This window comes from Pseudonaja textilis, chromosome 1 (genome assembly GCF_049901715.1).
Source record: "Pseudonaja textilis isolate UNSWEBS1 chromosome 1, rPseTex1.2, whole genome shotgun sequence".
NCBI lineage: Eukaryota > Metazoa > Chordata > Lepidosauria > Squamata > Elapidae > Pseudonaja > Pseudonaja textilis.
Genome location: NC_141990.1, coordinates 250,988,074 through 252,141,506, shown reverse-complemented (window position 1 = coordinate 252,141,506; position 1,153,433 = coordinate 250,988,074). Strand labels below are relative to the sequence as shown.

Below are 1,153,433 nucleotides of genomic sequence, written 5' to 3'. Positions count from 1 at the left end.
TGGACATTATCTTTTGTCATATTGTAAAACGGTGTCAAAAGTTTCCAGTGTGAACAGCTTGAGGTTTGTTGTTTTTTGTTTGTATTAGAAGTTAACTTAACTTTTTGGGAATTAATCCATTGCTGTATATATAATGTAGAGTGACATCTGCAGAATAAGATGTAAGCTCTCCTTTCAGAGAAGTGTGTATTTGCCATTTCTCTCAAATATAAATGTTAGCATTATATGTTTCATGTCACCTAACTGTTGCCAAATTATATAATGCAGGGGGACAAGCAAGAATGGGTAAATTAATCACAACATTTCTTTTTTCTTTTAAACTTGAAGCTTGTACGGTTTGCATTTAAGCCCCTTTGCTTTAGTTACTTTTAGCCTGAAGAAATCTTTCATCTGATTCAAGCCTAAAAGTTTTAGGTGGAGTAATTTCTATGCTCCCTTCACACATACCAAAAAAAAAAAAAAAAGGAAAAGGAAAAGAAAACAAAAAATCCTCCCCCTCTAGTTGGGTCAGAGTAAAACCTCATCTCCCCCACACACCAAAGCAGACTAACACAAAAGATTTAAGGGGAGAAATTATTAAAAGGGAAACCCTTTTCTCTTTGGGATGAATGCAGTGGGGAGATTAAAACTTTCGTTTGAGTTTTTGCTGTATTCATAGTAGCGCAGCTATGAATAGAGCTAAGTCAGAGCCCACAGTGGTAGTGGTGTGCCCTTTTATACTCCAGCACATCTTCAGACACAGGTTATTTTGCACTTGAAAGAAAGGGAATGTGGGATTTTGACAGCTGATATTGGCCTCTGAGGTCTTGATGGGGATTTTCTCATTAACCTCAAGAGCCCGTCAGGTGGTCAAACTGGAATGATTTCTGTCAGAGGGGGCATAAGTTGGATTTTCCTATTCCCCTTTTCCTCCAGGTTCACTGGGAATGTCTTTTAACATCACCTATTAAATGAAATCAATTTTGTCTCCCTTTAAAGAGGTTTGGGAACTGAAGGGCCAAAGCAACTCTGACAAGAAGGGAATTGCACAAAGAACTTTTGAATACAATGAAAGAGGTCTCCAGCATAGATAGTTCCAATAATGCCATTAAAAACACTAACAATTACACTGTTGATGCTTTGACCCCAGACAGTGGTAGCCTACAAGCAGTTTTTCTCTGCTAAGTTTCCAAGCAGTAGGAAAGAAAATTAAGAAATATATTTTTGCAAATGTCATGACCCTGAAAACACATTAGCTATGGTCCATTTGTTCTGTGTACTATTGGGAGGGAGTATGTTTGGATCTGGAAATCCCAAAGATTTTTAGCTCTTTTATTCTGTGTGACCTTCTGTGGAGATGTACACTGTGCAGATGTTCTTATACACAATGCCAGATACTTGGTTGTTCCATTCATTGTGTGCTCTTCCTGCCTGCATCTTAACCCTGTCACTATGTGTTGGACTGTCTTTGAGACTTATCTGAACAGTCTGCACCTTGGGTCCTGTCTAGTGTAGTAGAACCTTGCTTCTATAACTCCAATGCTTAGTGTCTGTTCTTGTAATGCTCTGATCGCTGCCTCAGTGCTGTCTTTTAGTCCAATCCTTTTTAGCCAGGATTTCCCAATGCCTGCCACCTCAGCTGTCAATTATTACCTCAGCTGCAGTTATTATCTTGCCAGGCACTTGGTCTGCTTGATCATTTTCCCAGGTCTGCTGCCTTGACCATTTTGTCAGGAGCTCATCTTTGGGTAACATTTTACTGATATACTCCTGGATACTCTATGTTTCATCCAGGATAGTGGCTTTGGCACTCACTCCACCATCCTCTTTCTGGCTGGTGTACTGTACTGTCTCTGGGTATTGGACTTGGATTGGAAACCTCTATATATTGTGAGGCACTTCTGGGCCTTCCCAATGGTAGCTTCTAAGTCATACTTTGTCCAGCTGTCTATACTGGCAAGGTATCTGAGGTCTGGCAAGGGTATACATGTCACTGGTATGGATCTTGTTCTTCCCACTGAGCTGGCTCTTCAGAACTTATCCTTTGATAGTGCTTGGATGTTATTGACTTCCTTCCCTCCTCCTCATGATTCTCATGCAACAATGGAAGGTATTTGTACAGTACATGGTTTGTATGTCTGCTATGTGCCCCTGCTGGTATTCCACCCATCAGCTTTAACTACTTCCCTCTCTTTTATTACTATCTGGCCACACTTCTCCAGTCCAAACACATCCCAATGTAATGTCATCACTGTAGATCTGTATTAAGTGGAACAGTGAGTTGATGCCTTGTTCACTCTTAGCATACAACTTGATGCTAATAATGTAGAGAAGATGGCAGAGATAGTAATTCCACTTGTATCCATATCCAGTCCTTATGATTATCTAGCTGAAGGTTATCAAGCCTATTCAGAATAGCAGCAGGGACAGTATATTGGTATATGCTGCACTTGAGGAACACTTATGTGAGCTGTTTTGAGTTGACTTCCTATATTGTCTTCTGCAGTCTCATTGAATTCTTGAGGAAGATCCTTAGTGTCTGGTTGATTTTGTATAATGCCAGGCATTTACAGATCCATCAATAAATCAACCAGAATAGAACTGGAAGGAATCTTGGAGGTCTTCTAGTCCAATCCTCTGCTCAAGCAGTAGATATCATTTCAGACAAATGGCCATCCAGTCTCTTCTTAAAAACCTCCAATGATGAAGCACGCACAACTTCTGAAAGCAAGCTGTTCCACTGGTTAATTGTTCCCACTGTTAGGAGGTTTTTTTCCTTAATTTCTCCTTAATTCCAGGTTGCTCCTGCTCTTGATTAGTTTCCATCCATTTTATCCATTTATATTGAGGCACAGACTTTCCTATAGTTAATTCAGGCTGTGCTCAGATTGTTCTGTCTAGATGTTGAGTCTTGGGCAACTGCTCTGTCTATGAGCAACTGGTTGTTTGAGCCACTGGTGTTTTCCCATTGTCCTTCTCAGTTGTGCTCATGTACATTAACTCTACAATTATAGCATATATCCAATCCATATGTATTCAAGCAAATACAGTTGTGTACATTTATTTATTAGCAAGTATTTCAGGATTCCAACCTTAAGAAATCTACAAAAGTTGTAAGATATCTGCTTTCATATCTAAATAGTTCAGGGAATATATCCAAAATATCATCATATGGGGACCATATAGGGACTGTCTTTGTATTTGGAGCCATCTGCAGGACAAACAAGAGAGCACATATTCTGTGTCATGTTCTCATAATAGATATCAAGTAGAATCTTTCAAAAACAATGTTTTTAAAAAATCTGGAAGAAGTGTACAGAAGATTCAAAGTTTACAATTTCAAAGCAGTAATAATCAGACTTCTTTCCATAAGAAGAAATACATCCAGACGATACTTAGCTTGCTTGCTGTCCTGGCTGATGTGTTGTTTCTGGGATTGGGAAGGAGGGGGAGAGAATGAGAACAGTATTTTTAATATGGGTATTTCACTTGGAGGTAGAAGTAGTGGCAAAATGAGAATTACTAATCTATAAGTCTTTGTTTACACAATAGAGAGGTTGTGGAATAAGAATAAACATCATTTACTTGCGCATGCTGTTTGCAGAAGCTACTAGTGGTACTTTAAGCTACTTTAAGATTCTAGATAGAATGTTCTTATGTCTCTACCTTGACACATTTATTCATATGTGATGTGTTACTTGATTTGTCCAAACCTGCTAAGCCACAAATTTGAAAACTCGCATGAGGTCCATTCTATTTCTTCTTCGGAGTGATATTCCCACAAAGAAGGGAATAGCAGATACCCATAAAATATTCCTTGGATTGTTCCTGTGTTAACAATTTGCATCATCTTCACTTTATTTCATATCAAAATTAACATAATTGTACCAAAATGTCCCAAGTTTGTTCTTTTTAAAAGCACTTTATGCAATTGCATCCTACATTGAACAAGTTGTATCTTATACTGCCTAAAATAAAGGTCAGCACTGCTCAAGACAAATTTAAGCACTAATATTAATGAATCAGGGTGTTCCAGTATTTCTAAAGTCTTGCCAGCTTCAAGCCAGGTAAGAAATAGCATCTTTGTTAATTATTGATGGGTGGTGAGCTTTTTTAAAAATTACCCTCTTTTTTTCCATTGTGCATAATGAGAGGATATAGACCTTCCTGGACTACATATTTTTCCAGGTTGAATGAGAGCATGATTGTATGCAGGAATGCCATCTTTCATGATCCTTCAGGTCATCCATGCCTCTTACGTCTGTACAGAATTTATATTCATATCATTATTATTTTATTGCAAGAGGACTTGGAGCTTTCTGACCTGATGCCTGTCACGGAAGTACTTTCTATAACTCAAAATGTAACAGAGATATCTCTAGTTTTCCAGTGTTATTAGCTACATTTTCTATCTGCAATCAGAGTATTGTCAGATCTCATTATCCATGTCAAAGGTTTGATGTATCCTCAGGTTTTGCCGTTTGCCTCTGAAGTACATGTGGAAAAGAGCATTTTTCCCCTGGTTTCTGCACTCAGTATAAATTATGGGTTTTTGAGAAAGATTTTAAAAAGTTTTCTTATATATAATTATTATGTTAAAATGGAGCCTAGTAAATAACAAAGGCAACTACTTATGCTGTTCATTGTCATAGGTAATATCAGAATTACAACACACACTGATCTCGATTCAAAAATACTTGTTGCAGGAAAAAATATATTTGCAAATAACTTCATATTTATGTTTTCAGGGGAAGAAATTAATTTTAGGATTTTAATGATATAATGTTATATGAAATTATCACTGAATTTATTGTAAGGAAAGAGGAGGGGTAAAAGGGGTATTCTGGAATGCTCAAATCACATTATGATTTAGAAACACTGGATTTTTGTCTTAATCTTATGTATTTGCTATTTCAATTCCTAGGTTTTGACATGAGAGTCATATTAAAGGCAATGCAGATGTTCATTCTTTTTTAAAAAGTGTGATGTCCTTGTTTCTTTTCTCTCTAAATCTTTATTTTTTTAAACCTACTGTTCATATTCATATTTTTTTTAATCAAGCTATATGACAGGGATATTTATTTTGTGTCCAGAATGACACATTAATGAAATTTGTCACCACACCAGTATTAGGATATGTTTCATTAATGCAAAGTACTTTTGTTCTGTGCTTTACATTTAGAAACAGATTTAAGTATTAAGTAGCTAATGTCTGCAGCTAGGGAATCCTTTCCGAATTTGTAACACTGACCAGAACAGACTGCATTACACTCTCCAAATGGTGCATTTTTGCATTTGAATGTCTGAATTATCCTGGTTTCTTAGAGACGACCACAACACCAACATCTTAAATCCCCAAAATAGTGTTCGCTTCATTGAATGCTCATGATCTAAGCATATGTGTAATTATTCTGTAATTCTCCCCAAAATGCGATTTCTTGGAAATGCATACTAGATTTCCCCTATTGTAATGGCTATGACTATTTCTTTGTGTCTGTTTCTTTAAATACGGTCACAAGGAAGTTTGTATGCCTTGGTGCACTGCATGGGTAATGCTTATTCCCCTCCTCAAATCATTAGAAGATAAAATGTCCTGTTTCAGTTGTTGGAGGTTAACAGACTAAGGTCACAAAAAGACCATTTAAGATAGCAGACATACAACAAGCAGCCTTTCTTGGAAGAAACAGGCCTAATGTCCAGAACAATAGAATTATAGTCAAGTGTGTATATAAAATAAGAATTGCAATTGTCAACTTGCCTATTGCAATCCTTGCCTATAGATAGATACCCTGTAGAGGAAGGAAGGGAGGGAGGAAGAAAGGAAGGGGTCTTGCAACGTCTGTTGGATGGTAGTTTGTCTCACATTCCTCTTTACAAAAGACACCTCCAAAATTATAATATCTTCACAATTATTATACTGACAATATAATTTCCTGGTTACAGTTTGGTATGCTTAAAAGGTTATAAAAACAGTACCTTAATGTCCCATGAGTAACATTGTGTTTCTAAATCTAGAAGCAAAATTTGGATGTTTGAAGTAAGAAAGTTCTATTTTAATTACATGGCTTAGCTTTCACTCATGGAGGATATGTTTCATTAACATATCTGTAAACCAATGAATCCTAAGACTCTTAAGAGCAAAAACATGAGGGAAAAAAGCCCTTCTGATTTTGCTATAGTAATTGTTGAACTTTATGGAAAAAATAATATTGTAAATTTATTAATATTATATTATAATGCTACCCAGTAAGAAACTAGTATCAAAGTTTCCTAAACCTATTTCTGTTGCTGTTGTAGATCATAATATCTACTCCAAGTGCACTAGAAATATTGTTTTGTTAATAACATTTTTGCTTGACTGGTTTAAAAAAAAAGGCAGCTGCATATACTGTACATGGATGGCAAATATTAAATACATGCAGAAATATATATTTAAAATAAAATCTGAAATGAAAATAGTATACAGTATAAATATAAACAATATTTGAAAGGTAAAAACAATATAATTGAACACAGGATATCAAAAATAATTTTGTAGGATATGTGAGTGGTCCAGAGCCACGCTCTTAATGCTTATGTCATTCCATTATGAATTGAACTCGAACTCCCATAAAATATTTGGTCTTTATGTTGACTGGAAATGCCAACCTGTCTGAAGAACACTGTGACTTCAGTACCATAAACGATAACTTAAAAGTAGTTGATACTGAACACTACTGAGCAAAAAATCTGGCTGTTGGTAAAAGGGATATTTATGACTGACACTTTAAGTTGCCATAACTCACATCACCTGTCATCTCTCAAGAGGAAAAATGTTTCTATTTGTTTAGAGTTATAAAGGGGATTGTGAGACTTCTTAGACTTCAGTGAATCAAGATAGCATCTGCCTGAGTTGCTACCAAATGTTATCTTCTTTCTCAGAGCTTAAAACAGTCTGCAGCCCCCTTTACTTATTTCAATCATATTCGTCTCTACATCTTATCAGTATAGCTCCCACAACAGCAGACAGCTCTCTTTCCATTAAAGAATCTCAGCAGCTTTATTAGGAAACACATGCCATATTCCCTTATCTTATTAAATAAAAATGGTGAGGCCAGCTTTTCAAGTAACTACTTTCCCATATGAATTCACCTCACTTCTCCCCTGACACTTAATTTATTTATGCAAGAAATTTGGAAGCCACCCAAGTCCCGACGCTTTTCTTTGAACTATAAGCTGCATTTTTAAAAAAGCTATAAAACAAGCAACAAGATTCATAAATGGCCTGAAAATAGACAAATACAAAAAAAAAAATCTATCCAGCAGGAGATTCTCCCTCTCAGTCTCCTCCAAGTCTTTGCTACTTCTTGTTTGGCTCCCTTGATAGGATGAGAAAAGACATGTTAGAAAACAAACATCAGCCCTAATTAGCTATTTGAGTTGGAGAAGTGGACTGCATTTTCTTTCTTTCTTTCTTTTTGATAATTGGTTCAACTAGTATGTTTCTGTCAGTCCCCTGAAATGCAGGTCCACTTTATTATTGTAAACTAGGATCTCAGTGTATGAGTTGCCTATAGAAATCTCCACTTTAATTGATGAAATAAGGGCACATCATTTTCAGAGATGTTCTCTTTCACTATCCCCAGCTGAAGATAATTTTTTTCACTTGTCTCTTTTTTTTCTTTAGGTTTTTATTGAGGTTTATTAACAATATAAAATACAATGAAAATAAAGATTAGAAAAAGGAGATGAAAACTAAAAGAAAAAGAAAAAAAACCCATTGATTTCCAAGTCTTTACAGTAAAACATTAACTACAATTACGGCATCATTTTTTTAAATATTACATTTAGTTAGGACAAACCATGTCTATACTTTTTACACAATTACACAATTAGCCAATCTTCAAACCAATTCCATTTTTTCTTCTATTTCAAGCATGAAGTCTGAAGCAATTTCCAAACAGGAAACAAAAGTGGATAAAATCTTCTATTTTTTTTTAAAGAAAGAGTTAACAGTGCCATCTCAGCCAAATCCATTTTTTCCATTGTGAGAGATACTTTCTATTTGCACATATTAAATGTCTGCACTTACATCAACTAGGATAGTAGAAGTTCCACATATTTTTTCCATTTTTTTTTACCAGCAACCCTAAAGGAAAAACCCATAATCCCAATTTTATATTTTTCCCCCTTGTCTTTTAAAAGATAACTAGAGAAATTATGACCTGCTGAGTCACTGTTTCAGCAGTAGCTCCTAAATAGAGAAACAGAATGACCCTGGACGGACAGAAAATCAACTGGAGTGATGTCCAACCTCCTGGAACAATACCACAATTGGCTGGTATGGTGCAAGAGGAACTTGCAAAGGACGCACCATTTTTCCTTCTCACTGCAAGCTTCCCACAAGCAAATACTTTTGTTAGTGGGAAGGTGGCAAGGACTGTCAGTACTTATTGATTCTAGCTTTCCTACTGACTTGTGAGAAAGGAATGTTGATAATGAGGATCATATATATAACAACATCTTACTACAGCAATTTGACAGTGGCACTGAACCACAGCAGCACAGCGGTACAGAAGTGGCAAAAAATCCAAAACAAAGCAAAATAAAATCACAAATTTAATTCCCTTAGAAGGGATGTGTCTCAGCACTCTGTATGTTAGCCCATTTAAATACCTTTGCTGACAAAGTTTTGCCCTATGATGCAACGTTTTGCCCCATTGAAGCTTATGAGGTATTAAACAGACAGAGTTTTAGTACTATACTAGACAACCTGTTGGGTCATTGTTTTAGAGGTATTTCCTCATCAGATTTCTCAATGCTTTCAACAATGGCAGAGCTTCTAATGTATTGAAAAAGTTCTTAAAAATTTAGGGAGATATTCAGAGACCTATCTCACTTAAAAGTAGCCCACATTGAATAAGAATAGCACAGTCAAACATCACCAGCTGACCTGAGAAAATGTTTTGTGACATTTTGTATTATGTCATAAAATGCTTTATGATAATTTTTATTTCATAAAGTGTTTTATAAAACTCACCAAATTTCAATTCCACAGGATTTTGAATGCATTCTGTAAGTTAGCCCATTTGAGATACTTCATTGAAAAAGTTTTGCCCTACAGTTCACTGTTCACCCAGTTAAACGTTAAAGAAACAAGTATTTTAGTATTACTTCTATAGATAATTTTGCCAAAAAAGGGGGAGGGGGATGCAAGGAATGAAGAAAGATTATTTTTGTTCATGAAACAGTGTTTGTTTTCTTCTTCATGAAACAATGTTTATTTGTTTATGAGGGATTTATATTTCTTACATTACAGATCATTTTTGAGGCATGTAATTTCCAAATGATTTTCATACATTTGTTAATTCTCTGAAAATGTACCTTAATTAATGATAGTGTTTAGTTTTAATTTTGACATGTCCATTCATTTTCTAACTTTAATTTATATTTTCTTTTGTTTGATTTGGTTACATAACTTTTGCACAAAAAGAATGAACTTTATTTTAAAAAAGAAAAAAAGCGAGCATTTAATTTATGAAGCATTTCTTTACCATGTTTTTAAACAATACTTAAATGGTTGTTTATGTGAACTATCTTTCTTTCTTTCTTTCTTTCTTTCTTTCTTTCTTTCTTTCTTTCTTTCTTTCTTTCTTTCTTTCTTTCTTTCATCTTTCTAAGAAGCTGATTGTACACCAGCAAAATGCATTGGGCTTTGTATATTCCAACTTGGCAACAGCTTGTTGAGACTAAATCCTGTCATGGAAGGGGTTACTAATCTGAATAAATTCAATTTCAAAATCCTTCCTTGATCTAAGCTTGCTTAAGCTCTCACCAAGGTCTAAGGATCCTGAGGGTCAACTCCAATAACAAAAGATAAGAAAAACCTGCCCTTTCTCATCTCTCTTTGCAAAACACTATAAGCTCTGTTACCTCACTGCAAAAAAAAAACCCTCCATAAGTTTAATGAAGTTGCCTTTTCAGACTTTTTTAACAGATGAAGTTCAATGTTTTCCACTCTAATACTTATGTGCTTGGCATGCCACCCAAGAATGATGTCATAAGAATTGTACACATTTCTGCACACATTATACCAGCACACAACAGACCTGTACCTCAGCTTTCCTGGGATAAAAATGGAAACTTTGCAAACTCTCAGAGCTTGTATAATCCATTGAAGAATCTTTGTGGCATTAAGAATTCATATGCTAGACTTCTGCACTTCTGTTTTTAATTAGCTGCAACTGATTTAAGTGGTGAAGAAAGTCAAAACAGTGAATTAAATCAAAACCGATACAACAAAGATTCAGAAAACTGGTGTTTGCTTGCTTATAAAACATCAAATCTGACAGGAAATCATGGAGTTATTCAGAGAGCACATGTACAGTTGAAGAAGCCTGCCAGGTTAAACATTTTCATTTTCCTATACATATTTAGAGTAAAATTTTATTCTATTAATTTTGAAGCAATGACACTGTTTCAAAGAAATGGAATAAAACAGAGTTGAAGCTCACATTTTCAACTATTTGAACCATAGGTCACTACAGTGGATTTACTTAACTTTATATTGCCTTTTACATCTAGACAGTTTCTAAAAATTTATTAGGGGATGTACTAAAAATTATGTTTGAGATTCTGATCTATGAAGTTTGAGGCATACACAAACACCCTGCTCATATCATTAGAAGGAAAGTTACATTAAATTAGCAGTGCCTCAGAGGAAAATAGCATATCATATAGAAATTACTTTTTAATTTATTATACTGTACATAACTGCATAAAATCATATCTATGACAGCTTATTAAATTAACATTAATTTAATAAACTGTATAATACCTAGGAACACCCTTATATGCTCTGTTCACAATCTCTGGGAAGAATGATGCTATGTGCATTATTCATATATTTTCATAAGATTGTAAAACCATGCAAATTCTCCTACAATATGAAATTTAATAACCTATCACAATTGGTTTTTATTGGGTTTCTTCAAGATTAGATTTACTTCAACTCACATGTTCAACAGCCAGCAAGGCCAAGAGTTGAAAATTATAGGCACTTATCCAAGAGGCCAGAATAAGATAGCTTTGAATGCCTTAGATACTACCCAGGTTAACATTTGTGCAAATGTTATATCTGGGTGGAAGGCTTCACCAAGAGGCCATAGCTGGTCAGAGCTTGGTTGAATTATATATGGTATTAGAACATAGCTCTTTAACTTATTTTTCACATGATTCTACTCAGCAACATGTGGTCTGATTTATGACAAAATGCAAGTAGGTAGACTAACAAAGGGGCAAATGTAGACATTTACTAATCTTTTACGTTTGGAGCATGCTATATTCCTTGCAGAGTGTCCATGCAAATAACTTCATTGAAAGTTACATATACAAGAAGGAAAGAATTAAACTGTCTCCTTAAGAAACCAATGTCATTTCTGAAGATTTATGTAAACCCAATGAACTAAAAATAACTTGAAGGATCAGCCGTGCAAGTTAGACTACAAGTTGAAAAACATCTGTGAAGAAAACAGTGCAAATCACTTCTATACAACTGCAAGGAAAACTTAACTTGAATATTTTCTTCTAGCTTCTGTCTAAAATCTTCTTTGAGATAGTGCTGACTTTTGAATTAGTCATGCACTGTTCTTGGCAACAACATACGGTAGAGGTCGTTCGCTATGATCTTCTTCTGGGATTTTTTCCAACTTCCTAGTATAGCCTACAGACCTGATGTTCCTGCAAATCTTCTAACTACTAGACAGGCTTGACCCTGCTTAGCTTCTAAGATGAGACAGATATGACATATCTTATTTACCTCCAAATTTTTAATCAGCTTATACCAATGACCTCAACAATTTTAGTAAAACTAAAGGAAAGAATGGAAAAAGTCCTTTTACCCTCTCTCTGAATTGCACCAGTGACAACTTGCTCAAATTGAAAGCCTTCTGCTTTTGAACTGTGCCCTTGACACACACTGCATTCTGCGTTTTGAATGAATGAAACAGCAAGCAGTCCTAAATGACCGGCTCTTCGGATTGCAGCTAAATGTGCTATGATATGTGAGGGCATGAAAGTGACAAATGCCATTATTTGGTAAACCTAATTTAGGCTTTCAGATTGAACTTTTTTTAAATGGACAAGTCAATTATTTTGCAGTTCCATGAAGCATGCACTTTTAATGTCTTCATTTTCACATCGTGAAGCTGTTTTATGTTATAGAGAGACACAAATAAGCAGCAGTTATTAGCAGGAAGCTATCAGATTGTAAGATGTGACATTACTACAGTGAAACTTGTTTTCAGTTTTGGCTTTTAAGAGAATTAATTAGAGAAGGAAACACTTTGTTGAATCTGTTCAACATGTCCCAAAGTCTGTGCCAATTTTTTTTTTGCTAAAATATTCCAGAAAATATCTCACATGCAAAATTGTTAAAATTATTCAATGCATGGATTAATGATATTATTTAATCCTTTATGGTGTACAAGTAATTCATTAGATTTAATTGGATTCATACATTAGATTTAATTGGATTCATTACTAAGTTAATTGGTTTTATTAATAGTTTATCATAGTTTAGGAAGAGAGAATAATCTAGGCTACCTCATGGTTATATAGTGAAGTCTTTTTAAATTTTTGGCATGATTCTACTTAGTAGCATGTAATCTGATTTATGACAAAAATCAAGTAGGTACACTAACACAGGGGCAAATTTACTAATTTATAAATCTTTCATATATAAATCTTTCATTTGGAGCATGCTATATTCCTTGCAGACAGTCTTTGCAAATAATTGCTGAAAATTAGCAAATAGTTTAGGAGAAAGGAATAATTTCTTTTTATCCTCAAGAAACCAATTTACTTCTGAAGATTTATATTTAGTCACAGAGAATATAAACCCAATGAACTAAAATAACTGTATAACCAAAGCAATTATATGACATGTGGGACATTAAACAAACCCAATCTTTTTCAACATAGTTGAACATCCTTTCTTGCACAAACTTTTATTATTTGTAAACAGTAATAGTCATGAATGATTATATCTTTAATTAAACTGCTGAAGGACTTTCTGATGTTGTAGCTGATTTAGATTTTTGGAATTTCTCTGTTTTGTTCATTATAAAAAGCTGAACTGATGGTCGATGCTTTTAAATGGAATTTTAGGAGTGTGTAGACTTAGATTCTGTGTTTTAAAACAACTTGAATATGTTGGCTGGAGAAAATTCTGATGCTTGAAATAAGCAAGGGCAACCCAAAAAGAAGCTGACAAAAGACAAGGTGGTTTGATACTATATCTGGCGATACAAATATGAGTTTGTAAGAATTTAAAGCAGTTACTGACAATTTTGTCTAATTGAGGTGCATTATCTCACAGAGAAGTAGAAGGAGCCAAGCATTTGAGAAAGATCACACATTCAATTTAATAACAAACCTCAATGGAATTCAGATTTTGTTAGGTGGAATCATCACTTTTTCTCTCCCTTTCTCCAGCAATTGGCATTTTACTTTATTTTACTTTATTTTATTTACATCATGAATTTATCTTCTTTACTTATATGGTTGTATCTTTTGGTGGAAAGGTATAAATTTAATTTAAAATAAATGTATCAGCAAGTTAATAGAAATGTACTCTTCTAGAATGATAAAACCAGCTGATGTGATTTTATTGTGCTTATTTTAATATCTGTGTACTGACCTATATCTACAAAATGATAGTTAAATATGTTGAATTAATTAGTAAGAATGCAAATATATTCCTTCAAAATTACACTCATTTACTTCTGTATTTTTATCAGGTTATCATTCAATAAATTAGCAAGATGCAATGTTTTATCTTTCAAGTACATTAAATAGAAATATACAACTATTCCTTGCTTAATGATTGCCCTGTTTATTGACCATTCAAACTTACAATTGCAGTAAAAAAATAACTATAGAAAAATACAGTCGCATGCTTAACGACCATAGGTGATGTGCTTAACAACTGCAATGGAACTCACATTGTAAGCCTGGTGCAGTAACATCAGGCTTACAGCCTGGTGCTGTTTCAGTTAATGACCACATTGTTAGCCACAGCATTGCCAGTCCCAATTGTGATCATTAAGTGAGGACTACCTATACTTTTTTCTTGTTCAAAGTCTTGCTAAGGTTTTGATAGATGTAGCAAAACTGTACAAATATTATTTTAATAATGAATATGCTTACATCAGGATTGTATTTATAGGTATACAAAAACAGTTAATTTTGGCCCAATCTTCCTCTATTAAAAATAGCAATAGCATTAGACTTATGTACTGCTCCAGAGAGCTTTACAGCACTCTCAGAACAGTTTACAGAGTCAGCATATTTCCCCCAACAATCTGAGTCTTCATTTTACCAATCTCAGAAAGATGGAAGGCAGAGTCAAACTTTAGCCTGTAAGGATTGAACTCCAGACTGCGGGCATAGTTTGCTTGAAATACTGCACTCTAACCACTGAGCCATCTAACCAATTTCCAGAGTTGTTTTATGAAGAAAAATAAGAGAAGGGAGTGTCATGTAGGCTGCCCTATGCTTCTGATCAAAAAGCAGGGTTAACAAACAAAAGATGGAAATCAGATTTTTGGTTTACATGAAATTATTATTGCAAAAATGCTCTCATGTGCTACCCATTGAATACCTGCATATGGGCATTGTTTTGAAGATCTATAGCAAAAGAGCATGATAATGGATGTCCTGATTGATTTTATAATCTGTCTTTCTACTATCTATACAAGATGCAATGCACAACACTAACTTGCTACTTGTAGTAGTGCCCATAAAACTTCTTATCACATTCCTTTAGTTTGCCAGTGAAAAAGTCCATTTGATGATTTGCTAATTCCTTCAAAAATTGTATGAGATTGTTATATTGATCTAATAGGCTCTTTAGATTCTACCATGTGATCTTCAGTAAGATGCTCATACATGACATACTTACAGTAACCATATTTTCTTTAATGTACTTGAAGCCTGATTTATATATAAATTTGCACTATATTTGTAAGTCTGAAAAGTGAGAATGAAAACTTCAGATGTAATGAGAGGTTGCCCTCCTTATAAAGACTTAAAATGAACACGCTTGAGTTTTCCTAGTTCTCCTCCATTTCAGTCATTACACAATTTGGCTCTTATTATTTAAGAGCCCTAATGGTGCAGTGGTTAGAATGCAGTACGTTAAGCTACTTCTGCTGACTGCCAGCTGACTGCAATTTGGCAGTTCAAATCTCACCAGGCTCAAGGTTGACTCAGCCTTCCATCCTTCTGAGGTGGGTAAAATGAGGACCCAGATTGTTGGGGGCAATATGAGGACTCTGTAAACTGCTTAGAGAGGCTGTAAAGCACTGTGAAGTGGTATATAGATCTAAGTGCTATTGCTATTACATTTTGACTATGATTCAATTCCAAAAGGATACTTTGGAGAGCAGAGAGAGCAACTGCTTGAAAGTGCAAAAAAGTACTTTGCTCATAGCACTGTGTCCAGTGATGGGATTCAATTTTTTTTTTACTACCGGTTCTGTGGGTATGGCTTGGTGGGCATGGAAGGGGAAGATACTGTAAAATCTCCATTCCCACCCAACTCCAGGGGAAGAATACTATAAAATCAACCATTCCCTCCCCACATCTGGGGGAAGGTTACTGCAAAATCCCATTCCTTCCCCACCCCACTAACCTGCTTTCCAGCTCCATTCTCCTGTGCAGGGCAATGAAAGAAGACCCAGCCAATCAACTGGCACCCAGGAGGCAGAGAATAGATGGGGGTGGGGACAGTCAGAGGTGGCATTGCCAGTTCTCCGAATTACTCAAAATTTCCGCTACTGGTTCTCCAGAACTGGTCAGAACCTGCTGAATACCACCTCTGACTGTGTCCCAAGCCAATTTTTCCACAATGTTTAGTGTTGCAATGGAAATGTTTACAAATTTATGCTATAATTTTTCACATATTTCCTATCATGAAATGGTGGGAAATTTAAATGTGTGATTTGGAATCTGCCTGTGGAAATAATGTCTAAAACAAAATCGAACAATGCCAAAATGACAAGAAATGTGAGATGACGCACTCATGCAAATGTTGACTTTATGTATTTGTGCCTGGAATTTTGATGCAAATAAGTCATGACATTTGCATTACAATGTCATACACATTTCACTATTTGCCCCACCTTTTGTCTCTGCATATAGACATCCATGTGAAGAGACCTAAGGCTGCATGTTGCCTTCTTGTGGGATAAACAGTAAGTAATATCTCTGTGATCTTAAGTAAGTCTAGCATAACACTATCATCTTATTTATTTTGGGTAACAAAGTTAATAGGCATAGGAAATTATAGCAAAGTTCTGCAAATATTTAAATTATAAATTAGCAAAAATGTATACTATGAATGACTGGGTAGGGTTAAGTATTATTTTTCATTCTTTCATTGATTGTGTTGTGTTGAAACATGAGACAGTTTCTGGTCCTAAAAAAGAAATATTTCACTTTTTTTGAACACTAATGATATTTAGCTCTAGAAAACTGGCTTTTTTACAAATGCAAAAAATCAGTTGATTGAAAAGATTACAATCAGATGTAAGCAGGAGACCATTTCTGAGGTCTGCAACACCCAAGCTGTTTACTGCTCTAATGAAAGCAATGCTTAGAAATGCAAATTAGTTTTGTCACAAAGCTTTATTGTGAACTGTGAATTAAATAATTTGTAGGTATTCACATGGTGCAAATTCAAAGGTTCAACAAATAAAAAGAATCACATCCATGGCTATGAAGACCTACTCTCCCTACTCATATGAAGATTTTAAGTAGCATATTACATAGATTTCTTTAATAACAATCACATACTTAAAATCTGGAAAGTTACACTTTAAATGCTGCAGAAGTTGTGATATATGTAAAAATCAGACATTACCTGGAAAGTTTGAATAAGACCACTTGTTGAGTCATAAACAGATACCACTACCAAACAATTAAGCTGATCTGAAGTGTATTTAGTTTTGCATTTGTACAATAGCGAAATATTTACATAGATGTCATAAATGAGATTTTATGAAAGAAAAACAAATCTCTTACATAGCTGACTGCCCAACTTTGCATATGTGTGTTAACAGGAGAAGGCGCTATGTTTAGGATGAATACTAAAACGAGACTAAATGACTTTCAGATTAGCTGGAACAGATGGAAGGGTCACAGTTGAACAACTTTACACAGCAACATAAAGGCAATGTTCAAGTGGAGTTCATTGCCTCTGACAGATACTGTCAATCAAGCAGTATCATCAGTTAACCAACAGCCCATCCCTTTAAAGATTAATAATAATTTTAAAAAAAGGTATTGTGAGGCAATGAGTAGTCAATGTTCGGCATAAGCTTTACCCTACGAAAGGACGTTTTTCACAGAAAGCACAAAAGCCTGTAGATATTTTCAAGACAACTGAAGTGCAGAGATTGCAGGAAGTACAAAGATACTGTGTAAACATCTTTCCCCTTATTTGATTCATCTGACTTACTATACCTTGCCTAGTACTGTGGATAGGAAGAACTATTTCAGGAAAACAAGTAGTTATTTCACAGATAGGAACTTTGAAACAAAATAATTGTATGGGCTGGATTTAATAGTATTAAAGTTTAACTGGCAAGGGAGTTAAAGTGCATTTCAGAAGATTGGCACCCTTCTTGGTGTTATGCTATGGAGTTTGCTTAATTCAGGGTATATGTGAAAGTAAAGTAAGGTAAGTTTGCAAAGTTTTCTAACTCATTCTTATAGAATCTCTTACAGTAGATGGTCAATAGTCTGTATGTATCCCCCATTAATCTGCATTACATGCAGTCACATGAAAAAGAAAGTACACCCTCATTGAGTTCTATGGTTTTACATATCAGGACACAGTAAAAATCATCTGGTCCTTTGCAGTTCTTAAAAGTAAGTAAACACAACCTCAGATGAAGAACAACACATGACATATTACACCATGTCATTTATTTTACGAACAAAGACAGCTGAAGGGCCTTCAATACTGTCCCAATTCCAGACAAAATGAGAGAAGTGAGAATCCAGAATCTTGATACTCTTTATGAAGATTCTGCCATTCCTCCTCTCCTCTTTTTGTAATCTGTTTTAGTTTTCAGTCCCCTAATCATCTTTTTTGTTCTTCTCTGTACTCTTTCTAGAGTCCCTAGTTTCTAGAGTTTTGGCTGTGGCTCTCTCTCCAGTTCCTCAAAGTTATTTTTACAGCCCTTGACACATACTAGCTAAAATGTGTTGAAATTGACCATTATTATCCTTGACATTCCCTCTCTCTGGGACATCATTACCCAGTCTATACCTTTTTATCTTATTAAAAATCATCACATGAGAGTCTCAAATAAGCAATATCATTATAGGTAATGAAGGACCGTATCTATGACACCCATTTGGTGGTGACTATAGAAATCTGCAGAGTCTCCCAGGTAACACTGTCACTCATCTACCACTTCCCCTGTATCCATGGTAATGGTTCATTTAACATCTCTAGTGTAGGAGATGCATCAGTTGCCAGTTTACTTCTGGGTGCAATTTAAGATGAGGGTGTTGGCAACTGCATTGGTTGCCGATTTGCTTCTGGGTGCAATTCAAGGTGCTGGTTGTCACCTTTAAAGCCCTTCATGGCTTGGTACTAGGTTATCTGAAGGAACGTCTCTTGCCAGTCACATCTACCCAACCCACTAGAGTGGGGAGGCAGAGAATGCTGCGGGTCCCATCTCTGAGGGAGATATACCTGGTGGGACCCAGAAGAAGGGTCTTCTCCATGGTGGCTCCCTCTCTCTGGAACATCATTCCCCCAGAGATTAGAACGGCCCCCACACTAATACTCTTCTGGAAGGCACTGATGACCGAGTTCTGCTAGCAGGCTCGGAGAACCCAGAGCAGAATGGAGCCCATCAAATGGCTTGTATGATCTGCTGTCATTGGGGCGGGGAGTAGGAGTTGGAGGGGGGGTGATTATTTTTTTCCAGATTTTGTTCTATTGTACTTTATTAATTTATTTGATTCTTTTTGTTAGTTTTTATTGTTTTTTATTTTAAATATGGTTTTACATTCTGTAAGCTGCCTCGAGTCGCCATGGGCGAATAGGTGGCAATATAAATTTAATAAATAAATAAATAAATAAATACATACATACATACATACATACATACATACATACATGAATAAATAAACCTAAAAAAACCCCAATCGCCAGAAACCTGACAGAATCACCTTAAAGCCCTTCATAATTGAACACTTGAATATACCTGAGACCAGCTTCTCAATGTGGAAAATGCCCATTTAGTAACACCCATGGGGAAAAACTTGTTGTAGATCCCTATGATGAAAAAGGTCAGCATCAGTGACCCAAGGGCTAGCTTCTAGGTGATGACTCTTCTCCCCATGGACAGATTATTTCAGCAGTCAGGATGGGCTTGTCCGAGAGGGCCACAGAAATTTGGCTATTTAGAACAGCCTATGGAGAATGAATTGACTATTTTCTCAAAGAAGTGGCATCATAGACACGAATGGCTGAGATGATTGTTATTTATGTTTTTTTATTATCTGCTTTTCATCTTAATTACCACATTAAAGTTTTTTAACCACTCAGAATCAACAGACAGGACCAGATAGGTCCCTAACACCAACCACACCCTTTCTTCAACTCTCTGGTGGAACAGAAGTATCTATATGGTAAGTTCAGGAAATACATTTTGCATCTCGAATATACATTTTTCCTGTTCCTAAAGGGCAAGTTGTTTACTCATCCTGGAGTCACTGAATGTGAAGTCACTGATGTAGTTCTTCCAGTGTTTGAGGGCTTCTGTGAAGGAGGGCAGGTTGGCATGGTATGATCCACGGGAATCTGGATCACTATTGGGTTCCTTTTGTGAGTAGCCTTCAGCTGACAAACAAACTCACAGTATCTCAGAACTACACCATTCAAGATGATGGCAGCTATTTCTAGCTGTTGGCGCCATTTCTGGCTACTGGCTTGATGCACGAGAATCTCTCTTTCCACAGAGTTACTGTTTGGCAAGACCAATCCGCAGATGACCTAACCACAAAATTAAAAACCAAACTGCTAGCAGATGGTTGGTTCAGATCAGGAATCCTGACAGGAGCAGGATAGAAGAATGTATAGTTCAGGAGAAAATCACGAACATTTCTAAATTTCCGAAGGAAATATTACGTTTCAGTGAAATAACTGGATGGATAGGATTAAGACAAGACTACAGAAAAAAATGATCAGGCTACTTCAAAATCAAATCATGTAATCGAATGTTGATTGCTTGGTAAGTACAGGTAGTCTTTGACTGATGACCACAATTGAGCTCAACATTTCCATGGCAAAGCAACATATTTATGTGAGTTGTACCCCATTTTACAGTCTTTTTGCCACAGTTGTTAAATGAATTTGGCTTTCCCTATTGACTTTGCTTATTAGAAGCCAGCTGGGAAGTTAGAAATGGTGGGCATGTGAACCTGGGTCACAGTAACTGTCATAAATAGAAGCCAGTTGCCAAGTGCCCAAATTCTGATCATGTGACTGTGGGGAGGCTGAAACAGTTGTAAGTGTAAAACTCTTCATAAGTCGAGGATACCTGTATCTTCTTTAAAAAGTTCTGCTCTTTAAAAAAGTATGGTTTAATTACAAATTTATTCATGTACATACACGGCAAAGGAATAAATATAAATTTATGAATGATTTTATTTACTGTACTAGACAGAGAAAATGAATGTGGCATTGAAACATTCTGACTGAGGGGCAGAGCATTTTAGGTTGTTTCTGGATATTGGAAATAATAAATAAATTAAATAACAAAACAACTATAAAAGTACTATAAACCGCAGGAGAAAAAGGATGCAGGGGACAGACTCATTTGCTAAAAGAATAAATGAAACTAGAAATGAACGATAGAAAAACCTATAGATCAGGAAAAAAATATATAAGACAATGTTTGTTGCAAAATTGATGAGAAACCCTATAATATGGCTAGAAAAAAAGAAAAAAGCTGCAAGGAATGCAGAGTCAAGGAATGAGGTGAAAAGAGATAAAGAAAATGCAGAGCCATTTTGATTGGGAGCAAAATGTTGCTTTTAAAGCAGCTGAGGGAACATAAATAAGGAGCCCAGAACACAAAGAATGGGATTAAAAATAAATGTGATTTGGGGAGAAATTGAAGAGATAAAATGCTGGATGGAATATTTTAGGATATATTGAACAGTGCAATGAATTCTATGAGTATCAGAATATAAGAAAATAAAAAACTGATGAGAATCATAGATATTGTGAAAATGTTAAGAATGACTGGGTTACAGATAGTAGGCCTGAATCAGAGGTGGTATTCAGCAGATTGTGACCAGTTCTGGAGAACCGGTAGCAGAAATTTTGAGTAGTTTGGAATGCCACCTCTGACTGGCCCCATCCCCATCCAATCTCTGACTCCTGAGTCCCAGCTGATTGGCTGGGTCTTCTTTGGTTGCCCTGCACAAGAGAATGGGGCTGGAAAGCAGGTTAGTGGGGTGGGAAGGGAATGGGATTTTGCAGTAACCTTCCCCTGGAGTGGAGTGGGAATGGAAATTTTACAATATCCTTTCTCTGCCATGCCCACCAAGCCACGCCCACAGAACCAGTAGTAAAAAACAAAATGAATCCCACCACTGGCCTGGATGTTATAATATAGATGCTGTTTGTTTATGGAATGTTGTGGAAAAAAATATTAAGTCAAGAGGAACAAAAGAACAAGAAAGTCCTAGCTTGATAATGCTGATGAGATACTCAAAAAGAAAAAGAAAATTAGAAGCTTAAAGAAGAAAGATATATATAAAGGAAGATTACTCAAGATGATAAAGTATAGATAAGCAAACAGAACAATTTTTCTTATATCATGCCTTTAATTTCTTTGGTTTGCTTCCCTTCAGCAGTTTTCATAATGTTGCCTACCCTGAAAGGAAATAGTATGATGCATATATATTTTATATGAAGCTAACTGGATCATGTATAACAAGTTATTTTTTACTTCCTGTCAATATTATCTGTCTGTCTGTCTGTCTGAATCAGCAAAAAACTCTACATAAATACATAAATCAGCTGCATATCTTAAAACTGAGGGAGACAATATAGGATTGTCATTTCTGACTAATTGTTTTAAAAGGATCCTTTCTGTTTTTGAAGGGAAATAGGCATAATGCAAAGTGAACTATAAACCTGTAGAATCATCTGTACTTGAAACACAGATATTGGCTTGAGGCTACTATGGGGTTTTTTGTGACATGTTAGGGGCTACACTTAAAAAAGAACTCAAGATCAGAACCCAAAGTGATGGGGCTCCTTCCTCCCTTATTATTTTTAAAGAATATATGTTATTACTTTTGGTTTTTTAAAAAAGAAATATTTTACAGAATTTTTTTCTTGGTAATAGCAAAACAATAGCAATTGCAAAAGCTACAACTTTAAAAAAAAAACAAAGTACACAAATGTTTGACCCTAAAATTGTATTTTTCAGTGTGATAGCTTCCTCTATTAAAAAAAAGCACTGCAGAATTGTTTTTGCAGCAGACAAAATGTTAAGTTGCAAAGGCACTACAATTTTGGCAATGGGCGATTAGTTATTTCCCAGTCTGAACTGTGTGTATTTCATGTGATATATGAAGGACAAATAATCTTTAAAATCCATACAGAATCACGCAAGTGCGATAGTCAGTACAGAAATTTGATAAATAAATAAAAATGAATCCATTCTGCAAAGTGGGAAAAATCAGAGTTTGGTGATTTCTAGGATCTTCTAAGGAAGGAAAGGAACATAAAGCACCAATGTCATAATCAACATGATTTTTTAAAAAATCAACTGAAATGTTTATTTCATTCATTTAGACTGGGGTTGGAGCTACAAGACCAGTCCACATAAGCTGTGTAATCTCTAGCTTGTACTTTTTGAATTCTTGATTTGCCTCTGGGCCCTATATAAATAATGGAATGTAAAGTAATGTAATAATGTAAAATAATGTCATATGAATAATAATACACCTTTATGAACCATGTATTATCAGTGATAATATAAGCATATAACAAAATACATAACAAAAATATTTGTACTATATGTTTACCAAAATTTGATCATGATAGAAATATCACTTACCATTCAAAAATTACTTGTTTCTTTCATTTCTAGCATGATTATATATTTAATTTGCATTTTATCTAGCAACTGTATTGTGATATTAGTGTTTTGCTGAAATTGCACTAACAGCAGACCTTTTTATTTTTAATTTGTGCTATCTGAAAAATTAGTTTGCAGCTTATCTACTTGGCTTGCACTGTGCTTCAAAACAAATGGCAAAACCTTCTTAATGCCTATACTTTAACATTGTTTCAGTAAATAGATTTCTAAGAGATCTGCTTAAAGGTTCTGTTTTTTGCTTCTCGGATATTTGCCACCAGTAATCAATTATAGCATAAACGGAATCCTTCAGACCCTTTTGCTGTAACAGCGGAAATGAAAGAAAGGCAATCTACTCATCTTCCAATGAGTATCCCATATGCTTCTTGAGTTTCATTGCGGCCGATCACCGAAGCCACTAGAATTGCAAAAGCATCTTTCTGTCTGTGGAGGTCTTCAGGAAGGAAGGATACGCTGCAAGAAAGTCAAATCAGAAATATTAAAAGTGCGGAGCAGAGGACTGCGAAGCACACACCAAAACAAAAACCCTGCCACAAAAGTTACACAGGCTTGGTCTTCACCTGCCGAAGAAAGCAAATTCCTCCCAAAGGATGGCCCCATTTTCTTCTCTTGCTTTTATAAAGAGGCTGGGGGTCGTCCAACTTTGATTCAGAACAGGAGTCCATTCAGCAGCATCCTCAAGCCTGGCTGGGAGCTGCTCACATCCCCGGAAAATTCAGTGGGAGAAAAAGTTTATGGAAGCGAGTAGGAGTTTATTCAACAGTGTCTGAGGCCTTTCAGAATCATGAGTGAGTGTCTATAAGGGGGCAATCAAGCATAGGCTGGGAATTATCTCTGTTGGTTGCCTACCTGTGACAGGCCCTCAAGTGCAGCTAAGAGGCTCATTCACTGATGGAGAAACAATGACTGAAGGGGAACAAACAATTCCAAGGAGTCTATCATTCTGTATGGTGTTATCTTTAGGACTGAATAAAACCGGAGTTCCCCCTTTCTGCCTCCTAGTCAGCGCTACTTTTCGGAGGCAGTGGTACTTTTCAATTCTCTTTCACTACTTTTCAACAGGTTCATAAGGGCACGAAGTGCAGTATATAAAAAAAAGAGAGGATAATAACATTTACTCGGGTGCAGGAAAAGGCCCAATGGACAGAGCAGTCAAGCTTGCAGGACTGGAAAAGATGAAAGTTAGTGGTTTTGTTCTTTGGAGAAGTGCCAAAATCTAAGATCATTATAAATAAAAAATATTCTTTAGCACTAAACAACTTCTGCTGCTGGAGTTGAAGATATTAGTTTTTTTCTAAAAAAAGAACACAGAAAATCCAACTCTATGTTGAATGTATAAAATGAATAGAATAGGAGTAGAGGGAATTCAGTTCAGAGATACTCTTGTTGTATAAAGCAAAGAAAAGAAGGTCAGGAAAGTGGATCTCTATGCTTAAAATATTGAGTTTATAAATTTATGTACTGTTTTCCAAATGGAAGATCTTACATTGGAGGAAACTTATTGGGAAATCATTTTCTGAAGGATGTCCCAGGCACAGCCTTGGAATTAAACTATTGTGAGCTATAGGGAGAGAAAGAGAGAAAAAGAGGAGGACCAGGAAATATAATAGGAGATTAGCATTCTGCTATTTTGGATTGGACAAGGGTGGGGTTTTTTGTTTTTGTTTAGGGACACACTGCCATATCACATTGGTTGATGTCTGCAATTGGAAAGCAGACATTTTTGCTTTTTCTTTCCTGTTAACATACCACAAAATACAAATATAAATGCGGGGAGGGGAGAGGGAGAGGGAGGGGGGGAAGGAGACAGTGTTGTTCTCATTTTTCAGCCACCAAACTGTGATCCTGGCATCAAGGATACCGAAAGTCTCAAGTTTTTAAATGGAACTCTCTCAGGAGAGCAAAATTCTATTCCACAAAATTCTTTTCACAATTGAAAGTGCCTTGGAAAGACTACAGCCGCAAAATTCCTAACCATAACTCATTCACATAGCCCTGCCTCACACTACATGTAATTTAAATGTAGGGCAATACTATGTCATATTTCTTGTTCTTTTGAAATTCTTTTGTCTCTACTACTTCACTTTCTCAGTAGCAGAAAAGTTCCTTGTGGTTTCCAGAGGTAATGCTCTGTGTTTGTGTGTATTGTATTTTATACACATATACAGTATACAAAAACATAAATAAAATGAAATATATAATAAAAGTAAAATAAATGTAAATGACACCACAATGGAAAGCCCCATCAGAATGGGCTTATAGAATGACAGGTAAGATCATGCTGAACACATCTCAGGGGAAAAGCATGTTTCAGAGCACAGGATATACAACTAAAAATCCCTGCTACCTGACCCTTCTAGGAGGATAGGGGGCTCAAAGCAGAGCAGGTAACATCAACATGCTCAGATCCAATGGGCAGGGCCAATCTTTGGCAAGGCAATTTCTTTTTTTTTTTATTAAATTTTTTATTGTTTTTTAACATACAAAACACAACGACAAAACATAAAAGTATCAGCTCAAGGCAATTTCTGATATGTATGCATATATGCTTTGGGGTCAGTGTTGATTCCTAGCAATTGTCTAGACAAGTCCTTGAAGTTTTTCCTGATGTGAATTTCAGAAGTCAGTTGCTTCCTAGGGCTGAGCAGAAGTCAGTGGCCCAAAGCTACCTTAGCCATCTTTCATAGCTAAGGCGGGACAAAACTCAGTCTCCCTGTTTCTAGCCTGGTGCCTTAACCACTACACCAAATTAGTTTCTGATATGTTCTGATGCTACTCTCTGAAGGATTTAATTATTGACAGCTTTAATAATGCAGCAACTTTAGTACTGACGTTATGGTGCCGTAGGTCAGGGGTGTCAAACTCAACTTCATTGAGCGCCACATCAGAGTCGTGTTTGACCTCAGGGGCCATGGCCAAGGTGGGCGTGACCAGCCCAAAGTCACTTGTGTTGGGGGTGCCTGTGGTGGGCCAAGTGCTCTGCCAGCAAAAATGCCCCCCCAGCTCTGTTTTCACCTGCAACCCTCTGCCAGCAAAAATGGAGCTCGTGGGGCAGCATGTGCAGCCCTCCTGAGCTCTGTTTTTGCTGGCATAAGCACCGTGGGCTAGTCCTTTGCTGTTTCCAGGGCAGCCCCAAGGGCCAGATCTAAGCACCCTGTGGGCCAGATCTGGCCCTGGGCCTTGAGTTTGACACCCCTGTAGTAGATTATTTGTCCTACTAGCTGCCCCATTGAGTAGTAACTTCAGTGTCTTGTTCACCACAATAGCCTTTGCCTAGTTAATGTTCAACCCAGCACAGATATGAGTGACTTATCTTCAAGGAAATCCACAAACGTGCAGGCATCTTATTGTACCCATGATTCCCTGCAGAAATCTTGGTTGCTTTGGACAGAGCTGCTGCGGTAGAATGCCAAGAGAAGAATCAACATCTCTGAAAGACATTGCCTAGGCTTAAACCTGAGTTACCAATGCTTAGTCATGTCCCCTTTTAGTCTTCTGCCATGATTATTCTACATATATTTTCAATTACTTCATTTACTTTTCAGTAAACCAAGGAAATGCTTGGGCATAATGACTAGGTAGGATTCCGCAGGATCAAACTTATCCAGCTCAAAGGCCATCTCCATATTGAGTTATATACCACAACTATATCATAGTTATAATTAATAGTTTATTGGGGCTTACATGATACTTCAGTCCAGTGGGTTTCTGAGCAATTTGCACTCCCATCCTACAATAAAAAGATAATAGGAAAATAAATGATCAAAAAGATAGTAGCAAAACAAATCAGAAGCAAAAATAGAAGACTTTGACTATCAAGCAGTAATAACATTGATACAAAAGCTAAAATTCTCAACTCATAGAAAATCCCCATCCTTGTTAAAACCATACATTTGTATGTTTTTTTTAAGTGAACATGGTGGAGATTAATCTTATCTCAGAAAGTAAACTATTCCAAAGAGGAAACCCTGCAGCTAAGAAGGCTTGGTTCCTTGAGTTCTGTAGATGAACATCTCTTGAGAAGAAACTTACTTGATTAGATATACCGGGTGTTTTTTCCCATGCCTATTCTGACTCTGTTATATTATATATCTTCCTTGCAATAGGAAGGAAGTTTTTTTCCACTGTAAATTAAAAGGAGAATACAACAGTAGTTATTGACTCACAACTATAATTGAGCCTGGAATTATACTCGTAAGTTGTTGCGGTCATTAAGTGGGTCACCAAGTGACTAGACCCAATTTTACATTTCTTGCTAGGGTCGTTAAGTAAATATGGTTATTGTTAAGCAAATTCAACAGTTGTTACATGAATCCATTTTACACAATGGGTGTTTTTTCCTGGATACCAGATTTTTTTTGTTTGTCCTTTCTACAGAAAGCAATTTATTAAAGGATAATTGAATACAAAGATTAGTCACTTTTTACAATTCTCCTAACTGTATCATTTATTAGTCCCATCACCTATGAAGGCTTTCACGTTGGCATGTTTACATGCTCTCCTTTCAGCTGAACATTCAGACCCAAATTCAATTCACAATCATGATCACAATTATTCAAACATGAATCAATGGCATACCTATCACATTTTTTGGGAAGGGGACTCTAATTACAAACTATCCAGACTGTCTTCATATGACAATTGTCCAATGCCTGCTAAATGGCTAGGATCTGAAAGTCTCTAAGATTGTGGCTACATATTGTCCTATTGTTATGTCCATTAGAAGCTTTTGGACGTGATTGTTTTTCTAGGTGTATCTTGCACAGGCATAAGTAACCTTTTTAAATTGAATGTAGTATAATATATTTCTCAACTTCTGTACTTAGGGTTTACAAGGGGCCATAAATGAAATGTACAGCTCCTGCAACAAGCTATTTTTTCAAAACAGATATGGCAAGACTACGCTTACTTGCAGGGTGGGTGAAAGTGTAAATGACAGCTCTCTACCTACCACAATTTTACATCACAGATGCAGAGCACAGTCTGTGGGAAAGAGGAAACCATGACTTATCTGAACATATGGTTTCTTAATTCAAGTTAAAATGTCTGAACCCTGTTGCATCTGGTGCCATTTTAGTTTGTTAAAAATACCACACAAGGCTGTGACTAAAGGAGAAGAAATGGAGAAAAATACAGTTATTACACACTCAAGAGCCGTTTTTTGCGGCTCATTAGCCAGTGGCCTCCGTGACTAATTAGGTTTTGTCATTGTTGCTGGGTCATTATGCCTTAATTTTTTTGCATAGTTATTCAGCCGTCACTTGAGGAAAAATGAAGGAGAGAAATACCTCTCTGAATCATTTCTTTTTCTTTCTTTTTTTCCAAAACCCTTACTCTGGGCTTAGAGCACCCCAAACTGATGAAATGATCATTTTGCCACAATGGGACAATGAAGTGTTAGTGGATTAAAGAGGTGCTTCTTTTTACACTACCAGAGCCCCTTATTGAGTAGCAGAGGGTAGAATTCAGCACGAAAGATCATTAACTTGAAGTCAGTCAGCCAAAGATAATGTTTTGCTCCCTTGCTTTCTTTGTTGCAAAGAAAGTCTCTGATAACTACTGTTCTTAGCTTATTTTGAAAAACAGAGGAAAAATATGCTAAAATATAAAGACCTTAGGCCTTGCACAGGATTCAGGCCTAGCTTAATTTTTGCAGATAAAGTTGAAGGTACTATTCAAAAATATAGCATTAGCACAGTGGGGCCTATGTTGGGCCTGTGCTACTAAAAGGACCCATGGTGAGAGGGGAAACATTGGTGTCAATCACAGAGTAGGACTTGACAAAGGCCCATAATTGGCGTAGGTCCACCTCATACTTCTGTCCCGCTGAGCTTGCAGCCCCAGACCCGTTCTTGAGCTCCATCGCTAACAAGTAAACAATTTATCAGGGTTAGAACTCCTGCAGACTGCCCCATCACACGCTCCATTCAGGACCATGATATCCCCCTCCCATGCCAGCACCGCCACACACTCAAATTTACGTATACCGTGCAATTTGTGGCAGACGCACCATGTAACAACAAATTTACAACAGGCATACCATGAAAATGGCTGTGTCAATATAATGACAAAAGTGGTAACACCACAGCTGTTGCAAGGCCCTGGACACAAGAGGGGAGAGGGAATCCAAGGGTCACGAAAGGTAGTCATATCTGTGTTTAACCTTGCTCGGTGGGTTTTCTCTGCACAGATGATCAATTCACAGATGATATTTTGACACCAGTCCGACCTCTTTAAAATATTCGTGAAAATCATACCTAACATGAAACCCAAGGCACTGAAAGAAACAGCCATCCTGTAGATATTGCAACAGTCTGCTCATTTAAAGGGATCCCTCTAATGAATACTACTGAAAATCATTTTCGGTGAAGACACAAAAAAATAATAATGGAAGGTTAATGATCGTAGACATTTTTTCAAAAAGCCAATTATCACAAAGTGGGCATTTAATTATTATTTTTTACTCTGAACAATGTATAATACATGTTTTGGATGCTAGCTCCCATAAATCAGCATTCATATTTCATGCATTGCCTTACATAATTCTTCTTAAATTGGAACAATTATAATGATGTAAATATTACAGTGATATTACTGCCCAACCTAATTTCTCTGTGTAGTGTTTTATGTAATTTGATTCCATGTGTGATGGCCTAAGTACATCAATCAGCAGCCCATATTATACAACAGAAGTGTGTCTGTGCAGGCACTGATACAATAGAAAAATTGACTTATACATAGAAACATGTTATTGTTTTCTTGATATTTCCATTATACTGTATGTTAGCATTTAATCATAATTCAAAGTGAAATTGAGATCAGGGAACAAATATTGGATACTAAATTGGAAATCAAGAACATTATTAAAGTGCTGAAATATGTCTGACAGAATAACAGATTTTGAAGAGACCTTGGAGATCTTCTAGTCCAACCCACTGCTGAAGTAGGAAACCCTATATCACTTCAGACAAATGGTTCTTTAAAACCTCCAATGTTGGAATACACACAACTTCTAGAGGCAAGTCTCATTTAAAGTTTTTTCAGTCTCAATTTCAATCTGTCATGGAGGTTAAAACTTAATAGGTTTCATATAATGGCACCAAACCAAATATACTAATACAAAAAAAACCCCAACTTGTTAATGACAATCATTCAACTGATATGGAATGTTAAACATAGTGTGATGAACAAAAATTACCCACTAACATTTAGGCCTATTATCTTTAAACAAGTCACTATAGCTTGTCCAATCAATAGTTGTAAAATAGATCGTGGTTTACATAGCATATAAATACATCTACATTCTCAATTTCAAGACAAGCATATACAACACTGTAGTAATATCTGAAAAAAAATTACAACCCTCCCAATCTATATCAATTAGAATACATAAATGTGTCGTTCTTCCAATGAATTATTTTTCTCCCCAAAAAGGTAGGAGTAAAAAAAACATTACTGAAGAGTAAACATTATAGTACTTTTCCAGAATGTTAATATCTTTGACAGAAAGAGGTTATGATAAGTAGTTTTGCAGACAGAATTCATTTGCTGATTTTATAGAGAAATAAACAAATAAAATCAGCAAATGAATTCTATCTGCAAAACTACCTCTTTCTGTCAAAGATATTAACATTCTGAAAAAAAATTAAAATGTAATTCTGTGAAGATGGAATTAAGCAAATAAAGCAAATAAAGACCAGAAGGGAAATGATATTATTCTTGCTCTCATGATTTGTAGATTGGGTATAAACAATTTCATTTTAACAAATTTCTTCTCTGTATCTTTTCCAAATATCATACAATCTCCTTTCCTACAATTCCTTAGCCAGTATGGCCTCATCAGGCTCAAAATAGAAAATCTTACATTTGCCTCAGGCCATTCTTCAAGAAACTTATACTTAACAATACATCAGGAATAGCATGCAAAATTAAAATGGCAGCTGTAGGTTGTGGACTACTGAGAATAGAGTTGTTGTTGCCCAATATTGCCATTGTTCCTGTTGTTACAATAAATAAATGAGCCAACTGATATAATGAGAGCACAACAATTATCCAAAATTATCTCATTCACATATATTGCCATGATGTGACAAGGCGTTCCCAAATAACACATTATTTATATAATATGCAGGTGAGTTTTAATTACTGTAATGAAAGCAATTTGAACTAGTTAAATACCAATTTTCAAATACCACTTTAGATTTTTTTTTCCTTTGCTCGTGGGATTTTTTAAAAAAATAACAATACAAAGAACCTTCATTGGTGTCAAGAGTTAAGTTGCTGGTTTTCCTTTAAATTTATGCTTGATGAGTGACCAGATTTTCTATGGCTGGAAGTAATGGGGTTAAATATTCCCCAAATGCATGCAAGTATTCTTACTTTTATTTTTTAATTAAGTTTGATAGAAACTGGACAGTCCTTAAAACAGCATTCAAATACAGAATTGTTTTCAAATATGGGGTTCTTCTTCCTCCTTTACTAATTTCTCTCCTTTACAAGATGGAAAAGAAAAGAAAAACTAACAGTTGAAAAAGCAGGGTTTGAACTGATATGAAAATCTGTTTTCCTCTATCATATTTTTTTATGCATTCAGCTTTTCAACTATACTTATCAAGCGATGAATAGGTAGACATGTGAGTTCAACATTCTAGTATTTTACAAAAAATTGGGACTACGGATGTTTGCAATCACTTGCTCCATGGTAGCTCCAAAAGGAAGTGTTCTTGATCACACACTTGGAAGATTTTTTTTTTTAAAAAAATAGCCTTCTGTGTTTGTTCTGATACCTCAACTATTCTCCAGAAGGGCTCTCCAAAAATAGCTTCAGATGAGAATCCTATCAGAGACACATCTTTTATTCTGTTAAGTACTTGGGATAGAACAGGTACAGATTAGGTTTGTACAATTCTTTGAATATGAGGAGAACGGTTAAAAAAAATGGGGCTAAAATTAAATACTGTATTAAAAAACCCAAATGAATGACAACAGGTAGAATCAACAGTCTTATAACTAACAATGAAGGATATTGAACTGGTGGATAGTTTCTGCCTTTTAGGATCAACCATCAAAAGCAAAAGGTCCTTCTATCAAGAAACATGACACAGACCAGCACTTGGTGGAGCACCTATGAAGGTCTTGAAAAAGATATTTAAATGCTGTGATGCATCTATACATAACAAAGATCCTTGTGGTACTCTTTTCCTATCCTACTTTTACAAAGTTCAACTTTTTACTTCCATAAAGTAGAAAGTTGAACTTTGCAAAAGTAGGATAGCAGTAGTATTAACATTTTTGAACAATGGTATTGGAAAAGACTCCCTAGAACAGGGATGTCAAACTCAAGGCCCATGGGCTGGATCCGGCCTGTGAGGTGCCTAGATCTGGCCCATGGGGGCTGCCCTGAAACCAGCAAAGGACCAGCCCATGGTCCCTCTGCCAGCGAAAATGGAGCTTGGGAGCCCGTTTTTGCTGGCAGAGCTTTTGGGCCACCACAGGCACCCCCGACATGAATGATGTTGAGCTGGCCATGCCCATCCTGGTCAGTCCCCCTGACCCCCCTGAAGTCAAACACAACCCAAATAAATTTGAGTTTGACACCTTTGCCCTAGAGTATCACAGACTGCAGAAACAAAGGGGTCCACTGACCAAATATACCCAGAGTTCTCAGATGAGGCAAAAATGATCAAGTTCGAATTATCCTACTTTGGACACATTATGTAAGAGACATAACTGTCTGGAGAAGGCTGTAATGCTGGGAAAGGTGAAGGTGAAGGAACAAGGAAGTAAAAGAGCAAAGCACCATGTGGGTGGGGTGAGGGGTGTAGTCATATATATGAGAGAGAATCATCACTGAGTACATACAGTGTTTGGTGTTTGTTCAAATTGGGGACTATGCATTCATATTTGTGCACACATGACACAGTAATGCTGAAGGAAAGCAACAAAACTTTCCTATCAGCACTACTGCCTCCCTCCCATAAATAGCATGATTTCTAGCAAAGTTGTTGTGAAGAGGGGGAAATTTTGTGCCCTGTGTCCCATGGTCTTTCCGATGACTGCTCTTCCTCTCCTAACACTAGCAGCAGGAAAGAAGCAATTAGTTCCCCCTTGCTTAGTTAATAACTGAGCAGCTCTGCCTCAGAGAATAATGTGGGGTGTCCATTGATGCCCTAAACTATATAATCCCTTGTACTTTTGTTGCAACAACAAAGCTTATTATCAAGCCTTCCTGATCCATATTCTGCAGTATTTTCAGATGGCACTTGCTCTGTCTCTATAGACATTCAGACTGTAACATTGTTAAGAACAGGTTTTAGTTGAATTAAATGGATTAAGACACTCACTGTCTACAGTCTATATAGGAATATACTGTATGCACAATTAAAAGATGTTTAATATTAAAAAGTTGACAGATCTTGAACAAATGGGAATTATGTACAGATAATGAACATGGGATTGCATGTTGCACATGTATAAATCTCTGTTGAGATTTTAAATGGAAGAACAAGTTGAAGAGTAAATGTGATAAAATAGGCTAAGAATTTTGGTCATAATACATCAATTGGAAAGAATATGGCTAATACACATTTGAACCAACTGCTTTTATGTGTAAGATACATCTTCAAAATTAATCCTGTAATATATTTTCAACATCACATGGGAGGGAAACTTGCAACAGAGCTTAGCTTATTTCTTGATTTGATAATGCCACTTGGGTAAAAAAAAAAAAATCTCTAAGTATGATTCAAAGGAGAATCAATTTAGTGCAACTTGTTAAAGGCACAGGACTAGAATCTGAAAGTTCTAGTTCTGCTTTAGGCAAGAAAGCCAGCTAGGAATTTTTGTACCAAACACACATACATTATCTGGTACAAAAATTCTTAGATGGTTTTCTTGCCTATACAGTATATATATTGGGAGGGGAGGAGAAGAAGGACAAAGAGAAGGAGAGAAAGAGAGAGAAGGAGGGGGAGAGGGAGGGGGAGAGAGATCTCAAACAACAAAATTACCACTGAAAAGCTCTGTCAGTGGTATTTACCTTCTGGCTGCAAAAGAAAGGGCACATGTAGAAAGGCTTCCAATGAAAACCTTGAAGCACAAATGAGAAGCAATGTTCTACACTCTTAAAAGTTTTATTGATTAACATCACTGAAAACAATAAAAAATCAATACAAAGGAGACTGGCTAAGCTAATACACCCAGGTTGTCTAGTCCAGATGAACATTTTGCAGCAGGGTTTGAGGAAAACTTAATCGAAATAATTCCTATTGCCTCAATATTTTAAGGAACCTAAAGCTCATCTTCTAAAATATGCCACAAAAGTGGAAATATTATTACACACATGAATTGAATTTCATTGTTTTCATTTAAATGAAATGTCTAGTTTTGTCATCTCTAAAAAGTGTACTACACTGTTTTTTTAAAGTATTTTGAAAATTAAAAAAAAACATTGTGGCAAAATGTTTTTTCTTACTTGGTTAGAATTCTGTTTAAATAAAATAACTCCTATATTACAAAAAGGATAAAACAGTATTTTGTAAGGAAATACAAATATACCTGAGTGCTGTGCTACTTCTTATGGAAAGGTTTTTGCCTCCTGTAAGAAATGCCACTTCTGCAGCCGAACCCAAGTAACATCTGCTCAGAGCAACCAATCAATACTGTCGAAAACAGTTCAAAGAATGAAGATCATTAGTAGTGTCAGTTTTACAAGCAGAAGGTAATGACATTAAAGTGAGCAAGGATAATACCCACAAATAGTGGCTTCATTAACCAGTGATTTATCATGATGAAAGACCTGTTTAACCTTTTGATCTCCACATGCTTTCTGATTTTAACAAAAAGCTCTATTATTTTGAGTTGTCAAATGATAATTTGTGAGTTGTTAAAGAGATGTGTGTTCAATTATTCTGAAAAGGACATATACCCATTTTAGATTTCACATACAATAATCTCAAATCTGCTATAAATTGAATTCAGTAGTTTATTATTTATTTTGCCTCTTGCCCAAATGGATTTATAAGAAGCAGTATCTTAATATATTCTTCTAGTTTGGTGAAATTAGAGAAAGATTTTTCAATAATGTGTGACAAAGACATCTTCTACTTTAGGAGATCAAGTTTTAGTCTAAACTGTAAACATGAAAGGCATTGTTTATATTATGCTAAAAAAATTAATCTATTTATCTTACTACATCTCTTTCTTGTGTAACAATTTATTTATACCTTGCCTTTCCTCCAGGAGCAGAAAAGAAAAATCTAATTTGTCAGAATGTTAGGTCTGCTTAAAAAGACTTGATCATATCAGATTTTTTACAGTTTAAGCTGAAATAATAACATAATAAGGATGGTCTGTAAGTTAAAAGATTTGACATGATATGCTCAGACCAAGGAGTGCTCTTTCTTTTTTTAAAAAAATTTTTTTTTTTATTTTTTAATAACAAGATAAACATAAACATACATAACAAAATAAACATAAACATACCACAAAAAACATAAAAAGATCCTTCTTCATAAATTTACATACAGTGCATCGATTGGTTTACCACTTTTTTTTGTGCATCCATTTCCTAGTCACTAGTATAATTATATTACATAATAGCTCATATTATCAATCAATAATTGTATAACCTAATATCATCACTAAAAAAAAAATCATTTATAATTTTGTTAATTCATATTTTAACGAGATAACTATAGTTTGCTTAATTTATTTTGCAATAAATCATAAGATCATACCAAATCTACCTTAATAATGTTTTATAAAGATAATATTAAGAAAAAAAATTTTTTATGCTAAATCTGAATATTCTATCATTATGTTTTATTATCTAACCATTGATAAAAAAGATCCCAAACTTCATAAAATTGTTTATCTTCTTGTTCTCTGATTTCAAATGTCAATTTGCTCATTTCAGCACAATCCAATATTTTCTTAATAATTTCTTCTTCTGATGGAATTTTCTCACTCCTCCAGTTCTTAGCAAATACAATCCTAGCCGCTGTTAATATATTTACAATCAAATACTTCAAATGTTTATTATATATATCAGGTAAGATTCCCAATAAAAAAATCTCTGGTTTCAAGTCTATATGTGTCTTTGTCATTTTTTCCAACCATATGCGAATTTTAGTCCAATATTTTCTAGCGTCCTCACAAGTCCACCACATATGGTAGTATGAGCCGGGTATCTGATGATATTTCCAACATTTTTCAGATTTGTTCTTAAACATTCTTGCAATTCTTGTCGGGGGAAAATGCCACCTGTAAAACATCTTATACAAGTTTTCTTTATAAGCTGTTGACATTGTCATTTTATAATTTTGAGACCACAATTTTTCCCAATTCTCCAAATCAATCCCATATCCAAAATTCTTCCCCCAAACAATCATCGTTTCTTTAACTTGTTCCTCCTCTAATAAAATTTCCAACAAATAAGTGTATAATTTTTTAATCATTTTTTCATCAGTACCTGTCAAGATCCTATCTAGATCAGTCAATTTATCATAAAATCCCTCCGCTTTAGAATCTATAAGATACCTTGAATGTATTTGAGCATATGAAAACCAATTCATCTTTATGCCTTGTTCTTCTAGTTTTTGTCTTGTTTTAAGTTCACTCTTTTCATCCAATATTTCCCCATATCTAACTGTTTGTTCCTTCTCATATATTATAGGATAAGAAAAAGCTTCAATAGTTGATAACCAGACTGGGATTTTCAAATAACATTTTCTCTTAATTTTCTCCCAATTCAACCATAAAGACTCCCTTATATAATGCCTTCTAAAATAGCCCTGCGATTTGGTTCCCTTATACCACAGAAAAGCATGCCATCCCAGTAATAAATCATGCCCCTCTAGAGTCAACAATCTAGTCTTTCTTAATGTTATCCAATCCTTAACCCACATTAAATTTGCAGCTTGGTAATACAACTCCCAATTCGGGAGGCCAAAACCTCCTCTAATTCTAGCATCTTGCAGGAGTTTTAATTTTATTCTGGCTTTCTTACCTTGCCATATGAACTTCAACACAATTTTATTTAATTCTTCAAAGTAATCTTTACCAAGCCTGATTGGTATGGTTTGGAATAAATATAAAATTCTGGGTAAAATATTCATCTTGATTGTTGATATTCTACCTATCAATGACAATTGTAGATTTTCCCATTTTTTCAAATCAGATGCTATCTGTTGTTTAAGTTTGATATAGTTATTCTCTTTCAATGTAGTACATCTTGACGTCAAATATATCCCCAGATATTTGACCTTATTCGTAACTTGAATTTTCAATAAATCTGCCAATTCATCTCTTTGTTTTAATAACATATTCTTTGTCAAGATCTTTGTTTTATCTTTGTTTATTTTCAAACCGGCCATCTCACCATAAATCTCTATCTTTTCCAGTAGCTTTAAAGCTGTTCCTAGAGGATCTTCCAAAATAAAAACCAAATCATCCGCAAAGGCTTGCAATTTAAATTCCTCCTTCTTAATTTTCATTCCTTTTATATTTGGATCCTCTCTAATGTTTCTATTCAGCACTTCCAAAGTCAATACAAATAACAAAGGTGATAATGGGCAACCTTGTCTTGTGCCTTTTCTTATATTAATAGAATCTGTAAAATCTCCCTCTATCATCACTCTTGCCGTTTGTTTGTCATATATGGCTTCTATTGCTTGAATAAATTTTCTAGCAAAGCCCATCTGTTCCAATAATAAAAACATGAATCTCCAATTCACATTATCAAATGCTTTTTGGGCATCTAAAAATACCAAAGCCATTTGTTTTTCAGGGTGTGCCTCGTAATATTCCAAAGTGTCCAGAATTACCCTCATATTATCCCTAATTTGTCTCCTTGGCAGGAATCCATTCTGGTCAGGATGAATAAAGTTATTTAGATATCTTTTGAGCCTTTCTGCCAAGATGGAAGCAAAGATTTTGTAATCTGCATTCAGTAAAGAAATAGGTCTATAGTTCTTAATTTGTGATGGATCAGCCCCTCTTTTGGAATAAGTGTGATATAAGCTTCTGACCATGTTTTAGGTATTTTCTTATTTAACATGGCTTCATTCATAACTTCTAACAATGGAATGCTCAACGATTCTTGTAATGTTTTATAAAATTCTGCCGGGAGCCCATCTGGGCCTGGTGCTTTTCCATTATTCTGCCTATTAAGTGCTTCCGTTAGTTCCATCATTGTTATGGTACTTTCTAACATTTTTTCAGTCTCTTCAGGTATCTTGGGTAGGTTAGCATTTTGTAGATAAAGCTTAATTCTTTCCTCCTCAAAATCCTCCTGTTTATATAATTGTCCATAAAAGTCTTGAATAATTATCTTTTTCTCCTTATTACCATAACAAATTTGACCTTTATCATCTATTAACTGTACTATTCTCCTAGATTCTTTCTCCTTTCTCAATTTGCATGCTAGCCACCTACCTATTTGTATGCTAGCCACCTACCTAGACCACGGAGTGCTCTTTCAAGACAGGAAAAAAGGGAGAGCTGGCATCTAAGATTGGCATACATGATGAAGTCTATGAATCTATTAGATCCACAATAAACACAGGAAACCTAGTAAACAGACAACTACATTTTGGCTTTTTGTATTTTAGCTATTTGCTTTCAGCCACTGACCTCAGGGTCAAATTCCTGTTTAGCAGTCACACTAGCAAGGAAAAGAAAAAGATATTGTGAGGGAGTATTGTAGCATACAGTGATGAGAAATTTAATCTTTCTTTTTGCAATTATAGTCCCAATGAAAATCGTCTCTCTTTGTCACTAAAATGCTAAGGGGGTAGGGGATGAAAACAGGTTGAAGATTTGCTTGAAGCAAGGCAGAACACAGATTTGCAAATTATTTGCAAATCCTACAGTATTTAAAATTGTGGATTGATGTGATGCAATCACATGACACTTTGCCAGGATTAATCTGCAAAGTATATGTTGCTCAGTACAATTCAATATACACTGCTCAAAAAACACTTAAACAACACAATGTAACTCCAAGTCAATAACACTTCTGTCAAATCAAACTGTCCACTTAGGTAGCAACACTGATTGACAATCAATTTCACATGCTGTTGTGCAAATGGAATAGAAAATAGATGGAAAGCATAGGCAGTTAGCAAGACATCCCCAATAAAAGAGTGGTTCTGCAGGTGTTGACCACAGACCACTTCTCAGTTCCTATGATTTCTGGCTGATGGTTTGGTCATTTTTGAATGCTGGTGGTGCTTTCACTCTAGTGGTAGCATGAGATGGAGTCTACAACCCACACAAGTGGCTCAGGTAGTGCAGCTCATCCAGGATGGCACATCAATGCAAGCTGTGGCAAGAAGGTTTGCTGTTGTTAGGAATATAAGTCACCTAACAGGTATTTGGGTTAGATGTATGTAAACCAGGATAGACATTTTAAAACTGTATCTTTAAGAAAATGCAAAACTGTAGTTGGGTGTGGTTTCTCAAACGGCCATAAGATGGAGCCAGAAACCTGGGTTGTTTTAGTCTTAGAGAGTGTGAGTGTATCTCTGTTTCCTTCTGTTGGAAAGTATTGCCGTTGCTCCATTTCTCCTAACTGACTGATATTTCTGGATTTGATGTAAGTCTGATACTGAACTATTTTTTTTGACACTGGACTTTGTTATTGAATTATCCCTGGATTGAAAAACTGACTGATTTACCTGCGAATGACTTTGGACTGCCTATTTTGAACTTTGCTTAAACCTTTATTGAAAGTAAAACCCTACATTTACTGTACAGTATATCTGTATGCTGTGTGTGTATTATTCAAACACTATTCTCTATACGTCTCCCTGTATGCGCTCATTCTCCTAACAGGGAATTACCTCAACACTGGTTATGGGCCCAGGCCATACCAGGCTCAGATAACTGAGAGTTAGTATGAATGCACAGTACTATATACAGACAGCTGTTTACTGTTTAATTGTAGTTTACTATCCTGGTAAAGATGGCACAAGTCACTTCAACAAGTCTATCACTGATCACCCGGTTGGATGGAACAAACTATGTTTCCTGGTCTATGAAGTGCAGTCTACTTCTGCGTAGAGAAGGTTTATGAAGTGTAGTTCAAGACCCACTGGATGTAAATGCTTGGGATCCAGAAAATGAGGATGATGCCAAGAAGCTTGCTGAGTTTAAACAGAACAACGAACGAGCTCTTTTTATAATTGGACTAACACACTGTGACCAGCAGCTAGTCCATATTCATGGAGAAGAGTCTGCTGCTAGGTGTTGGGAGAATTTGAAGAGGATTTATGTTTGTGACAGTGCAGATGCACACATACATCTTACACATTAACTGTTTAGAGCACATCTTCTGAAAGGTGGAGATATGTTAGCTCATTTGAACTTCATGAAAAGAACTTTTCAAGAGCTACATGAAAAAGAATTGATACTTTCAGAGCTGCATCAAGTTTACATCATTCTTTCCTCATTGGATGAAAGTTATGATGATTATGTATCTCCACTGGAAGTCCTGCCCAGAGATAAACTGACATTGACTGACATAACCGGAAGGTTGCTGGAAGAAGCAAGAAGATGGCTGGATAGGGACCAACTGTGGAAGGAACAACCACAAGAAGAGGATTTATCTTCAACTGCCTATACTGTTAGGAAATGTTTTTCTTGTGGGGCTAGGGGACATATAGCTAGATTCTGTAAGAAAAGAAAAGGACAGAATACTAGTAAACACCAGAAGGCCAAGAAGAATATTAGTTTAGCTATGTCTAGCAATTCAACTGTAAACCATGATTTGTGGGTTATTGATAGTGGAGCATTGCAGTGCATTACTAAAGATAGAAAGAGGTTTGTAAAGATGTCCACGAGTAAACAACATGTATCATTGGCAAATGGATGGAAGATGAACGCATCAGGTGAAGGTACTGCATATTGTTCTTCTATTAACGAACATTTAACTATGTTATATGTACCAAAACTGAAATTTAATTTGCTATCAGTAAGGGTTTTAGTTAATCTTGGTTATGTAGTAACCTTTAGGGGAGATAATTGTATAATAGAGAAAGAGGGTAAAAGTGTTACTGCTAATTTAAAAAATGATTTATATGTGATACATGATGACCAGTTGAAGATGGCTAACTCAGTTTATAACAATGTTAAGCCACATGATGAATGTATACATTTACTGCATAGATATCTAGGGCACATTAATTTGAAAATGCTCAAACAAACTGTTGAATTGTTGGAGTAAAATTGAAAACCTGTAGCAAGTATTTAAACTGTAATGCTTGTAGTCAAGAGAAGAGTAAGGTTACTCCAGCAAACAGACTTAATGGTTTTAAGGCCAAAGAACCTTTAGAGGTTGTGTTTGCTGACATAATTGGTCCTAAGAAACCAAGTTTAGGAGGTGCCTGTTATATTTTGAGTATTATGGACCATTACTCACGATACGGTTTCTGCTATCTTATGGGAAAAAAAACAGAAACATTCCAACATTTCTTTAACTGGCTAAGGTTTGCTGAGAGAAAAATGAAAAGTAAAGTAATTACTTTAGTTACTGATAATGGGACTGAGTTTGTTAACAAAAGATTCCAAACTATGCTGAAATTGGCTGGTGTTGAGCATAAACGTTCTGCACCTTACAGACAACGTAACTCATTTATAGAATGAAGAGGGCAAACATTACAAGCCATGGCTCACACTATGTTATCTGATTCAGGTTTACCTGAAACACTGTGGGGTGAAGCCATAATGTGTAGTAACCATGTTTTAAACAATGTAGTTAATACAACAACTGGAGAATTGCCATTCACTCGTTGGCATGGCAGAAAACCAAATTTAAGTTACCTACACACATTTGGAGCTCCAGCATGGGTGCATATTCCCTCACAAATAAGACTGAAAGGGCAACATAGGGCTAAGAAGTTATTTTTTGTGGGTTATGAGGCCAACCATAGAGCATTTAGATTTTGGGATCGAGGCACAGCTCATGTTTATTGTAGTGCTAATGCAAAATTTCTGGAGCACGTTGGCTGGGATAAACTGGAACAGGAATCCAGCAATGATATTATTATTGACACCCAAATAGTCCCTAAAGATGATATCAGTAAATAACAAATAGCCATTAAAGAGGAAGCACAGGAGGAAGTAGGAGAATAGGCACAGGAGGAAGTGGAAGAACAGGAGCAGGTGGCACAGGAAAGTCCACCAGTAAGCCCTGTATTACCAAGACGTTCAACCTGAGTAACACGGCCACCTGACAGATATCAGGCTAGTGTTGTATGCCAAGTGAATACAGTTCCAAGTAACTATAGTGAACTAAAACTGTATCCTGCTAAGGATCAGGCTGCTTGGCAGAAAGCAATGGATAAAGAACTGGAATCTTTAAAAAGACTGGAGATATACAAAAATGTTAAGTTACCACCAGGTAAACATGCCATAGGATGTAAATGGATATATAAGCTTAAGACATGTGTAGAGGGGACTGTTACCCATAAAGCCAGGTTAGTAGCACAAGGATTTAATCAGACAGCAAATGGCTATGATGAGGTGTTTGCACCTAGTCTGAAGGCTACTACATTAAGGGCAGCATTAGTGTGGGCAGCTAAGGAGAAATAAATTGTAAATCATTTGGATGTAGAGACAGCTTATCTGCATGCACCGTTGCAACACACTATATATTTAAAGAAACCTTTAGGTATCAAAGATGATAATACAACTGATTGCTGGAAATTGAAAAAGAGTCTTTATGGCTTAAAGTAATCAGGATATGAGTGGAACCAATGTATAGTTAAAGAATTAACTAAAATAGGTTTTGTAGCTGGCATGGCTGATCCATGTTTGTTTAAAAGGGAAAATAATGGTGTGATTTCATTATTGCTATTATTTACTGATGACATAGCATTAATCACCAAAACTGAACAAGAAGCTACTGAGATAATTTCACTATTGGAAAAGAAATTTAAAAAAAACAATTAGGAGAAATCAAACAATATCTTGGTTTAAAGATAGATAGAACTAGGGGACGATACAAGATCTCACAGGTAGATAAAACTAACCAATTACTAAAAAGTTTTAAAATGGAACTTTGTAAACCGGCTAAGACACCAATGAGTCAGGAGTTTAGCCATAGTGATGTTCAAAGTCCTGTTTTTGATAAGAATATTTATCAGTCCTTGACTGGTAGTTTATCTTATCTCAGTAATTGGTCAAGGCCAGATATTGCATACAGTGTTAATTGATTAGCGAGATTTAACGCTGAGCCAACTGAAAGGCACTGGCAAGCTGCTAAATGTGTGTTAAGATATCTGAAACAAACAATGCATTATGCATTGTATTTGGAGCAAAAGATGAACTGAATTTGACTGCATATGCTGATGCAAGTTTTGCTACAGGCATAAATACATGAAAATCTACATTGGGTACTATAGTATTATTGGGAAAAGTATTGATTGGATGGAGGTCTATTAAACAGAAACATCTAAGTTTGTCAACAATGGAGGCTGAATTCTCATGTTTGTCTTTACTATGTACAGATTTAGTTTAGTATAAACAATTATTGATTGATATGGGAATTGATGTAACAGATTCTACTGTTGTTTACAAAGACAACCAAACAGCAATACAGAAGGCTTCAAATATTGCTGTTAAAACAAGAACAAAACACACAGATTTAAGATATTTAAATGTGAGACAATGTGTGCAAAGTGAAATGATTAAGCTAGAATACTGTATGTCTGAAAACAATATAGCAGACCATTTTACAAAGTCCCAAGGCTCTATAAAGCATAAGGCTAGCTGTGAAGATTATTGACTTAGAATGTAAGGTTGTATATATTGCCTTACCCAAAAGGGGAGAATGTTAGGATGTTAGATGTATGTAAACCAGGATAGACATTTTAAAACTGTATCTTTAAGAAAATGCAAAACTGTAGTTGGGTGTGGTTTCTCAAACGGCCATAAGATGGAGCCAGAAACCTGGGTTGTTTTAGTCTTAGTCTTAGTCTCAGAAGAGAGTGTGAGTGTATCTCTGTTTCCTTCTGTTGGAAAGTATTGCCGTTGCTCCATTTCTCCTAATTGACTGATATTTCTGGATTTGATGTAAGCCTGATACTGAACTGTTTTTTTTTTTTTGACACTGGACTTTCTTATTGAATTATCCCTGGATTAAAAAACTGACTGATTTACCCGTGAATGACTTTGGACTGCCTATTTTGAACTTTGCTTAAACCTTTATTGAAAGTAAAACCCTACACTTACTGTACAGTATATCTGTATGCTGTGTGTGTATTATTCAAACACTATTCTCTATACGTCTCCCTATATGCGCTCATTCTCCTAACAGGGAATTACCTCAACAGCTGTGTCTGTCAGCATAGTGTCCAGAGCATGGAGGTGCTACCAGGAGACAGGCAGTACATCAGGAGACGTGGCTGTAGGAGGGCAACATCAGGACCGCTACCTCTGCCTTTGTGCAAGGAGGGACAGGAGGAACCCTGCCAGAGCCCTGCAAGATGACCTCCAGCGGACCACAAATGTGCATGTGGCTGCTCAAGCGGTCAGAAACAGACTCCATGAGGGTGGTATGAGAGCCCAACGTCCACAGGTGGGGGTTGTGTTTACAGCCCAACACCGTGCAGGACGTTTGGCATTTGCCAGAGAACACCAAGATTGGCAAATTCATCACTGGTGCCCTGTGCTCTTCACAGATGAAAGCAGGTTCATACTGAGCACATGTGACAAACGTGACAGGGTCTGGAGATGCTGTGGAGAATGTTTTGCTGCCTGCAACATCCTCCAGCATGACCAGTTTGGCAGTGGGTCAGTAATGGTGTGGGGTGGCATTTCTTTAGGGGGCTGCACAGCCCTCTAATGTGCTCGCCAGAGGTAGCCTGACTGCCATTAGGTACCGAGATGAGAGCCTCAGACCCCTTGTGAGACCATATGCTGGTGTGGTTGGCCCTGGGTTCCTCCTAATGCACAACAATGCTAGACCTCATGTGACTGGAGTGTGTCAGCAGTTCTTCAAAGACGAAGGCATTGATGCTATGGATTGGTTCGCCCATTCCCCAGATCTGAATCCAATTGAGCACTTCTGGGACATCATGTCTTGCTCCATCCACCAATGCCACATTGCACCACAGACTGTCCAGGAGTTGGAGGATGCTTTAGTCCAGGTGTGGGAGGATATCCCTCAGGAGACCATCCACCACCTCATCAGGAGCATGCCCAGACATTGTAGGGAGGTCATACAGGCACATGGAGGCCACATACACACTACTAAGCCTCATTTTTACTTGTTTTAAGGACATTACATCAAAGTTGGATCAGTCTGTAGTGTTTTTTTCCACTTTAATTTTGAGTGTAACTCCAAATCCAGACCTCCATGGGTTGTTAAATTTGATTTCCATTGATAATTTGTGTTTGGTTGTGTTGTTAGCACATTCAACTATGTAATGAACAAAGTATTTAATAAGAATATTTCATTCATTCAGATCTAGGATGTCTTATTTGTGTGTTCCCTTTATTTTTTTGAACAGTGTAGTTCAGCTAATATTCACTTCACTGCATCCCAACAGGGGCTGAAGGGAAAGAGGAAAAGGGACATGAGAACTGAAATAGAAAGGTAAAAACGGTTGTGGTGGTGGTGGTGGTGGTGGTGAACATCATGCTTACAACTGAGTATATGTAGATAGCACCAGTATTTATTTATTAAGAAATTTTATAGCTGCCCAACTCACAGTAATTCCGGCAGTTTACAGAAAAGTACAAAACCTAATAAATCCCCATTCCCCTGGTGACAACAATAAAACCAACCACTTGATTGGCTCCATATCACCCTGAGGTCTGTTGGCAGAATCATGTCTTCAGGGCCTTTCAAAAGAGTGTGACAGGGAAGGGGGTGGCAATCTTATTTCTGCAGGGATGATGTTCTATAGAGATGGAGCCACCACGGAGAAGGCCCTTCTTCTTAATTCCACCAGGTAAGTTGGGTTGATATAACTGGGAAAAGTTCATTCTTCAAATAACCTGTCCCTAGGCCATGTGGGGCTTTAAACTGCAGCATCAGACACTTTGGTGCACACACAAGGGGATGACCACCTGGTGAATCTCTTCACCACTGCTGCTCATTGACAAAGGAGTAGAACCACTGCAAAGCAATGTCTCTAATCTTAAGCCCTCACAGATTGTCAATGGCATAAAAAGCTGCTGAAAAATGTAAAAGGCTTTCGAGAGCCACAATACCTCCATCCCATTCCCAACAGAGGTAATCTACAAGAGCATTTGTTTTCTCCAATATATCTCAGCCTCAAACACAGACTGAACTACTCCTGATTTTTGCTTTTTTCTATGAATCAAGGCCAAAAAAAAAAAAAACCCAAACAGATTTGTTTCTCAAAAGATTGGGACACTACTAGAGCTGCCATGTTTTGCTTTTATTTTGATTATTGGAATTTGGTAATCTGAACTGGCAGGAGGCACTAGGTGAAATTAAACCAATCAAGCCTTATGCCATGTAAAATTGTATTCTTATTTTAAAAAAAGAATTTAGAAGGGACTACTTCTATTTCTCACTTTTTTCACATTCATATGCATACTGGAATCTGCTTCTTCCGAATAGCATATTTTGAAACACACATGTATATTACATACACACGTCTCTGTACCATGCAGTGCATTATGCTGATATATATAGATACACACACACACACACACACACACACACACACACACACAAACACACACAAATACATATACATACACACAGAGAGACACTTTTAATAAATTGGAAAGCGAAAGGCACGAAATCACAAAGGCTACCCTATCCCTTTTAAATCCCAACTATTTTACGTACTTTGTTTCTTGTTTCTCTTTTTTTTCCACCCTTCCTTTTTCCTATTAATTCTGAACAACATATTTTGCCCACTAAAAGCATGTAAAAAACAAAGAGATGAACCCTTTGCTCACAACTGTCCACAACTACAGTCTAATTAAAGGCTAAAAATAAAAACAAAGCGTTTAAAATTATCTGCAAGATCACCAGATACTGGTGCATGTCCATTTTTTTTTACTGCAAGCACTTTTTGAAATGCAGCATTAATTTAACAAGATTATTAAATAAACAGTTTACATGCGTTGTAACTATACACTTACAAACACGTTCAGTTTCGAAGCTGGCTTTGCCTTTTCCCTTCCCCCCACCTCTTGACCCTTTTCTGCTATACAACAAAGGCTTCTCTGCAAAAGAAATTCTTCCTGGTCTGTAAAACAGTTGTGTAAAACTTGGACTGTATAAGCCACAGTTGACTGCGTTAATGTAGAACAGTTGGGAGGGTGGAGAAATGAATGGCAGGTTGAGGCAGGCTATGGCAGTGGTGTCCCTATTCTGTTTCTGGGGCTACTTAGTCACACCACCTGCTCCCCCTATTATTTCAAAAGCAAACCAGTCATGGCAATATGGACAGACGGGTGTTTAGTTTCAATACCTTAGGCTCAGGAGACCAGACAGTTGGAGGGGAAGTTAAGAAAAGACAAATTAAGTGATCAATAAAGATAAGGAGAGCAGTAAAATGGTAGGGACAGATCAGACACAACAAGGGGACAAACGTGAGTTTAATAATGCAAATGAGTTACTGATTTGAACTTTGCAAATCCGTATTATGTTTAAAGGAAATTCTGTCTTCTTCTGTCATAATTGTAGACCAAATACACATATCGACAGAAGTGTGATCCCAGCTGAACTGGCATGAAATGGAGAAAGACCATTTTTGGAGCTGACCAGCTTAACTTTCAGTGAACAGAAGTATCAGAGTGCAAAGAAATGGAACTGAGGCTTTGATAAAAGAGTGTTATAAAGTAACTCTGGCCTTGAAAAAGTACCAAAGAATCCCTTATGGAATTAGCAGGGCCTTAAATGTCATCCAGTTATATCCTTTCTCCTGTATGTACACATGTGCAATTAAGATACACTTGAAATTTACCAATCTTTACCACACTAGCATCTAACTAAGGTAATTTGGCCTAAGAGGATCCCAACTGATGATAGATTCATTTAACAGAAGATGGTCGTTAAATATCCTATATATAAAATATTTACACCTTTATAAATAAAATTAGTCTTATGACTTGGGCCCAAGAAGGCACTAAAAACTCTTTATTGATTAAATTATAGCTCAAAGTAAAGTAAGCTTCTCTGTTGCTAAACTTCATGGCATAATCCTGGAAGTGGCTGTCATTTCTGGGGCAGCCAATTTGAATTGTGACCACTTGTAAAATGATGGCCACTTTTGGGATCACATCATGTGGCCCAGCAATGGAATGGTTGGTCTTCCTTTCCTAACCTGAGGTCCAGAGCACCAAAGAGCTTCAAAAGCTCTTGAATGGGTGATGCAGGGGATGAGGAGAGGGTGGGGACCGGTGGAGTGGGAAGCAGGCCTAAGGCCTGCAAAGATCCCAAGTGGTGGGAAGCGGAGCACTTGTACTAGGCCTCCCAAGACCTCCTCAGGGATCCCATAGGCACTCCATGCACTACTTAATGACCTGTGCACTTAATTACTGCATTAGGGAGAGCAGGGATGCAGGGATCTTAAGTAAATTAAGATGATTAAGGTTATTCACTTAATGACTGTCACAACATCTAACCTTAGCAGGGACGTTCAATTATAGTTGTTGTGGAGCGACGGAATAGACGAGGCATAGACCAGAGCATACAAACGAACAGTCTTTATTCAAGGAATAAAGGGTTGTCGCGTCTGCCAGCTAACAAGGCAGACTGCAAGCGAACAACGGCTGGCTCCGTTCAACAGCCGGCTTTTATAGCCGATTGTCAAACGGAGCCAACCAATGGGAGCTGCTGCTGCTCCCGCTCAAACAGTGGACCTGGTTGGAAACCCCAACCAGTCCTAAAGACATAACACTCCTCCCCCCTAGCTGGGCACATGCATAGTCCTTGAGGTATGAGGGTGGACTTCGCTGGCGGCTGGAACGTCGCAGCTCTGGAACACTGCTGGTGGGCATCGAGTCCCTGGTGCAAGATTCCGAAGTCGCCTGAGCGCTCTCTAGTAGTGGTGCAGGACCCAGGGACTGGGACGCCTCTCCTTGCTCGGGCAGGCTTGACAGAGTGGCTCGGTCTGGTCGGTCGGCGCTCCCGCCGGGTGGATGTGATGGAGACTCGGATCGGCAGTCCTGGCTCGTCCTCGGCTCAGTCCGTTCGAATGGAGGCGTCTGCTCCCTCAGGAAACTCCCTTCTGGAACCCGGGCGAGGATTTGAGGACTGGCTGGTGGATCTGGTTCACCGCTGGTCCGGTCGCTCCGCCGCCTGCGCAGTTGGTCTAGGTGTCTCCGCCACACGCGACCATCCTCCAACTGGACCCGGTATGATCTTGGGCCAGTGACTGCTACGATTTGCCCGGGCACCCACAAGGGATCTCCTGCATAGTTCCTTGCAAAAACTGGATCCTGCAAGGCAAAGTCTCGTACCTGGCTGTCAGATCCCAAGGGTGTACCAGGGCAGTAGTGAGGGTGCAGCCTGTCAAGAGTAGTCCTTAAACGTCTCCCCATTAAGAGTTCAGCCGGGGACTTGTTAGTGCTTGTGCATGGAGTTGTATGCTGGCTAAGGAGAAAATGTGATAACTTGGAATGCCAGTTTTCCTGACCGAGTCTGGCTAGCGCCTCCTTAGCCGTCCTGACCGCTCTCTCTGCCAACCCATTACTAGCAGGGTGAAAGGGGGCCGTGAGGACATGTCTAATGCCCAGATTCGTGACATACATGCTAAATTCACAGGACATGAACTGCGGCCCGTTGTCTGAGACTATTGTGTCAGGAAGTCCATGAGTTACGAAGAGTCGGGTCAGGGCTTTAACAACTGCCTGTGTGGTGGTTGTGGGTAGCAAAGCAACGTCAATCCATTTTGAATACGAGTCCACAACCACCAAGAAAGTCTTGCCATGCACAGGCCCGGCTAGATCGATGTGTAATCGTGACCATGGGGCATTGGCGCTTTCCCACTTGGTGGGTGGAGCTGCAGGTGGGGCTGCCCTAGACTCCTGACAGGGTTTACATGAGCTTACCCACTCTGCGATCTGATCGTCCATCTCGGGCCACCATACGTAACTGCGAGCCAATGCTTTCATCCGCACGATACCCGGGTGGCCCTCGTGCAGCAGCTTCAATATGGGCACGCGAAGAGAGGTTGGGATAACGACTCTGGTGCCCCACAGCAAACATCCCTGGAGTCTGGATAGTTCCTGTTGGCGTGTTTTAAACGGAATAAAGTCAGTTGCATACTTTGTTTCCGGCCACCCCCTCCCCACCCAGTCCAGAACCTGGGTGATTGTTTTATCTTTCTTGGAGTGTGCCGCGATGTCGTCTGCAGTCACCGGTAGCTTAAATTCGTTGAGTTCGAAGATTGCGTGTACCGGAGCTGGGTCCTCGACTGGTGTCGGTAAGGGGCAACGGCTGAGGGCGTCTGCGTGGCTTAAAGTCTTACCAGGGCGATAGACCAGTTTGAACGAGTAGGCCGCTAAGAATAATGTCCATCTCGTCATCCTGGGTGACAGTACTTGCGGCGTTTGCCTGTCCCCCGATAAGAGCCCCAAAAGTGGCTTGTGATCGGTGATGAGTTCGAAATGGTGGCCAAAAAGGAATTCGTGAAATTTTTTGACAGCTGCAACTGCCGCTAGGGCCTCCTTGTCGATCTGGCTGTAGTTTCTTTCAGCCGATGAAAGGGTCCTGGAGAAAAAAGCAATTGGCGCTTCGGTGCCATTAGGAAGTCTGTGACTAAGAACGGCTCCAATCCCGAAGGGGGATGCGTCCGCAGCCAGCACTAAAGGGAGGTGTTGGTTGAACTGAATTAAAACAGCGTCAGAGGTGAGCAGAGACTTGACCTCTTTGAAAGCATGGGATTCTTTGGGGCCCCAGTGCCACGGAGAGTCTTTATCTAATAACCTGTGCAAAGGTTCAGCGACTGACGCTTTGTGTGGCAAGAATGAAGCATAGAAATTTAATAGGCCCAGGAAGGCTTGTAGTTCCGTTTTATTGGTAGGAGTGGGTGCCTCGTGGATGGCTTTTACTTTTGACTCCACTGGGTGGATGCCTGAGGCGTCTAGCCTGTATCCTAGAAAGTCCACCTGTCTAGCGGCGATGGTGCACTTCTCCCATTTGAGTTTGAGACCATGCTGTCTGAACTTCTCCAAAACTGACCTAACCCTCTGTAGGAGCTGGGGCCTATCCCTAGCGGAGACCAAAATATCGTCAAAGTAGGGGACTACCCCAGGGAGTCCTTGGAGAATTCTCTCCATCAGCGACTGAAAAATACCTGGGGCAACGCTAACGCCAAATTGGAGGCGTTTACACCTGAATGCTCCTCTGTGAGTTACTATGGTTTGCAAGTCTGCTGTGTGGTTGTCGACAGGGAATTGCTGATATGCCTGCGACATGTCTAATTTGGCAAAAATGGTGCCGGGTTCGAAAGTGTGCAAAAGGTGTTGGATGACTGGCACGGGGTATGCGCTAACCTGAAGATAACGGTTAAGGGTTGTCTTGTAATCAGCACAAATTCTCAAACTGCCGTCCTTTTTTAATGGGGTGACTATGGGGGTCTCCCACTTGGCGAAATCTGTGGGTTCAATTACCCCTTGTTTGAGGAGTTTGTCTAGTTCCGCGTCTAATTTTGGGCGGATGGTGAAAGGTACCCTGCGGAATTTCAGGCGGACCGGGACTGCCTGGGGGTCTACGGAGAAAGAGATGGGTGTGCCATTGTAGCAACCCAACTTGCTACTGAAAACATCGGAATAATCTGAGAACAATGTATCTACATCGGAAGTCGAGACAGCATGAATCCCTGTTATATTAAGGCCGAGAGAGGGGAACCAATCTAACCCCAGAAGACTAGGGAGGGTACCATTAACCACCACTAAAGGCAGATGGCCTTTGAAGGTTTGGAATTTAACAAGGAACTTGCCTTTCCCGAGGACCGGGATGTTCTTGCCTTGATAGTCTCTCAGGGTGAGGTGGCACTTTTGCAGCTGCTTCCTGGTCAGTCTGGGTTGAATCTTTTTCAGCGTGTCCCAGGAGATGATTGAGAGCGCTGAGCCGGTATCGACCTCCATGGTACAAGGTTTACCTTCTAGGGAGAGAGAAAGTTTAATTTTATTTGGAGTTAGAGAAGTGTGGTTGGCGTGGTAACACGTGTAACAGTCTTCTACTTGCCTTTGGAGGCTAGGAGATGAAGGGAACTTCTGGGGTGGAGTGCGTGCTGCCTGGCAGACTCTTGCGAGGTGACCCTTCTTGTGGCAGTTTAGACAACTGGCATTTCTAAACCTACAAGATGCCCGGGAATGGGAACCCCCGCAGGTTAGGCACAAAAGGTTCTGTTGTGGGCCACTGCTGTTTCTCTGCCTCGCTCCTACCTGTGGCTGTTTCAGCTGTTTGAGGCGATGGACCTCTGTACCTTTGGATGGGTCATCCTCGCTCAACACCTCCTCATAGTGGACTGTGGAGGTAGCGTTTTTGGTGTCGTGCCCTGGATCTCAGCCGCCGATTGGGCGGACAGTTCTGCAGCTAGGGCTTCGTCTACAGCTTGGGAAAGATTTAGATCCTTCCGGGCCAGCAGGCATTGTTGGAGCCTCTGATCCCTTACCCCGCAGACGAGTTGGTCGAGAAGCATGTCGTCTAAGTAATTCTTGAATTCGCATTGTAGAGCGGCTGTCCTCAGGGCGGCCATGTATTGATTGATGGATTCCCCCTCTGCTTGCTTCCTCATCCTGAACGCGTAGCGTCTTGCAATCTGGGAAGGTTTAGGGGAGTAGTGGTTCGAGAGTGTTTCTTGTAACTCACTCCATGGTACGTTCTTGATGTCACGAGGTGCAAAAAGTGCTGTGGCCGTATCGAAAACTGCTGCTCTGCAGTAGCTAAGGAAGTACGATTTCTTCCTGTGCTCCGCGGCGTCGGCTAAACCAATGGCATCGATGTAATGGCTGAAACGATTCCTGTAGGAGTCCCACGTCTCCTCGTTGGGTGTAAATGGTTGAAATGCCGGATTGGTGTTCATCTTGGGCCCCTCGGTGTCATCGGTAGACCGGGCTATCTCTCAGGCGGGTTGTGGCCCGGGGGCTGCGCTTCTCGTGCGTGCTGGCGGTTGCGGTTACAGCGCTCTCGACTCGCTCGGTGACTCAGCCCTTGCGAGGAAAACCTGCGTTTCGCGCTCTCTCTGCTCGTGGCGGCTGCAGCTAACAGCGCCGTAACTTCGCTTGAGCGACAATTCAAATGACAGCGGTTTGAATTTCGCGCCCTCTCGGGGGCGTGGGCGGCTGAGAATTCAGCGCCGTGACTACAGCTCTTTCGCAACGGAAATGGCTTGCGCTTTGGGTGCGAAGCGATCGCGGTTCAGCTCTGAGGCTTCGCGGTGTGACTTCAGCTCTTTTGTATTCGGTTGCTTCTGGCTAGCCTGCGGTCATATCCCATCCTCGTCGCCAGTGTTGTGGAGCGACGGAATAGACGAGGCATAGACCAGAGCATACAAACAAACAGTCTTTATTCAAGGAATAAAGGGTTGTCGCGTCTGCCAGCTAACAAGGCAGACTGCAGCGAACAACGGCTGGCTCCGTTCAACAGCCGGCTTTTATAGCCGATTGTCAAACGGAGCCAACCAATGGGAGCTGCTGCTGCTCCCACTCAAACAGAGGACCTGGTTGGAAACCCCAACCAGTCCTAAAGACATAACAATAGTCATGACTCAAGGACTACCTGAGAGTTCCTAGCTTCCATGGAACAGCATAAATATGTTTAAGCTAATACTGGGCTGTATTTGTGCTTACAGAATATTAGAAAACTGATGGCATATTACAATTCTGAGTTGTATTGTTCTTACTGGAGAGCCAATTTGGTGTAGGAATACTAGAAACCAAGAGACTGTGAGTTCTAGTCCAGCCTTTAGCACAAAGTCAGCTAAGTGACCTTGGGCTGGGAGTGTCTCTCAGCCCTAGGAAGAAGGCAATGGCAAACCACTTTTAAAATCTTGCCAAGACTGCAAGACTTGTCCAGGCACTTGCCTGGAGTCAAAACTGACTCAAAGGTGCATTTGCACATGTGTGTGCGCGCACCCCTCCTTACTTAACAAATGATGCTGCATATGATACTAGTAGGGCTGCTAACTTATTCCATGCCTTCTCAATGAAAAATATGTGAAAGTGATTGACAAAGCTCTAATGGACAGTGAAAATAAATATAAATTGCAAACAACATGAACTTTAAAAAATGAAAAATATATTGTTGGTTTATGTCCCGATTTGTACATGGAGTTCATTAATACATGCAATTAAGTTAAAAGTGTAAGTTTAATTATGGATGAAAGGGCTAAAATATATGTCAGAAAGTATGAATTGGTGTGATCTAGTTAGTGCAGTACATATGACAATAGAAATCTATAAATTAGTATAGTTACATGTTTCACTCAAGCAAACAATGATAATGGAAAAATCAAAGAATGCCAGGAATAATTGTGCCACTTTCTGACTGAATGTGATCCAAGGGGGAGAGATTATTTTACTAGATGATATGAAGCAGAAAAGGAACAGGTTCATTCTTCAGAATGAATAAGAATGGCAATTGTGATAAGAATTGCTTAGAAATATTTCAGATATATGGTTTAAACATAAGTCTAATCAAACACATAATGGCAAAATGAATTATTTGAGTGATTATGATAAAGAAATGGAGACTACAAGGGAATAAGAGGTTCTAAGTGTGGGGACAAATTTTTCATAGTGTCAGAGAATGGATTTGGGTGGAAAAGGATATGGAGGAAAAATAATAATAAAAGGACAGCACAAGTAAATAACTGTAAAATAATTAGAGTAAGAGGTGGGAAGAGAAACTATGAATCCTGCATAAATATTTTTAAAAGATAGATTAATTTTCATATATATATCCATTAATTCCAGGCCCAAAATTATGTATCTGGTTTGCAAGAAGTATTTAAAAGCTCCCAAAATAGAAACAAGTTCTAGTGAATCTGTTTTCATATGAAAGCAGAAAGCATACACATAGACTTTGACTTACAACAGTTCATTTAGTGACCAGTTGAATACAGACCACTCGGTGCTATTACAATGGCATTGAAAAAAATGACTTATGACCATTTTTCACACTTATGACCATTGCAGCATCCCCATGGAGGTGATCGAAATTCAGATGCTTGACAACTGATTCTCATTTTAGGACGGTTTGCAGTGTCCTGGGGTCTTGTGATCATCTTTTGCAATCTTCTGAGTCAATGGGGAAATGAGATTCACTTAACAACCGTGTGACTAATTTAACAACTGCAATGATACATTTAACAAATGAGGCAAGTGAAGTCATGGAATGGGGCAAAACTCACTTAACAAATTTCTCACTTACCAACATAAATTTTGGGGTTAATTGTGATCATACGTTGAGGACTACCTGTATTGGATTCTCCTCCTAGAAGGACCATGATTTGGTCTGCTGATTGGAATCTACCAATTACTTCAAAGTATTGAGACTTCTTAATTTAATGCTGATTTTATCTGCAGGGCACATAAATTCCTGACTCTACATAGGGTTTATTGGTTTATACAAACCAGTTTGGTTATTGCCTTAAAAATTAACTCATTAATTAAATTAATCTGAGAGATGGCCAATTCTTAGAACAGCAATAAAATTGTTTGGATGAGATATTGTGCCATTTTGATTCTGAGAAAGGAGTTGAACATTTTAACATTAGTACATCAGCTTAATGGGCACATAGAGTCATAAAATGCATCACAATAATAACTAGGCACATTAGGATATGTTACAGAATTTGTCACAGTGCCAGTTTAACAGAATTCATTGGACAGACTTTTTTTTAAAAAAGAATATTAACATCTCAGTAAAGCATGGATTTATGTAAGAGTTTATTAAACTCTTTAATGGAAGTGCAAAACAGCCCAGCAATATAATATAATAATTAGCATTATGATGACATAAAGATACAAGCTGCTGAAGAGAGTTACATTGTAAATGCAAACTCAAATTGGCATTTATTACAGTTTTTGTGACAGGATAGCATAGAAAAACAATATAACACTCCAACCAGTGAAAAGTCTGAAAACTTTTTTCCCCTATGGGGGAAAATGATGGCATTTATTTAAAATGAATACTCTCTTTGAAATTAAATTTAAATCTGGTTTGACTTCATGGACATACTCATCTCATTTGTATGGCAACAATATGGAATAAGTCTGCCATTTCTTTCTTTTACTCTAGCTTACTGCCTTTGTATGTAAAGGCTACTATTAAACATCTTTCTAAAATGTACAGAACTTCTAGCAGATAATACCCATTCTTTTGTATGCAAAGCCATCAAATTGGGGTGACTAAGGGAAGAGAAGAGATGCGACAAAGTGAACAATGCAATTAATCTTCCAGGATGCTGCTTTAAAGCACAATTTTCTGCTTGAGTCCAAGACAAATTAGGAATAATATAGGAGATTAAAAGCTGTGTTTGTTCATAAGGGGCATTGTTTAGGGTTCACAAATTCTGATGTAGCTTGCAAGACAGGCTACATGCCATAGCACTTCTTTCTTTCTTCAGATCCTTCATCAACTTCTGGTTTATGAGTGGAGTCCATAACCCACCCAGTTATTGAAGAGATGGAGATAATACTAAAAGAATTTCCTCTTATCTCCCCTCTATTAAAGTACATTATAAACTGAGTGGCTGGCTAGTGGGAAATTAGGCCCATAAAGTCTACTAATGAATATCAAAGCCAAATTTTATAAAGCAGCAACAATATATATTAAAAAAATCCAAATGCCTGTCATATGGGATATAATAGAAAGACATGATAATATGATTATAACATATAACAGTAACCACAAAAGACTTTTTAATCCACTAATGGGTTTAATCCTCTTTAAAGCTTTGCTGTATCTTCTTTAAAATATCCTCTTGCTGCATCTTCTTTAAAGCAACGTTGGTGGCCAGAATCTCAACTTGATATAGCAAATTTCATACTTCCACGATTATCTTCTTGCTGTGCAAATTTCAATTTGTCTCTTGCCCTCTTCCTTTAATAGGATATTTTACCCCTCATTAAGATACTGGCCAACTATAGCAGGGCACCAGAGAAGATGCAATATTATAAAGTCCCTTTTAGCAAACACGTGATCCCAATTCCTAACCACATCCAAAGCTCTCCAGCAAAAAACATACATTAGTAATTTAAGGGAGATAGAGATATTTATCAAAGCATTATCAGTTCATTCCATAGCTATTGAAAATCTACTCTTGGGCTAGCTCCAAAAGTCCGTATTTGTCAGCCTTGTAACATTGTACCTCCCAGATCACGGAATATACCTGAAACCACAATTAGACAAAATTTTATTAGGCCCAGATAAAAAAAATATTACCAAAATTTACAAATATCTCCTGGAAGTAGTATTAGAAGAAGTAGTGAAAGGATATATGATTGTATGGGGTCAAAATATTGGTCACAACATAAAGTTATCAGATTGGGAGAATGTATGGAATAGAAATCACAAATTAACAAAATCAGCAGCATACAAAGAAAATGCATATAATATGTTCTATAAGTGGCACTTACCCCCTTTGAGATTAGTGAAAATGTATCCTAAAATGAGTCCTTTATGTTGGAAATGTAAAAAAAAAAGAGTGAACATATTATCATATGTGGTGGTCTTGCCCAGAGGCTTGAAAATATTGGCTTAAAATCAAAAATTAGCTACAGGAAATCACCAATGAACAATTAGACCTAGAACCAGAACTCTTCCTATTGGGGAATCTTCAAAAAAAATGTAAAGAGCACAAAATACTTATTATTACACATATTGACTGCTGCCAGGATTGCCTTTGCCCAATGTTGGAAACAGCCATATAAACCCGCAGAGAAACTGGTTATACAAAATGTTATGAATTGTGCTGAAATGGATAAATTAACGCTGAGTTTAAAAGATAAAGAAGCTTCAATATTTTATAAGGTGTGGGAACAATGGTATAGCTGGATAGATCGGAGATAGATTAAGGGTAGGTAATTATTAAATATAAGTAATAGAATGTAATTATGCATAAATTAATACCTGTAAATATTGCACAAATTGTCATATGATAAGCACCACAAATAGCTGTTATTGAGTGATATATTTGTTTTTAATGTAATAAAAATTCAATAAAGTTTATTTTAAAAAAATTGTATCTCCCCAATCTTAATCTGACAAGGGATACTTTCACACCAGAATTTAAACAAACAGCATACAAAAAGTTGTTACAGTCTGAAACAACTTTAATTACCAGGAAATATCCTGTCTGAAAAAGACTCATCTGAAAAAGATGACGATGATGGCAAGCAAAATGGCTAAATAGGGCAGGCTGTTAAAGAAAGGTAACTCTCTTTAAGGGGGATCTAATTCCATCAGAAATGCTACAAATAGATCTTGAATTGTGGCCCCTAGTTTGCCCTCCTCTCTGATTTCCCAGATTCCCCAAGACTGAAGTAACTCCATAGTCATTCCAACATAAAAGGGAATAAGACCAGTGGTGGGATTCAAAAAATTTTAAGTACTGGCTTTGTGGGTGTGGCTTGGTGAGCGTGGCGTGGCTTGGTGAGCGTGGCGTGGCTTGGTGAGTGTGGCAGGGGAAGGATACAGTAAAATCTCCATTCCCACCCCACTCCAGGGGAAGGTTACTGCAAAATCCCAATTCCCTCCCCACCCACCCCACTGACCTGCTTTCCATCTCTGTTCTCCTGTGCAGGGCAACAAAAGAAGACCCAGCTGATCAGCTGGGACTCAGGAGGCAGAGAATAGATGGGGGTGGAGCCAGTCAGAGTTAATATTTCCCGGTTCTTCGAACCACACAAAATTTCTGCTACCGGTTCTCCAGAACTGAGAACCTGCTGAATACCACCTCTGGATAAGACCAACTGTCTTTCGGTTCAGGTTCATATCCATCATCCATTCAGCTTTCTCAGTTTTAATTAGTAATGTACGTGTAAAATGTCTCTTTCAAAAGCTTGCCAATGGATGCTCTAAGAAAAAAAAATGCTAGTCAGGGAACCAGAAAGCTTCTGATCAGCCTTTCTGGTAAGTATTTATGTATTGTTTATGGAGATTCTCAGTCATCTGGGTCATGGTTGTCCCAAAGGTGCTTTTTCCAAGAGATTTCCACGAAAAATTGCAGATTACAGAAACTATTTGCAGACAACACAGATTCATCTCCAACAGCCTGCGCCTATTAACATAACAGTGAAGGGAGGGACACAGGCAAAAAACACCCTGCAGAAAGCATAGCTCCACAACGCAGTCCTTTCGGCAGTATTAAGAAGGCTCCACACCCATTTGCACTACTCAGGTGACCCTGAGGACACAGATAACCCTCCACGTGGCCTCAATGACTCTCTAAAAGAATGCAAATGACCAGCTGTCTTCAAGGAATATAAATCCTTCCATTCTCCACCATCCAGTCAGAGCTGAAGAAGCTTCTGGATGAGAAGCGAAACATCTTCAAAGAAAAACAAGAAAACCCAATTGCTTTTTGAAAAAGCACCTTTGGGGTATTTTATACATTACTGTGTACATTACTCTGCATTGTTTGTGTGCTGCCTTTATAGATTTGAAGGCAGTTCTTGAATCATTGCTCTAGGACAGATTAAAAATGGATACCTTCTTCAAGTCAATAATCATCTTCTTCAATTACTGATAAACTTACACCAATAATTGTACACAATTATTAATAATCTTATGCAAATCCACTGCATGAATAGAGAGAGCTGATCATGCCTATAGCCACTATCAAAGGAGTTTAAGCAAGGGTATATTTTTGGCCTCCATGCTATTTACTTTTTATGTCAATGACACCATTAATAGGTGTCTTGCCGGTCACATCTACCCGACCCATTAGAGCGGGAAGGCAGGGAACGTTGCGGGTCCCATCCCTGAGGGAGATACACCTGGTGGGACCCAGAAGAAGGGCCTTCTCTGTGGTGGCTCCCTCTCTCTGGAACATCATTCCCCCAGAGATTAGAATGTCCCCCACTCTAAAACTCTTTCGAAAGGCACTGAAGACCTGGTTTTGCCAATGGGCCTTGGAAATCCAGAGTGGGATGGAGACCATCAAATGGCTAGTGTGATTTGCTGTCGTTGGGGAGGAAGGTGGGAGTTGGGTGTGTGTGTTTTTTTATTTACTTATTTATTTTCCAGATCCTGTTCTATTGTACTTTATTAATTTGATTCTTTTTATTAGTTTTTATTGTTTTTTATTTTTATTTATTGTTTTAAATATGGTTTTACATTGTTCAAGCTGCCTCGAGTCACCATATAAAAAAGAGAACTAAGCAAAAATGAATAAAATAGATTGAAACAGTTTTATTGCCTGCTCTTAGTACTCATGTAAATTTACCCTTAGCTTTAAAAACCAACAAATGAAGTAGAATTTATCAACCAATTCGCCATGCATATATTTTTATACTTTTAGAGGCTACTTTATTGGATATTTGAAATTGTTGCACAGTGGTGCTGGATTTTATTATTTTGTGAGTTGATTTTAGGCTCTTTCAAGAAGAAGGATAATGAGGTTTTATTTTGTTGCAGACAAAGTGACATATAAAATATTAAAGATTTAAAAAAAACCTCAATGGACCTATTGAAATCTTATAATGTATGTCTTAAATCTTTACAAACATTAAGGTTCAACTGAAAAGCATTTTGTATGTCGCTTCCAACGCCATGTGCAGCCAGATGTAGCTTTTAGGTTTTCTGAATGGCAAAATAAATTTTCCTCACAGCATTAATAGACTTGTATTGTTGACTGCATGTGAGAAAAAAAAATCAGATTTTTTTTAAAAAACACATCATCAAGTCACCTATAGTGATCATTCCAGCTGTACAAATAGCACAGCAATGAGTTTTTCTCCAGGCATTAAAATTATGCATGGCCAGCAAATGCTCATAACAATTGCTTTTTAAGTTCCTGAAACTTAAAACCATTCAGTTTTCTTGTAAGTAGCTCCCTGAATTCTTTTGATGTGGAAGTCGGGTAAGCTTAAATGCAGAGAACTAATAAAATAATAATAAAGACCCTGAGGTGTTTATAGATTTCAATTATCCCTTGCTCTTCCATCTCAGGATTGGACTAGGTCAGAATGTGTTGTACTCTCAAGTGCCTCTTGAATCTAGGCTGCATTTTATGCTGTCTGGTTTCACATTCTCCAACACGTCGTCTTTGTAGCTGAATCGCCTTAGTGTAGCCAGTGTTCAGAAGTGCTAAGGGCTCCCCTGGACAAAGCGGGCATGCTACACAAAAGCAAAGGAGCGAAAGGAAACAAAATTAAATCTCTAGCACTCAGCTTCTGAGCAAACAGACAAAGCTAATGGATCCCCTCTTGCTCCTCCCATCCAATTACTGTGATCCAGTAGAGAGAATATAGCAACATTGGTTCACACAAATTCTAATACTCTTAATCCGTTCAATACATATAAACCTCACATTCACCAACATTACTTCATTACCAAGCCACCCAGGCAGACTGAGTGTTGGAATGGACCCACCAGCAGCAAAAACCTTCCTCCTTAAGGTTTTAATCAGCTAATGAGGATATGCAAATGACAAGCTTATGGGATTATGGCTTGTCTAACAGTGATCCTCCCCACAGTGATACAGTACTAATACAGGTGTTAGTAAACTGGTTACTGGGCCCCAACTAATTTAGGTCCATTCTCCTTTCAATTATGTTCACAGACCCCCATCATTTGTACCAATGTTTGTGGCCCAGTAGGGGTTCTATTAATACTGTGGTGGGTCTGAGCTGAACTCCTGGCTATTAGATATGATGATAATAAATCCCATTTGTTTGGTATTTATGATGTTTCATTGCTTTTTTCCCCCTTTTTCTTTGACTGGGAAATTGCCAGGGATCAGACAAAGAGAAACTTGATAAATGTTACTTATCATTTATATGGATTTTTAAAAACATACTTTAAGAGATAAAAGCAATTACTAGTAATTCATTTAACCTCAATTTTCTCTTGATCATAGAAAGCCAATGCTTTGTGTTTCATCAAAGGCAATATGGCTGAGTCAGAGAAATGCTTAACTCAGAAAACAACAATTAGGGAAATGTTTAACTCAGAAAACAACAATTAATTAAAAAGCACATAGTCAAATTTGATGTGTTTGTTTTTCAGATACATTCCTCTTTTCCTTCATTGCTTTATATAAAAAAGGAGAAAAGTTATTATTAACAATTAAAAGTTTTGATAACAAATTATTAATCTTTGAACCAGAGGAATCTAGAAATATATATGTTATTATATCTGAAATATATGCCACTCAAGTGTTATATACTAAAAGTTTAACAAAGGTGAAAGTAAGATAGTACAATAACTAATAAAACTAAACCCTAAACCATTTTTCAGGCTATTATAGTAAGCATATTTATTTAGGCCTATTAAAATATTTATATATTGGTATTACATTCCATATTTCAAGCAGAGAAGTACCCTGAACAATGCACAAGTAAACATGAAAACCCATAATTAATAAAAGGAAAATACCAGCAGCAATATAAAAAACAGCAATTTATTTTATGAATAAAAAAAATTAAGGAAGAAACATTTTAGAAGGAATATTACTGGATATTTGAAATAGGTTTTCATGTTTATCACTAGGAAAAACCAATAATTGCTAATCAGATGTTTAGAATTCCATCTAGTTTGTAGATATATGCATTCAGTGCATGCAAAAAAATCATACATTTACTTGATTCTTGCATTGAACTTAGTAACAATACTCATAGGACTAAGAAGATTCTGAGGGAGGAGGGAGCATTTTTAGTAGTGCATACCTCAATGGTTTCAAACTTGTATCCTGTATATTGTACCTAATTCTCTCTTTCCTTGAGTCCAGCTTATATTATTGGGTTTCGAGATTCAGCTATTGTGGATCTTCAACACTAATGTCAGGTGTGAAAGACCAGGACTACACATGAAGTTCCAATTAAACTGATTTATTACTTCTCATACCTATGAACAAGAATCTGCTCAAAGGTACCACTATATTGGAGCTGGGTCAATAAATTCAAGAGAGGTTAAAGTGATTCTTGGCTGATTTCTGCTTTTGACTCCACTCCCAGGTTCTGCCACCCCTTCTTCTCCTACATTTTTATTTTATTTTATTGGGTCCCGATTTGAATCAAAGCCTACTTTGCCTATTGAGCCTTATATCTAGATGCCCTTGTGTTCAGAGTCCTTGAATCACTCCCTCATCTATCACCCATTATTTTCCTATAGTTCACTCACCCTTCTTCTTGTGATCTCTATATTCTGGGCCCTGCTACTATAGACTCAGCTCCTTCATTTGCTCTGTTTCTGTGAAAGATTGATGGCCTTTAGGATGGGTTTAAATGTATATTTGATTAGTTGGTAAGTGTAGGTCCTGTTATCCTATCTTACATCCCATTCATCTTGGCAATTCCTAAGTTAATACCTTTTTATTTTCATCAGGGATATATACCATCCTAGCTGTATAACAGATATTGTGAATACTTGTTTACTTATTATGTTGTGAACTAATTTTAAATTTCATACTTACCATGTTTTTCTGGTATGTGCCTGACACTGGTAACGATGTGTAAAAGATAGATTTTATATATGAATAAATAGTTTTATTCTGATGATTTCAACTGTTTTATTAATAATGCTTTTATGTATTGGATGTATTTTATGCTTTTATGTATGTATTGGAAGTCAAAGTCAAAGTTGTGGTATCCAACTCTTCTTAACAGGGAGGGAATCATGTCAAGGATTTCAGATCTGTGAGAGGAACAAGCTTTTTATCAAATTGGTGTAAAGTGATGCTTCCCCAAACATTCACACAAAAACATTATAACTTAGAGATGACAGGACATATATTTGGGGACCATAATGGATAATTTGATGAAAACCTTGGGCGAGTATTTGGGGAGACCATTAGAAAAATAAAACCATACATTCTGTTATTAAAATGGTGGCCCCATTTTGTGGCGCATACCCCATGTTGCATTTCCACGGAGCTGTGAATGCATGGCTGTTTGATAGACCATTGGTACATGTACTGGGAGAAGGAACAACCTTGAGAAACTGGAAGAGAAGCCGCTACCAGGACAATTTTCAGATAAAAGAAACTTGAATCTGGGAAAAAAAACTGTAATCTGAGAAAGCATCTCAGCTGTTGACCCTCTCTTGATGTCAGCCCTCCAAGGTAGACCAAACTAGTTAAGAATTACCTTTGGAAACCCAGACAAAAAACATATTTATTGCATGCATTCCACAAAGAGGTTTTTTTAAAAAAATAAAATAAAATCTTCCATATAAAAGGTCAAAGATGAATTACCCACAACTCTGAGGACAAGGTATTATTCAAAATTAGATACCTGGAATATTTGTTGCAAGCTAGGTTTTTTTAATAAGATTATGGTAACAGAATCTTGCAAGACTGATTCATCAGGGTTCTTTAATGTTGGATGCTTGTATTCTCAGTAAAACTATTTTTGTGTATCCACATCTTCATTCAATGAAATATGTCTCTCTGATATTATGTACATATATGCTTGCAACTTAAATCATGTACTATACATCTGATGAAGTGGCCTTTAGTCTATTAAAGCTTATTAAAATATACATTTATTTAGAACATTATTATTTTAGACAATCAGATGTGATGTTTTCTGTAAATATTGTCTCTTTCATTATCTTTGTACCTTAATGATGTTACTATACTGTACTGTTACGGTATTGTATTCAACAATGATGTGTTGATGATTCCTGCCTCCTATATTTTCTCATCATGCTTTTGACCATTTGAAAGGAAAAGAAATAAACAAAATTACATTTTGTAGTGATAGTGTTTACCATTCAGCTAATATTCTTATTGTCTCAATCTTTGATACCATGCTATTATAACCAAAGGATGGTATTCAAAAGTCATATAAATTATAACTCTATAAACATACTTACCTAAATAATTCCTTCAAACTCTATGGGATTTCCCCATGTCTGCAAATGATTGTAAAGATAAGCACCTGTTTCTTACAGATAAAATTGAGAAAGGTAGTTATTATCACATGATATAAATGAAAAAATACAAAGCAAATAAAATTATCCTCAGAGAGACATTTTCTAAAAAAAAAAAAACAAAACCCTAAGGAGTTAGTTGAAACATCAAGAAAAGTATATGTGAAAGGGACAACTTTAGTTACCCTTGGAAACCCAAAGCAAAAACGTATTTACTCTTTGCCTTCGACAAGGACTTTTTCTCTTAAAAAAAAAAAAAGATTTGCCCATATGGTGGTATAAAAAAGTCAAAGGTTAACTACCCACAATTCCGAGGACAAGGCTTTATTCAAAATCAGTTACTTAGAATATTTGCTGGTGGGCTTATCGACCTCCCTTATTTGCAGTCAGTTTCCCAATAGGGAAAGAATTCAGACAGGAAAAGGAATTTGGAGATAAAACTGATTCTCACTATATAAGCTGAAAAGCAGTTAATGGTTGGATCTGAGTCCCATTTTTGTTTTAAATATAAAATGACAGCATCTACTTCTCTTTCTCCCTACCCCACCAGGAATTTTGGTGAACATAATGATAGTACTTTCAATAAACACAACGTTAGAAGCCTAATCCTACATTCTTTTTTTAAAAAACTTTTGTTTCAGGAAAAATATCCTATCTATGTATCCTTTATTTCATATCGTTAAGGCTAATGTTATATCCAAAACTGGAAAGAGAGCATTTTAAGAATGTTGCACTGTATAGAGTCTTGAAGCAATCTCTTGAGAATCTTTGAAGCATATTCTTCAATCTGGAGATCCAGTTTAGGTCAAAACAGAAAATGACAAATTCTCACCTAGCAGAATAAAACCTAAAATCAAAATTACATTTTGACTTTTTAACATTTTAATGTTTAGAAACTTTACCTAGCCCCAAGCTAATAATGCTTGTCCCCAGAAGATCAGGTATCTGAATTAGAAGTCTGCTACCTTTGAGTTGAATTTTCTGCCATTGAGTTTTCTGTATTCAGAAACTATTTTTCAATAAATTTTATCATCTCATCTAATCTCAGGATAGGTGCAGGAATCCAGCATGTGTGCAATAAAATCAATACGATATATAACAGAGTTCTGACCAGTTCTGGAGAACCGGTAGTGAAAATTTTGAGTAGTTCAGAGAACCTGCAAATACCACCTCTGACTGGCCCCGCCCCCATCTATTCTCTGTCTCCTGAGTCCCAGCTGATCAGCTGGGTCTTCTTTGGTTGCCCTGCACAGGAGAACAGAGCTGGAAAGTAGGTTGGTGGGGTGGGGAGGGAATGGAGATTTTGCAATATCCTTCCCTTGCCATGCCCACCAAGCAACATCCACCAAGCCACACCCACCAAGCCACGACCACGGAACCAATAGTAAAAAAATTTGAATCCCACCACTGGCATATAGATATTTCATCATCCCCACAGTCCATATTCAGTTACAGGTACTTTCACTAAGGACTCAGAGCTTTGTGTCATGAAATCTTATGATAGGTGGTCAGGTAGTCCTCAACTTACAACAGTTTGCTTAGTTCAAAGTTACAATATCACTGAAAAAAGTGACTTATGACCATTTTTCACCCTTATGATTATTGCAGCATTGCCAGGTTCACATTCGGATGCTTGGCAACTGACTCACATTTATGACAATTGCAATATCCCCGTGATGTGATCCCCTTTTGCGACTTTCTGACAAGCAAAATCAATGAGGAAGCTAGATTCACTTAACAATCGTGTGACTAATTTAACAACTGCAATGATTCACTTAACAACTGTAGCAAGAAAAGTCGCAAAATAGGATAAACGTCACTTAACAAATTTCTCACTTAGCAACATAACTTTTGGATTCATATAAATCGTCATGGCTTCGAAAGCCACTGAACCTTCCAAAATATTTGTAATCTGTAATAATAAATAATCCTGTTTTTGTATGTTTGTCATATATCTGATTTGGCCTTTGTCTTTTCTACTATCATGAACTTAACGTGCAGCAATGCTTCACTTTTTATACAATAGTTCATATGAATAATAAAATCATGAAATTTCTAATGCAGGTAAGGCCAAATCTCTAGTGCGCTATAGATCAGGATTAAAAATGAATGATTTAATAATTTATATGAGTAATAAATTATTTCCAAGAGAGAAAAACAAACTTGCTATTTGACACTAGATAATGTAGTTAATAACAATCTTATTCCTGCCTAGAAGTTGCAAATTTTGATTCATTTCCCCCCAGCTCCTGCCTTAATCAAGAAGTCAGGAAATCTCTTCTCCCAATTCCCTGCCTTGAGCCTTAAGCCACGGAAATTGTGACTGTTTCTAAGAAGATTACTAAACCAGATGACACAAACAGCAGTGGCACCAATTAGCCACCATTCAATATTAATAAACAGTATGATGATGACAAATAAAAGATTGATTCTTCAGATGCAGGAATCATTTTAATTAATTTAATCCTTGCTGAAAGATCAGCTGTTCCCAGACCAGTTTGCCAGCAGGCACCATTTGTCCTTACCTCTTTCTACCACCTAAAGGAAGTGAATATGATCAGAAGCCAGCACTTAGGGAACAATAAGAAACAGATTGTACTGTCAGGCTTCATTAAAGATCATCATTAGTATTCCAATTTGGAAACGATCAATTCTATCCTAATATTCTACCCGTTCTTTTGAGTTGCTTTTGTGAAATTTGGATCAGCTGCTGAATATAAAAGAAGAAAAACATCGAGATTTACAGAGAAGGTAGGATCTACTTGATGCCTGTCAGTCCAAAGCTTAAGGATGAAACTCTGGGGAGATAAATATTATGCAATTATTTTTAAGTGATATCATGTGCAGCTGCTTATAACTCTGAGATTTTATGGGCAATGAAATGTTATAGTTTTCTTTGGGATGCAAATTGACACAACTCCTTTTATTTTATGATGGGTTGTTGTTTTTTACAATTAAGAGTTTGAAACAAGATTGAAGCTGAGTACTATATACTATTTGAGTCTAGTTGCAGTTGTTCAATCTGATTTCCCCAGAAGGACACATCCATGTCTTCATTGTTTTTTCTGGATTGGATAAATGACTGTAAGACAACATAAAAGTGAACTTATGGGACATTTTATTGCCAGCGCAATTTACCAGTCTAAATACAGTTATCACTACGAGAGAGCAAATTTTAATTTAAAACGGTTAATGGTAACACTTAGGGAAATAATTGGAATTTGTTTCTTGGATGTCTCAGAAATATAATTAGGAAATAAAGAACGGGGGTGGGGGGGATGAATCCAAACTGTATGAGCTTAAATATAAGTTCTCCTCAAAACCACAAAATGTAAGTTCTCCTGAAAGTCATAGAAACTATGGGGTTCAGGGTGACGCTAGATGAATGAATTCTGGTAGAGATGCTGTTTACTGAACTTCTGTAAGAGGTATAAAGAAGGTTTGGGGCCAAGGAAGTTCAGCTATAGAGGCCTGTGAGAACATTCCCTTGAACATTATTTAACTGAAAAAATGGAGTATATTTTCAGAAAGAAAGACAGAAAAAGAATCTCTTTGATATATTATGAATGCCACCTTGGGTTGAACAAAAAAATAAGTCAGGAAAAACAACAGCAACAATTACCAAATATGGTAGCAATTTTAATAGTTTTCCTTTAATTTTTTGCCATTGTCACTTATGTTTTATCTTTAGCCATTGACATTCACAATTGCTTTTGTTCAGTCCAATTGATTTAAAAATGCTTATTCAATCTGCTCTTTTCATTGATTCCAGAAAACATATTGTGCTATGTGGCTTCATTCTGATCCTAAACTTTGCTTTTTGGTAAAAAAAAAATATCAGGGGGCTTTACTTTTTAATAAGTAAAGATTGTAACCTAAAGAGTATTTCATGTTAACAGTTATATGTAAGACTGATTTAAGAAATAGACTCGAAACAGTATGTTTACATGAAAGAGTTATCACTATTCCATTGTGAAAACTTCTTTCTTGTAGCCTTTTTCTGAGCTAATTTGACTTTAACACCAGGAAGAAACTCCAAAAAGAAACAATAACTTTCAGAATCTTATTCTTATAAAGAATTTTGGCAGAAACATCAATAAAAAGAGAAATACATTGCAAAAGTTAATGAAAATCTTCAAGGTAATTAATTTCCAGATAATTCATAAACCATGTCTATCCCAAATGTTTTCCCTTTTTGATGAATAAGAATTTATATCTGATTCTAAATTTATATGCATCAAAAAATAAGTAAAATAATATTAGTTCCTTTGGAACAAATGCACATTTGAAGCTTGAATCGGAGCTTTTTTCTTTCCCTTTTTTACAGTGTCCTAAACCTGACTGAAAAACTGTTTTCCAGATTAGAACTGTACTGCCCTCTTGTGTTTGAGGATCATAGACAATGTGATTAAGGTGGAAAAGAGGACTCATACTTAACAGCTTCAGAAACAAGGTTTGCAACAGCATAGATTTTTTAAACAATACATGTGTATCAGTAGTGGGATTCAAAATTTTTTACTACTGGTTCTGTGGGCATGGCTTGGTGGGCGTGGCAGGGGAAGGATACTGTAAAATCTCCAGTCAGAGGTGGTATTTGCTGGTTCTCCAAACTACTCAAAATTTCCACTACCGGTTCTCCAGAACTGGTCAGAACCTGCTGAATACCACCTCTGATGTGTGTGTGTGTGTGTGTGTGTGTGTGTACACACACACACACACAGTCCTCAATTTACAACCACAACTGACCCCATAATTTATGTTGTTAAGTGAGAAATTTGTTAAGTGAGTTTTGCCCCATTTTACAATCTTTCTCGCCACATTTGCTAGGTGAATCACTGCAGTTCTTAAATTAGTAACAGGGCTCTTCAGTGAATCCCCATTGATTTTGCTTGTGAGAAGGCTGTAAAAGGATATCACATGACTCCGAGACACTGCTACTGTCATAAATGTGAGTCAGTTGTCAAGCATCTGAATGTAAATCATGTGAACCATGAGGATGCTACAATGCTCATATGTGAAAAATGGTCATAAGTCACCATTGTGACTTTGAATAGTAACTAAATGAACTGTTGTCATTTGAGGACTACCTCTACATATACAGTATCTATGATTTTTTTTTTTGTGTGTGTGTGTGTGTATACATAGTTTTCAATAAACATTTGCATTCAACATTACACAATTCCAACCATTCAACCACTGAAAAAAGATTATATGATTAAATCTCAGTAAACGCCAAAACTAACAAAGCTTATAATAAATGGTATACCATATACATGATATATTTACATATGGACAATTTTAAATGTTTAAATGATGCATTGAACCATAAATTAATATATTGTGATGACTCGGGGCATGACACAAAAATAACCAAGACACAAAAATAGAAGAAAGTCCCTTTAATGCCTCCCACTTGGCCCCAATGTCCAATTATCATCAGCTGGATATCAAACTCTTAAAGAAAACAGTTTATGGAGGGAGTAAATGCAGACCGCACCCAAAGTAAAATTAATTTGAAATTAAAAAACCCAACACACCAAACTGAAGGAATTACTACAGCAGGCAAGGATGATTAATTGCAGACTTCTACCAAATAACGCAGCAAACACAGTTGGGAGGAAGCCAAAACACAGATAAGTTCTGACAAGAATGCCCACTTTGCTTCCAGCAACTTTGCCATGCACAGTTTGTCCTTTTAAGCAGTCCTCCCAGCTGCAGCCCATGAAGGGGATCAGGGCCCCTTCCTTTCCCGTAGTCCATGCCACTCATGTTTCTCCCTTAGCCGCTCCTCCCTGCGTGCCTTAGGATGAAGAGGGGATGGGACTGGGTCTTCCTTTGAATGCCCATCCAGCCTGTGCCCCTCCCCAGTTTCCTCCACAACCACCGGAGCTACACTCCCACTCCTTGTCAGCTGTTCCATCTCTCCCTTAGACTCCAGCAGGGGCATCACATGTATAGTTAAGTATTTACAGCATGCTAGGCTACAATAGAGTTGTGAATTTGGGTTTCAATATCTTGTCCAAACACAAGCACTAATGTAATATTTTGTAAAAGCAGAAAATAATTCCTTTTCAGAGGAATTTTTGTAAGAGATCCCTTTTTTCTCCCTTTTTTCCTACATATCCTAATCTTGATTTTTTTTATTGCTTTAAAAAAACACCCTTCAACCTACTGTTTTTCAGTTTCTTGCAAACAGTTTTACCTGCATAATGGTCTTCCTACTTATGACCTGATTAAAACTTCTAGTATGAAACTTGTAGTGATATTGATTTCCGCTATCAAGATAGGCTGTAGTGATAATAACATTAAAACCTTATGGTAGAAAATACTCTTTGATTTTCCACACTTACTTCTGTCTTTCGGATTTTAAAAACTTCTAGTTTTGCAAAAACAATGGTTCTTGTCTTCTTCTTACTTTCACATGGAGCATGAAGCAACAGTACAAAAATACTCAGCTTGGCTGACCCCTTCTTTTGTTCTCCACTCAAAAATAGTTTCCTGTAGTTCTTTCCCTTCTCTACTATTGACACAAGTGTTTGGATCTGACTTGTATAACATATAATTACTGATTGCCTGAAAGCTGATAAAAATATAGAAACATAACTTGATGGACGATTCTAACACTATGGGACACAGATTTAAAATGCTAAAATTTAAGTCAAATACTAAAAAAAAGAGCCAAGCAGCAGTTCAGACTGTCATAAATATGAAATTGCTTTATGTTTGGGGTACTTAGATTTATAAAACAGTTATATGTTATTTACATGTTCATGGTGCCATGGATTACTGTTTCGCACTGCTAAGAAATTGAGTTATGTGATAGGCAGATCTGACTGATCTAAGACATGTTAATCTAAGTGATCAATATGACTTTTTAAAGCAACCAGAAGCCCAGAAGCCACATCAGGTACTGTCCTGAAGTGAGGACGGTGATCACGGACAGGGGTGTGGCATTTTGACTAGCAGCAGCTTATCAATGGCCTTTGTTCTGGTAAGTCACACTGTCCAATGGCTGCCACACTCCTTGGGTTGCAGACTTGCCAGTGGAAGTGGAGGTGGATTAGTGGGATTTGGCTCTTCACAAAAAAAAAAGTTGCCAGCCCCTGATCTAGAGAAGCAATCACTAGTTTCTATACCAGACCACAGCCTTTAGCTCTATTAACATCCCTATGACAATTTTGGTCTAGTTTGCATATAAGCATATCTCTAAACTATCAACTGTCATTACATGTCCAAATATACAGACTGTCCTTTCAGGCAGTCTTCATGTCCATTTCATCGTATTATCCCTCATGAAAAGGTGAATGCTTCCTCCAAAATCTAATGAGTAGATACTGTTTTTCACTTAAACCTATACATTCTCTCTTGCATTATCACTATTTGTGAATTTCCAACATCCCAAGAGATAGTTTTTCTTTCTTTTTCTTTTTTTAAAAAAAGATAGACACTTCGAGGAGGAAAATAGAGATAGCCGTGTCATACACAAAAGCAGGACCAGAATTCTTCATTTTTATTTTGAATGAAATACTTCATGTTTTATTACATTAAGACATTCAAGGCTTGTATGAGAGGTTATGTGTGTTTCCTGCCCTGAAACAAGAAGAAAATATTGTTTTTGCTAATTATAGTTCAAAAAGATTCCTTAGGCTGCAAAGAAGAGACTTAAAAGCCATTTATATCCTGAGTCCTCAAGTTGGCATTAAAAAGGCCTGAGTCCCTCATTTGGCCCTGTTTGTGACATATTCAGCAAACGTGGGTAGTTGGTGGCTCACTGTATTATGCTGTAAATCCACAAATTTGTCATTTCAGTATAAAACAAGCCTGTCATATAGTTATTTTATTAAAACAGATATTTTATTTTAAAAAAAACTACCTCTAGTGCATCTACCTCTTTCCCATCTATCTGCTGGCTTCAGTTTGGCAGGATTCTCTCCCCTTCATGTACAATATAAGTTTTCTTTTATAGGATTTTCTGTGAGGCTGATTGGAAACCCTTAGCCAACATGGTCTATCTTGAAAAACATAAATTGTGTAAATCCTACTTATTTCCAGGCTATATGTTACCCTTGGAAGTCAAGAAAATATACCAGAATAAGGCAATGACAAATCCACAGTTCTGCCCTCCCCCCAAAGTCACCAAGAGTCAAGGGAATCTTTTCCTTAAATCAGCTGCACTTGTTATATACAGATTTGGTCAACATAATACTGTGCCTTTTATGGGAATGAGTCAGTCAGTAGTCTGCATATCCAAGCAGAATTCCAAAGTATTCTCGGAGGGTGGGGAAGGACACAGGATAAGTCACTGAACTTTACATTTTAAAAATTTACTATAAATAATTCTACGAAAGTGCCTGTGATCATATAAAGGTTTTTTTTTTTTTATCCTCAGAGTCTTATAGAGCGATTAATGGGACTTAAGATAGGAAAAAGTTAGAGCAGTGTTTCCCAAACCTGAGTAAATTATCTAAAATTGGAGAAAAGAGATTTTTCTTTCAGTAATGTGTTTGTGCATCATTACTTAATCATAACAGGGACATTTAAATTGATGCAAAGTGTTTTCACCTACATTGGGCTGTAGGAAGTTAGCACCCACCCCTCTCCTGGAAAAATAAAATATCCTAAGAAATATTAAAAAGACAGAATATTTCCCCTAAAGAGTAGAAACTCAGAAGCAGAAGCTGACCCCCACCTTTGTTAATGGGCGGGCCAGAGTAGTCTACATAACAAAGGCCTCTACCCGTCTCACCACCTGGCCTGGGAAGATTGCATCAGCCAGCATTCAGGTGAAGCCATGTGGTCCAGACAAAGCCTACAAAGTTAGCTAAGACCCCTGCCCCTGGGAGTGTGACAGCCAATAGGATACATTTTACACAAGAACAGGAAACACAAAGGTGGGGCCCAACAGAGGGTATATAACTAAGGGTCTCTCAGCATCTTGGCGCTTTTTTCCCTTCTTTTCATTCACCCAACATCTTGAAGCATGTGATCATCCTTTTCACTTTGGAGCTCCAAGCCATGTGGTCCTGTCCACCATTAAAACATCTTTCCAAACAGCGTCCATGTTTCCAGTGTCTTTTCCCACACTTGGAACTGAACCCAGAAGGATGATTCTTCCAACAGGGCAAAAAGGACCTTCTGATAGCGGTTTTAGGTAATGAAACAATTTTTTTGAGAAGCTCTGTTTGAATGCCTCTGTCCTACAACAGCACATGGACTAGGGTAGACAGTGGCATTAGTTGTGCTATGTAAATTTCAGGCAAATATATGCAAAACAGTTGCAAATGACTAAGTTATGTCTCTGCCAGAACTTCTTAGCACAATAGCACATAATTCCCAGAGGTTGTAGGCTTTAATTGTGCCAAAATTACACAGCCACTAATCTTGAAAAATACAACTATATATACACCTGGGTTTAAGTTCAGTCCTTTGCTTACTTTTGCCTTAGCTTTGGCTTTCTGAAAATTAACTTTAAGAAAATGCCTTTGGAAAAGTCGAGCTGATAATCCATCGAATTCAATAGTGTCCAGAGTAACTGCTGCCAAAAGTCTCTCCAAATCCAGTTTCAAAATGTTTTCTGTGAAATCTGTCAGCTTCACATCTCCAACCATTCATGAGACAATTTCTTCTGAATTGAAATATAGATTTCATCTTACCATAAAAAGTTCAGTGCACTTTTGTCCTCCTTAATAAGTGTTTTGTCAATGTATTTTCTTGATTTTTAGATTCATTGTTTATCCATGAAATATTTTGTATCTATAGTACAGTCAGTAAGCAGTACATAAGTTTGCTATTCATTTTTAATAAAAGCAACCTTGTTGGGAACTTCACATGCCATCAAAAATTAAGGTGCTATAGCTTTTTCTAATTGTTCACATATTATAGAAAGGTTTATAAGCAATATCTCATTGTAATATATGAAAAGCTTGTATATGTCCACTTCTTCCTTTCAACATGGTAATTACAATTGTCCTCGAAGATACCAACTTGGCCACAATCTTCAGGAATTTGCTTTTGTTGTTGTTGCTGTCTAGAAGGGCACTTTAAAGGGCAAATCTACCTTTCATATTTGAAAGCTGTGGTACTGTATAGTGAGGAAAAAGAACAGAGGAAATAAACCGGGAGAAATTTAGCATCTTAAAAGAACAAATGTTTATAATCAGTTTGAGTGCTCCATGGATTTGTGAAATTGTTTGGGATTAACAGGCTATTGGTAGCCAATAAACAATATTTAGCTTTGTTTAGAGAATAGCAATGGAAAAAGGTGTGGGCACCTTGTCAAATAGGATCCATTGAGGAAGGATGATGGGTTAAGTGTGGGGGTCGGCGTGGCAGCGTGGGTGCCCATTCTTCCAGGAGAGCTTGTCAGTTGTTAGTAAAGCTAATGAAAAGAAGGACGCCAGCATCTATGGCTGAGGTAGTATTGATGCAAGTTAGCTGACTAATCTGACTGAAAAAGTCCCATGGTATTTATGTCACTTTAATTTGCCTCAAACAATTGAAGACGACAGCACTCTATTAAGAAAAGCTTGATCCAGAACTAAAGCTAAATAAATTAGGGTCTCAGTTTAATCAAATTATCCTTTTACTGGCCTTGGATTAACTTAGACAGACAGCGTCAGTCTAGAGCTTTATGATTGGTTGGCTTATTTTTAAGAAGCCAATATGAAGAATAAGAGATTTTACACACAACTACTACATATAATACTTCAAACAGCCCCCTTTTTTTCTTTTAAAAACTGGAAATAATGCATGTGCAAGGAAAATTCTTTTTCCAGAGGGTTTCTTTTTTAGTATCATTTGCTTACATTAATTCAAATGAATTAAAAAAGCTTAAAATACAGCTTTCCCCACTTTTGTAAGGAGCTATTTCATTTCATTATGTTTTGCATATGGCAATAGCTATTCATTATATTAGGTGTGCAACTTTTCTCATGCCAAGAGCTACACTAAGCCTTGAGTGAAATGCTGGGAGCTGAGTCCAAGTGGGTGAAGCTAGAACAATTCCTAAATTTGGTTACACTTAAGCTTTGGCAACCTTGATTCATTTCAGACACTTCTGCATTACACTAGTCTGAACTGTATCCAAGCAACCAGAAAACCAGGACTGTTCAATCAAACAGGGAGGCTTTCTGTTTTCTTATATATATTGCAGTTGCTAATATCTAAAAAAACTGCAAAATCTGGATTAAACAGAAACATATTTCCTACTCTTCTGTAATACCAGTTTAAAGAGAAAAAAACCCTATGTATTTCCCCATAAAATGCCAAAATGAAATTTTGTTTATAGTACTGTCTACCTTATTCTTACAATGAATAATTCATTATGAGAATTATGAGAATTCATTACCAATGTAATCCTATATATATTCAGAAAAAAGTCTTTGGGACTTATTTACCAGGTAAGTGTGCTTAGAAATTTAGCTGAATTCATCATTCGTACCAATGCCCTTATTTATTAACACTGCATCTTCGTGCCTATATGATATACTCTTTTATGGTGTAGTTCAACCCACTGCCCTCTAGAGGTGTTGCGGACTTCATCCGGCATAGAATGAGACATAATTAAATGAAACTGATGGTTATGCATTTGAGGATCCCTTACTTAAAATATCACTCTGGCTGACAACTAAAAATACTCCTTTGGTCTTTTTAGTTGCTAGAAGAAAGGGAGTAGGGGAAAGCAGTGCATTCCTTAAATGCCTCAGATAAGCACCTTGGCAGCCTAAAGCTGTTGGTGAGCAAGAATATTACTGGAGAGCATGATTGATGACTCTTGGCTATGGATGTGTCCCATTGGAAAATATACATCCAGGGGGTGTGAGGAAAGACCAGGGTCAAGGGGGAAATGAATGATGAATTTTAGTGTCAGCTGCACCCAGCTAACGCCAAAATGGCCACTCCTAATAAATCATTTTTTTTTCTCTGAGCGATGTGGCCAGAGACTTATGATTTGAATGGGGGTGGATTTGTTGCAGTCCTGAAACTGACATCTCTTCCATTATTCTCTCAATATATCTCTTCTCCTAAGCCCCAAGAGACAGGTACTTACGGAACACTCAAATACAGATGACCTCAGAGTATCTCCTTTCCCCTCTCTGCTATGAGAGTAACAGGTAGTACAGGTAGTCCTCTACTTACAACAGTTTGCTTAGTGACTGTTTGAAGTTACAACAGCACTGAAAAAAGTGACTTATGACCATTTTTCACAATTACGACCATTGTAGCAATCCAAAGGTCACGTGATTTACATTCAGGTGCTTGATAACTGGTTCATGTTTATGACAGTTGCAGTGTCCCGGGGTCATGTGATCACCTTTTGCATCCTTCTGACAAGCAAAGTCAGCGAGGAAGCCAGATTCATTTAACAGTTATGTTACTAACTTAAAACAACTGCAGTGATTCACTTAATAAATGTGGCAAGAAAAGTCATAAAATGGGACAAAACCCACTTAAGAAATTTCTCACTTAACAACATCACCTCCGGACTCAGTTGTGGTCATAAGTCGAGGACGACCTGTAAATATGTGAAAATCTTCCCTTTCATAACAGTGTACCTGAATAAATAGCATGTTGATTTTATAAGGATTTGCATACTTCCAAACAGTAAAGTTACAAAGATACAAGACACTCCAAATGTTTTTCTGCCGATAAATGGTTGTCTAGAGTCTGCAGTCCTAATGCAAAGAAACACTGGTTGCAGTATGTACTAGAAAGACAAGCTGAAGGACAGCCATAATCTTACTTTCTGGATTAGAATACACAAAACATGATTACCAGTAACCTTCTAAAGGAATGTTCTCTCACTGGTTGGTGAGCACCATTATAGGAAAGTGATGCTTGTAAACAGAGAGTTAAAATTACCAATGTGCAAGAAAAAGGAATGATATAAACAGAAAGAGCAGATGAGTGACATTTCTATTTCTCTATTCATGAAAGAACCCACGCTTGACTTATGCGAAATTATTATTTGTGTTGCTTGTGTCCACAATAGACTAGACCAAAATACATTGGTTTGTCATTGAGTGTGTTGTAATATGAAGTCAGGTAACTGGCTTAATTCAGTTAATGATGATAATCATGGTGTAGCATATTGTGCAAACATAGCCCATGTTCAGTTCTTTTCCTTTATATTTTTTTTGGCTTTCTATCCCACCTTCTTTTCTGGTCCTTTTCCTTATTCCCCTTTTCCTTTATTTTTCTCCCCCATTTCTGACTCCAATTTTTATCCCTTCCCTCTTTTGAGCTTTCTCCTGTAATTCCCTTTTCTGCTGTTTCCTTTTTCTTTGTTTGAGTTTCCAAACAGTTACCTCTTTAATTGTCCCCTCAAACCTCCAAGTTTTAATTTCCATGTTTTCCCCCCTTGTTTTAATGTTCATTATTCCATTTGTTCATTGAGGCTGGCCTCTTCTCTAATCAACTCCTCCCCCTCTGGATCTCCTTGTTCTTCTTTGTTCTCCAACATCGCCATTTCTAATATTTGTAAGGCAATATTGCACAGACCCACTCTTTCATGTATCATTTCCCTTATACTTCTTAAGTCCGATTTTATTTCCAAGCAAAGTTCTGCCATTTTTGTGCACTTCTTTACATTTTAATTTTTCTTTTGTCTCTTTCTTCGGTATTTAAGTCCAGTCCAGTTGTCCAGTAGTTTATTTAAACCAGCTTCTAACCATCCACTCCTGCTAAATCCTGTTTCAATTTTCCAGGGTCAAAATAGTCCAATGTTTATATATTTTTATTATTAAGTTCCTTTTGTTGGGTTTTGAATTTTTTTCAAAGTCACCTAGTATTCCCAGGGTTCAAGTTTCTTTCTTCTTCCTTTATAGTGTGTTAATTTCACTTTTCAGGGTTTCTATCTTATTGTATCAAAGTTTCCCTTACTTTGTATCAAGTTTCAATTTTTAGGGAACCAAACACTTTTTAAAGAGTCACTGAAAATTTTCCTTTAACATAAAGTGGCGCTCTCTGTTATGTCCAAGTTCCACCTTTTCTTTTCATTTTCATTTCCCTTTTAAGGCTTTTAAGTTACAATAATCCAGTAAATCCAATTGTTAAATATTATTTCTTTTTGGTACATTCAAGTTCAGCTTTTAATTATGACTGTTAAGTGCCATTATCATATAGTTTAATATAATCCAATTTAAGCAGATATTTTCTTCTAGCTTCCTCTTTAAATTTAACTTTTTAAAGTTCAAAACCACTTTCACTTATGTCCAATTTCACGCCCCCCCCCGTCACTGCTTTTCCAATTTTTCTTACAAGTCTCTTAAAACTTTAAATTCGGGCTACCTTTATATTCAGATATTGTGCCTGGTTTGCCTGGTCTCCATACTGTCCGCTTCTTCACTGCTCCTGCACAATCTTTGTCCTGGATTGGTCTTCAACTTCAGGGTGGCCATGTTTAGTCATTGCTTCAGCCCACCAGGGAGGGGAGATGAGGCTCCCCTCAACCCAACAGGCAGTCTCCCCTTTCTTCCCCACCCTTCCAAGGTGGTTCTAGCCCCATTCAGAGCCCTTTAACAGGAACAGCATGGATCGAAGCCGCGCACAATTGCGGTCTCCAGTCTGTCCTTGACAAAATTGCCACCAGAAGTCTAATTCTTGCAAATTTAAGCAGCAACTATGCCAATAGAATTTGAAGTTCATTAATTTCTAGAGAACCACAAGCTGTCCAGCCCTAGTTTAAGGAAGTAATAGATCTGTCAAACTAGAGGAGCTCTGAAATAAGAAAGTTGACATTTGGGGACAATTCCAAATGTACACTTACTGGGCATCATCATATTGGCCCCAACAATCTGAATGATGGAAGGCTGAATCAAGTTGGAGCTGTTCAGGATCAAACTCCTGGCAGTGGGCAGTTAGCCTACAATACTGCATTCTAACCACTATGCATTCTAACCACTATGGCTCCTAAACAACATTTTAAACTACAAACAAGCAAGCCACATTTTAATTTGAGCTTGTTCTTTGAAAAGTGTAAGTCTGGTTTATACAAAGAAAGACAAACTAGAATGGGTATAGTATAGATCTCCTATACTGTGTGCATGTTTCTTAATGAAATGTACAACTAAAGAAGAACAAGAGTGGATTACAGGTAGTCCTCGACTTAAGACCACAATGGAGCCCAAAGTTTCTGTTGTTAAGAGTTTTCCCTCTTTTACGACCATTCTTGCCATAATTGTTAAATGAATCACTGCAGTTGATAAGTTAGTAACCCAGTGAATCTGGCTTCACCACTGACTTTGCTTGCCAAAAGGCCACAAAAGATGATCACATGACCTTGGGACACCACAATGGTCATAAGTATGAACCAGTTGGCAAGCATCTGAATTTTGATTACATGGTCATGGGGATGCTGCAAATTTCATAATTGTAAAAAACGGTCATAAATCACTTTTTTCAGTGCTGTTGTAACTTTGAACCATCATTAAATGAACTGTTGTAAGCCGGGGACTACCTGTACAAGTTCCTCAAGTAATTCTGTTACACATTGATCCAGCAGGATACCATAGTGGATTTGTGTTATAGCACAGTCATGTTCTACCTAATCTCAAACAACACAAAACAAAGGAATAACCAAGCAGAAAATATAGATATACTGTCCATGGATTTAAAAGCACCAACAATAACTAAGTAGCCACAACTACTGTTTGCTGTGCTCATCTATACTTTGCAAACCAGAAATGCTATGTTGAAGATGAAAAACAAGATTAAATCTCAAACACCAATCAAACATAGATCTTCCCACACTTAAACACAGTCAGATGTAAATAGAAAATGCAAACATTATACACTCAGATACACACAAACCACCTTGCCTTGCTTCATTGCTAACTGTGTAAATTCAGAGATTTGCAACTCCAAGCATCTTCAGAGCCAAGTCTAAGAAATGTTGTTCTCTAACATCTCTTTTCACATCCAATAGTAAAAACAGATTCCATACATTTAGAAGAACAATTAGAGATGTTCTGCAAGGATTATTAAAAAAAAATCACCATCATGTCACAGCAAGTATTTTTACTCAAAAGATATTATAACTCTAAGGTAGATACCATTTATCCATGAAGAAATCTCACTGAATAGATTTGTACTGCTGAATGCTATTCCTCTTATATTCCACAGTATGGTATTAGAGTTTAGTCAATTGCAATTGCAGAATCAGAAAATCTAGCAAATATCTGCTTTTAATAAGGAAAGCTTCTGATATTTCTGCCATTCTATGATTTTATACAAATATTTTGTGGTAGCTAACAGAAGCATCCCTTTTCTGAAGTAGTTATTTTTAAATGTTGGATCAAAGTTGAAAGGCTTGAGGAAAGCTTGAAGATAGCTTTTATCTGTGAATGCAACGTAACATCACAATTAGGTTTAATATGATAAACTTGCATGGCCAGCACAACGTGCAACATGTTTATGCCGGTGTAATACAATGTAATGTTACATACATATAGGTATATGGGAATGTATGTTAGCTATTACTTATTTGGATTTAGGGATTCTATTTCTTTCATTTATTGAGTTATTGAGGTGCATTTTGTGGGTTTTTTTTGGGGGGGGGGAGTTGCACCAAGGGAGGCTCATTCAATTTCATTGTACACATGTTGTGCAATAAAGGTTTGATTTGATTTGACTTGAAAATATACATTGGACTCTGAAAGTGTGAGATTTGATTATTTGAAAGAGACAACTGGTGTTAAAATAAATCTCAGATATGTAAGTATTTATGGAATATTTATTTATACATGTTCCTATTACCCAGGTTTATTGAAATTTTCTAAAACCTGTCAGAATCAATAATACAACTGAACACAAAATATTAATACTACTGTTTTTGTCTCATATTCTTCTTTCAAAAGTTTGCACTTCTTAAAATAGCAGTTGTCATTTGAAGAACAGTGAGATTTTGTGTTTTTCTGCCACTACATTTGTATGCTACACTGATCTACCAACTAGCAAACGGCTTTAAATGCTCCCTATGTGGTTGGTTTATGGTTCAGTTTATCATGTGAACTCAGAAATTGGGTTGAATAATGAATAATTCAGATAACCAAGCATAAGCCTGTCATGCAACAAAACTAACATGACAACTGATTATACAGAGGCAAGAGGAAGTAACAGTATCATCACCAAAAGTAGTGTAACAATTGGAAATACTACATATGGCAGGAATCAACTTGCCTGGAAATATTTATGTAAGCAAATTATTGAAAATCAAGATTTCTACGACTTCCACTGGCCAATAAAGAAATCCTACCTTCAAATGTTTTTTTTAAAGTAGCAACTGTTTTTTTTTTTACATCTATAGGTTTTTTTCTACAGGTAACGTTTCTAAGCAAATGGATACCTCAATATCATTTGATAAAAAACTAAACGAGGATTTTATAAAGTACAAATTGTACTGTATTTTAATAATTATAATGTAAAAAACAGTAGCTTTTTCTACTTCAAGACAAGAACATTTCAACCACCTAATTATTTTACTCATCAAGCGTGAACAGGCTACGAAATTGACTCCCGGAGAGTTAATTCATGATTCTATAATTTTTAAAAAGCCTGGCGAAATATGCATACAGGTTAAAACGATCTATTTATAAAAAAAAATCTGCAACTTCCTTGGACTTTTGCAATGAAACCAAACGAAATATTGTATGAACAAGGTAAAATTTTAAAAAAGTAATTCCAACTCCCGCACGTTCCTATAGTTTACGCGTATTTTCTCCGTACCTCCGGTGAAATTTGGCCCTCTAAACTCACCGTAGTCATGCGCATTCTCCGCCCCCTCCTCTCTTTCCCTCTCCTATTGGTCGGAAACCGGACACTTTAACCCGGAAGTGAGGGTAAGCTTCTCGCTCCACGTGGGAAAAGTCCGATCAGGGTGTTCTTCTCGTGGGAACTTTCGCCGAAGGGTTTGAACTTTTAGCGGGTTGCAGTTATGAGTGCCGAAGCATCTGCGGCGATCGGTAGGGATCCCCCCCACTCTTTTCTTTCTCTGCAGATTTCCGCAGGTTGAACTCTGGTTCACCGCCCTTTTTTTCCCCTCGCTATGGCAGGCGAAACGGAGGGACCGGCAGGAGGTGACTCGGGGCTTGCTTTGTCGGATAGCGAGAATGAGGGCGCTTGGGAGGAAGAGGAGGATGGTGCCGACGATCCCAGCGCCGAGATGGAGGGACTTTCGCATAGCACTCCCTGCCTTTTCTGCGACAGGTTGGATCCTTTATTCTTTCCTCCAGCCTAACATCATGCGAGTTTCTGCTTTGTCTCTGTTATCTTCTTTCTTTCTCCTTGCTTCAGCAGAGTCCCTAAAGGGATATATAAAAGGACAAAAAAAAAAAAAATCCTGCAATTTAAACCCGCGACAGGAAGCTTGTGTTAAAACGAAAGGCATCTTGACACAACAGCTCCATTCTCTATCTATTTATTTATTTGTCAAACATGTACAAGGTAACAAGTATAAGGATGAACATAAACAAGAACAAAGGAAGTAAATACAGATAAATGGGGACAATAAGACAGGGACAGTAGGCTCAGTGTAACATCTTCTTTAAAAGACAACCCACGCACACAATCTGTCTTCATTCAAAAATTGTTTAATTAGCTGCCCAGAGTTGCTTGGGATAGCAAAATGGGCAGCACATGAATTTAATTGAAATTTAATAAATAACTGGATATTGAACGTACAGTATGCACAACAAAACAAGTGCATATTTTTGCACTTTTTCCACTTTAGAATTTTGCTTGAAATGTGACTTGTTACATGGGTTTCTGCAGAGTTTGGCTGATGATAAAAGCAGGGTTGCAGTCACTGGCTCCAATTTTTTTTGGGGGGGGGGCAAACCCCTAAACATGACCTCTCCTAGTGAAAGTTTTGTAGAGAAGTACAGTAGTCCTGGACTTACGACCACAATTGAGTCCAGAATTTCTGTTACTAGGCGAGACATTTGTTAAAGGAATTCTGCCCCATTTTACGATCTTTCTTGCCACAGATGTTAAGTGAATCACTGTGGTTGTTAAGTAATAACCGTGGTTAAATGAATCCGGCTTCCCCATTGACTTTATTCATCAGAAGATCACACAAAGTGATCACGGGATCCTGGGATTCTGCAACCTATAAACTAGTTGCAAGCATCCGAATTTTGGTCACATGACTATGGGAATGTTGCAATGGTCATAAGTGTGAAAAAGGTCAAAATTCACTTTTTTCAGTGCTGTTGTAACTTTGGGCACTAAATGAACTGTTGTAAGCCGAGAACTGAATGAATGACCCATTGTTCTGTGTCGGAGGCAATAGAAGACTTGAAAACTTCACTCATACCACGTGTATTTCCTTTTTTTCAGATATTGGATTTCTTTTGCATTCAATCATTGTTAGTTTTCACATCTGACTACTGTAATTCTTTCGTTCCCATCCTCGCTGCCTTTCTTTTAGGGATATTATTTACTCTGTACAGTATCTGAGATGTTTATAACATCAATTTGTCACTTCATTTTTTCACCTGATATTTCAGAAACATATTGCTTATTCTTTAATACGTGCTCCAAATTCTGTCTTTCATAATTCCAGAACTATATATTGTGATTTATTTCTACATTATCCTGTTCATGCCTACATTTTAAAAGGTATAAAATTGGTGTGTTTTAATTAATTTTAATAAATTGGTATTTTAAAAATATTGTTTTTTTCTAAGATTTTTCAGTTCAGCTGAAGACAGTTTTTGTCATTGTACTTCAGACCACGGGTTCAGTATTGAGATGATGGTTAAAAAACATCGTAAGTTTATTTCCATATATTGTATAGTTTTCTTTTTTTCATTTTCAAAAGTTGATTAAACTTAAGGCTACAAAAGGAAAAGAAGGGAAAAATTAAAAAAACTAAAAATCTACAAGTATTGTAAAATTAACAACATTTCAAAATTTATTTTCTGAATATTAGAATTGATTGTATCAATTTAAAGTTTTAAGAACATTAAATCTGTTTAAAATAAGGCAGGCAATAATTAACTATGATCAGTATGACAAATTGTTTTAAATGGAAAAGATTACAATAATTTTTCACTAACGAAAAAATTGGCAAATTTAAAACAAAGAGAATAAACATTAGTCTTATATTATACTAAGGTGAAGAAACACACTTTTGATGTGGTATTTATAGGGCAAAAATTGTTTCCAGGTTGAATTAAATTGAATATCAGATGTGTTTTTTAAATATTGATTTTTATGTCTGTGCATATTCCCAGAACTTAATTTACTATTTTCTACAGAAGTTGTTCAGAAATTCTAGTGAAAAGAATAGATGCAATAGTCAAATTGGATTTTTTTTCATATTTGATGGCAATATTGTAAAGCTTAACAATTCAGAAAAAAATATTGATATTGAAATATAACAAATTTTTTAAGATTCAGTTTTCTTCCCAGCTTTTTATTCTTTTTAACTAAACATTTTTAAATCTTCTGTTTATACAAATTAAAATATTAGCTGCTGGTTATTTAGTGCCTTATTTTCAATTCTTATTGGTATTCTTTATACTTACACTTGGTATGCCATTATACTTCTCCAATTCAGGGAATAAAAATTTATGTTTTTGTTAATAAATTCCCAAATATTTAATCCATTTAATAATAATGTTGAAGCCTGCTTTATTGTAGGTAAGTTTTTTTTTTCTTATTTATGGTTCCATTGCCATTTCATTGGGCGTTTTAATCTTTAGTGAAAATAATTGCCAGGTTTTGTTAGGTGCAAATATTAAATGTATGCCTTATTCAGAATGTTTGCCTTACTTGTATAAAAATATTGTCCAGAGTTTGAATGATACTTTATTTAACTTGCTTGTATGTGAAATTCTCTTGATTGGTGGGGATTATCTTTAGAGAAATCCCATTCTAGAATTTAAGGAACAACGACATATTCATGTAAAAATATCCTACACAAATTTCTCTATGTATATTAATGTGTAGAATTTTTAGCATATTCATGTTTGTAGGAAGAATATCTTACCTTGCTATAGAACTTAACATATACTAAATTTGTTGTCATTTGTAAAGTGAGAATATCAATGGAAACAGGTTTTATTTATAAAGTGATTTAGATTGGTTTTTCTGTGAGTAGGAGAATAAAACATTTAAATTGAATTATATGGAAGTATGAAGTGTGAAAAGTAAGCAGTTAAAGTGTTGAAATGGCAGGGGGGGGGGGAGTAAGGTTTAAGCCCACAGAAAATCATAAGGTGACTTTGAGCCAGTTATTCTCCTTCAACTCAATCTCCGTCATAACACTATTGTGGCAAAATAGTAGGATGAAAAACTGTGCAAATTGCCTGGAAGACTTGTATGAAAAGTGGGGCAAATAGCAATGAGTACAATTCAAGATGTTGGTTGTTACAAAAGCCTCTATACCTCTCTGATATATTCCAGCAGAGGGAGCAGGCCACATTCCCAACTCTCAAAATATAGTTAAAGTCACAAGTCCTTCCTGTGATGGATCCCACAGATCTACAATACTCTGCTCCCTCCTTGCGGAGTTAAGATTAATGCCTTAAATAGTGCCATTCCCAGAATCTTTGGGAAATAAGTGCTATTGCAATGTTTGAATATTGGTTACATTATCCAATATTTATGAATGTATCTATTGTTAAAATTTTAACGATCAATTAGGAGCCAGTTTGGTGTAGTTTTTAAGCCAGCAAGCTAGAAACTGGAGGGGCTGTGAATTCTAATCCTGCCTTAGGCACAATGCCAGCTGACTGACTGCCAGTCAACTCTCACCCCTTGAAGAAGCCAATGTTAAGCCATTTCCAAAAATTTGCCAGGGTTAGCTCAAAACAGTCATCAGGAGTCAACATTGACCCAAAGGGATTTGTGCACATTGCACACACATGCACATCAATAGCTGGTCCAGTAGTTATCGGTTGTTTTTCTACTAAGATTGATTTATTTTGCAAGTTGTTAACTGCTAAAAAATTGTGATTGAAATGGCATTCAGATTTTGTAAGTAGCTTAAGTCATTACATTAATAAATAAGCTTTGTTAGTTTTTTAGATAAAGTCAAATATTCCACTTAGTGGAGCAAACTTACAGTTGTACTGAACTTGACAAAGAAAATCAGTACAGAAATAAAATAATGAAAGGAAGTATAAAAACATAAGAGTAAACAGGTTAAAATTCTGATAAATATTTCTGGTTTTCTTCTTTCAGGGCTTGATTTCTATGGCTACATTAAGCTAGTAAACTTTATTAGACTGCAGGTAAGTTTCCAAGTATTTTGTAGAATAGATGTAATGTAAATAATGTTATTTAAATTATTAGAGAGTGGTGAGAAGAATATGTTCTACATTTGGTATTAGGTTTCTGAGAATGCCACTTGAAGGAACTGAGAATGCAAAAAGTAAACCAAATGTGAATGTAAAATCAATTTTTTAAAAAAATATTTATGGTGGATTACTTCACTTAAGAACCATAGTTAATTGGGTCAGCTTATATATATGGTAAATAAGTGTTCATAATATTCTAGACAGTCTGGAAATTTGTAAGTGTTAGCTCACTCTTAATATCCTAACTATTATGAGGACCACGATATTCAATAATGTTTATTGTTTCTAGATCAAATTTTAGAGTTACTTATTGTTAAAACAACTTCTTATTGATGGCAAGCAATGGTTTTGGAAATGATATATTGTATATATGTGTATGTATATTCTTTTTTGGATATTTATTTGTGTCAGAAAATAAGGCATAGTATATGATATAAAATATAAAATACAAGATTAATCTGTAAATGATTTTTCTTTGATGGGAAATTAGGAGCATGATGTATACAAGAACAATAAGAAATTAATAAAGACTGTCTTCAGCAATAAATTAGAGGAAGAATGTATCATTTATAGAATTATGCTACAGGTAGCTTACAAGTCTAACTTTAAAAATTCCAGTTTGTTATTTCTGTCTATGAGTCATTCTTAGGATAATCTGTCACTTCCATGTTCATTTACTATTTCAGAAACCAGATGCAGAGTATGTTAATTCTCTTAGACCTCCATTTCCTTGGGATGAAGATAACTACTTGAAGCCTGTAATAGAAAATGACCTATTACTACAGTTTGGTAAATATTCTTTTCATTTTAAATTTTTGCATAGTATATAACATTGTAAGGAAATTAGTTTATATTTTCAAATGGGAATAGTAACTGTGCTTTAAACTATTTGAAAATAGTAATGTAAAAAACCCGCATGTAAATTAGCTTAGACCATCAGAGGCATTTTAGAGGTATATTTTGATCATTTCCAGCATAGCTCATTCATCATGGTGACCAAGGCTATTACTATTTTTGTTCCATAACCAAGCCAGATGATGATTTAAATTAGTTGCATCCAAGACTGCAAGAAATGAATTAATATTGTCTTGATCTTTTCCAAGAGCAGTACGTTTGATATGAGATAAGAATTGTTCTGGACAATGGAAGCTATCTTTTATCCATAGAGAATATCTCTTCTCTTAAGCAGACCCTAGTTTTCATTTTTTCCTGTTGACTTTAAGTTCTCCTTTTTTTCCACCCATCTTTAATTATGATGGATAGCTTTCAGTTTTCCTGGTGCCAGACAACACATGGCAAATTGCAATGTTATGGATTTTCATGGCCTGCCGTCACCTCGATGGTCCATGAATGTGCGCTATTTGATCTCAAACAGAGGGCCATTGACTTAGCATTGCAAGCAAACTTTCCAGCTCTATCCAGAAACACTTTCTCGAGCCACTTTGCACATCATCTCTAACCAGCTGGAATACCTTAACTGCATAATGATCCCAATGTTCAGAAGGGCCTCATCCCTAGCCAGATTCAGTGCTCTTCCAACAGCTATTGCTGAAAGAAGATATGAAAAGATCCCCCTTTGAACAAAGACTATGTTAATGTGATGGAGGAATAATTGAAACAATTAAATGTGTTATTCGGTATTGTCCTTCCTATGCCGGTGCTCACCAGGATTTTTTACTAAAATCTTTACTAAATACCCTGGTCATTCTGATCTGTTTTATCTTAAGATGTTATTGGATCAGTTTGATTTTATTTTCTGGCCCACAGCCATGTATTGTTCTCTAGTTTATGCAGTATGGTATAGCATTTATTCTAATCTGTTTTAGATATTTTATTTCTTTTTTCCTTTTGACACTGGTTAATTGTGACTTCGGTGTTTTATCTGCTGGTCGGTGACAGAATAAAGACTGTTAGATTGATTGTTGGTAGAGTATTGTACTACTGTACTTGTTGTGGATCTCCAGCAGCCGGTGCAAATGGCAGAGGTATCAGACAATGAGGATGAAAGGGAACCAGTCAGGGATTTTGGCGAGGACTTGGACGAGGGTCCTGTATTCGATGCAGGGATGGCGCCAGGACCATTTGAGAGTGGGGTGCTGCCTTCGGAACCTTTGGAGTCTGGCAGCTACGAAGCAGAGGACCCCGGGGAGCCTATTCCGAGTGCACATGTGCACAGGGCTGCTAGAAGGAGAGAGCAGCTGAAGCAGCAGGGGCAACTCGGGAGTAAGGCTGGGAGGTGATTGCCCCTCCCATCAGGGATAAAAGTCAGCCCTCGGTGACATGCTCTTTGCAGGAAGCAAGTTCATTAGATTCTGGTTCCTCATTGAAGCCTTGTGAACTCTGGTTTGTCTTTGCTGGAACTTCTGTCGGTTTACATCCTAAGTAATTGGACTTCTGTTTCTTGGCAGCCTTCTACAACCCTGAAAGGCATGAACTTATCTCAGAGAATTGTGTCTAATGAGTTTTGGCTGGGAATGCAAGAAATTCCCAGCGCTGCATTAAAATAGGTTTGATTTTACACGCAGTTTGTGCTTCCTTAATTTGGACGAAGCCTGGGTCAGAACATTACTAAGTAAAAGTATGTAAAGGAAGGTCACTCCTGAATATATGTGTTGTGTTGTAATGATATGTGGGAATGCTCTTGGAAGACAGTAGGAAAAGCTGGAGACTGACAACTGGGGTGCAGAAGATCTCTCAAACCAGAGAAGCAATGGCATGGGAAATGTTTCAGAAGGGATCCCAGTTGTTAAAAAGAAAACAAGAGGGGAAAATATTTTCAGTCTCGCGAGGTTCTGTTAAATGGAACCTTATAATAAATATAGAGCTAGTGTTTCCGGCTATGCTTCTTGTCTGGACTGCCTTTCAAAACTATCATACATTTAGGAAACATGGTCAGTATCCATTCTTATTTAAGTTCCATTCCAGATTTGTACAAATATTTGTGTTTTATTTCCAGATGTAGAAGACCTTCTTGATTCTTCCAGTATCTCCTGTCCTAATGGAGTATCTGAGGCTTCGTCTCTCCTTGAATGCTTGAAAAATGCTGAACACAGAACTGAATTGGCAGAAACTGCATTGGCCAGAGCCCAAGATGATCTACAGAAAATGAGGTAATCATTTTGAATAATGCACTTTTTTGTTCAAAATCTGGAACTAAAGGTTAAACTTAGTTGAACTAAGACAAAGAGTATGATATTTAGTGTATTAAAGAGAAGAAAAACCGAACAATTTTTCATTTAATGAATGGATCAATAAGAAGGAAATATTTTTTACAAAATTGGATTCAACTAAGCTTTGTAAAACACAGTCTCCTGTTGTTTAAATAATACAATAAAAATAAACTTGGCAAATAGGAAATAGCAAGAGACTTATTAGACAGTGAAAAGGGAATATGGACTGGATAGCATTATCATCAAGTGGATACGTAGGTAGCATGAAAATCAAAGTCAGAATGTTCTCATTGAACTAGAGGTTTGTTTTGAGTAAGCGCCTAAAGATTCAGTCCTAAGCTTGCATTTTTCAGTACTTTTATTAGTGTTGGAAGAAGAGAAAGCGTGAGTGAAAGCTTCTCACATTTTGCAAATAAGGCAAAACTAGATGGACTATCTGGTACCCTAGAAAACAAATGACATTCACGACAATTTGTATAAGCTAGCGCAATGTCCTGAAAGTCATAAATGAGGTTCAACAGAGAGAGATATTAAATTCTTCATTTAAGGTCAAAGGCACAGATATAGGGTTGGGGGAGGATGTCTGGCTTAATTACAGTGCTTATGAAAAGGGTGTTTGAATAGCAATTAACTGCAAAGCTGTATGTATAAGAAATATATCATTAGAAAAAAGTCATTTTTAGGCTTCAATAGTAGAAGTATAATTTCCAAAACACAAAAAATAATTGTTCTGATTTATTCTTTGGTGAAATTTAATACTGAGTATGTCTAGTTCTGGTTGGCACATTTTAAGAAGGATTTAGACAAATTTGAATATGATGGAAGGCCACTAAGGATGATCAGGGGACTAGAAACTAAATCTTACAAGAGATCAAGAAATTATGAATATGTAACGATGATAAGACTGAATAGGATTATAACATCTTCAAATACCTGAATAATATCAGAAAGTCAGAACAGGTTCCTCATAATTCAAGAATGCATGTTGTTTTAATGGAGCTAAGCTATTGGAAGACAGATTCTGATTTAATGCTGAAAGAACTTAATAACTCTAAAAGCAATTTACCAGTAGAAATAATTACCGTGAAAGCAGTGCTGTCCCTTTCATTGGACGAGTTCAACTGGAGGCTAGATACTTGTGTTTTAATTTAGGTTTCTGTATGGATTGGACTTGATGCCTAAGTAGAGCATTCCAGCTCAGATTTTTTGAATAGAGAATTGCTAAATCAATTCTTCCTGTTCTTTTATTTGGATCAGTCCTGAGACAGGAGTATTTTGAGTCACAAAATTGATTAAAATATCTATTCTGAACTCACAGACTGATGACGACTCTTGTACTTTCGTACCCCTTCATTAACTAGAACGTACGTAGGGAGTCAGCAGGTGACCAGACGTCATCCTGTCAGCAACTCTCATCAGTATGGCCAGTAGTCAGGGATGTTGAAATTGATCAGTGTCAATAGTCTCATCCAAATATTTTTGTTGCTATAAAAAGTACAGACTGGCACATCCTAGACAGCTACCCTTAATCCTGCTTTACAGGAAGAGAATCAGATGCCCAAGGCTGCATCAAAACACATTTAAAATGTTTTAGTTATAGGCTAGAGGGGAAGTCAGAAATCATCCTAGAAGGCATTGGCAAACATTTCTGTACTTTTGCCAGAAAAATCACAAGAGTAAGTCCAGTTCATTACCAAGAGTTAAGATTTATTTGAAGTAGACTTGTCTGTAAAATATTAGAATAGCTTCTGTTCCACATTCTAGTTACTTTATATATTCTGAAATTATAGCTATTGTTCCTTCAAGTAGTACTTTTATTTTTAAAAAATTGACTTTTGGACTATTGTGTTCTTAAACCACTCAATAAGGATTCACTGTTGCCTTGTAGACTTTCATTGTTTTTGTAGCAAAAAGACGATGCTGGAAAATAATACTAATTGTTTAAGTGCCTTTAAAATGTTAATTTCTCCACTATTGTGGTCCTGTATTTATCTTCTACTTTTTCTTTATTGCTTGCTATTCCTTGAAATATTATTATTTTCAAAGGTTGCTAAATTACTTTAAAATAATTGGACAAAGATTTCCTAATACCAACTGGATTATTTGGAGTCTATGCCCTGCTATTTTATGTTTTCTGAAAGCAGCTTTTAAAACATTATTATCTTAATATACATTTGCTGTACTACAGCTAGAATTGCGTGTGTATCTTTGAGTCATTATTGACTCCTGATGCCTACCTGGACTCAACCCTGCAGTTTTCTTGGCAAGGTTTTTTGGAGATAGTTTGCCGTTGCCTTCTGCTTCTTGGGTTGAGAGAGAGTCTTGGCTCAAGGTCACCCAGTTGATTTTGTGTCTGAGGCAAGACTAGAACTCATAGTGTTAAGACCAATTGAAACGCAGTCTTTCCATTCCCATCACTACCACCATCTAATCTCAATTGTCAATAACTGTCCTTCCGTTTCCCACAGCATCCAATACAACTGGTGCTTCCAGGATGGGAAGTGAAACTTCTTCTTTTTTCCTCAAAAAAATCAGTCAAGTTGCCTTTTCAAAAATAAAAACCACTTTTGATACAACTGGATGACTGAGAATCTTCATAGGCATTTGATTGGAACTCATAGTTTCCCAGTATCTAACCTAGTGTCTTAACCACTAACCAAATTGACTCTCATAGTTAGAATTGAGTAGAATTGAAACAACCAGATATAGTTTTTCATGCCCTGTAATGTCAAAAAATACTGATGTTGAAACACTCAAAAGAATTCCAAGCAACTTTCAATGCAGTAGCCAGCAGAGGGAGCTTCAGCATGTGGAAGGCACCAAATAGCACAGTATACAACCTATATACTGCCTTTTTATAGTTCTTGTACTATGTCTTGAGGGTATGTTTCAAATTGATTACAGGCAATTTGCGCAGGATTTGGTGATGAACACAGAAATCGGAAGTAGTTCCTCTGCCAGCACGACTGGGAACTTAAAGGAGAATGAGGAAGATGTTTACTTCAGCTCATACGGGCACTTTGGGATCCATGAAGAAATGCTAAAGGTTAGGAAAGGAACAGAAGCATGTCTTTATGGTGAGAAAGATGGAAGGGAGGCTGTTTCCCCATATGTATACTGCAATACAGCTGCATTTTTAACCCTATCCACACTAGATTGTTATCCTGGTGAAGCTCAGGTAAAAATGCAAGGAAAAAAGTGAACAAAATAATAAGGGAAACACGCACATGTAAAAACACAGATCAAAATCTAAAGGCCTCCTCATGTGCTGCTTTGGTTGTTCCCCACCGCCAAGATTTACAGATTCCCTTCAGTTGGATAGGAATTCATTGATTGCTTTGATAGTTGATAGCTAATATAGATTTATAAACACAATAGAAAAAACTCTGGAGGCAAATTCTCCGGTAATATCTTAATATTAAATAATTGAGGTAATTTAACTAACCTTGTGATTAAATTTTGACAATTGTGCATGTGCCAGCCTTTGGGATTTTGACTACTTTAGTGCCAGCATTTACATTGCAGCATTTGCTTGTCAGTATGTAACGAGTACAGAAAAAGAAATGTCAAAACAAAGGGACTATCCTATGGATAATACGGATTCACATTCCACGGTGAGCCTGGTTCCCCCATAATTTTAACTGCTCAACCACGATTTATAAATTACAGTGGCTAGATTTCTGTGTCAGCTGAGCTACAGATGAACAATCAACTGTATAAGTTAAAACCTTGGCTAGGTAAGAGAATACTGGTAAAATACCTTCTTGCTTAAGCAAATACTGGAGGGCTGCACAGTACTGTTAGGGTGAACAGTTTCAAGATTTTCAGACGTGTAGCCTAAGGTCCAGTACTTCCACAGCACCATCTGTGCATAGAATTGAGCTTTAAGTTCGAAGCTGCATAATATTTGTGACCTTACAGTGTATTCTCTTGTGTTTAAAATAGGGCATATTTAATAAACAAGATGCTCTGAAACAATGCTGCTGGAATCAGATAAGTACTGTTGAATAAAGAGATGGCTTAATTACCTGGCAGAAGCTAATTTAAGCAGCTTTCTAGATATGCCCAAGGGTGAGAGTACCTGAGTTGTCAAACAGTGAAATCCGTATCATTGCATGGCTGATGAAGAACAGCCAATTCCACATCCTTGTTCTTTGAGTAATGTAGAGCAGGCATTCCTGTGGACCGCAGCAAGTAAGAAGGTTCACAAATGAGAGCAGAATAGTGGGGGGGTTTTAGACAGTTGAATTTGAAATTCACTAAAAAAATTAATTTACATTATTTATGTATAAAGTAATAATTTTAAGCCCCTCAAGTTCTGATCAATCAGTCTCAATCTTGAAAGGCATTGATATAGATATGTATGCTTAATTCCTAAAAGCAGGTTTTGGAATGTAGCTTTCTATCTGCTGCAGGGAATTGTACTTTTGTCCTTTTGGTATTTCATCTCGTGGTGCAGTATCTGATTTGTATGCAAGGAGAAGTTCACACCTTTTTTTTAGTTGTTCTTTTTATATATATATTTCTAAACCTGCATTTGCAAGCAGCTAAAAATAGGATCCCAGGCACTGTTTGCCTTTTGTTTGCTGATTGGTTCTCCAGCCATTTACACAGATAGTAAAGCATATGGTTTTCTGGTCGTTTGTCTATCTGCCCACATTTATTAAAGGGAATGATGTTAACTGCTAAACAGGTTATAGAATCAGTTCTAACACAGGGTATTATCCTAGATCAAGCGTGCAAACTGGAAAACTGCCACTACTTTGCACACTGCAAAGTGCCTTGCACAACTTCTATGAGTTACTTAGTTTTGTATCTTTTTAGCTTTATATATGTTAGCCTCAGCAAAAGCTAAGAAATAAGTGGGTAGGTGTGCATCCTGAATATCAAATTAAGACTAGTATTTTATTAATTTTACAACGTTGTATTACATTGCTTGAAAAATTAGAGAATGTCAATGAAAAAGAAGATACATATGTTATTTCCTTACAAACAGAGCGGATAAATAATTATCCTAGTATGTTTAACATTTCCACATTTCACTCAGGTCTGATCATTTTGTTGCTGCTGTCTAAAAAACTCTTAGAAATTCCGTAACACTTTCTCGATAAAATACTATTTTTTTCACATTCCAATGCCTGTTTGTACTTAAAATATTGCTTTTGTTAGATGGGTTAAGGAATAACTGCTAGGTGATGAACTTTTGATATAACTATCATTGGCCAATGAATAGCAGTCAGTGCTCAGAATGCTTTTTTTTTTAATAGGATAGAGTGCGTACTGAAAGTTATCGTGACTTCATATATTTAAACCCACACATCTTTAGAGATAAGGTAAGTGAGCTGGCTTTAAAGCTGTTAATGTATTTGTAGCATGTGATGTGCTAAGGTAATAAAAGTCTCCTGGATTGGATTCCTTCTACAATTGGGATACTGAATCTTTTTGACAAGGCTTTGATTGAATGTACTAAAGTCCTATTACATGGAGAGCATTATTCAGTTGCAGGAGGGTGCAGAATACTGATAAGAGAAATGCTGATCAGCATTGTCATTGTTCAGTGTGCTGTCATGAGTATTCATTAATTTTAATGACAAGGTTTTGTTGAGCCTTTTCTTGTTTGCTCTTCTTAAGTGGTATCTGAAATAAGTGTGTGAACGTTTACCAATCTAAAATCTACCACAAATGAATTTCTAACCTGTGTGTTGTATGATAGAAAGTTTCATGAAGTCCCCTGAGGTACTGGCTTCTGAAAAGAGTTCAGATCCCAGTGTTTTGTTTGAGTGAAACCCATATAAATAATAAGTTTATAAAAAACATTAGCAAGTACTGCCTTTGTATGGGACTAAATCTGGCTTCTGTGTGGGGAATTAAGGAGAAATTTCCTGACAGTAAGAATAGTTAATAGTGGAATGGCCTGCCTTCAGTAGCTGTGCGTGCTCCAAACACTGGAGGCTTATATGAGATTGGTCAGCCACTTGTCTGGAATGGTATAGGGCCATGATGGCGAACCTATGGCACGCATGCCGGAAGTGGCACGCAAGAGGTTGCCTGAAAGAGCCCCATTGCGTCCCTCTGCCAGCCAGCTGATTGTCGGGTATCTGCCGTGCATGAATGGGGGGAAATACGCATGTGGGAGATATGCGTGCATGTGCAGAGGCGTGCAGTGTGGGGGGTCGTGCGCACATACGCAGGGGGTGGGGGGAGTCACGCACATTGTATTATGGGTGTAGGCATGCAAGTGCGCGCACACAAGCGCACTTTTGACACGCAACATAGAAAAGGTTCGCCATCACAGGTATAGGGCATTCTGCTTGGGCAGGACTAAAAGACCTTCAAGGTCCCTTCCAACACTGTTATTCTGTAAATTATGCAATAAGAGTAAACAATAGGAAAGGAAGATCCAGACTGTATATGCCATTGCATATTCAGACTTTATTCATATCATCCTTTGCCTCTGAAAGGATCCTTTTCTCACATTGATTGGCTCTTGATGCACACTTAGAAATTATCTTCAGGGAAAGTATATCTTCTTCCAATCCAAAGTACATAGTTGCAACAGATTTAACAGATAATCAGAGTTGGAAGGCACCTTGTAGGTCATCTAGTCCAACCCCCCGCCCAAACGGGAGACCCTACACCATTTCTGACAAATGGCAGTCCAATCTCTTCTTGAAAGTCTCAAGTGATGAAGCTCCCACAACTTCTGAAGGCAAGCTGTTCCATTGGTTGATTGTTCTCACTGTCAGAAAGTTTCTCCTTATTTCCAGGTTAAATCTCTCCTTGTTCAGTTTCCATCCATTATTCCTTGTCTGGCCTACAGGAGCTTTAGAAAATAGCTTGACCCCTTCCTCCCTGTGGCAGCCCCTCAAATATTGGAAGACTGCTATCATGTCTCCCCGGTCCTTCTCTTTACTAGACTAGCCAAGCCCAGTTCCTGCAACCGTTCATTGTATGTTTTAGCCTCCAGTCCCCTAATGATCCTGGTTGCTCTTCTCTGTACTTTTTATAGAGTCTCAACATCTTTTTTATAATGTGGTGAACAAAACTGGATGCAGTACTCTAGGTCTAGTCTTACTAAGGCTTTATAGAGTGGTATTAGTATTTCCCTTGATCTTGACTGTATCCCTCTGTTAATACAGTTTAGGATTGCTTTAGCTTTTGGGGCTGCTGCTGCTGCACACTGCTGGCTCATATTTAGCTGGTTGTCCACTAAGACTCCAAGATCCCTCTCACAGTTATTGCTATTGAGCCTGGTTTCACCCAGTCTCTATGTGTACTTTTGGTTTTTCTTACCTAAGTGCAGGACTTGACTTTTCTCTACATTGAATTTCATTTTGTTAGATATGGCCCAGTGTTCTAGTCTGTCAAGATCCATCTGGATCTTGAACCTATCTTCTTGGGTGTTAGTTATTCCTGCCAGCTTAGTGTCATCTACAAATTTGGTAAGTTCCCCTTCTATTCCCTCATTTAAGTCGTCAATGAAGATATTGAAGAGTACTGGGCCTAAGACAGAACCTTGTGGCACCCCACTGCTTACTTCCCTCCATGTAGACTTAGACCCATTAAGGAATTCTCATTGAGTATGGTTTGTCAGCCAGTTGTGAGTCCATCTAGTAGTGGTGCTATCTATTCCATTTTTTTCTAGCTTACTAAGAAGTAGGTTGTGGTCTACTTTGTCAGATGCCTTGCTGAAATCTAAATATATTATGTCCACAGTATTTTGCCAGTCTACTAATTTAGTCACTATATTGAAAAATGAAATAAGATTGGTTTGGCATGATCTGTTTTTAACAAATCCATGCTGACTGCTAGTTATTACTTTACTTGTTTCTAGATATTGGCAGATTTTTTTTTATTATATTTTCCAGTATCTTCCCAGATATTGATGTTAGGCTGATTGGTCTATAGTTTCCCGGATCTGTTTTTTTTTTTTTTGGAAGATGGGAACCACATCAGCTCTTTTCCAGTCCTCTGTTAGTTCCCCGGTGCTCCAGGATTTTTGAAAGATATGGTGCAGTGGTTCTGAGATGACCTCTCCTTTAAAACTCTGGGATGTAATCCATCAGGCCCCGCTGATGGATTACATCCCAGAGTTTTAAAGGAGAGGTCATCTCAGAACCCCTTTTTCATCAAGATCAGAGAGGTGTTCTCTTACTATTTGTTTGCTTATTTTAACTTTTATTTCTGGTCTGTCTTTTACAGTTATATTTTTGGTGGGCTGAGTTATAGTTTCTTTTTGCGTGAAGAGGGATGCAAAGAATGAGTTAAGCAGTTCTGCTTTCTCTCTGTTGCCTGTTATTTCCTTGCCATCTTCTCTCTTTAGTGGACCGACTGTTTCCTTGATTTTTTTTTCTTGTTATTTATATGTTGGAAGAAACTTTTTTTATTATCTTTTACTTTTGTTGCAAGTCTTTGTTTGTTCTGAGCCTTTGCTATCCTGACTTTGTCTTTGCAGATTTTGGCTTTCTGCTGATATTCTGCCTTAGTTGCATGTCCTTCTTTCCATATTTTGTACTTGTCCCTTTTTCCCTTTCAATTTGCCAAAGAGATCTTTGTGTAGCCATGCTGGTTTCTTCTTGGATTTCTTGTTTTTCTTTCTCAGTGGTATTGTGCTGGTGTCTATTTAGCATAGCATAACTAAATGTCTATGGATATTCTCAGTCATCCAGGCCATGGTTGTCCCAAAGGTGTTTTTCCAGGAGACAAGTAGATTTTCTTTTCTCTGAAGACATTTTGCTTCTCATCCAAGAAGCTTCTTCAGCTCTGACTGGATGGTGGAGAATGTAAGGATTTATATTCCCTGCAGAAAGCTGTCATTTGCACCACTCAAGTGACCCTAAGGACATAGATAAACCTCCAAGTGATGTCAATGACTCTCTAAAAAGAATGCAAATGACCATGTCTGCAAAGAATATAAATCCTTCCATTCCCCAACATCCAGTTTCTTGGATAAGAAGTGAAATGTCTTGAAAAAATAAAGTCCAGTTACCTCCTGAAAATACACCTTTGGGATATATCTTCTTCTATACATTATTTATTTCATTTTCTGGAAGGAATTGTACCTTGGAAATTGCAGTTAAAATATGTGTTTTATTTTTTAAGACTTTGGTAACAAAGGATACTCTGGGAACTTTTCTTTAATTTAATTATGCTAAGTGTATAATCTAGACTCCTTCTGTTGAGCAAAGAGGAATATAGAATAGAATAGAATAGAATTCTTTATTGGCCAAGTGTGATTGGACACACAAGGAATTTGCCTTGGTGCAAATACACTCAGTATACATAAAAGAAAAGATACATTTGTCAAGTATCATTGTACAACACTTAATGATAGTCATAGGGTACAATAAGCAATCAAATCATACTAAGAAACAGTCAGTATAAATTGTAAGGATACAGGCAACAAAGTTACAGTCATACAGTCACAAGTGGGAGGGGATGGGTGATAAGGAGTGATGAGAAGATTAACAGTAATAGTAGTGCAGACTTTGTAATAGTTGAACAGTGTTGAGGGAATTATTTATTTAGCAGAAGTGATGGCTTTTGGGAAAAAACTGTACTTGTGTCTAGTTGTTCTGGTGTGCAGTACTCTATAGTGTTGTTTTGAGGGAAGGAGTTGAAACAGTTTATGTCCAGAATGTGAGGGGTCTGTAAATATTTTCACAGCCCTCTTTGACTCGTGCAGTATACAGGTCCTCAATTGAAGGCAGGTTGGTAGTAATTGTTTTTTCTTTAGTCCTAATTATCCTCTGAAGTCTCTGTCTGTCCTGTTGGGTTGCAGAACCAAACCAGACAGTTATAGAGATGTAGATGATAGACTCAATGATTCCTCTGTAGAACTGTATCAGCAGCTCCTTGGGCATTTTGAGCTTTTTGAATTGGCACAGAAAAAACATTCTTTGATGTGCTTTTTTGATGACGTTTTTAATGTTAGGTGTCCATTTTAGGTCATGTGATATAGTAGAACCTAGAAATTTGAAGGTCTCTACTGTTGATACTGTGTTGTCTAGTATTGTAAGAGGTGGTAGTATGGGAGGGTTTCTTCTAAAGTCTACCACCATTTCTACTGTTTTGAGTATGTTCAGTTCCAGATTGTTTCGGTTACACCAAGAGGCAAGTTGTATAACCTCCTGTAAGCAGATTCGTCCTCTCGATTGAGACCAATCACTGTTGTGTCATCAGCAAACTTCGGTATTTTAACAGATGGATCGTTTGAGATGCAGTCATTAGTATATAGGGAGAAGAGAAGTGGAGAAAGCACACAGCTGGGGGTGTGTGTGTGGCTGTGCTAATTGTACAGGTATCAGATGTGATTCTGCCTAGCTTCACCTGCTGCTTCCTGTCTGTTATTAACCCTGATCTTATGTGTGCCACTTCTATGATATAAAGAATGGTCTTTATTTTTGTCTTGGAGCTTGTATGCTTATTATTCCTGCAGAGCTCTGCCTTGCTAGCCTGGAAATTGGATAGATTTATTAAAATTGCCTCAATAGTCCTTTGAATTGTTCGCATTTTACTATGTTCACATCTCAACATAAAATGTAAACATGCCTTTCCCACTCCTGTGAATCTGCTGAATTTTTGCGTACTTAATTATAGTAGGTAGAATCTGAGGAAATTGATATATTTAAATGATTTATGTGGCAGCTCATCTCACTATGATTACTTTGGGTTGGCGTACAAAGGTTAACACAACTATTACAACAGATAACCCAAATGCACATTGTAGAGGCATTTGTAGAGATTCATCAAGTGCAGTAGATGTATCATAACATTGTGCCTCAATCATAGTTATTCAGTGATTGAGGAAGTTGTAGAATTTTAAGTTATTTGTCTGCATGCAACTTCCCCTGCTCAGTGACATACTGAAAAGAAAAAGGTGAATCCATTAGAGTTGCAGATCATTACCATCGTGGTCATTAACATATAAAGATGAAGAAAACACTTGTTTATAGCTTATAATGGCTAGAGAGTTATCTAAAATTTCTATGTATTAAAAAAAGTTAAATATCTTAAGTCTAAATAAACACTTAATAAAACAGCAGGACATTTTAAAAACACCTCATTAACGTGCAGAATGAGTTCATTTTAAAGCAAAAATCTTTTAACTTATTTCAAAAAATGGACGATTTTTACTGCCATGGCAACATTTAAAGTATTATTTGCAAGGAAAGAGATGCATTTCCTCTATGGTTCTGCTGACTGGCATATAATTATAGTTAATCTATATAAATAAGAAAAAAATATAATTGTGGTGACATTTTCTTTATAGTTGGCATTTTTTAAGATAATGAATAGACTGAGATCCAGCTTTGCCAAAAAAAAGAAAGAAAGAAAAAAAGAAAAAAGGCAGGGGTCTGCTTCCATTCCATATTGCTATGATGGAAGGTCATTGTTTTAGTTCCTTCTGATAAGTATTTGGAACACCAATCAGAGAAGCTTAAGAAAGTTTAGATATCATTGTGACTAAAGTATAGGAGATTTGCTTTTCAGTTACCTTCAGTTACCTTTCAGTTGATATTAATATTATCCTTTTCAAGCATGTGTCCTATTTTGTCTTTTGGGTTCACAGGATTCTTCTTCTTGTTGTGCCATATCAGTCATCGGACATTGGCAATCATGTTGGTGATCCTATTTTTATCAACAGCCACACAAAAAAGTGCTGTTGAGTTTTGTCCAAGCCAGTCCCTTAGATTTTGAAGCCATGATTTTCTTCTCCTGCCTGGACCTTATTTGCCTTCAATCCTTGGAGGATTAAGTGAAGTATGACATATTTTTCTGAGTGTCGCATCTCATGTCCAAAATATTCTAATTTTTGCTTTTTTATGGTTTTCATGATTTTCCTTGGCTTCCCCAGGCAGCTTATCACCTCCTCATTTCTGATTTTGTCAACCCAACTTATAAGTAACAGCCACCTGTAAATCTACATTTGATTGCCCTTCCTTAAAGGGGTTACTATGAACCCAGCTGAATTGAATAATTGTTGTCCAGTCTTTAACCTGCCATTTGGGGACATTTTATGGAGATGGCAGGTCATTAGCTACAAAACAAAACAAGCCACAGAACTGAAGAAACGTTATGTGGATTCCTTTCATCCCTGGGAATGACAGAAAATGCATTGGTCACTCTTGTTGACTTTTGACAGGGCTTAAAAATTCTGCTAGCTCTTTCAGCAGCTTTTCAAACCAGTTTGGTCCATTGGTTAAAACACTAGACTAGAAAGCAGGAGGCTGTGGGTCCAACTCCAAGCTTAGCCATTAAATGCAGCAGGCTGACCTTGGGCCAGTCATACTCTCTTACCTCACATAGTTGCTGTTGTGGGGAAAATAGGAGGAAGTAGTATATTCTATGTGCGTTTTGTGAGGTCAGAAATAGGCTCCTGGCCAACCAGCATATCCTACTGGCCAACCCACCACTTGGTCTTCCCACCTTCATTTCTTTCTCTTTCTCTTCTCAACTCATTAATGCTCATTTCTTTCTGGTCTTTTCTTCCCACTTTGGCTCAAAATATCATTATTTTGGTCCATGTTTCAAACAAAACAGCATCACTTTATTTGATATTTGAACCAAAACATTCAAAATGCATGTTTTATTTCAGGTACCAATCCTTGAACAATACAGCTAATGCAGTTTCTTCCCTTCCCCCACTTTTTTTTGTGTGGAGAATGTAGATAAGTCTTCATTGGATGCATTCAAAGAGAGGCTACACAGCCATTTTTCCTGGGATTCTTTAATTTGGATTCCCGTGCTGAACAGGAAGTTGGACTTGATGGCTTAAATGGCCTGTTCCAGTATTGTGATTTAAATGTTTCTTTCCTCTGGTCTATTGGCAAGCAATTTTGTTGAAGGCTGCCAGATGTTCTGGTACTGTTGGTTGTTGTGAATATCTCAGAATTGCGACATGAGTTCAGAAGTGCAAATGTTTTTTGTTCTGCATCTGAAGATCAGTGTTTTTTATGGACTGAGGAGACATCTGTTTATAACAGCAAGCCTTTAAATGGTTTTTAATCAAGACTCTAAACATTGAAGACTTTCAGTATATCTTTTAAGGAATTCAGAATTTTTAAAATGTTATATTTTAGAACTCATTTCTCATTAACACTGGGTGTTCATGATTATATTTCTACAGATACTGTTTAATAACTTCATTCATTGTCTTCATCATTATTTTGTAGCCATTATCTGATTGCAATAACTTGGTATTTTTTCCCTTGCATCTCATTAGATTGTGCTAGATGTTGGATGTGGCACTGGAATCCTTTCCATGTTTGCTGCCAAAGCAGGTGCAAAAAAGGTGATAGGAGTGGATCAATCTGAAATCATTTATCAAGCCATGGACATCATTAGGTAGGCACCCTTCACAGATTTGAATTCATCAAAATCAGATAAATGATAATCTTAAAATAAAAATGAAGGGGCTTAGAAGCGACTTCAGTTGCATCAGACTTATTTTTGTTCCAAGACTGGGAACTAAGTGGAAGCCAGATATTCCTGGGCTTCTAATAAAGACATGTGACCTGTAAGTAGTCCATGTTTTAGTTTTTTTATTTTCTGCTGCGTAAAATTATAACTATGCTGTTCAAAAAAAGTCAGTGTTATACATGTTCAGGGAATAATCCTCCTATAATGCATCATTTTATTTGCAAGCAGTGGGGAACAGAAGTACTCACTTACTTTGAAAGGTTGGTTTATTTCTTTTTTGAAAGCAGTACTTGCCCACTGCTGTCACTATGATTTTACAGATAGGAAATCATTTGATTTATTATTTGCAAGAATATGTTAAGTCATATATCAAAAGCAAAACGTCTGCTGTATGGAGTATGGAATGAAGAATAGTGGATGCCATTTACTTGTGTCAGTTTCAACTTATTTCTCAGAAAAAAAGTGGAGGGGTATCAATGCATTTGGCTGCATCTGTATTTTTGGTTTATTTTATGTCTAACAAATGTTATTAATTTTCAAACTGTCACACTAGACTCTCAGCTGTTATAAGAGCAAAATGGGTATTTAAAATACATTCTTGAAAAGTCTAAAACAACTATAAAACCAATTTTTAATAATTATTATATATAAATCAAAATCAAATTAAGCATCCTATCATTTCACACAGGGCCCCCAAATATTTCAGTTTCTAAAATTTTCATAGTATCTAAAGAGTAGTAGCCAGTATAATTTCCCTAGGGAATTTTACTGAAAAACCTAAGTCCTCTCCCTTCATACTTTATGACATGGGAAGGTTCGCAAACAGTTTCTCTCAAGATGCACATGTTGATTCTGGTATGAAAAAGTCTTCCAGCTAACTCATTGCCAGCTCACATATTGGTGATGGAAGGATAGGAGTTTATACGCTATGATGAGTTTAAATGAGTTAATAGGAGTTTAAATTGCACCAAAAATCTGATAGGAAGCTGGTAAAAATGCACATAACTTTTGGTGAAAGACAACAGGGTCACTACATTCTGGATTAGTTGTAAGTATGATCTTCAGAGGCAGATTTGATCCTGCAACCTTATCTTGGAACACATATATTAACCTTCATTCATGAGGTACCAGCATAGTACATTGTAATAATTTAAAGGGAGTGAATATTTGACATCTCCACCTGCACAAATTAGAACTGCCTCATGAGGTAGAGATGGTAAAATAGTGCCCCCATTTTGCCAAAGCAAAAAGCAAAGCCAGAAGCAGTCTAGAAGAACATAATGATCAATTGTATCAAGACCGATGAGAGCTCTCAAAGAGTAGGGCTATGCTACCGCAATCCAAGTGCGAACAGAGGTCAACCACAAGAGGGACTAGTGCTGTCGCACTTTGAAACAAATCTAAAAAATCTTTCTCTAGAGTGCTCTCACAATGACTCCAGTCTCAGTAACCTTCCTAAGAAAAGGAAGGTTAGAAACAAGATAATAGTTATTTAAAATGGCATAGTTCAGGAAGAAGCGGGAACTAGATAACCTTGGAGAAGGAATATAGTTATTGAGCAAATATTAATTGAGCCCAAGAGAGGAAGAAAATGTTAGGAAGAAACTTAAGCTGCAGGGCAAACTGCATCTTCTTTCAGAGTTGCAGATATAATATAACCTCCAAAAATGAAGCACTGATCTTCTGGAGTTGACTGTTGCTCCCTCTCCTGGTTTCTGAAACAGCTGGGAGGGGAACATGGATCCAAACTGTAAGTGGCTGAGGACATATTAGAGAGCACCCTATCACTTCTTTACACTCCAGTAGCCATAATGAATCCCAGCTAAAATGACAAAACACTGTCCCAATCACCACATTGAACTCTGTGTATGAAGAGTTGAGACAGATGAATCTGAGTGGCTTTATCCACACAAAGCAGCCCATTCATTGCATTGGTCAACCAGATAGGAGTCTATGCAAAACCCTCTTCCCAAAGGAGTACTCTAAATAATGTCACTGCCTGTAAGTACATTGAGAGAAGAAAGAAAGTGTGTGCTTCTCCTGTCTTTTTGCCACAATGGAGGCTTGAATTTGAGTTTGATTCTCCATGCTTGGCCAACTTAGCTTCTTGTCATCCTTCACAAGTGTGTCAATCAGGATATATTGTTTCATCTCCTGAAGTTTCTCAGTAAACAAAAGTACATCTCAAGGTAATGTGTGTGTGCGTGTTTATAGAAAGACATATACACACACACCATTCAGGAGCAATTTCATCATATGGCCAGGCCACCTCTGCAAGCAACTAGGTGCTCATTGGAACAGCTGGTAAGAACCTCTTCAAGTATTGATGGAATCCATTTGGATTTCACTTGTTTTGTTTCAATTGGTGTTTGGGAAGTATCAAAGATAGACCTAATGCCCAGAATTAAATGAGAAAATGACATTAATTTCAAAGACAACATTACTCTTGATTGGATGCCGGTAATTATTTTCAGCATAAATATTGCCAAAGCATCTGAATTTGACTAATATTTTATATTTGGTATGGCATTAGTGAGTTCATGAAGCTTTTCACTCATAGTTTGCTTTTCTATGGTGTTTATCCACTAAAATGCTAAAATTGTAATGAGGTTACTGGCTTCTGTTGCACGTCAGATGTAAGGTGATTGTAGTATAATAAATGTTTGAGATAGAATTTAGCTAATCATTGTGGTAGAAAAATAAATCCCAGTGGTGTGAATAATTATACTGTCCTGTCTGGTATTAGCTGTCATGACAATGGCATAGAAAAGAAAGATTGATAAGTTGCGCTTCCCAGAAAGTAAGTGCTATTAATCTTGAGTAATTTAATCTTGAGTTTCCTTGCACATATTTTCATTTAAAATATGAAACAATAGGATATCCATAAAGGAAATTGGTATTATACCATCATGCTTCAGCTAAAATATTGCAGTTAACTAGGATGATTGTTTTCACAAACACAGAAACATCAGTTACTTTACTATAACTTAGTTGTGTCATGTATGGGAGGAACCGGTTAAAACTTCCATTTATCAACAGTTTAAAAAATCATTTTGTGAAAGTAAGTATCTGAATATAATTCTTTTATTAAAAAAAGTTTACAGAACACTTGTATATTCACTAGGTTCAAAAACTGAATATTTGGTTAAAGCACATTTGACTACTAGATATTTTCTCCCAAGTTTTCCCTCAGTCACCAAAGCAAACTTATATTTGTATCTGATCTTATAATTAAAACTTGAATTAAACTGTAATTCATTTAACATAGTTGTAACAGCAGACCAATTGATTTGCAACATAGAGTGCATTGCAAAACCATATGTTGATTTTGGGTAGCTTCTAATAGATGGGATGTATAAAATCAAATGGGTATTATGTCTTGGAGAAGAATAAGCTGTGTTATATTAATAAATGATTCCACATCTCAGTCAACAATTTTCTAATACTGTTACAATGCTTAATGGAAGCAGTAGTTACTTTCCTAAACTATTGAAAAGCATCCTTGAGATGCAGAAGGCTAAAAACACTGCAGCTATCTGGAAGAAATGCCAACAATTCCCTTGGAGGTATTCTCCCATTGCTGGTTAATACCTTTTTTCCTTAGGAGAAAACCAGAGGCACATGATCCCAAGCAAATATTTGAAAATGAAATGGCTATTTTTCTACTGAACCCCCCAAATCCTGCTAATCTGTGTTAGTAACAGATAGGGGAGGATCTGTTTGTAGTTTCCCATAGGTCACTCCAAAACATCCATTCTCTTAATGTCTTATAAGCAAAACATTCTTGGTTCTTCAGTACTGTGTTCCATAGTATCTCATCTAAAATTAAACAGAGGATTCCTATGCATGTATGATTTGCAATTCATGAGTACAGACTGTGCAAAAAACATTTGTGGAAAATCTCTGTAATTATAAGTACTTATTAATAGTAATGTTGGAGTGCTTTTAGGTAAAATGTAATTAGAAAACATGACATGCCCTTGCCTTTCTCTTTGCCTTGCAGGCTCAATGGACTTGAGGATAGTATTTATTTGATCAAAGGAAGAATTGAAGAAGTTGATATACCTGTTGAAAAAGTTGATGTGATCATATCTGAGTGGATGGTAAGAAAAGAAATATGCTTTGTTAAAAATGGAGCCATAATTTCAAATGTGCCAAAATATTATATGGCAAATGGTCATGTTTTTAATTATTGTAACTATTGTGTTCTTGTTCTAAAATGACAGGAAATAATTTGTACCAGTAATGACACAATAACATCTACTTGAAATATTGTAAACTAATATTCCCCCATAATTTGTCATAGCCATTAGGTAGCATTTAAAAGGAAGCATGAAGCACATATGTGAATTTACTTGTGTGCAGATAGAATCCAGAATGACAGAATTGGAAGGAACCTTGGAGATATTTTAGTCCAGGGGTTGCCAACCTTTTGGACCTCAGGGACTACCAACTCATAATTTTAAATCCCAGGGACCACTAACCGGTTCTGTGGGTGTGGCCTAATTTGTGGGTGTGGCTTGGTGATCATGTGACTCAGTGGGCATGGCTTGTATGTAACTATTATAAATATTTATATAAATATTACTTTTTTATTAAAAAAAGAGCAACTTTTACCCCAAGCAGGCAGGCAGATTGAGTTGCTCACAGAATCACAGATTCATTCAGAGATCTATCTATCTGCCATCAGCTAGTTCAGTTTGTCACATAAAATTGGCTTGCAAGCAAACTCATACAATTTGCTAGTGAGCAAACTCCAAAATTAACTCACAACACACCATGTATGTAAATATTGAATTTTTTTATAAGAAAAAGAGCAACTTTTACCCAAAATCAGGCAAAGCAGGCAGGCAGATTGAGTTGCTCACAGAATCATTCAGTGATCTATCTATCTGCCATCGGCTAGCTCAGTCTCTCAAATTTGCTTGTCGTGAGTCTGCAGTGAATAATAGAACCTGCAGTCCTGAGGGAGGTTCGGTTGTGCTTAAAAGCAGAGCTGAAGATCTAAAGACTAGAAAGCAAGAAATCCAACCATTTCCTGCTTCCTAGCTAATCTAAATTTCCTGGCACAGCAGGATACCTGATGGTTGGAAAAAATAGCAATTTAGCAGGCAAGTTTGCCAGGTAAGGAGTGAGTGGGTGGAGAGGGTTCCCACAGGATATGTGGGTGGTGCAGCCTTGTGTTTCTGCACAGCCTGGATTAATTGCTTTGGGGGGATGCTCTGGGGGTGAGATTTCTCTGCGGCTCACCAAAATTTTCTCACGGCCCACGCCATGGCCCACCGGTTGGCGATCGCTGTTTTAGCCCAACCCCCTGCTCAAGCAGGAGACCCTACACTGTTCCAGACCAGTCTCTTTAAAACCTCAAAGTACCTGAATACTTCAATGATTGCACCAAGGTACAATGACACTGCAAAAAAGGGCTGAACAAAACTAGTAAGACAATATTGATATTGATATTGATATGAGCAGACTTCAATCCAGACAGAATTGTACTTCTGTTCCTGTGAGGTATAGAATTTTAAGAGGAAATTACGTTTAACACTAATTAGAGTAATTTTACAAATATTAAGCTGTGAAATGAAATCAGCTGTTCAGCATGCTGCTGCTAGGTTTTCCGAATATTCATTTTATTTGTAAAGGGAGACAATTCACTCAGCACATACCCTTGGGAGAAGTACCTGAGCGTATTTTTCTTCACACCTTGATGATTTAGATGTCGCTACAAGAAGGAATTAGTGCGAAGAACAGGCCATGTTAAATTCATGGGCAGAATTTTTCTTCTAAAGTATAAGGATCACTTCCTAGCAGTCAATGCTAGGTGTATATATAGACACACATGGACACACATGTAGGTACATGCACATGTATGTATAGATCTAAATAAACCCACAAAGAGACAAAGCGCTGACCAGCAGTATCCTCTGCTACTTTTTATCCAGAGCATTTGGCAAAGCAGTAGCACTTAGACTTATAGACTGCTTCACAGTGCTTTAGAGCCCTCTCTAAGTGGCCTAGCTGTTTCCGAGAAACTATCTGTGTGATTTAGCTGTTCACTAACCAATTATCAGAATGATGTAGAAGTGGCAGTGGACCACGGGCTGTACTAGGTTTGGCTTGAAAAAGTGGCTTTGAAAAAGTTTTTTTATAGCTACCTTCTGCCTTCATCCAATCTTGGTCTTATCAGTAGGTAGTGATAGTGCATAGTAGTTCTGTTTCCAGTGTCCCTGTGGTTCCTTAGTCAAATGTTGGGCGAAGAATCTACAACAGTGATTTGTCCGTACCCCTGACTTTGAAGCATTATAGCTAATAAATATATGAACAGCAGTAACTGGTCACATTTGCCATTTCTTTTATCAAGTGTAGGTGATAAATTTCTGGAGGGGAAAAAAACTTCAAATGAAGGGAGGTTGACAGATGTAGGCCAGGACTGATGTTTGCCCAGTCCTGATAGACAGTATGCAGGAATTTGAAGAACTAATGTTATGTGGAAAGACATGGAAGACATTTCTTGGGATCAGTAGAACCCCTGAAAAAATGATATTGGAACCCATGTGTGCCGTAAAGCTAGAAAATAGACAGGAAATGAATGTTCGTAGAACTAAAGTTAATAGTCTTAGAATGTTTTAAAATAGTTTTTTCATGGCTTAAAATGACAGTAAAGGTTACCTTACCTTACCAATCTTATCTTAGATATTAGCAGTAGCATAGCATCAAAAGTTATAAGACAATATGAAATGCAATAATAATACCAAAAATGTTTTGAAAGCAGAATGAAAGATAATTTTAAATAAGTTGAACTAAGCCTAGAGCTTTTTCCAAGGTTTGAATCAGCTAGCTTGGAATAATAAGGTTTTTTGGAAGACTTTTATTTTATTTATTTATTTTTGGAGAGAGAAATTAAGTTTTGCCCTAAAGCCTTAAAAAAAAACCATTTAAGTGCTGTTGCATATCCATACAGCAATTTTATTTGAAGCTAACCTGAAATTGCAAACTTGCTATCTAGAAACAAAATTGAATGAAGGAGCATTTTTGTTCAACAGCCAATATCTTATTTTAATTGTTTATTTCTATAGTTTCTCTGAATCTTGATATACAGATATGCTTCTGTCATCCAGCTATGCAAGTATACCTCACAAAGCCCTTACGTCCTTAATCTATTTGCTATAAGCACTAACAAATACTTTTAATAATCAAAACACTTCTATAATATGCAATAATGAAATATCATTTTTTGTTCCTCTAAGAAAAAGCAAGTCATTTGTATGTTTTCATTTGGTTGCTATTTTCAGCCATTAGCATTCTGCTCACAAATCTGTGCAGTACAGAATACTTTGCTTTAATTAATTTTGAATTAATAATGCAACTATTTTTAAATTATTTTTTTAAATTTGCACCTTGACCATGTAGAAGCAGGATAGTCTCCAAGCATCATAGACCAAAAATGTCAGGTATAATTTGCTTTCCAGATGGCACCCCTACAGGTGAGGCAGCAGCCTGTGAAATTACATTCTAAATTACAGCAGAGAATTAGCACCACACATACAGCAAAACATTTTGAGACTGATGATGAATGACTCAATATGACAGACAACCCCTTAGCAGCTTACAGGACGTGATATTGCGTAAGACAACTTGGATGGTTAAGGTAAAAACTGCAGTATCAGCCTAGGAAATATCAGAAGAGAACCGTGAGATCCTAAGAAACACCAGTTAGTTTATTGGTCTGCTTTTTTAGCATGACTGAGAAGGGTAATTATGTATTAGTGCAATAATTGGTTGCTTCCAGTGATGGCTTTGTCCTAGCAGACAACATTTGTCCTTCCCAGGGGTGTAATACCCAATTTTCATTACACCTTTCCATACTATGTGACACATTTTTGTGGAGGATTCCTTGATTTTCAGAGCAGAATTCACGTACATGTGAGGGGGGAGGGAGTGCAGTGCAGGAGGAAGAACAGCAGACATCTTGGGTCTCCTTGTGCAGAGAGAAATGCTCCATAGAGATACAAAGGTACTGTTGGATGCAGATATACATATGTCCTGCTATAAAAAACCTGCTTGCCATTTGTCCCTAGGGTTGTTGTTTGTGCAAACAGCAGCTAGAGAGAGAGAGAGCTGTCCAGTAGGAAACTGATGAAGGCTTTCCATCAGAAGCATTTTCTGGATCAAGCTGTTCTGGCTGCTATTTTCTACAAAATAAAATTGCTATCTTAAGCTTGCTCATTTAACCCTCAGTCCTAAATAAAGTTGAGCTTTCTTATCAATGGAAAAATTGCTGATTTTTCACTGCTCTGTTCTTTTTATATATATATATGGAGAGAGAATAGATTTCCTGCCCTTTTGCATATGTTGAGATTCAGACTGACCTTTCCAAGCTATGCACAATTGGTTTGAACTCTGAGAATATAATAACTGGCTGTTATATAGAATTAGGACTTGGTGTTCAGCCTTTTGAGAGAAGCCCAGTCCTAGCCCCCCACCCCACCCCTCTTTGCTTTCCAGTGCATTGCTAAGGAGGAATTTAGAAACTTTAATTTCCTTTGTACATTAACACAATATCATCCAGGCAGACTATGATTAAACTTAAACTTTGATTTGTAGTTCAAGTACAGTTTGTAAATCTATTTCATTTTATACATAGATTAATTTAAGTTTTAGACAGAATGTTAAATTGCTATTGTTCTAAAACAAAAGCCAAACTTACAGTTTCTTCATTTGCAGCCATGTTGAAGAAGTAGAGATGGGCTGGGAACTAGAGCGTGTACATGGCCTATGAGGAAGCCATGCTTCTTAATACAAAGCTATTCTTTTTATCCCATAGTCAGTCTCTGGTCTTGGGCTTATTCTTTACATTTTATATGCATGTCTCAAAACCAGCAAAATCTCTTGAGCTTCTGTATAATTTCCAGTAGGAGCCTTTTCGTGGTAAGGGGCCTGCACTCTTCTCTATTAACCATACCTTTAAGTGGGAGGGGAGGGCATTTAATTACTGCCACCTCTGAGCCTAAGCATTCCTGTCTTTGGTAGTTTTGTGGCAGGAACTGTGTGAATTGTCTTGGTTTGGCTTGTATGACGTTTGTGGTTGACCTTTGCCCATGCTGGATTTGAGAGATTTTATTATTTTATTATGCCCCTTTATATACACAAAGAGAGATGCTCTTCAGAGATTTCATTATACACATTTTGTACATATTGATACTAACAAACAATTAAAGTTAAAGCTGTGGCCTCTTCATCTAGGATATAATACAAGAATTGTGAACTCCTTAATGAAAGGAATTGCTATACCATGGTGTAAATGGCAGTACTAATAGTAGAGAATAAAAGAGTTCCTGAACTATTCTTTAGAATATTTATTTCCAAAGGCAAAGTTTACAAATGCTACTGTAGAGCTTGTTAAAATTGGTATATAATTTCACCCTATCTCTTATTCGTTTATTTTTCTTTTTTTCTCAATTTGCAGGGCTATTTCCTCCTCTTTGAGTCTATGCTGGATTCAGTCATTTATGCAAGGGACAAATATCTGGTCAAAGGAGGCTCAGGTTAGTCTGATTAAACAAACAGTTCAGCTATGGAGAAAACTAGATTCTGCTATGCATGACCAAGAACTTTATTTTCTGAAATGAATGATGTTTCCATTAAGAGTAGCTCCAAGATAATAATTTCATAGTATGGATAATGTAAAAACAATAACAGGATAATTGGATCCTAAATGAAATGCTTTGTCTTTTTAAAAATAATTCATATTCAGTCCTTGAAGAATTTTAATTAACCAAGAATTTGGTAATATTGTAGTAAAAAGTAGAAAGTGCGTGCGTGTGTGTGTGTGTACACACACACACACACACACGTCTCTCCTAGATTGATAGATAGATAGATAGATAGATAGATAGATAGATAGATAGATAGATAGATAGATATAGATTAGATATACATATATATTTTGCTGTCATAGCAGGGCTTTTATTTTCATCATCTATAACACCCTTCACCCCAACCCCAATTTCAGGGACAGATTGAGCATGGTACTTGAGAGAAGGCAGATCTATCCTATTGATACATGGCATGTTGATGGACAGAAAGATTTGAATACTACGCAGTGTTATTCTTTATGGTGGCCACAAGTTTTGCTGTATGTAAAAATATTACAGGAAGAGGAGAACTAACAATCTAATCTGGATATGAGGTTTTAAGAAAGCAGTGGGGAACTAGTTTAAAACAGAGGTCCTGGCGTATAGAAATAGTTTATCACAGCTGTTTTTATGCTATATTTTACCTTTAAGTAAAACCCAGTTTTCATGTGGAGATTCAAAAATAGAATATAATTCTTTATTGGTCAAGTGTGTGTTTGGACACACAAGGAATTTGTCTCTGGTGCATAAGTTCTCAATGTACATTCAGTCAACAATCAACAAATGATAAATCATCATGATCATAATCATAATACAACCATCATGAATCATAAGATACCACCCTCAGTAATATTCGTAAGATACTAAATAAAAACAATTGGCATAAATCATAAGTATAAACAACAAAGTGACAGTAATAAGAGGCGAAAGGAATAGGTAATAGGAAAGTTGGATAGGACATAGGAGAAGGAAAATGGTAATACAGCCCTAACACATGGTTTGATATCCCAGGGCATAAGACAGTGTTGTGGGAATTAGTTGTGAGAGTGATGGCATGGGGGTGGGGGGGAAACTGTCTTTGTTTCCAGTTGTTTTGGCGTGCAATGTCCTATAGCAATAGCACTTAGACTTATATACCATTTCACACTAATTTACATCCCTCTCTAAAAGGGTTAACAGAGTCAGCATATTTCCCCCAACTATCTGGCTCTTCATTTTACCGACCTCGGAAGATGCAAAGCTGAGTCAACCTTGAGCCTGGTAAGATTTGAACTGCCAAATTGCAGGCAGCCGGCAGTCACCAGAAATAGCCTGCAATACTGCATTCTAACCACTGTGCCACCATGGCTCTGTAATGTTGTCTTGAGAGAAGTTGATATGTCTAGGATGTGAGGGATCTGTAGATATTTTCATAGCCTTCTTTCTGGCTTTGTGCAATATATGGTCCTTAATACAAGGCAATCTGGTTGCAATTACCTTTTCTGCACGCCTAACTATCCATTGAAATCTGTCTATCTTGTTCGATTCCTGTGCCAAACCAGACAATTATAGAGGTACAAATGATACTCAATAATTTCTCTGTAGAACTGTACCAGCAGTTCCTTGGGCAGTCTGAGCTTTTTGAGTTGTCGCAGGAAGAACATTCTTTGTTGTTCTTTAGTGTAGTGACATTTTTAAACCTCCATTGTTAATATAAAAGCAGAGACCCCCTCCCTTCTTTTTACTGGATGTCCCTGCAATTCTATCTGCCCCCTGTATCTTAAATCCTGGAATATGCAAGCTGCTATCATTAATCCAATCATTTATCCAGGTTTCAGTGAGGTAGTGGGCTACCAAGTTGTAAAAATCAGAGTTGCATCTGTTTAAGGGGAGTATCTGTTTAAGAGAAGTACGTTTAAAAGAGCCACAGAATAACAAGAGTTGGAAGGGATCTTGGAGGCTTTCTAGTCCAATCACCTGCTCAAGCAGCAAACCCTGTAACATTTCAAATAGTTGTCCAACTTCTTAAGAACCTCCAGTGTTGGAGCACTCACAACTTCCTGAGTGAGGCAGGAGAAATCATACCTATATTCTGTTTTATTTTAAATCTGGAATTGTCTGCTTATGTACACTGACAAATAAAATATAATGTTACGGTATTTAAAATAATCGTTATGATTTTCTACCTTTCTGATGGTACTTTCTGTGGTGGAAGCGCTATTTCTGAAGAAATAGATCTGTGAGAAGAAATTCTTCTAAAGTCCTGTTTATGGAGATTCTCAATCATCCAGGTTCCCCCCAAAATGCTTTTTCTAAAAGGCAACTGGACATTCTTGATTTTGTGTTTGAATTTTTTTTGCTTTTCATCCAAGATGTTCTTCAGTTCTAAACTTATGACTGTTGCTCAATGGGCAGATGAGGGAATGGCCAGAAGGATTTTTGCCCAGCTTCAGTTTAAGCCACACTTTTAGAATGACCTTGCTGTGGTGATTCATGTCCCCATCACTACTCATTCGGGCTGCTGCAATGCAGTGGGACTGCCTTTGAAGACTATTCAAAAACTGCATTTGCTTCAAATTGCAGTGACCTGTGTGCTATCTGGCAGATTTTGTCAGGTTTGTAGAATATAAATATTGCAGGCCCAGCATTGGTTTTCACTAGGTTTCTTGGTCCAATTCAGTTGCTGGTTTTAACCTATAAACTCTTTCCGACTTAGCAGCTAGGTGTCTTCAGAACTACCATCGGGGGCCATGGTTGCATGTTTGGAATGCTTGTCATAAGAAATGAGTGGGGCTAAGGCCAGGAAGCAATCGTTTTCAGTGATAGCGGTGATTCTTTGGAATTCACTTCTTCTGGAGGTGAAACCGATTCTATCTGCAATATCCTTCCAGATCCAAATATAATTGTTCCAGGGAGCTTTGGAGGTGAATTATTTGTAGTTTAGATTCTGATGTAAGTATGTTTTAATTTTGTAAAACATCAAGAATTGTTAAGATGTGGTGGTTTATAAATTTAATTTAAAAATAATTTACAGTAGACTAATTGCTGCTAGAATTCTGGCCTATTCATTCTGTGCATGTATGGCCTCAGAATTTATCCCCAGTGCATTTTTACTCCTCCTTCTCATTTACAGAGTTTAGACTGAGGAACATCTAATTTTGGCTCTTTGAAAAAGAATAGGAAGTGTTGAGTTTTCAGTGTTTGCTGAACCACTTACTAACTGCGTGCACAGCTGGATGACTTAATTAAAAATAGTGCTTAACCAAGGGAAAATATAGGCTATTTTTGAGACAAACTGCAGTATTTAAAGCACCATGAAAGTGTTGGCCCAGTATCTTGTATTAGAGAGCCAAATCGGTATTACATTTGTTGCATTTTGCCAAAACAATTTCCAAGTTTATTTAATATTGAACTATATTGGTGTGTATGTTGTTTTGCTGAAAAATGTTTCTAATATTTTTCTCTTTTAAAATTATTATTAAAAGATTGAAAACTGATATTTAACCCTGCTTCAGAAGAAAACTTCACAAGTTGAGTTTCAGTAAATCAAGTCTTTTTTTTTTACAGCTATTTTTGTTTCTTGTTTTTGGGGGTGAAATAATTCACAGTCTACAAGCAACTTATTTCAACTGTTTTTCTTAGTTCTACTTCAGTTGTAATAAAGTTAAGTCAGTTTCTCTTCATAGTAAGGGGGGAAAATGACATATTCAATGTGCTTGCAGACAGTCCCCAGAGTGATATGATGGTTCTTCCTTTGAAGATAAAAATTGTAGTCATCCAAAAAAAAAAAAAATGAAAGGTTGGGAACTTCTGTTTTATCTAAATCCTTATTAGGCAAATACAGAGCCACATCTGGCATTACAGAGTAGTGTCAGTTGACATCTGCAACCTTTTTGTACCTGCTGTGCTTCATAAGCAGTGAAAAGAAAAGAAAATATAGAAAAGAAAAAATTGATAGTTGTGAAGAAATGTCATAGCATATCTTAAGGTACTGCAGTTGCATGAATCTTGCTGTATCATTCTGCCAATACTATGGATTTTTAAGCAAAGAAGTATATAGTGATTTTATCTTTTTTGAGGAAAGGAGAATATTTTTGCCCCTATATCCAAAGAAGCCATGATGACTATCAGATCTTCTCTTTTAAATTTGTTTCATTTATTCAGTCTATATGAGCAGAATAAGTTGAATGGCTAATGTCAGGCACAGGAAATCAGAAGTCAGGATAGAGTTCAAAAGCACTACAAGTTTATTCCATGTAACTTATACACAAGAATCTAATCTACTAACAGTCAAGGCAAATTGGCACCAGATAAGAGTCAATGGACTTCAAGGAGAGCTGGACTTAGATCTCTTATGGGGGCAGAGTGACTCCAAGCTGACAGTCCATTTGACCCTCCTGGGTCATTTCCTACATCCGGGTTATCCAGGTCATTTCCTACATCCGAGTCTAAATGCAGAAGCACACTACCGTATTTAGATTAAGGTAAGGTACTTTCGTAGTTCTTTAATCAAGTTATAAGCTGAGGTGACTGTAGCTGAATAGGATAGAATTCTTTATTGGCCAAGTGTGATTGGGCACACAGGGAATTTGTCTTGGTGCATATGCTCTCAGTGTACATAAAAAGATACGTTCATCAAGAGTCAAGAATCATAAGGTATAACACTTAATAATAGCCATAGGGTACAATAAGCAATCAAAGATAGCTTATCATAGATAGCAAAGCAATAGCACTTGTATACCGCTTCACAGTGCTTTACAGCCCTTTCTAAGCTGTTTACAGAGTCAGCATATCGCCCTCAACATTCTGCGTCCTCATTTTATCAACCTCGGAAGAATGAAATGCTGAGTCAACCTATGAGCTGCTCAGAATTGAACTCCTGAAGCGGGCAGTGAATTAACCTGCAGTACTGCATTCTAACCACTGCACCACCACTGCTCTAGATGCTTCATAATGTATTAAAATAAGACTAAGATCCAAATAATATTTTTATTTATTTATTTGAATGTATAAGCTATGCAACTCCAATTATTTAAATAGCACAAGGATATTAATCTACTCATGGGGGAACCTAAATATCCAAGGATTAATATATCCAGTAATGATGGATATATGATGTGGAGTCACAAATTGTTTTGTCCCAGGGACCACTGGAAAAGCCATACTTTTAAGGCTTTCCTGAAAGACTGTCATGGCCATGCAGATATGGCTAGAATATAATTGGGGAGTTATTAATTGAAAATAAATGAAAGAACTTTATTATCTGCTTGTTTCTCATTCTGAATAGAAAATAACATTAATAGTATTTTTGTTGATTGTTCAGATAATTTGACAGGATTTCAAATAGAATGGTTTTGTTTTTAAACATATGTAATTCATGTTCTTTCTGGTTTAGAAAGTTAATCGAAGCCTTATTCCTAGTTTCTTATATTTTTATGTATAAAACATCTAGCTGGTAGGGTTCAAAGATCAAATGAACTTCCCTATTTCAATGTCCATATGGTATATTCTTGCATTGTATATAGTAGTAAGCTTCAGAACCTGCGAATTCAAAATATTTTATATTATTTCTAGAGTGAGCTTTTTAAAGAATTAGTCTGTAAGTCTCACTACCGTGTTTCTCATATAATAAGGCTGGGTCTTATTTTTTTTTGAGCCCCGAAAAAATGGCTAGGCTGTCTTTTCGGGGGTGACTTAATCCCACCCACCCCCTTGCATCTTTGGGCGGGCGGCGACGGCTTGGATGTTGACCTTAGCGTTGGTGGGGCACTTTGTATCGGGGTCAACGCAGGCAGCACCATATCCGGGTGTGCAACAAAAGTACTTCCTAATGGCAAGCCCCCCCCCCATTCCCCTCCATTTCGCATGTTTTAATATAGGCCTTAATTTGGGGGGAGGGGCTTAATTTCATTTCATGCCTATAAAACATGCTGGGACTTCCTATTGGGGGAGGCCATATTGTTGGAGAAACAGGGTAGATAAAAAGAAGGTTTACAAGGAGTATGTTTTGATATAGTGAAAACTTTCATATTCCATGGAACTATGTACTTTTGTAGTACATGTGATAGCTTGATCGAACCTATGTAAGGACTGGGGTTTTCTTTTTCTTTTTTCTTTTCCTTCATATGAAATTTCTTCCCCGGATCCCAAGATGTCAACACAGGTCCTTCAGAGTGAGAACTTACTGATGATTTTGAAATAGCAAATATGGTATAGTTTCTGCAAGAATGGCATTGCTTTGAGGATGGAGTTCTTAAAATTAATTAACTGCCAAATCTGTGTGATTTGATAAGATATTTATCAACTTCCCTTGCACCTTTTAGTGCCAATAGCGTAACTGCACAGTTCATTTAGCAGGGATTTAGGTATTTGTAACGAGTGAACTTTTGCCAACTGCTATGGAACAATTGTCCTACTTTCTTTATTATGCTAAATGCTTTCCAGGAGGCAAAGATGATTTATATTTCAATCTTTCTAGAAAGCAGATAGTCTGATTTTAATTGAGAAGTGAAAGCTGTGCTACTCTGGACTATTCAGATTTTATTTAAAATTGAGTGGCATAAAAGACATTTTAAATGGCTATCTGAATTTCAGTTCACGGTAGCAATTTAATCATATCGATCAATAGGATATATAATATGAGTCTCAAATCATCTTCAGAGCAGACATTTCTGTCTTGAAAATTTCACTGAATTGCCTGTCTTAGAAGAGATATTTGCAATATGAGCCACTGAACCCTTACTTTAAGGAAATGTTACCTGCCACTCTAAGCTGTTCACTGTCAATAGTGTTAAGTTGTGTATTTGTCTCTGCCTAAATTGTGTATCTTATTTATTATTTATTACACCAATTTGTATACCTCCCAACTATAAAACTCAAGACAGTTTAGGGTAAAATACAATTTAAAAGCTTCCACTGTAATTGGTAAGTGTTTGTGCTTAGAATTGCTAGGCTGAGTACAGAAAAAAAAAAACACCTTTCACCTTGAAGTTTAAACTGTTTATCAGTTAAGGCTTTGGAGGAGCACAGTGTCCTCTGTGGAATGCAATGTGGTCAATTTGCTTGTCAAGTGAAGCTAAGACAATGAAGCTGTTAACGCTTCTGACCTTAATAAGCTTCTTAGTAAAAGTATATTTTAAAAAGCTGAACTGATGCCTTTACACTAAAATCCTTACAAATACTAAGAACATAAGCCTACTGTAGTTCCAGTCTGTCTTAGAACAAAAACAGTTAAGGGGGTAAATTAAGATCAGTGGTTGAATAGGAAAGCGCTATATTAGATCACTAATGTAGATTTTTAAAGGCAGTGGCAGGGAGACATATTATCCATCCTGTAATGCTTTTAGTTTCAAGTGTAGTAAAAATGCCTGTGCGGCATTGTACCGGATATGTTTATTTTTTGTGTATTTATTGGCTGTCCATTTCAGTAGACTCTGGACATTTACAAAATTCAAGTACACAAAACAATTTCAAAAACATAAAGCAAAATGGACAGCCTCGACTAAAAACAGCCAACACAATAAAAACACAACAGGGGCTTCATAAACACACTAAGTCCAGGTCTGAAAACAGGGCCAGGCCTTAAAGGCTGTTTGGAACCGTAGAAGAGTAAGTGCTGCTTCAATCTCTGTTCCAGAAGGTGGGTAGAACACTAGAGAAGTCATGCTTCCTCGGTTCCATGACAGAGGGAACCTCTACCCAATGTACTGGGCAGGCAGAAACAATTAGACATAGATAATCTCGCAGATCAGGGGTCCCCGGGCTGTGGCCTACTACCAGGTTGTGGCCTGTTCGGAGCATTTGTTGGTTGAGATTTGGAGTTGCCAATTGTTTGACTATTCAGACATATAATCAAGGTCGCTTTGAAGGACAATAGCATTGACCGTGGTGTTGAATGGTTTTACATCATCGATGAAGAGGACGCAGTTTATTATAGGTGATCACAAAGGTCATTTATGTAGTGTATAAAGAGTGTGGGTCCTAGAACACTGCCTTGGGGGACACCACTATTAACTGGAGCAGGGTTTGATATGTGCTCCCTATTTTTGCTATTTGTTGCCTGTTTGACAGGAACACAGTAATCCACTTATGAAGGGAGCCAGAAATGCCGTAAGAGTTTAGTTTTAACAGTAGTTTGTCGTGTACCACTGAATAAAAGGCTTTGCAGAAGTCTATGTAAATTGCGTCTATTGCTTTACTCTGGTCGAGTAGAGTAGTCCATGTGTTTTTACAGTGTAGGAGTAAAGTGTAGGAGGACTACTGCCTCAGATAACAAACCCTGAGCCCCGAGTGACTTAATTGGGTAACAACCAACCCTTTGATTTTCCCCCGGAAACTCATTGGCAAACAGTTCAAAAGTACTATCCTGGATACTTTCCATTTTAAACAATTGCTTTTATGCCTTTTTATTTTTTTCAGAAAAAGTACTGTATTATTTCTTCTTGCACATTGACTTTAAGCAACTTTAAAGAAAAATAGCAAGAAAGGAAATCTACCTTCTGTGTTGTATTTTTTTCTTTCCTCCTATATTTTTCTTTTCTTACTGAAAACAGCATACCGCTGTACTATAGCCAGCTGACAATTTATTATGACTGTATTAACATAGCAGCACTATGTCACTTCAATATCTCCTGCTCACCTCCCTCAAGATGCACAAAGGACCTCTCTGCAAAATACATTTAAGCTGTGGCTTGCAAAAAAATTTTCTCCAAAGCAAAAGCACTACATGAAAGAGTGATTGATTGTAGTTGCTTTCCCACCTTTAAAGGATGTTTGCTTCCAACAATGCTTCGGTTTTGCAGTTCTTTACCTTTTCACCACATTGCTGTGGGATCAAAGATTTCCCATCTTACTTTGTTCTCAGTGTGAGCTGTTACTACTGACAAATGATTTGGAGGCAGTGAATCGAGAAGGACACAGATGACAAATCCATACCAGTGCTAGAGTGCACTATCCTGCTATGTCTGATCAGCAGTTTCGTATCACCTATGTTGAGAAATAATTCAATTGGGTGAAAAAAATGATGGATTAACCCAGAGTTTTACTTTTTCCTTGCTTTTCCTTTTCCCTTATTTTTATAAATTGCAAGGCTTAAGGACTGAATCCAGCTTATCAGTGAAGTGACACGTTCAGAATATGTCAGAACCCTTTCCTCTCTTTTTAGAAGACTAAGGAAAATACCTTCCATTGAACTGGATCTTTTCTATGAGCAGTTTTTAAAAAGTGAGATTACAGTGAAACATTATTGGGCTATACTGTTAAGATAGAGTAAATAGAAAAACTGCCCCAACTTCTGCTTTCCTTGGCATTTTTAAAACCATTAGCCATTTAAAAATGAGTTGGTCAAACAACAGATCTAGATAACTGTAATATTAGAACATGCACTTCAGAGTGCCTTAAAAAGGCAACCTTGCAAATATGCATTCGCTTCTTTCTTTTTCACTGTAAGAATTACCTGTCTACAGAATGATGAAGGATTTAAAACACACACACACACACACACACACATTTCATTTATTTGTATCTCACCTTTATTATTTTTACAAATAACTCAAGGTGGCAAACATATCCAACACACTTTCCCCCCTCCTATTTTCCACAGAACAACAACCCTGTAAAGTGGGTTGGGTTGAGAGAGAATGACTGGCTGAAAGTCACCATGGCTTTCATGGCTAAGGCAGAATTTGAACTCACAGCCTCCTGCTTTCTAGCTTGATGCCTTCACCACTAGACCAAACTAAAACTGATGTAGTTCAAGATTTGTTTCCTGCAAATAGTCAAACAAATGAACTCTCTCTAAAATTTGGAAAAATTCTGCACTGACATTAAATGGCATAATTGTATACCTCAGAGGTGTCAAACTCCCATCCCGTGGGCTGGATACATCATGTGCTGGCCATGCCCATGCCCGGTTTAGCAAAGGGGGAAAAAGTGATACATCACGTGACGCCGCCATGATGATGCAAGTTTGACACCCCTGGTATACCTGTATCTCTGCTGCCATTTAATGATCATCCGGACTTTTTGCAGTTCAGCAGTTAGCTATAGCTTTTTTGTTAGGCTTGCCTACCCTACTTGTTTAATTGTTTCTTCCTTCCGTTTTTAATGCCATTCACCTGCTAAATGTTTTGCACAGTTCGCATAGGATTAATAAATAAAGGAGAATATTTATACTGTAGCTTGGGGCTGAAATGAGGGGTCCATGGTGCTCTCTGAGTTTGGATAATGAAATGTATGCAAGAAAACCAAGCTCAAAGAGCACCAAGGATCCCTGCATAGGATCAGAAATGTCATACTACAAAACAACCTGGGATAGTGCACTCCAAGCACACACCTAGGCAGTTTCATACTGCATTCTGACCCAATGTCTGGGAAGAAAGAACCAGGCCTTCTAGAAACTGTGAAGGTATAACAGGATCATGGTCATTTCTGACCTTGGCTGGGACAATGCGGGCACAACTGAGACATTTTCTATAATGATTACAAGGTTTATAATATGGATCAGCCTGTTAATACTCCATTGGAGTCATAATAGCAGTAGGAGCGATATAGTAATAATATTAGTAATAGTAATAGCAGTTAATATCCACCAGAGACATATTCCTTGTGTGTCCAACTACACGGCCAATAAATATTCTATTCTGTTCTATTCTATAGTCTATATTTGATTTTATATTATGTATTTGATTGTCTATTCTATTTCTTTTCTATTGGATTTAAATGCTAATCCTGGCATCAACATTTGCAAATTAACATGTATGTTCTGCAGGGGTGGGATTCAAATTTTTTAACAACCGGTTCTGTGGGGATGGCTAGGTGGGTGTGGCCATGTGACTGGGTGGGCGTGCCTTTTTTTGCAGGGGTCCCCATTTTTTTTCCTTCTGGGCCTCAGGGAAGCCTCCTGGGGGGCATTTTTGCTCCCAGAAGGCATCCCTGGACCGAGGAAGGCAAAAAACTGAGACTGGGCGGGGGGGGTGCAACACCCTCCTGGACGCACCCCTTTTTGCCTCCTGGGCCTTAGGGAAGCCTGGGTGAAGCAGTAAGATAGCGAGGGGGATCCCAGCACAACTGATCATTAGGAGGGGGGAAAAAAGAAATACCTTAAGGAGTGACTGGGTGGGGGAGAACACAGTCAGCGTTGTCGGGCATGTGTGCGATGTCGCATATGCGTGATAAGGACTGATGGGGAGGGGGGGGTGGAGTGGGTCACTATTTGCCGATTCTCCGAACTGCGCAGAATCATAACAACCGGTTCTATAGAACCAGTCCGAACCAGTAGAATCCCACCCCTGATGTTCTGTTTGGAAATACTCGTATGTAACACTTGCTATATATTGCACCATAATTGGTTTAAAGCAGCTTGAGTCAAATCATTTTGTCAGTACTTAATGAGGGATGTTGTTGATAATCCAGGAACAGGCCTGGAAAGTTGGAATATAAGAAGTCAAGTGTAAGCCACAAAGTCAGCAACCTTTTCTGTAGAAGAAATGACGTTCCCCTGTAAAGTATGTTTTATGTCAATGTGGCAGTCAGCTGTGCAGACCTACTGATTTGTTTCAACTGCATTGATGACCTTTTTTTTTTTTGTTTGGTACGTGAGAATAATATCCCCTTTCTTTCAGAATAAAATATTGAATTCTTGAAAGGCTTTCAGTCTGAAAACTTGGGGCTTTTTTCTCCCCTTTTTGGGAAATCCAGTTTCTTTAGTTATTTTACTAGGAAAGAATATGTACCTAATTGTTCATCCTGTAATGTTGATTACTGCCTCCAAATGTTCTGAATAAGCATCAAGACTATAGCATATTCAGTATATTGATTATAAATAGATACAACAAATCTGCCTATTTCAATGCCCTTTAGGATTTTTGATCTCAATATCTAGAACAGCGGTGTCAAACTGACATATCTAGATTTTTTTTCCCCTTTGCTAAACTGGGCGTCGACATGGCAAGCGTGTGATGCATCCGGCCTGTGTGCCGGGAGTTTGACAGCCCTGATCTAGACTTTTGCCCCTGGCACAAAATGGGACAACCAACCCACTAGATGGTACAAGAAAAACAAGATGATAAATACCTGAAAAATCTACACTGGTTGTCAAATATTTCTCTAAAGTTTTAAAAATCCTGAAGGAGCACAAACTTCGACTGCCTAAGACAATGTTTCTCAACCTTAGGAGCTTTTAAGATGAATGGGCTTTGACTCCTAGAATTCCCCAGCATGTAATGAATTGAAGTCCCCACATCTTAAAGTTGCTAACATTGAAAAATACCGGTCTACGATACCACCTCTCCTTTTACAAACCTATATGGTCCTTAAGATCTGTAGGAGAGGTCCCTTTGGAGATTCCTCTGCTATTACTGGCTTAGCTGTCTAGTACCTTTTTGCACTCTGTCCTGTGCCACAGTTGTTAAGAGAGTCACTGCAGTTGATAAGTTAGTAACATGGTTGTTAAGTGAAACTAGCTTCTCCATTGACTTTGCTTGCACCTGGTGTCGTGTCCAAAGTCTTCAGTCTGGAGGAGACAGAGGACTCTATCCTGAGAGCTGATTGGCTGCCTTGCCAGAGCAGCCAGTATATAAGTGTTCACAGATGCCCTATTCGTTGTTGCCGTACAGTCAGTTGAGCTGTTCTCTGTTAGCATTAATAAACCATTGACAACCGATTAGCTTATCTCGCCTTGTTATTCCCGGCCGTTTTCTCAGAACAGAATACCTGGGATGCTGCAAGGGTGGTAAGTATGAACCAGTTGCCATATGTCCAAATTTTGATCACATGGTAATGGGAATGCTGCAAAGGTTGTAACTGTGAAAAATGGTCATAAGTCACTTTTTTCAGTGCCGTTGTAACTTTGAATGATCACTACATGAACTGCTGTAAGTTGAGGACTACCTGTATACCAGTTCAAAGTTTGTATTTGCTCTTTTATACTCTATGTTTTGGTTATATCTCTGGTAGACTGAAGGCTCTTCTCCTCCCCTTTCATATCCCAGCAAAAGAATATCCTACAATTTTTACAGCTTTTTTTTGTTCACCTTTCATCGAAGCGCATGTCTTTTTTAGTCCTAGAGAATCTTATTTCAGAGATGTAGCTGTAGAATTGCTGAATTTAGATGTTTTGTTTTCCTCCAGCATGTTTAACAGCATTTGGCTTTTGACAGCATTTGGTACAGGATTTGCTCCTGCACAGTCCTCACTATTGAATCATTTATCTGATTGCAGTGTATCCTGACTCGTGTACCATTAGCCTGGTGGCTGTAAGTGATATCGCTAAGCATACCGATCAACTGACTTTCTGGGATGACGTATATGGCTTCAATATGTCCTGCATGAAAAAGGTGGTAATGCCTGAAGCAGTTGTGGAAGTCTTAGATTCGAGGACTCTTATATCTGAAGCTTGTATCATCAAGGTATTGTGACAAAGCATAGCATCTTCTGAAAAAAATAGTGTTTCGTTTATTCTCTTTGTGAATTGTCTTTATATAAAGCTGTCATTATAGAAGATGAATATGGTGACTTTTGTTTCTTGGTCAATAGCAATATGAAGTCCATGGTGTTTAAGTTTCGGAACTATCACTGTAGAGTTTTAGTCTTTTGATAGTATGTTTCCATCCTTGCTTCCTAATCCCCCGTCGGGGCAGGGGGGAATAAAAGTTATCTGCCACTCAGCTATTGATTACAGATGTCTGGGCTCATTTGCAGCAATTTCACCCAAGGTCTATTACAGGGCTGTCAAACTCGTGGCCTGTGGCCTGGATGCATCACGCACTGGCCATGCCCATGGCTGGTTTAACAAAGGGGGGGAAAAGTTGTGATACGTCACATGACACTGCCATGATGATGCAAGTTTGACACTCCTGGCCTATTACATAATTTAAATAGTGACATCGTAACCCTGTGTTCCTTTCTCTTTTCTTCACAAACTCTCTCTTGATACGATTAGCAAACCATATTTTCTGGAGCTATGGTTAATTAATATTTTCTATTTTACATATTTGTAGAAAAAAAATAACATTTCCCCATTTTTCCTGAGCAGATATTCATGTTCACATAGTTAGAAAATAGCTGTGGAGTCACTGTCACTGTAGAGTCCCTGGTGCTTTCTGAGCTTGGTTGTTTCATTGCAGACATCACCACTACTACTTAGTAGTAGTATGATATTAATGCAATATTGGTTTTCAGTTCAATTGTATAGAATGTGAAGGATGTGTGTTTGTGTTTTATTTTTATAGTTATAATGTACACTGAATATAGCATTTAATTTCGTTGTATGAGGTGCAATGACAATAAACTAAACTAAACTAAACTTCCTAAAACGTGATAATATTTTCTTTATTTGCATTTTGAAGCTGTCAAATGATTTGGAGGAAAGACACAATATTGCACTGCACTATATTTCATGGCAGTTGAAATCCAGGGTGATGGCTAGGGTGAGAAAGTCTGATCTGCTGCTAACGCTACCTCATCTTGATCAAAATAGGTTGCACGACACTCAGATTTCAAATTGTAGTTACAGAATTAGCACTCTCCAAATACAGGTAGTCCTCAACTCACAACAGTTCATTTAGTGATCGTTCGAAGTTACAACGGCACTGAAAAAAATGACTTATGACTGTTTTTCAACCATTACAACCATTGCAGCATTCCCCATGGTCACATGATCAAAATTTGGACACTTGGCAACTGGCTCATATTCATGACCTTTGCAGTGTCCTGGGGTCATAGGATCCCCCTCTTGCGACCTTCTGACAAGCAAAGTCAATGGGGAAGCCAGGTTCACTTAACAACCATGTTACTAACTTAAGGACTGCACTGATTCACTTAATTGTGGCAAGAAAAGATATAAAATGGGGGCAACACTTGCTTAACAAATGTTTCACTCAGCAACGGAAATTATGGGCTCAGTTGTGGTTGTAAGTCGAGGACTATCTGTATATACAAAACCTCCTTGTTTCAAATTTATTTCTCTGGAAAAATAGGGATCCTGTAGTTTAGGGTTCCGATAAGTGATGCCATCATCATGCCCATGATGATGGATTCTCTAATTGTACTTTAGATGCTTTAAAGTCAGTTTAGTACAGGCTTGTCCAACCTTTCACCTTCCCTGGGCCACATTAGAAGATGAAAATTTGGTTTGGGCCGCACATAAAATAAAATAACAGTAACGATACCTGGTCATCAAAAAAAAACCCACAGAAAACATAGTTAACATATTAAATTTATTTGGAAATGAAGTTAGTGAGATGTTTGACATTGTTTCTCAGCCACCAATGCATCCATATTTGCTTCGATGGAACTTGTTGCAATTCTCAGTGAGTGCTCAAGGTGCTCATCAGATATTTTGGCTCTGACGGCGCCTGCCTTTTCTGTTGCTGCTTGGCGTGGCGCTCGCCTCGCCCCACCTCGCGCCTGCCTCTCCTCCTCCTCCTCCTCGCTGGCTCGTCCTCTTGCACGAAGGTTGGGGTGGGCACTGGGCCGCATTACGAGCCGACCTGGGCTGCATGCGGGCCGCGGGTTGGGCAAGCCTGGTTTAGTATGATGATTAAGGCATCAGGTTAGAAACACAAGAGAATGTTAGTCCTAACCTGAGCAAACTCAACTGGTTGACCTTGGGCCACTCACTAGCTCTCAGCCCTAGGAAGATGGCAGTGATAAAACACTTCTGAAACCATGTTAAAAATACAGGGACCAGTCTAGATAGTCTTTTGAGTCAACACTGACTCAAAGAGAGCAAAAAAACAGATACAAAAAAAACCAAATTGTAGTTTTAAAACTGAGAAGATATCCGAATGTAATCACAGTAGATAAAAACTTTCATATAATTGTTTACATTCTAAACTTATTTTTCTGTATGATAAAACTAAAGAATTGACCAAGGGTGTCATTATGAGCAAATAACCAAGATTAATAGCAGCTTTCCAGAAATGGTGATTTTGAAATACCCAGGAAATTATAAAAATGTGCTTTATTTATCATGCAATGTCGAAGAACATACATTCAGCAGTCAAATGTGGGTGAATATGAATAATGCCTTTGTCATACTCTATTTACGTTCATGAAAATCTGTTAATATGCAAGACTGAACTGGGTACATTTTCAAGGATATTTCTATTTTATGGGCTGAACAATTGCTGAACATCATTTGTAAACTGAATGAGTATAATAGAATTGCTGTGCTATAAAGAGGAGAATAGATTTTCTGGCTCCATTATAGATATATAATAAATATTAGTCTCTTCTTGAAAATACTCAAGGATAGATTTCAAGCTTCTGGTAGTTTGTTCTAGTCTTAGGATGTCTTCTATATGAAATATTAGGTGTAAGTATTTAGTCTGAGTCTCATAACCATTGTTTCATCCTTATCTTAACTGGAAAAATGGATTATTTATTTGGTTAGGCCATTTTTGTTTGTTATTGGAAAGGTATTCTATTTTTTACAGTGGAAGAATTGTTATTTTCACTGTACACTTTGAGAGAAAATATAACAGCCCTCAATTTTCATGATTCACTTCTATCTTAAATCATTTATACTATTTTCACATATATTGAAGTTTAAAAAAACGTATTTTTACAGAGTACCCAAACTAAGAGTTGTGTATAATTTTTTTAAAATTCTGTCATAAAACAAGCCAACAAAAATTGAAATACTTCAATTAAAAGAAATTTTATTTTGGAAAGGAAGACTGGCCTTGGAGTAATAGTTGCCCTGCAAAAACTAGAGAAGACAGGCATGTGTTCATTTGTTGCTTAAAACACAATGGAAAAGAAACCAAATGAGTTTACCTCAAGAGAAAGGGCATTTATAACTGGAGTGCCACCATTGAGAAGGCCAACTTATAGGTACCACATTATGAGACAGACCTGTTAAAATAAGGGAAATGTTAAAAGGGTTGTTGTTTTTAAGGAAAAGTTAAAAATCCAACATATCACTGAGATATGAAGTGATGAATAATGCAATGGGAAAAAGTGTATCTTCTGATCCTTACTCAGCATGGACGGTTTTTAAAGTTATGCAAACTGCATTGCAAGCCAGTTTTAGCATTTTCAAAAGTCATTTCACCACACAGTGTTGGAGAGCAGCAATTAAAAAAGCAATTAATAGGCCTAAACTCAAAACTGAGAGCAAAATTATGTATTATTGGCTTGAGTTCACACATATAATTATATATCGATCTTACAAATAACAAGTTTTGCTGAGATAAATGCTTTTGATACAAAGGGGGAGGGGAGGGGAGCCTTTGGTGTTTAGCACTTTCTTCCTGGTGCCCCCGATGGTGCATTTGTGCATCTTACACTCCTCCCATAGAATTGTTCCATCTGGGAGGACTGAGAACTCTACTGTAAAACTTGTAAGATTGAATTAAGTTAAAATAGTTATCAGCCATTCCAAAATCCATATATGACTTTCTTTTGTTTGGTCCTGAAACTCATATTTGTTCTACCTTGCAGCGAATAGACTGCCATGCTGTCTCAGTTCCAGAATTGGAATTTTCATCTGACTTTACTTTGACAGTCAGGAAGACTTCATTGTGTACAGTAAGTTTTGTTTCACTTGTAGAAACATTTCTGGGGATCAGATACCTCATTTTTAAAAATCTTCTGTTTGTGCTAACAAAATTTTGTTTGCTGATAAAAGCCACAGTTTGGTTTATGTAATTTGGGAGCTGTAGATACGTGGCATTATCTTCAAGCTGATTAAACTTATTTCTTGATTGATTGTCTTTCCAACAGTTAAACTGTTCCTCTTGAGTCTTTGACTGTAATCTTTTCTTTTTCCTAATAAATCTTTTTATCTTACCATATTATACTTTAACTTTGTGTTGTGGCTTTATACTTCATAAAAAAACCCTATCCTTTAAAACTAACCAATATAATACTCTTGCCTTTATAAAACTCTTTTTGCTTGTTTTCTGTAATTTGCATTAACATTATGGAAATGTGACTTGTTCTACTTTCCCCAAATTTACTTCAGATAACCCCTCAATGCCCCAGAAAAGAGAGTGGATCCAGTGATTTCCATTCCATCTGTGGATAGGCAGAATTAACTGTAATCCCACTAAGCATTTTTAGATTTATTCAAGATTATATAAAATACTTCCTGCATATTTCCTTTTTTTCAGATATAAGCTTTATCCATTTCCAACTTTCATTTTATTGTTTTGTAGACACTGATATTCTCCTGTCCTAGAATGGAATGTAAGGTTTGGGAGTTATTGATCTTTTATTACATTTTTGTGGCACTACACAGAAAAACTAACAGGTTGCCTGACTTTATTTGAACTTTTTAATATATGATTATTGGCATCTTATGATGAGACTTTTTGATGAAATGGCAGACATTAGTCAGAGATTGACAGTCTATTCATCATATCAGGCTGCCTAGTCTTGCAGTAAATAAATGGCTATTGAGTGATTTATTCATCATTTGTAGCCAGACAGAAACTTTTTTTCAGTCCTTGACCAATAAAAGTACAATCAATAAAATGAACAACACAAAACTATCTCCTAACAACAAGAACTGTTACTAAACACTTGTGCACAAAGTTTATACATAACTTAAGAAAAGTTTGCTACGTTAAAGAAATAAATTTTATCTTACTTGTTTAACAGAAAACAGTGTTTAACAGTACAAATAAAAGCTATCAGTGCCACTGAAATTTAAATAAAGGAGGAGTAATTAAATGGTGTTGAAGGTCCCTATAGAACTTGTAATCCAGAAGGATATGAGCAGTAAATAAATAGTGCAATATATGTAGTGTTTGTTGGAGATGGCGAATATATATATTTTGCTTGATTTTGGAACCTCAGTTTTGATTAGATTTACAATAAAAGAATTAAGGTTTAAGATGTTATGATTTATAAATCCATGGAGTAGTTACAACATTTTGTAAATTAGAAAACTGAGAAGGTGATTTTGTGTGACATTTCCAGTCAAATATATATAGTGTTGCAGCCTGGGAAAAAAATCTGTCAGTTTCCTTTTATCATAAAGAAATAATCGTTCATTCTCTCCAGTAGGTGGTGCAAAATATTAACTTCCCCCCACCCATCCACCCTTCTACCTCTCCAACAAATCTAGTTATGCATTCAAACTATTCATACAATAGTATGCATTTAGGCAACATATTCACATTCTATTCTAGAGGTACATCTGCTCACTTAGACTTCTTTCATAGCTAACCCTTGTTATTTTTGTTGTATTTTTGCCATTTATTTGCTTGGAATATGGCATAGCAACATCTTGATATATTGTAGATAGTTACATCCAGTACCTATCAAAGGTACAATTTTATATCATTCACCGGTCTATATATTTTTTTTCTCACATGTCGACTTGAAAATCAGTATAGAAAATAAACTAGGCAATGTGCATAACAGTCGTATATTATGTGAATCTATCAGACATGAACACCACAGATAGAAGCACCTATAATCAAATATTTACATCTATGGTCTTGCTCCATGGCTTATCAGTATGTAAAACGCGTTAGAGTATATTATTAATAGATCAAAACATATACCAGGGAATTGAAATGAAACACCAATAAATCTAAATTGCAATTCTAGACTTGATTCTGTATCGAAATGACTAGATTGTATTCTTTTGTCAGTTCTTGGCGGATTGAATAGAGTGGCTTACTAAAATCAACCCTGTGCTCTTTGAGTATTTAATGTAGTAATATTCAGAGGTAATTGAAGTAGCCACTATATAATGAAGGGTCGAGGATCTCAATTTGTTTTGCTTCTTATTTGAATAACAGAGTTGGAAGCACCTTGGAGGTCTTCTACACCAAATCCCTGCTTAGGAAATCCCCTGCTGAGAAAAACTGCTGTCCCATTGCTCAAGAAACCCTCTATCATTTCAGACAAATTGTTGTCCAATCTCTTATTAAAAACTTCCAGTGTTGGAACATTCAGAACTTCTCGAGGCAAATTGTTCCACTGATTATTTGTTCTAACTGTCAGGAAATTTCTCCTTAGTTCTAGGTTGCGTCTCTCCTTGGTTAGTTTCCACCCATTGCTTCTTGTCCTGCCTTCAGATTCTTTGGAGAGTAGCTTGACTCCTTCTTTGTGGCAACCTCTGAGATATTGGAACACTGCTATCATGTCACCCCCTAGTTCTTTTCATTAAACTAGGCATATAGCAGTCACTCCAAATGTGGCATTAAAATACCCATGTTCCAGTAGAGGGGCAGAGCAATCAAATTCATTAATATAAAGACCTTTTGGAAGCTGTAATTGCATGAGGTATAATGTAGAAATGCTGCTTTGTACCTCTGAAGATTAGGAAACAAAAGATTGGGCACCTTTTGTGTCTGTGGGAGTGTCCATGATCCATTATTTCGTGTCTTGAGTTCAGCCTTTGCCTTTATTTTTTATTGTTTGGTGGCCTTAATTTCTTCTTCCACCACTGCCATATAATTTAATGATTTGGCAATTTTTTTATTTCTTTTCTCAATTTATGGGAAGTAGATTTAGTACTGATTTAGTACAGCAGGATGAAATATACCCCACCCTTGGAAAGATGGAGATAGAGTCCAGAAAAGGCGTGAAAAACCTTTTAGGCTTTTTTGTTACAATAAATCTACCTTTCTCAAAATATTAGTTTTAAGGTGTTTGGATTTTTAGGGAAGGTATGTTACATTGAGATTACACTAAAGGGAGATTTAATGGCAAAAATAATTGTTTCTAGTGTAATCTTTACTGCTTCCTGCATATCCAGCATTTCTTTTTTAGTCCAGTGGGAGGTGTGTTATAGGATTGGATTGTATTTTTGTCTTTTGTTTCAACTTTTTTTACTTTTTGTCCTCTCCATCTACCTACAACTGCCTTCCTTGTTCTGAGGATATAGCCTTAATTAGACCAGACTTTCAGCTTGACTAAGCACTTGCATTATCTTTTATTGACAGCCAATATTATGATATTGTGCCATTTTCCTAGCATTGTTCAAGCCCTCAGCTTAGGTTTGGGCTGTACTTTTAGTAGGCAAGAAATGCCATGATCTTTAAAAACCCATGTGGGTTTCTGAGGAAATATCCTCAGAAAGCTTTCGATTCTTAAAAGGCTTGAAGGGTAGAATTGTACGTTGAAAGAATATAATAATCTTACAATCTTATATTCAATGTGTTTAGGGAGTCCTTCAATGTTTCTCAAGCCCCAGAAATACCTGCCATTGTAGTGTTTGGGCAGGAGAATGGATAATATTTTTTTTCTATTCTGTCTACCTCCATCTTATTTACAGTACTCAGAAGCTTAACTGTGTTTTGTGGCAGAATATATGAATTACTATCTTCAGTACTGTACTTAGACCAGATAGTTGAGGTTCTTTATTCATTAGTGAGTGTGGCTCATTATAAACCACTACTTTACTTTTTACTGCCTTCTATAATCATTTTCCCAGCCTCTTTTACATCTGTATTTGTAATCTTATGGTACTTGTTATTTTGAAATTCCAGTGCTTTCTCCTATGAATAGTCCATATTTTTAATAATAATCTAGTTATCTTTGCTGCTGAATTGTTTTTGCTTTTGGGGAACTGCACTTTTTAGAAGCCATGTGAAGACAAAGAATTGTCTCCATAGGTCCTGAAGAATTAACACGTTTGCACTTATCCATCCATTTTCTTACATCATCCAGGATAACAGAGTATCTAAATCTGATGTAAACTTGAATTTGAATGGATCCTAATAAACAGTATCCTTCAAACCTATCTAGTTTTTGAAAGCTAATGCCCACCTCATTCCAGAACCTCCCAAATGTGCAAAACTGCACATTTATATGTGTGTGTATGTGTATGTATACATACATACATATATATGTACTCTGTGTGTGTGTGTGTGTGTGTGTGTGTGCATATATGTGTTTTCTTAAGTTTTTGCGGGTACTTATATTTATGGTATTCGGCTTTGTTCGGGTATTTTCCCACATCATTATAGTTGTGCTTTTAATGTATGTATAATATATATATAATGTATGTATACATATGTATAATATATGTACTGTGTGTATGTAAAATATATATATGTATATATATATATGTCTCATTGGTATACATACATACATACATACACACACACACACACACACACTGTATACTGTATAAATACTGTATATATATGTATATGTGTGTGTACACACATACTATGTGTATCAAACATCAAAATACCACAGTGCAAACTGTCAAGGAGCATTCATGTGTAATATTTTAAAAAATGCCCATATCAGCACAGTTATAGTTAGCTTCAGGTGAAATGAGATACAAATTGATCATAACAAAGCTTTTGAGACACTAAGATTCTTCTAACATAAAGTCAGTTCATTCACTGGGCATCATTTCAGTACATTGGTGGCAAAAAAGTAAAAATAAAACTAATCCCAACAGTGTAGACTAGAAAATAGACCCTTATGTACAATATGCTTTGTTGTGTTTGCTACAGATTTGTAGCACTAGACTGCTGAGATTTAGAACTAGGTAAGCAAGAAGCTAATCACATATCTCAGCAGTTTCACATTGTTTTGCAGCTACATTTCCCTACTGTTTGTTTATCTTCATGATTCTTTGCAACCTCATCTTGTAAGAAACCAATAAAAGGGAGAAGAAAACTGAACATTGTCAGTATATGAAAGATAACATGAAATCCAGGTATAAATTCAAAACAAAATGGATGCAAATTTAATTTTAGGGTTTTTGTTTTTAAAAAAAGCATTTGTATGAGGTCCAGTTAATAATACTCAAGATATTCTCTTACCAGTAATCTGGGTTTTTAGTTTTGCTTTGTTTTGTATTTTAGAGATGGAAAATGATCATGAGCATTACAAATAACCAAAAAACATTTTCTTTGATCTTTCCCCTTGAGAAAAAAGATCATTCGGTTATATCCATGTTCTGAATTGTTTCAATTGAAGGAGTACTGTTTTAAATGTTTAAGTAGTATTTCTGCTGCTGGAACGTATGATTGTTTCATTCTCCTTCTCTCCTGCATGTGTTACAAGCATGTCATCTCCATGGTTGAATAAACTCCATCAAAAGCACATTATCCTCCTACTTCTGTAGCCAGCTGCCTAATTGTATCTGCTCTAGCTTCATGCTGTTGGAGCATGATACCAATGAGAAATAAAAAATGATAAATTGCTCCCTGCAACTGATAGTGATGATGATGACTTTTAATTTCCCTTCGCCTAAGTGAGTTGGTTAGATTGCCTGCTTTCGGAGGCTACTGTATAAACCAGTCCGTGATATATAATCTGGGCAAATTGTTTTCTTTTCTAAAGGAGAGAATTCAAGTAATATTACCCCATGATTTGGTTTATCTTCAGTCATAAGGCTTTTTAAGTGCAGGTTAGCAACTGAGTAAATTTGGAGACTCCCAGCATCCAAATATCCCAGCCAAATATAAATAAATTGAAATAAAGTTGTAATAAATAAATTGCATACTCACTGTACTTTTAAAGCTTAGTTTTGCAATGCTTTTAAAGTAAAACATGTCCTTCTTTAAAGAGAGCGAATAAGAATTCTCAATGCTGAAAATAATTAGGCATGTACAAAAGAACATTATATTAACTCCCCCATCTTCCCCCTCCATTATTGTGTTGCAGCTCTGATTTGGCAACATTAAGGCTGCTGATGTTGATTATGTACACGCTGTCTATAATAGATTTGGAAGGATCTCTAGATTGAGGCAACTAACTTAACCTACATTTCGTTTGGGCATTAATTTCACCGGTCTGTATGCCAGCTTAATGATTACATTTGCAGCTCTGGTGCTCTTCATTTTTCCCCTCGTACAGATGACTTGGTTTATGACCAGGAGAAATTCAGCGGTTTTGTGCATTTTTACATCTCATTAACCTATTTTATTCTCTTCTGCTTGCTTTTATTTCCAATAGCTCTCTTCACCATCCACACCATCTTTGACTTAGAAATGCTGACAACAAAAGGCAGAATAATTTATTTAGTCACAATGTCTGTCAACATAAAATAGCCTTTCAAAATGCATGTCAAGTCAGTGTTCCCGTTCTGTTCATTTTTGCTTTCCTAGTGGGGCACTCTTTGATAGTGTTCAATACTATCTTCTTCTCTCTTTCAATAATCTTTGATAGATTGTTACACATATCCTAGAATTTGTCATGAGTACTCATCTGAGTATCTATAGATCTGCTGTCAAAGATGAACTGCAGAGATAGAGAAGGCAAGGCAGTGGTAAAGATAGTTTATCTGTCAAAACCAAAGAAATATCTCACAATGGTAAGCCAGTTCTTACCTGATCTTTTCATTAGTCCTGCAGGTAATTCTACAGATGTCTCTAATTCTGGATTTAAATAGCATTTAATAGCCTATTAGCTATTCTAGATTTTTAATAATATAGTTCAGTCATGTTGTATAAGATGTAGATTTTTGCTCTCTGACCATTGTTCAATTTTTGATTACAGAAATTCTTTCTAAAATGGAACGTACAAGTTCAAACAGGTTAATAGAAAATTATGTATAAATAAAAAAATAACAATTACTTTAGGACAGATTTCCCTTTTAAAGCAATTAGAGAGCAATCCTAAAGGAAGAAAGAAAATAGTACTACTTGCAAAACATTTCCTACTTGCAAAATCCTGCAAAGCCGCATGCAGTGATATACAGAAGAATAGATTACTGTATGCCCTCAAAGCTTTTTGTGGGTTTAATCAAGTCTCTAGAAGTGGGAGGAGAAGGAACAATAATCCCTGCCAGCAGCTAAGGGTTTGTTTCTCATACTCATCCTTCTCAGGAAACCATTACCATGTTAGACCTGGTGAACAATCATTCTGAAAAAGATCAACCTCTGTTTGGAATAATTGTCATGTACAGTTGCATTTTTGGCAGCTTTCAACAATGTAATTTAAAATTACTGGGTTGTAAGACCTGCTTGATATTTCTGATATTGACAATTGACCACCTGCTATGTAATCTGTTCCATGGAGCCATGATGCTAAGGTTGCTTTTGTTCTTTTAGTAATTATTTTCTTTAATTCCTTTTGCTTTAATCTCTATTATTTGGTTGGCCTTAGGACTTTAAGGGGAAAGATAAAGGGAAATAATTGTATAAACCTTTAATCAAATTCTTAAAAGTTCAAAGCTAACACTGTAAAAGTAACTTGTTTTATTACATTTGGCCTTTCAAAAATAATTAGCCATTGAAATAATGAAATGATTAATTCTACTATGTGGTGCTTTTGGGGAGAGGCTTCCACCAATGTTAATTAGCCAATTGCTAAAAAAATTAAGTTCAGAATGCTGTAGGGTGTTAAGTCGTAAAAATGAGCTCATGACTTAATCTTTGCAGTGGAAGAAGCAATATTGGACTTCAAGGATGTCTTGAGTCTAAATTGCAAAAGAATCCAGCATTAAAAATAAATGCATAGCTATAGTGAAACTTGTCACCTTTATCTCTAGATTCGATTAACGCAATGAACTCAGTGTGCATCCGCCTTATGGAACTTGATCATAAATATTCAGAGATCCTTCATGGGTTAAAAGCTAGGATTGCTTTCTCCAATCAGAATTGACTTGAATAAGACACTTAATTGTGAAAACTTGTTTGTAGTACCCATTGTTGGAATACTACAGGAAAAGAGGTTGAAACCAGGAAACATGACTTTGTATTTGTACCATGGACATTGCAATTGATGCAATTATATTCTGTAAACTGCTTACTGTCATTGCTAAGCAGTATCTATCAATCAATTAATCAGTCAATTAAAAATGCAGCAGATGGAAAATTGAATCTAGCCAACTCTTAAGATAATGTGAAGCTCATTATTAGAGTACAAGAGCTTTTGGTGTCTGTGCCAAATTTAAATTTTGTTATCAAACCCTCAAAATGGCTAATGCTAGAATACTGTGCTTTCTCCTACATAAACTCTAGGAAATTATTTCTTAGTAATATTTCTTGTGATCTAGGCTTAAAGATCAATCTGTGCAATGCAGATAACATTCCAATTTGTAGACATTAGTTGTTAAACTTTTCTCAGTACTTACTTTAAAGTTAAACTTTTCTCCTTGGTAAAAGAAAACTGAATGACTAAACCATTAAATTCCCAGTCTGAAAGTTTTATAGGACATGACATAAGCTATATTAACCTTCTATTACTATTTATGCTTACCTATTTGAGTTAATTCCTCCATTCATTAGTGATTTGTAACTATATTTGGCAACTAGTTCCAAATGTTTTCCACAGAAACACATACAATCCAATCTAAAAGTTTTGTTACTCTTGTCTTCACAGAGAGTAGAAAGCACATTCCATTACTTGGGATGTGAAGGGGAAAAAAAGATATAAAACTCATACTTTGTAACAGTTTTTGTTTACTAAACCTGTTTGAAACTGTCTTGGAGTATTTCACTTGCAGATACATTTATATAAACGGATATCCCACTTTCCTTTTTTTGTGATTAGTTAGGCATAACTATGTATTTTTGGCCTAGGATGACTGATGAGTATATATGCATTTGACTTACATGGCCGCTTAGCTTATGAAACCCAACTCTGGGTGGCTCACATTTATAAAATCCAAAGACAGTAAAACGCCAGCAATCTGCAGTCCATTGAACAATGTGATCTCCAGGCTCCAACCTACCTTATCCCAAAGCTTGGAGGAAAACCTAACACTTAATGGCATTCCTGAAAGCTAAAAAGTCGGGGATCTACTGAATACCAGGGGAAAGACTTTTCCTCAGGGTAGGTAGGGGCTACTACAAAAAATATTGAGCTTCCTAGATCCATGCTTTTGGTATTTTGAGGCATCCTAAAGACATGGCTCTTCGCCCAAGCCTTTGGCAAGGGGGATTGAAGCTTGTTTGGATTATGTGTGTTTGTTTTCTTTCCTGTCCTTTTTGTTGTCATCCTTGCCATTTTTTTTATTCTTCTTTTTTGTTCATTGTTGCGTCCCCCCCCTTTGTTTTTAATATTTTTGATTTGTTAATTACCTGGAGTAATTTGAAATCAGGTGACATAAAGGAAGGAAGGAAGGAAGGAAGGAAGGAAGGAAGGAAGAAAGAAAGAAAGAAAGAAAGAAAGAAAGAAAGAAAGAAAGAAAGAAAGAAAGAAAGAAAGAAAGAAAGAAAGAAAGAAAGAAAGAAATAGCAGCATATAAGGAAAGAGATCGGAGGCACTCTTTGTAACCTGGTGAGGTGAGCAGATGCTATCATTAAGTCCCACAGATAACCTAACCCTCTGCTGTGTAGAGCTATAAAATAATACCTAGTGTCTTAAATTGTGTAATGGGCAAAAGTGATAACAACAATTAGATAAGAGAAATCTGAGTCTGGGCCATAATTGTAATCTGAGAAAGTGTCTCAAACAAGACTCTCTCTAATTCACATGGAGATAAAGGAGGGCGGGGAGAGGGGCAGCAAGCTCAATCAGACTTAGATTTGTTAACTCTAACCTTATATTTAAATCAGTATTAGCATGCATGACTTTAGTTTCCTAATCAGATCTGCCTTAAAAGGCTGGCAAACTGCATCTAGAAAAAAATCTGGCAGATGTCACAACAGTGATGTGATAATGGGCAACCTAAGGGCACCCAGCACCACATGCCTTTAAGGTCAACAAGGTGTAAAGTGCATTGTAATAGTCCACCTAAGAAGCAACTAAGTCTTGAGTTCCTGCAAGCAAGGCTTCCAGACCAGGAATGGGCACAATTGATGCACAAGGTATTTTTGTACAAAGGCTCCCCTAACGATGGCTGCCACCTCTTTGACCGGGAGCTGCAATTCTAGGAAGATATGCAAATTGCTCTGTCTAGGGAAGGGAAGAGTCAAAGATAGCACATCATCAGCCCATGGGGGAGCAAAAAGCCAAAGCAACTCCATCTTTATAAGGTTGAGTCAGAGCCGCTTTTCCCCCCATAGGTCAACATTGAAATTATGCTGATAAATGGTTCAGGCCTAGTTGTAGAATGTAATATAGTTTTTTTCAAAGCTATTTCTCCATGAACAACCACCTTTTTTTTCAAATTCAAATATTTCTGGAAAATGTGGCCATTATTCTTTGCCTGCCAAAAAGTATACATAATGGGCTATAAGAGTAACCTTGAGGAAAGGAGGTTTTTTTTTTTTTTTTTAAAAAAGGCAGAAATGTCATTTGAGAAAGCATCTCTGGCTTGACAGCGCCCCTCCCCCCCCGCTAATTTTTAGAATGCATGACTTTATTCTCATCTGGTCGATCTTGAATTGCTGACAGCATGGGAGAGACTAAAGGAACAGATAGGGAAAGGCAGGTTTTGTGACTTAAAGAAGTTGCTGAAAAATTTGGAATTTAGATAATAGGAGCCATTTGCCCTAGCCTGTAGCTTAGCAGCCTAGTGCCTAGACTGGGTGGGTGGGTAGCAGTCATTTTGGTTTACTTACTAGACAGCTGAAATATTTTGCTTTTCCTTTTACAGCAGGGAATGGAGCAAGACAGCTTCTTTTTGAACGTGACTTTCTGCTGCTTTATTTTGAGGAGAAAAGGGTAGTGTGCCTGAGGGTAGATGTGGAGGAAAAATCAAGTGAAACAGAAAGGCCTAAAAATAAAAGGGGGTATAAAGGATGTAACATGGACAAGGGAAGGAAGAGAAGGTGAGACAGAAGGCCTCAAATTTATGTCTTCCACTATGGAAGACATAAAAATATGAATCATAAGCATGGATCATTATGGAGCCTGTTATATTTCAAGAGGTTCCCCCAGATCATCAGCAAATCACAATTCATTTTCCTGTCCATATTTTCTGGGAGTCCATAAAGTTTCATATATAAAGTCAGACAGATGCACGTTTCAGACTGTGTTGTCACTGGATAGAACAGGAGACAATTTTTTCTGTTATTTGATCTGAGGTAATTTCAGAGAAGTTGCCTGGCAGTCCTAATGGGCACATCAACAAAGGTAAACAGCATTTGAAAGAAGTGCTTCACAAGAGTAAAAGCAAGAGTGTTGAAGAAAGCAGGCCTTTTAGAAAACATGGTTATATTTTCAGCATGTTAAAGCTTAACGTGGATCGTAGTGGGCTGGTTTCTGTTATTGGGAATGAGTATAATAGGCTTTAGCCTATTTAATAAAAATTTCTGTTTACTATTTTGTTTTCCTTTTAATTAAGGCAATTGCTGGATATTTTGACGTGCATTTTGAGAAGAATTGCAATAAACAAGTAAGTATTTCAAAGCTATATGTTCAAAATTAATTGTAAAATATAGTTATATGTTGGCAGCTTTTTGCCTTAAGGTGTTTGGAAATATGCCTATTTGGTATTGCAGACATTTAATATGTATGGTTGTGTAATGAATTAACGAAGCTTGTTGCTTAGACTTGTCCTTTATTGGGGTTCTCTGAATTTTGTTACTGCAGATCCTGCTTTCAACTAGTCCCTGTTGTACCAAGACACACTGGAAACAAACAATGTTTTTTCTGGAGAAACCAATTTCTGTTGAAGAAGGTATATATTTTTGTCATGCCATTAGACTTTTCAGAACAGATTGGATGTTAATAAATCCACACACATTTCAAAAGCTTAACCCTGTTCCATCACTATTCCAATTTGCTTTTGTTGTAGCATATGTGAAAAATATTTTAACACTGATCCAGAATTTTTAAGACTCTAGGTGGAAATACTCAGCCTACTAAGGGTGAGTAGGATCAAATCTGGTTAGTAATAAAATAGGACACTACCAGGAAACTGTAGGCTAGTTTGGAAAATTGAAATAACATCCTAGGAAGAAGATAATGACAAATCACTTCCTTATTGCCACAAAAAAAGTCTTAATCCATCTAGGCACAAAAAGCAACTGGTTATATTTTTATAACTCTGCAACTTCAACTTATGCATAGGAATTAATTTTTACATTACTCTTACAAACATAAATAGTTAATATGCACACTGAGAATGGGAATAGGGAAAAGGGACAGGGAAATGTACGAAGAAAAATGGGCAGATTTGCCCAAGTGTTAGCAAATACTTCGTTGACTTTTTCAGAAGGGCTTTAAATTGGATGTGGGAGACAAACAGACACACATATTCAGATAGTAGTGTTAGGCATTATTGGTAGCTACATGCATGGCTAGTAATGGAGGGAGACATTTGGAAATCCTCAACATGATGCAGGGAAACTAATAAATTCTGACATTGTCAGGTTCCCCATTGATCTGTAAGAATCCATCTATTTTACATGAATTTAAGACTTCTGGGCCTTGCAAATTACATGCCATTTGATAGAAATGGCCTCAGTACTGTTGAGTATATAATATTGGAAACTGCCTAGAGAACTGATTAGGTATTAGAAGAGCAAACATAGTCCCAGTATTTTAAAAAGGCAATAGAAAGGCTCTAGAAAATGATAGTTGAAAGCGTAGTAATATTGATAGATTGTTAAGTAGCATGCCTACAAGCTGTTTGAAAAGGTATTGCTGCCTGAAAACAACATGGGTTTTGCAGAAACAAATTGTTGAACTAAACTTATCTTTTTATTTCAAAAAGAATCACTGGAGGTGGGAGGAGATATGGGAATGCTGTGGACATAGCATATCATAATACCAATAAAGCATTTGACAAAATATCTGTTTTTACTTTTTAAGAACAAGATGGATGAATATGGGCTAGAGGATAATGTGGAGCAGTAGATTTTGCAGTTGGTCGAACCAGCACACCTTTTATTAAATGATTCTGTAGTGATTGAATAGGATTCCCAAGGTTCTGTCTTCAGACTAGTGCTTTTCTATAGCTTTATAAATAGCATGGAATAGAAGGCATGCCAGTCAGATTTGAAGATGCTACTAAACTTCAAGGGTTGGCTGGCATCATAGAGGACAAAAAAAAATTCACAGTTCAGAATGATCTCAAGCGGGTTACTATTGGGCCAAACCCAAAAGAATGATGTTCATTGATAACCGTAATAAGGTTATCAATATGAAATGTATATAAGTACAGGATTAAAGATACATGCTATGTGGGAAGTTGTTAGGAATGTCAGTGAGACAAATAGCAAACAATATTACAGTAGCTAAAGAGGTTAGCGCCATTTTGGGTCATATTAACCAAAAGATTATGCCCAGATCACAGAAGATAATACTTCAATTGCTGTCTATACTGGTAATCTGCACTTGGAGTAAATACTTCCACTAATCTGCCCATTTTTCTTTGTCCATTTGTCCATTTCCTGCATATTAATTATTTGGGTTTGTTATGGTAATGTAAAAATGAATTCCTATGCATACGTTGAAGTTGCAGAGTCATAGAAAAAAAGATAAATAGTTGCTTGAGTTAACTTTTTGTGCCTAGTGGATACAGACATTTTTTTTTTTTTTGGCAATGATCAGAAAGTGGTTTATCATTATCTTCTTTCCAGTATGTTGTTTCAATTTTCCGGACTACCCTACTGTTTCCTGGTAGTCTCCCATTTTATTACTAATCAGATTTGATTAGTAATCAAGGCGCCACACTTTAAAAAGAATATGTAGAAACTGGTGCAGAGTAAGAGAACTATCTTGATGGTAAAGCTGCCCACCAGCCAGGTATGGGAAGCAATTAAATAATGTAGACATGCTTTGCTTGCAAAAGAGAAGTTGACGACACGCATCATAGCAGTCTAAAAATAACTAAAAGTTGTCATGCACAAGGGGGCAAATATGTTTTCTGTTAAAACCACAAGCTTAGTGTGTTGACACTAACAGGAGATTCAGACTGAGTATCAGAAGTGATTTCTGAACGGTCTGTCTAGATCAGTGGTGGATTCCCTCACCGGAAGTTTACAAATGAGTTGGGTGGCCATCTGTTGGGTTGGGTTAATAGACTTCCAGCAATTGCCGAAGTTTGGACCACATGACCCAGAAGGCCCCTTGCAATTTATAACATTCTGCAATTCTATGTAGAGAAGCTAATGGCTAATCAGATTTTTACCCAGTGTATGGATTATGCCAGTTTGTTTGGAGCACAAGAGAATACTGTTTCTACATAAGCATTCATTTACAATAATTACTCATTTGTTATATCTCCTTTAGGCAAACAAAAATAATACAGTTTTCTGATTCTTTGTTGCCATAAGCCAGTTGTAACATTCATGTAATATGATTATACCATGCATCGTTTTTGATTTATTTATTTTTATTTTTATTTTGGCTAGAAAGGGCATCTGGTAAAATCACCAGACCATTTGACTGTGCAGGAAAAGTGCATTTACAAGGGGCACTTGTGAAAATGTGTTGGCATAAGTGAAATATCCTTCCTTAAACTCCTTCTTTGTATCAACAGCAATGTTAGTTTTATACAATTCCTTTTTTCTAAGAGGTCATGGCAACATGCTTTTCAAAATGTACTTTGCATAGCTGCTGCTGATGAAGTGAGTAAAGAGATATTGAATGATGCTCCGGAATGTGACAGTGGTACACAGAATGAGGTTCAACAGAACATTGCTACTGTGCTTCATTTGTTCTCAATATTTTGCTACAGGGCTAAATCGGTGAAGAAAGACCCATTTGATATTTCAGAGACAAGGGAATTTACATTTCTCTTAAAGGGAATGTTTTTAAAATCAGAATCTTAGATAACAGAAATGCATACCACCAATTCTACAGCTATTGCCTGAACATGCTGTAGTTTTATTTATACAAATTTATACCGTACTAAATTTGGCTAATTTCCCCCAGCTCTTAATATTGTGTGAGTGGGTGTATATGTGTGGGTGGGTGTACACACACACAGACCACAAACATAATGTATATTCTGTATCTTCCCTGACAGAGTATGTTTTCCACTTTCTGTCAGTATATATAACTTACCTTGATTTTTTTTCCAAAAAAGCTTTATTTTTTTGTATTGACTTGCTGAATTAAACTGAAAAATAAAATCCTTATGCCAGCAAATTCTATTAGCAGTAAATTAGCACAAGTGCATCTTTTATGTTTTTATAGTTCCTTGCCATGTAGTTTCTACACGGACTTTAAGATAGTAAAGAGCAATCTTTACATGAGCAATCAAAATATTTTAAAAGGGGCATTTTACTGAGGGCTATTTCATTCTTGATAGTTTAATTCAGTTCAGCTATATCAATAAAAGTGTGCACTCAATGTAAATATGTGTGTAGATAGTAAGATTTATTTTGCCAAAAAAATATGAAAATCATATATGAGACAGCCTTCTTTTTAGACTATTGGTAATATTTGAATTTTTAAAATTAATTTCAATAAACACACTCCAAAATAGCTACTTTTAATTTAAAACTATGGAAACAAGAGGCACATTTAAGACCATTTTCTCAAACTGAATCTGAAATACAGAAAATATAAATACAAAATTTTGCAGGAAATACAAAAAAAAAAAAAAGCAGGTAACTCAAGCGTATGGCTTACTAGTGATGAGCCAGTTTAACATGTGTGGTCTTAGATACTGCGTATTTATACTTGCTGTTTCTGGAGGCTTATACTGCTACTAATCTCATTAGCTTATGAACAATTTCCCATCTTGCGGTTGAGCAATATAATTACTTTTAGCCCTTAGCTGCCATAAAGATCATGCAGTATGTCTGTGGGTAACATTTCCATTGAAGTAAAAGCCAACTATGACAATTGCTATAATGTGCTCAGCCGTAGAACCAGGCCTCCAAGGGATTAAAAAAAACCATAGTCATTATAATTGCATGCTTCTCTGGAAGATTTGTTAAAAGCAAATCAGATTTCATTTTCTTTGCTGGAGGAGTGTTAGTTCCATAGGAGTAGGGTAATGAATTCAGGCTGCATCAGACTGCAGCGTGACTTGTATCTCACCTTCTTCTTCTTGAGCAGAGGTGATGCAGCTCATCCTTCGAAGGCATCCTCTCTACTGTGTTTAGAGCAGCAAAGCTGTTGAGAGCACATCAGTCATTTTATTTCCCCATGGCATTGATTAATTGGCCTGATCTTCTTTCCTGTTCTGATTGCTCTGCCATTGCTTTAGTTCAGGAACAGAAATGGTGGCGCACAAAAGGAGATTTAATGTAGACCATTGGAGCGAGACAGGCAAAGATCTGCCTCGTGACAATGAATAAAGCTGATTGTCTGGTTCACTTAATGCAATTAGCTTGGTAATAAATAATGGAGGGCTGCCCTGATTGAAAATTCTCGTCAGTTCTTATAAAAATGTTATTTTCTAGATTTCACAAAATCACCGGGTTTCACAGATTAATTTGCTTTAAAAAGCAGGTTTAATCCCATAATTAAAGTGAAACTGTGCTGATGAAATGATCTGGGGTAGAATTACAGCTTTACATCAACAAACATTTTTAAAAACTATAGCATTTTTCAGCTAATACAGGTGGTCCTCAACTTACAACCACTATTGAGCCCCAAATTTCTGTTGTTGAGTGAAACATTTGTTAAGTGAGTTTTCTGCCATTTTGCGACTTTTCTTGCCACAATTCTTATGTGAACCACTGCTATTGATGTTGGTAACATTAGTGGTGGGATTCAAAAAAGTTTACTACCGGTTCTGTGAGCGTGGCTTGGTGGGCATGGCAGGGGAAGGATACTGTAAAATCTCCATTCCCTCCCCACTTCACTAACCTGCTTTCCAGCTCTGTTCTCCTGTGCAGGGCAACAAAAGAAGACCAAACTGATCAGCTAGGACTCGGGAGACTAGATGGGGGCGGTGCCAGTCAGAGGTGCCGGTTCTCCGAACTACTAAAAATTTCCGCTACTGGTTCTCTAGAACTGGTCAGAACCTGCTGAATACCACTTCTGGGTAACATGGTTGTTAAGTGAATCTGGCTTCTTCATTGATTTTGCTTGTCAAAAGATTGCAACATGACCTTAGGACACAGTAACAGTCATAAGTATGAGTCAATTGCCAAGTATCTGAATTTTGATCATGTGATCATGGGGATGCTACAAAGGTCAAGTAGCATGTAAGTATGAAAAATGATCATAAGTCACTTTTTTTGGTGCCATTGTAACTTTGAACGGTCACTAAATGAACTGTTGTAAGTCAAGGACTACCTATAATGGTTTTTGCTGTGGGTATTTTGAAGAAAGTGTCATCAGGTTTTGTTATACATATCAGAAAATTAATCTGTTTAATTATAAAAACAAGCTTACCTTATCTCTGCAGTCACAGAAGATGGCTACATCTTTTGCAAATTATTGTAGTGTGTGCCGTGCGAAGTTAAATATTCACATATATTTAACAAGTGCAATACTACTTTCAGTAGTACTACTTTTTTCTGCTTTATTTCAATTACTTAAATTAATAAAAGCCCTGGAAATATCTACATAAAATTCTTCCAAGATTATTTACTATAATAATTGAAACTTTGTTTTGGGAAAGTTTCTGAATCGCAAAAAAAAAAAAAAAATACTGCATTTTATGGCTATTTGTATTGCTCTTTTGATTCTTTTTATTACATACTGTCACTTTGACAAGAAGGGTGGCCACGTCCGAAAGGTTCTTTTCCAAATGGCAACTTGGTTTTTCCCCCTTGAAAACGTTTCTCATCTAAGAAGTGAATGTTTTCAAAGGAAAAAACAACAACAAGAAAATCCAATTGCTTTTTGGAAAGAACCTTTGGGACGACCATGACCTGGATCATTGAGAATCTCCATAGACAAGGATAGCCATGCAAGTACAAATAAATAAATTCACCTCAAAGAATTGAGTCATCCAGGTTAATCTGAAATCTAAAGAGGTATGTAGGAAAGCAGGATGTTATTTCTATAAGATGGAGCTAGTCAGGAGAAATCTTAACCAATAATCATCAGAACCTCACCATGTAATATAAAATCAATACTGTGGTAATAGACAAGAAGATTTATTGTTCTTAGTGTTAGATTGCTGTTTTGTTTTCCTTGTTATTTTTATTTTATTTTTAACGTGTATAAGTCTCTAAAAGACTTTGGAAAATAGAACAACATATAATTTGTAGCAGAAATAAATAAATACATTTATGTACTAATGCTAGAGGAAAACCCAGTAATGTTCCTTAATGATTTTCATTTGTTTCAACCTATGCTATCATTCCACTTTACTTCCATCTTCCCTGGGGTAGACTTTGGGAGGACAGGCTTTAAGAAGGAGGGATTTAAATTAGCAAATAAAATCTGTTTGCTATAGACTTAAAATCTTTGCATTTGTGTTTTGTTTCTATAGGTGAAGAACTGAAAGGAAGGATAACAATACACAGAAACCGGAAAGATCTCCGTGCCCTCATTGTAACACTTTCAATTAAAAATGTGAAACAAACATACAGTCTACAGTGAGCATTGCCCCATAATCAACTTGAGAAACTTAGTTCAAATACCAGATGCTTCTTTTTGAAGCAGAGAAACCTGGATAAAATTTTCAGTTCATTTGCTTCTACTTCCAATAACTTTTCCTGGACATATAGCTGACCTTTTTTCCTGAACATGTGAGACAACTGGCCGTGCTTGGCAATCAGCTCATACTGTCCTAAGAAATTATTTCACCTTGTGTGGGAAACCATTAGTAGAGTATGGAGATTCTCAGTCATCCAGGTCATGGTTGTCCTAAAGCTGCTTTTTCAAGAGGCAAATGGACTTTCTGGTTTTTCTTTGAAGACGGTTCGCTTCTAATCCAGGAAGCTTCAGTCTTCAAAGAAAAACCAGATGGTCCGGTTGTCCCTTGAAAAAGCACCTTTGGGACATTAGTAGAATAGCAGTTCTCTGCCCAATCTCTGAACGTTCTGTAAATGTAAGAATGCATTGCCATAGAAATACAATGCAGATCTTTGTCTAGTAATGACATCACTTGTACAATTACTATTATTTTTTGGAAGAGCTCATATTATTAAATGGGACCCAGAATTTATTTCTACAGTGATGGAATCTCCTGGAGTTTTCTTCAGAGTAGGAGTAAGGCAAGCTTTGTCCGTCACCCTTGCCAGCCACCTTATCACCACTTCCACTCTTCCGGAGAGTTTTCAGAACAGATTTTTGAAAATGTTAGGACCTCCTGGCAGCTGGATTCCTCCTCCGGTTCAAAATCTTTGACTTCGCAAGAATCAAAAGTCTTTATGTCTTGCAGGAAGCAAGGTCTAGTTTCAAGGTAATCATAAAAATACTGAAGACATGCAAATAGAGCTATGTGGATAACCAGACCATTTGGATTTGACTACCTTCAACAATACATAGGCAAGAATTATACTTTTGGACTCATTATTTTTATAAACGTAGTTTCAAAATAAATTCATTTTGGACTTTGGATTTCAAATGTACATATGATATTATTAGATTGTAATATATTTCAAATATTAAAAATGGAATACAAAAATTTGCTGTTATTAAAATCACCTCATTCACTTGAGCTTCATCTTTCTATCTAGAGGGCATTCCAGATTGCTAACAAGGCACAGGCTGTAGCTAAGGAACCAGTGTGTTGGCCATACCTGGAGCAAAAGGATCTGGTGCCACGGTAGATTACTGCAATGCACCACATACAGGGCTGCTTTTGTGAACTATTTAGTAACGACAGTAGATGCAAAATGTAGCTGTCCACATGTTGGCAATGTAAGAATTGCATCAGCCTTGTTGCACCTACAGTAGATGTTGCAGTAGTTGCCAATAGATTTAGGGTTACAATTCTGTATTTTGGTTCTGTTTTTAAAAATCTTATATGGCTTGACTCTTATGTTCCTACCTTTGGAATCACCTTTTCCAGGTAGACTGGTACAGTCATAGAAGTTTGGGTGGTAATTATCTCCAAATGGGAGGGTTGAAATTAGTGTGGGCCAACCAGAGATTAGTGTGGGCATCCCTCTGAGACTCCATTGGTACAGACTTTGATTTTCTACAAAGCAGTAATAACTGAATTCTGTAGGGTCTTGGAACTTCAGGCTATCTATGATGGAGCTCATGATTGGTGTATTAAAACATAATAACATTTTTTTTATTTTTATGGATGATCCCAGTTAACAGACATATTCTTGCAGAAAGTACAATTTGATAAAGTTCAAAGTACTGTTATAATCGTTATCCTACAGTCAGTTTCTGCAATAAGTGAGATTTACCATTGCTGTGTCTTGTAAGAGAAATGTTCTATTATACTTTAAAAATCTTTTTCTATTCATAATTGGATTGAAGCCTGAAAAAAGGGAGTGGACAGAAATCTATAGTGGCTTGGAAAGCTTTTCTAAGGAGGGTGAATGAAGGAGAAATGTACCAAAGCGATTAAAGGAGATTCCCTCTAAATAAAATATTGGTCTTCTGCCCCAGCCAAGTTTCTGTTAGAAAAAAGGATCAAAGATTTTTTTTTTTACTTAGAAACAACCATCATTAAAATGGATATGCAGAAGCCTTCAAGTGGCTGGCTCTGCCCTCTTGGACATTCAGCCTCCCATAAGAATTTCTTCTTAGTTTCAGAGATCTTTTTTTTTTTACTAATCTGGCATCATTAAGCACCTTAACTCTGTAACTTTGCCTTGTGTCAAATGTTTTGTAATAAAAAAACCTCTACACATTGAAATTTAATTCATTGGTTGATGGGATTACAATGTAGCGCTTGACTCCATGTTGCTTTCAGGATGGAAAGACTTGGCTGAACTTTTTCACAGCTCTGTGTTTACTTAAATGGCTGAAAGGGATTTGTTAGCTACTGTTTATAAGATTGTAGAGTCAGTTCAGTGTAGTAGTTAAGACACCAGGCTAGAATCCAAGAGACCTTAACATCCTAGGCATAAAGCCAGCTGGGTAACCTAGGGCCAGTCCCTCTCTCTCAGCCCTAGGATAAAGGGGGCAATGGCAAACAACTTCTAAAATCTTACCAAGAAAACTGCAGGAATTTGTCTAGTCACCAAGAGCCAACTGGTTTGAAAGCATACATGGCCACATAGCAATAGCACTTAGACTTACATACTTTTTCACAGTCCTTTTACAGCCCTCTCTAAGTGGTTTACAGCGGTTTACAATCTTGGTCCTCATTTTACCAACCTCGGAAGGATGGAAGGCTGAGTCAACCTTGAGCCTGGTGAGATTTGAACTGCCAAATTGCAATCAGCTGGCAGTCAGCAGAAGTAGCCTGCAGTACTACATTCTAACCACTGCACCACTTCTACATGTAACAGATTATCCTGCATGACAATATGATTTTGCCTGACTCATCACATGAGATCTCCCTTCAACTACTAATGTATAGTATCTAAATACAGGAAAAATAATAAGACATTTAGATTTTCTTTTATACGCCCTCAAGAATTTGAACTTTAAAAAAAACTGTGAAATGTACAAATCATTTTGGCACTTTGGCATTAATTGGTCAGAAATTTTAAAAGTTGGCAAGTTTTGACTCGAGCTATTGATCTAAATACCTTTTCTCTTCAGTTTCTTTTTTTTTTTTAAGTAAAAGTGGTCATCAAAACATTGAGAAAAAAATCCCAAAGAACAATAAATGCATTATTTGGAAGTATACAAAAATAAATTTTCAATCTAAAGGAGAGAGACAAGTTTAAATATTCATATATGGTACTTCCCTCCACTCAGGTATTTTTAGTCATTGAGGTGATCACATAACAATTAGACAGATTTACAAATTGAATCAATCAAACATTACAAATTATTTTGCTACTATCATTCTAGTGATACCACAGATTAATAAAGCATGCCTTAATTAAAAAATTTTCAAACTTTGTGGTTTTATTTATTTTGTCACACTTGATTTCCATTGATTGAAGGACATATGTGTTCCCACTGTTTCGCTATATTAATTGTATTAATACTTCGTATTGCATCATTTTATGTCTCGATAAGAATGGATGCTGGAAATACAGGTGAAACTCAAAAAATTAGAATATCATGCAAAAGTGCATTTATTTCAGTAATGCAACTTAAAAGGTGAACCTAATATATGACTCATTACATGCAAAGCAAGATAGTTCAAGCTGTGATTTGTCATAATTGAGATGATTATGGCTTACAGCTCATGAAAACCGCAAATCCACAATCTCAGAAAATTAGAATATTGTGAAAAGGTTCAATATTTTAGGCGCAAAGTGTCCCACTCTAATCAGCTAATTAAGCCATAACGCCTGCAAAGGGATCCTGGGCCTTTAAATGGTCTCTCAGTCTGGTTCAGTAGGAAGCACAATCATGGGAAAGACTGCTGACCTGATAGTTGTGCAGAAAACCATCACTGACACCCTCCATAAGGAGGGAAAGCCTCAAAAGGTAATTGCAAAAGAAGTTGGATGTTCCCAAAGTGCTGCATCAAAGCACATTAATAGTTATGTGGAAGGGAAAAGTGTGGAAGAAAAAGGTGCACACGCAGCAGGGATGACCGCAGCCTGGAAAGGATTGTCAGGAAAAGGCTGTTCAAAAGTGTTGGGGACTTTCACATGGAGTGGACTGAGGCTGGAGTCAGTGCATCAAGAACCACCACACAGACGGATCCTGGACATGGGCTTCAAATGTCGTATTCCTCTTGTCAAGCCGCTCCTGAACAACAAACAACATCAGAAGCATCTTACCTGGGCTAAAGGAAAACATAACTGGTCTGTTGCTGAGTGGTCCAAATTCCTCTTTTCTGATGACAGCAACTTTTGCATCTCATTTGGAAACCAAGGACCCAGAGTCTGGAAGAATGGAGAGGCACACTGCAAGATGCTTGAAGTCCAGTGTGAAGTTTCCACAGTCTATGTTGATTTGGGGAGCCATGTCATCTGCTGGTGTTGGTCCACTGTGCTTCATTAAGTCCAGGGTCAACGCAACTGTCTACCAGGAGATTTTGGAGCACTTCATGCTTCCTTCTGCAGACGAGGTTTATGGGGATGCTGACTTCGTTTTCCAGCAGGACTTGGCACCTGCCCACACTGCCAAAAGCACCAAAATCTGGTTCAATGACTGGGATTACTGTGCTTGATTGGCCAGCAAACTCGCCTGACCTGAACCCTATACAGAATCTATGGGGCATTGCCAAGAGAAAGATGAGAGACATGAGACCAAACAATGCAGAAGAGCTGAAGGCCGCTATTGAAGCATCCTGGTCTTCCATAACACTTCAGCAGTGCCAAAGGCTGATAGCTTCCATGCCACACTGCATTGAAGCAGTAATTGCTGCAAAAGGGGCCCAAACCAAATACTGAGTCCATATGCATGCTTATACTTTTCAGATGTCCGATATTGTTCTATGTACAATCCTTGTTTTATTGATTGCATGTAATATTCTCATTTTCTAAGATTGTGGATTTGGGGTTTTCATTAGCTGTCAGCCATAATCATCACAATTATGACAAATCACATCTTGAACTATCTTGCTTTGCATGTAATGAGTCTATCTCAAATATTAGTTTCACCTTTTAAGTTGCATTACTAAAATAAATGAACTTTTGCACGATATTATAGTTTTTCGAGTTTCATCTGTATTAAAGACCATGATATATTCCTTTTTCAGTTTTCCCAAAAAATCTTTATCCAAAATGATTAAATGACTACTGCCACTGAATTGGTATGTACCGATTTGGTTGTTATCCTTCCAATGCAATCTAGAAAGACTTTGATTAATATAGAACAATTTTAGGGCAGTGTACTACTATGCAAGAACTACAGTTATGGTCAATTTTTTTTATAACTTTCTGAAATAAAAGGAATGTTATAAAGAATTCTAAGGTGATTTATTTAATTCAAATCCAAAATTATTTTACTATTACAAAAAATTCTGAGAAATATTATTTTACTTTATGTCCAAATTTCTTAACGATAAGTGGGAATTATTTACTTGCATTTTATTTTGGATTGCCTGTATAATTTTATTTTTCAGAACTAATACATAAAAAGAGTATTACCGATGCCCCAGAGTCAGTTTGTCAAGAGGCACACTACAAATCTCACTATCAAATATTAATACACTATCAAAAATTGCTTTCTAATATCCTGCAGCCTACATTTTTCCTGTTCTTTTCCAATAAGTATATGCCTAAATAATTGTTGTTTAATACATCCTTACAAGTGAAACTAATATTTAAAAATCTAAACCATTATACCACTAAATAGTTTGTTAATGGGGCAAAACCACATGGGCTATTAAAGCTGAGAGAGTTGTAATTAGCTAATGTAACTAATCTTTGTGTATAGTATTTTATATTGAATTATTTTAGTTACACTTTCTAAGGAATTTTGCATTGGAGCTAATTTGAACATTCTATTCTTTGATTAATGGTTTCAGTGGTTTTTAAGGACAGAGGGCTTGTTATAGAGAGATAACACTATCTGAGGCAGAAGAATTTTACAGGTTATGTTTAAGAATTCACTCTGAATGACAAATATTTCAGTGTTCTTTGTAGAGTATGTCCTATCAAATCAAATGATTATTTAAATAAATATAAATATTGAAATCTTACAATATCACCATATGTCATGAAAAGATGGCATGAAGGAACTTAACAATATCTCAAGGCGATGAACATACCTAATATCTTTTCTTCCTATTTTCCTCATAACAAACTGCATTGTGAGGTGAATTGGGCTGAGAGAGATTGACTGGTCCTAGTTTACCCAGCTGGCATTCATGCCAAAGTTATGGTCATTTAATTTCTAGCCTGGTGCCTTCACCACTTGGATCAAATTGACTCTTCTATTACACAGAAGATAGCCAAGAGAACATTGGGGTGTTCTGTATCACCCCAATGTGTATGAAATAATGACTTTAAATTTCAGGAAGACAGATTTCCAATTAATTTGAAATGCCTACCAGTTCAACTGCAAAACCATTAGGAGTTATTGGGAGTTTCCCTTCACTGTATAGGTTTGAGAAGGGACCTTAAAGCAGAGGGTTGGACTTAATGACTAATAACAATAGATGTATATACTGCTTTACAGTGCTTTGCAACCCTCTCCACGTGCTTTACAGAGTCAGCATATTAAGCCCAACAATCTGGATCCTCATTTTACCCATCTCAGAAGGATAGAAGGGTGAATCAACCTTGAGCCAGGTGAGATTTGAACTGCCAAATTGCAGGCAGCCAGCAGTAGCAGAAGTAGCCTGCAGTATTGCACTTTAAACCGCTGCGCCACTGCAGCTCTTATGCAACCCTTTCCAAGTCTATGATTTTAAATAATGCCTAACCATTTTTCTTGCTATTTCACTGAAAATCTAGGAGGCAGTGTTTATGAAACCCATACATAGTAAGTTTATATGAACTATAATTACATTGTGTGAAGCTCTTTATTAAAAATTACAAGCAACAACACAAGACATTTAAGACCAAACAAAGTTTATTATGTTCAGCCAAAAAATATACAGAAATCTGCGTTACAGTAGAAAAAGTGCAACAATAGTTACTTTCTTGATCAAGAACTGTGATCATACGTTTAATTTTAAATGGAGATTTTTGTTGAAGATAATATGGGCTATGAACTGAAACACTAATAACGGGCCACACTATTGCAAGATAGTGGATTTTGCCAATGTTGTAAAAACTTACTTTGTTTAGAGCTAAACATTCCTCACTCTTTAAGACATTTCTTACTTTCTAGCAGCAGTGGAATCACATCTCCATTATAACAACTGAGAGCTAATACCATGGAATATTCATAGCATTGCTTAGAACATTCCAATGGCCAATGGATAACCAAAGCAATATATGCTTCACTTAATGGGGACCAATACAATTATAGAGAAATAAAAGTTAGTCAACAAGTTAATTTAACTTTCCACTTGGGTACAACTTAGACTCCCATGAAAATGGAAGAAAACTCTAGAGAAAGAAATAACATTGGCATACTCAGAAAACTACCTAATAAATGCCATCTTGGCTTTCACCCTCTTATTTGACTGAACCAACATTATTCAAACTTTAGGAGCCATTTGAGTAATTATATGCTACTGTGTGGCTATATATATGGATCTTATTTGCAATATCCTTCATTTTTATTGACTAACAAGACTATCAAACATGAAATTTTTTGAGTATAATTGGCCATAATTTGCAATTTCAAGGTGGCAAATAGGAGAGAAAAAAGAGAAGGATTAATTTACTCTGGTGAATCTACGGTATTGCTGTTCATATAAGGTGAAAGAACAGTTTTTAAATCCCCAAGTCAACATTTCCAACAATTCCATTCCAACCGGGAAATTTTGGGGCAGTGTGGTCCAAATACACCAGGTTGAGAGAGATTACACTAGATTACCAGTGTGAGAAGTTGATACCTGCTGGTTGCTGGCTTGTTTCTCTACAGAGAGTGACTTTTTTTTTTACTGTATACCAAAATAGACTGGCAACAAGAAGTCATCTTATCCAAAATGCAATGGTACATATTTATTTTTGCTTTCTTGCCTTTCCACTGCAGTATCTTTGTCTTCTAAAATTAAGCAGTGTTGTTGTTTTATGAGTAGAAGGTGGATACACAAGAACATTATTGCACATGATATTTCTATATGGAGCAGATCATATTTGAGTCTCATAAATATTCAACTACATTTAGTAAAACACTGTTCCAAGTATAAACTGTACTATTGGGTTCTATTAAACTTCTTGATTAGCTCTAAGACCTGATAATAAACAAGCCAGCTAGGAGAGACTCTCCTAATAGAATTACCCTTTCTCTCATTACTGGACAGCCTTGACCCACTGTCCACTCAGCTAGAAAATTGGATTGAGAGAGGGCATATTGTGGAACTCCATGACTCAGAAACTCTTTTGAAGCTCTGCATCCCCATGTTAATAAATGTTTCAGCTCTTCTAAATAAAGCAGAATAAAACAAAGCTAGTAACACACTGTAAAAAGGAGAAAAGAAAAAAAATAGCTTTAAGGCATTCATAACTCTTGATTTTTCCATTGTGGTGTGGATCACTACATATAAGATTTTAATTATACTTGCATTCTACAATTCCTAGATAGATGTACCATTTATATTTTAAACTGCTTTAAAAAGCTTCAGGTTTTTTCCTCTGACATTTATCTGTTTCAAACCTAGCCATAATGTCAAAAACATTTTTATATTTACAGTTCTAGCCTAATCCCCTAAGGCTTGGAAGGAATAATAGAATGTTGATAATATATTCATTTTTCTGTTTTAAAACTGGCTCCAAATTAAGTTGTGCCTAGTGGTTGTAGGATTGAAGTCCACATATCTGGAAAACTTCAGATTGGGAAATACTAAACTTAATGTTTTAAAAATGAGTGATTCTTCCTTTTTTATTTGATTATAAAAGATCAAATAATCTTATTAGAGATATTACTGTTTATCTCATTGTTTTGGTTGTTCAGCCATAACAATAGATACAAATGTGGAAAATACTTTTTTACTCATTTCAAACATTGGCTAAAACTTTGATAGAACTCAGATATTCAAACAATAGTCATAAACTAAGATTGTGGAAATGCTTTTCCAAAAGCAAAATGGTGATAATAATAGAATGACCAAAATATGAGACAGCTAAATAAATTCTCTGATGCAGCCTTGATATACATTTTGATTCTTTTCTAAGTAACTTAGTATTTTTTAAAAGCTTACACTGAACTATTATGATTGCAAGTAAATCAATATATAAACCAGGATTGGGTTATAAATAAATAGAAATAGAAAAAAATACAATTTTGAATATCATGTGATAAATATATATTATATAGACTTGCAATACTATGATTTCCTAAAATTATAGCACATCTCCTCCTAAAAATATAAATAATTTGCAGATAGTTTTGGGCTATGAATAAAAAACATTATTTAAAGATATATATCTTTCATTATATTTTCTTATTTACAGTAGGTTTACTTTTCTTTACATTACTGATGAGACAAGCCCTTGAGCTTTTCTTTTATATACCCCTTCAAATCAGTGTTGAAAGAATAAAATTTTTAAATAATGGATAAAGAGGCTGAATTTCACTAATGTATACACTATACAGATACTGCAAAGACTGAGAGATACACTATTGTACACAAACTGTAAGCGCAGATGTGTTTCTTAGGCAGAAGGCTGATATATAGCTGGGCCCACATTTCTCAAAAATTGTTCCTGAAAACACATGTTGTCAGCTTTCCTACTGTGCCTGCACAAGTTTGATCAGCTTTTAATAAATGAGTGACACCACCAATCCACCTCCAAGTTACTTGTACAGTCTGGAGTGTTCACTACCCACAAATTGAGAATCCATGTAGAATCCATTAACTTTTGGTTTTGTGATTCTCAGTAGTTTTCAATGATGCCTTAGAAGAGCCTTCTCCAAACTGCTACTTTCTGGATGTATTGTTTCCATTCCTAAATCTCTTTTATGACAGTTAAAGTCAAACCAGCTAAAGAGCACAGGTTGAGGAAAGCTGGATTACTAAGCAAGAGTTTAAAGAGTTTAATTGCAGATATATTAATTTTCCTAGAAAATTTCATGCTACAAGACTCTCTGTGATTATGGACATCAGTGAAGAGGAGAGCTTTAGGAAGAGCTATAAGCTCCAAAGTAGGAAGATTTACATAATTAAAATTGAATTTGAAACTTCATGCACATAAAACAGATCTATTATATCTGGATTCCTCATTCCATTATTCTGATATAGCCCCAAATTTCATTTCCAAAATAATTATTTTAGAAGTTCTAAAGGAAAAAAATTAAAGTCAGGATTGTGTAGGCATTCAGACACTGATTTCCTTACTTGCTCTCTTGCTGTCTTTTAGATTAGGTATTTAAATATTCTCCTTATGATCACCTATTTTATTCAATACTAATCATGTTTATTTTATTAAAATGAGAGTTAAACTCTTGTTCAAAAATAGTATTTTTGAAAAATACAGGAGAAATACCTCCAAATGCATTTCACTATCATTATAATCTTTTGATCAAACTCATTTGTTGAGAACCTGCCAATACAGTAAGCCTGGTGTCAGATAACAGATCTAGATGAGAAATGGAAAGGTGGGAATGAGATAAGAGGGCATAACCAGCTATGGATTGCATCTGTAATGGAGAAAAAAAATGTTCAGTTTTATTACAGTTAGTCCTTGAAGATTTTTGTTTTAAACTTATGGGAACTTTTACGGAAACATATTTACAATAATGCAGAACCTGTGACTCTTCAATATGTTACTGAAATACAATTTCCAGCAACTCCTGCAGAATGCCCAGTAGTAAACACGATGCAGATGAATTGTTATATGGGAGGAAACTTATAATATATATAGGGTAGTGGCTGGATAACATAGTGGTTAAAGTGCCACCTTTTGATGTAGGAGACTGACATTTAAATTCATATCTTACAAAAACGGGTCCTTGAACAATGACCATTAACATTTTCACTTGTCTATCTTGGATATGAGAGTGATATGAATCAGGAGAGTCATGCTGGCTTGGATGTTACATAGACTAACAGAATATGCAACAGATATTGGGGGAACCAGGACAATCTCACTATAAACTAAGCCAAGACAACCTGGAACTGATGGAATGCTGCTACAGCAATAGATCTAATGAGAGAGAATACATGACATATATGAACCATGAATGGACAGAAGATGGACAGTCACATTAACTATGAAATATCTGGTTCTCCAATGCTTCAATGAAGCAAGGAGGAAGCTGCTCTCACAACTTCTACAGAAACAGATATAAGTTTAGGAGAGGAGCTACTATCAGCTATCTCTTCGATGACATCAAGTTGTATGCTAAGAATGAATAAGACACTAACTTACTGACTCACCTGACACATATCTAAGTGAAGACATTGGGAAGTCATTTGGACTGGAGATGTGTGGTCAGATAATAGTAAAGAGAGGGAAGGTAGTTAAGACTGAGGGGTGGAACTAAAAGTGAGCCACATTAACAGACATACAGACCAGCTACAAGTTCCTCGGTACAAGAGCTTCGGTGGTGCAGTGGTTAGAGTGCAGTACTGCAGGCTACCTCTGCTGACAGCCAGCTGTCTGCAATTTGGCAGATCAAATCTAATCAGGCTCAAGGTTGACTCAGCCTTCCATCCTTCTTAGGTCAGTAAAATGAGGATCCAGATTGTTGGGGGCAATAGGCCGACGCTGTAAACTACTTAGAGAAGACTGTAAAGCACTATAAAGTGGTATATAAGTTTAAGTGCTATTGCTATCTCACAGTCACATGAGAACCATGATGAAAAGATAACAAAAATCTAAAACATCAATAATAAGACCTGAAGAACCAACTCAATGGCAAGAACCATACCATCAACACATACACTCTACCAGATACTTCCTGTATAATGAACTGGCGACGGGAGGATATGAAGATTACCAATGTGAATATCTTCAAGCTTATCACGATGTAGGAAGGTTCCCTCCTTAAACACAACACCCAGACACACCCAGACAGAAAGAGGGTGGGCAGGATCTGGTGGGTGTCAAAGTCACTGACTTGGATGAAACCCAGAACATCCAGGAATACACTAGCAAGATGGCACCCACAGAATGCCTAAGATAGAAGCAGACATGGGAGTAAGATCAAGCAGAAAAAATGCCACAGCAAGTCAAGACCCTGCATGGATTTTACCAGCAATAAGATAGCTGAAGTGGCTGACTTTGGGAAATCATCAGTTGCTAGAAAGGGCTATACTAAAAGACAGCACTGAGGCATTGATCATAGCAGCATAGGAACAAGCACCAGATCTGTGGAAGCAGGGGCCTACCACACACTAGACAGGATCCAAGGTGTAAATGTGAGAGAGGCCTCAGAGACAGTTTCAAAACATAGTAGCAGGGTGTAAAATGCAGACAGGAACAGCACACACTGAATAGAATAACCAGGTAACTGGCATGGTATACATCTGCAGAATATATAGCATTAGACCCTCCCAGGTCCAAATGGCAGATTCCACAGAAAGTTGTGGAGAATAATAAGGCTAAGATCTGTGGGACTTCCAGCTCCAGATATATAGGCAAGTACTGGCCAATCAACCAGACTTTGTTGTGGTAGATAAGGACCAGAAGGCAGAGATAGAATATAGCAACAGTAACATCAGGAAGAAGAGGTATGAGAAGTTAGAGAAGTACCAGACCCTGAAGGAGGAGCTAGAGAGGACATGGAAAATAAAAGCCAAAGGGGTCCCAAGGTGGGAACTCCTAAGCTGGAACAGTGGTTCCCACAGATCCTAAGAACAACATCAGAGCTCACAGCCCAAAAGAGTGCAGTGCTAGGAATAGCTAAGATTCTGTACAGAATCCTACTAGGCCAACACCCAAGACTGGGGGATTTTCTCTGCCTGCCTGCCTGCCTGCCTGCCTGCCTGCCTGCCTGCCTGCCTATCTATCTATCTATCTATCTATCTATCTATCTATCTATCTATCTATCTATCTATCTATCTATCTATCTATCTATCTATCTATCTATCCTATCAATCAACTTTCACCATCATACATCTTTTCTTCTATGTGTTACTGCAGTTGACACAATGACCCTATTGTTCCCAATTTACTGGTCTCAAACATAATTCATTATAGGTTTCTAAATCATATTTCAAATAAGGTCAATTTTTGAGATGCTGCTAGAGTAGCTTTCTTCAGACTAATGTCTTCAGAATAGCTTGGAGTCTTATAATCACTTAACAGCTATGTTGGTTGAAGAGGTTATGGGAGTTTGTCCAATATGTCTAGAAGGCACTGGATAGGAAAGGATCATGCTATTGAAATGAGTGAAATTCACCAAGAGGACATAGGGATCATTGTGCTACACGAGAGTAACATGAACTGGGTCCCATAAGCATTTATTCTAAGACTGGACTTTTAAAATGGAGGAAAACAAAAACAAATGTGACAGTATCTTCTTCCTCAAAATGAAGTCTTACAAACCATTAGCTATTCTATACAGAGATAAATTCTTTTTTCCTCTCCACAGAATTTAAGCATCAAATATGCTTAAATATTTATTTATTTCATGCACCACCTCTTAAGGAATGAAACTCATGATTGTAAAATAGGCCAGCTCTCACTTAACTGCAAGATAAAACATTCTTCAAAGTGATCCATGTGAAACCTTTTTCTCAGGAGCACTGGCAGGACATATTATTATTTGAAATGTGGTTATTCACAGTCAGTTTCCGTGGCCAAGGCTGAAGTTTGGAATATTAATAAATGTTAGGAAACACGGAAGCTGGAACATGCTCTATATCACAAGCAGGGAAGTTTTCCTGCAAGGTACTTCGGTCCAGATTTAATTTTCTCAATGAGGCAAGGACACCAAGGAGCCAGGAGAGGTTCCAAACATAGATGACAAGTGTTGACTAACTGCTTCTTCCTGGTTTCTAAAGACATAAAATTAGAGTGGACCTGGACAAGTGTCCAATATTTTTCCTAGATAGTGCAGGCTTCTTTCTTTATCAACTGGTTTAACTGAAAGGTTAAAAAGTCTGATACTGAGCTGAACCCGATCAAGCTAACCTTCTGAATTTCTATAAGGCAGGGTTTCCAATGCTTGAAACCTTTAAAATGTGTGGACTTCAATCCCCAGAATTCCCTAGCCAGCCATGGGAATTCTGGGACTGAAGACCACAATTTTTAAAGTTCCCAAGGTTGGGAAACTCTGCTATGTGATTTATAATCTATGATGCTTTTTTTCCCCAATTCATTGTGTTTCATGTTTCTTCTTCTTTTTCTATATTAGTAAAATTTAGTTTAGAATTGGATTTAGTAATAGGCAGATCTGGCAGCCCAGAATATTCTAATAATTACCAAGACATTCACAACTGATTTTAGTTAATGACACTAAATGCATCAGTGCGTCGTTTGAATCAGTATTATTTTTAGCTACAGTCAGGTTGGGACTTCTTGAAATCCTGGTGTAGCTTCTGCTGCTTGGGAAAAGAGAAGGGTCACAATCTTTTATTCAGATTCAGTGCGATATCCTGGTAATCATGATGTATAAGTAGAGACCATTATAGTGATACGGTATAGTGACCAAGAGAAATCCTTGATGGGATGAAAGGTTACTTGACTGGGAAACAATAGCTGTTAACAACATGACTGCCTGACCAATGATGCAGAAATTTCTTCCAGATGCTTCTCCTTTTCCCCACCTGATCCCCTGGAACTCCCAATGTCTATGGTTATTTCCCTCATAGAAGTAAAATCTTTCTAGTTTTTCTATGCTCTCAGCCTAGATTCTCCTCAATCCTGAAATCAGAACATAAATTTAAACTGCTGGTGATATAGATTAAAATGAATGATAACAAGACCACAAGAATACCTTCACATTCTGCTTTGGAGGAGTTAATTCTGTAAGCAATTAATGCTTTAAAGATTTACCAGTTTTTTAATTATCTAGTATAATTTCCATGGGAATGAGAAGTTATTTTTCTCAGAAAGCTCAATCTAGGTAATTATTTCCCTTTCACAGACACATATTTTTTTTATTAACCAAGGTGACTCACGGAATAAATTATTTACAGCTACAGAAGGAGCCCTACCTGGGGTAATGAAAAAAAAAACTTGACAAACAACTATTTAGCATATTTCCCCCTTTGAAGAGGAACTAATGCAACATTTTTCACTTACTTATTCACTTATCTAGCACTTATTGATTTATTTAGCGCTAACTAAATGGTTTGTACTTTCTACTACACACATGGTCTTTAATGTGTGGATTTGTGTGTGTGGTTAGTGTGTGGTTAGGATTTTTTCCCCATAGTTGAGATATCAGACTTCTGCCCATTTAAAGAGTTAATTTAATCAGGCAGTAATATTAAGAATGGTTGCTTGGGATAATGATGCATTTCCCCCTTTGTAATAGTGATAATGTAAATACAGAAGTATCTAGCAGCCAAGAAAGGGCAGTATGGGGTAAAAAAAAAGTAAGATTGTAGCTGTGACCACATGATCTAAGCTTTGCCTCTTTTTTATGTATAATGCAAGTAAAAAGTAGACAATTTTTTCACTGAATAATCATGGCCATCACCTTTAACTGTGGAGACTCCTTGCAGAATGCGATAGTATGATAACCTTTTCTTAAGATTGTTGATGTTCATCTTACAAAATATCATTTATTCATTAGGGCATTTATAGACAGAATGGATTCCAGAATACACACCAAACCTCCTATGGTTGATTTGTATTGAGGGCTGTGACAGATCTTTTTTTCAAAATTCATCTTGGAACTGGCTAAGAGGAAGTCTTGTGCTACTACCAATTCAGTAAACCAGGCCTTTGAGAGGTTTCATCTTAGCATCCCAATTTCTCTGTAAGTGCTACCTATTCCAAGGGCATCTGGCATAAGGAAGAAGCAGGACAGGTCCATTGTTTGCACTGTAAGAGTCAGCTGTCAAAAGAGAAGACCAGAAGAATTTGTCCTACCACAGGTGAATTGGGAAGATGGATTGGCGTACTCAAAGTAAAGTACCAGCAGGCAAAGCTCTTTTCAGGCATGGCCACCATCTTCAGTGTTTCATCTTTAAAAGTCCCCAAAGAAAGAAATAGCCGACTGGGCAAATCTGAGAAATGGTATTAATCAACCTCATACCTTCCATATAGGTTGGGATGATATTTCTCACAATTCCCAAACATCACAGCCTCCAGTCTACAGGGGATTGTAGTTCCAGCACACCTGGAAATGCAGTTAGGAAAGTCTGGTCTAAGGAACCTAATCTGCAATCTTTCTAAAGAGACAGGCTGTAAAGAATGAAAGATTCTTTAATGGTCCTGTTAGTACCTACTAAGCTCTTTGCAATCTGTTGGTACCATTGCAAGCACCATTACTTGCCTTTCACTGCAATTAAGAGGCCTTATATGTGGCCTAGGTAGTGGTTGATTTCCACTCACCACATTTTTTGAAAGGCATCCTATAAGTCAGTTTTGGCAGCTTAGTGCAGCCACTTACATACATAAGACTTTGGGGTAGAATAAAATATCCTGCAATTAATGAAGTTGATGCAAGGGGTAGTGGTTTGGTTCATTAGCTACCGGAAATTCTATTGGACTTCCCAGATGTGAGGTACATAGAAAACACTTTTTTAAAAAAATATGTAGCAAGTCTCATCTCTTCAAAAACACGTCAATCCTTGTGTTCTGAGAACTACACTTCTGTTGCTTATGATAAATATTTTTAATTATGGTATAATCATTCTCAACTAGATACCTTCTGGGTGTATGGTCTTAGTCCTTATTTAGACTTCCTGTGCTGTGAGTTTTATGACCAGTTCCCCTTAGATGCTCAGCAGGGGAGAAATAAAAAAATAGAAGTCAGAGAATTGAAGAAAAACAAAGCAAAAATGTCCAAACCCCAGCCATTTCAGTTTTCTGTCTTCTAGATGTAAGAAATTTGAAATGTAACCCTTTTGAAATGCTTGGGAAAGGTTTTATGCTATGAAGGCTCGGCCATTTTCTGAATGTTGATGGTTAATATAAACCACTTAAATGCAGGGGTTCAAAAATTTTAGCAATGGGTTCTTTGCCTGGTTGCTGGGTGGACGTGGCCATGGTGGCCATGGCCTAGTCGGCCTCCTGCACCATGGTGGAAGGTGCATTTTACCCTCCCTGAGCTCTGGAGGCTTTCCTCAACCCTCCCTGAGCTCTGGAGGCTTTCCTCAAGCCTCTGGGAGGGCGAAAATGGCCTCCCCGGGCTCTCGAAGCTCTCTGGAGTCCAGAAATGGGGCTGTTTCCAGCCTACCCAAACTTCCAGGAGGCCCATTTTTTGCCTTCCCTGAGCCTGCACACACGCCTTGCACTTACCTGCATCCAAAATGGGCCACGTGAGGACTCCTGGGAGGGGCGGGGTGGGAGGGGCCAGCCAGGAGTGGGATTTGGGGGTTCTCTGAACAGTGCAGCCTTAGCGAGAGGAACCCCCAGCAGCCCACCCCTGCTTATATGAAAGGAGGAAGTATCATCAAGCATGAGCATTTGCGGAAGTATTAAATACATATTCATGTTGGGAGAAGAATCTAAGTTCATTGACAAATGAATGTGCTCCTGGGTCATGGTTCACTCATCTGTTTGGGATAAGGGGAAATGAAAAATTAGGCCTATTATAAAGTAGGCATGCTTTCCTGCCTGAGCAGGGGGTTGGACTAGAAGACCTCTAGTCTCCCTTCCAACTATGCTATTCTGTGAACTGACTGAAACCACGTGCAACCATTTTCCAAAATGCAACATTTCCTTCCAGGACTTATTTTCCACGAAGTTTTAAAAACTTTCTATTTTTTTTCAATATAGAAATGGTGGAGGATGCTAAGAAAAATTACAGCTGACTTCATACATTTCAGAAAGCCATGGTTTATTTTCCTAATGGTTATTTAATAATCCAGAGCTGGCTGAGTTCACTTACCATACCAAGAAATAAACCAGTTTTATCTCATGTCATGCTGTTGGACTTATCCCACAAACTAAGTAAAATCTATAGAACAATATGATAGCTAAATATATACGATTGTTATTCTCTAGGGCTGGAGTCCCCAACCCCTGGTCTATGGACCGGCAATGGGTCATGGCATGGAAGAAACAGGGCCACACAAACAAGTGAAGACCCATCTGTGGGATGCAGGCAGCGTGCAAAACCACTCCCCATCTTGTCTGTGGAAAAACATTTCTCCACACAACCGGTCCCTGATGCTCCAAAGGTTGGGGACTGCTGCTATAGGCTAACTTTGTATTTACCTGGCAATATTTTTTTCATTATTTTGCCATATTTCATAATAGTTTAAATTCTACCTTCCTGCATTTTTCTTAAGTGATAGGAATTCAGAGTTCAAGTTTTTATCTTCAGATCAGTTTATACTGATCCTTGGCAATTGCCCTCTGCAGTTTCACTGACAACATTTTTCAGGATTGGTTGATCCTTATCTTCTTCCTAGTACTGAGAGAAGTGATTAGCCTAAGATAACTCACTTGACTGTGGGCCTCAGGTGACACTATAACTCATAGTCTTTGGGTTTCTAGTTTAGATGCCTTAACCCCTACACCAGACTGGCTCCAGGTGATAGGAATAACCATCAATATACGTGGCTATTCAATGAGAGGTAATATTGAAACAAAGCATTTGGTGGTTTATGTGTTAATAATGAGTTTCATGCCAGCAATGGGACCCATTGTGTTGATGGAGCTACTGAGGCCAATCAAGCCGCAATTGATGTTGTTCTTGGTTAAAACTTAGTCCTGTGGAATTGCTATTTTATCTACTGTGATGATGTTTCAATCACAACAGATCCTTAGTTCTGGTCTGTAGAATTATTAACAAATCTAGAAGGACCAACATCATATTTCTACTGTGGTAACAATAATTCCCACTGAATACAATGGAACTTACTTCAGCACCAATCAGTACTATATAAAACTAAGCCTTTGAAGTCACTACATGAAGTTTTAGCATGCTGAAGTATACGAAATAATATTCAACCAACATAATCAAGCAATAAAAAAGATTTAAGGTTAATTATAAATTGATATAAAAGTAAGTATTCCCCCAACCTATAAAATCCTCAGTGAATGCACCTTTCAAAGAGACAAAGATTAAAAGTATAAATCACAAATAGTTAGTGAAATATTACTATACCCCTCCCCACAAATTCATAAAGTAAAATAAACAAGTCACATGGATATCACCAGGAATTGTCACTGAATACATCATGCTTTATTTTTCCTGCTCAAAGATAAACTGCTATTCTTCATCTTTGTTGGCAACTATTAAATATTAGTGAGAAATTCAAGTGTTATAATGTTTATTTTTAATCAAATTCAGAACACTGGGGATTTTAGCTTGAGTGGAGATAAGAGTCAGTCTTCATTTAAAAGGGATGTTTATTTTATTCAGTTCACCATTTAACTATTAAAGCAAAATGCAGTGGAAATGGTTGAGATGCCTCATTTTTAAATATATTTTCCACATCTAGATATTAAAATGTACACTTAATTTGCATTTATCCTTCCTAGTAGACAGTTATGCCCATACAAAATTAAGATACTGATAAATACCTTTATCTCTCGCTCTGTATGTGTGTGTGTGAGAGAGAGGGGGGGGGGAGAGAGAGGGAAAGAGAGAAATGTTTTGACTATCTCTGTAATTCTCCCATGGAGAAAAGAATCAACTAACAAATGTCTATTTTAAAGTAGAAAAACTTGTTTGCAAATCCATTTCAGATATTATCACAAACACCACATTTATGCCAAAAAAATTATAGGCCAGGTGTGGCACCTAGACAATACCAAAACAATAAGCCAAGGCAAATGCTAACTAGAAGACTATGTATCTGTGTTTCCTGGATTATGCTTCTTCTTTTAGTATCTCGCTGTTAGTGATTCTATCTCCTGTCTCCTCACCCTCCTGAGCGGCCCTACAATTACTTGTAGCATGGTTTTTTTTTATTGCCTGCTCCCTAGGTTTCCCTGATAGGTATTTATTTAGTTTATTCCAAATTTATTTATTTATTTGCTTATCTGTGAGGGCCTGCAGTGAGGTAGGGTATTGAGGGGACAGGTGGGAGGAGGGAGATGTGAACTGATCCAGGACAAGATCAATTACTATTTTTCATCTTTGACAAAGTAATTAAGGCTGTAGTGACTTGTTAATTCAGCCTCAATGGATGCTGCAGTGATAGATGCAAATTTACAATCAGTTCTGCTTCAGCGTAGGGAAAATGATTATCCACTGCAAACAGGAGGCCAGAGAGTAGGGAATCACTCCAGAGGGACCTGTTTCCTTTTTTAAAGAGTGTGCAGGCACTGCTTTGGAGGTGGGTGGGGAGGGATGTATGATGGAGAGGAGGGTTTGAGAAAGAAAATGGGTGAGAGAGAGAAAAAAAAGAATAGAAAGAGGTCAGAAGGAGAGAATAGCAATGCACATTTATCTCTCATACTCACTCATGAAGAGGGTGAGGGTAAATGATTAGTGTGCACTATAACTGAAGCCAGCGCCAGGTCAGGGCTCTGCATAGGATAAGCTCTGTTGAGCTTTAACAGGGTTTTGCATTGTGAATTGGACGAAGAGCCTGGAGAGCCTTCTGATCGCATTTGGGGCAACTTTAGCTTCATAAATTTCTTTGTGCTATACATATGAACATAGTCTGATGGAATGGTTGCCTTCTAAAACACCATTTCATTTATTTCTATGTTTTACAGTCACCCAATAGCTAGAGATCTTTAGCGAATGTCAAGATTTTTAAAAATAATATCACAACACTGAAAGAAGTGCAGAGAGAGAGAGAGAGAGAGAGAGAGAGAAAAGGAGGGAGAGGGGGGAGGGGAAAGCGGGGGAGAGAGAACAGGAACAAACCAGAAATGCATCCTTATTCCCATCAGACCTATTTATTATATTTATTTTAAAGCATCTATGCATTTTTTCTGAACAATGAATCATTTAAAGTAAAAGTAGGAAATCTAATGTGCATACCCGTTTGCAGCATCCAGGGAAGATAAAACTGACTTCTAGACTTCAAGTGACTGGAAATATTAACTACTTAAAATTCCCCAATGGGCCAAATTCCCATAATGGGGGTTGAGGAGTATGGCTTCTAAAGCCCTTTTAGGACCACCCAAAGTGTGGGGAGAAGTTCAAAATTTCAGCTGGGGCAGAAAAAGGATACATGGCTCTGAAACTTCAACACATGCACAATTACAACAAAGGGAAAATTACTTAAAAGCAAAACAAGTATTACTTAGAACAAAGCCAAAATAGCATTTAAATCCATTATTAAAGTCTAGGAAGAAACAATGCAGTTTTTATATTATGTAATGTTGGAGGCAACCATGCTTCCTTCAGCTAATGAGTTCCTATGACAGGTTGGATTCCAGCAAAAAGCCCAAGTCATTTAATCCTCAATGATGTCCAGAAGATTTTTGGTGAATCATGTATAGATGAGGTGCAAATTTTCAAATAAGCTGACTCCACCTGGCTTAAATTTGTCTTAAACAGTTGAAGACAATCTGTCCTCAAAACTTTGTCTGATGTATCACTTGGTACTTTAATAATCATAATATCATTTATTAAATTTATATGGTCCTTGAGTCCTTGCTTCTCTTGCTCTTGCTTTAATAAGCAAACCCTGTCACAAGGTTTGATTTTTATTTGTAACCTTGGAACAAACAGGAGACCTTTGGTTAATTTCTCTACTATTTCTACAGCTTTTGGGTTGATGTTAGAGTTAGGATGTGTGTGAGGGGAAACAGGATATGTGAAATGGGGGGAGTAGATTGGATCATAGTTAATATTAGATGAGGATCAAGTTCCATGAAAATCTCCCACACATGAAATTCTGGTCATTCTCTTTCATTCTGTCCTTTGAAGATTGGATGTGCTTCACTATCATCGTCTATCTTTCCAATTTTTTTTCCCCTTCTAAGCATCTCTGCTTACATCCACATCATTTTTAAAGCAAAGCTATATTTAGACCAAAGCTCTTCTCCAAAGTTCTGGGAAAGTCAAGGCTATAAATCAAGAAGCAAAAGCTGGGACTTAAATCTAAATGTAAGGGCAAACCACTTATAAAAAAGTTGCTTAGAAAATCACAAGGACCGGTCCATACAGACACAAGGAGTCAAGTCTCAAAAGCACGATTTGTAATAATAAATCTTGCTTAAACACCCTTTTTTAGATCCTCCCTTTCTTGTCGCTTCATACCATAAAACCAGAGGCTGTATCAACTTGCATTCCAACAAATGAGCAAGACCAGGCAAAAAAGCCAAAAACAAACTAAGCATATTTAAAATATATATGATCAATATGATAGATTACTCTTAACATTTGATATTTTTTTCTCTTCCTGTCATTTAAAAGCGGTTATATATCACTCATGGCAATTTAGGGAAGGGCTCTGAGTCTCAGGGCTGTCAAGAGATCCAACTTGTGTGTCTCCAACATAACACCCAAGAAGAAGTCTTCTGAGTGAATCGCAGGGCATCTCTCTCAGCATCAGCTGTCTGTCGTGGTCAACTTCTGCCTTATGTGCCTAGGGCAGGCAGTATCACCTGAGCATCCCCACCTCTCTCTCTCTCTCTCAAGAGCAATTTACACCCCTTTCGACCGGAGGCGCCCATTTTTCTATTTTCAAGAGCACTGCAGACACCGGGTGTCTTTCACAGCACATGTAAGGTCACTGCTGCTGAAACAGCAGACAGGCCCGGTTATGGTGCAGATCCGCCACTGGGAGAATGTGGATAGAATGACCGTCCCTTTTCTACTCTAACTATCCCAGGTCACCCCCGCAGCCTTGCAGTCGACGAGGCACCCCCACCCCATCAAAAACTGGGGGCACCCCTTTCGCAGCTGAGGGACTAAAACCCTAAATCAGAGCTAGTCAGCCTGCTCCCCCCCCACCCCACCCGGCGCCTTTCCAAAGCGCGCCAAAGAGCATGCGCCCGCCTCCTGGTCGTCCATCTTCGAGCAGAAGGCGCTGGAGGAGGAGAGGTGGAGGACTTGACGGATGGGGCCGACGGGACGACTCGCAGGAAAGCTCGAGAGCGCCGACAAGAAATCCCTCCCGTCCCCGCGCCTTCTCTTACTGCTCCTCTGCCTGTTTGGCGGCCAGGCCAGGAGGGCCAGCTTCTTTTTCCCGGCGTGGCGGATTCGGCGCGGGAGTTTTGCGCTCTCAAACTTCACGCGCCCTAGTTCCAGCCGCAGGATCCTGAGTCACTGCCGCGCCAGCCGCTTCATCCCCGCGCCTCCTCCCGAGCCCGGCCCCGAGGCGAAATGTGCTCAAAAGTCCGGGGAAGTCATCCATCCCCCACTCACTACCTTCCTCCTTTTTGCGGGATGCGCAGCTTTGCGCAGATCCGCCAAAGGCTTGAAAGTCCCCTTCCAGCCTTCTCGGCTCTGAAGCTTAACTCGGGAGCTGGCAAGGATGACGCGTGTTCGAGACCCCCCCCCTCTTTCCCGCCCCTCTTCGCAGCGCAGATGCCCGCCCTTATTGCCCTCAAAAGGAAGAAAGGTTTAAAGGGGGGAAAAAAAGGCTTTGCCAGCCTCTTAGCTATTTATAACGGGCCTTCAGATCGAGGAGATCATGGGAAATGAAAATGACCACTTTAATCAATGTGACACGAGGACGTCTCAGAGAACTAGAAGAAAGAAGAGGGTTGTGTTGTTTCTTTTTACAAGAATCTGCAGAGTGTATTGTTTCTGAACTTAGACGCAACGTCCCCAATGGGATCAAAACAGAAAACAATATTTCAGTGATAATAATCATGTTTTTTTCCACCCATATTTATGAAGCACTCTTTGCCTTGAGTTTAATTTGCAGCCGGAATATATGGGTGGGCTTGGACTTTCTGACTATAAATAGAAGGGTAGTGTGACAGAAAGGGCTAACTACATTCGTGCTGATGTCACCTTGCCTAGGAAAATAAATTCTGCCTTATTTTTAAATTAAGCCTCCAAGCAGTTCTGTGAATGATCAGTCAGCAATAAGTCCCATTCTACTGAATGGAGCGTCGTCCTAAGTAAATGTGCAGAGGCTTGCAAATACAAACTTAACGCTCTCTCTTGACTGTAAAAAAAAAAGGACGATGCCCTTGAGAAAAACATTTTACAATTGATTTCTACTTCAGTCGTTAATTCGTATATTCTTTTGGATTATTGAGATCTCTGGAGTTAACTTTGGTTAATCCAAAAACCATCAGAAAGCCTTGTGCACTTTAAAAGCTAGCAGTCCAGCATTTATGGATCATGAGCCACTTCATCAGGTGCCTCTAAGGACAAGAATTGTTTCACGAAAGCCAATGTCGTCATTAGCTTGCGATGCTTTTTTTAATAAGATGCATCACTTATTTGGCTGTCATTATAGTTAGAAACTTAGAACAAGGGCACCAACAAAAACAGATTCCAGTGCCTGAACTGAACAAAAGGAACAACTAACTAAATTCCTTGCCATTAAAGAAAATGAGCAGATGTAAAAATTCATGTTTTAGAGTCTATGAATCTGTATCTTATAGAATGAGACACATCGGCATATTGTTTTCTTTTTATAAATGAAGATCCTTCCAACAAAATTTGTCTTTTAGATTGGTGACTTGTCAAGTTTTGTTTAGCTCCTGTATGTAAAGGAATTGCTCTACCTTGGGGGAGAGAGATGGAACTGAGAGATAGGCAGAGCAAGGAAGGATCTCTGGGCTGTGCAAACCCCCCCCCCCATACTGAAGGCCAGCAAAGACATTGGTTACAATTCCACTCAGGCTCAAAACTCTGAAATATTCTTATTTTGAAATATTAAGCCACACAATTGTTTACTTTCCTGGTTTTATTGGTTGTTCTTGTGAGCCAGCTAGAATTATTATGCACAAGATAAGTGACTTTTATGAACAAACAAATAAATATAAAACTAATTCAGGGTATATTTAATGCAATAAAGTTTTTAAGAATATTTTTAATATTTGTAATGATAATGATTTTTTTAAATATTTATTGTTTTATTTTTGTTATGTCCCACCTAGAGTCATTAGCTGTGAGATGAGAAGCTACATAATTGGATGGATGGATGGATGGATGGATGGATGGATGGATAGATAGATAGATAGATAGATAGATAGATAGATAGATAGATAGATAGATAGATAGATACTGTAAGCTTAATATGGTACATTTTACGAAAGTTTGCAAATGTCCACATTCCAACACTTCCTTATCTGGATAAGTAATGTCCTTTCCTCCTGAAATAATTTCTAACTAAGTGAATATAGGATAAAGAATTTAACTTAGTGGACATTCATTTTAAAAATTAAAAAAACAGCTATGTTTAAAAATAAGGTAAAAGAGTGTAGTTCTTTCCCTACCTACTTTCACAGTGTGTAATACATGTGTACATTTTTAGAGATAGAAATGTTTTTTCATCATCATCTTAAGTTTCTCTAAGTAGGTTCTATTCTGTTACTGCAAGGTAGGTTTCAAAGAAGATGTGAACTAGGAGAAGAGATTTGAAATACCCACTTCCATGTAACAAAATGGGTGCTGGATGAGGTGAATCTAAAAGCTTCATTATACTACAATTTTGTAATTGTTTTATAAAGTGGCCTTTGTGATTGATGAGTTACAATGAGTACACATAAACAATGAATACTCCTCATATAGAGAGGTGACAAAGTATAAAGTCCATGAGTTGTCTAAGGAGCTACCGCCTTCCAATAAATAGGCTTGTTGGAACTTCTCAAAAGCCATCCAGTCACATTTCTTGCATTGTTTAAAAAGCATCTGTAAATCTGAAAGGTGTTTGGTTGTTTAAAACACATCATACAGTATGTGTATTTTTAAAATACATCGATACTAGTATTCACATAAGGTACACACAAATAATACACAAGAGACAAAAATCCACGTTTCAAAGATTGACTCTTGTCCCGTTGAAATCAACAGGATCACCCCACTGAGATCAACTAGGGCTTGATCAAGTTCATAGTTCTAGTTCCTAAGCCAACCATTTAACCATTTGTTGGTACATGTATTGCACAGAAATTTACAATTAAAGTTCGTGCTGCTGTTAATTGCAGTTTCCTAATGGGTGGCCAATTTCAAGGACATTTTAGGGATCTCCCAGGATCTACAACATCTGTCCTGGGTTATCAAGTCGGAGTTTCATGCAGAAGTTACAGTTGCTTTGTTTGCTGTTATTGCCTGGTTTACTTACACATCCATACAACTTATGAGTCCATGAAGAAATCTTGCTTAAAGATATTCCCCAGAGTGTGCAGGCTGGGCATTCTAGGTTTTTTGAGTCCCAACCCAATTTGAGGGGTTATGTTGGGGAAGTCTGGTAGTGTGGCATCAAGCTTCCTAATATACCACTTAACAAATTCAACCCTTAACATAACTTTTTAACTTTTTAATAGAGCAATCCAATACTAGTTTGCTCTTTTAAAGAAAAGATTTAGTGTTTCAGTCTGAAAATTCTCACTTAGCAGCGTGTGCGTGTGCGTGAGCGTGTTCGTCTATGTGTGTGCTCGTCTGTGTCCGGAGGAATATTTCTCCTAACATCTCTATGTACTAAAAATAATCTCGACGAAAATAAATATTTCTGTGGGCACACGCGGTGAATTTCGTCTAGGTGTCGGGTCTACCGCGGCATTTTTGGCGAACAAAGGTCCAGAAAGGGGGGAAATCTTTCACTTTCCAGAAGAACCGTGACATTAAATTAAAACGCCGCTGTTGACAGATGAAAGGCAGGAAAAGGCGGCGAACCGGGTCTTTCGGAGAGGCGGTAGAGGAGCTACTGACTGGAGGCGGGAGCGGTGCGTTAACGAGGGAGAAGACTTCTATCGCTCCTGTTTGCGCGTTGGGTGCAATAGGACGTGTTTCTCACATGTTCTTTTTCTAATTAACCACACACGCGCGCACACGGCTTTCGCTGGGTTTGGCTTAGCAAAGTCTCACCCCCTCCTTCCCACTGAGTCACACCAAGCACGCCATCCCAACTGCTGTCTGACTGACAGCTAGCTTGCGTGTCTGTTCCTGATGCCGCTTTAAAAATTCGAATCCGAGGGTAATGATTTATCAAACTCTGATTATCAAAAAAATGTCATAGGAAGGGCACCTTGCTATGCACTGACGCAAACCCAGTCTTTCTCACGGAGCTATAGAAAGCTTTGCTCTTAACGGAGCAAATTTCACTCTACCATTTCGCCCCAGCTGCAGTCTTTTACCTCTGCAAGATTTTGTCCGATGCTATTGTAAATATGGTAAGTGGGCTTTATTTTTCAATCCTTCTTTTTGCGGGGGAGCCTCGGGCTGGGGAAAAAAGGGTATTTTACTTGTAATCTTGCTGATGGTTCCATATTGTTGCGGGTTAAAAGTAGTTAGAAATTAAGGCTTGGTAAAAATGTACCGAGCGGAAGGAAGTCAGCCTGTAACGCTATGAGCACTGTCCAAGGTCCTGAAAAACCATACTCCACCGAAGATATTGTTATGTAGATACATCGTTTGGTGTCTGCTACTTTCTGGACCTGCGTTTGCTGACTGTGTGAAATTTCTTTGGAGGGAGGGGTCGATTCAAAAGTGGGAAGAATATGAATTCTGCTTTTACAGATGCTTTTCAAAGAAAAAAACCCATTGTCTAAGCAGAAATGTTCCTGAACAAAATGTTATAGAGCTGCAAAGATTTATGTATGGACTATAATTGTTTACTAGGGTAGGCAATCAAAGCACAGATTGGAGAATATGGCCCAATTTTATAATTCTACATATGCAATCCTATTCTTACCCAGCTTGAGATTCTCAGAATACCTACTGAGGAAAAAAAATCCCATTAAATTACAATTTGTTTGGAGTAACGGAATATGAGAAAATGTAATTCAGGATTTTTATGCTTCTCGTGCTCCTCCCCCATCAGTATAAGTATGTGGGGGGGGGGAGCAAGGTTGGGAATATTTAGAAACCAGTATTATTGAATTTCTCTATATGTCGTTAGCTGCATATAGGGTAGTTCGGCTTTATCTCCAACCCCCTCCAGCTCAAAGCTAGCATGCACTGCTGAAGACAGAAAGGAAATGAGGCGTAAAATTAAAGATATTTTTTTTCTACAATGGGGCAAGGAGAGGGGAGCATTTTTCAGTCGTGACAAGAAAATAAAAAAGGTTTGCAAGGAGAGAGCTGGGGGCGATGGTGTTTCCTACTCCGGAAATGTGGGGCTGCAGGGGAAGAAACGATTTTAGGTTAAGGTGTGAAATGGAATCTGCCGCAGAGTCTCCCTGACGCTTTAAGCAGCGCAACCTTCATATGAATTCTTCAAGAAACTTTCTTTGAGCAACAGAGCGGGTGGAGAGCAGCCGTTCGTTTCTTCTTATTGTCACTCTGCTCTTGCAGGATTACGCCTATCCCAAGGAGATGAGCGAGCAGCTGGTTCAGAGCCCTGAGGTGGTCGCGCCTGGGCCACTGGAGAGGGCAGGGATCCACAGAAACAGTCCCGAAACCGAGCAGCCGCAGAACTTCCAGTCACAAGTCCCGCCTCAGCTGGCTAAAGTGGGCACAGCTCTCTCAGGCGACATTCACCCTTTGCCCTCCGACGAAGGGCAACTCCACGAGATCGAGCGCACCAAAGTTGGGATCGGCAAAGTCGCCTCGGCACAAGCCGGCAAAGACCCCTACGATCTTTGCACGCTCAAGAATGCCCCCTGCGCAGGGAACACTGCACCAGCTAACATTGCCCCCTGCAAAATCGCCCCCTTGCAGAGCGCCGTTGGCCCGGCTAATCAAAATCTTGGTAAGAGCCTGGTGGAGCCAAACAATACCAAGGTCGGCTGGGTGAACATGAGCCAGAGCACCGTGGTGTTGGGTACAGATGGAATCGCATCTGTTCTGCCTGGCACCGTCACCGAGGTGAGTTGGTCCTCCCATCCCATGTACGCTGCTCGGTCTCTTTCAGAATGCAGCCAGGGGCTCCTTACTCACGGAAAGACCCTGACGCCACAAAAATCAACTCTCCCGGCATCTTTAAATCCTTAACACCAGCCGGCCCCTTCATTGCAGAAGTGCTTGGCTACCGTCGTTGTCAAACAGTCCTGCGGTCTGGAACTTAGGGGGTGTGTAGGTCAACAATTCCTAATTGGGATAGGCCCGTTTAAAACAATTCAAAATTGAGATTGGCGAGGAGCGACCCTGAAAAAGTAAACCGAGGCTAGCATCTTGCGCGCCTCTTCCAATTCAGTTAGGGGAAAGATAGCAGGCGCCGCTGTTCAGGAAGGAAGGAAGGAAGGAAGATCTTCAAACGGTAAAAGGTGTTTCGGGTGGTGTATTTTATGTCCCTAATAGTCACATAAACTAGATTGGGAAGGAAAAGACTGGGTCAAAGTCACCCTGTAAGGATTCAAGGTTAACTTCAATTTGAGAGCTCTGGCTTCATGCTGTGTGCGAAAGCCGTTGGGCGAGTTGCTAGAGTTGTCTTAAAAGTGCCAGCCCAGCAATGGGAACAAGGCATTAGAAAAAAGCGCCTTCGGGGGAAATTAACTCCCAAGAAGAGTTTGCCGCGCTGCCTTCCGTGTTCCAGAATTGCGCTGCTTTGCACGGAAGGCCGCCGGTAAAACCAGGCGAGAGCGAGGTCGGGCAAGTTACCCTTTGGGATTCTGCCTGTCTGTCGGCCTGCCTGGCCCACGATCCCAGCACAATGGAAAAAACCACCCAACCAAAAAAGCCTACGGGACCAACCCGCCTCCTGAAGTCCCCAGTGGGCCAAGCTGGGCGATCAATCACTTCAGTTCAGACAGTTTAATCGTTACTCCGAGTCAGTCAGCGCGCAAAACTCTGACGCTGCGGCGGGCTGCAGAAATAGGGTTCCGGGCCGCCACTGCGGAGCACCTGATCCCTTCGCTGAGCAGCGGCCGCTCGGGAGCTCCAGCGCTTAAGGAAGCGAAGCGCTCCGGTCGTATTCTGCTTAAGCCTTCTCAGGTTGGAACCTGCTCAATTGGCTGGGAGTGATGGAGGTTGTAGTCCGATCCCTCTGGAGAGCATTGCACTTAAGAAAGCGAAAGTCTCCGTTTAACCCCAAAGGACTACTACTTCTGGTCTTTGCACAGAAACTGGCCGTGGGGATTTTCTTCTTTCGGCCTTCGGAAGCAAGTTAAGTGGAAAGGTATTAAAGCGCTGCACAGTTGGGGGGGGGCTAGTATTTAGGGGGCGGCTTTGCTTTTTTGCAGGGAGAAAGCCAAGTGCCTGGAAGGGCCGTTGAAGATAGCGTTCGTACAGGTTCATCACCTCAAGTGGAGCTCCTCTCTGGCCCCAACCACGGTTAGGTAGTATTGGTGGACAAATCAGGACATCGGTAGCCCTTAAGATAGGAAAATACAAGCTTTGAGGGAACTGGATAGGTAAAAAAAATTTTTTTTTCAACAAATATCTGGGCAGATGAACTGTAACCCTCTTCTCTGGCTTCCGTTTAACCTTCCAGTGCTTATTTCCCTCCTACGATTGAGAGAAGGAGAACTATTTTCTGTGGCTGTTTTCTCATTTCAGGACCTTAGCAAACGAGGCAGCTTCTCTGTCGCTCACCTGGTTGGTATCGAATTGGAATATGCCCTTCAATTAATAAGGGTTACTGATTTAACCTCTGGGACGAAGGTATAAGAGTAAACACATCGTTCTCAAAAAGAAAAAAAAAGGTTCTCCCTTAACTCCCAAGAACCTTAACTAAGAGGATTCAATACCAGTGAGGAAAACAAATCAAAAAGAAATGTTCACATTCGTTGAATTAGGAGGATCTCCCTGGGTTATACCATATTTAACAACTGCAGAGAGCCAGCAGGCAAAGTGCCTTGTTTGGAAATCAATGAGCTGAATTCCTGCAGGGTTTCCACACACACACACACACACACACACACACACACACACCCAATAGAGGTTGCAACTTGAACCCCTGCTGCCTATCAAAAGCACCCTGGAAAACAGCCAACCTATTCTCCCTGCCCTCCCAGCTCCCTAGTTTAAAGTGTTGAGAATCCAATCTGCCCAATTCCTGACCCTCACCGTCAGCAGAATTTATGTTTCGGAGCCAAGTTCTCTGGAAGTGTACAGCAAATATGATTGCATTCACATTTTCTTGATTTACTTAAAAAGGGGGGACAAGCCATTGCCCCTTGTGCACAAGTTTCTGAAAAACAGAAGCAGAGCAGACGCTTTGGAAGAATTATGCCAAGAATCCACCAACCTATTTACAGTTTTACCCTGTGAAGCAGAGGTGTTATTCAGCAGGTTCTGACCAGTTCTGGAGAACTGGTAGCAGAAAATTTGAGTAGTTCGGAGAACTGGAAAATACCCCCTCTGACTGGAGATTTTACAGTATCCTTCCCCTGCTATGCCCACCAAGCCACGCCCACAGAACCAGTAGTAAAAAAAAAACGAATTCCACCACTGCTGTGAAGGCAGGGGAGTTGGTTAAAAGAACAAGTGTGCCCATTCAGTTCTATGCTTTTTCTTTTTCAAAAGGAGGACTCTTATGGGCATGTCAAACTGAAGCTGTGCCGGTTAGCTGGCTTCAGTAAATCTATAGCCAGATTAAGAAAACATACTCTGAAACATCAGGTACAGAATTCCATGTAGAATGGTGTTTGGCACTCTGCAGTAACCTGCCAGAATCTTTAATTCTTTGAGCATGACCAAAGCACGATTTATAGTCCAGTCTCCTTAATTTTAGTGAAAGGGATTACAGCCAAGTCCAGCTCTTCAGAATGCTTGGGTTCATTCCTTTCCAACAGATTTATCTTTGGGTCATTTGTCGGAACGCTAGAATACACTAGGTTGATAATCCAGTGAGTTGTGCCAAGCTAAACGGTTGGGTTAGTTCAATCCAATTAATCACAGGGTTGGGAGTAGTCAGTGGTATTGAATGCAGCCACAGAGCCATAAGATGCTTATTTATATCATAAGACAAAGCACGCCTTCAGATTTCAGATAGCTGTTTCTTGAGTCAATGTATTATTGTAGTTATTATTATTTTCTCTCTGCAGCAGGAGGACGATGAAGGAGATGAAAATAAAGCCCGGGGCAATTGGTCTAGCAAGCTGGACTTCATCCTCTCCATGGTGGGTTATGCAGTAGGGCTGGGCAATGTCTGGAGGTTCCCGTACCTGGCCTTTAAGAATGGGGGAGGTATGGATTTTCCACTCTTTTTACCTCGTGCAGCTCAGAAAGGGGATACCCCCCAAGTCAGTTGAACTTAAACTGGTGGGAGGATTGCTTTGAACCTAAACTCACCGGTTTCACTATTTTTGGTGGGTGGGTGGGTTTGCAGTCAGCATATTAACAGGAAAGATTGGGAGGGGGTGGGGAAAGGAAAAAAAGGGACTGGCCATTTCCTTTATAGGAATGTATAGTGTCATTCAACAAAGGGACAATCTCTCAGCAATGATGAAGGGTTTATAGTCCCACAAAAATGATTGGCTGACACTATAAAGGTGGGTAAAACTCAAGGAAACTCTTGGTGAGGTCAGGACATGCTTGGAATTCCCAGCAGTTGTCCAACCAAAATCGACTCAACAGCCAACACCCACTCAGTGCTGCCACCCAGCCAAGCAGGTGGGGCTACACTACAATAACCTGGGGGGGGGGGGAAAGACTCACAAACTTTGTCCCTTTCCCACTGAATATTGCTTTGCAACCAAGGCCGTCAATATAGACCCATGTCTTTCCATTATAATTATAACCACCACATACCAATGGATTTTAAAATGTAGATACTCAAAGTTACCATCGGTAAAATGCCGATTAGAATGCTCTTTGGCATCCTATGGTATAATCAGAATTGCTGAAGGGTGAGCAACAAGAGGAGAATAATGTCCTTGCAGGGTTTTTTTTCAGTACAAAAGTGGCACTTCGCATTCACATCAAACATTGCAAACATTGAAAAGTCAACTGGACATGGAATGTAAATGCATCATCTTTCTTACCAGGGACATGTGTGAAAGATTCTTTAGAAGTGTAATTCTAATTCAAGTAACCTGTTCAGAACTATTGGTGACAAATTCTACAAGGAGAGACAAATAGATTATAAGGACTTCTCACTCCCATCCTTGGGGGAGGGGCCGTGAGAAGCTGATGACAGAAGCTGGTTCTCACTTTGACACGAGCAGCAAAAACTCCTTCGGAACCCTTTCCCCTTCTTCAGTGCATTCATTTTGAATTAGATAATAAATTTGCACTGATTTCATTCCTCAGTGAAGGGGGAAATGCTTAACTGAAGAAGGAACCAATGTAAATTCTGCTAAACTTAATGAGTTTAAGAAATAACAAGATTAGAACTGCTGAAGACTATGGGTTAGAATGGTTATTTATAGTCCAAAAACACAAAGGATTACTTATTTATGTAAATATGCTGTCCATTCCTGTTAGAACAAATTATACCTTCCTTATAAAGAAAACTCTTGGTTACCATCTAGAGGTTGCCTGACTTTTGGCAGTCCAAATTTGGTAGCCTTATATCAACGTCAGTGCTGCTCACACACTAAGCAATGCATACAGTGGTAACAGTTTTCTCTATACATTATAGTTTTAAATAGTTTTGGAATATGAACACAGAAGTTTCAGGTTTACTTGAAAGAAAATAATACACTTTCCCTGCCAAATATTGACTTCTTTCCCTGCGTTTTCTACAGAAAAAAAATGTTAATGAAGATAAATAAGTTACATGGGATAACTTCAGTGGGGAAAAAAAAGCTGAACGGTGCAATTTTGCCCATATTTAGCAAGGAATAAATCCTACCGAACGCGTGGGCATATATACAAAGGGTTGCATTGTAGTTATTCTTTTTTTCTTTTTTTTAAAAAAAACTATTTCCAGTCATTATTAAAGGGTGTAAGGCTTTATTTCTACTATGAACGGAGCAATCGAGAAAATAATACGATATATCTTGGCGTTAAATCTGAAAACCTAGGTCCAGGTACTGTAGAATACGTCTATGGAACAGGCTTCTAATTTAGTGGGGCTGGTCAACAATCATAGCCGAAAAGTCCACTGGCGCAGTAGAAATCCAGTGAATTCGTTGGGTTTAGCCGGGATTGCACGCCAATGTTGCACGGAATGGGACCCGAACTCAGGGACCCCGCGAACCCAGTTGCGAACTTCCCTTCCCTTCGACTTCCAGGCTGAGCATTAGCTCACCTAGTTTGCAAAAACCCTGAGCGTGCAAACTTTTCGTTGATCTTTCTTACTGCTGCTTGGATTTAGATTCGAAGTCCGAGTCTCAGCATACAACCTCGAGACAAATCGGCTGTTTTTGACGTGAGGAAAGCAAGGTGCCCCCCGCCCTACCCCTGCCTGCCCTAACCTATAAGGCTAAAAGCAGGGGTCCCCCAAACTTGATAATGGAGAATTCTGGGAGTTGAAGTCCCCAAGTCTTAAAGTTGCCAAGTTTGGAGGCCTCTAGGCTAAAGAGTGCTTCAATCTTTTGAGCCGTCCCAGCAGTGTGGTTGGCTTTAAGAACTGAGTGTGTGTCTATAAAGATTCTCAGTCATCCAGGTCCTGGTTGTCCCAAAGGTGCTTTTTGCAGGAGGCAACTGGACTTCCTTGGTTTTTTTTTTCCTTTGAAGAAAAGAAATACAAATCCTTTTTATATGCAAGGAATAGAAATCCTTCCATTCCCTACCACCCAGTCAGAGCCGAAAAAAGCTTCTTGGATGAGAAGCGAAACGTCCTCAAAAAAAAAAAAAAAAAAAAAAACCCAGTTGCCTCCTGCAAAAAGCACCTTTGGGACAACTGAGTGTGTGCAAAAAAATCCAAGCACTGGAGCGTGGAGCCGACCAAGCCGCTGGGCGCTCCTATCCCGCTCTTTAGCCGCGAGCGCCTTATCCGAGAAGCCGGTCGTTTTTTAAACATGCTTTCTGTCCCTTTGTTTTTTATTCTGCCTAAACCGGGTTTTCCTGCCGTCACGCTCCAGGTAGCTCCGAGGCGCAGTTGTAGGTGATGATGAGAAAAAATGATTAGCCCTAATTGAATTAGCCGCGCCACCTGCAGCAAGGCCGGCGGCCATGGCAGCAACCCACGTCTTCCTAGTCGTTGAACGCAGGGCCGAAAGAAACCCATGAAATACCCCGAGGAGAGAGAGAGAGAAAAAAAGAGGCGGAGTTGGGGGAGTGGCCGATTTAGAGAAGGTCGTGTCGAGAAGTGGGTACTGTTAGGAAGCCATCCCTGTGAATCCCAAAGGTGTTTTTGTTTTTCCTTCCAAGAGGCACCTGGCTTTTCTTGTTTTTCTTTGAAGACCTTTCACTTCTCATCCAAGAAGCTTCCTCAGCTCAAGAGCTTCGTCAAAGAAAAACAAGAAAGCCACTTGCATCTGGAGGGGGAGGGGGGGGACGACACCTTTGGCACAACCATGACCGAGAATCTCTCTAGACATCACTGTGAAGTTTTTCCTAAGCATACCCTAGTGTCTTCAGCTCCTTAGTTGGGTAATGAAGCTTATTTGTGATAGAGGCAGTGATGGATTAAGTCTCACTGGTGCCCTAAGCACTGACAAATCTTGGTGCCCCGCCTCCTTTGTACATACTGTACAAATGAAGCCAAGCTTAGGCTACATAAAAGTTTTTGTAGTGCCCCCTTTGGGCCTGGTGCTCTAAGCACATGCTTAGTCTACTTAATGGATAGAGGTAAAAATGCAGTGAATGAGAGTGGGTGACACATCCATTTAGTTTCCTTGGCAAGGGAACCGAAATGGTTGGCTACTGCCTCTCTTGGAATGAATATGTGTGTGTGTGTGTGTGTTTTTTTAAGTATATATATGTTTTCTTAAGTTTTCATAGGTATTTATATGTATGGTATTCAGCTTTGTTCGGGTATTTTCCCACATCAATAATGATGTAGGAAAATACCTGAACAAAGCTTAATACTATATATATATATATATATATATATATATTATATATTATATATTATATATATATATATATATATATATATATATATATATATATATATATATATATATATATATATATATATATATATATATTTCGTAGATTGTCACGGGTACAGGTATGTAGGTCTAGGTGTGTTCAGGTCTTTTCCTGTGTAAGATTAAGAGTATCTTGGTGATGTTTCAGCGATGTCCCACTCGCCATCCTCAGGCTGGTGCTTTTGGCTTCGGGCCAGTGCAAGCAGTGAGTGATCGGAGCTGCCGTCTCTCTATAAATAGTGGGGGAGGGGCTGGTGTGTTGGGCTGGTTGGCTGTGCTGCTGTCTCTTGATTGGTTGATGGAGTTGATGTTGGTATAATGGGCTATGTGATGGCCTTGTGAGTTTTGTTGTGGAGATATCCTGGATATCCTGGATCTTGTGCTGTAATCTCCTGGGTCGTTTGTTTTGTAGTGAAAAGACCCAAACACAACTAGACCTACATAGATACATACATACATACATGCATATATATATATTTGGACTCACAGACAAACACAATACAGAAGCCTGATGATGGCAGATGAGATTCTGCCGAAACGTTGCTACAACTTTAAAAGCACACCGAACAAAGCCAAATACTATATATATATATATATATATATATATATATATATATATATATATATAGATAGATAGATAGATAGATAGATAGATAGATAGAGAGAGAGAGAGAGAGAGATTGCGAAGTAATATATATATTATATAGTTCTCAACCTTGGCAGCTTGAAGATATCTGGACTTCAACTCCATGTTCAAGTTGCCAAAATTGAGAAGCCCTGAGCTATCTTACAGTCTGGAAATCTCTTGGTGGTCTCCTATCCAAAGACTAAGGAGACCTGACCTTGTGATGTTCAGCAAGCTGCCAATGTGACTAGCCATTGTTGAAGGGTTTCATTCTTGGCTACAAATCCAGTAACCTCTAATGGTTAAACACCAGGTTAGAAACCAGGAGAGTGAATGTTAGTCCTGCCTTAGACATGAAAGCTGGCTGGGCATCTTTGGACCAGTCATTCACTCTCATCCCAACTCATCCCACAGGGCCGTTCTATGGAGAAAATAGGAAGAGGAAGACATATTATATATGTTTTACCACCATATATAGGGATTAAAGAATTATTTAAAAAGTAATATTTTTTCCCACAATAGAAGTTGTTACAGTTAGTCTCATGACAGGCTTTCAGCTGCCTGAAATTAGTAAAGTTTGGCCCTTTTTGTGAATGCAAGTTATACAGGAGTATCTTAACATGCCCATTTCCCCTCTTGATTGTAAAATCTCAATTTATCTTACTCCAGAACCAGCCTGCATTTTAATCTTATGGTGATCATTCATATTCCGGGAAAATAATCAGATTTCTTTGATTAATCCAACACTAAGACATGGCGTGTAAACACTTCCCTTCTATCTTTTAATGGGAACATGATCATATGATCAATCCTTTCTTCACCTCTTAGAGTCCTCTGGAAAGTATACAGAAATAAATGCTATAAGCCCGTCCATATTTTCAAAATGAGGGTGCTATGGAGCAGAAATGGACCAAGTTGTGCTAATAATGTACTAAAGAGAGACCCTTTGTATTTCTCAATTCAGTTAGAAATATGGACTGGTTTATCTTACTGACAGTAGGGTAATGTTCTCTGTGGAGTAATGTTGCGGACCTATAGAAGGAAGAATACATATTTGTTCCTTGATACTTTGCCCCATCTACATATAAATGCTGAATCAGCTGCCTCATTTTGCCTAAAAATTAAGTTGGCCTGGAAAAATATAAAACTTACTAAAACTGTGGATGAAAAAAACAAATAGTGAATCATTTATCATGTTATGTTAATCTATAATGTACCAGATTAACATATTGAGCAAACCTAACTACTGTGGTTGGGTAAACCTTGCTTTGTTTAGTGATGGGGTGTGTATTAAGCACTGAGTGGCAGCTAGCCTACCACCTTTTAATCTAACACGTATGAATCAACCTATGTATTTAATTTTCTGGAATAATACAATATGTGAAATTCTCAACTGAATTAAATGAAGAAAAAAAAAGAATACATTAACTATGGCTAAGCATGTTGTTTAAAGCCAGTCATTAATAAAATCCAGATTTAATGCTATTTAAGGTAAACCTATTAAATAATAGAATATTGATTAATGACTGCCAGATTAAATACCATTGATGCCTATTATTCTGATTCCCAAATAATTGAGTCTGTTTTTGATCAATATACAGTTCATGTTGCCCCACCCCAATTGGGAAGAAATGTAAATTTCTAAGACAGGCTTTGTCAATTTGGCATCTTTTAACTGAGCCGGTGGACAAAAATTGGAGTTGTGATTCCACACAGCTCAAAGGTGCAGATTTGGCAGAAAATTATTAAAGATGAAATATTTTAATTCCACAAAATTTTGTGAGATGAAATACATAAAACTGCAAAGCAGTAACAAGAAAGGAGGATTGATTGTTTTCTGTCTTTAAGGTTTCTCCCACTTGGTTCTTTTTTCTTACTTAGGTGCATTTCTTATTCCCTATTTGACAATGTTGGCTCTGGCTGGAATTCCTATCTTTTTATTGGAAGTTTCTCTGGGACAATTTGCTAGTCAGGGACCCGTGTCTGTCTGGAAAGCCATCCCTGCCTTACAAGGTAAGCTTTTGAAAAGGATTATTTCCTGCACTTTTCAGAAATTAGGAAATTGTGGATTAACTTCAGCTTAATCAAGGGATAGGAAATGATTTTGATCTCTGGGTGGCGCTACGAGAAAGCGGCGGCTGATGCTTTGCAGTCTTATTTTGACCTTGAATGGACCTTGCCTTGACTGATGTGGTAATAATGCAGCACTTCTGCTGCTTTAGTGAACCTTCACTGCATTCCACAGCAGGCGAGTGTAGCTGCAGCATTCTGATTAAATCCAACACATGTGATACTGCAGTATGGTACTTTCCATACTTAAAAAAACAACAACCCATGCAAACCATGTTCATCGTCCTTCTATAGGGAGGATGGAAGATGCACAGCAAAATTCAAGGATGCATGCTTTGATGCATTAAATTTTTCATTGCAATGTACTCATCCCGATGTACTTAAACTGATAAACCATTATATATGGATGATGGCAATTTGATGCAAGCTAGAATCAAATATATATTTACTTTACACAAGTCAATCAACTTGTGATTAGAAATAAAATAGAATGGGGCTGCTTATGGGATTTTCTCCTATTGAAAGATTTTCAAAAATAATGTACTCAGTGGACAAAATACAATTGTTTCATAAGATTAGTTGGCTTGCTCATTATTTTTTGGTCCCAAGAATATAAAACAAGATAGTATCATATCTGTTTTATTTTTTTTTTCAGGTTGTGGCATTGCAATGCTGATTATCTCTGTCCTAATAGCCATATATTATAATATTATATTGTGCTATACACTTTTCTACCTTTTTGCATCCTTTGTACCTGTGTTACCTTGGGCTTCCTGTAATAATCTGTGGAATACACCTGATTGTAGAGATAAAAACAAACTTTTGTTAGGTAAGTTGGAACATGTGTTTCTTTTTAAAGCCTCTTTAAGCTCACTTTCCTGTTATGCTACTGATCTGTACTATACCTGTAACAAGCTAAAGCATATTCAGAGGTCTGTTACTGTAAATTAACAATTCTGTTGGCTCCATACAAAGCCTATCCTTTCATCACTGATATTTTGGAGTAGTAATGATTAGACGACTTTAAAATAAAGTATTTTAGAAAGTATCCTGCTGTTGAGTTGATTAAAAAAAAATTCAAAGGGTGCTGAAAATTCTACCTTTGTTTTACTGGCCTATTATTTTATATGGTAAGTTTTTTTTTTGTTCAACTACTCTCAATCCATTAGAAAGTTTTCATGCTGTGTTTATAAATACCAATAACAAATAATTTAGTTCTTTACATTTTAATATCAGTATTAAATAATTAAAACATTAAAACTAAAAAGCCAATGATCTAGAAATATTATTTTCTTCCAATCAATTGTATCTGAGTCTTAGAGACTGTCTGGACAAGCCTCTGCAGTTTACTTGGCAAGGTTTTTCAGAAGTGGTTTGCCATTACCTTTTTCCTAGGGTTGAGAGAAAGTAACTGGGTCACTTTCCCATGGTCACCCAGCCAAGGTGAACTAGAACTCCCTCCCTCCTGGTTTCTAGCTTGCAGACTATACCGAATTGGGTCATACAACTAATAATCACAAAATCATAACTTAATATAACATCCCAAGTTAAATTCAGTACATATTTTATGGGTCCTTAATGTCACCATAAGGCCACTGTTGATGGGATTAATGATATATAACCTGGGTAAGAATGTCCTAAAGAGAACTCACAGAATAGTGCTTGGCAGTCTGTGAACTCTGTCATAATGAAAAAAAAATTGCCATACTAAAATGTTTCTTCAAATAATTCATTCCAAGTAAGGAATCCATCAGATTTAATCATGCTAATGAAGTGTATATGTGTGGGTATGTATATTACAAATACTCACTCTTTTAAACACAGCTGGAAAAGATTTTAACTAAGGATAAATACACTATTTCCAATGCAATAAGAGCAATGTGAAAGAAAACTTTTTTCAAATAGTGATATATTACATATACAAGTGGGGTGTATCTTCTGATCCTAAACATTAATATTACTTAGTTTGAAGGTTTACTGAGTTGATAAATGTGTGCTCAGCAACAGAAATGGAAAAGGAAAAATGATAACTTACTTTAGAATTTAGAACATCCCTAAGCCACTTTGTTATTAAGATAAATACAAATGCTCTTGTCCTATGTTAGGTATGAAAAATTGGCTGACATTTTCCTCAGAGATGCAACCAAAAGTAATTTATTCTATCAAACCAAATAAGAAAATTTGAAATACAAAAACAACAATACAGGAAGAGAAAAAACCATTTTGACTAGTAACTTTGGCTAGAGATATGAGTTGGGGTAAACAGCAGTTCTTCACAACAGTATAACAGTGCCAAGTTAGTATCATTTTGACCGATCAGTACCTTTCCTTACCTATGATTGACTGATCAATGACTTCCCTTACACATTATCCTCCTAATATATTTCTAATGGATACCTCAGAATTCTGAGCTATATTTACAGTAAATGTTACAAAATTTATTAAGGTTTTATGCAAGTCTGTTTCTTGTAATGGTTAAAGACATCAGGCTAGTCACTGGAAAACTCTCTAGTCCAGGGCTGTCAAACTCCCGGCCTACGGGCTGAATGCGTCATGCACTGGCCATGCGCACGCCCGGTTTAGCAAAGGGGAAAAAAAGTCCCGATATGTCACATGGCACTGCCGTGATGACGTGACTTTGATACCCCTGCTCTAGTCCTTCCTTAGATACAAAGGCAGATGGGTGACCTTGGTCCAGTCACTTTCACACAGATCTAGGAAGGAGGCAATGGCAAATCACTTCTGAAAAACGTTGCCAAGAAAACTGCAGGGACATGTCCAAGCAGGCTGTGAGAGTTGGACATGACTGAATGGAAGAAAAAAAAATATTTACATGAATGAGCGGAAAGAAAAAAAAAAGTGGTAGAATTACTTAAAGCATTCTGTAAATCAATAATTTGCTTTGCTAATTTTTGCAAAGTTCAAAAAAAGAGAGGAAAATAACAGCATTTGCCTATTCTACAATTGTACAAATTAGAAGTCATAGTACATATGTAGTAAGAAGAAGCACGATTCATTTGGACAGCTCTTTCTGCTATTTTCTTAAAACATCCAACTAGAACGTATTGTCTTATTTCTTAAAACAATTTTGGTAACATAAAAATAAGCACATTTATTGAATTCTTGGATATTTAATTGCTTATGTAAAAACTCGAAACTCCTCAATTTTCTGTTTGCATGCAAAGATTATTCTTTCTTCTGCTGCAAAACAGTTGCTCCCTCTGCTGGCTTGAATTATTTAGTGCAGGCAAATTATCAACTCAAGAAAACTAAGCTGTGTTAAAAAAACAAAAACAAAAGCCAAGCTTGCTGCAGTGCAGCAAAAATGACCTTATATGTCACTCTGAGATTTCGCTCATGCTCAGATGTGGTCAAAACAAGACAAGTCAATCCATCTTACACATATTCTGATATATAACTTGTGCATGCTTTACTATTATACACCTTTTAGGAGTACCATCAAAGAGGCAACAGTAACAATTTATTTGTTGAGCAAATTTATATAGCCACCCAATTCACAAATAGGCAGCTTACAAAACTTAAAACACCCATCATATAATAAAATCCATTAAGAAAAATTCCCATCTCCCCTGCTCACGGATCAACAACTTGATCAGTTCTATCTCCATTTGTAGTCCCCAGGTCTGCTGACAAAACTACATTTTTATGCCTCACTTCCTATCCTGATGGGTACAAGTGGGTGTAATAGGAGAGAGCTGGACCCACATATAACCTGGTTCAATAAATACAAATGTCTTGTGTGGAATATTATGGGCACATTTACCAGTGAGTAAATTGGATTACCCTGAATGAGAAATTTTCCTGAGTAAATTATACATGCCATTCCATTGTTTTATAGATTTTTGGTGACTGAGAACCAGTGCAATAATTACATGTGCTATTTGTTAAGTCATGCATTCAACAACATCTTCAGTGAATGAATCTCAAATTTCAATTAATATAATTTTTGTGATTTGGACATTTGGTAGCAATGATAGTCCGTTTCCCAAAATTTGGATTGGCTTGGAATTCTATCTCAATTTTAGATATTTTCTTAGCCCTCTTTCTGGCTTGTGCAGTGTACAGGTCCTCAAAGGAAAGCAAGCTGGTTACAATATAAATAAAAGTATGCTGCTTAGAAAATAAGAAGCAGTATTTATTGAGGGGGATTATAACATGAGACATGTAGAATCAAATATATAAATACTTGCAATTCAAAAAAAGTATTTAACGGCCAAATAAATATAGGAAACGTTAAAAAAAAAGCTGTGGAAGGATAGCAAATAACTATTGTCCCCCCTGCTGGTAGTTTGAGATATAACACCAAAAAAAATATTATATGTCATTTGTAAAAAAGTTTGAACTTTGTAATAGAAATTACATACCAGAATTTGAAAATGGTGAGCATATAAACACCTGACTTCACAATAATGACATAGCAGTTTTCTAGTTTTGTGGTTCTTGCATTTATAGTTTTTTTTAGTAATTTCCTAGTAATTTTAACTAATTGATAGTTTTGTCCATTTTATTAAAAATGGTTAAATGTGCCAAATTACGGTATTATATGGCTCATAAATATAACAACAGATATTAAAATATAATTTTAATAATTTTGTTGATTGGAACATTTTTGCAATTGCAACATTTCGTGGAATGTAGTACATTGACTTAAGCTGAATTTGCTGAAATTCTGCAATTATTGATATATAGGAGCCTTACTGCTGGAAAAAAGAAAAATTGACTTTAAAAAACTGAATGTCTGCTCCTGTATTAAGTTTTTATAAGGGTTCCACTATGCTGTCAAATATATGGCTACGATTTATTTATAGGTAATAGGTTTTCAAACATTAAATTAAAGTTTAACTAAGAATATATGAATATTTTTAAAATGTTGGTTATTCATAAAGGTTTATCTTAAAGGTTTTAAGATATTGATATTATTTATTTAAAGTTAATAGAGGTTGTAGTTCATCAATTATCTCTGTACTGAAAAAAGTTGGAGGTCACTTTTTATATATATTTATTTTATGTATTTTTGGTTGCCCTTTAAGTTTTCTCTTTTAATCCCTCCCCCTTTTCCCTTTATGTTAATTTGTATTTTATTGCTTTTTTGAACTTAAGAAAATTATATGTATTTATTTTATTCATTAAATTTCTATGTCACTCACATCATTGATACAGCAACTCCAGGTGGCTTTTTAAAAAGGGGTTTAACCGCTGATTTAAATCAACTACTGATTTAAAACACTTTACTTTCTCTTATGATGCTGCTAATTTTTAATTATTTTTATGCAGAGAAACAAACTATATACAGTAAACTAGTTTATTAAGTGAAGAGTAAAATAAACAATCAGTTTTACCTGGTTGGTGATTAATAAAACACAGGTTGCTTATATTGGAACATTGGATTTATTTATTGTATATGTACCATATTATTTTGCACTATAAGACACCCTTGGGTTTAGAGGAGGAAAAGAAGAAAAAATATTAGGTGGAGCCTGAAAGGACCATAGATAGGTGTCCTCTCATGTGCCAGCTCTGCCTCTTGACTCCTGCACTGCAGAAAAGAGACAGAAGAGAAGGGCAATGACAAAGACAGAAGAGGTGGGGTTCAGCACTGTAAAAGGACTCTGCTGCCGTGGCCCTAGCTGCTATATCACTAAAGCAGCGGCCCCCAACCTTTTTTGTGCCACGGCCCGGTACTGGCATCACAAAATGATCCGCGGCCCGGTACTGGCATCAGCACGCATGACAAGGCAAGGTGAGCCGAGTGACCAGCCAGCCAGCCGTCCCCCGCTTCTCCCCACCACCTTCAACTCCTCCTTTGTACCTTTGTCGATGGGCTTCGGGATGGCTTCGAGACAGTCGCCCAGCTCGCCTTGCCTTGGGTGCTGAAAGAATCCTCGCACCTTAATTTTGTTTGAAGCCACCCCCCCTTTGATGAAACTAAGGCACGAGGATTCCTTCAGGACCCAAACGCCGCTTTCCAACCGGAAAAGCTCACTGGAAGCACTTTCTCATCAAAACAAGATGGCGGTGCCCAGCAAACCGGCGGCCCGGTAGAAAATATTCCGTGGACCGGTACCGGTCCGGGGCCTGATGGTTGGGGACCCCTGCACTAAAGGACCATTTGCAACCTTTCTAGACTCCTTCTGATAAGTCAATGATTTGCTTAACAACCATGTAATAGTAATAATATAACTACAGTGATTTCACAAAAAAAGCTTGTAACTATTGGGTGTGACTCCCTTATAACCTCCTTGCTTAGCAATGGAAATTTTGGTTCCATCAAGGACTTCCCATAAAAAACTGAAATATAGTTTCACCGTAAGGTGTAGTTTCTTATGATTCCCCAACAGTTGCTGAAGATAGTTTGGTCCACAACATTAATATTTTGATTTGCTTCTTTTGTCAGATTCTTGCATCATTGGTGACCACCCCAAGTTGCAAATAAAGAACTCTACTTCCTGTATGAGTGCCTATCCAAACTTGACAATGGTCAATTACACCAGCCATGTCAACAAGACTTTTGTCAGTGGCAGTGAAGAATATTTCAAGTAAGATTGTTTGGTAAAAGTTTTATGATTACAAAAAAAAAAAAAAAAATTAAAGGAAATCTTTAGCAGAAAAACCACTTAGTGGTAGATACTTTTGTTTCTAGGTTTAAATGTATTATATTTTTAAAACTACTTGCATCATGTTCTCATTTTAAGGATGTGGTAGGATCCCATAGTGATCTTCCATTACCACTAAGCTAGGGGTGTCAAATTCAGTTTCATTAAGGGCCGCATCAGTGTTGTGTTTGATCTTGGGGAGCTGGCGTGCGTATGGCCAGGGTGGGTGTGGCCAGCTTGATGTCATTCGTGTCAGGGGCTCCTGTGATGGCTTTCACTGTGCCAGCGAAAACAGACTCCCGAGCTCTGTTTTCGGCTGTGGTGGCCTCCTGCAAACCTCTGCCAATGAAAATGGAGCTCAGGGGCTTAGATCTGGCACATGGACCACCCTGGAAATAGTGAAGGACTGGCTCACAGTGCCTTTGCCAGCAAAAACGGAGCTCAGGGATGCATGTGGCTCTCCCGAGCTCCGTTTTCACTGCCAGAGGGTTGCAGGTCATCATGGCTAAAAACAGAGCTTGCGAGGGCTGCATGTGACCCCCAAGCTCTGTTTTTGCTGGCAAAGGCACCATGGACTAGTCCTTCACTGTTTCCAGGGTGGCCTGTGAGCTAGACCTAAGCATCCTGTGGGCTGGATCCAGCCTGTGGGCCTTTAGTTTGACACCCCTGCCCTAAGCAATTAGCAATTGAACATTGCTGATTTCCCCATTTTTGTCTGCCATTTTCATATCTGATCCAAAAGATTAAAAAAAATTTCAGAGCAAATATCAGAGAAGAAGGTAAAGAAAATTCCTCACTTAGGTATTTATCAAATTTGTATGCCAACTGACTCCCAACAATGCTTATGGAAATGGAACAACACAGACAACATTGGATGCAGGAGTAATCAGTCATTTTTAATTTATATATACATTTCTCAATCAATGTTAGATGGCCTAGACATTGGTATTTGTACATAAATCTTTTTAAAATTTATATTTTATTGTATTTTACTAAACTAGGTGAAATGGTAACAATAATGCTACTCCATGTATGATATGTCATAGACTGAATAAATAAACTTCTCAATCAATCAAACAAGTGAAAAGAATTTTGCAATATTATCTATGTGCTTTTCCCCTAATTTTGTTGTATGATTTTTTTTGTATATCTAAACTCTGTTTATACTGATTAATATGAACTAATGCTAATATTAAATTTCAAAGGTTATTTAGTGATTGCACATATGTCAACAAAACAAGTTATGGTTCCAGATTCAAAACATGTTTGGCATTCAGTGGTCAGAATATTACTTTAACTAATGTGGCCACGTTTCCTAAATACTGCTTCAATGTTAATTCCTTAGAGCAGGGGTCCCCAACCCTTGGTCCACATCTTGGTACTGGGCCCATTGGAAACTGGGCTGTGCAAAAGGGTGAACACACAAAGCTTCATTTGTGCAAGTGGTGTGCACGTGCAACATTATCATCTCTTCTCCCCAACTGCCTGCTCCCACTGGTCCACAGAACAGTAAAGATTGGGGACCGCTGCCTTAGAGGCACAGTAGTTCTGGTTATTCCTGCTAGATGTTGGGGAGCATTTGGGTGAGGAATGGTAGACATAAAAAATAGTTGAATTTGTGAAGTACCTTGCCCCTATATTGGGGCTCAAAAGCCAGCATTAGTTATATCCTTAGATATATCCATGATCTTAAAACCAGATTCAGATCCCAGAGAGGTAGTTTGGTGTAGTGGTTAAGGCGCAGGACTGGAAATCAGGAGGCTGTGAGTTCTAGGCTTCCCTTAGGCATGAATGCCAGCTGGGTGATTTTGGGTCAGTCACTCTCTCTCAGCCCAACCTACCTCATAGGATTGTTCTGGGGAAATTAAGAGGCAGGAGTGTTATGGATGTTCACCATCTTGACTTTATTATATATCATATATCTATATTGGGATAAAAATCTAATAATTGTAATTGTGGTAGACCTAAGAGATTTTGAGCTCAAAATATTTTGGAAACATGTTACAATGCATCAATGGTAATCTGTTTGTCTTTTTAGTAATAACCTTTTGGAAAAGCCTGATAGATTATATTGTTAGAATACAGTAATGGTAGAGAAAAAATGTTTTTCCCTCTCTACCACAGGATAGGCTCAACAATGAGGTCTTAGTGTGATTAGATTTATCATGAAATGTTCTTTATGGCATTCTATCTGTCTCCAAAACTTTCATTGCATTCAGCTTTGGTGTATAATAAAACAGCAGCACTGTGAGTTTGGAAGAAATCAGCTTCTCTCAATTGCTTCTATATTGCAAAGCAGTCACAGTTTTGGTGGGAGTCATAAAATCAGCTCATAAAATTCCCAATATTTTGTTGGACTCCATCTGAGTAAATTTCAGATTTGGATCATTTTAATACATTGCTATTCAGGAAAACAGCTCATACTCAGTAATGAAATCTGGAAATGATAGAGGAAACTTGTCACTGAATAAGTGGCTTCACGCAAGGCTATAAAATTCATTTATGTAATAGCTGAAGTGTTCTAATCATTTAGAGAGTTAGAGTTTTCCTCCCCTCCCTTTTTTGTTAACTTTATTTTTTACCATGGATGTTAAACTGAATGATAAGATAGATGTATCTTAGAAGACAATGGGACTTCGTAAGTTGACTTTTAAAAATGGCTGTGAAGTGTTCTCTGCTTTAATTTTTTATTTTTTAAATCATAATGAAAAAGTAAAGGGATAGAATCTTAAATGCTCAAGCTACTATATAATTAATGCAGGTGCTAGGTATACACACATGGTCATGACTTACTGACATTTTGGCTCTTAGGTACTTTGTGTTGAAGATTTCTGCAGGAATTGAATATCCTGGTGAAATCAGGTGGCCTTTGGCACTGTCTCTCTTTCTAGCTTGGGCAATTGTCTATGCTTCCCTGGCTAAAGGAATAAAAACATCAGGAAAAGTAAGAAACTATTTTAGACCATTTCTAGTTTTAATTCAGAAATGAATATCTTTTGCAATACCAAAATCTAAGCATTACTGGAATACGCAATAGCTTTTTGAGAAATGCTGTGGCAACTTAGTACTTGCCAGTGTGCATGGCAGCTCAAGAAAAGCTAGTGAAATATTTTTCTTTGATATGCATATTGGTTAAACTTTAAGTTCTCATTTTTCATACACAGCCTTTTCATGGCATGGCTTTTTGAATCCATTGGCTTTCAGGAGAAGTAAAGACGTAAGGATGGGAGGTTTTATATATAGAAGAGAAATTTGCTTATCATATGACTAAAGTATGTGGTAAAATATGAATTTGGGCACCAAAGATTAGCTCTCTTGGAAAATCAGAATACGATAGTGCTATTTTATAGTGGAATAGAATAAAACGTTTTACAGCTTAGGTGTCCTTATATTATTCTTAGGTAATCATAGTCCAAAAATCTTAGTAAGTATGCAACTAGTAACTATAATGCTAATAAAGATTAGCTATCTTTCCTATGAGATGTTTGTTTCTATCAGTTCCTGGTTTAACAGATTTAACAGATAATCAGAGTTGGAAGGGACTTTATAGGCCATCTATTCAACCCTTCTGCCCAAGTGGGAGACCCTACATCATTTCTGACAAATGGCAGTCCAATCTCTTCTTGAAGGTCTCAAGTGGTGGCACTCCCACAACTTCCGAGGGCAAGCTGTTCCATTGGTTGATTGTTCTCATTGTCAGAAAGTTTTTCCTTATTTCCAGGTTAAATCTCTCCTTATTCATTTTCCATCCATTATTCTTTGTCTGGCCTATAGGTGCTTTAGAAAATAGCTTGACCCCTTCCTCTCTGTGGCAGCCCCTCAAATATTGGAAGATTGCTATCATGTCTCCCCTGGTCCTTCTCTTCACTAGACTAGCCAAGCCCAGTTCCTGTAACTGTTCTTCATATGCCTTAGTCTCCAGTCCCCTAATCATCCTAGTTGCTCTTCTCTGTACTTTTTCTAGAATCTCAACATCTTTTTTATAATGTGGTGACCAAAACTGGATGCAGGACTCTAGGTGTGGTCTTACTAATGCCTTATAGAGCGGTATTCATGCCTCACTTGATCTCGATTGTATCCCTCTGTTAATGCAATTTAGGATTGCATTAGCTTTTTTGGCTGCTGCTGCTGCTGCACACTGCTGGCTCATATTAAGCTGGTTGTCCACTAAGACTCCAAGATCCCTTTCACAGTTACTGCTATTGAGCCTGGTTTCACCCAGTTTATATGTGTACATTTGGTTTTTCTTGCCTAAGTGTAGGACTTTACTTTTCTCTACATTGAATTTCATTTTGTTAGATATGGCCCAGTGTTCTAGTCTGTCAAGATCCATCTAGATCTTGAGCCTATCTTCTTGGGTGTTAGCTATTCCTGCCGGCTTAGTATCATCTGCAAATTTGGTAAGTTCCCCTTCTATTCCCGCATCTAAGTCGTTAATGAAGATATTGAAGAGTACTGGGCCTAAGACGGAACCTTGTGGCACCCCACTGCTTACTTCCCTCCATGTAGACTTAGACCCATTAAGGACTACTCGTTGAGTACGGTTTGTCAGCCAGTTGTAAGTCCATCTAGTGGTGGTGCTATCTATTCCACTTTTTTCTAGCTTACTAAGAAGTAGGTTGTGGTTTCCTTTGTCGAATGTTAAGAAGTACCCAGTTGAGAATCATACATATAAATTACTTGAATTAAGGCTATATCTGTTCTTTGTGCTAGCTCGCCTCCTTTTTTAGGCTAGAGTAAATAAAAGATATGTTTTCTATTATTAATATTGTTCAATTATTTATATTAACAGTCTTTGTTAAAAAGAAGAGGGGTGGGGGGAATTCACATGTATTCTAGGGATGGAAACCAGTTGCTCCTGAGATGTTATTAGAATGATTTTTATCATCCTTGATTATTGACCATTATTGCTTAGTTTAATGAATGTTAGGAGAAGAGCATGGAGCTTCATGAGGTTAGAATGCTGGGCTGACAATTGACAAGCTTACTTTCAAGATCCAGTCATTGTGCAGTGGGATCAGGTGAGCTCCTGTCACATGCTCCAGCTCCTGCTAGCCTAGCAGTTTGAAAGTGGGTGACATCGAGTAGATAAATGGGTACCACTTTGGTAGGCAATTTCATCTTCAGGGCAACAGTGATGTCACCAGCAGATACTTTCATCATGGAAGCATGTCAGTGCCACTGACACAGAAATAGTAGTAGTATGAATGTTAGAATTTAATAGTGTTTGGAGAACCATTCTGAAACCTGTCATACTATCTGCAAGTTTAATTCTTAAAGACAAGTATCTGTTCCCATTTCAGGATCCTGAAAGTTATTTTTGGTTTATTTAGACAAGATATATTTTTGTTAATGTGGGTGTTAAGTTCATTTTTTTTCTCTTCTATCAATCTCTGTCAGGCACAAAAGTTTAGGTCCACACCTGAGGGTCCAATTAAACTAATTTATTGTTACTCATGCCTATGCACAGAAATATTCTCAACCAACGGTAGCACTGCTTGGAGTTAGATAAGGATCAATGGAATCCAAAGGAAGTTGAATTTAATTTAGGTCTGGCTATGTATTCTAGGGCGATCCCTCTTTTAACTCTATCTCCAGGCTCTGCCACTTATCCTACAATCTCATCAGATTAGCACACTCTGCTTATTTTATTCCTCCTTTGGCAGCACTGAAAATGGTACCCCAGAGTTGGCTGCTGGATCTACAGAATGTTTCTTGCTTTAGTAGTGTTTTGTTTTGGAGACAGGACCATCTAATCATCCAGGAAGACATGCCAAAGGGGACAAAAATTGCCCTTTTGTAATCACACAGGTAATACCCAGACCCTGAAGACAGCAGTGGTTTTCTGCTTGCTTGATGTAACAGAACTTTTGGATAATGTGTTTTTTATGTTTATCTTTTATGGGTGGGAAAACATTTGCTGGAATAAAAGCCACAATGTAATTTATTGCATATCTAAAAACAGACATATTTTACGCTAGTCACTTCTGTTCCAGAAAACTGACAACACTGCAATTTTCATTCTTTTGGTAGTTATAGTGTAGAGAGAAATGTACCTCTAATATACTAACATTTATCTGCAGGGATGATATTCCTTTAGAGAATAGATATATTCTTTACAGACATACAACTGCAGTTACTTTTTGCATTAATTATCCACAGACATTGCTATTTTATTAATTTAGGGCTTTGCATACATCATACCATTTTAGCAAACCATTCTATTATTTTTCTGTTTATATTCCCATGAGCAAATGCCACCAACAAGTTGTGCAACAATTTACTGTAAACAATAATCCAGTGATTTTACTTTTATTTTTTTCCATGGATGTTTTAACTTTTTACATGGAACTTTTTTTTTCTATGTAAGCTGCTGAGACTGGCTTAGATTGCAGTAGCACAGAAATACGTGTAATTGTAAATAAATTCTTAAGCCAATCATAACGAATAGTTACATTATCTCTTTATGTTTCCCTAGGTGGTATACTTTACTGCTACATTCCCATATGTAGTGCTTATCATCTTACTTATCAGAGGAGTTACCCTGCCAGGAGCTGGGGCTGGAATATGGTACTTCATCACACCTAAATGGGAGAAATTAATTGATGCTATGGTAAGCTTGTTATTCCAGATACAATACTATAATGGAATAAAGCCAATATAGAGTTATTTTTGAGTAAGAAAGCATTATGTGCTATGAATGTTTATGACAGCTTATTTTCTGTTTGTTTTGATGTATTTCTTAATTTTTTGTTTTTTCCCATTTGTCACAATTTAAAAAGCAATAAAAGAATAAATTTTAAAAAATGACAGCTGTATTTATAACACTGTCTGATCAATGTTATTGGCTCCTTCAGAAGACCAGGGTCAAAGGGGAAATGAATGATGTTTTTTAGTGTCGGCTGTCTGTCAGGGCTCCAACAAATCCACCCCCATTCAAATCATAAATCTCTAGTCGCATCTCTCAAAGTAAAAAAAAAAAAAGGTTTTATTAGGAATGGCCATGTTGGCGTTAACTGGGTGCAGCCGACACTAAAATACACCATTCATTTCTCCCTTGACCCTGGTCTTCCCCCCACCCCCTGGATGTATATTCTCCAATGGGACACATCCATAGCCAAGAGTCATCAATCATATTCTCCAGCAATATTCTTGTGTGCTGACAGCTTTGGGCAAGATTTGCAACCCAAATCTGAGGCATTTGAGGAATGCACTGCTTTCCCCCATTCCCCTTCTGCTAGCAACTAAAACGACCAAAGGAGTATTTTGTTTTAGTTGACGTAAACTTCATTTGCTTAAGGCATAATGTCTGTTCAAGTCTGTACAGCATGGCTGTGAAGATGCCAGATTGCCTAAGCTAAGATCCATCTTACATATTTTGTTGTGCATTGGATCCAGAGTAGTCACTTGGTATAAATCTAACAAAATGCTCCTGAATTTAACATGCATTCACCTATCCTACAGATATAGGTAAATCAGTTGGAAGAAAATTCCACAATCAGAGGAAGAGATGTAATAAACATATGTTATAGGTATATTGGAAGAAAATTATGTTTTCCAGGAGTGTACTTAGCTCTACTTTTTGTGTCCACAAACTGTTCTATAATTGGAAATTGCTATTGAGTTTAAACTCGATCCTAGGTCTGTAATCCTAAAAACTGTCTTAAAATTGAAATGCTTCAGAATGGAAATCATTTCATGACAGTATAATCATGAGTAATGCAGTTTTTTGCTACTTTTAATAACAATACTAACTTTTAAATGACAATAGATGTCCCGCTCAAAAGAGGCTACACAAATAGGTAGAGGCACTGAAGAGAAGACATGTAAATATAGGAACAGGAACATTCCAAATGTTTGATGCTTGAAAGAAAAATTACAGCTATGAGTTCATTTTCAGATTACAACCAGTTAGTAGTTTGAACTGTACTCTGAAAAAATATGAATTTTATAACATAAGGAATACTTGTTATGTGATTTTAGCTGGTTTAACTTTGCAGATTTTTCTAAGCTATTCTACCATTTCTAAGGCAAAACCCCTGGTATTTGGTATCCATTTATTCCATTTTTAAGGAGTCCTACAGAGTAGCTAAAACTGAAGAGAAACAGTAATCCATTTAACCAATTATTGAATTTATTCATATATTCACATGATTTGAATATTTCACACCAGTGATTCTGGACAGCATATAATGCTAAAACCATCAATTAGAACAACAATCCAAATAATATATGTCCTAGGCTGTAATTCCCCAACCCCAAGTAGCTAGAACAGATGTTAGATAATATAGTATTGCTCTATGAATTTATTTAGATTCAAAGCTTAGAGTTTGGGTTATCTTTTCTGCATTAATTTTGTGAGACTGAACCAAACTATCAAGATAGAGCTGCATGGATTTATATTATTTGTGGCAGGAAGAACCTTGGACATACATTGGAGAACCAAATTGCAGCCGTAAGTCTAGACTATCTGTAATAAGTATAGCACAGATCATTGATGCTTCTATATCTGATTTTAAACCACATTCATCTTCTTCCAAATCCAGTTTCTCGTAATATACTGTATATTCAGCATGTAGAGTAAATAAAAAAGATGAGTACACAGGTTTGTTTTATTCATTTGCTGACTTGGAGTCCATCTGTTTCACCATGTTCTGTTTGTACTAAGGCTTCCTGATTTATGTATAGGATTTGCACCACAACAATGACTGTGTGTGTGTGTGTGTATGTGTGTGTGTGTTATTTTACTAGTATGTGAAATTAAGGATATTGTAGTAACATAATATAATGTTATAATAACAATAGTGTATGATAGTTTGCACACTCTATTAAGCCAACCTTTTTGGTATTAGAATGTAGATTGAGTTCTTCCAAACTGTAGATCAATATGTCATTTTTCCAGTTTTGCTGGCATAGCTTCAGGGGTGGGATTCAAATTTCTTAACAACCGGTTCTGTGGATGTGGCCTAATTTGTGGGTGTGGCTTGGTAGTCATGTGACTGGCTGGGCATGGCTTGTATGTAAATATTATAAATATTTATGTAAATATTGAATTTTTTATAAAAAAGAGCAACTTTTACTCAAAATCAGGCAAAGCAGGTGGGCAGATTGCTCACAGAACCACAGATTCACTTAGAGATCTATGTTCTGCAATCTGCTACCTGAGTCTGTCACATAAAATTTGCTTGTAAGCAAACTCACAAAATTAACTCACAACACACCATGTATGTAAATATTGAATTTTTAATAAAAAAGAGCAACTTTTACCCAAAATCTGGCAGAGCAGGCAGGCAAATTGAGTTGCTCACAGAATCACAGATTCACTTAGAGATCTATGTTTCTGCCATCTGCTATCTGAGTCTGCACTGAATAATAGAAGCTTCAGGCTGAGCACTGCTTTTAGATTAGCTAGAAAGCAGGAAATCAGATGATTTCCTGCTTTCTAGCTAATCTAAATTTCCTGGCACAGCAGAACAGCTGATGGCCAGGAAAAAAAAGGAAAAATAGCAACTTAGCAGGCAAGTTTGATGGCGTGCATGCCAGGTAAGGAGTGGGTGGGCGGGGTGGGGCGGGGCCAGCCAGTGGAATGATTTGCCAGTTCTCCTACAGGTAGAATCCCACCCCTGGTGAGAGTGCGTTTTGCATGCATGTAGACCATTTCCCTAAAAACCTCAGCTGTGCTGCTGGACAACTGACAAATGCTGCATGCAGGTATGCAGCGTTTGAAAATCCTCTTCTTTCCTGCTTTTTCAACCTCAGCTGTGCCGTGCAAAGCAGCTGAGGTTGAAAAAGCAGGAAATAAAGGACAGGTAAGAGCCCAGGAAGGCAGCTGGGCAAACAGAGCAGCAGACATTGAATCGGTTCAGTGTCTGCTGCTCTTCAGAGCTACCGGTTCTATAGATCTGAGCCGAACCGGTAGCATCCCACCCCTGCATAGCTTAGTTAAACTCTTTACTAATTCTACATCTGTTTCTTGTCATATTTCAGTAGGTATCTTTCAGGCTCTGTAGCCTTTCAACTAGTCAATGATCAAAGTGCTAAGCTAACGATATCTTCTAATATTAAAGGTTCTTGAGGGAATATGTTCTGAGATGTCTTGGATGTTGATATCTGTACTGAACAGTATTCAGAATATTCATTCCATCTTTGTTTGGTTTTCTTTACATCGGTTATTATTGGTCCATTGATGTGCTTTAGCATACAGTTCAAGGGGGGAGCCTTCTTCTGATTTGAGAGAGTTTTTGGAAGACTTCCTATTTTTCTATGTCTTTTCTCATCTTCAATGTCTTTAGATATGCTATTGTAACAGTGCTTCTTGGTCTCTTCTAATAACTCTTGAAATTCTTTATAAATTCCCTTTCTGGATTTTTGTCTTTCTTGAGCTTGGCTTCTCTTTTCTTCTTGGTAATTTCCACAGTTTGTTCTTGGTTTGATTTCTTCTGTTTCTTCATCTTTGGCAATCTCTCTTCACTTGTATTCTTAATGACTTATTTAAGCTCATTCCACAGTTCCTCCGGTTCTCTGTTAATGAGATTCAGGACTACAAAGTGATTCTTGATAATCTCCTCAAGAATGGTGGGCATATGCTCAAGGTCATATTATGGAACTTGCACATGAACAGTTTGCTTGCACTTGCACATGAACAGCACATGAACAGCTGTTCCTCGTTAGTATGTTGAGTGCCATCCAGCCTGAGAGGCCCATCATCTGACATCATATCATCAATCATTTCATATTTTTGAGTCATGTGGCTTGCTTGGTAAAAATACAGGAGGGTTTTACCATTACCTTCTTCTGCACATGAAGTGATATCAGCCTTTGCTGGAGTCACTAAAATACTCATCTGCTTCCAGCATCCCCCTACTTTGCTGATGCCCAATATAGGTGCCTGCTTGCTTTATCTGGGCATCTGATATAAACTTTGTACAATGAATGATCCTGCTGGGAATACACTACTAGTATCCTTTCGTCATCCCTTCTTGAAACATCTCCCTACTATGATAAGGTAGCACAGTAGGATAGCCTGAACAACCTTAAATAGATACTTGAGGAAGGCTGAAGATCTGGTTTGTCATTATAACTAATCTCTAGTGTCAAATAAGGAACAATTAAGTATGCTACTGATTATGCCATTATGTCCTAATAATATATAGAAGGGCTACTATAGTGGTGTATAGGAAGCTGGCTTTGAAATGTACATAAGATGTAACAGCATTTTAAAAATATGCCCACTTACTGGGTACAATTCACAGTGTTAATTTCAACTATTAGAAAATTTCTTGATTTGTTTTGGAACTGATGTATCTAAAATATTTTTTCTTCCATATGAATGTTTTTAATTGTAAAAATTGTTCATAGAGCACATTCTTTAGTTACCACATCCTCCAAAAATTAGACAAGTGACGATTAAACATATTTTCTTCTTCTGAGGCTTGTATCTCCCTGGAAAGTTTCACCTGGTATTACCTAGATAAGTTTAGGTATTGGATTAACATTATTTTATTAGTTTCAGCTTTTTATATATTTTTATTGCTTTATCTGCCAAGTTTTTTATTATTGCTTCTAATACAATGGATTTTATTGGCTTTATTGTTTAATAACTCTGCATTATGCATTTATATTGGGTGATTGTTTTAATGATTCTATTATTCACTGTTGAAATTGCATGATAAATAACAATGTAAAGGCAAGTTAGAAGTATGTATCATAATAGTACTGTGCGAAAATAAAACAAATTATAAGATCTGTTCCTGGGACCAGATATTTAATCTTCCAAGCTTCCAGGCACATGCTGGAGCCCATCCTCAGGGAACTTCTCTCTAGCAGAATGTGTGCTTTGGGCTGTTCTATGTGTAGCATTTATGCGATGACTGGTTGTATGTGGCTTTTCTTGATTGGGGTGTTGACGGTTGGCTGCGTTTCCTTGGCTCCAAGGTATGTGATAGACTGATGGTAAATTAGAACTCCTGTTGACTGACAGTTTTGAAATTTTGCAGCTACTATGATTGTTGGCAAAGCAGGGACAAAAATAGCTAGGGAAATGATTGAAGCCTGGGAAATGGGCCTCTTGCCCAACAACAGGAGTGTTGATTCACCACCAACTTGTCATATACTTAGGAAGCCAAGAGTTTGGCAGCACAAGGAAACAACCACCAACAACTTAATAGCCAGCCATTAACACCCCAAACAACTAAAAAGCCACACATAACCAGCTATCCATAATAATAATAATACACGTAGAATAGCCCAAAGCACACATTCTGCTAGAAAGAAGTTCCTTGAGGATAGGTTCCAACACAAGTCCAAAAGCTTGGAAGACTAAACCTCTGGTTCTGGTGACCAACCCAGAATGGATTCTGCAACATTATCCTAGGATACAGACTATATATTTGCCTTCATTCATAAAAGAAGTTAACTCTAGGGTATATGTTACATACTGGAACTATATAAACATTGGGAGTCATGCAAATATCTCAAAAGAATTAGATTTATTAGTGACAACAGCATTTTTGCTTTTTACTTTACATTTTCAAGTCATATGTTGGCTTCATATAACAGATAATCAGAGTTGGAAGGGACCTTGTAGGTCATCTAGTCCACCCACCCCCCGAAGCAGGAGACCCTACACCATTTCTGACAAATGGCAGTCCAATCTCTTCTTGAAAGCCTCAAGTGATGGTGCTCCCACAACTTCCGAGGGCAAGCTGTTCCATTGGTTCTCACTGTCAGAAAGTTTCTCCTTATTTCCAGGTTAAATCTCTCCTTGTTCAGTTTCCATCCATTATTCCTTGTTTGGCCTACAGGCACTTTAGAAAATAGCTTGACCCCTTCCTCCCCGTGGCAGCCCCTCAAATATTGGAAGACCTCTATCATGTCTCCCCTGGTCCTTCTCTTCACTAGACTAGCCAAGCCCAGTTCCTGCAACCATTCATTGTATGTTTTAGCCTCCAGTCCCCTAATCATCCTGGTTGCTCTTCTCTGTACTTTTTCTAGAGTCTCAACATCTTTTTTATAATGTGATGACCAAATCTGGATGCAGTTCCCTAGGTGTGGTCTTACTAATGCTTTATAGAGTGGTATTAGTACTTCCCTTGATCTTGATTGTATCCCTCTGTTAATACAATTTAGGATTGCATTAGCTTTTTTGGCTGCTGCTGCTGCACACTGCTGGCTCATATTTAGCTGGTTGTCCACTAGGACTCCAAGATCCCTCTCTCAGTTACTGCTATTGAGTCTGGTTTCACCCAGTCTATATGTGTACTTTTGTTTTTCTTGCCTAAGTGTAGGACTTTACTTTTCTCTACATTGAATTTTATTTTGTTAGATATGGCCCAGTGTTCTAGTCTGTCAAGATCCACCTGGATCTTGAGCCTATCTTCTTGGGTGTTGGCTGTTCCTGCCAGCTTAGTATCATCTGCAAATTTGATGAGTCCCCTTCTATTTCCTCATCTAAGTCGTTAATGAAGATATTGAAGAGTACTGGGCCTAAGATGGAACCTTGTGGCACCACACTGCTTACTTCCCTCCATGTAGATTTAGACCCATTAAGGACTACTTGTTGCGTATGGTTTGCCAGCCAGTTGCGAGTCCATCTAGTGGTGGTACTATCTCTTCCACTTTTTTTCTAGCTTACTAAGAAGTAGGTTGTGGTCTACTTTGTTGAATGCGTTGCTGAAATCTAAATATGTCCATTGTATTTTGCTGGTCTACTAATTTAGTCACTGTGTTGAAGAATGAAATAAGATTGGTTTGGCATGATCTGTTCTTAACAAACCTGTGCTGACTGCTAGTTATTACTTTACTTGTTTCTAGATGTTGGCAGATCTGTTTTTTTATTATATTTTCCAGTATCTTCCCGGGTATTGATGTTAGGCTGATTGGTCTATAGTTTCCTGGGTCTGTTTTTCTTTTCTTTTTTGAAGGTGGGAACCACATCAGCTCTTTTCCAGTCCTCTGGTAGTTCCCCGATGCTCCAGGATTTTTGAAAGATATGGTGCAGTGGTTCTGAGATGACCTCTGCCAGCTCCTTTAAAACTCTGGGATGTAATCCATCAGGTCCTGGTGATTTGTTTTCATCAAGATCAGACAGGTGTTTTCTTAATATTTTTTTGCTTATTTTAACTTTTATTTCTGGTCTGTCTTTTACAGTTATATTTTTGGTGGGTTGAGCTATAGTTTCTTTTTGCTTGAAGATGGATGCAAAGGAGTTAAGCAGTTTTGCTTTCTCTGTGTTGCCTGTTACTTCCTTGCCATCTTCTCTCTTTAGTGGACCGACTGTTTCCTTGATTTTTTTCTTGTTATTTATATGTTGGAAGAAACTTTTTTTTATTATCTTTGACTTTTGTTGCAAGTCTTTGTTCGTTCTGGACCTTTGCTCTCCTGACTTTGTCTTTGCAGATTCTGGCTATCTGCTGATATTCTGCCTTAGTTGCATGTCCTTCTTTCCATTTTTTGTACTTGTCCTTTTTTTCTTTCAATTTGCTAGAGAGATCTTTGTGCGCCCTGCTGGTTTCTTCTTGGATCTCTTGTTTTTCTTTCTCCGTGGTATTGTGCTGGTCTGGACTTCTATGATCATACTTTTTAGAGTTTCCCAAGATTCTTGAGTTGTTTTCCCCTTTAGGAGTTTCATCCATGGAATCTTTCCCAAGTTCTCTCTGAGTTTATTGAAATCAGCTCTTTTAAAATCCAAGACTCTGGTGTCATTATGTTCTGTTGCTTGTGTTTGTGTTATGTTGAATTCTAGCATGACATGGTCACTCTCACCCAAGGTTCCTACAGTTTCAACTCCCTCTATCACTTCTTCTCTGTTTGTAAGAATTAAGTCCAGTATGGCTGTCCTTCTAGTTTCACCCTCTACTTTTTGGACAACAAAGTTGTCAGCTAGGTTGGTTAGGAACTTATTTGATTTCTCACTTGGTGCAGAATTAGTTTTCCAATTGATATCAGGATAATTGAAGTCTCCCATTACTGTTGTTGTGTGTTTCCTGCATATGTTTGTTAGTTGACTGGCAAAAAGGACATCTATTTTTTTCTGCTTGATTGGGTGGCCTATACACCTTGGCCATGTCATTCTTTTTTTCTTTTATATTGACCCATATGCATTCTAGGAGGTTTTCATTTTTGGTTTCATGCATTTCTGTAGCAATATAAGTGGTCCTTTACATACAGTGCAACTCCACCTCCTCTTTTATGGAGCCTGTTTTTTTTGAATAGTTTGTATCCTTCTACCAGTATGTTCCAGTCATGGGTTTCATCCCACCAAGTTTCTGTTATTCCAACTGTATCATATTTATAGTTCAAATTCACCCTGTTTGTTCCCCAGACTTTGTGCATTTGTATATAGGCACTTGAGATCTTTATGTCTGACACTGTGTTTACTGTCTCCATAACCTGTGTTGTGCCTGCCTGCCCCTACTTTCTTGCCACCTGTTTGGTTAATGGACATGGTATGGCACCACCATTAAATGCTTGGTTTTGGTTGGCATCAAGGTTGATAATCTTACCTGTACAAACATCTTAATAGCAGCAACTCAAATATTTACAATTAGATGATAAGAATTTATTTTTTGGGGGTGGTGGTGAACCCAGAAATTGTTATCTTTGTATAGATGGCAGGGATGTGTTTTTTGTACACACACACACACACACACACACACACACACACACACCTACATCTACATCTACATACATACATACGTATATACATATATACATACACACTTACATATTTTGTTCTCTATGAGCTAAATATTGTACCACAGCTCAAAATTTATTGTTGTTTTGTTCATTCATTATTGGCTTACATATCCATCTAGTGAAGTTTCATGAAGCCAATTATCAGTGCAACTAAAGACATCCCTTCTTCCAGATCTGGTAATTAAAAAAAAAACCACATTGCTTCATCCTGCAGATATCTCCTGAATTCTCCTATTGGGGCAGTCTGATTCATAATACTGCCACACAACCTACATATGGCATGCTTGATAGCCTTATTTATAACCACATTAAATGTTTTTATTGCTATTTCTTTTCTTTAAAAAAACAATTCCTAATTTTTTCTATTGATCTTTTTTTTTTAAAGGTGTGGAAAGATGCTGCTACTCAGATATTTTTCTCTTTATCTGCTGCATGGGGTGGTCTGATTACTCTGTCTTCCTATAACAAATTCCATAACAATCTATACAGGTAACTCATGAACATTCACCAATGTTTTCCTAATAATTAATATGGCAAAGATAAATCCAGGTAACTCTGGAATTAGGTTTGATGTCATCATTGTTATCTGCATCTGTAGCATCAATCTGTCACCAGAATCTCAAAATAAGACTACCAGACACCAGTTGCAAAAGAAAGATGGAACTCGAAAGCTTCGTTTAGTGTTGTATGAATACACTGCAGATCTGATAGCCCTGCTTCAGAAATTATGAGACTTCTGGGGTTAGTGTGTCCTATTTCCTCCTGAATGGCTTCCCTAATTATAGATAGGCTGGTTGAAAGCAATCTAGAGGAGTGTCAAGAGTCAAGGATAGCAGCATGAAATGTAGCACAAGTATAATCTCTGTTAAAGAAAGCTTTGTAATTGAGAAATAGGTCAGGAACGCTCTGAAGCAGCAAAGATAAATTGTGATTTTCACTGCTATAATTACTGTACCATTATTTTTATGGTATCAGTAACACAGTAATAATTCTGGTAGTTGCATTAATTCCAAACTCAGATAAAGAAAAAGTTCCCAGTGTCATAAGAATGGATTATTTGACATAATTTAATTGGTAAGCCCATATATGACTGAGAACAATTGCTTTAACTGCTGAAAAGCTGATCCTTCATCCTTCTCTCTCTGTTTTCTTGTAAATTTAAATGTTTATATACTTTCCTTCCTGTTTGCACAATTTAAAATCACAAATTAGGAATAACAAGACAATCCAATAACAAGTAATAAAGAAAAACAGTATGTGCTCAAGAAAGGAATTCCAAGGCCTGTCTGAGTAAATCATTAGGATCACAACCATCATCAAATGATAGTTGATGAGGCATTACCAGGGGATAGTAGAACAGAAGACAAAGAATTGGAAAAGTTCACCAAGCATTAAGATCTGAAAATTGAAATTGTGATGGTCCCAGTGATTATCAGCACATTGGATGTCATACCTAAAAATATTGGATACTACTTAGAAAAGCTGCATATTGACAACAGTGACATCTGTCATTTGTAAAGCCCATGTATATGCTACGCTGATACGTTCTACATTGGGTTATTGGGAAGAACTCAGTGTATGAAAGCCGATAGCATTTAAAGAATTGGCAGCTGTGACTTCACATTGTTGTGAACAATAATAAACAATTCGGCAACGATATGCTATTTTGTTTTGCTGTATCAAGAAGGTAAAAAAACCCTTTATTTGAATTCCTTATTCCTCTTGGGTATATCACTGCAGTTGCATCCAGTATGAAAAAAATGTGCCTTGCTTTGAGATAGAATCAATGCATGCTTAATGTATGCACAGATGTATGTTTATCATGGTGATGAAGGACAAGACAAAAATAATGTATTTATTTTAATATGTTGTTAAAATGTGGACAGACTCAATGTTGTTCTGTTTCTATTGGAGGAATATAATTCTATAAGGAATATGGTACATATTTATTGTGTCAATAAACTTGTCATGGATTTTTTTTAACAAAACAGACACGGTATTGCTAAACAGGTGTCGAATTCAGATATGGGGAGCAAAAAGGAATTTTTCATTTCCAATCAATTGTAAATTGATTACTGGTATGGGTGAGGGGAGGAGGAGGTTCAGTTAGAGTATGGTTTTATGGGAGATTTTGAAGTCCAACTTTTGTGGATGACCTGGGTTGGGACATGGATCTCCCTTTGTCCTTTCAGATAACTCAGCAGCTTTTGATAATATTAGGCATAGTATCTTACTGCACTGTTTGCAAAGATTTGGGGCAATACTTTGCAGTAGTTCTGTACTATCATCTGCAGATATTTCAGTTTTTTCTAATGGGGAGGACAGATGGAATCAGTGGTCTCCCACTTAATGGAGTACCGCAAAGGTTTGTCTTATTCTCCTGCTCTCTAAAAGCTACATGAAACTGTTGGTGCAGACCATCCAGTAATTTGGGCTATGGTACCAGTAGTATGTTGATTATAATCTTCCCCAGTGGAGGAATGAGCTGTGATGGTACAGTACTGCAGGCTATTTCTGCTGACTGCCAGCTGCCTGCAATTTGGCAGATCGAATCTCACCAGGTTCAAGGTTGACTCAGCTTTCAATCTATCTGAGGTCAATAAAATGAGGACCCAGATTGTTGGGGGCAATATTCTGACTCTGTAAACTGGTTAGAGAGGACTGTGAAGCGGTATATAAGTCTAATTGCTATTGCTATTCCTCTGTGTGGGAGATGCTGTTGATATTCTGTTCTGAGACTGGAGACTCTGAAGGTCTGGATGGATGAGAACAGGCTCAGATGAAGCCCAAGTAAGACAGAGCTGCCACTCATATGCCTCCTGTAACACCAGTGATGCCTTTAGAAAGAGACTACAGGTAGTCCTTGACTTATGATCACAACTGACCCCAAAATTTCTGTTGCTAAGTGAGACAGTTGTTGAGTGTTGCCCCATTTTATGATCTTTCCTGCCACAGTTGCTAAGTGAATCCCTGCAGTTGTTAGTTAGTAACTCTTAACAAGCCAGATTGTTAAGTGAATCTGGCTTCCCTATTGACTCTGGTTATCAAAAAGTCACAACAGTGATCACATGACCCTGGGACACTGCAACCCATTGTCAATATGAACCAGTTGCCATTCTTCCAAAGTTTTGATCACATGAACATAGGGATGCTACAACGGTTGTAAGTGTGAAAAATGATAATGAAATTACTTTTTCCAGTGCTGTTTGGAACTTTGAATAGTCACTAATGAATAGTTGTAAATTGAGAACTACCTGAATTTGTTCTAGTTGTAGGTTCATGATTTGGGAATCTTATCAATTGGCCTCATATCTCCTATTTAATAGCAGATGGAGATCATGGTACAACTTTGGATGGTATGCAATTACATGTCTTTAACTGGAGGACCTAATGACAGTAACTCATGTTCTCATTGTCAGCCATAAGACTTATTGCAGTGTGCTATATACATGATGCTGTTCTACACTGTATATTCCAGGGTGTGCACTGGTTCAGTTTTTCTAAGCTAAATTTAAAGAGCCCTTTGATACTTGGACCCTAAGTATCAAAGTGGAAGTCTATCTCCTCTAACTGGATTTAGCCCAACCTATTAGATCTTGTGGGAGGGAGTTCTGTGTTGTCCTTCATTTAATAAATGCCAGGGGAGCTGAAGTTAGAAAGTACTGCTTTTCCGTAGCAATGCTGACCCATTGGAATGCATTCTCCACTCTGATCAGACTGATCTTCTTCCTGATAGCTTTTAGGGACTTATTAAAAAAAGGAATTCTTTTGAAGAGCTGGTGACTAACATCACTTGAGTCTTTTTCCTTCCTTCCTTCCTTCCTTCCTTCCTTCCTTCCTTCCTTCCTTCCTTCCTTCCTTCCTTCCTTCCTTCCTTCCTTCTTTCCTTTGGGGTGTGTGTTATTCTAATTTTTTTGTTGCTTTAATTGTGACTTGTAACGGCTGAGAGCATGAGATTGCAGCAGGCCAAAAAACAAATCAAATAAAAAATAAGGTCTTCTCCAAATACATGTAGTCTCGGTCAGCATGAAACTGTTGTGGGCAGTAGAGGAGGAAATGTCTACTATTGTAAGTGCCTTGGATAAGTGGGAACTGAATTTTTGAACTTTCAAAGTAGTGGCTAGGCAACTCTTCTAAATCCCCTTACATGCTTAGCATCACACTTTGTGTGATCGTTCTTAAAGCAAATTAAACGTTTTTTGTTGACATACGTCTTTTATAAGCATTAAATTACCGAAGCATGCATTTAATGATTATGTAGACTGAATTTTCTGTTTAGTGATCTGTTATGTGTGCACAACTCACCATTTTTCTGGATACAACAAGTTTGTTCTTGAAGCAGCTTAGTAATGGGATGCTGATTAGACACTTGAATCTGAAGTTTTAGCATTCAGAAGTAACACCCAAAGTAGTATTTCCAATATGGTGCCCTTTACTTGTATTAAAACTGGGTAACTTATGAAGAAGGTACAGGTTGGGAAAAACTGAAGTCACTATAAGAACATACTATTTTATTACAAGTTTTCTTAGTTATATAGTATAATATAGTTCCCCATACCAAGATCTTCACTTGAATCTTTCATCTTAAATGCTTATAAGTGATCAGTTCCATTATTTAATAAGGTCCACCTAAAATTTACAGTATGTGCTTCTAGGTATTGTAAGGTTTTGTACTAGGGTTATTGTTTTCCCTGTTTTAAAATCTAAGAATTTAAATTTAAAAATTTAAGATTTATGCTGTTGCTGCTAATAGTGAAATACTTGGATTGAATCACACAATGAAATCAGGAATTAGTGATCACTGTCTTAGAATTACGCTGTCTTTAAAAGCATCAGTTCCATATTGTAAAATGTCTACATTGATAAAGTGAATTAAATTATTTTTATTAGTGTAGTTTTTTTGTGGGTGGGAGTGTTGTTATTTAGAATGTGAGTTGTACACCAGTTGTACCTGTTCTGGGACTTGGACACCCAACTTATTTCTCATGCCCCTGTGATATCTTGCATGGACTACTGAAATGTAATCTACATTGGGTTGTCCTTGAAGAGCATTTGGAAGCTTTAACTGGTAACAGCATGGGTAGTAGATGTCACTGGTTACTTAGTGCATGTAACACTGGTACTTTGTGAGCTATATTAGCTTCCAGGCTCAAATCAAGGCACTACTTCTCACCTTTAAATGGCTTGGGACTGCTTTACTTAAGGGAGAATCTCTTCCCAGTTATATCTACTTGTTCAAACTAGTCAGGCAGGATAGGCATGCTTAGGGTCCCATAGTTTAAGGAATGTCAGTTAGCAGGGCACAGAAAGTGAACCTTTCTGCTCAGTGGTGGGATTCATTTTTTTTTTTTTACTACTGGTTCTGTGGGCGTGGCTTGGTGGGAGTGGCAGGGGAAGGATACTGTAAAATCTCCAGTCAGAGGTGGTATTTTCTAGTTCTCTGAACTACTCAAAATTTCTGCTACCGGTTCTCCAGAACTGGTTAGAACCTGCTGAATACCACCTCTGTTTCTGCTGCAGCACCCACCCTATGCATAGCCCTGCTCCTGCCTTTGGTTGTTATTATTTTGTATTTTAATATTGTTCACTGCCCAGGCTCAGCTGTTGAACAAAAAGCTATCCAAATGGAATGAATAAATAATAAATAAACAGTATTTCGTATCAAACTTACCAAATATTGGTATGTCATTAGTGTGACATTACAATTACATACTCAGTACATATTACCTACTATATCATTATTACTCAATACAAAAATCTGGTAAATATATTTTCTTTTGCCCTTCCTTTCTTTAGGGACACCTTGATAGTAACTTGTACCAACAGTGCCACAAGTATATTTGCAGGCTTTGTCATCTTTTCAGTGATTGGATTCATGGCAAATGAGCTCAAAGTGGATATTGAAGATGTTGCAGACCAAGGTAGGATCTTCTGTTTTTCATATTTTTTAAAAAATCTTGCATTATTGGGCGGTACTGGTTTTGTTCTGGTTTCTTTTGTGCAAGATACCCTGCACATATCTATGAATTAGAGCAGATGAAGCACCTGGGCAAAATGGTACAACTTGGAACACCTTGAAACATATGCTACCATAAGAATGGTTGTGTCTAAGTCAAAGGATAACATGCCATGCCTATCTCTGCTTTGTGTAGAAGCTATTCAGACAATATCTGTGTTGGGATAGTTTCCTTTACTTCCTCTGAGGACAACAAAGAAATTAGTCATTTTCCTCCCATCAGGAAATATTACATTTATAGGTCAGTGAGAAAAAGATATCCTGAAAAAGAAAGAAGCCAACTACTTCTGTTTGGTTGCTAAGGAAACTATATAGGCATGTCCATGAAGTAACTATGAATCAAGCTGCACTCAAAGCCCTACTTTCCCATTCATATCTTGTATAGGCTGTCTTACTGCATATATCGACAGGTTGAACCATGTAAGATCACAATCCTTTCCTAAGATGAGCGCTTCCTTGGACTGATTCTTTAATGCAGTGAGACATAATACAATTGCCTTATTTATTTAGGGCACAACTGAAAATTGTCAGTGTTGAATTAGAAAGGAACTGATTCTTCTACCTTTGCTGTCAAATTGATCAAAACATAATTTGAATTTTAAAGTTTTCAGATGATCTTGGTAATGTACATACATTTGATAATGTGATTCTTAAGCTATAAATATTTCATCACTGGGACAATTGTCTTATGGGCTCTATTCCTAAACCACCTTTGGCCTTCTCAGAACCTTCCTGGTACTTAATAATAATTTATTTAATAGGTGCAGACAATGGGGACTTTACATATTGAAGAGTTAGTTTAAAAATGTTGGGCCAGTCCAAGCTGAATTACTGTACCTGTAAGCATTTGCTCTTTCTGTGCCTCTGTAAAACATTTCAGCAGTGACAGAAGAGTACGTGTAAAGAGATTGCAGCCATTTGCTCTAAAACCCACAATGATCCAAGGTTCAGAAACAAGTTACCCATGAGATCCAGGGGAAAACATGTATAAACCTTCATGTCATCACACATCACATGCAAAAATTGTCCCTTTTGTGAGCGTATCATTTTAAATTTGCAACTTATTTCTTGAAAGGGGTACTCATAATTCTTTATTGAAAACAGGGGAGTTCAACTTTTGGCTTGCCTGATTTGCACTGAGTGAACAGGAATTATCTTGGGCTTTGTATAAATTATATAGTTAATGTATATATGAGAATAAATAATGTTAGAAGTTTATGATCTTGTGGGGCCGCATTACTAGCTGTCCAGGGCAGCATGAGGCCCATGTGCCACTCCTTGGATATGAGTGATTTAATACAAATGTGCATTATTAATTTTGGACAACCATTCCATCCAGATTCTTCAGATTCTAAGAGTTGTATTTCATGTGAAGAAATGTGGATGCCTCTTTCAGAACTGACCTATCTAAACAAATCTATTTCACTTGATCTATTATTAAACAGTGTCATTAAATGCTAAATAAAACCATAAAACAGTTAATACAGCTAATGAGTAAGTTTATGTTAAGCACCATTTGTAGATGCTTTTCGGGAAGCATGACCGCATTAAATTCAATGATTATTTCTTTTAAAGTGATATGTGCAAGAGTGCAAAGCAGCATGCATATCTTAGTTCCTTCCCAATGACTTTTGTCTAGTTTGGCGAATCAGAAAAGTTTTAAAGTTGCTTCAAAATCTCTAGGATTTCAAATAAGATATAAAAACTGAAGAGCATTTTGGTGATTGTGAAAGTTTTAGATTCAGCTTCCAAAAGGGGCTTCAGTACAGTTTAAGTGCTTCCGAATGCAGACAACCGCAAAGCTGTAATGATGCAAAAATTGTACATTAATGCATAAAACTTCAAAACAACTTGATAAGGTAGGCTTTTGATTCAAAACAGAAGCACAATAGAATTTGCTAAAGGATAAGAACGCTAGAACAGAACTAAGATGTTTGAATTCATGTGATTCAGAAGCTCAGAGAATGAAAGCAGACATATAGCAACCTTTTCTTAAGGCCCAAAGTTCTTCTGTAGTATGATTATATGTGTGCTTTGAAATTCCAAATAACCAAATTTGGTGGATATTTATACGATATGGCTGTCCCAAAAGGAAAAATTCCAGTTATTCCAGTTCTATTTGAATTGTTGCTTGAATCGTGAGTTAATTTTGTAAAGGGATAATATTTGTCTTTTCCCAGGCTTTAGGCTTTTGCAGCCTAACAACTGCCCTTATCTATATCTAACTCTCAGTGGTCATAACCTCCATCTCTCCATGAAATTAATTTAAAGGATCCCAATCAAGAGAGATTTGCAGTTTCATTTCCTGCAATTAGGTTTTCCCACAGTATGATGAATTCTAGAAAGTCATTATTTTGATTCCTTAATTTAATTTCCAAACATGCAAGAAGCTATTGCAAGCAGCATTTTTATCTGTAGTAGTCAAGAAAAAAAAATCTTTAATCAAGAGATGAAAGAGCATGTTCATGAATATATAACATCCCCTAAGCCTTCTTGCCAAGAAAAACTCACAGTTAACAGCAGGCTTTAAAGTCAGCCTCTTGCATTGCCTCACACCAGTAATAATAAAAAAAGTCTTCAAGCAGTATTTTATGTTTGACAAGAGTTTTCCAGCATTTTTGGAAAATATATAATGGTTGTGAAATTAACTCTTGCTTTGCTAAAATAAATCGGCAGTGGCATATTACAGAGTAATAGGAAAGCTCAGGAAAGGGAAATCTGTTGCCTACCAGATGTTTTGGGTTCAAATACCCAATGCTTTGCCAAGCCAACCATTGTTCAAGTTTGGAGGGAATTTGTGTATAGTAAATGAAACAAGTGAGAGCACAATTAAGAAGACAAATATTTTAAAGAGGAATAGTTTCTATGTTGCAGTTCGGCATCAATAAGATAGAATAAAACAGGGTGTACTCTGAAGAGTCACAAACATTTTTCAAAATGTTTCACTATGTCACATTCTCTTTCACAGTCGGGGCATATTTGTATTTAATAGGTATACAGCAAACTCCCTGCTGTTCTAATAATGATCTTTGCCATCCCCTTTCTGTGAAAAGGTAGATTTTTCTGGAGATTGCTTGTGCTCAAAATGTATGATTCGAATACTACATCCTGTGACCCTATAATGCACTATTCCATTGGAAAGTGGGAAACTGCCTTTTAAACGTTGTCATCTTAAATTGAAATGGATTTTTTGGGTTCACTATGACCCCCCTCCCCCCAAATTCAAAGGATACTTCTTATTTAAGCTATTGATATGATTTCTGACTATTTTGTTTTGGATTCTAGGTCCTGGCATTGCATTTGTGGTATATCCTGAAGCCTTAACTCGGCTTCCACTTTCACCATTTTGGGCTATAATCTTCTTTTTGATGCTTCTTACACTTGGATTGGACACAATGGTAGATAAATCATTTTTTTATATTTAACTTCCGGTTTGTTCATTAAAAGTTCAGAGTGTAAACAATACATTGAATTAATATTTTAATTTAAGTAGTTGCAGTCTGGGATCCAGCACAGATTTTCTGATAAATTTAGCAACCGTACAATAGGTGATGCTATACATGTTTCTTAGAAGTAAGTGACACTGAATTCATTTATACAGGGTTAGAACCAACATTTGTTCTGAGGTTATTATAATTGCCTTTAGTTTATAAATAACTAATGGCTTGGAACTAGGGTATCACTTTTTCTCAAGATTTTCTACCCATCCAATTAGACCAAATAGGATGGCCATGCTGCAGATCCTGTCAGCCAAAGAATGTAGACTGACAGGATCTAGAATACTTGTTTTTTTCTGCAGCAGCCCCTGCTCTGTGGAACATCCTCCCTTTGGAGATTAGAATGGCCCCAAACCTGTTAGCCTTTCATAAAGCTTTAAAGACATTGCTATGCTCCCAAGCCTAGGGCTCTATATGAGCCAATGACATGCCTCCTGGTTATATTGTTAACAAGCTAGATGTTATACTTTGTATGCATTCAAATTAAAAGGTTTTTTTTAATGTTTTAAGATTTTAATTGTATAATATATGTTTCTGAATTGCGAGCCTCCCGAAGTCATTTGCTGAGATGGGTGGCTATCAAAATCAAATAAATAAAAAATAAATAAACTAATAGTCTCTATTGACTAATGATCAAATTACAGCCAGTTGTTAAATGATATATAAAAAGGGGGTCAATGAATATTAATCAGAACTGTATGGAGCATATCATTCACATGCTTCGAACTGAAGGAAATCCAAATAAAGCCTGGAGCAAAATGGAAGAATGGGAAGTCTTAAAAAGTATTTAGATCAACTTGCTGAATGGGGAGAATAGGATAATGTATAGACACCTGCATTATTGTTCTAAAAAGGCTGAAGTCATAAACACAGAGAATGACAAGAGATCAAGAAGAAACAATGTGGTGAAACTGGATAGCTAATGCTTAAGATGAAAACTGCTTCTCTAAATCACTTGAATGACCCATGATTTTGAGATTTTGAGAAGCTGCTGGTTACTTTTTACCGGTGTACCATCGAGAGCATTTTGGCATACTGTGTAACGGTGTGGTATGCTGGATGCTATGTAGTGGATAAAAAGATGCTCCAGAGAGTTATAAACACAGCACAAAAAAATCATCGGTTCCTCTCTTTCTTCTTTGGAAGAGATTGCGAAGACTAGACTCCTCTTTAGAGCACTAAAAATCTCCACCGACCATTCTCATTCTGGTCATTCATATTTTGATCTGTTACCATCAGGGAGGCGTTATAGGTGCCTTAAAATGAGGACTAATAGATTGAGAAACAGTTTCTTTTCCAAGGAAGTAATTGTCTTGAATCAAATAGTGCATTTGTGATTTAGTCCTATTATTATTATAATGGTGTAATTATAATGTGGTGTTTGGGACACTGTGCTGGAGTAGCTTTCAAATTTTATTGTATTCGTGGAATCCAATGACAATAAAGGTATTCTATTCTATTCTATTTTCTCAACTTTTTTATCTTAACTTTCCACTGTAGCAAATGATCTGCACTACATTAATAATATTTTCCTTTAAAAACACTTACTTAGGTTTGTCATGAATATAATTTATTTATTCCTAATTTTTAATCTGTGAAATATTAAGTGGACAAAGCAGAAACATTTTAGTGAGAGAAGGAATTTTCCTTAAAGTGTGATGTTCAAACTAACAAGAAATCTGTTTTACTCATTGATTGCTACTGATTTTCTCTCTCTCTCTTCTTTGGCATTTCAGTTTGCCACTATTGAAACCATAGTGACATCTGTTTCAGATGAATTTCCAAAGTATTTACGTACCCACAAGCCACTGTTCACTCTTGGATGCTGCATTTCCTTTTTCATCATGGGTTTTCCTATGATCACTCAGGTAAACATATATTGCATTATGTGCTGATTAACCAGATCTGACAATTAGAAAAACCAGCTCTAAGAGTAGATTAACTCCAGAAAAAGTGCAAAGAAGTTTCACTGATCATGAAAATGTATGACCGTTCTGAAGGCCCTGTTAAACATATACAGGTAGTCCTCGAATTACAACCACAACTGAGCCCAAAATTTAAGTTGCTAAGCGAGACCATTGTTAAGTGAATTTTGCCCCATTTTACAATCTTCCTTGCCATAGTGGTTAAGTGAATCACTGCAGCTGTGAAGTTAGTAACACAGTGGTTACATGAATCTGACTTCCCCACTGACATAACTTTACTAGAAAGTCACCAAAATTGATCACATGACCCTGGGTGCACTGCAGCCATCATTAATATGAATCATTTTGCAAAATGTCTAAATTTTGATCATGTGACCATAGAGATGCTATAACAGTCGTAAATGTGAAAATAAGTCACTTTTTCCAGGACCATTGTTACTTTGAATGGTCACTAAACAAACTGTTGTAAGTCAATGTTTACCGGTAGACATTTCTAAAGATGTAATTTACCATTAGTGGAAGGGCTGGAGCACAGCCGCCCAGATAAAATTTAGAGATCTGTTTTCTTCATGTTCTTCAATTGTCTCAAAGAGGTTGCACAGCTAATTCCCTCTTCTCTTTACTTCTGGTATATATAGGAGTTTCAAACAGCAAAGCTCTTCCCCAGTATAAAAACCTAACTTGATATTCATTGCATTCTGGCCATTCCTCTCCCCCTCCCATTTTGTTGTAAAGATATATGGAAAATAGACATTCTTGAAAAAATTTCTAATTATAGTTCACTAGATGATAACCCGGCATTGCCTGGGTATTTATTTATCCCAATCCTGTATTAGACAGGAAAATCCTGGAGTTGGGACTTACACTGTTGTACTGTCTGTCACGCAATTCTTCTATTTCTCCACAAGAGGGAGCTCTGTGAGGCCGTTACTATGGCAGAAGCCATTTTAAGGCAAAACCCCCCCCCCAAGGGGTGTTAGGGATGTCTTACCCCCACAGTATTTGTTTCCAGAGGGTAAGTCATCTGTGTACCAAGTTTGGTTGAAATTGCTCAAGGCATTCCAGAGAAATAAATAAATAAAAAATAAAGATAGAAGATAAAGTATTTTCATAGTGAGATGGGGGCTTGGTGACAAAATAGCAATAATTGTACTTTTTTCTTACTGCAATTATTAGCTGGGTTCCTGCTGACTCAATCCTAACGTCAAGTGGCATTTCTATTAATAACTATTTGTTTTTAATTTTAGGGTGGGATGTACATGTTGCAGCTTGTGGACACCTATGCAGCATCTTATTCTCTTGTTATAATAGCCATCTTTGAACTTGTTGGCATTTCATACATTTATGGTAAGAAATGGATATGTTATCCCTAGGTTATAGAAATAGTTCTTATATGTGAAAATGCGATATTGATAAGTAACAGGTAATTCCACAAATAAAAGTTTTAAAATGTTATTTAACATTTCAAAATATGCATCTAAAAATATCTAACCAAATATATTCAGATATTCCATTAAGTGCAATGCTTAGTACTGTTAAAATTATATTAAAACTGTTTAAGTTAATGAATAGATACATGTTTGTTATCATTACTGCAAATATGACTTAGTAAGATATATAAAAATAATAATGAAGCATATAATTTACACTAATTAATACAGCCCTCAAATAAATATGTAGGCGTGCAATAGTCAAGTTCTAAAAATGATTACAAACTAATGTATTTCTTATGATTTTTCAAGGCCAAGCAACATATACACACACACACACACACATATATATATGACTGAAAAATGATGGCATATTTGAGCTTAAATACATAGATGCATTTATAGAAAATACAAAATTATAACAACAGAATTATGACCAGTACAATAGGTAATTGCTGTCTCCAAATAGAAGGACTTGTTCCATCATTGGAAGACTTTCTGATCTGCTAGTGGAGATGAGGATGCTATTGATTCCTCATCCGTCTTATGTTCCCATCTCTTACAAAGAATGACCCAAGCTTTACTCACAGAAAATATTAATTATTGTACATTGGAAGACTGTTCATAACTCTTTTTTCTCTAGGATATGATTATGTTTTCTGTGGATTAGAAGTGGTTCCATCCACATTTGTGTGCTCTTTGTAATCCCAAGAATGTTAATGCTCAAAGTTGATGGCAAATTTCTGATTTTGGCTGTCAGAATTTTTCTAGAAAACTATGGCTGATTAGCTAAATAGGCTATTCAAGAAGAAACTTCAACCCCCTTCTTAAAAACCTTGGATAATTCAAACCTGCGCTTTTGGATGATGTCACTATTCCTCTCTCCCATTGTGTATGTGCAAATATTGCCTTTTAAAAAACCTATTGCCTGTGGCAATGTAGTCTATCTATGCTCTTGCAGGTACTTTAAGACAATTAAGACATTTCTTTTTGCAATTAATTATGAATTGACCATATATCTGTTTGGGAAAGCAGAGTTTCTGAATACAGACAGGCATGCGTGGTAACAACTGTACACACTAGTATTCAGATTAGCTAAAAGTCAAGTTTATTTAATTTGGTTGGACGATCGTAGAACAGGCTGTTACTGAGAACTGTACATGTTTATGACTTTAAAAGTGAAGTGTGATTTCCATATATATGATCTTTGCATAAATATCATTATTCTGCTGTGATGATCCTCCCCTGAATATTTTGTTTGCCTATTTTCCATAATGCCATAAGATGTTCTAGGTCATCCAGTATGACTAAATCTCCTTTTATAGAAAAAGCAATTTTCTATCTACCGGTTACAACAGCATCCTCTTTTCCTGAAGAGGCTGATGGTGTTTAGTAACACTGCTTTGTTACCAAAGGTCAATAGAGATGTCAATAAAGAGTGTTGTTATTAATATCCTGTTACTATCCTTCAATGTTAAGGAGATATATAATTGGTCCAGTATGCATGTTGAGATCTGGGATTTCTAAGGGAGGCTTTTAGCTATAATTTAGAATGTAGCACAGTCATGGAATTTCGTTTTTATAAAAAGAACTGCAAAGGTGTTGTCATAATGGCCAAACAGAACAAAGGAATATTTCATTCTCTGGTACCAGCTATTGATGTTGCCATTATATTGGAAGATTCTAAAAGTTATTACATATATCTTCCATGCTGACAGTTTTATTTATACTTTTAAAAACAAGTGCTAATGTGAAATATATGGCAGACTAATTTGTTCTTTTTTAATTGTTGATCCCAAGACCACTTTGGTGTAAATACATCCTTTGCTATATTGGCCCACGTTTTGCCATTTTAGCAGATGATAGAATAGAATAGAATTCTTTATTAGCCAGGTGTGATTGAATTTCTCTTGGTGTAAATACCCTCAATATACATAAAAGAAAAGAATCATAAGGTATAACAGTTAATGATAGTCATAGGATACAATGAGCGATCATATCATACTAGGAAACAGTCAATATAAATCATAAGGATACAAGTGACAAAGTTACAGTCATACAGTCACACGTGGGAGAGGATGGGTGATAAGGAGTGATGAGAAGATTAATAGTAATAGTAGTGCAGACTTTGTAAATAGTTTGAAAATGTTGAGGGAATTATTTGTTTAGCAGAGTGATGGTGTTCAGGAAAAAACTGTTCTTCTGTTTAATTGTTCTGGTGTGCAGTGCTCTATAGCATCGTTTTGAGAGTAGGAGTCGAAAGTTTATGTCCGGGATGTGAGGTCCTCTTTTTGACTCGTGCAGTATACAGGTTCTTGATTGAAGGCAGGTTGGTAGTAATTGTTTTTTCTGCAGTCCTAATTACTCTCTGAAGCCTGTGTCTGTCTTGTTGGGATGTGTCATGCCCGTGGTGGAGACTGACTCTGAGGGAGAGGAGGAACAGCTGACAGGGAGTGGAAGTGTGGCTCCAGAGGTTGTGGAGGAGGCTGGGGAAGGGCAGAGGCCAGCTGGGCAGTCAGAAGAGGACCCAAGCCCATCCCCTCTCCATCCTAGGGCATGCAGGGAGGAGAGGATAAGGGAGAGACCTGGTCTACTCGGGAAGAGGGGGTCTTGATCCTCTTCATGGGCTGCAGCTGTGACAACTGAATAAGAGGACGGACATGTGTATGGGCGAGTGCTGGAAACAAAGCATGGAAATATCTCTAGTTTATTGTTCCTCTCTGAACAATGTGTGTTCTGATATCTGTGGACATCTTCCAGCCCTTATCTTGCCTAGCTTGTGTTGGGTTTTACTCTTTATAATTTAAATGGCATTTCCTCCTTCTTGTAACTGCTTGTGTGGGAGTTTTTTTTGTTTTCAGTCAAAGATATTTGGAGCTTGGAAGCAAAGTGAAGGAATAAAAGGGGATTTATTTGTTTTTTGTGACTGTGTTTATTTTGTATCCCACCCTGGGTCATCACAGGATGAATGAATGAGGTACTTTTTCCTAAACAGAAGTGAAAAGGCCCTGATTTAAATAGTCAGAGTTTTCTTTGTTACATCTACGCAACTCAAAAATCATGATGATTTGAAAGATTCCAGCTACTTTATCAGAAGGAATGAAAAATCTGACTAAATAAGCCTATATCACTTGTGATAAAGTATCACCTTCTACAATATTGCCAATACTGTAGATTAACCCAGAAATAACTATTCACAAGACCTTTCAAAGCCAAATGATGATCATATCCTGTTTCCATGGGAACCAATGTAAGACAGTCAAGAGAAGGATTTATAAATAAATAAGATGCAGACACATCTCAGATTCTGAAGTTGGAAATATTCCTACCAGGGTTATATTGTGTATAGAGTTGAAGTAAAGTGTTTTCCCCATCCTGATGTAGCTTTGAAGTACTGCAATATGTTGAAGCACTGATCCAGATGTTGTTTATAAAATTATAAAATGGGTGATTTCATGCTGCTGTATGTCTCAAGAATGAAACATTAAAGTGACAGGCAGTTCTCTTTACGTCTTCCAGTTTGGATGATTGTAAATGAATTGAATGCTCACTAGAAATATTGTGCAGCATTTCAACTTTAGGACCTTCTTGTAAGATTTGTATTGCTCCTTTGTGCTATTTTATTGTAATAAAAACACACTGCAGACTTTGTTGGAATAAGAAAGCTCTCTCGTAAAAGAGTATCCTTACAAGTTATTTTTGTGCTTAGAGTGGATAAACACTGAATTCACTTTTTGCTTCTGGTACAGAATCTCAAATAGTTACTCTTTGCTTCTCTTATCCCCAGGCAGTGCCCTTGGATTATTGGGAGTATTGGGAGTACAGGAAACATGATTTGCTTGTATGTTAAATTGATACACCAAACCTAAAATATAGGAAAGAATCAAATGTCAGGAACACTTTACTTTTCTCTGTTTCACTGAGAAAAGATCAAGCCCTGTTTGAAATAGACAAGTTTCACAAAGAAATAGAGATTCAGAGTAGAAATTGAGAGATACCAGCATAATTCCACCCCTCAAGTTTTTCCTAGTTCAGTCTTTATCCTCTGACTTTTTCTCATTTTTTATTCTTCCTTTAATCTAAAGAATATACTTTTCTTTTGCTTTGATACCCTTTTTCAAATGTTACTTCTCACTTATTCTATCTGACCCTCTCATACAGATTCAGTTAGATTAAAAGTTTGCAATGTCCTATTTGATCTTTCCTCTCTCTCTTTCCTTGATTATTTTTCATGATTTGGAATATAAAAAGTTGCTTTAGCAGTTTCAACTTGTGGCAACCTCTGACTGGTTGTATCTGGGTTCAAAAGCTTATTAGGTTAAGAACATAAGAACATGGGTTCATCATGCCCAGCAGTCTGTTGTCATAGTGGTGAATCAATTACACAAGGAGGCCTACTAATCTAGGGGTGGGCTTCAAAATTTTTAGTAATGGGTTCTCTGCCCGCTTTCTGGGTGGACGTGGCCATAGTGGGTGTGGCCTAATTGGCCTCCTGCACCATGGTAGGGGGCATTTTTGCCCTCCTCGGGCTCTGGAGGCTTTCCTTGAGCCTCCAAGAGGGTGAAAACAGCCTCCCCAGGCTTAGGAGGCTCTCTGGAAGCCAGAAACGAGCCTGTTTCCAGCTTCCCCAAACTTCCAGGAGGCCTGTTTTTTGCCCTCCCCAAGCCTCTGTGCATGGCCTGCACTTACCTGCCTCCAAATTAGGTTGCGTGGGGACTCCTGGGAAGGGCAGAATGGGATGGGCAGGACCAGCCAGGAGTGGGATTTGGGATTCTCTGAACTGTGCAGAATCTTAGTTAGAAAATCTCCCAAATCCCTGCAACTACCCCTGCCCTAATCTCCCAGCAGATGGCCTTCAGAGGTAGTCACACTGACATTAAGTCTATAATAATCTCAGTGATTTCCATGAATTGATCCAACCTTTAAAAATTGGAGTTACATTGACCATCTTCCATTACCCTACCTCAAAGGCTGTGTGTAGAGACAAATTGCATATTTTAGAAAGTTTATGGACCCAGCTTTTAATCCATGTATAGATTCTGTCAACATTACATGTGCTCTCTAGAGCACTAAAAATCTCCACAAACCGTTCTCATCCTGGTCATTCATATTTCGAACTGTTACCATCAGGGAGACGTTATAGGTGTCTTAAAATGAGGACTAATAGACTGAGAAACAGTTTCTTTTCCAAGGCAATAATTGTCTTGAATCAAACAGTGCATTTGTGATCTAGTCCTATGTATACAGTGGCATTTTTAAACTATTTAACTTACTAAATGTTTTAGGTAGGTTTTAGACTAGGTTTTTAATTATTATTATTATTATTATTATAATTATTTTAATTTTTAAACACTTGTGGTGTGATTGTGATGTAGTGTTTGGGGCACTGTGCTTCAAGGCACCAATGGTTTCCCTGGTTGATTTCCTGTTTCTAATATATTTGAATAATTTTTTTAATTATGTGTTTTTACAACTTTGGCAACATGCCTCTCAAATTTTCTTTTTGCTTCCCTTATTGTCCCTTTGCATTTTTCTTTAGCCAGAGTTTATGTTGTTTTTTTTTGTTTTCTTGATTAAGACAGCTCTTCCACTTTCAATCAATACTTCCTTGGCACTCATAGCCTCTTTTACTATGCCAGTGAACTGTGCAGGCCTTTTCTTGGACTTTGGGGGCATTTTTCTAATTTTAAGAATACTTGGTGCCTTTGTTTCTCCCTTATTGTAGTTTTAGACAACAATCAAGCTTTCTAGGAGATGTCTGTCCTTTTGACCTTTTCCCCCTGAGTTTCTTTTTCACTAGTCTTCTTAATTTTGAGATGTTCATATTTCTGAAGTCAAATATGACTGTATGGGATTTGCTAACTAGGCTATGGCTCTTTTTAGCATTCAATTTTATGGCATTAGAGTAACTATTCCAAATTCGTTCAGATACATATATTTCTCTCATGAAGTCCTGAGTGCTACTTCAGGTAGGTAAGTTCAGTATTGCCCCTTCCTTTAAGTCAGTTCCATGCTCTAGCAGAGAGTCATTTATAGTATCTAAGAATTTTTCCTTGGTCATAGCTTGAATGCCCAATTCTGAGGAATGCTTGAGATTTTGGAAGAAGAATAGTGATATTATACAAGATGCTGAAAAGAGATCCTCCCCCATAATTGATCTTCCTTTGCAATGCCTAGTTGAAGTGAAGGTATGCTGTGGTAAACTGAGTGATAACTGGATTATACATTTCAAGAGTGCACATGGTAGGGTTACATTATTGAATTCTACAAAAGTCACGGATCTTAAAAAGGGGTAGATTCATGCACATTCATCTCATATAATTACAAGGCTTCCTTTTTTGGAATGTCTCTCTGATAGATATCCTTCTCCATTTCCAGATCTAACAGCTTGATAAGAGGATAATAGTACACCTCCAGTATTTAGCTACTTTATGATCTGGTATTTCTGCCCAGAGTGATTCTGTTGATCTGCCCCTTTGGGGATGTGAAGATCATTTGATTCAATGGTTTCTTTTACACACAAGGCCATGCCTCTTCCACTAGGGTGTTCCCTGTGTTTCCTACAGAATTTGCAATCAGGAGCAACCATATCCCTTGTAATTTGACTATCACATTTCAGTTATACTCACTATATCTATAATGTCTTATAAGACCAGTTTACTGATACGTTTCTTAATTAGGACTGTAGGAAGCTTGGGATTAAATAACACTTCAATTCTGGACATGATATCTTGATTGACCATCCAAGTCATTGTAGTATCTAATGCAGAAAAACATACTGTATGCGGTGCCTCCTATAGTGTTTATGGAAGGTTTTGGGGTTAGATTAGTATTTGGGGGATTAAGGTTCAATTTTATGCTCGGCTGGCTCTCCGAGTTGTGGAGAAAAACTAGGAGCAGAGAGTGAGTTATGCCTACTATCTTAACTTCCTTGATGAAAAACAGGATACAATACTAATTAAATATTATCATAAAATTATTAAGCATGTATTCCTTTTAAGGGTATTGAATTGTATTTTAATTGGAAACATAAAGGGTATTGGTGTCTTTGATCAAGGTGTAATCTTTTCTGTCGTAAAGCTCTTTGGATATTTTAGATTACATTATAATGCTGTTTTAATTTCTTGGCAGCTAGAACAATGCCGTCTTGAAATTATGGAACTTGAAGTTCAATATATCTGAATGGAAATCCTACTTAGTTCTTTAGTTGCTTCTGGGAAGACCCATACGGCAGAAAATAATACTTCTTGTTGCTAGTCTTTTCAGTCTGGTTCATGAAAAAACATGTACAACAAAGGTTAAACAATACATTACAATAAAATTTGTTTGCAGTTTAATAGAAAGCAGAGCACTGAAACAGATAAAGCTAAAGAAAATGTGTTTGAGTTATTCTCCATAACTAATGAAACTTTTATGCCATTCTGGTTTTGACCACAGGGTGGCAGACATACAACAAATCCTACCTGACAGAATAGGGTTATTCTTAACAGAGCTACAGATGATATCAAATGAAATGTCAGTTGTTGTGATCACATGGACTCTTATTATCCCTTCATGCTTGTTGTTCTCAACAACGGATTGATTTGCTTAATTATAAAACAAAGCTTCTGGAACAAGTCCATCAAAGGGGGCAAGCAAAATGTAAGGATAAAAATATAGTAGTAATTCAGCTTTTAAAAAAAATCAAGAGAATGTAGTATGGCACAAGCAAATGTAAACTATAATGTCCATTAATGCAAAACTCACAGAACTAAATTACATAACATCAATCTTCATGCTGTAATAGTTTTTAAGGACTGAAAGGCATTTGAGTGTAATGGGCTTAACTGTATGGGTATATATATATATATATATATATATATATATATATATATATATATATATATATATATATGCTGGTTTCTGGTTTCTAAAATAAATATCTGCAATTTCACTTTAACTGAAGGTGAAATTGGGAAGAATGACTGCATCACAGCTTGCAGGAGTCTTTAAAACCTCTGTCGCTTCTCTGAAACATCAATCATTTTTCTCAGTAATATGTAATATTTTAGTTGATAGCAGTAAGGAAAATGATAGCGAAGAAGGGTGAGATAGCAACTATTCTGATACATCCTCCAGTGTAAAGTATTGTGAATATACTGATGACACCCACATAACTTTCTCTACATCACTGCTCTTGCCTTATCTCCCTAAATGTCTGTTTACATGCATGCAAAATCTAAATCCAAATAAGATGGAGGTTGTCATTGTAGGAGTCATGATCTGAAAGATGAGATGAAATCTTCTACTGCATTGTCCCCAAAATGATGTAGTCTGAGACAGAGGTGGTATCCAGCAGGTTCTGACCAGTTCTGGAGAACCGGTAGCGGAAATTTTGAGTAGTTCAGAGAACCGGCAAATACCAGCTCTGACTGGGGATTTTACAGTATTCCTCCACTGCCATGCCCACAGAACCGGTAGAAAAATGTTTGAATCCCACCACTGGTCTGAAAGTGCCATTGCATCCAGAATAGTTTACACCAGCTCTATTTTGAAGAGAACTAATCTCAGAAAAGAATTATACAAGATGAAAATAATAACAGCAGTAATAGCAACGACACTGTATTTCCATTTTAGTAAGTTCTCAGTCAGGGTTGAAAGTAGTCCTCAAGTTACGACCACAACTGAGACCAAAATTTGTATTGCTAAGTGAAACATTTGTTAAGTGATTTTGCCTGATTTTATGACTTTTCTTGCCATAGCTGTTGAGTGAATCTTTGCCTTTATTAAGTTAATAACAGGGTACTTAAGTGAATCTGGATTCCCCATTGACTTTGCTGGTCAGAAGGTTGTAAAAGCTGATCACATGACCCCAGGACACTGCAACCGTCATAAATATGAACCAGTTGCCAAGCATCTGAATTTTGATCATGTGACCATAGGGATGTTGCTACAGTTATAAGTGTGAAAAATGGTCACAAATCACTTCAGAACCGCTAAACGGTCTCTAAATGAACTATTGTAAGTCAAGGACTACCTGTATTGCTGTAACAAGGTCCTATGTTACAAAGTTTATTTATTTTTTACCCTCACTCTGCTCAATTGAGCAGGATTTTATTTTACACTGGTTCTCTTTTCGGTAGCATGTTAACAAAATTCCAAAGTGATATCTTCCAGACTAACCCCTTGTAAAACCATCGCAGTTCTTGGCAGACGCCTTTTACACCTTTGTTCTAATTTGTTTTGGATTGTGTCTCTTTCTCTTTTTCCCCAAATGCTTCTTTCAATTTGATATGCTGTGGGTTTCAACTTAGAGAATGAACTTCTTTAACATTTAGGCAACACTTTTCTCTGAGCATTTAAAACAAATTGGGCATGTTGCTATTGTATCTGGCAAGGGCATTTATGATGAATTATATTTCTCTTCAGTTTTTAAATTAGATTTTTTAAATTAGAAAAGTCAGGAAGCAAGGGAAAGGAATCAGTTTTTCTTTTGAAAGATAGTTAATTCCATGTTAAAATTTTTCAGAAAGCATGATACCCATTTCATATGCTGTATAATGTATGTATAATGTATACCTATATACATTTCCATTTACGAAATGAAAAATGAATGATTGGGATACAATCCATAAATCACATTAATAAACTGGACTTTAAATTAAACTGATTTAACATACTCTATTCCCCCTCCTACTTCCTGAGAGGATAATCAAAACTAGGTTTGCCTTCATTAATAAAACTAGGTTTATTTCAGACATTATTGAGAGTTCCAATAATGTTTGTAGCCTATTTGGAATAGCCAAAGCCAAAGAAGAAAAGGTGAGAATTGTGTAGGAAATGACCAGACTCAATTTGGAATGCCTTAGTACCAGGAAGTGATCTAAGTCCAGCTCTCCTGAACTCCAGAGGAGTTTTAAGTCCAGCTCCCAGGGAACTCCATTGATTCTTATCTACCACCAATGCAGTTGCCTGTTCTGAGTCTTGTAGTCTTGCAGTGAGCTAGCATGGATTAAACTTGCACTCATTTGGTTCTTGACTTCTTGTGCCTAACAAATTGTACACTTTTGTTCACTGTTCTTTCTCTTTTATATTTTTATTCAGGACCATTGCATTTTGAATGTTTAGGCTATTTTAACAGTGTTGTTGTCCAAAAGTGAGAGGTACCCTGTTCCTGTCCCAAACAAATAAATAAAAACTCATTCACACAATTCCCTTAAAGTTCAATCTTACTCCCCTTCCATCTCCATTAGTACAAGCAGATTTGTTTCTTTGCTCTCACAACTTATAATTGGTCTCATAATCAGATTGTGGGAATTGTAATAAACAGGGGCCCATCACTATGTGAAAAAAAACCTAATTAAACAAGACTATTTGGAAATAGCCCATCAACATTTAATATTATTATTCATGTATAATATGTTTAAACTGTTTCAAACTTAAAAGAGTTATGTGGTGCAGAAAACCAATTGGTGACAAGGTAATGCAAAATAACCAGAAGATACCAATGCAATAATTTAAAATGAATACAATTATCAGAACATTTGGTACACGAGAAAGGAAAACCCAGCTGGTTTTTAAAAAAACCTGATGTACATTTCATTTATGGTGATACTTCAATTTATAGACAAAATTTAAATACATTTGATGCTGTTACTGAAAATGGTGTTAAATAGCTTGTCATTATCAGGGTTACTTTTTATATAAGCATTAGCACACTGATCTTGGACATTTTATTTTTAATTCATTAGAAGAAAGAGTGAATAGATATGACTTTTTGGCACAATTATATACCAAAGGCTATATAAACAGTAAAACTTTAATGTCTGTTGAATCTGAATATTAGTTAAATCTGAATTTACATCGTTTGCATAATTACATCGTGGCTTAAATGTCCAATTTGCAATAAAATCTTGATTTAACCCACAAATTTTTTAATTAATTAACAGGCTATCTATGAAATATGGGCAAAATCTGAACAACAAAATAAGTATATTGTATTCAGGGTCCCCTAAACAGGTTTGTGAGGATTTATTGTACTCACAACAATCCAGGATGTTAGAAAAGAGAACTAAAATAATATTATGTGAGTTTTTAGGACTTTAAAATATTACCCCTGATACTTCTCAATTTCTGATGATACAAATATGAAAAACGATGTCTCAAATTGTGGTGCTGGAAAAGGCTCTTGAGAGTTTCTTGGACTTCAAGGAGACTAAATCAGTCAATCCTAAAGGAAATCAACCTGACTATTCTTTGGAATGGCAGATAATGAAGCTTAAATGCATTGGCCATCTAGTGCAGTGGTATCAAACTCATGGCGCAGGGGCCGACACATCCTGTGCTGGCCCTGCCTCCACCTGGTTTAGCAAAGGGGAAAAAAGTCCCAATACGTCACATGATGCCATGAGTTTGACACCCCTGATCTAATGAAAAGAAAGGTCTCATTGGCAAAAGCTGTGATATTGGGAAAGCTTGTCAAAAGGAGAGGAGATGGAAGAGGATGTGATGGTTAGATAGTGTCATCAACGAAATGAATGTGAATTTGGGCAGATTCTGGGAGACAATAGACGACAGGGGGTCCGAGCATCCTATGATCCATTGGGTTGCGAAGAGATAGACATGATTTAATGACCGAACAACAACAAGATGCCTAAAGCATTTGGTTGTTCTATTCAGACTGTGGATATTCCTCTTCTCTCCCTTCTCCCTGAACTAGAGAAGAAAGATGGAGGAATTTCAATAGCTCAAGCCAAAATGCAGCTGACAATGCAGAGAGATTCAAAGGCCTTTCCAGCTCTTGATGTCTGGGAGAAGAAGCTCACTTCTTCATGGAGAAATGAGATAATTGGGCGATGTATTAGATCTAGACAAGTCAATTCTAGAAGCAAAGTTCCTGAGCAGACTTATCTGCTAACAGTGAGACAATTTTTCCGTCAATAGTGAGCTAACCTATCCACTAACAATGCATCGGTTTGAGACATTTCTGCTACTGTAAAATAAAGGGCTCTCATTAGAATACATAGATAGTAAAAAGAGACATATGAACCTTGAGTCTGCAAAAAAAAAAAGGCTTTAGTTTTACAGTTTCTTGTTTTTTTTCCCATACCAATTGCTTTTCTGCTATCTAGTTTATCAAGGACTGTGTCCTTGAATTCCTACTTGCAAACACTTTAATCTAGGAGAATCCATACAATAAACTCTCTAGGCAGCAAGCTTTTAGAATCCTTAAAGAAGGGAAATGATTATTAAACACTCATATTACTATCGGAGAAAGGATTGGCATTTTGGTACTCTGAATCTGTTTGGCTTTTGGTATTCTGTATTAAGCCCCTAAGCAGAATGTCTTAGACATCATCGAATGAAGAACATTACCTTCATTTAAAAGGGGAATCAAATTAATGGTTACTGCATTGTTTAGTGATGAGAACTATGCATGTGTACAAACTCCTTCCTTCCTTCCTTCCTTCCTTCCTTCCTTCCTTCCTTCCTTCCTTCCTTCCTTCCTTCCTTCCTTCCTTCCTTCCTTCCTTCCCTTCTTGTGGTGGTACATCTTCCTTTACATTATAATCTTTCAACCTACTACGACAGATTGCTGCTGCGGTAACAGAAGGTGGTGTATACCTTGAAAGGTTAAGATATCATGCTGGAGTAATATCTGAAACATATTTAGAGCAGCAGAGTCAGCCTTGTTCTGTCACTCTCTCCAGAAGAGAAGTCACACATTTTTGTTTTTCAGGTGGGATGTTTTATATTTTGGGAGTGAATAATTAATGTCTGTTGCAGTGATTCAGTGTTATGTGAATTGCTATTAGAAAACATTTGTTACTGAGCTTACTTAGTGATAAATAGATGTGAAGAATGGTGGTGAACAAGTCAAAGAAAAAAAGTCACACAATCCAACCACCAATGTACAAAATAGTGTTTTGCTGAATCGCAAGACTGAAAAGGAAGCTGCACCAGTTCTATTAGTCTCTTTTTCATTAAGGCAAAAAATATGCCTGCTGTGTGCATAAAACCCATGCAACAAACTAGATAATATGAAAGTCTTGCAAAGGTCTAGCAATCAAAAGAAGTAATGGACTGAAATAATGTGGAAATGATGGCCCTGTCTACATTATTACCATCAAAAGAAACAATTCTGCTGCTAATGGAAAACTATCTGGATTTCTTTGTGGTATTTCATGTTACATTTACAATAATATTGTATTATTGTTGAACAATTTCAAAGTTAAATTTCAGGCCTTGATTTCTTTTCCTTATTGGAGAATCCAAAGCTTTATATCCAAAATATTCTTAAATACCCCTCCCCCTTAATTTTTATTTTTGACTTGAGATTAGGGCACATACTTACAGCTTTTTAAAATTATATGTTGTATAAATATCTAAAATAACAGAACCCAAGAAAAAAATGTGTGATTTTTGTTTATCTAAGGGCATTTAAAAAAAAACCCAACTGATGAAAAGAAATATTAGCTGTGAATATTATTCAGATTTTACTAAATCAAATAGAAAAGAATCATATTTTCACAATATGGCTCAATTTGCTTTCAAGAAAGCAATTTCAGAATTCTGAAAGTGAGAACCTCAACTCAGTTTCCAAATATTTATATATCTCCTTCATCAGTTTAAAAAATTGCTTCAGTATAACAGTAAGACTCTTAAGTATATGTTGCTGTGGACCCCAGGTTGTGTTCATATTATTCTTTATATTGCAATATATTAAGCTAATGTTTATATAAACTTTGTAATTCATCTATTAGAATGAGCAATGAATGAGCCGGTAGCGGATATTTTGAGTAGTTTGGAGAACCAGCAAATATCACCTCTGACTGGAGATTTTACAATACCCTTCCCTTGCCACGCCCACCAAGCCACACCCACAGAACCAGTAGTAAAAAATTTTGAATCCCACCATCACTGGAGCAATCCAAATTATAGATATGGTTAATATATGTATTGAAGAGCTAGACTGACAAATCAGTGTGCCTGTTCTTTCTATAATTAGACACAAGAGAAATCGCCAGAGATCTTAATTGAAGCTCAGTTTCTTTTGCATTTGGATTTACATGTGTTTATTTTACAGGCTTGGAAAGATTTTGTGAAGACATTGAAATGATGATTGGATTCCAGCCAAACAAATTCTGGAGAATCTGTTGGGCTTTTGTGACCCCAACTATTTTAACAGTAAGAACTCAAGGAGTGGGGGTTAAAAGGGGAAATTGTCTTGTTTATTTATTTCCAGTATTTATATGCCATCAAATGTTATATATATAAAACTCTATAGATGGTCTGGGCAGGGTTTTTTTTTTTTTTACGATTAGTTGCTATTAATGGCCAAAACATACATTAGGTTAAATATGGTTTTTATAGAAGCAAAAACTATGAAGCTAAAATACAGACTTCTAAGGTGTATTTAAACATTACAATTACATTTATGTAAATTTCAAGCACCGGAATATACCTCAGCATGAACGTTCTTCACTGGATGTTATTTTTCCTTTTAATGTTGCTACTTGGCTTCGATGTTCTCATACTTGATATACATAAATAATCTATTCAATTCTTATCTAGCATTATGCTGGTGGAGGTTAATTAGATGCCAAGAAACTCTCCATTAAAAGCCCTATTGAAATGTGCTGAAATGAAGTACTGTGTGTCTGCATAGCATCTTCTATTATTATCTTTGGCATCCAAGCAAAAGAAATTTTAGTGGACTGTAACCAGAATTCCACCCCCATGGGTAAATTAGATTATATCCTGCATAAACATGAATTAAACAAACTTTTAAAGTGTGTGTATGAGTGGTGTGTATATGTGTCTATACTCACAATATAATACAGCTCTCATTGCAATTTTCTACATGTAGAAATATTTGCTTTCTATAGTAATTTTCTCATTGTGGAAATCTTGCATATTTCATACTACATTTCCAATTAATGGATGCTTTTATGTCTTTCTTTTAAATAGCCATGGGGGAACTGCTTAATGGTGAGATTGCATATTAATATGACAGGAATATGTATGCCAGGATCATTTGGGTGGGGGGGAGATTTTCCCATATAATAGTCATTAGGTTTGGATACAGAAGGCTAAAATTGTGCACTTGACCGCAGGCTTATATTGACAGCAGAGGATGTTGCTCAGATGTTCTTTCTAAATTGTCTTGACAAAATCAAATTTCCCAGCAATAATTAGTACAAATCTAGTACATGAAAACAGTGCCCTGGTTTATACTTAACAGTAAGCTATAATGTGATATAGTTTTATTGAATCAGCCCATTATTGTGTAGTATTATATGTCAACCAAGCCATATGGCTCATTTAGTAGCATCATGGTTAAAAGAAACCAAAGATTACTGCATATGTTGTTTCAGAATGATGTCATTGGTTGAGAAACATGTACAGTATATAACCACTCTTTAGTCTGTTCCAAACCATTATTATGCTTGGAATGCACCACAGCTGAAAATTCACATATATCTCAATGTTATGGCAGATAATTGGAGGAATTCTCAAAATTAGCTGCATGTTTACATGCTTTTTAAAAAATAAAAATGGCATAAAGCTGCTTTCTGTGTAGCACTAAAATTACAATTTTTAAAAAAACATATATCGTATGTGGGCAGTGCCGTCTCTTGCAAAGTTGTTTGTTACTTGTTAGAACAACAGTTGTTCCATTTCTCAAATTCATTTATTGAAGCTGAGCAATTGTGACAAGTTGTTCTAGTAAACATGGCTTTCCTTTTTTAGATCAAAGCTAATGTATTCCAAAGAAAAGCACAGATAGACAGACAGACAGATAGACAGACATCCAGGAGAATTTAGGAACAGTTAATTGCCAGTGCCACTAGGTGTCACTCTGTTGCAGCAACTCTACTTTTAAATCAAAACAAATCTTGAGATACAATAAATAAAGGCAAATGTGTTTCAATTTCTCTCTCTCTCTCTATTATTTTTTTAAAATAATAATTTTATTTTGACTTGGATTTGCATTGATTTGTCATCCTATGTTTAAAAGTCAGCCTAGAGTGAGTTTTATGAATTTTTAAATTTTTGCATTTTTTGGTATACAATTACATCTATTGCATTTTTGTCATAAAAGAGTTTCCACAGTATACATATATGTCATCATTGCTAAATATAGCTAGCAGTTTAATGAGAAAAAAAGGGGGGGTGTATGCCCAAATCATTGGTTATAATCTCAAATCATCATACTATGGCATGGAAAATTATAGGACAAGCTTTTTATTTGTATTGTATTCTTTGTTCCTCCTCTGCTCCAAGCAGAATTATCTTTAGTCTCTACACATATGCTTAGGATTTTAAGGTTAAGGTGGTTAGAGATCCCTGAAAGTAATGCTATATACAAAATTGAGATTTGAACGGTGGGTAATCCATGTTTGACAGTGATCTTGCCCAGCTATAATCCAGAAGGATACAGAATAAGAAACAAACAAAAGTTTGTATTTACACTGCATTAGGGAAAAAGGTTTCTCAGTTAGACAAGGTATTTTCTGATTTAAGACTCATTTTTCCTAAATCCATAAATTCTTTTTTTTTTTTTACAAACTTTACTGATTATAAAACTAAAATATCAAACAAACACACACACAACACACAGAAGAAGAAGAAAGAAAAAGGAAAAAAAGAAAATGATTAAAAACTAACAATTCTACTATCAACAGTCGATGGTTCCTTGTTTGTTATCAATATTGGTGATATATTTACAAATACATCTTATTGCATATAATTACTACCTCTTTTAAATTTTACATTGTTTACTAATATATTTTCTATTTTTGTTCTATCCAGTCATACCAGCATTCCCAGCTTCTATAATATTTTGATGTTTCTTTTTCCTTAAGTGCCAAGGTTAACTTATCCAACTCTGCACAGGCTGTTATCTTCTGAATAACCATTTCCTCTGTTGGAATATCTGCTTGTTTCCAACACTGTGCAAAGGTTATTCTGGCTGCAGTAAGAATATACAGTATTATATATTTGACATTTTTAGAAATTTGTCTATTAAATATCCCCAATAGGAATAATTCTGGTTTTAATTCAGTTTGCTCCACCGTTATTTCCTCTAACCATTTTTTTATTCTATGCTAGTATCTTTGGGCTTCAGTGCAGAACCACCATATGTGAAAGAATGTTCCATGTTTCTTTTTATATTTCCAGCAATTCAGATTCATGTTAGGAGACATTTTCATTGTTCTCGAGGGTGAGAGATGCCATCTATAAAACATTTTATAGGCATTTTCTTTATATGCTGCTGATTTTGTAATTTTATTATTCCTTGTCCAAACCTTTTCCCATTCTAATAATGTAATGCTACGTCCTATGTTTCTGCTCCAAGCTATCATGTTGCCTTTGACTACTTCCTCTTCTAATTTCATCTCTAATAAGTAACTATAAAAGTTAGTTTTATTTTTTTTATCTGGACCTAATAGGATTTTATCTAATTGTTGTGCTTTTAGTATAAGTTTCAAAATTTTTCTTGTCCTGGCTATATCTATTTTGAATTTGAAAATAAGCCCACCGGTCTACTTGTAGCCCTTGTTCTTGGAGATCTTGCCATGATTTTAAAGTTCCTTGTGTGTCAAGAAGGTCTTTGTATTTTATCATTTTATTAAGATCTAAATTATTTGGATGTATGATCGCCTCCATTGTTGAGATCCAGTTTGGGATTTTTAAATAATGTTTTTTTTGTTCCAATTAGCCAATAAGGAATCTCTAATTATATGTCTGTGGAAATACTTCTGCTTAATTTTTCCAGTGTCCCATAAAAATGGGTGCCATCCCCTCTGTAAATCATGGCCTTCTAAAAATAAGATCCTTTTATTCGACAGATTTACCCACTCTTTCAACCAAAGTAAGAAGGTTGCACTATAGTATAATTCCCAAATTGGGAGTGCCATACCTCCCCTGCTCTTCATATCTTGCATTGCCTTTAGGTTTATCCTCGTTTTTTTCTCTTGCCATATAAATTTGGTAATTATCTTGTTAAGTTCCACAAAGTAATTTTTATGTATATTTATTGGTATTGTTTGGAATAAGTAAATAAATTCCCAATCCATAAATTCTATAGTAACGTATCTCTCTTTTTTTAACCTTCAGAAGGCAAAGCAAACACTTGGAAGGACGTTGTTATCATTCATGCATTGAAGTCATTCAGCTGTTGAAAACCTGCTTTAATCCTATCAGATATGACTGAAGCCCAAACTTCAGTGCAGCTGAAGATTAAAGCCTTGTGTTTCAGCACAGCAATGCCTGTTAGTTAAAAGTATGGAGTCTTCTGGAGAAAAAAAAGTACACAATCCACAGCAAACATTTTGTTCATCAGCAACCAACACCATTTGTATCAGGCCTTTGTGGCAATACAGTCCAGATTCAACTGACCTGACTTGAAAGCAGTAAATAACTTCTACATGGATTGCTCTAGAACAGGGGTGTCAAACTCAAGGCCTGGGGGCCAGATATGTCCCCCAGGGCACTCAGATCTGGCCCATGGGGCCACCCTGGAAACAGCAAAAGACCGGCCCATGGTGCCTGTGCCAGAAAAAATGGAGCTTGGGAGGGCCATGCTCAGCCTGCTTGTTTTCACTGACAACGGCTCTGTTTTCATTGGCAAAGGGCTGCAGGAGGTCATCGCAGCCTAAGACAGGTGATATTAAGCTGGCCACACCCACCCTGCCCACCCCCATCCCCGGGCACACACCTCCAGCCCCCCCCCCCAGGTCAATCACAACCCTGATGCAGCCCACAATGAAATCGAGTTTGACACTCCCGCTCTAGAAAGTCACACAACAGTGTTAAGCACATCATGTAACCTAAGGATTTGGCTTGCTGCAGGGAATAGAGAATAATGCTAGGAATTAAGCATCTAGGAAACACAAACTCTTTCCCTTTCCTCATACATACATACGCATCTCTCTCTCTCTCTCTTATTATTCCTGAGCAGGTGCACTCTGGAAGCAGGAACAGATTGCCCTGTGGCAGCATTGGGGGAAATGAAAATAGGCAGTCATCTGCCAAGTTCTGCAAAGATGTATCTCTGCCATTCAGTTTAGCTGTTGGTGCCAGACATGGCTGGCTCTTTTTTTGCCTTACTGTCACTGCAAGCTGACATAGGTGCAAGTGGGTCAAGGAGATTTAGCTAAGTCCAAATCCCCTGCCTGTCCCAGATTACCAGTTATTGTCCCACCAGGTGCGACTCTCAGCAGTACAGGTTATCTGTTTTATATTTCAGGATCCAAACAGAGTACCTTTGGCTGCAGTTTAGACTTTCTTCTAAATGCCTCTAAAATACTTGCAAATTTTTTCTTTCCGTTCCTTAGCAATACAACATTGGTATGCAGCTGTTATTTGTATTTTCCCTTAGCTACTTTAAAAAAACAACAGCAATACAGCAATCCTTGAATGTGGATTTAAGCAAAAGAAACTTTTCGGCCATTTTTTTTTGCATAAATCCTCATCTAAATATATTCTTCTTTTGTTCCATAGCAGGAAAAGAGGGAACCAGTTTAGCTATGGAGCAATGAAATACGATATGTTTCCTATATATGAGGTTACTGAAGATGCATTAAAAAGCCTTTGCTTAAAATGTATTTTGGTTGAGACATTCAATAAAATTAACATTTGATACCTTGGAATAATTAAGCTTACAGTTTGAATTGATCCTTGTTTACCTGAAGTTAACTCAGTCATTTTTATATGTTCTCTTTGATAAATCTCCATTAAATTATTGTATCCATATCCAGTTCACAGAGAATATCGAACTATGCACTGACATATAGACATGTGGCTCTTTATACTATAAATGGGGTGGTCTAATAAGATAATTACATTAAGCTTTGCTGCCAATAGACTGCATAATAACTTTTTTAAAACCATAGATATAATAATGTGGTTTCATTTCCTCAAAAATATCTAACTTTTTCCATTGAGTTATATAATATTTACCCTAAATCTGCCTTAAATCTGATCATATACAGGTAGTCCTCAATTTATGATTGCAACTGAACCCAAAATTTATGCTGCTGAGAAATTTGTTAATTTGCCCTGTTTTACAACTTTTCTTGCCACATTTGTCACTGCAGTTGGTAAACTGGTAACATGGTTGTTAAGTGAATCTATTTTTTCTATTGCTTGTCATAAAGTCGCAAAAGGGATCACATTACCCTGGGACTCTGCAACCATCATAAATACGAAAGAGTTGCCAAGCACCTGAATTTTGATCATGTGACTACGGGGATGCTGCAATGGTTGTAAGTGTGAAAAACAGTCATGTCATTTTTTCAGTGCTGTTGTAACTTCAAACAGTTAACTAAACTGTTTTAAGTTGAGGACTACCTGTATAGTCATTTATTGTTATGAAGTAATATATCTATACATATACTTTCGTAAAAATTGTTTGCATTCATTTCATAACATGATGATAATCAAACGTGGTTTTTTCTCCTAGTTCATCCTTTCCTTCAGCTTCTATCAATGGGAGCCAATGACTTATGGTACCTATCATTATCCAGGCTGGTCAATGGTACTAGGATGGTTGATGTTGGCTTGCTCTGTTATTTGGATTCCTGTTATGTTTGTGATAAAAATGCATCTAGCTCCTGGGAACTTCATTGAGGTAACTCCTATGCCTTCTATTCCACTCCCCTTTTTTCAGAATTTAGTGTAGGATTGGCCTATCGTATGTTTCCAAAATCATGTTTAGAAAGTTTTATTCTGTGGTTATTATTGATTATTGTTTCCTTTGGATAAATGATCAACAACTGAAGGATGACTGTTAGGATCAGATGAATTCAAAACATACCTTTAACATATGTACCTGTAAGAAAAAATTGGAAATATCCAGAAAATTTCATACTGCAGATAGTCCCAATGTGACAAACACACTAATAGGTAAAAAAAATGGGGAAAAAACCAGTTTGTGTATTTTGCTTAGGGCCTCTCATATTACCCCAACAACAAAGATAAGAGTGATATTCTAGAAACTTTTAAAGTTGATTTATAATAGCTTTCTACCCTTAAAAGTACAGTAATTATTTATTTTTACTGGAGAAATAGGCTTCCAGCGAAGTTCAAGATAAGGCAAAATTCCCCCAATTCAATCTGAAACAATTTGTTCATATTTCATTTTCACCAGAATATTTCCTGAGCTGCTCAGTTTATTACAATTGATTGGGGAGGCATAAGTTGCAAAGTGGTAATTAAGCAAGAATTAAAATAATTGGTATGGAGACTCAATTGCTTTTAATAGGTAGTAAACATATAATTGTTCCCTTTAATACTGTCATAAATATGTTTCCTTTTTTCTGTATAACATGTACCAAATTATATCTTGAACACAGAATTCAGATTTTCATTGCCTCAAAAGCTGCAGAAATATCCTAGTTTCCTGCCTGCAGATAGAAATAAAATTGTAGTATGATAATTAAAACATATTTTTCATTTCCTGCTGTTTATTACATTTCTGGTCATCACTGCATTTTTTGAGAAATTTGCTAAGTAGAAGTCATATTATCTTCATGTAGGAACCAACTGCTCAGATGATTTGGTTAAGTAACTGAGCACATTTGCTGTGGCATTTGAGTTTAGTCACTAGTGACTCTAATGGAGAGATAATTGATGATAGTGAAGGCTACATAAATAAATGGAGTTTTTATTTATTGATCTTGAACTAAACAAACTCTGTACAGCAGATACTTTAATATTATTGTCTAGACTAACATTGAGTAATTTCAACTGATCCTGATTTGTATTTGTAACTGATTATCCCTTCCCTTCCAGAGGCTCAAGTTGGTCTGCTCTCCACAACCAGATTGGGGGCCATTTTTGGCTAAACATCGTGGTGTACGTTATCAGAATATGATAGACCCACTGGGAACATCTTCCCTTGGACTTAAATTGCCACCAAAAGATTTTGAATTGGAAATGCAATCCTAGTAATTCTCCTTCTTGTGGCTATGTTGTACAGTCATCTTTCTTTCTTTCTTTCTTTCTTTCTTTCTTTCTTTCTTTCTTTCTTTCTTTCTTTCTTTCTTTCTTTCTTTCTTTCTTTCTTTCTTTCTTTCTTTCTTTCTTTCTTTCTTTCTCCTCTCTGAAAGTGGTTCCTTAGGAAGTAAGATTTATTGTTGCATGCTCACAGTAAACACTAGATAGACCACTTTAAGTACTAGATTTTGTTCTTCATACCCATTGGTGCCAGGAAGGAATACTTCACTGTAGAACGGTAACAGATGTTGCAGTAGGATAAATTGTTTTGTGAATGCTGGGCCGATTTTGCTCTTAGGGCTAATTTACATAATTTGGTTTGTTTGTTGCAGCCACATGGGTAGAATACAATAATGCAATTCCTGACACCATATGGACACCCAGAGAACATTGCTTCACTGTTACTGATAGACTAGTGGATTGGCAACTTTGTACAGCATTGGGTTGTTAACTTGTTGGGGGTTGTACACCTGTGATTGTTATCTTCTTGGGATCTTAAAAAAACAACCAACCAACCTAGCACAAAAGTATCTTTTGCATAATTATATGATATGAACATGCCAGCAAGGGCAAAGCAAAGATAATGAGTTAAGTTGACCAGCTTTCCCTGGCTAGGTGTATCATATTTGTGCTCATTAATTTTAAGGGACATTAAATTAGACATAGGAATCATTGAATCAGATTGCTGCATATGCAAAACTCTCTAAAGCTGACAACCAAGTAGTAGGGCTGCATTCGAGACAAATCCATTTTTCATATCTGTATTTCCCAAGATACCATCAGTCTTGTATTTTAATGAAAATGTGTGATAGCAACTATTTATATGTAATAGTAGACATGTCAGACCAGTGGCCTATTGCTGCCAAGCTTGGCCAGTTCTGAAACTTGGTGCCTCATGCCAGTGTTTTCCACTGTAAAAATCTGCTTATTGAACAAGCTGAGCTTTCAACTTAAAATACTGTAGCTGGAAATATATGCTCATTCAGAGCTTATTCTAAAGTCACTGTGCTTGTCACACATAGAAGTGAAGTTGGATTTGGATGCATGAAACAAAGGAGAATATGCAGCTAAGAATGGTACACAACAGCTGAGACTGGATTCCTACCTCGCTATCTAAGTGCAGAAGGGCTTCACTTGAGTCTGAACAGAGTTCTTCAATATTGTGCCCTAGGAGTTGAATGTGGCCCACTGATTCTGCCAATATGTCTTCCATTCAGTGGCTTCTAGTCACTTTGGCATCACTGAGCTGCTTTTTACCACGTGCAGCCTTTTAATATAATGCACTCATACAAAATGATGTTTTGGCATAGATTTGGAGAAAGATGAATAAGCCTTTCAGGATTTTTTTTAAAAAAGTTGTATATAGTAAACAAAGCAAAGCAAAGCATACTGACTTGTGTCATGTCTCACAAAGCTGTATTTCTCTGCTAAAAAAGAATATCAAGTTGAGGCAGGTGGGCACCCCATGCACTAATTTATTAATTTCAAGAATTCAGCATTCCCCATCCTTCTGTTCCTAAAAGAAATGCTTCATTTATGAGTCTTGATTTTCTTGGCATACTGAAGAAGTCCTAATGTCAGGTTGGTCCCAGGTTGATTTCTGTTCCTTTCTTCACTTTTTGAGTTCTAATTTTTACTTCTGAAGAAGCCATCATATAATTTGTGCCTAACTTTATATGGATATAGCAGAATATATATCTTAGCTTCCACGTACAGAACAGTTATTAGTATTTAGCTCTGTAGTTCAGCTGTGTGATTTGCCCCTGCTCTTTTCTTACAAAGTTATTTATACAGCCTTTTGATGTATTCTTCTCTTTCAGTCAACAGGATGAGAGAAATAGCTCAACCCTGACCCTATTCTATATAAATGTAGTATTAGTAATAGATGTTGTTGTTATGATGATATATAATACATAACTTCACAAAGACAGATTCTTCCTCAGAATAACTGTTTTGAGGTGTGCACACCTTTTTTTTTCATTCACCCATTCCCACATGTGGTAATTCCATAGTCACCTTTACAAGTTGTGGTGGTAAAGAAATGTTCTCATTCAAGAAAGGGCAAGAATTTAGCTCAATGGCATTCCTTCCATAGATAACTCTGCATTACATTTCTGCACACAGTACAGCCCATAGAATTTTCATGCAGTATATACAGTGCTGTACAAGTATTGATTTATAAAATAATTTTAATCTTATTGAGTAGTTTGAGACGAGAGATTCATAAGAACAATGAACTCTACTGAAACAAACCAGTTCATTGTAAATGCAATACTCATAGGGGAGATAGATATGTCTTTAATAATTGGCACAATTGTAACCTACAGCATCCTCTTGTACTTTATACATGCATCTCTGATGTTTTAAAAAGTGATCAGTGTTCATGTAGCATGTTCTAGGGCTGTTATATGTCCCTATAAAATATCTTAGCAACCAGTGTAGAGGTGGTGAATTCTTGAATAGCTTGCTTGCTTCTTCTCCACTCCTTGTGTTTGTAAGAGCTGAACTAATTGTACTTCTTTCAGGGGACTGTTTTTAATTCCTTTTGTCTATTTGTCTTCACATTACAGGGTCTCAGGTAACTCTTGTGTTTAAAATCTGTGTTTGTAGATAGGCAGATCTCATCTTGCTTGGGGGGGGGTATGGTAAATGTAAAAAGAGAAAACTAAAATGACTCTAAATTTTGTTGTAAGTTTAAAAAAATATTTCTCAAAATATTTATTTTATATTTATATTAAATATATAAAATGGGGTGTATTCCAGCCAAAGTTCAGCACTTTCCTCTATTTTTAGTGAAAAAATGTTTTTAAAAAATGTGTTTAGATCACTTCATGGAGATAATTGATATTTAAGTGGGTTTGAGACTAGACAAAGTGTCGCCTGAAATCCTGTTGCTGAACTTTCTCTTTCATGGGGCAAATAGCATTGCCCAATGAATAAGAATTGCCAATTCTTTCCCACTATTGGGTGACTGTCAGTCATTGAGCCACCAAGGAGAAGCACAATTAAACAAATTGCCATCAGTTGAAAATAGATTAAAAAAGAAATCTATTAACCCTGTTCTCATTTATATTACATATTATAATTTGCTGGGATTTTTCATCCAAAAGGTTCCAATGTAAATGAGGGGACAAGTGTGAAAGTTCATGAGATAGGGTGGTGGTTCCCAACCTTTTCTCCAGTTAAATATCTTTTGTGGCCATGAGCCCTGGCCACAGACTCACAAGATTTAACTCAAATCATAAATCATAACATTTCTTTCATAGGTCCCCTGTGATGACATCATGCCCCCTAGTGGTCCATGGCCCACAGGTTGAGAACTGCTGGAGTAGGTGATTGTCAGCATGTTGTATGTGCCTTTAAGGTTCTTCGTTGATCCTCGGGTAACTTGAAGCATTAAGTCCTTTTCACAAACTTACCAGCCTAAATTTAGTGCTGAGGGTCCTTTTGCCAGATGATTCGGTGGAAAACTGCTATTTTGCATTTGTTCTGGGATTTATTTCTTGCCCAAGTTATGCTTTCAAGAACTACCTCTTGTTCTTGGCATAACAAAATTTCATAAACATGAGCTGGAAAATTAGCTTCTGTAGGTATTCGTAGCTGGGGAATAAAAATACGTTGCTCATGGAAATGAATAATTAACTACTATAGTTTTTTTTTTAAATAAACAACACAGTGGAAGAAACTAGCATATTTTATTTTCAGTCTGACCACACACACACACACACAAACACACACTAATCAAATTGTATATCTGACAATGCATACAATATACATTGTATATGTCTTAATTATCTTCCTGAACATCCAGAAAGAACATTCAAAACTATTACAAAAGAAAACAGTAAAAATATTATCAAACAAATATCAATTAAAGACCATTTTCCACCTCTACCAACGATATGTTAGTGGGAAGCACAGTCTATTACATGTTACTTGAAACTTTACTGGAGGTAAATGCTAGTGTTCCAGTAATCAAAATGAAACAGTAATAACCCTGCAGCCAACATATTTTCCTGGAAGTCAAGAAAGCAACAATATCATAGAACATTGAAAAGTTATATTCCAAGCAAGAGCACGTATGTTACGTGCTACCAATTCAATTTTTTAATTCTTGGAAATTTTAAATTAAAAAATGGACTCCATGAAAGTTGGACAGCTTATAAATCCAAGTGAACGAATGAATGGGTCTGGCTATCAGTTTGTAGAAATAGTTTTCTGGTAAATGGGCCAGTGATTTTACTCAAATAATTTCAATTGTTGATTTGACTCAATTTCATTTCTATTGGGAAAAGAGGAGTTTATGTCTGCTATCTCATTTCTGTTCATAAATGAAACCACAGCAAGGCAAAGCCAAAAAATTCTTAAAATTACTTAAAATAAATATCTGGAAGTTGACTCCTTATTCTGTAAGTTGATAAGATGGTTTTCTCATAACACATGCATTTGAAAGGACATTGGAAGGACAAGGAAAATATGCATGGCATGTTTTAAAGCACACCTGATTACCTAAAAAGTGTTCATGGGATGGTTGGTTCTCAGCCATGTGCAGAAACTTTGGTAATAATGAAAATTAATGCAAAAAAGGGAAGATGTTAAAAGCTGCATTATTCTTGATGTAGAACCTATAGGGCATGTGCTTTTCACAAACAAGAACTCAGTCTGTATAATATTTTAAAGGCCAGTCTTAAAACAGTCCATTTCTGTACAATTTTTTATAAATTACCTCTTGATGCCACAGAAATCTACATAATTATTTTAAAATGTACATTTTCTTGACCTGGACTAGAGCTATGCAGTTTTAGCTTGACCAAGGAATGGATCATGTGATGCAAACATTAGTTTCTAATTTTATTCTGTAGAGAAAAATAACTGCTTTTAAATCATTCCTGGTGTTCAAATGGCAGTAATTTTCCACTGAATTTGATGGCGAAACCAGTTTTGACTTGAAGCTTCAGTCGAGGGTGTTCAACACGAACAGCCTAATTATTAGTTTATGTCGAGTCACCAATTGTATAGAATCAGAAAAATAAAAAGAGAAAGAAAATCAGGCTAGGCTACTGTGACCTTTTCAGTGGGAACAAAACATTTCATTTTTAAATTTATAAAATAGACGATGCCTCTAATCTGCCCAACAAAAGTTGGTTGTAGAAAACAAATAATGTGTATTTTACAGCTCTTTGGATTGTCTAGTAGCAAATACATATATTTTATGAGCACATCCTGAACATCATAAAATATTTTAGTAAATGTAATTTTTAAAAATTAATGAGTAAAATAAAAAGCCATATTGAAGAAAAGTGTCATATCTATTTCTATAACTGTTGATCTTACAAATAATAGAAACAGACTTAAAATTTAATGTAAGGTGTCTCTGTGGAATATTTGTCTAATCAAATGAGACCAATTTTTAATGAATCAGATGTAGTCTTCTTAATGTATATATTAAAATGAAGATCAATGCAAAAAGATTCCACCTTCAAATTCCTTATAGTTACCTGTAAAATATGGTTTGGTTTGACCCAGTGGCACTTTAAGAAAAGTGAGTTTAACATTTATCTACCACAATGATTTGGAATGCATTTAGGCTAATGTTTACTTTGGATGAAATTATTCTTTCTATCAAGTTCTATCACGTTCTGCACCATTGATTGATGTGCTTTGCACATCAGTTACGGTGTGTGTGTATGTGGCAATAAAGTAGTATTTAGCATTGATTAGCCTCTACACTGCGCTGCCATACCATTTAGCGTATATGCACCCTTGTATAGTTTATAGTGATCTTTTACTAGATCTAACTGCTATTTTCATGCAGATGCTATTTTTCTTTCTTTTTTATTACAGTAAATGGCACCTTTTGCAGGTTTTCTATTTCAGGTTGACAAAAATGAGAAAAAAGTGCCAGTGATTTCAGTTGTAACTTGGCGGGGGAGGGGGGTCTTTTGTTGTAAAGAAAAGTTAATCTAGCAGATGTTGCTGTTGTAATAGCCTCTGTCCTTTAACTTAAATGGGACATCCCAACCTAACATAGATAGGTCCCAGTGAAAGTAAGAACAGGTGTGCAGTGGGTAGTATTTGTTAGATGGTTCCTAGCAAGTGTTTTTGACTTAAAATTATAGCTGTTGCCATCAGCCACAGTAAATTACTGCTGCTACTTAGTATGAACAGTTTTGAACTAGATTGACCAATGATTGGACTCAGTATAAAATAGCTTCATATATTGCTTTGATTCCTTTTGCATTAGCCAACTCTTTTCCTTCTGGAAAAGAGGATGCTGCACCTGTTAGCTTGGCACACTTGTTAAAAACTGGAACCCCAGCAGTGCAAGATCAAGGGTAATAATGGAGAACAATCATTGGTTAATGAATGATCAATAATTTGTTTAATGATTAAAAACAAAGGTGTGGCAATTGCAGCCTTACTAAATGTCTTGAAAATATGTGTTTTTCTTAAGGCATATTTATGTGAATGGAAATAGCATAAGCCAAAAACATAGGTGGCATGTTTCAGATGCAAAGAACTGAGTATATGCTGGCCACCTCAAAAGTCTTTCTGAGTTGGTTCATGATTCTGTTGTTTAAAATCATAGCTAAACTTCTTGCATATACTAAACCTTTGCATAGTGGCCTGGAATGTAGCATTCCATCTTTGACTAAAGGGGAAGGAGTGGGGGAGGGGGGGGGAAATGGATTAATGGTAATAATGGCTTCTGCCTTTCGGTTACCATGAGGCAGCCAATAACCAAAGAAAGAGGGAAAGAGTGTTGTATTTTCAACAGGTTGAATTTAAAATGTGAAAGCTGGGCTAGACTTTATTGCTTGCAATAGTATGATTTTGCCCACCATGTTTTAAATACATCTTCAGGTAACCATTTGCCTTATAGGTGTATTTCATTGTTCAGTATAAAATTAATATTTGACTAGAATATATTGCTGTCCATCACCTAGAGTATATACAATAGTGTACTTTGTGTCTTTTACATGGCAGTCCTATGCCAATTTACTCAGGAGTGAGTTCTCTGTCTTTATTGAGTCTTATTCCCAAGTAAGAGTATAGGATTGTAGTTTTAGGCACTTTATTGTGGACCTATTATGGAATAGGTTAATTCTTAATTACTTGCGTAATGTCATAAATACTTACAGGCATTCTATAGGGGTACTGCTGCCTATGGATAAAGATATGTACCCTAATCAGGAAGTTATATTTTGTCCATGTATAAGCTAATAAAAAGTGTTTATGTTTCAAAGGATGTGTATCATATATATACATATATCTTATATAGCGCCTATGATGATATATTATACATTATTCATTAAAAAATATCATTGTCCTTGAGGCCCTACCTCAAATTTTGTATTATGTGTATAAATGCAATTTATTGTATTATATATTTGGCTATTATATTCTGATGTTACAAATTAGAAGTTATCCTCTAATCTATAAGGTCAGGAAACAAACAAACAAAAGAAATCTAAATAAACGTCTAGTGTTTAAAAAAATAATGATTGTGTCTGTATTAAATGTTTCATTTTTCCATTTCTTTCTCTCTCCTGAACATGATAGGTATGAGTGGTCACTGATTAACAAAAATAAATTTTCCCCTAGTTTGAAGGGAAGAAAGTAATACACAGATGCAGAAGCAAATATCAATTAGATGGTTAGAGTCTTAATGATTTGAATGCACTGCAGCACATGGAATAATTAATTACTTATCAAAAAACTTACTGGATTTGTTTAAATCCTTTTATTACATTCATTCAATCACACACAAATTAAACAGAAATAAAAGAAAAGAAAAAAGTGGAGACAATTGGTTTCCTTAAGGGAGATAAAAAGAGACTCCAGAGTGCAAAAGGTAATTTTTTGAGAGTACATTCCATTGAACTCAGCAGTTCTCATGCTTGAACAACTATTCTTAGATTTGTGCTAAAAATGTGCAATTCAATTGGCCAGTGTGTCAAAACAGGATTACATTCTGGTCTCGGTAAAGCAATTGAAACACCCATTCACTTGCATGGAAGAATCTTAAGCCTGTAGTGAAATCATTTTTCCCCCAGAAATATTATTGGATTTAAAGTGGCATCATTCTAGTATATGTGCTGCCGAAGCGAGCACATAAAGTGGCTTTATTCTGAACAATCCATAGATTTAACCCACACATAAGACAATTGCTGCCTACCTAGATTAGTACTTGTAATGCAAAGACAAGAACCTATGTAGTAATTATATCCATTTCTGGAGTTGGCACTGATAAATGCTTTTGACTAACCATCTCTAAGATCTAAATTGACAAATGGCATTCAATCGCAAGACCACAGCATAGCACAGAAAACAATAATCAGACTAAGCAGACCAAAGGGAAACCTTTCCATTATATTACAGTTGTGAAGTTAAGAGCCAAACCACAAATTACATTTGAATTCTACAACTAACTCAAAATGTTGTTTCTTTTGGTAAAAGCAGCTATAGGAAACTGGGGCTGTGTGTACTATGTCATATCAATTATAGGATAAGGTATAAATCCACTGAGACTTTTAGCAGGACAATAATATTCATTTCCTTCTCTTTCCAAACTAGATCCCCAATCCAAATTACACGCCAGCTTCTACAAAACACAGTAGAGCTAATATGCAATTCACCTAAAGTGAATAACTTCAAAGGTTTAGGCAATAGCTTTTATTATATAAAATATATATTTAGGCAATAGCTTTTATATATGATTGGGACTGACACCACAACTACTGATTGTTGACAAAGTAATTTGTGCATTTTATATTGGATTGATAAAGACAATGGGGTGTCTTATAGACTGCAACTTCCACCAGTTTCATCTGTGCCCAATTGCACCAGCATTTTGGTCTCTTTCTACATTTAAAAAGCACTTTGGGCTTATCTCCAAAAGATAGTATCTTAGGAAAAGAATATGTATATTTGTATGACATATACTGAATTCTGAATGGTAGCTTATGGAAAGAAGGAAATTATGATATAACCCGAAGAGAGGGAGCAAAGTAAAAATACATAACTGCTGTCAAGAAGATTGGAAGTCACTTCTTTATAATATGCATTTTTCTTCCCCTCCTTCTCTTTTTCTTCTCTTTTTGCTTTTCTACTTTATTCTTCACTATTCACTATTCTTTATTACCTTTAGTTTCTCTTACGGTTTTTTATTAAAAAATTCTTTAATTTTTTTTTTTTGTGAGATACACAATTATCAAAACTATTCTTACCGCATGAATTGCATTCATTTAAACTCATAAAATCTCGCTCTAGTCTATATAAATAATTTCAGAAATAGGATATTTATTTTAAAAAGTACCATACATTTCACCCAGATAAATGATATTATCCTACAAATCAAGACAGAGAATTCTAAACTCATGACAAGATGGTACCCTTGCAAACACTAGATTCCTTTGATCTGTTTTGCTCTGGCTTCCGGCACAGGTTAGCCACCAAAAAAGATTGGCCATCTCACAGTTAATTTTTGCTGGAAAACAGACAGAGTTAGAGAAGGTAAAGAAAATAATGCAGGCTGCTTTTATTTCTCCTCCTTTTGCAATATTCTCATGACATTTTGCTGTTCTGGAAAGAACTCAAGTAGTGCTGAAGTGAGGAAGAGAGAAGAAAAGTAGGCCAAAATTCTTCCAGCAGGAATCTCTAATGGAAGCTTCAAACCAAGTATTTTACTAGGAACTGAGGAGGTAAATGGCAAGCAAAGAACATATAGAAGTCTCTTCAAGATAACCACTCATTCCATTTCTAGTCCCTTTGAGCCCACTTTAAAACACATCCATACGGAGCCAGGTTGACTATTTCCAGATTTATTCAGGCTTCTGACATATACATAGTTGCTTCTCTCTCTATTTGGAGAACCACAAGTAAATTGACAGATGTCTTTTCTGGCTAATAGTTGAATGGAGACATTTTTCAGCCAATAAATGCTTGCTTGCTTGACCACCTCATCCTGTTTCTCTAAGTCCACCCTTAACCTCCCACAGCTCTTTCTTTTACAAAGTAATTTTTCTCTTTATTTCACTTTCAAACTTCCAGTGCTGGCATGCTGGCAGTTCTCCATGTGGACTCCTTTATCTAAATCATGTTACCATTCTGCTGTGATGGGATCCCAGCAGGTAAGAGATAAGGAGTGCCAGGTATCTCCTCAAATGAAAGCACACACTTTAATTTGTCAGGAAGAAGAAGCAAGATACTACATGTATCTTTTTGAAAGCAACTTTTCCCATTACAAACACCACCGGTACTGGGATACATCACAGATGCTTAAAATTGCAAGCCAGTTGGTACAACAGCACATACTCAATGAAATCACGCAGTTAATAAGACTTTACCTAAAAATAACCTCATAGAAAGTACAGGGAATTACTAGGAAATTATGAAGCAGAAGATGGTACAATATAACACTTGGACATAGAAAGTGTTTTGTTGCTGCATGATAGATCCGTCTTTCTCAGCTTTTCCTCAACATTACTGAGACTATAAATTTGGTGTTGCCCCTTTTGATTTTTAGAAGAATATAATAAATTAAAGTCTTGCTAGTTGCATTAATCCCATGAAGTAAATTCACTCATGTGCATATTTTGTACCTATAATCGTGGAACTAAGTTTCAAAATGAAGACAAAAAATAATTTTCTGCCCTTTTTTTTTTAAACCTGATGACTTGGAAAGTTCTTTCATTGAATAATTGGCATATAACATTTTGTGCTGCATTGGACAGTGCCTATTTTATTTTGGCTCAGTTTAGGAAATCACTTTTTGTATTTGAATGATACTTTCCAGAAATATTTCTAGGTCTCACATTCTCAGTTCATTTCTCAGTTATTTTTGATATTTGTTAGTTTGATTGATTGGTATAGCCACATATATCAAATACCCGAGTCTGGGCAGATTATAGCAATTAAAAACAAAATAAAAACAAAATGCAATATTAGAAAGAACAATAAGAGCTATATTAAAAATCATACGACACAATCCACAGCTGAGGTATAAAAAACCTTCAACTAAAATCAACAAAACCACTGATAGGCTCTATTACACTCCCAAATCCCCGAGTCTAGTAATGAAACCATGTCTTTAGGGCCTTATCGGTAAGGATAGAGCCAATCTGATCTCTTTGGAGATGATGCCCAAAGGGCAGGCACCACAACAGAAAAGGCTCTCTTCCAGGGCCCTGCTAGATGGCATTTTGCCCTTACAGGATTCAGAGAAGGCCTCTCCTGCTGGACCTAATGGGACCGATAGATGCAACCAGGGAGATGCACTTCCTCAAATAGTCTTATCTAGTAGTGGGATTCAAATAAGGTAACAACCGGTTTGCACAGGTCAGGTTGCCTGTCGTGGGAGGTGTGGTCCATATCCATCCTCCAGCTCTGCTGCACATGTGGGACAAGCCTCTTGTGATGGCGAACTTGACCCTGGGTGAGCTGGTTGTTAAATTATGCCCCTCGTTATCAAAGTGGATCCTAGGTGCTGTGCTCTGCTGCAATGGAGAAATGGGAAATGGAGTGGCCGGCACAAGGGGAGGAGGAGGAGCAGGGAGAAGAAAGAGGGAAAGCAGCCTCCTCCTTCCCTCGGGCCAGGTGCTCTGTTGCTTGTTTCTTCATTGCAACCAAGTGCAGCGCCCAGGATCCACTTTGATGGGGTGGGGTGGGGATTTAACAACCGGTTTGCATGAACCGGTGAGGACCAGCTAAATCCCACTACTGATCTTATCCCATACGTTATTAAAGGACATCCACAATTGTTCAGTACATTTAGGTAAAGAGGAATGTGAAGATCTTGAATCCTGAAACAAATATCAACTGTGTAAAGCCAGCAACAAAAGCAAGAGAAGAATACAAAAATTATTTTAGGACTTCCTACCAATCTTTATTTACCACAGGCCATCAGAAACAAATCTATGCACCTTCTCAATAAGATCCATACATGTTACATATATTATACAGAATACAAATATTATCAACAGGTTGTGTTGGTTTAAAAATGATGAGGGGGAAATCAGTAAGTCATGGTAATATCTTAAACATATTAATTTTAATAACAGGTAGTATCTTAACCAGGCACCTCATCTGATTGAGTGAAATCTGGTTGTGGTGGTAAATGTCCATATTTGAAAACTATTATACAGTGTCCCATTTTTTCCAATTTAACAAACACGGATTATGATATATAATCTGATTCCAGCTGATTAAAATAAATACCTTAATGAAATGTATTTATTTTATTTTTCATTGTAAAAATAAAGCAATATACAATTGTTATATCCTATTCTTTCCACAATGCCGTTCAGCAAGGGTTAAACTTTGCATGGGATTATCCAGCTCTTGTTTTAATGGACCCATTTTCCTCCCCCTCACGTGAATCACGTACAATCATAAAGAAGACAAATAACAGGTTGATGAGTCACAGATGAAAATATCTGTCTGAAATATATAGGATTCTTTTTGCCAGGAACAATAACTGAGAGGGATTCACAGGCAGCATGAAGGTGACCTACACTGAAATGATTAGTGACCATGATAAGTTAAAAATGTTGTTCAAGCCCAAAGAAAAAAGAAAACAAAAGTAACATCAGTACATATGATTCCTTCAAATACTCCTTATCTTAGCAACAGCTAAGAGCTTTGGAGATTTTCTCTTTTATCTTAGCAGGCCTGTTATACATCACAGGCATATCTGCAACATGTGAAAACCCTCTTTTCCCTACAAACATCTTAAGACAATTTACTTGCCCTTTTCCTATGAGGAATGGCTAATAGCACTGAAATAGGCCCATAGAGTTGGCCGTCTTTTCCTGAAACCACACAACCGTTGTGTGAAGAAAGTCATAATTCCAATAAAAGATGCTGCACCTTTAAAAAATTGCCAACAGATGCAGATTGCCATGGGGACCAGCATCTGGAAATATTGAATTGCTAACTAGGGCATACAAAACCTTTGCTAGACCAATACTCGAATACAGCTCATCTGTCTGGAATCCTCATTGTATATCAGACATTAATACAATTGAGCAAGTCCAGAAGTATTTCATGAGAAGAGTACTACACTCCTCTGTTCGCAACAGAATATCCTATATCACCAGACTTGAAATTTTGGGCTTGGACAATCTTGAATTATGTCGCGTATGGTTGGACTTAAGCATAGTACACAAAATTATCTGTTACAATGTCTTACCAGTCAATGACTACTTCAGCTTCAATTGCAACAATACAAGAGCACACAATAGATACAAACTCAATGTTAACTGCTCCAAACTTGATTGCAGAAAGTATGACTTCTGCAACAGAGTGGTCAATGCCTGGAATGCATTACCTGACTCTGTTGTTACATCCTCTAACCCCCACTCCGTTAACCTCAAACTATCCACAATTGACCTCACCCCATTCCTAAGAGGTCTGTAAGGGGCGTGCATAAGTGCACCATACATGCCTCCTGACCCTGTCTTATTGTCCCCTTTTAATCGTACCTATTTTCTGTATTCTTACTTAAGTTTATACTTATACCTATTATTTTGTAAGCAATTGACAAATCAAAATAAATAAATAAAAAACCCTCTCCATAATGCCCCTATTATTTTGTAAGCAATTGACAAATCAAAATAAATAAATAAAAAACCCTCTCCATAATGCCAAATGTGTTTTTTTCTAGAGACAACTGGACTTTGTTTTTTTCCCCTTGAAGACATTTTGCTACTCATCCAGAACTGAAGAAGCTTCTTGGATGACGTCTTCAAAGAAAAACCAGAAAGTCCAGTTGCCTCTTGAAAAAGCACCTTTGGGACTTGGATGACTGAGAATCTCCAGAGACACAACTCTACCATTAAATAAAGTGGTTGCTAGATGAAACTACAACTGTACTTAATGATTTTACATCAGCTTTCTTTTGCTTTACGGACCTACAAAGGTCATAAATATGCAAAATGCCTTTTTCATCACACAACTGTGAATGCTCTTTTAACATGGACTACCTGTACTTTGTGAGAGCCCAGTGCATTCCAAAGCATTTCTCAGTGGTTCAGTAGTTAGAATACAGTACTGCAGGCTACTTCTGCTGACTTCCGGTTGCCTGTAGTTCGGCAGTTTGATTCTTACTGGCTCATCCTTCCGAGATTGGCGAAATGAGGACCCAGATTTTGGGGGGCAATATGCTGATTCTGTAAACCACTTAGAGAGGGCTGTAAACCACTGTGAAGTAGTATATAAGTCTATGTGCTAAGTGCTATCTTTCCCCACTCAGACCTGAATCTGAATGCTGTATAATTTTGCTATACAATGAGGATTTGAATCTAGTCCAATATTCCAATGCTAGTAATGGGCTTGACATTATCAGCACAATCAGATTAATTTTTCTACCCAAGCTATATTGTCTTTGATTAAACATTTTGACTGCCTAGAAAGGTCTGGTTATTGGGTGATTTAGAAATCCATCTAATTAAAGAAAAGAAAAAACAAATTATATTTTACCTTATTTAATTGAAAGGCTATAACTCATTGGTAATACACACATTTTAAATTTAAAAGGTTCCATGATCCTTCACTAGTGTGTACTGAGATACAGTCCAATGGCCTGATCTGCTTTTGAGCAGGGGAAGATTGTAGCTTAGTACTTTTGTACTTAAAAATCCTACTAGATGGCAGCAAAATTAGATTTTTCTTTGTCTTTCATGGTATGTAGTGGGTCTCTAGATTTCTGCAGCCTACATCTGATAGATCTTATGTAGCTCAATGTTTGAACTCCTATTTTACAGGAAAAAGATTCCAGATAATTTTAAAAAGGCTCTAATGCTGGAGAATAACTTCCAGTCAATGATTATATTACGTGTCAGAAATAAATGGCCTGATTTGTTACATGGCATCTTCTTATACTACAAATTTATTTGGATTTTCTTTTAACTTAGCATGATGTCTCTGGATCCGCCACAAATAAATCTTTGTGATGATGGCACAGGGGCTGCTCCCAGTTAGTCCTGGTAAAATGCAAATTAGAAAACATTTGACAGTTGCCAGCATTATACATGAAGAGAGTTGTCACCTGTTTGGAATAGACCAGGAGTCCCCAAACTTGGCAACTTTAAGACTTATGGACTTCAAGAATTCTCCACCAGGGCAATTGATAAGGCAATTCTAAGCAGAGATAGGAATTAGGAGAATCTGAAATATTGGGGAAATGAAGCACACAAAGAGCTTAAGACAGGTGCCTTGATTGCAGTCAACCCAATCTTAACAAAAATCTGCTTTCGGATTGGGTAGATCAACTGCAAATGGATTTGCCTTGTCTCTGCAATGCATGCCCTATCTTGAGGTCACATGTCTTCTTGATTGGTAAGTGTCTGTGCTCTTTTTAGCACCTCTACAGGAAGTTGAGCTTAGCAGGTCATTTCCGACATACTTTCACTAACTGGAAGCCTATTTCAACTGGCTTTTTTCTTTTCTTTTTTTTTCTGTTTTGTAATCTCCTCTGAATTTTCCCTCTGCTGTTTTAATCATTAAACTAACAATTTAAAACATTAAAAATTAAAAGCCTCCTGGAAGTAGTTGTTGCTGTTGAATGGCTGCATCAAAATTCTTAAAATAAAATCCAGCCTTGAAAAGATAACTAACTCCTCTAAAATCAGAAATACGTTAGTACTAACAGAATTAGCTGGAAAACTAATTCTGCCAGCATTTCAGTCAGCATAATTTCACCTTCTGGTTTCTAAAAAAATTGCCAGAGTCACGGACGATGGTTTTAATACATTCATAAACTTCTGTTATGCTCTACTTGTATCTTGGATTTTCATGACACACACCCACCCACCCCTTATTTCACTTATTGTCTTCTTGCATTGGAGTGATGTGTCAGTTTTAGTTGGGGTTGCCAAACCAATTATTGAAAGGAAAACCGTGGTGCACAATTTGAATATAAGCCACTTTATTTTTAAACCCCAAACTTCTTAAGAATGTGAAAACTAGGAAAGTCCTGCCTGTCATATCCCTAAACGGTCCTTGTGATGAATCAACTACTATTAATATGATGCAAGGCTAGGTCTCAAGGAAGATCCTCATATCCTAGCTAATTACCATCTGACAAATTGTCCTTCTTATTCACCATTGCATCTTCTTGACCTACTGTAAATCATTAAAAAAAGAAAAGAAAATGTGACTGTGTTTGTGAAACACAGCGCGCCGTGTCCCGAATTAACCTTAGTGTTCTGGAGAATCCTGTGCTGGCTTTCCTCAGGGTTTCAGCCTCAGATCAAGAGCTCAGGCATGCTGCAAGAAGGATGCCCACCTCTCTTGCCCTGTGGGATAAACCTGGCCCAGGAATTTCAGCTCCAGCTGATGTTCAGAATGACAGGATCCCCAGTTCTTTTGGGCATCAGAGCAGTTCAGCATATGGAAGCATTCTTGGGTAGGGCCATGGGAAGAAGGCTTGCTACTTGGGAAGGAGCTGGCAGGCTGAATGAGTTCCCCTTCATGCTGGGGACTTGTGTGAGACCCCATCCCCTCTTTAAAATAACAGTGGGACTGAAACAGCAAGGAAGGCACACAAGAAAAAAATAAAAGTACACATATAGACTGGGTGAAACCAGGCTCAGTAGCAGCAACTGTGAGAGGCATCTTGGAGTCTTAGTGGACAACCAGCTTAATATGAGCCAGCAGTGTGCAGCTGCCACCAAAAAAGCTAATGCAATCCTAAATTGTATTAACAGAGGGATACAATGAAGATCAAGGGAAGTATTAATACCACTCTATAAAGCCATAGTAAGACCACACCTAGAGTATTGCATCCAGTTTTGTTCACCACATTATAAAAAAGATATTGAGACTCTAGAAAAAGTACAGAGAAGAGCAACCAGGATGATTAGGGGACTGGAGGCTAAAACATACAATGAATGGTTGCAGGAACTGGGCTTGGCTAGTCTAGTAAAGAGAAGGACCAGAGGAGACATGATAACGGTCTTCCAATATTTGAGGGGCTGCCACAGGGAGGAAAGGGTCAAGCTATTTTCTGAAGCTCCTGTAGGCCAGACAAGGAATAATGGATGGAAACAGAACAAGGAGAGATTTAACCTGGAAACAAGGAGAAACTTTCTGACAGTGAGAACAATCAACCAATGGAACAGCTTGCCCTCGGAAGTTGTGGGAGCGCCATCACTTGAGATTTTCAAGAAGAGATTGGACTGCCATTTGTCAGAAATGGTGTAGGGTCTCCTGTTTGGTTTGGGGGTTGGACTAAAGGTCCCTTCCAACTCTGTTAATCTGTAAGTAGTTTTAGCTTTCCTGCAGGGTTAATATCTTGTTTAGAAGTGTGTGTCTATATATACACTCAGCTGTTCATATATAAACATATATATGTACAGGAAGACCCACCCACAGAAAGGAAAGTAATTGGTAATAAGGTCCCTGCCAACTCTGATTATCTGTTATCTGTTAAGAACCTTACAGGTTAGGCAGAACCAGGTGAATTACAGGCATCTTTCTCTGATGCTCCTGACCCTCAAGGGGTAGAAGGTACCCCCAAAGAGGGGTGGGCACTAATCACCGTGGCCCTTTATCTTTGCCTCCCCATCACTCAGACGACAAGTTTGTCCGATGCTTGGCTAACAGCCTCCTTGCCGTTCACTTGCTCGCTTCTTTCCTGAGATGCTTTTACCTCCCTCTTTGGGGCGGGGGCGGGGTGGTGGTGGCTTAGACCGATCCATTAAGATCCAAGAAGGGAGGTGGGGGTGGGGGTGGGAACTCCAGCACCCAACCGGCGAGCTCGCGAGGCCCGCCTCTCCTCTCCGGCAAGCCGAAGCAACTGAAGGCGGCAGGGGCGTCGACGCGACGGAGCCGAACAAAGATTTGAACGTCAAACTGGGCGTGAGCTTGCGGAGCGCCACGGGAGAGGGCCGTCTGAGCACGGGCATCATCCCCCACGGACAGCACGTGGGCTCTTCCAGGGTAGCAGGTCTGACCGCTGCTGGCGCTTGTGCTGCTGTCTCGCTGCTGTTGCTGCTGCCGCCGCTGCTGCTGCTCCGAGCAAGCGGCCAAAACAAGCGCTTTTAAGTTTGAAGGCTCCGATGCTCAAAAGAGAACTGGAGCCAGGCTTTGCCGTGCGAGGTCTCCACGGAGGATACAGCGCGACCAGCCCCGATGGATGTCATGGTAGGCGTTTGGGTTTGCCTGGCAGCGGCCAGAACAGGTAAGAGCCGGGAAAGGGTGGATAGGTGGGTGGCAAATATCCGCGCCCCGGCTTGGCTTGGCACGCGATGGGGATGCTGGCGGGGGGGGGAGAACCGGAATGGGAGAAAAGCTTTGCAAAGAGGCATCTTTGGGGCCGGCCGGGAGGCTGTTCGGGGCGGGTGGGAAAGCAACCCCCTCCCCGGAGTAGAGGAATAGGGCTGTCTACATGCAAAGACAATAGGTATAGCCGGTACACGGCGGGGAGGATCCGCTCACCTCCTTGCTTTTCTTCCGCGGTGCCTTCCTCGCCCTCCCTCCCCTCTTTCTCTGTATAAAGTAGGGTCGCGGAGCCGCGGTTGCGCTCCCCCGCGAGTTCGCGAAGCACCGCGGGGGGCTGAGTGTTAGTGATGGTAGGCGAAGGGATCTGGGGGCGAGGGTGGAGGGAAGAAAGGGGGGAGCGTTTATATTTGGAATAAATAAATAAATAAAAATACCCCCCCCCCAATAAACTGCCGATGGCTTAGCCTCGCTTGGAAAAGTGGTGTGTGTGTGTATGCGGTGGGGTACTGTAGTGGCCGGTGGGGATGGAGAACCGAAAAAGAAGGGATCGCGCGGCGTGGCTTTCGGGGGGGACGGGGGGACTCGGCGCGCCGCCCCGGAGCCCCTTCGCGGTCTCTCGTCCTTGCTAGGCGGAACTCGGAAACTTTGCCTCGTAGTGGCATTTGCTGTCGGAGGAGCGGTCAAAGCCCCCATCCCGGCCGAGAGGGGGGTCAGGAAGCCCCGCGACGGTGACACGCGAGGAAGGGGAGCCGGTTGGGGAAGAAGGCGGAGCGTGCTTGGATGCAAAACCTTCTCCGATCTGCCACATGGTCCATTCTCTCTCTCTCTCTCTCTCTCTCTCTCTCACCCCAATTCCCAGCTTTTCTTTTCTTTTGAATGACCGAGTCCTTTTTTTTTTTTTTTTTTGCTCAGAGGCAAAGAAAAAAGAAAAAAAACAAAGAAAAAAGGGTTTTGCTCTTCCTCTCCTGCTTAGTGCCGGGAGGGCCAGCAAGGTGAAGATTACCTGTCAGGGGTAAATCAGATCCTCGGGGAGGATCAAAAGCAAAATGAGCGTTCCTCTCCACCCCTCCACCCCCCCCCCCACCCCGAACGATTAAGGGAAGGTTGTGCCGGAGAATCAGCAAAGTGCCAGTTTCTTTGCACGGGGCCGGCGCTCTTCTTTTATTGTCTTCGCTCAGCCGCTAACAAGCAGCTGCCTCCTCGTTCTTCTGAAAGAAGAGGGCTGTTCCGGGAGGAGGGGAGCTCTGTGGGAGGGGAGGGGGTGTGTGTATGTGTGTGCGTGTGTGTGTGTGTGTGTGCGGGGGGAGATCGCGCGGATACAAAACCGGCTGGAGGTGTGGGAATCGGATGCGGGGATGGCACTCCATTCAAATGGCCTTGCGCGGGTTGGGGGCGGAGATTCCCGCCCATCCCTCGAGGGAATCTGGTGCTACCGCTTCAGGGAACGGCGTGGTTTGACAAGCAAGCTCGGTAGCGCAAATCTTGACACTTGGTTTTACAATATTTTCATCCCCCCCCCTTAGACGTGGGGGAATGGCGAGGGGGAGGGAGGGAAGGGAGTTAGATCCCCAAGACGACTATCTTCCACTGGCTTTTTTAAAAAAAATGCTCTCCATTGTTTCATCCAAGAAGAAAATAAATAATCTAAAGTTTAGGGATGCTTCCCCCAGTTTTCTGCTTGTTTTTTTTTTTTTTTTAACAGTAGATAAAATGGCATTTTCCAACTTGGGGGGCGGGGAAGCGGGGGAAACACCCTCTCATTCTTCACTTGACAGAGAGCAAAAAGCAAATGAAAGAAGAAACAGAAAAAAAAAACTCTTCTGCTGCTTTTGGCCAAGTTGTTTTTAACCAAGACCAAAGGAAAAAGAATTCCGGAGTCCTTTACGGAAACATTTTTTTCCCCTTCGTGCTGCCCTCTGAAATATTTACTTGGGTAGAATTCTCTAAGGCATAAAATCCCTATATTCTTCTCTGCTCCCACCCCAACTGTCTTATTATGGATGAACTTCATTTTATTTTTTACCTGATTGTCTTCTAGAGCATAGAAGGTGTGGCTGGGAAAGTGAACAAATACATTGCAAAGAAAAGGAGTCTCTGCTAACTGTAAAGAACTAGCTACTTTTGGGGGGCAACAGGATGCAGATCAAATGAAAGGGCACACAGGAGTTGCTGTAGTCGTGTCTTCCCCCAAATATTTGCAGCTTGCAATAATTAAAAGACTCTCACTTTAGTTTTTATGCTCTGGAGCAATATGGCTTTCACATGTGCCAATATTTAACCAGAACAAATAAGCTAAAAATCAACAACCTTGCTGCTTAGTGAAAATACGTGTGCTTGTGGTTTGTTTTTAATCTTTACGTTTGGGTTGTTTTTTTTTCCCTTAAAAGGGTTCTTAATTTAGCTTTAGTTGATTTTTGAGGGAAGTCTTTAGAGATTTCCTTCACACATTGTATTACTGCTTCTGAATCTCCACTGCAGCTCTATAGGCTATGGTACTTACTAAGCTGTGTTAAATATAACTGTTTTTTCATCCTAGAATAGAGCACTTTTAAAGGAACAGGCTAGTACTCTTACCGAGATATATTACAGAACACAACATCTTGAACAACTAATTTAGCACTTATATAGCAGAAATATACCTTATATTTTATACCGCCAAACTATAGAACTAGAGGAGCAATTATTTTCTCTCCCTCTATACTTAAGATTTCTATGGTCAAGTATTTATTATTCATATTTGCACTTGTATTCCAATCACTGCACAGGAAAAACTAACTATGATCCTGGGTAGCTCTCATTGCTTTTCAAATGAATCAAATGGAGTTGCTGTAGCTTACTTTTTATAGCGAGAAGTGAAAGATTGCAAACCTGTGAAATATTAAAAAAGTATTTAAGAAGCTGGGCTCTGTAAGGAAAATTTTTTTTGGGGGGGAGGTCTAAATTCAGTTGCAGTTAAGCTGTCTGCAACTACTATTCATGAGCTAAAGGGACACCATTAGCAGTGCTTCACTTGCAACGAATTGTATGGCCTTTGATGAATAAGTCACCCCTTCAACTTGTTCCTGAGTTTTACAAATTGGACCTAATTAGCAATCAGGTCCTAATTCTGAGCACTGTATGGAAATGTTGCCTGATTGGTCTACTTAGATGAAATATTTCTCATTCATAAAATAGCTACCTAAGTTTGAATTGGTCCTTTTGAAGCTTACAAGAGGAATTAAATTTGGAAATAAGTTTTATCAAACTGCTCAGGAATGTGTTTTGCCAAAGAATAGTGAATTCTAGTGCATTTACACTGATATCTCTCTTCACAGGTTTTAGATGCTGCATTTGAAATCTGACCTATAGATTTCAGATATAGAAGGCAGGTATAAATTGAGCCAAAACACTTCTGTGACAGTCATGTTCCATGTCAAAGAATGGTTGATAAAAGACATTAAGATAATGCATTTCTAAGGCATATGATACAAATAGGCTATTTTCTGGCTTTGCTTCTTTATCCATATTAGGAATTACCTGGCTCAGTTTTATGACAGCTTCTAATGCTTTGACCATAAATTAGTCAAAGTCTTTTCTTTTCTTTTTTTCTTTTTGAAAAATTAGATTAATCAGATTGAACTGAAGAAGAAAGAGAAAGTCACGATGTGGACTCTTAGGATCCTGTATCTGCAATTTTTAGAGCAAATCATTTTCCATTTAACTGCTCCTTTTGATTTATAAGAAGAAAAATGAGTTTAGTCATCTATTTATTCTACTGGATGCAGATGAAATAGCTATATATGTTTCTGCTTAAGATTTGATAGGAGACTTTAAAGCTTCAGGGAAGAAAGCAGATGTGGCCATACAACTGAAGCAGCAGTGTTGGGTTGATTAATTATTAATCAACACAATCATCTAGGGATTGGACTAGATGCTCTCATAGGTCATTTCCAAACCTCATATTCTATGATTTTATGATTACTTTAACCCCACTGCTCAAATTGCTTATTTGCATATATATAGACACAAACACACACAGACACACACACACCATAGTATCAAAAGCCAACAGAAGAGACTGAGTAGGAAAAAGTTCAGGAGTACAGTATTCATGGTCAGCTGAAGAGCTTAATCTTGAGTTGACTAAGGTGGCTCTTTTTAATTGGGCAAAATCACAGAGTCTTGTTTGCCTTCCTATAATTTTTTAGACTTGACATAGTTCTTTTAAATGTTGCAATTTCCTTGATGTGGATGAAACTTTATCTAGGGAGATATATAAGGCAATAGTTAAAGCAGTGTTCCCACTACGGTTAATTTGCATATTGAATGGTAATTACAAAACAGATCTTATAGAAACCTCTTGAGATTTCTTTTTAAATGGTTGGAATTATCTTCCCTCACCATTTCCTAATAATATCCCTTGCAGCTTGATTATTTCCTCAGATTTTGCCAACTGGAAATTGTCCTCTGTTACTGTTAATTCAATGGAATGGAAGCTTCATTGACTGACAGAAGAAAACGATGTTACTGAGATATTTTCAGTAGTGGATACCAGAACTGGGAGTCTGTGACTGGAGTTACATTTAAAGATCTTACCATATTGGTATCCTAAACTTAGATATAGCACAATTGTGGTGATTTTGAATGCTGCCGAGTCACTATTCTCTGTGGGGAGGATAGCTGCAGTTCCATCATGCTGTCATTTACTTTGTTAGTAAAGTATTGAGCTAAACATTTCCTGAGACCCCACATTGTATTCTAGATAGTAGACATCTCCTACTAACCTACACATGAAAATCTACTTGCTCAGAATTGTTCTTGTTCGTGCTTAATTCTGCAGCCAGAGATTTTTTTCAACTCCATTCATATAATTTAATCTCTTTTCAACTTTAGGCCTATTTTCCATATTGTTGTCTCTTTTACAACAACATACAGTTAAGTTCTAGAATTCTCTTAGCTTTAGGGAGAAGGCAATGGCAATCTGTTTCTGAAAAATATTCCTAAGAAAAACCGTATGGACTTGTTCATGCAATCAGCAGGAATCAAGGTTGACTAAAGGGAAGTAAAGGGAAGGAAGGAAAGAAAGAAAGAAGGAAGGAAGGTCTAAAGTTAGGCATTTTCTCCCTGGTCTTGCCAATAATAAAATATGACTGCACTGTTCCCGGCCTTTATTTTAGCCTACATCTAAGTATTCTAAAAAAAAAAAAAACCCTCTCTTGTTTATTTCTTTCTAAAGATTTGAGCAGAGTGGGCTCATTCCAGTTCTATTAACCTGTAGATTTTGGATGCTCTTAAACAAATTATTAAATATTTTATAATGAAGTTTGGTGGTGTGGAGAAGGGCAGTTTGGATTTTCCCACATGGCTTTGGATCAGCTCTTTCTTCGAGATATGAATGAGATCAGCAAGAGAAGTCTTTAACGTCTATGGAGATTCTCAGTCATACAGGTCATGGTTGTTCAAAAGGCAACTGGACTGTTTTTTACTTTGAGGAAGAAGAAGACAACATTGGTTTTTCATCCAAGAACCTTTTGGATAAGAAGTGAAACGTCTTCTTCCTCAAAGAAGAAATAGTCTAGTTGCCTTTTGAAAAAGCACCTTTGAGAGCGAAGTCTTTAACATTTCCTCATGGGCAGATTTGGAGGCAGCTGCCTTTTAGAGATGACGATTTTACCACATAAGACCCATAAATATTTTGAATGGTTGATAAATATCAGAACATGTGAATGGAATCTATATTTTATAGCTTTAATTTATTGAATCTTATCTCTCTCTTTTTCTCAAAGACATGTTATGTGTATTCTTCACACATGTTCTTTCTTCGTTGAGTTTCAAATCCTTCCAAACTCTGTCTATCTGTATAATATAATTGTATACAAGTATGTACTATTTTATTGCTGTTTATGATTGGTTTTTATTATGTTTATATATAGCTTTTATGTTTTTTTGTCTATGTGCACACCACCCTGAGTCGATCTGTGAAGATAATGGACGTTTTTAAAATATGAATGATAAATACATAAGTGAATAGCTCCACTGATACGGAAACCTCTCAGCTTCCTAAGGAGTTCTCAATATGATATTTGAACCCCAAGTTACTTTCTTCTGACCTAATTGAACCTATATGACCCTACTAAGATGTTTACTCAGCAGCAAAGTAATTTTTTGGGACTATCCATTATCTCCCCCCACTTAAGTAGCCCAATCTGTACAACATTTCGTATTTGACTAAAAATAAAAATTAAAAGTCCTTCGAAGTGTTCAGGATCTCAAATGGAGCATTTATAGCTGCAGAGCGCAGGGATGCAATAGTAGGAAAAAGACGTGGCTGTTTTTAAAAGTAACAGAGATGCTGCATTGGCACTGCTCTGCATTTTGAGAGACCTTTTCTGAATTATTTCTGAATTTTTGTAGTTGTGTAAACAGATGTAAAACATCTTTCATGCTGCTTCAAGAACGTAAACACCCATTGTTTTATTTTAACTTCGGAGGAATATTTTTGCTTCAATGCTAAAATAATATTAACCACATATCCTATAATTAGGGCAACTCAGGCAAGCTTCACAGATGATAGAGTATAGCTCACAAATAGAGGCAGAAATGTGAATTGCGCGATCCCAGAAAAGCTAAATCACAATTTAGTGTAGCGTGAATGATAGCAACGAGCCTTCTGAATGCCACTCACTCATGAAAGAAAAAAAGGAGGTCGGTAATTTCTGCTTTTCATTTACAGAAGTTTGTCATGTTGTCTAGACTTGGAATTATAGATAGTCACAACTGATTTTATGTTAATTTATGCTTAAGTACTCCAATCATTCTTATTTTACATGAGGCACAGTCTTTGGTCCCAGACAGCACAAAAACCTGTTACTTAATCAAAAGTGAAAACTTTAGAATTCTTTTATCTTTCTAGGAGGAGAAGGAAGAGATGCCAGTATAGACGTCTGAGGTTCCTTCATGTCAAACTAAATCTGTGTGGGCACATTAATGTATTAATCGCACTTATAACTTGCCCAGAGCCAGCTCTAGATAATTAGGCACCCTAAGCAAAGTCGTATATTGGTGAACCCTATTGTTTGGTTCATTGTCCAATTTTGTTAGGAATTTTGAAGTGTGTCCTCTTGTTTGTTTCTTTCAAGTTTTTGAGTTTTACACTTAACAATTTTCAGTTCCAGACAACTTTTTTTTTCTGACCTCAGACAGGATGAGGATGTGCACGTGAAAGAATTGGGATGGGAGAGGGTAGCTGCCTAGTAGAGTTTCTTGTCCTCATCTTGAAATATTCATCTATTCATTACAAATTTGGGAGAGGGGCATTAATGCCTCCCAAGTCATAGAACCTTGACTTGACCTAGCTTAGACCTGGTCCTGGACTAGCTAACATAACCATCATTTCCCGGGGGTTAAACTTAGATTTATATATCAAGCTAAGCTCAGTCTCTTTATGTCCTTAATAAAAATTTAGAAAGAGAGGGAAAGAGAAAATTTGCTTTTAAAAAAAAACAGAGTAAGTCTAGGTAAAAGAAAGCAGAGAATATTTTTATTAGAACTTTTTATTTTTAAAAGGATTTGAAGAAATGCTCTGGACTATGCAGTCTGCTGCTTGTTCAAGCAGTCCAACTTTTTTCAACTTCTCATCCGAGGCTAATACTTTAAGAAATTAAATGAATGTGATTCTTGCTTCCCAGTTGTTTTTCCATTCAAAATCATACAACAGGAGTAAAGAAAGCTTACTCCTTAGTTTTGCTGCTTGTTTCCTACAGATGCTTTCAGTTCAAAATATTTTCAAGCCACAAAACCTGTGGGTGAAGCTTTCCAATGTAGGGGATTGTGGGGTATACATAATTTGCAAGGAAATGATATTTTGAAACATTGAATACGACATATAGTAAACCCTCAATTTAAGGAAACCGAGGGAAGGGTAGCTGTTAAGGCTGTCAGTTAAATTGCGAATGGGATTTATTTTTGAGCCCCAAAAAATGTACAGCAAAGAAATCACTCCCTCCTCCTTGTTCAACTCTTTCCAGCAGTATTCCTGACATATTGGCACAATGCTTCACTTTTGAGTTCCAAAGATCTACCGCTGTTCTCTATTCTTATAGTAGATGATGAGATGTCACAGGCAGCTGTTATATTAGAGATAATTTAGACAAATTAATATTGCAAGTCTGATCCACGTGGTAAGTGTGGAATTGTGGATCAATCGTCAATTCTGAGGTAATGGAGGAAATTGAGGAGGACCGTGAAAGATGTGTATGAGTAAACCTGCCTTCCTACCTAAACATTTTGTTTAATTACTGCAAGCAAAGGAGTGTGAAACTTGGAAAATCGGTTTCAATGACTAAACCATGACTTGATCAATGTATGCTACAAGTGCAATGACTGTAACCCCATTCATTGTTTAACTGCTGTATTTATACTTTATAAATACCAATCTTTATAGTGGATAAAGAAATAGAAATAACATTTTTTTTCCAAAAATTATTAATGAAAAAGGCAGTTGCAATATAATAATGAACATTCAGGCCACATTTAAATACCACAGTCTTTGTCCATTAAATCTGAAGTATACTAAACTGAGGTCTGTTAAATCAAGGGATTAATTTAGGAATGGCATCAATTAATTCAGAATCTTGTGTGATTTAACGTGGATTACTGAGCCAGTGTATGAGAAGTAGTGCTACAGAAGGCTCCACAGAATAAGAGGAGAGGCACATTTAACAGACATTTAGCCATGATAGATACTCCTCCCTTTATTGGTTCATTGGACTGAGGTTTTCCTTCACTTACTTTGGAATTACTTTGTTTATTTGAAATGTTTTAAGAAAGTAATTCAGTCAAAAAAAGAAAGAAAAATAACAGTTGGAGACAGTCATCATGCAAGGAATAAAAGTCCAGTTGCAAACCTGATTTTGTCAGAAATAACAAAAATATTGACATGGGTATTCCTAGGAAGGAGATTAAAAAACATGTCAAATGGTGAGCACAGCCCTGCAATGAAAGCCTGGTTGCCTTTGTACATCCATACAATATTGAACATAAGTATAAAAGGGGCAGGTTTGGATTGTGAAGCTGCCATCTTTCAGATTTTGACATAGCCCCCTCCTGTCCCCCTGTGGATGGTCTGGCTGTTGGCTTGTTTTTGTCTTATGCAGACAATTGCAGTATTAGAAATTCTAAAATAGATGAACCAGGACTCAGAATGATATGAACAAAGCAGTGTTCTTGAGGAGACGTCTTCCTTATTTGTGGCAGTGGAGCATATATGCTAGAGCATGTGAGGATCCTCCTGGTAAACACATGAGTGGTGTCAGTTTTGACAATGCCGACTGTCTGCTGGACTGTGAAATGTTTGGAATCCTTGTGGTGCAGATGTTTGCAGCCCTTAGGCAGCTCACAATTGTTTCTTTAAGCAACTGCAGGCTGGCAAGTCTATTTTTCTGCCGAGTCAGTATAAAAACCATTCTTCATGCATGCTTTGCACCTGTTTATCAGTCACTTCCATGCAAAGTTGCCTCAAGATAAATGGGCCCTTGCCTAAGAGGGGGCTTTTTATAACAATATTGAGTTGACAGCCTGGAAACCTGGAACCTACAAAAAGAGCAAATTTGGCTCTGTGTCAGTAGCTTAGTCTCAGCAGCCTAGCTTTCCAAGTTTCTCAGGGGAATAAATATCCTGACTCTCTGCTCCCAATAATTCCAAATGTAAAACCTTTTTCCTTCTGGTGGAAACTGTAAACCCATCAAAATTACATTCTAAACCCCATTCAAAAACCTAGAACAAACCTATTAAAAGAAAAAGCATGGCTTATAATCTGACACACGCTTCCCATGAAACCATTAGGCACACATTGCTTAGCCTAGAAATCACAATATTTTTTTTTGTCCACTGTGCCTTAATGTTTATCTCTCCAGTTCTTAAAGACTTATTCATTTGCAGGTCTAATATATCATGCCATGTTGCTGCATTAATGAAGATAATTTATTGTGCATTATAGTCCATAACTTTCTGAATGATGGGTCTTAGTTAAGGCGGTGCAACATTTTGTGGTTCCTGGCCTCTGGAACATCTCACCCCTTGAGTGAGATTGGCTCCCACTCTCTTGATAAACATGATAAAAGGGCCTTAAGACCTGGCTCCCAATGGGGGAGTTTTATACTGGAGCTGGTTGATTAATTCAATTGATTAATTCAACGCCCCCTCACTCTCCTGTATTTCAGGGTCCTCTATTTGCTATTTTGTGTCCAGATTTTATCTGTTAATTTTTTAAAAAAAGGGGGGGGGTATGATGCATGATTGTAATGTTCTTTTCAATGTTTTCTATGCTGTAAGCTTCGCAGAGTTGGTAGATATGAGTTGGGTAGCAAATAGATTTTGTAAATAAAGGTTAGAATGCAGTATAGCAGGCTAACTCTGCCTACTGCCAGAAGTTCAATCCTGACTGGCTCAAGGTTGATTCAGCCTTCCATCTTTCCAAGGTCGGTAAAATGAGGACCCAGATTGTTGGGGGCAATATGCTGACTCTGTAAACCACTTAGAGAGAGATGTAAAGCACTATGGAGTGATATATACATCTAGATGCTAAGTGCTATATAAAATGGTATTGAATAGAACAATTAATATATATTTTTTGTTACTTATAGAACAAGTGCTGATTTAAACATCATATTTGCATACCTCACTGTACATTATTGTACAGTATCTTTAGCTATTGCACTTAGACTGAAATAAATCTTTTGTCTCTTAGTTGTAGGCCTTGGAATGGACCCTAGCTTACAGATTGATATTATCAAAGAATTGGATCTTGTCAATATGACTATCGGAGTTACACAGGTGCCTGGACTACATAATGCCAGCAAAGCATTTCTCTTTCAAGGTAAGGCAAATACTTATCTAATGTTTAACAGTTAATAATATGATCTATTCATTCATATAAAACTTTGCTTTTCTTTCTCATCTTCTTATTTTTCCATTGGAGATTTTGAGTCTCATAGGTTTCATGGGTTTCCACATGGGAGCAAAGGAAGTAGGATGTCATCAAGCAATTTCTGCAATACACACCCACACACTCCATTATATAAGTGTCATCATTTTGGTGTCTTTGTGGGGTTTTTTGGATGTTGAGAGTCATGTATGAATCAGCTGAGAAAGAGGTTGCTGCAGTCAGTAACTTTATTTAAACATCTTATTTATACATTAAGGAATGTATCACTGTCTCAAGATGGATAGGTGATTTCCATATATTGAAAACATAATAAAACAACAATAAAAAGCTAAAGCTAAACAATAGAGGTTCCTTAATACATCAATATAGACACTGATGGCTTCATAAGTATTTCCTTAGAATTAGGTTTTTACCAGCTTCTGGGATGTCAAAAGAGAAGAGCCCATCTTTGTTGGAGGAGTGATGGTGGTGTGGAGGGACTGTTCCATAGGGGAGACATACAACAAAGAATATCTGCTATCACTGCATCCCCACCCCACAATATGATTCCCATCCTAACTGGGACCTTTAGCAAGTCCTCTCTGGCTATAGGAGTGCACAGACCATATAAGAAAAGTGATATCTGAAATACACAGGTCCTGAACTATTTAGAGCTCAAAGGTAACAGCCAATATCTTAATCTATACTTGCAAACTTACCAATAACCAGTGCAGAACCAGCAGCAGTGTGTATTGTGGCAGTACCATGATGGATCAATGAATTTGTGGCAGTACCATGTATATTGTGGCAGTACCATGATGGATCAATAAATTTGCAGGTCATTGCATTGTGGACCAGATAAGATTTCTGAATAGTCCTCAGTGGTAGAAGTCTTGTTAAAGCCAATTACATTATTTTACCCAAGAGATGATAATGTCTAGTGACTGTTCTAGGTAAGACTACAGTAAATACACTAGCTAAAGTTGGACAAAGATGCTCCTGACTATAATTGTATGTCCTTTTCTAGCCATGAGTCTAGGAGTCTTCCCCTCCCCAACTATGAACCTGCTATATCAACTCGGTATTATCTTGGAATTAATATGCTTCTGAATTAATAGTCATTCTATCTTGTTTGAGTTATGTTCAACCCTTTTTTCATCTAGACTGTGAGAGTCTTTAGGCACCAAGTCAGTCTTTCTATCATAATTCCCATTGGGTAAAGAGTAGAGGTGTACAAATAAATATCATCAGGGTATTGATAATACTACACTCTGAACTGATGGATAATGTCTCCTAATGATTCCTCTGCAGATGTTATGTGGGGTAGAAGAAAGAATCAATAGAATTTATATGCTTGATCTTTTCTGCACCCTGGTTGGGTTGGCCTCCTTAGCTAGGAGAGAAACTGCTGTAAGTCACTGCCATCAGTTCCTAGTCCTTGCAAATGATCCAGAAATTGTGAGTATTGAGGGCTATTGAAAGATCTAGGAAGACAGGTTGGTCAAAGTTCCTCTATCCAGCTCTTTGTCACAGGACACATATATGGTTTCCACCCTCTATCTGTGCCTGAAACCAAAATGCCATCTGGATTATCTTGGATAATAACTTACATGTGGATGGTAACTTATATCATATGTAATTGGAGCTCTATCACTTTCCTTAATAATCTTTCCCCACATTCCTCAAAGGGTTGGAGATTGGATGGTTGAACAATTCCATTGGTTTTAGGTTGAACTCTTTCTTGAATGAGAAGGTTTGGAACTTCTTTCTTCAAAGAAATAGTGATTATTGCCTATATCCAACTCCCAGTTTGCTCCCTGACTGTTTTATTCAGCTAGGTAATGTACAAATCTAGTTAAAAATGATGGAACTAAAATTATAGAGGACTCTACTTCCTCAAAATCCACAGCATCAAAAACCTCTCAGGTAACATCATGCAACAGCAAGATCAACCCAGTCATTTCAATAGATTCCATCTATCTAGACTTCAAACAAAAGTGAATGGTGACCAACTTTGAACACAAAATTCTCAATCAAATAATTCCAGTATACACTGGGTTATTTCCATTTGTTCTTCCCTGGCAGGATCTAGGATACACTCAATAGTGCAAATGCAGTTCATGGTTGAAATAAGAATGGACAAATAGCTAGGCCTCGCAACCCTGATTGCCACACAGCAGGCTTGAATATAAGCTTGTATCTGTGTTTCATCTTCTTTATTTACTGTTTGATGCTTGTATCACCTAGGCATCTCTTAATTTGCTTTATTTCTTAGAGTTCCTGAGAGAACCATGAGGCTGCTGGGATGAGTGAGCAGAAAAGGCTACTCAGATCAGATCTGATAAAACTGTCTTAATTAAAATGCATCTAATTCAGTAATATTACTATATTATTATAATACAGTATTATTATTACAGCATTAATGTGATACTGTATTATTTCAGTCTGTTTGTTAACAAAGGTCCCCTATTGGAAATATATATCCAATAACACATTGTTTAAAGAAAAAAGAAATTAAAAAGGCCTTTTGTTTTTATGGCATGAGTTCGTTGACTCCACTATATTCCCTGGATGGTGTTACAGGAAATGAGAGCATATTTTGCTGCACAAACTAACTTTGTTGCAGATGTTCAAGCATGGTATTAAATTTACATTAAGATCCAGGACTTCTTTTAGTATGCATATTGTTCAGCTGACAATTTTTTTTGTAAATAAAGCTTTACAGGAATAGACCACATATTTGACAGCCTGATTTTCTGCAGACTCCTGTGACAATTAGAAATAGTCTTTCATTGTGCATTTGGTGGCTCTTAGCTATTCCTCTTTTTAATCAGAATCATCATAATTAATGTATTAAAAATTGCATTTTTTTAAATCAACAAGTGTTATAGAGGACAATATGGAGGTCTGTGTTTGAAAATTTGAAACATGGGTGAATGATCTAGATCAGTGGTCACCAACCAGTGGGCCGGGACCACTGGTGGTCCGTGAGAAAATGTTGGTGGTCCACAGAAAATTGTTATCCCTAAAGACCCCCCCAAACACCCCCCAAAGAAATTAATCCAGGCAGCGTGGGAACACAAGGTTGCACTGCCCGCATGGCGCCATCGGAACACAAAGGTTGTATTGCAAACAACACAAAGTAGTGAGGGGAGGGGGAAAGGGTGAAGGGGAGAACTTGCTCCACTCGCCCCATGTGCCTTGCCTGGCCATTGGGGTGCTTCTTTCTGCTTTTTTTTTTTCTGCTTTTAGCTGCACGCAAGAAAAGCAGCAAAGTCTTTCTTTCTCTCCCCCAAACTCCACTAGAAATGAGACTTTGGGACCCTGCAAGGCATCCTGCTCCAAGAGGCCGTGCCAGTGCAACAAGTCTCACAAAGACTCATTTCTGGCAGAGTTTGGGGGAGAAAAAGAAAGTCTTCTGCTCCTTCTGCTGCTTTCCTTGCATGAAGCCAAAAGTCTCTCTCTCTCTCCCCCCGCCCTGAGAACAGAGCTCGAGATGGTATCCTGCGATCCCAAATAAAGAATGATTGATTGGTAGGAAAATGGGGTGGGGAATTTTCCTGCAGACTTTTGGGGGATTTTCCCAGGGTGTCTGGTCCACGGGATTAAAAATTATGAGTTTGGTGGTCCCTGAGGTCCAAAAGGTTGGCGACCCCTGATCTAGATCAAGGCTGTGAAACTCCCAGCCCATGGGTCCAATGCGTCACACACTGGCCCTACCCACCCCCAGTTTAGAGAAGGGGAAAAAAGTCCTGATACATCATGTGATGACACCATGGCACTGTGAGTTTGACACCTCTGATCTAGATAGTTGCTTACTTGTTTATGAACTATAACAAATGTGCTTTTTGGTGTCAGCATTAGCTCAGTGATTCCATTTTTACCTTCCAGTTGAGTTTAAGGAGGCCACGTTGAATAAAAATGTTACCTTGGCTTTTCTTATTCTATCTAAAATGGCTCTGTTTGCTTTGGAAAGTATAGTTATAGAAATGTCTTAGTTTACATAGTTTATGTGGGTGTACAAGTAAAATATAAACCAATGAGTAATCTTAACCTGCAGTTTAATGCAAATATAGTATACTGTAAAAAGGTAAGGAAAGTTGACTGATTTAGTGTTTCTGCTTTCAAAATAATGTGTGGGTTGGAGAATAAGAGTCATGGATAGCAACTGTTGTTGTTTGGATGAGAAAAAAGTATGGAATAAAAATATTGACCACTTGCATGGTGTCACCTAAACATACAATATATTTCACATACTTTCTTTTATGACATTTATTGCAGCTCTGTAATGTAGGCCTTTACAATTAAAACACTGTTTTAAACCCACCGCAGAGATAGACCTGAAAACAACAAGTTAATCTATTTAAATGAAGAACTCTCCTACCCGTGGCCATTTATTATCATATCTGGCTAAATGTCATGTTGCAAGCTTATTAAGATATGTCTTGGTGAATTCCATCAATAACCACACATAGGAATTCTTCAGAAACAAACACACAATGCATCAACATGACACATAGAGGCACACACTGAAATAGAGAAATTAGCATATTCTCTTATAAAGTCAGTTTGCTCATGTAGGACAAAGCTTTAACATGCAAATCAAAAGCACAGAACAAGATAAATCAGAGAGGGCAATTGAGAGCTAAGCACGAGGCTGGTGGTACATTGGGGGTTGAGTGGTTATATGAACCTGACAGAGAGCATAATCAGTTTAAGCAAAAGTTGATAAAGGAAGTTAATTTTACTCAAATTGAAGTACTAGGGAAATGGGAAGTTCAGGGAAAGTGAATTCTAACGAAGGGTTATTAAGAGAAAACAGCAATTAAGAAAGTTGGGCACCTTTGCTTTTATTACGGTTTTATTATAGATGATCAAATAAAAGGGTGAATTTTCACAGGGGAGTAGGAAAGGCAGAGAGAAAGATCTCTGAAGGAGGTTTTCAGATTCTTGATTTGACGGAAAAGTCTGGCCTGTGTCAAGTTTTAATGGTTACCATGCTTGTAAGTTCCAGAGCCAACTTTATGAGAATAAGGCTTGACAAAGACTGCAACCAAATTACAGGATTGATTTATTAAAGGGATTTTTAAAATGGTCTCATGGGGAAAGACTCTTGGCAATGTGCAAGATACAGAATTAATAAAGCATTATATCAATTTATCTGAGAGCCAATTTGGTGTAGTGGTTAAGAGATCTGACTAGAAACCAGGAATTCTAGCCCCACCTGATGCATGAAAACCTGCTGGTGACTTTGGGCCAATCACTCTCCCTCAGCCTAGGCTTGGGTGACAAATTGATTGGTCAATTCCTGTAACAACCAATGGATCAACATTTGGTTGATCTGAAAACAAGCAGACCTTGTCCTTGTGATAAAACTGTAGGAAAGAAAAAAAAGTGAGAAAGATATTAATATACAAGGTATGTTATGTTACAAATGCATGCAAATGAATAGTTATATAACTGTTCTCCTGGTGGCTGCACTCTGATTAATCTCCAAAAGCTTTCTAGAAGAGTCAAGTTTTTACAAACTTCTGGAAGGCCAGGACAGATCAGAGATAGAGAACTGAATCCAAGTTTCAGATTGTTTTCACTCCTTGACTTTTATTTTAGCAAGTTAGATGGTATAAAAAGACATGACCTTGATAAAAGGCTTTCTTCATGATGTTAGCAATATTGTTTTTGTAGGAAGAAGTTTAAACCTGACAAAAATCTGGGCTTGATAATTGTGAGTAGCTTTCGATGACCTCAGCTTTGCTACATCCTTCCTTTCTGGAGTAGGCATAGGATGGCTGAGACACAACAGTTTTGTAGGCATTACAGTGAGAATGGCAAAGCTTTGGAGGATGAGCTGCTCTTGAAGTCTGAAAGGCTGACATCATAAACTGGATGATGATTGTGGAAGTTCCAGTTTACCAATTCCATTTAATTTGTTTCTGATAGTATGTTCAAAGAAACCGATGCACCTGGCACCACCAGATGAAAACAGCCACCAATAAAGTTATCAGTGATGTCTTGTTAGGATTATGCAGTCTTGTTTTTGAGGTGCTGTGTTTTGATGACTGGGAAAAATCTGAAGCAGACCATAAATAAACTTGAAGCAATGTTTTAACATGTGAGTGATAACAACATATTATTTATTTACTTATTCAATCTTCTGTACCATCTTTTTTTAACAACCCCATAAAATATGGGGTAGAGTTGGGCAACTGAATGGAGCTGTGTGTTTACTGACTGGATGCCCTTCCTGTTGCCAATGTGGAGTTATATTCAGCAGATATATTCTCATCCCAGAAAGAGCCTTTACCTAGGATTGAACTCACAGCTTCCTGATTGTGATGTGAGAGCTCCACCTCTAAGCCACCTCACCACCCAAATCTTCTGTACCATTCCAGTTAGAATAATCTGGGCATCAGCTGGGTAACTCTTTCTCAGCCAAACTCACCTCAAATGATTTCTGTGGGATATTTTCACAGCCTTGAGTTATTTGTAAAAATAATAAAGGCAGGATACAAATCAATAAATCAATAGGTCAATCAATCAATCTCATAGTTGGCTTTCAGTAATAAAGTTAAAGTCATGCAAACTGTAAGGAATAGCAAACACCCACAATATGCTGTGCTGTTTCCACTATAGCAGAGATAGTTCAACTTTCTGTCTTTTCTCCCGCCCTTGTAAAAAAATGTAACAGGGAATGGTTAGTCATTTTATAGACATTATATAGAAGGAGTGGCTATCTCAAAGAAAGAAGGCCAACACTGAGAATCTTGTTCCAGAAAATTTGCTGGCTGGAAGTCAGAATTGTACCTTATGATTCTTGACTCTTGACGAATATATCTTTTCTTTTATGTACACTGAGAGCATTTACACCAAGACAAATTCCTTGTGTGTCCAATCACACTTGGCCAATAAAGAATTCTCTTCTCTTCTCTTCTCTTCTCTTCTCTTCTCTTCTCTTCTCTTCTCTTCTCTTCTCTTCTCTTCTCTTCTCTTCTCTTCTCTTCTCTTCCCTTCCCTTCCATTCCATTCCATTCCATTCCATTCCATTCCATTCCTTGCCAAGGGCAAATCTTGACAGCTTAAATTTCTGTCATTATTATCTGGTGATTTCCTTAGCAGATTGTGGAATTGTTATAGGTACGGTATAACATTGATTGCAATGTTATAATGTTGAAAACATTTTTGATTCCTGAGGACCACATAGAGAAGACAGATTTTCTCCATGATGACATATCCCTCCTAACTTGGTTTTCACTTACAAAGCATTTGGCAAAGCACCTCATGATGTTCAGAGCACAAGCTTAAAAGTAAATGGTGGAAAGATTAGGAAGTCTGGTGAAATGGATGAATAGCTGGTTCAAAAATTGTACTCAGCAAATGCTCATTATAGGATTCTTGTGAAATTGAAGATAATATTGAGTGGGCTGGCTCAAGGAAAGTCATGAATCGTCTACTGTTTAATATTTTTATTCATGACTTGAATGAATAAGTGGAGAGAATGTTTATCAGATTCACAGTGGATACAGAATTGGATGGGGTAATTAGTATTCTCCAAGACAGAACTAAAAAAGTCAAAGCCATCAGATTAAATAAATAAAGTGGACCGAACTCATAATACAGAATTTAATAGAGAAAAATGCTATTTAGAAAATATAAATTGCTAAAAATTTGCACTCGACTATGTATTATTTCAACATTTTCCCCCACAAATACAGTTACCTGACTAGGAATTCCCCATGAAGGAGGGTGGGAGGGGCTGAGTTCAAGCCTTAACTGTAACATATAAGCTTTCTATTGCCTTATGTGTAACAGGAGGGGGCAGCACTTCCTAGTCTTTTCTCTAGTGGAAACCTGGAGCTTGAATAGAATTGCCTGTAAAAAGAAATTAATCAAAGCTAAGTCAGTCCTAGGGGAGAATATGAAGGGGAAATGGGCTGAAAACAACAGCTACCCAGGATTTTTTTTTTTTGATAGACTTAATTAACAAGTTCTGTTCAGAGGCTCTTATTTCCCTGCCTTTCCTGTCTAGTATCAGTTCTTCTGTTTCAGAAGAAAAAACAACTTGCTATTTTAGAGCTTGTTTCCAAGTTGTGTCTCTGTCTTTCACCCTGCCTGCATACACTGTAGGATATGTACTTCATGTACTTCTTCAGAGCATTTGTGGCTAAGGTAAATGATTGTCAAGTCTTTATCTTCCCAGAAGGTTAAAAAACTGTAGATGGTTAAAGCCAACTTGAGGGTGATCATACATGCTACCATACATCCCACTATACTATGTTTTCTTTCAAACTTCCCAGTTTGAAGGACAGTCCATTCCAAGTGTGTGCTTTTATACAAAGAGCAGGAAGGGAGAGCTGAAACCGTAAAGTTTTCTCTGGCTAATAACATTTGGGCATCGCATTGTCACCTGGTCATAGTATTTCCCTACTGTACTAGGATTTATTCCATAGTGACTTAAAATTATAATTGCTGTACTTTTTTAGTACTAATTTATGCATACACATTCACACATGCAGATTAATCATACCTATATTCCTTCCTTCCTTCCTTCCTTCCTTCCTTCCTTCCTTCCTTCCTTCCTTCCTTCCTTCCTTCCTTCCTTCCTTCCTTCCTTCCTTCCTTCCTTCCTTTTGATTTTTAAGTACCTACTAGTTCTTGAAAGGAATTGAATAAAACAGGAATGTTCTCACTTACAGCTCAGCTATCATCTCTCAATAATCAGCCCCATTTTAATACAGTGATAGTTTCTTGTGGCTCTTTCTACTGTTTGTGTGCCTGTATAAATTGAAACTGTATATTTTTAATGTGATGGATGCTTAAGAATATAGTTCAACAATATAAAGCTATAAGGTGTCTTGACTTTGAACTAACAGAATAACAGAGTTGGAAAGGGACTTTGGAGGTCTTCTAGTCCAACCCCCTGCTCAGGCAGGAAATCCTATATCATTTCAGACAAATGGTTATCCAATCTCTTCTTAAAAACTTCCAGTGTTGGAGCATTCACAATTCCTGGAGATTAATTGTTCTATCTGCCAGGAAATTTCTTCTTGGTTCTAGGTTGCTTCTCTCCTTGATTAGTTTCCACCCATTGCTTCTTGTCCTGCCCTCAAGCTATTGGAGAGTAGCTTGATCGATTCCTTCTTCTTTGTGGCAGTCCCTGAGATATTGGAACACTGCTATCATGTCACTCCTCATCCTTCTATTCAATAAACTAGACATAAGCAATTCCAGTAATCATTTTAATATCATCTTTCTTATTATGTTATTCCTGCACATATAAGAAAAGGCAACTTCTATTTTTACAATTAAGACAAACTTCGTTTAATAGAAACTTCATCTAAGAAATGTCACAAGTTTGTTCTTTGAGTAACCTTTGATAAAATATATTACAGGAAGGCTCTGCTCCATGCTAGGACATGCCAGGCCAGTGGCTTTCAACAAGCTGCCAACTCATGCGGGAAATGTAAACTGATCTGTGTTAATGGGTTTGTATGTAGACAGGATTTCAACTGAAAACTCTATTTGACAGGGGTTCTCTGGACAGCAAATGGGATCAGCTTACAGAAAATTCTTTTTAAAAGTCAGACCTTTTTCTTAGCTAATATAATAGAAAAAGGGAAATTATAATATGTACAGTAACAGTTCTGAGTTCTCTGTTAAGAGGGGTTATTTTTGTTTAGCATTTTATAGCTGGAAAAATGGAAAACAATAGCTTCCTTCTAACTTCAAAGAAGTCCAGTACCTATTTCACATGACCTTATTGAAATTCTGTTTAAATTAAGGATTGGTGAAGATGACAGTTCAACTTTTGCCCATATTCATTTTTAAAGCTTAAAGACTGTCATAATAGTCTTTGACCTAGTTTCAAAAAATGTCTAGACTTCATTGGTTTCTTTGCATAGGGCTAATATTTTTTTTTTACTTGCTCTAACAAGATAGATTTTCTAACTCTCTGATTAAGTCTGTTCCATTTTTGCATTTTTTCCATCTCAATAATTTCTTCAAGTTTAACCAACTTTTTAGCAAGTCCAATGAAAAGTCTTTACTCAGGTCAATATCTTGGCTTGTCTGTTGCATTTCCACTTAGGAGAAATTAAATACTGCTGCAGCATCTGAATAAATTAAATATTAAGCACAAAGCTAGTTTGTTTGATCAAGGTTAAAATAAAGCACATTTTTTATAAACCTAAGATCCCATTACAGACTTCTTGCTGAATTAGATCTGATAATAATTTATGGATTTGCATATGGATAAGAAATTAGTTATGGGAATAACAGATGTAACATATAGAGGTGACAAATTATTAAGTTTGTTTGTAGTGATGAAGATTGGAAGCTACTTTTTAAAATATTCTTTTATTCTCATGTCAATTATGGAAATGTGTGCCCGAGTTGCTTTCATATAATATTTACTTGTTTTGAACTTATGCCATGTTTTTCACCTTCTTGCTTTGGTAAGGAATTTAGCCTATTTCTGTCAAGTTCATCTTCCTTTGTTTCTACGTATTATTCTTTTACCCCCAAAATGTCCTTTCTTTCAAGCAACCTTCTGTATGCTAATCAAAGATATTAGCTGTTGTGCTATTTCAGCAGAATTGATAACAAGAAGTATAGCAGGTGCCAGAAGCAAAGGATTTTGGTTTTTGAAATGCTGTTGTTGCCTGCATACAGGTGTACTTAATCCTTATATAAGGTAAAGGTTCCCCTCACACAAACGTGATAGTCATTTCCGACTATAGGGAGCGGTGCTCATCTTCATTACAAAGCCAAAAAGCCAGCTATTTCTGAAGACGTCTCTGTGATCATGTGGCCAGCATGATTACATGCCGAAGGTGCACGGAATGCTGTTACCTTCCCACCAAGGTGGTCCATATTTTTCTATTTGCATTTTTAAATGCTTTCAAACTGCTAGGTTGGCAGAAGCTGAGACAAGTAACAGGAGCTCACTCTGTTATGCGGTGCTAGGGATTTGAACCACCGAACTGCTGATCTTTCTGATCAACAAGCTCAGTGTCTTAGCCACTGAGCCACTGCGTATACATACGTATACATACATTTAATTGGCATTAGATTTGCAAGATTCTGTTTTAATAGCTAGTATTAATAATATTGCAGGTAAGATCAAGTACAGTACTAATACCACTCTATAAAGCCTTAGTAAGACCACACCACAGTACTGCCTCCAGTTTTGGTCACCACAGTATAAAGAAGATGTTGAGACTCTAGAAAAAGTGCAGAGAAGAGCAACCAAGATGATTAGAGGACTGGAGACTAAAAAAAATATGATGAACGGCTGCAGGAACTTGGCATGGCTAGTCTAATGAAGAGAAGGACCAGGGAGCCATGATAGCAGTGTTCCAATATTTGAGGGGCTGCCACAGAGAGGAAGGGGTCAAGCTATTTTCCAAAATACCTGAAGGCCAGATAAGGAATAATGGATGGAAACAGAACAAGGAGAGATTTAACCTGGAGATAAGGAAAAATTTTCTGACAGTGAGAACCATCAACTAATGGAATAGCTTGCCTTCAGAAGTTGTGGGAACTTCATCACTTGCGACTTTCAAGAAGAGATTGGATTGCCATTTGTCAGAAATGGTGTAGGGTCTCCTGCTTGGTTTGGGGGTTGGACTAAAGGTCCCTTCCAACTCTGTTAATCTGTAAGTAGTTTTAGCCTTCCTGCAGAGTTGATATCTGGTTTAGAAGTGTGTGTCCATATATATACTCAACTGTTCATATATGAACATATATATGTACAGGAAGACCCACCCACAGAAAGGAAAGTAATTGGTAATTACTTTCCTGAAGGAGAAGGATGAGAGAAATTGTTCAATGTGGGGATGTGGTTGCCAGCTGACTAAACTTGAATATCTTGCAAGCTGTTGTCTGAATATTTTTAAAGTTGATTTATAGTCGAACTATAAATAGAACTAGCTTAAATGCTAAGTATAGTATGTTGCTTGAAGTCACCAGTTTGGTTTCTTCTTGTGAACAATTCATACAGACCTGTTAAGCAATTACTTTACAAGTCTTGATAAAGAACTGGATTAACTAATTGGTCACGTGATGCTAAATTAATGAATTTTACCTCTTTTAACCAGTTTTATGATCATGTTTGAGTTCAAAGTATCTTTCTTCCTCCCTTATTCCCCCACCCTTTTTTTAAAATAAAGGAAAGGTTTATGGCTTTAGATCTTTCTTTCCTTGCAAATGCAAAGTTCAGTAGATCCTTTGTAGCAAATGTCTTTCTGAATCATTTTAAAAGTTTTTCCAGGATTAATATTTGTCCAAATGTACTTTCTTATATGCTAGTTGCCCTAAACCAGGTGTGTCAAACTCAGTTTCACTGAGGGCCACATCAGAGTTGTGTTTGACCTCAGGGGGCTGGGATGGGCGTGGCTAGGGTGGGCGTAGCCAGCTCAAGGACACTCATGTCAGGGGTGCCTATGGTGGCCTGAGCACTCTGCCAGCAAAAAACAGGCTCCCAAGCTCTGTTTTCACTGGCAGAGGGTTGCAGGAGGCCGTGGCAGCTGAAAATAGAGCTCGGGAGCCCATTTTTGCTGGCAGAAGCACCATGGGCCAGTCCTTCACTGTTTCCAGGGCAGCCCTGTGGGCCAGTACCCCCCCAGCCAGATCTGGCCCCCAGGCCTTGAGTTTGACACCCCTGCCCTAAACTATGACAGTTTTCCTAGAGTCATAATCCTGATGAAATTTGTTTTGTTTCTCTAGCCCGTTCAATATAAAGAGAGACAATGAGCAATATGTGACTACCTTTCCCTTCAGACAATAATCTTCATGATGCATATATTCTAATGTGAGTACCAACCTGTGTCATATGAGTTATTGCAAAAGATGACTCAACAGCCTCAGCCAACCTGGCCAATGGTGACAGACAATGGCCATTGTGATTCATCAACACCTGGAATATTACAAGTTGCCTCTTCCTATTCTCTTTGAAGAATTATTAAAATAACATTATAAGGCAGTGGCACTTAGGTCGTCCTTCGTAGGCTTACAACTGAGGATCCTACTGTAATGACCTGGAGCGTGGCACAAAGGCAACACAATCAGATAATAAGAGTCCCTTTATTAACTCCAGCTTTGCCCCCAATGTCCAGGTTACCTTCTGGCTGGAGAAAAACTCTCCCAAGAACAGCCTTTGACTGCAGAAAATTAAGTCAAAAATATGGTCAACACAAACTGTAACTTTCAGTCCAATCAAGCCAAACTGAAGTAATTAATTTGGCAGGGCAGGAGCAAGAATTCCAGACTTGAAGGCATGGCAAAACTCACACCGTTGGAAAGATGCCAGGAACACAGGTAATTGACGACAACACAAGATAAAGTTATATTTGCTCATAGTATCCTGCCACATGCAGTCTGCTTTTCTTATCAACTGTCTTCCCAGCTGTGGCTAATGAAGGGAATCAGGGCCCTTTCCTCCCCTGTAAGCCACACAACTAGAGGTGGTATTCAACCAGTTTGCACCAGCTCAGGTGAACTGGTAGTGGTGATTTGGCATGAGTCGCTGGACCGGTAGCAACCCCTGGCTGGCCATGCCCCCAACCTGGCTACCCAGTCTCCCAGTCACTCACTTGTCCCGGTTCCTCTCCTAACTTTTCTTACCACATGGCGCAGCTTGGGTGGATGTCCCAAGGCTGCTGCACATGCGCATTGCGTGTGCAGTCACTACACATGCAGTGCACTTGTGCAGCAGACATCCACCTGCCCCCCATCCCCAAACACACTTTCTTCCTTCTCCTGGCAGACACACCTCATCCAGCCCAACCCGGCCAGCCAGCATGTAAGTGAACAGATGTCCGGGGGCTTCTTGCCCCCCTTGCCTGAAGCTGCTGTGTGGTTTTTTCAGTGCGGCTGCAGTCCAGCAGCTGCACTGAAAAAAGCATGCCCTGTTCTATGTGCCAGGCCCAGCAAGTCCAAACAGCTGGTGCACAGAACAGGGTGGTGCCAGACCGTTGGAGAAGCGGAGCAAAGCCAGAGATCAGTACCTGCCTCTTTTGCAGCGCAGGAAGCCTCCCCCAACTGGCCAGCTGCTCTCCTCCTTCTCTGACTGTTTGTTCTGTATGACCGAGGAGGAGGAGACCAGCCGGTTGATTCGAGGCAGCTTTCTGCGCCGAAAGAGTTGGCTGGAGACCAAAAAAGAATCACCTCCAGCAGCCGCCCTTTTTGCCTGCTGGTCTCCTCCTCCTTGGCCATACAGAACAAACAGGCAGAGAAAGAGCAGACCAGCCGGCCGATTTGGGGAGGCTTCTTGCACTGCAAAAGAGGTGCTACTGTTCTCTGGATCCACTCCCCTTTTCCAATAGTCCGGCACTGCCCTGTTCTATGTGCCGGCTGCTTGGAATTGCTGGGCCCAGCACATAGAACAGAGCGTGCTTTTTTTCGGTGCAGCTGCTGTACTACAGCCACACTGAAAAAAGCATGCAGCACCTGCAGGCATCTTGCAACAAGGAGGGCGAGAAGCCCTGGGACATGTGGTCATCTGCTGGCTGGCCAGGCCATGCTGGACTGGAAGAGGTGCATCTGCCAGGAGAAGGAAGAAAGCATGATCTGGGTGGGCAGGCACCGGGCAGGTGGGCAGATGTCCTGGGACCACTTAAAAGTCGACTTTAAGAGTGCCCCCCTGGAAGAAGTTGAGAACCAAGAGCAAAAGTAGTGGCGGGGGTGATGGGCGTGCGTGTCCCTCCACAAGGATTGTGAAGGGAGGCAGACGTCATGCCTATAAGAAAAAGAGGTGCCAAAGCCCTGGCTGTCACCTGGGACTGGACCATGGAGGAACCCATCACATGCCCCTGTTGCCCCTGCTGCTGCTACTTTTGCTTTCGTTCTTAGCTCCTTCCATGGGGGTGCTCTTAAAGTCAATCTTTAAGAACTGGAAGATATTTCGTTAGATCGCCGTCAACTCATCATTGGGAGAGGTGTAGCTCCTGAATACATGAGAAGTCTTGGGCAAAATTCTCTGACTTTTAAAACGCATCCATGCAGAGTCTGCCTTCCTTCACGTTGGGAGCACCTAACTGGAGTGAGAGAGAGTGAAGTTGGCTGCTATGAGGTGAGTGACTTGGCTTCCCCGCTTCCTCCTCACAGTCGCCCTGAGTTGGTGCAGTTTTTTACTTGGGCAGCTAGATGGCCGCAGCAATGCCCACAGCAGTAACAGGCAGTGTCGCAACAACAAGATTTGGCGATGCAAATTTATCTCCGAGGGGCTTCTGGCAAAAAACAAAACAAAAACCCCAAAAGAAAATCCATTCGGCAGGCAGACTTGGTCAGCAGTGGTGATCTTTAGTTGGGCTTTTTTTTTGTCAGGCCAAGGACGGAGGAGGGGGGAAGGTATATAGGAAATCACCCTGTCTCTGCAGCATCGGTCATGTGACTGAGTAGGCATGGCCAACTCGACATCACTCACAGCAAGGTGCTGCACCACCTTGCCAAGATGGCCACACCCACCCAGTCACATGACTACCAAGCCACACCCACAAAACAAGCCATGCCCACAGAACCGGTAGTAAATTTTTTTGAATCCCACCACTGCACACAACCCATGTTGCTTTCTTCTCCATTCCTACTTGCGTGCCCTAGGATGAAGAGGGGATGGGCGTGGGTCTTCCTTTGAACTGTCTCTCCCTTGTTCTGTCTCTTCCCTGCTCTGCCCAGCCAGACTTTGCCCTTCCCTAGTTTCCTGCACAGCCAATGGAGCCACACTCCCATTGCCTGTCAGCTATTCGGCTTCCCCCTGACAGGGGCATGACGCCTACATTTCAAAAACATGAAACAACACAAGCTCAAAGGCAAGCAACTAAGAAAAAAAAAGCTTGTTTGAAACTTTTCTTGCTTTGATAAAGTTGGGCAGCACTCCTTCTCATACTTTTTGGGTGTCCCTCCCAACAGCCATGCCCCGAAAGTGAATATAAGCAAAAATGGTTTTAGAGATCATTGTATATTATTAAAGCCTGTCATTAAGCCACTGCTAAATCTGGCATCTCTTTTCCTTTCACAGAGAGGCAATCCCTTCTTTTTGCAGAGCAGTGCGTATGGTTGTGATCCCTGTATAAAAGCTGCTTTTCTCAGATTTGCCTGTTATCTACAGACAACTCTAATGCCTAACATGTCCTATTCAGCCTTCAATAAGATCCTATTTTGTAACTAACGGTTGACTGCATTGTTCCCAGTCAAGCCCTGTCTGTATATTTTCTACCTTTTTTTTCAGTCAGAGAGCTTACCCTATGTTTGTCCGACAGAAAGGATGCATTCTGTGAGCAGCATCTATAGATAGATATTCCTACCGCTACAATTACTGCCTTTATTCTGTGCAGAGATATAAGCTCCGGTAGGAGAATGCAACATGATTGGGGACAATCACAATTTATGGTCTTTTGGATGGTCAGGCCACTATTGTTAGGTAGTTTGCACTCTAAATATAGGGTGCTACCAGTAATAAGTGTGGATATATGTAAGCTGGAAGAAAAGGGAATATATGAAATACTTGTTCGGTGAATAAATGGCTAAAAGTTTCCATGAATGAGCTAACAGGAACCAGTCTTCTGACAGGCAGTAATTTGCAAATAGTATCTATTAGCCTAATGGAATATGGCTACTCCCCTCATCTAGAGGAAAGAAGGCCAAGGGATGACATGATACCAGTATTCCAGTATTTGAAGGGCTGCCACAAAGAAGAGGGGAGTCAACTTATTTTCCAAAGCAACAGAGAGCAGGGCAACAAACAATGGATGGAAACTAATCAAGGAGAGAAGCAACCTGAAATTAAGGAGAAATTTCCTAACAGTGAGGACAATTAACCAGTGAAACAGCTTGCCTTCAGAAGTTGTGGGTGCTTCATCGTTGGAGGTTTTTAAGAAGAGACCGGATGGCCACTTGTCTGAAATGGTATCTCCTGCTTGAGCAGAGGGTTGGATTAGAAGACCTTCTAAGTCCCTTCCAGCGGTATTCTGATTGATCTGTCAATGGCTTTTTCTAACACCTAACTCAATCTACAGTATATGTCAACTAAAAAGATACCCCTTTGGTCTTTTTAGCTGCCAGCAGAAAGAGAGTGGGGGAAAATAGTGCATTCTTCAAATGCTTCAGATAATCTCCTTGGCAGCCCAAAGTTGTCGCCTACTGGAGAGCATGATGGATGACTCTTGGCTATGGATGTGTCCCATTGGAGAATATACATCCAGGGGGTGGAGGGAAGACCAGGGTCAAGTGGGAGTGAATGGTGTATTTTAGTGTTGGTTGCACCCAGCTAATGCCAACATGGCCATTCCTAATAAAACATTTTTTTTTACACTGAGAGACTTATGATTTGAATGAGGGTGGATTTGTTGGAGCCCTGACAGTATGTTTATTTATTAAAGTGTATTTTATTTAGCTGCCGTCTTCCATCAGCCTTTCTTTTGGTCCAATTTTAATTATACAATAAGAAATCTGGAGATGACTGGATTTTGTTCACTCCAGCCATGATTGAATATGATTTATTGTCTCAGATTAAAAATTCCAAACCTGGTTTTGAAGACCAGCATATAATTTTAAAAAGCAAAGCAAATAAAAGAACTATAAGCACACTTCGTCATCCCTGCTGCCCCTACTGGTTATATTTTCCCTATTTTTCTACTATCCATAACTCTAGGACCCTTGCACAGTTTCATCTTGTTACAAATTATACCCGTTCCTGGTTTAAGAGGCTCATGATCACTCACACCATTGTTACTTCCCATGGGGCTGCCCCTGAAGTTTACTTGGAAATTATAATGTGATTATGTGTACAATGTTGGGCTCCCCTAGTTCTATCCATGTTGCACCTCTCTTTCATGAGCTGTAGTTGCTCCCTTTGGGTGCAATTGAAGGACCTTCTGTTAGCTCTAAAGCCCTACATGGCACAGGGGCAGATTATCTATGGGAGTGCTTTTCCTTGAGGGTACCTGCCTGTCCCAAACCATTATACAAAGCAGGTGTGATGGCCCAGGGTGGGATACAAAACAAGCACAGTCACAGAAAACAGCTGAAGCCCCTTTTATTCCTTCAGTTTGTTCCAAGCTCCAAATATCTTCGATGGAAGACAAAAAAACTCCCACACAGTTACACCAATAAGGAAAAAAGCAACACAAACCAGGTAAGATAAGGGCTGGAGGATGTCCACAGATAACACACACTGTGAAGAATGCCAAACTCAGAGAGGAACTATGAACCAGAGATATTTACACCATTTGTTTCCAGCATTTGTCAGTATGCAGGTCCAAATTCTTATTCAGTTGTCACACCTGCAGCCCATGAAGAGGATCAAGGCCCTCTCCTCCCAAGGAGACCATGTCTCTCCCTTATCCCCTCCTCCCTGCGTGCCCTAGGATGGATAGGGGATGGACCTGAGTCCTCCTCTGACTGCTCAGCCAGCCTCTGCCCTTCCCCAGTCTCCTCCACAACCTCCGGAGCCACACTTCCACTCCCTGTCAGCTGTTCCTCCTCTCCCCCTCAGAGCCAGTCTCCACCAGGGAGGGTGGAGACAGTAGGCATGGCCCAGATTCCTTCCTTCAAATGCTGCCAGTGGATGCAAGAAGCCAGTGGTGGGATTCAAATAATTTAACAACCGGTTTGCCCAGGGTCAGTTTGGCTGTTGTGGGAGGTGTGGCCCATCCCCATCATCTAGCTCTGTTGCATATATGGGATGAGCCTCCTGTGTTGGCTGAACCTGACCTTGGCTGAATTGGTTATTAAATTACACCCCTCTGCTATCAAAGTGGATCTTGGGTGCTGTGCTGCACTGCAATGGAGAAACAGGCAATGAAGCAGCCAGCATGAGGGAAGGAGGAGGAGCAGGGAGAAGAAAGAGGGAAAGTGGCCTTCTCCTTCCCTCACGCCGGCCGCTCTGTTGCTCTTTTCTCCATTATCGCACAGCGCAGCACCAAGAATCACAGGGTATGGGTAATTTAACAACCAGTTTGCATGAACTGATGCGAACCAGCTGAATTCCACCACTACATGAAGCGTGTATTTTCCTTGACAGCATCGACCCTGTGGAATACCCTTCCCCTTTGAGATCTGGCAACCCCCCTCCCCCCTTTAGTTTCCAGAAAGCCACTAAGAGCTGGTTATTCTTCCATGAACTGGGATAGGGTGGAATGGGAGATAGAGGATAGCAATGATGGGTGAATAGAAAGAGATTGTGCAGCCTTCTGCACTGAAGCAGTTGGGATCCAAGGTTTTTGCTTTTATTGCATTTTCCTTATGCTTTATTCTACAACTGTTGTGAGCCACCCAGACTCGTGTTTTTAAGATAGTTGGCCATACAATGCATTAATGAAAACAACCCCAGAACTTAAAAACATTTTAAATACTTTCTTGCCTCTGACCAAAGATTTTTCAAACATAATTCACTGATTGTAAATTGACTGTTATATAAGCAACAGAATAAACCACATTTTCATTAAGTGGCCCGTTAAAAGCTGTTCTTTTCAACTATCCTGCCCAATAGATAAACACTTAATTGCTTCTTTGGGAATACCAACTAGGGCCAATGCTTCATCTTATGCCAGAATGTAGCTATATGATTTTGGCATAGTGCCCTGTTGCAGCTGAGGTAATAAACCATTTTAAAGCAAACTATGGCACAGTAGCATAGGAATTAGTTTATTTTTCAGCCTTTTAGCCAACATGTAAATAGTTAATATTGGATTTATTGATAGTTGACAGATAGAAACTGATCCTTAGTTATAAATTAACTATTTGTCATTAATATAAAGTAATAAATTAATTAATAAAGTTTAATAGCCACCTGTTCACCTTTCAGTTTTAACCATTTAAAATTGCAAGGCTAATTACGTAAAGTAATTTATAAAATTGTAATTCTTAAGCAACATTTACAGTAAATAATCAGAATAGAAAGTTTCTACATTCTTTCATTGTATACATTCTGATTAATCTTAGCTTTATCTGTTTAATACAGTTGGAAACACTCAAATTTTAATAAAATAGTGACATACAGAATCTTATTATACCAACTTTTTTTTCTTGAAACACTTATTTGGAACAACAATTCCCTTTTCTTTTGGGAAGCTTAGACTGCAATTTGAACACAGATTAGGATGAATTCTGTTTACAACAAGCTATGAAATGCTTGTATACTTATGGAAGAAAGTTTGATGTTTTGATGTTTTGTTTGTTTATGTTTGTCTTTAAAAACCAATAAAATTTATGAAAAAAGCTATGAAATGCTATTTATGCCAAGTGAGTGAAAGTCCATCATTTTATCAATGTTTTGAAAAGCTTTTAAAGCCAATTGCATTTGAATATCCAATGTTTTTGCAATCGCAATAGGATATGGAGATTTATTTATATATTTGACAGATTTTTAGTGGTCTTTGAAAACCTCTGCAAAAGATTTCTGTGTGTTCTTTACTTCTTTCTATCCCCTCATCTTCTGATTTATTAAAAGCATTACAGAATAATATTTTTTATGACAGAATTAAGCTTTCTATCTTTTACTGTCTGTTATTTTAGACAGGCAGCTTTTTTTTGCAACACTACTTCCTCCCTATATAAAAAAGTTGTTCTAAGAAAACTTGCCATAAATTATTATAGTGTATCTAAATAATGGGTTTTTTTTTGTATTGCCTCATGAATGTTCCCTATTAAAAGCATTTTAATGTGTTTAACCATCTATACTACCAATGATAAAAGTTTCAGCACAATCCTCAGAAAATGGAAAGGTACTTTAATATGCCACATCTATTTTACTAGTTTCCTTCAAAGGGAGGAAAATTGTATGTCAGTGTCAAAACAGAGAGAGTTGTTATATTTGGCTTTAATTGCCTGCTGGCTTTTTGTTATATATTTTAGTTCAAGTATTTCATTATGAAGATAAGTCTATTTTAATGTATAAGTATAATACTGTTATATTTCAGTATTTGCTGTACATGGAGTTTTACTTTTATATAAAATCCAATGCCATTCCTCTTTATCCTCCAATTATTATTCATATTAGATTTGTCCACTCAATAGTCTGATAAGTTTCACTATATAGATAGTATTATACCAAAGTGATGATCATGAAGTTGGTCTAGTTAAATATATCTTTTGAAAGCTTGCAGAAGCTGGTGGCTTGGGGCACAGAGGAGACATTATGAATCTCTGCCTGAATTGTAGCTTTTCTGGATCTGTGTGGGTGCACCTTCGAAACTGTTTTTGCCTCCTGACTACCTGGATTAACCCCAAGTTTTCTTGGCAAGAGTTCAGAAATGGTCTACAACTATCTCTTCCTTCCTATGGCTGAGTGAGAGTGAATGAGTAGTCCAACACCTAAGCAGGACTAGAACTCCTGGCTTCTAACCCGATGCCTTAACCACTACACCAAACTGACTCTCTAAATTGTAGCTTATCCCTTGTGTAACTAGGTGCAGAGATTTCTTTGCTAATCCAACAATGCTTCCCTGCGTTGTTTGTGGCACACTATGTTTTAAACTTGGTTACATACATGCAAGGGACACAATGGCTCAGTGGCTAAGACACCGAGTTGTCATGCAGGTTCGAATCCCTAGCACCGTGTAATAGAGTGAGCTTCTGTTACTTGTCCCAGCTTCTGCCAACCTAGCAGTTCAAAAGCATATAAAAATGCAAGTAGAAAAATAGGGACCACTTTGGTGGGAAGGTAACAGGGTTCCGTGCGCCTTTGGCATTTAGTCATGCCGGTCACATGACCATGGAGATGTCTTCGGACAGTGTTGGCTCTTCGGCTTTGTAACGGAGAAAGTCCTTGTTGTGAAGGCAAGAATGACTAAGATCAGAGACAAAGAGTTTGAGAACCAATAGGTCTGTTGCAAAAAGTGATCCATAGACGTCAAGTTTGTCTGCTCAGAAAGTTTGCTTCATTCTTGTGGTAATTCTTTGAGAATTCTCATGTTCCTATTAATTCAGTTATTGTGTTATCTTTTAGGATAGCACTGAAGAACTGGTAGTTTGTTTATTAGTTATTTGTAGTCATGAACATTGCCAGGGAGAAGAAGTTATCCTGTACCCAGTTAAATGTTCTCCTTCATATGTTCTTGGAGACAAGATTGGTAAAAACATCTTCAGCGGAGCTTCAGTGTGTCTGACAATGGTATATTTTAGCAATGAGAAAAATAATGTATTATATAATATACAGACTTCAGAGAGTAATAAGGACTGCAGAAAAAAAAACAATTGCTACCAACTTGCCTCCCATTGAGAACCTGTATGACTGCACGAGTCAAAAAGAGGGCAGTGAAAATATTTACAGACCCCTCACATCCTGGACATAAACTGTTTCAACTCCTACCCTCAAAATGATGTTATAGAGCACTGCATACCAGAACAACGACAGAAGGGCAGTTTTTTTCCTGAACACCATCACTCTGCTAAACAAGTAATTCCCTCAACACTGTCAAACTATTTACTAAGTCTTCATTACTATTACTATTACTATTACTCCTCCTATCCTTCCTTTCGCCCATCTCCTTATGACTGTATGACTTTAACCTTGCTGCTTGTATCCTAAGAGTTTTTATTGACTGTTTCCTAGTATGATTTGATTGCTTATTGTATCCTACGACTATTATTAAGTGTTTTACCTTATGATTCTTGACTCTTGATGAAATATTTTTCTTTTATGTACACTGAGAGCATATGCACCAAGATAAATTCCTTGTGTGTCCAATCACACTTGGACAATAAACCTATTCTATTCTATTCTATTCTATTCTATTCTATTCTATTCTATTCTATTCTATTCTATTCTATTCTATGAGCTATATAGAAGATAAAATTATTTAGTTTACAAGCAAATACAAACTTACCTACTGTAGGTTTATATTAGATATCTTAAGCCTTATTTTTAATTCAAAATGCACATTTTTATCATTCTTTCTTTCATTTTTATATTTATAGTTCTTTCTTTTGTAAAACTTCAAACAATATAAATAATCCTTCCATCTCCTATTGTCTCTATAACAAACCTGTGAGTGCTTTGGCTGAGGGTATAAAGTCAGCTTCCATGCATACTGTAGGAGAAGACCCAGGGGTGGGATTCTACCAGTTCTGTCCACTTCTGTAGAACCGACTGCTATGAAAAGTAGCAAACAGAGCATACATAGAACCGGTTCTATGTCTGCTGCTGTTTTGGCCCACCTGCATGCCCGGGTTCTTACCTGACTTTTATTTCCTGCATTTTCAACTGCAGCTGCTTTTGCATGCTCGCACAAAACGTAAAATCATTGAACCAGTAGTTATACTGGTCGGATCCCACCCCTGAGAAGACCACACAACTTATGGTCTTTTCTTTTCTAATCCAGCACTTCAATCACTACACCAAACTGGCTCTTTTTTTTCTCCAAATTATATAATGCAGTTTGCAAATAAAAATATATATAAAAAGCCGTCAAAATGTAGCTTCAGTCATGAGAAAATAAAAAGTAGGTGGCTCAGTAGTAAGAGTGTAGTATTGCAGGCTAATTTTGCCTACTGCCAGCAGTTTGATTCTGACCGGCCCAAGGTTGACTCTGCCTTCCATCCTTCTGAGGTAGATAAAATGAGGACCCAGATTGTTGGGGGCCATATGCTGACTCTGTAAACTGCTTAGAGGGGGCCGTAAAGTACTATTAAGTGGTATATAAGTCTAAGCTCTATTGCTATTGCTATTATTATCATTAATTTAAATTTATTGGCTGCTCAACTCCAGCGCACTGTTGATAAATTGACAGATGTGGCAATTTGTCAACCTAGACTAGAGCCTCATCTTCATAACTGGGGCTGCCTTTTGGAAATAAGATGGGCAAAGAAAGAGCCCAAATTGTATATTCCTTCCTTGGTATATTTGTTCAATATTATTATTTGTTCAAATGCCAGTTTGTAGGCTCTTGGGGACACCTTAGTTTATTTAGCTATTTAAGTACTGACTGCTGTTTTATTCTGGATCTTGAAACAAAAGAATACTTGCTGCCTTCTGCTGGTTTATTCAATTGTTTTTTTTTTTATGAACTGCCCTAAGGGAATGGCAAACAAGAAATGTAAACACTTTATGCTACACTTGTATTTTGTTTTTATTTTAAGAAAGGCACAGCAGTTGTTTCATGCTAAATTTCAACAAACTATAATACCAAAGGTGAAATTGTGGCTGTGGTTTAGGCTAATGTATCCCATGTTAATTGATCACAGTGTGATGAATACAGGATATTTTGTAGTTACCACCATTGCTTTTGTGATGAATATCTTTTTCTCTCTCTAGTTCCTAAACACTATGTGAATGTGTGCATGTGAGATATATAGAGAGACAGAAAGAAACACACACAGGGAGTGTGAATAATAGGACTGGGAATCTATTGAGTGATTCTAATGATGCCATAAATCAAGAGAATGAAGTTTGAATTGCTGAAATCCCAAGATGGAATGCAAGGACTCTTATTTAGTATGTGTTGTTTATGTGTTTAAATAAAATACATGGGTCTGCCTCACAAATAAATCCAATGAATTGGCTTAGAAAGGTTGTTTCTCTCCTCCGTTGAAACAGATTTGGACAGATGATAGTTCTTTGGCTTTTTTCCTTGATGACTGAATGGAACGTTATGAGTTAAAATGCCCCGATTTTGCCACAACACAACCCAGTGTTAAGCAAGTTTGAGAGAGGTATCTTGTTAAATCCTGATTTGACTAATTATGATTTATAAAATAAACAATATTGATTGTTGATTTCACAAATGATTCTAAGCCATAAATCATGATACGTAAATTACAGTGGCAAAGGTCAGGCCACATGCTAAGCCAGAATCAAGTCAAACGTCTTAAAAATTGGGTGGACTCTCCAACCCTCCATTCCCCCTCTCTCTTCTCCATCACAGGCATGCTACAATGTAAGAGTGAAAAATGGTCATAAGTTACTTTTTTCAGTACTTTTGTAACTTCAAACATTCACTAAACAAATTATTGTAAGTCAACGACTACCTGCAGTTCAAACTTCTGCATACTATACCAACTTTTCAATGGCCATTGAAGCTTGTGAGGTAGCTTAGAGAGATACATGAAACAGATAATTGTGTATCATTGGAAAGGTTCTTGCAACATAACAAAACAAGTCTCTCTTCTCACTTGCTTAAGGCAATGACATTTGTTAGGTTCTCATTCAACATACACTTTAGTATCATCTCCAAAATTTATTAAGTGTCTGCAGAACTTGGTGAAGTCCACATGGACATGGTCAGTAATATCACAAGGGCGAGACTCCTAAAATCATAATGGGGTACATTTATCACAAAACAACAAAATACAAATGTGTGAGTACACAATTGGTTACAAAACATTACCATATAAGGTGATCAACTTCTACAATATATACATGCACATTTAATATATACTGTATTCCAATGTATGCCAATTAAACTCTCTCCCGATTCCACATTCCCAAGGAGGCTCATGAAGTACAGACACATTAAATTTATTGCAGAGAATTAGGAAGACATAGCTTCAAGAAGGTCTGTGCCTCATAAATACTGTTCTTTATAAGATCTATTCTGACTTTGTGGATGGACTTGCTCATATAGATAGCTGAAAAGTGAATGGTTTACTGCCAAATTTGTTACACTGGTATTTTAGCAATACAGTATGTCTTTTAAAATGGAGATGATTCCTTGCCAGTCATTACAAGCCAAAAGCTCCACTCTACAGGGAGAAAAGCTTAATCAGTTGATTGAAATCCTGGATAGAGTGGAAGGGGCAGTGGCTCCCTCTCCAGATTCAGCGAATTAGCTAGAACTGGATTAATACCTTATGTATTAAGAACAGAAAACAGGTTTCAAATGATTAACGTGCATTCCATTTCCAAACAGGTGACTACTTAATTTACAGATCTGGAAACTAGCATACCCGAGATCCTTATGGACCTTGAATATCACGAGTGTTTAAGTTCTTAAATTTGATAAAGGTTGAAAGTATTGAAGAGAAGCATAACTATTTTCCATAAGGTCAGAATTAAGATTAAAAGAACAACCTCAGAATAAAGTATGACAAATCTACAGATGGAATTTTAAAAGTACTCTGGCATCCCACTCATCCAATATCATTTAAAAACAATCTATCTTTGGGTGCTGAGCAGCTTTCTTAAATTACATGGAATATGTTCCAGAAAACTTTTCACTGTCAGTTGATTTTAAACTCGAGATAATGGGTGCTTACAAGTTAAGAGCAAGTGGCAATCTTTCACAGGAAACTGCCCCTGTAATTGCTAAATTTCTGAAATCTAGTCCAAGAGGCCATCTTTTACAACTTTCAAGACAATCTAACCAATTGAAATAACGTAAGTTGAAAAATCATGATTTATACCTATCTTTCTTTACAAATGCCTCACCTGAGGAAAGATTTCAATTTAACTGTACACTGGCAAGGAACAAGAAAGTTAAATGCTTTTTTGTATCCAGCAATCTTTTGCCTCTTTTTCAGAGATGAGATCAAAAGATTTACAAGCCCATCTGCTGCTGGGGAATTTTATAGGCTCTGTGCTTATCAGATGAGTAACAGATTTGCATATATTCTTTTAGTCTTTGTTCCCTTTTTTCTTTATTAGTTGTTGCAACTTGATGAGTTTAGCAGATATTCTCCTATATCTTTGTGCATATGGTCACAAGGGGTGAGTGGGGTTAAGCCAAGCCAAAAGTTTAAAATGTCAAGCATTTATGGTAACAAAGCTTACATTGCAGCTACGATATTCAAAACAATTTGAATACTCCTTGAAATATATTAATCAGCATTACTGAGAATCGGGGAACAAAGTTGAAAAGTTTATTGGCTTTCAATCTGAAATAACAAAAACAAAGAAATTGTATTTTTGAAATTCTGAAGGCTAGCAATGGACAATTATTTACTAAGACGGAACCTATTAATTATAAGATTTATTATTGTTATACTCAGTTACATAATTTAGGGACTTCTCTGACTGAAGGACAAATTATTAATACTGAAAAAAAAGATATTTCCCAGGAAGATAAAAGCTAATCAGCAAAACCATTGGTAAACAAACTAGAACCAACAGCCTGACAAAGTAGCAACAGTGGTGGATTGGAACGTCTGCAAAAAATACCACTTCCCTGCAAGCAAGAACTAGTAGGACTGCAAAATAGCCAAAGTAATAGAAAATGAAGAAGGCAAAATACTCTGGGTCTTTAGCAGTTAAATAGACAAGCATCTGCACCCCAGATTTAACAATTATTGATAAAAAGTCGGATAGTGGATGTTGCAATACCTGCAGGAAACAAAAGAGAAGAGAAAAAACTGGGAAAATTTTTTACAAAATATAAAGACCTGAAAAGAGAAGTAGAATGATTGTGACAAAAGAAAGCAAAGATAGCATCAATAATAATGGGCATGTTGAATGCAATTCAAAAACATCTGGAGTAATACCATGGACATTGAGAAAATTACCACCAGTCAATTGCAAAGGTCAGATTTACTTGGAATTGATTATATCCTGTGACAGTACATTTAATATTAATAATAACATCTGCCTATCCCAGGGATTGGGGACATGGTGGCTCGTCGATCAGAAAGGTTGGCAGTTTGGCGGTTCGAATCCCAAACACTGCATAATGGAGTGAGCTCCCATTACTTGCTCCAGCTTCTGCCAACCTAGCAGTTTGAAAACATATAAAAATGCAAGTTGAAAAAAAGGGACCACTTTGGTGGGAAGGTGCATTATGTGCATCTTCGGTATTTAGTCAGGCTGGCCACATGACCACGGAGATGTCTTCAGACAGCACTGCCTCTTTGGCTTTGTAATGGAGATGAACACCGCCCCCTAAAGGGGATGGAAAGGATTGAATAGGTGGACAAAAATGCCAAATCTATTCTAAACATTTGGCTGACTGTGTTACCAACTATAATTTATTAAATTGATATTGCATAGGACTGTATATTAAAATCTGAGAAAGACCTTGTTTAAGTAATGGACATATGCTAAAATATTAAGCGGAATAGTAAGAAGCAAGAGGTTACAGAAAGTAATATCCCTTTGAGTCTAGATTTATGAAAAATCTAAGAATGTATTTATTTGTTTATTTGATTTGTCAGTCACAAGATAATAGGTATAAGAATAAACATGAGTATGAATACAGAAAATAGGTATGAGTAAATGGGGACAATAGGACAGGGACAGTAGGCATGATTGTGCACTTATGCACACATCTTACAGACCTCTTAGGAATGGGGTGAGGTCACCCCATTATCTACTGTCTAAGAATTTCTGCCTGGTAATTGACATTTTGAATATTAGACTGACTTGAACCAGTTTCTCTAGTTTCATTGAATGATGAAAGGCCTCTATTAAGGTCCACATTGCATTTATGTTAAGTGTATTCTAAGATGATACGAGTTTCATCTACTCTTTTTTGAACAGATTTTAGTTTGGTATCTTCACACCAATGGCTTGAGTTATTACAAATAGGTTTGTTTCTTGGATCAAATTATATTGTGGCACCCTTTAAGGATGATCTTTTTTCTCTTTGTCAAATCTTTAATTTGATTCTCAAATCTTTGATTTCTTCTTAGACAGTCTCAAGATATCATGGGTACAGTGGCACTTGTCACTGACTGATTATTTTTGTTTGCTGATGATATAGTTTTTCTAGATAGTACCAAAACCTATTTAAAATGTACAATAGTATGGTTTATATCCTAGTTATACATTTAACTGGGAAAATATTATAAAATACTTGGTTTTCTTTCCCAAAATTAAATATGTCTAAATGCATAGATGCAATTTCAGTAGACATAGTCTCTGGGGAAAGATTAATGTTATTAAACTGAATATTACATCAAGATTAATGTATATTTTAAGAAGGATTCCAAAGTTAATCCCTATTAGATACTTTACACAGATAAGTTAATGAGAAATTTTTTATAGCAGGCTAAAGCCCTTCAGATGTCCTTAGCAAAACTGAGGTTATCTTATGATAATGGCAAAAAGCTATCAGATTTTCAATTATACCATTGGACTTTTATTTTAACTTCTATGTCCTTTTAGAATGAGGTAATCTATGAAGATCTATCCCTTTGGGGGACTTTCCTTTCTACTTGGAAAGTAAATGTATAACACCTCTAAAATCTTGGCAGGTTTTAGGGTGTATACCTGGATTTTTGTTTTCAGCCTTAAAAATGGCCATTAATAGACTTGATCATTAATAGATAAGTGGTCTGAATTATAGTTTGTAACAGAAAAAGAATTTGGCCAAAGTGCTGAAATCAGAAATACAACTAGTCCTTGACTTACAACAATTCATTTAGTGATCATTCAATGTTACAATGGCACTGAAAAAAGTGACTTATGACCGTCTTTCATATTTGCGACTGTTGCAACACTCTCCTATGGTCACATGATCAAAATTCAGGCAACTGACTCATATTTATGATGGGTGCAGTGTCCCAGGGTCATGTGATCCCCTTTTGTGACCTTCTGACAAGCAAAGTCCATGGAGGAAGCCAGGTTCACTTAACAGTCATGCGTCTAACTTAACAACTGCAGTGATTCACTTAACAATGGTGGCAGGAAAGGTTGTAAAATGGGACCACAGTTCACTTAACAAATATCTCATTTAGAAATAGAAAAAATTGGCTCAATTGTTGTCATAAGTCAAGGACTACCACTAATTACATTTTAAAATTTCTTTTAATTGATTATATGCCATCCAGTTGTTTTCGACTTCTAGAAACAACATAGATTTTCCTATAATGATCTATCCCTTACCTGTTTTTTTCAAGTGGTGCACTCATCCCTTACCTATGTTCCAGTGGTGCACTCATTACCATTGTATCTGAGTCCACCTGTTTTTCTACTACTTGTCCTCTTCTCTGTCCTTCCACCTTTCCCAGCATTAGAGTCTCATTCAGGAACCTGGGTCTTTGCGTAATGGATCAGAAGTAGAATAAACAAACAAATCTTTATTATGGCTATAGATCAGCATAAGGGGAATGGGATATAAACAATATATATATATATATATATTAAAAAGCTGAAAAGTATGAAAATGATTATCATATCCTGCTTCTATAAAGTTCAGTTTTCACTTCCACAGAGTATCATTGGGAATACAATGGCATACATGATTCTGATCTTTGTCGGCATAGGCACATACGTATTTGAATATCTTTTCCAAGAATTTTGTGGCCCCGTAGTCAATGGTGTATGTCTTGACTGCTTCTTATTTTACTGTTGATATCTGTTATAAATATTGCATATCAGTCAGATTACAGCAAAGGGGATGTTAGAAGCTAAATAATTGGGGTTTCCCCCCCTGTTTTTGATTATCCTTAAATAACAAAATAGTGGAAACTTTGGCACTGCATTCAGATATTCCTTTTTTTTAAATAAATTTTATTCACAATTTTAGTTACAGTATTGAAACAAGTACAAAGTAAACTAAGAGAAAGAGAGATAGAATAAAAAGGAACAAAAAATAAAAGATTAAAAAAGGAAAAGCATAAAGAAGTGACTTCTGATCTTTATCACATCAAATATAAACAAAGTCTTCACCCTCTATAAGTTTTATAAATCTTCACCCTCTATAAGCTTATAAACAAATCTCTCCTTCCCATAACCTTTTCTATAAGCAGATCCATAAATCATCAATTTTTCATGTCAGCCAAAAGTCGATAAAAGGTTCCTAGAGCTTTATAAAAACATTTCATACTTTATAAAAAAAACAATTTTACATTCTTTCCTCTTACTTCTAACAATTGTAATCTTTAATTCATTCAGATGTTGTCATAGGATTTGATCTTTCTTCAGTTTTTCTTTCCAAAGTCATGTCTCATTTTTCAGTGCTACCATAACTTTGAACAGGCACTAAATCAATGGTCACTAAGTGAAGACTATCTGTATTTATTTTTTTGCAGTTTATTTTCAATTCTTTACATTATTAACATTACAATTAATATTTTGCTCAAGAATGAAAATAAACTCACCAATTAGCTTCTCAGACTTCTCATTCCAAAGTTTGGGGATTTTTTGTAAATTTTATTTGAGTTTTCACAAAGAGAAAAAAAAATACAAATAAAACATCTTTTTTGAAAGTAGCGTAATCCCAGGTTACATTTCTTTGTACAGACACAAATTCAGGTTCATGCTCATTTTTATATTCTATTCCATATCTTATTACTATTTTACATTTTCTGCATAGCTTCTCCCCTCTTTTAATTTTCTCAATTTTATTTTAACTATCTCATCTCAATTCAAATCACTATATTTATATTTTTTGTCTGTCCTGTTTCAATTATCTATTATCTTTTCTCATTAAACAAAATTTCTCCTGTAGTTACTGATTGGAGTATGATGCCTTTATATCTTTTCCCTAAAGTTGTAACATTTGATATAATACATAACTTCCATTTGGATTCTGCTTGGTACATTCTTAAAATACACACTGTATTCTTAAAAAAAGAAAAAATATATAAATGTATATAATTAAAACAACATTCCATTCCAATTCAATTCTATCATATTCATTAAAGTCTTAACATCTTTAACATTACTTTTCAATTAAATATCATACTTCTATGGGAACAATTATAAGCTTTCCATAGTTAATCCCCCCCTTCACTTATATTTTATAAAACATTAACTAATTAAAATGTTCCCGTTCCTTCCTAATTCAATTTTCTCATTTATTTTATTTCACTTATTTTATTCACAAACATTTCACTAAATTACACTAACTATTTTATCCCTCATTTTAATCATAGGTTGTTTCCAATTTTCTAAAGTTATTTCTATTACTAATATAACAATACAATCTTATGTACCTTTACATAATCCCTTTTTCAGTTAGATTTTCACCCATTATCTCTAAATAGGTCCTGTTTCTCTATATCTTGCTCCGCTCCTTTGTAACTTCTTTTCCTTTCCTTCTTCCCTCTCTTCTTCTCTCTCCCCTTTTTACCCCCTTGTCTCTCTACCTCTATTTCTCTCTCTGTATTCCCCTTTTCTGTTGCTTTCTAGTATTATATTTATTTTTCGAATTATTTTTCTTTTCTTTGGTTGTTTTTTTAAGTCTTAAATTCTCCATTCTCTTTCCCCCCTTTCCTTTTTCTTCCCCACATAAAATTGCTTGATCATTAAAGATGGCTTCTTCTTTGTCCCAGTCTTCTTGTTTTGCAATCATTTCTTGTTGTTTCTCATAGTTCCAAATCTCCATTTCTAAGAATTGAAAAATGAAGCCAAAAGAACCCTTCCCTTCTTGTGCATCTTCTTTGTACTTTTTAAGTTCCATTTTCAATTCATCCAGAAGTGGTGCCATTGTATAAATTTTTAAACAACCACCTGATTGATTTTAGTCATTCAAATATAATAACCAAGAATCCAAATAATCACCAAATAATCCAAACATATGCAAGCTGTTTCTTTTTTGCTCTTTTTTCACTTTCTCTTCCTGGGGTTACTATTTAGTTGCAAAATTTCAGTTAAAATGTATCTTTTAGAAGTCTTGTTGAAGTTTTACTGTAGATTCTTTTTAATTCCAGGCAGTCTCCTCCCTCTTCCAGATCCTGATCTTATTCTTTTTCTCTCCCTTCCTACTTATGAAAAAGAAAAATTTTAATGTCCAGAAATCTTTATTATCCCTTTGGCATTTTGTTTTATTTTCAGTTTAATTGCCTATTGATGTCAAAGCGGATTTTTCTGATTTCTTATTTAAGTCTCTTAGTTGTCAGTATAGGGAAGGAGAGAGAAGAAAAAAAAAGCCAAACCTTTCCCTTTTCACTTTCCTTCGCTGCTTCCAACTCTTCTTTGGGAGCGATGTTATTTTTTGTAAGTTTAAATTCCAGGGTACCTTAGTTGTTGGTTTTACAATTTAACCCGGTCAGCCAAAACTTTCACTTCTTATCTTCCTCCTGCACATTCTTTTCCAGTTGAGTTCTTCTTTGTGGTGGCCATTTCTGACCACCGCTGCAACCGCCTTCAGGAAAGGGAGTAATGGCCAGCTGAGGAGGAGAAATGCAGCTCTCCCTTACCCTGCTGGCGGTCTCTCCCCTCTTCACCACCTCTACGGGGTGGCTTAGCCCTGAAACCAGCCAGCCCGGGGTGCTCCAGCAGCGAGCCCAGAGAGAAACCGCGCACAATCGCAGATTTCTGTCTGTTACCAAAGCCCTTCAAACCGGAAGTCAGACTTCTCATTCCAAAGTTTTGTAATAGCCTTAATATAGTTAAATAATCAGTTTGCAAAATTAATTTATAGTAAGATTAACAACCAGGGGTGGGATCCAACTGGTATAACTACTGGTTCTGTCACTGTGCGTTGAGCACGCATGCGCGAGTACCACAAGTGCAATTTACGACCTGTTCAGCTGCCCGTACAGCTGAACAGCACTGTGTGCAAGTGCGCAGCGGTTAGAAAAGCCCCTTTTTCCTGCTTTTTCAACTGCAGCTGTGTCGCGCAAAGCAGCTGCGGTTGAAAAAGCAGGAAATAAAGGTCAGGTAAGAGCCTGGGCAGGCGGGTGGGCCAAAACAGCAGCAGACATAGAACCAGTTTTATATCTGCTGCTCTTCAGAACTACCAGTTCTACAGAGGTGGACAGAACCGGTAGAATCCCACCCCTAATGAAAACAGCCATCTGGAGAACACATGTAGGTAATTACTCATCCTGTAATGGTATATAGGAATGATCTTGAAAAACCAAGATCAGGTGAAAAAGTAGATAAGAAGGAGCATAATCCACAGCTGCAGAGCAAGCAGCTCAAGAGTGACTGTCCCTAAGTTACTGGTCTGTAAAGGCGACAGTGGGAGAATTGTACTTTTAGATGTGCCAGATTATTACTTATCTGGGAAACTGTAGAAGTAGTCTATTCATTTCTTCTGTCTTTCTATGGCTATCATCTCCACTCTTTCAGGGACGGGCTAATTCACTATACCTTCCTTAAAACTCCTCAACTTAAGAGATTTTTTTTAAAAATCCTCTAAAATCAATTTTATTGTAAAAATAGCCTAATCCATTCCTTACTTTAATGGTTAATTTTCTATTGATGATAAACTGAGCACTAACTGCACAATTTTCATTAATTCTGGTCTACTTATTGATACTACAGTATACCTGTGCATTAGGCAAAGTTTTAGCTATGTTGAATAATATTTTGTAAGCAGCAATTGCAAGGATGAAAGACAGCATAGCAGCCTCCAAATTGTCCATCATAAAATTTATATTTAAGATATAGCAAACCAATGCAGAGAATATCCTACTCCATTTTAAAAATGAAAAAAAAAACTTTAAAAAGTAAGTTTTTATTGGAGATGTATGATATGAATTAAATTGTTTCTAATATAATTTCGCAATAGTCTACCAGAAGTATATCTTCTCTTCTTAATGAAGAAAATTCATCATATAGTGCAAGATGGAGTTATGTAAGTAGCACAAAGAAGGCAGTTTTTTCGTTCTTTATTTTATTGATAAAAAGAGTGAGGCAAAGAAGAGCGGAATGAAAATGATCTCAAATTGATTGTAGAATACAGACATACTGGACACTAAGTTCAACAGGGACTGTATTATAGTTCAGAGAAATAGCTCCTTGTGGTCACATAAAAAAAAATTACTAGTTAGGTAATTGGGATAATACATATGAAGAATGGTTGCAGAAATTGGGTATGTCTAGTTTAATGAAAAGAAGGATGGGGTGACATGATAGTGGTCGTTCAATATCTAAGAGGTTGCCATAAAAATGAGGGGGTCAACTTATTCTCCAAAACACTTGAAGCACTTGAACACTGGAGGTTTTAAGGAAGAGAATTGTCCAACAATTTGTCTCAAATGGTATAGGGTTTCCTGCTTGAGCAGGGGATTGGACTAGAAGACCTCCAAGGTCCCTTCCAACTCTGTAATTTTCTTATAACATTGGTCCGTTCCTCTTTTACTATAATGACCACTTGTATATTTCTATTAATGGATTATAATTTGTACATCAGTAATTAGGGGAAAATTAGGAAAAAAGTTGAGAAAAGGCTTTCATAATTTCAGGAGACTGCATTGAGCTTGGCATTAGGAAAATGGATTTTCTGAATGTCATGGTCTTTTTTGAGAACCAATCGTATTGCAAATCAAACTGTAGCAAGATTTGAGTGGACAATGTTCCTTCATCACATGAGAATGTCCCAGAAATTGCAGGGTAAGAACCATATATTTGTTTTACCAATTTGTATATTTTAAGTTCCCAGCAAAACCAGCCTGCAATGTTAATTGACATTAAGAACGTTAGTTAAAACAAACAACCAATAAATCAACAAATAACATACACAAACACAGAAACTCTTGTATCATATCAAAAAAGCCAACCCACACTATAACATGAAATGAACCATGGGAGGAAATGCTAGTTTATAACAATAACTTTCTGGATCACATTTGCTCATTCAGCAGTGAAGAAAGAATTCTACGGCATTGACATTACCAAGAGAAGGTCCTGGATTGACTTAGTTTTAAGCTCTTTTCTAGTGAACTCTTAGTTATGGGTGGACAATATTATATGGGAGTAATTCCTTAAAATAGGCACAGGTTTGCATGTCAAAACAAGCACTCTAAATTTGACTCAAAACAAGTGTAAAAGTGAAACTGAGTCAAGATTGGAGTCCCACCCATCCACTAAAGATAGCAGATGGTAGACCGGCTGCTACATTCTGGACCTGCTGTAGCTACAAGGTTTTCTTTAAATATGCCAATTAATTTGTTTCTTTGTCTGTTAACCAGAGCATAGATCAAGTCAGGTTGGTTCTATCTATGAAAGGGCATAGTTGGTAAATTAAGCAGATGTGATATAAGGGGTCCCTTGCCAAGTGAAAGGGTTGGAGCTTGAGAAGCTTCTTCAAGTTTGGGGCTTAGGTGTCAACAAAGATCCAACCAATTAATTGTGCTATACTTAATAACCTCTGGTAAAGGAAGACATGGCTTCTTTGATTGCTTATTTATTTAATAAAACATCAGGTGAAAAGGTATAAAATAATGATCAAAAAAGGAAAAAAATAAAGCAAAGTATCAATTGCACCAAATTATAAATATAAAAGATTCTAACAGCAATTTCTCTCTTTCTCTCTTTCTGTTTCTCTTATGTATGTGTATATGTGTGTGTGTATATATATACATGTATACATACACATACACACACATATACAGGATATATGTATAATTTGTATAATATATATAGTATATAGATATACTGTATAATGTGGTGAAATTGATACGTTGCTTTATTTTTTTCCTTTTTCAATCATTTTATTTTTTGATTATTTTATTTATTATTATTTGTATATATACACATACATTACACATGCACGCATACATATACACATACACATTCCCTTCAAGTTAGTGTTAACATGTAATGACTGGTTGGACAAATCTCTGCAATTTTCTTGGCAATATTTTGAACGTGTTTCATCTTTGTTCTTTTTCTAGAACTGAGAGAAGTTAATAGGCCCATCTGGCTTTATGCCTACAAGTGAGACTAGAGCTCATGGTCTCTCAGTTTTTAGCATTTAACAACTATGTTTTATTGGCTCTCATATATATATATAGAGAGAGAGAAATTGATAGATGTATACCATGTTACATAACAATTTCAAACAAGGATGACTATATTTCATTATAATTGTCCATCCATAATCTATGTTTGCAAGCAACTTGTTTATAAATTATGAGTAATGTCAGGTCTTCATCCACTGAGTAATTGGGACCATAAATTTCCAATGTTGAAGGATGACATAGCACCATATGTAAACTTTGCAGTGACTAATCCAAGGTAAACATCCTGGCTAAATGTGATGGATGAGCCGGTGTTTCTATGCTTTAAATATAATCTATCATGTTCTCCTCATTTCTTGGCTCCCAAATGATCCTCCTGCTATAGTTCATAAGCTGGACCAGTATCTATGAGGTTCTGAAAGATGACAATTGGGCTTTTATGCTGACAGGCTATCTTTATAGCAGAAGGAAGGAAAACATTACTCTTCCCTCTTCCTTCTTCTCAGAGCCACCAAAGTATTGTTTCCCATTAAGTAAAGTAGCTGCCTTGAGCAGCAGAACTTGATCTGCCATTGATGGTGACTTAACATATTGCACTTTATTATTTTACGAAATTGTGCCTCAGATGATAATCAATCTCTTGGAAGGAAAGCAGGAAGTAGCATTTGCTACTTTGCCTCAGGCATCAAGAGGCCTTGATCTAGGTCCATTACCTGACACTATCAAACCTTGATATGTCTCTGGGCTGCAGAGTGAAGGAAAGTATTCATCTGTAGAGATGAGTACCATCAGTATTAATTAGCTTCAATAAAGATCAAGTGTCTTGTGCAATGGCAGAAAATGTCATCAGTTACCTGCTTCTCCAAATTGGCTGTTCAGAAACTGGGAGCTTAGGAAACCTAGCAACAGGCATTAAGGTTATGTCATTGGGGGCAGCCTGGAAGGCACAAGGTATTCTGGAGGTCTTCTTCAGAAGGTGAATAATCCTTCACACATTGCCATGGTCAACTGGATATCATTCCTGGAATGGTGCCTCATGGTCATGCAACATTCCATTTTCTTCTGGGATACTCGAAGGTGCTTTTTCAAAAGGCAACTGGACAACAAGTAAACAAAGGAAGCCCAGGTGCCTTTTGAAAAAGCACCTTTCGGAAACCATGACCTGGAGGATTGAGAATCTCCATAAACATCCTTCTGGGATAGTTAGCCATACTATCATCCCTTCTCCCATTTTCTAGCCAGTCATGGGGGATTTGTTCAGGTAATGCCCTTAAGCAGAAGGACCTGGGTTATATGAAAAGTGCCCAAGGCAAATGGTTCCAATCCCATAAGATGTTTGATGGTGGAAATCCAAGTTCCCCCTCCTACAGGTAAGGAAGGTACTGTATGAAATGTATCACCATATTTTCAATACATGAATATATTTTCTCTTTGCCCATTCTCTGTTTGTTTTAGACCTGCAATCAAAGAATTGATATGTTACTCCCTGTAAAAATGTTATTCTTTGCATGTTTGTTCTTGGTGTAAGTCTGGTTCATTTCCTTGCTGATTTATAATCATATGAAATAAAGCTAAATAAACCCGACCAGGGATTTGTACATATTGACAATCCTGATGTGACCAGGGGTTGGGATTCAATGAACTACAGATTACTGCCCAGTGCACAGAATTACAAAATGATGCATTGTTGCGTAATAGTCTGCTAACTGCAACTGCTAAGATTCTACAGAATCTTAAGTCCAGCAAATGTTTTCCAAGCTTCACAGTGGTGTGATAAAAGAAACCCCATTACTGATGCTAAATCTGTATTTGCCAGTTTTCAAATTTGCAAATACGGTAGTGTCTTATGTTATTTTAGATTTATTTTGCATTTCTTCCTTATGGCTCTTTCCTATTATGACAGTGACTCTTAACGGCAGTGTACTTTTAAATATGTCCATGATGACAGCATCCTTTTAAATAATAGGAATAAAAATAGTTAGAAGTCATTATGCAGTATTACAAGTTGCAGACATATATAATCAAAGGATAATGCATTAACCAAAGCCTGGCAATTTCCTGTGGTGAAAATAAAGGACTGTCTTGATCTTCTCGGGGAGAATAAAAATTAATGCTTCCTGCACTGCTTCACCCTGCTTCTTATCTGCTAAAAATTCAGATTAATTTGCCACCTCAAGCAGTATTGAAATACAGAAGAAAATGGCCCTTTTTCTATTTTCCAGTTCTGATATATACCTTCTTATTATATTAAGCTAGCTAGTCAATTTGTAATATGGTTTGGTGTGGCTGTTCGAAATGTGATTGTAGCATCTGCTGGATTTTGAATGAGAATGAAGAAAATACCTTATAACTCGTCAAATCCTTCATTCGTCCAGCTAGGCATCATTGGTATTGAGTATAGAAATGCAAATAATTTTCCCAGCTGTATCAGGAAATAATGCAGACCAAATGCTAGAACTTCAAGGCAGATACTTTATCTCTGGATACACGCCATAGCTGTACCTGCAAAATGGGGTCTCTAATGTATAGGAAGAGCCAATAATCCCTTTACACATTGGCTTTGATTATATGTAAATAGACTGCCTTTAAATATTGATCAATCCATTTTGGGCAGCAAAGGGCACAGTAATAAGATTTCCAGCTCCCTTGCCTGAATATGTGGTTATTATTTTTCAGTCCTGCTTGCTTGACAAGATTGTTGGAAAGGCAGAATGGGAACTTCCATGCAAATCCTCCCCTATAAATCCTTTTTTCTTTCCTTTTTGGGGGGGACAAAAAAGGAAAAGACAATGAAAGTTGTGCCACATCCTTGTCTACAAAAATACAATTATAATAACACAGCGAATAAAAACTTCTTTATATTTCCTTGTCTGCCAAATGAAAGCAAGCACATTGGCTTTACATTTCTAGAAGCTCTCTAAATGTTTTCCCTATACAGTACTGTCCTGAATTTACCACAAGATTTTAAACAATCCAGTGACAGTGTAAGCTTTCATTTGCAGGTTCCCTGGATGGTACAGTTTGTTTTGTTGTTTATCATGTATTGTCCCAGTAAAGTTTCTTTTCTCAGCTATTTCATGCATTCTGTTTTTCCTATTTTTGGCCCATCTCAATTCTGCCTGGATCTTTGCTAATGTTATTTTCTCAGTTCCTTTGATGAGCCATAGAAATTAATGAATAAATTCTCACTGTTCATATAATGTACTGTTAGATGTCTCTTTAGTTTTCCTTTCCTCCCCGCCAGAGTAGAAAGTTATATTTTTAGAAAAATCTTTGGAAGGGATGCACTACCCATATTTTGGAGGCAGATATTTTTACATACCGTATTTGTATATTCTTTGTAACTTCACAAAGAATACTAATCAGAATTATACTTAAGTAGAACTTGGAAATCCAAACCCTATTTTTTCCTAAATTCTCTTTTGATTATTCATTATTTAAACATGGCACGGAAGTTAACAGTTATTTCCTAACAGAAATTCTATCACAATTGTATGTTTTGTGTGTGTGTCTCTCTCTCTCTCTGTGTGTGTGTGTGTGTCTGTCTGTCTGTATGTATGTGGACAGACAGACAGACAATAATACTTCCTTTTTGGCAAACAGCACTGTCTGATGGATCAATCTGTTTGGTCATTGCTGCTATTCTTTAACCACTGTTGTTGCTCGGCAATGTCTTTAGTGAGGGAAAAAGAAATGTAAACATTATTTCTTGTGTAGTAGCTCAAGGCAAAGAATGCCAAAAAAAGGTAGAAGGGCACATGTGTTGGTCTTATTTAAATAAAAGCTTGTCTTCAGAAACAAAAGCCGCTATGAAGCAGCAGTTGGTATACAGATCACGTTTATGGTTTCGGATGAACCCACAGCAATGGAAGTTATCAAACTTGTCATATTTTATTCATGAGTTTGTGGTGTGCTTGAGTGAAGTAAGGAAAAAAAACATTGTAAATCATAATTACGGTTTTACAAGAAGGACAAAACCATTGTTATGATGCTTTATAAAACGTCTTGGGTTTCTTCAAAATTTATATAAAAATATGAAGTACCATTGAGTTGCTCAAACTGATTATCTTTTGTAAAACTCTCCAATTGCCCTTGGGAAGAGCAGGGATGTGCGTGTTCTTCTGTAAAAACTGCTGAATGTATTTCAGGAAATATTGTGCCCATATGATGTACTCTTTGAATACAGGATTGTACTTCACAAAATGTGATGTCATGCAATGTTATGTACAATGTTACATTAAACATTGACTATGTAGCATTATAAAAGGATAAAAGCACTGACTATGCAATGGTAGGAGATTCAAAAGCTTTAACCAAAGTATACTTAGTAGTTAAAATAGCCTAGGATGGGCTTCTAATACAATGTGATTTTTCAAGTGTGAAGAAATAATTGGAAACAACAATATTTATGAGATATGTCGTGCGGCAATTTCTAAGAAACCAAATTAAAAAAAAGACAATTCCTTTGATTGTAAGTTCTCTATAGTTGATTCTTAGCTTAATCTACCTAACACATTCATCAGTGAAGTTAAAGTCAAAAATTGGATCAGGTTGTCTTATATTTGCATTAGTTCATGCATCCGTGATGCAGAATGTGAAGACAAGTTAATTTGCTGTAAACTGGATGTGCAATGCATTTCTGATTTTTCTTTACATTTGCCTATGGATTTGGGTTCTGAACTGATTTGCAGGTTGCTCTTATGAGTGGGTAGGAAATCTATGTTGTTTGTTAATCTGATGGATAGGGAATTCTGGGAGTTGAGATTCACATCTTTTTAAATATGCCAAGACTGAGTCTAAAGAAATGAACATAATTTATGTGTTAAGTAAATTCACCAGAATAAAATATGTGTTTGAACGATCAGGACTGAGATAAAAGCCTGTGTATAGAATGAGTTTCCTGTAAAGCTTTCTGATATAAATAATTTTCTGGATTCAGATTTTGCTTCTAGATTGCTACAATTCTAAAAAAGTTAATGTCCATAATGTATTGATATATGATATGATTTTATGCAGAGTGAAGAATGTAACTCCTACTTGTTTAATGAAGACTTTATACATTATATACATAATGTATATAAATTTCATTAGATTGGTTTTGAGTTCTATGTGGATTTTTGATGATTATAAGGGCAGTAATCATTCAATTACATATTTTAAAATACTTTCTCAAATGAACCATTTAAAGACTGTAGAATATAGAATTGAGCTGTCATTGCCATGTATATTTTAGAACATTTTCTAGTAAGATTATGATCTCCATCAATTCCTCTTTAGAAAGAAGGTTCTCTCTTGCTCACCTAACAATTCAAAACCATGCAAATGCAAGTAGATAAATAAGTGCCACTTCAATGGGAAGGTAACAGTGTTATGTGCATCTTAGCATCATGTCTGCCACATGACCACAGAAGTGACTTTGGACAAAGCTGGTTCCCTTGGCTAAGAAAGAGTGATGATCGCTGCCCGCTAAAATTGGTCATGACTGGATAGAGGCAAATGTTAGATGAGTAGTCAGATGGAACTTATAGCAGATTCATTTTATTTTATTTTATTTGTCAATTGTTTACAAGATAATAAGTATAAGTGTATACATAGTTATGAATACATGAAATGGGTACATATAAGAAAAATAAAAGAAAAATAAAAGAAACAATAGGACAGGGACGGTAGGCACGTTGGTGCACTTATGCACGCCCCCTAGAGACCTCTTAGGAAAGGGCTGAGGTCAATAGTAGACAGTCTAAGGTTAAAGTTTTTGGGGTTTGGGGAAGAAACTACAGAGTCAGGTAGAGTATTCCAGACATCGATCACTCTGTTGCTGAAGTCGTATTTCCTGCAATCAAGCTTGGTGTGGTTAACCTTGAGTTTGTATCTGTTGTGTGCTCTTGTGTTGTTATCGTTGAAGCTGAAGTATTCATTGACAGGTAGGACATTGCAATGTATGATTTTATATACCATGCTTAAATCAGACTGAAGACGGCGTAATTCAAGGTTTTCTAGTTCTAGAATTTCAAGTCTGGTGGCATAAGGTATTCTACAACGAGTAGAGGAGTGGAGAACTCTTCTTGTGAAATATTTCTGGACTTTCTCAATTGTGCTAATATCAGATACGTAATGTGGGTTCCAGACTGATGAGCTGTATTCAAGTATTGGTCTAGCAAATGTTTTGTATGCTCTAGTTAGTAGTGTGATATTACCAGAGAAAAAGCTACGTAGGATTAGGTTAACAACTCTTAATGCCTTTTTGGCTATGTAGTTGCAGTGGGCTCTAGCACTTAGATCATTAGAGGTGAGTATTCCAAGGTCCTTTACAGAGCTTGAATCATCAACAAGATCTTGACTATTCAGCTTGTATTTTATTTTCTGATTTTTTTTGCCAATATATAAGACAGAGCATTTATTTGTTGAGATTTGAAGTTGCCATTTGTTTGACCATTCTGATACATAGTCAAGATCTTTTTGAAGGGTAGCAGTATCATCTGTGGTATTGAACAGCTTTACATCATCAGCGAAAAGAACGCAGTTGCTCTTAATATGATCACAGAGGTCATTTATGTAGAGTATGAAGAGAGTTGGTCCTAGAACACTGCCTTGGGGGACACCATTATTGACAGGTACAAAATTTGATAGGACGCTCCCAATTTTGACCATTTGTTGTCTGTTTGACAGGAATGCTTCTATCCAGTTATGCAGTTGTCCAGAGATACCATAGGATTTTATTTTTAGTAGTAGTTTGTCATGTACCACTGAATCAAAGGCTTTACAGAAGTCTATGTAGATTGCATCTATTGTTTTGCCCTGATCAAGTTGTGTAGTCCATATGTTTTTGCAGTGTAAGAGTTGCAGATTACAGGATAGTTTTTTTCTGAAACCAAATTGTTTATTGGAGAGTAGGTTGTTTGTCTCTAAGTGGAGGATGATGGATTGGTTAATAATTGATTCCATGACTTTACAGGTGACGCAGCATAAGGAGATTGGTCTGTAATTTTCAACTAGGCTGGGGTCTCCCTTTTTGAAGATGGGGATGACCGTGGCTTGTGACCATAGGTTAGGCAAGGAACTGGTCCTGAAAGATTTTTCAAAGATTATGCTTAGAGGTTTGGCTATGGCATTGGGTAGCTTTTTTAAGAAGTAGGCACATATTCCATCCGGTCCAATAGATAGAGATGGTTTTAGATTGCGAAGTGCTTTTTCAACATTGTCTTCTGTAAAATCGATATGTATTAGATCATTGTAGTTATCTGTGGTTCGGCTAGGAAATACTGGACATGATCCATTGCTGTTTACAAATACTGAGCCAAAAAATGTGTTAAAGATGTTGGCTTTAATGGTGTCGTCGTTGCAGTCTTTACCATTAGGTCCTATCAGGGGTGGGATGGACCTTGAATCTTTTAGTTTGTTGTTTACAAAATTGTAAAAAGCACTGGTGGAATTGGTGCTTAGAAGGTTTTCCTCTTGTTTAATGTGCATTCGGTCTTTATCTGGTGGCATAAATTTTTTTATCGGCTTTTGAAATTGGCAACGTGACCAGATTTGTTTTTCCGCCAGAGTGATCTCTTTTTGGATTGAAGTTTCCTTATTGTTATGGGCAATCTGTTTTTTTGTTTTGTTTTGGGAGTTGTTGTTGGTACATATAGTTTGATGACTCTTTTGACTTCAAGTAAAAATATGTTGTAATGGTCTTCAACAGTATTGCATCCAGTAAATAGAGATTGCCAATCAAGGGATGAGAGGTCATTGTCTATAAGATCATAGTTGCCTTTTTTGAAGTTATAATTGGGGATTACGTCATTGTGGTGGTTTTTGTGTGGACATATGTTGAGACAAAAGTCAATCATATTGTGGTCACTGCTGGAAAAGGGTTCTTTAGTTTGTATTCCGTAAATTAAATTCAAACTATTACAGAAGATGAGATCGAGGCAGTTGTTTAGTCTAGTGTTGTTGGTTACTAGTTGTTCCAGTCCCAGATTTGTAACAGCATTGTAGAAGGTTGCGTGTATGGTTTCAGCTGTACATTCATTTAGGGTCCAGTCAATATGAGGCAGATTGAAATCTCCAAGAAAGATAAAAGGGTATGGGCAGGATGCTGCCCATGTTAGTAGTGTATTTAGCTTGTTTACATGTTCGATGTCATAATCAGGTGCTCTGTAACATAGTAAGAATCGAATTGTGATATTTAAGGATAGTTCACAGATAATGGTCTCAGGAAGAGCAAGCTCCTGGGTAACTTGGATGTTTTTTAGAGGTAAGGACTTTTTATAGAAGATAGCAACACCACCTCCTCTACGAATTTCACGATCTGATTGGTAAACATGATAGTCTCTTACTGTGGTAATGGAGTCAGGGAGAGATGCGTTGAGCCATGTTTCACAGACAAATATAATGTCGAATTTAGCCATATTTAGTAGGAGGAAAAATTCATTGGCTTGTCCAAATTCAAAGTTGTGAGGTCAGGGAATACAGAGTAAGAGTTAATGGGTCATTGTCAACTGACAGCTTGTGCTTGCTGTTCCATTTTAATAGAAGCAGCCCTGGTGTAGCTCATTTAATGGAGCAAGACCTTTTTTGCTCTCCTTTTTGCAGCCCATTGAGCTCTTGTGTTGATGGGGGTGGGGAAGCAATTCTGTACCCTAATCGGCTTAGTCTTCTGGTTTGCTGATTTGCTGCTGTCTGCTGGCTCAGACAGCAGTCTGTCTGGTGGTGCTGGACCTAGCTGCTCATCATTGGTTGGCACATCTGGAGCTGGTTCAGTGTTGGTCCTCTCCTTTGACTCCAAATCTGAGTCCACCATGACAGTTACTGGAAGGGGTAGTGGGTTTAGTGGAAGATCATTAGATCCTTTGTTTTATTAGGCTTGGTGTGAAAAGAAGCATCAGAGAGAGTGGAAAACAGAAAATCATTTGACAGCAAACATGGCTGGTAGTAATAAAGCATCTATCACGTTGGATGAAAATAATTAGTATATGTAATGAGGAGGCATGCTTGAACAGTAGTGGGTTGGCTCTTTGTTATGAGGTGTTTTTTTTTTTTGGCACTGCTGGTACATTAACTGGTGCACGTTCCCTTAGTGTTGGGGGGCATTCTGTTCAGCAATAATTGTCACCAGCCAGTTTTCCCTAGAGAAATTGTTTCTGGTGCTCAATTATTCAGGAGTAGGCAATGGCCAATGTATTTCTCTGCTTCCCTTCCTTTTTATAGCTTAATTGAGCAGAAAAAAGCTGCCGCTAAGGTTAAATTCCTTTCAAAACGAGAGTCTCTGAATCAGTAAAAATTGAAGTCTTTATTATGTATTTAAAAGTTAAAAGAACTAGAGGAAAGTTGAAAGAACAAAGAAGAATGAGGCAAAAAACTCAATGACTTTTGAAGTGGTTATTTTAGTCGCTAGTCCTTCAGCCGGGAACGGGCACGTGCAGACATAAAACAAAGAGAGAACAAAATCTAAAAAAAGTACCAGTTCAAAAAATTTTCTACAAAAATCAAACTTTTATATTCTATATCCAGTTTCCACTAATCTCTGGATAGAACATAATAGTTTTCCAGTGCCTCTAATGCTGCCTCTGCATCAAGACTATTCTTGAGTCAGCTCTGAAAGAAGTTTCCACTCCTGTGATGAAAGAAAGAAAGAAAGAACTGCCTTATCTTTTTGAAAAGTTTGCCTGAGAGAGTGGCTCTCCCCACCCTTGATATGTGACTCAGAGTTTGATTTTCCAGAGTTTTAATTGTTTCTGCCTCTTACCTAGATTGGCAAGTCAGATTTTATAGAAAAATCAATTTTAGATTTTCCTTTCTGTCATGTCTTGACCTCTCAGGGTACAATTTCTTCCCATTCACTATAGTATGAACTGGAGGACAGCTTAAAGAATGGAGAAAGTGTTTGGGTGCCTTCCTTATTTTTTGTTGTTGCAAGTATCGGTATTGTGTCAAAGTAATTAGCAAAACAACAAAAAGCAAAAAAATGACTTAAACAACTTTAATAACACAATAATATTACATCAAAGTTTACCAGAGGAAAGGATAAAAAAAGGAATGTAAACAACATCCCCAAAATTCCACTATTTGTCTAAAAGCCTTGATGATAGCCAAAAGTTCATTGCAGATCTTGTTAGTGTTTGGGGACAAACCCCCAAGCAGAGTGCACAGCAGCAGTCAGGCCAGGCAGCCAAATGAGAGAGAGGCTGGGCCCAAGAGTATACACACACTAGAGACAAAAACACTGTTTGTAGTTTTAAATAGTTATTTAATTCATTTAGAATTTAAGCAGTGTCATTCAGTCCATATGTCATTATCCAATATATCCATCCAGTAACCTAGTCTATTAACTAGTCAGTACAATGTCCTTATCTTCTTGTAAATCTTCTCCTTCCGATACCTTTCTCTCGAAGACAACGCTGAGTATGCACAGGATATCAGCTCACCAAGAAAACAGTCCTTTTTGCTCAGTAGAAACAGTATCGAGCACAGTAGCCAACAAGCAAACGTCTCATACAGTAGTAAACAGCAGGCAGCAGGCAGAGAGACCAGCCAAACCAGTAACCAGGAGCAGGAACCAGGAAGTGTTACGTTACTCTCACTGCCTTTTATTGCTGCTTGCAACCGCACCCTTAATTATCTAATTACATTGCAGTTTGGTGCTTAAAGCTACAAACACTTAAACCTAGGTTTATATATTTATTCACCCAAAAACTAGTTGGTGTATCCATATACCCAACATTCTCCCCTTTTGGGTGATATAAATATATAATACCTTTACAATCTAAACCCATACTTTACACAACTCTCTAGGTGCTTAATGGCACCTTGGGCTTTAGTAAAATTATCAGCTATATTGTCCTCCGACATGCAGTACTCCAGCTGTATCATTTTACTCTGTACAGATTGTCTAACGTTTAGGTACCTTAAATCTGTATGCTTGCTCCTAGTTTTTACTGCAATATTTGTGGCCATTTGAATTGCTGCCTGATTATCTTCATGTACAATTATAGGATAATTTACAGTTATACCCATATCATACATCATTTGTTTATACATAATTAATTCAGTACATAATAACGATAAACAGGAGAATTCTGCCTCCATAGTAGACAAACTTATATGCTGTTGTCTTATTGACTTCCAACCTATTAATGTCTTACCCAGCATTATGGCTGTTCCTGAAGTCGACTTTCTTGTGTCTCTTTCTGATGCAAAACTAGCATCTGCATAAGCACTCAATATGAGATCACCTTTTGGTTCTAGATACAGTGCATGGTGTAATGTTCCTTTAAGATATCTTAAAATCCTCTTCAATGCTATCCAATGACATTGAAGCGGATCATTATTATGTCGTGCCAGCTGATTAATACTATAAGCTATATCTGGCCTTGACCAATTGCTAATGTATGATAAGCTACCAATCAAAGATTGATATAATACCTTATCAAATTTGGGACTTTGAGCATCCATTTTGCAAATATCCTGACTCATTGGAGTCTTTGCAGGCTTACAAAGTTCCATCTTATAATCTATTAGCAATTTAGATATCTTATCTTCCTGAGATATCTTAAAACCTTTCTGTGTTTTCAGTATATTCAAACCTAGATATCTCTTTATCTCCCCTAATTGCTTGATTATTATTTTCTTACCTAATGATGCTATAATTTTATTTGCTTCATCATTAGTCTCAGTAATCAAGGCAATATCATCAGTGAATAACAATAATAATGATATTTTACCATTTGTCTCCCTTTTAAACAGACATGGATCGGCTAAACCAGCTTTAAACCCTATATTGTTCAGTTCCTTCACAATATACTGGTTCCATTCATAGCCAGATTGTTTAAGACCATAGAGGCTCTTCTTTAACAACCAACAATCATTATTATTTACACCTTTCAATCCACTAGGCTTTTTCATATATACAGTATGTCTTAGTGGAGCGTGCAAGTAAGCAGTTTCCACATCTAAATGGTTAACTATATATTTCTTGCTTGCTGCCCACACTAAAGCTGCCCTTAATGTTGCTGCTTTAAGACTAGGTGCAAATACCTCATCATAGTCATTGGCACTTTGTCTAAAACCTTGGGCTACTAATCTTGCCTTATGGATTATATTTCCATCCTTATCAGTTTTTATCTTAAAAATCCATTTGCAGCCAATGGGTTTTATATCAACAGGTAATCTCGCATTTTCATATACTTTCATATCCTTCAAGGATTTCAATTCCTTATTCATTGCTGCATACCAACTTTCCTTATCTTTAGAAGGATACATTTTTATTTCATCCACAGTATATGGAACTTTATTTACCTGGCACACTGTGTTAGCCTGGTATCTATCAGGCGGTCTAGATATTCGTGTAGTTCTTCTGGGAATTACAGGGCTTGTATGAGGACTTTTTTGAGTTACTACCTGTTCCTGTTCCTCATCTTGCTCAGCTATTGGTTCTATTTCTTCTTCTATGGGCACAATTTCTTCCTGTATTTCTCTCTTTACTTTATTCTTAAAGTTACAGGGATACTTAATGGGATTTCTGTAGGATTCAATAATCACTTCTTTATTGTTATCCTGTTCTAACTTATCCCATCCTACGTGCTCTAGAAATTGGGCATTGGCACTACATAACACCCTAGATGTGCCTTTCTCCCAAAATCTATATGCCCTATGGTTAGCTTCGTAACCAACGAAGAATAATTTTTTAGCTCTGTGTTGCCCTTTACGCCTGAGTTGTGTAGGGATATGCACCCATGCTGGTGCACCAAATGTGTGCAGGTAACTCAGATCAGGCTTCTTGTCATGCCACATGGTGAATGGTATTTCACCAGTGGTTGAGTTAACCACATTATTTAATAAATTATTAGCACACATTGTTGCCTCCCCCCACAAAGAATCAGGTAACCCAGAATCAGTTAACATAGTACGGGTCATTGCCTGCAATGTTTGGCCTCGCCTTTCAATATATGCATTGTGTTGTGGTCTGTATGGTGCAGATGTCTTATGAGCTATTCCAGCTGCCTTTAATCTATTCTGGAATTTGCTGTTAACAAATTCCGTACCATTATCTGTCACCAAGGTTATCAGTTGCCGTTTAGACTTTCTTTCTGCAAACTTTAACCAGTTGAAGAAATGTTGATATGTTTCAGTTTTGCTTTTCATTAAGTAGCAAAACCCATATCTAGAGTAATGGTCCATAATGCTCAGTATATATCGAGCACCCCCCATACTGGGTTTCTTTGAACCTATAATGTCTGCAAATACTACTTCTAAAGGTTCTTTAGTTTTGAAACCATTTAGCCTATTTGCAGGCAATATTTTACTCTTATCTTCACAGCAGACATTACAACGCAAATATTTATCACAGGGTTTAACCTTATTCCTTCAGATAACTCTACTGTGCGTTTTAGCATTTTAAAATTTACATGCCCCAAACGCCTATGCAATAAATGGATACATTCATTATGAGGCTTTATATTGTTAAATACAGTCTGTGCCTCCCCTTTCTTACTATCATGTAAGACATATAATGCTCCATTTAAAGCTGCAGTTACCCTTTTGTTATCTTTATCAAGTATGCACTTATTATCCTTAAATGTAACTACATAACCTAGTTTATCTAATACTCTTACAGAAAGTAAATTCATCTTTAACTGTGGTACATACAACATTTTTATATTCTGGTTTAAACATGGACAATATGCAATACCTTCACCCTTGGCCTTGAGGTGCCAGCCATTTGCGAGTGATATATGCTGAGAGCTTGTAGACATTTTTATAAACTTTGTCTTATCTCTCGTGATGCAGTGGGATGCACCACTGTCCACCACCCATAAATCACTCTTCACATCACAGTTGCTAAACGTGGCTAGTTCAAAGGATTTCTTTGGCTTCTTTACATTCTGGCTTTTTCCTTTTCTGCAGAATCTTGCCAAATGTCCTCTGCCTCCACAATTAAAACACTTTTTAATTGTGTATGCCGTCGAAGATAAATTCTCTTCTTCCGGGTGCTTAACTCTAATAAGTTGGTTTCTTTCAAGCTTTGAAGATAATTTCTCTTCTTTATTAGGCTTATCTTCTCTCAGCTGGTCACGTTCAAACCTTCTTCTGGCTTCTTCTAATAGCCTGCCGGTAATCTCAGTTACTGATAAACTGTCTTTTGGCAATACTTCTAAAGCAGTCACAAAATCATCATAGCTTCGATCCAATGAAGACAGTATGATGTATACTTGTTGCAACTCATTAAAGATAAGCTCTTTTTCTTGTAATTCTTGAAAAATGCTTTTCATACAGTTTAAATGAGTTAACATGTCTCCATTCTTCTCAAGATGTGTTCTGAACAGCTTCCGTGTAAGATTGATATGAGCTCCTACACTGTCTCGAACATAAATCTTCTTGAGATTCTCCCAGCAGTTAGCAGCATTTTCCTCTCCACGGATATGGATCAGTTGCTGGTCAGAGAGAGTCAGTCCTATGATGCATAAAGCCTGCTCATTCTTTCGTTCATAGTCTTGTATCTTTTTGGCATCCTCTTCAACAGTAGGATCTAAGTTAGATACATCTGGTGGGTTTTTTATTATGTCCCACAAACCTTCTCTTCGTAGCAGTAAACTACATTTCATTGACCATGAAACATAGTTTGTTCCATCTAGTCTGGATATCATGGACAGACTTGGCAAATTTACTTGTGCCATTGCTCTTCAGATAACTATTTAACAAACAGTTTGTTTTTACAGTAATGTGCAACTCACACCAAAATCTCTCTCTGCTATAACCTGGTTAGTTAGACTGTGCTCACTGCTGGGCCCATAACCAATGATAGTGTTTGGGGACAAACCCCCAAGCAGAGTGCACAGCAGCAGTCAGGCCAGGCAGCCAAATGAGAGAGAGGCTGGGCCCAAGAGTATACACACACTAGAGACAAAAACACTGTTTGTAGTTTTAAATAGTTATTTAATTCATTTAGAATTTAAGCAGTGTCATTCAGTCCATATGTCATTATCCAATATATCCATCCAGTAACCTAGTCTATTAACTAGTCAGTACAATGTCCTTATCTTCTTGTAAATCTTCTCCTTCCGATACCTTTCTCTCGAAGACAACGCTGAGTATGCACAGGATATCAGCTCACCAAGTAAACAGTCCTTTTTGCTCAGTAGAAACGGTATCGAGCACAGTAGCCAACAAGCAAACGTCTCATACAGTAGTAAACAGCAGGCAGCAGGCAGAGAGACCAGCCAAACCAGTAACCAGGAGCAGGAACCAGGAAGTGTTACGTTACTCTCACTGCCTTTTATTGCTGCTTGCAACCGCACCCTTAATTATCTAATTACATTGCAGTTTGGTGCTTAAAGCTACAAACACTTTAACCTAGGTTTATATATTTATTCACCCAAAAACTAGTTGGTGTATCCATATACCCAACAGATCTTACACATATCTATTATATATTGATATAAATCTTCTCCATGCATGAAATATCCACCTTTCCTAATAGCTTTATAGATTTCCAATGCTGAAAATACAGTCAAGCAAAACATAAACATTCTTAATCATAATGGATCAACCTAAAGTTACATTAATATCATGGATTTCAACACAAAATGTGGCAAATGCTTTCCTGGTAGGGTCATTCCCTCGAGAATTTCACTCTGTTCTGAGTTGGATTACTTCTGGAAAATGTGGAATTAGACCCCCAAGTTTATCATTTCTTTGGGATTCAATTTCAGTATATGATTCCTACCAAGATCCCAGCAAATACTGGATTCCGTATTTTGGGGGGAGAAAGGGATAGAATCAGTCTTAATATTAACACTTAATGTTGGAAAATTGATATGGAGACATCAGGATTGCAAAATAACTGATTCTTTTATAAAGGAAAAACTTACTTTACAGAATAACTGCAGTTTATAGAATGGCTCTTTGTGGGGGTCAGTTCAGCAATAGCAGTATTATTTTGCACCTTGTTACTTTTAATATAGCTATCTGACAAATTGATGTAAAGGTAAATTAAAGTTTGATTTGGTGAAGAGTAGTTTGTTTCACTTAAGCCTTTGTTTCAGCTCTTTGATCCTGATGCCATTGTTGTCTCCTTTGGTAGGGTCTTTGGATGAATCATTGGACTCTTCTAAAAGTGATATTGTACTCTTACTCCATAAGAATGTGGAGGCAGTTTAAATTGACTGACATTTACCATATATACAAAATAAATAATCAGAATGCTCTGTTTTTGTGAGCCGGTGGTAATTCACATTAAACAATGTGAATTCATTTTTTTATCTGAAAAGGAGTTCCCACTCTTCTGTTGAGGGAGAGCTGTTCAATTCTAACATTCTTTGACCCCAGTTTTAGATTTTTTTAGATACAGAAAACACATATCTTTCCATTGTTAATGTTCCCTTTGAACAAACTCAGTCCTTCAGTTCTGTACAGGTAGTCCTCGATTTACAATTCATTTAGTGACTGTTCAAAATTACAATGGCACTGAAAAAGTAACATGACCGTTTTCCACACTTATGACTGCTGTAGCATCCAGGGGTCACGTAATCAAAATTCAAATGCTTGACAATATTTATGACGGTTGCAGTGTCCCAGGGATGCAAGCTTCGGACAAGCAAAGTCAATGGGGAAGCCTGATTCACTTAACAACCGTGTTGAATGACTCTTTATTTCCTATATTTGAGCCTTAGAATAGAGGAAACAATGAACTCATGAAATTTATGCATTTGTGTTCTTTAAAATTTGGATACAAATATATCATCAGGTGTTTCTTTTTCTAGGCAGAAATGCAAATATTGTAGATCATGACTGCAATCTCCATTCCTTCTGTGTTTCTGAAGGTTATATTAGTAGAAGACTTTCATTTCTTCTTGTTTCCCTTTTACATTATTAGGTTAACCAAATATTTGCCTTTTCTGCTTTCTGCTTTTTTTTTGGTTCCCTCATTTATCAAGATAATTTATGCTACAACAAGATTAGGATTAGAGAAGAGGGCAATCTGTGATCTATATAAATTTTGGTTCACTGGCCAAATGTTCTACTTTTCATTCCAACGAATTTGAGTGGATGCTCTTGTGTTTGGTAAGGCTATTAATGCACTGCCTACCTTCTGCATAATAGTCCTTCTTTTTTAAAAAAATAAATTTTATTAATTTTCAATAAACAAACATACACAAACAAAACACAAAACATAAAAACAAAAGGCTTCTTTTTGGAAAGTGGCCTAGTCCCGGGTTACATCTTTTGGTACAGACATAAATCAAGTTCATGCTCACTTTATATACCATTTCATATCTTATTTACCATTCTATATTTTCTATATGGCTTCTCCGCTCTTTTCACTATCTTAATTCTATTTTATTTATTTCATCTCGATTTAGATCATTATACTAATATCTTTTGTCCGTTCTGTTTCAATCATCTATTTTTCTTTTCTCATTAACACAATATTTCTCCTGTAATCACTAATTGAAGTATGACACCTTTATATCTTTCCCCTAAATTTAACACTTAAAATAATATATAATTCTCATTCTGATTCTGCTTAGAACCTACTACATTTTAAAATAGAAAAATAATAAGTTTATAATATAATTGAAACAATAATCCATAATGTATTAAACTTTATCATTAAATCTTAAGCATTTTTTGGTATTTTATTAAATCATATAAAGATCCAGTTTTCTAACATTGTTTCAAGTAAAGATACAACAATACAATCTTATGTACTTTTGCAGAATCTCTTTTGTAATCCTAGTCTTTTTACCACCACCCCCGTCTCTTGATCTCCACCCTATTGGTCTCCACACTCTTCTGTAAACACAAGCTATTTCATTTAGCCCTTTCTTCTTTCTATCTTTCCCCTAAATTTAACACTTAAGATAATATATAATTTCCATTCTGATTCTGCTTAGTACATTCTACGTACATTTTAAAATAAGAAAATAATACGTTTATAATATAATTGAAACAATAATCCATAGCAAATTAAACTCTATCATTAAACCTTAAACATTTTACATATTCCCTTTAATATTTTATTAAATCATATAATATTCTAATTTTCTAACTCTATTTCAAATACAATACTACAATACAATCTTATGTGCTTTTGCAGAATCTCTTTTTAATTGTATTTTACCTTTTGTCTCTGAAATAGATCTGTTTTTTTACATCTTGTTTCAAGCCTTTGTAACTTCTCTTCCCTTTTCCCCGTCCTTTCTTGTCCAATCTAGCCTTTTTACCCCCGCATCTCTTAATCTCCACCCTCTTAATCTCCCCTCTCTGTTGTATTCCTCTTTTCTGTTGCTTTCTGACATTGTATTAATTTTTCACTTTATTTTTCCCTTTTTTGCTTGTTTTTCTAAGTCTTGAATTCTCCATTCTCTTTCCCGTCTTTCCCTTTTCTTCCTCAGCTAAAGTTATTTGTTCATTAAAGATGGCTTCTTCTTCTTCATCCCAGCCTTCTTGTTGTTGTATTTCTTGGTAAGTAGAAATCGCCATTTCCAAAAGGTGAAAAACAGATCCAGAAGAGCCCGTCCCTTCTTGTTCCTCTTCTCTTAACTTTTGAAATTCCATTTTCAATTCTTCAACAGATTGTGAGATTGTGAGATTTTTTAAACAACCCAAAAGTTTTTAGTCTTTCAAAAAATAGTTTCCAAAAGTCCCAAAGTCACCAAGCAATCCAAATCAACACAAACTCTTTCATTTAGCACTTTCTTCTTTTTATACTTTCTCTTCTTGGGGTAGAATCAATTGCAAAGTTCCAAATGTATTTTTTAGAAGTCTTATTACAGTTTGTCTCTGATCTTATAAGCTCCAAGCAGTCTCCTCCAGCAAAGTCTTAATATAAGTTCTTTATCTCTCCCTTCCCACTTATAGCAAAAAAAGAATTTTTTAATTTTTTTGATTCTAATGTTCAGAAATTTTTAATATCCCCTTGGTTTTAATTTTCAAATTTAATTACCTTCTGTTGCCAAGATGGGTTTTTCTGATTTCCCTCTGCTATTTCCGTAGGGAAGGAGAGTGAGAAAAAAAAGACTTTCCCTTTTCACTTTCTTCTGCCGCTTTTTACGATTTTCTTAGGGAACAATGTATCTTTAAGAAAGTTGAATTTCCAGGGTATTTAGATGTTACTTGTTATCCTGGTTCAGCCAAAAACTTTCACTTTCTCAGCTTCCTCCTGCACAGTCTTGTCCGGATGAAAGTTTCTTTGTGGCGGCCATTGCTGACTGCTGCTCCACCGCTTTTGGAGAAAGGAGTTGAGCCAGCTGAGGAGGGGTTTTTCAATCCCCCCAAACCCCTGCTGGGCCTCCTCTATCTTCAGTCACCTCTACGGGGTGACTATTAACCCACAAATCCAGCTGGATCGGGGGCATGCCAGCAGCAATTGCAGCAGGAACCGTGCACGATCGCGGATTCCTGCCACCGCCAAAGCCTTTCCTGCATAATAGTCTTTCTTGCTAAGCTAGTAAGGGTGGTCTTGGGTATGATTTCCAAGCTTTCTTGTCCTGAATGATTTCAATGTCCAGTAAGGAATGGCTCAGGATCTTTTGATCTTGCTATCTGGCTGTATTAGGCAGTAGAATATACTGATATTTGTTAATCCATGTGAGGATGACAAAATTATTTGCTTGACTCTGTTGCCATGGCTTAATATTCCTTTAGCCTGGAAACTTGGAAGTGATCATTCAACAGCCAACTTCTACTCTGGTGGAGGAGCAATCAATAAAATTTAAACCAGATGTGTGATGGAGTCAGCTTGGTCTCTATAATGTGCTTGAAGACATCTCTTTGGTTGATGATACTGTTGAAGAAGAGCTGACAGATTTGTAAAATATGAAGTCAACTGGTTCACATTATCGTTCCCAATTGTCCCTTTGTAGCCTGTTTTGCAATAACTACCACACTGTATTTAGAAGATGCTGTTGGAGAACTATTGCACAAAACTTAGACTGTGGGTGTATCTTCTGTCCCATTCTGTCCACCATCTAAATGAAACCACTGGGGAACAACATATGGAGTTTTGAAGTAGTTTGTGATAAGTATGCTGATTTCTTTTTGTTATATTTCTCTTTGCTATCCAACTCCAAGGAAGCAAATGGTATCCTTGAGTCTTGCTTAAGTTTAATTAGTCTGTTAGAAAACAGGAAATTGAACAGTCTTTTATCTTTCCCTATGACTGGGTGTGTAAATTACAGCCATAATGAGTTTTTTAATGACTGAATTTAGTATTTTATGTTTTTTTTAAACTTTTAGCATTTCTGCTAAAATTTGTTAGCCACTAGCTAATTGGAATAAAAATAGAAAAAATAATGCAGTTAAAGGAAGCTTATCTGTTCTAGGATAACAGAAAACCTTTTCATATGTTATGATAGTTTGCATAGCTCTTTTGGTTACATTCCTCAGTACTGAGATAAATAGTATTGGTAAGTATTTTTTTAGCATGCATTAAAAACACATGCCTTTGGATTAGTCAGATTAACAGAGTTGGAAAGGACCTTGTAGGTCATCTAGTTCAGGGGTTGCCATCCTTTTGGACCTCAGGAACCACCAAACTCATAATTTTAAATCCCGCAGACCACTAATATGAATTTTGACTGATGGTGGCTTGCTGATGTTGGTGGGAAAGTCCAGAGCTGCAGTAGTCCTTTGGTCATCCCGGAGCAGTTGCTTCTCCACCTGGGTGCACTGACCTGCCATGGACTGGAGGAGCTGCTCCAGGATGACCAAAGGGCCAGTCTTGTGACTACTGCCGCTCTGGAATAGGGACCGACTTTCCCACCAACATCAGTAAGCCACCCCTAGGATAGATTTTCCTACCCTGCCATTGGTCTTACCTCCCAGTTCCAGCTTGCATGGCTCTACTCAAGGTAAGGTTTGTGTTTGGCCAAAGGATGAGGGCCAGGCCATGTGGGTGGTGCAGCCTTGTGTTCCCGTGCAGCCTGGATTAATTGCTTTTGGGGGAGTGCTTTGGGGCATTTCTCTGTGGACCGCCAAAATTTTCTCATGGACCACTAGTGTCCCAAGCCCACTGGTCGGTGATCACTGATCTAGTCCAACCCTCCCCCCCCCAAGCAGGAGACCCTACACCATTTCTGACAATGGCAGATTCCCTTTGTCACATCAAAATAACTGGTATACATATATGGTGGGTTGAATGAGAAATGATTTGAAATGAAAAATAATTTCTAATATAGGTATATTATTAATATGGTTATGTTATGTCTCACCTTCACCTAGATGAGAAGTCCAAACTCTGACCAAATACAAGTGGGCAAGAAGATTCAGTATTTACAGAGTTAATCCCTTTGAGCTGGCTATGTTCTTGGCAATATCACACACCCTGCCTTCCAAGTCTGACAAGATAACAGAAACATTAATCACTAAAGCTTTCAAGAAACAGAATACACCGAAGCTCCACAGAAAAATTCACACTTTTTCCTGCGACGTTGCCTAGCATCAAGCCAGCATTTGTCTGCCTGATTCTCTGTCAAAGGCTGCTCTGATATGCCCTCCTCCTCCTCCTGATTAGCCTCAGGCTGTCCCTCTCAGTTATCTGCCGAAACTTGAGGCGTAATCAGGGAGGAAGGCATTGCCAAAGAGGAAGGTCCTGGGGAGGAAGACATTCCCAATTCCACCTCCTCATCTTCTGAGTCCTCTTCCTCTAAGAATGCAGACTTAGGACTCGGAGCCACAACATGGTTATATGGGGAATATTAAAAAATAATTTGACAGAATACATGAATAGCAGAAAATAAAAAATAAAAGCAATTCAACGAAAAAGCAGTGTGAACCCTGAAAGTTATATCAGGCACTGGAAATCTACATTTGGTGCCAATTATAAATAAACAGTGAGAATGTTATTTTGAGAATTGTCACATACTAAATGTGACACTATCAAGATGTTATCATTATAAATCTGAATGATGAAGCTAAGCAATAGGAGAAAGGTGTCTTCAGCTATCTCTGTGTATGCATGTATGCATTTGAGTCAGTTTTGACTCCTGATGACTGCCTGGACAAGTTCCTATAGTTTTCTTGGCACGTTTTTCCCCCGCAAGTGACTTGCCATTGCTGACTTTCTAGGTTTGAGGGAGCTCCTTAAAATGAAAGGCCAATCCAAATTCATCTAGCTGGCTTAATGTGGCACTAAAACTAACACTGTCCCAGTTTGTAGCCTGGCGGTCTTAACAATTACACCAAACTGGCTGTCTTATATCTCAGCACGAATACCCCAACTTGAGCTGTGGTACACCAGATACCAGAATAGCTAGAATAGGTCTTTGAGCAATGCCCCGAAGCAAAAAAGTACTGGATTAAAATACAAAAGTGGTTGTACAAAATAACAAACTGTCAAATAGAGTTCAAGCTGGAATAATTCCTTTTAGGGATAATTAAGGGGAACTATAATAAAAAAATAAAATATATGATTTGCATACAATTATGGAAGCGAGGATCACATTTGCACAATGCTAAAACAAGGATAGCATACCGTCAGAAGGTCTAGTAATCCCAAAGATTTTAGAATGCACGGAAATGGACAAACTCACCCTAGAATTAAAAGGTAAAGAAGATTTGGAGTATTATGTAGTATGAGAAAATTGGTATGAATGGATGGACAATAGGAATAAGAATTGTAGAGATAAGAAGAAGGTATAGAAATGTATATAAATAATTAGAAATGTATGGAAATGTGTAGTTGTAACAAAGATACCTCGGTATTGTTAAAGTTGATTGAGATGTATAAAGAGAAAAAAATGCAATTAAAATATTAAATAACAAAATAGAATAGGTCTTTGAGGTAGTCCCTGCATTCTGCAATAGTTGAACTTCCAAACGAAATTCCTACGGCAGTTTGCAATCACTTAATCCTGAAGTTAATTAAAAACAGATCACTCTAGCCAGGCTATCTCTGTTCAGGAACCTAGTAGAACAGCTAGAACTGGCAAAAACAAAAACGTTTGCACACAGCTGTCTAAGTTTGGTAATGCATTTGCTCTGCTCCACAAGTACTTTTTAATTTAAAAATGTTCAAATCCTTATTTCCTTATCTCAGGCTTTCTCACAAAATATATTTAGAAATGCAATATGTTGAATCACAATCTTTAGGGAGGATAATCTAAAAATCTTTAGTTAAATGGAGCTATAACTTCAAATTTATCTGCTGTTCAGAAAGGAAAATATCATTTGGGTTGGTCTTGGCAAAAAAATGCAGTGTTTTATTATTTACTATGACATTAATGTTCAACGTGATCAAAATTAGATCTCCCAAATGGACATAGGCTCTATAGAAAAAGATAGTGAATCTTTAATGAGTCTTACAAAGAATTTCTTCTCCCACTTTTCTTTGCATATTGCCATTGGCTATATTGTCTTTCTTTCATTTCTGCAACTTATTAAATGTTTTTAAACCATTCTTTCAAGAAGTTGAAGAACTATAGCACTACTTAGGGAGTGATAAAATTACTACACCTTGTAAGCAATAACAGTAAAGTGTTAACTACTTAATTAGTTAACAAGGCAAGTAATTTGATTAACTCGTGATTTAAGAGAAGATGATACACTTTTAGTAACACTGTGACTTCTCGAGCACTTCAGCTGGCAAAGGAGTAAACATCTAATTTAAGAAATCAACAGTTGCTTCACTTCAAGGGCATCTAAATTTGAAAAGCCATCACCAAGTCTATGGCAATATATGATACAGCCCTTAGATATAAGTGAGAATGCTACTATTTTTGGAAAGCATTTGGGTGAATAACGGTGCTTGTATCAGCTAATACAGCAGTTATACTGTACAGTGGTGGGATTCAAATTTTTTTACTACCGGTTCTGTGGGCATGGCTTGGTGGGTTTGGCTTGGTGGGCATGGCAGGGAAAAGATACTGTCAAATCTCCATTCCCATCCCACTCCAGAGGAAGGTTACTGCAAAATCCCATTCCCTCCCCACCCCACTAACTTGCTTTCCAGCTGCATTCTCCTGTGCAGGCAACAAAAGAAGACCCAGCCGATCAGCTGGGACTTGGAAGGCAGAAGATAGATAGGGGCGGGGCCAGTCAGAGGTGGTATTTGCCGATTCTCCCAACTACTCAAAATTTCCACTACCGCTTCTTCAGAACTGATCAGAACCTTCTGAATGCCACCTCTGATACTGTATAAGCAATATGAATATTTCTAGTAATAGTATTTACAATTTACTATGCTTTTTTACAGCAAGGATACTAAAAATATCATATTTAGTTTTTAAAGAATTGAAAAGATCTGAAGATTATCTATCCATCCATTTCCTGCCCATTTCAAGAATCAACCACTACAGCAACCACTACAGAATCACCAAATATGGTCATTCAGCTTCTGTTAAACATCTCCAGGTAGACCCCAAGATAGTTTGTTCCACTACTGAATCACTGTTTTCCTTAAGAAATTCTTCCTGAAGTATAGCACAAATGGGCTTCCTTATAATTTGATTCCCTGGTTTCTTGTTTTCTTTCTTCTGCAACATGACTGAACAACTCTGCCCATCTATATTACAGCCTTTTTTATACCTGAAGAGAACAATCATATCTCTCCACAGTCTTCACTTCTTCAGGCTAATCATACCCAGTATCTAGAATTCATAAGTATCTCTTTCCAGACATCATCATTTTCTTACTGTCCCGTGGACACATCCCAGTTTGTCAGACTTCTAAAATATGCCTATGATGGGAAGTAATATTCTAAAATTGTACAGCCATTGCAGAATAGATAGAAACTTCAAGAGAGACTTCTCTTGAACTTGTTATTACACTTTGGTTGATGCAACAAGGAATATATTAGATTTTTTTTGCAGTTGGACCTCATTATTAGTTCATGTTCAGCTTACATTTCCGGAAACACACAGCTGTTTTTAATATTGATTGCTGCTGATAATGCTGTTGATTTTTTCCATTCAAAGAATTCAAATTTCAAGTGCATTTAAATTCATTTTGATTTCTTTGCATTATTCCAGCTTGTAAGGAACCTCAGTACTTGCTCTCTGAGATGTTTTTAATATTCCCTATCTTTGTGTCATTTGTAAATTTGATACTTGTATTTTCCACTTCTCATTCAAATAATTTAGAAATATGCTGAACAAGCATAGTAGGGAGATGTGCATCACATCATTTGACATGCCTTTCCAGTTTTCCATAGAACATCTTTTTTTTACTCTTTGTAAAAATAAGGGCAACTCTTGTGCTTCTCCACTCCTGGCACTCTGCCTCCCGGACTCCTCAGAGATCCCAAATGGAGCTGCAAGATATCTGCACATCTTCATGCATAAATTTTGTCCAGCCATTTGAGTAAGTTCTTGCATCCTACATGTGATTCATTCTACCACACGTTACTAATGCTCACTATATCATATATGTCTGGAAGACTTCTAGCTCTTACAATGCTCTGTACATTTCTTGAGTAGCTGTTGAAACCTTTGTCATATAACTGAAATCATTTTTTCTATATTTATGTGGTTATTGGATGCTTCCAATTTTTGTATATTGTTCCCATTCTCATTACTTGGCTTCTGGTCTCTCTCATAGGATTAATTATAAAGCCATCAGGTTTGCAGGGTATCTTCCAAACACATTCTTCTCATGTCTCATGAGAGACAACCCATTTTTTTGCAGGAGTTTCTCATAGATTATTTTATTGTATTGAATTTTGGAAGCTTCTCAATTCCAAATGAACTTCATGTGACTCCTCAAATTAAAAGAAGCATTATATGAAATGCGTCCCATGATTAAAAAATTCAAATCTTTCTCATTGGCATCATCTATGTTTGCTCCCAATGTTATTCTTTATTTTCCTGTGCTTAATCAAGTAAATACACCCTGAGGCTCCATTCGTTCAAGGTCCTCCTTTTCAGTGTTTTATAATTCCTGTCAGTTCTTTCAGACTGCATCATTTATTCCCAGATGAGCTGGCAGAAAAGGAAAATTGCCAATAAGGTTTAAAGAATTTGATGGTCTTATTTCTCAGGATAGATGGCCAGCAGAATGCATCTTCAGTCCAACTCATGGGTGTCTCCATTTTTACCATTCTACTTCAGGATAAAGCAAGAATCCTTCCCCTTTCATTGCCTGCAAACTTCCCTTCTTTAGTCTCTGAGATTTGAGGCAGTTGTTCTTTTTTCAGGGGCCAGAAACATTGTCAGTAGGGAAGTTCTAGAATCTACTCTGATGCTCCAAAGAAAATAAGCTTTGTTTGACAAGCTTGGTTTTTTGTGTCACGTTGCTTCATCTCTTTGCTCGGCTTTTAAAAAAAATTCTGGAGCATGTCTTGATTCTCTTATTGTTCCTCAAACGGTTCCTATGTACAAATTCATAATTCTCTATGATAAGATAGAGAGTTGACAGATCCATCTTTAGCTTTTCTAGAATGACAATCAGCCTGCCCTTGTAGGTTATGTAATTCTTGGCTTCAAGGAGAAAAAGGAACATAACATAAAAAGCACTATGCGATTCTGAGGACAGGATCCTGAATATCTGCCTTTGGTGATGCAGAGGTCTTTTGTGTCTGGTTGCTGGTATAGGGCATAAGTGGAAGAATTGTTGTTTACAGGTATTGTGAATGAATCAGCCAGCATTGTATGTGGATTTGGAGGAGCTGCAACCAGGAGGGCCTTTGAATAACTCTATTTTGTGATCCACTTGCATTATTTTCAATATTGGAAGGCCCTGCTCATGACATTCATGCTTTAGTTAGATTTTAGATTTAGATTTGTTTTAATCCTGACTTTATTATTTTTTATAAATAACTCAAGATGGTAACATACCTAATACTCTTTCCTCCTCCTATTCCCCCCCCCCCCAACAACAGCCCTATGAAGTGAGTTGGGCTGAGAAAAGATGACTGGCCCAAAGTCACCCAGCCAGTTTGATTTCTGTAATACAGTGTACATGAGCTGGGCTTCAAGATCATCCAGAAACTGCAACTAACCTATAAAGCCGTGACACAGGAATGCCCTTATAATTGGTATGCCTAAGTAACATCATACATCCACGAGTTTCTATGATGTAGTGGGAAGGGAAGGGCTTTCTTCTTTCTTCACATCTCCTGCAGAACTTTTATTTGTTCATTTAAGTTGCTTTTTGGAAACTAAAATCTTTATATGCCCCTTAAAACAGCCTCAACTAGCTCAGCGGAAAGTTCTACTCCACGCATACCCAGTGAGCACTCCACAATTTGCAATCAGTCAACATTTTCTCTTCCTCAATTCTCTTGCTTCTGACTCTTTTCTTAGTCATATGCTTGCTGTACAGATTTCCACTTTCTTTCCCTGTCAGCCTACCTAGGAAACTGTAGCTCATTTACTCTAGAACTATTAAGGTTAAACACCTTGAAAATCTGATTTCTTAAACTGATGCTAGTGATGAAACCTAAAGTGAATTTTCTTCTTTCAGATGTGATTGGTATCGTTGTCGTCGTCATCATCATCATCATCTCATCATCATCATCATCATCATCATCATCATCATCATCATCATCATCATCATTTTCATAATATCTTTGCCTTTCAACTCTTGAATTCTCAAGGGAGCTAAAAATTAAAATCCCCAAAAGAGAAGAAAATCCATTGATTAAAACTCATGCAAAAAGTATTTCTTCTGTTACATTATTTGCCTATTCCCATTGATATTTAGGTCTTGGAAGTGTGAGGACACAACATACTCGAGCAGCTTGATAGGCAGACATTTACATTAAACTATGAGTCACAAGTCACCTATATGGGCAGGAACTATGCTATATACTTCCCCTGAGCCAGAAAAGAATTGATTTGGAGCAGATGGCCAATATACTGTAAGACCTTGATTTCCTGAATAAGCAATGAGCAAATGTAGTTGTTTTTTTACCAACAAAAAGAAGGAAATAACATAAAAGGTGAACTTGAATAATTTCAGAAGTTTACTTGGAACTAAAGGGTTTGACTGACATTTTACTAAAATTTTGAAAATATGCAGAATATATTTTTATACTGCCTCATTATTTTCAATTATTGGTTGAGATAAAAATAGAAAGGGCTGAACTGGTTTTCTAAGTTTGCACATTAGGAGGGGATCCTTAAATCCCCAAAACATCTGGCTAATTTTGTATACTTTTGCAAAGGAGAAACATTATTTTGTAATATGCTTCCTTCTTCTGTGTTTCTCTGTTGTTGCAGAACCATGCGAGCTTACCTTTGAAACATTAGCTGTTCACCCTAGTAATTGCTGTATCCTCTAATTTAATGAAAACCTATTAAACCGAAACAATAATTAAAATGAGACATCATCTCGGTAGGAGGTTTGCATATTAAAATCACAGAGCATTTCAGGACTGGTATATCTTGTATTTGAAAATCAGTGTTTGAAGCAACATCTAAAAACACTGATTTATTACAAATAATAAATTGTAAAGCGGGGCTGTTCAACATGATGCCTTGCATTATTATAGAATCTATCTTTGCAGAGATAGCAACACAGAGTCCATAAAGTATCTGAAAAGTCTTGAAAAATGGAACAGCCTCATTCAAAGCTATTGCAGTGATAGCGTGTGGCTGCATATTAAACATTTGCACTGGTTTTCTCATTTAAGCAGCAAATATATTTTGTTTGAGATGCTGGGATCTTTGAAATATGAAGAGTCAAAAGCAACCTGTCCCTGTGTATTTCAAAAAGGAAAAAAAGGAAAAATACTGTTCTGTTTGCACAAATGACTTTCTATTCAGATATATTCAGCATACATAGTTAAATGTTTGCATTTCTTCTTGCAATCTTATATGTAGGTGTGCATGTATGCACACAACACACATATACAATTTTTCTTTCTTTATAATGATAAATGTTGGTTTTTAATTCTGCATTTTGTGGGGGGATTTTTTTTGCAAAAAACAAAACAAAAGAAGGGTAATATATGAAATTCACGTAATTTTACATTTCATATCTGAAAGTAATGGTGATTCAAGTATTTTGGGATCAAGAATCATGCCAATGCATGCATTGCATTGTATTCTTGTACTCTAACTGGAAGACTTGCATTCAGTATTTCTGGATTTTGAGGTTTAGAATCCGGAGAAGACCCATGCAGTTTTGCTGTTGAACTGTATTCTTTTTCTGTAGCTATGATTTTTTTTAGGCTGCAAGTTTTCTTCCATTTATAAACTGGCAGATGCCCCTGAAAAGACAACTTAATGTATCTGTTCATTCAGACATCTTTTATACACATTCATGTTTACTCACTGATTTGTCTAGAATTGATGGTTTGGATCTATAGATAAGACAGTTTTGTTTTTAAAGCATAACAGTCATTGTCCTAGGTTTGCTTTCCAATACTTGATGACAATTCCTTACAACATTTTCCAGGGCAAGAGGACAACCCAGTGCCGCATCTAAGGGCAGCATAGTCCCATAGGAAGCCAAGTACACGCATAACTCTAGGACATTGTAACAATTTACTACATGTATTTTGTTGTTTAGTCGTTAAATCAATATTTGTGACCCCATGGACCACAGCATGGCAGGTCCCCATGTCTTCCACTGTCTCCCAGGATCTGCCTGAACTCATTCCTACTACATCTGTGACACTATCTAACCATCTCATTCTCTGCCCTCTCCTTCTCTTTTTGCCGATTTCCCAACATCAGGATGTTTTCCAATGAATACATTGTATTTAGGAAAACTTAAAAAAAATGCTATAGAACTCTTCAAATTAGACTGCTTGGATTCTGAGAAACACTAAGAAACACTGAGTATATATATTTTGGCTTTACTAAATCCAAATATGTGGAAAACAAAGTATTTTTGTTCCTATATTATGAAAGTCCATAAGCAACCCAAGTCAAGTGAGACAGGTTAAATTTCCATTTTCTTGTGATGGAAGAAACAGATATCTCTCTCTTTCTTTCTCCTTCATTGAAGCGGATTCTGGGCTTCAAAGAATTTTCCAGTTATAATGTGCTTCTTTGGAGCTCGAAAACATTGCAAAAAACAGGCCCTAGGAAAACAGACTAAAATGACACATTTGTTATTTACATATATATGTGAGAGTGAATTGTGTTGTTGATTTAGCAAAAGTGTAGGATAATATGAATCAGTCTGAGTTAGTTTTGCATGAATATGGAGTTGAAGGTTGGTTGTTGAATGCGATAACAGACATGATGTGCTAAAAAATATGACGAAAGTATAACATGCATGAGCACAAATAGAAAGCTTAGGAAATTGACCAATTCTAAGCAGAGTATAAGAAAAAGAAGCATCTTTATTGTTTACTGTATTCCTGGATAAATATACAAAATTGCTTTGATGATGTTAGAAATACATTGTGAATTGAAATGCAGTTGTATTTTTGTATATAGATTTCATGTCATGGGCTAAGAATCTGAACCATTTGCAACAAATGTCAAATAGGTTGGATGATACAATGAGAGATACAGGTCCGAGAATTAATGTGTCAAAGATCAATGTAGTGTTTTACAAGAAAATTGGACTGAATTCTTGCAAGCTATACACAGGCAGTGATTTTTTAAAAAAAGAATAGCAGAATTTCTCCAGTCTAGAATTAAAAAGGAATAAATGTTTATCAAAGAAGCTAAAGTAGCTGTACGTAAGAGCATGCTTTATTTACTGATTAAATATGTCAGAAGCAAACTAAGTTGAATACAGTAGAAACTGATTATGTTCATAAAAAAAGATCAGTATCAAAAGTATATATATATATATATATATATATATATGTAGATCTTTGGTTGTTCGGGTTTTCTCCCGCGTAAGATTTGAAGTATCTAGGCAACGTTTCGATGAAGTCTCATTCATCATCTTCAGGCTTCTGTCTCCAGCTCTGTGCTTCTCAGAGTAATGGAGATTGCAGCTGCTTCCTCCTTTTAACTGCCAGTGGGGGTGGAACTTGATTGGGTGGGGGCTTGGCTGTGTTCTGATTGGGTGGGGGTGTGTTCTCATTGGTAGGGGGTTTGGCTGTGTTCTGATTGGTTGGGGGGTTAGCCGTGTTCTGATTCCACACCAACAGAGCAGCCACCAAACGCATCCTTAAAAGAACAGAACTGGCCCTAATTAGAAATGAACTTCACACAAAAAGGTTTCTCCTAGACCAAATCAACAAAGATCTCCTCACACTCCACCTCAAACTCAGCAACAAGATTCACCCTCTACTTTGGGACAAATCCAAACAACTCGCTGTCTGGAGAGCCGAAACACAGACCATCCTCAAGACAGACACACAGACCAACAAACTCAGGAAACTACAACAATGCCAGAAACCAACTCTTCCCCCCCCACAGCCACACATGAAACAAACAGTGCACAACATCTCAGACAAGATCCTCACTGAAGCTGAAACCAAGATCCTCTCAAAAGGATTCAACTTTGCTGTCGCTCCCAAACACATCCCCACAGAAACCATCATATGTGGAGTTGAAACCAGCCTGACCAAAACCAACCCTGATGATGCTAACAAAATCAGACTCGAAATCACCAACATCCTCTGCACTAGCAAACCACCCAAAAGCAACTTATCCAAAGAAGAACAAACTGCACTACTTAACCTGAAAGAAGACACCAGCATAATAATCCTACCAGCAGACAAGGGCAATGCGACAGTGGTAATGAACACATCTGACTACCAAACCAAGCTAACCAACCTACTCCAAGACCCCACATACAAACCCCTAAAGACAGACCCCACCACCTACCTAGAAAAACTACCAAATCCAAAATAAAAGCCTCCCCATCAGTGAAGAAATCCAGCAAGGAATCATACCCAGAGAAAAATCATCCAGATGCCCCAAGCTTTATGGTCTCCCCAAAATACACAAAGAAGGAACCCCACTCAGACCAATAGTCAGCTCCATAGGCTCACCTCTACAAAACCTGGCCAAATTTCTTGCCAAACAACTACAACCCTATGCAGAATCCATCAACTCACACGTAAGAAACTCATTCCAGTTCATCGAGATCATAAAGAAACAAAACTTACAACCTAGCGACCTACTAGTAAGCTTCGATGTCACATCCCTCTTCACCCAAGTGCCAATAAAAGAAGCCTTGACAGCCATCCAAAACAAATACAACCCCCCAAGCACATCCTAGATCTAACCAACCACTGCCTATCCAATACTTACTTCACCTACAATGGACAAAAATACAAACAAATAGAAGGAGCACCTATGGGATCACCCCTCTCACCTGTCATCGCAAACCTCTACATGGAACACTTTGAAACACAAGCTCTAGAAAAATACGACCACAAACCCAAACTCTGGCTCAGATACGTAGATGACACCTTCATAATCTGGCCACACGGGAAAGAAAAACTGAACAACTTCCTCACATACCTCAACAGTCTACACCCCAAAATACAATTCACCATGGAAACAGAAGCCAACAATCAACTTCCCTTCCTAGATGTCTTGGTATACAAAGATCCGATGGCTCCCTAGGACACACCATCTACCAGAAGAAAACACATACTAACCGCTATCTACATGCACTCTCACACCACCACCCAGCACAGATCAATTCCGTAGCCAAGACACTCATCTCCAGAACAAAATGCTTAGCCGATGAACAACACCAAAAACCGAACTACACACTCTCACCAACGTACTCACAGCCAATGGATTCCAAAGAAAGAAGATTACCCACCTAATCCAAAAAGAAGCCCCAACCAAAATCCAAGACAGAGAACAAGAAAACGGAAAAGCCCTCCTCCCATATATAAAAGGCACTACAGACAAAATTAGCAAGATCCTCCAAAAACACAACATCAAAACAGCATTCTGCACAAACAAAAAATATCCACCATCCTAAGAAACCCCAAAGACAAAATCGAATTAGAAAACCAAGGAGTATACGAAATCCCCTGCACAGCCTGCCCTAACACATACATTGGACAAACTAACAGAAGAATAAGCGCACGCATTGAAGAACATAAGAACTCAATCAAAAAGAAGAAATGACCTCTTCCTGGTCCAACACCTCAAAGCCACAGGACATGAAATTGATTTTAAAAATACCAGAACTATCGCCAAAACCGAACACTTCAACAGCAGAATAATCAGAGAAGCCATAGAGATAGAAAACGCCCACACAGCATGAACAAACGAGATGACACCTCCCGCCTTCCAGCCATTTGGAAACCCGCCCTCATGAACAGACGAGTACCTAACATGAAGAAGGACACTGGACCCACACCCATGAGAGCCACACAAGATGCCACCACCACACTTCCATGTAGAAAACAGACTCCCACCCATTCAGAAAATGAGAAACGACCATGGACCAGAAGCTGCACTGCAGCTGCATCACTACCCACTTCAAACCCCTCTGAGCCATACATGAAGCAAACCAACACCCACTATGAAGATGCAGCAGGACCACGAACTAGAAGCCAAACAGCAAGATCACAACTCTCCAGCTCAAATCCCCAGCAACTAAAACTAACCTGAGCACAACCAAGCCCCTCCTGAACAGAACACGCCTCCAACCAATCAGAACACGGCTAACCCCCAACCAATCAGAACACAGCCAAACCCCCTACCAATGAGAACACACCCCACCCAATCAGAACACAGCCAAGCCCCCACCCAATCAAGTTCCACCCCACTGGCAGTTAAAAGGAGGAAGCAGCTGCAATCTCCATTACTCTGAGAAGCACAGAGCTGGAGACAGAAGCCTGAAGATGATGAATGAGACTTCATCGAAACGTTGCCTAGATACTTCAAATCTTACGCGGGAGAAAACCCGAACAACCAAAGATCTACATATAAATATGAGAACCTCAGAAAACAAATATATATATATATATATATATATATATATATATATATATATATATATATATATATATATATATATATATATATATCTGTAAGGGAAATGGGCAGTTTAGAAACATGAAATAAATAAATAAACAAGGAAATAAACAAAAAATAGAAAGAAAGAAAGAAAAGAGAAAGAAAGAAAGAAAGAAAAGAGAAAGAAAGATCCTTGAGGGCAGGACAAGAAGCAATGGGTGGAAACTCATCAGAGGGCAATCCAACCTAGCAATGAGGACCATGAGAATGATGAATCAATGCAACAGCAGGCCTCCTGGAATCTTGGGTGCTTCATTGCTGGAGGTTTTCAAGAAAACATTGGACAGTGATTTGTCCAGGATGCTATGAGTTCCTGCCTTGGGGTTAGATAAGAAGACCTCCAGAGTCCCTTCCAGCCCTAGGATTCTATGAAATATAATGTGGTACTTTGGTCATATAGAACAGAATTCCTCAACTTTTCTGGTTTTGTGGACTGGTGGATGGTGGAGAGGGATGGTTCCATGTGAGCAGCCGGCAAGGGTATGCACATGTGCACAGCTCCATTTGCGTCTGCTGCTCATGCAAGTGATTTTATTATTTATTATTATTTATTATTATCCATGTATTCATAACTATGTTTTTACTTATACCTATTATCTTGTAAGCAATTGCCAAAATAAATAAATAAAATAAATAAAAATAAAAAGTGGGGATGTGCACATACAGACACACTTACCCACTGCTTCCATGGGCCAGTTCCAAATAGCTCAGGGTCCAGTAGTGAGCCTTGGCCCGGGATGGCAGGGTGGAGTGGGGTTGGAGACCCCAGTACAGAAGGAATGAGTGAGAATTGCATCACAAAACAAAAATACTAAGGCAGAATGAACGGACTGAGAAGAAAGGGAAGACTGAGAAAGTTGTGGCTGAATGGAGTGACTGAAATCCTCAGAAGTAGATGAGAAATTTAAAGAACAAAAGACATTCATTATATGAATCATTAGGTGGACATGATGGATAGAAAGAAATGGAAAGATGGTTAATGGAGTTAGTATATTACATAGGCTTGGCTACTTTTAATTTTCTTACCTAATTAATTTTTATTTATTTATTTATTTATTTTATTAATCAATCGCTTACAAGATAATAGGTATAAAGATAAACATAGTTATGAACACGAGATGAGTACATATAAGAAAAATAAAAGAAACAATAGGACAGAAATGGCAGGAAACCACAGAGTCAGGCAAAGTATACCAGACATTGACCACTCTGTTGCTGAAGTCATATTTCCTGCAATCAAGTTTGGTGTGGTTAACCTTGAGTTTGTATTTATTGTTTGCTCTTGTATTGTTATGGTTGAAGCTGAATTATTCGTTGACTGGTAGGACATTGCAAAGTATGATTTTATGTGCTATATTTAAATTGGATCGAACATGGCATAGTTCTAGGTTTTCTAGGTCTAGAATTTCAAGTCTGGTGGCATAAGGTATTCTGCAATGAGTAGAGGAGTGTAGAACTCTTCTTGTGAAATATTTCTGGACTTTCTTAACTGTGTTAATATCATATACGTAATATGATGGGTTCCAGACTGATGATATGTATTTGAGTATTGGTCTGGCAAATGTTTTGTATGCCCTAGTTAGTAGTGTGATATTAGTAGAGAAAAAGCTATGTAGGATTAGGTTAACAACTCTTAATGCCTTTTTGGCTATGTAGTTACAGTGGGCTCTAGCACTTAGGTCATTAGAGGTGAGCATTCCAAGGTGCTTGACAGAGTTTGGATCATCAACAAGGTTTTGACTATTCAGCTTGTATTTCATTTTCTGGTTGTTGTTTTTTGCCAATATGTAAGACGGAGCATTTATTTGTTGAGATTTGAAGTTGCCATTTGTTTGACCATGCTGATACATAGTCGAGGTCTTTTTGAAGGGTAGCAGTATTGTCTGCGGTGTTGAATAGCTTTACATCATCAGCAAAGAGAACACAGTTGCTCTTAATATGATCGCAGAGGTCATTTATGTAGAGTATGAAGAGAATTGGTCCTAGAACACTGCCTTGGGGGACTCCACTGTTACAGAATTTGATAAGACACTCCCAATTTTGACCATTTGTTGTCTGTTTGATGCTTCTATCCAGTTATGCAGTTGTCCAGAGATACTGTAAGATTTTAGTTTTAGGAGTAGTTTGTCGTGTACCATTGAATCGAAGGTTTTACAGAAGTTTATGTCGATTGCATCTGTTGCTTTGCCCTGATCGAGTTGTGTAGTCCTTATGTTTTTTCAGTGTAAGAGTTGCAGATTACAGGATAGTTTTTTCCTGAAACCAAATTGTTTATTAGAGAGTAGGTTGTTTGTTTCTAAGTGGAAGATAATGGATTAGTTAATAATTGATTCCATGACTTTACAGGTGACGCAGCATAAAGAGATTGGTCTGTAATTTTCAATTAGACTGGGGTATACCTTTTTGAAGATGGGGATGACTGTGGCTTGTGACTATAGGTTTGGCAAGGAGCTGGTCCTGAAAGATTTTCCAAAGATTATGCTTAGCGGTTCGGCTATGGCAGTGGATAGCTTTTTTAAGACGTAGGCACATATTCCATCCAGTCCAGTAGATAGAGATGGTTTTAGATTGCGTAGTGCCTTTTCAACATTGTCTTCTGTAAAATTGATATGTATTAGATCATTGTAGTTGTCTGTGGTTCAACTAGGAAATACTGGGCATGATCCATTGCTGTTTATAAATACTAAGGCAAAGAATGCGTTAAAAAGGTTGGCTTTAATTGTGTTGTTGTGTTTTTTTGTCTTAATAGTTCTTACTCCTTTTGGTGCTTTGTATAATGCTGCTTAAATTAAAAAAAAAGAATAGTGTGTCTGGTATGTACATATGCTTGCTTATTTTTCAATCTCTTATCCAGAATAGGTTGTGATGCTCTTTTCTGAGCATCGCTAATAGCTCGTTTGGCATAGCAATTGATTGATTTCATGGGAAAGATTATCAAATTAATCTGGTATAATCCTGCCTCTGGTTCCTGCTCTTGACTGCATCATGTGCAGAAATAGGCATCACCATAACTTACAAAATACCCACAAAACATCTGCTTGACATTTGGCAGAAGTATTTTCCACAGAAGGGTCAGCTATCAAATATGTTTCATCATATTCTATCTAAAAGCCACAGAGTTACTCTGTTTCTTTTCTTCTTTTTTTGAAAAGTCATATTAAAGCTTTGTTTTAAAAGAGTGTTGCTTAGAAAAAACCCTCTTGTGATTTCTATGAAATTTGGCAGACTTCACTCCCTCATAAAGGGTTAGCTTTCCTGAGGATTTCATTCTACAATATTCTGCAGAAAAACAAACTTTTACAGCTGTGTGTTTTTCCCATGCTAAATTACAGCAAATGGCATTCTGTTTTTAAATCACACTTTGATCTGGGTATGGAGTCAGATCAGACTTTTTTCTGAATGACAGCAATTTGATTTGTTTTAAATGCTGTAGTTTGCATGATATTCAGCACAGAGGTTTACAGTGATCTCTGTACATCTTAGACATTTGTGAAGAATATTGTGCTGGAAATAAACTGAATATAAATGTATTTCAGAGTAATTCCAACAAGATCAATGTTGGAAATGTATGAAGCACAAATGGGATTTGAAATGAGTTAGCTGATTAGAAGACGATACAATGGCAGAAGGAATACAGTATAAGGAGAACTGAAAACATTAAAAATAAATAAATAGACTGAGCTGTTCCTTGAGATGCACATATGGCTGAGTAGCAAACCTTACTTACTTACTTAATGAGGATTGGTGGATTCAGGTGAAATAAATCACAGGTTGCCCTAAAGTTGCATCCAAATATTCCTTAGTATCTAAGCACTAGTGTCTAATGAGCATTGTAGTCCAGATTCCCAGCTTGGAAAAGGTCAAGAAGAAAGTGTTTCTGCAAAAGGTTGTAAGTGGTATCACTGCCCTGTGGTCCTCCAGAAATCAGAGTTAGCAATTCAATTACCAATCCCTGATGATGTGGTAGATATTTCCCTTGCTGGAAATGGCTTGACAGATCAATCATTTTTGACTGTTATAAATTTGAGTTATCAGGCAAAGGAACAAGTAAGCACTTGTGAATAACCAAGAATTAACAATTGTATAGAAGGAAAGTGTGGGATTTTATGTCCTGTTTCACATAGAGAAGATACAAACCTAGGTAAGAAATTAATATTCTGGTGATGAACCACTTTTTCTTCATAAAAAAGTATGTTGTAATGAGGGGTGCTTGCATATAGAAATAAAATATCTCCTTGATTGTTCTTGCCAGAAACACACCACACACCCACACACCACATAGTCTTTCTTGCCAAGAATACAATACCAAAATAGTGAAAATTAAATCATATGCTAGAATGGCACAGGCTAGTGAAGACATCCAAATTCAGTTTCATTTCCAATAAACATAAGAATCTGATTTTCATCTAGTTTTTAATAATCCCAAATGGTTAAATATTTTCTAAATCATAATTCCTAACTGATATCTCAGAAGAATTTCCTCTTTTTAAAGCTCACCTGAGAGAAAATGTTCATACTTCAGATTCCTTTGTCTGGATTTGGGTTTTGGGGGCGGGCTCTGATGACCATTGATTTGATTGTTAGATTTGGGTTTGATTGACGGATCAGATGTCAGTCTTGCTTTAACTTATGCTTAACCCTTGGGATGAATTTTCTCCCATTCTACAATAGCTGTTAACCCATTGGCCTTTCAGGCAGATGGTACCCAGAAGTCCAGAAAAAATGATTTATAGAAGCCAATATGTGAAGGACTTCTTGAATTCAGGAAGATAAGATTAAAGTAAAAGACCCAAAGTGGATCAGATGTTTTAACCCTTTGAGAAAATGTTGAGTAAAGACTTATAAGAAAAACAATACAATAACTTCACTGAATATGAAAAGTTTTCATAACTGCTTAATAAATTACAAAGGTAATTAGCAGGTAGAAATTCCAACCTGCCCTTGACTGAGCTTGAAACTGCTAAGCGAAACTGCAAATCTGGGTTGATATTTGGAGAAGACAATATCAAGAAATCTAGATCAGAATTCTGGACCAGACTGGAAAAAGGCACAGTGGACATGTCCATGTAGTCACCAAAAATGGGCTTCAGTTGAGGAAGGATTTACTAAATTCTCTAAAGAAGAAGAAGAACGACAGTTTAGAAAGCAAAAAGAGCTGAAATTGCAAAATGACATTTACAGAGAATGAAGTCAGAACAAAGGCAAAAACAATATGCCACTTTGCTTTCTAAGATATTTAGAGTCAATGACTTATGGATAGGGATGGAATCTGACTGGTATAACTACCGGTTCTGTTGCTCTGCATTGCATGTGCATGGGCGAGTTGTGTGAGTTGCGTGAGGGCAATTAACGACCTGCTGAACTGCCTGGACAGCTGAGCAGAGCTGCGTGCAAGTGCGCAGCAATTGAAAAAGACTTTTTTTCCTGCTTTTTCAACCACAGGTGAGGTTGAAAAATCAGGAAATAAAGATCAGGTAAGAGCCCGGGCAGGTGGATGGGCCAAAACAGCAGTAGACATAGAACCAGTTCTATGCCTGCTGCTCTTCAGAGGAACCAGTTCTACAGAGGTGGACAGAACTGGTAGAATCCCATGAACTATAAATAGAACAGAATAGAATAGAATAGAATTCTTTACTGGCGAAGTGTGATTGGACACACAAGGAATTTGTCTTGGTGCATATGCTCGCATGTACATAAAGGAAAAGATACATTCGTCAAGAGTCAAGAATCATAAGGTACAACATTTAATAATAGTCATAGGGTACAATAAGCAAGAAAATCATATTAGGAAACAGTCAATATAAATTGTAAGGATATAAGCGACAAAGTTACAAAGTTAAAACCTGAAAGTTCAGGTGGCTAATTGCTTCCTCCTTCATAAATATTTAATTCGGAGAAATTTGGAACATTCTGTAAATCTTGTGTAGATACAACAGCACTGGAACCTTTGGTTGCTTTGATTTAATGAAGGAATATTGATGATGTCAGATTAATATTTATACATTTTAGGCATGATTTTTGTCAGAAAAGGGAACAATGTGAGGACAACAAGCAACTAGATGAAAGTAGTATTGTAACTTTGTGATATAAGCTCCTATTTATACTTGTTTTGCAACAGTGCTCACAAGCACAAAAACAGGCATGAGTTTTCAGTGCTGTTTTTATCAGTCTGACAAAACCAATAAACTCCTGTAGTTGCCCAAGACAACTTTTGCTTCCAAACCTCATCTTGGTGAGGGACTCCCTAATGCTTTTATTTCTTTCTGTTGCTACGTCAGTCTTTGATAATTTTGTTGTGATTTTTTTTTTAAAGTAGGCTGTGGGCTTTTGTTCTCTGTACAGTGATATCTGCTAAGAAGATTTTTTAAAATGTGAATATTCGCAAGAGTTCCATGCTAGCAAATCAAGTCTGAATAGTCCCTGAATATTGATATCATCACAATGGTACCATTATTAGCAAAATCGAAATGGAAACAATATCAATAAATTATATTGGAAAAATTATCTATGGATCTGGATCTGTTGGTGGCTTTAATCTTCAGCTCTTCAGGACTTCTTATATTTGGATTAAAGACTCTATGCTGATCACAGATTTTATTGTCCTGCTTCGGTTTGAGTCTTATGAATTGAAGAGTCTGACTCATTGTCAAATAAGACTTGTTCATGTTTATGCAAGCTGAGATAAAAGAAAAGAATAACCTGAATTATCTCTGACTAATTGAGTGTATTATCAGTAGCACAATGTTATTGATACTAAGAGAAATCAATTTCTCTGAAGCTGAAGTTATGCTATTACTTCATAAATGTTCTCAATATAGTAATGAAGTTCCTTGAACAGGAATAACAGGCTTATATTAAGTTGGAAAAATAGTATTAAAATTACATTATAATTGTAATTGAACTTGTATTATATAATAGTATATATAGTAGACTAAGGCAAACCAATTGTCTTGGCCTAAAGAAGAAATTGAGGGTTAAGAGCAGAGGTGGGCTGCTGCCGGTTTGCATCGGTTCACATGAACCGATAGTTAAGATTCTGCGCAGTTCGGCAAACCAGCAAATCCCACCACTGGCTGTCCCTGTCCCCACTAATTTTTTGGCCTGTTTTTTGGGCCGTTTTCAGGCCATGTTTTGGACCATTTTCAGGCCATTTTTCAGTGGGTTTAGCCTCAACTGGCTGAATCCTACCTCTGCCTTTGAGGCAAGTAGCCAAGAGGCAGGCTGGGTGTAATGAGTGATGTCACCCACTCAATCATATGACCAACCAGCCATGCCTACCCAGCCAGAGAACTGGTTGTTAAGTTATTCCAATCCCACTACTGGTTAAGAGTACTATTTAAAAACAAGACAATATGAAGTCGCTGAATTTCCTTAGATAAGGATAAGACATAGTCCCTGTCCATCTGAAGTTGTTAATTCTTATTAAGAGAAAAGCCATGCTATTTCAACAAATGTGTTCTAAAAACAATAAGGTGGTATTGATCCTCAAAACTTACCTGCAGATCCTTTATGTACAATTCGGAGGACCAAATGATCCATTTTCTCCCAAGTAAAATAAAAACCTATTAAAATCTACCTAATCTGATTGGAGAAAGCATGTCTAGATAAAAAAAAAATAGCTTTCTGCTCTTAGACCGCTTTCATTGATGTCATTGCTGGTGCTGCTAATAAGCATCTGTGTTTAAAAATCCTAAATGCAATTCTGCTAATTTCTTCTGTGGTCTTTGTCTAGGTTGAGATATGGATAGAAGATTCCACCTTTCTTCTAGGGTAAAATTTGAGATTCAAAAAAACGTAAACTGAGATCCTGATAGAATGTGGGTGGTCAAATGCATCTTCACTGTCATAGGGAATGTCCTGTATTCAGTTTTGTGCCTGCTCTAGGATATCTGAGAATCAGAATCAGGCATGATGAGGTAGATCTTATGAACTGTAATCATCTTTGAGCCACAATCTTTATAATATTTATCCATATGTTTGCCTGCTAATGAAAGAGATGGGAGACCTTCTTATGGAATACTTCTTTCTAAATTCTTTAATCCTCAAGAGAAAGACTGAGCACTGAAAAACATTAAACCCACAGCAAAGTTGCTAACACCTCACACAAGAACGATTGTTAATAATTTTGGCAGGGGAGGGAGGACAACACATGGAGTATAACTTTGAGTTTTGAGCTTCTTGTTCTCTCAAATACACTGACTCCAAATACATTTTCTGAGAGAACCTCCCTTGTGTTACCTCAAGAATTATGGTGCGTGTTAACTTAAAAGTAAAGGGTAAGGAAAATTAAATCACCACTATGCACTCTACATAGATTAGCTGCAAACTAGTTAGAACTGGAGATTTAAAAGATTTTTGCTGCATGTTGAAAAGTGGGCAGTATATTTGTCACTATAGGAAATAATGAATTTTACTGAAGTGTCTCACATTTCTGTTACAGGAACAACCAGGTGGCCTTAAATCTCAGTGCACTTATTCATTCCAATATATGATGTCTAGTATCTTTGATGGGATTTGGTTGACTTGTAGACAACTCTAAAGGGTTTAATGATGAAATAGACACAGTAACTAAGAAGCCTATTATTGATTCAGTTTCATAATAATCTTTTTCAAAATTAGATGGTCTGTAATACGAAGGTTTATAAACTCAGCGAACTGTTTATATTGTTCTATTAAGAAAGTGCTACATGCTGGATTAACAATAGATATAGTTGTATAGCCATGATATTAGTGCCAATGAGAATATAGTAGCTGTGTCAATGAATAGTAATGAATACTTGTAGGGGGATGAGTAAAAGGAAACCACTAGTGAGCAGAAACAAAAACAATTACTTGAATGTAAGTATGACCATAATGGGTGAAACAGAGTACCGAGAAACCAATGAAGTCAATGTGTTTTCCATTTCTAATCATTTTGGTGACATTTTGGTGCACAATTTGCTTGAAATGAATGTCTCCCAGGTGATGACATTTTATTCTTAAGTCTGCTTGTGTTGCACAGCACATTGGCCAATGATTTTGATCCATTGCCACAGTTTCAGCTTCTTCCCAAGCAGGTCATCTCTATTTTGCAGGTCATCTCTATATGTTTTATGCCAGATCTTATATGGTCCCCCGTTGAGGTAATTCCCCGTTCAAATGAGCTAACATTTCTCCACCTTTCAGAAGACGTGCTCTAAACAGTTTACGTGTAAGATGTATGTGTGCACCTACACTGTCAGGAACATAAATCCTCTTCAAATTCTCCCAACACCTAGCAGCAGACTCTTCTCCACGAATATAGACTAGCTGCTGGTCACTCAGTGTTAGTCCAATTATACAAAGAGCTCGTTCGTTGTTTCATTTAAAGTCAGCTAGCTTCTTGGCATCGTCCTCATTTTCTGGATCCCAAGCATTTACATCCGGTGGATCTTGAACTGTATTCTTCTCTACACAGAAGTAGACTGCACTTCATAGACCAGGAAACATAGTTTGTTCCATCCAACCGGGTTATCCGTGATAGACTTGTTGAAGGGTCTTGTGCCATCTTTACCAGGACAGTAAACCACAATTAAACAGTAAACAGCTGTCTGTATATGTTACTGTGTATTCACACCAACTCTCAGTTATCTGAGCCTGGTATGGCCTGGGCCCATAACCAGTGTTGAGGTAATTCCGCGTTAGGAGAATGAGCGCACACAGGGAGACATAGTGAGAGTGGTGAAGAATAACACACAACCAGCACACAGATACACTGTATAGTAAAATGTAGGCTTTTACTTCCAGTAAATGGTTAAGCAAATCCAACAAAACAGTCCAAGTCATTAAAACAGTCAATTTTCAGTCCAGGGATAATCCAATAACAAAGTCCAGTATCAAAAGCAGTTCAGTAACAGACTTACATCAAATTCAAGAATAACGATGATCAGTAACAGTCAATTCAGGAACGGCAACACTCTCCAGCAACAAGACAGGACTAAACAACCCAGGTTTCTGGCTCCATCTTATGGCTGTTTGAGGAACCACACCCAATTACAATTTTAGCTTTCCCTTAAAGAGACAGTATTAAAATGTCTATCTTGGTTTATATATTTTCCAACCCAACTGTTAGGTGACTTACATTCCTAACATCCCCCACTCTTTCTTTCCCTCCAGGTAGCACTGGGGAAAAGAAAGCTATCGGGTGATAACAGTATCAGGATTGATCTGAGCACATAAAGATATAGGGTAGAAACACAGAGCCCATAAGAATCGAGCTCTTGAATATTCCAAAAGCATTCTGTCCAAGTGCAGTAAAGCCTATAGGCACACAGATGTCTAAGAATGAAGGCAGATGCTGTGAGGCATTCCAGGCTATATATGGGAACCTTGATCTAGAACATGAGGTGGCTGTCCTTGATCTAGAAGGAAACAGCGTTGTTTGGCTGCAGTGTATTTAGAAGGAATTACTGAATTCAGCTATGAACAATTTCAGTGAGACCATTTATCATATTTTTCTTAGTTTAGATGCTAGAAGGAAGTTAACACAGAGCTGTTCATTTGTGCTGTGCCTTGTCTTGCATCTTACATGCTTGTGTGATTTCATAAATGTCAGGAAACAAGTTTGTTTCACGAGTATTTATATGAAGAATCCCACGGAGTCTTCCAGATGGCTGTCCCCCCCCCCCCACTTTTTTTGTCTCAAATCCAAAGACAGGTGCATTCAGACTGTTACTCAGACTAGGGTAGCAGCAATTTGAAAAATAGGACTGATACTTATTTAATCTAGAATCGTGGCATGGTTACAAAATGCCCTAACAAACTGTCTAAAACTGTGATGCTTTATGAGAGAGAGAGAGAGAGAGAGAGAGAGAGGGAGGGAGGGAGGGAGGAGGGAGAGAGAGAGAGAAGACTAATTTGTTAATCATTTGCCAACCCGAACAGCTACAAATCAAGAGCCTCTAGGTTGGATTTGACATTGTACCCAACCACTTCAGTACTGATAAATAGTAATTATAATGATTGAGTATTTTGCTTTTGTCAAAATAGGAATTAGGCAAAAAAAAAATCATGGCTCAGATAGAAGCATTTTGGTTTGATTTTCAGCTGTTCCTATTGACACAAAAATCATGCAAGAAAGACCAGACAGCTTTTTTTGGTGGCGTTGTAGGAGAACAGTGGTGCTAGTTCATGGTAGCAAAAAATTAGGAGAATTCTGGTAGCATCTTTTTTGTCTAACACATTTATTAAAAGACATGCTTTCATGAACTGCTTGATACAGGTAGAGAGGCTGCTTTACGCATCTAATGAAGTGAACTGCAGCTGACAAAAACTTAAACCTTTTAATAAAATGTCTAAGTTGCAAAAGGTTATACCAAATTTCTTATTTTGATGGGAAAATTAGCCTGTGGAAAGACTGAGTAATGCATGGTTAGTTATAGGAGAAAGGATAGATGCAATCATTGTTGAGTGGCTAAGGGCAGAATCAAATTACTCACCCTTTGGTTGTCACTGTGCCATTCTGGAATATGCTCTGCTATTTGTACAATCCAGTTGTATGTTCTTTTTCTAAATGGGGACCAAAAGGTAGTTAAAGGAGTTGGAATTGATACATACATAAGAACATTGTATAATGTTGCAGATAAAATTTCAACAGTAAAAAAGGGGAAATTAAGTCATGCCTTCTCCTTGTTAATCCTGTCAACAATACATTGTGAATAAGATGTCACAAAGTTTGGTTGGAAGCTTCTAAGCAATGATTTTTTTATAGGTGTTTCTAATGTTTTGTTTGGTTTTTATTAGAGTCTTTGATTGTACAAAAGGTGGTAGGTGTTCTGCCAATTATTAAGAACTATACAAAAGCCTGAACTCACAATCACAGATGAGAGTCCTCAAGACATTGTCTTATTATTTCATACACTGAGAAGCCCATGTCAATGGTCTTGATTGGCTAATCAATGTGAAGGACAAAGTTAACTGTTCAGAACTATTATTCTCTAAACTTAAGGGGCCTTTGTTGAAACAAAAGGCTTAAAAGAATAGCAGAAAATTTTGTTGCAAGATAAATGTGAATATATATATATATATAAATATAAAATTCCATGGCAGCTGTCAGTGGTCTATAGAGCAGGGGAAGACAAAATTGATGGCAAGATGATATTTTATAGTACTGCTTACCTCAATGAATTTTTAATTTTTTTGCTGAGTTTGCATTATTACTAAGTGAAAATGTACTATTTTATTGGATATGACTAGCTAAAGTAATACTTTATATTACCCATAAAAGTGGCATTTTATTACAAGGAGACAATCATGTTCAAGTGATAATAGAAACACTATTTCTCCCTGTATTTTACTATTTTTTATTAATAAAAAACAGTCACCCTTATAATATTCTTCAAGTCTATAACATTACTCAACTGCTACTTTAACTGTTGCATTCCTCCAGTGCAGATAAACTGCTATGCAATAACATATTTATCATGGTGATTTACTTGAATTATTTTTTTCATAGCTTGGGTAGAACATAAGCCTTTAATACTATTGAGTATATATTTAATTTATTTGTTAGAATAATATCTTGCCTTTGATCCAGGGGTTTAGGGGGAGCACTCCCTCCTTCAATTTTCTTCCAAAATATTTCTGTCAGGTAGGCTGAGAAGAAATAGTGTGATGAGTCTAAAGATACCTTTTGAACTATGGGTAAGAAAAATAGATATCAAAATCATGTTAATTTGTTCTCAGTGTTATATTCAATTACGAAAAGTCAGTCAGTCATTTAAATAAATAAGTTTTGAAACAGCTGGAAGGCCAGATGACCAAATGTTAAGATATACACTAGAGAAAAAAATGTTAGAGTATTTAACATATTTTTATACTTCTAATTACTGTTGTAGCTTGGTCCTGCTGTTAGTAGTGTTTGGGTAAAAAATAAAGGGTAAAATAGGGGAGGGGAGCAGATAAGCACATAGTACTTAAAAGAACTTGGCTTGAAAATTTTATTTTGAAAATAAATATAATATGGAAAAGGTTCCAATCAGGGAACCGAAGAAGAGGGCTAAAACACCACTTTTCTAAGGACGAGCCTCCAGAGTAACTGGGAAATAGTAAAGATTTCCTGATTCAGATTTACAAAGTCTCTGGAAAGGGTTATAAATAGAAATGGATAGAGTTTTGGAATTCTAGCACATTCACTTAACATTGTCAGGTTGTCATACCAGAATAGACACACAAATGGCACCTAACAGGTGTGAGAAGATTGCAGTTCTTGGATTAGAAAAGAAGGAAAACGTGTAGGAAAAATACAAACAGCTTAGCTGCTGGAATTCTTCTGTGATACTTCTGTTCTCCATCATACGATCAGGAAAGCGTTTTTATATTTGAATTGTCTTTCTCTGGGTTCTCTATCCCACTACATTTGTTCCATTCCATTCTGGTTTTAGAAAGCTACTGGGCTGATTCTGTTCTTCCACCATGTGGTGATAGCAAGTGTTCCTAAGAGAGATGAATGAAAAACTCAGGGAATGTAAGCCAAGAGTATAAACCGAGATCCAGTTCCACTGGGGTCACTCCAGCTAAAGCAAGCAGGTACCTATATTGAACAGAAATGGTATAGGAAGATGCTAGAGACAGATGGCCACTTTAGTGACAGCAGCAAAGACATCATTTCAAATTGTGCAGGAGAAGGAAATGGTAAACTGTTCTTCTATTTTATCTATCTTATTTTATTAAGAAAACCAAATGGATAGATAAGATAAAGTGATGGACAATATAGTAGCAGACAATGAGCTTCCGCTCAGATAGCATTTGATTGTATTGTCCTTTTGGAGAGGCCTCAAGACATGGTTTTTCCAATAGGCTGGGGATATAACCCCCAGATGGGTCTACTAAGACTGAATTTTTAAACTCTCTCTTGGATTAAATGTATGTTCTGGTCTTTGTGGTTATTTTAAGTGGTGTATTTGTTCCATTTTTATTATATGCCACCCAGAGTCCCACTCAGGAGATGAATGTCTGTATAAATTTGATACATAAACACATTTTTTTAAAAAAAATATCCTACTGAGGAAAAGAATTGAGGATTTTTGGATTCCTAATGGTGTTTAGGCATAGCCAGATTAAAATGAATAATTCAAGGTGGTGAACATATATCCAACACACATTCCTCTTTCTGTTTTCCCTACAACAGCAACCCCTGTGAGATGAGTTGGGCTGAAAGAGAATGGCTGGTCTAAGGTCATCCAGCTGCCTTTCATGGCTAAGGCAGGATGTGAAATTACAGTCTCTGGCTTTGTAGCCTTGTGCCTTAACTACTAGACCAAACTGGCTTTCCATATTATTTATTACTTGGGAAATGAAAAGCAAAAAGAGAGCGGCATGGCTTTCCTAGTATAGTGAAGACAATATTTTATATCAGTGACCAACACTACCAATAAAACTTTGTGAATAACTTTTTAACATTCTGGTTATACAAGTTTATGCTCCAACCTCTGATGCAAAAGAAGAGGAAGCTGATGAATTATATAGTGAAGTTCAACCTGAAATAAAAAACAACAACGTACAAGTAAGATGTATTGCTGATAAGTGGAGAATGGAATACTAAATCTGGAAGCAGTAAAGAGGAAACAATAATTGGATTGTATGGTTGAAGAAATTGAACTGAAGCAAAAGAACAACTTATCAATTTCTGCCAATCCATTTTTTTAACTGCTAACCCAAACAAACAAATTCTGCTTACGGTATGTTCATGGACATCAGCAGGTAGAGCACACAGAAATCAATAGTTTATATAATTGGTACAAGAAGGTGGAAGAACTCAGTTGTAACAGTAATGAGGCCAATGACTGACTATGGAACAGATCACAAACTAGACATGTGCAAGTTCATAGTTCAAGCAATAGCAGGGAAAAAAGCTGTTTTTCCCAGCTTTTTCCCACCATTTCCAAGGAGAACATCAGGAATTGCTTTGAAGTCCTGAATCTCATGGATAAGGAACCACAGGAACTGAGCAGTGAAATAGTTAACGGTGAATGTGAAAAGAGACTGTTCAAGATTAAGAACTAGAAGAAGACACACTGGAGGGTAGAAATCATCAAGAAGGGAAATCGAAGCCAAGAAAGTAAAGCTCTCGGGAAGAAATTTAACAAAGAATTTTAAAGCTCTGATAAAAGACACAAAATACAGTCTTGAAATATCTGTAAAGATATTAAAAATGGAAATAGATATAGAAAAACAAGAAATGTTTTTTCAAAAAGGTCTTTGAACACAAAAGGAGATTTCAACTTCAAATTAATATGCTAAGCAATACCAATAGACAGGGAATAACTGGTTCAAAAAAGATAAAACAAAGATGGGTGTGAGTGTACTACCATTCTATACATGAGAGATATAAGTATCCAAAATACCTTATAAGATATATTAAAAAATGAAGTTGGATCAGCACTTTAGTATTACTAAGTTGGAAAGATGTAGGAACCAATGGAATATCTACAGGAATATGGCAAGAAGAGAAATAAGTGAAACTTAATGAAACTATACCAGCAAATCAGTAGGACAAGTGGCCAAAAGATTGGAAGGGGTCAATCAACATAGCAATAGTAATAGCACTTATATGCTGCTCTATAATGCTATATAGCGCTCTCTGGGTAGTTTACAATGTCAACATAGTGCCCCCAACAATCCTCATTTTATCAATTTTGAAAGAATGAAAGGCTGAGTCAACCTTGAGCTGATCAGAATTGAACTCCTGGCTATGGGCAGAGTTAGCCTGCCAAACTGCATTCTAATCACTGTCCCACCTGGGCTTTTCTTCAATATAACAATACCAGAAACAAAGGAGACTTAACAGAGTGTGTACACTATTATACAATATCCTTAATTTTACATGTGAGCAAAATAATGCTTGGGATCATCCAACAGCTATACACGAAAAGGAAGATGCCAGATATGCAAGTTGGCTTTACAAAAGGCCTGGCAACAAGAGACATTATTGTTGCTGCCTGGTGGATAATTAAGAAAAGTACACACACACACACACACACACAAATCTGTGCTTCACTTATTATAGAAATATCTTCAGTTGCATGAACAACAAGGTCTAGAATATTCTTCAGAAAATTGGAATCCCAGAATATCTCATTTTCTTCACGAGAATGGTATATATACAATATAGGACAAGGAGCAAGGATCAAGGAGCAGATATATGGAGAAACAGACTGAGCCCAAGTTGGCAAGGCTGAATACTTTTCCTTCATTTATTCAAACTTGTATGTGGAATACATATAGAAGGGAGCTGTATTGAAAGATCATGAGTGAGAAGTTAAAACTGAAGGAAGAAACATCAGTGACCTATGCTATGCTGATGACACTACACTGATAACTCAACATGCCAATGATCTGGAAGCACTAGTAAATCAAGGAGTATATTGAAAAATATGAGACTAATATTAAATATGAGTACAATAACATAGAGCTAACCAATCTAGAATTCTTATCAGAAGGAAAACAATTACTAGAGCCTTATGTGAAGACTTTGCTCTCTCAAGAAGTCTAGTGCTGGGAAAGGTGAAAAGAAAAAAGAGAGAACCAGAAGCAAAGTGGATGGACTTAATTACAGTAGTGACAAATGCTCTATTGAAAGAACTGAAAGCCAGGGCTGGGTCAAATCATTCTGGAGGTCTGTTAAGGGCATATAATCAGCCCTGTTGATAGACAGACACAGAGTTGGTCCGGAGCCTTTTTATAACATTTTGTTTTTGGATTGGAAGCAATAACAGATGAAAAAGCATGCTAACCATAGAGAAGCACTGTCTCATAGAACCGGTAGTAAAAATGTTTGAATCCCACCATTGATGCCAATCCTAAAAGAAGGAATAGGAGGCAGTTGCATTTTCTTTTGATAATGAAATAATGAACAGTATTTCTGGTTTTTCCTCTTGTTGTTTCTCTGTGTGGTTGTTTTGAGAAGTAGAGGCCAGGCTACACAAATTCTTCTTTGTGAAAATAACCAGGAGGCAGAAGGGAGGCTTAGAATGGAACATTTGTAGCATTCTCAATTATAGCCCCTCAGAAGAAATGCACTAAGCCCCCCACCTGAGATGTTTTTCTTCACAGTTTCATGCTGGATCTAGCTTATTTTCATTCTCACTTTTTGTTTTGCTGGCTTTTTCCATTATACCAAATTTGGACCCATTCCATTCTGTTTTCAGACACTTAGCTTAGTGATAGACTGAAAAATGGATGGGAAAGTTCTGAGGTTACTACATACTACATCTCCAAGATTTAATTGGATTGAAAGAATGAAAATATCAAGCCTGTTTTATTCACAGTTTATCCCAAGGGTCTTCAAACTTGGCAAGTTTAAGACTTGTGGACTTCAACTCCCAGGATTCCTGAGCTCACATAACTGGAGGAGGAATTCTGGGAGTTGAAGCCAACAAGTCTTAAAGCTGTCAAGTTTAAAGACCCCTGGTTTAGCCTATCTTAGCAAAAAAAAAGTACCCTGGAAAGATTACATCATTCTAGGGAAGATTTTTGCACTTCTTATTATTTAAAAGTTTTTTTTCTCTGAATTTAAAGGTGCACTTGATTGGTGACTGAATCCATACAGTTTTCTTAGAAGGGTTACTCTTTTGTTTATGACATGTGGATGAATGTTCTAGTTTAAGCAGCAGCTGGGAAATTCCCTGGTGATAACCTATCTAAGTACTAACTGAGGCCACCTGATTTAGTTTCTTAGATCAGACAAGATTACTTAGATGTTGCCACCTTATAAACATCTTTAGTCAAGTTTGCTTGATCTCATAGAGCTAAGCAGGACTTGGTTAGGATCTGGATGAAAAACCATAATAAAATACTAGGCTACACTTGGAAGCTAAAACATCCTAGAATAAGGCAATAGCACACTACTTAGATATTGTTAAGAAGTTTCCAGGAGTTCAGCTGGAGTAGAAAATACTTTACTTGCTTTACTTAATGTTATCTTGGTTGACCCAATAGCTGTAAAACTTGCTCCTGGCTGGATTAGCATGTGATTACATGTATTAATAAAACTTGAGACCAGGTGTTTTTCTCGAGATATGCTGGTCATACCCAGATATCCAGCAGCATACACAGATTCAATTAAGGCTCAAGTTCATTCTTTCTTTCCCAGAAATATCAGTTTATGATTTCTTAAATAATCAAAATTAGCAGGGTGAGACACTGCATAAAGCATAGCTTTTGATGCCTATGATTGAACCAGACTGATTTTTTAACTTTTTTATTTCCCCTTTCCAGAGTCAGGAAAGAGGAAAAATACTTTACATACAGCTCCAATATTTTGAATGTATACACAATTTCATCAGTTAAAAAGAGATCATGCTACACAAAGCAGGGCAGAAATTCTGATTAAAACATCCAAGAAAATCAAAAAGAGTGGAAACAGAGTTGATATATTAAAGGGGTGGGGAAAGATAATATTTACATATAACAAGAAAACTCAGGAGAAGTGAAAAATATTTCATTTTTCCATTTTGGAAAATATTCCAGAGCAAGTGCTATGACAGAGTATTAGTATTGCTACTAATTGTTAGCAACTACTTATTTATTTGACATGGAAGCTATTTGAACGAAGATGAACTACTTAAAATGGAAAAATAATAAAAAATAATGTAATCAGTTGGATAAACACAATCAACCAAAGCTGCATAAACCTACCCTAAGCTAGGAAAATATTCAGGTTTAACCATAAACCAAGTAGTTGTGCCACAAATAGCAAGCAATTCTCCAATGATTGAAAGTGTGGGAAGAAATATCTATCTGGTTCAGTTCCAAGCTGGGAGGAAGACACTCGAAACATGGAGGCTGACTGGAAAGATGGTTTAATGATGAACAGAACCACCAGAGTTTATGGTTCTGGTGCAGCTGACAAAATGGAGTTGAGAGTGGGGGAGGTTTATACCTTCTTTGGGCTTTGTATTTGAGCTTCCTGTTCCTGTGCAAGAACATGTATTCTATTGGCTGTTGTCAGATTCCTATGGGGTCATGTAGGGGTTATGTAGGGGTCATAGCCTGCTCTATAGGCAAAAGAAAAAAAATGCAAATCCTAGATGCTTGTCTGAGCTAATCTGGTTAACTTCTGGCTTATTGTTTATCTGAGATCCCAGGTGAAGTTTGCACAGCTCTGGTTATGGTGCAGTGAAGGGGCTTTGGATTGCTCTGGACTGCTTCTAATCCTACCATTCTGCCTTTGTTTCAAAATATCCTGTCTTGAATGGATTACCAAATCTGCATTTTTAAAAGGTGGCCTCCTCAGTTTTTGCTTGGAGGTAGGGAGGATGGAGCTGGTTTCTGAATAGGCTGGTCCAATCTTTTTAATGGGCACAAAATATCTGCTGGGGGCTGTTAAGAAAGACTGAGTCTGCTTCCTGTCTCTAAAAAACATGTTTCTTTATTTCTCATTTAGGGAAATATATTATTCTGCCTTTTTAATATTCCTCAAAATATTTCATTCTTCTAGAAGGGGGATGGCTTCCTACATGAAGATCTACAGACAGGAAAATGATTGTACATGATTTGAAGTCCACAATGTATGCTTATTTTATTACTGTTCACCATTTTTCCCTATATTGAACCATCTCATCATCCATTGTGTTGACATCTGTTTTGAATGGAAGGATCTTCATTTGCATTTCTACAGTTCATAAATAGAAGGACCCTCCAGGCTACTTACAGTAGCTATAAATTAAAATCTGGTTTTGGATTTTAAGAGATTCTGGAAAGTTAGCTATGAGTTAAATGGATTTCAATATATATTTCTTATGAAAACATTAACATGCCTATAAAGCACCAGGAGTCTGAGTAGATTATTGTATAAATACAACAACTATAAATAAATGAAAATACAGTACAGTAGTGAAAGAATAGCAGATTTTTACTATAAAAGGGCTCTAGTTTTTGTGTTTGTGATTAAATCAAATAAAGAAAGGGCATAATCCAAATTTCTAAAAAATTAAATTTCATTTGTTGCAGTTGAAGAATTGGGCGGGTGTATTGCTGGTTATGGAAGTAATTAAACTCTACAAATTAATCTTGATTGGGCTATCCTAAATGAACAGCCAGCTTTAGTCTTAAAGGGAGCATCTTTGAAATTTCATTGTTCTGCTGTACAGTACATTTTGCTTTCCAATTAAAAAAATAAGAGCTCTCGTGTTTCTTTTTTTGTACTAGCAGGAATGGTTTGTTTTTTAAAAAAAGTCTTGTATAGGAAAACATTGAAAATACTGAGTTGCTGATATAGATACTAAAACATGTAGATATTGCTTTCTCAAAGTAGAATTAATTCTACTTTGAGAAAGTATAATTAACTACTACCCCCCCTTTACCTGCTAGTTAGCTGGAATTCCCAATACAATCTAAAATTACATGAATAGATTTTATGTATATAACACAACTAACACAGCTAAATTGACACAACCATGCAATATCAAAACATTCTTTTATGGGAAAGCTCTTTTTTGCACAAATGTTATTTAATCTTAATAGGATCCTCAAACAGTTGGAGAATAAAACTTGCATGGAGTGCCATGCTGCTGGATTGTCCCCTTGATAATTGCAAAATCCTGCAAGCAATGGAACTGAAATACCTAGAAAGAGATTGCTGTAACTAGATAGAAGCAAGATCAGCTTATGGGAAGGAAATTAACTATGTAGTCAGTGATATAAAAGCAGCATATGTAAAACTTACAAATGTGCTTTACTAGGCTGCTTTGTTGAACTTTGTGCGATTATTTGATTGCTTATTTAAACTTCTTTTACCCAAGTGAAAAAGTGGTCAGATACCAAAACCTAGGGCCATCAAATTGAACTAGGTTTGTAACTCTAGAAAAAGGTAATTTTTCTAGAGGTAATAAGAAAAGGTAATCCGATTTAGCCCTAAGATGAAAAGGATATTTGAAAAGAAAACACAAAAATTATGTCCTCCCATTATCTAGCGTAGGGGAATTGAACTCGTTTTGTTTCTCTCTAGAACAGGACAAATTATATAGAAATGATGAACCATTATGAAGAAATGAAATGTGCTATATTTTATATAAATTAGTGCCAAGGTTTCTGAGCTTTGTTCCTTTGTCTAAAGAGATCACAACTTTATTGCATGTCACAGCAAAGGATGAAATTCATATGGAAAAATTATACAATTATGAAAGAATTGAACAAAATCATTTTTCTATAAAATATTAACATTTTGAGTTACACTTATTTAAAATTTACTTTTTAAAGCAAGGGATCAAGCAAATAAGCAAAAAAACCTCTAGCAAACATTTTTTCTGAATTACCTCAACTAATTGCAGAATGAATGCCTGGCCCCAGTTTAGTACACACATACACAGAATGAGAGAGAAAACACATATTACATGCCAGTAAGTAAGCCAATAACATGTTTTGGAGCCATATAGGTAGACCTCGGCTTACAACCATTCATTTAGTGGCCATTTGAAGGTTAAATGGGCACTGAAAAAAGTAATTTATGATTGTTTTTCTTACTTACAACCATTGCAGATTTCCCATGGTCACAAGATCAAAACTCAGATGCTTGGCAACTGGCATTTATGACAGTTGTAGTTCCTAGGCCCATGTGATCACCTTTTGCAATCTTCTAACTAGCAAAGTCAATGGAGAAGCCAGATTCACTGTTTTGTTTAGCAATAGCAATAGCATTTAGACTTATATACCACTTCACAGTGCTTTACAGCCCTCTCTAAGTGGTTTACAGAGCCAGCATATTTTCCCCAACAATCTGGGTCCTCATTTTACAGACCTCAGAAAGATGGAAGGCGGAGTCAACCTTGAGTGGTGAGATTCAAAGTGCCAAATTGCAAGCAGGCAGGAGAAGTAGCCTGCAGTACTGCATTCTAAGCATTGCATCACCCCGGCTCTTGGAAATGTTGATCTCAATTGTGGTTGTAAGTCAAGAATCTGTATCACTTTTTTTCTGATGAGAATGCCATCTTCACAGGGAATGTTTCTGAAAGGTGGGTAAATTTTTTCCCCTTTCCTCTGAACATGAAAAACTTGACCCCTTACTCTCAATGGAAACTGGTTTCTTATGAAAAAACGGTTCTAAATTCTCTGGATTTCAAGGACACTAAAGCATTTTTGTGATATGCATATCAACATTCCATAATGCAATGCTTTATAGTGGTCTCAGTTGTTTAACATCAATTTGTAACTCTGATGCTCTCCAAACTGAGCTTCGTAATGTGAGAAGTCAAATCTTTGGGACATGAAATGATAATTTATAAAGACTAGATTATCATTTGGGGAAAATAATAATTGAATATTTGTATCAGCGAATTTTGGCTGTTCTTAATATAATCAGTTTTACCTTTCTGTAAGAAAACAAGAAGGTAATCATTAAGCAGAAGTAAATTGTGTGCAGTGAAGAATATAGTATTCTTTTTACAAACTTTCTTTTTCCTGTGCTCAAACATTTGCATTTTGTTACATGCTAGTTTACCTGGCTACATGCCAGTATGCTGAATGTAGAGCTACAGTACATAGGTAGAGTCACCAACAAATACTGTATAGATAAAGATGAGAAACTAATACCCCAAAGGTGAGGTTGGTTTGACTTGATGGTTTAATGTCACATTTGGAAAAGTATAGGCATGTCTTCTGTAAAATGGTTATTGCAGCAATCAATCTAGGGTTAAATAAGAGGCTTGGAGCTCTGATCTTTTTGCTTTCTATTCAGTTAGTGGCCTCAAGCAAGAACATGTCCTGCATGCAAAAGGGCCCAGGTAGATGGTGAATACTTATAATCTGTTTCCTGAATTTCTCAAGATACCCATGATGTCTGCAAGATATGATAGCCATATATTATGGGTGTCTTCTCAATGGAGATTCTCAGTCATCTTTGGATTCTCTGAAGAAGCTGAAGAAGCTTTTTGGATGAGAAGCAAAAAGTCTTCAAAGAAAACCCCAAAAGTCCAGTTGACTCTTCAAAAGGCACTTACGGGTGTCTTGAGAAATTCAAAACTCTTAGAAGACCTACAGTGACCTACAGATGGTATATATAATTGGTAATGGATGATATAAAGATTGAAAGCTAATTCGTGATTTGTACCCAGCTAATTACCAGAATGCATTCTACTTACATGCTTGGTCCAGAAGCACCAGGTGTATGTATTTGCTGGGGAACTCAAGGTGGAGTATACAAGTTTTTCTCCTTCAGTTTTTGTTACAACTATCACAATTCTATGAGGCAAGCAGGGCTAAGAGAGACTGACTGTCTCAAAATCACCCAGTGAGCTTTTATTGTTGAAAGTAGTTATCAATTTGGAACTTCCCAGTCCTGGCTCAGTAGTTTAACTCCTATACCTTCCTGGCTTAGTTTTTGATGTATAAAGCATTAAACAATTTATGGTCAGAATAAATGGAACAGATTGCCTTCTAATCTGTTCCCACTAAAATCCACAAAGTGCTTATTATTACATCTTTATGGTGCCTGTGGAGGAATAATCTCACCATTCAGACTCTCTCTATGTGAATATTGTTTTTTCCTTGTTTTATTTCTCCATTTTAATGTACTTTTTATATAAATTTAAATATTTTAATACCTGCCTTTGAATATTTTTATTTATCTTATAAGCTGCCTTGAGAGGTAATTGCATAAATGGTGTAGACATATACTAAATGAAAACAATTGTATATATTGGAGTACTTACCATGATGTGGCTGTTCTAGAATATTCTGCTGTTGTAAGAAGGCTGCTTAAACACACATATGCAGCACACCTGCTTTTTGGAAGTTCCAGCTCCAATTAATGTTGCTAAAGCAGGCTTTTGTTCAGTTTGGGATCCTGCCCTTAGATAAAATCCAACACTACATGAACAGATTTTCACTTCTGCTTGGGGACTTGCTCATCTGTTCTGTTTTGTTCTTCTTCCAACCTGCAGTTGAGTTTCCCAACGACAAAGAGCAGGCTAGTTTTTTTTTTAAAAAAATAGCATATATGGGGCTGCAGGAGAAAAAGAGAATTGGCCCTTTTCTGTTATGCTGGCATGAGAGTTTTCCCAGCAGAAAGATTTAGCAAAATGGTAGGTCTGGAATATTACTCTTAACATATAGAATTAGAGTGCACTCTTTGGCTTTGAAGGAAAAAACAAAATGAAGAAAATATTAATGGAATTCAAGAGTGGTACAGGTAGTCCTTAAGTTATGATCACAATTGAGCCCAAAATTTATGTTGCTAAGTGAAACATTGGTTAGTGAGCTTGCCTCATTTTACAACTTTTCTTCCCAGAACTGTCATAAATATGAACCAGTTGCCAAGCATCTGAATTTAATCATGTTGCCATGGGGGATATTGGAATGGTCTTAGATATGAAAAATGGTCAGAAGTCACTTTTTTCAATGACTTAGAAGTAGAATACTTTTATTGTCACTTTGAATGTACACTAATCGACATACATTAAAATGAAATTTCATTGCATACAGCTCTCAAAGGGTCACCACCTCCAATATATACTACATAAACATGACAAAATAAGTAAATACAGAATTATGCATATACCCACATATGTTATATGACACAGAGAAATAACACAGTCTAGTTTGGGTATATACATGTACATGGCAAGAAAAACAAATCTTGTAAGTTTACCAGATAGATGGCATAGGGAACACTGTAACTGTGTACAGTCATTAAATGAACTGTTGTAAGTCAAGCACTACTTATACTATGCAATTAATATAGCTTTCCCCTCCCACCCCTGTAAAAAAGCTAGGATATGAAAAGCATTAAAATCAATGGAACCAATTAATGGAACCATTTGTTTTCCCAAGTTGTGGGTGCTCCATCACTGGAAGTGTTCAAGGAAAGACAGCCATTTGTCCAGGGTGATATAAGATCTCCTGCCTTAGGCAGGGAGTTGGACTTAGAAAACTTCCAAGGTTCCTTCTAGCCCTGCAATTGTACAATTTTTCAATTCTATGGAAGTATGAGTAAAAAGGTGAGCTAGTGATGCTATCATTATCTGCTTGCTTTCATCTTTGTTGTTTTATTTCTCATCCCAAAAGGGCTAAAGGGAATGTGGACGAAAGTTGAAAGCAGTCTGAATGATGTGCATCTCTAAACATCAAGTTGAAGTCTAATAAATACTGCATGAAAGCAATACTTGGCTTGTGTAAACAGAGAAGTCCCCAAATCGATTGTCACTCCTGTAGCTACATCATCCATGACAATGTATTAAATCTATGGACAGGAATGGGGGGGGGGGGGTAAGGATGCTGAGAGAGCATTGCTAGTAATAATAGATGTTTCCCAGCACATCAGAGCAAATTCTTTGGCTTTGATAGGAAAGGAGGAAAACCAAGACAGTATTGAAATTTCAGCTTTGCCAGTGACTCAAGGTTCAACCAGGCCCTCTAAATTTGGGAGCCTATTATCTTGTTTCCGCACACCTCATGAATCAGCAATGTAATCTGCTCAGGGCAGGCTTGAATGGTTCATCATTTCCTGTCACAATCCCTGTCAGAAAATCAGTGAGATGCCTGATTGTGAACTTGTCAGGGCGACAAACTGATAAAGAGGATGTTTTCTATTTTCACATTACACCCAGGTACAGCACTAGCAAAGAAGAGGCAGGTTTCTCAGAATGAAAATTATTACCATGGGGAGTGGAAATAGGAACCAGCCCTAATGGTTTCTAATGTGAAAAGTTTAGTGCTATGTCTCTTTCTTTCTTTCTTTCTTTCTTTCTTTCTTTCTTTCTTTCTTTCTTTCTTTCTTTCTTTCTTTCTTTCTTTCTTTCTTTCTTTCTTTCTTTCTTTCTTTCTTTCTTTCTTTCTCTCCTCTTACCTCACTATTCTTATCATTCTTTTTAGCTGTAGATAGAGAAATCCATGCAGCATCCCACACAAATGAGAAATTAATTCAGCTCTTCCGGAACAAAAGTGAATTCACATTTTTGACCAACGTACAGCAGCAGGCATCAACTTCTGGAGTAATTCTGTCCATACGAGAGTTGGAACACAGGTAAGCAGGAAACCTATCTTAATACTTGATGGTATCAAATGCTTTACCTAGGGGTGGGATTCAAAAATCCCAGCAACTGGTTCTCTGCCTGGTTGTTGGGTGGACATGGACATGGTGGACATGGCCTACTGGAGCTTCCAATTCAGCCATTTTTCGCCTTCCCCAGAGTCCGGAGGCTTCCCTCGGGACTCTGGGAGGGTGAAAATGACCTGCCCTGGGCTCTGGAGTGCCTCCAGAAGCCTGAAATAGACCTGTTTTTGAACTTCTGGAACTTCCAGTTCAGCCCATTTTTCACCCTCCCAGAGCCTTCTTGTGGACCCTGCACTTACCTGCATCCAAAATGGGCCACATGGAGACTCCTGGGAGGGGTGGGTGGGGTGGATGGGGCCAGCCGGTCAGTTCAACTACCGGTTCAGCAACCAGATGTAAATTTATCATCCGGTTCACCCAAACCAGTCCAAACTGGTAGAATCCCACCCCTGGCTTTACCTTACATTAAATAATCACCTAACACGAAGTTTCTGTGGGAACAGATTCTTGGATCATTGTTTTCTCTTGTTAAACAGAGTTGCAGGAATATAATGTCTTCAAAATGTGCTTGTTATGTCAGCATGGCAGTCGGCCAAACAGAGAAATACACTAGACTATAAGCCTGCTTTTTGTTTTACTGATCTGCTGTTTTTATTTATTATGTTCATTCTATAATTTATTAGCTGCTTTTCAGAAAAATTTAACGCAAGGCAGTTTATCTCAAGAAAAAACCATCATGTGGATAATCCATAAATACTAAATCATAAGCATAAAAACAAAACTTCAACGTTTAAGGCATCATATTAACAATTAGAAGAGAAACAGATCAGACTCACATAATCAGTGCCACAGCCAAGGGGAAAAAGGAAGTTAAAATTCTCTGTTAAATTAAGGCTAATTAAGTAGTGTTCTTTCAGAAGTCGATGGTATTCCTTACAATGAACAGAACAGGAACTGAACAAATTTATTGGATTGTCAGAGAATAATCAGGGACCTGGTACCTTCTAGAGACCTATATCAGTTAGGTTTCTTGCCTTTAAACCAGGGGTGGACAAACTTTTTGGCTCGGGGGCCTCACTGACTTTTAAAATTTGACAGACGGGCCGCCACCTGGTGTCAAAATGCCTGTCATTACAAGTCAAAATCAAATGAATGCAATCATTCAATCATTCACATCAAACCTTAATTCTGTACCAATCTTCGGCGGGCCGGATTAAAAAGACCAACGGGCCAGATGTGGCCCCCGGGCCGTAGTTTGCCAACCCCTGATTTAAACTCATTTATGTTGGTGATACCAAAAATCATAAAAACAATACTAAAAGTTTCTTTTCCTTTGTGATGATATAAGGACCTCCCCATATCAAATCAAATCAACCCTTTTTATTACAGACCAGCCTTTCCATTAAAGACAGTGTTTGACCCAACAATTTGTTATTAGGAAAGTTAAAACATAGGACAATAAAACAACAAGTCTAATTAAAAGTTGTATAGCTTGATGAAGATATTTTATCACCTGTGAATGTATGGTTAGCACACCTTAAAAAATAATAAATAGAAAATTTATGATCAGAACATGTCTTGGGGCATAAAGGACAACGTATCAATGAGCATTTCTGCCTCTGTGGATGCACAAGGGCAAAGTCTCTGTAAACAAGGCTTCCCATGAAATCTTCACACCAGTATAGCGGATAGAGGGGCATTAGAGCTATGGTGGTGTAGTGCTGTGGTGATGCAGTGGTTAGAATGGAGTACTGCAGGCTATATAAGTCTAAATGCTATTGGTGTTGCAGTGAGCTCTGGAAAAGGCCTATCTATACTTGCTTAGTATTATATTGTATAGAAACCCTGCAGTAGAGGGCTTTTGTCTTTCTAACATTTAATGATAGAATTCAGGGGGTCAATCTTACAATAAAAGTATTCCCATTTATTTTAACAGCTTGAAGAAGAAGTTACAACTCTTGTAATCATGCATAATTCGTGGTTCACTTCATGTATATTAACTTTATAAAAATAGAGTAGTCTCTATTTCTTGCTTCAGTTCATTTTATATCTTGGATTCCTACAATTTAAAAATCAGATAATTATTAAATGTACCTTGTGAGAATTTTATATGACAACTTGCTTAATCTAAATATAATAATATATTTTAGAAGTATTTTTATACTCTTGGAAAAGAAAATGATAATCCCGTCATTGTTCTATCAATAGGACCAGATTTTAAATGAAATGCAATTAAGAGCAGAATATCAACAGATACTGCTGGGATATCTCAGTATGTTTGGAGATCACTGGGTGAAAAAAACTTATTGTAAAGAAAGCCAAGTATCAAATAGATAAATGAGCTGGAAATAAATATTTCTTATTTGAGCCCTTGATCCTTGCAATCGGCAGTTTTTATCATCTGAGGATATGGTTTTGTTTCACTGGGTCTGTACAGAGTGATTAATTTAAGGTTGTATCAAGCAAGAATTCTAAATACATTTTTAGTAATACATTTCATTGAAACATAGAGATTTAGGCAAGTTATTGCCCAGCTGCTGAGACAGGAACATTATTTCTGCAGTCTATCCCCTTAGATTGTGTGAAAATTCACAGGAAAATGTTTCCTTGAATTAAAATGAATGCTTGGCAAAAAAGAAATTCTAAACAATGGGTAAGAAAGTATATTTATTGCTTCAGATAGCTAACAATTCCAAATCTACTTTGCTCACATGGACAGTGGTAAAAAATGTTGAAAATTAGGGTTCATTACACCTGGATACTAATTCATTCTCCAAATCAATGTAAAAATGTATGCGAAAACCTGCTGCAAATTTAACCCTTTTCCTAAATTTCCAGAAGGTACGGCTGGTAGATAAGTGGAGTTTTCCCAAGTCGATGGTTGTGAAAAAAAAGAAAATACTAATACAGAAGTTTTTGTGGCCAATCTTGGAAATCATCCTGTTCATGATAATATATTACAGTTCATATTGGTGCATCTAAAACCCCATTGGCAAATAATTTTGAATCTGTCCTTTTGCTTCTATTTTAAAACAATGTGTTGTGCACACTGTCATTGAAACAAAAAATATTGTATCTATATATGGTTTTTATGGAAACTTTTTTCTGTATTTGTGTCATTTACAGGAAGTCAATTCTAATATGTATATGAAAGTATCAGTGAATATGCATCCCTAAACATATAAGTGAATGTATACGTGAATATATAGCATTAGACAGCCTTCCAAAAATCATTGTTCAGATGGATTTTGTACAGTGTATCTTACAGTGATTGGTTTACTAGCCTAATATGGGTTGACTTGGTTCAGAGTGTTGTGTGAATACCGGCCTCTGTAATTTGTAAAATATAATCATTGACCTAACATTTTGTATAAAACCACTTGTGTTTTTTAAGCGATTAACCTAAGTATGGTTTACCAGATTATGAACCAGGCTAAATTATTACAGCTATAAAGTCAGTTTTAATTTTCAATTTTATTGACCCCCAAAAAGGAAAAAAAATAATACATGTAAACTAAAGCTTAAACGCTAAAGGAATGTATTAAAATATAAAGCTGTAAGTAAAATTAACTGTTGTTGCACTATTAAGTATCAAATTGCTTAATTAATTTAGTGACCCTTCTGGAAGCCTCAAATGGCTGGTCTAAGGAGAATCTTCTCATCCTCAGAGCTGCTATAACTGTGAGTTAGCGGAAAGTTTATTAGGTCAGCACACCATGCTCCAGAAAAAACAGAGTGCCAAACCAAATGATTCTATTTCCCCCAACAGCCAGGGCAAATTCCCTTCCAGCAGTGAGGATGACAAAACTTTAAATTTAATGAGAGCAAAGACTCATGTGAGTTAGCCAAAGAATATTAGAAGAGGAGAAGAACTTTTCAAAAAGATCTTCCTTTTATAGTGGATCTACTTAGGCCATACTGAATATTGTTGCAAAGACTCTTTTCCTCAACTCCAATCAAGCTCTATCAGAACAAGTGAGGTCAAGTGAGAAAAGTTGATCCAAAGAATTTTAAAATCTAGATCAATGCTTTTGATCTAGGGTAACAGAAAATTTTCCTGTAAGGTCAGGGAAGTTTAGAAGCTTCCGGTGAAAATTAATTTGAGCCAAAAATTCAGATGGCAAAAATACATATGAATTTTGACAAAGTTTAGTCCAAATTAGTCACAAAAGAGAATTAAATACACTCTGGGAAATTTGCAACTGAGTTGTAGAAAGACAGCTTGAATGGAACTTAAATCACGATAATAGCAAATCTGTGTTCTGTATACCAGGTGGCTGATTACCTAATTTTCTCTTGCAGATGGCAAGTTATTACCACTGCAGTTAGCATATTGTAGGATAATATTTGAGAATTTGTGGGCCTGTGTTGTTTCTTCTGGAAAACCAGTGGGTAAAAAGCAGTGGTGGGATTCTATTTTTTTTTTTAACTACTGGTTCTGTGGGCGTGGCTTGGTGGGCGTGGCAGCAGAAGGATACTGTAAAATCTCCAGTCAGAGGTGGTATTTGCCGGTTCTCCGAACAACTCAAAATAACTGCTACTAGTTTTCCAGAACTGATCAGAACCTGCTACATACCACCTTTGGTAAAAAGAAATGCCCAGATATTTAAATACCTTAATTTCATTGATACTAAATCTCTTGATTTTCCAGTAGAGATAGCAGATAACAAGCCTTTTGGAGAAAACAAACACCTTTGGCTTTATTATAATTGAGAACCAGTTTTTCCTTTGAAATAGTAGGGAAATGTTTCCGTCTCAGGCCAATTTGTCTTGTAGAAAGCATGGCTGCATCATCCAATGGTCCATTGGCTTGAGCTTACTCTGGGACATGGAGCAAAATAATTTTAAAAAAGGTAAAAGAAAGAAAGAAAAGGAGTCAAATGCATTTTTGTTTTACTCCCTTTTCAATGGGGGTGAAGGATGAAAGGATCCCCATCATAATACAGTGCAGCTGCATTCAATTATTTTTATGTATTTTTACAATCGGCAGCAATGACTTTGGACAACAGAGAAAGCAACCATGTCTCCCAAAATCTATCTCTGGTGACAATATAAAGGATACTCGCAAATTAATGGTTTAATAATTAATTCACCATGGATAGAATGTATAAAGGATGCCCCAAATTAATGGTTTAATAATTAATTATGAATAAAACACTGATCAAGGGTCAGTCTCCCTCCCTGTATCTGGCTTGCTTTTCTACCAGGATATTGATTTGCACGAGGCAGTCAGTTTTCTGTGGCATGTAGCGATACTCAGTCAGATGATACATTAATGTATCCAATTCCTCCCCAAATTATTATAGCTGCAAGGTCTAAAGTAGTTAGAATGCATCTGCCATTATATTGTAAAGTCATATCTTGGAGACAGAAAAAGAATTGGATGACTTAATGTAATCAGTTGCAGGTTCCTGGTCCTAGGCAAACCAGACAATAATTATGAAAAAGGTGGGCAGGTGAAAAAAGAACTGTACTGTTTCATGGGGAAAAAAATAAAGTAAAAAAGGACAATCAGAACATAAAACATTTTTTACATTCCTGAACTGAACGTATTTTACCATTTTGCAGCTGCATGCTTTTGCGAGTATAAAGCTTTGTCCTATTTTTTAGGTTATGCCTAGCATCCCCATACAAGCAGCTTATACAGCATGCTGTCTTGAATTGTGCTCTAAAGATTGTCCCCTTTTCAACCATTGTATCTTTTTCAGCATTAATGATGTCTGAATGTATCATTAAATACGTTTCTTTCTGTTTCAGCTTTTCCCTTTCCTGCCTTTCTATTTTAACGGAGGCCTTCTATTGTAATCTAGTCTGTCCTGCAGCACTTCTGTTAACTCAAAGTTTGTAAATAGATATTGCTGCCAGTTCTGTCTCTTGATGGTGGATGAATGTACAGTTTTCTGATTTGTATAGTGTTTTGGAAGCAGGTGCAGCAGAAGAATAGTTTTTGTGATCAGTTTGAATGTACGGGTCAGGTCAACATCAACTGCATCAGTGGTGCTTGCAGCAAGATATAATAAAGCAACCATATCATAATTCAGATCACACTGCTAGCCTCCAGCTTTTCAGGTGAAGTGACTTGATGCATGGTTATATAGCCAAGGTATAACCCTGACATTCCAAAAAATTGTTGGCTTAAAGGGCCCCTTTTTGTTGAACCTGTGTCATTATTGTTGTGCTTATGGTTTTGATTGCCTATAGATTTTTTCTAGGATATTTCAGTTGTTTATCTTTGCCGCTTTTTCATTTTTTTGCTTTGCAAAATTTTTATTTTTTAGTAGTTGCGTATTGATGCCTACATGAAAAATTTAATTGACTTTCAACAAGAGAGGTTTTCTACATTTGTGAAATAGTATCTCAATATTTCTTAGTGTTGAGATTTATTTGTTTTGTCCCAACAATTCGGGAAGAAACCTGCTATTGTTGATTTATTATTGTGGTATTTGAAAGAGGTGGTTCTTGTTGAGGAAATGTAATAGGGATCTTCCACACAAGTTCACTTTCACTTAGAACAGCTCTATTACAAAAATTATTCCTGCTTGGAACAGTGTGGGTTAATGTAGCAGCTATTCTTTTAGCAGAAAACTTAATTCATATGATATGATGTAACAACAGTATTAACAAGGCATATATAACCTGTGTAAATCAAGATATAAATTGTAGTTGCTTCATAGGAATAAGAGGTGAAACCGAGGCATGGGATAAAATGTTTTCAAAGATTAAATAAGCATTTCAAAAACAGTAGAAAATACATTTTTGATGCAATTATTTAAATAGGTTGTTTATTTATTTTATTTATTGAATTTATATTGCTGCCTACTCGCCTAATAAAAGAATCAAAAAAATATAATATAATATAAAATCATACTCCAACCCCCACTCCGGCGACAGCAGATCACATGAGCCATTTAATGGTCTCCGTCCTGCTCTAGTTTCCTAGGCCTGCTGGCAGAACCAGGTCTTCAGCGCCTTCTGGAAGAGTGTTAGAGTGTGAGCCATTCTAATCTCTGGGGGAATGATGTTCCAGAGAGAGGGAGCCAGGCCCTTCTTCTGGGCCCCATCCAGAGGTGGTATTCAGCAAGTTCTGACCAGTTCTGGAGAACCGGTAGCAGAAATTTTGAGTAGTTCAGAGAACCGGCAAATATCACCTCTTACTGGAGGTTTTACAGTATCCTTCCCCTGCCATGCCCACCAAGCCATGCCCACAGAAACAGTGGTAAAAAAATTTGAATCCCACCACTGGTCCCACCAATGTCCCTTGGGGATGGGTCCTGCAGCATTCCCTCTCTCCCTGCTCTGATGGGTTGGGTAGATGTAACTGGCAAGAGATAGTCCCTCAAATAACCTGGTCCCAAGCCAGTCTTTACCAACCTGCTGCTCCTCAGATAGGCTGGATTACAAACCCATGTCTAGACATCCAGTATTCATGTTACCTGGAAGTAGACCACCCACAAGGGAGAAATAAAAAAGATGGCAGCTGTGTCTACCATCTTAACTCTTTTTAATGCCCCACACCAAGCCCATGAACAGACCTTGATCCATCAAAGCTAGCATATATCAAATTGACAAAAAAAGAAGATATGAAGGCTTCAGGTAATTGCTAATTTATTGTCATACTCTCTTTACTGCTTTATAAATATGTCATACAAATGTTACTTAAACAAAAATGGTTAACTTATGCTGAGTTGCTGAATTTTTCTCCAAGAGAGTTTAACTTAAAACAGAAGAAAACTTAAAAGTTGGAAGGTTTTACTTGCCATTAATTTTCTTGTGCTCAGCTAATGGAAAGGTTTAAGTTGGATAAGAATTACAAATTTGAAAAGGGTAAAACTGAGATTTATGTAGAGCTCTGTTTAAATGATGATCATATTATTGCTAGGATATATAAACTTTGGTTAAAAATGGAAACAGGATGAAGAAGTTAAATATTGTATGATAAAGTTTCAAAAATAATGTATAGTTGGACCAGTAGGAGACTTTGTGGAAGAAAAGGTTGAAATTTACAATTTAATTATAATCCGAAAGCAATTTTTTTAATAAAATGTTGTTTCACTGATGTATGACATCAGATACACTATCAAAACTGTATAATTTCAAATATTTTTTGGAAATGTAAAGTACATTTTTTCCATCTCTGGTGGACATGTGGGAAAGCTAGAAAATATTGGGATCAATATGTATTTTGATCCAGAAGATTTTAAAAGTGAATAGACAATTAAAACCACAGGCTTTTCTTTGTGGTTTAATGGACAAACAAATTGAATTTTTTATGGAATTTTGCTTTTATACATGACAACAACTTCAAGACTTTTATATTTTCAAAAGTGGAAGGATCTACAAAGCCTACACAGGGAAGAATGGATTGTGAAGTTGATGTAATTGGCAGAGATGGTAAAATTACAGCTTTGATTAAAGAAATAACCTTGACTCATTTTGTTTCTATTTGGAAAATACTTTTACATTTTTGGGAAGAACATGACAGAAATGAAATTATCCAGTTCAAAACCAAGAATGGCATGTCTATCACATGCTATCACCTGGGATCTTTTGCACCCCAAATCTATAATTAGGGCTATTTGTTTTCTTCTTGTGCATCATTGTTAGCAGGGGCACACCAGTGGAGTTCTTAGCAAAAAAGAACAAGACTTGAATTTGCTCTCTTACCTGCTGTGTAACACATGGAAAGGGAACAAACAGATGCCTTTTTTTCTGCATCTGACTGTTTTCCAAATGGATTGGGCAGATTCAATTAGTATGCCTGTCAAGCTCTGTGAAAAATTTGGAAAAATTGTGAAATGAAGATCTATTTGTTCTCTTCCTACCTACCAGCTGGTTAGCACACTGGGGGTGGAGAGAAGAAAAAAATATTTTTACTTTTTCTTTTTAAGGAGTCCATTTGTTCTCTTTGCTTACAAGATAGGGCAGATTGAATCATCACCATTATTGCAAATTTATCCTTGTTATTTTAAAGTTTTTGGAAGGAATTCCAGATTGTCATGGCCATTATCTCTTTTTCCTAAGTGCTAAATCTTAAAAAAAAATTCTCTGAAGAATTAAGAGGGTAGACTTGGTTGTTTGAAGCTTCACTCCACGGCAAAGAGCTCATTTATCCTTCCCCACAAAAGGTTGCTTTTTAAAAGAAGAAGAAGAAGATAAAAAGAAGAAGCCCTGATTGTAATGTCTGAATGAATAAAGATCTGGGGTCCCTAGACTATAGAGCATATGTGTGCCTATTAATCCAACCCCAATGATGTCACTGTTTGTCCAGTACGTTCCTTGGAAGAATAATTCCAAATGCTGATAATGCTAATAGTACTCCAAGAAAGATCTGAATCAGAATGTGTTTAAAACTTAGGTTTGGTAAAAGAAAAGATGGCGTTAAAAATGTCATTTAACTTTAATTTGTACTGTAAGTAAAGCATTTTAAGCTTTCACAATATTCTAGTACTCTAGAGAAGGACAAATACAAACAAACATACTAGACTACACTTATCTTAATTTAATTTCTAGTCAGTTAGGAAGTGGGGAAAGCATTTTATTTATGCCTTAGCATTCCTAGCATTTAAAAAGTCAATGATGCTGATAAGCCAAAACGAGAAAGCCTTGAATATTGCTGAATTACAACTCTTAGCAGTTGTCACTATTACCTGTGCTAGTTAGGATGATGGTTTAGAACAGGACCAGATCAGTATTGTAGTTCTCCATGGGCCAGCCAATGAGAAGAGGAGAGGAGATGGGATGGGATGGATGCCTCTTGCAGCACCCTGCCAGCCAAAAAGGGCACGGGGGGGCCACATGAATCCCCCTGCACCTGTTTTGTCTGGCAGAATGATGCAGGAGCCCACCTAGGTAAAAATGCGCAACCCCCATGCCCTGTTTTGGCTGGCAGAGGCACCATGGGCCACTCCTTTGTTATTTCCAGGCTGGACCCACGAGCCAGATTTAAACACCCCATGGGCTGGATCCAGCCCATGGGCCTTGAGTTTGACACCCCTGCACTAGAGGGACCCAGATTTTCCTTCTCCATCTGACTTAAGCTTCCTTAACAATAGATTTACTATGTGTGCCTACTTTGGATTTTATAGAGATATATTATCTATATGAAGTATTGCTTGGAGATTCTTGGGCAGTCTTTTCATAGAGCAATATATCCCTTGGGTCTAATATCTGGCTTTGAATTTCCTTTGTTTTAAAAATTAATCAAGGATTGATGCTGCCATTATCAGACAGTGATGTAAAAGTTAGAATCCATATATCCCTTCCATAAGGATGAATGGTGATGGAGGATTAATATCACAAAATTTATCTAACCCTGTTTCAGTCTATGTTCTGGCCATTGAAACTGGCTTGTTCTAATCTGTCACTTCAGACATAATCTAATTTGAATCAAAGTTTTGATCCAAACTGACATTTGGAAGAAAAGAGCTTAGTTCTCATACAGTCAAGTATGAGAAATATGTAGTAAAATGGGCAGACATTTTTAGATTTCATGGAAATCAGTGCAGGATTTTTGATGCTTCTTTAAAATCTTTTTAAAAAGAAAAACAATGGCTGAATTTGTTTTGAGAGGGAGAATAAGGACATTTGCAATAATAGTCCCTTTTGTGAAAGATGCCTGCGCTGAATTTCAGCTAGAGAACCTGATAATTTTTATATAAAAAATGGATGATGTGTTGATAAGTAATAGAGAGGTCCTTTCATGATAGGCCCTGAATTATGAAGCTGATAATTGGAAACTGGGGGGAGATTAATGATTAATTCACTGGTCTTTTTTATTTTTAAAAAAATCACTTGCTGGGCTGGACAAGCTAATTAAAACAGCTCCAAAAAACCCACTGTTGCACTATTCTTTAGAATGAGAGTTAGTGATAATGAGGCAGAAGACACCTAGAAATTACCTGAGTTTTCATGTTTTTTTCCCTGCCAACCATTCTGAAGACTGATGGTGGCAGGTTGACAAAGATCCCTTGGGTTTGAGGACATGCTTGTCAGGACTTGATCCAGTCTTCTTCCTTTAGGAATTTTACTCTGTTGAATTTGTCATGACTCTCACCCCAGGGCTGTAAATATCCAATTTGACCCCAGAGCAGAAAAAGAACTAGTTCAACTCAATGTCAACTATCTGAATGAAATGAATACCTATTTGGAATAACTTTGCTTCCACTTGAATATATCATATTTATATATGTATATATATTTCTTCTTTTTTAAAAAAACATGTCTGCCTTTGAGTCAGCATTCACTCTTGGCAATTGCTTAGAGTTTTTTCTGCAGTTTTCTTGGCAGGGTTCAGAAGTGGTTTGTGTTGTGTTTTCCTAGGACTGAAAGAGCGTGAGTGGCCCAGGATCATCCAGCTGGCTTTGTGCCTAAGACACCACTAGAATTCACGGTTTCTGGTTTCTAGCCTGGTATCTTTACTTAGTACATCAAACTGTTTTGTTCTATAGCTTTTAGCTAGGTAACATATTCTATTTATGTTATTTATTTTATATATGTGTTGTTTTAGTATGAATGTCAGACAGAATGTACATTGTAAAACTATATTCTCTGTTATGTCCTGAGGACTCAAGGAGTTCTCACTCAGGTCCACTCACTTTGTGTGGGCGTTATTCCCCCATTCCCATTGGTCGGTTCTCCCCAGCAGCCAGCTATAAAAGCAGGCTGCGGGGTCCAACTGGCTGCTGATTGCTGCGAGCCAGTTCCAGGCTTGGCAAGCACGGTCAGCCCTTTATTTGTAAAATAAAGTATTGTTGCACTCATGCTCTGGTTCAGCCTCTCATTGCTCAAACTTAACACTGGCGACGAGGATGGGATGGCTACCAGAAGCACCTTGCAACCGCTGAGTCACTAGCCACCGATCTACAGCCCAGAGAGAGCGATCGGCTGGCGACAAGGGAAACGCTGATCCGCAGCCAGAGAGAGCGGTCAGCTAGCGAAACGAGCGATCAAAAAGAGCAAACGCAGATCCGCAGCCAGAGAAAGCGGTCTGAGTCAAATAGTTAGAAGCGTCTGTAGCCGCTTGTTAGCCTCGCTACGGGGAAAGTGAAGCGCTGCGAGCCGCAGCCGCTCTGCATTTGGCGCGAAATTCAAACGGGTGTCATTTGAATTTCGAGCCAGTAGGAATCACAGCACAGCGCTGTAGAGAGTCATTAACGCCCACTTTTTTGGCGCGAATCAAGACACCTCCAACGGCTAGCAGCCAACGTGGTAACCCAGAGAGAGAGAAAGAGAGGGTAGCAAGAAACCTCTCCAGAGCTGATATCACTAGTAACTCACGAGCGTTCGTAGTCCCAGAGAGATTTTTCCGCAGGTAGCCCAGCCGTTCCAGCACCATGAGTTCCAATCCAGTATTCCCAGCGTTTAAACCAGACGAAGAGAAGTGGGAATCGTATAAGAACCGTTTCAATCATTACATCGATGCGGTCGGCCTGTCGGATGCGGGAGAGCATCGGAAAAATCCTATTTCCTAATCTACTGCGGAGCCACCGTTTACGATACCGCTGCAGCACTCGTGGCGCCAGAGAATTAAAAAGCGTTCCGTGGTCCGAGTTGCTTGAGATCCTCACAAACCACTACGCTCCCAGGCCTTCACAAATCGCCAGGAGGTTCACGTTCCGAATGAGGAAGCAATCAAGTAAGGAGACCATCAACCAATATATGGCCGCCCTCAGAACAGCAGCCCTGCACTGCGGGTTTGGAACATACCTGGAGGACATGCTCCTCGATCAATTGGTTTGTGGGGTCAAGGATCTCAACCTACAGAGGCGTCTGCTGGCTAAGAAAGACCTCAACCTCGCGCAAGCGGTAGAGGAGGCCCTAGCAGCCGAGCTAGCAACAAACTCAGCCACCGAAATTCAGGGCCCAAGCGCCAAGCTAGCAGCGTTCCCAGTCCATCCCGAAGAGGTGGAAGCGGAGGAAGGCCACAACGATGAGAACGATGTCCATCGCCTCACCAATGACAGACGGTCGCAGGTAGGGGCCAAACAAGAATACACGGTCCACCCAAGCACATCACCCTGTGCCTAGCCTGTGGGGATCACATCAAAGGGCCACCTGCAAGTTTAAAGGAGCCGTTTGCAACAACTGCCATAAGAGGGGCACATTGCGAGAGTCTGCCAAGCCCCAAAGCGCTGCACAAAGACCCCCGTCCTCGCACTCGGGACCACAGAGGCAAGTATTAAACTGTCGCACGCACCGCCTTGCCAGGCGTACTTGCCACTCTGTTAGTAAAATTTCTCTCTCCGTTTCCCTAGAAGGTAAACCGTGCCTCATGGAGGTGGACACAGGGTCAGCGCTCTCAATAATCTCGTGGAACACCCTCAAGAGACTCCACCCCAGCCTATCTACTACCCGGCTTCAGAGATGCCAGTTCGGTCTGAAGGACTACCAGGGGAAGGCCATTCCCGTGATCGGCAGAGGCAAGTTCTTTGTCAGTTTTAGAGCTTTTAAAGGCCACCTACCTCTAGTGGTAGTTAACGGCAATCTACCCACCTTATTGGGGCTCGATTGGTTTCCCCACCTCGGCCTAGGGTTAACAGGAGTCCATGCTGTCTCAACCTCAGACACTGACTCCTTATTCGCTGACTACGCAGATGTGTTCAGCGAGGAGCTGGGTGTTATAATGGAACCCCATCTCGTTCACCGTTGACCCCCAGGCAGTCCCAATCAGATTAAAACCACGTAGAGTTCCATTTGCTATTCGACCAAAACTAGACGCTGAATTGGATAAACTACTAAAACAAGGGGTCATTGAGCCAACAGATTTCGCCAAGTGGGAGACGCCCATTGTCACACCCCTCAAAAAGATGGTAGCCTGAGAATTTGCTCGGACTACAAGACAACAATCAATAAATATTTACAAGTTAGCGCCTACCCGTGCCCGTCATTCAGCACTTATTGCACACATTCGAACCGGGCAGTATTTTTGCTAAATTGGACATGTCTCAAGCATATCAACAGTTCCCTGTTGATAACCAAACAGCGGAACTTCAGACCATCGTCACTCACAGGGTGCCTTCCGATGCAAGCATCTCCAATTTGGCGTGAGTGTTGCCCGGGTATTTTTCAATCCCTCATGGAGCGGATTTTACAGGGCCTCCCTGGTGTAGTACCCTACTTGACGACATCTTGGTCTCGGCTAGGGACAGACCCCAACTCTTCCAGAGAGTGCGAGCAGTGTTAGAGAGGTTCAGACAGCATGGCCTCAAGTTAAAAAAAAAAAATGCGCCATTGCCACTAGACAGGTGGACTTTCTGGGTTATAAAATTGACGCCTCTGGCATTCACCCCCTGGAGTCCAAGGTCAGGGCGATCCACGAAGCTCCCACACCGACCTCCAAAGCGGAGCTACAAGCTTTCTTGGGACTCCTAAACTTTTATGCATCCTTTTTGCCCCATAAAGCCTCAGTAGCCGAACCCCTACACAGATTACTAGACAAAAAGTCACCGTGGCACTGGGGGCACAAAGAAGACCAGGCGTTTAACGCCGTCAAATCACTACTTACGTCAGAGGCAGTGCTCATCAAATTCGACCCCAACCTTCCTTTAGTACTGGCAGCAGACGCATCCCCTTTTGGAATTGGGGCGGTCCTTAGTCACCGACTCGCCAATGGCGCCGAGGCCCCCATCGCCTTTTTCTCCAGGACGCTCTCGGCCACGGAGCGAAATTACAGCCAAATAGACAAGGAAGCCCTAGCAGCTGTTGCAGCCGTGAAAAAGTTTCACGAATTCCTTTTTGGCCACTTCTTGAACTGGTCACCGACCATAAGCCCCTCCTGGGCCTACTGGCCAGCGACAAACAGACACCTCAAGTCCTCTCCCCTCGGATGACAAGGTGGACACTTTTCCTAGCGGCCTACTCATACAAACTTATCCACCGCCGGGCAAAACTCTATCCCACGCTGACGCGCTCAGTCGCTGCCCCTTACCCGCTCCGGCTGAAGACCCAGCTCCTGTCAATGCCATTTTTGAAATCACCCAGTTGGACCTGCCCATCACCGCCCTTGACATCGCCGCCAAAACCAAGGCAGACCAAACGCTCGCCCAGGTGCTCGACTGGGTGAGGAGGGGTGGCCGGGAGGCAATGTTGATAACAAATTCGCACCCTTTAAGACTCGCATGCAGGAGCTGTCCAGTTTGCAGGGTTGTCTACTGTGGGGCACTCGAGTGGTCATCCCGACTTCGCTGCGTGCCCGAGTCCTGGGGCGTTGCACGAGGGACACCCGGCATTGTGAGAATGAAGGCGTTGGCACGCAGCTACGTGTGGTGGCGGGTCTGAGACGAGGACATTGTCAATTGGGTAAGTTCCTGCAGCATTTGCCAGGAATCCCGTCCTGCTCCCCCATCGCCACCCCTACCAGATGGGAGAGCGCCAGCGCCCCTTGGTCTAGAATCCATATCGATCTGGCCGGCCCGTGCATGGAAAGATGTTCCTAGTGGTCGTGGACGCTTATTCCAAGTGGATAGGCGTGGCGCAGCTATCCACGACCACCACACTAGCAATCACCAACGTGTTAACGCGCCTGTTCGTTACACATGGACTACCCGACTCCTTGGTCTCCGATAATGGCCCACAGTTCGCATCAGTAGAATTCAGCCGTTTTGCAGCCAACCTAGGCATTCGCCACATCTTCACAGCCCCATTTCACCCTGCGAGTAATGGGTTGGCTGAAAGGGCCGTCAGGACCACCAAAGAGGCCCTCGCTAGGTTTGGCAGAGATGACTGGCACCACAAACTCTCACGGTTCCTGATGAGCCAGCACTCAACCCCCTGTGCAGTCACCAATAAGTCCCCAGCGGAACTTCTGATGGGCCGGCGCCTGAGGACTGTATTAGATAGACTGCACCCACAATACTGCCTTGACTCTCCCTCGCTTCCACTTCGGGGTTAGACATTTTATGTTACAGGAGCCGATATTCGCAAGGAATTTCGCTGGGGACCCACTTTGGATTCCAGGCGAGGTCATCGCCGTCACTGGGCCGAGATCGTATAGAGTCAGGCTGGAGGATGGTCGCGTCTGGAGGAGACACATAGACCAACTCAGAAGGCGCCTCAGCAACCTCGCAAACAAGAATCCAGAGTCTCCAGTCGAGGGGAACCGCCTCATCCGCCACCCAGCCACACCGCACCCAGTGACCAGTCTGCGCCAGCGGTCGTTCCGGTCAGCCCAAACTCGGACAACAGCGCCCAGAGAGTTGACCAACCGGATCCAACCCACGAGAGTTTGACTCAGAAACCAACCCGGTGGTTTCCGAGGATGCCAGTCCAGAGAGAGTGTTGGCGACACTATGCCAGCTCAACCGTCACAGACTGATACCGAACAGTCAGACAATGTTCCCGAGTTGCGCCGCTCGGGCGCCAACACAAACCCCCATCTACCTCAAGGACTATGCGTGTTCGCATCTGGGGGAAGGGGTGTTATGTCCTGAGGACTCAAGGAGTTCTCACTCAGGTCCACTCACTTTGTGTGGGCGTTATTCCCCCATTCCCATTGGTCGGTTCTCCCCAGCAGCCAGCTATAAAAGCAGGCTGCGGGGTCCAACTGGCTGCTGATTGCTGCGAGCCAGTTCCAGGCTTGGCAAGCACAGTCAGCCCTTTATTTGTAAAATAAAGTACTGTTGCACTCATGCTCTGGTTCAGCCTCTCATTGCTCAAACTTAACATTCTCCCTTTGCTGAAATGTATATAAATGATTGAATATTTAATTTATTCAGATACTAATATTTTATTTTGTCTAATTCATTTCTATTTTCTGTATGATTGCATACTTGTATTATTTTATCTTTTAAATGACATATATTTAAATATTATATATTTATGTGTTTAAACTAATTATATATTTAATGTATGAATAGTAATAAAATAAAATTAGGAGAAAACTGTTGCTGCTCTGAATGTTGAGTGCTTTCTGAAAAAAAATTATATCAGTACACTCAACCTGTAATATAGAGATAACAGCAGCTACCTTGAATAACCATACAGATTATAAACTCATTAAAATTGATATAGAACACTGAATTAACAGACCATTTTTGTGATTCTTTGAGTAAATCTATTCTCTGTAAACCAATGCTGAACCAATGCTTGGTTCTTCTCTTTGAAAGGGGATTCTGTGTTCTTGTGTTATTCTTTGTATGGTTGAGAAATTATTTTGAACTTCTTCAGAAGTTCTTCACTTACTATTGCACTTCATAGAGGGAACTACTATTACTTTTGTTTGTTTCTTATCTTTCCACACTTTTGAAGTCTTATTGGCTTTCCATGTTCTTCTCATCTGAAGATTTATCAGGAGCTTCTCTAGGAAACCTTACTTTGTGGTTTCATGGAAGCATGCGAACCTGAGGGTACTTAAAACCCAGATTGAAGTTTGAAGATTATTGGAAAAATGATTATGTAGTGAAAGACAGGATAATCATGCTCCCCTCCTGCCTTGCAACTAATTAGACAAGCTAACTAAGCTTATCTAAGATAAGCATAAGAATTTGAAAGCAAAAGTTTCTTCCATCAGATTCAGTGTGTACTGTATGGTTAGAAAGAAATGCAGGACACTTTTGTGCCTTGTTGCTAATTTGAATGTGTGGAGGAGGGGGTAGTTCTAAACTGCAATAAGAATTTTAATGCTTGTGACCTATATTTCTAAATGAAACCTTAGGCACACCCAGTTTTTTCACTATCTTAGAGTTAGAGTGCTTTTAAAATTTATAAAAGATTAGATAAAAAGATAAAAGCAGCAAGACAATTTAAAGCATTTACAAAAACTATAGAAGCAGCATTAAATTGCTAAACTCAAATTGTTAGCAGGCTTTTTATGAATTCAACATGAAGCTCATCAAAAGGAATGCAGTTCAACTGTGTTCAATAAACATTTTATTCAGCTTAATTATTATAGTTACAGCATGTATTGTCATTTGATGCGTGTACTTTACAAGACATAATATAGTAGCACAGTTTTATCTGATTAAAAGTTCTTTAATTTTTTTCTTGTTCCATGTGGCTTGTGAATCGCAACCATAAAAAAAATATATTTCATAGTGAGAGACAAGTTACAACTCAGCAATATAATTCCCCAAGCATCAGGGCAGAGATCTTTTTATTCACATGCTCAGTTGTTCACATTTGACTTGCTTTATTTGTATAAAAATGCTACTAGAAATGTGGATATGCTGTGATATCCTTTACAGCCTTGCCTTAACTCTGAATTCTCTTCACTAACTTTGATAGATTTAATGCAATTAAAGTTGGGATTTCCTTCAGCAAAGAAGTGTTGTTCTTCTATGGCAGGGGTGGGCAAACTTTTTGGCTTGGGGGCCTCATTGACTTTTAAAATTTGACAGACGGACCGGGTCAGCACAGGATACGATACATATAAAAAAACTGCATTTGTTAACAGTACATATCAAACATAAACAGAAAAAAGGTCCTTTTTTCTTATAGGTCCTATAAGAATGTCAAGCAAGTCTTTGCTCTAGGGTACTTTGCAAGCGTGCCTAACTTTATCCCATTATCCCAAACTCTTCTTGCTGGTGATCATGGGCACTGTAGTTGAGATGCTTTGAAAAGGCTCGGGTGGGGGGTGTCAATGCAGAAACCGCAAAATCCACCCCCTGTCAGTCAGACCCTACCTTGAACAGCGATCAAGAGAGGTTTTCTCCCGAGTAAGCACTCCTGGCGTAAACCCCGTGTGTTTTCATGGTTAGCATGGTCAAGCAGACGCTCTCGCAAAACTGTTCGTGGCTGGAAATGGAGCCCAGTCCATGAAGGGTGGGAATTGTGGAAATCTGAGTGCAATTCTCTCCAACGGTCTGGACTGACAGCGAAAGATTCTTTACAGAAGGGACAAAACGAACATGCGGAGAACGAAGGTTGTAGCGGCATATGACATCATTGGAGCTGTCACTACACACACACAAACATGTACATGAGAAATAACTAGGGTACTTTGGGGAACCGAGGACCCCCAGATCTCCTCCTGAGCAGCCCTGCAAACACACTCCCCACCAGCCACGGCAAGACCATTCCCCACCCCCCAACCTCCCACTCCCTTTGGCATAAATAAAGGCAAGAGGTCGGTCGTCAGCCCAGGAGAACTGAGTAACACACCTCCCCTTGCAAAAAGGGGGAGACCCAAAACACACACGCGAGCCCCAGATGTCAAATACCACCGCACCGGTCCTGAATATGGGAGAAATCTGCCCGGCAAGCTCTGAAGCCGCCGCCCCCGCCCCGGGCTCGATGCTCTCCAGGGATGGAGAGGCGGCGCGCATCCATGCCTAGACGCCCCAAACTCTCCCTTTGCCAGCGTGGAAGGCATACAGCCAGCAAGGCAGGCAGACCCTGCAAGGCTCCCAAGCCTGCCACCCTGTCCGTCCATCAGTCCATCCCTGCCCGTAGTCACCTGTGCCTGCCTGCTGCTCTGAGGTTGCTAGTGGGGTTCCCCCATCGCCTTGGGCGCGCACCGGCTCCTTGAAGGGCAACTGCCGAGTCTCTCTCCCTTCGGCCGGCAGGTGGACTGTCCTCCATTCTCCTCTGCTGTTGGCTGCCCTGCGCAGCCGCCAAGCCATTGTCCGGCCTGGATCTGTTGTTTCCCGGCTCCCGCTTGGGTGCTCCAACCGGGCACCCCAATCTTCGGCGGGCCAAATTAAAAAGACCAATGGGCCGGATGTGGCCCATGGGCCGTAGTTTGCCCACCCCTGTTCTATGGGCATCTAATTGAGGGACAATGTCAGGGTTCCAAGTAACATACCTGTAGCAAACAAAACTCTGAGGCAGGTAGATTCTTCAAATAATAAGTTTATTGGGTATGTCATATTGGCACAGGCTGGTGAAAATCGGCTCTGAGTATTCCTGCGGTTTTCACCTGGTTAAAAGTAAAAGTCTTTCACTTTCTCAAAACGATCAGTCACATGGTCCAATCAGGAAACTGTCCAGTTGCTAGGTGCCTCCAGTCCCCTCCTTCTAAGCACCTGCAGGAATGTCCTTGGTTCCCAAGAGGATGTATTTTGTTTTGTCTACAACACCCAAACCATCTCTATTCCCCGCTCCCTGTTCCTCTTCTCCAGTGTGTCAGTGCTGAACTCAAAATGGCCTCAGTCAGGCCAGCTTCAGGGTTGAAGACAAGTGTGTGTGGGTGAAATGATAATATGATAACGATAAAATAGAATCAAGCAAATGCTTTGACTTCTATACTCTTATCTAGTATCATGACATAAGCATGTAAATTGTGCAATTTAATTTTGTCCTGTATTCCTCAGTGTTTTGGAATTCCCCACTTTTTTTTAACATGCTGAACTGCTTTAGAGAATTTTATTCAATTACATAATCCCAAATTAAATTTCCTAGGTGATCCTGGTATTGGGATCAATGTTTGTTGGGATTATCTACCAATCCACTGCACATTCACTTAAACAATTTGGTGGAACACAATGGCTAGAGTATCTCAAAGGGTTGAGCTTACTGTTGATGTTTTCAGTTAAAATAGCCATTAAAATGCTCCTCAGTGTCTTGCCTAATGCATAGCTTGGACCTCTATTTTCTACTAGATGGGAACAGTTTTACTAAACCAAAGGTAGTCGTGAATTATGCAATTACAGATAGTCTTTGAGTTAGGAGCAGTCACTTAGCAACTGTTTGAAGTTTTGATGGATCTACCTGGGGGTACTTATATAGGCTTGCAGTTTAATGTACCTTCCTTCACAGGTACATTACTGCACTTCAGGTGCTTGGCAGTTGGACCACATTTTCGGTCATTTGCAGTATCCTATGGCCATGTGACATTTTATGATAGCTCCACTGAAATTTTTTATCTACTACAGTACTTAGAATAGAATAGAATTTTTTTGTTGGCCAAATGTGATTGGACACACAAGGAATTTGTCTTGGTGCAAATGCTCTCAGTATACATAAAAGAAAAGATACATTCATGAAGAGTCAAGAACCATAAAGTACAACACTTAGTAATAGTCATAGGGTACAATAAGCAATCAAATCATACTAGTCAATATAGATCAATTTACTACAGTACTTCTGGAGAAGAGAAAAATTAGAATGGTTGCTACGCTGAAATGAATTAGAACAATTCACTAATGAATTTGAGTGGACATTTCCACATCCAATTTTGAAAAGTTTGTGTCCCTAGGGGAAAATGTGTTAACAACAAACACAATTATTATCATTCATATACTGCCAAATCCCAGAGACTTTGTGTGGTTCTATGCTATTTCTAGTCTAGGTTTGTATAACATGAATTCCTATTCTGAATTTGTAAAAGAGATAAATAACAAAATGTATTGAATCAGGGCTCATGTAATGTCAGATTTTTCATGTAATAAGCTAATAAAATCAATCTGAATAGAGCTGGAAGGAATCTTTGAGATCTTCTAGTCCAAGGTTCCTTCCAACAGTTTATTCTGTTCAACCGAGAAACCCTATACCATTTCAGATAAGTGACTGTCCAATCTCTTCTTAAAAAAACAAAAACAAACCCAGTGATAAATCATCCACAATTTCTGAAGGCAAGCTATTCCACTGGTTAATTGTCCTCACTTATAAGAAGTTTCACCTTAATTCCAAGTTGCTTCTCTCCTTGATTACTTTCCACCCATTGTGGTCCTTTGGAAAATAAATTGACCCCCCTCCTCTTTGTGGCAGCCTCTCAAATTCTCAAATACTGCTGCCATGTCCCCCCTAGTCCTTCTTTTTTCTAGACTAGCTAAACCCAAATCCTGTAACCATTCTTCATATGTTTTATTCTCCAGACCTTTAATCATCTTAGTTGCTCTTCTTTGAACTTTTTCCAAAGTCTCAACATATTTTTTGTAATGTGGTGACAAAAACTGGATGCAGTATTCCAGGTGTTTTACTAAGGCTTTATAAAGTGGTACTAATACTTCATGTGATTTTGATTCTATGCCTCTGTTTATAGAACTAAGGATTGTATTAGTTTTTTTGGCTTCTGCCACACACTGCTGACCCAGTATCCTCCACTAGGACTCCAAAATCCCTCTCACAGTTATTGTTTTTGAGCCAGGATTTGCCTAATCTGTACTTACTCTTTTTGAATCCTGAGCTTTCTTCTAGGGTGTTGGCTCTTCCTGCCAGCTTAGTGTCATCTGCAAATGTAATGAGTTCCCCTTCTATTCCCTCAACTAAGTAATTTATGAAGATATTGAAGAGTACTGGGCCTAAGATGGAACCTTGTGTACCCCACTACTTACTTCCCTCCATGTAAATGTCGTGCCACTAAGGACTACTCATTAAATATGGTTTGTTAGCCAGTTACAAATTCATCTGGTGGTGATGCTATCTATCACACATTTTTCTAGCTTACCAAGAAATAGGTTGTGATCTACTTTGCCAAATGCCTTGCTGAACTCTAAATATACTATATCCACGGAATTTCATGGTCTACTAATTTAGTCACTTTGCCGAAGAATGAAATAAGATTGGTTTGGCATGATTTGTTTTTAACAAACCCATACTGGCTACTAGTTATAACTTTATTTGTTTCTAGATATTCATAGATCTGGTTTTGATTATATTTTCCAGTATCTTCCAAGGTGTTGATGTTAGGTTGATTTGTCTGTAGTTTTCTGGGTCTGTTCTTCTCTCTTTTTTGATGATGGGGACAACATCAGCTCTTTTCCAATCCTCAGATAATTCCCTGTGGTTCCAGGATTTTTGAAATATATGGTACAATGATTTTAGATAATATCTGCTAGTTCCTTCAGAACTCTGGGTTGTAATCCATCAGATCCTGGTGATTTATATTCTTCAAGATCAGACAGGTGTTCTCTAGCTATTTTCTTGATTATTTTAATTTTTGTTTGCAGCAACAAAGTTAGTGCTATCTGTACCAATGTTACCAATTGCATTTCTTTAATTTATTTTCATCTTTTATTGCAGCTTTGCCAATTTCTACATATGTTACATAGTAAAGGCTTCTTTCTTTTGCAGAAATGACATTCAGTTTGAGTAAAAGAAGATAAAATCAATAGATATGTAGGTTCTTTAAAAAAGAATAACATGTGGACCCCTTTTACAAACTATAGAAACATAAAATGGGTTTGTTTGATTGTTTTAGTTCACAAATATGCCAAAATGAAATGAAATTAATGTGCATACAGACATACTGAGAAACATGTATTGTTGACGTACAGTAGCGCACATTTTGATGAGCATCTGTTCTGTGTATCCTTGTTTTAAATAATGTCATAGCAAAACTATGAATCTTCTACTGAATTTATAGACGGCAAGTTCTATACTTTAAGGAAGGATAGGGATTTGGGTGAGGTATATTTTCAAAAAAAGATTTTTAGCAGTTCTGAATGTAGGTAGAGACAGGATAGGAAATATTTAAATACATGTTGACATATAAAGGAATGGGAAAATAATAGATATTGTAGTAATTGAAGCATGAAACCATGCCTTGGAAGGAATATTTGAGATTGTAATTTTAAATGTTATAATATTTTTTAATTCTCAATGAAAGAATGAATATTGATTGGGGAGAATCAGTGGCAATATGGGAAAGTCAGTTTGGTTGAAGAGAACCAGTTTGGTCTAATAATTAAGGCACCAAGATAGAAACCAGGGGACTGTGAGTTCTAGTCACATCTTACCCATGAAATCAGCTGCTGATCTTGGGCCAGTCACTGTCTCTTAGCCCAACTTATATCACAGGGTTATTCTTGTGGAAAAAGTAGGAGGAGGAAGAAGTATTAGGTATGTTTGCTGCGTTGAGTTATAAAAGTAATAAAGATGAGATAAAAAAACTAAAATAAATTTAAATAAATTTAAACAATCATATGTATCAAGATGGCAAAGGATTAGATATCTTTCCCCACTCATAGCTTTCAATTGAGCAAAATGACACAGAAATGGCAATGATTTCTTGGCATCCTCCTTTTTGGACTCTGTAGGGTGATCCGGTGCAGGTGTATGTTCCAGTATATCACAAATACATTTCATGATTATTCAAAAAAATAAATAAATCAAAGCTAAGAAAAAGAAAGTATATTTGGAAAACTTTCAGATGATAGGAATGCATAATAAAAAATATTTACCAAAGCAAGGACAGAGCTAATCTAAATTATGGTGGTGTTATAGAAAAAACCCTATTATGTTTCCAAAGTGTTGCTTTCTGTCTTGATGAGATGAACACCCTCATATAACACAAAATTTAAAAACACATATTGTACAACATGCCAATTAATATAAGAGAAGGTCATCCCCTACATTTTCTGACCTTGAACTGTTTACCATGGCAGCTTCTAGATCTGTTGGACTAGAATGGTCTTTCATGGATAACCAGTTTAGGGCTAAATGGAGAGCCATGAACTATATAGCTTGTCCATGATTGGTATAATGCAGTCAGCAAAAGCTTAAAGGAGTGTGGATGCTGCATTATGCATTAATTGCAGATTGCAGATAAGAGCCCTCATGGTGCAGTGGTTAGAATGCAGTATTGCAGGCTAACTCACTACTTACTACCAGGAGTTCAACTCTGACCAGCTCATGGTTGACTCAACCTTCCATCCTTCCAAGGTTAGTAAAACAATGATCCAAATTGTTGAGGGCAATATGCTGATTCTGTAAACTGATTAGAAAGGCTGTAAAGCACTGTAAAAGGGTCTATAAGTCTAAGTGCTATAGCTATTGCTAGTGCTACTTTTCAACCACAGTCACATATTAGAATGCATTAAAGTTATACATACAGTATATGTATGTATGTATGTATGTATGTGTGTGTATATGTATATGTATATGTATATGTATGTATGTATGTATATATATATATATATATATATTGATCTTGCTCAATCTACTGTACATAAATGTCATGTGAATATAGGCAAATTGAATGTACTGCTGATAAACTAGAATGCAGCAAACTGTCCTATGCTGGGTGAAATAAAATATTTAGTGAAGGGTCCTTGGTATTCACTGAGCTTATTTAAAGGTAAAAAATAACATGAATCCATTATTCAAACATAGATTATCATAAAATGGCATCTTGGAATGTTCAGTATTTCATTGACCAATATACATTGTTTGCAGTTATCAGAGTCAGTTATGGATGATTGCTGGGGATGCATTAACTTCTGTATTTAGAAGGTACAGATTGAGGAGGCTGCTTTAAAATTGCATTTTGTTGTGCTAGTGAGATTTAAAAAGTGAAAATTGCTGACTTTCCCTTCCCTGTTTTCAAGACCTTCTTTTACTATTGATAAATAGAATGACATTTATTTGAATGTATTCAGAAGATACAAGCATTGATCAGCAGATGAAGCAAGTAAAGAGGAAGGTTGACTGAGCAAAGGTCAAGCAATTTTTGGACTTAGCTGTTGGCAAAAAGGGCGATAAAATGTATTTAATTTTTCAACCTTATTACATTGGCAGGCAGTCACCCCACAACTCTATTTCAGGGGACCAGGTCCCTCCTGGGTAATGTGAAGAATATTCTCAGCATCTATCAGATAAAGTTAACTGACTTCAGTTGAAGTTCAACTCTGGCTAGACAGACTCTTCGAAAGTAATTGTTATCTGTGAGGAGTTTGAACTGGTTGATCCTGAGATCCTTGTGCTGTGAGTTTGTCTACTGTGTTCTGGACACATATCCCTCCTGGTTGCTCAAGGCTTGCAAGGAGGTAGCATGTGCTTGGATACAAGTGGTGGCTAATGCCTTGCAGGAGGCCATTCTTAGACTCAGCAGTATTAGACAACAGTTGGTTGCTTCCTGTTTGGATTACTGCAATGTGTGTACATAGGGCTACCCTTGAAGACCACTTGGAAGCTACAACTGCTGTAGAATGTGACATTGCATGTAGCGATGAGCATTTCTAGATTTAAAATATTATACGCCTGTGGTGTAAGTTGCATCAACTCCCAGTTTCCTTTTGGGTGCAATTAAAGCTGCTGGTAATTACTTTTAAATCCTTGCATGGCATAGGGCCTGCTTATGTGTGGGACTGCCTCCTCCTAAGAATATATGCCTGCCTTGCCATATTGAATAAGGTAGGCATGTTCTTAATCCCCTCCTTTAAAAGTTGCCATCTTATGGGATCTAAGAAGTGTGCCTTTTCCATGGCAGCTCCTGCCCTATGAAACATGCTTCCCCTGAAGATTGGCAGTGTCCTACTCTTTCATCCTTCCAAAAACCACTTAAAAACTGGCTCCTCCTTCCCCCCGCACTAAGTGCAGGGATAAGATGAGATTTATGACATGAACTTGCTGTGGGATGCATGTGAAAGTTTAATTATGGTGCCAGTTTTTATTTTGTTTGTTTTGGTCTTAATACTTGTGGTTTTAATATTTTTATGGTACATAGATGTTTATCTTTTGACTGTAAGCTGTCTATAGTTTGGCATCTGATGCAGAGCTATTAAAATGTTTTAAATAAATAAATGAAACAAACTTCAGTCTTAGAATAATTACGAAGTCTTTATATGCTTTTGTATTTTAGGATTTGGGGTCATATAAAAATATATGTACTTTATGATTCTTGACTCTTCTTGTATCTTTTCTTTTATGTGCACTGAGAGCATTTGCACCAAGACAAATTCCTTGTGTTTCCAATCACACTTGGCCAATAAAGAATTCTATTCTATTCTATTCTATTCTATTCTATTCTATTCTATTCATTTGACTTACTTGCTATTTGGATTTGGATGGAGCTGTGAATTTATATCAAAGATTCAATGATTAAAGATGAAAAATGGTAGCGAGAGTAAAATCTCTTCATTGATTTAGCCTATTGAGACAATTCCTATCTCATGCAACAATCTGCCCATTAACAATGTATTACATTTTTCATTATGCTGCATTTATCAGGAATTATTTTTGAGATAACACATGAAAGATCAATCCCTTATATAAACCATAGAAGTTTAAGCTGGTGCTGGAAACATATTTTTAAATCCTATAAATGCCTAACCTTCTTTTTGAGTCAATGTACTAACAGCATGCCTAAATGACATCAGTGTCAAAATTGGTGAGGGATGCACATTATTTCAATAGTAGTAGAGTGTATGTTAATATCTTAAAGGTTGGAATGGGACAATTCACCGTGGCCAACTTGCCATGGTCAACGTGCCGTGAGACAACTTGCTGCAGGACAATTCAACAAATATAAAAGTTAAATTAATTTCAATGAAACCCTGGCCAATAATAGTAAAATAAAGAAAGTCAATCCAGAAATATGAGAGTTAAAATAATTCCAGTGAAAACATGGTTACCAATAATAAGAGTAACTGAATGAAATGATTAAGACAGCATTGAATTGTTCTGTGTTGAGTTGGCCATGTTGAATTGTCCTGTGGCTGGTTGGCCATGGCAAGTTGGCTGTGAGGAGCTGTTCTAGACACCTTACATGTACTGCACAATTGGCAAATCTTTGTGCTTCCAGTGAACCTCAGAAGGGATTCTTTACTGTAATTCTGTGGATTTGTGAGTGATATTATGTATGTGTGTGTGTGTGTATGAGACAAGCAATGATAATATAACATTCAAGTAAACCATATACCAATATCCTGGCCCTTATGACATATCCCTTAACATATCCCTTAACAGTTTGATCTAAGCAATCCGATCATGCATGCCCTATTCTTTTAATCTTGTGCTCATTTAGAGGCATTTTTTAACCCAACTTGTTCTACTTTTGATTTTATATTTATGTAATTTTATTTTTGAGCCATTCTGTGTGAAGAAAATAGTTTTCAAATATATTTGGTAATAGCTTGGAAAATCAGGTTACTTAAAATATTCAAAAGGCGTGCTTTGCAATGGAAAAAGCATTCCTCCTTGATGCATCGAAGCTCAAATATAGCTATTTTTAAGGGCTTGCTTTGGTCCTCTGAGCATGCATATGCATGTATAGGTAGTATTTCTTCTGAGAAGGCTAGCCTAGTAAAGCAGATTTATGCATGTACACACATGAGCTAGGAAGAAGTTGGAAATAATCACACTGAGATTCCTCTGTGTTTTGAGGACGGAGTTAGCACACTTTTCAAAAAAGCCCTTTAAAGGCTAGCCATAGATCAATTAAAATATAAGTAAGCCTGTGTGTGTGTGTGTGTGTGTGTGTGTATGCCATGGGTTTTTATTATTAAAATTTGTTTCATTTTTTTGTGTATCACTTAAATTCAGGAATACTTTTACCTTGGATATATCATTTAATATTATTCGCATTATTCTTAGTTATATTAGTTTTGTGTTGAAACCTATCTTCCAATGTTTTGAAAGTTTCCTTTCCTTACAAAGAAAATCTTGGCCCTTTCTATCTAATGTTCAAGAATTTCATTTTCTTGGAAATATTTCACAATATTTCTGAGCTTTCATTATTGTAGTAAACAGGCAAGGGAGATGATTAATTAATTGCTTTGTACCCCTGACTCACACTGCAGTTTCCCTGGTGGTCTCATATTTTGCCTATTAAATAGCTCAATATGAAAATTGCCCAGAACTTAAATGAAACATGGAAACCAAAGAGGCTGCAAAATGCTGAGAAAGTCACATCATGATCCTAACAATGAAAATTTCACTGAAGTTGTTTTCTGTTTTGAAAGCAGAAACTCAAAAACAATGTCTATTCCATTAAATTGAAGGAAAGTGGCTCATGGGAAAATAGCAGACAAAATGTTTGGCACCCAGTAGATTAAAAACATTTGAAATAAAAATTTCCTTCCAGGTTACATTCATTTTGCAATAAAGAAATTCAAATAAAAATTATATACATCCACCCAGCAATAGGGAACAAATGTAATTCATCTCCCCTACTTCATTATGTTTTTGGAGGGAGAGTCTAATTAGTTTTTAGTGACATTTAATTAGTATATATGATGTGAACAGGAAACAGAACCTCAGAACTGTGCACTGGAGGGAGAAAGCACATTTGACTTGGAGAAAAATAATAGCTGTCCCTGTACCACATGATGGAATTGGGTTTATCCATAATCAGAGAAGGTGGTATCTGCCTATCTTGTATGCTCTTGGAAGCTTAGAATTGGGTCTAGTTAAGATTTGGGTGGTAAATTGGAAAGAAGATTCCATTTTCAAAAAATATATATGGATAGGTGCTTTTTCAAAAGGCAACTAGACTTCCTTTGTTTTTCCTTCAAGACATTTCACTTCTCATCAATTCTTCTGACTGAAGATGAGAAGTGAAATGTCTTAAAGAAAAAGTAAAGAAAGTCCAGATATCTTTTGAAAAAGCATTTTTGGGACAACCATGACCTGGATGACTTTCCATGGACAGTATATAGATATGTCCACCAAATGACTAGGAATCAGGTTTTTCAGAAGAAAAGCTTAGAAAAGACATTACAGTGCATTGATATATTATAGTACACTTGGACTTTAAAAAAATATTGTGTAATGACTTTGGGGAGTGAGATGGAAGAGGGACTGCCTAGGAAACTATCAGACAAGAGAGGGAGGAGCCCCTGGTGGCTTAATGGTCAGAGAAAGAAAGTTAGGAAGGACCTGTCCTAATTGACCAGGCATTTAATAGTAGTGGTGGGAAATTTGTACCTTCAGACTTGCAAGATTCTGTTAATTTAGCTTCATAATAAAACAGAATTAGTTCACCTGGCTGTGTTTCATCTTTGGTTTACTTGTGAGGAGTGATAGCTTGGCACATCTTAATATATATATATTGAATAGAATAGAATTCTTTATTGGCCAAGTGTGATTGGACACACAAGGAATTTGTCTTCGGTGCATATGCTCTCAGTGTACATAAAGAAAAAATAGAATATATTTGTCAAGAATCATAAAATACAACACAGTGATAGTCATAGGATACTAATAAGCAATCAAATCATACTAGGAAACAGTAAAAACAATACAAGTTGTAAAGATATAAGCAACATGGATATAGCCATAACTGGGAAGAGATAGGTACTAGTAAGGATGAGAAGAAGAATAGTACTACAGTCTTAGTATCAAGGAAATCAAGAAAACAGTCAGTTCACTAAAAAGAGAAGATGTCAAGGAAGTAACAGACAACAGAGGGAAAGCAGAACTGCTTAATTCATTCTTTGCATGAGTCTTCACGCAAAAAGAAACCCACCAAAAACATAACTGTAAAAGACAGACCAGAAATAAAAGTTAAAATAAGCAAAAAAAAAAAATACTAAGAGAACTCCTGTCTGATCTTGATGAAAACAAATCACTGGGGCCTGATGGATTACATCCCAGGGTTTTAAAGGAGCTGGCAGAGGTCATATCAGAACCATCATATCTTTCAAAAATCCTGGAGCACTGGGGAACTACCAGAGGACTGGAAAAGAGCTGATGTAGTTCCCATCTTCAAAAAAAAAAAAAAAAAACAGACCCAGGAAACTATAGACCAATCAGCCTAACATCAATACCTGGGAAGATACTGGAAAAGATAAAAAAACCAGACCTGCCAACATCTAGAAACAAGTAAAGTAATAACTAGCAGTCAGCATTGGTTTGTTAAAAACAGATCATGCTAAATCAATCTTATTTCATTCTTCAACACAGTGACTAAATTAGTAGACCAGCCAAATACTGTGGACATAATATATTTAGATTTTAGCAGGGCATTCGACAAAATAGACCACAACCTATTTCTTAGTAAGCTGAAAAAAGTGGAATAGATAGCACCACCACTAGATGGACTCGCAACTGGCAGACAAACCATACTCAACAAGTAGTCCTTAATGGGTCTAAATCTACATGGAGGGAAGTAAGCAGTGGGGTGCCACAAGGTTCTGTCTTAGGCCCAGTACTCTTCAATATCTTCATTAACAACTTAGATGAGGGAATAAAAGGGGAACTTACCAAATTTGCAGATGATACTAAGCTAGCAGGAATAGCTAACCCCCCCCAAGATAGGCTCAAGATCCAGATGGATTTTGACAGACTAGAACACTGGGCCCTATCTAACAAAATGAAATTCAATGTAGAGAAAAGTAAAGTCCTACACTTAGGCAAGAAAAACCAAAAGTACACATATAGACTGGGTGAAACCAGGCTCAATAACAGTAACTGTGAGAGGGATCTTGGAGTCTTAGTGGACAACCAGCTAAATATAAGACAGCAGTGTGCAGCAGCAGCCAGAAAAGCTAATTCAATCCTAAGTTACATTAACAGATGGATATAATCAAGATAAAGTGAGGTACTAATACCATTCTATAAAGCCTTAGAGTACACCTAGAGTACTTCATCCAACTTTGGTCACCACAAATAAAAAAAAGATGTTGAGATTCTAGAAAAAGTACAGAGAAGAGCAACTAGGATGATTAGTGGACTAGAGACTAAGGCATACGAAGAACAGTTTCAGGAACTGGGCTTGGCTAGTCTAGTGAAGAGAAGGTCCAGGGGAGACATGATAGCAGTCTTCCAATATTTGAGGGGCTCCCACAGGGAGGAAGGGGTCAAGCTATTTTCTAAAGCACTTGTAGGCCAGACAAGGAATAATGGATGGAAACTGAACAAGGAGAGATTTAACCTGGAAATAAGGAAAAGCTTTCTGACAGTGAGAACAATCAACCAATGGAACAGCTTGCCCTCGGAAGTTGTGGGAGCGTGATCACCTGAGACTTTCAAGAAGAGATTGGACTGCCATTTGTCAGAAATGGTGTAGGGTCTCCCGCTTGGGCAGGGGGGTTGGACTAGATGACCTACATGGTCCCTTTCAACTTTGATTATCTGTTATCTGTTAGTAATTAATTTGACAGTGTTGTGGAAATTAGTTGTTTAGCAGAGTGGTGGCATTGGAAAAAAACTATTCTTGTGTCTTGTTGTTCCGGTGTCCCTATAGCGTTGTTTTGAGGGTAGAAGTTGAAACAATTTATGTCCAGGATGTGAGGGGTATGTAGTTATTTTCACAGCCCTCTTTTTGACTCATGAGGTATACAGGTCCTCAATGGAAGGCAGGTTGGTAGCAATTGTTTTTTCTGCAGTTGTAACTATCTGTTGAAGTCTGTGTCTGTCTTGTTGGGTTGCAGAACCAAACCAGACAGTTATAAAGGTGCAGATGACAGACTCAATAATTCCTCTGTAGAACTGTATCAGCAGCTCCTTGGGCTATAAAATACTGAGCAACCAAATTGAATTATCTTGCTTGTTAAGTTAAAGTATATATTTAATGTATTTAGAGTGTTAGTATGAAATCTTACCAGGTTCATTTCCAAGCCAAGAATAAAGAACATAGGCAGTTGCTTGGATTAGAGGTGAAGTTCTTTTCAAAGAGCGCAACATGCTGTCAGAGGCAGCCATGTCGAGCACTCTTCCACAAGCCCTTTAAATAGGAAAAGGTTTCCCTTTGTTTTTTGAAACCATGCAAAAGTGTGCCCACCTTTTAGGCATTGCAAGAAAGGGCACTTAGCTGGGTTTCCTGAAGGGAGCGCTCTGGTATTAGGCACCTTGCTGTGTTGCAGTTTCCCCTTAGCATTGCAGATTGAAGTGGCAATCTCTTTGGGGAAAAGGTTTTTTGTTATTTAATTAAGAAGATCTCTAGCATTCTGGAAGGAATGTTTATCTGAATAGGCTGGTGCTTTCTGCCACATTTTAATCTTTGTGTTAAGCCCATTATAATATCTCACTCTTTGTCCTGATTATAATTTTTAACCTTTTGCCCTGATGAACAGCGGGGAAGATTTTATGGAAATGGAAAGAGATAGAGTGAATGGCAGGAGGGTCTGGTTCTTTCCCACAAGAGGATAATTGTATAGAAATAAAATTGTATAGAAATATTTTTTTTCCTATCTGAAAAATTATTCACTTTTCTTTACCATTTATTGATAGATGTACATTATATGCTAAAAGCCTACACTGTTTTTAGTTGGAGTATTGTGACATCACTATTTTTAAAGTTTTCCACTGATTACCATGAGCTATTAGAATGTTTCATAATTCAGTATCCCTCCCATCTTAAATTACACAACAGTTTAAGTGGTTCCCTAAACAGGGGCTTCTTTTCAAAAGGAAGGCATTAAAATAAAATAAAATAATATTTGTCAAAGCTTTGAATTTTAACCCTAATCTTGTGGTAGGAAAAAAAAAATACAAATGTAACAAATAAAATGGATGCTGCAGCTTCTCCACTCCCATCTTGGGGACATGCCATGAATCAAACTCAATGTCTTTCTTTGACTAATTTTATCAGATCCCAATTGATTCTCCCCATCCCAGACAAAGCCCCAGGATTCCTATTTAAGGCAAAGATTAGAAACCTTGTTCACCCACTCACAATTACAGCCCCAAAGAAGCCCTAATAAGAATTGCAACATAGTAATCAGGGAAGAAAGCCCAATCTTCTGTCCTCAATCACCCTCAACATTTCAACAATCACCTCAACATTTGATCACCTCTCTAGCAATAATCCCAGGTACCCAGACAAGGGTCTGCCTAGCTTCTTCAAATTGGTTAGCAAAACTGATTTCTAGAATTTCCAAACCTTGTAGCCCTTAATGTTTACAAAAAAAAAATCTTTGTTTTTGCATTTTTCTTTCTTCCTTGTACAGCAGGCACCCAACAATTGTTGCTATAAACATGCTTTTTCTCAATGTATCTCTGTATCTCTAAGTCCCCAGTCGCATTTCCATACTACTGTAATGGTAAAAAACTGAACTTTTCTACATGGTGTTTGCTTTATCTGTACTGTATTAAGGAGCCCAGGTGGCCCAGCTGGCACAATGGTTAGAATGCAGTACTTCAGGCTAACTCTGCTCATAGTCTGGAGTTCGATTGTGAAGAGCTCAACTGATTCCACCTTCTATACTTCCAAGGTTGATAAAACGATTGCTGGGGAAAATATGTTAACATCATAAACCACCAGTGAATGCTGTAAAGCAGTGGTCTTATGTGTGAAAACAAAACAAAACAAAACAAAACAATGGCTGGAACCATACTGTTGAAGCCCTGCCCTATGGATATCATGTGACCCACTAAAACAAAGGGTAGGGCATCAATCACATGGTTGTTTTAGCTAGTTTAACTTTTTTTTGGTACCCATTAATGCAGGATCTTCCCTCCCTCCCTCCCTCTAGAGAACTTGGAAATGCTTGTGGTTCTTTTGCCAAAATATCTGCAAGTACTTTTAACAAGAAATGAAACTTAAAAATAAAGGGCTTTTTTTCTTTGAATATTACCAGTTAAATGAATCCTATTTAGCTGCTTTGTGCCAGCTTGTCAATTCAGATACAAGGAGCAAAAAAACATTAGAAACCAGATCACTTCCCATTGTCTAAGCCTTAATACTTCCATTTAAAGATATTCATCTTTAAGTACTACAGTAAAACAAAGACAGTCACAATAGACAGCTTGTTACCCTCCTCTTCCCAGTTCCATCCATTAAAAGCTCAGAAAACATTATCTCTTTTAATGGAACATAAGAATATGTGGCTACAATAATGGCATTGGCTTGGAAATGTGGTCAGGAGCACAGCCACCAAAATAGAGCTGATGCAAAATATTTTGCTGCCTCAACCAGATAAGATGCTTCCGTTCTCTCTATTTCATTTATAAAAACCAGCCAGGTTGACAATCGCCTTTGACTTCAACCCTTCCTCTACATCTGCAACTAGCAAGTGCATGTCAGGATCTGATCATACAAGTTTGACCTTTCCAACAACATGAATGGGCACAGTGCAGAGAAAAAGCATGAGGTCAAAATACAGTAACAGAATGAAGAATAGCAAATGAAGTATCTAAGTAGGTGAATCCAAGTGATGGTGGTGGGTCATGAATTCTAAAATATAAGATGCCCAAATACTTTCTTTCAGTGACAGCCTGACAATCTAAGCATTGTGTAATTATACAAGACTCGTTGCATAAGTCATGATTATTTAAAATTCTCACCTAAAATTCACTTCTACAATTTTGGTATATTCGCCACTATATTTTTATATCCAATTTAATATGAATGAATAGAAATCCAAACTTGATTTAGATCACAATACACTATACATCACAAAGCATTTAACAGCAAAAGCCACAAAATGTTTATTAAAAGATGTGCTCCTTTTTATTTAGTTCAGGTAAGATTTTAAAAAAATATAAATAAAAGATGATGTAGTTAAGGCATTAGGCTAGAAACTGGGAGACCATGAGTCCTCATTTAATCTTTGGCACAAGGCCAGCTGGGTCACCTTGGGCAGTCACTGTGTCTCAGCTCTTGGAAGGAGAAGAAGGACAGTTCTGGGAAAAAAACCCTTTGCCAAGAAAACTTCAGGGACTTGTCCAGGCAATCACCAGGAGTCAAGATTGATTTAAGGGTACCTCTGCCTAAAGGAAGATAAAAATAGTCTTCTTCCCAGTTCCATCCATTAAAAGCTCAGAAAACATTGTCTCTTTTAATGGAACACAAGAATATGTGGCTACAATAATGGCATTGGCTTGGAAATGTAGACAATTATGCAAATGTCACAGATGTCTTTCATCTATGATCAAAACTCTTTTCCTGATATCCTGTTTCATTTCTTCTTTATTATTTGTCGCAATTTTCCCCAAATTATTCCCTGATAAGGAGCGTGTATCCTATTTTTTAGTTCATGACTCTTCAAGTTACCCAACTAATAATGCAAATGCAACATTTAAAATTGAATATAGCTAAATACAGTAGTTGGACTTAGATCTCCTTAAAGTGTGGCATGCCCATCTGACTGAGGGAGTTAAAAGCTGCTTTTCTGCCTAAAAGAATCATGAGGGAAACCATCTGAGTACTTCAGGCTGAACATTAAACATTAACTGCAATAAATAATATAATACACTTATGGGGTTGAATTCAAAGAAGCACACATAGAATGAAACAATTGCTAGTTCAAGAGGTTCCATGATAATTCACCCAATATTATAAAAGGAGGTTTTCACAGTAGTTCATACCTTTCTGCTAGTATAAGAGGATTCACCCTCTCTTTCCTAAACCAAGGAACATATTTATGTTACATTTTCTGAATAATGTGCTCTGTACAATATGCAAAATGTATTATGCATAGAAGATAGCTCCTGTCAAAATATGAGGATCTTTTAGATTTAATCAGTGCTAGACTTTTATTTTATCTTTCTTTTATTTAAATGTTAGAGTTCACTAAATATTCACACAAATCATCAATCTATGGTATTTTACATTGATGATATTTTCTGTTTGGAGAACTCATGTGTACAGTATTTTATGAATAAGACTGATATGATTACTGTCTGGTGTATTTTAATTGTTAATGAAAGTAGTTAGCAAAATGGGTCACTGTAGGGTTCCTAGGTTGTGTGAATAGGAAAACCTAATCAATGAACCAAATCAATTAAGTTAATGGGTCTATATGGGACTGTTGTAGTTTTCAGTCTCTCCCAAGGCCATTTGAGAATAACGGAATAACAAAATTGGAAGGGACCTTGTAGGTCTTCTAGTAGGTTCTTTTCTTGCTTAATCAGGAGACCTGTAGCTTTTCAGACAAATTATTGTCCAATCTCTTCTTAAAAACCTCCAGTGTTGGAGCATCCACAATGTCTGGAGACAAGTTGTTCCATTGATTACTTGTTCTGTCAGGAAATTTCTCCTTATTCTAAGTTGGTTTATTAGTTTCTATCCATTGCTTCTTCTCTTGCCTTCTGTTGCTTTTGGAGAATAGGTTGACCAAGAGGTATGGCCCTTAAATGTGTTTGGCATCCGTTGCAGCCATTCAATTACCATTTTTATTCTTTCCAGTGTGTACGTGGGTAGATTAAACTTGTAGCTTCAGAAGAAAATGCAAATACAAAACATTTAAAATCCTAAATAGAACTCCATTAAATGTACTTGTCTCCCTGCTTGCTTTGATATTATAGTGCTAGAAGCAGCTTGTAGCTTTTAAAGACTGACAAGTCTTTTTGATTGGTGACAGCACTAGTAAAGTCATTGCCAGTACAACATTCCATTTTTAGGTGCTCTTATTCAAAGTTTCTTACTTTTCTTTGACAATCTTTGATTTTTGTTTGAGCAAGAATAGCCATTTTGTTCAGGATGTATATATTTGCTTTTCAGAGAAGTTTACTGTGTTTCCATATAATTTTCACTTCACTCTCTCAAATTTCACTTTACTGCAGGTGGGAATACTTATATTACAAAATTTATTTTTAAGGCTTGAACACATTCATATCACACAGGTGGATAGTAGAAAAACTGATGTAAGTTCAATTTGTTCATTCTGTTTTTGTTATCAAACACATACTCATGTACCAATTTCCAGTCAAGAAAGTGTTCCTTAAGTAAGTTGATTACAGTTTTCCATTCAATAGAGCCATTGATTAGTGTTATGTGAGTTGTTTTTCCAGTTTGTTGATCAAGCAAGCAGATTAAAGTTAAACAGTTTTTATTTATTTATTAGATACAAATCCTGCTGTGAGTGTTGTTTGGACTGCTAGACAGGAAGAATTTAATGGATAAAGATGTACAAATAATTAAGAAGAACACACTTTTCAAGGAAGCATGAATTTAAGAATTTAAATGCTCTCTCCCATTTTACTCACTAACTAGTACAAATTCATAGATCCATCCATGCTACAGTGTGTTTGAAAGAAATATCTTTTCTTTTTTTACCATTCACAGTCTTGGACAGTTGGCAAGGCAGAGGTTTCCTAGCAGAGTCACTGCTGATATGTGTTGGGTTTTGCTTTGCTTTACTTTGCACCTTCAAGTCAGTTTTTGATACCTGACAAATGCCTGCAGTTTTCTTGGCAAGGTTTGTGGAAAGTGGTTTGCCACTGACTTCTTTCTAGTACTGAAAGAGAATGAGTGGTTCAAAGCTACCTGGCTGGCTTTGTGCCTAAGACAGGACAAGAATTCACAGTATCCTAGTTTCTCTGAGTTTCTAGATTGATGTAGCCCAATGCCTTAACCATGACACCAAACTAGCTATCACACTTTATTGTCATCAGAAATAGTTTTGTATTACCATCGTCCAGACTTTTACAGCCCAGATACTATAATCTTGTATTGCCTGTAAGCTATTCACTGATGTGATCTGCATTCACATTTGCAACCATAGAAAAACACAAATGGAAAAAGGAAGGGTTTGGAATTAGCAAATGCTGTCCTATTAAAGAGAAGCCTTTCCAACCTATATGAATGTCTTTTTTATATATTTTATTTATTTTCAAAATACATTTGTATCTACATTTTAACAGTTTTGTTTACATTTTATTTACAATTCTATTTCATATCAAATTTATTTCTTTTTTCTAATCATATAGATAACATTTCCCAAGCTTCATGAAACTCTGACTCCTCTTTGCCTTTTGATTTTCTTGTAAGCCTCTCCATCTCAGCACAATCAAATATGTTATTAATTACCATGGTTGCAGAAGGTGTGTCATCTACTTTCCAGCTTTGAGCATAGGTGATTCTCGCCGCTGTCATTACATGTTGAACGATGTGTTGGGTAGGTTTCTCCAGATTTCCTTTAATCATCCCCAGTAAGAAGTTTTCTGGCTTAAATTCAATATTGTACCCTGTAATTTCTCTTATCCATCTCCTCACTTTTTCCCAGTACTTTTTGGCTTTGGAGCATTGCCACTACATATGGTAGTATGTTCCATCTACAAGCTTACATTTCCAGCAGTGTGGGTTCATATTCGGGTATATCCTGGCCAATCTCGCCAGTGTCAAATGCCATCTATAAAATCCAACATGTGTGAATGTCTTATATTTCACAGCAGAGCCACCTATCTGGCAATCTGCAATGTCCTTGACTTCCCATGCTTCAATAAATCTCGGGAAGATATGCCTTCACCTATTGGGGTCCTCATATTGGAAAATATGAGCAACTAAGGAGGCTTCAGTATGATGGAAAACTCTGGAACAGAAACAAGAGAACAATATTACTTCCCTCTACTTCCTTCAATAAGAAAGCAGATATTAAAAATAAATGGTCATACACTCCAGGAACAAAGCAGAAAAACACGATCTTTTCATATGGGATGGCAAGTTTTAAGGAATTGCTAGACTGAATTTGACATGGTATTATCTGAAACAATAATACCCAATAGATCACCTTCATTGACTCTACTGTGGATCTTGATTGAAACAGACAACATTGGTATAGTTTTTCAATTATTATTTCATTTATTTTTTCAATTATGGTAGTTTACATTGAACCTAATAGCACATCATGTACAATCTTATTGCATATTATGTATAATATAATGTCCTGAGAATGGAATTGATTCTCCTTGTTTTAAATGCAGTTACTTTGAACTGGAAAGCAGCGGCCTGAGAGATGAAATAAGGTATCACTACAGATTTAATGGAAAGACAAGAACAGAAGTATTTCCGTACCGGCTAGCAGATGGACAATGGCATAAAATTGCATTGTCACTCAGTGCATCCCACCTCCTGCTTCATGTGGACTGCAATAGGTAAGATATTTTTCATGAGTTTCCCCCTCTCCCTGCCATCTCCCATGAGAAATGCCTGTTCCCTCAACATAAAACTTAGTACTGCTGGATGAAATTTGAAATGGAGTTTTATATGCTCCAAAATGTCAATTGAATATTTGAGTGAAAAGAGAAAATAGCATGATAATTAAATAGCAAGCCTCCATTTTGGAGTGGTGGAAAGGTATTAATCTATTGCGTCATTCTCTAGATATCAGTTGAAGTGCAATGCATTGTATAGTCTATTTTTTTTTCTGAAGAATGCTTCTCTCAGCACACATCTAATATCTGAAGGTGTAATTGTAGCTTCTAATTTCTTTTCATGTAATAAGTGCCTTAAAATATTCTTTTTCAAACAAGACATTCTAAAAGAAAAGAAAAGAATAGAAAAGAATGAAGACATGCCTAAATCCTTTTTTTTTTTAAATATTTCACAAGAAGCCAAATCTGACTACGGTAGCACTATTTTTTTCTTAGCTAAAAAGCAAGCCATACATTTGACATTGTAATATTTATTTGTAAGTAATAAAATGAGGCTGGTGTAGAAGTGGAGAAAGATTATGGAACATAGAATTAAGTAATGTTAACTAAAGACCTTTTTTTCTTAATACCTTTGAGCAGGTACTTTTTTGTATGTAAAAACAATTAGGTTTTGTTCTCATTTTAAAAATTCAGCAGTTGTTTGCTTAAAAATATTTAATATTTAAATTTGTTGCCTGAAAGTTTACTTGAGCTGGCATAATAAAATGAGAAAAAGATCTGCAAGATCTAAAAATATAATCTTTAATAAAAGTATTGGTTAAAAAAAAATAAAAAGAACTGCAGGTATACACCCTGTGTTATTATTGATATGCATCCTGTGTTGTTATTCAATTTATCAATTTATCAAAATAATCAATTTTCAACCGCTTTGACTATCCAGCATAACTGTTTTTAAAAAGAAATAGAGAAGTGTGTCTTGTTTTTTTTACACATTTTTATTGTCAGATATTATAACTGAAGTGGCTAAATTCAAACCCAGAATTTATTCATGTGTAAAAGTTATAATTATATGGAGGTTGTTTGCCTGAATAAAAAAGAATAGTTAAATGTTGAACAGTGATATTTATTTCTTGAACAATGTAGAAATAGTTTTTACTTGACATGTATATGACCCATCAGGTGCACTAAGATTTTATTTGAAAAATATTAGAAGTACATTTTCTACATTAGGGTGCTTTAATAGTTTATTATAATAGAAAAATATAATATATGCTTCTTTTGATTATGCTTATCAAAAATCACCAGTTCATATGGAAAAAGATGGTTGGAGTTTAACCATACTACACAAACATATAATTGTACAGCATAAATAACAGAATATTTGAAGTTCATATTCCACAACATATTTATTTAGGTTATTTAGATTGGTGTACTAAGAGGACACCAAAAAGGGTTTAAATAATGTAGTCATTTCAGCCCAAAGAGTTAAATATAATTCAAAACAGGCCCAATCATGCACAGTGTTAAATAACTCCATGTAATTAGCTGAGTTGTGGGAGTAGCAAAATCCAGTCACACTTTTTGCAAACTAGTGTGAGAAAGCCAGCAGAAGAGAAGGAAAGTGTGAAAGGAAGCCTTTATTTGGCTGATTTTTTCCTCTTTTTGAATAACTGGATGTACATTTTGCAATGTTGAGTTTTTCTTTCCATCACAATAGAGAACTCTATCATTACATGACTGCTCCTCCTCCCCCCAGATTTCCAATGATTTCTGCTTCCTCAGCTGAATCTTCTCAGCTGTTATTCTTAAGTTAAGGTTCCTTTGAAGCCTTCTCTGCTCTCCAAAGGACTAAGATGCCAGCAAAGCAACAGTTGTTAAGAATTTCCTGGAAACACCATGGTAGAGAGAGTTTGTCTTCCAACTAGTTTTAGCATAATAAAACACCACTGCAACTTCATGCTTCTTTTAAAGATCTGGCATTTGTATTTGGAAGACATCATCTATATCAGTGATGGGGAACCTTTTCGGCACCAAGTGCCCAAACTGGAATGTGTGTGCATATGTGCCAGAAACCTGAAGACCAGCTGACCAGTGTGTGTATGCCTGTTTTTTGGCAGCTTTCAGGATGTTTTGGGGTCATTTTTGGCCATTTTCAGGCCCTTTTTTGGCCCAAAAAAGACTCCAAAAAGGTCTTTTGGGGCTGTTTTCTGGTGCTTCGGCACCCTCGAAGACCAGCTGGCCAGTGCACATGGGCACACCATAAACCAGAAGAGCAGCTGGCGATGGCGCACGCACCCATAGAGAGGACTCTGTTGCCACCTCTGGCACAGGTGCTATAGGTTCACCATCACAGATCTATATCTTCTTGGTAATCCTGGAAAACAGGTTCCAGAAAAAGCATTGCTTTTATTTGTTTCTCTGGTTCAGGGATGGCGAACCTTTTTGTTGTGGTGTGCTGAAAGCACGCGCGTGCTGACACCCACAATGCAATGTGCCCCACCCCCCTGCACATGTGTGTGCAATACCCCCACCTTGCCCTCTTATCTGCACTGTGCATGTGTGCCCCTCCCAGCTGATTTTCAGCCCATTTGAAGCTGTTTTCACCCTCCCTGAGGCTCAAGGGAAGCCTCTGCAGCCTCGGGAGGCAGAAAAACAGACCTTCTGAAAATACCGGAAGTGCCCGTTTCCAGTCTCTGGAGGGCCTCTGGAGCTCACGGGAGGCTGTTTTCACCTTTCTGGAAGCTCAAGGGAAGCCTCTGAAGCCTTGGGAGGCAGAAAAACAGACCTTCTGAAAATACCGGAAGTGCCCGTTTCCAGTCTCTGGAGGGCCTCTGGAGCTCACGGGAGGCTGTTTTCACCCTTCTGGAAGCTCAAGGGAAGCCTCTGAAGCCTTGGGAGGCTGAAAACAGGCTCGTTCCAGCACTTTTAGTATTTCTGGAAGGCCTGTTTTTTGGCCTCCTGAGGCTACAGAGGTTTCCCTTGAGTCTCCAGGAGGGCGAAAATGGCCTCAAATGGGCTGAAAATCAGCTGGGAGGTGCGCACATGCACAGTGCAGGTAAGTTTGGCTGGGGCTCCTGTGCCCACAAAAATGGCTTTGCATGCCACCTGTGGCACACGTGCCATAGGTTCGCCATCGCCATCACCACGCCATCACCTAGTTATTTTAACCCAGGTGCTCTCTGTACCAATGTTCATCTAAATTTCTGAGCAGGAATAAATACTTTAAATATACAGTTCAACTGATCCTTTCTATTGCTTTTTTCCTTTTATATAAATTTTATCCTTCAATTGCTATATTTCACGCATAGAAATCATGTCACTGTCTATTCATTACTCAATCATATCTCTTTTCTTATACTAACAGCTCAAGAAGACAAACAATATGTGCTGATATGCTTTGCTTTAAAGTAACCAAGCAAACAATATCCAGCATGCAAAGTGTGTACTACTGTAGATTTTGACTGTAGTATAAGGGAAGGAGGTAGAATTACCTGATGAGAATTCTGATCTTGTAAGCTTCTGATACAAAAAAAGCTTCTAATATATCAGGGGATAGCATTTACTGCTGTTGCTCTTCAGACTTGGGAGATTTCATGTCCGTGATGATATTCAGATATTTACAAGTGCAGCCAGTCTGCACATGTATCTTTTTTACTCTTTTTTTACTTTTAAATATTGTAAACATTCTGGCTTGGCCTCACAGCCAAGTGTATATTTTACCATGATAATAACATAGCAGTTGTGGCCAGGGGCCCCTTGCACAGCTGCCTGTTGTGTGTAATTGTGTCTGTACTTGGATTGGGAGGCCTTTCTTATGCTTACTCACACTTTAGTTACCTCCTGATTGGATTGTTATAATGTGCAGCATAGGGGGCTCTCCTTGAAGACTAACTGCCAGCTTCAGTTGGTTTGGAATGCAACACATGTCATCATGGGTGTAGCTCATTATACCCATGTAGGATCCAGCACAGGTCATCAAGTCTGCCCGTCATTACACCTATGTATGCATTAGCTCATATTAGACTTCCAGATGTGTTTCAAAATGCAGGTTATCATCTTGAAAGCCCAACAAGACAAAGCAGTTTCCGCCCCCACCCCTCAAGAATATCTGCTTGATCCTTATGCTCCCATATTAGTCTGCTCCAGTCCCCCCCCCGCTTTTTAAACATTGTTATAATGTTTAAAACATTGTTATAATAAACATGGAACTTAGGAAGCAGTCTGCCTCTATACTCCAGGATCAATTCTTCCTGATATAGGAGAGGTCCCAATTATGCTTCTCTTTGGAAAAAGAACTAAAAGTCTATAGCTCAGCCATTCGAGACTCAAGTGTCATGAGATGGAGTGAGTTCCTGTCACTTGTCCCAGCTCCTGCTGACCTCACAGTTTGAAAGCATGCAAATGCGTGTAGATGAATAGGGACCACATATAAAGGATGTGGGAAGATAAGAGCATTCTGTGTTTTGCCATCCACTTTGTGCTGCGGCATGATGTTATGCTGGGTTATATGACTGCAGAAACTCTCCGGACAATGCTGGCTCTTTGGCTTAAGGAATGGAGATGAGCACCTCCCCCTAAAGTTGATCACAACCAGCAGAGTAAAACTCAGCAGGGTAAAATATTTTTTTTGGAAAAGCAGTTAAGACCCGGATTTTCTCCCCTAGGCATTTGAGTCAGTTGAGTAGAATTCTTTTTTGGTTGTTTAATTATGTAATTTGATTAACAATTTATATATTGTTGCTCAGTTTCTATATTGGTTGTTCTTTTTAAATGATATAGAGGTTTTTTTTTGTTTATTTCTGTTATATACTCCTCAGAAGGGCAGATCTATGAACCCAATAAATAAGAAAGCAAAGAAATGTAACTGATCATATGCAGTTTAGTATGGTGAAATGATTACAGCCTAACAAATGTATATTTTCCCAAAAATTTCTGATAATAAGACATATACAAGAATGCCATTTTAAAGAATTGTCTGGTGTTTGAACCCGAGATGTGATGGAGTAAAAAATGGAGGTATGGTAGAAATCATGAGAAAATGCCACTTAGAGAGTGGCTGTGGAGACCCAATATACGTGGAACTTTGAAACCATATTTGTTGAAGGAACCTTCCAGTGGAGCCTTTTCTGCTCTTTAGTAAATGTTCTTAGCTTCTCATGATTCTGATGCCCCAAGAATTGTGGCAGTAGTATTCTTGGCCAAAACTTAGGTCTAAGAGTATATTTCCATTTAGCAAAAGATTCCATTCATCTATTTATTTTGGAGAAAGAATAATGGAAATAATAGTAATAGAACATTGTACCCAAGTGATCTTAAATACATCTAAACTGAGAGCAAGAATATTTAACAGAGCCTTTGATGTTAATGATCCATTAAATGGCTGTACCCATTTTTAATATAGGAAGAACCAATTTCTGCCTTGTTAATTGATCAGCTCTAGTGACAAGGTTGCAGGGTAATTGTTGAGGAACCTTTCCATCTCTGACTTAACTATAACCTGCTTCTTGTTCTATTTCTCTACCAGATCAGGAGAGAGAAATTGCTGGCAGATAGGTGAAACTGATTAAAACACATTTCACTTAATATTCCATAGTCCTCGCCATATTATTCTTCTGAAAAGATCTTATACTTGGTATGTGTGGGAGTAGGGCTAAGTAGTGCTTGGGATTCAAAAGCATGAAGATGTTTTGAAATTCACAGGGGTATGAATTTAGTACCTGTCTTCCACTCATTAAAGCAACTGTACCTTTTCTGAAGAAAAGTCATGTTTTGTTTAAGAAACTGCACACAAGTGCTACTTTTTTTTATCTCTGCTCATCCTGAACTGCTTCATGCATTGAGAGGAAATTGCTTGGCCTCTAGAATTTCTTTGACACAATTCTTCAGCGTTGGTACTTCCTCCCTGCTAGTTCAATTTCTCTCTCATCTTTCCAATTTTGAATGCCGCAGCGAAAGCCTGCAAGGTAGGTTCATACAATTCCTGAAATGTTATAAACACTGCTTGAAAGGCGGTATGAGACAAAATGAAAGAAAGATAATGAACTTGATTCTGTCATCCTTAGAGTTCTGACTATAATTAACTTAACTTTTTCTTTTATAATTGTGTTAGATAGTTCAGATTACTTAGCTCCTCTGACATTCATGTAACTGGCAGAATTTTGCAGTATATATATATTTCCCCATAAGGATAGAAAACCTTCTGCAATGTCTAATTCAGGGCTGTCAAAATCCAGCCCGTGGGCTGGATTTCTCACGTGCTGGCCACACCCCCACTCGGTTTAGCAAAGGGGAATAGAGGCCCGATATGTCACATGATGCTGCCATGATGACATGAGTTTGACACCCCTGGTCTAATTGATAAAATTCCAAAAAGTAGAACTTCCTAACTACAATAGGCCCTTATTTTTTGGGTGTCACTGAGTGCCAGTGAAATAATTGCAATATACTAATGGGATGTATGAGGTTTTCAGAATTCTTATAAGATCAACAACATAGGTATCCGGACAATATAATAAGAAAAAGATAAATATAAAATAAACAGAATGTTTTCTGTCTGAAAATTCTCCCCTATTATTTAATCCTCTGAACATATTAACTCTGAAGAAAATAATGGAATTACTTTTTAAATTTTTTGGACACTACTTGATTTTCATTTAGTCTTTAAGTACTAAACAAAATATTACCTAAAATGAGAGCAGGAACAGTAGTGGTTATGTTGTAGGTAATAACTGATGTTCAGTTAATTAATGCCTTGAAATATGTACAGATGTGTTTTATATGGTATACTCTGCACCCACAGATTTTAGTGAGTGTGAATTTGGTAAATTCCCTTTTAGTGGCTCCATACTGGGACAAATATTAGCATGAATTATGCTTGACTAATGTTAATCTTTTCCTATAAACACACACATACAAACACCCCCCCCCCCCATTTTCCATAGTATTTAAGGTTGTTTTCTTCCATCACTTTTTAAAAACTTAACGTGTGAATAGCAATGCTGGATTCTTTGTTTTTCCAGTTATTTATTTTATTTCTATCCTGCCTTTATTATTATTATTTTTACAAATAGCTCAAGGAAGTGAACATATTCAACACACCTTCCTCTTCATGTTTTCCCTACAACAGCAGCTCTGAGAGTTGGGCTAAGAGAGAATTACGGGCTTAAGATCACTCAGCTGTCTTTCTCCAACTTTCGCCAGCCAGAGATTGTCTGACTGTTGGACATTGTGAATATGTATCTCAATGGAGGCTGTTGATTGCAAGAACGAACCAGCTGATCATAGTTAAGCTTTCCTAATAGATCAATTTCACCAACCCTGACCTTCAGCCTGATGCAGGATAAAAACCAGCAGGGAAGATTTTAGAGATTTTTTTCAACACCCTACTTGGCATAAGACTCAGGACAGCTGTATAAATCAGATAGGTAGACAGACAGATAGACAGACTGACTGACTTTCTAACCACTACATTTGCCTAGCCAGGCCTTGGTGACCATACCAAGTCTGCCTTGCTCATTTACTGGAAACCAGGAGGTTGTAAGTTGTAGTCCAAGTTTAGGCATGAAAGCCAGTTGGGTAACATTGGGTCACTTCTCTCTCTCAACCCATGACATCAAACTGACAAGCTTATCCCACTCAGTTGATCCAAAAAAGCATATCCTGCACTTGCAGAAAAATGGCAGGAAGAAAAATGGTAGGAGACAAAAGAGGAATAGTCATTTTATTCCCCTCACCTGTAGCATATTTCTGAGTTAATGCTTCTCTGATGTCTCTGGTGGGATTAAGCAGAAAAATCTGTAAAAATATCTCTGTAATAGGTTCTTCTTATCATCAGAATGCTGTATTATTTTTCCCTAGAATATTCCTGGAAATGTAATTTAGGTTATTTTTTCATCAAGTTCAAAGAAATAAAAATATTTAGCCTGATAACATTCTACATAGATCATATCTAAAAAGAAAGGATTAAAAAAACATCTTGACATTAACAAGATATATTTGACTCCATTTCTGTGTTCAGGAGTAGAGACACCTTTTCTGTGAGGTTTGAAAAGACAGCAATTCCTACGCATGCAGATAGAGCCATCATGCTATTCTTTTCTAGGATGGGCAGGATTATTCAAGCACAGAAAAGATGCCAAAGAAATTAAAAGTAGGTGATAAGAACAAGAAAAGAAATATATCTAAATCTCATTTGATTTGATTGATTATTACATGCCATCGTGTCATTTATGATTCCTAGTGACCACAGAGATAAACATGTTGGTAGTAAATCTCATTTACTATTTGCTATGTTACTCCGTACCTTTCTATACTTGTAAACCATATTTGCTTCTACTATTACTACTACTACTACTACTACTACTACTACTACTACTACTACTACATGATAAACTCCCTCAATACATTTCTTTGGCACTAGCCACTGATTTCTATATTCAATCCATATTCATTTATCACTCATATGTTCCTGACCCTATCTGACCTTGCTTCACTAAACATTCACTCTACTTTATCTTTCAACCTACTATATCTGGTCAGCCTACTTCTCTATCTTTCTACAGACATAGGCAACTCTCATCTCCAAATAAGGAATATAATTAAAGTTTGCTTTTATATACAGCATTTATTTCTTCCTTGGACACAAAAAGTCATTCCTTACACCCTCTACATGAACCGAAGCAATGGTTTTTTGAGCGTGTGTAATGAATTGTTTTAAAAACTAGGTAGTTTTCCCCTGTCCAATCGTATCTGACTTTAGAGGTGTTCATCTTTGTATCTCAACTGAGGGAGCCAGCATTTTCTGAAGACATTTTCATGCCATGTGGCCAGCATAACTATATGCCGAAGCTCATGGAACCCTGTTACTTTCCCACTGAAGTGATACCTATCTACTGAAAGCATTTGCATGCTTTCAAACTGCTAGTTGGGCAGGAGCTGGGGCAAGTGTTGGAAACTCACCCTGTGTTGTGCAGTGCTTGGGTCTTGAACCCATGCTGTCAGTTTTCCAGCTGACAAGCTCACTATTTTTAACTGCTGAGCCATTGTACGACCCCTCCTAAGGAAAAGTTTCACCTCCTTTAACATCAGAAGAAAGCAGGTCTCCTTTAAGGGGTTTCCAATAGATTCAGTGAAGATGCCCATGAAAGAACAGAAGTGCTTTATCTACTTTGGATCCAAACACTTCATTCCACTGTAATCCATTTAGTAGTTACTGCAAAGCCATTGAGTTCTCAATCAATAAAACAGTATTATCTGTAGACAAAATTGCACATCTGATGTTTTTGCATTCCCAACCAACATACTTTTAATAGTAACCAAAAGCATTCTTTTCATATTTATCTATAAATAGATTAAACACCCAATGGAATATTGCACATCCTTGTTTCAGTTGCTGTTCGGTACTGAGCCATTTGGTCAATGTTTCATTTATTTATGTGTGTATGCTTCAGTTCCACCTTATATGCTTACTGTATTTGGCAACCAACTTCCAGCTCCATATTCTCACAGACAATACATAATTTAAGCTTATTCTTTTTATTACATAGATTTTCTCCAAATTAACAATGTAATAAACTTCTCCACATTCATGCCTTCCTCAGTGATGTGCTCTTGTAAAGTAAAAATCTGTCCTGCACACCTGCTGCTTGATATAAAACTGCATTATGTTTTGCTCAGTGTTATCTCTAATACTCTTTAAATCAGCATTGTGTAAATATCTTCCTAGGGACACTTAACAAACTAATCCTGCTGTAATTTTTGCATTCATTCCCCCCGCCCCCCCAATTTCTTTAGCAGAACAATAATGGATTCTTTCAACACACAGTTTATTTTACAATTTAACTTGTCTAAACACCTAAAACTTTATTTTTATACATGTCTTCATGTGTTACCTTTGCTGAATTAAGTTTATGAATGCAATTGTAGAGCTGCTGAGAATCTGGACCTTTTTTTAGTGGGTGGAAGAATGCACTTGAAAATTCATGTGAAATCCAGCATAGATTTTACCCATATTTTCTCCTCTTTAAAAAAAAGTATTTTATGGGAGCTTATTAGTGTTTTAGGTTTTGAGGTGAGTTCTCAATACCTAAGAAAAAAGAGAGTTTATTGGGGCCAATTAATTCAGGATAGAATGGAAGATGATTTTAGCATCATTGGTATTGTGTCAACCCTGGAGCCATCTTTGAGCATCTTCAGGGTTGCCACAGTGAGGCTGGCTGGAGCTGTGGGAAAGGGAAGGGGGAGTAGAGATAGCTGAGGGGAATATGTAGCCAAAGGTCACCAGCACCTGGAGGGGTGTGGATGGGAGGCATCTGGGATGAGCAGAGAGACCTGATTGGGGCATATGATGGTTGTGTCTAATGTGGGAAGGACTTTGGATTTGAACTGGGTGGGAAAGCCCGGGGGGAGCTTCAGATTTGGGTTTTCACCAGCTGTGCCAATATAATATGCCTAATAAATCTATACTTTGAGGAACACTACCTTGGAGTTTTGATTTCCAATGGGCTGTTTCTTGGAACCGTGACATACTGCATATTTTGCTGATTGTCATATTTTAATAATTCCATTTCAGGTGGATTGAGATCAATACAAATGAAAAGGTTCTTAATTTTGCAATAGTTATGAAAAGGCATTATACAATTATTATTGTCTGTGACTCATTTTCTACTAGATCGACAGTTTTCTGATTGGCAGGTTCTAGCAGTAGCAATCAAGACATTCTCAACTATTTTGAATTTTACCTCCTGGCTGGATTTGCTTTGATAAGGAGTGGTTACCCAGAGAGCTAATCATAATGACAAAAGGATATTATTTGAACCCAAGTTTTTATAAATGAGGCAAGTTAATGTACAGTCAATTGGTCACCAGCAAGCATTGTTATTATGACTATCTTTGAGAAGTGGGCGTAATTAATAAAAAAAAATACATGGCATTTAAAGCTTATTTTATTTTAGGTTGTTTCATTTGTTATCATGAAACTATTAAGGCATGCTGCTGAGAACATACTGTGACATAGCTTTTTAGATATTGTCTCCCTAAATTTGAGTCCTTATGTGTGAGACATCCTTAGGGTTGTCTGAGCTTGGTTGTTTTTCTGCAGATGTTTCATTATCCAAATTAGGTAACATCATTATTGCATTGATGACACTCCTTATCCTTTATCAGCATCATTTATGTGTACTGTCAGAGGTTAGATTTGAAGTTATAGTAATGCTAATATAATATAATAAGGAGTCTTGTGTAAGGATTGAACTAAACTTGTAGAAAAATATGAATGAAATAATTGTTATGAAAATTATGAAAAAATCTGTATTTTATTTTGGTCTACAGAAAAATCTCACCCAATTAATAATATATATATATTAAAAAAAACTTAAATGGTTGGCGTCTTGCTACATGTCACAAAATATTCTTGGGAGATCTTATGTCATAATATTAAGATCACATGAAGTCTCATGAAAAAGCATCATAATAGGAGTTTGTAAGATTTAGGATAATTTAGAAAAAAAGATAGAGGCCTCAATAACGTAAAATGCAATGCATGACCTACTTGCATTGCATTGCAAATGTCTACTTGTTTTGCTTTTGTGCATGGATGATTGTTACGGACACTGCTGCTCCATTTAAAACAGATGTAAGTCTGTTCACGTGCTATGAACTTAAAAGAGAATACTGAAGATGAGATGGTTTGTACCTGATCAAATGGCCCTATACATATTTATGCATCCTAAACTGCAATGCATATGCACTGCAATGACTCGTGGCATCACTTTGGTACCTGAAGCTTGATTAATAATTGACCTTAGATATTCAGATGGGATGTAAATTGTAATTTTAATGCTGCATAGGCAAAAAGCAGACACTCGAAAGGTTACTGACATTCTGGGTGGAAAAAAAAGAGAGAGATCTCGAATGTGTTCTTATTCAACAGTGCCATAATGAGATGGAACTAGCAAGAGAGCCAGAAGTCTGACAAAATTGCTTCAAGTAAAAGTGCATATGCGTACAGGTTGGTCATTTTAACATCTGCTCATTCTCTTGTCCTAATTGCACTTTCCACTGGCATTTCAGTCCCTGCGGCATTTTTTCAGAATTTCCATTATAACACAAAGATGTGACATCAGTACTATTTATCATGAATAAACATTTACAACCAAGGTATTCTATTAACAAAGATTGGTTCATGTACTGAAGAGTGGTGGCAGTGGTGAGGAACATTAAACAAACGTTCTTTCATTTCTTGAGAAATCTGTGACAAATTGAGAGAGCACAATGTTGAGTGGTGAAAAGATTTATAATCTTTTAAGGTCAGTTCCATGAAGGAAAAAAAGGATCTCAGGTCAGTAATTTGGAGCCCATTGTTAATTTGGATCAGTTATTAGAATTACTAGAATTCTAAAAAGACTATTTAAAAAGAGAAATATATTATGTTCAAATGTTAAAATCTATTTAAAAGTCTCAACTGTTCATTTCATAATTCACCACACTTTGGATTCTTGATATTTTTTCCCTAGCATTTTCTGGCAAATACTACTAAACAGCATTTTTTTCAACAAAGGGAAGTGTATAAACCCATGTTACACTTATGTTCAGCAAGCTGCATTGGCTGCTGGTTTGCTTCTGGGTGCAATTTAAGGTGTTGGTTATCACCTCTGAAGCCCTTCATGGCAAAGGTCCAGGTTATCTGAAGAACCCTCTCCAATGGGATTAACCCATCTCACCTGTGCCAGCCGAGCAGGTTTGCTGCATGCCCCATCAATCAAGGCTTTTCAACTGATGGGGTCCAGGAGAAAATACTTTTCTACCATGGCTCATGCTCCTTGGAACATCATACCTCCCTCAAGGTGAGATCTGCACCTCTCTTTTGACCTTCTGTTAAGGACTTGATGACTTGGCTGTGCCAGCTGGGCCCCAGTGGGGGTGCACCATTCTGGAGATGGCTTTTTTTGGATTAGCTGTGTTCCTTATGTTTCTGTCCTCCCCATCTTTTAACCATAGGTATTATTGTTGTTATTTTTTTAATTATTTGAATCTGTGCCAGTTTTAATCTTTGCAAGCTGCCCAGAGTTGCCTGACAAGATGGGTAGGATTCTTTTTTTTTTTTACTACCGATTCTGCGGGTGTGGTTTGGTGGGCGTATAATGGTGTCGCTTGGTGGGTGTGGTTTGGGGGGCGTGGCAGGGGAAGGATACTGTAAAATCTCCATTGCCACGCCACTCTAGGAGAAGGATACTGCAAAATCCCATTCCCTCCCCAACCCATTAACCTGCTTTCCAGCTCTGTTCTCCTGTGCAGGGGAACAAAAGAAGACTCAGCTGGGACTCAAGAGGCAGAGAATAGATGGGGACAGGACCAGTCAGAGGTGGTATTTGCCAGTTCTCTGAACTGCTCAAAATTTCCGCTACCGGTTCTCTAGAACTGGTCAGAACCTGTTGAATACCACCTCTGGTGATACATTAATGTAATCGATCAATCCCCAAACAAGGCAAATTGTTTAAATTCTATACTTTTTAAAAATGCCGATGGTGTTTTTGGCTCTCTGGCTCAAAAAGACACATATAGCAGTTAAGGATTATTGGCCATCTTGTAATGTTGAACTTGTAGACTTACATAAATGCTTCTTTTAGCTGATACTGAAACTTATGATGGGAGAAGATAAGCAAAGACCCTTTATTCACAGGCAGTTCCTTTCTCATAGGAGAGGGAAGCTGACATTCTGGCAAAAGAGAGGGGAGATCTAAGAAAATTAGGTTGAGGCATGGAAAGAGAAAGATGATAGCTGATTGGGCTCTAGGCACTGTTTGCTGCTGAAGCCTGTTTAGTTCTAGTGGAGGTCATGCTGAGATCCCTGCGGCTGACCTCTCAGTGCAGAAAAGTGGAAGAAAAACTAAATTTTCATCTTGCCAATCTGAAATAGATTGCTAAATATACTCCATAATGATTGATCAGATTTTCTCCAGGATGAACGGTCCCTATCCTGATTCGTCAGGCCTTTCAGTCCTTCCACCTTGCTCTTGATTGTCCTTCTTTCCCCCCTTTCAAAAAAAAAAAAAAAAAAAAAAAAAAAAAAAAAAAAAACCCCCCCCCCCCCACCCCCCCCCCACAACCACAAACCATAACCCCCCCCCCCCCGCCGAAAAAAAACAAAAAAAAAAAAAAAAAAAAAAAAAAAAAAAAATCAAAAAAACCAAAACAAAAAAACACCCCCCCCCAAAAAAAACCCCCCCCCCAAAGCAAAAAAAGAAAAAAGGAAAAAACCACCAACCCAACCAACCCAAAAACCCCCCCCCCCCCCCCCCCCCCAAAAAAAACAAAAACAAAAAACCCACCCCCCCCCCCCCCCCCCCCCCCCCCCCCCCCCCCGCCAAGGGGGTCGGCCCCCAACGGTAGCCACAAAAGCCGGCCCCCCCCCCCCCCCCCCCCCCCCCCCGCAAGACCCCCCCAGGGAAAAAGAGGCGAGCGGGCGGGAGGGGGGGGGGGGGCCGGAGGAGCGGGGGGAGGAGAGGGGGAAAACAGAGAGAGGGCAGAAGCGCAAAAAAAAAAACAAGAAGCCCCCCCGCCCCAAGCACCCCCACCCCAAACCCAGGGGACAGAAAAAAAAGGGGTGCCGCGGTGGGAGGGAGGAGGCGAGGAGCTGGGGGAAGGAGGAAAAAAAAGGGGCAGGGGAGGGGGGGGGGGGGGGGGGGGTGCGGAGGGGCGAGGGCCAACCCCCCCCGAGGAGAGGCGAAGAAGACAGAGGAGACCCCCCGAGACCCCCAAAGGAACCAGGAAGAAAAAAAAAAAGCGAAGGGGGGGGGGATGGGGTGCGCGGGGAGGGGGAAAGCGGCAGGGAAGAAAAACCCGCCCGAAGCCCAGAAGAAAGAAAAAAACCAAAAACCCCCACCCAAGCCGCCCCCGAAGAACAAAAAAAGCCGGCTATCATTATAGGTTCTCATGTGAGCTAAAAGTTCACTTATGTGGCCAAATATGATAATCTTTCCCTGGTCATTTATGCTTTGAGGTGAGAACTTTAAATTAATTCATTTGTTTTCTTTGCTTACTGTGGTATTCTCGGCAGACTTCCAAAGTCTAAAGATGACTAAAACTCAAAAAGTGTGACTATTCTTTCCATCCTGAATTAGGCCCTTATTTAAGTGGGGAGGGTTTTCAAAATAGCTACAAAGATAATGAGATCGGCCTAACTTAAGCAGAGAAACAGTTAACTTAGGAAGGCCTGAACTGGCACATATAAATGAGTGTTTTATGGCTGCTGAAATGGAGGGAGGTGGAAGAGTGGGGGAGAGTCCAGTCAACAGGATCATAAATGGCTTAGATAAATGTTGTTTGGCTTAAAGAAATGGGTGCCGCTGAAAGGATCACTTCTCATCACTTTTATGCTCACATAAAATGAAAAACAAATCATAAGTAGGTTTTTTTTTAGTCTGCCTTGTGTTGAATCATTTTCTGTGAACCCACAAAACCCTTGACAGCACCTCAAAGCTATTGCCATCCAGGGACAGAGCAGGAGCAACTGTGCCAGGTTAGAATTACTTGCCTTTATTAACCAGTAAGGAATATTAGCTTGCATTATCCTAACCATAAGTTCAGTTTTTAAGGTTTTAAGTATTGTCTGTCTCATTGGGGCCTGTCCCAGCTGATCTTTTTTTTTTTCAAAAATTTTATTAATTTTTAAAAAACAAACATATACAAACAAAACACAAAACATGAAAACATAAAACATCTTTTTTGAAAGCAGCTTGATCCCAGGTTACATCTCTTCGTACAGACATAAATTCAAATTCATGCTCACTTTTATATACTTTTATATATCTTAGTTTAAATAATTATACTTATATCCTTTGTCTGTCCTGTTTCAGCTGTCTATTATCTTTTCCCATTAACACAAAATTTTTCCTGTTATCACTGAATGGAGTATGATGCCTTTATATCTTTCCCCTAAATTTAACACTTAATATAATAAATAACTTTCATTCGGATTCTGCTTAGTACATTCTAAAGCTACACACTATATTTTAAGAAAAGAAAAAATTATGAATATATAATATAATTAAAACAACAATCCATACCAATTGAACTCTATCGTTAAAATTAATATTCATTTAAATCTTAAACATTTTACACATTCCTTTTCAAATAGGTGTCATGCTCAACACTTATAAATTTTGCATAGTTACTTCCCCCCATTTCACTTATATTTTAAAACATTATGTACTTAAAATGTTCCCATTCCTTCTTAATTCAATTCTCTCATATTTCATTTCATTTATTTTGTTCAAGAGAAAAAAAGTTTCACTGAATTACATTGAATATTTTATCCCATTTTATAATCATATGTTATTCCAATTTTCTAACATTATTTCTAATACAAATACAACAATACAGTCTTGTGTAGCTTTGTAGAATCTCTTTTTCAATTATATTTTTACCCATTATCTCTAAATAAATCCTGTTTTTTTACATCTTGTTTCAAACCTTTGTAGCTTCTCGTCTCTTCCTTCCTTCCTTCTTCACTCTGCCCTTTTTACCCCTTGTCTCTCCATCTCCATTTCCCTCTTCTGTATTCCTCTTTTCTGTTGCTTTCTGACATTATATCCACTTTTAACTTATTTTTACCTTTTTTGGTTGTCTTTTTAGGTCTTAAATTCTCCATTCTCTTTCCCCCTTTCCCCTTTCTTCCCCAGATAAAGTTACTTGTTCATTAAAGATGGCTTCTTTGTCCCAATCTTCTTGTTCTTGTAGTTTCTCATAAGTAGAGATTGCCATCTCTAAAAAATGAAAAACGGAGCCAAAAGAGCCCTTCCCTTCTTGTTCCTCTTTATATTTTTTAAATTCCATTTTCAGTTCATCCACAAGTGATGCCATTGTAAAAAATTTTTTAAACAACCACCCAAGTGTTTTTAATCATTGAAATATAATTTCCAAAAGTCCCAAAGTCACCAAGCAGTCCAAATACACACAAGCTGTTTCATTTAACACTTTCTTCTTTTTTCACTTTCTCTTCCTGGGGTTACAATTCAGTTACAAAGTTCCAATTAAAATGTATCTTTTAGAAGTCTTGTTACAATTTAACTTTAGATTCTTTTAAATTCCAAGCAGTCTCCTCCAGCCAAATCTTACTCTTGTTCTTTTCCTCTCCCTTCCCACTTACAGCAAAAAAAAGTTTTTTCAATGATCAGAAATCTTTATTATCCCCTTGGCTTTGATTTTCCAGTTTAATTACCTGCTAATGCCGAAGCGGGTTTTTCCGATTTCTCATTCATCTGCTGTCACCGTAAGGAAGGAGAGTGAGAAAAAACAAACTTTCCCTTTTCACTTTCATTCGCTGCTTCCGGATCTTCTTTGCGAGCGATGTATCTTTTTTAAAATTTAAATTCCTGGATATCTTGAATGTTGCTTCTTATCCCGGTCAGCCAAACCTTTCACTTCTTAGCTTCCTCCTGCACATTCTTTTCCGGATGAGTGCTTCTTTGTGGCGGCCATTTCTGACTGCTGCTCTACTGCCTTTGGAAAAGGGAGTTAAGCCAGCTGAGGAGGGGAGGTGTGGCTCCCCTCACACCCTGCTGGGTCTTCCCTATCTTCGACCACCTCTACGGGGTGGCTTAGCCCTGAAGCCGGCTGGCTCGGGGCACTCCAGCGGTGAGCGCAAGAAGAAACTGTGCATGATCGTGGATTCCTGCTGCCGCCGAAGCCCTGCAAACCGGAAGTCCCAGCTGATCTTAAGTAGCCATCAAAAGCAGAAATCTTTGTGGTGGGAGTTTTAAAAAGTTAAGGAGGTTGTCACATTTATCAGCATTAAATTAACTGGGCTGTCACAGGGGCATATGGGCTATGCAGGTCAACTATTTCCCCAGCCCTACCTGATTTTTATGAATTTATTTTTCATTTATTTGTATCCTACCTTTATTATTTTTTTATCAATCACTCAAGGCAGGGAACATATCCAACACCCTTTTCTCTTCCTATTTTCTACAACAACCCTGTGAGATGAATTGTGCTGAGGGAGATGACTGGCTCTAAGTCACCTATCTGGCTTTCTTGGCTAAGGCAGGATGTGAACACATGGTTTCCTTTTTTCTTTCTTGGCCAACAGTGTAAGATCTCCAAAGTGGAACTAAAGACACCTGTAAGTCCAGCAATTGTTGGTATATCAGAATTGAGTCCAGAGCTTTTCTCCACATTTAATTGTGGAGTTATTTGCTGTTTGCAAAACATAAAGGTAAAGGAAACTGGATTTTCCTCATGTTTACTTCCCCAAAGAGAAATAGATTTCTAATTTCTAGACATTAAAGCCCAATTTTATTTCTATTACTGTTACTATATATGATGATAACTATCTTGATTAAAGAATATCAAATTTGTATTAATTGTGATAGTCAGTCACCATTATTATTACAAGTCATCATTATAAGACAGTATTAATAATGATGATAATTAGCCATTTTATTTAAGGAAAACATTTCATGAGAAAAAGCTGGCCCAGTCCTTAATTCAGTCCTTAGTCCCTGCATCCTAAGAACTGTTAGCCTGAATGTGTATTGAAGAATTCCAAAGTCTCAATAGATTAAAAAAAGTTTCTTCCAATTTATTTTGTGGGTTCCAATGCAAAAGTGAATTGCATTGCATCATTAATGTTTTTTCTAGAAGACAAAATAACATAGATAAAGTCCTTTTTTCAATGTTTTACAGGAAGTTTCTGGAACACCATGAATTGAAACAGACTTTTTAAGCTACCTATTGGATTTGGTTACTAACATAATTTTCTTTCCTTTTTAAAAAAAATTACCTTTAATACTAAAGATTCCAATGCTAGTAAGCTGAAATAAAAGGATGAAAGTGTTTTTAAAAATTGGAATATATTTCTGATATCAAAGGAACTTTTAATTATCAGTGTGCATCTTACATTTTTTGTGATTACTGTAAAATCAATTAACCATGTTTGACCTGAATGGGATAAATTTCTTTAGAGGAAAGGAGTACCAAATTGTAATTTGTGAACTGTTCATCTATAAAGAAAAAAAGGTTGGTGTTTTTCCCCAGCAAGTTATGCTCTGCCCAGCCTTTGACACTTGTTACTTTTCTCCACTGAGACACATTGCATTGCAGAATCTGAGGACAGAAAATACTTAAACCTGATTTTCTGTTAATTATTATGTACTTTTATGCATAGCCTGCAACAAAGGGGAATAAATAGTGATTAGATGAAAAAAATTCTACTACTATGCATTGTCTGATTTTAAAGGTTGTGTGCATGTATATGTTTGCGCATGTGTGCATACACACACATATGCTCACGCACATGCACTCTGAACTAAATTTAAGTAAACAGATGCATGTATTTTACTAGACTCCTATGTTCATCCGGAATTTCTTAATCATAGTGATGCAGTTAAAACTATTTTTGCTGCAATCTAGTGCTAGTCCAGATTTTTGCAGCTCAGCTTTGATAGTTCTAATTTATGCAAATATCTAGTGAACTTCAGCTCATTATTTACAGCTGTGAGAATAACTTTTATCTCAGTGGTCAGTTTCACGTGATCTATGCTGATAAGTGAAGCCTCATGACAGCTTAAGATCAGGTATGTACAGAACTTTGTAGATATTGGTTTAGATTTCTATGCTATCTATTTGACATTTTCTCTGTTGTAGTATAAATGTATCATCTACATTCTTAGGATATCAGAGTGATTTATTAATGACTGATGTTTACATTTTTAGAAAACCAGTAGCGAAGCCTGCATTATCCTTCCCTAGAGATTTCTATTTTGAGTTTTGCAAGATTATGTAAATATAGTTTTACAAGAAAGTAGAATTATATGGTCATATTTTCTGCCTGGTTTACCTGAGAGGAATGACATTAATTCTGCAGGTATTAAAGTTTAACTCTCTGACCATCACTTTCAACAGCTTAGGCCTTCTTCCTAAGTTTGTTTGTTTGTTTCTTTCTTTCTTTCTATCTGTCTGTCTGTCTGTCTATCTATCTATCTATCTATCTATCTATCTATCTATCTATCTATCTATCTATCTATCTATTTTGTCAAACATGTTTTAGATAACAGATGTAATTAGGAATATGAATATGAGTACATGAAATGGGTATGAATAAAAGGGGATATTAGGAGAGGGACGGTAGGCACACTGGTGCTCTTATGCATGCCCCTTACAGACCTCTTAAGAATGGGGTGAGGTCAACAACAGTCTACTCTTTCCTTAGACAACATCTCTTTCCCTCATCTCTTTAAGTCATTGTCACATACCATTATAGCTACCTAAGCTTTTCTGATGGAATGTAATTGCAATTAGGTCAGACAACCCCTCAATTCCTATATCTGGGAACCATCCCCTTCTAGATTTCTGCCTAACCAGCATTTCAGCTCCCTTAATTTTCCATTGTCCATCACCTTTTCCAGGCAGTGATTCAAAATATTCGTATTTCTTCCATTTTCACGTTATAGAGAAGCAGAGCACAGGGTCATCAACATAGTGTGGGAACCTAACCACAAAACTCTTGAAAACTACCCCAAATGGTTTCAGTTAGATATGAAATTTAAGTGTGTCTCTCATAGTATATCACAACCTAGTTTTCATGGTGGGGGGGTCCACTCACCCTAAGATGATCTCATAAGTGGAACCTTGGTAACAGGTGCAGAAAGGCAAGTCATGGAGATGGTCCAAGAGGATAACATTGTTGAAGGTATCAAAAACTCTTGAGATTTGTCAAGCCTCCTGTAGTGATATGTGAATATGTCCTTGAGAGATAGGAGGAAGAACATCAGACTAGACCAGGGGTCCCTAAACTTGGTAACTTTAAGACTTGTGGACTTCAACTCCCAGGATCCCTCAAGCAGCTATGCTGGCTGAGGAATTCTGGAAGTTGAAGCTCACAAGTCTTAAAGTTGCTAAGTTTGGAGACCTCTGCACTAGACAATGGTCAGATAATAGGCAGATTAAACTGCAGAGATAATGGTAGTGTGGCAAAATTCTCAGAAAGGACCCTCTAAATTTTTGGGCTATAAAGGCAATGGAGGAGGATAGAGATGGGCTTTCAAATTAGCAAGATTCTGTTAACCTTACAATAAAGAATGTTAGTAGTCACGGTCGCTTCTTCTTTTCTGGATTACTTCCAAGAGCGGCCTACCTCTAAGGCTGACACCCAACAATTATCAAGAAGGCTAGATTCTTATAGAAGATAATATGTACTTTAATGCTCCTTTTATTAACAGGTATCTTGCGATTGAAGGTATCTTTGAGGTCATTGATCCTAGGTGTTCCTATGAATGAACACCATCTGTTCCTATTCTGCCATGTTTTGCAGACATCCCCTCAGACAATTCATCACAACAATACAGTACCTGACTCTGTGGTTTCTTCCCCAAACCCCCCAAATTTGAACCTTAGTCTGTCTACTGTTGACCTCACCCCATTCCTAAGAGATCTTTAAGGGGCGTACATAAGTGCACCAACATGCCTACCATCCCTATCCTAATGTTCCTTTTTATTCATATCCATTTCATGTATTCATAATCATGTTTATACTTATACATGTTATCTAATACATTCTTGACAAAACAATACATACATACATACATACATACATACATACATACATTTCATAAAGTGAATTATTACTCGGAAAAGGGATGCTTAACTCTGTTGTCAACTTTTCTCCTGAAATGTTATCTTAGATTTTAAGTAGGCTTAATCTTTCTGCAGCTGGATTTAAAAAAATGAAAATACTAGCCAAGGAGAGAAAATGGTTTGCAGAGGAAAGAGTTTGCAGAGGAGAATTTGCAAGCACGGGAGAGACTAAATATTTTTTTTCCCATCAATTCCTACTTGAAAGTGTGGCAACTGATCCTTGCAAATGATTGGTAGTGTCTTGGTGAATGATATAGGCTCATTATAACATATAGTAATACTCATGCATGTTTATCTGACAAAAACTGTTATGCTTTTTCAGATCATTTAACCCTTTTTGAAGCATGGAAACACGTTTCCCCTGGGGCAATGTCTCAGTATAAAATCACAATCACATATGCACCAAGGACAGTCGAGACTCATTGTAGTTTGTGTGCATCTTTCTCCTTCCCTCCCCTTCTCTGTCTGTCTCTCCCTCCCTCCCTCCCCCCCCAGCCTTTTCAAGGTCTAGATTTAAGTCTCCAGTTGTTATCTTCTGTTTCAAATAATCTCACAGTGGACATTTCCACTCTGACATCTATCAAAAACATCAAAAAACTTCTGAATCTCTCTTTCAACTTAATGGAAGAGCTTTTGAGGATCAAAAACACACCCCAAATGTGCACTGTTTGTCTAGTGAAAAAGGAAAGACTGTGATTATCTGGTCATGCTGCTAGATTTTGAAGATAAACAAGGGTTCACATAACCTGCAATAAAACTATGTTCAATATACCAGGAACTCTTTGCTAATTTGTTGAAATGCTAATTAAACAAAAGATATGGTTAATCAAATTTCAGAGAACTTGATTATTTTGAGGAATCTCAGATTCTTTGGGAACTGCTGCTCAGTATGTTACGTAGAATTAGCTGTTATCTGGTTTATTTTTATTATTTATTCATTTATCTTTATTTTTATTATTTACTAGCCACTCTGCTTGTTTCTTGCGCACTTTGGATATTGGCTAAATAAAGCTAAGTGTGGGTTGCTGCCCACCCAGGCCAGGATGACTTTCCTAGAATAGTTGTTCCAGTTTCTCAAGAAAAGTCCTGACAGTGATGATCATCTCCACCACCCATTATTCAAGAGATATACTGCCTTTGGACAGGAAGATTTAATTTTGTTTGCACAATTAGGTAGTATTCACAGCCTTGTTCTCCATAAATCTCTCCCTATTGGGGACTGTTTTGGGTTTTATTGTTTGCCTAGCCGATAACCTGGCATTGCCCGAGTATTTATTTATTCCAATCCTGTATTAGACAGAAAAATCCTGTAGTCATGACTCACACTGTTGTACTGTCTCTTGTGCAGCATTGCAAGTTTTCTATTTCTGTCCTCAGGAGTTTTTTGTCTATGCTGGTGTTCCATTTTTTGATTGCACTTGAGCAATTGCCTGACATTTCCTTGGAGGGCTGAGAGGGAGCCTCCTTGTGGAGTACTGAAATACTGTGAAGCTGTTACCATGGCAAGTCCACAGTGCTGTACGATAGAAGCCATTTTAAGGCAACCCCCCCAAAGGGTGTTAGGAGTATCTTACCCCCCCAGTATTTGTTTCCAGGGGTAAGTCATCTGTGTATCAAGTTTGGTTGAAATTGCTCGAGGAGTTCCAGAGTTATGCTGGAATACACACACGTGCACACACACACACACACACACACACACACACACACACACAATCTATATCTATATATCTATATATCTATATCTATATATCTATATATCTATATCTGTATCTGTATCTGTATCTGTATCCGTATCCGTATCCGTATCCGTATCCGTATCCGTATCCATATCCATATCTATCTATCTATCTATCTATCTATCTGATAGAAACAGATAGAATTATCTGGCACTCTAGGTTTGGGATCTTGCTGATCTTCTTTTAGTCATTGGGTTCACATTGACTTGTTGACTTAGTTCTCATTTTATTCAGTGGACCAGAGAAGACATATGAAGGATTGTTCTTAGTTGAACAAATCAAAACTCAAGAACAGAAAAAAGGAATGCATTTTTAATTTCTCTACTTGAGTTAACGAAGTATTAACTCAATGGTTTAATTTGGATTCATGTCTTATGAGAGAAAAATAACTCTGCATAACTTACTACTAAGCATAACCTTCTTCCATACCTGTTGACATATTAGTTTGAGATATTTTGATTATCTTCTTTTTGCAATGAAACAGAATTTATTCTAGAATTTGAATGTTTTTAAGTAAACCCCAAAGATGTTTCTTCTTTTTTCAATGAAACAGAATTTATTCTAGAATTTGAATGTTTTTAAGTAAACCCCAAAGTTGTTTGAAATATTTGCCTAATGTGAAAGTTGTTTACAGAAATGGGACAAAATATCCTTGTTTACATTGATGAAAATCTCTGATTTCCAATAGAAGAGAATATATGTATAGTTGGGTGAGGTCTGCTGCAAATATTCAAGCTTGGAGACCATCAAGGACTCTACTGTCTTCTCTTTGTTATAAATTCCAGAATGCATTTAGGTAGAAGTTTGTAGGTAGAAGAAATGAGTGTTTTGAATATTATTCCTCCAATGTGTCACCTAACAAGAACAGAGATTGTAGCTGCTCAACCAGAGAAATCAGATGATATGATGGGGTCCAATTGACCTGATATTTTTCTCCAATAAATGTTCTAGGAATCAAGTGATTTGATTCCTAAAGCTATCAAGTTACCTTCCATGCACTGCCACACTATACTCTGCTTTGCTTTTGCTGCCTTCTAGAACCTGAACAAGTGTTTTCCTTAAGTTACATCGTATGCTTTGCTATTTGCTGCAGACTTTGACAACACTGCAGATCAATGTCTTATTCTTTGGAATTTTCATTACTGCTTTTAAATTTGACCTTTACTATTCTGTAACTCCGATTAGTCATTTCACATAGACCAAAGGAGTATGCATAACGTTGGGAGTCTTGGGGACGATATTGGAGGTGAGCTAAATGGAAAAAATGGAGTACATGTACACAAGCAATTATATCATTATGTGTGGTGATCAAAGATGTGCAGGGTGCCAAGATGTCTGACTGCATGGGCAGTGTTTATTACATTTATAGGGTTTTTACAAGACAAAGGCAACATAGGTACAGCATCTGGATTGGAGAATAGATGCCACATGGGTGAAAGCTCCCATCCACATTGGTACAACCTCCCAACCAATCCTTAAGACTAATGGTGATGTTAGTAAAATGAGATCACCTATATATCTGGAATGTTAGGGACTTTCCACCTTTACCAAAATATAGGAAATGAGATCATGCCAATAGCCAAGAGGCCAACATAGGGTTTCTAGATGGCAGTTTGCTGCTTAGCATCTAGCACCATCCACAGGATCACAGTAGCTACCACATTTCACTCTTTTTTATTTTGTTTAGACAAAGAATAATCATAAGAGAGGTTAGTAAGGGACTTATAATAATCAATAGAAGAGTACTCTTGCAGTTGTTTATACAGGGCATATACTTGACCCTAAGGCAATGTAGGAGAAGGTTTAGGGTGAAAAGCTATGATACATATGTTGCAAAGAGAAGGGAGACATTGAACAAAGCAGCACCCAGTAATTAAAGCACAAATAATGACAGCATAGAATTTTTCCCATTAAGCCTGTGGGCACTCAAGCCCAAAAGCTTTCCCACCAAGATGCTAAATTATCTATTTTCAAATCTGAGGCCAAATTGTTAAAAATATTAAGCTGGTGCTGGATGGTTCATGACCCATCAAACAAATTAAAACAATATAGAGTTTGTACAATAGCCTTCCTTAATGCTTGCATCTTGTGGTTGATTGTTGAGATAGCTGAAGAAGTAACATTAATTATTTTTTCTTAAATTACGTAATTGTTTTTGCTAAATTACATGCAACAGAGTTAATATTAAGGTGAGCGCAAGCAATTGCTGGCACGCCCACTATAGACAAAGCTAGCACTTTGAATTACATAATTGTTTTCGCTAAATTACATGCAACAGAGTTAATATTAAGGTGAGCGCAAGCAATTGCTGGCATGCCCACTGTTCTATTGCCAGAACAAGATAGAGTTGAGACTGGAGTTGAGTTCAGCTCTTTATTTAACTGTCAGTAACTTCAACTAAACCTGAGCCGTGGCAGCCTCTTTTATAGCGGCTGCTTGCGGCTCGCAACCAATGGCATTATTTTAAACCTCCTGCAGTTTGGGTGGCCAATCATAAACTGTTGTTAACCACCAATCGCTAGGCGGTAGTGATTGTCCAATCGGAACGTAGTATTACAAGTATGCAAATGTCTATATACAACACCCCTCCCCTCTTGGTACGGTCCAACTTTACATGATGTAGTCACACAAATAGGCGGGGCTTTTGTGGGTCCTACTTGACCTGTGCAGCTCAGTTTCTGTGTTGTCTTCAATCGGTTTGGACGGGATCAATGTTTCTCCTGTCCTTCTCTCAGAAACCTCCTGGAAGGGTGCGTCAGCCATGCCACTCCCGCCGTGCTTTGTTAGGTTGGTTGAGCGGGTTGGGCCGCTCCCTTCTGGCATACTCGGGTAGGTAGAGTCGGCTCGGCTGCTTCTTCCCTGGTTCTCCTCCAGCTCCCTTCTTTCGAATTCGCCTGTTGGTAAGTAGTTTTTATTTGTTCTTGGGCTTTCTGTTGCTGGTTGGTGGCCTGTTTTTAATTGTGTTAAAGGAGGGTCTTCCTTTTCTTTATTATTTAAGGGTTCCCCCGCCTCTGGTTTTATTATTATTTATTGGCTGTTTTGTATGAGTTTGCTCTATGTTTCGGGGTATGTCGGTGTTGCGTTTGAGGTATCGAGATCGTAGTTGGTCTATGTGCCTTTTCCAGGTTCTGCTGTCCATCATTTCCAATCGGTACGACTGGGGGCCTGTTATTTGTGTTATCGTGGCCGGTAACCACAATGGTTTTCCAGTAAGATTTTTCGCGTATACCAGGTCGCCTGGTATAAATATGCGGTACTTACTGGAGGAGTCTGATGGCTTCTCGGGGTTGTAGGTGGGGTGTAGTCTGTCCAAATATGTTCTCAATTTTCTGCCCATTAAAAGTTCAGCTGGACTCTTGTTTGTTGATGTGCACGGCGTTATATGTTGAATTGTGAGTATTGTATTTATTTTGTCTTGCATGTCGCCCCCTTCAAGTTTTTCTAATGCTTCTTTCATGTATCGAACCATGCGTTCCACCCATCCATTTGCTGCCGGATGAGCTGGCGCTGTCAGGGCATGTCGTATGCCTTGTTCTGCGAGGAATTGTTCAAAAGCTAAAGCTGTGAACTGTGGGCCATTGTCCGAAACTAACACATCTGGTAATCCATGAGTGGCAAAGAGCTTATTTAGTTGTTTAGTGATGGCTTCAGTCGCTGTTGAACTCATGATGCTAACCTCCAACCAGTTCAAGTAGGCATCAACGATGATTATAAATGTATATCCCTTTGTGGGTCCAGTGAAGTCTATATGGATCCTTGACCAGGGGACTCTGGGTGTCTCCCAGTCAAGGACCGGTGCTAAAGGGGGGGGTAGGTCTGGACGACTGGCATTTATTACATGTTTTTACCCCATTTCAATGTCTTTGTCTATTCCTGGCCACCAGACGTAGCTTCTGGCCAAGGACTTCATTTTTACCATGCCCGGGTGTCCCTCACGTAACATGTTCAGCACGTCTTCTTGTAATTTTCTTGGAACAACAATCCTATCCCCCCACAATATGCATCCTTTTTCAATTGACAGCTCAGTTTGCCAGGTTCTGAATGATTTAAAGGTCTCATTTTTGTCATTTTCCGGCCAGCCCCTCCCCACCCAGTTCAGGAGTCGGGCCATTAGTGCGTCTTTTGCGGTTTCCCTTGCGATGTCCTATGCGGTGATGGGCAGGTTCGATATCGTTTCAATTTGCAGGGTGCGTGTGGTGGCAGCTGGGTTGTCATCATGGTCTGGTGGGGTGAGTGGCTCAGTGCGTCAGTGTGGGTTGTGGCTTTTCCTTGTCGATAGACGAGTTGTAATTGTAGGCTGCAAGGAATTCTGACCATCTTGTCATCCTTGGAGACAGGATGTTGGGGGTGGCCCTGTCTCCTGCCAGGATTCCTAACAGTGGCTTGTGGTCGGGGGAATTAAGGAAAATGTCCTACCATAAAGGTATTCGTGAAAACGTTTTATGCCCGAGATATCGGCCAAGGCTTCTCTGTCCAGTTGGCTGTAGTTTCTTTCAGCTTTTGACAGCATTTTGGAATAAAAGGCGATCGGTGCCTCTCTGCCATCAGGTAGTATGTGGCTAAGTATTGTGCCTACACCGAATGGTGAAGCGTCGCAGGTGACAGTCAGTGGTAACGTGTTGCTGTATTGGATTAATACAGATTTGGATGTTATTAAGTCCTTAATTCTTTGGAATGCGGCTTCTTCTTATCGGCCCCATTTCCAGATGGCTTTTTTATCGAGTAGTCTATGCAGTGTTTCCACTATTGTTGCCTTCTGCGGCAAAAAGATATTATAAAAATTAATGAGTCCCAAGAATGCCTGCAAGTCTGTTTTGTTTTTGGGTCTGGGTGCTTCTTTTATCGCTCATGTATTTTTTTCGGTGGGGTGGATTCCTGCTTCATCAATAAGATATCCTAGGAACTCGACCTGATTTGTGGCAAGTTGGCATTTTTCTTTTTTGACCTTGAGTCCTGCTTCTCTAAACCTTTGCAAGACTGCCCTTAGCCGGTCCTTTAGTTGTTTTTTTATTTCTGGCAGATATCAATACATCATCAAAATAGGGAACCACCCCTTTTAGTCCTTGGAGGAGGCGTTCCATCAGGCTTTGGAATGCCAGGGGCCACGCTGACACCAAATTGCAATCTGTTGCATTTAAATGCCCCCCCATGTGTTACAATAGTCTGTGCCTCGGCCGTCTCAGAATCAACTGGCAATTGTTGATATGCCTGCGCGAAATTGAGCTTTGCAAAAAATTTTCCTCCCCCCAAAGAGTGCAAGAGGTGCTGAACTACTGGAACGGGGTATGCGCTCTGCTGTAATGCGTGGTTCAGGGTGGCCTTATAGTCACCACAGATGCGCACGGACCCATCTGGTTTCACGGGAGTTACAATCAGGGTTTCCCATCTTGCATGGTCGATTGGCTCTAGCACCCCTTGTGCGATGAGTTTGTTCAGCTGCTCATTGATTTTTGGCTTTAGCGCAAAGGGAACACACCTGGCCTTTAGCCGGATGGGGGCTATGTTCAGGTTTAGGCTAAATGAGATAGGGGCCCCACGGTACTTGCCTAGTGTCCTGTCCTGAATACGTCCTGGAACTCCTTCATCAGGCTTTCTTCCCAGTCTGTCTTGGTGATGCTGTTGTTCCCTGTCACTTTGATCCCCAAAGGCGCGAACCATTCTAAACCAAGCAGGCTGGGGCGGTCTCGGTCAACAATGGTCAATGGAAGAATTTCAGTGTGTTTCTTGAATTTTACCTTGAAATGTCCCAGTCCAACTACCGGAATCTTGTTTCCTTGGTAGTCTTTTAATGTCAGGCTTTGCTCTTTGAGTTCTTTTCATCGTATGTCTGGTATCAAGCTTTTTATTGCGTTTCATGATACCATTGACAGATATGAGCCGGAGTCCACTTCCATTTCACATGGCTCTCCCTCTATTTTGATGTTTATTCGAACCTTTTTAGCATCAGTTGCTCTGGCATTCCCAATGATAATTGTCTGTTGTGTTTCTTCCTTCTCGTTAAGTCGCTACTTCTATTTTCCTGGCTCCAATGACTTCCGGTTTGCTTCTCCTTAGTTCGGTGTGTGTGTGTGCTGCCTCATCTTTTTGGACTATAGCTCTTTTTGTTTTGGCAGACCCTTGCAATGTGCCTCCGTTTTTCGCAGTGTCTGCAGATGGCATCCAAAAAATGGCACTCAGAATGCGGGTGATTTCCTCCACATCCGGAACAGTGAAAATCAGGTTTCCTTCCTCTTTTTTCTCGCCGGTCCCATTCTGACTGGAGCCTATGTACCTCTTCGTCTTTGTCCTCAGAGTCGGTTGATGACTTGATGTCTTCATGGTGGGTGGTTGCAGTAGTGTGTTTCTGGGTACCTTCCGCTTTCTTTTCTCTGCTCTGGCTTGGGCTGTTGGCCGTATTCATTTGCTTCATTTTCGCCACATTTTTTTGCTGCCTCAGCTGCGGTTGCCTCAGCAATGGCTTCATTTATGGTGATGTTGGGTCGATTTAGTAGTTTGCTCTGGAGGGTAGTGTCTCTCAGTCTGAGAACCATGCGGTTTCTCATGGCTTCGTCCATGTTGAGAAATTTGCATGCTCCTCCAATGTCCCTTAGTGCTGCTACAGAATCCCCGATACTTTCACCTTGTCGTTGATCCCATTTATAAAATTCATGTCTTCAAATAAGATTGGAAACAACAGGCACGTAATGGGCTCTCAGCATCCGGTTCAGGTCTGGCCATGCCATCTGTTTGACATCATGCGGCTTTGCCAATGCTTTGGCCATCTTAAAAATGGTAGGTCCGCAATGCATCAGGAATACAGCTCTCTTCCTTTGGTCCATGATTCTTTGTAGTTCGTTACTCTCTAGGAACATCAGGAACCTGTTGATATATGATTCCCAGTCCTCTTCGGCTGGGTTGAATGGTGCAGGTGGCGAATTATTTCCGGCCATCTCTTTGACTTTTTGGCTCTCTTCGCCACATGCTTACAGTCTTTGTCCTCTCGATCCCTTCCTCGTCGCCAGTGTTTTATCGCCAGAACAAGATAGAGTCAAGACCGGAGTTGAGTTCAGGTCTTTATTTAACTGTCAGTAACTTCAACCAAACTCGAGCTGCAGCAGCCTCTTTTATAGTGGCTGCTTGCGACTCGCAACCAATGGCATTATTTTAAACCTCCCGCCATTTGGGCAGCCAATCGTAAACTGTTGTTAACCACCAATTGCTAGGTGGTAGTGATTGTCCAATCAGAACATAGTATTACGAGTATGCAAATGTCTATATACAACACCCACTATAGACAAAGCTAGCACTACATATTTTGCTTTATTAAGTAAAATTGCTTCAGAGTCACAAGTGCTATCTAGCATGACCCCACATTGAGAACGATTCAAGTGATGAATTTGTTGTTTAAAAAGCAAAACAGGAATTAGTCAGCTGAGGCAGCATTGCACTTCACTAATATTAGCAGGAATATAATTAAAAGTTTCTTGAACACATCTAAAAACCATCCTTGTGGTAGCCAAACATGAGCAAAGTGAAAAGAAGTCTCTTCAAAAGCTGTGCAGTTCAAAGTAGGTGAGCTAATGCGATGACAGTGAGGTTTTTTACTTGAAGATGTACAATTAACTACTTTTGTGCAAGTTATATTTACAGGGACTGCTACCATTGAGGTGTGTAAAGCATAATAGGCAGCAAATCCTGAAGTTTTGAATTACTGCAGGAGTGCAGACAGGAACTAAACATGTAGAAAGCAAATTTTCCATATCATAAGTTTTAGATAAGCAAAAGACATCATTCTGTGTGATGTTAGCCAATTGCACCCATAAGTTTTACTTCATTTATTCAAGTGAGTGTTTGTGTGAAATGACAGCCACTGATGCCAAAGGACAGCTTTAAACAATCAAACATAAGCAAATGAGCCCGGATTGGACACTGTGCCATCTGTAAAGTCAAATTCCTGGGACTGAGACCGGATCTGGGGACTGGTGTAGACATCCTTGGCTGGGCAGACACAACAAGCTGGAATCCACAAAGGTTCTGTAGGAGCAAACACAACAACACAGCACAGTCTCCTCACCCCCAAATAGTTAAATTTTGAATAGAAACATTCAATCAACTTAAGGTAAATGGAAACACTAAATTGTGTTCAGTTGAGTTAAGGTAAATAATACTTTTTAAAACTTTTTTAGAGACCCCTTTCCCTCCTTTTTTATTTATTTGTGGAGATAGGCCTTAAATGACTGATGAGCATGTTCCATTATGGCTATATTCCAGGTTGTACAAAATTGCAAAAAAGACAAATATCATGTTGTAAAAAAGAGGGCTTGCCTAGTAGGTAACATCCATTTGCCAAAGTTGATGATGAAACAATCTGCTTGGATTGATTAACTGGAATATGGCAAGCTTGTGCCAGGCCTCTAACATTTTGATGAAAAAAAGAGTGACTTAAAAAAAGAATCAGCAAAGCTATAGCCTTAAGAAAGATGCCCAGAAATGGGCGCGTGTCTACGTATATAAGAAATATCTTTGGTCTTGTAGTAGCAGTTGCAAAATTAAAAATAAGGTCACAAGATTAGGTACAATCCTGGGCGTAATATAAGCACCTGGAAGATTAAAAGTAAGTTAACACACATAATGAGAGTCATAGAGTAAATTGAAAGGCTGTTGAAAAAAAGTTTTTGAAGTTAAAATAGCAGGACACTTTCCAGGTATCATACCTGGAAAGGAAGAAGTCATGAAGTAAGCAAGCCAAAGTTCTTTAGTCAACCAATATGCAATGCGGTCTACATAATCAGGTAAAGCACATTGAAGAAATAAGTTATTCTGAAAATAAAATTGAAAATTAGATTTACATAACTCTACATTTACACTTTATTGTACTTATCAAAAATTACAAAGAAAAAGTTATTTGCAAAGCCCATTGTAAACCTTTCATGATTTTACCTGTTGTGCTAATAATAGCTATGCATTCTTCACATTCTTGCTGCACAATTTGACTTCCTGATGGAGTCAAATTTTAGTGTCAATTCTCTGCTTTAATCAAAATATGGATTAAGAGCATGTACAGAGTGCGGCTAATTTTAATTTCTGATTCCCCTTGCTGAAATTGGGAATTGAGCCATCTTCAAAAATCTGGGCAAACTGCCCACCTGGGAACCGAGCCACCTGTACAGATAACATTCTAGGCAATTTGCCAATCTCAGCCTATCTATCTGAGGCTCCTTTGTGTGAAAATTGCTAAAAAATCAGGAGATGAAGCTATGTAACCTATAAAAAAGTTATTTTCTAGCCTTATCTTTGTCGAGGGAAAAACTCAAAGCAGAGAAAAAAAAATGGTTAAAGTGATCGAAAGCTTCATTCTCCCCCCATCCTCCTGCCTCTGCTTTTACAACAACCAGCTAGGACAAGAAGGGGGGAAAAATCACACACAAATAACTTTCATTATCAGTAAAGCACACACAAATACACACACAAATAATCCTCTCTTTCCAGTAAATCACATACATTTCGTCTGGACTTTTCTCATTTTCTTACACATGTTATTTCTTAATCTCCTTTCAATCTAGGATGGGGGTCAACACACAAAACATTTATACCAACTTTGTTACCATCAACATACTCACACATTTACACTGTAATCATACTGCTTGCATACTTAGAAATTCTTTTCTGGGAGCCAATAAGCTCCATTGTAGAGGATCTCATCCTCCAGGGCTGGAAATGATTACATACAGACACATTCTCACACATATTTCCAGACCTGGGGAGGTTTTGTCCCTTTAAATTTTCACATTTTCTTTTTTTTGGACAACCTATAGTTTGTTCTCAGAGCTCAAGGAGTGGTTCCAATCACAAAGGCGATTGTGGGCCCGAACCACTGCCTATCTGCCTCCCACAACTCTAAGCCCAATCCAGAAAGCCAATTTAATTCTCTGGCTGCCAAACATGTTACAATTAATTTATTTTGAGCTGCAGCTGTTCCAATTAGAGCTATACACAGGTAAAGGATATTTTTCTTCAATTCAATTCTGCACATACTTATTTTACATTATTATACATACACAGCTAAGTTCTATTCTTCATGCAATTATTGTACATTATTATACAGACACATCTAAGAAGTTTTAATGAAAATCACATCATGAAAAGAATAGTAAACGTTTTCTTCTTCTCTTAGTTCTTCCTAACACATATATAGCATCATAAGTTAACCATATTTTCTTTGATTAACTCCAATGTACTTTATGGAGGGGCTCTATTTTAAACACGGATCTGTGTCTCGTTCCATGCTTCTGAACAGCAGAGCTAACTGTAGACCATTGAACTCAATGGGGCATGACTTCTACATTCAATTCTGCCACCCAGTGCATCAGAAGAGAGCAGTTGCCTGCATTCTAGTTACATCCATTGTTCTTGGAGAATAAAAAAAAAATTAGCCTGCTCAAAAGGAGCTGAAAGTCCAATTAGAAGAAGATTTTGGAGGGACGATTTTTACCTGATCATAATCAGGAGGGGGGCTTACAGTCAATTATTATTTTGCTGAGACATCAGAGCCCAATTATTGTTTTACTGAGACATCAGAGTCAGATGTTTCCACTGCATGACAGCAATGATATCATTGATGTGTTTGAACTGGAGCCTTGGGTTCAATATGAAAAGTATGCCCTATCTTTATACAATCCTGTAACCTGAGCATCTTGTGCTCAGGGTCCCAGGGACAAAGTTTTCCTATCTCCTCAATCAGCTTCTTTATATCAGCCTCAGGTACGTTTGCACCTGATTTATGTAGCAGGAATCTAAGTTCCTGAACATGTTCCTACTGATGCTGAGATAGATTGAAGCCCATACTTACCTCTGATCGGTCCCGTAGGACATGGTGCGCACCTTTGGGGCCTGTTCCAGATGAAGGCAAGTATGTTGGGAGCTGCATCCCCGTAGGGTTATGTCTCTGGTCGGGCGCCATATGTGGTGATCAAAGACCAGTCATTGTGTAGGGTGCCAAGATGTCTGACTGCATGGGCAGTGTTTATTACATTTATAAGGTATTTACAAGAAGACAAGGCAACATAGATACAGCATCCAGATTGGAGAATAGATCCCAGATGAGTGAAAGCTCCCATCCACGTTGGTACAACAACCTCCCAACCAATCCTTAAGACTAGTGATGATGTTAGTAAAATGATATATCTGGAAAGTTAGGGACTTTCCACCTTTACCAAAATATAGGAAATGAGATCATGCCAATAGCTAAGAGGCCCACATAGGGTTTCTAGATGGCAGTTTGCACCATCCATAGGATCTCAGTAGCTACCACAATTATGTCAAACTGGTGGTGTCATGTTCCTGTCACGTGATGTTTTGCGACGTTTTCCCCATTTGCGGAGCTGGGGTGGGTGTGGCCTGCATGTGATGCATCCAGCCTGTGGGCTGCCAGTTTGACACTCCTGCTTTATATGAATAAGTATTGATATATTGTTTGTTTGCTTTTGGGGGAATATTTTGAAATATTGCAGCTTATGGAGTTGTATGACTAATTTGTAAACATTTCTATAGTATTAACCATACTTTTTAAGTTTTTAATTTTTTCTTCTGTTCAATTGTGTTTAATCCTCAGAGAATGCCTGGACAAGTCCCTGCAGTTTTCTTGGAAAGATTTTTTTTTTTCAAAAGTGGTTTGCTATTGCTTCCTTCCTAGGCAGAGGTGGTATTCAGCAGGTTCTGACCAGTTCTGGAGAACCGGTAGCAAAAATTTTGAGTAGTTTGGAGAAACGGTAGTGGAAATTTTGAGTAATTCAGAGAACTGGCAAATACCACCTCTGACTGGTCCTGCCCCCATCTATTCTCTGCCACCCGAGTTCCAGCTGATTGGCTGGGTCTCTTCCCCCAGGAGTGAGGAGAGAATGAAGATTTTACAGTATCCTTCCCCTGGAGTGGGATGGGAAAGGAGATTTTACAGTATCCTTCCCCTGCCACACCCATCAAACCACGCCTACTAAGCCAAGCCATGCCCACAGAACCAGTAGTAAACATTTTTTGAATCCCACCACTGTATAGGGCTGAAAGAAAATGACAGGCCCAAAGGCATCCAGCTGCTTTTGTGTCTGTGGTAAAACTAGAACTCATGCTCTTCCAGTTTCTAGACTGATTGTTGAATCACTACACCAAACTGGTTCTCTATCTTTTAACTAGGGACAAACATAAAATTACAATATCAGCAGGACAAAAAGGATAAATGGTAACCATAAAAAGAAGAAAAATACTATATATGTTATGATGATTAAAATAAACTAAATGTGACAAAAAGAAAAAAATGCTAATTAAGAAACAAATGCAAAAGAAAAATCCATCTAATATTCTTTGGTATTAATACAAAACTAAGTCACTTTTCAACTTTATCATTACATTTAACCACACAAAAACACATTATTTCATCTTCTCATTTTTAGCATGCAGATTTTTCAAAATGGATCATAGATTTATATCCCAATTCCATTCCTTAAAATCAGAAGATAACTTTCTTTCCATTTATGTAAAATTATTCTCATGTCAGCGGCTTAACAGTGGAGAAACTATTCATGGGGATACAAATCCTATATAGGATATTCCACATTAGGAATATAGTTTAACACAACATGAAATAATTCTTTCTAAAAATTTATTGAGATATGTAATATTTTGAAACAAAAATGAGATTTCAAATTTCTTACCATGCCAGGAAAAAAAATTAATGTCCAACCCTGTTTAAACAGTCTTTGGGGAATCCAAAAAAAAAAAAAAAGAAAAATAATGAATAATGTTCTTTTTTAAATCATAAGAATTATATGTTACATTTCATAATTCCTAGATATTCCAATTTTCCATTCCATATTTCAGATATATACATTAACCTTACATTTACTTTTTAACTCCTTATAACATTGGATTCCTATTGGGTTCCTATTGAAGTGCCCATTCTCTTAAAGGTTCTACAATTTCACTATCCTAGAGCTATTAGAGCCAGTGATATATTGTATATTACCAAGCAAATATTGTGAGTAAGTCAGATTCAAAAAGCAGTTTCTTAAAATATTTAACACAATCATCAGAAATCAACTGATTCATACACATATCTAATGTTTGACCAAGTTTTCCAATAAAACATCTTCATTGTTATTTTCAAATTTTAGTTATTTTACTACTTCAATGTCTCAAGCAATTGAGGATCAAAAATACCAATTTACATATTAACGATAAAACAAGCCTATCAACTTTTAGGCTGAAAACAAGGCTCCCAGTTTAATATATTTAGGCCTTAAAACTTGCATGAAATTCAGAGCATTATACACTGTTCCTCCAGGTAAGCCCAGAGAATACTCATAAAAAATCTGCTTCCAAAAGAATATAAATGTTAAAATTAAAACCCAATGATATATTTGGAAATCTGGTAGATTAAAGCTGCTATCATCATAAGGTAACCTCATTTTGGCCAAGGATATCTGAAGGGCTTTAGCTTGCTATAAATTTTTTCTCATTAACCTATCTGTATAAAATATCTAACAAAGATTAACATTAAAATCCCTCTTAAAATATACATTAATGTCGATGTCATATTAATTTTAATAACATTAATCTTACCCCAGAGGCTTAATTGAAGTTTTAACCGTGTTATGTTTCTGAAATTACATTTATGGGTTTAGATATATTTAATTCAATATATTGTGATATATTTCAAGAAAGATGCAAATGCAAACTTTTTATAGGGTCTGTAGCAATTTTAAATCTCAAAATTTTACAGGAATCTATGGAGATAATGGATCCCCAAGAGAGAAGATTAGACTTTTTCTACTCGACACTATAATAAACCATATTGTTAATCCTAGTATTGTCCAAAGTTACAATTAAGTGATGAGTGGTTAATGGCTATAGAAAGTGTATAATAAACAAAGTACCATATTGAAATCCAGTGACCAAAAGATGGTGGAACTGGTGTCTCAGAATTCATTCAAAAATCCAGTCATTCAGTGTGAACCAGAGGTGGTATTCAGCAGGTTTTGACCAGTTCTGGAGAACTGGTAGCGGAAATTAAGAGTAGTTCAGAGAACCGGCAAACACCAACTCTGACTGGAGATTTTACAGTATCCTTCCCTTGCCACGCCCACCAAGCCACACTGACAGAACCGGTAGTAAAATTTTTTGAATCTCACCACTGGTGTGAACCATGCTGAAAATCTTTCCAGAATCCAACAAAATTCCCATTTCTCTGCAATATCTAAGGTATTAATAACCAGGTAGATATTGTTAGATGCTTGTCTATGTTTTTAGAAATTTAGAGTAAAAAGGATGGATTATAGATGGTGTTACTTTTTATCTGGCAATTAAAATTTTAGTATCCATGTTTGAACAAAGATGATGGTCTATAAATATGCATATCCACTAATGTCTTTCTTAGGCTTTACCTTTAATATAAGCCTCATAAAAAATAAAAATAAATACAGATTAAATGATTGATTACAACCTCTAATAATGGTATGACAGGTCTATGAAAATTCTGTATCATTCAAGTAGAATATATTAACACCAGGAACTTTCCCCAGCTTCTTAGATTGAATTGTCTCTGTAATTTATGTAAAGTTAGTAAATTTCTTCCATTTGAATATTAATATTTGGTTGTTTAGTCAAAGAATCCCCAAATTTATATAACTGAATATAAAATCATACTTCTGATCTGAGCATAGATTCGGTGAATAACAGTTTGTTGTTAGCCTGAACCCCAAATCTAAAATTTTACATGGTGTTTTCAAAAAGTGACAATCAGATATATTTAAAATATCTATCAGGCCCCAAGAATTACATGGAGTTATTTCTGAATAATTTATTTATTGTTGTTTACCTATAGACAAAATCTTGCCAGATTAAAGCCACTATCTTCATAACTATAGATATATTGTGTGAACTGCCAGGAAGGGAATCTCTTAACCATCTTCTTGCCTACAAGACATTATAAACTTCTCTTGCCTCTTTGCCCTCTGGGTAGCAGCCCCTCCCTCCTGGGTTTTTATTCAACTACAGACTATATTCAGACTATATTCAACTACAATTTCTGAAAAGGCATGGAACATGATAACCTTGATAGACTGTATCTAACACCGAGTGCACTTTTGCTTCTTACTCTACACTACAGATGAGTGCATAGGAAAGGATGAAGGAACTGAAGATAAATTCTGCAAATCAGTTTAGCTAATAGATAATCTTTGACATAGAGAGCATTTTCTTAACTCTAATGATTGAAACATCCTTCCATATACATTGATTCATTTTTATTTTTTGTGCTTCCATATCTCCTTTGTACGAAACTATGGAAATTATTAAATATCATCAGACTCTGTCTTTTGTATGGTATGTTCACATGCTTGATTTATTTTAAATTATTTTTGCATGACAATTGCTGGATGTTTAATGATTAATTCATCTTCTCTCTTTGTTCTTTTACCTAATGTTTCAGAAGTACTTCTCTTGACATTTTAGCACCCTCACTATCAGATCCCTTTAAAGCCTTATACAATGTCACAGTCTTTGTGTAAAATCAGTAAAATTATTGCATGGAATGGTTTGATACGGAGACCATGTCCTGTTTAATCTGTTAGTCTTTGTTTTCTAGACTTTAGGGACATGTTGTTTTTCTTTAAACGTGTTGTAGAACGTCATTGTTAATGAGTTTTGGTATGCATGCTGGAGGCTGCAGAGATGCAGAGATGGTTGTTTTTAAATGTTTCTGGTATAAACAACTGAACAACCCAACTGAACAAACTGGGTAGCTTGTGTTTTAGCACATGTTTTGCAAATTAGCTGGGAGCTATGGGGTATCAACAGTGCTTCCTAATTATAGATTTTTCTTGTGCTTGTATCTGAATCTGTGCTTAGAATGTCAAAATGTAAGTAACATGAAGTGAGCAGGCATTCCCACCCACCCCTTCTGGGATCCAGAGCTTTGACATTACTTGGGAAAAAGAGTTGAAACAACCTCATGTTCCCCTTATTTGGAAAAGTGTTTAATAAAAAGGAAACTGAAAGAAGCATGTGCATGGATGTCAAGAAAGGAGTTATATTAGGAAGAAAGCAAGAGAAGGCTCCTGGCCAAAGGCAAAACAGCTCAGCAGTGGTGTTCAGACAGCAAGAGAAAAATGTCAGATTTGGAGCTGAGCAGCAGAGCTGAGAAATGGGGGGAGAAGACAACCCAAATAGAGTCTTGAAACCTCATGCCAAGCTGGAAACCCGCAACCAAGTCTGCTGCAGCAGGCCAAGTTCAGAACTCCACAAACCTGCTCCAGAAACAGAGGAATGTGAGTCCTGGAAATGGGGATAGGGGAGAGAAAAGTCCATTTACAGGTTTAGAAAGGAGTGAAAAGGATTTTCACATGCAAAATAGACTGAGGCAACACGAACAGAAAATCTGAAGGAAAGGGAAAGATTTAGAAAAGTAAGAGCTGAGAAAGACTTAGGATAAGAAAAAACACAGTATGACTCAGATAAGACTAAGAACATAGAAATAGAATATACAGGTAGAAATTTGTACATTAAATAGGAATAGGAATAGGAATAGTTTAATGGCAAATAGATAGAAAAACAAGATAGGAGCTCATTCGTGTACAATAAAGTAATGTTCTGTGAAAAAGCAGTCTGAGTGTTCGTGTCCTCTACAATATTAAGAAAAGCCCTGACAAAGGGTAACAATGATGGTATATATCACAGTAACCAAACATAGAGAATAAACAGTTTATATAAGAAAGAGATTCTGCCTCTGAGGTAAAACTGACCAGGAGGAGATGAAGGAGATGAACTGACCAGGAGATGAAGGGTTAGAGTATTAGAGGCAAGTATGAGTATCCTGGCCTGTGATTCATATCCAAATACATAAGGTGGCTTGAAATGAACAGGGAGAATTGGAATCTGTGGACAGAGAGAAGGAGAGGGAGAAGGAGAGGGAAGGAGAGAGGGACCCATCTGAAGCCCTAATAGCAGGGGTGAAATTCAAACTTTCCCCCTACCAGCTCTGTGGTTATGGCTGTGGGCGTGGCTTGGTATGCTTAGTATAATAGTAATAGCAACCGGGAAAATACTTTTACCAATTAAAATCGTCCCTACCACCTCAGCCAAGGTGGTTGAATTTCACCCCTGCCTAATAGATAGTATGAGGGAGAGGCTGACATAGGAAGGAGAGAGAGAAAAAAAAAGCCAAATGAGAGGAAGAAGAGCAAAGGTAGAATCTCAGAAAAGAGGAGGAATACACAGTAGTTGGTAGAGAAAAACTGAGCAAAGGGACCACATTTACAGAAAGAATGAAAAAGGAGATCTGAAAAGTGGACTTCAAGAAAGTTAATTCTTGACTTACAACTGTAATGGAGCCTACCCATTGTGGTTGTACTGTAAGTTGTGATGGTTGCCAAATGGGTTGATCATATGCACACCAAGAACATTTTTGTGACAGTAACTGATGGGGTCATTAAGCAAACTAATGGTTTCCAACAGGTGTGGTTTTGCTGAAAACCAGAAGTAATTCAAGCACCCAGGAAATCAGGAGATTCAGGCCATTTAAATGAGCATAAAGATTTATTGCAAGCTTAAGCTCTCTACAAGAATCTGGCCAGCTGACCATTAAGGAAAATGTGCAAGAGATAAGAGATAAGATTCAAGGTGGGCTGGACTTAGATCTCTTGCAAAGAAGTGACTTGTGACTTATGAAATGTTTGACCCCTCCCTCAGGCTCAGCCTGGTCATCTCCTACAAAGTGCTTGTTTTCAGAAAAAACTGTTATATTACCAATGTGATTCTGTACATGACCATAAAGCTGGCTCTGCTGAGTGCCTGAAGTTCAGTCATGTGACTATGAGGTGGGAAGGGAACTCTGGAAACTTCAAATCCAGGTTGTAAGTCAGTAAGTAGCCCCAAAGTACATCTGCCATAGCTTTGAACAGTTGCTAAGTGATTGGTTGTAAGTTGAGATGACCTGTATAGTGCTTCTTACATGAAAACAGTCACATAGTGGAGAAACAACAGTCTCTCCAAATCCAGTTTCTGGAATGGCAAGGGATGGATCCTATGAAATATGCATTCTAAAACTCACAGAGGATGAGAGTATAGAATCTTTTTTGTTATGTTAAACAGAATTGCTGTAACTTGTAAATGAGTAACAAGTTTAGCACCATGCCTAACTTGAAAAGCACTTAAGTTTACCAGCATAGGAAGCAATAGACCACAAAAGTTATTTAGTATCAGTGTGAAGTAACACAATATGCATACCAGCAAGGATACCCTTACAATTCTCAGACAATCATAAAGGAATTGGGAGCTTGCCCAGCTAATCTAGGAAGAAAAAGGTTTAGGTTTGATGAATGATCAGTTAAGGAGTAGGTGGGATTGTTTTAACTCTTCTTCTCAGGTAACACCAAAACTCAAGATCCCAGGAAAGAAAGAGATGTCTGCTCACTCCAAGTAGTGAGTTTACTATTCCACAAACCTATTTGATGCTTTACCTGAAAAACAGAAATCATAGAAAGTGGAAGCACTTAACCAACCTTTGCTGGCATTATAAAAACATTAGCAGTTGACAGGGAGATCATCAGGAAACTCCAGAACTGGAATCTACTCTTGGAAATAGGAAAAAGAAAATATTCTGGAAAAGGGCGGTGGCAAGTGATTTCCGTTCATGCAATTACAAGGAGTTTAGCTTTAGAGGGAAGCATATACACAAAAGTGAGGATATCACAATGTGAGTTAAGCCTTAAAAAGGAAGCTACTGTGCATGATATAGCGCTGTTAACAATTTCTCATGTTGAGATCTGTTTGAATTACAAAAGCAATACAGTCTGAATGTTAATTCATCACACTATAGACTTCTCTTTCCATTTTTTATGTGACCATAGGATTTGTTAAGTACTGTTTCCTGAACATCAAGTCTTAGTAGGACACATTTCTTTGACAGCATTAGATGTCTACAGAATAATAAAGCAAACAATACACCATGGCTCTTCCAATCATTTGTAAGGATTGCTTGCTTTCTCAGATGCTTCTCTTAAGGGAATATATGGGTCAAATTGAATATTACTTTGAAAAGGGTAATTAGACCGTTTTTTCAAAGCAAAAAGGTCATGTAGGCAGGAGCTGGCAAATTATTTGTATTCCTAGAGTCTTCTGGATTTTTTTTTGTTCCCAGCTGATTAACAAATTCCACTAGGAATTGAAAAAAAAAACATACACTGAGAGAGCTAACTATAATTTCTTGAATAATCCATTTTGTCCTTGTAGAGGACATGAACAACAATTGACCTCCTTCATTTATTTGGTATTTATTTTTTATTTATTTGATTGGTCAATCACAAGGTAATTGGTATAAGTATAAACAAGAGTAAGAATACAGGAATAGGTATGAATAAATGGGGACAATAGGACAGGGATGGTAGGCACGATGGTGCTCCTGTTACATATATTAATCCTGGAGAAACTAGGAAATTTTAGTGGTACCCATGTTTTCCAGCCAACTTTTGCTCTTATTCCTCACAAAAATGTGCCCTTCTCCATCAAGAGTCGGGCCATTCTTATGCTAAGAAGTAAATCATAATGGCTAGTTTGAAATAAGTTGTTAAGTCCAAATCAAATACACTCTTCTGTGACTTACAGAGTCTGACTTAAATTGAGACTGATTTTTGTTGTTAGACATTTGCTGTCTTATCACTTAAGCAGGGATATTATAAAACATTGAACTAGTATATGTATGTGTATAAACTCTCTCTCTCTCTCTCTCTCTCTGTGTGTATGTGTGTGTGTATACACACTCTGTCTCTGTCTGTCTCTATGTATACAAAAACACACACACAGAAACAAACATGCATAGACAGAGTCATAGTTAAGTAGCTTTACTAAAAATGTGTTTTCAAAATCTTAAAGGCTACAATATTGATCCTTGTAAATTTTCAGGTAGCCCCTTCCAGTTTAGGATAGCTGTTGAGTACACTCAGACTTCAGCCATCATTCAGCAGTAAGGGTAGGTCTTTTATTTCGGGTTGGTGAATTATTGGAGTAATTTCAAAAGTACAGATTCCCCTAGGATTTTTATGCTTTTCCCTCACAAGCTCAAGCTTCCCCTAAATCATTAGGGGAAAAATGCCTAGCATTAGAATTTAAACATTCTAGCAACAGCAGCTTCTGGCGCCTCCAAAACTAATATTTTTTAATCATATTAATTTTTTTGCATTACAGCCCACTGTCAGAATCATGGAGTATGGTTTTGTGAGAGGATTATTATTATAAAAACACAATATTAAATTTTTTCTCTCTGCCCCCTCTCAACAGCAGCTGCTGTTATTGCAGTGACTTAGTAGCTAACATATGTACAAAGATTAGAAACCCTGGCTGTTGTTTAATCTGTAGAAAAGGATTAAATCTCTTGCTTTGAACTATCTCTGGAATTGTTTTGTTTTTAAGAGTCTTTGCAGTGTAAGAGTATGTTCACGTTAGTCTGCTTATGAACTCTGCTCACGGCTTCCTGAATTGAAGAACTGTAAGTTTGGTAACCACTTACAAAGTCTCCACTGCAAGCCTCTCTTATGAAATCTTTTTAAAGCCTCTTTGAAAATAAAGCAATGTTAGCATCTTTCTTTCTCTGAGTACATTATTTTTTTTTAATTTAAGAGTTGATACTGTAGGTACTGTGGCTTATATGAAATTTAGTAAGAAAATACTTATAACAGTTTACTTAGTGACTGTTCAAAGTTACAACAGTACTGAAAAAAGTGATTTATGACCGTTTTGTACAGTTACGACCTTTGCACCATCCCCATGATTGTGTGATCCAAAATTCAGATGCTTGGCAACTGGTTCACACTTACAACCATTGCTGTGTCCCAAAGTCATGTGATCCCCCTCTGCAACCTTCTAGCAAACAAAGTCAATGGGGGAAGCCAGATTCACTTAACAACCAGGTTACTAACTTATCAATTGCGGTGATTTCATTTAAAAACTGTGGCAAGAAAGGTTATAAAATGGGGCAGAGCTCACTTAACAAATGTCTTACTTAACAACCTAAATTTTGGGCTTAATTGTGGTCATAAGTGAAGACTAAAGTACTTCTTTCGAAAGCGGGGGTGGTTTGTTAGCTAAAGAGGAGGGCATATATAGAAAACTACTATTAACCAACTAGTTTATTCTTCAGGAACTTAGAAGAATAATTCAAGAAAAATAAAAAGACCAATATTATCTGTAAATAATGTTTAAAAGAAAACAAACATGAGGCAACAAACTTCTCTTTGGAATATAGTTAAATAGCAATTAAACTGTAAAAAACCCAGTCCTTCCTAGTGAATACATGCAGGCAGCATCAAGGTTAAAATATATATCTGTTGAAATGTACTACATGATTTTCATAGATAAAATAATCTATATGATAATCAATTAACAGTGATTAATGAACATCACTGTTTATGAAAACAAAATCAAGTTATAATTGATTACAGAGCAACACATTATGATCAAAATGGACTGCTTTGCCTCACCAAAGGCATGAAAAATTGTGTTTACACCTAGAAGTGGGAAGCGCATACAGAAATGGTGGAGTATATCTTTTCATAAGGCACAAACAAAAGGGAAATGTTTCATGCTGACATTCTGAGCAATAGAGACAGATTGGATAGGAATCTGAGCCCATTTGTACAAGTTCTAATTGGATGAAGAACAGTACTGAAGATCTTCAGGTACCAAAATATCTTGAGTCAGCAAAAAGAGACGGGTAAGTTATATTGGAGAGAACATTTCATAATGGCCAATGCTGCAGTTGTCACAGTTTTATTTCTTATGGCCATAGCTGGCCTGATCTTCCATTGGGAGGCACAGAAGTCTCAGAAGCTGAATGGATAGATGATGTTGCTAAAATTAGATCTAGAAGTTGTCAGCCCAGATATGTGTGCTAAAGGAAAAGTTCAGAGAGATACTAGGATAAATTAAGGTTCTCTAGTTTTTAAAAGTACCCTGGCTGCATCCAGAAGCAATCTAGATTGCCAATTTTCTTTCTTTCTAAGTGGAATTCTGTACCTTCCTGCAGATTGCTTCAGGAAGCAACAGATTGCAATGAAGACAAATTTTCTGGCAGGCTTCAGAGTTGTATGTTGCCCTGTTTGATTACAAATGTGAGACTATCCTATTTTACCCAAAGGGAATGAGTTTGGATAATTTCCCCTTGACACTCTGCATTGTGTTCTGAAATGTTGTCCAAAAGATCCTCAAATTCTCTGCTAAGGTGAGCGTTCCCAAGAGATCTGCATTGGGAGAAAGATAGAATTGGGCCCACTTGCTTCTTTCTTTCATGGAAGCTTTGGTCCGCAGAGGACACCAGTTTGATAATAGTTCATCGCCTATAATGAAACTGCTTTTGCTGCATTCATTATTAAACACTAATATATTTAAAGGTGTCATTTTAAATTTTTGTTATATTTTTTAAAACATACTTTTCTTTCTATCCATTTTCTCTTTTGATTCACAATCTGCATTTCTACTTCTTGAAGAACAACTCTGTATGAATTGGTTTCTTCTTTCAAGTCTGATTAAAAGTGACCAGGGACAGAATTAAAGACTCATTGTTGGTACCGAATAGAGGAAAATGATAACTGACTAATATTTTTATAAGAAAGTTGATAACATCAGTTATAAATAATATAGCTTACTTCAAATCAGATTCAAATCATGACTGGCATAGAAGCTTGTGTGAAGCAAAGAATAAGTACCTCAGGAGTGGGTCAGTCTTCAAGAGGCAGAGGGACAACTCATTCTCCTCGGCATCTGAATATAGGGCTGAAAGAGTGATGATGTAGAAAAAGGCCTCCCCCACCCTCCCCTCACACATTTTTGCTGATTTGTAAGGTTTTAAGTGTGAAAATGTGAGCAAGGTGCATGTGGAAGGCAAACGTTTCCCATTTCCATTTTTCAGACCCCAAATTCCCCAAACTAAATTCACCTTCAACATTCAGTTGCAAAGAGCTTAATATTTTCTGTCATATTGTTGGGCTATTTGGGAGAAGAGATTAAAGGGTGAAAATAAGAACAGTTCATTTATTTCTTAAATGTATTACATGTCTTTCATTGAGGAACCAAAGGCAATGTACGTAGTGCTTTCTCCTCCTGTGATTTCCCACAACAACGACAAATCTTTGAAGTAGTCTGGGGTCAGCATAAATGATTCGACCAAAGTCACAGAGTGAGCTTTCATTCTTGATGATGAACTGGATCCTGAGTCTTCCTATTTATAATTCAATACTTCAACTATTACATCACATTTGATCTTTTATATTGCCTTTCCAAACTTTCCTTTCCTATTTTTACCCTCATTTGAACAATGTAACAAGACTGATACTAAAATCTGATACTACTGGTAAGTCACCAATTTTGTCACTGAATTTCAACATTAGACTCTCAGGATGTAGCTCGTGGCTTGCCCATTCCTAATTCATTTGCTTTTAAACATAAATTCATCATTATTTTCATTATGATTTCCATGTAATACTATGTTAAATGTAAACTTTTCATCTTTCTCCCCCTACTTATATCACAATATTATTTGTATGTACACTGAGACTTATACATTGAATACAAATTCCTTATGTGTCCAATCACATTTAGCCAATAAAGAATTATTCTGTTCTGTTGTGCTCTGTTCTGTTCTGTTCTGCTCTGCTCCGCTCCATTCTGTTCCATTCCATTCGTAAATATTGAAGAAGTCTTGTGATGGAGCAAGTCATTTATTTCCCAAAAAGCCTTCCGAGTCTTCCTTTGCAGGATATTTTTAAATTTTGTTTCTTTGTTTCTTGTTTACTGTCTAAGCTGAACAAGACCTGTTAAGGATTGGATACTTTGTACCCAAAGCCACTAAATCACAGCTGGCTTCTGAAAGTTCAATGAATTAATTGGAGTATGAAATTAAAGTGATTGCAGTAGTCATTCACAAAAATCTGGAGAGAATGAGAGAGATAGCATTAATGGCTTTAATGGATATTTTTTTATTAGTAACCCCAATATGTTAGTCTAATACAACCTAATACAGTTATCAAAATACTTTATAGGAATTATGAAAACTCATGTGTTCTTTGATGTCTTAAACATCCCTTATATGGGAACCCACTACCCCGCCCCAAAAGTCCTTCATAATTAATACAAATGACTGTCTGAAGGAGAAAGTAGGTAGATATTTCAGAAAGACAATTAGAGTGATATGTGAAAAAAAGGGTGGAATCTTGAATTGCTTGCCAAGCTACATTTATGAATGGGATTTTCTGAAAGACTGTCAGATAAAGAAGTTATGCCTGTTTTTCATAAACCGTTTGTTAAATTCTCCCAGTGTTACTTGCAAGTAACATTCTGTCTCATTTGTCTCCCTTATATCATAGTATTGAACTATAACATAATACATGTTGATTTGTGTGTTCCTATATTGGAAAATTCATATTTCTTATGTCAGTGAAGATAGATCTAATGGAGTACTTGTAGAGTTGTATTTGGTCAGAAAAATAAAATGCAATACTCTTTGGAAGTTGCATGCAGACAGCAGTGCATTCTTTTGTTTAAACCCTTGAGGAAACGTGATAGTTTTTAAGAGAAGGTGGAGGTTTTCATGGAATATTGATCATTACTTTGGGAAGACTAGACACACTCTAGAGAAAATACTAAAGTCATAAATAAATAATGCAAAACATTTGCAGTAAGAAGCCAAAGAAGAAGAAGAAAATTGTAAGGCTGATACACTGATAAGTATGTTTTTTAAAATATTTTTATTGGTTTTTAAAAACAAACATAAACAAACAAAACATAAAAGCATCAAGCTTCCATAGGTGTACATACAGTGTGCCGGTTGGTTTACAAATTGTTTTGTGCTTCCATTTCGTAGTCTTCAATTACAATTACATTGCATATGATCTCATATTGTCAATGAAAAATTAAATACCTTAGTATCATTATTAATCAATCATTTGACTATACTTTTATTCATTCATGTTTTACAAGATAATCATAATTTACTTAGTTTATTTTATAACAGTTCATATTATCAGCCCAAATCTATCCTAAAATCATTTTGTAGATATAATAAGAAAGAAATACTTCTTTATATATTTATTATTTTCTAAAAGTCTACATATTTCATTACTGTATTTTATTGTCTAACCATTGATAGAAAAGATCCCAAATTTTATAAAATTGTTTATCCTCTTGTTCTCTAATTTCAAATGTCAATCTACTCATTTCAGCACATTCCAATATTTTCTTAATGATTTCCTCCTGTGATGGTATTTTCTCATTTTTCCAGTTTTTAGCAAATACAACCTTAGCCACTGTTAATACATTTACAATCAGGTATTTCAAGTCTTTACTATATATTTCAGGTAAAATTCCCAATGAAAATATCTCTGGTTTTAAGTCTATATGTTTTTTTGTCATTTTTTCCAACCACATGTGGATTTTAGTCCAGTATTTTTTAGCATCCGCACAAGCCCACCACATATGTCTGATGACATTTCCAACATTTTTCAGATTTATTCTTGAACATTCTTGCTATTCTTGTCAGGGGAAAATGCCACCTGTAAAACATCTTATATAAATTTTCTTTATATGCTGTTGACATTGTCATTTTATAATTTTGAGACCACAGTTTTTGCCATTTCTCTAAATCGATCCCATATCCAAAATTCTTTCCCCAAGCAATCATAGTTTCTTTAACTTGTTCTTCTTCTAATTTAATTTCTAATAAATATCCATACAGCTTTTTAATCACCTTTTCCTCAGTACCTGTCAAAATCTTATCTAAATCAGTCAATTTATCATAGAAACCTTGCATTTTAGAATCTTTATCATACCTTGAATATATTTGCGCATATGAAAACCAATTCATCTTTATACCTTGTTCCTCTAGCTTTTGTATAGATTTGAGTTCACCCTTTTCATTCAATATTTCACCATATCAAACTGTTTGTTCCTTTTTGTATATTATAGGATACGAGAATGCTTCAGTAGTCGATAATCAGACTGGAATTTTCAAATAACATTGTCTTTTAATCTTCTCCCAGTTTAACCACAGAGACTCCCGTATATAATGTCTTCTAAAATACCCCTGTGTTTTAGTTCCTTTATACCATAAAAAAGCATGTCACCCCAACAACAAATCATGTCCTTCTAATGTCAACAGTCTAGTATTTCTTAGTGTTATCCATTCCTTAACCCACATCAGATTTGTAGCTTGGTAGTACAAACTCCCGATTAGGCAAACCAAATCCTCCTCTAATTCTAGCATCTTGTAAAAGTTTTAACTTTACTCGCGCTTTCTTACCTTGCCATATATATTTCAACACAATTTTATTTAAATCTTCAAAGTAATCTTTTCCAAGCCTAATTGGAATTGTTTGAAACAAATATAAAATTCTGGGTAATATATTCATCTTGATTGTTGAAATTCTCCCTATTAGTGACAGTTGTAAATTTTCCCATTTCTCCAGATCTAGCGCTATCTGCTGTTTAAGTTTGATATAATTATTCTCTTTTAATGTACTACATCTTGCTGTCAAATATATCCCCAAGTACTTAATCTTATTTGTGACCTGAATTTTCAATAGGTCTTGTCAGTTCTTCCTTTTGTCTTAGTGTTTGATAAGTATGTTGAAATCTTTATGTAGACTCTTAAAGCACTTTCATATGTGAGAAGTTTAATTATGCTCTCGTTGTTGAAGAAATGATGCATTTTAAATATTAATAGAGATAATAAATACTTTTGATGATTTTAAAAATATAGACTTGGTGGATGGCAGGCAACTTGTTTTACTACTCTGTGAGATAAATTAGTTCAAGAGGAAGAATGTCCTTATTATCAAGCAAATGAGGGGCACCTCTTCAGTGCACCATTAATGATTATAACTTTGAATATAGCTTTTTTGCCCCAGTATTCTAAGGTATCAGGGTTGATTGTAATTACAATACAGATAAGCAGTTATGATTATAATTATTTGAAAACACTTGTGAGTTCATTTAGTGTTTCTAAGCCATAGGCTTTAAATGATAATATTCTGTTGGTTTCCTCCTTCTTAATTAAAATGTTTTAATCATCTACATAAATATTAGTGCTGTGTTAATTAGTCCAAAACAGTTCAGAAAATGATTCTGTGCATTTTATTTAACTAAACAGTAATTTTTGCTAAATGTTCCTGAAAAATTAGGTATTTTGGTTCCCCGAAAAAGCTACATTTCAGAACAAGATATTTTATACCATATTTTTGCAGAAGTTATAAATGAGGAAATGAATAAATGAAATTCTCAGACTGTTCTTTTGTTTGGTCATTTGCACTCAATAACTGGGATTAAGATGTCAAGGCAAACCATGATTTATAAAACTATACCTTTCTTTTTCCAAATTAAAAGATGCCAATTTACAAATCTATACTCATCAGATGGAAAATAAACCATTTTATTTTAAACCTTTAAGAAGCTCTTTCTTTTTTACCTTTGACCATTGCTTCTTCAGCCATCAATTTCAGGAATTGTACTTTAATATAAAAATGGGGAACCTTTTTTGGGATTAGGGATTATAGTAATTATTCAAAAGAAAAAAAATGATTTTTGCTCTTATGAGTTACCTAATTTTATTTTAAGTATAGTATTACTATGTACTGTTGAATTAAAATCTGCTATATGATCTATGGCCCTACCCCAAACATCTGTATTTAATCTGAATATGGAAAATTGATATTCTTTTGCCTTTAATTATTCAGTTGCAGACTTAGAAATAGAATATATAGTAGTTTGATTTGCCCTTGGGTTGTATTTTATTACTTTTTTCTAACAATATCATTTGCTTTACAGGATTTATGAACGAGTGATAGATCGCCCAGAAACAAATCTGACTCCAGGAAGCAATTTGTGGCTAGGACAACGCAACAGAAAACATGGTTTTTTTAAGGTAAGGATGCAAAACATAGCCACAGATGAAAAAGCAATAAAGTAAAAAGTAAAGTAAAGTAAAACTTGAAATACTTATTGCTATTTCAAAATAATAGTTATTTTTGTTTTTGAATGTGTATTTGTGTTACAAAAGATAGAGTGCTTATACTGATTGTATGTAGTATTTCTTTTGGACAGCAACATGCAGTGAATATCCTATATTAACATTCTCCAACCTGGCACTCTTCAGATACACTGGGCTGCAAACGGTGTAATTCTTAGCCATACAGATTCCATAATGATATATTATTTGGAGATGATGGGAATCATACCTCTCACATAAATCTAGAAGCACCAAGTTGTGAAAGATCATACAAAAAAATAAATTACGGCTAGTTATCTAGAATAGTAAAGACAATGAACCCTAGTTACGTGGCAGATCCTAGATGACCTTAGAGGATTCCAAAGTAGAGTTAGATGTGGTTAGTTCTTGTAAAAGAGGCTGCTAGGAATTCCAAGACTGCAATTTAGACTAAAAAAAAAAAGAAAAACATCCACAAGCATGGAGAGCCATAGCGGGCAATAAGGCAAATGACAAAATGTGCCTGGATATATTATCACACAAACACCTCAAGGTATGTACTGACATCTGACATGGTAGGTACATAAAGGTGGTATTTGTGGCATGTCTATGCATCTGTATCATTTTTGTCATTGCTGTGGTTTGCTGAAGACATTGCTGCCCAGAAAAAGCAAGAAGTCTGCCCATAAAATCATCAAAGGAACCTTTATAGGAAACACTGTATTCTTGTGGTTCCTCTCTCGTTTCTTCCATTCATTGTTTGGTTTCTATGAGATCTACAGGGAATGTTAGATGCATTTTACCGATGCTGCTGGAATCTTTCGGTTTAATTTGCACATGTCCAAAATATGTCCATAGTTGCATCAAGGGAATAAGGGGAATTTTCCCAAACTGACTTCAGGTGTATTGGATCTGCAGTCCTAGAACTCTCAACCAACAATCCCAATGTGCTGTATCTGGAAAGCGTTTGGTTGGGGACAGTGGAATAAATATTAGAAATGCATTTCTACAAATCAAGTTGGTACCGATATACTTCAGCCAGCTCAAATATTTCCACTGAATGTGGCACTAGAATTGTGACTGAATATAGCAAATTAGAATTGGGTATGCCTAGTTTAATGAAAAGAAGGACTTAAGGGTGATATGTTCCAATATCCAAGGGGCTGCCACAAAGAAGAAGGAGGGTCAACCTATTTTCCAAAGCACCTGAAAGCAGGACAGGAAGCAATGGATGGAAAGGAGAAATTTCCTCATAATTAGAACAATTAATCAGTGGAAAGCACTAGGCTGGGGAGAGTAGAATTAATATTAGAAGTGCATTTCTGCAACTCAAGGTGGCACCTATATACTTCAGCCAGCTCAAATATTTCCAATGGATTAGGCACTCATACAAAAAATGATTTTACTAATCTATCATCAGAGCAAGTGTCGGTGGTGACAGTCGTGAGAGGAAGAAGCTCTGTTCTGTCTATTTTTTTCCAAAGCTGGCGAAAGCAAATTTGAAATCCACGACTAAATTATAAGAAGTCAAGGAGCCTTCATGTCATTGATGCTGATACGAAGGCCATGATCAAATATTCCTACTGCCAGCACAGAGACTTTACTACTTGCAAGTGTCCATGTATTTATATTAATTCATTAATACCTGATATCTGCTATTTGTATGCAAAAATGAGACTCCCCCCTCCCATTTCCTCCCTGTGTCATCCATAAAATTATTTAACTGAGTCATTGTAAAAGAAATGTAAAATCATTATGCTTTATGCTTTGTTGTTAGATACTATTTTAGTTTATGAATTAATTTTTTTAAATTAAAAGTCTGGCATATTTTGAACTGTTGGTTACTTCTTTATTGTAAACATCCAATGCTGATCCATATATCATATTTACTCTGGAAGAACATTTTCTTCAAAATTTGTTGTGTCTGTTATTGCTTGGAAGCAAAAGAACAGTGACACCATGTAGGACATCACTATACCATGCCACAATGATGCATAACATAAGCATAACACAATGATGAAACAGTCATATTGATTAGCAGCATTTTATGGCAGAGATAACCTTCAGAGAATATTCTGGAATAAAAACAGAATGCATTTTAAAGCAAAATTCACTGAGCATTTTGGCTTGCAAGTTTTTTATTTTTAAGGTACAGGAATGAAACGATTCTGGCCTATCTTGCTCTTCTTACTTGGAGAATGCAGAATGAAAAAAATCAAGATGCCACACCTTGAAGCAACACACTTTTTAAAAAAAGGCTGGTGCTTTGTATGATTGCAGTGTCCATCTTTATTTTTAAACCCTCCTTCCCACATAAAGGTAAAGATAAAGGTTTCCCCTGTCCAAGTCATGTCTGACTCTAGGGGGGCAGTGTTCATCTCCGTTTCTTAGCCAAAGGAGCCAGCATTGTCTGAAGATACTTCCATAGTTATATGCAGAGGTGGGCTTCAAAAAATTTAGCAAAGAGTTATCAGCCCAGTTGCTGGGTGAGCATGGCCATGGTGGTCATTGCTTAGTTGGCCTCCTGCACCATGGTGTGTGTGTCTGTGTGTGTGTGTGTTTTTGCCCTGCCTGGACTTCAGAGGCTTTCCTTGAGCCTCCGGGAGGGCAAAAACAGCCCCCCTGGGCTCCAGAGGCTCTCTGGAAGCCGGAAATGGGCCCGGGAGGCCCGTTTTTCACCCTCCCAAAGCCCCCATGTGTTTATTTACCAGTATTCAAAATGGGCCAGCCAGGAGTGGGATTGGGGGTTCTCTGAACTGCACAGAATCTTAGCTAGTGGCTCTCCCAAACCCCTGTGAACCCCCAGCAGCCCACCCCTAGTCATATGGCCAGCATGACTACTATATGCCAAGGTGCATGGAATGGTGTTACCTTCCCACCAAGATGGTGCCTTTTTGTCCACTCACATTTGCATGCTTTCAGACCCCTAGATTGGCAGGAGCAGAGGCAAACAATTGAAGTTTGCCCTGTCACATGACACTCGGATCTTGAGCCCAGGCTGTCCACATTTCAGTTGACAAACTCAGCTTCCTTAACTGCAGAGGCACTGCATCTTGTCCTCCACATAACTCCTTTGATTATAAACGAAGGATATTGTAAAACTAGTTGGCTGTTTCTGGTTCTTTCCCAGATGAATACTTTTAATAGCTTTTGGAAGACAATGCATAGAGTGTGCAATTACCTGCATTTTCTTGAAACTGTCACACTGGGCTTCCGAAACCTCAGTAGTTACAATGGTTGAAGGAACCATTAGATGCAGAGATGAAATAGCCACAGAGGTGGTGTTACACAAACAAAAGATTGCTCAATTTGTCCACTCGGTATGAACACTCTAAGAGGTTTTAATATGATACAGATAATTTTAATGCATTTTCCCCATTTCAATTTTGATGGAAAAATGCTTCAATGCCTAGTCTTTATTTGTCTGCCTAATGGTTGAACTGTCACCCTGAAGTGAAATTGATGGCATTATTTTATTTTACAGCTGTGAAGCTGTTGTTGGTTTTTTAAAAAAATTTCAGCTGCTTCCTATAATTTTGCAGATGGTAAACATATGTTTATGGACATACAGTGCGCACACACACGAAACTGCAGACATACACTATTAGTAATAGTAGTAATATGATTTAGACATCTGTAATTCTTATTTGATAGAAACAGCTGAGATTGAAGAACTGGTGGATATTATCCAAGTATATGTTAATATTTTTATACATCAACACTTTGAAACTGCAGAATAGTTGCTAATAGGATAACAAACTGCCAGTTTTTATAGATCATAATGAGAGCAGACAAGTGTTTTTCTATGATTGTCTGAGTATTTTACTAACTCTGCAGGGCAAAAAACTTAATTGGTTGTATTTTAAGCTTGCTTGTTATAATTTTACAAGTGTTACATTTTGTTCTTATTAACCAGTGCTAATATTTATCCTTTTGATGATGTATAAGCAATATGCAGTCCTTATTCTTACATTTGCACACCCAGCAAAAGAACCTCCATTTTCTTATCAAAATAAGTTGTTTTAGTGTACAAAACTTTTTTTGTAAACATTTTCACAAAAAGAGTGTGTTTAAACAAATACTTTTCTTTTGAATCTTGGAAGGAAAATGCCTTTGAAGTTCTCCTTTATTATGAAAATTATCTTGATTATCTATTATTTTGATTGCTAAGTGGGAGGCAGTATATATCTTTGGCTCCTCTTTTTAAGATAAAAATGACACAAATATTCAGGAATGTGATCTGTTCCTATTCTTTTTGTTATCCAGTGCAATATTCAAGTATTTTTCCCCTTATGATAATTAGGTCCTTACTGGATTATATTGAATTCTTATAGTTTGGAAGATATTTTGGGGGTTGGAAAGAAGAAAAAAGATCTAACAGTTTAAAGGAAATCTTCACAGCTCCTTTCCAAACAGTGATTCTCATTGAAAAGTTCTATCGGTAAAATCAATATGGTTTTGCACTAGTCAGAATGGAAGCCATTTGTTTAGATGCAAAATATCTTCTGAAAAGGGTAGCTAAAAAAAAAGCTTTTAAAAAAAGCATTCTGTTTCTGTCTTCATTACAAAGAGACCCCCCCCATGCAAAGTTGAAGGCGTAAAGAAAAACAAAATATTGAAGATGCCTTGAGTATATATGTGTATGTGTGTGTGTGTGTATTGTGTATGTATATGTATATATGTTATGACTCCCCTTCAAAATTCAAACGAACAAAACAGAAAGCAGCTGTTTCACAATTACATCAAACGGAAAGAAGTCTTACAAGATAACGGCTGGCAGAAACCACAGCATAAATCTTTACTCTGTCCGGCAAACCAGTCCTCGCAATAAATCCTCAGCCTCAGAGCTCTCATCATGACACAATGTCATGATAACCCCGCTGCTGGCCATTTTGGATTTTATAAAACCTTGCATTTGGTCACCCGGACTTTTTGGTGGCCTCGGGTTCGTCACGATGTGTTCTCTTACGTCGCTTCTTGCGTCCAGTGTAGGCAAGCGAAAGCAGCGTCGGGTGCGCCCCCTGGATTCCTCCAACCATTGCCGACTCCGGGCAGACCATTGGGAGCGATCTCCATGGACTTTCTCACGCATTTACCATCCTCGTTGGGCTTCACGACAGTACTCGTGGTAGTTGATATGCTGACTAAAATGGCTCATTTCATTCCCTGTCGGAGATTACCTTCATCCCGCACTACGGCTCAGCTATTTTTACAGCATATCTTTCGTCTGCATGGACTGCCAGATAGAGTGGTTTCTGATCGTGGGGTTCAGTTTACTGCGCAGTTTTGGAAACAGTTAATGGCAGCGCTACAAGTTCAGGTGTGCTTAGCGTCAGCGCACCATCCAGAAACTGATGGTGGGACTGAGAAGGTGATTGGCATTCTTACCCAATATTTGAGGTGTTTTGTTAATCAGCGACAAAGCGATTGGGCGAAATACCTCCCATTGGCAGAATTCGCTTTTAATTCGCAGCACACCTCCACTCGGGTAACGCCATTTTTTGCCAATGTAGGTTATCATCCGCGCTTCTTCCCATTAACTTGGATGGATTCACCGGTTCCTGAGACACAAGATTTTCTGGAGGAACTACAAGCGGTCCACCGTTTAGTAAGGCAACAACTTGAATGAGCGAAGGAGGACTATAAATGGTTTGCGGACCGGTCATGTCGAGCACCGCCTCCGTTAGCTGTGGGTGACAAGGTGTGGTTGTCCACGAAACACCTTCGGATCGATCGCCCAATTAGGAAATTGGACCATCGTTTCATCGGTCCATTCCCGATTGAGGCGGTTATCAACCCTGTGGCATACCGGCTCACCTTACCGCGCTCCATGCGTATTCACCCTGTCTTCCATCGCTCTCTTTTGGTTCCTGACTCCCCGGACTGTCCTCTGCGTGCTCCAGCTGGTACGACTTCCCCATCAACGCCCCGTGAGGAGGCGGAGGTTGATGACACGGTGGTCAGCATTACTGATTCGCGTTGGCTCAAGGGTCGTTTTCAGTATTTAGTCGGGAGGAGAGTGGATGACTCGGAAATTTGCTCATGGACGGATGCATCTGCAGTTCATGCTCCAGACATCATTCGGGACTTTCATGAACATTTCCCTTCGAAACCGCATCCGGATCGTCAGACCCGGGGGAAGGGCCCTGCGGTGAGGGATAGTGTTGTGGCTCCGGGCTTGGATTCAGCTCCTGTGATTGATATGAGTTCAAGTGAAGAGGTCATGGCAGAACGATATGAGCCAGCCTGGCTTACTGATTGGACTGATAACCAGGATGAGGAGATGGACGTGACAAAGGACGACAGACATGATGTATTAGAATTGTCAGGACCTTTGACCTCCTCTGGTTCCTTATCTGATCAACAGCCGGGAATGGCTGACAGGGAAGTTTTGAGAGAGTCTTCTAGTGGAGATGAGAACTTGGAAAATTTGTGGTTAAATGTAAAAAATAGAAGATGGTTGAAAAGGCAAAATCAGCTGGAGCAAATGAGAAGAGCAAGTCAGTAAATTAGCACGTTGCCTTAATGAGTATAAAAGGACACAGCTGGGCTGGTACATTTCGCCAGGAACAAAATAACTATTTGAGTGAGGACGTTACAGCAAAGAGCTCTGAGGCTGAGGATTTATTGCCAGGACTGGTTTGCTGGACAGAGTAAAGATTTATGCTGTGGTTTCTGCCAGCCGTTATCTTGTAAGACTTCTTTCCGTTTGATGTAATTGTGAAACGGCTGCTTTCTGTTTTGTTCGTTTGAATTTTGAAGGGGAGTCATAACATATATATATTGAGGAATCTCCAACTAAAATAGAGAAACAGAGAGATCTTTTTGAGTAGCATGTTTTCTAGTATTCCTATAGAAATATAGGAATAATCATAATCAACAGACCTTCCTAAATCCATTGGTTTACTGTTCTGTCTCAAGTATCATTGAGCTATAATCTCTTCAATAGTGTTTCTGCTTTGAAATAAAAGAGTGCATGCTAACCCAATACTTGGGTTAACCCAAAGCCCATACTTCTTCAACCAAGGCACTGAAGTGATTTTTCATTAATATCCTAAAAAGAATTTTGCTTACAGTATTGTATAGTGTTAGGTCACAACTTTGAAGATGTGCCTTCCTTTTGTTCTTTCTGGTCATTCAGTCATTTCTGGTCATTTGCTTTGGAATGGAAAGCTATTTTCAGACCTAGTGCCTTCTTGGACATGGTGTTTTTTTGCCACGGGCTTCTTCTAGGTTCAAGTTCAACTTCTTTTTTTAGATGAATCTTAGAATTATTCTCCTTATTCAGGAAGCATTACCCATCTCCCAAGCCCAGATTTGCTTATGGGCACTTCCAGACTGAGGTTCTGATCCATCCATGCTGTGGATTAATTTTCAAGGAAATTCTATGACACATCATCATCACCATCATCATCATTGATGAAAATGTGCAATTACAACAGTTCATCACTTTTTCCTGCTGCAATTTCTTGTTTCAGAAATGTCCTTTTGCTAGAGTGGTTGCAGAAATGGTTTTCACTTTAAACTCTATTGTTATTGGCAATAGTTTAGCATACATGGATTGAAAGGTCTCTGCTTGCCTCTTTGTCAAAATGGTAATCTTGTGTGTATGTGTGTGCATGTCTCTGTCTCTATCATCTCTTCTCTCTAACATGTTTCTCTCTATCATCCCTATCTCCATCATCCTTCTCTCCCACCAACTTCTCCATCACCATCTCCACTTTATTAAATTTCTACAAAAGATTATATATATGCTTCAAATTATATATGCTTCTATATGCTTCAAATTAACATTTCATTGCAGCACAGCAGCTACTAAACATATCCTGAAAAGAACTGAAATGGCTCTACTCAGGAACGAGTGCCACAGAATTAGATTTCAACAGTTAAACAAAGATCTAATTCTACACCTGGAATTGAACAACAAAATCCACCCTCTACTTTGGGACAAGATAAACAACTTACCACTTGGAGAGCTGAAATTGAAACCACTTACAAAAATGACAAACTCCCGAAGAAACTAAAGAAATTAGAACATGACAAGAAAGCCCACAACAGCTCACAACAACACCTGAAACAATTAGTATACAACGTTTCCAACAGAGAACTCATCAAAACAGAAACAGATGTCCTAACCAAAGAATTCAATTATGCTATAGCACCCCAAAAAATCCCCACAGAATCCATCATATGTGGAGTGGAATCCAGCCTAACTAAATTAAATACAGATGAAGCTGACAGAATAAGACACCAAGTCACTAACATCCTATGCACAAGCAAACCACCCAAAAGCAACTTGCACAAAGAGGAACTAAAAGTCCTGCAAGCCTTAAGGAACGACAGCAGCATAATCATACTTCCAGCAGATAAAGGTAATGCCACAGTAGTAATGGACAGAAAAGACTACGAAACAAAATTGACAGACCTACTCCAAGACTCCACATACAAACCCATAAACACGGACCCAACCACATATCTAGAAAAAATAACCAAGAAGAAAATTATAACCAGCCACATGAGCAAAGAGATCCAACAGACGATCATCCCAAGAGAAAGATCTTCCAGATGCCCCAAACTATATGGCCTCCCAAAAATACACAAAGAAGGCATACCTCTCAGACCCACAGTCAGCTTCAGAGGAGCAGCACTACAAAACCTAGCCAAATACCTAGCAAAGCAGCTACAGCCTCATGCTGAAGCAGCAGCAGCTTCACATGTACAAAACTCATACCACCTCTTGAAAATGATCAAAGATCTACACGTGGAACAAAAAGTTCTGCTTGTAAGTTTCAACATGATTTCATATTCACTCAAGTCCCGATAAAAGAAACTCTTGAAATCATCAAAAATAAATACCAACCACCCAAACACCTCATGGAGCTAACAGAACACTGCTTAACCAACACATATTTCATATACAAAGGACAAAGATACAAGCAAATTGAAGGATCCCCCATGGGATCACCACTGTCACCCATCATTTCAAATCTGTTCATGGAAGAATTCGAATCCAGAGCCATAGCCAATGCCACCCACAAACCCAAACTATCATGAAGATACATCGATGACACATTTGTGATTTGGCCCCATGGAAAAGAAAATCTAAATTTCCTAACACACCTAAACAGCACACAGCCCCAAATCAAATTTACCATGGAAACGGAAACAAACAACTACCATTCCTAGATATACTAATCTACAAAAAAACAGATGGCATACTAGGACACACCATATACCAGAAGAAAACACACACCAACTGCTACCTCAACGCCCAATCCCACCACCACCCAGCACAGATAAACTCCATGGCCAAAACACTAATTGCCAGAACCAAATGCCTGGCAGACAAGACACACATAAAGACTGAACTATGCACCCTGACTAAAGTACTGACAGCCAACGGCTTCCACAAAAGCAAAATCACTGGCTTAATCCACAAAAACACACTGAGACATAATGGAGACCTAGAAGATGAACAGACCTATAGAACAGCTGTCCTGCCCTACATAAGAGGTACTATAGACAAAATCAGTAAGATACTACACAGGCATCACATCAAGAGTGCCTTCAAAACAGACAGAAAAATAGCAGCCATCCTAAGAAACCCCGAAGATAAAATTGACCAGGAAAACCAAGGCATATATGAAGTCCCCTGTGCATCATGCCCTGCCACATACATTGGACAGACCAATACAAGAATAAGTACCCGCCTAGATGAACACAAAAATGCAGTAAGAAAAGCTGGAACACAGTTTGTCACTAGTCGAACACATGAAAGCCACAGGTCATAGCATCGACTTCAATGGCACCAAAACCCTAGCCACTATAGAAAATCCCAGCTACAGAATTATCAGAGAAGCCATAGAGATTGAAAAAAGACCTGAAAGCATGAATAGAAGAGATGACTCCACCAGACTGTCAATTATCTGGAAGCCTGCACTCACAAACAAAAAAAATCTTCACACCACAAGCCAGGCAAACACCTGGGCACAAACAGACTCCCCCTGATACCTCCTGCTCAAACACACCCCAACCAGGCACCCAGATGAAACCTAGCTTCCTAATAAATGATAGCCATCCATTTACTCGGAGCCAAGCCACACTAAAAGCCTCCAATACAGGAAACACAGTGTTGCCAGCCACAAAAGACAAAAATAGCCACAAAACAGACAGAGGATATTAGAAACACCAATCAAGCAGAACACAGCAAACTCCAAGACCAATAAACACAAACCAAGACTCCCAACCAATCAGGATGAAGAAAAAAACCATTCTGGCACAGCAGTAGGTTAACACCAAATTTAAGACAGAAACGGCTGTGAAAGTCTGACTCATAGATGAGCACAATACAGAAGCCTGATGATGGCAGATGAGATTCTGCCGAAACGTTGCTACAACTTTATAAGCACAACTATAATATTCATACATACATATAAAGAAAGGGAAAAAAAGTAAGGGGTGAAGTGCAAGAAATAAGAAAAAATAAAAAGTAACACCTGCCTTTCTTCAGTACAATAATAATAGTAATGAAATACATTAGCCCTTTGTTCTAAAATACAATAGTACATAGTATTTCTATAATCTTAGTCAGTTTTAATCATCAAATCTCAACATTAAAATTTCATTTCTTTCAGTTTCAAGCAAAAACTCCAAAGTGGTCTTTTTATGTAGAAACAAAGCTAGATAAAGTCTTTCCTTTAATAAAGAAAGTTCACCATCTCAGCCAATTCCATTAACTTCACCATCCATTCTTCCATTGTGGGAATCAGTGGTTTCTTCCACTGTGTATCAAAACTCTGTTATTATCACATATAGAAACAAAGTTCCCCCTTTCCCTACCCTCAAGCCGGGTTGATCATATTCTGACTAATTTTTGTTACCACTACAGATATTTACCACAGAAGTGAATAAAGAGCATCTTAAGAACAGTTTCCTCAACATTCTTCTAGGGTTCTTCAGGATTCTTTTCCACAGTGAATTTCCATAGGGAATAATAATGGGTTTGTAGCTATTGTGGTATCTATAGTTTGAACTGACCAGTTTGACACTGATACCTGTCATTCACCATTAGATTATGACCTGCAATTTTAATACTTATGTTTAGAACTTAATGTCTGCAGTCTAACTATCATTTTGAGTCTTTTTTTTTTTGCAGTGTTATTATGCTTATTGTTGTGTCTTTTGAAATGGATTTAATTAAAATGATTAATTTATTTAGTTTTATTTTATTTTACCCTGATTACTTTAAGGCTTGTAACTTATCCCCTTTTGGATAGTAGGCAGGCCAAAATTCTTTTCATAAGTCAAAATGAGTAAATTGTTATAATAATGTATGTCATTCCTGACAAAGCGGAATGCTGTGTAATGAAACCTTGGACCCAGGTGCTGTAGCATTGCATTAGTGAATGCTGCCTTACAGTGCCAATGGATCTGTAACTGAATGTTCTCCTGCAACATTTACTGTTATGATCCATTCAAGTCAGGCTAGAGTTTAGTCTACAGCTTGACAGTCCCTGTCTCAGGAACCCCTTAGTGGCTGTTCGACTGATTTTCTCTGAAAGCTGCTTTTTACATTCAAACACCCATTATAGTTGCACCTAAATGAATGAAAATGATCTATTTGCCTGATAAGTAACTAATTATCCTGTTTAAATATATACTTTAATGCTCCAAAAGCAGTGAATAGGATTTTGACATTTGGATAGCATGTAGCCAGAGCTAAGCTTGGCTAGTATCTTTTTGGAGTTTAGAAGTAATGCTTTAAAAGTAAATCAAATGGGGAACATTTATTTGATTAGAGTGGACATATTTAAAAAAAAGCAAACCAAAACCTGTAGAAATTTATATAGTGAGGCTTAAACCAAGAGAACAAATCAGGTTTAATTCTTAATCAGAGGTGATGAAATGTGATTGTGATATACAGATGGGTGCTTATTTAAACTAATCCTCAATCCATTTCTAATCACAGAAAGCTACTTTTGGCCCTAAGCGCAGATATGGATCTTTATATTCGGTTGAATGAAAGCAGTTTTTACAAGCGCCACAATGTAGATTAATGGGTTTATCCATCTGGATGTTCATTTTATGGGTAAAACTATGTTTTTTTGGATAGAAAAAAATCCTTGGTTTTCATTCCTATTTAAATATTAATTTCAGTTGTGTGAAACTTGTGTATGTTTAGTTTCTATACATTGAATGGGCAACATATTTTTTTTAAAAAAATGTTATTAATGTTCTGTGAAACTTGTGCAGTAATCTGGTTATTTTCATTAAGTTTTTCAATTAATATTTGATTTTGAAATGACAAATGGGAAGTAATACGCACAGATTGACTTTTGCTTTTAGAGCAAGTGAACATATAAATGTTACATGATGCTGCATTTGCAAAGCTTGAAGCACTAAGGCCTATATTTTATTTATAGTACAAGCTTTGTATTCTGGATAAGATACAGTGTACTCCATCTACAGCACTCTGGTTGTAACTAATCTTCGTCAAGTCAGTCTATTTCATTGTCAAAAGCAAGCTGTAATGAAACAATTAATTCTTTTTTCATCTCTGTAGAATGTTCAGAATGAATGCCTCATTTAAATTCTAGTGTGAGGCTATATTTAAAAATGAAAGCAGTAGTACTATCTGCCACAAATATTGCCTTATTTCTTCTCATATCATACTGAAGATAACAAGATAATCAAGAGAAGATAAAATACATTTTCTGGGAGGTGAAGGCATGATTGTAGGATTAGTAACAAATTTAGCTTCAGTTCTGAATAGACCTGGAATTTTTTTCCAGGTTTTTTTTTTGCTCTCAATTTATTTTTACTTTCTGTTCTGCACAAAAATCTTGCTCAGTTATAACGTGATGTGATGAACCACTTGGGGTAAACATGGTTAGTTCTAGAAAGGCCAGTTATCAAATTTACCAGTCTGGATTAAATGAAAATATTTTAAATGGACATGTTAACATTTTTTGTGTTATAAATTTGTTATTTGGTTTATTATATAAAATACAAATAAAAAATAGAAAATTAAGGGAAGGAAAAGGAGTGGGGAAAAAGGGATGTGAGATACAAGAAAAAAAGGCATTGACTTCCGACTCTTAGCACAATACAAGATAAAAACATTTCCAACCTCAACTTTGTGCTTTTTCATATTAATATATAACTAGCCATTTCTATAACAACAAATCTTTTTGATCAACAAAAGCAAAGTTTCATTTTTTTCATCACAAACACAAAATCCGGAAGTGATATACAAATGAGAATATATTTTCCTCTTTGAATAAAATAATCAATTTAACCATTACTGCTTTATCTTCCTTGCTATGGGAATAGCATGTTTACATATTTTCAGTGGAATAGCACCTGTTGAGAGGCAAGAGAAAGGAACAAACCTCATTATTAATAGAGGGAGAGTGATGAGAAGGTGAGGGACATGTAGCTAGTCCCCCATCTAATAGAAAGACAAAGTAGAACATCTTAAGGTGTAATAGGCTGCTAGGAATATTCCAAGTCCTGTTGCACTGCCTCATTGTGGTGAAATAATGTATGAAGTATGTTGGGAGTGTACACCAATAATGCATATTCCAAGTAGTGTCAACTCATCACGTGAATGTCACCTCTGGTGCTAAAATGAACAGATACTTATATTGCAGTAGTGATATCAGCAAAGGCACAATTTCATATTTGCAAAAGAAGATAATGGCAAACCACTTCTATATTTTTGAACAAAGTCCATTGATCAACACGATACAACAACTGTTGATATAGTGCTAGATGATGGGCCCTTCAGATCAAAGGGCACTCAACACTGAGGAAGAATTGTAGATCTTTAGAAACATAATGGTATTTGTGATGCAGATGAAAGTCTTCCATATGTTTGTTGCTAATGTTATAACGCAAGAAAAGAAAGTCCAAAGTTGAAAAAGACAGAACCACCATAGGAGTATGGACAGAAATAGCATGGGCATTGGAAAACTAAATACAATAAAAGTTGAAATGAATCAACTACAGATTGATATTTTGGATATTATTCAATTGAAATGGATTGGAATTGGACACTTTCCATAGGAAGATTATGCTGTTCACTGCATGAAAAACAAAGAAGGGCATGAAAAACAAAGAAGGGATTATACTGCTTTCATAGGAAGATTATAATATTGGAGTACTGCGCTTGGGTACAGTGCAATCAATGATATAATATCATCAAAATTTCTGGACATCCCTTTGTTCTTATTCAAGTTGTTGCTGCAATCACTGAGGCAAAAGAAGGGAATTTGAATACTTTTATGGCTGGTTTCACTTTGAAACCAACAGAATATGCAAGTATGTGCTGTAGAGGATGGAGACTGGAAAGCCAGGAATGTAAACAGTAAGGATAAAAATGTAACTATACTACATGGCTAATGAAACAGAATAATGACTTAACAGTATCTTGCTTTTTATGCTAAGTTTTGAAAGAACCAAACTAATGTCTAGCTACATGGATGGAACACACAGAAATAAAATAAAATCGATACAAGGAAGAGTTCAGTTATATAGTAATAGCAAAGACGTAGCCATGAACTTTGTGTAACAAATCACAAACTTCTCATTTTTTTTGGATTCAAGTGAAGTTAAAGTGTAAAAGAATAAATACAATACAATATATATCCATAATTTTCAAGGACAACATGAAGAATTGCTTTGAAACCCTAGACCTCATTGATAAGAAAACAGAAGAACTGTGAAATGAAATCAAATTACTAAGCATAAAAGTGAAAAGAGATTGCCAAAGATCAAGAAATTGGAAAAAGCAATGGATGGAACTATGTGCTTTGTTTTGTTCTGACTCCATCTTTCTGTGTATCATATGGGTGTGATAGTTTTGATATTTGTTCAGTTTATGTTATATGATGAAGAGGTAGTACCTGAAAAAATGATGATAATGATAATGATGATGATTTGGGTTAAGTAGGCACTGAGCATACACATACCACAATAAAAGTTCATGCATATGAAGGTATATATTATATCAATTTCCTTCAGTTTCAAAGCTATTTCAGTGTATTTAAGAACTGATTTTATATCATTCTGATTTGTATGAATTTTAGCCTTTTGTACCATGAACAATGAGTTATGTATGTGACCTTTGTATGTTGCTATTTTGCAAAATGAGATTCAGTATTAATACATACAAATGTTGCAAATTTGGTGCTTTTATAAAAATATGCATAGTTGTACTACTATACTAAACCAAGGTGGGCTTCATAACCAATTTCAATGGGGAAAAATTGTAAAAGAGACAGAAATATGAATTATTTTAACAGTGCATTCAGATCTATTGAGAACTCTGTTGAATTATATAGGATTCGTATCCAGGTCAATCAAATTACAGGAGAACTGTGGATCTAGGATTCATATTAACCAGAGTAGAAAATGACTTTTCCTCTCACTTTTCCTCTCACTTTTCCTCTCACTTTTCCTCTCATTTTCAATAGGCATGTTCAGGGAGTGTTAAAGCTATGAATTTGAGCATCCACAGCTTCCATTGGTCAGCTTCTGATTATTTCCCCCCATACCCTTATATATACAGTAATGATAGTAGATTTTTTTTAAAAAAAAATCATTGTATTAAGAGGTTTTCCATAGATAAAGCTTTCTTCCTCACTTCTATTCCAATGGTGCCTCTGGCTCCTGAGTTTCTATTCTGTGAAGTTTAGGATCTTGTTGGTGTCAGATATTTTCATCTGGTCTCTGAGATCATTAGTTTACTTTACTTGCAAAGATGCCTGAATAAGGTTAAATGATTGTTGTGTTTTAGAGAAAGAGAATAGAGCTCATTATTTTAAATTAATATGAATCTAAAGCATATCTGTGTCAATTTCTTGAGCCTAAAAGTAGATGAATAGTGAATGATTTTGTGCACTTTAATTGTGTTGCTATATATTATCAGCTTTCTCTTCTGTTACAAAGGGTATCATTCAAGATGCGAAAGTCATCTTTATGCCTAATGGATATATAACTCAGTGTCCTAATCTGAATCGCAGTAAGTAGCAGTTTTTATTTAGCATATTAAGTTATGTTTATATTACTTAACAAACTGTGTTTTGCAAACCTTGTTTATTGTTGTTAAAGCATGTGATAATCCTAGGTTATGCGTGAGGAATTAATATGCATTTTTTTTCAGTTCAAGTCAAGAAAGTACATACGATGAAGGTTCACATATTATATGAAGTCATATAGTTCCTTAGGGCCCACTCCAGCTCCAAAGAAATTATCAGTTTTATTCACTGGGAGGAGAGGTGTCACATAAATTTGTTTATGTTTTTAGGAAATTGCTTTTATCATGGAGTTTGAGAATTCATGGGTATGCCCTTCTGCAAACAGTCTTCACCATACTGTTAAAATAGAGTGTAATTCATTCTTAGACCCCCTTTTTAATTGATTTTTTTTTGCCTTCCTCATTCTGTCTTTAGGAGACAGAGCATTGTTTTTTCCCCAAAAAAATAGATAACAAGGGACTATAGAAGAATATAATTCCTAGACTTAGTACTCCTATATGATAATGTGTATTTTATATAAAAATGTGGACATTTAATTTCTAAATTGAAATTATAATAAAGCCGAATTAGAGCTTTGTAGACAACTGTTTTCCTTCTTTTTCCACCCCCCACCCCCTTTTAATGCCTTTAGGCAAGAGAGTTACCAGCATTTTTAAGAAGCAAAAGAACTAGGATACTCTTACATGGTGATTGTATCATGTGCAGTTTACTCATAGTTGAAATAAAAAGGTTTCCCTTGTCCAGTCGTGTCTGATGAGGGGGTGGTCCTCATCTCTGTTTCTTAGCTTAAATTATCTGAGGATGCTTCCGTGGTCATGACTACATGCCAAGGCACACGGAACACTGTTACCTTCCCACCAAAAGTGGTACTTATTTATCTACTTGCATTTACATGCTTTCTAACTGATAGGTGGGCAGGGGGCAAATAATGGGAGTTCACTTTCTGTGCAGCCCTTGAGTCTTGAATCCAGGCTGTCAGCTGAGAAGCTCATCTTTAACCCATTGGGCATTGTGCTTCCATTATTTACTAACATAGAACCAAAGTAATTGGGAATCTTGGAAGGGAATTTAAATTAGTGTTGCAGTGGATATGTTCAACTAGAGGCTGGTAGTCATTTATTAGAGAATGTTTTAATTTGGATTGCTGCACTGAACAAGTAATTAGACTTGCTATTCTAAATGAGGCCTTCCAATTTTGTAACTCTGTTTCTAAAGTAACAAATATTTTGAGTGTTTTTGTATGATATTGCCAAATCCTTATTTTTTTATAAAGAGAAACCATTTAATATTAAAATTTAATTTGGAAGTTTTGAAAGTTTTAAATCCATCCATTAGCAACCAGTGATTCTCAAGTTTTATAAGATGTTAATAATAGTTGATTGCCTCTCCATTAATTTTGCTTATGGCTGATTTATGGCATTAGGGATCTTTATGACTGTTACTTTTTTAACAAAAAACTTCCTATAGTAAGAAATAAGTAATGAGTATCCATGCTACCATGAAAAGAATAACATATTCTATTCTGACTTCAGGTAGAAGCAGAATACCTTGCTTTTTCTTGTTAGGAAATCATCTATCTATCTATCTATCTATCTATCTATCTATCTATCTATCTATCTATCTATCCATCCATCCATCCATCCATCCATCCATCCATCCATCTATCTACCATGAATAAAGGTACTCCTTTGCCTATCCTTCCTGGTTAATATAGAAAGATTCCTTCTAGGATTTAATTACAGAAATGTTTTTGGTTAGAACCCTAGTCTATTTGCACGTGGATTTGTGTATATATCAAAAATTCACAATGTTAAAAGCACACATCTAGATTATCTCAAACAATGTAGACCTAAAGTCTTTTAAGAGTTATATGCAGTTTTTACATTTGGGTTCATAATTTTGTCAGTCCAAATGTTCTTCTGGTCCTCAAGATTATACCCATTTTAACTGCATTTCTTCTGATAACTAATTTCTGAGCAATGGGACAAAAATAACAATGGCAAATTAGAATTTGCAATTAAAATTGGTTAACTTTCAATTAACAGTACAAATAAAATGAATATAGAGATCGATTGCCTAAATTTTGCAATTTTACTCTAGACCTCTGTCCATTCGCTTTACCTTATATAAATTGATAGTTATACAATCATTACTCTAAATTTATTATTCAATTTTGCAGTAGAAGTATTTCCATATTTTTTCTCTTCCAAGCTCCTTTTGGGATGACAACAGTGGCTTTCCAGAGCTAAACCAACTTGGAGACTATGCTTGTTCTTCATATTTGGTTCTTCATATCTGGTTGGAAATGCCAATTATTGCTTGGAGCAGCAGTCAAAGGCATTTTGCTGGTTTATGTCAGATTGCTTCTCATTCATGATGGTACTGGGTTCTAGGCAAATAATAGGCAAATAAGCATGGAAAATACAAATTGTGAATTGTGAACATTACCCATTAAAATGAGAAAGACAATAGGCTTACATAGCAACAGCTTGTTTCACTATGGTGGTAAGAAAAAGAGAAAGCATTTTGATCAGGCTTTCAAAACAGTAATGGTGTCCAATGTCATTCATCTATAGCTTTCCTACTGTAGTCTTAACAGTTATGATGTTCCAATCAATATCTATTTGGCCTCTAAATGTTAAACATGCTGTGTTTTATTTCTTTGTTCAGTCTGGTTTTTAATAATACGATATTTATTCTTTCTTTTTATTGAGCCTGCCCTACCTGCAGTGACTTCTTAAGCTTGGTACAAGGAATTATGGATTTACAAGAGCTTCTGGCTAAAATGACAGCAAAAGTAGGTACCTGGCTATTACTCACAATTTTTAATCCAAGTTGCCATTTCCTCCATCTATTAAGACCACTATGTCAATGGGTTTATATGAACATACTATAAGAAGAAGTTGTTAAGTCAGGGGTGCGAGTCCTGAAAATTGATAAAGGAGGACATTTGTAGCTCAGGGTTGAAATGAGGGGTCCTTGAGGTTCTGTGAGCTTGGTTGTTGTCAGCTATGGAAGCCATATTTTATTCTTGCAGGTGTTTCATTACCCAAACTAGGTAACATCACTAGTGCTCAAAGCATTGATGATGTCATCTAGTAATGAAACATCTCAGTGGTGGGATTCAATTTTTTTTACTACCAATTCTGTGGGTGTGGCTTGGTGGGCGTGGCATGGCTTGGTGGGTTTGGCAGGGAAAGGATACTGTAAAATCTCCATTCCCAGCCCATTCTAGGGGAAGGATACTGTAAAATCTTCATTCCTACCCCACTACTGGGGGAAGGTTACTACAAAATCCTATTCCCTCCCCACCCTACTGACCTGCTTTCCAGCTCTGTTCTCCTGTGCAGGGGAAGAAAAGAAGACCCAGCTGATCAATTGGGACTTAGGAGGCAGAGAATAGATGTGGGCAGGGCCAGTCAGAAGTGATATTTTCTGGTTTTCTGAATTACTCAAAATTTTCACTACTGGTTCTCCAGAGCGGGTCAGAACCTAGTGAAACATCTGCAGGACCCGAAAATGTCATAAAACTCTACAAATAAGCATTTCAATACTCTGGCATGTATGTTCTGTCCATATCCTGGCTGTTGTATAAGAGGAGGAGAAAGAAGATGGAAACAAAGAGAAAGAGTAAAAACAGGTGGAACCAATAGCTGGCTCTGCCTTCAGTTGTTCAGTATATTCTCTGTGGTTTCATAATGCTTTGAATAGACTGTCGGTCTGGAGAGAACAAGGATTTTGTTTTCTACTGTAATGGAAAGTGTTAATTGCATGAAATTGTGCTATATTGTAGACAAACTTGTGTCTCATTTTAGACCCTGGTCAACATTTGCCTATGGAAAAGCAGTGAAATGACTGCTACTTTCAAAAAATTGTTAGAATTCCTGCTGATTTCAGTAAAAAGTATATTATATGAGACTAACCCATTGAACATACACATAGAATATTTTTGAGTAAACATGTTCAGACTTGTTGTATTGTTTCCAACTGAAAACAGTGGAATTAAAATGTAAAAGTTCTTGGCCTTTTTGTTTTAAATAAAAGCTTTGAATGAAAGGTATACCAGGCTACAGACTCTGAATGAATGTATTGACATATATCTTGTTTTAGTGTTCATTTTTTTCTTTAGACTTTATTGATGCTCCATCTTCATTTAAATATGCCCTATTTTTACAGCATGCTTTGAAAAGAGTTGTTTGGAAAAAGAAAAATACTAGATTTCACCTCATGTTAGTGCAAGGAAGTAAGACAATTCTGAGGCATTCTAGTGGATTTAATGTATTCTGAGTCAGTCCTAATTGAGTGACTTGTAATTTTATTTTAGCAAATGGTATATTATGTTGTTTCTATTTTTTAATGAATACAGAATTCATGGTTTACTTTCATTTCAACAGTCCCTGTGGGATCTATCAAACTCAGCAACATGAAAGACAGAGAATCACAATGGAAGTCCTGCCCATTTTTGTGTGTGTTTCAAAGGGCAAGGCTTCCACTGGATGTTCTGCCTTATTGCTGATGTTGATGCTTCCCTGCAGCCACTATTAGGTAGTGGCTATGAGTCATCTTTTGTGCTCTCCCACCCACATTAATTTTGAATAGGGTGATGCACTTAGAACACACAAGAAAAATGTGTGTGTGTGTTTTGTTGTGTTGTATATATTCCTTAATAATCTTTTAATAGCCTTTAAAAAGAAATTAGACTTAAAAGGCATGTTTGTTCTTTATTTCCTTTCCAAAAGAAAGAACAATTTAGAATAGAATAGAATAGAATAGAATAGAATAGAATAGAATAGAATAGAATAGAATAGAATAGAAATCTTTATTGGCCAAGTGTGATTGGACGCACAAAGAATTTGTCTTTGTGCAAATGCTCTCAGTATACATAAAAGAAAAGATACATTCGTCAAGAGTCAAGAATCATAAGGTACAGCACTTAATAATAGTCAGGGTACAATAAGCAATCAAATCATACTAGGAAATAATCAATATAGATTGTAAGGATACAAGCGACAAAATTACAGTCATACAATCACAAGTGGGAGGGGTTGGGTGATAAGGAGTGATGAGAAGTTAATAATAATAGTAGTGCAGACTTTGTAAATAGTTGAACAGTGTTGAGGGAATTATTTCTTTTTTAGTAGAATGATGGTGTTTGGGAAAAAACTGTTCTTGTGTCTAGTTGTTCTGGTGTGCTTCTCTCATCATAAATTTGGTCTTTAACATCATAGTATAAAATCTAATAAATGCCAATAAATGATGCTAAGTATTCCATTAAAGAGACAATGCATTCTGGAAAGATACCCAGATGGGCTTACTAAACTTTTAGAAGCCATTTAGGGTGCCTAATAATCACTAAATACATTTTATTTTAAATTTGTCCATATTTAAAGTAAACATTGCTTAATTATGACTAAAGATAGTACAACATTTTAATAAATGTAAATGTAGAAATGTTTCGATGGTGGTTGCTGAAAAACCTATTGGTTTATCAAAGAATAATGACTTTTGAAGCATAAAATAAGGTTTTGGACTCAAGGGAGATTTAAAAAGTGATGGATACCCATTCTAAGGATGAACTTGAATCACGGATTTAGAAAAATATCAGATAAAAAAACAATTAACAACAAAGCAAAAAAGTGCTAACTGGTGAATGAATTTCAGGACATGGGAAACTGGATTGAAAAAAGATGAAAAAAAAACTGCCTGGAAGAAGATAATAGGTGACACTCTTATATATTCCATACTCTTATGCAATTTTTATAAAAATATATCCATGAATCTTTTTTGAGAGTTGCAGGGAAATGTAAAATTCAAGAAGGTAGCACTTCAATAAAGGATTGCATATCGCTTTTCATATCACTTGATATGTATTGCAAATCACTATTGTAAATGATGCATTTTCCTCCATAAATTGTATATGGTTAAGGAGTGTGTACATTAGGTTTGATTCAGAATAGAATCAAATGAGGCCTTTCAATTCAGATATGAAAACTATAATCTGAATATTATTTTCTGATTTTTTCCATTCCATTGCGCTTTATATAATCCAGATTTGTAACATACACAAAAGCTTTAAAAGATAGTTTTATAAATCTTATACAAGTGACAATTGAGTGAAAATGGGACATACTCCATAGCATGGGCTAAAATAGAAAATTGTGAGTTTATACAAAGTGCAAATACATACACTCTTAGTAGGTCTTTCTCTGGTATTTACAGTAAATAATTCTGTTAGCTATTTGAGAATTGCATCTGATATATAATTTACATCATAAATATTAAATGCATAATCAAAATAGTGTTCTAGATTCTTCAGACTGTATCTCATTGATCAAAAGGGTCTTAGGCAGAGAAGATTGCCATACAATGTACAATTTTGTATTAATTAGCAGATTGGGCCAAACTATTTTGCCTTCTTTTGAACTTGCAGTTTTACAGTGTAAAATTGAGATGTCTAGCTTGGAGTTTATATTAATACCTGAAATTCTTATTAATTCTGGACATTCTTCTTTTATTTATATATGTATAGGTGGGCACACACACTCACACAAACATACATATGTATATACTGTATATACCCACACATACATACTGTAGAAAGTCAGCACCTACCCACCCTCCTAGAAAATGAAATATTTTGGGGAATATTAAAAAGGTCGAATAAAATATTTTGCCTAAAGGAGAAATGGAAAAAAAAATCTTAAGGGTGGCAGAAACCAGTCCCAGTCTTCCTGCCCCAAACAGAAACTGAGGAGGCCAGCTTTTAGAAATGCAGATTTGGTAATCCATTCAGAAAAACTGGGTCAGACAGTAACTTAACTTCAGATAAGCAGCAAGCCAAAGGTTGACAAGGTTAATTCACACAAACCTCTAGGATTTGCATTTTCCCTTTTGCCTATAGAGCAGGGGTGTCAAACTGACAGCCAGCAGGCTGGACGAGTCATGATCAGGCCACGCCCACCCCAGCTCAATGAATGGGAAAACATTGTAAAACATCACGTGAGAGCAATGTGATGTCACAAGTTTGACACCCATGCTATAGAGCCAGCTCTGACCCCTATATTACCCCATAGGGATCCAAAAGGTATAAAACCCACCCACTTTCAACTCCATTTTGGTCAGCTGTCCCAGAACTGCATGTTGTGTGTGTGTTGGTTCAGTTCACCAATAAACATAATCTTTCTTTCCAATCAGCCTCCATTTTATTCCTGGCTGGGAACTGGACCTGGATTTTTCTTCTAACGATACACACTCACAAATACATATGTGTGTAATGCTATTTTTAATTTTTTTCTTTTTAAAAAAGTTTAATCTCATCACTAATTGTGTAGCAATTCAGCTGTTGGCTGGACTAATCATAGTAGTGGTAATATCATGAGTGTGGGTACTGCTTTTTGGTAATTACAAAGCCTGTTTTGCAGTGTTTACATATATTGATAATGCTAAAACAGGTACATGTGCTTTACATTAATGGCAATACACACAGAAAATCCTTCAAATAATTTGGAATTGGGAGAACATACAAAGCACATTTGTAATTTTTTTTACATAAGTCTTTTTCCAGGGTTTGGTGGCTGTGTTGAATCTCTTCTAATTCCCAAAGAAGTATTTTCTTCTACTGCATGTTAAAGCTTTTCTTTTAGAGAAAATGTGTACAGCTTGTCAGTGAAACTGGCTTTCAGCAATTTGTATTAACAAGCAGCAAAGGAAGCAACATTTTCTTCTCTTCAAGGCAGGCAAGAGAAGCAAGAGAAATTAGGAGCAATTGATTTCACCATGGCCTGCAATAGCAGGTTTTTTTGGAGAGTGCTCAGAATGAGGCTTTGAATGAGCTGATCAGATGTTAGATATAAGTGTCTACCTCCAGACACCTGTATCTTTGTAATTGCAATCCTACTGTTCCTAACCCCACTGATATTTGTTTATGAAATTCTGAAATGACCAGAAATCACACTCCCTTGTTTCTCACCCAATAATTTATTTTGATTAACTGTCAGAAATTTGCCCTATGGATGTAGAAAACTACTAATGCAGTAGACTAGGGACATATCTGGTATCTAGGGGGAACTATTCAAGCAAAATCCTTAGTATTTTCAATTGAAGTAGCTCAAGAAAGAATAGATCTGAATATAAGTGTTCAAAACACTCCAGATTAACGGGAATGTTGGAAATGAGGGCTGAGTAGGGAAAGAGATTCAATTTGTCATCGAGTGTGAGATGCCTTCTGTGACAAACTATGATTTTCAAAATGTCTTCTCATATCCGTTGAATATAATAAACAAGTAACATTTTAAAAAATTAATTGAACAATTATGCTTTGTTTGTGTTATATGGTGATATAAGGATATGAGACATTTATAAGTGTTTTTCTGTTCTAGCCTCAATCATAATTAGTGCTTGGTTTGTATTATTTTGATTATAAATTTACCTTAGCCAGTTGCTCTTGTCTGCCTCCTTGTAGAATTTCTTACTTCAGCGGTTTATATGGTTTCAGAAATTAAATCAAGTAACTTTCTTTTATAGCTAAATTATGCAGAAATGAGACTTAGCCAGTTGGAAAACTGTCACTGTGAGAAGACTTGCCAAGTAAATGGAGTCATCTACCGAGACAAAGACTCATGGGTAGAAGATGATCACTGCAGAAATTGCACATGTAAAGTAAGACACTTCTAACTTTATCTATGAAGGATAAAGCAACTTATAACAATTTGATAATGGTTCTTGGGTAAATCATATAAATTTGGTAGTAACCTTCACAAAAAGCAATATGTATATGGTAGGTCTCGATTAGGGCAGTTAATGAATCTTATGAAATGCTTGCATTATTTGAATTCACACTATTCAAAGTTATATTTCTATATGAAATAAGGTGATTGGTTCCACTTGATGGAAGTAGGTGATGAAAAAATTTAGTTTCAATATGCATAGTAATGAAAGATTACAGTAAAGGTTAAAAAATAAAGATAATTTAAACTTACATGTAGTTATAGAAAGCAATTTTTTTTAAAAAAAATGTATTATAGATTCAGACATTTCATCCTATTTTAGTTTCGCTACAACCATGTTTCATGTCATTCAGTGATGTCAAATTTTTGCTCTGATATATTAAGGAGCCTTTTTTTTTATTAAAACTTTTGCTAGCCTCATGATAGGAGAATTTTAGGTTGCATTAAATGCAACTTGGTACCAGTTTACAATTTTGTACTATCGTATCACATTACAGGTAGTCTTCCACTTATGATGCTTAACAACCATCCAAAATTACAATGGACCTCAGAGTTACTTATATTCCATTTTCGAAGTTAAAACACCTCCCCCCTCTCCAAGATACACAGTTAAGTGATCTCATTTTGGGCACTTGGCAACCAGCTCACCTTTATGCCATTTGCTGCATCTCATAGTCACAGGACAGTGGTTTGCAATTTTTTTTGCCAGTTTCTAGCATTCACTTCCAGGTTCTAGCTATTGAGGAAAATGGATTCACTGAATAACAGTTAAATGTGCTTAATGGCATTTACTTAAGGACTGCAGCGCTGCAAAAAATATTGAGTCTGGCCATGTATATATGATGCCATGATTTACAAATAGAATGATTTATGATTGTAATTCTGGACTCGGCTATGGTCATATGTTAAGAACTACCTATATTAAACTCACACTAATTGTGACCTACCTGCATAACATAAAGAAGAAAACAAAAAGTTTACCACTTAATTATATTAGAAGGTTTTATACATTTCAGAGCTTTCAGTGCATAGTAAAATGGCAGCTTTGTGCTAATATGCTTAAATTGTATTGTACATGACAGATATACATACATACATACATACATATATAATGTTTCTAGTATTTATCATTTTGAATACTAGAGGAACTGAATTAGTATGAAAACCTTGGTTGGTTGAAATTATTTGATAAATATCAGAAAAAAGGGCTTGTTTGCTCAAGAAAATAGAAAAGTTTTCATTAAAATGTTGAAGATGATGGACAGAGAATGTGAAAGGTGTTATTTATGTGTTTGAAAAAATACAATTCTTTTTTCTTGGTTGCCATACTTAGGCAATTTCTGGGGTCGTGGGAGTGGGATAAAATATTTTTTTCCAGAAATTTAGTGATGGTTCACATTAGTAGGGGCTAGATAAGATTCTGCACATTGAAGAATGACATCTAATGATGCTGGGATCCTGCTAATTATAACATTTCATACATTCACTATTGCATTTATCTGCTCTTGGTTTAGAATGGAGTAGTAGAATGCCGGCGAATGGCCTGCCCACTACTGAATTGTTCTTCTGATGGCCTTCCAGTCCATATAACTGGCCAGTGTTGCAAAGTATGCAAATGTAAGTACAGATCTCTCCCTTTTCTCATCTAGAATTATACGTGTGCAAATATATGTATGTATGTAAATAAATCTCCCCCCCCTCCTCTTATATACGGTGGTACCTTGGTACTCAACTGCTTTGAAACTTTTCAAATTTGGTACTTGACCCATTTTGATGTGAAGATTTTGTCCTAGTACTCATCATTTTTTTGGTACTCAACACACAAGCTTGTGACCACCAACCACACTTGTTGACACCAGCCACATTTGTTCATGTCAGCTGTCTTGTGACTCATTACAATATTCTTTATGGGAAAAAATTGTTTGGTACTCATCGTTTTTGTACACATTATGCCTCCTGAAACCAATGAGTACTGAGGTACCAGTGTATATGGGAAGCTAAGGTGGGACTAGAACTTACGGTCTCCCAATTTCTAGCCTGATTAATATAGGCTAGGAATACTAATTAAGGCATTTTAGGGGAAATTATTATGACGTGGTAACACTAACCTGAAAGCAACCTTTGTTCTGCTTTTGTAATCATATATTCAAGTACCTTCTATACTGACTTGCCAGATGGTGGCAAGATGGCATCTTTAAAAGGCCATCTATTATAGCTAACTGCTTAAGAGAGACTATATTGCATGAGCTTACATGAAAAAAGTATGTTTTGGTGTGTTTGTCTAAAAAACAGAATATTCCAAGAGAACGTTTTGCATGTGGAGTGTCACTGTTTCTTTTCAGAAATTGTAGAAAGTTAATGACATCAAATTGTAAACAAATACCAAAAATAAACCAAACAGTTGGGGAATAATCTTATATCATATATTTACTTTAGAAATCCCAAGAATGGGGTAATTGAGCTTAATCATTCATTTTTCCAAAATTATTATCCAAGATAAACAATAATGCTTACAAAGAATCAGAACATACCATTACTGTTGTAAACATTTTAAATTTAATTCCAGATATTTCCAATGGAAACACATTCTGTCATTCTCCTCTGAATGTTTGGACTAATGAACCTCAATAAGTCTATATCTCAAGAAATATACTGAGTAGTTAGTTTTAGGAAATATCGGGGTTTGTTGCAACATTAGTCTATAACGTAGAATTTTAAATAGCCTGGTAATTTTTAGAGGTTTCTAAACAATGGTTAAGTGCTGTATCCAGAACTTAAGGCATATTTCCTTTCCTGCAGAGTTCTATTCAACAATGAAATTACCTTATTTACTCTTTGAGAGAATCTAATAATAGAAGAGTTTGCAAGGTAATTTCTACAATTTCAACAAGAGGCATCAAAGTGCTATCTATAGCAGAAAGCATGAAAGGAAAACATACTTTGTGACTTGTTGTGAAACCTGATAGGAAAATAGAACTCCACAAAGACTACTATCACACAGCAAACAAAAACCATTGCTTGCTTTAATTCATAGTTTATTGAATGAACCAAAACTGAGTGGGTTTACATAATTGTAATTGGTTGTGTATTGGTTCACACAACTCCCTAAATCAGAACCAAGTTCTTACAACACAAATGTTAATTTATGTGCACAGTGATTGTCATTAACCCTATCTATTGTGATAGTCCTCTATAGATTGATTTCTCTGCAGCAAAATCTGATTGTTTACAGGGTTTCTTTCTGGTTTGTTCTGAACTCTGGAATATAAACTCTGATATGAGTATGTGAAAATACCCACCTCTTCTACATACACATTAGATAATAATCTTGAATCTTGTGTATTTGGGGATGGAGATTTGTGAGACATCTGCAATAAGCATATTATCATAACATATAGATACAGGTAGTCCTCGATTTACAACCACAATTGAACCCAATTTTTTTGTTGATAAGTGAGACATTTGTTAAGTGAATTTTGCCTCCTTTTACAACCTTTCTTGTTACGCTTGTTAAGTGAATCACTGCAGTTGTTAAGTTAGCAACATGGTTGTTAAGTGAATCTGGCTTTCCCATTGACTTTGCTTGCAAGATGGTCATCCCATGACCCTGGAACACAGTCATAAGTGTGAAAAACAGTCACAAGTCACTTTTTTCCAGTGCTGTTGTAACTTTGAACAGTCACTAAATGAACTGTTGTAAGTCAAGGACTACTTGTATTTATTGCCATCACATTATATATACACTTCGATAGAATATCTGCTGCTGATTCTCTATGCTTCCGGTAGCTAATTATCCTGCATGGGGCACAAGTCAGGCAGATTCCCATTGGCTGATGTGACTCTTATTCATCTTGTGTAATACGGATTTTATGTTTCTCATTGTTAAACATATGGCACTGTATTTCTTCTAGTTCCTTTCATTATGTAAATCAATTTTACTAATTGTCAGTTGTATTTCCAAATAGAGGGGGAAACAAAAGAAACAGTATTTTGGGCAATGTATTGTGCCCAGATAGTACAAAGGACAGTAGTATATATTTTGTAATGAATTTTTTAAAAACCCAATTTTAAACTGAGGTTGTAAAACAGGTGATGATAAAAATAGATATCTTACAGAATATTGCTTTTTGTTGCGAACATGCTTTAGCAATTGTACAGAGTATTTAGGGAGCCTTTAAGAATCTAAGAGAGGCAATAAAAGAGAAGATGAACATTTGCTATATAATTCCTAGTTCTCTTTTCTTCTCCCCCCGCTATCTTCTTGTGCACCACATCAAAATTTATCCCTATCTTGGAAGATGACAATTGATAAATTGTGAAGGACAATCCTTATACTACTTCCCTTATTGATAGCCTCTCTTTCTTTCTTTATTATATCTTAACCCCCTTTGCTGCCCTGTATTACCAACTCACAAAGCATTGTTTAATTACTAGGCTTTTAAAAACATCCTCCTATTCATTCCTTGCTGAAGAAATTTTCTTTGGATTCTTCTTTGTGCTCAAATTACACTAGCTTGTGTCTTTGTTTCTTTTATCCCTTATGACAGAATTGTCCTCTCACAATTGAGTTACTATTTGTCTTGTAATGGCCTCTTTGATCTATATCAATCATGATTTGGAGCAGACTGGTCAACTGAGAAGTCACTTTCTTTCATTTGTTCTCTAGACATTCTTTTGCTTAGATTATGGTCCTTGGACATCAGAGGCAATGCACTTGATTGGTGTAAATCTCTTTCTCTTCTCATTTTTTTTGTAGTATTGCATGGTGAAATTCCATTCCAATAATATCCTATAATAAGGATATATTTTATTTACTCTTTATATTCTTCCCATAGATGAGTGGTGTGGTGGCCTAATGGTAATGACTCTTGCCTCCCATTCAGATAGTTGATAATTCAATCTTAGGTAGCAACAGATGTGTCTCTTCTAGGGCACAAAGAAAAAAATATCTGCTGCGAACTCTATGTGGTGTCAGGAAGGGCATCTGGCTTGTAAATGCTCAGCTCCATCCACCTCTGAATTAAAGGATTATAGGGTTGTAAAAAGGGACTTTTTAATTCTTCCCATAGATGTCCTGATTCATGATGTTGACCAGTTTGAGTAATTATCAGTTGTATTTCCAAATAGAGGAGAAAATAAAAGAAACAACATTTTGGGCAGTAATAGTATCAGTGTAACTATAATGATATTTGTTAGGAATATAAGTCACCTAACAGGTATTTGGGTTAGAAATATATAAACGAGGATAAACATTTTAAAACTGTATCTCTAAGAAAATGCAAAACTAATTAGGTGTGGTTTCTCAAACGGCCATAAGATGGAGCCAGAAACCCGGGTTGTTTAGTCTTAGTCTCAGAAGAGAGTGTGAGTGTATCTCTGTTTCCTTCTGTTGGAAAGTATTGCCATTCCTCCATTTTTCCTAATTGTCTGATATTACTGGATTTGATGTAAGTCTGATACTGAACTGTTTTTGACACTGGACTTTGATATTTGGATTATCCCTGGACTAAAAACTGACTGATCTTACCTGTGAATGACTTTGGACTGCCTATTTTGAACTTTGCTTAAAACCTTTATTGACAGTAAAACCCTACATTTACTGTACAGTGTATCGGTGTGCTGTGTGTGTATTATTCAAATACTACTCTCTATATGTCTCCCTGTATGCACTCATTCTCCTAACGGGAAATTACCTCAACAATATTGACATCTATATTTTTGTGGTTCTTCATGACAGGGTATAGTAGTAGAAGGCCAATGATAGAGATTCTCCTACCATTAAGCTGAATTTTCATGTTTCAGCTTGCATGCATTTCCTATTCTTTGCAGAGTCTTCTCCCAAGTTTTCCTCAAGAGTCCTAGAGTAACCCAGTTTCCTTTTCCTAAAGCCTTGGAGCCTTCTCTGAGGACAGCTGCATTTCTGCCTATTTAATGGTTTTGCAATTTGGCTTCCCAATGTTCACATGATGAATATTTCTAGGATCCAGAAATTACTGATGGAAGAATATACAACATTGTTGATTCATGTCTTGGTTGTCTCATATTATTTTATAGTCTTCTGTTAGGTGTTCTTGGTTGCTCTCTATATTTTTGACCTGAGTCAAGAGGAGTGTTCTTTGGGCTGTTCTGTATTATCTATGCCTATAATTGTCAACCCCGAAAGCTGTAAGTTGGGTGAACTAAGTTGCTAACTAGGGAATTGTGGGAGTTGAAGTCCACACAGCTTACAACTGCTAAGGTTGAAAAAACTGTTCTGTTATTTTCAAATTTCACAAGATCATAGGACTTTTCATTGGCTCCTTTTCCAAACCTATTGGCACTGTTTATATTTACAGCCCTCCACAGTATCAATCTGCCCTTATTCCTGTGGATAACCCGTTCTTTACATTTCTCTGAATAGGATCTTCTTTGGGTCTTGGCTCCAGGATCATAATGTCAAGTTCCAGGCTTTTAGAGACATGGTCTCACTGCTCTAGAATAAACTTTCTTCCCTCTTAATTGCTGAGAAAATGTGGTGGCCTTTAAAAAAAGGATGTTTTTATTTGATTAATGAGCTAGTGAAGGGTCAGATTGGTCTTCCCTATTCTTATTTATCTGACAGTTCTAACACTTGTTTTCAATTATGATCAATTAATATACATTAAGTCGTATCCCAGGATGTTGCTTTAAATATATAGTTACTGTATAGGTTGTTTCAGCTCATTTGTGCTGTTTGTATATTGTCATTTTGTAATGTTCTGAGAGTTGCCCAAATTAATATCATTTGGTTTGGTGATGTCAGATGGGGGTCAATAGGGATTAAGCATATTTGTTTTTTTTTTAATATTCACCTGTTCTTTCTTATAATAGAGCTAAAACAATGGCAGTGTAGGTTTTTGTAAGTGTCTAGGTTTTCTTTCTTTTTTGTTTTCAGTCCTATTACTTATTTCATGAAGTGAAATCTCACATAGATTCACACAATTTAAATTATGCAAACAGAGTAAATGCTGAAGCAACCCCTTTCTTTTTTATGTTAGGGAAGGGTGATTTGATTTAAAGGCAAGAATCACACCTTCAAATTGAATCTTTGAATCAATATATGGTGTCTAATTGAATCAGGTACCTTCAAACTGGCTCAAAGAGATTAGAAGATTGGAGAGAGACTTAGAGAGTTTTAAAGATGGTTTCCACATTTAACTAAGGTGAGGAACAGATGAGTTGCATAAAAGACATGACATGAGTTTTACCACCCCTGAAAACTCTGCCTGTTCTGTTTTGCCTGTGCCCTAATCTCCTATTAGAATAAGTTTAGACAGGTTCATTTGTCAGGAAAGAAAAAAATGAGTGGGACAGAGTCCTTCAGATTAATTCTATCTACTATTTCTTATCTTTTACCTGTTTTCAAGTCCATGCCTTCTTATCATATGCCCTCCTTTTGTTTCTTTCTGCTGCTTACCTATTTTGAGTGAGTTTAAATTACTAATTGGTCTAATTACATGGAAGCTCAGATACTTTGGTCACCAAACAAGAAGAGAGGACTTATTGGAAAAGGCTCTGATCTGGGAAAGATTGAAATCAAATAGAGAAGGGGATGGCAGGGAATGAAATTGTTAGACAGTGCTATCAACACATTGAACATGAATTTGGGCAAACTCCGAGAGACAATGGAGGACAGAGGGCCTGGTGGTCCATGGGGTTGGAAAGAGTTGGAAAGAACTTAGCGACTGAACAATAAGAACATCAATCAATTATATGAAAATGCTTTTTGATAGACTAGTTTGCATAATGAAAATTGCTTCTTTATATCATTGTGTTACACACAAACCAGACTTTAAACAAAAAATCAGAAAAGGATAATGATCCATGGCAAGAAATTTACCAGTTCAAAAAAGCAAGCAGTCAGCACATTCCGAGAACCTACCTTTTAAAGAACTTTTTAAAAAATTCATTTTTCAATGGGTATGGGATACATTTTGCATTAGTAAGCACATTTTCTATTTAGCCAAGTGGGCGGTTGCTATGTTAGCTTTCTTTACGTCTATACTCTCTGTTTTAGAAGAAGTGCAGGTGAAATGTTTCAGAATGAATTGTACAGAACCCTTGACAGTATCCATTTAAGCATTTGCTGGGCTAATCTCCTCTTTTTCTTATTTTATTCTGCTCCTAATATTGTGATGTTTGTTTTTACTTTCATCCAATCCTGAAAAAAAGAAAAGAAAAGAAATGTAGCTACAAGCATATTGATGCTTTTTCCATTAAAGCCTATGGTAAAATATTTTATCAGTTCAATTAGAATCTAATCTTTCCGCTCTGAATTCAGATGTTTGAATCAATTTATATTCTGTTTGAGTCTCAAAGTCAAAACAAATCTTGGTTGATTTACATGATTCTAATAATGTAGAAAAGCATGTGTGTGTTTATGTGTATGTATACATGTTTGTATTAAAACAATTTGCTGAAAATATAGCTGAAAAAAATCTAAGAACAAATCCTTTCTTTTGCACTTGCAATTTATCAGAAGAGAAGGCTGTAAAACTGTTTGTGAAATAAGATTATTTAATATTGCTATTGAAGTGGAGCTTTATTTATATAGGTGCTTACTGTAACATTTACTGATGGCATGTGAAGAAGCTACCCAGAGTTGCTTCAGCAATGAAATTGGCAGCATATAAATTTAATAAATAAATATATCAATATATAAAGGCTGGAATGGGGACTCATAACACATTGCTATGGGGCATAACTTTTCTCGTGTTATTAAATCAAGGCCAAACTTATTTTAAATAAATATGTCTAAACCATTTTTCTTCCTTTGAATTAGTTTTGGAATCATGGAAGAGATCTTGGAGGCCTTTTAGTCCAACTCTCTTCCCAAAGCAGGAGTCTTTATACCATCCTGGACAAATCTCCAGTGATGGAGCACTTGTAAAACTGGGAAGCAAACTGTTCCATTGGTTAATTGCTCTCACTGTAAGGAAATTTCTCCTTATTTCTAGGTTGATCTCTCTTTAACAAGCTTCCACCCATTGCTTCTTGTCCTGCACTCAAGTGTTTTGGAGAATAGGTCAACTCTCTTGTCTCTGGGACTGCCACTCGGAAGAAATCCTTATGTTTGTTAGGCTAGACAAACTTAGTTCCCTTAACTGTTCATTGAAGAGTTTAGTCTCCAGACCTCTTACCATCTTTGTTGCTCTTCTTTGCAGCCTTTTTTGTATTGTAGAGACCAGAACTGGATGCAATTTTTCACGTGTGGTCTCATTAGTGCACTTTGATCATATTTCTTTCATATATTTGTGCCTCAAGTATCAACATACTTCTGTCAACTTAGAACTTGCAACAGGAAACATTCTTTCCTGGCCTTGCTCCACATATAACATATAATTTATATATATACTTATCAGAGGTGGTATTCAGCAGGTTCTGACCAGTTCTGGAGAACCGGTAGCAGAAATTTTGAGTAGTTCGGAGTACCGGCAAATACCACCTCTGACAGGAGATTTTACAGTATCCTTCCCCTGCCACACCCACTAGGCCATGCCCACATAACCAGTAGTAAAAAAAATTGAATCCTACCACTGGTATTTATATATAAGTACGAATAGTTGAGATAATGACCATAATGATGCTATACCAACACAATTGCCATTTTTATTTTTTTGACCATACTTTGTAACCACTCATGCATATAAGATACCAGCACAAGGGAAAACAACAAGTTTAGGTCAATGTCTCTGTATAATATTGAAGAACTGCATGGCATTTTTGATGTCTTTGAAAAAATAACAATCATGCAAAAAGAAATCTAGCAATAAAACAGGATCCAGGGCTCAGAAAGGTAGTTAAAGAAGTTGCATCTTCCAGATCATGGATATAGACCATGAACTAATTATCTTACATGTCTATCTCTACAACTGTCTAGTAAGCTGGTTTTGCCTAGAGTCTTCTTTAGACATTTCAGCTATATCTTGCATATTTGACAAATACAGTTTCTTAAAGTATCCATTAAAGGTCCTCCTGTTAACAGATACCTGGAATTATAGGCCTGCACATAAAGCAAAACTGTATCCTAAAAGGTTGCAAATAAATCATTATTTTTGCAACCAGCATCCTATAAAAACACACGCTTAGATGACTTATTTCAACTACTCATTTTCAAAAAGTGACACAGATGCTAAATTTGGCAGGTAATGCTGAACCTACTTACTTGGCAGTCAAGTAAATTCCATTTGAAATTGGTGGATTTTTCCCCCCTTCCCAAGGAGGAATTCAAAGACTTCCTGTTTATATATGGTGTACCTCTTTTTAGGATACTCCCTACATCCATATAACTTTGTTTTTCTGGTAGTAGCTGACACAGATCTGATGGCTATGTCTATGGAAAATGCTTTTATTTAACTGCAAGTAGTTCTGAAGTTTCTCCTTTAGTATTTGGAGCTAATCAGAATCCATATATTAGGACCCATTGCTCAGCATTCTACTTAGTTATTTCTGCATCATGGCCCATTTTTCACATTCTATTTAATTCTTTCATACAAGCATGTTTTAACACAAATGTAGATCCTTCAGAGTATCACTGCCATGAGTAATTCTGTTAATGAATTGAATTCAATATCTGTTCTAGTTCTGCTTTTACTTCAGGTCACTAAGTAGCTAGTTTGTCATTGTGAGTGGTAAATGCTTCAAGAAAATAATGTTTGTAATGAATTTACTATTGCAGTCAAAATAAATGAGAGCAATTAACGCTGACTGCCACTGAAAGCAACGTGATGACATCGTATTTACTTAAGCAATATTGTTACTATTAAAGTGTATAATTTATATGCTTTTAGGACAAAATAATAAAGTCTGTATTTTTTAAATTTTAGCAAAATGCATCTATGGAGATCAAGTGTTGGCTGAAGGTCAGAAGATTTTAATCAAGAACTGCAGAGAATGCCGTGTAAGTTTTTTTTTAATTATTTGGTGGCAATCCTACACATTATACTTCTCTATTAAAGTTTCTTCGAAATAAACATGCATATCATTGTGCAATAAATACCTACAAGTTTTAAGCAATGCACAAACTTTGTAAGTAACAACAGCATGTGAAAATATTCATAAGTCCTTCAGTGGAAAAAGTACACAAACCCATAGTTTAGTATGGGTTTCTATGATTTAGGAAGTTGTTTTTATCCTTCCCCACATCAGGAGCACTGACAACAGATTTATTTTTTACACTACTGTCATATATATCAGTATGTTCATAAACACTCATTCACACATATATACTGGTTTCTGAAAAACAACTCATCGGTCTATTTTGCCAGGTTTTAATATGTTAGAAACAAAATTGAACAGGTTTTTAAAAATGTGTTGATAGGCTGGTTTCAAAATGATAAGTTGGAGCAGACCTGGTTAGTACAGCAACAGGAATCAATAGGAAATGCAATCGTGGTGAATGAATCGTGGATCCTGAAGGTGTTACGTAGCCTGATAACGAAATGTTCAAAAACCAACCCACAAGCTTGTAGAATGAATCGTCACTCTCACATTAGGAAATAACAGGCTAGACTGGGAAATCAGGAGAAAAAAAGAATGTGAAAGAAAGTAGCAGCCAGCTATTTTGGAGTTATTACTAAGAAAATTACATGGAAATCCCTGAAGTCATCAGGAGTTGAGCTTGACTTGAAGAAGACTTTATTATTAAGTAAACCTGAGTTCTTCAACAAGATTCATAAGAGTCATTCTTTGAAAAATTTGCCCACAAATTTGATGAGACAATGTGAAACTCTCAACGTGAGATTACATTAGGATTAGGACTGAAGTTTGGGGTAGATTGGAGTATTTTCTGTGAAACCAAATTTCTTTTAGGAAAAGACGTTATAGGGCAAGTGTGCAGGAAGCCCTCAATTTTTTTAAAAAATGGCAGGAAAGTTAGATTTGTAAACTACCACCTTCTGCTATTCTTTGGCTTCAGTATCTTATTATACAGAAAAGCATGCTATCTCTTTTAACTTCCATTTATAAAGGTATCTATCATAGTCTTTTTAAAGATCACAATCTAAAAATAATGGGAGAAAAAGGATTTTCACTTGTGAAAGTGCTGGGAAAAACTTTTCATTAGTTGAAAAAAAAGGAAGCAAAGCTGCTTAAAATTCATTAAAACTACCTCCAGTCACAGAACAGCCAATTTCACTTGGCTATAAAAATTACAGTAACTTAGAAACTAGAGAAAGCTATATTTATCCTCTCTGCTTGATCTCCTTGGATTTGTAATAATGGACACTGCCTTTATCACATATTAGCCCTGAGCAGGTAAGCAATGGAAATGAGCATCCATTTTAATTAAATAACAATTAATGCAACAATTAACCCAAAAAGAATAAAAGAATAAAAAGTCAGTTAGAACATTAAGCAGGAAATGAGAGGGAAATAAATGTATTTATAAACTTTAATTGAAGAAAGGTTTATAGACCAAATGTTGTGAAAAAAGCGTGGTATAGAGCTGAAAAAAATCAAAGGGGATGTTTAATAAGCAAACAAATTTTAGGTCAAAGGGAAGAGTGAAAAACAACAGAAATAAAACAAAAGAAGATTGCTAAGTAGAAGAAAGATGGTAGATAGATTTAGAAGTTTTACAATTTCACATGAAACAATAGAAGAAATCAGTGAAAAATGAAAAAGAACCTGAAGGAGAGGAAATGAGAAGAAAAGAGGAATTGAGACCAAAGAACAGAGAATCCTAAAGTTGGAAAGGATGATTTAGATCCTTGAACCCAATGTGCTGCTTGGAGCAGGAACTGAAATTATTGCACTATTTATGGATGATTTTGGAGCATGTGCTTGAATATACTCAGTAAGGATGAAGTCATCACCTTTCTGGGCAAATAGTTCCACCATAAAACTTTCCTAATTGGAAATGTACTTTGTATTCTTATTGCTTTTGTTATCTGTTCCATAACCTGAATTCTATTATTGTATGCCTTGCACTATGATATGATGGAGAACAGACCTTGGGCCTTCTTATGGCATTCTTTCAGATACAGGTAGTCCTTGACTTACAACAGTTCATTTCATGACCTTTCAAAGTTACAACAGCACTGAAAAAGTGACTAGTGACCATTTTTTACACTTATGACCACCGCAGCATCCCTGTGGTCACGTGATTTCTATTCAGATGATTGATCGCTGGTTCATATTTAAGGTGGCTGCAGTGTCCCAGGGACATGGGATCACCTTTTGCTACCTTCTGACAAGCAAAGTCAATGGAGAAGCCAGATTCACTTAACAACCATGATAATAATTTAAAAACTGCAGTGATTTACTTAACAAATGTGGCAAGAAAAGTCATAAAATGGGGTAAAACCCCCTTAACAAATTTCTCACTTCACAACATAAATTCTGGGCTCAATTGTAGTCATAAGTCGAGGACTACCTGTACTTTAAGATTGCTCTTATATCACTGTAAACATCTCTATTAAAACCCAGCATCTGCAATTTCTTCATTCCCCTTATCATGCTGAAGTTTCCACTCCTCTGATCATCCTTGTTTTTCTTTCCTGGATCTTTTCAAATTCATCTGAATGAACCTTAAAGTATGGTGCCTTGAATTGGACATAAGACTTGAGGTGGAGTATAGTCAGTTAGAATAAAATGGAGTGGTTGATTCCCACAATTAGGAAATTACAAATCTGTAATGCAGAGCAAAACTGCATCAACAATTTCTATAGATACAGCACACCCCTGACCAATATTCAGTTTGTAATCAAATACTGTCTTAATTTTTTTCTTAAGTACTATTACTAGGCATCCCTCCATATTTTATTTCTACTTTGTAAGTGAAAAACTTATTTTCTCAGTTAATCCAATAGGCTTAGAAAAGACTTAACTGGGACAGAGAAAGACAAATGCAGTAAGCCATGCATTACTTTAATCAAAGTGAAATAAAAATATTTTTATTAAAGTTACATTTAGAAATAAATAGATAAAACGTACAGAATGAGTTGTGTTAATTAAGGAGGAGAAAAGAAAGCTCTATTTTTGCTTATAGATTAGTTAAAATAATGTTGGAACTAAGAAAATGATATTTTAGAAAACACAGTCAATTCTATCTATATTTTGTGCTTAGATATTGTTTCAGATCTGATCCTTATTATTTAGATGCAAATAATTGAAGTAAAATCATACCACCTTCATGTTCATTTACAAGAATCCATTTAGATCCTACCTAACTCATAAAAGTGCCCTTCAACAACAACAACAACAATAACAACAACAATAAAACAATGCATACAAAACTGTAATCTAATATTTTGTTTACAAAGGTGTACTCTTGATCAGGAAAATAAAAATAAGAGCAATACTAACGTCTTGGGGAGCCAGGTGTGTTAGTCAGTTTTAGCCATTTGCCATTTGTTCATGTGGTATTTGATAAATGACTACCTGGACAACTGCTGTGTGATAGTAGTTTGCACAAGGCACTCAATATTCCAGATATGTCTACCAGCCCCAAAGGGTTATCTCTTTCTCCACTAACAATGTAGACAGGAATCAATGCCGTTTGTAATGACTGTAATAGAATTAATCCATACTGTTCTGGATTAGAGCAAATGGTTTTATTGATTCCTAAGTGGAAATGAATAAAGCACCAGAGTGTATTATTTATTTCATTTCATCCTATTTTAAAACAAAGTGGAGCTAGATTTTGGACAGCACATATCCAAGAAAGAGATGCAGTTATAGAGAACCACACCATTTTGTTGCAGACTGTCATAATATACATATGTTGTATTTTTCACATGTTCATTTCAGCTATCTTCTTTTGGAAGGAGTTTGACAATTATAACTCCACATTGTGTTTGCCAGTCTTAAACATGAATCATAATTTAGGCCACTCCAGTTATACATATTGCTATTCCAAATATCCCTTGATGTCTTCATATTGTTGTTCCTTCTAGCAGAGCCATCAATCATTGTACTGAGTTGTGCCTGAATATGTTTGTTTGTTTAATTTATTTGCTGCCCATCTTGCCACAAGTAGAGAATCACAGAATAGTAGAGTTGGAAGGGACATTGGAGGTCTTCTAGTTTAACCCCCTTGGTAGAGAAAGACAAATGGCTGTCCAGTTTCTTTTTGGAAGCCTCTAGCGATGGAGCATCCACAACTTCTGAAGGCAAGCCATTCAATTAGTTGATTGCTCTCACCATTAGGAAATTTCTAGGTTGCTTCTCTTCTTGGTTAGTTTCCAACCATTGTTTCTTGTCTTGTATTCTGGTGCTTTGGAAATAGGTTGGTCATCTTTGTAGGAGGCTCTCAAATATTGGAATACCACTATCATGTCTCCCCTAATCGTTCTTTTCACTAGACTAGACACACCCAATTCCTGCAATTCTTCTTTGTATGTTTTAACCTCCAGCGAATCCTCCTTGTTGCTTTTCTCTCCATTATTTTCCAGAGTGTCAACATCTTTTTAAAAATCTGATGACCAGAATTGGATGCAGTATTCCAAACGTATGATCCACATATCTCCATTTTCTTTGTTTGATATTCTTCTCGGGCTCCTTTTGTCCCATGCCATTACTACAACTTTGAGATTTGATTTTTTGGTGACTCCAAAGGATTCTTATGATTTGCCTTAAAAGCTGCATTTCAAAGGTTTTCACCCTGTTATTATCCTCTTTGTATATTGCCCTTGTTTCAGAATTATGAAGGAGAGTTAATTAGACATAGAACTTGGCTAGTCTTATCCTTAGTATTTAATCTATTTCTCTTGAGGTCAGAATATTCTTCATGCCTAAAAACATTTTCTTGGTCATTCCTATTTGCATTTTTATTTCCACATTTCCCCAAGTTCTGTTACTAAGTGTCCAAGATAGAATGTTTGACTTTGAGAAGGAAGCATAATTGGCCACTGTTTTTGGAGTCTTTTTTTCCCAAGATTATCATCATTTTATTTTTTTAATTAAACTATAATCCATACCTTTCACTTGTTTATGTTTTATAAATGAGAAGCCTCAGATACTTTATCTGCCAGTTCTTTTTTTTCCCCCATAGTACCTAGTGACAGTCCTGATGCAGTTTTTGGTTCATTAAATATTTCCTCAGTATAGATGTTGAAAAGTAGCCATGATATGATACATTCTTGGTACATTCCTTTTTGGATTGAAAAGTCTTTTGAAAAATCTCTCTCAATCTTAAAAGAAGAAGTTTACTCCCAGTACAGATTCATTATAATTCTAATGCCTTTGTCATTCATCTCAATTTGCTCCAAAGTTTTGATGAACATTTCATGATTTATAGAATCAAAGGCTTTTCAGCAATTGACAAAGCATAAAGTGATTCCTTTTTGGTTTTTAAAAAACTATCTCTCGATTCTTGTTTTCTGGTTTAAAATACCTTCCCTAGTGCCACTATTTCATAAATATGCTCTGAACTTCACTTATTGCATTGTTGAACTATCCTGAGTTTCTTAAGAAATTAACTTTGAAAAACATTTTTTGCTGCATGTTTGGTAAGACTAATGGGATTCTGTATTCAGTTCTTGCTTTCCTAGGAAATGAAATAAAAGTTGATTATTTAGAGTCTTTTAGCAAATAGTTTTTTTAAAAAAAACTGTTTTCCTCATTTCCATCTTTGCTAAAAAATTCTGTCATCTAAATTTCCTTCATTTTGCTTTTTACCTGTAGTTACTTAGTTTTTGAACTTTTAAAGGACATTCACTGCCTGGTCAATAACATTTTTTTCCACCCTAACAGTTTATTATCTTCTTAAAAATGTTGTAAAACCAATTTTCAATGCTTTTCTTTAAAGTTTATTTTTACATATTTCCAAATCTTTCTTGGAAATGTTCTGTTCTTTTCTCTGATGTTCATTATTTTTATACTGAATTTTATTATAACAGGGTTGTAATTGGAATAAATGTTAATATCAGGGCATGCCTTAATAGAATTCGTAAATCTATCTTTTATCATAACACAGCCTGTTTGATTCCTTGTTGCATCTTTTGAAATTTTTTCAAGTACATAATCTTTCTAGTTGCTGGAAAATGGAACTAAGTATGGAAGGTTTCAAACTTTTCAAAGAATAAAAAGATTCACACTTCTTATATTTTTTGGCCCTACTTTCACATTTAGATATCCCATGATAATTAGGTTCATAGACTTTGCTTCTTGTATTGTTTCATAAAACTCTTCTTGATTTGAGTGATTTCCTATTGAACTTACAGATTGCAAATCTATAATATTGCCACAATGAAAGGTGTGGCATCCATTTTGGTCATGATTAGTGGCTAGAAGCCCATCACTGCTAATGCAGCATTCCTTTTCATGGTAATGGCAGTGCTGTTTCTATGGAAAATAGAGATGGAACAGATCATGGTACATTTCTCCTGCTTGTGCATGCTGTACTCAGCAATGTCTACTTTCAAGGCAATACTTTCTTGCAAGACATTATTAGTTCTTCTAGATTAGTGAAGGGATCTGACATTCCCTATGTTTTTTTAAAAAAAGATATGTTCTAGTTTTCAAAATATCTATCAGAATATATAAAGGGTGTAAAACTTGTGTCATCATAGAATCGTCATGTGATGTATTGGGACTTCCCTCCCTTTGCTAAACCAGGCATGGCCAGCACATGATGTATCTGGCCTGTGGGCCATGAGTTTGATAGCCCTGATATAAAGGAATCCTCTCTTCAAGGGTTAAGATTGCATTTACAATCACCATCTTTAGACTCTTCTTTTCTGTACCTTTGTAATTGTATAATTGTAATTGTATGCACTCAACTATACTCTCTCTTCTGTTCCTGCTGTTGTTTCTAATCATGATTGAAAATGGAATATAGTGAGGGAGAAAAAGGGTAAAGTGAGGGTCCAGCCTCTTTTACATTCCATGCCACTGACCAAATCAGTTTCGTTCTTCTGTCCTTAGGGAGGATTTCTCATTCCCAGAGCTATATAAGGGCCTTTGAGTTCATCTATACAAGCTGCCATGGAACATATGTTTTGCTGTTTCTTCCAGGTTGTCTGTTGATCTTCACAGATGTCCATTAGAATATCCCAGGGAGCTTAGGAATGACAGGGGTTTCATTTGCCCCCCAGGACACATTGTTATTTCACAATAATCTTATTCATTGGGAAATCCTGGAAGACATGATGAAGATTAAAAAAAATATATTAATGAAAAAAAGTTTAGGGCTGCCATTAGTCTTTTCTATTAGAAGTTGCCCTGATCTATCGGACTGTGCAGTTTGGATTGTACAGCATTGTACAATATAAAACATAATTATAGTAAACCCACCTGATTTTCAAAATACAAAAGATATGTTCATCTATTATTACTTTGTGCCTTCACTTCTACACAACAGTGTACATATCATATTGTATGCGTACACTATAACTTATATATGCCTGATTGTTATGCTAGCAATACTGCTGACTTCAGGAAGTTCATTTATCATCCTTTTGCCCCAGCTGAATTTTTCTCCAGCTTAAGTCAGAATTCATTTAATACTTCTGAGTCCTGCAGGGATGTGAAAGCTCAAGGAATTGTTTTTCTTCTGAAAGTCTTATCATCAAGAATATAATAAGCTAATTGAATTTGGAATTGGAGTGACATAAATTGAGCTACTCACCTGATCTTTGAAGGAAATAGCTTGATTATTCAGCTCAAAATTGAACTGAGCCCAGATGGGTTCATTCTTCATATCTAATCTGCTTCACTGATTTCAGTGTTGTTTACACATTGCACTGAACACACTAATCCATATTATGTTAATTATAACAAAGCATTTGAAAAAAGATCATTTCCAAATTTTGCAAATGTACTCTTTGTAAAATTGGAATAGTCATATCAAATATGTAATAATATTTGAGAAAACTAAAATGGTTGGAGGCTTCAGGGATGTTTAATTTAGTGATGAGAAGATACAATCATTGTCTACAAATATCTGAAGAGCTGCATGTAGAGTTCAGGATGGAATTGTTCATAGTTATTCCAGGAGAAGAGAGAAAGAGGGTTTTAATTACAAGGAAGTAGATTTTGATTGGACAACAGGAAAAATGTCCTTATGGCAAAAGCTGTTCAACATTGGAACAGATGGCCTTAGGACTACGATTTGCTGAAGAAGATGGTCTTTGCTTGACTGGAAACATTTAAGTAAAGACTATAAAAGTTGATTGGAATATATGCTTTCCTTTCTTGGCTGTATATTCCATAATTAAAAGAAATTTAGAAAACAGTTGGAGAATATACAGAGAAATATAATGATTAAGAAACTGTGAACTAGTGATGAAAAAAATAAAGAACACGCATATGCACAAGTCTTCTAGAGACAGTATGCCAGTAATGAAGTTTGAGGCCAAACACATTTCAACCCAAGTATTAAACTCCTCTTAATTATGGAGCATTGATTAGACTTTTCAGAGAAGTTTAATCATTATGGTTAGTGTTTATTATTTATACATTAGACAATGAATATATCATGAAATCATAATTCATTACATTAATTTATATCTCACCAAATTTCTGTTTGCTGCTTGATGCAAACTTGGTTTGACATATTTTATATAACATTCCTCAATGTTTTACTGAAGCTAGATTTTAGGACTTTCTGGTTTATTTTTATTTTTAATATTTTAGACCGCATGAGGCCAAAAATATGTAAAATTTTATCTCTACTGAATATTTTTCCTTTACTATCCTCTTTTTGTTTGCAAAATAAAAGAAATCTAATGAATCCTAGTAAGCCTTTCAGTTTGAAGTTTTAAACTTTTAAAAATAAACTTTAGCTTATTATCTTTTTTTTAAAAAAAAAAACTTTATTAATTTTACAATTAAAACAGGGAAACAACACATACATAAATGTGAAAGAGAAAAAAGAAATAAAGAAGAAAAAGTGAAAAAGAAAATTGAGGAAACAATTAAAAACCATTTTGTCCGCGACAGTTTGTGGGACCTTCTTTTCAACCTTATTTTGTACCCTCTATTTTCCCACATCATTATAGTTGTGCTTTTAAAGCTGTAGTGACGTTTCAGCAGAATCTCATCTGCCATCATCAGGCTTCTATATTGCGAACATAAGCCTGATGATGGCACATGAGATTCTGCCGAAACATCGTTACATAAGATTAGAAGTATCTAGGCAACTTTTCTATGAAGTCTCATTCATCATCTTCAGGCTTGTGTCTTCGGCTCTGTGCTTCTCAGAGTAATGTGAGCTTGCAGCTGCTTCTTCCTGTTAACTGCTAGTGGGGGTGTGACTTGATTAGGTGGGGGCTTGGCTGTGTTCTGATTGGGTGGGGGTGTGTTCTCATTGGTTGGGGTTTTGGCTGTGTTCTGATTGGTTGGGGGGTTGGCCGTGTTCTGATTGGCTGGAGGTGTGTTCTGTTCAGGTGGGGGCTTGGTTGTGCTCAGGTTAGTCTTAGTTGCTGGGGGATTTGAGCTGGTGAGCTGTGATCCTGCTGTTTGGCTTCATGTTCGTGGTTGTGCTGCATCTTCATGGTGGGTGTCAGTTCGCTTCATGTATGGCTCGGAGGGGTTTGAAGTGGGTAGTGATTCAGCTGCAGTGTGGCTTCTGGTCCACAGTAGTTTCTCATCTTCTGTGTGAGTGTGAGTCTGCTTTCTATGTGGGAGTGTGGTGGTAACACCTCAAAGCCACAGGACATGAGATTGACTTTAAAAATACCAGAACTATCGCCAAAACCAAACACTTCAACAACAGAATAATCAGAGAGCCATAGAAATAGAAAAACACCCACACAGCATGAATAAACTACCAGCCATTTGGAAACCCGCCTTCATGAACAGACGAGTACCTAACATGAAGAATGACACCAGACCCACACCCACGAGGACCACACAAGATGCTACCACCGCACTATTAGTGACACAAATGCTTCATTATGAACAAGCTGATCAAAATGAGAGACAGATTTTGGCTTCCAAGAGGATTGTTTTTCTGGTTGCTTAATCATGTCTTAAAGAGTTATATTTTAAAGGATTCTGCAGCAGTTCAGATTCACTTTGTCTTTTCCTGAGATTCTGTATCTGTCCTCTACATCTGCATCTGCATGTTCCCTGGAAAGACCCATATTTTATAGGAGATCAGAGTTGCAAAAATGTTGACCATTCATGCTCTGAATTAATTCTTTTTAAAATACAGTCTGAAAGAAGTGCTAACATTTATGATCTCTGCATCACTAGAAAAAGATTGTCTTTTTTTTTCATTTCAGCTTTTAAAAAGTAGACATTGCATCTTGGGCAAAAATATTGAACTTTTTGTAGTGTGTTTAGGGTTCCATTATTGTATTTACTGATTATTATTTTATACATTTATTTAGTCCCCCTTCTCACCAAAACAACTCTGGGTGATGAATAACATTTTAAAGTAAAAACAAACACACAACACAACATCCAAGAAAAATGACAGATTGGAATATAGACAATCAGCAAACAATACCAAGCACCTGGACTTCATTCCTTTCCTATGACTGGGCAAATAGCAGGTCTTCAGCATTTTCTGGATGACCAGTAGGGTTGGGACTAATCTGATCTCAGGTGATAAGGTTTTCTGGAGAGCAGATGCCAGGACAAGAAGGCAAGCTTCCTAGATCCCACAAGCCATCTTCTTTTATTGACAAGACCCAACAAGCATGTCCTATTGGACTAAATAGGATAGGTAGAAGCCACTAAAGGAAGACTAATGATTGGTGTATGACTCATATAATAAAACATATGCATGAAGTGTACAGCAACATAAACAACAAATAATCAATGGAAGACTTCATAAAAATAGTTAAATGGAATATAGAAAGTATAATAAGCTATATATTGAATTTAAGAATAATGCTGTTTTTAATGGGGATGCTGTTTTAATGCTGTTTTATTTGGGAATACAAATGTCAAAAAGTGTAAATTTTTGGTGTTGTGTAAAATGTGTTTAACTTATGAAATGTGCCTGACAGTTTACAATGTTGTTGGTAAAGATCATTCATGTTATATAACTTCAGAAGTATGAGACTACTCTATCATTTTTATTTTTATCAATTATGAATCATTGTTCATTTCCAGAATGGAATTTTAGTAAAAGTAACAGAGACCTGTCCTCCATTGAACTGTTCAGAAAAAGATTCTGTACTCCCAGAGAATCAGTGCTGCAGTGTTTGTAAAGGTAAGTTGGATGCTGCACAGATTTTTGACAATTTAAGTGGTTTTTGAGTGGTTCCTTGAATTTAGAATGGAAGAATTTTATAGGTTCTATGATGTTTCTGTGAACAGAAAACAACTATTATTCTATTTAGAATAAGAAAACGATATAGAAAAACCATATAGAGTTCTCAACCTATAAGGGTATATACAACTTTGCAGCATTTTCCAAATCATATCACTGAAATTAAGTTACAATATAGCTGAATTGCAGTGGCACAAAATTTTAAGCTAGAAGGTGCATTTTATGATGGTGATGGCAACATTTTGCCTCTCAAAAGAACTCTGCTGCTATTTCTACCCTAATTCTTTAAAATAAGACTTGGGCCAAAAACGATCCCTGTCTCTTCATAAAACATCATAAAATCCCTGGATTGTCTCCTAGGTTGAGAGACAATCTTGCAAATTCCAATCCCAATCCCTCAAATGTTACAGTGTTACATGAACAAATCCCGAAGTTGTAATTTTCCCACTCAGGGTGGCTTAAAAACAGCAGAATCACAAAATTATGAAATGTATTAAAACATGAGCCATCAAGGAAACATTATTGAGGTAATGCATCAAGACAATCTGTTTATTTCTAAACAGCTACTGTAAGTTTATCCAAATGCTAAAATAAATAAAATGGTGATACCTATCTAATATCAGCAGGAAATATATTTCTATCACATGGATGCTAACTGCAGGAGGAACTTGGTTATTAGTAATTATTCATTATGGTTGCATTGCAAAGCAGTGGGATCAGTAGCACATAACGAAAAGTACTGTATATAGAAAAAAGCAGTCCTTAAAATATCCAGTTCGTAAGCCATTTAGGGATTTTAAAGTAAACCCAAATTTGAATCCTAAATTCATAAAAAAGCCAATTAGCTCAAATCAAGGAACCATATTTATATTATATTAAAAATTTGGTAGTAATTTTTATCCTACTAAGGCAATTAATAGAATAAGTTATGGCAGTGAAAAATAAACGTTTATTGCTCCTTAATATCAGCATTTCTTCCAGATTTTAGTATTGCCATATATAACTATATTTCAATATTATAGCTGTATTTCAAATTCTGTCGATATAAGCTCAGGACTCTTATGTACAAGGCTGGTGTTTCAGCAGGCTTTCCAGAATTTTTCCAAACCTAGTCTGAAAGAAGTATATTCATAATGATCAAATATCTCACGTGTAATTTTTTGCACATAAAAATAATGTACAATAATTGTGAGTATTCAAATTGATAGGCAATTATTGTTGCAGTTAATTCTCTTTTGCTATTTTTAAAATCTAAAATAATTGAAAGTATAGTTTATCTCTGTAAGCCACCCCGAGTCAGAGAGTGAGTGGGCTCCCATATAAATTTTCTTAAAAAATAAATAAGTAGAATAATGCAATAATTTCTTCATGATAACCGGAGAAGTTTTGTGATTTTTCACTATTGCCATAATTTGGGACTGGAGTATGAATGTTTTCCTGGAAGAAAAAGTTTTATCACATCATTCTGTGTCACACTATTTGGTATTTTCTAATGCAAAAATATATCTATTGATCTTTTACTTCTGTTCAGAAGTAACTTTCATTGTTATGACTGAGATTTGTGGTATAGTGTGCTCACCTATAGTTGAAATGTCTTTAAGATGCATCTTATTTTGGAACAAATTTTAATAGGATTGAGTTACTGTCTATACATGCAATAAGAATAGTAATAAGCCTCTATTAATCCTTCTAATTTACTTATAAAAAGATTTATAATTTCTTTGAGTGGCTGCTTTTGGAGACACATTAGAAAACAACATTCTCACCTCCTTGAATTTAGCCCTAAGACTAAACTGTTTCTAAAAAATAGATATAAAATTCTAGCAAGTTGCTTTGGGAAATACAAAATCTTGTGAATTGTTTGTGACACTTGAATTATTTTTACAACTTAATTTTATTAAATATTAGCTAGATGTTGAAAAATATGAATTTAATCACTCTGCTGCAGGAAATGAAAGTTTACAAAGAATTCTTTCAGACACAATATGTTCTTCTGAGGAACAGCTGCTTGCATTCACATATTATGCATGTACTTTATATCTGTCAGGAATTAAACAGAATGACATGCAAATATATAAATGTTTGTGCTGAGGACTCTACGAAAGATAGGCTTGTGATGGTTTTTTTCTTTTTATGTTTTGTAAAAAGGGGAAAAACACCGTTCTAGTGCCCTCTTATAAATCCCTTAAATGTACTTGTGTTACACTGCCTTGACAGAAAGGGAAATGTCAGCATGATGTTATTAAATTCTTTGCACATATTATAACTATAGAAGCATTTTCAAAATTTTCATGTTGGAATTTTAAACTTTGGAATTTAGATGTTTATTTATAGAAATTAAGAGTAGCCACAGATCTTAAAACTATCACATTCGATTCTGATGTAAAAACATCATTTTTAAAAAGTGTAGGAATTGAAATATGCAGCCTTCAGTTTCCCATTTCACAAGTATGGGAATAAGAGTTTAGAAGGCTTTGCTTCCTCTTTTAATTAATCTGTTTACCCCCAGTTTAACTATGGTTAGTTTCAGTTACTGAAGTCACATTTATAGCTTTTTAAAACTGACTGGTGTTAATCCCAGTTTGTTACTGAGATGATACCTCACACAGTAATTAAACAAAAGCAAATCTTCTGGTCTTTTCTTCCCAATTACATGGAAAAAGTAAAAAAGTGTGCTGCCTGAGCTGAAGCTTACTATGATTTAGGGTGATATCATGAATGTAGTTACTGAGTCAAACTAAGAAATGTTCTCTAGGATTTTAAAGAAAAACATTTTTTTGTAGGTGTCAGACTGAACCTACGATATTTGGCATTCAAAACACGTATGATAATCTTTTCCTAATCATTACAAGCATGATTTGACTCAAGAAATTTTAGGATAGTTAATATGAATTTTAGTTAGCTTGAAGAATTACATAATCTACATAATTATAGGTATTCTGAATCTTGTTTGAAAACATCCCCCAAATTTTGCAATATGACAGACTGAATTGGGTTTTTTAAAGTTCTTTTAAATTGTTTTTAATATTTGCGAGCTTGAGAATATTAATAGAATAATAAATTGTAATATTAAATAGTGATTAGTTTTGATACATTCATTTATAGATTTATTGTATTTGTTGATTCAAAAGACCCTATTATTAGGCCCTTTTATTCAGTATTTCCAATGGAAATAATATTATGTCAGTATTTCCAATAGAAATAATATGCAATATACATCATGATAGTATAGTAAACTAAACTTTTCATATTCACATTTATAGTTCCAAGCAATCTTTTTTTGATTATCTTCAGGTATGGAATTATAAGAAAAGATACTTGATAACTCAGAATGCTTCCCATAAAATAAGTAAGATTGTAATCAGAATACCTTGGAAGAAGAAGTGAATTGTTAAATTCTTCCAATTTCAGGGCTATTAACCTATGTCTAATTTGAGTGACTCCTTTAGGAGACTAAGGGCATAACCAGTTACAATTTTCTTCACCAATGTGAAATAAGATTGTCTACCTATTCCCCGAAGCATGGAATTTGATTACTGTTATAATTAGCTTAAAATGATAAATGGGTCATTGCACAGTCAAATAACTTAAAGGAAAATTTAATCTGGTGGAAGCAATTGTAATAAAGATATAAGGATCAAAGGAAAGTCAAGTATAGGAAAATTATACCACAACCTTGATTGAGGTGTGAAGGATTCAAGCTGTAATATTTAAAGAGGTCAAAGAATGTAGTGTTTTTCAAAAAAGATTCACTGTTTGGAAATGTCTAAGTGTATTTTAGGATTTATAAAATCATTATAAAATCATTTCATCATGAGTATCCATGGAGTGGGTTAAATGGAGATAAAGAGGGAAAAAACATGTAAATGTTTTATGTGTTCTTCAGCAATTCCTGTAATGTGAAAATTCATATCAGGCAAGACACTTTTGCCAATGAAGCTATAGTTGTGAGAAATTGAATAAATTTTTAAAAGTATTTTAATGAAATGCCCATTATATTTCAGTTTTTGATAACTTGTACACCAAAAGAATAAATTAAAATTTAGGTAGAATTACTTTTTTTCTGAAATCCATGAAACAAATTTGTTTCGACTCCTTTACTTTTCATTTCAGGGTCCCAAAATAGACGTGGTAGTAATCACTGCTGCCTACTGACTGCCATTCAAGTTATAATTTAATTAGTCAAAGGAATTATTTTTAAATTTTAAAGTGATACTGAGAATAAATAATGGAAAGAGCAGAATGTGATTCAGGGAGAAGGTCTCCTAGTTCAGCTGTCTGCTCAGGCAAGCCATTTCAGACAAATGGTTGTCCAATCTCTTCTTAAAAACCACCAGTGTTGGAGCACCCACAACTTTTGGAGGCAACTTTCACTTGATCCCAAGCTCCTGGGTGGCTAACAGAAGGGGAACAGGTACCTGAAAGAAGTATTGGCAAGGTGATGAAAGTATATTTTGTGTGCTTGAGACAAGTTCATGCAGTAGTTTTGGCTTTGTTAATAGAGTTGGTGTTTGCTAGGCTTCATCCATTGATTTGGGGTCAGATGTTGCCAATATTCAGTTTTATATGTGTGTGTCTAAGTAAGAAGAATAGATTCAAAGTTGACTCTAGTAAGATCAAATGTCTTTGGGTGTTTGGATCATCTGGAACTGGAAACTTTCTACCTCAAGTTCCAATATTTGAGGAGTTGCCACAAAGAATTCTAGTCTCCAAAGCACCTAAAGGCAGGACAAGAAGCAATGGATGGAAACTAATCAAGGAGAGAAACAATCTAGAACTGAGGAGAAATTTCCTGACAGTTAGAATAATTAACCAGTGGAACAACTTGTTGTGGGTGTAGACATTTTTAAGAAGAGATAGGACAACCATTTGCCTGAAATGGTATAGGGTTTCCTGACTGAGCAGTCCCTTCAAACTCTTGTTATTCTGTTAGTTTTGAATGGGCTTACACTCCTGCATTTGGGAACAGTGCACTGTTGGGGTTTTTTGGGGGGTGGGGTGGGGGACTTACAGTTCCTCATTGAGGAGCATTTGGCAGCTGTGGCTAGAATGGCCTTTGCACAGTTTCATCTTACGGAACTTCACTTTGTTGACCTCATGCATGGACTACTACAATGGAGTTGCCTTGAATGCCATTCACTAACTACAGCTGATTCAAAATGCAGTGGCATGGACATTTATGTAATAGTGGTTACTGGTGGGCTTCTGGGAGCAATTGAAGGTGCTGGTTATCTTCTATAAAGCCCATAATTCATAGAACCTGGTTCCATAAAGGCTCACTTGTTTTGTCTAATGTCCAGTCATCCTGAATAGGATTGGTTAATGTATATTGATAGATGTGGGCCATGACTCAGTAAAGTACATCAGATACTCAGTAATATATATGGGTAATGGCTAATTAGATTTCTCTCAAATAAGCAGCCAGGATAAAGTTGAGGTACATTATGATTTTGTTTTTAAAATTGGTTTGATGAATTCCAGAACAAAATGGTAGAAGATCCTTCTATCACCGAGGAACCTAGGAAGAGCATATCATTTTCATATATATCATAAGTAAATGGCATGCTCAGGGGAAGAAAGTCTATGTGCTCTGTTAAGTGTGTATATTAATCAGTAGTATCCATTTTCTGATGCCTTAATATGAATAAATGAATTGCATAAATGATAATTTAACTGTTAGCTTTTTTATTCCATACAGATTTATTCAAAAGTGAATGCATTTCGTTTTTCAGGTCATAATTTCTGTGCACAAGGGCACCGATGTGGTGAAAATTCAGAGTGCAGAAACTGGAACACACGAGCTACTTGCGAATGCAAAAGTGGTTATGTCTCTGTCCAAGGGGACTCTGCCTATTGTGAAGGTAAATAATATGCTCCTGAAAGTAGCTTGATTGTAATCTAGTGAGAAATACTTAGCTAAAACAAAGTCCATGCCGAGTGTCTCATTATGAAGTTCAGTCTTTGCTGCAGTACTAATAATATTACTCACACTTGATTTTTTTTTTTTAATTTAGAAAGTGCAGATGATCTAGAGAAAAGTTTATTCTGAGATTCCCAAGTGACGGATTTGCTTCTTAACATGCAAAAGTGCTATCTCCTCGCCTGTTTAGCTTTGTAATACAGATGTCAAGTATGCTGCTTATTACACTGATAGGAAAAATAGCATGCTTGAGAAATCAAATCAATGCCTTTTGAAAAATGATAAAAGAATCATGTGTGACTTCATTCGATACCTTGGGAAATTTAAAGCCTACCCAAAGTGTCTCTGAATAATTTGTTTTTATGTCTAAGATGTCCCCTTATGTACTCTTGGAAAAATGTTGAAATAAATAGTTTTGGCATAATAAGTTGCATATATGCTGGGCTAGCTCTGGGTTGAAAATGCAGAAAGGTGCTTATTTGTTTATTTGTTACATTTCATTGATACAGTTAACTCTGCATCATTAACACCTACTTCATTCTCTTAATTGGATTCCAAAGACTAATTGGGTTCCCTGTTAGACATGTGCTTACTGTTTTGCATTTGGTACAATCATACTCAATTATATGGTAGTTGGTTGCACTGAAACAAATTCTGTAAGGCTTTATAGTATGTACAGCCCATAGGTTATCACAGTTGTACTATTCTAGCACCATTTAAAACCTAGCTTTAGCGTATGGCTTAATAGTTTCCCTGGAGTTTACAATAACCTTAATTTCAGTACAGGTAAGTTTCTTCTGATCCTAAGTGGTATTGTTGGACAAGACTTAATTTTTAAAAAACGATCTGACATTAAGGCCCATGTGAATCTCATCAGTAAAGAGATTTGTGCTATAGAGCAGGGGTCTCCAACTGTGGCCATTTTAAGTCTGATGAACTTCAACTCCTAGAACTCTCCAGGCAGCTTTGCTGGCTAGGGAATTCTGGGAGTTGAAGTCTGCCAGGCTTAAAGTTGTCAACGTTAGAGACCCCTGCCATAGAGGTAATGTTTTTCTCCGTCAAAGCAAAGAGCCACCGAATGTCATTCCTTGCCCAAACCAGAAAAGATTTCTGTGCACTTTTTTCTTTTTGTTACACTGGAACAAATGTTTCCATTTTTGGCAAGAGCAGATTGGAGAATAACTTGGAAGAAAAACTGGCTCAAAAGTATATATAAGATGTCAGTTCGGACATTAACTTCAGATCAGAGATTAATCTTCAGACATTAAATTCAAATCAACTGAACTGCTTGAGGATATCCAGATTATTATAATTTAAGTTATGATATGAGCATCTAAGCGACCCCAATATTCAGCACAATTTAAAGTCTAATAAGAAGCTTGAACTTCTGTGGTTATATAAATATTTATATTGTGCTGTAAATTGATAAAAGCTAAATGCAATTATGGTCTTTGACCAGCATGAAATACAAATAATTCTGCTGTAAAAATCTTAACTAAAATTTATAATATGAATAAAATGTATAGAGGCTTTAAGTAACTATTTAAAGCAATTTAAAATATAATTTATGACTATCAACAACATTTTAGGACTATGATACAAGTAGAATGAAGGTTACTATTTACGATATATACCAACCAAAAAATGATGCCTATTAGTGTCCTGTTCGACTGACATACTGTAGAATAAGATTTTGCAACACTATGTGTTATAAAAAAATTGTATGTGAGAGAGAAAAAAAGAAGTAAAATTGGCTTGAGTGATCACATATTCCAGTCAAAAGTGGCAAAATAAGGATATTACGAATATCTCTATAAACTGGTTATAAAGTGAGGGTTTTTTTTTCCCTTAGAAGCATTATGCCTTCTATTTTTTATATATTGTAGAAGAAGCATTCACTTTGCTGTATGCCATTTATTTATAGTATTTATGAATTTCATCTTCATGGATCTCTTCTTTTCATTACTTATAAATGCTGTCCTTAAAATTGGTCCTGAGCTTCTTTCTTTCCCTCTACATCTGAGATGACAAAGAGACACTTAGCTGACAAGACGTTAAAATGTACTGTGGAATAAGAAAAAAAGAGCTGTTCTTTGGTTGAAAAAGAACAGGGGAAAAATATCAGAATAATAGGAACTGCTGTAAAGCTGTTATTTCCCATACTTTTGAGTAGTGAAGATCTGTAAAACTATGGTTTTTCATATCTTTTTGAAATGAAAATGACCATAACCATGCGACTCATGAGTAACCCTTAAATGATAGCAGTAGCTCCTAGGAAAAGTGTATTTTCCTCATAGGAAAAGTGTATTTCATAAGCATTGTAAGTCAGAAATTTTTCTATCAATGTTGCAAGAATTCGTTTCAAGTCAATAAAAAACTGTAAAACTTTTTGGCAGAAACTCAATAAAGATTCAGATTGACTGTATATTTATTTTCTTCAATTACGTGTATTTGTTAAACTTAATTTATTCATGTGTATTTTCTTTGAAGCATACAAAATAAAGTTAGAGAATCTTTTTTCTTGGATTTTGTGTAACCTGGCAAGAATTTAAGGGCTTTAGCTTAAAGTTTTACTGGTAGATATTTGCAGTTTTGGTGGAAGGGAAAATTTTAGCATTTTGATTAATACACCAATTGCAGCTAACCATTATGGCAAGTGGTTTGGGTGAAAACTGGTTTTTTTATAACTAGTTTATGCTTTTCAGAAATGATTTACATTTGGAATTAATTGGTGTAAAGTGAAGGGGAACTCCAAGCTTTTGGAAATATTAAGATAGATGGTGAACCAGTATGTCAAATGCCTATAGTTCAGTTAGAGGCTATGGAGGAACATCTTTGGTATATAGTCTTCCAATTCTTTTTGTTTTGAGCGAAATGAAAATCAGTCTGAACTTGCCTCTTAGGTACTTTAGCATTCATACCATTTATTATAATATTTCAGCATCATTTCTAGTGATGTGCATAAGGCTTCTTAGTAACTGGAAGATGCTAGATTTGAGGGATGGAGGGACAGAGTAGGTTGAAATAATGTTGGGATACTGGACATAAATTCTTGGTTTTGCCAATTGTTGCAATCCATTCTCACTAAGAAATGTGTGGAGGGAATTGTATTTGCTTTTCACACTAACTCAAGAGCGCAGACAACTCTTTCCTTAATATTTGCTAAGGCCGGTGGTCTTTGCTCATTTTTCTCACTAGTAACTTATAACATCTTTTAGAGTCATTCAATCATTGTTGTGCCAAAATGCAGACAGGCTTTCTGTCATATCAATGGTAGCCAGGTGATGCTATGAAGTTGTTATAAGTCACTATGGAGAAATGACTTTAGTTTGTTGTCCATCTGCTTGTATGCTGCTTTTTCTCACAGTGTAATAGATATTTTCATAAAGTTAAAGCATAAATCTCTCTGCCAGTAGCTGTAAAAGAAACTACAGCCACAAATTAGCCTATTTTTCTGCCATTTAAATCAGATTAATAGGGTTTTTTTGGAAATTGGACATTTCCTCATAAGATTAGCCATGTCCAATGATGTGTTTACATTTCCTAGTTTTACTGTTAAATGTGTGTTGCTAATTGTACATATATTATAAAAATTAATATATAAATTTGCTACCCTGTGTCTCTTCCACTGAATCTTTTAATTTTCCCTGACTAAAATTTGAAATTGTAGAAAGAATATCTTCAGTGGTAAAGTTTTTGTTGAAGATAATTTATGATTTTGAAAAAAAATGATATTCCTATTCAACATTGATATCTTTTATATGCTCCACAGATGTTAAAATTTTCAGTACAAGTTTTTAGTAGAAGTTGACTAGAGGTGGTATTCAGCAGGTTCTAACCACTTCTGGAGAACCGGTAGAGGAAATTTTGAGTAGTTCAGAGAACTGGCAAATGCCACCTCTGACTGGAGATTTTATAGTATTCTTTCCCTGTCATGCCCACCAAGCCACGCCCATAGAACTGGTAGTAAAAAAAATTGAATCCCACCACTGAAGTTGACCTATGCTAGTTATTTCTTCAAAAACAACAAGAAGATATATTATTGCTTGTTCAAAGATTTTAATTGCCTATCAGATCTTCCCCATAACAGCTTGCTATCTGCAACAGAGAGATGTCTTTTGAGCTAAGCTCAACATCTGACATAGATATATTTTTATGTATTTTCCTTGGCAGCAATATAGAAGTAGTTTGTCACTATCTTCTTCATAATATCTTGACAATTCCCTATCTTATAGATGGTAGTTCCTGAAGATCCTGTGTCCAAGAACTAAGCAGGTCTGGATCTGCTTTGTTTTTGAGATCAGTCAACCTTTAACTTGTCTACCAAATAAGAATCAATTCTAAAAATATTTATGCTTATGAGATGATTCTTCTTCTTTTTCCTAGCATATTCCTGCAAGTGCAGGGTTCACGTTTTGGATCATTGAATACCACTTTGCATGGTCAGCTGCATCTCCAGGGCACAGGCTTGTGGTTTGCATATTTTTGTTGATGGCATCTTGCCATCTCAGTTTTGGGTGCCTGCGAAATTGGCGGCCATTGCCTTCTAGTTGGTAGGCAGTCTTGGAAACAGTGGAAGGTGCTGCTCTTAGGACATGTCCATACCAGAGGACCCGGACTTCTTATGAGAGGATGATAATAATATAATAATCTATAATCAGTTTGTGGTCCAGCTTTATTCAGAATCACCTGGAATATTTCAATGTGTCCTCCTCTTCAGGCCTTAAAATCACATTGTACTTTCTGTCTAGTTACTGATGATCCTACCAGATGTACAAGACAGGTAAGTGCATGGTTCCCCTTGACCTGACTGAATCACTGTATTGATTTTTATACAAGCAGCACGCTTGCTTCTAACTGCCCTCTTCTTCTATAGATCAGCCATTTTTCAGATGATGCCACAGGTACCTTTGAAAACATCAGGAGCATCAATTAATTACCTACACACACAGCCTCCCCCATTGTAGCTTTAGGATGTAGTAGCAATATCTCTGTACCATTTTGTTATACTTTGTCCTACTTCTCAAATGTAAAGGATGTCTCTTATAGAGTCATTTTTTTCTCATCTTATATACATAGTAAGACATAGTAAGACATATTCTGACAGATTATTCCCCAAATAAATACACACGTAGCCATTTCAACTTATTCTGCAATTTTAACCCATTTCAAGCTTTTTACTGTCCACATTCTTAATTCCCTCTCTTCCATGTATTTTGTCCCTATTCCTGCAGTTTTAAATTAGGCAAATATATGCATATAAAATTAGTTATATAGAGATCATTACCACAACTTTTTTTAAGCATTATAAATAACATTCTGAAAAACATTTGGTGTTAGCCTGTAATAAACTATTTTCATTTTAGCAACATACACAGCATTCCCCTCTATTCTTTCATGGAGAAAAACAACCCTGTGGCAGAGGCAATATTCAGCAGGTTCCAACCAGTTCTGGAGAACCGGTAGCAGAAATTTTGAGTAGTTCAGAGAGCTGGCAAATACCACTTCTGACTGGAGATTTTACAGTATCTTTCCTCTACCAAGCCCACCAAGCCATGCCCACAGAACTGTTAGTAAAAATTTTTGAATCCCACCACTGCCCTATGGGTGGGATCGTGTGTGTGTGTGTGTGTGTGTGTGTGAGAGAGAGAGAGAGAGAGGGGGGGGGGGCTCTGAGAGTAAGTCATCCTCCTCACCCACTTTATTTTCATAGAATCTGAGTTTCCCAATTCTTTGTCTGACTATACAGGTGCATTTTTCTCCAGTATCTTGTTCTATAAAATAAGTTTGACAGTGGGTAGTCTAGACTGCTTTTATAACTGCCCAGTGGATTTCTAACTGGATTTTAAGTGATGAAATCCATTTTTTTTTGCTTTCCCAGTCTTTATTTTTTCATTTATTTTTCCTTTTCTGTGACTGAACAAAGATTAGAGAGAAATATTAGTTAATCTGAAAATAGTTTCTAATCATTGAGCTTTGGCTCCAGGTATCAAAGTTTGGGTCTGGTTTCAACAAGGAGTAATGGTATATTTGGATTTGTTTCTTCTCCTTTGTTCTTTTACCCATGTTTAATGGAAAAGAGACGTAGTATTTACATGAGATGATTAGCTGAAGCACTCTTAGGGGCAAATGTTTCTGATTGACTACATTGGAATTGTTGTTTTCAAAGGTTAGTTAGTTATTATTATTTTCCCCTTTAATGTAAAAATAAAAGCCGCAGTTCTGCTTATGCACTCAGTCATCTCTGTTCTTTAAATGCCTTGTTGGGTTATGCTTTTAATGTAATGGATGTGTTCAATGGATCATCTTTTCTGGGAAGATCGTGAACAGAAATATTAAATTCTCATTTAAAATTAAATATTCTTAGTCAATAATGCAGAATTAATGTTTTTTTGTACATTTTTATTCCTTAAACTAATGCTTCACTCTGCTTAGTTGCACATTTAATTGGTAATAATTTTAATTATATTCTTACTTGGAAACTGAGTGATTGAGAAAATGGGATCACGTTAACATATTCCTTCACTTCTACATTAATCATTTCAACTGAAAAATGCTCTCATTCTGGTTGTAAATCAAATGAAAATATAAAAAGATTCTCTGTTTATAACTCAATTTTTAGTTAATTTGTTCGAGGCATTACACTGCACTTGTTTAATGATATCAGCTTTGAAATAGCCTGTATGGTAGAATTGCTTAATTGTCCCTTCCCCTCCCCACAATAAATAACTTGAAGGAGCAAGACAGCTAAGACATTTCTATTTTCTTTTATTCCAAGAAAAGGTGACTTTAGATTTTTGCCAGATAATCTTTAGCACATCTAACCCATTACCATTTGTGTTTGTATTCCAACAACCACATTCTTAAATGGGAAACTTTTCCAGTGGCAATCTTTTAAATAGCAATGATAGTAATATCTTCATATAAAATATTTGGTAAGCTACATATTTTTCTCTGGGTTTGCCAAACTATGAAGTGTTCCTCCCTTGGGGAAGTGCAGAGTCCATGAGAAGTGTGAAGAACCTTTTAATTACATTACTACAATGAATCCCAAAATTTCCCCAAAGTTTCATTGTATTGTTTTTACTATTTAGCCATATTCACTTTGGGTTTTGAATTTTTTTAGAGGAGGGTTATATATTAAGGTTATACTAAAGGGAGGTGTGATGGGAAAAAAGAGTTTAGGAGCCCCTACTAAAACCCCAAAACCACCGTTCTACAATTTCTTCATAAAAGTAGTGAAATCTGAGTTATGCAGGACATGTGGGCACAATTGGGTTATTTTCTGTTGCCAAGACATACACCTTCTGTTTAGTCATAATACAATAGCCAAGAACATCCACATGATTTAATTTAGGTGAAGCTGTTGTTGCAGAAGTCAAAAGCAATTGTGGAATGGAACTTTCTCAACTTTTTTTTTTGCCATGAGATGCTTACAATCAGGAAATTGACATCAGCAGTGCAAGATACTTTGCTTGTCTGTGGATAATTACTCTTCTTGTCAGTTCTCTAGCACAAATGTAGTTAGTACTGTCATTTCCTTTCAGTCCTAAAAAGGTAGTTTTTTTAAAAAAAAGTATTTGAAATCTTTTCATCCAATTTAGTAAATGCTTCTCTTGTTAACACAAAAAGATTTAAATTCTTGAAAAATGAGTCCAGACTGCCATTTTACTGCCTTTTTATATCACTTTCTTTTCTTCCTGTAAGGTATTATTTTAATACCTATTAAAAATCTAGGTCAAATGTAAATATATATTGCAAGTCCAATAATTTATATAGCCATATGCTAAATAAATTATTATATGGCAAATTAATTGAATTGAATTGAATACTTTATCTGCGCAAGTGTGACTATGAACACAAGGAATTTGTCTCCAGTGCAGAAGCAGTGTACACGCAAAGCAACAGAATAATGATAATCATCATAATACGTACATAGCATGATTATGAAGTTTGTGCTATAGGTTGCTCAGAAGGTATCTAATATGAATAACAGTATAGGAAAAATGGTCAAGTGCCATATCTGTAACATGAACAGTAGACTGATGCAAAGAAGGCTTCAGCTCACTCTTTTATTCAGCAATTGAACTATTCTAGATACAACTGAAAAAAACGTCCATCCAATTCATGCCTATTGAGATTCTCAGAACCGAGGAAGCTTCTTGGTGAGAAGCAAAACATCTTCAAGGAAAAATAAAGAAAGTCTAGTTGTCTTTTGAAAAAGCACCTTTGGGACATCCATCCAATTCAGGTATGGGAACTGATTAGGGCTAAATGATTCATCACAGCTTATTAGCATTAGCATCTGTAACAAGAAATAAGATTTACATTTTTTAAAATAACTCAACCATAAACTACTCACAAATTATTTTCAAGTTTGAAAATAATACAGAATGTGCATTAGGGAAAATATATATAAAACCATTAAGCTATTTAATACTAATATTAAACATAATGAAGAAGAATGTGGTAGAGATATTAACAGTCACAGATCATAATTATCCTCCCAGCTTTTATATAATAAATGGATAATGATTAATGTCTAGATTATGTGTGGTCTTCATAAAATACATGAAAGGAAGTAATGAACTGGAAACAGTTTCTTTATTTTTTACCTGAATTCTGTTTTCTTGATACTTTTTACTATATGATTTACTTTATCTATTACATTTCTCAGTAAGGGTGACTTGTTTTTCCACCATATTTATAGAAGTCGTTGTCCAATGACAATTTACTCTTTTCTTATCATACTCCTCCCACCAAATATATTCTGAACATTATCTTCAATTTTTTGGAAAAATGTCTGTGGAGGAACAGAAATTCCCCCCTTTCTAGTACTCCTGATGTAGAAAGTTTTATCAACAACAAAAGTCCCTTGGATGTCAACCAGTGATTTCTTTTTGCAAATATTAAACATCATGTTTTCTGAACAGTTTCTTTTATCCTAATAAAAGGATAAAATAATTATCAGGATAACAGAATCCTAATAATAAAAGAATTAAAATGGAAAATAAGTAAGTCAATAGTAGACTTCTTTCCCTGAATTTATTATGGACCCAAGATCATGATGCAATATGTCCCCTTTTTACCTTAAATGCATATTCAATGGGAGCCAGTGTCATTCTTATTGACAATGAGAGCCAGTGTCCTTCTTAATATATGTACAGACCCTGGCTGTTTGTTAAAACCAGTTATGTGTATTTTATACTTCAGATTTAAATGTTATGTATCAGCTATTATCTTTGAGTTACATTCTTGTATAGGATTTTAGCACAGTGAACATGACCACCAAATATTTTTTTCTACCAACAACTGAAGGTGATGCATGAAAATTCTTATGCAGCTTAATTCAGTTTCAGAATGTTAATAAGAAAGTGTAGGCATTGTAGATATATTCATGTATGTATGCATGCATGTACATGTACATATACATATATGTAGTTAGGTTGTAAGGTTGCTTATTTGTACTTCTATGGATAGGAAAGATGTTTTCCTATTTGAAATATTCCCCAAATTTCAATCAGAAATCAATTTGAAATTTAGTTATAGCCAGGTTCCAGCTTATTTATTTAACAGAAGTGTGTAGTTTTTTTAAAAAATGGGACAATTAAAAACTGTAATGCCTAGCTTTCATTCTAAAAATAGAACAAAACAGAATTCAGCTACTAAGCATGCCAATCTGCTAGGCAGTCAGATTACCATTTTTTGAAAGCAAGTTCATTAATGTCAATGGAGACATCTGTGTCAACAGACATTTTTGTGCAACGAACACATTTCATACAGATTTGTATAACTAATTTGTATTTCTTGAACACATTTCATGTAGATTTCTGTAACTAATTCACATTTCTTCATTTTTAAAAAAATAACATAAATATTTGTTTAATTGTTTCAGCCTATTCCAAGGTACAGTTTCTTTAAGCTGTACTTCATGTTTAGTGGTTTAGTGTTAGAAATACACACACAGTCATGTTTTTAATATTGGTGGCTATTGGGAAATTAAGAGATGTCTCAGGATGGCAGATTTGTAACTAGATGTTACAAATAAAAGTCAATTCTCTTATTATAGGTATAAAAACATTATTGGGTTAAAATCCACCTTTGCTTTTTTATCTGAAAGACTGGCAAATGAAACTGATTGAATTTAGAGGAGTGAAAAACATGTGGTAAAAAAATAAAAAATTGGGCTTTGAACATTGATTCTGTCATTTCTCTAACTATTGGTATGGATTGAGATGGATCTCAGATTTTTGTGCTTTCTTGGTGGTTATCTAATTGAACTGAGGTGATTACATATCTGGCTGATAGGATCTTTCTAACTGATTAACACACAATTTTAAAACCTTCAAAGAGAACAAAAAGTCTATAAAAGTCTCTAACGCATCCACTCCTACAGCTCACCTTCAGGGAAACCAGGATCAGTACCCCTGTGACTGTTCAATGTAATGGTGCTAAAAGAACTGACTTGGGATTGTTCCTTGAACTTACTGTTGCAATGCCCCCATGGTCATGATGATAAATGATGATAAATCTTCAGGTCCACCTGCTCTTATGACCATCTCTGCCAACTGATCTTCACCAGCCTTCCCTCACTGGGCTCATGTTTCTATCCATGAGCGGGCAGGTAACATGGAAACATTCTGTAGGCTGACAGGTGAGAACTACAGATGAGCAGGTATATGCCACTGTACTACTAGGAAGGAAAGGGACCAGGGCCCTACTAGTCAGGGAGATTCTTTGCTGGGGCTTCCCATTTGTGAAGCTGCTGATGGGATGTAAGAACCAGTTCTTCTTGCCATTTGGTAGCTCAGGGGTTACTAGTGGCATTGCTGCAGCTTTGGGGCTTCTTGCTGCACTGGGCAGGAGGTGGATGAATTGAAGGAAGCAGTCTGGAGAACTGAGGTTGGAGCTTACAGGGAATTGGTGCCACTTAATGATCATACAAAGTTCATATAACAATGGCAACAAAGATAGTCAGAAGTGGTGGAACTCCCAGAACTTCCATAGCTAAGTGGACAATCATAAAGTGTTTTGCTTAGTGATCACTTCATTTAGTGGCAGACTTGCCAGTCCCAATTGAAGTTGTGAGGCTTGAACAGGGAGCAAACCCCATACTTACTGGCACTGATAATGTTACCTAGTTGGGTAACGAAACATCTGAAAGCAAACATCCAGTCTCAGCACCAAGAATTCAAAATGACTAATGCTGGAAACTGGGTTTGTTTTTGCCAAGCTTACAGCTATTACAACTAATGTCAATTGATGTCTCATTAAGCTGCTAACAGACATTAAAAATGTAATCTCTTTGCAGAGGCCCTTCTTACAATATGCCATGAGTCATAACAGGCTTGAGCTCTGAATTAAAAATTAGACATCTTTTGTGCACAATCTGGGATGACTTTTTCACTGTTATGAATTACAAATTTAGGGATTATGTTATCCGTAACCTTCATTTTTTCCATTACAAGAATGCTTCAATTTCTATCATTATTTTATCTGATCCAACCAGTTGATATTTAATGAAAAGCAGTAGGTTACTGGATATTATTTTCTGGTTAAATATGACAGTAATCTTGAAGTTACAGTGCTCCTGGGGCTGCTGTGGATTAATGTAGTTCAGAATGGGCTCCTAATTACCAAATAATTCTGGCTGTTTATGATTATAGTTTGTTACACTCTTTTTTAAAGTGGCATCCTGCTTTTAGTCAGTAAATTGTGCAGAGTCATTCCAGCCAGTGCAAATATTGGCATTTAATCAGACTATAGCATACAAACGTAGATTAAGTCTTATGTGTGTAGGTATAATATATTCATAGTAAAAGTAAGCAATTGGGCGAAACTGTCCTTCTTGGCATTAGGTGGACTTCAGCCTTTTTTCTGTAAGAAGAATGAAAGGAAACCAGAAGACTTATAGTACTGTAATACAGTATAAAATCGAGGGCATTCAGGGGAAAGGACTTCGTCTTCAGATATACTAATGCAGGAAAATTCACAGTCAAAATTTCTGGGGAATTCCATACTGTATAACCAATAGAGCAGTTTAGTTGGAAATAAGGATCACAAAAGTAGTGCCTGAACATTTAGCAGAAACACTTGTAGAAAGAGAGGCAAGGAGCTGACTAACATAGTGGTTCTCAACCTGTGGCCCATGGACCAATGGGGGCCATGATATCAACACAGGGGCTGTGAAGGCTTGAAGAAATGTTATGATTTAAATCTTGAGACAAGTCTTGGGGGGTAGTGGTGTCCGTGGCCATAGTCTGTGGCCACAAAAGGTATTCATAGTGGATCTGTGGTGAAGAAAAGGTTGAGAACCATTGAATGCACGTATAACTAAAAGAAAATATTTGATTATTCAAAGGTATATAGAACCTGTTGAAGTTTATTCCTTCCAGACCCTGGAGATTTTAGGAATAGGAGTTAAAAACAAATATTTTAGAGTTGCATCAATCCAAATCAAGAATTCAAAGTAATGATCATAATTAAATGCTTAACCCATGCAGCAGACTGATCTGGTGACAATAGTTTGAAGCTTGTTCTCTGACTGTATCACTACAGACTCAGTCAGCCTTCCTTGTGCAGCTATAGATATTTAAGGAAAGCAACTCTGCTTACTTTTCTTCTGTCCCAACCTTCCAGCATGAACTAGCACTATTCTCCACCAGTTCAGTATGTTGACTGAAGACCAATTGGAAGCCCTTTTACAACAGATGATGGAAAACATATTTTTGTTTTCTGCTGTTCTCTTGGGCATATTGATGAAGCAGAGAAAAGACTCATATTGTTGGGTGATATATTTAATTAAGTGATTAATTGATTTATATGCCATCAGTCAGTACGAGAAATTTAAAAAAAATGAGAAAAAGGTTACAGAGTATGAATGTCAATGAATGTCACCAATATAAACATTAAGATGGAAATAATAATATGTCAATAATATATCAATAATTTCAGTGCATCTTAGTATAAATAATAATTAATCTGGCAGTTGTGTATGCCAGTACTGAACTTCTACTTTTTATAATAGAAATTCATTTATTATTGATATATGGATGGATTTCATTTTCTAATGTTTCTATTTTGCCAGCTCTTTAGAGATTTCCAATAGTTAACATTCAAATAAAATTCAAATTAATCATCATAACATCAATTGTATAGCATAAATAATAATATAAGAAAGGAAAAAAGTAAATATATGTGTGGGGATTAGACACAGTTCATGTAGCAAATTTTTATCCCCTAATCAACTTGTTGAGATCCTAAGCCTTCCTTGATTTGTGGAAAGTTGGGAATGTTGAATTTCAGAAGCCAGGAATGGGGCAGTCAATGAAAAAAGTGTTTTTACAGAGAACAAAAGCATGCAGCATCAACTCTGCATATTTAAAAGATCATTGTTTTTCTCTCTTTCTCTCAAACACACAGAAATATTTAGTTTAAAAAACTGAAAACACATTTTTGCAAAAGGATATCTGTTTTTGAAAGCCCAAATAATGGAATTTTTCTAGAGAATCTCTCTCTCTCTCTCAGAGACACACGCACAAATCAAATTTAGAGATTAGAATTAGAGACTATGAAAGTCAACATATCCATATGTAAGCAAGGCACCATGGAAATGTCTGAGTGGAGGACTGCACAATGCCTATGAAAGTAAAGACAGCTTCCCAGAGATTTCTGAATCCTTTACTGATTTAAAAATCCATAATCAGAGTTAAGAGGTTTTATGATTGGGTAGCTGTATCTGAATTATAGACTGAAAGTCCTGATTTCCTGAAGAGCACATGTGTTTCAATTTGATAGCCTGTCTATGAACTAAATTACATTGTACTGAGATTTCATTTTCATTATTACTGGGCAAAGTCAAGATAGATGGTTTGCAGTCTCATATTTGAGGGTGAAAAAGGGTGCTTACTCTAAAGATGTAAACATCAACAAAGTAATGTCAATTTTGTGTGGAATAAGTAAATTATTCCAAATCTTATAGGAAAATAACATTTATGTCAGTACTTGTCCATAGATATATTTGTATTACTAAATTCTGTCTTGACAGGGGAATTAGACTACATGTGGGAATTGCCAAGCCTTGGAATAGTTAAACTGGAATTATTTGTTGTTCCTTTGAGTCGGTTTAGTTATATTGGTACAATATCACACTGAGTTTTATTAAAAATGAGTTTCAATTTCTAATATGATACCCATGTGTTTATGAATTATGCTGCACGAAAATGTCATAAATAATTATTGTTCCAAATAAATTCAACCTTGCAATAATTTCTTATGTTTAACAGCTCACTAGTGAAACAGATTGTAACTATCATGGTAAGATTTATCTTTGAAAACACTCAATGTTGCAATAACATCTCTTCATTCAGCAAATGTACCCAAGTTTTAGGATTTATGTGCTGTCATGAATAGTTGGATATCTTTTACCATCTATGCTAATAATTAGTGAGTGGGTGTTTGTCTTTTGTTTGATACTAGCTGAATGACCGTATTAATTTAGTCTCTATTAAAGTCAAGCAGAGCCTTGACTTTGACTTTAATGCTTTATTGTTTAATTTAAATGTTATCCATAGTAAGAAATAAATGTTAAAGGTAAGTCATTAAACGTTGGTGCATATGCATCAGAAACTGGTAATTTGTAAGCATTGTGAGTAGAAGTCTAATGTGGATACTGGGATGTTATCCAGCACTGTTTGGGTAACAATTTGACTTAATCCCCAAAAAAAAAAATGTTTTCCTGCATAGGTAAAGTTAAGAATGGTGATAAAAATACCTTGGAGATCTTAAAAACTTTTTATGTGAAGGCATTAATTTTTTTCAGATGCATAATGAAATATATAGTGCGAAAAAGACAGCATTTTATTTCTATACTGTAGATGCTATCATAGAAGGTATACAGCAGTATTCATTCTCTTTTGGCATGTTATCATTAATTATTTTACTCATACATCACTTAAATACATAGGTAGCTTAAATCTTATTGATATCAGTGAGGTATATGCAGTCATATAATTGTAGCTAGATTAGGTTGGCTGCCCTTTCTTCTTTTAATGTCAGGTGGATGTTCTAGAAAAAAGAACGTTTACAAAGGCCTGGGAGAAAAGAATATCTAAAATGTGATCAGGTCCTCATATTGCATTGAATCATGGTTTAATTTTCCATGGTTTATTGAATGAAACACCATTTACCTACCACATGCCAAACACAAAGCAGTCAAATAAACTATTATGACAGTGTGTTATAAAGTCCAACCAATGTAAAGGTGCTTCCTTATAAATTTACTATTCTGCTCTCATTTTGAAACTGGTAGTAAATATTTTGACATTTTGTTGAAATGTATTGATACAGGTAGGGAGCCCATTAGAAAGACAAGTTTCAAGCAAATTCCATTGCTTCTTGGTTATTTATGGGAATATCTATGTTTCTATCAGAATATTCAGCTACCATAATTGGTTGCAACATTTTCTTCCAAGTTGTATTCCAAATATCAAAAATCAGAAAGTGATGCTTATGGGTTTCTTAAATATGTGGAACAACTTGGTCTTGGATCAGACCATTGCTCTTACTCAATGACAACACAGTTACCTTCCCTAATTCTTGTTATCTGATGTCCTTTTAATCTAAGTGATGGCAGCAAGGATTGAACTAGGACATTTTACTGGAAATCATATATTATGTTCCTGAGAAATGGTGACTCTCCAAATAGCTAAAAAGTTGATGCATCAATTCAACTGGTTCCATTTATTAGTGTTGACAGTTTCATTGTTGAGTTGTGCTTTCTTAACCATGAAATATATGTTTTATTCTGGACATATATTTTATAGCCTATTCACCTAACAACTGAATAGCATAAAGTCCTTTTATATTTCACACTTAGTTCTTTTTACTGATAGGTATGTTTACTTTTAAATATTCCTCTAGTAAATAACTCAGCTAGCTTTTCTGTACACTCTGTAAAATTATTTTTGGACTCCAGGAATCAGGCAGGTATAATCCAGTGTGCAGCTACCATGGACTGATCAATGGACATGGAAGCTTTCTTGTCTTGTATGCAGACTTTTCCAAGGCATTGTTATACAGATAGTCTTCAACTTACGACCCCAATTGAACCCAAAATTTCTGTTGTTAAGTGAGACATTTTAAAGTGAATTTTGTCCAATTTTACGTCCTTTCTTGCCTCTGTTCTTAAGTGAATCATGGCAGTTGATAAGTAAGTAACCTGGTTGTTATATGAATTTCCATTGACTTTCCATTGACTTTTCTTGTCAATGGAAAGCCAAAGAAGGTGTCAAGAGGAAATCACATGACCTTGGGACAGTCTTAAGTATGAACCAGTTGCCAAGTATCTAGACTTTGATCACATGATCATGAGCATACTACAAAGATTGTAACTGTGAAAAGAGTCATAAGTCACTTTTTTCAGTGCCGTTGTAACTTTGAAAAGTCACAAAATGAACTGTTGTAAGTCAGTGACTACCTGTAGTCCACATGAAACTCAATGCTTAAGGCAGATTTAAACTGGGCTGGTCTTCAGTTGGCCTGATTGAGGCATTTTCATAAATAGAACTTGAACTTTGTCACCCACTGCTTCTTCTATCATTATGAGATGCTGATTCGGTCAGAAAAACAAAATGCCGTAATTCCTCAATAAAGGATGTTCTGAGGAAAAAGGGGGTCTTACCTTTTCTACTACTTCTCACTTATCAAAGTTTGTTTTACCCCTTTTTGTTGGTCTAATCAGGTATTTTCTTTATAAATTTAATTCACTACTTCAGTAATCTTGCTTCCTTATTTATACAGCACATATTTAAAAAATATATAATTTAGAAGGATCTGTGAGACAGTTAAAATATGTTAAATTTGTGTCAAGGTGGAATTAAATTAAGTCCCTGGGGAATCAATTATTTTAATTTTCTTCCCTAGCCATGTGAAATCTGTTTAGAGTTTGCTAAACAACATTAAGAATACATTTGCTTTTATGTGAATAAAAGTCCAGGATTTTGAATTTGAAGATGAAGCTTTATATGGATTTTCTTGTGTTTTGTGATATAGATTAATTTGTAGTTTATTTAGTTTATGCCTATGCTTTGGGCTTAAAATTTAAGTTTATCCAAGTTGGTCATAAGTGTCAGGACTGGTTGTAAGGCCCCTTTTTGAGCACTGTGGTTACTTTGAATGATTGTTAAACAAATAGTTGTTAGTCAAGGACTACTTGTAATCGTTGTTCACTCCTTAATCAAAAAAGCCAATTTAGCCATTTCAGCAAGCTCCACCATCATCATGAGCCATTTCTCCATTATAGATGTTTCTACATTCTTTCATCTTTGTGCATACAGTAGCCTTCCTGAAGTCACCACATATAAAAACCAATAAAAACTGACCATCCCTAAATTGTAGTCAGAAAAATTTCTGGTTTCATCCAAGTATTAAAGTTTAAAATTTTCTGCATCCCTGTTTGGTTTGTGTCCAATAGGGTTTTTTTTCCTGCTTTTTCACAAGTTTTAATGAAATACTGTGAAGGAAGCATAACCTAGCTGCCAGTGAGAAAAAAAAAAGGTGGAATATAGAGATAAGAAATTAAGAACTTTTGAGAGTCCGAAAATAGAAACTTATTGTTAAAAAAAATAAATTACATTACATCATTACATTATGAATTAATCATTACATTATGAATCATCAGTCTGGAACCCACATTATGTATCTGATATTAACCCAGTTGAGAAAGTCAAGAAATATTTCACAAGAAGAGTTCTCCACTCCTCTACTTGTTGTAGAATATCTTATGCCACCAGACTTGAAATTCTAGACCTAAAAAACCTAGAACTATGCCGCCTTCGGTCTGATCTAAGTACGGTATATAAAACAATACATTGCAATGTCCTACCTGTCAACGAATACTTCAGCTTCAACCATAACAACACAAGAGCAAACAATAGATACAAACTCAAGGTTAATCACACCCAACTTGATTGCAGGAAATACGACTTCAGTAACAGAGTGGTCAATGTCTGGAATACTCTATGTGACTCTGTGGTTTCTTCCCCACCCCCAAAAACTTTAACCTTAGACTGTCTACTATTGACCTCACCCATTTCCTAAGAGGTCTGTAGGAGGCGTGCATAAGCGCACCAATGTGCCTACTGTCCCTGTCCTATTGTTTCTTTTATTTTTCTTATCTGTCTCCATGTATTCATAACTATGTTTTTACTTATACCTATTATCTTGTAAGCAATTGACAAACCAAATAAAATAAAAATAAAATAAAAAGATAAAATAAAAAAAAATAGTTAGAAGAATGTCTGGAATGATGGTTTGAATGCCGAACTGAAGTCTACAAAGAGGACCCTTACTTGGGAATTTGGAAATTCAAGGTGTTGTAGGATATAATGCAGAGCCATATTAAGTTATTAATTATGGATTCAAAAGTATTTATATTTCTCAAGTGTTTCTCATTAAAGCTATTTCTTATTTTGATATGTCATCTCCTTTTTTAAAACTCTTTTTTTTTTACACAACCAAAGTAGAGGTCCATCCAGTTTTTCCTCTGAAATTAGCTTATGCATCATAATCCTGATCGGCATAATCATTGCCCATCCCATGGTATCTAAGTAATACAATTATAGGCTTTTATCTCCAGCCTTCAGACATTCATGGATAGATATCAAGTGCAGGTAGATTAATAGCTAGAGGCCCATAATCAGATGTTTACTTGATTTCAGGAATTCTATATTTACAAGCTTGTTCCCCATTTGCTTGTCTAATACTTGTACTTTAAGAGAGAGAGTGAGTTATTGTATATAAATTTAACTTTAATATTTATAATTACTTTTTACATTTCTTTGTAAAATCTCTGGTGTTCTGGAGAGGGACACCTATATATCTTTTGAGCTCTGGAAGAGGTATTTTATTTGAATGACCTCAACCTTATCTATCCACTTGTGGCTTTTCTCTTGTTATAATTTTAATTCTTTTTTTTTTTTAGGCTATTGACCTCACCCCTTTCCTAAGAGGTCTGTAGGGGGCGTGCATAAGCACACCAACATGCCTACCGTCCCTGTCCTATTGTTTCTTTTATTTTTCTTATCTGTCTCCATGTATTCATAACTATGTTTTTACTTATACCTATTATCTTGTAAGCAGTTGACAGACCAAATTAAACAAACAAATAAATAAATAAATAAAAATGCTCTTTACCTTTAGAGCCTCAATGTTATTTCTCCCTCAAGCTACAAATTTAAGAGCTTTGGGATTATGTCGTACAATTTAAGTCTGCCAGTTATTTTCCTGCTGCTCCCTTACAATAGTTCTTAACTGCAATACAATAGTTCTTACAATAGTTCAATAGTTCTTACAATAGTTCTTTAACCATAAGTACATTTTTGGAAGCTGGTGGTCTATAAATGTGAATGCTGGTCTCTGTGGGCCAATTGTATCCAAAAGACAGAGCACCAAAAAATAATTTATTTTTTATCCTAAAAGCTTAGGGAACGAACACTCTGTCAACAAGAACAATGCAGTGTTGCTTCAAACTGTCCTTTTTCTTTCACAATAGTATCAAAAGTTTCAGCTGTCAGTTCATCTGTTTTGCAGAGGACACTGTCGCTCCAGAGTGCATTGCTAATTACATTGCGGTACTTGAAAGGTCATTTCTTCTAAAATGCTAACATTTTATGGCCGTTTAAATTGACAAGATGATCTATAGCATAAGGGAACACTTTGTAAAGTGAGCACAAACTGTGAGCTGAAAGGCATTCTTTCCTTCTGGAATGTCTTTAGTTTGCGAAGGTTATGGGTGGCAAGTTTTCTAAAAAAGGAAAAGCTAAGTAGCAGCAATTCACTTCTGCGCAAAAGCCTTGCTTTTCTTAAGATAGTTTTGTAGTTTTATTTGTGATGTGACACTTGACTTTTAATTCCAAACTCTTTCAGTAGAATTTTTGTTTATGTCAAATGAATTTATCAACACATTTTAATTTTGGTTGCTGAAGTCTTATAAATAAAGTATCGTGAAACGGTTTAAAACAAAACAAGCTCTTTGCAAACATCTAACAAATTGGGATGTCTGCTTGTGGCGCAGAGGCCAGCTATGCATTATAGTATCAGTGCATATGTCACAGTTGCTTAACTTTAACTGTACCACTGTTACTGTCGACACTTATTAATACTGTAGCCTTATGTAGATATCTAATGAACCCCAAATTTTAATATTAGGCCCGCAAGTCAAATGTAGCAAACATAATCTGTTTTCTTAATCATTTCTCTACTGGACTATGCCTTAAGTAGCAATGCTTCTGTTCTATAACTGGGATAGCGTGTGTACCATTTTATTTCCAGAAATATATAAATTATTTTATTAATTTTTAGTTTTATATTAATTTATTATTATTGCTACATTGCTTCCCTGTACTGATGCACTTGAGGCTTAATTGTTGTAATTTTAAAAAAAACACCATTCATTTATTTATGTATATAGGAATGATGAACCTGTAGCTCTATATGTTTTAATGATTTCTATCTGTATTATTAAGTTTATATTTGTATATCTTTCACTTCTGTGTCATTTTATTGATATGCACAAAGAAAAGTGATTCTTTTAGATATTTATTTATTTATTTATTTATTTATTGAATTTATATTTCCACCTATTTGCCCATGGCGACTCAGGGCAGCTTACAGAATGTAAAACCATATTTAAAATAAAAAAACAACAATAAAAGCTAACAAAAAGAATCAAATAAATTAATAAAGTACAATAGAACAGAATCTGGAAAAAAATAAATTAAAAAACACCCCCACTCCCACCCCCCACCTTGACAACAGCTGATCACATGAGCCATTTGATGGGTTCCATCCCCTTCTGGGTTACCCAGGCCCGCTGGCAGAACCAGGTCTTCAGTGCCTTCTAGAAGAGTATTAGAGAGGGGGGCATTCTAATCTCTGGAGGAATGATGTTCCATGGACAAAGAGCCATTATGGAGAAGATCCTTCTTCTGGGTCCCACCAGGTGTATCTCTCTCAGAGTTGGGACCCACAGCATTCTCTGCCTCCCCACTCTAATGGGTCGGGTAGATGTGACTGGCTAGAGATGTTCCTTCAGATAACCTGATCCCAAGCCATAAAGGGCTTTAAAGGTGACAACCAGCACCTTGAATTGCAGCCAGAAGCAAATCAGCAACCAATGCAGCTCCCATGTGCACACCGGAGTCTGCACAAAATCATGTGGGCCACTGCATTTTAGACCAACTGGAGCTTCTGGATGTTCTTCAAGAGCAGCTTATTATTGCATGTTGCAATAATCAAGATGGGAAGTGACTAGGGCATGAATGACTGTGAGTAGGGACCGTTGGTCCAGGAAAGGGCATAACTGGTGCACAACCTGCAGTTGTGCAAAGGCCCTCCTGGCCACGACCTCCACCTGCTCTTTGAGCAGGAGTCATGAGTCCAGGAAAACTCCTAGATTATGCACAGGGTCTGCTTAGGGTAGTTCCACCCCAAAGGTGGCAATTCTCCCTGAGCCAACTAACTACAAACCCAGAGCCACTTGGTTTTGCAAGGATTTAGTTTCAACTCATTGCTCCTGATCCAGCCTCTAACAGCCTCCAGGCACTGCGAGAGGGAGGACACAGCAACACTTAACTCACCACGGGCTGAGACATACAGCTGAGTATCATCAGCATATTGGTGATACCTCAGTCCATGATGACGGATGATCTCACCAATGCATTGAGATCATAAATATAGCCCCAAGTTGAGCAATTTTAAAGCTGTGGCATATACCAATTTTAACAACTCTTTTAGCAGCACACTCTAAGTGCTGTCCTGTGTAAAGAAATATAGGGTCATGTTTAAGTAGTACATTCGTTTGCTACTTGGCATGAAAACTGTGCTCAGGGCTATTTCTTGCTAGCTTCTATTTTTTCATAGTAGAGATATTTTGTTTCCTGGCTTATGTACGCCCATGGATGTATAGACCTCTACACAGCTAAGCAATTGATAATATATAGTTATAGTACACCACAAAAGTGTACTATATAGTACACCACATGATACACCACAAAAGACTGTTTCCATAATTTTGGGGCATGGAGCTATGCTTATATTATATGTTGCCTCAAGCCTGCAACTGCAGGACAGAATTTGATAAAGTAAAATAGAATAATAAGAGGCAGGGGCCTATTTTTTGTATCTTTTAGCCCAGCAACTTTAAATATTCTTACTGGAAAAACCATTGCTTTGAGTGTGCTTCAAGATAAACTCTGCAATTCAAGAGAAATTACAGCTGTATTTGCAAAATGGAAAAAGAACCAGTGATTCCCACCCCCTGCATTTTTCTTATTTTTATAAGCACTGAAACATACTTCAAAGTTCATTGTTATTTTTGTAATACCATTCTGACTTAATTTTAATTTTTAGCAATACTCTGTTTACGTAGAATTAATGTGGAGAATATAGAGTTGGGGAATAAATGAGCATGTCAGGGGATACTAATTCACATGAACAGATTTTTCTATTTACTACCATGCATGTATTAATCCTTGTCACATTCAGTTTTCTTTTTTTAACTAATGCAGAAGTATATATCACTAAATGGACAAAGGATTTATCTAAATTGTATAGTCACTGCTCAATATTTTGTTGATTAGAAGTTAAATACAAAATGAGTTCAATGAACTTTGATTTATTTTAACAATATAGGAAAAGATTTGAATCTCTGAGCTGAGTGCCAAATCTCCACATTTCATTATTTAAAAATATAAAAAAGGAATATCAACTAAAAACATAAATATTTATTTTCTAGTATCACTTTGTTTTCTTCTGACAGATATACAATATTTATAAACATTAAAAATTTCATGTAGTTCCTATTTCACTTCTTATTTCCTTTTCCTCTTAAAAACCACATTCTACATACTTGTATATGCATTGCTGCATAGTATATAACAGTGATGGCTAACCTTTTCAGCACCGAGTGCTCAAAGCACATATGTACACATTACCAAAATACAATTCGCATTTGACCTCATGCATGTATGTGTATCCCCCATGCATGTGCCCATCCCCTGTGCATGCGCCCAACCTGTGCACCTTCCCCACTACTGTATACATGTGCATCCCTGTGCATGTGCTCCACCCCTATGATTGCACCCTGCCCCTGCGCATGCGCCCTGTCCCCATATGCCACCTGCCCCTCCTTGTGCCCACCCCTTGTGCATGCGCTCAACTGTGCACCCACCCCACCACTGTGTATACATGTTCATCCCTGTGCATGCGCCCCACCTGCACCCCACCCTCATGCATTCACCCTGCCCCTGCATATGTGCCCTGCCCACCCAGATGCACCCCACCCCCATGCATATGCCCAGCTCCCCAAGTTTAATAATTTTGGTAACACATGTAAAAAAATTTATACTGAATCAAATAACTTAGATTCGCTAGCATAATCCCAAATAATTCAGGTACAATGAGCAATAGTGATGAATGAGCTGTAAAATTTAAAGACATATGAAAGTGTGTGAAATGCAACTTTAAAGTTGTAAATTGAGAAGTTAACTGTCAAGTAGACTTCATTTTTGGAATATGACATATAATGAATCAGCACCATTGATATGTTTAGCCTAGCACTATCCACACTGACATATAAAAGCTGTCCTATCACAATTCAATAGGAATATGAATAAATTTACATTTGTTTAGAGTACAAATTTAGAAGACAGTTCTGGTACTAAGAGAAGGTTTAAAAGGTAAATAATATATGGGAAGTCTATTTATCCCAGTAAAAAGAATGTTAATAAGATATCATCAATAAAATACAATCAATAATTTGCAAATATATGAAATAAAAATAAAAGGGAAATAGAATAAGAAGCTACTGTACAATGATAGGTTATACTTTTAGAAAAGCTCATTTTTATAAAAGATCAGCAATTCAATGGACTGTCTAAAACAATGCTATCAAACTCCCGGCCTGTGGACTGGATGTGTCATGCACTGGCCACACCCACACCCACTTTAGTGAAGGGGAAAAAAGTCCCAATATGTCACATGATGCTGCCATAATGATATGAGTTTGACACCCCTGGTCTAGAACCTGGACGGATAATCATTAATATTGTAATTTTACAACAATTCTCCCTTAAGTCTCAAGATAGAAGAAGATATGGCTGAAATATCTTACTTGGTTGCTAGAGGGTATAAGGAAAATATTTTTAACTGTGTTTAAGCACTAAGTAAGAATAAGTTGCTTTGCCAAACTATCATTATGCTTATGAATGCCACAGCTACTAACTTTGCTTGACTATGAGAACATTTTTACTTTTCTCTCGTGTGGAGGAAGAAAGCTATAAATAATTATCACTTAGCAAATGTGAGAGAATAATTTACCATCTTGATTTCTTGAAAATTATATTTCATTTTATGAGTTATTGTCTATCTATGTCCTTCAAACTTTGATAATACTTAGCTTTAGAAAATTTGGATGGATACCTCTGAATTTGGGTTTCTCTATGCAATGAATATCACATGATCTGAGAAGTTGATCCATTTTTTTTCTATTATGGGCACAAAAGAACATTTGTGAATATGAAAGTTTTAGCTGCCTACACCAATATTTTTGGAATTTATTGTAACTTCTGGGAGCATGTTTTTGTTATACTCAGCTACAATTGGGGCAGAGAATGATTTGAAGAAATGATAAGTATTTACTGGGTTACTTTGAGTGGGAGGTGAAGAGTTTACTATGTAAAATGTTCTATTTGTTTTGAAGTTCACTACAGTATTCAAGGTTGTTTTGAAGTTCACAACACATACTGCTCAGCTCATAGGAATATTGAGAATTGGAATAAGTTTGAGAGTTATTCCTGTTGCGAATTGGATGCAGACTCTTGGAATATTCATAGACATGTTACTGAATAGCTTGTTACGGAATTCCATTTGAAAGCCAATATCCCTAGATTTAGTAAAACAACATGATGATCTGGTAAAGGAGAAGTTTGTATTTCGCTCAAATGAGAAAATAATGAATAAAATAGTTTTAAAGATGTCTCCTCTTATTCTAATGAGACGAGCAATTGATATAGACTAAGAAGCCAAAGAAATAAGAACTCAGCTGTAAACCAAGGAAATTGCAAGAAACTACATATAGTATACATCACTGAAAAGGAATCTCAAACAGCTTCTGTAATGTTTTTTGAATCTTAGATAGAATTCCAAAGAGTAGGCTGTTTAAGAAAATTGCAGAGAGTTGTGCTACTCTCTTCCCACCCATTTGAGCCCCATTCCCTCCCCAGCATGGCAGAGTTGCAAATAATCAAGCAGTCTTGATACAGATGTGGGAGAAGAGAAGATATGATGTGTTTGGAGAGCTCTGTAGCCAAGATGTGTAGTAGCATATTTGAACAAATAAATAAATAAATAAATAAATGGGAGGAGAAAAAAAAATACAGAAATTTCTTTTTAACAAAATACATTAAAAAGCAACAATGGAGAAGAAAAAAAGTAGAAATCCCAGAAAGAGAGAGAGAGAGAGAGACTGAGACTTAACAGGCTCTGTAAAAAGCAAAAATTTATGTAAAATAGTAATAGTATAGAAATAACATAACGCCCACTGTTCAAATCTATTTTTATTTCTTATTTTATTTTTATTTATTTGATTTGTCAATTGCTTATAAGATAATAGGTATAGGTATATACATAGTTATGAATACATGAAATGGGTACATATAAGAAAAATAAAAGAAACAATAGGACAGGGACGGTAGGCATGTTGGTGCGCTTATGCACGCCCCCTACAGACCTCTTAGGAAAGGGGTGAGGTCAATAGTAGACAGTCTAAGGTTAAAGTTTTTGGGATTTGGGGAAGAAACTACAGAGTCAGGTAGAGTATTCCAGACATTGACCACTCTGTTGCTGAAGTCGTATTTCCTGCAATCAAGTTTGTGCGGTTAACCTTGAGTTTGTATCTATTGTTTGCTCTTGTGTTGTTATGGTTGAAGCTGAAGTATTCATTGACAGGTAGGACATTGCAATGTATGATTTTATATACCATACTTAGATCAGACCAAAGACGGCGTAATTCAAGGTTTTCTAGATCTACAATTTCAAGTCTGGGGCATAAGGTATTCTACAACGAGTAGAGGAGTGGAGAACTCTTCTTGTAAAATATTTCTGGACTTTCTCAACTGTGCTAATATCAGATACGTAATGTGGGTTCCAGACTGATGAGCTGTATTCAAGTATTGATCTAGCAAATGTTTTGCATGCTCTAGTTAGTAGTGTGATATTACCAGAGAAAAAGCTCCATAGGATTAGATTAACAACTCTTAATGCCTTTTTGGCTATGTAGTTACAGTGGGCTCTAGTACTTAGATCGTTAGAGATGAGTATTCTACGGGCCTTTACAGAGCTTGGATCATCAACAAGATCTTGACTATTCAACTTGTATTTTATTTTCTGATTTTTTTTTTTTTTGCCAATATGTAAGACAGAGTATTTATTTGTTGAGATTTGAAGTTGTCATTTGTTTGACCATTCTGATACATAATCAAGAACTTTTTGAAGGGTAGCAGTATTGTCTGTGGTATTGAACAGCTTTACATCATCAGCGAAAAGAACGTAGTTGCTCTTAATATGATCACAGAGGTCATTTATGTAGAGTATGAAAAGAGTTGGTCCTAGAACACTGCCTTGGGGGACACCACTGTTGACAGGTACAGAATTTGATAGGATGTTTCCAATTTTGACCATTTATTGTCTGTTTGACAGGAATGCTTCTATTCAGTTATGCAGTTGTCCAGAGATACCATAAGATTTTAGTTTTAGGAGTAGTTTGTCGTGTACCACTGAATCAAAGGCTTTACAGAAGTCTATGTAGATTGCATCTATTGCTTTGGCCTGATTGAGTTGTGTAGTCCATATGTTTTTGCAGTGTAAGAGTTGCAGATTACAGGATAGTTTTTTCCTGAAACCAAATTGTTTATTGCAGAGTAGGTTGTTTGTCTCTAAATGGAGGATAATGGATCAGTTAATAATTGATTCCATGACTTTACAGGTGACGCAGCATAAGGAGATTGGTCTGTAATTTTCAACTAGGCTGGGGTCTCCCTTTTTGAAGATGGGGATGACCGTGGCTTGTGACCATAGGTTAGGCAAGGAGCTGGTCCTGAAAGATTTTTCAAAGATTATGCTTAGAGGTTTGGCTATGGCAGTGGATAGCTTTTTTAAGAAGTAGGCACATATTCCATCCGGTCCAATAGATAGAGATGGTTTTCAATTGCGTAGTGCTTTTTCAACATTGTCTTCTGTAAAATCAATATGTATTAGATCATTGTAGTTGTCTGTGGTTCGGCTAGGAAATACTGGGCATGATCCATTGCTGTTTACAAATACTGAGCCGAAGAATTCGTTAAAGATGTTGGCTTTAATGGTGTTATCATTGTAGTCTTTACCATTAGGTCCTTTCAGGGGTGGGATGGACCTTGAGTCTTTTAGTTTATTGTTTACAAAATTGTAGAAAGCGCGGGTGGAATTTGTGCATAGAAGGTTTTCCTCTTGTTTAATGTGATAATTGGTGCATTCAGTCTTTATCTGGTGGCATAAATTTTTGTATTGGCTTTTGAAATTGGCAACGTGACCAGATTTATTTTTCCGCCAGAGTGATCTCTTTTTGGATTGAAGTTTCCTTATTGTTATGGGTAATCTGGTGGGTTTTTTTTTTTTTTGGTTTTGGGAGTTGTTGTTGGTACATATAGTTTGATGATTCTTTTGACTTCAAATAAAAATATGTTGTAATGGTCTTCAACAGTATTGCATCCAGTGAATAGAGATTGCCAGTCAAGGGATGAGAGATCGTTGTCTATAAGATCTGTCCAGATCCTTCTGTATTTTAAGCCTATCTTCTGGAGTGTTTGTTATTCCTGCCAGATTGGTTTCATCTGCAACTTTGATAAGTTCCCCATCTATCTCCTCATCCAAATCATTGATGAAGATGTTGAGGAGTACTGGCCTAAAACAGAGCCTTGGGGTACTCCAATGCATATTTCCCCCCATGTAGATGCAGTTCCATTGAGAACTATACATTGAGTGCAGTTGGTCAGCCAGTTACAAATCCATCTGGTGGTGATGCTGTCTAGCCCACATTTTTCTATCTTACCAAGTTGTAGGTTGTGGTCTACTTTATCAAATACCTTACTGAAATAAGACTACAAGTATTCCTCACTCAGCCATGGTCACTTAGCTTAGAGACCGTTCAAATTATGGTTCCAAAGTTCCCACGGCTACACACAATCCTGTAGTCACAACTCCACATTTTGGAGGCTTGGCCATCAGCTTTGGAGCCTTTATAGCCAATTGCAGCATTCTTCAGTCACCTGACTGTGATCTATAACATTTTTTGCTGCCTATAGAAATGCATTGATTCATCTAACAATTACAGCATTCCCTTCACAAGCTTAGCTGCAAAACAAAGTTGTAAAATTGAGTCCAGTCAAATGAGTGCCTTATCTTGTGTTCATTGTGACTTATTTTTGGGATAGGACATCAGTTCTGGAATTCTTTAAAAACATTTAAAGTGAAATAAAAGTTTACTGAGGATGAATACATTCTACATCTGCTGACAGCATAAATCAGAAAGCTGGCTGTACAAATGTAAGATATACCCATTCTATAACCTTAAGAGGGTTTTAAATAAAGCTTCAACCTGATACAAGAGCGGAGAAAAATGCCACTGAAAACATTTCACAAGTTACCAAGCAAGAAAACACTGCCCCAGAGTGTAACTTTGGAGTATAAGAAATAGCTCAGACACAAACTTTAGGCAGGAATGTTGAATGCAAAGCTTCAGGGAGGACAAGAATAATATGGCTTTATGTAATGGATATATCTTACATACTGTATGTACATGGCTATGATGTTATTTTCTTTTGGGATAAAACATTTTGCATAGCGAAGCAATAGAAAATAAAGGAAGGAGATAATAGGGAAAAAAAGAAAACTAACTACAGTGGCACTTAAAAACATGCTAACCTATTTAATAATAAGGCAGGGTACTCATACTCTCACCTGATTATCACTCATTGATTAAAACAGATGACTCCAACTTTGTCTTTAAATGAATTGATAATTATAGAGGTTCATATACTGTACTTTTTCCATGCACAAATATGTAACTGTGGATCATTTTCCTCAAATAAATGAATTGGTATAATGTTTTTGTCTCATTTGTTTAATTGGGTTCTCTTTATCGAGTTTTAGGACCTGTGTGGAGAACAGATCATATTTTATATCATATTTATTCAGAAATATTTAAAATTCAAGAAGGTTCACAAACTTTTACAGTATATATCACTCTAAAACTAGTTTACAGAAACATCAATCACTACTACTACACTATATTTTTGCCAACCAGCCTTGCAGTCTCCTTATAATACTTGATACATTGACTTTTTTCTTTTAAAAATTCAACTTTTTTTGAAGACATCAAATCCATCCAGCCATGACTTTCTTTGTTGGTTCCTTCCTCATTCACTCTTTCTTTTTGTCTTTGACAAATTAATTTGTTTGCAATTTGATAAAATGTACTATGTATCTTGGCTAGAGCAGCATGTGAAGTTTTTGATTTGGTTTATTTGATTAAAATGGCACTTACATCTTAGCCTATAATGCAAGAATGATTATTCAATTTAAATTCAGATGTTGATCTTAGTGAATTCAAAAGACTTTGCTACATACATATAGATTATTGATCCAGCAATAATTATTTTTCATTCATGAGTGTCAAGAGATTGTGTTTATAATCCTTGATAGGGTAAAGGATACTTTGGGACAAATTGAAAATGTATTTCTAGTTATAGAACTCACAAACTGGGTGAGCAGTCTAATTATTACAGGAAATAAAAGTGGGAAGCTAAGTAAACATTTGGATCTATTTTAAGATTTAGGAAGACAGCTTTATATAACATCACAAAGCCTAAAGAAGAATTAAGCCATCTGTCAGGCATGAAAATTGCTACCATTCTGGATAAAAAGATATATATTGGCAGATGAAATTAGATGAGTTTTCATCAAGTCTGTGTCATTTTATATACCCCAAGGAAAACATTGTTTTTATTGTTTGCTATTTGGCTTAAGCCTTTGAATGAAAAAATTCAGCAGAAAAAAAATGAAGAAACATTTAATCATATAAAAGAGATGTATATGATAACAGACAATATAATAATCACAGCAGAGATTTCAGAACAGGATGATCAAATTCTTCCTCAAGGTATAGAAACAGCATGTGTTATAATGTTGAACAAATAACACATACAGTTCAATGTTTCTTCAGTTAAAGAGTCAGAAACAGTTAATAGCATTCAGTCTGATGTTAGGCTGTAAGTGACATGGCATAGCTACAGAATAAACAAAGTGTGTTGAGATTGTTTGGATGTTTATAATATTTGTCTCAAGATACTCCAAAACAAACGAAGTTAACAGCACATGTTCTGAATTTGCTGAAGAATGATATGGAATTTCAGAAGCTTGCAGAGTATCACTTTTATCAGGTTCTTGTTGCTCAATGTTTTGATGGTGACAAGCCAATGTATGTGGGTACATCAAAACATTGTCGTGGGTCAGACTTAACCCCAAAGAATAAACCAGAGTGTTATGTTTCCAGAACTCTGCATGTATCATAACAAATTATGCACAAATAGAGAAGGAGATGCCTTCAGCAATATGCAATGTGCAACCTCCATAAATCTCAAAGCTGCTTTTTCAAAAAACGGATGAAGCTTCTTGGATGAGAAGCTAAACATCTTCATCAAAAAAACAACAACAACAACAACAACAACAACAACAGTCCAGTTGTCTTTTGAAAAAGCACCTTTGAAACAATTATGAACTGGATGACTGAGAATCTCACAGACATTTATTTAGCCTCCATAAATATATGCTCAGAATAGTTGTTTTGGTTCAGTTTGATCACAACCATCAATTTTAAAAGCCAATCAATAGTACTTGTTCCTATTTTCAGAAAGGATTTCTAAGCTTCTTAATGTAGTGTGTACTTTAAAAAATAGATGTATCATGCTGACAATTTGTCAAGAGCTACAATAGGCTATTCTCCAACTGATTTAGGCACATCTGAATGGGTTAAAACAATTCCTACATTGATTAAACTAGCCATTGATCTTAATAGAAAATTGCAATAGGGAAAGCTATGCAACAGGATACTCTCCATTTGGTGCTGACAGTAATAACATATGGATGACCATAGTGTTTGAGAGATATTTCTCTATTTTAGCCATTCTGTTGTTATGGTACCATTCTCTATCTGTGGAATAGAACAGTTATCTCTCACTCTGAGAAACAAAAGGTACTTACTCAATTTCATATTTGTCATCAAGCCATTCATAGGACTTCGGCCAAGGCAAAAGAAATATTGTATTAGCTTAGCATGTCTGCTCATATTGAAGAGATAGTTGTCAGGTGTCTTATATATTACTTAGCAAGTTTCTGAGAATAAAACAATAACAACAAGCCTTTAAATCACACCAGCATGTTCTTCAATTTATGTGGAAAATGTTCAGCATAGCTATTTTTGAAAGTCATTGGATCTTTTTTTCTTGTAACTGATTATTTTTCTGAGTCTCTTGGATAAACAGAAAGGTCTGTAATTGTCAGGCTTAAAGTAGTGTTTACCAATCATGCCATTTCAATAATAGTATGCCATTTTTCAACTGGGTTTTTTCAGAAGTCTGTTTATTACTTGGGATTTGAACAACAGTTTAATAGCCCAGGTGTTTCCAAGCAATTCTTAAGAAAAATAAGCATTCTGAAATGGTGTTGGAATATTGAAATATACTGGTTGTTGGAATACCACAATTGCTTACTTAGATATTGATGAAGTTAAGAAGGAAGATAACTTGTAAACACTTTTTTTCTAGATGCAAAGGTAACTGTCCAATTCCAATAAAGTTAAGATACGCATAAATGATTTTTAATAATAATGAAGTTGCTTTATGATTTTCAAGAGGGAGAAGGCAAAAGAAAGGTACAGGTGTATACAATTGAAAGCTGGTTGCCTGCAGTTAACATGCAAAAAAAAAAGAGAGAGAGAGAAAGGAAGAAAGAGAGAGAGAGAAAGAAAGAAAAATAGAAAGAGAAAAAAGATGAATAATCTCATTTATATGAAATGATAATTTGTGGTGATAGTTGGCATCATTGTAACAAATATAATTTAAGCAATTTTATATAATATAATCAAAATGATTATACCATGAACAATGAACAATACTAAATAGCAGCATTGAACAATGCTATTTTAATTTTGTAGGACAAAATTTATAACTTGTTGAGGTTGATGGTCTTTTGGGTGATGGTAGTAAAAAGGATAACGCTGTTCTTCAGGAAAAGAGTAATTCACTTGCTACAATGAATGTGTCCACATATGTGAGATCAGATGTGTAAATATTTTCTCAGTACAATTAATTCAGGATAATGTACTTTGAAAATGGATTATCTGCAAGGGTGGGAGACCTCTGGTGACCTCTGGTTCTTTGTATTACTAATGTTTATGTTTTCTTTCAATAAAAAAGTTTCTTCCATTTATGTTGTGTGGATATATAGATTTTATTTTCTGTAATTAAGAAGAGAAATATGATATATCTTTAAGACAACTGTAAATAAATAAAACCCAGGAAATATTCTAATATGAATTATATTTTCGTTTCTTGCTATGTTGCTATTTAGCTGTATTTTTTTATTTCTGTGCTAGAAACATTTATTTAGAAGACCTGACTACTTTACTTCTGCATTTTTGTTTCTTCCAATTATCTTGGTAAATGTGCTTTTGCTAATAATACAGTTTAAAGATGTTTGAGATAGAGATTTATATTATAATTGGATCTACTATTAAGGGTCAGTTAGCAGAAGGCAATACTATTCATCTACTTCATTTATAGCACTTCGAAGGTCACTTTTCAGTGGGAATGAAACATTAATATGAGCTATATATAATACAGGTATATCCTTTAGTCTTTCAAAATTTCTACATGAATTACAGGTGCATCTGTTCTCAGTAGCTGAATGTATATTTTGAGTGATGTGCTGGTCTTTTTCTTTTTTCTTTAAAATGCAACACAATCCTATTTCTGCAGGTTTTCCATCCATTTGCCAATTTTCCTTCCTGTCTTCATTATGATTACTATCTGCTTTATTCATCTATCATTTTTAACCTTTAGGCTTTAATGCAGAGATTGCAATTGAATGCCTTCACCATATTTATTGCTGAAGCTGGAGTAAAAGCCATGAATATGCATTGGCATCTGCAGATATAAAAACAATTTCCATATTTGTAAATGTAGTCTCTTAAGTCATACATTCATTAATCATATTGCCTTTCAATTTACTTTTTAAAAAAAACCCACCAGGATGGATTGACCTGGCTGGTTGCAGTCTTTAGACAACAACCTATTAGCACTTTCAATAATATACAGGTGTATTGAACTGCCATCATCAAGGTGAATAAAAATGTCACATTCAGTCTGCCTATCTCAATCGTATCACATCTGCATTTTTTCCTGAAAAAAGGTTTTTTTTTTTCAAATTCTTACTATCTGACAGCAAGGATTCTACTTTATCCTGCAGCATGAATGTGCTATGAATTCTGTGTGCTTTCATTATAATCAAAGTAGATTGCTTCTTCAAACAACCGATCTACATGTAGAATCTGCTTGAGTAAAGTTTTGCAGGGACTGCAGTGGTGGAACCTTGCAAAAAAAAATTCACAGGGATTTCGGTGTGGTGCAAGCATAGACATCCTCATTCTTATGTGACCCATCTCACTTAAACTCTGTTGAAGATGAATGGCAAGTTTCATGAGATGGGGCAAAACAAGTAGGATTGGAGATCAGGTATAGAAATGCTAACTCTTGTTAGCGTACCAAATTCCTTATTTTGTACTTCTTTTGAATTATATAAAACGTAGAAAATACCTCTTTTAAAAAGTTACCAAGGTTTGTGAAATCTCAGGTTCTGGTTGTGTAGTACTGCCTGTTCTCTTTTGATGCACACAAATCTTCATATCCCAGATGATATTTTCAAAACATTTAACATGAAAAATTAAATTAATATGCTGCAAAATAAAACTAGCTTCAAACCCTGTCTTCATTTTCAAGAATCTATCAGGATCTCGATCATAAAGTTCTTTAGGAAATGACAGGAGCTGAAGTCTAGTGATTTACTGGAAACATGTTGGTTGGACTAATAAACAAGAAATATAAACTAAAGTGTTAGAAAGATTGAAGTATAATACTATCAATTTTATCTTTGGTAAATATGTATTTTATGAGCCTTAGTGGTACAGTGGTTAGAATGCAGTACTGCCAGCTATTTCTGCTGACTGCCAGCTGCCTGCAATTTGGTAGTTCAAATCTCACCAGGCTCAAGGTTGACTCAGCCTTCCATCCTTCAGAGGTGGGTAAAATGAAAATACAAATTGTTGGGGACAATATTCTGACTCTGTAAAACCACTTCAAGAGGGCTGTAAAGCACTGTAAAGTGATATATAAGTCTAAGTTCTGTTACTATGACTGGCCATGCTCTCCTTAACAACCATTTTATGACAGTGCTCATAACAAGTTCTCAATATTCATCTTATGCCAACAGTCCCCAAAAGTCCTTGCCTTAAACCATCAAATAACAAGTGTTTACAAATAGCATTTGGCAAAAGATATGGCCTTACAATATGCCCTTTAACTTTTTGCTCTCATCCAAGCAGGTGCCCTATTGTAGAGCAGCCTCAAGCAAGTGGAATGATAAGGCAAAAATGTAGAATTGGCTTATTAATTCCTAATATTTCCTGCCAACAATATAAATGAAAAGCATGTTCCTATAGGTATTTCTGCTTACCAATGATGTTAAAGGAAGCAAAGAAACTGTTAGCAGGTCTTGGATATTTTCCATTTATCCTTTCTTAAAAAATCTTTGGAATTGGTCTACGATCATTTGGATTAAATCCACAGAATATAAATCCACATTATTCTGGCCACATGTCCTTTCTATCTTTTGGTTTGTAAACACTGATGATACTCTGGCTTTTGAAGGTCAGTCCTGCTTCACTGTTGTGCAGTGGACTTTATAACCTGCTGCATTTTGTGTGGCTTTATTTGCCTCTTGGCTTTCAGCTCAGCTTACTGAATCAATGCCCTCGTGAAAAGGTCAGTTAGCATTTTGAAGTGCCTTCCATTTGTAATAGAATGTAGTTTGCAAGCTTTATTTCACAGAAGAATCAATTTAAAGCCTTCTGCTGACACTGACTTTGCAGTCTTCCTGATAACATTAAATATATATAAACCCACTTTTCTTCACCACAGATCCAAATGTACTTTTTAATGTAATACAGTTTTATTTTTTAGTTGTTTTGTACGAAAGACGCATAACTAAAGAAACATATGAAAAAGTCCTTGCTAATGGCACATGTCTTTAGTAACTGTAGAGTTAACTAAACATGTATTTTGTTGGGAGTTGACTGGAGACAGTTTTTCTGCTCTACTGAACTCAGTGATAAAACAGCGGCATCATTCCATTATTGCAAGGTGGTAAGAAGTTGTATCAGACATGTTATAATGGTTATTAGCAATTACTGGGCATTCATTAATTTAATGGGATAATGACTATGAAGGAAGACTGAATCATCCTATGATATTAAAATTATATGGGGATTTAAAACAGGCGGAATTATTATCCCATCTGCCTAGCAAAGTAACGATATGTACATTACATAGACCTTCTAGTTCATGGAATATAGGTAACATGGCATTGGCTTGCAAAGTACTCCTTAGATTAGAGATCATGGCTTGCACAGCATAATGTGAGCATTCTTAAATTAAAACTGGGTTTTGATTGTGCTTGTGGCATATGGACTGAAAGGTATGTAAACCAACCGGTATTGTCCTTAATCTTTATGGAATGCTGAACATGGCATGGCTATGACAAATTCTGCTAACCTACCCTAAACTTTGTCTGTCTTACTAAACATTTTTTATGAAAGCTTTGATTGATCAAACCATGACAGGGCAATATTTATGATCCTATCTGGTAACAAATGAGGCAAAAAATAATAATGAGTGGTATTTATGTAATTTAGTTTTTACAGGATCCCCATAGTTTTTGTTCGATTTCCTTTTCTTTTTGCTTAACTCAAATCAAACTTGTGTTACTTTCTGTTGTTACTTCTTAGTTCTTTCTGAGTTTTGCCCAGCATCCTTTTAACTTTGAAAATGAATAGTGTAATAAGTATGGATGGATGGATCAACTGAGAAAGAACTAGATTCTTCAACTGAATTCTAACTATAAAATTAGACTCCCATTTCTGCCTTGTTCTTTTTACTGGCTACAACTTCATTTTTATTCATATTTTGTAATGATTTTATTATCATAGTTTTAATACCATCATTTCTCTAGTCCAGGGTAGGCAACCAGAGTATTAGGCTCCCAGGCATTCCAATCTGCCATCATTCTTAGGTTGGAGATATGTTAAAATGATGTAAAGAAAAAGAAAACGAAGGCAGACACAACCCCCTGTTCAACCAGAAAAAACAGTCAATTTCAGTCCTATTACTCATGTACCAAATGACTCCAAAGTAGAAAATATGGTTCCTGATTACTAAGGAAATCACATGTGTTCATTAAACGCAATGAGATGTGATTGCCATTTGGGACCTCTTGCCAGCTTCCTCACTGACTTGGCTTGTCAGAAGCTAACAGTGATGGTGACATGTGACTGTGAGACACTGTGATAGTCAAAATTGTGACCAAATTTCCAAGAGCCTGAATTGCAGCCATATGTTTGCAAGGACTCTACAACGGCCCCAACCATGATAATCATTTGTACGTCTCCTCATTTAGTATTGTTGTAACTTTGAATGGTCAGTGAAGAAGTCCTTAAGAGAGGATTACCAGTTTTTTTAAAAAATAAATTACATTAGTAGTTAATTTAATTTTGAATGAAATTCTAAGATCTTGGTTCCTATTTATATTTTCTAAATGAGTTGGGTCAATTTTGGCTAATAAATAGTGATTGGAGAACTGATGCTCTTCTGTTTCAAGGTTGCTGGTTCACACACATAGACGCAACAATCAGAAGATGCATATTTACTACTGTTTAAGCTGATAACAGAAGACAGGAATGTAATTCAAATACCTAGCAAAGAGTTCTTACCTGAAAAAAATGCCAATACAATCCAAGAAACCAAACCATGCAGTCAGCCAATCCAAGAATTAAAGGGTCACAAACTAGAAGCAGGCATAAGAGTTGGAAGGCTGAACAGTTGTCTCCAATACAAACCACAAGCAAAGCAATTACTGTATTTTTCATACTATAAGAGGCACCTGACCATAAGACACACCTAAATTTAGAGGAGGAAAACAAGAAAAAATATCAGGCAGAGTTTGGGACATTATATCTTTACATGGTGACCAGTGTAGTATATGCTAAGCATTGGAAAGAAAAGGCGACGCTGGCTATAGAAGAGTGTATTTTAAAATTGACTGAATCACCAGACATGGCAAAATGAACTTCTTTGGTTAGGAACAATGGATTGGACAAGTTTATAAGAGATGGGAGCCATTTGCGGACTTTCTGTCTGTTAAATGCAATGACAGATGTTTAACAGAGGGATTTGAAGATCAGTTTTGTCTTCAGGGTAACCTGTTTACTTTTAATTTTTATTACAGATATATCATGAACAGATGTTGGATTGATTTGATTATTATACAAATAGATTTCCATATCAGGATATTTACAGATATTTACAGATTACAGATTAACAGAGTTGGAAGGAACTTTGTAGGTCACCTAGTCCAATCCCCCCACCCAAGTAGGAGACCCTACACCATTTCTGACAAATGGCAATCCAATCTCTTCTTGAAAGCCTTCAGTGATGAAGCTTCCACAAGTTCTGAAGGCAAGCTGTTCCATTGGTTGATTGTTCTCACTGTCAGAAAATTTCTCCTTATTTCCAGATTAAAAAAAAAAAAAAAAAAAAAAAAAAAAAAAAAAAAAAAAAAAAAAAAAAAAAAAAAAAAAAAAAAAAAAAAAAAAAAAAAAAAAAAAAAAAAAAAAAAAAAAAAAAAAAAAAAAAAAAAAAAAAAAAAAAAAAAAAAAAAAAAAAAAAAAAAAAAAAAAAAAAAAAAAAAAAAAAAAAAAAAAAAAAAAAAAAAAAAAAAAAAAAAAAAAAATATCTCCTTGATCAGTTTCCCTCCATTATTCCTTGTTTGGCCTGCAGGTGCTTTAGAAAATAGCTTGACCCCTTCCTCTCTGTGGCAATCCAAATATTGGAACACTGCTATTATGTCTCCCTTGATCCTTCTCTTCATTAGACTAGCTATTGTCCAGTTCCTTTAACTGTTATTCATATGTTTTAGCCTCCAGTCCCCTAATCATCCTGGTTGCTCTTCTCTGTACTTTTTCTAGAGCCTCAAAATCATTTTTATAGTGTGGTGACCAAAACTGCATGCAGTACTCTAGGTGTGGTCTTACTAAGGCTTTATAGAATGGTATTAGTACCTCACTTGATCTGGATTGTATCCCTCTATTAATGCAACATGGGTTTGCATTAGCTTTTTTGGCTGCCACTGCACACTGCTGGCTCATATTTAGCTGGTTGTCCACTAAGACTCCAAAATCCCTCTCACAGGTATTGCTATCAAGCCTGGTTTCACCCAGTCTTTATGTGTACTTTTGGTTTTTCTTGCCTAAGTGTAGGACTTTACTTTTCTCTACATAGAATTTCATTTTGTTAGATAGGGCCCAGTGTTCAAGTCTGCCTATTTTGAGTTTATTTTTCTTGACTATTTATTGTGTATCTTCAGTGAATTATAATGAATACCATGAAATATTATAGATAGAAAAATAACTTAAATGTGTGGTCCAACTTCTGGAATATTTCTATGAATTATTTTTGTGTATATAGCAGATAGCAGATCACCACTTTTTCAATATATATATTACTAGTCTTATCTGAATTATAGTATGCCTACATATATACACATATTCACACATTCATATTCTGCCTTGTTCTTTCACACTAACTGAAAGAAAATAGCACTTAAATTTATGATCATCAGAATAATTTGCATGTATAATTATTTTTACTATATGTGCAAAGCTATTCATAAAAGTATAGTTATCCAAAGTGTACTTCAGATTCTAGTCATATTTATCTTGGCATGAATATGCATATTAAGGTTCTTAATTTTAGTGTTTTTTGTCACATCTGTTGTCTCTTACAAATATTTTATTTTGGAAGCAAGGCTTCCTCCTAAGAAATTGTATTGTAACTTAATGGTCCCACAAGTGTCAGTTATTTTGGTCATACTCTAGAAAATGTATTTAAGGTATGTTAAAGGCAGAATTACTGATGTGTGAGCATATATTTATGAGTACGGTAGAATCAACAAAGGCATTTAAGATGCTCTCTCAGACGGACTTCTGGTTTGGGTCTCTTCAGCGACAGACCAAAATCCATGATCATGCACGGTTTCGATCTGTACCTGCTGCTGGAGTGCCCCAATCCTTCGGATTCGGGGCTCAAGCCACCCCGTAGAGGTGGTAAAGAGGAGGGAGATTGCTAGGTGAGTGGAGTGGAGCTGCAACTCTCCTCCTTGGCTGGTCTAAACTCCCTTCCCCAGAGGCGGTTGCAGCGGTGGTCAGAAATGGCCACCTCAAAGAAGAACCCGACTGGATAAGATTGTGCAGGAGGAGGACAAAGAGGAAAGCAGGACAGACTGGGCTAAATAACAGAGAACTTCTAAGCAAGGTACCCTGAATCTAAAAGTACCTAGAGGGATACTTCTGAAAAAAGATCTTTAAGTGGCGAAGGAGAGAGAAAAGGAGGTTAACCTTTATATTGACCGTTACAAATAGTATGGAAAGAAATTTATATTAATCTATTTTGACACCAATAGGCAACCTTAAGCTGAAATCTAAGTGTCAAAAGGAGAATAAAGATTTTTTTCTTGGTCATTTTAAAGCCCTAAAAGGAGAAATATGGAGGCAAAGGGGTGGAACTTGGACTAATGGAAAAATAGAGTGCCACCTGGAAAAATAAAGAGGATTAAGAGTAAAACTTTGAAAAGACTCCCGAGGATACATTGTAACTGAAATCTTATTAAAAGATACAGTAACTTACAGAAAAGAACAGACTGGGATCATTTGGTGATTTAAAAAAAAAAGTTTTTGGCATTGTTTTTTTCTTTCTTTTTCTGTTTTTACTTAAAGTCAATTGGGTGGCTGTTAAAAAGTATTTAAAATGCCATCACTCATGGAGGAATTGAAGATGAGTCTTAAAAAACAGAAAGAAGATGCAGAAAGGAGAGGAAGATCCTTTGGCTTCGTATTTGAATTTTTTGAAATGGAGATCCTGAACTATGAAAAGCAAAAGGAAAAGCATCAAGAGCAAGAAGGGCGGGACAAAGAAGAAGCCATTTTCAATGATCAAATAATGCAAAGTGTGGTAATAAGGTGAAAAGGGGGGAAAGGAGAAAAGTTTGAGATCAAAGGGAACAGCCAAAAAGAAAAATAGTCTGAAAAAGAAGTATAACAGCAAGGAGAAGCAGAAAAGAAAACTACAGAAGGGAAAATTAGAGAGAGAAGGGTATAAAAAAGGGATGAGAAAAAGGAGGGAAAGATAGAAAGGGAAAGAACTTATGAGGGACAAAAACAGGAAAGGGGAAACGTACTGGGATTGGAGGTGTTTGCTCAGCTAGAAGACATGGAGACAGTAGTTGAATTAAGTTAAACATGAGGATTCTGCAAAGGTACAAAAGATAGTGTTGTGACAGTAGAATACTGTAATGAGTTAGAAATGAAATAAGTAAAAAATCTATGAGATAAAACTGTATTGTTATGTAATGGTAAGTTTATTTATAATTAATGCAATGGAAAAGAAGAGAGGGAAACATTGCAATTGTTTCTAAAGATTGATAAAATGTTAAAAAGAGATGTGAGGGATTTATAAGGAAGTTTATACCAGTTATTAGAATGAATTTGAATAATTATTTTGCTTATTGATAGTGAATAATTTATAGATAGAACTTTATGACTATTCAATGGTATGCTTATTGGCAGTTGAGTAATAATGAAGAAGGGAGGGAAACATTTCAATTGTTCTCAAAGATTGATGGATATGGAAAAGAAACGTGAAAGATTTGCAAGGTTCATACCAGTAATATATTGACGTGGGAAAATACTTGAACAAATATAGTGGAGTCTGGATGATGGGATCTACATGATGTAAAATAGATATGAGAAATTTGAATGTTATAATTTTAGAATGCACAAATTCAATGTTTAATGAGATTTCATATGATAATAACAATGATATTTAAAGGTGTTGCATTTCGACTGGCAATCATAGGGGGAATTTTGCTTCTTAAGAATGTTGGAAGAGAACATATGAAATTGTAAACAAGACAGACGAAAGTATAAGTACAATGAATACAAAGATATAGAAATTTAGGTAAAACAAATACAACTGAATAAGAAGAAAATGAGGTAACCATAAAAGAAAATTAAGAGAAGTAAAGGGAGAAATAGTGAGAAGTTGGAAAAAGAGTAATAAGATATGAAATTGAATACATAAGATGAATATGCATATGAAATTGTGTCTGTATGGAAATGTGATAACCCGGAACGATGCTGTACTCAAATTAGATGTTTTATTTGTTTTGTTAAAACTCAATAAAACTTTAGTTAAAAAAAAATGCTCTCTGAGATGGTATAACTATTGGTAAGCATCAAGTAAAAATTTATGAGATATCTTGTTTCATCAAATTGATGTAAGCCAATTTATTGGCACATAGTGAAGCAAATGAGAAGTAAAATTTTCCTCCATGCTTTTTATTTATTTGATTTATTTATTTGATTTGTCAATCACAAAATAATAGGTATAAGTAAAAACATGAATAAGAATACAGAAAATAGGTACAATCAAATGGAGACAATAGGACAGGGATGGGAGACACGATGGTGCACTTATGCACGCCCCTTACCGACTTCTTAGGAATGGGGTGAGTTTGAGGTTAAAGGATGTAACTACAGAGTCAGGTAGTGCATTTCAGGCACTGACCAATCTGTTGCTGAAGTCGTACTTTCTGCAATCAAGTTTGAAGTGGTTTACATTGAGTTTGTATCTGTTGTGTGCTCCTGTATTGTTGTGGTTGAAGCTGAAGTAGTCATTGACTGGTAGGACATTGTACAGATAATTTTGTGTGCTATGCTTAAGTCTAACCATAGGCAGCATAGTTCAAGGTTGTGCAAGCCCAAAATCTCAAGCCTGGTGATATAGGGTATTCTGTTGCGAGCAGAGGAGTATAGTACTCTTCTCGTGAAATACTTCTGGACTCGCTCGATTGTATTAATGTCTGATATGCAGTGCAGATTCCAGACTGATGAGCTGTATTCTACTATTGGTCTGGCAAAAGTTTTGTATGCTGTAGTTAGCAATTCGATATTTCTGGAGGAGAAGCTTCGTAAGATTAGATTTACCACTCTTAATGCCTTTTTGGTAATGCTGTTACAGTGAGCTCTGGTGCTTAGGTCATTTGATATGAGAACTCCAAGGTCCTTGACAGAGTGAGGATCATCGATGAGGTCATATCTGCCTAGTTTGTATTTGGTGTAATATTTTTTTTACCAATGTGTAGGAGAGAGCATTTGTTGGTTGAGATTTGGAGTTGCCAGATGTTTGACCATTCAGACACATAATCAAGGTTGCTTTGAAGGATAGTAGCATTGTCGGTGGTGTTGAATATTTTACATCATCCGTGAAGAGGACACAGTTGCTTATAAGGTGATCGCAAAGGCCATTTATATAGAGTATAAAGAGTGTGGGTCCTAGAACGCTGCCTTGGGGGACACCGCTGTTAACTGGAGCAGGGTTTGATATAGTGCTCCCTATTTTTACTATTTGTTGCCTGTTTGACAGGAATGCAGTAATCCAGAAATGCCGTAGGAGTTTAGCTTTAGCAGAGTTTGTCATGTACCACTGAATCAAAGGCTTTGCAGAAGTCTATGTAAATTGCGTCTATTGCTTTACCCTGGTCGAATAGAATAGTCCATATATTTTTGAGGTGTAGAAGTTGTAGATTGCAGGACAATTTTTTCCTGAAACCAAATTGTTTTTTGGAGAGTAGGTTGTTTGACTCTAAGTGGAGGGTGATGAATTGGTTGATGATTGATTCCATGACTTTGCACGTGACATAACCCAGTGAGATTGGTCTGTAGTTTTCAACCAGGCTGGGGTCACCTGTTTTGAAGATAGGGATGACCATATCTAAGAACCATAGATTTGGTAAGGAGCTGGTTCTGAATGTTATATCATATATAATACTTAGGGGTTCTGCTATGGCAGAGGAAGGCTTTTTTAAGAAGTATGCATATAATCCATTGGTGCCAATAGATAGGGATGGTTTTAGATTACATAATGCCTTTTCTACGTTATCTTCTGTAAAGTCAACATGTAGTAGATCATTGCAGTTAGTTGTGGTCCGACTAGGAAAAGTGGGGCATGAGCCATTGCTGTTGACAAAGACTGAGCTGAAGAATGTGTTGAAGAGGTTGGCCTTAACGGCTTTGTCGCTGTAGTCTTTCCAATTTGGTCACTTTAGAGGTGGGATTGTTCTTGAGTCTTTAATTTTGGTGTTTACAAAATTGTAGAAGGCACAGGTAGATTTTTTATGTAGGAGGTTTTCCTCCTGTTTGCAGTAATAATTTATGCATTCTGCCTTTATCTGTCGGCATAAGGTGTTGCATTGGTTTTTAAAGTTTGCTACATAGCTAGTTTTGTTTTTATGCCATAGTGATTTTTTTTATTGGACTTTTCTTATTGTTATGGGTAATTTATTTATTTATTTTGTTTTTAGGGGTTACTAATGGTACTTATAGTTTAATGACTCAAGTTCAAGTAAGAATGCATTATAATGGTCTTCTGCAGTTAGAGAACAGAATGTGCCAATCAAGAGATGATAAGTCAGTATCTATGAGATCATAGTTGGCTTTTTTGAAATTGTATTTTGGAGATCCATCATTATGATCTTCTTTGTGAGGGCATAAATTGAGACAAAAGTCAATCATACTGTGCTCACTGTTTGAAATGATTTCTTGTATTTGTAGGCCATAAATTGAGTTTGAGCTGTTGCAGAAGATGAGCAGTTGTTGAGTCTAGTGTTGTTAGTTACTAATAGATCCAGTCCCAGTGTAGTAGTGACATTGTACAGAGTTGCATATATGGGTTCGGGTGTACATTCATTTAGGGTCCAATCTATAAGAGGTAGATTGAGGTCACCAAGGAAAATAAGAGGATGTGGATAAAAGGCAGCCTACGTCAGCAGTGAATTTAGTTTTTTTGCATGAACTATGTTATAATCAGGGGCTCTGTAGCGTAGTAAGAAGCGGATAGTAGTATTTAAGGACAGTTCACAAACAATGGTCTCTGGAAGAACAAGCTCTTGTGCAATTTGAATCTTTCTTAGATTTAGGGATATTTATAGAAGATAGCAACTCCACCGCCTCTATGGATTTTGCGATCTGACCGATAAACATGATATTCTCTGAGTCTGGAAAAGAAGCATTCAACCACACCTCACAGACAAATATAATACCGAATGTAGCTGTGCTTAGTAAGATGAGGAATTCATGCATTTTGTTTGTGAGGCTTCTTGTGTTGAGTAGTTTGCACTTTTGATATGTAGTTGTGGGTCTGATGTAAGTAAGGGGTGTGCATGCCTATTGTTGGATGATGGGGTGATGGTTATTGGGATTTAAGTTGAAGGTCTTGCTTTTGATAAATTCTGTGCAGTAGTCAATGTATTGGTTAGTATTTCCTTGTTCTTGTCTTTTGAGTTCAGAGCGTAGTTCACGGGACCATACATGTTGCTGTAAGGTTAGGTCAGGGCAAGAATGAAGATTCTTATAGTTGATGTTGCTCTTGGCAAGTGAGTTTATAGTGTAAATGAATTTTCATTTGCTTAATTCATTTTTTCAAACTGCAGAAGTGTGGGGCCAACGAGCTGTCACTGTTTTTGAACTCTGGGCCGATGCAGGAAATGTCGAGTATTTCATCAGGGGAGATGCTTGATGCTTGATAGCTACTGATAATGTTGCGGACATTTGTGATGTCATCATTGTTGTTGTCTTCAAGACCAAATAAGATGGCATTGGGACGTTTCCATTTGCACTTGACGGCTTCTTTGATGAGGATTAGGATATCATTATTTGTTGGATTTGTGGTTTTTTGTGGAATGGGTTGTGGTTGTGGTTGTTGAGTAAAGATGTGGTTTGCAGCTATTGGATGTTCATTTTTTGGTGTTGTGTCTTTTTTTTCAAAGTTAGTTAATCTTGTTTTTATAGTGTCCAGGGATTCTACTATTGTGTGAAGGGATGTTATTCCCTTCTAAGGTATCAACTCTTTCGAACAGGGAAATATACACTGCTCAAAAAAATAAAGGGAACACTTAAACAACACAATGTAACTCCAAGTCAATCACACTTCTTTGAAATCAAACTGTTCACTTAGGTAGCAACACTGATTGACAATGAATTTCACATGCTGTTGTGCAAATGGAATAGACAACAGGTGGAAAGCATAGGCAGTTCGCAAGACATTCCCAATAAAGGAGTGGTTCTGCAGGTGGTGACCAAAGACCACTTCTCGGTTCCTATGCTTTCTGGCTGATGGTTTGGTCACTTTTTAATGCTAGCGGTGCTTTCACTCTAGTGGTAGCACGAGACGGAATCTACAACTCACATAAGTGGCTCAGGTAGTGCAGCTCAGCCAGGATGGCACATCAATGCGAACTGTGGCAAGAAGGTTTGCTATGTCTGTCAGCGTAGTGTCCAGAGCATGGAGGCGCTACCAGGAGACAGGCCAGTACACCAGGAGATGTGGAGGGGGCCATAAGAGGGCAACAACCCAGCATCAGGACCGCTACCTCCACCTGGAGGAGCACTACCAGAGCCCTGCAAAATGACCTCCAGCGGGCCACAAATGTGCATGTGGCTGCTCAAACGGTCAGAAACAGACTCCATGAGGGTGGTATGAGGGCCCTACGTCTACAGGTGGGGGTTGTGCTTACAGCCCAACACTGTGCAGGATGTTTGGCATTTGCCAGAGAACATCAAGATTGGCAAATTTGCCACTGGCACCCTTTGCTATTCACAGATGAAAGCAGGTTCACACTGAGCACATGTGACAGACGTGACAGGGTCTGGAGACACCGTGGAGAACATTCTGCTGCCTGCAACATCCTCCAGCATGGCTGGTTTGGCAGTGGGTCAGTAATGGTGTGGGGTGGCATTTCTTTAGGGAGCCACACAGCCCTCCATGTGCTCGCCAGAGGTAGCCTGACTGCCATTAGGTACCGAGATGAGATCCTCAGACCCCTTGTGAGACCATATGCTGGTGTGGTTGGCCCTGGGTTCCTCCTAATGCAAGACAATGCTAGACCTCATGTGGCTGGAGTGTGCCAGCAGTTCCTGCAAGATGAAGTCATTGATGCTATGGACTGGCCCGCCCATTCCCCAGACCTGAATTCAATTGAGCATGTCTGGGACATCATGTCTCACCCAATCCACCAGTGCCACGTTGCACCACAGACTGTCCAAAAGTTTGGGGATGCTTTAGTCCAGGTGTGGGAGGAGATCCCTCAGGAGACCATCCACCACCTCATCAGGATCATGCCCAGGCATTGTAGGGAGGTCATACAGGTACGTGGAGGCCACACACACTACTGAGCCTCATTTTGACTTGTTTTAAGGACATTACATCAAAGTTGGATCAGCCTGTAGTGTTTTTTTTTCACTTTAATTTTGAGGGTAACTCCAAATCCAGACCTCCATGGGTTGTTAAATTTGATTTCCATTGATAATTTTTGTGTGATTTTGTTATCAGCACATTCACCTATGTAATGAACAAAGTATTTAATAAAAATATTTCATTCATTCAGATCTAGGATGTCTTATTTTTGTGTTCCCTTTATTTTTTCGAGCAGTGTATTTGTCCAGCTTTGGTTCTTCAAGATTGTGCTGTATGTATTTTTCAGGTCCAGTCTCCTGGCATCAATTGGTCATAGTTAAGAAAGAATTCTGGAGAGACCTACACATTTTATATCTGTTGGTTGGTTTCAGCTTTGTACTTGGCATTAAAGTAAAAGGATTGTTAATTTCAAACTGTGATGCTAAATGACTGGTTTAACTTTGTTCAAGTTGTACATGCCAGATTTTGAACATTTTCTACCATTGTCATCGTTCTAGAATTTTGGAGTAACATTTTGGATTAATGAAATAGGAGCTGCATTTATTCAAATTAATTCAATTTATTGATCTTACTTCACCCTGATTACTTTAATAATTCCAAACCTCCCCACCCCCTCCACCCAGAAAAAAAGTCTAAGTCCAAGAGCAAAATATTTAATACTTACTGTTAATAAAATTTAATTACTCAAAGTTTACAACAAAATCACTGAAAAACAAATTTAAATCCATGGGTTATTTAAGGAAAGTTCTTTTCATTTTGTAAATAGTGGGATTAGTTTAACCCTGGCTGTGAAGCAAAACAAGTTTAGACATTCCCTTAGAGGAAAAAGTGTTCTTGTTTCTCTATGTTTTTTGCATTATATTTAAATGAAAAATTGCTTTATCAAGATTTGTATCTATCCTGTTTACTTAAATTTGTAGCCCACAGCAGCAATCAGCAGCTAAAAGCTAAATAAGTTTTATTCTGAACTTTCTTATTCTCTGAATTAAAAAAAAAAAAATCTTCATCATTTTGATAAATCAGAATAAAACGAAGCATTCAAGTAGCTGGAAAGAGATGTAGTTAAATTGTGCTTCAATTTTCTCATCATATTGCAAAGAGACATTTACTTATTTATAACCTTTCATCTTTAATCTACCATAGGCAATTTTGGGTTTGTTCGTGTTTCTAGATGCTTTCTTATTGACATTGGTTTCTGTAATTTGGTTTGATACTTACATTGTAGTGGGAAAAAAATGAAAACACCCAATACTTTGCTACTCATTCTTATTCTTCAGTTCTCGTTCAAGCCCCTTTCCCATTACAGGACATTTCCCCCCCAATATGGATGAGTAATAGTATAATCTTTGATACATACTTTTCTGGCATACAGTTTTCCATTAATAAGGAAGAACTATCACCGTACTTCACTTATACTTTTGTAGCTTTTCTGGAGCTTTCTCTAGATTTTGTTTTTTTAAATATTATGAATTTTAAGATTTTTATAGGCAATGCAGTATGTAAATTTGGATATGGAAGATCCACTCCTTATTGCAATTTGTGCCTGTTCCTTTTCTCTATTCAAATTGTTTTCAAAGCAGGATGGTTTTCTTTCTGGATGGCATCATATAGTGTATGCCTTTGGGGAATGAGAAAAGAGAGGACAGGAGAGGCAGATGGATTTTTGTCATGTTCACTTAAACTCAGTGATGCTTGCATTTCAGCCAGTCCCCTTACTGTAATGCAGGAAAGAAAGTAATGCAGGAAAGACATATTCTCTTCTTTTATAACTAAATTTGGAGAGTCATTGATTATATACTGACATTGTAACCTGGTAGATTAAAGAGGATTTTGTAGAACATTAGCCAATCACATCTGTACCCATAATTTGTTTTCCTTATTTTCCATTGTGTTGTATTTCCTAATAACAAAACAAGAGAATTAAGCTTGTATTACCTAACTCTGCTTAATTACATGTTCCTAAATTAAATATTTCTACAGTAATGTTCAGTCTCAAGAATACCAATCAGGATTGTTTAAAAAAAAAAGAATACCAATCAGGATTGGACTTGGTTATACTTTAATAACAGATTTCTAGAACTGTAGTCTAGGCAGGGAAAGAATAAAAATAATTAGACTCAGGAAGAAAGTAATAACAACCATGTCTATAGCATTGCCAAAAAACTATATGAAACTGTCCATATAGTTAGCAAGAATTCAGTTTTTTTCCAGGGAGATATTACCTTGCTACTTTTAATAGACTGTGGATTTAATATTTCAAACGTGCAAGTCATCTAGCTGATCTATATGTTAGTATATAAACTCAGAAATGAAGACTTTACTGTCTTATTAACCTGAAAGGTTATAGCAATAATAGGTTCCCTCTAAAGCCTTAAAAGTTTTCTTGTACACAGGGATATATCCTCTTCTAGCCTTATTTTAATTAGACCTCTGAGGATTGCGAGAATGAGAATGCCCATAGATTATGGGTTACGTATCTTTCCATGAAGTAATGGCAAGGACCTTTAAGGAACCACATCAGTTTAAGAACTGGCTCATTGAGCCTAAATCCAAACAACAAGAAGCTCATCCTATTGACTTAGAGTAAAGTAGACCACAAACTAGTCTCATTCTTAATGCTCCATATAATAGGCTTGGAGTTTAAAAAAATCCAGGCTGTGGATGTGCTGCTCAATGATTTGCAGCCAAATCAATATTAGAAAAACATATGAAATTTAAAATTAATGGATGTGATGGTCTCTTCTCTCTGTCAACTAAATATGTATTGTAAGAGCAGTGGTATTCTGCAGTAACATTTATGAATCAGAGAATGGGAGGGAGGAAAAACAATGAAAAATGCATGTACAGTTAGAAATTCTGTTTACATAAAGCACCACACAGAGCAAATAAAGAGTACACTCCAGAGGTGGTATTCAGCAGGTTCTGACCAGTTCTGGAGAACCAGTAGAGGAAATTTTGAGTAGTTCGGAGAACCAGCAAATACAACCTCTGACTGGAGATTTTACAGTATCCTTCCCCTGCCATACCCACCAAGCCACACCCACTGAACCAATAGTTAAAAAAAAAAGAATTTCCTGGTACAGTCACCATGTGCCTTACTACTCAATATAACTGTAATAGGAAAGAGGCAACTACTTAGAACAAAAGAGCATAGAATATATGCCATACATCCAAACTTGTAAACACTGCCATCTACTGGCTAAATGCTGTCTAAATAAAAATACATTCCAATAATGAATTTCAACATATACTAAGTGTATTAATGTTAATGATCATATAAGGGAAACTTTGGACATATTATGTAAAATCTAACTCCCTAAAGAAGCCTCTAATGCTGGGAAAGGTGAAAGGAAAGAGAAGAAGAGGATAACCAGTAGCAAGATGGATGGACTCAGTTATGCTTGGTATAGGTGCACCTTTGGATAACCCAGTTGATCAGGTTAGAAACAGATTGCCATGGAGAAAATCTGTGTGGTTGCTAAGAACTGACATTAACTTGATGGCAGATTAGCAATCAATATAAAAGGAAATACATAAAATGTTTGAAAGGATTCTTAGAATTGTGAAATTGGGAATATTATCTAAAATATGGGTCGCCAACCTTTTGGACCTCAGGGACCACCAAAACTTATAATTTTAAATCCCATGGACCAGAGACCCTGGGAAAATCCCCCAAAAAGTCTGCAGGAAAATTCCCCACCCCGTTTTCCTAATGATCGATCATTCTTTGTTTGGGATCGCAGGATACCATCTCCAGCTCCATTCTTAGGGGGAGAGTCAGAGAGAGAGACTTTTGGCTTTATGTAAGGAAAACAGCAGAAGTAGCAGAAGTCTTTCTTTCTCTCCCCCAAACTCCACCAGAAATGAGCCTCTTGGAGCAGGATGCCTTGCAGGGTCCCAAAGACTCATTTCTAGTGGAATTTGGGGGAGAGAGAGAAAGACTTTTGCTGTTTTCCTTGTGTGCAGCCAAAAGCAGAAGAAAGAAGCAGAAAGAAGCAGCCCGGTGGCCAGGCCAGGCTGGTGGGGCGAGTGGACCCAGTTCCCCCACTTTGCCCTTTCCCCCCTCCCCTCACTACCTCATGTTGTTCTCAATGCAAGTGACGCAAGCCTTGTGTTCCCATGGGCCATGTGGGTGGCGCAGCCTTATGTTCCTGTGCAGCATGGATTGTTTTGTGGGGATGCTTTGGGGGTGACATTTCTCTGCGGATCACCAAAATTTTCTCGCGGACCACCAGTATTCCCCAGCCCACTGGTTGGCAACCACTTTTAAACAAGCAGAGTCATACTTTTAAACAAAAGCAGAGTGCATTTTAATGGGTATATTTTATTATACCCATTGTTCTATTTTATTATACCCATTATACCCATTGTTCTGCATGAAAAACATAAAGCTGGATAAGGAAACTCAAAAGGGGCTTTTGTTTAGGCAAACGTGAATGTAGTCTTGGATATATAGTGTAGGAATATATATTTCTTTCTAGCTTTTCTAAAATTAATGGAAACTATTTTTCCATCATTTAAAAAAAACTATGATATGATTTGTATACTATATTTACTTTAATAAGATGCATTCTATCTGATTATGATTTAAAGATTAATTTCATACAAACATATATAAGCTATAGCAACATGCAGTTTTATGTATTTGTGATTTCGCATAGTATTAGAATTGATCAAATTAGTATTATCTTCAGGCTATTGTTTTGCCCATTGTAACTTTTTGGAATAATTACTTCATCAGCAAAACAAGTCCAAGAGATCCACATGGAACAGATTTTAGCCTAGTACATTTTGTGGTATATGGTTTATTTATGTAGAAGTGAGAAGAAAGATAAAATATCAAAATGACTGAAAACTGGAAAACAAATGTTTCCTGTTCATTATGAAAGGATGTAGTCCATTGTAGTGACAACTTACCATTTTAAGGACCAGAGAAAAACAACCAGGATGATTAGGGGACTTCAGACTAAAACATATGAGGAACAGTTACAGGGACTGGACAATAGCTAGTCTAGTGAAGAGGAAGGGAGGCATGATAGCAATGTTCCAATAATTGAGGGGCTGCCACAGAGAGGAAGGGGTCAAGCTATTTTCTAAAGCACCGGAAGGCCAGACAAGGAATAATGGAGGGAAACTGATCAAGGAGAGATTCAACCTAGAAATAAAAAACAATCAGCCAGAAGAATGGATTGCCTTCGGAAGTTGTGGGAGCTTCATCACTGAGGCTTTCAAGAAGAGATTGGACTGCCATTTGTGCTTGGGCGGAGAGTTGGACTAAATGACCAACAATGTCCCTTCCAACTCTGTTAATCTGTTAAAATCTGTTACTTGTCATTTTTACCAGGGAATAAGTAATCGATTGTTCTATTATATATCCAAACTGTCAATACAGTTCTAGCCTAAATTCAAGGCTAAAACAATTTTGGGACTTCAATGTTTGAACCACTTCTGATTATGGAATGGCTTCCTATAGAAGCTAAGTGATGGTCTAGCTCAGGGCTGTCAAACTTGCAGCCCACAGACCAGATGTGTCACATGATGATGCCTGGTTTAGCAAAAGGGAAAAAAGCTACAATGTGTGACATGATGACACCCCTGGTCCAGCTATTCACCCAGACTCTGGGATATTGATGGTGGAAGATACCTCTGCAATTTATTGTATGTTTTTTTTTTTTTGCTTTGCACTGTAAGGACTACAGGTAGATGCTCAGCAGTTAAAGACAGAACTAGCTTTTGATGAGATAATCATTCAACAAAAACTGGAAGGAAGAGGTATGAATTATAGGAAACACTTTAATTTTAATTGGAAACAAATAGAATCACATCTTCACAAACTAGTTGTATGATAGTGTCAGTCAAAGATGTATAGTGTATCATTTTATATTTAACCTGGTTTTGGAATCCCTAGCTTGTCTTATTAGAGAACTCAGTGTAATTCTAACTTCTGAAACAGAATCCATGGTATTTTGGTATATGAATTATTTGGAGAAGTTTATTAATGATTATGAAAATTATTCTCCACAGCACCAGAGGGCAGGACAAGAAACAATGGTTGAAAACTAATCAAAGAGAGAAGCAACCTGGAATTAGGGAGAAACTTCCTAAGAATGAGGACAACTAACCAGTGGAACAGCTTGCCTCAGAAATCATGGGCGCTCCATCACTGGATGTTTTTAAGAAGTCTAGACCGGTGATGGCGAACCTTTGGCATGCATGCCACAGGTGGCACATAGAGTCCTCTATGTGAGCCATTGGCCCAGTTCAGCTCCACCGTGCATACACACGTGGTTCCCACCAGCCAGCTGGTCTTTCAATCTCTGCACACACATGCACGAGAGATGCACACACATGTGCGGGGAGAGTCGCATGTGCAGGGGGCACATGCATGGGGGAGAGACACGCATTGCATTTTGGGGATGCGCGTGAACGCTTTGGGCACTCAGTGTCGAAAAGGTTAGCCATCACTGGTCTGGACAGTTACTTATCTCAAATGGAATAGGTTCTCCTGCTTGAGCAGGGGAGATCTCCAAGGTCCCTTCTAGATCATTTCTATTTCTATTTGTCCTTGATAGACTACAAATTGAAGCAAGCCTATTATTTTTCCAACTGGTAAGGAACCCTTTTTGCTGTATTAGAGCATTTAGTATGCATAGTAGAGTTTTCTCACATAAAACATTTTTTTTAAATAAGTATATAAGAGATGCTTGTCTTAAGTTACCAAAGAATCTACCATTAGAAAGAAACACAATGAATATAGAAATTGGTTTTCTTAGCAAGGGCCATGTAAACATATTGGATTGAAAACATTTTAAGGGTAATATACTACACCTAACCTGGACTATGTCCAAGAAAGCACTTACGCATTTGAGTAGTCTCACTGATTTCAGTGGAACAGTTTACATATTTAATGTTTTGCTGAAGCAAGCTTTAATGATTTATACTTGTTTCTGTTCTCTCTTTTGCTCACTCCCCATTTCCCTTATTTTTTTAAAAAAAAAAATTGTTCCATTTGGGAGCCTATCCCTTAAATTTTGTAACAGGTACATACTCTTCCTTTGTTGAAGGATAGAAAAATATTTACGGCATTTGATGTTCTTGGATAATCTATAATAGGAATTATATATTCAAAGAAACAAAAAATGTTTTTCAGCATCTGCAGTCCATAATATATAGCTACTGCATTACATAGGACAAAATGCCAGCCACTGCAAACACTACCTATTGCAACCTATCGGGTAATAAATCAACATGGAATGTTTATTTTCATTTAGGGAAAAGGTACTGAATTTGAGCTGAAATCTTTAAGGATCTTGAATGAATTATAGAAAGACCCCCCAAAAAAAGGTTCCAGAAACAAGTGATTCTTTATAAAATATTTCACATGTGGTTTAGTCTGCTTATTTTTAAAAAAGGTTTGTCAAGGTATAAGCAAGAGTCTGCATTTAAAGTAAAATTACTCACTAACCAAGTAATGTTTGAATACAATTCTACATTAAAACAGGTTATTTGAGCTTCCTAGCAAAGATTCCTACCTTCATTCTATGTTTTCCAATTTTTGCCAAACTGAACAGTGCTAACATCTGGTGGAACTAATCACTATTGACATGCTACTGTTGCTTTGAGCCTCTGGAGAATTTTTGTCTACCACATCTGGACTTCATTCTCTTGCAGGTTGTAATTTCTTCTCTCCTCACAAATTATCTTTGTTACTATTGTCTAAAATGTTCTTTGACTGTCCAGCCTATATTTTTCTTGAATAATGTTTTTTTAAATCATGTTTTCTCCTTACAGGCAGTTTCTTCTAACCCTACCTTTACTGGTTTTAAGTGCATCAGCTTCTGTCATTTTCTGTTAATCAAAATTCATTGCCCCAATCAAACATTAAATACATTAAAATCCTTAGAAAAGTCCACATGTAATGTTTGTAAGCCACCCAGAGTCACCTCTGAGGAGAGGGGTGGCACATAAATCCAATAAATAAATAAACTAACCAACCAATAAATAAATAAACTTTAAAATTAACCATATATTTTTATTTATTTATTTATTTGGTTTGTCAATTACTTACAAGATAATAGGTGTAAGTAAAAACATAGTTATGAATACATGGATACATATAAAAAAAATAAAAGAAATAAAAGAAACAATAGGACAGGGGTGGTAGGCACGTTGGTGCGCTTATGCATGCCCCTACAGACCTCTTAGGAAAGGGGTGAGGTCTTAGACCCATTAAGGACAGTCTAAGGTTAAAGTTTTTGGGGTTTGGGGAAGAAACCACAGAGTCAGGTAGAGTATTCCAGACATTGACCACTCTGTTGCTGAAATCGTATTTCCTGCAATCAAGTTTGGTGCAATTAACATTGGGTTTGTTTCTATTGTTTGCTCTTGTATTGTTATGGTTGAAGCTGAAGTATTCATTGACAGGTAGGACATTGCAATGTATGATTTTATATACTATACTCAGATTGGACCGAAAGCGGTGTAGTTCAAGGTTTTCTAGGTCTAGAATTTCAAATCTGGTGGTATAAGGTATTCTGCAATGAGTAGAGGAGTGGAGAACTCTTTTTGTGAAATATTTCTGGACTTTCTCAACTGTGTTAATATCAGATACATAATGTGAGTTTCAGACTGATGAGTATTGGTCTAGCAGATGTTTTGTACGGTCTAGTTATTATACATATATTATACATATTATGCAAATGACCTGAAGAAAATGTTTGCTGTTCAATATTGTAGAAATATTTATTTATGCATTTATTGATTAGATTTGTGTTCTATATCTTGTCTACAGCAGGGCTGTCAAACTTCTGGCTCATGGGCTGGATGTGTCATGCTCTGGCCATGCTCACGCCCAGTTTAGTGAATGGGAAAAAAGTCCTGATAGTCATATGATGCTGCTGCGATAATGGGAGTTTGACACCCCTGGTCTAGAGGCAACTCTGGGTAATTTATAAACATTAAATATATTACACAGAAAGAAATTTTAAATATTAGGAGAATTCAGCTAAATAATTGTGGCTGTTGCACAGTGCCATAGATTTTCCTTTACTGACAATAATTCAGAAGAGAATAATCAGCCAGCTATGGGTGGGGAATTTGTATCTTCTGTTGCAGAGACTACATTGGTCAAAAGGTTTGACTAGTTCCCTCCTAATACTTTTTCACCAACCAGAAGCAATAATTGGTGCAAGATGCAGTGGTACTCACAATGATGTAGCTAGCTTTACCCGTGTTACATCTCTGTTGCACAAGCTGCATTGGCTCCCAATTTCCTTCCAAGTGCAATTCAAGGTGCTGATTATTACCTTTAAAGCTTATACAGCACAAGGCCAGGTAATTTGCCTCTCCTTAAGGACATCTCCCCACCCTAACAGATTTGCTCCTAATTCTTTCTCTTAAACATTGCCATCTTGTGGGATCTAGAATATGTGCCATTTCCATAGCAGCCTCTGCTCAATGAAGCACCCTTCCCCCTAATGTTTCGCAGGCCACCACCTTCACACTTTTCTGAAAAGCACTTTTTCCCCCACACATTGGGAAAAGTGTGACTGTTGAAAGTTTTTGTGATCAACTGCTTATTCAAGTTTATGGTGCCATTTTTACTATTAGTGTTTGTGGTGTGTATGTACATACAGTATATAAGTATCAGGATCACACCCAGAGCCAGTGAGATCCAAATGAGTCCAATTCTTTATTTGGTACATCTGATAGACAGAATCTTTCCAGACTAAAGCTATAACCTTCTAACATGCTAGATCTGTGATGGTGAACCTATGGCATGTATACCACAAGTGGCATGCAGAGCCATTTGTGCTGGCACTCGAACCGCAGGCAAACTTATCTCACTGCGCATGTGTGCACCTCACGCCTGATTTTTTCCGGTTGGTTTGAGGCCTTTTTTCCCCCTCCCAGAAGATTGTAAAACAGGAAGTGATGAAACAGGCCAATAATTCGTCCTGAAAAGCTTTTCAGAGGCTTTTTTCAAGCCTCTGGGAGGCCGAAAAAGGCCTCAAACCAGCCGAAAAATCAGCTGTGAGGCGCAGTGCAGGTAAGCGGGGGATTGCACACTCATGCTTGGGGTGTGGGGAGGGGGTGCACATTACATTCTGGGTGCTGGCACACAAGTGTATGCACGCTGGCATGCACGCAGTTTTTGGCACAGGAGCCCAAAAAGGTTAGCCACCACTTTGCTAGATATATCCTGAGAAATTCTAAAGTGTGGTTACCCCAAATCTTTTCAGCTTAGGACTAGACAGTTTTTTGATCCAAGTCTCCTGAGAGTCAGAGCTGGCAAAATATATCCCCCTCTACTGCTGCAGGAGCACATTCCATCACTGTATGTATGTGCGTGTTTGTATATGTGTGTATGTTTGTGTATAACATTGATACTCTTTTGTTGATTGGGAGCCACCTGGAGTTAGATATGAGGTAATCTAAATAAATATGTTAAATAAATAAATAAATAAATAAATAATGAACAGAAGAATAGCAATAGCACTTAGACTTATATACCACTTCGCAGTCCTTTGCAGTCCTCTCTAAGTGATTTATCATGTCAGCATATTGCCCCTAACAATCTGGGTCTTCATTTTACTGACCTCAGAAGGATGGAAGGCTGAGTCAAGCTTGAGCTGGTGAGACTTGAATTGCTGAGTTCCTGGCAGCCAGCAGTCAGCAGAAGTAGTCTTCAGTACTGCACTGTACCACCACAGCTCATATGAATGATGCCCAGATCAGTATAAGCCAGAAGGGGGGAAAAAAAGGCTAAAGAGCTATGATTTTTTGGGGGGTGTCTTTTAATGACCCTGTAATCCCTTGTACTCAGCTGAATGGAGCTTGGTGTTTACTGGCCGTATGCCCTTCTTGTCACAATGCAAAGTTCGCAGCTGATATTTAGTCATTGTGCCCAGGGAGAGAAATATCTGCCTTTACCTAGGATCGAACTCACAGCCTCCTGATTGTCAGGTAAGAGCTCCACCTCTAGACTACTACATCACTCTAAATACCTACGAAATACCTCCATGTAAATATTAAATATAACAAATCACTGTTCTTGAAAGTGAACTATAAGTAGAAGAGACACATTCCGTCTATCCTTTTCCTGGTTTTATGAAGAAATTGGCTTTGATGTAAATTATCCTTATCTCCTATGGTAAGCAGCATCCCTCCAAATTGTGGCTGAGCTATTATATTGACAAAAGCCCAGGAAAAGAAGATATGGACTAGGATGCTACCATTATTTTAGTTTAATCCAGTGCTTCCCAGCAACTACTATTTCTTCTTACCTTGACCCTATTCAAATTGTTTTTATTGTTAGTCTCAAGAGATTATGGGGAGAGTGGTCCAAGGGTATATAAAAGTCCACATTTCAGAAAACCAAAATATGTCACTGTTTATAACACCCAGGGAGGAAATGGGAAGTGGAGTGATGCACAATTACTGGTCACCCAGTAAAAAAACCCAAAACATACGAGGTTTTTTGACCTGTTTAACTAGGGTTGGCTTGCACTAAAAATAGCAATTAGCTGCTAGCAGTCATGTTTTCATCTGTTGAAAAATCTCACAAAAGAATAAGGAACGCATTTTCTCCCTTAAATAAACTGTAGAATTAAATCTAATTAGTAAGACACTTAAACACTGAATATGATACTGAGTTTCAAAACCGTAATTAAGACATTAGGATATCTTCAATCATATTGAACCTACACTTCTGAAAAAAGGTGACAATCTGTTTCATTTAATGTTAGTTTGTGAAATGAACTTAAGAATTATAAAAGGGAATTGTTTGGCATTATTTGAATAGGATAGTATAAGAAAATATGATTATTTTTGTTTAACAGCAAATTAAACACCAAAACACTAATTTTCTAGCATAAGAAGGCTCTGTACTCATTACTAAAACTGCATTTTTATTGTGGTTGTTTATTTGTTTCTCTAACATATAACACAGTCAGACTGAAGCAAGGTTAAAACAGTCCATTTTATCATTTAGAATGAATGTGGAACATTTTTTGATTATTGAAATTTCAATAATCTCACTGTGGAATGATAAGGAAATCTGGCTGTATTTTAATCCCTCTCTAACATGTATGATCTTCAGAACTATTTGTTTTTCCATTGGGAACTGGTATGAAATGCAGAAGATAATGGATTTAATGAAAGCGAGGGAGGTGTTCCATGAATATATTTTCAGGATATTAACCTATTACGTAGAGACAGTCTGGCATAGTAGTTAACAAACCAGGCTAGAATCAGGAAACCATGTATTCTAGTCCCGCCTTAGACACAAACTGAGTTGGGTGACTGTAGGCCAGACTCTCTTTCTCTCACCCCTAGGGAGAAGGAAATGGCGAGACTTTTCAAAAAATCTTGCTAAGAAAACTGCAGGGATTTGTCCATGCAGCTGCCAAACATCCACACAGATTTGGAGATAAAACAAAAACAAACATCTGTTTGGTAGGATCTGCTGCTGGTACACAGAAGAAGGCACAGCTTGATCTCTTTATGAAACAAAATATGATCCAGAAGAGGCTTTATGTTATAACCATACTGGTTCTTATACTGCTGTGAAGGATCCTCCAATGTCCTGGAGCATTTTGAGCAGGGGTGTCAAACTCACGTCATCATGATGTGTCGGGACTTTCCCCATGACATATCAGGACTTTTACCCCTTTTGCTAAACTGGGCATGGGCATAGCCAGCATGTGACGCATCCAGCCCACAGGCCAGGAGTTTGACAGTCCTGATTTAGATGGTTTTTGTTAAAAGGAAAATCAATAAAATTATCAAAAATTGTAACCAGCTTTCCTTTTAATGGGATTATTTCATGAAGAGAAGCATTGTATCCAAATCATTTAGTTTAAATTAAGATTACTTGTGATATAGTCATTAATTTAGTTGTGTTTCAGTTGGGGTTAATAATGTGCTGAATTAAAAGTTTTAGGTTTTACTAAGTGCCTTCTTAGACCTTATTTGAAAAACCACCACACATGATGACACATCCATGATTCAGTACTTGGCAGGCTGCCATAAGGAAGAGAGTCTAACCTATTTACCAAAGCTCTGTACCCAGGAGAAGAAACAGTGGATGGAAACTAACCAAGGAGAGAAGCAACTTAGAACTAAGGAGAAAAATCTTGACAGCGAGGACAATTAACCAGTGTAACGAATTGCCTTTGAAATTTGTGGTTGTCCCACCACTGGAGGCTTTTAAAATGAGACTGGACAACCATTTATCAGAAACAGTACAGGTTTCCTGTGACAGTAGGGTTGGGCTAGATGACCTCCAAGGTCCCTCCCAACTCTGTTACTGTTTGGATTTAAAGGGGTTGTATGCAGCTTATGGATTTAAACTGATTCTGATTTCAGTCACCTGTTCCTCACATAAATGTAGCCCTGTTCAGGCATTCCAAATTCAAATGTTCACCACGTGACCACTTCTTAACATTCTTTCCCCTTTCTTTCTCTCTCTCTCTCTCCCTCCCCTTTTTCCTCCTCCTCTCCCTCCCTCTCTCCCTCATTGTCATTTTAGTCACATGATGCCAATATATGTTGAGGCAATTATGAAGAGTATTAGTGGAAGAAGATGAAGTGTATGTTGCAGTGTTGTGACACAGACTCCACCCATTACATGTTTGCATGTGTAATTGCAACCAGGAGTATGAAAAGATTAAGGATATTCCTTTCAGTTAGCCAGCAAATGCTTTTTTAAAAGTGAGATAAATATTTTAGGATTTTAAAAAAGAAAATCTTGGCAATATGGTTAGCAGATTCTTGAGTGTAACTTTTATATGCATTTTATTTCTTGCTTGCTTACTGTTAAGTTCAGAACAAAGGGAGGCCACACCAGAGCATCTCAATAACACACTTTATTCAGGGGAATAAAGGGGCTGTCGCGTCTGTAAGCTAACAACAGACCTTCCAGCGAACAGCGGCTGGCTCGACCTAGCAGCCGGCTTTTATAGCCGGCTGTCGAAGGAGCCAGCCAATGGGGGCTGCAAACGCCCCCGCAGTATGAACGGACCTGAGGGGAAACCTGTGTCAGCCCTGAGGACATAACACCCCTTCCCCCCAGATACGAACACGAATAGTCCTTTAAGTAAGCTGGTGGTTTGTGTGCGCGCCCCGACTGGTGCAATTCTGGCGATGCACCAAGTGGCATAGAGTTCTGGGAGTCTGTAATCGGTCTTGCCGGGCAACAGGGTCGGTCAGGAGTCCGGATTGGAGTCTGGGAGTGGTCACAGCCCTCGGGTTGGATTGTTGGATTGTCATTGTCCCGCAACTCAGTGGTGTCGTTGGCTGGTACGGCTGATGACTCCACAGGACGGTCCCGGTCTACCGTCCGTTCCCTCGATTCGGCTGGAGGCGACTGGTCACTCTGGAGGTCCCAGCTAGGATTCGGGTGCGGCGATTGGAGGGTCACTGAAGTCCCTGAATCAGCGTCGGCATGCTCGCCCTGGCGACTTCTTATCTGGTCCAGATGCCTCCGCCAGATACGCCCGTCCTCCAACTGGATGCGGTATGACCTTGGCCCAGTGATGGCCACGATCTTCCCTGGTACCCACAGGGGATCGCCTGCGTAATTCCTGACGAAAACTTGGTCCTGTAATACAAAACTCCTGACCCTAGTGTTAGAACCCAATGGTGTGTCTGGGCAATAGTGGGGATGCAGTCTATCCAGCACTGTCCTTAGCCGTCTGCCCATCAGCAATTCGGCTGGGGACTTGTTTGTGACAGTACATGGGGTCGAGTGTTGGCTTAAGAGAAAACGAGAGAGTCTGGAGTGCCAGTCGTCTTGAGTGAATCTTGCCAACGCCTCTTTTGCTGACCTAACGGCTCTCTCCGCCAACCCATTGCTAGCGGGATGGAAAGGAGCCGTTAGGATATGCCGGATGCCCAGGTTGGTGGCATATCGGCTGAATTCTGTGGACGTAAATTGGGGCCCATTGTCTGAGACTATGGTGTCAGGCAGACCGTGCGTAATGAATAAACGGGTCAGAGCCTGGGCAACTGCTCGGGTGGTGGTTGTGGGTAGGAGAGCTACATCAATCCATTTGGAGAATGAATCCACGACCACCAGGAAGGTCTTGCCGTGGAATGGTCCGGCCAAGTCAATATGCAACCGTGACCACGGTGCGTTGGTACTTTCCCATTTGGTTGGGGTGGTGATCGGTGGAGCTGGTCTGGATTGTTGACAGGGCGGCAGGAGCTTACCCATTTCGTGATCTCGTCGTCCATGCCCTGGCCACCAGATGTAACTCCGGGCCAACGCCTTCATCCGGACGATGCCAGGGTGCCCCTCGTGTAACGCCTTCAGGACGGGTGTGCGCAGAGGTTTCGGAATGACAATTCTGGTCCCCCATAACAGGCAGCCCTGCAAACTGGAAAGTTCTTGCTGGCGGGTTTTGAACGGTGAGAATTCAGTTGAGAGATTGCCGCCCGGCCACCCCTCCGTACCCAGTCCAGCACCTGGGCGATAAGTTTATCTTTTTGGAGTGGAGAGCGACGTCGCCAGCGGTGACTGGGATGTCGAACTCGCTGGCATCGAAAATGGCATGGACCGGGCCGGGTCCTCCACGGGTGCTGGCAACGGGCAGCGGCTGAGGGCATCGGCGTGGCTGAGGTTTTTTCCTGGGCGGTGAACCAGTTTGTACGAGTAGGCCACCAGGAATAGGGTCCACCTAGTCATCCTGGGGGACAAGACTTGAGGTGTTTGTTTTTCTCCTGACAGGAGCCCCAACAGTGGTTTGTGGTCTGTGACAAGTTCAAAATTGTGACCGAAAAGAAATTCATGAAATTTTTTGACCGCAGCAACGGCGGCTAGGGCCTCTTTGTCAATTTGGCTATAATTACGCTCGGTTGTTGACAAGGTCCTAGAAAAGAATGCGATTGGCGCTTCTGAACCGTTGGGAAGTCTGTGGCTTAAAACAGCCCTGATCCCGAAAGGTGAGGCATCTGCAGCTAAGACTAGAGGAAGGCGCTGGTCAAATTGTATTAGGACAGCGTCCGAAGTGAGTAGTGATTTGACTGCTTTAAAGGCGTATTCCTCTTTGGGACCCCAATGCCACGGCGTGTTTTTGTCTAGAAGTCTATGCAACGGTTCAGCTACTGAGGCTTTGTGGGGTAGGAATGATGCATAGAAGTTTAGCAGACCCAGGAAAGCTTGTAATTCTGACTTGGAAGACGGAGTGGGTGCCTCGTGAATGGCTTTGACTTTAGACTCCACGTGGTGGATGCCAGAGGCATCTATTTTATACCCCAGAAAGTCCACCTGCCTGGTGGCGATGGCACACTTCTCCCTTTTTAATTTGAGGCCATGCTGCCGGAACCTATCCAATACCGCTCTGACTCTGAGAAAAAGTTGGGACCTGTCCCTGGCTGAAATCAAAATGTCATCAAAGTACGGAACTACGCCAGGGAGGCCTTGCAGTATCCGTTCCATTAATGACTGGAAGATTCCTGGGGCGACGCTAACGCCAAATTGGAGGCGCTTGCATCGAAACGCCCCTCTGTGGGTGACAATAGTTTGCAGTTCGGCCGTTTGGTTATCCACAGGAAATTGCTGATAAGCCTGTGACATATCCAATTTGGCGAATATGGTTCCCGGTTCAAATGTGTGTAGTAAATGTTGGATTACTGGGACTGGGTATGCGCTAGTCTGTAGATAGCGGTTAATTGTGGTTTTATAGTCAGAACACATTCTGATACTACCATCTTTTTAAGGGTGTGACAATTGGAGTCTCCCATTTAGCAAAATCCGTGGGCTCGATCACCCCTTGTTGGAGCAGTTTGTCCAGTTCTGCATCCAGCTTAGCGCAGAGCAAATGGTACTCTGCGTGGTTTTAAACGGACGGGAACTGCTTGGGGTCCACGAAAAGGAAATGGGTGTACCATTATAACAACCCAATTCATTGCTGAACACATCAGCGTAGTCTGAAAATAGTGAGTCGATATCGGAAGGTGAGACAGCATGTACTCCCGTTAAGCTAAGGCCAAGATAGGGGAACCAATCCAACCCCAAAAGGCTAGGGAGGGTACCATCTACTACCACTAAAGGCAGATGGCCTTTAAAGGTTTTGAATCTAACAAGGAACTTGCCTGTTCCGAGTACTGGAATATTCTTCCCCTGGTAATCCCTCAAGGTAAGATGACTCTTCTGGAGTTGCTTCCTGGAGAGGTTGGGTCGTATTTTCTTGAGTGTGCTCCAAGAGATGATTGATAATGCCGATCCGGTATCGACTTCCATAAGACAGGGTTTACCTTCTAAATGAAGAGAGACGGTAATTTTATTAGGAGTCAAAAAAGTGTGGTTAGCTTGGTAGCACGTATAACAATTTTCTACTTGCCTGGGTGGCCCCGGAGGGGAGTAAGGGGATGATGACTTTTGTGGAGCCGCGTGCGTTGCCTGGCAGGCCCTGGCGATGTGGCCTTTCTTGTCGCAATTGTTGCAGGTGGCGTTCCTGAACCTGCAAGTCGTTCTGGCATGGGACCCCCCCCCCGCAGGAGAGGCACAACAAGATGTGTTTGGGCACGTTGCCGTTCTTTGGTCTAACTCCTACCTGTGGCTGTTTGAAAGGTTTGAGGCGATGTACTTCTAAGTGTTCGGTGGAGTCTTCTTCACTCACTGTTTCTTCGGAATGGACAGTGACCGGACTGGGTTTGGCTGCGCTGCCTTGTATTTCAGCGGCCGATTGTGTCGCTAGTTCAGCGGCCAAGGCTTCCTCGATGGCCTGGGTGAGGTTGAGATCCTTTCTAGCCAGCAGCCGCCTCTGCAACCTTACATCTCTGACTCCACAGACGAGCTGATCCAGGAGCATGTCATCTAGGTAGTTTTTAAATTCGCAGTGGAGAGCTGCGGTTCTCAGGGCGGCCATATATTGATTGATAGATTCTCCATCTGTTTGTTTTCTCATGCGAAAGGCAAAACGTCTCGCTATCTGCGATGGCTTTGGAGAATAATGGTTAGAGAGGGTCTCCAACAGCTCGGACCACGGAACGTTCTTTAATTCCCTGGGGCGAGTAGCGCTGTGGCGGTATCGAATACTGTGGCTCCGCAGTAACTCAGGAAGTACGATTTCTTCCTGTTCTCTGTAGCGTCGGCCAGACCGATGGCATCAAGGTAGTGATTGAAACGGTTTCTGTAAGAGTCCCACTTGTCTTCATCTGGCTTAAATGGCGGAAACGCCGGATTTGAATTCATATTGGGTGTTCAGTCTGTTGGTAGACTGACCAATCTCACTGGGAATACAATGGCCCTGATAAGTGTGGCTTTCAGTCTGTTGGTAGACTGGCCAATCTCACTGGGAATACAATGGCCCTGATAAGCGTGGCAGCAGTAGCTTGCAGATCTGCCCCAGCTTAGTGTTTCAGCTCTTAGAGGTTCTCTCTGTGTTTCACGCTCTATGTGACTCTGTCGGCTATGGCTGTAGCCCGTAACTGACTTCCGTTTGAATTTCGCGCCTTCCCCAAGGCGTAGGCGGCTATAGCTGTAGCGTCGTGCTGACAGCTATTCAAATCGCGCGCCCAATATGTTCTGGCGGCTGCGAGTACAGCGCCAAGCTTGCTAACAGCAGAATTCGAACACAGCAGTTGAATTCTGCGCTCAGTGTCGGCGGCTGAGGCTCTCAGCGCCCTGCTCTTCACGTAGCTTTCTTTTTTTTTTTTTTTTTTACACGGAGCAGCTACACGCTCCGCTTTCACTTCTACAATCCACAACTGACCGAGCTCTCACGGCGCGGCTACGGTTCAGCGTTTGGTGTGTGATTTCAGCTCTTTGCTATTGCTGCTGGCTGGCCAGATCCCACCTTCGTCGCCAATGTTAAGTTCGGAACAAAGGGGAGGCCACACCAGAGCATCTCAATAACACACTTTATTCAGGGGAATAAAGGGGGCTGTTGCGTCTGTAAGCTAACAACAGACCTTCCAGCGAACAGCGGCTGGCTCGACCTAGCAGCCGGCTTTTATAGCCGGCTGTCGAAGGGAGCCAGCCAATGGGGGCTGCAAACGCCCCCGCAGTATGAACGGACCTGAGGGGAAACCTGTGTCAGCCCCGAGGACATAACACTTACCAATGACTGAGGAAAAATTTTTAAAAGGACAAAATGGAAGAGGAAATTATTGAATTTGGCAACAAATCCGACTGTAAATAAGTAAATAAGCTATTTCTCTCATTTTTGATGGGGAACCAAAGGAAAATAGGGTCCATAGATCTCAGCTGGGCAGAGTTTTGAGACATGGATGTGTTTTAAAAAGGGTAAAGTCAGGGAAATCCTTTTAAAATCCCCTCATTTTATTTCTTTAAGACCAACTTACTCTGTGCATCAGCAAATAGAATACTAGGATTGCTTTTAAAAAATTAAAATGTCTTTTATCTCAGAAAGTTTTAATTACCGTATACTGTAACTTTGGGACTGCCTTGTTCCATTTTGAGTCCTCAGAATGCTCTCTGAAGTGGATTGCTGAAAACTGATCAAGTAGTTTACTACCATTTTAAGATAAGAATCAGGTAAAAAGTGTAACATGACACCTAACTCAAACATATCACAATAAAACAAAGACAGCCCTTCAAATCACAGCCAAATATGGCCCACATTCCTCTCTTCTCCACTTTATTTTTGTATTAGCTCAATACCCATGCTTTGCTACAAAAGTATGTGGTAGGGCTTAGTTTTGGGGGAGGAAAGTAAGGGGAAAAAAATCTGCCTCTGCCTACCAGCATCCATCAATATTCATCTGGCTAGCATCTTGTCTGTCTGAGAGGGTTGAGGGCTGTTTAGAAAGTGAAACAGTATTTGCTGTTTGAGCAAGAAGGAGAGAGCAAGGAGTCTAGGTGTGACTTAGCTCAACTGTTTTGTACTAAAACTGCTTGGTGCTGTGAAACTGAAAACTGAAACTCCTCTCCTCTGCTAGTGTTTTGCACTTGGAACGTATTTCTTTTCAGGTGGAGAGTGGGAGTAGAACTCGTTAGCATCAGAGCGTGTTAATAATAATATACGAAATACTAATGCTCTGGTGGTCATTTTGAAAAATCCTTTCTTAGTGAACACTTAGAAGCCAAGAGGAACATAATGTGCCAAATTTCAAGTTTGGCACATTGTAGCCTTTATGGTTCTGGTAATTGTGTGATGATGCGTGAGAGGCATTTCGCTTATATATATATATAGATTATCATACCCTACCAAGTATACATGGCATGCACACTTAAAATCAGTCACATACAATCAGTTAAATAAATCAATGTAATAAAATCAAGACAAATGCAAAGGTTGAGCTGTTGAAGCTCTTGTTCTTTTTGAAGGGTTGGTGAAGTTTTTGGGATGGTTTGTTCTTGCTCTTGAAAATATATCCTGAAGGTTTTACTGAATTTATTTAGTGCTTATTCAGGAATTGTCCATTTCATTTTAAAAATGATGTGGTGCCAGGACTGATTGGGTCATTGGGCACATAATACAAGTATTTTTGAGTGGGGAAATGATGAGATGAAACCAAGATGAAATTCGTTAGTTTTTTTTAAAAAAATCAACCTTAGATGTCTGAGATGATCATTTTAAAAGGCCAATTCTTAAACTCTTTTATATTCATACCCTGAGGCTATAACTAAAGTACTCAATCAAACATTTCAGAAAGGGTCAAAACCCATGTAAAATGTGACTACTTCCTTTAAAATCAATGTAGTCATTACAATAAACATTTTACTTTCTACTTGTCTCAATGTACAGTACAAATTTCAAAAATGTTTGGGATATTTATAGCTTATATGATGTTAGAAAATTTTTTATGTATAATCTAATTCAAATGACTTGGTGGCCCGTACTGTTACATTTAGTGAAATTGATTGGTATGCAAAGGAAGAGATCTGTTCCAAAAGCAAGTAGATTTCCTCAGTGATGGGAATTTATATTTGGTGTATGGCTTGCTTTCATTTTGAGAACTGAGTTTTAAACAAGTGTGCTTTAAGGGATGCATCAAAGATTGGAACATCCTTATTAAAACTCTAAGAGTAGAATTTATATTGATACTCTATCACAGAAGCAGAAGTGCTTTGAATGTTCATCAAATTTTACTGTCTCTGTTTGTACATTTGCCTTGGAATAATTTCCATAACAGAACAATAGCTTTTTAATCTGGTTATTTGGAAGATAAATGATACCATATTTTGTATTTGTGAAATGTTTATATAAATGTTTCTTACCTTTCTGTTAAATGTTAATTAATAATATATTTGGAATATATTAGTGAAAAAAACCTCTTATTACGTAGCTATTAGGAGTAAATTATTTTTAATCTTTTTTTTTCAATTTAAAGTCTATCCATAGAAGCATGTAATTTGTTAGAGTGTAGTATAATTTTAATTGCAGGACATTACATACAACTAAGTTAAAAGAACTTGTGGAAGTCTTTATCTCCTGCATTTTTAAGGGGGATGGATATTACTTTATCTTTTTTCATGGAATGAAAATAAACTGAGACTCTGCAGTATATTGACTTATGAGAGGGGCCATGTGGAAGCCATGCAGCCAATCAATGATAACATAATTGTAATTTATCTGCTTTTTGAGAATTGCAGCAACTATTTAAAAAATGCATTTACCCAGAGTCACCACCCTATATATTCATCCTGGGAAGGGCTGCTGAATGCATACACCTTGGGAGGTAGAAAAAATGGGAACCTAAAGGCTTGCCTTCTCACGAGTAATCCTCATATTATAGAATTCCTCATCATAGCTTTTATAAAATGATTACACCATGTTGTTTCCACAAGATTGTGTACATGGAAGTCTGTCATTATAACTTTTTATATTGTTATTTGTTATTTATTTATGATGAACTGTAAACTGTCCTAGGTGATTCTCTCTCTTTTCTCTTTTCTCTCTCTTCTCCCCACCTTCCCTCCCTCCCTCAGCAAATATAATTATTGATATGAACAATGAAGCCATCTCACTAATTCACCACTGGCCTAGGCCTGTTGGCACAACCATGTTTTAAGGGACTTCCTAAAAGATACCTGGGATAAGGTCAATCTCATCTCAGGGAAGACGATGTTCCATAAGGTGGGGGCTATGATAGAAAAGTTCTGCCTTATGCATCATGCCAGAAGAAACTCCTTAGTGGATAGGAACCACAGCAGAAGTCTTCTGCCAGGCCTAATGGGATGGGAAGATGTATTTGGAGAGATATTGGGAGAGTCTAATCTAGTGAAGAGAGGGACCAGGGGAGACACGATAGCAGTCTTCCAATATTTGAGGAGCTGCCACAGAGAGGAAGGGGTCAAGCTATTTTCTAAAGCACCTATAGGCCAGACAAAGAATAATGGATGGAAACTGAACAAGGAGAGATTTAACCTGGAAATAAGGAGAAACTTTCTGACGGTGAGAGCAATCAACCAATGGAACAGCGTTCCCTCGGAAGTTGTGGGAGTGCCATCTCTTGAGACTTTCAAGAAGAGATTGGACTGCCATTTTCAGAAATGGTGTAGGGTCTTCCACTTGGGCAGGGGATTGGACTAGATGACCTACAAGGTCCCTTCCAACTCTGATTATTGTTATCTGTTTGATAAACAATCCAATCCCATGCCATGGAGAGCTTTAAAGGTCAAAACCAATACATTGAATTGCATCTGGAAGCAAACTATGCCAAAATCGAAAGCCATTCAGTCTTGCCAGTTCAATTGAATCTTATTGGTCTCCATCCAGGTCTTTATAGTTTCCATGAAATAGGATAGGGTGTTAAGACCATTGATTAATTCCAGCGGTAGAAAGATAGTACTGGGTGTCATCAGCATGCTGATGATACCACATCCTATGGTGACAGATGTTCTCATCCAGGGACTTCATATACACATTAAAAAGGAGAAGAGAAAGTACTGAATTCAATGAACTAAAAAAAAAATCAAGGAATTATATCAAAAACAGTACTACTTGTTTGACATTGGAGTTATCAGATATTCAAGACAGAATCTCTGTATGAATAAGAATTGGTTTGAGCTTCCTGAAATGGAACAAATTCAAAATGATATAGATTAAATTGCTTCACCCAGATGAAGCAGAGTATCCAAAGGGAGCAAATTTTTTTTTCCTTGTTAATTGGTTCTGGATGCAGTTGTGCTTATAATAATTCAAACCCATGGAATTTAGTAACCCTAAAATTCCATTTATGGATCTTATTTCTAGCTCATTATAGTGTGGGCTAGCTATTGCAAAGGTTTCCATTTTGGCTGCCAAAATAATTTCCAATGCCTGTAATGTTCCTTTATCCCATGACTTTGTATGTTGGTTTTTAATCTAATCATAACCGATTTCCTTTCAATATTAATGATAATGCTTTTGATACAGTTTTTTGGCCTTTCTTTGAGTTCCCCAAATCCAGTGATTCTAGCCTTTAGACAAGAATGATAGAAATCATCGATAGATGTTCGCACTTCCAGTGGATCAGTGCATCACCAACATGACTTGCTCTTTCCTTAATCTGTGTTTTCCATCTGCATATTTAGTTTGGTAAATGATGGTTAACTTTGCAATTATACCATATTCCATATAATAATCAGTGTTTAGGAGGATGGTCCCTTCTTAAATATAAAACACATTCAGACTTTACTTTATTGAAGAGACTTTTCATTAGGATAAGTAGATCATAAATTTAGGTGGATTTGTAAAGGAGTTTCTCACTCATACCTTAAATAGATCTTGTGCTAAAACTTGAATTTCTTCCACATCAACAGCATGGCACTGGTAAGGGAGTTCAGTCTATAAACAATCCTAACAGTGATTTCGCCTCAGTGAAATGCTTTGAGGATTTGTTTCTCTGACATTTTGTGTTGCAATTTTGTTTGGTCTATCACATGCAGTTTTTAGAAAGTTCCCAGTTGGAAAGTTTTGATGGTCTGAAGTCAGAGGGGTGCATTTAGGAGATAAATATGTTTCTTTTGTACTATCTGTGTCTTTTTCTTTTGAATAGTTTCAAAAGCAGGGAAACTGCTTGAACAGGATTACCAAGTGAATTCTCTGATTCTCAGATTTAGGTCACTGTAAACTTTTAATTTATTGTATGTAATCTTATTCAGATATACATTCTGTTATGAAAACTGTAGTGTATTCAAATAGAGACTTCTAAGACTACATTCCTATTGGTTAGTTAATGCAACATAACGATTGGTTAATAACGACAGTTTTGGATTGGCCGCCTAAGCGGTGGGAAGTTTAAATAAATGCCATTGGTTGCGACCCACAAGCAGCCGCTATAAAAAGGGCTGCCACGGCTCGACTTTAGTTGAAGTTACTGGTTACTAATAAAGAGCTGAATTCAACTCCAGTCTTTGAGTCTCTTTTGTCCTGGCGACAGAACAAAAACTAATACTTACACTAGGTTAATGAGCAAAAGATTGCAGCCTACTTACTTACTAATTACTAATTCAAGACATTAAACTTCTTAAGTTTTCTTTTAGGTCTATTTGACAGTCTTTATCTTTCAGATTCACTTTTGGTTTGGTAAATCAGAGAGAATGTGGGAATTAATGACCATTCTGCAATTTTGCACGTAAACATACAAAACGTGAAAAGAATCACTAAAGACTTGTGCACCTTTGCAAATTTTCAACAAATTTAGAATCCATTACAGGTAGTCTTCGAGGTACAATGCCAACTGAGCCCAAAATTTATGTTGCTAAATGAAAAATTTGTTAAGTGAGTTTTCCCCAGTTTATAACTTTTCTTGCCACAGTTGTTAAGGGAATCATTGCATTTTGTTAAAATAGTGACATGGTTGTTAAGTGAATCAGGATTTCCCATTGAGTTTGCTGGTCAGAAGGTTGCAAAAGGGGATCACGTGACTCAGGGCCATTTCAACGGTCATAAATATGAACCAGTTGCCAAGTGTCTGAATTTTGATCACATGACCCTGGGGATGCTGCAATGGTACTAAGTTTGAGGATCAATCATAAGTCACTTTTTTCAGTGCCACTGTAACATTGAACGGTCACTAAATGAACTGTTGTAAGTCAAGAACTACCTGTACTGGTATTCTTTCCATCAGTTATTATTTCAGAAATATTGCTTATACTGTAGTGTCTAAACATGGCATGCATGAGTACTTCTAGGACTTCCCTTAGCTGGTGCTAACTTTCAGAGGTAACAAACCTCCATTGTAATGGAAATATGATAATGTTTTCTCATAGAAATTTTAATGACAATATAATATGATTGTATACAGATTGCTCCTAAAATGTATTTTCAGATCCCACCATCACAAAAGAAGATAATCATTAATGAATTAATTATTTAAAGTCATTAAAGAGAGATATTTATAAAATTTGAGGCTACTATTTAAAAGGCAGTGGTTTGAATAGAGTTATTTTATATAAGTGATTATCAGATGTAAAGCTCTAGAATTTCCTTCATATTATATTGGTGTGTATGTGGGGGAGCAGAATCTGAGATATTAACATTTCAGTCAACTCATCAAACTTGTCAAATCGTTCAGATCAGCTTTAATTTTTTTCTTTTTAGAATTTTACATGGCAATCAAAAAAACTTTGTTATCAAGGATATGTCAAATTGTTCTAAATAACAGTTTTCTGTTACTGAGCACCACATTTCTTTTCACACATGCTCTCACTTGCTGTAAACTTGTGAGACATATTGGTTTATACTTGCTATTTGGTGCTGTTCAGTATGAAATGAAATGTGAGAGTAATTACTATTCATTTTTAAATGAAAAGAATAGACTCGCAGTATTAAATTGCAATCATACATAGTATGCTTCTCTAAATGGAATAAATATCAAAAAGGAGAATCGCTTTTCTTTAATGGTTTTATAAAAAAGCAAAAAAGTTTTTAAAAGGCATGGGACAAGAGGAAGGTTACTGTGTTAGAGGCATTTTAGAAAGGTTAAAATGGTCAGAATTTGTTTCAAGATTGTAATGAGCTGATTACATGGAAAGGAAATTCAGTGCAAAATATGATTTGTTGTGACTATCTCTAAAGCCACACATTCTTTTCCTGTCCATAGATAATAGGGACCTCCACCTCCCCTTTTATTGAGAAACTTTATTAAGGATGTATTCATATTTAAATAAAAATGATAAAGTATTTGTTAAGTTTGAGCAATGAGAGGCTGAACCAGAGCATGAGTGCAACAGTACTTTATTTTACAAATAAAGGGCTGACCGTGCTTGCCAAGCCTGGAACTGGCTCGCAGCAATCAGCAACCAGTTGGACCCCGCAGCCTGCTTTTATAGCTGGCTGCTGGGGAGAACCAACCAATGGGAATGGGGGAATATCGCCCACACAAAGTGAGTGGACCTGAGTGAGAACTCCTTGAGTCCTCAGGACATAACACCCCTTCCCCCAGATGCGAACACGCATAGTCCTTGAGGTAGATGGGGGTTTGTGTTGGCGCCCGGAGCGGCGCAACTCGGGAACATTGTCTGACTGTTCGGTATCAGTCTGTGATGGTTGAGCTGGCATAGTGTCGCCAACACTCTCTCTGGACTGGGCATCCTCGGAAACCACCGGGTTGGTTTCTGGGGTCGAGCTCTCGTGGGTTGGATCCGGTTGGTCAACTCTCTGGGCGCTGTTGTCCGAGTTTGACTGACCGGAACGACCGCTGGTGCAGACTGGTCACTGGGTGCGGTGTGGCTGGGTGGCGGATGAGGCGGTTCCCCTTCGACTGGAGACTCTGGATTCTTGTTTGCGAGGTTGCTGAGGCACCTTCTGAGTTGGTCTATGTGTCTCCTCCAGGACGCGACCATCCTCCAGCCTGACTCTATACGATCTCGGCCGGTGACGGCGATGACCTCGCCCGGAATCCAAAGTGGGTCCCCAGCGAAATTCCTTGCGAATATCGGCTCCTGTAACATAAAATGTCTAACCCCGAAGTGGAAGCGAGGGGAGAGTCAGGGCAGTATTGTGGGTGCAGTCTATCTAATACAGTCCTCAGGCGCCGGCCCATCAGAAGTTCCGCTGGGGACTTATTGGTGACTGCACAGGGGTTGAGTGCTGGCTCATCAGGAACCGTGAGAGTTTGTGGTGCCAATCATCTCTGCCAAACCTAGCGAGGGCCTCTTTGGTGGTCCTGACGGCCCTTTCAGCCAACCCATTACTCGCAGGGTGAAATGGGGCTGTGAAAATGTGGCGAATGCCTAGGTTGGCTGCAAAACGGCTGAATTCTACTGATGCGAACTGTGGGCCATTATCGGAGACCAAGGAGTCGGGTAGTCCATGTAACGAACAGGCGCGTTAACACGTTGGTGATTGCTAGTGTGGTGGTCGTGGATAGCTGTGCCACGTCTATCCATTTGGAATAAGCGTCCACGACCACTAGGAACATCTTTCCATGCACGGGCCGGCCAGATCGATATGGATTCTAGACCAAGGCGCTGGCGCTCTCCCATCTGGTAGGGGTGGCGATGGGGGAGCAGGACGGGATTCCTGGCAAATGCTGCAGGAACTTACCCAATTGACAATGTCCTCGTCTAGACCCGGCCACCACACGTAGCTGCGTGCCAACGCCTTCATTCTCACAATGCCGGGTGTCCTCGTGCAACGCCTCCAGGACTCGGGTACGCAGCGAGGTCGGAATGACCACTCGAGTGCCCCACAGTAGACAACCCTGCAAACTGGACAGCTCCTGCATGCGAGTCTTAAAGGGTGCGAATTTGTTATCAACATTGCCTCCCGGCCACCCCTCCTCACCCAGTTGAGCACCTGGGCGAGCGTTTGGTCTGCCTTGGTTTTGGCGGCGATGTCAAGGGCGGTGATGGGCAGGTCCAACTGGGTGATTTCAAAAATGGCATTGACAGGAGCTGGGTCTTCAGCCGGAGCGGGTAAGGGGCAGCGACTGACGCGCGTCAGCGTGGGATAGAGTTTTGCCCAGGCGGTGGATAAGTTTGTATGAGTAGGCCGCTAGGAAAAGTGTCCACCTTGTCATCCGAGGGGAGAGGACTTGAGGTGTCTGCTTGTCGCCGGCCAGTAGGCCCAGGAGGGGCTTATGGTCGGTGACCAGTTCGAAGAAGTGGCCAAAAAGGAATTTGTGAAACTTTTTCACGGCTGCAACAGCTGCTAGGGCTTCCTTGTCTATTTGGCTGTAATTTCGCTCTGTGGCCGAGAGCGTCCTGGAGAAAAAAGGCGATGGGGGCCTCGGCGCCATTGGCGAGTCGGTGACTAAGGACCGCCCCAATTCCAAAAGGGGATGCGTCTGCTGCCAGTACTAAAGGAAGGTTGGGGTCGAATTGGATGAGCACTGCCTCTGACGTAAGTAGTGATTTGACGGCGTTAAATGCCTGGTCTTCTTTGTGCCCCCAGTGCCACGGTGACTTTTTGTCTAGTAATCTGTGTAGGGGTTTGGCTACTGAGGCTTTATGGGGCAAAAAGGATGCATAAAAGTTTAGGAGCCCCAAGAAAGCTTGTAGCTCCGTTTTGGAGGTCGGTGTGGGAGCTCGTGGATCGCCCTGACCTTGGACTCCAGGGGGTGAATGCCAGAGGCGTCAATTTTATAACCCAGAAAGTCCACCTGTCTAGTGGCAATGGCGCATTTTTCTTTCTTTAACTTGAGGCCATGCTGTCTGAACCTCTCTAACACTGCTCGCACTCTCTGGAAGAGTTGGGGTCTGTCCCTGGCCGAGACCAAGATGTCGTCGAAGTAGGGTACTACACCAGGGAGGCCCTGTAAAATCCGCTCCATGAGGGATTGAAAAATACCGGGCAACACTTACGCCAAATTGGAGACGCTTGCATCGGAAGGCACCCTGTGAGTGACGATGGTCTGAAGTTCCGCTGTTTGGTTATCAACAGGGAACTGTTGATATGCTTGAGACATGTCCAATTTAGCAAAAATACTGCCCGGTTCGAATGTGTGCAATAAGTGCTGAATGACGGGCACGGGTAGGCGCTAACTTGTAAATATTTATTGATTGTTGTCTTGTAGTCCGAGCAAATTCTCAGGCTACCATCTTTTTGAGGGTGTGACAATGGGCGTCTCCCACTTGGCGAAATCTGTTGGCTCAATGACCCCTTGTTTTAGTAGTTTATCCAATTCAGCGTCTAGTTTTGGTCGAATAGCAAATGGAACTCTCTACGCGGTTTTAATCTGATTGGGACTGCCTGGGGGTCAACGGTGAGCGAGATGGGGGTTCCATTATAACACCCCAGCTCCTCGCTGAACACATCTGCGTAGTCAGCGAATAAGGAGTCAGTGTCTGAGGTTGAGACAGCATGGACTCCTGTTAACCCTAGGCCGAGGTGGAAACCAATCGAGCCCCAATAAGGTGGGTAGATTGCCATTAACTACCACTAGAGGTAGGTGGCCTTTAAAAGCTCTAAAACTGACAAAGAACTTGCCTCTGCCAATCACGGGAATGGCCTTTCCTGGTAGTCCTTCAGACCGAACTGGCATCTCTGAAGCCGGGTAGTAGATAGGCTGGGGTGGAGTCTCTTGAGGGTGTTCCACGAGATTATTGAGAGCGCTGACCCTGTGTCCACCTCCATGTGGCACGGTTTACCTTCTAGGGGAAACGGAGAGAGAAATTTTACTAACAGTGTGGCAAGTACGCCTGGCAAGGCGGTGCGTGCGACAGTTTAATACTTGCCTCTGTGGTCCCGAGTGCGAGGACGGGGTCTGTGTGCAGCGCTTTGGGGGCTTGGCAGACTCTCGCAATGTGCCCCCTCTTATGGCAGTTGTTGCAAACGGCTCCTTTAAACTTGCAGGTGGCCCTTTGATGTGATCCCCACAGGCTAGGCACAGCGTGATGTGCTTGGGTGGACCGGTGTATTCTTGTTTGGCCCCTACCTGTGACCGTCTGTCATTGGTGAGGCGATGGACATCGTTCTCATCATTGTGGGCTTCTTCCGCTTCCACCTCTTCGGAATGGACTGGGAACGATGCTAGCTTGGCACTTGGGCCCTGAATTTGGTGGCTGAGAGTTGCTAGCTCGGCTGCTAGGGCCTCCTCTACCGCTTGCGCAAGGTTGAGGTCTTTTTGGCTAGCAGTCGCCTCTGTAGGTTGAGATCCTTGACCCCACAAACTAATTGATCGAGGAGCATGTCCTCCAGGTATGTTCCAAACCCGCAGTGCAGGGCTGCTGTTCTGAGGGCGGCCATATATTGATTGATGGTCTCCTTACTTGATTGCTTCCTCACGGAACGTGAACCTCCTGGTGATTTGTGAAGGCCTGGGAGCGTAGTGGTTAGTGAGGATCTCAAGCAACTCCGGACCACGGAACGTTTTTCAATTCTCTCGGCGCTACGAGTGCTGCGGCGGTATCGTAAGCGGTGGCTCCGCAGTAGATTAGGAAATAGGATTTTTCCGATGCTCTCCGCATCCGCCAGGCCGACCGCATCGATGTAATGATTGAAACGGTTCTTATACGATTCCCACTTCTCTTCGTCTGGTTTAAACGCTGGGAATACTGGGTTGGAACTCATGGTGCTGGAACGGCTGGGCTACCTGCGGAAAAATCTCTCTGGGACTACGGCGCTCGTGAGTTACTAGTGATATCAGCTCTGGAGAGGTTTTTTGCTAACTCTCTTTCTCTCTCTGGGTTACCACGTTGGCTGCCAGCCGTTGGAGGTGTCTGGATTCGCGCCAAAAAGTGGGCGTTAGTGACTCTCTACAGCGCTGTGCTGTGATTCCTACTGGTTCGAAATTCAAATGACACCCGTTTGAATTTCGCGCCAAAAATGCAGAGCGGCTGCGGCTCGCAGCGCTTCACTTTCCCGTAGCGGGGCTAACAAGCGGCTACAGACGCTTCTAACTTTGACTCAGACCGCTTTCTCTGGCTGCGGATCTGCGTTTGCTCTTTTTGATCGCTCGTTTAGTTAGCTGACCGCTCTCTCTGGCTGCGGATCAGCGTTCCCCTGCTTATCGCCAGCCGATCGCTCTCTCTGGGCTGCGGATCGGTGGCTGGTGACTCAGCGGTTGCAAGGTGCATCTGGTAGCCATCCCATCCTCGTCGCCAGTGTTAAGTTTGAGCAATGAGAGGCTGAACCAGAGCATGAGTGCAACAGTACTTTATTTTACAAATAAAGGGCTGACCGTGCTTGCCAAGCCTGGAACTGGCTCGCAGCAATCAGCAACCAGTTGGACCCCACAGCCTGCTTTTATAGCTGGCTGCTGGGGAGAACCAACCAATGGGAATGGGGGAATATCGCCCACACAAAGTGAGTGGACCTGAGTGAGAACTCCTTGAGTCCTCAGGACATAACAGTATTCTTCTCCTTTAACTGTATAATATTTAGTTCCTTCTGGTCCCCCTCTTATCTTTTTAAAAAAGCATTCAATATAGAAGTATTTTCCCATGGGAAGGATTCTTATAATTAATTTCAAAATCTTATTTCAAATATATCTGGACTCTTAGTCCGTATGTAACTTCCCAGAATCAATATTCTAACCACCCTTTTGCTCTTCATTCCAAAAGAAGAACTTTTAAAAAAAAAGTCCTTAAATTTATCTTTAAAACTTCTTTTGCTAAGACACTCATCCTGGGCTATAAAAATCATCAGTTCGAAGGTTCTTAATACACTGCTCAAAAAAATAAAGGGAGCACAAAAATAAGGCATCCTAGATCTGAATGAATGAAATATTCTTATTAAATACATTGTTCATGACATAGTTGAATGTGCTGACAACAAAATCACACAAAAATTATCAATGGAAATCAAATTTAGCAACCCTTGGAGGTCTGGATTTGAAGTTACACTCAAAATTAAAGTGAAAAAAAACACTACAGGCTGATCCAACTTTGATGTAATGACCTTAAAGCAAATCAAAATGAGGCTCAGTAGTGTGTGTGGCCTCCACATGCCTGTATGACCTCCCTACAATGCCTGGGCATGCTCTTGATGAGGTGGCGGATGGTCTCCTGAGGGATCTCCTCCCACACCTGGACTAAAGCATCCCCCAACTCCTGGATAGTCTATGGTGCAATGTGGCGTTGGTGGATGGAGTGAGACATGATGTCCCAGATGTGCTCAATGGGATTTAGGTCTGGGGAATGGGTGAGCCAGTCATAGCATCATTGCCTTTGTCTTGCAGGAACTGCTGACACACTCCAGCCACATGAGGTCTAGCATTGTCTTGCATTAGGAAGTACCCAGGGCCAACCGCACCAGCATATGGTCTCACAAGGGGTCTGAGGATCTCATCTCAGTAACTAATGGCAGTCAGGCTACCTCTGGTGAGCACATGGAGGGCTGTGTAGCCCCCTAAAGAAATGCCACCCCACACCATTACTGACCCACTGCCAAACCGGTCATGCTGGAGGATGTTGCAGGAAGCAGAACGTTCTCCACGGTGTCTCCAGACCTTGTCACGACTGTCACATGTGCTCAGTGTGAACCTGCTTTCATCTGTGAAGAGCACAGGGTGCCAGTGGCTAATTTGCCAATCTTGGTGTTCTCTGGCAAATGCCAAACGTGCTGCATGGTATTGGGCTGTAAGCACAACCCCCATTGGGCCCTCATACCACCCTCATGGAGTCTGTTTCTGACCATTTGAGTAGCCACATGCACATTTGTGGCCCGCTGGAGGTCATTTTGCAGGGCTCTGGCAGTGCTTCTCCTGTCCCTCCTTGTACAAAGGCGGAGGTAGCAGTCCTGATGCTGGGTTGTTGCCCTCCTATGGCCCCCTCCACATCTCCTGGTGTACTGGCCTGTCTCCTGGTAGCGCCTCCATGCTCTGGACACTACGCTGACAGACACAGCAAACCTTCTTGCCACAGCTCGCATTGATGTGCCATCCTGGATGACCTGCACTACCTGAGCTCCTTGTGTGGGTTGTAGACTCCGTCTCATGTTATCACTAGAGTGACAGCACCGCCATTATTCAAAAGTGACCAAACTATCAGCCAGAGAGCATAGGAACTGAGAAGTGGTCTCTGGTCACCACCTGCAGAACCACTCCTTTATTGGGGATGTCTTACGAACTGCCTGTGCTTTCCACCTGTCTATTCCATTTGCACAACAGCATGTGAAATTGATTGTCAATCAGTGTTGCTACCTAAGTAGACAGTTTGATTTCACAGAAGTGTGATTGACTTGGAGTTACATTGTGTTGTTTAAGTGTTCCCTTTATTTTTTTGAGCAGTGTAGTTGGAAAGCACTTAAGAAGCAATTTTCAGAAGTGATTAAGATATGGGGCTGATCAAACTTTGTGCCTATAACACAATAACAAAGCCAAAAATTTAAATACTGACTCTAATACTATTTCGATATTACCAACCATATGGTTCAAATTATTAGGATGGCACATCCAAACACCATGTATAATTTGACATTTAACAAGGGAAGAAAAGATGCCAGGAAATAAATAGAATAACTTAAGAGGTTTGATCAAATTATTCCAATGTTTTAAAAATGGCTTCAACAGAGTTGATTCAAAGTGACAATAAATAGCAGGATAGGTCCACAAGACCCCCTTCTTAAAAGAGTTTGCTTTTAACGAAGGATTGCCTGTAATGTAAGAGAGCCAATTTGGTCTAGGAGTTAAGGGATCTGGCTAAAAACCAGGAGATTGTGAATTCTAGTCCTGCCTTGGATACAAATCCTTGGATGACCTTGGACTCATCACTTTCTCTCAACACTAGGAAGAAGGAGACAATGGCAAATCACTTCTGAATATATATATATGCAATAGAAACTCAGTAAAATAATGTGACACTTCTAGGATCGTTCTACAGAACAGTTGAGAGTAATCACTTTGGGCGGGTGGTGGTAGTGTTACAGGAAAGAATCCAGCTGGGCAGACTTTCTACAAAGATTATTTCCCCGAGTATCTCTTTTGTCTCTTCAGGGATACTTTTCCTTTGATATGTTGAAAGTAGTGGTCCTGGAGGGAAGAGGAAAAGTCCTAGACTGAGCAGGCTTCAAGGAAGGTTACTCTCTTCCTTCTCTCTTATCACATTTTTAGATGTCATCTCAAAATGTTATTTGATTTAGTTTATATTGAAAGTCCTCCTTGTGTTCTTTAATGGTCCTATCTACTAACAATGAATGTTATGTTTAGTTTTGAACTCTTGTTGACTGCTGTTAACTGACATTCCACTTTATATATAAATTCCACTATAGCTTGCCTTATTTGAGCTGTCTTGAATACCCTTTATACATAATACACATTTAGGGAAATGGGAAATTAGTACGTGCTTTGTATGCATCCGCACTATGTGATTGGATTCTTTGAAAAGTGGAGATGCAAGGATTGCAAACAGTACAGAAAAACTAGATAGTGGAAGCTTTTGTGCTTTTGTGCTTTACAACTTGGCATTTGTTTCTCAGGGTCTTCCTTTCCCTTCCTCCAGGGAAGCCACTGGAGGATCTTCTTCTCCCTCTTTGACCATGAACTAAGAATGATTCATCAATGTTTTTCTCCAGCCACTCCATTCTGACACAGCTCTCTTCTCTCCTCTCCTCCTCCCTCTTTAATAAATATATTAAACAGAATAAATGAGGAAACACTTGTAACAAACTGAAGTCATTATAAGTATACATATACATAGTGAGCTTTAGAACTATTTCTTATGTCAAATGGACTTTATTTTAAAATTTTTATGTTTTTATTGGTTTTGAGAATGGGAAACTTATTTTCTGATTAAAGAGTCTGGAGTAAGTTATTGACATGAATTTTTAGATGTATCACATTTTATGCCAGGCTCCACTATATTCTTGATAATCTATATTCAGAAACTAAAAATAATGATACATACATAATTTTTATCCTGTAATTCCTTTTACAGCATTAGTGCTAAAGAAGATGAACAAGTGTGACGGAACTGAAAAATGTCCACACTAATATATTGTATATGTTGCTGTTTTCCTAAACTGGATTTAATGGAAAGAAATGTTAATTTTCTTTTTTTCTCCGGTGTTTTGTCTGCATTGAAACTGAGAGATTGGGAACATGATTTTCTCCAAAAGTTTTGTGAGGAGAGAAGTTGATCAATTGAACTACATACAGAATTTATGAATGATGAATAATATGAGACTTCATTGTACATCAGTGTTCAATGTATTTGATCCCATTCTGCCTCACTGAGGAATTCTGCAGAAAAATAAAGATATGCTTGTAGTGAATCTGAAAGAGAGTGCCTTGATAGGGAGAGCTGAGATCCATTACCAAAACAACAAGAAAGGAAACATAGCTTAAGCCCAAACAATGAAAGAAGAATATGTAAAAACATCTCTCTAATTCACATTAGCGTAAGTGGGGGAAGAGGGAAACAATAATCAGATTTGCACATTCTGTTATTATAGCCAATCTTAAAAGTAGCTTTAGTTTTATTTTATTTTATTTTTTTTAAACAAACTTTATTGAATACAAAAAATTAAAATATACAAATATACAAACTCAAAAGACAAAGATCCATACAGACAAACATCACAATAATCTCTGCTAAAACTACTTAAGCTTTCCTTTAATACATTTGACAGTGAGTTAAATATTTCCTAAATTATATTATGTGGCAGTTATTTCTTGCTTCCTATAGGTTCTCTGTTATTAATGTTCTATCAGACATAATGTTCTGTTATTAATGTTTGTTGTTGGATTATACTTATTTATTTTTACAGATGAATTCCTTCTATTGATTGTTTAAAGAACGAGGGAATCTAAGACTAACATTAACAATTCCTGTTTGTTATTGTATGTATCATAATCTGTTTCATAAATTTGTTTTCCCCCCTTGATTCCCCTTTTCATTTTTTTAACGTTCTAGCCAATCATACCACTTATTCCAGATCGAGTAAAATTCCGCCTCCTCTTTTCCTTTTAATTTTAATGTTTTTCCATTTCTGCACATTCACAAATGTTTTGAATAATAAATTTATTGGTGGTATATTAAGCGATTTCCAGAATTGAGCCAGTGAAATACGTGCTGCTGTTAGGATATGGATAATCAAATATTTTACTGTAATTTATATTCTTGTCTTTTAATCTTAGTACCTTTAATTTCCTCATTCATTCTAATTCTGTCCAGTAATGTTTCTAATATTGTAATAAAAGCAGAGGTGACAATGGGCATCCCTGCCTGACACCCCTTTTTTATTTCAAAAGAATTGGTAAATTCTCCATTTATCATTACCCTTGCTTTCTGAGTTAAATAAATCGAATCTAACATCTTTGGGAAGTTATTGCCGAATTTCATCAAATTTATCTGGTGTTTCATAAATTCCCAGTTTAGGTTGTCAAATGCCTTTTGTGCATCTAGGAAGACAAGAGCAACTTGGCATCCTGGGTGTGTTTCATAGTATTCTAATATGTCAATTATCATTCTTGTATTATTTCTAATCTGTCTCTTGGGAAGAAATCCATTCTGGTCAGGGTGAATTCTTTCATTAAGAATTAGCTTCAGTCTTTCCACCATCACACTCATAAAATTTTTGTAATCTGTCTTTAAAAGAAATATTGGTCTGTAATTTTTTACCTGGGTGGCATCTGCACCCTCTTTAGGGATCAATATAATATGGGCCTCCTTCCATGATTCCGGGACTCTTGCCTCTAATAGTACCCTGTTGCAAATCTCTAGGAACAAATTTTCTAGTGGTTCTCCAATATCTTTGTATAATTTGCTTGGCAACCCATCTGGGCCTGGAGTTTTATTACCTTTCTGTCTTTTAATCACTTCTAAAGTTATTTCTTTATTTAATATCTCCCTTTTATCTTAGGTTAATGGCTGTAATGTGCTTTCTTTCAAATAGTCCTCTAATTTGTTTGCATCTATTTCTTCTTGGTTATATAAATTCTCGAAATAGTCTCTTGTAATTGTTTTCTTTTTCTCCAATTCTGTCTCTAATATCCCATCTCTATTATCTTGCAATTGGTATATAATTCTTTTTTTGTTTTCTTTTTTCACTTCAAATCTTCCGGATTTGTTTGCGTATTCAAAGTAATTTTGTTTTGTGTATAGCATTGTCTTAATTAAATCTTCCTGGTCTAATATATTCAATTCATGTTTAAGTAATATCAAGTTATTTTTAATTTGTTCATTCCCTGGGGCTTTCATTAATCTATCTTCCAAATCTTTTAGTCTTTTTATTAACAGGTTTTGTTTCTTCCACTTTTCTTTATTTCTGTTAGCTGTATAGGCTATCGATATACCCCTTAGGTATGCCTTCATTGTATCCCAAAGAATTTATAATGAGGTATCTTGTTTTTTATTAAATTTAAAAAATATATCTAATTCTTCCTTAATTTTTTAAGTGTATCCTTTTTTTTCAATAGTTGTGGGTTAAGTATCCACCTAGCTTTCTTGTAAGTTTGGATTTTCCAAGTTATTTGCAATGGGTTATGAATGCCCAAGTGTTGGTTAATATTTCTATATTTTTTATATCCTTGAGTAGATCATTATTCATCCATGCCATATCTAACATTGACCAGGATTTATGTGGATTGGAGTAGAAGGTAAAATGGGTCACTTCTGGATTCAATTTCCTCCATACATCTACTAAATATCGAAAAAACATTTAGGAAATGTATTTTGTTTTTTTAATATATTTTTGATCACTGGCATAATCCTGTTTATTGTTAGAAATTGCATTAAAGTCACCAATTATGCAGATCATAGGGTTGCCTAATCCTATTAATTTTGCATATAGAGTTTTATAGAACTCATTGTGTTTTGTATTGGGGGCATATATCCCTACTAGTAAAATCTTTTTGTTTTGTATAACCACCTCTACAATGAATATTCTTCCAATTTTTAGTTTTAATGTGGAGCTGATTTCTTCATCCCAGCTATTTCTGGAGGCTGATAATGTTTCTAGAAATAAAATACTTTATATTCATTCAAGTAGATGAAGATATAGAGATATTTCTCTTTGTTTTATTGTAAATCATGATTATTGAGGGTAAACAAAAAAGGGTAAACAAATAATTTGATCCAGAAATAATAAATGGATCAATGCCGCTCTGCATTCAGTGGAAAGGCATAAATGTGGATTTATATAACTTATATTCCTCCCCCCCACCTCCTCCTCTTCCTCCTCCTCCTCCTCCTCAATTTTGCTTCTGGCATGGAATACAAACGTCCAATATTTTTCAAAAGCTAGATATATATCAAGAATATGCCATATCATCTCTCAGTAACAAATTTTCAAACTGTTGTTGAAAAAATAAAAAGAATCAGTTGCAGGTTCAATTTTATAGCCCAAAACAAAGTGATCAAAATTTGAAACCAAGGATGAGTAAAATTAGATAAAAATAATCTTTCTTCAAGATAGCCCAGTATATAGCATGATATGACACTGAATTCTAAGATACAGTACTTCTGTTTGGCTGGATGAATTTAGCACTATGAAAAAAACTTTTATTAACTATTATTTCCATTTATTATTTCCTAAGCTAGAAATATAAATTGGTGTTTTCTACTTCTGAGTGACATAATATTAATTTTGCATAAAAAAACTGCTATCTAATTTCTGTGGTGATTTCTATCTAATAGTAAAAAAATGAAGCAGAGTGTAAGAATCTGATGAGTCAGAGAAGAAAATAATTGACATATTTTAGCTTTATAAGTGAATGAGAAGGAGACATAGAGATAGAGAAAAACTTTTAAAATTATCCCATAAAAATGATGCTGACATAGGGTCTTGGATCTATTACACAGGTAACCAACCAGAATTATCATTTGAAGATTTTATCTGTGTGAGTTTGAAAGAGTACACTAGTCAATATAGTAGAATGTACATAGAAGAACAAAGATAGGGTAACAAGTATTAGAGATAAAAATAGAATAGTTCTTAAAATAAATGTTGATAGAAGGATTTTAACGTAATTGCTTTGAGTATAGAAGTGATAATATCAAATAATTCATTTTGAAGACAGTAATCCATTGTTAGTTCTGATCCATCAGAACTTTTAATTTTATAAAAGATTTACAGATTGTACTAAATTAACGTTCTTTTTTATTATTATTATATATATATATATATATATATATATATATATATATATATATATATATATATATATATATATAATTAGCATAATTTATATATAATTAATAGATTTTTAAAAGCTTTGTTATTTCTATATAATATATATATATATATATTTGGCAAGTATTTTTATAGATTTGAATAAAAAATGAAAAAAAAATACAGCATGATACAAGTTATCAAGTAGTAAATTTTTAAGTAAATTTTATCTTGTTGGATGTCCCAAATAAATATACTTTGCAGTCCATCACAAAAGTGTTCAGTGTAGGCTTTTTTCCCTTAAATTCAACTAGTTAGTTAAAAAAATCAGTAAAGTGAGTGAAATATAAATGCAAACACTTACAGAAACGATTTAGAATAATTTTGTTATGAAAATAATAATCTGATATAAACAGCTGTATTATGTACTGAATATTGTGTTAATCAGGAAGCACAATTTCCAGCAGATTGTTAACGAGAAAGTAAAGGCAAATCCCATGCAAGAAAAGACTGAGTTACTGGATCACAGCTAAATATTAATAAATATAAGGTTGAAATATATTTCTGTGAATTCTTACTTTTTTATTTTGTTATGCTTATAAGTCTTTTTGAGTATATGTTCTTGGCTTTCTTTATTTTTTATTTATGTATCATTTCACAAAAGTTAGAATACTTCATTTCTTAAGGGCTTCAAACATGTGCAATAATCATAAGGAAATATTTTCATCTTAAAGCGTATGAGAAAAATATGTTACCTTGTGTGTTTTACTACAAGGTTTATTACTTTGATATTATAGAATAATAATACAGTTTACAATTAAGTAGTTTAGGGAAGAATACAACACGTTGATAGAAATTTGGGTCTACAACAAAAAATTGAGATTCGAAGTAGTTTAAATATTTTTCCCATTTTAACACTAAATTAAGATTTTATAGTTAGGTCACTGGCTTTCTGAAACAGGACTTGTTTATAACTGCTGTGGAATTCTTGGTGCTCTCTGAGTTTGGGTGTTTGTTTGCAGGTGTTTTATTACCAAGTAGGCAACATCACCAATGTGAATGAGTGTGGAATTTGCTACTTGCTTGTACATAATAGTTTGCCCTGCCAATGTGTTTTTTTTTCCTTGGTGACTCCTTATTTAAAATACTGTTTTCTGCCTGTCTGGTGTTGATCCCTGCTTATCTGAATATGGACTGCTGTGTTCTGGTATTTTTTGCTTCCTTTCATTTTTAATTTTTAATTATGCTGACTATCTCTCTGAGGTGAAATACAATATTATAACCTTATTTATTTATAACAGTTGTAAAATACTGTTCCTTGGTAGAATTTAAGAATCTTGGCACTATATGTGGCACATGCCGTTCTGTCTTCAAAATGGTTCTGGAAAATCAGCTGGGCTGTATGCAGGAATAAAATTGGGGTTGCTGTGTATGCATTGGAAAAGCAGCTGCAGCCAGGCAGAAATGCTTCCAACTCCCCACCCCACCCCCATGCATTCATACATTCACTTTACTCACAAGCATCCAAGCTGTGTTGCAGTTGCCTGCAATAATTGATCCATGCCCCAGGGTTTTCAAGGATGAGCTGATGTCTGGAAGCAACTTCATTCAATGCAGGCTTTTAGCTTAAAAGAAGCTGACACTAAGATTGAGTAGAAAGGGGTCTGTGTGTAGGAGGAAAAGTGGTAAGCAAATGGTATACAGAGAGGAGAGGGTCACATTAGGAGATTGGCAGTTATTACAAGCAGGTAAGAAAACTGTCACTCCACTGCCAGGATCACAAGCTACAGTGAGCAGCTTATCCTAGTGGGAGCTTGGAACTTTGCTGGGAGCTGAATAGCAGCTAGAAAAGGAGCAAACACCAAACATCAAAATAACACCTGATCCCAACTAATACAAGAACTTTTGAGGGGAAAAAAGCAAAGGTTATATACTACTTTATAGACTTTGGGTTGAACTGAGCATTAAAAGACTGAGTGTAAAGGATTGAGTATTAAAGATGTATTTATGTGGCCATAGCAATTTGTAGGTCCTTGAAGGGTGGAATAACCTACAGCTATAGCCTGTTATTGGGGAAGGTTTGTGCTACAATAAATTTGTGTGTGCAGATTTGCTATCCTAGGGTATGTGCAGACTTTGGAAAATAAAGAATCTCACAGGCTGAGATATAATAACAAGTTAAAGTCATTTAGTAGCCTGTGTGGCTCATCAGAAATTTGAATGTTTACATCTCTAAATAAAGTCCAACTTTATTGTAGAGTTTGCATAACCACTGCTGCTACTATTCTTCCAATTGTTAAAATTGGGAAGCTGTAGGATATTTGTCAGAATGAAATAATATATATATATATATATATATATATATATATATATATATATATATATATATATATATATATATCAATATTATACTTTTAGTAAAATGTACAAGGAGTATAATCAATCTATAGCATCAGTAGTGTGTGTAGAATATTTTGACCGTTGAAAGAAATCCTATCCAATAATGTAATTGCCAAACATGATTGAACATGTGCATTCTAAATGTATTTAAAAAAATAATTCTACCTTATGAAAGGAAAAATTATTTTTTTAAAAAAAATACTCTGTAAGATTATAAATCTTTCCAATTCATAATCTTACAAATAAATGTTTTGATTACAGCAATTCATTTATCAAACCTTAGCAGCTATTAATGGAGAATAAAGAAAATTCCTTTTAAAAAAACATCAAGTATATTTATTACTTACATACTTCATAGATACCAAGTATGAAATCATTCCAATACATTTTAATTGTTTGCATATATCTTGGTGTAATGCTAAGAACTGTTTTAAAGAAAAAGCATCTATACATAAACATTAAATTGGCTTCCAAAGATTTAACTAAATAGGGTAAGTATAAAGCATTAAACCTTCTGCTCTTTCTTCTGGGACATTGTTTTACCTACAAAGTGTTCATCCCTAGACTTTCTGCCAATAACAATCAGCCTTTCCTATCCATAGCAATGTTCTGAAACTTTTTCTTCCAATCTGTTTTCTTCCTCTTCCTTCTTCTTTGTACTGAAGTCAATTCTTCTACCACTAAATTGATTCTTACAGCTTGTAACAATTAAATACCCAGCAGAAGAGATGAATCTTTGCTGTTTTTCTAAACACTAAGACAGTGAGGAGCTTAAGTGCAATTCCTAAAGTGTATCTCATGATAATTTGACTGCATGCTAGCAAGTTGGTGTTGGATTTTAGGAATGACAGAAGTGGTTAGTCTTCCAGATTTCCAGGACCAAACAGTAAAACATATGTTACAAGAATATATACAGTACCACACAAATGAACCAAACAATGATTTACATTAAATGGGAACAATGACTTGTAAGATCGATTGCTAATGACAGATATTTTGTCATTGCCTTAGAAATGTTAGCAGATTGATCACTATATACTATAACGAGGACTTCCTGTTCTTGCAATGTAATGATAGGTACTATTAGTTTCATATGTCATTGAGTATATAGTGGATGGAATTAATCATACCCATCAATTGCATCCTTTTCTAGAATGATAGATTTCTCAAGAGTTTTTCTTCACATAATGTATCCAAAATGGATAATTTGAACCTGGTTGTATCTACCCCTAAGTGAGAACCCTGTACTGATTTGTTCTGTGATCCAATTTCTTTGTTTCTTTTTCTTTTTTCTTTAACTATTCATGTTATTCTAAGGAGTCTTCTGCTTCTTCAGAGTTGAACTTCTACTTCCATAGAGTGTCATAGTAAAGGAATTTATAGATAACCTTGGGGAAAGTTTGAAAGAACCATTATGGACTGAGAAAGATTGAAGTGAGTGTGAGAAAGATTGAAGCAAGTGTGACAACGAAACTCAAATAACTGTTGGCTTCATGATTCTGATGTTTTTTTAACCTATAGACACCTCATAGCATCTGAATATCTTGCCTCCCTATTAAATATAATCACAGTACCTTTCTCAATTACTGGTTGGTTGGTTTGCTTTCTACTGATGATAAAGAATCCTAAAGGACAGATGTTATCCACCACTTCACCATATTGACTGTCAATTCTAAGGCTGGTTGTTATGTTTCTTGTTATGTATTTTGTCTTTATATTTAAATCTAGTCCCACATTAAAAATGCCCCAAGTCTAGAGCTTTCAAATAATTATTCAGCTACAAGAGTAGTATCATCAGGCCTACACATTGATGTTTCCTCTTCTGTTTTTAAAACCATACTCCTCTTCTTCCATTCAACATCTTGATATCAATCCAACATATTTATTCTTAACACTGGTACACCACAGGGTTGCATGTTGAGTCCCTTACTCTATACTCTTTATATGCATGACTGCATTCACACGCTAATAATACTATTGCTAAATTTGCATATGACACAACAGTGGTGGGACTTATCTCCGGCGGGGATGAGTCTGCCTACTGAGATGAGGTGGACTGGTTGCTTTTGTGGTGTGGAGATGATAACTTGGTCCTCAACACCAATAAGTCCAAGGAGCTTATAGTGGATTATAGAAGGAACAGATCAGACATCCAGCCCTTGCTTATCAATGGAGACCAAGTAGAGCAAGTGGCCAGTTTTAAGTTTCTGGGTGTTACCCTAAAAGAGGACCTGACCTGGGGTGCCCACATTTCAACCCTGATCAAAAGGGCCCAGCAGAGATTTTACTTCCTGAAACTTCTCAGAAAACAACAACTGAATGAAAAACTGCTGGTGACCTTCTACTGCTCAACCATAGAGAGCATTTTAACATACTGCATCTCTGTATGGTTTGCCAATTGCACAGTGGCAGATAGGAAAGCACTCCAGAGGGTTAATGTCATTGCCCAGAAGATCATTGGTTGCCCTCTCCCCTCTTTGGAAGAGTTTTATAGCTCCTGCTGCCTTAAGAAAGTTCAAAACATTCTCAAAGATCCATCTGATCCTGGGAAAACAAGGACAAATAGGCTGAAAAACAGCTTCTCTCCCAAGGCAGTAGCTCTTTTGAATTCTGCCATATAGTGCAGTGTTGGTGTGGTGTCAGGAGTTTCCGGTTCAATGTGTGAAAGGTGAAGGATGTGTGTTTGTGTTTTTTTTTCATGCTCATGGTCATGATATGCACTGAAGATGCTGTTTGATTTCATTGTATGAGGTGAAATGACAATAAAATACACTAACATATTGGTTAACTTAATAAGGAGAGAATATACAGCCTTGTCTCACTTTCTTGTTGGCCTGGAACCAGACTGTTTCTATATCTATACTTATCTTGTAAGCGATTGACAAATCAAAATAAATAATTAAATAAAAATAAAAATAAAGTTCCTTTTAGTTCCAGGAAGTCTCCTCCATTTTTCCAGATCCCGCCCTTTTATTCTTTCCTTTTCTCCCCTTTCCTGCTTTTAAAGGTTTTTGAGTATCCAAAAGTCTTTGTTATCCCTTTGACATTTTATTTTCAGCTTAAATGCCTATTGATGTCAAAGTGGATTTTTGTCAATTTCTTACTTAAATCTCTTAGCTGTCAGTATAAGGAAGGAAAGAAAAAAAAAGCAAAATCCTTTCCCTTCCCTCTCTCCTTCGCTGCTTCAAAGTCTTCTTTGGGAAGAATGTTATTTTTTATAGTTCAAATTCCAGGGTACCTTACGTTGTTGCTTTTTAGTTCAACCCAGTCAACCAAAACCTTTCTCTTCTTATCTTTCTCCTGCACATTCTTTTCCGGTCGAGTTCTTCTTTGAGGTGGCCATTTCTGACCACCGCTGCAACCGCCTTTGGGAAAGGGAGTAATGGCCAGCTGAAGAGGAGAGATGAGGCTCTCCTCAATCCTGTTGGCAGTCTCCCCCCTCTTCACCACCTCTACAGGATAGCTTAGCCCTGAATCCAGCCAGCTTGGGGAGCTCTGGTGGCAAGCACAGATCAAAACCGCGCATGATCACGGATTCAGTTCAGCTCAAACTGAAAGTCCCAAATAGTCTCCTCTTTAAGCTACAAATAGTCTTCTCATTGCCTGACTGTTAAAAGTAAACACAAGGCTGAATTCCTGACTACATAGAAATATATATTCATGACAGTGAATCTTATTAGATCTTGTCATCTAATAAAGCAAGATTGAAGAGCTTATGTGAAAACATTTGGAACCAGTATGAGCTTCAGCTATATTTGGGAGATTCTATGAATGCATGTAGAGGAATCTACAAAATATTTTCTCTGTTATTCTCCAGGCTAGTATAAATCAAGAAACATTTATTATAAAGTGGTTTATATGAAAATTCAGGCTTATTTCATAATTGAGGGTTGTCTCTAGGCTATTATAAACCATGGAAAACCAGTTCATAAATCATTATTTTGTCAGAGTAATTCATGCTGATATCTTCATTTGTTTTCTTAACAAAGGCCATAGGAGCTATTAAGAGAATCATTTTTCCCCAGGAAAATATACTAGGAAACTTCCCAAAGCAGCGGTCTCTAAATTTTATATATCACTTGATTTCTTACTAGTAATAAATCTAATTGGTGGGCATTATAAAACCAGAAAAAGACCTTTTTGATAGCCTGATTAATTGAACTTTCAATTAAAAAAAACACTTAGCGTGCAGATAAATTCTTAATTTCTGTTTTGAGACCCATATAGAAATATGAATTATGAAAAGGACAGCTGTGTTCAGAAACTGGGAAAACTACCCAGATTTGGAAACCAATATCAAATGAATATAAATACAAATTTAAAAAGGCAAGGAAGAGAAAAGAATTATGAAATAAAGACCATGGGTTATAGAAGTAGAGTCTTGAGACCTGATTATGGTAACAATCCCTTGCCTAGATGAAAATGTCATGTTTCTGTGAGGAACCTATGGAATGACACCCAGACAAGCTGATAAGAAAGTAGACTTCATCAATTGTCATTAGTAGGTTTCATATAAGATCAATGCAATAGGCTGAATGTTAACATTACAAAGTGTGTAAACACATCCACACAAAAATATACTACAAACACACACACACACACACACACGTGTGTGTGTGTGTGTGTGTGTGTGTGTGTGTGTGTGTGTATTTGAACAGACAGTTCAAATGAGTATAAAAAATTATTGTAAGCTTTAACTCTCTACTAGAATCTGAGCTACTAATGGTCAAAGAAAATTAGTGGAGTTAAGAAAGGCATTCAATAGTGAGGTGCATTTAGAACTCTTGTGGGCACACAGGAGTCATGACTGATGATGCATTTATCCCCTCCCTTGATCATCTCCTACAATAAACACACACACATACATATACATACACAGCCATAAATAGAGACACTGGCATTCACAAACATATATACACCCATACAAACATTTCTGGTTTTTTTTTTCCTGTAAGAAAATCAAAGTTTACCTGAGTGATCTGTACCAAAGTGATACGCTTATCATTTGTTAAACACATTTTCATTGATGCATTGATAAAGCTGTCTGTGAAAGAAAAGACGAGATAGTAACTACATTCAGTCATTTTCCAATGCCAAGCATGCTTTGTTTTTCAAAATAGATCTGGTTAAATCTTAAACATATTGGAAATTAACTGTGTTAGGACTGCTGGTTTTGAGCACTTATTGTACTAAGAAAACAATGTCTGAAGAGCAAAAGTTGCCCAAATGCCTATTAGTGAGGTGAGTATTTCTTGTATTATGCCAGATTAAACTATGCATTACGATGCAATGATTTTCACAGAAAAAGCTTTAACAGGAGTGATTTCTTGTCATTATAGCAAACTGGCTTATGCAGAGGGAAGTTTGCAATATGTGAACAATCATTATGCTATGTCAAGTTTCATTTTAAAGGCCACAAGTAAACCTTTTTATGAGAAAAGCAAACTACTTCACAGTACCACGGAAGGACATAAATCATGATTTTTTTTTATCTCCTCCATGTACCATCAGAAGACAAGTTCTAATATTTCAAATGGGACAAGCAATCTATACACATGAATCATAATTTGGGTTCCATTATAACCAACTTTATGGATTCCACTCTTTGGCTTATGTCTAGTACAGTTCTAAAATTAATAATAATGCTTGAGTTTGGAATATCTAATCTGCACATTTTTTTCTTGAGAAATGAAGGCAACCTTTGTAACTGAACATAAGTTGATGAAATTATTTTGTTGATGAGGAATGCTGAAGGCTAGGTGTGAGGAATTTACAAAGAAAAATACCCAGGCTCAAAATAAAGCCATATCAATGCATGTCGTGATGCTGCAGCTCAAAAAGATTTAATCAAAAGTAAATTCTATTTCAATTCAGTGGGTTTTATTTCATTTTAAGTGAATTTAGGCTTTTGTAACCAAGATGGGTTTGTTAAAAACCAGCAAAATACTGTGGACATAATATATTTAGATTTCAGCAAGGCATTTGACAGCATCGACCACAACCTACATCTTGATAAGCTAGAAAAAAGTGGAATAGATAGCACCACCACTAGATGGACTCGCAACTGGCTGGCAAACCATACTCAATGAGTAGTCCTTAATGGGTCTAAGTCTACATGGAGGGAAGTAAGCAGTGGGGTGCCACAAGGTTCCGTCTTAGGCCCAGTACTCTTCAATATCTTCATTAATGACTTAGATGAGGGAATAGAAGGGGAACTTACCAAATCTGCACATGATACTAAGCTAGCAGGAATAGCTAACACCCAAGAAGATAGGCTCAAGATCCAGATGGATCTTGACAGACTAGAACACTGGGCCGTATCTAACAAAATGAAATTCAATGTAGAGAAAAGTAAAGTGCTACACTTAGCCAAGAAAAACCAAAAGTACACATATAGACTGGATGAAACCAGGCTCAATAGCAGTAACTGTGAGAGGGATCTTGGAGTCTTAGTGGACAACAAGCTAAATATGAGCCAGCAGTATGCAGCAGCAGCCAAAAAAGCTAATGCAGTCCTAAGTTGCATTAACAGATGGATACAATCAAGATCAAGTGAGGTACTAATACCACTCTATAAAGCCTTAGTAAGACAATACCTAGCCTACTGCATCCAGTTTTGGTCACCACATTATAAAAAAGATGTTGAGGCTCTAGAAAAAGTACAGAGAAGAGCAATCACGATGATTAGGGAACTGGAGACTAAGACATATGAAGAACGGTTGCAGGAACTGGGCTTGGCTAGTCTAGTGAAGAGAAGGACCAGGGGAGACATGATAGCAGTCTTCCAATATTTGAGGGGTTGTCACAGAGAAGAAGGGGTCAAGCTATTTTCTAAGGCACCCAAAGGCCAGACAAGGAATAATAGTTGGAAACTGAACAGGAGAGATTTAACCTGGAAATAAGGAGAAATTTTCTGACAGTGAGAACAATCAACCAATTGAACAGCTTGCCCTCGAAAGAAAGAAAGGAAGGAAGGAAGGAAGGAAGAACAAAAGAAAAAACGAACCTCAGCAGACAGCTGTTGGTGCTCAAAGCAAAGTGATTTTGTTACTGATATCAATAGAATAAGAATGTTCATCCATAACAGACCATGGCAGTAAGCCGCTGTAGCACCGTGGTTAGAGTGAAGTACTGCAGGCTACTTCTGCTGCCTGCTAGCTGCCTGAAATTTGACAGTTCAAATCTCACCAGGTTCAAGGTTGACTCAGCCTTCCATTCTTCCAAGATTGATAAAATGAGGACCCAGGTTGTTGGGGGCAATATGCTGAGTCTGTAAACTGCTTAGAGAGGGCTGTAAAGCACTGTAAAGCGGTGTATAAGTGCTATTGCTATAAGCCTAAGTTTGTATTACCAAGGATTGTTTTAGTAAAACTTGTTTTCATTCTAACTAAATTGTGGTAAAAGTATAAAACTTAATTTCAGTAGTGCTGTTCTTTAAAATGTTTAAAATTCCCACAGTTGCCTAGCAAATTTTCTCAGACCATCATATTCAGTTCAAATTAATTTATATTTTTAATACACTCGAATAATTAGGATAAGCTGTACATACTATTATAAAGTTCTATTCTACACATATTCTAGACATATACTTTGTTGTATACACTGAATTTAGTTCAAAATCTTGTAATAGCATCCCTTATTTTAATGTGGCTTGCACATATTTTTCTCTTAATATATGCTCTCTCACCTTCTCTCTTTTACAATTTATGTACAAGGAAAATTTAGTGTAGCTGGACAATAAACTCATTTTTGAAGCAGAAGCCATCTGTTGTATTAAAGATTGCCTTAGGATATTCTAAAGCAAGGGTTCTTAAACTTCATTGCCACCTGTCCAACTTTGCCCCAAATGTAGCTAAAATAAAACAGAGACAGATGGTGCACCTAATGAAGATTACTTTTGTCCCTGACCTGGAAAAGGTGAGCAGATGAAGAGAAAATTGAAGGAGCTAACCTATCTCCAAACATGCTTTAAAGTTCCTGTGGGAAAGAGACTCTAGAGATTGAAAAAACTTGAGAAGAATACAAACTTGCTAATCATTTTTTAGAGGCTTGCCCTTTGCAGAGTTCACAAAACTAAAATTACAGAATAACCCAACCTACTTCAGACTTTGAAGTTCATTTCTCTTTCTACATATGATGAGATTATGTATAATCTTGTCTGCCACCACAGCTAGAAATGAATGAATCAGTCAAGTTTGACTTCATCTACTTTCTTAACTTTTCCCAACTTTAGATGTGTTAATCCTTACTACCAAAGCCTTTAAAAATATATATTCAAAGACTACATTAAAATATGTGCTTACTTATTTTTTTTCCACACCTATATCTTAATAAAAGCCACTTCCTCATTTATAATACTGCTTCATGCATATTTTGGATACTTTCCTGTAAATATATGAATTTTAGCAGAAGTAGAAGCGCATCACATTAGGGAAAAATGCAAACATATGACAAACTTATTCCAGTTTATATCCAGGAAATAAGTACATTTTCCCTTTATTATCAATAATAGAATCAAATAATGACAATCATGTGTTAAATAACCATCACTGAGCAAGTATACCTTTGCATGACCTGACCTGATCATTCTGAGTCTTTCACTTAAGACTTTTGAAGTTGGTAATGCATCAGCTGATGATATCAAGTTAATACATCTGTGAATTAATTCTAAAACCCTTCATTTTGGAACAAGTTTTCATTTGTCTAAGCTCAATCCTTTTCTCAGATAACATTTTGAGGAACACCTTTTCTTGTTATTTATCTCATTTTTTTCAACTAAAGCAATAACAGGAAGGAAGGAAGGAAGGAAGAAAGGAAGGAAGGAAGGAAGGAAGGAAGGAAGAGAAAAAGAAAGGAAGGAAGAAATTGAGGGTGGAGATCTGCACTCTAATAATAAATTATCATAAATGCATGCATACATACATGCATACATCTACCAAAATGTTGGGACAGTGCTGAATGTATATACCTGGGACAATGTTAATGTCCTTTTTAAATGAGTAAAGTAATTTGTCTGTTGAATTACAAATGTGACAGAAATTGATTGAAATTTGTATTTTTAAAATGTTAATTTTACAGATAAATGGCAAGCCTTCTCTTCCAGAACTATTTTAGGTGCTCCTTTTAATATAATTTTGAAAGGCTGTTGAGAATTCCCTGGATGTCAGCAGATTTTTACCATGATCATATTATGTTAAAAGTAAGAATTCAGGCATTTTATTAAACAATTCTTACTGTTATAGCATTCTGATGTTGTAAACAACCAAGAATCACTAGAGTTTCTTTTTACACAATTCAAAATGATATTCTTACATTCTTGCTGCTTTGTTGAATCAGAGTGAATATAATTCATTTGAACAATGGATATTAGCTTCAGGAGAAGAGATGGGTATATGGGATATTAATTTTTAAATGTTAATCCATTTTTTTTTCAGTTGAGGTTGAAGATGCTACTTGATAGTTTTATCTGAAGCTAATAATGGTTTAGGTTTTTGAAGCAGTGCTGGTTTCAGGATTAATACATTTGTTTTCTAGGCAAATCATTTGAATATCTCCATTACACGTTACATTGTCCCAAGCAGGCTTTATTTTCAACTTTTTCCAACTTTCAATATGTGACACTCATCTTTGGCCCAACTCATTTCATCTGGAAATTCTGTCTAAAAAATTGAGGAAGCTAGTATGAAAGGCACTTGAATTTCTTATTTAAACACTCTGTTGTGATTGATTTAGTTAAATGTTAATAGTTAACTTTCCTTCTTTTCCTATTTTAATTGCTACATTTTGTCCACTTTTGACTGGTGGTAGAGTGATAGAGAAATATTTTTTTAAAAGCACTTAAAACATATCTTTATATTATCTTTAAAGATGGCAACAAGCAGAAATACATCCAAGGTTGATAGCAGAATTAAACTTCCAAATATTCTGGTTTTGGGAATATATTTGGATGCTTGTATATAGCATGTTTCCTATTACAATTGTGCATCTATGAAAGTAGGTGTTGTGCATCTGATTTCAGTATCATGGGATTTTTTCTCTCCCTGCAGATGTTGATGAATGTGCTGCTAAGATGCATTATTGTCATGCCAATACAGTGTGTGTTAATTTGCCTGGATCATATCGCTGCAACTGTGTCCCAGGATATATCCGGATTGACGATTTTTCATGTACAGGTAACATTTTAACATGATAGCAACCCCACATGATAACTTAAAAATAAAAGCCAGTAAAATATTGGAAGGATCTAAAATATTATTTGTACCATATGTTAGATAAAAGTAGAGTAGAATTCTTTATTGGCCAAGTGTGATTGGCATGCAAGGAATTTATCTCCAGTGTATTAGCTCACAGCATACATATAAACAGCAAGTAATATGTCATATATAATAAAGCATAGTTACAATAATTAATCATACTTCTCTGAATACAGAAAAATAACTTTACTGAGTAATATACAGAAACCCACATTATTAAAACTGTTATTTGTAAGGATTGTGCAAATTTTATATATAATATTATTAATAATATTTATTAGGAAGTTGCAGCATTATGGATAAATAAAGATAGAAATATAAAATTTACTATTGTATTTTGAGATTCAAAACTAAATTATTGTGTGTACTAATAGTGTTTTATGAATTTTTCAGAATATTGGAAAGTACAAAACTAATATTCACATAAATATATATTTAGTCATTCCTATTGAGAAAATTAGGAAATTATTTTCTATTTAGAAAATTATTTAGAAAATTATTTTTTATTCAGAAATTTTAATTTATATTTTAAATGTGTCTCAAAATTGTGGAAATGAAGAGATTTTAAATAAACTATTACTACTTTACTTAATGTAATTCAAATCATGCTTCATTAGACTGTATTAACAATGTACAATCAAAGAAATTGATGAACTATGCATCCATATATTAATGTTGTCAACATATGCTGTAATATCAATTATTATAGTATAGTCAGAATGGGTAGAATTTATATCATTGCATTTTAAATACCACAATTCATACCATTTTGTATGAAAAATGGACTATAAGGTGAAACTCATTCAAAGCATGCCAAAAGGACAGCAAGGTTTGTTCAGAGCAGTTTAGTTCAGCAAAGAAGAATGGAGACTTTGAAAAAGGCACAAAATTTCGGGGATGCTTCCCATAACAAGATGATTCCCCAAAGAACAAATAGTTCCTGTGTGAATTGAATGAAGCAATAACGCTCTGGTGTAAAAGCACATGGAAGGATGAGTAAAAGTATCAAGATACATTGGTCAAACTGATGGTTTAAACTTGTAGGAAAATATTAAAAATGTATGAGATTTGTAGTTCTTTGGAGCCATCACATACTACAAAGTGCAGTGGGGTGCCTCTTGATTTTTTGGAACTTAAGCCTAGCTTGGTAAACTAAACTTTGAGCTGAATGAGTATACAGAGATGTGTGACCGAACGTCTCATTTACCAAGTAAATAATACAAATTGCAAACTCTGTGTGCTTCTATGAGTCAAAATAACTGGATAAAAATAACAAGTAAATTGGATGTTTTTTCTGACCCTCGGTGGGTGATTTTTCCCCTGGAAAAATGAGATTGTTCTCTTAAATGTAAGACTTTGTGAAAGTATATAATGATTTGTTGGCTTGATGACAAAGGATGCAAGTCTTATCAAGAGAAGATACCATTTCTAACTGCATACTTACTTACTTGAATAATTGCATATTATTCCTTTCCTTCTCTTTCATACTAATTCAAAATGAGGCCGGAAGGCATAACATTGTGGGGATAGCTGTCCAGCTTCCCTGATACTATCACTTATTTGACTACCCCACAACATAATGGGTGACAAAGCTCAAATGTTTATATCCACTCCAAAGCTCCCTTTGAATGGGGTTGAATAAGGAGGAAAACTTCCATTCAAGACTGTTAAATCTAAGAAGATGAGAGGACGCATATTGAAGTGTTCAAGGTTCTAGACTAGGAGAGGAGACACCCAAGTTCTAGTTGCTTCTTAGGCAGAAAAGCCAGCTGGGTGACCTTGAGCCACAAGCTCCCTCTAAACCCTAACCAATACCAGAGTTTGGGACAAGTCAACTGAAAAACAGTACCCCTAGTCACATCATGTGTTGGGTTGATATTTTTAACTTTTGAGAAACAAGTTGAATCCTGGAATGCCAACCCCCCTCCCCCCAATAATAGCTAAGAAAAACTTAAGCATGTCTCAATGAGACTGTGACCATTTTATAAAGATAATCATGGTTAGATGCAAGTAGAGATGGGAAAAGTTCACTGAAAGGGAACATTGAAGGAAAGGGGTGCAAAGTGCATTCACAGTCTTCACATTTTGCAGTTAGATAATGAATGTTTTAATCTCTGACAGACTTAACTGTTTATTTCCAGGTGCATTCTGTTTCCATTTCTGTACACCCTTACATTTTCTTGCATTTTTCAATCTAATTTTTTTTTAAAAAATACTGATTTTGTTTTGGATGAACTGCACCCGTCTTTGGAGATCAATTTCATAGCTCATTGTTCAAGTGTGTTTCAGTATGCTTTGATGCTACAGTGAATTGCTTCTAACCTTCATTTCCCCACTGCATCTGTTATGTGAATTGGCTAGATTGTCTTTGGTAGGCAATAAAGAAGTCTCCAGATTCTCATATCTATAAAAGGATGAATTTCATATAGACACTGGAACAAGTGCAGGCTGACCTGGTGCAATTTTAACAAATGGTCTGTGAAAAAATAAACAGTGATTTGCCAAAGGTCTCATTGGAGTACCAAAGGCAATCTGAAAAGTATATATAATTTTCAGTATAGATTCAATAGCATTATTAAAAGCCTTTCATGATTCTGAATACTGGAAAAAGAACAAGAAGCTATTCAATATGTATTCCCAGTTCATTTCAATCTGATGCTCCAGGAAAACAATGCTAGCTTTGTTAGTTTAAATTATGTCAATTTTCTATATCTTGAACAGGGAAATGTACATTAGATATTTGATTTTTTTGTATTGTTATTGATTACATTTCACCTGGGAATGCAGATGAGCTAAAGATGTAAACAAATGCACAGAGCGCAATTGATGAGGTAAACTGGATCTAAACTTTGCTCAAACTACTTTATTGCTCTTCTCTGAAGCAATAAAGCCATTGAGACAGCTTCTTTATCATCTGCTCCATTTTTTTGTTTTAATTTCCTGGTTCTTTTCTCATAAAATGACTTGCCTCATTTCTGCGAATATGCCAGGTGTTGATTATTGATCCTTGTAAAAATCCTGAAAATGTCCTACTGATCCTTCCTGAAGACTTTTACCAGTCAGGAAGAGCTAACATCAAAACTGCAGGAGGCAGAGATGATATTATCTGTTTGTTTTCTTAGAACTAATAGTTCTAAACACATCCCAAATAACTTCAAAAGATGGAGCTTCTATTACCTCCAGTAGACTTGACTAGCCAAGCACATAACATACATTGATTATAGACATCTCCAGTATTGGTTTGAACTGGATTTGGAAAGTTTAAATTGACAAGTCGAGCATTCAGTGGATTTTTGTTCTTATCATAGGATAATTGTTTAAAAAAATCATTTAGACCAGAGACCAGTACAGAATTCAGATGCACAAATTGATTTGTTATGGTGCCAGACATAAGAAACAGAGGGGATGTAACCCCTCTTTATATAATTTTGCAAATCGAGTATACATGTAATTGGGTACAGCAGCAGAATTATTTGGAGATAGATAGATAGATAGATAGATAGATAGATAGATAGATAGATAGATAGATAGATAGATATGGTGTAATATGTTAGAGAAGTAAATGAGAGTGGAACTTTGAAAAAGGTAGGATTCTATAGACAATTATAGTTTTGAGAGGTAACATTAATGAACAAATCTTTGAGGATTTTGTTTTGTATATATATCAGCATTGCTTGGCTTCTCCAAACATTTTATAGCTGAGTTGACAATTTATTTTTTTGAGAAAGTGTTTTTTGTAAATGAATAATTTATCTGCCTAATTTGATGCTATATTTTCTTTTTCAGTATCCATCTTCTTTTCTTCTGTTTTCTGTTCCTTAATTCAGAGTAATTTTTTTGGTAGTTGTATTTGGGAGTTTATTTAGAAGAATTGAATAGAAATTTAGCAAGGGAAACACTTAAATGTAAAGGTTCTTTAAAAGATAGCCCACAGTGTGTCACAAAGTTAGATTTGTAGCAAGACATGAATATATTATAGAAGTAAATTGTGTATTTGGGAAAACAGATTTCATCCCACAGCAGAGAAAAATCAATGATGTTTGTAAATGATACAAATATAATAAGCCACTACTTGTTTGATATATTGAGAACAAAGCATTGTAAAAAATGTATTGTACGTTATTGTTAAAATTGTCTTTTTAGTTAGAGAAACTGTTTCTCAGTAAGGGGAAGAACACTGTGTGGGAAAAATGATTTGTTGCTTGTTTAAGTATTTGTATAAGTGCATGAGTTCTCCATACTATTTCAGGGTCCACCAGGGATTAAATATCAGGTATGAAAAAACCAGTTCCTCCCAAATATTTTGGATTTCAGCAGCCATAAACCCTAGTGAGCTGGAGTAATAATACAAGGCTGTGAAAATTAAAATTCTAAATATTTGAAGGACATGAGGTTAACTGTCCTAAAATATATCATATACTACACTTCTAATATATTCAGTATATTATATATTAGACCACTGATGCATTATAACAGGAGAATGGAAGTCATCTTCCTATAATGCTTTTGGGGAGGAGGAGTTAATGGTGCACAAATGCATTTTCTTTTTACAGTTCTGTGCAGAAGATAAAAGTATTGTTAGAAAGAATTTTATTCCTTTGTTCATCTTCGTAGAACCAACACTTACAGTTTTAAATTTTTAAAATACTAGTGTACAATACATTCATGGGCTAAAGGTTTCTGAACCATTTGAATATTCATTTTGTAACATTAGCCTTTGAGATCTGAGCATGTTTGCATGTATAAAGGAATGTATTTGAAACCTGGTGCACGTACAGGATTTGTATTTTATTTCCTAAAAAGAATGTGTTCAGGAAGGCACTGATATCCCTTTATTCCTTAAAAAGAAGTGGCAAAGCTCTAAATGCATGGAGCTTCAAGTACAATTCTTTTCAGAATAGTTTCTCTCTATTTGTAGCAGAATTATTTGGAGGACTATGATGCATGATTGGACATGTTTGTTCATTAACCGAAGGAAGGAAGGAAGGAAGGGAAGGAAGGAAGGAACGGAAGGAAGAAGAAAGAAAGAAAGGTAGAAAGAAAGAGAGAGAGAGAGAGAGAGAAAGAAAGAAAGAAAGAAAGAAAGAAAGAAAGAAAGAAAGAAAGAAAGAAAGAAAGAAAGAACAACCACACTGCTTGTTCTACCTATTGTGTTTAGATTGGTTTTCTTGATATTTAATTTTGTTCCCATTTTTTCCTGGTGATCTTTGGTTTTTAGTACATAGAGTATGCAGATCCTTTGCATTTTTGCTATCAGGATAGAGTCCCCAATGCAGCAAATGTTTTTAATGTCTATTCCTCCAATTTTAAAGCCATGCTCATATTCTTCCAAACCAGCTTCCCTTAATATGTATTCTGCATATAGGTTGAATAAATAAGGGAGAGTATGCAAGCTTGTTATAATCATTGCCATCCTGGAGCCAGAATGTTTCTCCTGCTTCTATCTGTACTGTGTCTTCCTGACTTGTATATAAGTTTTGTCCTGAAGACATTGTCCTGAGGACAATGAGATGAACAGGGAGTTACATTTTTCCCTTAATTTTAAGTGATTTTATTGATTTTTTAAAAATAAATTTGTTTTATTAATAAAAGTAGAAAATTGGATTAAAATAAGAGAGATACCAAAAAGAAAAATGGAAAGGAAACATAGAAACTTCTGAAAGTTTAAGAGAGAGAAAAAGAAAAAGAAAGAAAAAGAAATTAAAAAGTGACTTTTTCATAGCAATTACAAATAGACTTAATATCATCATCCTACTTTGAAATTACATTGCATAGATCACTTCTTCCTATATCCAACCCTTTTCACTGAGCAAATCCAAAAATCATTAACTCGGTTTTATTCATTTTCAAGAAAAATATCCATAGTTTACAGTATTTTGTAAAATTATTTATTGCTGATCAAATAAGACAATTTTATATTATTTTGTCTTCACCACACAGTATTCTGACATTATTCATCCTTAAGTTGATTCCCATTGTTTTAGCGTATTCCGCAGCATGATATGATCTGTATAATCAAAAGCTTTTCTGTAGTCTCTGTAATAATTTATTTTTGGTATTATTTGGATAATTATTCTGACAATTATCCAGTGGGCATCAGCAGTAATGCCTCATGTTTCTCAGCATTTGCTAAAGCTAGCTTGAACTTCCTTTTTTAATTCCTTTTTCCATGTAGGCCTCTATCTCCATTGGATAGTCCTAACCATTATTTTGCTAGCATGTGAAATTAAGGAAATTGTACTACAGTTTCCACATTCAAGTCTCTTTTTTTGAGTAATGGAATATAGATGTAGACCTCTTCCAATCAGTTTAGCATTTTGTCATTTTCCAGCTTTGCTGCCATAGCTTGAGTAGAACCTTGATTTAATCTACTTCTATTGCTAAGCATATTTCAGTGAGTATTTCATCAGTTCCTGTAACTTTCTGATTTGATAATAAATGGAGTGTTAATCTAAGCACTCTTTAATACCAGAGGCTCTTGAAGTGTGGAATATCTTCTAAGGTATCTTCGATGTTGACAGGTCTCCTGTAGAGAATTTTAATATAATCCTTGCATCTTCTTTTGATCTTTCTGAATTAGCTACTATCTGTTCATTAGTATCCTTAGCACACCAATTCAAAACCCAAACCTTTTGAATTCTGAGGTCTTTTGAAAGACTTTTTTCCATTAGTTCTATTCATAGTTATCCACAACCATGTGAGATGGCTTCAGAATGGTGATACATCAGTGGTGGAATTCATTTTTTTTATTATCGGTTCTGTGGGCGTGGCTTGGTGGGCGTAGCAGAGGAAGGATGCTGTAAAATCTCCAGTCAGAGGTGGTATTTGCCGGTTCTCTGAGCTACTCAAAATTTCCACTACCGATTCTCCAAAGCTGGTCAGAACCTGTTGAATACCACCTCTGTGACACATATGTGCTGATGTCATAACATAAACTTTTCCTTACTTACTAACACAAGTGCAGAAGGAATGGGTTTAATATCCTGTTGACATATGTTTTATCACTTTTCTTCATCTCCTGTGGGAACAGTTGTGGACATACCTCTGTGGAGTTAACATCTGGTTTGTTGGTCTGTGCTTATATCACAGTGACTACCTTTTGCTAGAGTATTTTGGATAAAAATGGTATAAAATGTAATTACTAATAGGAAAGAATGATACTAATTTATTTAATTGAATTTATTATAGCTGCCCAGTTCAATAGTGTCTGGGCAGCTTACAAAAATCCAATACCAGATAAAACTATTCAAAACATAAAATAACAACAGCCCAAAGCAGCCTAGATTAAAATAGCCAATAAAACAGCACAGCAGTCTCCCCCTCATCTAAAACAAAGAAATGCTTGCAACCCAGGAGAGAGGGTGTCATCTAGATATTCTCCACAGGGTGTGGGCAAAGACAGAGAAAGCATCTTTCCTAAGTCCCAAAAAGTGACTAGAATGTACATAGAGCAAACCCATTTTGCCCAAACATAATGTGTTGGCAGAATCAATGAGAGAAAGGTAATCTGTCAGGAAACAGTTCCAAGGCCCTGAATGGTTTTAAAGACAACAACCAACAACTTGAATTCCACCAAGAAACTAACTGGCAACCAATGCAGCCAGTAAAGTAGTGGTAATACATGAGCACAGTAAGAAATGCCCATTGCAGAGAACTTCGGGTGGTGAGGTCACAGCAGAGCAGATCAGGAGAGCGATCTCTGCAATCCTGTATCCAAATTTTCGTGCTTGGAAGCTCTCAGAAGCATTGAATTAGAAGAGGAGCAGAGTGGAGGAAAGCAACCTCCCACTGTGACAAGGGGAAGCCCTTTGAATCCGGAGTGAAAGAAACCCAGCATCTATGGAGGGTCCGAAGCTGTGACAGCCAGCTGCGATCGGGAAGCAGGAAAGTGGATCAAAGCAAAACACCAGAAGAAGAATGGCAGACTGGGACAGTTTTCGAGAGGTGAGAGAAGAGAGTCCTGTGAAAGACTTTGACAGAGGGAGTCTCCAGAGAGAGTGAACACAGCGGCTAATTGGCGGGGGATAGCGGAGTGAAACAGAGAGGAGGAAATAGAACAGTTTGACAGCTTAGAGAGAGCACTGCAGAAGAAAAGATCAAGACTCTGTAAATAAAAACTTAAAATTTCTACGATATGGATTGATCATTAGCAGAGCAGAAAAGAGACATTAGTCTTCCTCGATGTGCAAAAGGCATTTGACAGTGTTAATTGGCAGTTCATAATACAATTAAAAAGCATGCAATTTGGCAATAAATTTATTAAATTGATTTCGACAATTTATACGACACAGATGGCCAATGTAATAATGAATGGATGGAAACATTCAAGATCAACAAGGGAGTAAGGCAGGGATGCCCACTGTCACCCATTCTCTTTATTCTTACCTTAGAAAACTTATTGGAAAACGTTAGGAAAAATGTAGAAATCAAAGGGGCTTTAATTAAAAAGGAGCATTATAAGGTATAGGCATTTGCTGATGACATAGTATTTTTTTTTTTTGGAAGATCCAGAGGATATGGGAGTAAAATTAATAAAGGAAATAGAGGAATTTGGCAAGGTCGCAGGCCTTAAGATTAATAAAAACAAAACAAAATTATTGACTAAAAATTTAAAAGATAAGTAAAAAAAGAATTAGAAGGAAAATTGGGAATGCAAAGTGTGAAAAAGGTAAAATATTTAGGCATTTGGTTAACAGCAAGATGTTCTTCAATCAAAAAAGATAACTGACAAATTAATAATACAAATTAAAAAAGAATTGGAAATGTGGGGGAAATTACAGCTATCACTACTGGGGAAAATTGCAGCAATTAAAATGTCTACCCTACCAAAAATGCTATATCTTTTTCAAACTGTACCAATAAGATTGGATAAAACCTTTTTTAGAGAATTAGATCGAATAATAAGTAAATTTGTTTGGGATGGGAAAAAAAGTTAGAATAAAAATGAAATTGTTACAGGACAAAAGAGAAAGCGGTGGCTTTGGACTCCCTGACTGGGAAATGTATTATCAGGCTGCGGCTATGGTATGGATTAAAGATTGGATCAACCTGGAAAATAGAAGAGTATTGTCGATAGAGGGTCACAACTTGCAGAGAAGGTGGCATAGTTTCCTATGGGATGGGAAATATAAACAGCATGAATATTTTCAGAGACACATGATTAGAGATTCATTAATTTGGACATGGAAAAAGATGAAAAAGAATCATTATACTAAAATACCGAACTGGCTGCCAACTATGGAAGCACAAATCTTCCCAAATGCAATGGATCTGGGGGGAAAAAAGGAATTACAAAGACCTATTAGACACACAAGGAAGATTAAAAACAAGACAAGAATTATAGCAACAAAATATAAAGATAGATTGGTGGCCATACATGAAAAATCAGGTTAGATATCAGAAGGACAAAGAACAATTTGGTTTTAGCATGGAAAATCATCAGTTAGATGAAATTCTACAAGAAATAGAAAAATGATTTCAAGAATATATAACTTTCTACTAGATTCTAAAATGGAAGAGGAGATGGTCAAAGAGACAATGGCGGTATGGGCGAAAAATGTTGGCCACAATATAGACCTGGAAAATTGGGAGAGAATGTGGGGATCAAATTACAAACTAATTACATCCACAGCATACAAGGAAAATCAATACAAAATATTCTACAGATGGCACCTTTCTCCCACTAGATTAGCAAAAATGTTAAACTCAGACCCAAATTGTTGGAAATGAAAAAGGCACTTATTTTCATACCTGATGGACATGCTAGGAAGTGAAAAAATATTGGAATACAATTAGACAATGGATAGAAGAAATCAGGAATCAGAAAATTGAATTTAATCTGGAAACTTTTTAATTAGGTATAATAACACAAAAATGCAATAAAACAGATGGATATATTATGTTACATATATTAACAGCTGCAAGGATTTCGTACGCACAACTCTGGAAGGAAAAAAGGGTTCCACCAGAAGGCATGGTTGTTAAAAAAAAATAGATTGTATAGAGATAGACAGGCTAACGATAAAAATAAAAGACAGAGAAGATTCAATTTATTATAGGGCCTGCGATGCCTGGTATGAGTGGTTTAGAAATAAAAAGAAAATAAAATGGCAATTAGGAAAAGAATGAGGGAATATGTAAATATGTAAATATACCATGGAGAAGATTGAGATGTAAGGATAAAATATATTGATTTATAGTAAGAGTAAGATATAATGGTAAAGGAATAACTAAATACATATACTGAAAAATGTGAGGAAATGCAAAAGATGTCTTGATGTTGATAACAACATATAAAGTTTTATTTTATGTTTTTAAAATTTGGAAACTTAATTAAAAAAAAATTTTTTTTTTAAAAAAGAAGTGCCCATTGCTGTTTGCACTGCTACATTTTGAACCAGCTATAAACAGGAGGGGGGAAGCATTGAACCCTGATTATCAACAAATGTGGGGCTCTGGGCGGGATTTCTTCCATCCCAATTAAAACACCTGGAATTAATCACCGAAGAAGAAGGGGAACTTCTGTAACATAGTGCTTCCCACTTCCAAGCCCCATTAAAAAAAAAGAATGGCATACTCAATAGTACTGAAAGCTGCTGAGAGATCAAGGAGTATAGGCAGCGGTGGCTGCTGGGGGTTCGCAGGGTTTGGGAGAGCTCCTAGCTAAGGTTCTGTGCAGTTCAGAGAACCCCGAAATCCCACTCCTGGCTGGGTCTGCCCATCTGTCCCTCCCCTCCCAGGAGTCCCCATGCAGCCTGTTTTGGATGCAGGTAAGTGCAAGGCATGTGCAGCGGCTCAGGGAGAGCAAAAATGTGCTTTCTGGAAGTTCGGGAAGGCCAGAAATGGGTCCATTTCCAGCTTCCAGAGAACCTCTGGAGCCCAGGGAGACCATATTCGCCCTCTCAGAGGCTCGAGGAAAGTCTCTGGAGCCCAGGGAGGGCAAAAACACCCCCCCCCCATGGTGCAGGAGGTTGACTAGGCCACGCCCACCATGATCATGCCCACCAAGCAACCAGGCAGAGAACTCTCTGCTAAAATATTTGAAGCGCACCCCTGAGCATAGGGATAGATGCAGTTCTGAGGCTGACCTTCAGTGGTGCTAGCTGCTGCTAGAAGTAGTAAGTAAGTGGTTTTAACAAGAAGCTGTAAGTTGAAATTAACATTATAACAAGCTTTCCATTAAATATATTGCTGCAGTTCTGAACAAAGGAAACCAACTCTAGTAATTACAGCCTTTGGCAATATTATAAAGTCTAGCTTATTAATTTACAGGGAATAAGTATTAAATATTATTACATATTTGTAATTAATGATGAAGTCATTTGCTTGTGATCTACTCAAATACCATATTACTTATGTGTTATTTCAGCAGCTCTGTTTTGTTTGTCAAAGCTCTATTAGATTTATTAAAATATTTGGAATCTTTTTCTGAGAAGAAAATTCACAATTTGTCCACAATTTTGTGTTAGCTATAATTTATTCTCCATCAATACAAATATTCAAATATCTTTAATTCTGCTTCAGTAAAATGCTGAATATAAATTGCCCATACAATGAAACAAGGAAATCTCTAGCTCTACTCTTCTGTTTGCCCACTCTGTGAAGTGATGGTTGTTATCATTATCCTTCTTGAAATCAAGGCAATATTTTGAAGTATTCAAGCCAATAATTATAGTTTGGCAGTTCATTTGGAGGCGGGGCACGATAGTAATAAAGAACAATTGAGCAAGGGGAAGGAAAGGAAATAGTGAAGTGTTTTATCCAGGACATAATGAATATGGACGATGGTATCACACTTATTTGGAACAGAACACTAGTTCTTTTCGATATACTGCAATGACAGATAGCTTTCTTTAGCTTGAATGTAACTAGGAAAGGCAGATCCAGCTCAAGTTTTCTAGCGGGATGGCAGGCTCAAATGAACCAGAACACAATATGAAATCAGCCACATTATGCTAAGGACAGCTGTGGGATGTGTTGTCATGCATTTGGGGAGATTGTTGTCATGCAGCTCAGTCTTTATCATAGTTGATAGGTAGGCCTTCCAGCTTGGAAAGAAGCTGAATGAAGAAAACAAAACAAAACCCAACAGCTCATTTTTGTGAACTGAGAAAAGATGTTAGTTTATAACAGACACCCAATCTTGGGGGAGAATAGCAGAGAAAAACAGGGCTTGGGAATTCGTTTTCATTTGGAATTGTGGGCGATCGAAAGAACGTAGCTGCATATTTCTTTTTATGTTTGTTCTTTCATTTCATTTTTTGGTAAAGAATGTGAAGCCATTTACACCAGCAGAGAGGTGTAATTATTGTGTCATATAGATTATTTATATACATCAATGATTGACATATTGGTACTTTATATGTAATTTTTTTCTCCCAATTTTATATTGTTTTATAATAAAGAAATATGAGTTCTGTGAAAAAAAGTATCATTTTATAGGATTTTTTTTTATTAAAAGTATAATTAAATGATAAAAATTAATTCAAAAGAAAAAATAGAAAATGCAGAAAAAGAAAGAAGTAGAGAATAAAGCAAACAAAAAATAAGAGTAAGGAAAAAGAAATTTATAAAGAAATAGTTTTCCCCTTTATCACAAATATAAGCAATTTTAATAACTTGTCACCTTCTTGTAAAATACAATAGATGATCCTTTCTTCCCATATCCTATCTCCTATCTATAAACAAATGCTTATAAAGGTTTTTCATTAAGTCCTGATCAACAAAGGTTTATTAAGGGTTACTAAAGATAATTCCTCTCCTCTACTCTTCCCTCTCCTCCTTCCTCTCTCCCCACCTCCACTCCTTCCCTCTGCTCATCTCCTACCTCTCCTCTCTCTATTGGCAATGGAATATCAATAACTAAATTACTGATTTCAGTGATATATTTCTTAATATCTCTTTTATTGAACTGATATGAGATCTATAAGAAGTATCTGTGGTTTTTGCTTGGATGTCAACTTGAATTTTTATAGTGCTTTTCTGACTTTGGAAGACTCCCAACAAATGACATAAAGTGATTTTAGAGATTTAAAAAGGGATTTGATTTTTGTTTTAGTTTGTGGCAATGAAGTTCCCATTACTTACTGAACTTTTCAACAACATAGTTTGCTTTATGAATATTTCTGCTGGTGCCATTATATTCTTTATTACAAAGACCCACAAAACTGGGTAAGATTGGATTTGTTTGAAGAGAGAGCTAGAAGTTGAGTCCATGTTTTCCAGTTTCTGTGAGAAACTTTTTTAAAGATTCATGATACAAATAGCTTGCAAATAATTATATTTACCCACTTGTGATTTTTCTTAATCTTTGTGAATGTAAAGATTTCCAAATTTTTCTTCCCCAAACATTTGTTTTTATTGGGCATATGTTGCTGTTTTTTCCAGCTACCAACTTTCTATAAGCCAGAAAGTTTATTTATTCATTCACTTGGTTTTCTTGTTTAGAAATACTCATCTGTGGGCCCAAAATTTTCATTTTATCTGGTTTGACATTCCTAAATTCCTGAAAAAGAGAGCTTTCTCCCTTTGGCATGGTTGCATTTTTGCTAGCCAGATAGAACTATTAAATACACAAATGTGTATATTTTATGAGCTGCTTAATAATCATATTGTTATGTGAATTTTGCCTTGTCGACTTTTGGGTTTTTTCCGTGCTATATCATAGGTCTGTGATGGTGAAGCTATGGCATGCGTGCCACAGGTGGCACGCAGACCATTTGTGCAGACACACGAGCCCCAGCCAAACTTACCTGAACTGCACATGTGCACGCCTCCCAATTGATTTTTGGCCCATTTGAGGTTTTTTCACCTTCCCGGAGGCTTGAGGAAAGCCTCTGTAGCCTTGGGAGGCTGAAAAAATGGGTCTTCCGGAAATACAGGAAGTGCCCATTTTCAGCCTCCGGAAGGCCTCCTGAACTGGGGGGAGGTCATTTTTGCCTTCCCGGAGGCTCGAGGAAGCCTCAGGAAGCCAAAAAACCCAGCCTTCAGGAAATACCAAAATGGGCCCATTTTCAGCCTCCTGAGGCTGCAGAGGCTTCCTTTGAGCCTCCAGGAAGGCGAAAACAACCTCAAATGGGCCAGAAATCAATTGGGAGGCGTGCACATGTGCAGTGCAGGTAAGGGGGTGGGGCGGGGTATTGCATATGCATGTGGGGGGCATTGCATCATGGGTGCCGGCATGCATGCGCTTCCAGCACATCACAACAAAAAGGTTCGCCACCACTGTTATAGGTCATTCGGGGGTTTTCAATTTTTTTCAATATGTAGAACCTATTAGTGAAAAAGAAAGCAATTTCCAGGAACCCCATACCAAGAAACAAAGCCATATGGTAGAAACTTGGCTGTGCTCAAGTGAACTCTCTCTTCTTTGCGCCATCAAGCTCCCATGGAATTCTAGAATCCCACAGACCACAGCTTGAAAAACTTGGGATAGACTGGTGAAGTTGCTTGCCTTAAAACCACATACAGGAATTGGTGCAAAATCAATTTCTCGCCATAGTTACGGAGTGGCTTGATGAGCTATGTTTTAATAACCAATTGAACTTTCCAACAGATGTGTTCTCCTAAACTCCAAATCAAGATGGAATGCTAACAATGAAATATTCCCTTGAGAAGAATATATTTTTACTAGCATGTATCCCAGTTAATGGGATTTCTTTCTGCCCTGTTGGTTGTTACGAACTTTTAGAACAATGAATCAGACATCTTCTGACTTCTTTTTTTGTTTACAGTATTTTGTAATCCTCTCTTCCGAAGCGATATAATCACTAAGCAATGCAGTCACTAAGAGGAAAATCATGCGCTTATGATTTTATTTTAACTTTACAGTGTCAGGAGGATATGGCCCCAAACAACTGGGTGAGCCCAAATGACAGGAAAGCTTTCTGAAACTAGATCCATGAGGAAGCTGAGTAAATGGAGAAATCTTATGGTCCTTTTTCTTCACTACACTACCCTTTAGAATGCTGATACCAGTGCTGGAATAATTAGCAAGAAGGGAATTAATGTTTACATTTACATTCATTAGAGAAAAAGGGATTATACGGCAGTGCAATGTTTAGAATGCAGTATTGCTGGCTAACTATGCCCACAGCCTGGAGTTCAGAGCTCAAAGTTGACCCAGCCTTCTATCCTTATGAGGTCAGTAAAATGAGGAGATTGTTGGGGGCAATATCCTGACATTGGGAAACCACCCAGAGAGTGTTGTAAAGCACTATGGTCTGGCATATAAGCTTAATGCTATTGCTACAAAAAAATAAGTGGGCTCCAATGGGGAATACCCATCAAAATGAATGTACTGGTGTTGCTGTTTGTCTAGCTCACTCACAGCTCCAAACCTTAATCATTTAAATCAAACTCCCTTTTTTAGGACCCTGTAATCCCTTACTTTGGGGTAGAGTCAGAGCAACTGAATAGAGTTGACCGTTTACTGATTGGATGCATTTAGAGAGCACACAAAATTTTTGAAAGTGATTAGCTTATCAATTAGCATTAGGGTTTGTCTCATTGTTTAGGCCCACTCAGCAGTTTCAGGCAGAGTGGATCTATTCCAAGTCCTTTCTATGCTATCTTGTGGAACCTGTTTATTTTCTGTTGTGGACCTCCCCACCACCCTCTGAACAACATCCCTCCAGTCACACGGATAGCTTCCTCTCTCCTGGGTTCCAAAAATCCCTTAAAACTTGGCTTTGTTCTCAAATCTGTATTATGGAGGAGGCTTTTTCTTGCTCTTAGTCCAGGTATTTTTTTCATTTTGTTTATATTTTCAATAGTATTTTGCAAGTTACTAAGAATCCACTGGAATGAGCAGCTATATTAAATTGAAGTACAATGCTACTAATAATAATACTAGTAGTAATATGGGCCTTAGGTGTAATCCAAAAACATCTTAAGTTAATACCACTTGGACACCTTCAGCACTGACAAAATCACTACCAATCAATTTGCAAAAGGCTGGTTTACTGGGAATGTCTTATAGCTTGTGATGCTACCTTTAATACCATGAAACAACATCTGCCAATCCAAGATGCTTGGGAAACATTCATAGGTGGATAAAATACCATATCCAGTCTATAACAACAATGATAGCATTAGACTCTGCCATATTATTTGATGTTATTATAATATACTAACATCAAAATGTTATTTCTTAGTGGAATAGGAATATCATAAATGTTGTAGAAAGATCAATGGCATAATAGAAGACATAGTTGCTGATCAATGGTGATAGACTATGTGAGGTTTATATCAAGAGAGGATTCTTTCAAGGAGAATCACTATCACTAGTACTGTGTGTTATTACTCTGATTCCTCTGTCAAAAATACTGAATAAATCAGACTGTGGTTATAAAATTCAAAACATCTGCAAAGCTATACTACTTCTTTTACATGAGTGATCTGAAACTGTATGGAAAAACAATGTCTAAAATATCATTTCCATTCAGCACTATCCATATACAAAGCGAAGATATTGTAAATGAATTTGGTTTGGACAAATGTGCCACCCTGATCATCAACAGGGAAAAGTAAGTAAAATCAAAAGAATCCAGATGTCCTGCAGAAATAACATCAAGGTTCTGGATGAAAAAAATCACCACATATCTGGGCATTCTTCAAGCTAACAACTTCAAGAACACTGAAGTAAAGGAAAAAGTTAGAAGTGAGAGAGAAAAAAAATCTTAAAGTCCAAACTTAGTGAAGGAAATACAATCAATGCAATTAACATCTGGACAATTCTAGTCATTAGATACACAGCTAGAATAATGGTCTGGACTCAAGCAGACCTAAAAGGTCTGAATAGGAAGACCCCAAAAATATTGACAATAAATCATGCCATTCTTCCATGCAATGAAGTCGAGAGACTCTACTTACCAAAGAATATAGGTGGACATGGAAAGTTGCAATACGCGAGAAAGCTGAAGAAGAAGAAAAAAAAATCAATCATTGAAAGATTACCTGAAGGACAATAAAGAAGATGCACTGTACACTATGAAGACTTACTGAATACCAGAAAGAACAAACTGGTATACAAGAAAGATCAAATGAAGGCTAGAAAAGAGAAATAGTTAGGCAATGTATTAATGGTCAGCACATTAAAAAAAAAAACTATCAGACAAAACAGATGCCAACAAGATTTTGAAAAGCTAAGAGCAGGCAAGATAAAGAAAGAGACAGAAAGGCTAATTCTGGCTACGTAAGGCCGAGCCTTAAGGACAAATGTATACAAAGCCAGAATTGAGAAAAGACCAGCAGACAACAAATGCTATCTCTAAAGAAGCTGAAGAAACAGTGAACCATCTAGCAATAGCAATAGTAGTTAGCTGCTACAAGAACATCCCACAGACTGACTATAAATAGCAAATGAAAAAGCAGCAGCAGGGATGCATTGGAATATGTGCAGGAAATACCATTTGCCAGCAAGCAAGAACTGGTGAGACCACAAAACAGACAAAGTAATAGAAAATGAAGAAGCTAAAGTGTTCTGGGAATTTAGAATTCAAACAGTTGAGTACCTTCCACATAATACTCCAGACATAACAATTGACAATGAAGACATAAATGACTGGATAGTGGATGTGGCAGTACCTGGAGATAGAAGAATAGAAGAGAAAGAACTGGAGAAAATAGTAAAATTAAAAAGTTCTATGAATAAAAGTAGCCTGTGAAAAAAATAAAACAAAGATAGTAGCAATAGTTACATCTGCCTTCGGTACAATCCTAAAACATCTGGGGCACTAATTGAATATCATTGGCATTGACAAAGTCATCACCAATCAATTGTAAAAACAATATCTAGTACATAACAGCCCAAACTCTTGATAAGACAAAAGTCTGGATGGTATTGCAGTACATAGAGACTGTTGTAAACAGAAAGAAAAAGAACTGGAGAAAATCACAAGACTTGCAAATAGAAGTAGAATCACTATGGCAAAAGAAAGCAAAGGCAATAGCAATAGTAACATGTGCCTTGGGTGCAATACCCAAATAGTTAGAGCACCACTTGAATACCATCAGCATAGATAAAATCACCATTGGTCAATGGAAAAGGAAGCTTTACTTGGAAGTTAAATATGAGCCAGTAATGCATGGTGGCAGCCGAAAAAGCTATTGCAATCCTAAGTTGCATAACAGAGGAATAAAATCAAGATCAAAAGAGGTATTAATACCACTCTATGAAGCCTTAGGAAGATGTCACCTAGAATACTGCATCCAGTTTTGGTCGCCACACTGTAAAAATGATGTTGAGACTCTAGAAAAAGTGCAGAGAAGAGCAACTAAAATGATTAGGAGACTGCAGACAAAAACGTATAAAGAATGGTTACAGGAACTGGGCATGGCTAGTCTAGTGAAGAGAAGGACCAGGGGAGACATGATAGCAGTATTCCAATATTTGAGGGGCTGCCACAGAGTGGAAGGGGTCAAGTTGTTTTCCAAGGCACCTGAATGCCAGACAATGGATGGAAGCTGATCAAAGAGAAATTCAACCTAGAAATAAGGAGAAATTTTCTGACACTGAGAACAATCAACAAATGGAACAGCTTGCCTTTGGAGATTGTGGGAGCTTCATCACGGGAGGCTTTCAAGAAGAGATTGGACTGCCCTTTGTCAGAAATGGTGTAGGGTCTCCTACTTGAGTGGAGGACTAGATGACCTACAGTACAAGATTCCTTCCACTCTATTAATCTGTAAGAAGACCTTATTGTACATTCCATGATGATACCTTTAACACCATTAACAGCATCTGTTAACCCCTGGGTAAATCTGCAAAAAACAAAGCAAATTAAAGTATTATTACTTTTACTTTTACTATTTTGACTTTTAGTATTCCATCCCTTTCATTTGCTGTTGTTCTAACCACATATTTAACAATATATAGTTGCTCTTACTGCTATAGTAATAGATCCCAGAGCAACGTGCCTGTGTCAGATATTTCTGATTTATTATTTTAATATTAGCATGGATAGGGTTGGCTTATAAATTAGGCACATCAGTGATTATGGCTAGACAGGGATTCCAAATTAAAGTATTTTGAAAACAGAAATTCCCAATGCCTTTTTGAATTCAGAAGGCCCTTAGCAAAAGGCATGCTTATTTGCCTGGGCCCCAAATATTTACATATTTTATATAAATATCAACAAAACATAACATTTCAAGATGGGCACAGATATATTGAATGATATATGCTATTTATTTAGTTCTCCAAGATCAGTGTGATTTTAAGGGGAAAGTAATCAGCCATTTTTTTTATATACTTTAAGAATCTTATTCATCATACTGACAGTTAACTGATAGAATTATTACCAATCTATGTATTTAAATACAGCAGACTGAAATATATAAATATACATAAAATATAACAGAAGTGAAAGAGTATATAATAAAGTAGACTATGAACTTTGGGCATAATGTATTGATAGAACAATAGGAAAATATGTGCCTGAAAGAACTAGGTTTTACATTATATTATAACTTAAAAGAGAATTTTTATAAAATGGTGTGCAGTTGGTATATGACTGCAGAAAAATTGAAGTGTGCAAAGGTACTTCAAATCTATGTTAAAAATTGGAAAATATGAAGAGTTATGTTGTTACGTCTGGTCGACTTGTAAAAAAGCGAGAAAATTCTGGTTCAAATGCAAACAGTAATAAAAAAAATTAAAGGTCAATATTCAACTGAAACTAACTAGACCTTTTCTTGCTGGGACTAAAGAATAAATAACTTGTGAATTTCTTTTGTGCATGGCAACTGCACCAAGATTATTCTATGCACAAAGATGGAAAGACTTTGAAATGCCTATAATTGAAGAATGGTTTATAGAATGACAGAACATGTTTAATTGATTTGTTTAATGAGACAAAAGAGAATAACTACATTTGTTAGTGATTAGAACCCTTTCATGGGTTTTTTGCTGAAAATAAAAAAGGTGATTTATGGTTTGACAATTAGAAGGGTAGATTATAGAAAGAAGGGGGTTATAATATAATCTTAGAGAAAGAGAATAAAATTCAAATGAATTTATATCTGCTGTAAAGAAGACTGAAAGTCATTTCTTTATATTTTGTCGTTCTTTTCCTTTTGTTTATTATGCTTATTTTGCTTTCATACCTTCATTCTTTTCTTACCACTTTACTTTCATTTATTTTGTTTTTCTTTAAATATTTTTAATAGGAGGAAGGAGTATTAGGTATGTTTACTGACTTGAGTTATTTTTTTAAAAATATTAAAGATGTGATACAAATATATTTAGTAGCTAACTTAAGCTAAACATGATTATTTCATTTTTTCTGATCAGTTCCTGTGATTAAGTTTTTTGAAGTTACATTTGATGTTGAATATTTTGCAGTGTATCTTTAATAAAACAGCAGATTGAACAGATCAGTGTAATGAGTTGGATAGGGATATAGGATAATTATTATTTTTTATCAAAGTTGCTTTCACAAGGAAGGAAAGATTCCCATTAATTTGCTGACAAAATTATTCCATATCCAATGTTAAACATTTCTAAAATTCTTGAATTTATAGGTAAGTAGGAAGAATATATTCCCTTCCATAGAACAGAATCAGAATAGAGCTGGAAGGGATCTTAAATGCGTCCTAGTCCTGCCCCCTGCCCAAGCAGGAGATTATATACCAGTGATGGCTAACCTCTTCTGCAACAAAGTGTGTGTGTGCACATCCCCAAAATGTAACATGCATGAGCCCCCCGTGCATGCACCCCACCCCACATATGTGCATGTGATCCCCACATGTGCACCCCCCCATGTATGCATGACCCCTGGGTGTACCCCACCCCTGCACATATGCGGCAGAGACCCAAAGACAAGCTGGACAGTGGAAGGTGCTCATGCACATATGTGGTGGAGCTGAGCTAGAGTGATGGCTCATTTGCCCAGAGAGAAGGCTACATGTGCCATAGGTTCACCATCATGGTTATGTACCATTTCAGACAAGCGACTGTCCAGTCTCTTCTTAAAAGTGATGAAGCACCTACAACTTCTGAAAGCAAGCTGTTCCACTGGTTAATTGTCCTCACTGTTGGAAAGTTTCTCCTTAATTCTAGGTTGCTTCTCTCCTTAATTAATTTCCATCCATTGCTTCTTGTCCTGCTCTTTGGAAAATAAATTGATCACCCCCTCTTTGTGGCAGCCTCTCAAATATGGAATACTGCTATCATGTATTTGATGGACTGATTGGGCTTTCAATTATGTATTACAGTTTCTACAAATTGTTCAGCATTCCTACTATCTTTCATTGTAATTAGGAAACTGCTACTGTTTAATCAAGTTTATAAAAGCATTTCACCAATATTAAGTCATATTTGATATTTTTAAAGTATTATTTGATTTTAGACAGAGTTGAAAAGTACCAATTAATCTGAATGTTATGCCATAATGCACTGTCCTCATGCAGTGTGTTTTCTGCACTTTATCAGAAACAGACAATAATTGTCCTTTCAAAACAAGGCAACAAAAAAACCCACTTTAAAACAGCAAATTAGGTTGAATGTTTCATTTTTTAATTCTTAATCATTGATACAAATTTTGGGGAAAAGTCTTTATTTTTGTTAGAAGTCCAGCTATTTCACAATATGGAGTTGATTATTTGTTTTACCAAGCCATATTAAAAATGGAAAAGGGAGAGGAATTAAAAAAATTGTTTGGAAAAGTGAGAAAACCTTGAGCACAACTTTATTGGTTACAGCCTGGATCAAATACCCATGATAATTCCCATCTGCTTGCTCTCACTATAGCTCCAGTATTACATAATGATTACATTTCTGAATATCATATATCTCTGTTTTATGTAATGGTAAATAATAGCTAAATAGCTATTTAGGTAGATACAGACATTGAGATATATCTGTATGTGTATACTATTTATTTATGCTCCAAGTTGGAAATATCAAATATAACATTAACTTGTACAGGAATACCCAAAAGAATTGGCATGAAGGAGGTACATGACTTCTGCAAGCCACAGCTATTGTTACAAATTTGACAAACCTTTTGGAAACAGCAATAGACTTCTAACCACTGATGTTATAAGTTTTTGCCTTCCTTTAGAACATAGTGGACACTCTAATATGAGAAATAGATATGAACACTGGTTTCATAGGGAATACTGTTGTATCTGTCAATTGCTGCCCTAAAAGGTAGCTGACTAATTTGGGACAGATTGAAAAGACTTCTGTGTGACCTGAGCAGGATATTAAAAGAAAAAAGTCTGGGAATGGACCAAGAAAAGATGATTATTGAGCTAGTGCTGGGAAAGAAATGACACAGTGAGACACATCAAGATTGATATGTCTTTTTAAGAAACACTTAAATCTGTTTAATAAGCTAAGGTGAACAAAAAATATTCCCTTGGTGGGAGACATTTTAGAAGGACAGTAGGACATTGCAAAAATTAAGAAGCATCTCAGAATGAAGATACCAATTCTTGCATTAATTAGAAAAGTTGACTTCATTAATGTTTTGAAAATTATTGTCCTTTCTATTTGATTATCAACGATCAATATCCTTTGCTCATGGACATAGGACATTCAGTTGAGTCTCTTATATGTGTAAATCCTTCTATTGTAATCCTGTTGCCTCTAATAATGTGTTGGACTGTTAACTAGCTGTTGCGCATAATAAGCATTTTGACTTTAAGGCTTTTAATACTATTTAGTATTATAATATTATTCATTGTATTCTTTCTAACCATAAAAAGTATCTGTACTAATCAGGCATATGTGTGTGTGTGTGTGTGTGTGTGTGTGTGTGTGTGTTTTCTTAAGTTTTCACGGATATTTATATGTGTGGTATTCAGCTTTGTTCGGATATTTTCCACATCATTATAGTTGTGCTTTTAAAGTTGTGGCAACACCACAAGCCAGCAAACACCTGGGCACAGACTCCCTCTGATACCTCCAGCTCAAACACATCCCAACCAGGCACCCAGATGAAACCTAGCTTCCTAATAAATGATAGCCGAACGTTTACTCAGAGCCAAGCCACACTAAAAGCCTCCAATACATGAAACACAATGTTGTCAGCCAATCAAAATGGAAAAAAAAAAACCCGCTACAAAACAGACAGAAGATATTCAAAATACCAATCAAGCAGAACACCACAAACTCCAAGACCAATAAACACAGACCAAGACTCCCAACCAATCAGGATGAAGAAAAAAAACCATTCTGGCACAGCAGTAGGCTAACACCAAATTTAAAACAGAAACGGCTGTGAAAGTCTGACTCACAAATGAACACTATACAGAAGCCTGATGATGGCAGATGAGATTCTGCCGAAACATTGCTACAACTTTAAAAGCACAACTATGATGACGTGGGAAAATACCCGAACAAAGCTGAATACCATACATGCAAGTACCCGTGAAAACATATATATATATATATATATATATATATATATATATATATATATATATATATATATATATATATATTTTTTTTTCTGAGGTTCTCGCGGGTATTTGTATGTGGATCTTTGGTTGTTCGGGTTTTCTCCCGCGTAAGATTCAAAGTATCTAGGCAACGTTTCGATGAAGTCTCATTCATCATCATCAGGCCTCTGTCTTCGGTTTTTGCTTTTCAGAGTGATGTGAAATTGCAGCTGCTTTTTTCTTTCCAACTGCCAGTGGGGGTGGGACTTGATTGGGTGGGGGCTTGGCTGTGTTCTGATTGGGTGGGGGTGTCTTCTCATTGGTGGGGGACCTGGCTGTGTTTTGATTGGTTGGTGGGTTGGCCGTGTTCTGATTGGCTGGATTTCCTGCTGCCCGGCCGTTTTCTTGTTCTCTGTCTTGGATTTTGGTTGGGGTTTCTTTTTGGATTAGGTGGGTAATCTTGTGTCTATGGAATCCATTGGCTTTAAGTACGTTGGTGAGAGTGTGTAGTTCGGTTTTTTGGTGTTGTTCATCGGCTAAGCATTTTGTTCTGGAGATGAGTGTCTCGGCTACGGAATTGATCTGTGCTGGGTGGTGGTGTGAGAGTGCATGTAGATAGCGGTTTGTATGTGTTTTCTTCTGGTAGATGGTGTGTCCTAGGGAGCCATTGGATCTTTTGTATACCAAGACATCTAGGAAGGGAAGTTGATTGTTGGCTTCTGTTTCCATGGTGAATTGTATTTTGGGGTGTAGGCTGTTGAGGTGTGTGAGGAAGTTGTTCAGTTTTTCTTTCCCGTGTGGCCAGGTTATGAAGGTGTCATCTACGTATCTGAGCCAGAGTTTGGGTTTGTGGTCGTATTTTTCTAGAGCTTGTGTTTCAAAGTGTTCCATGTAGAGGTTTGCGATGACAGGTGAGAGGGGTGATCCCATGGGTGCTCCTTCTATTTGTTTGTATTTTTGTCCATTGTAGGTGAAGTATGTATTGGATAGGCAGTGGTTGGTCAGATCTAGGATGTGCTTGGGGGGGGGGGTTGTATTTGTTTTGGATGGCTGTCAAGGCTTCTTTTATTGGCACTTGGGTGAAGAGGGATATGTGTCTTCTTTCTGGTGTCTTCTTTCAGGTTAAGTAGTGCAGTTTGTTCTTCTTTGGATAAGTTGCTTTTGGGTGGTTTGCTAGTGCAGAGGATGTTGGTGATTTCGAGTCTGATTTTGTTAGCATCATCAGGGTTGGTTTTGGTCAGGCTGGTTTCAACTCCGCATATGATGGTTTCTGTGGGGATGTGTTTGGGAGCGACAGCAAAGTTGAATCCTTTTGAAAGGACCTTGGTTTCAGCTTCGGTGAGGATCTTGTCTGAGATGTTGTGCACTGTTTGTTTCATGTGTGACTGTGAGGGGGGAGGAGTTGGTTTCTGGTGTTGTTGTAATTTTCTTAGTTTGTTGGTGTGCGTGTCTGTCTTGAGGGTGGTCTGTGTTTCGGCTCTCCAGACAGCGAGTTGTTTGGATTTGTCCCAAAGTAGGGGGTGAATCTTGTTGCTGAGTCTTTTGCCTCACTATGAGAAGTTGGGAGAATGAATCCCCCACCACATACATCGCCATTCTACCCTCCCAACCAACCATTCTAACCCCCCAACCAATCAGAACACAGCCAAATCCCCTACCAATGAGAACACACCCCCACCCAATGAGAACACAGCCAAGCCCCCACCCAATCAAGTCACACCCCCACTAGCAGTTAAAAGGAAGAAGCAGCTGCAATCTCACATCACTCCGAGAAGCAAGAGCCGAAGACAGAAGCCTGAAGATGATGAATGAGACTTCATCGAAACGTTGCCTAGATACTTCGAATCTTACGCGGGAGAAAACCCGAACAACCAAAGATCCATATATATATGGCTGTCATGACCTCTTCCCTGGTCCAACACCTCAAAGCCACAGGACATAAAATTGACTTTAAAAATACCAGAACTATCGCCAAAACCGAACACTTCAACAGCAGAATAATCAGAGAAGCCATAGAGATAGAAAAACGCCCACACAGCATGAACAAACGAGATGACACCTCCCGCCTCCCAGCCATTTGGAAACCCGCTCTCATGAACAGACGAGTACCTAACATGAAGAATGACACCAGACCCACACCCATGAGAGCCACACAAGATGCCACCGCCACACTTCCATGTAGAAAACAGACTCACACCCACTCAGAAGATGAGACACGACCATGGACCAGAAGCTACACTGCAACCTCATCACTGCCCACTTCAAACCCCTCCGAGCCATACATGAAGCAAACCGACACCCACTATGAAGATGCAGCATGACCACGAACTCGAAGCCAAACAGCAAGATCACAGCTCACCAACTCAAATCCCCAGCAACTAAGACTAACCTGAGCACAACCAAGCCCCCCACCTGAATCAGAACACAGCCAACCCCCAACCAATCAGAACACAGCCAAAACCCCTACCAATGAGAACACACCCCCACCCAATCAGAACACAGCCAAGCCCCCACCCAATCAAGTCCCACCCCCACTAGCAGTTAAAAGGAAGAAGCAGCTGCAATCTCACATCACTCTGAGAAGCAAGAGCCGAAGACAGAAGCCTGAAGATGATGAATGAGACTTCATCGAAACGTTGCCTAGATACTTCGAATCTTACGCGGGAGAAAACCCGAACAACCAAAGATCCACATACAAATACCCGCGAGAACCTCAGAAAATATATATATATATATATATATATATATATAATACAAAAAAATGTTGGGAGGGCCTTTTGATTCTGCTGTTTATTTAAGGTACCTCTGTCACACATCTTATTTATCTACTTTTAGAATTTTAAACTATCATAATCTTTTGAAATTTCTTTACTTATTTGTACAAGGGAAACAAATGAGAGCACTGCAAGCAGCCAGTTAGGCAGACACATGAATATTGCAGTGATGCTTAAACTGTAATCATTTTTCTGATTTTGGTTCCACTCAGTTGAGAAAACGGGTAATTGCTGCTATCTGTATAAATCCTTCCCATTGTGTGTGTTGATGTAATTTCAATAGGATACAATGCTGCAATTGAAGCATTCTTGGGTTTAATCATTTAACATGAAAATGTGATCACTTAAAAGATCTTTTTCAAAAGAAACTGTATCTGAATTATAGTTAGAACAGTGGGAAAGATATCATGAAGCTTAATGGAGATAAGTTTATTTTAAATCAATCCTCAAAAAAAATATATATGGAACAACCACAGAAAATTGCCACCGAGGATAATAAATAATTGCAGAAAAATTGTTCTGTCCCATTGTAGAATATTGATGTTTCTCTTCAGCATCAACATGGCATTGAGCAAAATAATCCTGTAGCCTTATTAGCAAGGTTGCAGCCCTAGTAACATCATAACTAAATGATTGAGAAAGTTTTGCATGTACAAGCTTCCATGTTCAAACCTTGGGTTGGGTGGCCTAGTCATAATGTAGACAACACTAAGTAATCCACAAGAACTTTAACTTGCTATAAGGAAGATTCTCATTTCATTATTAAATAATGTAATATGCAACATTTTCATAATGGTCAACCTTTTCTGGATTTTTATATTGTTCTTTTTCTTTTCTAATAGAATTCTAATTTCCAATGAAAAATCACTTAGCAAAAATTTCTTCTCCAGCAAAGACAAGGGGATACAGTTATGAGAAAATATATTAATAGCAGAAATACGGTGTAGGATTGCTGCCATTGTATATTTGTTATAACATTGTGTATTTGTTATAACATATTTGTTATATTTAGATTAGACCATTTTAAATATACCTCAGCACCTGCTTGTAATATCTGGCACCAATTCTTAAGAAGGTTGACTACTCTGTATGTAGAATATATTCCATATGAAATGTTTTCTTTCCCTTGCCACCAGACTGAAGATAAGATTCAAGGGTGGGAGGGAAGAAAGAAGGAAGGAGTAGGGAAAAGGAATTTCAGAATTGTCAAATCAAAATCAAACAGAAATGCTATCTAATATATTGAAATTGCAAATGTCATTAGTAATGACCTAGCACTTCCTGTGATGTGTAACAGCAGAACTGTTCTCTAAATCAGAAATGGGCTGGGTTCAGTCTTGCATTATATACTACCGTGTTTCTCCAACAATACAGCCTCCACCAATAGGAAGGCCCAGCATGTTTTATCAGCATAAAATCAAATTAAGCCCCTCCCCCAAATTAAGGCCTATATTAAACATGCGAAATGGGGGGAAATGGCAGGGGGGCTTGCCATTAGGAAGTAGTTTTGTTGCATACCTGGATATGGTGCTGCCTGCGTTGACCTCAGTGTTGGTGGGGCACTTGGTATCAGGAGACCTTCCTCCACCATTGCTTTCCCTTCTCCCTTGCTGCTGCGGTGTTTAGAGCAATGCTGTGGCGTTTGGCGCAGCCATGCGCAGCCAGCCAGGGCTCCTCCCTGCAACTGGAGCCCGGCGGAGACACTCGGCTTCAGGCGCTCCTGTCACCACTTTCCCTTCGCCTTAGAAGGATTGGCCCACCCAGGGAGAAGCATCCAGCCACCATCCCTGCCTGGCGCCGGGCAGAGAAAGAAGACCTTCACCTGGGGCGCCCAGCACAACTGACAGGCAGGCCCTCCTGCCCGGCGGTGGAGCTCTCACCAAGGCAGCGAGCACCTCCCCGCTGGACCCTCCGCTCATCCTGCCAGGGCTGCACCAGAGCCAGGAAAGCAAGCCGTGGGTGCACGCCCACATGCCAAGCAAAAGAGCCGGGCCGATCTGAGCTTGACTTCCTTCCCAAGTCCCTCCAGCACAAACCCAAAGGGGCCACTGGGAGAGGCAGCCCGAGGCAGTGATAGCAGCTACCCATCCATGGACAAGGAGGCAAGGCGACAACCTATGCCACGTCAGGACAAGCGACAGGAGTGCCTGAAGCCAAGTGTCTCCGCCGGGCTCCAGTTGCTGGGAGGAGCCCTGGCTGGCTGCACATGGCTGCGTCAAACGCCACAGCATTGCTCTAAATGCCACGGCACCAAGGGAGAAGGGAAAGCAACAGTGGCGGAAGGTCTCCCGATATCAAATGCCCCACCAATGCTGAGGTCAACATCCAAGCTGTCACTGCCCGCCCACCCGAGGATTCAAGGGGGGAGAATTAAGTCACCCCTGAAAAGACGGCCTAGCCATTTTTTCGGGGGTCAAAAAAAAAAAAAGTCCCGGCCTTATTTTGTGAGAAACACAGTATAAAAACAAAGTGAAAAGAATATGCAGACCAGAGGTGGTATTCAGCAGGTTCTGACCAGTTCTGGGGAACCGGTAGTGGAAATTTTGAGTAGTTTGGAGAAATGGCAAATACCACCTCTGACTGGAGATTTTACAGTATCCTTCCCCTGTCACACCCACCAAGCCACACCCACAGAACTGGTAGTAATTTTTTTTTGAATTCTACCACTGATGCAGACTATGTTTCCTGGAAATCCTTTACAAGCAGTGGCCTTAGTATATATTTTAAAAAAAATTCTATGTCACAAACTGATGTGTAATATAAGTTTGCTCTTTTTCTATAAGGACTCATCATGATGAATGTATATGTATTGCTGATGTATATCTGTATCTGGTCTTCCCTCATGCTGCATCTCTGTGTGTTTGAATGAAGGTGTGCACTCAGATGCATAAATGCACTGCTTGATCCCTTCTCTTGTTGGGAATTTTTTTTATAGCCCAAAGTCAGATCTGAAGCATTTTTAACTCCTTTTTTTCCCCACAGATGGACAGAAACATTTTGCAAGAGTCAGTTCTTTAATGGGAGAAATTTTATGAGTTGGTTGGAAGCAGAGTAGAGTTGCCATATTTAGTGCAGCAACCAGCTGTTTGCAGCTAAACCACAACAATGGAGCCAACAGAGTTTATTGTTATATTTATTTAGTGTATGACAATGTTAAATTAGCCAGGAGACTAGAGAGTTAATGCAAAGTAGTTGTGTAGTTATTGCTGGTTGCTAGTCCATTCAGTTCATGCTCATGCTATCTAGAATGCACCACAGGCAGTGAACTAGCTCCACACTCATAAGGCTTGACAGCATTCTGAAACATCATCCTGGGATTTTTACCACCACCAATGTTATCTTGCATTTGAGCATCACATTTGGGCAGATCCAGCACCAGTTAAATTCATACTGCTGCTCAAGGCACCACCCCACCCCCACTGAAGTGGTACCTATTTCTCTACTTGTATGTAACATGCTTTTGAACTGCTAGGTTGGAAGAGGCTGAGACAAGTGATGGAGCTCATTTTGTCACACAGTGCTATGACTCAAATCACCGGAGTACAAACTTTTCCAGTGTCATTTAGCTACTGAGCACTTCTTTGATTGCTATACCATTTCTTTGATTGCTGTAAATTTATCACCAAGCTGTCTTTACATCATTGAGAAAGAATAAAAACAACTCCATGAAAATGTATATTTTATATGAGTAAAGCATCAAAACTTGTTCATATGTGGCAATTTTTAGAAGAATCTTAATCCCTTTAGTAGATGCTCTACCACAAAGTGGTTCAAGTTCTACTCATGTGATATAATTTAGTTTGTGTGTCATTTGTGTAACAATTAATACCAAGCTTTTTGAAGCGCTTGTCTGGATGTGTGAAAGATCTGCCCGCCTTGTCCAAGTAATGAGGTGAGGATCGTTTGAAAAATTAAAACCTCAGGTACCTAGACAGAATTTTTTAAGATAAATTCCAACAGTTAGAACAGCAGTCCCTGGGAGGAGTAGTCACTGCTGGAGGTGGTTGATGGGGTAAGAAGACCTTATTCTCGTGCTTTCTCTATTTTAGTCCTGTTTTTTGTATAGTTTTAAAATTGTAATTTGTATAGTTTTAATATTTCAATTATTTTTCTATTTGCCTTTTTTATAATCTGTAAACTGCCTAGGGTTGCCTTATAGGGGAGATGACTAGCATAAAAAATTAATAAGTAAAGAAATAAACATTCTGTTTTTTCTTTGAAGACGTTTTGCTTCTCATCCAAGACACTTTTTCAGTCAGAGCTGAAGAAGCTTCTTGGGTGAGAAGCTATTTCCAAATATTAGAATTAGCTGAACGATTCCTGTTTACAACTTATGTTGATGCAAGCTAATTGATGTTATTTTGATAAAATTATTTTTTAAAAAAAAAAAAGATCAGGCATATATATATATATATATATATATATATATATATATATATATATTGCTTTCTAAATGAATGCTTTCTACGAAGTCTAATGGCTCTCGCTATGCTACATTGTCTTGTAAATCACACGGGAAGCTTAGAATGCAATTCAATCTTTGTCATCTCAGAAATGTCAGAGACAATGTCTTCATGTAGAGCAAAACAGGGCACTAAACATCTTTCTGCCATGTCTAGGTTAATTTTAATTTAATTTTATAAGTTAGAAGCTGTCTCTTATTCCACCAGGTTCTGGTGGCTTACAACTTTGAAAACAAGAAACAATAACATCAGGGAAAGGCTCTCTGAAACAATTAGGTCTTCAAGACCTTTTGAAGATCAACAAAAAGAAAACTAGTCTGATCTCCAAGGGAGGCTGTGTCAGCCCCACTATATAGAACATACCAATTAATCAACTCTGCAAAAAAGCAAGTAAAATCACTTTCATTAATATTGGCTATAGCAACAGAGTCTTGCAAACTTGACTGTATTTTACCCCCATCTCACCCCCTCTTTATATTCATGTGTATTAGGGGAGTGTCTGTCTAAGTTGTTTGCTCATGACTTCTACTTTTGGATTTAAGCCAGAATTTCCCCCTTTGTTGCTTTGGTAGCAGATTTACCCCATCTCTGTCAAGGTTATCTTTCTTACTAGTTGTGGCCCGAAGTTGCTGCTCCAGCAGAAAAGCAGCACAATTTCAGCTCAGCCCTTGAAAACTCCCCACATAGACTTGCAGCAGTTTCTCCTCATACATCTGATTGGTCTGTCTGAAACTGGCTCTTGCTTATGCAAATAAAAATGTTGCTGATAAAACCATACTCTTCTTACGAATTTTTAAAATTTTAACAGGAAGGTGCTTTTACTCAGGTGAATGAATGAAAGCATTTTAAGTTCATGATAGCATACATCTTTATCTTCTTCTTTTGTTCACTAACATTAACTATGATAAAAAAATAAAACACTTTATAGAGGCTTTTTGGAGTATTATTATGACAAAACATAAAGTGTATTTTTAACTATAATGATTATTTGACAAAAATAAAAATGGCTTTATGAATGAATTAAAAAATTGAAGGAAAGGAACACAACTTAGAACTAACCAGATTAGATAAGTAATTTTAATATTCTGTTGTAAAATTAAAATGTCACATTCCTCCTATAAATAGGAGATCAAAGTTTATTATGTTATGTACAATATTGTTCTGAAATGAAATTCCGCGGTTAGTATTATCTTATATGGACTCATTCTAGTATGATCTGTAGTACATCTCTGTTCTATAGACTGGGCTACTGAAAACTAACAAGAATATATTTTTACATCTGTGATGTCTTAGGTTAAAAATAAACAAATAACTAAACATAATTGATAGTAATTCAAAAAAGGAAATTCATTTACAAAATATTCTTATTATGAATGCATAAAAGAATAACAAATAGTGCAAATTATGTTTGTCAAGGAAAATAAGAAATTAAGAGCTGAAGTTTCTGAGGAAACAAGAATGGTAAAATAAATGTCTTTCCATCAACATATAGTGATTAAGACAATCACCTAAATATTAAATAGAAGGATAAAAAATATATATTAAACAGGAGAGAAAAAACTCCAACTATATGACTTCATTGAGCATTCTAGACAGAACTTTTCGCGTAGCTGGTAGACGTTTAATCAATGTCTGCATGAACCCTAAATATTAACAGATTTCAAAGGATTGCCTGAAACATCTCAGCTGTAGGCATGGATAAAAAAAAAACTCTTAAGACATCAGACTAATTGTTAATTATACAGAGAAATGCAGAGGATAATGTGTAGGAGAAATCAGCAATGTGTAAGTTTCCTTTTAAGGAAGAACTCTTCTAATTTTATTTCAACATTTCAATTAAAGAAATATCTTTACAAAATCCCTCAATGCAAAAAAAATAAAAATAATTTTAAAAATCAACCATAAAAACACCACACACACACACACACACACACACACACACACACACACACCTCTGACAACAGAGTATTAATGGATTATATTTTGAATGCTTTCCTTTGATGGATGAAGCAGTACATAAACAAGGTAGGAGGGAGGGAGGGAAGAAGGGAAGGAAGGAAAGAAGGATCTGATGAAAATGATTCACCATACCGTTATCTTCAATACTGGAGGATGACCATGAGGTAAAACCTGAAGAAATTAAATGTGCCGACAGAGAATATGTTATGTTGATATTTTCTTTAGATGATGGCACATTTTGTCTGATAATTGCACATAGAGACAAGGATTGCATGATAATCTAGAGACTGTTTGAAGGATGAGCTAAGTTAAAACCAAAGACCTGAAATAAGTCACAAACCAACAATAAAAACAATACATTACTAAGCTGCATCAGTAGCATTTATATTAGTAAAGAGAAGATACTTAATCTGGTATCTTAATATATGCTGTAAAGATGTCAGAGATTAAAGGCCATTATACAGAAGCTTTTTTCCATGTAAATATAAGGGCAACTCTAAATGTTTGTATATTTTGAAAAAAAAGTTCTTATTTTGTTTTGTTACACAGTGTAGAAAATGAAATACTAACAATCCAATTCATTTAGCAACCAAAGTAACATAGTTTATATTTATATACATACTACAAAGTTTATATTTTACAAGTAATATGGAATGAACAGCTATTATGTGTTTTTATAATGAGAAGTTGGAATTACATGCAAAGTTATGTATGCTAATGAAAGAAATTCAATGTTTTGTTTTATAGTTGCCATACAGAGCTACTCCGTGTTTTTAATATAGCATTACTGACTACTGTTCACTGAAAAGTACTTGCGCACTCTTGATGTTCAATGTTTACATATGTGTAGAACAGAACATTAAAAAAGAATGAAGATTTATGAAGATTTTAGAATGTAGGCGAGAAAGAAGTCATTGAAATTGCTAATAATTTACCTGTGTCTGCTGTATTGTACATATGAAGCAATCTATTTTATTTTCTGCAAATTAAGACACACTTGAAATAATTTTTAAACTGCAAAATGGAGGTAAGAAAATAAATCTATACTTTATTCATTTTGGATAAGTATGCAGTATAGATTCAGAAATACATCACTTTTATTACACATTTTGTGATTTTAAAAGTTTGCAAACTGCTAAAAAGATTATTTATAACCTAATTAAATACATCTGTCATATTAACAGTATCAGCCAGTCAGTTCTATATGGAGTATACAGATTAGATTTATAGGGGAACAAGTCCCGATACTGGTAATAGTTTATAAATATTTTCAATTAAAATAATAAATAAAAGTACATGGAGAAAAATACATGGAGATACAGATGACAACAATGTTCTCAGTGGAGCAAAGAGAATGCATATATTATACATGTGTTAAGTAGTTGTAAATTGGAGTTTTCTGTATTCCAGGCTTTCTTGGGTCATCAGAGGTCTGTATGTACTCTTAATTATTGCATAAAATCAGAACAAAAAGTTTCCTTGGAGTTTTATCACATAGCAAGTCACATTTATTTAAGAGCAACTTAGGAGTGATGTCTAATTGTGTTCAGAGGTGAGGTGAGATAATCTAAAGGTCTGTAATCTTCCTCCCCTGCTTTCCACAAATGTAGCAGCTCTAGTAATACATCTGAATTGAAAAAAGTTCCTCCAATCTTTGTGGTTATTTTGCAGAGACCAGAGAAGCAATTCAAATGCTGCATTCATTCATTCATTCATGGTGTGGTATGACCATGACAAAGAGATGTATTCCCTACCAGATCACATTGCCATTGCTTCAAGAAGAGTGTGTCCACTGTCTCAGACTGGGCAAAAGAATAATACTTATATGGTATATTATTTATATATCAAGAAGAAGAAGCAATCACCAAGAAAGCAAGCTTCCCAAGTCCAAATATTACACTGCTTAACTGAAGGAACTTGGACTTTGCCCACTCTGATCTCACTGGATGGACAGAAATATACGGAGACAGGTCATCTCTCAAGTAAATAGGCCTATGTGATGCAGGACTTTATAGATAATAGGTAGCACCATAAACTACATCCAGAAGTCAACTGGCAACTAGTGCACTTTGTGAAGAATTGGGGACACCTGCACATACTGCAATGTAAACTTTACTGTCCATTCTGGATTAGCTGAAGTTTCCAAGTGGTCTTCAAAGGCCACTTCATATAGAGTTTATTACAATAATGTAGTGAAGAGGTAACTAAAGCATGAAGGATTGCTTGAAGAGCCTCACAAGTCCAGGAATGGGCACAACTGCTGTGCAAGGTGAACTGCAGAAAAATACCTTGTGAGCACACTTGTCTATGTAGCTGTAAGTCCAAGAGGATCTCCCAATTGTACAATAGTCTCTCATGGGAAAGTGCAACTTCTTTAAATAATAAAGATGGAAAATCCCTTTGACATGGGGCTATGGTGAGGAAATAAAACAAACAAAGACAGATGGTTTTGTCAGAATGAAACCTGAATCTGCTCCTCTCCATCGAGACCCATATAAACTCTCAGCACAGAGTCAGGGCCTCTAACAATATCATTTAATTGTCTTGGGGTTGAGATGTATAATTAGGTATTATCAGCATATTGATTCCAGACTGGTGGATGACTGCACAGAACAGCTAAATATAGATTTAAGAAGAGAGAGAATCGTTGAGGCACACCAACAAGTGAAGGCCCCAGATATGACCTCTCATTCCTTGTCAACTTTTATTTATTTAATGCGTCAAAATGTCTTGCAATTATGAAGCACAAAATTTAAGTGTTCATAATAAATACTAGTAAATTAATATGAAACAGTAAGAATATCATTTTATATCATTAACTTCTTCAAGCCCTCTGAAATAATTTGATTTGGCCTAGTTTTTAGGAGGCTGTTACTGGCAGAACTAATCTAGGCATTCCAGAGGGTTGAGAGGGTAATGGAGAAAAAAGAGAAATAATATCTCTAGACCTCAGCCCTCTTCAGTTCCGGGAAATGACCCTTACTAGTAGCTTACCTCAGAATATCTCAGATAAGTTGAATTGGGTTGAAGGCAGTATCTAGGTACCAAACATAACAAGACTTTGTAAATTAAAACTAGTACTTGAATTGTACAGGGGAACCAACTGGCAAACAGTTTTTGGCCAGAAAATTATTGTGAAATGATCAGAATACTGCAAGCCTGCCAACAACACAAGCCTGCCAATAACACAAGTCACCACATTCTGAACCAATTTGTCATCTCAATAATCACTAAGGAGACATCCAGACAAAGAGAGGGATGCATAAATATCTCTGTATTAAATAACAAAGGAACACTATTAAAAACACTTCACACAAACCTGAATAAGCAGCAGGGATATTTGATCTGTTCAAAGATGTGGATGCTATATACCCAGTTCTATAACAGTTACAACAATACTTGAACCGGTTGTGGAAGTAAACTTTGCTTTCTCCTTCACAGTGGCTGGCCTGTCACTGCAGACCATGAATCACTGATATTCTTGGTCCGGCTTCTAGCTGTGAGAGCTAGGTGTAGGTTGTTGCTACAATAGCACCAATCAGAAGGTTGTCATTGGATTAATAGTAATAAAAAGTATTTAGTGTGAAGCTATCATCTTGCTGATGTAGTCTAAAAGAATAAATGCAAATAAATACTTGAAAAAAGACTTTGTAATGTAACCTGTAACTGCATTACAAAATCTAGAAATGGATGAAGTGCCATTTGGAATGAAAATTCAGCTGGAGGCCTGACCTTTACTGATCTTTATAAAATAGTGCACCAGAATAAATCTTGAAGTTCAGAATAATTTAAAAATTTTCCACACAGTATGGGGGAAAGAAGGGATACTTTTCTTTCTCTCGCATGTTTAAAAGCTAGTTTGAGAAGAGCTGAGTATAAAATAGCTTATGGTCTCTGAGGGAAATGTGTTTTTGTTTGTTTTGTTTTGATTTACCTTGGTGAATTTTATCTGTTAGATTCCTTTACTCTTTCAGACTACAAATAGGAAAATAGAATGCCAGGCTGTATATGCACACACATTTTATTTTCAATTTAAGATTGATATGGGGGGGGATTTCATGGAGGGAATGATAAAATAAATGGCTTTTTTTCTGAAAACAAAAATGTGACAGATAATGTACACTGAACCAACTAATAATATATTATAGAAATGTAAAAGTGAAACATGTTTTACTATTCTCCTTGTCCCCTCTTTAAACATTAAAAAATAAATTAGAATATTATTAGAGCAAATCAAGACACAGAGTATCCTGGAGAATATTAGAATAAATGTTTTTGGAAAATATAAATTAAAGTAATCATATTTAAATATTTGTTTTCTTGAGCTATACATTTTAGATGTGTGCTTACATCTACATGTGCCTCTCTTTTTTGCATCTATGTGGTGGTAGTTTGGGGCTAAACAATCTCGACTTCTTTGCCCTGTGGATTGCACCTTCCATTTAAATAAAATCAGAATACAATCATGTTTTCTTCATAGTTCAAAATCTCCATTTCTAAGAATTTAAGTATGAAGCCAAAGGATCCTCGTCCCTCTTGCAACTCTTTAATTTTTTTAATTTTTTTAATTTCTCAAGGAGTACTGTCATTTTAAGCACTTTTAAACAACCACCCAATTAATTTTAATTCAAATCACTAAAAATCCAACACCCAAAATTCCAAAAATCACCCAAAAATCCAAAACGGTTTCTTCTTGCTTCTTTTTTCCACTTTCCCTTTCCAGGGGCTCTGTTATCCTGTAACAAACTTTCGGTTACAATATATCCTTTGGAAGTCTTGTTAAAATTTCACAGTTAATTCTTTTTATTTCCAGGTGGGACTCTCTGTTGTTTCCAAGTTCCACCCTTTCTTTCTTCCTCCACTTTTCTCCTTTTGAAGGCTTTAGACTATCCAGAAAGTCTTTATTTTCCCTTTGACACTTTAATTTCAGCTTATTTGTGTCAAAGTAAATGAACACAAATTTCTTACTTAAATCTCTTCTTTTTAGCATTCAAGGTCAATTGCAACTGTCCATGTGAGAAAGAAAAAAAATCTTTTTTCCTTTTCCCTTTTTTTCTCCACCACTTTTAAAATTTTCTTTTAGGAATAACACTCTTAATAGTTTTAGTTCCAGGGTACCTTGCATAGATGTTATCTCTGCTTAGCAGGGTCTGTCAAGCTCTCCCCTTTGTCTTCTCTCCTGCTCACTCTTGTCCGGTCGGGTTCCTCTTTGAGGTGGCCATTTCTCACCACCACTGCAATCACCTTCAGGAAAGGGAGTAATGACCAGCCGAGGAGAAGAGATGCGGCTCCCCTTGACTCAGCTGGTGGTCTCTCCCCACTTTGCCACCTCTATGGGGTGGCTTCAGCCCCGAATCCAAAGGATCAGGGTGCTCCAGAGGCGACATGTATCGAAACTGTGGACGATCACGGATTTCAGTCCATCGCCGAAAAACCCCAAACCAGAAGAACTGTTTGTCTGCAAATATGCCTCCCCTCTTAAAGATTTGGCAAGAAGGGTAAGGGGGATTGTCACTGGGTGATGTTCTAGCACCCAAATTTTCAGAGTGCTGAGTAAGAACTAGGTAGAATTCCATATAGTTCTGCCTTGCAGAAATGCATGGGATTTTCTCCAATGCATACTAATTTTTTAGGTTTAATATATGAATCATATATAGTACTTATGGTAATGCAACAAGAGTTACAGCATCTGCTTTCCTAACTACATTTATTTTCTGGATTAGCTACTATATATGCAAAGAGATAAGGGGGAAAAAGAGCTCACAATCAGCTATAAGGGTTAGTCATACATCACTTGCTGGACTGTACTACTTTTTCTTGGACTCAGCAATATAGTTAATCATAAAAAATTCATTCATATTAAAACTGATTGTCTCCAACTCAATCAATTCTCTACTATAAATTGTTCCTGATGCCATACATAACTTATGCCTACTTGTTTTAGAGTTTCTTTAAAATTTCCCTGAAAGTTTTGTGAAGTTTTGATTGCTTTGTCATTGTGCTTACATTTAGGAAAATCTTTTGAAATAATACATGACTGATTGTAAATCAGACTGAATTCCTATGAGATAACACCATTACTTGAATTATTTCTTATGCCTCCCCATTGGCATTCACTTTTAACAATTTTGAAGACAGTTAAATACTATTGCCACTGTAGAATACATGATTCATAAAGATTTACAGAATGTTTAAGACGTTAGCACTCATGAAGATTTTTCAGTTTGTTGCTGCTTTGCATATTTTTTTACCATCATTAGTCTAATTTCAGTTGAAAACCACAAAGTTCTGTTTTATTTATTCTCAAGAGGCTACCTTGAAGACACTCTTGATTTCCAGCAGCTGCCTGGGTAACAACTTCCTGCAGGTTGTTTTGGGCAAGATTTCAAAAGTGGTTTGCCATTGCTTCCTTCCTAGGGCTGAGAATGTCACCCAGCTCTCCTCATATCTAAGACAGGACCAGGACTCATGGTTTTCTCATTTGTAGCCTAATGCCTGAAGTACTACACCAAATTAGCTCTTTATTTCTTGAATATTAATATTGTAAGATACAAACAAACAAACAGACATGCGCAGTTGCAAGCAAGATTATGTTAAAAATCTTATCTACTTGCTATGCAGTATGTTCCAAACACTCTCACTGCCACAGTCCCATAAAGCAGCAACTCATACTTCAGTTGCAGAAATGTCTCATAAAACTCTAATGTTGCATTATGCAGGAATAGTTATTGACAAGTATAATTGCTCACAGAAGTACAGTAGATGTAATGAGCTTTATAATTGACTTCTGAAATAGAATCCTGTAGCCAAGTGCTTGCATCATATAAAATATGGGTTAAAAATAAGCAGGGAGCAATGGACAATTTGCACTGACTTTTGTGAAATAGGAAACTTGCCATCATCATCATGCTTTTGTTATCCTGGAACATTGTTTCTTCCAGGATAATCTAGGCACTCCTGGGATGTTTTTTATATAAATTGTTCTTTTTTAAAAAAACAATGACTTTATTCTCATGTCTTCTGAGAAAATGACTTTCTATGCATATATCGATTCTTCAGTGTGGTTTTGACTTTCAGCCAAAATGCTTGCTATACTTACAGCTAATTATATGCTTAAGGAAGCTTGTACATGAGTAGAGTCAGCAGATATTATCCTATTTCAATTAGTATGTGTACAACTGAATGTTCATCCATGATTGTGTCAAACACTAATCACATTGCATGGCTAGAATGTAATGTCTCGAACTTTAAAGAATTGTTGAATCCTATATGTGAACAATTTATACAGAAATCAATATTGTATATAGATATTATTGTTATTATTATGGAGGATTCTTTTCTTGACATGTTATCAAAATGTTTTTGAAGAGTCTCAGAAGTCATACTGATCAAGCTGAGATAAAAATCATTCCAGAAGAACAAGTGGCTATGAGAGATGGCTACCCCAAAATTTTTGAAATCAAGGACAAATTGCTCATTTAATTTTTAATTTTTATTTATTGATTTGATCTGATTTGTCAATTGCTTACAAGATAATAGAAATAAGAATAAACATAAGTATCAATACTGGAAATAAATACGAATAATTGGGGACAACAGGACACGGACGGTAGGCACCACTGAGTGCTTATGCATGCCCCTCACAGACCTCTTAGGAATGGGGTGAGGTCAATAGTGGTTAGTTTGAGGGAAAAGGAGTGTGGGTTTGAGGATGTAACAACAGAACAGGTAGTGTGTTCCAGACATTGACCACTCTGTTGCTGAAGTCTACTTTCTGTAATCAAGTTTGGAGTGGTTTACATTGAGTTTATATCTATTGTGTGCTCTTGTATTGTTGCGGTTAAAGCTGAACAAGTCATTGACTGGTAGTACATTATAGCAGATAATTTTGTATATTTATCTATGATGAATTCTATGAATTTATATGATGCAAAATACTATAAAAGAACAAGTTATCTGGGGAAAGTATTCATTGTAAATTAAGAGTTCAAAAAATGTTACTATCCTTATTTTTAAGGAGCTTGATGATCAATATGTTACTGAGACACCCTAGAAGAAAACTGTATGAAAACATGGATATATAGGTTGTAGATCAGTTTTAAAGCATAAAAAAATTAGTACACAGTTAGTGCAATTATTGTCCTGTTGTGCAGATTCCCTCGATTTATAATCATTTTAAATAAAGATCAGAAATATAGGAATAGTTGAAATGAAATTGACTACCTAAAACTTATTTAGATTATCTTAAAACATTGAAATAGATTACCTTACAATGATTTACTCATGAAAAAATATACGTAGACTATGATTCCTCAGTCATCGTTCTATTGTATGTATACAGTCACTGTTATTAATACATACATATAGCCCTTTTGCACATATAATGTTTTATCTGATTGGGAATAGACTATAAAATAGAGATAATTGAATAGAAGAGGGGAATTCTAACTTGTGGTTATAATTCTGGCCCTCAAAGGTCAATGTTATATGAATCTTCCAATAGTTGAATCGAAAGAAAGATAAGGAAATGGTCCCTGAATAACAACTTTGCTACTCCTTATTGGTTGAGTTTGCCCATTTATTTGCTGAAACCATGATCTTTTGGAGATATCCAGGCTACTAAAGTGATATAAAAAGGCTGTGCTTCCAAAGTCTAATAAAGCAACACCCTGGAGGGGATTGGTTCAGCTCTTAACAAGTTTTAGTAAATCCTAGGGCTGCATTTCAGTGAAAGATCCTTGCTTAAGGACTACATGGTCCACTTTCAGGTTCTGATTTCAACTGATTCAAGAGATTTTTCTATGGAATTAGCAAAAAAAAAAAAAAACTAGTTAGATTGCCCCTTTCTGCCTTTTGTCTGAGTGATTTTAGTTACAGATAGAGATGAAAAGAAGGAAAGAAGCCCAAGCATAGCCCAAAAGAGAGAGAGGGAGTAAGGATAAAGGAAGAAATAGAGTTTCCTATATCATTTCATAAGAGATTTCTTCCTGAAGCAAATGCATTGTTAATCCTATTTTGAAAAAAAAAATGGGTGAGGGGAGATATAAGACAGACAGTTCTAACAAAAGAGAGCATAAAAGAGATAGAAAAAGGGGGAAAGACTGAGCAAGGTGACTATATTTTGTTTATCAGTTTTCCTCCTGCATTGAGCAAAAAAGTTGAATCCTGTTAATTAACCAGTGAGAAAGAAGAGCTGATGAACAATTTAAGACATATTGCTATTCTGATTAACAAAATGAATAATCCAAGACAAGTTCATGGATCTGACAGTAGTAGTTTATTCATATATGGTTTTACCAAAGCCCAGCAATCTGTGATATAAACGGACAGAGATGTCTGTCTGTACAGTCTTAATTTGGAAAGGCCAACCTTGGATTCTTTGAAATATTTTCCTTCCCTGTTGCTACTAGAATTGTTGTATCATTAAAGGTCCTCCACTTTTCTTCCAGTGAAGTCCTTTCCTCAACTAGTCCTGTCTACATAAGAGTCTCAGCTTAACTGAAAAGACAAACTATTCTATGCATTCAGCTCTTCTGGCTTCCTGGCTTGGCCATAATAGTGAGCAAACAGTGAGCTAAATTGGGGACATTTTAAGAAAAAGAGGGAGAAAATCATGTAATACATCAATGATATCGCCTGTGATTTGCTGCACTGGGTGGTTGGTGAAAGCCAGAACTAGATTGTCGGCCTTCCTGCTGTTTGTTTTAAGTTAGCTAGAGATTGTTGGGCATTTGCCTTTTCTTCCTCTGATGAAAAGTAATCCAGATAGACCGTGACTGTAGAATGCCCCTGATGTATAACTGCTGTATTAAACTGGGCATTGATAGACATATAAAAGAACTGACTGCAAAGTAAATGAAATTTGCTGCTTAAGTGCCCACAAGTGCCCGCAGGAGGAATGGTGAATTGCATACTTTTTATCTAATGCTTTTGGCATTACAGATCTGAAAATAATTTTGGTTGCCATCTCATAATGTACCCTTTCAAATTTCCTATGGCAATTGAGTCATAATACACAATTGAATGAGACACGTCCCTCTTCCTTTTAGAGTTCTGCTGTAGCATTTTGTTGCAATATCATACCTAAAGACAGAAATACCCTAAGCCTTTCTCTAATAATCTCTGTTAATAAAGATCCCTTCAGTTCCAACAGCCACTTGGTTCTTAGTCCATGGGGTACAACTTTGAGGCTTGCTTTCATATATTTGGCCTGCCTCTTCTCTAGCTGTTATTCCTCAGTTTGGGGTGTGTCATGTTGCTCTTCTAGTGACAAGGCAGAAAAAATATATCTTCTTCATGATAGGCATTTGATATATATAGTTTTAAACTTGTTCTAATAGCTCCACTTAATCTTCTTTCCTGAACTGGAAAGTTGAAGCCATTTATTCTCGCCCTTGTATAATGTATATTCTAAACCCTCTGCTACTATCTGCTGAATCCTTACCAAGCTGACAGTATTCACATAATAAATGGATATTCATAATCTGAATGAAAGTCAAAGCAATGTGAGTCACTAGGGGAAATTGTAACTGCCCTCAAGAGGAAGTCAGCAAGAATGGCTACTAGCTTTGAGATAATAATTGTTCTGCAGATGTATTTTGAAAGGCAATAGGCTCAGCTATAGGAATACTACAGTATTAAGTCTGGATCAGTATGAAATAATGAGAAGTGTGGTTCTGACAATTGGCTCATGCTTTGATCACCTAATGTCTAAACTGCCATGTCACACAACACATAATATACCTTTGAAAATAACTTGGGAGCTTTAGTTGGTTCAAAGCACAGTGGGCAGTCTGCTAACCAACAATAGAAGATGAGCTATGTAAAGCCCGAGCTATGATTGCTGTGCTGGTTACTAAGTTACTTCTGGATCCAATTCAAAACCATGGATATTGTATTTAAAGCTCTATATGGCTTGCCTCTTGGTACTTGCCAGGCCATCTCTACCATTAAGATTTGACTCACCCTATGCATTCTAGCATAGAGGTTTGCTAAGGATCCCAACCACCACTCAAAGTGTGAAGGGGCCTGCAATGCACACTTTTAATTGCTGCCCTCATACTTTGGAACATTTTGTGTTTTAAGCTTCTCCTAACCTCCTGGTCTTTAGAAAATGCTTAAAACTGTTCTGTAGACCGTTGAGTGCTAATAGTAGTAAGGCTGCCATAATTGTTATTAGTTAAGAAGTATCATCTCCCTTTTCTATTAAGCTCTTTATATTTGAATGATGTGTTTCTTGAAAACCACCTTGAGTCCATGAAATTGGGTGGTATATATACAATACCGTATAAATAAAAAAGTGGATATTTAGTCCAGCTGTAAATAAAATTGATACTGTTTTATTGGAAATGAAGCCATAATGATTTGGGCTTTAGGTTTCAACTAAAACTATCCGTCTTTAAAGACAGGAAATAGATATGCCTTTTTTGTGTCCCTTTAGTGAAAAGAAAGTAGGATGCAAGGAATATTGGCTTTTTTCATTTGTTTTCCTTGCTGCCAGCTCGACTTTCAGCACCAGTAAGTTTACATGCAAAAGCAGGTCATGAAATGAATGGATTAATTTTTGACAATGCAATTTGTTGGCAAAGGAGATTCACTGAGGTTTGGAATCACAGTAGAGAAAGCAGCAGAAAAACTTCCCTTCTGTGGTACCAGTTTAATGTACTACAGTTGCATTTTTATTAAGGTGCAAAATGAATAAAGCTGCTAGATAAAGTATGTCTTTACAGTAATATGTAATCTGGTATCCCCTATTAAAAATATGGTTGATGTAATTAGAAAAGGTAGATATACTAAGCCGCCCAATTTACGAAAGTTTATCTTGAGATGGAGTTCCAAAGATGCTTTTTCAAGAAGCAACTGGACCTTCTGTTTTTTTTCTTTACAGATGTTTTGCTTCTTGTCCAAGAAGCTTCTTCAGCTGAAGAAACTTCTTGGATGAAAATTGAAATGTCTTAAAAGAAAAACCAGGAAGTCTGGTTGCCTCTTGAAAAAGTACCTTTGGAACAACCATGGCTTGGATGATTGAGAAACTCCATAGACTTTGAAATGGAGTGAGAAGATGTGTCTCTTCCCTAATTTGTCTTTAAATCTCTTTGGCATAGTTGGCCTTATCTGAGCTTCAGGAAACATATTTATATTTATTCCTAATTTATTGAATCAAATAAAATATCAATGCTACTTAAAATTGAGGTTCTCTACCAAGTTCTATTGCCAAAGATAGGTAAAAAAATGATATTGTTAACTCTAAACAGGAACCAAATGCAGCATACGAAGTTGTGTCCTAGACAGCTATTCTAAATTGATCTAATGAGTAGCATGTAGCATCAGAACAAACATGAATTATGCTTTGGAAAGAATTCAGTATTCAACATTTTTTTTCCACTCAATTCTACTTTGCTAATACTTTTATCAGGTAGTGTCTTTCTCCCTATCTCAAATACATGAGATGACCAGGTATAAATCATAACCTGAAATGGACTTGATGTCAGATTTCTCCACTGAATGTCTCTTTTGTGCCGTTCAACTGTCGTAGCGATAGAGTCATTAGTTATAAATGACTTTTGAAATGTCAGATCAGCAAGCTGAAAATCTATTCTATCTTTCCTCTCCCTTACATTTTCTTGCAATTTTTTTTTTTTTTTTGGTAGAGCGTGATGAATGTGACAGTGGACAGCACAACTGTGATGAGAATGCAATCTGTACCAATACAATCAGAGGACATCGTTGCACCTGCAAACCTGGATATGTGGGGAACGGGACCATCTGCCGAGGTGGGTCTGTTGTACTAACAACTTAATAAAAGGAGCTGAGGCTATTAATATTTTCTGACAGTTGCCTCAGTTCAGGCAGTTTGAGATCTGGGTAGGGCTACAAATTCCCACTCTGATTTATCATCTGGCAACTCCAGCATTTGCAGCCATTATGAAAATTGATTCATGCATAATTTGCTACTGGGGAAAGATATTCTGAGATCCTTTCAGTTTACTTCTTGTGCTTATTGCCAGTTATCATAGTTTATTAACTCATTTCATTGTTGTACAAACTGCATTTTTAAGCACTGTGGTATCATGGATTCCCCCTGTTATCTTTTAGGTTAGGTGCACATGGCTTTTAAGCGAGGGTAACTGCTTTTTAAACAAGATACATGTGGTTTTTAAAGGAGGACTATTTTTTCTGGTGGCAGAATAAGCTTCCAAAAGCCGGGGAATATGAAAAGTGGCAGAGAGACAGTGATTATTTCATTCTTTGGCACAGTTTGTTTTACAGTACACTAAAATGCTAGCAGTCTGCATTTCAGAGATATCATTGCTATTGCAAGTAGAATGTATAATCCTAACATGAAAAGGACACCAGATGAGGGAAGGTTACATCAAACTATATGTCATTAATGACCAACCATACGATCATGTATTTTTGTCAATTAACTCGTATCCGGACTATATTCTGAGCTATGTCTATTGACATGGAATCATGGCATAAAGCCTTAAGCACAGCATACAATAGTGGAACAATACACTTGGGTTATTTATTAGCATGTTTGAAGGTAATAATCTTAACAGTAAATTTAAAAACCTGATAATAATTAGTACATGAGAAAGAAAAAACTAATCTGACACAACTTTCCAGACACAAGATAATCCAAAATTGGCATTCATACATACAGAACATGGTAACATCTGTATATAACTAAACTCTTCTCAGACCCAGATCTATAATGATGCTATGGTGAATATCCATAAGAAACAGCTGGAGGAATCATTCCTTTTGGTGCAAAAAGTGTTTGTTTTAGAACAAGCTGGCATTAATTACTCACACTAGCAGTCCATAGAGAAATTTATTAAGGAAGCCAGAAACTTTCCAGTTTAGGAAAACAAAATACAGAGCATAGGTCAAATATCTATTGAATAAATAAAATAAATATGAGGCTACTTACTCTTGTTATTTTGTTTGTTACTTTTGTACTATTGCCTTAAGAAAATAATTCCCCCATAACATTTCAAGTGATATAATAAACCACCAATAATAATAGAAAACCAAATCACCAAAGTTTGTATTCACTTCTTCTATCAGACTCTTTTTAGAAATCAGCCAGCTGCTAGATTTAGCAAGCTCATTTTGGCAGTTTTTCTCCAGAGTAGGAATGGGCTATAAATTCTGCTTGATTTCTCTACCAGAGCTAGCATAAAAATAGCTTGGGAGCCTGAAGGTTGATACTAGACAGTCTACCCACTCTGGGTATCCCAGCTACCTTACTTTACTCTGGTGCAATTTGATCTTTAGTGTGTTAATTCAATTTGGATATCCCAGCTACCATCCTTACTTTACTCTGGTGCAATTTGATCTTTAGTGTGTTGATGGAATTTTTGTACCCCAAATTAAGCTTTGGGGCAATGTTACAGGTCACTGTATGGCTTCTGATGTTCCTTTTCCTTTTCCATCTTCTGTTACTTTTTAATCCATTTTTTTAACTTCTCACCACAGGCTTTAATGTCTTTAGAATAGCCTGCTGCCTTTGAGTCTAGTCATCAATTTGTTTTTCTGGTGCTGGATGCCCTCTTTTCACAAATGCAAAATATATAGGTTTAAGTTAATGAGCACTATTCTGAAAATGAATAGTGGGACACTAAAAACCATGGACCACTCTTGTATATAATATTCTAGTGCTTAATCTATAAAATAAGCAAATAAAATTATTGGTTTTTTTATTATTAGTGGTTGTTATGATACTATCATGTACCAGTTACAGATATTAGACTGGTGATTACAGTACAGAATATTTTTTAATATTCCATGATCATGGAACTCTTACTACAGAAATCAGGATAGCTTTCTACTCATAATTATGTTCTACAGAGACACTTAAGACTGGTTCTTTCAGGCTTTAAATATTATTTTCTGATTTTACTGTAGAAAATGTTCAGCCTGCTGTTTTTAATCATATAGCTGAATAGCCTATATTTCTTGGCTTATTTTTTAAGTTTTTCTTTATTGTTGTTTTTTCTCAACTTTTCATATCTTCTCAAGTGTTGGTTTGGTAGAGAAATAATTTTTAGATGTGTCAAAGAAATGTAACTTAAAATTTTCTATAATTCCTATTTTTTTGAAGAAAACAACGTAGATAATTTGATTATGTGTGCCACATAGAACATTAATTACATGCATGCTGATAATGTAGCCACCAGAAAGGAAGATTTTTGATAATACAACCAATTCAGGCATAAATTAAATGCTCACAAATATTCTAGAAATTTTAAAAGTCTATGAACAGTTTATACTGTTTATGATATATTTTTTAAAAAGTTTGTGTTCAACATTGCAGTACCATTTTGAGATGTTATTCTTGCCTGTCTCAGCCAGTAACCCAAATTTTTCTAACTATACAGAAGTTAAATGGATTGAGTTATTATTTCACTAAGTTTATTTGTTATTATAATTATATTTGTAGCATAATGATGTTGCTTGCTCTTGTTTGTTCTTTTCTATCCTATAATTGGATAACATGGAATTAATAACTATGTGTGAAATAAAACTCATGTGAATTTCTGTTTTTCATGAGCTTCTTTTTCTGTTTAGCTTATGTCGTTCAAAGAAACATGCAGTAATTCTACTTTTCACTTAGGAAAGGTATAGCCTCTTTATTATAGAATAGAATTCTTTATTGGCCAAGTGTGATTGGACACACAAGGAATTTGTCTTGGTGGAAATGCATTCAATATACATAAAAGAAAAGATACATTTGTCAAGAGTCAAAAATCATAAGGTACAACACTTAATGATAGTCATAGGGTACAATAAGCAATCAAATTATACTAGGAAATAGTCAATATAAATCATAAGGATACAAGCGACAAAGTTACAGTCATACAGTCACAAGTGGGAGGGGATGGGTGATAAAGAGTGATGAGCAGATTAACAGTAATAGTAGTGCAGACTTTGTAAATAGTTGAACAGTGTTGAGGGAATTATTTGTTTAGCAGAGTGATGGCTTTCGGGAAAAAACAGTTCTTGTGTCTAGTTGTTCTGGTGTGCAGTGCTCTATAGCATCGTTTTGAGGGAAGGAGTTGAAAAAGTTTATGTCCAGGATGTGAGGGGTCTGTAAATATTTTCACAGCTCTCTTCTTGACTCGTGCAGTATACAGGTCCTTGATGGAAGGGAGGTTGGTAGTAATTGTTTTTTCTGCAGTCCCAATTATCCTCTGAAGTCTGTGTCTGTCCTGGTGCCAGAACCAAACCAGACAGTTATAGAGGTGCAGGTGATAGACTCAATAATTCCTCTGTAGAACTGTGTCAGCAGCTCCTTGGGCAGTTTGAGCTTTCTAAGTTGGCACAGAAAGAACATTCTTTGTTGTGCTTTTTTGATGATGTTTTTGATGTTAGGTGTCCATTTTATAATAGAACTTAGAAATTTGAAGGTCTCTATTGTTGATACTGTGCTGTTTAGTATTGTAAGAGGTGGTAGTATGGGAGGATTTCTTCTAAGTCTACCACCATGACTATGGTTTTGAGTGTGTTCAGTTCCAGATAGTTCCGGTTATACCACGAAGCAAGTTGTACAACTTCCTGTCTGTATGCGGATTCGAATGAGACTAATCACTGTTCTGTCATCTGAAAACTTCAGTATTTTAACAGATGGATCATTTGAGATGCAGTCATTCGTATATAGGGAGAAGAAAAGTAGAGAAAGCACACAGTTTTGGTGGGGTCCTGTGCTAATTGTACAGGTATCAGATGTGATTCTGTCTAGCTTCAACTGCTGCTTCCTGTCTGTTAGGAAGCTTATGATCCACTTACAAGTGTGTTCAGGTACCTCTAGTTGGTTTAGTTTAATTTAATTAAACTAATTTAATTCAATTTAGAGGCCATAGCCGAAGCTCTGAGCATAATCTTCGAAAAATCTTTCAGGACCAAGTCCTTGCCAAAACTATGGTCACAAGCTACTGTCATGCACATCTTCAAAAAGGGAGACCCCAGCCTAGTTGAAAATTACAGACCAATCTCCTTATGCTGCGTCACCTGTAAAGTCATGGGATCAATTATTAACCAATCCATTATCCTCCAGTTAGAGACAAACAACCTACTTTCTAATAAACCATTTGGTTTCAGAAAAATACTATCCTTCAATCTGCAACTCTTACACTGCAAAAACATATGGACTACACAACTCGATCAGGGCAAAGCAATAGACGCAATCTACATAGACTTCTGTAAAGCCTTTGATTCAGTGGTACATTACAAACTACTCCTAAAACTAAAATCTTACGGTATCTCTGGACACCTGCATAACTGGATAGAAGCATTCCTCTCAAACAGACAACAAATGGTCAAAATTGGGAGTGTCCTATCAAATTCTCTACCTGTCAACAGTAGTGTCCCCCAAGGCAGTGTTCTAGGACCGACTCTTTTCATACTCTACATAAATGACCTCTGTGATCATATCAAGAGCAACTGCATTCTCTTCGCTGATGATGTAAAGCTATTCAACACCACAGACAACACTGCTACCCTTCAAAAAGACCTTGACTATGTATCAGAATGGTCAAACAAATGGCAACTTCAAATCTCAACAAATAAATGCTCTATCTTACATATTGGCAAAAAAAAATCAGAAAATAAAATACAGGCTGAATAGTCAAGACCTTATTGATGATCCAAACTCTGTCAAGGATCTTAGAGTACTCATCTCTAATGATCTAAGTGCTACAGCCCACTGTAACTACACAGCCAAAAAGGCTTTAAGAGTTGTTAACCTAATCTTACGTAGCTTTTTCTCTGGTAATATTACACTACTAACGAGAGCATACAAAACATTTGCTAAACCAATATTTGAACACAGCTCATCAGTCTGGAACCCACATTACATATCTGATATTAAAACAGTAGAAAAAGTCCAGAAATATTTCACAAGAAGAATTCTCCACTCCTCTACTCATTGTAGAATACCTTATGCCACCAGACTTGAAATTCTAGACCTAAAAAAACCTAGAATTACTCCGCCTTCAGTCCGATCTAAGTATAGTATATAAAATCGTACATTGCAATGTCCTACCTGTCAATGAATACTTCAGCTTCAACCATAACAACACAAGAGCAAACAATAGATACAAACTCAAGGTTAATTGCATCAAACTTGATTGCAGGAAATACGACTTCAGCAACAAAGTGGTCAATGTCTGGAATACTCTACCTGACTCTGTGGTTTCTTCCCCAAACCCCAAAAACTTTAATCTTAGACTTTCTACTATTGACCTCACCCCTTTCCTAAGACGTCTGTAGGGGACATGCATAAGCGCACCAATGTGCCTACCGTCCCTGTCCTATTGTTTATTTTATTTTTCTTATATGTATCCATGTATTCATAACTATGTTTTTACTTATACCTATTATCTTGTAAGCAATTGACAAACCAAATAAAATAAAAATAAAATAAAAAATAAAATAAAAAATAAAATAAAATAAAAAAATAAAATAAAAAAATAGAAGAATGTCTGGAATGATGGTTTGAATGCTGAACTGAAGTCTACAAAGAAGACCCTTGCTTGGGAATTTGGGGATTCAAGGTGTTGTAGGATGTAATGCAGAATCATATTAAATTATTAATTATAGATTCAAAACTATTGATATTTTAAGTGTTTGTCATTAAAGCTATTTCTTATTTGGATATGTCATCTCTTTTTTAAAAACTCTTTTTCTTTTACACACTCAAATAGAGGTCTATCCAGTTTTTCCTCTGAAATTAGCTTATGCATCGTAATCCTGATCTGCATAATCATTGCCCATCCCATTGTATCTAGTAATACAATTATAGGCTTGTATCTCCATCCTTTAGACATTCACGGATAGATATCAAGTGCAGGTAGATTAATAGCTGGAGGCCCATAATCAGATCTTTACTTGATTTCAGGAATTCTATATTTACAAGCTTGTTCCCCATTTGCTTGTCTAATACTTGTACTTTAAGAGAGCAAGTGAGTTATTGTATATAAATTTGACTTTAACATTTATAATTACTTTTTACATTTCTTTGTAAAATCTCTAGTGTTCTGGAGAGGGACACCTATATATCTTTTTTTTTAAGAACAAGTTTTATTGATTTTTGAAGACAAACAAAACATAACACATAAAAATATAAAACCTCCTTTCTAAGAATTACTTATAAATTTTAACAAGGCAAATAAAGCATTATTTTTTTTAAAACATAGTTCCACATTATCACATTTCCATTTACACATATATATCTTTTCCAAATTTCTCATTATTTCTCCCTTCACTTTTATTCAATTATATTTCTTTCTATCAAAGTTTTAGTAATTCTCAATCAGTTATAAGCACACAAAATACATAACCTAAAACAAAACTTTGGAAAAAAAAAAACCTCCTTAGTTATCATTTATACATGTCTTTTCCCAATTTCTCTCCCTTTGAATTCATTTCTCCAAATGAAACCTATATATCTTTTGAGCTCTGGAAGAGGTATTTTATTTGAATGCCTCAACCCTATCTATCCTTTTCTGGCTTTTCTCTTGTTTTAATTTTAATTCTTTTTTTTTAGGGAAATAAAATTTATTTCAAGCTTAGAGGATATTTACAAACAATGAGATATATAAAAATATAAAAAGTACTTGACAGTGTCTTGTGAGACTAAAAGTTTTACTAAATATTTTCTAGAATCAATACAGCATTATTTTTCGATGAATGCAACTTACCTCAAAAAGAACGCTAATGCAATTCTGGGTACAAATTCATCTGGAGCAAATGCCAATTTAAAGCTTTGATGCAGTAATTTAGGCACTCAAGGAACTAATGCTAACTATAAGAATTATTTAAATATTTTTATATAAATTATATAATATATATGTATTATACTATATATAAATTATAAATTATTATAAATTATAAATTATATAATATATAATATAAATTAAAAATTAAAAATATATATAAATTATATATATATTCTTAAGTTTTCGCGGGTACTTACATGTATGGCATTCAGCTTTGTTACAGAAGCCTGATGATGGCAGATGAGATTCTGCTGAAACGTCGCTACAATTTTAAAAGCACAACCACAATGATGTGGGAAAATACCCGAACAGAGCTGAATGCCATATATATATATATATATATATATATATATATATATATATATATATATATATATATATATATATATATTATATTATATTATATTATATATTATATATTATATATTATATATTATATATTATATATTATATATTATATATTATATATATATATATATATATATATATATATAATATAATATATAAGAATGCTAGCTATGCAATTTTATTGTTGTAGAGTAGGTGTAACAGCTTTATAGAATAGAAACATTCCAGTTATTTTTTTCCATTTTTTTTCTTTGGCCCCAATAACATTTATATTCTTTTTTCTACTGCTATATAACATTGTTATTCTGAAAACAAAAGAATAACCCAAGAGGCCTAACATGAAGTACAATACATTCTCTAGAAGTGACTTGCAACTATTTAAATTATAGCTATTCAATTCTATATACTCACTTGGAAGTAAGTCCCATAGAACTCAGTGGGATATATTTCTAAGGAGACATATACAATAGCTCTGTTAATGAATGGCACTGGGAATATCTGTGATTCTCTTTTGGCATAAGGGAAAAGTCAGGGAAAAACAGGTACATTCAGTTCTAGTAGAGATTAGGCTGTGATTTAGGTTGCTCGAGTATTTTCAATCTAGGAGAGAGTGCTTTCAACTATTCCATATCAACTTCCAGCATATCTTGAAGTACTTTTGAATATTTCAATCACTGGAGCCAGCAAGATATATTTATCATCCCCCATCTCTGCAGTGGATATCTTTTCCAGCTCTGACTCTAACATCTAATGTGGGAAAGGTTGGCAAATTATTAGTTCATTAGCTAGAAAAAAGAAATGTGTTTTTCTAGAATTAATTCTGTTTAAGACTTTACCTCTGTACATCTTTCTCAATACAGTCCCTCATTTTTCCATCACTAATTATTAAGTGATAAATAGTAATCTATGAATAAAATACTATTTTTCATTCTGCACGAACTCATTCTGGCTGTTACTACTGATGAGGATAAAAATGAATTGATGTTATAATTTTCTGCATTTTACCTTTCATCATCCTGAAAAAGGTTTGTCAATTATAAACTATCTGAAATTGGGATATTAGAAAAATGCTACAACTGAAAATAGGAGTGTTTGGCTAACTGATAAACCAATATAAAAATATTAAAAGGAAATGATATTCTTTTCATATAAAATAATTGCATTATGTCCTGCTGAAGCTTTCTCAAATGCTTCAATTATCTATTTTTCTAGCAATCTAATCTTAAGAGAATTGAACTCAGAAAGTAACTACAAACCTGCTAGAAAGGTAGAGGTAGTAACAAAAGCATTTTTATTTTGGAGTGCCTAGGTAGCCAATGGCCAATGAATCTTGCAATTTAAATCAAAAAGATATATGCAGAGGTGAGAACACATTGTCAGAACTTCAACTTAAGTTGCAGTAACTTGTACAGTGTGTATGGTATTCAGGTACTATTACTATTCTGCATTCCCATAGCTTAACAAACTGTTTTATTGAATTATATGCCTCAATGTTCAGATCTTAAGTGGTCTGAACAGTATTATTGGTTCCCATCATTTGCATTTTCAAAGTATACTCAGTTTACTTGCAAATAATCAGTTAAATATTGTTTTTTTTTTAATCAAGTGTTTTTGGAAGAGGCATGCAACAGATTTTCTTTCAAACAGCTTGCTAAAACTGATCAAAACACATCCAAAATATTCAAAACTAACTGCTTCCCCATTCAAAACAATACTTTTGCACTTGAAAAGGATGTTTGCAAAGTTTCATGAAGTTTTGTACTCAAGACATTTCAGAATGAAAAGTTTTGCATATTTCTAGTTTTTTTACCACATCATATATGTTCATGATTCTTTATAACTTCCTTATAAATGTTATCTAAATACCAGAAAATATTATCTTTTCCTAAATAGATAAGAACTAGAAAACATTAAAAATTGTTACTGTGTAAATTACAAAAAAAAGAAGAAAATTCACATACATCAAGTCTCTGTGTACATAAACTGTCAGTAACATCTCTGTGAATAAAACAATATTACAGAAATATTTCATGGCTTTTAACTCAGTGCTGGATGATATTCATAATCATAGAAACTAGAAAGATAAAGATGCTTCCCCGATGTCCATTTAATTTTAATTTTAATGCTATATAATTTAAGGCAGAAATTTATATATTTTTCTAATATCTTAAATGTTTTGCTAAGCTGAAGATTTTTCATTTGTATGAAAAGCACTATGCATGTATTTATTCAGGCACAATTGTTTGCAAAAGCTTGTGTGTGTGTGTGTGTGTGTGTACGATTGTGACAGATTTAATGTGAGCACTGTGTCTATTTGCTATTCATAAACAAAAAAGAACATTTGTTACTTTAAAAGTCTCGTTCATTTTTGTAAGATGACTCATTAAAATAGGGATTTTTTTCCAGGCTTGTATAGAACCGTGTTTTTTTTTTAAGAAAAAGATTATTTTAATTAATAACAAGAGTGACCGCACTTGTTTGAGCTCCAAAATATATTTCAGATAATAAAAAATAATATTTTGAATTCATTTCAAAGCATGAAGAGCTGTAATATGTATGTTTGTGAGTATTTATCCTCTTAAATCCTGCTATGTTGCCTATTTATGGGAGGGGGTGTTTCTGGAGAAGCAGTGTTACCCAGAGCATGAAGATAATCCCAGGTAAAGCAAAAAGGAGCCTCATTGGGCAGCAGTGATATAGGAAATTTCTGGAGGCAGAAGACCACTTTAATGACAATGGCAAAGGTAACATTTAATATTTTGTGTGACAAGGCAAATGGCAAACCACCTCCGTACTCTGTTAAGAAAGTACAGCTAATTTATGGTGTTTGACGATGTAGTGCCAGGAGATGTGGACAGCATAATCTTTTTATTACACGTGCAAATGGGTTTGGGACATCTGCTTTCAACATTGGGGAATTATCCTAAAATAAACCTTGTTAATCACCAAGTATTATGGGATCAGAGTCTTTCTTCTTCTAGGTAATAGATAAAAATATATGGAGAATTTATGACAGGATTATAAAACAAGTTATATCATACTTCTTTCATAGGGATTTTGTTTTCTGAAACAACAGATGGTATGAAAATTTTTATGCTGTTAGAATGAAGGCTGAAGAGTCCATTAATGTCACATTAATGTTTCATAGACAAGATGGTTCAGGTGAATATTCATTGTCTGGAAATCATTCATAGAAAATTATATTCACAAATCTTTTTGGTGGTAGAAATTCAAGAACATTGGGCGGTATGAAAATAATGCTTTCTTCTGCCAGATTGACATCCATAGAATGTATTTCTCCTCCTTCAGCCCCATCCCATCTGTTCCTAAATAATGGGTGATTCTTTTTCAACAGAATGGTAGGAAGGGACTGCAGATGGAGGAGAGGAAGGAAAATTATTTATTTGAATGGAAATAATCACTGAAATCTCAGATCTAAATAATACCTATCAGAATTCCAAATAACATAGAATATTACCCTGTGCTGAATTCCAGGAATAGCCACCTATGTTGTTGTTTAATCTGCTACTGAAATTAGGAATTGGGATAGTGTTCATTACAATGCTTACAATCATATTTATAGGAAAGAGGGAAAAAATCTAAGCATTCAGCTTTCTATAATGCTAATTTCTTTTTTCAAAGAAACATATGTTTTCTTGATTTGTAAACACATGCATAAAAATTAGGAGATTGGTATGTACTTTTAGTTACATTGTAAACTTTTCTTCCAATTTTTTCCCCAAGCAATTTGCATATAAGAAATCTGAAGTATTAGTGGTAAGGAATTTTCACTGACATGGGTTGGAAAACAAATTCTGGTAAGTCTTACCAGGAATTCCTGCTCTTGCCAGGAATTTCATGACTTAGTCCAGTTCTAGAACAAATGGGTAGAGGTTTTATAGCAGGAGATTCAAACTTGAAATAAGGAGAAAAGTCCGAACCATGGCTGCTTTTAAAGAGTGGAATAGCATACCTCCTGGAACCGTAATTGTTCCCTCACTGGACAATTTCACTGAAGGTTAGATAGCTATTTGATTGGGATGGCATGATGCCTTCTTGGACTAGGACTCATTTAGAAAATCCCTGAGATTTTATATAAGTGTTTTTCAATATAGAAACATACATATATGCTCTTCCTTGGTGAGTTCTTTCCACATTTCCTATATGTGTCTTTTTGTTGATTTTGTTAAAGTTTAGTATAAGACAAAATACAAATTGAAACAAAAGTGAAAGAAGAAAGTAGGGAAGTGCAGAGGGAAAGAAAAAAAGGAGTAGTGACTTCTAACTTTTTTCAGTGCAGTAGAATACAAAAAAAATTACCATCTCAATCTTTTGTTTTACATTTCTAAATATTTTAAGCTATTCTGGTCATCAGCATCTAAAAAAGTCATCAGCATGCAGTGCTAAAATCAACATTTCATATTTTTGCCATCCATTCTTCTATTGTGGGAATCACTGTCTGTTTCCATCTTCTTGTAAATAAATTTCTCACCTGTCAAAATATATAATAACAAAGTTTCACATTTTCTTTCAAGCTCTTTATGCATCAAACCTAGAAGAAAAAAAATTCTGGTTTCAGTTATATAATATATAACAATTCTATATATTATATCTGACAAACAAGATTAAAAAGAACCCAATACACAAGCCTGAGGGTGGCAGATGAGATTCTGCCAAAATGTCCCTATAATAAAAGCACAAATATTAAGACGTGGGAAAATATCCGAAGAAACCTAAATACCATACATATAAATACCTGCGAAAACATAAGAAAACAGATATATATATATATATGTGATCCTGAACTGCCCTAGCCTCAAAACTTCATTTACAAGAGGCATATTAAACCAACTATTTGTAGTCACTTTTACTTTCTTGAAGTTTCTCATTTTATGCAACAATTTTAAGATTTGATGTATCTTGCAGCCTTTATTCAAGATAGAATTTAACTGAAAAATTTTATCAACAGTTTCTGGTTTTATATATAACATATGCATGAGGTTAGTATTTCACTCTTTAGTGATTATGTTATAATGAGATTGAAGTTTCAAGGCTTAAATATGTATTTCTTTAATTCAAGCTGAGAAAAAAATGTTATTCTTTTTAGTATGTTGTGTGAAAATCTAACTTTATATTAAAGTTAAAACACATATCAGAAAGTGGAGAAAGTGACATTTCACATAATAATATTGAAGGTAACTTTTAAAAAATGGAATGAATAAATTCAATAATTTTAGATTTTAGAAAATATTTCAGATTAACATTAAATATTTATTGTATTAGTATATTAGACATTTGATCTTGGTCCAATCTAATTTTCCAAGTTCTAACTTTATATTTCAGTACAAAATATTAAATTTAAAAAAAATGCTGAAATTAGAATTTCCCTTTCTTGGGAAAAAAAAAAAGCCAAACATTTTTCTAAAGTTTTTTTTTAATGTGCACTCAATAATTCTGATGCTTTTGGAGTAAGGTGGGAATGCTATCTCAATTTTAGTTAATATCAGGAGGATATATGTTATGTACTCTTTTTTCTTCTTTACAATCCAAGACGTTGGTCTCTCGCGCTCTCCATTTTTGCTTTGTTTGTTTTTTATTGATTTTAAACTTTGTCACTCTTCATTGCATCACAGCTCTTGAAAATGATAAATGTACCTATTTGCTGGGAAGAATTTTAGAAAGGCAATATTGTTCTTATATTGTCCCCTTTCAGATTGCAGACCACCTATTATCCCTGAATTGATTTTCTTAACTACTTTTTAATCATAGAAAAAAAGGACATCAATATTATTTATGTTTCTATCTACCAAATAGTGGAAAAAGGAGAGTCTGCTGCAATGTGGAGAGGTAAATTCAGTAAATGTTGATTTTCATTTTTGCTTGTGATCTGAAAGAAAGATATCCGAAAATAGTTTCTCACTCTTCAGCAAGACAATCTGATAACAATAAGCCTCCAAGAAAAACTGATAAACTATTCTGATTTCTAAATCCAAGAGCCTAATTAAACGGAGGAAACCTATAATCTTTCAATTGTTTGCACATTAAAACTTTCAGCTATTCCCAGACACCATTACCAGTGAAAAATGGAAAGCAGAATCTATAGTTCAACATGTTTCAAGACATACATTCCTTTCCTGTTGAACATTCTTGTTGTTATGGTTTCACCAGCAGCCTGTTTACCAGCAGACGGCAGAGGTATCAGACAGTGGGGAAGAACTGGAACCAGTCAGGGAGTCTGGAGGGGACTTGGATGAGGGTCCTGTGTCTGATGCAGGGATAGGCCCAGGACCATCTGGGTGCTGCCTTCAGAGCCTTCAGAGTCTGACAGCAGCGAAGCAGAGGACCCAGGAGAGCCTGTTCCCAGTGCACATATGTGCAGAGCTGCTAGAAGATGTGAGCAGCTGAAGCAGAAGGGGCAACTCAGGAGTAAGGCTGGGAGGTGATTATCCCATAAGGGATAAAAGTCAGATCTCAATGACGAACGCTTTGCAGGAAGCAAAGCAGTTCAATATATTCTGAGTCCTTCTTGAAAGCTCTGCATATTCTGATCAGTTTTTTTCTGGTATTGTTATAATTAATTTGGATACTTGTGTTTTTGGCAACATTCCACAGCAATGACAGGTGTGTGCTTACCTGTTTAAGTTAGTTTTGGCTATGAGTGAAAATAATTCCCAGCATTGCATTAAAATAGGTTTTTCTTTTAAAACATCTTGTAATTGATCATTATTTCCAAAGGATATACTGTGGTTTTCTGCCCTTTAAAGTAAGAAGCACAAAAACCAGCGGTCTAAGTCCTAGAACAAAGAACATAAATTAAAATAAAGAAACTTCCTGTACAAAAAAAGAAGAAATACAATTCTGGAAATCTTAGCCTTAATTTTGGAGAAATATTCTGACTTACATGTCTTCCAGCTCCAAAAAACATTAAAAGCAGCTGCTTTCATAGCTTCTGGTGACCAGTGCTGGTTGGTGGCAAATTTATTTGTCGTAGCAAAGTGCTGGAACCTTAGCTGACTAAAGATCCAGATGGATTTTGACAGATCCAGATGGTTCTTGACAGACTAGAACACTGGGCCATATCTAATAAAATGAAAGTCAATATAGAGAAAAGTAAAGTCCTACACTTAGGCAAGAAAAACCAAAACAACACATATAGACTGGGTGAAACCAGGCTCAATAGCAGTAACTGTGAGAGGGATCTTGGAGCCTTAGTGCACAACCAGCTATGAGCCAGCAGTGTTTAGCAGCCGCCCCAAAAGCCAATGAAATCATAAATTGTATTAACAGAGGAATACAACGAATGGTTGCAAGAACTGGGCTTGGCTAGTCTAGTAAAGAGAAGGACCAGGGGAGACATGATAGTGGTCTTCCAGTATTTGAGGGGCTGCCACAGGGAGGAAGGGGTCAAGCTATTTTCTAAAGCTCTTGTAGGCCAGACAAGGAATAATGGATAGAAACTGAACAAGGAGAGATTTAACCTGGAAACAAGGAGAAACTTTCTGACAGTGAGAACAATCAACCAATGGAACAGCTTGCCCTTAGAAGTTGTGGGAGCGCCATCAGTTGAGACTTTCAAGAAGAGATTGGACTGCCATTTGTCAGAAATGGTATAGGGTCTGCTGCTTGGGTGAGGAGTTGGACTAGATGACCTACAAGGTCCCTTCCAACTCTGATTTTCTTTATCTGTATCTGTCAAGGTGTCAATGAAAATGTCAATGTGTCTTTCATTTGTGAATTAAGTCCTTATTGCAGATAGCATGGGAGAGCAGGGTGCTGTAAGAGCCTTCTTAGAAATGTCCGGGTTACCCAATGCTGATTTGTTCCTTGTTGTAGAAGTAAATAAACTTGCTTAACATTGGAAAAAAGTAATTGCATTTGTCATTGGTACTGTAAGGCTTATAAATTTTACCTACAGCATCCAATGAATGCAGTAACTGATCACTGATCATTTTAGACTCTGCAAGTGTGTGAGCCGCATTTATTCAGAAAAATAAACTAGCACATTAAAATGTAGAAACTTTAAGGTAAATATTTTATGATATGTAACAAAATTTTGAGTTGTTTTTTTTTTAAAAAAAAACCAAATTGCAGCTAAAAACACAGAGTTTCATTTCCAATAAAATGTACTAATAATATAATTATTTAGTTTTTGGACACATGGCATGTTGCTATAATTATACTCAAATACTACAGAATGTATGGAACAAGATATGTCTAGTTTATGGCATTCAGTTTTTTTATTTATCATCATGAACGTATGCAACATTTAATGATTCAGAAATTGTAACACAATCCGAAAATAATAACCTCAACCACTTATGCATATCTGCATTTGTGTGCATATATATATATATATATATATATATATATATATATATATATATATATATATATATATATATATATATATATATATATATATATTGCTTACCAGAAGTAAATTATACTATTCTTTTTAGTTGTGTTAAGGTATCTGAAACACTATGATCAAAACCTACTCTGTAAATGGTGTTTCCTAGTATTTTCTGCCCCTAAATTCATTACATTTATTCTGTGGACTTCAAAAAGCTCTTCCTATTGCATTATTTTTTTTTCACTTAGCTGGGCTATTTAAGCACTTTATTCCATCCATTTATGTGATTTGTGATGACAGTGTGATGTTGTGGGGTAGTATCTAATGAAATTACATGCACTTCACAAAGGACAGTAGAGCAGTTTCCCTTTGGTTTTGTGTTTTAACTAAGCATTTGAAAATGGCACCCTTGTCTTGTTCAGAAAACATTTGTTCTACAAAGTGACTGAAATTCTACCTTGCATTTTAAGATGATTCTTCTTCAGCATATATAATGAAGTCCATGGACCTTTCTCACACTAGAAAATTGTATTGAGATGGTAGAAAATAGTCACATCTTCCAGCATGATTTATAAACTAAAGCTAGGCCTTATAAATATGCATTGATTTTGTAATATCCCTTTTACCAACTAGACTATAATAATTTTTTTATGATTGCCAGAATCATAAAATAAATGTGTGTGTGTGCGTGTGTGCATGTGTAATCAGAATTAGAGGCTATAAATGTTACATAATCAGAGAAGTTATTGAAACCTTACATTACTGTCTTTTCATTGCAATCCATACTTTGCTAATCAGTCTCATTCAGTCATGTGGATGCTGCTCATTAAACTTGGATAATTACATGTTTTAGAACGTCTGTCAGTGTTTTTACTGAGAAATTCTTCTATATCACAGGTAATTATGTTGGATATGTCATTTATTGGCTGCTATGATATGGGAGGGGTGTTCATGTTTCTTTATTTTTCCTTTTTGCAGCTGCATTTAAAGAATTCAAGTAAGAAATACCCCATTATTGTTTTCAATGTTTGATATGATATGCAATTTCTTTAGATCAATCTCATATTTAAATAAATCACAGAAACATATAGGTATGAGTTGACATTCATCACTGAACCAACCACCCATTTTATTGCAGTCATACAGCTGCTTTGACAACTTGCAAAGATCGGTGCCTCATTCTTAAGGCTAAAATATGGAAAATATCACCATGTTTTATATTTTCTTTTGCCTTATCAGCAATGCAAGAAATACCTAATATAATAAAATATTCACAAACTGCTGCCTTTGTTTATAAATTAATTTAAAAGAATGTCATATTTCTAAATATAAAAAACTTCTAAAAAACTGGTTTCTATCAAATGGGATTTGAGAGTAATGTTAAACCTTTCTAAGGAATTACTGTCTCACAAGATTCAAATAACCTGCTGAGCCAAATCCCTCTATTATCTCTACACCACTCTTCATGACTTGGCTCCCCCCCCCCCCGTTCCAAACTGGGATTTTTCACGGTTCTAGATCATATCAACCAGCTTTGAAGAACAGACTCCCCAATTCAATTCTTACCCACCCAGTATTTCTTTGGTATGGAAGGAGATCCTGAATTTGACAATGACTCTGTATAAAATGTAAGAGCAGAAAATGCATTGCCACTTGTTCCTTCCTGCATAGGAGACTATGACAGATGCTATTTTGCCAACTGTGAAGTTACAAATCAAATAAAAACTTCATGTGCTCTGCTTATAACTGCTGTATGCAGTTTGACATAATACTGTGTTAGTGGGTGCTGCATATTCTGCCAGAAATATAATCCACACTGGGATCTGGTTTGGGAATATCCAAGCATAGAAGTTGAAGACTGAGAACCCAAGGTCAGGCATGATTAATTGCCAAAATCTTGACCTCCAGCAAATATATCAGGTTCTGGGAGATTTTACTGAATGGAACAATGAGAGGGTTCTTGTATGGCACCATTGTTCAAGCACTGCCTGAAGTTTTCTTCAAGAAGAAAGTTTTGGCTGAGATAAATGCTTAGTTATTCACTGGTATGATTCTATTATAAAGTGCTATTGATGTAAAGGGAAAGTGGGAGCAAAGTATGTATTATGCTGAATAACCTTTAAAACGCTTTTGATAAATGAATAGTTCCAGTTCAAAGACCAAATACAGTATGTACCAAGAGCAGAGTAGTTTTAGAGAGAATAATAATTTCAGAAATGCTCCATGTTACATCCAGAACACAAGGTCATGTCTTGTAACAAAATACAGTTGTATTATATGGGTTACTCTGTGCATGAATGGAGCAGGTTTTTTGTCCTGGTCCTTCTGCTATTCGTGCTTTTTGCTGAGTGCCTGGTTGATTGCTGTGGGGAACTCTAGGAAGAAAGAAAATTCATTAAAATACAGAACTCAAGTATGGGTGTAAAAATGTGTAGGTAAGTCTTCGGGCTGATTTTTGTCTAGTTTGTTCCCTGAATTTCTGAGCTCCCTGTCAAGCCGATGTGCTGCTCTTATCATTTCTCTCATCTTGCTATTAATCAGATCTATGTTTTACAGTTTTAATGAGTTGCTGGGGTGGGGCATTACTCTTCAAAAGCTGTCAAAATTGCTTTGGAACATGAAGATCTTCTTTGATTTCTTTTATTATAACTATGTCTGGCATGGTGGTTTCAAGATGAGTCTTATTAGCACATCCTTTAGGTCTAGGGCAACAATATGCAAATGTCATCGATTTTTAATGTAATGGCTTTAGAATTTCAGAATTCATAATTTAGCTTCCTTGAACCCGCTAGCATTTTGAAATAAAGTGGGAATGCTGGATGGCAATTTTGAGAGATGCAGACTAATACATTAGAATAAGAGTCTTCAAACTTGGCAAGTTTAAGACTTGTGGACTTCAACTCCCATAATTCCTGAGCTAACATGACTGGAGGAGGAATTCTGGGAGTTGAAGTCCACAAGTCTTAAAGCTGTCAAGTTTGAAGATCCCCCCATTAGAACATGGGTATCAAACTCAATCGCGTCAGGTGATGTCACATGACATATCACAATGTTTTTTGCCTTTGCGGAGCTGGAGTGGGTGTGGCCTGTGTGTGATGCAACCAGCCCGTCAACTGCCAGTCTGACGCTCCTGCATTAGAAGACATGAGATTGAAGGCATTTGAAATAAATTGAAGAATGTGTCTTGCATTCTCAGGGATGGTCATGGGGTGGTCAATTGCATCAAAATGACAAGCATGATTTGTGCAACACAAAAAGGGTTGTGGCTTTGATCACCTGCCATTTTGATGTTTTTGATGTGTCTGTTGTTGATACCTTTCACACTACTTAATTCTAACTCTGTCCTAAAACTGTTTAGATTTCTGATTTTTTTTAAAAAAATGCTGGGAATGCTTTAGAAAAAAATCTTATGCTGTAATTGATATTGCACCATTGCAAAGCAGAAGGAATAATATCAAATATTCATAGTTTTTAGTGAGACTTGCTTTAAAACTCAAGGGGGAGGGGAGAAAATCCCAGTTCCATCAACAGATAGGATATGCCTTCCTTACTTGGCATCATAGTTTAAATAGAAAGTTCCCAAATGAGCAAATAAATAGCAGTTTTAATGCTGTGTGTGTTTATGTGTATGTGTCCATGCATGCTTTTGAATCATTGTTGACTCCTGGTAGCTGCCTGAACTAATCCTTGCAGTTTTCTTGGCAAAGTTTTTCTGAAAATGCCTTGCCATTTTCTACTTCCTAGGCCTGTGACTGACTCAAGGTCACCCAGTTGGCTTTGTGCCTAAGGCAGGACTAAAAACTCACACTCATCCAGTTTCAGTCCTGATGCTTACTACTATATTTACATGAGTCCGGGTCTGTTTAAGGCAGTACCTACCTTAGATTTAGTCTAAATTGGCTTAAGAAAAATGGAACTAGAATAGGAAGGTAAAAATGGTGTCACTCATTCCTGTGCCAATGAGCTGAAAATACAGTATCCCAGATTGCCTGATGAAATGCTCCCAGCTGGCATGTGGTAAAAAAAAATTCATTTAGGGAAGTAATGTTCCTCAAGTTATACCCATTTTTTGAAAGAACTATCATGTTTTAATAATACTTGTGTGCATGTATGTATTGCAGCTTTGAAGTCCATGTTCCTTTTTCTTCTTCTCTATCACTTCCATCGCTGCTGTCGTGATCCAGGTGTTTCATTGAAAGGACAGGGTTTGGTACCACTTCCCAGGAGTGTTATCAGTCCTGCTTCATAGAGCAGCCAGTTAATTAGATTGGAGACTTAGGATACTGCTTTCGCTGTCCCAAAAGAGAAAGCAAATTATCTGTGTGGGTGAATTTATTTTCTACAGCTGCAGTTATGAGGGCATGTTAAGGTCACTTCTGTCCCCAGCCTACAGATGACAATAGATAAACTGCTACTGCTTTATCTCCATGGCAGCTCTCATTGCCCTGTAATGTGATCCTGAAAGTAAAGATACTATTTTTTCCTCTCCCCACCTTGCCAGTTGAGAAATACCTTCAGCTTTTTTAGATTATTGATTTTTTTAAAGGTGGTGGCTAACTAAATATTATGTGAACAGTTAAGAGATTTCCCAAAGGATCTTCTCACTTAGCAGTCATCATCAGGGAGGTTTTAACAGTTCACCATTTTGCAGCATTCTAGTTGAAACATATTACTTAATGAATGTTACCTTATTATGCTAAGTTAGCAGGTGTTAAGTGTACAATAGAATCAATTAAACAAATAGAGCTAGAAGGGAGTTTTCTCTCAAACTGCTTATCGTGCAAATGTGGAAGACCAGTTTATAGGCCCTCTGGAGAGTTGTAGCCAAAACTATTTGAAATTACTGTGCATGGCAATATACTGCTTGGGACTAATTGTGAGTGCAGCTGCTGCCACCCAGAATTAGTCTGCCGTGCTTGTCCCTTGCAAGCCCCTGTTTAAGTGATACATAGTAAAGCAGAATACTTTTTTCCCCCAATCAAATCTCACATCAGGTATAAATCGCTTCATCCTATTTGTCTCCTGCTGCTTCTACCGCAGCAACATGGGACAATGATGTTAGGATCATCTACATTTATCAGAAGGAAAACAACAACAGTTTTTGAAACACTTGTAAATCTAGAGAGCCCATTGTGGATTTGAGTTACCTCTTAGTTATCACAATGAAATTTGATTCAATTTCAAGAGGATTTGAATATTTAATTCAAGGGGGCTGTTCAGATTGTTCCTTTGAAATTTCACAGTGTCCTCCTCTTCCATATGTGATTATTGGAATTGACATAGATCACAAGTTCATATGTGAATCAATTCTAATTTGCCCTGGCTGAAACTTAGTTTCTATTGGCTCTAATAAACTATTCTGGAAGGTGCCTTTTTGTCAAGTCTGTGTTTTTTTTAAAAGAAAAAAGAAAAAGAGGAAAGGCAATTTACATTGTACAATTGCTTTTATAATTGAGATCCTCATGACCTTTCGTGAATTTCTCTCTTACTCAGACATCTTCCTGATGACTTCCTGCCATATATGAGTGTTATGTGTCAAAAAAAAATGAATAGGAAATTAATCTTTAAATGAACACTTTCTCTGACATCTCTAAAATGTCAGCTTTGTATGCTGAAAACAAATCTTATTCCTTTTTGATAATTAATGTCATTCTCAACATGAAAAGCTTTGGTGAGTTTAAATACAATGAGATGCATGGTTAGTTTACATTTATGAAAATATTTGATTTCCAATTAAAGAACAGGAATGAGAAGTTTGCAAGGGAACTTACTGGTTACATCTAACTGAGTGTGTGATTATTCGCGGCAGGAGGTACTGTGAAGTTAATTATAACTTCCAATGTGATTCTGTATATTACAATTAATTGTGTCTGAAAAGTGAGTGTTTCACATTTTAATTTTTAATTCAAATTCTCAGATGTAATTTTTCAATAAATAAGAATACAATGAAAATATTATGATGAAAAACACATTGTTTTGAGTTTAAAATTGCCAGCCAAAAAAAGAAATAGAAAATGCATTTTGGAGCTAGATGTAAAAGGTTGTAAAATACACCTATAACTCCATCTTTATGTAATTTAACCCCATCTAAACATTTTAAAACTGAGTATTGGACCAATTTTGTTCCTTGCATGAATGATACTTTTATCTTGATAATACTTTTGATTATAAAAAATATGATATTTTTTTATCTCTGTTCAGATGGAAACTAAGTAATATAACCAGATGAGGTACAGGACAATTAGCAGTTGTATTTTGTGCAGTTATCACCCAGGAAAAATCTGCTGAAATTTCCTCTTAAAAACAACTTTAAACCTTTCCTCTGCCATGTAGGAATATCAGAGAACCATTTTTTTTTGTCAAAAAGTACCAGACATTTTAAACATCTTAACATGGTATTAAAGTGCTGCTGGGAAGCCTTTCAAATTGAACAAGGACAAATGGATTACTATTATTATGGCTCCAAAGTTCTCTTTTTAATGCCAATATTAGATTCCTTTATGTAAGGATGATTTATTTCACTTAGTACTGTGCTGCTGCTGGGATGAAAATTTGTAAACTCCCAGATGTAGAATTACATCACTCTGCAACCTTGGCTAGCATTACCTCATTACTTCAGCAACAGAGTGGTCAATGTCTGGAATACTCTACCTGACTCTGTAGTTTCTTCCCCAAACCCCCAAAACTTTAACTTTAGACTGTCTACTATTGACCTCACCCCTTTCCTAAGAGGTCTGTAGGGGGGGTGCATAAGCACACCAATGTGCCTACCGTCCCTGTCCTATTGTTTCTTTTATTTTTCTCATATGTACCCATTTCATGTATTCATAGCTATGTGTATACTTATACCTATTATCTTGTAAGTGATTGACAAATCAAATAAATAAAAATAAATAAATACCTACAGTGAAAAATGCAGTAGCATTTGAAAGTTTGTCACTTCTCCATTGTTTTCCAGAGGTTGTTTATCTTTTCCTCTTCATTTTACTCCAAAATGTTGGAAATTGAACTAGAAGCATAGTTCCTCCACTAACTGAGAATATTGTGAGTTCTTATAAGGAGAAGGGTAGATATAGATGAAACTTTGACCATCTTTGATAATAGCTTCTACCTTTTTATCATTGTATAATAAGTTTGAGAAGGAAAGCAGAGGTACAACGGTAGATTAATGGTTAATTCTGAGTCAAGTTGGTGAGTTGTGAAGGGTTTTTCTGTGATTAACAGAGCTTTTTCAGTTCATGAGAAATGAAGTCCATGTTCATGTTGATAGATAGCATTTGCAATTTTTGTTTTATTCCTCATATTGTAATCTAAAGATATAGATAAAATAATTTTTGAAAGACTTAAGCACTACTGCTTATTTCTTATATTTCTTCTGGAAGTAGTTATTTATATCATACCATCACTTATAACTAATTATATGGCTGAAGTTCAAGATGGAGGCCTATCTCCTGAATTCAACTTTCCAAATTACAAAGGGTTGCTTTGCCTTTCCTGTTATCAGAACACTGAAGATTGATTGATATTGATGCAATATTGATGTAGTTAATTATTCAATTACTGCATGTTATCTAATACACTGAAGAAAAAAGAAACTATTTTTAAGAACTGCACCTAATTAGGATACTATTTAAGAAAAAGAAATGAAAATAATAATAACAATAACAATTATGCTTTAGTTTGTTGGAATTTAGAATAGAGTTTATCCTAGAATATTTGTGTAATATATCATATTTATAAAAAAATCTCATTTAAAAATAAGTTGACGTCACTCTTAAAAAAATGTAAAGCATTGCACTGTGTTCACTCAGCTTACAATGAATTTTAACCAATAGCTTTACCAAAATTGTAAAGCAAGGTAGGCATTAGTCAGTCCAGCCCAGAAATAATTACATATTAACAAGAAAAATGTGGGAAATCCACAGTAAATGGTATGAAAGGCCAAATTGATTTGTAGAATAGATAGAGTGCAAATATTGGGAAAAAATAAACAGGTTAATGTTGCTGATTGAATCTATTTGAACATTATATTTAGAATAAGGATATGGAAAGGGATTGCATGGGGCGGGGGAAGCAAAAATTGCTTTGAAATGAAAGAAACAGATAATTGCAGCAGGAGGATATGTAATAATCGAGAGGAAAATAAATGAATTGGAGAAAGAATAAAAAATGAATTCAAGGGATAATACAGGTGGGTGAAAGTATTATGCAAAATAGAAGACCAAGAAGACCAAGTATAGAATCTATAATATTGAGGAGATCAGGGCGGAATTAAGATAACTTGGAATGTTGGATTGTAGCTACCCCTATTCCTAACTATTGAACATATTGGCCCAGCTAAATGGAAGAAGGGGGAATTTGCGAGGGTACAGAATTCAGAATACAGACATGGTCTTCATATGTTCTTTTTATACCCTTCTCTTTTTCCCCCTGTTGCTTCCCCATCTAATAGTTTTCCCCAAGAAAAGCCAGCCAGAGGTCTATATAAATGAGAGGGAAGGGGGAAAGGACAGATGCTTTTCCCAGAAGTCTACTGTTATGTCCCTGGACCTTGAAGAAGTTCCCACCCAGGTCCGTCCTCGCTGCAGGGGCAGCTGCCCCTTCTCATTGGCTGGGTTTCCCCAGCAGCCTGCTATAAAAGCAGGCTGCTGGGTCCAGCCCTTTCGCTGTTCGCTGCGAGCCAGTTCCAGGCTGAGCAAGCACGTTCAGTCCTTGTAAATAAACCTTGTTGCACTAAGCCCTGGTTCAGCCTCTTATTTCCCATACTTAATACTGGCGACGAGGATGGGATCGGCTACCAGAGGCAAGCTGCAACGCTGAATCACTAAAACGCTGATCCGCAGCCCAGAGAGAGAGCGATCAGCCAAAATAAGGGCAAACGCTGACCGCAACCCAGAGAGAGCGATCAGCCCGAAATGAGAACGAACGCTGAATCACTAAAACGCTGATCCGCAGCCCAGAGAGAGAGCGATCAGCCAAAATAAGGGCAAACGCTGATCGCAACCCAGAGAGAAAGCGATCAGCAAACAAGCTAGTGAAAGTGAGAAGCGCCTGTAGCCGCTTGTTAGCATAAGCTACAGAGGAAGTGTAGCGCTGCGAGCCGCAGCCGCTCGTGCCGTTTTGGCGCGAAATTCAAACAGCTGTCAGCTGAAGCACATTCAAATGCAACACAGCGTTGTATTAGGAAATCGCTAACGCCCACACAGGCGCGAATTTCAAAAGACGCTGCCAATGACCGTTGCAGTCTAAACACCTTCTGATCCCCAGAGAGAGAGAAGGGAATTGCGAAACTTCCCCAGAGCTGAAGTCACTTGCCTAGCACAGGCACTAAACCTCTACTGCTACCCCAGAGAGAGAGAGAGCACTTGCCTAGCACAGGCACTAAACCTCTACTGCTACCCAGAGAGAAAGCATTTTATCCAACAGGTTAACCAGTAGACCCACAACATGAACTCCAATCCAGCCTTCCCAGCGTTCAAGCCAGATGAGGAGAAGTGGGAATCATACAAGAATCGATTTAATTATTACATCGACGCCATCGGATTGGCTGAGGCAGGGGAACACCGAAAGAAAGCACATTTCCTGACCTACTGTGGAGCCATCGTTTTCGATACAGCCACAGCTCTTGTGGCTCCACGTGAGTTAAAGAATGTCCCCTGGACAGAACTGTTAGAAATCCTTACTAACCACTATTCTCCTAGACCTTCACAGATTGCCAGACGCTTCACCTTCAGAATGAGGAAGCAGGGGGACAAAGAGAGCATCAATCAGTACATGGCTGCTCTCAGGACTGCAGCACTCCATTGTGGGTTTGGCAGCTATCTTGATGACATGCTCCTAGACCAGCTGGTCTGCGGGGTCAAGGACCTGCACCTACAAAGACGGCTGCTCGCCAAAAAGACCTTAACCTCGCTCAAGCCATCGAGGTAGCCCTGGCAGAGGAGATGGCATCTCATTCAGCCACCGAGATCCAAGGTCCTGTCACCAAGCAAACAGCAGTTCCCGTCCACTCAGAAGAGGTGGTCAACGAGGAAGACCCAAGTGACGAGGCCGACATTCACCGCCTCACAAACGCCAGGCGCCCGCAGGCAGGAACCAGACAAGATAACACCGGGCCATCCAAGCACATCACCCTGTGCCTTTCCTGTGGTGGACCTCACCTGAGGACCACATGCAAATTCAAAGGAGCCACTTGCAACAACTGCCATAAGAAGGGGCACATTGCAAGAGTATGCCAAGCCTCACACAACGTAGCACAAAGGGCATCTTCATTCGCACATGCCGGGCCCCAAAGGCAAGTATTAAACTGTCGCACACACCTCTGCGCTAATCACACTTGCTATTCTATTAGTAAAATCTCTCTTTCCGTCTTATTAGAAGGTAAACCTTGCAACATGGAGGTTGACACGGGGTCAGCGCTCTCCATTATTTCCTGGAACACCCTCAAGGAGCTTCAACCCAGCCTATCAAGAAACCGACTCCAGAAGTGCCAGCTTAGCCTAAAGGACTACCAGGGGAAGACCATTCCTGTAATCGGCAGAGGCAAGTTTTTTGTTAATTTTAAAACCTTTAAGGGCCACCTACCTCTAGTGGTAGTGAGCGCAACCTCCTACACTTTTGGGACTTGATTGGTTTCCCCACCTCGGTTTAGGGCTAACAGGAGTCCATGCTACCTCAACCTCTGACACGGACTCCCTGTTTGCTGATTACTCAGACGTATTCAGTGATGAGTTAGGGTGTTATAACGGCACCCCTATCTCATTTTCAGTCGATCCCCAGGCAGTCCCAATTCGGTTAAAACCTCGCAGAGTTCCATTCGCCATTCGGCCTAAATTAGACCTTGAATTAGATAAATTACTAAAACAAGGGATCCTGGAGCCTACAGACTTCGCCAAATGGGAGACGCCCATCGTCACACCCTCAAAAAGATGGTAGCCTGAGAATTTGCTCAGACTACAAGACCACAATCAATAAATTCTTGCAAGTTAGCGCTTATCCAGTACCTGTCATTCAGCATTTATTACATACTTTTGAACCTGGCACCATCTTTGCCAAATTGGACATGTCTCAAGCATATCAACAGTTCCCTGTTGATGACCAAACGGCAGAACTTCAGACCATTGTCACCCACAGGGGTGCCTTCCGGTGCAAGCGTCTCCAGTTTGGCGTAAGTGTTGCCCCAGGCATTTTTCAATCCCTCATGGAGCGGATTTTACAGGGCCTTCCTGGAGTAGTACCCTACTTCGATGACATCTTAGTCTCGGCCAGGAACAGACCCCAACTCTTCCAGAGAGTTCGAGCAGTCCTAGAGAGGTTCAGGCAGCATGGCCTCAAGTTAAAAAAGAAAAATGTGCCATTGCCACTAGACAGGTGGACTTTCTGGGTTATAAAATTGACGCCTCAGGCATTCACCCCTGGAGTCCAAGGTTAAGGCAATACACGAGGCACCCACTCCAACCTCCAAAGCGGAACTGCAGGCCTTTTTGGGGCTCTTGAACTTTTACGCGTCGTTCCTGCCCCATAAAGCCTCTGTGGCAGAACCCCTCCACAGACTTCTGGATAAAAACGGTTTGGCATTGGGGACACAAAGAAGACTCCGCTTTCCGCGCAGTCAAGTCGCTACTCACATCAGAGGCAGTGCTTATCCAGTTTGACCCCAACCTTCCATTAGTACTGGCAGCAGACGCATCTCCCTTCGGAATTGGGGCAGTCTTAAGCCACAGGCTCCCCAACGGCCCGAGGCCCCTATCGCTTTTTTTCCAGGACGCTCTCTGCAACAGAGCGCAATTACAGTCAGATCGATAAAGAAGCCTTGGCAGCTGTTGCAGCGGTGAAGAAATTTCACGAATTTCTCTTTGGCCACTTTTTCGAGCTAGTCACGGACCACAAACCGCTCTTAGGGTTACTAGCAGGTGACAAGCAGACCCCTCAAATTCTGTCCCCCAGAATGACCAGATGGACCCTTTTCCTAGCAGCATACTCGTATAGACTCGTGCACCGCCCAGGTAAAACATTGTCCCACGCAGACGCCCTCAGCCGCTGCCCCCTGCCTGCCCCAGCTGAAGACCCTGCCCGGTCAACGCCATTTTTGAAGTCACCCAACTGGACCTCCCAATCACTGCCCTTGATATTGCCAATAAATCCAAAGCGGACAAAACGATCGCCCAGGTACTGGACTGGGTGAGGAGGGGGTGGCCGGGCAGTGACATTGAAGCTAAATTCACTCCATTTAAGACCCGCTTACAGGAACTATCGAGCTTACAGGGCTGCCTGCTGTGGGGCACTCGAGTGGTCATCCCGACATCTCTGCGCACCCGAGTGCTGGAGGCGTTGCACGAGGGCCACCCGGCATCGTCAGAATGAAGGCGTTGGCGCCGGCTACATTTGGTGGCCCGGCCTCGACGAGGACATCAACAAATGGGTAAGCTCCTGCCATCCCTGCCAGGTTTCCCGTCCATCCCCTCCAATTGCCACCCCCACCAAGTGGGAAAGTGCCAACGCACCCTGGTCCAGGATTCACATCGATCTCGCAGGCCCATTGCATGGCAAAATGTTCCTCGTGGTCGTAGACTCTTACTCAAAGTGGATTGATGTGGCACAACTATCCACCACCACTTCACAAGCAGTCATCAAGGCATTGACTCGCCTGTTCGTTACGCACGGTCTACCAGACTCCATTGTTTCCGACAATGGTCCCCAATTCGCGTCAACCGAATTCAGTCGTTTACGGCCAACCTGGGCATTCGTCACATCTTCACGGCCCCTTTCATCCTGCCAGTAACGGGCTGGCAGAGAGAGCCGTTAGGACCACTAAAGAAGCCCTGGCCAGGTTCAACAAGGATGACTGGCACCACAGACTATCCTGTTTCCTGTTAAGCCAGCATTCAACCCTTGCACGGTAACCAACAAGTCCCCGGCCGAGCTTCTGATGGGCAGACGCCTGCGAACTGTATTGGACAGGCTTCACCCACATTACTGCCCTGACTCTCCTCTCGCTTCCACATCGGGAGTAGGCATTTTGTCTTGCAGGAACCCGTGTTCAGCGAGAAACTTCGCTGGCGACCCATTGTGGATCCCGGGAGAAATCGTAGCCATCACAGGACCCAGATCATACCGGGTTAAGCTGGAAGATGGCCGGGTCTGGAGACGACATCTGGACCAGCTTCGAGACGCCAGGGCACCTCGTCAGCCGCGACTCGTGGGCACAGACTGGTGAGAGTCCGCTGCAACTACCACACAGCAACATCTACCCGATGACCTGCTAACACCTTCAGCCGGACCAGAGAATCCAAATGCTGACTGCGGCGACCTAGCGCCCAACCCATCCGAGCCAGACGGCGTGAGGACACTCCCAGCGTCCAGCCCTTCTAGCCCCGGACCTGCTCCGACCGAGGGTGGTACTCAGGACTCATCATCGAGCCAACAGTCACCGACAGACTCTGATCCACCAAACAGCACACCAGAGTTGCGCCGCTCTGGACGTCAGCACAAACCTCCCGTATACCTCAAGGACTATGCGTGTTCGCATCTGGGGGGAAGGGGTGTTATGTCCCTGGACCTTGAAGAAGTTCCCACCCAGGTCCGTCCTCGCTGCAGGGGCAGCTGCCCCTTCTCATTGGCTGGGTTTCCCCAGCAGCCTGCTATAAAGCAGGCTGCTGGGTCCAGCCCTTCGCTGTTCGCTGCGAGCCAGTTCCAGGCTGAGCAAGCACGTTCAGTCCTTGTAAATAAACCTTGTTGCACTAAGCCCTGGTTCAGCCTCTTATTTCCCATACTTAATATCTACTATTTTCAGAAAGGGTTCTTAAATGTTTAGGGGTTTATTTTGTCTGAATGAATTCAACAATACACAGCTTTGCTAAAATAATTAGATAATAATTAGATTTAGCTATGGCATATAAATGCTCAGGTTTCTTTTAAGAATTAGACTTGCTCTAATGAGGAAAATAATATAGACTTACTTTAAAGAAATATAATAGGGAATGCAAATAATGGTTTTCATTAATAAATAATTATTTTTTGTATTTTTTTTTTGTTAAGAATTTTCCTGAGAATTCTGGGAAAAAAAATGGGAGGGGGAGGAAAAGACAAACCAGCCAATTCTTTCTTATTTTTCCTTTACTGGATTGTATTTTTTTCTGTAGTGTTTCATTTTCTAATTTTTATTTTATTATTTTATTTTATTTTATTTTGCACTTTAAAAAATACTAAAGGTACTTTTGTATTCAGCTTCCTTGACATAATTTTTAAACCAATGCTAATAAGTACAATTATTATTAGTATAAAATAGTGTCAGGTAAAGATTTTGTTTAGATCAGTGATCTCATTTTTGTATTCATATAAGTAATAATGCCTTTGTTAATTTTTAATTCTGAAATTATTTAATTTAATTATTACATTTTTAATGTTGTAAGCCACAGTTCCCAAACCTTTCCAGTTAGTGGCCCAGAGCAGGGGAGTTTGGAGAGAAAGAGAAAATTACTTTATGGGAGGAGCAAGTGCATGTGAACGCATGTGAGTGCCTACAACACTCATGGGGGGTGGCAAACGCCTGTGGTGATGCTCATGTGAATGTGGTGCAAGCACCCACATTGATTCTCATGCGAGTGGGACTGCAAGCGCCTGCAATGACTCTTGTGAGAGTGCACTGGCCAGCCAGTCACACAAGCTGGTAGTAATTAAGTCATAGCCTCATAGTGGGCCATGGCCCACAGGTTGGGGGTCCCTGTTATAAGGCACCTGGAATCACCTACATGTTAGTTGGGCAGCCATATAAATTGGATGGATGGATGGATGGATGGATGGATGGATGGATGGATGGATGGATAGATAGATAGATAGATAGATAGATAGATAGATAGATATAATTGAGGAAGGACTGTGACAACATAATACGATACACAGTACTACCTATGCTGGTGGAAGTTAATCTAATGAAGTCAACTGAAGAAGCTTTTTTGGATGACAAGTGAAATGTCTTTAAGGAAAAACAAAGTCTAGTTGCCTTTTGAAAAGCACTTTTGTAGAACCATGACCTGGATGACTGAGAATCTCTATAGACAAGTCAAATTAAAACGCCTATAGGAGGACACTAAATGTTTTTCTGATCCAATATTTCTGATAGTAGCTAAACTACAGCTTCCAGAAAGCAAGGCTTAAATAATTTGTCTTTTTTAATCACTTTCCTTTAACAAATAGTCTTCATGGACACATTACCAGTAGTGCTAAATAACCTGTATGTACATAAGCGGTGACAGCCTCTTAGGACTGTAAAAGATTCCTAAGTTACTTGCAACAAATTCTCTTATATGCTATGGAAAACTCACTTATCTTTCTCTTTCTCAAGCTATTAAATTGTCAGGCAATTTAATTGGGTGACATCATGTTCTAGAGTCAAGAAAGGAGATATTTTTTTCTCTATTTCCTTCTTAACAAGTGCACTATTAAAATTTTCTGTATTCCCCATTATTCTCCATTAGTCACCTTTTTATTGCAGTCTCCTTTCCCCTGAGTGCTTGTCCTGCAAATATGCTGGATGATTTTTCTCACAGTAAATCCACTCATTGGCCATATAATGACTTTCTTTATCCTGATGATTTATCTTGTCATTACAGAGAAAATACTGAAATTTTGTTCAGTTCAGTTGTTGTCCTTGATATTTTTTCAAGCGATATTTTACCCTTTTTGGAATGATATCAGTTTTACAACTGTATCTGTGTCATACTTGCATATAACAACTTTTATGATTCTGACAGATTTATTTTCAATGTTTTATTGTTCCAACTATGTCTAGCATAAAGGATATTGTAGCTGCAGCTCATTTTTTTCATTCAGTATACATCATTACCCCAGTATTTGTATCTTAGTCAAATACCTACAGTCAGATATCTACATTTGTATGATTGTACTATTAAGGAACATGTGACAGGCCTCTGTAAGTTGTTATCAAGAATGCAAAGGAATTTGGAGGTATTGATTGTACACATCAAAATATGCTGTCATGTTAGATTATGGGCAAGGGCCTATTCAAAATTTGCAAAAGCTGACTAAGCTGACTTCTCTTAACATACTAACATTCTCTTAGTATATTAAATATAATTAAATGAATGTTTGAAGAGAATTATTCTTCTGATGCCAACTGCAAATAACGGCAATAATTTTGGATTTTGTGAGGGTAGAAGGCAGAGGATGCAATTCATTAATGAAGAGGGCATGAGATCTTTTTCTAAACTTGACTGGATACTATGGATCAACAATATAAACATTAAGATAAATTTAATGATTTCATCCTTACTGAAACAAACAAGCTAACTTGAGGGAGGACATGTAAGAAATCAAATAAGTTCCTTACTGGAGGTCTACAAAGCATTGAAACATGCAAAATTATATTTGGCACGTTAAAGCAGCCACATCTTTTGCAAGACCTCCAATTTCCATTTACTGAAAGCAACTGTACAAATACTATAAAAAATGAAGCTTCTTTAATGATTCAAAGAGAGTTGCTTTGGAACAAGTGGGATCGCTCTTTATTCTATCCAATATAATAATTAGAGAAGAAATTGATGAGCAAGCGAATATTTCCATTCATTACATCATTAAATTAATGTCAGCATCATATATATATATATATATATATATATATATATATATATATATATATATATATATATATATTTGCAGCAACACAAGTTATTAGGTGGCACTATATGAAGTTTTATAGAGTTAGGTATCATTTTATTATTAATTCCTAAACATATATTTTTTTATAAAAGTGTTATTTGATAGGCTTGTAAATAAAATGTACAGCTATTTTATTACATCAAAAATATATATTCTTTAGCTTTCTTTTTTATTCTTGAAAACAAGCAATAGAATCAAGCATGTATTGCAAGCTTGGTCTGACTTGTTATACCACACAATTTCTTCTTCATTCCTTTAAAATTAATTTGCTTGAGTATTATGCATTACTCCAATTTAATTCATGATCAGTCACAGGAGGATTCACATAAAACAGAGATGTAACAATGATGATTGATCAATCATTAAATAATCTCAGTGGAATTGCTGCTCTACTTCAACCATTTTTAAGTGAAAAAATATACTTAAAGTGTAAAACAAAGGAGTGTGATATTTATGGAATTTTTTTGATTGTTGAAAATTTGTGCCTTGAACATGCCCTGTTCAGTTACATACTCAAAATTTGTCAAATAATAAAAGGATCCTTCCTATATATTAATTAAAAGCAGAGGGGAATAAGCAAGTTTAATACAAAAGTCTGGACATCCTAGTAAGGAAAAAAATTACTAAAGATCAAGGTGGGAAATTAATTTTCCCAAGGGACCGTTAGATTAGAGTAAGTACTGAATGTTCACTTTAGGAAATGAAAGTATTAATACAGTGTAAATTATAATAGGATACTATTACAAAATAGAATAATAGGTGGAGTGGGATTCAAATTTCTTAACTGGTTCTGTGGGTGTAGCCTAATTTGTGGGTGTGGCTTGGCAGTCATGTGATTGGGTAGGTGTGGCTTGCTGGGTGGGCATGGCTTGTTGGTCATGTGACTGGGTGGGCATGGCTTGTATGTAAATATTATAAATATTGATGTAAATATTGATTTTTTTAATAAAAAAGAGCAACTTTTACCAAAAGCAGGCAAAGCAGGCAGGCAGATTGAGTTGCTCAGAGAATCACAGATTCACTTAGAGATCCATCTATCTGCAATTGGCTATCTGAGTCTGTCACATAAAATTTTCTAGCAAGCAAATTCACAAAATTAACTCACAACACACCATGTATGTATATATTGAATTTTTTATTTAAAAAAAGCATCTTTTACCCCAAAGCAGGCAGACAGATTGAGTTGCTCACAGAATCACAGATTAATTTAGAGATCTATCTATCTGCTATCGGCTACCTGAGTCTGCACGTCAGTCCTAAGGAAGGTTCGGCTCTGCTTTTAGATTAGCTAGAAAGCAAGAGATCCAAGGATTTCCTGCTTTCTCCTGGCAGAGCAGAACAGCTAATGGTGGTGGGGGGAAGGAAAAATAGCAACTTACCAAACCATGCAAGTTGGATGGCTCTCATGCCAGGTAAGGAGTGAGTAGACGGGGAGGGGTGGGACCAACCAGTGGAGCGATTTGCCAGTTCTCTGAACTGGGGGACAATCGTGTGTGCAGCCTTTGAAAGAAATCATCAGCTGTGCTGCCTGGACAACTGACAAGTGCTATACTCGGGTGCGCAGTGTTTGAAAATCCTCTTGTTTCCTGCTTTTTCAACCTCAACTGTGTTGCTTAAAGCAGCTGTGGAGGGAAAAGCAGGGAATAAATGATAGCCTAGAGCACAGGCAGGCGGGTGGACCAAACACCGAACTGGTTCGGTGTCAGCTGTTCTTCACAGCTACAGGTTCTATAGAACTGGTAACATCTCACTCCTGAATAATAGTATAAAAGGAGCACTAGGATTAGGATTGAAATATTTAACTATTTAGTCTCCTACAGTTAATACCAGATAGCAATTTTTTCTAAAACAGATATGAAGAAAGGAAAGATCCATTGATGATGTCTGTGTCCTTCCCCTACCTGAATATTATGCCCCTGAATGTCAGGCACAAAAGACCAAATCCATGTGTAAAGGTTCAATTAAACTTCTCGGTGGATCCTGTTTTTCACCAAGTCTGCCATCTCTTCTCCTATATTGAAAGGAAGATGGTATTATGGCAGCAGAAATTGGAACTGGCAAATTTTGATGATAGGTGCAGCAGCAGCTGTTAGGTTGCTAAAAAGCAGAAGATAATGGCAGCAAAAATGGGTGAAGTCCTGGTAGTAATGAGAAGTAAAGGCATCAGCTATGAAATGCCCAGGAAGTAGCATAGGTGAGCTATCATAAGGACCATTGGCAGATAGAGCCAGACCTGGATTCTAGGCAAGCTGCCTGCTCTGTCTAGAAGTAGTGTTTAGCTGCTGCACTAAGAGAGCATCCACCACCAGCTGCCTTCAAGCTATCAGGATCCTTCCTGGCATGTAGGCAAGTTGACTTAAGATTGAAATAACTTATGACCAAAATTCCAAGCTCTATTATGGTCATAATTTAAGTATGCAGGACCGTGAAGTCTAAAATATACAGCAAAAGGAATATAGGAAACAAAGCTATCAAAATGAGGGGATAAAATAAGATTATTGAAAGAGAAAACGTAAACTTAAAAATAAGTAGAAAAACAGAATTGTAAGAATGTAAGAGTAAGATAAAAAGAAAAATTAGAAAAAAATATAAAATATGAAATTATCTATGGAAATAACAGATAGATGAAGAAAGTCTTTATATTTGTATCCCCTTTTATACTAAAAGTACTTTTTCCAATAGACATTGACATGTTTCTCCTCTCTAAATCTCCACTATCCTGAACCTATAACAGATCTTAATGAGTTCATATATGAATAATGAATCAATACATAATGAATGTGTACACAATACATAATGAATGCAACAGACAGATAGATGTATTTGGAAGAGAGATTTGTGGAAAATGAGGGGTTTACTATTTTTATTTTGTTTTTGCAAAATTTCAAGAGAATTTAAGCCACAGTACTAGCGTACTTTATTGGAAATAAATTCTTCTGAATTCACTGGGATTAAACTTCTTCCTAAATTTATAGAGAATTTCATTGATAATTTTTAGTTAGTCTTCTCCAAAACCCACAATGTTTACTGTCAAGACAAAATGAAGACAGCAAAAGCCATTTAAGTAAAAGAATGTGATTGGCCATTTTAAAGAATGATGATATTGTATGTACCCCTAATGCTGGAAAAATAAATTCTGGAAAATCAGTATTGGCAAACCACTTCTAAAAAACTGCAAAGACCCAGCATATCTTCTGTTCAGCAGGTCCATCTAAGTGCAAATAACCCAGGTTGTTCTCCCACACTCCCACTCAAGAGAAATGCAAGTTAATTGGAAATATATTCAAAACTGAAAGTGGAGGAAGAGAAAATCACTTGTAAAAAGGCAATGTGTACAGACAATGTAAATAGGAAAATGTATATGTTAAATAAATAAAAATTGAAATAATTGATTTTTTATTTATTTATCACATTTATATGGCTACCCATCTCACAAGAAGTGACTCTGGATAGAGAAACCAGTACACATTAGAACAGACATACTTTATTATTGCAAATTATACAAATGAAATATATGAATTTAGAGAAGACAAGCATGTCTCCATTGCTAAAAAAGAAACTAAAATAATGCCACTAGATAACATTTTAATTTACCATCCTTAAAGTACGAATAGTATACTAACAGTACACCTCACAATGATAATAAATAATACATTTTGTCAACATAGAACAGATGTTTAAGCCCTTAGAGGTACATCTAATGTTATTGAAGTATCCTGCTCAGGCTACAGGAATTTTCTTTGCATTGAAGAAACCCTCCATCTTACAAAGCAACTCTGAAGGTCTATTGATGTTGTTGGGAAGGGAACATTTTATCTGGAAGACTATCTACTGCAAGAAGTACATAACTGAATATATTGTATGTGTAAACAATATAATTGTATCTAATTGAGTTTTTAAAAAATGGTTTTAACAAACATCTACATTTAACAGATAGCAGATAATCAGAGTTGGAAGGGACCTTTTCGGTCATCTGGTCCAACTCCCTGCCCAAGCAGGAGACCCTACACCATTTCTGACAAATAGCAGTCCAATCTCTTCTTGAAGGTCTCAAGTGATGGTGCTCCCACAACTTCCAAGGGCAAGCTGTTCCATTGGTTGATTGTTCTCACTGTCAGAAAGTTTCTCCTTATTTCCAGGTTAAATCTCTCCTTGTTCAGCTTCCATTCCTTGTCGGCCTACAGGAACTTTGGAAAATAGATTGACCCCTTCCTCTATGTGGCATCCCCTTAAATATTGGAAGACTGCTATCATGGTCTCCCCTGGTCCTTCTCTTCACCAGACTAGCCAAGCCCTCTTCACCAGACTGCAACCGTTCTTCATATGCCTTAGTCTCTAGTCCCCTAATCATCCTGGTTGCTCTTCTCTGCACTTTTTCTAGAGTCTTAACATCTTTTTTATAATGTGGTGACCAAAACTGGATGCAGTACTCTAGGTGTGGTCTTACAAAGGCTTTATAGAGCAGTATTAGTACCTCACTTGATCTTGATTGTATTCTTCTGTTAATGCAATTTAGGATTGCATTACCTCTTTTGGCTGCTGCTGCCCACTGCTGGCTCATATTTATTTATTTATTTTTTATTTATTTATTTTGATTTGTCAATCGCTTACAAGATAATAGGTATAAGTATATACATTATTATGAATACATGAAATGGGTACATATAAGAAAAATAAAAGAAACAATAGGACAGGGACGGTAGGCACATTGGTGCGCTTGTGCACGTCCCCTACAGACCTCTTAGGAAAGGGGTGAGGTCTAAGACCCATTAAGGACAGTCTAAGGTTAAATTTTGGGGGGTTTGGGGAAGAAACTACAGAGTCAGGTAGAGTATTCCAGACATTGACCACTCTGTTGCTGAAGTCGTATTTCCTGCAATCAAGTTTGATGCAGTTAACCTTGAGTTTGTATCTGTTGTGTGCTCTTGTGTTGTTATGGTTGAAGCTGAAGTATTCATTGACAGGGAAGTCATTGCAATGCATGATTTTATATACTATACTTAGATCAGACCGAAGACGGAGTAATTCAAGGTTTTTTAGGTCTAGAATTTCAAGTCTGGTGGCATAAGGTATTCTATAACGAATAGAGGAGTAGAAAACTCTTCTTGTGAAATATTTCTGGACTTTCTCAACTGTGCTAATAATATTTAATTTTTAATATTTTATATTTAGCTGGTTCTTCACTAAGACTCCAAGATCCCTCTCACAGTTACTACTGTTGGGTATATGGATACACCAACCAGGTTTGGGTTGAATAAATATGTAAACCTAGGATTAAGTGTCTATGTAGCTTTAAGCACAAGAAACTGCAATGTCATTGTGGGTGCGGTTGCAGGCAGCAATATAGGTAGGAAGGGAAACGTAATAGACGCGGCTTCTGGATGCACCTGGTTCTGTTCCTGGTCTGCTGCCTGCTGTTTTGGAACGTCTGCTTGCTTTTGGAGGCTACTGTGCCAGATACCATTTCAACTGAACACAAAGATTGTTTGCCTGGTGATCTGTGGATTCAGCGTTGTCTTTGAGAGAAAGGTATCGCGAGGAGAAGATTTACAAGCAGATAAGGACATTGTATTTACTGTTAATGGACTTGATAACTGGATGGATATACTGGATAATGATATATGGACTGAATGACACTTCTTAATCTCTGTGTGTATTAAATAACTATTTTAAAACCACAAACAGTGTTTTTGTCTCCAGTGTGTGTATACTCTTGGGCCCACTCTCTCTCTCATTTGCCTGCCTGGCTTGACTGCTGCTGCATACTCTGCTTGGGGGTTTATCCCCAAACACTAACATTGGTTATGGGCCCAGCAGTGTGCACAGTCTAACTAACCAGGATATAGCAGTGAGAGTTGGTGTGAGTTGCATATTACTGTAAATACAAACTGTTTGTTAAATAGTTATTTTTCACAAGAGCAATGGCACAAGTAAATTTGCCAAGTCTGTCCATGATATCCAGACTAGATGGAACAAACTATGTTTCATGGTCAATGAAATGTAGTTTACTTCTATGAAGAGAAGGTTTGTGGGACATAATAACAAACCCACCAGATGTATCTAATTTAAATCCCAATGATGAAGAGGATTATAAACTGATACAAGATTATGAAAGAAAGAATGAACAGGCTTTGTGCATCATAGGTCTCACTCTGTCTGACCAGCAACTCATTCATATCCGAGGAGTGGAAAATGCTGCAGACTGCTGGGATAATCTCAAAAGGATTTATGTTCGAGACAGTGTAGGAGCTCATATCAATCTTACATGGAAGCTGTTTAGAACACATCTTGAGAAAAATGGAGACATGTTAACTCATTTAAACTGTATGAAAAGCATTTTTCAAGAATTACAAGAAAAAGAGCTTATATTTAATGAGTTGCAACAAGTATACATCATACTGTCTTCATTGGATCGAAGCTATGATGATTTTGTGACTGCATTAGAGGTGTTGCCAAAAGACAGTTTATCAGTAACTGAGATTACCGGCAGGCTATTAGAAGAAGCCAGAAGAAGGTTTGAACGTGACCAGCTGAGAGAAGATAAGCCTAATAAAGAAGAGAAATTATCTTCAAAGCTGGAAAGAAACCAGCTGTGTAAAGGAAAGCACCCGGAAGAAGAGAATTTATCTTCGACGGCATACACAATTAAAAAGTGTTTTAATTGTGGAGGCAGAGGACATTTGGCAAGATTCTGCAGAAAAGGAAAAAGCCAGAATTTAAAGAAGCCAAAGAAATCCTTTGAACTGGCCATGTTTAGCAATTGTGATATGAAGAATGATTTATGGGTGGTGGACAGTGGTGCATCCCACTGCATCACGAGAGATAAGACAAAGTTTATAAAAATGTCTACAAGTTCTCAACGTATATCACTCGCCAATGGCTGGCACCTCAAGGCCAAGGGTGAAGGTATTGCTTATTGTCCATGTTTAAACAGAATATAAAAATGTTATATGTACCACAGTTAAAGATGAACTTACTTTCTGTAAGAGTATTAGATAAACTAGGATATGTAGTTACATTTAAGAATAATAAGTGCATACTGGAAAGAGATAACAAAAAGGTAACTGCAGCTTTAAATGGAACATTATATGTCTTACATGATAGTAAGAAAGGGGAGGCACAAACTGTATTTAATAATATCAAGCCTCATGATGAATGTATCCATTTATTGCATAGGCGTTTGGGGCATGTGAATTTTAAAATGCTAAAATGTACAGTAGAGTTATCTGAAGGAATAAGGTTAAAACCCTGTGATAAGTATTTGCGTTGTAATGTCTGTTGTGAAGATAAGAGTAAAATAATGCCTGCAAATAGGCTAAATGGTTTCAAAACTAAAGAACCTTTAGAAGTAGTATTTGCAGACATTATAGGTCCAAAGAAACCCAGTATGGGGGGTGCTCGATATATACTGAGCATTATGGACCATTACTCTAGATATGGGTTTTGCTATCTAATGAAAAGCAAAACTGAAACATATCAACATTTCTTCAATTGGTTAAGGTTTGCTGAAAGAAAAACAAAACGGCAAATTATAACCCTGGTGACAGATAACGGCACGGAATTTGTTAATAGCAAATTCCAGAATAGGTTAAAGGCAGTTGGAATAGCTCATAAGACATCTGCACCATACAGACCACAGCACAATGCATATATTGAAAGGCGAGGCCAAACATTGCAGGCGATGACCCGTACTATGTTAACTGATTCTAGGTTACCTGATTCTTTGTGGGGGGAGGCCACAATGTGTGCTAATAATTTATTAAATAACGTTGTTAACTCAACCACTGGTGAAATACCATTCACCATGTGGCATGGCAGGAAGCCTGATTTGAGTTACCTGCACACATTTGGTGCACCAGCATGGGTGCATATCCCTACACAACTCAGGCGTAAAGGGCAACATAGAGCTAAACAATTATTCTTCGTTGGTTACCAAGCTAACCATAGGGCATATAGATTTTGGGAGAAAGGCACATCTAAGGTGTTATGTAGTGCCAATGCCCAATTTCTGGAGCACGTAGGATGGGATAAGTTAGAACAGGATAACAATAACAAGGTGGTTATTGAATCCTATAGAAATCCCATTAAGTATCCCTGTAACTTTAAAAATAATGTAAAGGAAGAAGTACAGGAAGAAGTACAGCCCCTAGAGGAAGAAATAGCTGAAGATGAGGAACAGGTAGTAACTCAACCAAGCCCAGTAATACCCAGAAGGACTACACGTATATCTAAACCGCCTGATAGATACCAGGCTAACACAGTGTGCCAGGAAAATAGAATCCCAAATACTGTGGATGAGATTAAAAGATATCCTTCTAAAGAGAAAGAAAATTGGTATGCAGCAATTAATAAAGAATTGAAATCTTTGAAGGATATGAAAGTGTATGAAAACGTGAGATTACCTAGTAATGAAAAACCCATTGGCTGCAGATGGATTTTTAAAATAAAAACAGATAAAGATGGAAACACAATCCATAAGGCAAGGTTAGTAGCCCAAGGCTTTAGACAAAGTGCAAAAGACTATGATGAAGTATTTGCACCTAGTCTGAAAGCAGCAACTTTAAGGGCAGCATTAGTGTGGGCAGCAAGCAAGCAATATATAGTTAACCATTTAGATGTGGAAACTGCTTACTTGCATGCTCCACTAAGACATACTGTGTATATGAAAAGGCCTAATGGATTTAAAGGAGACAATGATAATGATTGTTGGTTATTAAAGAAGAGCCTCTATGGTCTTAAACAATCGGGCTATGAATGGAACCAGTATATTGTAAAGGAACTGAACAATATAGGGTTTAAAGCTGGTTTAGCCGACCCATGTCTATTTAAGAGAGAAAAGAATGGGAAAATATCATTATTATTGTTGTTTACGGATGATATTGCTCTGATAACTAAGACTAATGATGAAGCAAATGAAATAATAACATCATTAGCCAAGAAAATAAAAATCAAGCAATTAGGGGAGATAAAGAGATATCTAGGATTGAATATATTGAGAACACAGAAAGGTTTTAAGATATCTCAGGAAGATAAGATATCTAAATTGCTAATAGATTATAAGATGGAACTTTGTAAGCCTGCAAAGACTCCAATGAGTCAGGATATTTGCAAAATGGATACTCAAAGTCCCAAATGTGATAAGGCATTATATCACTCTTTGATTGGTAGCTTATCATATATTAGCAATTGGTCAAGGCCAGATATTGCTTTTAGTATTAATCAGCTGGCACGACACAATAATGATCCGCTTCAATGTCACTGGATAGCATTGAAAAGAATCCTAAGGTATCTTAAAGGAACATTACACCATGCACTGTATTTAGAACCAAAAGGTGATCTCATATTGAGTGCTTATGCAGATGCTAGTTTTGCAGCAGAAAGAGATACTAGAAAGTCGACTTCAGGAACAGCCATAATGCTGGGTAAGACGTTAATAGGCTGGAAGTCAATAAGGCAACAGCATATAAGTTTGTCTACTATGGAGGCAGAATTCTCCTGTTTATCTTTATTGTGTACTGAGTTGATTATGTACAAACAAATGTTGAAGGATATGGGTATAATTGTAAATTACCCTATAGTTGTACATGAAGATAATCAGGCAGCAATTCAAATGGCCACTAATATTGCAGTTAAAATGAGAAGTAAACATACAGATTTGAGGTATCTTAATGTAAGACAATCTGTACAGAGTAAATTGATACAGCTGGAGTACTGCATGTCGGAGGACAATGTAGCTGATCATTTTACTAAAGCCCAAGGTGCCATTAAGCATCTAGAGAGTTGTGAAAAATATGGGTTTAGAATGTAAAGGCATTACATATTTATGTCACCCAAAAGGGGAGAATGTTGGGTATATGGATACACCAACCAGGTTTGGGTTGAATAAATATGTAAACCTAGGATTAAGTGTCTATGTAGCTTTAAGCACAAGAAACTGCAATGTCATTGTGGGTGCGGTTGCAGGCAGCAATATAGGTAGGAAGGGAAACGTAATAGACGCGGCTTCTGGATGCACCTGGTTCTGTTCCTGGTCTGCTGCCTGCTGTTTTGGAACGTCTGCCTGCTTTTGGAGGCTACTGTGCCAGATACCATTTCAACTGAACACAAAGATTGTTTGCCTGGTGATCTGTGGATTCAGCGTTGTCTTTGAGAGAAAGGTATCGGGAGGAGAAGATTTACAAGCAGATAAGGACATTGTATTTACTGTTAATGGACTTGATAACTGGATGGATATACTGGATAATGATATATGGACTGAATGACACTTCTTAATCTCTGTGTGTATTAAATAACTATTTTAAAACCACAAACAGTGTTTTTGTCTCCAGTGTGTGTATACTCTTGGGCCCACTCTCTCTCTCATTTGCCTGCCTGGCTTGACTGCTGCTGCATACTCTGCTTGGGGGTTTATCCCCAAACACTAACAACTACTATTGAGCCTGGTTTCACCCTGTCTATATGTGTACTTTTGGTTTTTCTTGGCTAAGTGTAGGACTTTACTTTTCTCTACATTGAATTCCATTTTGTTAGATACGACCCAGTGTTGTAGTCTGTCAAGAACCATCTGGATCTTGAGCCTGTCTTCTTGGGTGTTAGCTATTTCTGCCAGCTTAGTATCATCTGCAAATTTGGTAAGTTCCCCTTCTATTCCCTCATCTAAGTCATTAATGAAGATATTGAAGGGTATTGGGCCTAAGACAGAACCTTGTGGCACCCCACTGCTTACTTCCCTCCATGTAGCCTTAGACCCATTAAGGACTGCTCGTTGAGTACAGTTTGTCCTCCAGTTGCAATTCCATCTAGTGGTGGTGCTATCTATTCTACTTTTTTCTAGCTTACTAAGAAGTAGGTTGTATTTATTTAGATTTGGGTTAGTAATTTATGTCAATCCATTGTGGTTATAAACACAAATTTGGTTTAGCAGATTATGTGAATCCAATCAGGTTGCTTATTCAATAAACTACTAGAAAAATAACATGGTTTGTATCTATCCAGCCTCTTTGTTAGTGTGTATGCATGTCCATGTGTAATTTATATATTGTAGTAGTATCTAAGTACATCGATAGATGTCCTGCTGCTTTTAATTCTACTTTTACCAAAATGACCTAGGAAGGTTACATTTAAAATTCTATCATATAGGACCAGAAGTCATTTCTGCTTTGTCCTTCTCTTTGCAACTATTTAGAAGATACCTGTTGGGAAGAGATCTATTGAGTAGCTTTTACTGTGTTATCTACAAATAATGATTGGCTGTTTTCATTGACAAAGGATGAAGATACAATCTCTATACTTTTTCAGCCAAGGACTCTCATGTTGCTTTGTGAAGGGAAAACTCTGCAATAAGGATTGATTCTCCAGGCATTCCTTTTGTGTCTAGTAATATACAATCTAGGGACAGTAAATCTTTCATTTCTTTCATGCAGGAGATTTAAACAGATTTTGGAACATAGCGTACCTGCACTTTAGGATATTAGCATCATTTTTTCCACAGTTCCAATTTTGATACTTTTTACAAACTTGCTGAATTTTAATTATTGCAGTGTAAAGGGGAACGGGAAAAATTAATTTAAAACATATTTTAGACTAAGAAACAATACTGAATTTTAATATGTGACTCCTGAGGAAATGCACAGGATCCTCAGCATTATGATTGTGAGCTCAAATCACCTGTTTGTTAGATCCTTTGGTCAAGGCCACCCAAGAAGTGATCGGTCACCAGGGTCATGTAGTAAGGTGTGATGGATTGTGCCTACAAAGTGTGGAGTGGTATGTGGAATGCAGTGAAGCAGCAGTTTCCCAGGAAAGAAGGAGCATATTCCAAGGAGATGAACAAAACAATGCAGCCTCTATTGGAATAGAGTAGGGGTGTCAAACTTGCAATGACACGCTGTCATTATGTGACGTATCACAACTTTTTTCCCCTTCGGTAAAATGGGGGTGGCCAGTTCATGACACATCCGGTCCATGGGCCGTAAGTTTGACACCCCTGGAATAGAGGAAGAGAGTTAGGATATCTACTCATTAGGAACCATGTCACTATATATGTTAGGTGAGAGTAATACAAATTTACTCTGGCATGATTCTATCTATTTGGTATGAGTGAACTTTAATTGGATTATTCTGCTTTTCTTCGGCCGATCCTGATACAACTGCTTAAGGAGAGATTTATCTTGAAGGAGGCCTTACCACTCCCTCCTCAAAAGGCCATAATTAGACCAAACAATTCTGTACAAGTTCCATATAGCTTCCAACCTTGTTTGGGCTTCAGCCAGCTCCAGAAGATCCTGAAATAAACAGATTATCTGAACCCATTTAACTGTATTTTAGGTTCAGTTATAGTACAGAGAAGCGTAAGTGATAAGTATTGATGATCTCTGCTGAAGGGTTATATATTCTTTGCAGTGGTTCTTGATTTCTCAGTGGCTTTCATAGTTGATGACAGTTTCCTATCTAGACTATTTGAGAAGGTTGACAATGTCTACAAACTTAGAACAACAATACAAAAAATTCTAGTGGGGAAAAATCAAAGAATTACAATAGAAAAAGCTGGTTCAGCCACATAGAAAGTTTAGACGTGATTGGAGATGGGGGTGGAGAGGACCCACAGAAATAATGGAAAGAGGATGTGAGTCACATAATAGAAACAGGGTGCTGTCACAAAGGAAGAATAAGACATGTTTCTCAAAACAGTAGAACTAATAATTGTTATCAGGAAGATGAAAAATCAGAATGAACTAAAGTTACTAAAACTTTTTTTTACATTTGTTTAAAATAAAGGAAAAAGAAAATGAGCAGACTAGATGCTTGGGGAAAATGGAAAAATGCTAAAGATAACAAAAGGCAAAGCTATTCAACTATTCTGTTTCGGTTTTCATAACAAAAAAGGATTATTTTCAGAATAAAGGAAAAGAAATGAATCTTGAAAGTGACAGAAATATGATTAAGAAATTAATACAATCTCTAAGAACTGGGTGAATGCATCATTATGGTTAAGAAGGAACTAACTGATAATCTGGCAGAACCTTATGTGTTATCTTTGAGAAATCCCAGAGAAGGTGTCAAATGGTTGGCGAACAGCAAAGTTTGGTAACAATGATATAATTTCAACTGCTGTAAAAACCAATGAAGCTCTAGTTTTACAAACATTTGACCTCATGTGGACTACCCTTACAGTGAACCATCCAGAGTAATGTTAGTTCGTGGATTGTTGCTGCCCCTGCCTAGAGTCTCTTTTTCTCTATCACCGAATATTGAAAGTTTGCCACATCAGTTTAAGAACCACTGGCTTTGTTTTGCTAAATTTTTGCCAAACCGAATGGCAAATTCATGGCTAGCTGACTAATGTTGACTTTTAATTCAGTTTATGCTGGGAGTTTTCCTAGTTTGCCTTCACAACTATTGGAAGAATGAAATGTCAACATAGTGCAGCCATTTGTAGCTCATGCTTAATCTCTGCTTGGAGTTTAAATAGTAAAAAAACCCATCTGAGGATTTGTTAATTAGAGAGCCGGGAGTTTTAGAAAGTAGCTGCAATTGCTGTTAAATAAGGCTCTCATTCTACCCATAATGTACAAGATGTAGGACAATGAGGCTGAGGGAAGAGTCAAACACATCATTGGTCTCAGGTGCCTTTGTATCCATGAGAGATCTAAATCCAGCCCAACTTGAACTCCTTTTACTGCCAATTTGCTTTTCCCATTAGTAGTTCAGACTTTTGTAGAGTAAACCTTCAGTCATTTGAGCCACCTTGCTTCCTGATTTCTTGTGCCTGACACCTATATCCATTCTACATATACATTTTTAAAAGCAATACGTGGTAAAATTAAAAATTGTCACATTTATTTATATTCAGTTCAATATGTCTGTTTTTAATTAAATCACATGTGCAATGATTCTACTTCAGAGAATAAAAAATGAAGTGTGATCTATCACTTTGCGGGATGTATTTTCTTACAAGCTGTAAATTAATTTGCATAGTTCAATAAGAAAAAGTAAATGCCATAACTTTGTTTGTTACCCATGTAGTGTTTAATGGCTCTAAAGTACTTTATTGATGTTATCAGGGTACTGATACATTTGTTAATAGAAATACATTATCTGTGCCATAAAAGTAAATGTAGCATCTCAAAGCAATATACCAAGTATGTTTTTAGTCAATTTTAGCAAACTAAATGTTGCAAAACTATATTGAAACTGAAAGAGAATGCAAATTTAGATAGGAAACCATCTTGTTTGCCTTGCTTGCATTTAACGTAGAATAAATTCAAGAGAATGCTTTTAATTACCATATGTACCCTAAAATATATTTCTTGTTTTTAGCAAACCCATTATGTGTTATATAAGATTTAGGTGTTAATTAGTCCTTTGTAGAGAATAATATCACCATTCCTACAACTAAGACTGGATCTTAAGATCCCGAGGAAAGGATCTTAAGAAAATGTAAATCTGTTTTCTGTAGTGGAAAGAGAGGTCTTGTTCAGGTTTTCCCTCCTATGCAGCCAGGAAATGTTTGAAGCACTCAGTTATTCAGGTAGGGGAACTCTTGATAGCAGAAGAGGAAAGATTAAATTGTGATGGGGAATCTGCAAAAAGTTTAAAAAAAAAATTTCCTCAAAGTGAAGGAAATCTTGTACTATAATAGGAGAGAAGATTTTGAATCCAAGTGTAAGAAACTTTTCCATGGGAAAATGTGGATTTGGGGGGAAAAACCATGATAAGTGGAGACGTTGGTTACTAGAGGCAACTAGAAAGAACTCAGCATTATAATTAATGAAGGAAAAGCTACTGATACAAAATAGAGAAAAGTATTTTAACTCTGGGAGAATTCAAGGATATTTGACAACAGTGTACTCAAAACTTTTCCTGAAGTTTCCAAAACTTTGCCTGTTACTATGAAAATAGATTTCAAAGAGGAACTAGAAGAAGGTACAACTGAGAATCAGGCTGTTTTGGATATGGATTTAAGAATGTTAGGCTGCAAGAATGATCTGGACAAATATATTACACAGGACTTACAAACTAGCAGACTTTAAATAGCTAAACAAGACACACAAATAATAAATGTGGCCCTGACGTGTAGATTTCCACTCAGAAGACTGACTTAGACAGCTTTCTTATTTTTAGCTTACAAAATATATGTGTTATACTTATGAAAGAATTCCTGAGAAAAGATAAAATAAAAATGAAAAGAAATAAGCTTTTGGAACATTTTTTAAAAAAGCATGAACATCAAGACTTTTAAAAGCAAAAAGAAGGGCTATAAAGTTGGTTTATTCCATCAAGGTTAAAATATATGTTTTTTTTAAAAAAATAAGGTTTTAAAGGGTTTTTCTTCATCAGGAATGAATGACAAGGCTTTAAAAGATTTGTTTATAGATAAGGTCAGGGTTTAAGATATTTTTTGTTGTATTTTTAGAGAAAGTGATAAGCTATGGTGTTAAAATTGAAGAAAAGTGTTAAACTTAAGAGTTTCTAAGAGGAGAGGCAGATAAAATGTTAAGAAATTAACTTTAGGACAGTGTTTGTAGGGATTAAAGATTAAGATTTCTAACATGTTTTTGTTTCTTGTAGCTCTTAATAGAATTTTTCTTTATTAAGTTTGAATGAAGAGGCTTTAAAGATTTATTTATAGATATGAGATAAGATAATGGAAAGATTTTTTGTTGTATTTTAGAATAAATGATAAAGCAGAGGAAGGAACATTAACCTGGTTTATTTGTTTATATAGTTATTTCTGATAACTTTTAATGGACTTTTGCTGAATAAGATTGGATGAGGAGGATTCATTATTTCTTAATAGATAAAAGATCAGATAGGGTGAAGAGATCTTTCGCTGAAATATTTGAGAATGTGATAAGTTATTGAAATTATTTGTATTTGTATTGATAATGGGAGAGTCATATTTTTTATATATTTTTCTACATCTTTTCCCCTTCTCTGCACTTTTTATTTTTTTTATATTTTTCTTAATTTATATTCATTGTTTATCTTTGCATTTTTAAACTTTAATAACACTTATTATTTTTTAAAAAATCAGCAACAGGAGACTGTGGTTAAGAAAATGATACCAAGAAAGAAAAAAAAGTACATGTGAACACAGGGCTTAGTCTAGCAACACATATTTTTTTAACCAAATCACCATTATACACGAGATGAGGACTAAGCAGGAGAAAAGAACAATCACCACAGACAACAGAGAGGGAAGTCAAATAAAAGTTCTCCAATGAAGTTCAATCAAAGAGCGAGTCCCAGGAGGAAAATCTACTGATTTTTCTTCTGAGGGGTCTTTGTTGCTCTCTGAGCTGATGTTTCATTACCCAGACTAGGTAATATTATTAGTGTTGTTAGAGCACTGATGATATCCAGTTTGGGTAGTGAAATGTCTGCAAGAAAACAACTAAGCTTCAAAAACCCTTCATATTGACCCTGAGCTACAAATATTCTCCTTTATTAGTAATTTTTCATCTTTGCCAACAGCATATACTACAGTGTGAGAAAAGAACGACAAGGAATAAAACTCAGCCATTGATATGGTTTTAAAAATTAAAATGAGGATGAATTGAGAGGGCTTGGCAAGATCTCTCATACTTGTGCCATGTTACTGCCTGAAAACAAGCCAATATATATTTGCCCACAATTGCAAGTTTCTAACAGTGCTTGAGGAACAAAAGTCAGAGGATTAAAGCAGCAAGTGGCCACACTTCAGCTGAGAAGAGAAAGTGGATTATTAAATCACACAAAGAAGGTGCCACAATAGGAGCTGGCAGAGGATGTGGCTTTCCATAAGACAGACAAATAAAGGAATAAGTCTAGAGGATGAAAGGGAAGTCAAAAGTAAGAGAATCAGAAGACATTGTGCATTGTTAGAATTCAGAAACTGTTCTAAGGGGTGCCAGGAGAAAAAGGCACTGAGTTTTCATTGAAATAAAGATTCACTGCAGAACAAGACTACAGAACAAGAACGGGGACCAAGCAGCTGCACTCTGCATGATGGTAAAGGGAAGAGTCATGGTACTGGGTGACTCACTGCCATGATGAACCCACCCAGCTGGAGCACTTGTCTCACTTGTCCTAAACAAAAAGTGCCAAAACAACTTTAAAAACTTAACAAGTCCTTAATACTTACATTTTCCTTCTAATTCATTTGGAAAATTTGGTACTTTGAAGAAAGGCTACATTTACTGGAGAGTCCTTGGTGCTCTCCAAGCTTGTTTATTTGTTTGCTGATGTTTCATTACCCAACTAAGTAACATCATCAGGCAAAAAGTCAAGCTCAATGAGCACCAGGGACGGATAGATTTAACAGATAATTAGAGTTGGAAGGGACCTTGTAGGTCATCTCATCCAACCCCCCATCCAAATGGGAGACCCTACACCATTTCTGACAAATGGCAGTCCAATCTCTTCTTGAAAGTCTCAGGTGATGACGCTCTCACAACTTCCAAGGGCAAGCTGTTCCATTGGTTGATTGTTCTCACTGTTAGAAAGTTTCTCCTTATTTCCAGGTGAAATCTCTCCTTGTTCAGTTTCCATCCATTATTCCTTGTCTGGCCTACAGGAGCTTTAGAAAATAGCTTGACCCCTTCCTCCCTGTGGCAGCCCCTCAAATATTGGAAGACTGCTATCATGTCTCCCCTGGTCCTTCTCTTTACTAGACTAGCCAAGCTTGAAGAGTCCTGGGCCTAAGACGGAACCTTGTGGCACCCCACTGTTTACTTCCCTCCATTCAGACTTAGACCCATTAAGGACTACTTGTTGAGTACGGTTTGCCAGTTGCGAGTCCATCTAGTGGTGGTGCTATCTATTCCATTTTTTAATAGCTTACTAAGAAGTAGGTTGTGGTCTACTTTGTCAAATGGTTTGCTGAAATCTAAATATATTATGTCCACAGTATTTTGCTGGTCTACTAATTTAGTCACTGTGTTGAAGAATGAAATAAGATTGGTTTGGCATGATCTGTTTTTAACAAATCCGTGCTGACTGCTAGTTATTACTTTACTTGTTTCTAGATGTTGGCAGATCTGTTTTTTTTTTTATTGTCTTTTCCAATATCTTCCCAGATATTGATGTTAGGCTGATTGGTCTAAAGTTCCCTGGGTTTGTTTTTTTTTCCTTTTTTGAAGATGGGAACCACATCAGCTCTTTTCCAGTCCTCTGATAGTTCCCCGGTGCTCCGGGATTTTTGAAAGATATGGTGCAATGGTTCTGAGATGACCTCTCCTTTGAAACTCTGGGATGTAATCCATCAGGCCCCGGTGATTTGTTTTCATCAAGATCAGACAGGTGTTCTCTTACTATTTTTTTGCTTATTTTAACTTTTATTTTTGGTCTGTCTTTTACAATTATGTTTTGGTAGGTTGAGCTATAGTTTCTTTTTGTGTGAAGATGGATGCAAAGAATGAGTTAAGCAGTCTGCTTTCTCTCTGTTGCCTGTTACTTCCTTGCCATCTTCTCTCTTTAGTGGACTGACTGTTTCCTTGATTTTTTTCTTGTTATTTATAAGTTGGAAGAAACTTTTTTTATTATCTTTGACTTTGACTTTTGTTGCAAGTACTTCACAGTTCAACCCTGAATTGCATATATTCTCTTCTATTGGCATAATCATGGCATCTAACAATCTCAGGAAGAAAATTTAATACATTTTCAGGCTGTGTTTGTGGTCATCCTTCAAGTGGCATGCAAAATTAAAGAAAAATATTGCAATAATTGACTACAATTTTTTTGGGGGGGAAACAATTTTATTAGTTTTCAAAGACAAACAAAACAATTTTTTTTTAGGGAATGTTGGATTTGATCTGAAATGTTTTAAATGGAATCCAGTAGGAATTAGAAATGACAGCCCTTTAGCACACGGGTATCAAGCTCGATTGTTTCATGATGTATTGTGACATTTTTTGCCTTTGCGGAGCCAGGATGGGTATGGTCTGCACATGATGCATCCGGCCCATGGGCATCCAATTTGACAGGGCTCTTTAGCAGAACAAAATAACAGAGTTGGAGGTCTTCTAGTCCAACCCCCTGCTCAAACAGGAAACCCTATACCATTTTAGACAAATGGTTGCCCAATTTCTTCCTGGCCCTGGAAGAAGGATAAAGATTATTTTTTTATTCTGTGGTGGATAGAGGAAGGCATAAAAAGAAAACTACTAAGCATTAAGGAAGAGTTTATTGATAAGTACAACTTGAAGGAACATTGGAGGAAAGCCTCAATACAATGTTGGAAGTTTACATTGAATCATAGAGTTGGAATGAATCTTAGAAATAATCTCATCCAGTTAGCTACTCAGTGCTGGATCTCCAGCAAGTGACCACCTAGTCACTGATGAAGGATATCTCACAATTTCACATGGCAGCCTGCTTCTAACAGCTTGCATACTAAGGAAGTGGAACCCTGGAAACTCCACCCCACTTTTAATTTTATATCATTGTTTATTCTGTTGTCTATGTACTCTGTGGCAGTAGAAAATTCATCTATTGTATTTTCTGTATGTCTATTCTGTTGAAGGCTTCTATTAGAGCTTCCCTCTATAATTTCTTCAAAAGGCTAAATGTAACCAAATTATTTAACTGTTCATCACAGAAATGGCTTTGGTAACTCTCCTTAATGACAAATAATGTACAATTGTTTCCTAACATCTAAACTCTCTGCTCTTGTCAATACCTCCCAAGGTAGAATTTGCATTTACTCACAGCTGCTGGCTCATGTTTTACTTGTGAACAGTAAGCGTACCAAGATCCTTTTATACATGAATTACTATCAAGCCAGGTCACTTTTCATTTTTTCCTATCCAGATGCAGAACTTTACATTCCTTCCTGATAAATTTCAGCCCTCTATTCAAGCACATTTAGTTTTTTTTTATCTCCTCTCCTTTCTTATAATGAATCTCCTCTCCTTTCTAATAATCTATTACAATGCCTTGATAAGCATTCCCACAATCCAAGTCACTGATAATAAAAAATATTGTATACCACAGGAAATAGGACAGAGACTTGGGGTACTCCTTTCAATATTTCCCTTCATGTAGAGCCATTTTATGTCTACCTTACAATAGTATCAACTAGCCTATGTTGTACCATTTTATTAAGAATATTATGAGAAGTTATGGGAATTTTGATTGATAGTGAAATTAAAACTGAGAAGAATGCTTGTCTTTTTTTAAGGGATTTTAGGATACTACAATGGATGACATTTAATAACAACAGATTATATGGCAAGAGAATAAACCAAAGCTGAAAAAGGGATGGAATAACAGAATAAGCCAATGCACTTGCACAAATATTTTAATTAAAGTCTGCAGAAAAAAGAGACACAGATTAGAAATGAAATGATGCAGGTCACCAAGAAAGAACATATATAGGTAATCAAGAACTGCAGAGAAAAACTAAAGTCTAGAATCAGAGTTTAGTTTAGTTTAATTTATTGTCATTGCACCTCGTACAACGACATCAAACACCATCTTTAGTGCACATCATGACCATGACCATGACAATAAACACAATCACACATCCTTCACCCTTCATACATTGAACTGGAAACCCCTGACACCACACCAACACTGCACTATACAGCAGAATTCAAAAGAGCTACTGCCCTGGAACAGAAGCTGTTTTTCAGCCTATTTGTCCTTGTTTTTATTATTCTGTATCGTCTGCCAGATGGTAATAGTTCAAAAAAAGGGTTCCCAGGATGAGATGGATCTTTGAGAATGTTTTGAACTTTCTTAAGGAAGCGGAAGCTATAAAGCTCTTCCAAAGAGGGGAAAGGGCGACCAATGATCTTCTAGGCAATGACATTAACCCTCTGGAATGCTGTCCTATCTGCCACTGTGCAATTGGCAAACCATACAGAGGTGCAGTATGTTAAAATGCTCTCTATGGTGCAGCGGTAGAAGGTCACCAGCAGTTTCTCATTCAGTTGTTGTTTTCTGAGAAGCCTCAGGTAGTATAATCTCTGCTGGGCCCTTTTGACCAGGGCTGCAATGTGGGCACCCCAGGTCAGGTCCTCTTTCAGGTACCCCAGAAACTTAAAACTGGCCACTTGCTCCACTCGGTCTCCATTGATAAGCAAGGGTAGGATGTCTGGTCTGTTCCTTCTATAATCCACTATAAGCTCCTATTGGTGTTGAGGACCAAGTTATTGTCTCCACACCATGAAAGCAACCAGTCCACCTCATCTCAGTAGGCAGACTCATCCCCCCCGGAGATAAGTCCCACCACTGTTAAATACCAAAGTATGCTAAGAGCAAAAATAATTTCTTTAGAGATATTCAAAATAAGGGGAACATTTTTAAAAAAATAATATATTTTATAGGAAATCAATATACTAGTTGTTTCATAAACACAGTGGAACACAAATGGGTAACAAACATACCTCTGTCTGTCTATCTGTCTGTCTGTCTATCATCTATCATCTATCTATCTAATCTATCTAATCTATCATGAATCTAAATAGAAGTCATTTTTTCAAGAACAAATGTTGTTAGTCTAACCTTATCTCATTTTTTGGAGATTTAATGGCTTCTTTAGTAGATTTTAGAAATCCTATGGAAGCTTGTTTCAGAAAAGAAAGTTCCTTATGTATTTGATTAGATTGTTTGGGCTACTAAATGTAGCCTATGGGCAGATACATGGCTTGTTTGAAAAATCATAAAGAGGGTTTTTCAATATTTCTTCATTAAATTGGAATGAGTTATTAAGCAGGGTGTAGGAAGATTTACTCTGAGATCTTGTTCTCTTTGATATTTTATTAAAGACTTGAAGGAAAAATATGGGTAATACTTATTATATATCAATATGATACAAAATTGAGTGGAATAGTTAATATCCTAGAAAAGAGAAATAAATTTCAGAATAATCTTTAGATTTCAGAGAAAGAAGCTAGAAATAACAGAATGAAATTTAATAGGGACAAACGCTAAGTTCTTCACTCAATACCTAATTTACCAACAGTATTTGTGAAATAGTTTTTTTGGAATAGTGCTTGATTACAAACTGAATATGAAGAATCAATTTGAATACTCTGAAAAAGGAAAGAAACAAATGTAATTTAAGCTGCATCTTCAAAAATCTAGTTTTCCGATCCTTTTAAGTAATAGCTCTAATTTATTCTGCACTGATCAGTTTCCATTGTTACATTACAACAAGCAGGATGAAGCAAGCTCACAAAAATTCAGTGACATCTGCGAAGTAATCTTTATTAAAGAAACATTAGGAACTCATAGTGAAAAAAAATCTGATTGCTGTGTTTTAGGAACAAGTCCAACCTATAGAAACAATATTCCAACTCTTTTATGAATTTCTCTTTACTGCCCCATGTAATTGGTTGACTGGTGTCCTCTTTTGCATAGGAGGAACACTTTCCATCTTGTGAAGTCTGTTCAAGTCTGGGCATTGTACTTTAAGAAGGACAAAGACAAAAGGGAGGAAATTCAGAGAAAAGATAATTTGACAGTCCTAAGAATAATCAGTTACCTGGGGCTTCCTTAGGGTAATATCAACAGAAGCAGATGCAGGAAGACTCATTGACAAGGATCCTGATCCTGAGAGAATATCCAATTTCATGAAGCTTCAGCAGCTTTGGAGACTTCCTTGCTTCCTGACCTTGATTCTTTGACATGAACCAGCTGATTAACACCTGTGGTACTTGACTCTTGGACTGTCATGGATTACATGTGCTTCTCTGAACCCATATACCATCAAGCTATGGACTGGATTTTTAGGCAAGACATTGCTGTAGTGTGTCTTTCCTGGGACAGTCATGCATTTGCTCAACTGACTCCCTACCCGCTTTATATTTGACTACTTTCTACTCATTCATAAGCCATTTGTAAACTAACTGGACATATTTGTACCAAGGCTAGAATAGGACAATGCCATTCCAGCACATTTTCAACTTTCTGGAAATAGAAAGGAAAACAGAGGTTTTCATCACTATATTGGGGAAGCTTGCACATCACTATTGTTGACCAAATGTAACAAAACAAAAAACAAGACAACCCCCCCACCAACAATCCCAAAACAAAAAATGGTAGAGAAGTTTCCAGAATTGAATTAGACTTGTATATCTAAGAAAAACTAGATTTCATAGGAAGGTTTCAACTGAGGTTTGTATGGTTCTGTAACTGTGCTGTCTATTTTTAAGGGTTTTTTTTATGATGATGGAAAGACAACTGAAATGCTTATAAAGTCTGCATTTTCCTAAGAGGATTAATTTCCTATTTTATGAGGTCAATTTGTTCCTATTCTTTTACAAGCTTTAGAAATACAGTGTTTTTACTGCCCTTGTTATTGGATGATGGGATGAGAAAATAATATAGCTGGAGGTGCAAGTATCTTAATTATGTTCAATGTATTGCATATAGTCAAAAACTATTCAATTTGGAATTAAGGAAGAATTATACACTACATTTTAGATGATATATCTTTCTGATAGTTTCATCTGAAATGTTAGGCTGGTTCTTTAAAAATATTGCCAACAGATTTTATGAGATCAAATTATTATGATAGACTCTGGATGGGTAACAATATCCTCTCTTACATTATACTAAAACCTTATAGAATTGAGAAAAATGTTTTTAAAAGGATCATTTAATGGAAAGTTTCTTATAAAGCAATAGATTAAGGATGTGATTTCCCCCCCACTTTTTTCCATTTTAAACTTGGCAAAGCCTAGCTTCACTGTATATGACAAACCTTGACTGTAATCAGAAGAGCTAAAGAGGACCAGAAATAATTAGGATTAGATTAGAATAGAATTCTTTATTGGCCAAGTGTGATTGGACACAAAGGGAATTTGTCTTGGTGCAAATGCTCTCAGTGTACATAAAAGAAAAGATACATTCATCAGGAGTCAAGAATCATAATGTACAACACTTAATGATAGTCATAGGGTACAATAAGCAATCAAATCATACTAGGAAACAGTCAATATAAATCGTAAGGATACAAGCAACAAAGTTACAGTCATACAGTCACAAGTGGGAGGGGATGGGTGATAAGGAGTGATGAGAAGATTAATAGTAATAGTAGTGCAGACTTTGTAAATAGTTGAACAGTGTTGAGGGAAATATTTGTTTAGCAGAGTGATGGCATTCAGGGAAAAACTGCGTATTTGGGAGAAAGAACAGGAAATCCAACAACTATAAACTTGTTTGGGAAAGTAAAAAGAACCAAGAGAAGGCAATGGAAAACCATATCATTGTTATACAAAGAATAACATAGCTTGTCCAAGTAGTTACTTGTAATCTGTTATATAATTTCTTGAGTTTAACTAAAGTAACTGTGCTTATGTTACAAGATGCATCTAGATTCAGGGACCAAAGTTAAATGTTTGAGAATTTATATTGCAGAAAATATGAAAACATGGGCATAAAATGTAAGCAATAAAAATAGATTTATTTAAACAGGTTCAACAATCAATTCCCATTCACTTTCTCATTATACTCAGTCTTACATAACTTTACTCCTTCTCATTTATCAGTGTCTTAGAATGATTGAATGTTTATTGATGCCTTCTCATGGGCACCAACAGTATTTTAGAAGATTTATAACATGGTCAGGCTAGTTCCGATATTATGCTTCAGAATATCAATCTTTTGCTCTTATGCAACATATACATATATACATATATACATACACACACAGATATATATATATATATATATATATATATATATATATATATGTGTGTGTGTGTGTGTGTGTGTGTGTGTATGTATATTTTCTGAGGTTCTCGCGGGTATTTGTATGTGGATTCACTCTGAGAAGCAAGAGCCGAAGACAGAAGCCTGAAGATGATGAATGAGACTTCATCGAAACGTTGCCTAGATACTTCGAATCTTACGTGGGAGAAAACCCGAACAACCAAAGATCCACATATATATATATATATATATATATATATATATTTTCTTAATATTTTCTAAGTTTCTGGTACTTACATGTATGGTATTCAGCTTTGTTTGGGTATTTTCCCACGTCATTATAGTTGTGCTTTTAAAATTGTAGCAATGTTTCGCCAGAATCTCATCTGCCATCATCAGGCTTCTGTATTGTGTTTGTCTGTGAGTCAGACTTTTACAGTTGTTTCAGTTTTAAATTTGGGGCTAGCCTACTGCTGTGCCAAAATGGTTTTTTCTTCATCCTGATTGGTTGGGTCTTTGTCTGTGTTTATTGGTCTTGGAGTTTGCTGTGTTCTGCTTGATTGGTGTTTCTAATATCTTCTGTCTGTTTTGTAGCTTTTTTTTGTCTTGATTGGCTGGCAACATTGTGTTCCTGTATTGGAGGCTTTTAGTGCAGCTTGGCTCCGAGAAAATGGACAGCTATCATTTATTAGGATGCTAGGTTTCATCTGGGTGCCTGGTTGGGGTGTGTTTGAGCTGGAGGTATCGGGGGGTGGGGTCTGTTTGTGCCCAGGTGTTTGCTTGGCTTGTGGTGTGGAGATTTTTTTGTTTGTGAGTGCAGGCTTCCAAATAATTGACAGTCTGTTGGAATCATTCATGCTTTCAGGTCTTTTTTCAATCTCTATGGCTTCTCTGATAATTCTGTGGCTGGGGTTTTCTATAGTGGCTGGGGTGTTGATGCCATTGAAGTCGATGCTATGACCTGTGGCTTTCATGTGTTGGACTTGTGAGGAAGTGTGTTCCAGTTTTTTTACTGCATTTTTGTGTTCATCCTGGTGGGTACTTATTCTTCTATTGGTCTGTCCAATGTACGTGGCAGAGCATGATGCACAGGGGACTTCCTATATGCCTTGGTTTTCCAGGTCAATTTTATCTTTGGGGTTTCTAAGGATGGCTGCTATTTTTCTGTCTGTTTTGAAGGCAGTCTTGATGTGATGCCTGTGTCGTATCTTACTGATTTTGTCTGTAGTACCTCTTATGTAGGGCAGGACAGCTGTTCCATAGGTCCGTTCATCTTCTAGGTCTCCATTATGTCTCAGTGTGTTTTTGTGGATCAAGCCGGTGATTTTGCTTTTGTGGAAGCCTTTGGCTGTCAGTACTTTAGTCAGGGTGCATAGTTCAGTCTTTATGTGTGTCTTGTCTGCCAGGCGTTTGGTTCTGGCGATTAGTGTTTTGGCCACGGAGTTTATCTGTGCTGGGTGATGGTGGGATTGGGCATTGAGGTAGCAGTTGGTGTGTGTGATTTTGTGATTTGTGATTTGGCCCCATGGAAAAGAAAACCTAAACAATTTCCTAACACACCTAAACAGCACACACCCCAAAATCAAGTTCACCATGGAAACGGAAACAAACAAACAACTACCATTCCTAGATGTACTAATCTACAAAAAAACATATGGCACACTAGGACACACCATATACCAGAAAAAAACACACACCAACCACTACCTCAATGCCCAATCCCATCACACAATATACTGTATACATCATACACTAGCCTTCTCCTTATATAAATTTTCATATCATGAATAAAGTGCTTGATGCCTACATTGTAGAAGGAATACTGAATTGAGAATGTGAGGATGAGGAGGGCAAGGTTGTTTGATTCACTTAAAGTGAACCAATCTTATTCAAACTGCCAGGAATAATACAGTTATTCTTCAAGGCTATTCTTCAAGACTTTCACATTAGATTTCACTTAATGTTAATTTTCTAGATTGTACCCTACAAGGTAGTTGATAAAAACAAACAACCCTTCCTTCTCACGAGTGTCCACTTTTTATTTTCTAGCAACACACCAGTTAAATTATTGCGTGCCTTGGATAACATATATTAAAAACAACAACTGCTATCTCAAATGTACTTAAGAAAGTGTTTTCTCTTTTTTATTTCTTTAGTGGATCTAATTTTTTACCTCTGGTTTTAGCTGCAAGTTAAATATTAATAAGAATTTGCAGTGGAAGTGCTACATTAGATTAAAGTAGCAAGCTCTGGCACACATCAAGATGTGGTAAAAATTTGTGAAGTGGAAACCATGGAAATATTTGCTTCTGCTCTTCGAAGAGAAGGTGTTCTGGGTTGGTTTTATATTGTGCTTTTCCGTATGTGTATGGTATGAGAAATTAGTAAAGACAAGGACGAAAGGAATGAGGGACAGGGAGAAAAAATGAAGTTATGAACAGACTCTTAAGAGACTTTCAATTTGACCTGCATAATTTATGACATACAGAAATAAATACACCTAACATTTGTATTATGGCCTAAACTTTGTATTATTCCTAATAATAGAATAACTTGCATTGATTCCTTGCTGACATCTTGTATAGAGGTATGCAGATCAGGCTCAATGATATTTGAGATTCAGAATTATATTCTTTGATTGGATTTTGCATTTTAAGTTTCAAGGCAGTACAATTCAGTTCAACCTGCTTCAAGATCTGACATTTGATAATGAAAAATCTTCAACAATAATTTATAATGGTGAAGTTCCTTTATCATTTGGCAGAATAATATGAAAATAGCAGAAATGATAGTTAGAGGCTGTTCACCCTCTGAAGTTTTAGCTGGAGATTTTTAAAGATTTTTTATGGAGACAATTGTGATATTATCTTGCATTGATGTGCAATTATCTGAAAAAGCTGAAGAACTGTACACAGATTATGGACAAATAGATTCAGATTGAGGATAACAGACTATCGGTTTGGGAAAAGACTTTAACAATTCAATTAAAAAAACAAAAATGAGCTGCAACAGTAGCGGAAACAACAAAATGGTCTTTGTCTCTCCAAGTACATTTCTTTGAATAGATTCTACCCAGAAAATGAAACACAGCAAAAACAACACAACAGGAGCACTTCCTTCTTCCAAGCCATTCTTGTGAAAGAATTCATTAAATCTGACACTCAGTGCATTGCCACACACAAGTATTCTCAATTTTGTCAGTTTAGGGAAGGAAAGCTGCAGTATTGTTTTAGGCTCTGTCAAACTAGAATCAATGGAAAAGTCAAAGATAAAATTGATTCAAATAACTCTGAAATGACTCAGGGTCATAAAATGTGATTCACCACTCTAAATTAAATCAAGGATCCAATTCAGAAAATCAATTCAGTTAGGAAATACAGTTGAATGGAAGCTTTGTATCAGAGCTTTGCACAACCCTGTTTCATTTGCCTATATTTAAGTTTTTAAAATAGCATTCTATCAGACCATAGGCTGTGTGCTAATATTAAGGGTTGGTATCAGTTATGCACAGAAAAAGTAATTCAGTTTCAGAATTTTCAACAGAATTATTGTGTGAATCAGTAGTGATATGTGAAAAACTGTACCAATAAAGGAGAATATTTGTAGGTCAGGGTTGATATGAGTTTGAAAACTGTACAATCTATTTTTATATAAAAAATATTTAGCGTTCCCCCTTTGCCTTTGTGATGCATACATACTGGCTAAAAGTGAAAATAGGAAATTTGAAAAAAATATGCATAAAAGTAGATTATACTAGAAAAATGCTGGGAGAAAAGTATATATAATGTTAGAAAATTATATGCAGAGTTTTGTGCTGTTTTATTCAATTGTATAACAAGATGAAAATGCTTGATTGAATCAACCTTTTTTTGTTCAGGGATTTAATCCTTTACTTCAGGAAGTTGTGAAGAATTTAAGCTCTCACAACTTTATTGTACCTTTGGGTTTAAGTCATCATGTGAATGATAGATAAGAATATGAAATTGAAACATAGAATATGGATTACTTTAGCCCCAAGATAGGAGAACTAGAAAAAGTAATTTTGTTTCAGTTAAAGATCATTACAGAACAAGCTCAAGATGAGCTATTTGCAAAGATCAAATATTCCTGCCAAATTAACAACTTAAAAGCACAAAAATATTTTTGATATTTTGGACACACTTCGTTATCCCAAGGCGGTAAGTTGATTTGAATAAACTGTGCCAATTATAGCTTCAAAAAGGATTGTCATAGTTTAGAATATCACACATTACATTAAATAATGTATATTTATATAGAGAGATAGCAACGGAGCAAAATATATTGGTCATTGGATTTAAATGGTATTTTATCTAGGACAGACAGGCAGAACAATAGCATAATTCATCCAGAAACACTAGCAGACAAAATAAAAACTCCCTTATTTCTGAACACATGGACAGACTTAAGCCATAGTTTCAACTGGGAAACTGTGAGCATCCTAGACAGCCAACTGCAAGATAGCAGAATTTCTGGAAGCTTAGCACTCAGGCAAATCATCCTTCAATAAATACATATTTGCACACCATTCAAAAGACGCAATAAAAAAGCTAAGAAGGAACAAAAAAAGAACCAAAAACATATCTTCACCAGTAATCAACATCTCAATAAGCACAGATTAACCTCAAGATGAACAACTGAGCTATAAACAATAACTTAATCAAGGAACTACCAACCAGAGGTGATATTCAGCCGGTTTGCACTGGTTCTGGCGATCCAGTACCGGCGAATTTGGTGTGGGTCGCAGAACCGGTAGCGACATCTGGCTAGCCACGCCCCAAACTGGTTCCCAGTCACCGAGCGGTCACCGCTCACTTGCTTGCCCCACCTGCTCTTTCACAGCTCGCTTGCCGCGCCCACATATGCTCTGCCTGCCCATCCCAAACCCACCCTATAAAAATGCATCTCCAGACTCGCCACGTGGTCTTATCTGCGGTTGCCTGTCTAAGCTGATTTCAGACTGATCTACTCTTCCCCAACGGATCTCCTACAGAACCTGCCTATAGGACCAGGTAAGTTGACTTGCTAGCCCCCAGCACCTAGCCCCAGCCCTGGGCTGAACCCTGGTGTTCCTTCCCGCCACCCGGCCTCACCCCAGCTTCCGGCAGACTCCGCCAGCCATGGTCTCAATCCACAGCCTGGCATAGCTCCCCAAGCCACCGCGGGTCCCTTGTCAGCCGGCCGTTAGGCTTGCGGCCGCCAACCCCCAGCACTTCTTCTCGCTACCCAACCTCGCCCTGGGCTTCTGGGGCCCTCTGGAGGCCATAGCCTCCAGCCCGGAGCCTTGTGTAGCTGGCATAGCCACCGTGATGGCTTCCGCCGCGCTGCTGAAGCCTCCGCCACACTTCCCCATCACCTCTGTGTGTGTGTGTGTGTGTGTGTGTGTGTGTGTAGTTTTCAGTTGTGTAGGGAGTGTGTTTTCAGTTGTGTAGTTTTGTGAGTCTGCTGCCAATCCAGTCATGTTACATGTCCTAGCATTTTTTGATTTGATGCTTGCAGCATGCAGGCCATGTGACATTTTATGTGAAGTCCAGCTGCTTTTATGGTTTCTGAGAAAATTAGTAACTTGTTTTTGGGTTATAACACGTTATCCTTATTAAAGCTGGTTTTAACATGTTGAGATTTCTGGACCTGAGCCTGCTTGATGGGTTTCAAGTGCTCATGATTGTCCTGCTTTTGTTCTTTCCTGGGTCTTTTGTCTTTCCTATCATGGTGGTTAATTCTGCCAGTTATCAGGAAAAGGGGACCTCCAGGTGAGTTATCATAAGAATGGCTGTACTTTAGTGGTGCTTTTTGTTGTCTTGCTTGTTTGCCTGGGGGTTTCTTAAAGGCAGAAGGGCTGAGATTACTGTTGTGAGGTTTTGGGTCCTTGGGGGAACAATCCAGAGTTTTTATTGCAGTTGCTTTGCCTGGGGATTAAGTAAAAAACTGGTTTTTATCTGCAGTATTTTGCAGGGGCTGGGAGGTATGCTCTCAAAGTTATCTACGCATAAACAATGATCAAATACTAATAATATTTGCTTATCCTTTTTACTGAACTTTCCTGATATAATTGGTATTTTCTTTTATACTTTTACATTTCTAACTTCTGTTTTTAGCCATTGATAAAAGAAATCCCATGTTAAACAGTATTCTAAGCCTTCTCCTTGATTGTAAATTCTTTAAATTTAAATTTCTGCACATTCTAATATTTTTTATTCATTTTCATATCTTTGTTTTTCCATTGCTGTGCAAACACAATTCTAGCAGCTGTTAACATGTATAAAATTAAATATGTATTCTACCCAACAACATATTTCTGGTTTTAAATCCATATGTTGCTTTACCATTGTTTTAACCATGAGACCACTAACAGGATTTGAATTTGAGCTTGTATTCTGATTGGTTGTCAGACTCCCATGGGGCCATGCAGGGGCAACTCTGTAGGCTGTCCTGAGTCCCAGACTTGGCTGAGCCTTGCTGGATGATAATGTAATGAAAGGGCTTTGGGCAATTCCTATTATAGTTCTACCTAGAGTAGATCTTTGTTTATTGTTTTGTGTACTTATTTTATTCTTATTTAAGTAGTAAGTGCACAAAATAATAAACTACCTTTTTGTATATCTTCTTTTTGTAGGTCATTAGGGCAAAGAAGTCAGTGACATCAACTTGGCCATGCCCAGCCAGTCACATGACCACCAGGCCATGCCCAGCCAGTCACATGACCGCCAGGCCACGCCCAGCCAGTCACACGATTGCTAGGCCACGCCCACCAAATAACACACACCCACACAGTCACATGACCACCTAGGCTGCACCCACAAAATAGGCCACGCCCACTGAACCGGTAGTTAAAAAAAATGAATTCCACCACTGCTACCAACTCAGACAAAAAAGCAGTAAACAACAACCTAATAAAGGAACTACCAATGAGAAAACAACACAGCATCAACACTGACATAGCAAGCTACTGCATATAAACAGAGAGCAAACCTCATTCCTTTCTAGCACTGAAGATGTAACCTAGTCAGGGAATGGAACATTATCAAGAAAACAACTAAGCTCAGAGAACACCAAGGAGTCCACAGTTCAAATCTAAGCTACATATATTATTTTCTACTGATACTGATCATTTTATGCCTTTATAAAAGATGTGGATGGCTCCTTTCCAGAAGTTGAAGTATGAAGAAGTTTCTAAAAGAAACAAATGGACCCAAATATCCCTTTGCCCCAATTTCCCTGAAGTAGTAATAACCATTTGTCAAAACTGGCATCAGAACTGTTTCTTGAGCTTGATATTGAATATTTTCTTATACAGTATTACCTTATATTATTCTCTTGTTTTTTTTCTTATTAAAGAAAAACTATGTGTTACATTTTATTGTAGTACCTGTAAAAACAGAATTACTATAGGAAGTTCAGATTGGCACTGAAATATTCAGTGCAGCAATCATGCTACTTAGAACTGTTTTCAAAATTATGAGCGAACTAGCCCCAACTGAGATGTTGCAAAAAAGCTTACAACTTTCTATGCTAATATATACCTTCCCTTCATGAATTGTACTATAGTCTCCATGAGTGATTATTTTCTATGGAGACCCTTTGCAAAAATGTAGCTTTTCATGGAAGCTAAAACTCTGTGGGATACTGTGAAGTTCTGTATGTGTGCAGTGGATTATGTTTGTTTAACAAGATTGTGGACATGCAAATACTAAATATCAATTTGTAAAAATGAGGTTATTTGTGCAGAAGCGTTTTAGATATCAGAAGAAAGAGGAAACTGAAATTTTGTTTGATTCTAATTGCTTTCTCCAACAATTACCCCCTACATACAAGCACACACACACACACATACACACAAACACACACACAAAGAGACATACATTCATTTGAAGCAGTGTCACTGAAGAATGATACATCCATCAAAGATTTCAGTGGATTTAAATAGTAATTCTGAGATGAACCCAAACAGAAACTGAATTTTACCTGTTTTCACCTAATAACAGAAGCTAAGATATAAATGCCTAATGATACATTTAAAAGTACAGGAAGCTAAATCCACCTTTTCCTAGAGGCAGTTTAACTTTGGGTGGATGACTATAGCAAACAAATTTGAAATAATATGTAGAAGTAAACATAGGAAGGTATTTTAAAATATGAATAAAACTTGGGATTAATTCTTCTTAATCATCATGCTAGGAGTGTTTAAAAGTATGCTAGGACCACTGTTTTAATTCTGTTTCATTTCTACTAACACTCTAGATTTATTAGCTGATGGTTCTTTCTAGGAATTATTATACAAAACTAATAATAAATAACATGAAACGTAGTGGAATTATTAATTTCCTACATCACTGAATTCATGGCATCAATTCTTATCTATAATGTCCCAACATTTTGGGTAAAAAGAAATCAAAGAATTAGGGCCTAAGGGATAAAACACAAGATATTTGCCCCCATCAGCATTATTTTGTATGTGCTTTTTTTTAACAGAATTATTTTCAAAAATGAAATGTCAAAATATAAAATTAGAAGAAAAGGAAAAAGCAAGGAAGAAGGATAACAGGGAAAGTTTAAAAAGTAACATAACCCATCCTCCAAAAAGAACATCAATTACTTCCAACTTTTTTATATGGATACAATTATATATAAAAACTCTTGTTTTAGTTTGAAAATAGCAAATAGAAATCTAAAATATCAAAGACATTCATACCTATAATCAAATAATAACACCAATACATAGTTATACAGTACCTTGTTCTAAATAAACGTATCTCACAAACGCCTATCTCACAAACGCATCATAATAGCAATTATACAAATACACAGAATAATGCTAGATACTTCTACAATCAAAATATCTATTATAAAACATCCTCTGTTTTAAATTTAAACAAATGTATAAAAACATAAATGTACAACTCCAACAATATTTCTATAGTCATAAAACATCTAATAGTTTATTCCTAAAATCAAAACTTATTTTTTATCTTTATTAAGCAAAAAGTAAAAGTCTCCATGTAAAAAGAAAAATAGTCATATTTTTATCTTTAATCAAAACAATCAGTTTTGCCATCTCAACCAGATCCATATGCTTCACAATCCATTCTTTCATTGTGAGAATTCATACATCCTTCCATTTCTGTGTTTACAAAAGCCTTACAGCAGTTATTAGGCATAAAAACAAAGTGTCATATTTTCTGTTCGGTCTCCTATAATATTTTAAATTATTTGTAATAACACAACCTGAAAATTCAAATAATAATTATAAAGGAAAGGAGACTGTAGAAGACCCTTCACCTTAATAATCATGTGTGGTTGAAGAACCCAATAAATTGTTCAAAATATGCTTTGCCAAACTTTTTCTGGTAAACCAGCATTTTTCTAGTCAAATCATCTATTTTTTGTTATCCAGTTTGGATTGCTACTGTACAATTGACATAGGGATGCCATAAAATATTCTTTGGAGGTTTAAATTGCCGTTATTGTAATTACTTGCTATTGGTTGTTTACAATCCTCTTCCATTTTAAATGCATTACATAAATATTTCTCAGCCTTTACTAAACTCATACCATCAATTTAGTATGGGCATGTGTTATACAGAACAAATACTTTCCCCCTGTTAGCAAAATTATAATTTTACTCATTAATAGAAGCTTTTTACTTCTTGTCTGAGGAAATTATATGTATATGCTCTTTGTCTCCTTGTGAAACTTACAAAACTATTTGTCACAATATGTTCCTCTCTCTCATACAACAAAACTGAGCTCACTAACCTGACAACACAAATCTGAGTTCAAGTCAATATTGCAAATTTTAAATGACTATATTGTGTATTTTACAACTGCCGTGCTTTTGCTATTGATAAGCCATGTGAAGCATTGTCATGTACAAGAATGAAGATCAAATAATTGTTCTTTCCTAATTTTCTCATTTATTAACTCCCAGTGTACTATGTTTATACTCTTGATTGTTTTGTCCAACTAGATTGCAGTATGTAATAAAAATTGTGTGCGTGTGTGTGTGTAAATCTGAAATCATCTAGAGAACAAATTTAAGTTTCTCATTACTTTCTGCTTATTTTTTTTTCCTTTCAGAGGTAGAATTGAGTAGCTTGAAATTCTAGGACAAACTCAACTGTTAGTTCATCAGTGGAAGAAATTCTTAATTTTTCTGTGTCTCCTTATTTCAGCTTTGAAGTGTCTGTCACACAAATTCTGAAGTAATTTTACTGTCAACATACTACCTTGTCTAAATTACACATGTACCACTCTAGACATTTTACAAATATTCATTCTCTTCCAAGATACTGTTCGATTTTAAGATAGCAATACTCTAAAGACATTTAACAATTTTTTGATAACACATCTCTTAAGGTCTTGTTTATTAATAATAATACTGTTTAATAAAATATTATTTGGAGATGCCATGATGTTTTCATAGGAGTTATACCATAAATATTTAGGAAGCATGTATTTTTTGTTTATGGGCATTATTTTATGCAGCATTTAATAGAATATATTTTAGGATTGTAACATTATTCCTTAACATAACTCTTGGTTCTGATTATTTTAACATAATTATCTTTCTATTAATCTTGGATGAATGTCCCACATTAAATAATATGTTTGTATGTATGTATGTATGTATAAGTAAAAGGGGATTTCCATTTATTCACTGAATCATTATAGACAAATGGATATGATATAGAAATTGTAAAAAATGCATAACTGCACAGAGTAAGACATATAGTAGATATAGATACAATTAATGGTACAATTAAAATGTATCTATATAGGATAGCCCAGTTGTAACCTTTAAAATATGTGAACAAAGGGTAAAAGTTGTTGGAATTATACATACTCATTATATTATATATTAGTCCAACTCCTAAAATACACCGTGAGAAGCATCACAATAAACTAAATTCAGCATCATTTAAGAAGGCATTTATTTAAAAAGTGAAAATTATTATATTGTATTTCATGGTTTATTGCACTATTTTAGTCCTTTATTGTTGCAATTAATTTTATTTATGCTTATATACATTTCACCAAGCTGATGTAATATGCCATTCATATGAAATATAAAATAGCAGAGACGTTAAAAAACATAATTTCAATTGTATATCTTGTCTAGGAACAAAGTCTGGGTGAAATCTTGGATGTTATAAATATTTTATCCCCTTATATAGTTATAAAATATAGGCAATAAACAATATATGACCTATACATGACTGCCTATGATATTTGAAAGAGAGCATTAGCTGTGGATTATCACTCAATAATTACTTATTTCATGGATGATTGTGTACATAACAAGTGAAACAGATTATGTCTGACTCATTTACAGGGTATCATATATGCATATACTTATCTGTAAGTATAGTAGGCACTTTGGTTCAAAGACAAAATCACACTGAAGAGTTGTTATATGTACAGAAGTCATTTTGTCAGCAGACTTAAGAAAAAAGCCATTTTTTTTTTAAAAAAAGGCATTTATATCAACAGAATTTTTCCATCCCTTGAGTGCCAGATCACTGTGGGGAAAAATACATTTTAAGACAGTGAAAAGGTAACCTTGTTTTTATAGCGTTAGTAAAGATTGTCCATTGTTCCTCTTTTCTTATATTCATATTTTGTAAGATATAAATACTTGGCTGTAGGGTTCTGTTTGAGCAAGTTGGATATAAAGATTATTACATCTACTGTATATTTGTGTGTTATTATACTTGTCAATAATTATTTATGCATAACATGGCACTACAGTTTTATGAGACTTTCTGTACCTGAAGTATGAAATTATACTTTTATGGGACTCTGGCAGTGAAAGTGTTTAAAATATTGCACAGCAACTGGATAAGACTTTTTTTTTTTAATCTTCCAATTAATTTGTGAACTATTTTAGAATATCTCTCTCACACACACCATATTTCACATTTTATTTATTTAAAAATGTTATCTTAAGCTAATAACTGTGGCTAACAAACAGACCAATAAAATAACAAAAATACAATTAATACTTATTCTACAGTAAATAGATAATACAAATTCAAGCCATTTCACATATCATGTACTTCTAACAATTAATATTAATGCCTGCAGAAAAAGTCAGATTTTTGAATCCTTCTAGATCTCCAGGTAAAGACTATTCTGCATGTATTCTGCTTAATTGACACCGGTTCACATAACTTCTCAATGATTAATTAATCTGTTTGATTGGATCTTTTGGTTCTACTTATTGACTAAATCTGACTCTTATTGCAACAAAAACATACAGTTTAAATATTGTTGAATACCAAGAAATTGTTCCCTGTTATTTTCTTCAGTGAAATCACTGGAAGACCAGATACAAATTTGTTAGTAGAATCTGATGCTTGTCTATTATTAATGAAGCAATTACCCATATATTGTTAATCAAATTTAGAGTACATAGTAAAGGGGCAAAACAGAACATTAATCAATTTTCAGTTCCTTGAATTAAAACAAAATCCTCTTTGGACCTTCTTCTACTTCAGTGGATTCAACAGGAAGGAACTGAAAGAATCCAATTTTGATTTGAAATAACTGGATATGTTTGGAATGCATGCTTACTTTGGATGACACAATTACTATACTTAAGGGCATTGTTAAAGTAGAAATGCAGTACAGAATAACAAAAATAACTAGCATGTAAACTTATTTATCATATTATACTTTAATTTTTCAATCAAAATTGTCTCTTAGCATGTGTCTGTTGAGATTCTCAGTTATCCAGATCATAGTTGTCTCAAAGATGCTTTTTTCTTCAAAAGGCAATTGGACTGGGGTTTTTTCCTTTCCTTCTCATCCAAGAAACTTCACTGGTTCTAATGGCAGGGGTACGGAAGGCTATGTATTGACAGTTGAGATTGGCTGGTGGGTGGGATGGAAGGATAGGTTCTGATAGGATAGTAATGGGGGAATGGAAGGATGTTATTATTCTGCAGTTTCTGAGAGTGTTGAGGCCACTGGGGGATTTATTTGTGCCCTCAGGGTCATCTGAATCATGGTGTAATTGGTTGTGGAATCTTCTTGGAACCAATGCAAGGGCTGCATTATGAACTGGAGATAGGTGTATCTTATTCCTGCCCCTCTGTTAAGGGAGGGTTGTTTGATTCTAACATAGATGGATTATTTTACCCCTCTTTCAAACCAATGATACACTCTATCCAAAATATGAACACTCTCAGCATGTTCTAATTCAAATTCAGATGCAACAAAAATCTACTCCAAAGCCCTGTGATTTCTAGGTAACTCTCATATAACCAAGGTTAACATTACTTAGCTTTTAGAAATTGTATGCGATGTAAGATGCCTGTAAATGTAGCATCTTTATATACTAAGTATTATAAATATATCAGGAAGTAAAAGAGGGCTGCAGAAGGGATGGGTCAACAGCTGTGGGATTCATTAGTTGTTTATCATCTAGATGCTAAAAGTCCAAACCTCTGGAGCTTTTTCAAGATCAGCTAAGATCAAATAGCAGATTGGTTTTCTAGCTGTGGTGCAAAATTAACAATAAGAACAACAAAGCCTTGTTATTGCTTTCTATGTCAGACTTCAGTAGCCTCAAACATAGTTGAACTTCCCCAGATGCTCAACATGAATTGATTAGTAAAGAATCTTTATTGCTTGCCAAGATTGAAGCCTGCTTAAACTGATAGTTGCATTCTGACAGCTAAGCCTGCTACCCCGTCTTGTCTCTCTTGAGGTAAATTCAGTACATTTTGCTCCCACCCTTTTTGGAGCTTAATAGAAACACATTTTTTCCATTTATCATGTTCTGTGCTAGGTGACAGTTGATTACTTGTGCATCACATGCATATTACTCAAGGTTTTTCTAGATGCAGTCTCCTCTCTCCCCCTCCCTCCCCCCCCCCTCTGTGTGTGTCCTTTAAATATATTTCTCAGGCTGTCTCTCTACAACCCTTATAGAGTCTTAAAGATGTGTATGATTACATGGTACAGAAATACCTTTACCTTTTTTGTCAGCAGTTAGGTATATTCTTCAGCACAGAATGATGGTCCTTTTGCCACCATCAACAGCCTACAGACAATAATTGTGAAAGAGATTCAGTAAAAATGTTTTATCCCCTCAACTGCCAATTGATACCCTATTATCTGTTGCTCCATATTATTTGTGGCTTTCTATAGAATCCATTCAACTTAAGAGTCAAATCAGTAGTACTACTACTTTGAAAGATAATACTAGTCTTTACTATACAGATCAGTATTATTACAGCAGATTCCTGGACTAGATCATACTGTATTTACATACAGTACACAACAGAGAATTCTTCACTGTCTCTATTTTAATTGATAATGTCCACATACTAGGATCTGTTCACGTTTACAAGGCATAAACCCTGAAGAATAAATGAAGAAATTTATTTTATTATATTTTCATAATAACGATTTTATGTGTGATTTAATATACTTGGTAGCTTTTTATTATGTCACTTTGAAAGCTACTAGAGCATAACTAATAAATTTTAGAATTAAATTTTATGAATGGGTTAATAAATTTAAATAAAGCCTCATTTGGTGCTGTCAAGTCAATTAAATGGATGCGTTAAATTTGAAATAAATTGCTCATGCAAACTGATATAAATAATATAGAGATTTATCTAAGTTTCAAAAAATAGATTTTTTTTAGAAATGGCAAATGACTGGTTTTTCTATAACCCCTTCTTTCATCCTATCAATGAACATGTGAACCATGTGAAAAGGTGATAGAGAGATAGAGAGATAGAGATAGAGATAGAGATAGAGATAGAGATAGAGAGAGATAGAGAGAGAGAGAGAGATGTGGTGTCTCAGTGGTTAAGATACCAGGTTTGTTGGCTGGAAAGCCAGCAGCCCAGGTTCGAGACTTGATTGCCATGCAATGGGGTAAACTCCCATCCTCGCCCCAGCTCCTGCCAACCTAGCAATTCATAAGCATGCAAATGCAAGTAGATAAATAGGTACCACTTTGGTGAGAAGGTAACAGTGCTCTATGATAGCTGGTAGGGCTCTGACAATCTACCCCCATTCAAATCATGACTCTCTAGCTGCATCTCTCAGAGTTTAAAAAAATCATTTATTAGAAGTGAACATACCAGCATTACCTGGGTGCAGCTGACTCTGAGACACATCATTCATCTCACCCTTGACCCTGGTCTTCCCCCACCCCCTGGATGTATATTCTCCAATGGGACAGATCCATAGCCAAGAGTCATCAATCATGCTCTTCAGTAATAATGTTGCTAGCCATATGACTGCAGAAATGTCTTCAAGACAGTGCTGCCTCAGTGGCCTTTTGAAACAGAGGTGAGCACTGCCCCCATAGTCATCAATGACTAGCACAGGAAAATCCACAAGGACTCCTTGACATACATACATACATACATGCATACATACATACATACATACATAGTGTGTGTTCCATGTTCTGCTAAACAAAGGAAGTCAGTTGTATTGTGTTAAAAGAAGGGGGGGGGGACAAAAGAGAGACTTGGTAGGAAGCAAAAATCCAGGCCAGTTGCTAAGTGCCCAAACTATGTTAATGTACTTGCAAGGATGCTGCAATGGCTGGATCATTAAGGATTGGTTCTAAGTACTTGCTGGACAAGTGGTTGTTCAACAAGGTTCACCTGTAATAAATTTGGTAGAAACACACTCTGGTACACACACATTTTAGTTTCTTTCAAGATGAATTCATTGCATCATACTAATTAGTATTTTTCTCCCAGCATTTGAACTAGCCTAGCCTATTTAAATTTTAGCAAAATTAGTAGGCTAGGGAATTTTTTCAGAAGCTAGCCAGGGACCATCCGAACATTATTTCAACACTGGCATTGGAGCAGAATCTCCACCTTCCTGACAACAGTAGTTTAGCTTGGCTCAAAAACAGTTATGGTTGACAAATCCCTCTGTTTAACAGCAGCAAGCAATGGCCAAGAGGCTGTCTTGGATAGTTAGTTCTCCTGCATTGCCTGAAATGATCTTCCTCTACCCAACATTAAGAATGGTAGTGCATTTGTTTGTCAATTTATGGTCAGTTCCTTTGGAAATCAGTAGTGATGGGGAACTTTGCCTTTTTTATTGTCTTTCCTGAATTGGATTACTTGAAAATTACTCTAAGAATTAGGTTTGACTTTGAAAGGTTTGACATCTCTGTGGATTTTATTCAAGTTGCTGTCCCATATAATTTTTTTTCCTAATAAGGTATTTTATTGCAAAATCAATATCAATTGTGCTCTTATAACAAGACATGACTTCTTATGAACATGCATGGACTACGATACATTAACGGTACCATATTAGCACTCTTCTAGTGGGATTTGTCAAGTTTATGCTTAGCTTTCTGAGATTACTAGGAACCTGCTAGGCAAGACTGGGAAATCCTCTAAGCTGTGCTGAATTATTATATTGTTTGCTATCCAAACTGTAATGCTAATGAGCTTGGAACACAGCAGAAATCATTTGACCCAAGTGGCTATGAGACTTATTAAGAACTATAAGCCAAAAGACCATTGCACATGAAACTTACAGCTTCCATTGATCTGAGCACATTTCCCCAAATTAATTGTGCAGCTGGTAAGCATCCCCCCAACTTACTACCAGAAGACAATACTTTTAGTAGGGAGAGTAGTAAGTCTGTATGACACATTGCAGTAAAATTGGGAACATCATGTATCAAAACATGGCTGTTGTCAGAGCTGCTTTTCATTGGGATGGATTAAATTCAGATTTCCTCAAACTAAAAGGCAACAATACAAAAATGCCATTATGTTGATGGCATACTGCGTAGTCCCAAATCAGTGGTATCATATTTAATAAAAAACAAAATATTGCATTATTGCATCTTAAAGCAACCATCTTTTAATATCCCAGAGAATTCTGTTGCACTTGGCTAATATTAGTTACAGAGAATTTATAATCTCAGATTTCAGTTAGAATAGAGCTGAAAGGGACACTGGAGGTCTTCTAGTCCAACCCCCTGCTCAAGCAGGGGGCCCTATATCATTTCAGACAAGTCCAATCTCTTCTTGAAAACCTCCAGTGATGAAGCACCCACAACTTCTGAAGGCAAGCTGTGCCATTAGTTAATTGTCCTCACTGTTAGGAAGTTTCTCCTTAATTCCAAGCTGTTTCTCTCCTTGATTGATTTCCATCCATTGTTTACAAATCTTGCTTCTGGATAATAATTTTTTTTTGTTACTATCCTCTGTGCTTCTTCAAAGGGCAGTCTAACTTTCCGGAGCAAATTTGGAAGACAGAGGGGACTGCAAATGTTTGAGAAAACCAGGAAAAAATTTAGTTCCCTTACCTTCATGGAAATCTCTGTTGGATCATAAATGCTATGTATAAATAGTTACACAACTTTGAATTCAACTTTATATTATATCATGCCTTTAATATCATTAACAATAACCGGGACTTAAAAACTTCATTTAAACATTCCCAAATAACTTCTTTTTGTTTCTAATAAGAGTTATGACCATATGCATGAAGACAGACTTGTGCATGTCTGGCCCCTATAACAATTTATTCTTTAGCTTAATGAAATAATATTATGCCTCACCACACTTCAGTTGACTGAGAAATTGAGAAGCTGAAGTCAAGATGACACCCATTTTTATTAACTGATGTCCTTAACTAATATCCTTAACAAATTATATTTCAGTGCTATGTACCTGTATTTTATGTTTTCTCTTGTTTGTACATTGAATGTAAGATAGCAATTCAAAATATTAAGATTGCAACATCAGTTTTCTAAGGAAGTGGATATTGCCGTGGTCTCCGACAAGAGCAAAGTTAACACCTCTCTCCTTTTCACAACCACTACATCCAACTCTATTTTCTTTAAATAATACAGCATGTACCAGCAGTATATTTGTACCAGCAGTACCAGCAGCAGTATATTTGTACCAGCAGTTGATAAAAAGATTGCCAAAGCCTTTTTCTTTCTGTTGTTGCATTTACTGTTGTGCTGAGAATACTAATTTTCTCCATATTGCAGTACACTGGAATGTTAATTCAATATCATTTCTACTTAGTGATCTCTCTGAGGTTAATAAAGACTTAATTGTTTCAACTTGGATTTTTTTCAAAGTGCTAAGCAATTTAATTTTACGAAGAAAGGAGGACATTTGAATTGAATTAGCTATGCCACCAAGGGAAGTTTTTGTAGCATAACTCATGTTCCATATAGTACTTATTTCTCTTATTCCAATTATAGTGAAACATGTATTCCCATCAGCTAAAAGTATCTTTTTGCTTATCAGGCATTTTTCCCATTTCTCCCCCCCTTTTTTTGCTTTGATGGTAAAGCTGCACTTTCTCTGACTACCAGAGGCTTCAACTTTTGGGATGCTATTCTGAATCAAGGCAAATTTAATCAGCGTGTCTTCTATGATTTCTTTTTAGAGATGTAAGATTGACTTTGTCAAAAAGAAAAGTTTCTTAACCAAGCAATCCCCTCCAGCTCCACTTTGTAATAGTTTGACTCTACCATCTTTCCTTATTTTGATTCCTATTATGTACAATATATCATTTTCCCTAAATAGGCCTAAAACGAGGAAGTTAAGCCAACTAAGAAGTCAATCAAGAATTATCTGAATTGCTAACAGTTACAGAACAGGTCATTTAAGTTCCAGAACAGACTAAAGACTAAAAACTAGTCCAAACAGTTACTCTTTATAAATTACTGCCCTGAATTAAAATAAAAGATTCAAATTATAGTAAAACATTGATTAGTTCATTCAAAAGGAGAAAAAATATTTTGAGTTAAAAATATAAAAATGTACATATTATATGATTGCAAGAGATTCGTATAAAAACATCAATATTAATTTGTTAAGATGGCTTGGTCAGAAATTTGAGACCTTGATACATTAAAAAAAAAGTGGGGTTAGGTTAGTTATAAACAGTACATTCAAAATATGCTATGAACTTAGTCAACTAGCTATAAAGAACTTTAAAATGAAGACGGGAGATTGCAACTGTTATGATTTTAGACTGAATATTATTTATTTATTTTATCTCTGAAAAATATTTCTATGCCACTGCAATCAAAGCAACCTTTGTCAATTTACATAGAAAAAAATAAGCACCATACATGCTTAATTAAAAAAAAAAGAAAACACAATGGCACTACAATCATATAAAGAAGATAGAATTAAAAAGATGGGAAATTCAAGATTGTCCACAAAATTTTCAACAGTTTTCAAAATATGACCCAAAAGGGAACTGCTTTTTCTAAAGCAACTGGATAAAAATAAATGAGATCATTCAATATTCTTTCCTCAGAATAGTCAGAACCACTTTGTTAATTCAATAAACATATAGTGTTGTTTTGAAAAACTATAATAACAAGATAATTTAATACATAGCAATCATTTAAAGTTACCAAAATTTTAATTCAACCTTGTCTGTAGATCTTATTTTAGTTTATTGTCTTTTTTCCTACCTTTATTTTCTTTCTTACCTTTCTTTTCTTCCATTCTATTTTTAAAAGTTATTATAATTAATTAAGTAATTAATTAAAACAAAAAAGGAGGTACCTATTTGCTTTGCTCACCTATAAGCAATTACAAATTAAGATTGAAGCCCCAAACAATTTGCATTTTTACCCATTTATGCTGCAGGACTTTTTCTATTTTGTAGCACTTTCATATCCTTTGTAGCTTTTCTTTGCCAGCGATCCTGTGATTACAGGATGGGTAGATGATTATGTCATCAGTTCTGATGCAAAAGCCATTCTTTAAATATTCATTATAGTTTCTCTTATGTAGTGTCTTATAAAAGAGTGTCTTATAAAATGTAGCCCACAGAATATGATTTACATTGCTTATAGGTATGTGGCTTTCTAGGTTCACCCGTGTCAAACTCAATTGCGACATGTGACATACAGGGGTTCAATTTTTTTAACAACTGGTTCTGTGGGCATGGCTAAGTTGGTGGGTGTGGCTTGGTGGTCATGAGACTGGGTGGGCATGGCCAACTCGACATCACTCATGTCAAGGGACGGTTCTCCTCACCTGGCCTCTCATGACAGTGGGAATGCTGCAACGGTCATAAGTGTGAAAAATGGTCATAAGTCAGTGCCATTGTAACTTTGAATGGTCACTAAATGAACTGTTGTAAGTCAAGGATTACCTGTACAAAAATACAAAAAGCTTCTTTGCTTGCAAAAAGCTGCCCTAAATACCAATCATTAGATTAAAAATACCTGCAAGCCAGTGTTACAAATCAGGCAGGGTGCCAGAGCACCTTGAGGAATTAAAATAGTTAAAATGCAGTGATAACTATCAGCAGCCAACTCTTGCTCATAAAGTGAAACCCTTTAGCAGAGAGGTTATTTAAGCTCTCCAGAAAAAGCACACCCAGGAAAACCAATCCTCAGATCCATTTGCACCACTTAAGGATACCAGCAGGTCTCACTCACCTCACAAGATAGCCTAAGGAAATCATCCAGATTTAAGGAAAGATCACATGCCCCCAGAATGGCAGTAAAAAAATCAGTGCCAAATACCACTAAAGCAGTGAAGGAAGACCTCTTTCCCAGATAGAAAAAGAAACCATGAGACAGGAAAAAATTCAAACACAATACAAATAATTAAATTACAACAGTAGCTGTTGCTGATTGAAGCTGAATAGGGAAAATTATCCCATCAATAAACACAGGATTAAATGTCACCAAGCACAGAATTAATCTTCACCAAAAACCAATTTTGGACCAAATCTCAGAAAGGGTATGTAAACTCATGTTTGAATGTCAATCTTTCTAGCTAGCCAAGAAGCCTTGTGAATGTCACTCATCTTGGTTCACTGTCATTAAAAGCTTCTTTCTGACAGCTCTGTTTCATTATTCAATTATTTCTTCAAAGTGCTGATTGTCCAAGGAAGTATTTCCTCCCAACAGCAGTGTAAAAATCTTAAAACAACCCTTCCCCTTTAAGAAAGTCAAGCCCAGAAACTCTGGAGACAGGAAGTCTAGGTGTACTGGCAAGAATGTAATAAGGGTGGAAGAAAACATAAGGAGATTGCTTTTTAACTACTGGTTCTCTGAACTGCTTAGAAAGTTAACAAGGGGTTCTATAGAACCAATCAGAATCGGTAAAATCCCACCCCTGGTGACATATCATGATGTATCACAAAGTATTTTGCTGGGTGCTGCATGTAATGCTTATGGCCCATGTGTCACCAGTATGATACTCCTGTTCTAGGTGGTTCTTGACAAGTTATTTACAGTATTTCCAGTTATATCCAGAAAGGAAAACATTTGATATAAACTCTTTTTTTTTGCTATTTTTTTCTTGTTTTTTACAAGCATATGTGTGAACAGTGTGGTACCAGAGTGTCTTACATTTTAAAACAAATACGACAATATTTTTCATATTTAATACAGTTGGAAATCTTATAAAATTTAATGTTAATGCACATATTTTGTTAAATTGTAATCTTTCATTCTTTGATTATTCACCATTCAATACCTTATTTTTTTGTCAGTCTCCATATTCTAGGTATCGCTCTTTTTACTACTAATAAAATATCATTAATCATATTTGAAGTGTTTAACAGACTCATATAATTCTAACAATTTCATCAATTTATATTTAATTATGATCTTCCATTATTTATCCCCTTTCTGATTTTTAGTTATGCCACTGATATTTAAAATATATCCCCTTTCTAATCACATTTTGCAACTTATTTAATGCTATATAATTCATCATATTTACATTTAACCAGCTATATAATTCTAATAATAGTTTAGTTGTTTTTATTAAATTATAATCTTTCATTATTATTTTATTGAAAATTTCAATATGTTCTTTTTATATCAATCAAATTTGATATAAATTCATGACCTTCTTTGTCTTATAATAAAGATGTCTACTCAATACAACCTAATTTCAAACAAGATGATATTTTCTTGTGCTTGAATTTCATGCTACCATAGTAATAGTGTGGGTCTCCCTATGGTAAACTTTGTAAACTATTATTTCATTACTGGAATGTTACTAGAGCTGTGCACAATTAAACCATGTCAAAAGAGCAGACATATTAAGACACGAAACACTTAAATGAGCTTACATTTATTTGTCACAAGTGTGTGTAAATAGCCTTCTTCTGGTATTCATCATTCTAACTGTGCAACTAAAATAAACTTTTGTCTTTTGGTTTTACTTCCTCTAACCATCTTCTAATGATATGTCAGTTCTGAACAGGTGATCTAACTACATTCATTCTAGCACAGTTTACTAAACATAGGTCTGGAGATCCTACTTTGTATAGAGGTCTAAGGATGAATGTGTCCAGTTAAATGTAGTTTCATCATGAAAGGAAAATCTTTGTGGTTGGTAAGAGTTCAGAACAACTTGTTGATACATAATCAGTCAATCTGACAAAAATATTTACAATTCTGTAAATATACAAATATACAAAATGAATCTGAGAAGATCAGGTACAGAAGGAGAAGGACACTGGCATCATCCTTTTATTGTCACATTTTGAAAGACTTAAATATGTAATCATTGTGTGTTCAGTCTAGTGGTGGGATTCAATTTTTTTTACTACCAGTTCTGTGGGCGTGGCTTGGTGGGTGTGACAGGGGAAGGATACTGTAAAATCTCAAGTCAGAGGGGGTGTTTGCCGATTCTCCAAACTACTCAAAATTTCTGCTACAAGTTCTCCAGAATGGGTCAGAACCTGCTGAATACCACCTCTGGTTCAGTCTCTTCAAACATGTTTAAAAGCTCACATATATCTTTTTCCATGTTACGTTATTATCTTTCTGCCTTTAGTACTTGTTCCATTAAACCAATTGATTCATGAGATATAGAAGGATTTATTTTAATCAATACTTTATGTAACTCTCTGAGTCCAACCTATATTACAAAGAACTTACCATGGAGATAAAGCAAAGGGTAATCCTAAATTAGACCAGCTTAATTCCTAGAAAAAAAAGTGGAATATGCCATAATTACTGTACTAAGACTACTATTATTCCTCTTGCAAATTTTCTCCACATCTTCAGTAGTTTATTAAAAGCATTCAAATGCAATTCTATTTTTGTAATGACTATGACTAGGTTTAGTTCCAAAATGTTTTGTTTTATCCCTTTAACACCCTTGCCAAATAATCATTAACTTTTTGCTTTTGTTAATTTTCTGTATGGTTTTCTGTCTTTCTCCCTAGGGCTGTTATTTGAACTCTGTTTATCTTTTAATAAATTGTACTTCACCTCTTTCTGGATTACAAATATATTTTATTGTACAATGCAACAATTAAATGATGCTTTTCTTTTCAGCATTCTGTGAAGAAGGATGCAGATATGGAGGGACATGTGTTGCCCCCAATACATGCTCCTGTCCTTCTGGATTCACAGGAAATCATTGTGAAAAAGGTAATACTCTAATTTTCTGCAAAAAATTTGCTCTGGCTTAAAAATTGCAATTACATATCATTTGTACTATTTCAGTTTTTCTCTGACTATACTTGCATCAAGGAAACTGATTGCTCAAGTTTAACATAAAACAGTAGTTTCCCACATGTATGATGTAAATTTGGTGGAGCAGGCTAGGTTTCCTAACTTGCAGAAGTGGGGGAGGAATCCTGGGAGGTAAGAATAATGGGAATTATAACTTCAATTGTAATTGATCTCTGGTGTTCCAAAATTGGGGAATTAAATAGTTAGATGTACGTTACTGCTCATTTTTTTAATTGAAAATAATTCAGTGATAACCACCTAAATGCATACATTGTCCAAAAATTTGACAATGTGTATTTTGCATAAACTGATTATAAAATTTAATTAGAAGCAGTTGTATAATATATTGCACAGGATAATAGAGAACCAGGACAGCAAAGAATGAAATAATGCTAGTCAGATTCTGGGCAATCAAAGGTTTATCTGTATGTTGCAGAATACAAAGAAATTCATCTTCACCATGAAATGTGTTTGTACGTCACCTTTCCATAAGCCCAATATTCAAAAACTTCTATGTACATTTAAACGACAATGTTTATCAAAGACCAACACTTGTGCAATAATTATAGAATAAAGGAACAGGCCTTCAGTAAAAATAAAATATTTCTAATTAGGTTCTAATTAGAGTTCGGCAACAAACTCATTGGAAAAGTATATGGAAGAATAAACTGAAATATCTGTCAATAGATGTTGTATAAACTACCAATAACCAAACTGCTTTAATAATTCATAACTAGCTGCTTGACAACAGTACCCGCTCCCAATTACTTAGTATTTTAATACTATTACTCTTGATATACCTAATACACTGTTCAACTATGTACAAAGTGTACACTACTATTACTGTTAATCTTCTCACCCATCCCCTCCCATTTGACTGTTTCTTAGTATGATTTGATTGTTGATTATACCCTATGACTATCATTAAGTGTTGTACGTTATGATTCTTGATTCTTAATGAAGGTACCTTTTCTTTATGTATACTGAGAGTATTTACACCAAGACAAATTCCTTGCGTGTCCAATCACACTTGGCCAATAAAGTATTCTATATTCTAGTCTATATATTCTAATAAATAGTAGTTAAAACACCTAATAGTCACACATGAATATTAAAGGTAAATCAAGATGAAATAGAAAATTAGGTGCAATCACAACAATTCAAATATTGGCTTGCATTTCCCAAAGCCACATAGGGATAAGACTGAGGCATAATTTCTTAGCAATTAACAACAAAACAAAACAAAACCAATGATACCAAAGATTTCCTAAGATACATCACAAGCCATATCTGGCCTATTATCTCAAGCTCATTCAGAATATTATTTTTATTCATTTATATTATAAAACACAAAAATACAAAAACAAAAAAAGAGAAAAAAAAGAGAAAGAAAAGGGAAGGAAAAAGTAGAAAGGAAAAAGAAGGAAAAGGTGTTGACTTCTGATTCCCTTTGGTGCAGTAGAATAAGGTAATATCAAGCCTCAAATTTTACTTTTGCATAATTGTATAAACTGGCCCTATAACTGTGATGGTGAACCTATGGCACACATGCCAGAAGTGGCACGCAGAGCTCTCTCTGTGGGCACGCAAGCTGTCGCCCCAGCTCAGTTGCACAGCGCATGTGCATGCACCTCTCGCCAGCCAACTGATTTTTGGGTATCTGCTGCACATGCGTGGGTGGCGGGGTGCATGTGGGTGGTGTATGCACATATGCAGCAGTGAGGGCACAGGGGGATCCTGCATGCATGCGCAGTAGGGGTGGGGGAGCATGAGGGGTCCTGCACACATGCACAGGGGTGGGGGGGCAAGGGGGGGTCCTGCACGCATGTACAGGGGGGGTGGGATGAGTGGGAGGCGGTCACAGATACATTGCATTATGGGTGCAGGCACGCGTGTGCTCTGTCGTGTGCACACATGTGCACTTTTGACACGCGACGACAAAAAGGTTAGCCATCACTGCCCTATAACACCAAATCTATCTAATTGGAAAAACCCAAAATCAAAGTTTCATATTTTTCCACCTCAAGCACAAAGTCCAGAAGCAGTTTCCAAGTAGAAACAAAAGTAGTTGTGTTTTTTTCTTTAATCAAAGCAATCAGTTTAACCATCTCTGCTAATGGTTCAGAATATTAAAGGAAGAATAAATCATTGATTTAAGGAGCTACTAATTTTGTAGATGGACTGTTAACTGTTATGTGTGTAGGGATGAGGGACATATTCAAACCATCCAAATCTGTGATTTTGCAAATCTAGAGTTTGCAGCAAAATATATATCAACCAATCATATATTCCTCTCCAAAAATTAACTAATTATAACCTGCTATAAAAAAATAAAAATAAAAGTCATTGGACACAGCAGCCCATTGCCATTGTGAAATAGCAGCACGCTTGAATAGAGAAAATATGAGACAGACCAGTGCTGTTTTGGTCCAAAATGCAGTAGTTAGTTAATATCTCTGCTTTGCAAATTGCATTGTAGGTAGACCTCAATTTACAACCACAATTGGGATGGGAATTTCTATCATAAATCATTGAAGTTGTTAGTCAAATGGGACCTTACCATAATTGTTACAGCAGTTAAGGGATTCTCTATAGTTGGTAAACAAACCACATAGTCTTTAAGCAATGCAGCTGCCTCAGTGGGCAATTGAGAAATCAGGAGATAAAAGATTGCAAATTGCACACTGCAATCAATGATAAATGCTATCTGTAGCTCTACCAATAGGCTTTCAAGTGCAAGTCAAAGTGTAGGTTGTTCCCTACAAAACACCATTTGGAGGGATTGTCTCTCTGCTGTTGTTTCAATCTGTCTTGTAAGACAGAGTTAGCATGCTCTGATCCCATCAACTAAGCAATGTCACCTCCACCATCCATTCCTCTTTTGTTACCAGATTTTTTTCAATTTCTTTTGTTTTTCCAGTTTGCACACAAGCCAGAGTCTTTGAACAGTTGGGTGGTATATATGGACGGCTATCATTTGTTAGGAAGCTAGGTTTCATCTGGGTGCCTGGTTGGGGTGTGTAGTAGGCTAGCCCCAAATTTAAAACTGAAACAACTGTAAAAGTCTGACTCACAGACGAACACAATACAGAAGCCTGATAATGGCAGATATATACATATACATATACATATACATATACATACATACATACATACATACATACATACATATATATATATATATATATATATATACCATATATAGAGAGAGATTTATCTGAATCAATAGGGTGGGAAGGAAAGGAAGATAAGTTCTAAATAGTTTACACATACATACTACAATACTGGAAGCTAATTAAAGCTGTTCTTTCTGCCTTGGTTAACTAAGAAATGATTAAATAGTGCATAGGGGCTCAACTATAGATTTTGAATTAAAAGGATTGCAAAAAATGTGGCTCTGAGGTCCTTGATGTAAATAACAATTATGGCAATATAGAGAATTTTGAAGGTTAATGAAATATTTTTTCTAATTAGAGGAAACAATGGAGGAAACATACATTGCATAATAGTAAAGGCTACAGTGCTCTGTAAACTACTACTACTTGAGGTATTTCACTGACAGATTAATACCATTGTTTGGAAGTGCCCTGAGTGGAAAATTCATTCCTAATTTTGTATTTCAAAAAGGGAGAGATGAGGGGAGTTTCAAAGGAAGATATATATCAAAAAGATGCTTAGTGAATTTCTATCAAGAAAATACAGAAATGCAGAAACAGCTGTGCAAATAAGAACAACAATACATTATTTCCATGCAGAAGCAAATGATATTTCTTAAGATCTAAATACAGTGAATCCTGAAACAGTGGTGGTACAAGAGGCACTTCTCTCCTCTTCTTCACCATATCTCATTATCCTTATTACTACCAACAGTATTTTATTAGTAATACTATACTCTTACTAACAATTGCTTGGTCAGTTCAATTCAGTTCAAGTTCTTTTTCAGAAAAAGATTTATCGAGGTTGCTGAATTTCAATACAAGTAGTCCTCAACGAACAACAATTCATGACCATTCCAAGTTACTAAAAAAGGTCCTTATGATCATTTTTCTCACTTATGACCATTGCAGCATCCTCTTGGTCACATGATCAAAATCTGGATGCTTTGCAACTGGTTCATATTTATGACAGTTGCTGTGTCCCAGGGGTCATGTGATCACCTTTTGTGTTCTTACAAGTAAAATCAATGGGGAAGCCAGATTCATTTAACAACCATGTTACTAACTTAACAAGATTCACTTAACAGCTGTGGCAAGAAAGGTAATAAAATGGGGCAAAAGTCATTTAATAATTTTTTCACTTAGCAACATAAATTTTGGGCTGAATTGTAGTTATACATTGAGGACTACCTGTAAATTACTCATTAGTTTTGTACAATACCCTTGATTCATGTCAGTGCTGTTTGTTTGCCTGACATATAAAGTCAATCAAGCAAGAGCTGTATTATTGAATGGGTATTACATGATGCAAATTTAGGAATGAGCTTCCTAATCAAGGTGATTCCATTCGGTGTATAGTTTTGGCACTTGTGCTTCTACCTTAGCTTCCCATTTGATCATCATGCAAGCTATTATAAATTGTTAATCAATATATCAGTTTTTACTCTGCAGCCCTTTTCTGGAATGTTTCAAGTTGGGAACTTTGACTTACAGCTCTGTCTTTCTTGGTTTTTGTTATGCCGAGAGGTACTTTTGACTCAGTTGATGGAAGGATAAGGATTAAATTAATTATGCAGTTCTTTATTGCTATTCTCAGTTGTAGCAATGCATCTTTGATAAAATTAGCCTGCTTCATATTAAGATATAAAAACTGACTTTTTTTAAAAAATGATCAGCTTTAGTAAAAGAGAATATTTTTTTTCTCCATTACTCCAAGTTGTGGCTAGAAAGGGTCCAATCATCTGTTATTTTATACAAAGGCATTAGAAGTGGCTGAATAGGTGTGGGGAAATCATCTGTTTTCAGTGTCATCTATTTGCTATACTGTGCTTAAAAAATGTTTGTTCCAGTAACTCAGGGCTATTCTCTATGTATTATTTGCAACAGTAGACTATCTATGGGCTTTGCTACCTGAAGGTGTTTTATTCTTCAGAAAAAAGTTAAACTTGTAACAACTAAAAATGACCACTCAATGGCTACTGGATTTCTTTTGTAGGATGGCGAATTTGGGATTTATGAAAGACACAGAAATGATAAAATTACGCTCAATGGGAATTTAATGGTTGTTCAACACTCATGTTATATTTTTATTTTTTTGTTATGAGTGGGATACAAAGTCAATTGTGCCATGCTCTTAGGAGAAAAATTGGCCAGAGATGGTGGCCTTCGTAATTTAGTGGAATTAATAAAATGCTAGAGTTTAACTTAGGTTTGTGTTTTGGTACAGTGCCAAGGAAAGCTTACTGAATGTAAGGGGACAGGGAGAAAATTTTGTGCCACAAAATAAAGGTATATTTACTTTCTTATAATTTTCTCTAAAATGGGACATCATTAGGTATGTTTATATAGACATAGCAAGTTCTACTTTTATGGTGGATTGGAGGACCTGTAGTCTTGCTCCCTGATAAGGAACACAGAAAAACAACTATCCAGTTCCAAATCCAGTTATTTTTAAGGCCTCCCCTTTGTTGTTGTCATCCATTTTTCAATAGCAAATACATTCCCCATCATCCCTTTTGGCATCCTATATTCTTTGGGTTTTATTGTGGCTTCAGTGGCTCAATCTATTTCTAGCCAATTAAAGATTAAGTGACAAAACTGAAAATGTCAAGGCTTCTAATAGATAACTAGCTTTTACTATGCGACAACATCACTGAAGGCAAAATATGCTATTAATTTTTTCCAGATTTAGTCTGAATGCATGCAGCAGGGTTGACATTTTGATACATGGTATAGTTCTGGTTTTAGCACAGCAAAAAGAGATGTTTGCCTCTTGTTTGCCATTTCTTGTCTATCTCACACACAACCCTTCCCATACTCAGGTGCCATTCTGATCCATATTCTTCTCACTTTGAAGAAAAAGTGAAGACCTTATGGAGACATTTGGTTTGGACTAGAATAATTGATAATTCCTTATTATATTTCATTTTAGGCCATCCCAATATGAGTCATTTATATACTGAAAGCTGTACTCTTTATTGACTTAATACACAAATAAATATATAAACAATAAACATCTCCCTCCAAGTTTTTAAAGCAGCAAACTGAAAAAAAATAAGATTCTCTGTTACTCCTTATTTATTGACTTTATTATTATTCCAAGGTTGAGTCTTTTGTAAAACAAAAAGGTTTCAAAACAAAGAAGGCATATTGGATTTTAAACAGAAATATTGTAATATTTTACTTAATAATTCTCTTGTCTATTATGTCTTTCTGCCACATTGCATAGTTTACTAATATATAAATTACTATTATTCACAAGTCTTTAAGAGAGTACATATACTGTATTAAAGAATAACCAGTGCAAGTTCTAATTATGAAATATTTGAAAAGAAAATGCATCTTGGATTTATAATCAGGATATTTGTGTAGGAGGAAGCGTTCAGGATGCTAATTAAATCAAGACTATTTCATTCCTTTAAACTCTGAGTTAAAGGTCAAAACGGTCTTTTAGATCTGAGGCTGGAAAATTAATTATATGCACCAGAACTATTCTATAAAACATAATAGAGACAGGTGTGGGTTGACCATCACCATAAAAGATCAGGGGGACTATAAAGCTTATATGTGGAAATGAATATAAATCCTTATTTACATCTTTGAAGTTTGAACAAAATGAAAGCCTACTAGAGTCCCTCAGAGGCAAAATGCAAGAAAAAAAAAGAATTCAACTATCAATTTGATATTATTCTTATGCAATGAGGAAAGTTATTCACATTGATTCCTTGCCTAGCCAGCTCATCAGTATTACAGTTCTCCTTGTATCCATTTAGAATTTAATCCAATAAAGCTCAGTGGTCTTATTTCTGGAAATTCAATGTAGCTTTAATGTTTACTATTACTTAAGTGCAGCAATTATTCCTTTCAATGTAAATTATCTATTAAATAAATTGCGTATCACAGAATGTAACATAGATGGAAGAACTTTCACGTGAAAAAGTGAAATTTTCTTTTTTATTTAGTGTTTCTGAATTGCTCATTTTTTATCTCCATCAGTCTGGTTTTTAGGAACGATACTCATCTATCTTTTGAATGAGACATAAAATGAAAGCCCTAAACACTTGTGTTTCAATGGAACTAAGATCCAATTCCAGCTTTGGTAATTACTTTGTCTGACTTTCCTCACAGTTTCAGTGTTCACTTCTTGACTTAAAAGTGTTGTATGTTGCTACTGGCACACAGAGTGATTGAAACAATTTTATTCTGAGGGCATCTGCATTTTAGCCATTGGTGGAAAAAAATGGCACATATTTACTTACAGTAGTTTGATAGAAAGTTATTCTGGTAATCTCTACATGAAATATTGCCTCAGGGGCCATGTTTTTTTTTCCAAAACAACATGCGTAATTTATTTTCTGCTCTTACTGTTTTCATGCTGCATTTATTGGTAATACATGTAGCAATATAATCAAGTTTATATTTTTTTGCCCCTACTTTTATTATCCAAGTGGGTTGCAGCATTAAAAAGCAATAATAAAACTAAAATAATTGGGTTAATATAACATGAACAATCACAGTGTAACAAATTAGAATCACTTTAGAGTGAAAATGTCTACCACATTGCAGTGTTTTACCTGGCTGGGAAGGAATCAGATAGATTTTTCCTGAGAGAGTGTTCCATTTTCTGTCTTCCAAAGGAGACAAAGGTTTTTCTTAAGTGTTCAGCAGATAATGGCATGAAGAAGACTTCAGAAGTAGAAAAAGAAGTAACTGAAAAATAATTGAGTGCAAGATGCTTTCGATATTTATGGCGAGATATTTTTTCCAGGGGATATTATCCAGTTACTCTAATGTAAAAATTAGATGAAATGCTAGACTGAATAAACTGCATGTTATGCACACAAAATGATAGGGTGAAGATGCTTTTAAAAGAAAATGTATATATACAGAAGCCTGATGATGGCAGATGAGATTCTGCCAAAACATAGCTACAACTTTAAAAGCACAACTACAATGACGTGGGAAAATACCCGAACAAAGCTGAATGCCATACATGTAAGTACCCGAAAACGTAAGAAAAATATATATATATATATATATGTGTGTGTGTGTGTGTATGTGTGTGTGTGTGTGTGTGTGTTGTGTGTGACAACACACACACACACACACACACATATATATATATATATATATATATATATATATGTGTGTGTGTGTGTGTGTGTGTGTCTGTGTGTGTGTGTGTCTCTGTGTGCTTGTGTGTGTATTTTCTTAAGTTTTCACGGGTATCTATATGTATGGTATTCGGCTTTGTTTGGGTATTTTCCCACGTCATTATAGTTGTGCTTTTAAAATTGTAGCAACGTTTTGGCAGAATCTCATCTGCCATCATCAGGCTTGTGTATTTTGTTCGTCTGTGACGTCTGTAGGAATGGATGTAAATAGAGCAAAATTTAAAGATGAGTCAACTACAAAGATACAGCTTGCCAGATAAAATAACTGCCAATTGCAGATCAAAAAAGACAAGATCTCCCTTCTTTTTTTTTTCTATCACTGATGAATATAATGCCATATTGTAAATAAAAAGCCAACCAAAATTTCTTTATATAATTTGTTTTTATATTATATTCAGCACAAGGCTGAAAAGAACTCAAAATACAAAAGTAAGGCATAAATAAAAAGTTAAAAATTGGTCCTGGATACCAATTGAGAATATATGACAGACTATCTTGAGAATTTTCATTCTCTGGGTAAGATTGTGTTTTTGATTTAATTAGAGCCACTGCCAAAATTCTGACTCTGCATGTGTGTGTGTGTGTGTGTGTGTGTGTGTGTGTATGTGTGTGTTCCAATACTTTTTGACCTTAGCATAACAAGGCTGTGTGCATATTTTCCAGAAATTAATCTCATTATATTCAGTGAGGTACAGTTTTCAGTCAGCATGATCTGGGATTGCAGTTTAATGCTCTGGGGCCTGAGACTGCAATCCCAGTTCACACTGACTGAAAACTGTACCTCAATGAATATAATGAGATCAATTTCTGGAAAATATGCACACAGCCTTTGTTTGGTATGCTAAGGTCAAAAAGTATTGGAAACATTTAGATCACACATGGGACTTGAGGTATTGTTCTGTTCTTGCATAGATACTGTGTTGTTCAGGCAGTCTTGGTAGCAATTAAAAACAATTTCCCATTCCAGCCAAAGCTTTATAGAAAGAGAATTGCATCACTTACACAGTTGAGTTCCACACTTGTGTATTACAAGCTAAAAGTAAAACTGTGGAAAAGTCAGAAGTACTTTTAATTTTACTCTGTGATCCACTTGAACTCAGGAAGCTATGTAAGCGGAGTATTGATATTCATGGAACTAGAAGGGCTGAGGATGCACTTTTTTTAAAAATTAAAGTTTTATTTGCATTTTCACACACACAAAAAAACATAATACAAGTAAAACATCTTTTTTTTACACTTTTTTATACAGACACAAACTCAGTTTCATGCTCATTTTTGTGTTCTATTCCATATCTTATTACTATTTTGCATTTTCTATATAGTTTTTCCCCCTCTTTTAATTTTCTCAATTTTATTTTGATTATCTCATCTCAATTCAAATCATTATATTTATACTTTTGTCTGTCCTGTTTCAATTTCATATTATCTTTTCTCATTAAACAACTTTTCTCCTGTAGTTACTAATTGGAGTATGACACCTTTATAGCTTTTAATTTTATCCATTCAACTCTTATTTAAATTTCAATATATACCTTAAAGTTGTAACATTCAATATAATACATAATACATCACTTCTAATCGAATTCTGCTTGGAACATTCTTATAATACACACTATATTATTTTTTAAAAAAGGATTATAAATATATGTAAGCAAAACCCTCATTCCATTCCAATTCAGTTCTATCATTAATATTCATTAAAGTCTTCACATCTTTAACACTTCTTTTCAATTAAATATCATACTTCCTTGAAGAAACATATAATCTCCATAATTATTTTTTCCCTTATTTCTCTTCACATATGTTTTATAAATCATTAAATATTCATTTTATTACATTTATTTATTGACAAACATTCCACTAAATTATGATAACTATTTTATCAAACATTTTAATCATACATTGTTTCATATTTTCTGAAATTATTTCTATTTCTAATACAACAATACTATCTTATGTACCTTTGCAGAATCCCTTTTTCAATTAGATTTTCAACCATTATCTCTAAATAGGCCCTGTTTCTCTATATCTTGTTTCTGTCCTTTATAACTTCTTTTCCTTTATTTCTTCCTTCTCTTCTTCTCCCTCCCCTTTTTACCCCCTTGTCTCTCTACTTCTAATTATCTCTTCTGCATTTCCCTCTTCTGTTGCTTTCTGATTTTATCCTTATTTTTCAATCTATTCTTTTTTGGGGTTGTTTTTCCCAGTCTTAAACTTTCCATTCTCTTTCCCACCTTTCCTCCTCCCCCCCCAAGATTACTTTTTCATTAAAGATGACTTCTTCTTTGTCCCAATCTTCTTCTTCTGCAGGCATTTCTTGTTGTTTCTCATAGTTCCAAATCTCCATTTCTAAGAACTGAAATATGAAGCCAAAAGAACCTCTCACTTCTCGTGCATCTTCTTTATACTTTTTAAGTTCCATTTTTAGTTCTTCTAAGAGTGGAGCCATTTTAAACACTTTTAAACAACCACCCGATTGATATTAGTCATTCAAATGCAGTAACCAAGAATCCAGAGATCACCAAGTAATACAAATACTCTCGAACTATTTCTTCTTATTTCTTTTTTCACTTTGTCTTCCTGGGATTTTACTATTTTGTTGCCATGTTTCAGTTAAAATGTATCTTTTAGAAGTCTTGTTGAGCTTTTACTATGACTTCTTCTTAATTCCAGGCAGTCTCCTCCCTTCCAGATCCTGCCCTTTTATTCTTTTTCTCTCCTTTCCTGTTTTCAAAAACTTTTAAGTATCCAGAAATCTTTATTATCCCTTTGACTTTTTATTTTCAGCATTAAATGCCTATTAATATCAAAGTGAATTTTAAGTCTCTTAGCTGTCAGTATAGGAAAAGGGAAAAAACCCAAATCCTTTCCCTTTTCTCTCTCCTTCGCTGCTTAAAGATCTTCTTTGGGAACAGTATTATTTATAGTTTAAATTCCAGGATACCTTATTTGTTGCTTTTGCTGTTTGACCTGGTCAACCAAAACTTTCTCTTCTTATCTTCCTCCTGCACATTCTTTTCCGGTCGGGTTCTTCTTTGTGGTGGCCATTTCTGACTACCACTACAACCGCCTCCAGGAAAGGGAGTAATGAGAGGGCGGAGCTGGCATTGCAACGATACGGCATGTGATCTCGGAGGTCTGAGATTGCAGCTGATATCTTTGCCCCTGGACAGTCCAAATGGATCTAAACCGTCCCGAAGAGATGGCGAAAATGAAGAGTGCATCCTCTTGTTCCCAGGGATACTGCAAAGTCCCTGGTAGATCCAGGAGAAGCTCTTCTTGCCAGTGGCAAAGCGGCAGCTATTAAAGTTGCTGAAGTTGGGACAGCTCCGAAATGAAAGAGAACAGAAAGAGAAAGTGTGCTGATTTGGTGAGAACTTTTTTATTCTAAGATTTGAAAGGACACCCTAAGGAAAAGAAAGAATCTCTAAAAGTTTTGACAGAAGTGATTAAGCGGTGATTTTAAACAGACGTGTCAAAGTAAGCTTTTGGGTTTTTTTCTCAGGAAAGGGAGTAATGGCTAGCTGAGGAGGAGAGATGCAGCATTCCTCAACCCTGCAGGCAGTCTTCCCCTTCTTCACCACCTCTATGGGGTGGCTTATCTCCGAAACCAGCTGGCTCGGGGCGCTCCAGTGGCGAGCACGGATTGAAACCGTGCAGAATAGCGGTTTCGGTCTGTCGCTGAAGAAGCTCAAACTGGAAGTTATCAATGCTGAGGATGCATATTATAGTATTGGTTAAGTACCTGAAAGTCTGTCCCCCTGTTCTCCATCGTTTCAGATTATAGGACACTAATCAATGTATTTACATGAAGGCAATCTCTGACTGAATGTTAGAAAACAATAATAGAGAAACCAAGTATCAGACTAGATGTTGTACTCCTTGTTCCTGGATATGTTCAAGTGGAGGCTGGATGGCAATCTTTCGGGGATATTTTAATTTGGATACCTAAACTAAGCAGATTGTTGACACCTTTTCTTTTAAAGATACTTTTCATCCTCATAAACAGATAACTTGGTACTGCCTTTTTTAATTAAACCATGTCATAATTTCCATAAGAGTGATTAGCTATAGGATAGATTGGCAGAGACACATAACCTCAGAGGTTTAATTTTGAATATTCTTCTCCTCCTCCTTTAATTTTGAATTCTTCTGCTTCACCTTGAATCTCCAAGTATTTTTTTTAGAAAGACACTAATAATGACACACACAAAAAGTTATTGTGAATTATTGTCATGGGTGGATTCAAGACCAAGGAAGTATCATGTTTAATTACAAGATTGCCACTAGAAATGACCTACATAAATCCCCTCTTACTACAAGTAGTTGTTCAAAGTCACTTAAAAAATGAGGGAACAGACTTGGGATGAGGAGAATTATTCTGCTGCAGGTCTCTACGCATTAGAGAGATAATTGGGGTGGTGGGGGAATCAGAAATAACATTTTGCACAATTAGACCAATACAGTGACTGAATTTATTGCTTTTTATTTTTCATATTCAAAACATTTTGATAAATATATACCAGTAGTTGATTTTTCTGTTTATATTTTTTATCATCAATTGAGTAATGAGTGCTGTGCTACAAATTACCCATTAATGGTTTGGGCATTTTTCCTCCTGCTTTAACAAAGAAGAAGAAAAATTAAAAACCATGTAGATTAGACGAAGGCAGTTGCAAACTACTTCTTCAAGAATACTGCCAAGAAAACTGCATGGATGCACTTATCAAGAGTTGAACTCAGTTTGATGGCAGCTTTATTATCTTTATGGAATTGAGTTATTCATAGGCATATTTACAAAGGAATAAATCTCACTGAACTCGGTAGGTACTATTGAGTTTTAACAGAATTGTCTGCTAATAAGAGATGGCATTTGGGTTCTGCATTCTTTATTCTTTGTATTTATAGGTAAAAGAGAATAGAATGCACAGTAGAAAGAAATGTTCTTGGTATGTTCTCAAAGGTGCTTTTTCAAGAGGCAACTGGATTTTTCTCATCTGTTTTTTGTTCAAGAAGAACCAAATATTTCATTTCTCATCCAAGAAGCTGTGGTGGTGGTGGAAGGATAGGTACTGACAGTTGAGACTAGATGGTGGTGGTAGGATTCAGACCAGATGGTGAGATGGGGAATGGAAGGATTCTATTTCTTTGCAGTCATCTAGTCATTAGCGCTCTCTCTGAGAGTTCTTGAGGGCACCTGGAGGCTTGTCTTTGTTGTATGATTTGCCCAACTATAATGTGGATGACTGAGAATTGCCACAGAAATTTGAACCTTCTGTTTTCATTCCAATTACAAGGATTAAAGAAGACAACAATAATGCCATCTTAATAAAGAGTGTCCAGTTTCTCAGTCTGGTGAATCGAAATGATTTGAAAAGTTACATGGAGTAAAAATGTTGAAATATGGAAGAAATATTTTGTATTTGTATGGGATAATCTCATGTATATTCTTTTAGAAAGCCTCTGTAATTGGAATATATGTAACGTTTGCATTGATTCTAAGAGTCTTTATCTGTTTGTTATTTCTTAATGAAAAATAATATTTTTTTCTGTTATCCTGGAATTATATAACCAGTAAAAGTTAGGATCATTCATATTAATTAAATGAGCCTTTATGAACCTTCTCTTATGTTATGCTAGGGCTGCATTCCCAGAAAACCTCACATAAAATGAATCCACATAAAATGAGGCACTGAACCAGTGGGTAGAAAAAGTAGGATTAAGGTGTCAATTAGTATAAACAGTGCTAATACATTTTTAGGGCCTTACTCTTAAACACCACACAACTCAAATGATGTTTTCTATCTTGTCCCTCTTCTGCATCCAGTGAAAATATTTTCTCCATGTTTCATACAGTTGGATTTCTAATGCATGTAGGTTATCATGGCAAAAAAGAGGTAGAATAAATCATGACACTACACATTTTATTAGAATTTTCTTAAGATGTGCACAATAGATTTGCTCAGATTGAACTCTCATCCTAGGGCTGAGGTTCCTTTATATTATTATCCTTTACTTTTCATTTTGTGGGAAATGGTTGGACAAGATTTTGATAGTTATTTTGACCCCATAGTGACAGTAGTCGCCACACTATATAATATTAGTGATCTAAGTACAGAAGTAAGTGGGAGACAGGGTACATAACTACAACTGCACAACATGATGGTAAATGTGTGAGTGAGGGAAGAGGTATTTTTAGCAAGAAAATCTTCAAAAGGCAGGAAGAGGTCTTTTATCATTTCCAGATGGCTCAAGCTGATTATGGTTACAAAATTTATATATATATATCTTTGGTTATTCAGGTTATACTCAGAAAAAATATATATATATATTATATATATTTGGCCTCTTCCCTGTGGCCTCTTCCCTGGTCCAACACCTCAAAGCCACAGGACATGAAATTGATTTTAAAAATACCAGAACTATCGCCAAAACCGAACACTTCAACAGCAGAATAATCAGAGAAGCCATAGAGATAGAAAAACGCCCACACAGCATGAACAAACGAGATGACACCTCCCGCCTTCCAGCCATTTGGAAACCCGCCCTCATGAACAGACGAGTACCTAACATGAAGAAGGACACTGGACCCACACCCATGAGAGCCACACAAGATGCCACCACCACACTTCCATGTAGAAAACAGACTCCCACCCATTCAGAAAATGAGAAACGACCATGGACCAGAAGCTGCACTGCAGCTGCATCACTACCCACTTCAAACCCCTCTGAGCCATACATGAAGCAAACCAACACCCACTATGAAGATGCAGCAGGACCACGAACTAGAAGCCAAACAGCAAGATCACAACTCTCCAGCTCAAATCCCCAGCAACTAAAACTAACCTGAGCACAACCAAGCCCCCTCCTGAACAGAACACGCCTCCAACCAATCAGAACACGGCTAACCCCCAACCAATCAGAACACAGCCAAACCCCTACCAATGAGAACACACCCCCACCCAATCAGAACACAGCCAAGCCCCCACCCAATCAAGTTCCACCCCACTGGCAGTTAAAAGGAGGAAGCAGCTGCAATCTCCATTACTCTGAGAAGCACAGAGCTGGAGACAGAAGCCTGAAGATGATGAATGAGACTTCATCGAAACGTTGCCTAGATACTTCAAATCTTACGCGGGAGAAAACCCGAACAACCAAAGATCTACATATAAATACCCGCGAGAACCTCAGAAAACATATATATATATATATATATGTGTGTGTGTGTGTGTGTGTGTGTGTGTGTGTGTGTGTGTGTGTTTGTAGATTTTCATGGGTACAGGTATATAGGTCTAGGTGTGTTTGGGTCTTTTCCCATGTAAGAGTATCTTGGCGACATTTCGGCAAGGTCCCACTTGCCATCCTCAGGCTGGTGCTTTTGGCTTCGTGCCAGTGCAAGCACTGCATCCTAAGAAACCCCGAAGATAAAATTGACCTGGAAAACCAAGGCATATATGAAGTCCCCTGTGTATCATGCCCTGCCACATACAGCAGACAGACCAAGAGAAGAATAAGTACCCGCCTGGATGAACATAAAAATGCAGTAAGAAAAGCTGGAACACACTTTGTCACTAGTCCAAAACATGAAAGCCACAGGTCATAGCATCAACTTCAATGGCACCAAAACCCTAGCCACTATAGAAAACCCCAGCCACAGAATTATCAGAGAAGCCATAGAGATTGAAAGAAGACCTGAAAGCATGAATAGAAGAGATGACTCCACCACACTGTCAATTATTTGGAAACCTGCACTCACAAGCAAACAAATATCTATACCACAATCGAGGCAAGCACATGGACACAAATAGACCCCCCAATACCTCCAGCCCAACATGCCCCAGCCAGCTACCCAAATAAAACCTAGCTTCCTAATAAATTATTATCAGCCATTAACAAGAAACTAAGCTGCACTAAGAAATCCCAATGCACAAAACACAATGTTGCCAACCTATCAAGAACACAGCAACTCGAAGACCAGCCAATCAAGACAAAAAAAAAATGCTACAAAACAGACAGAAGATATTAGAAACACCAAGCAGAACACAGCAAACTCCAAGACCAATAAACACAGACAAAGACTGCCCACCAATCAGGATGAAGAAAAAAATATTCTAACACAGTATGAGGCTAGCACCAAATTTAAAACAGAAATGACTATGAAAGCCTGACACACAGATGAACACAATACACCAGCCTGATGGTGGCAGATGAGATTGTGCCGAAACATTGCTACAACTTTAAAAGCACAACTATATTGACGTGGGAAAATACCCCAACAAAGCTGAATACTATACATGCACACACACACACACACACACACACACACACACACACACACGCACACGCATGCACGCACATGCACGCACACACACACACACACACACATATCAGTATGAAAATGATCAATTATGTAACCATAATTTGGATAAAGTAAGGGAAATATGTAGTTTCATAATAAAATACAATGTAATGTCTCAGTGATACTCTGAGGTAACAACACTTATTCAAAGGAAGGAATAGAAGAAACCATTGTAATATTGAGGGTAGAGGTTCATTCTGTGAGCTTGTGGGATGGTTTCTGAATATTTTGTTATCAGGCTAGGTAACATCTTCAGCAGAATTTAGGGGATGTCAGTGTTCTTATAAGGGCTTTGTGTGGTCAATAGGTCTTGTGATGATAAAGTCAATCAGATGAAGGTCACATCAGGTAAGGATCTTGTGATGGGGAGGTCACATCAAGTGAAGTTCACTGGGAGATGATGTGGTGGTTTGGGGGGGGCATTGCATAGATTGATTGAGAGTTGGTGCTGTCATTGGTTGGCTGTATGGTTGATTTGAGCTCTGAGGAGTTTGTAGGCTGGTTGTAGATCAATATGTCTAAAGATGGAATTGCTTGTGGAGTACCAAGCTTTGATAAATTCATGAGCATGGTGGGTGGTAGCATGGCCAATGATTCTTGTATTGCTCCAATCAAATTGGTATTGTTCAGTGTTAGGATAGGTAGAGATTAGGGATTTGGGATTGTGGTGTTTGACTGCCACTCACTGTTTGTAGATCCTGGTTTGTAATTGAAAGGAAATTATTGTGGCAAAGCATTTATCCTTTGCTGAAACTGTTTTAAATAGCAAAAGAAAATATCAGTCATTTCCATTTCCTACCATTTCATTTATGTATTAATCTATATGGTTACCTTATGAAAAGGGAGTCTCTGTGTTCATTAAAAGAGAGGGGGACAATTAAAAGCAAAGGAAACCATTCTTCTAGCTTTCATATAAACGGGTATTTTTGTAAATGGGTCAAAATGTTTAATGCAGCACCATAGCAATGTGATGCATACTCAAGCCTTTTGATATGTGTGTTGTGACATCACTCACATATACCAAAGGAGTAAAGGTTGTGTCACGATAGCACAAAGCTGCTTTTGTTGTTTGCTTTGTTTTGTTTTTATTTATTTATTACAAAAATGGTGGGTCTTGTGGGATGCCTTGGCATCAGGGATGGGATTCAAATTTTTTAAAAACTGGTTATGTGGGCGTGGCTTAGTTGGTGGGTTAGCTTGGTGGTCAGGTGACTGAGTGGACATGGCTTGGTGAACATGCTATTGGCTGGGCGTGGCCAAATCAATATCACTCACATCGAGGCACGCATCTCCTCGCCTGGCCTCTCATGACTGTGAGGATGCAGTCGTAAGTGTGAAAAATGGTAATAAATCACTTTTTTCAATGCCACTGTAACTTTGAATGGTCACTCCACACAAGCAAAGTACCAGCAAAGGAAGGGAAAAAAACGCCAGAGAAGTTCCTGAGACAGGAGTCCTGCCAAGAATGTAATAAGGGTTAACAGAGAGGCAGTTTCTGTAAGCAACACCAGAATGTTTCCTTCCTGCCTTCCTTACAGGATTAGGCCAGTAATTTCTTCTAACAACCGGTTCTCCGAACTGCTTAGAATGTTAACCGGTTCTAGCGAATAGGTGCAAACTGGTAGAATCCCACCCCTGTTTGGCATGCAAGGAAAAATGTCACAGGAGCAAGACATTTAGATTCACCCTACACATCTGAACAATAATTATTCTGTACAATTCTATAGAAATGGCTTGAAACATTCTGAAATGTAAAGCAAAAGGTTGAGGCTACATTATTTTTGCATATTGCTGCATTGAAAAAAAGTAAGAAAAAAGTCTTGTCTGTCTCTTTGTACTTTTTCTTTATCTCATTTTTTAAAAATGTTTGTTTCTTTTATTTGTTTCTCTGGTAATAAAACATAATGAAATGTATAACAAAAATAATAATTGTTTTTTTTATGTAAATTACTTCCTGAAGCAGCTTTGTGAATGCCCTCATTCTAGGAGGTGAGGCTGATGCTTCCAGAAGAAATGTTTTTTTTCTTAGTAAAAACAATGAAATGCTTAGTATGAAGTGGAGGTTCTTAGTAGATAACAATTCATTATGTGAATGTGGAGAGACACAAAGCCCTGCCCATCTGTTGGTATAGTAGCTATTATCAGAAGTATGTACTTGTTAATGAGTTATTTTTGGCCAACAAAGCCAAGAAGGTGGTTTCGTTCTGGCAATTTAAAATTTTCTCTAGCTAGAAGAAGGTGGGGGATGAGGAGAAGGATTAGTAGTAGTAGTAGTAGTAGTAGTAGTAGTAGTAGTAGTAATAGTAGTAGTTGTGTTGTTGTTGTTGTCTTTTTTTCCGGAAAACTCCTCAAACTATGCAAACTATGACACTCAGATTTTCATAAGCTTTTATTTTGTTCTGTGCTGAAGGTTGTCCAAACTTCAGAAAATTTTATCCTGCAAAAGATGCTTCTCTTTTATTACCTTATTCTCAAGATGCTGTTATGTTTCTTTTGCTGTGATTTTTAACTGCTTTATTGGTGGCGGGAAATATTACTAGTGCTGTTATTTTTCACATTATATTTCTCCATCATTTCGTAGCTTTCCTAACTGACTGTGTTTATAGATCCGAAAAAGCCCAATGAAAAAGGAATTATTTTCCAAACTCTTCACTTGGTGTTTAATTGAGGCATAGGAAACCATACTATACAATATATTATTCTTATACTGCTGAAAAGATATTGTACAATGACAGTTAGAGTCACATAATCTCTTGGTTCTTTCATATTGAAGAACATGAGTTTTTTTTTAGAAAAAAAATCAATCATTTTTTCTCCATCGCACTAAATGAAAATTGTACTGCAAAGCAAGCAGACAGATACATAAATGAAATATTCAGCAGAATGCATTAAATAACAGCTGACAATATCTGTTTCATTGTCTTAATCTAAGTCATTTGTACATCTTATTTAACTTAGAATAACTTTGTCACTTTAATGTACACTAATCAGCATACATTAAAATGAAATTTCATTGCATACAGCTCTCAAAGGATTACCACCTCCAATGTACACTACATAAATTGCAATTGCCTTATGCAAGTTACTTGGAAGGCTGTTTTTAATGGGACACATTTTTGAAACCATGGATAAAAGCTACTTCGTAAAATTCACTACAATTTTTAAGATTGAAGATTTAGATTATTTTCTAGACCTGTTGTTGATTTTATGCATGATATAGAGGTGTAGAATCAATACAATATTCATTCCGTACTTGTTACTCCTTATTTCTGGGTTTATCTTCTATATGATGTAGTCCTAATTCTATAGCATGGTAGTTAGAAGGTCTATCACTGCACTGACAGGCTGGCCCACAATTTTGAATTTCTAACAATTTGTTGGCTTTGATTTTTCCCATATATTCACTATTGAAATATCATAGACTTTAGTGTAATAAATCTTGTAAGCTAATATATTGATTTGCAGCATGACAAATGTAATCATTTTAGTTCATCAAGCTTAATATAAAATACTAACCCATTAAAGATATTTTTAACTGTCTTGCTGGATGATAACATATTAATCCTAGTACTTTTTTCATTCTGATAACCTAGAGTAATTTGGTCACTTGCTCATGGGCCAACATTGATCATATGGAAATGTCAGGTTTTCCCAGTTCTTAGATTATCTGCTAATTTTCCTAACTTCTTTTTCTTTCCTTTTTGCTTTCACTTTTTAATTTTGGAGTAATGGGTTTACTTTTGAGGCAGTGATTAAAACCAAATAAATAGATATCTTTAACTACTACAGATGTATCTGTCAGTGATGCAAGGAATATTTCCCTATATAGTGAAATAAATAAACAATACAGTAGGAGTGTTAATATCTGAAAGGCTTTGTATTTCAAAATTGCTTGCTCTGGTGCTGAGATTAAAAAATAAGACCTGTTGACTTTCTACCTTATGGCCTTTTTAAAACATGCATTTGAATCTCTGCAATAAATGAACAGAAAAGCAGTGTCTTATGTGCTTATCCCAGTGGTCTAAACAAATGCCTTTCGGTTACCCTGACAACATTTCAAAGAAAGAAAAAAAACATTTTTGCATGACGATGAACTATATTTGTAAAATATAATACCTACACTTTAAAGGTATAAGAATATGCCTTGTCTAAACAATAAGTGGTATTCCCTCCTCCAAAGGATTATATATATATATATTATAGGATCTGAGACTGACAGAATCATATATGACTCTACTATCATTGTGTTAGAAACCAATGTGTTAGATCTTCAACACCAGCATACTTGGAGATAGTTTTGTTCATCAACTTGATTTCTATTGAAGGAGCTTCAAGGGAATTATTAGTGACTGTTATTGTGAATGTTTCTTTTTTCTCTCAAGAGGAGCAAATAAAAAGGATTCTCAGGCCATTGAGTCGGTTGACTATTTTAACCCAATTTCTTTTTGCAAGATCTTACACGTGATTGTTGTTAATATTTTAATAATTTGGATTGCATAATTTGATAGTTTTTGAATTACTTTTGAAACATTTCTGCTTTGTTTTGTTTTGCCTAATGAAGCAAAAAGGAAAAAAGGGGGGAAAAAGGGTAGAGCAGCTATCCAGAATGAAGCTTTGTTCTGTGTAGATAGAGATACACAAAAACTGTTTAGCATATGGTGTTATTTTAAATAAGGCACTTGATTTGCCAAATAAATCTTTGTTTATTGTTGCATGTTTACATAAGCAGCCAAGAACACTTAATGAAGGATTTTCAAAAAACAGACATTTTAATACCCATGTCAAGTCTCTCTTATTAATGTTCCAACTGGCATTTTGGCAGTTCCAATGGCCATGTGATAAATTGCTTTATATGGATTTTTATTGCTTAATGAAAAACTCTTATTTAGAAATTGAACCTCTGGTGTGTTTTTCAACCTAAATAAAGAACTCAATTGTTTGATTAGATTATTAAACAAAAATGAATGCCAGCATATAACCTCTTGTTTTACCCCATTATTTGTCTTATCAAGATATGACATTAATTTCATATATACGCATGCTTTTGTTTGGTTTAGCAATTTTATCCAGAACTAAACCTATTTTAAAGATCTCAGACATTTTCCACTTCCTTTTTTTCCCTTTCAATTTTCATATGTGATACTCATCTCAGAATCTTCCAAACTCTTCAGTCAATAATAGTGGATAATCATTTCTGATTTATAAGATTTATAGATCTTCTAGTAAACACAATTTTAACATATAAATTGTTATAATATATATCTGGAATTAAATTAATCCTGCTTTTCCATTTGTTGGTTCCTCTTTTCTTTTTCTCCCAAGAAAAAGTAATCCTGGTGATACACATTTTGAGTATATAAAGCAATCAATAATTTGGCAGTAATTCATTGAATTTTTTTTATCTTAAAATTCAGGATAGTTTCAACTTTTTCTGCAATTAAAAAATCAACTTTAATTTAAAATCCTAACTCTGTAAAAATCTATGTAGACAATATAAGTAGAATACAAAAGGAAAAAATATAATTAAAAAGGTGTATAACAGTTACACCATCCATTATATCAGCCTCTCAATTTGTAAGAAACAAAGGTACAATGTTTCTTAAACTGTTATATCTTATTTCTCCAGATATCAAGGTCCATCCATATACAGCTGCTAATATATGTAAATGTGGGTAAATGATTCAAAGTTGTTAACTGCTGTTTTATAACTTTCTATATGTTCTGGCCAAGGCTTTCTGTGACTGTAATTAAGCACAAGCTTGGTTAAGACAACTATTGTTTTATTTCAAAGCTGGGAATTATGTTCATTCCCAGCTGGTAATGAGTCTCAAATAGCCCCTTCGAGATAAGACTCACCTTTCTTTCCTTTGAATTGCTGCCAACAACAAGAGTGCCAAATGAATTATAAAAAAACCAACCGAAGTACAAAGTCCACACAGAGCTTCAAGGATTAATCAGAATGGAACAAACAATTTTACTTCCTACAAAAGTTTTGTCACCTTTGCCTGTCCTTTATACCTTATGGGGAGGGGCAATCACCTCCAAGCCTTACTCCTTTTGCTTCAGCTGCTCTTTCCTTTGGAGCACACATGCACTGGGAAGAGACTCCCCTTGTTCCTCAGCCTCACTGTGGTCAGACTCCAGAGACTCCAGGGGCAGCACCCCACTCCCAGATGGTCCTGGCCCCATCTCTGCATCGGACACAGGACTCTTATCAGAGTCCTCTCCAGAGTCCCTAACTAGTCCCCATTCTTCCACGCTATCCGATTCTGCTGCCATCTGCATAGGCTGCCAGCAAACACTATGCATCTTTTATTGATGCATATATTATGGTTATATGATAACGTTAGATAGCTATATATTCACATTTATGTTTTTTTAATGTATTTAACGTATGGGTATATAGGGTGTGGATGTGTGGATGAGCTTTTAAAATTAATAACTGATTAATAAATAAAGCAAATAAAAATGTAAGTTGTAGTAGGGTTCATATCTGAATACAGCAGGAAGGCATAGAATTGTCCTATGATGCTTGGCTACTTATGTAAGAATGATGAGATTATTACAAACATCTCTGCAGTAGGATATGCTGTGCTGTTTCTGTGTGTCCAGTGTCACAGGGACATTGAAGATACATTTTGGGGACTTGAAGGGCTAGTTTCTGAAATTTGAATTATATAAGTTCTAAAGGTGGGGAGGGGCATTAAATACAATTGGAGCTGGGGGTTAGTTGGGACCCATAAAGTAATTCTCCTATTGGCTCGGCTTCAAATAACTTTGAGTGTTGCCAGTATATAGTGCCCACAGTCTTCTTTTAATGAGCTCCTCTGTGCATTTTCAGCCACATAGCTCCTATGGGCTTTCCTACTGCCCATACAATGAAGAACTATTCCCAAGTGTTTGATACAGGAGACCAGTGCAATGTATATTTTATTTATACATGTGCTATTCAACAGATTTTAGGGGAGTGCAGTATATTAACAATTCAACATTTTCAAAAATCATATATCCATGAGCAGAAAATAATGTTCTACTTTAGCTGAAAGCTCACCTTATTATCTGCATTCAATATACTCAGAATAGTTGATCCAGCTGGCAAAAGAAAAGGCTTGACATATAAATTAAATAATTAAATTAAATTAGATAAGATTAAAGATGAAAATCCTCAAAATAATTAAAGAAAATATGTTCACACAAACACACAAACAATTATAACAGAATTGGAAGGACTTTGGAGGTCTTGTACTCTCAAATTGCAAATGGAGACGTGGATACTCTATCTTTCTTATCTTCATTTTTAAGTGCTTTGGTTTTATTGTATTGCGAACAGTTGCTGGAGTGCATCCACAGTTTCGTTGTACTTGTACAATGACAATAAAGTTCTTCTATTTCTAATTCTAATTCTTCTAGTCCAACCCCCTGCTCAGGCAGGAAACCTTACACCATTTCAAGCAAATGGTTGTCTAATCTCTTTTTAAAAACTTCCAGTGTTGGAGCTTTCACAACTTCTGGAGGCAATTTGTTCCACTGATTAATTGTTCTGTCAAGAAAGTTTTCCTTAGTTCTAGATTGCTTCTCTCCTTGATTAGTTTCCATCCATTGCATCTTGTCCTGCCCTCAGGTGCTTTGGAGAATAGCTTGACTCCCACTACTCTGTGGCAACCCCTTAGATATTGGAACACTGCTATCATGTTGCCCCTAGTCCTTCTTTTCATTAAATAGATATACCCAGCTCCAGTAACTGTTCTTTATATGTTTTAGCTCCAGTTTCCTAATCACCACATGATCTTGATTTTATCCCTCTGTTAATGCAGCCTAGGACTGCATTGGCTTTTTGGGCACCTGTAGCACACTGCTGGCCCATATTTAAGTGACTGGCCACTAGTACTCCAATATCCCTCTCACAGTTACTACTATTGAGCCAGGTATTACCTATACTATACCTGTGAATTTGGTTTTTTGTGCCTAAATGTAGAAGCTTACCTTTTAACCATTGAATTCTGTTTTGTTAAATAGCTATTGCAATATCACTTCAAGGCAAATGGAGTCAAGGATCTTTCTTAAAGGGCAGGCCTGACATGGATAATGATTATTACTGATTAGGTAATTTGGGAGGCAGTTATCTGGATTACCAATAGAAAATGGGTGGTTTTTGTCACCAAAAGGGTGGCCAGAGAAGGCCTTTCTGTAAATTCTTATCAATAACAAGTAAGTTCTGTATTTGATATTGGGTAAGGGCAGGGGTGCAATTCAGCAGAGCGTTTCCTAATGACCTTCACCAGCAATCCCTGTCTGTTAAACAGCTGATGCATGGCAATCCGCTGTGCTGCGCGAATCAGCTGAGTTTGAAAAACAAGATATAAAGCATAGCCTAAAGGCCAGGCAGGCGGGTGGGCCAAACAATTGATCATCAGAGTAAACTGAACCAGTTTTCTCTCAGGTGATTCTCAGAGCTACCAGTTCACCTGAACCGGGCTGAACCAGTAGAATCCCACCCCTGGGCAAGGGCATTTTGTAGAAATTTGAGCTGCAGAAATAAAGCTAATAGTGGAATACAATAATTGGACCAATAGCAGTAATAAAGTTTGTGCCTGTTCTTACATATTTCTATTGTGAAATATATTTGGAAGGCAAGAAAAATTGACTGATCTAGGACCAAGTTCTTGCAGGTTGAATTTTGCATCATGTGAAATCAACAGCTATGTAATTACAGTCTCAATAAATATGAGGATTGTGAGTCTATAGTGTGAGGGTTAAGCCAAGTCTCTGTGTTCAGAGCCATAAAGAATACCAGCAAAGGATCTGTTGAAAAATGCTGAGAAAAAGCAGCCATGAATTTAAAGAGCCGTGAGTATAAGAAGGAATTTGCATCTTCACATGAGAGAGTGCAACCAACTGTTTTATATGACTTCATTCTAATTTTGCAGGAAAGATTATTTTTTAGTTTCCTTTGCCATATTTCTGAAAACCTCCATTGAATTTTAACCTGGCAGCCCCATTAAACTATGGTAAGCCAATTGATTGGCAATTGCTATGAAGATTTTCAAGGAACCCAAGAACTTTATTGCCTTTTCACTATTTACACAGCCATTACATACAACTCCAGGATCTGAATGATGTCTACCAACTCTCTGGGAATCCAGCATAAACAATTCCTCCAGTTTCAAAACCAAGTGTCTACAGAGATGGATCTCCTAGGTTAGATTATGAACCAATTAGCAGAACAGGTAAAACTGTTACAGGTGCACTCCCTCCTGGTCTGTGCCAAGGCAAGTTGGCTCTGTGGTCATAGCTGTTTGTCTGTTTCCTTGCTAAACAATCTGAGCAAATGTAGTGCTTGCCTTGTTTGAAGTAAATTATACATCATCCTGTACAAGGTACAGAGCAAACAACTTTCCAATTGAATGTGCTCGTGTAGGATTTATGGTTAACCTAATGATTAAAGTTGCTAAATGGGCAGATTAAGACAGTCTGGGTTAAGACAAATTTTGTAGCTTAGTTGAGAGAATTCTATTGAGTTCATTGTGACCCACTGTCTAGCACATGTAAGAACTTGATACAAGAGTAAGCTAGTTTTAGTTCCCAGATCTAGCTATGGTCTGAACAAGAAGCCTCCCAGTTCAACACATCAAGGACTGAGATCTTCTATATGAGGCATCTCCTAACATCGCTGTTCTGAAAGTGCTCGACCAGCATGACAGTGCAATGCCTCCACAAGATATACCAGCTAGCCCCTCATGATTTCTTCACACAGTTCCTAAAGCCAGTTTAAAAAGTCACTTGATATAATCTTAGTTTATGAGTGACAGTTTGATGCAAGTGATTAAGATATTAGGATAGAAACTAGAAGACTTTGAGTTCTAGTCCCACCTTAGGCATAACACTAACTGGGTTACCTTGGCTAGTCACACTTTATTAGCCCTAGGAAAGAGGCAATGACAAGCCATGTCCCAAAACTTGCAGGGACATGTCTAGGCAGTCACCAAACATCAACCTTGATTTGAAAGCATACACACGCTCACACAAGATTTAAATTAAATCTGGAATTGTAAAGATAAGGTAAAGGTTCCCCTGCACATGTGTGCTAGTCATTTCTGGCTCTAGGGGTAGTGCTCATCTCCGTTTCTAAGCTGAAGAGCCATTGCTGTTCGAAGACGTCTCCGTGGTCATATGGCCAGCATGACTAAGGTGCACAGAACACTGTTACCTTCCCGCCAAAGTGATCACTATTTTTCTACTTGCATTTTTTACTTGCTTTCGAACTGCTAGGTTGGCAGAAGCTAGGACAAGTAATGGGAGCTCACTAGATTATGCAATACTAGGGATTCAAACCACTGAACTGCCAACCTTTTGATTATAGAGATAATTGTACTTATACAAGAAGTAGAGCAAATAGGTTTTTTTAGCTGCTCTAGACATGAAACATCACAAACTTCTTCCTGTTCTGAAAAGTTTAGTTCTGAAACATTGTGATGGAAATATTCCATCCTGGAAATATTCTGTAGAAACATGGAATGTTCTAGGGAACAATAGGATGTTCTGTTCATAGAAAACAGACCTTGCACTTTAGCAAAAGATCAACCTCAAGATGGGTGGTGGCATTCTGCATTAGCTTTTCCTTTTTTTCCCTTTAAGAATAGGCTATTATTTTCACCTTGTTTATTACTGACAGATGAAATTTGCAAAAAAGTAATGCTAAATAAGGTGCCTGAATAAAAGACCACATCTAATGGAGTCTGCTTTGGCAAGGTAATTTCCATGGATCTTCTAGGTTTGATTTCAAAGTGCAAAAATGATGAACGATCAAAAAATTATTTTTACAGACATTTCTCTTTTCCAGTACATATAAGTCATCAATTACTTTTAAAATGGCATCTACATTTGCAAGCATATAATATGAAGTGGGAGAAAAGAAAGAGATATAGTGAACAGGGGAGTATAAAGAATGGGTAAATGAGCAATAAAACCAGACAAACGTTTATTGTAGAATATATCTTCCTTACAACATTGTTAGAGGCAGACTCGTTCATATTGTTCCTACTGCTTTCTTGATCCAATATCTCCCATTGGCACATTAAAGAGGCCCAAACAACCCCAGTAGCTTACTCATATGCCTCCCCAAGGATAAGCTCTTCTCATTCATCTCCAGCTTTTCCAAGCAAATAACCTCACATAAGCTCTGCCAAATCCTTCTTCGTATTTGATGCAGTGCATTAAGATTATTATTGCTGCCAGCACAATGGAAGCCAATCAGCTGACAAGCTCACAACATGGTGACTCCAAAGTGCTCGCCTGAGCCTCCCACATGAACTCGGCATTTATACTGTAACAAGCAGAAGGGAAAACAAAGGAAGTGTGAAAATAAAATACCAGCAGTGGCCAGGGAGCAGGCAACCACCTGGATAAAATCAATCAATTGGAGACAACAACTGAGGATAGAACAGACACAGGAAACAAAGAGAAGAGCTTCTTAGACTGTAGCCAAGCTTAACTAAGGGATAAAAAGCTGCTGAACAAAATCTCGTCCATATGTATCCCTTCCTTCCTGCTAGGATTGTGAGGTTAGGAACATCCAAGTTTCTCATTTTATAGATTGGATAGAAACAATTGCCCGCTGTCTTCATCAGTAGCCCAAAACATTGGTTTCAAAATCCTGCAAACTATGAATTAGCAAAATCGTGGCTCAGTTACTTTTAAGATCTTGTATTTGTGGAGTTTTGATCCAGGAAGCAGAGATTCTGAGAAATATAACCAAGAGAAATATAACCAAGAGAAATATAACCAAGAGACAAAATTCTTGGTTCTATATATTTGACTTCTGCAATTATTTAGCAACTGCATTGTGAATAAATAGTCAGTTGAGTTGGTGAGGAATTCTGAAAAATGCTTATTTGCTACATTCTATAATTAGCTTTCAGTTTAAATAAGATGTTGGAGGTGAAAAGGAATGGTTGGCCTTACTGAAATACATCGGTAACTTTAGGAAGTAATGAAATGACATCTAGAGAAAAGGATTTTGACTAGTTCCTGATTTTCTGATTAGTTCTGGCCAAGAGCTTAACAATGGAAAACTACTCTACTTGATCAATTGACTAGGGAACTCCTTTAATTCAATACAAGCAAGTATAACAGCATTTAGTAATTGTATACCTTTACATTATATATCTTATCCAAAAGAACTAGCATAAAGAGAAACAAGCATCTTTATGCATTATACTTTGTATTACTTGCCCATTTCTGGCCATTTATACCAATAAACTGTATAATATTCAGTAGACTAATTTGATATATCCTTACTTATGAATTCATAACAATTTACCTATATGCTAGGTATTAGATCTTATTCTAATTTCTCTCTATATTTTTTCTATCATTAATACTGTGTCAGTGGTCTCTAATACCACCACTGTTTCTTGTGTATATGTATTTGCCTATTTTTTTTATCAAAATAATGAATATTTTCCCCTTGAATTGTCAGGGGAAAAAATCTATCCATGTGGCTTTTGGAGTCAAAAACTACTTGATGACATATAATCAATCAAAATCAATATCCCCTTCAAAATGTTGATCCACTGATGTAGGTTGAAACTTTTTTTTTTTTTTTTGCTACACTATGGGCATAAAGAACATTTATTAGATTGTAACTTTTAAAGCTAGACCTTCACCAAGGTCTTATTTTAGCTGAAGGTTTTTTTAGTTCTCTGCATAGAGCACTATTTTGGAAACAAGATGTGAAAAGACAAACAAGTTTATCATACAGAACTGTTATATAAATATTATCCTGCCCCTAGTTGTTCATTAATTTTTAATTTGACATTGGGGTCTGGCATTTAATGTCTTACCTCACTATATATATTCATGAACTCCCTGACTCTATTTTTTTTAATAATTTGGGTATTAATATCTGGCCAATATCTTTTGACGAAGACAAGTGCCTAGTTTTCTTGATAACTTTCCATTTAAATTTTTACAGAAAAGCAAGTTTAACAACAGGAGAACATGATCCCACATGAACTTGTTGAACCCTTCAATCCCTGAAGGGAACAGGAACTTGGAATCACCAATATGCAATGATTCTTCTCTGTGGATGTTTTCTGATTGCTGCTCAACCCTTCACATAATGTCATATAGTGCCATCACACAAAATTGCATCTTGGGTCCCATATTATTTTGTATTTATAGTCTGACCCTGCGATGAATTATAGATGTATTTGGAACTGGTAGCTACTGGCATATATATTTGTATCTTCTCTATCAAGGCTGGATATCATAAGAGTTTCTATATGTCTCCTGATCCCAAAGAACAGAATGTGGGATTACACACTGAAACTCAATTCAGAAAAGATGGGCTTGAAATTGATACCAGAAATTGAATTTCAGTATGATATTTCAGGTCATATTCAGAATTCAGTTCAATCATGGACGGGGCTATGCTACCTTCAATGTACATGTGTACATCTGGGACCTTCTGAAAACTGGTACAAGTTTTGGATAGTCCATGATAAAGGGGTGATTTATCAGGTTTTGTAGATAAACCAGTTTCAAATATGCTTGGGGGAGAGAGCATGAACAGACAGTGATCAAAATAATGATATCCTCAAGATTGGATTATTGCAGAAGAAGGCGGAGCCTCCTTGCTGACAGACCATAGGTTGCATCTCTCTGCAGCTATGGTCCGTGCTCTTTCGTTGGAGAGCCTCAATCATTACGATTAGGGGCTGAAGCTGCCTTGGAAGGACAGCAGAGTAAGGGGAAGCCACAAGCCAGGGTGAGGGAAGCCGCATCTCCCCTCCTGGGCTTGGTCTTTTTTCCCCCGAAGATGACTGCAGCAGTGGTTTAAAATGGCCACCCCGAAGAGGAGGACTCAGCTGGATTAAGATTTGTGCAGGAGTGAAGAAAGAGGTGGATAACATCTGAACCGGGACAACTGGGCAATACAACTAAACAAAAGTACCCCTGGATTAAGGTAACATGGGATTTTTAAGAAAAGAAAAGTGAGCAGCAAAATTACAAAGGGACAAGAAGAAAAATAAGAAAATATTTCTGACAGCTAAGCGGGGCTTCGAACCAGGAAAGGAAGAAGCCAGAAGTAAAGATTTAACTAAATTGGACTAAAATATTTTGGCAATAAACAGGCATAAAATAAAGCTGGACTTAATATTGTCAAAAATAATAATAATAAAGTTTACAAATTGGAGACTGGACTGTGTTGGAATATTGAGGTTCGAAAAACCCTAAATAAAAAAATAGGGGAAAAGGGTGAAGACTTTGTATAATGGAGAGTGCCACCTTTTGACAAAAAACTTGAGCTCAAACAAGGGAAAACATCCTGTTTCTGAATGAACTTGTGTGGATATAATATTAAAGAAATATTGAAACAAAGTAAGAAACTTAAAAAGTGAAAGCAGAACTAGAATAAAGAAAAAAGCAAGGAAAGACTGACTGTGGGATTGATTGATGTTTTTGGTATAGATCCTGGGCTGGAACAATTGAGAACTTTAGTAAATTGAAAGAAGAAAGAAGGAAAGTAAAAGTGTTGTTGTTGTTTTTTTGTGGACTTTAATGATCATAAAATACAAGAGTGTGTAATGATGATATCTCTTCCGGAATTAAAAATGAAACTTAAAAATATGAGAGAATTACTACAGGAAAGAGGCGAATCACTTTATTCTGTGTTAGAAAAAATGGAAATGGTGATTGAAGAACAAGAAGAAAGAGCTTCAGAGGAGGAGGAGTCGACTCAAGGAGAAGACATCTTAAATAGGCAATTAACACAAAGAATGCTACAAAGAAGTGGGGAAAGTTGAGAGTTAAGAAGGCAATCAAAAGGGGGGATACTTGTGAAGTTGGGAAAGACAGAAAGACCCAGCAGAAAAGGGGAAAGGAAGATACTAAGAAAGAGAGGGATATAAACTGGAATGAGAAAAGATATGGGGAAAAGAGGAGGGGAGAAGCAGTAAGAAACAGGTGAAACAGGTGAAACAGAAACAGGAATTCTGGGAGTTGAAGTCTACAAGTCTTAAACTTGCCAAGTTTGAAGACCCTTGGCTTAAAGGCTGCTTTGTTGAAAGAGCAGGTGTGGGGGTTGGGGAAGAAGTTGGAAGAAGATGGCAGATACCAGAACAGGACGACAAAGAGAAATTCATAGCCTATATAAAAACATTCTCCTGCTGTCTTGTTGGGAGCCAGAGCTGTCACAAGAAGGCGTTACCTGTTTACTGAGGCTGGGATACCCATTGTGTCTGCTGGTGTGAAGTAAGATAAAAAGCTTCAAACTACTGTTTGAATTTTTCTCCTTTGATCTGAATATTTTATTTCCATTTTTTCCCCCCATTTTTGTATGCTTGGTTTTGACTGCTGATACTCCAAAGAGACTGTTTTGTTTTCAACTCCTGACCATGCTTAAGGATCTGAGAAGAATAAACTGTAGCCGTTTTTCTTTCCTGTTCTTTGTGGTCCAGTTACAAAGTCAGCTGTCTACCTCCCTGACTACAAATGACTTTGTCATTGCCCTATTTCCATTTGGCTATACTCTCAGTTCTTCTGGAAGGTTTCCTTTGCAGATTCTGCTACAATCTGATTCTGTTGTTGTTTGTTGTGAAATCATGACTGACCCATCACGACCCCATGGATAACATTGCTCCAGGCCTTCCTGTCCTCTACCATTTTCTGGAGTCCATTTAAGCTCACACCTACTGCTTCAGTAACTCTATCCAGCCACCTCATCCTATGTTGTCCCCTTCTTCTATTGCCCTCAATCTTTCCTAGCATTAGGCTCTCTTCCAGTGAGTCCTTCCTTCTCATTAGGTGGCCAAAGAATTTAAGTTTCATCTTCAGGATCTGGACTTATAAAGAGCAGTCGGGGTTAGTCTCCTCTAGCTAGGGATGATTGGTATGATCACCTTGCAGTCCAAAGAACTCACAGGAGTCTTCTCCAGCACCATAGTTCAGAGGCCTCAATTCTTTGTCACTCAGCATTTTTTATGATCCAACTTTCACAGGCATACATTGCAACTGGGAAAACCATAGCCTTGACTATATACACTTTTGTTAATATTTTGTTGGTATTTGTTGTTAGATATGCTACACGTATATCTAACATTTAAAGTATATCAGTGCTTTTTCAGTGTCCTTTACTGTATTGCTACTGAAGGTGAGATACACTTAGTAAGATGATTGGCACTCATGCTATTTGTTTTTGGGCAATATTCTTGTCTTCCTCTTCCTTGGCAAAATTCCATTAGCTGGATCAGTGAGGGCCTCTGAATATTCCCTTCTGGAAAGAGTTTATTTCAAAAGATACATCTTAGAACAGCTACCAGGTAGCTTGCTACAGCTATCAAGCTACCAGGCCATGGTCCTTTGGGAATTGGGCCACTGAAGTGATGATGAGTACATGAAACTTCATTTGTGCACGTGAGAGATTTAGGTTGTATGTACAAAACCATTCCCCCCCACTGCCAAAGCTGTTGCCGCCACTGGTCTAGAGAACCAAAAAGAGCAGGGAGCCCTGCCTTAGAAAGTGATGTGGATTTTACTGCATAGTAGAAAGATTATATATCACTGTTCATAGCATACTGTAAATAGATATACAACTGTTTACAGAGAAATTTTTAAAATGGCCATAATACTAGTATATTACCTCCTTTTGAAGCTTATTTTTAATTCTCTTTTGATGCATAATTTCTGAGATGTGACACAAACATCAAATGTATCACTCTCCAGATATGACATAAACATCGCAGTCCTCAAAGCATAAATTGGAGTGGCCCTCAAGTCAGACATAAGCTTTTTAATGGAATCAGTTCAGTTGCCCAGTTGCAAATAAGAGCCTTAAATTATTAAACCGGATTTATGTAGCATATTTATATAATATAAATATAAATATTTATATAATTGGGTGATCATTTGAATAATTTTGTTAACCTGGGGGAAAGAAATGGAGTTGAAGCCAATTATTAAGATGTAGCTGATCATTTAGTTTTGTACATATATTTGTTTCTTCCTGAGTATTTTTATATTTGTTGTATAAAGAAGGTATTGAATGGAAAACATCATCATCAAATATTATTAAATAACAAATCCATTAGGTTTTTTTTTTAATAATCCAGGCATTTCTAGTTACTGTAGTTGGATCTTTTAAAATTGCTTACAAAAAAAGGATGCAGCTATATTAGTAGTCTGATTTAATCTGAATTAATTATGTCTGAAAAACTAGTCTGAAAAATTGCTTTGTGATCAAAAAAAAAAAAAAAAGAACCAACATAGAAAAGTTTTAAAATATACCTTAATTTTTAAAAGGGGAAGGAAAGAGAGAATGAGAAGGGGCATCATAATTACAAACACTTGGGTAAGAGCAAATTATGAGATATTCCTTTTTTTTCTTCATTGCAAAATGTACTGCTTGGTGGCAGAATAAAGAACACCATTTTTATAACCTGGAGCTGTTGTTCTTAAATTTTGGATGTTTGTTATGCTCCAGAAAAGGAAGATACTATGTGTTTTAATCATCAGTGTCGTTCCCAACAATCATTTTCCTGCATTAATTGTTGACCACTCTAACATGTCAGCTTAGTGTGCAGAAACACTTTTTTTTCCTTCTGTATTAGTGGTTGATTTAAGCTAAATATTTAAAAAAGTATTTCTATCCAATCATTTAGCATTGATCTCAGGGTAAGATACAATCAATAAAAGTAATATAAAACTATAATCCTTTACCCACCATTGTCACATTATTATATGATTACAATCATAGTAAACCAATAAAGAAAAACAATTAAGCTAAAACTAACATCCTAAAATCTGAGAATGAAAATAACCAGTCCTGGAATCTGAAACAAAGCCAGTATTATAACCAAATGGGGCTACATATAGTCAAGAACTAGAGTGTGGCAAATCCCAAGATATCATTTTAAAAAATATTATTTCTTATCACTAATTTTATTTATGCAAATTAACATAAAATTGATGCAGTTTTACAGTGTATAACTGAAATGCTTTTCAATTTATCTGGCTAACTTCATCTGCTAAGAACCAATAGTTAAAATGTACTATGCTGATCTAGCATTAAGGGTTTTTTTGCCTGATGCTGCTATTCAGTGCCCTTTATACCATTGTTATTCAATTAATTATTAAAGTGTGTTAAAGGGCAATGAATTTGAATTATTATAATGCAGTCTTGAATATGGTGAAGGATGAAGATATTGTCTTAGAAAAATCTCTAACAGATTCAAATAAACATTTTCCCCATACAATTTAAAATAACCTTATTTCACAATCTAATCACATTGTTGCAGAACATCAAAGACCCTTTTTTAAAAAAATAACTTAATTTTGTAAGATAAATTAGCTGATTTATCTTCACAGCTGTTGGCAGCTTCTAGCTGACTTTGGGTGATCTTTAAAAAGCTAATCAGGTTCAGAGAAGCATTTAAATGGGAAACATCAGGAAATCCCAAATGCATAGGCTGATTAGAAAGTTAAATCGGACATCCTAGAAGAAAACAATGATAAATCAGTTCCACAGTATTCTAAGATATTTTATATTATTGCCAGGCTATCCAAGATACTGTCTTGCCCTTATTTTATCAACCTGTCCTACCCAATCAAGCAGGAAGGGTATCTTACAGACAACTTCATTGGTTAAAGAATTTCAGCTAGTGGGTGCCTAGACAGAAAGCCTTCTCTACTTTGCTCTTGTCCCTGGGAACATGTTATGCCCAGAATTGAAGTGGGCCTCATTCTCTCAGCCTTCCAGAAAATATATCAAGACTTGGTTCTGCCATTGGCATGGTGGTCTAAAAGTGGCATGCCACCTCGGAGGGTAGTTTGTGTCTGAGGGTACTCTATCTGCCTTTTAAACACCTTTTTAGCCTTGAAACCTCTTCAATTGTAACTTTTTAACTCTGCCCTTTATTAATAATGCAAAATGCTTGTTTTTTTTTTTTTAATACCCCACTTCTCCATGGATTGAAATAGTTGCCTGGTACAATTTTCTTAAACTCTTATTCTGCTTCTATTCAGTAATGGAGAGGTCAAGGACAGGACAGAAATTTCATTGTGCACTTCCGATATCTATAATGTGATCCCCTCCCCCCAAAAAGATTGGATTTGAAGGATAGTTGATTGTAAAGGGAAAGGATTAGCATACAGTAATAGCAGAATGTGATCAGCAGTGCAATAAAACTTTCCAGACAGATTCCACATAGGCACTCACTTCAAGGAAAAGAAATGTAAATACAGAATTTCAATATACTTGTGCTGTCTAGACAGTTTAGAGTTAATGGGATTTGGGATAGTTACTTAGGAATTGTGAGCTGTCCCCTTAAGGGAATGCATCATGGTAAATGTAGTTAAAAGTATCCTGGGAAATGTAGTCCATGTCACGTGACCACATCTGTAATCCTGATTGGTCACTATATTGACCCTTGTTGGGTTGGGAGCAACTCCCTCACTCTTGCCTGAAACCACCATACCATGCAGCTGCTTCAATCATTCTGCACTACAAGACAGATATGCAAAGGTTTGGACATTAAGAAGAACTTCATCACAAATGTGAGTTATGAGGATATCTGATGAACCAATAAAAAAAGACTTGGTTATGGATGTTTTTTGGAGTTACTCTGTCTGCTTTATACCAGCCAGAGAATAATAAGCAGAACAACACTATTATGTCTTTTGAGGTAGGCCAGAAAGTTTTATTTGATAGTCATAGTCAGAACAGATGATCAAAAAAGTCAACACAATGCATAAAGAATTCACTTATGTCATTTTTTTTAAAAAGGATACAAACGCATGTTAATTAATTACCGTGATTAATGAATATATATTAGCGGACCTCGCCCGAGCGCGAGACAAATGCTGAAGAAAAAGAAGAAGAAGAAGAAGATTAATGAATATATATCTATACAGACAGACAGACAGACAGACCAAAAGAAAGAGTAGCTAGGAAATATGATATCTTTGTATAAAGGTTGCTTATGGTTTATAACAATATGTGCATTCTGTTATGTTCCATATTTTAAATGTACAAGTTCTGGTGAATAACATAAAAATGAGTAATTACTGGTCAGGTTCTCTTGAAATTGCTATAATTAACCATTTGTACATATTTTTCAAGAATTTTGAGTTAGTGAGAGAACATACCCTCCCAAGTGTTCAAAATAACTTATAATGTTGGTAGCAGTATCTTAAATTCATTTAAAAATTATTGATTTTTTGTTGTTGTCTACAATATGCATTCTAAAATCCCTTTCATTATCCCAAGTAATTAAACAGTAGCAATAAAATGGTACGTTAGGGATTTTTTTTTATCATATCTGCCTGCTTAGATGCAGATACTTCTTTTTTATGTCCCAAATGAAATGGAGACTTGGTTGATTGAAACACAAGAAAGGCCTTCACAACTATTGTACTTACATAATGAAACCCATGTGTGTTAAAAGCTGTTCATTTTAATAGCTGTTCCTTGCTTGGTAAATAATATCATATTCAGGAAAGCATTGGTTTTTAGGAAATGCAGGCTTTATTTGATGCTGTGTTTTAGTTGTTGCATCTCTTTGCTTTTATTATATATTCATTTCCCTACAATTGTTATTGTTGATAGCTGCATTAGATTAAATTGTTAGGCTGCTTGAATAATGTATGAATGCTAAAAGGTGGAATATACAGTATCTATCTGCTTGTCTGCTGCCCTTCCTCTATCACCTTAGAAAAAACAGTAGCACTGATCTGGACATACTATCAACTGGGATCTATGGTTGCCCTGTGCCGAATACCCCTTTGCTACCAGAAACATTATTTGTTCTCTGCTTCTCGGAGCACATTGATGGTGATGGCAGGAAATCTTTCAATCGGAAACCCTGTAAAATAAATTGTGATTGGAGTTGGTATCTTTATTGTTTGACAGCACACCCCAATTTTTTTTAAACAGGAAGGAAGGAAGGGGGAGAGAGAAAAAATAGAGTCATCGATATGAAAAAAATAAGGGTTGGTTGGAAAAATGGAGCAAAAAATGGAAAAAGAGGTGGAAGAAGCAACCAGTAGGAGAAGAAACTGCAGAGTAGACTAGAGGAGATCTTATTCAAGTATTTGATTAAAAAAAAAACTTGATGTATTTATTTGTATTTATGGAACAGTCTTTATGAGGAACAGTATAGGGATTAAATCACAAGAAGTTTAAGTCTCATGTGAAGTAGAACATGTGAACACTAAGGAATTCAAGAGGAAGTCATTTCCACCCATATCTTTTAATTAATTGTAAACTGTTCCATGCATGTGGAGAAATAGAAAAATCTGTAGTAATTATTGGATGCTTCAGATGGGAGGTTTTTCTGAGCAGCATCAGAAAATTTCAAGGGTTGTCAATTTCTTCTTTACCCACTCTCTTCACATTCCTTCAAGATTTGGAAGTTTCTGAATGTTAATCTTTACTCCCAGGATGTTGCTTACAAGTAATCGCAGTCTAACACGTATGCCAACCATGTAAATATTAAAATCCATTATTCACTGTATCTTCAAAGTTTTGAAATGGGAGAACTACAGAATTGGGAGTAGGAAGGCATCTCTAGTTAATGTTTCCTCCTTCCTAACCCACAGCCCCCTTGCTGAAGGGTAGGATCAAGTTTTCTGTATTTGTTTTCTTACTTGCCTTCTTGTTAGAGTCATTTTACTTCTAATTCTCTAAAAACAGACACTGATTAGTAAGCAGGCAAGCAAACACAAAAGTTACTAACCAAGAAGTGTGATGAGAAAGAGAATATGGAATTCCTACTCTCTTACAGATTAGTTATAAGTAGTATACAATAAAGGACATTGCTGTTTGAACACTATTTACATTGCTCTTTTAACACTATTCAACACTATTTAACAAGTGCTATATAAAAGTAAAATAGAAGGGAGGTCACAACAGCTTTGTCTCTCTGCAGTGACAGAACACGTAAGACAGTGATCACAGGACCACCTGCATCCTAAAACTAAAATCTTATGGTATCTCTGGACAACTGCATAACTGGATAGAAGCATTCCTGTCAAACAGATAACAAATGGTCAAAATTGGGAGTGTCCTATCAAATTCTGTACCTGTCAATAGTGGTGTCCCCCAAGGCAGTGTTCTAGAACCAACTCTCTTCATACTCTACATAAATGACCTCTGTGATCATATCAAGAGCAACTGCGTTCTCTTCGCTGATAATGTAAAGCTGTTCAATACTGCAGACAATACTGCTACCCTCCAAAAAGATCTTGACTATGTATCAGAATGGTCAAACAAATGGCAACTTCAAATCTCAACAAATAAATGCTCTGTCCTACATATTGGCAAAAAAATCAGAAAATAAAATACAGGCTGAATAGTCAAGACCTTGTCGATGATCCAAGCTCTTTAAAGGACCTTGGAATACCCATCTCTAATGACCTAAGTGCTAGAGCCCACTATAACTACATAGCCAAAAAGGCATTAAGAGTTGTTAACCTAATCCTATGTAGCTTTTTCTCTGGTAATATCACACTACTAACGAGAGCATACGAAACATTTGCTAGACCAATACTAGAATACAGCTCATCAGTCTGGAACCCACATTACGTATCTGATATTAGCACAGTTGAGAAAGTCCAAAATATTTCACAAGAAGAGTTCTCCACTCCTCTGCTCGTTGTAGAATACCTTATGCCACCAGACTTGAAATTCTAGACCTAGAAAACCTTGAATTACGCTGTCTTCAGTCTGATCTAAGTATGGTATATAAAATCATACATTGCAATGACTTAGCTGTCAATGAATACTTCAGCTTCAACCATAACAACACAAGAGCACACAATAGATACAAACTCAAGGTTAACTGCACCAAACTTGATTGCAGAAAATAAGACTTCAGCAGCAGAGTGGTCAATGTCTGGAATACTCTACCTGACTCTGTGGTGTCTTCCCCAAACCCCAAAAACTTTAACCTTAGACTGTCTACTATTGACCTCACCCCTTTCATAAGAGGTCTGTAGGGGGTGTGCATAAGCACACCAATGTGCCTACTGTCCCTGTCCTATTGTTTCTTTTATTTTTCTTATATGTACCCATTTCATGTATTCATAACTATGTATATATTATCTTGTAAGAGACAGACAAATCAAATAAATAAATAAAATAAATAAATAAATTGTCCCAATATGCATCACAGTCATAGCTGGCTTTACCTTCAGTTGAAACATTTCATGTAAGCTACATGTTTACTCAGATGAGTTTTCCATCTGTACTACTGTGCTCACATAGAGTTTATTCAGAGTTTTTTCTTAGAGATTCTAAACAGAATGATAATAGGGAAAATTTCTTCCCTTGAGAACATAGGACACTGGACATAGGGAGAGTTAATTGTGTTCCCACCCTTAAAGTATCATTTCAATATTTTATCCTCCCTATTCCTATTCTTAAATAAATAATGTGCTATTTATTTCTGTTTCAATTCTGCAGATATCCTGCATTGTTTTTACTGTCTTACATTTGAGATAGCAAAGAATATATTAATACTGTTCTCTTCTGTGTTAACTCAGCAGTGATATATTGTCTGTATTTTGGCTTAGCCAGAACAATTGTCATAGCTTGACAATTTTTGTATTGATTTTTTTCTTTAGCTTTTGTGTAAGTGTTGGAATTTGACATCCAAGATATATTGGCAATCTTTCTGTTTGTCTAACACCTTTTCTTTATCTTCTAGATGCACATTAAAGTTTTAGCTTTTTAGCTTCAGCTCTTTTGTGAAGATAGATAAACATGACAAATGTGATTCTAGGCAGTGATCTACTTTAAAAGTAATCCACTGTTCTATTTTATTTTCATATACTTTATATAACATTGTTCCACTTGACCTATTCCTTCAAAAAAGTAAGAAGCAGAATATATTTTGAATGCTCAGTGGTCTCCCAATTGCTTAACATCCATAAATTTACATATATATTTTCAGTTGAACAGTACCAATAAATGCACTACAGTATATTTCTTTTTTTAAATTCTTTTTGCCTAACAAAGAATGAAATTGAATTTAGACAGGTCAAAGATTGATCCAAGAAAGTAAACTTCACTTTAAAATCCTAGAGAATTATAATAAGGCAAATGGATAAGTATATTTGCATATAAAGGACATATAGTGTAACATTTCCAGATGAGATTAAACTTTTTTTGTGAGTCATGACACATGAAAATATCATGCTGATTTAAACTTGATGTACTATTGTCTGAAAAAAGGCTCAACTTTATAAGCAACACTAACTATGGATGGAAGGATTGTTTTGTGCATCCTTTGACTTCTTCAAAGTCAGTTGGCTATAGGAAAAGTAGACAGCAAGGCCAGCATTTAAAGTACGAGCAACATATATCTACCACCAGGGAAATGATTGCATGATGAGAAAATTTGCATATGTGTCTAATCTTCATAAATACAGTAGGCTTATTCTAAAATGAATGCTGAATGACCAATTTTACATTCTGTTGCTGTAACAAAATTATATTGTAACAAGAAAGTTGAGCTGAAGAAACAAATTGCCCTCTTCCTCCCCCACCAAAATCATAGATATAAATGTAATTTGAATGAAATCAGTGGAGTAATGTGGAACAGTGTAACATAGAAATACATTTACAGAAGTCAGTACAATAATGGCATGATCAAGAAAACCTTGTTCCAACTGCTGCAAAATAACAAAGTGGGTCTGGAAACAATTGCAAAGACTTCCGGTCAAAATACTGATATTTATTGTATGTTCCTCTTAAACCCAGCTAATTAATATTTTATCATGATTAAAAACAGTACCACTTTTTTTCAGAATGCCACTTATTTTAAGCTTTATCCCAAACCATTTTCTAATTCATTGCAAAACTCCTATGAAGTAGTGCTGAGCAATGAACATCTCTTATACCACTATTAAACTTTTGTGACTGTTTCCAGATGGAGATACATGGATAGGCACGAAGCTGCCATACAATTTAAATCAGGATTTAGAATCTAGAATAAAGACTAGCAGAGTTGGAAGGGACCTTGGACATCATCTAGTCCAAATCCCTCCACAAAAACGAGAGACTATACCATTTCAGACAAGTGACTGTCCAGTCTCTTGAAAGTCTGTAGTAGGGTACCCACAACTTCTGAAGGCAAGGCATTCCAGTGTTTGTTTGTTCTCAACCAATTTACAATCTGTCAGATTTTACACTGAGCATAGATCCCATCTGTTAGCAATTTATCTTTCTATCTATCTCTTACTCCACATAATGGTTGCTTTTTCTTCGGTGGAATAACAGTGACATCTTAAATCTTCTGCTGCAATGTCCCTTTTCTACATTTTTTAGGCAGCTGTGCCCATTTGCACGTTTCCACACAATGAGTTTTCACCTCAGGCATCCTTTTCCTGCAGTAAGAATTGGAGCTTTTGATTATGATGCCACAAAAGCAGCACATTTTCCACCCAATGCAATATAGACACACTTCTGGCCCTTGCTAGGATAAAGCAACCCATGAAAAAGAAATTTCATACTACTTCAAAATGTAAATTAGCTATAAATCCAAAGTGAAGAAGTACAGTCAGAGATTGCTTTTATTCTTGCCTTCTTGGCTAGAAATAATTCTCAATGGATGAAAACAGCTCATCCTTCTTATAAAAGAGATTCATTTGTCACTGGTGATATTCCCTTCGGTGATGCTTAAAACTATTCAAGTTATCATTCTTAATGATTCTGTCTAAACAGAAGATTCAACTATTTTTTCCAGGGTACAGAGTGAAAAAAGATTACAGCCAATTAATTTCTTGAAAATTATTAATTTCATAATGTTGATCGCAACCTACCAAAATATGCAGCAGAAAATATCAAAGGAGAAAACTTTTAAGGTGCCATAACTGTCATTCAGTCTTATTAGAGATTGCAACATATTATGAAAAGGAAAACAATATGTTAAAAGTCATACTTCATTTCATTTCTTTGGGGAATCCAATTTGTATATTTTGAGCATTACAACATGAAGAATATGCTTTCATTTGCTTCAGTCCATCAATTGCTATTGAAATATGTTTGACTTTTCTCTCATTTTTTCTAAATATTAAGGCACTTTTAAATTAAGGTTGTTTATAATGCAGCATGGAAATATGAATTATTGAGAAAACAGAAAAATGAATTTGGTTATATTTGCAACTGTAATTCACACTGCCCATTTTAACACTGAAATATAGAGTTATCCACTCAGATGTAGGCCTTAACTATGCTGCTTCCCTCAGGTGCTTGTTTCCAGTGCATGAATTGGCTAGAAATATAGTTAATTTAAGAAAAAAAAATATTTTGAATCTCAGCCCCTTCTCCTATTTTGGTTGCAGTCATGATCAGTATTTTGTCTACCCAACTGGTAACATGTCTCCAATTAATGGATTCCCCTGATGCTTTTCCCTCCACCTATGCTTAGAAAGAAAGTGTCAAGCGCTTTTCCCTTTGTGGATTTTGAGGACTAATTATAAAGAAAAAAAAAGACAACACTGTGTGTGTGTGCGCGCGCGTGCATGCGCATGTGTGTAAATTAACTGTTTTTTAAACAAAATAAAAACAATACAAGTTTAAGAGAAAACACAAGGAAAACTAACAGGTAAGAAAGAAAATAAAAAAGGTGATAAAGATGTGACTTCCAATCTTAACAGCAGTCATAAATGTACTTCTATTTTACCTCTCTTTCTAAGTTTACATCTGAATCTCCTTCTTTCAAATCATGAAGCCCATTAATCATAAGTTCATTTTTTCCATTTCTTCAGCAAAAAGTCCATCAGGTTTCCAGTCACTAATAAATGAGATTATTTTCCTTTCCCTGATCAAACAAATCAATTTTGCATCCCTGCTAATTCTGTCATCGTCACCAACTTCACCGTCCATTGTTGGGTGTTTCAACTCATTTTCATTTTTATTCATAAAATAGTTTCACAGCACTCATCATATACAAAAACTATGTTCTATAACTCTTTTGTCACCCATTAGCCCAACAGTTTTAGCGTTCTTTCTTTCTTGAGCAAGAAGGGAAAATTTGTCAGAATTTGCCAGTCACCCAAGGACTTGTAAAGAGAGCAGCTGAAGAAAATGGAATTATGAATGAATAACCTTTGTCAATTTCACCCAATTAAAAGGAAAATAAAACAAAGAAATGACCAGTGTTTTACAGCTGCATTGATGACGCTGTTAAAGGAAAACAACAGCAAACAAATTGCAAGCATTTCACCATTCCTCTACAAAACTTGCTTTAAAAAAGACTCCAACTTTTTATTGAAAGGAACTCAGTATGAAATAACCACTGAAGGGAGAGGACAGAGATGGTCAGCAGGGATGTCTGTCAGAGCAAACACCAGCCAGTGGGGAAAGAGCAATCTGTATAGAACTGAATGAAAAGTAGAAGGTGAACCAGATTCCCCTGCTTGTGTTTGTCAAGATGGGGTGGGAGGGCATTACTTTTGAAGCAGAATAAGAAAAGTTAGCTAGAGGTCACCTTCTCAAACGGGCAGGTACGGTTTGAGCACAATATCATTCATTCCTGCCCTCATGAAATGACACATAACCCCTTCTTCTTCTGGGACAAGCAGGAAGTACAGATATAATTCCTGTTCATGGATACTTGCCAGCCTTCTATTTTTACTAAAGTCTGAAAAATTGCTTTGGAGCATTTGAAAAATAACACAGTGTTTTCCAGCAGGCATTTATCAAAAACAAGGCATATCAAACAAGCTTGATTATTGATTTATTTTTGATAGAATGACCATTTTAGTTGACCAGGAGAATGCAGCAGACATATTGACTTATTGATCTAATTTATTTTCCCCCCCATCTGCCTTTGAAGTGATACTGGGTGACTTAAGAGAACGTTTGACAAGTGTTTCATTTGCAAAATCTATGCTGGAACATAGTGCCATCAAAGCAGATTGAATAATAATACCCAATGTCAGTGGCTTTGCATCAAACAGGAAAAAGTGATTAATGGTGTGCTGATCTAGCCTTTTGTAAGGTTCAAAGTATTTATGAATGAATTATATAAGAGGTTAGAACATCTGATTGTGAAATATTCCTACAATTCAGTCTTGATAACGTCTCAATTTTTTTTTGAGACGTTAAGATTGAGGAGGATTTTAAGAAATGGAAAGAGTAGGTAGAACAAGTTATATGTTAACAGAAGCAAAAAAAAATCTACATCTCAGCAGGAAAAATCAAGGCATTAACATAGGATGGAGATACATGATGGGCAGCAATCAGAGCTGGTATTCAGCAGGTTCTGACCAGTTCTGAAGAACTGGTAGCGGACATTTTGAGGAGTTTAGAGAACTGGCAAATACCACCTCTGACTGGCCCCACCCCCATCTATTCTCTGCCTCATGGGTCCCAGCTGATTGGCTGTGTCTTTTCTGGTGGCCCTGCAGAGGAGAACGGAGCTGGAGGTTAGTGGGATGGAGAGGGAATGGGATTTTGCAGTAACCTTCCCCCAGGAATGGGGAGGGAATGGAGATTTTACAGTATCCTTCCCCTGCCACTCCCCCAAGCCACGCCACACCACACCCACCAAGCCACGCCCACAGAACCAGTAGTAAAAAAAATTGAATCCCACCACTTGCAGCAATACATGTGATAGATATATCAAGGGGTCTTGATAGATCAAAAACTGAACATGAATCAGCAATGTAGTAATATTGTAAAAAGAAAAGAAAAGCAGTTACAGACTTTAGCAACAGCTATATATTTCAAAAGCAGAAGTCAGCATTCCTCTCTCAATCCAAACCTGGAATATTTGTCCAATTCTGGATGCCATATTTTATTGTAAACTGGAACGTATCCAGAGAGAACAATCAAGATAACAAGGACATTTTTCCTAGTGCTAGAAGTTGCTAGCAATATCTCTTTCTCTGTCTCTCCTTCACTAGAAGTTGTGGATTCTTCTGCACTGGAGGTACTTAAACAGTGGTTGGAGGGCTATCAATTAGGGATGCTTTAATGATAGGTTCTTGCATTGGGGAAGGAGTAATGCTAAATGGCTTCCAAGGTCTTTTCCAGTCCTTAAAGTTTTGTGATTCTATATCAAGTTACCTATTTTTTTTTAAATTCTCAAACTTGTTGACCTTGCATAACTTTTTTTTAATTGAGATTAAATTGATATGGACCATATAACTATGGATTGACATAACTATGTCTTTAGCAAGTTTATCCCCTGCAAACATAAGAATTGTAATCCAATATATCTGGAAGGGACAAGGATTGAAAAAGCTTGATTAATTAATATTGAACTTCTGATTTTTCTACAAGCTGCTAAGTCATTTAAAGAATAGCCAAATGAGAAATGATCTTTTGATCATTTCAGTCCTGAAGGCTGAGAAACTGTAGTGACTGGACTGGATTGGTTTTTAGTGATGGATGATTTATGTGCAATGTTTAAAATTGCTAATTTCATGACAGTGTTACCAAAAGTATTGGGTTCATAGATGAATAAATGGAGATGACTGTCTAATTAACAGAAGGTTTTGTGGTCCAAAGATTGAAGTGCTAAATATTATTTCTTGGATCTTATAAAAAATTATCATTTTTAAAAAAATTAGGGATATAAATGCCAGAACAGATTTAAGACTGAATGAAAAAGTTTACAAGAATATCTAATATACAGAATAATTTGTTAAGATTCCAAAATGGGAAGGCGAATGCAGAATGTTGTTTGAGATCTCATCACCACCATTTTGTCTCCCCCTGCCATTTTTACTATATACTGTCACAGTGTAATTCTTTTTTTCAACTTTTTAATATATTGAAACCAATGGCCCAATAAATGGGAGTGTATGGGAAATTGAAATAACTCATTTGTTGCATTGCCTTGAATGAAAAATAGGAATCAGTCTGTTCATTTCTAGAATAGAATACTTTATAATAAAATAGAATACTTTATTGGCCAAGTGTGATTGGACACTTCTATTACAGAATCATGCTTTGAATTGACTTGGGCTCTTGCGTGCAGAGCCCAGATCAATCAACCTCAAAAAGAAGGGAAGGTGAAAAATGGGGTGTGTGTATATTTGTCTTTCTTGAGAAAAGAGGGCAAAGCCAGCTCTAAGAAACAGAATTTATTATTTGGCTAGCAAATTTAGAAAGATTTTTTTTGCCTGCACAACTGGGCATTTTATAACGATTTACAATCAATTTGCCTGAATCATCTATTTGTTAACATACACAGTTATAGTATTCACTGTCAGAACAATATGGCCCAAAAATCTTTAGCTGTCTTAGAAACATTTGAAGTCGTGGAATATTTAAGAGAAGCTGTATTTGAAATAAAATTGACATTTATGTAAGAAATTAACTAACGCAGCAAGGATCAATATTTGTAATGTTTACATTTTATAGAACAAGGGTTTGGAATATCCAGTTTTGGAAAATTAGTGGGCCCAAGTTTTATGAAATATTAAATATTATTTAAAGAAAGTTAATCCTTCAAAAAATTCTAGGTTGTGTCTATTGGCCTCTCTATGATAAGTGTTAGGGCTCTTTGATTAATATCATGTTTTATTTTTCAGAGGAAGAACATAGCTGTTGTAGAAGTGAATATAATAACAATATGGAATTTAAGATTTTATGGAAAACTTTGTCTTTATTGAGCCTGGGGATTAGTAAGAGAATTAATTTACATAGATTCAAAGAAAATAAGCAAGGCTTCAGTTCTTGAAGGGAAGCTTCAAGAGATGTATTCTCTGTCAATCTTTGAAATGTCAAATAAATCTTACTGCTAAACAGTAAAAATAAGAAGATGGAACATTAAGTTTATAAATGGTCTAAATTTAATAAAATGTTAAAGGATTGAGCTTGCTGTCTATTAATATTCCTCACTAGGATTTGTTTTATGAGTCTTTTTCCTCTTTCTCTTTTCAACTTTTCAGTTTATGATCACCATTATTCTTTTTCATTGTATTATCACAGGTCATTTCTTTTTATTTTTTCCCTATTAATTTCACTTATAAAATAATAAAATAATACATTTTTAAAAAGAGCTGATGGGAAAGCCTCTAGCAGTTTTCACTCAATAGCCCAGTCTTTTGTCAGTGTACAGCCTAGAAGATGTATTGTATCACCACATCATGAGAATTGAACAGTGGGATTTAAATGACCACAGCTTTTGGTTGAGCAGCCATTTAAAAGAACATCCTTTAGAACCACCTTTCTCCACCTCAGCGACTTTAAGAATTGGAGCCAATAAAGCTTACAGTTGTTGAGATACTACTACCCTCCAAAAAGACCTTGACTATGTATCAGAATGGTCAATTAAATGGCAATTTCAAATCTCAACAAATAAATGCTCTGTCCTACATATTGGCAGAAAAAAATCAGAAAATAAAATACAAGCTAAATAGTCAAGACCTTGTTGAAGATCCAAACTTTGTCAAGGACCTTGGAGTACTCAGTGGTGGCATTCGACTGGTTCTGCCCAGTTCTGGAGAGCCAGTAGTGATGATGAACAGCGGAGACCAAACCGGTTCCCTCCTCTGCTCTGTGTTTGGCCCGCCTGACCACTCATACTCACTTTTATGGCCAGAATTTGAAGTGCAGCTGCTTTGCGCGGCGCAGAATAGAGCCGCGTGGCAGCTGCTGCAGCGACTAGGCTTGCAGGAAGCGAGGCTTGCAGGAGGTGAGTTAGAATGCCTCTGTGCCTGTGCAAAGTGCACATTTGGCACACACGTGCACGCAAAGTGTGTGCATGTGTGCAAAGCGCACCCACCAAGCGATGCCCACCATACTGGTAGCAACTTTATTTGAATACCACCACTGGCAGTACTCATCTCAAATGATCTAAGCACTAGAGCCCACTGTAACTACATAGCCAAAAAGGCATTAAGAGTTGTTAATCTAATCCTATGTAGCTTCTTCTCTGGTAATATCACATTACTAACTAGAGCATACAAAACATTTGCTAGACCTATACTTGAATTCAGCTCATCAGTCTGGAACCCTTATCATGTATCTGATATTAACACAATTGAAAAATTCCAGAAATATTTCACAAGAAGAGTTCTCCACTCCTCTACTCATTGTAGAATACCTTATGCCACCAGACTTGAAACTCTAGATCTATAAAACCTAGAACTACGCTGCCTCCGGTCCGATCTAAATATAGTATATAAAATCATAAATTGCCATGTCCTACCTACAAATGAATATTTCAGCTTCAATCACAACAATACAAGAGCACACAATAGGTACAAGCTCAAGGTTAATCGCACCAAACTTGACTGCAGAAAATACGACTTCAGCAACAGAGTGGTCAATGTTTGGAATACTCTACCTGACTCTGTGGTTTCTTCCCCAAACCCCCAAAACTTTAACCTTAGGCTGTCTACTATTGACCTCACCCCGTTCCTAAGAGGCCTGTAGGGGGCGTGCATAACTCACCAATTGTGCCTACCGTCCTTATCCTATTGTTTTTTATTTTTCTTATAAGTATTTATCTCATGTATTCAAAACTATATTTATTCTTATACCTGTATCTTGTAAGTGATTGACAAATCAAATAAATACTAAAATACTAGATTGAAGGACACTGCTTTAGAAGAAATGACTTTCTTCTGGAGGGTGATCCAAGGTCTTTCACAGCACAACCTATTTTCTACTTTGTGACAAATGGTTTCCTTCACCTTTCAAATCTGAAAAGTATATGACTTAGATCTCACAAATGTTTACATTTATCTTAGGCATTTCCACATTCATCTTTAAAGTTGTCAATATATGCCTAATAAATTAATACAGATTGCACACATAATTCTCTTCCAGGATTCAAGGCAGTATAAATTGTGTACTCTGTTCTGCTCTTAACCTCACCATAAATAAGTTGGTAAGATTGGTTAAACTGAGGGGGGAAAGTCCCATTTAGTTCCTATGGTTGAGGGAGGATTTTAACTTGAATGTCTCCAGACCACATCATCATATTAAGCCTGAATAACTATTTCCTATTCCCAAATAAATATTTTCTTCTATTTTTATAATACATAAAAAGTTCCATTCAATTCAATTATCAAACATTGATCATCATAACAATAATAATAACTTGTATGCAGCCTGACACCCAATGCTCTGGATGGCTTACAACCATCAACTACAAAATTACAATTCAATAAATAAAATGTAAAAAATAAAGATCAAAAAATGCCTGGTGTGACCTGGGTGAATTTACAGTATTTGTAGATCAAGGGAATTGGCTTTTCCCCTACCCATTTAAAAGAAAGGTGGGGAATTTATCTTTCCCAAAGATCATCCAAGAGTCCTTGATAATACCTTAGCCTGGTTTATTTTAAAGAAAGTTGTTCCAAGTTTGTAAACTGTAAAGATGGGGCAGTGAGATACCTTTGTGTGTATAGCAGAGCCTGTTCATTAAAAGGTGCATTCCATTGTATTCCAGAAGGGATTAGTGTTGTGTTTTTACTATCTAAAATGTTGGTGTAAAAGAAAATTAATATCCTGGCTGGCTTGTGTTTTTCTCTGAGGCAGATATTGATGAATGTGCTGAGGGGATCATTGAATGTCACAACCATTCACGCTGTGTTAACCTCCCAGGGTGGTACCACTGTGAGTGCAGAAGCGGTTTCCATGACAATGGAACCTATTCACTTTCCGGGGAGTCCTGTGTGGGTAAGCAAAGCTCAGCAGAGAAGTACTATTATTGTTCTGCCTTGTATGAAGTCCAAGGATTGTCTTTGATGTTAATCCTACAATGTAATCAATCCTTTATGTAAGTCAGCACTAACTTGCACAATACAAGGATTATTATGAGAAAGATGAGCTATCACATCTCTAAATAGTAACATGAAAAATGGTTATCTGGAAGACATGTTGTTGATATGACTCCTGTCCAGAGAGTCATTTCAGATAAAACAACAATCCTGATATTGTGAAGTGGATTACTATTTAGTTCTTCCAATTTCTTGCTTTAAACTTCCATCCTGAAGATTTAGCCAGGTAAAATATATATTTAAACTCATTGATGAAATTTGAAATATTGTTTAACTCTTATATTACTTAATATAATTGTATTTTTGTCAGCTGCCTTGAGAAATAAGAAGCAGCTTAAAATACAGTATATTGAAGAAATGTAGTTCTCAATATGGATTTTTTTAAAAAGCAACAGGTAATCATTATAGGTATGTTTCAGTGCAGAAAAAAGCTTGAGTCTTTTGTTGCATTTTTAGGGTGGGTGGGGTGGATGTACAGAAATTTCAATTATTGTGATATGGAGTATTCAGATCCACTGGAAAAAAATAATTCATAAAAGAGTGCATATAAGCAGACTCACCATGATAACTCTCTTGCAATTCTTCATATTTTATTACCTGTTGACTTTAGTTTGCCACTGTCTTTTATGTTTCACTTTGAGGAAAAGGAAATATTATAGCAACTTTGTGCATGTAAAATTGGGAGCAACCTCACTTATCTTAATTCTTCATCTTACCTCTCTCAACTGGACAGCTATAGCTCTACCATGGACTGTAGCAGGGGTATCAATCTCCCAGCCATGGGGCCGGATGTGTCACACAGTGGCCATGCCCACACCCAGTTTAGCAAACTGAGGAAAAGTCCAATATATCATATTATGCCACCAGGATGATGTGAGTTTGACATCGCTGGACTATAGTGAGATGAAACTGGAAGATCTTTGGGACAGGCGTTTTCTGTCTTGAAGAACTGAAAGTGGACTCAGAGATTCAGGCATGGTTTTTTTGGGTTTGTACAGCAGAACTAGGAACCCAAAACTCAGCTTGGGGGAATTGAAGATAGCTGATGGGCAGTGAGGGCTAGTCATAATAACCACAATCATGAAAAATGCTGTTCTGAGTTGGGCATTTGAAAAAGGTTACTAGTGTTAGAGGATGCATTTTTGAAATAGTATCCGTACAGGTCAAGATTTGGACAGTGTTTAAGAAGCCCATTATGATTTATATAGCTCTCTATTTTTCTTCAGTATATCTCATGGGGAAGTTCGGTGTATCCTCATGTTGCATATTTTTATTTGCATGCAATCTCTTTTTCTGCCATTTAAACGAGCTGAACTTAAGTCCTCAAGATCCCCAGTCTACATAGTTTTCTGATGGAATATTGTGAGAGGTGTTTCAATATATATTAGCATATATTAGTTGTAAAGAGCTGTAATATGGAGCTATGCTTTAAGTCAGTGGTTGCCAACCAGTGGGTGGGCCATGAGAAAATTTTGGTGGTCCACAGAGAAATGTCACCCTCAAAGCACCCCTGCAAAGCAATTAATCCAGACTGTGCAGGAACACAAGGCTGTGCCACCCATATGGCCCATGGGAACACAACGCTTGTGTCGCTTGCATTGTGAACAACACGAAGTAGTGAGGGGAGGGGGGAAAGGTGGAGGGGGGAACTTTCCCCACTTTTCCCACGTGCCTCACCTGGCCACCGAGCTCTTCTTTCCACTTCTTTCTTCTGCTTTTGGCTGCATGCAAGGAAAGCAGCAAAAGTCTTTCTTTCTCTCCCCCAAACTCTGCCAGAAATGAGTCTTTGGAACCCTTCAAGGCATCCTGCTTCAAGAGGCTGCGTCGGCACGACAAGTCTCATAAAGACTCATTTCTGGTGGAGTTTGGGGGAGAAAAAGAAAGATTTCTGCTGCTTTCCTTGCATGAAGTCAAAAGTCTCTCCTCCCCCCCAGAACAGAGCTGGAGACAATATCCTGCGATCTCAAATAAATAATAAATGATCAATCGGTAGGAAAATGGGTAGGGAATTTTCCTACAGACTTTTTTGGGATTTTCCCAAGGTCTCTGCTGCTTTCTGCAGAGACCCTGGGAAAACGTCAGCAAGCCACTGTCAATCAAAATTCATATTAGTGGTTCACGGAATTTAAAATTTAAAACGGGAGTTTGGTGGTCCCTGAGGTCCAAAAGGTTGGCGACCCCTGCTTTAAATTATACTGTCATAAATAAAAGCATGCATTTGGAAAGAGGGGGCTTTTTAATGTCTTTAGTATAAGGGAGATATCTGTATGCTTTTCTCTCTTTATACCAGTGTGGTATAATAATAAAGATGTTGGGCTAGGATCAAGGAAATACTCAGCAATTAAAGTCCTCTGGGTGACCTGGGAACAACTGTTCTTTTTTCAGCCCAGCCTACTTCACAAGGTTGTTGTGGGAAAGAATTGGTGGAGGAAATGCTGTGTATTCTGTCTTTGGCTTCTGAAGGAAAGGAGAGGTTATAAATTTAATTAACTAAAGTAACTTGCTCTTTAATTCATGGTTGATATGATGTGCCTTTCCCCTTCATTAACTGTCAAGTCTGTAGGCTTTTAGATTCTGGCTCAGCTATATATCAAGCAGGTATATGCAGACTGGGATCTATGCCATTTTTTAATGAACTGGTTTATGAATGATCAGGTTTGACTTTGGGGAAGAAAGGTATCATTTTATCATTAGCTTTTGTTTAGAAGCTGGCTACTCCCACTGAGGGGTAGCCAAACTGGAAAGAGCCCAATTCTTTACCTGAAGGAACCAGATATCAATCATGGCAAAGATAGGCAGAATACTTATGTTATGCTGCAATGCTACACACTGACAGCCTGTTCTTTCTGGTAAGTATATATGCCCTCCTCTCAGTTCACTGCTGCTTCAGGTCTATACCTTGCCAACTGTAAACCACAGCTTTCAAAAGAAACTCTTTCCTAGTTGCCATCTGGCAAATCTAGTTTACACAGCAGAGGCCAATAAGTGGTAGCTATCACCTTCAACCCTAGGTCAAGCTCCTCAGCCAGGAGTTAATTGTTGTGTGCTTATAACCACTGAACTACATCTGTTGAAATTGTCTATTATTCACAAGGAAGAACATAAGGATTACTCCTTTATAACTACAACAGATAAATTGACTCTAGGTATAATCCTCATAGTACTGCTTAGAGATGAAACAATGTCACCCAACTAATCTCTACTGCATGTCCCAAGGTATATGGTTCACTTCAGCTTGTTGAAATATTTAATTTCAAAAATGAGAGGTGATGTGGTTTGCTCACTCAATTTCTTTAACTTCCTACCTCCTAGAATGTAGAACTGAGTTTCACAGCTGGTCTTTATATTGTAAAAATCCCAAAGCAGTTTAAATTGAGTCATTGAGATAGACAGCCATGGAAATTGAATGAATGAATGGAAAAACATTTTTAAACATTGTTTTGTTGAATCTGTTACATCTCCAAATATCAAAGTCTTTTGGGACTTGAAATAAATGTGGAACAAAGTGTACTAAAGCCAGGATTCATTTGAAACTCCAGTCAAATGTTGTAATTTAAGGTAGAGCTGTCCAAATGGAGCTCAATTATTGCACTTGATCAGATGAGAGTTCTCAGGCTGGAGGTTTTTTTTCTTTCTGAAAGACAGACTACTACTGGCATTTTAAATAAGAATTTCAGAAGACTTTATAGCCAACCAGAACTTTCTGTGCTCTTGTTCTGAACTGACTGTTGTCTAAGGCAATAGAAACCCAAAGTATACCCACCAATGGTATCCAGAGGTGCAATTGTGTCAAAAATTCCACATTTCAAAGCCTTTTATGCAGGGATGGGATTCAATTTTTTAACATCTGGTTCTGTGGGCATGGCTAAGTTGGTGGGTGTGGCTTGGTGGTCACGAGACTGGGTGGGCGTGGCCAACTTGACATCACTCAAGTCAAGGGACGCTTCTCCTCACCTGGCCTCTCATGACAGTGGGGATGCTGCAACGGTCATAAGTGTGAAAAATGGTCAAAGTCACTTTTTTTTGGTGCCACTGTAACTTTGAATAGTCACTAAATGAACTGTTGTAAGTCAAGGATTACCTGTACAAAAATACAAAAAGCTTCTTTGCTTGAAAAAAATCTGCCCTAAATACCAATCATTAGATTAAAAATACCTGCAAGCCAGTGTTACAAATCAGGCAGGGATCCAGAGCACCTTGAGGAATTAAAATAGTTAAAATATAGTGATAACTATCAGCAGCCAACTCTTGGTCATAAAGTGAAACCCTTTAGCTGAGTGGTCATTTAAGCTCTACAGAAAAAGTACACCCAGGAAAGCAATCCTTAGATCCATTTGCACTTAAAGATATCAGCTGGTCTCACTCACCTCACAAGATATCCTAAGGAAATCATCCAGATTTAAGGAAAGGTCACATGCCCCCGAGAAAGGCAGTAAAAAATCAGTGCCAATCTTGCATCTTGCCTCTTGGAAGTACACTCCAAAAGGATAGTGCCAGATACCACTAAAGCAGTGAAGGAAGACTCCTCCCCAGATAGAAAAAGAAATCATGAGGCAGGAAAAAATTCAAACACAATACAAATAATTAAATCACAATAGTAGCCGCTGCTTGTTGAAGCTGAATAGGGAAAATTATCCCATCAATAAACACAGGATTAAACATCACCAATCACAGAATTAACCTTCACCAAAAACCAATTTTAGACCAAAACTCAGAAACGGTATGTAAATTTACGTTTGAATCTTTCTAGCTAGCCAAGAAGCCTTGCTGAATGTCACTCATCTTGGTTCACTGTCGTTAAAAACTTCTTTCTGACAGCTCTGCTTCATTATTCAATTATTTCTTCAAAGTGCTGTTGTCCAAGGAAGTGGTTCCTCCCAACAGTTATGTAAAAATCTTAAAACAACCCTTTCCCTTTAAGAAAGTCAAGCCCCAGAAGCTCCGGAGACAGGAAGTTTAGGCATACTGGCAAGAATGTAATAAGGGTGGAAAAAAACAAAAGGAGATTTCTTCTAACTACCAGTTCTCTGAACTGCTTAGAACGTTAACAAGGGGTTCTATAGAACCAGTCAGAACTGGTAGAAGCCCACTCCTAATTTTATGACTCCAGTAGATAATATTCTACATTAAAATGTTAAAATTTAAGGTCATTACTGGATAGTTAGAATTTTGCTGAGTTGTCATTTTATTGAAAGCAAAGCTGTCAGAATTAAACTAGCAGGATCTAAAGGATTTCATGGTGGTATTCATTCTTTCTCCAGAATTTTTTTTAAAAAAAGATCAGTTCAGAAAATTAAAAAATGCAAAAAAAATTTGCACTCATTTCTGAATTGCAGTCATTCTCCCTAGTACATTTTTTTTTCAAGAGAAAAATAAATAAATAAAATATTATTTGAGTCATACTCACCTGTCAATTATTCATGTGTACTTTCTTGCAGCTTTCTTGGCAATATGGAAGTGATTTGATCATGTTTTATCAATGTCTAGAACAGATATGGAATTTCCTGAGAATCTGGCCCTGATTACTAATAAGCGGGGTTAAAAAAAATCCAGGATAGGAAAAAAATATTCATATAATGACTTTCTCCAGTTCTTCTGTCAGATAAACAAATCTAGTCAATTTACATCAAAATATTTTTGACAATGTGTAGTCATGCCAGCAAGAAGGGATTATTTCTTTAAAATTAGAAAGAAGTCTCATACATAAAAATATTATTCAGTTTATTGCAATTTTCTTCATGTATCCAAATATGTCAGCATAATTTGTGATAAAGATTAATAGCTCTCTCTCTCTCTCTCTCTCTCTCTCTCACACACACACACACACTTGTGTGTATGCATATAGACAATATAATATTGTAAAGGAAAGAAACATAGTAAAAGCAATACCATAGAGACAGATAACTAAACAATTATGATTAATGTGGCAACCCAACTGAGAACAAGAAGAAAAAAAGGAAAGTTATCAATAGTAAATCTTAATATTTACTATTAAATAGGTGGGGTTTTTTTAGATTTTATTATCCTGCCTTTATTATTTTTATAAAGAACTCAAGGCAAAATCTCTTATTCCTATTTAGCAACAACCTTATGTTGTCTTTTTTTCCCATTATGCTCCTTGACTGTTATCATTGGAGCTTGTAGATTTTTTTTTTGCATTTTCAGAATATTATCAACATAGCACAAGATATTGATGTTTTTTTCCTCTGATTTTAAAACCACATTCACTTTACAAACCAAGAACAGGTACAAATCCACTGTTTAATTACCAACCAACAAACAAAAGCACTGGCAAAATAAATACACAATTAAATCCAAAAACATAATATTATAGAGCAGTAATACTAATTTACAAAGAAGAATTGAACTCCTAGTCCAAACTCATTCTCATACAGAAAACATTACTGCTCCAACCTCTCCTCACAGATACATAGACAAAAAACATTCAACATATAGAGAAAATATGTTCCACAACATTGTAAGATAGTTGCCTATGATGAATCTGGATATAGATGGGAAGTTGTACAACTGGCCCTGTGATTCATCCATAACAATCTAGAGTGAATATAGTTAAAACTGCAAAGCTGAGAGTAGATTTTAGGAGGAACCCTTCTATTTTGCCACCTCTTACTATGTTAGAGCACAGTATCAATGGTAGAGTCCTTCCAATTTTGGGGTTCTATAATCTCCCAGGACAGTGGTCGCTAACCTTTTTGAGCTCCTGTGCCCAAAATGGTGTGCGCGCTTGCATGCTTGCACTCGCGTACCAGCAACCAGAAGGCAATGTGCACCCCCCCCTTGCCCCCTATGCATGTGTGCACAATCCCCACTCCTATTGCCCCTTTACCTGCACTGCACCTCACAGCTGATATTCGTCCTGTTTGAGGCCTTTTTCAGCCTCCCAAAGGATTCAGGGAGGCTTCTGCAGGCTTTGCAGGCTGAAAACTAGCCCTGTTTAATCACTTCCAGTATTTTTGGAAAAACAGGAAGTGATGAAACAGGGCTAGTGTTCAGCCTGAAAAACCTGCAGAAGCCTTCCTGAAGCCTTTGGGAGGCTGAAAAAGGCCTCAAACCAGCCGAAAATCAGCTGTGAGGCGTGTGCATGCACAGTGAGGTAAGTTTGCCTGCGGCTTGCATGCTGGCACAAATGACTCTGCTAGACACCTCTGGCATGCACGCCATAGGTTCGCCATCATGGTCCTAGGACTTGAAATGGATACTTAACATTATTACTATAATTAAAAAGGCGCAACAAAGAATTCTCGTCCTGCATCAATTCGGAAAGTTCAGGAGCTGGAATTATTGAGTCTGTCATATGTACTTCTGTAACTGTCTGGTTTGGTGCAACAATTACAGACTCCAATGAATAATTAGGAGTGCAGAAAAAACAATTGCAGCTAGCTTGCCTTCCACTGAGGATATGTACATTGCATGTGCTGGAAAGAGGGCTAAGAAGATATTTGCAGATCCCTTACATCCTGGACACAAGCTGTTTCAACTCTTCCCCTTCAGATAGTGCTATAGGGCATTGCAGGACAAAATGACTAGACACAGGGACAGTTTTTCCCCTCAGATCATTCATCAGTCTGCTGAGCACTTAATTCTCTTATGCTGTCTAACATCTATGTGTACTTACCCAAGTAGTAGGGTTGTAGTATTAGTATCATTCTTTTTATTATCCTTCTTACTTCCCCCTCCTAACAATATTATGATGATGATGATTATCATCATTTTCATATCATCATATAATGATATTAGGATGATGTTTATCATTATCCTGTTACTTTGCATGTACACTGAGAGCTTCTGTACCAGAGACAAATTCCTTGGATGTCTAATTACACTTGGCCAAATAAGGAATCAACCAGATACATCACGTGAATTTTATTCTTACCAAAAAGACTGACATTTTCAACAAACCATTATCCAAAGAAGCCTTTGGTTAACCTATATATCTACACAGTATCTGAGTGCACACTCTTTTGCTGACAAAGTGGAACAATACATCTTTTTTCTTCCTATGTTTTTTCTACAAGTGTAGCGAATGCTTATTTTCAGACTAAATGAATGTTGATCCATTGCTTGTGCAGGAATTCACCAATTGGCTTGTCATGATAGCATGCGTTGAGGGACAGTGACTGGTCCAAAGTCACCCAGCTGGCTTTCATGCCTAAGGTGGGACTAAAACTTACATTCTCCTTGTTTCCAGCCTGATACCATAACCTCTCAATCAATCTAACTCTCAAACTATGCATCATCATCTTCTCTTAATGACCTCATAATCCTTTGTGGGGTGGAGTCTGGGTAACTGAATGGAGCTGAGTGTTTATTGGCCGGATGCCCTTCCTGTCACCAATGTGGAGTTATATTCAGCAGATGTATTCAAATGTGTTCATAAAAAGAAATATCTGCCTCTACCTAGGATCTAACTCACAGCCTCCTGATTGTGTGGTGAGAGCTCCACCTCTAGGCCACAGCACCACTCATTTCTCAAACTATCTATGCACAACAGAAATGCTGTGGGCATCTCAAATTTGCATACATTTTTCTTTTTAGGAAAAATAGTTCAATGGACCCAGAATATGCTTCATGGTTATCTAATGCTGGAAGATAAAGGAACGAGGACTGAAGGTTAATAGAATTGAGAGTGGATCCCGCATGTTTGTCTTTTATTTTCCGAATGTATTTCCCCACACTTTTGATCTGCACAGTGACATGGGGGTTTATAAGATTAACCACTTTTGTTACCAGGTATAAAGTGTAAACATAATATTAAATTAATGAGGTTATTTTAATTAAATAGCCTTGCTAAACCATCTGCTACTATATCCATAGGCCAAAGAGATTAAACTATGTTTTAGTCTCTATTTATTCTATCATCTTACAGGCATTAATTTTTACAACAATTATAGCTATGTAATGATAAAGCAAATTGTAACCATTTTAAAACTATTTCAGAAAATTTCTTTCAAAATATGACATCAGTATTGGCCTGAAAAAGATTATATCAGTTAAGTATGTTTCCTTATGCACATTTATGAATGGAGAAATCCAAAAGCTAGACAAATGGTGGCATTCTCAGAGAAAAAATATAATTCCACTGCAAAAAGCAGAAATACTAGAATTCAAAATGATCACTGATCACTATGATTTCTGAGACCTATCACAGCCTTAGAAAATCATCACAAAGTAGTGTTTCATGTGGAGGACTTTACTTCAGTGAAGGATTGATGGCATCAAGTAACAGCTGAGACTTTAGCAAATAGGATTGGATTCATAAAATAACCCCAAGAGAATATGAATCGGAAATAGATGATTCAACATTATCAATCATGCTCAAACATTTTAGTATTAATCTTTCAGCTGGCTATTCTGCATTACCACTCTGCCAGTTATTATTACTGATTTTTAACCCCCCAAAACTGGACTGTTTTGGCAGGATTTACTCCTAAGGTTTATGTTAGATGTATCCCAATTTCTTACCATATCAGATTTCCCCCCCATGTTAGGTGGATTTGGTATCATCCTTATATACATCATATTGCATAGTATATGTGTAGATATTTGTTTTACATGTTCATTGTCAATCACAGTAGCAAAAACCACTTAAGTGTTTCCTTGTTAAGCCTGAGCTTCAAACGATTTTCCTCTTTGTTTAATGACTGGAATAATTTCTATGAAAGGAGGTAAGTGGTGGTGGAGAACTTAGTGTTGGGCTGATAAATATTTTTATTTTGAGTTGCAATTATTATTAGATTTTATCATGAGTTTTTAATATATAAAACTTAAGACAGCAAACATATCTAACTCGCCTGCCTATTTTCTCCTGTGAGGTGTGTTATAGCTATCGGCTATAGATTGGGCTTAGAGTGACTGGTCCAAAATCAACCAGTCACTATTTGTTGTGTTATGTTATGTTGTATTGTGTTGTGTTTTGGTGAGGTGAGATTACTTTAGCCAAACAGAAGATAGAAATTTGATGGAGAAAATAAAATGCACAGAGTTAACATTCAGCTGGAAATAGGACTAATAAGATCTTGGATATTTTTATATGAGCTCCCAAGCATGTAATTCTACATGATTGTTTTTCTTTGGCAGCTGAACTAGTTACTTCTACCTCAACTATGGTGCAAAAATGGTTATAAAGACAATTCTCAGCTAGAAATGATGGACTTCTGCACAATTGAGGATTAGCTCTTTTTTTCTTTTTTCACTTTTCCTCTGAGGTCTTGAGGTTCAACCAGGCTTGTTAGTCCTATAGGTCTTGTAAGTGATGTGACAGTGTTCTATCATCTTTTCATGACAGCAGGGATGAAATTAGCAAATTACTGTCATCCCACTAGATAAGGAAAACTAAGAAATCAACTCAGGAAGACTAACACTGCAATTATTGAGCTGATCTATAACAACAAATTCCTGCAAATCTGATTATGCTGATTCCTACCTCCATTCCTTCTTATATCCCCATGAAGGGTATTGCATGTCTTCCTGCTTCATACTCACTGTAACATTAATATGAGATCACCAAGAGCATCATATGCACACCAATCAATGGAATTAAAAACATATACATGGGTGGGGAAGGGTTTAGACTATTGGTAATCACTTTCATAATGCTGCTAAGAAAGCTGCATGAATCTAGTCACAAAAAGTTGAACTTGCCTCAAAGATATGGCCAATCCCCCAATAATTTTTTAATTTATGGTTCCATTGGTATTTTGCGATCAGACATGAGTACCTCAGTGGCATAGCATTTAATATTTTACATTTTATCCTAAAGAATACAATATTGGGAAGAGAAATGGTGGTTAGCATGATAACAAAAACCAAGTACATAATATAATGAAGGAAATGAACTTCTATTGCTTGTATGAGTTGAATAACCCCTTATAATTAATTTAACCTTTGTACAGTTATAAATATGTGCACACATATATAACAACTCGTGTGTGTTATCTGTCTCATAGGGCTGCCCCAAGCCATTTTGTTGTCTGAAGTGGAACAGAAAATGAGATTTTTCCTCTTTAGATTAACATTTATAGTACTCAAGGCCAGCTATATTTATAAAAGCCCATCAGCAGTTCTAGGAAGTGCTAGAAATTAAAATATTATAGTGGTAATAATTTGTTGCTCATTCACATCACTAGGTGTCCCATTCTACTTAAATGGTTGAGTTAATTAATTAAATAATGACTTGATAAGAGAAAGAGCCTTAATATAGGAAATGTTTACCATTACAAAGGAAGGGACATTCTTTTGGTAAGCATAATGAGATGAATTCTGAACTGCAGTGTGACACTTCAGTTCTTTGACAATGCCAAATGAAATAAAACCATGCCTTTAAAAGATGAGTCTTTCTCTAAGAATTTGGATAAGAGAATGCTGGAGTCCAATGATTGTAACTATTTATGTATTGGGGAATATAATTGAGCCTGCTGGGTGTTGTTTTTATTTAGATGCCCATTCATACTGTTTTCTGCTTGTTTCTGTTGTTGTTGTAAGAGGTCCATAAAATAGATGGTCATGTCAGTTTTTTAAATGAGTAAATGAAGTGGTAAAACCATAGGCACTCCTGTGCTAGGAGAGACAAAAGTGCCATCCTGTTTCATATTCTGATGTTTTTGATCCTAGAGATCTGTCCCTCAGTGGTGGGATTCAAAAAACTTTACTACTGGTTCTGTGGGCATGGCGTGGCTTGGTGGGCACAGCAGGGGAAGAATACTTTAAAATCTCTATCCCCTCCCCTCCCCACTCCACTAACCTGCTTTCCAGCTCCATTCTCCTGTGAAGGGCAACAAAAGAAGACCCAGCCGATCAGCTGGGACTTGGGAGGTAGAGAATAGATGAGGGCAGGACCAATCAGAGGTGGTATTTGGCAGTTCTCTGAACTACTTAAAATTTACACATTTACTACCCCTTCTCTAGAACTGGTCAGAACCTGCTGAATATCACCTTTGCTGTCCCCACCCCAAACACAGACAATACTGTATTTTCTTGGGCCTAGGCATCAAGACACTACTTTTTTTTTTAATATAAAGAGCATTAGTCTTAGACAATTTTCCTAACCATGACACCTTGACATGTTGACGCTACAGTTTGAGAACTTCCAGTTATCCCAGCAGGTTAAAGATAGGTAGATGGAACAGAATAGAGATACTCTGCATAAATGTACCTATTTTTAAAGTTACAAATACTTCCTGTCAAGATATCAGAAATATTATATATTAAGCTTTCATTCGACAACTATGTTTGACAGAAAGTGAATAATTTAATTTTTCATTATCTCTTCACATTGTATCATTATTGTAACTTATTTTAATATGATTAATGTTTTTCTTCAAATCCATATAATTTACTGCACTCAAAGTGTTCCTAGGATTATAATTTTACCAAGGATTACTGTCAGAATTGAGACCCACTGAATATATTGTACGTGAATGTACAGTACATAGAATTGCAATTTTATTTACATTATTTTCTTGTATCAAATAGTTCTTACAAGGATCTCAGTAGTAAGAATTTGATTTTCATTTTGTAGGAACTAGAAAGAAGTTCTTATTTTATCATGTATATTATTTTATATTCAGGTATCAGTGTATTTCACTTGAAAAAAATGCTTTTTGATTGCCTTCGTTTTGGAAATTATCATGCAGTTTAAGCAATAAACTGCAATTTAAAAGAGAAAGATCATCTGATGTATATGGATATTTTAAATGCAACAGCATTAAAGGTTTCCCAACTGACATTATACATATTTTGATGCTTCTAAAACCATATCAGTTATTTTAAAATGGGCTATTACTGTGGAGTCCTTGGCGTCCTTTGAGCTTGGTTCTTTGCTTAAAGATGTTTCATGACCTAACTAGATAACATCATCAGTGCTAGTGTGGGTGAGTGTTGGATTAAATAATTAACTAAAAGAAGGCTGGGGAGGAAGTGAGACATCCTTGAAGAAGTATGACATGCTTCTGAAATGAATGGTATATTAACAACCACTCTTGTAGTATGATACAAGCTAAATAAAAATGTATAAACAGGACTGTGGAATGAAAAGAAATGTTTGGTTTAAACAGGCATTCACTTTCTAATTAGGAATTATAAAATATTATAACTATTTGCTGGCAGTATATTTAGAAGTTCCAATTATACGCCCTATTGGAATTAATTAAATATATCTAAAATGAGTATTAATTCTATCTAAAACTTCCTCAAAATATTAATAAAAACAAAGAAATCTGGGCGATCATATTACACTCTTAGAAAATAAATGCATAAGTCATATTTTAATAGTGCTTTCACTGAAGTGCATATAATTGGTATACTTAAAACCTGACATCTAAAGTAATCAATGTATTCCAGAAAACTGGCTAATTAAAGAATGGCCATAAATCTCCCCCTTCCCATTAATAAAACAATACATATCAACCTTCCTCGAACTGGATGCTCTCTGTGTTAGACTGTAGCTCTCCAAATCTCCAGAAATTTTCCTGAACAACTGTTGGACGGAATTGTGTCCATTTAGGTTTAATAAAGAGTTAGGTGTGTCCATGTGTCCTTTATATTTAAAAAATCAAAATATGGGTAACTTATCATGGGCAGCTAGATCAGCTCTGAAGATAGATAATAATAGCAGTAAAAGCAAGTTGTTGTTGTATTTCATCAATAGTTGCCAATACTCATTTCCTATAAGTCCCAGGATTGTGACTGTAGGCATTTCCCCATTCCAAGCATGGCATTCACAAAGTATTTTTAAAATTTTATATACGGCCAAGTTGAAAATAACTATTTTAATGGAATTGGATTGAAGTTGTGATCTATGAATGAGTTTTGTTTCCTTTTACTGACTGCAAAATATCTCTGAAAGTTTTCCAAAATTATCTACTTTGATTAATTACTGTAATTAAAAGGTGAAAATATGCCTTATTATAATGATTGAATTCCCATACATTTTCTTAATGCTAGTCAAGAAAAATATTTCTCAGTTCTAGACAGTTCATCAATAATAACTAGATGACTTGAGACCTTTGGGTCATTCTTCCTTCCACATGCAATATAGGCTGGAGCCATTTCCCATTATCTGATGGAGGGACCTTTTCCTCCCCATTAGCTGATCTACAGAATTGCTTACCACTTTGTTGTGGGAAAGGGGAATAATGGGAGCTATGGGACTATGATGAAAACTCATGCCCATACCTCATTCTGGTATAACCCCAAAGACTTTATCTACCAGGGAGGACTTATCGGTGGACCATCAGTGCCCCCAATCATCCCTACCTTGCCAGAAGTCATTTGAAACAGTCCTTCATCTTTTGTTAAAATATTTCAAATTTTGTCTTCAGTTCCAAAGCAGCCATCAATTGATTGCAGAAACCAGACAGAAAAGAGGGTGGGAATCCATCCCTTTCATCTTCCCATGCACCACGAACATGGGGTGGGATTCAGCTGGTTTGGAAGATAATAAAAAAACAGATCTGCCAACATCTAGAAACAAGTAAAGTAATAACTAGCAGTCAACACGGGTTTGTTAAAAACAGATCATGCCAAACCAATCTTATTTCATTCTTCAACACAGTGACTAAATTAGTAGACCAGCAAAATACTGTGGACATAATATATTTAGATTTCAGCAAGCCATTTGACAAAGTAGACCACAACCTACTTCTTAGTAAGCTAGAAAAAAGTGGAATAGATAGCACCACCACTAGATGAATTCGCAACTGGCTGGCAAACCATACTCAATGAGTAGATCTTAATTGGTCTAAGTCTGAATGGAGGGAAGTAAACAGTGGGGTGCCACAAGGTTCCGTCTTAGGCCCAGTACTCTTCAATATCTTCATTAGATGAGGGAATAGAAGGGGAACTTACCAAATTTGCAGATGATACTAAGCTGGCAGGAATAGCTAAGACCCAAGAAGATAGGATCCAGATGGAACTTGACAGACTAGAACACTGGACCATATCTAGCAAAATGAAATTCAATGTAGAGAAAAGTGAAGTCCTACACTTAGGCAAGAAAAACCAAAAGTACACATAGAGACTGGGTGAAACCAGGCTCAATAGCAGTAACTGTGAGAGGGATCTTGGAGTCTTAGTGGACAACCAGCTAAATATGAGCCACAGTGTGCAGCAGCAGCCAAAAAAAGCTAATGCAGTCCTAAACTGTATTAACAGAGGGTTACAGTCAAGATCAAGGGAAGTACTAATACCACTCTATAAAGCCTTAGTAAGACCACACCTAGAGTACTGCATCCAGTTTTGTTCACCACGTTATAAAAAAGATGTTGAGACTCTAGAAAAAGTACAGAGAAGAGCAACCAGGATGATTAGGGGACTGGAGGCTAAATATACAACAAACGGTTGCAGGAACTGGGCTTGGCTAGTCTAGTAAAGAGCAGGACCAGGGGAGACATGATAGCAGTCTTCCAATATTTGAGGGGCTGCCACAGAGAGGAGGGGGTCAAGCTATTTTCTAAAGTGCCTGTAGGCCAGACAAGGAATAATAGATGGAAACTGAACAAGGAGAGATTTAACCTGGAAATAAGGAAAAGCTTTCTGACAGTGAGAACAATCAACCAATGGAACAGCTTGCCCTTGGAAGTTGTGGGAGCGCCATCACATGAGACTTTCAAGAAGAGATTGGACTGCCATTTGTCAGAAATAGTGTAGGGTCTCCCGCTTGGGCGGGGTGGTGGTGGACTAGATGACCTACAAGGTCCCTTCCAACTCTGATTATCTGTTGACCAGTTTGAACTGGATGTTAAATTTACATCTAGTTTGCTGAACCGGTAGTTGAACCAACTGGCTGGCCCCACTCACCCACCAGCCCCTCCCAGGAGTCTCCACATGGCCCATTTTGGATGCAAGTAAGTGTAGGGTCTGCACAGAGTCCTGGGAGGATGAAAAACGGGTTTCCCAGAAGTTTAGGAAGTCCAGAAATGGAGTTTCTGGCTTCTGGAGAGCCTCCAGAGCCTGGGGAGAGGCCCGAGGAAAGCGTCTGGAGCTTGGAGAAGGCAAAAAACAAGCCTCCCAGAAGTTCCAGTAGGTCACACCCACCGTGTCCATGCCCAGGCAACAACCGGGCAGAGAACTGGTTGCTGGGATTTTTGAATCCCACCCTTGACCATGAACCTATAGATTTCTGGGAATTGTAGTCAGAAAGCATAGTGATACTGAAATGGGTACAAGTTTGCCAAATTTCAAACCCACAAGAATCATGTGTCCTGGATTTGGATATCTTCTGTAAATTAGCCCACTTGAGGTAGATTGATTCAAAAATTATTGCTACGCGATGCACTGTTTCAGCCAATTGAAGATTTGAAAGTATCAATTAACTATTTAAATAGGCACAAGAGTGTTAGTAGTATATAAATTCCCCTCCTCCTCCCCTCTTTGTTCTTCTCATCACAATTTGCTCAGATAAATAGATGAATTTTATCAATAATGTTAGTCATTTTGGAAAGCATTCATTTGAATTTTTAATTTTGGAGTCGGGAAAATTAAAAGTTCTTGATGAATGTGTTTTCAAACAGTAATTATGGTTTTTTTTGGAATTGTTTCATTAGAAAGAGTTCTCCGTTTCTGGCAGCTTCATCTCCCAAAAGTTCCTTCTTGGCAACCAACAAACAAGGCATAATTAAATCTTTACTGAAGTGAACTATTTAATTCTATAGTGCAAAGGGATGACAAAATGACATTTTAAGGACAGACTTATTTTCATTGCCTGAATTACTTTCAATTGTTCAATTTACTATTTTTAAGAGAATGAATATCAACTTATTCTAATATAGGTGAGATTTCTCCTTATCCTAGGCCACTTATATTTTGGTAGAACTGTAGTACTGTTTACACAGTCTAGCTTTTCAGTTTACTTGCCCTCTAATTCTTTATGCAGATTTTATCAAACAATTTCTACATAAACAATTAACTCATACTTTTAAATGACATTTAAAATATGCCAAATCAGGCCCACTCTGGCAAAAATGTAATATTATCATACAATAAATGTAAATTAATGCTTTTGATAGTGAAATCTTTAGTTGGCTCAGATTTAGTCTACCATTGTAGTAATTCATTCACTGGACTACAATCACAAATCTGAAAAGCAGAGAATAGCACAGCATAGCTGTAGATTGCCTTTTTAATCTTCCTACTCAGGAGAAGTTTATTTACATAGTCTCACTACCTCATGAATTTTGGATCAGCTCTACTAACAAACCTAGAGGCTTGCCTGTTCCCCCCAGCGGTAAATTAGTTACGATTTTACTGTAAATGGCAAAACATTTTATTTCTTTAATTGATTTTTATAGCTGCCCATCTCAGCAAGGGACTTTGGCCCATGTATATCATAATCATAAAATAAAATAAAAAACAAATTTAAATCAATGAAAAAATAAATACAATTTCTGAGTAGAACTGCAGCCATGCATATTATTTTATTTATTTCTTGCATTAAATATACTTACATAATGCAGTTCAACAATTTCCTGACTTTTATATTATTGGATAGTTCTCCTGGATAAGGGTTTTTTTTTGGGGGGGTGGGGGGTGTTCTCTCTCTCTCTCTCTCTCTCTCTCTCTCTGGCTGATACAAATTATGTAAGCATGTAGAGCTGATCTTGGAGATGCGGAAGGGAGCAATAAATGAATTGCTCAGTCCTTAAAAAAATGGAAAGCAGGAGAAAAAAGGTAAATGCACTTATGCAGAATACACTAATATGCCTGGATATTGTTTGGGATGAGATAGGACAGAGATAAATTCTGACAGAAATTTTGACAGTTCCTGGTATTCTACATACAACAACATTCCTGATATTGCTGTTTCTTCTGTTGCTTGATCTTGCTTCTCATGATAGGCTAACACAGGGGGCTGTCAAAGGGAAATCTGTTGCAGGTTGGAAGTCTAAAATATATTTTTAAAAAAACTAGACATGATTTAGCTGGCTACATTCAAGTGACTTGAAGCAGAAAAACTGTTGGTTACTGAATTATGCAAAGGTGAACCAGATAACAAGCTGCATCAGGGATGAGGTAAGTTCATGTGGCACAGCTGCAAGTTATTTGCAGGAGATAATGTATTCATAGCCATGATTCAAAATCATAGCTTTGTAAAATATATTAAGGTTTTGATTAAGTTAGATTTTCTGTCATTCTAGAGTCTCTGAATCTTCTCATCAGTGGGACTCGGTGGAAATTGGCTAATGGAAATCTACAGACTAATGAAAGTACACAGAGTTCGATCATCTTCCCCTTGCAAAATATTTCCTGTTTTTAAAAAAAGAAATATGAGAGAAATATAAAAGAAATATGACTCTATTTTTTAAATTAGTCAGTTTGGCTAGTGGTTAAGTCACAAGATAGAAACAGGAAGATCATGAGTTTTAGTCCCACCTTAGCCATGAAAACCAGATGAGAGACCTTAAACCAATCACACTCGCTCAGACCAACTCACCTCACAGGTTTGTTCTTGTGGGGAAAACAGGAGGAAGTAAGTGTGGTGAATAGCTTCACCACTTTGAGTTCTTTGTAAAATAATAAAGGTGAGATACAAATGAATAAAATAAATAAGTAAATTGCTGGAATTCCAAGAATTTGATTAGGGTTGATTGATAACTCTTGGTATTGAACAACTCTGCAAAAAATGGGTTCAAAAATAAGGTGCTTTGTGATAAGAACTTTAAAAAAAATAAAATGAAACTAACTGTGAAACATTGAATTAATTTGGGTCAAAGAACAAAATAGAATAGAATTCTTTATTGGCCAAGTGTGATTAGACACACAAGGAATCTGTCTTGGTACAAATGTTCTCAGTGTACATAAATGAAAAGATACATTCATCAAGAGTCAAGAATCATAAGGTACAACACTTAATAATAGTCATAGGGTACAATAAGCGATCAAATCATACTAGGAAACAGTCAATACAAATTGTTAGGATAGAAGCAACAAAGTTGCAACATCGAGTCATAAGTGGGAGGAGATAGGTGAAAGGAAGGATGGGAGCAAAGAATTGGAAAAGTGAATAGAGTGTCCGACTAAGTCAGAAACATGTTATCTAGATGAAGGATTCTTGTCAGTTTGGCCAGCGTTTATGGCTTATAATGACCCATTTACAAACTAATTGTTTACATTTGAATGTCTCCAAAATCACTACTCGGTAATACTTGCATTAGAAGTCATTAAGGTATAACAGACTTTCTAATCCAGGGTTGTCAAACTCACGGCCCATGAGCTAGATGTGTCATGTGCTGGTCCTGCCCCTGCCTGGTTTAGCGTAGGGGAAAAAAGTCTCAATACATCATGTGATGATGCTGTGATGCCATAAGTTTGACACCCCTGTTCTAAGTCATCTGAACTTTTCACCAATATTTATACTGAATTATTTTTTTAAAAAAATACTGAGTGTCAAGAAAAAAATACTTCCGTTGATCAAACTAGTCTCAAGTTCCCCTTAATGATTCAAAAAGAACTAAATTACATTACTTTTTAACAATCACACAGTTTGTATTAGGAATGGAGAAATCAATCTTTATGAACCTTAGATATATTTATTCAGTCATAACTCTTATTTCCTCCAGTTTGTACATTTGTCTGCAAATGGAAAGAGCATGAACATTCATATTTTACATATAATTTTCTCAGATAACTTTGGTACCCAATTTTCTCTACTATACATATATTATACACCCCATTTCTTTTTCTTTTTGTACTTAAATTGAAAACGGCATTGCAAAATTTGGAAAAATGATCAGTATGAAGAATAATGGCATTCTCATCTGCAAGTTGCATGGGGAAGTTTAAATCAATTTTGCAATCCAAATAGAAATTTCTCTCATTATTAGATGGTCCACAAGCCGTGCTACCAATTGTGATAAGAACACTAATCTGATAGTCATTTACTTGTATGTATGCTAACTGAACTCGATGGATTGTATACCTGAATAGGCATAGTACGATTTGTACTCTGTCATCTAAATTATAGCTGAGCTGAAATCTTGTGAGCTAGTTTCCTGTGGAAATGTACTTTTTTTTTTTAAACAAACAAGAAAAACCTTTGCTAAATTGAGATACAAATTACATGAATTCAAAAGCATCTTAGTTTTGGACATCAAGTGTGGAACACAATCTTTAATCAAGCATCATCTCAGCAGAAATTAATCATTGTGATACTGAATACTTCATTTCTTCAGGTGATTTCCTTAGAGCTTTGTTCAGGAATAAGTATATGTAAGGTCCAAATGAGGAAGGAGAGAAAAATATGCTATTTACTTAAAATCTGTTTATGATCATTTTTTTCTAATTGCGAGTACAATTAGCATCAAGCCTGTTCTTTCATCTTTTTTTTTTTTGTACCATTTAAGAATTTGAAAATGTCCTCAGATTCCATAAGTAAATCTGTTGTTTTCTTTTACATTCCCTAAAATGGTTTATAGTTTCATAAATGCACTTCCACAGAATACACCCAAATTTATAAGAAATACAGTGACAAATATACTTTATACTTTATTGAAATATACTTTATTAAATATACTTTATTCCAGATGTTGACTTTTAAGCACATTATATCTGCTTTCACATTGTAACTGTAAGAGTTCCCAACCAGCTTGAGCTAGTGAGTACATTTGGAGTTTCAAAACATAGTCTAGTTTCCGTAATGTATGGTCAATATATAAAAAAAACCCTATATACCAGAAAGCAAACAATACACCGTGTTGTAGGCACCTACAGAATGCTTCTGGATTCCATCTTGAGTCCAGAGGCATGGTTAGACATTTAGAGCACTCTTGAGATGCCAATTTTGTGGCATTTTGAAAAGCAGGTGTTTTAAAAAATCTGGCACCTGAGCTATTTAGAGCTTTATAGTCTATTATCCACACATTCAATTAGGTAGTCACAGGTTACAAGTGTAGCATTTTAAGAAACCATGGTAGATGATGCCATTGAGCTGTAGCAATTAGTTAACAGGCAGGTTTGTTCTGCACTATTTGCAGTTTTAAGGGCACATTCAAAGGTAACCTTTGTCAACTATGTTGCTATGAAGTTTTTAAAGCAAGCTATCAAAATCAGGAAGCAATATTCATTCATTCATTTTCTAAAATTTTGCTTTTTCTTTATCCTGCCTTTATTATTTTTATAAATAAATCAAGATGGCAAACATACCTATGTACTCCTTCATCTTCCTATTTTCTTCACAACAACAACCCCATGAGGTGAATTGTGCTGAAAGAGAGAGACTGGCCCAAAGTTATCTAATCACCTTTCATGCCCAAGTTGGGACTAGAGCTCACAGTTTCCTGGCTTCTAGCCCACTTCACCAAACTGGCTCCTTACTGACATGGGTTGTTTACCAGCTAAAGTTAGGCCTAGTTTTCCATTTGTCAATGAAAACAGAGCTTGGAATCCAGGATAAACCCCCTCCCCCTTACCTTTGAAGTAAATGCATCTTGCAACTTGTGCCCTTCCTCCTCCATCTTTGTCAATGTTAGTAGTTATTGCTATAATATTTTATACTGGTCTTCTATTGATTGTCAGCTACCTAGAGTCATCTCCTGGTGGTGATAGGAGGCATATAAAGTAAATAAATAAATTGCCTGTAATCCAGAATGGACCATCTTCTACATTGCTGAGAATGAGATCTATCAATCCATAGTTATCCCTGTTTGATTAGGATTCAACTTCAAAGGTTTGTTTTAGTCCCTTGCCCAATCCATCGCTGCTTCAAGCATTCTGCATTCTGCCTACAGCAGTATACAGAGTAGAATATATATTTATTAAATTTATAGGGATATCCTAGTCTGAATGATGTGTACAGTACAAAACAAACAATAAACAGGAAATAATTTACATATTAAAGAAACTACCCAATATATAAAATATAAAAAAATATAAAATGGTGACCAAATACAATATTTAAATAAAAAGGGGGACTCTATTCATCTGCATTCAAGTATGTGTGGAAGAAGGCAGAATAGCCGCCTGTTGAATGGATTGAGAATTTCATTTGGTGATTTTTTTTTTCTTTAGTAACAGTTACCGAAACTCACACATGTGAATAGGACGAAAGGATTGTAATTACCAGAGCAGGAAGCTACATATATTCATGCTTATCTTCCAATTTATGAAGTTCTTTGCTACAATTCCATATTCATAATTTCTTTTTCTGCCCTATTTGGATATTAGTTATTATTCTATTCTATTCGACTAAAAGAAACAAAACTTGTTTGCCAATTTTGAATCTTCTTAAATGTATAGCAAACATGATTTCTTTCACATTTTTAACAGAGCAAGATCCTAATACCATGAATAAAACTCATAATAATCTACGTACATATCTACCTGGCTATTGCGTTATTAAAATATGTATTTGTAAGAAATAAGGAGAAGGGGAACTCTTTAGTGTTCAACAACCACACTTAATGTTTTCCCCCTGTTTAAAGGGACCTTGAAGGTACTCTAGTCCAACTCCCTGCTTGAACAGGAGACCCTATGCCATTTCAGATAAGTGGTCCAGTCTCCTCTTAAAGGCCTCTAGCAAAAGGTTTCACCTTCCTTCTTCTCATCTCAGCTACAAATTATTCAGAAATGTGAACTCAAACAGTTAATGGGTTGTTTTCCCATCCTGAATATTAACTGACTTTATATGTTGAAGAAAGGTTCTTTATTAATAGCAAGGTTACTTTTAAAATTGATAAAGAAAAGAGAACATGGCTCATTAATAAGACCTACCTACATAATGTAGGGCTTTCTAAATTAAAATCAAGTCTGAATTGTGCCTTTCAGTTGACTAACAATTAGGAAGTTCAAGTGAATGTTAATGTTTTTGCTGTTCAACTTTTTTTTGTTAATAAAACAAAAAATGTTTTATTTAATGCATTTTTTAATTTTTTGTTAATTTTTTATTCTAAGGAATATACATAGTGCTTTCTCTTCCAATTTCTCCTACCAGAATAGATTAAGACTGAAAGACTGATACAAAGTTAACAGGATCTCCTTAGGGGTATGTCTTCACCTTGAAAAATATAATTCTCAGGGGTGGGTTTCTACCGGTTCTGTCCACCTCTGTAGAACCAGTAGTTCTGAAGACCATCAGACATAGAACCGGTTCTATGTCTGCTGATGTTTTTGCCCACCTGCCCACCCGGGCTCTTACCTGATCTTTATTTCCTGATTTTTCAACTTCAGCTGCCAAACGAGTCACAGCTGCAGTTAAAAAAAAACAAGAAAAGAGGGCTGTTTCAAAGGCTGCTTCTTGGCAGGCAGCGTAATGCGTGCTAATGATGATTTATGATGATTTACAGGCACACGGCTCACAGTGGGCAGGGAAGCTCATAAATCCCGAACTGGTAGTTAACCCTTTCGTATCCCACCCCTGATAATTCTATGCAGTTTCTTCTGTGGCAGCGCCTTAAATCACAAGAGCATCTTAGAATCATATATGGTTGCATTAAATATGTTACGAGTCTAAATAAAATAATGCCAGAATTGGCCATTTTGCAAATTTGGCATAAACTTAGTGGGAAATGTTTATCTGCTTTCAGTAAGAGGTGACTGTGATTTATATAAATAGAAAGCTTCTTTTTTCTTTGAGTATATCTATAATTAAGTTGGGGTTTGCAGTGCAAACAGGTCTGTTCCATTGAGAATATGAATAATGTTCATTTCCATAATTACTAACACCTGGTTTAATATAAATTTATTAATATGCATGAAAGCCAAATTAAAATCTATGTCACAGGTAAAGTGCAACTGCCTGGAACTTTGTACATTATATCATATTATAATCTCTTAAATCTTTCTACCTGTGAACTGTGAAATCTGATCTATCTACATTTTAACCTTGCTGCATTCAACATACACAGCAATAAATAAATAAAAGCAATCCTTAATCAGGGAGAATGAAGGTCTATGTGATAAAGAGAAGATTACATGACATTTATTTTTCTTAGTTTGCATAGTAAATGAAGGACTGCTTGAAAACATACATAATAACAGTACCTTTATTTGTGCTTCTCTTTTAAAGGCATCCATTTTTCTAACTATTTGAACTTTACCTTAATTTCTTTAATGATTTTTATGGATTGTGCTCTTGCACTTAAGACATAGTACAGCAAGAAATTAAATTTTAAGAACTTGGACTCTTGATAAGGGAGTTCCTTTTTGTTCAAGATGCATGCTTTCTTGAGGTCGTAAACTGAAATAAAAGTTTACTTTCATGGACTTAAAGAAATGCAGATTGACACTGCTTTAAAATATGTCCAACTTATGCCTATTTTTCTTGTCAGAAATAAAACAGGAAGACTATTATCACGAAGATGTTCCTGAAATATGGAAACATTATTGTAAATTATATTGCAAACTATATTTTAAGCTGTGTGTGTGTTTGTGTGTGAGGGTTTACATCCCGGTGTAGGTTGACTTTATTTACACACAATGGAGCAAGTTATATGTGGCAGTTGAATCAACCTGCTCTCATCCCTTCAAATGAATCTCTCTAAGTATTTTTTCAAGCCACAAATCAACACAAAGTAAACATAGCCCCTGCTGTAGCAGATGAAATAGAGAAACCATATAAATATATGGTTAGAATAGCATATATATAAAAAGAGAAAGGTCAGTCTTATTACTATTGCTAATATTTATGCATTTGAATCATGCATTTCTGTGCCCTGTACTGCATGGCTCATATTGATTATGCACTCAGATGCCCATCAGATTTGGCCACAGCCTGGATAATGGATAATTTATAACAAATGTTTATTTATTCATAAAATGGTAGAAATGCCAGGTCTGAGCTAACTCTGTTTCCAGTCTGGCATGCTGGAAAAAGGCCTATATCAGAGAGAACTTGTCATTTATTCAAAACACTATGATAGGGAGACTAAGCAAGTAAGCAATTTATTGTTGCAAGTACAGATCACTATATAGGAAGCAAGAAAGAGACTCCTTATCACAAAAGGCCCCTTTTTATTTACCTCTTGCGAATTAATTGCATTCATCCACCCCAAAGTCCATGCAATCAATAGTCTTTCAAATGGCAGCAACAGACCTCATCAGTTTCTTGCGATAATTACAAGGCCATGAGCCCCCGAAAGGCTGCAAAGTGAAACACAATGAGCAAAGTCTTCAGAAAGATGAACTTTTGTCTCCTCCCACAACCACTCCCCTTTCCTTCTATTTATTCCCCTAGCCAGGGAGGAGCTATTCAGCATCCACATGTGCTTTGCTTCCTGAGTCGACTCCCTGATCTCCATTGTTCTCCTCTCCTAACAGCTCTGTGCATACGTGCATCTGGAACAGGCCCCAGCTCTTCCTCCTCCTCACTCATATCAGTCTTCAAAGGCAGCTGCCTCTCCGGTGGCTGGGAAATATCAGACGGCCCTGGGTCTATCTCTGTGTCTCTCTGTGCTCTGTGACACAGAGTATCCACCAGAGCCTTCCCCAGACTCCATAATTGACCCAAGTTCTTCCCCAATCTCTTCCTTTCTTAAGAAAAAAACTTATTTATATGATGCACCCAATGTATTTGTCTGAAATTTAGTATGATTATCAATTAAAAGATTATTTTTAAAGTGCTTATAATGTTTGGGAATTAGTTTATTAGTTTATTTTCTGAAAAATACAAAATAACAAAAAGTATCTGGTTCCTTTCCTGTGCCAGATTATGAAGGGACAAAGATGTTTCTCTATTGTCTCCTGGAGTAGGCATAAGGTTGTACTGGATTCATTCCAGAAAAACGTGGAGGGGATTGAATCATCTTCCAAGCACTGGATGAGCTTCCTAAACTTTTATGTATTTATTTATTTATTTTTATCAATTGCTTACAAGATAATAGGTATAAGTAAAAATATAGTTATGAATACATGGATACATATAAGAAAAATTAAAAAAAATTAAATTAAAAGAAACAAAAGGACAGGGATGGTAGGACGTTGGTGCGCTTATGCACGCCCCCTACAGCCCTCTTAGGAAAGGGGTGAGGTCAATAGTAGGCAGTCTAAGGTTAAAGTTTTTGGGGTTTGGGGAAGAAACCACAGTCAGGTAGAGTATTCCAGACATTGTCCACTCTGTTGCTGAAGTCGTATTTCCTGCAATCAAGTTTGGTGCGATTAACCTTGAGTTTGTATCTATTGTTTTTTCTTGTGTTGTTATGGTTGAAGCTGAAGTATTCATCGACAGGTAGGACATTGCAATGTATGATTTTACATACTACACTTAGATCAGACTGAAGGCGGCGTAGTTCTAGGTTTTCTAGGTCTAGAATTTCGAGTCTGGTGGCATAAGGTATTCTGCAATGAGTAGAGGAGTGAAGAACTCTTCTTGTGAAATATTTCTGGACTTTCTCAACTGTGTTAATATCAGAAGCGTAATGTGGGTTCCAGACTGATGAGCTGTATTCAAATATTGGTCTAGCAAATGTTTTGTATGCTGTAGTTATTAGTGTAATATTACCAGAGAAAAAGTTACGTAAGATTAGGTTAACAACTCTTAATGCCTTTTTGGCTATGTAATTACAGTGGGCTCTAGCACTTAGGTCATTAGAGATGAGTACTGCAAGATCCTTGACAGAGTTTGGATCATCAACAAGGTCTTGACTATTCAGCCCGTATTTTATTTTCTGATTTATTTATTTATTTTTGCCAATATGTAGGACAGAGCATTTATTTGTTGAGCTTTGAAGTTGCCATTTGTTTGACCATTCTGATACATAGTCAAGGTCTTTTTGAAGGGTAAACTGTAACAAATGGTTTAGTCATACTGCTTATATGCCTATAATTTGAACTCTTAGAGTTGCCATCTTTTTTAGAGAAAGAGAAAGAATAATTTTCATTTGCTTGCTTAATTTAAATTTATAAATGCAGAGTTAAAGGTATATGTTGATTATGATAGAGATTAAAGGTACATGAAATTGGGAGGGAGTTTTGTAAAGCAGGGGTCTGCAACCCAGTGCCAGTCCACAGCACGTTTGGAACTGGACTGTGAAAGTTTGTTGGTGAGTGCATGCATATGCACGACTCTGCCTTTGTGAAAGTGTGCACACGAAACCATCCCCTTGCCCCCACCATGATTGCCTCTACCTGTCTACCAAGTCAGAAAGGTTGGAGACTGCTTGTAATAAAGCAATCCTGTAAAATCCTATCTTGGGAGACTTTTTCTTCTACACTTCCACTTAACATTCTAGACTTTGCTACTTTTCATGCCAAGGTAAATGTGAAGCTATAGAGTTGCACTGCTTTTGTTGGAAGATGTGTCTGATTTCTTCTGTGAGAAGAGAACTATATTGGTTCTATTTCATACTTTATAATTTCCTAGAACAATAACATCAGCTCTCAATATTCACAGTCTGAAATTTGTAAATAAGGCTTCTATTGCAGAATGTTGATAGTGAGTGGCTCTTGTCTGAAGTGTAAGTGCTACTTCATGACTGTTATATGATTGGATCTACACCACTTTGCCTGTATCACTTGAATAGGAGAGCTGAGAAGGCATTAGAAATAATCTGAGCTGTGGAATTTTGTAAGCTTAGAACATATGCTCCATTTGCCCTTAAAATCGACATTTTTTCCTTAAAATTGACATTTTTTTTTATTTTCTGCATGAACAATTCAGTACACATCTCAGCAAGCAGAGATAAATATATCCATTGTTTAAATGAATAATGTGGTTGTGTGAACAGTGGAGCCATAGAGGTTTGTGTACATTTATAAATATGCGTTCCCTGAAATAATGAAGAAAGGAAGCTCCCGAAAGAAGAATGCCAATGAGTAAAAGAATAAAATAACCAAAATGCATCACAATTTTTACACTAAAAGAAAAGAATTTACCCAATTCCTTCTCTTTGTGTGCTCTATATAATAATAACTTGAAGAAAACCACTTCATTATTTTGTAAAATCACAAATCATACCTGATTTCTTTATTTTCCTTTCTTCTAACATGAAAATATGATTATGATTACCACAGAGTTAAGACAATGTTTTTTTCTTCCTTCTTCTGCTTGAGAGAATATAATATAACGAATCAATTAAATAAAAGAAATTTGTTTTTACTCCTCATTTATTTATTTATTTATTTTAGATCTCAAAGAATAGTTACTTTGGTAGTCACATCAATATTTAAGCATTCATGAATACTATGTCATTAGATTTTTATTAATATTAATTCTATTATAGTAATACCATTTTTCATTCTGTTACAATTTGACTTGAGGAATACCTATTTTCTTCCAGATTAATAAGATGGCTTGTGAAGGGGTATACCTTCAAATGATATGAATTTTAATTTTACAATACCTATTCCCAATTACTGTTTAACTTTCAGAGGGAAGGGACATTTTACAGGTATAATGTTTCTCTCTTCTGCAGATATTGATGAATGTGCCTTAAAGACTCACACTTGTTGGAATGATTCAGCCTGTATTAACCTGGCAGGGGGATTTGATTGCCTCTGCCCATCTGGACCTTCCTGTACAGGTGATTGCCCTCATGAAGGGGGACTGAAAAGGAATGGCCAAGTATGGACATTGAAGAAAGACAGATGTTCTGTTTGCTCTTGTAAGGTAAATTCCTATGAAGTTTGCTAAACATTCCTGCCATGATTTGGAAAGCCATGGGTCTTTTAACCATGGGATTTAAAATTTTCTGGATTCATGCTGTGTCCTTAAATAACTTTTATGAAATATATAGACTGAGTTCATACAACATACTGACCCAGAATTCAATAAATCATCTGTAGCTTCTTCTTTTTTTTTTAAACAAGTTTTATTGATTTTACAAACAAACAAACAAAACAAAACATCATTAAACATTAAAAACATAAAACCTCTTTCCATTGTAAATCTTTACAAGGCAGGTAACATATTGCTTTATATCACGTACTTATAATTTATCCTATTTCCATATAAACACGTACATTCCGTTTACCAAATTCCACATTGTTTCTCTTTAATCATTATTCAATCATATTTCCTTTCTAATTTATCTGCTATTCAATCATCACATTTATATTTTCCTCTGGCTTGTTTATAATTATTCTCATCTAGTCTTCCTCTGAGATTTTATTATTTAATTCTTAATTGAACACACACACATAAGACATAAACATAAAAACATAAAACTTTCTTTTAGAAAGTAACTTGGCCCCAGATTACATCTTTTTGTATGGACTTCAATTGAATTCATGCTCTTCTTATATACCATTACCTATCTTGTTTACCATTCTATATCTATTATATAACTCCTCTCCACTTTTGCCTCATCTTAATTCTGTTTTATATATTTAATCTTGCTTTAAAGAAAAATATTTTTATATCTTTTGTCCATTTCTCCATTTACATCTGTCTCATTTCCAATATAAAAAAGAATAGTTTCCCCTGGAATCACTAATCAGAGTATGATGCCTTTCTATCATTCCCCTAAATTAAAATTTAAAATAACACCTAAATCCCAATCAGATTCTGCTTAGTACATTCTACTATTTCAGAAACCAATACTACAATAATAAATCCACAACAGTCAACACATTAATCCATTAAACTCTATATTTAAACTAATATTTTAAACATTCCCTTTAGTATTTTATTAAAACTTAATATCATTCATTATTAAACATTTTAAAGTTATACCTTAATATTTTAGTCTTTTATTAAATCTTAAAAAGTTCTGATTATCTACTTATAATACAAATACCACTATTGCAATACTCATGTGTACTTTGCAGAATCCCCTTTTTTTTAAAAAAAAAACCCATACATTACCCATTATCCCTAAAAAAAAATTTATTTTCTCCATCTTGTTTTATACCTTTGTAACTTTTTTCCCCCTTTTCCCTTTCCTTCTTAGCCCGCCTAAACTTTTTACCCCCTCCTCTCCAAACCTCTGCCTTCTTGGTTTCCCCTTTCTGTTGCATTCCTCTTTCTTTTTGCTTTCTAGCATTCTGTTGTTTTTGCATCTTCTTTTTCTCTTTCATAAATATTTTTTTATTTCTTAAGTCCTTCCTTTTCGCTCCTCTCTTTCTCTTTTCTTTCATAGTCACACCATTTAGTTCGTTAAAAATGGCTTCTTCTTCCTCGGCTTCTTCCAGCTGTTGTTTAATTTGCTGACACATGACAAGTGCCATATCTAGGAAACAAAGGGCTTCTCCCATAACATCTTTGCCTTCTTTCCTTATTTTTAAATATTGTTTTTTTAGTTCATCAAGAGATAGAGCCATTTTGAACTGTTTCTTCTTCTTTTTCTGTATCCTCTTCTTATTATTAAGCCAATCAGTTATTTCCAAACTTAAAACAGTTCCCAAAAGTCCCAAAATCCTGCAATCATCAAACAGTCCAGGCAGAGTACAAACTTCTTCTTTTTACAATTTCTCTTCTAGGGGTGAAGTCAAATTAGGGAAAGAAAAAACGTCCAGTCTGTGCTTTAAATCTTTTTTAGAATTAATTTCTATTCTCTTTATCTTCAAGGCATCTCCTCCAGCAAAGTCTTAGAGTAATTTTTTTTTTCCAAGCCTCTCCCTTCCCACTTATTACAAAGGAGTTTAGGTTTTACCTTCTATTAAAAGGCTGGTTTCCCTTGACCATTTGTTAATTCCATAAGGGAGGGAGAGTAACTTCCCCTTTTCATCACTTTTCTTCGCCGCTGAAAACATCAATCGGGAACATTGTAGCATCCAGAAAAAAGCCAATACTTTCCCAGGTGTTAAATATGTCCTTAAGGTCCCAGTTCAACCAAGAAAAAACTTTCGTTTTAAAACTCCTTCTTCTTCCTCCTGCACATTCTTTATCCAGTTGCCGGCTTCTTTATGGCGGCCATAAAGACCGCGGCTCCACCGTCTTGAGAGAAGGGGGTTATTGCCAGCTGGGGAGGGGGTTTGCGATACCCTTCAACCCCTGTCCGGATCCCCCCTTTCTTCAGCTGTCCCAACAGGGCAGCCTTAGCCTCCAAATCCGTCAGGATCGGAGGCACCAAGGCGGCTAGCACAGCAGGGATCGCGGAGAAAAGCGAATCCCTGCTGTCACCAAAGCCGACAAACTGGAAGTCATCTGTAGCTTCTTCAATATATTTGCAAAAGGAATATGTTAGATCTGTAATTGTTTGTTTATTTATTTATTCAAATGTATTTTTCAAATCATCCAAGTCACAAACCAGTTTTTCTCAGTTCATGAAGTCTGTGACTATCCATCTCAAAATATTTCTATAAATAATACTATCCTGAAGAGGCTACACTCTTTCTATTTTTAAAAACAAGTTTTATTCAATTTTTCCAAAAAGAGAATTTTTTTTTTAATAAAAAAAACTCTTTTCTGTATACAACATAATTCTGGATCACCACTTTTACATGCAAATATGACAATAATTATCTGTTCATTTTCTACATTCAACTTCCTATCTTATCCATTTTTAACTTAATTTTCCAACTTTTACATAAGAAAAGGAACAAACTAATTAATCCTGTTCACTAATATTACTTTCATTCTAAATATCTTCTCAGTTAATTTCAATTTATTTCAAATATTTCTTAAACATTAACATTTCTTTTAAACATGACCTTTTCCATAATACTGTTTTCTCATTTAAATCACTAATAATTCCCATATCTTCATACTTCTTAACTTTTAATTCTTTTACCTGTCAGGTTTGCAATTCCATCGCATATTCTTTCCATAAATTCTAGATTTATACAAGCTGTTACACACAAAATAAAACATGGATTTCCCCTCCCCTTTTCCTAATTTGGGAGTGTCACCTCAGTGGTTTGAATATACCTTATTTCCCTCATCTTAATTACCAATATACATTTATTTTAATTAGTTATAATAATAATTCCCTAAAAAAGAAATAGCATTGTACTTTTCAGTCAGATTCCACAATATATTTTCTCCTTTCACTTCCATAAGGTTTTATTTATAATACCAAAAGAAAAATAGCAAAAAGAAAAGCAGTTAATCTATTTAGCTAGTCCTGGTCACTGATATTAATCTCATTTTAAAACATCCTTGCAATTCATTTCAATTATTTCAATATATACAGTATATAATAAACATTAACCTTTCTTGTAACAATAAGAAAAGAACATACATTCATCTATTTAAAAAAAAAAGAAATATCAGTGCCCTTCCCCCTCTCAATGGTCTATATTCCCCTATTGTCTAAATAACTTGTAATTGCAAATACATTCTTATTATCCCTCATATCAATGCGGAATCCTCTTTCTTAATTCATTAACCTTTATCCCTATGTATTCAAAATAAACAATTTTTCCATTATTTTACAATTCCCATATTTATTTATTTCCTGTTCCTGTTCCTCATTACCTCTCTTCCCTTTTATTTTCCTAATCCTTTTCTCCCTCTGATTTATATCCCACTCCTCTTTATATCTTCCTTCCCCCTTTTATTTTTCTGCTGTTTCTTCCTGTCTTTCCCACTTTTACAGGTATTCCCCTTTTTAGTTACTTTTTGGAATCTCCTATTTTTAACCCCCCCTTCTTTTCCCTCCTCTTTGTTGTATTCTTTGTATTGATTGTCTATTTAAAGTGGCTTCTTCTTGATCTGACTACTCCTTCTCTGAAGTTTCTTCTTCATGTTCTTCAGTCGCCATTTCCATGGCTTTTAACACCGAGCAAAATGATTCACCTCTTGCATCTAGTAGTTCTTTCATATTTTTGAACATCACCAGAGTCTACTCAATGTGAAGAGGAAAATGCCAGCAGTTTGGGGAATGGCATTAAGCTGGCCACACCCACCTAGTGAGCCACACCCACCCAGTCAACCATGCCCTCCCCTGAGGTCAAACACAGCCCTGATGCGGTCCTCAATGAAATTGAGTTTGATACCCCTACTCTAGGCCAATTCCAGTCACTGTTACTAAAGGGGAAAAGATTTAGTCCAAGCCCTCTGCTATGGCTGAGATCATTTGTCACCACAGGGTCACATATCTTCTATATGTCAATGATATGCAGTTCAGATGTGGTATTCAGCAGGTTCTGACCAATTCTGGAGCACCAGTAGCAGGATTTTTGAGTAGTTCAGAGAACTGGCAAATACCATTTCTGACTGACCCCGCCCCCATCTAGTCTCTGCCTCCTGAGTCCCAGCTGATCAGCTGGGTCTTCTTTTGTTGCCCTGCACAGGAGAACAGAGCTGGAAAGCAGGTTAGTGGGGTGGGAGAGAATGAAATTTTGCAGGAACCTTCCCCTGCCATACCCATCAAGCCACGCCCACAGAAAGTAGTAAAAAAATAAATTAATCCCATCACTGATGCAGTTCCATATCTTGACTTTTGGCCAGATAGGTGATGCGGTGAAAGTTCTGTCCCAGTGCCTAGATGCTGTAAGGCTGTGGATGGGGAGAAACAGGCTTAGGTTTAGCCCTAACAAAACTGAATGGCTTGGGCAATGGCAGGTTAAATGACTTGCCAGGCATCTACCATCTTTAATTTTGATGCAGTGACATTGCCCCAAATAGAACTGATATATAATTCTGGACTCTAGGGTCTTGTTTCACCCTATGTGCCTTGCATCTTTTTCTGGATCAGGAGGCCTTTCTTTGTTACTCATATCCTAACCAACTTCCATTTGGGCTAATGAAATAAGATCTTCAAAGCCACCTAGAAGCTACAAATGCAGCTGTGAATGCAATTATAGGTATCCATGCAATACAAATGCAGGTAGTTTTTTTACCTCAGTGCCACAAAAATAGATCACATGGCAGGGCAGATAATTTATAAAAAAAAATAATTATTGAAAATTAATCAATCAGTTATATTTAAGATACAATGGGATCAATGCTCATTTCTTACCAGTTTAAAATAATTTAGTTTTGAAATCAGTTGCTCAGCCAAAACATTAACAAGACAACATCTCATTAATATTCCTTTCAAGTAGAACCTCTTCCAGCTTGGAGATTAAAAAAAAAAACAGCTAGGCAAGTGCGGATTCACTTCCTTACATTCCTATAACACTTTTTCTAATGTTTTAAAATTCTGATCAGTTTTTCTATAGGCACCATCATTCCGTCTACATAGCATGATCAAGCAACATCATATAAGAGATTGTTTTTGATGGGAGGGTTACTATTGATAACAGTAGTGCTCTTTGATGATATTTTTGCTTGCACATAAGTGGAGTTGCTAGCTAAAAAAAAAAAAGCTCTGGAATGCACAGTACACGTATAGTCCACAGGTCTGAGAGTAAGCCCCAGCTAAAAAACTGGAAGAGGTGATTTCACATTGTTGTATATATATGAAAAATAAATGAATCTGCCAAGTTCTAGGAAACTGGACTTTCTTGTTTTTTTCTTTGAAGTTGTTTCACTTCTCATTCAAGAAACTTATTCAGCTCTGACTGGATGGTGGGGAATGGAATGATTTATATTCCTTGCAGACAGCTGGTCATTTGCATACTTTTAGAGGATCATTGAGGCCACCTGGAGGTTTATCTGTGTCATCAAGGTTGTCTCAGTAGTGCTATAGTCTGCAATTTTTCTGGAAATCCATTCATACTCCCACACCATTTAAAGCGTGTTCATCCCAGTTGCATAGCGAAAAGTCTGAGAACAAGAAAGTCCAGTTGCCTCCTGAAAAAGCACCTTTAGAACAACCATAACCTGAATGACTAAGAATCTCTACAAAGTCTGATAAGTATTTAGTTTTCTTTTCTTTGGACATATGTTTAAATACTTCCTTACCCTTTGCTCTCAACTCTCCATGTCCAGCTTACCGACATAGCTAATCTGAAAGAAGCAATCCAATCACCGACCACAAAACAATAGCATAATTGCAACTTGCAGGATAATCAGAATGGGTACATTCTGTTTCAGTTTTGAAGAAAGCTAGAAACATGGATGATTGAAGTCAGCACATCTAGAGGGCAAAATATTTCATCTATTTCCTTTTCATGATAGATACTGAACTTCAGTTTGATTGTGTTGTATTATTTCTTGAGCTAAGTACTGTTGCCCTTTCACATGTCCAAAACAAATATTTCATTAATGGATGTGTTAATTAAGGGTCTCAGTAAGTTGCACATTAAATAAATGGCAGTATAAATGCAACATCTAAATATGACTTGCTAACTCATTGTCAAACTTATTGCGATGAGTATATTAATTTATAACCTTTTATTTAGTGGCATTTGCTTTTATTGCTTCTTCGTTTTCTTAACAGAATGGCAAGATTTTCTGTCGAAGGACAGCTTGTGATTGTGAAAATCTCAGCGTTGACTTCTTCTGTTGCCCAGAATGTGATACCAGAGTGACCAGTCAATGTTTAGATCAGAATGGGCATAAGCTGTACCGAAGTGGTGACAATTGGACGTACAGTTGTCAACAATGCCGCTGTCTGGTATGGAAGTAAAAGTTTAAAGAGCCTTAGAGTTTGTAACGATAAACTGTTTTCTAGAGTTCAGAATGTTCATTATGAACAAACCTGTTCTTTTTTGACACAACATTGCTATGTAGTTTTTCTAACATCTAGCCTATTCAGATAAGTGTTGCTGCAAAACTTAATAAGAAAGGGCATGTCTTAGTCAAAATTAAATCTATTGGAGTACAATCATACATATACCAGCTTAAAGTAATTATTTATTGAGTTCAATGGAGCATACCTTTAGGCAAATGAATATAAGGATTGCAGATTTAATCAGTCTCTCAAAAGAAAAAAGGACCTTCAATAATATTCTGAACAATCAGATTTCCATCTGATATAATGCTAAACCTCAGCAGAATATTTCTTATTTGAATGTCACACAATTTTTATCCCAGTCAAAGTAGGACAATTGCAGATATTTAATACAATCAGAGTCTTATTCCAGTTTCTTTGTTCTTGACTCTTGCCTTGTTTAAAATAACTACTCAGTACTGTTAAGGGATCCTAAGGAGCAACGAAAGCTTTCCATACTAGGTCGACAGAGTCAGGATAATGCTTTTCCAAAATGATACCGCATTCTGCAAATGGCTTAAATGAAAAATATAATTGATGTAATATTTTGTCTGTTATAGTAGGAACCAGAATTGCACATATTGGGACTCCAAATGAAAAAAATTCCTCACATACCTCAGCAGAATATTTCTTATTATAATAAGAAATTATTAATCACGATTATAATAGCAGGAGTATAATGTGCAAATTTCCTTATTATGTAAAGACATTTGATGGTGCACTTTTTCAAAATTGTTTGGAAACTTCCAAGTTTGAGTAAAACACTGACTACAAAATAAATATTAATCTGTTATAATGTAATTGCTGCTTTTTTAAAGAAACGATAATATTCCTTAACCTAAAATCTTAGAATTGTACAGTTGGAAGAGATCATACACTGAATCCAACTAATTGAACAAATTTGGACTTTCTTGGGTGTGGTAGCATCATTTTCCCTGCACACCCCAGAATAGGCTGAACTACTTTATCTTCATCTCAAGAAGCTAAGACACCTTGTCTTGCTTCAATTCCATTGTGCTTTTAATTATACAAGGCTACAGTAAATCTCTTGTACTTGCTGGAGAGCAATGCAGTAAATTATTTACTAACATGTTCTTAGATGACAGTTTCAGTATGAATTCATAATACTTTGCAATTATTTCTTGGTGTTTATAAATGATCATGTAGCATTTTGCTTTATTAAAATAAGTAGATGTGAAGATGTGACGTACATCTTTTTTCTTTTTCATTTCCAAATTAGTATTTTGCATAAGCTAGTAAATTTATTACAAACTGTGATATCTCTAAGAGGAAAGAGATAAATTTATCCGCAGTCTTGGATCTTGAATGTCTGAACAAACGTTTTCGCTTTGTACAATATATAGAATAAGCTGCAGAGAAGGTGACTGAAACTTCAAATTTCTGTGATTCTAAAACTAAAATAGTGAATGTTAGAATATCATTAGAGAAATAGATTGATTAAAAAAAATAAAGGAAAAAACCATATTCCAATATGATTTTAAATTTTGTCACCTCTAAAAAGAAGGTATATGTTCTACCAGGCAAGTATAAAAGGTGGGATTAAGAGTCAGGATTGAACTCTGAGCCTGATAAAACACAGCCGAAGAATATTTGTTGACTTTGGATTAATTTAAAATTTAAGAATCAGATTAACTGCATCCAAGATTATTGGAAGAATTTGCTGATAATCTGACAACCTTTATATACCATAATAGAGGAAGGAAAATGTTTGTTCCTCACAAATGAGAAAACAGAGTATCCACAAAACTCCCATTCATACAATCTAATACCACTTTTAGGTTTTTGGAAGATTCTACACTATATCATTTGGATTGCCAAATTATATAATAGGATATGTATGTGTGTGTGTGTGTGTGTGTGTGTGTATACACACACATACATATGCACACACGCGCACACACACATTTATTATACACAAAATAACCCTGTTAATTATTAACATTTAGCAGATTTTAAGGCACATTTTTAATATACTGTACAGACATAACTGAGTTAGAATTGCATGGGCAACCTTATCACATTTAGACAAATTATATTTTGATCAAAGATCTGTGAATAAAGTGTCACTTCATTATTGCATATCTTATTGTATCTATTGGATTCAAAACTATCCAATTCTGCCCTGATTTAATACAACTGTTGGGTCAAGACTGCAGTGTAAATAAATTGTTGATAATTATTCAATCATAATATTAATATTTTGATTGCAGAAAAAATGTTTTTTTTTCTTAATGTGTTCTGCCTTTCATGACTACCAATTTGTGTGTTGATGGATCTCTGTTGCTTTTCATAGGAAGGTGAAGTGGATTGTTGGCCACTGGCATGTCCAGCCCTGAACTGTGATTACACAACAATGTCAGAAGGAGAATGTTGCCCTCATTGTGTCAGTGACCCTTGTTTGGCTGATAATGGTATATACGACATCCAAAAAACCTGTCTAGATGACTATGGAATAACACGGCTAAGTGGTTCAGTATGGACAATGCTTGGATCACCTTGTACAACCTGCAAATGCAAGGTATTTATATAGTGGTAAAATGTGGTGAAGCACAGAATGTATATGCAGACTGGGGTTTGTTTTAAAAGAACTTTGCTATTTAATTTCAAACAGCAGTAAGGTGGTGCAGTACAATGAGTATACCATTGTGAAATTATGCAAAAAATATTATGTGATTATTATCCTGGGAGGCTGAATCAGAACTATTCAACTGCTCTTTATAACTTTCAATTAGCATTCTTTACACCTTGCAGAGTTTTTAGATATGCATACAGGATAGTGACATTTATTACAGGTATACATTTCAGTTATATATACTATATATCTATGTTTGCACATATACCTACTTTTTAATGAATTCCAGTGGCGAATGCCATATATTTATGTTAAATTGGCAAATACTAAGTGGAAGAATCCTCTCTTTTTTTTCTCCACATTTAGTGAATCATGAAGAACAAAGGTCAGGGAAGATCTGGCTTTCAAGTGATATTTCCAAATTAATGAGGAGATGGGTTTTTTTTAAAAAAATTCCCTCCAATTTTTAAAATTAACCATTAAAAATAAACAGTCATTAAGACATTAATATCAGTAGGCGGACAGAGAAACGGGAAAAATTGTACAATTAGCACTCAGTATGTCATTGATAAAGAATTAATCCTAAAAAGCAGAATGCATTGAGTTTTTTTAAACAAAATAAAAATGGATTTTAAAGACCTTCCTAATTTACTGAGCTGGTTGCCAATATTTCAATTTATTTAAAAATAAATCACCTAATAGGAAAAAAATAAACAAAAGAAATAGTGAAAACATTATTGAGTAAATACTTGATGTTTTACTTCTCCGTCATTGTACTCCATTCTGTTGACATTGAGGGCTTTCAATATCCCAGCAATAATAGAACAATCTAGTTTTATTCAGAATTAGGTGACAGATGCCACTCATTCTTTATCCAAGGACTGTGCCCTTGTTCATTATTAATCCACAAGACTAGACTCAGCTCTATTTTCTTTTTCCACAGTGGAGGAAAAACCCGCTAAAAACAAAGTCTAAAAAATCCCTATACACTTTTTAATAATATCACTGATCAGTAGACAACTTGTAGTCCTTTAAAAGGTTGTAAGGCTTGGATGTGGAAGTTGTCCACCCCAAGTTTAGTAGAATGAATCCAGGAAGCTAAACTAATTTCAATAGAGCGTCATAGAAGAAAGAATGTTTCTGAAAAATTATTCATGTGTAATTCTTTAAGATAAACTACATTTTATCTGACTTCTTGAGCATAAAAATAATGCATCCATCCTGACAGTATGAGTATAGAGTATATCACCTTTATTGTTGGCAGTTTGCCATGGAAATAAGAACACAAGAACTGTACTAAATTAATTGGAAGCTATCCCTATGGGAAGACATGCAGGAACAGAATAAAATTGCATTTCCTTTTTAAAGCATAATGCTTATCCTTCATATGTCTGATTTCCTTTTAAACCAAGCTAAGTGAGTTGCTTTCATTATATCAGGGGATAACAAATTCCAGATGTTAATTGAATGTTATGCGATGAAGGACTTCCTTTTATCTGTTCTAATTTTTAAAAAATATTTAGCTATATTCTACCACCACTCTATTAAAGAACATTTGGGTAACTTCTTGCATCATGCCACGTATACTTCTAAAGTATTTTGCCAGTTCCCCTTATTTCCATTTATCTAAATCAGAGTACCAAATGCTCTAACCGTTCCTCATTCAGATACTTTGGTTCCTCTTTTATATATCTTTTCCAGATTAACATCATATTATATGCCCCATTCTTTTTTTTTCTTGCAGAAATAACTCACGTAAGTATATCCTTAGCAATGTTCTTTGTGTAAGAGGATTTGTTCACATGATTTTTGAAATGTGTAGAGAAAGGACAAATTCACAACATTCTCGCTTCATGAATGAAGGAAACAAAAATCTTAATAGCAAAGTTAAAATGCTTGTTTGATCTCTCTTACATTAGAAATAGGTTTATAAATGTTCATGTTAAAGATTCAGGTTGTTAGTGTCCATGTGAGAAGATTTATTTTCTTCACTTGTATTACTAGTATTAATTCCTTCTTTTTACCCTTTCCTTCCCATTCTACACAGAATGGAAATGTCTGTTGTTCGGTGGATTTAGAATGTCTTCGCAATAACTGAAGTATAAAATTGGGACAATCCTTTTTGTGAGGAAAACTGATGCAATTTTCCACTTTCCAAACAAATGCAGTGTAAGTAAGAGGTGGAAGTTTTGTACAACAGACAATGATCTAAGTCTCCGAGGAAGATATTTGGGAGTTGCATTTGGGACCTATCACTACACTTGCTAGGTTTCTCTCTACTTTTACAGTAAAATGCATATAAATCAATGGTTGTTAAAAGTTTTGAGTGTTGTAAATTACACCCTTTTTTGTCAAATCATTTGCAAATGCATTAAAATTATTCCATCAGTAAAATGCAGTGTATTGATTTGTTTAATTTTGTAGAAAGGTCACAATGGAATTTCCTGTTTTATTTTAGGTTTAGATCAAAGTTCTACAAAATAAGGCTGCCTGTGGTTTTGTCTCATATTGTTGGCTATTTAGTTTGGAGGTCCCTGTCGGATGTATTTATGAAAATATGTATGTATGTACAGTCAAATTGCATAGTACTTATATTTCATAGCTGTCAAACATTGTAAAACATTCCAAGGTACTTTTGACTTGTACAGGCTGAAAATAATTGAATCCCAGCCTATCTTTATGAAAAATAAATAAATAAGAAAGAATAATGTGACAAGTTTAATGAAGTGGCAAAAAGCATTTTCTTTTGCAGACAAATGAACTAGCAGCAAAATCCCAGAATGGATGAAAAAATGGAGAATTATATTGCTTTCATCAGCAGCACTCCTTAATCAGAACCCCAGACCACATTAACTTTAACAAACTGTTGTAGTTTACAAATCAAACAATAAATATTGAATGTAGGTGGAGTTCATACAGGGTTGTGTAGCATTCAATAAAGCAATCAAAGGGCTTTACATTGCAAGATTCTACATGAAAAGTGATTTTTTTTTCATATTGTTTACACCAATGTACTTGAGTTTATAATCTCTTTCCTCAGTAGTTGCTTAGGTGTAATAACATCTACCATTCTCCATCGCAAACGATGTAATGAACAAATTCTTCATCTGTTCCATGTTACAAGTTGTAAGAAATATGTAAATGTCACTGAAGTTAACAATAATTTCACTAGATCATATTAGGCAGAATAGTAGCCTCCCAGTTCCAATTTTCTTTCAATGTAATACATTGCCCCCTTGGCTCTATTATACCTCTTCTGACACTCACCCAAATGAAATGTATTAAGTTAGTTGTCTGCAAAATGCTATTTAAAAATCATAAGCTTGGGCCGAAATTGTAATTAAACATTTGAACTGTGCGTAAAGGTTAAGCTTGAAGGATAGGTAACTGGTGTGATTTTGCTAGGCTAAGGCTTTGATATTACTAATGCAAGTCCTGTCTCAGCCTAGAACTGATATTCAACTGGTTTCCATATACAATTCTCCTTCTGCATAGCATATACTGTACAATGTATGACTGTATGGGAGCTGGAAAGTGAAATCTCCTACATTCATGCATCATTCAGATGCACAGCCACAAGCAATGCTGAAATCTATAAATGATGCAATATGGCACATCTAAAAACATCACTGGATATAAGTGAAAGGAAGACAAAGATCCCCCCGCCCTCCGCTCTCTTTAATGGAAGGCTACCTTACATTAGCACAGGGATGCTGCCACTGTTGAAAGTGAGCGGGCAGGCAAGAGATGGAGGCATTTACTATAAATGATGCAAATAAGTGGCTGGAACAGAGTCTGGAAAAGGTTTGAAAACTTCCTCCTTCTGACTCATTGAGGGAACAGATGCAGCGTCTTCTTTTCCCCTTATTTTTCTAGAACCTCAGGTTCAAGATGCAAAGGCAGAGACTGGCATTCTCTCGCAATATGTGAAGCCACCTCAGAGGATGCTTTTTCCTTGCCTCCCTTGAACAGTTAAAATATGTAGGATTTCATAAAGACAGAAGAATATTTTAAAATCTTAAGCATTCATACCTGGTAGGAATTGTTTTCCTCCCTCAACACACACATATGGGAGGGGCTTCAATTTTTCCCTCCCTTTCCAGTTGGACCTACCCCTTCTTCATTCTGTTCATTTGGTTTGGTTTTTCATGTTTTTTTTCCTGGAAAGAGAAAAGACTATGGTGTGTTAACTGTATCTGGTGTCAGTATCCATGTATAAAAGAGAATAGTTTGTATATGCAAATAGGGGAAGCAATTAATTTTACAAATCAGTGCCTTATTTTTCAGGCAATTAATTTTATTTGGTAGTTACTAATTCAATTCATACGAATTTAATTTTTTGTCCTCATCATGACCTTTTTGAGAAATGTGGGGTCTGGCCTTTCTGACACGCATTCACACATGCAAACATGTCTCTTTCACATACATCTACAGTTGTGGCTGAAGCAGACAAATCCTAGGTTTCAGCTGCATATTGGGCAAGGCAAAAAAATCAGGCAAGACATAACATCTGTAAGTATCTTTCCTTTTGTCTAATTGTCCTTGTTTTCAACACACATATTAAATTCATACCTCTCTTACTTTTGGAAAAATTCAGCTGTTGCATCCTGACATTCCTATAAAGCAGAAGGAAGGTGGCTTGCTGGCACTATTGTCCCTGTCTTGAGTCACTGGGTTTTCAAAGCATTTTAATATCTTTGATAAAGCTTGGGGGACTATTCAGAACTAGATCCTGCACAGAAGTGCATAATATTTGCAACCAAGAAATAAAAACCTGAGTCCTAAAAAAAAAAACCGCGAAAGAGTGGTCATTCTGACAGGGTAGTCTGCTGGGATGGGAGAGAGGGGAGGAGCTTGAAAAAATGAAGATGGCAGCCATACCTGTGCAACTGAAGTCCCACCCACCTTTTAACGTGTCATACATATGGATAAAGATGATATGGGAGTTCGCACAATCTTTTTTTTTGTATAATTTTTGTTTTTAAAAGATAATTTAAAATAAATATAACTAATATCAAGAAAAAGAAAAGTAAAAGAAAGAAATAAAAGCAAAAGCTAAAAATGCAAAAAAAAAAAAAAGGAAAAAAAGAAAAACAGATAAGAAAAGATGCAAAGAAGTAACTTCCAATTTTCCTTACAGCAGTTATAAGTACAATAACTTGTATTTAAATGTACTTTACACTCTATAATTACAACTCTCTTCTTTCTATAATTGAATCTCTCTAATCATCAAAAACATAGTTCATACATTTATTTCTTCTCTTTCATGCAAAGAATAGTTTCCCATCAGTAATAAAACTTAGATATTGTCTTTTCTTTGATCAAAGTACTCACTTCGCCCATCTCAACAAGTTCCATCAAATTCAACTACCATTACTCCTAGCCATAACTGTGCTTATGATTTGTCTTTCTATATTTCTCTATACAACACTCTCACTCCAGCTATCATGTACAAAAAATTCCATTATTTTTTTTCCAGTTGGAACTTTGTACAATCTTTGGGTGCTATCATTACATTTTTTATCTTCACTGGGGATGCTTTCATTTGAATACTGATAAGGAAGAAAGGATCAAAACCTATTTTGAGCATCTGGCTCAAAATAGGTTTTAAGAATCTTAAAGCTAAAGTTATATTATTTAATATTATTAAAAGTCTAGGGATATGTATACACTGTTTATTCTACCCTGGGCTTCAACATTTACCCAGATATAAGTGAATAACACTGCAATGCAACATAAAATACCCCCTGATCCAGTAGCTTTGATGCACACAGTAGAATTATTCAGTGCATTGTTTTTCTTCAATGAATACAATGAAGTGAATTCCCTTTATGCATAAAATGAATGTAAATGTACAAATAATTCCCCATCACTGAAAAAAAAGGAAAAACAAAGGCAGCCCAATGTATGTAGGACTCCATCTTTGCTTCTCATTTTTAAACTTTCTTCCCTCTTGACATACACTATGTATTGATTATATTTGCATTGTTTAACAATGGTATTATAAACTGTGTTTTTAAAATCCTCAAAGGACATTTGTAAACCATGCCATTAAAGCATTTTGTAAATCATATTGTAAAGCCACTGATAATTCAACAGGAGGAAATGAAACCGTGCTTTGGGATGTAAACGGGAGTGATTTAAACTTGTGGCATCTAAATAAACTCCTGAGTACAGATCTTCCTGCCTCCATAGTTTTGTTTCAAACTTGGTGTGTGCTGAATTTTGGAAAATTCCAAGTCTGGGAACAATGACTTAAAAAGTTCTTTCTTGGGTATCTGGCTTGCTTATACTCAGAATGGAATAGGGGAAGTATGGACTTGAAAAAAGTCTATAAGATATTATGGGTTTTTTAATGTTCTGATCAGTGATGGGATTCAAAAAAATTTACTACCGGTTCTGTGGACGTGGCTTGGGGGGGGGTGGCAGGGGAAGGATACTGTAAAATCTCCAATCAAAGGTGGGTTTTGCAGGTTCTCTGAACTACTCAAAATTTTTGCTACCGGTTCTCCAGAACTGGTCAGAACCTGCTGAATACCACCTCTGGTTCTAATCCTCAACTATTTGACCGCATTTCTCAGTGGAGCGTAGTTCAGAGTAAATGTAGCATGTGTGAACCATACATTTATTAAAAATAACCCCTGTGGTATAATGATTAATGAGTTTTGGCTTTATGTCTCTACTCAACTGCAGAGTTTCTCAGTGACATTGGGTTCATATTATGGAATTGCAAGAATAACACTTGTAGGACCTTTTTATTACTCTGTGTGACAATTATTTTTTAAATGCCACCATTAATAATTATTAAAGGAAAATACCACTTCATTCTATTTTTAAATAGAACCAAAATAAATAAATGTCAGCATTTGCATATTAATGGATATACACCAATGAATTCTTTTTCAGTAGTCTAGTATCAACTGAAACATGTTTCAAAATCTTTTCAAAGAGCTTGAGAGACAGCAAAGTATGATATTTTAACGTTGGGCCAATCTATACCAGTATTTTTTTTTTTCTCTTTTACTGTAATCTCTGGTTTATTGTTATGCACTGGATATATCCCTCAAACCATTTTGAAGTTGTAGTCTATTTTGTTCTATTCCTTATCCAGCAGCTTTGTTGATGATTGAAATGTACATAATATCGTAGCAAATCTCTCTTTCCTAACTTCTCTGACTAGAGCAGGAGAACTATGTTCCATGAGCAGAAAACTAATGTCCTTTTAAGGCTATTTTTCACTGTGTACCAACATATTTATATATCTGTGAAAAACATTATGACGTATCATTCATATACATACGCAAATATGCCTTCAGTTACTGGATTTTTTAAAGGGAAAAACCTCAGCATAAAGTGGCAATGGGGGGTGGGGGGGAATACATTGTTCTTATTGAAGTCTAGTTTTTTTTAAAAAAAAATGTCTTTGCAAAATAATTTCCATTCTGCAGGTTTGGTATGGAAGCACAAAGTCAACACATATGTCAGTCTTTATTTGTACACAATACACAGATGCCCATGCACATGTCCAACCCATGTACATTTAAATAAACAGACTTTTTACTCCTTTCACAATTTCAGTATATAGTTGGCATTTGTTGGAACTGGTTCTCTGACAATTAAAATATTATGTATTGTTATATGTGGTAATTATAAATACGGTGGATACTATTATGCATTCATTAATATATGTTCCCAGAAAAGAACTGTACTTAAAAAGGATCCAACACAATGGTGCCTTAGAAATGAAAAGTTCTAGCATGGATCCTGCAACAGATATTCTGTAAAAATGCATGAAATTAACTCAGGCCACAACTGAATAAGATATAGTATAAAATACCGTGTCATGATAATTGGGTAGATAATAGAAACATACCTGCATTTGCTCAAATATACAACTCATGTTTTCAGTGGAATGGGACAATTTGCCGCAGCCAACTTGCCATGGCCAACTTACCATGACCAACTCACTGCAGGACAACTCACCACGGTCAACTTGTGAAGAACTTGATGTTCAATAATTTCTGAGAGATAACTCTTGTAGAGTACATCATAAGTAACACACTAACTTGGGGAAATAATTGCTCAAATACTTTTTAACATTTTCAGTATGACTATTCATTTTGTGTATTAACTTCATGCATGAAACATATAATTGAATATGCATGATTTTCACCATAAATAAATTGCAACTAATTTTCACATCTCACCATAACTTGCTGATAGTGATATTTCCTACTTAAATTTGTTAAATGGCATGCATAATTAAAGAAATTGTGAGTTATACTGTGCTGGAAGTAAATTACAACTTCTTTTAGGAAAGTGCAAAATAGTAGGGCTTGTATGCCATCATTAATTAGAAGATCTGAAAAATCACACTCCATACAATTCTATATATTTTGTAGGAATCTGAATGTTTTGAAATATGAGTTGCTATTTGGAATATATATTCATGGTCTATAAATGGAACTAATATTTTAAAAAGATGAGTTTACAAAAAATTAAAATCACCACAATTTGAATTTGACATGAGCATGAAAATACTAATAGCTATAGCCTGGAAGCTCAATCTAAATCTACTTCTGCAGGCAGAGCTGCTCAAGGTAGTTTTGTTCATTAACTATTAATACAATGACTGTAGATTTCACTTTTGAAATTGCAAATCATCCTTGCATCCACCATGTGCACAGGATACTTCTTACATTGTTATTGAAACTTGTTTTTTTGAGAAATCATCAATTTAAACCATATTTTTCAGTTTTCTCCATTCATACATTCTTCTTTTATGTTTACTTTAAATATCATTTTTATTTATTCTCTGTATATGACTAGACCATTTCAATATGCTTTTACACTGATCATTCACTTTTATATTCAATCTGTATTCATTCAGCATCTACAGTATTTATTCTTGATTCTCTCTCTTCTTGTTTCACCACACACATTTCTGAAGTAACAAATGGCTACTGCAGTCAACTTAATTTTAAATTTATCTTGATATGATTTGGACATACTGAGTGTAATTCAAATAACATCTGCCCTGTCAAGCAAATAAAAAAATATAGTCTCTGGTCCAAGTGACTCAGCTAGAACTTGCAATGACTTTTTTGTTCTTCTATGATAGACGCATGGTAGTACAGTGGTTAAAGACATTGAGCTTGTCAGTTGGAAAGCTGACAGCCTAGGTTTGAGACCCAAGTGATGTGGTGAGATCCTATTACTTGCCCTAGCTCCTGCTCACCTAGCAATTCAAAAGCATGCAAATGCAAATAGATAAATATATACCACTTTGGTGGGAAGATAACAATATTCCATGTGCCTCAGGATATATTCATGCTGGCCACAGGACCATGGAAATGCATTCTGACAATGCTGGCTCCCTTGATTAAGAAACAGAGATGAGCACCACTCCATGGAGTCGGACACAACTGAACAGGGAAACCTTTATTTTTATCTTTATGATAAATAGTTTATTGGATCAAGGAATAAAATAAGGCAAAATTATTTCAGGTATAGTCAATAAGAATTGCCAATGTTTACACTTCTTTTTTTAAAATGTCCCTTACAGATATGGCATGCAGTATTTTTATGATTATAAGAATTTTGCTTCTGCATAAAACTTTGATTGAAATTAATAAACAATGAATTATCTGAATAGCTTGATCCTTTTAATAGTAGTAGCATTTGGACTTGTACACTGCCCTACAGGGCTTTATAACACTGTCCAGGCAGTTCACAGTGTAAGCATTATTTGCATATCACCCCCCAACAATCTGGGTTTTCATTTTATCAACTTCGGAAAGATAGAAGGTTAAGTCAACCCTGAGCCCCATCAGGATTGAACTCCAGGCTATGGGTAGCGTTTGTCTGCAATACTGCATTTTAACCATTGTACCACCAGGGTTTTTGTAACAAATGCCTTCCTCCTGCAAGGATAGCCAATCTGTTTTTCTTTTTGTTTTGTGTCAAGGACCTAAGAGTACTTGGCAGGAAGTTCAACAAAATAGTTCTCTTCCTTACAAAATAGCAAAATAATGATCTGGTTACAAAAATGGGGCTGTTCCCCATGGCCTCTGGTCAACAAAATATTTTATAGATATATCACTTCTCTAGATACCATTATGTTTTTAGAAACAAATTTGACCACAGACACTTTTGAAATTAGAAGCAATCAAACCTGAGGTATGATATTTCACACAAGATACTTCAATGCAGGTTGATTTCCCTGCATAGAGAGAAAGTGGTAAAAGAAGGCTACAACTGCATAATTGGGGTAAACATCTTGATTTTTAATAGTAAAACCTGCTACCTAGTGTTGATGACTCCTCAAGGCCAGTTATATTTAACCAGTCAGTCACAAAAGGCACACCAGTTTTATTTGGTAAATGATTTTTCATGCCAAGGCACTTCCCTGGGTTTTCAGTGAAAGAGATGAAACACTCAATTTATTTATACTGCTCACTGGAGATCCCTGAACCTCACAAAAGAATTTTGCTAATTGATTTAGAGTGTTCTGGTTTCTTGTGATATTTAATAGAGATTTTACTTAGACAATGTTCTCAACTTCAGGAGCTAAACTCTGAACTAAACTCAGATCTGAGAGTGTATCGCTCAAATACAGATTTTCCCTTGTTTGTTCGAATTCAGTCATTTAATTCAAATCCACATACTGTAAGAGACTAAGAGGCATCATGAAAGTGGTACTTGATGTATGAGTTGCCTCTGCTGTAACTTGAAACATTGTGATGTTCCTTACGATTAACAATTCATATGAAAATGTGACTTGATTATATGTTGGTAGGTCCTCTGGGAACCACAAAACTTTGCTTTGCAAACCACATATAGTTCCCTGTTAGGCATCTTAGACTAGTATTTCCCATAACTGTTGCCTTGATCACCTGAAATCATTATGTGTCACAAACTGAGAGCAGTTGGAGACTCAGGTGCTTCATGATGGAATGACTTAAGTTTCATAAGATACATAATTAGCAAGTTGTTAATAACATCAACACGTGAAGAAAGTCTACTGAGCAAAATTGTAGTATAACTGAAAAAAGTACCATTAGTAACAGTAATCTAAAATATTAGGTTTTTATGAGATTATAGTCATTTTGTATTTCTTGATTATTAAACTGCTAAATTCTGCATGAGCTGAGGAAGCAACTAAATTAAAATATTTTGATTTTTGAATGGAATAATCATTTGTGGAACTTAACTAAAAGCTATTTCTAGTGGGAGGCTGATAAAGCCATCTGGAAGACTGATTATACAGCAGTTCCTGAGAACCAAGGAATCAGATATGTCATCAACAGCATACAAATGTTTTTCAAAGGGCAAGAACTTTGATTAAGAAAATCCACTTCTGTGGAAAGGCCCTTATTTGTCAGTCTAAGATGTTGTGATATAAAAATAGTGTTATCTTTTGCAATAAAAACAGAAAGTGCACTGCTGCTCAGCACTGTCATCTCTTTTCTAAGTGAAGCTATGCAAATGAGGCCTCAATGGGTATTCTTGGATTATGCATACAACATCTCTTTCATCCAGGTGGCATATGTTTGTGCAAACAAGGTTCTGCATAGATGGCACTCTAAGCAATAGCAGGTGACAATCAGTGATAACTTGGTATAATTTTACTTCTTTGGGATCTAAAGAGCTGCAACTGACTTACACTGCCTATTAGGTTATCTTCATTCCCTGATTGATTTAAGGGAAAGCATTTTAAACCACTGATTATGTTAGTGCACTATAAGGGGAATGTTTTGATTCAATGTGCAGGATTCTGACTGGTAGCTTCATTTCTCCATTTTCCTTGATTTGGCTATACATAAATTTAAATGGTGTTCCTAACCAATCAGACCACCATTCAAAGAAATCCAAATGAGTGTGATAAAGTCTTGGAAGGCAGTACTTTCCTTCATTAACAGTGTAACTGCAGACCGATCCACAAATGTTCGAGCTTCTATAATTCACAGATTTGTTCCAGTTTGGAATGTATTAATAGAGCATAACAGCAAAAAAGAAGGGTGTTTACAGGCTATCTAGGAGGGACCAACTATTTTTCCAACTCTTTACAGACATAACTATAACGTACTGGTCCTATTCTTTTGAGACTATCCATCTAGGAAGAATTTATGCTATGACAGTCAGCAAAATTACACAGAAGCCACTTAAAAAGCACTCAGATATTTAAGGTTATTGTTTCTTAATTATTTGTACATTACTACAAAACATAAAACTCTGCAAGCTATAGGACTATAGAAGATTTCTTGGCCTCATTCCTCTGGGAAATGGTGTGAAGATCAAGAATCTCTCTCTCTCTCTCTCTCTCTCTCTCTCTCTACACACACACACACACACACACACACACACACACACACACCTATTTTCCTATAGATATGTTTATTTGCAATTCTTCTGGAGAAAGGCTGGCTTTGGGAGTCACTCATCATTCACAATCTCATGTAATGTGCTTGCAATGTGTATTGAGGTGGGAAAGGTGACAGATCCTTCCTCCTCTTCTCCTTCTTCTGTTTTACGAGTTCTGTATGCAAATGCCAAGTGGTACGCATGCAGATCTTCATATGAATATATGTGCAAAGGTTGAATCAAGTGCAGGAAAACACAACATATTATAGTATTGTCTAGACTACTGAACTAATGCAAGACCTTGCTTACAGAACGCTTGTTTATCCACTTGCAGGAAGATTGAGCTGCCAGTCATCAGGCTCTTTATATAACAAAGATTGATGATGATGATGATGATGATGATGATGATGATGATGATGACGACGACATTAACTTTGTTATTTGTAAGCATCCAGACTGGCCTGTAGACTTCAAGCTTGCACAGAAATATAAATGTGTGCTCACCTCTTTTCAAAGCTACAGTTAATCTGAGCATGTGTGAAATTAGGGAAGTGACAAACTACTTCATGGGATTTGGATTTAGAATTGATGAATAAGACATCAGTTTTATTACAGACTGATCCTGGCAAACCTCCCACCTTCTGTTCAGTTTAGCACCCAAACTCAGCTATGACTATCTCTGATAATCCTTTGAAATCAACAAATGGCTTAGGTCATCAAAGCTGACTGAAATTTCTACCAAAGTAATATTTTTACCAAAGAGTTGTTTATTTATCAACATTTAGAATAAAGTGATGCAAGAATTTTCACATGACATAGATTTTTCTAAAAAAAAATGCTTCTAAATTGTTAATCTTGATAAAAGTAGATGAAAATTACTTTCTGAATAGATCAAATGTCAATGGCAACTTCTCTAGTTTGGATATTTCAAAAATAGCAATAGCACTTAGACTTATATACTGCTTTACAGTGCTTTACAGCCCTAAGCAGTTTTACAGAGCCAGCATATTACCTCCAACAATTTGGGTCCTCATTTTATCCACCTCGGAAGGATGGAATGCTGAATCAGCCCTGCCTGGTGGGATTTGAACTGCCAAATTGCAGGCAGCCAACAGTCAGCAGAAGTAGCCTGCAGTATTTCATTCTAACCACTGCGCCAATGTGAAAGAAAAGTCACTCAGGTCCTCTACCTAAAGCACAATTGTTGAGTAAGAAACATGTATCTAGCTAGGAGCCCAGATGTTGTGGGGGTTGGAAGAGGATTCTTGTAATATTTACTGGCTACAGTTTTCTTTTTCCTCCTCCTTGCATTGTGTGTATGTGGTGTATGTGTGTATATATTTGGTCAGTCTTGACTTCTGGTGACTGCCTGGACAAGCCTGCAGTTTTCAGAAGTGGTTTGCCATTGCCTATTCCTAAAGCTGAGAGAGTGTGACTGGCCCAAAGCTACCCAGCTGGCTTTGAATATAAGGTAAGAGTAGAACTCATGGGATCTCAGTTTCTAGTGTAATGAATAACTGCAACACCAGAATGGCTCTCTTTCATGCCATTTCATGTCATCAATTATATTTAATCAGTTATCCTTTTTGACTATTTTACACATTTTTTGCATACAGTCCCTTACATCCTTTGGGATCTCTTCCAAAACTTGGAAAGCACTAAGCAATAGGTCCAGAAAGTCTAAAATCATCTCACAAAGATTGTAACTTCTCCTTCTCTTTCCCCTTTAAGTTGAATTAACTGTTTCTATCATTAGTGGAGGCCTACTTATTTTACAGGCAGAACTTCATTCCAAGGTGGAATAAATACAGTATAGAATCTGAAAGGACTCTATTTTTACAATTGGAAATGGAAACATGAGGATGCTGTCATTTTTTTAAAATCATATATCCCAAAGTATCGCTTGCTCAGTTGTTTCTCCTACTTTTTAAATAGAAAACAAAATGGGAAGAGATGAAATCAGAGTAAAGAGAGAAAACTTAGAAATTGAAAACAAGAAGGCCAAAATTCATCTTGATTAACAGTATATATGTTTTAGGAGTCATAAACGTGAACTGGAAATTTTGTGGTTATTTTTCATCAACTTTATTTAAGGATCACAGACTGAGTAACCAATGGAGAGAAACTACTAATAGGAAGAAGTGTTAGAAAGACAGAGCTAAGGAGACTGCATGATTGCTGTAGCTGAAAAATTACCATACAAACTTTTTGTTCAATGTGAAATGCTCACAGATGTGCACAATAAGAAATCTAGTTATTCAAAACCTCTATTCTCTCTTTTCACTCTTTATTACTGCTAAAGACCCGGAGCCAAATTCTGTTCCCTTGTCAAAAGTATCCAGCAGAACACCTTTTGGCTTACTTGAGCGGTTGGCTGGCAGCAAAGGTTGAGCAGAAAGGGAAACAAGCATTAAAACTATGGAAGCTGATGGTGCATGAAGTTACCGAATGAGAACAAATTATTGATTTACCATCCTCCTAACAACCTCAGTGTTGAGTGATAATGTAGTATGCCACTTGTTTCAGTGTAAATAGCAATTTTTATGTAATTGCCTTTCTTGTGATTTGGCTGCTGGCAGCAAAAGCACAATATATGCCCATCTAGCATCCTGAAGCAATGCACAGATTGCACTGTGAGAATATTGAGAAAGCACTGCAGATTTCTGGCTGGCATTTAACAATGAAAGTAGCTCCAGAATGAAAGTTCAGAAATTAAAATCCTTCTCTTACATGAAACCAACAACAGTCTCTGGTTTTCCAATTTTATTGGAAATGAAATTATTAAACATTGTTTCAATGGAGACTATACTGTACAATTACAATAACATTTCAGATTTTGGAAATTCTGGCATATTAATAGTAAAATATGGTGTCTACAGTATATAATAATTTAATTTTTCTTTTGTCCTATCTTCTAAGTTGCTTGAAGTAGTATTTATAGTACTATTTAGTAGTATTTATGATAAGGAATCTGTGAGATGTGCTAGGCTGAGACAGAATGCTTGATCCAGGATTATGTCATCAGTCCATTTCATACATAACTTAATTCTACTTCTTTTTTTTTTTTTTGTAAAATTTTTACTGATTTTTAAAGACAAACATAAACAAACAAAACATAAAAACATCAACCTTTCTTCCATAAGTATACAAGCAGTGTGCCAGTTGGTTTACAAGATTTTTGGGCATCCATTTCATAGTCATAGTCATAGTCATTCATATTTTGTGAGATAACTATAATTTACTTAGTATTATTTTGTAACAATTTATATAATCCTCCCAAATCTATCCTAAAAATTTTTTATAGATACAGTAAAAAAGAAAAAAGATACATCTTTATATATTTATTATTTTCTAAAATTCTACATATTTCATTATTGTATTTTATTGTCTAACCATTGATAGAAAAGATCCCAAATTTTATAAAATTGTTTATCCTCTTGTTCTCTAATTTCAAATGTCAATCTACTCATTTCAGCACATTCCAATATTTTCTTAATGATTTCCTCCTGCGATGGTATTTTCTCATTTTTCCAGTTTTTACCAAGTACAATCCTAGCCGCTGTTAATACATTTACAATCAGGTATTTCAAATCTTTGCTATATGTATCAGGTAAAATTCCCAATAAAAATATCTCTGGTTTCAAATCTATATTTTTTTTGTCATTTTTTCCAACCACATGTGGATTTTAGTCCAGTATTTTCTAGCGTCCGCACAGGTCCACCACATATGGTAATATGAGCCAGGTATCTGATGACATTTCCAACATTTTTTGGATTTGTTCTTAAACATTCTTGCTATTCTTGTCGGAGGAAAATGCCACCTGTAAAACATCTTATACAAATTTTCTTTATATGCTGTTGACGTCATTTTATAATTTTGAGACCACAATTTTTGCCATTTCTCTAAAACAATCCCATATCCAAAATTCTTCCCCCAAGCAATCATAGTTTCTTTAACTTGTTCTTCTTCTAGTTTAATTTCTAATAAATATCCGTACGGTTTTTTAATCACCTTTTCATCAGTACCTGTCAAAATCTTATCTAAGTCAGTCAATTTATCATAGAATCCTTCTGTTTTGAGATCTTTATCATACCTTGAATGTATTTGTGCATATGAAAACCAATTCATCTTTATAACTTGTTCCTGTAGATTTTGCATCGATTTAAGTTCACCCTTTTCATTCAATATTTCCCATATCTAACTGCTTGTTCCTTCTTGTATATTATAGGATAAGAAAATGCTTCAATAGTCGATAACCAGACTGGAATTTTCAAATAACATTGTCTTTTAGTCTTCTCCCAATTTAACCACAAAGACTCCCGTATATGGTGTCTTCTAAAATATCCCTGTATTTTAGTTCCCTTGTACCATAAAAAAGTGTGCCACGCCAACAACAGATCATGTCCTTCTAATGTCAACAATCTAGTATTTCTTAATGTTATCCATTCCTTGACCCACATCAAGTTTGTAGCTTGGTAATACAACTCCCAATTAGGCAAACCAAATCCTCCTCTAATTCTAGCATCTTGCAAAAGTTTTAACTTTATTCTCTCTTTCTTACCTTGCCATATATATTTCAACACAATTTTATTTAAATCTTCAAAATAGTCTTTTCCAAGCCTAATAGGAATTGTTTGGAACAAATATAGAATTCTGGGTAATATATTCATCTTGATTGTTGAAATTCTCCCTATTAATGACAATTGTAGATTTTCCCATTTCGCCAAGTCAAGCACTATCTGCTGCTTAAGTTTAATATAATTGTTCTCTTTTAATGCGCTACATCTTGCTGTGAGATGTATCCCCAAATATTTAATCTTATTCGTGACTTGAATTTTCAATAGATCTGCCAGTTCTCCCTTTTGTCTTGATAACCTATTCTTTGTCAAAATCTTTGTCTTATCTTTGTTTATTTTCAAACCAGCCACCTTGCCATATGCCTCTATCTTTTCCAATAATTTTGGTGCTGTTTCTAAAGGGTCTTCTAAGATAAAAACCAAGTCATCCGCAAAGGCTTGCAATTTAAATTCTTCCTTTTTAATTTTCATTCCTTTTATACTCTTTTCATCACTAATATTTCTACTTCTTATAATACAACATGAGAATTCTTATACCTAAACATCTGTGCAAAACTCCTGCCTTTTAAAATGATTGCCATCTTCATCATTTACTTGTACTGTCTCAGGATAGTATATGTAATAGTAGTAGTTTCAGTAATTGTCTCCTTCTCTCCCCAATCCACACCCCAGTCCCTGAGGGATAGTACCAATTTCATTGATGATACAGGTTCTTAATAGAAAGTGAAAAACACAGAGTCCAAGATGACTTGATGATCTATAATCAATCAATTATGCTACAGGCCAGAGATGCAAAGCCTGGACTGATTTGAAGCCAGGAAGAAAGATGGAGCCTTTCTAGCTGAGAAATGTGAGGAATAATATTGAGAAAGTTCTGGGCATGATTCAGGCGTGACTGCCAGCATCCCTGGCGTTGTTCTGATAATGTTGAGCATGAAGACGGAGAGATGACCATTGGAGCAAAACCTTGTTTCATTCTTAATTATGAACAGAGAAAGTAGTTTAAACTAAGGAGCCCTGGCTTATAATCAAACCAAATATTTTGAACATTCTTATTAGCTGCCTATTATGCACATTGTTAGCTAAAGTATTCCAAATGCCACAACCAGCCAAGCCATAGCCACTTCTATTCAAATTAAGTTGTTATGCATACTCCCTCTAATTTCTGTAATGCTTGGGGATTCTTACACCAGAGTGCTCTCTTAGATAATCAGCAGCCAGTAATGAGACAGGTTTATTACTATTACCTGTCATTTAGCAGCTTTCCTTTGCTGCTTCTGTGCATTATCTCCATTGTAATGAAGTCTACTTGGAAGAATTTTCAGGAAGACATTTTACTAAGATTTATATACAATATATGTTTCAGCAGCACAAGACTTTCCTTTATGGCAGAGATTTTACAAAGCATATTGCTCAATCTGTCTTGGGTTTATTTATTTATTTGTCTTATCGTTAGGGTAGCATGGCTTTAAACATGGATGCATTTGAGAGTCAAATAAGCCATGAATGGACATACTGCCAAGATAGCAAAATAAACCCAATTAAAATAAATTCTAGGTATGCAACAATGCCAACAGATCTAACATCATCATTCCAATCACCTAGGGATACCAATATAATGTTTCTAAAGAAATGTGGAGACCATTACAGGCCCCTGATAGGCAATCATTTTTTCTACAATGAAGAAAAATATTCATAACTGACTAGGTGGTGACTATTTCATAAAATCATAACATTGGAAAAGTGATCACTTAATCCAGCCCCTATTCAGTGCATTTTCCAGTATTGTAACCCTGACAGAAAATCATATGTGACATGTAAAAAAGAAGAAATAATTATTCCTGTAAAAGAAAAATGTAAAATGGTCAACATATTTCTCTTCTATATGTTTCTCTTTTATACAACCTTAAAAACCCCAGTAAAATAATAACACAGAAGTGCTGATGAGATGAAATCCATTTAGCATAAGTTTAAGCAAAAGTTGATTTGAAGATAGTTGTCATGCTGACCCAGAAGAGAAGCCAGTTAGTGTAAACAGAGCAGGATGTAGCAACTGTTGAACAAATAAGTAAATGATTAATTGTTAAGCATGTCACTATAGTTACATTGTGAACCCAGGCATACTTTTAAAAATCATCCTAGGATCATCCGATATTAATTTCAACAATGTTAGCTAATGTGGCAGCCGAGAAGGTGGGAGATGGTGGATCTTGTTGTGTATAAAAATATGTAAAATTGTCTATTTAATTGCCCTTGGTGCCTCTGCCCAGAAGAGGACTAAGTGCCGTCTTTTGTGCAAAAGTCAATAAATCCTGGACTTGTTCACAGTGTCTCCTATCTGTTGTTTTAGCTGAGACTTTGGATTCTCACACCATCTAATATCTGTTTGGATATCTGTTGTGAAGAAGAACTTCGTGTGGTTTTACCTGATCCACTGTTTGATAGCTCATAATCAGGAAGCATAGAATCATAAGTTTCTAGCCTCGAACTACTTCTCTGTAGTTTTAATACATAGATTCTGATACTGCATTCTGGGATAATAACTTCATTCCCTCTTCTATGTGACTGTCTCTTAGATATTTGAATCTCCATTGTCTCTACTGTTGACTTAACATACCCAGATCCTTTCATTGTTTGTCATACAGTACATATGGTTTGATTTCCAGATCGTTCACCATTTTATTAGCCTTCTGAACTTGTTCCATTTTTATCTTCTTCAAAGTGGTAGACACAGTATTTCAATTGGGATTTGACCAGAGCAAGGTGCTCTGTGCTCTAGACTCTATGCTCCTATTAGCATAGTTAAGATGTTATTTCCCTTTTTTAGCAACTCCATGTTAGCTTATATTTACCATGTGGTCAACAATGACACCCAGATCTTCTTCACATGTACCACTGTCAAGCCATAACTCTCTAATTATATAGTTGTGCCTTTCATTTTACCTATTAAGATGCAGAACATTTTATTTCGCCTTGTTATTTCCATCTTTCTCTTCTCAATGTCTGCTCAAGGCTATTTAGGTTTCTTTTTTTAAAAAAAAAAACTTGTCTCCTTTAAAGTATTAGTTACAGTTCCAGCTCTGTGTCATATGCAAATTTGCTAACTATGTAATCAATAAGTTGTTTGAGATTTCCTGTCAGCCTAGGGACCTCATGGCTAGATGGCAGGAAAACAAATGTTATTCTCTCTCTATCTCTCCCTCCTTGTTTTGTATTAACATACTCCAAATACTAACTTCTGATTGGTCCACACATACAGCACCATGATTGGTCAACTAAACAGCAGTGATTGGTTCACTAAGAATCAATCACGATTAGCCGAGCCAATTGTGGGAGATTCAAGGACCTGTCATTGACCGGCGAGCCGCAAGCAATCCCTATATGAAGGGCTGCCACGGCTCCAAGATCTTGTACAGATCTATACATGAAATAAAGAGCTTGAAGCACACTGGTCTTGCGTCTCTTTCGTACCCGATCCAACACTGGTGACGAGGATGGGATCGTGAGATAACGAGACCAACCGAGCATGTGGCGAATCAACGCTGAACTCCCAACGAGATGCCGGCAGCAACTCACCACCTGCACCCTTCGATCAAGCAGCCGAGGACTGGGAATCATACATTGATCGATTCCTCATGTTCCTCGAGAGCAGCAATTTGAAAGATGCCAACGACCAGAAAAAGAGGGCCGTGTTCCTGACACACTGTGGGCCTGCAGTGTTCAAGATGGCAAAAGCACTAGCCAAGCCCCGAGATGTGAAGGAGATGGACTAGACTGACCTAGATCAACTGCTGTGGAACCACTATGCCCCTGCCGTGCCCAACCTCATCAGGCGGCATGAGTTTTACAGAAGGGATCAGAAAGAGGGCGACTTTGTGGCCACCTTAAGAAACCTCGGGGGCATGTGCGGGTTCTCTGACATGGACAAAGCCCTGAGAGACCGCCTAGTCCTTGGGCTAAGGGACCCCATACTCCAGAGCCAACTGATGACATGAAAGGATGTCTCAGTCACCGAGGCCATCACTGAAGCAATCGCAGCCAAGGCAGTGAAACAGTCAGCGGCAAAGATGCAGCAGATGAACAACATAGACCGACCAACAACTGCCAAAATGATGCCAAACTCGGAAAAATGACCAGAGGCCAGCCACAAAGCCACCACTACACACCACGGGGACATCGACTCCTGCTCTGAGACCGAGGACAAAGAGGAGGAGATCCATAGGCTGCAAGTGGAATGGGACCAACAAGAATGGAGAGGTCGTAATTACCGCACTATCATTCGAGAGATTCCTGGCTGAACAGGGCATATGGCATCCGCTCATCCAGCGATGAATGGGCGGGCGGAACGCATAGTTTGTTATACAAAAAACACAATAGAAAAAATTGGAACCGGGGACATACACAACAAAATAAATAAAATGCTACTGATACAACACATAACACCCAACACAATGACGAATAAGAGGCCAGCAGAGCTACTGATGGCCAGAAAATTACGATCCCAACTAGACAGACTGCACCCCACATACAATCCTGAGAAACTGCCAGACTTGTCTAGCAGATACCGAATATTTAACCCAGGAGATGCAGTCTATGCAAAAAACTTCACAGGGGACCCGCTCTGGGTACTGGCAAAAATAACCCAGGTAACGGGCCCCTGGTCATACCAGCTACAAACAGATGATGGAAGGAGCTGGAAACAACACATCGACCAACTAAGGTTGAGAACAACCACCGACAACATGGCCAACACACAAACACCACAAACAGACATTAATAAAAAAACCGGGGGGGGGCGGGGAATCCCAAACAGTAATCAAAGAGAAGAAGAAAATAATGAAACACATCCTGAACATCCCCAACCAAAAATAAACCAACAATACTTACCGGCAGACAACGTCAGTAAAAGGGAACCCTCGGCAGACGAACAACACGAAGCCTCACCTGGAAGGAGCAGCCAAGCCAGCTCAACCAGCTCGGAAAGACCAGGTGGGAACAGCGGAGCTGACAACTCGACTGACCCAGGTAGACCAGGTGGGAGTTGCAGCGATAGGCCTGACTCACCCTTCTAGGTGGTTCCATTGACGAGGACGAGAGCGAAAAGGAATCCGTCCGAACCGGTCGAAGACCAAACAACAACTGAGCTGCTCAGGTCAAGTAGGCAAGTACAGAGCCCCGCCTACTTACAGGACTATGTAAGTCCTACCGTAGGACTGAACCAAGAGGGGAGGGGCTCCAAGATCTTGTACAGATCTATACATGAAATAAAGAGCTTGAACACTGGTCTCGCATCTCTTTCATACCCGATCCAACACTCCTCCTCCCTGTCCCTCTCTCCTCCCTCCCATCTCTTCCCCCTGTGTGTTTTAATTGTAAAAATGTAGCTTACTCTATAACATGAATACCTCCTGTGGGATGGGAAATTCCAAATCCTTTGAAATCACCTATCCCTTTATTGCAAAATCTCCCCCTGCTTGTTAAACAAAATAATCAAAGAAGCTGGTCATTCTTCTTCTCTTCCAATCTGGACAAGGAAGATGAAGTTTCTTCTTTTTTATCTAACAAAAGAGCTGGTAAAAATGTCCCCACCTTGTGCAAAGTGATCTTTAGCTGGATGGAAGGTAGCTATTATTTTAAAAGCAGCAAAGTGGTGACATGTGGCTTTTGTCACTGAATTAGAATCCAAGATCATTTATGGTGATGATTTTAAGTGAATGTTGTTTATGGAAAGATTTCCTTGCATGACATGTCATTTCAGCCTTACAGCTTTTTAATATGATCTGGCATTTTTTTGTGTTCAGGAAACAGAGGTCAACAAGTCATGAAAGCTGACAGGTATCAGGAATGTGTTTTAGTACACAGTAAACAAAATCTAAGAGTCAGTGAACAGTGTTAGCAAAAGCTGTTGACAGGGCTTAGAAGCCTAAAAGTGTGCTATGTGCTATAATAAATGTGATCTGGTTAGCTGGTTTCCTTAAGAGAACTAAACAATTCTCTGGGAAATTTGGAATTGGAAAAATTCACTGAAGCTGAAGAATATGATTCATTTCTCCCTCTCTCCCTCAAGTCATGAATCTGAAAGGAACGGAACAGAACCATTTTAGAAGAGGAGAAAGTGCTTGTGAATAGGGACAGAAATAAAAAAAAGACTGAAAGTTTAAAGCTCTTAGTGGGTGCAAGTTTTCTTTGCAGACCTAATCTGAAACAGTTCCTTTGCTGCTTGAAGGTGACAGCAATAGGTACAGAAGAGCTGATATCACGTCTGGGGAGGGGATCATTTGGTGAGAACTTTCCACCAGCAGTAAAGTCTTTCATATCACCTAGGGATGAATTGTAGTAACTCAATATTTCCAGAAAACTGCTGGTCAAAATAGCTACATCCCACATAGTTTTCTTTATCCATTGTCTTTTCCTTGATTTCCATTACCTTTAAAACAGTAAGAATTATTATGGATTGTATTACAGCCCAGACAGGTGCATTATAATTCCACCTTATGGAGAGCCATTTCAGTCTAACTGCAAACAGCAGAATTGTCTAGGTGGAATACAGTGGGAGTATGGCAAAATACTAAGGCAAAATTGGTAGTCCTCTGAGTAAAGCTCCAAATCCTTGTACAACAAGATACTAAACTGCTTTCCTGAGCGCTCCAGTCTTTTCAGGTTCTCCCAAATGCATCAGCCAACTCTGAGGGCATCACTTGGGCATTGCGTATTGCTATGAAATGCAGTAATGCTGCTATCCCTTGCAGCAACACTGTTTGTTTTCCCTTGGCCATTGTTGGCAGATAGAAGGTTAACCAAAGTCCCTTAAAATGTTGTGCCGCCAGCCTTGGCCTCAAGTTGTTTCACAGCATGTGATCTACATACCACATGCAAATCTTGTTTAATTAAACCATTGACTCACAGAGCTTGGAACACATCATATGCTGCTGATTGCTGTTCATGCTGTTACTCCTGGTTCCATAAGGTTAATAGTTTGTTCCTAGTACTGCACATTTTAAAGCTTCAGTGCAGCAGTGGACACACTCCAGAGATTCAAAATTTTTAAAAACAAAGGTTGATTATCCCAAAGGTGCTTTTTCAGGAGACAAATAGACTTTCTGGTTTTTTTCTTTTGAAGACATTTCGCTTCTCATCCAAGAAGCTTCTTCAGCCCTGACAGAATAGTGGGGAATGGAAATATTGGTTATTTTGTCATATATAGTATTAAGTCATGCAAGGTGTTATAGCATAATATAGCTACTGATGAGGAAGTAGCAAGAGTTGGAAAAATAAAGTTTTTTTTTTCAAAAATTTAAATAGCTGGGGATTATAGTACATTTTTAATATATATTTTTATATATATTTCATCTATTTCAGAATGACTACTACAACTTTTGATGGATTTCCTAAACATTTTGAAAATACAGTTTGGGGTGGATGAACTGCTTACTACATTTTTTTAAAGTAATAACAAATCAGTGACAAGACCTTTCGGAATGACATGTTCTTTTTGTTCTTCAAAGGGTCTTTGTTGTTCTAAAAGTAGAAAATATGATTTAAATGAAATAAATTGTATCTGCCATTTCTCATTGGTTGCCATGATCAAATCTGATTGTCCTAGAGAGAATAATATATGCAACATCATCAGGAAGGTTGATTGCCACTAATAAGGCCCATTGTGTTGCTAATCTCTATGCTTCCACAGACAAGTGAAGGAGCCGTTGAAAATATTGGTTTATTAATATGTGTAGTAAAATTATATTTTGTACATAGGCATGTTCTCTTCACTCGTAATAATTTAGAACATCTTCCTCTGCAGTTCTAAAGGTATTAATTAGTAGAAAAGAGACTTATTTTATGCCAATAATTTTTTGAATATCCCTATATGATGTTTTTTAAAATTCCTCTCTTAAAAAGCAGTTTTCCTGTTATGAATGTGAGTTTTTATGACTCCTAAGATGTTATTTTACAAAGTGCACTTTTATAAACACAAAAGACTAGTTTCAACTATGTGCATATACAATTTACTTTCACAAAAATCCTTTATTTTTCCCCGTTTTTGCTGACTTTATTCTAGAAGGAAGAAAGAGACAGGTGATGTCAGATCTGTACAGAGGTAGTATTCAGCCAGTTTGGACTGGTTCTGGTAGTAGAAATTTTGGCCAATTAGGAGAACCAACAAATACCACTTCTGGCTGGCCCCTCCCACCTGTCCCTGCTCTTTCCCGTCCTTTATTCCATTGATTTTTAGCTCAGCTGCTTTGTGTGGCAGAGCAGATTGCCACACCTCCGCTGAGTTATAAAACAACTCAACTCACCAAGGCTGATCTTTGGGTATTGCGTACGCGCAGGAGGCCCGAGTTAGGCACGCATGTCCTTTATTCCACTGATTCTTAGCTCAGCTGATTGGCACAGCAGAGAGGATTGCCGCACCTCAGCTGAGCTAAAAAATAGCTCAGGCAATCCTTGAATTCTGCACAAGGGTGATTTTGGAGTCCTGCACATGTGCGTGAAGCCCACACAACCAGTAGTGTGCAATTTGGAATCCCACCACTGGATCTATATCAAATTGAGTCTCCTGCTTGCAGGACTGCCAACACCAAGGAAACGAGAGTGTGGCTTTTCTGAACTTACCCTTCTCCTCTGGAATCTACCTGATCAGCACCAACCTTGTTGGTGTTCTTAAAACCCACCGAGGTCTGCATCTTCTGTAGAACCTTTGGAAACTGATGAATGATGATGATGATAGCTGCAGGAAAGATCTATTAACTCTATAAAGCAACTCTCAAGGGTTCAGCTTGAAATACATTTAGATAAGAAATGGGTAACTGGAAAAGCATAACCTGTATCAGGTTAGGTTATAAGAGAAGACTTGCATGTTGAGATTTTACCTGTGCAGACATGCACAAAAATGGTGAAACTTACTCATCTCAGCACATTCCAATATTTTCTTTATGACTTCTTCCTGCAATGGAATTTTCTCATTTTTCCAATTTTTTGCAAATACAATCCTAGCTGCAGTCAATACATTTACAATCAAATATTTCAGCTCTTTACTATAAGCATCTGGTAAAATTCCCAGTAAAAAAAGCTCCGGTTTCAAGTCTATATGCTTCTTTGTCATTTTTTCCAGCCACATGTGGATTTTAGTCCAATATTTTCTAGCGTCCTCACAAGTCCACCACATATGGTAATATGAACCAGGTTTCTGATGACATTTCCAGCATTTTTTGGATTTGTTCTTAAACATTCTTGCTATCCTCGTCGGGGGAAAATGTCACCTGTAAAACATCTTATACAAATTTTCTTTAAAGGCTGTAGACATTGTCATTTTATAATTTTGCAACCATAATTTCTGCCATTTCTCTAAGTCAATCCCATATCCAAAATTCCTCCCCCAAGCAATCATAGTTTCTTTAACTTGTTCTTCCTCCAACTTAATTTCCAATAAGTAACCATATAATTTTTTAATCACCTTTTCATCAGTACCCATCAAAATCTTATCTAAATCAGTTTGTTTATCATAAAATCCCTCTGCTTTGGAATCCTCATAATACTTTGAATGTATTTGCAAATATGAAAACCAATTCATCTGTATACCTTGTTCCTCTAATTTTTGCATCGATTTAAATTCACCCTTTTCATCTAGTAATTCCCCATAGCTAACTGTTTGTTCCTTTTTATAAATTATAGGGTAAGAAAACGCTTCTATCGTCGATAACCAAACTGGAATTTTCAAATAACATTGTTTTCTTGTCTTCTCCCAATTTAACCACAGAGACTCCCGTATATAATGTCTTCTAAAATACCCCTGTGTTTTGGTTCCCTTATACCATAAAAAAGCATGCCAACCCAACAACAAATCATGACCTTCTAATGTCAACAATCTAGTTTTCCTTAATGTTATCCATTCTTTAACCCACATCAAATTTGCAGCTTGGTAGTACAACTCCCAATTAGGCAGGCCAAACCCTCCTCTAAATCTAGCATCCTGTAAAAGCTTTAACTTTATCCTTGCTTTCTTGCCTTGCCATATATACTTCAAAACAATTTTATTTAAATCCTCAAAATATTATTTTCCAAGCCTAATTGGTATTGTTTGAAACAAAAATAAAATTCTGGGTAGAATGTTCATCTTAATTGTTGAAATCCTTCCTATTAATGACAATTGTAGGTTTTCCCATTTTTTCAATTCTTGAGCTATCTGTTGTTTAAGTTTAATATAATTGTTCTCCTTTAATGTACTACATCTTGACGTCAAGTATATCCCCAAATACTTAACCTTATTTGTAACTTGAATTTTTAACAATTCTGCCAGTTCTTCTCTTTGTCTCAACAACATATTCTTTGACAAAATCTTTGTTTTATCTTTGTTTATTTTCAGACCGGCCACCTCCCCATATGCCTCTATCTTTTCAACAGCTTCAAGGCTGTTTCTATAGGGTCTTCCAGAATAAAGACTAGGTCATCTGCAAAAGCTTGTAATTTAAATTCTTCCTTTTTAATTTTCATTCCTTTTATAGTTTTATCTTCTCTGATATTTCTATTCAACACTTCCAAAGTCAATACAAATAACAAGGGAGAAAGAGGGCAACCTTGTCTTGTGCCTTTTCTTATATTAATAGGATCTGTGAGTTCTCCCTCCATCATTACCTTAGCTGTTTGTTCATTGTAAATTGCTTCTATTGCTTGAATAAATCTTCTAGCAAAGCCCATCTGTTCCATTAAAAGTAACATAAATCTCCAATTTACGTTATCAAATGCCTTTGAGCATCTAGAAATATCAAAGCCATTTGCTTTTCAGGATGCGCCTCATAATATTCCAAGGTGTCCAGAATTACTCTCATATTGTCTCTAATTTGTCATTTTGGCAAAAATCCATTTTGATCTGAGTGGATAAAGTTATTCAGATATTTTTTAAGTCTTTCTGCTAATATTGAAGCAAAAATTTTATAATCTGCATTTAATAAGGAAATCGGTCTATAATTCTTAATTTGAAGTAGGTCCGCCTCCTCTTTTGGAATAAGTGTAATATAAGCCTCTGACCATGTTTTAGGTATTATCTTTTTTAGCATAACTTCATTCATAACTTCTAACAGTGGAATACACAATGATTCTTGAAAGGTTTTATAAAATTCTACAGGAAACCCATCTGGACCTGGTGTCTTTCCATTATTTTGTTTCTTAAGTGCTTGGCTTAACTCCATCATTGTTATATTGCTTCCTAACATTTCTTCAATCTCTTTAGGTATCTTAGGTAAATTTGCATTTTGCAAGTATTGTTTAACTTTTTCCTCATCAATATCTTCTTTCTTATACAAATGTTTGTAAAAGTCATAAATAATTTCTTTTTTCTCTTTGTTGCCATGACAAGTTTTACCTTGGTCATCTATTAACTGCAATATTTTCCTCGACTCTTTCTCTTTTCTCAGCTTATATGCTAGCCATCTACCTGGCTTATTTGCATCTTCAAAATAATTCTGTTTGGCACTCCTAATTTTCTGTGCCAATTCTTCTTTCTCTATTAAGTCCATTTTATGTTTAGTTATATCCAGTTTCAGTTTGACATCTTTTCTGTGTGGCATTTTCTGTAGTTCTTTTTCAAGTCTCTTATATTCATCCTTCCAAGGCTTTGAAAGTTTGCCTTTCCTAATATTCTTTTTCTTGTATAGTCAATTATCAAGCCTCTGGCATAAGCCTTCATTGTATCCCAAACATTCTGTATTGAAGTGTCTTCTTTTCTATTTTCTTTAAAAAAAAAGGCCAGTTCTTTCTCCATCCATTGTGTAAATTCTTTCTCCTTTAAAATAGTATTATTTAACGTCCATCTCGATCTTTTTTTTGTCCCTTCCATTTAATTGTCAATGGGTTATGATCCGCCCAAGTACTTGTTTCAATATTTACTTCTTGAACGCTAGATATTAAGTCTGTTGAGATCCAAATCATATCAAGTCTGGACCATGATAAATGTCTATTTGAATAGAAAGTATATTGCTTAAGTTTAACATTTCTTTCTTTCCATATGTCTTTTAGAGTTAATTCCTCTGTCATTTTAAAAAAAGATTTAGGAAGAGTTTTTCTATTATACTTTGCTGCTGTTGCAATATAATCAAGTTTATTATCCACAATTCCATTAAAGTCTCCCATCATAATTATATTAGCATAGTCCAGTCCAGCCATCTTAGTATGTAATTTTTTATAAAATTCTTCCTGTTTATCATTCGGGGCATAAATTGCAGTGAAAAGTATCTTTCTATTATTGTCCATTATTTCCACCATTAATATTCTCCCATCATCATCTGTATAAATCATTTTTGCTGGAATAACCTCTTTAATATATAAGACCACCCCTCTTTTCTTACATTGAGTCAAAGAGGTAAACAATTTCCCTAATTTTGGTTGTAATAACAATTGTTCATGTTGCTTTTTAATATGTACTTCTTGTAGACAAATTATATCAGACTTTAGTTTCCTTAATTTATGGAAAATCTTCCTTCTCTTAGCAGCTGAATTCAGTCCATTTATATTCATTGTAATCAGTTTTTTCTCTTCCATGATTATATTTTATATTTAGATTTAACCACTCTCGTGGGTCTTGATTCACGCTGATCTTTAATATCCACTTGTCCACCTACTGCACCTTCTTCTTTTCCAATCTCCATTTGTTCCTCTTGGGATTCAGTTAATGGAACCTCCTTTTCTGCCTCTCCTCTCTCTCTCCAAAGACTTCTGCATAGAACAGTTCTGCTTTCTCAATTGAATCAATTCTATGTCTCTGTTCCTGCCACGTAAACATCAATCCTTCTGGGATCAGCCATCTGTAAGTCACCTCCTTTTTCAATAACATTTTGGTCAGGAATCGATATTCTCTTCTCATCTCTCTCACTCTTCTGGGTATTTGTTTTAAAACCAAGATTTCTTTACCTTTGTATTTCAATATCTTCTCTCTTGCCACTTGTAATATTTGTGTCTTCATGGATTTTTTAGTAAATCTAATATGGACTTCTCTGGGCAGATTATTTCTCATCGCATATCTTGTAAAAACTCGATATATCTCATCTATTCCATCCATCATCTTCTCTTCTGTTATCTCCAACGCATCCGCCAAGATTCCTACCATTATCGCAGCCAAATCTTGTCCTTTTTCTTCTTCTATATTTTGAAATCTAAGATAGAATTCTGATCTATCCAACTCCCACTTCAACATCCCACTTTTTCTTGTTCAATCACTGTTAGTCTATTATCAATATTTCCAATCTTCTCCTCTCTTCGTTTGCCCCCTTCTTCGACTTTTTGAAATCTCTCCTCATATTTTGTCATCATCTGTTGAATACTTTCCACTTTTTCCTCCGTCCTCCCTGTTCTTTGTTCAATGGTATCTATTTTTACCTTAAGATCTTGAATTCCTTGCATAATCATCTGAAAAGATGCTCTTTCTTGTTCTTTTTCTTTATCTTGCTTTAACATTGTCTGAATTGAACGCTGTCCAGATGGTGGGGAGGCAGAGGTGGACATAGAGGCACCCGAAGATATAAGTTTCTTACTCATTTTAAATGGTTCCAGCTCTTCAAATTCTTTCAAATTTTAATCCAAAAAGAGTAGCCAATTATAATCCAAAATGAGAAGGCCAAATCAGAGAGCAAGAAGATAAACAATTTTATATAGTTTGGGATCTTTTCTATCAATGGTTGAATGATGAAATACAAAAATAGAAATGTTAGATAATAAGGAATAATATTGATTCTATTTTTCTTTTCTCTTTTTTGGTACTGGATATTATATTTATATAATATTTTTCTGTTTCTTTTTTTCTCTCTCTTATTTAGGATAGAATTGGCACGATTATATGATTTGTTTTAGAATAAATTATTTAAAATATAGTTATCTCACAAAGGCATGATCGTACAAAAGTCTAGTCAAATTTCTTTTTTTAATAGTGATATTATGATTTATAAGTTTGTATTGACAATAAGAGTTATTATACAAGGTAATTGCAATTGTGACTATGAGATGAGTGCACAAAACTGATGAACCAACCGACTCACTGTTTGTATATAAATATGGGGGAGCTGATGTTTTTATGTTTTGTCTGTTTGTTTGTATGTCAAAAAACAATAAAAAATCTTTGGAAAAAAAAATGGTGAAACTTGTTTCTGCTAAATTCCACTCTCATTCTACAAGCTGAGGATGATAATACATAGCTTACAACTTTGTAGTGATGACTGACAGTTTGTAAAATTATGTTTTAGTTCATTTACCTTACATGTTGATCCTTTTATTCAGTTCAATTCAGTTCAATTCAGTTCATTTATTTCAATTTTGACCAGTTTAAAATAAAATAGCAATAGCACTTAGTCTTATATACTACTTCACAGTGCTTTACAGCCCTCTCTAAGAGGTTTACAGAGCCAGCATATTACCAGCAATCTATATCCTCATTTTACCCATCTGAAAAGGATGCAAGGCTGAGTCAACCTTAAGCTGGTGAGACTCGAACTGCCAAACTGCAGGCAGCTGGCATTCAGCAGAAGTAGCCTGCAGTACTGCATTCTAACCACTGAACCATCACTGCTCAATAGGGTAAACAATACGAAATTAATGCAGTGTTAACTGAGAGTATTAAAAGTGAATAGCCTTAAATATATTTGCCATAAAATAATTGTAAATCAATCCATAAATGAAGTATATAATGGTAAAACAATACATTATTATATTTGTATAATAAATTACAGCATAACACTAAAATCCATCTGTGTGTGTGTGTGTGTGTGTGTGTGTGTGTGTATGTTTTCTTAAGTTTTCACGGGTACTTACATGTGTGGTATTCAGCTTTGTTCAGGTATTTTCCCACGTCATTATAGTTGTGCTTTTAAAGTTGTAGCAACATTTTGGCAGAATCTCATCTGCCATCATCAGGCTTCAGTACTGTGTTCATCTGTAAGTCAGACTTTCACAGCTGTTTCAGTTTTAAATTTGGGGCTAGCCTACTGCTGTGCCAGAATGGTTTTTTCTTCATCCTGATTGGTTGGTTCTGTCACAAAAGCCACAAAACAGACAGAAGAGATTAGAAACACCAATCAAGCAGAACACAACAATTCCAAGACCAATAAACACAGACCAAGACTCCCAACCAATCAAGATGAAGAAAAAAACCATTCTGCCAGAGCAATAGTCACAACATATATATATATATATATATGTTGTGACTCGGAGGTCTGAGCCTGCCTTGTTAGAAGATACAGACTTGAGCCAGGAGGAAGAGGAGGATTTGGCTCTGAGGTTTGAGCCTGCTTTGCTGGAGGATTCGGAATCATCTTCCTCCCCAGGACCTTCCTCCCTGGTTGTGCCTCAGGTATCAGCAGATAATCAGAAGAGTGTGGCGGAGCCTCTGGCTGAGGATCAAACTGAGGAATGTTGGTTTGATGCAAGGCAAAGACATAGACATAGATGTGAAATGCAACATAAAAGGAAATGTCAAATCAGGGACTGAGATGAGAGATTGACATGCCCCTCAGGAAATAAAAGGGGGTGTGTTAGCTCTGAACCCTTGTTTGGGACAACTTGTTTATTTGGGATAGAAGCTTTGACAAATTCTCTATGCGGTGTTTGCCTTTGATTTATGGTCTTGTCTTGTTATCGGACTTGGCAGGCAGCTTTTGGAAGACTGCCAAGGACTTCTCCAGTCAAAGGAATTTAACTCTGTCGTTCCTGGTCCTGTCTGTTTATTTATATTCCTTTGGAAACTTGGACTCTCACCTCGTGGTCACAGGTGAGACAGAATATATATATATGTTATGTCCCACCTTCAAAAATAAACAGATAAGGCTGAAAGCAGCAGTCCTCGCAAATAAAGGCAGCAACCAGGAATCTTTACTGATTACAGCTGTGGTTAGCCTCCACAAAATAATCCAAAATAATAGTTCCAATAAATCCAAATCCCAACAAGATATTTCAGATTTAAATCCTCCAAGCCAAAGTCTTCAGTTCTCCTTGCAAACAATTTGTTCCCGACAGCGTGCAGAGTCATCCCTCTTCCTTTTATAGAGCAGCAACTAATTAATCTAATTACTGATCTGCCCTCCTCCTGTGCTCCCGTTGGTTTCTTCTCGTAAGGAGACACCTGCTTCTGACATCCACCCAGCGATTATCTAAATTATTACTTTCACCTGAAGACTCCATAAGTTCCTCATTATCAGCCGTTCCCGGCTGATAACCTGATTGAGAAGCCGAAGAGGTTGAAGGTTCAGGCCGGTCCTGCAAATCAAATGTGACCTCCCTTGTAACATTCGCCTCCTCCTCATCATTGTAATCACTAATACTTGCTGATTCATACAAGTCCTCCTCGCTGGAACTTTCATTCAAAAAACCTGTAGCTGGTGCCGGAATCACAACATATATATATACCAAGGAGTATACGAAATCCCCTGCACTGCCTGCCCTACCACATACATTGGACAAACTAACAGAAGAATAAATGCACGCATTGAAGAACATAAGAACTCAATCAAAAAAGAAGAAACGACCTCTTCCCTGGTCCAACACCTCAAAGCCACAGGACATGAAATTGATTTTAAAAACACCAGAACTATCGCAAAACCCGAACACTTCAACAGCAGAATAATCAGAGAAGCCATAGAGATAGAAAAACGCCCACACAGCATGAACAAACGAGATGACACTTCCCGCCTTCCAGCCATTTGGAAACCCGCCCTCATGAACAGACGAGTACCTAACATGAAGAAGGACACCAGACCCACACCCATGAGAGCCACACAAGATGCCACCACCACACTTCCATGTAGAAAACAGACTCTCACCCACTCAGAAGATGAGACACGACCATGGACCAGAAGCTGCACTACAGCTGCATCACTACCCACTTCAAACCCCTCCGAGCCATACATGAAGCAAACCGACACCCACTATGAAGATGCAACAGGACCACGAACTAGAAGCCAAACAGCAAGATCACAACTCACCAGCTCAAATCCCCAGCAACTAAGACTAACCGGAGCACAGCCAAGCCCCCACCTGAACAGAACACGCCTCCAACCAATCAGAACACGGCTAACCCCCAACCAATCAGAACACAACCAAACCCCTACCAATGAGAACACACCCCACCCAATCAGAACACAGCCAAGCCCCCACCCAATCAAGTCCCACCCCACTGGCAGTTAAAGGAGGAAGCAGCTGCAATCTCACATTACTCTGAAAAGCACAGAGCCGAGACAGAAGCCTGAAGATGATGAATGAGACTTCATCGAAGCGTTGCCTAGATACTTGAATCTTACGCGGGAGAAAACCGAACAACCAAGATCCATATATATATATATATATATATATATATATATATATATATATATATATATATATATATATGTGTGTGTGTGTGTGTGTGTGTGTGTGTGTGTGTGTGTGTGTTCTTAAGTTTTCATGGGTACTTACATGTATGGTATGTATGTGTGTGTGTATGTGTGTGTGTGTGTGTATATATACACACACACACACACACATATATATATACACATATACATACATACATACATACATACACCGTGTTTCTCCAGCAATACAACCTCCCCCAATAGGAAGACCCAGCATGTTTTCTAGGCATAAAATGAAATTAAGCCCCTCCCCCCCAATTTAGGCCTATTTTAAAACATGCAAAATGGGGGGAAGGGCAGGGGGACTTGCCATTAGGAGTGCCCCGCGAGCAGCAATTCTTCCCCACCAGCTGCTCCTAATGGGCGATCATGGCAGAGCGTGGAGAGCTCCCTACTCCTGCCAAACACCTTTGCAGCAGACCCAAGACCTTCAGTGCCCGCCGCTGTTGATTTCCCTTCTGCCCATTCTGCCACTCCATTTGGAGCTGCCACTTCCATGTTTGGAGCATCACTGCTGTTTGGAAGACTGCTGCCATTTGGAGATGCTGCTTCTGCATTTGGAGCTGCCGCTTCATTTGGAGCTGCTGCTTCCACATTTGGAGCTGCCGCTGCGTTTGGAGCTGCCCTTCTGCATTTGGAACCCCACTGCTGTTTGGAGCACTGCCGCTGTTTGGTGTTGCCATGTCCACATTTGGAGCTGCCACCACGTTTGGAGCTGCCGCTTCCGCATTTGGAGTCCTGCTGCTGTTTGGAGTTGCCATGTCCACATTTGGAACTGCCGCCGCGTTTGAAGCTGCCACTTCTGCATTTGGAGCACTGCCGCTGTTCGGAGCATGGAGGCAGCTCCAAACGCAGAAGTGGCATCTTCAAACGTGGCGGCGGTGCTCCAAATGGTGGCGGCACTCCAAATGGGAGTGGCACTCCAAACACGGAAGCGGCAGCTCCAAACGTGGCAGCAGAATGGGCAGAAGGGAAAGCAACAGCGGTGGGTGCCAAAGGTCTTGGGTCTGCAGCAAAGGTGTTTGGTGGGAGTAGGGAGCTCTCTGCGCTTCACCATGATCACCTGTTAGGAGTGGCTAATGGCGAGGCTGCCCGCGGGGCGCTCTAGATGAGGATGCAAGGGGGTGAATTAAGTCACCCCCGAAAAGACAGCCTAGCCATTTTTTCGGGGCTCAAAAAAATATAAGACCCAGCTTTATTTTATGAGAAACACGGTATAATTTAGTGAACTTGCCATAAGTAATTTAAAATAATCTGGACTTATCTTTAAATTAAGATAGTCTAATCAAGGTAAAATAATAGTAACAAGGAAGAGAATATGGATTTATTTTCCTTAGTGCCCAAGGGTAAGGACAAGAACCAATGGGTAGAAACTTTCTAGAGGGAGATCCTATTCAAATTATGAGGGAACTAAGAAAGTGGAAGAGCTATTAAGCAGTGGATTATGGGTTATGAGTAAACCATCCATGAAAGTTTTCAAGGAAATATTGAATGATCTGATGATTCTGCCCCAAACAGAGGATTGGACTCAAACATTTCCAGAACCTTTCCAAGCCTATGATTCTATCATTATTTGTTATTTTAAAATATTTATAAGACAATTAAGTACTAAGTTCAAAATGCAAGTGTAGAAAGTTTTTGGCCTAATTAACTCTTACTATCTATCAATTCCTGATGCATAAGATGCTACAGTTGGCTACATTATAACTAACAAGATTAATTATTAATAAGTAATAAATGGCTGTAGAACTGATTTTGTGTTGTCTGGTATCTTCCAAGTAATAAATAAATGAGCAAGCTTTGATTATCTCTATAGTATGTGCAATAAAGAAGAATGTGATCTACTTTGTCTATTACTACATGAATGTAAAATAGTTTATAAAATCCCAATATTTTTCGACTGGCAAAGATGAGGGAAGGGCATGACAATGTATAAAACTATATTTAGCCTATATTTGTTACTTTAATTAATAGAAAGATGAATGACCTGTCAAGGTGAACTGATACTCAATGTCTATTATGTATTGTTTTATAAGAGCTGTTGCCTGGTCATGTTCCACTGAGAGTAAATTGAGGATATTTTTTTTCAATATAGTTCTTTTCTAAGCATCCATAAATATTACAGGGGCTAATCCTATTAGGAGAAGAAGTTATATTAATCAAGACTTAAGTATAGTTCCCCATAGTCTAAACTTGTCCATGTCTGTCTGCAACTGTATTCCCATTTTTGAAATGCAGCAAGCTGAATACAGAAACTTAGGAATTTTGTATAAATTCCAGGGGATGAAATCAGAAGAAAGGCCCTCCATGGAATCCTTGCTTAATGACATTTTGAGGTTACGGCAGCTTTGGAAAGATGCTTTCTACCTATAAAACACTTCTGATGTCATAAAATGTCACCCACCCACCCATAATCACATGATCATGATGGCAACCAGTTCACAGGCAACTGTGATTTCTTCCTAGCAGGCATCTTTATGTCTAATTAATAACCCAGGAGATTGTTTAACAACTACATTTGGGAGTTTCAGAATTGCGATTGTTGGATTAAATAAAGATGTGGGCATTTTGCTTAATGACTGCTTCACTCAGTGATTAAAGTTCTGGTCCCTTTTGTGATTGTAAGTTGAGGACTACTTGTATTATCAATATGTGTCAGGCACAAATAACCATAACAGCTCTGAGAATGGGTCAGATAGATTTCTTTATTGTTGATCACTAGTTTACAAGAATCTCACCAGATTGCCTGCATTCCCTTGGAAAAGGCAGATATAGATCTAAGGGTTTGGCCTCATACATTTCCTTTCCCAAATAGACTCTAAGCTGGAATATCTTTTAACTCCCCATACTGGGGGCTTTCCTTCAGCTGATGGTTGCTCTACATCAGGCTAGCAATACATGCATTTTGGCCACCAATTGATTCATTAATTGAATCAAAAGGACCAGAGCCTCATTTAATAGACTGTGAACCATTGGTGAAGTTTGTTAAGTATTGAAGCTCCTATAGTTCTGCTGTGGTGGTCTCTCATGAAAAGAAGACACTTCGCAAAGTTGTCTTGGGATGAGAGCGCAGAGAGAACTCCGAAACCCTCTTTTATAAGAAGCAATCTTGTTAACGTAGCAATTTTGTTAATATCCTATCACAAATGCATTACATCACACAACATGCACTGATCATTCGCATAAAGCATACAAGGCTGCAGAGTTTAAGTTTGCTACAGTTCTGGTTAAGAAATGGCAACAATCTGTCCTTGCTCCTTGCTCCGTGTTCCAGCCAACCACCAGAAGGCTCCGTTGTCCTAGCACGTACACAAAGAACAAAGAATCATAGTTCCCACATCTCCCCTGTTTTTCCTTTTTAAGAGACAGGGAGTGTTTTAGTTCCAATAACAGTCTTTGTCAAGCGCATAGGCAAGAGTGCTGTGCATGCTGATGTTATCCACAGCGTTCATGACTTCTTCAACCATCACAAACATCTTGTCTTCATCTGGGTCATCACAGGTTGGCTCCCCTATCTCATCTTCGGATGTCAGTGGTTCATATGTGTTAGTTATGTGTTGATTCCAGAGAGCCATTACCTGCGCAGTGGCTTTTTTCTCAGCCAAGAGGGATAAACTGTTAGAAATAGTGCGTACAAAGATGGGTAATACACAAGGCAATACAACACATCCTGCAGCAATCATACCAATGAGCGCTACAATAGCTTGCAAACCAGGCAATTTTGGGAACCAAGATCCAAACATGTCTCTAAAATCAAGACCTAAAAAACAATATTGTGCCCACTTAGATTCAGATAAGTGAGTGTACAAGCAAATGGGATTACATTTGTCAGTGGTACATGAAGTAGAGCTTGATTTAACAGTGATATTAATATTTTGAGGGCCTCTTACTTGAGCAGAGTCAATAGGTGGGGTGTACCAGTAGTTGTAAACAGTAGTGGCCCCCACATTAGTCCCGGACACCTTTTGAAAGAGATATTTCTTTTCCTGTAGATAAGATCTCTGCCAGCTGTGTGAGCCGCAGGTAACTCCTGCAGCGTCGTTAGGACCTTGACCTTTGCTGATGGCAAGGCAAGCATCAAAGCATACTGAGGTGTTGGTACCCCCCCGAGTGACATTATGGGTTATGTACCCATTTTTTGTTTGACTGGTAGAGAACATTCCTGCAAGATCAGAACTGGAGCCACCTTTATACGCATAGACATATAGGGATGCTGTAATGGGTCCCACTGCCTTGGGCTCATAGCACTGAATGCCTTCAGCAGTGTAACATCGCGCATATTGAGTGTTGTTATGCAGACAAGGGGAGACCGTCGTGGAGTTGCACTCAGGCTTCAAGGTATGATAGATCAGGGTGGATTGGGTTTTCGTTCCACTGCGAGTAGTTTTGATGCAGGCGTCGCAGGAGGATGGAGTGGCTGTCGTATCAGCAGGAATGATGTGGAAACCCAGGAGGCAAATGATGAATGCAGCGGGCAGCTTCATGATGCTGATGTAGGCAAGGCTGGTTTGGGTAGAAAAGGCCTCACTTGTCGTCCGGGGACCCAGGTGGTGGCGTTGTTGTAGGAAACAGCTGCGTACCCTCGTCCCCAGGTTATAAGTTCAGCTGGCCCATGCCATGTGGGATCTGGCAACTGTCGAAAGTAGACTGGAGGTCTAGGAGCATCCTTGGATGGAGAGCAAAAGTGTCGAGAGGCAGCAGAAGAAGCGGGTGTGCCAGACTCATTCAGGAAATTCAGTGTAAATAAGCACAAGTTAAGCTTGTTTTGCAGCATGGGTAGCCCTGGGGTAAGTTTCCCCATCGAGTTTTGAACTTTGTCAAGAGCATTCTTTAGGGTCAGATTGGCTCTTTCTACTATGGCCTGCCCTTGAGAATTGTATGGAATGCCAAATTTGTGCAAAATGCCCCATTGTTTACAAAAGGTAGCAAAGTTGGTACTAGTATAGGCGGAGCCATTATCAGTTTTTAATTCTGAGGGCTTTCCCAGGCACGCAAATGACCGGATGCAGTGGTTAATGACATGTTTTGTGGTCTCTCCTCTTTGCGGGGAGGCCATGATGAACCCTGAGTATGTGTCCACTGAAACATGGATATATTTCCATGGTGCAAAAGGCGCATACTGGGTTACATCCATTTGCCAAATTTGGCAGGCTTTTAAGCCTCTGGGATTTACACCCATTGGCAGGGCAGGGGCTTGCTTGCTGCAAGTAGGGCATTGTTGAATAATTGTAGCAGCCTCTTGGGTGGTGATTTGGAATTCCTTCATAAGAGCCCTTTTATTTTGATGAAAATAGTTATGACTGTCCCAAGGGGTTAGGGGAGAAAGAGAGAAAGCGGATAGAATAGTAGCAGTGGATGCAGCTGTTAATTGCTGTAATGCAAGCAATTTATTTGCTGGCAATGGCCATTGATCAACCCAAACAGGAATGTCCGTGGTTAAGGTCAAGTGAAGGGGAAGAGGATGAGTCATTCTAGCTGCAATTTAGCACCAAATTGAGAGAGTCCCTCCCCCACAAATTCGTGTGAAGGGGGAGGATAACGGGCTTTATTTGTGCAGTCCCTGTGAGGTTTTCAGAAGTCACAGGGAGCCAAAACTTACTGATGCGAGCCGTTTGAATCCCTCCTACACCTCTTACTGATGGGGAGGTCTCTGTTTCCCAGTCTGTAGGCCACTCATCAGAGCGTATCACCGAGACGTCAGCACCAGAGTCCAGAAGACTGGTGAAGCGGCGACCCTTGATTAAAGCCAAGAGTGTGAGCTTAGTTTCGGTGATAGATCTAGTGAGGGCAAGCACATCAGAGGGAAGTTGCGGTACCATGATCATTTTTGCTACGACATCACCCTTTTGTAACTTCGTTGGAAGAGTGGATAGCACAGAAAGGTTAATGGCTGAGAGTTTTGAGGAAGGATAAAGCAGATCGGGAACCACAGAGATTCCTTTGAGGAGGGCATGAGGATGAGATTGTATAAGAGCAGTTTTATAGGAGGAGAAGGAGGCAGAAGGAGGAAGCTGTGCACTGACAGAGAGTGGTAGATGGGGAAAGGATATGAGCACATCTTCTGCCACTGATAATTCATACACAGTGGATGGTATATGGGCAGCCTTGGGAGAGGGGCTAGCTGCCGGCCCCTCTACTCGTTTCCCGAGGGTTCAGTTTTTGATTGACATTGATTAGCCCAATGATAGCCTTTCTTACATTTCGGGCAGACTGTTTTTGGTCGAACATCTCTACTGGCAGAGGGCTTTGCTGCCCCCCCGCCAGGGGCTCGGCATTGTGATTTAAAATGGCCAGGCTTCCCACAATTGTAACAATTACCAGATGGCTTATTACCTCTGGTGATAGCTGCAGCCATCATTTCGGAAGTGTATTGGTGTGTTCCCACCACCCTACAGGCTTGTAGGAATTGGGCTAGAGTGGCATCTGGAGAATTAATCAAGGGAGTAAGCAAGGTTTTACAGTCTGCATTAGCGTTCTCATATACCAATTTAAGAAGAATTTCCTGCCGAGCTGCCTCATTTGTAATTTGCCTTTGTAGGGCCGTTTGGAGGCGTTCAATAAAATTGGCATAGGGTTCATTGGAATTTTGTAGAATTTTTGCAAAATATTGTGCGGAGGTATGAGGGTCATCCAAGCGAGAGAGAGCAAGCAGAGCGGCTTGTGCAGAAAGGTTAAGAACATTAATAGGGCTATTATATTGAGCTGCGGGAGCAGCAAAGGCACCCTCTCCTGCCAGTTCATTTGCAGTAAGATTCGGATTTTGAGCTGCCAATAGGCGACAATGATGGAGAAACTCCAATTGCCATACAACAAATTGAGTCCCTGTTAGAGTCATATGAAAAAGGCTATGCCAATCAGCTGGGATCATTATATGGGTGTTAGCCATCATTCTAAATAATCCCATCGTAAATGGAGCCTGAATACAATACATTTGTACAGCTTGTTTGATATCCTTGATTGATTTAACAGGGATGGGTTCCCAGTGCGGGATGTTTTGTCCCTGCGCGTTCTGTGCATAAACTAACGGGAATGCCGATGGGCAGTCAGAGTGATCTAACTCACCAGTTCTAACTCCTGCAGCGATGGCGGCATGAAACGCACCCATAGGAGGGGGTAAGGCAGGAGAGGAAGGCACAGAAGGGAAAGCAAGAGAAGAAGAAGAGGGATTGGGTGAGGGGGGGTCAGGAGAAGGGGGAGGAGGTTTACCAACCTCGTTTGCCTCCAAGGGGGCAGTCGGTTTAAGAGACACAGGCGCCACAGCAGGATTCACATAGGGAGGGGGTCCAGAAAGGGGGCCAAGTAGGGGTTGCTCTAGAGAGGAGAGAGACTCAAAAACCACCCTCCAAGCAATTAATATAGACGAAGGGGCCCTAGGACTTGCATGAAGGTATTTTCCAATCTCCTTCCATACTGTAGTTTTGATACTGCCTTTAGCCGGATAAAAAGGGCAGTGTTGCCAAATGTATTCTAGGAGTTCCTCAATAGAGGTTTTTGGGAGGGGGGCATGAAGGGAGCCCCCCTTTTTAAAGGTAAAAAAATTTTGTTTGGTCAATTCTCTGATTTCCTGAATGTGAGCTGCCTGCTCCTTAGAGAATCTACCACCCATACTCACGAGGGATCCGTTGTCGCCAGCGATTCAAGCGGATGAGGTGCACCAAGTCTATTCCAGACGATGAGAATGGGTGTGCCAAAGACGTATCTCTTTTGAGTAGATCACGTCAGGGTCACCAGTTGTGGTGGTCTCTCATGAAAAGAAGACACTTCACAAAGTTGTCTTGGGATGAGAGTTCAGAGAGAACTCCGAAACCCTCTTTTATTAGAAGCAATCTTGTTAACGTAGCAATTTTGTTAATGTCCTATCACAAACGCATTACATCACACAACATGCACTGATCATTCGCATAAAGCATACAAGGCTGCAGAGTTTAAGTTTGCTACAGTTCTGGTTAAGAAATGGCAACAATTTGTCCTTGCTCCTTGCTCCGTGTTCCAGCCAACTACCAGAAGGCTCTGTTGTCCTAGCACGTACACAAAGAACAAAGAATCATAGTTCCCACATTCTGCTTACATTAATCCTTTCTCATCAGAATTGTGTACCTGACAACGTCATTCAAAGAGCCATCGCTGCAGGTGGACAACAACAACTGTGATTATATTGGCAAGAGTGATGCCGTTGATTCACATTCATCAAGTGATTCAAGTCTTACATTTGTATGCTTCCTGGAAACAGTTTCTCAAAGCTGACAGGATCTTCAATTTTCTATAGGCAGACAGAAAGTCAGACAGACATTGATCAACAAGATAGCACACTTTTCCAGCAATTAAATGTAGCTTTTTCACAGTCAGGTTGTATTTAAAAAAATAATTAAAAAAGGATTTTATGATAAGAATTTTAAGAGCTTCTCCATTATCTGCTGCATAGTTATCACATCATTCTGATATTCCGCATCCTAAAATATGATATGGTTGTGATTACAGTAATTTACACCATCTTAAGCATGCTCAGACAAGGCCTCTTCTGAGCTAAACTGAGCTGGCCAGGGGCATTTTCAAAATAGCCAGAGATTACTGGACCTCTCTGGAGCCTGAAAGAGTGGACCTGGAAATGGTTGCCTAAGGCTCAGCAGAAGCCTGCTCTGATTTAGCATTTGTAGGCAATGCTGGGGCAAAATGAAATATTCCAGAAATAAATAGGAGCAGAAGATAATGGAGAAGAGGAGATAAAAGGGAAGCAAGGAAATAGCATTGTCTATGGTTTCCTGATTGGGTTGCACCTCTATAGCAATTTGTCATGCATTTAAAATGCATCTCAGTGTGCATTTTAAATAAAGGTACTAGATTGTGGCATGTTTTATCATAGAGCGTATCATACAGGTTGGTAGTGGGTTTTCATATCAGGAAATGGTTTATATGACTGCCAGATCTGGGTTACAAGCAGGATTGGTGGAGGGGGGTACCCCTACTCATATATGAGATAGAGATATCACACTGGATTGCAATATCCAGACAACCACTAGAAGGAGTAATTTCTGCAATACCGTGGACCCTTTCTATTTTCTTCTTCTTTCCTTTATCATGTAATCAAGACTATGATGCTACAATAAGCAGGAATAGGAACAAGTTGTTCATTTTTGTTCCTGCTTTCCTCAGTAGGTCCATGGAAACCATTTCCATGAAGCTGAACCACACAAAATAGCGATGTTTTTAATTTACAATTTAAAGTTTTGGTTTCTGTTTTAGGGAAAAGAAGTTTGCTATACTGTTGGCAGTGAGTGGGAAAACAAAGGAACTCTGCTTCACTCAACTTGGGCAAAACTCTATGGGTGTCCAGTGAGAGATATAAAGCATGTATCTCTAGGACTGAAAATAATTCATGAATTTAACAGACAATTGTTGTATCAAGTGTAATCTTTCTCCCTCCCCATCTCTCTGTATGTGTGTTTCTGTCTCTCTGTGCCTCTCTCTCTGTCTCTCTGTCTCTCTCTCTCCCTTTGTTTATTTATTTATTTATAAGAATAAATATAGTTTTGAATACATGAGATAGATACTTATAAGAAAAAAACACACAATAGGACAGGGACGGTAGGCATGATTGGTGCGCTTATGCATGCCCCCTACAGGCCTCTTAGGAAGGGGGTGAGGTCAATAGTAGACAGTCTAAGGTTAAAGGTTTTGGGGTTTGGGGAAGAAACTACAGAGTCAGGCAGAGTATTCCAAACATTGACCGCTCTGTTGCTGAAGTCGTATTTTCTGCAGTCAAGTTTGGTGTGGTTAACCTTGAGTTTGTATCTATTGTGTGTCAATGTTATTATTTTTATTATGTTATTATGTAATTATTTGTGTGTGTCTCTCTGTTTCTGTCTCTCTCACTGACCCTCTCTCTCTCTGTGTCTTTCTTTCCCTGTCTCTCTGTCTCCTTCTCTCTTCGTCTGTCTGTCTCTCTCTCTTTGTATGTTTCCCTCTCTGTCTCTGTTTCTGTCTGTCTCTTTGTCGCTCTGTCTGTTTTTTGTGTGTGTGTGTCTCTCTGTGTGTCTCTCTTTCAGTGTCCCTTTCTCTGTCTGTCTCTGTCTGTCTGTCTCTCTCCCCCCCTCCTCTCTCTCTGTGCATGCACTAATCAATAGAAAACATAGCAAGCCAGCAGCTCAAGATGTATAGTTGCCCAGACCATCCACTGGAAGGGAGGGAAATTCCAGATGCCACTGCCAATCAGACTTGAACTGCCATGAGAACAGAACAAAGCACTGAAGACCATCCTTTCTGAAGAACTTAAGGCAGCTTAGTTCAGAAAACGGCAATTTTGAATCAAAGCTGGAAAGAAACATCTGCAGGGTATATTTGCAATGAGCTGGAGTAAATCATCAATTTCTGTTCTCAGGAACCAGTGATTGGTCTGTATTGGTGACTGGAGTAATGCTGGTGTTTGTACTAAAAGATTGATGAAAAGCAATCAAATAGTGGTGTGTATCTCTTTTTTATTTGATGCATGACATATTGAATCATATATGTTTTTATATTTTTATGTATTAATTCAGTATATAGTTCAGAATTAAACATGCATTTTATTCATGATATGGTCAACCTTGGGTCATACTTTGCATTTTTCTATCCTTGCTGAGACACCTATGCAGAGTACGATAATCTTTTTTATCTTCAATTAATTGTGAGAAACAGATAATCATTAACTTTTAGATCACCATCTGTGAAAAAAAAAGACACTTTAGTCTTGGTGGTCTTATTTATAGTAGGATTTCTCTTGAATTTTGATAGTTTCATTCTTGGTAGAAGAGCAGACTTGGTACAATTGACTTTTAAAATAATGGACTATTTTCAACCCTAGAAATATATGCTTTACATTTCCCACTGGATATCCTTATATTATCCAAGATAATATAGAGTTGTGACATCTCTCACAGTAATTAAAAATGCAATTCTCAAAGCAATTATACTCTTACAAAAATCCCAAAATGTATACAAAACATTTCTGTTTTCAAGCTTTGTGTGACTTTACAGTTAAAACAGTACAATAAAACATCATCTGAGTTAATAACATTAGGAATGGGACATCTATTGTCAAAAAATTGTCGCTATAGTAGTTCATCTCACTTTGTCCAAATGAATTTTTGTGGAATTTGGGGACAAGGATATGTTCCAGTCTATAATCCCTGAGAACAAATATTCACTTTGCTATGCTACTGCTGAAAAAAATGTCATGGCAACCATAATTCTGGTAAATCTGAAGACACCTTCTATTTTTAAAATACATGAACAAGCATGAAGTTACACTCAAAGCAGCAGAGTGTGCAGACTGGGGTTACTCATCTCTGAAAAGCAACATGGCTTTTCTTCTCAATTTTTGTACTGTTTGCCATTTTCTTGACTTAAAACAAAAACAAAAACCTTTCCTGTATTTTTCACATTCTACATATACACCACTCCAGCTGGTCCTGAATATAGGAACTGATTCCTGCAGAGTATATTCCAAATAGAACTTTTGGAACTTTTCAGGTTCTAAATAGTTTATTTTAATCAAGCTTGTTGTCTGGTTTTCCACTAGCAGGGGCAATTCCCTTCCTTCTGGGGAATCGAATAAGAAAAGGTTGAGTGGTTTAGAAACATGAAATATAAATGAATGAATGAATGAATGAATGAATGAATGAATAAATAAATAAATAAATAAATAAATAAAACATTACTTCTAGTTCAAACTATCCACATTTATTATTAACTATTTGTATCTTAACAGACTCACAAAGTAGAAGAGTTGGAAGGGACTTTGAGGTATTCTAGTCCAAATCTCTGCTCAAGCAGGAAGCTCTATCTCCATAGGAGGTATTCAGTAGGTTCTGACCAGTTCTGGGGAACCAGTAGAAGAAATTTTGAGTAGTTCGAAGAACCTTCAAATACCACCACTCACTAGGGATTTTACAGTATCCTTCCCCTGCCACACCCACCAAGCCATGCCCACTAAGCCACGCCCACAGAACTGGTAGTAAAAACTTTTGAATCCCAACACTGCCTATATCTACACCTATATCTTTAGAAAAACCCCTGAAAAGCACATGATCAGAGGTATTATATCACCTCTAAGCAACATTGAAATTATTGATCTCAGTTGAATTAAATCTCCCACTATCTTCCAGGGACTTTCTAAGATCTAGTCTTCTCTCACAGCAACTTAAGCAGTTTTCATAATGGTACAATACATTTCAAAGTAAAGAACATACTTAACCCAACTAACCTTCTCCCTTCTTATTTATTTATTATTAAATTATTTTAATACCCATCTTATCACAAGGCAACTCATTTGACAAACATTCTAATAGTAAACTGTTATCTGCTCATTGTTTTTAAAGGTAATTTAAGAGGTGCTGAAAAGTTACTAAACTGTTTATACTCCTGGCCAACTCACCACAGTTGGGTGGTTTTCACCCTCGTCCTTGTTGTCAGGATTCTGATGATTGCCCTAATTTAATCATGAGCCTTGAGCCAAGGTTCAAAAGAAACCAAAATATTTATTAGGAGCAACATGTCCAACATTAACCTGTATGAAGCCAACCCTAGCAAACGTAATTTACAGTCACCTGTGACCCTGTTTCCTCCCTCCTCCCTGGGTGTGTCATAAATCAGATTCTCCAATTAAGCAGTTCATCAATAACATTCCATTGCCAACTCACCGCAGCCAACTCACCATGGGACAACTTACCATGGCCAGCCCACCATGGGAGAACTCACCACAGGACAACTTGCCATAGGACAAGAGTTATGCTAATATTGAAGAAATGATGGAATACAATTATTAGAGAAAGGATTGAAAAAGAGGGACAAAATGAAATAAAAATGAAAAACTGAAAATAAGTTTTCCTTTATTTTAAATAATTAGATTGAATTGTTGAATTTTCCCACAGTGAGTTGCCCCATGACAAGTTGGCTCTGGTGAGTTGTCCCATTCCATTCAAGAGTCTAGGACAATTCCATATGTGTGTATTCTTTTTCGGTACTATATGCTTATTTCTTTTCTTTTTTATTTTTATTCTTTTATTTTCTCTATTTTTTCCCTTTGCACCTTTTTTTCTTTCTATTTTCTGTCATTATTTTAGTTGTATTGTTTTTACTATGGTAATTATAATCTTTAATAACATTTTTTGAAAAAAAAAGAAGAAAGGGAAACTATTCACCTAGGTAAGTGGAACAATGAGGTAGGTGAAATCTTATATTGTGCTTACAAAGCTTCAGGCAGAAGAAGGAAACTATTTTTTTGTTGTATCAGTAATTTAAACAAAAAAAAAGAGGAAGAATGGAATCTGCTTTTCAATCAAATTCTGTGAATTCAGAGAGAAAGAGAGTGTAAGACTATTATACAGTATATAATTTCAAAAAGTGAATCTCTCATTTTGGATTGGTAGCACTTACTTGATTTTGGTTTGATTAAAAAACTGGCTTTTGTTAAGGCAAAAACACCCTCAAAAAATAAAAGCATGGCTGAATAATAATAACAACAACAACAACAACAACAACAATAACAATACTTTTGAATACAGACGGATCATCATTTGGAACACAACACACCAAATATCACAGTGGTCGAAAGCCAAAACGTATTGATATCACTGTATCAAGAGATGCCAGAATTGAAGAAAAAGAACTGGAAAAATATCACAAAATATCATGACTTGGCCATCAAAATTATGTGATTATGGATGAAACATGTAACAGTGATACACATTATCATCAGACCACTTGGTACCATATCCAAGAATTTTGCAAAATACAACAAGAAGTTGCAGCTTCCTGCTGTAGTGCCAGCAAAAGCTGCAAAAGACTGTGCTACTTGGAACAAACATACATTGTAAGAAGATACTTGGTTGATACCTAGGATGCTGGCAGCAACCCATATCAACTATCAGAGCCAGTCAATGATATTTGTGATACATTTTTAAATGTTTAGTTGACTGAGTTTCATGTTTAATGAATAAAAATATATAATAATAATCAGTAAAATTAAGGCTCTACCTACCAAGGCAAATAGAAATAGGTGGAATGGAATATGGCAAGTATATAAGAATCTAAAGAAAAAATGGCTTTGGAATAATAGCTGAAGGACAATGATGAAGATGCACTGAATTTAGTATATCTGGAAGACTTACTAACTACTGGAGAGGCCAAATTGGCCTACAAGAAAGACCAAATGAAGAGCAGAATGGAAGCATAGGAAGGGAAAGCACTTCATGGCCAGTACATTAAAAAAATAGCAGGGAAAGCAGATAATAACAAGACCTAGCAATGACTAAGAGCAGGAAAGTTGAAGAAAAAGACTGAGGGACTAATTCTGACTACACAATACCAAGCCTAAAGGACAAATGCATACAAAGCCAGAATTGAGAAGACAGCAATAGACAGTAAGTACCACTTATGCAAAGAAGCTGAAGAAACAGTGGGCCCCTGGTAAACTGCTTCAAGATCACACAGACTGACTACAAGCAGCAACATGATAAAGTAGCAACAATGGTACATTGGAAGATCTGCAAGAATCCTGCAAGTAAGAACTGGTAGGACCATAAAATAGAGAAAGTGATAGAAAATGAAGAAGTTAAATTGCTCTGGGACTTTAGAATTGAAACAGATAGGCACCTGCCACACAACACCCTGGACTTAACAATTGTCAATAAGAAATACAAAAAAGTCTGGATAGTGGACATGGCGGTGTCTGGAGACAGCAGAAGAGAAGAGAAAGAACCGGAGAAGATAACAAAATACAAAGAACTACAAATAGGAATAGAACAACTGTGGCAAAGGCAAGCAAGGGTAGTACAAATAGTAATAAGTGCCTTGGGTGCAATCCTAAAACAACTAAAGTACCACTTGAACAATATTGGCATTGAAAAATTTGCCATCAGTCAATTACAAAAGGCAACTTTACTAGGAATAGTTTCCATCCTGTAACGATATCTGTAATACCTTCAAACATCCACATCTGTCTATCCCATGTCTCAATAGGTAGACAAAAATGCCAGACCCAGTCTGATGATCAAAAATAGTAATAATACAAATATAAAACATGTATCATTTAAATTGGAGTTCTCTAAAGATATTTGCCCTACAACATGTTTATGCCATGGTACAATATTTGATTTTTCTCAACTTTAAAGCAGGCACAAAAGTTATACAAAGAGAAAGGACCACGCTGGACTATTTGTTTAGGGTTGTAGTCCCTGGCCATATTTGTGCAGCCCATGTTACCTACCATTATGCCCTACTTTAGGAGTGAGTCGACTATTGGGGAACATCTTGTTTAAACATTAAAAATTGCTTAGTTGTATAATAAGAACCTGAGCTAAAATCTGTGGAGGTTTTTGCCCTTACTATCAATTTGCATGCCTGCCTGCCTGCCTGCCTGCCTGCCTGCTTGACTTCATCTCACCTCATAGAAGAGAATAAGTAGGGAAATTCTTTAGATGTCATTATTATTCTAAGAGTAGCTGGTTATTTATATTCTGTGAAGGTTTCTGTGAAATATTTAACCCAAACCAGAAATATACTGCCTGCTATGAATTATTCCAGAATTATTTTTTTAAAAAAGTGAAAATGATTTTTCTGCTTCCAGTTATGGTTTTAGTAGAACTGTGTCATTATTTCATTCTTTTTCATGGTTGACACAACATATTGAATGATCAGATAATACTGCGGCTGACTATATAAGCTCTGAAGCTGGGACTGGTTTATAAAAGAAAAAGATACAGCAAAGAGATTGCTACCAATATTTTAAGTGCCTGTCCTTGCTCTTCCCAGCAAGTTCCAGAGGATATCACAGCTGCTTAGTGCTTCTCTTTCCAGTGGTGGGATTCAATTTTTTTTACTACCAGTTCTGTGGGTGAGGCTTGGTGGGTGTGGCAGGGGAAGGATACTGTAAAATCTCCAGTCAGAGGTGGTATTTGACGGTTCTCCGAGCTATTCAAAATTTCCACTACTGGTTTTCCAGAACTGGTCGGAACCTGTTGAATACCACTTCTGTCTCTTTCCAGTGCAATCTATCCCCATTGTCTGCCTTCTATGTCACAGTAAATTTGTTTTTCAGATGCCAACATACTGATATATAGAAGTGCAAATTGACTAGTGCCCATCTTTAACTTTTTAAAAAGAACAATATGGCTTAAATTGCTTTAAATTGTATTTGGGCTTCTTAGCTAATACCAATGTACAGGCTACATCTTGCTGAACTTTTTTTGCTCAATATATGGATTATACAGTATATTTGGAGTTGGTTGTCTTCATTCCTCATCTCCTCTTCCAGACTGGATGAAGGAAAGTTGTTTTCTGTTAGGAGGTCAAGAATTGATATTAAGAGGAGAGAGGATCAAATAAGTATTTTGGCTTGCAGGAAGTCTAGGATATGTTGTAATTGTTGGAAAATTACTGTGGATAATTTGCAGATTTTTCTTTTGGACCCAACTTTTTTTTTTTGATCCTATATTCAATTAGAACAAGCACACACACCAGTCAGTGCAAATAGTTTGTTCCCTATCAGTGGACATTAAAAACATTTAAGTGACAAAGCAGGTCAAAGGCAGAAAACAGAGACGTTAACTATGGGCAGCATATAAAAAGAAACAGGTAGTAATAACAACAATTATGCATTGTCTATATTTCTATTTGTATCCAAAGGCAAAGAACTTTTCAGAGCTACTGGAAATATAACTGTAGGTAAATAGCATGGGCAGTCCCACAAACAGTGGCTTTTGGGTGTTCCAGTTGTAACTAGAGTAGAGATGAAAAGTAACTACCAGTTGATCAATCCTATAGGAAACAAATTGGGAGGTGAAGATGATGTATCCAATTAAGAATATCATCTGTTCATATTCAAAGAGACAGAGATGCTTCAGCTATAGTATAAGAATTTTGTCTCTACCTGTTGGTTTCTCCATACAGAAACACCACATTTTGGGCAATCCTGGAAAATGCCTCTTTAAGAAGCTGTTAATAGAAAATGCCAATGCAAAACACTGTTGTCAGCTGTGGCTTTGCATACTGAGCACCATTAATCATAATGTATTTATATTATCTTGTCTCTAGGGACAATGCTTTAGCTGTAAACAAAGAAATTACCAAATCCATGAGGCTCAAAATACTTGCTTACTGAAAAGTGGGGGAAATTGTTTACAATAATTCAACCAATATTTAAAATAGCAAGTTTCAGCTTCCTATTTTAACCTGAATGCAATGCATTGATACAGATGACTTCAGGAACATTAAGACCTCTTATTCTATGGTTTATCTAGATCTATATCTGCACTTTAAAGCATGCATTAATATCAGTGGTAGGATTATTATTTTTTTACTACCGGTTCTGTGGGCATGATTTGATGGGCATAGTGTGGCTTGGTGAGCATGGAAGGGGAAGGATATTTCAAAATCTCCATTCCAACCCCACTCCAGGGGAAGGTTACTGCAAAATCCCATTCCCTCCCAACCCCACTAACCTGATTTCTAGCTCCATTCTCCTGTGAAGGGCAACAAAAAAAGACCCATCTGATCAGCTGGGACTCAGGAGGCAGAGAATAAATGGGGGCAGAGCCAGTCAGAGGTGGTATTTGCTGGTTCTCCAAACTACTCAAAATTTCCGCTATCAGTTCTCCAGAACTGGTCAGAACCTGCTGAATACCACCTCTGATTAATATGCCTGTAGCTTTCTTTACACAAACCAAAAGAGCAGCTCTGTCTGTGGAATGATATTTGCCACCATTAAAATTAAAGGGAAAGCCTACAGATGCAAGATGTCCATTTGTATATTTGTTGGTGTTGGTAATTCATATACTTGCTTGATTGGTTCTTGCTTGGATGGCAGTAGAATTATTTCATTTTAAGTAGAAAATTGATTTCCAGAAAAGAGGGTTGAAAAATTATTCTCACTATCCCCCACTTCCATAAGAAGTCTTTGCATCCAACATCTATTCTGTACACCAGACATTGTCAGTTGGTTATATTTTTTGGCCCAGTGTAGAAAATGTGATTGGTATTTGTTGGGTTGACTTTTATCAGTATATACCCATTGATTCATAACTTGTAGATGTGTTTTCAACTCTATGCAGTATAACATAACAATATCCTTTCAGACCTTCTCCAGGCCTAAAGGCAATGATTCTTTTGTTAAAAAAAATTCAAGTGCCCTTTTCTATATGTAAAATGAATTTCTAGATTGAATAGAACAAAGCACAGACTTATAACCTTGATAATGCCTGAACTACAATGACAGGAGACTGAAGAATTTGAAATATTTCCCAACTAAAGGCATACTGCCCTCTGGGATTAAGAAATGAGAAGTTGCAACTACAAAGATAAGAGGAGAGAGAAGGAATATCAGCATTGGACTCAGAATATCTATGATCCTGTTTCCCATCAATTATTCAGAAAAGAAAGATCTGCATTAAAATTAATCATACAATTCTGAATAGCTTCTTGACATCAATAATAAAACAACTGCAATGAATGAAAACAGATGAAGAGAATAGGATAAGAAATCACCCCTAACACATAAAGGAACATTTTTCACTATAATGCTAATTATGGATTTGCAGCTGACATTATTTCAGAGTGACCTAGAATGCTTTCTATTTTTAACCAAATTCTGATTTATAATCAAGGGAAGTTTTTCTTTTAAGTATCTGGTGGAACATAAAATCAAAAGGATCCAAATCAGCTAACCTCTTATTCAATTTACTTCAACTGATAAATTGTTCCACTTTGGATAAGAAAGCTTCCATTCAAATGCTGAAGTTTATAACTGATTTTGCTTTAATTCTTTCTGCCATACAGCATAGCTCTGTATTAAGATTCCCTTTCTATGCTATGATGCCTAGGTTTCTTGCTCTGGGGAAGAGGTTTGTTTTGATTGCTTGTTTTACCAGCATTTTCTTAAAGGTGGCTTGACTAAGTCCCCTCTGCCAATTTAGAGTGTTGCAGAATACAGAGGTTTTCTTTCTGGGGGACACTGTCACGAGAAACATTCATCTGTTTTTTGGCAAGTGAAACAATGAATTGCAGGCAAAGTGACTTTTCTGTCCTTTCATTGGCTTTTGATCTACTTGAAAAAAGGTTATTAGCTGGAAGAAAACCGCTTCCTTCTCCAGATAGCTATTTATAAGAAAGCTACTATCAGGAATCATGGAGGAGGTATCTGTAGAGATTCTCAGTCATCCAGGTCTTCTGAACAAAAAAGCACATTTGAGACATACAGGAGCTATCAGAGAACTTCAGAGTTAGAACAGACCAGTTCTTTATCACAGAATGCACAATATCAAAAGCCCATCTAGGAATGGAGTGGCTGGATAAGATGCCACTTTTGATATTCTGTGTTATCAGTGGTTCATAATATCATTAATTTGTATGTGGAGGAATGAGGAATACAAGTCTGGCTTCAAATTTGAAGTATTTGTTGGCTTTTTCAAGACAGCAATGGATGGAAGCATTCCTGTCAAACAGACAACAAATGGTCAAAATTGGGAGCGTCCTATCAAATTCTGTACCTGTCAACAGCGGTGTCCCCCAAGGCAGTGTTCTAGGACCAACTCTCTACGTACTCTACATAAATGACCTCTGTCATATTAAGACCAACTGCGTTCTCTTCGCTGACAATGTAAAGCTATTCAACACCACAGACAAAACTGCTACCCTTCAAAAAGATCTCGTCTACGTATCAGAATGGTCAAACAAATGGCAACTTCAAATCTCAAAAAATAAATGCTCTGTCTTACATATTGGCAAAAAAAATCAGAAAATAAAATACAGGCTGAATAGTCAAGACCTTGTTGATGATCCAAACTCTGTCAAGGACCTTGGAATACTCATCTCTAATGATCTAAGTGCTAGAGCCCACTGTAACTACATAGTCAAAAAGGCATTAAGAGTTGTTAACCTAATCTTACATAGCTTTTTTTCTGGTAATATTACACTACTAACTAGAGCATACAAAACATTTGCTAGACAAATACTCGAATACAGCACATCAGGCTGGAACCCACATTATGTATCTGATATTAACACAGTTGAGAAAGTCCAGAAATATTTCACAAGAAGAGTTCTGCACTCCTCTACTCATTACAGAATACCTTATGCCACCAGACTTGAAATTCTAGACCTAGAAAACCTAGTACTATGCCGTCTTTGGTCCGATCTAAGTATAGTATATAAAATCATACATTGCAAGGTCCTACCTGTCAATGAATACTTCAGCTTCAACCACAACAACACAAGAGCAAACAATAGATACAAACTCTAGGTTAATCACACCAAACTTGATTGCAGGAAATACGACTTCAGCAACAGAGTGGTAAATGTCTGGAATACTCTACCTGACTCCATGGTTTCTTCCCCAAAGCCCAAAAACTTTAACCTTAGACTTTCTACTATTGACCTCACCCCTTTCCCTTTTTAAAAATTTTTATTCTTTAAAAACAAAAAATACAAAAATCTCATTTCCATTATTGTGTTATTGTATATACACGTTTCTTATTTTGTGACTATACATTATTTTTATCCTTATCCTTCACCCATTCGTACCATTTGTCCCATGTCACATAGTATTCTCGATCCTCTTTGCCTTTCAGTTCCATAGTGAATTTATCTATCAGTTCCATAGTGAATTTATCTATTTCTGCACAGTCCATTATTTTTTGAATCAAAACTTCATCTGGTGGTATTTTATCACTCTTCCAATTTTGTGCTGACGTGATTCTTGCTGCAGTTATGATGTGTACAATAAGGTATCTTTTATCTTTACTCAAATTCCCTTTGATCATACTTAATAAAAACGTTTCAGGTTCCAAATTCAATTTATATTTTGTAATCTCAAAAAGCCATCTCTGTATTTTCTTCCAGTATTTTTTGACCTCTATACATTGCCACCACATATGGAAAAACATTCCTTTCTTTTGTTTGTACTTCCAGCATTCTGGTTTCAGGGTTGGATACATTTTCGCCAGTCGTGCCGGCACTAAGTGCTATCTACAAAACATTTTATATTGATTTTCTTTGAATTCCGTCAACAAAGTCAGCTTCCAGTTCTCGGTCCAAATCTTTTCCCACTCTTCCAAATTTATCTTATGACTCACATTTCTCACCCAGGCAATTATTGGTCCCTTAACAATTTCCTCCTCTAGTTCTACCTCCAGTAAATAATTATATGTTAATGTTATAAATTTTATATCCTTGTCTGTCAAGATTTGGTCCAATTTTTGTAAATCTTTATTTATCTCTAGCTCCTTTAAATCTTTAAATCTTAAATTTAGTTTGAATTTGCAAATATACTCACCAGTCTAATATTATCCCTTGTTCTTTTAGTTTATCCAGTGTTTTTAATTCCTCGTTCATCTACCAATTCTTTATATCTAATCATTTTTTTTAATGTCCCTTGTATTTTGATATAATATAGCTTCCATAGGTGAGATCCAGTTTGGTCTTTTCAAATAATGCTTTTTAAAAAAAATATTTCTCCCATGTTTGTAAAAGTGAGTCCCTTATCAAATGTCTATGGAAATAGGAGTGGATCTTATTCTTTTTATCCCATAGAAAGGCATGCCACCCAACTTGGAAGTCATGACCTTTATTGCCAAAATTCTTTTATTTTTTAAGTTTATCCACTTCTTAACCCATAGTAAAATTGCTGCTTGATAATATGTTTTCCATTTTGGGAGTCCAAGGCCGTCTCTGGTTCTACTATCTTGTAACATTTTCAATTTGATTCGTGCTTTTCCCCCCATCTATATAAATTTCATTACCATTCTATCTAATTCCTGAAAAAAATTCTTACCCAATTTTATAGGTATTGTTTGAAAATAGTATAATAGTTTCAGTAGTATGTTCATTTTTATGGCTGCTATTTGGCCTAATAGCGATAGTTGCAATTTGGCCAGATCTTTCTTTATCTGTGAAAGTAATTTCATATAATTATCCTCTTTTATGGAAGAACATCTTCCTGTTAACCTTCCTAGATATTTAAGTTTTTTGACATTTTGTAGTCCCAATTTCCTTTCCAATTTTTTTTTTACTTTCTGTCTAGTTTTTGGTTATTAGTTTTGTTTTATCTTTATTAATTTTTAGTCCTGCTACAGCCCCATATTATTCTAATTCTTGAATTAGATAGGTCCCTGACTCCATTGGATCTTCCACAAAAAACACTAACTCATCCACAAATCCCTGTACTTTATATTCTTCTTTTTTGCTCTTCAGTCCAATTATCTCCTTTCTTTGTCTAATCTGATTTAAAAGCACTTTGATGGCCAAGATAAAAAGCAGAGGCAACCTTGGATATCCCTGCCTAACACCTTTCATAATCTTAAAGTTTTCAGTAATCTCCCATTTATAATTACCCTAGCTTTTTGGTCCGAATAAATTGTGCCAAACATTTTCTTGAATTTAGATCCAAATTCCATATTTTCAACCTGTTGGATCAAGAACTGCCAGCTGAAATTATCGAAGGCCTTCTGAGCATCCAAGAAAATCAATGCTGCCTGCTTTCCCGGGTGGGCCGCATAGTATTCTAATACATTTAATGCTATACTTATATTCTTCCTTATCTGTCTAGAAGGTAGAAAACCGTTCTGGTCAATATGAATAAGTTCATTTAATATAATTTTTAGTCTTTCCAATGTTGTTGTTGCGAATATTTTATAGTCTGCATTCAGGAATGATATTGGTCTATAATTTTTAATCTGCTTGTGGTCTAAATCTTCTTTAGGAATTAGTGAGATATTCGCGTCTCTCCATGAATGTGGTCAATGTCTGGAATATTCTACCTGACTCTGTGGTTTCTTCCCCAAACCCCAGAAACTTTAACCTTAGACTTTCTACTATTGACCTCACCCCTTTCCTAAGAGGTCTGTAGGGGATGTGCATAAGTGCACCAACGTGCCTACTGTCCCTGTCCTATTGTTTCTTTTATTTTTCTTATATGTATCCATGTATTCATAACTGTTTTTACTTATACTTATTATCTTGTAAGCAATTGACAAACCAAATAAAATAAAATAAAAAATAAAATATGTTGCAGATAGTATTCCCTTGCTCCTTCCAACATGTAGAAAGGAGAAAAGGTTGCAGCAGGCCTCCCATCCTTCCTTCTTCTCTTCATTATGGCCCATTGCTGAAAACAACAGAGAATATCCCTTCATGGATTATAAAAAGCTATCAAATGTGAATGTAAAAATATACCTGACCACTAGCAATGTTATGATTTTCTGTCTAGTTGCCATCCATTTTTTTCTAGTGCATATCTGATCGCCTTGGTGATCTCTGCCATGGGTCCAACAATGCCTATAGTATAAATTAGTGGTTTTCATTCTCCGTGCTGTAGCAATAGCAATAGCATTTAGACTTATAGACCACGTTGTAGTGCTTTACAGCCCTCTCTAAGTAGTTTACAGAGTCAGCATATTGCCCCCAACATTCTGGATCCTTAGTTTACTGACCTCAGAAGAATGGAAAGCTGAGTCAACCTTGAGCTGGTCAGGATTGAATTGAACAGTTGGCAGGGTTAGCTTGCAATACTACATTCTGATTACTGTGCCCCCAGGGCTATATAGCACACTTATGTGCCACAAAAAATCCAGGGGCGTGTCACATCAACAAACCTCCCTCCCTGGAAAACATATATGAGTCCTCCTAATCAATTTGCTCAGAGTGAAGAAGCTACTTGGATAAGCAGTGAAACATTTTGAACCAAGAAGAAAAGAAGTCCAATTGCCATGGCTCAATTTCCAGATAACTTTACCTGGATAACCAAGAATCTTCATTCCCATCAGCAAACCAAAGTAAATCTGTGGAAGTGCTGCAAAACTGTGCAACTGGAAGCCTATTTCTGTGATATCACCCGAGGCAGAATGATTCCATTTCTTCCACTGAGACTCCCAGCAACCTGTAACATCTTAGGACTTCCAGATTTGCAACCTGGAATTCTCAGCTAGGAGATGTGAGCCCTGAGATGAGAAGGGTTGAAAACCACTGATATAAATGAACAATCCCCAAAACAAGCAAGCAAGCAAACAAATAAATAATTTGTTACTATTTCTACATTTAAAAATAACCTTGAAATGTAAAAACTGTGAATGTCTGAAATCCATAATTAGACTGGTATGTCTTCGGGAATGAAAATTCTGAAGCATGAAACTGTTTTGTTAAAAAAAAAAACACCGTTAAATCCTGTATTCTATTTACAGTAAATTATTTTTTGTTGCTTCAAACAGTTGACTGCATATAGGTGCTTCATGATTAGGGGGTGGATTTGAACAGAAAAACAACAAAATCTACTTCCTATGAGAAAGCTATAGTATCATTCCAAATGGAACATATTTCCAGAAAGAATAATTGGAACGAATTAGGAAACCTCCAGTCATGCTTATAGTAGCAAGACAGTGAAATCATATTTAATTAGATGAGGTGTCAGGAGTGCCACTGGTATTATAAAGAATAGCTTTATTAAAGCAGTTTATATATACAGTTGATGCTTACTATTATTAGCAGATTCCACTACATATTTCTTTATTTTAAAGGGATTTTAATGGTAGCAATTGTAAGGCTAATTTACAATGAGTGACAGAAGCATAACTCTGAGGCAATGTAAAAGACCAAAAAAAGCTTGATTTGCATCTTTGTGTACCATACTAAGCAATTTTTTAAAAAAATAAAATATTTGCAATAATCATGTAGCTTTTCTGCTACCAAATTACAACCCATGCAATGTTAATAACATTATTTTAAATAAATTTAATGTGATCCTCGCACCAACAAGTATTTTGGCTCTCTGTCCAGAACCTGACATAAATTTTTATACACAAATAGAGATTCTAGATTTTCCCTTCATTAGAAAAAGCAGCTGCATGAAGAATACACCTTTTCTAAAGCAGTTGGGAATTCCGTTGCAATTAAGTGGTATTTTTCTTCTGTTAGATGACATCATCTTTGTATGCACTCATGCTAACTAAACCCAAGAGGTAATGGTTCCAAACTGATGAATAGCATAATACCTCCAGTTCAGTGCTGCAAGATTCCATAAATATAATATGTATGTCCATATAAACAGGGATTCATAGAAATATTAAAACAATGTCATAGTTGTAGCTTTGGAAAACTCTTATTTTCAATAGGATGCCAATTAAAGGAGATTCGTATAAGAGCATTCAGAAAAGTTAGTCTAACTCTGTGTTTCTCAAACTTGGTAACTTTAAGATGTTCAGACTTTAATTCCCAAAATTTCCCAAACAGCAAGTTGCTACATTGGACAAACATTGGTCTCACCATTCTGTTACAACAGTTGGTAATAAACATGGTTTACTGCAAGTAGTGGGATTTAACTTACCATATATACTCGAGTATAAGTCGACCCAAATATAAGCCGAGGCACCTAATTTTACCACAAAAAACTGGGAAAATGTATTGACTCGAGTATAAGCCTAGGGTGGGAAATGCAATTAATTTGGGAAATGATCTCACTATCATGAAAGGTTTAATTGATTCACTAACCCAAAAAAAGAAGATGATGATGACAGTGGGAGGCAGGAGTCACTCTCTCCCTTGCAAGAAAAAAGCAAGAGCCGTTCTTATGATCTCTCTCTCTCTCTCTCTCTCTCTCTCTCTCTCTCTCTCTCTCTCTCTCGAATATAGTCAAGCCCTTTCCAGCACGCGCAATTCGCCACCGCTGCTTTGCACCTTGCAAATGCAAAATCCCGGAGCCCTCGGTGGTTTTTGCATTTGCAAGGTGCAAAGCAGCAGCGGCGGATCACGCGTGCTGGAAAGGGCTTGACTATTCTGGAGAGAGAGTGAGAGATCATAAGAATGGCTCTTGCTTTTTTCGCCAGCTCCGGGCGCTGGGGGGCTTGCAAGGGAGAGAGTTACTCCTGCCTCCCGCTGTCATCATCATCTTCTTCTTTTGGGTTAGTGAATCAATTAATTTGGGAAACGATCTCACTATCATGAAAGTCAGTGTTCTCTGCCCATGGAGCATTTGGAAGAAAATGCCCTGCGGCATATCCATGCACATGTAAGGGGAATCAGAAATCCCCGTGTTCAATGCCTAGCACGGCAGAAGAGAAAATGCAGCTGTGAGCAAATACTGGGAAAACCTGATTGATCAGAAGGAAGGAGGCAAAAGAGGGAGGGGTGGTGGTGGACGGAGGTCCCACTGGTATTTGTGAAACACTCGGTCGGCAACGCTTAAAGTCAACATCCTCGCTCCCACCCACCCACCCAAAGCCACGAAGTCCCCCAATCGCACAGCCCAGAATCACCCTCCCTTCAGGGGGCAGCAACGAGCCCAACGTTTCCCGAGACAGGAAGCTCCACCATGCAATGAAAGCACCCTGGGTCTAGGCTCATGGGCTCAGAAAACAACGCGAGCCGAGGTGGCTTCGGCTCTGCTTGGCTTTGTTTCCTCAGCCCCAGCTGCTTTCAGTCCACTCAGGAAGAGGAGGAGGAGGAGGTGGTGGTGGCGACTCACGTTGTTTTCTGAGCCCACGAGCCTAGAGCCAAGGCACTTTCATTTCATGGTGGAGCTTCTTGTCTCGGGAAATGCCGGGCATCGTTGCTGCCCCCTGAGGGGAGGGCGATTCTGGGTTGCGTGATTGGGGGACTTCGTGGCTTTGGGTGGGTGGGTGGGTGGGAGTGAGGATGGATGGAGTCCATGAAGTGGGGTTTGCCTGCTCTTGCTGGCTGCCTCTGCTTCCTTAGGGGCGGGGAAGGGGGCTCATCTGGACCAAGGGTGAGTCTTCCCCTCAGTTCCCCCTGAAGGATCTTACGTCGCTTTTGCCTTCGCCCTACATCTTCCCTCTGTTAAAATCCCCACACACACACACTTATTTTCAAGTGGATAGATTTCGTGTCTGAGCATTCTCACATGACGGTGGGCCTTCCCCCCCCCTAAAAACAGTTAAAAAAAGAAAAAACAATATAACCTCATGAAAGAACTTTTCTGCTTCCGATTACCCCCATGCTTACAAGTTGCAAAGGAAACACGGAAGCAGGGAAGTGGCTGCCCAGCTCCGGAGCTCCATACCATTTTTTTTTTCAGAGGGGAATCTGTCACGCAAGTATAAGCTGAGGGTTTTTTTTTCAGCACAGAAAATGTGCTGAAAAACTCGGCTTATACTCGAGTATATACGGTAGTTCATTTGTTCCATTTAATTCAGCAGTACTCATTCAGTTCAGATGTATGCCTTACATCTGTTTGCTACACTGTTTTACAAATTTAGAGAAATATATTTGCATTTACAAGAAAGCCCTTTGCTTCTGTCATCATAACACATGGTCATTGACATTTTGTTTGCTTCCACATTTGTCTCTGCATAATTTTGTATTATCATTAGTCACTTGACTTGGGATTCTCCTGTCAATTGAGTCATAGAGGAGAGTTACAAAGCAATAGCCTTTTCTTTGTCTATCCCCAACTTTAAAACTTAATTCAAAATAAAAGGAACCATGCAAAAAATGCAGTACATTATTTTCCCTAAATAACTCTATCACTTTATTACATACTGTCTCTTTTTGTCTCTGTGTTTCTGTCTTTGTGTCTCTGTGTCTCTGTATCTCTGTATCTCTGTCTCTGTCTGTCTGTCTGTTTCTCTCTCTCTCTCTCTCTCTCTCTCTCTCTCTCTCTCTCACACACACACACACACACACACACACACACACACACACACAAATGTAATGTTCTCAAGTTGACCTCAAACATTGGTGACTACATGGACATACAAATCCATTTTGGGGAGGTTAATCTAATGGAAGTAGTTTGTCATTGCTATTTTCTAGAATATTTTTCAATTTTCCAATCTAGCCAACTTTGGTAGATAAGGCTGATCTGAATTGTGAAAATCTAATTGACCAACAAAAGACAAAATATTTGTAGTCCCTACCAGGTAGTCCTACAATTTTATCTCCTAATCAGGTATTAACCAGATCTAACCATGACTAGTTTCTGAGATTATAGAAATCTTAGCGTTTACTTTCCTGCCAGAAACTTGAATGCTTTTAGAGTAAAACATACTGTTCTAAAAGCATACTGTTCTAAAGACCTTATGATCCTTGATGAATGTATATTTTCCTTTTATGTACACTGAGAGCATATGCACCAAGACAAATTCCTTGTGTGTCTAATCATACTTGGTCAATAAAGAATTCATTCATTCTTTCATGTTTAATTACAGATCTGAGTTTAAACTATTATTATTTTTTGTTTAATGTTTATTAAACATTAAAGAGATGTGACTCTGATTATAATTACCTCCAACAAATGCCATCAATCTATAGCATCTGAAAATTGACTCAGCAGTAGACTTTAAGGCTATAATATATCTCCCAATGTTGAAACTTTTCCTTTCTTTTCTGCTTTTATAACATCTATCCTGAGGAATATGAAAACTTGCACAGACTTTTACAAAGGGTCTAACAAAATTATGAAATTTGGATTTTTCCTCTGCAAAAGTCTCACTGGGTACCATGGTGATGCATTTTTGGCATAGGGTGAATCCTTTCCATTTTCCCAGGCTTTCAAAATGTTATACATTTTCCAGGATGCTTATCCTCAACTTAATTTATTTTCATACTGATTATTCAGGTTGTTTTTAAAGGGAAGCCATTGTCCTCTCCACACAAAAAGAAGGACTTATCTGAAGTATAATTTAAAAGAGGTAATGATAGGAAGATTCAGCATTTGTCATTCAAGGATGGGATGGGGTGGGGTGGGGAAGATCAGTTAAAATATAATGCCAGATGACATTTCACTGTTTCCAGCTTTCCTATATATTTCTGATTATTGATTTTGGAACAGAAAAAAATTACACTGAGGTAGAATACAACAATGCTTATATTTTCTGCCATTGTCTCATTTTGAATCTTAAGGTTCCATTGTGAATGTTTTGTTTTATTCTGTTTTTGCATTTTATAAGAGTGTAGCATCATTCTTAAGAAAGAAATCACTCTTGATATTCTCTATCATTAACACTGGATTTAAGCTAGTAAAGTATGGTGCAGAATTTAGTTTTCAATAGTGCCTCACTCTGCTCTCAGATAAATTGTCTTATTATGAATTATTAGATTCAAAAGGAAATGTTAAATTTCCTTTTGAATCTAATCATTCATAATGTTAAATTATTGTCCTTTGTAAATTTGCTAAAGTAAGAATACAGGAAAGGGGGCATATTTAATTGTTCTGTGTTCATTTTAATGCATGGGATCCTGTTTTTTCCTCATAATTTATTTCACATTACGAGGTAATAGGTCTGACTAAGTAGATAAGGACATTTTAAAAATGGATGATATAATAGACGAGCAAAATAATAAGAATAACTACCCCCACCAACTCGCAAAGCATGCATAAAGGAGATCTACTGTTCATGCAAAAGAGAAGTGAATTAATATCATGCTCAGGTGATTTCTATTGTCACCTGTAAAGAGAATGGAAAAGAACAGTAGAAATTGTATTCCTTTTTGTTTTATAATTTCTCACAAATGGGGCTAAGGAATTTTCTTCATATCCCTGAAAGCATATCTTAAATTGCATGAGATCATCCCACAACTGAGTCTAGTTAGACATATTTGGCAGAAAGTTGCATAAAGGGGGGAAGGAATGAGGTACAGAAAGACTGAATAAAAGGAGGTGAAATATTGTGCCTTTGTTAAACTTTTTTTTTTTAAATATACAGGCATAAAAGTTGAAATCTAGCCATACTGTATACTTCCACTCCATTAAAGATAGCTGGTTTGCTTGATGGAATGTTCTTCTTCCCTGTCACAATTCCTGATATGTTTTCTAGGGCTATTTTTTAGTATTCCCAATAGGAAGAAGAGACAAAATTTCTAGAATATGAATGAATGTCTGCTTGTACAATATTAAACTTTATGCTGTACATAAAAAACATCTATTGATAGACTTAAGCAAATAAATAAAAGAAATAAGTGAATACAGGTGGTCCTCAACTTATGACCACAATTGAGCCAAAATTTTCTGTGGTTGTTAAGTGAGTTTTTCCCCATTTTACAACTTTTCTTGCCTCCATTGTTAAATGAATCACTGCAGTTGATAAGTTAGTAACTCGGTTGTTAAGTGAATCTGGCATTCCCCTTGACTTTGCTGGTCAGAAGGTCACAAAAGATGATCACATAACCTTGGGACACAACATTGGTCATAAATATGAACCAGTTGCCAACCAGCTGAATTTTGATCACATGATCACGGGGATGCTGCAAAATGGTCATAACTCACTTTTTTCAATGTCATTGTAACTGTTCTAACCCAAACCCTCCAAGGAAACAAACATGAAACAAAGGTAACAGCAAAACCTTTTAATGATTCTTTACAAATTCTGTTCCTTCATGGTTAAAAGACTGTTTCAAACTAATTGTCTCTGATAAGAACGAGCCTTGCCAAAGTTGTGCAAGTCTGCCAAGAACTCTAGATAAAGTTACTAAGAAATATTTCAAACACAAAGAGTCTCCAAACACTAACCAAGATACTCCAAACGTCCACCAGGCTTGAGTGCAAAAACTTATTTGCTTCCTGCAAAGAACTCTGGTTTCTCAGCTGGCTTTTATCTCTTAAGGGAGGGGCCATTACCTTGCAGGCTTGCTCCCGAGTTGCCCGTGCTGCTGCAGCTGCTCTTTTCTTCGAGCAGCCCTGCGCACACGTGTGCTGGGCACAGGCTCCTTGGGGACCTCTTTGTCACTGCTGCCAGCCTCTACAATCTCTGAAAGCAGCATTCCACTCCCTGATGGTCCTGGCCCCATCCCTGTATCACACACAGGTCCCTCACTTGAGTCCTCGCTCTCCGAGACCTCAGCCATCTGCACCTGCTACTGGCAAACCACAACAGTAACTTTGAACAGTTACTAAATGAATTGTTGTAAGTCAAAGTCTACCTGTACACAAAACTAGAAAATTGCTTTTCGTTTGAGATCACAAAAATGGGCATGGCTAAAAAAGATTAGGAAATATAATACACATGACAAATAATTTCATTTGCTTGACCTAATCAAAATGAAATTTATCAATGAAGTTTGAAACATCTGTTAATAAATGAACTTAGATTTAATGACAATAAAATAAACTACAAAATTCCACATTAGTTTCTAGCCTCTTTGGGGCAAGTATGACCTGGATGCCTAGGAATCTCCATAGATAATGAGTTTCTAGAATCATCCTTTACTTGAGTTTCCAGAACTGGCAGTAAGAAGCACGGTTGTCTTTCAGCCCATCTTTAAAGTTTTTTTTTTAAAAAAAACTACTAGTAAACAAAAATAAGAAATTTAAAATGCAAAATAAGAAATTTAAAATGCAAAGTTAAACTATCTAAAGGTACACTAAAAAGTGTCTACTCTACACCAATCAAGTTAAAATACTCAATTGTTTACACTCCTATAGAACTAACAGTTATTGTAAAATTATTTTGCTCCAGTCAATGGTATAATTGCATTAAAACCAAATGCATATGTGCATGAAGTTAGTCATCTCCAGAAAAATATGAGTTTGAAGGATAAAAATTAAAATTAAAAAGTCACAAAATTTTACTGTATTTCAGACCAGCAGCCACTAACACACTGACTAATGTTCTTAATCACCATGCTGTATCCACAATAATAATAAATAGAAGATATAAAATTTACTACTATGATATCATACTTTTCTTTTCCATCCTCTTTGCTTGAAGCAAATTTTGCTATTGACATGATCTAGGATTCAGCAATGATGTGACTGATGCCACAGTCAGTGGTAGGTATTTGCTTAACTCCTATTGGCCACTATAGGCTGCTATGTGTCCTTTCCTTCTGGTCACTGGGAAATGCCTTCCATGGTCACTTGGTCTTAGGCTGCAGTAGAACAATGAAATTGTTTTGTTTTTTGTTTTTAACATATTCAGTGATGGAACAATGAAATTATGGACTTCTTGTTAGGAAGAGTGATTGATGATTGTTTCCCATTCTAAAAGATAGGGTAAATAAAACTATGAGAGTCTATCAATAACTTTCCTTCATTTATCTTCTGTTAAATAATGATAGTAGCCCTTAATGACTTTGCTTCCAAGGCAGAATATGGATCAGTAATTAGGCTGCCAAAATTTATTTTGTTTTATTTTACTACTGGCTCATAGAGTCCTTCACCTCAAATGACCATCTGGTTTTCCTAGAGGTTTGTTCCAATACCTCTCTGTAAAAATCAGAACTGGACAAAAATGGTTATAGCAAATGATAGTCTTGCAGAATTCAATAACTTTTTAAAAGTGAACTTTAGATTGGTTTTTCATTCTGTTTGTCTTTTTCTTCTCCTGTCTTGTCTTGCAGTGGTTTTAATAATCTCCCTACAATACATTGCTCTTTTCAAATATTAGCTGAGTACAGGTCTGTTTCTATAAGGATGATATATTCACTATCCATTTATTAACATTTATCAGCTCTAAGCCCATTTAAAAGTTCATACAATCAGAACTGTAGAACTGAAAGAGTTTAGCTGGTCCAACTTCTGTAATGTGTGGGGGAAAACAATTCAGCCATGCATATTAGGTGGCTATCCTATGATTTCCTAAAACATTTCAGTGATAATAACTCACAACCTTTGCAGATAGATTATAATAATTGAACAGAGTCCATAATTTATATAGAATTTAATAACACCTCCAAAATTGTGGTAATTGATTATTAACAGCAATAACTACTCAATAAAATTAAAATGATTTTCTTGTTTGCCTATTTAAATAAAAGGATTACAAATAAATTCATCCTAGTCACCCTTTTTTCCCCTTTCTGCTTCTTACCTTTTGATGCATTTTATTAGTTATTGCTGGAAAAATATTCTGGAGCATATAAATGTTGGTACATGTATTTATGTCTGCTATAAGACCAGAAATGAATCTGTTGTCCCAGTGCTTTTTTTCTTTTACTCCCCCTTTTTCTGTTTTTTAAAAAAAACATATTTCTATTAAACTAAGCGTCTATAGGTAGGAGCTATCTTATATTTCATGTTCTGCCTCAAAATCATTTGGCATAGATTATTCTTTCCTGCCAGGCAGACCAAATGTGAGATTTTCACTGACATACAGAATCATGACAGCAATGTGCCAGAGCTGAAGGTGCTGCATAATTTTTATTGTCACAAGAAGTAGCATCACAAGCTTCAGTTTTGTTGCAGAATTGTGTAAAGCAAGAAAAATTACAGCAATGCAAAATCCCTGGTTGGCATAAGCAGCAGGAAACCAGCATTTCACTCATTTGGGATAGAGACAGTAACACAAAGTTGGCAGCACCTTCATTTGTTTACTGATTTCCATCAACCTCCACAGGACCAGCACTAGTCTCTAGAGTAATAGTCCTGTTTTTTAATAACACAGCTGTAGTGTTCCTTCAGATCCCATCTATTTTTTCTTTAAAAAAGAAAAGAAAAGCAAATGGCAAACTCTGTCTACAACAAGTCCATGCAGTGCTTATCATCACATTCTGAAATGAGAAACCTGGTCTGTCCAGCAGCAGAAGCTAAAATAATTGGCCCCAATCCTGCCGCACTGGTGATTAAGAAAAGCGATTGGCAGCTGATACTCAGTGGAAGGAGCAAAACTGGAGGAATCCATCAATTGCTTGTCCTGCATTGAAATGACCTTGTAACTGAAGAAGAATAGGGCAAGGCTATCAATATATGTCAATATATGTCAGCATATATTGCTGATTCAAGATTCAAGAATGGGAAGAGTTTTATATGGCTGTGAAGAAGGGCTCTATGTCTCTAAATTTTTCAGACAATCCAGGATTTGGAAAAAGCAGGCATAGAAAGAAATGAGAGTCTTAGGGCTAGGGAAAGTAAGAAAACAGAGGCACAGGGATCAGTCCTGTTGTGGAGCGAAGGAACAAACGAGGCCAAGACCAGAGCATACAAGTAAAGGCTTTATTCAGGGGAATAAAGGGTTGTTGTGCCTGCCCGCTAACAAGGCAGACTGCTGGAGAACAACAACGGCTGGCTCCGTCCGGCAGCCGGCTTTTATAGCCGATTGTCAAACGGAGCCAACCAATGGGAGCTGCTGATGCTCCCGCCTAAAGTGCGGACCTGGTTGGGAACTCCAACCAGTTCCAAAGACATAACACCCCTCCCCCCTGGCTGGGTGAATGGATAGTCTTTGAGGTATGATGGAGGGTTTCGCTGGCGACCCGAACGTCGTAGCTCAGGAGAACTGCCGGTTGGCATCGAGTCCAAGGAGCGCGGCTCCGAGGCCGCCGTGGAGCCCTCTGGGATTGGCACTGGATCCGGGGATCAAGAAGTCTCCCCTCATTCGGGTTGGCTCGGTAGAACGTCTCGGCCTGGATGGTCGGTGCTTCCGCAGGGTGGACGTGCAGGAGCTTCGGGCCGGCCGTCTAGGTCCGCTCTCGGCTCCCTTTGTTCGAGTGGAAATGTCTGGTCCCTCAGGGAATTTCCCCCTGGAACCTGGGCGAGGATTCGAGGGTTGGCTGCTGGATCTGGCTGTTCCGGTCACTCCGCCGCCTGCGTAGTTGGTCCAGGTGTCTCCGCCATACTCGACCATCTTCTAATTGGATCCGGTAGGACCTTGGACCGGTGATAGCCACGATCCGCCCTGGCACCCACAATGGATCACCTGCATAGTTCCTTGCGAAGACTGGGTCCTGCAAGGCAAAGTCTCGCACCTGGCTGTCAGAACCCAAAGGGGTATCAGGACAGTAGTGGGGATGCAGCCTGTCAAGAGTGGTTCTTAAACGTCTCCCCATTAACAGTTCAGCCGGGGATTTGTTAGTGCTAGTGCATGGGGTTGTATGCTGGCTGAGGAGGAAACGGGATAACTTGGAATGCCAGTCTTCCTGACCGAATCTGGCTAGTGCCTCCTTGGCCGATCTGATGGCCCTCTCCGCCATCCCATTACTAGCAGGGTGAAAGGGGGCTGTGAGGACGTGTCGGATGCCCAGGTTCGTGACATACCTGCTAAATTCGCAGGACGAGAACTGCGGCCCGTTGTCAGAGACTATCGTGTCCGGGAGCCCATGAGTCACAAAAAGTCTGGTCAGGGCTTTGACAACTGCCTGAGTGGTGGTCGTGGGGAGCAAGGCAACGTCTATCCATTTAGAATGCGAATCCATGACCACCAAGAAAGTCTTGCCATGCACAGGCCCAGCCAGGTCGATGTGTAACCGTGACCAGGGGGCATTGGCGCTTTCCCACTTCGTGGGTGCGGCTGCTGGTGGGGCTGCTCTAGATTCCTGACAGAGTTTACAGGAGCTTACCCACTCTGCGATCTGATCGTCCATCCCGGGCCACCATACGTAACTGCGAGCCAACACCTTCATTCGCACGATACCTGGATGGCCCTCGTGCAGTACCTTCAGTATGGGCACGCGAAGAGTGGATGGGATAACGACTCTGGTACCCCACAGCAGGCATCCCTGGAGTTTTGATAGTTCCTGTTGACGTGTTTTAAATGGGACAAAATCAACTGAACATTTTGTTTCCGGCCACCCCCTTCCCACCCAGTCCAGAACCTGGGCGATTAGTCTATCTTTCTTGGAGTGTGCCGCGATGTTGTCAGCCGTTACAGGTAGCTTAAGTTCGTTGACTTCGAAGATTGCGTGCACTGGAGCTGGGTCTTCAACTGGAGTCGGTAAAGGGCAGCGGCTGAGAGCATCTGCGTGGCTTAAAGTCTTACCGGGGCGATGGACCAGCTTGAACGAATAGGCCGCCAGAAACAATGTCCATCTGGTCATCCTGGGGGACAAAACTTGTGGAGTTTGCCTGTCTCCCGATAAGAGTCCCAAGAGTGGCTTGTGGTCTGTAATGAGTTCGAAATGGTGGCCAAAAAGGAATTCGTGAAATTTTTTGACTGCCGCTACTGCAGCCAGAGCCTCCTTGTCAATCTGGCTGTAGTTTCTTTCAGTCATGGAAAGGGTCCTGGAGAAGAAGGCAATTGGCGCTTCTGTGCCATTGGGAAGTCTGTGACTAAGGACAGCTCCTATCCCGAAGGGGGATGCGTCAGCGGCCAAAACCAAGGGTAGGCGTTGGTTGAATTGAATTAAGACGGCGTCGGAGGTGAGTAGAGATTTGATCGCTTTAAATACAAAGGACTCCTTGGGGCCCCAGTGCCACGGAGCGTCTTTATCTAACAACCTGTGTAAAGGTTCAGCGACTGAAGCTTTGTGTGGTAAGAATGAGGCGTAGAAATTTAATAAACCCAGGAAGGCTTGCAGTTCCGTTTTATTATTTGGCGTGGGTGCCTCGTGGATGGCTTTTACTTTTGACTCCACTGGGTGGATGCCTGAGGCGTCAAGTCTATATCCTAAAAAGTCCACCTGTTTAGTGGCGATGGTGCACTTCTCCCGTTTGAGTTTGAGACCATGCTGTCTAAACTTCTCCAATACTGCTCTCACCCTCTGGAGGAGCTGGGGCCTGTCCTTAGCTGAGACCAAAATATCATCAAAATAGGGGACTACTCCTGGAAGACCTTGGAGGATTCTTTCCATTAGTGACTGAAAAATCCCCGGGGCCACGCTAACGCCAAATTGGAGGCGCTTGCACCTAAATGCCCCTCTGTGTGTTACAATTGTTTGTAAGTCTGTGGTGTGGCTGTCGACAGGGAACTGTTGATACGCCTGCGACATGTCTAGCTTGGCAAAAATTGTGCCGGGCTCAAAAGTGTGCAGTAGGTGCTGAATAACTGGAACGGGGTATGCGCTAACCTGGAGATAACGGTTAAGTGTCGTCTTGTAATCAGCACAAATTCTCAAACTACCGTCCTTTTTAAGTGGGGTGACTATGGGGATCTCCCACTTGGCGAAATCTGTGGGCTCAATTACCCCTTGCTCGAGAAGTTTGTCTAGTTCCGCATCCAATTTGGGGTGGATGGCGAAGGGTACCCTACGGAATTTCAGGCGGACAGGAACTGCCTGGGGGTCTACAGAGAAAGAGATGGGTGTGCCATTGTAGCAACCCAGCTCACTACTGAAAACGTCAGAATAGTCAGAGAACAATGTGTCTACATCAGAAGTTGAGACAGCATGGATTCCTGTGACATTAAGGCCGAGAGAGGGGAACCAATCTAACCCCAAGAGACTAGGGAGGGTACCATCAACCACCACTAAAGGCAAATGGCCTTTGAAGGTTTGGAATTTAACAAGGAACTTGCCTTTCCCGAGGACAGGGATGTTCTTGCCTTGATAGTCTCTCAGCGTGAGGTGGCACTTTTGTAGCTGTTTCCGGGTCAGTCTGGGTTGAATCCTTTTCAGCGTCTCCCAGGAGATGATTGAGAGTTTAATCTTATTAGGAGTTGGGGAAGTGTGGTTGGCGTGGTAACACGTGTAATAGTCTTCTACTTGCCTTTGGAGGCTAGGAGATGAGGGAAACTTCTGGGATGGAGCTCGTGCTGCCTGGCAGACTCTTGCAAGGTGACCTTTCTTGTGGCAGTTAAGGCAGCTGGCGTTTCTAAATCTGCAAGATGCCCGGGAATGGGCACCCCTGCAGGTCATGCACAAAGGGATCTGTTGTGGGCCACTGCTGTTTCTCTGTCTCACTCCTACCTGGGGCTGTCTCAGTTGTCTTAGGCGATGGACATCCGCGGTTTCAGAGGGGTCAGCTTCGCTCCTCACTTCCTCCGAGTGGACGGTGGAAGTGCCTGGCTTTGGTGCAGTGCCTTGAATCTCGGCCGCGGACTGCACAGATAGCTCAGCGGCTAGGGCTTCCTCCACCGCTTGGGAAAGATTTAGATCTTTCCTGGCTAGTAGGTGTCGTTGGAGTGTCTGATCTCTTACCCCGCAAACGAGTTGGTCAAGAAGCATGTCATCTAAGTAGTTCTTGAACTCGCATTGAAGCGCGGCTGTCCTCAGGGCTGCCATGTACTGGTTGATGGACTCCCCCTCGGCTTGCTTCCTCATCCGGAATGCGAAACGCCTTGCGATCTGGGAAGGTTTGGGAGAATAATGGTTAGAGAGTGTTTCCTGTATTTCGGTCCACGGAACGTTTCTGATCTCACGTGGTGCGAAGAGTGCGGTGGCGGTGTCGAAAACCTCAGCGCCACAGTAGCTTAGGAAGTACGACTTCTTTCTGTGTTCCGCAGCATCAGCCAGGCCAATGGCGTCCAGGAAATGATTGAAGCGGTTCTTGTAGGAGTCCCATTTTTCCTCACTGGGCTTAAATGGTGGGAATGCCTGATTGGCATTCATTTTGGGACCCTCAGCCTCTTAGTGGGGTAGGCTGTCTCTCTGGGTGGTCGTGGTCCTTGGATTTGCGCAGTTTCGAGCGCTGGCGGCTGCGGCTGCAACGCCCGAGACTCACTCCGTGAGTTACAACCTCGTGAAGGCAGTTTAAATTTCGTGCCCTCCGAGTGCAATGGCGGCGGTGGCTAACAGCGCCGAAAATAGCTTCAATGACTTCAGCTCAGTGCTTCGCTAGCTTGATTTGAATTCAAACGGCAGCGGTTTGAATGACACGCTCTTTTGCGAGCGGGGCGGCTGAGGCTGTCAGCGCCGTGACTTTCAGCTCCGAATGCAGCGGTTTTGAATTACGCGCTCCTTTGCGAGCGGGGCGGCTGAGGCTGTCAGCGCCGTGACTTTCAGCTCCAAAACGCAGCGGTTTGAGCTCGAGCTCTCTGTGAGCGAGGCAACTACGACCCAGATGCCGTGGCTTCAGCTCTTTTGCCTTTGGTGCTTCTGGTTAGCCTGTAGTGATCCCATCCTCGTCGCCGGTGTTGTGGAGCGAAGGGACAAACGAGGCCAAGACCAGAGCATACAAGTAAAGGCTTTATTCAGGGGAATAAAGGGTTGTTGTGCCTGCCCGCTAACAAGGCAGACTGCTGGAGAACAACAACGGCTGGCTCCATCCGGCAGCCGGCTTTTATAGCTGATTGTCAAACGGAGCCAACCAATGGGAGCTGCTGATGCTCCCGCCTAAAGTGCGGACCTGGTTGGGAACTCCAACCAGTTCCAAAGACATAACAAGTCCTATGACTGATTGATTATGTGCCTTCAAGTCAATGTCAACTCTTAGTGGAAGTATAGGCAGATTTTCTTTATGATTCCCTAACCTGTTTTATTCAGGTCTTTCAACTGGGTACTCATCACAGTTGTAAATGAATCAACCTATCTTTCTCCTGGTTGTCCTCTTCTCTTTCCTTTCACCTTTCCCAGACTTGGAGTCTTCCCCAAAGAGCTATGTCCTTCTGTAATGTGTCCAAAATACAATACTTTGAACATAGTTAGTTGTACCTCTAGTGAGAACTCTGAATTGATTTCTTTGATAATCCATTTGTTTTCTTGACTGTCCACTGTATTCTAGGTGCCTTCTCCAATATCAAATTTCAAAGGTGTCAGTATGCTTTCTATCCTGCTTCTTCAAAATCCAATGTATGTTTTCATAGAGTGTCACAGGGAATACCATGGTTTGCATGTTTCTGGTCTTTCTAGGCATAGACACATCATATTTAACCATCTTTTTCAAAGCCTTCATGCACAACAGTGTGCTAGTCTGCAGCATATTTCTTGACTGCTTATTCCTTTACTGTTGATGATTGATCCTAAAAGTCAGACTCTATTGCTTCAATTTCTTCATTTTCAATTCTCACTGTCCTACCTTTTAAAAGTCTGATCTTTATATTTAATTTTAGTCCAATTTTTCACAGTGTTCCTTGACTTTTATTGCTAGAGTTCGTTATCCTTTGCATTTTCAGCTGTCACGATAGTATCATCTGGATAGTGCAGGTTGTTGATATTTTTTTCATCCAATTTTAAAATCACACTCATTTTACAATCCAATTTCCTTAATATATATTCATCATATACTTTGAATAAATAATGAGAGACTAAACATCCTTTTTCTCATTTCTTTGCTAAGAAGCAGTCTGTTTTGAAATGTTAGTCCTATGTATAATAGAAAAAAATGTTATTTTTAAATATATATATAAATATACCAAATCATATTTTCTTAGTTATTTAGAATCAACACAGTTTCCCGCTAAAATACATCCTTTTGGAAATTTTGGAATTTTAAAACAAATCATGACCATACAACACACATTTGGAGAAATCCACAAATGCATTAATTAATGAAAATACATTTAAAAGTATTTATATAGAGAGGTGTATATGGAAATGCTTTTCTCCATAGACAATACCTACAAAATGGTAGGGTAACAAGATACAACTAATATCAGAGCAAAATGCAGAAAACACAGTAGAAAAAATAGTTTCCTCTCCCTAGAGAAAGTTAACTTAAAAGACAGTTTAGATCTTATAGTTATTCTTCTCCCTGGCCACATTTTCAGGGAGATTTATGGGAACATTCCTAACTTACTAATAAAAAATATTGCATATGTAAATATGATTAAGCAGCATGATTAAAATGGGACTAGGACTTTGAATTATAGCAATGAATGCTTAGAATATGCCACGTATTACTTTAAATTTCAGTATAAATTAAAACTTATAACTAGCTGCTCATGAATACTTTTGATTTGCAGCTCAGTCCACTTTAATTAACAGATTGGTGTGCTTTGGCAATTGTTGGACCCCATCACATTCAGCATATTGTGCAAGAAGATGTATCTGGTGCATGCATTGCTAAGGGACACATTTCTGTTTGCCTTTCCAGAAGAAATGTTTAAATGAAGGGATGGAGAAAGTAGCTTGAAAATTAAGGGGTGCCTTGCAGCATTTTGAGCTGAAGACAAGATTGCAGTACTAGCAGAGGTTGTAAAATATCTGAGAGAGAATAATAAGAGTTGTCAGTCTTAGTTGAGGTATCAAGGAAAAGTGAAGGCCACATTTCCCTCAGTTTGGGAATGTTTATCAGCACAACAAGGTCATGGAAACTGAAAGACATTTTTCTTTCCACCTTCTGCTTCTCTTCCCTTCACTGTGAAGATATGGCCTCTCAGTAGTTTGATTTGGGGCCTTTCATTTTGCATCACAAGGGATTTTTAAAAATACATGTAAAATAATCTAGAAGGATCATTGACAGCATTAACTTGAAGACTGGAGAGAAAGAGATAGAGAGCATGTGTGTGTGTGCCCATCTGTCTCTCTGTGTGTTGCCAAGTATTTGATAAACTGTATTTATCTGGAAAGACATCCTCTTCTGTCCTTCCAAATTTTCAGCCTTTTCAATGTGAATATCTATGTTCTACAGAATGCTCTGGAATTCCCTCATTCTGACCTCCTACTTTTGCAACAGGAGCAAAGTGCTTTATGATTCCCAGAAAGAAAGAAAACTAACAAGATTTCCCATAGCCAATAGGAAGCTAGTCATCGTGCAAATATTGTTTTCTCTGACACCAGAGAAACATCATATTTCAAATTATAGCAATGGCATTAATTGTGTTACCTTGCAGGCATCATAATTGCCATAGGCTTTTCAGTGTTTCTACATAGTAAGGTTGCATAATAATTATGGTCAGCAAGAACATATTCAGTATTTAAACAGAAATGAATTGTTTTCCATCTTGGTTCATAAGAGTAATCCTTGGCCTTAACGGGATAAAACTGACATTTCATTCTGCCTCCTGCCTTCATGAAACATCTCCAAGCTCTACCAGCACATTCGGTAGCAATTAAAAATCAATGTTATACATGATGCATCTTTATCATGTTTACATCCTGAGCTATGCCTCACTTAGTTTTATGTGGAATGAAGGTCATATCTCAGCAGTCTTCAAAATTGATTGGTTCAAAAGTGAGCTGTCTGTAGGATATCCTCTGCTCTTTCCATCTCTCCCTCTGCTGGCTGAACAAGATGAGGTCACAGTTTGCACCAAACTCCATAAGAAACAGTTATCAAATTCCTTCTTTCCTCTGTAAATGAATTTAGACTTCATACCCCACTGCTATGTGGTAACCTCGTGAAAAAAGATTCCCTGGTAATCCATTTATCCAATATCAATTAGCTGTCATACTTAATGAAACAGCTTACTGTTTTATTTACTTATCTATACAAAGGTTTCTATGTTTTAATTCTAGTTTTTTTGAAAAATTATCATATTCTTGGTTAATCAGCATTTTACTAAAATGTCCCAAAGTGATCTATTTTCTTTGACTTCAGTCATATAAAATAAAACAAATGTAAATAAAATAAAATTCTTAATATTCATGTATCAGTTTAGTATACAACTATTGCAAAAAAGATAAATCCTGTGTTTGGAAACATAATGGTTTTGAAGATAAACCAGCCAATATGATAATCTACTATAACTACTATCTATGTGAGAGTGTATTTCAATTTCTGTCCTAAAAATCACTTCTGGAAAGCACTACCTTAGAGTTGGAAAAGGTGCTAAGAAAGATAACAAAAGGACTGGGAATCATAGATTGCAACATATGGCCTTTGTAACTTGGTGCAACAGTGGATACTGAGAGAAATGACAAAAATATATAAAAATTACACATGGCATGGAAAACATGAATGAGAGGCTGTTCTTTCTCAAAAGCAAAATTAGAATTGAAGCCAATCCATTAAAAGTAAATGAGTGGGGTGGGCTTGGAACCATAAAAGGAAGTTGTTATTTACATATCCCCATAGTTAAACTGGAGTTTTTACCATCAGATGTAGCACTAGTTCCTAACTCAGATGGTTTTAAAAAGTAACTCTAATGACTGCTGCCATTTCCCAAAATCAAAGACTGCATGTTGATGTCAGAGCAGATTTCTGAAGCAGAGTGTATTTGTTTGTCAAACCATATCACCAGAAAGCTTTTCAGCAAACTCAAGTATTGAAAAGTAATGGGTGAATGGATTAGCTATTTCCAATCTGCCCTCCATAATGTATATGACAGAAGAATCATACTGGGGTAGGATATGCAGTTAACAATTTGATGGTTATGGTCTCCTATTTGCCATGGATGTTTTCCCTGACCCCACTGGTTCTCTATACCATCTGATGTTGTTTGCTTTTTCAAAGTTATTATTTAACTGGAAAATTAACATGCTATAAAGACTTGTCCAACAACATCAGATTTCTATTTTTCTCAGCTGTGTCTCATCGATCTCATAGGCAAACATGCAGGTGTTTGTAAGCTTGGTGTCATAATTGAATTTTTTTTTAAGTGCATTTTATTTTGATCTATTTTAATGTACTGTATTTTATTGAAAGGATCTAAATAGGCCCCCAACTTGCAAAAAATTATGGGGTTGGCTGTGTTCTGATTGTGTTTCTTAGGATGTTGGCTATTTTTTGGTCAGTGCCGAAGGCTGTCCTGATATTGTGTTTGTGGAGAATTTTGCTGATTTTTTCTGTGGTGCCTTTGATATAGAGGAGGAGTGCGATACCGTTGTTTTGTTCTGTGTCTTGGTTTTTTGAGGGTATCTCTTTTCGGATTAGATTGGTGATAGTGTTTCTTTGGAATCCATTGGAAATTAATGCGTTAGTGAGGGTGTGTAGTTCTGTTCTCAGGTGGTCTTTGTCAGCTAGGCATTTGGTTCTAGAGATGAGGGTCTTGGCTACGGAGTTGATCTGTGCAGGGTGATGATGGGATTGTGCATTTAGGTAGCGGTTGGTGTGGGTTTTTTTCCGGTAGATGGTGTGCCCTAGGGAGCCATTGGGTTTTTTGTAAATTAGGATGTCCAGGAAGGGAAGTTGGTTGTTGGTTTCTGTTTCCATGGTGAATTGTATTTTGGGGTGTAGGTTGTTAAGATGTGTGAGGAAGTTGTCCAGTTTTTCTTTGCAGTGTGGCCAAATTACGAAAGTGTCATCTACATATCTGAGCCAGAGTTTGGGTTTGTGTTCGGATTTGTCTTGAGCATTGGTTTCAAAGTGTTCGATATATAGGTTAGCGATGACGGGTGAGAGGGGTGATTCCATGGGTGCTCCTTCTATCTGTTTGCATCTTTGTCCATTGTGGATGAAGTATGTGTTGGTTAGGCAGTGGTTGGTCAGATCTAGGATGTGTTTGAGGGGGTTGTATTTGTTTTGGATGGCTGTCAAGGTTTCTTTGATGGGTACTTGGGTGAAGAGGGATATGACATCAAAGCTCACGAGTAGGTCACTGGGTTGTAGGTTTTGTTTCTTTATTGTTTCTATGAAATGGAAGGAATTTTGTACGTGTGAGGTGATGGATTCTGTGTAGGCCTGGAGTTGTTTGGCGCGAAATTTGGCAATTACAGCACAAGATGCAGGATATCTCCACAATAAAACTCACAAGGCCACCACACAGCCCATTATACCAATATTAACTCCATCAACCAATCAAGAGGCAGCAGCGCACCCAACCAACCCAGCACACCAGCCCCCACTACCAGTATTTATGGAGAGACGGCAGCTCCGATCACACACTGCTTGCACTGGCACAAAGCCGAAAGCACCAGCCTGAGGATGGTGAGTGGGACCTCACCGAAACATCACCAAGATACTATTAATCTTACACAATACTCTTAATCTTATCTGCGAATATACATACATACATACATACATACACTTGTTTTCTGAAGTTTTCATGGGTATTTATATGTATGGTATTCAGCTTTGTTCAGGTATTTTCCCACATCGTTATAGTTGTGCTTTTAAAGTTGTAGCAACGTTTCGGCAGAATTTCATCTGCCATCATCAGGCTTCTGTACTGTGTTCATCTGTGAGTCAGACTTTCACGGCCGTTTCTGTTTTAAATTTGGTGTTAGCCTACTGCTGTGCCAGAATGGTTTTTTCTTCATCCTGATTGGTTGGGAGTCTTGGTCTGTGTTTATGGGTCTTGGAGTTTGCTGTGTTCTGCTTGATTGGTGTTTCTTATATCTTCTGTCTGTTTTGTAGCTTTTTTTGTCTCGATTGGCTGGCAACATTGTGTTTCCTGTATTGGAGGCTTTTAGTGCAGCTTGGCTCGGAGTAAACGGATGGCTATCATTTATTAGGAAGCTAGGTTTCAACTGGGTGCCTGGTTGGGGTGTGTTTGAGCTGGAGGTATCAGGGGGGATCTGTTTGTGCCCAGGTGTTTGCCTGGCTTGTGGTATGGAGATATTTTTGTTTGAGAGTGCAGGCTTCCAGATAATTGACAGTCTGGTGAAGTCATCTCTTCTATTCATGCTTTCAGGTCTTTCTTCAATCTCTATGGTTTCTCTGATAATTCTGTAGCTGGGGTTTTATATAGTGGCTAGGGTTTTGGTGCCATTGAAGTCGATGCTATGACCTGTGGCTTTCATGTGTTGGACTAGTGAGGAAGTGTTCCAGCTTTTTTACTGCATTTCTGTGTTCATCTGGACGGGTACTTATTCTTCTATTGGTCTGTCCAATGTATGTGGCAGGGCATGATGCACAGGGGACTTCATATATGCCTTGGTTTTCCAGGTCAATTTTATATTTGGTTTTATCTTTCATCTTTGATAAAATTGACCTGGAAAACCAAAGTACAAAGCAGGCCATGCCCCAGAAACACAGAAAATGAAAATAGGAGCAAATGTAACAATTAAAAATAATAGTACAGTTGCTGCTTTGAAAAATAGATGTTTTTTAAGATGGTTTCCTCAAAAGAAAGAAATCTAAATAAAATATTAAGAAACCACAGGAAAGCTAACAATATTTAAACACACCAGCTGTACACAACAAAGCATCAGTAACGATCTGGCTAAATTCTCCAGTCACAATCCACAAAGCATTCACATATAAAAGTAAGTTTTCAAGCTATTTCAAAAGCTTTTTAAAATGAAGACTGATCAATTGCACTTGAAAGTGTATGCAGCAGTAAAGCTACTGTCGAGAAAGGCTTTTCTTTTGTTCCTGACAGCCCAATTATTCTCGCTGCTGAGTAAAAGATAAAGGACTTAGTTGTAGATGCAGGCTGATATGAATAAATGGATACATTTCTTCAAGAAAATCTGTCATACGGTTTTAAGACTTTAAAATTAAGCTCCAAGCTGGTAATTTTATCAGGACCATAAATAACACTGAGACAGTAGTAGTTGATGCAATATACTATAGATGTTACCAAGCTCTAAAAGGCAGACTCATCTAAAAAGAATGTGATTTGATTTTGCTGTACAGAGACAATGACTGATTTGAAGGTTGGATTGTACTATCATCCAATGACCTAACTCTGCCAGTTTCTACTCAGATTGGGAGTGACTTACCATGGTCCATAAGACTACATTTTATAAGGAATTCTTTCTCAACTCAAGCAGTCTACCAGCTCTTCATCTGGTGTAGATCAATAAAGCAGATAAGATATAGTTTGTGTGCCATCTACCTTGCTTCCCAAAGAGTTCCATGACTGAGCAAGCTTAAGTGACCTTTAGTGTCATACAGGAGAACTCAAAGATGGTGATTGTAGAGGCTTCAACATTTATGTTGAATATCATGAGAGATAACTTTGGTTCTTGAGGCCTCCTTGACATGTTCTAGATATGTTCTAAACTTCAATTATAATAAGAAGTTGCATGATCACTATCTTTTACCCTAGCTCATATGGACTGATGTTCATATGGGAAATGTTACATTTATTCTCCAATCCCCAAATACTGCATATAACCATGTCCTATTTTCTGTTCTTTATTTTAATCATGATCTCACTGTTATCTGCCCTAGAAAGTGGTTGTAGTTCTCCTCAAAATTCTGCTGTGACAAATGTGTGTGAAATACTTTGTAGATACAATGCTCATTTTCTGAAAAATTAAATTGTGATTTTGATATAGCATATACTAGTGTACTGCCCAATCTAATTGCATGGAATGACTTTTAGATGGTGTCAAAAACTGAAGACATTGGTAACTGTCTGGTTCACCCATGTTCTCCTGACCACTACTCTTAGCTTATTGAACTAGCCACATAACATTGTCCAGTAGGCTCAGGAAATATCTAACAATCCTTCTGTGCTGAAATGGTCTCTTCATTATTACCTCATTTGGATATGTCTATTGAACATAAACATGTTGTTTGCATTTTTAAAATTGTTTTTGTAAATACATGATGCTTTAATGTAGTTTTAACTCATTCAATTTTCAGTGTTATTGTAAGTTAATTTGATATGTACTGAAATTGGATCAGGCATAACATGTACTATTGGTATATCATCAACTGCAGCAGTAAATAGTGGAAAAAGCTTTGGCTTTGTTTAGAATTAAATTAGAATAGGAAATGTATCTTTACTCACTGTGTGCTTAATCTGTTTAAGGCATTTTAAACAGAAAGTTTTAATTATATTATTGTTATATGAAATCAACTTAATTAATGCCATGTTATCTATTGAAAATTGTATCAACTTCTTTTAGAAAAAGTCAAGATGTTTAGTGAAGCCACATTGAGTCGATGATTTATATTTATTCAGTCTTGAATGTTTATGCTTTTTTTCTGTTATGTCTCTTGAATGCCCTCAGGGCAGGAAGATAAAAATAAACCAGATTATGATGATGATGATGACATGGGGCCTTTTTAAAGAATAGAATTGAACTAGAAAAGTTTTTTTTAAAATCAAATATGGAAACAGCAATAGATTTTATTTGATATATCCAGCATTTAAAACAAAAAAATACATTCAGTTTTCAGCAGGAATTATTTAAAGGGTGGTGTGTTATCTATATTATTTTTCATTTTATTGCCATCATTCGTACAAGAAAATAGAAATATTTTTGTTGCCTTAAATTTATTTTTCTTGCTCTTCTCCCTTACCTTTCAATATTTACTCCACTACCTCTGAGCATTTATTTCTAGGTTCTCTCAACCCACTCATTTCATTTTGTATAATTGTATTTCTTTCTCCTTCAGTTTTTTTCTTGATGCTATAATGAAAAGTTTGCTGTTATCTCTTGATGGACGACTTTGAAACTTCCACTTTCTAAAAAAGCTCCGGCTTTCCTGACAACTCCTTGTCACTGATGGAGAAATGCTCTGCCTTGTTGACTGTTTCCACAAAAATCATCATCAGATTGAAGAGATACAGCCCATTTCTTTTAATGTAAAGGTAAGTTGAACCAGCCATTCATTATTAATATTTTATTTGGGAGGGAAAGAGAGAAGGGGCTATTAAAATAATTTTATTTTTAAAGATTCAAATAAAATACAGCCTTCCACAAATGGAAATAGACATTAGAGTTAAATACTTTTTGCATTTTAAAAGTTTTCACATGTGTAATACTTGTGTTTAATCTAATGAAAGGCAGTCAGAGAGTAACTTACTACTCTATAATTAAATTTTCCAAGTACAATTGCTTATGTAATCAAAATAGTACACCTCACACAAGAGGGAAATCTCTGCATTTGAGAGAAGCTTGACAACCCACTCTTGGTTGTCTAAATAATAAGTTTATGGCTTCTCAATGAGAAGCTATTTTAATGATCCCAAAGGTAGCAGTGAAATTTTGATGCCTACAAAATACACATACATGCATAATAGTTTCCGATCTCCCTCCCCACCAATTAAATACAGTTCATTGCCCCACAAGGCAGACTAGAATAGATCTGTCCTTGTTTTATCTAACTTCCATTTTTATTTGATTATTGTCTTATGAAGTTTTGTTATATTGCTCTTCTACACATGTCGTAGCTCAACTTCTATCACAATGCCAATACAGAAAATGTTGGGAGGGGTCCTGGACTTTTGACTTCATGCTGTTTAGAAGTCTTTTTTACCTTTTAACATCAAAGGGATATTATTATCTGCTGCCTTTCCATACTGAGACATTTGGTTAAGGGCTTCTGGTCTCTGTTTATGTGCTTAATTAGAAGTTGTTTTGCTGATAGGCACTCAGTTGCCACAAGTGGAGCTATCAAAAGATTAAAAAACTGCAGGGTTAAACAAAGCTAATATGAGCTTTAATTTGGGCTCATGTCAATAATGTAAAATAATTAACATACTAGTAGCTACAATAGTTCAACCACTGTTTTACTCATCAGGTCTGCCACTACCATTTTATTCCATAGGATAATTAGAATGATATACAACAGAGAAGAGGTAGTGCAAATAACATATGCTTCCTTTGGGCTTTCAGTAGGTTGTCTGAAAATTCCTTCAAACATTTGTCCATGTACAAATGCCAACAATCTTGGTGATACACCTTTCGCCACTTTGGAAAATTCTTCCTGTTATACTTCAATACTTTATACATTTCAATGGCCTCCATAGCAAACATTAGCAAATATTCCTGGATATTCTTCTTGCCAGCCTCAACAGTTAAATAAATTCCAGATAAACCCCAAGATATAACTTGTGTTGTTTACCTCTCCAACAAAATATCTTTTCATGCTTCTGACTCACCATCAAAAGCATGGTAACCTATTCCTTGAATAATGGATGCAGTTTCAAAGATACAGGGGAGGAAAAGCTGTGTCTGAGTCAGTTATTGCTCTGTCCATGGGCCAGATTTGCTTCACACTTCATCAACAGAGCAGATGTGAGATACTGCATAGCCTTAACCTCAACCACTGTATCATATGGATTCTTCTTTGGAGCTTATTCCCAAATCATTCATTTTAAGGTCAGGAGAGCAGAAGTAAATACCATTTTTTGTTAGATGCTAAAATGGGAAAGTACATTTTAAAAAGAGAAACTGTAGTGGGGAAGCATGCTACCTTGTTGTTTCTATTTGAAGTCTGAGTTGTTAATGCAACTACTAATGATACATAGCTGCACAGGCTTCATAAATAGGACAGGATGGGCCACTTCCTTACCATATCTCCCTATCAGCCTAGTTTTCTCCAGCAACAATGAAAATTATGTCTGATACAATAATCTATCATAGTTTTTAGTTATATAAATATGTGCTATATACAGCATGAAGTCAACTTGAGGTCTAAAGTGAGAAGTCATCAGTACTAGATAAAAACTCTGTTCCTTTGAGTTATCTAAAAATGGCAAGTCTGTGAAATTGCTAAATTGCTGTCTAGATTTGGTAATGGGCTGAATGAAATCTGAACACTGAAACTGAATGCTGAATAGAAGTAACCACTATGTGTTGTAGTTCTGTAGTTCTATGGCAAGCCATGCTTATTTGGTGTCTATAAGTTAGAGAACTATGAATTTGTATCAAGAACTACATAATCCTGTGTTGCTACCTCTGTGTGGGAAAGTGCAAACCACAGTTTGCAGAAAAAACATATTTGCCCAAACAGGTATTGGATACTACTACTTGTCTGAAGAGAAAAAGATGCAGAGGAACAAGGAACAGGTCACAGTGTGTAACTAGCATGGTGGAAAACTCACCTAAAGAGAGCACCAACAATTGGAGAGAATACAAACAAAATCAAGTAACTCCAAAACTATCAAATTAACTGAATTATTTTCCACCCAACAAGCAAAGATCAAGAGCCACAAGGTTACGTGGAACTTATATAGGATGTTGATCAAACACAATTAAAACATGTTTATAAACTATCTGAAGTTCCTAAAAACTAAGAGAATGGATTTATAACTGATAAAGAAACAAGATAGCCAGAAAAGGGAACACAAATATCCTTTATGGTATGAAATCGTAAAAGACACATTCCTAGGGAAAAAAAACACGGTACCTATGAGTTGAGCCAATATCAGGATTACTCTAATCAGCTGACAATTTTGATAGAGACACGATAACATATCTCCTTGAGTTTTGCCCTTTCAGTGTGTGAACTCGGTGATCAATTACTCATCCCTGGCCATTACTTGACAAGATAGTAAATGTTCTATTCCTAAGGATGTTACATGAGAGATATAAGGAAGGGACTAAAGAAGGATATCTAGGAATACATATACAGAAAAATTAGTAAACCCAAGCAAGATTACAAATTAATTCAATCTGAGTTCTTATTCTTTCTCAACTTTTCAAAATGTCATTACAGTAGTTGGAATTCACATAGACAAGTCTCTATAACGATTAAGAATATCTTCAGTAGGAATATAATAATCATATCTGCCATATTAGTATCCATACTGAGCTGAGTAAAAAAACCTGCAACTTTCTACCTCAAAACATTGAAATCTGAGGTTATCTAATATTCTTCTCTGACAAAAGTTTTCTAAAAGATAAACATCCTATATAACCTGTTCATATCATGATATTTATCTGTGCTAAAAAGGAAAAACTGAACAATTTACCACTGTTGAATTACATCTTAAGGATCACTAAGGATGTTGTAGTTCAGATCCATAGGCACATGCACTTCATAACAAGGGCAATTAGACACCCCATCTATGTGAGCCAAACAATGCTAGGAAAGTAATGAAAGATATAGAAATATAATTTCAAACTTCCTGGAGTTATACAGGGATAAGGACAGTTCACCCTTTCTTTCCTTCAAGTTCATTATATGGTGGTTTGAGCACTCAATTTTGGCTCCCTACTAGTTAAGAAATCAGCTCTGTTTCACTCAATTGACAAAAAAGACTCCCCCCACCCCAGTCTAGATTTGGTGGAGAAGGGTTTTCAAGGATTGATAATGGAAAGAATGCTTGCCTTTGCTAGTTGGTTTTGCCCAGTTGAGGAAAGCTTGCATAATTATAGATTTGTGGACCATTAGCTGCGGTAGTCTAAACCTGTTTCATTTCAGTGAACATTTAGTGACTAAAGAAATAAGAAATGTATATATTAACAATGTGATTATGTTATAGTGACTATTTATAGTTCCCCCTTTTTTCCCACATGCTTACTTATCTTCCTCCCCTCATGTTAGAGCAGTCTTCAATCGTATGCAGCTATGGGACCAATTAACACATACTACCAAAATGCTTTTTGGCAGCTACCCGATGACAACACTACTTTGTCATGGAGATTTCAGTATGTGATTAGAGCAACAAACATACTGATTTTATAAAGCTACAACTGAATTTAAACAATTTCCAGAACTGGTTTGTTTTTTAAGGGTACATCCAGGAAGAACTGCTCAGTGCCGATGAGCCCTTATTTCTAGTGTCAGCCTCCCTCCTCTTGAACTACTAGTGCTTGCTCTCACATATCTGATATTTTAGACATTATTTGTTATTGTATGTCAGGGCTCCATACTTATAATAAACACAATGTTTTGAGTAAAAGAAAAAGGAGAGTGGAATGGAAAGTGGAGAATGAATGACAATTGTAATAGCAAGCAGTTGTGATCAAGATAGCTGTAATGCTGCTGAGGGAAGGAGGAGGTGAGTGCCTGGTTGGGCTGACAGAATCTATTAAGATTCCTTCTGAGTTTATGAATTCTTAGCTCAGGTTATGTAACCGGAGACATCTGTATATAAAGAGTCAAAAAAGTCAAGATGAGAGCCAAGACTCCACAATAGAAGCCCACCCTTTTCTGTGCATTAGAACAAATGTAAAAAAGGGGCGGAGTTTCAATTGCATGATTCCAACTGCCATCTTTATTTCCCTTCCCTATATAACCCTTGACTTCCCTTCCCTATATAACCCTGTATGCAAAATGTTGTTTTCTGGTGCCAGACCTGAATTTTTGATTGCTTACAAAACTCCATTATTGGTTATCCCCATTATGCTCTGTTTCAACAAAGATATTTTCCTACATTGTTAAGTAGTTGGAAGTAGACAATGTGGTCTATTTGTTTAAGTCATCCAGGAATCAGCAGGTAAATCAAGAGGTATCATCTTGAATTCTTCCTTAAATCCCTCATGGGAATGAAACATGAGAAGGTATCAGAATCATCATCAATCTTTTATTATTTAGATAAAACTAGAATTAGTCTTTTGGTCATGATCTTTTATAGATCTTTATTTTATTAGTAGACAGAAATGCATTTTCTAAAATGAAACAGTGAAGTGGAATAATAAATTATTTAATTTGTTTCTAAAGCTTTACATTTAATATTATAGCTATGTATTTAATATTATGTTTTAATACATGTCATTCACCTTACAGTTTTTCAAATAGTTTTGTTTGTAATTGTATTGATTTAATTTTAGTTGGTACATTGGGATTATCTTTGCAAATAGCAGCATGGGATGGTGGTTAATAGCATGCTACTTTATTTTATTTCAATTCTGTTCCACTTAGAAATGTATTATGTGCTCCCTGCTGCCAAAGACTGTGAAAAGCCCTTGAAATAGCAATATAGAACGTTATTTCTTTGGTACAGAAGATGCTAAAGAGTAATGATGCCTTTTTAATACAAACAAAACACAATGGAAGTAAGTGTGTCTTCTTAGCAAGCTCTAAGTCCACTAATCTTCTAACAGATTTTCCGGTTGAATCCTTGCACATGAAGCTGCTGAATTACAGTCGCTCAATATTTTTTTCTCTTTCTGTATATAAAATACATAGTTGTTTACAACTTAGATTGAAGTTGGGAATGGGAATGAAGATCTAAACCTTCTCCTTAAACACCTAAGGCTGTCCATACTCCCCTAGCACATGGAGCAGTTGCTTTTTGAAGGAAAATATGGAGATCTATTCCCTCCATTATTTTTATTTATATCCCATTTTTATTATTTTTATACAAAATCAAAGGCAGTGAACATATCCAACACACCTTCCTCCTCCTATTTTTCCTACAAGAACCCTGTGAGGTGGGATGAATGGAGAGACACTGGCCCAAGGTCACCCAGCTGGTTTTCAGTCAATTTGAAATTGTAAATGCTGAAATTGTGATTCAGTGAAAACGGTGTCCCCAGTAGCATGTTCAATACCTCAACCTGAATGATAAGAAATTTACTTTGGAGAGTTATAGTTGGCAAATGCCTATTTTGTTGTTGTTGTTGTTGATGATGATGTTGCTGTTGCTCTTCCTCCTCCTCCTCCTCCTCCTCCTTCTTCTTCTCTCTCCCTCCCTTTCTTCTCTGTCTTTCTCTCTGCCACCCCAATCAATTGCTTTAACAGATTGAAATGGACATTCAATTTTAGGGTGTTTTTCATTCTAGTATGACAATGACCCAGATTGCAATGAAATAAATCTTAAAAGTTGAATTTCCTTTCCAACCTGCAATATTGTTATTAATTTTTATTAAACCATACATTCTCTCAGAGTATAATTAATTAATTTATACATGTTAGCTACTGCAAGGATATTAGAAAGCTCGAGAAGTGTTTGGTTCCTTGAACAGAAGGATAGATAATTATATTGTGGGAGTATGATTTGATGTTTAGAATAATTGCATTTTGAAAGTAAATATGTTATGAAATTTAAGTCAAATTGGAAATTTATTTATTTATTAAATTTATTGATTGCCCAGGAGGTTTTACAGTATTAATAAGATAAAATTTTATAAAGCTTAAATACAGTAAAAACTAAATAATATAAAAAGATAAATACTCAACTCTAACTAAAAATTGCTCCTAGACTACCATTTAATACATGGATATGCAAAGTCTGAATTTTTTTCAAACTTAGAATTTATAATCCAGTTTTCTAACATTTCCTAATCAGAACATATTTTTAATACTGTGGATAGAATTTAGTGTAGTTCCTTAATGTTATATTCTGTTTTGATCATAGTTAGTGGCATTCATATTTTGCTAAATTTTAGTGATTTTTGTTCTTTTAAAATGATATAAATATTATTCATAATAAATCAATTAAATATTGGAAAGTTAGAAGCTCAATGGTATTTGTAAATCCCCTTTTCATTCATTTATCCCCTTTTCTTTTTTTCTTCTAAATTTATATTTCTTCTTTACAGTGAACATTTAAAAATGCTTTTAATTTTAGAATTACAATTTAGCTGAAATTCTAACTTCTCTATTAAAAACCAGGGCCATATTTCCATGTTTTGCTTAATGTATAACCTTCATTAGAAACCAATATAATTAGAAGAATAGTAACAAATTCAGTAAAATTAGGGATGGACAAATTGCTTTCACCCATTTTCTATTTTTTCCATTTTTTCTTCATTTCATTCTTACATTAATTTGATTTTTTTTTGGAAAAAAGTTTTATGAATATCTGTATTCATTATTGTTATCAGCCCAAGTCAATCCACTGCAACATGAAGCCTTCTTTATATTTGACTGTGATCCATCAACATGATTATGAATTAGCAGAGAGGATTAGAAGAGAGATGTTCCCAATCTCAAAAAAGTAATAGAAGTGTGCATTTTGAAGATAACACTGCTTCAGTTAACACATTCATCTTAAGTGTGAAATTAGATTGTTAATTAAATTTCTCCTCCATCACTAATTTAAAGTGTTCCAATTGATTAGGAGCACTGATTGTATGGGTTTCCTGGGTAAGAGTCTGATCCTTATGCAAAACTGCATTTGTTATATTTCTGCTCTAGTTTAACAATTAGCTTAATAGTTTACTGGACACTCAGTATTTCTTTTTAAGTATATCATGCAATTTTCCTCTCTCTCTTTACGTCTCCCTCTCTCTCTCCCTCCTTCTCCCTCTCCCTCCTATCTATCTATCTATCTATCTATCTATCTATCTATCTATCTATCTATCTATCTATCTATCTATCATTTACCCACCCACTACCTACCTACCTACCTGTCATCTATCTATCCATCCAGTGGTGGGTTTCCAAATTGTTTCCTACTGGTTCTATGTGCAATTCTATGTGCACCTGGTTTGTGCGTGTGTGGAGGTCTCAAAGATCGACCTCTGTCAAGCTGATAAGCTGAGCTGTTTTTTAGCTCAGCTGAGGTGCAGCAATCCACTCTGCAACATGAATCAGCTGAACTAAAAAACAAGGGAATATAGGAGAAGTAACAGCGGGGATGGTATTTGCCAGTTTTCTGAACTAGTCAAATTCAGAACCAGTCCAAACTGGCTGAATACACCCTCTGTATCTGTCTGTCTGTCTGTCTGTCTGTCTATCATCTATCTTGCTATATCTCTATATCTATTATTTTCCTTTGGAGTCTTCAACACTTTATCTTTGAATCATTCTCTTAGGCGACTTTCTTCTCACTAAAAGAAAATTATATTACAGGTGAAAACAGGTGAAATCTGCCTCAAAATATTATAAAGGTAGGTTAGCATAACATAGGTCTCTCACTAATAAGTGCATTTCTACTTCAAGACTAATAATATATTCATTAACAGGTTTATCTGAGCCACAGGCTGGTAAAAAGTCTGCCATAATGGAATCTACAGTCTACCTTCCCTTAAGTTGTCACAACAAAAGGATACGAATGTTAGATTATGTCATATCCCAGTTACAGGAATTTACATGTCTTCCACTTCTTCTCTGGGGGGAGGGTGTGGAGAAACATCTTCTATTTTTACACAATGACTATCATGTGTGCTGTTTTCAATTGCAATGATTACCAGGAGGTAGCATGTTACCATTTCATCTAAGTTGGGAATAATCAGTCAGGTAAAAAGGGCATTAGATCTCAATTTCAAGCAGTAGAAATAGCTTCAACAAAAGCATTTCCTTTTTTATTTTTAATCTACTATTCATGAATAATTATGAATTATTCATAAATCACATTTGACTGATATTTGTGACAATCTGATAACATCACCTTCTCTCCCAAATTGTAATTTTTTTTTTAAGAAAACCTCTATATCAATATATATTTTCATGAAACTGATTTTAAATTATACTTCCAACTTCTGGAATATTTATATAGCATCTTCTTTTTAACAATTATTCTGTCTTCTTTTTAAAATAACTTCCTATCTAGGACTCAATAAATAAATGCTGCTAAAATGCCTCTTGTTTGCTTCTCGCTTGCACTGAGTTCTAGTAATAAAATCTCATAAGACAGGAAGGTCAAACTTAGCATAAGAAATACAGGATACTTTTTCCCAATTAGCTCTTTTTCCTTTTTCCTTCCTCTGTTCTGTGCCAGTAAATGCAAAACAGGAAACCAGGCAATTACAAATTTGAAATGCTTTATTTCTAGATTATTATACACTGATCATACTCAAAAGTACATAACGTCCTTTGCAACTGGAAGACGAAGCATCTGACTAGCCAGAGTTGTCTCTAGCTGAGTGGCAAGGAATTCCACAAACTACTCTGAATGACAAACTGGAATGAAGGGCAAGAAGCAAAAGCAAGAGAAACAGAGATCTGGAATCAGAGAGGACAGTAGCTTCCAGGGGAGGACTAAGGATCCAGAAGTAGCTGTTATGTAGCCCCAAAGTTTCGTATGGCTTGATCAGATATGTTGCTACCTTCTCATTCAAGGAGATGTGCTGGTCACTTTTACTGAGCTCTTTGAAGCTGTTGACAAGTACAATATGGCAATATGTGAATGATGTGTGGGTATTAGGTGAGAAAAAGAGAGAGGTTGAGAAAGTTGTAAATGCTTTGTTAGATTTCTTAGGACAATAGGGCCTAAGAGTTTTAAGGAAGGAATTGTAATATGTAGAGTCTGATTTAGGACATTTGATTAGGTATGGAAGAATCAATCCAGAGAGAGGATTGAGAAGATAGTTAGATAATCTATACCGAGAACTCTTGTGTTGAGTTAGTCTGAGTTAAAGGAACCTTTCGATTTGTTTGTAGCGGTGGAAGAGGTGTGTGTTTGTTCTAGCTCAGGTGTGACCTGGGAAGAAGAAACTTACAGGTTTTTTTTGGTTGACAATTGATGGATTTAATAGTGCATGGTTGGCCTTTGCATATACAGCTGCTATGGCTATATTTGTGGGAGGAAGTAGGAAGCTGACTTTTGGAAGTGCTTTAATATTAAGTGTTTTAATGCAGAAAGCATATGTGGCTTATATATGTTAGATTTTTAAAGCTATTTTATTGTTAAAGGGAATTTGTTTCTTTCAACTGACAAGAATTTAAATTCAGTTGAATTCCTTTTGGGAGAGACAAGAATGGGAAGATAGAACAATGCATGATTGTATTGAAGTTCTAGATTTACAGACAAAGGTGAGAGAGGATTTGGAAGATAGCCCAATAGAGGAAGGTATTAATTTGTTTATTTATGAATCTTTTGGAGTAAAGAATGCTTATCTGCTGAGTATTTTGTTTAGGTGTGCGAAGTGTTTGCTTTGGTGCAAGCCTTGAAACCTCTAGAAAATGAAGTGTGGGTAAGCAGTGGCTGAAGTTATAGAATACTTGGCTATAATATATGTTGATGCTAGTAGGAAGAGAAGTTTTCCAAAGAGATTTTGGGAAATAGATTAGCAGATGAAGTTTATGTATGTATGCATAGATGCATGTATGAGAGAAGATAATTGTTTTAGTTCCTGTTATGGAATGGGATATAAAACCAGGTTTCATTGATGAAGAGAAACAGATGACATTATAAGATATGGAGTATGTAGATTGGAAGTGATTAATAGAGATTGCAGATAGTTAATAAGCCTATTATGAGAGACATAATAGAGAGGGTACATGAAGCTACCTATTGGGGAACACAAGTATCTGTGGCTTTTGTGAAGAGAAAATATATTTGTAGAAGTATGCGCACAATAGTTTTGCAAGTGAGTAGAATACACACACACACACACACACACACACACACACACACACACACACACATAATGTAAATGTGTATGATCCTGACAGGAGGAAGAGATTTGGCCATTTTAGAGAATGTCAGTTGCTTGTACTATAATGTTAGCAGTGAGTATTTTGAAATATCTGTTGGTGATTGATGGCTGGAAGCTTTTCTGTGTGCGAGAGCAAATGCACAAATGCCTGTGAAGTTAATATTGGAATAGATAGATAGATAGATAGATAGATAGATAGATAGATAGATAGATATGCATTGATAGTGCATTTATAGTGATAAAGGTACACATTTTACTTTTCATGTGATAAAAGGGTATAGGAAAAAAAATGTAAATGGATTGGCAATAGACCTGTTGGGGTTCTTTCCTCAGGTGGGGTAAAGAATGAGAAATATGAAACAATACATTAAATAAATTAATATTAGCAATTCAATTACCCTGGATGAAATGTTTACCTCTAACTCTATTGTGAATGCGTACTTGTTTGAGAAAATATGTTGAACTTTCACTGTATGAAATGATGTTTGGAATACCTTATACTGCAAGTGTGGGTATGTCTAGAATTGTACTTAAAGATTTTTTTTTTTTTAGAAAATATATACAGGAACTGTCCCAGTGTTTTGTTTTGTTTTTAAGGTCTAAAGGACTTTTGGCACATTACCACCGTTTGATTTCCAAGTGCATGATTTTAAGAGTGGAGACTGGGTCCTGATAAAGCAGTGGAGAGCTTTGGGAAGCTGAGGCCTATCTGGGAAGGACCATTACAAGTACTGTTGACTACTGAGTCTGCTGTGCAGATGTGAGTGAGGTTGGACACATCATTCATGTGTGCAGGGATTTGTGGATCCAGTTCCTGTTTCCAGTGGAAGCAAGCTTCGGAAGGACTGGACTTTTTATTTTCTATTTCTTTTAGATAGTGAGGATAGGTAGTTACATGTCTGGTTTAGCTTAGGTTTGTAGAACTTTGAGATATATTGTTGATTATTTGGTTGAATGTAATTTTTTCTTTGTATTGATTATTTTAAGACATGAAATAATAGAGTGTTGTACACAGGTATTGTGTCTTCTGAGTGCGGAAGAGGATAAAGAAGTGGATGTAAGTTCCCAAAGACCGGTTGTAAGTTTTGAAGTGTAAAACTACATATGTTCAGGTGGGTGGGGGCCTAGTCCATTTGTGAATATGATGTGGATAGTTATTATTGCCTTATGTGGGGTAGGAATGGAGGCTTCTGGGGTATTGCCTGGTTATCCATTAACGTGGCAATGGTTATGTTTCCAAACTGAAGCCGACAATATAGAATATGAAGGAGGATATCACTGACATTGATGAAACCTATGGCTGAAGTTGGAATCTATATAAGATCCACCTTAGGTGATGGTTTATATTTGAGAAAATATCTAGTATGTAATCGCACATATGACATAAGGACTTGTCTAAGAGGATGGAACAACTATATGATCGTTGTTTTGACATGTATGGCAATTATTCTCCTTCTTATATGAGATTTGGAGAAGGGATTATTTATGCCATTTATTGAATTAAGAAGTACTCTAATGAAATTGATGTTTTGGTGTGACAGTTTAGCTAGTGTAAAATGTCCATTTAACTGGAAAGGTAGATGTACAGCTAGATGTTTTGAAGTGCCAATAATTTTACATAGAAGTTTAAGATACTGAAGGTAAAGAGCCTAATGTGAGGAATGAAAATCTTTTTCTGGAATTAATGAGAGTAGCTTTGAATAGTTTTTCTTTTTGTGTGAAAGGAGAGACTACAGTTATAGACATCATATCTACTTGTTTTATAGAAGTTCCAGTGCCAAGAAGATTTTTTTATATAGTAGAGTTTACAATTATTATATATATCCTGATGATACATTTCGTATAATTTGTCAAAGATGATACTTTGTTTGGATTTAATGACTGTTATGGCACCTGCACATGTTAAGGATACAAACAAAGAAATTAAATTATATGATGAGGTGCTGAACATGAATCTGTGGATGAACATGTGAAGAAATATAGAGGAAAAACATTAGTGTTTAATGATGCTTCTTTTACAGAATGTGATGATATGTAAGTTGTGTTTCTGCTGTTGTAAGGTTAAGGAACCTGAAGTAAAACGTAAAACGTTTAGTAAGCAGGAAGTTAGGCTTATGTTGTGAGAGCCTGATGGAAATTCTCAGGTGTAAATTATTTACAAAAGAAAATGGTGGAATTGTTATAAGTAAAATTTGGTTATTACACCTGAGAATATAAAGAGCCGAACTGAAGCCATTTTGTGTTCGCAGTTTGAACTTTTAAAGCTCAGAACAGTTATGAAATGTGTTTTCTGCTAGGAATAATACCAGATTGCAACACTCTGTACTTGGCATGGAATTAGAGGTATGTGCTGGGGTGCTCTGACATTATAAATGTCACATTAAAAGATATTAATATTTTGTTATAATCTTCTGGAATTTGATGTTGAAAGTTGTCCATGAGAGGTTAGAACTTTTTATGAAAATGTTGTATTACATCCGTATGTGGAAACAGGAATTTGTTATGTAACCATGTGATTTGCTAAACCTATATAAACTGTATTCACTAAATGGAAGTATCTCCTTCCTTCTAGAAAATGTTTTTTTTTTTCTGGAGTACAGGGGTCCATACTGCAGTATTTTCCCTAATAAAGCATCCTATGGATCAGATTATCAAAAGTCTGTTAATTCATTTTTATGTACTTCTCACACTATTTTAACATTTTCTCAATAATTTTTCCTTTCCATTAGTTTTCTCAACCTTTTTTAATTATCTCATTCCTTTCTAAATTCAATTATATATATATCTTTTTCTAAGTTTCAATATCTTTCTAATCATATTTATACTTTTGTCTGTCCTGTTTCAATTTCATATTTTTTCTCATTAAACAAAATTTTCCCCTGTAGTTACTGATTAGAGTATGATACCTTTGTATCTTTTAATTTCTGTCCATTCAACTCTTATTTAAACTTCAATTTATGCCTTTACAATTATAACATTCAATATAACACATAACTTCCAGTAAAATTCTGCTTGGTACATTCTTAAAATACACACTAAGTTCTTAAAGAGAAAGTATGTATGTATGTATGCATGTATGGCATTCAGCTTTGTTCGGGTATTTTCCCACGTCATTGTAGTTGTGCTTTAAAAGTTGTAGCAATGTTTTGGCAGAATCTCATCTACCATCATCAGGCTTCTGTATTACAGAATTACAGAATTCTGTATTACAGAATTACAGCCAATACAGAAGCCTGATACACACACACACACACACACACACACACACACACACACACACACACACACACACACACATATATATATATATATATATATATATATATATATATATATATATATATTCTTAAGTTTTTGTAGGTATTCACATGTATGGCATTCGGCTTTGTTCGGGTATTTTCCCACATGATTGTAGTTGTGCTTTTAAAGTTGTAGCAACATTTCGGCAGAAGCCTGAACAGAAGCCTGATGATGGCAGATGAGATTCTGCCGAAACGTTGCTACAACTTTAAAAGCACAACTACAATGATGTGGGAAAATACCTGAACAAAGCCGAATACCATACACACACACACTCATACACACACACACACATATATAAAACAGTAATAAATAAAATACTTATTCTATTCCAATTCAGCTCTATCATTAACATTAGTTATAATCTTTAATATCTTTTACATTTCTTTTCAATGGGATATCATACTTCCTTAGGAACACTTATAATATTTCCATAATTTTTTTTTCATATTTCTTTCATATTCCTCTTCACTTAAATTTTTATAACTCATTAATAATAATTAAAATGTTCCCCTCCTTTCCTAATTTCATTCTCTCATTCTCTTTATTTCATTTATTTATTAATAAACATTCCATTACAATGAGTATTTTATCTATTATTTTAATCACACTTGTTTCATATTTTTGAAGTTAATTTCTATTACCAATATAACAATACTATCTTATGTACCCTTGCAGAAGCCCTCTTTTAATTAAGTTTTCACCCATTATCTCTGTGTCTTCTAAATAGGCTAATACCTTTAATCCTAGTATGTTTTCCCTGTTTCTCTATATCATGTTTCTGTCCTTTATAATTTGTTTTCCTTTCCCTCTTCCCCCTCTTCTTCCCCCTCCCCTTTTTGACCCCTTGTCTCTCTTCTGTAATCCTCTCTTCTCTTTCTTCCTAATGTTGCAATTACTTTTCAAACAATTTTGGGGGGGTTGTTTTTTCAGATCTTAAATTTTTCACTCCCTTTCCCCCTCTTCCTTTCTTTTCCCCACATAGAATTACTTGGTCACTGAAGATGGCTTCTTCTTTGTCCCGCCCTTCTTGTTCTACAGGCATTTCTTGTTGCTTCTCATAGTTCAGGATCTCCATTTCTAAAAATTGAAATATGAAGCCAAAAAAACCTGTTCCTTCTTGTGCATCTTCTTTCTGTTTTTTAAGTTCCATTTTCAGTTCTTCTGTTTAAACAACCACACGATTAATTTTAGTCCTTTAGATCCAATAGCCCAAAATCCAAAAATCACCAAGTAATCCAAATAACCCAAAGCTGTTTCTTCTTGCTTCCTTTTTTCACTTTCTCTTCCTGGTGTTCTATTATCTTGTTACAATGTTTCAGTTAGAATGTATCTTTTAGGAATCTTGTTAAAGTTTCACTGTTAATTCCTTTCACTTCCAGGTGGTCTTCTCCATTTTTCCAGATCCCACCCTTTTGTTTTTTTTCCTCTTCTCTCCTTTCCTTCTTTTAAATTTTTTTGAAAATCCAGAAATATTTATTATCCCTTTAACATTTTATTTTCAGCTTAAATGCCTGGTAATGTCAAAGTGGATTTTTGTCAGTTTCTTATGTAAATCTCTTAGTTGTCAATATGGGGAAGGAAAGAAAAAAACCCAAATCCTTTCCCTTCCCTCTCTCATTCGCGGCTTCAAAATCTTCTTTCCAGAAGATTCCAAATTCCAGGGTACCTTATTTATTGCTTTTTCAGTTCAACCCATCAGCTAAAATTTTCTCGTCTTATCTTCCTCCTGCACATTCTTTTCTGGTCAAGTTCTTCTTTGAGGTGGCCATTTCTGACCACTGCTGCAACTGCCTTTGGGAAAGGGAGTAATGGCCAGCTGGGGAGGACAGATGCGGCTCTCCTCGACCCTGTTGGTGGTCTCCCCCCTCTTTACCATCTCTACAGGGTGGCTTAGCCCCAAAACCAGCTGGCTCCGGGTGCTCCAGCAGTGAGCACAGATTGAAACTGCACACGATCACAAATTTCAGTCCATTGCCGAAGAAGCTCAAACCAGAAGTCCTCCTGGACTAATATCTTGTGTGATTGCCTTCAGTTAGTCCCTTGTTAGATCAAAACCATCCTCTTCCTGCTTCATTTTCTCCTCTCCCTCCTCCCCCTTTCATCTTATTGATACAAGTGTTTTCTTGGATGTTTCAAAATTTGATCCATGATTCAAATTAAATCACACAGGCAGTATTTTTTTTTATAACCCCTGACTTGCAAAATCTTGTTTACTTAAATATAATCACAAACTCTTTTTTAGTCTTCTGATTTAACAGTGCTGGAGATGAGGGATTGGGTTTAGTGCATCTCTCACCATGTCCCTTGCTATATGAGTCTTAAATACTAAGCAACAACAATAATAGTAATAATAGTAATAATAATAATAATAATAATAATAATAATAATAATAATAATAATAATACACAGTGTTGAACCATCTTTGATGGTGGTCAACAAGAGGAAGCTGCTCAAAGTGCAGCAAACCAAGAATCAATATAGAAAAACAGCGATGCAAACTCAGGCTGACAGCTGGTGTAACTAAGACTACATGGACAGTTCGTTGAAAAGATCCAAGGAAAAGTAGGTAAGGAAAAGACCTGGTTATGGCTAACCAACAGAACACTGAAGAAAGAGACACAAGGCCTGATTCTTGCAGCCCTAGAACAAGCCATCAGAACAAATGGAATCAAAGCCAGAATAGAAAAATCTGCTGATGACCCCAAATACAGACTCTGCAAAAAAGCAGATGAAACCATTGATCACATATTGAGCTGTTGCAAGACAATCTCTCAAACTGACTGCAAACAATGTCACAACACAGTCACTCAGATGGTCCACTGGAACTTGTGTCACAACTAACATTTGCCTGTATGAAAGAACTGGTGGGATCATAAGCCTGAGAAAGTGGTCAAAAATGAGGATGCAAAACTACTGTGGGACTTCCGAATGAAAAGTTTTGGAACACAATATTTTTTTTTAAAAGTGTGGATCATTGACATTGTCATACCTGGTGACAGTAGAATCTACAAGAAACAACTTGAAAAAATCACCAGATATCAGGACTTGAAAATCGAACCTCAGAGACTCTGGCATAAACCAGTGCAGTTGGTTCCAGTGGTATTCGGCACACTGGGTGCTGTGCCTAAAGACCCAGGCAATCACTTAAAAACAATTGACGCTGACAAAATCACCATTGGCCAGCTGTAGAAGGCCACCTTACTGGGATCTGCTCACATAATCCGCCAATACATCATGCAGTCCTAAACGCTTGGGAAGTATTTGACTAGTGATTTATGATATGAAACCCAGCATAGTTATCTCGTTTGTTGTGTACACTGTCGTTTTTTTTTTGTAGAATGACAACAACATCAACATCAATAATAATAAAAGAAATAATGCAAGTTTCAGAATTAAAAATCATTCTAGCTAAACATCTTATTTAAAATAATATGTTTTCATGAGTTGACAATCCTGGCACTGTCAAAAACTCTGGGTTGTTTTCACCTCACTGAGGAAAAATACATGTATATAAACTGAATAATGAAATTTCATTGCTTGGAATGTTTTTATTATACCTGCTGTGTAAGGCTGTTACTTGTGCTAAATATACATTTTATATCTATACAACAACAATCACAGAATATTGAGTGATGATTTGTTCTATGCGTTCATGGTTTATTTTGGGGAAGTAAGAATAGCTTCGATATTTAAGCTCTTGGAAAATGGGTTCTGTATACAGTACCCCAGACTAATATAAATAGCATTTTGAGATGGCAAGTGATAAATTTCTGTTTCTTTAGCTGACAAATGCCTATAATTATATGATATAATTATATGATACTAATAAAATGTACAGCTAAACAAGATGTGGACAATTAAAATTCATGCTTCAAGGGATGTTTAGAAACCTTTACAAGAGGGCTTTCAATCTTCCTTCCCCTAAATAGGTGGGTATTCAAAAGTAAATGGATATTTCAACCCTAATCACATGTGCAATAAATTCAGTAGCAGTAGAAAAAGAAAGAAAGAAGAAAGGAAAGCCAATAAGCAGAAAGAGCAGAAAACACTGTAGAAGTTGCACTGGGATAAATTAAATAAACCTAAAAGGATTTGAAACAGAAGGAAATATCATTTAACAAAACAATGATAATAATAATTTCAGAAATTTAGAAAGGAGTTGATTGAACTGCGAAAATAAAGGTCATTTAATGATAAATGTCATTGTCTTTATCGTTAATAAAGGAAAATTGAAAGAAATAATGGGAAGCATATGAAACAATTACTCTGAAAAGAATGATATCCCACATGCATTTCATTGAGTTGGGCATATTTGTCTGGTTGATAGATGCATTTTGAATTGAAACGAGCTTGCCAGCCAGTAAAATAAACTGATTTTTCTTTCTCTTTCTTCTCTCTCAATCAGTTCTTTGGAAAGATAGCTTATCTAACTGTGAGTTGCAATCACAGCTGTTAAGGCACCAAAGCTACAGAGGTAGAGTTCAGAACATCGACATGAAAATTTTATGAAGATCTATATAAGGATTGGCAAGCCATGGCTTCCATTACCTCAAAGCTAGCATGCATCTCATGAATATTTGTCTGCAACATGGCTGAATTCAGGTGGTCTAATTTAAACAAAACAAAACAAAATCATGTGAAGCAATGGAAGGTTATTGCTGGTCTTATCTTTAGTATGATTTTCAAGTCCTCATACAAAGCAAAATCATGACACTGAAAATTTGGCAGCAGTATGACTAAATTATATCAACACATTTTTCTTTCTCTCTGTATATCTCCCACCCCCACAATAAAGGTAGGAATGGGTGTCTTAAAGCCCACCTTTAAAACCCCATATTTCAGCCCCATTCTATGACACAGGACGACTTCCTGCAGCTTTTCAGAAGGTCAAGAAACCAAATTGTAAGCTTTAGATTTTTTAAAAATTCTTTAGAAGTTGTCAACCTCACTCTTGATCTAGATTTAACTGGCCTTGCTTTACCTCAAGGGCCTGAAAGGTTTATCTAAGGTAACTTTCCACCTGCCTTGAGAAACTGTCCAAATTCAATTTCTGTACCAGGTATAAAGGTAGAGATAAATCAGTGGATAAAAATATATTTTACAGCTTAGTCAAAACTTAGACTGAGGTTAGGATGGATGTCATGGATTCTCATTATCTACATCTGAGGACAGCCACTGTGACTGGAAACAGATACTTTTTACTTATACTTATCCTTTAAACCACATACAATTGCTAAGGAAACCCTAAGGGCCATTTTGTGCATACATTTGCCTTGGAATATAAAATATTGCCTTAGTAAATAAAGTAAAGTCATATGTAAAGTCATATTCTCCAGGGAATAACCTGCAGATCAGTGTTGGGTTGGGATTAAACAATGAAAAGAGCCAGAGCCAAATATATGTGAACAAGATCCCATTCTCTCTTTTTAAAGCATCCTTGTTTCTGACTTTATACAATTCTCCAGAATAGTACAGATAGTTTTTCCTATACATATGAATTAGTAATTTGTGGAAGGCTTTTAGGTTCTAATTAAGAAAATTATCCCTCCTTTCCTCACCTCCCCACCTCAGTCCTACCAATGAATTCAGTCAAAACTGAATTAAACAGTTAACTCAATTAAACCAGAACCTTAATACCTATAATAATTTGTAAATATACTATACCTAAAACTTTCTATCTAATAGTAAGTGTAGAGTGACCTTTATTCTCTCCAGTGACTCTGCTGTATGCTATGTGCTACTACTAGAAGAAAGTGTGCTTTTAAATGATAAACTGTTTTTAAAATACATACTGTAAGTTACAATAAAGTTTAGGGGTAAATTGATTTCAATGCGACTGCAGAAAGATGAATTGGAATAAGCTGTGATGGCAAATGAAAAAATAAAGTGGTTTTTCAACTAGAATAGATAACTTTCATATTTTCTCCTTATATAGAAATTTTAAATGTGAGATTAGTTTTGCCCCATTTAGTAAGAAATGTGTAGATTGTTGAGGCAAAATACATTATAAAAGGGAAATGAAAGAAAATTCTAGTCTGCATATAATTGATCAAGGATGTTTCTCCACTGCTCCTGGCTAGTTCTGGTCCATTTTCAAAGTCGATTTTATTTTTCTTTCCACCTAAAATTTGATCCCATTCTACTCTGATAATTATCTACTGATGAACAAACAGATGAATGGTCAAAGTTCCGGAGCCACTTAATCTCATTTATTACCAACTTTCCATTAGATTGAAGAGAACAAAAAGAGGTGTGTTGTAAGTCAAATTCATAAACATAGTTAAATCTTCTGGAATTCAGTACCATACTTTTAAGAAATAAATTTAAAAACTGAATAAACTCTTCTTGATGGATGGTGTTCCTGCTTTAGGACATTAACTAATATCTGTAAGCATTGTAAATGTTACCTTAAATGTATTATTTTAATTGTTTTTCTTTAAGAAAGATAAAACAATACCCTAAGGAGCTTTAGTATTTGCAAGGCATATGCTACATTCATTTAGAGCAATTTGTGTAAATTTTCTTTCTGCCATTCATCCTGCTATTGTGTCACTCCTCTGTTTCTGCTGTTGCATTGCTATTTGTAATACACAGTTTTTACAAGAGTAACAGAGCCAATCTTTGGAATAAAAACAAAAACAGCAGCTGTAGCACCTTAAAGCACCAGCAGGTTTTATTGTGCTATGCTTTTTTGCAGACAGCTGTCTACATTCAATGCACAATGTAGTTATTCTACGTAATATTTCAGAACAGAATGGAACATCTGCTCCTGAGAATGTGATTTTCCCATGAATCAATCACCTTAGATTCTTCCATTATTTTGTTTAGCAGACAAAATTTCAATTAGCTTAATGGAAAAAGTAGAATCAAGAGAAAATTTTAGCACTAGAACACATTGATCATTATCCTTCAGATAGAAGTGCTTAGACGAGTAAGTGGAATAGATTTTCTTTGGTCCCAAGGAGGACTACAGTTGCAGACTCTTCTCTCCACTTTAGAGCACTGATTTATCCCAGAGATATACTCTATAACAACAATTCCTAATTGTTGACATATTAAGGCATCATTTTTAAAAAAAAGTAAAACTGGAGAAATGCCAATTAAAACATGATGCCTGGCAGAGGGATCCCTCTTTATCCTTGACCAAAGATACTACAAAATATTATGCTAAACTAGTTGTTCCACTTCCATTCATATATGATTTAACCTAGTAGATATTAATAAAATAGTCAAGCTTAAGAAAAACAGATAAACACACTTTAGCTGTTGCAATAAATAGGCAACTTCCAGGTTAGACTAATCAGAAGTTTTGCTGAATCCAGCTGAACTTACTCCAAGGAAAAAGGAGTGAAATTCCAGCTTTAAGTATTATTTGTTTTAAAGGAAGATATTGATAAGAAGAAGGCACATGCTTCTCTTTGGGACAGTTGCAATATACAGCATGAATATCAATGTTGCTTGCATGAAAAAAAATCTTTCTTTTCCCCTTGAAGTCTCTCTTTAGATATTATGTGTTATCTGCAAGGCCACAAAGGGAAAGTCTTGTGCCAATCTTGCCTTGATTCTTCCTCCCCCCCACCTCCCCCCCATTAAAACTTTGGTGATTTCTTCATCTGCTGCAACCCATAAGCATAAGCAACAACTTATCTGGCCTTTTTTTGCCCTATACTAGAACTTCTGCAACAGTTCTTCAAGGACTTTAGAGAGGAAAAGATCTATTGTGCAGATATGCCTCTTGCTTATCCAATACTGAAAATCACACTGTCAAGATTCAGGTTAATGTCAGCATTGTAACTAACAAACTCCAAAACCAATAAACTCCGAGACAAGCATTTTCTCAAAATTCTAATTTATTAGAGTTGTCATATTGGCACATCAGGGAAAACCCAAATCTGAGAGTTATGTGTTTTCCCTTCCCAAAAGAAAATCAAAGGTCCATCCCCTGCACCCTCCAGTCTATCATATGGCCAAATCAAACGTCTTCCCAACTGGAGACATCCATCCAGACACTCCTCTCCAGGTGCAGGGTAACATGTCCTTGAGTTTCTGAGAAAGAATGTTGTTGAGTCTGATCTTCCACCTCACTATGACATTCCCCCCTCCCAAATTCCCAGGCACTAGATGTGGCAGTCTCAAAGCTTCCAAGTAAAATATGGCTTCCAAGGCTGACACACACATTACTATAGATGTGAGCACTTGATCTTGAAAAACATTTATGGATTTTTTTAAAGAAATATAGTCTTATAATCCAATAACTGATATTCAGATTCTGTGTTTTGAGCATTATCTGAAGAAATATATTGGCAAATCTCTACATCTGCTTCAGATATGGAAAAAACATAATGAGAATGAGAAGAAGGATTTTCTTCCTTAAGAATTATTTTTTTTGTACCTGGATGTTGTATATGAAACCGGAAGGCATTATAGGTAGTTCTTGACTTATGACCACAATTGGAACCAGAAAACAATGTGGTCACTAAACGAGTCATTACATGATTGGATTTGATTTTACAACTATTGACCATTAAGCAAATCATGTGATTGTTAAATGAATCACATAGTCATTAAGTGAATTTAAGTGATTTCCGCAACTGATTTTACTTGTGAAAGGTTTTCAGATTGTAATCAGATGACTGCAATATGCTACTACAGTCATAAATGTGAACCAATTGCTGAATTGTGGTCATTTGACTGTAATGGGATATTGTGATGGTCATCACTCCTCTGTCTCTGTCTCTGTCTCTGTCTCTGTCTTGTCTCTGTCTCTCTTTTTCTTTCTTCTTTCCCCCATTAGCTAAAGCCAAAAGCTAAGAAGAGCTATAGCATTGTTGAGCTCCATGAAAAGCAGCCCATCTCCCTTGTTTATAGCTATTCATGCCAGGGAGGAGAAGCCTTTTTTTTTCAATTCATTGCTACAGAGCACATAACCTTCCTTTCTTTAGAATAGCTTGGCAAGACTGTTTTACACCGTTCCCATCACAATTAGCTGCATTAACACCATCTGTCCCCGCTTTCAGTTACAAATGAGAGCAAAAGTCCATTCAGAGGCCGATTGAAAGATCTTGTTCTTTCTTTCTTTCACACAGCCTCATAAGATTGTTTGGTTCTCTTGTGATTCACGGCTGAGTTTGGAGAACAGGAGAGAGGGCACAAGTTCAATATTCTCCCTGGAAATTCCTTGATAAAACCCTTGTATTTTGCAGGGAGGATGGCATTTGCTCTGCACAGAAATATATTCTTTATGGCCACTTTCAATAACAGCAACAAGCCTGTTTTCCCATCTGTACTTTAGTCTCCTTTGTGTGCTTGCTTCTCCACCAAATCACCAAACTCGCTTGTGAGAAATATGTTCCTAATATAAAAATACCCCATGGGATATTGTGATATATTTGCCCAACCAACTCTAATGGTATGAAATTGCCCTATAGAATGTAAAATGAGTAATGCTTGATGCACCTTGCTGAAAGGTAAAGATAAATCTCATCTGTTTTTAGGGCTCAGCATCCCTTGGAGACTTCATTTGAAGATGCAGGTGCAGTAAGAACTCAGCTGACCTGCCAGAAAGTCACTCCGTCTGAGCCAGCATTCCCATGAATCATTAGACTACCAATTTCAGCCTTTCTCCAAATTTCAGAATTGCTTTCATCATGAAGTCACTGTTTACCTTTTGTTTTCAACTTGAAACAATGTGCTATCAACTTCTAGCCTATTGTGACTATAAAGAGAAGCATGGAAGAAGCTAACGTTAAGGTACACAGCCATTTCATATACTTAGTTATCACTGTTCCTTGAAATATTTGTCAACCAACTAATGCTATATGATAAATGCAACAAAATAAATTGGTCTGTTGCAATATTTGTATCTGTTTTGATTTCCTTGTCAGGTCCAAGAAAACATTATTATTATTTTTAGCCTTATTTTCTTAATTCTACTTCCTTTTTAATCTTCCTTTTGTTTCCAAAATTGGGTTTAAATTCTTCCTAAATTAGATAGGAAATTATAAACAGGAGCACAATATTTTACGACAGCCCAGTATGGCTAATGACTAGCAGCCATATGTTGTAAAACTTCAGTCTGAAGTAGTAGCAAGCCAGAATAACAAATAATGCAGCCAGCTCTGGAAAGGGTGCCAAAGAAGGAGATTTAAGTTAAGCCAGGAAATGAATGGCTTTTTTACCCAAAATTCCAGGTCTATTTGGGCAATGTTTCAAATATATTGGTGGAACTTGTTTGTTGTGGCAAGATGTTAGCCATACATTTCTATGGAGACTACTTGCCATCTTCGTAGTGAGTGAAAGCATATTAGAAAGATAAGTTCAGAAATACTCTTTTCAATCCCTTCTGCTTGTAAAGTTTATTCCTGTTTGTAATGCACTGAGTTACTCACAACAATGCAGAAAAAATCTTGGTTCACATTGAATTTATAGCAGTTCAAAATATGGAGAATGGCCAACTGGTGAGACATGGACTGCATCCAGTTGCCAAAGCCATATAAGTGTACTCTGGAGATCTAAAAAAACCACACCAATATTAAACAACAAAAAATATCCTTCCAAATTTAAATGGAAAAATAAATAATAGTTCTTTGAAAATGAGAGATTCCTCTCTTAGCGGCATCTGTGTATGATGAAGGGAACCAGAATGAAGTCCTACTCTTTTATTAATATTTCATGCATTTACACAAAAAAATGGGACTTTAATGGCATGACCATATCTGTTCCATGGGCTTCAATGGACACCCCTGAACTCTTTAATATTAGCATTTTTGGATAGATTTTGTAGACAACATTTAAATGAAAAGTTAATACCATGATGAAGTCCTGAATATTAAACTGATTAAATTAATAATAAATCAGTATATTTTGTTTTCTTTTCAGATGATATATAACTTTCTCTTTCTCTGTTTATTATAAAATCTAATTCATTAGGATGTCAGACTCCATGGCAATAAAACCCCTGATATATGGTTTTTGGCCACTACGTTGACTAAGAAAGCCTGTTATGGAAGACTGTACTATGGGAAAAATTGAAAGGAAAAGATTTCTAGGTCTTAAACATGTCTTAAACTCCATTCTCAATGGAGCCTCGGGAATTAAAGATGTTCTATGCTGTTAATCTGAATATATTGTGATATAATTGGAGTAAAAAATTTAAACATTCAACAAGAAGAAATAAGGCTTACTTTCAGATGTAAATATTCTTGGTGACTGAAAATAGAATGAGAACTGGTTTACAAAATAATAGGAATGTACCAAGTACTATTTATCATTTAATCATTTATTAACCAATACATTATCCTCCACTTAGAGACAAACAACCTACTCTCTAATAAACAATTTAGTTTCAGAAAAAAACTGTCCTGTAATCTGCAATTCTTACACTGTAAAAACATATGGACTAACAACTTGATCAGGACAAAGCAATTGATGCAATTTACATAGACTTCTGTAAAGCCATTGACTCAGTGGTACATGACAAACTACTCCTAAAACTGGACACCTCTGGACTGGTATCTCTGGAGACCTGCATAACTGGATAGAAGCATTCCTGTCAAACAGACAACAAATGGTCAAAATTGGGAGCATCCTATCAAGTCCTGTACCTCCAAGGCAGCGTTATAGGACCAACTTTCTTCATACCCCACATAAATGATCTCTTTGGTCATATTAAGAGCAACTGCGTTCTCTTCTCTGATGATGTAAAGCTGTTCAATACCACAGACAATACTGCTACCTTCAAAAAGATCTTGACTATGGATCAGAATAGTCAAACAAATGGCAATTTCAAATCTCAACAAATAAATGCTCTGTCTTACATATTGGCAAAACCCCCCAGAAAATAAAATACAAGCTGAATAGTCAAGACCTTGTTGATGATCAAGCTCTGTAAAGGACCTTGGAATACTCATCTCTAATGACCTAAGTGCTAGAGCCGATTATAACTACATAGCCAAAAAGGCGTTAGGAGTTGTTAACCTAATCTTATGTAGCTTTTTCTCTGGTAATATCACACTACTAACTAGAGCATACAAAACATTTGCTAGACCAATACTAGAATACAGCTCATCAGTCTGGAACCCACATTACGTATCTGATATTAGCACAGTTGAGAAAGTCCACAAATATTTCACAAGAAGAGTTCTCCACTCTACTCATTACAGAATACCTTAGGCCACCAGACTTGAAATTCTAGACCTAGAAAACCTAGAACTACGCCACCTTCGATCCGATCTAAGTATAGTATGTAAAATCATACATTGCAATGTCCTACCTGTCAATGAATACTTCAGCTTCAACCATAAAAACACAAGATAAATACAAACAATAGATACAAACTCAAGGCTAATCGCACCAAACTTGATTGCAGGAAATATGACTTCAGCAACAGAGTGGTCAATGTCTGGAATACTCTCCCTGACTCTGTGGTTTCTTCCCCAACCCCCCAAAATTTTAATCTTAGACTGTCTACTATTGACCTCACCCCTTTCCTAAGAGGTCTGTGGGGGGTGTGCGTAAGTGCACCAACATGCCTATCATCCCTGTCCTATTGTTTCTTTTTTTCTTGTTCGTATCCATTTCATGTGTTTATTACCATGTTTGTACTTATACCTGTTGTCTAATAATTGTTTGACAAAATAAATAAATAAATAAATATTTCTGTTTTAGATAGATAGATTTAGGTCTAGATAAATTTATATACCACTTTTCTATTACTTACATCCACTTTCCTGAGTGTACACAATGTAGCCCAGCCCCTACTGAAATTTTTTTTTTTAATAAAACATGGATAAAAGCAGGGGTGGGGTTCTACCAGTTTGCACCTATTTGCTAGAACCAGTTGTTAACATTCTAAACAGTTCAGAGAACCAGTTGTTAGAAGAAATTACTGGCCTAATCCTGTAAGGAAGGCAGGAAGGAAACATTCTGGTGTTGCTTACAGAAACTGCCTCTCCGTTAACCTTATTACATTCTTGGCAGGACTAGACTTCCTGTCTCAGGAACATCTCTGGAGGTTTTTTTCCCTCCTTTGCTGGTACTTTGCTTGTGTGGAGTGACCATTCAAAGTTACAATTGCACTGAAAAAAGTGACTTATGACCATTTTTCACACTTATGACTGTTGCAGCATCCCCACAGTCATGAGAGGCCAGGCGAGATGTTTGCCTCGATGTGAGTGATATTGAGTTGGCCACACCCAGCCAATAACACGACCACCAAGCCACACCCACCAACTAAGCCACACCCACAGAACTGGTTGTTAAAAATTTGAATCCTACCCCTGGATAAAAGAAACCCCCAGTACTATTCCAGCAACATTTAATATTGAAGGCAGATCAATAGGTCTGATACATTTCAGGAAAAAAAGACACTACATCATATAGGTAGTATTGCAAAGCACAACTTCTGAAATCAGTGCTATTTTTAGCCAAATTTATATGGAAAATGAGTTTAAATTTTATAAATTATAAAATGCATAGTTGTCACAAGAGCACTTTGCAAGTAAATTGAAATAAAATAGAAAGATAAAATAAAAAGAAATGTAGAGATCTACAGCTGGTAGGAATGGTTGCTTGAGATGGCATCTTCTATGCACTGAAGATGTAGATATGTGTGTATAGGTAGGTACATATGTTTATATATATATATAAAACGGCTTTGAAAGTCTGACTCACAGATGAACACAATACAGAAGCCTGATGATGGCAGATGAGATTCTGCCAAAACGTTGCTACAACTTTAAAAGCACAACTATAATGACACGGGAAAATACCCCAACAGTGCTGAATACCTTCAGCTCATCCAGGATGGCACATCAATGTGAGCTGTTGCAAGAAGATTTGCTGTGTTTGTCAGCATAGTGTCCAGAGCATGGAGGTGCTACCAGGAGACAGGCCAGTACATCAGGAGACATGGAGGCAGCCATAGGAGGGCACCAACCCAGCATCAGGACCACTACCTCCGCCTTTGTGCAAGGAGTGACAGGAGGAGCACTGCCAGAGCCCTGAAAAATGACTTCCAGCAGGCCACAAATGTGCATGTGGCTGCTCAAATGGTCAGAAACAGACTCCATGAGGGTGGTAGGAGGGCCCGAGGTCCACAGGTGGGGGTTGTGCTTACAGCCCAACACTGTGTAGGATGTTTGGCATTTGCCAGAGAACACCAAGATTGGCACATTCTCACTGGCGCCCTGTGCTCTTCACAGATGAAACCAGATGCATACTGAGCACTTGTGACAGATGTGACAGGGTCTGCAGACACCGTGGAGAATGTTCTGCTGCCTGCAACATCCTCCAGCATGACCGGTTTGGCAGTGGATCAGTAATGATGTGGGGTGGCATTTTTTTAGGGGGCTGCACAGCCCTCCATGTGCTTGCCAGAGGTAGCCTGGCTGCCATTAGGTACTGAGATGAAATCCTCAGACCCCTTGTGAGACCATATGCTGTACAGTTGGCCCTGGGTTCCTCCTAATGCACGACAATGTTAGACCTCATGTGGCTGGAGTGTGTCAGCAGTTCCTGCAAGATGAAGGAATTGATGTTATAGACTGGCTTGCCCATTCCCCAGACCTAAATCCAATTGAGCACATCTGGCACATCATGTCTTGCTCCATCCACCAATGCCACATTGCACCACAGACTGTCCAGGAGTTGGGGGATGCTTTAGTCCAGGTGTGGGAGGAGATCCCTCAGGAGACCATCTGCCACCTCATCAGGAGCATGCCCAGACATTGTAGGGAGGTCATACAGGCACGTGGAGGCCACACACACTACTGAGCCTCATTTTGACTTGTTTTAAGGACATTACATCAACGTTGGATCAGCCTGTAGTGTTTTTTTCCACTTTAATTTTGAGTGTAACTCCAAATCGAGATCTCCATGGGTTGCTAAATTTGACTTCCATTGATAATTTTGTGTGATTTTGTTGTCAGCATATCCAACTATGTAATGAACAAAGTATTTAATAAAAATATTTCATTCATTCAGATCTAGGATGTCTTATTTTTGTGTTCCCTTTATTTGTTCGGGTATTTTCCAACGTCATTATAGTTGTGCTTTTAAAGTTGTCATAATGTTTCAGCAGAATCTCATCTGCCATCATCAGGCTTCTGTATTGTGTTCATCTGTGAGTCAGACTTTCACAGTCATTTCAGTTTTAAATTTAGGGCTAGCCTACTGCTGTGCTAGAATGGTTTTTTTCTACATCCTGATTGGTTGGGAGTCTTAGTCTGTGTTTATTGGTCTTGGAATTGTTGTGTTCTGCTTGATTGGTGTTTCTAATATCTTCTGTCTGTTTTGTGGCTTTTTTTTGTCTTGATTGGCTGGCAACATTGTGTTCCTGTATTGGAGGCTTTTAGTGCAGTTTGGCTCGGAGTAAATGGATGGCTATCATTTATTAGGAAGCTAGGTTTCATCTGGGTGCCTGGTTGGGGTGTGTTTGAGCTGGAGGTATCAGGGGGAACTGTTTGTGCCCAGGTGTTTGCCTGGCTTGTGGTGTGGAGATTTTTTTTGTTTTTGAGTGCAGGCTTCCAAATAATTGACAGTCTGGTGGAATTATCTCTTCTATTCATGCTTTCAGGTCTTTTTTCAATCTCTATGGCTTTTCTGATAATTCTGTGGCTGGGGTTTTCTATAGTGGCTAGGGTTTTAGTGCCATTAAAGTTGATGCTATGACCTGTTGCTTTCATGTGCTGGACTAGTGAGGAAGTGTGTTCCAGCTTTTTTACTGCATTTTTGTGTTCATCCAGGCGGGTACTTATTCTTCTACTGGTCTGTCCAATGTATGTGGCAGGACATGATGCACAGGGGACTTCTGACTGTGAGTCTGACTCACAGATGAACACAATACCGAAGCCTGATGATGGCAGATGAGATTCTGCCAAAACATTGCTACAACTTTAAAAGCACAACTATAATGATGTGGGAAAATACCCGAACAAAGCTGAATACCATACATGTAAGTACCCATGAAAACTTAAGAAAACACGCACACACACAGACACACACACACACACACACACACATATATATATACGTGTGTGTGTGTGTGTGTGTGTGTGTGTATGTATGCATATATAACCCTGTAATAAGTATCTTCAAGATCTTATGAGGTCTCATGGAAAAATGATAAAAAACTTATCTAATCTTATACAAACATGTGAAAATTTTGCAAAATTTTGAGATTATTTAGGATAATAATAATAATAATAATAATAATAATAATAATAATAATAATAATAGAATCTTTTAAGGTCTGCTGAATTGAGCTTTTAAGGTCTTTTAGAATCTTTTAAGGTCTGCTGAATCTAATAGATAACATTAGAATCTTTTAAAGTCTGCTGAATTGAGCTTTGGTTGACCAGGTTAAACTGAAAAAGCAACACTGTAAGGTACCCTGGAATTTGAACTTTAAAAAATAACATTGTTCCCAAAGAAGACTTCGAAGCAGTGAAGGAGAGAGGGAAGGGAAAGGATTTGGCTTTTTTTTTTTCTTCCCTTCCTTATACTGACAACTAAGAGATTTAAGTAAGAAATTGACAAAAATCCACTTTGACATCAATAGGCATTTAAGCTGAAAATAAAATGTCGAAGGGATAACAAAGACTTTTAGATACTCAAAAACCTTTAAAAACAGGAAAGGAGAGAAAAAGAATAAAAGGGCGGGATCTGGAAAAATGGAGGAAACTTCCTGGAACTAAAAGGAACCTACAGTGAAACTTTAACACGATTCCTAAAAGATACATTTAACGGAAACTTTGTAACAAAATAATAGAACCTCAGGAAAAGAAACTGGAAAAAAGAAGCAAGAAGAAATAGCTTTGGGTTATTTGGATTACTTGGTGATTTTTGGATTTTTGGCTACTGGATTTAAATAACTAAAATCAATGGGGTAGTTGTTTAAAAGTGTTTAAAATGGCATCAGTTTTAGAAAAACTGAAAATGGAACTTAAAAAACAGAAAGAAGATGCACAAGAAGGAAGAGGTTCTTTTGGCTTCATATTTCAATTTTTAGAAATGGAGAAACAACAAAGAGACTGAGTTACTTGGCATTAAATTCACAGATAAACATTTAAACTGAACAGCGGGGACAGAAAATTAATGGATTCAGAACATTTCTGTCCCTAGCAACGTAAAACTAATAAGGATACCAGTGCATGCAAAATAGATGTTTGTGCAGGTAAGATTATCAACCTTGATGCTAACCAAAACCAAGCATTTAATAGTAAGTGCCATATCATGTACACTAATCAAACAGGTGGCAAGAAAGTAAGAGCAGACAGGCACAACACAGATTATGTAGACAGTAAACACAGTGTCAGAGATAAAGATCTCAAGTGCCTATATCAGTGGTGGAATTCAACATTTTTTACTACTGGTTCTGTGGGCGTGGCTTATTTGGTGGGCATGGCTTGTGGTCATGTGACTGGGTGGGCGTGCTTGGTTGTCATGTGACTGGGTGGGCATTGTTTGGTGGTCATGTGACTGGGTGGGCATGGCGAACTCAATGTCACTCACATCAAGGGGTGCCTCACCCCTCCCAGCCATTCCTTGTCACCCAGCCTCAACTTATCTATAGTTCTGTAAAAATGTTGTTCACCTTTTTTGACTTTATTATTTGCATACTATAGATGTACTTTCATAGACCACTGAAAGGAGGAAATGGCTCACATGCTTTGCTCAAGAGTGTGATAGGCAACAGGCTTTTAAGGGGCTGCCACAAAGAAAGGGGGACAATGTATTTTCCAAAGAAGCAGAATGCAAACAAGAAGCAATGGATGGAAACTGAACAGAGAGAAGTAACCTAAAACTAAGGAGAAACTTCTTGACCATTGTAACTGCCTGTCTCCAGAAGTTCTGGGTGCTCAATCACTAGAAGTTTTTGAGAAAAGACTGGACAGCCATTTCTCTGAAATAGCATAGGGTTCACCTCAAGGTCCTTTCTAAGTATTATTCTGACACCTTTCCCAGGATTTCTACTCAGACTTTGGCATCCTCAGTTTTCTTGCCTGAGCTGGGGGTTGGGCTAGAAGACCTCCAAGGTCCCCTTCAACTCTTGTTAAACACATGTGTATTTTATGCTCTGGACTATTGACATTGAATACATGTAAACCTGAAAAATATGTGGTAGTCCTGGGCAAAAGAAAGGCAGAAAAATCACTCTAGGTGTAGGGACAGTGTAAAATATTAACACATGATAAATAATGGAACAATTAAAAATAATAGCACAGAGTTTTATCTCTCTCTCTCTTCCTATTTTTTCTTTCTTTCTCTACCTTCCCCTTCCTTCCTTCCTTCCTTCCTTCCTTCCTTCCTTCCTTCCTTCCTTCCTTCCTTCCTTCCTTCCTTCCTTCCTCTCTCATACACACACACACACACACACACACACACACACACACACAGAGCACCTAACAGACAAGCATTTTGGAAGCAGCTCCTTTAAATTTATCCAAGGCTTGAGTGGATTCCCCCATCCCCTCTGTCAGACAACACTCTTTCTCACTCCAGCACTTTAACTCACAAGGGGAAAGCAATACTTGCAGTGTTCATGGGGAATTCTTGGAGAAGTTTTTAAAAGACCTGCTTTCAAAATGCATTTCTTTTACGTTGCAAAAGTGCTCCAAGGCTCAATTCACCCCCACCTCCTCTGTCAGACTGTACTCTTCTTTACTCCCGACACTTTAACTCACATGGGGAAAGTGATACTTGTAGCATCCATGCCTTTCTTCCTTTCCCTCGCGCAGAAAGAGGACACAGAAAGCGAGGAGAGCGATCGCAAGTGAGCGACCAGGCAACCGGATTGTGGGTGTGGCCAGCCAGGGATTGCCACTGGTTCGGCGACCCATGCCAAATAACCTCTACCGGTTCACCCAAATAGGTGCGAACAGGTTGAATAGCACTTCTGGCCAATATACAAATGCACAAAGTCTGGGGAACAAACAGGGTGAACTTGAACTACGAATACATGAAGGTAAATATGATATAGTTGGAATAACAGCAACTTGGTGGGATGAAACCCATGACTGGAACATACTGGTAGAAGGATACAAACTATTAAAAAAACCCAGACCTCATAAAAGAGGAGGTGGAGTTGCACTGTATATAAAGGACCTCTATATTACTACAGAAATGCATGAAACCAAAGATGAAAACCTCCTAGAATGCATATGGATCAATATAAAAGAAAAAAAGAATGACATGGCCATAGGTGTATATTATAGGCCACCCAATCAAGCAGAAAATATAGGTGTCCTTTTTGCCAGCCAACTAACAAAAGTATGCAGGAAACACACAACAATAGTAATGGGAGACTTCAATTATCCTTATATCAATTGGAAAATTAATTCTGCACCAAGTGAGAAATCAAATAAGTTCCTAACCAACCTAGCTGACAACTTTGTTTGTCCAAAAGGTAGAAGGTGAAACTAGAGGGACAGCCATACTGGACTTAATTCTTACAAACAGAGAAGAAGTGATAGAGGGAGTTGAAACTGCAGGAACCTTGGGTGAGAGTGACCATGTCATACTAGAATTCAACATAACACAAACACAAGCAACAGAACATAATGACACCAGAGTCTTGGATTTTAAAAGAGCTGATTTCAATAAACTCAGAGAGAACTTGGGAAAGATTCCATGGATGAAACTCCTAAAGGGGAAAACAACTCAAGAATCTTGGGAAACTCTAAAAAGTATGATCATAGAAGCCCAGACCAGAACCATACCACTGAGAAAGAAAAACAAGAAATCCAAGAAACCAGCATGGCTACATAAAGATCTCTCTGGCAAATTGAAAGAAAAAAAAGACAAGTACAAAAAATGGAAAGAAGGACGTACAACTAAGGCAGAATATCAGCAGATAGCCAGAATCTGCAAAGACGAAGTCAGGATAGCAAAGGCTCAGAACGAGCAAAGACTTGCAACAAAAGTCAAATATAATAAAAAAAGTTTCTTCCAACATATAAATAACAAGAAAAAAATCAAGGAAAAGTCGGTCAACCAAGGCAACAGAGAGAAAGCAGAACTGCTTAACTCCTTCTTTGCATCTGTCTTCACGCAAAAAGAAACTATAGCTCAACCCACCAAAAACATAACTGTAAAAGACAGACCAGAAATAAAAGTTAAAATAAGCCAAAAAATAGTAAGAGAACACCTGTCTGATCTTGATGAAAACAAATCACTGGGGCCTGATGGATTACATCCCAGAGTTTTAAAGGAGCTTGCAGAGGTCATCTCAGAACCATTGCACCATATCTTTCAAAAATCCTGGAGCACCAGGGAACTACCAGAGGACTGGAAAAGAGCTGATGTGGTTCCCATCTTCAAAAATAGAAAAAAAAAAAACAGACCCAGGAAACTATTTATCCAATCAGCTTAACATCAATACCTGGGAAGATAATGGAAAAAATAATAAAAAAACAAATCTGCCAACATCTAGAAACAAGTAAAGTAATTACTAGCAGTCAGCATGGGTTTGTTAAAAACAGATCATGCCAAACCAATCTTATTTCATTCTTCAACACAGTGACTAAATTAGTAGACCTGCAAAATACTGTGGACATAATATATTTAGATTTCAGCAAGGCATACGAGAAAGTAGACCACAACCTACTTCTTAGTAAGCTAGAAAAAAGTGGAATAGATAGAACCACCACTAGATGGACTCGGAACTGGCTGGCAAACTATACTCAATGAGTAGTCCTTAATAGGTCTAAGTCTACATGGAGGATGGTAAGCAGTGGGGTGCCACAAGGTTCTTTCTTAGGCCCAGTACTCTTCAATATCTTCATTAATGATTTAGATGAGGGAAAAGAAGGGGAACTTACCAAATTTGCAGATGATACTAAGCTGGCAGGAATAGCTAACACCCAAGAAGATAGGCTCAGGATCCAGATGGATCTTGACAGACTAGAAAACTGGGCCATATCTAACAAACTGAAATTCAATGTAGAGAAAAGTAAAGTCCTACACCTAGGCAAGAAAAACCGAAAGTACACATATAGACTGGGTGAAAGCAGGCTCAATAACAGTAACTGTGATAGGGATCTTGGAATCTTAGTGGACAACCAGCTAAATATGAGCCAGCAGTGTGCAGCAGATCAAGAGAAATACTAATACCATTCTATAAAGCCTCAGTAAGACCACACCGAGAGTACTGCATTCAGTTTTGTTCACCACATTATAAAAAAGATGTTGAGACTCTAGAAAAAGTACAGAGAAGAGCAACCAGGATGATTAGGGGACTGGAAGCTAAAACATACAACGAACGGTTGCAGGAACTTGGCTTGGCTAGTCTAGTAAAGAGAAAGACCAGGAGAGACCTGATAGCAGTCTTCCAATATTTGAGGGGCTGCCACAGGGAGGAAGGGGTCAAACTATTTTCTAAAGTGCCTGTGGGCCAGACAATGAATAATGGATGGAAACTGAACAAGGAGAGATTTAACCTGGAAACAAGGAGAAACCTTCTGACAGTGAGAACAATCAACCAATGGAACAGCTTGTGCTCGGAAGTTGTGGGAGCGCCATCACTTGAGACTTTCAAGAAGAGATTAGACTGCCATTTGTCAGAAATGGTGTAGGGTCTCCCGCTTGGGCAGAGCGTTGGACTAGATGACCTACAAGGTCCCTTCCAACTCTGATTATCTTTTATTTATTATCTGTTATCTTAACAAGAAACACTGGTAGAACAAGAAGGTTGGGACAAAGAAGAAGGCATCTTTAATGATCAAGTAATTTTATGTGGGGAAAAAAAGGGAAAGGGAGGAAAAAGAGTGAAAAGTTTCAGATTTGAAAAAACAACCAAAAAAAAGAGAATAGTTTGAAAAATAATTACAATATTAGGACCTCTTCCCTGGTCCAACACCTCAAAGCCACAGGACATGAAATTGACTTTAAAAATACCAGAACTATCGCCAAAACCAAACACTTCAACAGCAGAATAAGCAGAGAAGCCATAGAAATAGAAAAACGCCCACACAGCATGAACAAACGAGATGACACCTCCCGCCTTCCAGCCATTTGGAAACCCGCCCTCATGAACAGACAAGTACCTAACATGAAGAATGACACCAGACCCACACCCATGAGAGCCACACAAGATGCCACCACCACACTTCCATGTAGAAAACAGACTCACACCCACTCAGAAGATGAGACACGACCATGGACCAGAAGCTACACTGCAGCTGCATCACTGCCCACTTCAAACCCCTCCGAGCCATACATGAAGCAGGCCGACACCCACTATGGAGATGCAGCGCGACCACGAACTCGAAGCCGGGCAGCAGGAAATCCAGCCAATCAGAACACAGCCAACCCCCCAACCAATCCAAACACAGCCAGGCCCCCTACCAATGAGAAGACACCCCCACCCAATCAGAACACAGCCAAGCCCCCACCCAATCAAGTCCCACCCCCACTGGCAGTTGGAAGGAAAAAGCAGCTGCAATCTCACATCACTCTGAGAAGCACAGAGCCGAAGACAGAAGCCTGAAGATGATGAATGAGACTTCATCGAAACGTTGCCTAGATACTGCCAATCTTACACGGGAAAACCCGAACAACAAAGATCCATATATATATATATATATATATATATATATATATATATATATATATATATATATATATATATATATATATATATATATATATATATATATATTTGTTTTCTGAGGTTCTCGGGTATTTATATGTGGATCTTTGGTTGTTCGGGTTTTCTCCGCGTAAGATTCGAAGTATCTAGGCAACGTTTCGATGAAGTCTCATTCATCATCTTCAGGCTTCTATCTCCGGCTCTGTGCTTTTCAGAGTAATGTGAGATTGCAGCTGCTTCCTCCTTTTAACTGCCAGTGGGGTGGGACTTGATTGGGTGGGGGCTTGGCTGTGTTCTGATTGGGTGGGGTGTGTTCTCATTGGTAGGGGGTTTGGTTGTGTTCTGATTGGTTGGGGGGTTAGCCATGTTCTGATTGGTTGGAGCGTGTTCTGTTCAGGTGGGGGCTTGGCTGTGCTCGGTTAGTCTTAGTTGCTGGGGGATTTGAGCTGGTGAGTTGTGATCTTGCTGTTTGGCTTCTAGTTCGTGGTCCTGCTGCATCTTCATAGTGGGTGTCGGTTTGCTTCATGTATGGCTCGGAGGGGTTTGAAGTGGGTAGTGATGCAGCTGTAGTGCAGCTTCTGGTCCATGGTCGTGTCTCATCTTCTGAGTGGGTGAGAGTCTGTTTTCTACATGGAAGTGTGGTGGTGGCATCTTGTGTGGCTCTCATGGGTGTGGGTCTGGTGTCCTTCTTCATGTTAGGTACTCGTCTGTTCATGAGGCGGGTTTCCAAATGGCTGGAAGGCGGGAGGTGTCATCTCGTTTGTTCATGCTGTGTGGGCGTTTTCTTATCTCTATGGCTTCTCTGATTATTCTGCTGTTGAAGTGTTCGGTTTTGGCGATAGTTCTGGTATTTTTAAAATCAATTTCATGTCCTGTGGCTTTGAGGTGTTGGACCAGGGAAGAGGTCGTTTCTTCTTTTTGATTGAGTTCTTATGTTCTTCAATGCGTGCACTTATTCTTCTGTTAGTTTGTCCAATGTATGTGGTAGGGCAGGCAGTGCAGGGGATTTCGTATACTCCTTGGTTTTCTAATTCGATTTTGTCTTTGGGGTTTCTTAGGATGGTGGATATTTTTCTGTTTGTGCAGAATGCTGTTTTGATGTTGTGTTTTTGGAGAATCTTGCTAATTTTGTCTGTAGTGCCTTTTATATATGGGAGGAGGGCTTTGCCGTTTTCTTGTTCTCTGTCTTGGATTTTGGTTGGGGTTTCTTTTTGGATTAGGTGGGTAATCTTCTTTCTTTGGAATCCATTGGCTGTAAATACGTTGGTGAGAGTGTGTAGTTCGGTTTTTGGTGTTGTTCATCGGCTAAGCATTTTGTTCTGGAGATGAGTGTCTTGGCTACTGGAATTTATCTGTGCTGGGTGGTGGTGTGAGAGTGCATGTAGATAGCGGTTAGTATGTGTTTTCTTCTGGTAGATGGTGTGTCCTAGGAGCCATTGGATCTTTTGTATACCAAGACATCTAGGAAGGGAAGTTGATTGTTGGCTTCTGTTTCCATGGTGAATTGTATTTTGGGGTGTAGGCTGTTGAGGTATGTGAGGAAGTTGTTCAGTTTTTCTTTCCCGTGTGGCCAGATTATGAAGGTGTCATCTACGTATCTGAGCCAGAGTTTGGGTTTGTGGTTGTATTTTTCTAGAGCTTGTGTTTCAAAATGTTCCATGTAGAGGTTTGCGATGACAGGTGAGAGGGGTGATCCCATGGGTGCTCCTTCTATTTGTTTGTATTTTTGTCCATTGTAGGTGAAGTATGTATTGGATAGGCAGTGGTTGGTCAGATCTAGGATGTGCTTGGGGGTTGTATTTGTTTTGGATGGCAGTCAAGGCTTCTTTTATTGGCACTTGGGTGAAGAGGGATATGACATCGAAGCTTACTAGTAGGTCATTAGGTTGTAAGTTTTGTTTCTTTATGATCTCAATGAACTGGAATGAGTTTCTTACGTGTGAGTTGATGGATTCTGCATAAGGTTGTAGTTGTTTGGCAAGAAATTTGGCCAGGTTTTGTAGAGGTGAGCCTATGGAGCTGACTATTGGTCTGAGTGGGGTTCCTTCTTTGTGTATTTTGGGGAGACCATAAAGCTTGGGGCATCTGGATGATTTTTCTCTGGGTATACAACCCCCCCAAGCACATCCTAGATCTGACCAACCACTGCCTATCCAATACATACTTCACCTACAATGGACAAAAATACAAACAAATAGAAGGAGCACCCATGGGATCACCCCTCTCACCTGTCATCGCAAACCTCTACATGGAACATTTTGAAACACAAGCTCTAGAAAAATACAACCACAAACCCAAACTCTGGCTCAGATACGTAGATGACACCTTCATAATCTGGCCACACGGGAAAGAAAAACTGAACAACTTCCTCACATACCTCAACAGCCTACACCCCAAAATACAATTCACCATGGAAACAGAAGCCAACAATCAACTTCCCTTCCTAGATGTCTTGGTATACAAAAGATCCAATGGCTCCCTAGGACACACCATCTACCAGAAGAAAACACATACTAACCGCTATCTACATGCACTCTCACACCACCACCCAGCACAGATAAATTCCGTAGCCAAGACACTCATCTCCAGAACAAAATGCTTAGCCGATGAACAACACCAAAAACCGAACTACACACTCTCACCAACGTACTTACAGCCAATGGATTCCAAAGAAAGAAGATTACCCACCTAATCCAAAAAGAAACCCCAACCAAAATCCAAGACAGAGAACAAGAAAACGGCAAAGCCCTCCTCCCATATATAAAAGGCACTACAGACAAAATTAGCAAGATCCTCCAAAAACACAACATCAAAACAGCATTCTGCACAAACAGAAAAATATCCACCATCCTAAGAAACCCCAAAGACAAAATCGAATTAGAAAACCAAGGAGTATACGAAATCCCCTGCACTGCCTGCCCTACCACATACATTGGACAAACTAACAGAAGAATAAGTGCACGCATTGAAGAACATAAGAACTCAATCAAAAAGAAGAAACGACCTCCTCCCTGGTCCAACACCTCAAAGCCACAGGACATGAAATTGATTTTAAAAATACCAGAATTATCGCCAAAACCGAACACTTCAACAGCAGAATAATCAGAGAAGCCATAGAGATAGAAAAACGCCCACACAGCATGAACAAACGAGATGACACCTCCGCCTTCCAGCCATTTGGAAACCCGCCCTCATGAACAGACGAATACCTAACATGAAGAAGGACACCGGACCACACCCATAAGAGCCACACAAGATGCCACCACCACACTTCCATGTAGAAAACAGACTCCCACCCATTCAGAAAATGAGAAACGACCATGGACCAGAAGCTGCACTGCAGCTACATCACTACCCACTTCAAACCCCTCTGAGCCATACATGAAGCAAACCGACACCCACTATGAAGATGCAGCAGGACCACGAACTAGAAGCCAAACAGCCAGATCACAACTCTCCAGCTCAAATCCCCCAGCAACTAAGACTAACCTGAGCACAACCAAGCCCCACCTGAACAGAACACGCCTCCAACCAATCAGAACACGACCAACCCCCAACCAATCAGAACACAGCCAAACCCCTACCAATGAGAACACAACCCCACCCAATCAGAACACAGCCAAGCCCCCACCCAATCAAGTCCCACCCCACTGGCAGTTAAAAGAAGGAAGCAGTTGCAATCTCCATTACTCTGAGAAGCACAGAGCCGGAGACAGAAGCCTGAAGATGATGAATGAGACTTCATCGAAACGTTGCCTAGATACTTGAATCTTACGCGGGAGAAAACCCGAACAACCAAAGATCCACATATAAATACCATGAGAACCTCAGAAAACAAATATATATATATATATATATATATATATATATATATATATATATATATATATATATATATATATATATATATATATAATTTTTTTAAGAACATAGTGTGTATTTTAAAAATATACCAAGCAGAATTAGATTGGAAGTTATCTACTATATTGAATGTTATAATTTTAAAGGCATAAATTGAAGTTTAAATAAGAGTTCAATGGATAAAATTAAAAGATATAAAGGTGTCATACTCCAATTAGTAACTACAGGGGAAAATTTGTTCAGTGAGAAAAGATAATATGAAATTGAAACAGGACATACAAAAGTATAAATATAATGATTGGAAAGACATTGAAACTTAAAAAAAGATATAGAATTAAATTTGGATAGATAATTAAAAATAAAGTTGAGAAAACCAAGGGAGGGGAAAAATATGGAGACAATATTAAAACAGTAATAAGATATGGAATAGAACACAAAGATGAATATGAAATTGAGTTTGTGTCTGTATGAAGAAGTGATAACCCGGGATCATGCTATTCTCAAAGAAAGATGTTTTATTTGTATTATGTTATTGTGAAAACCCAAATAAAATTTATATTAATAAAAAAAAGGTCGTCTGAATTGTATGGAATACATCTTAAGTGCCCTGATGCTTATAAGTACCACATTACCAGAATTTGAGGGATAGCATATGTCATATCTACTGGACTATTATAGGGAGAAAATTGAGAAAGAGGTACTTTGTTTTATTTTATATTTTATAAAGCTATATTATATATCACAGAGGTGGTTTTCAGCAGGTCCTGACCAGTTCTGGAGAACTGGTAGCAGAAAATAGTTCGGAGAACCATCAAGTACCACCTCTGACTGGAGATTTTACAGTATCCTTCCCCTGCCACACCCATCAAGCCATGCCCACAGAACCGGTAGTAAAAAAAATTGAATTCCACCACTGATATCAAAGCTTTAATATCAGTAACATCATTACATCATTTTTATTGACTTACATACACAACATATTATATTCACCACAAAGCAATTCTTTCTAGAAAACTAAATTCAATGTGGGAGACAGACCTTATGGCAATCTCTTTCCACCATTGAAAAGGCCTATCTTCAATTAATAATGGCTCATCTTAATTTTTTTTAATAATTGGGGAAGTATATTTGAACAGAAATAAGCCTTCATGTATTTTGACCCTGAGACAATCAAGATTTAAAAGGTATTAACAAACTATCAAAAAGAAATTGGAAGCTTTGACAGGGAAAGATCTCTTAGATTGATCAATCAGCACTTGAGATGATCTTTTTAGCATTCAGTAAATGAACCTAAAAACAAACAGCGTTCAGAACTGTTTACAGAAAACTGCATTATTAATCTGGTTTCAAAGATAACAAACTTCAGATAATAGTTAATGATTTGGTTATAAAATCATACAAGAGCAAATGCATGACAATTGAATAATATTGTTTTATTCTTGGGTTTTACTTGGTTTTTAAACATGGCCTACAGATGACCCCTGATTTCCTAGTATAACAAACAGTAAGGGGGGAAAAAAACCTTGTGCAACAGAAATTAATTTTGGATCTTGTTCTTAAGGTTTTGTCTTGATTCAATGCAGCCATCTATCAAATTAGGTGTATGGCGGTTCTTCTGTGACCTTTCTGAAATAATGTTGCCTTTGGTGGGAAATTCCAAAGTTTAGTGACAAATGAGGAAGAAGTGCGGGGAAGCTTCCCTGGAAACAGCCTGGTTAAAAAGAGACTTTAAATCAAAGCAATAATATAACAACTCCACAGATATCAAGTTGCAATGTCCATAAAATGTACTGAGGAAACTTTGAGGCACTAGCTGCTTATTAAACACAGTCAGAAAACCTATAGACCTGCCAAAGTTAGGTTGTCAAAATTTAGCAGTTCAATTTGTGACAGTTTTTAGAGAAAGAAGAAGCAAAGCAAAATAATCCTTGGTGGGTTGAATATAAAATCTGAAAATGCTAGCTTTATTTCTTCTAAATATGTCCTGTAGTCCTTGGGTGTTTATTTATTGATTTATTGATTTGTTCATCTTAAAAAGGGCAACCTCTGACTGCTGAAGTTGAAGCCTTACAATAATAAATCATATTGTACAGAAAATAGATGGACAGTATGAATAAGCATAACTTTGAATGTCTGTGTCTTGTGTTTAGAACATGCAAGAAACTATAGTCTTTAATTTTAACTTGGTGGACTAAGATTTGGAGCAAAACCTATGAAAATGTTGCTTTTGCTTATCAGCTTTGATAGCGCTGATTCTTCAACATCTTCAGGAGCCCAGAAGGTGCAGTGATTAAAGCACAATATTGCAGGAAAATTCTGTCCACAGCCTGGAGTTTGATCCTGATGGGGCTCGGAAGTCAGTAAAATGAGGAGCCAGATTGTTGAGGAAAAAATGCTGACATTGTAAACTGCCCAGAAAGTGCTGTAAAGTGCTATGGTGCATTATATAAGCCCCAATGTTATTTTCTGTTGATATTTCACAATTTACTGCCCACAAGGGGCAGGGTGGTGTACACAGTTAAGGATTTACCATGGGTTCCCTTGAGTTTTTCACTTTGGCTGCTCTTAGTTTGATGATCTCAGAGAGTGCAATAATCATGCAACCAGCTCTTGTTCTCTGCATCTCTCACTCTAATGAGCTCTATCATGTATTTCCTTAAAACTTTTTTTGTTAAAGGCATAAATCTCCATTAATCCTTGCTCAAGTTAGATTTTTACTTTCATGAATACTCTCTCAATAAATTATTATGTGAAATAATTTAAAAACTCTGTTATATTTAATCTCTGAGGGTTCATCCATCCATGGAAGCCCCTTTTAATGTGGTGATGGCTATCCCATAATAGATGTCTCTATTAGTTCAGGCCAGATGCCAGATGCATTAAAAATTATTCACTTAATGCTGCAATTTGGCCCATTTTTCACCCTTCCTTGTTTTAAAAACCTGGAAACATTCATTTACTGCTAGTGAAAAATAGACAAACACCCCCCACCCACCCTGCTTTTTCAGGATCATGGAAATTGCTGTGAGATTACATCTTTCAGAAAGAGGAATAGCTAAAGCACATAGATTAATGCACTTGAGCTAGAAGGTCTTATTCAACAACCTCTGATGTTCTATTTACTTTTGTTTTAAATCAGCACACTCCAGCTATCTGAGAAATTATTGTACCATCTTCACTAACCAGCTATTAAATTTGTAATCTGGATTTTTTTTTTAAAGAAAGACACGTGACTTACAATGGTTCTATTTTAAAGCATATTTCTATATAAAGCTGATATTTGTGTTCTTAGGATTTAGTTCTAGATCTCTTCGGAACTTCCGCATAGGGTATGTAGCTACGCATGCTTTTTCTACCAAACTCACATGTAGTGGAAAGGTCTTTACATCAGATAAATGTCAGTGGGGTGGAGCTAGGCTTCCAGAGTTCATTTATTGAAACAAACCGCTCTGAATTTGTGAAAAGGGCATCTGTAATTGATACATCTTTTTTTCAGGTAAATTCTTCCAGATTCTTTTTTTAAAAAAAGACTAAACATATGTTCATGAAGCATAGCAATATTTCAGCACTATTTGAAGATTATTTAAAAGAATGGATTAGAGTAAATTATAAATACAAGCCAACAAATACCACTGCAAATATCAACACAACACATCCAAATCTCCCAAACCTAAACCCCTCCAGTAGAACTGGGCTGATATGATGAGATTTTTGCTCTCATGAAAAGACCTGCTGCAGAGTAGTTTTGGCCTTTTATTTCCATATCCAGACTGTAACTTAGTTTCTCATTAATTCTCTTGGCTAGTCTATAGCTCAACCTTTCCAAACAATAACTGTTCATATACTTAAAAGAAAAACATACAGTACAGTAAGAGGTGGTATTCAGCAGGTTTTGAGGTTCAGCAGGTTCTGGAGAACTGGTAGTGGAAATTTTGAGCAGTTCGGAGAACTGGCAACTACATCAACAATTTATTTTCAGACCCTAAAACTAAGTGCCTCAAGAAGGCCAGGAAGCAAAATGGAGAATGCTTTCTTATTTGTGCTATCTGGTATGCATTTGTGATTCTCCGTTATACAATATTGCTGCCCTTTGACACATAAAAAGTTGTTTTTTAAAAACTTCTACTATATTGCTCATTTATATAGTAATATTACTGCCCATCTATTAAAATAAGAATGCTGATAAATGGAGAAGCCTGCACATGTTTACACAGGATTAGCAAGATGCAGCATATCAGAAGTTCAAAGAAAGCTAAATCAAAGCTGACAAATTATCCAGAGAGATAAAGATAAAATGTGCAAATAAAGTACTTTTTTTCAATCCTTTGAGAAATGTATTCCATCAAAGCAATATAGTACTTAGAGAGATTATATCACTATATTATTATTTGCTGTGAGTCAATTGCGTGCAATTCCTAGCCATGGACAGTCACAGAATTACATATTGGGAACTAATTGCTTTAGTGATTCCTACATTATCCTAGAATGAAATAGTATAAATATACAAGTCATCAGACCTTTATCATATGGTGGTTTAACTCAGTTGCAGCCCTTAGGCTCATATAATTGAGTCATGGACAAATGACTGTGCTACTGGAAAAAAAAAGTATACTTAAAAGAAGGGTGGCTAGGTAAATAGATGTTATCTACCCAAGTAACTAAGACAAATGAATGAACATGCAACAACAATGATTCTCCCCAGTGTCCTGTCTGCAAACTTTGTACTCTGAGGTTGACCAAAGTGCAAGATATTGCTACACCAAGTGTAACAAAACATCAAGTAGATGGTAGAAGTGAATATGTTTCACAGCACAAAATTACCAGACAGAATTAGTACAGGAATTTGCTTTATGTACAGATATGACAAAAAGAGTTTTCATTCTTGAGTTGTCCATTATTTTAAGATTGTGAGTGATTCATATGTATAATTTTTCTACACTGTCAAATCACATCTATATTAATGCCCAGAAAACTGCATGGAAAGGCCCTTGAGGCAAACAAGACATGTGGTCCAACGAGAATCAAACTCAATTCAAGAGAATTGCTAGTTCCTTATTTTTTCCAATTTAATCAAGCATTTTATATTTAAAAAAAATAAGAATTATTTACTATTGTATGTATACAAAAAGATGAATTCACAGCCTCCAGTTTTTTAGCAGGCATAAGCCTCATATATATTGAGTTCTTCCCAAGAAACTAGGATGTTGTAATGTTTTGATGTGAATCCAAGCATTGTGGCCTTTTGAAGTTGATAGATGGAATTTTTATCAATGTACAGATTTTTTAAGTGGCTTCCAATATTTTTGGGTACAGCACCCCTGTGACCAATATAGCCAGTTTATGCTATCATCATTCAGCTTAAATTTTTAATTCTTGAAAATTATTTTGCAATTTTTCTCCAGTTCTTCATTTTCTATTCTACTATCTACTATTCTACTATCATCTGGGACTGCCATCATCATTATTCCTAAAAATATTTTTTTCATTATTATAAAGGTCGTGATAAAAATTGTCAGCTCAAGTCAACAATTGTTCCTTTTTTAATCTGGACAGAACTTTTTCGATATTTCCATTGACAGAAAGATTTTGTCTCTGTATCATAGCATCTATCAAACCACACAAGACATACTATAGTAAATAACTTATCATACCTGGATCAATAAAACATGGATTTAAATGATCACTTGGCAACTATGATATATCTTAGTTTGACCAATTTTACATTTTGTGAGATATGGTTCATATTTGTTAAGCCCCTTAAAGCAAAGGTGCAGTGGAGGGGGGGGTATTGGTTTGGTTTCTTTCTTTTTATTCAAGACCAAATACTTTTTAGCGGCATGTTGGTAATAAAAGTAGAAAAGTAAGCAAAGCCAGGACAAAATGGGAAGAATCAGAATAATACCAATAGCAACAGCAGGCACAGCCTCCATTAGAAATTAATTTATACTTAAACGTAATTTAAATTAAATTGAATTAGTATAATCATTGCCCATTTATTTAAAATTAACTCCCTTTGTGCTTAAGAAGAGTCTAGAAGCGACATTCTGGAATGTCATTTCTAGACCCTTCTTTTGGAAAACACATGTGTCTTGAGGGCCTCAGGATGTATGATTCTGTCTTCAAGCAATGGAAGGATACAGAAATGCTACATTAAAGGAATTGTGGCGCACAAGTTGCATATTTATTAAAAAAATACATGTTTTACATTTTATTATTTCAAGATAAAATATGACTCTTCATCTGTTGCTTACTAAATGCAACTAGAGTACATATGACTCACACTGAGTTTACATCTCATGTGAAGCAACCGCATCTTCATTCATACAGTTCTATGAATAAGACATTATTTATTTTAGAGCCATAAACTATGGAACCAGATTCTTTTTGGTTTGGTTTGGTTTGGTTTAATATTCACCTTTGCTTGTCACTCATTTGCTATGTGGAAACCTTCCCTTGAGTTAGTGTTCTGCTGTCATTATTGCTTTGATGCTGTTTTACAGCTTGCACATGAGTGAATGGTAAGGAGTGATGTGGTGGCCTCTCTCTTGGGGCACAATGAGAATATATCTGCTGAACAAAACTCCGCATTAGTGACAGGAAGGGCAGCTGGCCATTAAACACTCTGCTAGCTTCATTCAATTGCCCAGACTCCACTCCACAAGGGATTAAGGAGTTGTTAAAAGATGATGATGAAGATATGAGTGAATGGTGAATGATTTAGGTATAGTAAACATATTTATGAAGCTTTTGTTCATGTGTTCCCCCTGATTAGGTTTCTCTGTTTGAGCCCTCTCTCCCTCCCTCCTCCTTGCCTTAAGATTTAAGGGAATAACAGGGTTATGAACCTCTGTAGCAGGAAACAGAAAAAAAAAGACAACAGAAAAAGATGTAGTGGTTCACCAAGTTTGCCCTTTGAGGATTTTTGTTAGTTTCACTTGTAATTATTTGGATCATGAGAGCATGATGGACTAAACAGCTTGATATTATCCATGATTTCTAACAGGTGACTCTGTTTTCTATAACTATCCCATTACCATTACCAAAATAGTAAGAGGTTATAAAGATTAGGAGAAAGGAAACTGAAACTTAATAAAAGCAAATATTAAAAAGGGCACTTGATGCTAATCATAATATTAAGTATAACTTTATTTCACTTGCTATAAAGAATTAAATCATATTTCTGATCTTTTGAAAACCTAGCAGATGAATTGTTAGGCATGAACTCATCATTGCTTCCTTGTGTCAACTATTTTCAGAAGACTGAAAACTAAATATTCAAATCAAGTTATGAAAAAAAATATGTACCATATGTTATTATTAAAGCTCATGATAACAGGTAACAGATAATCAGAGTTGGAAGGGACCTTATAGGTCATCTAGTCCAACCCCCCACCCAAGCAGGAGACTACACCATTTCTGACAAATGGCAGTCTAATCTCTTCTTGAAAGTCTCAAGTAATGGAGCTCCCACAACTTCCGAGGGCAAGCTGTTCCATTGGTTGATTGTTCTCACTGTCAGAAAGTTTCTCCTTATATCCAGGTTGAATCTCTCCTTGTTCAGTTTCTATTCATTATTCCTTGTCTGGCCTACAGGCACTTTAGAAAATATGAAATAGAAGTGAACTTAACAGATAAAGGAAACTGCAGATGAAGGTATATTTTATTGTTTGCAAAGGCTCAATGACATTTTACTTTTTTTTTTAGTTATACGCCAACATTTTTTTTAGTTATACACCAACATCAAGAAATTATATCTGCGGGAAAAAGAATGAACTAGAAGCCATCTTTGCTAGACTGTGAAAAATCTACAAAAGGTCAAAGGCTTTGTTCAAGTTGGCACAGAGCCTAATGAAAGTCTGGCGGAATAAAACACAGTTTGGTAATTTATAGCAAAAATTAGCTGAACTCAATGAAATTGACATTTTACTTGCTTCAGTCTCTAGCATAGAATAGTAACTCATAAAAACTGATGAGGAATACATAAAGACCAAGCAAGAGTGGTCTTTATGAAGAAAATTTCAAGTAGAGTAACCAGTACCACTAAAATAGATTCTCAATTTCTTCATAATATTTTAAAGAAACCAACAACAACTGGTATTCATGGATTTACTGTAATATTGTAAAGTGGATGAATGGCAATTACTGATATTCAAAGAGAGATGATAATAATAAAAACCAAAAGTGGACAGGAGTTCACAAACTATTGCATCTGTCTATCTATCTATCTATCTATCTATCTATCTATCTATCTATCTATCTATCTATCTATCTATTTCTATCATCTACCTGAAAGTAGTTCCCATCTCTGTATCTATGTTTCAGATTATTATTTTACTGCTAAACATAAAAATTGCCTCTAGGTGAGCTGCATGGAATTACCATCTCTTTAAGAATAAATCAGCTGAGTCAGTAACAAAGAAAACAGATTTTGAAAAAAAAAAATGTGATAGAAAATTGGAGCAATACAAAGCCATTTTATTGTCTAATCCATCCTAACTGATCCTGTTAATGCTACCTTTCCTGCCTGAATTGATTTAGTAATTTACAGTTTGATGGTGTTCTAAATGACACTATGAATAATGCTCTATTATCGATTTGGATCTTATAGATACCAGAGTGTAATATTTATATTGATCTATATTTTAATGATTTCATATGTTAGATATATAATTAAAGGTAAAGTTATTTTTTAGAAATACATTTTAGTAAGTATTAATATTTTAGTATTACTTGTATAAGTAACATGCATAATTAGATGCATAGTTAAAGATGAAGGTATTTTTTAAGAAATACAAAATAGTATTAATAGAGGGATAAATAATTACCATGTGTATTGCGAGGGTGGATATGCATACACAACACAAATAGAAGATCAGTAGCCTAAAACAAAATAAATTCATTTTGCTTAAGATAGCCATCAGTACTATTTTAGAGAACATTCCATATCATCTATTGGATTAAAAAATGAAAAAGGTCAAGAGGTCTGAAAGGGGATTATAAAAGGACTCTGGAAAAAAAACCCTGATGAAAAATAAAAATTCAAATGAACTAGAAGTTGAATGATAAATGTTGTCCTTGGCTACATGGATCTATATAAGAATGGGCTCCTATTGATTTAGCAGTCATATGTTTCTTTTAAAATTCAGACAAGTATTTGAGGAATAGGTTCCATATCTACACCTGGCTTTTAGTTGCATCATGTGACCCTTCTTTCATCAATCTTCTACTGCAGATCAAACTTCTAAGATAGAACAAGAGTTTATTTATTTTCCTTTTTGTAAAAAATATAAAATGAGTTAAATTACAAGACAGATGATAAAATCTTATTCAGAACCACAAAATAAAGTTTAATTAACAGGAAAAGGAGTTCAAAAGCTATGGCAGAAAACAAGGAAGATTAAATCTCTCATAGATTTGTATTATTGTTTGCCTTTGTTACTCCTTGTAACAAATCTTTTCTCCCCTCTGGATTCTGAGTTCAGAATTCCCTAATGTTGCTTTCAAAAGGGAATTTGTTTTTGTAAAATACTCCTTTATTCCAATTTTGCTAGTTTCTAAATATGAAGCTCAACGCTAGGATACATGTTTTGCATGGAAGCATTCACATTATTTAATTCAAATCTGAGTATTTATAATAATCATGAACATGAAAAAGGAAACAATAATAAGTCACAATTATACAAACATTGAAACATGTGGGTGCCCTGATGAAGCAATAAACCTTAATGCAATCAAATATATGATTTTGTAAGATTCTTAACAATGTTTCAGAATACACATACACAGTCTATAGTGTTCTGCAAAAGAATACCTTTATTGCCATCATATCTATGATTATATTTTGAGTACTTTCTTCAGTGTTTTATCAATATGCAGATACACAATGATATGGGGAGGGCAATTGGGGAAGGGATACCAAATGAAGAGAAGCAGCTAAAAGCTGAAATCAGCTGATCAAAATCCACTATTGGAATTAATTATTCCAAGTTTCCTAATTATTGGAAACTGGCAAACCTATTGATCAGAAGCCAGAATATTTCTATCAACTCTATCTCTATCTCTATCCATCTCTATATCATCTTTATCTCTCTCTATCCTCTATCTGTCTCTATCTCTATCTGTCACTATCTCTACCATCTTTATCTCTTTATATCTATCTATCTATCTATCTATCTATCTATCTATCTATCTATCTATCTATCTATCTATCTATCATCTATCTATCTATCTTTTTCAATCAATATGGCCATATTGATATCGACAGTCAAGTTGAAAAATTCAGATACTGTACTATGATATGATGCTGGCAAACAGCAGGGAGGTTGACCTGTTATTGCTTAATCTGAAAATCTAAGTAGGGTCAGGTGTGGTTAATATCGGCACTTGGATGGGAAGCAACTTGGAAATGCTAGGGCTTTGGATGAGACTCAGGAGTAAACATTAAAAAAAAATCCCAGAAAACACCTTAAAATTGTCAAGCATGTGGAAATTTCACCTTTGCCTTCACTAAGTCAGAGAAGAAAGCCTGGACTATTTAATAGACTGTATTCTTGGATCAGGCATAGCTGCTAATTGGCAGCTCTGTTTTTCCCATAATATACCATCAAAGGATAGCTGCTACATTTTCTTCAGCTAGAAATTCATATCTTTTGGTAATAAATAGAGAATTTTAGGCAGTGGAAAAGAAAATTAACTGCCTATGGCACAATACCATCTCAGTTTGAAACCCAAAATTTGGATACAGGAATAGATGTTCTCTTGCTTCTCTTTAAACCAGTTTGATTTAATCACAGGTTGCTTGTTAAAAATTTCACTTTAAAAAAACAAAAACAATTAACCTGAATTCAGTCACAACTTCATTTTTACTTAAAGCAATTTTAGTTCATGTTTAGTTTTGTTAAAAATAGCAAAGTATTTTGCAATAATTATCATATATATAAATAAAAACACAAGTATATTATATGAAAGTTGAAATGTGCCCTACAATTTGTGTGTAGGAGAAACAGAATAGACCCATAGGGCAGTGGGAATTTCATAAATTAATTTAGTCCTGACTTTCCTGGGATATTTTAAAATGCTACTTCCATTTTGAGGATGATTCAGGTAATAACTAATTAGGGAAGGAGCAATAAAATCCTTTACCAAATAATGCAATTGAAATATTGGAGAGTCCTAGATTGCAGAATTTGAATCACTCTCAAAGGTAAACTCACCTGGATTATTTGAGGATAATACAAATACAAGATTACTAATTCGTCAGATGCTGTGAAAAGTTATCCCTACCTGAAAAGTTATCCCTCCCTACTATAATACTCATAGTTTCTACTTCTTGGATTCCTTTCCTAATTATCCCCAATATGGAATTTAGCATAGCAGCTCTAGATTGGCTCCATGTTTTCATCAATTTACTTGAATCTTAAGATTCATTTTTTGATCCAACACAACCACATTTTTATTCCTGTTTGGAATCCACTTTATCTGGAGATAATACATTGTATTATGTTTCCAAGCAGGTCTTCTGTCAGGGAAGATATTTAATTTCGAAAAGCTCACAGTTTTATTCATGATCTTTGATTGGCATTGGTCAAACACGCTTGTCAACTCTACTTATTTTCTCTTGTGTTCTAGAATAATCTGAATATTTAATAATGGTCTTGGGCTTTGTCTCTGGAAATAAATGCATTCAGAAATAATAAATATCTTTTCAATGAATTGGTAATGTGAAACTTACATTTCTAAAAGAGAATAGAAGTTGGAGAATGCTTATTATGTAGATATGATGCATTCATTTTTTTGTACAGCAGTAGATTAAATATATTCAAATGACACAAGCTTAAGGCTTAGCCTAGAAGGCAAAATATTCTTATTGCTGATGCAGCAGTTTTGCAGATGGCAATGTTATGTGCATACATTGTGTTTTATGCAGCATCCTAGAACATCTACGGGAATGGATGGGTAAATTTACACATGAGTAAAGGTCACAGTGGTGGCTTAAGAAACCATGATGTTATAACTGTAGTCTCATGTTACACAGTATGCAAACATAATTTCTAGCTATAACTTGCAAGGTATCTTAGACTTGTGGATCATGATTTTCTGTCCCTTATTCCCTCATACTACTAGAGTTGTGAAGAAAGAAGCAGATGCAGTGTCAGAAGCAAAGTCTATACATTTCCATTTTTTTGGTTACTAACCATTTAGTGAGGGCAGTAATAGCAGGTAATTGTGATGAAATGTGGTAAGGAAGTAAATTCCAGGAAGGAGAGATTGCATTCCAGAGGAGTAAGAGGCAACTCAATCCAGATGTTATGTGTGAGAGAAAGAGGGTGATGACATTCCCTCCCTAATAGTTCACAGAGTATAATGTAGACACAGATAACAGAGTCTTCAGTCTGGCAACATTTTATCTATAGGTATAAAACAATAATGAAGAATCACCACATGCCATTCTTGTATTTCGGCCTGACATCAGCTCCGTTTCTTTCTTTCTTTCTTTCTTTCTTTCTTTGATTTCTATAGTTGCTCAACTCAACCAAGTGATTCTGGGTAATTTACAATTCTACAACTATAAAACAATTAAAATATCTACAAAACAAACAAGTACAAACAGGAGCTATGATGATTTATCAACTAAATTAAATATTCCACTTGGCTTCTCCTCTGTGATGAGTCCTAAATACAGTCCATTTCATGTTTGTCCTATGTTTAATTGGAGTGTGCTGGGGAAAAAGAAGGAAAGGGAGCTATTTCAAGACCAGGACTGAAAAGTGGAAAACAGGAAGTATCTTCAGTATGGTTGGAGGTGCTGCTGAAAGGATAGGTCTGTGCAAGTACAGAAAACATTCCAAAAAACTTTACATCCAGATTTTTAGATGGTAGGGTAGAGGTCAGAAATCTAATAGAAAGTCAGGCATAGTCCCCAACACTAAGGGTATGGCTTTCCTAGTGAAGACAATTAGCAGACTATCATAAGAAGCTTTGAGATGATCCAATTTGTTATGTCCTGAGGACTCAAGGAGTTCTCACTCAGGTCCACTCACTTTGTGTGGGCGTTATTCCCCCATTCCCATTGGTCAGTTCTCCCCAGCAGCCAGCTATAAAAGCAGGCTGCGGGGTCCAACTGGCTGCTGATTGCTGCGAGCCAGTTCCAGGCTTGGCAAGCACGGTCAGCCCTTTATTTGTAAAATAAAGTACTGTTGCACTCATGCTCTGGTTCAGCCTCTCATTGCTCAAACTTAACACTGGCGACGAGGGTGGGATGGCTACCAGAAGCACCTTGCAACCGCTGAGTCACTAGCCACCGATCTACAGCCCAGAGAGAGCGATCGGCTGGCAACAAGGGAAACGCTGATCCGCAGCCAGAGAGAGCGGTCAGCTAGCGAAACGAGCGATCAAAAAGAGCAAAACGCAGATCCGCAGCCAGAGAAAGCGGTCTGAGTCAAATAGTTAGAAGCGTCTGTAGCCGCTTGTTAGCCTCGCTACGGGGAAAGTGAAGCGCTGTGAGCCGCAGCCGCTCTGCATTTGGCGCGAAATTCAAACGGGTGTCATTTGAATTTCGAGCCAGTAGGAATCACAGCACAGCGCTGTAGAGAGTCACTAACGCCCACTTTTTTTTGGCGCGAATCAAGACACCTCCAACGGCTAGCAGCCAACGTGGTAACCCAGAGAGAGAGAAAGAGAGGGTAGCAAAAAACCTCTCCAGAGCTGATATCACTAGTAACTCACGAGCGTTCGTAGTCCCAGAGAGATTTCTCCCGCAGGTAGCCCAGCCGTTCCAGCACCATGAGTTCCAATCCAGTATTCCCGGCGTTTAAACCAGACGAAGAGAAGTGGGAATCGTATAAGAACCGTTTCAATCATTACATCGATGCGGTCGGCCTGTCGGATGTGGGAGAGCATCAGAAAAAATCCTATTTCCTAATTTACTGCGGAGCCACCGTTTACGATACCGCTGCAGCACTCGTGGCGCCGAGAGAATTAAAAAACGTTCCGTGGTCCAAGTTGCTTGAGATCCTCACAAACCACTACGCTCCCAGGCCTTCACAAATCGCCAGGAGGTTCACGTTCCGAATGAGGAAGCAATCAAGTAAGGAGACCATCAACCAATATATGGCCGCCCTCAGAACAGCAGCCCTGCACTGCGGGTTTGGAACATACCTGGAGGACATGCTCCTCGATCAGTTGGTTTGTGGGGTCAAGGATCTCAACCTACAGAGGCGACTTCTAGCTAAAAAAGACCTCAACCTCACGCAAGCGGTAGAGGAGGCCCTAGCAGCCGAGCTAGCAACGAACTCAGCCACCGAAATTCAGGGCCCAAGCGCCAAGCTAGCAGCGTTCCCAGTCCATTCCGAAGAGGTGGAAGCGGAGGAAGGCCACAACGATGAGAACGATGTCCATCGCCTCACCAATGACAGACGGTCGCAGGTAGGGGCCAAACAAGAATACACCGGTCCACCCAAGCACATCACCCTGTGCCTAGCCTGTGGGGGATCACATCAAAGGGCCACCTGCAAGTTTAAAGGAGCCGTTTGCAACAACTGCCATAAGAGGGGGCACATTGCAAGAGTCTCCAAGACCCCCAAAGCGCTGCACAAAGACCCCCGTCCTCGCACTCGGGACCACAGAGGCAAGTATTAAACTGTCGCATGCACCGCCTTGCCAGGCGTACTTGCCACTCTGTTAGTAAAATTTCTCTCTCCGTTTCCCTAGAAGGTAAACCGTGCCACATGGAGGTTGACACAGGGTCAGCGCTCTCAATAATCTCGTGGAACACCCTCAAGAGACTCCACCCCAGCCTATCTACTACCCGGCTTCAGAGATGCCAGTTCGGTCTGAAGGACTACCAGGGGAAGGCCATTCCCGTGATCGGCAGAGGCAAGTTCTTTGTCAGTTTTAGAGCTTTTAAAGGCCACCTACCTCTAGTGGTAGTTAACGGCAATCTACCCACCTTATTGGGGCTCGATTGGTTTCCCCACCTCGGCCTAGGGTTAACAGGAGTCCATGCTGTCTCAACCTCAGACACTGACTCCTTATTCGCTGACTACGCAGATGTGTTCAGCGAGGAGCTGGGGTGTTATAATGGAACCCCATCTCGTTCACCGTTGACCCCCAGGCAGTCCCAATCAGATTAAAACCACGTGAGAGTTCCATTTGCTATTCGACCAAAACTAGATGCTGAATTGGATAAACTACTAAAACAAGGGGTCATTGAGCCAACAGATTTCGCCAAGTGGGAGACGCCCATTGTCACACCCTCAAAAAAGATGGTAGCCTGAGAATTTGCTCGGACTACAAGACAACAATCAATAAATATTTACAAGTTAGCGCCTACCCGTGCCCGTCATTCAGCACTTATTGCACACATTCGAACCGGGCAGTATTTTTGCTAAATTGGACATGTCTCAAGCATATCAACAGTTCCCTGTTGATAACCAAACAGCGGAACTTCAGACCATCGTCACTCACAGGGGTGCCTTCCGATGCAAGCGTCTCCAATTTGGCGTAAGTGTTGCCCGGGTATTTTTCAATCCCTCATGGAGCGGATTTTACAGGGCCTCCCTGGTGTAGTACCCTACTTGACGACATCTTGGTCTCGGCCAGGGACAGACCCCAACTCTTCCAGAGAGTGCGAGCAGTGTTAGAGAGGTTCAGACAGCATGGCCTCAAGTTAAAAAAAGAACAATGCGCCATTGCCACTAGACAGGTGGACTTTCTGGGTTATAAAATTGACGCCTCTGGCATTCACCCCTGGAGTCCAAGGTCAGGGCGATCCACGAAGCTCCCACACCGACCTCCAAAACAGAGCTACAAGCTTTCTTGGGGCTCCTAAACTTTTATGCATCCTTTTTGCCCCATAAAGCCTCAGTAGCCGAACCCCTACACAGATTACTAGACAAAAAGTCACCGTGGCACTGGGGGCACAAAGAAGACCAGGCGTTTAATGCCGTCAAATCACTACTTACGTCAGAGGCAGTGCTCATCCAATTCGACCCCAACCTCCCTTTAGTACTGGCAGCAGACGCATCCCCTTTTGGAATTGGGGCGTCCTTAGTCACCGACTCGCCAATGGCGCCGAGGCCCCCATCGCCTTTTTCTCCAGGACGCTCTCGCCACGGAGCGAAATTACAGCCAAATAGACAAGGAAGCCCTAGCAGCTGTTGCAGCCGTGAAAAAGTTTCACGAATTCCTTTTTGGCCACTTCTTGAACTGGTCACCGACCATAAGCCCCTCCTGGGCCTACTGGCCGGCGACAAACAGACACCTCAAGTCCTCTCCCTCGGATGACAAGGTGGACGCTTTTCCTAGCGGCCTACTCATACAAACTTATCCACTGCCCGGGCAAAACTCTATCCCACGCTGACGCACTCAGTCGCTGCCCTTACCCGCTCCGGCTGAAGACCCAGCTCCTGTCAATGCCATTTTTGAAATCACCCAGTTGGACCTGCCCATCACCGCCCTTGACATCGCCGCCAAAACCAAGGCAGACCAAACGCTCGCCCAGGTGCTCGACTGGGTGAGGAGGGGTGGCCGGGAGGCAATGTTGATAACAAATTCGCACCCTTTAAGACTCGCATGCAGGAGCTGTCCAGTTTGCAGGGTTGTCTACTGTGGGGCACTCGAGTGGTCATCCCGACCTCGCTGCGTGCACCGAGTCCTGGAAGCGTTGCACGAGGGACACCCGGCATTGTGAGAATGAAGGCGTTGGCATGCAGCTACGTGTGGTGGCGGGTCAGACGAGGACATTGTCAATTGGGTAAGTTCCTGCAGCATTTGCCAGGAATCCCGTCCTGCTCCCCCCATCGCCACCCCTACCAGATGGGAGAGCGCCAGCGCCCCTTGGTCTAGAATCCATATCGATCTGGCCGGCCCGTGCATGGAAAGATGTTCCTAGTGGTCGTGGACGCTTATTCCAAGTGGATAGACGTGGCGCAGCTATCCACGACCACCACACTAGCAATCACCAACGTGTTAACGCGCCTGTTCGTTACCCATGGACTACCCGACTCCTTGGTCTCCGATAATGGCCCACAGTTCGCATCAGTAGAATTCAGCCATTTTGCAGCCAACCTAGGCATTCGCCACATCTTCACAGCCCCATTTCACCCTGCGAGTAATGGGTTGGCTGAAAGGGCTGTCAGGACCACCAAAGAGGCCCTCGCTAGGTTTGGCAGAGATGACTGGCACCACAAACTCTCACGGTTCCTGATGAGCCAGCACTCAACCCCTGTGCAGTCACCAATAAGTCCCCAGCGGAACTTCTGATGGGCGGCGCCTGAGGACTGTATTAGATAGACTGCACCCACAATACTGCCTGACTCTCCCCTCGCTTCCACTTCGGGGTTAGACATTTTATGTTACAGGAGCCGATATTCGCAAGGAATTTCGCTGGGGACCCACTTTGGATTCCGGGCGAGGTCATCGCCGTCACCGGGCCGAGATCATATAGAGTCAGGCTGGAGGATGGTCGCGTCTGGAGGAGACACATAGACCAACTCAGAAGGCGCCTCAGCAACCTCGCAAACAAGAATCCAGAGTCTCCAGTCGAAGGGGAACCGTCCCATCCGCCACCCAGCCACACCGCACCCAGTGACCAGTCTGCGCCAGCGGTCGCTCCGGTCAGCCCAAACTCGGACAACAGCGCCCAGAGAGTTGATCAACCGGATCCAACCCACGAGAGTTTGACTCCAGAAACCAACCCGGTGGTTTCCGAGGATGCCCAGTCCAGAGAGAGTGTTGGCGACACTATGCCAGCTCAACCGTCACAGACTGATACCGAACAGTCAGACAATGTTCCCGAGTTGCGCCGCTCCGGGCGCCAACACAAACCCCCCATCTACCTCAAGGACTATGCGTGTTCGCATCTGGGGGGAAGGGGTGTTATGTCCTGAGGACTCAAGGAGTTCTCACTCAGGTCCACTCACTTTGTGTGGGCGTTATTCCCCCATTCCCATTGGTCAGTTCTCCCCAGCAGCCAGCTATAAAAGCAGGCTGCGGGGTCCAACTGGTTGCTGATTGCTGCGAGCCAGTTCCAGGCTTGGCAAGCACGGTCAGCCCTTTATTTGTAAAATAAAGTACTGTTGCACTCATGCTCTGGTTCAGCCTCTCATTGCTCAAACTTAACACAATTGATCCTTGAGATACTGAAAAACTTGCAGTTTCTGGAAATAGGAGATTTCTGGCCTGGAAGTATGTACAGAAAGCATGTTTTAAAACTGTGACATCTGAATAGAGCTACAAACTGTCTTGTTATAAGCAAATTAGTCACATATAAAAGATCGGGCCAATTGTCTTGCTGGGAGGGAAGGAAAAGGTATTCACCTGTTGCCTTGCAATTTGAATCCAAAAGCTTTTAAGTGTTACAAATCCTTATGATTGATGGGGGGGGTTGGGTATCTATGGGGACTTGGCACAAGACCTGAAAATCTTATCTGGTAGCCAAAAGTTCCTGGTTAAAAATAATTTTGTTTGATAATTGACAAAACCTGTTAGGAAAAGAATGTGCAAAGGAGTAAACTATCATCAAGCTCAGGAAGAGATTCTGAAAGCAAAGTGAAATCAGGTCATCATCCAGATAACATTCTGCCATTTATCAGTGCCACAGAAATCTATAACAGATTACAGTTATGTTTCAGAGACTGGATATGTAATGCAGTAGAAGGAATTAATTGATAATGCCTCAAACTGCATTTAGGGGTTCCATTCTGGGTACCTCAATGTCAGAGGCCTTGGGAACTGGGGAAATCTCACTTCTCAGAAGGCCAGATTTGAAGTATTCGGGATATTTGATTTCAGAACATTCCTTTCCATCACACAAGATATTCATGTACAAAGTGGCCAGATTTTCCACAATTTCCTCCTCCCTCTTTGTCTCTTCCTTCATCCCCATGTGTGTTTCTTTGTAGGCACAACTTGTTTTTCTTTTTACAACCTTGTAAACCCTTTATTCAGGATGTAGTCAGGTGACTGAATGGACGGAGCATTTACTAGCCAGTTGCCCTTCCTGATGCCAATGTGGAGTTCACTGCAGATATTTTAGTTCTACAGGATCTTATTTGTGTAGTTTACAACTTCTGAGTGCTCCTAAAAAACCCTATGATTAATTACATTACTTATGATGAAACTATATTGAGAGTATTAGTAAAGGACATAACATTGGGGATTGGAAAAAAAAATAAAAATGAAAAAAGCCAAAATGACAAAATAATGAATTTAGAAAGAGAAAGTATGAACTTTGTAGGGAGAAGTACTCGAAGATAGATTTGTTTCTCATTAGAATGAATGGAATGTAGGTGTAAAGAAAAATGATGTGGAAACCACTTGGACCAGAGTAGAAAGGATTATACTATATTATAGAGTATACAGTTACATAATGGGAAGGATGAAAAAGAATATTTGGTGGAATGATGAGGTGAAAACTGTTATATATGTATGAGAATGATAGTTACAAAAAAAATAAGATGAGAAAGAGATTGTATATACAGACAAAACTGCAATGAATGTATTCAAAAGATCAAGGAACGGGGTAAAATTAAAAGAAGCAGAGGAAAGTGACTGGAATAAAATGTTTTGGAAGTGGGTGAAAAGAGCAAAAAAAAAAAAAGAGTAGCCTTCAGCAAAGTGACTGGAAATAAAAATAAAAGTGGTGAAAGGTGAAATGAGTTTGGGTGAAATAGAAGTGAGGGAATGTTAGAAGGCATATTCTGGAGACTTATATGTGATATGTTGGAATGAAAAATTGAAATAAATGTTACAAAATATTAGTGCCCAGGAGGGGAACAAAATCATGAAAAAGAAGTCTTGCAGGTGATAATATTGAAAACTAGAAATGTTGCAAGAATAAAAAGCATCACTGGAGAAATGTTAATACATAGGCGTGATTGATGGACTGGCAACATGGGCTGTTTAACATGTTGTGTGTGAAGGCTGTGCCTGACCATTGGATTAATGGGGTTATTCTTCCTTTATTCAAAGGGAAGGTAGCAAGAGTGAATTAAAAAATTACAGAGGAGTTAGTTTACTGAGTGTGCCTGGGAAATTGTTTGGTAAAATTCTAAGGGTATGAGCGAAATTTGAGATGTTCAGTATGAGTCTAGCATTTTGCTTTCTAGTAGATCACTGAGAAATATGAGAAATAAAGCTTACTGTTCATTTGTTATTTTATGGGAGAGATATTATGAAGTAAATAGACTTAAATTATGGAATTATTTTGCATGAATGTGAAAGTGTAATTGCTGAATGCACTAAAATGGTAAATTGTGAAAGTAAAACATGACAATATGTTTTATTCAGTTTATGATAATAAATGAAATGTTTAATAAATGAGTCTGCACTGAGCAGGGACTAAAACAAGCCTGTGTGATGCTCCCTTGGTTATTTAGTATATGTATGGTTAATTTCATAATAAATATTGTTACTGATGTCAGAGGTGTGTTCACCGGGGCTGCGATTTCATCTGCAGCTTTTTATGCAGACTGAGAATTACTGTTGGCTTTGAACTCCGATAATTTGCAACAAACATTAGGTTATATGATGCAGTGAAGTGTATGAAAGTGAAAATCATTTGTATCAAAGAGCAAGGTAGTTTTAACTGGGAAAACAGAATGCCTAATTGCAAATTTAATGTTGGAAAATTAGAGCAACTATATGAATTTGTGCAGGATATCTAAGGATGAAAAAAATGGATAGAACAATAATAGGCATATGGGGCCTGTGGTGAAGAAAAGACGCTGAAAGATTCAGAAATAGCCATGTATGAGAATGCACCTCTATCCACTTTGTTACTCAGAAGTGAGTTGTATACATCAGGAGAAAATACAATTAGATTGGATGATAGATTGGATCACTTGAGACTTTCAGAAAGAGATTGGACTGCCATTTGTCAGAAATGGTGTAGGGTCTCCTGCTTAGGCACGCGGGGGATGGGGGGTTGGACTAGATGAACTACAAAGTTCCTTCCAACTCTGATTATCTGTATCTGAAGTGTGAATACCTAAGAGGTACCTAAGAAATGTGTGGAGTAACATAGAGTCAAAAATAAATAGCTGCTGAACAAATGTGGATTAAATATCCTTTTATTCCATCATGAAGTAGCTGAACAAACTTCACAAATTTCCTTGGGCATCTGTAAGGTCTCAGGATGATCCAGAGACTCCTCCCTGTTTACAGTGTAAAATACCTTCATTAGGTAAATGAAGACAGAGTTAAAAAGTCCTGGTCTACTTGACTCCTCGACCAGCTCATGATAAATGCATCTACTGTACTCTGTTCTGGTCAAAAGCCACACTCTGCATCTCTGGAAGGTTCCTTTCCAAGACAGTGACAAGTTTCTTCAGAAGAATTGGGCAAAGATTCAGTCTGTGATGGCAGCTACAGATATACTTCTGTAGTTTCCACAAACTGATTTGCTTCCCTTATTTTTATAGAAAGCCACAATGAGAGCATCACAAGTGTTAGTGACATCTTTAAGACTGTGTTGATCAGTGATGGTATTCAATTTTTTTTTACTACCAGTTCTGTGGGCATGGCTTGCTGGGTCTGGTGTGGCTTGGTGGGCATGGCAGGGGAAGGATACTGCAAAATCCCATTCCCTCACCCTACTGCTTCCAGCTCTGTTCTCCTGTGCAGGGTAACAAAAGAAGACCCAGCCAATTAGCTGGGACTCAGGAGACAGAGAATAGATGAGGGCGGGGCCAATCAGAGGTGATATTTGCCAGTTCTCTGAACTACTCGAACTACTCTGAACTATTTCTGCTGCTGGTTCTCCAGAACCTGTCCGAACTGGATGAATACCACCTTTGGTGTTGATGTATTATGACATAATCAAGTAAGTACTAATACTTGGACCTGGAATGCATCCAGTTTGTTGTGTACTTGTTTGAAAATATGAACATTATGTTTGCGTGTCACATGTGCTTGGCACATGCAATGGAATGCATAAATAACCTGGGGAAAGGGGAAAGGAGATGCTGCCTAGAAAACCTTTGGACAAGAGGAGCAAAAATCAGCAATTGTTAAGAATTAAGAAAGAAACTTAGGAAGAATATACACTAATAAGTCTAGCAGTTAAAAATGGTGGGCAGGAGGCTTGTATATTCAGACTTTCAATATTCTTTCATGCAGCCTTACAATAATGTACGGGTAGTCCTTGACTTGCAACAGTTCACCTAGTGACCTTTCAAAGTTACAACAGCACTGAAAAAAAGTGATTTATGACCAGTTTTCACACTTATGACCATTTTAGCATTCCCACGATCATGTGATCAAAATTCGGATGCTTGGCAACATCAATGTTCCAGGGTCTTGTGATCCCCTTTTGCAACCTTCTGACAAGAAAAGTCAATGGGAAAATTGGCTCACTTTACAACCGTGTTACTAATTTAACAATTGCAGTGATTCACATAACAAATGTGGCAAGAAAAGTCATAAAATGGGGCAAAATCTCACTTAACAAATTTCTCCTTTAGCAACATAACTTTTGGATTCAGTGGTGGTTGTAAGTTGACGACTACCTGTAGATTTAGTTGATCTGGTCATATTTCTTGCCTGATTTACTCAGGAAGACATCAAAGTTGCTCAGTAACAGCAGGATGCAGATATTTAGTTTTTCAATCCCATGTCCCCCAAGGTCTCTGTTCTAGTTGTTGAGGTCGGTCCCCAAATTCCCAGTACAGAAACCACCCAGAATGATAAGTTTGTCACTGATGGCAGTTGTTCCAATAATCTGTCCAGGTCCTTGTAGAAACTTTCCCTGTCTTAGTTTGGACTTATGAGAATTGAGACAATGGTGATATATCAAGATTTGCTGACAGGGAAGCGGAACTTCAAAAAGCATTCATGAGATGTACTTCAACAGAGTAGTTTTGATTGCAAAACCTATTCTATGACTCCTGTTGTCAGAATGTGGTTTGTCTGCATTGAATTGCCACCATTCCATTAATGAACCCAAGTATTTTTCAGAATGGACAGATGTTTTTGCATTTTGCATTGGGTTGGAGTGATTTTTAAGAAGCAAACGGGTGCTTTAAAAATTGCAGATGCTTAAAAAAAAGACACATCACATTATTTAAACTTATTCTGTGCCTGAAATTCAATTTTCCATGTGCATCATCTTTGTGTTCCTATACAAATTAATATTGATGCTTATCATCTGCCAATTTAATCAAGTGCTGCAGTTTTAGTCAATAAAATTCACAGTTCCTGCTTCACATGGAGCATAGACAACCAACACCAAATACTAAAGCAATTATCATTTCTCCCATCTCTATTTATTTTCTTTAAAAATGTTTCCATTGCAAATTTGGGGGATGGTGGGAGATTGACTGCTTTTCACTTGCAGAGAAAAATAACAAGCCATGCATCAGATTAATGTATATTCATGAGTGGAATTATGGTGAACATGAAAGCCATACATTAGTGATTGGTAATCAACTTCCACTTTATTTTGTGAAAGTTAGCATAGATGCTAATCAAAGATAATTACAACACTGCCATTTACATTACTGATCACTTATTCTTCAGTGAAAAGAACAGCTTCATTTATTCTTTAAGGCAAGCATACCCTTAAGGACCTGAAGCAAGAAATAATTATAGTTGCAATATGTTATGTTGCATACTTGTATTGCTGTATGCCGCCCAGACTTGCTTTTTGTGAGTCACATGGTTATGATTAATAAATTAAATAAATAAAATACAGTTTAATAAATCAATGAAAATTCTCAGTCATGCAGGTAGGGTTATCTGGAAATTGAATCATGGCAAGTGGGCTTTTCTTTTGGATTTTGACTGAAGAAGCTGCTTGGATAAGTAGCAAAATATTTCAAACCAAAAAGAAAATATTTCCCTGTGGCGTGACTCAGCTTCTAGACTGTTTAACAAAATAATACTTTATATACTTCCAGGATAAGAAACATTTTATTTCCAGAACTGAGTTCTTTTACCACCTGTTGCTGTCCTAATTTTATCATATTACAGGTGTGATATAGTGCAATGAATAGCCTACATCATCTGGAGAAAAGGTAATTTTGTGGCAATGCAAAGAGGAGAGTCAAGATGGCAACACTTTTTAGAACAATACATGAGAACGTTCTGTAAATATTAAAATCTTCAAAGACTGTTTAAAAACTAGTTACTTCAAAAGCAGTAGCACTGAATTCTCATATTTTTACATAACATTCCTCTCACAAAATCAAACATTAATTTATGTTAAAACAAAATGCAGTCTGAAAATATACCCATTCTTTCTCCTTCCTCTGTCAGCTAAAAGAAGACTTTGATAGAAGGATCATATGATTTTCTGAGAATCCTTCTCAAGGATTGTTATTATTTTAATAATAACCATTTTACTAAAGTTTCTCCCAGGATCCTGGTCCTTCCAGCTGAAGTCAATTTCCCAGAAATTTAAAATTTAAATCTGTCAAGGGAGGTTGTAAAATGAAGTTGTAGTTGTAAAATGAAGTCGAAATGCAAGTCAGCATTCTCACATGTCACCAAGGTCTGTAAAAATAAGCAGATAGTACCATTAAGTAAAAATGTATGAGAAGACAATACAGCTACAAACTAGACATAAGGTATAGAAGACTACTTATAAAAAAGCATTTTCTTATCCCATTAAATTATGGCTTTCAGATTCTATAGAACCCTGAACCCCTAAAATGAAAAATGCATTTGAAGCCACCACTACAAAAAAAAAGTAGGACGACATTTTGACAGAGCTCCTGCTTTTAAATAGAATAGAATAGAATTCTTTATTGGCCAAGTGTGATTGGACACACAGGGAATTTGTCTTGGTGCAAATGCTCTCAGTGTACATAAAAGAAAAGATACATTTGTCAAGAATCATCAGGTACACACTTAATAATAGTCATAGTGTACAATAAGCAATCGAAACATACTAGGAAACAGTCAATATAAATCATAAGGATACAAGCAACAAAGCTACAGTCACAAGTGGGAGGGGATGGGTGATAAGGAGTGATGAGAAGATTAATAGTAACAGTAGTGCAGACTTTGTAAATAGTTGGGCAGTGCTGAGGGAATTATTGTTTAGCAGAGTAATGGTATTCAGGAAAAAACTATCCTTATGTCTAGTGTTGAGGTAATTCCCTGTTAGGAGAATGAGCAAACACAGGGAGATGTAGTGAGAGTAGTGAAGAATAACACATACACAGCACACAGATACACTGTATAGTAAAATGTAGGTTTTTACTTCCAATAAACGTCTAAGCAAAGTCCAAACAAGCAGTCCAAGTCATTCACAGTTAAAGCAGTCAGTTTTCAGTCCAGGGATAATCCAAATAACAAAGTCCAGTATCAAAAACAGTTCAGTAACAGACTTACATCAAACCCAACTATGATCAGCAACAGTCAATAAGAACTGCAACACTCTCCAGAACAACAGAACAGGAACTAACAACCCAAGTTTCTGGTTCCATCTTATGGCCATTTGAGGAACCACACGCAATTACAATTTTAGCATTCCCTTAAAGAGACTGTATTAAAATGTCTATCCTGGTTTATATATTTTCCAACCCAACTGTTAGGTGACTTACATTCCTAACATAGTTGTTCTGTTGTGCAGTGCTCTATAGTGTTGTTTTGAGGGTAGAGGTTGAAACAGTTTATGTCCAGAATGTGAGGGGTCTGTAAATATTTTCAGAGCCCTCTTTTTGACTCGTGCAGTATACAGGTCCCTGATTGAAGGCAGGTTGGTAGTAATTGTTTTTTCTGCAGTCCTAATTACCCTCTGAAGGCTGTGTCTGTCCTGTTGGGTTGCAGAACCATTTTCCCGCATTAGCCCAATTAACCTGAGGAAAAGGATGACTTCCATGTTGTTCATGATGCCCTAATGTGTGATCCTTGAGACCCAATACCATAAGGGTGCCAGGCAACTCTCTAAGTGCAGATCTCCACAGGGATTTCCCAAATTGTGGGACACATGACATTGTGTACATTGTGACACTACTGTATAATTTGCACCAGTCACTTTATGATGGGCTTGATCCAAATTAAGATCATTTGCATCATTTGTGAGATGTTAAAATATACATGACACAATCAGAGTTTGTACTAGATGCCTCTGAGCCCAACTAACAATGATCTGTTCTTATTCCTGGGATGCTTACAGGGAGAGGGATTTTTTTAACTAGATGATGGCCACAACTATGGAATCAAAGCGTCATCCTTTGTAATATATCTGTTGATGCATCTATAAAAAGGAGTGAGGTTTTCATTTTATGTTTGTGGTTGCCATCTTGATTTTCTTTACTTCCCCACTGCAGATATTATGCCTTTCTGATATCAGACTACTCCTTAGTAGACCAGTCTAAGCCAAATGCTCAGTAGCATAAGTTGGAGAAGAATGTCTATGGAGATTCTCAGTCATCCAGGTCATGGTTGTCCCAAAGTTGCCTTTTCAAGAGGCAACTGGACTTTTTGGTTTTCAGAGCTGAAGAAGCTCCTTGGATGAAAGGTCACCTGTAAAGTCATGGAATCAATTATTAACCAATCCATCATCCTCCACTTAGAAACAAACAACCTTTAATAAACAATTTGGTTTTAGGAAAAAACTATCGTATAATCTGCAACTCTTACACTGCAAAAACATATGGACTACACAACTTGATCAGGGCAAAGCAATAGACGCAATCTACATAGACTTCTGTAAAACCTTTGATTCAGTGGTACACAATAAACTACTCCTAAAGCTAAAATCCTACGGTATCTCTGGAAACCTGCATTAGTGGATAGAAGCATTCCTGTCAAAAGACAACAAATGGTCAAAATTGGGAGCGTCCTATCAAGTTCTGTACCTGTCAACAGTGGTGTCCCCCAAAACAGTGTTCTAAGACCAACTCTTTTCATATTCTACATAAACGACCTCTGTGATCATATCAAGAGCAATTGCGTTCTTTTCGCTGATGATGTAAAGCTATTCAACACCACAGACAATACTGTTACCCTTCAAAAAGACCTTGCCTATGTATCAGAATAGTCAAACAAATGGCAATTTCAAATCTCAACAAATAAATGCTCTGTCCTACATATTGGCAAACAAAATCAGAAAATAAAATACAGGCTGAATAGTCAAGACCTTGTTAATGATCCAAGCTCTGTAAAAGACCTTGGAATACACATCTCTAATGATCTAAGTGCTACTGCACTGCAACTACATAGCCAAAAAGTCATTAAGAGTTGTTAACCTAATCCTACATAGCTTTTTCTCTGTTAATATCACACTACTAACTAGAGCATACAAAACATTTGCCAGACCAATACTCGAATACAGCTCATTAGTCTGGAACCCACATTGTGTATCTGATATTAACACAGTTGAGAAAGTCCAGAAATATTTAACAAGAAGAGTTCTCCACTCCTCTACTCGTTGCAGAATACCTTATGCCACCAGACTCAAAGTTCTAGACCTAGAAAACCTAGAACTACACCATCTTCGATCCGATCTAAGTATGGTATATAAAATCATATATTGCAATGTCCTGCCTGTCAATGAATACTTCAGCTTCAACCATAACAACACTAGAGCAAACAATAGATACAAACTCAAGGTTAATAGCACCAAACTTGATTTGCAGGAAATACAACTTCAGCAACAGAATGGTCAATGTCTGGAATACTCTACCTGACTCTGTGGTTTCTTCCCCAAACCCCAAAAACTTTAACCTTAGACTGTCTACTATTGATCTCACCCCTTTCCTAAGAGGTCTGTAGGGGGCATGCATAGCGCACCAATGTGCCTACCATTCCTGTCCTATTGTTTCTTTTATATATTTTTTATTTTTCTTATATGTATCCATGTATTCATAGCTATGTTTTTACTTATACCTATTATCTTGTAAGCAATTGACAAATAAAATAAATAAATAAATAGATGAGAAGTAAAATGTATTCAAAGAAAAAAACCAAAAAGTCTAGCTGCCTCTTGAAAAAGCACCTTTGGGACATGTGAGAGAAGACAAGGAAGTCAAAACTTTCTAGATGGCAAACATAATACTAAGTTTATATCCCATTGTCATTTCATGGTTGCTTCCTAATTTATCAAAATACAGACCCCTAAACAAACCAATCAGATTTCAAAGTTTGTTGGGTTTGATTCATCTTAAATCCCCACTACCTCCCCCCAAAAAGCAAAATGGAAGTTGTAGGACATGCAGAAGTACAGTGGAGAAAAAGACTTAAGGAGATAGAAAAAGCAGGATTAAAGTAGCAGATAATTTTGAAAAGTTTTAGCCATTATCACTTTTCAAGTGTTATGTATGTGATAGCTTTTTTACTGGCATCCACATATTTTAAAGCTTCTACCAACTTAATTTACAAGTGAAGAAAGGAACATTATGAATTGTAAGTCACTTTAATGTGCTGAGAATTAATGACATGCTAAATGTATGCTATAAAATCTTTAAATGGACATTCATGTGGCATTCATTCTGTATATATTTAGATGAGCTTGAAAAATAAATGATGTGATTATCCATTGTCATCTGCAGCAATTCTCATTCTGAAATATTTTTTAACATTTTAGCTTATGTTAATTTATCTCCAAACTGAGCTGTAGTGTATGGTGCTGATGTCCCCAAATACCAAACAGCCATAACTCCAGTTATCATTAATCCGAATAAGGAGCAGTGCATCCAAATGATACATTTTCCCTGTATAGAGAAATCAGTTGAGCTTCCATCAATCTGAAACCAAAAGGAGAAGTTACTTCTACACTCTTATTATTTCATATAAGTCTTTCTAAAACAGAAGCATAGTTTTGTAGCAAACACATTTCCTTTGCTATCTGTGAATTCAGAACTATAGATAAGGTTCAAAAAAGTCAAGATGGTAGCTGTGACTGCATGATCAAAACCCATCCCTTTTGATGTGCATTAATGCAGGAAAATGAAGACAAAGGCTTTACCACATAGCGATGGCTGCTGTGTTAACTTTTTTTGACACCCTTCTGTGTGTGAATAATATAATTGATACCATGTAAGTGTATAGGGTGGCATGCTGGCTCAGTGATTAAGAAACTGGGCTTGGGTGGAAAGCTGACAGGCCAGGTTTGAGACCTGAGTGCCACATGACAGGCTGAGCTCCTGTCCTCTACCCAGGTCCTGCCAACCCAGCAATTTGAAAGGATGCAAATGGGAGTAGATAAATTGGTACCATTTGGGTAGGAAGGTAACAACATTCCATGATGTCATACTGGCCACATGGACATGGAAATGTATTTAGCAAAAAAATTATTCAATGACCTTGAAATGGAAATGACCACTACCTCCTACAATCAGTCATGACTAATGGAGCAAAATCCAGACAGAGTCCTTTACCTTGTTTTATATAAGTGTATGACTGATTCTATGAAAGAATGCTTGTTAGGGATTTACATTTACAAAATTGTTTGGCAGAGGAGCTTTCAGATAATTAAAAATGATACTTTAAAAAAAAGATATATCCTAGTGCTTTAGCATAAGGGTTTCCCTCTATCCTTCAAAAATATTTTGTCTACTTACAGTAAGAAGAATGGTAGCTGTACTAATATACTATAAGAATTTTTGCTTGTTAGGAACATTACACTGTACAATGTACATACTAATCCATGGATTCTATAAACTTCATTTGGTTTCCTTCCACTAGTACAAGAAATTAAATATTGCATTTGCTTATCATGCTGCTTATGGGATCTTGTTTGTTGTTTCCAAATACACCAGGGTCTCCAGCTCAGACAACACACTAAATAAATGATTTCCATTTATAATAATGGCAGGAATCAAGCAGAAGTAACCAAGTGACCCATATTAACCCACTACTTAACAACACTTTTCTCATTGTGGGAGAACATAGCTATATAACATACCCCCATTATAATTTTAATATATAATCAAATGACCATTGACAACCATATCTTATAATACTAAAAAGTCTTAATCTCATTAAATATGAAACAAAGGAACATGAAACAAAGGAAGACGTCCATTCTGGTGAACTAGTTTAATGAAGCAAATACTGGGAAGATTGATTTTTGAGCCATTCTGGGATTTGCCAATAAAACATAAACTAAACTCATTTACAAAATGCTAATGCAGCTGCTTGCAGGTGCCAAAAAGGCAGCAATGTCATACACCTGGGATTTGATTGCTCTGTCTGGAACTGCTCAGAGTGAGCTGGCTGACAAGTTGCTGTGCGGTGGTATTTAGCTAAGGAGAACAGTTATGTGTCAGCCTGCATCTGACACTTTTCCCCTCTTAATGAATAAGGAAGCAATAGCAAAGCATGTTTGTGGGAATGGCAATGAAGAGAGACTGTGTATAACTTAACAGCAAGAGTGAGAAGTGGGAACTCTATCATACTGTTTATACAGAATGAGCCCAATCTTCTGGCATTTCTATTGCCTCACCTGGAAAATAGCATTTCAATAGCCTCATTTGGACTTTTCTTGAATGAAAAGAAGTAACAATGGAACAACATGAAAAGAACAGTTCCAATTTGACCACAGATTGCACACTAACAGTTCCAAATATTTGAACTGCTTTACTGTCAGATTTCTATCCACTATGGATGTATGACATGTTTCAATCTGAAATGCACCGAGCTTAAAACTTCTCAAATGTGAAACAAAATAATTGTGTTCTGGGCATTATGTGCATGAAAGAATCATTGGCTCATTTGAGTGCTATCGTTTTCAGGGGTCTAGATTACTCCAGCTGCTGAAACTTTATTTCTGAGATCGTGATTGAAAATTTTTCTAATCCCCCATCTATTCAGTATTGCAGGTGGGAATCAGTGATGTCTCAGATGCCCTTGGTTTAGGCTGGATGAGAAAGATGAGGGGTAGAGCAATAGAGCAAATCATTTCCATTTTGACCTGTGCTGAAGAGAGAAGATCAAGATTGCTGGGACCAATGGACCAAGTGACTGTGACTAGAGTGTGCTGCTACTGCAGTTCAGGTTTGCTGGTGAAGATTGATGGTACTCTTAGGCATTTCCCATTGCTGTTCCACTAGTGAGTTTGAGTTTCAAATTATTACAGGGAAAGTGAGATTAGAAGAGGAAGAATGATCCTACTTTTCTTTTCCTATTTTTTAATTAATCCTCATTTAAAGTTAAAAGCACTTCTCTTTATCCTGTCTACAAAAAACTGGTGGTTTATTAGAGGGGAAATTAATGTGCTCATACTATTTGCTAGATGGCACACACACCATTAGCTGAACCTTTTCTCTCCTCTCCTCTCTCCTCTCCTCATGTTCTGCACTATATAAAATGCACAAATAATACATAATGGGTTCATCTCTCATCAGATTTATGGCACTACAGAAGACTAATAGGACATGATCTATATGAACCTGGCGTGGGAAGAAACAGCTTAGTCTAAAGAGCAGGTACAACAACAGAGAAGGCACACCTGTTAGGTGCATTATTTCAAAGAGGAAATCTGAAGCATTTATGACCTCGAGGAATGGTCAAAGATATTATAATAGTACTTTTAAAGACCTATGCTATGCTGTTTGCTTTCCCTACAAGGAGAAATTAGCAGAGGCAAGGACACTAAAGGAACAAGGAACACATAGTAGTAAAAGACATACAGCTTAAAGAATTGTCTGCCTTCTTGGTAGATAAGTAATGGAGATGGTTAAGTACCTGGCTACTTCTGGGTGCTAGAGGGTAAATAGTAGGGTGGACAACAAAGTAACAATCACTCAGAAAATGGCTTTCTATGGACAGTTCTTTAATTATGATCTTCTAGTACATCTTTCTAACTCTTGTTTCCTTATATTTCACCTTCAGCAATGTGAGCAACATTCAGATGATGATTTTCTTGTATTAGCTGTGCAGGGGAAATGTGTTGGAGAAGGTAGTCCAGACTCACGTATGCATTGGTCTTTGGATATTAAATTGCAATTCTCATGTCCTGTTTCCCATTGCTCATTAATGGGAATGGGACAAGATTGTGTGGGTATGGGTGTCTTCTACCGCTGGTTCCAGGAATTCCCATAATTCATGGCTCAGGGAAAGGAAAGTGCTGGTTCAGGCAGGAGTAATGATCTTGGTTGAGAAATTGTTTCATGACTTCCATGCTTCAAGAGTGGTTTCATAACCACAGACAGTGGGGCTGCCAATATCAAGATGACTTCTCCTGGGGCATAATTCATCAGCATCTGCTGCACTAACCACAAACTGTACCTAATCAGATGACAGGGCTAGCAGCAAACTTATCCAGCTGGCATCATGACTTCCAAAGACAAGTAATATAAGATTGCTGTCTATTTCCACTGGAATGCAAAGAAAGGTAGGTGCTTTTTCATCTCCAGATTTAGTTTAGCCTACTCCATAAGTAATCCCTCAGGTTATGTCCACCAGATGGAGCTGCATTCACCTGCTGCTCAAAAATAGCAGGCAGCCAGGTAAGACATGGCAAGGAACAAATAGTAATAGTAGAAGACTTACAGCTTAAAGCAATTGTCTACCTTCTTGTAGATAAATTGCTCCTGTTTTAGATATTTTTTCTCCATTGAGCTTTCTTTTCCTATTAAACAAAGAACAGCTTCAGGAAGCTAAATAAATAGAAATTGTTACTATCTACTATTCTACATACAAAAATGTTGCTAAAGTCATTGAGGTAATGTCAGCTATAAATACAAATAGCATTAATACAGCATTATTTATGCTGAAATAGTTTTTTTGAAATGTAATATTTGTATGCTGTCCTGTTGAGACAGACTTTCAGATTTATCAAGGAAGTCATGTGTGTGTGTGTGTGTGTGTGTAAGGGAGTGTGTTTTAGTAGTTTCATAAACTTTGTGTTTTTGTATACTTAATTCTGATGTGATTGGTACAAGTGAGGGCAATATACTAAGACCCTAGCTAGCCCAGTTGATTTTGACTGACATTGAAAAACTAAACAGTAGTTAGTACTTACAGTAAATGAGAGATTATCAGGAAATATCAGAATTATACGCTACACTAGAATTTGTGAGAAGTTAATGACAATTCTCTATAGTTGCCAACAAAATATCATGGCATCTCCATAAAATCATTAGAAATTAAGTTAGACTTGAAGTAGACTTTATCTTTAAATTTGTATGAAATAAATGTTAATATATCTAGCTAAATGATAACATCAGATGAACATTGTCACTCATCACCAAAATTCTTCATTGGGTTAATTTTTAACCAAGCAATTTCCCATATTTTACATAACAGCAGAAAAATGTGGTCTCTGCCATTTCTAAAATGGCACCTATCTCTAGAATGGTGCCCCATGGACTGTATATATGAAGATATCTAGAGAATCTGCCTCATGGCCCTCATTATAAGGCCATGTGCTATTGAGGCCAATTGAGTATCCTCAGTTCTAATGATCTTTATAGGAAGGAGGTTGCAGATGAGTCAGTTGTCTTTCCCAAAGATGATCTCTGAGATTGGCTACTTCTCCTTCCTGAAGGTGATCTTCAGAAAAGGTAAATGGACTAATAAAAAAGAGGAGGTCCAAAGATGTACAACCCAGCAGGATAGAAAGTAGAACATCGGGTGCCTCAGGGGATAGAGGAGGCCCTAGGAGGCTTGAGGCAGGCTATGTGTGAACTGGGAAAATACTGAATTAGGAGCCTTGGCCTGTTAAGGCCTCCAGGATCTCCTGAAACCCTGAGGTATGCCATGCTCCCTTAATGAATCACATAGTCACTTAACAGCTGAAAGGGTGAAAACAGGGATTGTGGTCTTTAAGTGAGGTGATTGTTAGACAGCTCACTTGATGACTACCACAACTTATGACCATTATTCTGATAGTCATAAGTCTAAGGACTTCCTGCATTTGTTGTTTTAACAAATTTCCATTTGCTTCCCTTTCCTCCCATGTTTATCCTTTTTAAAAACTCGTAATAGTTTTTAATCTTTTTAATTGTCTTGCTTTTTATTCTTTTTAACTCATTTTAAATAACGTTATCTCTTATTCCAGAAATCATTGTGATTATGCATGAATATATAAACCACACTATTGATACATCTTCTTATCAAAATACATATTTTAAAGTGCAGCCAATGGTGCATTTTTAAAAATAATATCAGACTGGAAACAGTTTTATGAGTTGCCTTACAAACTGGTGTTTTAGTTCCTGAAAAATGGTATTTTGAAAAAAGGCAAAAGAAATATATCTGTACTATATCTCTTATTTGCATGCCATGCCAAACAAGATCAATAATTATTGTGATCAATAATTATTCATTCATAATGATTCCTTATACTTCCAGACTAGAGTAACCATATTTCTAAATATTTAACTGTGATTGCTATTGTAGATTACAGAATACTGAAATGGCTACCTGTCTTATATCAATTGCTGATGTCAATAGAACACTATGAAAACAAGAAAGCTCAAGTTCACTTTTAGACACTGAAAAAAGGATGTCACTTAATTCAGATTTAGACATAAAACTAGTTTATTAGCATTGTGTGAAAGCAGTTTTGCTTTCATAGTCACAGTTTTAAGACTGTTTTTTCCAGTAGAGGTCTTGCCAAATGCCTCTCCCCCACCACCTCTCTTCCTCTCCCTCATCTCTCTAACACACACACACACACACCAGGTGGCCTTGAATAAAGGCAAAATGGTAGCAAAGGAATTAGACAGAATGCCTGTCTCTCTCTCTCTCTTTATATATATATATGTGTGTGTGTGACATATAGAGAGGATATGTATAGAAATAGGTTTAAGTCTTTGAGGGGATGATGATATAACTTATCTGCATGAAAAATAATCAAGATGACAGATTGATAGATGACAGACAGACAGACAGGACACTCCTGAGAGGTATAGAAGTTCTAATGTTCTAACTATCTTGTTTGTATAGAACTTGCAGCTAAATAAAGTAGAACCTCTGGTCTTGGATGCTTCTGACCACTAATCGGGTTCCAACCACAAAATTCACATATATTTTTTTGTGACCAATTTCTCCTTCTGAGCCATTTTTTTTGTAAGCACCAAATTGGATTGTGATCAAAGTTATGGAACGAATTATGGTCGTGACCAGATGTTCTATTATAATAGCTTTGAGATTTTTGTTTTTGTTTTAAATACATTTTATTTGGTAGAAATAAATGTTTACAAACATTTCATATTTGAGAAGGCCTACCTGTATTTTGTACTCAGGTATTAAAAGAAATAGCCTTGCACTAATAGCACCTACAGTACTGATCGCTATACTCTCAACAGATATTTGGTAAGGCAGCTATTGTCTAAATTACCATCTTCACTGTTGACGTTCAAATTAAATTCCTGTTTAAAAGATGAGATATTTTCTTCTTTCCAAAAATAGCTCTATACACCTGGCCTTCCTAAGTCAACTTGAGATGAGATGTGAATAATCATTAAAGCAGTATGAATAATGTAAAGAGATTTCTTAAAGACATCACTGTTTGAAAGCTATGCATTATGAAAATGAACAACTCTAAATGCTAAATGATGTATTTGAAAGATGTAGATGTTATGAAACATTACCTGCATTATATGAACCAGATCTCAAAAATGCCTGATTATCCAAATCTATCTTCTGTCTTTCATATAATTACAATGCTGTGTAAATAGCATAGCTGTATAATCTTCTACTTATTAAGCTATTTCCTGTACCATACAGATAAATTAGCCTTACTCTGAAACCAACACACATCTAATCTAAAGTTTTTTTGAAGGTTCCAGTGGATTCAGTCTCTGGGGCAAAATACATTTCAACTTCTACTAATGGAAAATTCCTGTTTTTGAAAAGCAGCCAGTAAAAACTCAATAGCATACATGATAAATGAGAATAAATTTTTCCACAATGTAACCTCTATTTATTTTCCTCTTCCCCCTTCTCCTCTTCCTTGAAAACATTTTCCCCAAGCAAGAATCAAATGTATTAGGGTGCATTGTTTGTGTGTCTGAACTGGGTGGGGAATGGGAGGCAAGGAAATGATTCAGATTGTGAACCTGGTGATCTAGCACAAGGTTCATGTTCCTAAATTGCCACCGACATTTCATTGGCAAATAAGAAGAGTATCAAGGCACTACACCAATGCTTTAGAGAGCCATAGCTGGTCTGCATTCTCTGAACTGTCCATTCCTGTTCCAATGATATGTATGAAGAATGGTTGCAGTAATTGAGTACAGCTAGTTTAGAGAAAGAAAAATTAGAGATGACTTGATAACAGTATTCCAGGATTTGAGGAGTTGCCACAAAGAAGAAGGGGTCAACTTATTTTCCAAAGCACCAGAGGGCAGGACAAGAAACAATGGATGGAAACTAACCAAGGAGAGAAGCAACCTGGAATTAAGGAGAAACTTCCTAACAGTGAGAACAATGTGGAACATATCTATGTATCCATGAAGTGTCATTATAGGAATGGTTTTGCCTTTAATTTCTGAGGTGAATGTTCTACTTCATGAAATCAGCAACATTGTTGAATCCCCTATATGAATCTTTACCCTGATTCTAACCAAGGTCATGCCTATTTAGCATTTTAGATCAGTCAAAGCTGGTTAGGTACTACCATGTGCTACGGCCCTAGCTCAGCCAGCACATTGTAGCCATATCCAAACAGACATGTTTACAATTATTCCAATACAGTAATAATTTAACAGGAGGCCTATGTAGAAACAGTATAAGGATCATCCTTCAACCATGTTTTGTAATCAATAAGTTTGTATCTCAGAAACAAATTTGTGTTTGGTTTTTAAGAACCTTTTAAACACCTTGAAGTTCTTACCTTTACAGCTAACTGATTTTGTTCCTAAAGGAAACATAGTAAGATTAGGGAAGAGCCAGAATAGGAAAGGATTGAGAGCTGAAAGATATTAAGCCTTCCAGCCATTCTGAATCATTTTCTATCAGCTGGTCTAATATATTCTTTCCATCCACATGAGGAAGATTTTAAAAGGAAAAATCAAGAAGCAGATAGTTGTAAGTCTCTTTCAAGGTTTATTGCAGCCAGGAAGAATTTGGATCCCAATACCAATAAACTACTAGCTGCATGTCACACTGAATAGTTCTCCCTTAAATAAAAGCAGGAGGGCTAGGCTACTTTAACTCTTTAATTATAGTTAAGATAATTTTTCAAACCAGAAAACAACAGTGTACCTCCTTTAGTTTTTTAGTTTTTGTTTTCCATTTAATGGCCCAGAAGCCCCAAAGAAAAATGAACCAAATGGTATATTCCATCACAGGCACAGTGTCTCCATAAGCAGATGCCACACTAATCGGTTCTCTGGCACTGACCTTTTTGGATTGGCCTTCTTGTGCTACTGCATTTATCACTGGGCCAAAATGTCAGCAAAGAGCAGAGCAACAGCACTTACAGCAGTTTGCATATATTTTCAGAAAGATCATTGTCTGCTGATGCCACCATAAAGACTTTTTAGCACAGCAGCAAATACAAATGGTTTAGAAGCTGGTTTCTCCACTGTTATTTCCCCCACAAAACAAGTAGACAACCTGATTAGAAAATGTCAAAAAAAAAACAAACAGATTGAGAAATATGGTATCTGAAGAAACAAAAGGAGAGCTGTAGAAATAGCAAATGTGAGTTCTTCGTTCAGCAATGCAAGAATCTGCAAATAGGTCTGAAGGTTTATCTCTGTGTGTGTTTGTGTGTACCCTGTGTCCTCATCTACCAATGAACTGAATTAGTTGAACAATTATACACTTGAATAACTATGTAATTGTGCTCCTCTAAAATAGCACCTCTGGTATTCAGGGTACTTTTCACAGATAAATGTTCAATTTTAAAGATTTTTATTTAAAAGGACATGCTCCGTGAAGTCTACATCAAGACAGAAACCAGGAAGAAATAAATGCAAACAGGCAATTTGTAGAAAGTTGTATCATCCTTATAGCACATGCCATTCTCTGCCAAAGAAAATATAGCCACAATCAGACCATTGGGAAAAATTCAAAACAACTATTTGTCAAGACAATCCCAAAGGTTTCTCTATGTGCCTAGAAAGCCACACTCTTTTTAAAGCTTTCACTCCTGTCTTTTATATCAGCATGATATAGAGAAATCCATTTGATTAATATAAGTGATAGTTATAATAAAGGAACTGAAAATGCTTGCATGTGCAATTAAGGGCATGGATACCAAAAGGATGAAAAAGGTAGAAAGTGCACTTAAAAACACCCAAGAGAAAGCCAAGGGTCTTCAAAGAGATAATCTATGAGCCGTGGTGGCGCAGTGGTTAGAGTGCAGTACTTTAGGCTACTTCTGTTGACTGCCAGCTGCCTGCAATTTGGCAGTTTGAATCTCGCCAAGCTCAAAGTTGACTTGGCCTTCCATCCTTCCGACGTGGGTAAAATGAGAACCCAGATTGTTGGGGGCAATATGCTGACTCGGTAAACCACTTAGAGAGGACTGTAAATCACTGTAAAGTCATATACAAGTCAAAGTGCTATTGGTATTTATATTGCTAAATAATAATAATAATAATAATAATAATAATAATAGTAATAATAGAACCAAGAAGTTCTCTAACATCTATTTTAGCAGCATGAGACACCAACTTTGGTTTTGTAACAAGAACCATAAACAATAGAAACGAATGGGTCTGAAATACAAAATGCAAAAAAAATAAATCAATTTCTAAAAGTATTTTTTTCAAATTGAAGGAATCAAAATCATAACTGAGGACAGAATAAATACTTGTATTGTATCAGCCCTTTAAGGTTAGTCAAGTCAAGAAGAAATATTACAAATTACAAGTATATATTTTATTTTAATAATGTAGAATAATAGAATGTAGAAAGTTTCTCTTGTTTAATTTATACTACACAAAATCCAGGCAAACTTAATTTGAATTTCTTTGTCATGTTTTCCTCTTTCTTAGGACCATAGCAATAATAATACAACTTAGATTTATATACTGCTCCATAGTGCTTTACAGCACCCTCTGTGTGGTTTACAATGTCAGCATATTGCTGCCAACAAACAGGCTCCTCATTGTAATGACTTTGGATGGATGGAAGGCTGAGTCAACCTCAAGGTCAATCAGGATCAAACTCCAGGCTGTAGGCTGAGTTACCCTGCAATACTGCATTTTAACCACTGTGCCTTTAGGACCATGTAGCTGTTTTTATGTATCCTCCTTTCCACCACCCCCACCCACTAATGGTTCAGTTTATTTATTCCCCATTCCCAAGGTCAAGTCTACATTCCTTTACACTACCTCCCTCATCAAAATCCAGCCCACCACCACCCCAAAAAAACAACAACAAGCCAGGCAATTTATCAAGGTCAGCTGGCAAACAAGCACTCCATCCTTCCTTCCTTGCAGCTGGACTTGGCATTGTGACAGAATCACAGAAAAAGGAGGCAGAGTTCAGATGGAGCTTGAAAATGCCCCCTCCCCTTCCATTACATGGCAACTATCATTGGAAAGGAAAGAATCAGAGAGGACACATCATCCTGGGGGTCATTATCTATATAGTGATGGTAAGTGATGGAGTGGGGATTCTGCAGGAATTTTAAATGGAGTTGGTGGACATGTTCTATGCATGAACATATTCTAAGCTTCTCATTTTGTATCCTGCATCCAAAATAGACTGTACAGTACCTTCCTCTTCCTCAGACATAAGGACTGGGGTGGGGATGAGAGAAACAGTATTGAATGCAAAGGACAGGGTGAATACTCACAACAAGGAATGACTGGTGGAATAGTGGATGAATTGTCATTGAAGCCGACAACTATGGATGGAAATCATTGAGTTAATTAGATGTATAACTAAAAAGGAGTTAATAAACTTTGAACCCTTCTATTTTGACAGTTAGGAGAAATAAAAACATTTAGTGGAAAACCACATCAAATTGCCCAACAGTCTTGGCAGTCTTTGTTTTTTTTACTCCTTCCTGCAGCATGCTTGTCTGCAACCTTAGCCAAATATAACTATTTCTCTAAGAGGAGGTGAGAAACCTTTGCCTCCATGAAAGTTCAACAAATAATGGAAGCAGAGGATCTGGAGGACAGGAGTAGCAAGAATCATAGTTAATAAAGGGGGACATGCAGATGGAGAAATGCACTGTAAATATATTGCACAGATACTGCATATAAAACACACACACACACACACACACACACACACACACATGTTTTTGTAGATTTTCACGGGTACAGGTATGCAGGTCTTGGCATGTTTAGGTCTTTTCCCATGTAAGATTGAGAGCATCTTGGCAATGTTTCAATGAGGTCCCACTCGCCATCTTCAGGCTGGTGCTTTTGGTTTCGTGCTTGTGTGAGCAAAGCGTGATTGGAGCTGCTGTCTCCCTATATATACTGATGGGGAGGTTGGCTGTGTTTTCATTTCTTGATTGGTTGATGGAGTTGATGTTTGCAGATTGGCTGGCTTTTTTGTAAGAACATATGTGGCTGAGGTATTCTTTTAAACAGGCCACCATGTCCTGCATTCTTACTGTCAGGCCAAAGTTGCAAAACATTTTTTTTCTGAGTGGAAGGGAAACATATACCATATAAACAAATAACATGGAACCCTCACAATTAAATAACTGTCCTTCAGTTATAGAGAAAGGGGAGTCTTTGTGCAGATCTGTCTGGTGGTATCTATCTGAAGCATGACAAAAGCAGAGGTATTTATTTACACAACAGAAGAGTGGCAGAGTTGAGACTAGGAGGAAAAACAAATTTGAATCTACTTGCTCTTGAGAAGACTATCTGAACTTCGGCCTTTCCCCCTCCAGAAGCTGAGTAAATAGATTATGCATCCTAAAAAATTAGGGACAAATTTTCTATAAAGCTTGGTAAATGCCCAGAAACCTTTGGCCATCCTTCCCATTTTAGAAGTCATATGAAAATGAATTGCACTTTTGCAGGATTCATTTGTATTCAGTCCATAGATAGCCAATAGCTGTAAAAGTTCAATTGGGAAAGAGCAAATGCATGTTTTCCAGCTTGGCAAAAACTTGTGATTACAAGGTCACTCTAAAATATTTCTCATGTGAATTTTGTGCAAAGATGCATCTCCTAAAAAAAAAAACAACAAATAGAGATTATGTAATATACCAGTTACACATTTGCCCATGATATCAGATTAAAAAAATATGAATCTGAAGAAGATTGTAGGGCAATGAAGGGTTCTGTAGGTCGTTACTGTGTATTCAAATTAGTTATACCTAGTGTCAAAAGCTGTTAAATATTCATTGCCCTCTTTCACTTGGATCAAACTGTAATTTTCTCTCAAGTCCAATTTACTGTAAATGTGTACTTTTTCAAGGAGATCCAGCAGATATGAAATAAGGGGCAGTAGATAGGGATCCCTAGTGATCACAAACTTGAAAAATGTATAATCATGCCCAGCTCTCAATAAATGATATTTTGTTGATTAAAAAAATGGACATGCAGATATTGGATATGTAGAAGAATGAATAAAACATTTCTTCAGAATGTTGCCAAACACTTTTAAAAATGACTAACTCCCAAAGTAGGCATGAGATATTACTTCTTGTCTGGGATCTTCACTCCATATTTCAAATTGATGGTATAGAGGTATGCAGTGGTGGGATTCAAATAATTTAACAATCAGTTTGCCCAGGATCAGCTTGGCTATCATGTGGCCCATCCCCATCCTCCAGCTCCACAGCACATGGAGGACAAGCCTCCCATGACAGCCAACCTGACCCTGGATGAACTGGTTGTTAAATTACACCACCTCCCCACTATCAAAGTGGATCCTGGGCACTGCACTGCAATGGAGAAATGGGCAATAGAGTAGCCGGCTCAAGGAAAGAAGAAGGAGCAGGTTGTTCTGACCTATAGGCTTCCTTATCTCACTTGAAATGCAGCCAGAGAACTAATTGCCAGATGCAGGACAAAGCCAAACTTCAAACAGGATTTTTCAAAGCTTGTGTTCTGAGCAAACAATCTAATTGCTTCCTGCAAAAGATCACATCCTGTTCGCTCCTCTTTTATGTCATATGGGAGGGGCCAATCATCTCTGAGATGTGGCCTTACTCCTGGGTCAACCCTGCTGTCCCAATTGTTCTTGTCTTCTGCTAGCTCTGCGCACGGGCAAGCTGGGGACCAGTTCCATAAGCTCCCCTGCATCAGTGCTGTCTGAGTCTGAAGGCAGCTGCTGACTGCCAGCCTGCCCTGGCCCCATCTCTGCTCCTGATGCAGCGCCTTTCTCTGGATCGTCCTCAGCCTCCAGACCTTGCCCAGGTTCCTCCCCAACCTCCTCGCTACTGTCCGATTGTGTTGCCAGATCTATCAGCTACCGGTGGACCACAGCACAGGGAGAAGAAAGAGGGAGTGTGGCTTTCTCCTTCCCTCACACTGCTGCTCTGTTGCCCATTTCTCCATTGCAGTGCAGCGCAATGCCCAGGATCCACTTTGATAGCAGTAAGTGTTGGGAGGGGGTATTTAACTATAGGTTTGCTTGAACCAGTGCGAACTGGCTGAATCCCACCATTGGACACATGCTCAAATAAGGTGGCATTCTGATCCTGGAATACAGGTAGTCCTGGATTTATGACCGCAAATAGGACTGGAATGTTTGTCACTAAACAATATGGTTGTTAAGTGAGTTGTGGCCAATTTTATCATCTTTTTGCCATGGTTATTAAGTGAATCATTCAGTAACTAAGTAAATCTGGCTTTCCCCATTGGCTTGGCTTATTGTAACTCCCCTAGGAAGGTCACAAATGATAATTACATGACTCCAGGATGCTGTAACCATTGTAAATATATTTGTTTGACTAGCACCCAAATTTTGATCATGTGACCATGACAATACTGTGAAGGTCATAAGTGTGAGGGATGTGACAAAGAAGAGGGGGTCAACTTATTTTTCAAAGCACTCGAAGGCAAGACAAGAAACAATGGATGGAAACTAATTAATGAAAGACACAACCTGTTATTAAGGATAATTTTCCTAAAGTGAGGACCATTAATCAGTGAAACAGCTTGCCTTCAGAAGTTGTCAGTATTCCATCTCTGGAAATTGTTAAGAAGAGACTGGACAGCCACTTATCTGAAATGGTATAGGGTCTCCTGCTTGAGCATTTGGGATTTAATTAGAAAACCTTCAAGGTCCCTTCTGGCTCTATTCTGACACTGAAACTGAAATTAAAATAGTGATTAAACAAATTGTTGAAGTTGAGAACTACTGTACCTATACTCCTGCCTCTCAATTTTCCTGGTAGACTTCTAGGAGAACAGTGCAATATACTCAATGGTTCTCTGATATGAGAATAATGAGCTTTCAAGACTGATGCCAACCCTTCTGGTTAGCAGACCAGACACGCCAAGGTATTGTTGTAAAGTAGATGATAGAATCTTTAAAAGCATAATTTTCTATTTTCATAGAACCAAAATTAAGGCAGGGTTATTTTGAATTTTGTTCTAGCACTTTCCTCTTTCCCAAGATGATTTAATCTTTTCTGCAAGTCTTTTCATAAATGGTTTACTCCAGTGGTGGGATTCAATTTTTTTTACTACCGGTCCTGTGGGCCTGGCTTGGTGGGCGTGGCAGGGGAAGGGCGTGGCAAAGTATCCATTCCCACCCCACTAACCTGCTTTCCAGCTCCATTCTCCTGTGCAGGGCAACAAAAGAAGACCCAGCCAATCAGCTGGGACTCGGGAGGCGGAAAATAGATGGGGGTGGGGCCACTCAGAGGTGGTATTTGTCGGTTCTCCAAACTACTCAAAATTTCCGCTACCAGTTCTCCAGAACTGGTCAGAACCTGCTGAATACCACCTCTGCTTTACTCATTCTGGCACTATTTTCAAGATTTTATATTCCTTCACACAGTGCTAGGAATATTTAGAGTTGAATAAGAAACTATTAGTATGACTGAAGCTTAGAAATTGTTTCTAATCCTTAGTTTTATGCTAACTCTACAAACTAGCAGGGGTGTCCAGAGAGGTTTAAATAATCTCTCGTTGGTTTCTCCATTGTTTAATGTTTGATATCAGATATGGGTTTATTTGCTTAGAGATTTTCCTGGTTATAGTGATATTGCAAGATATTGCAAGATCACACATTCCTTTAGCTTTGATTTTGATAGGCATTCCCATCTGCATAACAAAAAAGAGATAAAACAGTTCCTGTAGATATACAGGATAAGTAAAATATCTGAGATTTTTGCAAACATATTCATACTTTACATAATATGTTTATAATAATAGTTGTATAAGCCGGCCAGAGTTACCTTGCAGAGGACATAGCTGGCATAAAAAATAATAAATAAAATAGAACAAATAAATGTTCTATGGTGGCAGAGAAAGACAAATCCATGACATTTCTTATGCCCTGGAAGCTTATGCTGGCAGAATGGAAGATGGAGTGTTTCTCCACTCTGGCTACTACTATATATCTTATACCTCTACATATTTGCTAAATGACATAAGATTGCACCATACAGAATCAATAAATAAAAAGCAATGTAAAAAGTATTCCTTGATACTGAACTAACATCCTTCTTCAATCGGTACAATCTGTTGCTACCACTCTTATAAGGAATGCCTGAATAAATAGATGGGTCAAGTACAATCATGCTTAAAAACCAATTGAGATGGTTAAAACAGGCAATGGAAAATGCATTGATGGAAGAAGAAAAGTGAAATGCCTTTTTCATTCAAGAAAGTCCCAAGTTTAAAAAAATAGATCTTCTGTAGGCATCTAAATAGATGGAGAGTATTTCAGACAATCAGTCCATTGGGAAGGCAGGCCTTGGATAACTAACTGCTTTCTGCATAGAATGAGTATGAGTGGCAATATCTGGCCACAAATGTAAATTATATTTAAGAATATAGCATTACTCATACATAGACTGGGTAATTCATGCTCAGGCCACAACATAGAAACTAACATAGATTGGGTAATTCATGCTCAGACCACAACAAAGAAAATAAAATTTAGACTATTCACCATAAAATGAAACAATTCTTAACTATTAGTTTTTCTTTCATGCCAGATGTTTTTCTGTTAAGTATTACTATGCCTTTTTTGCTACAGTGTAAACATTAGAGGCTCTGTATATGCTAACAGCTGCTAGGGTATTCTGTGCTTCTGGAAATTAAATATAATTGCTTCTTTAGATGAATGACAAACTAAGCTATAGGAGTATGCACTGATGTAAAACTCTGTATTAAACTCTGTATTAAAAAAGAATCTGATGTGGAATTGAATTTAATCTGGAAATAATTTGTGGACTATAATTCTCAAACATCCAAATGTGATTTGTATCACATCCAAAATTTAGAATCTTTTTCAACATATTAGATATTGTCTGTTTCACTGTAATAAGGATAGACTTTTTAAAAAAGAGATAGAGACTCATATTATTTATTTTGAATGATGATGATTATATTAGTTGCCTCTGCTAATTGGTTTGAGATATTATTTTTATATGTAATACTAATTTGATGTTACTTTGAAAATTGTTGTTCACGCAGTTTATACACCTCTTTTTATTTCTTTTTTTGTTCCTTCCTTTTATTTCTCTTTTTTTTTGGGGGGGGGGTTTTGTATTTTTAAATGTATGTTCTTAAATGGAGTTCCTTAAATATTGATACAAATATGGAAGTACTGAAATTAATTTGATCCAATGTTTGGCATTATAAAGCCTAGATATCATGATCGGGTTAATTTAAGTGATCTTAAATATGTACATTTTCTTTGTGAATTGAATAAAACAGCACATAACAACAATAGGAAAAAAATATTCTTATATGATTGCTTTTATTTGAAAGTGTCTTTTTCAAATAAGGGGTATCCTTTAATCTATAATAATTCAATAAAAAAACCAATTTGTCAATCAATATATCATTTTACTGTTTATCTTTTACTAGTAGTTTTGATCCTGTATTAGAGAACAATCACAATGGCTTTTCAACTGATAAACCATTGTTAATTTCAAATTACTGAAATTCTGGGCTTTATTTCTTCCAAGTGAGATCTGCACAACTTATTATAAGTGCACCATGATAAATCTGATCCAAACCCTATAAAATATATGAAAGGAATTCACACATGAATTCTTTATGAATGAATTCTTTATTGGTCAAGTGTGATTAGACACACAAGGAATTTTTCTTGGTGTGTATGCTCTCAGTGTACATAAAAAGAAAATATACATTCATCAAGAATCATAGAGTATAACACTTAATATAGTCATAGGGTACAAATAGGCAACGAAATCATACTAGGAAACAGTCAGTATAAATCATAAGGATACAAGCGACAAAGTTTTTTTATTTTTTATTATTTATTTATTTATTTTAATTTCTCAATCGCTTACAAGATAATAGGTATAAGTATATACATAGTTATGAATACATGAAACGGGTACATATAAGAAAAATAAAAGAAACAATAGGACAGGGATGGTAGGCACGTTGGTGCACTTATGCAGGCTCCGCTACAGACCTCTTAGGAAAGGGGTGAGGTCAATAGTAGACAGTCTAAGGTTAAAGTTTTTGGGGTTTGGGGAAGAAACCACAGAGTCAGGTAGAGTATTGACATTGACCACTCTGTTACTGAAGTCATATTTCCTGCAATCAAGTTTGGTGCGATTAACCTTAAGTTTGTATCTATTGTGTGCTCTTGTGTTGTTATGGTTGAAGCTGAAGTATTCATTGACAGGTAGGACATTGCAATGTATTATTTTATATACCATACTTAGATCAGACCGAAGACGGCATAATTCAAAGTTTTCTAGATCTAGAATTTCAAGTCTGGGGCATAATTCTACAACGAGTAGAGGAGTAGAGAACTCTTCTTGTGAAATATTTCTGGACTTTCTCAACTGTGCTAATATCAGATATGTAATGTGGGTTCCAGACTGATGAGCTGAGTATTGGTTTACAAATGTTTTGCATGCTCTAGTTAGTAGTGTGGTATTACCAGAGAAAAAGTTATGTATGATTAGATTAACAACTCTTAATGCCTTTTTGGCTACATAGTTACAGTGGGCTCTAGCACTTAGATTGTTAGAGATGTGTATTCCAAGGTCTTTTACAGAGCTTGGATCATCAATAAGGTCTTGACTATTCAGCTTGTATTTTATTTTCTGATTTTTTTTTGCCAATATGTAAGACAGAGCATTTATTTGTTGAGATTTGAAGTTGCCATTTGTTTGACCATTCTGATACATAGTCTATCCTTTTTGAAGGGTAGCAGTATTGTCTGTGTTATTGAACAGCTTTACATCATCAGCGAACAGAACGCAGTTGCTCTTAATATGATCACAGAGGTCATTTATGTAGAGTATAAAGAGAGTTGGTTCTAGAAACTGCCTTGGGGGACACCACTATTAACAGGTACAGAATTTGATAGGACACTCCCAATTTTGACCATTTGTTGTCTGTTTGACTGGAATGCTTCTATCCAGTTATGCAGTTGTCCAGAGGTACCATAAGATTTTAGTTTTATGAGTAGTTTGTCGTGTACCACTGAATCAAAGGCTTTACAGAAGTCTATGTAGATTGTGTCTATTGTTTTGCCCTGATCGAGTTGTGTAGTCCATTTGTTTTTGCAGTGTAAGAGTTGCAGATTACAGGATAGTTTTTTTCTGAAACCAAATTGTTTATTAGAGAGTAGGTTGTTTGTCTCTAAGTAAAGGATAATGGATTTGTTAATAATTGATTCCATGACTTTACAGGTAACGCAGCGTAAGGAGATTGGTCTGTAATTTTCAACTAGCCTGGGGCCTCCCTTTTTGAAGATGGGGATAACCGTGGCTTGTGACCATAGGTTACAAGGAGCTGGTCCTGAAAGATTTTTCAAAGATTATGTTTAGAGGTTCTGCTATGGCAGTGGGTAGCTTTTTAAAGAAGTAGGCACATATTCCGTCTGGTCCAATAGATAGAGATGGTTTTAGATTGCATAGTGCTTTTTCAACATTGTCTTTTGTAAGATCGATATGTATTAGATCATTGTAGTTTTCTGTGGTTTGGCTAGGAAATACAGGGCATGATTGATTGCTGTTTACAAATACTGAGCCAAAGAATGTGTTAAAGAGATTGGTTTTAATGGTGTCATCATTGCAGTCTTTACCATTAAGTCCTTTCAGGGTTGGGATGGACCTTGAGTCTTTTAGTTTGTTGTTTACAAAATTGTAAATGGAATTGGTGCGTAGAAGGTTTTCCTCTTGTTTAATGTGATAATTGGTGCATTTAGTCTTCATCTGGTGGCATAAATTTTTGTATCAGCTTTTGAAGTTAGCAACGTGACCAGATTTGTTTTTCCGCCAGAGTGATCTCTTTTTGGATTGAAGTTTCCTTATTGTTATGGGTAAACTGGGTTTTTTTGTCTTGTTTTGGGAGTTGTTGTTGGTACATATAGTTTGATGACTCTTTTGACTTCAAGTAAAACTATGCTGTAATGGTCTTCAACAGTATTACATCTACTGAGTAGAGATTGCCAATCAAGGGATGAGAGATCGTTGTCTATAAGATCATAGTTGCCTTTTTTGAAGTTATAATTGGGGATTACATCATTGTAATGATTTTTGTGTGGGCATATGTTGAGACAAAAGTCAATCATATCGTGGTCACTGTTGGAAAAGGGTTCTTTAGTTTTAATTCCGTAAATTAAATTCAAATTATTGCAAAAGATGAGATCAAGACAGTTGCTAAGTCTAGTATTGTTGGTTACTAGTTGTTCCAGTCCCAGATTTGTAACAGCATTGTAGAAGATTGCATGTGTGGGTTCAGCTGTATATTCGTTTAGGGTCCAGTTAATATGAGGTAGATTGAAGTCACCAAGAAAGATAAAAGTGTGTGGGCAGGATGTTGCCCATGTTAGTAGTGAATTTAGCTTGTTTACCTGTTCGATGTCATAATCAGGTGCTCTGAAACATAGTAAGAAGTGAAATGTGATATTTAAGGATAGTTCACAGATAATGGTCTCAAGAAGAGCAAGCTCCTGGGTAACTTGAATGTTTTTTAGATGTAAGGACTTTTTATAGAAGTTACAGTCATACAGTCACAAGTGGGAGGGGATGGGTGGTAGGGAGCGATGAGAATATTCATATATGAAATGCATTTACATATTCATAGATGAAAGGCATTTACACATTGGAATATAGATATTCCCTTTAGAATATTGAATAATTAGCATGATGGCAATAATGCCTGCAGCAGAGATACATACACCTTTGCAGATATATTTATCCACATTTCACTTAACTTGTAGAACTAGCATAACCAGACTAAATTTTCTCTTCTGTTTTGTCAGTTATAACCAGTGGAGGATTGTTCCCAGTTCAGACCGGTAGAGAACCAGTAGTTCTGGTGAGCAGTTGGCCTCATCCACCCATCCTTGCCTTTTCCTGTCCTATATTTCCCTGTTTTTTAGCTCAGCTCATTCGTGCAGAAGGCTGATTGCTCTGCCTCAGCTGTTTTACTCACCACCGCTGACATAGAAGGCAAGTTTTTAAGCTTAAAATGGGCAGGTTTTGAATGCTGCATGAATGTGCAATGCGCATGTTCAGCAGATGTGCACTCACTGAACCAGTTGTTAAACCAATTGCAGCCCACCACTGTTTATAACTGGGCATAGTATAATACCTGAGTGATCAGACAATTAGGAAAATTTTGGAAGTGATGGAGCAGCAGAGAATTCTGAATGCTGATCACTATTTTATTTATTGAACTACTTTATTTATCTTATTTATCTCATGCGGAAGTCACTCTCAGCAAGGAGAGAGTGGCAAAATACTCAGGGGTGGGATTCAAATTTTTAACAACTGGTTCTGTGGGTGTGGCTCAGGCAGTGGGCATGGCTTGGTGATCATGTGACTGGGTGGACATGGCCAACTCAATATCACTCACATCGAGGCACGCATCTCCTCGCCTGGCCTCTCATGACTGTGGGGATGCTGCAGCAGTCGTAAGTGTGCAAAAGGATGATAAGTCACTTTTTTCAGTGCCATTGTAACTTTGAATGGTCACTCCACACAAGCAAAGTACCAGCAAAGGAGGGGAAAAAAACTCCAGAGAAGTTGCTGAGACAGGAAGTTTAGCCCTGCCAAGAATGTAATAAGGGTTAACGGAGAGGCAGTTTCTGTAAGCAACACCAGAATGTTTCCTTCCTGCCTTGCTTACAGGATTAGGCCAGTAATTTCTTCTAACAACTGGTTCTCCGAACTACTTAGAATGTTAACAACTGGATCTAGCAAATAGGTGCGAACTGGTAGAATCCCACCCCTGAAAATACTTCCAAAAAAGAAGTCAAGAAAATCACACAGATTTGTTCACACAGTCATCAGGAGACAACCTAATTCAAAGGAACTTTTTTTATCAAGTTGATGAATTCTAATGAATATAATGCATTTACATTTTCTTCTTTTTAGGAAAGTTTGTCGAAAAGTGGGGGAGGGGAGACTTTAGAGAAAACTGGAGTAATAAGTATAAGTGAAGTTTGTGTGGTGTGGCATGTGTATGGTGTGGTCTGAGCATTTGTGTTTCCTGTGAAGTTTCCTGCCCATTGTCTAGCTCTTCTATTTCACATGGTTTTATTGTTTTCTTATTTTATTGATCTTTAAAACCTAAGTTTTGCTTGTTTCCATTTGTTTCAAATATTAATTTATTTATTGAACTGGTATGTTTCCAAATATAGTCCATTTATTGACATACTTTCTAATTGCATTTTAACAGTGCAATTCAGCATAATTCAAATGAAATTTATATGAGGAAATATTCCACATTTTGCTTTCCCAATTTCTTTTCTTTTTTTCATTTTCTATACCTTTGCATATCTAGTGCAGAGATGGAGAACAGTAGAGCTATTCATCAATATGCCTAACCAAATGTATTGGCAAAAAGTTCCCTCTGTGCACATGTGTAACTACACACGTCTTTATATGTACATTGAAGGTTTTCAGAAATTCAATGTGCAAATTTATATAGTTACTTCACTCATTTGGTGAAATAGATACTTCTAGTTTCTAACTAAAAAATAATTAGCTCAAACAAGCACTTGAATTCTCAAGTGATACAGAATAATTAACTTAGTCAATAATTCACTAACTCAAGTGATACAGAATAATTAACATACTCATCTTAGTTCAAAAGATACGCATGCATTTATTTTGCATATACATGGAGAGAAAAGCAATAATTCATGCGATAAAAGAAGCCTCACAGCATATACATTAGTAAACCAACATTCTTATCTTTAAAACAGAGTCTGGGAAATAGTGTTTGCCAAAGATGATGTGAAATGAGGAAATAGCAGACTTTGACTGGTATAAGACCCAACATCAGTCTGTTTTCTTCTTCAGAAGATCTAAACATTTTTAGGTTTGCTAACTCATTCTGAAAAGAAAGATAAGCTCCTGCCAGTCCAAACAACTAACACCTTTAAGTATGCAGAGTATATTCGGATTTAAAGGTACTCCAATTCTGTGTTCATGTCAGCTTGGTTTTAATATGGTTTAAGAAAATCCAGGCTGGACTGAACACTTTGGCAGTACCACACAAATTTAATCTGGCCAGCACTCTACCATATTCTTCTATTGGATAATTCTTCAGCTTTGCCTTTCTTTTTCTCTATTCCAAGAAAGCAGTTGCCAATTATTTTCTTTTCTCTGAACAGATCTTCATGGATATATATGGATATATAAAGATGTGTGTGCACAAAAAAACATACATACTTTTTCTCTCTCCTCCTCCCCACAAACATAAAGTGAATTTAATGTGAAATACTATCATTAGTTTTTTTTTAAACTTTGTTACTAACATTTTATCTTCTAATATTTTTAAAACTAATTTTAATATGAATGCTTTAGTATAATGATGATCTTGACATTTATCTTATAAACAGAAAATAGCTGGTTTGAAACTGGCCTAGTGGTTTGATCTTAATATTATTTTTCTTTCTCCGAGCTTTCCCTTTTTCCTGTGCTTTTTTCAACATAAGTTCAGTAGTACATCATTTCATAATTTTTTTTATCCTCTTCTTCAAATCAATCCAAATATCTTACAGTTCCAAATAGTCCAAATAGTTTTTGAGAACCGGGGATAAAATTCTTCTAACTCTGGTAACTGAAAAAATCATGAAATTGTGCACTACTAGATTTTTTAAGGAAAAAAAAACACAAGTAAAGATTTTGGGAAATAAAAATGAATATTTAGAAGCCCAGATTTCTGCCTGGTTTCAAAATAGCAATCTTCTATTTAAAGATCAAGTGTTGTAACAATTGGGTTATTGCAGCATTCATACTAAAGCTAGATTTAAACATTCATACTAAAGCTAGATTAGCCTATGAGTTGCTGGAATTAGCATGCAACAAATTGAAGCACACTATCCCAAATGGACAAGACCACTCAATAAAACATAACATAGACACATATGGATGTTACATTGACAGTGAGGGCAAGGTTCATACCTAGTGGTGTCTTCCATATTTTTCTTCCAGAAATGATTGCCAATGTATTTTGATGAGTGGGCAATTCAGGCCATGCAAATTGACTGTAACCCAGCTACCACACATAGGAGAACTTCTGAAGATTTTACTCCTATAGTTGTTGCCAACTATAGGGGGTGGTGTACATTTCCATTTCAAGGCCATTGAGCCAACACTTTCCAAAGACATTTCTATGTTCATATGGCCAGCACAATGTTACAAAGCACTGTTACCTTTGTACCAAAGTGTTACCTATTTATCTACTTGCATTTGCATGCTTTCAAACTGCTAGGTGGTTGGGAACTGGGGCAAGTAACAGGAGCTCACCTCTTTCCAGCTGACAAGCCCAGCATTTTAATCGCTGACTGACTGAATTGCCCATCACAGATAGATCTATTTATTTAAGGAATCTAAACAAGAACTTATTGGGAATAAAGTTCAAAGTCATGAATAAGGATTTATTCATTATAGGATCTAATGAAAGAGCTTATTGATGACTTGCAGTAGCTTGGGATTGGATTCTGAGACCTTAGGCTTAAAGTTTTGGATTTAAAAAATGGATTATTAAAATATTGTTTAGCCTTGCATTTTTTGTCTTTTATTTTGATTTGTTATTAAATCATTATTTTTATAGTGGTGCATTATACTGAGCATTTTTTAATCTTGTGTGCAGAACAAGTTGTATGAGAAACTGGCTTAAGAACCTGCAAACTCCTCTGTATTTGGCATTATTTCAACATGCATTCCCAGGTACAGCCTGTGCACCTTGTTATTTTTGATCCTAACATTCACTTGGTGATTAAAGATGTTGCTATCTTGGTTCAGGATATGCAGCTGATAATCCAAACCTGTAAATCTAAGGCTGTATAGTTTTTCCAAGCATTGAAGTACACCACTCTTGCTATGTACCATGTTAGGTAAATCCATAATTTTTGTGGTATCAATTAGACACCAGACTAGAAAGCAAGAGACCATCAGTTCAATTTCCACTATAGTCATGAAAGCCAGCCCAAGTTACTCACAGGGTTGTTGTTGTGGGGAAAATAGGAGAAAGAAAATGTTTTGGATATGTTTGCCATCTTGAGTTACTTGTGAAAATAATAAAGGTGGGAAATAAATAAATAAATAAACAAACAAACAAATAAACAAATACATAAATAAATAGTAGTACATTTAATATTAAATAAACATACTGATCTTTGTAAAACTAACCAGTTTATGGCTATCAAAACAACATAGGACAATAATGGGACAAGCCATAAAATCTGAGTAAGTGTGTCCTACTACTCTTTTTCTTCCAACATGTATAGTTTCATCTTAATAAATTTAACATGGATTTTGAGCGTATGTACAAATCATGAATGTACTCTTGAGTTGTTTAGGATCAATATTTAATAAAGTTATTATGAAAATATATCTATATATTCATAATAATTCTATATATATTAATTTGGGAAAGTATAATAGATGGGGACTAAAGAAATCATGAGCAAATGTATTTATAAAATAGAAATGTAGTGCATTACTTCTCATACTGTATATATGTTTATAAAACAGAAACTAATCAATAATTTAAAATTAAATTATTTAAATTATTTAAAAATAATAAAAATTTCTTCTTTGGCTTTTAATATGAATACATGAAATTCATGTTTTCAGTTATACTTTTATTAAAATATTGCAGGTTCAGTTGGGAATTCTAATTTAACATTTCCATGATACTTGCATAAATTGTATAAATTATACATAAATATTTTTAATTCTAAATGATAAATCTTTCCAGGAGCTATTAATCATGATTTTTATTAACTTTATCTATGTTTTGTATACTACAAGTATATTTTTTTTTATTATGAGTTTCTTCATAGAGATGACATAACTCCATTTTGTAAATTGCAGATAAATAAATATTGAGAATATTAGTGTAGCATATTCATATCATTATGCATCTTATTAACACATAACAAATTAATATTAGTGTAGTGAAGGTTCTTTTACATAAATGTGAAATATTTCAAGGAAAACCATTTCAGATATTGCATATTGTATGCAAATGAAATGCATACAGTGAATTTATCTTGAGTTGTTTAGATAGGTCTACATAGATATGTGTAAATAATTTGTCTGAAAGTTTGATTTGTTCAAAAGTAAAAAGAGGTTCACTTTTAAGATTGTGCTCTTGACTCCATCTTATATCTCTTTAAGTTTCCTGCATTTGGGTGGCAAATGTGAAGGAAAGCTGAACTTTCATTCACTTAAACATGGCTATACGTGCTTATAGTATTTGATCTGAGACCCCCCCTCCCCCCCCCAAAAAAATCTCCAACATCCAAGATTGCACTGGCAGCCAGCTCATTTAAGTAGATGTGTATCACAGTTGTTCTTCAGATCTCTTACTAAAATGAAAAATGGAGTCTTTCTCAAGTGATGAAATTTCACAGAGAATTGCGTTTTTATGCAAGTGCCAGAAGCATTCTATAATGTTTCTTCAGATTGTTTCTTTTTCTTTTTTCCAAAAATTTTTGAGAGGTGCACTCTTCTGTTACAGTTTTTTTTCACATCTTGACTCTTGCTAACCTTTTCCCTATAACACAAATATTTATTGTAAGAACTCAATCAAACCATTCCTTGGAGTCTTCCTGCCTCAAGCCTCTCCAGGTTCCTTGAGAATTGTATTTTCCATGTTTATACACAAGGCAATTGTATAGTAAACATTAAACTATTAAAAATTATTGAAATACTTTTTTAGTTATATAACCTCATCTTAAATAGCAATGAAATGGTATCTATGAAGTTGTTTTGTCTTTACTTCAATGAAATTATTCCGTAGAGTCCTCTTGAAGTGAATCATTTGCCTCAGGCACATCTGAATTCAGAGACAATTGTGGATCCACCCTTCTTTCCTTATGATACTATAATTCATGGCCAATTAGCGGACAAGTTCAGAAATTCCTTAGATTCTAATTCTCAGAAGAAGAGTTTATTACAAATAGGTGTGTAAAAAGTATTAGAGCGAAATGAGAACTGCAGAAGAAAAGCTGTTTTAATTAAAGAAAGGGAAAATTCAGAATTTGTCTATCATACACTTCTTTATGATGCTCGAAATAGTACAGAAAGTGGCTTTTACCTTCATAAACTATGCCAATTTTTATTATTTTCTATAGGTAGCACAGTCTGGAGAAAAAGTTGGATGCCAATGTTGGACTTTGTCTCATGCTTATATGTGTGCCATACTCTCCATAAATTGGGAAAGTTGCCTGCAGAGAGGGAACCTGCTGAATGTATAAACCTTGTGCATGGTAATAAAACCTGTACATGATAATGCTATGAAAACATAATTCCTTTTTATAGACTCAGTCAATATGCATTCACTATGTTTTCCTGCATAGCTAGGTTAATATAATGAAGAGAGAGCCAATATAACATTCAGAAGATGGATATTAAGAAATGAAAAAAGTGAGCTGTAAGTAATTTCTGTTCTGGGTTCAAAAGCTGGATGCTGTTTACTCCTTCCTAAATTGCCTCCAAGATATTCTAATTTTGTAGTATCAGCTCATATTTAGGTTAAAGCAGAGGCCTGCAGTTATAAGAATCACCATAAAAGAACGATGAAAATATTCAAATTGCATAGTCATGGCTTTTTACTTAGCCTAACAAATAACACCAATTTCCTCACATTAATTGATAGGGTGGCTATAATCATATTAATTTGCTTTTGACTGTAGATTATATTTGTAGCTAGAGCAGCCCTTTTATGAAATTGAAACTCAGCTTTACCTAATCAGATTGCATGCTGTTTTATTGCCACACATAAACTAGCATATTATATGGAAAAAAGTTTCAAGCAGTTGTTTCTCTGAGTAGACTCTCCCTCTTTTGTCCCACTCCCATACGCAATAAGGGCTTTATATGATGTGTTTTTAAATGTCACAAAGATTTAACAAGGGGACAGTTCTGAAGAGCAGGAAATGAAGATCAGTTACAAAAGTTAATGTTTCCAATCATGCATGGTAATGACTCTTAGTAAATTGATATGTTGTTATTGCTTAATTTTAGTAAACATTCTTTCTGAAAAGTATTCTCTCCATCAAAGCCTATCTAAAATAAGCTCATTTGTGTTAATATCTTTCTCCTTGACATTCAGTAAACTCTGCCTAATGCATTAATTATGACTCCAGATAGACCAATGATTATTTCATATATGCTAATTAGGAACCATTTCATTCAGTCTGCCACACACATCAGTAAACAAGTGGAATCAATTCCCCACAGAGAGGATAAAAAGACAATGATTTCCCCTCTCCAGAAACTAAAAGAATTTACCCCACAATCAAGAAGTAATTAGAGAAGAAAACAAAGAGTCAGAAAATACTCTTACAGGTAGGAGAACCAGTACATGCATAGATTCCCCACTCCCAACCAAAAGAATAAAGGATCAGCTAATGCCAAAAATAATTACAAGCCATCATCTCTTTTCAAAAGTAAATAACATTAGCAATCACATTATATTCATTTCAAAACAGACTGGTGTGAAAGTTCTCCCCTGTTTTTCATCTCTGGCCTTGAAAAAAGATGTGATATTTAAAATGGCCAAAGAGAAGCAAAATAACCACTTTCCTGTTGTTTGAACTCTAAATGAAGTGAAGCATAACACTTTAAATTATAACTAATTTAATTTTTTTTTTACTCATGCTTTCAAAACTCACCTTGACACCACAGAAAAGTTGAATACCTTAACAAAGAATTTGAATTTCCTCCCCAAATTTAAAGGATGAATTATTGATAATATTAGTGGATCATAAAATATCTGAATGCATATCTCCTAAATTATGTTAATGTCTCCATATGCATGAGAAGCTGGGATGTGGGCAGAGTTGTTTAGGTGAGAAGAAAGGAAATATTGTAGAGACTCTACATTAACTGCTTTACTTTAAGTTTGTTTGGAAAGTTAATTATGTTTTTATCCCAAGTAACAATAAAGATGCCATTCTGAAATTGGTATGGTTTTGTTTTTTAGCTTTGTCAGCTATATGGGGTTTGACATTATGCAAATATGCATAGTCTCTATTCTCTTAAGTGTTGCATATTCATGGAAATCCTTTTTCTTTTTAATATTAATTAATGGAGAGTATTTCAGGGCTAAACAGGTTTGGGCAAAGAAGTTTAAGGCCCTAAACTCCATGTACTAACTTGAATTGAGATCCCATACTTTAAATTAAAACAAAATTAGTCACCTCTATGCTGCAAAATTAACATTATTGTGCTTTGACTGTTAGCTTGACTTAATGAACATACATATGTTTTGAAACTAATCACCTCAGTCTAGTTGCATAATATGAGGTATCTTTATTCCTAATAAGAAAAACAAACTCTGAAAATTATTTTTTTCTATTTGTCTTCATTACTCTTTAGGGTGCCCAAAACTACCCTAAAAGTTTAATGCAAGGGTTTCAATCTACACGTTTCAAATGTAAAGGGAATACATTTGGTTGGTAGAAATCTTCAAGAAAGATGTAATCTGAAGCAACTTTATTGTAGCCTTCTCTCCTGGGCTGATAGCCATCTTTCAATAAGAAATTCTTTAAAAACCAAATAAACTGATAATAAGAATTACCAAGACCATTTTCCAGCTGAGATAAAATACATGGCAATGTTCTTCTTCCATTCCATAGACAGAAGTCAATAGGACTGATGGTTACTTGAACACTGGTCACAGAATAGTATAGTATTCTCTACTTCAAATAATGGCAACTGCATAATATGGAGGTGCAGAAAATTGTGGTATACAACGAGTACTATCGTTTAAATGGAAAGTCCATGTGGTTTAAAAGGAAGTTATGAGAATTATCATTGCTGTCCTAGTTGTTTTATTGTGCCTAATACAGCAGATTTCTCTGAATAATTGCTGATCCATAAGGCTAGAATTTCCAACAGAACTTATGGAAGTTCTGAATCAGATCTTTTGACCATATATTATCATCCACAGCCCTTCAAATGTTGTCAATGAATTGCAATCCTGCATGCGATAGGAGAAAAATATAAAATGCCCAATAACATACTATTATTTGCATGATTTAATTAAATGTCACAAAATAAAAAAAATGGGTCATAACTTCAAGTCCTTTTGAGAGTGTGATGTGCAGATTTCTGTACATAAACTTCTAATAGTCCACAGTCCCCAAAAGTTGTCCTCCTTGGTTTGGAGACATTTCTGAACGTGTTGCAAATTGCCCTTAAAAGCATAACTGTATGAGACAACCATTGTGTTACCCATCAGAAAAAAACACTCGTCAACATTCCATTATCCCAAAAATTACAAGTTATCTGAGTTACAGGTGGATTATATCCAAGGGTAATTTTTAGTGGTTGATATATTTGGTTGATTTATTTATTTTAAAAAAATATCTAAAGATTCTAAAGCATCTGAAATGGAAACTCTGTATTACCTCACCTCAGTGCTGTCCTTGCTGGTTGATTGGACAAATTAAAAATTATATTAGTTTTCCTTTCCAAGTGGCAGCGATCTTGTCACAGGCCATAATGTCAAGTGTTAACCAGATGGATTGTGCTGATATTCTTAGCATATGTATCTATGTGCACTAAAAATATAGAAAATTTTATGGGAGCCAGCATTGGTTCAGCTTGTTCTATCCAGTAAACCATTTACAAACATTTAGGTCTATCATGTGGAAGTAGTTTAATGAAAGATTAGTGAGAATATTTTCTAATACCAGTTCTCAATTTAAATAGCTTGCTTCCAACTGCTATCCTCCAGTTGTGGACCTATTCAATCATCCTTGGCTAATTAAGATAGGGAAGGCTGCTTTAGAACAGGAATATGCTTAAATCAAGTTTTTAACAGGTCCTTATGACATAGGTAAAGCAATCTGTTTATTACCAGGAAGATGTCAGCAAGAAATGAAACTTTATTGGATATTCCTTATAGCAATTTCTATACAGATTTTGAGAACTAAAGATGCATACATAATAACTCACAACATAACCTGTATTTCTCTAAAATTCAGTGGTAGCCCAAGGAAACAAAGAAAAATTGGTTTCTATAAAAGGATTCAAAATAAGTAGTATGTTCAAAGATATTAAAATAAAATGATATTTAAAATATTTTATATTTCCTCCTGTTATTTTTACATATTGTTTTTTCCATTAAAAATAATAGTTCTGTATTTTGTCTAATATCCTTATCATGTTGAGCAGGTGCATACTACTATTCCTGTAGGGAGACTATCAAGATGAATCTTCTAACTACTCTATGAAATCAGACATTAAGTCAATAACTGTCTGCTTATATTGTGCAGTCATCCAGCTTTCCAAAGAATTAAGCCAAACCCATCTGTGCCATATCTGTAATAGTTAAAGTAGGAAATTCTACTAATGCCTTGAGAAGTGAATTACAAAGGTCAAGAGCTGTGTTAATTCATTTTTTTAAACTTCAGAGAACAGTAAACAGCAGAACTGAAGAATCTTTTCGATGAGAAGTGAAAAATCTTCAAGGAAAAACAAAGTCTCAAAGCACCTTTGGGACAACCATGACCTGGATGATTGAGACTCTCGATAGACACTCTTTCTGACCAGGTATTCATCAAAATAAGCAGAAATTTGTTTTCTAACTAGATAGTAAATCCTGTTTAATGCTTCATAGCAGTGGTGGTATTCTACTGGTTTAGCCTACTTCGGCAGACCTGGTAGTAAAAAATGCTACTGTTCGGCTGAACCTATAAAATAATAATAATAAAAAACAGCTACTGGTTCGGCTGAAGCAGTATTTCTTTTTCCTTTTTCCTCCCGATGATCAGCTGTTCTTCTCCCAGGAGGCTTCCCTGAGGCCCAGGAGGCAAAAAAGGGCATGCGGGGATGTGTGTGCTGTGCAGCCCCCCACACTCTGTTTTTTGCCTCTTGGACCTCAGGGAAGCCCCCTGGGAGCAAAAATGGCCTCCCAGGAGGCTTCCTTGAGGCCCAGGAAGCAAAAAAAAAAAAATGAAGCACGGGGAGGGCTTCAAAAAAAAGAAGCCATGCCCATCCAGGCACATGGCCACACCTACCTAGCCACTCCCACCTAGCCACACCCACAGAACTGATAGTAAAAATATTTGCATCCCACCCCTGCTTCATAGCTTTCTGAGATCGGCCAAAGAAATTTAGTTGCTATCACTGCTTATTTTTGACATGTTTCCAAGCACATTCCTTTTATTTGTATACTATTGTTATTTTTGAAATCTTCTCTTTTTTTCTCTTCAATCTCAATACTATTTCATGTCATTTATTCAGATGACTAATCTAGTCACATGTGAAATTGCTTTTGTTGTTGATGTCATGACAATGCAACAATTGTGATGGTCTTGCAAATGCTCAGAAGAAAAATTATATATATTGTCATAAAACTGTATTGACTATTGTAAATGGCAGTGTTGGAAAATTAAGGGAAGAATCAACGCTGAATAGAGGAATGTATGTAGCTCTGATTTGAGAAACAAAACAGAACACATAATGAGATTTCTTGTTTTTTATTTAAAAATTGCAATAAGAAATTGTTATCATTGGTACAGTTGGTCCCAAGACTAGTTTACAATGGACAGATATGCCTCATGTTATTATGATTAAATTTTCTGGACACTAAAATCTCTTGTTATTATTGATCATAATTTACTTTTCTGCAGGCTTAGGAGGAGATTTACAGAAGACTTAATAGAACTTTTAATTCTAATTCCTCTCTTCCACAAAGCTTCACTTTTTTCTCCTTGCATTCAGTTGTGTCTGATTCTCTGAGATTGCCTGGTTAAGTCCCTGCAGTTTTCTTGGCAAGAGTTTCAGAAGTGGTTTGCCATTACCTTCTTCTTAGGGGTGAGAGAAGGTAATTGACTCAAGGTCACTCAGCTGGGTTTGTGTCTAACACAGGACAGGAATTCATAGACTCCCACTTTGTAGTATTGTGCCTTAACCACTAGTCCAACATTCAACATATATGGAGAATATAGCGATAGATGTGGTGGTACCAAGTGACAGTTAGAGGAAGTACGAAAAGCTAGAGAAGCATCAGCACATAAAGAAAGAATTGGAATGTGCTAAGTAAGGGCTAACGTGGTACCATTGGATGAAGGACTACTTTGGACAGGGGCTACTAAACTGTGGGAGTGGCTCCAGTGGATCCCAGGAAAAACATCAGAGGTTTCTGTCCAAAAAAGTAGGGTGGTAGGAACATCTACCGATAAGAACCTGCACAGAACCCTCAACCTCCCAGGCCTCTGGTAGGGGATTGAACATTGAGGAAGATACATACCACCCAATAAGGGTAAGAAGGGATTTTGGTTTACGTATATTCATATTCAACAGCTATTTTTTGTTAGCAAAAGGATAGCAAAAAGAATAATCTAGTAAAACTTGCCTTACCATTCTTTTTGAGTGGCAAAAAGTAAACTGTCCTTGCTTTTCAGCAATGCATATGCATTTTTTTTTAAAAAAAAAAGTGTAATGAACACCATGTGGAATTTGAAAATGCCTGATAATTTGCATCTTTTATTGACAGTAAAAGCTGCATGAATACAACATTATTTTAAATTATATATGTACTTTTACACATAAGTCCAGAATCAGCATTATTCACTGTTATTCTGAATGAGAAATCTCAGTTGAATTGAAGAAAACTAGTATTAACTAGAGACAATGTATTATTTATCTCATATATCAACCCAGTGGATTTTATATGAAAATATTAATTTTGTGTATCCCAAGATAAATCTTTAGAAAAGGATAAAATGTTATACTTTCATGGTTATTATTAATGTTCAAGATTGTTATTGCTCCATAGTATTTTTCACAATATTATCTGGAGCCCTTATTTACTGACAGGTAAAGGTCTGATTTCTAACTTGCTATGGTGTTTTTCAGTGGATAGATCCTTGCATACTATAGTCTAACTGTGAAAACATTGCTTCATATTTGAGATTTGCCATGATCTTCTGAACGAATAAAATTACTTCTCTATCCTTAGACTTATCTTATCTGTCTAGTCCAATAAAATGCAGGCTATCAATTTTCATAGGTACAACAAACAAGAATAACTTGTTATCTCTATTTAGTTAGTTTAGTTAGTTTAATTTAGTTTAGTTCTATAAGTTAGGCATAAATTGAAGATGCACAATTCAACATACATAATTTTATTTCTGTTAAATTCTGTTCTAATATCATTCCAAAAGTTCTGGGCCCCAAACCCAAAATTTATAAGCCATCAATGATATCAAACTAGATATCTGATTTATAAACTCTCAATTATATTTTAATCCAAAAACCTGCATTGAAGTATTGAATAGATGTGACTAATACTGAATATTTTTGTGCTGATGCAGTATTCAGAGGGAAAGCTAGCCCCCCCCCCAAATTAATTTCTATACATTTATATTCATCATATTTCTATTTATGTTTGATGCTCAAACTAGAACTTTGGATTATCTGTGTTTCAATTCTTCATTGCCTTTCTATTCTTAAAAGTTTGGCTTATGCATTTCAGTGGCTATCTTTTGTGCTATTCTGGAAATAATTTGGCAATGGTGTAACAAGATTTGTAACTATTGCATAATAAATCCCATAATTCACACAGACATGTATATGTGTATATGCATAAACGAGTATATATATATATATATATATATATATATATATATATATATATATATATATATATACACACACACACACACACACACACACACACACACACACACACACAAACATTAACAAACTATGAATAACTCAGTGGTCACTTTTAAAAGCATTATTTATACATTTTTATTCCATATTTTCCATAATACAGATCATCTCATGAAAGGAAAACAATTCAGTAAAAAATAAAATACAAGGTATGATTAAAAATGTGCACAATGATGTTTTTAAATTACTCTAAAAACTATAGATACATCATATCTTTAAAATAATAAAACAACTTACTAACTTTGTAACACAGTTATCTATAACATAGTGAATTAGAAATGACAGCAGTATAGATTGGGCCCAAAGCCTGGGTGGGTAAGCAGATCAGCTTTATCTGACTTTCCAAATATACAACTCGTTTGCCCCTTGTGTAAAGGTACAGGGAGGGATATCACTAGGATATCACTTCCCTTTGATGGAAATGTCCTCTTTTGGAACACTGTAGAGCAATAATATAGTTATTACTGAACACTTAGGAAAACATTCACTTAGGATCTTAAGGTGCGTACAGAGTATATAAAGAAGAAAGATGTTACTGCTAGATCTGGGCTGCAAAAATCCAGCTAACCACTAAAGATAGCAAAAAGATCTTTGCTGCCATCTAGATTTGAAGGTCTTTGTTTTCTGTTAGTTAAGAATGGAGGAACGAAACCAAGTGTTCTAGAAACTATTAATAAATCTTTCAAAAAATATCCTCACCTGCCCACACACACATATTTTTCCAGGAAGGCAACATTGTTCAACCATAACAAGTCACAATGGAAAAAAAAATTAGGAGAGATCTTCTGATGTGAAGGAACCTGGGCTGTCTTGGCAGGTTGATATTTGGTTATATTATCGTTTTATTTTATTCTGTATTTTCCTTGTTTGCTTCCCTGAATTAATGGAAGTGGTTAGTATGCAAGTCATTCCAGAAATAAATATTTTTTGATTCAATATTTTTCATTTCAAAAGTTATTGCTATTTTCCATGACATTCCATTCTTCCCAATAAAACATTCTCAAGAAGCCACAATTGTCAAAGTTGAGAAATGCTTCCTATATACAAGTGGTTCCCTGATCAGAAGAATTCAGTCTGAGAGATAGTAAAACTATGTGTCTCACTATAGCAAATTAAAAGAATGGGAAATAAATTGAGATTAAAGTTCCTTTATTGTTCCAGTAAATTCTGGAATGAAGAAGTTGTGCTGTTCAGAACATAAACATATACATTTTATTAACCCTTTTCCGTAAGCGTGCATCTAGCGACACAGCCTTAGAGACTTACTCTGCAAAGTCAGAAGTCCCTGATCCTGAAATTGTATATTAAAAGTTTAAAGCTAAGTACAAGCCACAATATTTTATAGATCAATAAGGAAGTAAAAGTTAATGAAGTGCTGCAAAGGTAGAATACATGTTTCGTGGGCATTAAAAGCAGGAAGTTAATACACTGGGTAACATTCTGGTCTGAAGTCAAGCTTCACTTGATACAATTAGGTAAAGAAATGAGAATAAGGGGCTGACTGTAAGTAACTCTCCTTGAGAGGGTGGCTTCCAATAATAGAAGATCACATTTATGTTCAGGTTTTGTGATCAGCTAACATCCTTCTTTCAATGTTACCCCAACAATCTACCCTTCTTCATTGATGCAAACCTTTGTTTTTCTTAGTAACTTCATCAGCTCCTGGCATCTCCATTCTACATATAACTGAGTTTTGCAACACTTTAGCAAAAAAAAAAAAAAGATGAAACCTGAAGGTTAAAGGGCTCCCTGATTCTGATATATAAGTAGATGCTTAGGTCACCCTTCAACCAAAAATGCCAATTCCATTAAAAATGCAATTAAAAAGATAAACATACATAATTCTACAAAACAATTGTCTCAGCACAATCTATAATAGAAACAGATAAATCCAAATTCTTAAGAGACCAGAAGAATTAACCCCAAATTAAAGGGATTTGACTTTTTGCTTCCTATGAAAAAATGAAAATATTCTCCTAAGTGTTTCAGTTTTGCACTCATTATTGTGCACAAGTCCGTATGTACTCACAACAACATAATTTTAACACAGTCCTATCATGTCTCTTATTTTAATTTGTGCATGGAATCTCATCAAGATAAAATGGGTATCTTGTTGAGAAAATTAACTAAGGGACAGATTACAAATATTACAGACTGTCTACCATAAATTGTTTTTTCCCCTGAACACTACTTAGCCATGGGAATATAGTATAAAATTGGTTCATGCATTTATGGACACAGATGTGATGGTTATGAACCATGATGTCAATGTTGACTAACCGTAAAAATAGATTTTCTCTATAATCTGCCCCATTTTGGTTCTTCAGATTTTCTAATGGAAGTTGCTAGAACATCTGAGCCATGTTTAATTAATACATATTTCGATTGCATATACTGCAAAGTAAATATTTTAAGCTATATCATATTCAGAACATGATATCTCAAAATATTTAAAAGCTAGATCAAAACCTACTTGACTAACCACTCTCAGAGAATAGGCATTAGTGTATTTAAATTAGAGAACAGTTACCAGTTGAGTTCTGCAGAAATTTTTTGGAGCCAATATCATTCTACATTTTTAGTAATAATAATTTGCTTACCAGAGATAAAATTGGGAAGTTTGGCAAATATTCAGTATGACAGAACAAGATTTCAGTCCAATCTGAATTTGTAAAGCAATAAGATATCCTTTGGTACAGAGAAATATATTTTCATTCAATATTATATTTTAGTGAAGAAAATTAGCACAACATAAAATAGTTATGGTTTTCGTAACATAGAAGCACTACATTGGAGAAGGTCATAGTTAAGATCATTGAAAACAAATTTAACAAGAACCAAGAGCTACTAGAAGGACCAACATAATTTGGGATTGCATTTAATGCAACATTGTGGGAAAGATGAGTGAAGCCTTTACTGTGCTATGTATAATTCTGGGCATCTCATTCCAAAAGGATATTAACAATCATCAGTGGCTACAATAGAACAGAATATCTGTTCAACACAGCTTACTGTATTGCTCTCTGAGTTTGAGAGAAAACAACAAAAACTCACAATACCTAGACAAATGCAACTACAGTTTCTTCTGGAAAACTATGAGCTATTTGACCAAGCCAAATGCAGAAGTTATAGAAAAGTCCAGGAAGGCTGGCATTGAGACAAATCAGCCATTAATAGGCACATAGAAATAAACCACATTTATACACCATTCAAAAGAAACAATAATTAAAAAATAGGAAGGAATTCTTAATCCACTTCAGCAGCCCACATTCAGGTAAACAGGGATTAGTATATGTAATGTACCATAAAAATAACTTTTGAGGCATCCAAGACTAAAGTAATCCAGTGGTGAAACCAAAACCATGTTACAGTAAAAGAATCTTGCATGTCTGAAAGCACTCCCCATCTCTTGCAAGCAAAGAACTAACCTCAGAGGCACCAGGAAGTCTGCAGGATATTACACTATATTCTAAGGAGAATGACAAACATGATACTAGGAGTTAAGGAATGTCTTATGAGAAAAAGACAGGACAGGAATTTGGGATGTTCAGTCTGGAGAAAAATAAGATTAGGGGGGATATACATTTCAGGTATACAAACAGGTGACACAGGGAAGATGGTTAGAAACTATTTTTAATTGTCCCGGAAGATATCACTAGGAATAAAAAATATACAAGTGGCACCTACCTGGATCTCATTAAAGCATAAGAAAAATGTTGATAATAAAATCTATACAACAGTGGGACAGTTTACTGTTGTAGTTCTCCATTTCTGAAGGTTTTTAATAAAAAGTTTAAATCTCAATTTCTTAATGATATTTTAATTGCGGTTCCCACACATTGATGAAGATTAGATTAGAATATTCTTACAGACCATTCCAACTTTACAATTCTATTATTGCCATTGAATTCATGTATTTTATCCAGCAAAGTCCAAAAGAGAAAGAAGAAAAAGAAAGAACGAAAAAAGAAAGAAAGAAAAATAGAAAGAAAGAAAAAAAGAAAGACCACACAATAAAAGATATGCTATTCTGAGATGGCCCCAATAACGTTTTATTAACTGTGCTCATATCTTCTTGCATGGCCAAAGACTATTCTCATTGCAAATATTGGTTTTAGTAGGAATTATAGATCTGGAATAAAACATCTGATTTGACTCATATGGTGATTAGCCAATAATTACTTTTAATTCATTGCTAATAATATTAAAATATAAGTGATGGTAGACCTTTAATCTTTTCAAGTGTGGCTTTTAGAAAGCCTGATCGTTTATGAAGACACAACCGATATTTCTGGTGACTTTATATTCTATTCAGAGAACATAAATCTTTCATGGGTAGTCTAGTATATTTCTAATAAAGTCTTAAACCTTAGAATAAGCACTAAGCTGAGGTGCTTCAGAAACAGTATCTCATTCCAACTGCGTCAGCAGCTTGCTAAGTACCTCACTATCCAAATGACTGCGGAAATTAATGGACCAAATTAAAGTGAAAATCTTTTTTTACTGCAATATCAGGACAAGTAAAATGTAGAAAATTATCAGATTATATAAGCAATCAACTGCTAAAAATTCAAAACTGCTTAAATGAGCTAATGTATCAACATTATATATAATTTTATTGAAATCACAATTAAATCAGTTAAAGTTGAAGAGAGTTTATAGACTTTAAGGTGTCAAGAACTTTGATTTTCTTATGTTGTATCATCTAAGAATCACTACCATAATGTAAGTGAATTTTGTAACGGGAAATACTATCACTTTGCAGAGACACATAAATTAACTCAGATACCTTTTTGTTCTGCGTTGCTGCAGTTTATGGTAACGTACTTGGTTGTTAATGTCCAAAATGTAATTCTGATCAGGAAGAAGATAAATAATTTAAGAATGTAATAAATTAAGTACCATAGTTATCCAAAAGAAAGACAACTCAGAATTTAAGATTAGACAGGAAACTTCACTTCCCTGCCACCTTATATGTATCTTTATTGTATTCTCAGCAAATCTAAAATGAACTTCCAATGTTACAAATTATTTGTTGGGGGTAGGGACTAGCATTATTTTCAGATAAATGCAGTATCCATTACTTATTTATAAACTACATATGGTTCATATATAATCCAGAGACAGAGAATTGATTTCATGCCACAGAGGCTAAATGGCACATGTATTTCACTTTTTTGTTATATACACTTTTCATACAAGCACATATATGTGACACAATTACATTGATCTATACACATGCATAGAAACTGCCCTCTTGCAAACAATCTGAGAATGACAATGAGAGAGAAGGAAAATACCAAATAGTATGCTATTATGGAAATGCCATATCAAGGTCCTCCCACTGATTTCAAGCTGCTGCTCTCCTCTGATCCAGCTACCCTTTTTCTTCAACTTTCCCAGTAATTGACTAGAGAGTAAAGTGTTTGGCAACGCTCCAAGGAACAGGCTTTGCTCAGTTTTCTTCAACAAAGAAAGCATAAGCAGTTCTGTCTCCTCAGGAGCAGAGTGTTCCTTGTCATCTGAAATGAACCCTTCTAGGATCATCTATAGAGGCTATCAATTATCCATGTCATGGTTGAGAGAGTGAGGGAGAGAGAGAGAGAGAGAGAGAGCAGCTGTCTTTTGGAAAAAAAGCTTTGGGTCTTCTAGATTTGAAACATAAAAAGGTTTCATGGAAGGAGAACTTTACAATGATCAATAGGAACCCTTCCCTCTTTAATAAAATGAAGATGCTGTTGTAGTTGTTAGAAGGAAATTGAACAGGAAAAGAAGAAACTGCAGGTGAAAGAAGCAGGAAATTCTAGTATAAAGTGCTTCACATTAGGTGATTGACCTCAATGGATGAACAGGTATGAATTCCAACAAACCAACAGTGGAGAAGCTGAAATAGGAAGTGGAGCCCAGGAGCCCTTTCCCTACAGCAGAAACACTGAAAGTCAGCTAACAATGGTGACACAGCTTCATTCCTTCCCTGCTCCCACAACACAGGTGAAAGACTCTAACAAGCCAATTGATTTGATAAGCAATTCAAAATGCAACAGAACAAATTAATTCCAAAGTGAATAAGTTGCGGTTGGACAATTAGTTATAGTTCAGGCAAGCTTATGTGAATGACAAAGGAGAAAAAAAAACTGTATACAGGAATCTTTAGGGCTTACATACGTAATATACATTAAATAGGCACACACTGTAGATATCTAGCATAGAATTGTATAGCATAGGTGTAGTTATCACGGTTAATTGAGAACTTAGTGAGAACCATTAAATTTGTTAAGGCATTTTGTATAATAAAGGTCTCAGACTACTTTCTTTATTCCCCTTGTTAGTAGCTGGTACCTTTTACCAAAGAAATCCCTACAGGCTTCCTGTTGCAGCTGAGACCTGTTTGAAGAACAGTCTTTCTTACATCTGTGATGTTCCCATGTCCTTTGGGCCTAGTACATACACTGTTTTCTGAACTGTACATATCTCTTGGTTCACTTCAGGCTCTTTCTTATTATCCACCATTGACTAGACATGTCAATGAAATTTTGTCACAGATTGGAGTGGATGTATCTTTGCAAAATCCAAATTAATGCACACCAGAACTGCACGCAAGCTTTCTCCGACAAACTCTTTCCACTTTTTTTTAAAAAAAGGGTAAATTAGATATGATAGATATGATAGATATTTAAGATATTCTTACAAAAAGAATATTTGTCAGAGATACATACAGTAATTGTTTTTTTAAGAAGAGTTCAAATCTTTAAAAAAATACATTGGGGAAATGCATGTAACAAAAAAATGACACCAGGGAGTGTTGCATAAAAATATTTTTCATGGAATGTAAGTTCAACAACTATAGGTAAAACATTAGTTTGTTAAGGGGCATGCTGAGAAGTAAATACTACACTTGGAAAAGCAGACCCACAGTCTAAGCATATTCTTAAAGTCACAACCACTATTGCTGAATGCCCAAATGGTCACACTGCCAAAGAGCACCTTTTTTTAGCTGTGGTTATTATGCGAGTCATGATAGGAATACCAATAGCACTTAGACTTATATACTGCTTTATGGTGCAATAGCACTTATATACTTATATACTTATACAATAGCACTTATATACTTATATACTGCTTTATGGTGTTTTACAGCCCGCTCTAAGTGGTTTACAGAGTCAGCATATTGCCCCCAACAATCTAGGTCCTCATTTTACTCACTTCAGAAGGACGGAAGGTTGAATCAACTTTGAACCTGGTGAGATTTGAACTGCCAAATTGCAGGCAGCTGGCAATCACCAGAAATAGCCTGAAGTACTGCACTCTAACCACTGCACCACCATGGCTCATAGTCATGATCATTCTGGACAAATATTATTTGACTATAATGATTCATCCACTGATAATGTCACATTTTAATTACTCTAAAATCATCATCCTAAGGCAATCATGTATGATCCAGAAGGTGCACCTTGTAGAAAATAGAGTGACAAACTCACTATGTTATATTTGAAAGCCTTCTCATGTGATACTATTGTCAACTGGACTTCTTGGCTGAAACTTAAGTTTAAAGATTAGGATTAATGAATTTACAAGTCCCTAAATAACTTGAGTGAAAGATATTTGAACAATTCAATATGCCTTTGCTCATATACTTAGATTGCCTGCACATCAGGTTTTTTGAGTGACATTCTATAAAATACTCTGTTGGAATCAAACACAAAGAAACTTCTTTTTGTTGTGGTATACTCACTTTCTGGATTTTGGTCTTAAATGCCAACAAAATTCATATGCATTCTGGAAACATTCCTATACATATTAGCCTATGACATTGTATTATATTTGCAGAAATCACTGCAAACAACTATATTTTATTATTTTGCAGATTGTGTGTATGTGTGCTTGTGTGTGATACTATATAATTGCCTACAGTGAAATGCTAAATTAGTTGCATCCTAAAACCATATCATTTAAAAAAATAGGTGGACTTTATTTTACCAATTGCTTGGTCCCTTAACTACTTCAATATACTGTATGAATATTATTATTTTTATATAACTGACAAGATTTACAAACAAGAAAGGAATAGAATGAAAATGCATAAAGAGCAGGTCCACTTTTGAAAAGGCAGGAATTTGGGGGGAAGAATGGAGAAATTTAGTAATCAGGCGTAAGGCATTCCATCAGTAAAATGTGGATCTGGAATCAGTCAATAAAAGCTGTCTTGTATGAAACAATTTGCAAGTTAATCCAGGCAGCTGTGGAGAAATCTGTCAAAAGAGATATTACCAACCATGAATCCCTTGATAACCATTCAAAGCAATTAAGCTTTATTGGGAATTTAAACCTGCCAGTTGTAAGATTTCAGTGCTATAAGGGGCCTAAGGAACCAATTCAAATGACAAGAAGGCATGATTATTGGAAAGAAAGTTTAAGAAAACTTAATTAATTTTGTCTGTATTGGGTTGTTTCTCTCTGTGTATATACGTAATACAGAAAAGGAACAGGATATTATGACAAACCTGCTTCTTTTCCTATTAGCCAGACATACAGCAGTCTCTTGCAAATAATGACAAAGACCAGAAAAGCTTTGGCCCAACTTGACCAGCATGCCGCAAGCACAACAAAAACATGTTCAACACTATTCTGTACAAGCTAAGTAGAATAATGGGTAGAAGCTACAAAGTTCCAGTTTTGAAATTTTGTGCAAAGTTTATCAAAGATATTCCTTCTCTTTATTTGTGGAGATACTTAGTCAACTGCTTAGCCATGGAATCAGGTGTAAATGTTTTGTGCTGTTCCTGCTTTCATAACACACGATGAATATTGTATCCCATCATCGCACAGATGAAACTTGTTTCCCCTTTACTTCCTGGACTTCTGCTATCATTATTTTCAAGTTGTCATTCCACCACCACCACCCTTTTTTTTTTCCTGAGCAAAAGTTGTGGAACCAGCTTGTATGGAATTAGGCATAAGAAAATCATGATGACTAAACGTAGGACTGAGAAACTAATTTAATGGCTTGGGGAAGAAATCTTGGTGGCTGAAGGAAAGAAACAGGCACTACTTTTTTACCCATTGCTCTTTCAACTGAAAACACTTCATAGCCATCGTTGGATTAGGAAGCAATATCTATTCTCATAAATTTATAGGATCCGATAGGACAGGAATGAGCAAACCAAGGCATATGGACTGGTTGCTTTCTCCAACACCCCACTCCAAGCATCTTAAGTACTTTCATCCAAATTTGTCATGGATTTCGTCTGAAGATTGCCATTTGTTTGGGAAATTTGCTCTCATTCTCATCTTTAAAGTCCTTCAAGTCTGCAAATTAAATTTAAAAAGTGACTGTATGTTTTCAGTACTGTATTTTCAATGGCAAATCTTTTCCTTCTAATGATATACATAATATCTTCATTCTTTAATCAATCTTTCTTCTTCATTTTCTATATGCATCTTTTCATTACATCCTCTCTGAATCCTATAATGCTCTATATTATCCTCATATTAGTAGCTTGCCCTAACTTTTACCCTAAGTAAAAAAAAGAAAAGAAAAAGAGAGCTGAAGAATATATGTGAAATCATCCACTGGCATTTGGAGCTGATGCAGAAAAAAAGTAAAGTAAATTAAATTCTGTATATCATGGCTGCATGGTATCTTGTTTATATCCCTGGGAAAAGAATTGACACATCAAAACAAGAAGAAAAGCTATGAGACAAGAACAAACTAGGAAAACCTGTGAAGATCAGTATAGTCTTGATTTGATTTGATTTATAAGTCCATCCAATTCTATAGCAATTATGGATGGTGTATTCAGAAACAATTGCAAATTTCCTCTGGAATTCAACTGGGTTCATCAAGGAGAATACTGATCAAATATTTCCTGACTCTGCAACAAGGAAAAGCACCAGAACACACCAAGGCAATTAGAAAATGATCTGTCCATGGAAAGGAAGTGGTGGTAATTCTCTTAAAACCAAATGATGTCATTACTGCCCTAAGATGAAACCCAGATCTACCATGAGACCACTGTTGTGTCTTGGGCTATTGATGAAATGTGGGCATGGTAACAATGAACTCCTGAATTATATCAGAATCCATACCCAAGAAGTCAGAAGAATTTCCCTAGAACTATAAGCCTGTCAAACTCCACTGTCATCCTGGTCATAGAACCAAAGAATTTGGGCAAGGATTTGCTGTGCAGCAGGAAAAAGCAACAATTCCACATGGTACCTGTAGCCCAATTTTCTAAATAGAATTTCACCTCTGTTAACCTGTGAGGCTGCACTTTTAAAAGCCATCACAGTTTCTCAACTAATTGTATCTATGTCACTACCTGGCTCAGTGATCTTAGCTGTTGATATACTTGATATTCAGAGAGGGAACCCAACCAATAGAGACTAGGAACTCAGCTATACATGTCAAGCTAGCTGTCTGATCAACAATTAAGTCATGGATAAGGGATGAGGAGGATTTATTACAGGCTGACTTGAATTCAGTCGCAGCAGCCAAAAACCTGGGCCTCTAAAATCCAATGACTAGCCATTAGAAAAGAAAATGGGGGAACTAAAACAGTGAAACCAATACCAGAGACACCAAGAACACATTCCACAAGTACAGCTCACTGCTACTGTCTCTGCTGACAGCCAAATGATATTCTAGCCTACAACCATCTTTGTTTTGAAAATATTTCTTTCTGTGTACCCTTATTTTGTATTTTAAGCATAATATGCATCTTAAAAACTTAAGCAAACTTTCAGGAACTTTCTGTTTTTCCCTTTAATAGCAGAATTTTACTGTTACAGTTTTATAGTAATGGTATTTTCGAAGCTTTTAAAATTGTATTATATCAAACAAAAGCTGCATTTATTGATGTGCTCTACTTGGCTCTTTTTACTGAATATATCCTTCACAGTCCCTTCCAGTTTGATATTATCTCTTGAAAATAACTACTAGTAAAATGACATAAATAAATAAATAAATAAACAAACAAACAAATACTTTCATAACATGTGATCTACAGTTCTATTTTGTGTACAACCAAGACATGGTTTGTTGTGTTCTGACCAAGACTTCCTGAGACCATAATTAAGCACATGCTTAGCCCAAACTACTCTTGTTTTATTTCAACACTGGGAATTATGTTCATTCCTAGCCCATAGTAAGTTCCAAACAGTCCCTTGAGATAAGCACCCACTTTTATCTCCTTTGAATTGCTGCCAACAACTACAGTGCCAAATTAATTGTAAAAAACCAACCAAAGTACAAAGTCCACACAGAGCTTCAAGGTTTAATCCGAACAGAGTGAACAACTTTGCTTCCTGCAAAGGTTTCTCTACCTTTGCACTTCCTTTATACCTTAGGGGAGGGGCAATCACCTCCAAGCTTTACTCCTGGGTCACCCCTTTTGTCTTAGCTGCTCTTGCCTTCTAGCAGTCTGGCTATCAACTATTGAAGCATTTTCCTATCCTATAATATATAAAAAGGAACAAACAGTTAGATATGGTGAAATATTGAATGAAAAGGGTGAACTTAAATCTATGCAAAAATTAGAGGAACAAGGTATAAAGATGAATTGGTTTTCATATGCGCAAATACATTCAAGGTATGATAAAGATTCTAAAACAGAAGGTTTCTATGATAAACTGACTGATTTAGAAAAGATTTTGACAGGTACTGATGAAAAGGTGATTAAAAAATTGTATGGATATTTATTAGAAATTAAATTAGAAGAAAAACAAGTTAAAGAAACAGTGATTGCTTGTGGGAAGAATTTTGGATATGGGACTGATCTAGAGAAATGGCAAAAACTGTGGTCTCAAAATTATAAAATGACAATGTCAATAGCATATAAAGAAAATTTGTACAAGATGTTTTACAGGTGGCATTTTCCCCCAACAAGAAAAGCACGAATGTTCAAGAACAAATCTGAAAAATGTTGGAAATGTCATCAGGTACCTGGCTCATATTACCATATTGGTGGACTTGTGCGGATGCCAAAAAATATTGGACTAAAATCCACATATGGTTGGAAAAAATGACAAAAAAGCATTTAGACTTGAAACCAGAGATATATTTATTGGGAATTTTACCTGAAATATACAGTAAAGAATTGAAATATCTGATTGTAAATGTGCTAACAGCGGCTAGGATTGTATTTGCCAAAAACTGGAAAAATGAGAAAATACCATCACAGGAGGAAATTATTTAAAAAATATTGGAATGTGCTGAAATGAGTAGATTGACATTTAAAATCAGAGAACAAGATGATAAACAATTTTATAAAATTTGGGATCTATTCTATCAATGGTTAGACAATAAAACATGGTAATGAAATATGTAGATTTTTATAAAATAATGAATATATAAAGATGTATTTTTTATTATATCTATAAAATGATTGTAGGATAGATTTGAGATGATAACATGAACTGTCATAAAACAAATTAAGTAAAATATGGATTATTTCGTAAAACATGAGTGAATAATAGTATACTCAAAATGATTGATTAACAATGATACTCCTCTTTTCTTGCATTGTGTCAAAGAAGTAAATATTTTCTCTAATTTTGGCTGTATCAACAGTTGTTCATGTTGCTTTTTAATATGTACTTCTTGTAAGCAGATTATATCAAATTTTAATTTCTCTAATTTATGGAAAGTTTTCTTTCTTTAAACAGCTGAATTAAGTCCATTTATGTTAATTGTAATCAGTTTTTTCTCTTCCATGATTATATTTTATAGGTAGATTTAGCAGCTCTCGTAGATCTTGGTTCATGTTGTTCTTTGGCTTCCACCTTCCCGCCTACTGCACCTTCTTCTTTTTCAGTCGCTATTTTGCAGTCCTCTTGGAATTCAATTAGTGGCACTTCTTTTTCTGTTTCCTCCTCTTTCCCTCCAAAATATTCTGTATGAAATAATTCAGCTTTCTCAATTGAATCAATTCTATGTCTCTGTTCTTGCCATGTAAATATTAAACCTTCTGGAATCAGCCATCTATAATTCACCTGTTTTTTAAGTAGATATTTAATTAAAAATCAGTATTCTCTTCTCATCTCTCTCACTCTTCTGGGTACTTGTTTCAGTACCACAATCTTCTTATCTTTATATTTCAATGTTTTCTCTCTTGCCACTTGCAATATTTGCGTTTTAATGGCTTTCTTTGTAAATCTGATGTGAACTTCTCTTGGCAGGCTATTTCTCATTGCATATCTTGTGAAGACTCGATAAACCTCGTCTATTCCATCCATCATCTTCTCTTTGGTTATTTCCAAAGCTTCAGCCAAAATTTCTATCATTATCTCAGCTAGGTTTTGTCCCTTTTCTTCCTCTATGTTTTGGAATCTGAGATAAAATTCTGATCTGTCCATTTCCCATCTCAGCATCCCACTTTTATCTTGTTCAACCACAGTTAATCTATTATCAATATCTCCAATCTTCTTATCTCTTTGTTTATCTTCTTCAATTTTTTGGAATCTCTTGTCATACTTCATCATCATTTGTTGAATGTTCTCCACCTTTTCATCAGTTTTTCCTGTTCTTTGTTCAATGTTCTCTGTTCTCTTTTCAATATTATTTGTTCTTGTTTGTATATTTTGAATTCCTTGCATAATCATCTGCAGTGTCACCTTTTCCTGTTCTTTTTGTTGTTGTAACATCATCTTTATTGAGCATTGTCCTCCAGATGGTGAAGAGGAAGAAGTAGAAGTTGCAGGACCAGCTGCTGTTAGTTTCCTACTCATTTCAGACAATTCAAAATCTTCAGGTTCTTCTAGACCTTAATCCACTAGTGAAATAGCCAATTGTAATTCCAAGTAAAAATAGTAGGAAAAAAGAACCCAAATAATAGTAATAATAAAAAGAAAATTTCTTCAGGTTCTTGTATACCTTAATTCAATCGATTGGTTAGATAGCAGTAAAGACTCAAAAATGGAAGAAAAGACCATAAACAGAAAAAGAAAAAAATTGTTAAATCGTGGAGGAGGCGGAAAAATAGAAGATAAAAAACTAAAGAAGAAAAAAGAAATTCTTCAACACCTTAATCCAATTAAGAAGTCAGGTATAAAAAGATGTAAAAAAAAAAAAGGAAGCCACAAAAAAAAAATATGGAAAGTAAAAAAAAAAAAATACAAGGGAAGGAGAGAGAAAAAAGAAAAGAGACCACTCCCTTTAAAAAAAAAAAGGAAGGAAATCATTAATACTCAAACTTTTCCTTTAAAATAAAATGCAAACGTAAAAATTAGACTTCAAAAACAAAAAGAAAGACAAAAACAAGTTCCAAAAGGCCAAAAATCCAAATAGCTATTACAAAAAGTAAGCTAGTAAGGAGGGGGTTTGTTAAAGTAAGAAAGCCCAGCTTAAAAATAAAAAATAAAAAGAGCACACTGCACCTTATTTAGTTATCCGAGGGTTTTGTTAAAATTTATAATTCTCTTCTCTAGAGTCTTATCATCTTTTTTTTCTGTAAACTTCAACACCAGACTCCAACTATTGATAGAAACCCAGAAGAGCACCTGCAATAATACTTTCCCATGCTCTTCCCTCTATCTTATCAAATAGGCTCAAAGTCCTTTTGAATAACTATTTTGTTTAGTAATGTGTGTATGTGTGCGTGAGTATGTATGTATATATGTATTCTGAAGTTCTCGTGGGTATTTGTATGTGGATCTTTGGTTGTTCGGGTTTTCTCCCCGCGTAAGATACTGCCTAGATATCAATCTTACGCGGAGAAAACCCGAACAACCAAAGATCCGTATATATGTGTATATATATATATATATATATATATATATATATATATATATATATATATATATTGTTATGTTTTTAGAATTTTTCTTTTTACATTTTCAAGGGGAAGTACCAAGCAGAGTCTGAATGATGAGATCTACATGATATAAAATAGATATTAGAAATTTGAATGTTATAATTTTAGAATGCACAAATTCAATGTTTAATGAGATTTCATATGATAATAACAATAAGATTTAAAGGTGTTACACTTTGATTGGCAATCATAGGGGGAATTTTGCTTCTTAAGAATGTTGGAAGAGAACATATGAAATTGTAAACAAGACAGACGAAAGTATAAGTACAATGAATAAAAAGATATAGAAATTTAGGTAAAAGAAATGCAATTGAATAAGAAGAAAATGAGATAACCATAAAAGGAAATTAAGAGAAGTAAAGGGAGAAATAGTGAGAAGTTAGAAAAAGAGTAATAAGACATGAAGTTGAATACATAACATGAATATGCATATGAAATTGTGTTTGTATAGAAATGTGATAACCTGGAATGATGCTGTACTCAAATAAGATGTTTTATTTGTTTTGTTAAAACTCAATAAAACTTTATTTAAAAAAATAATGTTACATTTACATGTTGTAAAAATACATTCCCCTCTATTTTTTTTTTTTTCAGATGTAAAATAGAGGCAGAAAATAAAAGTGACATACTGGAAATTCAGTGCAGAGACAAAAGACAACAAACTTACTCGGTTATTTATCAGACATTCTTGGTTAACTTGACAGTGCATTACATGTAGTGGTATTCTATTGAATGATATGTTGCTAGAATTTCACCATTTAATGTAAGCTAATATTAGTTAGTTAAGTGGAAATATTTAATAGTGCATGACAAAAACAAAGCGTTACATTTCTTCTTATTGATTAAATGTTCTCAATTCCAGAAAAAACATAGGGATAATTCAGCCAAAGTCAAGCACTTTTTAGTTCTATTGGTTTTTAATGGAAGAGTTATATTTTAACTCTTTATACTTTTTCCACTAATTCTAATTCAGTTTTTCAACATTTAATTTTGGCTACTCAGTTCACTTTCCTTTAGGAAGCATACCTGACTATCTTAACAGCTAATGATATTTTTCATCTTTATTAGTTACTAGACATCAGCAAAATATGTGCTTTTATTTCATAAACTTTATGTTAGGTGAGAATACTGGGCAAGTGTATCTATTAATAGTGAGAAAGGTTGCCTGTTTTACTGAGGAACTCAAACAACAATATTTTTTAGCAGTAACCACTCTTGCATACTTCTTAAGAAAAATGTGCCATTCTGAAAATGAAGGGAAGACTTTGACTCTACCATTTCCAAAACAAAAAGTGGAAGTGTGCTTTAGTGGTGGTATTCTACTGGTTTGGCCCGGTTCTGCTGAACTGGTAGTGTCGATGAGCAGTGGAGACAGAACCGGTTCTCTCTGATACTCTGTTCGGCCCACCCACCCTCCCGAGCTCCCATACTAACCTTTATGTCCTGCTTTTGAAGCACAGCTGCTTTGCACAGCACAGCAATTGCTGCACGGCAGCTGCTGAAGCGACAGGGAGAGTGCAGGATTGCAGGAGGTGAATCAAAACACTCTGCGCCTGCACAATGTGCACATTTGGTGCGCACATGCATGCAAAGTGTGCGCACGTGCAAAGTGCACCCACCAAGCCAGGCCCACAGAACTGGTGGTAACAATTTTTGAAATGTATCAATGGTGTGTTTGTGAGTGTGTGTGTGTGTAAACATGCTTTGTGTATAAACGTACTGTGGCTCAGAGATTACATTATGTGAATGGAAAACTGGGGGTTCTATAAAAATGATAACATTTTGAGGGATCCATGGTACTCTTTGAGCTTGGTTGTTTTCTTGAAGATGTTGTATTACCCAATCTGCAAGAAAACAACCAAGATTAGAGAACAGCAGGGATACCTCATTTCATTCATGAGCTACCAAAATTGTCCTTTATCAGTAATGACATTTGGTTGTATTGCCCATGGGGATCAAAAGTAGGACTTTATGGCTATCTATTGCAAGGTCTAAACAGAACCCCCAGTTTTCCATTCACATAATCTAATGAGCTGCAGTATGTTTATACACACGTTTGTTTATATTCAGGCTGTTGTAAAGCATATATTCTAACACCTGTGAATGTACAAGGACAGGTCAAGATGATATGACAGGGTCACTTCCCAATGTCTAATTCCTGACGTTAAAATTCCTGTGAGTAGCACTATTCATGCAGCTATCATGAGGTAATACCTCATTCTGATAGTAAGCAATGGATTACCAGTAAAGATTGACTAATTTATTTACAAAAATATCAGAAGACATGCACTGAGGATGGGCAGAAATCACTCGTTTTTCTTCTCCCCTCGTCACAAGAACATGCATAGATGAGTGAAGCTTGTATGGTCAGCCGGAAGTTTGAACCTCAGAGAAGGGTGACTATAGGTAAGGAATCAAGTCTTGACAGACTTGAACACTGGGCACTAGCTAACAAAATGAAATTCAATGGTGAAAAATATCAGGTTCTACATTTAGGCAAGAAAAACCAAATGTACAAGTATAGTATAGATGGTACCTTGCTCAATAGTAATACTATGAGAGGGATCTTGGAGTCCTAGTGGACAATCACTTAAATATGAGCCAGCAGTGCTGCAGCTGCCAAAAAAGCCAACACACTTCTAGGCTACTTTAACAGAGGGCTAGAATCAAGATTGTGTGAAGTGTTAATATCAATTTATAATGCCTTGGTAAGACCACACGTGGAATACTTTATCCAGCTTTGGTCGCCATGTTGTAAAAAAGATGTTGAAATTCTAGAAAGAGTGCAGAAAAGAATAACAAAGATGATTATGGGACTGAAGACTTAAACATATGAAGAACAGTTTTTGGAATTGGGTATGTTTATTTAATGAAAAGGAGAAGTAGGGGTGACATGATAGAAGTGTTCCAATATCTCAGGGGTTGCCACAAAGAAGAGGGAGTCAAACTATTCTCCAAAGCACCTGAGGGCAGAATAAGAAGCAATGGATGCAAATTAATCAAGGAGAGAAGCAACCTCAAACTAAGAAGAAATTTCCTGACAATTAGAACAATTAATCAGGGGAACAACTTGTTATTCTATTCTATTCTATTCTATTCTATTCTATTCTATTCTATTCTCAGGTGCAAAGAATCAGGACTGATCCTTAGGTTGCAGCATAAAAAGATTTATTCAAGCCTATACACAAGAATCTAGTCAACTACAATTCAATACAAAATTGGTGCCAAAGAAGGGCCAATGGAATTCTGATGGGGTTGCACTTGGATGTTTGTGGGAATGTAATGAGTCTAAGCTGATGGTGAGCTTAATTCCTCCTCCATCACCACTACCACCACCTCTGTCTGCTCTTCTCCTTCAGGAACATTTGATTTCCCATCCACTTGAAAGGGAAGGGCATTTCTATCCAAAGTTTTCTTAACCTGGGTAAATGGTATGGCCTTGGAACTCTTTGATACTAAAACAACCTGGCAGAATTTAAAAATACAAAGTCTATGCTTTTTTTTTTTTTTTTTAGGAAAAAGTCTTGAAGAATTTGATCAGAACAAAATTCAATTAATATTTACATAAACCTATGTTCAAATAGGTAGACACTTTCAGGTTGTTTAATATAGCAGTGCTTTACAGATTCTTACCACTCATTACTTTCAAGTAAATGTCAGAAATTTTATTGAGAAAAATTCCATAGATCAGACTGCTGAGCTCTCAGTGAAAATTAATGGGAGTTTTGCCTTGGTATTACAAATTACTGTTTTCATTCATTTGCTGCTTTTTAAAAATAACTAATCCATAATCACATATTTATTGATTCACATTTTAATTACACTCACAGAAGAAAATATCTCTGGATTATTATCCATTTAATAACTATGGCATTTAGAAGGTGTGATTCATTTAGATAGATGCTAAAGAAACCAATCTATAATTTAAAGATGGTGTCATTTTAAGAATACTTTGATTTGAAATTTGTTACAACCTCCTAGATGATTTTTACCAGCACCCATAAAGATTTTTCTTAGAAAAAAATTATATGTTTCTGTAGGAATATTATTAACCTAGCTTGGGAAGCATTATCTCTGTTGGCCAGAGCTGTTTGCTTAGATGGGCAGCTATAGAAATCAAGCAAGCAAACAAGCAAACAATGTTGAAGTTAAGTATTCCAGTCTTTGTGGAATACAAATACTCCATTATCATTATTGTCTATTTTTTATGCAAACAACGAGGCTAACAATTTCATCCATTTCTTTACTGTCACTCACACTTAGTTTGAAGTGGGAGAGAGCTCTGTATGGCTTGCAACCTTCATTCCCATTGGTTCCAATTACTTGAGTTTAACAGAGTGGGAGAAAGGCAGAGCTGATGGAAATGCAACAAAGGGATGAGGACTACAAACCTGATTATAAACTACACAAGGATCATCTATGCATGTACAGTAGACTCTGCTGCATGTGCTGTACTTTTTTAAAAAATAAATAAGATAGGGATAAAAAATCAGAGAGGGAAACAAGATATAGGCTTTTTCTCTTGATACTTATCAGGAAAATGTGGTTTTTTTCCAACCTGGTTCGCAAAATGCAGCTTGAGAGAGGAGGAGAGACGTGTGTTAGAATTGTCTTAGTTTCTTTGGATGCATTAATCTTAAACATAATTGATATAACTTAAAAGAGAAAAAAGGAAAATTGTGGTGGGGCCAGATGGATTTTAGAGATAAAGGTTCTTGGGAAATTGTTATTATTAGGTTCAATACTATATAAAAGTGGGGTTTCATAGATTTCTTTCTTTCCTAAAGAGATATTGCTCAATTTTCAATCTTCTTTCTTTTCAGTGGCTGGTGGTTGCTTGTTAGCCACTCAAACAGCCCATAAAGTTTCCCACCACAAGACTCCATTCCTAACCATAATAATGACCAAATGTCAAGTTTTTTCATTCATTCATTCATTCATTCATTCATTCATTCATTCATTCATTCATTTTGTCAAGTGATTATAAGATAACAGGTATAAGTATAAACATAGTTATGAATACATGAAATACATATAAGAAATATATATATAAAATACATAAAGGATACATATAAGAAAAATAAAAAGAAACAATAGGACAGGGACGGTAAGCATATTGGTACGCTTATGCACGCCACTCTCAGAAAAGGGGTGAGGTCAATAGTAGACTGTCTAAGGTTAAAGTTTTTAGAGTTTGGGGAAGAAACCACAGAGTCAGGTAGAGTATTCCAGACATTTATCACTCTGTTGCTGAAGTCGTATTTCCTGCAATCAAGTTTGGTCAGTTTACCTTGAGTTTGTATCTATTGTGTGCTCTTGTATTGTTATGGTTGAAGCTGAAGTATTCATTGACAGGTAGGACATTGCAATATATAATTTTATATGCTATACTTAGATCAGACCGAAGGCGGTGTAGTTCTAGGTTTGCTAGGTCTAGAATTTCAAGTCTGGTGGCATAAGGTATTCTGCAACGAGCAGAGGAGTGGAGAACTCTTCTTGTGAAATATTTCTGGACTTTCTCAACTGTGCTAATATCAGATAGGTAATGTGGATTCCAAATTGATGAGCTGTATTCAAGTATTGGTCTAGCAAATGTTTTCTATTCTCTAGTTAGTAGTGTGATATTAACAGAGAAAAAGCTACATAAGATTAGGTTAACAACTCTTAACGCCTTTTTGGCTATGTAGTTATAGTGGGCTATAGCACTTAGATCATTAGAGATGAGTACTCCAAGGTCCTTGACAGTTTGGATTATCAACAAGGTCTTGACTATTCAGCTTGTATTTTATTTTCTGATTTTTTTTGCCAATATGTAAGACAGAGCATTTATTTGTTGAGATTTGAAGTTGCCATTTGTTTGACCATTCTGATAAATAGTCAAGATCTTTTTGAACGGTAGCAATATTGTCTGTGGTATTGAACAGCTTTACATCATCAGCGAACAGAACGCAGTTGCTCTTAATATGATCACAGAGATCATTTATGTAGAATATGAAGAGAGTTGGTCCTAGAACACTGTTTTGGGGGACACCACTGTTGATAGGTACAGAATTTGATAGGACGCTCCCAATTTTGACTGTTTGTTGTCTGTTTGACAGGAATGCTTCTATCCAGTTATGCAGTTGTCCAGAGATACCATAAGATTTTAGTTTTAGTAGTAGTTTGTCATGTACCACTGAATCAAAGGCTTTACAGAAGTCTATGTAGATTGTGTCTATTTCTTTGCCCTGATCGAGTTGTGTCGTCCATATGTTTTTTCAGTGTAAGAGTTGCAGATTACAGGATAGTTTTTTTCTGAAACCAAATTGTTTATTGGAGAGTAGGTTGTTGTCTCTAAGTGGAGGATAATGGATTGGTTAATAATTGATTCCATGACTTTACAGGTGATGCAGCATGAAGAGATTGGTCTGTAATTTTCAACTAGGCTGGTTGAAGATGGGGATGACCGTGGCTTGTGACCATAGGTTAGGCAAGGAGCTGGTCCTGAAAGATTTTTCAAAGATTATGCTTAGAGGTTTGGCTATGGCAGTGGATAGCATTTTTAAGAAGTAGGCACATATTCTGTCCGGTCCAATAGATAGAGATAGTTACTATCATAGACAAGTATGGAAAGAGCAGTATTTGCTTTGCAATATCACAAGGCATGCTTTATCATTTGTTCCTGAGGCAACTTCTGGAGTGCTCTGACCCTTATGTGGCTTTTCAAATTCTGGATCAGGATACTTGCCAAAGCTTAGGGACTGCTCTTTCCTGTTCATACTGAGGCTACATGTAAAAAAATTCAGATTTCCAAATCCTTTGAGGAATACCATTGTATTTGCAGGGTTGGTTCAGCTAGGTTATCTTGAAGAGTCTCCTCAAACTCATTGTTCACAGTGTGTTAGTTACCAACCCTCCTACACTCTGAAATGAGTTGGAAAATTCTGAAGCTGAAGACGTTACAAAGTTCTTATTTGATCAAAGTAATGGCTATGCTGGTTCCTGATATATCTTTTTTTTAGATCTTCACTATTGCTTTACTTCCAGAGTTCCTTCAGGCATTGTTCCTAAATTTAATGTTCTCATCCTCTGTATAATCATTTACTAAATTCATACACAAAAATACTCATGTTTGTGTTTTTGTATGCAACCTTCTAAAAACATAACAGCAATAGCAATAGCACTAAGACTTATATACCAGCTCATAGTGCTTTACAGCCCCCAACAATCTGGGCCCTCATTTTACCAGCCTTGGAAGGATAGAAGGCTGAGTCAATCTTGAGACAGTCAGAATTGAACTGCTGGCAGTCAGCAGAATTAGCCTGCAGTACTGCATTCTAACCACCATGCCACCACGGCTCCTCAGATATTTTAATAATGCTTGATTTGTATATGCAACATTTGTATATGCAAGAAAACCCTGGAATATAGAATCAGGGAATTGGGAGAGAGACTTTGTGAAAAAATAGGCCCAGTTTTCTTCTGAGATTAATTGAATGTATACATCTTTAAAAAGCAAGTCACAAAGTAACCGCAGTTTTCCCTCTTTTATGCTTTTCTCAAAACCTTTAAGAAAAATACAAATTCTTTAACATAATCCCATTCAAGTTCACTTACACTTTAATTTCTTTTACTAAAATCAATTATGTGATACATTTTATAAAACCAATTATGTGGTGATGTTGGGAAGCTTTTACCCCTTTGCTTCTAAAACAATTTTAAGTTTGTTTAATCACTTTTATGATTTCTGAAATAAATTACTAAGTTTAATTATTTTTTCTTCTTCCTTTTTCACCCTATCCTTCAGCAGATTTAATAAAAGGGACAAATCTAAAATAAAAAAACCTATATAAAACATTCTAAGAAATATTTGGCTTTATAGGACAAGATCAATAAGAACCGAAAGAATATGATTGGTTCAAACATACTAGAAATCCAGTTAAAGTTGGTGAGATTATCTACATTTAAAGTTCTTAAGAATGCAATTAAACAGAATTTCTCTTTCAAGTATAGGTTAATTTAAGTGTGTATGTGGGAGGGGGATTTATTTATGTAGCATAGGCACTCAGTGACAAGATGCTAATAAGATTCAAAATGTATTCATGTCTTCTCTTCTAATTTAGTGCAATGTTTCCACATATTTTTCCTGCTTTTGATATCAAAGAAAACTAAAGAATGATAATCAATAGCCATATTTTGTGAGGAAGGCTTATATCATAATAGACATAGAAAGGATCTTTGAGGGATTACCATGAATTTGGGATAAATATCATAGATAACTATATAATAAAATAAATTATAAACTCATCTAGTCCCACATCCTGATCAATACCTTGTTATAGATGACCAACCAAATTGTTTGATAGCCTCTAGTTATGGTGATCTCACTACTTCTTGGGACAACCTGTTTTACTGGCACTTACAGTCAACGAAAGTTGGTCCATTAGCTGATCTTTGCTTTATACACCCACCTTGCAGGAAGGAATTTAGAGATGACCTTGGGGAAGATATGAATGAACTGTTAAAAATGATTTACAGTAAAGATTTCACAGTCCAAAGACTGAAGTAAGCATTAGAAAGAAACTCAAAATAACCCATCTTGATTTTGTTCAGTATATATTGGGAACAGAAAAAGAATTTTGGACAGACTTTGAAGATTTGATTATTTCCTACACCAATAAAGTAACATTCCTGAAAATAGCATTCCTGTAATAAAGTAGTAAAGTAGCATTCCTGACTTGACCTGCTACAAAAGGCTGCCACTTTTTTAGAAATGCTTTGTTATATTACAAACTTGGAAAACTACCAGTAATATGCTCTCATAAGTGCCAGAAATGAATAACGAAGAGTTAAAGTTTCAGGGAGTTCCTCCTGGTCTTGGTTCTATCTATAGTGAGCCAAAAGTGCATATATTTGCATGAAAACAGTATTTCTCAAAATAAGGTCTTGCTTTTCACAAATGGAACCACTAGCACATCAAGATAAAACTTTAGGTCAGGAGAAGGAGCCCTAAATGCACAAAAGGGACTGAGCAGATGAGGAAATGATATAAAGATGTGCTCATTAAAAAGAGAAAAAAGACAAGTAGAAAAAGTAGATAGTTCAGAGAAAGAAAGTAATCCTTATCTCATTTGTGAGAACATTCTCCTTAGCAGGCAAGCATTATCATTACTATGCAAGTGAAAAAGATTTACAGCCTCATGTTTGGACTAATTCAGTTGCAAGCTCCTGCCAAGGCAACTCAATGCAGAATTGAGGTTTTTTTTAAAAAACTTGGTTTAAGATAAGCCAGTGTGAGCTCTGGAACAGCTTAAGGGTGGAGTATAAACATGTTCTAAGTCTAAGAACTAAGAATTCAGAGGTTAAAAAGGGACATGCTTTGGATGTTGGATGTTTTAAAATATGCTTTGGATGTTTTAAAATAATTAGATCTGGTGCACTTTATCTTTGTTGGATATGTTGAACTCTGGATTTTCAGCCACCTCATTTATGTTGTGCACGTTTGTATTTTCTACATATGAGAAATACTATTTAGTTATTGCTCATATTCCTAGTATCTAATGCAACTTTTCACTCTAAAAACAAGAGACTGTGTTCAATTATAGATAAGTTTGGAGGCCAACCACCAGACCTGGCACTCATTGTTTATGATATCTCAAGTCCCTCTTTTTCTTCTATCAATCATGAGCATCTATATATGGGCAATGTCAGGTGATTCTGTGAGCAACTCAATTTGCCTCCTGCTTTGCCTGGTAAAAGTTGCTCTTCTTTTATTAAAAAAAATCAATATTTATATAAATATTTATAATATTTACATACAAGCCATGCCCAGCCAGTCACATGATCACAAGCCACACCCACAAATTAGGCCATACCCACAGAACCGGTTAGTGGTCCCTGGGATTTAAAATTATGAGTTTGGTGGTCCCTGATGTCCAAAAGGTTGGCGACCCCTGCTCTAAAAAACCTATGATGTTGAGGCATATGAGATATTTAAAAAATTATTTCTGAGAGACTGATTTCTGTTGAACCAACCACTTCAAAGACTTAACACATTTAATATCACTATTAGCAGCCATGACCAGGAGCCTTTGTTGGTCTTCAGAACTGATTGGACCAAGAACTGAATGGAAAATCTGTATAGTAAAGATGGCATTTGAACGTTGGGCAGCCCAGATGTGCATATTAAGCACCCACTCTTCAAAGCACAGCTTGGGTAATTGATCTATTATGAATTTCATTTTACCCTGATCAATATGGCCAATCTTCCTATTGCCTGTTTTCTTATAATTTGCATGCCTGTGTGACCCAGGAATTAAAATCAGATATCAAAATCTGTTCATCTCCAGCTGTTAACCAGGTTTCTTGTACTGAAAGCAAACCTACTAATCTTGTTAATACTATTTCAGCAAGTTAATCCAAAGACAACATTTAAAAGTGGCTAGAGACTGCAAAAATCGGTTAGCCTCTATGGGAGCACTCTAGAAATGATTAAGGTCTACTTTGGAAGCTTCTCGACTGCCCAAAGACCTTTCTTGGAAATATGCAGAAAAGAAAACAGTCAAGAACTAATTTTACAAGGAGGATTCAAAAGTTCACCTGATAATCAAATTACAATTGGAAGTATGAAGCTAGAAGGACTACATAAATATGTGGCAGTGCCCTTTCTATGACATTGGAGCTGTTGTGATGGGATATCTATCAAACTAAGAATTCAGAGGTTAAAAAGGGACATTGTAAAACATATAAGTTGAGGGCAGGGGAAAGAGGAAAAGAATTGCTCAAACGGGGTTTCAAGAATATGTTACATTACCATATAAGCAATAAAGATCTTTCCAGAAATCCAAGAGAGTCTTGTCTCCTGAGTTTGCCAGCCTCACAGACCTTGACATTAATCTTGAAAGCCTGTCAAAGCAATTCTCTACTCAGCTTATATCTAGTCACTAGATATAGATTCTAGTGTAATTAAGGCAGAGTTGCTCGGATTCTCTTTCTCATGCTTTTCACCCTCCCCGGAGCTGAGGTGTCTTTTTTACAATGGTCTTTCTCATCCTCTGCTTTTCCAGACTCTGGTAGATCATCCATCTCAGCTATATACACTATAAAAGCTAATAATGGAATCATGATTTTTAAAGATAAAAATAGATGGTCTTTTATTGTATCATTTTACAAACTATCAAAAATAGGTGCTTTGCTTTAGCAGCACCAGAGGAAAATAAGGAAAATAAGAGACAAATTATCATTGGCAATTTCAGTAGCCAGAATGATAAATGGGGATAATTATTGTCAAAATGATAAATGAAGATACTATTTTTGGTGAGTTGGTAAAAACCTGGGCATAGGGGAACCAAATAAATTCTGAGCTACATGATCCCAAGTCCCCAGGTTTTGTCCTGAATCTGCCTGAACCAAAAGTATTTTCTAACCGTTTTTGTTACAAATTTTCTTTAGCAAGATTTGTTGAGAAGATAAGGATGGGATTACACGAATTCCAGTAACTGAATTATTTTCCAATTAAAATTAACATTGCAAGAACACTATGTAATACCTTCTCTATCATCTTTCTAGATGCTTTTTTGTGCATCAGCAAAGTGAATGGATAGGGCAGTCTCTTACCTATAATAGACTATAGGAACCCACCACTGGAGGTTTAAAAAACCATAACCTAAAACATATTTTAGTCTGAGAACTAATAATTAATTTCTTAAACATTAATTGATGACAACAAGAGTACAGTCTGGATTTTGTTAGCAGTAAATATTTCATCACAAAGCACCAACATGGTCTTAACCCTAGTTTTACACTTTCACCATTAACATGTTCAGGTTTTCCTATAATTACACAAAAGAAGAAACCTCTTTAATAACAAGTCAGTTTTAAAAAGATAAACCTAACAAGCAGTAACTCACTCATTTGAGTAGCAACAAAGATATAAAACCATAGGAAAACTTTGTCAAAACCCTGAAATGTGCTACCGAGGCACGTATAATAAGCAGTTGTGATGTTATACTTCACATGTCTACCATGTGGAATAATTATATTTACATCTATAATAAATATGTATTATTATCTTTGTAGAAAAGATGTCCACAAAAGAAGAGTTTGCACCTGTGCTGTTTAAAATATAAAGTAGAACAGAATTATATTGAAAGGACAGATGCAATCTACAAAAGCAAGAAATCTTGTGCCATGATTAGAACATTGAACAATGACCCAAGAGAGATAGAATAGCAAGCTAGATTTGGAGCAGGAAAGTCACATATAAGCAAAATACTGATCCTCATCTTTGTTTTGAAATATTAAATGTCTCTTGGACCACAAGGAGATCAAATCTGTCAATCCTAAAGGAAATCAACCCTGATTGTTTTTAGAAGGAGAGATACTGAAACTGAAGCTGAAATACTTTGGCCACCAAATGAGAAGGGATGACTCATTGGAAAAGACCCTGATGTTGTGAAAGAGTGAAAGCAAAAGGAAAAGGGCATGGCAGATGATAAGATGGTTAGATAGTATAATTATGATGACCCAGGGCATGGCACAAAGGCAACACAATCACATAAGTAAGGAAAGTCCCTTTACTATCTCCAACTTTCCCCCCAATGTCCAGTTACTTTCGGCTGGAGAAAAACTCTCTGAAGAACAGTCTTTAAATGGAAGAAATTCAGTCTGAAAATAAAGTACATATAAACTGTAAATAAAAATCCACAAAAACCATGCTGCAGTAATTAACTGGACAGGGCAGGATAAGGAATTGCAGACTTCAAAGGCGAACAAAGCACACACAGTTGAGAAGACGCCAAGAATCCAAATAAGCCTTGACAATAAAAGATAATTCACGATTTGCTTCCCACAAGTTGCTGTGCACAACCTCCCTTTCTAAACATTGTGTTCCCAGCTGCAGCTAATGACAGGAATCAGGGCCCTTTCCTCCCCCGTAAGCCACACAACTCACATTACTCCCTTCTCCATTTCTCCATGCGTGTCCTAGGATGAAGAGGGGGTGGGCCTGGATCTTCCTCTGAATTATCTTTGCCTTGCTCTCCCTCTCCCCTGCTATGCCCAGCTGGACTTTTTCCCTTCCCCAGTTTCTTCCACAACCAATAGAGCCACACACCCCTCCCTGTAAGCTGCTTGGTCTCCCCCTCAGAATCAGATTCCGAAAGGGCATGACAATCATTGACACAATGAACATGAATTTTGGCAAACTGGGAGATGGTGGAGGATATACCAATTGATTGAATGTCTCAGTGTATGTGATACTGTTAATAATCATATGCATTTCTGGAGGGGATATATGCTGACATAGGATTTCAAATCAACATTAGTAATCCAGGTACTTAGAGAAAAATCAAAGAATTTTAAATCAGGCTTGAAAACAAATGTGGATGGCAACATATTCAGTAGCATGGCTTACCTAAAGGAAGAGGAGGTGACACAACTTCAAAATGATTATTCAAAAACAAGCACAAAGGTCTCTGCTTATAGTTTAGCTATAGCAACTCAGACAAAAGCAATTTATCCCAATTTTTTAAAACAAAGTAGCAGCCTTAGATTTAAAAAATCTGACCATTTATTATGCTACTAAGTTAATCAAACTATAAAAATCAGGTCAGTTTCCACCATTTGCATAAACAAGATGCAAGGCTAGAAATATTAATAAAACAGAATAAAATCCAGTGTGTTTTTGAGAAACCCTTGATCATGCATTTTGATTTTAAAAATTTATAGTAGAAATGAGAAAAAAGACCATTTCTTAGAACACCTTCTTCCCATTTGGAGATTTACTCAGTAACCATCAGGAGCTCTGGATTTTATTAAATAGCTGATGTGTGTGTGTGTGTGTGTGTGTTATTTGAAGACCACTAAGATAAAGTAATATATTCCCATAAGAATGTGTTCTCCAGATATGCAGAGAATTGCAATCAGAATGAGGAAAAACCAAAGTAGAGAGTGGAAGACATTCTCTACAAAAGTATGTAGTAGTGTTAGGGTTAGGGTTAGAGCCCATTTTCAGGAAGGAGGGGGAAGAAGATAGACAGAGATAGAGACAGAAGGAGGGAAGGAGGGAGACACACACAGAGAGAAAAACGGGGGGGTGGAGGGAAGAAAGGAGAGAGAGAAAGAGCATGAGAGCCAGAGAGAGAGAGAGCAAGAGAGTGAGTGAAAATACAACATAAGCAAGATTATGTTGCATTATTGAAATGTTTGAAGAAAAAAATTCAAAAAGATAAAAACACATCATTACCATAATAAAATTATGGAATAAAATTGCATGTATGTATTAAATGAGTATCAGCTAAATCTGAGGGTGTCTTTACCTATTTTTATATTCCACAATATTTTGAGATGCAACATGAATTAGAACAAAATATAAGGGTATGTTACTAGCTGGCAGCTGATACCATTGGTCTCTGGAATAAAATTTGCCTAGAGAATGCTCAGTATGAGAGGAAAATTCATCTGAAATAAATATTTTTCAGCAACATCTAAGTTGCTTATTTGCACATCCTCCATGCTCCAATAAATGTGTTTGCGAATTCCCTCTAGAGGTATAAAGAAAGATGGATTTTGTTTGTTTTGAAATACCACCAACTCTAATGCATTCCAATGGATAACATGGATAACAGTAGTGGAATAGCTACATTGATGCTTATCCATCTTCAGTAGAATTCATACATAGCTTTTGTCTGCAAAACATTAATCAAAATTGGCATTTGCAGGAAAAAAGAGTAAAACAAAAGTTTGAGTGTTGCATTAATTAAGCATATATTAAAGAAAGTTGCACATAAAAATGATAAAATATGTCAGTTGCAGAGACAATATACAGTATATCTAGATAGATAGATAGATAGATAGATAGATAGATAGATAGATAGATAGATAGATAGATAGATAGATAGATAGATGGATGGATGGATGGATGGATGGATGGATGGATGGATGGATGGATGGATGGATGGATGGATGGATGGATGGATAGATAGATAGATAGATAGATAGATAGATAGATAGATAGATAGATAGATAGATAGATAGATAGATAGATAGATAGAGGGCTCAGTGGATAAAACACTGAGCTTGTCGATCAGAAAGGTTGGCAGCTTGGCAGTTCGAATCTGTAGCACACGAACGAAGTGAACTCCTGTTACTTGTCCCAGCTTCTGCCAACCTAGCAGTTTGAAAGCATGTAAAAATGCAAATAGAAAAATAGGGACCACTTTGGTGGGAAGGTAACAGTGTTGCGTGAACCTTTGGCATTTAGTCATGCTAACCGCATGATCCCAAAAACATCTTCAGACAGCTCTGGCTCTTCGGCTTTGTAACAGAGTTGATGAATTAAATGAAATTGAATAATAAATGAGAATAGTAAGCCCTGAAAGAGAATGAATTTTATTTTCATACCATCTTGGTCCAATAGGAGAAATCCTGGTAGAAAACTTACTGTTTATTAGTATAACCTGTGGGGTTCTTTTAAGTATATTGGGTCTGTTACAGCTATTTAGAAAGAATGAAGTAATCTTCTCACTAATGAATTATTTTACTTTCACACAGAGAACTGCTAAAAAAGGCATAACAATTTGAATATTTCTCAGTTCGTTTTAAATAAAGAATGATTTAATAAGTGGTGTGATTGCTATATCTACTGATAGACTTTGAGCTGTTGATGTACAAAAGTGACTAACAGGCTGATTTAGTTAAATTGCCTTTGATTGATATTAGACGCAGGTATAATGGTGATATGCTGAATATAAATTAAGGAAAGTTGAATTGGGGGTAGAAACATCAATAACTTGCCTTATGCTGACAGCTGAAAATGCAAAGAATGTGTGGTTGTAAAAGTTACGGAGCAATGTGAAAAAGCACATTGGAACTAACATCAAATATAAAAGAGACCAAATTAATGACAGCAGGTAAAAACAAGCAGTGTTAGAATTACCGATGGAAATATTAAAGTAATGCAAAGCTCCCACCTCACAGGCATTCTTCCCTGACTCCAGGGAAAATAGGAGAAGGAAGGAGTATTAAGTATGTCTGCTGCCTTGAGTTATTTATTAAAATAATAAAGATGGGATAAAAATGTATAAAGAAAGAAACAAGCAGTCAACAGAAACATGCCATAGACTAGCATTTGTTAGAGCAGGCTTGAAGGTCTTGGAAAATATATTCAAATGTCTCTATACCTATAAAAATCAGAGTAGCGCAAGTTATGGTATTCCATGATACTTTAGGGAAGCAAAAGTTAGACTGTGAACGACAGGATATTTACGCTTTTGAATTTTGGTGTTAGAGAGGACTGCTGTGATAATACTGTGGACAGCCAAGAAACAAACAAATCAAACAAATCAGCCCAGATATCTCACCTGAGGCACAAATGACTAGGTTCAGTTTATTCTTTGAACACACTGTGCGAAGACTCATCTCCCTCTCTAAAGTTGGGAAAGCAGAAGGAAAGAGAGAAGAGGACACCAGCAGACAAGATAGACTCAGAGTGTGGTAGAGTGCACCATTGAAAGACCAGGTTAGGGACAGATTGACATGGGAAAAAAAATCTATAGATCTGGTTGCTAAGAATCAGAAATGACTTGATGGTACCTAATGAATCAAATAATGCAGATTAAAGTAATTAATAAGTATCAGGTAAAAAGTGAGCACTTTTCATAGCCTCAGGCTTAAGTGAAACTGAGAACCTTTGATTATCTTTTTGGTTTCTCAGTTTTAAAATAATTTTCAAATTGCAATTATATGCACACTTACTAGAGAACACTATGTATGAATGAAGAGAATACTGTATGGAGTATGCATGTAAGCAACCTTAGGACAGTATGAATGGATTTGTAATCAGCATATACACATACACATATGGAATATAGAGGATTAGATGTTCTGGCTTCTACAAGGAGTCTTTAAAAGTTTCCATACACAACTCTATCGCACCTAGAAGTCATGGAAAAACCTATTGCTGCAATCAGCTACTTTAATCTCGATAAATCCCTCTTTTTCATGGTTTACTCAGGAAGAGGCAAGTATCAATCTTCTTGCTTTTAATTCAGTAGTTTCATCAGATGAGGAGAAGAAAGGTATTTTTCCTCAAATGAGTCGCTGAGTCATTCAGAGTTTAAGTCTTATAATGCACATCCAAGTTAAAGAACTAGAAATGGACAAAGAGGGAAGGAGGGAGAAGGAAAGGCTATTACTGAAAATAGCAATAGCACTTAGACTTATATACTATCTTACATCATTCTCTAAACAGTTTACAGAATTAGCATATTGCCCTCAACAATTTGGGTCCTCATTTTACTGACCTTAAAAGGCTGGAAGGCTGAGTTAACCTTGACCCTCTCTAGTTTTTTGGACTGTAAGGGGTAGGGGGGGACTTTTTAAGACTTGCTCTTTGAGGTAGTCCAGAGAAGAAGCATTAATATAAGCAATAACACTACTTTTATTGTAAGGTTACATAATAGAATCTTGTAAGTTTGAAAGAACAACTATATTTTCTCTACTTCTACTTTAAAATATTAGAAACTGGTTTGTTTACTGAACATGCACACTTGTGCTGCCTCAAGTATGCTGTGTCCTAGTTTTCTCAATGTTTTTCTTGTTGCTTTAACTTTTTTGACCTCCTTGTGTTGCATGTTGAATTGGTACAAAGTGAATGAATGAGTGGCTAAACAAGACAGAAGAATAGAAAATGTATGCAAATGTGCAGTGTGGTTAGGATTTAAATTATATCATGGATAGCTTAAACAGCAAAATGTAATCTGTTTGAGTGTCATCTTGTAACCATCCACAGTCTGTTTGCAAATGGAGGACTCTCAGACATGAGTGGCTTATTGACTGTATTTATTAAGCTCTGACAAAAGGATTTAGATAACTCCATACTGATATGCTTCACTACTAGATGAATGCTAAATTATATTTTTTTTAAATTCTTGTGTAAATGAAAATACTATTCTGCCAACCTTCAACTTGTGGACACTTTACAATCTGTTGCTATGAGCACATTTCACAGCCTTCAGCACCACAAACTGCTCCAGCTATTGGAAATAGCAAGCTATGCCAACCTCATTTTGCTATTTGTTATGTTCTAAATAATTATCTGTCTGCCTTTTCTGCAAATAAAGTATTCTGTAGATATTGATAAGCTTGAAAAAAATGCTGCCACCAATATGGGAACTGGAGGAATTTTTGCACATTGCGATTTTATTGTCGTCTCTTTATATCCCATTTTTATCTCTAAGATCTTGAAGTGGCATATGCAGCAATGTGGGTTCTTCAGGTTTCATGTAAAAGAGAAGTCATATTAATGATATGAATAAATTATATATAAATTGTGTAACAAAAAATAAGGAGGAGCATATTAAATTCACTGTAATCCTTATTTTCATTCCATTCTAGGCATCTTAGGTAATGAAGAACCTTCTCCATCCACAGAAGCATTTTTGGCAGTGTAGAACTATTGCTGTCTATCAATGGCTTTCAAAATTCTCCAATTTCTGGGTAAAGTAGAATGAATTCCTTAATTATGTCCCTAAATAAGGTAACACATTTATCACCACAACTTTAACACCAAGATTTCTGCCATAGATTTCTCTTCCCGACCCCACATTCCTTAAATTTAACAGCAGCATATATCTTTGCACAATATAAGTTGGCATGCCCAGACACTTTGGCTACCTCATCACACTGAAGGGAAACTGATGGGGAAAAAAGCAGAGGAAATTTCAGGAAGGGGATGGCATAAGATATCTACTGCCAACCATGACAATACAAAAGTAATGAAACATGTATTGTAATATCAACAAGAAAAACCCCACCCATTTGCACTTGATTCCTGATATTGGATGTTGGTTTGGTAAGTCCCAGGGCTTATTAGTTTCATCCTATGCTTTCCTCATAGAACTTTGGAAAAATAGAATCCTTAACAGTTTGTGAACCTATGCAAATAGAGTAGCTTGTCATATTCCCTACATCTCTTACAGAGAAAAAAAAAGATGAGGGTAATAGTAGAAAGGGAGAAACTAGTACACAATTCCCATGTGTGTTGTATAAATAGTGCTAAACTCATTCACTTAATTCAGAGATGCAAAATATCGAATTATTAAACACATTAACATGAGCCTTAACAGCTATCTAAGACCATACAATCCAATCTAAAATGCTAATAAAATTTTTCTTCCCCTTGATATGTTTATTTCCTCTGCTTTTGTAAGTAGAATCCCTTAATGTGATTTGTATGGCCCACTTTTTCTGCAATATTGCATGCAGAGGACTTCCAGGAAAATAAAACACCCTGAATTATTCCATGCCAATTCTCAATGTTTCTTTCTATGCAACTGATTTATTTGTGAAGCTGAGTGAAAAAAAAATGCACTCGTGGTATAACTAATGCAGGAAGGCAGATTATTTCACTGAATATGAAATCCTCTGTGTTTTCCCAGGGCTTAATGGTTTTGTAATGCCAACTCTGAACAGCCCAAGTCTCTGGGCTCAAAAGAGTTGCTTTCAGTAAATAGGAGAGGCAAAACAACTAGAATTAGATTTTCAATTATTCGACAGTCAAATTTGCAACCTATTTTATTTCTTATTATTTTGTTTTGTTTAATTTAATAGAAAATAAAGAAAACCCCCAAAAAATCCTATTGAAAGGGTAGAAGTGACCTGTGGGTTTGTTTTCTCCTTGTTTTATTGAATGTCTAACAAACAGTATGTAAATCCCCAGAGACTGGCCTAAGTTTCCATATATCTCTTTTCATTTATCTATTTGAATAATGTCAGTTGAAAGGCAGACACTTAATTTGGATTTCTAATGTGTTCTCAAAGTTTGTTTTTTTCTTTTTTTCTAGTGATTTGAGCTGTTTGATTGAATGTCCTTACTTCAGATTTCGATAGTTCTAGTCAGGGGTGGGATTCTACCAGTTTGGACTGGTTTGGTAGAACTGGTAGTTATGATTCTGCTCAGTTCACAGAACCAGCAAATTGCTCCACTGACTGGTCCCTCCCCTCCCGGCCCCTCCCCTCCCACTCACTCACTTCACACTGCCTGGGGACCTTTTCTTCACTCATTCATCCAGTTGCCTCCCATGTGGCCACACTTCTTCACCTGGCCTGAGAAAATAAGGCCAATGGCAGGGGTGGGGCCCTCCGCACTTGGCCAAAGGGGCTACGGGTGGGGGGACATTGTTATATATTTGAATGTTTGAATGTTCCGTTCTGATTGGTTCGGCCGATGGTGGGAAAATCAAATAGCCGTCATTGGCCATGAGCCACGAGCAGCCACTATAAAAGAGGCTGCCGTGGCTCTGTTGTTGCTCAGTTTCAAAAATAAAAATAAAAGAGAACTGAAGATTAACTGGTCTCGAGTCGTCTTTCCCAAAACTTAACACTGGCGACTAGGGTAGGATACTGAGACAAGGAGATCAGTTGAGCACGTGGCAATGAGAACTGAGCTAGATGAGATGGCCGGCAACAACTTGCCACCCGCACCATTCAACCCAGCAACGGAAGACTGGGAATCATACATCGACCGATTCCTCATGTTCCTAGAAGGGAACGAGCTCCAAGGAATCTCCGACAATAGGAAGAGAGCCATTTTCCTTACCCACTGCGGACCCACAGTTTTCAAAATGACAAAGGCATTAGCGTCACCCCACAATGTAAAGAAAATGGCGTAGCCGGTTATAGACAAGTTACTACGAGCCCATTATACACCAACCGTCTCATCCTTATCAAGCAACATGAATTTTACGAGCGCGACCAAAAGGAAGATGAAAGCATTGGAGATTTTGTTGCAGCCTTAAGAGACATTGGAAGAGCATGCGAATTCCTAAACATGGACGAGGCTATGAGGGACCGCGTGGTTCTTGGATTAAGAGGACTTATGCTACAGAGCTGACTACTGACCAGACACAAAATAACATTGACAGAGGCAATAGAAGAAGCCACCGCAGCAGAAGCAGCACAAAGATCAGCAGCCACCATGCGACAGATGAATAAAGTAACACAGGAAACCCCGGAAGACACTAACCAAGCTCAAAACAAGAAGCAAGAGGAAACTCAAAAAACCACCACCATGACACACCATGAAGAACATTGAATCCTTATCTGAAACTGATGAGGAAGAAGAAGAAGTAAATCAACTTCGGTCAGAGAAAGGCAGATGGGAGCGCAGGGAAAGAAAGTCGGGGTTTCGTTCTGCTGGGTGTGGAGGGGACCACCCATGTTCGAATGCTGTTTCTTCGATGCTATTTGCAGGCATTGTGAATGGCGGGGATACATAGCAAGGGCATGCCAAAACAGAAATAACTATAGCCCTAAACAAAGAGGAAATACCCCCCCCCCCAGAGCGAGAGAAAGGCAGACAGGGAGCCATTGGAGCCAAGAAAGCAGAAACAAGCAGTGAAAGGAAGCCAATAGAAAAGAAGAAACACCAGACAATAACTATTGGACACTCGAGCACAGTAAATGCGAAGAAGGTACTCGTGCAAGTCAACATAGAAGGCCAGCCATGTGAGATGGAGGTGGATTCTGGCTCGTATCTATCAATGGTATCATGGAACACTCTCAAAAGCCTGATACCCAACATGAAAAGAAAGGAACTAGAAAAACAAAAACTCACACTTAAAGACTACCAGGGAAACAGAATTCCCGTAGTTGGAACCGGACATTTCCAGATCAAATTTAAAAAATACATGAAAATCCTTCCATTGTCCATAGTCGACCGAGATCACCCCAGCCTACTGGGACTTGAATGGTTTGAGCTGCTAGGAATCAGAGTGACCGGAATAAACAACATCACTGAGACAAGCTGGGAAGAGAACCTGATGAGAGAATTCCAGGACGTCTTCAATGGAGAACTGGGCAAGTACTGAGGGTCCCCTATCTCATTTAATTTGGATCCTAAGATAGCCCCAATAAGATTAAAGGCGAGATGAGTCCCTTTCGCGTTAAAACCAAAAATTGATGAACAATTAGATAAACTTATCGCACAGGGGGTATTAGAACCAATAGACCACGCAAGGTGGGAAACCCCAATTGTGACCCCTATCAAGCCAGATGGGTCCGTACGCATCTGTGGAGACTACAAGGCCACCCTCAACCATGCACTACAACAAAGCGCATACCCAGTTCCGGTGGTACAGCACCTGTTACATTCTTTGGGGGGAGGAAAAATTTTCACAAAAATTAGACCTTGCCCAAGCTTATCAACAGTTGCCAGCTGACCCAGAGACTGTGGAAGCCCAAACAAGAGTGACTCATAGAGGGGCATTCAAATGCAAAAGACTACAATTTGGAGTTAGTGTGGCCCCAGGGGTATTTCAGAGTCTAATGGAGCACCTACTGCAAGGACTTAAAGGGCTAGTGCCATATTTTGATGATGTGCTGATATCAGCAAAGGATGAAGAACAACTCGAAAACCATTTGTGGAAGGAAGGTCTTACAAAAATTTAAAGAGGCAGGACTTAAAGTTAAAAAAGAGAAATGCCAATTAGCCACCAATAAGGTTGAATTCCTGGGATACCTTATAGATAAAGAAGCGATCCACCCCACTGAAAAGAAAATTAGAGCAATCAAGGGAGCTCTCAGACCCCAAAATAAAACAGATTTACAAGCCTTCCTGGGACTTATTAATTTTTACAATGTATTTTTGCCGCAGAAGGCAATGATAGCAGAACTGCTACACAGGTTGCTGGATAAAAAAGCTACCTGGACCTGGGGGTGATGAGAAGAAACCGCATTCCAGGGAATCAGACTTAATTACATCAGACTGTGTACTAATCCAATATAGCGAAACCCTGCCACTAACTTTAACCTGCGTTGCGTCACCGTTTGGCGTTGGGGCCGTACTCAGCCATATATTACCCGATGAAAGAGAGGCACCAATCGCGTTCCATTTAAAATCCCTATCAAAAGCGGAGCAGAACTACAGATAGAGAAGCGTTGGCCACGATAACAGGAGTTAAAAATTTCCACAAGTACATCTATGGAAGGAAATTTTCACTGGTCACCGATCATAAACCTCTTTTAGGAATACTCGCAGGAAACAAACCCATTTTGTCACCGCGAATGACGAGGTGGTCCGAATTCCTCACTGCATACAACTACGAATTAATCTACCGGCCAGGAAAGAACATAACACACACTGATGCCCTGAGCCGTTCCCCCCTACCTGAATTAGAGGATGATCCTTCACCAACCACATCAACCCTGCATATCGAGACGCTAGCAAACCTACCCATAACAGCAACAGACATTGCGAAGGAAACCATGAGAGACAGAATCCTGGCATGGATTTTAAATTGGGTAGGTAAAGGGTGGCCAGAGACCGAAAGCAATGTTAAACCATTTTGGCACAGACAAACTGAGCTGTCAATTTTAAAAGGATGTGTACTGTGGGGGGATAGAGTGATCATACCAGACAGATTGAGGGAACAAATACTTAAACTATTACATGAAGGTCACCCAGGTATTGTCCGAATGAAGTCCCTGGCTAGGAGTTATGTATGGTGGCCAGGGATGGATTCAGATATAGGGAAATGGGTAGCAATGTGCAAACGATGCCAGGAATCTAGACCTGCACCCCCTTCCGCACCTATACTTGACTGGGAAAAACCTAGGGGCCCATGGTCTAGAATACACATTGATTTTGTTGGACCAACAAAAGGACATACATTCTTAATAGTAGAATCAAATTGGCTAGAGGTAAGCATCATGCATTCAACCAGAACAGAAGCTGTTATTAGACAACTAAGAAAAGAAAGCCTTTTGCAACGCATGGATTGCTGGATTTAATTGTATCTGACAACGGACCGCAATTCACTGCACTAACATTTGAGAGGTTCCTAGCCGAACTAGGTATAAGACATGCTTTAACAGCACCAGGATCAGCCGGCTACAAATGGACGTGTGGAACGCATGGTCTGTTTTACCAAAGAAACATTACACAGGCTAGAAGCTGGAGATATCCAGGAAAAAATATATAAATTGCTAACGATACAGCACATCACGCCAAATGCCGACTAACAAAAGCCCAGCAGAACTATTGATGGGAAGAAAACTAAGATCTAGTTTAGATAGACTACACCCCACATATAGCACAGAAAAACCAACAGATTCCTCCAGTAAGTGCCATACGTTTAAAACAGGGGAGCCGGGGAAGCCATTATGGATATTAGCTAAAATAATCCAAGTAACAGGACCACGGTCATACAGGGTAGAGACAGATGATGGAAAGAGCTGGAGGAGATATATAGACCAACTCAGTTCAAGGGCCATATTAAGAAACACCAACAACCAAAGGGAAGAAGGGGAAGAGCCCACACAAACACAAGAACCAAATAAAACATTAAACCAAAATAATAACCAAACCAGAGAGGGGAGAGATCCCTCAAATACAAATGAGAGGGGAGGGGGAGACCCTCCACAAGCACGAGAAATAACACAACAAACCCTAACAACAACAACTAACACCACCATTAGCCCCAAGGGAAAATCAAAATCATGTACCTGAAGAAGAAAACTTTGAAGGACTGGAGCAGGCATTGGAAAACCATCACGAAGCCACTCCTGGCAGGAGCAATCAAGCCAACTCAACCAGCCCAGAAAGGCCAGGCGGGAGATGCATGGCTGACTCCACCTTCCAGGAGGTTCCACAGAAGAGGACGGGAGGAACAGCGAACCCGTCCGAGCAGCCCGAAGACAACACCACAACTGAATTGCACAGGTCCAGTAGGAACCATAAAAGCCCACCTATTTACGTGACTATGTAACATAGGGGTGGTCTGATTGGTGGGACTGTACCACATAGGGAGAGGTGTTATATATTTGAATGTTCCATTCTGATTGGTTTGGCTGACTGCGGGAAAATCAAATAGCCGTCACTGGCCACGAGCCACGAGCAGCCGCTATAAAAGAGGCTGCCACGGCTCCATTGTTGCTCAGTTCCAAAAATAAAAATAAAAGAGAACTGAAGATTAACTGGTCTTGAGTCATCTTTCCCAAAACTTAACACACATAATGAGACTTATCACTGCTGCCGCACTGCCTAGTGCCATCACTGAATTGCTGCATTGCACGGACCGACGGCTGAGTGTGGGAGGGTGATACCAGTGTGGATGGACTGATGTGCATGGGGAGGCGGGGAAGCATGTGGGAGATCGCGGCACTGGAGCTCTTCTCCATGCTTGACTGCTTCCCAAGCAGGCCTGGCTTGCCAGGGAAGTGCATGAGAAATCGCGGCACCAAAGCTCTTCTCCACGCTTGAATGCTTCCCAAGTTGGCTTGGCCTGCAAGGGAAGCACGTGGGAGATTGCTGCACCAGAGCTCTTCCCCATGCTTGACTGCTTCCCAAGCTGGTCTGGCCTGTGATGGAAGCATGAGGGAGATCACTGGCTGGACTAGTGAGGTGGAGGGGGTAAGTGGGTAGCCCTTGAGAGAGTACCGCGCTGGGATGGTGTGTTCTCTTGGGCCACCCACCCATGTCTGCTTCTGCCAGGCAGAAAGAAAGCCATAAAAATGTCTTTGCCTGAGCTCTCCTGGGGCCCTAGTCTTGGTGCCAGTTCAAGCGCATCCTCCACAGACTGTTAAAAGCCCAAAGCTGGTTGCATCAAGTCAGTCCATGCATCCTGCTTTGGGCTTGGAGCTGTAAGCCAGGAAGCACTCTGGCAGAGAGAAGCTGCTGAGGTCAACCCTGACTAGCTTTGCTGTCTGTTGCAGCTAGGAATCTCAAATACAGATGAGAATGAACTTTGTGAACTTGTAGCCGGTGGTAGATCAGTCTCCTGCAAACTCCTCTTCTCTCGAGGAGGCCAGCTGCTTGCCAATCACCAAGTCGCCTGGACTCCCAGTGACGAGATGGGGTCCTTCACACACTTAGTTTGGCTGCCTGTTAAGTAGCTCCAGCCAGTGGCTACAACACAAACATTCATTCTTGGCCATATTTGAGATTCCTAGCTGCAGTTTACTCATGAGCACCATTGGCCGGGAGAGGCAGGGAGAAAGGCAAGGGAGAAGCAAGGTTGAGGATGCAGGAGCCAGGTGTGGGCAGGCAGATTAGAGGCAGCTGGCAGATCGTTGTCTTGCTCACTTGGCTGTCTGCCACCTGAAGCATGGAGGCAGCAAACTGAACTAAACCCGTGTCACCCATCATATCTCCTCCCAGCTCACTTCTCTTCCTCCTCACGAGAAGCCCTCTGCACCCCTCTGATGCCCCATCAAATCTCCCCCCAGCTCACTTCTTTTCCTCCTCATGAGAAGCCCTCACTGCCCTTCTGCACCCTCTGATGCCCATCAAATCTTCTCCAAGTGCGCTTCTCTTCTTCCTCATGAGAATCCCTCACCGCCCCTCTGATGCCAAGGGTTATTTTGGGGGAGACTGCGGGATTGCTCCACCTCCCTGCAAGCCATCTGGTCTTCAGGACATCAGATTTCCATCACCCAGCACCAGTTCAGAGGTTCCTTCACCCCCTTCACACACACCCTGGACAGAGAGACACAGAGAGAGAGGGAAGAAGGGAGGGAAAGAGAGACAATAGACAAAGAGAGAGGGGGGTGGAAGGGAGGGAAAGAGAAAGAGAGAGAGACAAGAGACAGAGAGAGAAAGAGAGGGACAGGGAGGGAGGGAAGAGAGAGAGAGAGAGAATCCCTACTAATTCATTGCCTGTGAGAGATAGAAAATTGCCACTAACTTAGTGTAAGTGCTTTTCTTAAATCTAGTTAAATAGAGAATTCCTAGTGCTTAAAAACATAGAGGGGTATAAATATGTTAACATATCACATATGTTAAGCAAAGAGACTTGAACCTGGGAAAGTGAAACTGAAATTGCTTTTTAATGTCTGTTAAACTAATTTTTTAAAAAGTATGAGTAAACAAGGTTTTGGCTCCATTGTTTTCTTGTGAGGGTACTCCCTTTTCAGAGCAGGGATTCTTTTTCTTTCCTTGCCCCCACCTTGGGATTTCTTTGGCACAACTTTATCTTTTTCCCTCCTCTGGGCTTCTTAAAAAACTAACCTCCCTCCCTCCCCCCTGCTCCCCCACAAACACACACAAGCACAGAGGTTGGATCTCTCTTTCCTCCTGGCCCATACAGGCAACACCCATGCAAATGACTTAGAGTTGGCCATGCCTATTCAGTCACATGACCACCAAGCCATGCCCAGCCAGTCACATGATCACAAAGCCATGCCCACCCAGCAAGCCATGCCCACCCAGTCATGTGACCACCAAGCCACACCCACAAATTAAGCCACACCCACAGAAATGGTTGTTAAGAAATTTGAATCTCACCCCTGGTTCTAGTCTAATGGAAATTCTCAAACCAAGGGTGATCTAACCTAGTAAAAACAATATTTCATTAAATTGTTTTGAAATTGTCATGCTAAAGCTCACATACCAAAATTGAAATTATGGGGCACACTATATTACCAGGAGTGGGAGTATTATTTTGGATGTTATTTTTTTTAAAAAAATTGTTCTTACATTTGCTGATATAAGGAAACTATACTTGTTCTATCCCTTTTTAGTAGGACATTATTATTGGCTTAGACACTTCCAATTAATTATCATTGTTTTAAACAATTTTGACAATGAAATGATTGTTTTGATCTGTCTTAGTTTTATTCTTGATTTATGGGAGGGTGGGATAAAAATATAAATAATAGAAATATAATAGTGATTGGGAAAAGAGGACAAGATACAGTAACTCAGGAAAATGGTTAATTCTGAGAAAGAAGAAGCAATTAAGCTTTAAATAATTACCTTTCTGTGGAAAAGAAAGTTTCCCTATATTACTGAGTTAGACTAATTTGTAAGATGTTGTACACAGAACAATGGATTAGCTGCACATCAAATTGTCAGGAGACAAGATGAGTAATTAATCTGTCTAACTATAGCAATAGTTTATGTTAGATAAGACATAGCAAATTTCTCTGAGCAGAACTTCATTCAGCTAGTTCCAAAATCCTCACATATCAGTATCTCTAAAAAAACAAAACCTAGCACACTGAATGACAATCTTATCCTCAATAATAGGATTTTCTCAAGTTAAAAAAAAAGAAAGTTTGCCAGCTAAAATTGTGGATAAGCCATTATTACTTCATTGGTTTATTTAACCTTTTTTGCAAAAGAGAATTAAGTTGTGTCCTCTCCTTTTCTTTCATCAGTAAACAATCAGTAAACTCCTACAAGAATCAAACCTGAAAAAACTTCGTTCTGAAAATGAAAAAAAATCTGTGATAAAATATGAAAAGTCTTAATGAGACAACTGAGCAAAATAGGGTAAGAAGATGAAAATAAAGTAAGTGGATGAAATATAAAATGCATATTAAAAAGAATAATTAGTATTGTTTCTGATTGTAGTGTAGTGGCTTTACAAAACAATTGGTGTGAATAAATTAAATAGTGGTGTGTACAGGGGCAGGATTCTACCAGTTCGCACCTATTCGCTAGAACCAGTGTTAACATTCTAAGCAGTTTGGAGAACCTTAATCCTGTAAGGAAGGCAGGAAGGAAACATTCTGGTGTTGCTTACTCTCCATTTGGCAGGACTAGACTTCCTGTCTCTGGAACTTCTCTGGAGTTTTCCCCCCCTCCTTTGCTAGTGGAGTGACCATTCAAAGTTATAATAGCACTGAAAAAAGTGTCTTATGACTGTTTTGACACTTACAACTGTTGCAGCATACCCACAGTCATGAGAGGCCAGGCGAGGAGATGCGTGCCTCGATGTGAGTGATATTGAGTTGGCCATGCCCAGCCAATAACATGACCACTAAGCCACGTCCACCCAGTCACATGACCACCAAGCCATGCCCACCAACTAAGCCATGCCCACAGAACTGGTTGTTAAAAAATCGAATCCCACCCCTGGGCATGTATGTTCCTTAAGTATATGATAGCTATACTTTCATGTAATAATTGAATATATAATATAGAATGAAGCAAGTAAGCAACATGCTCTACATGGGGCTGCCCTTGAAAAGTATCCAGAACAGAGATGGTACTCAGCAGGTTCTGACTAGTTCTGGAGAACCAGTAGCAGAAATTTTGAATAGTTCAGAGAACCAGCAAATACCACCTCTGACTTTTAAAGTATCCATCTCCTGCCACGCCCACCAAGCCACGCCCACAGAACTGGTAGTAAAAAAAATAGAATCCCACCACTTATCTGGAACCTCCAGTTGATTAAAAATGCAGCGGCCCACATGGTTTTGTGCAGACTTCGGTGTTCACATGTGTCACCTCTCCTGTGTGAACTGCATTGTTGTCAATTTTCTTCCAGGTGCGATTCAAGGTTCTGGTTATCAGAACCCTTTAAAACCTTGGGAACAGTTTATCTAAGGGACTTCCTCTTGCTGGTCACATTCACCCAAGCTAGAAGAGCAGAGAGGCAAGCAATGTTGTGGGTCCTGTCCCCTAAGAAGGTACATCTGGCAAGACCCAGAAAGAAGGGCCTTCTCTGTGATGGCTCCTTCCCTTTGGAATATCATCCCTTAAGAAATTAGATTGGCCCTCACTTTAACACTTTTTCATAAGGCTCTGAAGACTTGGTTTTGCCGATGGGTTTGGAGAACCCATAATGGGATGTACCCCATCAAATGACTTATTTGACTGTGTGTTGTCACCAGAAGAGACCGGGGGAGGGGTGGGTTTTCCCCCCTCTATATTGTGTTTTATTGCTTGTAAGCTTTTAAGAGTCACTGTAAGTAGGTGGTAATAAATATTTTCTAAATAAAATAAACAAATAAGCACTTATTTTTTGTTATTAAAGGGTTATTCTTGGGTTTTCAGCAAGACAATCAAAAACAGATGCAATGACAGTAAGTCAAAACCTCATTAATCTAGTCAAAAACTGTCATGTAATGGAGTTTCAATGCTCCCTTTAACTGGGAGCAAGCTGCATGCTTGCTGGCTTTGTAGGCTATAATCACTTTGAGGATTCCCTGATTGGGAACTTAAGCAGAAGGGTCACAAGTTCTTTCTTTCTTTGGCTTATTGTGGTTTTTTTTTTTACTATTCTTTGCTGCCTTGTGTTATATTTTCCAGTATTCTTGATTATTCCTTGCTGTTTCATATTATGCTATTATGTAACTTTCTTATCCTGTTTTGGAATAAAATCTTAGGTACTTCCAAATCCAAAAGAACCTGTAACCCAAATTTGTTGGGCTACAACAGAGCATTAGAGTGATCGTGGCTAGCTAACAATCCTACTTTACCAGTTATTCCTTTGCAGTTTTACACGTAAGGTTCTCATTTAATACAATAAACGCCAGTAATCTAATTTACAGACTATACAACCAGAAACTAAAGTCTATACTTAAACTTGACATATATAATTTTCAACACTTATTCAAACCACAGCAGTTGCATCAAGAGAGCTATTTTAATCACAATGAGGATGTAATATAATATACAACATGTTTTCACGATATATGTGATAACAGAACACATATGCAACAATGGCTCAACCAACAGTCCATGGAGTTCCAAAACACCACCCTATTGAGGAGTTTTTCAGAATATGGGAGTGTTCAAAATGTGAGGATACAGTGGGAGAAACACCAGACCTGTTCATTTTTGTTTTGTCACTTAGGACACACACACAACCTGGTTCAAATTGCTCTACCTTAGAGACATTATGTAAAGCCCCAGCTTTCTGTATAAGTTTTGATTCTGAGATCAAAACTTGGAAAGCCTGAAGGATTAAGGTAGGGACTGATTGTTGTGGAAAAATCTATGTGTTTCCTAAGAATTGACACAACTTGATGGCAAATAATTAAAAAATCTATTTGCTATTGGATTACACAATTATGAAAATTCTGGCCTTATCCTGCCTCCATTTTGAGCTGTCCTAATGTGAAGAAAGGAAAATGAGAAGCTGTAGTCTGATTAACAAGCAATGGCAGAATGCTTAAGAACATTCTTATTACAACTTTATGAAATATATATCTTATGTTAATTTTTCATGGGTATTCTGTTAAGCAGTGCTTTGTGGACAGAGACAATTTCCAACAGTAACTCAATTTCTTACAGAATTAATTGCTGTACGTTACCGAATGCTTTAATCTCTTCCAAATTCACTACTGTCATATTTTTTGTCAGCTCTCGTTTACAAGATTCTTTTAATGCTTTTTAAAAATGTAGCAAAACACACAAGTAGAGGATTGCATTCAGTTTAATGCTCCATGGTTTAAGAACATTGAGTAATCAAATGGCCATAAGATGGATTGTTAAAACTTTTAAATAAAGCATGATAACAAATTGCATTAACAGTAGAACCTGTTAATAATATACAGCAATATTACAATATCTTTATAGTTCCTCAAACATGTATAGGAAAACATGGATGCCATTAAATATGAAGACATTAAGCGTATTTACAAAAATTTAGAAAACTGAATTTAGAAAAAAAATTAGAAAACTGTATCAGAAATAAAGTGGCCTGACTTGCCAGAACTTGGGCCATAGTGAGAAACTCCATAATGTTTTTCAATGGGTTTAAAATCAGGCACCAGATTCTGTACTTTTGAAGAAAAGGTGGGAAGACATACACCACGCTCAGGATCGGAGAAGGCATTTAAAAAATAAATTGAACAGACTGCTTATAGAAGAACTTGCTCTAGTAATCCAATTCAGGTATATAAAACATCTTTAAAGAAAATTAAATAGAAATCTTTTACTTTTGTTTTATAGTCTATTTATTTTATTTTAGCAAATTCATATGGCCACCTACCTCACACAAGATGTTCACACAAATTGAAAGTAAGAACAAGTTAAAACAATTAAATATAACTAAGATTGTGTGAGGGTTGAATTAAGATGTTATATATGGAACACTCAATATTTGGGCCTTCTGTTGCAGGAAATCCCAGGCCCCATGGAAAAATAAAACATATTTTGAATGCTTACCAAAGGGACACATTGGAGCTATCTCACCTCAGTGGGGAAGATGTCCCAGAGAGTGGATATCACAGCAGAAAAGGTTTGTCTTCTGTGTCTTATCAGGTGGAACGCCTTAGCAAGCTGGATCCAAAACATACCTGTCCTGCTGTAAACAAAAACAAAAACTAGATAATAAAAGTCCATTGCCAGTCACTGCTCTAAGAGTTTGAGTAATTCTCCCAAAATATAATTCTTATATATGGAAATTGAGCTTATACACCTAAGAATATAAAGAGCCAAACTGAAGCCATTTTGTGATCGCTATCTGAACTTTTTAAAGATCAGAACATTTGTTCAACATGTTTACTGCTAAATGTTATGCAGAATTTCAAAATATCCTGTCCTTGGCATAGTTCGAGAGACATATATGGGGCGTCTTGACATTATAAGTCATATTAAGAAATATTAATGAGATATTAATCCTGTGTAATCTTTTTAGGAGAAAACAGGAAACCTGAAGATAAATGGTGAAGTGAAGAAAATTGGGGAATTTCCAGGGGCAAGTGGAGGAGGTTATGTAAAAGACCCACAACTTTCCTATGGGATTCTCTGTAACAGTTATATTTGAAAAACAGGAAATTTTATGTAACCATTTATTACTATATAAGGTGGCTTTTACTGCAAGGGGTTGTCTCCTTTCGCTCACACTGTGTTCAGTCTGGGTTAAAGGTGAACGATACTGCAGTATCTGTATTAATAAAGCCTGTTATGGTTTTCAGAATATCACAGTCTGTTGTTTTATTTTTTTGTGGCATCTCACAACAATAACAAATGCATCTGAGTTCTAGCAGTTTTAAGAATATATAATAAAGGTGGGTAGAAAGCTAGGTACTAGGAATAAGAGGACAAAATAAGTCAAAATATTATCAATCATGTGATCACTTTCAATATAATTCCTCTTAAAGGACAAGTTGGAACTACTAGAAGCAGAATGTACAGAATAAAGAAGCTATAATTTCTGAAGGTGATCAGGAAACTCCTGACCTCATCAGATAATTATTTTGGGATCCAGCTCCTTTGCTTCATTTTGCTTAAGTTAAACATTGTCCAGGTTTAGTTACCATGAAGAAATAATTTTGTGGAAAGAATTCAGAAGGTTGCATAAAAATTTGTTCACTGGCCAGCTGAGTGGTGAAATGGATTCATCCTATTAATGTTCCCTTGTGTATATTTGCTCACCCTCCAAATTTATTCAGGTGACCTTGAATGTGGCCTGTAGAACACAGGTGTCAAACTCGATCACATCATGTGATGTATTACAACATATCACAAAGTTTTTTCCCTTGCAAAGCTGAGAGGATGTATTCTGACCCAGGCTTCATCCATTTAATAAAACAAAAACTGAATTTAAAAGTAAAACCTTTTGTAATTCGACATTGGGAATTACTTGCATTCCCAGCCAAAACTCATTATATATATTTCCTCCAGATAAAAGCATGCTTTTCAGTGCTGTCGAATGCTGCCAAGAAACAGAAATCCAATTAAGGCTAACATAAACCAACCCCAAAACCTAGAAAAAAACAACCAGAGTACAGAGCTTCATGAAGGACTCGGAGATTACTGAACTACTTTGCTTCCTGCAAAGTTCTTCATCATTGAGGACTGACTTTTATCCCTTATGGGAGGGGCAATCACCTCCCAGCCTTACTTCCGAGTCACCCCTTCTGCTTCAGCTACTCTCGCCTTCTAAAGCTCTGCGCACACGCACACTGGGAACAGGATCCCCAGGGTCCTCTGCTTTGCTGCTGCCAGACTCAGAAAACTCTGAAGACAGCACCCCACTCTCAGATGGTCTTGTTCCCATCCCTGCATCAGGTGCAGGACCCTCATGAAAGTTCTCAGCAGACTCCCTGACTGGTTCCCTTTTGTCCTCATTGTCTGATACCTCTGCTGTCTGTACCGGCTTCCAGCGAACCACAACAGGATGTGGCCTGTGCATGACACATCCAGCCTGTGGTCTGCTAGTTTGACATCTCTGCTGTAGAATGAAAGAGTTAGGGAGGAAAGAGATACTTTACAGGAAAGAAGAATCCAAATTAGTCATGTGAGACCAACATGACTGAGGAATCCTTGGTGCTCTCCGAGTTCGCTTGTTTTCTTGCAGAGGTTTCATTACCCTAACTAGGTAACATCATTAATGCTAGTAAGAAGTGCTGATTACTATCAGTTTATATTCTGGTGACTTACCCATCTGTGTGGGTGATTGTTACTTGATTGTTGGTGTGAAGTTAACCTTAGAGTTAATCTATGTCTCCGGTAGTTCCCCCATTTAAATCATGAGTCTCTAGCCGGATTTTCAAAGCCCAAAGAAGATTTATTAGGAGAAAGCATGCTGGTGCTGCCTAGATGTAGCCAACTCTGAGACACATCATTCATTGTCACTCTTGACCCTGGTTTTCCCCCACCCCCTGGGAGTATCATAATTCATATTCTTCAATGGGACACATCCATAGCCAAGAGTCATCAATCATACTCTCCAGTTAGAATTTTGTGCAGCAGAAACTTCAGTCACCTGGAAACAATCTATGAAAACATCCATGGAATGCAGTTTTGGTTTTACAAACTACTACACTACTCCCCACTCCCTTTCCATTGGCAACTCTACAAGTTGACACCATGCTGATCCAGGTGCTGATTACTTGTTTGTTTCTTTTGCATAGTCTATAGATGTTGTTAATGTCTATGTGTCTATTGATGGCTAATTTGTCAGAGTACTAGGCTTGACTTCCCACCTATCTTGTCTAATGCTAGCAAAGTCAGAAAAATGAACCCACAGCTACTCTATTTTTCATACTGACAGTCTCTAAAAACTTCCATTATCTAGGCTTTTCTTCTTCACCACTCAATGATTACCATGCATTTTTTTCCCCTTAATGGCACTTGTCTAGGTATTCTAAGTTGACGTTGCAGTACAGGGACAACAAGCAATACAAAACACCTGGGGAAAAAGTGAAATGCCCCTCTCCTGTTATAAAGGCTATCAAATTAAAGGATGGTAAGAATAGTTAATGATCTCATTTCCTGGTGCTGAGAGTGGAATCCTGGGTCCAAGGAAGAAAAACATTGGTAAACACAAATCTCTTGGTTCCAATTACCCTCAGTGCATGCTGCTGAATCTGCTGTCATTTAAGACACAGTACCAAATGTTGCCTTTAGTGAATTCTAGCTAGAACTCCCCAAAATATAGAAGATGATGATGAAGTTGATTTTATCAAGAAATCTAAAATTGTTGCTATTAATTTTGACTTGCAATTACTCAAAATCTTATCTTGACTTTAGTATCAATTATGTTAGTTCCTGAAAAGACATGAAGATCATATAATTATGTCCTTATATTGAAGGATTAGGTTAGTTTAGCCAATACTAAATTACTAATTTTACTTAGATTTCAAAAGTTGCATTTAGGATTCAGACTTCAGACTGCTTAATCAGTAAGTTTCTAGTACATTAGTCCTTGGCTTATGAGTGCTGTTAAGCCAGGCATAATGGCCATAAGTCATAGTGGTTGTTAAGTGGATCACCATGTGATTGCACCTAATTTCATGATCTTTTTTCTGGCAGTTGTTAAGTGAATTCTGCAGTCCTTAAGCAAAAACTGTTTTATACCCAATAGGAGGTTTTTGTTTTTTTTTGCCAGAAATAAACACAGGAAGCTAGTAAAAAAAAAATCATGGTTATGTGACCACAGGACACTGCAAATGGCTGCAAATGTGAGCCAAGCAGCCAAACTGCAATTATGTAACCATAGGGTATGTATGAATGTAGTTGTTGGAAATTCAAATCTCTGTTCTTTTTTTCTATGCTCTTCAATTGGTTGGTTTGCTCTGAAGTAACTTCTACATTCTTTTTCATCTTTCCACTTTTCATTCACACTGTTCAGAGATTAAACTGGCTTTTAATATTTCACTTACAGGACTTGTACATTGTTTTCCCGCAGTTCTTCTCCTTTTACTCTAGACACCACCCCAAAATAATCTGTTCTGCATTCAGAATTTCTTATTGCCTTTCTATCCTTCATTCATTCTTTAAAAATTATCAAAAACAATCAACTCAGTCATAGTATTTTAAAAATTTATATTTATTATCGTCATGACTACATATGAACTTAGTCCACTTTTTGAAACAACTGCATTTTTCAAATATGCCTTTGAAATATACATCAAGAAATAATCATTTCAATTCATTCTCGGGTCTTTTAATGGCCCAATAACTTAGTCTACATTCTTTTGAGTAGTTATCAATTCACGTCGTTTAAAATAAGCTTTCTATCTGAGAAAAGGAAAATATGCCAAACTCTGCAATCTTCCTTTGACTGACTTCAGTTAGAGTTTGAAAGCACTAAGCTTACTACAGTATGAAGCAATCTTTTCTTATCTTTGAAAAATGAAAGTTTTTATTCAGAAAGCTGCTTATCCATTCCCTCATCCTCAGCAAATTCACAAAAGTTCCTCAGTTCTGATTGAATTTAAAAAAACTACTATATCTTCCTTGTATGTTCAAAGCTATCATAATATTTGAGATTTTTAATCTAATCAATCTTTCAATAGGTTCTCTGTATTATGCTTATAGACAATGTTGGTGTTAAACCTGAGTTATTGATTGAATTTGCAGGTGGAACAAACAACAGAAGGAGGATTTCATATGAGTATTAACCTGTAGTAACCAGTGGTGCTATTCACATTTTTTTACTACTGGTTCTGTGGGTGTGGCTTGGTGCACGTGGTGTGGTTTAGTGGGCGTGGCAGGGGAAGGATACTGCAAAATCTCCATTCCCACCCTACTCCAGGGGAAGAATAGTGTAAAATCCCCATTCTCTCTCTACCCCACTAACCTGCTTTCCAGCTCTGTTCTCCTGTGCAAAAGAAGACCCAGCCAATCAGCTGGGACTCAGGAGGCAGAGGATAGATGGGAGTGGGGCCAGTCAGAGGTGATATTCCAAACTATTCAAAATTTCCACTGCTGGTTTTCTGAACTACTCAAAATTTCCGCTACCAGTTCTCCAGAACTGGTCAGAACCTGCTGAATATCACCTCTGGTAGTAAACCTGTAGTAACTTCCTTCAATATCTATCAAGCTATAAAAACATTTCTTTCTGTACAAGCCTAAAATGATTGAATATTAGGATTTTACAAGTGAATATGCTGTATAACGAAATATCAAGCTGAAAGAGCGGAGGTTTTGGGGCTTCATTATCCTTTGGCTGTCTCATACAGTTTGCAATGTGAAATAATTCCCATCCTTCTTTTATCATGGGATTTTGGAAGAACTGGTGGAAACTGATTTTCCAAAGTTCTTGCTGCCACTCTGTCTGGTGGCATTTGAAATGGCTTTAAAGATCTGATTCTGATGGCATTTGAAATGGCTTTAAAGATCTGATTCTAGTCCTAGGCATTGGACTAGGGTGGTTGGAGCCCTTTGCAGGTGCTTGGCAGGATTGTCTATCTGACCCTTTCTGTCATCTTGTTACTGTCATATGGTTTTGTGCATGCATGTATATGGGTGTCATGCCTTTGGACACTGGGCCAGACACAGTGATTCTTATCCATGTTTCGTTTTAAAAAGTGTTGTGTTTGAAGAATAATAGAAACGTATAATGTGAGTTAGAATTTGCAACTGTTTGTGTCTTTATGTACAGAGACAAAACAATCGCATCAGATCAAGAAAGCGTAGCATGGCAGTCCTAATACCATTAAGAAAATGTGTAATTCCAAATCAAGACAACTTGCTCTTCAGCATCTTATATTTGCATATGTAGCGATCCATTTCAGATTGAACCATCAAACGCTAGGAGGCTAATTTGGTTTGCAAAATGTTATAATCAACTATATCAAATGCATTGCAAGATTCTTAAGGACTGCAGGGGGCATCCAATGCTTCCCCACCCCACTGTAAAAACATGTTAATACTTTTTAAATGGAAATTGTTTTACATTGTTGCAGAGAAATCTCGAAAAGTCTGCTTGTGCAAGAAATACGGAGGGTGTAAGACCTCAGCTAGATCTGGGTTTTACATAGCCTGGCACATCTCACTTTTTGTTTTAAATTAAAACAAAGACTCAGCCTCATATCCCTACTAATCAGGGCACAAAAATGACTTGTCCTCACGATGCAAATTTTATTGAGATTGTCTATCAAAGCAGAATCCTGCAAGTCAAATTGTGCTACAATGCCCCTCCTTATACCTCTGGGAATCAAAGCAACATCTCCCTGAGCTGCTGCTGAATGTTATTTTGCTTCCTAGGACTTAGAGAATCTTTTTGCCTTCTTTCCTAGGCAATAGATCTTATATATTTCTGTCAAAATCTCCTTTCCGCTTAGCCTCTCACCTACTGAGCTCAGAGCAGAGCTGTTATAGTTATCTTAAAACCTTTTTTGTTGTTGTTGTTGTTTTAATCTATGTGTTCCTTTTCTCCCAAGAGTGTTCTTACCATACAAGCATTCTATAACACCTCACTGATTAAGTTGCCAATGATGAGGTCAGGGACTGGGACTTCTCCAGCTTCTATTGGTCATTTTAGGCTGCTGCAGGTACATCTCTGGGGAACAAACAGGGTGAACTCGAACTACGAATACATGAAGGTAAATATGATATAGTTGGAATAACAGAAACTTGGTGAGATGAAACCCATGACTGGAACATACTGGTAGAAGAATACAAACTATTTAAAAAAAACAGACCCCATAAAAGAGGAGGTGGAGTTGCACTGTATATAAAGGACCACTATATTGCTACAGAAATGCATGAAACCAAAGATGAAAACCTCCTAAAATGCATATGGGTCAATATAAAAGAAAAAAAGAATGACATGGCCATAGGTGTATATTATAGGCCATCCAATCAAGCAGAAAATATAGATGTCCTTTTTGCCAGCCAACTAACAAACATATGCAGGAAACACACAACAATAGTAATGGGAGACTTCAATTATCCTGATATCAATTGGAAAACTAATTCTGCACCAAGTGAGAAATCAAATAAGTTCCTAACCAACCTAGCTGACAACTTTGTTGTCCAAAAGGTACAGGGTGAAACTAGAGGGACAGCCACACTGGACTAAATTCTTACAAACAGAGAAGAAGTGATAGAGGGAGTTGAAACTGCAGGAACCTTGGGTGAGAGTGACCATATCATACTAGGATTCAACATAACACAAACACAAGAAACAAACATAATGACACCAGAGTCTTGGATTTTATAAGAGCTGATTTCAATAAACTCAGAGAGAACTTGGGAAAGATTCCATGGATGAAAATCCTAAAGGGGAAAACAACTCAATAATCTTGGGAAAGTCTAAAAAGTATGATCATAGAAGCCCAGACCAGCACAATACCACTGAGAAAGAAAAACAAGAAATCCAAGAAGAAACCAGAATGGCTGCACAAAGGTCTCTCTGGCAAATTGAAAGAAAAAAAAGGACAAGTACAAAAAATGGAAAGAAGGACGTACAACTAAGGCAGAATATCAGCAAACAACCAGAATCTGCAAAGACGAACTCAGGATAGCAAAGGCTCAGAACGAACAAAGACTTGCAACAAAAATCAAAGACAATAAAAAAAAGTTTCTTCCAACATATAAATAATAAGAAAAAAAATCAAGGAAACAGTCGGTCCACTAAAGAGAGAAGGTGGCAAGGAAGTAACAGGCAACAGAGAGAAAGCAAAACTGCTTAACTCCTTCTTTGCATCAGTCTTCACACAAAAAGAAACTATAGCTCAACCCACCAAAAACATAGCTGTAAAAGACAGACCAGAAATAAAAGTTAAAATAAGCAAAAAATAGTAAGAGAACATCTGTTTGATCTTGATGAAAACAAATCACCAGGGCCTGATGGATTACATCCCAGAGTTTTAAAGGAGCTTGCAGAGGTCATCTCAGAACCATTGCACCATATCTTTCAAAAACCCTGGAGCACCAGGGATCTACCAGAGGACTGGAAAAGAGCTGATGTGGTTCCCATCTTCAAAAAAGGAAAAAAAAAAACAGATCTAGGAAACTATAGACCAATCAGTCTAACATCAATACCTGGGAAGATAATGGAAAAGATAATAAAAAACAGATCTGCCAACATCTAGAAACAAGTAAAGTAATAACTAGCAGTCAGCACGGGTTTGTTAAAAACAGATCATGCCAAACCAATCTTATTTCATTCTTCAACACAGTGGCTAAATTAGTAGACCAGCAAAATACTGTGGACATAATATATATTATTTAGATTTCAGCAAGGCATTTGACAAATAGACCACAACCTACTTCTTAGTAAGCTAGAAAAAAGAAGAATAGATAGCACCACCACTAGATGGACTCACAACTGGCTGGCAAACTGTACTCAATGAGTAGTCCTTAATGGGTCTACATGGATGGAAGTAGGCAGTGGGGTGCCACAAGATTCCATCTTAGGCCCAGTATTCTTCAATATCTTCATTAATGACTTAGATGAGTGTGCTGTCCAGCCAGTGTATGGGAACTGGATAGTTAGGTAGCAATTGTGAGCTGTTCCCTTCCTGGGAATGCATCATGGTAAATGTAGTTAAGGTATCCTGGGAAATGTAGTCCATATCACGTGACCACATCTGTAATCCTGATTGGTCACTAAATTGACCCTCGACGGATAGGAGGAGTTTTCCTCACTCTTGCCTGAACACAGCCTCGTGGTAGCAGCTCTACCCCCTACCTCTATAACTATGGGATAGAAAGATTAATATCATGCAGCCGCTTCAATCATCATGGGGTTGAGGCTTTATCAACTTTTTACCTACAAGACAGATATACAAAGGATTGGTCATTAAAGAAGAACTTCGTCACGAATGTGAGTTATGAGGATACCTGATGAACCAATAAAAGTACTTTGTTATGGATGTTTTGTGGAGTTTATCCATCTGCATCTGTACAGGATACAAAACAGTAAAAAGATACAGTACAGGATACAGAACAATGAGGGAATAGAAGGGGAACTTATCAAATTTGCAGATAATACTAAGCTGGCAGGAATAGCTAACACCCAAGAAGATAAGCTCAAGATCCAGATGGATCTTGACAGACTAGAACACTGGGCCATATCTAACAAAATGAAATTCAATGTAGAGAAAAGTAAAGTCCTACACTTAGGCAAGAAAAACCAAAAGTACAGATAGAGACTGGGTGAAACCAGGCTCAATAGCAGTAACTCTGAGAGGGATCTTGGAGTCTTAGTGAACAACCAGCTAAATATGAGCCAGCAGTGTGCAGCAGCAGCCAAAAAAAGCTAATGCAATGCCAAATTGTATTAACAGAGGGATACAATCAAGATCAAGAGAAGTACTAATACCACTCTATAAAGCCTTAGTAAGACTACACCTAGAGTACTGCATCCAGTTTTGTTCACCACATTATAAAAAAGATGTTGAGACTCTATTAAAAGTAAAGAGAAGAGCAACCAGGATGATTAGGGGACTGGAGGCTAAAACATACAACAAACAGTTGCAGGGACTGGGCTTGGCTAGTCTAGTAAAGAGAAGGACCAGGGGAGACATGATAGCGGTCTTCCAATATTTGAGGGGCTGCCACAGGGAGGAAGGGGTCAAGCTATTCTCTAATGCACCTGTAGGCCAGACAAGGAATAATGGATAGAAACTGAACAAGGTGAGATTTAACCTGGAATTAAGGAGAAACTTTTTGACAGTGAAAACAATCAACCAATGGAACAGCTTGCCCTTGGAAGTTGTGGGAGTGCCATCACTTGAGACTTTCAAGAAGAGATTAGACTGCCATTTGTCAGAAATGGTGTAGGGTCTCCCGCTTGGGTGGCGGGTTGGACTAGATGACCTACAAGATCCCTTCCAACTCTGATTATCTGTTAAATCTGTTAAATCTCTATTCTCTCACTGGGCACACAGATATTCTGGGTCAGACTGCAGGAGAAACCAAGGTCTGCCTGCCTGTCTACCTTTCTATCTATCTATCTATCTATCTATCTATCTATCTATCTATCTATCTATCTATCTATCTATCTACATAGCTACATACATACATACATACATACATACATACATACATACATACATACATACATACATACTCTAATGGTCCTCTGAAAGACTTACAAACGCTAAATGCCAAAGTACAAAAATCCTATTTCTCCCAAAGGGTTGGTTATGGATACCTACATATACTGTTGTTTAATGACATTGCTTTATTATTCTAAAGTTGTATGCAGGTGTCTGTGATAGAAGAAATTAATATGCATCTTACAATTGTTGATACATTTTACAGTTCATAAGAAAAAGAACAGCAGTCAATGATATCATATGCAGCAACTACATAGTGCCACTGAAATGGACAGTGGCTTCTTCACTTAATAGAACAAAACCACAATTACTGATACTGCCAATAACTCTACAAATTAGGTTCTGGTAAACAAATGAAAGTTGGCAACGTAAAGTAGAAATGCTTCATTTGCAGCATCATTGAGCAAATTGCAGAGGGTTTTTTCCCCTCCTTGTCCACTAGTGAGCTCATTTATATTGTTGCTATTTAAACAACATTGTATCTCCTGGCACATCTGCCTGCTGTCTGGTAATAAAGGTTCGTGTAAATGTGTATATAAGGGCATAACATGATCTTTAAAAGCAGAAGGAACAAGCTTATTGAAATGTTATCCAGGCATAAAGTGAATGTGATCTAAAGGCCTTTACTGTAATCCTTGTTCAGTGTCCTCTTCTGTTCCTCCAGAACAAATGTAAAACTTATAACTGTAAAGCTATGCTTTTATAATAGTTTGGCACTTTGTGTGTGTGTGTGTGTGTGTGTGTGTGCATGCGTGTGGATGCATGCACAGCAGTAATAGTAGTAGAAAATCTGTTAGACACCTCTACTTCTTTTTGAAAAATAAAACTGAGTGATCTGTTTCCATAATTCAAGGAAATTTTCAGCCTTCAAAAATAACTGTGTCATATAGTTTTGTAGGAAGTTAGCACCCACACCTCTCCTAGAAAATTGAAATATCCTAGGAAATATTAAAAAGGCAGAATATTTCCCCTAAAAAAGAGTAGAAACTCAAGAGCAGAAACACCTCAGAAGCAGAAGTTCACCCCAACATTTGTTAATGGGTGAGCCATTAGGGCCTGGGCCAGAATACTTTACATACTCCAGATAAAATTATAGCAATTGCCCCAAAGCCCTTTCAGTGCATCATCATCCAGCACGGCTCAACCAAGCCTGGAACTCAGGACAGCCTACAGAGTTGCCCCTGCATGGCCCCATGGTAGCCTGACAACCAATCAGAATACAAACTCCAATTCAAATCCCAACAAAGGTTATACAACCCAGGCATTCTCAGCATATCAGCCCTTCCTGATCTTCTCTTTTCACCTTGGAGCATGTGATCATCCTTTTCACTTTGGAGCTCTAAGCCATGTGGTCCTGTCCACCATTAAACTATCTTCCCAAACAGCCTCCATGTTTCCAGTGTCTTTTTCCCCACTTGGAATTGAACCCAGAAGGATAATTCTTCCAACAGTTTGAAGTGAAAAGGACTCATAAGTGGACATTGAAATTTGATCCCAGTGGCACAAGATATGCTTTTAACAAAGCTATTACACTGAAGTAATACAGAGGATGCCTTCCTTTTAAATGTTAAAATTATAACAGAGAAGAACTTTATGATTATCTGGTGATGATGTCTTTGTCATTGTTTTGAAGAGGCCTAAGACATTCACGAAGTCAGCAATCAAAGTCCAAATTGAGGAATGTTTACTATTTCTCAGGGACAAAACTCTTTTCTGGGTTGAGTACAAGGAAATTTTGAAAAATTTACAACAAACTTGCTAGCTTAATAGCTGAGATCTATATCTGATTCCATTCATTCAATTTAAAGAATTCCACCTATGGATGCAGACCCTTTGGCCAAGATCCTCCCTGACCAAAAGTACTACAAAGTTTTCTTTAAAAAAAGAAACATGGAATGAAACATTCATGGACTGATCTCAATATATTTACATATTAAATATTGTAAAATGGAATATGTAGTCACATTTTGGATGAGAAGAAAGGAAGATGTAATGAACATGAAGGCAATGAGCAACCTATACCAACCTAAAAAAAATAAAATAACTTACAGCCTTGTCTTTCTTTGCAAATAATTCAAAAATCAGTTTCCATGCAGCTTTGCTCTCCTAAAGGAAAGCACCCGATGGCTGATGTATTTGCAGTCTCTGCTACACACACACATTCACAGATATACATATATATCAAATCTGTGAACACATCACTGTGTTCAATATTCAAACTAATCAATGTTTTATAAAAAAAATCCTCTCAAAGTAAGGTTTCATATTCAGGACCTATTGACATGTACACTTTTGAAGCCATTTCCCCAAGACTATTTCTAAATGAACAAGTGGACATATTGAAAATCTTCAAAGGTGCATCATTAGTGGGGAAATAGAAAATTGATGGCTTCCCATTGAAATAGAGAAACACCCCATAACATGAATAAACGGAATGATACCTCCCACCTACCAGACATCTGGAAACTAGCCCTTACCAACAAATGTGTCCCAGCCATGAAAACCAACACTGGACCCAAAACAACACATGACGTCACCACCAATCTCCCTCACCAGACTCAAGCCCAAACCCACCCCATAGACAAAAGGCAACCACTGTCCAGAAACCAGAGCATGGCTGCATCACCAGCTGCCACACACCCCGACCCCCAAACCAAGCAAATGGACACACACCATGAACACATAGCCAGGCCTCAAACTTGGAGCCAAACCAAAACCCGGAATGTCACATCACAGCCACCCGCTCAGGATATCACATCATGGAACTCAGGAGGCTACACCACAAAACCTCAGGATGTTACAATGCAGCCAACAACCCAGGAGATTACAGCACAAGACCCAGGATGTCAAAACAATAGAACTCAGAAGGTCATCACACAGCCCATTACCCAGGTTGTAACAACACAGGAGGCTGATAGATACATAGCCAATACCTCAGCCACACATGTTCTTATGAAAAAGCCAGCCAATCTGCAAACATCAACTCCATCAACCAAACAAGAAATGACAACACAGCCAACCTCCCCATCAGCATTTATAGAGAGACGGCAGCTCCAATCACTCTTTGCTCACACAAGCATGAAGCTGAAAGCACCAGCCTAAAGATGGTGAGTGGGACCTCGTCAAAATGTCACCAAGATACTCTCAATCCTACGTGGGAAAAGACCCGAACACTCCAAGACCTGCATAACTGTACCCATGAAAATTGTAGTTATGGGTAACAATTCAGTGAATTTGACCTTTCATTCTTTTTAATGGCAGATATTTGCCATTAATTTCTAGTCAAAATATTTTTTTTCTAGAGAGCATATAAACTGCTTTTCAGTTTTAAAATATTCTCAAAGTGGCAAGCAGCCATAGGATGCAACATAGCTGAGCATGAGGAAAAGCCAAACAGCAACAATTTAATTGCATTGCTGCAGAGCTGTACTAAGTAAGCAAATGGCTTCTTAATGGACCTGAGTCAATGAAATGATCACAGTTTTAACTGCCAGCTTCAGTGCTTAACTCTCCATGTCTTGGTCCTGAGGCTGTTAAGGCCATATAATACAGCATACATTTACCCCAGGAAATATAACAATAAAGATGAATAAGAATGCACTGCAAAGTCAGAGCCTCGAGACTTCTCAAGTGTGTGTGTGTGTGTGTGTGTGTGTGTGTGTGTGTGTGTGTACATTATGGGGAAGAGAAAAAATAATTTTGGATAAACTTGGAAAAGATATACTCTCATTCAAGTATCAGTGTATGGGAGAGACCCAATCCAGCATAATGGTTAAGGTTCTAAACCTGAAGCAGGAAACTCAGAATCCACTCTTTCCTTAACCATGGAAACCAGCCAAGAATGTCTGCTTTGAGTTACTTATTCTTCATGATCCTTTCAGCATGGATCTTTTCACTTTTCATTTCACTTTTTTTTTTTGTTATGGAAGGTAAACTGAGTTCTTCTAAGATTTGTATTGCTGATTATAAATAATCATTTCAGCAATGATGATGACATCAACAATTGTTTTAAATCAATTTTATTGCCGTTGGCACTAAAGGTAGCCAGGTGTAAAATGAAGGTAAAGGTTCCCCTCGCACATACATCTTAGCCGTTTCCAGCTCTAGGGGTCAGTGCTCATCTCCATTATAAAGCTGAAGAACCAGCATTGTCTGAAGACCTCTCCATGGTCATGTGGCCGGCATGACTAAACACTGGAGGTGCACGGAATGCTGTTACCTTCCCACCAAAGTGGTCCCTATTTTTCTACTTGCATTTTTACATGCTTTCAAACTGCTAGGTTGGCAGAAGCTGGGACAAGTAATAGGAGCTCATTCTATTACACAGAGCTAGGGATTTGAATTGCCAAACTGCCAAACTTTCTGATCAACAAACTCAGCGTCTTAGCCACTGAGCCACCACATCCCATAGCCATGTGTACAGAGATTCATTTTAGAACAATAATACTACTAGTGTTCTGAAGGATCTTGAAGACTTGGCTATTTTCTCCAGACCTTGGGCTAGGATATCTGGAGCACCTAATGAGTTTGGTTGATATAGGTACCTTGTGTTGTTGGATGGATTGGTCATCTTTTCCTCTATCTTGTTCTTAACCTTATCTGCTTTTAAAAATTGCATTAAGTTGTATTCTCTTTCGCACATTGTGAGCTGCCAAGAGTCATTCTGGATTTGAATGTAGCCTAAATAAAAATTAAATTAAATTTAAAAATTAAATTAAAGTAGAGTAAATTACTAAATTAAATTAAATTGCAGTAATTACAACATTATAAGTCCTTAATATGTAGTAAAATTCTTAAATTCAGTTGAAGGTTGAACATGAACTAAGTGAACATGAGCCTATGGTTTATGATGACAATTTGAAAAGCAAAGCTTTGTGATAGTTTCTTTAAGTGAATATGCACAGGGAACACTTAGAATTGACTTGGGATTATGTGCCAAAATCAGAAACGCTCCCTTTAAGTGCAAAATCTAAATAAAACATGTGAGATGGAAGTGAAAGTTGTTCTTTCTGGAGTACTTATTAAGTAAAGTATTTTAGCTATGCTTATTGCTCCCTGGAGAACCCTTAATATTCATTTCCTGAACATAATCTAAAATATAATAATTTAAAAAAGATATTCTATCAAAATAGAGATTTACTGACACAATCTCCATAAAACTTGTATCTTTTATTTCCCTCCCCGCACCCTTCTGTTACTTGTTATTTTGCAACTCAATAGCTAGTGGCAGCAGGATTTAAAGAGCAATTGGTTGAAGCTTTATATCAATCTATCTTTCTAAAGGAGACCATACCACTGGCAGCTTCATTTTTAAGCACTGGTGCTTGGCTGGCATCTTTAATTAACACAGTTAAGCACCTTCTACACAAGTTTGTGCCTGCAGGATAGAATTAAGAGGAATGAAAAACAAGATGGACGTATACATTAAGACCTGCTTCCAAGATGCTGCATTAGAGGAAGGGCAATGATTATATCTGTTGTGACAGTTTGTTAGAATTTTGTCAGATCATTGGTTTTAAAAAAAAAAGACATTTGCACTAAGTTTTCCAGAAGAAACTGATTCTTCAAAAGCCATCTCCTACACACTTCGCGACCACTGTTCCTACTCTGGATTCTTCCTTCACATCTTGTACAGTACCAAGAATCATGAGATTTTGGTGGGATTATAAATATAGTCAATTGAGCGGCATATTGGCCTAGAGGTAAAGATGCTCACCTCACACGCGAAAGGTTGAGAGTTCAATCCCTGATAGCAACAGATGTTTCTCTATCAGGGCACAAAGAGGAAATATCTGCTAAGAATTCTGTACAGATGTCAGGAAGGGCATCTGGCCAGTAATCACTCAGTTCCATCAGTCACCTTTCCTTCATAAAGAAGGAGCCTGATAAAAGGGATTACAAAAATAAATAAATAAAAAAAAATTAAAAATAAATTTAGTCAATTAATCAATATGTAGAAAAGATGTGTTATATTAACAAGCATTGTTTAAATCCGAGAGCACACATGTAATCCTATCATATATTTACAAATAGTTTTTCTTGAATATTTTTCACAACTCCCTTTGTCTATCTATAGAGAGAGAGAAGTGCCTTTCATCAGAACTTTCATCAAACTGGGAAATTAATTTCATAGAAATAAAACTGGGGGGAAACCCCACTACTTCCTATTTAGATTAGTTTTGAGTTATTGCTATCAACAGACCTTGTATTCAGTCAGGACCACAAAGTCTGTTTTCGTTTCCCTTTTCAGGGGCAGGATAACATTTGGGTCTCAGTGTTTCTTTCCTTCATAAAGAAGGAGCCTGAGACACAGCTAGGAGAAATTGTATTTTCCCCTCTCAAAAAAAAAGCAATTTCTATGAATAATGTCATAAAGGAAAAGATATATTCTCCACTTGTGCATCTAACTTAAATTGGGTGCTAATAAGGAATTGCTAGCATAAAACACAGCAATCTACTGAAGAACTAAAAAAGGTGAATGTTAGGAATGAGGTGAACTGAACAGATACAAAATATAAATGAAAGGCTGTGATAATCCTTATAGTATTTTCAATTGAGATAACTTGGCTTACTTTGATGAAAAACCAGTAAGACAAGAATTGAGGGACAGAAAACTGGAAAACGTCTTTAGAGACAGAGAGAGAGAAAAAGGCAAAAGCTGGAAAGACCATGCAACTGATCGTAGCCATTCAAATTATAATCATCTATGTATAGTAAACAGAAAATGATAATTCATAATATGAAGGGGGAATGAAAAGCAGGATATTTCTCACTGATGGTAGAATATGACCCTAGTAAAGACTTGATCTGGTATCTAGGCTGGGCAAATTCAACACTGAACACTCCAGCAAGAGACTAATCAGGGAAGCCATCAAGATAGAGAAACACCCCCATAACATGAATAAACGGGATGATACCTCCTGTCTACCAGACATCTGGAAGCTAGCCTTCACCAATATACAAGCCCCAGCCACGAAAACCAACACCAGACCTGAAACAACATGGGATACCACCACCAATCCCCCTCATCAGACCCAGGCCCAAGCCCATCCTATAAATGAAGGACAACCACCATCCAGAAAACAGACCATGGCTGCTTCACCAGCTGTCGCACCTCCTGACCCCAAAACCAAACAAGCTGACAAATGCCAAAACACAGACCCAGACCCCAAACTCAAAGCCGGACTAAAACCCAGAATGCTACATCACAGCCACCCGCTCAGGACATCGCATCAGAAAACTCAGGAAATTACACCACAAGAACTCAAGAAGTTACAACACAGCAAATGACCCAGGATATCACAGCACAAGGCCAAGGGTACCACAGCAATAAATCTCACAAGGTCATCACACAACCCAATACCCAAGCCGTTACTACACAGGAGGCTAATGGAAAGAGATCAAAACACAAACGACCCAGGAGATTACAATGCAGGACCCAGGATACCACGACAAAAGAACTTACAAGCCCATCACACAACCCATTACCCAAGCCGTTAAAACACAAGAGGCTAATGGAAAAAAGATCACTACAAAACAAACGACCCAGGAGATTACAGGACAAGATCCAGGATATTTCCACAACAAAACTCACAAGGCCATCACACAGCCCAACATTAACTTATACCAACATCAACTCCATCAATCAATCAAGAGACAACAGCGCAGCCAACCAGCCCAGCACACCAGCCCCCACCACCAGTATATATAGAAAGACGGCAGCTCCGATCAAGTGAGACCTCGCCGAAACGTCACCAAGTTACTCTTAATCTTACATGGGAATATGCAGGTCTTGGGGTGTTCAGGTCTTTTCCCGTGTAAGGTTGAGAGCATCTTGGCAACATTTCGACGAGGTCCCACTCACCCAATGTTGCCAAGATGCTCTCAACCTTCACATGGGAAAAGACCCGAACACGCCAAGAAATGCATACCTGCACCCATGAAAATCTATGAAAATCTATGAAAATCTATGAAAATATATACATATATATACACACACATACTAATTAATACACAGTCTAATTAACACAGTCTAATTAATATGCATATATATATATATATATATATATATATATATATATATATATATATATTTGTTTTCTGAGGTTCTCGGGTATTTATATGTAGATCTTTGGTTGTTCGGGTTTTCTCCCGCGTAAGATTCAAAGTATCTAGGCAGCGTTTCGATGAAGTCTCATTCATCATCTTCAGGCTTCTGTCTCCGGCTCTGTGCTTCTCAGAGTAATGGAGATTGCAGCTGCTTCCTCCTTTTAACTGCCAGTGGGGTGGGACTTGATTGGGTGGGGCTTGGCTGTGTTCTGATTGGGTGGGGGTGTTCTCATTGGTAGGGGTTTGGCTGTGTTCTGATTGGTTGGGGGTTAGCCGTGTTCTGATTGGTTGGGCGTGTTCTGTTCAGGAGGGCTTGGTTGTGCTCAGGTTAGTTTTAGTTGCTGGGGGATTTGAGCTGGAGAGTTGTGATCTTGCTGTTTGGCTTCTAGTTGTGGTCCTGCTGCATCTTCATAGTGGGTGTTGGTTTTGCGTCATGTATGGCTCAGAGGGGTTTGAAGTGGGTAGTGATGCAGCTGCAGTGCAGCTTCTGGTCCATGGTCGTTTCTCATTTTCTGAATGGGTGGGAGTCTGTTTTCTACATGGAAGTGTGGTGGTGGCATCTTGTGTGGCTCTCATGGGTGTGGGTCCGGTGTCCTTCTTCATGTTAAGTATTCGTCTGTTCATGAGGGCGGGTTTCCAAATGGCTGGAAGGCGGGAGGTGTCATCTCGTTTGTTCATGCTGTGTGGGCGTTTTTCTATCTCTATGGCTTCTCTGATTATTCTGCTGTTGAAGTGTTCGGTTTTGGCAATAGTTCTGGTATTTTTAAAATCAATTTCATGTCCTGTGGCTTTGAGGTGTTGGACCAGGGAAGAGGTTGTTTCTTCTTTTTGATTGAGTTCTTATGTTCTTCAATCGTGCACTTATTCTTCTGTTAGTTTGTCCAATGTATGTGGTAGGGCAGGCAGTGCACGAGTTCGTATACTCCTTGGTTTTCTAATTCGATTTTGTCTTTGGGGTTTCTTAGGATGGTGGATATTTTTCTGTTTGTGCAGAATGCTGTTTTGATGTTGTGTTTTTGGAGGATCTTGCTAATTTTGTCTGTAGTGCCTTTTATATATGGGAGGAGGGCTTTGCCGTTTTCTTGTTCTCTGTCTTGGATTTTGGTTGGGGTTTCTTTTTGGATTAGGTGGGTAATCTTCTTTCTTTGGAATCCATTGGCTGTAAGTACGTTGGTGAGAGTGTGTAGTTCGGTTTTTTGGTGTTGTTCATCGGCTAAGCATTTTGTTCTGGAGATGAGTGTCTTGGCTACGGAATTGATCTGTGCTGGGTGGTGGTGTGAGAGTGCATGTAGATAGCGGTTAGATGTCTTGGTATACAAAAGATCCAATGGCTCCCTAGGACACACCATCTACCAGAAGAAAACACACACTAACCGCTATCTACATGCACTCTCACACCACCACCCAGCACAGATCAATTCCGTAGCCAAGACACTCATCTCCAGAACAAAATGTAGCGATCAACAACACCAAAAAACCGAACTACACACTCTCACCAACGTACTTACAGCCAATGGATTCCAAAGAAAGAAGATTACCCACCTAATCCAAAAGAAACCCCAACCAAAATCCAAGACAGAGAACAAGAAAACGGCAAAGCCCTCCTCCCATATATAAAGGCACTACAGACAAAATTAGCAAGATCCTCCAAAAACACAACATCAAAACAGCATTCTGCACAAACAGAAAAATATCCACCATCCTAAGAAACCCCAAAGACAAAATCGAATTAGAAAACCAAGGAGTATCGAAATCCGTGCACTGCCTGCCCTACCACATACATTGGACAAACTAACAGAAGAATAAGTGCACGCATTGAAGAACATAAGAACTCAATCAAAAAAGAAGAAACAACCTCTTCCCTGGTCCAACACCTCAAAGCCACAGGACATGAAATTGATTTTAAAAATACCAGAACTATTGCCAAAACCGAACACTTCAACAGCAGAATAATCAGAGAAGCCATAGAGATAGAAAAACGCCCACACAGCATGAACAAACGAGATGACACCTCCCGCCTTCCAGCCATTTGGAAACCCGCCCTCATGAACAGACGAATACTTAACATGAAGAAGGACACCGGACCCACACCCATGAGAGCCACACAAGATGCCACCACCACACTTCCATGTAGAAAACAGACTCCCACCCATTCAGAAAATGAGAAAGCGACCATGGACCAGAAGCTGCACTGCAGCTGCATCACTACCACTTCAAACCCCTCTGAGCCATACATGAAGCAAACCAACACCCACTATGAAGATGCAGCAGGACCACGAACTAGAAGCCAAACAGCAAGATCACAACTCTCCAGCTCAAATCCCCCAGCAACTAAAACTAACCTGAGCACAACCAAGCCCCTCCTGAACAGAACACGCCTCCAACCAATCAGAACACGGCTAACCCCCAACCAATCAGAACACAGCCAAACCCCCTACCAATGAGAACACCCCCCACCCAATCAGAACACAGCCAAGCCCCCACCCAATCAAGTCCCACCCCCACTGGCAGTTAAAAGGAGGAAGCAGCTGCAATCTCCATTACTCTGAGAAGCACAGAGCCGGAGACAGAAGCCTGAAGATGATGAATGAGACTTCATCGAAAGCGTTGCCTAGATACTTTGAATCTTGCGGGAGAAAACCCGAACAACCAAAGATCTACATATATATATATATATATATATATATATATATATATATGATAAAGGAGTATAACGGAACTATGTTGGTCTGGTGTGAGGAATGATTGATTTTGAAGCTGTTTTTCTCCACTTCATTATATGAAAATGAGAGTTTGGTATTTCAGGAAAAAATATAAGAATAAATCAAATGAAAGTTGAGTGCAATTGAGTACTTAAGAACTAAGTAAAGTTTAAAGAAGAAATTGGTTAAAAAATGAATGGGTGCTGAAAGAATGTAAATTCAATACAAAATTGAGGATTGTCCATGAAGCATTAAAGTATATGGAGAGAATAAATGAGCATTAGTTTCAAAGCAATTATAAACAGGAAAACTGAAAAGGACAATAGCAATAGCAATAGCACTTAGACCTGTATACCACTTCACGGTGCTTTACATCCCTCTCTAAGCAGCTTATAGAGTCAGCATATTGCCCCCAACAATCTGGGTCCTCATTTTATCAACCTCGGAAGGATGGAAGGCTGAGTCAGCGTTGATCTGGTGAGACTCGAGCTGCCAAATTGCTGGCAGCCGGCAGCCAGCAGAAGTAGCCTGCAGTACCACATTCTAACCACTGTGCCACCACGACAACCCAGAAATTCATGATTAGACCAGATTAATATTGGTAGGATACAAGTAGTCCTTGATTTACAACCATTGATTTAGTAACTGTTAAACAGCACTAAAAAAAGTGACCTACATTCTCACAAGCAGTGGAAAGAATATAAAGTCAGTACAGGTGGTGTTGGTACCAAATTACACACTTTAGTTACAAAAGAAGTAGCAGCTTCCTAGTTTGAAAATAAGAGAATGTATACAGCTGCAGAAGAATGAATGGGTATAAAAAGTTTAAAATATGCAATCACCATATCCATCCAAAATTGGCAGTGGAGTGTGGATGGACAAGTATTATTTTCTTGCTGATACCACAAGCCACAAACTCAGATTTGAGTTTGTGGAGAAGCAATCTTGAAACTGAACCCAGAGCTGAACTGAACCCCTATTCCGCTTAAAAAAACTATTTATAATCAAGGCTCCTGGGTATCTGAGAGAGTTTTTTTCCCTTTTAGCTCTATTTGTCATTGGTTTAGTAAGAACACAAGGACAAACATCCACTCTAACAATCAAGTTAATAACATTTTACCTGTGACAGCTCCATCATGTGCAGAATCTATTTCATTCACATTTCACTGGTGATTAAACTTTTCATTCTGTTGAATTTCCCTTGTAATCTGCCAAAGCTTTTCTCACAGTACGTGAGCCTTGCACAGGTGCTGTAATTAAGGGCATTTTGGCTAAATTGGTACAGTTGCATTACTTGGGAAGTCAGAGTAAGAAAAGCAATTTATTCTTCTGACAGTTCACGCATATAATGAACACCCTGCCTTTCTGCATAACATTACACAAACATGGTTTATTGTTAGTGGTAATTTTCTGCATTCTATTATATTAACATACAGTGCAATTAATTTTCCTGTTTCAAAGTATGCCTGCGAATGTATGACTATACAGGCCTTTGCCACTGGGGCTCCAACAATATTCAGAGTAAATCAATGTTGGGTGATATTTGATAGTAATTCATTAGCAATCAATAAAAAGTGTAATATAGATTTGTGTTAGCTGCAGACAAATAGGCTCACCACACTTCTTAATGAAGAATTCCTATTTGGTTTACTGGGAATGTTGGTCTAGCATTCTTGAGCCCCTAATTCTAATACACAGTTGATGACATCATCATCATCATCAGAGTTGGAAGGTACCTTAGACATCTTCTAGTTCAACCCCCTGCTGAAGCAATAGACCTTGTACTATTTCAGACAAACAGATGTCCAGACTCTTCTTAAAAGTCTCCAGTGATGGAGCACCCACAACTTCTGAAGGCAAGCTGAATTCCACTGGATGACCTGGATGATTGTGACATGGCCTGTTATAACTTACTGAAAGTTTCCCAAATTAACATTTTCATTGGAAGGCATTATTCTCTCTAAAAGCTAGTAGTTTACCTGAAACCTATACATATCATCTCAGAAATAAATCTCATTATGGGTAGTCCGTCAGTAATTATATGAATTTTTTAAATTCTTCTTTGCAACCTTGCAACATCAACAGAAGTAGCATATGCACCAAAAGTCAATGTTGTATTTTTCATTATGATATGCCTCCATCCAACCTATTAGAATATTCATCAGACAGAATTATATGACAGAAATTTGCTTACTGAATCAAGTATTGCTTTTCTCTCTTGGTCAAAATGCAATAAAAGTTGTAGAAAAAAAATCAACACTGAAACAAGTTTGAGAGAAAATCAGTATAAAGTTCATCTTTATGGATGATTAAGGAGGATCATTCTCTTGTAACCAGGGGTGGGCTGCTATGGGTTTGCCCAGGTTCGGAAGGACATGTTGCCCAGGTTATGGCTGTTCAGAGAACTGCCAAATCCCATTCCTGTCTGGCCTCGCCCACCCCATCCCTCCCCTCCCAGGAGTCTCCACATGGCTTGTTTTGGATGTGAGGTAAGTGCACGGATGCATGGGGAGGAGGAAAAATGGACTTCCCAGAAGTTCTGGAAGTTCCAGAAGTCTGGAAATGAGCCTGTTTCTGGCTTCTGGAGAGCCTCTGGAGCCAGGGGAAGGAAGTTTTTGCCTTCCTAGAGGCTCAGGAAAAGCCTCCAGAGCTTGGGGAAAGTGAAAACACCCCCCATGATGCAGGAGGCTGATGAGGCCACGCCCAACATGGCCACACCCATGCCCACCCAGCAACTAGGCAAAGGACCCATTGCTGACATTTCTGAAGCCCAACCCTGCTTGTAACTTATGTTTTAGGGAAGGTAAACCAATGTATATTAGGAATGAGATCTAAAATGTAACCCACCCACCACTTTGAGAAGTATCATGACCACAGTTTAAAAGAAACATGGGCTTAGTTTCCTGTTGGTCAATCCTATTCTCTCAGCCTGGCTCCTTGGAAATGTGTAGGGACTACAAATCCTATCAATCTTAGCAAGACCTATTTTAGCACCAGTGTGTGTAGAGGGCATAACGTTGGGTAAGCTTCCAGAAAACATTTACTGAGTAATTGTGGCAACCCTGAAGCCTCAGAGATGGCCCCAGCCAGGCTCACTTTAGTAATCATATACTTAGAATGGATCAAAATTCTTGCTTTATTTCTTTGATTAATATATTTAAACTTCAAGAGTTTAAAGCAATTTGCATTCAGTATTTCCCTCAATAATCCTAGGAAGTAGGTTGGGTTGAGAAAAAGAGGTAGGCTAACTTGAAGTTAGTCTCAGTGAATTTTGCTGGATCAACTTCTAAGGATTTGAAACTGGGTCTCCTCTGCCATGATTCTGCACCTTAACTGTTATTCTTTTAATGTTTTTTGTTCCTTTAGAAACCCAACTCCCTGAGCAATATAGGAATCTAGCACTGCACTTGACAGATGGCCATCTAAACTCTGCTTAAATATCTCTAACAAAGGAGAGTCCCAGAAAACCCAGATATATTCTTCCCAATTTTCTTGGGGTAGCACCATTTCTCTCCAGGTCTTTCTCATTTGAAAATTAACCCCTTTGAGAAAGTATCTAAATTATTATCATTGGCAACCTCTTATAGCTTTCACTTTCAGGATTCTTTTTTTGACCTCTACCTTTTGACAAGAAACATTTATTTTATTTATTTATTTTTTTGTCAATTGCTTACAAGATAATAGGCATAAGTAAAACATAGTTATGGATACATGGATACACATAAAAAAATAAAAAATAAAAATAAAAGAAACTATAGGAAAGGGATGGTAGGAAGGGGTGAGGTCAATAGTAGACAGTCTAAGGTTAAAGTTTTTGGGGTTTGGGGAAGAAGCCACAGAGTCAGGTAGAGTATTCCAGACACTGACCACTCTGTTGCTGAAGTCATATTTCCTGCAATCAAGTTTGGTGTGATTAATCTTGAGTTTGTATTTATTGTTTGCTCTTGTGTTGTTATGGTTGAAGCTGAAGTATTCATTGACAGGTAGGACATTGCAATGTATGATTTTATATACTATACTTAGATCGGACCGAAGGCGGCATAGTTCAAGGTTTTCTAGGTCTAGAATTTCAAGTCTGGTGGCATAAGGTATTCTGCAATGAGTAGAGGAGTGGAGAACTCTTCTTGTGAAATATTTCTGGATTTTCTCAACTGTGTTAATATCAGATACGTAATGTGGCTTCCAGACTGATGAGCTGTATTCAAGTTTTGTATGCTCTAGTTATTAGTGTAATATTACCAGAGAAAAAGCTACGTAAGATTAAGTTAACAACTCTTAATGCCTTTTTGGCTATGTAGTTACAGTGGGCTCTAGCACTTAGGTCATTAGAGATGGGTACTCCAAGATCATTGACATGCCTCTGTGCCCCCACTTACAGTTCTTCTGTTCTGTTGCCCGGTGCTTATAGCCCCTTGCATTGTCTTCAAGGCTGTGTCTAGCTATATGATGTGTTCCCTGGGGAATTACTGCCAAGCAATATTTGTCAATATACTTAAAATGCCTTGAAAGTCTGTGAGAGGCCAATGGCTGATTCTTACAAAGATCATTAGCCAGTTGTGATCATCCATCTTCAGAGAAGTATGACCAACTGGACACAGATTCTTATGTACAAAGTTGATAGTGTTGAGTTATTTATAAAAAATAATAAAGATGGAATATAAATGAATAAATAATATGTACATGATCTAAAAATAGAAAAAAGAATGAGCAAATCACCTGATGACCAGGAAAGAATGGGGACAGGTAACATAAACCAGTCTATTTCTCTTGCATGGGCACAATAGAAAATTATTGCTATGATACATGAGTGTGGAGTTTCCTTAGTAGAATGGAATTGTAATGGAATGCCTGAATAACCTTGAGGAAAGGGGATAGGAGATGCTGCCTAGGAAACCATCAGAGAAGAAAGACAGGAGTCAGCAATTGTTTAAAGGTCAAAGAAAGAAACTTAGGAAGGACCCACCCTAATTGGTATAGCAGATAAAATTGCAGTCAGAAAGTTTGTACTTTCAAGGCTTTACAAGATTCTGTTAATATAGTTTTACAACAAAGTAAATTTAGCTCATCTAGTCCTATTTCCTGTCTGGTTTACCCAGGAAGGCTGACAGGAATTGAGAAGTGCATGAGCAGGTGATGGTGTTATCAGATGCTTCCTTCCAGCTGCATGATTTACATTGCTTCTTTTATGGCTCCTGTGTGACATTTTGGAGGATATATAACCTATAATCTTCCTTTCCTCTTTTGGTTGGAAGCCCCAAGGATCACGGTAGTTGTGCATGCCAATAACAGATACAATGTTGCAACTCTCTCCAAATGTTTTGAATCCTTATTTAAGTAGGCATTTCCCACACAATGCTACAAATTAAGAGATGAAACTTTGTAGTTGTCATATTTTATTTTTTAAAGAGGGGGGGGGGTTATGGGATAGTTAGAAGGGACTGCTTGTGGGAGCATTACATCATCCTGCTGGTGGTTAGAGACTCTGATGACCATGCAGAATTGGGGCTTCTATGAATGAAGAAGACCAGACTTAGAATGACTAATAGATATCTACCATCTCTGCATGACAAAGGAGAGGTGATGAGGGGGAGGGAGTCAGAGATTGTTTGAAGTATAAAGGTGACAGCAAAAATGGAAGAATGATGGACATAAACTCAAAGAGAAAAATAGTTCTGTCTGGAAAATGTGTGTGTGCAGGCATGCTGAAAACTGAAAATCTGAGATCAGCACTTTGACAAATTTCACACTACAGTGTCTTGGCATATTCACCTGGAGAGAAGAAAGTTGGATATGAAAGGTTTTTTTTTTCTTTCTCTCCCACCCCCACTTTGTTATGTAAAGGCAAGAGTTACCAGGGCCAAGAGAGAGAGAGAGAGAGAGAGAGAGAGAGAGAGAATCTAAGCAATGGGCCAAGAAAAAGAAAAGGTCATTACAGAATCCCATGATTACCCACTGAGTATACTGGAAGCCCTGGCAAATAGCAGACACCTAAAATGGAAAATTGTCACAAAAATTTTCAGACTTGTGAAGGTTAAAATCACTCTTACACAGGTGCTTGGGTATGCTCTTCTTCCATTCAGAAGCTGGAAGGAAATTGTACTACCTCAAATCTTCCTGCATATATGAAATGGGTCACTCCACTGCTGCCCATACAACTTCGATGCACAGCATTTTAAGGACTGCAATTGATACTGTACTTGTTGAAATCCCAGTCCAGCCCGAGTATCATCGATAGCACAAAAGGCCTTTTCCAGCTGGCGTGCACAGTACTCTAGCTTCCATGGGTCAGCTGTTTGGTTTTCGACATATCAACAATAGGTGAAAGCAAAGGGAAGGTTCAGAAAAACTCAGCCACCATATACATATACATGTCAGAGCTAGCTTCTAGCCCTGATGAATTTATAATAATACATAATTGTAAGATGCCAATCATCTGGATTTATGTTTTTAAAAAATCTTTGGATAAAAGCTGATGAAAAGTGTGCTTAATGCACATCTCCTGTTATGTGCATTAAGTCAAGAACATGATAGTTAATTGGAGGATTTTGCACTCTTGATTAGTTAGGTTTTGATTAGTCAACCACTTTAAAAAAAAAAAAGTGGCCGTAGGAGCTGTGTTGTCTCTTACATAGCTTCAGTAAAAGAGGATTAGAAGACTTTAGAGAAAAGGTCAGCAGCTGAATGAAATGGAACAATTTTGTAAAATACTGTAATGAACTGTGAAGATGACCCCGAGGAACAAGAAAAGAGGTGCGGCCTCAGAAACAATCAAGAGAGTCAGGAGCCCTCAGTAACTTAGCAATAAGCTTAGGAGAAAAGAGAAAAAAAGCTTAGGAAGGAGAATGTTCTATCTCGCCTCATAATATGGGGTAGGGAAAGATTGATAGTTTTCTTCGGGTCCCTTTACATTCATTTACAGGAGGACAACCACCCTGCCATTGAGGCATATCTTCATGGGTGAAAACAAACATGGCAGCTTCTCTGTAAGTTTTGAGGGCAGTTCTTTTCATTTCCACATTACTTTGAAAAAAAAATAAAAAATGAGCGTGCGAATCATGTCCAAAGCTATTAATATGAATATATTGCATATAATACTATTATTTGCAAAACAGCTAAGACACGGTGTATATTGTTAGAAATATGTAACAAATTATATAGAGAAGGGTCAGACAAAAGTGGCCTTCAATAAGACAAGTATGTTAGATGAAAGGCAGTACATCAAATACTGTTAAACTTGAGATTCATAAAATCTTCTCCTTTACAGTAATGCGTACCAGGAAGCAATTCACTCACTGAATGGAAACAACTCAAACTGGAAAGATTGTAAATTAATGGAAGCTATGAATTTCTGACCAAGCAGGATATAGGGTATGTACTTGAGATTGCCCAAAAGAATTGTCAGATTTAGGAAAGTGGGTGGACAAAATGGCCATGAGACAGTGGAGAAACTTTACTGTAGCAATTGATAGAAAATCTTGACTTGGTCCATGTATTTCCACAGCTCAAGGGTAGCAAAGGGAAGAACAGCAACAAGAGGAAGACTACCCAATAGCCAGGGGAATAAATGTGTTTGGAGAAAACAGTCAACTTTGAAATTGGTGAGCTGGGACTGAATGAGTCTCACTGAGAAACTAGTTTTGTTTTCTCTTGAGGCTATAAGAAAACTTTGGTATGGGATACCATTGGGAAAAAGCCAAACAGAAATGGTAGACAGATCACACATCAACAAGAGTTAGGAGTCAAACTGAACAACTGTGGCTTCCCAAGTGACTGCACCACTGGAATATATTAACCAGGGCAACAAAATGCTTGCTTACACTCTTTGTCCTAATGGTGCTGTGCTTGTACCATTGAGCTATGGAGACAAAAGGGTTTCTGTAGGCTCTCGGTTCCTGGAACTCAGATAACCTGGATGACTTTTTTCTGGAGATAGCATTTTTTGTATTTTGTTTTGTCTCTGTCTGTCTTTTCAATTTGTATTGGGTTATTCATAACAAGATAACAAATACATGTCAGAGCTACCTTCTGGCCCTGATGAATTTATAATAATACATAATTGTAAGATGCTAATTTGCCAATCCTAGTACAGAATACTAATATCCACAGACAACATGCTTTTATGCACAAAAGCATAAATGCTAAAATAAAAATTAATTCCATATCTTACATACATTTACAAGATTTAGAAAAAAATTACACTGCTTTGAGACTTTGCCAAACCCATTATACCTTAGTCAAGTGTGATGGCTTTTTAAATTTTTTTAGAAATGTTGTCCTTTCATTTATATTCTAAGTATATAGTGTTTTTTGTTTTAATTCCATATCATGCACTTTCCTTTCACCATCCAAAATAACTTAAAGCTTTAAGTTACTTATTCATTTCGTAAATACAATTCTTGTAAGGTAGCATCCATACAAAGGTTCATGAAAAGGTATCTTAGAACTCATGCCAGCACAGCAATTGTCTGCTGTTCATTAAAACAGCCTGTTTTTAATTTTCATGAACCTGGAGAGAGAGAGAGAGATGTTGCTGCTTTAATGGTTCTATGACTTGACCCTTTACAGCAGCACCATCACATAAGTTCCAAAGCTTTAATGAATAACAGAAAAGCACTTTGCTTGTAAGAGTTTTAAAGCAGTTCTCCATTTTTGAAACATACCAAGCCCTTATAGGCATACATATTGAAGCTGTCATGGTTTAAAGGCAAAGTGCCTTGTGGGCAGGAGCTTACTCAGACAATGAAGCTAAACTTGAAAAATTGTATGTTCTGAAAAGTTCTCTGGAGATTAAATATTACATATGAAAATAATGAATTTGAAGGAAGAACTTAATATAATGTTCCAAGGAGTATGTCAAGGCTCTGTCAGGGCCAAGTACTGATATCTTTTGCTCTGACTTGAACTCCCAAAGCAAGTGACAGCTCATCTGTCTATCATGATGCTCTTGACAGCCCTTGATTTAACACTGTTCACTGAATTCTTCTGGCTTTCAGCACTTTTTCCACAGGCTAGGATTGAATGAGGAAGGAGCAAGGAGAATAAAATAAAGAAGACAGTTGGGCCATCTCGGTTGTAGAATACTTGTCAGCCTTGTGAACACTTATATTCCCTACAGGTGGGAACAAAATGGAAAGAAAATATCTTAGCTGCCAGAATATATTGCTGTAACAATAGAACAAACTATCAGAAGTCTACTGCTGGTAAAATTTGGAAAAGTGTCAACAACCTTATTTTCTGAAGAAAGAAGTAAAATATAAGGGAAAATATTTAAAATGAAAGGAACTAATTCCCAACAGCTTTGGACTATGACACTGAACTTAATGTGATAACAGGGACTAAGTTTCATAAATTTTATAGAAAAGGACAGCAAATATGTTGAGCATTTACTCAAAGAGGTTTATTCCCCTGGTTAAGATGTCTCCTATTTTTATTTAATCTGACCAAGCCTTTATTTTTTATTTTGTTCATTACTAACAGTAGTATACCCTTTTCTCAAAAGAAATATTCTATATTGTTTATGCACTGTTTTATTTAGTGACCATTTGCAATTACAACAGTGAGAAAAAAAGTAACTTTGCAACCAGTCCTCACACTTATAGCCTTTGCAAATCTGTAAAGCAAAGGAAAGCTGAAGTAAGATCATTAGCATAGCTGCAGTTTCATTTAATAACCACTTCACTTAAAGACTAGGTTACAGGTGCCAGTTGTGATTGCCAAATGAGGACTACATGGATATCATTACCTGTATATTATTAATGTAATTAAACATAATTAGTAACTTGCAATAACTTCATAATTACAGACCTAGCTAACTTTCTTTTTTTTTAAATAATTTTTTTTAATTTTTTAATAACAAGATAAACATAAGCATACATAACAAGATAAACATAAACATACCACAAAAATCATAAAAATATCCTTCTTCATGAATTTACATACAGTGCATCGATTGGTTTACCACTTTTTTTTGTGCATCCATTTCCTAGTCACTAGTATAATTATATTACATAATAGCTCATATTATCAATCAATAATTGTATAACCTAATATCATCACTAAAAAAAAACGTTTATCTATAATTTTGTTAATTCATATTTTAACGAGATAACTATAGTTTACTTAATTTATTTTGCAATAAATCATAAGGTCATACCAAATCTACCTTAATAATGTTTTATAAAGATAATATCAAGAAAAAAATTTTTTTTTATGCTAAATCTGAATATTCTATCATTATGTTTTATTATCTAACCATTGATAAAAAAGATCCCAAACTTCATAAAATTGTTTATCTTCTTGTTCTCTGATTTCAAATGTCAATTTACTCATTTCAGCACAATCCAATATTTTCTTAATAGTTTCTTCTTCTGATGGAATTTTCTCACTCTTCCAGTTCTTAGCAAATACAATCCTAGCCGCTGTTAATATATTTACAATCAAATACTTCAAATTTCTATTATATATATCAGGTAAGATTCCCAATAAAAAAATCTCTGGTTTCAAGTCTATATGTGTCTTTGTCATTTTTTCCAACCATATGCGAATTTTAGTCCAATACTTTCTAGCGTCCTCACAAGTCCACCACATATGGTAGTATGAGCCAGGTATCTGATGACATTTCCAACATTTTTCAGATTTGTTCTTAAACATTCTTGCAATTCTTGTTGGGGGAAAATGCCACCTGTAAAACATCTTATACAAGTTTTCTTTATAAGCTGTTGACATTGTCATTTTAGAATTTTGAGACCACAATTTTTCCCATTTCTCCAAATCAATCCCATATCCAAAATTCTTCCCCCAAACAATCATCGTTTCTTTAACTTGTTCCTCCTCTAATAAAATTTCCAACAAATAAGTGTATAATTTTTTAATCATTTTTTCATCAGTACCTGTCAAGATCCTGTCTAGATGAGTCAATTTATCATAAAATCCCTCTGCTTTAGAATCTATAAGATACCTTGAATGTATTTGCGCATATGAAAACCAATTCATCTTTATGCCTTGTTTTTCTAGTTTTTGCATTGTTTTAAGTTCACTCTTTTCATCCAATATTTCCCCATATCTAACTGTTTGTTCCTTCTCATATATTATAGGATAAGAAAAAGCTTCAATAGTTGATAACCAGACTGGGATTTTCAAATAACATTTTCTCTTAATTTTCTCCCAATTCAACCATAAAGACTCCCTTATATAATGCCTTCTAAAATAGCCCTGCAATTTAGTTCCTTTATACCACAGAAAAGCATGCCATCCCAGTAATAAATCATGCCCCTCTAGTGTCAACAATCTAGTCTTTCTTAATGTTATCCAATCTTTAACCCACATTAAATTTGCAGCTTGGTAATACAACTCCCAATTCGGAAGGCCAAAACCTCCTCTAATTCTAGCATCTTGCAGAAGTTTTAATTTTATTCTGGCTTTCTTACCTTGCCATATAAACTTCAACACAATTTTATTTAATTCTTCAAAGTAATCTTTACCAAGCCTGATTGGTATGGTTTGGAATAAATATAAAATTCTGGGTAAAATATTAATCTTGATTGTTGAGATTCTACCTATCAATGACAATTGTAGATTTTCCCATTTTTTCAAATCAGATGCTATCTGTTGTTTAAGTTTAATATAGTTATTCTCTTTCAATGTAGTACATCTTGACGTCAAATATATCCCCAGATATTTAACCTTATTCGTAACTTGAATTTTCAATAAATCTGCCAGTTCATCTCTTTGTTTTAATAACATATTCTTTGTCAAGATCTTTGTTTTATCTTTGTTTATTTTCAAGCCGGCCATCTCACCATAAATCTCTATCTTTTCCAGTAGCTTTAAAGCTGTTCCTAGAGGATCTTCCAAAATAAAAACCAAATCATCCACAAAGGCTTGCAATTTAAATTCCTCCTTCTTAATTTTCATTCCTTTTATATTTAGATCCTCTCTAATGTTTCTATTCAGCACTTCCAAAGTCAATACAAATAACAAAGGTGATAATGGGCAACCTTGTCTTGTGCCTTTTTTTATATTAATAGAATCTGTAAAATCTCCCTCTATCATCACTCTTGCCGTTTGTTTGTCATATATGGCTTCTATTGCTTGAATAAATTTTCTAGCAAAGCCCATCTGTTCCAATAACAAAAACATGAATCTCCAATTCACATTATCAAATGCTTTTTGGGCATCTAAAAATACCAAAGCCATTTGTTTTTCAGGGTGTGCCTCGTAATATTCCAAAGTGTCCAGAATTACCCTCATATTATCCCTAATTTGTCTCCTTGGCAGGAATCCATTCTGGTCAGGATGAATAAAGTTATTTAGGTATCTTTTGAGCCTTTCTGCCAAGATGGAAGCAAAGATTTTGTAATCTGCATTCAGTAAAGAAATAGGTCTATAGTTCTTAATTTGTGATGGATCGGCCCCTTCTTTTGGAATAAGTGTGATATAAGCTTCTGACCATGTTTTGGGTATTTTCTTATTTAACATGGCTTCATTCATAACTTCTAACAATGGAGTGCTCAACGATTCTTGTAATGTTTTATAAAATTCTGCCTGGAGCCCATCTGGGCCTGGTGCTTTTCCATTATTCTGCCTATTAAATGCTTCCGTTAGTTCCATCATTGTTATGGTACTTTCCAACATTTTTTCAGTCTCTTCAGATATCTTGGGTAGGTTAGCATTTTGTAGATAAAGCTTAATTCTTTCCTCATCAAAATCCTCCTGTTTATATAATTGTCCATAAAAGTCTTGGATAATTGTCTTTTTCTCCTTATTACCATAACACATTTGGCCTTGATCATCTATTAACTGTACTATTTTCCTAGATTCTTTCTCCTTTCTCAATTTGTATGCTAGCCATCTACCTGGTTTATTTGCATCTTCAAAATAGTTCTGTTTAGCACTTCTAATTTTTTGTGCCAATTCTTCTTTCTCCGCCTGACCCATCTTATGTTTAATTATATCCATTTTGAATTTAATATCTTTTTTTCTGTGGCATATTCTGCAAATCTTTTTCCAGTTTTTTATAATCATCTTCTAAAGCTTTAATAGCTAGCTAACTTTCCAAGTGGCTTAGCACAGTGAATACTGGTTTTCTGCTCTCTAATTCTCATAGCATCTAGAGAAGAAAGCTTGATTTAGTAATAATCACAGGGCCTAGTAGGTGGCAGAGTAGGAGATTAATTTCCTGGTTCACCAAGCTTACCATTTCCCTTTGCTGGTATATTCCTGATGCTGATAAGTTTCAGAGTAGAACAGAGTTGCCAGACTTGTGCCATTATGGTGACTTTTTTCTTCTTCACGAAACCGGGCATGATGCAACTGACCCATGGGCCATGAGTTTGACAACCCTGAAGTAGAAGCTTCACGTGAAGAGGAAGGAAAGATAATCTTTTCAGTCACCAGAGCCTTATAGTTTCATCTGCTATATTTATATTTGCATGTGTGCAAACCCACATTCCACTGTTTCAATAAATGAGAAAATATTATTCTCTAAAATGAGACTTCTAAAAAGAATTCATGTAATAAGTCAACACTGAAACTTTGAGATGGTGTCAGAGGAACAGAAGGAAATGTCAGAAAGAAAGGACAAAAGCTGAGGCAAACAAAAATTATCCACATTACAAGATGTCGTCTGCTACCTCATATTAAGATGCTATTTAAAAATTCCTCAGGGAAAACAAGCTGCAAGTACATACAAGGAGAGAAATTTAAAGCTGGGCTGCATTGGAAATAGGATCCCCATACAATTCCTTCTTCTGCAATGAGCTCCAAACCAGCTAATGCTGAATGATCATGCTCAGTGGGCACCCAAACCTGAATAAGTATTTGAAGAGGTGAATTTGATGGAGTGGAGTTGATGGTATGTGAAAGAGAATCAAAGATAACTTTTCATTACAAAGCCCCTCTTCTCCTGTAGCTTGACATCTTGCATAGTGGAATACATGTTACCCTGTTTACTGTGCACAGATTGAACTGAATTGAAATTTGTTTGGCCAAGTGAGAGTAAACACACAAGGAAGTTGTCTGCGCTACAAAAGCACCTGAAAAGTACCTACAAAGCAATAGACTAACAATACTCTTCATAATAACAAAAACACCAATAAAAATGGGGGTGTAAGGAAGATAATAAGAACGATAAATAATACTCCAGCAACACTACAAGAATAACTATAGATAGATGTTAGATAGCAATTTTGAGAATTAGATGTTCAACAGAATGATGGCACAAGAGGAAAAAAACTATCCCTATGTCTAATAGTTTTGGCAGGCTATGTCCTATAGTGCTGTCCCAAGGGGAGGAGTGAAATAGCTTAAACCAGGGATGTCAAACTTGATTTCATTGAGGGACACATCAGGATTGTATTTGACCTTGGGGGTGCAAGGGTGTGTGGCCAGGATGTGTGTGGCCAGGGTGTGTGTGGCCAGCTTGATGTCACTTGCATTGAGGGCACATGTGGTGGCCTGAGTGTTCTGCCAGTGAAAATGGGCTCCTGGTGGCCTCCTGCAACCCTCTACCAGATGTGCCCTCATGAGCTCTGTTTTTGGTTGGGGTGGCCTCCTACAACCCCCTGCCAGTGGAATGGGGTGCAGCCTCCCTGAGTTCCATTTTCAAGGGTGCAGCCTCCCTGAGCTCCATTTTCACTGGCAGAGGCACTGCAGGTTAGTCCTTCACTATTTCCAGGGCAGCCCCACAGGCCAGAGCTAAGCAACCCGCGGGCTGGTCCCGGCCCCTGGGCTTTGAGTTTGACATCCCTGGCTTAAACAAAAAAAAATATTAAATTATTACTTTGTGAATAATAATTTAAATGAAATGAAATAATTAATAATTTTAACTTTTGTTAATTATTAAATTAATTTATTTATAATAAAGTTTTTATTACTTTATTTATTTATTTATTTATTTATTTATTTATTTATTTTAACTTAAACGAAGTATAAAGTACCCATTCTGGTTAACTTGCTAATGTCTTTAAATTGCCTGGCAAGCAGTTTGATTTATTACATGCTATTCTACAAATAGCTAATACTCCACCATAGGACATAACGTGTCTATCACTATTTGAAGCACTATTTTGTACTTCTGTGATTAGATGTGTCTTCAGTAGAAGGCACAAAAGTTAAGATAGCAGTAACAACTACATGAGTTAAGATATCTCATCTATGATATTGGCCATTATACTTTCACTCTAGGATAGTCCCATCTTTGCATTTTAGAATTAGCTTTGAAGCCAATTTATCTTTGGCTCTGGTGTGCTGTGTTTGAAATCAGAACAGAATAGAATGGAATGGAATGGAATAGAATAGAATAGAATAGAATAGAATAGAATAGAATAGAATAGAATAGAATAGAATAGAATAGAATAGGTTTATTGGCCAAGTGTGATTGGACACACAAGAATTTTGTCTTCAGTGCATAAGTTCTCGTTGTATGGCGCTAGTGACTCCTACACTGCTTCTCCTACTGGCTCGAAATTCAAATGACACCCGTTTGGGGCTAACAAGCGGCTACAGCGCTTCACTTTCCCTGCAGCGGGGCTAACAAGCGGCTACAGACGCTTCTAACTTTGAATCAGACCGCTTTCTCTGGCTGCGGATCAGCGTTTGCTCTTTTTGATCGCTTGTATTGTTGGCTGCACCGCTCTCTCTGGCTGCGGATCAGCGTTTCCCTTGTCGCCAGCCGATCGCTCTCTCTAGGCTGCGGATCGGTGGCTAGTGACTCAGCGGTTGCAAGGTGCTTCTGGTAGCCATCCCATCCTCGTCGCCAGTGTTTTGTTTGAGCAATGAGAGGCTGAACCAGAGCATGAGTGCAACAATACTTTATTTTACAATAAAGGGCTGACCGTGCTTGCCAAGCCTGGAACTGGCTCGCAGCAATCAGCAACTGGTTGGACCCCGCAGCCTGCTTTTATAGCTGGCTGCTGGGGAGAGCCAACCAATGGGAATGGGGGAATAACGCCCACGTAAAGTGAGTGGACCTGAGTGAGAACTCCTTGAGTCCTCAGGACATAACAGAAGTTGTCTGCGCTACAAAAGCACCTGAAAAGTACCTACAAAGCAATAGACTAACAATACTCTTCATAATAAGAAAAACACCAATAAAAATGGGGGTGTAAGGAAGATAATAAGAACGATAAATAATACTCCAGCAACACTACAAGAATAACTATAGATAGATGTTAGATAGCAGTTTTGAGAATTAGATGTTCAACAGAATGATGGCACAAGAGGAATAATGTGAATAATAATTTAAATGAAATGAAATAATTAATAATTTTAACTTTTGTTAATTATTAAATTAATTTATTTATAATAAAGTTTTTATTACTTTATTTATTTATTTATTTATTTATTTTATTTATTTATTTAACTTAAATGAAGTATAAAGTACCCATTCTGGTTAACTTGCTAATGTCTTTAAATTGCCTGGCAAGCAGTTTGATTTATTACTTGCTATTCTACAAATAGCTACCATATTTATCGGCGTATAACACGCACAGGCGTATAACACGCATTCCCTTTAAGAGGGAAATTTCAGGAAAAAAACTATTGGGAACGGGATCCCTTAAAGAGGATTCCGCTCCCTGGACATCGGCGTATAACACGCATACATCATTTGCCCCCTATTTTCAGGGGGGAAAAGTGCGTGTTATACGCCGATAAATACGGTAATACTCCACCATAGGACATAACGTGTCTATAAAAATTATTTTCAAAACACTATTTGAAGCACTATTTTGTACTTCTGTGATTAGATGTGTCTTCAGTAGAAGGCACAAAAGTTAAGATAGCAGTAACAACTACATGAGTTAAGATATCTCATCTATGATATTGGCCATTATACTTTCACTCTAGGATAGTCCCATCTTTGCATTTTAGAATTAGCTTTGAAGCCAATTTATCTTTGGCTCTGGTGTGCTGTGTTTGAAATCAGAACAGAATGGAATGGAATGGAATAGAATAGAATAGAATAGAATAGAATAGAATAGAATAGAATAGAATAGAATAGAATAGGTTTATTGGCCAAGTGTGATTGGACACACAAGAATTTTGTCTTCAGTGCATAAGTTCTCGTTGTATATAAAAGCTATAAGACTAAGTGATAAATCATGATCATGGTCATCATAAAAATACATTCATCATAGTAAAGCCTGTTTTGGTTTGGGGTTTTATGGTGGGGTGGGAAATATTGAGCTTTTAATAGAACTAATGGACGTACCATGTGAAGTTCTTTTTCACTTTACCTTTTGGTTTATGATCTTCAGCTTCCTAAAAAGTTTTTCAAACTGACAAGCAGGATGACTTTTTTCCCTTGAATTTATACAGATTGTTCTTTATCTATTTTACATTCAGCTATTTTGTGGGGAGTAGAGATGGCAGGATTTATATTCCTCCAGAATGTCTGCCGCATCAAGGTAGAGCAATGAATAAATGACATATTTGCTCCTTATTCTTAATGTTGAGAGAGCAAAAAAAAGAAGGCAGCAGTTATGGATAGGCTGCAGACTGTGTTGTGGGGAATTTGAAAGTGTTCTTAATTACACTACTATCCTCTTTATTTATTCATTTATCTACCTGCCCCCCATCCCCACCCCAAGCCAGCTTTACTAATTTTTAGACAGCAAGCTGATTTGGACAAGGACTATTGATTTTATCTTTCTTGCCATCTGTTTAAATTTTGCTGTAGATCTTGCAGTTAAGCTGCTTACGTCTTTGTATGCATTAGTTGTAATAAGCGAAGTTACTGCAATATTAATGATATTTTTTTTTTCATTAGCACAACTGTAGCAAGTGACAATGCTAGAAGTTTGTTTTCTTTTCCCATTCCCCCTCCCCACAAAATTATTTCACTGCAGAATCAAAGGAGCCAGCTGTGATATTTTCTCCCCTCCAAGTTACTCTTGAATTCTCTAATGATTGACATAGAACTTGCATTTATAAGAAAGAATTGACATGTGTTGTCTTGAGAGCACTCCATGAGGAATTGATGTTTTAATGCCAGCAAATGGAATTATGGATAGCAGTGTTCATCTAGGATTTGGAAAGTAGGGAGATGTTGATCCAGTTAATCTTACCTGAGGCTAGTAAGATCCAGCACTGCTTTGTGTCTTTTCATCATCAGAAATATATCTCTGAGTCTATACACAGAGCAACAAACAGGGTGTGGGCTTCTGGGTAAATCTAAAGACTTTATTTTGTGTGGCAAGTAGAAGATTAAACATTATTTCAATTCCTCTGCCATTCTGAGCATTGTATCAAAGAATTAGAAACAGAAACTAGTTTGGAACACAAGCTGTTACTCTCAGTTTTATAAGCCTTTATGAAACCTTTATGAAGAGGATAATTTTAAAGTTCATAAAGGGATATTTGGGAGGGGAGGGCGTTTTAAAGAACATGTGTGTTTTAAAGAACAGAAAATAGACTAGGGACAGTGGTGGGATTCAAAAATTTTACTACCAGTTTTATGAGAGAGCGCTTTGCACACAAATGTGCGCTTTGTGCATATGCACAGAGATTTAAATACACCAGTTTCAAGCACTATAGCTTATTTTCTAGGACAGCCGAGTAACTAAGACAGCTGAGGCACAGGAATCCACAGGAATCCACTGAGAATCAGCTGAGCTGAAAAATGTGAAAATATAGGACATGATAGGGCGGAGTGGGTATGCGGGGCCAGCTGATCATCGGAGATGCCAGTTCTCTAGAACCAATCTGAACCGGCAACATCCCAACTTCACTTACTAAATGAGGTAATTATAGATTCCAGGGACCATGACCTGTAACATCAACTATGAGAAGAAATACTAAAAATTAATAAAATGAATTATTCCATGAATCTTCCCATGAGCAGTGAATTTCACTTTAGAAGATAGCATTGCTAAGAAATAAATTATTTGTGTTTTTTATTTGCTGCTTAAAGTGTAAGTATTGGACTGCCAGGTATAAAAATAGCTGAAGGGTTCATCCATTCATTGGGAAGAGGTAGATCCTGGCCTTAGTTTACCTATTGGAAAAGTTTTCTTCTTGGATGCCCATTAAAGCAAAAGGCTGTTGGTCAGAGGTATTGTTTTATCAGTATATAATTCACAGAATTCATTTAACTTCCAAAGCTGGAAATGAAAATGTGGAGAAAATAGTGTTTGATATATAATACAACCAAGCATTATGAGCTGGAAAACTTCACTTACTAAATGAGGTAATTATAGATTTCATTGTTATCACTAATTACACCCCATAAAGCTATATAATAAAAGACATCCTTTATCATGAAACACCTCAGGATTTTTATTGAAAGTACAAGCAGTGGAATGAAAATAGAAGGAAGGAAATTGTGATGATAATGTTGCAATACTGGTTCTCTTATATAGTAGCTATAAAGTAAATGATATGCAACATAGAGAAGATAAATAACCCTATATTTTGGCATTTCCCAAGCTTTCCACCTATCTTTCCCTATAAGTGCCCAAGCATGAACTTTTGAGGCAGGCAAACTAGGTGGGACTGCCTAGTCTCAATGAAAATGTGTCCATACTTTCCTGCTTTGAACTACCAGCATGAATGGCCTACTTTTCCTGGTTGTTGTTGCCTGAGTAGATAGATTTCATGCTAATTCTGCCTGCCAAAAGATTGACTGGCCAATGGGCATTCCTGTTCAAAGCCCTACAGAAAAAAAAAGATAAATTGGCCACTGAAGGAAGGGAGAGAGGGAAAGAGAAAGAAATATAACATCTAAAGTCCATAACATGTAGGAGCATCTCAGTTTGCTTTTACTTACATTTTCTGAAATATAAATTTTACTCAAGGAATTTGGGATATACCAGTAGAAATTCGGATGAGACATGCGGGTAAGTGGGTAGATGGATGATAAACACACCTTCCAAATTACAAATATCAACATACTGAAATGCTGAAACATCTGAGTTCTATTAAATCAAACAAGATCTGAGCTGTTGGACACAATAATTAAATATGGAAATTTTGACCAATTTCCTTGTGTTAAATATAATTTATACTTCTGGAGCTCCAGAGAAAGAAGTAGTGCATATGTTATTTGAATGTTAGCTGTATGAGCAAGAAAGAGTTTGATATCTTACATTGACAAATGGCCTATTAGGATTCTTACATTAAAACATATTTCATGTGCAGTTAGAATAACACAATAAACTGTATATGTGGATCTGATGGATAAATTGTACTATTAAAAGTATTGTACCATAAAAGCATTATTTTCATCTCCTTTTAGCTCTGCATTTAACTCTATTTTGTAACAGATGGTATTGTTGTTCTATATTTTGTATTCTAATGTAATCTAATGGATAATCAATACATTATTATACATATAAAATGTGAAATCACAGATGCCAGTTCTTTAGCTGGTATTGACCTTCATATGCATCAAGTTCTTTCCAAGAACCTAGGTTGATGTGCATGAAGAAAATAGGATATTGTAATGTATCAGCATGGTATAACTAGTGTGGTCTTTTGCCATTAAGAAATGGTATTTTTTGTCAAAACACAGATTTTCTTAGTGCTATCCAAAAAAAATTAAGTACGACACCCAGGGCACCAATTACCACTACCATGGTTAGTTTATGTCATAAACTTTCAGTTTTGATTTTCAGCTCTTGTTGCTTGTGGTTTTCTTCAATTCTTTGCCTTCTTTTTACTATTGCTTGGTATTGCCACAACAAATATCCATACTTCCTTCTTTTCAGCTACAGTTAAGTCTGGTGTTATTGTGTTTCAAGACCTTAGCAGTTTACATTCAGAAATCCCACAATATTTTAACTTGCTCATTTTCAACTATCTTTTCAACACTATGATCCCATCCATTTTTATTACTGGCACATGATATTTATTACATATGTTCTAATGAATCATTTTGGTGACTATTTTGCCATTGTTTATAATCAGTTTGCAAATCTTCTTGCACCAACTGAGTATGTGAACTACTGTTTCTTCTGCCTCGTTATACAATCTGTGCTTTGAATCATTTGATGCTTTTTCCCTTCTGCGCTTGATTACATTAGTTTAAATAGATTGATTACATTAGTTTAAATAGATTGCTCTTGAGCAGTCAAAACCAAGCCTTCAGTTTCTTTTTTTAATGTACTAGATATAAGTCATTGCCAGCTTTTATTTTTATCCACAGTTGTACTACTTCTATTTGCAGGTCTTTGTATTTTATTATTTTTCCCTTTTTATTTTGCTATCTCCAGGGACTGCCATGTGCACTATCCCAGATTTTTTTGTCTTTCTTTTTGATAGTTGTCAAAGTAAGAGGTTATGTGGCAGGTGCTTGTAAAAGATGAAATTATCTAACCACTGCTGGTTTCCAGAGGTAACCTTTCCACCTCCATCTTATCTTCGTATACACATTAATTTTATCTGGTTATCTGTTCCATGGGCTGTACTAGAAATATGATTTCTCATAAATTCTCTAAACAATGAGATCACATAATCTGCTTTACTTACAATGATATTTGTAATGCAATAATTAATATTCAAACTGTCACCCATCACCCATATTAGTCTACTATGATTGAGTCCTTCAACTTTTATGAAATCATAATTCTGGAAACTGAAATCTGGTAGTTATTGAAGAAACCAGAAAGGAGAAAGCTTGCCTATATTGGAGGCAGCCACAATGATTGATAGGCACCAAGAAAATGCTAATCCTTGCAGCCTTCATTAATACTGTCACGTTTCCTAACCTTATGGTTGCACATCCAATTATTGTAAGTATCTTAAATGAAATTGGTTGAACAATTAGAGTATAGCTTTAAGAATTCAAATAATTTTACACATTACTCAGAACTAATACAGTTAATTAAAAAGAATAGTTTGCCTAGTATTGTCAAAGAATATTAAGAAGAATAAAACAAAGGATACATCCATAATTTTTTCAAAATTTTCTTCTGTGGAATGATACAGCCTTATGTAATTTATTAAATGAATAGGAAAAGGACTAAGATTTTATATCTATGATCACTGATTTAACATGCTCTCTCCCCACTCTGCCCTGAGAAATAAAGAAGCCAGAATATAAAACAGGATAAAGAAATATAAAGTAGAAGATTTCCACTTTAGCTGATTATGTTCATAGCATTGACCAGGTGTCAGAATATTTGCTGATACATGTGGTTTCATTTGACACTGCGAGAGGAAAGAGATAGTGCTGGATGATGCTAGGTTAAATCATATATTAACTAGCACACTGATAGATTGGCACATAAATTAGTGACAAGAAGTTCATGTGTATCTAACACATGATTGAATGGCTGAGAAGAAAGTGTTTGAAAGAGAATTAGAACCTAGACAACTGATATGGCATGGCGTTCTCTTCTTTCCAGGTGGATGAATTCTATCTAATATATTTTTAGTTTTATTCCAGCCTTTTTTCATCATATAATGAATGATACAAAAGCCTGGTTCTTTAAAAAATAATGTGTGCTCTATTACATTAAATTTTCCACCATCCCAGGCACACAAAGTGTGTCCATAAGCATAATTCCATGGTATATTTTGAAGTTTTTCCTAAAGCTTAGAACTTCCTTCCCCATTTCTAAATACTTTCTAGTACTATTCTAGATTAGTACTAAAGCCACACTTTCTAGTACTATATAGCATTTCATTGTTATAGGATAAATTAAGACAGCTGATCCTCCATCTCTTTGAGACACCACCCCCAGGAGGAATAAGATTGTTCTTGCAATTGGTAATTCTAATAACTAGATTCAAACATCTTTCAACACATATTTTCTTGTAGATAAATATCTGGATAGATTCATAATGGAAGAAACCCTTAGATAATTGTGACCTAAATCAGATACACATGTGCACAACACACTATTTATCACTTCCTCCTTCCAGTGCTGCTGCAGCCTGATTACAGTTTACCTGATGCTTAGAGCAGCAAGATATCATTGATCATAAACAGAATTGTTGGAAGGAATCAGAAATCCAATGGTTTGCTGACTCATTTATAGATCTATGTTATCTGGCAACAACTTACTCCTGAACTCACTGGCACAGCCATGAATGTGGGCATGGCTCCACATTGTGTCAATATATTGAGTACAAGTTTTATTAAGAATTTTAATTACAATTGTAAAATTAGTATTAGTAAAAACTAATACAAACTAAACAAAGAAAGAGCAGACAATATAATAGAATAAAAATAAAAAGTACAGAAAAAAAAGAAATATATAAAGAAATGATTTCCAACTTTTCTCTTCACACCCTTTATAACAGGGCTGCCAAACTCCCACCCCATGCACTGACCATGCCCACACCCAGTTTAGCAAAGGGGGAAAAAGTCCTGATACATCTTGTAATGCTATCATGACGACATGAGTTTGACACCGCTGTCTTATAGGATTGAAAAAGATAACTCTTCTTCCCATATCTCATCCTTTATCTATAAGCAAATCCATAAAACATCAACTTTTCAAAAATTGTGTCAGTAAAAAGTCTACAAATGTGTGTGTGAGAGAGTCACACACACACCCAATTCCATTAAAATCTCCTATCATAACTATATTAGCATAGTCCAGTTCAATTATTTTCATATGTAATTTTTTATAGAATTCTTCTTGATTGTCATTTGGGGCATAGATTGCAATCAGGAGTGTTTTCATATTATTATCCGTTATTTCCACCATTAGTATTCTTCCATCGTCATCAGTATAGATCAATTTCACTGGGATAATATCTTTAATGTATAAAACCACTCCTCTTTTCTTGCATTGTGTCAAAAAGTAAACATTTTCCCTAATTTTGGCTGTATCAACAGTTGTTCATGTTGCTTTTTGATATGTACTCCTTGTAGGCAGATTATATCAAATTTTAATTTCTCTAATTTATGGAAAGTTTTCCTTCTTTTAACAGCTGGGTTAAGTCCATTTATATTAATTGCAATCAGTTTTTTCTCTTCCATGGTTATATTTTGTAGTTAGGTTTAGCAGCTCTCGTAGATCTTGGTTCACGTTGTTCTTCGGCTTCCACCTTTCCGCCTACTGCACCTTCTTCTTTTTCAGTAGCCATTTGGCAGTCCTCTTGGAATTCCATTAGTGAGATTTCTTTTTCTGCCTCTTCCTCTTTCCCTCCAAAAAATTCTGTGCAAAACAATTCAGCTTTCTCAGTTGAGTCAATTCTATGTCTCTGATTTTGCTATGTGAACATTAAACCTTCTGGAATCAGCCATCTATAATTCACCTCTTTTTTAAGTAGCATTTTGGTCAGAAATTGGTATTCTCTTCTCATCTCTCTCACTCTTCTGGGTACTTGTTTCAGGACCACAATCTCCTTGTCTTTATATTTCAATGTTTTCTCTCTTGCCACTTGCAATATTTGTGTTTTAATGGCTTTCTTTGTAAATCTGATGTGAACTTCTCTTGGTAGGCTATTTCTCATTGAATATCTTGTGAAGACTCGATAAACCTCATCTATTCCATCCGTCATCTTCTCTTTAGTTATTTCCAGAGCTTCAGCCAAAATTTCTGTCATTATCTCAACTAGCTTTTGTCCCTTTTCTTCCTCTATGTTTTGGAATCTGAGATAAAATTCTGATCTGTCCATCTCCCATCTCAGCATCCCACTTTTATCTTGTTCAACCACAGTTAATCTGTTATCAATATCTTCAATCTTCTTATCTCTTTGTTTATCTTCTTCAATTTTTTGGAATCTCTCGTCATACTTCATCATCATTTGTTGAATGTTCTCCACCTTTTCATCAGTTTTTCCTGTTCTTTGTTCAATGTTCTCTGTTCTTTGTTCAATATTCTCTGTTCTTGTTTGTATATTTTGATTTCCTTGCATAATCATCTGCAGTGTCACCTGTTCCACTCCTCAGCTCCACATCAACGCAGCACCCAGCTGGAAGCCTCCAGATCAGTGATCTATGTTCAGAATCTTTTTGTAACTTTATTGTACTGTATTTTCCTGAAAATAAAATCTATCCCAAAAATAAGCCTTAGCATTATTTTACATGTGTGCCTATATGTACAAAAGCTATTCTCCCCAAAATAAGTCCTAATTAAGAGCCAGTGCCACTGACATTTCATCCATTTCATTTCTCATCTGGTGGCTCATGGTGCCACTGACATGAGTTAATGAGAAGCATGTGGAGAGGCTGGTGTTGCTGCACTACCCATCACAAGTTTACCTCAGTCCCCTCATAGCCAGGCCATCCATGCCCTGACAATTGCCTCACAGTAGCAGCGCCAACAGGAGCCACTACAAGGCAGTTGTTGAGGCATGGATGGCCTGGCTGTGGGGGCCCTGAGATAACTTGATGTGGGGCACATGGGGCAGCTCTACCCATCTGCCCCATGGTAGTTGCACTGGCATGTCACACAGTCTCCTGCCCCATTGTGGCTACAAGCAAGCAGAAGAAGTAGGCAAAAAAATTAAGACAACCCCCTAAAATAAGCGCTGGTGCTTATTTGGAGCAGATAGGGTCTTATTTTCAGGAAAACTTGGTATTACAGCAGAGATAGGGCGTAGACTAGATCAGCATAAAGGTTGTCTGTATTTGGATAGTGGAAAGAAAAAGTTATACTGTTTTAGCAATAGCATTTCAACTTATATACCATTTCATGGTGCTTTACAGCATTTTAACTTCCTGAGCACCACATTACAGCTCTCAACAAAAGAACTTTACCAAGCTGATTGAGCAACTGACTGTTGAACTCACTTACATGAAAAGATTTCAGATTTCAACAAACATAATGGGTTGACATATCATATATTTGCTCAATAAAATATTTTCAATCTGCCTCACAAGTAATCTCCATATGTATAATCATCCACTCCATCACCACCTTTATGAGTTGTAGGCCTTTTGATAAAATTGGTTAAGCTCAAATGATATTACCAGACGCTCAATTGTTTACTACCACAGACTAAGAAAACTTGTATCCTACATTGAAAAAAAAGAACGAAATAGCAGTGCTTTCTCCCCGCAACCCCAGAACCCAGGGGTGGGATTCAAATTTTTTAACAAATGGTTCTGTGGGCATGGCTTGTTGATGGGTGTGCCCAATTCAATATCACTCACATCGAGACACGCATCTCCTTGCCTGGCCTCTCATGACTGTGGGGATGTTGCAACAGTTGTAAGTATGAAAAATGGTCATAAGACACTTTTTTCAGTGCCATTGTAACTTTGAATGGTCACTCCACACAAGCAAAGTACCAGCAAAGGAGGGGGAAAAAAACTCCAAAGAAATTCCTGAGACAGGAAGTCTAGTCCTGCCAAGAATGTAATAAGGGTTAATGGAGAAGCAGTTTCTGTAAGCAACACCAGAATGTTTCCTTCCTCCTTCCTTACAGGATTAGGCCAGTAATTTCTTCTAACAACTGGTTCTCCGAACTGCTTAGAATGTTAACAACCAGTTCTAGCGAATAGGTTCGAACTGGTAGAATCCCACCCCTGCCCCCACCCTAATAAGCTAGTTCAGTTTTAGTATTTTCTAAATTTTCTAAAGAGGAAGAAATTTTCTAAATTTTTTTAGTATTTTCCTCTTTATTTTGGCTACCAGGTTGATTTACAGATAGTAGGATGAAATGTATGAGGTTCTCCAAGATTTACAGCAAGTCCAATACTATATAGAATCTCCTATATTAACAATAATCTAATGACAACTGAAAATGGCAGATTCACAGTATACATGATGTCGGTCTATTTTAGTATGCATATGGTTTCTAATTGTACTTGTACCAGAAGGAGGAAGCATTATGCATTCTAGTTAGGAAGTTTAAGAGCGTATTCTAATAAACCACAAATAACTTGACTTTATCCAAGTTAATTTCCAAACTTTCTGACAGTTAAGCCCCAGGATAACATTAACTTTGCAGTATTCATTTGGTATTGTTACTCTTTTAATTAATATGCAGATTTTTTTGCCCGAGTGGAACAAAGACATTTGTCTCACAGACAACTCCAGCACTGGAATTAAAGTCCCCATCAATTTATCCATATGTGCATTGAAATCTCTTGTACCTGGAGAAATATAGTAGGTATTTATATATGTATGCCAAAATGAACCCTGACTGAAGAAGAATGTCTCCACATATTGCTGCTCTGTATGAATAACTGAAGCCATTGTGAATGGATTTGGTGTATATTAAAACTGGAAGCTTACACGGAATGGAAAACTAAAGATTTTATAATTACTTACCATACATAATTTATGAAGTAATTGACCAACAAGTGTTATGCACAGCCCTGCTTAACATAGTTCCTGAAGTCATTTATAATGTGAGAAGATACTGCTGGCAGTAGAATTATAAATAGTAATTAAGAGCAACTAAACGTTTGTCTACTTTTCTGTCACCCATGGCTATTTCAGTTCTTATAAACTGAGTGGGTTTGCATTAGATTGGCATCAGAGTCTTGAAATCAAAGGAAGACCATTTCTTCTTGGGCAAGACAAAGCAGCCAGAAAGCCAAGGAACTTCAAAGATAGAAAATAACTGAGAGAAGGAAGTGAATAAAAAACAGGAAGAAATTTGAATCAGGGAGATGAATGGAAAAGGAAAGCCAAATAAAAGGATTAGAAAAAAAAAGAGGTGCAGATCTAATTGACTATTTATTTGTGTCCAGAATATCCAACAATTGCAAAACCAAATTGTGGAAATTTTAGGAAAAGTGATTCAGTGAAGTGGAAATGAAATGGCTCATAGTTCAACTGCACTGGCTAACCCAGGAGAAATTTACAGTGGAATGTTCATCATGTTCATATGATTTCTTCTTACTTTGGAGGGTCTTAGACAGCACCATGTATTCTTGATAAGCAGAAGGTTTCGGATACATTTCTAGGCATGTTCTAATAAAAGAAAACTTTGCTTAGCAGGGCTGAAAACCTTGGCCAATGTTGAAATCTGGCACTACTTAAATAACTTAGGTCCAATTTAGAGCTATGGTGGGAAAATGGAATAATGGACCGACAGCGTGAGTCTTCACTGTAAAACTGAACATAACAAATTATTCTTATCAATAGGATTAGTGGATTATTATATCGATGTTCTTAGATAAATGAATAAATTAAGAATTTGCCATGGGGGAATAGGTAGCAATATAAATTCAATACATACATACATACATACATACATACATACATACAGTTAATCATGGTCCAGTTGTTCTGAGATCATTTTTTCTGTCACCTCCATCTTCTTTACCATTACCTGCATAGTAATAATCTAGATTTTTCCAGAATTTTCAATCATTGTGACTATTGCAATCCAACTCATCTGGGAGAAACGACTGTTTGAATTTATCCTTCCAATGAGAGTTCCAACAGTTTCTAAACAGTTCCACTTAAATATGTTTTATTAAAATATATTAGTTATGATACCTTTTATATTACAATCACCTATTCAGAGGCAGAAAAAAGCTTACAATCTGATGATAAATAATGACAATTCATTTGCTCCTTATCTTTCCTCTTCTGTGACTGTGGTTTTCTCTAGTTTTTAAAATAATGATTCCTGCAACAATTATGCAAAATCTTCATCTTCCTTAAATTGACTCAAATGAAAATGATCCTAAATATAAGGAAATATTTATTTATTTCTACTCAGGATCTCAGTTAGGAATCATAATCTGTAAAGGAAGATGTATCTACGTATCTGTATCTCTCTTATCAGCGAGACAGCTGGGATCTATATATCTTCATGAAAAGCCTGTACAGAAAACGGAATTAGAAAGTCAGGACCAAGTGTCCCTTTATTTTACATTGGACCAACTATTTCATTCATTCATTCATTCATTCATTCATTCATTCATTCATTTCTATCATCATAAACCTCCAAGGTCTCACAGTAGTATAGTTAAAATCATGCTGCAATTAAAGTTAAGTTTTAATTTGAGTTAAAAATATCAAATGTTAAAAGCATACTAAAATCACCTTACCACATTAGATGTAGAACTATTTATTTATAATAGGCTTTACTCTGTATGAATTTAAAATGGGATTATTTATTTATTAGAATAAACAATGATAATTTTGCACACTAAATGCCCGAAGCAAGAAAAGAAGGATGGGCATTTTCATTTTTAAACCAAGAGCTTCCTAGAGCTTCACTGTCCAGTATTTTTATTAACCTATAAGCAGCCAGAGCCATATACATGTGTAATCCCCGAAGCAGATTGCTGTATGACAAGAATGCAATATGGGATAAATCATCTGAATGTTATTTTTCAGGAAATGTGTCAGCTTGGTAAATAAGTGCCACTTTCAGCATCTTTGCAGGAACTATCATTGGCAGAGAAAAAAGTAATGCATCCTTTAACCTGTTATATTTTCTCACATCAGCACACTTTCTAATCTCCATAGGGGTGGAGATCTAGACAAGATTTCAGCAAGCACAAGTTGCCTATAACCATGACTTCCACATTATATCTGACAACTGGGCATACAGTTATTATCTTGGCTGATGTGGAAGTAAGTTTTATAATTCCTTTTTTATTCTCTCTATCCTTACAAAGCTTAAAAGTCACCCAGAGGATTTTCTGGAGCAGAATGGCTATAAGAAACCTACATTATAACAAAAACAACAACAAAAAAATAACAACAGAATGTTAACCTAAGGTCTCTGTCTCTCTCATAGACAGCAGAATAACTCTGAAAAGTGACTAGATGAGGACTATGTTTGGTGAAAGATCCATCAAAAGCAAGTGTAGAGTGGGTTGGATCAAGCTTAGGACTGTGAAGAAAAGCATTCTGGGGAGATATGATGAACAGCAAATACAGAAGGCAAATATACCATCTTATTTTGTTGCCTATGTTTGGATGTCTTGAAGCCAGTTTTCATTCCTGGTGACTGCTTGAGCAATTCTACACAATTTTGTTGGTATCATCTTTCCCTGGTTTTCTTCGTAGGTGGTGATTCAAGGTCATTCTGCTGGTTTTGTGCCTAAGTCACGACTAAAACCCAAGATTCCCACTTTTTATTCCAATGTCTTTACATTTATCTATCTATCTATCTATCTATCTATCTATCTATCTATCTATCTATCTATCTATCTATCTATCTATCTATTTATGAAAGTTATTGGCTGTCCATCTCATAGCCAACAACTGTGTGTGGTCTAAGCTGTCTCTCTTTATGTTACTTAATTACACAGAAGAAAAAGCAGGTACCTTTTATGTCTACAGCTTGTAAATGAGGTGGAAATAATTTCAAAACCTGTATTTTGTATGCTCAATAGGTTTGGCTAGTTTTATGTCTTTTATGCTCTTATTTCATCTTTCTGGAAATTGCTGCCACACTACTCCATGTATCTGGAATTGACTTCCTTTGTTAACTTACATTTCTTGGGCCATCCAAATGATAAAGGATTTTTTAGTACTTTAGTGCCATTTGTTATTTTTCCATAATTTGTTTTCCTAACCTTGATATTTTACTTGTTGTAAATTGTGGAAGCAATAAACCCTTCAGATTGCAGGTTGAACAGTTGCAGATTCACCCATTAATGCTTCCTATTGATTTTGTCTGAGAGTTATAAGATGGATCATCTGTCATTATTCGTTACATAGCCAATTTGAGTTATACCAATGTTACTTTCTTTTTCAATAAGTTTACACAGCAGAAAGTCCTGCTGAATTCAGCATGAGTGTCCCAAATAAGTGGATATGCAATTGCAAGAAATATATAGGAAGGGGGGAAGGATAAATGTTTTACAATTTCATATAAATAGTTACACTTTGTGAAAATTGTGGGGCAGTTTTCCATCTGGAAATATGTTGGAAAAATACACATAAATGTACATATCAAGAGCATTATCAAAATAACTATTTGCTTTCACAGAACAGTGCATTGAAAAACTAATATAATAGAGAAAATATATACAAATACTAATGTGAATAAAGAGAAATCTTTATAAAGCACAATATTTTTTGTGCTGACACTTAAAAAGAAATCACAGATTTTAGTTTGGAAATGGAAGCTGTCTGAGACCCAACTTGACAGACTTACCCATCTCTGAAATAGCCTAGAAAATGTTTTAGATTTAACCCATATAATTTTGGTTACACGTTTTTCTTTCTCCTTGAGCACATTTTCCAGTGAAAAGAAAGATAAGTTGGTACTTATGATTACTGCTGAAATTTATTCCCCCCCCACCTTAGAAAAATCCAGAGGCTGTGTTTTCCAGAGCATTTTGGAGAAAACAAAATGAAAATGGGGTAAAAATGATTTCCCTGGTACTAATTTTTATCATCCTTTTATTGAAATGCCATGGAACAAAGCAGCCTTTTGGACGTGATTGGAAAATCAAAGTATTGGTTGGCTGGAATGGTTACCTAGTTTAGCTAAATAATAGCAATCGATGATCATTGTCATGATTGCTGTAGTTGCTTAAAGGAGGAAGGAAATTCCAGATCACTTGCTGCTGGTGGAAAAGGTAGAGAGTTTCCATTGAAAAGTCTTCTATTTATATCCGCTCATACTACTTCCACCATTTATTTGATGGAAACCAGAAGTTAAGCCAGATAAAAGGCATTTACTTTGTTTCTCCATTTTTCTCAAAAGTCACATATATCTCTGTCACAGCTGGTATATTTCAACAATAAGGTGTATTCACAAAATCTTAGAAGCCCCAGAGGAAATTTCTGAAAATTCCCAACTCTGCTCCAGATTCTCTGGCAAAACCAGCAATAGGGAGCTTCTTTCAACTCAACCTTCTCTTGTTAATGGTCTGCTAAGATTAATGGGAGTTGGGGGTCCAATAACTGAAATATCATACATTATCCAATCTTGTTGTCAGTAGTAAATAAATAATGGATTTTACTGTGCCAAACATGAACATGTCTCTGAAGACTGTCAAGTTTAACTGTTCATAGCTCAGTGACAGCTTGAGATGCTTAGATAAAAAGCTGCTTCTCTCTCTTTTAAAACCATGCAATTTTAGCCAGCATTTGTGAAATATGTCCTATTTGATGTGACTTTCTCTGTAGTAATAAACCAGGAGGCTTTTCTGCAGTGCAGGAGCTCTGCTTATTGGAGCCCTTGCATGCTCGTTTATTAGTAGACATTGTCAATGGACAGAGTGCTCCTAGGGAGCCGTGTTGATATAGTTACTTCCTGCAGAAAGGAAGCATTCGAGTAGCATAACCTGCAGTGCCAATTCATCTTTCTGTCTTTTCAACTGTTATTATGAGACATGCCTCTGGAACATGGACATAATTATAATTTGGTTCTGACTCAGGATTGTGTGTTTATTTAGATCACATGCTATGAGCAAAATGGACTTCCTGCTCTGTTTTGCTTCGAAGAAGAATCACACTGAGAAAACCCCAAAGAAATATCTTAATGAGATAATACCTGACCTTCTCGGTGATTCATAATTGCTCCTATTTGGCACAAGGTGATTTTATTAGAAACCAGCCAAGGTTTGTGGTGGTAAGGCCATTTTTATTTTGAGGAGTTTAGCAACGTGTTTTGATTCCTCCTTCGAATTAAGACAAATGTTTGTAGCTCATTCTGAGCTAACCTGCTTGTTTTTCACTTTTGTTTGCTGAATAAAAGGAGAAGGGATGCAGAGATGTTCACGTAGCTGCAAAGCTTTTCTGATTTGAGAATGTCTCAGATTTCTGAAACATGTGTCACCCAGTCAACATCAGGTCTTGCATGTTGGACCACAGATGTAGGGCCATGAAGTCATGGTGCCAAGTTTTAATTAGAAATCCTAGTATTTTTCTTTAAGTTGGGAGTTACTGCACAAAACCTAGCAGAGTGTACTGTGGAAATTGGCATTTGTTTGTTTGTTTGTTTATGGAAATTTATATTTCCGCCTATTCGCACATGGTGACTCAAGGTGGCTTACAGGAATATAAAAACCTCATATATAAAAACCTCATATATAAAATAATAAAACTAATAAAAGGGAATAATCATATAATAAATTAATGAAATAATATTAAAAAAACCTCACCCCGGTGACAACACATCACAAGAGCCATTTAATGGGCATTCTGCATTCGTCAGGCCTGCAGCAGAACCAAGTGTTCAGTGCCTTCTGGAAGAGAGTGGCAGCCATTGTAATCTCTAGGGGAATAATGTTCCAAAGAGAGACAGGCACCACGGAGAAGGCCCTTCTTCTGGATCCCACCAGGGGTATCTCCTTGGGTGATGGGACCTGCAACATTCCTTGCCTCACAGCTCTGGTGGATTGGGTAGATGTGACCAGCAAGAGATGGTCCCTCAGATAACATGTCCCAAATTATGAAGGGCTTTAAAGGTGAGAACCAGCACTTTGAATTGCATTCAAAAGCAAAATGGCTCCCGCAGGAGAGGTGATACATGTGAACACCAAGGTCTGTACAAAACCATGCATGCCACTGAATTTTGTACTACCTGGAGCTTCCGGGTGCTCTTCAAGGGCAGCCCCATGTAGAGCCCATTGCAATAGTCAAGATGGGGAGTGACTAGGGCATTCTTGGCATATCTTTGCTGTTGTAAAGAGCTCCTGAGAAACTTGTAAGAGATTTAGAGTTTATCTTGGTTGGTATATGTATGCTTTTTATGTTGTGCTTTTAAAGCTGTTTGTTTAAGTTAATAATAAAAGTTAAACTCTATTTACTGTATTATTTATTTATACATTTTATTTGCCACCCAACAACTCTGGACAGATTACAATATAAAACACTTTGAAAAACATTACAATCATCATTATTAAAACACAGACATAACAACATTAACAGATAGAATCAAGGAGAAAGATGACAAAGAAGGGATCTGGACACACTGGGAGGGGGGGAGTTGGAGGAGTTGGAGGGGTAACGATGAATTTTAACTAGTCAAATACCTCCAATATGAAGCTCCTCCATTGGGTCTCCAAGCCATCTGGCAGAGACAGGTCTTTATTCATTGGTATGCTCATTCTCCCTGGATCCAAAAGAACCAAGCTCCTTGGACGTCCGATTCCTGCCCTGAACATGGCAAAGCATAAGTAACTGGAGAAAAAGTTTATATATATAGTATGTAGAAAGGAAAAACATGTCTTCATAATCAATATTCGCTTGTGTATTTTCTCATCAACATCACCCAACGTTGATTTTCCTGGGATTCCTTTTATCTCTGTACACTCATTTTTCTTTCCTATATTTATTTTAGAATTTGTTCGGTCATTTTCACTACATAACCAAACCAGCTCAGTGTATTTTTTTTTAATGGTCATGCATGTTGGTATTCAATCCACATTCATTCCTGGCATTTTTTTTCTCTCAGGACTCAATTTCTTCTTGTTTTCCTGTATAGTGCTCACTTCTTAAGTACACTATTCTCAGTGCAGTCAACATACTTTTATGTTTCTCCTCATATATTTAATTCTCCATTCTCTGTAACAAAAAGGGGCAAAGCATATCCTTATTCAAAGCCATTTTCTTTTGTTTTGACATTCATTCCTTGCTACTGACCAGATCTACCTTTTTTTCCTGGATTTGTATATTTTAAACGTTTTCCATACATTTTAATTTCTTCAGCAACCTTTTGCACTGCGTTATTTTTTTCCCCATAAGTTTTTTTAACTTCTTATCATTCTTTCCTCCACCCCCCTCCCCCGTCAAATGAGCTTGGTGTGAGATTGAAAAATGTCCATGTGGTGGGGTGCTGCTTTGATTGTTTCTGATTGCTGGGTTTTCTGGATGCTGGCAAAGTTGGTAAAGCTGGTTTTGAAGCTTTGCTCTTCTGGGCAGGACTACTTTCAAATTATTAATTTTGTCAAGGGTGTGGTTTGTTGATACTATTTGGTTAATAAAGATATCAGAAGCCAGCTGGTAATGAATGTATATACAAAGATTACAGAGAAGGAAGCGGCATAGATGAAGGGCATTCATAACTTGATGTCCTCTACTCTTAAAGCAATAACAGTTAATGTTGAACCAGTGTTTATCAGTGTTAACATGGCATCCATTTACTCATGACTGAGGGATTAAAACCTGCCTCATCCATATATTAAGTCTGACTCAAGATGCCTATTTGATTGGTCCACTTTGAGCTGATATAGAGAGTGCTCAAAATTGCATTGAACTCTTAGTTGAACTCCAAACTCGATTGCAGAAAACACAACTTCAGCAATGGAGTGGTCAATGCCTGGAATATTCTACCCGACTCCATTGTTACAGCCCCAAACCCTCACAGCTTCAACCTCAAACTGTCTATCGTGGGCCTCACCCAACTCCTAAGAGGTCTGTGTGCATAAGCACAGCAGCGTGCCTACCATCTCTGTCTTGCTGTACCCATTTATCTGTACTTACTTCCTTTGTTTATGTTTATGCTTATACCTATACCTGCTATCTTGTACCTGTTGGACAAACAAATAATTAATAAATAGTTGTATTGACAGAATCATCAGAGGAGCACAACTTTTCATCTGCACAGTAAGGAACAAAAATACAACTTGTGTCTAGACTCAGTAAAAAGAAATGAGAGCTAAGAAAATAAATAAACCCAAAACTATCTCAGTCACCTCAAGGGTAGAATGGGACAACTTGCCACAGCCAACTTGTCATGACCAACTCGCCACAACCACCTTGCCGAGGGACAACTTGCCATGGCTATCTCACCAGGGGACACTTTGCCGCAGGACAATTGAACGATTCAATTTAATTAGTTATTATTGTTTTTAATTGTCATTCTCATTTCATCCATTCTGTCCCTCCTTTTGCATCCTTTCTTTAATGAGTTTATCCCACCATTTGTTTGATTTTAGCATAAATCTTGTCCCAAGCAAATTGTCTCATGGTGAGTTGGCCTTGGCAAGTGGGATATGCAAATTGCCTGTGGCAACTTGGCCCTGTTGAGTTGGTTGTAGTGAGTTGGCCATGGTGAATTGTCATAAAACCCTCCAAAGGAATCAGCTAATGTAATGAGGTGTTAAATCTCACTCACTGAGTACTTCAAAATCAGAAAACCCATCCATTACACCATTTGACCTTCTTGGCATTCTCCAGATATGGAAACTGTGGTACAATGTGGCATACTGCTTGTATTAACACAAGTTAAAGAAAAAGGTCACTGCATCTGTGAAATGCTTAGGAAAGCTATGAAGCATTTAAAAGCATCCTCATTTGATTTGCTGCTCCCAAGCAGATTCCTGCTTTGATGTGATTCAATGGGGTGATTTGATCAAAACTTCCTCAAGTGAAAGGAATCATTTTCAACATTCCACAGGCTTAAAGACCCTTAACTTCTCTGCATTAATGCAAGGAAACTAAAACATATGATGAATGGTTGCAGGAATTGAGTATGGCTAGTCTAAAGAAAAGAAGGACTGGGAAGGACATGATAGCAGTGTTCCAGTAATTGAGAGGCTTCCACAAAGAGGAGGGGGTCAACTTATTTTCCAAAGCACCAGAAAACAGGACAAGCAACAATGGATTAAACTAATCAAGGAGAGAATTTAGGAGAAACTTCCTAATAGTGAAGACAATTAACCAGCGGAACAGCTTGCCTTCAGAAATTGTAGGTGCTTCATCACTGGAGGTTTTTAAGAAGAGACTGGACAGTCACTTGTCTGAAATGATATCAGTGATGGCTAACCTTCTCAGCACTGAGTGCCCAAAGCACGCATTTTCCCAAAGCACGTGCCCTGCTCCCGTGCATGTCCCCTACCCTCTGCACATGCATATCCTGCCCCCCAACATGCACATGAGTCCCCTGCATGCGCCCTGTCCCCCATACATGTGTGGCAGAGACCCGAAGTCCAGCTGGCTGATGCGAGGCACACATGCATGTGCAGTGAAGCTGAGCTGGGGCAACGGCTCTCATGCCCACAGAGAGGGCTCTGAGTGCTACCTCTGGCATGCATGCCATAGATTCACCATCACGGATATAGGGGCTTCTGCTTGACCAGGAGCTAGACTAGAAGACTTCCAAAATCCCTTTCACCTCTATTCTGATTGATGGCATTTCTTTTTCTTGTTCTCCTGTTAAATTGAGTCCAATTTGTAATTTCTCCTTCCCTAAACATTGTGTTGCAATGAGCTTTTAAAATTATTATTACCCTCTGTGAACTGGGCTTGAACCAAATAGCCTCAATACAAGGCCAGGCATCTAAGATAAACGAACAGTTTGTTTGTATTACAAGGTTAAATAAAGTAATTCCATTTGAAGAATTACTTTGTTCCCAGCATGGCAGAATGTGCTAACTTGGTTCTAAAAATGTTATTTAACTTGCTTTGTTCAAGAAATGTGAACGGAAAATAGGCATTGCTTTTGTTTGGCAGGACATATGCCTTGAAGAGCAATATTTTTAGTGAAATGTGAATATCAATTCTGTTGCAAAGGGAGGAGAAACTACAACACATAACTAATTCTTGGGATGATAAAGGTGCCTGGAATAATTTATAGGTTGTCCTTTTGTTAATCACAAATCCATTAATTAAATCACCACATTTTGTATTTTTAAATGCACTTCTTTATATATGCATTTTTATAAGAAGTTGGGTTACTGAATTATACTATTTCTGCCTAGAAGCTGTAAAAATGTATGCTACAGAACACTTTACCTGGGATGGGATCTGACCGGTGTAACTACCAGTTCGGTGATTTACATTTTGCATAAAACTGCACTTTACCTTCTGAAGATGCCTATCGCAGTTGATGGCAAAATGTCAGGATTTCAAATATGTAGACCATAGCCTATATGCCTGGAAGCTCAACACCATTGGATTGATGTTGACTATGAAATCCTGCATCAATCTTCCAAGAAACCTTTCCATGATATTAGCCTTCTCACTGCTGCAATGGATTTTTTGATCTTTAGATCCAGGCTAAAGACACTAGAATCAGGCTGCTATTTCCAATTAGACTAATTCTCTGATGGATTGAATTTCGTGTACGGATTGGTTACCTGCATGGCCCTGAATTCCAGATTTAGTCTTCCAATGCCTGTTTATCTCTAGGTGTTGACTGAACCTTAGGCGTTCTCCATTAAGCATTCCAACAGCTGGTGGCAGAACCTAGCCAACTCTGACTGATCTTAAAAAGCTAAGCAAATCTAGTTAGTATTTAGATATTATCAGAAAATCCCAGAGCTAAAGGCTGAACTGAGAAGTTAAAAAAAATAAACCCTCTGGGAAAAGGCAACAGTAAATCACCTTCATGTTGTTGTTAAGAAAGCTATATGGGAATTTTCATAGTTTCAAGTTATCAGGATCAAGCTTATGTCAAAGGAAATTTTACTATACATTCTCTTTAGATTTTATAGTTGAGTACAATCAGCATGGACAGTCTGCAAATTGAAATACAAATGCTTAGTCTCAGTTAAACTGGCAAGGGAGCTGTTCTCTTTTTCTTCAGGCTGCAATGCAACTATATTGTGCCTTTTTTTTAGCTTAAAATGTAAAAGTGGGCAAGTAAAAAGAATCACCAAGCTGAAACATTTAAGGGATGAATTGATAAGAATGATTTAAGCATGCAAATGGCATTTATTTTAATATATGTCACATCTACAGAAACAGGGGGGAAAGAAATAGAAGTATATGTGTAGTTATACAAACTTATCCACCCACACGCATCAAGTATCAAAACAGCTTGCTCATTAGAAAGTGACAGCTGAATCTTCTTGGCTTAACATGATGGTTTGCTCAGAGAAAACTTCATTGCTCTTGACACTGAACAGTGGTGGAGGCTGAGCTTCTGACTATCCAGCAAGGGTTTAGAAAGTGCAAATTACAGAGATTTTGCCATGAATATTCATGTGAAGCCATGTTCCGTTTGAACAAAAATGATAAGGATGTGCCTTGATAGCATGGTTTTAATAGTATTTCTCATGAAATCAATTTCAACATGCTCATTAAAAATGAAAATCACTCAATTCAGGAAAGAAGTTACCATTTACTTAAGCTTGAAAACTGATATATCTTCATTTATTTTCTGGGATGTCCTATTTATGTAAGGATCAGTACTTATGAGATTTCCTTTTCATCCTGTTTTCACCTCTTTGTTCTAGGGAAAACATTCTTTGTGGTTTTATCTATAACATATTTAGGTGGTAAGCTAAGGAGGTATTTTAAGAGTCATCCCATGGTTACAAAACTCTCTTCCATTTAATAAAACTATGAAGAATTAATGGCATACAAAGTTCAACAAATATATTTTGGGTGAGATGCATGAAGTCACCAAATAAATCAGTAGATAATTTCTGGACAGGAAAGCATATAAGTGTTTTGCTTTTTGCAAAGAGTAGATAAATCAACATGATGTTGTAATTATGTCCCGGTAGTGCAAATTCTTATTAATCCTTTAAATATGTGTGCCTTCTCTCTACTGTCTGCCCTCGGCTTTCTCAACTGATGGAAAATACTGCATTGAATTTGTGATTGCATTTGTGATTGCATTTGGCTGAATGGAATTTACAATGCTTGAGTGAGCAGTGAACTCAGAGTTCTTGTTATTATGCTTGACACACATACATTATTTCAATCTGGTTTCAGAGTGGCCAGCAGCACTGAGGCTGCCTGGGCCAGCTTGAGTTAGGCTTTGATTGAGTGTCAGAGAAAGGCACATTACATAGGAAGACTTCTTGATCTCAAAGCTATCACTGTTTTTTGTTTCTTCTCCATTTCCTGAGAGATAGCAAAGTAGAATTTTCACAGATAGATTGCAGATGATGTCTTTGGTAAGCAATATTCAACCTGGAAAATGCTTTTCAATGTCAAAATGAATCCACTGTGGAAACCTATGAGGATAATTGGAGTTGGGTACTATATATCTCTCTGTTTCTCATTTGGGAAATAGTAATATTCTTTTGAAGGTCTGCCTATTATAAGGAAATTTAATCCAGGCATGGTGAAAATAATGGATGATTTTAAGCTCCCCAAGAAAGAATAGATAGGTTCTGATATTATAGACTGAAGAAATAGCCAGAACACTTCTCATAATGATGTCTGTATTAAGAGCATTTCACTGATTGCCAATGACATTGTTCAACTGATGATAATTTAAAGAAATTTTCTTAGTAGCCACTCCTGATTCTTAGATTCTTGTTGAATTGAAGAAATTGACCTTCATCACATAGACTTTAAATCATTATTTAAAGAAAACAATCAAACAAAACCCCAGGATTTTAATTATTTATGCTTTTAACTATTTTATGAATATTTTGCTGTAATTATTATATTAATGCCTCTTTACCACTGTGAAGTGTAATGCAGCTATGGCAGTTGGCTTTATACAACTGAATAATTAATAGCAAAAGAGTAAATTATGATTTACAAATACAACAGATGGTCCGAGACATCATCCTAAGGCAAAGCCAAATAAACCCATTACAGCTCAATATGTAAACTCAGCCAAAAACATTACATAATATGCAGTATCTGCAACAGTCAACTGGTATGTATATAGCAGTATATCATTTGGATATATTTGTGCACATGAACAAATTGCATCAGGGAACCCCAAAGGTTCTTTTTAAAGGACAACTGGACTTCCTTGTTTTTCTTTGAAGACATTTCATTTCTCATCCAAGAAACTTCTTCAGCTCTGACTGGATGGTGGGGAATGGAAGAATTTATATTCCTTGCAGAAAGCTGGTCATTTAAATTCTTTTAGAGGGTCATTGAGGCCACTTGGAGGTTTATCTGTGTGAGAGGTTTGTCTGAGATAAACAACACAGATTCATCCCCAACAGCCTGTGGCTGTGTTCAACAGTGAACAGTTTCTATGCTTTTTGCAGGATGTTTTCTGTTTTTCACACAAGGAAGTCACAGTTGCCTCTTGAAGAAGCACCTTTGGGACAACCATGACTGAGAATCTCCATAGGCATGAATCAGGGAATGCTTCTCTGTGTTTATCAAGAAAAGCATAAGACATCCCCACTCCTGATCTTAAATGTAGATAATTCTAGAATATAATATAGTAACAAGTCTCAAATAAAGTGTAAACCTTTAAATTAGTATGAAATTCTAACATATATTTTATACTTTTACCAATCTTTTATTTCAGATTTATAATGTGATTTACCAAATGTAGTGACCTGATCTAGCTCCAAGTCTCAACAAGGATCAGATCAATCAACCATAAGACATGAGTTGGATTAAACCATTTCAGGCTTGTGAATTTTATTGCTTCTACTGGCAAATCATAAATATTTCAGGCCATATCATTCTATTACTAGACAAATGCCTTTTCCTTTAGTATTTTCTATGCATAGGCAACATTCAAAGCTGTTCCTTAACATTCAATTTTTATGAGAAAAAAAATAGAACTGGAACATCAGGATTCCTGTATGAGGTAGGTTTTCAAAATCTCTTATTTAAAAAGCACTTCTTATTTCTGACAGCAGCACTTTAATCAAAGTAAGAGGAGCAGAAAATGGGAGTTTCTTTTTGAATAGTTGTTATTAAAAGATTTTACATGCATAAGAAAGACATTCAAGAAAAAGGATATAGTAAATGTAAAGGAGGAAAAAAGAAAGGAAAAGAAATGAGACAAAGAAAAAAGAACAGTAAAAAGGAAGATAAAACAAAAGAACAGAAAACATGAAAGGAAAATTCAAAAAATGGATTCTGATCATTGTCTCAGCAGTTATATGTAGTATAAATTCTAATTAAATCTCTCTCTCTAAGATTATATTACAATTACTTTCTATCTATAACATATTCTTTCTAATTATCAAAACAATCACAAAATCAATTTTTTTTACTGAAGAAATCCATAAGGAACTTCCAGTCATTGATGAATGTCACTAATGACCTTTCTCTAATGAAAGAACATATCTAATATTCCTTCCTCCTCCTTTTTTCCCCATAACAACAAACCTGTGAGGTGAGTTGGGCTGAGAAGCAAAATATCTTTTTTAGATTTTTTAGAATTAGAATTCTTTATTGGCCAAGTGTGATTAGCCACACAAGGAATTTGTCTTGGTGCAAATGCTCTCAGTATACATAAAAGAAAAGATACATTTGTCAACAGTCAAGAATCATAAGGTACAACACTTAATAATAGTCATAGGGTACAATAAGCAATCAAATCATACTAGGAAATAGCCAATATAAGGATACAAGTGACAAAGTTACAGTCATACAGTCACAAATGGGAGGGGACGGGTGATAAGGAGTGATGAGAAGATGAATAGTAATAGTAGTGCAGACTTTGTAAATAGTTGGACAGTGTTGAGGGAATTATTTGTTTAGCAGAGTGATAGCATTTGGCAGAAAACTATCCTTGTGTCTAGTTGTTCTGGTGTGCAGTGCTCTATAGTGTCGTTTATCTGGAAACAAAAATGCTATGACAGCTTTGGTTTAAGTCTTTATAATGGCTCCCTATCAGGATCGAGTTGACTGAGAGTGACTGGCCCAAGATTACCCAGCCAACTTTCATGCCTAAAACAGCATTAGAATTCATGTCTCCTGGTGTCTAGCCTGGCATTTTAATCACTAGACCAAACTGGTTTATCTTAGTTGCTCTCTTGATTTAATTTTATATTTACCCTTGGTGAATATATATCTTAAATAATTCCTGGTGTGTTAACCATTTGTCTTTTCCTGTTTTCTTTTTTGTTTTCTATAAATTTCTATAAATTTTCTATAACCATCTGTGGAGGTATTTTCAGGCAAAATCCAGTTTATATTTATTCCATATTCTCAATATGGCACGTCTAATAAAAGAGCCACATGTTTTTAAGAGCCATATTAACTTTAAGTTTATTATATTTTAAATACCTATGCCAACCAAATGTCAGATCATTTTCTCCTAACTCTAAAAATCACCTGACTCTCAACAACCCTCATTCTATCATCTAAGCAGAACAACAAACTCCTCAAACTTAATTTCAAATCTGGTAAACTCAGTCCTCATCCTTTCCTTGAAAACTATAACATCTTTGTAACATTCTTTGTATTTAATTCATATTTTCCCTTGCCATTTAAATTTAGATATAGCTTTTTGTCATTGCATGAATGATACATCCATCATAAAAATATGTATTATCTGAAGCAAAACCATCATTCTAAGCAAAACATTCACTTTTACTACAGAAATTGTCCCCAACAGTGACAATTTTAATCTAGCCCATTTTGACATGAGCTTCTTAATTTTGTTCCAGGTCCTAACACAATTATTTTGAAATAATATATAATTAATGTTTCCCATAGTAATAGTTAAGTATTTTATTTTTAAAAAAATCTTAAACCAGTTTTCTTTATCAGTTCTGTTTGGAAAATGGGAAAGTTTATCAACGGAGGATAAAAGGACATTTGCTGATAGATTTTACTCTAAGTTGAATAAACAATACTTGTATTCTTGCTAGGTATGGACATTTGTTTTCTTTATTAAAGTCTAATGTTTATATACAGGCTCCTTTTTCAGTGCCTTCATAAGCTAAAACCTTTATTTGAAGAAACATTGTGTGTGCAGATTATTTGCAGAATACTATTGCAAAAATGAGCAAAAAACAAGAAGAATAAAGAAGTTTGAGAATTAAAAAAAAAACATGGCAAGATAAAATGTCTGTCTGGGTTGATTTGTTAAGTGTTTGCTATGTAAAGAAATCCAAGACTGTGAAATATTTGAGGTGTCCAAGCCTTAGGACTATTTCTTAAGAGTAATATGCTAAGTGCAGCATTAATAAGAATCAAATAATTCTTTCTGCCTCTCACAGAAAACACACGGAGCTGTCTAAATGTTCTGGATGAATGCCCAGCCATTTTTAGATGAGCAGTAGAAACACAAAAAAGCAATTCAATTCTTGTCTGTTTTCCTGTAGTTCCTTCTTTGTGGAGGCCAGAATTTTATTTCCAGACACCAAAGGCCACAAAAGTCCTCTCCATTGTAAATCTCAAGGATGAAGTTTTCTTTTATGCTTTGGGCAAGACTCCCAGCCACATTCCTAATTGTCAGCATGAAATGAAACACTGGTTGACATATTTACAGCTAAGGAGAAATGATTGTCCGGGAGTGATCGCTCCATCTTTCCCAAGGTACATTTTATTTATGGATTTATCCTGACTATTTATTTATGTTCTTACTTTTAGCTTAGAGAGGGTTAGGAGAAAGAGCACTGATGTCCTAGGAATGATAAAAAAGGCAAGGAGCAAGAGTACCCTGAAGTCATATCCAAGTTGAAATAAGTGGATTTGAAATGAGACCACCAATTTTCAATAGTGAAGTCACTTTACTAAATTTAAAATTTGGTGTAATCTCTAATTATTAATAATGAATGTAGCAAAATGGTTTGCAGCTACAGGTGCACATGTTGACATCCTATTCCTAGACATTTTATTGGATGTCATTTGGGGGGGGTGCTTTTTTATATTTTTGGCTTATTATGCCATCATTGTGTTGCTGTTTTAAGCAGCTCTGGTTGAGAAAAAGATGGAACCATGAGTGTTCATAAGAGAAGCAAGGGGACATTGCTAGACAATGCTTGCATGATGATGTCATTGTGTAAAAGCCAGGACTTATTATAATGATATGTGGGAATGACCTTGGGAGATAAGAAGAAGATCCACTGATAAGACAATTGTTGCACAAAAGGTAACTCAGCCCTCAGAGGGGAAATAGGCATGGGATCCCCTCTTAGTTTTGTGGAAAATAAAAGTAAAGAAAGGAGAAATACTTTCTAACTTGCAAGATTCAATTACTATAAATTTACAATAAATGTTGTGCTTTCTTTATTTCTTTTTTATTTATCAAACTTATGTAGCCACCCAGCTCACAAACATGATTTTGGACAGTATACATTACAATAAGTAAAACAACAGTTAAACACAGTTAAGTATGAGCTGTGGTGGTGCAATGGTTAGAACGCAGTACTGCAAGGTAATTCACTGCTCACTCCAGGAGTTCAATTCTGAGCATCTCAAACTTGTCTAAGCCTTCCATCCTTCCAAGGTTGGTAAAATGAGGACCAAGATTGTTGGGGCAATATGCTGACTCTGTAAACCACTTAGAGAGAGCTGTAAAGCATTGTGAAGTGGTATATAAGTCTAAGTGCTATTGCTATTCTATATTAAGTTTTTGTTAGTGTTGGTACTTATATTTTCTCTGGACTGTCTCAAAAGACTGACATATTTTTGCATCAGACATTGGAATATAAATGCATAAATTCAGCACTGACCTGAGGATCTAATCATATGTATAGCATTATTTGAAATCATTACAGTGTTTTCCAAAGGCCTCCGGATGGAAGGACTGCTCTGGAGATGATTAGATTCAATATGCTCTTCTGGAATATAAATTCCATTATGCCTTGGGATCTGAACATACCATGAATCAGCTTCTCTTCTACATACTTTCTATCTTGACAAGGCCAGAAATTTGTTATATGGGAACCTGAGACATGACTTCTCAGGTTAAGTCAAATATGTTATGGAGAACATTTTGATCTCATACCTCAGTGGAGATCTTGCTGTTCACTGAGGCATTTGGTTGAATTTAAGTTGCTCTGTCATTTGGTACATTACTGCCTCATAAGATGGATTCATGATTTTAATTTTAATAGTTATACAGTTTAGTAGTATAAAGCTATCTATATTTAATTGCCATTTTCTTGCAAAGCTGCTAAACAATTTTGTAAATGGAAATCAATAAGCAAAGAAATTTTTTTTCCAGGGGGCATAAATGCTTTCAGTCAGAGTAATAACAGTGATGAAGATATTACTAGACTGAGTATTATATGACTGTGACCTTTGATATCTCAAGGAACACACATCCACTTGCCAATAGCTTTATGGACACAGATTTAGATATAGATGTTAACCTTTGAAGGGCGGGACCTTTTAGGACTATCAAAGGGGCTGCTTCCCTAATATGACAAATAAATAAATAAATAAATAAAATTACCCTTATTGGGAATTTTAGAGCTACAGGAGACCTTCATTTGAAGAAAGTCTAACTTTTAGAAATCCATTCGTCAGTCACATGAGAGAAGACTATCGGACATTCCTTGGAAAGCTTTCATTTTTACTTGCTTGTTAGAAACAGAGGGAAATTAACAAGGAGATGCCTTAACCAACCATAACCTCCTTTTGTTGTCATAGCTTGCTTCCATGTATTGAGACATGTTTGAAACAGAGATGATTGTTTTGTCAGCTTCAAAACATTATCATGCTGCCATTGGCAAAGCACAGAAAGCCTGAATTTCAAAAAGTTACATTTCTGGGTTGTGCAGTTTGAAGAGCTTTTAAGAGAGTTCAGAGCAGAACATTTTTTTAAATCAATATTGTTTTTTTTTTAATTAAACTTTGGAGATAACTATGAAAACAGGTATGTGAATATTTTGTTCTTAAGCTTACTTATAAAGAGGTAATAGGCAGATACGTCAGTTTTTCCGTGTATTTATTTTCTGTTGCAACAGGCTATGTTTTTGCTGCCAATGATGTAAGCAAGATACCCACTTGTCTATTATTGCTTTTGGATTAGTTTTCATTTTACACTTTTATAATTGGTTTCTATGTATTCCCTTTTTATTTTATTCATAAGACCAGAAGGCATATCTTTCGGGTGGTAGCATGACTATGCATAACAGCTTTTCCCAACATTTATCTCCTTGCAGATAATCATATCATGACTTAGTGAAGCAAGCTGGGGAGATAACAAGAATTCAGAGACAGAAAGATTATTCCAGAGTAATAGAGAAAGGAACCAAAGTTTTAAAAGTTAAAAAAAAAACACCCATCCCTTAGTCAGAAGCAGGATAAGAAAACAAAAGGGAAATCAAAGGCACAGAATTCCAGTTCCTCACTTACTCTCATGAGTAAGTCTTGAAGTAAAACACATAGGACTTTTCTTCCAGTGGCATGATGTCATTCTAATTTACATACCTTCAACTTAGGTACAAAGGAAGGTAGCTCAGCAAACTCCACCTGTAAAGAGAATCAACTGATGTGTTAGCTGGGAAAAAGGGAATCCAAAGGAGAAAGGAGCACTGGTGAGGGCCAACTGAAAATAGATCAGGGCAAGAGAGCGAATGAGCAGCCAACCTGGGTTGGATCTGGGCCATCAAGGAGGAGATTCAAAAAAAGAGCCAAGTGGATAGTGGAAACTGCTCCAGGAGACATTTGCAAGGGCACTAACTCTGAGGAATTATGTGAAAAATATGTTTGGCCTTTAAAATATGCAACTTCCTAGCTTTTGGCTAATATAGGGAGGGAAAAAAAAACCCAGCCACATTGTCTGAACAAGCCTCTTAGGAGCTGGGCAAAAGAATGTATTGCCATTGAGTTCAATCGCTATAAAGTTGTGTTAATCTATCTGTATAAATATTTTTGAAGGCCTGTACATTTACTGCCTAATGTAAAAATGTTCTTTGCTTTGAATAGAAGCAAAATATAAAATAAATACATACATACACACATAAATATGTCTTTTTGTGACTGGAAGCATGTTTTGGCTTTACTGGATCTAGGAAAGTGAAAGGAATGGCTCCTTGCAAGCTTCTGCTATTTAGAAAACCGGCACCAAAATTGTTAAAATGTTAGGAAGAAATTAGGAAATTCAGCTAATAGTACACTTGACAGTTTCCCTCAAAGGACAGTTTCTCAAATTCAAAGCCAGTACTGGTAGAAAACAAAAGGCTCCCATAGAGAGCTCCATATTGAAATGCAAGAGGGATCAGACCAAGCTGAGAATGATTGAAATACAACTCCACCAGATGAGATTTTCACACAGAACACAGACTTTGTCCTACATTCCATTTTGTCACAATATCCTCAGCAGCTTTCATCTTATTCCCAAAAGCAAACTCTGCCATTGGTGGCTAAAGGAAACTATTGCATGTTCTTCTTTTATTTATCCCCTGCTTTTAGCAGAAAACAAAGTAAAAAAAAAAAATCTGCCAAATGAAACCAAAAAAAAAAAAAAAAATCAGTTTAAGTGAACTTCAGCAAACCAGCAACTGCCTGCTTCTTTATGGCAAAGCATCAACCGTGAACTAGGAAAGTAACCTATTGAACTTAAAATATATTTAGAATCACACTGCACATTATTATTCCTGACTTGGTTGCAGGATTGTTGAAATTTGCTGATGGCTTCAGAGAAGGCCAAACCTCAAGTAGCATGAAAATACTGTTACTCTGCCTCCTCTTTGTTTATATTTCTTTATGTGTATTTAATTATTCATTCAACAATGCTGTCAGGATGATTCGAGAAAAAAACAAGATGCTAGAAATAAATATAGATAAGTGTGCCAGATGATCAAAAGAGCAAAGTTAGTAACCTAAGAAAGGTGAATAGACATTTTACAACAAATGTTTCTCTGCTTTCTTCACAACTCCACTTAGGTGCCCTCTAAGCCTCTGAGGTTGCTCAAAGAGATGTTAATGGAGAGAAATTTAGTTCTGCCAGAAGTGTCATTTTCTGGCAAAAGGGCACACTGAAGTTGCATTCAAATAATACTTAGTAAAGGGTTTTCCCTTAGTAAAGGGAAAAAGCTACTGCTAAGTGTTATGATGAAATGCAATTATTGATATTTTTCTAACGCCTTCAGAACTTTGGCAAGAAAAACCAAAAGTAAACATATGCATTAGGTGAAACATGGCTTAATAGCAGTAATTGTGAGGGGGGTCTTGAAGTCCTCATGGACAATCAACTAAATATGAGCCAGCAATGCAATCCTAAATTGCATTAGCAAAGAAATTGAATCAAGATCACAGGAGGTACTAGTACCACACTATAAAGCCTTCATAAGGCCACACCTAGAATACTGCATCCAGTTTTGGTCACCACACTATTTAAAAGATGTTGAGACTTTAGAAAGAGTGCAGAGAAGAGCAATAAAGATGATTAGAGGGCTGGAGGCTAAAACATATGAAGAATGGTTGCAAGAACTGAGTATAACTAGTTGAGTGAAGAGAAAGATTAGAGATGATGTGATAGCAGTGTTGCAATATTTGAAGGGCTGTCACACAGATGATAGGAGCAACCTATTTTCCAAAGCACCCAAAGGCTAAACAAGTAACAATGGATGGAAACTGATTAAGAAGACATTCAACCTAGAAATAAAGACATTTTCTGACAGTGAGCACAATCAACCAATGGAAGAGCTTGCCTTCAGAAGTTGTCCCTGCTTCATCAGTGGAGGCTTTCAAGAAGAGACTGGGCATCCACTTGTCAGAAATGGTATAGGGTCTTCTGCTTAGGTGTGGAGTTGGACTAGATGACCTACAAGGTCCCTTCCAACTATGTGAATCTGTAATAAAATTTTAGAAATGTATATCTATGCAAGCAGGTGAACTTCTGAGTATACAGCAAAGTTTGTTTAAAAGAAAACCTGAGTTTCCAGTTCACTTTGAAAATGTAACAAAATCTTTGTGTAAATAACTAAGTTTGGGAAATTTTCAGTTTCAAGACCGAATCTCATTTTAACATTTGATGTACATTTGATATCCAATATAATTTTTGAGAAATGGATGCTTTGATTTGGGAGATAACAATTCCAAAGTTAGTAATTTATTGTTTTTCTTTGGGGCTAAACATTCACTCCTAAAAATCTGGGGGGTCATTTTTTTTTCCCTTCACTGTTGTCCAGTTTTTGGAGATTGCCTGGACAAGTCCCTGCAGTTTTCTTAGCAAGGTTGTTCAGAAGTGGTTTGCCATTCCCCTTTTCCTCAGGCTGAGAGAAATGACTGGCCCAAGATCATCCAACTGGTTTTGAGATTAAGGTAGGACTACAATTCATGGTCTTTCAGTTTCTAGCCCAGTGCCTTAACCATTACACTAAACTGGCTCCCAAAATAATCCTAAATCATATAATGTGTTTAAACTATTTCCAATATTAATAAACTGTGTTAGGAAGATTATTCTGAGTAAATATTCCCTAAGAATAATTAAGTATTATTTCCTAAGTATTTCTAAAGTCAAATTGTCTATTATATGATTCCTAGGCACGTCTCCAAAATTAAAATGATGTAAACTGAGATTTTATATTATTTACAGGATAGAAAAAAATGGAGGTTTTTCTGCCAAGAATCCTCACCCCCGTTCTTATCATAACATACTAGACTGCAGTGGTTAGAATGCAATATTGCAGGTAACTCTGCCCATAATATAGAGTTTGACTGGCTCAAGGTTGACTCAGCCTTCCATCCTTTTTTTTTTTTTTGAAACAAATTTTATTAATTTTAACAAGAAACAAACAAAACAAAACATCATTAAACATTAAAAACATAAAACCACTTTCCATCATAGATCTTTACAAAGCAGGTAACACATTATTTTATATCGCATTTTTCTATTTTATCTCAGTTCAATGTAGGCACATAAATTCCCTTTAACAGATTTCACATTATTTCTCTTTACTCTTATTCAATAACATTTCTTTTCTAGTTTATCTGCTATTCAATCATCACACTTATATTTTCCTCTGACTTATTTTTGTTTTTTTTTTTTAAAAAAAACAAATTTTATTAACTTTACAAAACATACAAACAGTCAAGGCATATTAACATAAAGAATCTTTCTGGAAGAGCCAGTAAAACGTGCCAAATGTAATATATACATTTACATTATCTGCTCATCTTCATATCCTATCCCAATTTCTCCTTTTCATTCTGTTGTCCAGATTATATTTCTTACTAAACAAAATTTTTGCCTTTTTTAAAAAAAAACAATAGACAAAACATACATAACATAAAACATAAAAAACCTCATTTCTGAAAGCTGCTTAATCCCGGGTTAAAACTCTTTGCACAGACACAAATTCAAAAATAATATTTACTTTATATGTCAATCCATATCTTATTACCATTTTCAATTTTCTGTATAACTTCTTCCCTCTTTTATCTTTCTTAATTATATTTTATTTATCTTATCTCAATAGAATTCATAGTACTTATCATTTTTTGTCTGTTCTTTTACAGTTATCCATTCATCTTTTTTCTTTAAATATACTTCTCCTGTACACTAATTGGAGTAACACCTTTAACTCTTTTCCCTAACTTCACAATACTTAATATAACACTTAAATTATATTGAGATTCTGGTTAGTACATTCTAGAATTACACAAAAAAACTTTATAAGAAAAGCCAATACACTACAATTACAAAATGTAAGCCTATAACCCACCAGAAATACCATAAAAGAGCAAATCATACATACTAATACACATTCTACTCTGAATACACATTGAAAAACACACTTTTATGTACCTTCCAGAATCCCTTTTTCAATTAAGTTTACCCATTGTCTCTAAATAAATTTTGTTTCTTAAAGTCTTGCTTCCCAGCATTAAGGTTTTTCATCCCCCCCTTTCTCACTTGTTTGTTTTTCTCCTTGCCTTTTTTACCCCATTGTCTCTCCTCCTCCCTTTTCTTCTTCTGCTTACTCACTTTCTGTTGTTTTCTAACCTTATATCCAGCTTTCATCTCATTTTTCTCTTTTTGGATTGTTTTCTCTACCCTTAAAATCCCCTTTTCCTTTTCCCCTCCCTCCTCCTCCCCAAAGTAAACCCATTGCTCATCCAAAATGGCTTCTTCTTCTTTGTTCCAGTCATCCTGCTGCGTAGTCAATTTTTCATAAGTGCGTACCGCCATTTCTAAAAATTGAAATAGAGTGCCCAAAGAATCTTTTCCATCTTGCTCTTCTTTCTTATATTTTTGGTATTGAGTTTTTAATTCATCCAAAAGCAATGCCATCATGAAGAGAAAGACTTCTTCAAAAACAACCACCCAAGTATTTTTAATCAAGAGTAATTCCAAAAAAAAAAAAATTCCAAAGTCACTAAAAAGTCCAAATAAACTGTTTCTTTCAATGCTTTTTTTTTTTACCTTCTTCAATTTCTCTTTCTGGGGTTACTGATTGATCAAAAGGTTCCCATTAAAATGTATCTTTCTTTAAAATTCTAGGCAGTCTCCTCCTTTTTCAAGCTCTGCTCCAAAAAGTTTTTTTCCTCTCCCCACACTTACAACAACAATTTCCCTTTAAACGCTCAGAAATCCATACCTCCAGTGCGGGCTTTCCAATTTCTGAGGGTGTTAAGTCCAAAGTCCAAAGTCCTTTCTCTGATAGTTTTCAAGTTAAAATACCTTCGGTGCCCAATGCATTTTCCAATTCTGCATTTAATGTTTCTGTGGGGTGGGAGAGTAAGTAGAAAAAAAAAGGTTTCCCTTAGCAGCTTTCTCCGCCACTCTTCTCTTCTTAGGGATACAATATATCTTTCAGGCAATATAGAATTCCACTCCAGGGTTTTAGAAGCTGTTATTTTCCTGGCACAGCCAACACTTTCACTTTTGAATCTTCCTTTCCTTCTTCCTCCAGCGCAATCTTTTCCAGCTGCCAGCTTCTTTGTGGCAGCCATCACTGATCTCCGCTGCACCGCCTTGAGAAAAGGAGGTTAAGCTGGGTGAGGAGGGGGTCTGCGACACCTCCAAACCCCTTCCCAGATCCTCCCTATCTTCGGCTGCCTCTACAGGGCAGCCTTATCCTCCAGATCCATCTGGATCGGAGGCACCAAGATGGCGAGCACAGCAGGGATCGCGGAGAAACGCAAATCCTTGCTGTCGCCGAAGCCTGGCAACCCAGAAGTTAGCCTTCCATCCTTAAGGCTGATAAAATGAGGGCCCAAATTGTTGGAGGCAATATTCTAAATGTATAAACTGCTTAGAGAGGGCTGTAAAGCACTATGGAGTGTTATATAAGTCTATTGCTATTCTTACATTCAGTAAGAAGAATAGGACATTTTTCCTCTTGATTCAGTTTCATCTAAGGTCCAGAATGGAATGAGTCTATCTGTTTCTCTATACATGGGCAATTTATGGGTATATTATAATAGAACAGTTGGGAATCAAATTTTGAAATGAGTGTTTTATTTTGCAGGCAATCATTGTGAAAGAGAACATGGTGAAATATAGCTAGTTAGTGTAACAGCTTACATAAGTGTGCAACTCAGAGCTGGGCACCATTTCAGTGGTAATAAGAGCAAAATTTCTCCCAGAGTTCAGTCTGTCCAGTTATGACCCTTAAAAGCACATTAACACTTAGAAAATGGAACATTATTGTGCCATCAGTACAGAGTTATTTTATTACCAAGTTTCAATAACACAATCTCAGAATGCCAGGGTGGGTCTCTGGGTTGCAAATAGGATATTGATGGCTGGTCTTGGTACTACAATTCATTTTGAGGTTTGTGTATTGTAAAAAAGAAAATATTGAATTCTATGTTGCCAACATAGTGTGAAAATAAAGAACAAGTGGTTTTTTTAAAAAAAGACTGAGGATGGTAAATAAAAGGAGGCAGAGTCTCTGGATGAGAAGCAAAAAAGGTAGGATGACAGGGAAGGAAGGAAGGAAGGAAGGGGAGAAGGAGGAGGAAGAGAAGGAGAAGGAGGAGGAGGAGGAGGAGGAGGAGGAGGAGGAGGAGAAGAAGAAGAAGAAGAAGAAGAAGAAGAAGAAGAAGAAGAAGAAGAAGAAGAAGAAGAAGAAGAAGAAGAAGAAGAAGAAGAAGAAGAAGAAGAAGAAGAAGAAGAAGAAGCTTAAGGTTCAGCTGAAATGCTATGTTCACCGAAACAAACATTAGTTGTTGAAAGTGAGTTGATCAATATGTGAACAAGCAAAGGGAACAACTTAAAGTAAGAGGAATTACCTGAATATAAATACTTAAATAGGGGAAGTAAAAGCCTCTTGTCTTTCAGTCACTCTTGATTTACCTTCTTGTGTATTTCCCGTCTTGTCTTTGTCAGAACTTTCTCCCACAGCAAATGCTTTGCATTTCATTCATTTGACCTGAAGACAGTTTCTTAGCTGGGTTGATATAGCCTATTCATTCCACTTTGATGATTCACAGCAGAATACTTTGCTGTCTGGACAAGTTGCTTCAAGGAGGATGTTTTGTCAGTGAAGCATCCCCCAAAACTTGTGCACAGCCCTCATAAAGAGCTGTGACAGTGACAGCCATAGTGATGGTGGGTAACCTTATTTACTTCCAGGGTTTCCAGTAACCTGGTCATAATAACTTTGGCTGAACAAGAGTGACAGGCCTAAAGACACCTGGTGGGATCAGTGCTTAAGGGTGTGCTTGAACATGGAAATCCATAACTCTATAGTAACCATGGGTTACTATACACAGCAGCCATCACATATCTAAAAATAAGCAAGGAATGTGCTTACTGATTTGTGACGCCCTGTATCATGCTGAGACAGTTGATAAGCAGAAACAAGGAGTCATCAATAACTCTTGTTCATTTTGACACACACACACACACACACACACACACACACACACACAGAGAGATTGCTCATTTTAAATCTATGCAATCTCTCTTCCTCTCTCCACCACCTCCCTCTCTCTCTTTCACACACACATACACAGAGAGAGAGAGAGACAGAGAGAGACAGAGAGAGAGACAGAGACAGACAGACAGACACAGAGCAGTGGTGGGATTAAAAAAATTACTACTGGTTCTGTGGGCGTGGTTTGGTGGGTGTGGCAGGGGAAGGATACAATAAAATCTCCATCTTCAAAGGTGGTATTTGCCAGTGCTCTGAACTACTCAAAATTTCCATTACCGGTTCTCCAGAACTGGTCAGAACCTGCTGAAAACCACCTCTGACACAGAGAAAAAGAGAGAGAGATTGCATTTTTTAAAATCTAGGTAAATATACCAGAGTGAAACAGGTATATTTATTGACAGGACTGCTCCAAAACCTGACTTTGTGGAAATTCTTTTTTTTTCTTTGTGTATATTTCAGCTTCTTTCACCATTAACATCTTTTTAGGCCGCCTTGTGGGATGTTTTTGTAAAAATTGCTAGCCCTTGCACAACTCTCAGGATGTAGCCCTAGGGTCATGACCCAATCTTTCTCTTCATTCCAAACCATTAGTATGGTTGCTTTTGATTTATACTGAAACAAAGACATTGTTTATGACAATGAGATTTATCTCAGAGGCAAGTACATCTTTTCATTATGAAAATAGAGTTAGCATTTATTTCAGAGATCACTTCTTAAAGAAGCTGGGAAAAATACTCGGAGAATTACAGATCTGCTTCTTATGATATTTGTGATTTGTTTTGGAGTGCTGCTCTGAACAGCGGATGATGGCAGATGTAAATTTCACTATCTTTTTTTTTTTTAGCATCTCATTCAGATAATTCAGATTAGATAAGCTTGCCCAAGAGAAGGAGATAGCAAATATAAAATCATCCATTTTACGTTATCACTGAAACCAACAGTTATGTGCAAGGTTTTTAAAACATTCAGTAGCTTTACTCTGGCAAGTATTAAAAGGGATTAGGCTTCTTTAATCAAATACTTAACACTTCTGAATATTCTCACTTTGATCAGAAGGCTAGATCTGACAAATGATTCTAGCCTGGATAAAATGAATTGCCTTATACAAATTTAGTCAGATGTAATTCCCATTAAATCTATTACTTCCATGTATGCCAGATGGTTCACTATACTTTACAAAAAGCGAATGATCGCTTGGAAAGGATCTAAAAGGAAGGTGCACATACATATATGAATTTATTTATGGCAAAGATCCACAATTTAGAGACCACCTTTTTTTTTTTTTGCCAGTATGTAAATGGCCAAAAAACCTTATGGATAGTTGACTGATAGTTGACTAGTTAATGTTATGGCTGGTTCAGCGAACTGCCAAATTCTACATTGCAGCAGGTTTTCATTCTTTTGACCCCATGGTTTTAAATAAAACTATTTCATATAGGATATTATGATTCAATAATGATTCAATAATGATTCAAACAAATATGTATAAATGCTATGGCTATTATCATATGTTAGAAGCTGTATTTAGTTTTTATTTATTTTTTAAAAAAAACTGATCTAAGAAAAATAACCTTATATTTCTAATATATACTGGTATGTCTTCTCATAATTCTACATAGATTGGATACTATAGAAAGTCACACTAAATTCAGTAGGGCTGCCTCTATGTTTAGAATCTGACTGTAAAACATTCAATTTGTATCTCATTACTTTGATATATTTAGGTTCAGTTTCTCCAGTTACCCACTTTTTTTTCTGTTGTGTATACATTGAATTCCTATTCATATAGTTTGGATTATCCAAATGTTTTGCCTTCTGCTATTTTACTTTCCATCTGCATGCTGCTGTAAATCTCCATTTGTGTGGAAGAAGCTTTGTCCTAGGAACAAATTAAAACGATCTCCTCTAAAAGGATTGGTCCATTCCTTGTCAAGTTTCAAGTTAACTCAGTTGAGTTCTATTACTATGTTGTTGAAAAAAAAACACCCTTTGAAATACTTCTCTGGTTTAAAGAGCAATTAAATGCTACCAAGAATGAAAGAAACAGGTAAATTACAAATGTTCTAAAAATCAATATCACTAACTACAGGCACTGTGAAGTCTCTCAGTTGGATATGCTGAAATCAGCAAGACACACAAAGAGTATACATCTAAGTAGTATTAAGACTGGTATCTGAATGAGAGTTACTAGAGAATAAGTTTCCTTAACTTCTAAATAAATTGCAGAATTTATTTAGTTCACCAAATGGCTAATGTGGCCCAAGGCAATGTGAGGGCATTATAATTTAAAATGAGCCGGAAACCAACATTTGGCAAATTTTCTTCCTTGCTGTCTGACCTGGAAAAAAAGTTAATTGAAAGAATGCATTGTGGTAGAGGTGACCAATGTAATATCCAATGTATTGACCTCTATCTCCCCAAGACCATGTCAAAGTGATTAGGTGTCAAAATGACAAAATTCTAGCAGCACACATCTTTACATAAAATTAAAATGGGGATGGGGAATGTAAGCAGGAGCCTCCCTGATTGTCAGTCCTAAAAGATAGGTTAGATTAAAAAAAAACCAATGCAGTATAACTCAGGAGCACTTTTATTCTAACAGCTAGACTAACGGTATCTTGTGTTAGAGTTTACAGCAATCCAACCAGCACACAAGCAAATAATTCAGCAGGATTCATTTATAGAAGAAACTTCTTTATATACAATAATATACAGTATGATGCATGTATACAATACCCCTGCAACAGAAGTCAGAACCAGAACTCAGAATCCAGTAGTCACAATCACAGAAGCAATATATTACAGTTAGCCCAGGCTAAGCCACGCCCAGGCTCTGAGCCATCTGATCTAACTCACAACAGATGCTGTTTCTTAGTCACCAAACAGTCCCCATTGGCTGACTTGATATGTCTATCCCAGCTCATAATTTCTTATATACTGACATCTTGCAAGTCTGAAGTTATCTTTGTGAAAACAAGGGAGGGTCTTTTTTGCAATGGTATGATAGACCTTGGGAGAGTGAGCCAAGAAAGTCTGCCAACTGAAGGACAAATAAGAGAAAATATAGTCTTCAGCTGGATAGTGGGTGGGGCAAGAGGCCCTCTTTTATTTCTCAGACTATAAAGGAGACGGGGTGCGGACTGTATTTTCAGACCTTGTCAGATTCTGTTAATGTAGTTTTATAATTAAATAGAATTAGCCCATCTATTTTTGTTTCCCACCTGGTCAAGAGTCTCTTCAGAACCTCTTGCTCCCCTCACTATCCGGAAGCACATTATGCTATCTGTTATCTGACCATTCCTTTGGCAGCACCTCTTGGCCCAGCTTTTTAAGGTCTTTCCAACATACTTTCCAGTTTCTGAGCCTTTTTCTCAAATTATTTTCTAGCCTCAGCTCAAGTCCCATTTATCTGACTGTTGCCTTGGGAGGAGCTCTTCTTCCTGTCCTTCAAGGCCATTGAAGACCTTTGATATACCAGGCGATCTCAAACTGTTTAACTCATTGACCCCTACATAAAGTTTCAGATCTATAAAATTATATGAAAATAATCTAATAAATACTATTTTTTAGTGTTACTATATTAGTATTAGTATAACTAACACCAAGACCAACAATGGATAGGCTCGCTCAACCACTTGGAAACCCCTGTTTTGCACCAAAATTTCAAAATGACATATATTTTTTTTACCCAATTTCTACCCATTCTCTGGAATTTTTAAGAGTAAACATAAGAGGAGAAAACAGAGGCAAATCCCCTTCAGTATCAATGTGGAAACAGAATTTGGTCAATATTTAGTAACACCATAGAATGATGTTGACTTTGCAGCATTGCTCTTAAGGACAGGCATGCTATAGCAATAACACATTTCTCTCCTTCAGCCTTAATAGCAATATATTAAATTCAGACTTGCATTTAGAATCAATGAGAATTAATATCTTACAAATACTATTTATCATGCTTCTGACTTTTATGCATAAGCAATATATGCAATTAATGTTAGTAGTTGCATAATTTTCCCTTTAGATACTTTTAGTTCTTTTTTCTTATCTCAAGTTATGCTTCATTTCCTCCTGCTCATGAACCTACATATTACAGTCTATTTTCTTTATAGTGTATAGTTTTATGTCAGGATAGACAATGCAGTAAATCACTGCTGTCTTGCTCAATACATTTCCTATGCAATTACTCATTTACATTTGAAGCTTGTTAGATTTCATACTGATCTTTACTGTTCTGCAATTATTTCTAAGAATTGAAGGAATAACACTTTTTAAAAGAAAGGTGATAAAATAAAATGGCAGATTTCAGTCATTACACTTTTGTCAGTCTGAATTCTGCAGGAATGCAAGATAAGAAAATCTAATAATTACAGGCTGAAAAATAGTGAAGCATTAGATTGTATTACGAAAGGACATGAAATAAAAATAGACTAGATAATTACACCAATCCATCTGCAGTCGGGTAGAACAGGGTCTATTTTTCCTACAACCTTGATAGAATTCATAGAATTTCTGTGTTCTGATATCTAACTTGGTCCAAGCAGACTTATGCAGATGAATACTGTTTTCTTTGAATGTTCAGTGATGTCTCCAACCTGGTGTCCATGGCTGTTGGAATAGTCTAGGAAAAGTAGAATTTCATGAGCTACAATTGTTACCTTAGGCAACAGAAAATGGAAGATAGTTCATGCGTCTCTTGATCCAGCAAATATTTCATCTTTTCACCTTATTTTTTCCCCCCATCATGTAGATTCCCATATACACGGATGAAATGCCTTCCTCACAAACTTTAACAGGATGTCCTTCCTAAAAAATAAATGTCTAGCTGTGGAAGCTGGGTTTCATTCCCCTCCCCAGCGCACCAAAAAAAAAAAAAAGATTATTATATCTGCACATTTGTAATTTTCTATTTTGTTTTGCAGTTTTGTCTCGTGCATAATTTACAATAATCCAGGAATAGTGACTTTGCAATTTGTTTGAGATAGAGAACATTGTCTCTATCTAGCAGTTGTAGCAACACACAATTTTTATCTCCAAACCTCTTAGTTGATCTGTTTTAATGAGGGAATGACAGGATTAAAAATTAATTGGAAACTTCTTTTAATGTTATATTAAACAGACACCTGGACACTGAGAATACATTAATGTTAGCATATTGTTGTCAACATGTGGAACCAATGATCACTCCATCTCATGTTAGGATGGATATTGGACTGTCAGTCTTCCATTGCCAATGCAGCAAATCAACATATTGTTCAAGGTCATTCATTTAATATCTCTACGGCTTTCTTTCTTTTGGTTAACAATGGAGAGAAATGTATGTAATTGTGTGCGTATTTGTTCATTCAAGAACTGGAATAAATTTGCAAAAAGTATAAAGCATTCAATAGCGGAATGAGAGAAGAGAATTTGGCCCCAATATTTTATTCAAAACAAACAAACAAACCCAGATTTGGTCGAATAACTGTAACATTCCCAGCTGCCAATTTAACACAGTAATGATTATACTTAATGAAGCATGCCCCTAACAAGCAAATAATATCTTTATTCCTCTGAGGGATCCTTTCTTTGGGGGCAGCTGAATTAGAATGATGCTCTGAATAAATTTAATTGCCTTATTAACCTGTTGCGCATTCCGCTTAAGCCCCAAAGCTTATGTCAGTTTAGACTCATTTGCTCCAATCCAGAGATCTGTAATTATGTTCCATGGATTTTTTTTCCCATTCAGAAAGAATTGCTAAATCAAAGTGGCAATTCCTATTGAAGACAGCATTGGTTGATTTTAAGGAAACAAAATTGATGCACCCATAAAACTGACGAACATTTAAGAATTAAATCATACTTGTATGGATGCACTAGTAAGGTTAATTAACAGGGTATCTTTTAGACTACAAGCTAACTCTGTTCAAGAGTTAGGACGATATTATATCCAGCCCTTTCTGGACTGTTTTAAGTCTCAATAGTCCATAGAGCAGCTTTACAAAACAGCCTTTTGACAAGTGATAGAGTTTTGGTAGAACCTACCAAATCTACTTTCCCAAAGTGCGGGTCATCCTGGACTTAACAACCACAACCGAGCCCAAAATTTCTGTTGTTAAGTGAGACATTTATTAAGTGAGTTTTGCCCCCATTTTACAACTTTTCTTGACCCAGTTGTTAAGTGAATCTGGCTTTCTCATTAATTTTGTTTGTCAAAAGGTTGCAAAAAGTGATCACATGAACTTGGGACACAGCAATGCTTATGAATTTTGATCACATAACTATGGGAATGCTACAAAGGCTGTAAGTATGAAAAATGGTCACAAGACACCTTTTTGTAGTGCCATTGTAACTTTGAACAGTCACTAAATGAACTGTTGTAAGTTGAGGACTTCCTGTAAACTGGCCCCACTTTATAACTTCTCAGTTATTGGCCCTTTTTTGCATTGTGCTTTTCCATTTTCACTCCCTATAGTGAAGAAACAATGCTATGAATGTTATTCATGCTGCTATGCTTATTGCCTGACTGCTGACCTCTGTAACAGCAGATCAGCTTGGAAAGCAGTTGCTAGTGGTACCCATGCAGCACCATCAGACATGGTGCAAAGTTATGTAATGAGGAAAGAAAGAAAGAAAGAAAGAGAGAGAGAGAGAGAGAGAGAGAGAGAGAGAGAGAGAGAGAGAGAGAGAGAGAGAGAGAGATTGGACTGCTTAGAACAGGGATGTCAAACTTGCATCGTGATGTGACATATCACAACTTTTTCCCCTTCGTTAAACCAGATGTGGGTGTGGCTGGAGTGTGACACATCCAGTCTGTGGACAACGAGTTTGACACCCCTGGCTCAGAAGGATTGAGATAAATAATTTTCAAAACTTTTCTAATTAAAAATTTATTCTGAGACCTCATGAATCTGAAGTGAGTATTTTATCATTATCAATTTTATATAATATGTGGAGACTCTAAGTATGTGTCAAGCATTGTTTGAAGGAAGGAAATACAGAATCAGACCTGTATGAACCAAATTGTCTCATAAATGGCTGAAATGGACCACAAGAGTATTCCAAGAAATTAACTTTGTCAATGGCTCTTCAGAAAGAGTGTTGAATATGAGTTCATGTTGGGGGCAACCTGTTGTTCCACACCCCACTGACTTATTTCATACTTTGTTCTCAGGTCCCATTTGCCAGCCTTTTTCTAAGTATTGTTACATAAAACTACATCTATATCACTGTTGCCCAATTGGGTTATTATTCTGGTAGTGTAAACGGGTAATGAATTTCAAGAGATGCATCAATATTTCCATTATTTGTTTAAAAATAAATAAATCATTTTATAAGAGTATTTAAATGTGGGGACAATTATTTACAAAAATTGCTTATTATTCATTTTAAATCTGTATTTGTCTCATGGTCATCCAAAGTAAATATAGAATCCACACAATGTATGAAATATATTGTCTAACATAAATACATTATTTATATTTAATCATATACAATGATATTAAGTATGAGCATATTTATGATGAATAAGCAATCATTCTTTATTAGAAATATGCAGTGCAATTCAGTGAATACATTATTCAACTGATATTGTTCAGCTATAAAGGAATATTATTCATAAAATGAAATTATTTTGCTTTAAACCTCAGTGAAATAAATTTGTGGAAGGATTTACATGATGAAATAATACTCATTGTATTTGCTTGGAGCAAGTGCAGAAATAATTTGGATTTTTTTTAAAAAAAATATTGAATCATATTGGTACCATTGCCAAATTGATCTGTATTCCAGTGGAATTTGTGGATCTCTCATTGATTCTTTATTTATTTAATAAATTAAATAAAGATGTTACAGGATGATGATGTAACAGAAAACAATAAAAATTGCTATACCATCAGCAGAATTAATACGTGATGAAAAATGCACTATGGATAAAAACTATAGTAGATTTTCTCTAAGCTATTGATATATCTATTTCTGAACTTCCCTGAAATAATTTGATAATATAGAATTTATGCCAACATCTAGTTAAGTCCATAAGATATCTGAAGTACACATGGACAATCTACATATGCCTCAAATATTGTTTGAAGTAAATGAATATAGAATCAATCAGGAACAACAAGGAATGTTTTGAACTAGGGTTTCAAAGAAAGGAAGAATTTATGAACAAGACCAACAGACCAATAATTGTAACTATTTGGAAGCATCCTTTTAAGAATGGAGCAGTAACACAGATAGGCAGATGATAGACAGACCGACAGATAATCAATCATATTCTTATTAGTTTTACAAACTTCTGGTATGTAAATTTCCAGTTGTAAACTTTATCTTAATTTCTAATTCATCCATAATTTGCATTAATGAATTAATTTTCAAATGCTAGTCTTTCAAATGTCAGAAAAGAGATTAGGGGGGGAAATTAGGGTTTCGATGGACCAGCTATTTTTTACTTAACAATGAAATATTTTCTGTATTCATATTTCTGTATTAACATTTCCTGTTAATCAGTGGTGGGATCCAAATTTTTTAACAACTGATTCTGTGGGCATGGTCTTATTTGTGGGTGTGGCTTGGTGGTCATGTGGGTGGGCATGGCTTGGTGGTCACATGACTGGCTGGGCATGGCCAGGTGGCCTTGTGACTGGCAAACCAAATACAAGTGGTCCTCACTTAATGGCGGGTTGCTTAGCAAGTGTTCTAATTTATGACTGACCTCCCCAGAGCTACTTGACCTGTTTTTGGAGTTTTGACAGCCATACACACACACACACACACACACACACACACACACACACACACACACACACACACACTCCTTTCTAACCCTGCTATTCTATGATTCTTTAAGGATTTCCTGTTGGGTTGGACTAGAAGATGACTTCCGAGATCCCTTCCAGCCCTAGATTGCTGTGCTGTTTCAGAGTCTTCTGAAGCCAGGGTTTGTGTCCTTCCTTCCTCTCCTTTTTTCTCTCTCTCTCCCTCCTTCCATGTATTTATCTATCCATCCATATATCTCATTCACTTTCTTGTCCCTCCCTCTCTTTCTTTTTCTTTCTTTGTCCCTTCCTTCCATCTCTCCCTTTCTTTGTCTATACCTTTTCTTCCTTTTGCTGTCTTTCTTTTCTCTTTCTTTCTCTTTTCTCTTTCTTTTCTTTATTGTCTCTCATTCTCTCATTCACTCTTTTTCTCTCTTTCCCTCTCTTTCTCTCTCTCTTTCCTTCTCTCTCTCTTCCCCTCCTTCTGTATCTCTCTATGGCTCTCTCTATGGCTCTCTCTTTCCCCTCTATATCTCTCTCTGCCACTCTCCCTATATTCCCCTCTCTGCCCCTCACTTTCTCTCTCTCTGTGTGTATGTGCCTCTCTCTCTCAAAGCTATGGCTGGGCCAAGCCAGCAAGCTTTCCTTGGCACCCTTTGCTCCTTCTTTCATTTCTTGTTTTTGGAATCCTGGCTGGATGAACAACGATTGCCAGCCATGGTGGAAGCATCCCTTTGGGTGACCTTTCTCCTCCTCCTCCTCCTCTCATGACTGGTGGCTATGGTGGGGCCAGGAGGATGCACATGCATGGGGAGACCCTCCTCAAATGAGCAGCCACCCCCCCATGCCCGTTTTTGCTGTGCTTTGGCACTTGCTTGAGGAGCATCTCCCCTCACATGTTCACCCTCCCAGCCCTACCACAGCCTCTGGTCATGAGAGGAGGAGGAGGAGGGTCACCCAAAGGAACAATCCCACTGCAATTGTTGTTCAGCCAGTCTGTATTCTAAAAAGAAGAAATGAAAGAAGTAGCGAAGAGCTCCAAGGAAAGCTTGCTAGTTTGGCCCAGCCACGGCTTTGAGGGAGACACACACACACAGAGACAGAGACAGAGACAGAGACAGAGACAGAGAGAAAGAGAATGGGGGAGAGAGAGGGGAAGATGGGGACCCAGCCACTTTGCTATTCCCCACCATCACCCTTACCTTCTCAGGCCAGGAGAGGGAGGGGAGGGTGAGGGTAGGACCAGCCGGTTCAGGCAAGGTGAACAGGCAGTGACCAAGCATGGGTGAGTAGAAGCCTGGGAGTGATGGCTCCCAGCTCAGCCAGCCTGAGGGGCTTTAAGGTCGGACAGCCTGGAGATGCTGAGATCCAAGTGAGCATTGCACCATGGGTTCACCTGAACGCCCACTTCTTTGGTGTTGGCTTTACGGAGCCATGGGGTGAGGTCTGGATTGACATGCAACAGCAGCACTTTTAGCTGTGCTTGCTTGTAAGTGTCCAAATAATCCGGTGAAGACACTGGAGGAGTTGCTCAGGTAGACCTTCCCCCTCTGCAGTTCTCCTCCTACAGAAAACAGCCATTCCCTGAGCTAAGAAGGCAAGGAGCTGCAGCTCGGCTCACCCAATTCCTAGGACTGCCCCGAATGGTCCCAATTCAGCGCGGAGAGGGCAGCTCCCCCTGGCAATCCCCCTTTCCCTCAGTGCTCTGACTTCCCATGGCCCGCCGGCCTGAATGCCAGAGGTGCAATTTGCCAATTCTCCTAACTGCACAGAATCATAACAACCAGTTCTATAGAACCAGACAGAACCATTAGAATCCAACCCCTGCTGTTAATATATCCATACTACAGTATATTGTTTGGGGTAGTATATACTATTTATGAAGAGTTGAAAATAGGTTATTCTCATAAAATTCCACATAAATATTTGCCTTTTGTAATCCTAAAAATGGTAAGTTCTAATAAGGATCTAGATGTTGGGAAAAATTGAAGGCAAAAGGAGAAGAGGACAGCAGAGGATGAGATGTTTAGACACTGTGATTGACACAATGACTGTGAATTTGGGAAAACTCCAGGAGATAGTGGAGGACCTCTAGCATACTATGGTCTATGGAGTCACAAAGAATCAGACATGAGTTAGTGACTGAACAACAACAATAAGGATTTATCATGGTCATTCATACTAGGAGAAATCCTAGGGACTAGATATAATATTTGGAACAGATACAATTTAATTGCGTATAAAACACATTAACATTTTATTATTTGTTTATCATCTGAAAATTACATAACATTACAAAAATCCAAACAATGCAACATATAGCAAAGTACAAATGTTTTGCTACCATTTACTGTCCAGCTGGAGTCCCATATCTAATAGACTTTCTACAAAAGTTTCCCAACTTTTCAATACCCACTGCTAGAAAGTAACAAAGGAGAGAGAAAAAATTATACATTCTTAGATGAATTTGCATGACTTACAGTAGGACTTTATTAACATGGAGACTTGTTCGACAAAGAAACATCATCTTTGTGGTCATTGCGGTTGAGTTCAATTATATATCCTTCTATGTTCATGATATTGGGAATTGCATACTGATAGCTATCATAAAACACTTTTATCAACCATCTACAGAAATGATAGCAAGATGCTGTGGATCATAGACTTAGAGTATAAATTGTTTTCTTGCAAAGTCTTTTGATGACAGTTGTATCAAACTACTTTTCATGGAAGTGAAGCTGAGAAATCTAGCAACCAAATGCTGGCAGAATTTCTACCTCTTTTTTCCTATTAAACTTGAGTTGTGTTCAGGAATCTTGAATGCATTGGAAATCAAGATTTGACAAGTTAGGCTCAAAGTCTGTTTAGAGAAAATCTTTTTATTATTGGGATTTTAACAATTTGATAATATTGGTTTGTGGTTAGTGGCAAAAAATACAATAGAATAGAAACATTAGCAGTAGTAATGCCTGGGAATCTGGTAATGATGGAGAGGTCTTAAAATGGGCACATTAAGCTGATATAGAATGAATTCTTCTGCTGATCATTATTTTAGGGTGTGTTTTTTTCAAATTGGTAATGGAAACATTGTATATGTTTGTACACTAGCTTTTAGACTTGCTCACTTAGATCAAATGGGCAGCCATGCAAATTGAAATTGATTATGAAAATTCACCACATGTGTGAATGTATGCAGCTCTGGTTTAGTAGAAGCATAACTAAGTATCTGAGATATTTGACTGGTGGATGCATTCAATGGGTATCCATCAAGTTTGAACAAGAGAAGCCAGTTGTAGCATCCCTACCATCTTAAACCCATTCAAGTTAAAACAAGATTAGGCAGCTGAGTTCCTCTAGAAATTTTGTCCATGTGGATTCTCAGTTATCCAGGTCATGGTTGAGGCAACTGGACTTTCTTGGTTTTTTTTTTCTTTGAAAATATTTTGCTTCTCATCCAAGAAGTTTCTTCAGTTCTCTGAAGAAGCTTCCTAGATGAGAAGTGAAATGCTTTCAAAGAAAAAAAACAAACAAGAAAGCCCAGTTGCCTTTTGGAAAAAGCACCTCTGGAACTCTAGAAAATTTTTACTTAACTACAGTTAATAACAAAATATTGACTTTATAGGATTTACTTTTGTGTTAAAAGTTCAAGTGTTTGTAAGACTGTAGTTTTCTAAAACGATATTGAAAAAGCCAAACATCCATTAGAAATTGCAGACAACCTCCAACTTTTCCTGCCTTGCTGTTTTTTAATGTGCAATTTTCATCAAGCCAGGAGTGGAAAAGTCTAGTAGGGGTCAGTAGAGAAGCTTTTTAATGCTTTCTCCCTTCAGGGACTATTTTACTGTTTCGTATTAGAAGTAATAGAATTCCTTGAATTTAAAAATAAATTTGTCTCTAGAATATTGAATTTTGATTAATGATTAATTTGGATTTTAAAAGCTAATACTCATGCATAAGCTGAACTTATTTGACTGCTCAGATTTGACAATGATCTATTGGCAGAAACAAAGAGGATTAAGATGGGCAGGCTGTTGCAGTAATAGGTTGATTGGCTACACTTGACTGAGCCAGAGGCAGAAACCAGAAGAAACTACAAGAAAACTCCTCTTTCCATTATGTATTCAAAATGGACAGTGATGTGTGTGTATATGTATGTGTGTATATGTGTGTGTGTATGTGTGTGTGTATATATATATGTGTGTGTGTGTGTGTCTGTGTGTGTGTGTAGATAGATAGATAGATAGATAGATAGATAGATAGATAGATAGATAGATAGATAGATAGATATTTGTTTTCTTAAGTTTTTGTGGGTACTTACATGTATGGTAATCAGCTTTGTTCGGGTATTTTCCCACATCATTATAGTTGTGCTTTTAAAGTAGTAGCAACGTTTTGGCAGAATCTCATCTGCCGTCATCAGGCTTGTGTATTGTGTTCGTCTGATGATGGCAGATGAGATTCTGCCGAAACATTGCTACAACTTTAAAAGCACAACTATAATGATGTGGGAAAATACCCGAACAAAGCTGAATACCATACACACACACACATACACACACACACACATATATACAAAACACACACACACACACATATATATATATATATATATACACACATACACACACATACTTACATATACACACACACACACACATATATGTATGTATGTGTATGTATATATATATATAAAACACACACACACATATACATATGCACACGAACATACACATACACATGCACACCAGTGGTGGGATTCAAAAGTTCCCACCACTGGTTCTGTGGGCATGGCTTCGTGGGTGTGGCTGCAGGGGTGGAATCACGCACTTCATGCAATCGCACGCACCTGCCAAACATGCACTTTGTGCACACGTCAAAACAGTAAAAACTAAGCTATTGCGCCTCTCAGCTGTTTAGCACAGCAATCTTCTCTGCCACGCCAAACAGCTGAGAGGTAAAAAGGACCTAGGAACAGGTTCAGGTGGGCCCAACTGCCAAGACTCGGAGAGACTCAAAGTGAACTGCTTCTCTGCCAGCTGATCTTCGGCACTACCAATATGCCAGAACCGGGCTGAACTGGTAGAATCCCACCACTGATACACATACATATACACATACTTTATTTTGAGAATAGGCAATAGAATTTTATTTTTAATGTGAGCCACTGTCCTAACAGTAATAAGTAACAATCAAGATTGCCTTCTCTTCTCTTCTCTTCTCTTCTCTTCTCTTCTCTTCTCTTCTCTTCTCTTCTCTTCTCTTCTCTTCTTTTCTCTTCTCTCTCTTCTCTTCTCTTCCCTACCCCTATCCCTACCTCTTCTCTTCTCTCTTCTCTCTCTTCTCTTCTCTTTATCTTAGCTTAAGAAGGAGGCAACTTCTTTGAACCACTTCTCATAAACTTTGCCAAGAAAACTGCAGGGACTTTCTAGGCAATCTCCATGAATCAAACACAATTGAACACAATAAAAACAATCTGATTCAAATAGGACAGAAATTTATATTATAAGAAAAATGAGAATAAACTCAGAACCAATTTTAAAACAATTCATACTTTTTCAGAGTCAACTCTATTGTTTCATGTTGTTATTTATCCTCTGAAACAATTGCATCCAAGTTTTTCTACCCAGTAGTTCAGACACTACCTAAACCACTTTTTCTGGGTGATTACTTGTGAGGATCATACTTGTGATTCCATCTGGCTAAAGTTTCTCCTTATCCAGCAATAACCCAGATTCTCTTGTAAAGTAAGGCGATCCATTGCCTTGAAATTTCACTGACCTTCTTAAGATTAACACACACACACGCGCACACACACACACACACACACACACACACACACTTATCAAGTAAGTACCATCTGGTGTCAAATGCAGCAATGACAGAAGAATCCTCCAGTTGCTTTCCTTCACATGTTATGCCTTAAAACTAAAGGACACCTCCAGCCTTATTCCTGAGTGTTTGATTGAGAAGGCAGCAGCAAATGTTAAGGTTGGTATATTTTCTTATGGCTTAAATATGATAATCTGGCAGGCCTTTCTTGCCTGCTTTTTCTGACTATGGAAATTTTTGACATTGGAAAAACTCTAAAAGTTGGGGAAAGGGCAAGCTTGGAATGGCTGAGGATCTTAAACATCTCCTACAATGAGTTTGGGAGAGGGTGTCAGAGAAAAACCCCCAAAGAAGATCAATATACACTTCTCAGAATGGATGCCTATCTCCAGTAGTGATTTCAATTTATCAGAGTGCTCCCAAGGACCATTATAATTCTGCCATTATTGTCTTTCATTTTAATGTTATTTCAGCAAAGTAATCTTACTTTTATTTGACATTTAAAGGAGGACTTGGGGCTTTTGAACCTTAGACTTTAGAATGGAAATAGGATTGCAGAATACATTCTACCTATCATTACACATTAATTACTTCTCTTTTCAGGTTGTCTAAGTTACAAGAACTGGTATAATTGGCAGATTACTAATATAGGAGGGAAGAGGTATGACTGGCTGGATTTATTACAAAAACTATTTCAAAAGTCCTAAAAAGGACAATAATTTTATTAATATAAAATGAAATGCAAAATCAAACTTTTGTATGCAGTATAATTCTTTTTCAGACAAATGTTGAACTGGGGTGGGCAGGAGAACTGAGAAATGACAGAAGAGTAAAAAAAAATTAGTGGTTCATAAATATTAAGTCATGTGTGAAGTTTTATATCCAAATTTATTTTATTCTTTATATTGTTTCCATCTTCCCTTAAAATATTAGGGGCAGAGAACCAGTGTCTCCACTATATAATTGATAGTTGAACTGAAACTTAATCAACTAGAATTAGGAACCCCCCAAATAAGTTACCCAGACCTAATCTACACATCAAAGAATTAAGGACTGTGAAAATAAAGTTAATTAAATTAAATCTCCCAGAGGAACTGCATATTCATAAGAATAAACACACATACACAGAGAGCAAGAGATACACACCCCTCAAGTGTCACCCTAAAATCAGCATGTAGACACTTCATTCCAGACAAGCTCCTTTATAAAAATATGTTGCTATATCCCATTTTCTCTGCAGCTTACCCCTAAAGGCAGACTGTTTTACTTTTAGAAATAAATATTTCATCTTTCCTCCTAGCTGTCTAGATATTATTTTTATTTATTCTTGTGCAGCCCCGGCTCAAGTTGGAACCCCAAATAATTCTTCTGACAGTCAGGTTTAAGAAGCGTGGTTAACTGAGAACATTTCAAGTATGAAATAGACTTCAAGTTGAATTACCACAAGCATCAACAGTGGCTTTGTCTCTATACCTTCGCACACAGACAGAGAAAGAAACAAAAAGTGAAACACAATGGATTGTATTAGTGAACCTGTCCATTGCTTGAAGCAGAGTCAGTAAGATCCAAAATTGATACTAACTATACTAATGCTTGGAAATAATGTTGTCTCTTGCCATATTAAGATCCACTTTCTGATGAAAAAAGATTATTTCTCCCATGTTTAGGATATCTAATGACTATATACTCTATGTATCATCCAAAGGAAAGACACATGCTTTACTGAAAACAATTAACCAGACACAAAAACCGTAGGAAAGAAATACATAGATCAGGCACCCCTTGTTTTTAGATAAAAGTGAATTTATAAAGGAATAGAAGAGTGGGTTATGAATGAGTTAAAACACAAATATGTGCAATGAGGAGTTTACTAAATATGTCTCATGGTTCATCAGCTTTTCTATCCCATGTAATTATCATTTAAAGTTAATTGCTGAGCCTCAAGGAAGTATAAGTCTGTAAAGAAAGGTTATGTGGTGATTGACTGTTATGAGCAGGAGAAAAGAAATGTTAATTTGCTTTTGGACAAAAATAATGTTTTAGGTAGATTTTACATCTTTTCCTTCTTAGGTGTAACTTGGGTTAACTGCTTTCCCAGGAATGCAAAGATGTTATTTTCCATTGTTGCAATCTATACCTATATCCAGAGTAACTCCTGCTGCTATTCTAATAGGCAAGTAATTTGATGTTAAGGGAGGAAGCCCTATTATCATTAGTCATCTGTCCAAACAATTTCCATCACTTTACACAAATTCTTCTTTACATTAAAGAGAAAAGCATCATTTAAAATACTCAAAATGAGCTTGTAGGTTATTAGTCGCTGTATGTGTGCCATGATTATTCTTCCAGCTTCATTAAGTAATGTAGACATGAACTTGATTTACTCTAACTGCTCAAACACTGTGAATGAAGTAGAAATTTGCTATGGAAAACAGTTAGAAAGGCAGATCTTCTGTCCAGCCTTGGTTAATTCTGTGCATACGAATATCGCATGCAGTTTTCCATTATCAACTTTGGAAGTTTAAGGGCGCCATTTAACAAGGTTGATTTTCCACTGGAGATTTCAAATGCCTGTTTTAATTTTTCTTTATTTACAAATATCACTATGGTGCAGATGGCAAGCAGACCAGCATTTACAGCTTATATTCAGTCTACTTCTAGATGTTACTAAGCAATAAGCTTGAGATATTAAGGGTACTCAACAAATGTCACACATCCCAAACTCAATACTAAACTTGGTGGATTCATTACGATTTGGGAGCTATTCCAAAACAAGAAGGAACAGAATGGACATTTTGAAAGACCAGATGTTGTAAATCATTGTTTCCCTTATATTTTATAAATGCCTCGTTATAGCTATATGGCTGCAGAAATTACAGCAGTTCCAACTTTCAGGAATGGTTTGCCTAACTGAGATATGTCTGTACTTGCTGCTTCCTTTTTGATCAAAGGCAGCTGCTGATTCAATGTTTCCAGGTAAGGGATGCAGAATTGCACAAAATTCCCCCAACTTTAATGAAGTTAATGAAGTTATTCCAGCTTCATTTCTCTGGTGAGATTATAAGAAATATTGGACACTACCTTCCTCTGAAAAAAAAAGTAATATAACTAGAGTGGGATGGGAACTGCTCTTACCATTGCTGCTTTCTCCCCCACTTCCTCCTCTACAATTTAATGATGTGAGTTCATTTAGACAATAAAAAGGGTTAGAAAGAATGCTTCTCCTTTTGTGCTCCTGCATAAAAACAAATGTATCTATCTATCTGAATTATGTCATCCTTCATCCTTTCTCAACACTTGACAGCAGTTTTGGGCTTTAAAAAACAAAATGTACAGATGTGTGCAAAGTTTTATCTCCCTGGCATGCTAAGTGGCACTTTCAGTTCAATCCACTTCTACCTCCCTCCCAAATCAAACTACACCATCCCTCCAACCAAGACATAGATGTCTTGCTTGTTCCCAGGGACAATTGTAGTGAAAAAAAGCTCTGGCATTCTGAATCCAAATGTATCCTTTGAATTGCTGAGCAAGTTCCATCGGTGTAGATCCTTAAATAGAAGAGCCCTGTCATAGAGAAGGGGAAATACATCCGGATCGCACCTTTTATATTTGGCGCACTTAGAACAAGAGGCGGAGGCAGTATAAAGCTCTAACAGGCTTTACTGTTAACTTGTAACTCAGCTGCGGCTAGCCGTGGTTCACGGCAGCAGCTGAGAGAGAGAGAGACAACTGATTCCAACTGACAGCTCCTTTTATACCGGAGCTGTCAAACAGTCCAGCCAATCAGGGACTTTTTAACACAGACTGGAGTGAGGACTTACTGGCCATAACACTCCTTCCCCCTGGCTCTGTGTAAGCGTAATCACTCAGGTGGGCAGGGTGACACCTCACTCGTTCTGAGCGCCTTAGTTCTGCTGGAGGCTGCGATGTGGAAGGACCTGCTGCCGGACTGGTGTTCTCCCCTTGGGGTGGTGTCGGCTCTCTTCTCCGGGTATTCTCAGCTGGCCATGGAGGGTCTTCTAGTGTCACTGGAACCTCTCCGAACACCGGTGAGCAGTCTCTGGTTGGTGTCGCGGCTTCCCCAGGTACGTCTTCCATGAGAGATCGCTGGTCAGGAGTCGGTTGGCTATGGGCTTCAGTTTTGCCCCATTTGTAGTCCATGGCCTCAGTTTCCCTCTGG

General features: G+C 37.0%; 4 protein-coding genes, 1 long non-coding RNA gene and 1 pseudogene across 7 annotated transcripts; 5 read left to right on the top strand and 1 right to left on the bottom strand.

The window, feature by feature from the left end:
* The first annotated feature begins 83,018 nt into the window (after window positions 1-83,018).
* Window positions 83,019-152,158, top strand: PRMT3 (protein arginine methyltransferase 3). 2 transcript variants are annotated; one of them, XM_026706444.2, is made up of 16 exons: window positions 83,019-83,165; window positions 83,256-83,409; window positions 84,891-84,973; window positions 87,394-87,443; window positions 88,196-88,298; window positions 90,466-90,619; window positions 93,584-93,725; window positions 95,947-96,012; window positions 103,905-104,026; window positions 108,105-108,204; window positions 113,568-113,646; window positions 126,934-127,121; window positions 131,161-131,247; window positions 142,820-142,870; window positions 143,068-143,155; window positions 149,828-152,158. In XM_026706444.2, exons 1-16 carry the CDS (start codon window positions 83,138-83,140, stop codon window positions 149,935-149,937), a joined length of 1,605 nt encoding a protein of 534 aa, XP_026562229.2. In that variant the 5' UTR covers window positions 83,019-83,137; the 3' UTR covers window positions 149,938-152,158. The 2 variants fall into 2 exon arrangements, with proteins under 2 accessions (XP_026562229.2, XP_087777386.1); XM_087921260.1 differs by lacking the exon at window positions 84,891-84,973 and having other exon boundaries at window positions 83,037-83,165.
* A 26,187-nt stretch (window positions 152,159-178,345) lies between these two features.
* Window positions 178,346-253,205, top strand: SLC6A5 (solute carrier family 6 member 5). Its single transcript, XM_026703716.2, has 15 exons — window positions 178,346-178,851; window positions 181,971-182,112; window positions 188,416-188,547; window positions 189,260-189,433; window positions 195,020-195,161; window positions 198,030-198,162; window positions 201,697-201,831; window positions 211,300-211,403; window positions 216,711-216,835; window positions 220,216-220,328; window positions 222,164-222,295; window positions 223,600-223,699; window positions 237,848-237,948; window positions 244,232-244,399; window positions 245,563-253,205. The coding sequence occupies exons 1-15, from the start codon at window positions 178,360-178,362 to the stop codon at window positions 245,716-245,718; spliced, it is 2,349 nt and encodes a 782-aa protein (XP_026559501.2). The 5' UTR covers window positions 178,346-178,359; the 3' UTR covers window positions 245,719-253,205.
* A 10,539-nt stretch (window positions 253,206-263,744) lies between these two features.
* Window positions 263,745-830,211, top strand: NELL1 (neural EGFL like 1). Of its 2 annotated transcripts, XM_087921258.1 has the most exons (20): window positions 263,745-263,950; window positions 274,718-274,846; window positions 371,047-371,197; window positions 410,411-410,581; window positions 461,785-461,881; window positions 477,896-477,968; window positions 480,699-480,781; window positions 486,508-486,642; window positions 488,225-488,327; window positions 497,555-497,628; window positions 508,737-508,836; window positions 514,629-514,757; window positions 612,944-613,069; window positions 658,385-658,507; window positions 738,859-738,954; window positions 789,232-789,372; window positions 817,832-818,025; window positions 824,627-824,803; window positions 827,214-827,438; window positions 829,540-830,211. In XM_087921258.1, exons 1-20 carry the CDS (start codon window positions 263,902-263,904, stop codon window positions 829,588-829,590), a joined length of 2,427 nt encoding a protein of 808 aa, XP_087777384.1. In that variant the 5' UTR covers window positions 263,745-263,901; the 3' UTR covers window positions 829,591-830,211. The 2 variants fall into 2 exon arrangements, with proteins under 2 accessions (XP_087777384.1, XP_087777385.1); XM_087921259.1 differs by lacking the exon at window positions 789,232-789,372 and having other exon boundaries at window positions 263,797-263,950; window positions 829,540-829,703.
* A 37,630-nt stretch (window positions 830,212-867,841) lies between these two features.
* Window positions 867,842-868,907, bottom strand: LOC148128149 (endogenous retrovirus group K member 8 Gag polyprotein-like). The gene has a single exon (XM_087929893.1). It carries the CDS (start codon window positions 868,905-868,907, stop codon window positions 867,936-867,938), a length of 972 nt encoding a protein of 323 aa, XP_087786019.1. The 3' UTR covers window positions 867,842-867,935.
* Window positions 868,908-909,480: 40,573 nt separating this feature from the next.
* Window positions 909,481-933,239, top strand: LOC148128147 (uncharacterized). Its single transcript, XR_015741374.1, has 2 exons — window positions 909,481-909,672; window positions 932,878-933,239. It is a non-coding gene; the product is annotated as an uncharacterized LOC148128147 (long non-coding RNA).
* LOC148128148 (uncharacterized) lies at window positions 919,416-926,629 on the top strand (annotated as a pseudogene).
* Window positions 933,240-1,153,433: the final 220,194 nt, after the last annotated feature.

Excerpts from the sequence above, each read along its gene's own strand:
- PRMT3 (XM_026706444.2), top strand. The coding sequence starts at position 83,138 with ATGAGTGCCGAAGCATCTGCGGCGATCG. Across the intron at positions 83,166-83,255 it reads CGAAGCATCTGCGGCGATCG|GCGAAACGGAGGGACCGGCA; the intron begins GTAGGGATCCCC and ends TCGCTATGGCAG. Across the intron at positions 83,410-84,890 it reads CCCTGCCTTTTCTGCGACAG|ATTTTTCAGTTCAGCTGAAG; the intron begins GTTGGATCCTTT and ends TTTTTTTCTAAG.
- SLC6A5 (XM_026703716.2), top strand. The coding sequence starts at position 178,360 with ATGAGCGAGCAGCTGGTTCAGAGCCCTGAGGTGGTCGCGCCTGGGCCA. Across the intron at positions 182,113-188,415 it reads GGCCTTTAAGAATGGGGGAG|GTGCATTTCTTATTCCCTAT; the intron begins GTATGGATTTTC and ends TTTCTTACTTAG. Across the intron at positions 222,296-223,599 it reads GTTTTCCTATGATCACTCAG|GGTGGGATGTACATGTTGCA; the intron begins GTAAACATATAT and ends TTTTAATTTTAG.
- NELL1 (XM_087921258.1), top strand. The coding sequence starts at position 263,902 with ATGGATGTCATGGTAGGCGTTTGGGTTTGCCTGGCAGCGGCCAGAACA. Across the intron at positions 488,328-497,554 it reads GTGTTGCAAAGTATGCAAAT|CAAAATGCATCTATGGAGAT; the intron begins GTAAGTACAGAT and ends TTTAAATTTTAG. Across the intron at positions 497,629-508,736 it reads AGAACTGCAGAGAATGCCGT|AATGGAATTTTAGTAAAAGT; the intron begins GTAAGTTTTTTT and ends GTTCATTTCCAG.
- LOC148128149 (XM_087929893.1), bottom strand. The coding sequence starts at position 868,907 with ATGGGTGCGTTTCATGCCGCCATCGCTGCAGGAGTTAGAACTGGTGAG.